An 899713-nucleotide genomic window follows, 5' to 3' on the forward strand; every position below is an offset into this window, starting at 1 on the left:
TTATATTTTCCAATATTTATATCAATTATTTCGTTTTCTTGCTTAATTGCTTTCAGCTGCATTTTCTTTCTTTTTTTTTTTTTTTTAAAGATTTTAGGGGATCCCTGGGTGGCGCAGCGGTTTGGCGCCTGCCTTTGGCCCAGGGCGCGATCCTGGAGACCCGGGATCGAGTCCCACGTCGTGCTCCCGGTGCATGGAGCCTGCTTCTCCCTCTGCCTGTGTCTCTGCCGCTCTCTCTCTCTCTCTCTCTGTGTGACTATCGTAAATAAAATTAAAATAAATAAATAAATAAAGATTTTATTTATTTATTAATGAGAGACACAGAGAGAGAGGCAGAGACACAAGCAGGGGGAGACGCAGGCTCCATGCAGGAAGCCCGATGTGGGACTCAATCCTGGGACTCCGAGACCATGCCTTGAGCCGAAGGTAGATGCTCATCCACTGAGCCACCCAGGCGTCCCTCAGCTGGATTTTCAAAGAAATGTTGAATCCTGTCTTATTTCAGACTTTAACAAAATAACTTTAGTATTTACTATTAGAGATGTTTGCTAATGTTTTGTTTTTTTTTTGCTAATGTTTTTTGATGAATAATCTTTTCCTTTTATATAGAGCTTTGCTGTATTTTAAATTAAAAAAAATTTTTTTAAGTCATGTCCTTGCTTAATGTGGGGCTCAAACTCATGACTCTGAGACCAAAAGTTGCATAGTCTACCCACTGACCCAGGGATCCCAGGACATTCTCTTAATCATATATTATCAAAATAAGAAAATTAACATTAATATTAATCTTATGGACATTTAAATAATTTTAAAACTTTTTTTTTAAAAGTAAACTCTAGGGATCTCTGGGTGGCGCAGCAGTTTAGCGCCTGCCTTTGGCCCAGGGCGCGATCCTGGAGACCCGGGATCGAATCCCACGTCGGGCTCCTGGTGCATGGGGCCTGCTTCTCCCTCTGCCTATGTCTCTGCCTCTCTCTCTCTGTGACTATCATAAATAAATGAAAATTAAAAAAAAAAAAAAGTAAGCTCTACACCCAAAGTGGGGCTTAGAACCTGAGATTAAGAGTTGCGTGCTTGGGACGCCTTGGTCTCTCTCTGCCTAAGCTTCTTCCTCTGCCTGTGTCTCTGCTTCTCTCTGTCTCTCATGAATAAATAAATAAAATCTTAAAAAAAAAAAAAAAAGAGTTGTATGCTCTACCGACTGAGCCAGCCAGGTACCCTCTTCAAGTTCTTGATGTAGTGAATTTTATTACTAAATTTCCTGATACCGAGGCTTGTATCACTGAAATAAATGTAATGTGATGATAGTGTACAATTCAACTTTATTTTTATTTTTTTTTAAATTTTTTATTTATTTATGATAGTCACACACAGAGAGAAAGAGAGGCAGAGACACAGGCAGAGGGAGAAGCAGGCTCCATGCACCGGGAGCCCGACGTGGGATTCGATTCCAGGTCTCCAGGATCGCGCCCTGGGCCAAAGGCAGGCGCTAAACCACTGTGCCACCCAGGGATCCCAACTTTATTTTATTTGGAACTTTTTAACTATGGTCATAGGTGAGATTAGGCTAGGACATTCTTTCTGCCACGGTTTGAGTATTAATCTTATGCTGGCCTTTAAAATTTAACTGAGCATCTTTTCATCTTATCCCATGGTCTGAAGCAGCTGATATAATAATTAAAAAATTATTTGTTGGGCTGAATGTGACAGCTACAAATAGTGTTCAGCTTGTGACCATCCAGTGAACTGTATATTTGTGATTTGTGCATTTTTTTCCATGTATATTTCAATTTAAAAAGTTTAAATAAAAGAACATGACTTTTTAAAAGGATAAATGTTTAATCACCTTTCCAATTTCTTCCTTGGTAATTAACTGGTCTATTCAAAGTATGTTTTGAGTGTCTGCTGGGAAATTATCTGCTGTTTCTTAATTTATTAAAATAATTATTTAAAACTTTTCCATACCTACATGGTTTCTCATTCCTAATCTTGCATTTTTTTTCCTCTTTCTTTTTATCAGGCTGAGGTTTTATCTATTTTATTGGTGTTTCCACAGAGTGATTTTTCTACTTATCCTTTCTCCTTTTTAACCTCAGATTTTATCTTTAGTGGTCCATTTTCTATTTTCTTATGGTTTAAATGCTTTTTTTTAATCCCCTATATATATATATATATATATATATATATTTTTTTTTTTTTTTGAGAGGGAGGGGGTGCAGGGGCAGAGGGAAAGAGAATTGTCAGCATGCTAGGCATGGAGCCTGACATGGGGCTTGATCTCACAACCCTGAGATCATGATCTGAGCTGAAATCAAGAGTCAGATGCTTAACCAAATGAACCACTCAGGTACCCCTTCCCTAAATTTCTAAAACAATCACTATACATCTTTGAATTTTTCTTTTTGAATAATAAAGGTGTTACATTTTTATTTTCAAGCCCAGTCTTATGCATTCCAGGATACTCAATACAGGATCTGGGTCTTACTTTGCCCCATTTGCTCAGGGTCTAATCCTGACAGGTCCTACTGGCTGGCCATAAGAACATGACAAATATATGTGTGCTCAGTGAAAAAATGATACTGTTCTGACTCACTGTGGAGATTTGTGCTTGCTGCAGGGCCCACCCATCCATCCAAATACCTGGAGCATTTGTCATATGCTGGCAGTCAGGTCCTGTGAATAGGACAGTGAGCTGGACAACTGAGTATCTGCTCTCTGGGTGCTTACATTCTAGTGACAAGGACAGATATAGAACAAACAATGCAGGTGAGCTGAGTACTGCCTAGAATGCTATGGAAGCACAACAAGAGGCCAACATCAATTAGGAGGTATAGCTAAGAATCTGTAGAAGTGATAATCAAGTTCCTCAAAATCTGAGGGCCTACCGTATCTTCTTTTTTCCATTTCCCAAAGGTGGCCATTGGGTTTTCTAATACAGTTATCTGGTCTTGAGTTATATGCCTGCTGCTCCTAGCCACAGCTAACTGAACCAAAGACTGACAACCAGGCATAAGAACTTTATCTAATAGGAATGTTCCATATAGGATGGTCACTAACTGACTGCATTGGAGTTTTTAAGGGAAGTCTGAACACCAAACAGAATGAAAGGAGAAGAAACAGAGATAGCAGAAGAGAAAAAGAACAGTAGAGTATAATAACAGCAGTCACAAATCCTATGGTATTGGATTGGAACTATAGGTTTCAATGTAAACTCATGATTTTTAATAATATACATATAGATACAATGATAAATTCAACAGTGTGTGTTAACAGGAATACACCTATTTCCTAGATCTGTGTGCTGAAAGAGCCTAGAAGTAATGACACTTTAGTAGCAATTAATACACCTAGTGCCCATTCTCGAGCGCAAGGAACCAGGAACTACCTGGGAAATTAGCTGATGCCAGGGCTGGAACAGGAAAAATATAAATGAGCTTGGAACATTGTGTGGTGCTAGAGAGTAAGGAAGGGCTAAAAAAATGATGAGGGCAGAGCTGAAACAACACAGAAGTCAACCCAAAGAGTTCCCAGTGGCCAGATCTGGGCCAGTATGAGCAACAGATAAACTAGTATTAGATTAGAGCCCACAGGATAAAAAAGAAAATCCATCAGTTTATACTGATATAAATAAATTAAAGAATAAATATATGGGAGAAAAGAGATAGTTCTTCCTACAACAGAATACCAATTAATAAATACAGATGAAATAAGTAAATACAAAGTCATCATTAGGCCAACACAGCATTAATACTCATAAGCAAAAACCATCGGTGGATGCTAAAATTGGTAACAAAAGTTTAAGGATAAATAAGACATTTGCATAGCTTAAAAGTATCTTCCCACCAGATTCCTATTAATTTCAAAGAGGAAATAAGTAATTTTATAGTGGAGAAACCTGATACACACCACCTCAGTCATGTGATCAAAGTTAACATCACCCCTTGCTAGAAGGCACTAAAAGGGCACACCATCACTTCTGGAGGAAGTTTTGCCAAAACTGCAGACTCAATCTAATCATGTGAAAACAGGAGACGAACCCAAACTGAGGAACAATCTACAAAATAACGGTCTGGACACTTCAAAAAGTGTTAAGGTCATGAAGGGCAAAGAGATGGCGGAACTGTCACAGGCTGAAGGAGACAAAGGAAACATTCAACGAAATGTAACATGGAAAAAAAAAAAAGAAATGTAACATGGGATCCTGGATTGGACCCTGGACCAGAAAAAGGACATCAGTGGGAAAAATGGCAAAATCTGAATATCTACAGATTAGTTAGTACTGTGTCAATGTTAATTTCCTGCTTTTAATAATTATACTATAACTTTATAAGATGTTAATACTAAGACACGAGAGGTGAAGGGTATGTGGGAACTACTATTTTTGCAATTTTCTGTAAGTCTAAAATGATTTCAAAACAAGTAGTAGTAGTAGTAGTAGTAGTAGTAGTAGTAGTAGTAGCAGCAGCAGTAGTAAAAAGAACGGCAGTCACTGAGGTAGGAAGCAGCAGATAGCTCTTTGAGGGACTGGACAGTGATTGCTGGAGCATTTGCTGGAGCCCATTTCCTGACTTCTGACTGCCTCATACCTACCACTTTGTTGGGGCATTCTTCCATCACCCAAGGGACTTTAATTCCTGCCTCTATTTTCTGCTTCCTAAAAGAGATTAGCTGACACCAAGGAGGGAGCCAAAAAGGCCCTGCAGGTGATGGGCTACTGCTGATGGTACCCAAGGATGCACCAGGCTTTGTTGTGTCCTGCTAAGCTGGGACCGAAACATGGCTGGTTTGTGGTATGCCCTTGGGGGATGGTGTGCAGACCCTCTGCTTAGTGACTAACATGCAGACTGCGTGGCCACCTGGAACAACCTGACTTCATTATCACTCTCCCTACAGCTAGCTCCCCAATGTTTGTGTTAGTCTCCTGAAGGAGGCCCTATAGAAGTGAGCTTGCTTGGTCATTTGGTACTATTGTCCAGTCCCAGAGCAAGAGTAGGGTAGTGACCCACTCAACCTTCCTCCTAGAGGTGCCTTACGCTGGCTTAGTTCCAAAGCTGGAGAAGCATGGTCTGGCCTGATACCAGAATGTGTGGTGAGGGGGAATGGCCACCATATGGCAGTGGAGAGGGGAAGGGTTTAATGGGTCCCTTCTTCTTGGAATTTTTGGGGTATGGGCAAGAGGAAGCTACAGCCTACACTGTACAACCTCTGTGCCTGGGCCTCTGTACTTTCTCCACAAACTATGCAGACATTCTGGGGACCCATTCCATAAAGGCCAGCAAAGGATGGCAGATCATAGCCTGGTTCCTGTCTTCTCCCAGGCAGATCTGTTCTTAGCTGTCAAACTTCTGAGCTTCCTGGGACCATGATAAAGTCCCAGAGACTACAGGCCATAGGGATCATGCTGAAGGATAGGACATGGGACCTCCTTCTCCTCCCTGCTTTGAAGGGGGTGAGGAGGCAGCTCCTCTCTTGGAGGCCTGTTAGCAAGTTCTGGACCCAAAACAAAGGGTTTATGGGAGGGCCACATCCCTATTTTTGACTTTGAGGCTGAGGTCTTCCAGGGGCTATGAGGAGGTGAAAAGGCCTCAGGCTGGGTGGAGAGGATGAAAAGGGCATGAGGGGAAGATAGGTCAGTTGCCATGCCACAGCCGAGGGGCCTTTATTGGATGTTGAGGGCACATATAGGCAAGTAGGTAGAAGCTAGAGGTTGTGGCACACCTTCTCAGGGTGTAGTGGTGCCCGGATGTCCAGTTTGTGGGTCTTGCTGTCCTTGTCGATGATCTCTAGCCGCAGCTTGGGGGGACGCTTCTCAGCCTGGGGTGAGGGCAGTTCAGGGCTCTTGAGCAGTTGTTTGTCTGAGTCCTCCACAGTGATGCGCAGGGTACAGCCCCCAGGTAGCAGATCTTGTTCATAGGCGGCTGCCAGTTGGTTCACCACACGGCGCTCTACCTGTAGGTGACAGGTGAAATGGTCATCCTTATTGTGGCCTGGGGCTGAAGCCCAGGCTCTGTCACTTACTGCTAGGGCAAGTCAGAAGAGACTAAAGTCTGAGCTTTAGTTTCCCCCTCTGCAAAGTGGGGCTAACAACACACAGCTTGCAGGACTATGCTAAAGACTCAATGATGTCAGTTTCTGAGGTTCCTAACTCAGTTCCTCACTTCTGGCAGGGGTTCATACTTGGTTATTCTCCAGAATGGAGTTTTACTTTTATCTGGTTTTGGTTCTGAGGGGCATCTCCTCTGAGTATGGACTATTCCAGGCTGGGAGCCTAGGATGGGGCTGGGGCACTAGGGAGGGAGGTGCCTTACTTCTCTCTGGCTCCTGTGCTCACCTCATGCTTGATGGAGCGGGCGCCATAGTGCACATTGTAGCCGTCGACCAACACATCTGCCACCTCACGGTCCCAGAGCAGCGTGATGTTGTGCCTTTGCTTGGCCTGAGACAGGTCAGATAGGAGCATACCTGCATGTGGCCCAGTGTTTCCACCTCTCACCACTCTGGCCTGAGGCCTGGGACTATGAGTGATTGTGTGCCACCAGGGTCACCCGCCCGCACCACTGTGCTCCATGCTTCTAGGCAGCTGATACTCCCAACCCCGCCCAGGGGAAGTTCCTGCTCTTACTCTCTTGGCCCAGAAGTTCAGCTCCTTGTTGACAAGTTGGATGAGCTCCGAGTGGCAGAAGGGGAGGAAGTAGACAATCTCGTTGATTCTTCCCAGAAACTCATCCCTCCGGAAGTGAGCCTGCAAGGCCAGGTTAGGGGTGGGTGAGCTCTGTGACCCAGAAGGGAATTACTAGACCCCAGTGAGGAAGACTAAGGATGGCTAAGGGATCTTCCCACTGGACACTCCAGTAGGAAGGACAAAGACATCTTACTTTCAGGATGGGGCGTATCACATTCTCCTTGAAGTTCTTTGAGATGGTAATCTTGTCATTAATCTGGACATCCCCTGTGGAAAAAGAATCATAAACTGCCTACTCTCATACCTAAGGAGCTCTGGGAATTGTGCCTGCCTCCAGCCCCCATTCATAAAAAGACCTTTTGTCCTGCCCCTGATGGTCTGTGTGATCCTGGTCAGGACCTCAGGCTCTCTAAACCTCAGCCTAGTCTCCACTTGAATGGCGAGAGCATGGGACTGGGCACTTCCTGAAGCCCTTCCAGTTCTATGTGCTACAAATACAAAGCCTGAGGGTTCCTTAGGGTAGGAGTTGTGTGAGGGAGGGAAGGAAGGGAACAACAGTCAGGACCAAGACCTGAGTTCTGACTTGGAAGAGGGGTTGGAAGGTTCATTTCTAAATAAAAAGGTGATAGATGTGGCCTCCTGCCTGATATCATCCTTGCCCCTAGGAGATGTGCTGATGGTCTGAGCACTTGCCCAGATGCCCAGACAGCTCAGGCCATGTGCCATACCAAGGTTTTCGGCAATACGGTTATGGCTCATCTCCAAAGCTTCCTGCCTCAGCTGTAGTGCATGCTGTGCAATCTCGTCGCTGGCCACATTGGAGGTCATGATGAAGATGGCATCCTTGCAGTCAATGGTCTTCCCTTTTCCATCTGTCAGCCGGCCCTGGGAAAGAACAGTGACTGCACAGTCAGAGAGTGTTGAGCCTGGGTACCTCTTCCAGGAGGTCTCCCCAGAACCCCTGGCTCAGAACTGCCGGCTGCTCACTCCTCCTGGTTCTCATTGCCCTGGGCTGTAACCATTCTATCTGCTGAGAGTGCCTCCAGTCAAGAGTCAAGACTACATCTCTGTCATCAGTCAGGGTCCCCAGTTCATCTCTGGCACCCCAAAAGTCAACTGATTAAACAGGCATCCATCCAACACATTCTCTTGGAGGCCAGTCTGGGCCAGGCTCTGTGTTGGGGCACCAGGGCCTCACTGAGCCTTCAACAGGCTCCTTAAAAAAAAAAAAAAAAAAAAAAATACACTCAAGAAACCAGCAATGACAATTCAGTGAGTTAAGTGTTATAAGGGGAAGCCCAGGAGTTCAGAGGAGAGTATTTTATAGGGCCACTGTGAAGACTAATATGGTCATGTTGGTTAAAAATCCTTAGTTAGCTAAGCTGTGCAAATGTTCTGAACTGTTATTAGGAGGTATGTTGCAGGTATGCCATCTCTGCAACTTTAAAGCCATCCTTTTGCCTGACAGAGATGGACAGAAAATAAGGCTCCTCCTTTAACCAATGTGGGAAGATTCCTTGGAATCTTGAGCTCTTTCTAGAAGTGACACAGACAAAAGAAAGGATCTATAGTGGAGACAGATGCATCAAAGAAAAAGAAAAGAAGCAAGAGCAGAGAGAAGAGACAGAAGAATGAGAAGTATAGCTATCTGGGGCCACTCAGTTCCAGGCAAGAAGCTGCATCTACTCAGCAAACAAGTCCATCACTGTATAACGGTACTTTACAGTCCTATATGATGAAAGCAATGGTCAGGGTCTTGCTGAGCAGAACTGATGGTAGTAACAACAGTGGACACCAACATGGCACTTCTACTTCTACCACCAGAGCCCTGCTGAGTGTTCTCTGTGCACCACTGCACCCCTCCCACAAAGCACAGGGAGCATGGTTCTGGGGACAGGTCACTGACCCCAACCTGTCGGCTCCTGCCTGCCTCAACCTCAGCTGGTAACTAGTCCACCTCAAGCATTTCCCTTTCCCTGGTAGTATGGACCTGACTCAGGCTCAGCGCTTGCTTCTAAAGCCAATGGCAGATCAGCTCTGGCCCTCATAGGCAAAAGGGGAAGGAATGTGCATTAACTTAGTACCTACTCTATGCGGGGCATGGTACCTGGTGCTTTTTAGCCTTGCTTTATACTGGCCCTTGGCACAGGCCTCTTAGATTTAATTATTTAATTTAAGGGAGAGACAAATATCCTCAAGCAGACTCCCCACTGAGCACAGAACCCGACATGGAGCTCAACATGGGCCTTGATCCCAAGCCTGAGATCATGATCTGAGCCAAAATCAAGAGTCAGATACTTAACCAACTAAGCCACCCAGGTGCCCCTCAGGCCTCTTAGAAAGTGTTAACTCCAAGGGGATCAATTCAGAAGGGGCCCTATGGTCCAGGTTCTGATTACTTTCCACAACCCTACGCTGGGGTGGGAAGAAAGGAAGGCAAGGGTGCAAGTGGATGTTCTTGAGCTTTTGCCATTGGCTTTCCTGATTATGAGTTACGTGTGTGTGTGTGTGTGTGTGTGTGGTGACACGTCCAAATGTGTGCATATGACACTCTTCGCAGAGTTCATCCCCGAGGACTGAGTACACATCCTGCTATAGTGGCCAGAACAAGAACTAGGCAATTTCATTCCAGGATCAAAACCCTGCTTTTAACTGAGCCTGAGAATGGGTCTCAGGTAGGTGAGGGGAGCAGATACAGTATATGACTAACCCAAAGGATGACTTTCACAGTGCTCATGTCTCCTCCTCTTCAGAGTCCTTGGCAGTAGAGATGTATCTCAAAGAAGGAGCTGCCACTGTTCCACGTCCCAGCAGTAACTGGGAGGGTGTGAATGTTACCCAACCCAGAGTTATAGGAGCTGCTTTCCCACTGCTTCCATACTTAAAGGGAGGTACAGAGGTAGGCTCCCCAGGGGCTAGTGTCCTCCTGGGACTTCTGCCCTGCACAGCAGGCTCTGAAGTCATTAGTTCTACTTGGTGAGAGCATGAGGGCTCCTGCTTCTCTGGGACCAGGCTTGGGAGAACAGGGCTGGGTGGGAATGGGGGGCTTCCTTCATGTCCTCAGACTGGATCTGGTGCCCTGACAACTCCTGGCATTGCAACTTATCCTAGTGCAGCATGTACCACAGTACGCTGGAGGGCTTTTTGCTGCTGGTCTCTCCCACTCATTCATGAACACTGAGGCAGAGACTGTTGAGTCCTCTCGCTCCACACTGAACCACATTCCCTCTCTGCCTTTCCTGATATATTGGTCACAAGCCTCTGTGTTAGTTCTCTCTTCTTCTCTGCATACTATATACCCCCTACTTGAGAGATCTCAGCCTTCCCTATCTGTGCTGATGCATTCCTGAATCTCTGCCTCTAGTCTAGATCAGTCCTATGCTATAGACTGCTCCAACTGATGGCTGGCCTCTTGGACACCTCTACCTAGTCTGTCCCTTAGGTATCTCATTTTCAGCCATTTTCAAACCTCAGTTCCTCATCTTCCTCGCCAGTTTCCTGCTTGTCCTCCTTGTCCGCCTCAGCTGATGGTGACAGCGGCCATCTAGTCACCCAGGCCAGAAATCCTATAGCTGGCTACCCCCAACTCCTCCATCTCCCCTCATGTTCAATCACTGAGCCCTGCAAGGTCGGCCTTTGGGGAGTTCTGGCCAGCCTGTAGCCCTGCTTTAGAGCAGCCATCTAGCCTGGATACTTCAACAGCCTTCTTGCTGCTCCCCCTCTTCTTTCCAGTCCATTCTCTCACTGCTGCCTACAGTATCTTTATAAAGTGAGCATCTGGTCATGTTTCTTTCTTGCTCGAAATCTTTATTTTATTATTATTTAAATGAGAACTTTTTTTTTAAGATTTTATTTATTTACTCACGAGAGACAGAGAGAGGCAGAGACACAGGCAGACACAAGCAGGCTCCCTGTGGGAAGCCTCATGCAGGATTCGATCTCAGGACCCCGGGATCACGCTGTGAGCCGAAGGTAGATGCCCAACCACTGAGCCACTCAGGTGTCCCCTTGTTCAAAATCTTTAAAGACTCCTACAATCTAACAAGTAAACCCACACTCCTTTGCCTGGGGTCATAACTAGCCCCTGCTCACCTTACCCACTCACCTCTACTGTTCTGCTCTTCCTTCCCTTTTGCAGTCGAGCGGTACTGAGCAGCTAGAGCTCCCTGGACAGGCCAGGATGCCTTGTGCCCCTATGCTTCTGCACAGTGGGTGTCTGCTGCCAGCCCTTCTCCATTCTGCCCTCCTCCAATAAGGAGGTTCATCTAGAACCTCCTTATTTATCCTTGGAAGGTATGCTGAATTACTGTTGAATTAAGTTACTCAACAGAGCATTTCCCTTGACTTTGTGGGCTCTGGGAATGGTTGGAGTAGGTAATACAAGGTCTTGGTCCATAAGAAGCCTATAAGCATAAATCTGGCTAAGTAATCTTGGATGGTAGCTTTGGTCAATGGAACAAAGGGCATAAACTTCAGAAATGGCAGTAGGCTGGTGGGGGCTAGAGGAAGGAATTATGACTCCCAAAAGGTAAGCCAGTGGAAGGACAGCAGCAGGGGAAGCGGGGGCGGGTGTGTGTGGGGGGAGGGCTTACATATAGAGGCGGTAACAAGTTTAAGGTGGTACTTGTGTTTCTCAGTCAAAGCTCCCTTCACTCTTTCTGGGCCAAGGAGGCCATGAGAAGCTCCTTTGCAGAGATGTCAGAAGCTGCAGTGCCCATACTCTTTGAGCTAAGCCCTCCATTCCTGTGAAGGCTTCCCTGCAGACCTATCTCTCTCTTCTGGCTATAGCTGCGTGGTAGTTATTACTGAAGCTGCAGGCTCTGAATTGGACTGCCTGGGCTCCAAGCCTGGACTGTCTCTTCCCAGCTGCATGCCCATAGGCCACTCACTTCTCTCATTTTACTTCAGTTTCCATCTCTTACACAGAGGCAATAATAATAACCATCCTCACAGGCTGGGAGGATTCGATGAATTTATATGAGTGAATGTTTTAGAACAGTGCTTGGCACATAAAGTCAAAAATATCAACTATTATCATGTCTCCTTTCCACCCATCTACTAGGCAGGGAGCTCCCAGAGAGCAGGACTGGGTCTGGTCTATAGCTGTATACTTGAATTCCAACAAGAGATTGGAACAAGATGGAAAGTCTCAGAGCACTGGTATCGGTAACTGAATCTATGACCTTTTGAGGCCCCACCTTCATTCCTCAGTGGCTAGTCTGGGAACAGGGAACAGCTAGGGGGCTAGGAAGACAGCAATAAAACTGGGGCAGGAAAAAAAAAAAAAAAAAAAAAAAAAAAAAAACTGGGGCAGGGACAAGGATGCTGGGCCAGGTGGGGAAGGGGATGGGTAGTTGTGGGGATATTGGATCTGAGTCTTCCTGGCTTGGTACCTGGTGTGCTACTTGGTCCAGGAGGAGTCCCTTCTTACTAAACCTCATTGAGCACACTTGCAACATGGGAAGCAAAAACCCTTCCTATTGTCACAGGGCTGGATGGGGCTAAGTGGAAAGGTAGGCTGGACTCCATCTGGACATGTCTTGGCTAGAATAGCTCCTGTGTGGGAGCAGAAGAGAAGGCTTGTATCCAGTTCTGCAGGGCCCCTGAGGAAGTCAACCCCTCCTATGATCCTAAGTCTCTGTCCTCTGCTTGAAGTAAGGAGTATACAGAGAGGGAGAACTGGGGCTCTGGAATCAAATGTATCTGTGGCCCAAATGGGGTTCCTCTGCACAGTAGCTCCATGCCATGGGCAAGACATTTACAACCTCTCTGAACCTCAGTTTCTTCTGTAAAAAATGAAGACAGTTTCTATTCTGCCTATCTATTGTGATGGTTAGCAATGACAACTTTGGAACAAGCCTAGTACCCAGAATGTGCTGATAAAGAAGGGAGTTCTTCTCATTTAGAGCTCACCCCATCAGAAGGAGGCTGTCTAGTTTGTGACAAGCCTAGAGCTCCTTGGAAGAGAAGGGCTCCATGAGCCAGAAAGGTTCTTGAAGCTTATCTTGGATCCAGTCTCCTTGTTTGTCAAGGCGCTGATGCACAGAGATGGAACAGAGTGGGAACTAAAAATTCAAGTCTGTCCTGGCACCTCTGCTCCATGTCTCTCTAGAAGGTAGCCCGGGCAACTACGAAATTCCAATTCTTGGGTAGTGCTGGTCTGCCCTCGAGGGCCCACCCTGGGCCCTGGTCCAGAAAGGGGACAAAACCACATCTGCTAAGTGACTGAACATACACATGTGGAAATAGCAAGCGGAGGAGGGATCAGACAAGGCCTCTGGGCCCTTGATTCTTATTGTTCACAGCGCCCCAATACCTCCAGGTATCCCCTACTCCATCCCAGTCCAAAGTGACTTTCACCTCATCAAACAGCTGCAGCATGATGGTGAGCACATCTGGATGGGCCTTGTCCACCTCGTCAAAGAGCACCACAGCGTTGGGGCACTGCTTCAGCTTCTTGGTCAGCTGGCCACCCTCTTCATGGCCAATATAGCCTGGTGGGGACCCAATAAACTTGGCCACCTGGAAGAAGGAAGGGAACATATTGGGAAGGCCTTTCTATACTTTTTAGCTTTTCATATGGGCATGCACAGGAAAATGGCTTCATTCATTAAGACTGCCTGTATCCACAAGGATAGTCGGACTTTCTTTGGGGTGATAGGAATGCTGCCATGGGAGAGCCTAGAGATCTTCTCTCTGTTTATTTCTTAGAGCAAGTCCTATGTAAAATAGACCAGTGATCCTCTTGCACACGTATGCCCCCAAAGGACAAATCCTAAGGCTGCTGGAATTATCGCAGGTCTAAATGACAAGGAACAAAAAAATATCCAGGCAGAGTCATGTTGATTGAGAGGCCCTCCAAATCACACTTCACCAGGGACTCTCACTTACCTCATGCCGCTCCTGGAACTCAGACATGTCCAGCCTGATGAAGCCCTGTGTGGAAACAAGAAGGAGTCTATTTGGGAGACAGGAAGGTAGAGGGAAGGGTTAAGGAAGAGGGCATCTCAAATATCCCCTAGGCTTTCAGACCACTCCAACACAAAATCCTCTATCCCATTCTCGTGTATTTTTTGGCTTCTTGCTTCCTTTTCTGTCTATTCATCTCCAACGTGACTCCCTCATTCCCTACCTTAATAAACCCAAGTCATGTCCCTGCTCTTCTAAGTCTGGCTCAGCAGGTCTCTTTCTTTCAGACTTCTACTAGTCTGACCTAGAAGTGATCTTTTGGGAACTGCTCTTTGGAGTAAGGTTCAACCATGATTAGCCCCAGGGGAAGGGTATGCGTGCGTACATGTAGTATGGTGTTTGTGAGTTAGCATAGGCAGAGTGCCTACTCTTTTTCATGATGAACTTAGGGATTTATATTCACAGGTTCCCTGTCCCTCCACCCAGACCAGGGTTCCCCCAGGCTCCTCTCCCACTAGCACATGCTTCCACCTCAGAAAGTACACTCAATGAATACCCTTCTTCTGAGAGCTGAGGATGACAGGCTGCCAAGACCCTAGAGGGAGGTAGCTATCTATGTCTGAAATCCAGGCTATGTTCTAGATCGCTGCTGGTCAGAAATGTAGTTTTTCTGTGTTCTGTCACTCTATCCCTGAGGTACAGGGCAGTAAAAGAGCTCTGGCAGGGGCCTGGCTTCCAGTCCCAGTTTGGTCACAGTCTGTGTGGCACCAAGCAAGATGCCTCCCCTTTTGGAGCTGCAGTTTCTTCCTATGTAACACAGGCCCTTGTTTCCTCTCCCAGCCTCATGAGGAGCCTGAGGACAGCACCTAATCCAAGAGGTAGATAAAGGCTTGGAAAAGTATTAAGGCCATGTGGAGGTGATTACTGCTATGAGAGAACATGGGAACATCAGCCAGCAAGCATTTTCAGAGGGCCCTAGGCAGCTCAGCCAAGACAAACAAAAGCTTGGAAGAACAAGAGGATGGACATGAGGAAGCTAGGAGTTCTTCCCAGGGGGAGCAATGCACTAGAAGCCACAAGATGGGTACCTAATGAAAATAGCTGACAGGCCCTGGATGCTTACTAAGTGCCTGGCAATGTTCTAAACAAGCTATACAGAGCTCAGAACATGTATAAGTCTGTGAGTTAAGTATTATTATCATTCCTGCCTTCCAGGTAAGAAAACTGAATCACAGACTAAAGTAACTTGCCCAAGGTCACTCAGGTTTGAGAATTTAGCTCCAGGTCTGTCCTCTTAGCCACTAAAACTCTACTGCCTCATACTTCCTGCTCTGTCAATCAGTTCTTGGCAGTCTTCATCTGTAAGTTCTGCACTTTGTGTACAGATGTCAACTGTTCCAGGATACCAGAAGTATAGACTAATGCTCACTTATGTCAAGTGATGTGGGTTCTCATCCTAGATCTTTGCTGATCTGTTGAGTAACTCAACAAAATTTCACAGCTTTTCTTGGCTGGAACACTTTTGGTTTCACATAATCTTAGCTTAGAGTTATCTAGAAAAGAGGCAACAATTATAATAATATACAACATGTACTGATTACTTACTATGTGCTAACGGTATGTAGCAGTTTACATTATCTCATTTAATCTTCATAATAATCAAATGAAATAGGCACCATAATTGAACCCATTTTACAGTTGAGAAAACTGATGTGAACAGATATCCCAGCTAACTCCAGAGTAGTTTAGAGCTGGAGTTTGAACCCAGGTATGTGGACTCAGACTCTTGCTTCTGATCCCTTTGTCATAGTACCACTATAACTGCCATATTCAGGGCTCTACCACCCTACCTCAGGATAAGATCACAGAGTACCATTAAGGTACTTTTTCAAGAATTATTAACCTTAATAATGGAAGTTAACAAAACCGCTCAATTTGGGAGAAAGAGTAGAGGCTAATGAGAGAAAAAAATAAGCCAAAGATCTGATAAAGAAATTATACAAATGTGCTAATGAGACCTTGTGAGGTAACCAGGTCCAGAGGTCTATCAGTGGCTTTTTACAAATAAGGAAACTAAGGATCACAGAGCCAGAACTTAAATTCAAGCCACCGACTTCCTGGCCAGTGTACATTTCATTTAGCCAGCCATACTCTACTGTTCCTGTGACATAACACTTCCTATACATCATTTCTTGGGTCCTGCTGGCATCAAGTACGGTGCAGGACTCAGGTTTTTGAAGGCAGGTCTCACACTTGCCTGTTACAAGGCCAGAAAATGTCTTGCTAAACACAGACTCTGCCCACAGGGCTTGTACAGCAGGGGTTATATAGAGGTACCACCTAGGGTTTAAAAATTAAACACACAGATGGTTGTACTGCGCTTCTCATGCCTCTCATCTCCCTATTTGACATGGGAACCAATTGACGAGTTTACAATCTAGCCTTCTACTGCAGCTAGGGATAATAGTATTGAGAAGACAGTTGAGACTGGATTCTGATTTCATCTCTTCTCCTCACAAGTGACCCTGGATGGGCCCCTACGTGTTATAGGGTCTCAGTCTTCTCATCTGAAAAGTGGATCTAATTTAGCATCTGTGCAATCTTTCTCATGGGATCAAACAAGACAGTCAATGAGGTGGTACCATGGAAAGTACACGGTGATAAATAAACATGAGATCAGGGCTCAGGCACTTACTTAAGGGTGCTAGAGCCTGAGGTCACTGTGACTCATAGTGTCTCACTGCATGCTCACAACATTAGACACAGGACTGAACAGCTTCACTTTGAGGCAAGAGAGCTGGAACCTGGAGGGGTCAAGTAACCCGCCTAAGGCCAGTAGGAAGTAGAACTAGAGCCTGTGCTGAGGAATGGCTGGCTCCAGGGTCTTGCCCACCCAGCCCCCTGCTCCTGAAGGGTGATGGTGTATTGCAGGATACCATCATCATGCTTTCAGGGGCCCCTGCACTGGTGTTAGTCTGCCCCTCGTTCAGATGCGCTCACTAAAAATGATGTGCATCATCAGTCTCTAAGCAAGCCCCGTCTCCTTTCTACACCAGCAAGTCAGCCAATGCTTTCTATCTTCCACTGTGCATGAAGACATATTAAGACAGCTTGGATAAGGAGATTATAATTTGTAATTAAATATTAACCTTTCTGACAGTATTAAAATTAAACCACTCAGAATTCTTCATCCCTAATCAGGTGGTTCCTGCCCGTAACTGTATCTTCCCTAATAGTCTTGCTAGTTTATGGCTCTTTCCAGAGTGCTAATTGTTTCAATCGCTGCCAACCTGATGAATTGTCTTAAAAATGCTATTTCAGTTGCAGCATATTAGCATGCCATGTGCTGCTTCTTGCCTACTGCCTGTCAAGTGGGTCTGCTCTGGGTTTGGTTGAGGCAGAGCATAGCTATTGGCAGAGCCAGGGAAGCTTAGGAGCTTTTAGCCAGTTATTAGGGAGAAGGGCGCCAGGGATGTGGCCCAGGAGGATACAACCTGAGTGACCTACCTTGTTTCTACGGCTGTCAGGCCCTCAAGGAGGAGGCAAAGGGACAGTGAGGCCAGAAGCAGGATGGAAGGTGGCTAGGACTCAGCCGCTGGGGCAGTTTTGGCTACCAGAGGCTTGAGTAATTCCTCACTGTCTCAGCTAGGGAGGCTTTCCATAGAAATTAGGCAAGAGCATCTGGGGTCAGAAGCAACTTCAGATGTTGGGCAGGAGTACCTCAGCCTCCACAGGGGAAGGCTAGTGGAAAGAACATTTGGCTTTAGCAGAAATGTTTCTGCAATCTTCAAGGATGGCTCTGACACTTCTCTCTGTATGACAACATTTCTAGTTAGCATAGAAAGTCAAACTAAGTAGGCCTTGAAAGCCCAAGTCTGAATAAATATGGGTTAGGGACAGGCTTCTCGTCTCTCTTGTGGTTGAATTCCAAAGGCTCCGAGTCATGGGGAAAAGGGGACTGTGACCACCCCACAGCTTAGGGCATAAGATATCAGGCATAAAAGCTCATATACAATGGAGAGAAGCAATACGGCACCTTTTCATTCCATTTGTTTTCTCCTACAGGCCCCAAGACTCTTTAGCATGGCCTTGATGTACTAGATAGTACTAGTATGTTTCTAAAGCTGTTTCCCTTTCTAGCCTGAGTTCCTCAAAGTACATGCCTGAAAATGCATGGATGAATCTCATGGGGTTCTTCCAAATGCCCCAGAAGTCAGGCAGGGCAAGGATTATTTTTCCTGTTTCATAGATGAATAAAAGGAGGTGCAGATAAAAGGAGGTGGGATAATTTGCCCAAATTCCTGGAACAACTGGTGGCCAGTCTGGGGCCAGACTGAGGCCTGCTTTCTGGGCCAGGGTCCATCTTTTTAATTCACTATTATCTGATTCAGGAGCCTAGAATTTTGGGGTATAGCAGTAGTGGTGAGGTCTCCATGGCCTGCACACCAGGCCTAGATCCCAACCCTTACCTTTTTGGCATCTTTGTGCATATATTTGGCTGTCTGCTTTGCCAGCTCTGTCTTTCCTAATAAGAAGGAAGGGAGAGGTAGTGGGTTAGGACAAATGACTGTCTTCTGGAATGAAAGAATATTAGAAATGCATGGACATCTGAAATAACGTATTTTATAGATGGGAACACTGAGGCTCAGGGAGGGTCGGTGACTCTCCCAGTCACTGGGAGGGAGAATCAAAGGTGGAGCTGGAACCAAAATCCAAGTCTGGATTGCATCTTGATTTTTCTGTGGATGGAGATTGAGACTTTTTCTCTATAGCAGCATTTTAAAAGCGGGAGGTGGACTCTTATAATCCAGAGCCAATTTGTCCTTTGAAGCCCAGTGCAAACTTGCCTCTCACAGGAGTACCCTGACTTCTTGGTTACTGCACTGCATTTCTTTAGACACCTGTGGTCTTGCCAACCAAACAAAGGCTGAGGGAATAAAGAACACCTTTTCTTGGCCTCATAGCCTTTCTTTGTAACATAAAGAAAGAATGACAATACCAATGTGGCGGCTTTGAAGGGCCATTTGGTATGATGGCCAAACTGTTGGAAGTCACTGTCTAACATAGGAAATCAAGTTCTACAGTATCATGGTGAGGTGACAGTAACCTACATCTGGGGGAGTGCTAGGCCCATGAAGATGCTAACAGGGAAAAATGAGACAACAAATGCATGAAACTCCCCATCAGGGCAATGGTGGGAGGTGGTGGTGCAAGTTTGGGGGTGAGGGTGGAGAGTGAGGGGATGAGAATGCCTCAGATAATCCAGCCCAACAGGCTAGAAAAACACCCAACCCATTTGACTGAAACCAATTTTGCTAAGCATCCCCACTGTGTTGGCCATTAAAGGGCTTACTTTAGCTTCCTAGAAGGTTATGTCCCAAGCTATACTAAATAAAGTTGGTATGCTGGGAAGCAGAGGTGGTTCAGCTGTTCCCAAAGGGTAGCCTCTGGGGATGCAGAGTGGCCAGATCAGGGCTATCAGACCCCAAAGGGGCTTGGTCACCCAGGTGAGTTAGGCGCTGAATCACAGCTTCCAGAGGGAGGGGGATAATTCTAGCTATTTCTAATGTGACAGACAATCCTCTTGCTGGCTCTTTAATTTGGAAGCAGTTGTTTTCAGAGCTTTCAGAGTTGTACAGAAGTAGGATGTGTGACCCTGACCCATAGCAGCTAAGGCTCCCCCAGCTCTCCTTCCCCACTTGCCAATATGCTCCCAGTTACCTATTCCAGATGATCCCAAAAAGAGGAAGACCAGAGGGTGTTCTTCATCGTACCAGCCATTCTCCTTCCTCCGGATCGCTAGGGCCAAACACACAAGATGGGGTGGGGGTGGGGGGGGACAGGGAGGGAGGCAGATAAATCAATGACACAAAAGGCAGGATAATTATCACTAAGTATACAATATGTTTTACTGCTCTGCGCCCACTCAAAGTCCTCACTACCATTAGTGCTGCCTAATCTGATTAGCTGGCAAGGCCCCTAGAGACACCTAATCAGGTTAGCATGGATTTGGAAAGCTGCCCAGAGCAGATTTCGGATAAAGTTTTCCAGGATGAGCACTCAGCGTTGCCAGGGAAACTGAAAGGCGGGTGGATGGTGAATGGAGGTGAAGGGGGTAGGGGGGTGGTGAAGGAGAATTCGAGAGGAACTTTAGCTCTCAGATGGCTGGTTATCCATCTACTCACCACTGGTGGGAGACTAAGCCTGCTTCCTATGCAAATGGAAGATACAGAAGCCCGTGGCAGGCCCTGAGGGATCTGGGGTGTGAGCTCTGGACTCTTTCCCATTTGGGGAAACCAAGATCTAGTTCACTGTCTGGAAGTGTAGCCAAATGTACTTTCTGGAATCCAGTCAATGGTAGTGTGGAGCTCAGGGCACAGATGGATGAACCACTTGGTTATCACTGCCACTAACCATGGCCTCTAGTGGGGGAAGAGTGGTGGGGGAGTGGGATAGATACGTACTAGGTTCCCTGAGAGTTCAGCACTGCTAGCATGAGACCTGACCTCTCCTTTTCAGGAGGAAGTATATAATCAAGGGCTGTAACCATTCAAGGTGAGGAAATTATTATTATTGTTATTATTGTTGTTGTTATTTTTAAGGATTTTATTTATTTATTCATGAGAGACACACAGAGAGAGGCAGAGACATAGGCAGAGGGAGAAGCAGGTTACCTGCAGGGAACCTGATGCGGGACTCAATCCCAGGATCCTGGGGTCACAACCTGAGCCAAAGGTAGATGCTCAACCACTGAGCCACCCTGGCACCCTTCAAGGTGAGGAAATTAAATGCCTAACTACAGAGTGGGAGAATCAGGCTCAGAAGCATCACTCAAGTAGAAGAGCAGGGGGTGAAATGAGGCAGAACTATTATATGAAGAATCATTTATTGAACATGCTATCTGCTGGGCACAACTGGAAAAACTGTCAACATTTTTGATTACTCAAGACCCACACAAACAACCTGAGAGGAAAAGTATTATCTTGAATTCTATTATATTGAACAGGAAACTGAGGCAAGAGATAAAGAGACTTGCCTAAGTCTCTATGTCATACAACTAGCAGATCACTAGTTGACTGGTAGAGATGATAGAGTCTCTTCTCTCTCTAAACATTCCTTTTTTCGCTCACATATGGCTGCTTTAAAAAGTGAAGTATTAATTTGTGTTGCATCAATGAGAACATGGCAATCAGAAGCAGGAAGGGGACAGAGTACTGTGCAATGTCAGGATTGCTCTACAGCTAGAACTGCATGTATGGTCTGGTTCTCAGAGTGTCGGGGGAGATTAACAAAGGGATATATGTCAGAAGACAAGACCAGGAAAACAAGTCAACTGAGAAAGAACTGATGGTCTTAGAGAAGTGTCTGCCAGTTCTGGGGTACAAAGATCCTAAATGCTATACTGTATGGTACAATCTGTATGGCTGGGTTTCAGAGAAGTAGCTCTGGAGGTCAGGGGAGGCTTTCTGGAAGAAGTGGGATTGATGAAGGATCATGGAGGCCAGGAAGATCTGGAGAGGCAAGGGTAGCCAGCATGACACAGGTGGAGAGACAGGAAATGAATAGGAGTAGTTGTGGGTGGGGTCAGATTAGGTTTCAAATACCTGCTTTAGGACTTCAGGTCCGTGCTGCGACCTTTCTCACCTCAATCTTGAATGCTGTTACCTAAAGATCCTAGTTTTGGCCTCAGTGGGAACAGATGGAAGTGTAACCTCTTGGGAGACACCTCCTGAGAATCCTGAGAGGGGCCTGAGAAAACACTCAAATCCAGCTTCTTCCTTGGGAAAGGTCCCAGATCATCTCTAAACTAGCTGAACCAGCCCTATGGAAGGCTTGGCTCTCAGAGGAACCCACTGGCCTCCCAGGTACCTGAAAGCTGGGGATGATGATGGGTAGTCCAAGCCTGGCTGAGACGGACTGAGAGAAACAGTGCCCTGAGAGAAACAAGAACCTGTGGGTGGGGTTTTGGGGGAGGCAGAGATATCAATGGCAAAGGCTAGACTTCTGTGGACACTAGGTGTGGATGTGTGTTGGGGCAGGGGTGAGAGAAGGGTCATCTGAAAGGAGTCACATTCTTCCAAAAGGTGAGTGAACTGAGAATGTAGGTTGGAAAGAAGCTGAGCATAAAGTGGGCTCAGGCTTCACAGGGTATTTAGGGGAGGCAGAAGTACCCAAGCATCACTCAGACAGGTGGCCTGGGGAAAGTTGGGTTCCTCAGGTTTCAGATACCTGAGGTTCTGATCCTGATTTCTCTTTCAGGAAAGCTTCCCAGGTATTGAGAGCTACACATTGCTGGGCTATGCAGTTCAAAAACACCATGGAGAAGGTGGAATTGGATTATGCCCGGGGCCATCTTTCCCCCTTCTTTTCTAATAATGCACCTGGGAAAGAGCTCTTTATAATGCCAGGCAGACTCCACCGCACAGCTGTCCCCGGCCAATTCTGCCAGACCCGGGGCATGAGTCTGGGGTGGGTTTGGTCTGGCCCCTGTGAAACAGGCGAAATGCCAACTATTAAACAATTACAACTCTGGATATTTCTAATAATATCTGAAGAGAAAAACGACCAAGCAGATGGGGTCCGACAGAATGAGAAATGGAAGCAGCTAGGCCAGACTGAGGGAGGTGGGCCCCGGGCTGTGTGGCTGGCAGGGTGGCTGATGGCCACGGCTGGGGGCCTTGAGGGTTTCTGCCAGGCTCCAGCACAGAACCCGTGGGCCACTGGACACGGGGCCAGAGGTGCTAATGTTCTCACTGTGGATCATCAAATGCAGCAACTTACCCTGTTCGCACCTTTCAGTCTATCAAAAACCTCGTAACTTCACTTGAGCCTCATTATGAATCTACAAAGCAGGCAGGGCAGGGAATCTGGGTCCCCTTTTTAAAAAAAGTTTACTTTTTAGTAATCTCTACACCCAACGTGGGGCTCAAACTCACAACCCTATCAAGAGTCATACGCTCTTCCAACCAAGCAAGACAGGCGCCCCTTGATTCCCCTTCTTATAGATGAGGAGATACGTGCAGAGAAGTTAGGTAACCTGCTCAAAGTTACACAGGTAAATAAATGAAGGCCCTGGGCTTTACCCCCAGAGTTTGGGCTAACTCTTAAGCTCGAACTTGTGCTTCAGGAGTTTAAAGAAAGGAGTAGGCTCTTGCTGGCCACAGCATCTCCCATACCCTAGTCTCACCCAGAAAACAGTCTTTTGGTAGCATTTTAATCTGGCTCATTCAACTTTGATACACGGCCTCAGGAGCCCCTGTCCTCTGTCTCCTGACCACTGCTCTCTAGGCTTGGGATGGTATCAGGGTGCCCTGAGCAGGCATCTCAGCACCTTCCCTGGCTGGTCCCATCTCTGCAAGTTCCAAAAGGCTTGGCTGCCTCTCCACAGGCTTGGCTAGCACCAGTGCCTCCTTGCTGTGTTCTTCCCTTAGCAGAATGGCTTCTCCTGGCTATGCCCACCACTACTGGGCCATCTTAAAACTCACATGCAGCAACCTTTTTGATTAACTCCACCACTCCACCTCTGTGCCATTAACTCCTTATAGCCTATATTCTACAGAATATTCTATATTTTCTGGTACACTTCCATCTACACGGTGGTAGGGTAGACAGCGTAGGAGTTATGGCATCTAGTTTGGAGTCCTGGCTCTGCCACTTTCTAGATGACTGGCTTTGAATAAAACACTTATTCCTGTAAAACCTTGGTTTCTTCAGCTATAAAATGGGAATGGTCAGACACATGCTAAGCCAGCCCACACGTAGATGAAATGAGTCCAGCGTTATAAAGGCACTTTGTATTGAGTGGAATAATCAGAAAAGTATAAATCACAATAGTCACAGTAGTAGTGGCAGCAGTAGTGGTGTCCTACAGATACCTCTTGCATCCTTGTGCTAGTCTTGGGCAATAGATATTATCTCTATTTTACAGAAGAGGAGACTGGGGCTCAATTAGGGGCAGTGCAAGAGGTTTCATCCACTTGTGCCCTTGTGTCCTGGAGGAGGGTGTGCTCTATGCTATGTCATCTGTGGGAGCAGATGCTAGCAGCTCCATTTCCTGAGGGGACCTTGGGACTAGCCCAGAGTTAGTATAATGCTTGCTGACTCAATGAATTAATTGTTGGTCTTTCTGGAATCCAAGGAGGAAAACACAGATACTTCAATTTCCATCTTACAGAGAAGAAGAGTGAGGCCTGGACCTAAGTCTCTTTATGCTCCCAGTGATCACTACTACTCTTGGGTGAAGAAGGTTTCCTCTTTCCTCTTCATCCCTCTCCAGGAACCTTCTCCATCTGTGCAGCACACAAGCTCTAGGCCAAGTGCTGGGCACCTACAAAGATGCCTAAAGTGAGGTCTGTGCTGTTTAGGTGTGCACTGCTCTGCAAACTGGCTTCCAAATGGGATGGGAGCACTGGGAGGAGTGTGGGAAGAGCCATCATGCCAACTGACATCTGCACCAGGAAGCTGAGGGGGCATGGCCAGGCAGTACGAATGTGATGGGAGATTCCAGAGAGACCCATCATTTGCAAAACCAAAGGGAGAGGAGATAGCTGCTGCCTCCTCCCACCCCAGGCCTTCTTCCAGCTCTAGGTTCTGGGGCCATCTGGGTGGGCTGACTCCTCCTTCCTGGATTATTTTTAGCCTAATCTGAAACAGCCCTTCAGAGGAACTCTTGTGGTTCAGTCACCTGAACATCTCTTAGCAATCTCCTGTCTACTGCTTGTAGGTTTGAGGGGCACAGCGAGTGCTCAAGAAGTGCTTGCTAGTGGAGTGGGTATTGACTGGAGCCTCAGGGTTGGAGGATGAGTTGAGAACAGTTCTCAGTCTCTAAGAATCGGTGTTTATGAAGGCAAAGCATTGCTACTGAGTGGTTAATATATAAAAAATGCAAAGAATAGTTTTCGCTGAACATCACTCACTCTGGGTGTGTGTGTGTTGGGATAGGAATCACTGGAAGAGCACCACCCTTCCTGGAAGCGGTTGGGATGAGAATCTATGTTAAGGAGAGGCTGAATGTCAAGATGGGCTGCAGGCTTCATTCACTTGAGTTTAGCAATCTTTTACACACCTGTGTGCCCAACCCTGGGGAAAAGCTGAACAAGAGGTATTTTGACCTTTGGAGAGAGACGTTCAAAGAGATGCCCTGCGGTATGTGGAGTGACAACAGGTGTCCACAGGAAGCCCCAAGAATGGGCCCTCGTGGAGGGCTAAAAAAGGCTTTCTGGAGAAGGCCTGGGTCTTGAGTGTCTCACTTAAGTGTCTCAGCAGGCTAGGGCAAGGGCAGGGTGGTCTGGACAATAAGAACATCTGAAGTGGTATGGGGTGGAGGTGGGACTGCAAGCAGTTTTCTAAAGTAATCACCTCATATCATGACTCAGGGATGGCCTGGATGTATTTCTCAGCTTAGGAACAGGACTCTAAGGCAGAGAGTAGGGGAGGGGTGTGGAGGTGGCCCACAAAGGTGCAGGGCTTGGGCAATTACATTTTTGGACTGTCAAAAAGGGAAGTAAAGCACGAGACAGCCCACTGTGTGTCACGTGGCTGATGCTGAGATTCTGAATTTGAGCCAGACCTCAGCACAGATCAGTTGCGATGGCAGAGCTTTCCTGAGGGAATTCATGGGCATCAGAGTCAAGTGGAAGCAGGTGCAATGGCTTGGTGATAGGCATCTGGTTAGAGAGCTGCAGGGAAGCTTCTAGGTGTGCAGGCTAAACCCACAGCAGGACTGGGGAATGGCCTGTTCACTTGAGGGGTCAGAGGTCAGATACTATGAGTGTTACTATTTCAATATACTCCTGTTTCTAATATGCTTGTGAGCTACTAGAGGGCAAGCTTATAGCTATTCTTTTTTCCTCAAAGCACAGAGATGGCCAAGGGGCCCAGCCAAATTAATTCAACAAACTGCATTACTGAGCTACTTCAAGCAGAGTACTGTGCCAGGAACTGGAAAAACTAAAATGATTCAGTCACGGTCTCTGCTCTCAGAAGTCTACAGTCTGTTGCTCCTGAACTGAGTTAGGCTAAGTAAAAACAGCCAGAGCTGCGGGAGATGGGCAGGGCTAGGGTGGGGTCAGGAAAGGGCCAGAAGGAAAGGAATTCCAAGCAGAGAGGGCAGCAGGGCAGCATCAACAAGTGCAAGCAGATCAACACAGCGTGTCCAGGGAAGCAGAAGCGAGCGGTAGCCAGATGTATGTGCAGGGGCGGGAGGGGGGGCAGGGGGGGGCAGCAGTGAGCCGTGTATACTGGGCTACAGCAGCAAGAGCCACTCAAGGATTTTAAACAGGGGAGTTCTTACATTTTACAGAGCTCACTCCAGCTGGGGAGGAGAAGTGATGCCAGGGGAAGGAAAGGAGACAGGGAGACCAAGAAGGAGGCCACTCAAGATTCAAATGGCAGATCCTGAGGTTCTGAGCAAGGGCAGTGGTATTAGGAAAGGAGCGTAAGGCTAAGTTTGAGACCCATTTAAGAGGCAGAATGCTAGAACCTGGTATGTGATGGGCGGTAAGGGGTGAGGGAGAGGGAGGAGCCCAGGAATTATCTAAGTTTTTATTTAGGAGACTAGTGAATGGTGGTGCCTTTACTGAGATAGGAGAACAGGAGGTGGGCAAGTTGGGAGGAAGAGGATGGAGTCTAGCCCTGAATGTACTGAATAGACTGCTGGTTGCTTTTCTGAGGAGAATGGTGGGACATAGAGGCTCTGAGCTCCCAGGAGGTCTGCCCATCGGGCTAGGCATTCTCCCCCCTCCCATGACCAAGAGTAGCTCTGGATTCTGGAAGGAGAGTCTCACTTTCAATGCCAAGGCTCCGGCTTATGTTATGTAGGCTGGCTTTGCTTTGGCTCTGGTGACCCTAGAAGACCAGAGAGGCCATGGGGGCCTAAGCTAAGGGGTTGGTACTTTATCTCCTCCATTTGTAAGGCGGTAACTGTGCGCCAGCCTTGCTAGAAGCCCTGCAGCTGGGGATCACACTGATAAATTCACTGTATTACTTTGCACAAATCAATATCCCAGCACTTACCAGGGGTTGATGTGACCGAAATTGGTTTCAGCCAATTCGTGTGGGTAATAAATGGCCATTTATCAAATCAATTCATTCTGCGGCACTTCTCTGGCTGCCCATCCTCATGGTACCCCTGGGGTGCCAGGCTCCACCCAGCCAGTCCCTAGCATATATCTGATGCTAGCCTAGAGGATCCAGAGAGACCCAGCCTATCCCTCTGGATCCACTTCTCTCTCCTGTACCTCCTTCAGTCTGGAGACCTTGAAGCACTGGCTGCTGCTTGCCTACCACAAATTCTGACCCAGAGAGTACCTCATGCTCCACCTGGGTTGGTAGGTGAACATTATCAGATCATTATCAATGTGATCACTGGCCACAGGCTTCTTAGCTAGCAGGGGATATAGTTACCACACAAATGGAGGAGATACACCAACCCCACAGCTCAGGCCCTAATACCTGTCTTTCCTAAGGTCCCTAGAGACACAGCAGGGTCAGGTCAACCTACATAACACACGAAAAGGCGTAGGGATAAGGCAGGGTTTGGGTAAAAGAATGGCGCTTTGGGTAGAGGAAGGCTCTCAGGGAAGACCTTCTGACAGCTCCTCAGAGGTGGGCAGCTGAATCATTTACACCTGCTCTGGGCTAACAACAAGGAGAGGCGAAATGGGTGGTACTTTAGAGGCTGGTGTAGGATCAGAGGAAGAGGCTAGACTGGGGCTAGTCCTGGTTTGAAGGCAGTAACTATGGGCCTGATCTAAAGAACATGCCCAGCCCTGGATGGTAAACATCCTGAGCATGTGCTATATAGTGAGATAGTCATGGATTTGGCACCTCAGTTCACAGGTGAGGAAACTGATGCTCAAAGAGGCCGAGTGAGTATGAATCATACAGTTGATAAGTGGGAGACACACTATCTGACCATGTTGGTCTAATTCTCTCCATCCCAACATCCTCCTCCCCATTCCCTTCAACTTTTGGGAGTTTCAGATCTAATGGGCTTGAGAAGTCAGGGAGAGGTAGGAGGTCAAAGAGGAGCAGCCTGGGAAAGGGCCATGTAAGAAGCAGAGGGAAAACACTAGGATGGCAGCTGCAGTGCTGGTCCACGTGAACAGACACTCCAGCAGAAGATGCTTTCTTAGCTCTCCACCAGGTAATAACATCTCTCCCATAGGCAACTCCTTTCTTCAACCCTCAGGAGCTCCCAGGGTCTCTTCTCCCTCCAATTCAGCCCTTGGCACACGGTTCTTGTGTGTGCCTGCAGGCAGCCTTCTGACCTCTAGCCAGAAGAGCAGCTCTGGCCTGCGGGCTCCTTTTAACTGCTGCTGAGGTCAGGCCCCTGATGGGGGGCTCATGACCACTGCCCGAGTCCCACTGGTGTGTGAGAATGATGGAGATCAGGCTGGGCTCATTGTGCTGCAGGGGTGGCTGCCTTCTCTACTCTAATTGGTATCCTAGGGTTGAAGTGCCACTCCAGAATGTCCCAGAGAGGCACTGTATTGTGATACAGCCCGATGTCTCCTTTTATCGGTGAGCCTCTACCACGTGCTGTCTTTGGTTGGACTGGAACACATCTGGTGGGACCAGATGCTTGCAGAGAAAGGGTAAGCAACATGAATGGGACTGAGACACTGTAGGACAGAGGTTTTCAAACTTGAGCTAAGCAGCACAATCACCCGCAGAGTGTTAAAACAGACTGCTGGGTCCTACCCCAGAGTTTCCAATTCCATAGGTTTGGGGTGAGGCCTGAGATCTGCAAATCTAACAAGGCCCCAGAGAATGTTGATGCTGCTGGTCCAGAGACCATGCTTTGAGAACCATTGCCTTGGGGGATATTTAAGTTGGGCCCAGGTTACTCTGCTCCTGCCTCATCTGTCTGCAGTCACCTTCAGAGAATCATGCGCCTGAGTCAGAGAACAGAGGTGAAGTCATTATCCTGAGCAGAACCCTAGTTTTCTATTACCTCTAGTGGGGTCTGCATGGGCAGGAGGGCAATTAGAGTAGGGGTTACACCAGACAGCAGTCTGGCTCCCAGTATGCGACATTAGAGCTTCTAGGGTCAAGAGGAAGGCACTTAAGACTTGTTCAGGATGTTTGTCAGCTAGCTACTGACAAACTATACTGAAGAGTGAGAGTTCCAGGCTGGGAGACAAAAGATAGAAGTTGTAGTTCTGGCTGAGCTGCTACACTACAAGTGATGGACAAGCTCCTGTTCTTCTCTGGGTCTCAGCCTGCCTACCTGAAAAGTGGGGGATGGGGACAGTGGACCGGATGAAAGTCAGAGTTAAAAAAAAAAAAAAAGAAAAAGAAAGTCAGAGTTAGAGCACAGGAAAGCAGCCTTGAGCAATGATTATAAATGCTTTGGGGATCCCTGGGTGGCGCAGCGGTTTAGCGCCTGTCTTTGGCCCAGGGCGCGATCCTGGAGACCCGGGATCGAATCTCACATCGGGCTCCCGGTGCATGGAGCCTGCTTCTCCCTCTGCCTGAGTCTCTGCCTCTCTCTCTCTCTCTCTCTGTGTGACTATCATAAATAAATAAAAATTAAAAATAAATAAATAAATAAATAAATGCTTTGTATCTCAGCTTCCTCATCTGTAAAATGGGAATTTGGGGCACTTGGGTGGCTCAGCCAGTTAAGCGTCTGACTTCAACACACATCACGATCTTGGGGTCCTGGGATTGAGCTCCGTATTGGGCTCTCTGCTCAGTGGGGAGTCTGTTTCTCCCTCTCCCTCTGCCCTCCACTCATTCTCTCTCTCTCTCTCACACTCTCTCAAATAAACAAATAAATATCTTCAAAAAATAATAAAATGGAGATTTAATGGTACCAACCTCATGGGGTTGCTGTAAGGATTAAATGACAACATACATGGAGAGCTTATCACAATGCTCAGCACACAGAAAGTACCCACTGAATGTTAAGTTATAATCTTATGAGCCACCTCTCATGGTACAGTGACAGCAAGGCGTACTCTTCACTACAGCAGACCATGAGCCACCCCACCCATTTTTGGTCGCTGCGTCCTGATACTCACCAGCACCCACTGTGGCGATGGCACTCTCCTGGCCAATGATGTGCTCTTTCAGCCGCTGCTCCAGGGGAAAGCGGCGCCGCTCCTCAGCCTCACGCTTCCGCTGCTTCTCTTGATACTGTGAGGAGAAAGGGAAGGTGGCTCAGGATGGTTTCATTCTACACTAAAACCTGGGGGCAAAAAACACAGGTCTGGGTCTCCAGGAGTCCTGCTGCACACTCTGGCTCTGGGCCACTGAAGGCTAGCCCAGTCCTTCCCATTGTTCCCTTGCTCTAGTCCTCACTCCATGCTCAGGAGTCCTGGCTCACTCTGCTAGTAAAATAAAGTATTGCTAGTAGATTAACACTTGGCTCTGGAGTCTGATAGAAGACCTGCATTTGAATCCCAGCTTTATCACTTATAAGATGTGCTTATCATCTGGAGTAATTTACTTACTCTCAGTTTTCTCACCTGGAAACTGGGGATTAAATATGATGACATACATAATGAGCTGGCATGTAGTGTAAGTGCTTAACAAATATGGGTTCTTTCCTTTCTACTTATCTTCTTGCAAATCTTCTTGGTTTTCACTCTTTTTTTAGTGTAAGTTCTATGCACAATGGGGCTCAAACTCACAACCCTGAGATCAAGAGTTACACACTCCACTGACTAAGCCAGCCAGGTGCCCTGAAAACCTTTTTAGTTTTTATACCAGAGCTATGAACATGCTCCTTCAATGATACAGCATTTCAACTAAACACAGCTATTCAGCAACTGCTGTGTGCTTGGCCCTGTGCACACCATGACAGAAATGGCACGGTGGGGAGAAGGAGGAGGACTGAAGCCCAAGACTGGAACCCAGATGCTGCTGAGTGCCCATGTGTGTCTGGCCCTGGGCTTGTTGGTTCACTTCAGAAAGGGCAGAGGGAAGGAGGCCTGAGCATGACCACACTGTGAAGAACAGAGGAGAGCCAGGCCTGTCCTCAGGGAACTCTAAGTTGGACAAGGAGGGGACGGAGGGCTCATACACAAATACTTCTCAGGGCGTCTGGGTGGCTCAGTCTGTTAAGCATCTGACTCTTCAGCTCAGGTCTTGATCTCAGGGTCATGAGTTCAAGCCCTGCTTAAAAACAAAAACCAGGTGTGCCTGGGTGGCTCAGTCAGTTGAGGTCTGCCTTGGGCTCAGGTAATGATTCCAGGGTCCTGGGATCAAGCCCCACATTGGGCTCTCTGCTCAGCAGGGAGTCTGCTTCCCCCTCTACCTGCCGCTTCCCATGCTTGTGCTCTCTCTCACATGCTCACCAGCTTTCTCTCTCAAATAAATAAATAAAATCTAAAACAAACAAACAAACAAACCAAATTTGTTGCATGTTTGTGAATCTATCCTCTAAATCGATTATGAGCTGCCTGAGGGCAGGCACTGTCCTTTACTCAATGCACAAGTCCTGGCACAATGAAGGCAGCTGGTCAATATTTACCAAGTAAATTTGGTAATAGATAAGAGGAGAGAATTAACAGCTGAACTGGGTGGCACAGGAATCCAGAGAGGGGAAGGAGACACAAAGAAGTTGGAGTCCTGGGCTCGGCAGGAGCTGTGGGACTATCTAGTGGCCATCAAGGGAAGGTGAGTATACAGGTCTGATGATAAAGTGCTCACGGAGCCAGGTGGATGGGGGAAGGAAGCAGGCCTTGGAGTGGGACAAAAGACCTGGATCTTCAGGAGCCTCTTTTCTCCTAAGACCTTGTAACACTGATAGCTCTCTAGAAAGAGAGCTGCCCAGGTAAGGCCCTGTCACAAAAGTTGTGGCTGCAGATTGCTCTTGCAGGCAGAGTGGATGAAAAATACCTGCTGCTTGGGCAGTGTTTTCCTGTTACAGTAGTGACCTTGACAGAAGTTAAAAAAAATAAATAGCAAACAATCCAATTTTGGCTGTTGCTATCAGTCTGTAACTGAAAGCTCCCATCAGTCCTGGGTTTCATATGGAGCAATAATTCGGCACCAATCCCAGTGGAGCGACGCTTGCCGGTTGGAATCCAGAGTGTCACTATGCAGCTCCCTCAGGCGCCACATACATCACCTGGCTCTGACGACTCCACCATATATCTGCCTCCTCCTTCTCCCTGCCCACCCAGCCCCTCTCAGCACTTGGGTCCACTGGGCAGGAAAGGCTCTGATGGGGCGACACAAGCATACTGCCTGGTTCTGCACTGGCTTGAGGCCTGGCCGGCTTGGAGTCAGGCAGGCCACAAAAGCAGCCTGAAGCAATGGAAGCTGGCTGCCGAGGGTTTGCTGGGTCTGCTTCCTCACTTCCCCTCAGTGAGGGTGTCTCAGAGTATTCCTGCCTCTGGGCCTTTGCTCATACTGCTCTCTCACCACAAAAGTCTCCTCTACTCCCATCTACCTCTAAGTGCCCTGGTGATCTCAACTTAAATACTACATTGTCTAAAGAGCCTGTTGTAAGGTTTCATGCCTGCCCCTGGTACCTCCAGAGCACTTAACTGCCTGTCTATCTCTCCTTACTCAACTGTGAGGTCCTCAGTGACAAAGATCATGTCTTATTCATCTCAACAGTTCTATCACATAGCACAGGGCCTGGCTCACAGAAGGAGTCAATGCATGCTGCCAATTGAGGAGGTTAACTACTGGTTGTGGAACAGCTGCTGAGTGCCAGGCACTATACAGAGGCACTGTACTTTGTATAGTGTCCCCATCTGAAGCTTGGTTCCTCTTTTGGCTCATAGTGGGGCAAGCTGTGTGGCAGAAATAAGCAGCTTTTGCTCCGGGAAGATCTGAATTCAAACCTCACCCTGTCTACTCACTAGCGAGCTGACCTTGGGGAAGTTAATTCACCTCCCTGAATTTTTGTTTCCTCATTTCTAACACAGAAACAGTAATTCCCATCACCTTGCAGGCCTTGGTGGGATAGATGAGATAACATACACAAAGAATGTGGTAGTCTCTGGCAGGTTAGGTGAGATAACATACACAAAGAATGTGGTAGAGTCTCTGGCACATAGGCAATGTACAGGTAGCAGTGGTGTTGTGAGGGATGCAAGTGGAGAGCACAGCAGCTGCCCCCTGACAGGCCTCTGATAAATGTTACTTCTCTTCTCCTTCACTGCATTTTGATAACTATCTAACCCAGTGCTTTTTGGGCAGATGGGGTGGGGACACTGGAACCCTTTTAGCTAATTTAATCTGTATGAGCTCCACAGATGAAGAGTTGCTCTGGCTCAAGCAGAATCTAGGAGCCTAGTCCACTTAGATGCCCCCACTGCCCCAGAAATGGCTCCTGAGGCTCCTTCCTTAGGAAACCTAGGTTCACAGGGTATCATCTCAATACCAGCTGGGTTCCTGGGATACCTCCACTGTACAAGGCAGCTCATCTCTGCCTGTCAGTTTCCCTTACATGGTAGAGAATTCTGCTTCTAGGTGCTTTCCATGCATTGATCTGTGGGGCCTCATAGAACATATCTTTTTCCTCTGTCACAGGCAAACATGACTTTTCTTGCCACTCTGTTGGTTTGGGTATAAACACTGTGGTCTCCCTAAGTGTTCTCTAGGGAAACATTTTTATCTCCTATAACTCTTCTTCAGTGTCGTGATTTTAGGTGGTTTTAGTATTCCTGTTATTTTCTTGGATGGGCAGGGGAAGGATCCTTGACTTCTATGGGAGTGAGTATGGGGGAAAGGTTATACTGGGATCTGGCTGGTTTCTTTTCTTTTCTTTTTTTTTATATTAAAGATTTAGTTACTTATTTTGGCAGGGGAGAGCACATGAGCAGAGGGAGAGGGAAAGTAGACTCCCCACTGAGCATGGAACCTTATGCGGCCCCATCCCACAACCTCAAGGTAATGACCTGAGCTGAAATCAAGAGTTGGATGCCCAACCAAATGAGCCACCCAGGCACCCCTGGCTGGTTTCTTCAGAGCTTTCTAGATGGTCCTGAGAAATATTCAACCCATGGCCTAAATCTGGGTACATCCTGGTTCTCCCCCAGCCTGGAGCCCTAAATATCTATTCAGAACAACTTCTGAGAAGTTCTGAAAACTTCAGACTTTTTGATAAAAATGTATAGGATGCTAGGATTAAACCAGGTTAAAGGTTATTGCTTTATGCTCTTTCCTACTGCTTAGCACAGTTTGTATTTTTTTAAAAAGTGTCGAATGAATGAATGGCTTCTGAAGGTATTAGCTAGGAACCCAGGCTTGTGAAACACTAGTGGAAGAACCTAGGAAAGGAAAATAGTTGGTCTGTTTATATTCTACCTCAGGGAGGAGAGAAAGAGGGGAAAAGGCACTTGGTAAGGGCTCCATAAATGTAGGCTACTAGTATTCCTGGCTTTTTGAGGAGATGAGGAGGAAGCCTTATAGGGGCTAAGGTTGAAGCCCTACTTCGACAGGGTTCCACTAGAGGAGAATATGGGGCAGGTGGCCTGGCCTGCAGAAGCAGAGGGCACCGGGCTGAGAGGCACTAGGAAGAAGCCACACAGGAGAGCAGGAGTGGGGCAGTGATCATCTTAATAAAAGCCATATGCAATTAGCTTCAGAAGCCCTCACCTGGAGCCAGCAGCAACCAGCTCCCCATGCTGCATCTTGGCTGGATAATCGTGGCCACTGGTATCCATCATTCTTGATTTAATATGGCACCCCTCCTGGCTGTGAGTGCATTTACAGGAAAGGGCTGGGAGGCTGGGGTGAAACCTAGCTGGACTCGCTCAGAAGTGGGCGGTTGGGATGCATGGTTCTTTTGGGGAGGGTTACAAAGAGAAGGGGTATGTCAGGCACCCCTATTATTGGGTATCCTTCAGGAAACAAGTATGATAATGAACCTGGCAGTGTGTTCACCAAAAGGGCAGCTGAGGCAAGGGTGGGAGTGGTGAATAGGCAAAATGAGACCGTGGGCAAGAATATGATAGGTATGGAGGAGGGAAGAGAAAAAAAGGTCAAGTTACAATTTGCTTCTCATGGAGGTCAGGGCCATAAAGCTTACTAGATGCTCTCAGATATACTCAGATATGCCCCATCCTCCTAAATGTGACCTCAACTCGCATCACAGCATTTCTGCCATGCTCTGAAGCTAGAATGGCAGAAAGGACTAGGTAGGAAAGTCACCAAAGGGACTAGGGGGCAACAGATAGGATTAATGTTAGGGGATGATGGTAATGGTTGCCCAGGAGGTCCAATAAAGCTGGGGGAGAGAGGCACTCAAAGGACTTGAAAATTTCCTGAACTAACTCATAAAGTATACATCCTAGGAGAGGAAGTTAGGGAACAGTATGTGTCAGTTCTATTATACTTGGTGTCCATTAATTATGTCAGCATCCTGGACTCCATTCTCCTCTCTTCCAGTCCATCCACCTTGCAGCCAGAATGATGTTTTAATATGTAAATCAGGTCATGTCACTCTGCAAATAGCTAGGCTGATCCAAAGACTGGTAAGAGAAGATTAAGAGGGGCAAGGACTGGCTCAAGTGAGAAGATGAGTTGTGTTCTCTGCATCATATCAGAAGGCATAGGATGCTGATTATCCTGTAACTGGTGATGTTCACTTTGATCACTTGGTTAAGGTGTTCTGTACCAGGTTTCTCCATTACAATTTTCCCCTTGGTAATTAATAAGTATCTTGTGGGATGAAGATCTGAGCCTATTTAAATAATCCTGTTACTCCTCAAACTCCTACTCACTAGTTTTAGCATCGATTGCTAAGTCTCACCTGATTGGGGACCAGCTGCTGTAATCCTCATGGCCCTAAGAAGTTCAGAATATCTCCTCCTCCACTGTACAGAGATGAAGTAAATTAAAACAAGATTCCCCTGGTAGCAAGTAATAGAGACAGAATGCTAACCCTTGCAGTCTGGCTCCAGAGCTTGCACTTGCCACCCTGGAGGTAAGAAAAAGATCTGTTCTCTGCCTCAGGGAGTTCAAAGTCTGTTTAGGGAGATGAGATTTAAAACACAAATCTCCTATTCCTACACGGGGGCTATTAGCATAGGGCTACTTAATGATTTTACTGAAAATAAACACCAGAAGTTGTTCTTGCCAGAAATGCATAACCTGAATGTGATCATAAGGAAACATTAGACAAGCCCAAATTGAGGGACATTTTATAAAATAATCTGTTTGTATTCATTAAATGTCAAGATCATGAAAGACAAGGAAAAACTGAGGAACCATTCTAGTCTAAAGGAGACTACTAAAGAGACATGAAACTAAATCCAACTTGGGATCCAGAATTCTCTTTTCTTGTAAAGATAATTATTGGGACAACTGGTGAAATGTGAGTAACATCTATAGAGTAGTTAATATCAATATTAATACTCTGCTTTTGAGGACTGTACTGAGGTAAGAAAAAGTCCTTGTTTTTTTTAGAAAACACAACTATTTAGGGGTAGGTAAAGGGGCATCATGTGTGTTATTCTTAAATAGTTCAGAAAAAATTGTGTATCTCTCTATATACAATATTTACATACATCGTAAAGCAAATGTGATAAAATCTTAACAAAAGGTAATGTGGGTGAAGGGTTTACAGAATTCTTTGCACTATTTTTGAAATTACATAAAAATTAAAATAAATCAGGATAATCCTTACCTTTGGGGGATGAGTAGTGACTGGAAGTATAAAATGGGTTTCTGAGTGTAATGGTCTGTTTCTTGATCAGATGTGTTTAGTTTGTGAAGATACAGTGAGCTATATACTTACGATATGTGTACCTTATGAAGTGCATTTCAATAAATTTTTATAAAGTTAAAAACAAAAGAGAAAGCAAAAGTTTGTCCCCATAAAGCTCTGTGTCTGGCCCACAGTAAACCTGCAGTGAAGGTCAGATGGTACTGTCCTCCATATAGGGTGTAGGGCCAAGCACAGGGCTAGGCATGCAACATGTTGGCACTTGAAATGAGACGCAGCAGGGAGAAGGCTGGGCAAGATGGGGAAGGAGTATCACTTTGTTCTAAGACAGGAGTAAGAGAAGCCTCTTACCCTCCTGTGTACCTCACTCCTGCTCTCCTAGAGGGCTTTCCTCGGCTCTGATGGGAGCACCCAGGCTTGCAGCCCAGAATGCAGGCCCAGGGGAGCATTGCATCCCCAGCTACCCCTGAAGCAAATGAAAAAATATAGATATAGGAAATGTGCTTGTGATTCTGTCACTGGGATATGCAAATAAAATATATATGATAGGCCTATCTGCCTAATATTCCTGCCAATTCATTCTCTGGGTGTGATTAAAATGAGCAATAAATTCCTCGTGAGTCTCGGTGGAATGAGGCTCCGGCAGTAGAGATGCAGGCTGGCACCAGCACGTCCCCCTCAGCGGAATATTCATCATGGAATAGCTCCCCATATTTTTGTTTTATCTGCCATCATGTGCACAGAGATATATTTCTACCTCTCTCCTTCATCTCTTAGTTAAAACATGAAATGGTCTAAGCTTTAAGTATTAAACTCTCCATGTATTGAAATCCTTCAAATTGAGATCACAAGCTACTTTCTCTATGAAGCCTGCCCTGCTCACTCTGTCTGAAGGTGATCCATGCTTTCTTGGAGCCCCACAAACTCTCTGCAGACCCCTCCTAATGTACAAATCAGTTTGTGGCTATCAGAGCTAAGAGTGCCTGCTTCTCTCCCATCCTCCTCTTCTATATGGCCAACTCAGAGGACAGGGGCTGGGCTTCACCTACCTCTGAATCTTTCCAAGGACCTAGAGACCCTTCTGCACAGAGAATACTGAGAAACTGAGCAAACTGGCAGTAAGGAGAAAATCATTTAGGCTAGTTAAGGTGACAGAGATTTTTAGACAAGTAACAAGTTTTAAAAGGCAGGATGAAATTAAGAATTAGGGGACGTCTAGGTGGCTCAGTGGTTGAGCGTCTGCCTTCAGCTCAGGGCGTGATCCTGGAGTCCTGGGATCGAGTCCCACATTGGGCTCCATGCATGGAGCCTGCTTCTCCTCTCTCTGCCTGTGTCTCTGCCTTTCTCTCTGTGTCTCTTGTGAATAAACAAAATCGTTTTTAAAAAAAGAAATTAAAAATTAGGCTTATGGATGACTTGAAAATGGGAAAACAATCAAGAAATAATATTAACTGGGGCACCTGGCTGGCTCAGTTGGAAAAGCATGGGACTCTTGACCTCAGGGTCATGAGTTCAAGCCCAACACTGGGTGTACAGATTACTAAAAAAAAAAAAAAAAAAAAAAAAAAAAAAAAAGTAAAAATCCAGATTCCAAATATGGAACTAGGAAATATAAATGTCTGACAGGTCAGCATCTAATAGGATTGGGGGTCTGTGCTGGAGAATCCACACTTCCAATCTCTAAGAGGTCACATTTTTAATAAATTCTTGGGTTGTCAAAATAAAAAATGGCTGCCAGTGTGAAATCAATCGGGTTAAAAAAAGAGGCCATCTATATATAGATAGATAAATTCCAGAAAAGACAAATATTATATTATAGAAGGAAATCCTCTCATTCATATCCCAATAGTTACTTATAACAACTTGATTTTCTGTAAGTCATTTGCTTTCTTTCCTTCAGCTTCAGTTTTTCCATCTGTAAAATGGGGGTAATAAGAGCTGCTTCAAGGATTTGTTATAAGATTAGAAAAAAACAGATACCTGGCATAGTACCTAGATGTACTCAATAAAAGACACCTACTATTATTATAAATAAATAAAAATATTAATAGTGATTATGTATAGATAGTAGGGCAAGAATGTTTTTGAGATTCTTTTTTGTGTGTGTGTATATTTATTGGAGTTCAATTTGCCAACATATAGTGTAACACCCAGTGCTCATGCCGTCAAGTGCCCCCCTCAGTGCCCATCACCCAGTCACTCCAGCAGACCAATTGACATGTTCTCCAGTGAGCCTGCCTTGATCTTCCCAGGCAGGATCTGAAGTCACCTCTGGATTTCCAGAGCTTCTGGGCTTCCTTGAGACTATGACTCAGTGATGTTAGGCTTCACTTGCCTGTCTCCTCATCAGACAGTAAGCTCCCTGAGTGTTTCATCCACTTGTCTTCTTACCTAGCCTAGACCATGGCACACAGATGTTATTCATAAAATGTACTGAATTATTTAAATTTCTTCAGTTTACTTTCCAGATATTCTATAATGAGACACAGGAATTTTATACTGATACATTTTCCATAATGAGCCCATATTTGACTACAGGGTGGTAGGTGAAGGTAGCTGGGTAGCAGGGGGATGCTGGACAGATAGAAGGGGAGCAAGGTAAGATCAGAGCTGCAGTCACCCATGTCTAGACAAAGAGCCAGGAGATGAGGTCTCAGGCTGGAGCCTTAGCACTCTCCAGGCCTGAGTCAGGTTACAGATGTAGGGCATGAACTCAGCAGCAGCTGCTGCTTACTTACTGTCAAGAAGGACAGACCAGATCTAAAGCAGTGTTCTTCCTATGAAACTCTGCCTCACGAGTTTGAAGGGGTAGTTTTGTTTTGTGTTTTTCAGCTTAGAGGAAAAAAGCAGAGCAGAAAGAGTGGGTGACAAGTAGATGCTGGGCAACTGGGAGAAAGACAATGCTACAGATATCCAAGGAGAACTGAGGGGTGACGGGACAGCAGAGCAATCAGGTGGAGATACTTAATGCACAGCTGGGACATTCCAGACCAGATGAAAGGATCAAGTGCAGAGAGGTGACAAGAGAGAAATAATCTTCTCCATGGAAAGGTGACAGAACCCCGGGCTGTCTCTAAGTGGTCTACCGGCCTCTAAAGGCAGCCCCTTATACTATGTGACAGCTTTGTTAGGGAGCCCCTTCCCTACAGGTACCACCAAGCCTGGCTCTGTCCCAGCTTGGCCTCTGAATCTCCTCCCCCTCACAGCCATTCCTGTACCTATGTGTGGTCTCTCCTCTCTGGGCCAGAAGTTCCTACTGCCTTTGGCTTTTTCTATGGCACATTTTCTCTTGCCCCTTTAGCTGCCCTACTCTGCACAGATTCTGAGAGCTCTGTGTCTACTTTGATGATAATATCTGCAACCGCCCTCTGTGGTCCAGAAGGGTCTGACTGGAATAGAGGGATGCAACCACCATTTATTCACTCGGGCCCTAGCCTTGTACTAACATGGCCAACGTTAAGCCACTTCTTAGGCAGCAAAATTTTGTTAAGTGTTCCTCAGCAGCCCTAACCCCTCCACGTATGCTGGCACTAAGAGGTCTGCCTTATGTCATACCACCTGACACACCATGGGTTCTCCTGGCCAAGTCCAGGGTGTACTCTCATGGAATGATAGGAGAGCAGTCCTGGAGGTTAGTGAAACATGTTCAGGGATTTCCTTAAGACATCTGAGGAAACTGATTTGACCTCTAGGGCTGCTCCTAGGGGTGGAAAATCTGAACAGAGAGGAGAGAAGTGCTTGCTCTCTAGGAACTTTCACTCTTGCTGTCCCAAGCACTCAGGATGTGCTGTGAAATCCCATCTCCCTTTCTACCCCCTCTTCTCTGGAGGAAACCACTGCAAGACAGTTACTAAGGATCCCAGGGAAACAAAGTATATGGTTAATGCTGGTTGCCAGATATTTCTAGTTCTCCCCCTTCTGGGCACATGACAAGATTATTCTTCTTGGCCTCTTGTGACTGGGTGTGAACAAGGATTAGTTCTGTCCAGTGTGATTGGAAGTAAAGGGTCTTCTAGAATGAGCATTTAACTACAGATGCAAGACCCTCCAGAGCATTCTTTTCCCTCTGGCCAGCAACCTGCAACATCCCAGAAGGTGGCTGCAATGCCAGTCTGGTCTCTGAGGGCCTATAATGAACAGAGGCTCTATCACTGACACATGATGGACAGGCTTCATGAGGCCAAAAGGAAATCTTTACCATTTTACACCATCAAAATTCTGCGTTGTTACAACATAGATGATTATATACTGAATGGAACCTTAGAAACCATATTGTGCAATGTCTTCATTTCACAGAGGTAACCTGAGCTTCAGTGAAGGGAAATGCTAGGCCTACATCACCCAGTCAGTGAGTGGTGGAGCTGGGACCACAAATCATGTCTTGTCTGTCTCAGTCCAGTGACCTAAGTGCTCTTTTTCAAGACAGAATATTTGCCACTAGGTGGGACCTGTCTCACTGAATCATCTCAAAGGATTTCAGCCAACGTGCCAAAAGAGACTCCATGATGAAGGAAAGAGCATAAGACTGAGAATCAGAAACTAAGTCTTCCATCTTTTCACGTAGATGGCATTGAAGGTGAAAGAAGCCCCTGCTCCTCCCAAAGCCAAAGCCAAAGCCAAAGCCAAGGCTTTTAAGGCCAAGAGAGTGGTGCTTAAAGGCATCCATGGACGCCTTTAAGATCTGCATGTCACTTACATTCTGACAGCCCACAACATTGTATCTCCAAAGGCAGCCCAAATATCCTCCAAAGAGTATCCTCAGGAGAAACAGGCTTGACCATTATGCCATCATCAACTTCCCCCTGACTACTGAGTCAGCCATGAAGAAAATAGAAGACAACGACACACTTGTGTTCATTGTGGGTGTCAAGCCCAATAAGTGCCAAATCAAACAGGCTGTGAAGAAGCTCTATGACACTGATGTGCCAAGGTCAACATCCTGATCAGGCCCAGTGGAGAGAAGAAGGCATATGTTCGACTGGCTCCTGAGTCTGATGCTTTGGATGTTGCCAACAAAACAGGGATCATCTAAACTGAGGCTAGCTGGCTAAATCTAAATTTTTTCACCATATGAAGAAAAACAAACAAACAAAAATAGAAACTAAGTCAGGGGCACCTGGGTGGCTCAGTGGTTGAGCGTCTGCCTTTGGCTCATGTTGTGATCCTGGGGTCCTGCGACTGAGGACATCAGGTGCTTCTCTCTCTGCCTATGTTTCTGCCTCTCTCTCTCTGTGTTGCTCATGAATTAAAAAAAAAAAAAATCTTAACAAAAGAAACCAAGTCTTTCAGTTCTAGTCCTAACACCAAACCTACTACGTGACCTTGTATTCAAATCTATTAGTTTCGGTTTTGACACTAATGCACTTTGGGACCAAAGGCAAGCCATGTCATATCCCTGGGCTTTTTGTTGGCATGTTCAGCTGTGTGTTTTTGTTGTATCTGTGTGTATTTATGTCTGTATAACACATCGGTGTGTATATAACACAACTTTGTGTTATGTAGTGTGGGTAGTACATATCTGCACATGTGTACATCTATGTGCAGGAACCCTGATACCCTCACCCCTGTGTCAAAGAGAACTAAGGATTGTCTTCTCAGAGTAGCTTGACATGTTTTTCATACCATTCTACAATCTCTTAGGGTAAGAGTCCACTGATTTAGGCTTCAGATATTTAAAACATGTGCCTCACAGAAGAGCCTCCACAGAGGCTGCCCAGGAGAGAAGGGCTAGGCCAGGTGGGTGTAGCTCTGGTCCACCTCTCCTTCAACCACAATAGCTTTGTTTTCTTCTTAGATGTTCAGACTTTGGTAAGATTTCCCACTATTGTACTTGATGATTGCTGAAGTCCCTGGTAGCTCTGAGATTTGTGATTCTAGTTCTTGGATTCTGCCAACTAGTTCCTGAGTGATAGCTCAGTAGCTGGGAAGAGCAGAAGGTAGCTTGCTTTTAGGGAGTTCAAAAGTTTGGTTGAGAAGATCAAATTAAGATGGAGATTTTTTTGGCTCAAGCTGTACCATGCTCTCTGGAGTATGTGTGGAGGAGATGGATCAAGGAATGGTTTTAGAAGGAGTGATGATGGGAAAAGATTGCTTGCTAAGGTTACAGAATATGTGAGGCCCAGGGTAACATTACTTGGGCTAAAGATTTTGTCTATCCCTGGACCTATGAAAAGAAACTAGAAGGCCCACCACCTCAAAAACTGAATTTGAAGACAAGTCCTCAGAAGTCAGAAGTGTCTCAGGCCTCTGCCTGGTCATGATAGGGGCAGCTTCCTATTCTTGATGAGGCTGGGGGCTGGATTTGTATTTAAACAGACAATAATCACCTAAGGAGAAGTGGCTTTGGTGTGGAGCCAGACATAATTTGATGAGTGAAAGATTAAATGCAGCACGGAGTACCCATAGGCCTTCTCCTTTCTATGAGACTTACCTTTGCCTCAGAAGTCCTCAGAAGCTTCATCACCTCCCCTTCTCGGGCATAATCCAAGGGTGTGTGTCCCATTTCATTCCTCTGCAGGGGGTTGGCTCCTGGCAGGAAGAGAAGTAGTCAAAGGCTCTATCAGTGGTCATCAATGTGGCCTCAGCCTTCCCTCAGAAGTGACCTGGGCCCTGATTTCAGAGCAAGGCATTCCCATGGAAAGAGGGAGCAACAAAACCCTAAGAGATTGCAGAATGGTGTGAAAAACATGTTAAGCTACTCTGAGAGGGCAGTCCTTAGTTCTTTCTGACACAGAGGTCAGGGTATTGGGGTTCCTACACTTACACATACACATGTGCAAATACGTACTACCCACACTACTACATACACAAAATTATGTTATATACACACAGGTGTGTTATACAGACACGAGTATGCACACATATAACAAATACACACAGCTGAACATGCTAACAAATACCAAATAAAATACCGAATACATAGATTAATATATCCTACCACCAAAGCATTAGTTATTAAAATGCCTATATTATCAAGCTTACTTGCATAGAGGTGAATATTCATTTATAAAATCACATAAAAGAGTTCCTTTCTAAAACACAGAATATCCAAAAAAAAAAAAAAGTAAAACAGCCCCCTTTTTTCTGCTCTCTGGTCCTCTGTCTCTCCTTTAATGCTCTCTTATCTCTGGTATTTCCTGCTTTCAGAGTTAGCTGAGTGCTCTGGAAGGGAGTGAGCATCACCAGGAGCCTGGCTTTGGCAGCCCCAAGGTCTGATGCCCTTACCAATGATACCTGTTGTTAAGTGTGAGCATGTGGGCAGGTGTTTCTTCCAATCATTAATACCTGTGATTTGAGAACAAAGAACTTGAAATATGATAAAAGGAAGGGGCTTGCCAGGCCATACATCTACCTTCTTTTTAAGTTCTGGCAGCTCACAAGCCTGTATAAAGTGTCTACTTGGTGCAATGTCTTGGCAGATATGGAGGAAAGGCTCCTCTGATCTCCACATTGTCAGAATCTCCTTCCCGAAGCCCAGGTCTGAACATCTCATTGTCCTCTTCAAAAACTGTCCATTCAATTTGGCAAACCTTGAATTTGTAGGGCTTGAGACACAGAGGAATCAGGTCCGGCCTGGTCCCCAAGGCACTTCTCTCAAAGCAGGGAGATTGAAACATAAGAAAGCTGTGCCTTGAACACAGTTCATGCTCAAGAATTACATATTAAACAGAATATTCCTAGACCTTCTTTCTTGCTAAAGAAGTACTGTCTAGAAGTAAAGAAGGGTTAAGACTCAGTCCCTGCCATAAAAGTATAGTGGGCTGGCTGCGAACACTAAATTTGCAGGCAAATGCACACAGCATGGGGCCTGGCTCAAGGTGGATGGCTGGCTACTGTTTGATGCTGGACTATAAAAGTCAGCATTTCTCAATCCTAGGCTGTGGAAACATTTGTTCCATGATATAAAACTACTCCTACTGAAGCTCTTGGCTACTTAAAGGTCTATAAATTTATCAACAATTGTAAGGATTTATTAAGCATTTAAATGTGGCTGTCTGCCTGGGCTGCCGAGGAATAGGTGTGGGAGGAGGAGGGAGTGGGACAGAGAGTAAGAAGTATGATCCAGACCAAGGACACTTAATATCAGTGAGAAAAATTATACATGATCCTATTTTCTAATAGGAATTTGAAATATTTATATTCTTTTTTTATTGATATATAATTCACATACCATAAAATTCAAAAATTTTAAAGTGTATTATTCAGTGGTTTTGTTTTTTTAAGATTTTATTTATTTATTTGAGAGAGAGAGAGAGAGAGAGAGAGAGAGAGAAAGTGCATATAAGCAGTGGGGAGAGGCAGAGGGAGAAGCAGAGTCCTGGTTGAGCAGGGAGCCCAATGCGGCACTTGGTCCCAGGATGCAGATGCTCAACTGACTGAGCCACCCAGGTGTCCAATTCAGTGATTTTAAATATACTTACAGGGTTGTACAACTGTCACCACTGATTTGAGATCATTTTCATAATCTCAAAAAGAAATCCCATAACCATTATCACAGACACCCCCTATCCCCCCAACCCCAACAACCATTAGTCTACTTTCTGTTCCTATAGATTGCCTATACCTGACATTTCATGTAAATGGAAACATACAATGTATGGTCTTTCCTGTCTGTCTGCTTTCATTTAGCATGTTCTCAAGGTTCATCAATGTTGTAGTAGGTGTCATTCATGCTGCCACATGAAAGCAGGAAAGCAGCAGTTCTTTTCATGGATGAATAAAGCTCCATTCTGTGGACAGGCCACATTTTGTTTAGCCATTCCTCAGTGGATGGACATTTGGGTTATTTCTCCCTTTGGCTACTGTGAATAATGCTGCTATGAATGTGTGTGTACAAGTCTTTGCATAGATGTGTTTTCAAGTCTCTTGGCTATAAATCTAGGAGTGGTGATAAAAGCGGCTGCTAGTATTTACTGAGCACTGGCTATGTGCCAGACACTGTGCTCTGTTCTTCATGTACACTGTATCACTTAATCCTTGCAACCACTGTTAAGAGGTAGGAATTAAAATCCCCATGCTACAGACATGAAAACTGGGGCCCAGGAAAATGAAATAACTAGCCCAAGGTCACAAAGCTAATTATCTGCTTGGACCAGGAGTCAAACCCTTCGTTAGATTTTCTCAACTCCAATTCTCCACACTTCCACATGGCAGCCATGATATACCCCTGCTGAAATTTCCTTCCCGGGCTTTTCACCACTTACAGGATAAAGTGCCACCTCCCTGGTAAGGAGGGTGTCTGTGCTCTTCCTAACTAGTAGGCAAGTCCTTAAGGGCTCCGTTGCAACCTCATTTTTTCAATTCTATTGGCAGTGACTGGATGTTTTGTATCTGCAGGGCTCTGTATGCAGGATGATGGGAGACTGGCAAAGCCAAGGAATAGTCTTCTATTTTTATTTCTTGACCACTCTGTAGCAACTGATACCTTGGCTACTCTTTGCTTTGAGTTTTATAAAAATAAAACTCAGGTTATAAAAATGGTTTTATAACCATTTTTTCAGGTTTTCCTCACACCCCTATGACGATGTTTTGTGCAGACTCCACTTCCTGTCTTTAAGATCCGGTATTACCTAGGGTTGGTGTCAAGGCACAATTCCAGCTTTCCAGAAGCTAATGGGGATGAGTTGATCAAACAACTACAACTCAGGCCAAATGTGTCACTGTGCGGAAGGAGGAACAGACAGTACTGTGGGGTGCAGGAAGGAGCGGAGTGCTAAGGGGCTTGTTCACTGGTCTGGCCTTACCAGCCCTCACTGTTGGTGCTCAACAGTGAGGGGCTTACAAGGGCTGCGGCCAGTGGCAGATGGCACCCTCCCCTCCCCCCAAGTTCCTAGATAGTGGCTAGGGTTGAAAAAGAGCTACAGTTCAGCAGTGCAAAGGCCTTTCTTAGGCAGCCTCAAGGGGAACGAACTCTGTTGCTAGATATGAATTGGAATAAAAGGTGGATCTATAAGGAGAGATCTATAGAAGGTAAAGAGGAGCAACAAGGAAAAGAGAAATGGAAGAGAAGGGGAAGGCAGAGAGGAGGGAAGGTCAGAGAGGAAGATAGTGGGAGAAAGAACCAAGGGTGAGATTAGCTGCGTCAAACAAGTGCTGTCAGTGATCTATATTTGCTTACAGAATGAAAAATGTGTGCCATAAACATTGGCCACTGAGTAATTTCTAGTAGGAGTCGTGTCACTTCTCATAAAGGATGGGATGGGGACAGGTAAGACATCTGTGCACCTGTGCCAGCCAGCATAGGGATGCTTTTTAGCGGTGTCCCGGCCCATCTCTAGCTCAGGAAGCTCTTAGTCAGTCCCCACCCCAGCCACTCCTGAGGGGGGAAGCCAGCTGGTTTCCCCAAGGTTCTGGAGCCTCGGGGCAGCACTTCTGCTCTCACTTTAGGAAGGCTGAGGTGGGGGCACCATGGGAAATGTCCATCTAATATCAGTCCTCCAGCCCCCCCCCCAACACACACCCTTGCTCTGATGCTGACTTGACTAATTGCTGTAATAATTGATAGAACCTGACTTCTACAACTGATCGATTTCACCTCCACGACCAACGGCCACAAACCATTATACTCCAATAAATAACCACACTGGGTCTCACCCCCCTGCCCTCTCCAGGGGCATCAGGATGGCCCGTGCCCTGGCCTGACCTCCCCTTGTCTCCCACCCAGGGCCCCTCTGGGCCCCTCCGGGCCGAGCAGCTGGTCTAGAGGGTCAGGCCTCTGGGAGCAAGTGACAGGGCCGAATGGAGGTGGGGAGTGCTAATCGCAGGCCATCCGTCACCTCCCACTGGCTGTCTGGGGCTGGGGCCAACACCTGGAGCACCCCAGGCAGTATAGTGCAGGACCCCTCCTCTCCTCTCCATGCTCCAGATTAGTGTGTCCCAGCTTATAATATTTGATAAATAGCAGACTGGCTTCCTGGCAGCACTGCTGCGGCTGTGCCTGCCCGCTACAGCTGTGGAAGGTCACTCATTGGGGAAATATGTTTCTGTCAGTGGTATTGAAAAAAGTTTAGTGGAGTGACAGGCCTCAATTTTTCAAATTTTATTAACTCCATCCTCTTAACCATTTGTCTTGAATTCCTTCAGATTCTGGGGGATCTGTCAATAGGGCTTGGGTCAGGAAAGTAAGGTGTGTGTGTGGGGGGGGGGGGGGCGTGCTATGGGCTGGTTCTGGCTGGTACCAGTGGCTGGCGTGGGTCTCATCATCTAAAGCAGTGGAAGTGGTGTTGGTAGGACAGGAGGCTGGTCCGCTAGGACCTAGGGAACCCACTGCTCTTCTCTGGCATAGTGCCTGCCTTTGGTTTGACACAGTCATAGATTTTCTGAGTGGAAAAACACCTTAATGGTGAGCTCTTCCAATTCCCTAAGAAGAGACTCCCCTCTACTACATCAAAAACAGGTGGTCACCCTTGTCCCTCTGAATGTGCCCAGAACCTAGCCCTAAGCTCATGGCTCTCCAAGAGGTTCCCCCACCCCCACCCCACTAAACCGAGGGTAGAACTTGGTTTCATATGAGGTCCAGCCTCTCCCCCCAACCCCACTCCCACCCTGGTCTTCCTGCAAACACTTGTTCATCGTCAAAGACCTAGTCCAAGCTTCTCCAAGAAGGTTTCTCTCCCGTCCCAGGTTTGGTACCATCGTTTGTGCACCCACAGGCCCTTCTGCTCCTACCTTTCTGATCATCCCACATGAAAACTGTCTGTCTGCATCCAAGACTGAGAGCTCTCTTAGAAGTCGGGGACCATGTCTAATTCACTGCTATATCCTTGCTACCCAGCACAGGGCCTGGCAGAGAACAGGTTTCAATAATATATATCAAATGAACGGACTTCTTTCTGGGGACTGTCTTCTGAGGCCACACAAAACATGGCTGCTCTTCCTGCTTCAGAAGAGCCCTCTGACAGCAAGTGTGTGATCATGTCCCTGGTCCTGTAGGCCAAAGCTCCTAGTCTCTTTTCTGGTCCCAGACACCTCTCTGAAAAATTAGATCAAGTTAGGCCCCAACACCCTCTTGGCTCTGGGCAGGAAGTGGGGAGGAAGTGGTTGGATAGACTGGCTCACTTGCCCTTCCCTGGGAGAGGGCTGAAATTAGGGTGGAAGGGGAGGCCTGTTACTCCCTCTTCCCTTCTCACTACCCAATCTGGCCCTCTACTTACCTCTGTGAATATCAAAGAAGATAATGCTAGTTTAAGAGGGCTTTAAAAAACACAACAGTAACTGCCCTATACAAATGTGTTAAGCTGTATTATCAATAATATTGACATGCTCATATACTCCCCACTGCCCCTTGCAGTTCTTTTAGCTATACTAGCCTTCTAGTGATCTAGGTCTACCACCACTGACTTTCCATGACTCATCCCTTCCCCTACATGTAGGTGGCTCCCAGCCCTCTAAAAGAACACTGAGGGGACACCTGGGTGGCTCAATGGTTGAGTGTCTGCCTTTGGCTCAGGTTGTGATCCTGGGATCAAGTCCCACATTGGGCTCACTGCAGGAAGCCTGCTTCTCCATCTGCCTATGTCTCTGTCTCTGTCTCTCTCTCATGAATAAATAAATAAAATCTTAAAAAAAAGAAAAAAGAAAAAAGAAAAAAGAAAAAAGAGCACTGGGTGGGGGAGCTTGCAGGAGTGGGAGTTACCATTCCCTGGTAGTGTGATCCAGGACACCTGCTTCACTTCTCTGGTGGTAACTGATTGCTGTCCTTGCCAACCTCTAGAGGTTTTGTCTGGACTGAGTAAAATTAAAAGCTTGAAAATGGGGGAAAAAAAAGACCATACAATGTTCTCTGTAATAATGTCCATATTCACTCTTCCTTCTATTTTTACTGATAGCTCCTTTACCACCTTCATCTATTTCACTATTTCAACAGTCTGTTTACTATCTCCAATTAGAAGTTTTTTGTTGAATAGAAGGAATATTTTCCCCATAATCAGAGATGTCTGTCAGTGTACAGCAATCTATTCTTTCTGGTTTTGAGAGTTCCCTACCAAGGAAGCATTCCTAGAAATACAGAATGATCACATGAGAGAAGCTACACACCTTCCCTGTCTTCACACTGTTGTTTGGGCCACTCTTCACCTCTGAAACCCCATTCCTTGTCTCCCTGACCATCTAGATCCTACCCTTCCTTTAAGGTCCCTCCCTCTGGGAAGCCTTTACCACCCTCTTGCTCTCAATGCTCTTCATCTGTCCATGGGCTTCTGTTGTCTTCCCAACACCCTCCCTTTCCTGGGGGCCCCATCCCTGTTTAGTCATCACAGCTAGTATGTATGTAGCTCCTCAGGTCACAGACAAACCAGTTCTCCTCTATTCCCTGAGACTGAAGGTGAGAGATAAGAGACCTGTCCAGTATGCTGTAGGAGGCTGAGTGGAACCAGGAAGAGCCCCAGTTACGACATCTTGTCCTGAGCCATTTCCATAAACCACTGAGCATTCTCAAGATATGTACACACACATACCTGCGCACCTCTAGATATGCCACCCTGGTAACCAACAACCTTTACTCAGCACTCACTACATGCCATACCCTGTGCTGACTCCTTCCATGTATTTCAGGTTTTTTTTTTTTTTTTTTTTTTTTAACATTCAGCCACACACACACACACACACACACACAGGCAGGAGAAGCAGGCTCCCTACAGGGAGCCTGATGTGGAACTCAATCCCAGGACCCCAGGATCACAACCTGAGCTGAAGGCAGAAGTTCAACCACTGAGCCACCAAGGTGTCCCTCCATGTATTTCATTTTAAAGATTTATTTATTTATTCATGAGAGACACAGACTGAGAGAGAGAGGTAGAGACACAGGCAGAGGGAGAAGCAGGCTCCTTGCAGGGAGCCTGATGTGGAACTTGATCCGAGATCCCAGGATCATCACCTGAGCCGAAGGCAGGTGTCCAACTGCTGAGCCACCCAGGTGTCCCCATGTATTTCATTCTTTTTTTTTTTTTTTTCATGTATTTAATTCTTAACAACAATTTGAAGAAAGCAGAAAAGGTATCGTTTCCCATTTTCCAGATGATTTAACAGAGTCTGGCAGAAGAGCAGGATGAAAAGAGATAAGCTAACATTTTTTGGGTATAAGCCTTTGTACACAGTGTCTGAATTATTCATCATACAAAGACTCAGAGAAAACAGGCTCAGAGAGTTGAAATAATTTGCCCAAGGTCACCCAGCAGACAAAGAGTAGAGCTGGAATTTAAAGCAGAGATTTATTATGTGATTTTCTCTTTTGTATGTGTTTCCAATTTTACATAATCAGTTTTTTTGTTATTGTTTTTTAAAGAAGCCAGGTCTGGTTTTCCACCACATAGTGCTACCCTCCAAAGTTCTGATGACTAAAAACAGGAAAAAAAAATCTCTCTTCTTTCCTTCTAGTGTGCTGAGATGCTCCCAAACCAAAATATGGGGCGGGGGGGGGGGGGGGGCGGGTTTACAGGTAGGTTTCAGACAGACAGCGCTTTGTAGAAAGGGTATAAAATGGGGTTCCTTTTCCTCTCATTTAGGGCTTTCCCATATGAGGACCAGAGGAGTAGTAACCCACATTAAATGATAAATGACATCCTAGAAGGTCATCTACAAGTCCTAACTCCTCAATGGACACAGTTGGTTGGGATCCTTTGCCTTTAGTGAGGGAGATATCTAGAGTTCAGGGAACAGAGACTTACTGCCTCATGACTGGATCCAGCCATTCCATTAAAACCTACTGAGCACTGATGCTGGGGACACAGTAGAATCAGATCAGTTCTTGCCTTTGGGCAGAATCCAGACTGATGGGAGACAGACAGGGAGACAAAAAGTAATGATGCAGTGTGGTGGAGGCAGATAAGGAGATGAGGATGATGACTCCCTTTCCCCCACTACAAGGGTGTAGCTGCGGTAAATGGGAAACCACAGCATAGAAGAAGCAGCAGTAGAAGAGCAGAGATGTTGCACTGAGAAAGCACTAAGGGGAAAAAAGACTGGAGAAGCCTGGGGAAGGGAAGGTTGGAGCCCAAGATGGTCATGGAGATTGTGAGTGGGAGACTGAGAGACCCGGGCCTTCCAGTCCAAGGCTCTTTCCACCTGTCAGTCTTGGAACCTACCCCTAAGCTTTCAATTTCAACTAACCAGAAAGAACTGGAACACATGGAGCTGTCACTATTCTCTTTGGTAGCAAACCCCCCTTTTCCCACCACTTAGACCCTCTATTCTGCAAAGCCCAGCTCCATTTCCCCTGCCCAGAAACTTTCCCAGACCACTCTAGCCTATGTGGACCACTTTTCCCTTTGATCCCCTAGAGCACTTAACTGATCACACACTTTTCACACACATTATATCTCGTCTCCAGAATCAGATGTATTACTAAAGGGATGCCCTGTGAATGCCTAAAAACGGAAGTGGTAATGATTGCCAGTCAATGAGGATAGGGTCGCAGAAACCAAGTCATGCCAGACTAACCTCATTTCCTTTCTTCATCAGGATTATCTGTTTGCTCAATCAAGTACAGTCAGGGCAAATGTGGACTTCACCAGACATTTGAGGGATATCTCAGGACAACCTAAGGACATGATGGAGAATTGTGGCTGGGTGCTAGTATAGCATGGAAGGTTACTGGTGAGTGGTGGACTAACCAGATCCAAGGGGAATGGCATGACTAATAGATCATAGGTGACCTGGAAGGAAGTTCTGAGCGGCAGCAAATAGGCTTGGTCTTGTTTAGTATGTTTATCCTCAACACAGATATCTTAGGGATGGTCTGTTTATAAAATCTGCAGGCATCAGATTAGGGTGGGAAGAGCCAGATACACCCAGGGAAAAGAGCTGAAACAATGAGATGAAAAGTAATGGAGATAGGGGCAGCCTGGGTGGCTCAGCGGTTTAGCGGTTTAGAGCCGCCTTCAGCCCAGGGTGTGATCCTGGAGACCCAGGATCAAGTGCCACATCGGGTTCCCTGTATGGAACCTACTTTTCCCTCTGTGTCTCTGCCTCTCTCTCTCTGTCTCTCTCATGAATAAATAAATAAATAAAATCTTTAAAAAAAAGTAATGGAGATAAATGGGAAGTCATGGGTTTTCAAAGACAAAGTAGAGATGGTTCTGGGGAGTGTGATCAAAATAGGAAAGAGTTGGGCGCCTAGCTGGCTCAACACGTGACTCTTGACCTCTAGGTTGTGAGTTCAAGCCTCACATCAGGTGTAGAGATTACTAAAAAAAATAAATAAACAAAAAAAAAAATAGGAAAGGGTTGGGAAGCCACATGAGCATAATGAGTTAAAGAACGGGAGGCTCAGGCTAGAGAAAAGATAGTTCAGAAGAACATATGTGCATCTTTAGGTACTGGAAGGGCCAGCAGTAGAACAGGGATTAGATTCATTCTACATAAACCCCATGGTAAAATTAAGACCCTTGGAAGATTTTTGTTGAATAAGGGAAATTTCTAACCAGCACCCAAAGATAGATTCTGAGCAGTCTCAGGAACAAATGAGTTCTCCAGCCCTGGAAGTGTTTAAACACTGAGTGGATGACCATTTGGTAGGTCTACTACCTATGCCTCACCTTTCGGAGGTTTCTTTTAAGACTAATTGTTAATTTGTGTTTATTCATTCAGAGATACTTTCTGAGAACCTTTTATGTGTCTGGCATCAAGCTAGGTGTTAGGCATACAAAGGTGAATAAGACGACACTGTCTCAGCTTCTACAGAGCTCCTAGTCCTACTAGGAGAAGACAGCTAAGTTTATTTCAAGAGTATCTTGTGCCTTGATTACAGGCCTCAGCACAGGGTAGGCTGGCTTTAGCTTAGATTAAACCAAAGAGATCCTGTGGAAATTCAAACACAGATTTGATTACTAAAGGCCATAGCTTAATCAAGCCAAATCACTTGCTTAAACCAACTACTGGCTGTGGGAACAGAAGTGTACAGTGAAACACAATTCATGAATTTTTGTACATGATATTTTTCTCTTAGAGTCTGAGATCTGGTCTTTGGCTGGGACTTGTTTATGTACCTACAGATTGTCTTACAAGTGGCTGTGATGTCAGGGTGAAGTGATTTAGCCAGCAGGGCTACCCAACTCTCCATTTCTTACCCACCCTATGGGGACTGCTTCAGCACAGACATAAACATGCTCCTGCCGTTACCTTATTGCACTCGTCACATGGGGAGGCTAGAAGGCTTGATTCAGGGATATGATTGGATTTTAAATCCCAGTCTCACAGGATTTTAATTACTGGTCTGGGGCAGCAGGGATAGGCGCTGGCTGCCTTTGGATGGAGGAGGTCGATACGCCACTCCACAACATATTGAGCCACAATGCCTGCAGACTCTATTGCTCTATTTAATCATCTTTTGCAAAATTTACAGTGGAACAGGAGGGATCAATACAGAATTTATCACATTCTCTTGTAAATATGAGCCAGGAAAGAGTTCTAGGCAGTTTGTTACTGAGTGGGAGGGAACATGTCTGTGTACAGCTGGGTATTAGGAGAGGAGACAAAATCCATACTTCTTGGCATAAGCTACAGACGCTCAGCCAGACCCTCTTAAGCCTGAAAGCAAGTTCAAAGGGAATAACATGGATTCATTCATTCATTCATTCATTCAATCAACCAACATTCCAGAATACCTATTTCATATGCCAGACCCTGTAAAGGCTCTGGCATACAGACTCGTAATTCTGCTCCTGAGAGCATACACAGAGATATATCACAATGGCTGTGCTACTTATACTTACTAGTAAGCGGTGGAACTTGTACAAGTTACTTAACAGTGCCTTTGTTTGTAGATATGGAAGATACAGTTAATAAGAGTATCAAATTCACAGTTATTTTAATTATTAAAAGAGATAAAAGCCTTAGTACAGAACTCAGTACACAGAAAGAACTCAATAAATGCTAGCTATTGTTACAACAATTACCATTAATAGGCATTCTTTCTTACAATGCATCTCACCATCATTTATTGCAGAGATGGGGTCTATTGCAGAGATGGGGTATTGTACAGGAAGCCAGCCACCCCCATCTCTTTAGCAGACAGAAGAGAGACTGGGGTGGCCTTCCACAGGTCAGACATTTGGCCAGGGCTCCTGGCAGCACAATGGGGCAGGGGGTAGAGGGTGTATGAGGAAGAGATACATGTTGAAGCTCTGTTTTTTAAAGCTTCGATTGTAATCTTTGAAACAATAAAATAGCCTCCTAAAATTGCTGTGGGGGAATAGACTGAGAAGTGATATACTTTATGTGCGCAAGCCAGGGAAAGTTATACAGAAGAGAGATAGAGTTGGTTCTTAAAGACTAAATAGGAGTCTATAGGTAGAGAAGCAGGGAAAGGGCATCCCAGGCAAAGAAAATAGATGTGTAAAGGTTTGGAGGCAGCAAAGATTCTAGGCTACGGAGGTAGAACTTGAATGGGCCTGTGGTAGTAATAGTTCCTGTCTCCCCAGACCAGCCTGGCTGCAGGGGACCCTGGAAGGCCGACCAAGCTCTGGCCCCAATCCCGAAGCAAACCATCATCCCCAGGCCTCTTGGAGATAGGGTGGCAAAAGATTCATGGGGCACTGCAGGAAGACTTGTAGGCAGGTTAAACATCTGGGGTTATCTTCCAGGCATGGGGAATTGCTGAAGGTTTTCAAACAGAGGAATGCTAGGGTTTGCAGGGTAGAGGCTGGTTTGAAGAGGAACCTGGAGGTAGGGAGACCAACAAGAAGACTCTTATGGTAGGCCAAGTGAGAGTGATAAAGTCTAAACTAGGGTAGTGAGGACAGAGGAGAGAAGATGGACTTGAGAGAAAATTCTCAGACAGACAGGGCTTGTTGGGAAGTGTAAAAAAAGTCATCAGATTTACTTATACTACTTTGTTGTTTGGTGACCAGTAGTTGATGCTGCCCGTCACCAAAGAGGGACTATGGAAGAGTCTGAGGGGGGTTGGGTTTGGATACATTGAATATGAGATGTCTACAGAATATTAAGCATCAGCAGAGCTACTGGAGATATGAAAATGCCTGGCTTGTTGTAAGGCAAATACGTAGGCCAGTCTGGTTAGAAAAGAAGTGTTACAATTGCATGGATATAAATGTTCAAACAGAATTCATATACAGAGTTAGGTGGGAAAAAGGGCAAAAGCAAAAGCTCCTGCCAAGGATTTCTGCTCAATGCAACCTAAGGTAGGGGTTTTCTAGAGAAGAGATAATGTTTCTGGGTAGCATGTGACACAGGCACTGGAAGTATGAGGATCTTCAGCTCATTTTCATTTTGGGCAAGTTTCCTGGAAGTTGTGGGCTCTCAGGAGGCCAGCCTCACTTCTCTCTACCCACAAACCAGCACAGACTACCCCCAGAGGTGATAGCAGGCTCTGTGCCCAGAAAGCAGCTGGGAGCAACTGTCATGGGAGGAAATGACTCTGGATAAAGCAGAGTTCAAAGTGCACATAATAAGAGCCTGGGTCCCTGGGCTTCTGCATTCCCCCCACCCCCTCCCACAAATGACAGCTGAGACCAAAGCAGCCAAGCCTGGGGTCTGGGCTGAATTTAGCAGTCATAATTATACTGCTGACGTCTGGGGCAGAGCCACAGTCTCTGCAGAAGGCAGCAGCTTTTGTTCATGCACTAAAAACACATCATCTTCAAACATGCTAATCGCATGTCTGCTTCTGTCTAACAATGAAGGGAGGCTGAGGAGAGGGCACACAATGCCCACACATCTGGCTAATTCAGTTATAAGGCCAATCAATCTTGATGGGTTGTCCATAAAACATCAACTACCCCAAAGGACTGACCTGACCAGATGTTTAAGCTTTTGCTGACCAATCCCAGCCTAATGTCCATAGCAGAGAAGAGGGGTTATCAAGAGATGGCTTATGCTGCAACTCACATGTTTATTCCCAAAGCTAAGTAAAGCCTTCTGCTTGGATGAGAGCTATCAGTACATTAAAGTGGTGGCTGAGCCAGGCTTACTGAAATGAAGTTTAACTGACCTTGAACAACACAGGTTTGAAATGTGCAGGTCACTTACATATGGATTTATTTTGATAAGTACAGTAGTACTATGAATGTGTTTTCTCCTCCTTATGATTTTTAAAATGACATTTTTGCTCTAGCTTACATTATTGCAGTAATACAGTATATAACACCTATAACATACGAAATGTGTGTTAATCAACTGTTTATGTTATTGGTCATTCTTCTGATCAACAGCAGGCTATTAGTAATTAAGTTTTGGGAGAGTCAAAAGTTACAAGCAGATTTGCACTTGCATGGAGCCCTTAACCACTGCATTGTTCAAGGGCCAACTGTACACTCAGATACACAGGGAAGATACACCTTCAGGAAGGCAGGAGGCCTTCTTTACAGGTGGCATTGAGAACACTTGCAAAAACAGAACCCAGTGAAATATTTTTGCTAATTGTACTTCCCAGTAGGGAGAGAATCAGGAGTGTGGGGGTGAGTATCTTTATGATATTAAATGCTACAGGCTCCAGTCCTGGGCTCAGGAACCATTCATCTGCTGACGTCTGCTTTTCAACCCATCAAGGCTGAAGGAATTGCTCATCTCCCTCATAAAATTGTGGCCTTTTTTTTTTTTTTTTTTTTAAATCAGAAGTCACTGCCAACAAGGACTCTCTCAGTTTATGCTCCTTCCTTTATGGCCAACCCCAGTCACCAGGCAACAGCCACCAAAAATAAAAGTGGAAGGGCAGTGGGGAGATTAGGAGGAAGGAGAGGGCAGGGAATAGATTTGCAGTCTATACCAAGAGGAACATTTTTGACTCAGAGCTTCCAGCTGGTGCTAATGATTCCATTTCCCTCAAGAGGACTTTTCTCTAATTAATTCTAAGGACTTCACCAAGATTATTTCAGTTGAGGCTACATGACAAACCAGAAAGATGGACTTCGGAAAAGAAACTTTTCAGAATGTGGTAATAGAGAATCACATATTTAAAATGAGGTCCTTGTTGAGACTGTGGCTAGAATAGTAGCTGGCACACAGTAGGAGCTTAATATTTACTAACTGAATAATTACACTCTAGTTATGATGCAGTTGGGCTACATCCTTCAATTTCTATTTGTCAGGAAAGGCATCCTATAATCCAGTCCCTGCAAATAATGCTAGACAAAATCACAGAGATCAGGAGAATCTTCTCTTAGCCTAAATGAACAGGGATGAAGCAGTGTTGGAAGACAGAGGTATGGACCTCATCACAGCCAACAACTCTTTTTTCTTCCTCATGGTTATAGTAACCAATGCTGCTGACCAATCCTGCAATTCTTTCAACCTTAATTTTCATGATACATAATACCCATGACTTTATCTGCCTATGGAGGTTCCTGTTCACTCTTTTGTTCCAAGTTACAGGTGACACCGGAGGTTAAGTCCTCAGTTCATGATCCTTTCTCTGTAGGCACTCTCATTTAAGAAACAGTTCCAACTGGCACAGCTTTAACTATCCCAGTAGTTCACAATCCTGGTTGTATATCAGAATTATACAGGAAGTGTTAAAAACATATCAATCTAAGGTGGAAGAAAATATCTGCAATATATATCACAGATAAAGGGCTAACACCCTTAACATATAAAAACAAAGACCAAAAGTCCTATAGAAAAATGGGCAAAAGACATGAATAGACAATTTACAAAAGCAGATATAAAATGGCTCTTAAACATATGAAATGATGTTCAGCTCACTCATAACAGAAGAATCAAACTAAAACTATGCTGAGAGAGGTGGGGCAAGATGGTGGAAGAGTAGGGTCCCCGAGTCACCTGTCCCCACCAAGTTACCTAGATAAATTTCAAATCATCCTGAAAACCTACGAATTCAGCCTGAGATTTAAAGAGAGAACAACTGGAATGCTACAGTGAGAAGAGTTTGCGCTTCTATCAAGTACAACTTGTTTTTGGCCACTCTGCACTGAGCAAAATGACTAGAAGGAAAACCTCACCTCAGAAAGAATCAGAAACAGTCCTCTCTCCCAGAGTTACAAAATTTGGATTACAATTCAATGTCAGAAAGCCAACTCGGAAGCACAATTATAAAGCTACTACTGGTGGCTCTAGAAAAAAGCATAAAGGACTCAAGAGACTTCATGACTGCAGAATTTAGTTCTAATCAGGCAGAAATTAAAAATCAATTAAATGAGATGCAATCCAAACTGGAGGTCCTAACGACGAGGGTTAACGAGGTAGAAGAACGAGGGAGTGACATAGAAGTTGAAGGCAAGGAAGGAAACGGAGGAAAAAAGAGAAAAACAATCAAAAGATCATGAGAATAGGATAAGGGAAATAAATGACAGCCTCAGAAGGAAAAATCTACATTTAATTGGGGTTCCAGAGGGCGCCAAAAGGGACAGAGGTCTAGAAAGTGTATTTGAACAAATCATAGCTGAGAACTTCCCTAACTTGGGAATGGAAACAGGCATTCAGATCCAGGAGATAGAGAGATTCCCTCCTAAAATCAATAAAAACTGCTCAACACCTTGGCATTTAATAGTGAAACTTGCAAATTCCAAAGATAAAGAGAAGATCCTTAAAGCAGCAAGAGACAAGAAATCCCTAACCTTTATGGGGAGAAGCATTAGGATAACAGCAGACTTCTTCACAGAGACCTGGCAGGCCAGAAAGGCCTGGCAGGATATATTCAGGGTCCTAAATGAGAAGAACATGCAGCCAAGAATATTTTATCCAGCAAGGCTCTCATTCAGAATAGGAGAGATAAAGAGCTTCCAAGATAGGCAGAAACTGAAAGAATATGTGACCACCAAACCAGCTCTGCAAGAAATATTAAGAGGGACTGTGTAAAAGAAAGAGGAAGTCCAAAGAAACAATCCACAAAAACAGGGACTAAACAGGTATCATAATGACACTAAATTCATATCTTTCAATAGTAACTCTGAACGTGAATGGGCTTAATGACCCCATCAAAAGGTGCAGGGTTTCAGACTGCATAAAAACGCAAGACCCATCTATTTGCTGTCTACAAGAGACTCATCTTAGACATAAGGACACCTACAGCCTGAAAATAAAAGGTTGGAGAACCATTTACCATTCAAACGGTCCTCAAAGAAAGCAGGGGTAGCCATCCTTATATCAGATAAATTAAAGTTTATCCCAAAGACTGTAGTAAGAGATGAAGAGGGACACTATATCATACTTCAAGGATCTATCTAACAAGAGGACCTAACAATCATGAATATTTATGCCCCGAATGTGGGAGCTGCCAAGTATATCAATTAATAACCAAAGTTAAGACATATTTAGATAATAATACACTTATACTTGGTGACTTGAATATAGCGCTTTCTATAATTGACAAACTAAAATATGCTGAGATACTATCACGTATCAGATTGGCAAAAACTTAAAAGCTAAACAATACACTCTGTTGGAGAGGTTGTGAGAAAAATAAGTACTTTCATACGTTGCTAACAAGAATGCAAAATGGTACAACTTCTGTGGAGGAGAAATGCACAGTATCAAACTAAAGGACATATGTATCTACCCTTTGACCCAGCAATACCACTTCTAGGGCTTTACTGTAAAGACATACCCCCCACAATCCCAAATAGACATGCAAGAGGTTATTCATTTAGCATTATGAATAACTCAAAAATACTGGAGACCTCAATGTCCAAGCATAGAGTATATAGTACATATACACAATGGAATACTATGCAGCTATAAAAAAGATTAAGAGAGGGATACCTGGGTGGCTCAGCGGTTGAGTGTCTTTGGTTCAGGGCGTGATCCTGGTCCCAGGATCGAGTCCCACATCGGGCTTCCTGCAAGGAGCCTGCTTCTCCCTCTGCCTGTGTTTCTGCCTCTCTTCATGTGTCTCTCATGAATAAATAAAATAAAATCTTAAAAAATAAAAAATGAGAAAGATATCTGGGAACTGATACTGAGTAATTTCTAGGAAATACGGTTATGCAAAAAAAGCAAACTGCAGGAGAGTATATATTGGGTATTATTTTTTGTGTAGGAAAAAAGGGCAAATTTAAAAATACATATAATTTGCTTATACAAGGAAACATAACATAAGGGCTCCCTGAGAGGAGCAGAAAAGGGGAAAAAGGGATACAGGAGAGAGTTTCACTTCTCTGAGTGTATCTTTCTATATAGCTCAAACAACAAAATTAATACAAAAACAGGTAGGGGAGATAAACCCTAAAACTGAAAGTGAATTGAAAAATTAACCCAACTATATTTCACATGAGTAACGCACATACTGAAGGGGAAAAAATACCACCAAGTAACTTATGAATCTAGTATTCGACTATATACTCTTAGCCTTGGATGGAGTAGGTATGAGAACTGCAAGTAAATCCTGATCTGAACTCTGTTTAGTAGGTCTGTTTTCTATAGTGGTATGGGTAAGGCAAGGCTGAAGCCTTCTTAGATGTATCACAGGAGTAAGAAAATGAGCAACTGTATCAGTTTGGAGCTAGCATTCTCCTACAGAAGAAGGGGTGTACAAATAAGAAATGTGTAAAGACAAGGAAGAACCTTGCAGGGATGGACTGGAATGAGAGGTAGTGGCATTCAAGATTTCAAAAATATGTACATACATATGTGTCTATATATGTATATGCACGTGTATGTATCTTGTGATGGATATGTAAGCACATGTGTATATAACAATATATATTTCATGGTCCTATAAACAGAAGGGGTAATAAGCAAACTAGGTACTCAGGTTTCAGTCTCTAATATCATTGCTCACTAAAAAGTCTCAGGGCTCCTCAGAGAAATGGCTGATTCCAGGGCAGCAGCAAGGTGGATATAAGACTGAAACATCTTGTGATGCCAGGAGATATGGAAATGCTACCAAAAAAAAAAAAAAAAATTGAGGTATGCCACACTGGCTAAATCTGAGACAATTTTAGCACATTAGCACCAACATAACTAAGAATGGTAATGAGTTACAGAACAATTATAGTATCCATGAGCACATTTTCACAATTAGATAGATATATGGGGGAGAAAGGGTTTTTGTTTACCACAGGATGCCAAGTGCTGAATGGTCAATGTGGAGTAACTGCTGGAGTTGGGAAAGTTATAAAATATTAATTTTGTAACCACTGTGTGAAGACTGGTTCAGGAAAGAGTTATCAATGGAAGAGGAGCAAGATATCTGCATGGTCAAAACTGTCTATCTGCAGACTGCTTATTAATTTCAAGGGAAAAAGTAATAAATACAGAGTGGAGAAACGGCAATACTTGGGTTGGTGATGGGGTGGGAGTAAGATCTTTTGCTGCAGACTCTTGGATTTTGTACTGTGTACAAGTATTAACTATTCAAGAATAGGAAGAAAAATAAAACATAAAATATCTCTGAGAGTGTGGCAGGCAGAATAATGGCCCCCCAATGATGTCCACATTCTAATCGTTGGAACCTGTGAATGAGCTAAATCACTCGGCAAAGAGGAATAAGGTTGTAGATAGAATTAAGGTTGTTAATCAGCTGACTCTGAGAAGGGAAGATTACCCTGGTTACCCAGGTGGATCCAAAGTAATCACAAGAGTCCTTAAAAGTGAAAGAGGGAGGCAGAAGACTCAATGTCAGTGTGAAAAAGGAGAAAGACTAATTGATCACTACCAGCTTGAAGACATGGGGGGGGGGGGGGACTGTGAGACAAGGAATGTGGGCAGCCTCCAGAAGCTGGAAAAGGCAAGAAAACAGATTCTGAGTCTCCAAAAAAGAATGTACTGCTGACATCTTACTTTTAGTCCAGAGAGACCCATTCCAGACTCCTCTCCAGAGCTTTAAGATAATAAACTTGAGTTGTTTTAAGCCACTAAGGTTTTGATAATCTATTTACAGCAGCAATAAGAAGAATACTAAGACAAGTTACGGTGGTTGCCTCTGAGGAGGAGGACCAGGAATGCTCAAGGGAGACCTCTTTTCTACTAAATATCCTCTGGTACCACTTGAAATTTGTATCTTTTACATTTTTTAAAGTAAAAATCACTGTTGGGGCACCTGGGTAGCTCAGGCGGTTGAGCATCTGACTCTTGGTTTCGGCTCAGGTCATGATCTCAGGGTGCTAAGATGGAGCCTCCCCATCTGTCAGGTTCCATGTTCAGCAGGGAGTCTGCTTGCCCTCTCCTCCCTCTGCCCCTACCCCCGCTCATGTGCATTGCTCATACTCTCTCTCTCGCTCTAAAATAAATTTTAAAAAATAAAATCTTTAAAGTAAAAATCACTGTAGTCACTAAACAGTCACTTCAGGAACTCTATTGATTTCAAAATGGAGTACAAATTCTCTGGCTCATCCCCAAGGCCCTCCACACTCCCTACCCATAATCCAGCAGGTGGTCGGATTCTTCTACATCTCCAACGTGCAAACCTCATTTCTGTTACTGACGCACCTGAAAAGCTTTCCTCCTTCCCTCTGCTTGTTTGAACTACACCTGTCCTTTGAGACTGTCTCCAGTCCCCCTCCTTCCGGAGCTTCCACAATGCCAACACTGATCTTCCCCTCCTTGTTCATTACACTTGTTTATTCTGCCTTTCACATAAGTTTATTTCAAGGTTCTGCACTGTTCTCAGTGTGCTGTGTGTATGAGCCTTTGCACCAAACTAGCAGTCTAGAGGGTGCAGTCTGAAGGAAGAGCCTGTATTTTTTCTTTTTTATTTCCTGTAACACCTAGTGCTCATTTATAAATACACTTACTCAACAAATGTTTACCAAGCACCCACTATGTGCTAAGGATATTACAGGGTATTGGGAATGTAAGCCCTGCAGATGCAGACTCTACCTTCAGGGAACACATTATATAACAAAGGAGAGGTCTATTGATCAAATAGCTATATGACAACATGTGGTTAAGGGTAAAAAAAGAAATTATACAGAACACTTTAAAAGCATGTATCAGAGGAACCAAGAAAAGGGATATTGGTGGTGAGCTGCAGGAAAATAATTAATAGTTGCTGAATTAACTATGAATACTTAGATTTGCAATCAGATAAATCAGAGGGCAATTACTCATTCAGACTCAAAATATTAAAGTAGAGGGGAGCTCTGAAATTGCAGTCCAATTATCTAGTTTTACAGACGGGGAAATGAGGCTCAGTGAGGTGGAGGGACTCCTCAAGGTTGCACAGCAAGGTTGAGTTAGTGCCAGGCCACCTGACCCCCACTCAGCACATTCAACCACACAGGTTCATTACTTCAACGGGAGTTTCTGGAGGATTCCTGACATGGCAAGCTCTTTCCTCTGCCACATTTAAAAGAATTCATTTCCAAAATGATGTTCAGGAAGGAGTCTGTGTATAAACCTACAGAAAGCATCTCTGCTGTGCTCTTTCTGGGACACTGCCAGGCCTCTTTGTAGAGGAAGAGACAGCATGAATACTAGAAGCAAAACTCCTTTAGGGAAGGAAAACTTGGTCCTGAGCAAGCCCCCCAGTCTAACTCTAGGATGGGAACTCTGCGGCTATGCTGCAGGCCCTAACCTTCAGACTGACATTCCTTCTTAAAGGCTGCAGCACAGCATTTTCTCTGTGCATTCTGTCCACGAGCACTTTCACTGAAGGAGCAAGAATGGGCCAGCAAAGGGCAGATGCCCTTGCCTTAGGAAATGTGAATCCTACTCAGCTCTGCTTCTAGGCACAGTGCAGGTGAAGCAGCACACTGCACAGGGAACAGACCTGGCCCAGCTGATGCTGACCTCTCCTTCACCCAGGGGCGACTTGGCCTCCAGCTGCCACTGTTGGCGGTGATGAGGTCATGCCGGATACCAGCCAGGCTCATCTGAGGACTGCTTGGAGCCGATTAGAGCCTTGATGAAATGCGGGTGCCTGGATGGCAGGCGGTTCTGGAGAGCTTGGGCTCTGGTGGCCAGGCACTCATCTGTAACTCAACCATGCAGTGACTCCTCTATGTCCACAGGATCTCGGATACAGAAATATCTTTCCCTAGGGGTTAGCAAGGACAGTTCTTTACTCTGCACTGGGTAAGGGGCTGACTAGGCCAAGCGCAGAGGAAAGACTCAGGGTCACTGAGGGCCCCCCATTAGCCCTGACCTACCATGAGGACTGCAATTACAGCACCACAGAACCCCTCCATTCCCCACAATGCCCCTGACTGGACTCCTGGGTCCCTTTGGATGACTAGTGTCCAGTGCTCTCCATGAGACTTTCTCAAGTTAAGCAAGGAGCTGACATCTACACTTCAGGTCTCAACACATTTGCTCAGGGAAGACTTCTCTCACTTCTGAACAGATTAGGTCCCTTCTCATAGTACCCTCTACTCTTCCTTAATAATACTTACCTCAGTGGAAATTAGCTAATAATTTGTTAATTCTTTGCAAAATGTCTATATTCTGCCAGAGTTTAAGCTTCACAAGGATGGGAGTGCCATAAATAGTTGTTAAACTAATAAGAGGAAATCAACAAAAAGACCAGTTTTTAAGAAAAAGTTTTACAGCTGTTTTGAATAGTATTCTTTAAAAAGAAATTTTTTTTGTATTTTTTTATTGAGTTCGATTTGCCAACATATAGCATAACACCTAGTGCTCATCCCGTCAAGTGCCCCCCTCAGTGGCCATCACCCAGTCACCTCATCCCCCCACCCACCTTCCTTTCCACTACCCCTTGTTTGTAAAAAGAAAATTTATACACAACAGAGAAGCTCCTCTTAACCACCAACTTAGCTATGGGGCCAGTCGAGTCCTCCTGGTTTTCTGGCCTGCAACCACTCACCCACACAGGCAATCATTCTTGGTTTTGAGTGGCAAGTAGGATTTTCTTTCTTTCACTTATAACAACTTTACTGAGCTATGATTTATATATCATAAAGTTCATCCATTTAAAGATATAATTCAATGCTTTTAGTTTATTTATAGAGTTGTACAACCATCACCATAACCTAATTTTAGAATATTTTTACCATCCCCAAAAGAAACCTTGTTCCCATTAGCAGTCACTCCCCATCCCTCCCATAGACAACTATTGGCACTGAGGGTTTTTAGCTCTGTATCCAAACAATACGAGGAAACCTTCAGTGTCCAATTATCTGACGTGATTTCTTCATCATACAGATGAGACAAGTAATGCCAGGGATGCCATAAGTCCTACAGGGGTAGATGGTTGCAAGCTGGGTGCCCACATCCTAATGGCAGTGCTCTGATCTCTCTGCTACACAGTGTTACTATGTGTCCCAAATGTTCTATCCCACTGGACTTTAAGCTACTTGAGGGCAGAGGCTATATTCTGCTCATTTGTCTTCCCTTCTTGCCCAGGAGTGCCATCAGAGCAGTGATGTCTCAGGTGTGGTCCATGAACTGGTGCCAGTCCATGAGCCTTGATAAGTACAGTGAGAGTGTCTGGAAACTTTTAAAGTAACTTAGGATAATTTCATATCTGTTGGACCTAATGACAAATTTGGGCCTCCATCTTGTATGTATGCCTTTTTATTTTTTACAATTATGTATTTATTTATTCATGATAGACAAAGAGAGAGAGGCAGAGGGAGAAGCAGACTTCTCATCAGGGAGCCTGATGCAGGACTCAATCCCAGGACCCCAGGATCATGACCTGAGCTGAAGACAGATGCTCAACCACTGAGCCACCCAGGTATCCCTCATATGCCTTTTTAAAATATAATTTTCTAGTAATTTATTGGGTTTTTAAAAAGATTTTATTTATTTATTCACGAGAGACACAGAGAGGGAGAGACACAGAGAGGGGCAGAGACACAGTCAGAGGGAGAAGCAGGCTCCATGCAGGGAGCCTGACGCGGAACTGGATCCCAGGTCTCCAGGATTAGGCCCTGGGCTGAAGGTGGCACTAACCCACTGAGCCACCCGGGCTGCCCTGTTTTTTTTTGTTTTTTTGTTTTTGTTTTTTTTTTGTTATAAAAGTATTGGTTCATGACAGATTGCAAATTCAAACAACAGATCTTTCAGAGGTTGTTTGACAAGTGCTGCTTTAGAGCAACCCATTCTTCACTCTCTTCTGCTTCTCCCTTTCCTTCTTCGACACTTCCTTGACACTCTTGCACTGGCTCTTCTTCTCATGCTCCCACATCTAAAATGTAGGTTCTTTCAGTTGTGTTCTTAGGTCTCTTTGGCTCTGTTAACTTTCTATGGGCAACTCACAGAAGTAGCCAGCTTCTACCACCCTCAAGAGACCAACGGCTCTGAAATTTTCACGCTCAACTTAGATCTTTTCTCTCTTGAGCTTCAGACCCATTTATCCAACTGCCAGCTACACAGCTCTCCAAGAGTGTTCCACAGGTTGCCTGGTTGGTCAACAGCTACTTGTTAATCACCTACCATGTGCCAAATGTGAGGTTTTTTTGTCCTAGGAGCTATGAATATAGCAGTAAAATAAAGAGACAAGGTCTCTATGATCATAAGGCTTACCTTTTAGTGGAGGAGAGAGAGATAATAAACCAACAAACATGATCATTATAGGGACTCTTAAATAGCAGAGAGAAGATAAAAAGAAATAATATGACAGAAAGTGACTGGGGGAGCTATCTTACGAGGGTACTCAGGGAAGACCTCTCTGAGGAGGGGACATTTAAGTCGAGACCTAAATTTCCAAGGGGAAGTCATCCCAATCACTCAGAGAGGTATGTACAGAGGTTCAGTGTGCCTGAGGGACAAGAGTAGGCCAGTGTAACTGGAGAATAGTGAACAAGAGGGAGAGTGGCTAATGATGAAGCAGGCAGGGTGTGGGTTCCATGGGGCCTTATAGGCTCTAGTAAGAAGTAAGAAGGAGTTTGGATTTTTTTTTAGTATCAGTGGCATACCAATGAAAGGTTTTAAATAGAACAAAGACAAGATATATGTTTTATTATTTTTAAAGGTTTTATTTATTTATTTGACAGTAGAGTGAGAGAGCACGAGTAGGGGGAGTGGCAGAGGGGGAGGGAGAAGCAAGCTCCCCATTGAACAGGGAGCTTGATGCGGGGCTCAATCCCAGGACCCTGGGACCATGACCTGAGCCAAAGGCAGATGCTTAACTGACTGAGCTACCCAGGCGCCCAAGATTTATGTTTTAAAAAGATGCCCCTGGTTATTATTTGGAGGATGGATCTGGGGAGACAAGAGTGGAAATCGTGGGACTAGCCAAAAAGCTATGCTAATCATTGTCCTGAACTGGGACTAGAGCTGTGGCAATGGAAATGGCAAAGTAGGAATGGGTTCAAGATGTACTTTAGAGGTACAAGGGACAGGACCTGGGGTGCCTGGGTAGATCAGTGGTTGAGAGTCTGCCTTCGGCTCAGGGCATGATCCTGGGGTTCTGGGATCGAGTCCTGGGTTGGGCTTCCTGTGGGGAGGGTGCTTCTCCCTCTGCCTATCTCTCTATTTCTCTCTCTGTGTCTCTCATGAATAAATAAAATCTTAAAAACACACACACACACACATCAAAAACTGACAGGACTTACTGAAGGATCTGATAGGAATATAAGAGAAAAAGAGACTTTAAGGATGGTACCATGATTTAGGGCCTGAAAACTATGTAGATGACGGTATCATTTATTGAGTTGAGGAAGACCTAACAGATGCCAATTTTGGGAGAAAAGCAGATGCATATTGTGGCCTGGCTGACACTGAGACAGAAGGCAAAACAGGAGCTGGGGAAGTGGATTAAGCGGATAGGGATCATTCTTTTTCAGGACTTTTATCATGAAGGGACGGAGAGAAATGAGGTGGCAGCTGGAAAGAGATATGGGGCCCCAGGAAATTTTTAGTTTGCTTTGTTGTTTAAGATGAGTGATGCTAGGGCATGTTTTTATGCTGACTGGAATCAGCCAGCAGAGATGGGGCAAAGTCCTTGAGAAGCAGAGGAAATAGGAGCCTGAGCCCAAATGCAGGGTTGGTCGTAGGAACTACAGAGGAAGTCAGGCAGCATTCAAGTACAGATGGGGATAGGCTAGGGAAAGTGGTGGGAAGATGAGGTAGTTCCCCTCTGACTACAATGTATTTTCTGTAGGAGGTGTGAGGTAGGATCATTGGCTTGGGAGCTGGAGAAGAGGACTGTAGGCATGAGGAGAAAGAAGGTCCAAAAAAGGTGTCTTGCTCCAGAACAAGATAGTGATTTTACTCACAAGTACAGTGGGGTGGATGGCAGTGCTAAGTGAGATTTATGCTTGTAAATGCAAAGTGAGTCCAGTTAGCATGGTTGTGTGATTTTTTTTTCTCCAGCAGTATTCAGCTCTTCAGATACAGACATGGAGTAGAAAGAAATTGGGTTTAAGTACGGTTAGTGTTTCACCAGATGAGTGTAAAAAGGGAGAAAACAGCAAGGGAATCATCAGAACATCAGACCATGGAATCTAAAAGTGGGAGAGAAGGAGGAAATCTTTAAAATAGCACTGGTCATTCCCCTGTATCTCCAATCCTCTATTTCCTATCTCAATGCAGGTACATGCCATCTACTTGGCCCTCCCACCCAGAACCTGGACCTCATCTTGACTCCTCCTTCTCTCTCACAATCTGATCCTACTCCTCACTCTTTCTGGGATCAGTCTTCCCTCCCTTCCTACTGCAAGTGCCTTGGTTTAGGGCTCACCTAGGCAATTACGATATATTTTTTTATTTTTTTAAAAGATTTTATTTATTTATTCATTCATTCATTCGAGACACAGAGAGAGAGAGGCAGTGACACAGGCCGAGGGAGAAGCCAGTTCCCTGCTAGGCACCCGATGTGGGACTTGATCCTGGATCCTGGGATCACGCCCTGGGCCAAAGGCAAACACTCAACTGCTGAGCCACCCAGGTGTCCCAAGACTTTAAATGAAATATTTTTCCTTCCTCCAGTCATGCCCCTTCTTACCCATGTTTTCCTATTTTCTTTAACCTTTCTTTCAAGTATAACACATATATACAGAAAAGTAGAGTACATAAGGGTATAGCTCAAAGAATTCTCAACAAGGTGGATATAGCTGCACAACTGGCATCTAAAGAAAAAGAGTATTATGTATCCCAGAAGCCCCAGTGCCCTCTCCCAGTCACTGCTTGAGGGCAACCACTACCTTGACTTCATACACCACTGGCTAGTTTTGTTTATTTTGGACTCTGCATATACAAATGCAGTCATACAGTAAGTACTCTTTCATGTTTGGCTTATATCCAGGATGTTAGGTTTGTGAGATTCATTCGTGTTGAAAGAGACTGTTTGCTCATTCATTCATTCAATTGATTATTCCATTGTGCGAACATTCTGTAATTTATTTATCCATTCAATTACTGATAAACATTTTTGAAACTCCTATACCATTTTTCACATTAACATAAATCCAATCCTCACCCACCCCCCCCAAGTTGTAATGCTTTCTCACTGGAGTATAAAGTCCAATTTCCTTAGCAGAGCTTGGTACAGGCCTCCATTATTAGCTCCTGCTTTCCATTCTTGCCTTCTGAGCCTTCTATCTGTACCCTATAAATTCAGCTCTTCTGAACTACCTGCAATGTACTGAATAAAGTAAGCTGCTTCATACTCTATGCCTCTGGAGATGCTGTTCCTCTGCCTTTCTCCCTCAGACACCTGATAAACTTGCATTCATCCTGTAAGACTTAGTGCAGACACCATCCCTGACACCATGCTTTCCCTGCCCTCCCCAGGGACCAAAAGGTCTTTTCTCTGTGATCCCTGAGCACCTCCTATACATCTCCATTAATATACCTGATAGCAATTCTTTGTTAGAATCTCTGACTTCCTCTCTGAACTATGAGTTCCTTAAGGGCAAAGACCATGTCTGGATCATCTTTATTTCCCAGGTGCCTAGGGTAGGACCTATGACAGGAGAGGTACTCAGTAAGTGTTTGAAAAATGAATGAAGACTTGCCCAGGGGTTACAAAGGACGCTGGAGCTGGAAGGGGTCCATGGGATCAGCTTCTTCTCTATTTTACTGAGGAGAAGAAAGGATTTGCCTAAAGGAGAAAGGATTTGCTGGTAGCAGAGCCAGAACATCTGATCTTCAGCCCAGTGCTCATTCCCCTTCTTTGTACTGCTGGCAAGAATCAGAGGGTGAAGTTTCCAGAGGACAGCCTGAGGCAAAGCCGACTCCCTCAGCATCTGGCAGTAGAGCCAGATGGACAGACAGTGAAGTGGAACAAGAAATGGAACTCTAAATTTCCAGCCCCAAAAACAAACTAACAGGGTGTTAAAGGGAAGATGTCAGCATTGGAAAGGCTCTTTGCCTTAGGCGGAGACAGTGGGGAATCTGACTCATTTGATGATGGCTGGTTAACTGAGCTGTGCCCCTGGGAGTGAAGGGCAAGGAAGAGCCATGAAAATAGGTAAAAGAAAAGAGGCTAAGGGAAACCCCAGGGAAAGTATTATTAGGTTTCATAAAGGCCAAGTGTTTCTGAGGTGAGGAGCACTGAAAAGGCAGTGATACTGTAACTGCGAAGATGGTTGCAAAGAGGTGGATCCCTGTGTGTGAAGCTCTAAAATACCAGATACAATCTGACACTAAGAACGAGCAGGCCAGGAAACAAGGGTGTCACATTTCAAAACGGAAAATCTACAGTGGCCTTAGAGATTTAACAGTGCATCCAAACATGTACTAAACTATGTACAGAGCACTGGTAAAGGAGGCAGGGGCAAGTAAGACACAGTGTTTGCCCTCAACCTACCTCAATCTAGTAGTGGGGACTGGACCCAAAACCCAAGGAACAGGGACGAGTTTAGAAGGGAGGTGGGGACTGACTGGCAGAAAGACCTGTGTGAGTAAATGCACCTCGGTGGGAACACCAAAGCGACATTACTGTAGAGCCAGATATTCAGGGAACATTGGGGATAAAGTTAAGTGAGGGTCAGACTAGAACAACTCCAAAAGCAGCTTAAGAAGTTAGGATGGGTAGGATTCTTTTTATATTTCGTATATATGTGTATGTGTATGTATTTTAGAGGTTTTATTTTCTTTAAGTAATCTCTATACCCAATGTGGCGCTCCAATCCCAAGATCAAGAATCGTATGCTTTACAGACTGAGCCAGCCATGTGCCCCTAGTTTGTATTTATTTTTTAACAAATAAGCACCGAGTGTTTCTGAAGTTAATAATAATAGGTATTATCTATAAAGTACCTACTTTGTAGAACCTATACATGCCCTAATCCTGACAAAACCATTGAGAGTAGGTGGCATACTCCCATTTCCAGATGGGGAAAGAGAACCTCAGAGCAGTCAGGAGCTTGCCCAGGATCACATGCTATTTGATGGCAGGGCTGGCATTCAGATCCTGACTCCACAGCTCATGCTCTTTCCTTGCCACTTTCTTCAACTGGGTTTCTCCTCTGAACCACATACAGGAAATTATCTGAGGGATGATTTTCTCAGTTCTCCCAAGAATGGTGCATAACTTGTACCATTTTAGATGCCTGGGAGAGAAGTTATTCCTTGTGAACAGTGGACAACTTTAGAGTATTAGGGCTCAATTCTCTGGAGGAACCCTGGTTGAGAAGAGCTGCCATTATTGGAGGTATGTCTTAGGAAGGTAGATCTGGCAGTGGAATCACATCCCTGGGAGGAAAGGCTACAAAAGTCTCTGAGGAGCCCTAGAAATACTGGGAAGTCAGCTCCAGTGGCTTGAGGGAGGTGTCTCCTACCCTCCCTGATTACTCCTTTTCCCAGTCATCTTTGTCTCTCCCTACTATCTCCTTCAAACCTTTTCTTGTACCTGGCAGTCAAGTGTTGAGGTACAGCTTTCTAGTTCATAAGCCAACAACATAGGCAGAAGCAGCACGTTCGTAGAATGAAAACCACAAAGACCTCCACTTCTGTGTGGAGCTCATGAGTAGAAAATTGGTGAATTTGGAACTAAGAATCCATCCACAGAAATATGTCTGGCAAATTCCCATTGTCCTTCCTGATAAGGCTTAAGCATACACATCTTCTACCCCCTCCCCCTAAGCTTTCTGTAACTAACTCCACCTTCCTGCTCACTAGGCAGAGGTAGGTATTTCCTCCTTTATGTCTCCAGAGCTCCTATCCAGTCCCCTGCCAACACCTACCCCGCTGTCACTGCCTGTTTCTGTATCTATCTCCTCTACCACTCTGAGAGTCTCTTGGGATCAGGGTCAATTTGCCTGATCCATCGTAGGATGCCCTGATGTCCATGGTCTCAGAAATGACAACTACCTAGCCCACAGTGACAGTACAGAGCAGAGATTTAAACCCAAGTCTGGGCAGCCTGGGTGGCTCAGTGGTTTAGTGCCGCCTTCAGCCCAGGGCCTGATCCTGAAGAACTGGGATTGAGTCCCACGTCAGGTTCCCTGCATGGAGCTTGCTTCTCCCTCTGCCTGTGTCTCTGCCTCTCTCTCTCTCTCTCTCTCTCTGTGTCTCTCATGAATAAATAAATAAATAAAAATCTTTAAAAAAAAAAAACAACCCAGGTCTGTCAGATTCCCAAACTTGTATTCTTTTTACTACATTACAGGACCTTCTAAAGATGAAGAAATGACCTGTGCTAAGCACCCAGCCCAACACCGCAAGAGTTTAGAAGTGGTGCTATCAAAATGGACCAAGGCACCAAGAGAAGCTTCCTGAGAGAGGGAGGCCTTGAAGGGCCCAAGGATCTAGATGAGAAAAGAGGGAACACGATGGTGTTTTATGCAGGGTGGAGAAGTTGTGGCAGAAAGAGAATTAAGAAGTCTTTAGGCAGAAGCACATGTTTTACATGAGGAGGAAATGAGGATTATAAGCTGTCAGGGGGAGAGCTTGACCTCTTTATACAATCATGGTGCCACAACCATGTATTGGGCCTTTTCTAGACATTATCACTAGTCCTCATGTTATCCCTGTGATAATTCCCAGGTATTATCTGACAGACAAGAAAACTGAGGCCTAGAGAGTTATGGCAAAACAGCCAAGGCATTACAGCTTGTTTGTGGGGGAGGTGGCATTCAAACCTAGGTTGGCCTGACTCTGAAGTCTGAGGTGTCCTTTCTACTCCATGCTGCCTCCTAAGGGGTCAGAGAACTTCCCAAATCAACAGACTGATGCTGCTGCCTGACCTACTTCCCAGCTCTCACATGGGGACCCCTGGCCAGAGACAAGAGTGGTTGCCTCCTCTAGCTCTAACCTGCTACAATCGGGGGGCTCTAAAACCCTACGGACTAAGCAATTTCAAACATCAGGGTTCTGTGTGGGCCTCGTGAGTACCAGCTGCCCCTGTGCCTAGGCCTGCCTGGATCTCCCAGAGAGCCTCTCTACATTGCTGCAGCAAAGCCAGTGGCAAATTCAGGCCAAGAAAGCTAGATGGGCAGGAAGGCAGGCCTTCCTGCCTTCCTGAAACCCTTGGGAGGAGGTCAGCTGAGGTCAGAAGACTTTGGAAATGTGACTGGCAATAGCCTCTAGGACAAGGGAGCAGGATCCTGCCTCTCGGTTGGCTGGTCACACACACAGGCAGACCAAGAGAGGTCAAGGGGGAAGGGAGGACAGAAGTTGGCAGGCCTGCAAGCCGTGAGTGACGGCCACTTGTTCAGGTCGGGAAAGGAGAAATAAGTGGGTTAATGGTTTTGGCCCTTGAGGCTGGGAGGCTAGGGCAGGGGGTGTAAATGGATGCTGGGTAAAAAGGCAGGTGGGGGGACTGTTAAGTTGGGGGCTAAGGGCATCTGTTCCAAGTCAATGGGCAGGAACCATGCCCCTGGAACGGCTCAAAGGACCAGCATTGGCCTGGGGGGTGAGGGTGGGGGTACTTCATAAAAGGCCTGTGCATCTTCATTTCAAAGGTGTTCGATCTGTTAGGCTGGGGAGAGGGTCTCTCTTTAGAGTGAATTCCCTGTCTGTTTGGGGGCTGAGGGGAAGCAGGGAATGTAAACCACTGGACAATAGCTGGGAGTACTGACTGATTTTAAAGCTTGGCAGCAAGAAACCCCATGGTGAATGCTCCAATTCTTAGCTGCAAATGTCCTGCCTGAGATCTTTCCAAAGGACAAAGTGAGTAGCATCTTGCTTGGAGATGTTTCCTAAGTCTTTGCTTCTGAGAGTAGTGAGTACTTGCTCTGAAACCATCAATCATCCCAGGCACTGTCACCATATCCACCAGCAGTCCTACACCTCACAGTGTTCATGCTGCAGACCCATGTACACTCTGCTGCCCTGGGGCAGGTCACCCAGGCTGGGGTATGGGCCAGGCCTAAGTTCAAAGCCAATGTGGCTGTGGCTGATAGAAGGTGACAGGATTTCAGGATTACTGGGAAATCCCCCCAACCCAATCATATGACAAGGACTAGAATACAATCAAGGAATGTTAGGCTGTGGAGGCAAGGGCTCTGAGATTGAAAGAACTTTCTCTGAATACTGGATTTTGAAAAAGTAATTAGGTTGCAGAAGACAGGTGGCAGAAATTACAGAGAAGGAAAATCAGTGTATTTTTATAAAAAAAAGGGTATTTTAACCAGTTAAAGAATGAAAACGGACTGGACTCCTGGGGAATAAGTAGAGTTCCCTCAGTTCCTGCCAGGATCCAAGGAAATGCCAGCCTGCCAGCTGTTGGAGGTTCCTGCCAGGAGGAGGGGGAGCAAGCAATCAGGGTGACTCAGGGTGACTGAGGCTCCTTCCGGCTCCGAGGCTCTATGAAGAATGACCACTGACAAGGAGGACCTTGGCATCCAGGCCCAAAAGAGGGTCCCTAAGCCCTCAAGAAGTGGTAGCAAAGGCATGAACAGGCAGTCATGTGACATACTCAGAAGCCTAGGCATGACAACACCTTGGCAAGATGCATTTCTCCCTATCCCAAGGAGAGGTCAGAATGGGATAAAGGCAAATAGGAGGGAAAAGTGACAGCTTAGGAAGTAACTGGCAGGGTGGCAGGTAACTCTATACCAGATAGGATAAGCCCCACCCGAATCTGAGGATGGCACATACTGCCCCTCCACTTAAACCAATACTCTCCAAAAGAAGGGTATTCAATCAGTGAACAAAGATTTATTGAGTGCTTACTGTATGCTACGTACCATACTAGGTGCTTGGAACAAATCAGCCATGGTTCTGGCTTCTAGGGAGTCAGAGCCATGTTAGGGAGAAGGCTAATGAACACATGAAAATAATTCCAGATTGTGACAAGAGTGACGATGGTAAAGAATAGGGTGCTATGATCCAGTGTAATGGAAGGGACCTAATTTAGACTGAGGTGGGGGATGGGATCAAGGAGGATGTCTCTGAGGCCTGCATTTGTAGAGATTTGAAGGGCCTCTCTCCTTGCTCCACTAGCCCTGCTCTGGAGGTCACAGGGGAGAGGAGAGGACACTTTTGGGGAAAGGCACAATCAAGAAAACTCAGAGCAACTCAGGCATGTGTGGATGGGCGGCATGGTGTGGTACATGACCCACACATAGGCAAAGAACACATTCCAGCCACACAAAGGCAAATCATGCACAGAGCCACACATGCACAGAGCCACTCTCATGAGTTGTAGCCACCCTTGGGGCATTTTCCAGCTTTGGGAGAGTAACAGAGCTCTGGGGAAACTCGATGTTCCAGAGTGGAGAGGGTGCCAAGTACTCTTTCCCTGCCAACCCCAAGCCCCATTCACCTAGGCACTCACCTCCATCAAGCAGCTCCTTGACAGTGCGATAGTCATCGGCGAGGACAGCATAGTGCAGGGCTGTGCAGCCCTTGAAGCTGGCACGATTGTTCAGCCGGTTGTTGAAGTCATCCTCTCGGGTGACCAGGACTGTGGGGACAGCAACACAAACCCTTCCATCAGCACCTAATGCCATGAGCCACCAATCTCACCTTTCTCTCGGTGTTTTATTTCCCTCCCTCAGTCATCCACCTGCTTACTAAACATACAATGCACCTACTATGTGCTGGGCCATCTGTGAGGGGCAAGAGGAGGTAAAACAAGACCAGTTAGTTCATGAATGTTTACTGACATCTATTATGTGTTAGGATTCATTTGGGGACTCCAAAATTAATCAGATATGGACCTTGACTCAACTCGATAAAGAAGGTAAACAAAAACAGACGTTTACAGTACTATTTGAGATAAATGCTATGTTAGAGTTATAACAGGATGATACAGAAAGGCAGAGGGGAGCTTAGCTCAATTTGGACATGAGACCGTATCCCAAAAGATGAGAGTCTTGAAGGGTGAAGAGAAGTTACCCAGGTGAAAGAAGAGGCTGGGGGATATGCTAGGGATGGTAGGTAGGTGGGAAAAACAGGCTGTTCCTAGCAGAACAGTAACATACCTCTCTATTTCAATGATGTTTATAATCTAGTGAGTATTTAATAGTATTTTGTAAAGGACTTTTTTTTAATTTTTAAAAGCCATTAGAAATTTGAAACCTAGAAAAGTACAAAGTAGAAAGGATATCAACAGCTCAGCAACTCAAGAAACTACATTTAATATTTTGGTATATGTCTTTCTCCTCTCTCTCTCTCTCTCTATATATATATATATATAAAAATATATAAGTATATATATAGATATATAAGTATATAGATATATAAAATATATATACTTATATATCTATATATATACACATATATGTACGTATGTATCTCCTACATACAAATCCTACAAAGCACATATATCTTTCATGCATATTTGTCCTTCAAAATTAGGGCTTACTATATTGCAATTTTATAATCTTTTTTATCTTTAATAATGTATTGTGAACATTTTTTTTTTTTTTGAAGGTAAGAGAACAAGCATTTCATGTGGTCAAAGAACAAAAGAATCTGGTTCACTCTAGTGCTAATATTCATGACTCTCTTCAATTTGATACAAAAGAACCTAATACCAGTTCCATCATTTTTACAGGACTCTCTTTGTTGGGTGACCATGTATGTTCTGGTTCCTCCTGGATAGGTCTGGTTTATGCCTACCATCCTGGGCAGTCCCCATTTAGCCAATAAATCGGATGGATACCCCACCTCTGGGGCCCTGCCTTGGAGATGAGACCCCAGAGAACAAGATCTATCCTGTGTAAACAACAAAGTTTCTTTCTGCCTCATGTAGAAATTATTGGGAGTTATTGTCTTATGTTCCCTCTTCAGCTGAGTTTCTTGGAGGCAGAATTTGGGTACTACCTACCTATAGCCCCCAGCCCACAGCACAGAGTCTACAATGGTAGACTCTTCTTATCTCCCATTGGATAAAGGGTATAATTCAGTCAAGAGGGAATCTTGCTAAGGTCGTCAAAAGCACCATACCATTTCTTTCTTTCTTTTTTTTTTTTTTTAAGATTTTATTTAACTGTTTGACAGAGAGCACAAGCAGGGGGAGCGGCAGGCAAAAGGAGAGGGAGAAACAGGTTCTTCACTAAGCAGGGAGCTGGCTGCAGGGCTCAATCCCAGTACCCTGGGATTATGACCCAACCTGAAGGCAGACTTAACTGACTGAGCCACCCAGGCGCTCCACACCATATCATTTCTAAATCATTCTTTTCCTAATGGTCATGGGATGGAATCTATGCACTTCTTCTCCTGAGAAACTAGAGTTCCTATTTAAAAGTCCCCCAAACCAGAAGACTGTCACATTTCTTCCTAATATTAGTAAATGTCACTTACTAACCTTCTTCCACTCTATGCCTGGCATGGTCACTCCACAGAATCTATTTAATTATTCTAACCACCTTATATAATAGGTATTATAATTCCCATTGTACAGATGAGGAAACTGAGGTACAGAAGTCACATCATCAGTGAGTGGTAGAGTGAAGATTCGAACCCAGATCTAATCTGAGTGCTCTCTCTCTTTTTTTTTTTTTTTTACATCATATCATGTCCCTCTAATTTTGCAAATGAGGGAGTTGGAGCCCAGATATTCTGATCTCAGCCTTGGTTCCTATTCCTTCTTTCTCTGCTCAAATGAAGGTACAAGCACACTCTTGGTGGGACTTGCCTTAAAAGAGATTGCCCTGAGGTTTGTAGCTAGCCCCTAGATAAGCTAAGGTGGAAGCATTTCAAGTGTTTGGCGGAGTGTATAGCTGAAGAACAGTAGTTTAGACAAATAATGGTAGATCAGCTCTTCTGCCTCACACAGAGGCTCTCCAGACTGAGGACCGCCCTCAACCCCAAGTATTGTCTGACCTTTCCCAGAGCAGGGAGAACAGGAAGAAGGCCTCTGAGTAGCTAACATGCAAGTCCCACGTGCACCTGCATTTTTCCCATACGAGAGCTCTTTAGGAACTAATTCAGAGATTACTAACTCCTAGTCACAAACAGTCTTATCAAATCATGGTAAGTGATCTTGTTTCTAGCCCACTACAGATTAAGAGAAACAAACAAGAAGGCCGGGGAGGAGGCTTCAGAATCCAGCAAATTTATTATAGTCAAGTGCTGGCCAGGCAGGAAGGGAAAAAAATAGCACAAAAAGCTGAAAGAGGAAGTCACAGAATACAGCACCTCAAAAGCCCCTGAGGGCACCACTGAACTACCACATAGGACACTAACTGCTGGATATAATGATGAACCTGAGGAAAAGTGATAGTTGGCTCAAGAAAGCAGGAAGGATAGAATTCGTTTTACAAAGAAAACACATTATTCATTCAACAAACAACATTTACTGAGCATCAGTGCATTGTGATAGCTTCTGAAGACATACTAATGAGTAATGACTTTAAGAAATTAATAGTTTAATGCAAGAATCAGGAATAGACAAATTATAACACTGTTTCATAAACACAATGACAGAGGTTAATGGTGCTTACCATAAAAAGCAGGTGAACTTAAGAAACAAGGCTGGAGTTATTCAGCAGAGTCAGCAGAGTGCCATAGCCCAGCTAATAAAGAAGGTCTATGAGGAGGGCTCCTGCTCACTTCTGAGGTCTCATATATCATCATCCCCTTCCCAATGTACCTTCTTGCCTCTGAGCTTTTGCAAATACTATTCCCCTGCCTAGAACATTTTCCCCTCCCATGCCTTCAGTTGACTAACGCCAATTCATTTTAGGCCTTTGATTAGAAGTCCCCTCCTCCAGTGATTCTTCCTGAGTTTGAGGCAATTATTCCTCCAGAGAGCCCCCCACCTCCCAGCACCTTAAGTATCTCTCATTTATAGTATTTAGTACATTTGGTTGCAATTGTCTGTTTACTTGACTATGTTTTGTACTAGACCAAATGCTCATTGAGGATAGCAAGTGTGACTGTCTTTACAGTTGTATGCCCAGTGTCTAGTATGGTGTCTGGACATAAATATGGGCTATTCAAATACTTGCTGAATTAGCTAATGAATACAGAATACATATATAAGGTCCTCGTATTACCTTGTTTTAGAGGGTGGCCGTTAAATAAGTGAGCTCAGGAGCCAGACCCCAGTGTTTAGATCCCAGCTCTGAATTTACTGTGTAATCTTAGGTAACTTACCTAAACTCTCTGTGCCCAGTTTTTTTATTGGTAAATGGAGATAACAGTAGCCTCTCATGGAATGTTGTAAGAATTAAACAAGACTATGAGTAAAGGGGCTTGGAACAGTGCCTGGCATATAGTACCTCTCAGTAAATGTCAGCTATTATCCTTCCCATCTGGTCTTGTGCTTCCAAAAGTGCATTCTCTCTGTGAAAAGTGGTTCCATTTGGGGAATCCTGCATATACTTTTCCCTTCTGAAAGGCACAGTGCTGAGTAAGAGTCAGCTGTTTAATTTGGTGTCAGCAGTTTTCTGTTTGACAGCCTCTCTCTACCTTCTCCTTGTTAAAATCCTGCAGTACTAGTGTTCCCCAGAACGGTCTATGGGACTGAGTAGGGCATCATTTGTAAAAGAGCATTTTCCTTTCCTTATTTATTTCAGAATAACCCCGGGAGGTGTAAGTTTATTCTCTCATGTTACCGATGAGAAAACTGAGGTTGAGAAGACGGGTGCTACAATCAGTGCCAGAGCTAGGAACTAGTCCAGGTCAGCCAGGCTCATTCTGCACTCTCAGGAGTAAGCTCTTTTCCTCATATCACCCTGTTTGAGAAGCCTATTGCAGAAAATCTTGCTGAAGCCCCAGATCATTTGAGGTCATACTATTCTCTAGCCAAAAACAATTGCTAACAGCAGAAAGGAGGTGTGTGTGTGTGGGAGGTATAGCGTGTGCCCTCACGTATTTGCCCATGCTCACTGAGGAGGAGTAAGTAAATCCATGGAAGCTAAAGTGACTCATCCAAGGCTGGCTCATCAGCTGCCCAGCAAGGTGATCTTTACAGCTGATCCTCAGACAGGGAAACGACCCATTCCCAGCAAAGCCATTTATTTACCAGCCTGTCTCCAGCACATGGAAAGAAGAGCTTGGGCTCCTGTTTCTTCTCTAAGCCAGCCAGTCACGTCTCTTCACCCCTCTGACCGCAGGGAGGACAATACACTGCACTGTCATCCTTCTGCTCCGACTTCTGCCTTCTGATGATGCAAAGTCCATGGTGCTGTAGCAAGTAGGTGCCCAATGTTCACTCAGCAGGATTCCCTGGACTCAGCAATGCCAAGGAATAAGCAGAGGTGGAAGAGTCCCTAAAGCCCTTCACGCAGCCCTGGCCACTTGCCAGCATTGCTGAAATTGCAAAAAACCACTACTGCTTCCTACAATAAGGAACAGGGATTTAAGATAAAGGAGTCTTACAGGGGGAGCCCGGGTGGCTCAGCGGTTTAGTGCTGCCTTCAGTCCAGGGCCTGATTCTGGAGTCCCGGGATCAAGTCTCACACTGGGCTTCCTGCAGGGAAGGAAGCCTCTCTGCCTCTCTCTCTCTCTGTGTCTCATGAGTAAATAAATAAAATCTTAAAAAAAAAAAAAAGAGTCTTACAGTCCCGAATCCAAGCTCTACCACTTACTAATAAGTTCTTCTATCTGTAAAATGGGTATGATAAGAAATAATCTGAGAAATACTGAATAAATATTTAAATGTTATGAGAACCAAATCTGATAATAGGGTTGGGTTTTTTGATAATAGGGTTTTTTTAAACATCACTACAAATATATACTAATGCTGTTCTCTCCCTTGGGTTAAGCACTGGGGACACACACGTGAATCAGACATGGCACTTGTCCTCATTTGCAAAGTCTACTGGGGAAGACTTTGAAAAAAGGTATATGCAGCAAGATGGGTGGTCTCTGGATAATAAAAGTTTTATTACCGCTGCCTTGTGCAGAGGAAAGGCAACTCTAGTTACCAGTGCCCTCCCTCAGATTCAGCCAGCCTCTACCTGCCACTCCCAGGAACTTGTGCCACCTAATGGCACAGAGTGTCTAGCAGTGCCTTTGCATGTCTAGATGTGAGCATGTCTCAGTGAGAGAGAACCTCTATGACTAATCTGACAAGTGCAAGAATAACCCCTTACATTTGTGCAGCATTTTATGGTTTAGAAAGCACTTTAATGCGATTGTTTCCTCACCCTAAGACAACTTAGGATAGATACCATTTACTCTATCAAAAGATTAAAAGACAGAGGTAAATAGGTTGGGTGGTCTGCCCAACCTGCACTGGTGGTGGACCAGAACCAGATCCGGAGCCTTTCCACCTCTATCCTCTATATTTCTCCATGCCCAGCTTCTGTCAATGCCTGCAGGATCAAGCCTCACATAAACCGGGGTTGGCTGACCTGGCTTGAAGCTCAGGATCTGGGTTAAATTTTTATCAAGAGTCTTGGGGAAGAAGTTTCTGGGCTCTTAACTTCCTCATGTTCAAGATATTCTGCATCTACCACCTCCTTAAATCCTCACCACAACCTGAGACAGCCCCCCTAGGGCCAGCATGGGCAGACCACATCCTCTGCAGACGCAGTCAGGTTTACTTCTTGTATTTGTTTTTAGGCAGAGGATTGGGGCAAAAGGGAGACTCCCTGTGAGGGGTCACCATGAGACCATCCCCAGGGAGGGCAAGGCCCTTAATCTCCTTTCTCTCCAAATCCTGGAGAGAAACCCTTGAAACCCTGTCCAAGCCTCCTCTTCCAAGAAGTCCTTTCCTCCCAGCTCTGCCCTGGAACCTGTCATGCTGATTATGTGTACCCATTTACCAGTTACTTATTTATTGTTCAACAACACCTCTTTTTTTTTTAATTTATTTTTTATTGGTGTTCAATTTACTAACATACAGAATAACCCCCAGTGCCCGTCACCCATTCCCTCCCACCCCCCGCCCTCCTCCCCTTCTACCACCCCTAGTTCGTTTCCCAGAGTTAGCAGTCTTTACGTTCTGTCTCCCTTTCTGATATTTCCCACACATTTCTTCTCCCTTCCCTTATATTCCCTTTCACTATTATTTATATTCCCCAAATGAATGAGAACATATAATGTTTGTCCTTCTCCGACTGACTTACTTCACTCAGCAACAACACCTCTTATAATACTTTCTTGCATTAAAATTTCCCTCTGACCCCGCATCTAGATCCTAGGCTCCTCATGGATGATAGTTAACTAGTTTATAACATTTTCTGTATGTATTTCATACAGCATCACTTCACTATTTTTTTAAAGACTTTATTTACTCATTCATGAGAGAGAGAGAGAGAGAGAGAGAGAAGAGAGGCAGAGACACAGGCAGAGGGAGAAGCAGGCTCCATGTAGGGAGCCTGATGTGGGACTCGATCCCAGGACTCCAGGATCACGCCCTGGGCCGAAGGCAGACACTAAACCACTGAGCCACCCAGGGATCCCACACTTCATTCGGTATTTTATGTAGCTTCAGCAATGAACACACAAGAGCTTTCAACCACACACCTGTCCATGAGCACACAACCACTGAGTACCTTGGAACAGTAAGTGCTATGAGAGTCACACATGTACAGGGTCTGATGGCAGCAAACATGGGACACATCTGTGGCTTTGAGAGGAAATCACCCAGAAGAACTGTCTTGAGGATGGAGGGATCTTGCCCAGTGGAAAGGGGAAGAAGGGCTTTCTAAGAAAGAAAGTGGTACAAAGACCAGAGGGTGAGGACTGCACTACCTGTCCATATTCAAGAAACTGAGTCTCTCAGTGAGCCTAGGAAGCTGTGGGCAGAGGTGAGGTCATCCAGGGAGGCAGAAGCCTAAGTCTGAGAGAGGTTTGGATTCTATCCTGAAAGCTATGGGCACACAACGGTTTGTTAAGGAATTAAGCAACATAGTGAACAAGAACAACAGATCAGGAGATGAGAGAGCTGGATTTAAAAATGACTCATTCACTAACTTGGAATACATTTCAATCTCTCTGTGCCACAGACTCCCTATTTTTCAAGTTGAAGAGTTTTTCTATACCAATGGTTCTTAAACTTTAGTGGGAACAAAATCACCTGTTTACTTATAAAAAGTGTTGATTCTTGGTCCCCCATCTCAACAATGTTCAGTAGGCAGGGCCTGGGAATGTACCAAACCAGCACCAAACTAGGTGGTCTCTGAGGGTCCCTCCTACTCTAATGTTCTTATGATGAACACAAGAAAGATGCATGGCTAGTCAAATCCATCCCACCTCTACCTGCCTTGTCCTGCTCCTGAGCAGCCAGGAATGTCTAGGCATCAGAACAGGCAGGAAAAAAAGACCAGGGATCTGAGTGGATAGATATACAAATGGCCAAAAGGCACATGAAAATATGGGGAATGTCATTAGCCATCAGGGAAATGCAAGTCAAAACCACAACAAGAAACAACTTCATATCCACCAGGATGGCCAAAGATGGCAATAAAAAGAGCTGCTGAGGATGCAGAAAAAGTGGACCCCTCATACACAGCTGGTAGGAATATGCAAATCTATAGAAACAAAGATCAGTGGCTGTTGAAAGTTAGGGGGAGTTGAGAGCAAATGGGGAATGGAGTTTTGAAAATACTCTAAAACTGACTGTGGTGATGGATGCGCAACTCTTGTGAATATATTATAAATCACTAACTTACACACTTTAAAAAATATATATTTATTTATTTGAGAGAGAGAGCATGTACACACATACATGAGTATGAGTGGGGGGAGGAGCAGAGGAAGAGAGAGAATCTTAAGCAAACTCCTCACTGAGTGCAGAGCCTGACACAGGGCAGGATCCCAGGATCTGGAGATCATGACCTGAGCCAAAATCCCAAAATCAAGAGTCGGACACTTAACCACCAACGTGCCTGACTTACACACTTTAAGTGACTGAACTATGCACTATGAATTAAATCTCAACAAAGTTACTGTATTTAAAAAAATTATAGATCCCTGGGTGGCTCAGCAGATTAGTGCCTGCCTTCAGCTCAGAGCGTGATCCTGGAGTCCCGGGATTGAGTCCCACATTGGGCTCCTTGCATGGAGCCTGCTTCTCCCTCTGCCTGTGTCTCTGCCTCTGTGTGTGTGTGTGTGTGTGTGTGTGTGTGTGTCTCATGAATGAGTAAATAAAATCTTTAAAAATAAATGTATATAAGGAGGTGAGCACACTGCCTGGCATGCAGCAGGCACTCAATAATGGTAATATATTTATTGTTGTGCCCTTTCCTCTTCCTGATGTACCACTCTCATTCTGGCCAGAATCACCTCTCACATTAGCACTGTAGAGTATGCTAGACTCATTGCAGGGAGCCCATTTCATACTCAGTAGGGGGCCATAGGTTGAGTCTTGATGCCTATTACCCCAGGACTAAAATTCTTTCTTCAATACTCAGATAAATAAATATGTAACTCTTGGGGAAGAAAATAACAGCTTCCATTTATTGAGCACTTACTTATTATGTGCCAGGTTCTGTGCAAGGAACTTTACAACTGTTTTCCTCCCAAGAACCAGACACACTAGGTTGTTATAATTTCTATTTAATTTATAAGGAAATTACATAGACTTACATGACTTACAGAGTTATGTAGCTTGTTTCAGATCACTAATACTCAATAACTGAGCTGCTCTGTTTAACTCCAAGGCTTGTACTCTTTTCTCTATGTGATTACATGACTTCATTATGCCTTTTCTTTACGTGTTATCCATCCTTTATAACTACTGTAAGTAGTTTGATTTTCACTGATCTCCCTTTCCTCTATGCATTCCAGTAATACCTAGTCTACATCATGTTAGTTAACATTCTCTTTTACATAGTCTTATATGTTCGCAGATTGCCTCGTGTATATTCTTGAACATGGCAGGTGCTCGATAAATACTTCCTTAGGGAGTGGATGGTAAGCTTGTCTCCCCAAGCAGAGAATGAGTTCTTGAAGGATAGACACTGTGTCTTATAGATCTTTTTATCCTACATAGAGAGAATGCACTCATGGCCATCTAGGCTGGCCTATGGATGGAAGATAAGACCCCACTTGAAAATGGTCCTGACAGACACTATGTTCTCTGCCCATGGACTAGAAAATTTTTTATCTTAAGAACAGGACTCTGCTAGGGCACCGGGGTGGCTCAGTGGTTGAGCATCTGCCTTTGGCTCAGGTCGTGATCCCAGGGTCCTGGGAATGAATCTTGCATCAGGCTCCCTGCAGGGAGCCTGCTTCTCCCTCTGCCTATGTCTCTGCCTTTCTCTCTGGTCTCTCATGAATAAATAAATAAAATCTTAAAAACAAAAAACAGGTCTCTGCTATCTCTTTATTGCCTTCTAGGAGGAGCTCAGAAAAGGTATGAAGAATTAAAGGGAAGACTGGGTCAGCACTTACTCTGCTGAAGGCACACATCAAGGGCAGCCTTCTCCTAAAAACCTCAAGCTCATCTTTTCTCATCCCCATGAAAGGGAAGTGGGGAGAGTAGGAAGGTTGGCCTGAAACTTTAAGAAGACGGGCTATGGGGGATCCCTGGGTGGCGCAGCGGTTTGGCGCCTGCCTTTGGCCCAGGGCGCGATCCTGGAGACCCGGGATCGAATCCCACGTCGGGCTCCCGGTGCATGGAGCCTGCTTCTCCCTCTGCCTGTGTCTCTGCCTCTCTCTCTCTCTCTCTCTCTGTGACTATCATAAATAAATAAATAAAATTAAAAAAAAAAAAAAAAAAAGAAGACGGGCTATGGACCCTGCCTGTGGTACTAGACAGTGTAGCATCCTCTCTGGTCCAGGACCCCCCCCCTCCGCCTGGCTCCCCACCTTTTTAAAAAAGATTTTATTTTTTAGGTAATCTCTATGCCCAAAGTAGGGCTTGAACTTACAACCCTGAGATCAAGAGTTACACATTCCACCAACTGAGCCAGCCAGGTGCCCCCCAGGACTCCTTCTTCATTAACCACAGACCCAGGTAGAGCTTTCCCATAGCCCACGTGTCATCTTCATATCATCAAACTCAAAGTGTGGCACAAACTCTTAAGAATGTGTTACTCTTCTGTCTGTAGACCCATCAACACTGTTTGATCCTCCCCTTCTTCCCATCTAACTCTCACAACAGTAACATGTCACAGCAATTTAGAATCCTTCTGAGGTGACCTATCGTACTTTGAGCTTAACTTCTCCCCATGGCCCCCTCTTTGCCCCCATCCCAACCAAAGCATCCCATCTTTCAGCTCCAGGGATCCTTCAGGTAGGGTTGGCAACAAGAGGAAGAGTCTGCCCTCTGCCTTTCAGCCAGTTATGCTACTTGGTTGGCCAAACTCAGTCCCTCTGTGCTCCCCATCTCTACACCTGCTTGCCTCTTCTCTGCCTTTTCTTCAAAATGTTAAAAACTCGCAATAAAAAACAAATACAAAATGCTGTAATTAATAGCCAATTCCAAGCCAACCCAGCATCTCTACTAATAAACCTCAACACTTGCAAAAAGAACAATAAATTCTGCCTCTCTCTGGTTCTGAGGTGGTCTCTTTTATATCCAGTCCGTGTGTGTGTATGTATGTGGGTAAGTGTGTCTACATATATATTTATTTTCCTTTATTTCCCATCCAGGGAGGGGCAGAATAATGAACTGCGTGCGTCAGGGAAGATGAATCTGAGATACTAGGGAGCAGTGCAGTAAAAAGATTAAAGTGTTATTATTGTTGTTTTTTTTTCCCCCATGGTCCATTGTGACAGCTCGACCGTCATCTGTAAAAAATGTCTCAGCGAGAGATAATCATCGGAAACTCAATAAAGCGTCAGGGGGAGCCTCAGCCCCCATCAATCACTGGGTGCCTGGAAAATTTCAGCCCTCTGTCTCCCTTCCTGCTATCCATATAAATGTCTCTAATATATTTTGTGTGGTGTGTGGGACCCATCCCTGATTTGGAACTTTTGATGAAAAAATATTTATACACAAAATATGTAAATCAGTTGAAAATCACAGGACTAGTTCTTTGCCACCCCATCCCACTTTTCCTTGTTTTTCTAAATGTATCAAATTTATTCTTTTTAATAAAACATGTCAACTAGTCTATTTCCCTCTCCTAGTCAAACACATATAAATGTGCTTGCTTGCTTGCTTATTTTATTTATTTATTTATTTATTTGGCTAAAAGGAGGGAAACAATTAACCTAACTGGCTGATACACTTCATCTTGAAGTTGGCTAACAGGCGTGATGGATTGACAGTGCACTGTCCATCCTGGTGACTTTACAGTGGCTGGCATTGCCAAGAAATGAGACGTAGAACCACTGGCCTTAGAGGGGCGACAAGGCTATGACAATGATGAGGAAGAGGCATGGACATTATTAAAAATAATAACTTGCCCCAACAGCTCTGAGCTGGCAGATTCCCAAGGCTTCCAAGATTCTGGACAAGCAGAGGCTCTGGGCTAGGTGTGGAGCACATACAGGCTGCTATGGTTGCTGGGTTCTGTGTAAGAGCAGGAGACAATTCTGCTGGCATTAGGCTATATGCCCCTGCCTCAGTTTCCTCTAGTGCCTGCATCACAGAGCTGCTGTGGGCACACAGTATCAGTCAGTGTTACCCTGCTGCTGGAGTGGTCTTATCATCACCATTTTATTACCACTTCCTCTGCCTCCCTACCCTGGAAGGGATCTGTACCTGTGGTACCCTCTCCTCACCTTCAGAGCTCCTCCTGTCTAAAGGACAAAGTCCAAGCATCTTGTTCTGGCCCCAGTGTACTAAAACTGCATCTTTACTGTTCATTACTCTTCAAAATAAATCTGCTATGCGGATGCTTCACCTGAACACATTCACTTAACAGCCTGAAACACATTTTTCTGTTTCCTGGTGTTTTGGGATATAACACACCCCTTCACAAGTAACTGTACCCACCTACAGGCCTTCCATAAAAATTTCTTATACTCTGGGGCTCAGATACCATTTTAATTCCTTTTATTTTTTTATTTTTTTTTTTATTTATGATAGTCACACAGAGAGAGAGAGAGGCAGAGACATAGGCAGAGGGAGAAGAAGGCTCCATGCACCGGGAGCCCAACGTGGGATTCGATCCCGGGTCTCCAGGATCGCGCCCTGGGCCAAAGGCAGGCGCCAAACCGCTGCGCCACCCAGGGATCCCCCATTTTAATTCCTTGATTGCTTCAAACAAAGATTCTCTTTTCTGAGCTCTGATAATCCTTGTTATCTGTATCTCTGACTGAATACCTGTCAAAGTCTTCAATCTTTATTATTAATTACTTTTCTTGCTAGTACCCCCAAACATTTGCATGATGCCTTGTATTTTCAAGTGCTTTCATAAGTACTTCAGTGTGATCTTTATAATAAGCCAATGGTGTAGGAAATAATTTTCCCTACAAATGAAAAAATCAAGTCTCAGGGAAATAAAGAGAAATGCCCAAAGTCATTTGGCTCTCTATAGACAACAGTTTGCTATTACTGAAAAGCATGTAGAAGGCCATGTCAAAGAGTCTGAATAAAATTTCACAGGAGTATGATGATAAGGATAAAGAGGATGATATAAAAACAGAAATTTACATTAGTGGAATTCCTTCTATTCTGGGTTTTAGGCTAGGGACAATATATTATCTGACTCTTCTGATAACCTTTATCCTATAGATAAGAAGACAGAGCATCTGTGAGATGCAGAAAATTGCTGCAGGTATCATAGCTATTATGTGTTCTATACTACCCATAATACCATGGCATAAGTACACAGCCTAACTAGGGGTGAAGCTTAAAGTGGCAAAATAAGGTATCTTCCAAGGAGAAGGCCCAGATGAGTTTTAAAAGCAGTTCAAGGGGATCCCTGGGTGGCTCGGTGGTTTGGCGGTTTGCCTTCGGCCTGGAGCATGGTCCTGGAGTCTAGGGATCGGGTCCCGCATCGGGCTCCTGGCATGGAGCCTGCTTCGCCCTGCCTGTGTCTCTGCCTCTCTCTCTGTGTCTCTCGTGAATGGATAAATAAAATCTTTGGAAAAGGAAAAAAAATAAATAAATAAAAGCAGTTCAAGCCCAAGGCCTGAACTAAAATTTGTAGTCTAGATCACACTACTCAAAGACTGGAGAGCTGTGAAAAATGCAAAATCTCAGTTCCCGCTCCAGGGCCACTGAATCATAATCTCTGGGAGTGTGGCCCAGGAATCCATGTTTTAACAAGCCCTCTAGGTGACTCTTAGGTCCTTGGGAGCATAATTATTTCCATTGCTATGCTCTCCAAGGGCATATATTCTCTCTGCTGTCCCTAGGTAGGGCTGGGCACATGGTGGGTGTTGGGTGGTTAACTTATACTGAATAGATGAGCCAGGATGAGACCATTCCCTGGCACGTCCTGGGGAAGGGGGGAAATATTATAGAGAGCCATTCCATTACCGCCAGTGGGAACTCCTAGCCATCTCCTGAAATCCAGGGCACTTGTCCACTGGTTTGTGATGCGCCAGCTTGCACCGTCCTGTCCCCCATCTGAAGACACAGAGATGGGGAGGTCAGCTGGAGCAGGCCAGGACCTGCAGCCTCTGGAGCTGTGGGAGGGGGACCGCCCAGGCTGTTGGGGTTGGCCTTGGAAGGTACAGCCTGTCAAATCAGGCCCTCTACCCCCGGAAGGGTCCTATGCCAACACAGCTTCTATAGGACTCATCTTTATTCAGCCACCACTTGGAGCTGAGAAGAGAAGCTGATTTATATCCTGTTCCGGCCATGTTTCTGCCGTGTTTTATTGTTTTAATTGTACATACGAGAGGCGCTTAGAGTGCTCGCTTGCATTTCTGACAGCCCCAGACACCCAATGTTTATAACAGTTACTTACAAGCAGCCTGCAGCATCCCTGGCTGGATGACTTGTTTACTGTTACCATTAATTTACTGCCTCCTCCACCTGAGGATTGGGACCCACCACCCATCAGCCAGCCACAAGTGGAACTCTCTGGGAGTGGGCATGGATGGCGATCAAGGTACTGAATGGAATGTGGTCAAGATCAGGGAATGAATTAGTAGAGAAACAGCAGTAATCTCCATGCTCCCCTCCACATGTCTCCCCTCTATGTGCCTTTGCTCAAGCTGTGGTTCCCCTGATTAGAATATATTTTTTCACTTTCTTTCCGTCCTCCAGAGCCCAGCTCAAATCCCACTTGTAAATACATTACTTGTTCTGATGGTGAGCCTAAAGCTTCTACAACCTTAAAAATCACATGGCTGACATGGGCCTTGGAGGCCACATTATTCAATGACCCAGGGCAAGAATTCCCTGTTCAGAATCCCTGATGGGCAAACATCCAGTCTCTGTCAATGCCCCTTGAGTGATGAATTGCTCAGTATCTCCAAGGCAGCTTTACAGGGAGTCAAAACCCACCTCAGTAGAGAAATTCTTCATCAGGTATCGCTATCCTTCACACTCTGCTTTACTTATCTCCAGTCATTCTAACAACCCTGTAAGATGGCTGTTGTTATTCCTATGTTGCAGAAGAGAAAACGGAAATTCTAGAACCTTAAGCGTCTTGCTCAAGATCACACAGCTAGTAAGTTACAGAACTTTGACGAATAGAGCTTAGATAGCTGCCTGGCACTAAAGTCTCTTCTTTCTCCACAACACCATTATGCTTTTGAAGATGCCACTTTTGAGGGCTGAAGAGAATGGACAGAACAGTCAGGCCAACATGGTTTCTATGCCAAACACTCCTGCATCACTTGCACCAGCAGACCTGCTCTCTGCCTAAAAACACCAACCCTGACAAGGATGGGAAATATTGTAATGTGCCCGACTAACCAGGCTTCTTGCTAAGGAGCAATGGCCATATGTAAAACAGAAGGGTTTCAATAGAAATGGGGCAGCTGATGACAAAATCTCAGAAAGGAGGTCACAGTAGTTTCCTTCCTTCCTAGACCATGCCTGTTCTGAGCAGAACAGATAAAGAGCCTCTCTCAGAGAAAACAAAGCAACTTCTCTGATACCTTTGGTAACCTTGTTTGGATCCTCTTTTCCTTTTTACACCTTAGATGCTATACCCTGAGTAAGGAGCTTTTCCCCTCACCTCTTACCTTCACTTTTTTCCCTGACAACTTTAGTCACATGCACTGCAGTCACTACCAAGCAAATGCTGGTGACTCCTAAATCCCTATCTCCTGCCAGACTTCTCCTTTGAACTTCAGACCCACACATCCACTGTTCACCCAAATCAGAAATCTGGATGTCACCATGGATGCCTCCTTTTCCATCAACTTCCACATTCTGCTAAGAACTCAACCTCTTAGTAATTTTTTTTAATGTCTACTTTCTTCATTCCCAAAGATCACTTTTACAAATCTGCAGAAATTATAAGTGCACTTTAGGGGAGAGGAGCATAGCTTCCTAGCCAATTCTCAAAGAGGTCCATCATCCCCTAAAGGTCAAGAGCCATTGCTAATTTCTCCCCTCCAATTCATCCCGACTCTGTCAGAATGATCCATATAAAATGCAAATGTAAACCAAGCATCCCCTTGCTTAAAATCCTTTAATGACCTTCAGAAAACAGTGTGAGCACCCTAGAACTGTCCTACAATGTTCTTCTCCTGTGGAACCCTGCCTCCCTTTCTAGTCTCATTTTTTGCTATTCTCCTCAGCACTATGGCAGATGAGTCCACTGGCTGTCATCCACCCACTTCATGTCTCTGCATGTGATGCTCCTTTTACCTAGAAGATCCACCCCTCTTAGTCTGCCTGGCACACTCTCACTCATCCTTAAGACCCAATTCAAAGTCACTTATGCTATGACACTTCCTAGACAGCAGCCTGCCCTTAGGTAGAGCTCATCACTGCCTATGTCAGTGCTATCTACATTTTTTGTACATCTACCTTTGAATTCATCACTCTGTACTGTGGTGCCTGTGCATAGGTCTGTCTTCTCACTTGGAACACTGTTAGGGGGCTAGACCATGTATATTCATTTCTACATTCCCAGCATCTGGCAAAGTGCCGGACACTCAGTAAATGCATGCTGCATTATAAAGAAATAAAACTAATAAGCAATTACAACTATAGATCACTTTACGATTCACACATCATATATTTTATCTCTTGATGTTCACAATACTGATAAGGTAGAAAAGGGAAAAATTACTGGGGTTTAGGGAGGTCCTGCCAAGGTCACGAACTACAACTCAACACCCTCCTTTCAGTACTGAGCACAGTACAAGGCCCACAGAAATATTTTAAATTTAGTATATTTGATGGACCTAGCACAGATTCTGTTCCAGTAGTGAAGGACTGTCTAATGGAGCCTGTGACTTTCCTCTGAATTTGCCTAAACACACTCTTGTTTTTTCTATCTTCCTCACACATCCTGTAAATCAGGTAGCCTCCTGTGAAAAAGTCCATCCAATCCAAAGGAAAGAGAACCACAAGATTCTTTTTTCTGTATACTTCACCAATGAGAATGACCCAGAGTGAGATATAGTAGGCAATAAATAGTGGTTGAATGGATGAAAGAATGAGGCATCTTTACATTAAAAAAAGAAAAATCTGGTTAAGAAGGAGTAAAGGCTTGGTAAGGAGAGAGGAGAGCCCTGGGATGATCCTAAAGGACTGTCACTTTTCTGGGCCTTGAGCACATGAACTTGGGAGGGTAGAGCACATTCAAACTGATATGCCAGGGAAAACTGGATAAGCTGCTGGAGACTGTGGCAGGCAATGTAGTCTGGAATTTAACAAACAGCAACAACAAAAAGATGCAGAGAAAGGTACATCCTGCAAGCTGCAGAAGAGTGAGTTCATCAGTGATTCTGAAGAGAATCTAGAATGTATTTTTTTTTAATGGTTCTTAAGCACTTCAATAATTATTAAGTATCAGTATGGGCTCCCTAAGGACAAGACCAAACCATGCCAGAATAACTTAGTATCTTTTGGGGAAACAGTTATTGGGCAAAAAAACTATGACAAATGCTAAACACATTATTATTTTATCAAGAAACCTAAGAAAATCTCTTAAAAGTCTGTGGACAACATGAGAAATGGAAGCTAGAAAAAAATGAGGTTTGGTGGATACAGTTGTGTACGTTGAGTAACGCTTCAAAACTGTCATGAGGATCCCTGGGTGGTGCAGCGGTTTAGCGCCTGCCTTTGGCCCAGGGCGCGATCCTGGAGACCCGGGATCGAATCCCACATCGGGCTCCCGGTGCATGGAGCCTGCTTCTCCCTCTCCCTTTGTCTCTGCCTCTCTCTCTGTCTGTCTCTCTCTCTCTCTGTGACTATCATAAATAAATAAAAAAAAAATTAAAAAAAAAAAAAAAAAAGCTGTCATGATTACGTGCTCCAAGGCTCTGTAAGAAATTCAGTCCTTATAAACATTTAAACGAAAGACTAGCACTGATGGCAGGGATCTTGCCTAACTCACCAATCCCTGCTAGATAGGAATGTTATCAGTAAATAAAAGAGTTCAAAGAAAGCCTACTCACTAAATCTATGGATCATACAAAATAAGAAGAGACATTTAATATTTTTATCTTTATGTCATAAGGAATAGAATAGCCTTTTTCAATATTTTTGTTGTCTATCTACCTACCTATCCATCTAGAATGTAGGCTGGCTAGTGTTAGATTTTTAAAAAAGTTCCGAGGAAGCTGACAAAAAAGAGGAAAGGAGAGGAGAGGAGAGGAGAGGAGGAAAGAAAAGAAAGAAGAAAGAAAAAAGAAAATATCAATAATAGGATTTGCATTGGGGATTTACCCCAAAGATACAGATGCAATGAAACTCCGGGACACCTGCACCCCGATGTTTATAGAAGCAATGGCCACAATAGCCAAACTGTGGAAGGAGCCTCGGTGTCCATCGAAAGATGAATGGATAAAGAAGATGTGGTTTATGTATACAATGGAATTTTACTCAGCCATTAGAAACGACAAATACCCACCATTTGCTTCAACGTGGATGGAACTGGAGGGTATTATGCTGAGTGAAGTAAGTCAATCGGAGAAGGTCAAACATTATATGGTCTCATTCATTTGGGGAATATAAATAATAGTGAAAGGGAATATAAGGGAAGGGAGAAGAAATGTGTGGGAAATATCAGAAAGGGAGACAGAACGTAAAGACTGCTAACTCTGGGAAACGAACTAGGGGTGGTAGAAGGGGAGGAGGGCGGGGGGTGGGAGTGAATGGGTGACGGGCACTGGGGGTTATTCTGTATGTTAGTAAATTGAACACCAATAAAAAATAAATTAAAAAAAATAAAATAAAATAAAAAATAAAAAATAAAAAAACAAAAAACAACTACAACAAAAAATAGGATTTGCAAATATAGCCTGTGGGCCAAATCCAGCCTGCTGCCTATTTTTGTAAATAAAGTTTTATTGGTTCATGCATATTTGTTTGTATGTTGTCTATAGCTGCATCTGCACTATAATGATCAAGCTGAGTAGTCACAACTCAGACCAACTGGCCCACAAAGCTTAAAAGTCACTCTACAGCTTTTTCCAGAAAAAGTTTGCTGACTACTGATCCAGAATGTTAAATATGAGCATCAATCTGGAGAGAACAAAGATATAAAACTTGAATGCAGGGGGTTGGGACTGGTACAACAGCAAAGATTGGCCTACAAAACTACACAGCAGAGATTCTGTGAAATCAAAAATAATGACTAAGCCCTACTGGGGGATCCTGAGAGCAAGTGACAAGGCACTCAAATAATCCCCTCCCTTCCACCTGACTCTGCCCCCTCAGCAAACACTCCTCTTTGCTTTTTGGTGAGAGCACCTGGACAGAAGACAGAGGCAGTAATGCTGTGTTTGAGTGGCAAGGACAGCCCACAAGATGAGTTTCCACATAACAGGCAGCAAATATAGAGCAAATTTGGTACTGTTGAAATTCTCCTCTGAAACATAAAGTGAACATAATTTCTCCAGCTCAGTGGGGAATCCAAGGAGGTGTAGGTCATGGCCTGCACATGGAACTGTCAGCTGAGGAGGAGAGGAAAGACATATGGGCAGACGAGAGTTCAAATAACCATATAAAAGGCCAAGATTTAGAGAACATTCAAAAGAGCAGCTGAGGGCAAGTTGCAATTATTGCCAAGGACAGGAAAGGCTGTGTGGAGGATCTAGCCACAGCAGTGGAGCATGACAGAAGGAGCAGGTGTAGAGAGGTAGAGAGGCAGGGGGAGGGCAACACCACACTTCACCTGGGCAGCAATGTTCTGATGCTCTTGACATTGCTCTCATGCTGCTGATCTGAGAAACCTCAATGGGATAGCAGTGACACCTCTGCTCTGGGCTACCACAGCTATGTTAGTCTGGTAGCCTAACTGACAGCTCTAAGGACTGAGCACACTGCTCACCTCATTGGACCTCCCTCCAGTCAATGTTCTGACCCTCAGGCAGTCTGCATGGTGGTCTGTCCTCCTGGCATCATTGCCAACCCTAAAGCAGTACTTCTCAGCTGCCTTGTGGGTGGAAACAGGGGTAACTCAGCCTCTCTGAGTGACACAGGATAATGGACAGGTGGGGGGGGGGAGCACTGTGAACAAGCAAAAGCTCAAAAGTGAAATAAATATTCATTGCTGTTTGTAGCCAAAGCAACCTATCCTCTTCTAGACCTTACTTCTGAAGAACCACTCACCAGAAATAACAAAGACTGACTTGCCTAACTACCCTCCAACAGACATGTGACCAAACCCTGATATAGGTGCACACACCTCTTTTTATGAAGTCCAAACAACCCACATAAACACCCTCGGGAAGCACTGATGACCACACCATTTTATCAGCACAGACATAAAGGCACAGAGAAGTCCATTATCCATCCTGGGTCATAATGGTAAATTGAGGGGCCAGTTCCAGAGACAGGATTACATTTTGCATATAGAAGGGGTTGGGGGAACAGTATTCAGAGTAGTAGTGAGGGACTTCGGAGGCAGAGGAAACCAACCAGTGAGGCTGCTTTCTAGTTCTGGGAGAGGGATGGGACAGGGTAAGTCTGCAGGAAGTAGAAGAGGAACAAAGCCACATTCCATGCAGTTGCCTTAATTATTTTATGGAAACCTGCTCCATGATCCACTCAGCTGAGGCTCTATGGCCTGAGGCAATTTCAGGGGAACACCAAGTGATAGGTATCCCCCACTCTCTACTCTGGTCATGAAGTCAGGCCTCGATCTTATTCTCTAAGACTTTTGGAGGGACATAAATTACAGAGCCAAAGGGACTGTGAAGGGCATCTATTACAAGCCTTCTGGGTTATCCATGAGTTCCCAGAGGATAAGGAACTTGCAGGCTCTCTGAGTTACTGGTAGAGCTGGCACAGAGCAAGGCTGCCTGGAAACCGAAGGGAGGAGAGTGCTCAGAACAGCAGGGGAGTCGATGCTTACCTTCCAAAGAATGGATTCCCTGCTCCTTCGCAGTCTTATAAACACTGCTGAAATCATCCCCAAGGTTTGGGTCAGCACCAGCAGCAAGCAGGATCCGTACTACGCTAGAAGAAATCAGAAAGACAAAAGTGTCAAAAGTTGGGAGGGCCTAGGAAGTAGAAACTCAGATTCTGGAGCATGTTTGGGGATTGGAAATGCTTCTGCTCATGTGAGTTGTATAGGGGAAAGAACATAAGCTCTGTCAGTGTAGAAGACAAGGAAAGCTCTGAAACTCACTAGTTGAGAGGCTCTGGTCAAGTTATTTAACACCTCTCTAAGGCTAAGTTTCCACATACAAAATACAAAGTATTTATTCAACAATTATTTATCAAATGCTTACTGTGTTGTAGTCACTGTTCTAGGTGCTAGGATCTGCGTCCTCATGGAGCTTACAGTCTTCTGGCAAGGACAGCAATTCAGCATAAATTATAGCAAATTATAGTGGTAAAGGTCATGATGAAATAAGTACCATATACAGTGAGAAACCAAGGGAGGGGTTCAAGAAAGGCCTCCCACATGACGTGGTATTTAAGGAATTTAAGACTTGAAGGCTACATTGCCAGACCTGGAATGGTGAGGTGGGAGGACTCAATGAGTTCACAAATCCTAGAGGCTTTACCTGAAGAAAGCAGAGTTGGAACAGAGACTGTAAGGGGAAAAACTGTGGGAGAGGAGCTAGGCCACTGAAAGGCTTAAAGAGGAAGTGACTTGACAACATATGCTTTTCCTCCCCACTTCAAAATATACAGACCTAGAGAAATGTGTATCATATTGAAATATTAAATTAAACAATGAAAATCTTCCTTTACATCTCTCTCCTTAATCTAAATTCCAAGAGTACTATGTGAAAATGGATCAGAGGGCGTAGGACTAGAGGCAGGAGCCACTACAGATTTGTTGTGAGGTTAAATTAGGTAAATTTGTAAAGCACCGAACATAGTGTGCTTGACCCAGGAAGTGCTCCATATATACGTTCACTTCTCTTTTATTATGGCATGCTTTCCCTTTTTCCTTAAAAAAAAAAAAAAAAAAAAGCTCTGTTCACTATTAACAAATTCAGAAACTATAAATAATTAAAAAGAAGAAAATATTTTTAGGATATATGTCATCCTTCCAGTTTTTTCAATGTATGTATATTTTTATTTACCAAAATAAGATCATACATAAATTCTCTCTAAACACACACACACACACACACATTTCCACTTTTTTTTTTTTAAAGCTTTTATTTATTTGAAAGAGAGAGCTAATGCATACGACCACAAGCATGCGAGTGGGGAGAGGAGCAAAGGGTGAGGGAGAAGGAAAGTGAGAGAATCTCAAGCAGACTCCAAACTGAGAGTGATGTGGGGCTGGATCTCATGACCCTGAGGATTATGACCTGAGCCAAAACCAAGAGTCAGATGCTTAACCGACTGAGCTACTCAGGAGCCCCAAAATTTCCATGTTTTTTTTTTTTAAGATTTTATCCATTTATTCATAGAGATAGAGATAGATAGATAGAGAGAGAGAGAGAGATTGGGGGGCAGAGACACAGGCAGAGGGAGAAGCAGGCTCCATGCAGGGAGCCTGATGTGGGACTCGATCCCAGGTCTCCAGGATCACGCCCTGGGCTGAAGGCAGTGCTAAACCGCTGAGCCACCCAGGCTGCCCTAATTTCCACGTTTTAAATATTTGTCTACCACATCATTTTTAATGGCTATACAGTATTCTACCACTGTATGCTTTATTTAACCAATATCCTATTGTAAAATATTAGATTATTTTAAATAGTTCAATAACACATGTCTGATTATTTCCTTTGGCTAAATTTCTAGGAGATGAAGTTCTAGGTCAAAAGTATAAGCATTTTTTTTTTTTTTTTGAGATTTTTATTTATTTTTATTTTGAGACAGAGAGACAAGTAGTGGGGAGGAGCAGAAGTAGAGGGAGAAGCAGACTCCCAGCTGAGCAGGAAGCCAGATGAGGGGCTTGATCCCAAGATCATGACCTGAGCTGACGGCAGACACTAAACCGACTAAGCCATCCAGGTGTCCCAAAGTGTAAGCTTTTTAAAATGTTTTATTTTTCAAGATTTTATTTATTCACAAGAGACACACAGAGAGAGGCAGAGACACAGGCAGAGACACAGGCAGAGGGAGAAGCAGGCTCCATGCAGGGAGCCCGATGTGGGACTTGATCCCGGGACTCCAAGATCACGTCCTGGGCCAAAGGCAGGTGCTAAACCGCTGCGCCACCCAGGGATACCCTAAAAGTTTTAATAAATATTATCAAACTGAATTCCAGAAAGATTGTACCTTTTTTTTGTTTTGTTTTTTACTAGCAAAGAAAGAAGGATGAGAGTAATTGTTATCTCTTTCTTTCACCAAAATAGGGTGTTTATTATTTTTTTTAATCATATGTCAGTCTGGTAAACAGAAATGGAATCACACTGCCGTTTTTGACTTGCGTTTCTTGGAATGCTAATAAGGCTGAACTTAAAAATATATATGTTTAGTAGTCAGTAGGGTTTCTTTTTTCATAAATGATAGTTGACTATCTTTATTTTCATAAATAATGTTTTGACCATTTTTCTCTTATTATGTTAATATTTTGCTTACTGGCCTTCAGAAGTGTTAATGCTTTTGAAGGCGTAATGGTAAGCATTTCAAAAATTACTCTATCGTAACTATTAAAAAGTCAAACTATAGTTTTAAAATGTTTTTCTCTTCTTTGTTAGTTTTTCAAAATCTAAAATCAGCAGTGTTGATGGTTTTCCCTGTACCAACTGGCTGGAATTTCATTATCTTCCAATAGGCATAGAACCTGGCTCAATTATTTGCTGAATGGAGGATGAATTTTACATGTACACAGACACACAGTCCTCACTGGTAAGTCAAAGAACCAGAATCCATCTCCCACGTAGCTGAGGTTCTCCTACAACTGATCTAACAGGGTCAGGTTGAGTCTCAGGTGTCTATTCACCTTACCTAAAAAGATCTTAAGAAATACCCTTCACAGGTAATCTATCCAGGATATGGTTATAATCCTAAAGAGAAATTAGAAGGATTTCTAAGCAGCTAAAATCCATATCTAAAAAAAATAATAAAATAAAATAAAATAAAATAAAATCCATATCTAAAACTCAGATATTGAATTCACAGCAGAGTCTGTCAGGTTCTCACCTGGAGATGTATGTGCTCTTAGTTTACACATGATTGGGATAAGACTGGCATCAGTCTTCCTGTTTCCTGGTAGACTAAAAGCCAAGGGGGTACAAAAAGGTTATTATAGATAGGCAAACCAACTGAAAGTAGTGAGAAAAAATATCTGCAAGAGAGGTAATATGGTATAGAGGTTAAGAACACTGGCTTTAAAATCTGGGACAATCTGAGCATCAACATGAATAATGACAGTAATGGATTATAACCTACTGAGTGAAAAAGATTCTATAATTCCATATTGAAAATAAGTAAATGGCATGAAAGGAAAGCTCTTCCTTACTGTAGAATGACAACTAATAAATGTAGAAGGAACAATGAAATTAGAACATCATTTTGCAATCTCATAATTATCGCGGATAATAACATTTGGCTCATATGGCTGTGTTAATGCATGAAAAGTGCTTAGAACGCCATCTGACACATAATAAGTGCTCAACAAATGCTGGTTATTATTATTACTATGTTCCTGACCCTATGGTTAGTCTGTGGGGAAGTCAAGAGAAATGAGAATCAAGACACTGAAACTGAGAAAACAGCATGATATCTTATAACAGGCACAGAGAGATCTGGATTCAAATCAAAACTCTATCATTTACTGTCTGTGATCCTGGACAAATTACTATACATCTGACACCTATTCCCTTACCAGAATAATGGAGATAATAATGCCCCCCTCACAGGTTTTAAGTATGTAAAACTCAGTAGTGCATGGCACGTAGAAGGAGCTCCACAAATATGAGCTCTCTTCTCTTTGTCCGTATAATGTTCATGAATATGAATCTGGACTGAAGTAGGCACCAGATATATACCTGACTGCCCCTCTCCCCAGAACTCACACTGGCACAGCTCTGTTAAGGCAGCACAGCTATATTCTGCACAAGGTGGCTTGTTTTAAAATCCAAATGAGAAAGGTTTGTAGATCTAAACTCAAAGGGACATAATTTGGTTAATCCTCAACTGCTGTATCCAATCACTATTCAATCACAACCCCTCCCGTGGCAGGCTGTCCCTCCAGGCAGCTACTGTCACTAACTGTGCTACCTGGGCCTCTCCAGGTTCATGAGTATTGATTCCATCTGTCCAATTTGCAGGCTGCAAGACGTGTCCAAGCAACCAAGTATGCTGCCCTTGGCCCTGGAGGGCAGACAGTGGTCTGGTAGGATGGAGAGAAGACAGTGACGAGGCTCGGCCCTCGGACTGCTAACCCAATCAAAGGGAATGGGCAATTCACTTCACAAACTTGGGAGGCCAAAGAGGGTAAGCAACCAAGCTAGTGACTCATTCTGTAACCTCAGACAAGATTTCCTTCACTTTTAATAAAACTCAAAGGCAGCAGCCCCACTGAGGGGGTATAGCTAGGACTAAAGGAACTATGGCTGCTTAGTGGCCAAGAGTGGCACCAAACACCTTGCCAGATGGCTAGGAGGCTTTCTGTCCAACAGCCATTATTTACAATGCATCTAATCCAGACCTTCATGGGGATCAGGCCCTTCTTGGAGAAGCCAGCCCAGATCAGGCTAGAGGGCTTACATGACTATGCTTAGCTTTGGTGATCAAAGCTAGCTTCGATGACCAAAAGAACTTCCTGGACCTGTGGGCTACAGCATGGCAAAAATAGGGTAGGAGACTAGTCAGGTTAGACAAAGCTAAAGCAAAGCTGGTAAGAACAGGCTTAGCAGTTGGCCATGTCCAACAAGTATTAAGAAGTTCAGAGTCAATTGGGACACTTAGGTGGCTCAGTGGTTGAGTGTTTGCCTTTGGCTCAGGGCATGATCCTGGAGTCCCAGGATCGAGTCCCATATTGGGCTTCCCGCATGGAGCCTGCTTCTCCCTCTGCCTGTGTCTCTGCCTCTCTCTGTCTCTAATGAATAAATAAATAAAATCTTAAAAAAAAAAAAGTTTAGAGTCAAAACAGAACCGAGGGCCAGAGGCTAGGTAAAGCACAGATATGAGACAGAGTCAAAAGCCAGGTCAAATGTTAAGGACTAGAGGCTAAAGAAGAACACTAGGTCACAAACCAAGTAGGTATGCAGAAACCAAGGAATATACAGGTATCAGAGATCAAGGAAAGGAAAAAGCAGAAACCAGGAGCAGCAGTGAGACTTTGGAAATGAAGTAATTTCTGTCTCTTTGATGCTTTTTACTGAAGCAGAAATAAATCCCCAGGTTCAGAACTGTATTTGGAAGAAGGTGACTTACATAGGGAGATGGTAAGTTGGATCGCCCATCTGGCTAACAAGGGGAGTACAAGGTCAGGTGTAAAAAGAGAATCTGATGGCACAAAGGGAAATAGACACTGCTATTTGAGGTGATCTACCAAAAGATAAATGCAGCCTCCCCTTGTTCTGATGCTGGCATGCTGGTTGTCACCATTTTGTAGGTTTGGGGTTAGGTATTACTGCCTTAAATTTGGGTAGCTGGTACCAAACAGGCTATAGTGTATGGGCTAGGCCTTCATGGTCTTAACAGCTAGATTACAGGGGGCAGAGTATATCATTCCATGCACTTATGTTTTCTACCACAAGGAACATTTCTCCTCAGAGGATCTACGCTGACTATTCCACAGATTCTCCCTGGGCAAAGACTTAAGAGTATCAGCAATTCTCTGAGCCAGCTCAGGATTTGGTCTCTGGTGGCCTGTGGAAAGAAAACCAGTGCCACTATTAGCCTCAAAGACTAGAGATAATCTCCAGACTCTATTTCCCTAATTTGGAGATTCACAGGATGTGTACAGCCCAGGAGGATTGGGGGGTCTGTCTTTTAACGATTTGGCTCTAGCAGCAGTATGTGCCTTCCTGAGCGTGCATCAGAATCTGTTCTGTTCTTCTCTCCACCCACGTGAGCTGACTCACCAAAAAGACTGGGCCTTGTGAATACTATAGGTGAAGGTTGTACGGGTGAGCTCCCATCCTAGGCTGAGAACCAGTTCTCAGTTCTGCCTTGTTTCTACTGCGTGCTAGTATAAATACCTATTTTCTCATGGGTACAGAGTGTGGCTAAATAGGAGGAAGACAGTCGTCTAATAAGAGCTAACATTTGTGTATACTTCCTCCATGCCACATGTTTTCAACACTTCATATTTATTAACACATTTGATCTTTACAACAACCCTATGAGGCAGGTTATGATTAAGAAAACTGAGGCACTGAGGAGTTAAGTAGCTTGCCTAAGGTTATCACTAGCTGTAAGGAGTTCAAACCAGGGCAGTGTGGCTACAAAGTCCATGTCCTTAGCCCTCTGCTATACTGCCCCTCACTTACTTATACTGACTCCTAGACAGCTAACAAACCTTGGGAGCACTTTGCCTCAAGTCAGGTTTTAGCAGCAAAGCTGGGATCAGAAAGCTCAACAGAAAAATGGGACAAGGATATGCAGTCAATTCACAGATGAAGAAACAAACAAAAAAGATTTAAGTAAATGAAGAGATCTTCAAGCTCCTCTGTTATTAGAGAAATGTGAATTAAAACAATGAGATATCCCTTTAAATTCAACATATTGACAAAAGTTAGAAAGCTGAAAAATGCCAAATGTTGGAGCGAGCATGGGGTTCTGGGACCATTCATGCACTGTGAGGACAGTCTGTGCAGCCATTCTAGAAGCCAATCTTGTAATATACTTTATCAAATTAAAGTACCTTACCCTATGACCCAGCACTTCTGAATATATACATCCCAGAGCAATTCTTACAGAGATCCATAAAGTGCAACATGGAAGATGTTCATCCCAGCATTCTGTGACAGTGGGAAGTTGCAGGCAATCAAGCGTCTGCCACTGGAGAACAGGTAAGTTAAATGTGGAAGGGACACGCTATGAAATATGATACAGCAGTTAGAAGCAACAGGCTGGATAGACATGCAATAACACTGACATGATTTTTTAAAAGGGCTGATTGATTCCCTAGCCCCTTCTATTAATCATTAACTGAACTTGACCATGTGTTCTAAAAGTTCATTCCTTCAGGAAGACTTTCAATTGCAGAACTTCTAATTCTTATGACAATCTAGTGGGTCTTATGGACTGAAGGATTAAGGACCCAAGTGAAAACAATGAAGTTTCTGAAGTACACCAAAGGCCATCAAATGTGCCATTCCTTCTGCTGGGAGTGTCCTCCTCTACTTCAATTGGTTAGTGCTCATCACGTTCAGGGCTCTTCAGTGACAAGGTCACCAACTCACCTTAGTCTTCTCTGACCCCCAGCCTGGGTCCATGCCCTTCCTATTTACCTACCCAGAATGTAGTACTCACCCGCATGGGTAGGTGACCCTTATCATAGTGTACCATGATCACCTATTTACTTTTATTTGCCTTTCCTGCTAAACCATGAGGCAAGGGCCATCTCTTGACTTTCATTCCCAGCTCCTGGGTCTAAGTGGTCAGTAGATGCTTTCTGAATGAGTGCATAAATAAATGAAGGATGAATAAATAAAATTATTTTATTTGGTGGGAAGTGGAGGACAATGGTAGATGCAACAGTCTCAGGCCTGCCCAGACAACTCCCACTTGAGGGTGCAAACTAGGCTGCAGGAGATTCAGCTGTGGAAAACTTTTACCTTCAAACTCTCCTGAGCACTAGGCCTTTCCTGCCTTCCACCAGGCAGTTCCCAGACAAAGCTGAGGAAATGAATAGGAGGGTGGTCCTGAAATGGCAGCTCCTGGGACTCATGGAACTCCCTTTGGAGCCACGGCCCCCTTGGGGTGCATTTTAATTTGCTGATCAGGCTGTAATTAGATTAGAGGTGGGAGCACACGTAGGAAGGTTGGCTCACACTGACCTTGATGAGCTCCTGCTTTCAGGACAGTGGGGTGTCACAATGCACAGGAGGCCAGTTACATCGATCGACGTTAAGGCTTTCTGCTCTTAGTGGCCGGAGGGGCTTGGGGTTGTCACATTGTTTAGGAAAAAGCGAGGAAACCTGTGGTGTGGGCCGAGGCCTATGCTGGGCCAGGCGCATGTCAAAGACGGCTGGCGAGCAGCTGGAGTTGGTGAAGCAAGAAGGGCAGTGATCCCAGCTCCAGGTCGTCCCCACACAATGTTGAGCTTCAGGAGAAGCTCCTCCAACTCCTCCTCCCCTCTACCCCCCACATCCAAAGCCTAGGGTCACTGTGATGAGTGTCACGGGTCCCAAGGAGAAGACAAAGAGTTGACCTATTCTCAACCCAGCGCACACCTCGATGAAGGGAGGAAGCAAAGAGGTCACAGTTCAGGAGGTTTGCTGGAAAGTCAAATGAGCTGTGGCTCATTCAGTCTACTGGCTGGTCTCTGGGCTGGTCAGGAAAGCAGGGTGGCCTGACCAAAGGCACCGGCATGTATTAAATCTAAAGGTTCTGTGGCATGGGGGCATGAACCAGGAATGGAGAGGGTGGAGAGGGCAGTTTTTTTTTTTTTAAAGCCAGCTTCCTTAGGAAATAAAGGACTGTCAGGAGGCAAAGTAGAAATGTGCCACAGTTTTCTCAAAAGAGGATAATAATCATTTGTTTACTTCCCTCAAAAGGTAGATATACTAATCACAATATAGTAGCCACAGTGTGCGAAGCACTGTACATTCACTATTTCAAATCCATATACCACTTGCAATGAGGTACTAGTCCCATTTTATAAATGAATAAACTGAGGCTCAGCAAGGTAACATGAGTTGCCCAAGCATACACATTAATTAAGCACTGGAACCAAGATTCAAATCCAGGTCTGTGTGGAGCCAAACCTGGGACATATATCCCTAAACCACACTGGTCCTTACTTATCCAACCATCATCTATTAGTCTGCCTTACTATCCCATAATTCCTGAACCTCTACTATGTACCAGGGATAGTGACATTCTCAGATGGTAAAGTAAGTTAGATCATAAAGCTAGCTGGGTTAAGACGGAGTCTCATTCAGATGGACAAGGGTCAAAATCAATGGTGGACCTAGACAATGTGAGATCATTTGGGGCAAGGCTCAAGGACGACATGGCACATTAAGGAGAGGGCCAATGGAAACAAGGTCACCCATCACAGGGTTTCCCAGGTGATCTCGATTTCACATCCTCAGCTTAGTTCTAAATATAATCCATATCTTTCGTGTCTTTCAATCTGTGCTCAATAAGACATGGTTGCTGAACCTATAAGCCAATGTGGTCAAGTCCTGGTTGTTAGGGATTTCACTACAGTATGGGCCTCGACTAGGTTCTCTCTAGGCAAATGATCTATCAAAGCATGCTGGGGCTGCTATATTTCCTAAACTCTGGATGAAAATAACAAGAAAACAAAAAATACTAATAACACCAGCAGATACCTATCAAGTACTTAATTATGCACTAGGCATCATACTGAACAATTTTATGTGCATTTTAATATTCATAACCACCCTATGCTGAGGTAGGTGCTGTTATTCACATTTTGCAAATGAGGAAACAGAGCTAGTAAGAGGTAAAGGAAGGTTTTAAACTCAGGCAGTCTCCTTCCAGAGCCCTTGTTCCTCACCACTAAGTCACACACAATTAGAATATGTACTTCCCAAAGCAGAGGCTGTGCCTGACCAGGTATCTGTTCCTCACTCATAAGACCCAGTAAATATTTGTTAAATCAGTTTACTTCTGGGGCCTTAAACTGCACGTGCTGATGCACACACTGAGTTTGTAGTCAGCTCTTGGGCTTTATTTGCTACTATTGCTAAGTTACGTCTTCCTCACTCTTGATTTTACAGTTGGCTTTTGTTTTTAATTATATACTTAAACTCATTCCTATTAATGTTTATCACCACAGATTTAACCATTGTCCTAGCCCACTGGGTTCTTTTTTCAATATCTCTGATTCTTTTACCCAACATATTCCCTCTCTCTTTAAACTTCATTTAATCTGCCAGTTGGGTTGGCATTTATCCATGATCTCAATGGAATCAGTGATGTAATGACTGAATAGGACAGGGCCCCGTGGCTCACCACTAGAGTTTGCTTTCCAGTCTCTAATCATATATACACAACATATGAAACAGGTCATTCACCATTTGAACTATTCTCCACAACATACTTTAGTCATGTGGGTATAATGAGATACAGACAAATACCCTACTGAAACCCAGATAACCTACTATGTTGCCGTATATTACCGTATACTCCTGATCCACTAGCCTGCAGCTCTATTTAAATTAGCAGCTCACTTCTTTCCACCACCTTGGAGCCTATGAGGCCTGCTGGGAAAAGGACTCCTGAAACAACAAATACGTCTGAAAGGCTGTGGTCTAAGGCCATTTTTGCTGACTATAAGTGAGGTCTCCGGAACCAGAGGGAGCGCACAGCTCTTCTTAAGATTGAAAGGGTTTATGCTTGAGATGAAACTGAATTCTATTTAGGTAAGGGATGTGCTTAGGTGGACAAAGCAAAGAACAACACAGTGACTCCTGGTGGCACACTGAACCAAACCTGAGCAATCTAGGGAAAAGTAACTCGTGTTCATGGAACTAGTGGCATGGTTCATGTCAAATTCTGAAGCAATCTTCCTGCTAAAGCCTTTGGCCACAGAATTCATGTGATGCTGTACCCCTTAAACTTACTGAGAAATAAATAAAGGTGTAGATTTGTTCTCTTATAAAAATAAATAAAAAATAAGCAAGCAAGAAGCTTATGGCACAATGTGGATCTGATGTCTTTAAAAGAGGTGTGGGAGTGAACCATATCACAGTCCCTAGAAGTGGAACATCCTTCCCCAGGCAGCTGAATTGGATGAACACTGGATGCTCTCCTGGTCCCAAATGATACTCTCCATGAGAACCCTGAACACAGAACCCCAGGACTCGATATAGTGCTGGAGAAGGGGAGTTACCCTGAGATTGTTATGTTAGGCAAATGAGCTGGCATTGCTTTCCAGGGAGCACTGTCTTGGGTTTCCTGAGGTCAAGGCATGCATCTGCCAAACTAGAATCGGTGCATGCTGGAATTGGAATATCATTACTATGAAACAGGATTATCTTGAGCAACGATTCCAAATGGGATTAGAAATGACTGTTACTCAGACATAATCGGCCACAGCAGCAGTGGGAGAAACAGCAAACCCGGCACACTTTTCTGGGGGCATGATGCTGGCATTCTGGGCACCTGGCCAGCATCCTCACCCACCCTTCCTTGCTGGGAAATACTGCACACTGTCCAGCATCAGGCAGGTGGCCACCCGGGACAAGAGCCAGTCCCACATAAAAATGCCCTGCTCTGGGGTCTCATGTTCTAAGCCCAGCTTCTTAGATGAAAAGGAATGGAAAAAGAAACTCCAAAGGCTTTCTGCTTCTGAGCTACCTAAAGGTGCTGGTATGAGACAAGTAATAACCCACATTCAAAATAGGCTTGCCTGCAGACTATTAACTAATTTTCTCCTGGAGTGACCCACAATCAGCAGTAATAATAACAACTAAGGCATTACCACCACTAACTAAAGTAGTCAACCCTTATTGAGTGCTTACTATATGGCAGGCATTGTTCTAAACACTACAATATTTACATAGTTAAACCTCAAAACAGCCTTCTGGGGTGGATCTGCTTATTATTCCCATTTTATGGTTAAAGAAACAATCACAGAGAAGTGAAAGAATCTGCCAAAGTAAATAACTGGTAAGAGGGAGAACTTGGGAGTTGAACCCAGGTAATCGTGGCTCTAGAGCTACAGAGGTACTGACACTAGACTATCACAGACTGAGAGGATCGTGGCCCCTGTTGGCTAGGCCTTTCCTTCGCATTCTCTGGTCCTGAGACTCTGCCAGCACCTCCAACTAGATCTGGCACATTCCTACTTTCTCACCTTTGTGAACTTATGCTCACACCAGTCCTTTGGTAGTAATGATATTCCAGAAGTGCTGTCCCTCTATTCTCCACCTCTACCCATCAAATTCCTGTCCATCTTTCAAGGCCCACCTTGTGCAAAAGGCCTCCTTTCATGATCTCACCTCTACATGGCATGATCTCTGCCTGGCACTTTAGCTGATGTTCTCTAGGACACTGACCATATTCTGCTTCATTGCACAATTAAAAAAAAAAAAAAGTGAGATTTGCTTATCCCTTTACTGATTGTCAGTTTTTTTAGGATTTCTTTTTTTTTCTTCTTAGTAATCTCTATACCCAACGTGGGGCTCAAACTTACAACCAAAGATCAAGAGTTGCATGCTCTCCCAACTGAGCCAGCCAGGCACCCCCTGTCAGCTTTCTGAAACAAGGAGAGTGGTTTGTCTGGTTTTAGACTTCTCATAATCATGCAGCATATCTTGACCCCAGTGGGTCATCAAGAAACCCTGACTAAGCTGACTTGACTCTGGTCCTGGCACCTCTTAGTCCATCCCATCCATGGCCCTGCTCCCACCCCTTCCCTCCATAGGCAGTATATCTAGTAGGAAGAATGAAAATTTCTGATTCAAAGAGAATTGGCTTCAAATCCTGGCTCCCTCTTTCACTTGTTAAGACAACCATGGGCATCTCTGAGCTTCATTTCCTCATCTGCAAAATAGGGATAATGATCTTTCCCTGTTGAAATTGCAGTGAGGATTAGCGCCAACACAGGAAGTGCCTGACGTGGGCCTGGCACACAGAAGGCACTCAATCACAACCATAGCCATGATCACCACTACATCAGAAGACCAGCCAGCACAAAGCCCAGCCTTCTTGGGCCAAAGGAAGCACCCCTCTGTAACAAGCAGCCAGGCCAAGAACAAGCTAGGGACCCTGGGAAGAGGCTGTAGGCCTCTAAAGCAGGACAGAATCTCTACGTCGTCAGGACTCCTAAGGACCTGCACTGAAGCACAGGTGCAGAGGTGCTCTACCTTCTCTGCCTCTGGCCAGCCAGCAAAGAATGAAGCCTCCTAGGAAAGCTCCCCCTGGTCCAGCTGCAAGAACAGCATCACTGTATAAGAACACCTATGCAGCTGCTGACCCCACCAAGAAAGGTCTGCACAACCTCTTCAGCAGGACAGAAATCTGGTTTGGGCTGCTCGTTTATTAAAGACAGGGTTTAATGCCCACCACCCACCCCCTTAGTAAGGTGCAGGAAAAATAAGCAAATGCTAAAAATAAATGACTGCTATGAGAGGAAATTAAATGGTCTTCAGCCAAGGATGGCGGCATTTTAAAATTAACAAAGCCCAGGTACCACATCCAGGAAGGCCTTGGCAAATGCGTGTTAGCCACTCATTAGATCAGCTCCTCAGGGACCACAGCCAAGCAGGGAAGGCAGTGCCGGGAAGCAGTCCTTCCGATGCTGATGAAATGTACTCTGGGAGAAAAGGCAGAGGAGGGAGGGAGACTCTTGTGGGGAATTTCAAACAGTTTTGCTGGAGCTCTGCCTCACAGCCTCACCTTCTCTGAGGTAGGGGCTTTCAAAGCAACCAGCAAGCCCAAGTGGATTCAAATCTGAATCTTCCCCCACCACCCTATTCTTTCAGGCTCTTTGGTTTCTGAAGTACTACAGTGGCCACACTATTTAAGAGGTCTCTCTGCATGGTGGTCTAGGGACAAGGAGTCTGAGGATGATGTGGGATGAGAGGCAACCTCCCAGTCCTGTACCCTGCACTTTTTCCTTATTATTAAGAATAACAGGATATGCTGTGAATTTATATAAGCTCATTGTACATCACTTGTAAGTGAATTTATCATTATTCATTAGTAATTATATTTCATGACATTACAAATCATGAGAATTCACAAACCTTTATTCTCTACTAACAATTAGAGTATAGAGTACTCTAATGTGAAATACCATCAACAATAGGAAATCTAAACATTCCAGGTTACCATGAACTATATGAATTCATTTTTACACTTCAAACGTGAATTCTTAGTTTGCCACTGGTCGCAATTAATAATGAAAATTAGACAGGGATGATGGCTTTTTAAACAGTTTTTTTTTAAAAACAGTTTTTTTTTTAAGTCAACTTACTGAAGTATCATTTACTCATAGTAAAATGCATCCTTTTAAGATATAGAATTTGATGAGTTTTCATTGTATAATCACCACCACAATCAAGATTTAGACTATCTCCATCATCCCAAAAGTTCCTTTGGGCCCTTCCTTCTACTCCTAAACCCTAGCAGTCACTAACCTGGCTTCTGTCCCCACAGCATTGCCTTTCCCAGACTGTCATATAAATGGAGTTATACCATAGGTAGTTTTTTGTGTCTGGCTTAGGTTAGCATGAGGCTTTTAAGATTTGTCCCTGCTGGGGCATCTAGGTGGCTCAGTCAGTTAAGCATCTGACTCTTAATTTTGGCTCAGGTCAAGATCTCAGGGTTGTGAGATCAAACCCTGCATAGGGCTCTGCACTGAGCATGGAGCTTGCTTAAGATTCTCTCTCTCTCCCCCAGTCATGTGCATGCAACTTTCTCTCTCTAAAAAAATAATAATCGTAATAGTAATTTGTCCTGGTTGTTGCATGTGTAAATAGTTTTTTTTTTTTTTTTAATTGCTGAGTAGTGGTCCACTGTAAGGACGTACCATAATTTGTCCATTTACCAGTTGATGGACATTTGGGTGATTTCCAATGTTTGGCAATTATGAACAAAGCTACTACAAATACCTGCATAGAGGTCTTTTTGAAGATGTATGTTGTTATGTCTCATGGACAAAGTTGGTACTGCTGGGTTGTGGGTAAATATATGTTACCTATATGTTTTACCTATATTCTCATATATAGAGAAACTACCAAAGTGTTTTCCAAAGTGGCCATTGCACAATACGTTCCCATCAGCAATGATGGCAATTGTTCTGCATCCTTGTCAGCACTTGGTATTGTCAGGTTTTCTAAATTTTAGCCATTCTAAATGACTAATGTTAAGTATCTTTTCATGTGCTTATTTGCCATCCACCTCTTCTCTGGTCAATGTCTGCTCAAATCTTTCCCCCATTTTTTAAAAATTTGGTTGTCTTTTTATTGCTGATTTATAAGAGTTCTTTATATCTTCTGGATAATATTCTTTTATCAGATGTGTGTGTTGACAGCTTCTTTTCTGAAGAATTAAAAATTATAAGGATCTAAATCATACCATTTTTCTGCCAAACCACCATCCCTTGCATATACACACTGATGGAGGAAACAGGACACAAATACCTCAGTGCCACTGGATGGAGAGTCAAGCAGTACTTGATACCTGCTAAAACTCATGACACTATTTTTACCTCCACTGTAAGAGCCCAACCAACATTAGACTCTAAGGAAAGCTACATCTGGAGAAATGGCTGTCCTATAAACAGCTTTTGGCCCCCCAGGCTCTGCACCTCCCAAAAGCCCTGTTCTGGTCCACCAGCCTCCTGGAATGGTCAACAGTCGTCACACTCCATTGCTGGCCATTGTCCACTGGGAAAGGTAGGAGGCTCCCAATCCATCCTTCAGTGAAAGAGCAAACAGTGGGGCCTGTGGCTGCTTGGACATCAAAGTTGAGCAAACAGGCCTGGCAGGCCCTGCCTCTCCGCCTACACATCCTGCAAATGCCATATGAAGGAGCTTCCCTGAGGGGGTCATGACTTTCAGCTTGTCATAGCACACATCAAAGTTTGCACCACACACGAACTGGGTACATGGGTTCGAATCAAGTCGCCTAAGAGCGGATACTCAGCCATTGTGTCCAGTTTTAATCCTGTGTTTTCCCAAGTAATTAAGCCTTCTTGCTTATGAACTTGTGACTAAGTAAAGCATCACTGAGAGGTTGTAACATCAAAGTGCCTTCCACCGTCTGTCCATTTTGGTAAAATTGGATTTCTTTCCCTTCTTTAAGAAAAACTAATTGAATTTAGCTGCAGGCTGGGTATATTTGCACGAGCTGGTGAAGGCTATGCTAAGTCACAGTGATCATCCTGAGACCCTATGGCTTAGCCTTTAGCTAGGCTGGGTCAAAGTGCAACACAGAATGAGGCACCCAGACTCAAGCTAAACAAGTGCCTGCAGCATGAGGCTTATAGAGGCCTCACTATGGAAAAGGGGTGAGCTCCCAGTGACTGTTCCTCAAGTCACTACTACACCCAAGCTGTTACTAGGGCTGGCAAAAGGATCATCCTAGTAGAATGTTGGTAAATCGTTGGCAGAACGGCTACTGAAGACAATGGCCATCACATTACTTGAGTCCTTGATGTCAGAAGTCCAAGTAAGCTTCTTAAGGTAAAGGCTGTGATGCTTATTATCTGAGTCAGCCCATAGCGTAGCACATTAGCACTAGATGTTTAGTTTAAAAAAATGTTTGCTGAAAAAAAAATGTTTGCTGGACATGTAAAATGATAACATAAAGGGTATCAGAACAAAGTTCTTCTTTCTTGAAGAACCAAGCTGTCTCTTTTTTTTTGTCTTGCTCATCAGTAAACTTCAATCTAAATTAATACTTAATTCCACTAATTACCTGATTTAGAGTATAGCATGGTCCCATTTACGTAAAATTACACACACACTGATCAATCCCTAGATAGAGGGAATTCAGTTGACTGCTACTTTCTTCTCTATATTATTTTTACAAAAACAATAAACCTATTTTCAGAAAAGAAAATCTCTGGTTCAATCCTGATACAATTATCTTTCCTTTTACCAATATGATTTCTGATCTTGATCCAGTTTTAACTCTCCTGTGTACATTTATATTTGTATTTTAATTTGAGTCACTGCAAACCCTTTTTGGAAATAAAAAGAGAGAATAAATTATAAATTAAGTTCCCATACATACTTTAAAAATTTTGTTCTATGGTACTGTATTTTTTATTAAAAATTAAATAAAATAGTACTGTCTTTACTATTCAAAATTAAGCTTAAAAATACATATATAAATAATAGTTCACAAGATGTTAATCTCCTTAAGGACAGAGACTATTATGATATATCCCTCAGGACACAGGCATGAAGCAGGCACTCACCAAAGGCAGTTGCAGGTGAAATGACTAGATACTCTCAGAACCTCTCTCTTGAGTTTGTCTAAAGGAGATAAAGATTCTCTGCTTTCAGCCTTGAATCAAGGGGTGCTACTCCTCTACCCCCCTTTCATCCAAGTCTATTTGAAAGGTGGTGGTATTTCAGGCCTGGCCAATATGATTCCAGAAGGGCTTGGTGACTGATAAACTGAGGATCAGTACACTTCCTTACTGGCAGACTGTGGTGGTATAGACATGATCATCTTTCAAGACCACTCCCAAGGCACCTTGCCACTGAGGCCTACTCACCCTGACCAAGATACTTCTGGCATTCTTTCTATTTTTTTAAGATTTTGTTTATTTATTCATGAGAGACACAGAGAGAGAGACAGAGACACAAGCAGAGGGAGAAGCAGGCTCCATGCAGGAAGTCTGACACAGGACTCGATCCCAGCACCCCAGGATCACTCCTTGAGCTGAAGGCAGACGCTCAACCACTGAGCCACCCAGGCATCCCATAGCATTTTTTTTTTTATCAGGTTCTGTTTTTCCTTTTTCCATAGCACTTCTTATCTTCTAATATGGTATGTAGTTTACTTATGTATTTATTGTTTACTGTCTGTCCCTGCCTCTCTCTACACACAGACCACCACTAGTATAGAAATGAGCTCTATGAAACAGGGATCTTTGTTGAGAACAGTGCCTGGCAAACAGTATGTGCCAAAAAAAATTATGATATGAATAAATTTAAAAAGTATACTACCTTCAATTAAAATTTGTCCCTAGGCATTGCAAGAAAGAAGACACAATATTGGTGTTTAAAACACAAATAATTAGTCCTAGGAACCAAAACAAGTAAATACAACCTAACACTCTCACTTTTCTCAACATGGATCACTGATTTGCTAATCGCGCTGGAAAAAGACAAAGCAATCAGTTAAGCCAACAATTCATTGGAATTAGAGGAAAGTGTCCCCGAGGCACATCTACCAGCTATCTGCGCACTGAGCGACCACTATCTTAAGTATAGTGTTATTTCCTAGTCTGTCTCAATGCTGAAAGTACTACATATAGAAAGGATGGACACCCCCTTCCCTTTCCTCCACCACCTGCTTGCTGTCTCTTGTGGATGAAGATACCCATAAGCTAGGAAAGAAAACTGGTGCCTAGGGTGGAGGTAGTGGTGGTGGGTAGAGTTAACAATGGTAGAATAAACACACATTTGTGTGTAGAGATGTCACATGGGCAACAGAGAGTAACAACTAATCATCAGTAACAGGTATCACCTACACTATCTCACTGGGTTCTCACAAAAATATAGCAAGAATATACTCTGCTGCCAGATTCAGTCCCTTCATACCCTCTGCTTTGATAATATTCTCTCCACATGGCTCTGACATCACTGGTTACACTATACTCTGTCTCTCTATCTGCCTTTCTTTTCCACATTGGACCTTCAGCTCCCAAGGTCTGATTTTCCAGGGATTAGCAGAGTCTGGCTCAGAGTAGATATTTACCAAATGTGGCAAATTGAACTCCAATTAAAAAAAAATTAAATTAAAATTAAAAAAAGATATTTACCAAATGTTCATAAATGTAATTGATTTCAGGTGAAGAAAAAGGATACTCACAGAATTTTGAAATTCAACTAAGGGTCAGAACCAGGACTGGATTCCAGACCAGTCAACTGCAAAGCCTATTTACAAGTTATTTTTTAAATGCTTGTAGCTAAAGAGGCAAATAAGGAAATGGAGCTCTGAGAACAAGTTCAGGACAGAGGAACACAGAAAAGAGATCTCAAACACAGCTAAGCCTCTCAGCCAGTCCAAGGCAGTACCTCCTCTATATTAGAAAATCCCTGTTTTGTTGGTTTCCATCACATTTATGACCCTTCCAAAGGAGGCCAGTAGTGGCAGACAAAAGCTTTAATGATCTGCTTGAAGGAAAAATTAAAACTGGTACCTCAAACTATCAATTTTGGCTGCTACTAACATGCCCAGTCTGTTTTCTTTGAAAGCATTTCTTTTTGCTCTTAATCAATTCTTTAGCATAACTACAGTTAGACTGGGATGAAGAGGTAGCATCCAGGATCTGGCAAAGGGAGGCAGCAGTGAGGTAAAGTAAAACACAAATTTTGCAGGCAGCCAGACCAAATTCTTTTTTTTTTTTTTTTTAAGATTTTATTTATTTATTCATGACAGACACACACAGAGAGAGAGAGAGAGAGAGGCAGAGACACAGGCAGAGGGAGAAGCTGGCTCCATGCAGGGAGCCCGACATGGGACTCGATCCCAGGACCCCAGGATCACACCCGGGGCTGAAGGCGGTGCTAAAACGCTGGGCCACCAGGGCTGCCTGCCAGACCAAATTCTAACCCCTATCTGCGTGACCTCAGACAAATCACTTTATCTTTCTGAGCTTCAGTTTTCTCAGCTGCAAAATGAGAACTTTGAAAATTGTGGCAGTTGTGAGAATTGGAGATAAACTTTCTACGCATAGGGGGACTATTTTAATCTTTACAAAATAGCTTCCCCCTGAGGGAATGGGGGAGTGGACAGGAAAAGAGCAGAGCCTCCAATGGGAGGGAGGGAGTACCTTCCCCTTCCCTAGTTTCCATCAGAACCTCCAAAGAAACTGCCCAGTGGAGCCCTCATTGGGGACAGTGACTAGATTCTTCCACATGGACAGATAACGAAAACATGAAGGGAACTCACACATGTACCTTCAATCACTTAACACAGGCTTGCAAACATTTCATGGCTTCAATAATGCAAATGACTTCACCTAATGTCACAAAGCAAATGAAAGATGGAGCTAGGATCCAAAGGTTTATCTTCCCTTTCCACATCTCCTATACTTTCCATTGCACCAGATGTAGACCTGACCTTCTACTCAGTCCATCACCTTGCCTCTTGGGGGAAGAAAGCAAGGAGAAAGAAAAGTGAGGGGGAGAGGGTTCTAGAACGTGGTCTGCAAGGATCTGGCTAAGGTACCCGTGTGTGGAAGAAGATCTCTCACCTGTCGTTTCGGCTGATGGCTGCCACCATAAGTGCTGTCCAGCCAAGTCTGTGCCTTGCATTAACATCTGCACCTTCTGACAAGAGCCTAGAAAGAAACAGAGGAATATTTTCAGTATATGGCTTATCACAGAAGTAAGAGTGGAAAAAAAGACGCAGTCAACAAACAGGGAGGCTGGATGAATCTGAAAATGGTCAGAGGACTTTGAGAACTAAGTACTCATCCTAGCTGCTCTGGCCTCTCTCCTTCCACCCCAGGCCTCTCCTATCTCTCTCACTCTTCTCTTGAATGAGTCCAACCCCTGCTGTTATCTTCCCAGCCTTCTGAGGAAAGAATGTGCCTTCTCTACCTTAATACCCTGACACTCCCACTCCCTTGGTCCAGAATGCTCTTTCTGTGATTCTTTGCCTACACTAATCCTACTTGCACGTTATGTGGTACAATCCTGGTTTGAGGATTCCCTCCTGAGAAGGCTTCCTTGGCTGCTCCAGTCCAAAGATCTCTTTTCTGTCGTTAGAATTTCCCTATGTTTAGCACTGAATGCCCAATGACATAGCTTCCCTAGGTAGTTAACAGTTTATAAAAGGATCACACTCCTCAAGTTTCTCTATATGGTGGCTGTTTGGAAACTGAGAATCTTTTTTTTTTTTTTTTTAGATTTTATTTATTTATTCATGAGAGACACAAAGAGAGGCAGAGACATAGGCAGAGGGAGAGGTAGGCTCCCATTGTGGAGCCTGATGTGGGACTCTATCCTGGTAACCCAGGATCATGCCCTGAGCTGAAGGCAGATGCTCAATCACTGAGCCACCCAGGTGTCCCAGAAACTGAAAATCCTGAACCCAAGGAGAGATGGAAAGAATGTTAGACATGCTAGATGAGGGGCACCTGGGTGGCTCAGTTAAGCATCTGCCTTCCGCTCAGGTCATGATCCCAGGGTCCTGGGATCAAACCCCATGTCAGGCTCCCCACTCATCGGGGAGCCTGCTTCTCCCTCTTCCCCTGTTTCCTTCTCCCTCTGATTGTTCACACTCTCTCTCCTCGTCAAATAAATAAATAAAATATTTCAAAAAGCAAAGCAAAACAAAGCTAGATTAGGTTTCTAGGAAAGCCCACAAAAGCCTATTTGACTCTCTATGCTAGTGCCTAGCACAGAGTAGGAGCTCCAGTTGTTGAATAAACTAACAAACACAGGGCTTTTAAAAAAAAATCAACTAAATCCTGCATTCTGGGTCCTGGGAACAGGGGACCCTACAGGGTGGGGGTGGGCAGAAAGAAAGGGAGTAAATAGAATCAATTCTTACTGAGCACCTATTATAAGCAGGAACTGCCTTCAGAAATTGACACACATGCTCTTATTTTATTCTTCACACAAGCTTAAAGCATTGATATTAATTAACCTCTTCTCATGGATGAGATGACAGGTTCAGTGAGGTGAAATGACTTGCTGAAGGTCACAAAGCTAGCTAAGGGGCAATCAGTGACTGAAGAAGTTCAGGTTGATAATGGCTCTATAGCCAGAATCCTTCTCACCTCACCACCTTTCCTCCAGACTGAACCTGGCTCCACGGAATATGGAAGACAAGAAACTCAACGGACTTTAGCAAATCATTGTATGTGCTTGGTCCTGTTCTAGATTCTGGGGTGAGAGTGGGAAGACACAGAGTCTGTCTAGGGAGTAAATGATTTAGTTGTGGAGGGAGGACTAAGGATAGTAGGGAATCAAAGCCTGGAGTGTGTGGTTTTCCATCAGAAGTGCTGCAGGAAGCCAGGGGAGGGGGAGACCAAAAAGTCAAAAGCAATTTACCAATGCAGAATCTGCTTATGAGGAATGGGTGGAGGGTGTCTGGGGAGGCTAGGAGGCACCAAATGAAAGGACACCGGCAGAGTCTGGAGGCTTGGAGTTGAGTCCTAGTACCACTCTTGTGCCACAATCTGCACTAATTGCTCATCTGGACCACGCCAAATAAAAGCTCTGCACTGAAGAAAGCAGGTGATGAGGGCCTGGGAAGAGGAGCCACAACATGTCTGCATTCATTTGGCCTGTGCTGATGCAAGGAAGGAGTCAGGTACTGTCAAACCCCAGGGGGAGACAGGCCAGCAGGCACATAAGGATGCATTGGAGGAGCATTGTGAATGGAGGCACGCAGGCTGCAGGTGCACACCCAGGGAACCTAACCCTGGTTCAGTCTCAGTGACCTGGAAGGCCTCCCTGAAGAGGTGATGCCAGAAAGTTAGCCAGACAAATGGGATCAAGGGAGGGGAAGGAGTATGTCAGTCAGAAGTAAAGCCTCTCACCCAGAGAAGGCAGCATGACTGGACCCAAAACGTGAGGTAAGACTGTCAAGAGAGGAGGTTAGGAAACCCTCATCTCTAACCTCTAATTTTTCTTCTGGTGAAACTCCTGGGCCTCTTTACCACACACACAGTTAAGCTTCTTTTTGCAGAAATAATTTTCTATGGCCAAGAATATTAAAGAGACTAAGAACTCTATGAGACAAAAATCTCTTTTTGCACAAAACCTCCTTCCTCATTTAAAAAACCTTCTCTGGTTTAGCAGGTGCCATGGAAAGTGGATGTGTCTAAGAGTCTGGAGCCTGGAGTTTTGATACTAACTGTGATTCTGATCAGATGGCCTCATTTCTCTGGTCCTCAGTCCAGAAAGCTAGAAAATCAGGACCAACTAAAGCAAAACAAAGAGGTTTCTGAAGGAAAAGACATGAAGTGTGCCTTGAAGAACAGGAACAGTTTAGAAGCATAGGAGAAAGAGCACAGCAGTCAAATAAAAGGAAGCAGGGAAGCAATGGGAAGGTACATTCAGAGACCATCAAGTAGATCCATCCAGGTGACAGTTGACAGCAGAGAAATAGGCAGCTGCCAAGGTATGCAGAGCCTACAAAAAGATCACTAAAGCCAAGCTAGAAGGCCAAGGCAGTGCGTATCAACCTTTTTTGAGCCACAGGCTTTACTCTCTCCAGAAAAGTGCATAGGAACACACATACTCAAAAAGAACTTTTAAATTACACACAATGTCCAGGAGTTCAAAGGTCTTCATGAAATCAATAACAGATCTTAGGTTAAAAACCCAATCTAAAAGGCTGACAAATGCCTGGCATGCATGCTACTGTCCTGCACTCCTGTGGAGCCTTTGAAAAAGCCTCAGAACTCTCAACGCTCATTCCAATCAGCCATCATCAATCAACTAAAACTGGCAACAGAGAAGAAACCTGTTTGGCATTCCTTAGCCTCTCACCACAGGCAGAGGGGTTGTCACTGAAGGTTTTTTGGGGAAAGAAATTATAAAATTAACCTGATAGCTTAAGCAAGCCAAATCTGAAAGAGGAGAGAGGAGAAAGTGGGGACAAGAAGACAGTTTGGGAGCTGCTGTAACACAGACCAAGGGAGACAAACCAGAACAGGAAAATGAGAAAAGAGGTCAGGGCCAGGAGACATTCAAGGCAGTTGGAATCCCTCCTGTCTCCAGTGGGTTAGTAACCCATGTTGCCCTGCCTGGGCCCTGAGAATTCTGGAAGCAGCTCTGCTCTGGAGGCAGGGCCAAAGAAAGAAAAAGGATAGAGGTGCCTTCTCCTCATGTCTCTTGAGGGCTGAGTATAGTGTAATGAAAAAGATGAATAAAGGACTCTGGAATAAATTAGACCTGGATTCAAATTCTAGTATAGCTAGATAATCCTGGGCAAATCAATTTTCTGAGTCTGTTTTGTCACCTTTAAATTGGGACACTAACTTCTAATTTGCTGGGATCCCAGCCAAGTACCTAGCATACAGCAGGTGTTCAATACAGGGTGGCTTCTGCCTGCCACCTTACCCTACACTTCCACCCCTTTAATGGACAAAGTGTTCTAGTCTGAAGCTGGCAGTAGCAGGTTGGCCAATACCCAGGGATTCTAAGACAGGGTCAGATAGGATGACCTGGGTAATTCATCCAGCCTGGCTCCAGGCACTCTCCTATTCATCTATTCAACAAATGTGTACACATCTACTCTGTGCCCAGCTGCATGCTGGCTCCTGAGAAGAATACAAGACAGAGGTTCTTGCTTTCCAGAACCTAAGCTAAGCAGTGTTCTCTTTCTCTTGTGTGTGTGTGTGTGTGTGTGTGTGAGAGAGAGAGAGAGAGAGAGAGAGAGAGAGGGAGAGAGAGAGAGATACACACATGCATATACATGTATTTCTTTTTTTTTTCACAAATAATTGCATTTCAAGATAAACGCAGACTGCTAAGTATACAGTAATTCCATTTTTAGAAATTGCTCTATAATTCTCCAGGGCACATTCACCAGATTTTCCCCTCTTTATTCTCTCAGAGATACCCACTCAGGCCTCCATTTCCCAGCCACCAAAGGCAATGTTCAAAGAACATCCTTTTACATGTGCCCTTCTGGCCTGATGTATTTCTCTGGGGCACGTACTTGCAGTGGGATCCCTGGGTTTTAGGGTTTATATTACTTGGTTTGACTATATTGTGCTAGGGTCCTCTCCAGGACATCTGCTCCATCTACCCTCCTGCCAGCAGGACAGGGGTGTTCCTGTGTACTGCTCTCCCAGCCAACACCTGGCAATTACCAGCTTCCTACTGACTGCAAGTCCAATAGGTCTAAAGGGATCTCACATTATTGTCTTAGCTTACGTCTCTGATAAGCAACAATTTTGGGCTAATTGTAAGAAAATGCCCATTAGCATTTAGAGGTTTTCCTTTTTCCTACAGTGCATGATTTTAAGAGGACTGCTGGGAAAGAGGGCTTTTCTAAACTTGCTATCCTATTCATGACCAGAGCCAAAAGAGCAGAGAGCAGGCAGGCAGCCTGGGCTTTAGTTCCAGGGCTGCTGCTTCCTACTCTTACATGCTAGAGAAAGTATCCCATTCTAAGCTTCAGCCTCCTCATGGGTCCATGAAGGTTTCAGGAGAGGGCACAGAAATCTGAAGGGAAGGCCTCCACCAACCTGAAGGGTCACGTCTAGGAGGTAAGTCTCAGTGTTCTTCGGTGACACTCCAGCTTTTGAGCCCTACCCAGCATCCCGACTGAGCATCATTTTTTGCAGAATCCTGGGGCTCAGGTATAATGGAAAAAACAATGATGCTGGAGTCCAAGGGCTGGAGTTCAGAATCTCGCTCTGTTGCTTACTAGTTGTGACTGGGAGATACTGATCTCTAATTTGCAAGGTGGTTGTGAGGATTAAAAGTACACTCCATTGAGGAGTGGTGGTGGCACCTGGTAAATCAAGGAAGACTAGAAGCAACATTAAAATGCACCACAAAAGAACCCAACTACAAACAACTTTTCCTCCTTTCAGAGCTGGGTGGGTTCCCTCCCCCCCCCCCCACCTTCCACACAGAGCAGCCCCCTCAAAGTTAGCATTTCACACACTCTGGTCTTCTCCATTTCATTTTGTTGCTTTGCAAGTGAATGCCCAGTGGGCAGTCATTTTAAAGTCCAGGGCCAGCTGGGCGTGCGGGTGGCTGCCTGCTGAGAGTGGCTGAAAGGGCCTCTGAGGCCTGAGAAAGCCACCCCTGCTCTCCCCAGTGATTTTCACCAACGGACAAAATGTGGCAAGTGAATTAATCTCTTTTAAAAAGAGCAATGCTTGTGACAGAGCATGGTGTCTCCGAAAAGGTTAGGATTCCATCATCCCTGAGATGATAAGTGGAATGCTTAATGCAGGTTGCCACTCGGGGCAGAGCAGCCTGTGTCCGGGGGCTGGGCACTGTAGGCCTTTCTGGGCTCCCTCCAGACTTGTAGAAGGCCCTTCCCTAATGAACTAGGCCTCCTGCTTGGCAGGACAGTGGTGGGTGACACTAACTGGGGATGTTCTAGGACAGCAGACAGGGAGGAGACCACACTAGTGATCAAGAGGTGCCCCCCAGATGTTGCACCCCTCTCAGGCAGTGGAGTGGGGCAGGGGAGGAAGCAGAATGGACTTGGTCCACATGCAGGCCCCAGCACTTAGTAGGTAGGTAGGAATGCATGAATGAATGACCTAGCCTCTCAGAACTTCACCTGGTCCCCTCATTTCAGTTACAGCTCCTGCTCTCTGAGCCTGTTTCCATATGTGTTAAAAAACAGAGAGGACCAGCAGCCCTACTCTATAGGTCACACAGGGGTACCATGAGGAAACAATGAGACAAATGTATAGAAATACTTGACATGCAATAAAGCACTAGACAAACAGAAGAGCCTGTGCTATTATAATTTTCCACTTAGTACCTATCCCATTTTAAGGAAGTAACACAGTAAATTAGGATATGTGAAAGGTGTACACAGAACTTGGACCATCAGTCCTCAAAATTTTCTGTGGATTGATAAACAGTCTCAAATCCCCAGGCAAGGGCAGCGGTAGAATGAGGATTCCCTCACCCAAGACCTGAAGATTACCATAGGAGATTAACAAATCAAGGAGAAAAACAAAGCTAGTCTCATCAGGTATCCAGGAGAGTTCTGAAGGCTGGGGGACCAAACAGGAAACAGTTAATGGGGAAAGGGGATGAGAGAGTAAAATTTTCCCTTCCTGCTGTGAGTGCTTCTGTATTCTTTTAAGTTTTATTGTTTTTTTTTTTTTCCCAACAATGAACATACTATTACTCTTTTTTTGAAACAAGACTTTCTTGCAGGTGGGGGGGGGGGGCTTACCCTTTCCTTCTCCAAGAAGCCTTCCCTAAGACAGCCCCTGATGCTGCCTCACTGGCCTGTGCTAACCTGTATTAACACTTCTTAGTTTCTTTGTTCCCCCACCCCCTTCAGTCTCTTCACTCCCTATGCTGGCACAATGGCCACACATGGGCTGAATGAGTACATGTCTATAGCACTTCCCAACACACTCTCACCAATACCTCTGTCTCGTGTTGGAGGTTATCTATTTTATATTGGTGGGCCTATCTTTTTCAAAGAACTTAGGCTCGGGTGTATATATGGAGGGGTGTGGGTGTAGCTTCTCAGGCTCAGGGCTGGGGACACCTAACATGCAGGCCTGGGGCTAAAGGCCATGGATTCTACTTGTGGCTCGGCTCTCTCAGTAACTAGTTGTGTGATCCCGATCTGTCTCTCTGGGCTTCACTTTTCTCTGTGGTAAAATAACAGACCTAAATTAAATTTCTCAAGTCCCTGCTAGTTCTAAAATCCTAGGATTCTAAATATGGGGATCCTGGGTGGCGCAGCGGTTTGGCGCCTGCCTTTGGCCCAGGGCGCGATCCTGGAGACCCGGGATCAAATCCCACATCGGGCTCCCGGTGCATGGAGCCTGCTTCTCCCTCTGCCTGTGTCTCTGCCTGTGTCTCTGCCTGTCTCTCTCTCTCTCTGTGACTATCATAAATAAAAAATAAATAAATAAATAAATAAATAAATAAATAAATAAATAAATAAATAAATAAATAAATAAAATAAAATAAAATAAAATAAAATCCTAGGATTCTAAATATGTATAATGTTAAAATTTGAGAAGTGGATTCCTGACACAGGCATGAGCAAAACTTCCAAAGACAACTCCTTGGGCTGAGGCTATAGGAGGGAAGAGAGTCTCAGATAGGGATATGGGGCAGTTTTGAGTTATTCTGGCTAACCAGCTCTTCCACGCAGAGGAGGGAGGTACCACTTGATTTTTCTTCCTCTTTCTTTATAACCAATCAATACAAAGCGGCCACTGAACTTCAATCGTGCATTGTTCCAACTGATTTCCGGATCCTTCGCATTAACCAGCTCTCAGCTGCAGCTGGGGAGGGGGCTGAAGGGTAGGGAGTCCTGGCCCACCTGCATCAGAGGCCTGGAAGCAGTGAGCCATGCAGACTCAATCATGATCACTATCTGGGCAAAGGGCTCTGGCTGGAGCCTCGCAGAAGGTCCTGTTTACAGTAATAACAGCACCAGGCCAGGCTGTCGGAGCAGAAGCAGAGGCGCCTGGGGCTAGAATCCACACACAGCCTCCATCTGTGCCTTATCTACCCAGTTAGCCTGGGCTGAGAGGGGCAGGGGAAGGGAGGAAGAAGGCTGCTGTCAGAACCCAGCTCCAGTCAGCCAACTTCAGGCAGGTTCCTGGTGCTCTAACGCCACAAACACAAGGCATCTTCTGCATTTGCCAGTTGAACTACGCACTCTTTCAAGGCCCCTCTTGGGACTCTTCCTCTAGGAAGCTCTCCAGATGCTCTCCCTATCAGGGAGATGGCCCACTCCAGCACTGCCATATCCAAATTACTCCAAAGGGAAGTGGGTAAGCAGTGAGGGAGGAGACCGACGGGCATTTATGCAACCTGCAAGCTTCACAACTAGTTCTTTCCTATTACATAAGGTTTTATGATTTCTAAATTTCTAGATATGAAGAATGATCTGCAGAGATCAATCAGTCCAATGCTTCCTTTTACAAATACAACATGGAGGTTCACAAAGTATCAGCCTTGGCCTTAGACTGATTTGGATATGAGCCTGCATCTTTCTGTCTTTTCCAGGCTGTGTGACTGTGGCAGGTTATGTTAACCTCTCTGAAGCTCAGTCACTTTACCTTATCAGCCTGCCAGATCTACCTAACAAGGGTGCTGAGCATAACCAAAGGAATAATGTATGCAAAGCATTTACACTTTATAAACATTAGTTGTCATTATCACAAGTGTTCTATTTGTTCAAAGGCACACAGCAGAGGAACTGTATCAGCCTGTCACTGAATAGTGCTGGATTAAACAGAATGAAGTCTAATGCTGGGTGACCATTCTTTGTCCCATCTCTCAGTCCCATCTCTCAGTTTCTAGCAGGAACCTGACACACATTATCGCTTCTCAGCCTCTTGGCTAAGATCAAGTGTAGGAACTTGACAACACATTAAAGTGCAAAGATTATTTTTTTAACTTTATTTTTAAATTATTTCAAGCTTACAGAGCAGTTACAATAATAACACAAAAAACCTCAGATCTGTCCTTCGCTCAGATTCTCATTACATTTTGCTTCCTGTGCTTAACCCCTCCTTTTCTCTATTTTTTCCTGGGCCGTGTGAGAGTTAGTTTCAGACATTATGCCCCTTATACCCAAATACTTCAGCACATATTTCCTAGTGTGAGGCTATTCTCTTACATAACCACTAACCAACAATGATCAAATCTGGGACACTTAACATTGATAAAATATTTTTACCTAATAATTCAAATTTTGTCCACTATTCTAATAGTATCCTTTTATAGCAATTTCCCCCACGAACCAGATATAAGCCAGGATCAATATTAGAATCAGGCATTGCATGTGTCTTCAGTTCCCTTTCATCTAGAACCAAACAGTTGCTTAACCTTTGTTTGATTTTCATAATTCTGTCACTTTTGCAAAGTAAGGCTAGTTTGTTTGTGAATGTCCTTCAGTTTGGATAACGACTTTTTGAGGAACCCATTTTCTATTATTCACCCATTCATTCCACAAACTTTTAATGAGACTGTGCTTATTATATATATAGATAGGACTCTGAGCAGGATGAGTTCCAAAATGTCCCTGCCTTCAAGTCATTCACTATTTAGCTCCACACGGGGCAAACAGCTAAAATATACGCAAGGATCCTGGAGAAAGTACCATGTGAGTATAGGTCAGAGCAACAGAACTACAGGGACAACTTCCTGAAGGCAGAGTAGTGAGCTGTGCCAGAAAGGACAGGCAGAAATACCAATTCCCCTGACCTTCTAGGATCCTCTTGAGGAAACATCTGTTTCCCCAAGCTATGTGTGTCCTGGATGGGATGCAGTAAAACGTGAAAAGTAACAAAACAAGGCTAGAAAGGGGGTGGGGGTGGCCCAGGGCACCCTCATCTGGGTACCAATGCCCAGGGCTATAGGCTATGTCCCAGTGAGCAGCTGCCCTAGTAACTTGGTGACAAGGAAAAGACCCGTCTAGGCAGTTGAAGTGTGGGGAAGGGCCATGGGCGCCACCTACTGGCACCACACAGCAGGACTCTAGGCTGCTACAGAGAGCAGCTGGGCAGCTGGCTGGGTTGCCAGAAAGCGTGTCACAGTATGGCAGTGAGACACAGAAGTGGCTCAAACTTCTCAAACAGGGTTGGTACTTGAGCCACCACTGCCAAGCTCCAGAACCCCACGAGCTTTTCAGTGAAGACTGGACTGTGCAAAGCCATTAAAATACCTGCCCCCTACCCACCCACCCATAAACTGGTAGGGGCAAAAACCAGGTTCATTCCAGTAACAAACCTTACAGAGCACCTTCTTCAAGCCAAGCTCTGTGCTGGGCACTAAGGGTACAGAGATAACACAGACATGGACCTTGCTCACAAGGAGCTCCTAGTCTGAACTGGGGTTGGGAGAATGGGACAAATAAGCAAATAAGTGCTTTAAGTATCACAAATGCTCTAAGAGCTCTTCATACAGGGTCAGTGAGCACATAGCATACTTGGCTCTCTGTGGGGTGGACAGCTCTTGAATGGTGGAGTCAAAAGAACAACACTCCTTGAGCAGCCTACTATGTATCAGGCACCTGATATTTATGATCTCATCTGATCTTGTGACTAGTTAAGGACCTGCTTAAGGTGACTGGCTAGTAAGTGGCAGATTGGGACCAGGACCCATGCTCTCTCTGCTGAACCAACACTGCCTTCCAGGGCACATATCCCATTTTTTCCTTTCTTTCCCACATTTAGCCTAAGGCCAGCATGCTCAAGGAATGTAATAGGACTAATAAACTGACAAAAAGTGATAAAGAAGGAAAAGCCTTAAGTGGAAAGGAGGGAGGGATTGATCCTCAATCCCTCAGATTGAGGGAGGGAGATACTCTTTGATTAGTTCTGCCTTCTAGAACCTTCTCCCCTGGAAGAGATCCTCTTCTCCTAGACTGAAGATAAGAAAGGCCCAATCCATTCCTTCTCTTCTTCATGGCAGTCTTCACATTAGCCCCACAACTTTCTCTTTTTTTAAAAAGATTTTATTTATTTGAGAGAGAGATGTGTCAAGTACTATGCCAGTGCTTTTACACATATTGCTTCAGAATTCATCACAAGATAAAATGTTTTTCTAATTACAAACTTCCTTGCTTACATTACTCCAAATGTCCGGGAAGTCTTTCCACTAAGTTCCTTATATCCAAATACTACCTATCTCCAGGCCCAGACTAAACGCCACCTTGTCTATGAAGCCTTAACTATTTTTTTTTTTTAAGATTTTATTTATTTACTCATGAGAGACACAGAGAGAGAGAGAGAGAGGCAGAGACACAGGCAGAGGGAGAAGCAGGCTCCACACAGGGAGCCCGACGCGGGACCTGATCCTGGGTCTCCAGGATCATGACCTGGGCCAAAGGCAGACGCTCAACCGCTGAGCAACCGAGGCGTCCCAAGCCTTAACTATTCTTACATACTAATTACAATTCTCTTACCAGACTGCAAGTTCTTGAAAGGCATAGGTCATCATGATACATGTTTATGCTCTTCCTCTATGCCAAATGGGGCATAATGCTTATAATGGGCCTTAAGAATAAATGCCCAAAAACCAGAATAAATAAATGCCAAAGAAGATATACAAATGGCCCAGTAAGTACATGACAATATGCTCAATGGACAGACCCTTAGCCATCAGGGAAATGCAAATCAAAACTACAGTGAGGGGAAGCCCGGGTGGCTCAGCAGTTTAGCACCGCTTTCAGCCCAGGGCGTGACCCTGGAGGCCTGGGATTGAGTCCCACGTCGGGCTCCCTACATGGAGCCTGCTTCTCCCTCTGCCTGTGTCTCTGCCTCTCTCTCTCTGTCTCTCATGAATAAATAAATAAATAAAATCTTTAAAAAAAAAAAAAAAACTACAATGAGATACCACTTCACACATACTAGAATAGCTGTAATAAAAAAGATAGATAATAACATACAGTATTAGCAAAGACTGGAGAGATCAGAACCCTCATACATTGCTGATAAGAATGTAAAATAGTACAGCCACTTTGGAAAACAGTCTGGCAGCTCCTCAAAATTTAAACATAGAGTTACCATATGACCATATGACCTAGCAGTTCTACTTCTAGGAATCTACCCAACAGATATGAAAATGTACATTCACATAAAAACCTGTAATGTTCAGAGCAAAATTATTAAAAATAGCCAAAAAGTAAAAATATGAACATCCATCACCTGATGAAATGATAAATAAAATGTGGTATATCTATACATGGAATATTATTTAGCCATAAAAAGGAAAGAAGTACTGATACATGCTCCAACATGGATGAATCTTGAAAACATAACCCTAAATAAAAGAAGCCAGTCACAGAAGACCACACTGTATGATTCCATTTAGGAAATGTCCAGATAGGCAAATTCATAGAGAGAGAAAGTAGATTAGTAGTTTCCAAGGTCTGAGGGGAGGGGACAAACAGAGTGACTGCTAATGGCACTAAGGTCTTTTTGGGGTGAGGGAATGATGAAAATGTTCCGGAATGAGATAGTAGTGATGTTCACATAATTTTATAACATACCAAAAACCACTGTACCCTTTAATAGGGTATATTTTATGGTATATAGATTATATCTCAAAAATAAAAAGAATAAAAGAACAAATGAATATTTGCTCATTCAGAGTCTGCTTATCAACTTCAGGAGGCAGACAGGGCTTCATACGTAGAGAAGCTCAACTGAGGGCTGGATGCTGCCCAGCAAAAACCTCTTGGGGGGGGTGGGGAAGAGACCAAAGTGCCTTGGATCCTGTCTACCTGTGCAAAAGCTGTAACTAAGTGTCACCTGCTCTAGAATGGATCCTGCCCTGCCTGCTGGACTCTGAATCCCTGGGAATTCAGAGGCCTCCCCCAATTGTTTGTGCTTTATATCCTGTCCCTACTCACTGTCCATCTGTAAAAGCTGGTCAAACACACAGACTTCCCAGGAGGCCGGGGCGCTATCCCCCCCCAAACAAAAGGGCATTGAGATGGAAGCCTCGGCTCAGCCTCAGAGAGGATTCTGAGGCAGCCTTCCTGGACCTCCCATCCACATGAATTGAGGGCCGGGAGCCCAGCCCGCCTGCCCAGCTGCTGTGCCCTCCTGCTGGGCAGCCTCTGGAGAATAAACAGGGTTTCATTCCACCAATCAATCAACCGTCCAGACTCTCTCTGTACTGAGTGCCTTCTGCGTGCCCAGCCAGCCTTGTGTGACTAGGTATGGTAGAGGCAGGAGGAGGTGATCCACCTTGCTGTGATGGCACAGCCTAGGTGAGGAGACAGGGCTGAGAGGCAAGGAGTGAAAACTCAACGTGATACTGTATGGCAGAGACTTTAAGGCTGTGGGAATCGGACAAGAAAGTTCACCATGGGCTAGAACAAGCAGTGACCTGCAGTGAGAAAAGCAAGTACTTTGGACTCCTATAGGTCTCAGTTTAAATCACACAGCTCCACTATTTACTAGCTGTGAGGTAGTAAGCACTGAATCTGAGCTTCAAGTTTTCTCATCTGGAAAATGGATATAACACAATCTGTTCTGCAATACTAGAGCAAGAAAGGAAGATAATACACATAGAGTGTCTAGTATTCTGCCTCACATACTGTGGGTATCTAATAAAGAACAGCTATTATTACCAGTGAGGGAGCGCTTTCTGGAAAAAAAGGGCTTGAGGTGGGTGATGAAGCAAGAACTGGATCTCGACAGGACGAGGTGGAGCTGAAAGCACCGCAAAGGCTTCCAGGTAGGATGAGTAAGCTGCATATCTGGGACAGTGAGAAGCCAAGTCTAACTGGAATAGAGTTTTCAGGATGGAGGGGAAGGCCAGGCTTGGCTGGTGGGAGTGCAGGGTCGAGTGAAGGGCAGAGGGGAAGACGGATAAGGGGTCTGGATCTGTCAGTTTCTCTTCAGGAACCTTGTAGACTCCCAGTAAGGCAGACAGAAGGGGTTCTCCCTCTAGCTAGAAAACACTTCCTCAACAGGAAACGGGAGCCTAGAAGAGTGCTGAGGAAACTGTGATCCCAGGAAGCCTCTATCTGCCTCGGGCCTCTTCATCTGTAAATTGAAGTGGTATGCCACTTCCAAATGGGCAACTTTGGGCAAATTTCTCAAGTAATCCACATTTCTGTTTCAATGTCTGTGAAATGGGGCTATTATTACTTGCAGAGTTATGAGGATTTAGTGATTAAAGCCTCACATAATATCTGTCTCAAAAAAGGTATTCAATAAACATCAGTCACTGTAATATTTAACAATGTTATTATTAAAGTATTATTTTATAACATTTTATAGCACATGTACTGATACATGTAAAAATCATATGCATGAAAAATTATGCCATTAAAAAGTAATATCCTGGATGGCTCAGTTGGTTAAGAGTCTGCCTTTGGCTCAGGTCATGTTCCCAGTGTCCCAGGATTGAGTCCTGGTGCAGGTCCTTACTGAGCAGAGAGCCTACTTCTCCCTCTGCTCCTTCCCCCTGCTCGTGCTCTCTTTCCCTCAAATAAATAACTAAATCTTAAAAAAAAAAAAAAAAAAAATGGTTGGGGGCACCTGGGTGGCTCAGAGTTGAGTGTCTGCCTTTGGCTCAGGTTGTAGTTCCCGTGTTCTGGGATTGAGTCCCACATCAGGCTCCCCGCAAAGAGCCTATTTCTCCCTCTGCCTATGTCTCTACTTCTCTCATGTGTGAATAAATAAATTATTAAAAAAAAAGATCCTATCAAAAGTAAATAAAATTCTTAATATATGTAAGTTCTAGAAAAAGGAGTAAAACTAAGCATAATTGCCTGTTTTTTGTTTTTTGTTTTTTTTTGTCCCACTTACTATTCATTTGCCTTGGGTTCTTTAGTATGGGAGATCTCTGAAAGCTCACAGTAAAAGCTAACAAACACATACAGGGTAACAACTGAATATTCAGAAATTCTATCCATTACCTTAACTTATTTTTCTAGTGATGGGGCAAAAACCTAGTGTAATTAACAACATTTAGTAACAAAACTTACCATGTACAGAGCATTCAGTATGCACTAAGCATCGCAAGCACTAAGTAGTTTCTCTCATTTAATTTTCTCATTTACTACTCATAACAAAAGTGTGAGGTAGGTCAATCATGATCTCACTTTGCAGAGTAAGAATCTAAGCTAGAAAAGGTTAGGCAACTTTCCCAAGGTCACAGAGCTGACCAATGGCACAGCTGGAATTCAACTCTTGTTTTCTCAGACTCATAGCTGGGAATCAAACCTTGCCTTCTCAGACTCCAAAGTCCTTATCACTGGGATTCTTGCCAATGATAAGAGAACTTCTGCCAGACCCACTGACAGAGTCCTATGGGAGAATCACTTGTTGCCTTAGGAGGGAGCCTGGACCTGGGACTCCAACTCAGAAGGGAAGAGAGGGAAGGAACGAGGGTGTAAAAGAGCCTCAAAGTTCAAATGTGAGATTTTTTAAAGTGAGATTTCCTGCGAAAGCTTTTAAACAGGACAGGGACAGAGCAGGAACTGTGAGGCAAGAAGCTAAAGTGAAATTGGGGATTCGCCTCAAAGATACAGATGCGGTGAAAAACTGAGACACCTGCACCCCAATGTTTATAGCAGCAATGTCCACAATAGCCAAACTGTGGAAGGAGCCTCAGTGTCTGAAAGATGAATGGATAAAGAAGATGTGGTTTATGTATACAATGGAATATTCCTCAGCCATTAGAAATGACAAATACCCACCATTTGCTTCAACGTGGATAGAACTGGAGAGTATTATGCTGAGTGAAGTAAGTCAATCGGAGGACAACCATATGGTTTCATTCATTCGGGAAAATATAAGAAATAGTGAAAGGGATTACAGGAGAAAGGAGAGAAAATGTGTGAGAAAAATCAGAGAGGGTGACAGAACATGAGAGACTCCTAACTCTGGGAAACGAACAAGGGGTAGTGGAAGGGGAGGTGGGCAAGGGGATGGGGTGACTAGGTAACCGGCACTGAGGGAGGCACTTGACGGGATGAGCACTGGGTGTTATACTATATGTTGGCAAATCAAACTCCAATAAAAAAAATATATACAAAAAAAAAAAAAAAAGAAGAAGAAGAAGAAGCTAAAGTGAGTATCATTAAGCCCAGTGACACACTGAGCTTGACCATTTTCAGTATACTTGGATTTCTCTCCCTCAGTTTCTAGGAAAATTCCTCAGGGGAAAAAAAATCCAACTGGTTCTAGCCAAGCTGATAGGATCTGTGCTATGGTGATGATTGAGCTGGGATTTTCAAGAAGCAGCACTGAGGGGCCACAGCAATACTGTTGGGGAGACAAAGCCTGACTGCTGCCCCTGCTGCGGGACCCTGGGGACTGCAGCTTTGTGACCTACCCTACCTCAGTGGCTGGATCAGTGCCAAAGAAGATCCTGGCACACACAAGCTGGTAACATTCAGATTGGTTCCTGATGTTTCTCAGATCAGAAAGGTTGCTGATCATGTCAACCCAACAACCCCCCCCCCCCACTACCACCACCAAATCAACTACTGCTGCTGTTAGAATAAAGACAAAGCTCCTTACTATGGCCTTGAACATTTATTCTGGCACCACCATCCCCACCACTACACCCTTGAGCTGCAGGCCCCTTCACACTTGTCATCCTTCCTTCTTCCACTAGGTCTTTGTAAATAAAGGTTCTTTCTGCCAGAAAAGCTCTTCTGCCCTAACTCGACCTAAGTTAACTCCTCATCAGAGTTAACTCCTCACCAAAAGAAATCCACTAGAGGCTCTAGGATTCTCTTTACCCTTCCTTGAAGCATCTGTCACAGCTATAATCTCTTTCTTTCTTTTGTAATTTTACATTTGCATGATCAACATGTTGAGCTGACTCAAAGCTCCATGAGGTGACGCCTGTATTTCTGGCTTACCGCTGATCCATCAAGGCCTAGCAAAGTGCCAGCACATAGTAGACACTTTTTTGAATGAATAAAAGAACTAATGCTCCATTTTTATTTTTTGAAAGAGAGGTCAGTTCTCTGTTTATAGATTTATTATAACTGCAAATAACTATTAACATTTGCCTAGCTCTTTATCATTTACAAAAAAACTTATGGAATATTCAATTAAGTACTTGTTAACTATCTACATGAACAGCAATGAATAAAAGCAATGGTCTGCCATCTATAAAACCCAGAGTATTGTGGGAGGGAAAGAAAACAAATAACTTATCCCAATACGGGGTGATTAAGTGCTGTCACAGAGGAGGTTTAGGGTGCTATGGAAACCTACAAGTACTGGGAGGGTAAGGGCACTTGAAGCCTTCCTGAAGACATAACACTGATGCCCCACAGGATGAGTAATTTTCCAGACAAGAGTTCACCTGCCTGGAACCTTCCCCAAGACCTGGGAGGGTGGTCTGACAAATATTAAAAAGATACTTCAAAACTAGGCCATTGAAGAAGTTAAGGGACTTAGTGAAGTTAAGGGACTGAGGCCACACAGCCAAGCAGCAGTAAGGCCAACACAAGAGGCTCCATCCCAAGGCTGGGATCCCTTTCAGTGACATCCCCTTCCCTACAAGCCACCCCCCTACCCCAACCCACCCCCCATATAGGCCTTGGCTGTTCTCTGCTTCTGTGCTTGGCCAACCACCCAACTCTGCTGGGCTTCTGTGCAGTTGACTGGCTGCTTCCACAACTCACCTACCTATGAAGTTCAGAAAAAGCTGTCAATCCAGTCCCCCCCTCCAGCCAGGAAACAAGTAAGCAAAGACCCAGTCATACATCTCTGCAGAGCTGCTTGCCTAGTGTTTCAGTGTGTGATCTGGATCTTTCCAAAGGGACTTGGTTTTCTCTGCAGGGTTGAACACTGGAAATTGTATTTCAAAGTTCTCAGTGGAACCCCCATTAACATGATTTGGAAAACTTAAGATTCAAAGAGGGAAACTCTTTGAATCTTATTAAGGGTCCCAGAGCCAGTTTGTAACTGTGTCCAAAGTGGAACCCAGATCTGCTCATTCTAAAAATCTTGTATTCTTTCTATTAACATTATACTGCCTTCCAACATCCCAGTATTCAAAAAGCCTATGGGCGTTATGCCCTAGCATTCAAAAACCAGTGTGATGATCTTATGGAGCTCTCACAACAAGCATCAATTTAGAAGCCTTGATCTTTGGTCTAAAATAAAACTTTTGTTTCAATCTACTGTACACCACAAGGACATTGGTTTACTGGTTAAAAGAACTGGATGTTTGGTTGCTCTGATGCCATCATTAATATCTTCCCATCCAGCCAAAATGATACTACAATCAATAAACAGACAGCCTCTCTGAGGACCCGAGACAGCCAAATGTATTTACCAGCCAGGGTTTTTGTTAATTAGATAAAATCCCCGGATCAATGTGCAGAACATTTACCTATGCTGTAGCTGAGCACATTCTGGACACCTTAGTCCTGGCATAGGGACATCAAGTGCCTCAAGCCCCAAGCTGGGGCATCCAGGGACAAGAACCAAACCAAGCCATCAACGTAAAACTAGAACAAATGTGTTTAACACTCAAGAAAATCTAACCCTTTCTTCTTTCCTGAACTGTAAACCAAATAAGACCTTTTTTCAAGGCATCTAGTAAACAAGTCTGAGCTGGTATGTATGAACTCCTTAATTTTCTAAAACCATGAAACTAGAAATCAAGACAAGATAACAAAACAATCTCTAAAGTGATCATTGAGATTCTTTTTTTGAGAGATAGCATGGTATATACAGTGGAAAGGGTATGAATGACACATACATTCAATTGCCTAGTAGACATCTCCACTTGAGTATCTCACTAGCATGTTAAATTTAGCATGTTTAAAACCAAATTCATAATCATTTCCCCCCAACCCAGTTCTCCTCTAGCACTTTCATCTCAGTGAATAGCATCTACACAGTGATTGGGCCAAAAAACTGAAATTCATTAACACCTTCTTCTCCCTAATCAGTGATATCCAACTCTATCCATTCCTTTAACATTCATTTATTAGTACATACAACGTATCAAGCACTGATACCCCTCTAACCACCAAGTGCTGTCTAGCTTACTTCCTCCATCTCTGCTGACATCGTAGTCCAAGTCATCACCTGCCAACATCCTCTCTTCTAGCCTATTCCAACAGCTTTCAGTCTTTTTGCACCCACCATGGCTCTCTATCAATCTATTCTCCATGCAGCTTCTGGAGAAATCTGGAGAAAGTTACAGATCTAGATCATGTCACTAGGTCTTTCTCTCATTCTCTCTCTCTCTCTCTCTCTCTCACACACACACTCTCACACACACACACACACACACACACACACACACACACAGGCTTAAAATCCTTCAGTGGATGCTCAGTGATCTTAGTAAAAATAAAAATCATCACCATGACTACAGACCCAGTGTGGTATGATCTTTGCTTAACTCTCCAGCTGCAGTTCATGTCACCCTGCCCTTACTCTCTATAGTCCAGTCAGATTGGCCTTCTCTCACTGCATGATTTCTTCACATCTATCTGTTCTTGACTCCTCCAGGCCTTCCACCTACTGTTCCCTCCAACTGAAAGTTCTTCCAACTTTCACTTCGTCCTTCAGAGCTCACTTCAATCCCACGTACTCCAGTGCTTTCCCTTACTGATACATACCCTTTCCTCCATCCCTCCCAGATCCAAGGTTAGATTTCCAAGTGCTTTGTACTTTATTTTTTAAGCAACTGTGAAGATATAACTAACATGCCATATAATCCACCCATTAAAAGTGTACAACTCTATTGTTTTTAGTATATTCAGAGTTGTACAATCTTGACTACTAACTCCAGAACAGTTTCATCATCCCCAAAAGAAACTCTGGACTCATTAGCAGTCGTTCCCTATTCCCTCCCAACCCCAACCTCCCCAGTCCTTGCCAATAACTAACTAATCTATTTTCTGTCTCTATGGATTTGTCTACTCTGGACACTTCATATAAATTGAATTATATGATATGTAGTCTTTTGTCTGACCTCTTTCAGTTAGCATAATACCTTCAAGGTTCACTGATGTTGTAGCATATAGCACTATTCCATTCCTTTGTACTGATGAATAATATATTCTGCTCTACGGCTGTATTATTTTCATCTATCCATTCAAACATTTATGGATTTGGGGGTTGTTTTCCTCTTTGGAGTATTATGAATAACATTGCTATGAACATTCATGTTCGTGTCTTCATTTCTCTGGGTTATGTACCTAAGAGCAGACCTGCTGGGCCATAAGGTAACTCTACGTTTAATATAATGAGGAAATGCCGAGTCTTATCCAAGGTAGTTTCACCATTTCACATCTCCACCAGCAATACATGAGGGTTCCAATTTCTCCACATCCTGAGAAACACTATCATCTTTCTGCTTACAGCCATCCTAATAGGTGTGAAGTGGTATCTCATTGGTTTTTTTTTTGTTGTTGTTGTTGTTTTTTCATTGTGGTTTTGATTAGTATTTCCCTAATGATGAAAAATGTTAAGTGTCTTTATGTATATTCAATATCATGTGCTCATTTGAGTATCTTCTTTAGAGAGATACCAATTCAGATTCTTTGCCCATTTCTAAATTATCTTTTTATTATTGAGTTAAAGAGTTCTTTACATTTTCTGAGTACAAATCTCTTGTCAGATACATAATTTGCAAATACGTTCTCCCACTATGGGAGAGTCTTTTCACTTTCTTGAAGGTGTCCTTTGAACACAAAATTTTCAATTTTTTAAAATAGAATTCATTTATTTATTTAAGAGAGAAAGCTTGAGTACAAGTGGGGGTAGGGGCAGAGGGTGAGAGAGAAAGAAGCAGACTCTCCACTGGGCATGGAGCCCAACACAGGGCTCAATCCCAGGACCCTGAGACCATGACATGAGCCAGAGGCAGACACTTAACCACCTGAGCCACCCCGGTGCCCCAAGTTTTCAATTTTAATGAAGTCCAATTTATCTATCTTTTCCTTTGGTTTCTTGTGCTTTTGATGCTCTAAGATAGTTTTGCCCAACCCAAGGTCACAAAGATTTACAATTTTAGCTTTTATATTTATGTCTATGATCCATTTTGAGTTAATTTTTGTGTATGGGTGAGGTAGGCCTCCACAGCATTTTTTTGCATGTGGATATCCAGTTGTCCCAACAACCATTTGTTGAAAAGTCAAACTGCACTTCATTCTGAAGTACAAAATTATGTCTACATAATTAGTCACTGGCTCCTAGTTAGACTGTAAGTACCAAGAGGGTAGGGACTGTGTCAATCTTGTTCACCACTGTATTTCCAGCACTAAGCCCAACAACGCCTTGCTCCTAATAAGCACTCATAAACCTTGGTCAAATGAAGTATTATTTTTGTCATTAACAAATACTCTACAACTCTGTGGGTTATAGGTATTATCTCCATGTTACCTACACTCATAGAAGTTAGGCAACCTGTGCCTTATATTTTGCTGGCTCTCAATTTTGACTCATGTACTCTACCCTCCCCTGGGGAGTTCATGAACTCCTCCAGGGCAGGAATTGCTTCTCCTTCCTCATGGTGTTGCCACCAAAGCAAATTCAGCTCAGGGCTAGGCAAAGAAGACAGGCAGGACAGATGAATGACTGAGGGACAAACGGATAATGCCCTCCATAGCCAGGTCCCTCCCTCTCTCTAGTTCCTCCTGGCCTCAAACTGTGATCAAGCAATACCAGATAATTCTCATTCATTTGGGGAATATAAAAAATAGTGAAAGGGAATAAAGGGGAAAGGAGAAAAAATGAGTGGGAAATATCAGAAAGGGAGACAGAACATGAGAGACACTTAACTCTGGGAAACGAACTAGGGGTGGTAGAAAGGGAGGTGGGCAGGGGGTGGGGTTGACTGGGTGACGGGCACTGAGGGGGGCACTTGATGGGATGACCACTGTGTGTTATTTTATATGTTGGCAAATTGAACACCAATAAAAAATAAATTTATATAAAAAAAAAACAGATAATGTATAATTCCCCCCTCCACACCACACATCCTAGGCTGTTTCTTGCTTCAGTGCTACCACTCATGCAGCCCCCTTTGCCTGGAAAGCCTTCCCCTTCTATTGTCTAAACCCTACTGATATTTGAAGCCATTTCCTCTAGGATGCTTTCGGTCTCCCAGACTCTTCAGGGGCATCTTCTGGGTTCCTGTCTCACAGCACTGATTACACAATGTTGCCACAGTATTCCCCAGTCTCCTGCATGAAGGGCAGGAATCATGTCTGGTCAGATGTCCCTGGTGCCAAGCACAGAACCCAGCATATGACAGGTGCTCAGTAAATTTTGTCACATGATCAAATGAATACTGGAAAGGGCAGGCAGTCTGAAGTTCAAGATTGATATCACCAGAGTTCCTTCATTATAGAATGTTTGGGCTGATGAACAACTGAGTTATGCACTCAGCAGAGAGGCCCAACTCCCTGCTGGGAGAAGGGAAATGGGTAGAGGTGTTGTCTTTCACTCAAGTTTGTACTGAAGGAAATGTGATCTCCACTGGGAGAACAGGAGGCCTCATTTCTCCTGGCCTTGATAGCTCCTCACATGGCTCAGCCCAAGCCTGGACAGATGTGCCTTTAGTCTGCCCTGTGCCCTAGGTTTCGGGTGAGTGGTTCCTGTATCCAGGAGCCAGGCTTGGGTATAGGCTAAGCCCAGGAGTAGGGCCACCTGCTCGTGATGCTGACAGGTGGGATAGGGGCCCCAGGACAGGGCTTCCACTCCCGAGGAGTCAGAGCTGCACACACTAACAAGGTTTAAGTGCCTTGGTGGAGGAGGGGGGAAATGGTTGCCACAGGGAAAAAGGAGAGAAGGAAGGGAAGAGGAAGGGACTCAGCCTCCCTCCGAAATAGCCAATGGAAGTATGGAAATAAGCCTCTGGACAGCCTGCTTCAAGTCTGCTGAAAAGTCAGTAAAAAAGCAACTTTCCTCAAGTTCTGTTGTGCTGGTGAATAGAGTAAGAGATGTGGGGAAATAGTTGTCCCTGCGTGGGGAGGCACACAATCCAGTAGTTTAATGTGAAGTCTAGCTCACAACCTTCTTAATATCAAGAACAGAATGTGGTGAGTGGCAGATCCTGCCCTGCTCCTCCAGCCAGGCAGGCTCACACTACATGCAGTTAGCGAACACCACATAAAGCAGGTCAACAGTGCCCCCATATCAGGGTGACCGTCCAGAGCTGTTGGCTTGATTGTCTCAAAAGGTTGTCTCTAAGGATTCCTGATTTGAGCAGCAAGGACCCTTGCTGCTTCTCCTGTTCGTGGACTGAGTGCCTCCTCAGTCCTGATAATCAGTCCTGATTCTCTCCCTAATCTCCAACTTCTCTTCTAGAAAAGGATTATTCTTCTGCCATAGGCAGACTTGGCCCTTTTCAGATGACCTTCATACCCTCCCAGAAAAGAAGGGAGATGTGGAGCAAGGGAAGAAGAAATCACAGCCAGGTGAGAAGAATCAAGGAAGGCTTCATAAGGGCTGCAGCACTGGAGCTGAGTGTGAAAGGATTTAAGCAGGGGGTAATAAGTACAGAGTACAGACGGGTAGTGTGTGTGTAGAGGACTCATATCCAGGACCTAGGAACTTCAGATTCCAGAGAATCCTTAAAGAGGAGGATGAAGCACTTCCCCTCTGAGCAGAAGAACCTCAGGCTGCTGGCCTTCACTATCCAGAGCTTTCCCAAGGCTTTAGGGCTAAGGAAGGTTAGGGGACATCAAGGCAGAGATACACAGAGGCCCACAGAGGGCAACAGGGAAAGAACGGTAGAGGACAATATTATTCACTAGATCTGAGTTTTATACCAAATGCTGATATTACAGACCATACTGATCATACACATGGTGACCTAACCAAATACAAGCTATGTTTAAGTTTTTTGTTTTTTTTTTATTTGAGAATGGGACTCTATCCTGCTATAGGCAGGTCAGCTGAGCAGAGCTAAAAGCAGGACACAAAGGAAGAACCTAAGAGCAGCATGAAGCACCTATGCAGTCTAGGACATGGAAAAGCTGAGTAAGAACCTGCTGTGGGAATTCAAAAGAATTGTTCTTCTAGCAAGGATAGGCAGGCTCCCCACCTCCACCTGTATGCCTAGCTCTGTTAGCAGAAAAAAACTGTAATTGATAGGTTACATGTCTGTTTCCTTGAGACCAAAGCCTGGGTCACCTCCCATCTCCAGCACGCAGTAAAAGCCCATTCATTCACTCATAAGCAAGAACTCTTCTGGGAGAGGAGGAAAGAAAGATGTCCTAATTCAGGCCTTCATCACCTTGAATTTGTCTTATTGAAATAGCCTCTCGGGACACCTGGGTGGCTCAGCAGTTGAGCATCTGCCTTCGGCTCAGGGTGTGATCCTGGAGTCCCAGGATCAAGTCCCACATCGGGCTCTCGGCATGGAGCCTGCTTCTCCCTCTCCCTATGTCTCTGCTTCTCTCTCTGTGTATGTCTTTCATAAATAAATAAATAGGGATCCCTGGGTGGCGCAGGGGTTTAGCGCCTGCCTTTGGCCCAGGGCGCGATCCTGGAGACCCGGGATCGAATCCCACATCGGGCTCCTGGTGCATGGAGCCTGCTTCTCCCTCTGCCTATGTCTCTGCCTCTCTGTCTCTCTCTCTGTGTGTGACTATCATAAATAAATAAAAATTAAAAAAAGAAATAATAAATAAATAAATAAAATCTTTAAAAAAAAAAAAAGAAATAGCTTCTCCCCTACTTGTTTATTCTTCACCCTTCTGAATGATCCTAATTGGGTCATTCTCCTGCTCAAAAACCTTCCATGTCTCATCACTGCTTTATAGGATAACAATTCAACACTCCTTACCATAGGCATTTTAATAAACCTTGCACATTGGCTTGTCTTAAACCATCCTCCACCTCTCCCCTTGCAGTGCTGAACATGTACCACCTCAGCAGCACCAACATGACACTGGGCCCAGCACCTCCTGCTCCCTGCCTTTGCTCAGTTTGTTCGCTACCTTTTGCCTCAGAGTTGGGGGGACGGAGGGGGACACAGGAGGTGAAAAGAGTAAGAATAAGATTGCTGTGCTGAAAGGCAGGATCTGTGCCTTGCTCATCTCTGACTCCCTTAAAAGGGGTGAAGGGAGACTCTGAGTTATCATGACCAAAAGAAATGAGACAACTGAAGGCAGGAGAAAAGAACTAGAGATACACGTGAAAGGCCCCTACAAATGCTATCCACACGCGTGAGAAGGAATGTTCTGCATCACACATACCACAAATCCAATCACTTTCTGCATTCTTTTGGCAGGTGTTTAATTGCTATCAGAAAAACACTGTATTTGAAAGAGCTAAAATAATCAACACTCAGGGGCTCAATGGAATAGGGTAAACTCAGCCTCCCCAGGGTGATGGAAAAGTAGATTCATAGCATTGCTGCTTTGCAAATATACCACCTAAACTGGGTTGCCAGAGGAAAGTAGCAGCCTGGCAGTCCTCGGCAGGAAGGCTGTCCAATCACCAACAGGTGACTTAAAGGTCAGCAAAGGCCTGAGGGGAGGGGGCACAGTCAGTTTTGCCCCCTCACTCTCTTATACTGCAGCGTAAGGAAGCGAGCCTCAGCTGTTTCTGGGGAAATGAAGATGCCACGCACAGCTGGCAGTTATGAATGGCTCTTATAACAACAAGCTGACATCTGTGCTTGGTTTTTAAGATGCATCATTGCATGTTTATTAAACTATTGCTCCATCATATTTATTTGGCTACGAAACAACTCCCAGCCCATACTTCCAAAAGTGGTTTATTAAAAACTAAGCCTTGAACATTAATACTCAAAAGCACCCTTGAGAATCAATAATAATGCTGCAGATAAAATGAAAGGGAATCAAAGCCGTAAGTCTTGGTGGGGCCTGCAGCTGACTTTCAACACTTTCTTCAATGTGCAGGCAGCTAGAGTGAGGAGGAGCACCAAGAATGTGGCATTGGGTGCGGGGTAGCCACCCAAAACATGGGACTTCCTGTCTAAAATGTGGATGTGGTAGCAAGAAGAGAGGATATCTTGTGGCCCCTCGTTTTATACAAAGGGCCAAAAAAGGTCAAGATGAGGCCCAGTGCAGGCTACTAATTTCACCAAAAATAAAACCTCTGCCCCTAACCAACAGGCCCATACTGATGCCCTATGCTGGCCTCGGTCTGAGCATCTATCCTGGACACAGACTGCCCAGCCCTGGCTCCAGGCGAAGCCCCAACCTAAGTCTTGTCCCTGCCAAGAACCTCAGATCCAACCTACCAGTGGTCTAAGCGGCCCAGCTGAGCCAGGCCAGAAGAATGCAGTTAGCTCCTGAGCAGGAGTCCAGCATGTGCACCCCAACCCCTTGGGCAGATCTTTCTAGCCTCAGAAGACCTGACAGGCTTCTTTCAGCTCCCTCCTAAATCCCCAAACCTTTCCATGGGTTCCCACCTGTATTCCAAGGAGGCAACAAACAATAACACATGGCCAGTTCCACAAAGAAATAAGAACAAATGGGAAGATTCGGTAAAGAACCCACAGGATGTGGAAGGGACTCTACACCATGTCCTGCTAAGAACAAGACAGTGGAAGGATCCAGAGATGTTTGGGGTCAAGAAAAAAGGGGACACAGGGCAGACTTCCTATCTTAAAAAATCTAAAGGTTGACCTGGAGCCCAAGTGACTGTGACTATAGGGAAGTTACAGGGTTCACTTCCCAGATTACTATGAGTATTTCCTCTAAGGCAGTCACCACTGGAGGAATGGGTTCACCCAGCTCAGGCCCTCTTGTGGGAGAGAGCAAGTCCTGGAGATCCAACACTCACCTGCTGACTTCTTGGACATTGTTGGCACGAGCAGCCTCCATCAGGGCTATATCTGAAAAGAAAGGGGGCACTGGTCAGATCCCTGGCCAAGACCTACCATCAGAGCTGCATGGGGGGCCCAGGAAAACAATGGAAATGGAAGCACTTGAGAAACATGGGCTTTAGGGCACCAGGGTGGCATAGTCGGTTAAGCATCTGACTCTTGGTTTCAGCTAGGGTCATGATTTCAAGGTTCTGAGGCTGAGCCCTGCTTCAGGCTCCACACTAAGTGCAGAGTCTGCTTGGGTTTCTCTCCCCCCCACCCCCCGCCAATAAAAATACATTTAAAAAAAGAAAGAAAAGAAACATGGCTTTAACAAGAAAAATGATGCCAAGGTATATTAAGAGAAAGCTAATCATCCCCAGCCTGCATGCTATCCACTGTTAACCTGTCCTCCACATTCATTACATACCCTAATCTTGTAACTCTTATCATACAGGTGATCCAGGTAAAGTGCTAGCAACTATGTATAGCCTATGGCAAATGCTTGATAGATGAATCCCTTCACTCATTAGCTAGAAAGCTCAGACTAATACGTTTCACATGGCTGTCATTGTTATTAATCATTCCCCTACCTTGTCCCACTTTCTCCCCCAACTGATTTCTCAACCTATTTTTTTTTTTAAGATGTTATTTATTTACTCATGAGAGACACACAGAGAGAGGCAGGCTCCACGCAGGGAGCCCAAAGTGGGGCTCGATCCCAGGACTCCAGGATCATGCCCTGAGCAGAAGGCAGACAAACGCTCAACCACTGAACCACCCATGCGTCCCTCTCAACCTAGTTTTGATTCTCGTATCACAAGTCACCAACCCAACACCAAGAACAGAATGGGGTGGAACAGGCAGGGGTGTGGGCTCCTCTGAGAGTTAAGAGTCTTGACAAGGAGTCAGGAGGCCTGGCTCCAACAGCCTGCCCCTATTTCCTGCTCTGTGGCAGCACTTTTCCCTCTCAACTCCAGCTTCCAGGACTATAAGTAGACGCAGTAATTCTTGCCCTGCAAGCCTCACAGGATGCCGAGGAAATGAAATGATGGTTGAAAAATCTGCCAACTCCTCAGTGCCAAGCTCAGAAAAAGGGAGACCCAAAGCAGAGGGTGGCAATTCCTTAGGAATCACCTAGCAGAAAAGCAATGCTAAGCCCGGCCTAGCCTGAGCAGCCTACAGGCTGTTGGCACCACCTTGTGGCCACAAAGAAAAACTGCCCGGCTCAGAAAAACTCCATAGTAGAGGCAAATTTTTTTCAAATACCCATGGAGCCCTATATGCCCAGCAAGGTTCTGAGCTCCATTAGGTGAACACTGGAGACTCATACCCAGCACTGCCTCAGAGAGTTCTCAGTCCAGCCAAGAGACTCATCCAGTGAAACATGAGAGGAGGCATTGCAGTAGGGTAGAAAGAGCAGGATATGGAGACCTGAACTCCCACCCCAATTCTGCCACTTACTTGTTGTATGACCGAGCCAACTCATCTAATCTCCTGAGCCTCAGTTTCCTTATGTGAAGAGCAGGGATAATAAGATAGCCACCATGTCATGAATATGCAAACCAGATCTGTGGTTCAAAAATTAGTGTCTCCACCCCACCTGTCAGCCTAGACTCCAGGGTCAGGTCTCTCCTGTTATCTTCCCCTACGGTTCTCCAAGCACACATCCAAGGATGCTCAGCCAGCCTTCAGTTGGAAGAGGAACAAAGCTTCCTCAGAGATCACTGTATCCACTCCTCCCTCACTCTGCAGAAACGAGTGGCTTTGGCAAGGTCACTGGGGGAATGAGGAAGGAGCTGAAAACCAGGGCCTCCAGCTCCTACATGGTACAGTTTCTACCACAATGTACAAAGGGCCTGAGCTTACAACTCCAAATCAGGGTATAGCATAGGCTAGCAAAGTCTGAAGGGTTGGAAGTGATCAGGGTTTGGTCATTACCTATTTTAGTAAGTAGAAAAAGTACAAATTGGAGCTCCTAGAAACCTCTAAGGCAAGATCCTGAACACCTTCCCAAATCATCGAAACATACTAGCCTTGGGACATTCCCTGTTCATGAATTTTCCATGGCTCTCCACTGCCTACAGGAGAAATTCCAAACCCTCCAAAAACCATCCTGTCTGACATCTGGGCCCCACTCCATCTGCTCTCATCTCATTCCAAAGACCCCCTGTCCTCCAACCAGGCTGGCTACTTTGCTGGCCTCTGCACACACCACACTGACCTGTGACTCCCATATCCATGAAGCTTTTGCATGCAATACAATCCAACTCAAGACACATTTATGGAGTACCTACTAAGTTCCAGATGCTATGGTGGACAAACGATGTTGAAAGCATTAGGGGAAGGAACTTGTATCAACTTGAAAAAAAGATAAGCTGCATTTCTTGCTCTCACAGAGCTCACAATGTCACTCTCCTTTTCATCTCTTCCTTCATCTTACAGAACTCAAGTTCAAATTCCCCATCCTCCAGGGGTCTCCACCAATTTTCTAGGAATGCCTTCGTGACCCTGCTGGCCCTCAAATCCCCCAACACATTGTCAGACCACTCACCAGAACCACAGGCCTAACTGCCTGCATGGTCTCCTTAAATGACTTTGTGACACCTCCCAAAATTGGGCTCACAGAGGGTATTCAAAAAATGCTCAAAGTTATAGAATTACAGCACGCCTAAGCTAGAAGAGCCCTTAGAGTCTATTTCAACTCATTATTTTGTAGATGAGGAAACAAACAGCCTATGAGGATAGAGAAGCAAGAGTCCAAAGCCACAGTGGGAGTTAGGGGTAGAACCGGAACAGGATCTCAGAGGTCCTTACTTCCAACTCAGGACCCTTCCTTTACAGCTGGCCACACCCTGCTAAATAAACTAAGTTCAAGGTAGTCCCCACTCTTGCTCCCAAGTCTCAGAGCTTGGGACGCATGGAACCTATGAACACCATGCTTCCCAGCCTTCCCCCTTGAGGAATAGCTGAGAATCTGAGTGGCTGGACTCATACAGGCCAGAAATCTGGCTCTCTGCCTGCTTTCCCAGTCCCTCCTCAGCTCCACGCATGCAGGGGAGATGCCAAACTGGGTCTGCCACCCCCTATGGTTACTTTGGGTCTCTAAGGATCCAACTTCCTTGTATTTCTTTTCCTGCCAACAGCCTGGCTTGGCAAGATCACCTCACACCTGACACCACGGACAACGAAACCCCTGAAGAGTCTGATGAGCAGCCCCCTGGCTGCTGAACTCCAAGACTCAAAACAACAGCACTGTAAGAGTACTGAGAAATCAATTCTTTACCGTGTAAAGGGGGGGGGGAGGGGGCTGAAACCAGGGAGCAGCAAGGGGTGAGCGGTGGCAAAGCTGGCATTGAAACCAGGTCTCTACTTCCTTTCTTAGGCCACCTTAGGGGAAAAAAGTCTCTAAACTATCTAGTAGTTGCCATTAGAACACATGGCGGTTTCCTGGAGACCTCTTAAGAGAGGAATTTGGCCGGGCTGAGTATTAGAGCATAAAAGGACCATGCTCTAATTTTAGATGTCTCATCCAACGTTTCCATTGTACAGATGGACAAAGTAATGACCAAAGAAACGAGGTGACCTATGATAGGAAGTTCTACAACTCAGAGGCACTGAGCTCTCCAGTTCACCACCCTGCCCCGGTAACCAGACGATGTCTGGGTCCCTCAGGACTGAAGCTCTGCTGGTCTAAATCTATAAGCAACTCTTGCCCTCCAAAGATAAGTCAGGTCATTCCTCCCGCCTCTGTCTTCCTCGAACCCAGACTGCCCGGATAATCACCCTTGTTGGACGGGCTCTTGCTGTAACAGTGAACCACTAGCGCCGTGGCCAGGGCCCACATGCTCAGTCCGGCCCTGTTGGGGACCCCGTTCCAGCTGTCCTGTCCCGGGAGTGTTTCTTCTGGGCTAGGAAGGCGTCCCCACGTTGCGGCTTCGAGGCTCTGGGTGTCCGGGCGTCCTCCCTGGCGCCCCCAGGTGGCTGCCCCTTCTCCGGTGAGAAAGGCTGGCGATGATCCAGGGCGCCCCCAGACGGCCGTCCTCGGCCACTGCGGCTCCCCGCGGCCCGCAGTGATCACACTCCGGCCGGAGGCACTTCCATGACTCCGGAGCGATGGGGACCTAAGCAGCTGGAGAAGGAGCCGCGGCGCCGGCGCTGTTCTCCTCAATACCAGGGACCCCAGCATCCTGATAGCTGCTTCCATCACCCCCTGGTGCCGGCCCCTAGGCTGGCCGCGTCCAACATGGCTGCCGCGGCGCGTTCGAAGACGCCGCGAACGCGGTGGAATTCTACAGTGCTTCACGGGAGTGGTAGTCCACAGCCTTAGATTTTTCCGCAGCTGGAGAACAAATAAACTACATTTCCCAGGAAGCCATGGAACTCGCGTCACAAAGACGGCCGACTTAGAGGAGCCTGGTGCATGTTGGGAAATGGAGTTCGAGTGAGGGGGCGTGGTAAAAGGGGAAATGCCTGAGTGGAACGTGGAGATTAGAATTAAGGTTCGAATCCCAGATCCTCCCGCCAAATTTAGTTAACATATGCGGCGCAGTTTCAGGGATCTTCAGCAGAAAGCCTATTATGAAACGTATGCTTCTTTTAGCCTATTCTCTTTTTAACCTGGGGCAGCTTTTCAAAAAAGTTGTCTAGGATAACCAGTATACCTGTAATAGCAATTCTCTTTATTTTCCTACACAGACTTCCTCTCAGTTAAACAGATAAGTCCTAGTCTTGCTTTCTCACTTGTGTTATTTTCAAAGGGTTTTCAGGTGGGCTGTCGCACCGCATCTCATGACACCTGCATGCGGGGAAGTTGGGTAAGGAATGTTATTCCTGTCTACCTTCAAGAGGATTGCCTGTGTCAAATGAGATCATATGTAGACCACCATTGTCCCTGGCTCTCAATAGGTCTTCAAGAAATGACAGCTAGAATTGTTTTCCCTGCTCTAGGGGTGCTTTGGATTCCCTACTGTAAACTAATCTTTAAGTTTTTATTTAAATTCCAGTTATCATACAGTGTAATGTTAGTTTCAAGTGTACAATATAGTGATTCAACACTTAATACAACACCGGTGCTCATCTCAGCAAGTGTATTCCTTAATCCCTATTACCTATTTTACCATCCCCCCCCCCACCTCCCCTCTGGTGACCATCAGTTTGTTTTCTATAGTTGAGTTTCTTGAGGGTTTCCCCCCTTTGTTCATTTGTTTTGTTTCTTACATTCCATATATGAGTGAAATCATATGGTATTTGCCTTTCTCTAACTGACTTACTTAGCTTAACATAATACTCTCTAGCTCCATCCATGTCCCAGCAAATGGCAAGATTTCATTCTTAAAAATATGGAATACTTCAGGAATTTGCATGGCATTCTTATGCAGGAGTCATGCTAATCTTCTCTGTATTGTTCCAATTTTAGTATATGTGTGGCCAAAGCAAGCACCCTATTCTAAACTTCCTTTTTTTAAAATTTTATTTAAATCCAATTAATTAGCATATAATATATTTTTGGTTTCAGAGGTAGAGGTCAGTGAGTCATCAGTCTTAAATAATACTCAGTGCTCATTACATCACATGACCTCCTTAATGTTCATCACTCAGTTACCCTGTTCCCCGCTCTTCCCTCCAGTGACCCTGTTTGTTTCCTATGATTATGAGTCTCTTATGGATTGTCTCCCTCTCTGATTTTGTCTTGTTTTATTTTTTCCTCTCTCCCACTATGATCCTCTGTTGTTTGTTAAATTCCACATATGAATGGGATCACATGATAATTGTCTTTCTTGGATTGACTTGTTTCACTTAGCATAATATCCCCTAGTTCCATCCATGTCATTGCAAATGGTAAGATTTCATTTTTTTTTAATGGCTAACTAGTAGTCCATTGTATATCTATATATATACTGTATCTTCTTTATCCATTCATTTGTCAATGGACACCTGGGCTCTTTCAATAGTTTGGCTATTGTAGGTAGACATTGCTGCTATAAACAGTGGAATGCATGTGCCCCCTTAGATCACTACATTTGTATCTTTGGGATAAATATCAGTAGTGTGATTGCTGGGTCATAGGGTAGCTCTATTTTCAACTTTTTGAGGAAATTCCATACTGTTTTCCAGAATGGCTGCACCAGCTTGCATTCTCACCAACAATTAAAAAGGGTTCCTCTTTCTCCTCATCCTCACCAACATCTGTTGTTTCCTGACTTGTTCATTTTAGCCATTCTGACTGGTGTATTTCATTGTGGTTTCGATTTGTATTTCCCTGATACCGAGTGATGTGGAGCATTAATTCGTGTGTCTATTGGCCACTTGTATGTCTTCTTTGGAGAAATGTCTGTTCATGTCTTCTGTCCATTTCTTCATTGGATTATTTATTCTTTGGGTGTTGAGTTTGATAAATTCTTTATATATTTTAGATACTAGTCCTTTATCTGATTTATCATTTGCAAATATCTTCTTCCATTCTGTAGGTTGTCTTTTGGTTTTGCCAACTGTTTCCTTTGCTGTGTAAAAGCTTTTTATCTTGATGAAGTCCCTTTAGTTCATTTTTGCCTTTGTTTCCTTTGCCTTTGGAGACATGTCTAGCAAGAAGTTGCTGTGGCTGAGGTCAAAGAGGTTGCTGCCTGTGTTCTCCTCTAGGATTTTGATGGATTCCTAACTCACATTTAGGTCTTTCATCCATTTTGAGTTTATTTTTGTGTATGGTGTGAGGAAATGGTCCAGTTTCATTCTTCTCCATGTGGCTGTCCAATTTTTCCAACAGCATTTATTGAAGAGACTGTCTTTTTTCCATCGTATATTCTTTCCTGCTTTTTCAAAGATGAGTTGACCATAGAGTTGACAGTCCATTTCTGGGTTCTCTATTTTGTTCCATTCATTTATATGTCTGTTTTTGTGCCAGAACCATACTGTCTTGATGATCACAGCTTTGTAGCACAGCTTGAAGTCCAGCATTGTGATGCCACCAGTGTTGGTTTTCTTTTTCAGCAATCCTTTGGCTATTCGAGGTCTTTTCTGGTTCCATACAAATTTTAGGATTATTTGTCCAACTCTGTGAAATAAGTTAATGGTATTTTTATAGGGATTACATTGAATGTATAGATTGCTCTAGGTATCATAGAGATTTTAACAATATTTGTTCTTCCCCTACTCTAAACTTCTTGCAGGCAGAGATGGAATTTTTCATTTCTGATCCTTTAGTAAGGAACTCAGTAAATAGCTGTTAAAAGGACAAATGACTTATTAAGGTACTCAATAGCAAAAGCATTTTGACCTTCCTATTTTAAGAGATTCCCAGGGCATCCTGTCTTATTAACCACTCTACTCACTATAGCAGCTTCACCCTCCCTGTATTCTTAGAATACTTATGCTTCCCAGTTTAGGGCTGGTCTCAGCCAGAAGGGTGATCTCTGAGCTCTCATTACCAGGTGGGTCACAAGATGATGTAAGTTTGCAGCACTCAGCCCCTCCTACTGTAGACAACTTTCCAGAACCCTTCAGTTTACTACATAACTTGCACCACTGGGTGATCTCAAAGCACTTGCCCAATGAATCCCTCATTTGATTTTCACAAATAACATCCATGAGGAGGGGGCAAGGCAGGATTGAGTTAGAAGAAAACATAAATTAAACAAATAACTGGAGTAGGAAAGTTTTCTGGGTGTGACACAAAACTCAGAACCCATAATAGAAAAGATATATCTGACTCTACAAAAAAAAAAATTCTGGTAGTGAAATATACACAGTGAAAAAATGACTAGCTGGGAAAAAATATATTTACCCCACAGTGATGAAGGGCTAAATAATACAGAAAAGTCCTATAAAATATGCAAAAGACCTACCATACAAGAGACAAATGGACTAAAGCAATGCCTGTGCTAGCTTATACTGTGCCTTTGTGCAAAGTAAAGAACAGGCCTCCCTGAGGAGTCACAGCATGCGTGACTAGCTGAGCTATGTGCTGCTAGATTTCAGCTTAAACTTCCATGAACTGCATATCCAAGCTTAGCAGCCTCGAGCAGCCTCAAGCAAAAGACTTGACCAAAGAGCTCACAAGAAAAAATTACAACTTGTATTTAAACATATGAAAATATGCTCAACTACACACATAAGAAAGGTACAAATTGGGGATCCCTGGGTGGCTCAGCGGTTTGGCACCTGGCTTCAGCCAGGGTGTGATCCTGGAGTCCCGGGATCAAGTCCCACATGGAGCTCCCTGCGTGGAGCCTGGTTCTCCCTCTGCCTGTGTCTCTGCCTCTCCCTCTCTGTGTCTCTCATGAATAAATAAATAAAATCTTAAAAAAAAAAGAAAGGTACAAATTAAGCTATATTTGATCCATAGCTTATACCATAAACAAAAATCATCTCAAAATGGATTATAGACCTAAATGTAAAATGTAAACTCTAAAATTTCCAGAAGAAAACATGAGGAAAATCTTTCTGATGTTCAGTAAGGCAAGGATTTCTTAGATACAATACCAAAAACATGATCCATTTTTTAAAAAGATAAAATTTCACTTTGTCAAAATTAAGAACTTTGGCTCCTCAAAAGCCACTGTTAAGAGAATGAACAGAGGAGCACCTGAATGGCTCAGTCAGTTGAAAGGCTGACTATTGGTCACGGTCTCAGGGCCCTGAGATCTAGCATCATCAGTCTCCATGCTCAGTGGGGAGTCTGCTTTAGGATTCTCTCTCCCTCCTTCTGCTTCTTCCCCTGCTTGTATTCTCTCTTTCTAAAATAAACAAATATTAAAAGAGAAAGAGAGAATGAACAGAGTAACCACAAAGGGGAGAAAATATTTGGGGTTTTTTTTTGTTTTTTTTTTTAAAGATTGTATCCCCCTATTTGTAAATTATATATCCAATAAAAGACTTCTACCAGAATATAAAAAGGATTTTCAAGCTTTAATACAATTAGAAGAAAATTACCCAATTTTTAAAATGGGAAAAATATTTGAATAGACACTTCACTAAAGTGAAATAAGATAAATACATGAAAAGACTCTCAATACCATTACGACTACTGATTAGGAAAATGAAAATAAAAACTACTGTAAATTATTATGATGTATCTATTAGAATGTCTAAAATTTAAAAGACTGACCCTACCAAATACTGGTGAGAATGTAGAGCAACTGGAAAGCTCATATGCTGTTGATGAGAATATAAAATGGTAGAATTGCTTTGGAGGACAGTTTGGTGGTTTCCTTAAAAGTTAAACATACAAAAAAAAAAAAAAGTTAAACATACATCTACCATATGATCCAGCCATTCTACTTCAAGGTATTTACCCAAGAGAAAGAGAAACCTATGTCCATACAAAGACTTGATCATTAATATTTTATTAGTGATTCTTAAAAACTGGGAACAAGTGGGGTGCCTGGCTGGCTCATTTAGAGGAGCATGTGACTTCCTATCTAAGGGTTGTGGGCTCCAGCTACATTGGGTGTAGAGATTACTTAAAAATAAAATCTTTAAAATAACAACAATTTTAATTAAAAAAAAAATCTGCTACAAGCAAAAAGAAACAACCTACATGTCTCTTGAAATAAGAATGAGGGCAGCCCGGGTGGCTCAACGGTTTAGCTCTGCCTTCAGCCCAGGATATGATCCTGGAGACCCAGGATCGAGTCCCGCATAAGGCTCCTTGCATGGAGCCTGCTTCTCCCTCTGCCTGTGTTTCTGTCTCTCTCTCTCTCCCTCTCTCATGAATGAATGAATAAATAAATAAATAAATAAATAAATAAATAAATAAATAAATCTTTAAAAAAAATAAACGTGCAGTTTAGTGTATGTCAGTTACACTTTAACAAAGAGTTTTTATATAAGATAAGGGGGTGCCTGGGGCTCTTGATTTCAGCTCAGGTCATGATCTCTGGGATGTGGGATGGAGCCCTGACTCAGAGCTCAGAGCCTGCCTATGGAGTCTCTCCTTCCCTCTCTCTCTACTGCCCAGCCCCCAGCACTCTCACTCATTCCTCTCTCTCTCTCTCAAAAATAAATAAATAAATAAATAAATAAATAAATAAATAAAATTTAAAACTATAAGGGATGCCTGGCTGGCTCAGTCACTGGAGCGTGCAACTCTTAATCTCGGGGTTGTGAATTTGAACTCCACCTTGGGTGTAAAGATTACAAATAAAATAAAATAAAATAAAATAAAATAAAATAAAATAATAAAATAAAATAATAAAATAAAATAAAATAAAATACCAATCTATAAGACATAGTTGACCTATTATATTGGCAAATATATATTTTTAAATATATTGCAAGCATATATATTAAGTAAATAGGTATACTTATGTATGCTATATATATAACATCTGTGGCAGGTTTGTGAAGAAAAAGACACGTTTTTGGTAGGAATGTAAATGGGTACAACTTCAACAAAGGGCTACTGACTGACAATATCAAACATTGGAATTTAGAATGCAGATACAAAAAAATAAAATGCAGGTATACTTGCCATGTGTAAAATGAGGAATGTTTCAGGATATTTGTAATAGTAAGAGGCAAGAGAAATATCCCAAGCATTCCTCATTGGAAATAGGCTGAATACAGGAGTTTGATTAAATACATTAAGGTATAGCTAAACTATAGAATATTATTTTTTTGATGGTGTAAAGCCTATCTCTTTCATTATTATTATTATTATTTTAGATTTTACTTATTTATTTATGAGAGACACACAGAGAGAGGCAGAGACACAGGCAGAGGGAGAAGCAGGCTCCATGCAGGGAGCCTGATGTGGGACCCGATCCGGGGACTCTAGGATCACGCCCTTGGCCAGAAGGCAGGCGCTAGACCACTGAGCCACCCAGGGATCCCAAGCTTATCTCTTTTAACATGGAATACTCTGAGGTATTTTAAGTAGAAAAAGAATCAAGGCATTGAACAGTTGTATACAAACATTGGTGTTATTTGAAAACTAGATATATACATTTATGTGCTTGAATACTTAGGATATCTGGAAGGGTAATAAAAATAGTTGCCCTGGGGGTGGACGAAATGGAACTGGGGGATAAGGAAGAGAAGTAGGAAGGGAAGGAGAGTTTACTTTTCATTGTACATACTTTCAGGTCTTGTACCATGTGCATATACTGACTATTCAATTAAATCAACCAATCAGGGGCACCTGGGTGGCTCCGGTTGGTTGAGCATCTGCCTCCCGCTCAGGTTGTGATCCCGAGGTCCTGGGATCGATTTCTGCATGGGGCTCCCTGCAGGGAGCCTGCTTCTCCCTCTGCCTGTGTCTCTCATGAATAAATAAACAAAATCTTTAAAAAAAATCAACCAAACAAGCAACCAATTCCTCTTATTTCTTTATCAATGTTTACTTTATATTAACTTCCAGCATCCAATAGTGGGAGTACATTTTAGTTTCTGACTGAAGCGTTATTTCTCATGTGGAAACACTGACATCTTGTGGACTTTTAAGATGGTGCTGCTAAATATTTAAATCATGAAGAATTTTCACCACTCTGATCCACTCCAGTCCATTCCACTTACAAATACTTGTTGATGCCTACTCCTGTGCATTTGTCCAACTCTTTAAAGCTGTCAAAGTTTACAGTAATATTGAGCCTCAGTTATGATGTGGTAAACTAAGGCAGAAGAGAAATTATTAAATTTCCTTACTGCCTACAGTCCATTGACAAGCCCTTGAAACAGACAGAGTGACCTTCCTCTAGGGACTCAACTACCTCAATGTTAATACTTTGCTAGGGGCAAAAGGCAATCTTAGCCTAATCCCCAGGATCCTGTAAATCTACTTTAACATATAAAAATTCCTTTGGAGATTGCCTTCATCCCTATCACTGCAAAATACACGTTGGCAATTCTCCCCCAAGGAAATGGCCCACCCATATACATCTGAAGGACCTCATGACTGAGGTTTTATGAGACAGTAATAAATGACCTTTTCCCAACCATAGCTAGCCCCCTCAAGGTCCTGAAAATCTTGCTTCCAAAATTCCTCAGAGACTTTTGCTATCCCTGACCCCCTCCCAACTTGTAAGTCTATAATGGACCACTGCTCATGACCCTAGTGCAGCTGTTTCTGCCCATGGGTCCTGTCTTGTGCTTGAATAAAACCACTTTTTTACACCAAAGACATCTCAAACTTCTCTCTTGGCTGTTGGCTTTGAACCCTAACATCTTTCCTACATCAATTTATAAGACATCTATGAAGTGCCAGGCACTGAAACCACTGTCACAAACAAGGCTGGGAGCTCTGGAAGGGGGGCAGTCCACAGACATCACTGCAGAGCAGAGCTCTAAGTGATACAACTGAGAGGATTCAGGCTTCCTCCAGAGCCCACAGCAGGCTGAGTGTCCAGGAAAGGCTTCCTAAGGGAAGAGACATCTAAGCTAAGTTCTACGGGTAGAACCACAATTGACCAGATAAGAGGGAATATAGTAGCTGGCTGGTGGGGTGCTTGGAGAATGAGTCAGTGCAAAAGGAACACTCCGTGGAAACTCACAGAGGTAATACTTTTTTAAAGGGATGTTTGAGGAACTGCATGCTCAGTGTGGCTGAAACATAGAGCAGGAGAGGATAAGAGGTAAGAAGTGAGGCTTCATTTCATAACCAGAGAGGTTAAAGCCACTTACGAGGCTCTCTCAGCAAGTACACACTGTACCAAGAATTTAAACCTGGAATTAAACGACTCCACTACTTCTCCTCTTTCCCACATTAAGATTTTGCTCTGTGAGCCTTTCCTGGGCCCCATGTCTAATGCTCTGCTCCTCCCAAATGGACTCAAAGGTGGGCCTCCTCCATTCTTCCCTCCCTCCATCCCTCTCTCCTTCTACCTTCCTTCCTTTCCTCCTTCCCTTCCTTCCTTCCATAATGCTTGTTTCTGCAGCCTTGCTAATGGGCGAGGTAGGAAAACATTAGGTTTCGAAGCCAACAACCAAGAGAGAAGTTTGAGAGGTCTTTGGTGCAAAAAGGTGGTTTAAATCAAGCACAGGACAGGACCCATGGGCAGAAATAGCTGCACTAGGGTCATGAACAGTGGTCCATTATAGACTTACAAGTTGGGAGGGGGTCAGGGATAGCAAAAGTCTCAGAGGAACTTTGGAAGCAAGGTTTCCAGGACCTTGAGGGGTCTAGCTATGGCTGGGAAAAGGTCATTTATTACTGTCTCATAAAACCTCAGTCATGAGGTCCTTCAGATGTATATGGGTGGGCCATTTCCTTGGGGGAGAATTGCCAACGTGTATTTTGCAGTGATAGGGATGAAGGCAATCTCCAAAGGAATTTTTATATGTTAAAGTAGATTTACAGGATCCTGGGGATTGGGCTAAATTGTCTTTTGCCCCTAGCAAAGTATTAACATTGAGGTAGTTGAGTCCCTAGAGGAAGGTCACTCTGTCTGTTTCAAGGGCTTGTCAATGGACTGTAGGCAGTAAGGGAATTTAATAATTTTTTTTGTTTGTTTCAGTGTGCATCTGACATCACTAGGGAGGAGCAAGAGAAGGCTTTTTGGAACATAAAGTGATTATTCAGGTTGCAGAGGAACACTCCACTCTGTTTTTTGTTGAGTCTGATCATATTGATAAAGTTAATAGAGGAGAGGAGAATGATTGGGCATCAGAGCCACTCTCCATCCCTTCAGCTCAGAGCAGCCAGGGTGTTGCCTGGGATAGAGAGAGGGAGCCTCAGCACAGAAAGCTGTGTCTCTGGGTGGTGGCCCTTCCTCCCTGCATGGGCAAATCAGTGTGTGTGTGTGTTTACTGACTTTTATAATAAGCAAGACTCTACTTTAGGTGCTTATGGTAGATTATCTTGCTTAACTCCAACGACAATCCTGTGAGGATGATACTATCTCCATTTTACAGGTAAGAAAGTGGGGGAGGGGTCATTTCACCAGCGTCACCCAGCTTGTAAATGGCAAAACTGGGTCTCCAATGGTCTGAATCCAAAGCCCAGACTCTTAATCACTACAAAATCCCAGCTCACAGGAAGTTAAGAGACGGGCATATAATAGACAGTTCTGAAGCATGCCTGAGGTTTGGAGAAAGAGAAGAACCAAAAGGATTGTCAACACTGTGCTGAGTCAATATGACACATTCTGAGCTGAGATGTGAGGGTGTACTCCCGCAAAACTGAACAGCAAGCGCGAGCAAGGTGGAAAAACTCCCAGCAGGAAGGAATTCGAGCTTTTCCAGATGCTTGGCTGTAGGGCCAGCTCTTCCTTGAGAGCCTTGACCACCATGGCTCCTCAACGCTCAAAGGGGCTCTGATCTCCCTGACAGGCACAATGCAAACCTCTTCTCATTCATCTGACACTCTTCAATATACAAGTTAACTATAAAGCTGATAGAAGGACAAAATCTTAAACAGGGAAAGGAGCAGATGAAATTCTAGAGCATGTATTTTTGATAGTAAGGAGGGTGAACTCTGGCCACAGATCTGCTTGACTGGCCCTTCTACTGGGCACTTGAACTCCTACCCCTAACCCCAATCTCATATTCATTTTATTTGGATGGTGGAACAAGCTCCTTTATCTCCTGTCACAAGATGGCTTCTCTGGAAGCAAAGCCGGAAATGGAATTTGGGGTACCAGATGTTTATCAGGAAATGTTAAAAACAAGACAACAGGCCCGAAACAAAGTTGTTCATGCTAAACCCACGTTGCCAAACTGGGATTTAATTAAGTTTTGGCTCCCCCAGAAAAGGAATCTTAAACCAGCCAATCAGGAATTGCCCAAGGAAATCTGCCAGACAACTCCCCGCCATGCCCTATTGAGAGTAACCTTGCAGTAACTAATCTGTTTTCTTGCCTAGTGTAATTTCCTTGTTCCTGTTTAAAAGTCTCCCATTTTCTACTTGGCAGCAAGTCCTTCCCTGAAGGGGGACTGAGCAGTAGATCTCCAGGACTACCAACACACATAACACAATTCATTTGCGTGTTGATCACTCAACGGGAACAGTGCCAGCTGCCAGGCTGACGGCTGGAGGGCAGGAGAGGATACAGAACGGAGCAGAAGTGAATCCTAACCTTAGTTTAGGGGAGGAATCAAATATTTATGGAGCAGGGTGGTAGATCCAGAGGGCAGCGAGAGTGTCTAGGCAAGGGTCACTGCTCTAGCTGGGGGCAACCTCTACTAGGGGTCCTTCTCAGTCGAGCTTTTCAAGGCATCCATGTCAGATTCCTCCATCCCTGTTGTCCCACCACACTGATGCCATCTGTGTCCTCCTCTTCCATTCCACTAAAACTGCTCTTCGTGGGGATACCTTCCCTTCCATCTCTCTTCCCAGTTGACAGTCTGTGTAGTCTTCATATCTGAATGTTGTGGGTGTTGTACTGCATTCTATTCTCTCCTTGAGTCAGGAGGTACTAAGTGGTTTCTCTCTCTCTTGAGCCAGCTGTAAAGAGCCAGAGGTATGAGAGGGCAGATAGAGAGGGATTTTTGGAGCAGGGAAGAGGGAATCTAGGTAAAAGGGATCTCAGTGCCCCAGAAAACAAGCTGCATTCTGCAAGTGAGATTTTTAAATAATATTTGGGTGCTTATGATAGATTATCTTGCTTGTTCTCCAGGGCTCTGAGACCCATCTTACCTGCCTTCCCATTTCTCTGTTCCAAATTCTCTCCCCATCTGCCTTCTTATACCCCTGGCTCTTTACAGCTAGTTGCAACTAATGGATCGTCACTTGTTTCAGTAATCCTCATATACTAAATCTTCTACAGAGGTTGCAGTCTGCTACCATCTTCAATAGAACAGATTTAATGTGGAATACAAGGGGGTCTCAGCAGTGCAAGGAGTAACTTGTATCAGAGCCTATGGTGTCCTGTGTCACCTCTCCTTAGCTTCTGATTTAAGCCATTATCCCCGGTTGACAGTTGTGATTGCAAAATCATCTCATGCTGACAGCATCCTACCTCAAGCAGGAATCTGTTTGCATCATCACTGGCAAGTTAAGATTTGCTTTTCAAATGGAGGATAGCCAACAGAAAAGGGTACAGCTTTACTTCAATCCCTTAAGAGTCTACACTGTAATCATCTTATTGGGGTTTTGGCAGAGGCTCTTTTTGCTACAGACACTTCCCATACTATTGGGTCTGCTAGGTCTTGAGACCCAAGCAGCAGGACAGCTTGAACAACTTAGGCCTGCTGCAGAATCTTTTCTGGCTCTAGGCCCCACTCAAAACTGGCAATCTTGTGGATTACTTGGTAAATGGGTTGAAGCAACATGTTCCAATATAGTATATATGTTGCCTCCAAAATCCAAACAGGCTTATCACCAAGCTTTTTACCTCTTTAATGAGGGTGGTAAATTCAAAATGAAGCAACTGGCCTCTCATTTTAATAGCTATATTCCAACATGCCCCAGGCAACTGGACCTCTAGAAACTTCATCCATGTGTCAGATCCCTGAATTTTCATAGAGTTTATTCCTTGTCCTCTGGAATGCATATGTTCTACCAAAATATCCAGAATGCTTACTAATTCCTGCTCAGCAGGTCCAATTAGCATAATTTCATCAATGTAATGGACCAGCATGATGATCTGTGGGTTATCAAGATGATCAAGGCCTCCCCTGGCTATGTTATTCCAGAAAGTCAGAGGTTGACATAGCCATGAGAAAAAATAACAAAATAATACAGCTGTCATGACACATGGAGGCAGATTGCTTTGGGGCTGAAAAGAGATAAATAGATTTGTTCTGATAAAGATACCACATCCAGGTTGCAGCTGTAATTGGATTCACTAGCTGATTATGTTTATAAAAATCTATAGTTACCCTCCAGAATCCATTGAGCTTTTTGCAAACTGCCAAAAGGACAAATTAGTTGGGATTGTGGTAGGACTACTCTATCTTTCTGTTGGTGGTGCTAATCCTTGCAATTTCCTCATGAACGCATTACCTAGGTGCCATAACGATGCCAGGGAGGAAAGTGGTTTTGCCTCAATAAGTAGAATACGTAAGTCTGGGCAACTACAAGGTGGTTGAAGTAGGACTGTCCCTGATCACCATTATTCCCAATGACCCACTTGTAGAATTCATGTTTCCTGTTCCATAATTTTAGGCCCTGACAAGTTTCTATTCCTGTGTGTATGTACATATGCGTGCTTCTACCAGGTAACTGGAGGCTATATCATAGTTTGCTCACTCTGGGCTCTTCATGCCAAAGGACCAGCAAGGATGTTTCTAGAGCAATAGAAGAAGTCGACCCTGATTCACATGAATAACGAGGGTTGCCATTTCATAATGGTTAAAGAGTGTGTCTGCAATTCAGGGGATTCACTGGGGTGAAGTCTTGCTGTTTTGCTGCTCAGTGGGCACTCTGAAGGTGTTACTGTAACCATCACATGACAAGAGCAAGGTGAGGGGGCTGAAAGTCTGGATCATCTCACCAGGCAAGTAACTCAGATCAGCCAAAGTGCTGGTTGAGAGTGAAGGAAACCTAGAATGGTTTTTAGAGCAGGAAGGTGATGAGTATCAATTATGGCCCTGGGACCAGCTGCAATAAAGGGATTTAACTTGGTCTTAGAGTCCCTTTTTAAAGAGATGCAACTGGCCCTCAGCTTGAAGAATTGGATTTAAACCTCTCTTGGAGAAAAAGTGACAGTATCATTTTTCCTCACACAAGATTCAGATATAAATGGGTAAGAACAAATCTAAATGGCACAACAGATGGATGTGCAAGATTCAGTTTATTTCACCCCAGATGTGCTCAGCCTGACTTGCCCACTCCTCTCTCCAGGACCTAAGCCACTTGCCATATTTTCTGGCTAGACAGGCCCCAGGGATGGCTTAGTTCATTCCAGTGGTCATAGCCCTGACCATCACATCTCCTAGCTCTGGTTACCTCAGGCTCCCCTTGGGGTTCAGGACCAGGTCTCAGCACGACTTCTATCACATCCACTGCCACAGGAGCCACAGCAGCTCCCGCACCAGGTCTGAACCGACTGGACTCTTAGATGCTCTGGTTTTCCCACTGACTTCCCAGAGTGGTCAAGTATACAACCTGCAGATCTTAAGGAATTCCTGTCCTATGGGGAGGATTTGGGCCAACGAGGGAAGGCACCCACAGATGAATGGCTTCCTTTTCCTCCCCCAGTGGATTGTTTTTAGTTGCTGTGGTTCCATATGGCTTCTCTGGAAGGGTCCTATAAGCATCCTGTTTAGCATTCTTGTAAAGATGGTGCCAGCTCTGCAAAGCACCACCTTGTAGGTGTTCTCTTGACTCCTCCACCTGACTATTCCTTTTTCCTTGCTCTTGCATCTTTCCAAAAAAAGCATCAACACATGTTTTGCCTCAGGCCGGCTCTGTGTTCTAGAAAATCTGGGTTAAGGAAGTGGTGTAGTCATAGGATGGAATATCTAAAATTGAAATTGTGGTGAGACTGAAGTTCTTGTAATGACAAGGTCAGAATACAACCATGGAAGGGAATGGCTTAGACGGAAGGGAAGGCAAGTTCATGGAGAAGAGAATATCGAGGAACCTGAATCCAGGGCACTGGAATGATAATCAAGATGGATACAGAAATCCCCAAGAAAGATGTTGGAGTGTTGGAATAAGTGATCCAGGGGCCAAATCTTCCAAGCATGGGGAGGAGGGCAGAGATGCCTGCATACAGAGGGGTTGTCGATTGTCTAGTCTCTTCATATTATGGAAGAGAGGGCTTTTGGGATTAGCAATGACAAACCAGAAGAACATGTAACTTGCCTCTGGGTCCAGTGTGATATGAGGGCTGTAGGAAAGCAAACAAGTATCTCTTGAGACGATTTCAAAGAAAGCAGTATCTTCAGACCAAAATGACAGGGCAGAGCAAGAAGATGAAGAGAACATTCACTGAAGAGGATAAGGGTGCAGAATATTCTGCTCATAAAGGACCTTGAGCTCCCAGGGCATTGTGAGAGTTTTCAGGAGATGAGGAGTTATGGCAGATGGGGTCAGAAAAGGTGATATACAAGCCAAAGAGGGATAGGCCCTGGGGGATGAGGAGGATTGGGAGGCTGCATGCACAGGGATCAAGGGCCTAGTGAGATCCATCCTCATGAGCCCAAGGCAGAGAGTAGTGGAGCAGCTGAGAAAGAGGAGAAAGGAAGTACAGCAGCTCTTGTCCAGAGTATGCATATCTGGCCCTGCTGATGGAAATGGGCGCCCTGCGGGCATGGGGGATGGATGGGTCCTGCTCTGAAAGCCCAAGTTCCTTCCCTGGTACTTCTGCAGGCGGGGAGGCCTCTAGGAGAACAGTGTTCTCCCTCTCTGGCCCAGTGGGCATACTAGCCCCCTGCCGGTCACAATGACATAAGCACTAACTGTGACAAACTAACGGGCTGCTGCAGGCCGACAAGTTGGTTTTCTGTCCTTTGGTTCTGCACTCTGGCAAGGGGCTGTTTCCCTTTGCTGGCATTTGGTGTATGCCTTACTTATTCCTAAGACACCTTCATATCCTTTTCATTCCTTCCCCTGCTTTACATAATTCTTTAATCTTTATCTTCTTATGAAAAGGAGTCTATTTTTAATTTCTTGACATTTCTCTCATAACCTACCATTCTTTTCCTGTAACTGACTCCTTCTCTTACCTTAACTGACTTCATACATTTTGAGCTTGCTCAGCCTGACATGGTTAGCCCAAACTGTTTCTCACGTGCCAAGCAATGTACAAACTTCTCTCCTCCTTCTGACCAACTCTTCAGAAGTGGTGACTTGTATGCAATAATCTGAACTTACTGCCTGTGCATTATATTCCTCTTAAGTAACCTTGATACTTCCTTTTTCCTAATCAGATTTCCTCTCTGCTCAACAGTTCCCACCATTTCCCCACCTTTTACTTACAGTTTTTACATCTACCACAGAACTTCCTTCATCTTCTACAAAATTATCCTCACTTTCTGCAAATGCCCTACCCCCTCTACAAGCACCCTTCTTCTACCATGTATAGCTACTTCCTATGTTTAGCCTGTCTTTTTCCAGGATTTCTTTTCTCCTCAGGCCTACCCCTATAGTTTATATTCTAGAGTTTGACCAAAATACCAGTGCATGATTCATATAGTTTGGGGTGATCAATACACAATTTTAAATCAATATTATCGCAAACTACTGTGCACATTACTACTACCTTTTATGAAATCTTCCATTTTGGATTTTTGTGAACTCACAATTCTTGTAACAGACTTACTAGCTCTGACTCACACTGGGGTCAGTGTTTCCCTCTGTGGGGTTCATTCATGTAGGTTGCTCTTTGACCACTCACAGTACTGTTTTTGTTAGTTTTTTTTAAAGTTTCATTTGTTATTATTATTTAAAGATTTTATTTACTTATTTGACAACAGAGTGAGAAGGCACAAGCAGGGGGAGCAGCAGGCAGAGGCAGAGGGAGAAGAAGACTTCCTGATGAGCAAGGAACCCCATGCAGGGCTGGATCCCAGGACCCCAGGATCATGACCTGAGCTGAAGACAGACGCTTAACTGAGTCACCCAGATGCTCCTATTATTTTTTTTTCAGTAATCTCTCCACCTCAACATGGGACTTGAGTTCATGACCCTGAGATCAAGAGTCACATGCTCTTTTGACTCAGCCAACTAGGTATCCCTAATAGCTCCATTTTTAAGCCAATCTTTCAGATCTTGTCAGTTTTGCCCAGGTATCTCTGAAGGCCTCCTTGTTTTCTTGAATAAATGACAGGGTGCTACAGGCTGTTTGAAATGCTTCCTACCTGGAGATAGAATCAGTTTGTTTCTTTCCCAAAATCTTAGCCTTCCTTCCAGGAGAAAAATATTAACAATCAAAATCTAGCTAGTGCCCCTCACCAGCCAGAGGAAGTCTGCTCAATGCTAGAGTATTCTCAGGCTACTTTAATGCCATAGGAAGTTTTCTTTTCCTTTTGGCTTTTTACCCATGCCCCCTCCCATTTTGTAAGGAGTTATGAGTATATCGTGTCATGTCTCCAAGTTACCTTAACCAAAGTTCTTGTTACTTTTCTCTCTCTCTCTCTTTTTTTTTTCTTTTTTGAGAGTGAGCTGGGGTTGGGGGAGGGGATAAAGAGAGAGGGAGAATCTCAAGCAGATTCCCACTGAACCCGATGCAGGGCTCGATCTCATGACCCTGAGATCATGACCTGAGCTGAAAACCAGAGTCGGACGCTTAACCAACTAAGCTACCCAGGTGCCCCGGTTATTACTTTTCTCTAATGTAAGATATTATCAGTCAACTTCCCCTACCTTTTTCACCTGATAATTTTTCCATTTTCCCACCAACACCAACATTTGTTTTGTCAAAACAAACCACAGGACTTAGTTACGGCTCTGTCCTATCATTTTTCTGAGTCTCCACTCCACTCTCTCAACCCTCAGCTCAAATGTCCCTGAGCTCCAAAGTGTGCAGGTCCCGACAACCAGATTCATAAGCATCATCATATTCCATCGTCCAAAAGGAAAAAGAGATCCCAACCTTCCCAGAGGAAGTCTCCTCTCACAGAGGTAAGTTCACACTTCACAAAGGTGAATGGAGATACAGACCCAAGGTTTCTCATGGCTCCACTTCACTTCTCTTGCTTTCGTTTTCTGAGTCTTACAGTTAAAATTAATTACAATTTAACTCTATTTTCTTCTCCTGTATACTTTCCCTTTTATTTGGTGCTATTTTTGTTAGTTTTTTTTAAAGTTTCATTTATTATTATTCTTTAAAAATTTTATTTATTTCACATCCCTTATAACATCATTTTGGTTCCTGTATTTATTACATTTGTAACTTCAAATGCTAACCTACACCTTTATTTCTTGTTTCATTAACTATAGACTGTGTCTCTTGACCCTAACTTTTTTTTTTAAAGATTTATTTATTTGACAGAGAGAGAGACAGAGCTCAGGCATGCAAGCACAGGCACAGGGAGGGGCAGAGGGAGATGGAGAAGGAGAAGCAGGCTCCCCACTGAGCAGGGAGCTTAACACTGCTCAGCTCCATCCCACAACCCTGGGATCATGACCTGAGCTGAAGGCAGCTGCTTAACTGAGCCACCCAGATGCCCCAACCCTAACTTTTACAGAAATCAATGCCTTTGTTCTTCATTTACTTTTGCTTCTACCTTCCATCTGTTTCAATCATCTGTACTTTCATTTTTGTATTTTCAAGGTTGAAAGTATTTATATTCTCTTCTGTTGCCATAATACATTCTGTTCAATCAAAAAGTTGAGAATCAATAAGCAAATGTATAAAGTCTGTATCAGATAAGAATATTTCTGTTTTATGCAAGAAGAAACTCGACCCAGATTCACTTACAGAAAAACTGAGTTTACGGACTCACATAAGAGAAAAGTCCCAGAATAGGATTGGCTATGGGTGTGACTTAAGCCAGGAGCTCATAAAATATCATCAGGACATAAGTCCTCTCCATCTTTTAGCTCTGCTCCCTACTGTAAGTCAGTTTCAACCTCAGAGAGGCTCTCTCTGCCCTGTGATTTTCATATGACAGCCAGCAACTTCTAAGACATCATTCCAGATTTACAACCAGCAGGAAAGTGAAAATCTTTGCCTCCTAAACATTTCCAACTAACCTCCTAAGATTCTCTGTGATTAGACATCTTAGGGCATGTGCTGCCTCTTAACCAATATCGTCACCTTGTATTGTTTGGCTTCAGCCTGGCTTATATGTTACCTCCTTAAGACCTGAGGGCAGAGCCCTACCCAGACCAAATGGCTGACTGGAGGAGGACCTTGAGCTGGTTAGGAAACAAATATGTAATTATTTCTTTGCAGTTTTCCTTTCTCTTCTCCAGGCACCAACTTTCCTCGTCCCCAAAACCTATCCCCCCTTCCCCAAAACTTATCCCCCCCTCCCTCGTGAATATCAATTCTTACAAACAGAAACCTGGGAGGGAGTTTCAGGCCTCATACCCTCAAATTCTAAGCAAGCTCTGCTGGAACAGCCAGCTCCTGAGAACCTCTTGGAAAGGTCCCTGAGAAGAGAATTATAGGATAGATTCATCAAGGAAGGATTCTGAAGCATTTTTTTTTAATTTTTTTTTTTAGAGAGAGGAAAGAAAATAGTTTTCTAGAAATAAACATGGCTTTCATCACCTCCTTAAGTGTCTCCAAATTCTCAAGCAAATCTTCTGAATCCGAATTTCTGCAACTTCACACCCTCCTGTAGTCTCCCGATCCTCCTGCTCCAGCCTGTTCTAGCTGCAGAGTTCTCTTCCTGTGGTTCCCTTCATTATCCTCCTGAATTGTAATTCTGCATCTTTGTGGGTTTACTCACTGGTCTTAAATTTCAGTTCATCCTCAAGAACTTCCTCATCAGGGATATGGAGACAAAGGTCCTTTTTTCTTGTTTGTCTGAACATGTTTTTAGTCTACCCCTACGCTTGACAGAAAATTTGTCAGGATATAAAATTAAAAGACTGAAAACATTTTGCATCAGAACCCTGAAGGCTCAAGTTAAAAATAGAGCCACCCTATGACCCAGCATTTGCACTACTGGGTATTTACCCCAAAGATACAGATGTAGTGAAACAATGGGATACCTGCACCCCAACGTTCATAACAGCAATGTCCACAATAGCCAAACTGTAGAAGGAGCCACAATGTCCTTCGACAGATGAATGGATAAAGAAGATGTGGTCTTTATACACAATGGAATATTACTCGACCATTAGAAAGGATGAATACCCACCATCTGCTTCGATGTGGATGGAACTGGAAGGTATCATGCTGAGTGAACTAAGTCAATCAGAGAAAGACAATTATTGTATGGTTTCACTGATATGAGGAATATAAGAAATAGTGAAAGAGACTATAAGGGAAAGGAGGGAAACTGAGTGGGGAAAAATTAAAGAGGAAGACAAACCATGAGAGACTCCTAACTTTGGGAAACAAACAAAGCTTGCGGAAGGGGAGGTGGTGGGAGGGAAGGGGTAACTGGGTGAGCTCTGGGTATCATACTATATGTTGGCAAATTAATTTAAATAAAATATTAAAAAGAAAAAGTAAAATAAAAATACTTAACAACAAAAGAACTCTGAAAGCATTATTATTCTGTTGTCTTCTAGTAGTAGGACTAGAACAGATGAACAGTCCCATGTGAGCCTAATTTTCAAGACTAATTTGGAAGTCACCTCTTTCTACCGTCTTTCAAATCCTTCAGAATCTTCTTTTTATTCATGGAGTTTTAAAATTTCATGATGATTTATCAAAATGTGAGTCTTTTTTCATTCATGTGCTTGGAATCTGGTGGACCCTTTTAGTCTTGTGACTTGTGTCCTTTGGCTCTGGTCAATTTTCTTCTTATCTCTTTCATATTTGTCTACCCTGTTTATCCATTTGGACTTCTTTTTTTTTTTTTAAGATTTTATTTACTTATTCATAGAGAGAGGGAGAGAGAGGCAGAGGGAGAAGCAAGCTCCACGCAGGGAGCCTGAAGTGGGACTGATCCTGGGTCTCCAGGATCACACCCCGGGCTGCAGGGGGTGCCAAACCTATGCGCCACCAGGGCTGCCCCTCCATTTGGAATTCTAATGTAGTGAGTCTTTTGTCTCATATTTCTGTCTTTATCTTACAATTCTTCATTGAATTAAGTTAATTCAGTAACTTAAGAATTGAGGCATCTGAGTGGCTCAGTTAGGCAACTCTTGATTTTGGCTCAGGTCATGATCTTGGTGTCCTGGGATTGAGTCCTGCCTCAAGCTCCCAGTTCAAGTGGGGAGTCTGCTCCTTTCCCTCTTCCCCTCCCCTCTGCTTGTGCGTGTGCTCTCTCTACAAAATAAATCTTTAAAAAATGGAAAAGCAAAGAATAGGAAAGGAAAGGAAAGAAAAGAAATGAGCCACAGGGACTCTGTAAATATGTGCTGGGCTTGTTTATTGGAGAGCTTGACTCCAGGCTGATCTGGTAATCAGCTGGCCAGAGTGCAGACACTGGAAACACATGTTTTAAACAGATGCTTGAGAGGCAGATGCCTGCCTGCTAGGGTATCTCTGTGGGGATAGGGTGGGAGAGAGTACAAGAAGAGTACAATGTTCTATCTATAGAACTTCAATTTATTTCCCAGTTTTCATGCCCAAGTCCTCCTTCTTCCTGTGGCTATTCCTGGTGTTTCTGAGTCTTAATAGTTTTCTTGGGTTCCAGCTCTGCCCAACTCTGTCTCCCACTCCCCTAACACAGTCCAGGCTGCAGCTTCCTGCACCCTGTGTCATTAGGAGCTACTTCTCCATCCACTTCCTCAGAAATGTGTTCATATTTGTTACACTGATATCCCCTTGTTTTCTTTCTGCTGTGCATTTATGTCTTTTCTTTTTTCAGTCATATAATGGGTTTTTAGGTAGGAAAAGAAAAACTTATATTTTCTATCTTGGATCAGAAGTTAATAGATTATCGTATATGAGCACTAAAAGAAAACAATATAAAAGGACTCCAGCATTCAGTACCACCTGTCTTCCTAGAAGGAAACCCCCAGCATGCTCCCCTTCAAGATAGAGGAGACTCACTATGGACACACTATAATGGCTACTCTGGGCCATGGCTCAGAATTCATGTAGGTCTCTATCTTCCCTGCTGAGGGGAAAACCACAGGAAATGGTCAAGATGAAAGGATCTTCCTGATGGGATGGATGTAACATAAATCACATTGGCCTGAGAATGTGACCACGACATGATATTTTAGAGCATCCTCTCTGTACCTCCTAGGCCACTTTATCATCCCACGCCCAACACTCCTGAACAATCCAATTGAATCTGCCTCTCACTGGGCTTTTTTCCCCCCAAAGCATTCCAAGCAGAAGAGGTGAATTTATCATCCATTACCTTATTTTTCTTAAGATTTAGTTATGATTTAATACTCATTAACCACTGTGATTTAATTTCACGTGGGGACTCGAGGTTAATACACTATAACATACTTCTGACTATATCATGTTGACCAATACAAACTGGCTTTTCATTCCTGATACTTTTTTTTAAAGATTTTATTTATTTATTCATGAGAGACACAGAGAGAGAGTCAAAGACATAGGCAGAGGGAGAAGCAGGGTCCCTGCGGGGAGCCTGATGTGGGACTCAGTCCCAGGACCCCGGGATCATGACCTGATACAAAGGCAGATAGATGCTCAACCACTGAGCCACCCAGGCATCCCCATTCCTGAAACATTCTGAGACAAGACATAACTTATTATTTAAATTCTGGACATTGCCTCTATGTCATGGAAGGGGAAAACTATCTAAAGATAAGATCACCATGTATAAGATGAAACTGGCTCCATCTTTTAAAATGCAAACCCTTGAGTTTGGATGACCACAAACATGACCTTATAAAATATTCTCATCCTAGTAAAGTGGATATTTGCCTCAGAGATTCCTTTTATTTGCCACCATTACCTGTCACATTGTGGGTGCTTGATAGATGTTTGCTGGGTCAATGAGTATTGGGCCCAAATTGTTTAAATACCTTTTGCTGGGGTCAGGATTCATTCTAGAGACCAGAACGGCACTCATTATGCAGGTAGCGTCAGGTACTGTAAGCTGTGGGGAGACAGACAGGCGTCTAAGAGGCTGAAGAATAAGGGAAACCTGTGGTTGAATGTTTGGAAAAGGGGAAGGAGCAATCATTAGCGTTTAACTACTTTTCATTTCTAGCTGAAGTGGATTCTGGTTTGAATTCATTTAAAAGGTACAGGATGTTTAGAGAACATTATTTTTAACAGTGGAAAACCGAAACAGAACAAATGTCTAACACTAAATAAACGGTTACTGGATAGAATAATAATGTAGTCTTTTTAAAAATAGACTATTTTTTTAGAACAATTTTAGATTTACAGAAAAATTGAGATGATAATACAGGGAGTTTCCACATACCCCACACCCAGTTTCCCATATTATTGACATCTTACATCAGTATGGTATATTCATTACAATTAATGAATCGATACTGATACTTTATTATTAACCAAAGTCCATGCTTTACTTAGGTTTCTGCACAATGTCCTCCTTCTGTTCCAAAATCCTGTCCAGAATACATTATGTTCAGTTATCATGTTTCCTTAGGCTTCCTTTGACTATGACAGTATTTACAATACAGTTTTTTTAAAATGATGAATTTACAAAAAAACATGTCAATGAATTTACATAAGGGAATAAAGACCAAAGAGAAACACAAGAAAATAAAAATACTGTGTTGAGGCATCAAGGTTATGGTTGAAATGCACATACTTATATCATTTTCTTTTTAAAATCATGTTCTAATTAATGTTGGTTCCATTGTAAATTCTAAACTCTTCACCTTTGCCTCTCCCTACCACATTTTTACAGTTTTTGACTCACAGATAAACAGCCTATAGACATTAACTCCAAAACAGCTGATGGGGACTCACAAGCAGGACCTGTAAAGTCTCTGTGAGGTTAGACTGGATGCCCCAAACTGTGAGCGGAATGCCATTTCTTCTGAAGTCTTCATCTCTCTCTCCCTGCCATTATTTTGAGACTGAAACAAAGTAGGTATTTGAACCTCAAGTTTAGGGAAGCTTCTCAATTTCTGAGGCTTGAAGTCTAATTCTTTAATATGTTGAGAGGACAGATTCCTTGCTCTAGTTGGGGAATAAACACTATGTGGCTTTTTTCTCTATTTTTCTTTTTCTCTCCCCCAGGCACCTACTTTCCCCCTTTCTTCAGCAACAAAGCACTACCCCCTGCCATGTAGAACTAATTCATGTACCTCATATGTCCCGGCTCTGTTCACACTCTGCAGGGATACTCTGTCACCCAGAAGAGTGAAAAAGACTCAGAATTTTGGAACTTCAAGGGTTTTGAAGCCATTTTGCAGAAGTGGAAGGCATCCCTTTTTTGGGGGGAAAAGAGTGGTCAGAAACTCAGCAACTTCTTTCCTCTTCTTTCGGGAAACGCATCTGGAGTACCTTGTCCAGCTACCCATGCAGGTGAGCGTGGTCATAGGACTGAGTTCAAGCCAAGAGAATGTGGGCAGATGTGTATGCCACTTTGAGGTCTTCAAAGTCTTCTCAAGTGAGGCATGTTGGTGAAACAGAAGTAATCATATTCACCCAGCCTACCCCTTAGCTGCTCAGCATATATGCCTGTTTTCTCGTACATACAATGCCAAATGCCCCAAGAACATAATCCACATACTACCTCAAACTCACTAGGCACATGTAACTTCTGCATCCAGCTCCGAGTCTGGGATCTCTGGGTATAACCTGCTACAGGTCTAGATATTATTTCTCACAATCCAACAACTCTTGAATGAAGTAATGAAGGCTCCCCACTTCCAGCCAGCAGCTCTGAAATTTTAAATGTCACTAGCAACACTTCATTTGTTATGGATTTCTATATTATCAGGCCTCTTGGGTGAAAGAAATCCCAGGTATTTGGCAAAGTGAGATAATCCTGAAGCCAAAAGAGAATTGACTTGATCTCTGTGGTATGTGGCATCTATATCATTTAGATTCAGAATCTGTGGGGCAGTGACAGTCGGCTGTAGGGTCAGAGGATGGGACTTTGGAGAGAAATGAATGCAGAGGCCTTGCAGAGGTTACACTGGCAGCTTTTAAATCCCCCACCCCCACCCTGATGTCTCCATTTCACCCTTAGCTTCTGTGAAACATGTTTGTATTTTTATAAATAATTAACCATCCCTTTCTGCCTCCCAATTCTTTTTTGGCTCAATTAATTTGAATTGGTTTTCAGAACTTGTCATTGAAGAATCCTAACTAACACGACAAGGCAATGTTTAGAAATGCAAAATGGAGGAGGCATCTGCTAATGATTGGCAGGTTTATCTCCTTCTCCAACCCTTAAGAATGGATTCCAAACTCAGACATCATAAATTCTTTAATGAGTCTGTTTTCGCTTACGAGGGTGCAATAATCACCTTTTAGAAATCCCCCTGTGGACACTTATATGGGAGTTAATATCTTTAACCGATTGACATTTCATGAAGTCTGGCAATCCCTGCTTGAGAGAAAATCTTTGCTGATTTCCTGAATCAGAGTTTTAGGTTAAAAATCCTCACCATCATTCATTCATAACACCCTCCTTCTTGCCTCAAAGGGCTCTGCTTCTGGAATATGACTTTGGTAGCAGATATAGAATGTATCAACAGGGTGGAATCTGGACCCTAAGAAACAAATGAGGAAGCAATTGCAATAGTGAAAGGAAAAAAATTTTCTCCCACATCATGGCAAAGTAAAAGAGGAAATGGGTTTGGGAGATGTGCAGATTGGATTTAACAACTGAGTAGGTGTGAGATTTGAAGGAGAGGTCTGAGTCAATGAGAACCCAAGGCTCCATCTGCAGCATTTCCATTGTGTTAATGTATAATTAATATTGCGTTACATTACTTTGTACCCTTCATATTGGTAAACATTAGAAAGCTAATTAATGCTACATGTTATTGGGAATAAAGGAATATAGGGATACTTATGCACTGCCAGCAGCAGAACAGACTGGTGCAGTCATTCTGGCCCCAACCTGGCAATACTAAGTAAAATTAAGATTACATGGGCAGCCCGAGTGGCTCAGGATTTAGCACCACCTGCAGCCCAGGGTGTGATCCTGGAGACCTGGGATTGAGTCCCACGTCAGGCTCCCTGCATGGAGCCTGCTTCTCCCTCTGCCTGTGTCTCTGCCTCTCTCTCTCTCTCTCTCATGAATAAATAAAATCTTTTTAAAAATATTACATGTGCCTTATTGTCCAATTATTTCCCTCCTGAGCCTATATCCAAGGCTTACCCATGTCGAGAGAGGAGATGTACAAGGGTGCTCAATCCAAGTGTTTTAAGGAGCGAGTTGGAGGCAATTTAGTTACCTGTCACTGGTGGATTGAATAGGGTAAAATGTAGGAGATGCACCCCATGGAGTGCTTTGTATCAACTAGAAGCAACAAACTAGATGTCCTTCAGCACCACAGCTACATAGCAGAACCACAGCGCTTGATAAAAAAGAAACAGTAAGCAGGGGCACCTTGCTGGCTCAGTCAGTACAGCATACGACTCTTGATCTTGGGGTTTTGAATTTGAGCCCCATGTTGGGTGTAGAGATTACTTTAAAAAAATCTTTAAAAATTGTAAGTTATAGCCTTTTACATAAAGTGGCCATTTACATGAATTAAAAATGTGTGTACTTAACATAATACATTTTATAAGAATCATAACACATAAAAGTATACACATCACATACATTAGAGTGTTGCCCACATAGAGAAAAGAATGGGAGGAATGAGGATAAGAGAATAAATCAGTAAATGAAAGGAGGGAGAGGCTTCAAGTGGACCACTAAGGACAGAGTGCCATGAACTCAGAAGCATCATGGACTCAACCCTCTGACCTGAGGTGAGAAGAAACTTCCATTGAAGGAGTTAAATATCCCACAAATATCACTGAGACTTGAGGAACCCCTCAAGTGGCACTCTTCCTTGGAAGGTACGCTTTGATAAAAAGAAACACTTATGGAAGAAAGGCAGGCAGAGATGCCTTGCCTATCAAGATGTGCTTGACCATGTGAATGTCCATGAAGCTCAGGTGATGAGCACAATAATAGCTGCTAGGTCAAGACAGAGGAGAACAGGGGTTCTTGGGTGTTTCAGTGGTTCAATGTCTGCCTTTGGCTCAGGTTGTGATCCCAGGGTCCTGGGATTGAGTCTTGCATCAGGCTCCCCACAGGGAGTCTGTTTCTCCCTCTGCCTATGGCCCTGCCTCTCTCTCTGTGTCTCTCATGAATAAATAAATGAAATTTTTTTAAAAAAAAGAAGAGAAAGGCAGAACGCATGGTGAGGAACAGGATCCAAACTTCTTGGCTGAATGAAGGGGATAGATAAGATGTCCCTAAAATATACCAAAATGGGCATATTTGTCAGTAAAACTAATTTATGCTGAGAAGCACTGGGGGTTAAGGAGAGATGGAATCAAGCAAGGTAGGAGCAATCAAGTGAACCGAAAAATGGCCATCAAATTCCTGTTGAAAGGGAAAGTAGATTTTTCCTCGAGATTATACAGGGTCAGTGTTCAAAAGGAATCAGGTACCTGGCAGCTCTGAATTGGAGAATTTCTGGGGTCCTCGAATAAGATGGAATCTAAAAGAATCTAAGTCCTATTATGGAAATGAGAATTTAGGGTTGAGGGGAGGAAGGAGCTGAAGACTAGGGGGGAGTGGGGGGCAGTTATAGTTGGGAGGGGGTGTGGGAATGAAGGCCCAAATTCTCTACTTGGCAAGAAGTATTCCAAGTGATGAAGTAATATTCCCTTAGAAACTCTAAAATGGGGCAGCCCCGGTGGCTCCGTGGTTTAGTGCTGCCTTCAGCCCAGGACATGATCCTGGAGACTCGGGATCGAGTCCTGCATCAGGCTCCCTGCATGGAGCCTGCTTCTCCCTCTGCCTGTTTCTTTCTCTCTTTGACTTTAATAAATAAATAAATAATAAAAATAAAGAAAGAAACTCTAAAATGTAACCATATCATGTAACTGTCCCCCTGAAGCAGCTCTGCTAGTTACCTGAACCTCAGATGGTGCCTCATTAAACTGGTGGGACCCACATCTTCAGGTCAGCAGGTGAGTATATTCCATCTCTCCATGTCTCTTTCATCTCCTAATTCAAGTTCCCCTGTGTCAACCACCTCTTTTCTCCTTTAGTCAGATTTTTTATTGGAAATTAAAACTGCAGTCAAGATGTTAAAGTATAAAAAAAAAATTTTAAAAAAAGATGTTAAAGTATATGCTCTCAGTGAGGGGAACTTATAGGGGAAGGTCATGGTTCTTAGACTCCCCACGTCTATTTAGGCTCTAATGGAACATTCAGATGCACCTCTAATGATTAAGTTTTATTGAGGTCAACATGATGGATATGGATCTGAGACAGCACTCAGAGACTTCAAGATGAGAAAATAATTGAGAACAGTAATCTATCTCAGTCGTCTTTAAGTCCCTGAGCCTTGTCGGGCATTTATTTAGCATGTATAAAGTACCAAGGCAGAGACTGAAGTGTCAATGAGTATTGAGACAGAAGTGCTTAACTACCTCACACCTAAGTCAGGATGTACCCTGCCTGGAGTGGATACTGCCTGGATTAGAGCTAAAAATGCAAGTGAGGGGAGGGTGGTTGTGAAGAGGGGCTTCAAAAGCTCAAAACCAGGAAGGCTTTTCCAGTCTTGGAACATGGAAGATGGCCAGTGACTACTAACTTCTCAACTTGTTATAGGTAAATATAAACAAGAGGTTGACAGAAAACTACTTAGGATAATGAAAAACAAGAAACAAGTTTGAATAAGTGTTGGAACTTTCCAGGGAAACTAAAAAGAAAGCACTGACATTAAAATAGTTCGTGACAGGGTGAAGGGATTTTAGGTGAAATTTTACTTATTTTTACAATGTTGCAAATTGTCATTTTAAACTTTTAAGAGAGAAAATGAATTCATTGAACTTTTCACACTGTACCTAGTCAGTGAGCAGATACTAACTTGAAAAAAGTGCATGGGAACCCACATCCGGGACTGCTACTTACTTAGGTTTCACCACATGCTCCGGGCAGTGGACAGAATATTCCCTCTCAATTTTTCACTTCATCTCTCCTGTATCATTTTGAAGGTAAATAAAATGGGTATTTGGCATATCAAGTTTAGACAGGGATCTTGTTCCATTGCCTTAGAAGTTAGGTGGGGAACATTTTGTAGGCCCCCAGGCAGAAGTATGTAGGGACAGCTGGAACACAGGCAGCTGCCTTAGAAACAGCCCTTTCCAGCTGCCTCCTCTCCCTGGGTCACTTCCCTAAGTGCCCTGCAGGTGGCGCCTGTACCTCCCAAATAAACTACTTGCACTGGAATCTTCTTGTCTGCTTCTGAGGGAACCTAGGCTGAGGTACTGCCTTGCTGGAAGAGACACTGGTTTGGGATTGAGAGGAAAGAGGATATGTGAGTGGGGCAGGAGGCCATTTGTTTAAGGACTTAAGAGACCAGACTGAGACTTTACACTTGCTTTAAGAGACCTTTCATGTGTTGGGTGAAATAGGAATATTTTTCTTACAATTTATCATTTTCTCATTTATTGTGTTAATTCCTAGATTTCTATAAATCTTGCATTTTCCAGTGAGTTCTGGCTGTTAAAATCTTGCCTGAAGTCAAAGACCACAGCCTTCCTATCTATTAGTTGTGTGTAAAAAGAAACTCTAGAGAGAAGTATTATTACAGTGTAAGACAGAGATGAAATCCAGAGCAATGAAACTATTCTCAAGAGCTTGTTAGAGAAAGATGAGGGCTGAGAATAGTCAGAGGACTATTGGTTCTAAGACAACCCATGCAAGGATTTTTATTTGTAGCTATCCTATTCAATATTTTATAGCCTTCTTTTTTCTTTTTTTTTTAAGATTTTATTTGTTTATTCATGAGAGACAGAGAGAGAGAGGCAGAGACACAGGCAGAGGGAGAAGCAGGCTCCATGCAGGGAGCCCGATGCAGGACTTGATCCTGGAACTCCAGGATCATGCCCTGGGCTTCGAAGGCAGGCGCTCAACCACTGAGCCACCCAGGCGTCCCTTTTATAGCTTTCTTAAAAAGCAACTTTGCAAGGTTAGCTGAAGTTTCCTTAAAAACACTGAGACTTCAAATTTTTAATATTATTTCTTATGGTAGGAAACCTCGAACCTCAAAGTATTGCATAATAATTGGTTGTCATGGGAAACCACATGATTGTAACTGGTGTAACTCCTAAAGGTATATAAATAACCTAAATCCCTTTGTTCTGCTGAAGAGTCTCAAAATTCTGTATCTGACTCTTCTCACTTAAGCCCAGAAGAAAATGAATAAAGTCAGTGGCTCTGGTAGACTCTGTCCTCAGACAATGCATTTGAGAAATTTAAATTAGAAAGTTGGCAAATCTATCACATCCTCTCAGCCTTGCAGGCTTAGAAACCTGGATTAATCTTTCTTAGAGGTATTTCCCCCTGCCACATGAGTTCAGAAACCTGGTATCATCTTTTATATGTGGACTCTTATCAACCAATCTCATAGAGAATACAACATTAAAAAAAGAACATTAGCTTGGTAATTTACTCTGGAACTCTTTCTGCAGAGGGAACAAGAGACTCAGTCTTTGCTCAGAGCACTTTTGCCCTATAGGCAGGCTACCCAAAGAGTCAAATTGTCATCAGAAGTTTGTCTGGTGTGCATTCAATCAAAATTAAGGGAATTCCATCATTTCAGTGGTTGGCTTCAGACTAAGTTAGGATGATACTCTCATCCTGCTCTCAGGACCAGGTGAATTTTTTTGGTTCAGAGTCCTCTTTTCCGTGGAGGATATTTGGATGGACACTATAAGGTTTGTCTTTGTGATTTTTTTTTTTTTTCTTAAAGCCCCTTCTGATGAACACTTTCTTTAGATATCTTAAATACATTGGCCCAGCCCCAAAAGGCATGGATTCTTAAATATGGGTTTATGAATAACTGGATATTCTTGGATACTTGAAAAGTGAATGTATCTTTTGTGTCTATGAATATTTTCTCTAGAGAGGATTCATAGCTTTTACCAGGCTCTCAAAGTGATTTGTTATCAAAACAAAGTTAAGAACCAGAGACAGAAACAAAAGCGAAATCCTGCCAACGTGGGTACCCACTTCTTAGAATGATTTTCTATATTTCTACTCTGTTTCACTATGTGCTGGGGTTTTTTTAAGGTTTTTAAAATTTACTCATGAGAGATATAAGCGGGGGGGTGGGGGGGAGGGCTCAATCCCAGGACCTGGGATCATGACCTGAGCCAAAGGCGGCAGATGCTCAACCACTGAGCCACCCAGGCATCCCCATTATGTACTGTTTTAAAGTATTAACTCTTCTGGGGCACCCTTATTTCTCTTATTTCTATATTTAAGGGAAAGAGGAGGTTCCTCCATGTAACCATGAAATATTTAATAGTCAAAAAGAAATGGGAGGATTTCTACAAGCAGTGATCAACGTAAGCCAAAAGAGAAGTGTCCTGTCCAATAGGAGTTTAAGTGGGTTTAAAAAAAAAAAGAAATCCCAATTTACCCTCTGGTATTTTGAAAGTTCTAAAATTGATTTCTCTCTTTAGTGGTTAGCCTGTATGTAGGTCAGAATAAGTAGGGATGGTTGCTTTAAATCTGGAAAGGCTGGAAAGCATGTATAGAAGTGGATTCGAAGTGCATCAGATCAGAGAGGTGAATTGTGAGTTTGAATAGGCATAAGCTACAAGTTACTAACGTGGATTTAGGCTATAATATTTCACTTGAGTACCCACAAGTGGCTTTAATAGCTTGCTTGGTTAGTTTACTGAAGCCTGGACTCAGTGGTAACCTAGAGTCAATGAAGTTAAGGTGTCAAAGGTCCAAAAGCACAAGGAGATGGGAATCTTGGGGTATACCTAAGTGTGTAATCTCCTTGGCCAACCTTATCTATAACCTTAGCAAGGTCCAGAGGCTGCTAATTGGCACAACATAAGCTATGCGGAGGTGATGGAAGCACCCTCAAAAACAATGCCAAAGATGGTAGTGGGAGACATCACCTCAGAACCAGAGGTGCTGATTTCAGTGGGAACAGAATCCTGGATTGACAGAGGCAAGATGGTGACTCTTAACTTCAGGGAAAGGTTGGGTGAATTACCACAATAGGCTGCCAGGACAGAAGGGCCCTTGGAGTATTTTCGACTTTCAGAGGCCTGTAATGGCAGCTAATTGATCATGGGGGTCTTAGGAATGAACAGTTGCACAGTCTACTAAGGTGTGGCCTTAGCTATGAGCTATGTATTTGGAAAACAGAGACCTGACTTAAGTTGCCACAGTGGGATTATACTGCCTTATATCCAATCATCAAATCAAGCCAGATCACAGGCCTAGAGCTGCTCAACTAACAGGTAAGCTGGGCCCCCTTAAGGAAGGACCCAACAGGACACCTGGGTAGCTCAGTGGTTGAGTGTCCTCCTGGCTCAGGGCATGATCCCGGGGTCCTGGGATGGAGTCCCATAGCAGGCTCCCCATGGGGAACCTGCTTCTCCCTCTGCCTATGTCTCTGCCTCTCTCTGTGTCTCTCATGAATAAATAAATAAAATATAATTTAAAAAAAAAAGGATCCAGCAATGTGGCTGTATTATAAACTTTCCTCCAAGCCTCCCCTAGAAAGACCTACACCCAATTATTAAAACGACTATGCACTGGGAAGGAAAAAATCTGTTGGGAGATACGGTTTCTTAGTTGATGCTATTCACTGAGGGTACAAAATACCATCCTGGTTAGAATGAGGGTGTGTATATATACAGTAGTATTAAGTAGACATACTTGGTAATTGGCTGAATCCCTCCATTGGTTACCTGCTTGGTAATTGGCTGAATCCCTCCATTGGTTACCTGAACCCTTTCTTTTGTCTCTTATTCAATTCACCCCTACAGCCTCTATGGCCTCATGACAAGGTTGGTCTGGAGAGGAGATATGTAGATGGGCTTACTGGAATAGACATAGAGTATGAAGACAATCATGTCCCACAAAAATGCCCAACAGGAAGCATATGCTATAGTTCAGTCACTCAATAATAGTCAGGTGGACAAAATGGTCATATAGATGTCAGTTAGCCTCTTACCCCATCCACCTCACTGATGCCCAAGGGGTCAGGTACAAAGTGGCATGGTGGTGGAGATGGAAGCTATGTACAAGCTTAACAACGTAAATTCCCCTCACCAAAGTTAATTTGACTACCACCACTGGTGAGTGCCAATAGCAGAAGCCGATAATGAGTGCCCAAATATAGTACCATTCCCTGGGGAGACCAACCAGCCAACTGATGTTAAATTTATTTCATAAAAGCCCTTTCCTGAGGATTGAAAAGTGTCCTCATGGGAATATATATATTTCTGGATTTTCTTTCCATGCTCCCAATGTTTTCGCCAGAATCATCAATGACCTACAAAGAGTATCTTATGAAATACTACCATGCAATCTCCATACAATGTAACTTCTGACCAAGAAACTAATTTTACAGTGAAAGGGATGTGGCAGTTGGCTTGTACCAAGGAATTTATTTGTTTTAGATATATGTTATTACCCAGAAACAAATGGCCTTAAAGAACAGTGGAGTAGGGCAGCCCCGATGGCCCAGTGGTTTGGCGCTGCCTTCAGCCCGGAGTATGATCCTAGAGACCCCGAATCGAGTCCCATGCCAGGCTCTCTGCATGGAGCCTGCTTCTCCCTCTACCCGTATCTCTGCCTCTCTCTCTCTGTGTGTCTGTCATGAATAAATAAATAAAATCTTTAAAAAGAAAAAGAAAAAGAACAGTGGAGTGAATTTACTGAAGGCTCAGTTATGGTGGCAGTAGGAAGATAGCACTCTGACAGGATGGGGAGCTATCCTCCAGGAACAGCACATGTTTTAAACCAGCAACCAATATTTGATGTCGTTTCCTCCACAGCTGAGACACACATATATAGGAAGAAAGAGGGTGGAGGTAGGAATCGTCCCTCTTATGAGCACATCTAATAATCCAGTTAAAGAATATCTGCTTCTTGTTCTCACTATCTTGGTGTTGGCAAGTTTAGAAGTCTTAATTCCTAAGTGAGACAACACTTCCAACAAGGAACACAGTCATGGTCTCACACAATTAGAAGCTGAGACTGCTCGGTTGGCATTTTGGGATCTCCTCATGACGCTGAGCCAATAGGTAGACATGGGTTCTCTGTTGTCTGGGATATCTATTCCTAATTGTTAAGGGGTAAGTGGGGTATTAGATGTTTCAAGACTTCATAGTCTAAGGAAGCATCAAGAGGAAATTCTAGTTTTGGTTATTTCTGGTATACAAATTATTTTATTTTAAACTGACAACCAAGGACACGGGGTCTAACATGAAATGCACAGAGGTGGGAAATCCTTTCTAAACTCTGGTCTGGGGAAAGACTCTGAAAGGTCAATCGAGCCTACTGATTAAAACCAGAAAACTCAATCTTTTGCAAGCCACATAGGAAAGATAGCAGAAGTGGAAAAGCCCAGTTTATGATCACTGACTGAAATTACAAAGACTTCTGACATGAAAGCAGTTCAGAAAGAGAGAGCAGGGGGACTCAAAGACTACAAAGAGGCTTACCATGAATACTCAGTCCTGGCCTATCAGGGACCCTCCGTTCCTGGCTCTGTGGTACTCCAGATTCATCCAAGATGTGTTGGATCATGCTGGAAAATCTGACCACAAGTTCAAAGACGGTAGTAAGATTTTGTTATTAAATACAAGCTCCAGGCAGGAAGAAATGGAAAACACCAGAACAAAGTAGTTCCTTCACTTGTCTTGCTAGGGATGTAGCGTATATCTTCCAAAAAGAATATAAAAGGTAAAGGATTTTCTTTAGATCACTAAATCATGAGAGGCCAATTGCACAAAGCAAATGATCATACCCTTGAGAAATTCTCCATGGAACTTACTTAAGGCTGAAAGTGTCCAGGACACAGGTATAAATTCAAGTCTGGGGCTCTGGATCTGAGGATGGAGGCTGAGAGTCATTCATGCAATAAAAGATGCCCCAGCTGTGCAGCTAATGCTGACTCCTCATTCTCACTGTCTTATGCTTCTTTATAGTCCTTGTTCAATTGTAGGTAACACGAGTGTTACCTGCAACAGTTTACCTTTTGATCCCAACTCGGTGCTGAATAGTACAGGTAATGTTTTCTGGGCCCACATCCTCCAGACAGCTACCCTCCCTTCATATTTCATGGGCCAAGACGACCCTCCAGAGTGGAGGCATAACTAGGGTATGTTAGAGATGGTGAATCCTAAATAGGATTCTTCCTATTTTTTAATGATAAAGCTAAATAAAAGCCATACAACTTAACTCTCCAGGGAGAAGTTAGTATAGAGTTGTTATATGTGTGGCACACATGAGCTCTGTGGCAGGAATATGTGAAATTTCATGCTTAAGCAAGAGGTCCATGGTATGGGCTCAGCATGGACATGGTTGACAATATGGTTGATGACTGGTATGTAGGCTGTACTGAAGAAATGGAGGGAAAATCCTCCCAGCTGTCAGAAGAACTGGAAGCAAATGAAAACTTTAAACCAAAAGTAAGGGGTACCTGGCTGGCTCAGTCGGTTATAACATGTGACTCTCAATCTTGGGATTGTGAGTCTAAGCCCCATGTTGGGTGTAGAGATTACTTAAAAATAAAATATTTTTTATTTTAAAATCTCTTAAAATAGGGGATCCCTGGGTGGCGCAGCAGTTTGGCGCCTGCCTTTGGCCCAGGGCGCGATCCTGGAGACCCGGGATCGAATCCCACGTCGGCTCCCGGCGCATGGAGCCTGCTTCTCCCTCTGCCTGTGTCTCTGCCCCCCCCCCCTCTCTGTGTGTGACTATCATAAATAAATAAAATTTTAAAAAAATCTCTTAAAATAAAACCAAAAGTAAAAAGGCAGAGAGGAAAATGAAAGAGAAAAAAAAAAAAAAACAACAACAAAAAACAGAATAAGCAATACAGCAATGTTCCCAGAGCAGCCCTAGTGACCTACACCAGGCACATTGCAACAGAATTTAGCAGCACTGTAGAATTCCATCAAAATTCACATAACTTACAGTTCAAAGCATTCCATTATTATTTGATAGGAGTTCTTCAGCTTCTCAATCTAGGGAAATGTTTGGTTACAGAGGCTCTAGCACCAAGTTTCAAGTTTCATTAAGGTGGAAGAGGAAATCTACATTTTGTGCAATTTACCTTACATCCTGTTCTCAACCAATAGCTAGTCATCCACCTTATTTTAATGGAGAGGTCCCCTTCTTTGATATCAGAACCTTCTTAGGAATTTCTATTAAAGAATATGTTTTTTATCCATGTGAAGATGGATTGCTGATTCCAGGTTATGAGGTGTTCTAAAATGTCAACACCAAAAAAAGAAAAAGAAAAATAGTATTAAATATTGACTTTAGACATTTTTTTTTTCATGACAATAATTTCAGGGGCACCTGGCTGGCTCAGTCAGAAGACAGTGTGACTCTTGATCTCAAGGCTGTGAGTTCGAGCCCCACAGTGGGCATAGAGATTACTTAAAAATAAAAATCTTCTTTTTTCTTAAAAGATTTTATATATTTATTCATGAGAGACACAGAGACATTGGCAGAGGGAGAAGCAGGCTCCTTGCAGGGAACCCAATGCGGAACTTGATCCCAGGACCCTGGGATCACATGCTGAGCTGAAGGCAGATGCTCAACCACTGAGCCACCTAGGCATCCCCAAAGTAAAAATCTTTTAAAATAAGTAAATAAATAAATGACAATAATTTCAACTACTTCTCTGGTAGCTCAGGTGAATCTAGGACGGTGTTCCAGGTGGGAGTGGTGGGGCCATCATGAAATAGAAGAGGCGATGCTGGTTTATGAGGTTTCTAAAAAGACAGGGCTGCTATCCTGGCACAGAAAGCAGCTCAGGCAGTTTCTAGTCTAGCCAAGCTCATAGCCCCTCTGCTACATAGAAAGCTCAAAGATCTGCTGAGCACCAAGGAACATGAGTCATGGAAAATACCAGAATGTGTGGCCATGGAAATGGCCAGGGAAGTCAGGAGATGTGATTCCAGGCAAAATGGTGTGGCTGCGGCAATAATCCTGGCAAATATCTAGGTGCCTGAACTAGTGAGGTGGTGGCTGTGGGATTGAAGGAGGTCAGGGGACTGGTGTTCTCTGTAAGGGGTTCCAGCAGGAAGAGAGTGAAAGCTGGTGGACTAAAGGGTCAGATAAAAAAATGATGGACCTTGAAATTACCAGTGTGGTTAGTCTGCAGATGCTGAGGAGGCTGGAGGACATTTCCTAGAAGTGGTTGTCTAGATTGAAGAGTAGTTAAATAGTTTTGGAGCTGAGGAGATTAAAAAAATCGCAACAGTTTTGCGTGAGTGGGCTGCACAGCAGACCACACACACTGGATGATACCTGGAGTGACAAAGGTTAGAGGTGGTAAAACCAGAGGACACAAACCTCAGTGATGGCAAATCACTAATGGCTGGAAATAGGAAAAGAAAGCATAGAGAAGGGGTTTCCCTGTCCAGCCCTGTGAGAGAAGTGCCACCAGGGGCAGCCTCCCCTCTACCCAACCATTCCCAAGGTATCCTGGCTCTCAGGTTTCTGAGCATTTCTACCCATCTATCCTTCTGGCCTGAAGTCTCTGACCTCAAGTCCTATTTTCAGCCAATCTAAGACACTATTCATTCAGTACAGTAATTATCTTTCAAGATGTCCTCCCTCAAATATCACTTCCAATGTTAAGCCTTTCTCAATACTTTCAGCAAAATTAAACATCATAGCATGCTTCATGCCCCAGGTTTGGGGTCGGATGACCTTGATGGTAATTTCAGGCTCAACCACCACTAGTTCTGGGATTTGGGGGCAATTACCTGAGTAATCTCTGTCTCAAATGCCTCACTGGTAAAATGAAGATACAAATAATAAATACCTCAGTAGTATTTCTGTGAGAATTGAAGGAGAGAAGTTCATAATTTACTGCCTGGAGCACACAGACATTGCTTAACAAATACCGTCTTTCTCCCCCAGGGGAATCTTCCATGCATCTTGGCCATACACCCACTATCTCTTTGATAATCATTTGTTTATAGTCTGGTGATCTCTTTGATGTCAGAGACCTTGTCTCTTCATTCCATCTGTCCACGTCTGGCCTGAATCAGGACTCTAGGACATGTTGTTGAGGTAAGGTTAGTTGAGATGACAGGGTCCAGCCAGAAGCTGCAGAGGGACTGAGTATCCAGCAAATTTCAACCAAATTATGCTCTGAAAGGGTGCTGGAAAGAAGAAAAACATTTGGGGTCAAAATGGGACCACAGAAAGTGATTACCAGGAAACCTTGAGCTTTAATACAGACGGATTTTGAATTTGGATCAAGCCTGTTGAAACAGGGCAGCCAGGTAAACACAGAGGGAAGCTGCTGCCCACCACCTTGGGCCCAGTGGGGAGTATTCATCCAGACTCAGGCAGGCTGAGAACCTTGGGAAAAGAAGCCAGATCTCACCAAGAGTCAGAACTCCTGTTAACACTGGTTAGTGGAAAAAGAAATATATATGTCACTATGAAAGATGAACTTCCATGAGGTCCACACCCAGAAAGAGATTCCTGGGTGGACAAAGACCAACACGGAAGAACTCTCATGGTGGCCAGGGAGCTTCAAGCCCAGGCAGGAAAGGCCTTTCTTACTAAGGCATCTTCGCTGGAGCATAGGAGCTTGGGAAGTGGCAATGGGAGGGGTTGAGGGTGCCTATAGACCTGAGAGCACAGTCAACAACTGTAGGTGACCTTAAATTCGGAGAACCAAAGGATCTTTCCTCATAGTCCAAACTCTGGCATTTCTGAGACTTTAGGAATCCCAGAAAGGCAAGAGGAGTCCCACTGGCCAAGTATGGGGAGCTTTTTGACCCTATGGGAAGTTTGAAAAGTTTGAGGGGCCCATAACTTGAGAAACCACACAGAGAAACCTTTCCTTCCCTTCCCTTCCTCCCATCCTTAGTGATGAGAGAAAGCCCTGCATCCTTCTTGCTAATGTCTAACCTCCTCATCCTGCTGGCTCCTCCCTGCTGAGCTATACAACACTCTCCTGCCTAGCACCTGGTTCTGCAAGGGGTTTGTGAAGAGGGGTGTAGGAAGGAGGTAACGAGGCAGGGAGCTGACTGGCTGGCTGGCCAGTACCAGTATTGGGAAGGGTGGCAACACAGGATTATTTCTGTGGCCTGCATGAATGCTAACATCCCCCAAGACATCGACTGCATCTGTTGGTTCTGACTGCAAAAGTGTGCCCTTTATTTTCAAATTTACTAATCTAATTAATAATCTAATCTCCAACTCTAGAGATTAATCTTTCAATACTTCACTATAATAAAAAAGCAATATTTTCAGGGATGCCTGGGTGCTTCAGTGGTTAAGCATCTGTCTTTGGCTCAGGTCGTGATCCTGGGGTCCTGGGATTGAGTCTCCAATTGGCCTCCCCACAGAACCCTGCTTCTTCTCCTGTCTATGTCTCTGCCTCTCTCTGTGTGTCTCTCATGAATAAATAAATAAAATCTTGAAAAAAAAGGCAATATTTTCATGTACTGTCAGTAGTAACAGTCTTAAAAATGCAATTTAATTGCAATGAATGTGATTATCTAAAGAAATAAACCATTTTTAATCACACCTTGCTTTCTGTGACGAGTTATTTCTATAGGTTGTATTATTTGCTCAAGAAATTCTCTCCAAAAAAAAAGAAATTCTCTCCAGGGGATCCTTGGGTGGCTCAGCGGTTTAGCGCCTGCCTTTGGCCCAGGGCACGATCCTGGAGTCCTGGGATCGAGTCCTGCGTCGGGCTCCCTGCATGGAGCCTGCTTCTCCCTCTGCCTGTGTCTCTGCCTCTCTCTATGTCTATCATGAATAAAAAAATTAAAAAATTAAAAAATCAAAAAAAACCTCTCTCCAAGCATGAGATTTGATGGCTGCATTTTAATAGTTCATAAGGTTCACGACTTATACTTCTCACAGATCCTTAAAGCCCTGATTGATTGAGCCAGAAATATAAGAGCTGTCTCTACACGACCTCTCCCTTCACTATCCTACCAGAAATCCAAGCAGTTACCCAGCCCTGTCAATCAACTTTAATAATGGCTCCCAAATCTACTGCTTGCTTCTCACTCCGATGGTCTCTGAGGAAATGGACAGGCATGTTCTGATGTGCAGACAGCCAGGATGACTAGGCCCAGAGTCTGAAGCTCTACTCCCCAAGGATGAGTCTAAGAGGCTCAGAACTTAATTCACTCTTCATTCCCCACTCTTGAAGTGACCTTGAAGACAACCCTGCCCTCTGCCTACCAGCTAGTGAGACATATGACAAAGAAATAGGTAAAACCATATGGTAAAATGGTAGAATCATAGACAAAAAGATCAGATGGGAGAGAACAGAATCAAGAAGAAGACCCACACAAGCACTGGCACTCTGGACATGGCAGGAGACGCCACAAGTCAGGAGAAGAGAATGACTCAATGAATGGTGTTGGGACAACTGGCTTTGGAAAAAAACAACAACCTGAATTTGATTCCTGTATAGCATCGTATATAAGAATAATCTCAATGAAATTAACAAATTAAATGTGAAACATAAACCTCTATGACTATTACAAAAAATATGGGAGAGCATAATTTCTTAACCCCAAAGAAGGAAGTTCTTTCATACAAAAAGATAAAACAGGGAAGGAATGCCTGGGTGGCTCAGTGGTTGAGGGTCTGCCTTCAGCTCAGGTCGTGATCCTGGAGTCCTGGGATCAAGTCCCACATCAGGCTTCGTGCAGGAATGCTGCTTCTCCCTCTGCCTGTGTCTCTGCCCCTCTGTGTCTCTCATGAATAAATAAATAAATAAAATCTTAAAAAAAAATAAAACAAGGAAGCATTGATTTCTTGCTCATACCTAATTCAGGCCACAATGGGGTTCAGCTCATCATCACTTGGGGAAGCAGGATGCTGAAGACCCCATCACAGAACATGCTCCCACGTAACTGCAGCAGGAAAAGGGAGCATGCTAGGTGGGTGGCTGTGCCCTACATCTCATCACTTCTGCTCCAGTTCACATATCAAGTGAAGCCACAGGTCACATCTAACTTCAAAAGGAGCCTAAATAAGGTGCCTGGAAGGAGAAGAAAATATTAATTGGGTAAATATTTCTTAAGTAAGACCAAAAAACACACACAAAAATAAATTGTAGTGATAACAATAAGCTACAACGTACTGGGGGTTTACTGTGTGTCAGGCACTCATTTTAAGCACTGTATGTGTTTCCTCATTTAGCCTTCATCATAACCCCACGAGGTAAGTTCCACTGTTTTCCAATTTTACAATCCAGCCACTAAGGTTATGTAAATGGCTGTCAATGAATAAAACAGAGGTAAGAAACAAGAGAAGAGGACATATCAGTGAAGGGTGGTGGTGATAGTTAACTATTAGGAGGGGTTGGGACGCCTGGGTGGCTCAGCAGTTGGGCACCTGCCTTTGGCTCAGATGGTTGATCCTGGGATCTGGGATCAAGTCCCACATCAGGCTCCCAGCAAGGAGCCTGGCCAGCTTCTTCCTCTGCCTCTGCCTCTCTCTCTCAGCCTGTGTTTCTCATGAATAAACAAATAAATCTTTTAAAAAAACTATTAGAAGGGGCTATGCTAATTAATTCTTTATATACTCTTGAAGCAAACTCTGTTGGCTATATGTATTACAAATATTACCCATGCTGTGGCTTACTCTTCCATGCTCTTAATGGTATTTTTAAAAATAGAAAAAGAAGGATGCCTGGCTGGCTCAGTCAGTTAAGCATCTGCCTTTGGCTCAGGTCATGATCCTGGGGTCCTGGGATTGAGCCCCATATCACTGGGCTCCCTGCTCAGCAGAGTCTGCTTCTTCCTCTGCCCCTCCCCCTGCTGGCGCATGTGCTCTCTCTACAAAATTAAAAAATAAAATAAAATAAAATAATAAAATAAATAAAATAAAATAAAATAAATAAAAAATAAAAAATAAAATAAAATAAAATAAAATGATGAAAAGAAATTGATTTTAATGTAGTCCAGTTTATTGTCTTTTATTTTATTTTACTTTTTTGTCTTTTATGATTAGTGTTTATTGTGCTCTGTTTAAGAAAATTTTCTCTACCCCAAGATCAAGAATCTTTCCAATGTTATTGTAGAGACCAAGGGCATACTGCCCCCAAATGTGCCAGTTTGGCACAGTGATTATTATTATTATTTTAAGATTTATTTATATTGGGGGCGAGGGGCAGAGGGAGAGAGAATCTTAGGCAAACCTCAGCAAGCTTGGAGCCAGACATGGGGCTTGATCTCACGACCCTGAGATCATGAACTGAGCTAAAATTAAGAGTTGGATGCTTAACCGACTGAGCCACCCAGGCACCCCGCATAGTGATTATTTTAAACAAAAGTTACTTAAGAAATAGCTGGTACAAGGACACTCAGACTCTCCTCTGTGCCCCTGAAAGCAGGAACTAATCTCCCATAGGAAAGGTAGCTTCTCCGTATAAAATAAAAAGATATCCTTATCCCCAGAGATGGGAACTTTAAAGCTGAGAAAGCTGTAGAAGCAAACTGTGTTACTGTTTTCCTAATCTACAACTTAGATTTCCTCATTAATTCAAGCTTCCAAACATCTGTTTTCTTTATCTTGTCAATTCCACACAAATTTATTGTGCCTTTGTCTAAAAAGTATAAAAACTGCCTGCCTCAGTCATTTCTTCAGGTCTCAATTTTATCATCGGACCTCTGTGTGCATGTAATAAAACTATGGGTTTTTTTTCCCCTGTTAATCTGGCTCAGGTAAATCTAATTCTTAGTCCAGCTGGAAGACCCCAAAGGATAGAGAAGAATTTTTCCTTCCCTACATTATCTTCTAGGAGGCTTGTTATTTTGTCACATACAGATCACCAACCCACTTGAAACTGATTCTGGAGTATGGTTGAAGGAGTCAAATTTCATTGTTTTCAGTATAGATATCCAATTAAGGTCAAGGTTAGTGTAGAAGAGGAGCCTGCTGCTCTGCTAACCTTAAAAATAAAGATGCCAGTTATTTTTTTTTTTAGCAAAAACATGCTTATTCAGGAATAGCAAAGAACTGCAATCAGGGACAAGCAAGCTATGGCAAAACCATAGGAAAGTTTGAACAAAGGAGAGGAACACTGTGTGAGCCAGACTAATACCATCTTGAACAAATCTGCCACGGTGACCTGAAGCCTTCTTAAGTATAGTACCCCCACGGGGATCCCTGGGTGGCTCAGCAGTTTAGCGCCTGCCTTCGGCCCAGGGCCTGATCCTGGAGTCCCGGGATCGAGTCCCGTGTTGGGCTCCCTGCATGGAGACTGCTTCTCCCTCTGCATGTGCCTCTGCCCCTCTCTCTGTCTCTCATGAATAAATAAATAAAATCCTTAATAAAAAAAAAAAGTATAGTATCCCCACTCCCACACATCCTTTCTTATCCAACCACATTCTTAAGTTTGCCCTTAGGTCATAAGGTCCTTGACTTGCTCTAGAGATAACACTATGACACAACTATTCTCAAACATTTCTTTCTTGGTTGTCAACTAGCACGTACTTCCCAACCTCTATAGCTATAAAAGCAGATCTTACCGGAGATGGGACTGCACAGATGTATGCGCCTTGCCACCACGCAAGACTCACTTCTGCCTAGAAGTCCCTTTAATAAACCATTTCCCATTAAGCTGTAGCTGTAGGCCTTTTCCTTCAGCATCCCACCTTCAAGAGTCATCATCTTGGGTACACCTTCCTTTCAAACAAATGAACTTTTATAGAGGAACGAGGATGTTGGGATGGCTATTATAAACAAAAGTCCATTGGACTAAACTAGGAATTTGGAGTATAATGGCTTTTCATTGGCTGAGTTGTGACTGTCTCTCACTGGTTACCCAGTAGCGGGGGAGGTGGAAAACTTTCCTGCTCTTGCTGGAATAACAAAGTTGAATCCACCTGTTGGGTCTGTAATTGACCAGAACAACTAGAGCTTAGGAGTTCCTGTGCTATATCTCAGTTTCATTCTAAGATGGGTTTCTTTTTAGTAACATGGGGAATTTCCTGGAAGCCGTCATACCTGCCCTGGATCCCAAGGGACAAGCAAGGTGATGGTCCCTGTGTTGGAGAGGAAAACAGAGATCATAGCAAGAAATTGTTAAATAGGTGGGGCTCATTTTCTTACAGTGAGAACACAGGATCTAACACTGAAAGCCTCAGCACCTATCAGCTATTTCCGTACTTAGCAAGGCTTGGTGAGGTCCTTTCCAATGAAGTTCCAATGACATCTTCCTTTGGTAAGCCTTATGTGATCTCAGTCAACAGCCCTGCCCTTATTACTCTGTAGAGATCAGTTGGTAGGTTGCACTTAGAATAGGATACTTAGATATGTATCATTAGTGCTTTAAAATAATGGACACAACATAAACCAGCCCACAAATGCTCTTCCAGGGAGTCGCTTAAGGGAGTAACCAGAAATTGTATAGGCCTCCCATAAATGATGGATTATGTGTGAATGGATCAAGATTTTCGCCTTGCTGTACATGTCATGCTCATAAGAGCTTTGGAAAGGGCATCTGGCCACTTGGTCCAGTTTCTGCTTAAACCCCAACTAGTTTATCTATTTTAGAATCTCATTTTGAAGTTTCACCACTCTCCCTGACTCCAGGAAATGTGAGCCATAAAGGCATTATGAATCAATAGGCTTTGCATCTATTCAAGCTTAAAAAAAAAACCTTTAGAGGGCACCTGGGTGGCTCAGTGGGCTAAGTGTCCAACTCTTGATTCTGGCTCAGGTCATGATCTCATCTGGGTTGTGAGATAGAGCCCTATGTTGGACTCTATACTGGATGTGGAGCTTGCTTAAGATTCTCTCTCCCTCTCCCTCTCCCTCTACTCCTCCCTTCCTCCAAAACAACAACAACAAAAAGGCAAAAAGGCAAAAAAACAAAAAAAAAAAACAACCAACAAAAACCTTTAGGAAATCTTTGGAACTCTTTCCCCAACATAGTATCAATTCTTGTGCTTGGGCTTGCTTTAAAAATGCATAAATTTACTAGAATCTATTCACATGGTCAACACTTCACTTGAATAAAAGCAAATGAAATAAAATGTATTTTGAGCAGCCCAGGGGGCTCAACGGTTTAGCACCACCTTCAGTCCAGGGCCTGGTCCTGGAGACCCGGGATCGAGTCCCACGTCGGGCTCCCTGCATGGAGCCTGCTTCTCCCTCTACCTGTGTCTCTGCCTCTTTCTCTCTCTCTCTCTCTTTCTCTCTCTCTGTATCTCTCATGAATAAACAAATAAAATCTTTTTGAAAAAAGTATTTTAATCCTCCCAAGGCAACAGGAGGTGGGGATCGGGGGTTGAGTCGCCCTCCTTGTCTTGATAGGTTTTCCCACGCTGCAGCGTTAAAAAGCATGTAGTTCTTCCAATACCTTTGAAAGTTTCTGAAAACTGGTGCATTCCAAGCATGCTAATTGTTCCTGGAATTCCCTTTGTGTTTGTGGGTGCCATGCCTTGGGCAACATGTACAAAGTGAGAGAGAAAACACTCAGTGCTGCCAACCAGTGGTTCAGGGAACACTGAAGATGGTCTGGGCAAAAAGACATCCTGTCAGTCTCCAAAGGCAATGACTATGGAGCCTTAGAGCAAGGCAATATCTGAAAGAGATGCTGGAAGCTATAGTTGAATAAAAATGAGAAGGAATGTCCCTGAGAACAGGAATGGCTACAGTCTATTGTTACCCATCAGAGGAACAGTATCTTATGATAGCTATAGTGGAAGGTAACAGAAGCACCAGACGAAATATTGGTTCCTCTATTCCTTTTTTTTTTTTTTAATTTTTATTTATTTATGATAGTCACAGAGAGAGAGAGAGAGGCGCAGAGACACAGGCAGAGGGAGAAGCAGGCTCCATGCACCGGGAGCCCGATGTGGGATTCGATCCCGGGTCTCCAGGATCGCGCCCTGGGCCAAAGGCAGGCGCCAAACCGCTGCGCCACCCAGGGATCCCTGGTTCCTCTATTCCTATTAGTGAGGAACTGTTGGGTTTTTTCCACAACTGCCCACAGTCATGAAGTACTCAAAAGCATCATGAGAACTGATATAAATGCAAAGAGACTTTTGAGAGATGAGAATACAGGTGCAGGGGAGGCTACACATTTGCTACCTGAGCAGAAAATAAAGAAATTTTTCTATCTTATGTTGAGGGCAGATGGCATAACCTAAGACCATTCTTTTCTCTGAGCAATCAGTTACTATTCATGAAGGTGTTTTGGTTTTGTTTTTTGTTTTTTTTTTAGATTTTATTTATTTATTCATGAGAGACACAGAGGGGGCGGAGACATAGGCAGAGGGAGAAGCAGGGTGAGGGAAGTCTGATGTGGGACTTGATCTGAGGACCCCAGGATTATGACCTGAGCCAAAGGCAGATGCTCAACCACTGAGCCACCCAGATGCTCCTCATAAGGGTTTTTATAACCATTAACTTTAATACCCCTTGATATGTAGGTATGTGCATTATGTGGACATCCCTTTCTGCACCAATTCTCATTCTCTCAGCCTCCCTTACTCCAGCTTCATCTGCAGCAAAGTTCCTCACTGGCTTCTGTTGCCACACCTCTCCTCATCTGTGCACTGACTCTCCCTTCCTGCCTTTTGGCTCCTCTGATGCAGAGGCACAAAATACCTGGGAAAACCATACCTATGTGATCCAGAAGTGTGGGCAAGTCAAAATTCCATGAGGCACTCTAAACTAGTGGAGGACCTCAGCCAGAGGATAAAAATGTCCCCTCTGCCCCCTCAGTTACATGATTCTGAGACTCATTTCATAAAGCTCCTCAGAAGGCCCCAGCAGGATGAAGCCCCAGTTGCCCGTAGCCTTGGTCTACTCCATTATGAATCCTTATATTGGCTTTCCTCCTTTCCTTTCTACCCTTGGGTCCTGCCCTTCTGCTTCCTAGGGTCACTCCCTAAATAAGCCACCTGAATGTGTAGGTAAGGCAAAAAAAAAAAAAAAAAAAATCCTTTTCCTCTACCCTCTTGTGGTCAGTTTGTGAGGCATGTGAATTAAGCCAATAAAAGACAGATTCGTGAGAGAAAAAACCCAAGTTTATCTAGGTGTGTAATACACATACACACAGGGTACTCAACAATGAGAAACTCAAACAGGTAGTTAGAATTTGGGCTAATGCACCTAACCTAGTATATGAAGAAGAAGAGAAAGGACACTTATGGGAAAACAAATGACTTTTCAAAAAGACAAATGAGACTTTGGAGAACAGATGAGAAGCATGATAGTCTCACGACAATGTCTATTTGGGTATGGTGCCAATTTCTAGTCTCCAAGATTATACAGAGTTGTTCCCAAGATGGGATTTATGACAACTGAGTTCTTCTGGGAGGCTCTACTTTTAGCAAGATAAGGGATTCCAGGAACTCAAATGCCATTCGTTCAAAATAATTCCTAGCCAAACTGGTATGTTTTGGGGTGGCCCCTTCAAATGTAAGCCCATGTCTCAGGTTAAATACACAAGCATATATAACCATATTAAACAATATGTGTAAATGACATTTTTAAAATTATAACAAATATTATCGATCGTATTACAAAGCAATGTTTATAATACATTGATTAGTTTGCCCTCTTAATTTGAATATTTCAAAGACCAAACATAATTATACATAGAAAATAATACATATATTAGAAATCCACCGAGATTATATAATCACATGCTTTATTTTCTGTCTCTGGATTTTTTTAGTTTCTTTAAAAATCTCCAGATAAACAATGGTACTATATTAATTTTTTAAAAAGATTTTATTTATTCATGAAAGACACAGGGAGAGAGAGGCAGAGACACAGGCAGAGGGAGAAGCAGGCTCCAGGCAGGGAGCCCGACGTAGACTGGATCCCGGGACCCAGGATCATGCCCTGGACTGAAAGTGGCGCTAAACCACTGAGCCACCCGGGCTGCCCGGTACTGTATTAATTTAGCTTAGTAGTTTATCACCTGTGATTCAAAATCTTTTACGGATTGTAGAAAATACACTAACTTGACATTAAACAATCAATTATGCTGAAATAAGGATTTGTAAGGGAAATATGGTAACAAAACATACACTTCTAAATGAAAACTATAGATTCCCATAATTTGTCATACTGGGTAAATATTACATAGGTTCCAATAGCACAAGAAACAATTAAAAAGAGGGATCCCTGGGTGGCTCAGTGGTTTAGCACCTGCCTTTGGGCTGGGGCGTGATCCTGGAGTCCCGGGATCAAGTCCCACATCAGGCTCTTTGCGTGGAGCCTGCTTCTCCCTCTGCCTCTCTCTCTGTGTCTCTCATGAATAAATAAATAAAATCTTTAAAAATAAAATTAAAATAGAAACAATTAAAAAGAAAAAATAACTGGTATTTTATAAAGTTTTGTTTATTTAAGTAATCTCTACACCAAATGTGGGGCTTGAACTCACACCTTCAAGATCAAGAGCTGTACATTCCTCCTACTGAGCCAACCAGCTGTCCCTAAAATACTCTTTCTTTAAAAGAATTAAATTTAGTTGAATACTTACGTTTACATTTACATACTCTTAAACATTAGTGTAAGTAATAATAATCAGGAAATTTGTATTTCCAGTTAATTTAACTTTTGTGGGGGGAGATTAAAAAATTAAATTCAAAGTCTTGCAGGAACCAAAATACTACATTTGCATTTTCATTTCCTACTGTGGTAAAATCAAGAAGACCTATATCATCTTTTAGCTAAAATTCACCACATAATTTATCTTATCCAAGGGTTTACCTGGACTGAGAATATTAAAGGCACATAAGTTAGCATTTAATTTCCTTGTGTTTATTTGTTTTCCCATTTTATATCTGTTTATTTGAGAGCTTTGCCTATAAACCTCCTAGTTGATAAAGGCACATTGTTGCAAAATACCTCGAGGACGAATAAGAACTCCATCTGATAAAGAATGTACCACAGGCAAGATTAGATGGCTGTTGCTTCCTTTTCTCTTTCCTTCCTCAATTCCAAATCACAAACAGCAGCAGATTTCAAAGCCTCATTGGCTCCACCCAACCCTGCTCTGGCCATGAGGGCTTCTGTTACACTTGTTTAAGATTAATTCTGAAACTGAGAAGGATTTTACAAAATGCACATTCATACCCAGAACACGTTCTTCCTTCTTAACACAAGGATTCTCAGGGACCCACGCAATCAAGAGTCCGTGATTTAGGTTTCTGGCAAGATTCTTGGTCCAACAAAACCAATATTCTGAAGACACTCCCCAAGGGTATGGGTAAGAGTTGCTGGAACTGAATCAGTAGTTGGTCCACACCACTGAGCTGGGCAGAGAAGGGCTTTTTGTCCTTGGAAGACATACCCCTGGCCTGTGCTGCAGGGAAAGCTGGTCTAGTTAAAACACCAGATACCGACTCAGCTGGAAGCAACATTTTTGTCTTAAAATTCAAACTGAATTGTTTGAGATATTTCCTTAGAAAGTCTTGAGGAGAGGGGTACCTGGGTGGGTGACTGAGTGATTGAGCATCTGCCTTTGGCTCAGGTTGTGGTCCCCGGAGTTCTGGGATCGAGTCCCACATCGAGCTTCCTGCAGGGAGCCTGCTTCTCCCTCTGTCTAGGTCTCTGCCTCTCTCTGTGTGTCTCTCATGAATAAATAAATAAAATTTTAAAATCTTAAAAAAAAAAAAAAAGAAAGTCTTGAGGAGAAACATTCAGGAGATACGCCAGCTAAGGTGTCTATGCAGAAGGTAGAAGACATCCCACCCACAGAGCTTCTCTGTGTACCAGTTAAAAAAGCTCAGGTGTTTGTTTGAATTGGATAAGACTCCGGTCCTCATTCAGACACTTAGAAGCTCCTCCAGGGTGTACAGGCAACTGGGATTGCTCATTAGCATTGAATAGTCTACCGTTATCTGCTCAAATAGTGCCCCCCCCAGCCCCGCAGCCACCAGGGGGTGTGGTGTGCATGCTAACCCAGGCATTTTCCAGCACCCAGAGCATCACTAGTCTGTCCGGTGGATCTGGAACTCTCAGGCAGGCCAGTAGCTTGTTTCCCTTGACCTGGGAAACAGGTGTGTCATCAACATAAAGTAAAAGTCAAAACACCCTTGAAGAGTCCAAAATTAAGATGCTGAAGAGCAATGTTAGTGATTTGTGTACACATTGTCAGTCACTGGTAATATTCTCCAGATAATTGAACAAGAGACAAGTTACTTTAGAAAAAAGGGAACTTGAGAGAAAATGAGGGAGCCTGGGGGTTTCCCAGCAAGAGAATCCAAATGAAGACCATGCTGAATCCCTTTGTCTTCGGGGAAATAAAAGCTGGGTGGTAGTGTCACGTGCAAGAACAGCAAAAGGAAGTCCCGTAATTCTTAGACCTCAGGAGGAAGCACCTGGGCTGTGGTTGCACACAGGCCTCTTGGCAGAGGGGATCAAGGGCTTCCTTATATTTATTTTATAGAGTAATGGAATTCTCTGAACCTCGATTAGAAGTTTTAGTACTGAAGATTTTCGTAAAATCTTTGTTAGTGCTAATTTTTAGCCTGGTGTGAATTTGCATATCATTGGGCCTGATCTGCATATTTATTTTGTAACTCAGCAGGGACCATGAAGCTATTAAACCAAAGTTAGATTTTCCCATTTCCCATCCAAAAACATTTTGAAGAAAGGGCTTGGATTTGAAAACAATAGTGTTTAAACTTGTATTTGTTTATTTCGTGGCTTGGATTTGAAAACAATAGTGTTTAAACTTGTATTTGTTTATTTCGTGGGTTATTTACACATATTTTACGAGAATGTAAAATTTTACCTTTTACCCAATTGAGAGGTTTCTTTTTTTTCCACTGGAAGTCATTTTTTTTTTTCTAAGTACAAAAACCGTTAAAAGATTCATCCTTTTGAAGACTAATTTCTTTAATCTATTTAAATGTATTAACATAAATTACAGAGTGCAATTTACAGCTCAAGTCTTCTTGTAAACATGGTGTTCTGCGATTTGGAAGGTTTTCTTTTATTTTTCTCTCAGCCTGGAGGGCTTTTCATAAAAGGCTAGCATGTTTAAAGTATTGGAGATATGGCTTGATTTCTTAATTTTTCCCCCTGGGAGACACTGAATCCCTTTACCTTAGATTTGTATAAGTGCTCGCTGATCTCTTGAAACCCACACACAAATAAGAAATTCACTGAGACTGAGAGATGTTACAGAAGTATTTTCTGAGAAGTATTTTCTACAGAGCAGACCCAATTAATTCAAAAGTCTCTCTGATATCAAGCTCATTTCATATCACCTGTAGTGTGTCCAGACCAATCCTCCAGAAACAAGCAAACCAAACTATCTGTTGGGGTTTCAATCTCTTGGATTCCCCACTCTTGATCCTTTACTTCATACCAATTCAAACGCAATTCAGAGGGGCTTTCACACAGGGAAGAAAATTTCACCCAAACAACCAAAGAAATTTTTAAAGTATTAGGCATTCTAGAGGCATCTGGCTGTCTGTCAGACTTTTGATTTCCGCTGGGGTTGTGATGTGGGGTGGGGTGGTGATTTTGGGGTGGTGGGACTAAGCCCCACTTGGGGCTCCATTCTCAGCGGGGAATCTACTCAGGATTCTATTTCTAATAAATGAATATATCTTTTTTAAAAAAAATTATTAGGTAATCTAAAGATTAAGCAGCAGCATTTTTCCCCTAAGGAGAAGAAACTAGACATACATTCATAAAAACACAGCTGCCCTGAGCTTCTCTGAACCACCATACACATATTTATCCTCTAGGGGGCGGTAGTTCCCTGTTTCTGGAGGAAAACAACCCTCTCTGGTCCAGAGTTTTGCCACTTGGAACCTCTAGGGAAAATTCACTTGGCTAGGCCATAATTTGAACGGAAAGAAAACACTCCAGCTTCGAATCAGGTGAAATTCTAACCCAGAAACACGAAACATTCATTCCAGGAGACAGAAGCACAAGAGCTCTTCCATCTGCTCTGACTGTGTAGGCAGGCTCATAAATAAGACTCTATCTGTATTGTCTGGATTCATACCCATGAACATCTGGCAAAAGGCACAAGACAATAATCCACAATAACAGGAAACATAAGCTGTAGTTTTTCACTTCCCAGGGCTCTATAGATGTTCTTAGCCAGTTGCAACTTGATGTCCTTATTTCCAAATGTCCTTATTTCCAAACAGATCCCAGAGACAGGCAGGTACCCCAACAAGACTCAAATGGATGTCATTGCCTGAGACAAGGACTTACCTGGAAGGGCTTTATTTGGGAGATGATTCCATGGTCCAGGCATGAGGAACTGGTAGGATAACTTGTCATCCCTGTTTGCTGGGGATGTGAAAGGGTCCACAAGGTGTGAAGCTCTCAGTGCTAAAATGGGGGAAATCCCAAGCAAACTAGAACAAGTTGGTCATTACAGGAACTGGGGAGCTAGCCCCAGGGAAGGAGGAATATCCAGTGCATGGCTGAGCTGATGCATTGGTTTGATCTCATAGGACCAAATAGGGTGCATCTCAGAATTAGGGAGCATTTATACACGGGTTCTCATCTCCTAGTAGACAAATATTGCCCCTCGGGGGGGTTCACTTGTCCCACATCCAGGGCTCATACACATGAAAGAGTGCCTGTGAGTTCCCACAGGCATTTCTCACTGTGACTTCAGAGAAGACCTGGGCAGAAAGTGAGAGAAACACGATGCAGGTGAGGTCCAGTGCTGTGGGGTCATGCCTACACAGATCCATCGCAGCAGCAATGGCTGGAGTCTAACCTGGCCTGACAGGGTGTAAGGCAGGCCAAGAAGTGTCCACTGCATGAAGGTTCATTTGGCTTCCCCGTGGTTGGCTCACATTTGAGTTCCACTTGGGACTGCCAGCCTCTGCTTTAAATGAGATAAGATTCTCAAATTCCTTATTTGAATAAGTGATTCTGGGGGAGCCTTAGTTGCTCAGTCGCTTGGGTGTCCAACTCTTAATTTGGGCTGAGGTCATGGTCTCTGGATTGGATTGGGGGATCTAGCCCTGTGTTGGGCTCTATGCTCAGCGCGAAGTCTGCTCATCTCTCCCCCGCTGTCCCCCCACCTTGTGTGTGTGTGTGTGGGTGCGCACATACATATACTCTCTCCCTCAAATATATAAAATCTTTAAAATAAATAAATAGGGAACGCCTGGGTAGCTCAGCAGTTGAGTGTCTGCCTTTGGCTCAGGGCATGATCCCAGAGTTCCGGGATCGAGTCCCACATCAGGCTTCCTGCATGGAGCCTGCTTCTCCCTCTACCTATGTCTGTGCCTCTCTGTGTGTGTCTCTCATGAATAAATAAATAAGTAAATAAATAATCTAAAAAAAAATACATAGATACATACTGCAGAGTGGTTTTATTTTTCTCCCTCATTTATATTGAGGAAGGTGCCATGCCAGTGATCCCATCTTGGCCAAAAAATAAAAGAGAGAGAGAGAGAGAAAGCAAGAGAGAAAAAATTCATATTTGTATCTTCCAAAAATCTGAGGTAATTTAAATGCCATCACCAGTGTAAAACATTATCAAGAAAATCATATTAAGAAACTGGGATTGGTATATAGAGTTAAGAATATGGAGACTATGGTACAAGGCCCCCACATGGTCCATATCCAAGCTTCTACTTTGGGGAAGTGAAGGCCACATGGTCAGTTTGATCGAAGGTGCAGTTTCACTACACCCACACAAAGGGCAGTCCTCCGTTCCAGGGCTGGAGCCAGCAGGAGATAGAGAGCAGAGCAGCAAGCACCTATTGCCTATAAGGTGGCTGGGGCAGAGGTCATTTTGTGTGGGCTTAACTATACATGATTATTTCATCAGGTGCCCTAGGAAAAGCAAAGTGAGAACTTACAGTGGGAATTCTAAACTTAAATCTTTATCTAGATGTCCAGACTCTGGGTGTAAATAGGGTTATCATACTGTAAAATACCTAGGTAGCAACTCAGAAGAACAAAAGTTGCTTTTCTCATCAGCAATCAATCAAACAGACTTTAGAGGTGAAGCCATACTGTCATAAGACATAGCAACAATCTCTAAAGCCTAGATGTCTTGTAAAACTTTTTGGAAATCTTATTTGCAAGGGTGATATATATATATATATTTTTCATAGTTCTTTTAAACTCTTCATTACAGAAAATTCTCAGAATATCCTTGTACTATCAACAACCATCATATTTTAGCTGTTCTTTTTCCACATCCCTCCGTTAAGAATATGTGAAGCAGCTAGCCACAGAAAAACTAATTATGTGATCCTAAACAAATAAAAGCACTATTTGTCTTGAGTAACATAAAGTCTAGAGATAGGCAGTCCAAGTTATAAAATTAAAGATCTTCAAAAACTAAGCTCTTTCTATTGCTTTAGTCTTCTATCTTTAGAATGTGGTGGTAAGATGGCTGCTAAGCCTCCAGAAATCACATCCTTGTTGCAGGAAAGAAGAAAGAGGAAGGGTGAAAAGAACCCAAGGATATGGCAACTGCCTCAAGTTTCCTTTGGAAACCTTTTCCAGAAGCTCTAAACAACTTTTACTTACATCCCTTTGGCTGGGACAGGTCACATGGTCTCTACTTGCTACAAAGGAGTGTGAGAGGTAAGCAATTTGGGCTGAGGACATAGCCACCCTTGAATTAGATCAGGGTCCTGTTAGTTGAGAAAGAAGAGGCCTCAGCCCTTGTGCCAATGATTTTCTCTCTGTTTCCCATGCCTTCCCTCCCTTGACCACCCAGGTTATTTCTTTTTTAAAGAAGTATTTACTGAATACTCTCTTCCTGCTAGTCCCAGGGCCAGGTCCTGGGGCTCTAAGGAGAATTAAAATGTAGTGTTTGATCTTGAAAAGGTCCTTGTTTAATCTGTAGCAGGAAGCCAATACACACTGTCTAAACTTAGTAAATACAGAGTCACACAAACACATTAAAGATATAGAAGCTACACCTCAAAGATATCAAACCAGAAATGGTTCAAAGGGGTTGCCTCTAGAGATTAGACTGGCAGAAAGGGGCAGAGCTGGAGACTGTTGATACCATTATAAGCTCTTCTGTACTGCTTGCCTTTTGTTTTTTCAATTGCGTGCCTACCTGAATTCGATAAAACATAAAAAACATTCTGAAAAATAGTGCTGTAGTAAACATCCTTGTGCATAAAGAATGGTTGCCATTTTGGGTTATGTGTGCATGGTGTATTCTTAGAATTTCTGTGTTAAAGACTACAGATACAAATTTGTTTCCAGAAAGTATGCGGGCTTACTGAAGAGTTTAAACAGAGTGATATATGTAAACTAATAAGCACATAGTAGGCACTCAGTAATGCATTAGTTAGGAACAAGTAAGTCAGCCAATGTTTTGTCTGGATTCCAACTACTTCCCAACAGCTGCTGCATAGAAGAAGTGTAGCTCTCTTGATGATATTCCTCTGGGTCTTTTGCTAATACAAATACTACTGCCATGAGCAGTCATGTGCCAACATCAATTCAGGTTTTTGCCAGTGTATATTTGGGATAGTTTCCTAGAAATGAGTAAACGCATATGTCACTTTGCTAGATGTTGCCATGTTTCCTCCATAGGGGTCACATCATGTTGCACCCTCCCCTGTAGTGTGTGAGTGCGCCTTCCTCTCAAAGCCACCCAAGAGAAATTTATGTCCAACTGTGGGATTTCTATTCATCTGCTGGGTGAGGAAGGATCTCTCAGTGTCGTATGAATTTGCATATCTCACTGATAACTTGTCAGTTCCCCCTGCCACTACTCATTCTAAATTTCCCTTGCCCTCAGCCAGCAGTTCAACTGGTCTAGCTGCTTGCCAAGTGGAGGATCTAGACCTTTGTCCCCGAGGGCTCTGAGCCCTTGGTGGCCTTACCTCTTAAGGCCGTGGATTCCTCAGTTGCCCAGGAAGTGTTACTGCTGAGCACAGAGGCAACAAGATGCATCCTGGGGAATGCCCTGAGTTCTGAACATTCTCCTCTGCGCCCCGCTAAGTGTTGGCAACACTGAACTTTCATGAAGATCAGAGTTGATCATACCCTATCACCATTGTAAATTTGTAAATCCATTTTTGCCTTTGGATCCACTGGCACGGGATCCAAAAGTCACCAGGCAGCAGTTATAGCTTCAGGTTCAAGGGAACTCTCCTGTGTCCCTTGGTGGAAGAGGCCCTCCCTGGACACCAGGACTTCTTTCCAGCATAACCTAAGGCTGTAAGAACACAAAGCAAAACTTCTGCAAGTAGGTTACTGGAAATGATGGTAAGATGGTAACTCCTCCTTTTACCCCTTGGTTCCTGAACCCTTGTATTCCAACAGAATGTTGAGACAGAGTACCACATACCAGCTGTTAGTTAGATACACATGGCATAGCCTCCAGGACAGCACCCAATCCGGCAAGGTGGCATCCCCAGGTGAGGGGACTCACTAAGTCTTTTAGGCCAGGTACTTCCTGTCAGAGAACCAGTGAACCCTGTGGGAATGTGCCCCTTGTCACATCTTCATGATAAAATATGGCCCTTAGGCTAAGGCAGAGTGCTTTGTCAGGAAATCAGGTACATAGTCACTCTGAATTGGTCCTGGCAGAGGCCCTATAGGTGGGGAAGGCAAACTTACACTTAGAGCTAGTTTAATTTCCTATAAGAAAGAGTTACCTTGGGCACCTGGGTGGCTCAGTCAGTTAAGCATCTGTCATGATCCCAGGGGCAGGGAGTCTGCTTCTCCCTCTGCCCCTTTCCCCATTTGTTTTCTCTCTCTCTCTCTCTCTCTCTCAAATAAACAAAATCTTTAAGAAAGAAAGAAGGAAGGAAGGAAGAAAGGAAGGAAGGAAGGAAGGAAGGAAGGAAGGAAGGAAGGAAGGAAGGAAAGAAAGAGAAAGAAAGAAAAAAGAAAGAAAAGAAAAGAAAAGAAAAGAAAAGAAAAGAAAAGAAAAGAAAAGAAAAGAAAAGAAAAGAAGCCCTCGGGGACAAAGGTCTAGATCCTCCACTTGGCAAGCAGCTAGAAAGAAAGAAAGGACAAGAAAAAAAAAGGGAGAGAGAGAGAGAGAGAGAGAGAGAGAAAGAAAGAAAGAAAGAAAGAAAGAAAGAAAGAAAGAAAGAAAGAAAGAAAGAAAGAAAGAAAGAAATTACTTCTCCTTCCAGGTCAGAAGAGTTAGGATATAACCAACTTGCTTGATCTCTAGGGATGGAGCAATGCTGGAGACCGTTGGTGGCAAGTTAATCAGTTAGATAATCAACAGAGGCAGCAGCTGGATAGGCCTTGGTGAGGGTGAGCCCATGCTGTTGGGCCTATGCGTAGCCTCCATCCCTGCTGCTGTGATGCCTTCATTTGTGGGTCCATTGCTCTAGCACTGGAGAGGCTAAGGACCAGAGGCAGGCTGACATATGCCAGAGGAATCATCCTGACAACCTGGCCGTTGAGCGCTTCCTCTGAGGTGGATGCTTCCTAGTAAACATAGATGTGAGACCCAAACATCTTCACATCTCCTCCACTGTAGGTCATCCATATGCCTCTCTCCTGTCTTCTGATGACGCTTCTTTTGAGCCCCTGACCAGCCATCCAGTGATTTACCACTGCTCAGAAGTTTGTATCTTTGTCTTTGCCAAAGCTTACCCCCTATAATATTTAGGGCTGAAAGCACTGCTTGGAGCTCTGTTCACTAGGAAGCTTTTCCTTCTATACTACCTTTTAGGGCCACTCCTGCTTGGTGCTACAGTCCATTTTTGGCTCCCATCAACTGACAGATGAGCCTCCCCATATGTAAATCAGACCTGGGTGTTTTCTTTCTCCATTGTCCAGTCATAGAGAAGCCGCCATGAGGCCATGAGCTTGAGTGCAGGAGCGACATCATTGCAGCAGATTACTGACACGGGGCTCTGAGCCACCTGCTCATGACTCATTTGTGACTTATAGACCTCCTCAGGCCTGAATGCACTATTCCCATCATACAGTGGATTGCTACTATGCCTGTCTGCCCTGACTATGACTCTATGAATCTAATACCCCGCTCATGATAGCTCCTCTCTCCTAATCAGTTAGTGCATTTCTGAAGGTGCCATGTTCAGTCTCTACTAGGGGCCAGTAGTCCATCAGGAGCTGCTTCCCAAATATATGTAGTTCTCTGATGCAGAAGGCATGGTGTAGCTAGAGGGTCTGTGCCATGCATCTCCTACGGGGCTCGCCAGAGACTCCATCCAGTATCCTATTTCCATGGGAAGCTCTAACACTATAGCCAGGGTGCAGAGCAGCTTGGACTGCAATTTTGACCTAATGCAGAATTCTCTTTTCCTCTGGGCCTCACTTGAAACTGGTAGACTTCTGACTACCTGATAAATGGATTGGGGTACTACTCTCAACGTGGCATATACTGCTTCTTTTTTTTTAAATTTTATTTTATTTATGATAGTCACAGAGAGAGAGAGAGAGAGGGGCAGAGACACAGGCAGAGGGAGAAACAGGCTCCATGCACCGGGAGCCCAACGTGGGATTCGATCCCGGGTCTCCAGGATCGCGCCCTGGGCCAAAGGCGGGCGCCAAACCGCTGTGCCACCCAGGATCCCCATATACTGCTTCTAAATTGCAAAGGACCCATCAAACATGTTTATCTTGCTTAGCCATAAGGAGTATAAGGTGCAATAATTTGTTCTTTGCCTCAGAAGGTTGTCACAGGACATCTGGTGGCTCAGCAGTTGAGCATCTGCCTTTGGCTCAGAATGTGGAGTCCTGGGATCAAATCCCTCATCAGGCTCCCTGTGGGGAGCCTGCTTCTCCCTCTGCCTATGTCTCTGCCTCTCTCTGTGTCTCTTATGAATGGGAAAAAGGGGGGCGGGGGAATGTCCCAGCATGCCTCACCCAGCTCTCCTAAACCTTCACCTATGTTGCAGGCCAATGAATCTTTGTAGGGTTTTTTTTCACTCAGATATTCAGAGTAACACCAGAGTAACACCATATTTGTGTTTACCATGTCCAATTAGCATGACCTCATCAAAATGGTAGACCAGAGTGATATTCTGCAGAAAGTCAAGGTGACCAAGGTCTTTGTGACAGAGAGAAGGAGAGTTGTGGTCTTGGGGCAAGACTGTAAATGAGTATTACTGCTTGTTTATTTGTGAACTGCTTTTGGTTCTCTTTACTAATGGGATTGGAAAGAACACACACAGAGTTAAAGGCAAGTGCCAGAGATTGTAGTGATCTATTCCAACAAAGACACTACATCCAGCATAAGAGCTGCATTTGAGGTTATCATTTGTGGTTATCACATGATCCCACTGTGTTTTTTCAAATCCCACTTATTTATTTGAGAGAGAGAGAAAGCGCATAGAGGGAGAGTGAGAGGGAGAAGCAGACTCTCTGCTGAGCAGAAAGTTTGACACAGGGCTCAATCCCAGGACCCTGAGATCATGACCTGAGCCAAAGGCAGACACTTAAACAACTGAGCCACCCAGAAAAGAGATCTGAACAGGGCCTATAGATTTAGGAGTCACACGATGGGAACTGAAGTGAATGAGACTGTCCTAGAAATTCATGGGGAGTTGGAATAGCTTGAGCCCTCCAAAGTCAACATTACCAACTAAGTTCAGTGATTCCTGTCTCAGAAAATGGCACCACCATCCATCCAGGCACCCACGCTGGAGACCTGAGCCTCTAGTTGCAGACACCATGTCTTTCATGATCTGGCTCTGCCGGCCTCGTCTCTCTCCATCGGGCATCCTACATGCCAGCAAGACAGAATTTTGTGATGCTTGGCAGCCGCACTGTGCTCTCTTCCTATCACTGTACCACTGCCCCTGCACTTCCCACCATCTGGAACACTCTCCCAGTCCCTTCTTCATATCCTTAGCCACCATTGTAACCCCATGTGTCACTACTTCTGTGCAGCCTTCCCTGACCACCCCCAACCAGAGTTAGATTCTATTCCTCTCCTTTCTATGCACAAGCCATAGCACACATTATTGAGATGACAGCTCTGTCTCTGTCAGCCCGTCACATCCTCTCCTCCTGACTGTGTGGCTCCAAAAGGCATGGATTATGCCTTTTATATCCGTAGGTATCCGTGTTTATGTGTAACCAGGAATGGAGAATGTCTCCCTAGGAACAAATAAATCTAAGCAGGATCTTGCTTGGGCTGCGGAGATTTCAGAATGGCCAGTCTGAGCAAATGACAAGCCTGATTATTTTTTTTCTCTTCCTTCCAGAGTGTATACAGCAATAACTGTTGGTGGGCTAATGCAACACCCATTCTCAAATCACTTTTCCTTTGCCCCCTTAACTAGAGAGTCCGGAGAAGCTAACCGTTTTTCTCAGGCTCTTTTATTTAGTGTGGCCAATAAAATGAAACCTAAGTCTGCTAGAGGCTTCTGGGAAAGCTTTTGCTTTTCTGATCAAAAGGACACTTGGGCTAGCCTCCTCCCTCTCTCCCATCTTCCTGCCTGGAATATAGATGCAAAGCCTAAAACTTCATCTTGTACCATGAGGCAACAAGCCAGCATGCTAAAGGTGACAGAGCAGAAAGTCACCAGGAGTCTGGGTCTCCACTGGCATCTTGGAAGCACTGCCCCAGCCCGTCTCCTGCCCTCTCCTGTGTGAGATAATTAAGTGACCTGATTGTTTAAGACCCTGCTTGTCAGGTGTCCTCTTGCAGAGCAGAAAGCATTCCCAGCGGAAACAGAATACAGAGAGCAGCAGGACCAGCTACCAGAAGAGTGCTCCGGGTCAAGGGCAGGCTGGAACCAGCGTTAACGATAAACCTATCAATTAACAAGTACACAGGGTTGCTTTTTGTTTTTGTTCTTTTCAGCTCTTGCTGCTGTGGGGGAGACTTGGAAACAGAGATGTAGCCTCCGTTCTTAAAGAGTTTACAGTCAAGTGGGAGGAGGTCTGATGAAACACCACGCTGAACAGCATGCAGCTAAGAGCTGGATTTTATGAAGCTCAGAGGAGAGGAAGCTCAGTGACAGGGAAGTGGCTCAGACGGGGAAGGCTTCCTGCAGGTGGAGGGGCTTGCACGGGCCTCAGAAGAGGAATGGGATTCGTTGGCTCCTCATTAGCCCCTCCGTGATCTCTGCCAGAGGTGAGTCAAAGGAGACGCCTGCTGGCAGGCCCCCAGCGCACAGTAGAGGCTCATTAAGTCTTAATGCCCCTTCGGTTTAGAAAGCGGTTTCTCTCCCTCTCATGCATTTATTCAACACCTCTTTATTGAGCCTCTGCTGTGGCTGGGGAACTGCTGCAGGTGCTGTGGCTGCCACGGCGGGCGGAACGCACACAGTACCTGACCTCAAAGAGCTTCAGTTTCAATGAGGGACACAGACAAACAAAAGAAAAACTTGAACTGGAGGGAGCCGGATTAACAAACTCAGGACTGGGCCGCTGCCTTCCCAGGTGGGTTACACGTCCAGCATCCGGTTCCCGTTGCCAAAGCCACTCATTAAGACAAGCCCCACTTCCTGGACTAGATAGTAGTACTGGCCCAAGGGGACAGCCACTGTGGGTGCCGTGTGCAGCCTCGGGGCCCACGCCACCCCTGTGTTGCTGAAGCCTGCGAGCCTCTGCCATTCCTCTCTGCCCACCCAGGCTAATGGCCCTGCACCACCACCCACATCTCCCTGAGTCACACGTTCAGCACATGCCACAGCTTAACTCCATATCCTTCCATCTTCCTGGAACACGGTACACTCACCCCAGCACCAGCCCAGTGAGCTCTGGCCACTCCTTTTCTGCTGGGGGGTGGGCAGGGGAGACCCAGCTCTCTCATCCTGAAGAGCCCCCACTTCCCCCCCTCTCCCAAGAAGCCCTCCTCCTCACCCAGAGCCAAGTGATCACACAGTTGATAATCCCAAACTGGGACACTCTCAAGGGGGCCCCTACCAGTCATCGCATCCAACCACGAGCAAACAGCTATGTGGTCTCCTAACCAGAGCCTCACACTGAGGTCTCGTCCTCCAGACAGCCTCTTCAGTTGTTACCTGGCCATTTCCCAAATTGTGTTCTCTGGAACACCTGGGAGCTATCAATGGGGCTTCACAAAAACACCAAGAAACTAACAACTCAGAAAAAAAAAAAAAAAGAAAAAGAAAAGAAACTAACAACTCCACATTGAAATGATTTTGAGAAACACTGAGTTAACCCAAGATAAACAGATTTCCTGCCGGCAGGACTTCCCAAAAATAATATGTATTGGTAAGAGTATAGCATGCCCTGTCCCCCAAAAGCATGTGACGATGGAATCCTTGTCCAGGGAGCATCCCGTGGAAGAAACAGATTTGGAGAAACTCTGGTTCAACGCATTCAAAAGCTGGACAAATGAAATTGTTCACAGAACTTAAACTTATCTCTGTCCTAGAGTTTAGTATTAAGATACAAATGCAGGGATCCCTGGGTGGCTCACTGATTTGGCGCCTCCCTTTGGCCCAGGGCGCGATCCTGGAGTCCCGGGATCGGGTCCCGCGTCGGGCTCCTGGCATGGAGCCTGCTTCTCCCTCCTCCTGTGTCTCTGCATCTCTCTCTCTCTCTCTCTCTCTCTCTATGTCTATTATAAATAATAAATAAATAAATATTAAAAAAAAAGATACAAATGCCACGATGGAGATGGGCTTAGACCCAGCTCTGCGCCTTTCCAGCCAGGTGCTGTTTTGCATTAGGATGCTTTTGGCCACAGGTGAGAGATATTTTTTTTTAAATAATTTATTTACTTATTCATAGAGACACACACAGAGAGAGAGAGAGAGGGAGAGAGAGAGGCAAAGACACAGGCAGAGGGAGAAGCAGGATCCCCGCAGGAAGCCCGATGTGGGACTCGATCCGGGGTCTCTAGGATCACGCCCTAGGCTGCAGGCGGCACTAAACCGCTGCACCACCGGGGCTACCCCACAGGTGAGAGATATTAGAGGGTATTGTAGTCTACTACTGTCATAGCTAGAACTCCTGAGCTGAGCACTTCCAGAACTGAGGTGTCCTCGAGGACCCAGGTGTTTTCCATCTCTTCATCCTGCTGCTTATCTCCTCTCGTGGTCACAGGGTGGCTACAGCAGCTCCAAGCATAGTACAGAGAAACAAAGACTTCCAGCACAGAAGGGTGTATCCTCCCAGGTATGTCTTCACCATTTATTCTTAGCAAGGAAAAAGTTTTCCAGACGCCCCCCATCCCCATAGAAATCGTCTCCTTGGGTCTCAGTGGCCAGTATGGTGTCCAACCATCCTAATCTACCCAGGACTGACATATTTCCAGGGACTCAACACCACTAGTACTAAAACGAGACATTCCTGGACTTTGAGGATCATAACTAGGTAGGAATGGATCACATGACTGCCTAAATCAATCATTGGATAGGGGAATGGAATTACCATGATTAGTTTAGACTAATCAGGATTTATGCCCTGAGGCAAGAGAGGGGGGCCAGCTTTCCTGAATATGGAATGATGAACACCCAAACAAATCCTGCTTTCTCACAGTGAGGAAGATGGGAAACGCCGTTGGTTAGGCAATTAGCAAGGTTGCCTTATCTGTAAAATGAGACACAATGATAATTCTCTTCTCAAGAGGCTGTGGTAGAGATTAGATAAAATGACGTATGACAGGCTTACCAACACTAGCATCTTTATATTAAGCACTTATTGTGTGCAAAACACAGTGCTAAAGGCACTGGGTTGTATTGTCACTAGAGCCAGAGAACATTATAGGGGACAGGGGTGTAAATCTCATTTTATAGATGTTCCGGAGACACATAGAGATTAAGTGATTTGCCCAAGGTCATACAGCTCGGAAGCTGGAGAGCCAGGTCTCAAAACCAAGTCTGTGGCACACCATGATGCCCATCTTAATCTCACCAGCCTACTGCCTTGCGGAGCTGTGCATCAAATGTTAATTTTCTTCCCTTTCATCTCTAGCACTTGGCACAGGGCTCAGCATATAGCAAGAATTTATTCAATATATTTTTTTTAATGAGTGGGTGGTAACAGCTGATATTCTTGCAACCATAGAGTTTACAAAGAACTTTGCCTCAATTTAGGGTTTTCTCCTCCAAATCTGGTCCTCTTCCAGGGTGCCTTCTCCCAGCAAATGGCACCAACATCTATCAAGCTGTACAAACTAGAAAACTAAGAGTCATCATTGATCCTCTTTCTCCCTCCCAGACATCACCTCCCACCCATCGCCAAGGCTGTCTCTCCAATCCATGCGTCTCTCCCTATCCTCTATACCTCGGCCTATGTTCCTGCCACGTGCTCACTTGAACAGTGGCACAAAGCTCCCTAACTGCCCAGGCACCCAGCTGCTCCCCCAGTCTTGCTGTAGCCAGAGTGCTTATCTCAATTTCTGACCAGGTCACCCACCTACTGCAAACCCTTGATATTCATTCCTTTTGGGGTAAAGCTCAAACTCCTTAACACAGCCTGGCTCCCTTGCCCCATCTTACACATTCCCTCTCATAGTCCATAGTCTCCCAACCTCTTGTGCTTCCTCTTGCCTTGACGTCTTTGCATCTGCTGTTCTCTCTGCTCTTATTCACCTCAGGCCTTAGCCTGGATGCTTTCCTTCTGCTAAGACCCCCCGACCACCATGACCAGGTCAAATCCACTTATCGGAGGCTCTTATAGCATCTACTTTTCCTTAGTGGCCCAGTTGGTGCAACTGCCATTTTACATTTGCTTGTGAGTCTGTTACTGTGTGTGTGTTCTGTTTTTTTTTAAAATAAGCTCTATTCTGGGCTTGAACTCACAACTCCTGGTGAGGTCAAGAGTCACACACTCTAGCAACTGAGCCAGCCAGGTGCCCTTACCTGTGAGTCTATTTGATTAATGTCTATCCCTCAATTAGCCTATGCGTTTGGAGTCTGTTATTTTTTTTTTTTTTAAGATTTTATTTATTTGGGGCACCTGGGTGGCTCGTGGTTGAGCATCTGCCTTTGGTTCAGGTCATGGTCCCAGGGTCCTGGGATGGAGTCCCATATCATGTTTCCCACAGAGAGCCTGCTTCTCCCTCTGCCTCTCTCTGTGTGTCTCTCATGGATAAGTAAAATCTTTTCAAATTTATTTATTTGTTTGTTTGTGTAGAAAGGAAGCAAGTGCAAACACGGGGAGGGGCAGAGGGAGAATCTCAAGTAGATTCCACGCTGAGCACAGAGCCCCACACCGGGTGCAATCTCATGACTCTGAAGAGTCGGACATTTAACTTACTGTGCCAGCCAGGAGCCCCTGGTGCCTGGTTTTGATTTCTGCAGCCTTTCCAATGCCCATCCAGCGACAGCACATAGTGTGTTTTCATAAATGTGTGTTTCACTATTAACTAGTTGATTAATCATATTATTTTACCCAGGTTACTCTGAGCTCCCTCTGGGCAGGGCCCCACCTCACTGCTTCTGTGTCACCACCATCCCTAGCAGCTAGCACAAGGACGGGCCTGGGGAGGTTTGTAATGAACACTCTGAGTGACAGTGACCGCATGGTTGACAGAGATGGGAGTGCTTGTCAGATACAACCTGTAAGGGAGAGAGGGAGGCAGGATAGGAAGGGGGAACCAGCCAAGGATAGATACTGTCTAAGAAAAGCCTAGTCTTGGTTTGATGAGAGAAGGGAGTATGGAGTGTAAATCAAAGATTGCACTGAGGAATTGTTCCATCTCAAGGCAAGGAAGCCAGGAGTTTGTGTACCTTCCAGATGGTCTTCAGTGATTGGGCTGTCCTGCCAATTGGACTCAAGACACAAAAGTTGAAATGTGGTCAGCTGTGTCCTTTTCTCCCTCTAATCCATCTGCACCCAGTGACCTGAAGGTACCCTTCCCCTGCCATACCCCCTGTGTTGTCTTGGGCTGCTGGAACAAAGCACCACAAACTGGATGGCTTCAAACAACAGAAATGTGTTGTCTCGTAGTTCTAGAGGCTAGAAGTCCTAAGTCAGTGCTGGCAAGACCATGCTCTCTCTGAAGGATCTGGAGGAGGAGCTTTCCTTGACTCTCCCCCAGCTTCTGGTGGTGGCCACAATCCTTGGAGTTGCTTGACTTGTGGTGGTACCATCCCATCTCTGGCTCCACCTTCAAATGACCTTCTTTCTCAGGGTCTCCATGTCCAAATTTCCTTCTTAGGATGACCTCAACTTAATCACATCTGCAAAGACCCTCTTTCCAGAGAAGGTCACAGTCACAGGTATCAGGGATTAGGACTTGAACATACATTGTGTGTGTGTGGCGGGGGGCACACATTCAATACACTAACCCAGAATGCCACAGTTAACCTCTTCTAAATTGTTTTGAAGCTGCCCTTTCTGTCTCTGAGGCCAAAGCCCCCTTCCCGGGAGCTGATGATCCCTCAACCTTTGCCAAAGACAAGGTTATGTTACTCATTCCCAGAAACGCACCCTGATGAAATCAGGCTTTGACAGGGGCCAAAGGCTTTGATGCCTTTTCTCGTTTAATCCTCCTGATGGCCTTCAGAAGGCTTATTATCCCCACTTTATAGATGAGGAAATTGAGACCCATGGAAGGTAAGTCTTTTTTTTTTTTTTTTTTTTTATTTATTTATTTATTTATGATAGTCACAGAGAGAGAGAGAGAAGCAGAGACATAGGCAGAGGGAGAAGCAGGCTCCATGCACCGGGAGCCCGATGTGGGATTCGATCTTGGGTCTCCAGGATCACGCCCTGAGCCAAAGGCAGGCGCCAAACCGCTGCGCCACCCAGGGATCCCGGAAGGTAAGTCTTTACACAAAGTCACACAGCAAGGAATGGCAGGACAGAGATTTGATCCAGGTCTGCCTGATGTGTATTCCACACCCTTAACCCCTGAGCTCTTTTTGCACAAATACTTCCCTTGGTAGGATATCTGCCAGCCCCCAAGAGGGTCCAAGTCAACCCATCTAGCAACTTAGAAGAATGTCATGAAAAAACTACTAAGAGAATAAGAGAGAACAAACAATTGGGGGCCTGTGTTTGGTCACTGGGAGGGCCCAGGAATAAGGAGTCACAGATCACATTAAGAGATAAAAACAGGGATCCCTGGATGGTTCAATGGTTTAGCACCTCCCTTCAGCCCAGGGCATGATCCTGGAGACCCGGGATCGAGTACCATGACGGGCTCCCTGCATGGAGCCTGCTTCTCCCTCTGCCTGTGTCTCTGCCTCTCTCTCTCTCTCTCTCTCTTTCTCTCTGTGTCTCTCATGAATAAATAAATAAAATCTTTTTTAAAAAGAGAGAGAGATGAAAACACGTGCTTAGGGAAAGTTTGGGGTGACATTTCTTTAGTGAGGACTTTTCCATTGGTGAAATTTTACAATTTATTTGATGATGATATAGTATAAATTCAATGATTTTTCTCCGTCCTACTCGTACATGCCTCACTCATGGTGAATATCACTTTGTATCCTAGAGCCTGCCAGTGTTCTAGAAGCCAGTTTGTTTTGAATCATGTTCAGCACTGGTCATGCAAGCATGACTCCACTGTGAACATGATTTCCTCCGATGGGAAGCCTGACCATTCGTCATGCACGCATGGTTTTACTGAGCAAACTATTTTCCTTAGTTGAATGAGATAACTCTTGCACGTCCACGATCACTACCGAGATACTCCTCTTGACATGCAGGCCAGCCCTAGATACCTCAATAGATGCAGTTGCTTGGATTGGATTTACAATGACTAATATTTCATTTAAGCAATCAGTACAGTTTTGCTGAGTGCCTACTCTGTCCTATGCTCTGGGTTGGGTACTAAGGATATAGAAATGAGCCAGACTTAGTCTCTCCCTTCAAGGAGCTCATGTTTTATTGGGGGAGACTGGTAATTACAACTAATGGGATCAGTTGAGATTCTTGTTGTATACACCATGATTTACGTAGAGTTAAGTAGAAGGAGAAGAGAATCGGGCTCCGGGCTACATAGCTGAAGGTCAGGGCCAGTCAAAATGCCCAACCCGTTTTCAAGTGGAAACATCACCACCTGGGCAGCCTGGGTGGCTCAGTGGTTTAGCACCGCCTTCAGCCCAGGGCATGATCCTGGAGACCCGGGATTGAGTCCCACATCAGGGTCCCTGCATGGGGCCTGCCTCTCCCTCTGCCTGTGTCTCTGCCTCTCTCTCTCTCTCTCTCTGTCTCTCATGAATAAATAAATAAATAAATAAATAAATAAATAAATAAATAAATAAATATTAAAAAAATAAATAAAGGAAACACCACCTGCCTTCTACCTGTTGCTTGGCTCCTATGTGAAGGGTTGTCATTTAGAAACCCCTCCATGGATGCCTCTATCACAGCTGCTTTTCAGGTGATTCTATTTACCTGCATGCAGTCATCAATCTCCATTATGTACTTCCACCTCCAGGTCTTAGCAAGGACACCTTTTTTTGTTTGCTTGTTTTTTCATTCTTACACATTTATTAGATACCCACTGCATATTACGGAGAACATAATAATCCTCAGGGCAGCTCTGGCTCTCATTCTGTGAGCTCACAGATGAAGAGGTGGGAGCAAACATGGTACCAACAAAGGGACAGAGACAATGGGAGCTGTGATGCCAAGTCACAGCTGGATGGCAGGGCGTACCCTGCAGGTGGAAAGCCAGGGGAGAGTGAGGAAGACCCTAGGGAGAGGAAGAGCAGGCCCGGGTACGGGTTTTTAGTCATTTGTGGGCCAAACAGCAGCTGGGGCATTTGGGGAAAATCCAGGTGGTCAAGGCCAAGTTCAGAGGGTGGGCTGGATTCCAGGTGGCCACCACCGGAGGCTTGGAGCAGAACAATATAGCCAATGGCCCCTGGCCACCATATAGAGGATGTGCTGATAGAATGGGGGCCTTTGTGGGGGTTGGGCAGACAACATGGCCTTTCCCTTGTCTGGCTCTCTATGTCTTGCTTCCTGATGGTAGAGCCCACCAGTGCAGTGTTCCTCAGAACGCTTTAGACACCTTCTTGCTAGAACTCAGGTCCTATGTGAAATCTAAGCTGTAGTAGAATGTGGGAAATGTTTTCCAGCCTCTACCACAGGAAGGCAATCTAGAAGGGATCAGACAATCAGATGGTTATATTTAGGATTCAGGAAAGACATGTGGACCAGTGAGTTGGGCTATGTTTTTTGGGTTTTGTCTGGATGCAAAGATTGGTGAGGATAATGACCCAGACCAGGTACAAAGGTGCTTCCACTTTGATTCACCACGGAATTCACCACTGAAACAGCAAATGAGCTGCTAGAGATAGAGACACAGTATGACAGGTGCACTTGAAGCCTAATGGTCAAAGCAAAGAGTGAGAATTCCAGCAGGGGAGGGGAACCCTGGCTACCCACTGGCTACCCTTTATTTCACTGAGCTTAGGACCCAGCACTCAGAGATCTACTTGCTGTCACATAGAGAATTCCAAAATCCTATTCTGATACGGAGCAGTTCTAAACAATGAAATACTGAAGTGTCCTGCATTACCATGTAAGTGTTGATGAGAGGCAAACATAAACCAGAAAGACAGTCATTTTTCCTTCTCACCAGCCACTAGGCAGAGGGTAGAAAGCCTTGCTTCTAGGTAGGGATATTGGCTAGGGACAGATCCTTGGTTATAAATCAGGAGCTAAGGACAGAGACCACCACTGGTGACCTTTCTCTCCTGAGGGCAGTGGGAGTATGAACCCCAAGGATAAGAACCCAGTGGTCAATATAAAACAATTTTCCTCATATCTACATCACTATTTTTCTCTTATTATCACAGGATTTCAGCAAATTTTATAGACTACTCTTTCAGCATGCTTTGGGAATTATGGGAAATATACTTATCTATCTATAGTTGATGAAGACTGGATTGAGGGGAGGGAAAGTCACCATGGATTCAAGATGCATTATGCATCTCAAACAGGAGAAAGACAGAGAAAACCATACATAAGCACATTGTGATAAAACTGCTGAAAACCAAAAATGAAGAGAAAATCTTAACAGCAGCCAGAGAAAGAGCTGCATCACAGTACCGTCAAAGGAGTAATAACAAGACCCATGGCTGACTTCTCATCAGAGCCAATGGCACTCAAAAGAGAATCGAATGTGATCTCCAAAGTGCTCAGAGAAAAGACTTCCTAACCTAGAATTCAACAGCTGCAAAAACATCCTAAAAGAATGAAGGAGAAATAGACATTTCAAGTTAGTGCAAACCAGAAGCATTCAGCAGCAGCAGATCTGCACGAAAGGAGACACTAAAAGGCAGAAAGGAATGGCTCCAGATGGAAGCTTGAAGATAGACATCAACAGTAGAAATAGATGAATATATGTATATTCATACAGTGGCGTACTCAAAATCTGTACATACCCAAGAACGTCTCTGGGAACATTGTTCCTAATAGCCAAAATATTAATATCCAAATGGCTGTCAACATTCATAGATGGAGTACTATGCTTCAATAAAAGTTAGTAAAATGGACTCACACTTCCATCCAAGGTGGAATAATAAAGGCTAGATTTACCCACCTTCTTGAAATAACAACAACAAAATGGGCAAAATGTATGAAATAAAGGTTTTCAAGGATTTGGATACCAGACAAGGAATGAGATCCTAAGACAAAGAAAAATTGTGGTAACCCTTACAGTTGCCCAGCTTATAGCCTAGAGAGAGTTTCTGGGGCACAGTGCAGGGAGGGGGATCCCTGGTAAAGCCTAGAAACCTCCATGAGTTGAGAAGATGAGTTGTGAATCTAAAGAGACCCAGTGGCTAGAGTTCACAGGACAGAGTGCCAGAGATGAAAGGGGGGCAAAGAGAGAGAATTCTGGAGATTTTCAGAGGGTCTCCCTCAAGTGTTCAGCTGAGTCGTGATCAATGCATGACTGGAGTCCTGACTGTCACTTTCTATCAATCAACATGCCTCTTTTGAGCACCTACTGTGCACCAAACTCTGAGTAGGGATGTGGGAAATTGGAGCCAAGGCAGATCTTTTCCTGCCCTTGAGGGGCTCCCAGTCTAAAGGAGGAAAACCAGCACGTGCACCTGACTGGCACACACTGCCTGGAGAGTCTAAGCGGAGAGCCAGGTGGATGTTCAGAGGCAGATGTGGAGAGAAAAGAGCACTCACTGCTCTAACTGGCCTCTCCCTTCCCTGACCCCAGGCCTAGGCAGACGCAGGGGCACTGTGATACGGAGGAACAAACCTGTTCACCAGGGCCAGCTCTGCAGGGTGGGGCCCAATGAGGCCTGAGGTTGGTGACTCAAGGAAGCAAAGATTGCCCTTCCCGGGACAGGGCAGAGAGCCTAGGGCCAGGGAAGGGGAGCTGGTACTCGGCTCTGCCTCTGTATATTGTATGCTCTTAGAGGTCCCTGTTCTTTCTCAGCCTCCATTTCCTCATCTGACCCCAGGGATGCTCTCTAAGCAACTTTTGCTCTGAAGGAGGTTGTTGCCAGCTGAGCTTCTGGGCCTTAGTTTCCTTTGTCTCTAAAGGGGATGATAATTCCCACCCATCCTTGGGAGAGCCTCCTGATTAAGAGATTGTTCTTTTCCTCTAGCCACTGCCCAGAGGGGGTAAAGAAGCACCAGGGGTTTGTGCAGAGGTGAGGGGACAGGCAATGGTTGACTGTCCAAGGCAACATTGGGTGAGGCAAGTGCTTTCTTCCAAACCAGCTTCTCACTTTTCTCTCTCCCCAACTCATCCAGAATTGTTAGTTCCCAGAATTTCTCACTCCTTGCCCAGTTCTATGGTTTCTCCAGGGATGACTTAGGAATGGAGAGTGCCGCCATCTTCGCAGTCCAATGGCAACACCTCCCATTCTCACACCTGTCCTGCCAATCTTCAAACTTGACAGTGTACTCTGCTTCCGGTACAGACCCATCCTAGTGAGCCCTCAGAGACCGGTCTGGCCAGGGCATCTATATGCAGATTTCATTTCCATACAACTCCTTGGAAGGAGAGTGGCTTCCTTCCCAGCACACCCTCCTATATCCTGAAGGCCTCCAGAGGGGCCTTGTCATCCCAGTTGGCAGACAGGAAAACAGACCAGCGAGGAAGAATCCGAGTGTTCATCCTGCCAGGAGAGAAAAGAAAGTCCTGGAGGGATTGGGTGTGTGGTGACAATTCTTCCTTTGTGTTTCAGGAGAACCCAGCAGTGTGAATTTCTGTCAGATAGGAGGCCTTCCCTGACATTCTTGATCCTCCCCAAACCAGCCATGCTGCCTCCTCCTCCCTCCCTCATCAACCCACTCTCTCTTCTCTTCCCAGGCACTGTGCAGAGTCTAGCCTTGGATGCATGGCTGCTCTGCTGCCCTGGGGCCCAGCTCCTGCTCAGATACCCCTTCACTTCCTGCTCAGGATCCTTCCAGGAGACTGCCGTGGAGGCTAGGAAATAGCACTCCCTGCTGTCCTCCAAGGCTCAGAGGCATGCCCCTACCCTGTTGGGCCACCTCATGGCATCTTTGGCTGGCTTGAGTTCCCTACGTCTGGGCCCCACCCACCCCATCTCAAAGAGACACCCCTGGGAGGCTGAGCAGTGAGGGAAGGCTGAGGACTTGGGCACAGCCCCCGACCCTCCCCACTGCCCAGCCTGCTTTCCTGGCCTGTCTGCAATGCCCTCACCTCTTGCCCCAGTCCTTCCATCCAAAGGTCAAGACCCCTGAGCCCAGCCTCCTCCAGAGGCCCCTGCACATTCCAGCTAGTTCCTGCTCTGACTCTGCCGCATCATCAGCATGGGGCAAGGCCTCATAGTGCTGTCTCCTAGTTATTGTATGCCCAGAGGGAGGGTTCCACCCACCCAGGGTTCCTCCCTGGGGGAGGCAGGGATCCCTCTGCAGAGGGAGGCCACTCAGCAGGCAGACACATTTCAGACAAGGGGTCTCACCCAGGTAAGACTGATGGACCTCAGTCCTGTTCAGAGAGCAGCTAAAGGGGCTGGAGGCCCCCAAGAAACATTTCACATTTTCCCTATGGAGTCTGTACAGTGTACCCCATGAAGACCGCATCAAGTCAGCCTGAAGAGTGTGTCTGCTGATAGAATGAGTGTGAGTCTCTGGGTGTATGTGTGAACATGTCTGTTTGTGTGAGAGGAGCGTGTAGGGATGGGAGTGAAGTTAGCGACCACCCCCCTCCCCCCCAACACACACACACACCTTAGACCTCTGAGGAGGTGAGGCAAGCAAGGGTTGAGTGCCACCTGGTGGCTCTGAGCTCCACTACAGGCCACCAAACCCTTCACCTCGTTCCTCTTGCCCCTCTGCAACACAGAGGCAAAACCGATCCCAGAACCTTCTCCGGGGCTCCAGCCTCACTTGCTCACCACTCCTCCCCCCGACTCAGTCCTGCGGAGACGAAGACAGAGACTCTGTCCTCCTGAATCTCCTTTCTCCATCCTAGAGAAAGAGCCATTGGAGGGGGGTCATAGAGGCGGGGCTCACATCTCAAGCTGGACAGATTAGTTGACCTCTCTGAACCTCAAGCTGCTTGGCTACAGAAGGAGATAATGGTATCTGCTCCACAGAATCATTGTAAGGTTTCATATAAAACGAAACCATTGGGATCCCTGGGTGGCGCAGCGGTTTGGCGCCTGGCTTTGGCCCAGGGCGCGATCCCGGAGATCCGGGATCGAATCCCACGTCGGGCTCCCGGTGCATGGGGCCTGCTCTCTGCCTCTCTCTCTCTCTCTCTCTCTCTCTCTCTCTCTCTCTCTCTCTCAGGGCTGGGCAGCTACAGGAAGCTGAGATCTAGCGTTCTCAGATCCGCTGAGAGCCGGGGTGAGCGCGCACAGAGGCGCCTCCTCCCCCCGGTCTTCCCAGCTATACTCCCACCCCTCCCCCACCGTTCTCCCCGCAGCCCCAGCTGCCCGCGCAGCTTCCCCGGAGCTCACCTCCGGCCAGAGGCTCCGCCCTACACCCAGGGCGGTTCTGGAGCCACAGGCACCCCCATTCAAGGCTGACTCCCCGTCCTCCCTCTGCCCTCACCTCCATCCAATTGGTCACCAAGTTCTGCCAATCAAACATGTTTAGAATTCCTGCCTCCCTGGCCAGCCCAGGGCTCAGAGCGCTAGCTCTAGAATGATCCCCGCCCTACATCACCCTGCAGTCCTTTCTCTGCTTCCCAGCAGGATCTAAAATGCCTATCCAAGTCACTCCTCTACCACCCCCAAAGTAAAGCCAAACTTCCCCACTTGGCATTGAAGGCCCTCCCTGGTCATTCCCTCTCTGTCCCGAGTATGAGCAGCACCTTCTACAGGGAGTGCCTGTCCCGTTTTGCCCACAGGAAAGAAATACCCGCTCATCTTCCAAACCTCACTGCGTTTCTTCTCAGCGTTATGATCCTGCCTGGAGCCCCATGGCCAAGAATCCCACAGGGCTGTCATGTCCTGTGACCGTATCTCTCTGGCCAGGCTGTTAGACCTTCCAGACAAGGGACAAGGAGTGTTAGCTCTGGGCCTCAGCACAGGGTCCTGCATGATCCAGGAAATATTTGTGAGTTGTTCACTCAATTGGGCGGCAAGGAGGGATGTGTCACAGCATCACAGCAATGGCCTCCAATGGAATTAAATGTCCTCAAGGGAGGGTGGAGGTGGGGACAGACAACAGATGGTGTGTGTGTGTGTGTGTGTGAGGGGGGAGTGAAGTTCCTGCAGCGTGCACACAGGCTGTGCTTCCCCTTTGCCCAAAAGCTGGTAGAAGAGGGACACATACACACATTCAAGGTTGAAGGGGGTCACTGGCAGAGTCCTGCTGCTGGTGTCAGCTGCCCATCATAAGAATAGCCAACCTGTCAGCCCAGGGCCTATCAGGAGCTGCCCTGCCCCTGCCTGGGGGCCCACTGGTCAGCCTGGGACCTATGCTGTAGGAGAATGGGGACAGACTGGGGGAGCCCAAAGCAGGAACTGGGCAGGGGTGGGGACTGGACCCCAAGTTCCTAAGGGAAGGCAAGATGCCCTGAAACCGTTTAGCCTGGAAGGGCAGGTACCGAACCATGAAAAACAGGGAGGCTCTGTGGTCCCAAAGGCTGGCCCCCGGGGCACCACCAGTGGTCACAGGATGGCCCTAATCATCTCCTCCCAGCCCTCCTTTCCTCCTTCTCCTAGGAAAGGTAATCCCAGTGTTCAGCCCTTAATACATCAAGCTTTACTGATCTGGAAGAGATGAACAGGGAGAGGACGTGGGGCGAGGGGTGAAAGCAAGAGAGTGGGCACAGTCTAGAGATTTCACCTGTCAGGGCCTATGGACAGAGAGGCTGGGATCTGCCTCTCTGTCTGTGCAGGGGCAAACATTCTCACAACCAGACAGGCAGGGATCTAGGTCCACAGACACAACTCAGGGTGCATCTGGTGTACAGTCAGACTCAGGGCTACTCCTTTGGCAGGACTTATGGGCACATGGATGGGGGAGGCCAGGAGGAGGTTCAGAGGCCTAGGCCCTGGCTGTACAGGCCCTCATAACCCAGAGGCCAGCAGAGGATTGAGGAGGAGCTCTAGGCTGCCTCCTCCAGGCAGCCTCCTTGATTGCTTCAGCCCCTCAATTCTTTCTTTCCAGTCCACAATCTCTGCCAGCCAACATGTCTTCTCACTGCTCTATGCCCAGGCCTCCTCATCTGCCATCCACCTCTAAGCCCCTATAGTCTGGCAGAGGACTGGTCCAGGAGTACCCTAACAGGTCTATGACCACCCTAGGAGAGGAGCTAGGCACAAGGGGTGGGGGCTCTGGTAGCCAAGGAGTTCTCAACAGCATTTGCTGACGCCAATTCTGTTTCCCCATCTCCGTGCACAGTGTCTGGAAATAGCCCCACGGGAGAGGATTGGTAGAAAGAAATAGATTTATTCTCATGTACAAAGCGGTCAGCCCACAGGACCATATACAACAGTTGCACAGAATCCTAGAAAAACGCATCTCTCTAAAGGCAACTCAGAATAGGTAAGGCAGGTGGCCCCCCTCCCCCCACCCCACAACACAGAACAACACAGAGAAGGGAGAAGCCAGCGGCCGGGCTGACCCAAGAGGCCCGGCCCTATGGGGGTCTCCCAAGCCCCAGGGCATGGGTAGATATGGCCTTGAAGAAGATAGGAGCCCTGCTGCTAGGGCTGAGGCAGCCCTCTCTGGCTGCAGAAATGGAGAAGGGGCTTGGGCTGAGGTGGGGGGGGGGGGGACACTCAGGGGGCCACTGTAGGACTTAGGGTTGGCTCTTTGCCCGAGGGTGGCAGGGACATTCCATGGCTTCTCCTGGGACTCCACAGAGCCATGGGGACTTTGATCTAAAAGGGGTCTTAGAAAATGGATTGTCTTACTCTCCTGTCTCACCCAAATAGGAAAGTCATTTGCCCAGGGTCACACAGCCAGGAGAAAGGATTATTGACTCAACTGGAGCCTGTCTTTAGCCTCGGGATCCTTCCTGCCCACCATTCCCGTCCTGCTTTCTTCCTGAGCCTCCTCTGCCCAGAGCACTGAGGGGGGCCTCTGGCAGCTTCCATGTGGGGCCCCTGCAGCTCTTCAGGTTCCAATGCCCCCATACATATAGTGGCAATCCTAAGGGTGCGCCTTCAGCCTCATGGCTAATGACTGTTTCTAAGATCCACTCTCTGCTCACTCAGGTGTCCCACATTCTCCTTACAGGAGGACCCTGGAAGAGGGAGAGGGCCAGATCTGGTAGGGACAGGAATGGGGACCAGGAGAAACCATCCAGGCTGCCTCAGAGGAGGAGTGGCTGGGGAGGACTTGCCAAGACGAGGTCAGAGGCGCAGATCAGGGCCCACTGCTCATCAGTCACCCCTGTGCTCTCAGCGGACAAATGACAAAGTCTTGGCGAGGCTAGAAGTCTTGCTTCCATTATACAGACAGGAAATCTGAGGCCCGGGAAGGTCGGTACTTGCCCAGGGTTGCACAGTAAGTCCTGGATTAGAACCTAGGACCTGTGGCTCTGGGCCCAGGGCACTGGGCCAGGCCAGTGGAGGGCTGTAAGAGAAGGCCTGGGCAGGGAAGGGTCCCGGGCAGGGCTCATTCAGCGTCAAGGCTGCAACAGCCATTAACGGGGGCTCTGGTGCCATCCAGCTCAGGCACCTCGTACTCCTCATCCAGGAAGTCCAGTGAGTTGTTGCTCGGGAGGCCGCGGATGGTGAACTTGTGAGACACCTTGGTCCAGTGCTCACGGTTAGAGGCCACACGTTCATACAGCTCTGCCGCCTTGGGGAACAGGTCCTGGAGCAGCCTGTGGGTGCAAGGGCACAGGGACAGGGTCAGAAGTCGGGCTGTGAGTAGCAAGGAAGATTAGGGCTACAACTATAGGTAGACAAGAGTGTGAGGCATAGGACTGGAGGCTCAAGGAGAGCATGAAATGAAGGCCCCACTTAGGGGCCAGTGGAAGACAGCTGGGCCCAGGGGCAGCGGGGTGGGTCAGCTGGAGCCAGGCAGGCCAGCAGTCCCACAGCAGGTCCCTGGAGCTCTCTTACTTGTAGATGGGCATTGCGATGTGCTCCATAAAGCTGATCTGCAGCTCAGGGATGTAGGCCTTCTCCCGGTCCATCATCTCCATCGGCCTGTTGCCCATGGCCTTCTCCTGCAGGCAGCAAGTTGTCAGGCCTGGGCCCCTTCTCCCTCCAACAGGCACAAGGATGAAACTAACCCAGCCCTTCCAAGCCCCAGACCAGGAACCCTCCCTGCAATCTGGGCACTCAAGATCACTCCCCACATACCAAGTCTCCCTGGGAGAAGAACTCTTTGTAGATCAGCTCCTGAAAGACCAACACTCTTATCATACTCTGTGCATGGGATCTGTCTCCCTGAGCTCCTCTACAGCTCATTCCCAAGATGGCAAACTGAGGCATTCTCAGCTCTGGCTCAGGCACAGTTTGGCAGGGGGATGGCCCCAGATGGGGAGGAGTGGTTGGGTTCTGGCCCACCTTCTGCCAGCCAGTGACTTGCTGTGTGACACCCAGTGAGTCCATGTCCTTCTCTGAATCTCCCCATCTGTTGCACTGAGGTGGCCTAGGTTTCTGTCTCCCCAAAATTTAGTGAGGCTGAACTCAGCACAGAGAGGGTGTTTAGGCTGCAGGAGCCACAGAGAACTGGGCTTGGTGTGCAGCCTCCTTTCTCAGGGAGGAGCAGCACTTACTGCAATCTTCCTCGTTGTCTTCCAGCCCTTGGTCTGGTCAGAGAGGTCACAGGAGGTCATAAGGAGGCAGAGGAGGAGGCTATGGTGCTGCTTGTTGGTACGGTCATAACCCACTGTTGGGGAGAGGGAGGGGTCAAGGCAAGGCCTCCAGGGCGACCCCACATGGTCCAGGAAATCCAGCACCCTGGATGGGAGCCAGAGGCTGATGCTGGATCTGCCTGGGTCTGGTAGCTCGATGCTAGAGGGGGTGGGCCTAAACCCCTGGAGATGCTCTCCAAGCACATCACCCTCTTGGTGATCCTTCCCCAACCATGAGGCCTGAGGTTAAAAGTAGGTACCTTCAGCCATCTTCTGGAGGTCTTTGAAGATGCGGAGGTGATGGGCCAGGTCGGTGGCCAAGATGATGTCCCGCATCAGGTCCAGCATACGCTGATAGTCCTGGGCCAGGGTTGGGAGAGGTGTCAAGGCCTCCTGCCAGACACCCCCACCCGCTCCCTCGGCTCCTTCTCCTGCCTCAGGCCAGCTCTGGACTCCCACTCCCTCACCCCCACCCGTGACCCCGTCACCTTCCGGGAGAAGTGGTCAAAGATGTTGCAACCGTGGGTGTTGAGGATGGCGATGGCCTGAGCGAAGTGGTGCCTCTGCAGGGGGAGAGGAATGATGGGGGCCCAGTTGGGGTGGGGGGCTCTGCTCACTGCTGACCCCAAGAGAGGGAGCCAGCCTGCTACAGCCCCAGCCCCCAAGGTGAGCAGAACAGGAAGAAACAGGGAGTCAGGGGACCTAGTTTCCTTTCTGGGCTCTGTTTTGGCCCTCTGTGTGACCCTGGGCAAGCCCTTGCAGGCCCTGAGCTTCAGATCCCTCGGCTGTCACATGGAGGCATACAACGATGCAACCTCTGAGAGCCTCTCAAACTAGAATGATTCTGAAATGATCCCTTGGAGTCCTAGACACTAATTCATGCAGCAAACATTTGTTTGCTGACAAAGAAAGGCAGTGATGAGGTAAGGGCAAGGCCCCTGTCTCCAAATGCTGACAGGCTGTCACTCAGAGGAGGAGCAGGCTTAGCCCAGGGCACAGAGGGCGGAGGCAGGGCTGCCATGCGGCCTCCTGGGAGAGAGTGAGCCCCTTGTCTACTGGGGGCATGCAAGCGGGGGCAGACCCCAGAGGGGTGTTATGGCGGGGGGGCGCAGCATGAGGCAAGGTGACCTTGCAAGTTTGGCTTCTACACTGTGCCAAACTCTGTGCCCAGAACAGGGAATCGAGAGATGTCTCAGATTCTGCCCCTGTCCCAAGAAGCTCACAATTAAAAAACCTAAGGTAAAATGGGGTGTCATGGTGGAGCCATCCGAGACCTGATGGGGTGAGGGTTGCTCAGGGCCTTCCCAGATATGCAAAGAGAGACCTGCTAAATATAAGTCTTCTTTGTGAAAACCTGGGCTCAGGCCAAACCTGCGGGCTGACTCATGCCCCCATCCACACCTGCACCCCTCCAAGCCCAGCCAGCAAAAAGAGCCAGACATGCCCTGTGGGGTGGGTGGCTACAGCCTTCAGGGCCTGTCTGGAGAGTAGGGCTTGGGAACAGGAGGAGCTGGATCACAGTCTAACTACATAAATCATCAGCCTTAAGAGGATGAGGGGTACTGGGATATTGGGTAGAATGGTGGTACCTCCATGACAGAGCCCTCGGAGCTGTAGAGCGCAGCCAGCACAGATTTCTGGAAAAGCCCGGGAAATCTCCATCACTCCTCACATCCACATGTAAGTGCCTGCTATATTAGGCCAGGTGGTGCCCTGTCCTCCCTGCCCCTCACCACCCTCTCATCTCAGAGCCCGTGCAAAGCCTTGGAGAGCCTCCTCCCACCTCTAAACCAGCTCCTGGTCTCACTAGCTCCCACCTCTCCTCAGGCTGGAGGGGTGAGACCCCCAGATGCCCCGAGGAGGGCGCCCACTGTGAGGGGGGCAGAGTCTCACCGAGGCCACCTGGAAGGAGTTGTTTGTGCCTCTGTGGTCCAGGTCATGACACATGCAGGAAATAAACAAGGCAAAGATCTCGATGTCCCTGGTTGGGAGGCAGGGGGGAGAAGGAGATCAGCCCCTTCCTGCACGTCCAGAGGAAGAATGGCGCCTGAGAAGTCCAGGAGCCACCCAGAGCGAGCTCGGGACACCGGGTCCCCTTCCCAGAAAGCAGCCCTGGTTTGGAGTTTGACAGGCTCACTGTTCCAGTGGTATGTGACTGTGAGGAGGTCCCACCTGGAAAGCAGGGCTATGCAACCTTCCTTGTGGGACTATTAAGAGGATCCCAGGAGGTGGTGATGTCAAGTGCCTAGCACACCAGGGGTGCCTCCCTATCCCAAGGAAGCAGACTCCAGCAGCTGCCAGCCTGGGGGAGGGTGGTCAGTCCCCCGACTCACTCGAGGTAGTTGGTGAGCTCCAGATTCTTATAGAGCAGGTAGCAGAAGTGGGAGACGGAAAAGGCGTGCATCCAGTTGTGGTAGGGGGGATCCCGGTAGCCCTTCTTCACCATCAAACAGAACCTGGGGGGGAGGAGAGAGGGCAGCAGAGGGGCCTCAGGCTCTCTTCTTCCAGGAATCACTTCAGGCTCTGCCTTGCCCCACTCCTTTCCCTTACTCGTGGTTCCGGGGGTCTGGGGACTGCCTCTCACCCATGGATCTTCCCCTCTCCCACAGACTGGGCCACTCCTAGTCATCCACAGAGACCCCTTCCCAGAGCGCTGGGGCAATGGAGGTGAGCGTGGAGGACAGAAGGAGGCAAAGCCTGAAGCCGCCTGCATGTGGAGGGGAAGACTGGGGCACACACCGGGCCAGAGTCGGGCAATCGATTTTGTAGTTATTGATGAAATTCATGTCCTGCAGCATGCTCAGGATGGCCTGGAGAGAGCAGAAGGGAAGGGTCAGAGGAACTGCCAATTTCAAAATGGGTCCCCTGACTTGGCCTTTCTTGAAGCCTCTAAAATTTTGGAATCTTAGAACTTGAGATCTAAAACTAGAGAACCATAAAAAACCAAAACCGAAACCTAGAGAACCATAAAATGATAAGGCCAAGCATTCTCAGAGCCATGAACTTTCAGAAACGGGATCTAAGAACTCTTGGAACGAAGCTCACATAATCTTTGAAAACCAGGGGGGAGGTGCCAACCCTGAGGCCACACGCCCTTGTCAATCACCCAGTCCAGCCCCTGAGTCCTGGACAGGCCCTGGGTCCCATGCTGGCAGACCACATGCCAACTCCATTACTGGGGAGGCTCTCTAGCCTTTGGTGATGACTGTCTCACCAGGAAGTTCCTAGCCACATCTAACTTAAGTCTGGCTGCACACCCTCTGCCTCTGCAGTCAAGTCGGGAGGGCCAGCTCACCATGGAAGTGTCATCCTCGGGCAGAGAGCGAGGGGTATAGGTGAAACTGGCAAAGTTGGAGTCAATGGCAGCCACAGGCTGGATTCCATCATGGAGGAGTTTGGTATATTCATCATCAGAGACCTAGAGGGGACCAACCACTGTGTTAAAAGATGGCCTCCACCCCCCACCCAGCATCCTCACCCTCAAAGTCCCACAGCAGGAGAGGCGATTCACTCCGGCATGCATCCCCCTCAGGACATCCACTCCGTGGAGAATCACTGGGCAGGAGGTCACTGTTGTGCAGCCCACCACCTACTGTGCCCTCTTGCCTGTAAGAACCCTCATCTGTAACAGCCTATCCTTAGCAAAGACAGAGAACACCCCTTCATGATACCCCCTGAACAATGCCAGCCTTTCACAGACACTAACTGGAGGTTTCCTTCTTTCAGGTAGAACGTCCCAGAATCTAACCTTAATCCTTCCGACTACAGCTTTGATCATAGCTATCCGCAAAGTCTGTGACCCTTTGATTTGGACACAGGTGAGAAGGAAATGACCACCACACACTCTGAACTAAAGCCCGAGGCAGTTCTTCTGAAACAGAGTCTGGGATTGAGATGGAATAGCAGCAGGTCGCCAAGGACTGCAGGAGCACTGTACCTAGGGAAGCTGTGGAAAGTCACTGAGTGAGCTTCCTAGCCTTCAGTAATTCTCAAGATGGGAGTTATCCCTGGACATGGGGATCACCTGGCTGCACCAGGTACTTCCTTGGGGTGGGTCCTGCTGCCAGCCTTGGGGCTGAACCAGAAACTGCTTGGAAGAGGCTGCCCTAAAGGAGAGCAGGAGAACAGGAGGCCAGGCATTGCTCTGGGTCTATCTTCTTATCTCCAAGAGAAGGCAATCAGAAAACCCAGGCTGGTCCTGGACCTCTGAGGAACCGGAAGGCAGGGAAGAAACAGGTGGGCTGCAGGGGACCCTGGGATCTTGAGGAGGGCAGCAGCTCCGTGCAGGCCTCACCTTCATGTGGTACATCATCATCTCGTTGGCCAGGTGGCTGCGATACTGGGCCTCATTCACTTTCTTGTAGAGGAGGGACTAGAGGAGAAAGGGAATGATAGGGCTCAAGTGAGATGGCTATGAAATCTCAGAATGGCCAAGACTGGGACAAGGGGTCAGATAGAAACCCCCCTTCCCATCCCATGCTAGCCCTAGTCTTTGCCTTCAAGCTCCAGCCCAGAGTAGCAAGCTCCCTCCCACTTTCACCCAGACCTTCCTCCCCTTGCTCTGCCTCCCCAGGTTCTGTTGGCATTTGACATGGCACTTTGCATCCCCTCCTGAGCCTGCCCCAGTCTTCAATCATGGCAGGGAAGGAGAAGCAAGGAGGTGGGAGAGCCTCAGGAACCTAGTGATTGCATTCCCGAGTCAGAGCTGCAACTCTGGACAATGAGACCCAACATTTTTCAAAAAGAAGCTGACTAGGGGCTTGGCTTGAGGTTGCGGTTGAGGTTGCTTTGGGAACGGGGTGGGCAATAATGGTGTTTTCCATGATCCTAGGAGGCTAACCGGACAGGATAGTAAATGGTATCCCCAATTTTTGGATGGGAGACAGGCCAGAGATGACCAGCAGGTGCTGTAGCCTGTGTAGAGACCCAGGAACCGAGCTCTGAGTCATGGACCCGTCGGAACAGTCAACGTGGAGAGGAGAACAAAGGGTCCTGTCCCCACTCACATGGGCTATGCTGATGCCACAGTAGATAGAGAAGGCGGTCGCCAGGTCCTCGTCGAACTTGCTGAACCATGGTCCGTTAATCTTGTTCACCAGCTCGGCCACACCAATGACCTCTGGGGACCGGAGAGGGGCTAGAACCGGCCGGGGGGTGTCGGGCGGGGTCTGCCCTCCGGGCCAGGGTGAGCCAGGCCTTCCCAGGTGGGGAAGGGTCGCGGATCCTGCTCAGGCCCCGCCCCGCCCCGCCCCCGCCGCGTTCGCCCCACTTCCCGGAGCCGCCCGAGCTCGCACCCTGGCTCTCGTTCTTGATGGGGAAGCAGAGGATGTTGCGCGTGCGGAAGCCGGTGCTGTCGTCCACGCCGCGGTAGAAGAGCGGATGCGCGTACGCGTCCGGGATGTTCAGGATCTGGCCGGTAGTTGCCACGTGGCCCGCAATGCCCTGGTCAGCGGGGATGCGGATCTCGTAGCTCTGCCAGGGAGGGGATGCGGCGGAGGAGTCGGCGACCGGCCTCGGAGCCGAGCCGAGCCGACCAGCGACTGTCCCGCCCGCTCCCGCTCCCGCTCCCGCTCCCGCTCCGGGGCGCCCAGCACTGGGCCCGGCCGCACTCCTGCGCGCCCGTGCTCACCTCGTCATCCACCACACCCCCGTCGAACACCTTGGCCACCAGCTCGTTCTGATCCAGCAGGAACACGGAGCAGCTGTGGGAGACGGCCTTGGTCCACAGGGCCCTGACACCCCTCTCCGACCACCCCCACTTCTCACGACCCCAGATTTCTGAAGCCTGGAAGGAGTGCTCCATTATACGACCCTCCTGAGAGCTGGCTGGCTCCAGACATTAATTCATCCCAACGCCTTGTTTTCCCTTGTAGTGCCTACTGTGTGCCAGGCACCGTGTTAGGAGCTGGGGACCTATGGCCAGGAAAGCCAGCCCCGCCTCTGCTGTCATTGGACCTTACCAGGGAGGGACACAGGCATGAAATAAAGGATCACACATGATATGACAGGGCCCCACAAGAAGGCAGTGGAGAGGGAAAAAGGAACAAGGGGACGGGGAGGAGGGCTGGGGCCTGTCTCGCCCCACCCGGAGGTAGATTCGCTTACATCTCAGCGTTGCTGAGGTTTCTGGCCTCTGTAATGATCTCCTGGAGCAGGACAGAGACATCATCTGTGGGGGGGAGAAGCGTGGAGGGCTGTGGTGAGACCCGACTAGAGTGCCCAGCCAAGCCCTCTGACCTCTCCTCCCCAGAACGCTGGTCCTGTGCCCACCCCAGCCCACCCCGCAGCCAGGCAGCCAGGCCTGGAGGAGGGCAGTTCACTCACCCAGGTGAGTGAAGAGGTTCTTTGCCACTTGGAGAAGAGCCTGGAATGGAGACAATGAAGATCACAGGGATTCGCATTGCAGAGGTGTCACCCCCTCCAGCCCCCTGCCTCCAATGGCTCCGGGGGGCTTCTCATCCCTCCTCTAGGGCTCTCTGGTCAGGCTGGGGACCGCCAGAGTCTAATTATGTCATTTGGCTACCAAGTGAAGGAGCGGGAAGTACAGCCCCGCTGGGCAGTAATCTGAGTCTCTCCTTCACCCCCCCACCTCCCCCACCCCCCCACACCTCCCCCCACAACTGCCCAGATGTTGCTGTAGTTCCCAAGCTGAACACTAGAGGACGATCCCACACAGTGCCTGCCGCCGCGGCGCTGGCCTGAGGAACCACCCACCTCCCTCTTTAAGAAGCCTCCAGGGCACCAGCGAGGGCTAGGTAACCTTGGTGCCATCAGTCCAGAAAAACAGGGGCTCTTCCCTATGGATGACGCTCTGAGGCTGAGAGCTGGGCAACTCTGTCCCCTCCAAGAGAGGCTCCTAGTAGGTCACTCACCTGGCACTCACACTTGAGCTTTTGCTCTTTCTGGAAGGCCAGGGTGCTGGTGAGCACCGTGCTCGTGTAGTGGAAGCAGTGCTGGATCACTCGCTCATCCTGTTCCGTGAACCTGGGGCAGAGGGCAGGGGTCACTGGAGAGGGAGCAGACAGCAGACTTCTCTTGCTGTTTCTCTTTGCTTCCATTTCTCCAGGAAGCCCACTCAGAGACGCAGCAGCTAACCATCACTCACTCCCCTCTACTGGGGCTGCTTGCTGCACAGGCAGCGTGGACCAGCTCCCCCCTCAGACAGGGGGGCTCCCTAAGGGGAAGGTTCTAATCCTCCTCAGACCAAAATTTCCTCCTTAAACTATTGCTCCTTGAAGCCAGGGCTACATCCCCTTCCACTGACTTCAGATTTATCCCAACTGAGGCTAAGTCTCCTCCCTCAGATTAGAGACTTGCCCAGGCCGGAGCTGGGTAGTCTCCTGCTCTTCCCCAGGGGCCACCAGCCTCAAGGAGCGGCAGTGGCACTACCCCGTCTTGTCCAGCTCCTGTCACGGTCCTATCTTCACAACTCTGCAGGCCCTGATTTGGTGCCTCCATAAATCCTACTGTGGTTGTGAGGAGGAGCCCATCTTACTCACAGAGCTAGCTCTCATCTGTCAAGACAGCCCCCCCAATCCTGCTGAGGTCATGCAATCTGGCCACCAAATGACTTGTCACCAGGGAGTTTTGTGGGGGCGGGATGGACCAAGCTGCGGCAGGATCTGCACTGGGGACATGGGTTAGCCTCTCCGAGCAGGGGTCTTGGGAGTGAGGGGGAGGAGCCTGCCTCAGAGATATTGACCTTCTCTCTGCCCCCAGATTTCCCTGCCCAGGCTTCTCCCCATTTTCTGGCTGGTCTCAGTGCTCTTCTGCTAGGACATCCCCCACTCCTACTGCTGCCCGATGCTTTGGGCCTAGATCCCTACACCCACCACCCTGTGTCCACCTCCCCCACCTTCCCTAGCATTTGAGGCCCCTTAGTCTGGTCCCACTCACCTCTGTCCCCTCATCTATGGGTGTCTCTCGTACTCGGCCATACTGAGATCCTCATCACTCTAAGAAAACTTCAGGCTCTCTCACACCTTCACATTTCCCCCCACACCGTTCGCTCTGCCTAGAATACCTTTCCCACCCTCCTCCCTCTCGGCCCTGAAAATAAACTTCGTATCTTGCAGGCAGGGACCATGACTGTATCACCCAGTGCAGAGCTGGTGCCAGGGAGATATATGGGAGGTGCTTGCTAAATGTTTTAACTGTACTCTACTTCTTCCCTGGCCACCAAACCCCATCTCACTCCCAGCTCAAGGGACTCTGGAGTCCCAGTTCTCTGGGCTCCAGGTAGCTTGTCTGCATTCACTGCTCTGAGCTGAACCCCACCTTGGCTCACGTACTCATTCCGCACTCACTCCTGAAATATATGGGACCCAGAGATGGCTACAAAGCTGCCACCAAGCCCTGTCTCATTTCCCTTCTGATGCCACCTCTCCTCTGGGTGTGGGGCCATCTCAGAGCCCAGTCCCCCAGCCAGCAGCCAAAAGTCACAGCCCCTGTGAAACTCCTCCCCAGGAGCCTCCTGCACTCCCCTCCCCAAGGGTCTCTCCAAGACCACCTGACCAGTGCAGGGCTGGACACAGTAGGTGCCCAACATGTGCTTACTGAATGGTATAAATGCTCCTCCCACCACTAGGATTCCAAGCACAGATGACACTAATCCCACATCCAACCTGCCTCAGCGGGTTTTGCTTCACCTTGTCTTCATTTCCCCAGGCCTATCCACCTGCCTACAGAGCTCTGTGTGCTGGCAAGTCCTGCTACTCAGGCCTATGACTCCCAGATCTCTGTCCCACCCCCGTAATACTGTCCCTGGGCTTCTGACACCTCTGGAGTCCCAACATCCCCAGTCTTCACTTTCTGCAGGACCTCCAGGGCCTGAAGCCCAGTTCCCTTGCTTGAGCCCCAGGGGTCAAGCATTTTGTCAATATCTCTCTGCATTCCAGAGTCAGGATTCCCCCCTCACCTGCCTGCTCTTCCCTACCTGTACAATTCAGGCACACACGGCTAGGCCAGCTGGACCAAGTGTGGCATCAGGGGTGAGCTGCACCCACGACAGACACGGTTCACCAATCACAGCACTGCTTCTCACTAAACTCATTTCCATTATCAACCCACTGTTTCAGGCAGCTACTACCATGTAATGAGTTGGAATAGGACATGAAATCTATTTATAATACCACTTTGAGACCCCAGATCTGACCTTGGTTCTTGAGAAATGCTTCCTAAGCCCTCTTTACCCAACTCTGTCCAGCCCCACCCCTCTGTGCCCGATGATTCTCAGAGCTGCCCTGTCAGTGTCTCTAAAGTCCTTCAGCTTAGCCAGCACCCGCCCCCCCTCCCAGCCTCTTCTCTTTAGCCTCTCCACAGTGTCAATGATGCTCTGTGGGTCCCAGAGAGTTCCCCATCCCAGAGCTCACCACCCCTCCATCAGGCAGTTTCCAGCAGAAGTGCCAAACAGGATGATGGCAAGTGGGGGAAAGGCCAGTATTCTAAGAGTAGATAATCCAAACTGGAGGAAGTGAGCAAAGAGAAGGGGAACTCATTTGGACCTCAACATGATTTTTAAATAAGCCAAAATCAGTGATGGAGACTCACCAATTACCTGTGCCTCAGCCAGCAGTAGCTACAAGGGTCTAGCGCCTTCATAATCCTGTAGTCTCTTGCACCAACAAATCATTTGGTCCACCACTGCCAGGACGGGATCCCCTGCCTGGTGCCCTTCCCTCACTGTTACCCTAGTCAATCCCTGCCCAGCCTCTCAGCTCCATCTCCTGATCCACTTCGCCCTAACAAGACTCACAAGTCTCCTCCGAGCTTGTTGAAGGCGCAGGCTAAGGCCACCACCTGGTCTGTAGCCCGGCTGATGACAGGGACGCAGAGCATGGCCTGCAGCTCACAGCCCAACATGTTCTGCAGCTGTTGCACATCCTCCTGCAAAAGGGGAGGTGTGTCGGGGCACCGAAGGAGGGAGGGAGTACGCTTCCTTCCTTCCCCCGGCACTCAACTACATTCTGCAGCAGACAGTTCTAAGGGGCTCCTGTGGGATGCGAAGTACTACACATGGGGGTGGCTTGGGAGAAAGTCCCTGCATCTTGTCTCTCCGATCTCCAGGTTGCCATCTTCCAGACACCCTGTCCCTTTGCCTCCTCCCCCAGTCCAGCCAGGCCATGGCTTACAGAGGTGAGATCTTTCAGCTGGATAGACTTCTTATCTTCCACCACATGGCCCAGGCGTCCTGTGGTCAACTGGGGAGTGAGGAGAGGTTGAGTCAGGGCCTAGCTCCCTCCAAGGAGCTAGGTCAGGCGACCTCGGACTCAACCCTCCCCTCCCAAGTCTGGAAGTTTCAACAACTTCTTCAGTAAGTCCAAATGGTGGATAGAGTCAGCAGAAGGGGGCAGGGGTAGAAAGTGGGGTGGAGGGAAGGATTCTTGATCAGAATCCCCTTTCCATGATATTAGGCTCTTCCCTAATTAGAAGAGAGAAAAGCAAACTCCAAGGATTCTCATTGATTTCAACAGATTCTAAGAGAGTCAAATCCAGAAATACTCCAACAGAATAAACTGGTCGCAAAGAAGCCTTTCTATAGATTGTTTAGAGATCTCTCCTAATGGATTCTATTTATGAGAGGCTGTGATCTCTCATAACATTTCTAAATAGATTCCAAGATCCAGATAATTCCATCAAATTCCAAGAGATTCTAGCAGAGATCTCAGTCTCTCTGGGCAGATCCCTGGAGTGTGGAGCTGGCCCTAACTGCTCCCACAGACTCCAACACTGAGGATGGAGGCAGAACTCACCGGAAAGCTGGTTTCTTCCTCCAGCACTTTGTCTCCGATGACCTGAGGGACAGAGTGGCCGGACGGTTAAAGGACGGGCAAGAATGTTCCCCTCGGAGAACCGGGTCTCTCCAGCTCCCCGTTCTGCCCACAGTGGACCTGGGCCCTCACCTTACAGGAAAGCTGGAGATTGTCCTCGGACACCAGCAGGAGGCAGCATCGAGAGGCCTGGGTCTCCTGCTGCAGCTGAGAGAGGCGGGGACGGAGAGGGGGCTCACCGGGGGCCTGGAGCCGCCCCCACTCCCCACCCTCTCGCCTCTCCCCGGCTCCTCAGGTAGAAGAGAGGGCGGGCCGCCGGAATCTGAACTGAGAGGGGGGTTCACGGGGACCTGGGTCCCTGGAGGGACACGGCGGGGAGAAGCACTGGTACTCACGTATTGGAGGACTTTGAGCTGCAGGGAAGAGGCGTCCAGGTCGTAGAGTTCCCCTGGGGTGGCGAGACGCGGGTTAGGCTCCCACCTGCCGGCCCAGCCGGGGGACCCCGGTCCCCAACCCCGGGCACACGTCCCCGCAGAGGCCCCTCCCCTCCAGGTTAGACCCTGTCTCCCCTCTTCATCCCCGCCCCCCGCAGCACCGGGTCCTCACCGCACAGCTGCAGGATCTTCCGGTCCCGGTCGGTGTAGGCCACCCCGCCCGCCGGGGGGTTCGGGACCGCTCCCGGGGCAGCGCCGGGCCCGCGCTGCTGCAGGGCCTGCACCCTTCGCAGGGCCACCAGGCTCTGGGGCAAGCCGAGCAGGCAGCCAGTCACTCGCCGCGCCCCGCGGGTACCGCGCCCGCCGCCCTCGGGCCCCTCGCCTCCACGCAAACCCTTCCCTGGTCCTGCGGAGCCCCGCGCCCCCACCCGCCCGGTCCCGAACGATTCAGCCCTCAGCGCTCCACCCACCTGTGGGCTCCCACTGCCCCAGCAGCGTCCTTGGGCCCATGAACACTCTCACCCCCACCCCCAGGCTCTTACAAAACTGGGCAGGACCAGATTTCTCCGTGTCTCTAGCACTCACGGGAGTTACAAGTCCTTGTTAAAGTCACAAAATCATAAAATCTCAGGAAAGACCCTCCATTAGGTAGGTACCTAGTACCTCCATTAGGTACCTAGTCCTTCCTAAGTACTGACGGGATATTTGACTTGCCTTATCTCACCGGACCATAAGCTATGGGTCAGTGCTATCCTTATCCCCATTTTCAGATGTGAAACCAAGGCTCAGAGAGGGTAAGTGACTTGCTCAAGGTCACATAGCCCAAAGATGGTGCACTGGAACCCAGGTCTGTCCAGCTCCCTGGCCAGATCATCTTCCCACCAGCTGTGACAAGGGTCTTCAGCAGCCCCAGTTGCACCCCGGCCCTACCCCCACTCACATGCTTCTCAACTGCCTGCAGGCTCCACTCTTCACTGTCATTCAGCTGGCCACAGTGCACCTAAAGGAATATGAGAGGAGGACTGGCTGTGACCTCCCCTAGCCTCCTGTCCCTGCCACAGTGCCCTCCCCACGCCCAGCACCACCTGTCCCCACCAACACATACACACTCCAGTCTGCGGGCCTCAGTGATAAGCCTATCCTTCTGACCAAGCAGATGGCTCCAGGAAAACCCCTTTGTCCAGGAAGCCTTCTAGGGCTAATCCAAAGAAATAGAAGTTTTCTGATCTGTGCCTTTTCAGACACTGTCCCATTAATAGCACAATCCAGGTGTCTAATGAGGGAAGGGTGGTGACCTTGGGCCCCTTTCCCTCTCCTAGCCCATGGAGCCCTTTAGGCCCTGATTATGGAATTGGTGGTATCAGCCTCAGCCTCCAGCTCCATCCTTTCGGAGTTGGGGTTTGAGCTGCCCCTGAGTCTGCAGTAAGAGAAGAGGTTCAACATTTACAATGCATCTGCTGTGCCTAAAGGACTTGGGAGGAAGGATAAGCGAATGAATGAACTGGAGTGATAAAGTGCTTGCCCTACATGTATGTGATTCTCACCAGCCCAGGAGGCAAGCTTCCACTCTGCACATGAACCAAGGCCCAGAGAGGTTGAATTGCCTTGCCCCTGGTCACACAGCAGAAAGTGGCAGAGTCTGGGACGGGATCAACCATCCCCTCCCCTTTTCTGCCCATACCTTCCCCAAGCCAGATCCCCTCCCATCCCTCCCACTCCCCAACCTCCATCACCCTATCCCACTCCAACTTCCCTGTGTCAATCATGAGGAACACCCTTAGCGCATCTTATATATGTTGTAAAAGCTCTTCTCCCAACCCTGCTTGGGCACTTGGTAAGAAAAATGAGGGAGGGAGGGAAGAAGAGAGAGCCCTGCCAGGCTCCCCACCTGCGTCACCAGCTTCCTGTGCCTACTCAGGGCTTCTCACCACCTGCAGGGCTCCCCACAGTGCCTGCACTGGGGTCCCTCCTTCATCCTCCCTCCCCACTTAGCAGCCCCCGCCCGCCTCTGCTCTAGGTCCCCTGCCTGAAGCAGATGGAGAGGAGGAGCCCAGCGGGTTCTCAGAAAGCGCACAGTCTGGCTGGGGCGGAATGGAGTGGGGGATGCAATTGGTGGGGTGCAGAACCTCATACCTGAGGACGTGGGAGAGGGCAGACTGGTGGGAACCTAAGGGTTGTGGGGGATCAGAGGGGGAGGGCATCTGCGAGGCTTCAAGAACTGGTGCTGAAGTATGGGGACGACACAGGGAGCCTGAAGAACTGGTGCTGAAGTATGGGGACGACACAGGGAGCCTGAAGAGACGGTATGGCAGACAGGAGACTGTCCTGGCAGTGCAGCTAGTAGGTGGCATGGGGATATGAGAACCAGGGCAGGGGTAGGACCCATGGTGCCACAGAGGGAAGAACCTTGAGAGCAAGGCTAAGGAACTGGACTTTGGCTTAATTGTACTGGGGATCCATGACAGACTTTAGCATCTATAGACCAAAGATGGTGTCGAAGGTTAAGCTCTGGAAGAAGTGCCACCACCGAAGACCCCCACAGGAAAGGATGTTGAAAGGCGGGGGGCATGGTTCATTTGTGTATGGCTTTCATAAACATGTTGGTATTTTACTGTTAGTGGGTGGAGGAGGTTATCCTTCTTGTTCCTTCCACCTGAACCCATCTCTCAGGAAAAGGGAAGATTCGGACCCCTCTGGGTCTGTGGGGACAATCAGTTGCTGGGTTGGCAATATAGTTTGGTGCCAATACAGAGCTGGGAGACTGAATGAGAGCTTCAGAAGGTTGGAGACAAAGAAATCCTTCTCCACCCACTGGACCCACCCCACCCCAGCACATGCTCCTGGGCTGCCTCAGCCCATCCCCACCCAGCATGTACACATTCTCCTGAAAAACCTCAGCACCCGCCCATACACTCACTTTCCCATGGAGATGCTCAGGCGTGTGTGCACACGCACATACAGAGTATAGTCCCAGACTCAAAGATATCCACACACCCACACAGCATATACACCATCCATATGTGCACATTCGTACCTGTACACAGGATACCTGAGTTCACATACCCATGAACCATGCACACACTTCTTCCCCCCCCCCCCATATGCAAACATACAGTCCCCAGCACTCACACATGGCTTTTTACTCACCAACAGGAACACCACTGCCACCTACTCTTGCTAATCAGGGAGTGTGTCTGGGGCCCAGTGGAAACACTCAGTAGTGGGCACTGGGGCTATAGAGAGAGTTGAAAGTCCAGCACAGCCCCACACCCCTCACCCTCACCAAGCCCAACATGGCTAATTGCAAGAACACCTCATCCTCATGTAAGGAGCTGGTGAGGCGGCACAGCCGGAGGGAAGAATGGGCACAAATCATGCATCAAATGCCAGAGACCAAGGGCAGCCCACTCCTGGGACTTATTATCCCAGAACTGAAGAATAGAGCTAAAGATTCTTTCCACACAAAGAATCTGCAATCAAGGCACCTGGAGCTGCAAGCCTCAGAGGCCCAGCGCTCCGCCAGGCAGCCCTGCACCTGGCTGGCATATTCCTCCACTGCCCGCATCTGTATCAGGCCCCACTATTCCTTTCAGGCTCCCCGTTTCTTTGCCAGCATTTGCTAACATTCGCAATCCTAGCCTTATTTTGCACTCTTGCTTGATGCCTGTCTCCCAACCCCTCCAGACTGTATGGACTGTGAAAGCGGGGCTCAGTCACTGCTGTTTGCAGCACCTAGCATACAATGCCTGGCCATGCTCAAGAATGGATACCAAGAGCAGAGACTCAGAGAAGGGAATGGGGTTGTTGAGGATGTAGCTGTGAGTCAGCCCTCCCAAAATATCTGCCCTGTGGCAGCCCCTTTACCCTTTGTACCCTCTGCCTCAGGATCTGGTTGCAGCTAGGAGGTAGGGGGCCACCTGTGCTGCCTCTGAAAGGATGTGAGATCCCGCAGGACAGGATCTCTCAGATGCATATGCCTGCATCCGGGAAAGGGTGTCCTGGGGAAGTGCATTTCTACCAGGCTTGGAGGAGAGGCAGACTGTGAATAATTTAAGTACCTTTCGAGAATTCTTTTTTAAAAAAAGGAGCTATTCACTGCTCAGGGTCTTTGAGGAGGTGGGCAGATAGTCGTCAGGAACCTCTCCTGGCAACCAGAGCCCCAGATAGCATCTTGCTCAACAGCATGTATCCCATACCTCAGACTCACTGGGATCACTCTTCTTCCAACCACCCTTCTCCCCACCCTGCCTTGGCTCATGCTGTTTACTCCACCTAGAATATCCTTTCCCCTCTTCTCTGCCAGTGGACCTCCTACCTATGCTCCAAAGCCCGACTCAAGTGCTACCTCCACTAGAGGCACCCCTTATTGCTCCAGCCTCTGCCACCAGAGCAGCTGCTAGCAGCATTTATTTCATTCAGCCACTGGTAGTCTGAGGCTGTGCCTGCCTTCCCCCAGATGGAGCTTCTAGAAGGCACTAATGGGTCTCACTTCTCTGGATGCCCAGAGCAGGGTTTTGCTAGGATGCACTAAGTTTAAGTAATGTGACCCACCTCCCCCTCCACAGCACACAAAACCTATACACCCAGGCCTTTCTCCCCCCCAGGAGAAGGCAGAAACCTGGGCTCCCCCCCCAATCTGAGCCCAGGTGAGCAGCAGTCATGGCAGCCATCCTCCTGCCCGCAAGATGAACAAACTCCAAACGTCCCTTTTGCTGCAGTTGCTTGCCTTCTGGCCCAGCCCTCACTGTCCCTCCCAGACTCTGCTCCCTCAGCAGAGGTGGGCGCCCGAGGTACCACCGCCCACCGCCCACCTCCGCCCACTGCCCCGGCCCTGGTCCTCTTCCAAGCCACCAGCTCTGGCCCAGATTGGGACCAAAAGAGGGAGGGAAGCCTCGCTGAGAGCTCGGTGCCAACAGCAGATCCGTCCCCTGCGGGAACAGAAGCTGGGGGTGGGGAGCAGCTTGCGGGAGAAACCAAGGGTGCGGGCGGCTCCCTCCGCGGGCAGATGGGGCGCCGGAGACCCAGCCAAGCACCCCTCCCCGCGGCCGCCCCCCACTCCCACTGCCCTCCCCCGCCAGCAGCTCCGGAAAGGTCAGGCGCCTCGGAAACCTTTAATTCTGGCTTAATGAGCTCGGGAGGAGTCCCACGGGCGCACGAGGACCCACTCTTCATCTGTCCCGCCCCCCGGGCTGCTCCCACCGAGGTGGTGGCGGCCTCGGTGAAGCCTACTCCCAATAATGGCCATTTGGGGCGCCCACCCTCGGTCCCGGGGACGGGACAGTGATTGTGAACGCTCACGCCCCCGCCCCGCCAGGCTCAGCCGAGCCCTGCCCCCGGAGCAGAAAGCCCGAGAGCTGCGCCAGGGGGCAGCAGAGGGCACGGGGGAGCCCCGGCCTGGGGGCCTGGGTTCCGGCCTGACGCCCCCCCTCCCAGGCAGCGCATCTCCCCTTCCCCCATCACCCCCTCCAGGAAGCCCTCTCCGCCCGCCTCTGGCGTGGGGCCGCAAGCTCTCTCAGGCAGCCCCTCCCGTAGCCCCCCCTCCTGCCCCCGGAATCCGACCGGCCGTCCCACGCTCTGTCAGCACCCCCCCCCGCCCCCCCACCGCAATCCACCCTTCCTCGGTGTCTCTCCGGCCTTCTGTGGACACAGCCCCCCGCCTCTAACCCGGAGGGGAGGATGCCAAAGAGGGAGCAAGGGTTGCACTTCTAGCTCACAGGGGGCTGAGAGGTGCAAATGGGGCTTGTGCATGTCTCGGAATGTGGCTAACCCGGCCAACGACTTTGTCCTGACCACTCAAGGTAGGCCGGAGCGCTGGGGTGTGGGGAAGCCCAAACTCCTCCCAGGCCCCCATTTCCCCAACTCCCGCCCAGCTTGCTGCTCTACACACACACACACACACACACACACACACACACACACACACCAGACAGGCTCCATCCACTGCACTTGCTCTGTCTCCCCCAGCCCACCCCACACCCCACACTGTTCTTACCAGGATGACGGCCGCCACAGCCCCAGCCTCCTTGTCCACCAGCGGCATGACCAGCACTGAGGGGAAGAGGGCAATGAGGTGGTCCTGCGGGGCCAGTGAGGCTCAGAGATACAGAGCCAAGCCCCAGGGAGGGAGACAAAGACACAGACAAAGAGGCTGGGACAGAGACACAGAGAGACCCAGAGACCCAGAGAGACAGGGGGTCCTGAGGCAGCAACAGAACAACCACAGCAATGTCCCCTGCATGGAAGGAAGCCCCCTCACTTCACAATTCTCCTGTGACCACCACCCCCAGCGACCCTGAGAGGGCAGGAGGCAGGAAAGGCTGAGCACCCCTATTTTACAGATTGGGAAAGTGAGGTCCAGAAAGGGGAAGTGACTTGCCCAAGATCACACAGCAAGTCAGGTCTCCTGACTCCCAGTCTTGTGCACTTTCCACATCGAGACAGAGGACAGAGACCTAGAGAGGCTGAGACACGAGGCAGAGAGACATGGCGGACAGGGGGTGTGGAGAGGAAGAGAAAGAAAAACAGAGACAGTGACAGAGAGAGCATGACAACAACGCAGCCCATCTAGCAATAGACACAAGCACACGATCACTGTGGCCACTGGCCACTGAGCCCTCGTATGTGCCAGGCCCTTAACATGCATTATCTCATTTGCTCCTCCTCAAAACACCCCCTCAAGGTAGGTTCTCTCATCCCCATTTTACAGATCAGGAAACGGAGGCTCAGAGAGGTTAGTAGCACAAGAGGGAGAGAATTAGAGGATTTGCTGGAGACACAGGCAAGAGAAAGATGGAGACAGAGATGAAGACAGGGATAGAAGACAGACGTGATCTCAGGAGCAGGAGCACAGTCCCTCCCTGCCCCTGCCCACTTCCCAGTCCTTACCTTGGCTGTCAGGAGCCAGTGGAGCCACCAGCCTGGCCAAGGGCTTCCCTGGCAGATTTGAGGGGCCCAGTCCATTGCAGCCCAGCCGCTTCCGGGAGACCACAGCCTCTCTGAAAAGAGGATGCCATCCCATCTCTCAGTCCCTGGATTACATAGGAGCAGACCCCAGCCTGGGGACGCACAGCAGGCTGGACCCTGCACATCTGCAAGGATCTAGACAATTTAACCTGCTGTAGGGTGGACACAAATAAAAGAGATGGGAACCCTGACCTGACCATGTAGCATCTGGCTCCTGGTACCTCTTGCTGGTGGGTGTGGGCCTAGTGCAGGTCCCCCAGAGCAAATAAAGCAAGGACTCAGAGCTAGGCTGCCTACATTAAATCCTGCTGTGGCTACTACTTGACCTTGGGCAAGTGACCTACCTCTCTAAGCCTCCCAGGGAGACAGAGTGTGGAGGAGAGTAGAATACTAACCATCTCCATCCTCAGAAAGCCATTCTATACACCTGAAACTAGTGTAACGCTGCATATCAACTATACTTCAATTAAAAGAAAAGAGAAAAAGAAAACATTCTAGAGCAACCTGCAGTGCTAAGCACAGGAGGACTCCAGAGATAGCTGTCCTAACTTGAGTTTATCCTTCACTCCCTATGTGCCATGCACAGTCCAAGCAACTCCTATAGATTAACTCAGAATTCCTGACAATCCTATGAATTCAATATTATCATCATTTTCCATTTGCAGGTGGAGAAACTAAGGCACTGAGAGGTTAAGAACCTATCCAAGGTCCCATGGCTAATAAGTGGTGGAGTCAGGATTTGAACCCAGGCAGTCGGCACCAGAGTCCATACTCTTTTTTTTTTTTTTTAATGACAGAGAGAGAGAGAGAGAGAGAGAGAGAGAAGCAGAGGGAGAACCAGGCTCCAAGCAGGGAGCCTGACGTGGGACTGGATCCCGGGTCTCCAGGATCACACCCCAGGCTGAAGGTGGCGCTAAACCGCTGGCCAGGGCTGCCCAGAGTCCATACTCTTAACTAGTGTGCTAGAATCTTTCTAAAGACCTGAGGGGGCATGAGCTTCCAACAGGATTAGTGTGAATGGGGGTAGGTGTGAAGAAGGGGGCAGGGAGGAGAGATGGTGTAGGAAGAATGACTTTCTATCTGCCCTCACCACACATACCACCCTTCCCCTGGCCTCTAGCTCTTCCTGCTTAATTAAGTGCCTGATTTTTCACCAACTGTCACTCCCTGATGATTAATTGTCCTGGGTTCCTCATCCCTCATGCTGCCTCTACTTAATTGTGTTTGTAGGAACTGCCTGGCCTGAAAAGAAGAGAAGCCTGGGGGGCATATGGGGTCACTCAGGGGAGCCAAGCAAAGGCCAGTTGAGAAAAAAGAGAGGGGGCAGCCTACAAGTCTCCTGATCAGGTCACAGCTTCTAGAGAAATTGAGGACAAAGAGGTTGAGCATTTTGGTAGAGATCGTGCAGTATTCTGAACTGGATCCACTCCCTCCCGGTCTCTTGGTCTAGAATCTACAAGAACCGGTGGTACCTCCTACCCTCTAGCCCTCGCACTCTGGACCATTAGGCTCCTAGAGTGCTAGGCTCTGGTTCTGCGCTGTCCAACTATGCCAATCATCCCAGGAAGGAATAGGAATCTAGGGTGGCAGGAGGGCAGTGCAGCCATGCTTCCTGATGACTAAACTGCTAAAGACTGGGGCTTTCTGGGGGCAGGTGCCTTCCTTGGTGACCCCCAGGCAAACCCTCTCTTGCTGAACCCATGCAGCCACTTGGCTTCCTGCAGTCTGGTTTTTGGGTGACCACAAGGTGGCGCTGGTCCCTATGCTGCTGGTCAGTGAACCTGTCACTTCATCCCACTGACCCCTGACTCCCCCATTCCTACCATCCCAACCCCCTGCCCTGACCAGAGTTACCTTGGCCTCATCCCCTTTCTCCTGGGGAACCCGATAAAGGAGTCTGCCCTCAGTCTTTTTTCTTTTCTGCACAAAACTTCTTCCTCTGTGCTCACAGCCCCATGACTCCCCAACCCCCCACTCTCATAAACTCCAGACCCCAGATAGGACCCCAGATACCCCAAGGCCTCCTGGAAGCCTGCCCTAGATGTCCGTGACGTTGACAAAGGCACCTAGTCCCAACCTGAACTTGTTCTCTCCCCCACAGAAAGTGGCACAACCACCCATCAGGTCCCTTGTAGCTTGTCCACAAACTGTCCTTAGCTACCTCCTCTTCCTCACCTCCCCCATTCAATGGGTGAATCACCTCCCATGCATCTCTCATAACTGTCCTGCATGGAATTAGTGTCAGAGAAAGCTTCCTGGAGGAGGCGATGCTGAGTTGGGTCCTAAAGAACATGCAGAGGTTATCGAGGCTGAGGAGAAGGGATGTGCAAGCAGGGGGAACTACCTGTGTAGAGGCTCAGAGGAGAGAAAGACCGTGTGGCTGCTGGATTGCCCTACTTGCAAGGAGGTTAGTGTGGCCGGATGGCAGAGAGCAAGGCTGCAGAGGGCCTGGGGAGCCGGGCGTGATCCTGAGGGCACTGGGAGCCCCAGAACAGACTTGCATAGGGGGAGGTAAGGGGCAGGTTTGCTCTCAGGTTAATCTGTTTAGCTGCTGGGTAAAACTCTCATTAGACAGGGAGGATCTGAGAGGCTGGAAACGTCCTGGCAGTGAGAGCCTGTGGTCTCAGGGGTCCCAGGACAGCAGCAGACGAAAGGCTGGGCTGGGGCAGGTCAGCCTTGACTCTGCCCAGATCATTCATGGAGCCCCGGTGCCTCCAAGGGGACTAAACCCTCTGGAGTCCCCTCACCTTGGCACCTTGCTCTGCAACCTGCCCTACCTGGCCAGGCCACATCCCACAGTCCCAGGCTGGTCTATGCTGGGCCATGCTCATCCCAGCCCATGCCCATGGGAGCCCTTTCCTCGGCTGCACCCTTTCCAGAACTGTAGCCCCTCTGGGGGTTTTAAAGACAGCCACAGACTGGAAGGGCAAGGGAAGGGAAGTGCCCAGGCTGAATCTCCCCAACTGAGATGGGGGTGGGGGCTGTGTCTATACTCCCACCCCAATGGTTCCTGACTCAACTTAGGACCTTGTGCCCTGCCACATCTTCCCTCCTGACTCCTCTATCCTCCTGTCCCAGATGCCAGGCCGATGGTGGAGGGTGAGGGGACTCCACGCCCAGGGGCCAGCTGTCCAGGCTGAAAGCTAATGACTCAGCCCCAGTGCCTGGGTGGTCATGGCTGCCCCAGTGACGATAAAGACAGATGGGCACAGAGTGGGGAGAGGAACGGGCGTGGACTTTATGACAGTTCCGTCCCTTTAACAATTATTTGTTTAGTGGCAAGAGTAGAGAAAAAGGCTTTCTGTAGGTAGGGTCAATGGCCTGGAAAGAGCTGAGTGCCCAGGCCCCCTTCCAATCCTCTGAGCCCCTTCTCTGGTGAGGCCCCATCCCTCTTACAGAGCACCCCACCCCTCACCTCCAGGGGCCTCAACCTCGCTCTGACTTTTCATCTCTCTTAGAGACAAATTATGATCTGGGCCAAGACCTGGACCCTCCTGTCCCCTGTCCTCTCCCAGAACGTGAGACTCCAGGGATGGGAAGAGACTATTCCCTGTGTCCCCTGAGACAAATCAGAGGGACCCACAGATTCTGCAGTGAAAGAGGACCTGGTCAGCTCTGAGGAAGACATTTCTCAAGGTGGGGCACCAGGACCCCCAAATGGTAGCAAAGGGAGACAAGCAGCTGGGCTGCTGTGGGTGATGGTGTCCCTTTGGCAGCTGAAAGGCCCCAGACTTCGCGCTACACCCAGCAGCGGATAGTGAGAGGCTTCAAGATGGCAGGAGACACACTAAGAGGAGGCAGGCGGGCGGGCTGGAGACCGAAATAGGCTGAGGGATTGAGGAGGCACCAAGATGAGGGAGCTGACTTCCAGGAAGGTCCTACCACAGACAGCCTTCCACTTTCCAGGAGGCTCTCCCCTCTGGGCCCTGGAATTCAGAGCTGGCCCTACCCTCACCCAGGGCAGTGTCCCATCTTACTGACTCTCAGGAACGGATGGAGGCCCAGAGTGGACCCTTGGCCTGGTGGTCACAGCCACTCCTTCCTGGATCCCAGGCCCCCCAACTCCCAGCCCATTGTTCTTGTGGAAAGACCCAACCCAGAGGGAGGCCACTGCGGCCCAGACACCTTTTCTGGAAACTGGATCCTTCTCAGTGCTGGGGGAGCTATACGGCAGGCTTCCTAGAGCACTTCCAGCTGGGCCTGGGTCGTGTGAGATAAGGGAAATGTGGCTGGATGAGTGAGATGGAGTCACACAGGGAAGGACTCTGCTCAAGAGAAGAGGTGTGACCAGCATGAGGGGGTAGGGAACCCAAAACACAGTGTGGAAATGAACCTGGGCCCCTGTGAGCCACGGAGGGGATGGGGTGGTGGCAGGAGGGGCCTCCCCATCCCCCTTGGACTATCTCCCCTGCCACTGTCACACCACACCGAGCACATCCTCTGCCCCTTCTTCCTGGGCCTTATCTGTCTTTATGACCCACCTCTATTCACACCTGCCGCTGTTTCCCAGCCCTGACGGCCCTCCAGGGTTTCCTGGAGCGGTGCCCCCTCCACTGGGCACAGCCAGAGGCTGGAGCTGCACCTCAGCCTGAGGCAGCTGCCCAGTCTCCTGCTGGGGCCCAAACCACAGGGGTCACCATTGGAAAGACCCAGCACCCAGCACCCTCACTTTATAGAAAAAGATGGGAGCCATAAGAGAAGGAGTTTTCTCAAGGTCACCCCAATGAGGACATTGGGACCTGGGGTGGAGGGTGACCAGCAACCACTGAGCTCCGACTTGTGCCAGGTCCTGGGCATCCGTCATCTCATTACATCAAAAGACAGGGCCTACTGATATCTCTGTTCTAGAGAGAAGAAAACAGATTTGGAAGCGGATACAGGGAGGCAGGGATGGGCTAGACTCCAGGCCTATCTGACTCCCATTCCAGTGCTCTTCCCTATTCCACATACCTAGCTAGGTCTTAGCCCTGGCCTTGGAGGTAGACTCAGCACCAGACACGGGCAGAGGGGGCAGTGATGGAGCGCAGATTTCAGAAGAGAGGACTGGCCTAAACCTTCACCCTTAATCCTTGCTGGCTGAATAAATTGTGATCTCTGTGTCCCCTGGGATGTGCGTGCATCCCCTTTTGCCCCTTCTCGGGCTCTTCTACAACTCCTGGGGTTTCTGAGCCCTGTCTCCCAGCAGACACCTCTTCATCTCCACTGAACTCTGGGCTAGTTGCACTGGAACACTCACTTTTAATTGCCTTTTTAATTTTTATTTTTTTAAATAAATTTTATTTATTTATTCATGAGAGACACAGAGAGAGAGAGGCAGAGACACAGGCAAAGGGAGAAACAGGTTCCATGCAGGGAGCCCGACATGGGACTCGATCCCAGGTCTCCAGGATCATGCTGAAGGTGGCGCTAAACCGCTGAGCCACCAGGGCTGCCCCCCTCCCCTTTTTTTTTTAACCCAGTATCTTTTCCAAAAGCTTTACTAGGTCTGGAGTCGGGGAGGGGGCATTGGGGAATACTGAGAGTGCAGAAGATCTGAGACCTCTCCAAGATGCCTGGACCACAGACCCCCCCGCCCACCCCATCTCACAGCAGAAAGCCTCAGGGGAGCATTTGCGGGTTCAGAAGGAACAGAGCAAACCCTGCAGGGTGCTCCCCTCCTGCCTTCTGAGCTTATGGCCCTGCATCCCTCTCCCAGGCACGCCTCCCCAGTCCACTTGAAGGAAACTTCTTGGATGGAGCAAGCTCCTAGGAAGCAAAGTTCTTAGCAGTAGGGGTGCTGGCCCTGAGGAGAAAAGTGGATATGATAGCATTATAGCATTCTTTTTCCTCAAGATTCCAAAGACCTGTCAGCCCTATCCTGCCATCTCACAGATGGGGCAGTAGAAGCCAGAGAGGGGCATGGCTAGCTTGGTTCACACAGTTCTTGAGGGAAGGAGTCATCAGGAGATGCTGAATGGGACAGTATCACCTACCACCCATCCCATAGGGGGACCAAATGGGAAGGCTCTGGGTTGTTGGAGAGGCACCACCCCCTCCCATGAGGAAGGGCTAGAGAGAGATCAGCATCTAGGAATCCAGAACTCCAAGTGCCAGAAGGGGCCTCAAGACCCCTGGCATCCCCAGCACCAGGACCTCGGGCATCCCCAAACAGCAATTTTTTCCCATGGCCTCTAGGAAAAGAGAGTGCCTTACTGGCCTCAGCTACTACCTCAAAAAGCCATTATCTCTGAACCATCTGGCCTGTTGGAAAAGCCCTCCCCCGGGGAGTGGAGTGCTGCCTTCTAGTAACCCCCACTGATGTCCACTCTGCCCTCAGCTCCTGACCTAGTGCTCCCCAGGCCCATGATGGCCCTGCAGTGCTTCGAAGGCAGTGACCATGTCCTCTGTGACCTGACCTCCTCTAGACCAGCACTCCTGCCTGCCAACACTTTCTCATCTGACAAGTTCCACTTCCCCTGACTGTCCCCTAAATGGCCAGGAACCAGGAGACTGTGTCCCAGGCCTCGCTCTGTCTCACACCAGGTATGAGGCCTTGGACATGTCTCAGGATGGAAGATAAGGAGGCTGACTTCAATAGGCTAGGAGGCATCAGGGGACCACAGAGCAGCGAGCCTACCCTACCGAGCCTACCGTCAGGGATTCCGACATTCTATCCTGCCAAAAACAAAACCAGACACTTAGCATTTCTAATGGATGTGGTTTTAAGTGCTTGTGTTAAACATTTAATCCTCGCAGCAACCCTAGGAGATGAGTACTGTCATTATCACCATTTACAAACAGGATACCTGGGGCCCAGAGAGGAGGAGCACCTTGCCCTAGATTATACAGGTAGTAAAAGGGAACTGGGACTTGAACCCAGGCAGTGGGGCTCAGAACCCACAGCAGGACACTGTCTCTGATCCCCCTGTGCTCAGACACAGGGTTGACACCACGTGCTCTTGCAGGTCTAACATTCTATGATTCTGTGAGAACCTCCCAGGTGGTTCTCATAGCCTGCTGGGGTTCTAATGATAAACTGTAGCCCCGACCTTCTGAGACTGGGCTCTGAGGAGACTGTGGCACTTTAGAAGAGCTCTCTAGGTTTCTAGAAGAACACCTACCAGTTGGCACTTCCCCTGTGCTGCCCACTGCCCCAACACAACATGAGAAAAGACATTGCTTCTTCCCTCTATGGGGAGTCAGTGACCCAGCCGGCAGGGAAGTAGAGGCCAACTGGATGGGGAGAGTCAGACTGGATGGCTTTGGAAAGTCCCCTCCACCCCCCACTCTCCACCCCCCACCCAGGCCTGAGATACTTGATTGTATGAGAGACAATGGGATACAGAATGGCTCACCGGACTTTCCCTTCCTGGGGCAGCTCGTGGGGGGGGTCCTCACACACCAGCCGGGACTCCCCATCCAGTAGGTAGGTGTAGACGGTCTCCTAGGACAGAAGGCACTGGTGAGATCCTGCGGAGAGCCCTCCCAGCTGCCCTGTCCCAGCCCAGAGAGGGATCTGGGTGATAAGGTCACAGACCCTGTGGCCGTGGGCTCAAGTAACTGTTTTTACTCCCCAGGGAATTCTAACAGGCAGCCAGCATGGAAACACTCCTTTATGAACTCACACTTTACCCCTCCTCTTGGAGGGGCTCTGGGCAGGCAGTGACCCATGACCCTGCTGGCTTTCCTTGTCTATCACCCCAAGTCCAAAGTGTCAGGGAGAGAATCTAAAAGGCTGAAAGTGTAGACAAATCCCATCCACCACCCGCCCCAAGGTATTTCCCTGCTGTGCCTCCAGCCTCAGCAAACTATAACAGTGGTCCATCCAAGGCTGTATGGCAGGAGGGGGCTCAGAATGCCCTGGAGGCTTCCCTCCTACCTCAGAGACACAAATAATTCTACAAGAAACTGCACACTGTGACTCAAGCCAGAAGGACTTCCTGGAGGAAGTGACCTTAAAGCTGTAATGCAGTGAAAATTAGACACATTTGGGGAATGAGGGGAGGCATAGAAGAACGGCTTCTGGGCGGGCTGAGTAGCAGATAAGTGTAAAGAGCACAGAGTATTTATGGAACTGACAGTGGAGGCAGGGGACACAGGAAGTGGCCCTGGGGTCAGCAGGGCCCATAAACATAGCTGAGGGGAGGCTGCTGTGAGTGCTGAGAGGTAGGAGCAGGTGCATATTCTGGAATGATCACTCCCTAAAGTGAGATCAAAGCTCTATTCAAAGTTGTCAAGTCTTCTGCTTGTCAATGTGCCTTCCTCAAGGGCCCAGAGCCGTCTTGACATCTTGGCCTTGGTTCTGGGCACACGCTAGCAGAAGTGGTTGCCCTCGCCGACCCGTGGGTAAAAAACCACATTCCCTCCAAGCAGGACTGGCTACCCCAAGGGATCCATAGACAACTCCCATCACCCCATCAGCACAGCCTCAGCGAGCGCCCCACTGCCTTGCATGCTGGGTGCAGAGGGAAACACTGAGGCCAGTGCTGCCCAGCAGAGACCGTGCCCCAGTTCGGGGCACCCACATGCCCAGCTAAGTATCCTGAGGGGCACTGTTTTCTTGGAGGCTGGTGTGTGCGGGCTCTCCTCTCTCCTGATGCTATCAGGGAGAGCTTCTGGAAGAGATGACACTGGAGCTGGGTGTCGAAGACCCACTGCAGTAAGTTTGGCAGTTAAGTGTGGAATCTAGTCGAAGCAATTACTCTTTGGCCACTGTGAGAGCCCACAATCCTGCCAGCCACTCTTGTTATCTTTGGCTGTCCCTACCCTCCAAGTCCCAGGAGTTGTTCCAGTCCCACTTCCAGAGAACTGGAGCCAACTCACTGGTGGTGTGGGCTGGGAGGATAGGGCCTGAGAGGAGTGAGAGGGGCAGGCATAGGCCAGGCCTGGAGGTCTCCTCATCTCTGTCCTACCTCCTTCTGGTCCTCCAGTCTTTGCAGCAGCCTGAGAGGGGCTGGAGGCATCTAGCCCAAAGATGTTAGGAGGACCCCCCCACACTCCCCAGCACCCAGAGTCACAGGGAGAGAGAGCCTGGCCTTGGCAGAGAGAGAGAGAGAGAGAGAGAGAGAGAGAGAGAGAGAAGTGGCTACACAGGGGGTGGGGAAGCAGGGAGGACAGATCCTCATCACTTCCGGATGTCCCTCTGCCTCCCACCCCCTCACTCTCAGCCCTGTGGGTTAAAATTAGCTGAGTTTATTGGAGAGAAGGAGGGAACCATCGCAGACACATCAGCACCATCTGCATTCAGGGCTGCCTGCCACAATGGGTGCTGATGAGGGAGCCAGGTGCTGGCTCTCCTCAGAGAGGGGGACTATGGAGACCCCTCCCCCACTGCCCCACCCTCCCGTCTTCCCAGGGCAGAGCAGCCGCCTCCATCTCCTCCCTTCTCTGGGGGCAGAGCAGATCCCCCGTCTTCCCTCCTTTCTCTAGGAGGCAGACTGGAACCCTCTCAGTTCCCCTCCAACTCCCTGTGAGCAGAGCAGACACCTCCAGCTCCCCCCACCCCCATTCCCTGGGGGCAGAGCAGAACCTCCCATCCCCCTTCCTTCTCTGGGGGGCAGAGCAGAACCTCCCATCCCCCTCCCTTCTCTGGGGGGCAGAGCAGAACCTCCCATCCCCCTCCCTTCTCTGGGGGGCAGAGCAGAACCTCCCATCCCCCTCCCTTCTCTGGGGGGCAGAGCAGATCTCCCATCTCCCCTCCCTTCTCTAGGGGCAGAGCAGATCTCCCATCTCCCCCAACCCCCTGTGGTCAGTAGAGACCTCTCATCTACCCACCCCTCACAAAGGGCAAATCACACTTCCATGTCTCTACCCCTCTTGAGGAGGTGTGGGGGAAGTGGGTGGGGGGAGGGACCCCTTCAGGAGAAGGGGTGTGCCGAGGCCCTCCACCCAATTAAACCACAGCTCCCCAAAGACAGGGCTCCCTTAGCTCGTACAGGTCTCTTGGATGAGCTAAGGGAGACCTGTCCCACTGTTCCTGGACCCTAATTGCCTGGATCACAGCTGTCTTCCAAGCCCCCAGCTCTGGGGGTACAATTAATCTGGTTCAGGGTATCTGTACTGGCAGAGCCACCAGGTACCCTGCCTATGAAGACCTAACTAGTCACCTCCTCCTGACCCCTCCCAGGGCAGCCTCAATGGCCACAGAGGGCCCAGGGCAGCCTTGTAGCTGCTGACCTGCTAACCATCCCCCCACCCCTTCCTTTCCAGATGTTTCTCCATCCCAGGCCAGATGTTGCCTCAGTCCTCGCCTTCTCTGGGAGGATTTATTTTTGGGCGCCAACACACCACCCACTTCCTACCAATTTCACACTCAATAATGCTCACTCATTAGCCCTCCTCCTGGGCTCTGAACTTCTAGAAGGTTTGAGAAGGCAGAGCTGAGGAGAGAGAATGGGGCTTAGGTGCCAAGCCCCATTTGTCCCTGTCATGCTGTGTGACCTTGGGTGAGGCACCCTCCCTCTCTGGGCCTCTGGAGGTTCATTTATCAAGCAGATTCAGATACAGTGGGCTTGCAGGGGTGGGGATGGGGCATGAGGGGTGTCACATTTTGGCAGAGGCTGCCCTTGACTGCTATCTAGAGTAGGGAAGAGAAGATTCCAGGCTATGGTGACCCACGTCAGGCATCTCCGCCTCCGGGAAGTCTTCTCTGCTCCTTCAGCTGGTTCAGATTTCCCCCACCAGGCTGACTGCTGGGACAGGGCAGCTTCGGGTCTCAGGGCCAGTTTGCTCATCTTACTGCCTAAGGGGTGAGCAGTGGCCAACAGAGCCAGGCTGAGGAATGGCCTGGGCAGGTCAAAAGAGGCACAGTCCCCTCACCAAGGCACTCTGGGCCCAGACAACCAAGGAGGCCAGGCTACCATGGGCCCAAACAGCTACCCTCCACCTGCCCCCAATCTCCAATCATCCACGATGTTGGGATAGGTGAGAGAGAAGCCTAAAGGTTTCTAGAGGTCATCTTGTCCAGCCTCCCATCTCCAGGCAGGATACTTCAACTTCACAGAGACTCATTCAATAAAGCTGTGCCTCACTCCAAGCACTGCTGGACTTGACATCAAGAAAGTTCTTCTGCATGTCTACCCTCAACCTCTTCTGCTACATATCCCAAAGCCCACCTGACTCCACTATGTTCTAACTATTATCCTAGGGGAATCCTTTCCATTATCTGAGACATGATCTTTCCAATTAAGCTCTAAGTCCCCTTCTGTCTTTGACAGTTCAGAATTCCTATTTAAGTTCATTCTTTGGGACTCAGCTCCCGCCCTTCTCCTCCAGGACACCCTCTCGGAACACTCACCCAAACCCTTCACTTCCCTAGGAGAGTCCTCTGGGCAGAGACCCTGCCTCCTCCTTCCTTCTCGACTATATGGAAGATACAGCAAGGAGCTGGGCAAAGATTTGGGGGGTGAGGGGATTGCGGGGCCAGGCACTTACCACTTTGGGGAGCACGGCTGAGAGGGCCTCCTTGACAGCCCGCCGGAAGCCTGCAATGTGGATGACAGCACCCAGGCTCAACAAAGCATCCTGGAAGGAAGAGAGGAAAGAGCAGTGAGGGCTTTCTTCAGGCAGACCAGGGCAGCCCCATCTGCCCATGCAGCTAGGAGCACAGACTCTCCCTGTAAACCAGAGCCCAGGGCTCTCAGACACTTGGATCCCAAGGTCTTAAAATCTCGGAACCCAAGAAGTCTTAAGGCCCTAGTATCTCTAAGTCCACTCATCTTACAGATGGACCAAAGGGGGCTCAGAGAAGGACCAGAGACTCTGCAAAGTGCTCACAGTAGGTCAAGAGGTCAAGTGTAGTCTCGCCCCCATCCGCAAGGACAACTCTGGCATAGTAGGGAGAGCACCTCCTTCCATATTAAAACAAAGCAAAATAAGCAAACCCCAAAAAAACAAATTTGAATACTGGGTTGGGAGTAGCGAGAGCCCAAGGGGTACATGAGCTCACAAGGTGGGAGAGACACAGTTGGGCCAGCCTCTGGCAAGATAAAGGAGGAAGGAGAAGTCAGCCTTGACTGCCTCAGAGCTTTCGCATCCCAGGAACAGGCCTTGTCCTTGGACAGCCGGAACAGAGACAAAAAAGGTCCATGTTTCTCACTCTTTTAACTTGGCTGAGCCACAGGGATCAAAAAGAAAGGTAATGGAACAGGGGACCCAGGGCCAAGGCAGGCTCATGACTCATACTGTCCACTCAGCCATGCCCTCCCCGCTAGCCCTTGAAGTTCTCTTCTGTGGATGGCTGGGTCTGTGTTCAAAAAGCAAAATGATTAACCACAGGAGGAAGGAGATATGGTTTGGCCCCCATTTATGTGAAAATGTTATAAGGTTGAGGGTCTTAGTGAACCACAAGCTCAGCATGAGCCCATAGTGTATGTGTGGCTGGAAATAAATTAAAATGCTGAAGCTGCAGGCCATATTAATAAAGATCTGTTAGCCCAAATAGGGAAGATGGCAGTTCCCCCCACTTCTGTAGGCTGATTAGATCATCCCCAGTGCATTGTGTCCCAAGTAAGGACAAGATGAGACTCAGTCACAGGTGATCCATGTAAGGAAGGATCTAGAAACAAGCACTGCGTGTGACTGAGACTGGAGAACCTGGGGGTGCCTAGCTTACAGCAGAGCAGACCCATGGGCTTCCATCTTTAACTCCAATCTCTCAGGCTCTCCTGAGCAGCAGGACAGGACTCTGTGGCCCCAGGGACAGCCTGGAGACCCAGAGCTTTTAAGGAGGCTCGCCTTGGCCCAGTGGGACACAGGCAGAAGCCACCAGAAGAGAGGGAGGAGGTGAGCTGCTTATCCCTAAGGGTGGGCAAGAATAGACTCAGTGGCCGTTTTTCAGAGAGGCCACAGAGAGGCTTCTGGGGCTGGGCTCCAGGAGAAGCCTGGGGCCCAGGCGTCAGCTCCAGCTTTCAGCCATGTGTCTTCGTGGCTGCGGTCTTCCCCCTCATCCCCTCAGCCACGGAGTCCTGTTTCCAGGAGTGGGCGGCAGCCACGGACTTTCTCCCCAAATGCTCACTTGGCATTGGTCTCCCCACACCCAGCCTCCCTCTGATCCTTCCCACTGCTCAAGGATGAAGATGCGTTTTTGCCATGGAGACAGGTCTCTGCCCTCGGACATCAGAAGCTGCTGATTCCAAACATTATAACCTCCCCAATTGGATCAGTTATCCTTTAACCCTAAGGCACGCCTCATCACAGGTCACACACCCTCAGCATGCCACCTATGCTGGGCCACACGGCCACAGAGTCACCTCTCCACAGAAGCACCCAGCATGCCTTCAGACACCCTCTAGGCATGCGCACAGGTTCTCACAGGTGCAGCCATGTCCTTCTGGACTCACAGGGCCAGGGCTCAGCAATCTGTCCTATACCGGAATTGGTGGGTGCCTGTCTGGCCTTTATTCAGATCAGTCAGCTTTCTGTGACTTTTCAGACTAAGGGCAGGACAAAGGTGGTGACAGGGGGACAGCTGCACAGAGGGTATACATGTAGGCTACCGTGCCCTTTGGAGGTCAATTCTGTACTAAAAGAGGGGAGAAAGAGCTCATGTCCCAAATAATCCCCAAATTAAGTCCGCCAACCTGTACTCCTACGGCTGAGGCTTCCAGGTCAGGGCCTCAGAGGGTGGTGCTAGTTTAGGCCTGTTCCGCCTGGAGGTAGGTCGGGGTGGGGTGTCGGGGGGCAGGCGGTAGACAGGCTGAGCCCCGGGGTTCTTGGCCTCTGGTGGAGTGTGATGCGTGTATGCTGTGGAAGTTGGAGAAGAGAGGCCCAGGTGACGGGCTGAGCTCTGCTACGGGGAGAGGCTTGGGACAGCTAAGTCTCCTCGCTTGACAGATGAGGAGACCGAGACTCAAAGAAAAGCAATGTCCCATTTATGGTCAGCCAGCGAGTCGGGCAGAGCCAGTTGGCAGCCCAGATCTCTGCATCTCCAGCCCCAGTCTGGCTCCAGCTCTGCATCGGGCCCCCAGCTGCCCCCGCAAAGGGGGCTTAGAGAGGATGGTCTGTCTTTTGTTCCAATTGGTGGGCCCCTCTGTTCCTCTACCTGCCCTTTACCTGGATTGGGGGATGTCCTGACCTGTCCTTTACCGGAATTGGTGGGTGCCTCTCTGGCCTTTGTTCAGATTGGTCAGCTTTCTGTGACTTTTCAGACTAAGGGCAGGATGAAGGTGGGGACAGGGGGACAGGAGACGAAAGGGGCAGTGGCTGAAAGGGGCTTCCCTGGCCTTGGCCAGAGTGAGCTGCAAGCAGGTATGGCCAGTGAAGCTCGAGGCTCTCTGCCTGGCATCGTTCTGTCTATCCCCCACCTGGCCCGGCCCTGCCCTGCCTGCCCCAAGAATGGGGGTGCAGGGTGCAGGAACTGCAGCTGGGAGGACCACTCTCACACCTGGCTCTCCAAGGGGCCTCCAAGCCTTGCTCAAATGCCACCTCCTCCCTGAATCTTCCCCAGATCTCCAAGCAACTTCACCTCTGCTGCATCAACTCAACGCAGGAAATGGCTCCAATCCCAAAGCCCATGGTGTGGGGGCTCAGTGAGCAGAGGGGCTGCCTCTGGGAAGGGAGGAGAGAATCGGCGGGAGTGGCTAATGCGCATCCTCTGTCCAACGTACACACATACGTGCAGACAAAAACACAACCGTACATACTACGTGCACACACAGATACATACTTAGGCATGAGTGTACACACACACACACATACACACAGCCCAGGCTCAGAGTGGGGTGAAGGAGGTCACATTTCCTGCCCTCTCAGGGTTGGTTTTTTTTTTTTTTTTTTGGAACAAACATCAGTGTAAACATCAGCCTAACAACCAGGCAATTTTCCAGACCCCATGGGAGAATGTGTGGTGTGTAGAAAAGAGCAGCAGCGATTTCCGGGCCTGTCCCAGACTGACTATAGAAGCTCGGTGACCCCAGCAGGCCCCTGCCCTCCTGTGGGTCTCAGTTTCCTCATTCATAAAAATGGGTCCTTCCAGCTCTGCAACAGATAGTTCTACAGTTTTGTGGTTTAACTCACTGAAGCTGGCTGGCTGGCTGGAGACTTCCTGCTTTCGCTGGCTCCCTACCTGCAGCTCTGTGGTTGGGGAGAGGGCCAGTCGGCACCAGGCACCAGGCACCAGGGACCAGCACGGTAGCAGCTGTGCTCTCCCGGCACAAGCCTTTCACTCCAGGTACCAAGAAAGGTACCCCCTGCTAGGAGTCAGGGCTCCTCTAGAGCCAGTGCTGTGGCTGGATCAGCATGTCTGCACTTGTTTGGGGAGGGGCAGGGTCTAGACTACATTACTTCTAACTCCTTCTCAATACCTAGGACTATATGAAGCCGGAGACATCGGCCTTAGTTCTCCTGGTGCTACCTGTGCAGGGATGGATGCCCATCTTGAGGGTCAGGGTCACTGTCACAGCAGCTCTCCTGTCTTGTCTTCATGAGTCTCTATGGCTTTTCCCAGCTCTTAAACCATCCTATTGCTCTCCCCACTCCCTGGAACCTAGAACCCACCTCTCTCTTTCGGGAAAGAAGCCTCACAGTGGCCCCCTTGGTGGCCTAGAAGAAGATAATAACATCAGATCCATTGGTCAAGTCCCCCCAAGATTCAAGCTGCATTACTGGGACTGGCCATACAGAGTTATCCAACTTTGCTCGTGCTAGCTCTCCTGTGGGCTAGGGCAGCGGGGTGGGGGTGGAGGTGTCTCTCTGTGGGACTTGGTGTCCCTTCTCTAAAGCATGAGCATCCTTCAAGATCTCTAGGGTCTTGGAGCCCCTTTCTGCCTCTATTCCTCTTCCCTCCCTTCCTTCCAGGCTGTGTCTCTGTCAGCCCCGTCTCTCCCAATCTCTCCTAGTGGATCTCTCTTCTCGCCATGCCTCCCTTAGTTGACCCCCATCTCTGTCACAGACAGGCAGGCTACTCTCCTGTCACGGCTCCATAAGTCTCAACATCTTTACCCACCCCACATCCCCTCTCCTCTCAGATGGCTTCTCTCCCATCTTTCTCCTGCACATTCCAGCCCCCACCCACTCCTATCTCTCCTGTCCACACCTCCCCCAAGCCTCCAGGCAGTCCCCCTTGAGAACTTGAGGAGAAAGCATCTGACCCAAGATGGGTACTCACAGAATGGGGGAGCCCAAGAGGACAGCCATGATGGGAGAAATTGGGGGTGCCAGGGCAGATGCCATTTACACTCCTCTGCTTCCTGCCCTCTGTTTTGGTAATCAATACACACAATCTCTTATCTTTTTGAAGAATGGGGGCCCTTCTAGGGCCAATGAGAACTTATACCTCTCTATGCCCAGCACTATCAAGCTGAGCTGCTGGGTCAGGGTGACCAACAAAACTCCCTTAAAGGAAGTCTCCTAGGGGCTCAGAGCATGGAAGCCCCTTTGTCTGGGCCTCAGACCCTGGCCTGAGCTCCAACACCCCAACCTTCCTCTGTGGCTCCTCACAGCCCTTGTGCATGGCCGGCCCTGCAGAGTCAAGAGATGGCGAGGAAGCACAAGAGGCAATCCCTCCCCCCTCTCCCACTCCCACCCATGCCTGCCAGCTGCTCCAGGAGCCGCCTCTAACAGACACTTATGCCTTAGATACTCAGAGAAGAGCTGCCAGTGAGAGCTAGATCTTGCACTCCCAGATCTCTCCTCAACAAGGATAAGCTTGAGCAGCAGCAGCAAGAGAGAGGAGAGGAAAGAGGCTGAGTGATCCTTAGGGGGAAACAGGACAGAGACCCAGGCCACAGCTGGACTAACACTAATGTCAGAGCCTAACTTGAGTGGGCCGTCAGGCTTGGGGGAAGGGACCGTATGGTTCTCAAGCACCTACCGTGTATTACAGCTGGCCACCAGTGGCTCTTAAACATCTATGCCCACCAGCATCTCTTGGAGGTTTGCTTAACATAAAATTTGCTGGTTTCGCCCCCAGAATTTTTAAAAAAATATTTTATTTAATTATTCATGAAAGACACAAGAGAGAAAGAGGCAGAGACACAGGCAGAGGGAGAAGCAGCTTCTGTGCAGGGAGCTCATGTGGGACTTGATCCCAGGACCCCAGGATCAGGCCCTGAGCGGAGGGCAGACGCCCAACCTCTGAGCCACCCAGGTGTCCCAGAGTTTCTGATATGGTACATCTGGGATGAAGCCAAGAGTTGCCATTTCCAACACATTCAGAGCTGCTGTTGCTGTGGCTGGCCGGGGGACCCCGCTCTGAGACCCAGGGGCATGCGCTCTCTCCAATCCTCCTGCCAGCCCTGGGAGGATGGTTTTGTCCTACTGCTGAGGAGGCGACATACACTATCACATTAGTTTCAGGTGTACAAGACTGCGATTCCGCAATTATACACTTTACAAAATGCCCATCATGATAAGCATAGTCGCCATCTGTCACCTTACTACCTCCGTGCCATATTAGGGGAGGTGCCTGCTTTGATCTTTCCGTTTTCGGGGGGTGGGGTGGGGGGTGGGGAGCAAGGGGCGGGGCGTCGCCCAGGTGAGACCCGCCCATCCCCTGAGCGCAGCGGGAGGTGGTTCAGCCGCTTCTGCCGCGGGAGGGGGGCCCCTCCCTGGACGTCCCCAAGGAGGGGAGAAGCGGGGCTGCTGGAAGGAGAGCGCGAACCGGGACAGAGGGGTGACACAGACAAGGGCCACCTGGAGCTCAGGAGCCCGGCCCCAAGGGAAAGGCCTGCCCTCCCTCCGTCCTCCTCCGCAACGCCCCTCTTCCTCGACCTCCCTCCTCTCGCCGTCAAGTCCCCTCCGCCTCCCCCAGGCGCCCCCCTCCTCGCGCCCTCCGCAGACTCCGGCTTCAGTTGTTATTCCAACAGGGCCGCGTCTCCAGCCTCGGAGCCACACTGGAGACACGTGCACTGTAGAATACACCTGAGCCCAGTCCTGGCGCCCGCCGGCACGCAGGGGGCGCCGCCTCCCGGGTGAGCTCGGCCCCCCACCCTTGGCTCTGGCCCCTCCAGCGGGCGCCACCGGATCCCCCTGCGCCCCCCACCCCTTCTGGGCCAGACTCAGCTTCTACTCCAACACACCCTCCGATTGCCCCCAGGCTCCCCTGGATCCCCCGGGGGCTAGGTCTGGGGAGGGATGAAGGATGGGAGGAAGGAAGGAGTTGGGGTGGGAAGGTAGGCTCCTGTGAACAATCAGCTGTCGGGGGCCTGACTCTCTGGAACCTCTCAGTCCTGAGCGCAGGGTCTGGAGTCAGGAAAGGAGGGGATAAGGGACCGGCCAGAGCCGGCAGAGTAGGGAGCCAAGAGCTGAGTGTGTGCGGAGGGGAAGATGGCCCTGGGAGGCAGACATCAGACCAAGCCTGTCCCGGCTTCCCCACCTTCAACCACCTCGTCCACATGGCAGGGTCAGTAGTGACCTCCATCCTCATGGCCCACATTCTCCTCGATGCCTCAGCCTTCTTCCCCAGCACATCACCAGTGTCCCCCTCATCACAGCTGTCCCAGTCCTTCTGATCACCTGGTGCCTCTCCAGCCTCAACTCCTGTCACAGCGAGATAGTCACAAGGAAGCAGATGTAAACTCACTGTGAGTCAGTCAGGTCATAAGAGAGAAAGAAGAGGTGAGCTTCCTGCCCAAGGATGGGGGCAATGGGGAAACGGCTTGGTTAGTCTACAGCTCTGGGTTCCTTGTCCCTGAATGTCTTCAAACCTTCCTCAGCTGCACCCCTCACACGGTCTTCATGGTTGGGAAGCTGGACGAAGCAAATCCAGGGGTCTCTGACAGGCAGACACAGTGGCCTGAGCAGAAGAGGATGGAGAAGAATGACCCGCTGGACCGGTGTCAGAAAAACTTCTGTCTCTCAGGAAATAGTGACCAAAGGAACAGCTGGATGCATGAATGAACAAACAAACCGATGAAGGAATGAATGAGTGACTAACCTTCCTTTTCTGGGTCTCCCTCCAGGAACTTTTCCTTGTTGCTCCCATCCCAGGCAAATCTGACCCTCCTCCCTGGCACTCACAGACCTGTGCTTCCCCCACCAGGGCATGGCATGCGCCGATGCATTGCCACTACTTCCCATCTGCTTCTCCTATCGGACTGGGAGCTCTGAGAGGCCAGAGGTTGTGTCCTGTTCCTCCCCAGGCCCCAGCTTCATCCAACCCATCACAGGTGTCAGGAGGTATCAGCCGAGCTGAAAAATGATCACTTGGACTCCTGAGTGCCCAGAGCTGTTGGGCTGTGAGGGATACATTCCATCACTGAGTAGATGTGTGGACCCCATGACCTCTGGAGGCCACAGACCAGGAAGACAGCTGAGAGCTCTCAAAGTTTCCCAGGCCTGGCACAGTGACTTTCTTAGAGAAGGAGCCTGGGGAATGAGGGTGCCTTGTGTTGAGAGCTTTTGGAAGCCTTTCCAAGGCAACTCCATTGGCCAGAGCGTCCTTCAATGCTTCAGGATCATCTCCCAGGGCAGATGGGGCTCGGGACAGCATGTCAGGACAGAGGGACTCTTCCCTGAGAGGAGAACTGTCACTATCACTTTCTTCCATGACTCATGTCACCTCTTCTAGGCAGCCTTCCAGGGTGGGTTGCCTGTCCTCCTCCCAGGCCTCCTGAGAACTCCTGCAGGACCAGTGTCTAGAGGGTCCTAGGCCTCGCAGAGCCTAAACCCCAGCTTGATGGGAATAGCTTAGGGGAAGGAGAGGTAGGAAAGGACTTGCCCAGGGCCTCATTGGGACTCAAGAGGCCCATGCTCCAGTTCAGGGCACTTCAGGACACACTAGGCTCCCTCCCTTCTGAGCACTGTTTGCCTTTGGAGCCCCTCCAATTCCCTGCTTCAGCCGGGAGATGGCTGAGCCCCTCTCGGGTGTGAGATGGGGCTAGGCCAGGGGCAGGGCTTCTCATCTCTCTGTGCCAGAATGGGAGGTGAATGCGGGATGGCACCCGCCTGGCATAGGGTTAGTGTGGACCTGCAGAGGACAGGAAAGAAGGGCTGACCTGGGAGGTGCCGGTGGGGGTGGAGGGAGGGTGAGCTTGGTAGAGCATCTCCTCTGGGACAAGTCAGAGAACAGGGCACAGAGCAGCCGCCACAGCCATCGAGGCCTGCCTTGGGGCTCTCCCTGACTCTGTCCTGAGCTCTTTCCCTGCCTCTTAGCCTCCCCAGCCTCTCTGTGTCCGTCCCTCTTACTGTCTGCCTGTTCTCTGGTATGTGTTTCTCCCACAGTCTCACTGCTGGTCCCATGACTGTATTTGGCTCAGTCTTCAGGGCCTGGCCCTTCCCAGCTGTTCCCCAGATCCCAAGGCAGGCGGGTGGGGCGGGGGGGTGCAGGGAGGGGGGCAAATAGGGGTATGAGAAAGAGACTGGGACACAGACAAGTTCAGAGGCAGAAGGATGGATGCAAGAGCTCTGGGGACAGTGCTGGCCAGGGTTGCAAAGCCTCCCCAACCACTGAGGGGGGCACCCTGAAGGCAAAGTCAGAGCTGGAGGGAACACTCTCCCCCTGCACGGGTTCTTGGCCCCCCTCTTCTTCTCCCTGCCCCTGCAGGAATGTATGAGCACTTTCATTGTCCCTAAAAATAGTCCATCTTTATTGGGGGTTGGAGTGAGGAATCTTCTGGGCCGGGTTCATCTCAGGCATGCCCCTGCCTCTGGGCTCCCATCTCATCTGTGGGGCCTCTCTGAGTTGCCCCAACCCTTACCTGCAGTACTTTGTTAAAACGGAAACCTGGCTGTATCCCTCCCTTGCATAAGTGACTGCCCTCGCTTCTGGGCCTGTAGGCTCTGAGCTCCCAGGCCTGTTGGGAGCTCTGTGTCAAGTGCTCAGCATCTCACGTTGGGGCCACTGTCCATTCCTGCTGGCTCCCATGCTCCAGCTCCTACCCAGCTCTCCAACCTTACTCCCTCCACTCTCCAGGGGGGGTTCCTTTATTCCTCTATCTCCTCTACCTCCAGGCCTCTCCTCACCCTCCTGCCCTTCTCGGCCCAGCCCTGGTCTGCTCTGCTGGCCTGCCCTGCTCTGCTATTCCTCTACCTGGTCCTATCCTCCAGCGCTTATGACTCTCATCCCCACCGCCTTGCCCCGCTCCCACCAGCAGCTCAGCAAGGGCTGGGCTGCAGGGACCCCCGGCAGATGCAGGCTCTGGGGCCCCATGCCTTGCCCTGAAGCCTGGCCCCTACTGGCCCCTTCCATCTCCTGTCCCCCGCATCTGTTTTTCTTCTGTACCCTAAGCCTGGAATGTCTCTCTCTCTATTTCTGTCTCCACGGTGAGGCCCATCCAGTCTCATCTCCTCCCTGCCTCCAGTTCTTGGATGGGGAAACAGCCCTAGAGAGGGGAGGTGATGGGCCTACAGGCTCATGGAAAGCTGGCCACAGGCCCCAGTCACTCTGTAAGATCTTGCAAGGCACCAGGCAGCTAGGCTCCAGAGGCAGGAGCAGGCACTTTACACAACCCTACCACCTTACCCGCCCCGCCCGGGGCAGGCAGTCTGGCATCCAAAGTTATTTGCCTTTGGAGGGCCCAGGAAGCCAGAGAACAAACATCCGGAGTCTCTGGAACTTCTACTCTCTCTCACATCCCAAGGATCCGGGAACCACCAAATGGGTACACTGGCATGTGCGCATGTGCGCACACATACGCACATACACATACACACACAATCCTGGGCTGGGTAAACATGTGACCCCAAGGAGATCTCTTGGGACTGTTGTGTCTATGAATCTGTGCAAGTCCTTTAGAGACTCAAAACCTGGGTAAAGGGATCCCTGGGTGGCACAGCGGTTTAGCGCCTGCCTTTGGCCCAGGGCGCAATCCTGGAGACCCGGGATCGAATCCCACGTCAGGCTCCCGGTGCATGGGGCCTGCTTCTCCCTCTGCCTGTGTCTCTGCCTCTCTCTCTCTCTCTATGTGACTATCAAAAATAGATTAAAAAAATTTAAAAAAAAAACCTGGGTAAAAAGATGATGAGCCCCCACTCCCAGCTTTATATTAATTTTGTCTTGGAAATGAAAATTAAAATCGCTTTTGTGTGACTTTTTGATTGCAGAATTCTGGATACACTGGACAAAACTGATACAGTCATCAAAACTGATCTTTTCTCTCCCACTAATGGGCAGCTCCCACTTAGCTGGTGACCCAAGCATGTATGTGGCCTGCCCATCTGTCATCCATAATGTGTGTCTCTGCAGGCTGTCACGTAGCCACAGCAGACTATGCCCCATGGGCCATCAGAAGAATGTCTATGTGAAAACACATGGGTCTGTGATTCTGTGAGTGTGTGTGAGTGTGAATCTGTGAGCATCCCTGTGTCCACATCTGGCCTGAGCGCTCTGCATGTGCAGGGGACCTGTGTCCCTGTGTGTGTGCTGTGAGTCTTCCTGTGTGCAATGAGCGTGTGGCTGGTTTTGTCTCTGAATGAGTGAATGAGTGGATGGCTGAGTGAATGAGTGTCTGTACACATGGAGGGGTCTGATTTTCTGCCTCCTGTGTGCCCTCCTCCCCGCTTCCACCACACTGTGCCAGACCAGGGCTCACATGCCTACCCTGCCACATGTCACCTGTGTGGCAGTGGACAAATCTTTTAACGTTCCTGGGCTCAGTTTCCCCATCTGTAAAACAGTGCCTTCTCCATGAGCTGCTGAGAGGACTACCCTGGTACCATAAAGCTCCTGCCTAAGCTCCTGCCTAAGCTGGCTCCCAGCTGGGGGTGAGGCCACTTCTGTGCGAGTTAGAGAGAGGCCACCCCAACTCTCCAGCTAGATGCAGCCCCAAGGGGCCTGGGTTGGTGGAGGAGGGCAGGCTGGGTTTCGGTACCACTCTACCTCTGTTGGAGCATCTGTGCTAGGCACAAGGTGTGCACCAAAAAAGAGCAGCTCCCTTTCCTTGGCCGCTACTCCAGGTGTGTGGCCTGGGACTAAAGGGGCTCTGACTCTGGAACCAGGGTGGCCTTTTACCAGATAAGGCTCTGAGAACACCCCTCCCCTTCCCCTGGGGCCCTATGCATTTGACTCCCCCTCCAAGCCCTCCTTCTCCAAAGCCCAAAAGGCCTTACAGAAGCTGGGAAGCCGGGAGGGGAACTGATTAGACCTGGCATATGCTGACCAGATACACAGACAAACCCCCATCCACGGCCCAAACCCCCTTTATCAGAGAGGGAGACTGGGACATGGAGAGGGTCAGGGACCCTCCCAGGGACACAGTGAACCCAGTCAGCTTTGGACTCTGGATGACTGAATGGAGTCCAAGGGAGTAGTTGGGGGTCCTGAGAGACAGGTACAACTACACCTGTGCCTCTAGCTGTCAGAGTGGACCTCCTACCCATCCCCAGCCTCCCCACCTGGGTCAGATCCCCTACTAGTGTGATTCACCACATTATGAATTTTTTTTTTCTGGAGCAAATTGCATCTAATTGAATGAGGCTGAAGCCTGGATCGGAGGCCGACGGTGGGTGAGGACAGCAGGAGCTGGGGAGAGGGCGGTGTGGGTGCAGGCTAAGCAGGGTACAGAAGCAGCAAGAGAAGGGGAGAGGAAGGCTGTGGGCACAGGACAGGATGTCATTCCTTCAGCAAGCCATTCTGTACCCCTGCAGGTGCTCCAGTTAAACTAGGGGCCTGGATGCAGGGACATGAGGAGTGGTGCTCCCCTAGAGACCACTGAGCAATAACCTAGTACCAAGTACTGTGTTCACTTAAAAGCACTGTTGCGTGTAATCCTCCCAACAGCTGCATTTTATACTTGAGGGGATTAGGGCTCAAGACATAAAATGACTCGCTAAATGTCAGCTTCAGACAAGACTGTCAGACACCATAGCCCTTGTTCTTACCTGGTACCCGCTTATTCTGCTGAAGTGTCATCATCCTGCCTCCAGGAAGCCTTCCTGGGGAGTTCAGAAAAAGGGGGAAGCCTCACACCAACTCACACTTGGCCCAGACACTGTTTCTGTCCAGGTCGGGCATTTCTCCTTATCTATACTCTGATGTCTGTCCTCTCCCTGATGGCCAGCAGCTGAGGTTGGGGCTGATCCCACATGGATCCCACACACCCTCATTGCCAAGGGCACAACCATGACCCCTCCCACTCCCATGCAGTGTCCTGTTCTGTGTCATACTCATCACCCCTAGATGACACACAGAGACAGGATCACTGTCACTTTCACATGGCATGTCCCACATACTCAGTGACTCACAGCCATTTCACGGTTTCCACAGTGGCACACATCACTGAGTATCACAGGGCCACACACAGTGGTACTATCACTATACTTTTACTCAGGATGGCTCATCCTCAGTGTCATATAGCTATCATGTTCCTAATGCTCCACAAAGTCCCCCTCATGTAGTGTCATGCACACACGTCCAAGCTGGTTCTGCATTGTACTGTCACATTTCACATTTCAGCATCACCCGGGACCTTCTGACATTAAAAAACTCCACCTGACATTAAAAAATGACATCACGTCTGAGATTTGCTTTAAAATACTTCAGCAAAGCAACCTTCACCAAATCAACAGGATGAGAGAAAATATTTGCAAATCGTTCAGCTGATTAGGGGTTAGTATCCAGAATATATAAAGAAGTCCTACAAACTCAACCACAAAATAAACAACTTGGTTTAAAAATGGGCAAAGAACTTGAATGGAAATTTCCCTAAAGAGGATATACAAATGGTCAATAAGCAATGGAAAGATGCTCAATACCACTAATCATTAGGAAAATGCAAATCAAAACCACAGTAAGATACATTTTCCCCCATTAGGATGGCCATGAAAGAAAGAAGGAAAAGAAGGAAGGAAGAAAGGAAAGAAGGAAGGAAGGAAGGGAGGGAGGGAGGGAGGGAGGGAGGGAGGAAGGAAGGAAGGAAGGAAGGAAGGAAGGAAGGAAGGAAGGAAGGAAGGAAGGAAGGAAGAGAGGTGGTGGGTGAAGGGAAGGATAGGAAAGAAGTATTGGTGAGGAGGTGGAGAAATTGTCACCCTGGTACACTGTTGGTGGGAACATAAAACGGCTCAGCTGCTGTGGAAAACAGTATGGTGGTTCCTCAAAAATTAAAAATAGGGCACCTGAGTGGCTCAATCAGCTAAGCTTCTGACTCTTCTGTTCAGATCATGATCTCAGGGTCATGAGATTGAGGCCCGCATCAGCTCTGTGCTCAGCACAGAGTCTGCTTGGGATTCTCTTTCTCTCTCTCTGTCCCTTCCACTCAATGTTCACATGCTCGCACTCTCTCTCTCTCAAAATAAATAAATCTTTTTTTAAAAAATTAAATTTAATTTAAATTACCATATGATCCAACAATTCCACTTTTGGATATACATATAAGAGAACTGAGAGCAGAATCTTGAAGAAATGCTTGTCCACCTATGTTTATGGTAGCATAATTCACAAGAGTCAAAAGGTGGAAGCAACTCAAGTGTCTATGAATGGATGAATGGATAAACAAAATGTGCTCTGTACAAACAATAGAATAGTATTTAGCCTCAAAAAGGAAGGAAATTCTGGGACGCCTGGTTGGCTCAGCGCTTGAGCATTGATTGCCTTGGGCTTGGGTATGATTCTAGGGTCTGGGCATCTAGGATAGAGTCCCACATCTGGTTCCCTGCGAGGAGCCTGCTTCTCCCTCTGCCTATGTCTCTGCTTCTCTCTGTGTGTCTCTCAGAAAAAAAAAAAGAATCTTAGTTAAAACAAAAAGAGGAAGGACATTCTGACATATGCTATAGCATGGATGGACCTGGAGGACATTAAGCTGAGTGAAATAAGATAGTCACAAAAAGACAAATACTGTATGATTCCATACATATGACAGAAAGCAGACTGGTGGTTGCCAGGGGCTGGGGGCATAGGGAGTTGTTGAAAGGGTATACATTTCAGTTTTGCAAAATGAGAAAGTTCTGGAGAATGGTTGCTCATTGATGTGAACATACTTAATACAACTGAACTATACACTTAGAAATGTTTAAGATGGTAAATTTGGGGTTATGTATATTTTACCACAATTAAAATCTAAAAAAATAAAATACTTCAGGAAAAAAAAAAGAAAAAAAAAAAGGTGGGGTAGGGTAGGGTGGGATAGATAAACTAAACGTGCCCAAATCTGGATAACTGTGAAATTTGGGTGATGGGTATATGGCAAGTTTATTGTATTATTCTCTCTACTATTATGTGTATTTCAAATACTCCATAATTTAAAAATTTTACTCTCCCTTGACTTCACACCTCTTCCAGTGACCACGTCCCTTCTCCACATCCCTTGGAGCCAAAGAGCTCCGAAGGGTTGACGATGCTCTGTCCTCACCTCCCACTCAGCACCCACCCAGGCTGGCTGGTTCAGGCCCCACCCTGTCACTGATGTGGTTCCTGTCAGGATCATGCAGGGCCCAGTCGAGCACCGTCTCCCCTGTCCACTTACCTGACAGCGCAGCCACCCCCCACCAACCCTCTCTCCTCCCATGGCTCACAGTCTCAGTATCCCCCACCTTCCTGGCCACGCCTCCTGTCTCCTGGCTGCTCCTCCTCACCTCCCAGGCCTCTAGATGATGGAGTCTGTGGACGTGGGGCTGGGACTCGGTCCTCAGTCCTCACCTCTACTCTCACTGCGCTCTCTCCCTAGGTCATCCCAGCCACCCGGGCCACCTCCCAAAGATATCCTCAGCCTGGCCTCTGCTGCCCACTGGGCACCTTCACCTGGATGTATGTCTGACTTGGATCCAAAACAGATCTCTTAACTTCTGCCTCCTTGTCCTCTCTCAACCCCTTAACCTTGGCCTCCCCTCAGTCTTCATCCATCTCAGTAACGTCTCTACCATCCATCACTTGGTCCCTCAAGCCAGAAACCCGAAAGCCATCCTCTGCTTCTCCTTCTGGCTCATCATCTCATTCACCAGCAAGTTCTGTCATTTCAACCTCCCACATATCTCCAAAGTTCATCCATCTTTCTGCAACTCTTCTGTAATCCCCTTAGCCCAGGCGCCACCGTCTCCTACCTGGGTGGCTGCCATGGCTTCCAACCTGTCTGCCCACCTCCTCTCTGCCCCTCCAACTCATCCCCCACAAAGACTTTGCAACCAAAGCAATCTCAAAATCATGCGATTGGACTGTGTTGCTTCCCTGCCTGAACCCCGTGGGGTCTTCCTGTGACAGCATCATACACAGTGTCATGTGGTTACATTTCACATCATCACAGCCATTGCACACAGCATCACACGTTCAGCATCGGGCTTAGAGTCACAGCATCACGCACAGGTTTTCATACACTTGGTGTCACTCCATGTCATACCCTTGGCTATACACTCAGCCTCACTATATCACATAGGCTTGGGGCACACACTTGGTTTCACAATTCAGTGTCAGACGCTTGAGCCACAAGGACCACACCTGTTATTGCACGATGTCATCCATCTGTGTTTACATATTTGATCCTCATGGTGTCACACCCTCGATGTCACATACTTGGTATCATTCAGCATCACACAACCAATATCACACAGTATCACCATGGCACATCCACTGTCTCACGGTCTTTGACAAGTGGCATCACACACTTGGTATCACTCAGTGTCACACACTCAGTGTCATGCTCTGACTCACTCACTCCCTACACAGTAGCCCATGACCGAGGTCACATACTTGATAACACACATTATAAGCTCAGTGTCACATATTCAGTAGAATACTCACTGCCCCACAATCTGTGTCGCAGTGTCACCCGGGTCCTATAAGCTGCCGCCCACCCCCACCTCACCGGGCACAATCACTAGAGCTGCTGCCCCATGTCAAGGCTATTTCCTGTTGTTGTGCTCAGAGTCCTTAGCCACTGCTTGTTCCTTCAAGGATTTCCTGTTGTCAGGGCCCCAGTCAGGCCTGGCCCAGCCTGGATACACAGCCCAAAGCCCAAGAGCTGGCCAGCAGGAACCCTAGGCCCTCTGTGCCCCCTCTCCCACTCAATCAACCCGGACTCCCCATGTGCCTGGGTTTGCACTGGTTCCACTGAAAGGTAACCTCTGGGCCCTATTCCGCTCCCAGGGGGCCCAGGAAGGGGACTCTGGGGCAGTCTGAAAGAGGCTGTCTACACCATCCCAACAGCTTGAGATTAAGATCTTAACTGGTCTATGGGGCTCAGTCTGAAGCTGCTGGAAGCCAGAAGAGCAGGACAGAAGGTAGAAGGGGTGGACAAAGGGTTAGAGGAGTAGAGAATCAGGGAAGCCTTCCCAGAGGAAGCCGGCGTAGAGCTGGCAAATAGAGATCGAGGAAGAAAAGGCATCCCAGGTGGGAGCACCAGACAGGAGTAAATGCTTAGAGGTAGGAATCAGGAGGAGATGGAGACAAGAATGTGCGAGAGGGGCCCGGGTGGTGCGGGATTTGGAGAAAACCAGGTCTCTCTCCTCTCCCGTCCCCTCCCCCCATTCCAGCATTCCAGTTCTGGCTCCCAGAGAAGCCTGGGGCACTCCCTTCCTGGCCCTGACATCAGGTCGCAGACGGCCCCCCCACGGCGGCTGCCAAGCCCCCTCACCTCCTGCCCCAGGCCAGCCTGCAGGAAGGCCACAGGGAGGCCAGCACACGCTCCCCACACGGCCTGAGATAAATATTTCCCGGGAAACGGAACTTGTTCTCTCAGTGTTTACAGCCAAGGACCAGGCAGGGTGGTGGGGGAGGGGCCCGCCTGAGCCACCTTGTCCTGGGGCTCCCGGCATCTGCCCCAACACTGCCTCAGCCCCCCCTCCCCGTGCGCCGCTGAGCCAGTCTCTGCCTCTCTCTGAGCCTCCTCAGACCTTGGCCTGCCCAATGCCCGGCCCGGTCTGAGCCTGTGTCTTTCCTGGGGGTAAGTCCCTGGTTCTTGAGGCCTCCTCCTCCAGACTAGGCTTCTCTGATTGCGGGACCTGTGTCTGCGCATCTCCACCTGATCCTTGTTTGGTCAGGGGTGAGGACAGATGGATGGACAGACAGAGAGACAGCCTGGGTGGCTTCTGACACCACCTCCCCGGCCTCAAGTCCCCGCACAGCCCGAGCCTGTGCAGCCCAACAGGTGGGCCCAGGCAGATGGCAGGGCCTCAGGACCCTCACGGAAGCCAGATGCTGTGGCCAACCTGCTGGCAACAGCTCCCCTGGGGCCATGGGGCATCATGGAGCCCACTTAATCCTGATGTGCAGAATCCAGGAGGAGGCTGGCACATCTGCCAGTTAGGAGCACTCACTCAAGAATTTTAAACACAGGCCAGGAAATGCTGCCTGCTGGAAAGCAGCCCTTCCCGCCTCATCCCAAGGGTCCCCGTCTGTGGACATGCTGGGCCTTCTCTCATGGAGACCCAGGACATCCTGCCCACATACCCTTACACACCCTGCTCTTTTCACTTGTGAAAACTTTCTGAGCCCCCGTGTCAAATCTTACCTTACAGGACCACCCCAGCTCCTCCCTACTATCCCACCATGTTGGGCCCACTTATTCCCCATTGGTGGCCTCAGCCTCACCCCAGACTGTGGCACCAAGTGTTACTCAGTCCCGGACCCAGGGACAGAGATGTTTTTGGATGTGGTTTCTCAGCACCGAGCCAGCCTCCTGCAGCCCACTCTGGGCCTCAGTCTTTGTTCCAGCTTCCTCTATCTGCTTGTTCCCAGTCCTGGGCTTGTCCTTGTCATCCTCAGGTGGTTCTTTCAGAGACTGACCACATGGACCTCTCTGACTATCCAGCTGATCTCTGGCCTCATCAGTCCATGGCCTTGGCCCTCCCCATCCTTCAAAGTTCCAAAGCCACCTCCTCCAGGAAGTCTCCAAGACTGCTCCCAATCCAGCAATTGCTCCTTTCTTGGAACTGTTCCAACTTTCACACAGACATTCTCATTTAATCAAGAAACTTTATTGAGCACCTACTATGTACAGGCTTCTGCCAGGTCTCATGTGGGCCCAGGAGAGACAAGGGAGACTCAGCCTTGGTTCCTATCTCCCCCTGTGTTTACAACTATGTGGGAAAGGATATATAACCACATGGGCGAACAAGCTACCCAGCTGTAAGCCCAGGGAAGCTTGAGGGCTGTAAGTGTTCAGGAAAGAAGGGAGAGACTTGACCAGAGCAGAGGGGGCAATCTGAGAGGACTCCACAGAGGAGGTGACATCTAATCTGAGGCTTAAGAAGGAAGTAGGTAGATAAAGAAGGGAAAGGCATTCTAGAGAAAGGGGTCAGTGCAAGCCATGGCAGGGAGGCCAGGATTTGCTGGTGTCCTGGGGAGTAAGCAGCGCCATGTCTGGGAGCAATGGGTGGACATGAGGGGGCCCAGCAGGCAGGGCTGGCAATGCCAAGGCGGGTGCTCTCTACTCATCTCCTGGGCAGCAACGGAGGAGCCAATGCTGGGCAGAGCATCAGTGCGCTTAGTGAGGACACCCATGCCATCGTCCGTGTCTGCCTCTCCCCCAGCCCCTGCTCCAGCCAGGGCTCCCGAGGCCCTGAGAGCTGGCACAGGGAGGGCCCTACCCCAGCATGCTCAGTTCACTACTTGAACTGCCTCCGCCCCGACATCCAGAGAGCGATGGCCCTGGTCCTGAAGCAGGATTCCAGGCTGAACGTGAAGAGCCCTCCCCCAAGCTGGCCGGCTGGCACAGGGGCCGGGGAGCCATCCCAAGAGAGTGTGCTGAACAGATGCCAGCCATGGGGATGGGCGCTGGCAGCCCTGCTCCCCTGGCTGTCGTGCTGCCGATGCCAGGAGAACGTGCCATGCCCACGGAACCTCCATTTACTCAGGCCCAGCCTTGCGCTGCAGCCCATTGGCTTAGGCCTCCCTCCAAGGATCTCAGGCTTTCGAGAAGCGGGGAGGGTGCCAACTCCCTCTAAGTGTCTGCTGTGGGCCAGGCACCTCACACAGACTTTGTAACTTGTTCTAACAGCTCTGCTGTGATTATGGCCAGTAATAGGGATTGTGTCCACTAATGACAGATCTTCTTATCCCCTGTGACAGGTGAAGAAACTGATGCTCAGGCTGGTTAAGGGACTGGCCCACAGTCATACACCTAGAAAGCAGTGAAACTGGGACCTGAACTCATGCCCATCTGACCCCAGTCACGATGAGGCCATCCTGTCTCCCCCAGCCTCCACCCCGACTGGGGAGGCTCCATCCCTCTTCCCTCTTTCCCCCCAGCTGTCCCTATAGTATGAGCAACACCCACAGATCCCTACTCTCTCCAGTCCTGTCCTTTCTATATTGGGGAGTGCCCAGCACTCTCTCCCAGGAGAGCTTAGCTCACCCGCCATCTGGGGGAGGAGGCAGCAGGACCCAGATGAAGGAAATGTGAAGACAGAACAGAAGCAAAGGGATCAAATGGGGATGATCCAGAGAAGCCTCCTGGTGGGGCTTGGTGGGCTGGACAGGAGGGGAAGAACTGGCACTCACAGGGAACTGGGCCTGCGCCAAGCAAAGGGGGCGGGGCACTGAGGTATAAACAAGGAATCTGGGCCTGGTTCCCTCCCTTGGGGCCTCGTTCCCAGCACCAAGGAGGGTCTCAGCTTCTCCAAAGCCCTCTCCCTTCATGGCTTCCTGGGAGGATGACAAATCTAGGCTTTCCTGGCAGGTGGCGGTGGCTGCTGAGACACTGCTGGCTCCCAGGAACACCATCTGTCCCGGCTCTGGTGGGGAGCCCTGCCCCACAGGGAATGCCATGACCATAAATAAATTAATAATGACTTTCTAGCCTGTCCCCCTTTTCCCAGCTCCCAGCTGTAGGGACATTCTCAGGGCTTGACCCCACGTCTGGGTAGAGAGTCCATGCTGAGCCCTGTGTGTACCAGGCCATGCATGGATATCTTCTTTCCCATCTTACCCGAGGGCAGGGAGAGAGCAAGCGTTGGGCATGAGACACATCTGGGCCCACACTCAGATCTGCCCCATATGCTCACTGTGTGACCCCACTGTGGCTCAGCTTCCCCAACCATAAAAGGAGAATAATAACAGTGCCTGCTTCATAGGGAGGTGATGAGGATTGAACAAGGAAGTGTGTCTAAAGTTCCTGGCACAGAGGAGCCTCCCCTTTCTCAGCCAGGCCTGGGCACAAGAGTAGGCTCATGCCAGTCCTGCTGATTGATCCAACGTTAGACACAACCCTCCTCTGTGCCAATCTTCACGGTCCCCAGCCCACCCCATTTCTGCTGCTCAAGACCCCTCTGAGCACGAAGATTCCTAGGAGACACCCCAAAGGCGTGGTCAGGGCTGTGGACGGCATCCCTCATCTCAAAGGAAATGAGCGCACTGAGCCTTCATCAGGCACCCTTTGAAGGGCAGTGGGATACTCATCCTCAGTTGGGAGGATGAAGAAGGCACAGTCCCCAGGCTAAGGAGCTCGAGGTTCAGAGGGGAAGACCTATAGAGTCACATAATGGAGAAAACAGGGTGCCAACAGCTCAGACTAAGGATGCCCCATTTGACTGTCAGGGCAGGAGAGCTCAGAGGAGGGAGTAAGAGAGCCATGGAGGGCTTCCCGGAGGATGGGAGGCTAGAGCTGAGCCCAGAAAGATTTGGGAAGCTGAGGGAAGACAGGCAGGAGTGGTTCTGGGGAGGCAGGATGGATAAAGGGAGGACTGTGGCCTGGCTGGGACTGCAGAGGAAGCAGGAGGATGGGAAGCATGGATTTTTGAGCAGAAAAGTGACAAGTTCAGGTTTGCATGTTAGAAAGCCTTCTGGCAGCCACATGGGGAGTGGGGCAACTGAAGCAGCCAGCCACTGAGCCATCCAGGGGAAAGGTGGCCAGTCCGGAGCGGGGCCAGGGGCAGGGATGGAGAGCAGGAGAGGAATTCAGAAAACACTTAAGGCAGAGGATCAACAAGGAACTGGGTGCCTCACCCTGGGTGAGGGTGGGGAGGCCTAGAGAGGAGTCTGAAATGACTCTCCTCAGTGGGCGGGAATCGGGCAGGGACGTGTTCTCAGTGTGGGGTGACCTTAGGCTGGAGGGGGCAGGGCTGAGAATCGGCTCCAGCCTCCCACTCCTCCCAGGGGTGGGGACAATGCTCAGACTGACCCCCAGCCTGTGTCCCCACCCCTCCAAGCCCACCCGGTCCTCCCTCTCCTGAGTTCTCACCTCCAGTCGGGCGTCTCTATTCCCTGGGGGCACTGGCTCCTGTGCAAGGAGGTCCGGGCTGGCTGCAGAGACAAGAAGGCCAGGGGCTGAGGCCTGCCAGGTCTTTCCCCTTCTCTCCAGCCTCCCCCCACACCCCGCCCACCCCCAGCAGGCCTGGGGCTATCAGGGGGCCTTGCCTGGTTTCACCCTGCCTTCCCCCACACTCCCTTCTCACTCCCTCCTTCAGATGGGCATCTCGGGCTCTGGCGTACCCTCTGCCCTTGGCTCTGAGCACAGAGCTGGCCTGCTTCCTGCGGCCGCGGCCTCCCCAGGAGGGGAAACAACCACCTTTTTACCCCTGCTGAAGCCCCTGCGCTCCCACCTCTCCCCGGGGAACTGCACTACCTCTCTGCAAGCCTCAGTTTCCCCGCCTGTACAATGAGAGGTCTAGCTCACGTAGGCAACCGGGCTGGGCTCCCAGCCAGGGCTGCTGTGATGATCATCTGTGTGAGCCCCCACCCCTGGTCTGGTGCCCGGTCTTCTGGGCTCTAGTTGGCCCCCCAAATCCGGGTGCCACAGCTCCTCGAATGCTGGCAGGCACACGGCCGCCATTCTCCAGCAGCCGGCCACCCCAGCGGCACCCACAAAGCCCAGCCTCTCAAAGGCCCTGCCCAGGGGCTGGCCTCCCCTCCCCGCCCCCACCGACAAGCACACGCAGGCATCGGACAGGCCCAGGCGGCGGGATATTCTGAGCCTGGCTTCGTTCCAGTCAGCTGCTGGCCGCTATGCCAGCCTGGCGCGGGCGCAGGGGCTGATTTGATTTGGCAGCTTTGGAAGCGTGTGGTGGGGACGGGGAGGGGGAGAGGGATGAGACACCCATCCCTGCTAGGAAATAAACAGGCTTGGGCACTCCGCGAACTGGGGGGAGGGCCCAGTCTGGCATGGGCAGGGGGCTCTGCGCTCCCTGCCTTCTGGTGCCCCCTTCTTCTCACCCAGGCCCTGGACGACTGCCCAAGACTGCTGGAATTTCTGGCTCTCCTTGGGTCACCACAGGGGTGACAGTAGCTGCACCTGGCATGTGGATGCTTGTGGTGTGTCTGTGGCAGGGTGTCTGGTGGTCCCACAAGTCCCTGTGTCCTGTGGGGTCTCCCTACTTAGCCATGCCTACAGCCAGGCCCGAGTGTGACACAGGGAGACGGGGTCCGCGTGTGGGGCGGTGGCCTAGATGGGGCCATCTCCCAGGGTGACTGTGGCCGCTTGACTGGGCTCTGACGGGGGGCCGACTGCAGCCCAGGGTGTGACCAGGCCACTCATGTGCCTGAGTCTACTGTAGGGCCTGGTATGCATCGGTCCCGGCCCGTTCCTTCCCTCTGTGCGATGACCCCACTAACCCAGCCATGTCCGGCAGAGGAAATGACGAGGGCCAAGCTGAATACCTAACCCCAAGCCTGTCCTTTTGTCCATGGGCCTCAGCCTTCTTTTCCACCCCTAATTGTCTACCCACTGCACTGCCCTGGGCCAGCCTCCTCCTCCCCTGACAGGAGGCAGTGCTGGTTGTGATTCTCCAAATACCATCGGCCTCTCCACCACTCCCTGGGGAGGCCCCTGCCAGTGCTCTCTGGCTCCCCATCACCAGCTTCCAGCATGGGGAAGGTAGGCAGGATGAAGGGAGTCTCAGCCAGGCATTCACAGCTCCTCCATAATTCTACCCTGTGTCAGTATTTACCACCTTCCTGCTTGCCCCACAGGCAGGGCAGTCCAGCTCACCCCTCCTGGGAATCTGCAGCACACATCAATATGCTGCTGGCATCTTGGGGACCTGCCTTCAGTTAGAGAACCGCTGAGTGCAGCTGTGGCTCTGATCCTCTGACCTCTTCACTGAGAGGTCAAGGTTGCCGGGTCAGACCAGGACCCTAGTCCTAGGGGACGCACAAGCCAGGGCTGTCCCCCAGACACCAGCCAGGAGGTTTGGGGTAGGGTGGAGCCTGCTTTGGGGAAGACAAAATGTCTCATCTGTCACTGCCTCCCCATTGTCCCACTATCCTCTGGGGATCTCAGGGCTCTCCCCACCCAGCCACAGGAAGCTGAGTCCCTCCTGGAGACAGCAGGAAGGAACATTGAAGGAAGGGCTTTAGGACTAGGAGACTCACCCATCACCCTGCTGTCACAGAGGAGGAACCTAGGATCACAGAACCCAGCTGTCACAAAGAGGCTAGTGAGATGGAGACAGTCTGCAGAGAGCTCCCGGAGAGCTTCTGAATGGAGGTGTGTGGTGTCTCACAAGAAGAGAACATCAGGTTCCAGGACAGCCTCCTAACTATGAGATATGGCTTTTCACCTGGGACTTGTGTGTCCTCCTGTATGTACAGGTGCCTGTGTCCCTGTGTGCATGGCTGCTCATCCCAGTCACAGAGTCCTGAGCTCTGGTCTGTGCCCCAAGGGCAGGGTCTACCCAAGGTAGGGCTCAGCTAGGCAGCAGGCACAGTGGCAGATAAGAGAGCAATCTGGGCAAAGAAGAGGTTGGACAGCTCAGGGCTGAAAAGAGAAGCCCATCAGGCAGTCAGAACCTCGGGCCTCATCCTAGCCGCCTGACACCAAGGGCAGTGTGCTCCCGCACCTTGGCCCAGCCACAGTCCCCCGTGTCACTGGGGCAGAACCGTCCCCTCTCTGAGCTACTTTCCTCATCTGAAGGATAAAAGCAGGGGACTTAATGATCTCCTAGGGGCTGCCCAAGTCTAATGATCTTCAATCTTCGGAGAGGGACTAACACACACGCAGCCAGCCAGAGCTGGAGACATGCAGGGCAGAGAGAGAGCCTGAGTGGAGGAACTCAGGAGGCTGTGTGGGTCGGGCAACTGGGGACCCTATCCTTGGGGCCAGGACAGGATGTTATAGACAATGGAAGCTTGGGGATGGCAGGGAGCAGCTGTTGCCGCCTTACCTGCCTTCTGGCCTGCTGGAGGAGAAAGATGGAGGAGTGACATAAAAGGGCCCTGCCCCCTTAGAGGAGTCCCACCTCAGTTCCTGGTTCCCAGGTGGTCCAGGAGAAAAGGAGGAAGCGTAGGCAAGGGGGAGCACCGAGCGCTGGGAGTCAGGAAGGTGGGTGTCAGGCCCTGCTATGCTTTGTGACCTGGGCCAGCTCCCAGCCTCCCTCACCTGATCTGTGAGCCCACCAGGCTGCGACTCATGCAGTTGGTACCAGGCTTCTGAGGCACTCAGCTGGGGTGAGCTCTCTAGAGGCCACAGATCCTCCTCTCCTGCCTAGAGGCCCCCCTGCCCCCACCGCCACCAACCCTGGCACAGGTGCCTAGGCATGTGCATAACCCAAGAGGCAGCGAGCCCCTGGACAAATAGCTGTGCCAGGCGGCGCCCTGGGCCTGTGCCACAAGGGAGCACCCACTGGTCATCCGTTTTCCAGGTCCCTTAGCCTGGGGCCTCCCTTCCTTAAGCTTTTCTCACAGCCACCTCCAGGACAGAAGCAGGGTCCTCCCTCCTTGGCCGGTGCTCAAGAGATGCTGATGGGTCACAGGCCAATGCCCACACTGCTCCTCTGGCTGCCCTGGCCTCTGCCCTAGTCGGAGGCCCTTTGTACTTGGGGCCCTCGCAAGCAGGGGTTCGTGCATTTCCACGTCCGTGTCCAGGAAGTGTTCATGTCCTGTTTTCCCCCTCAGGCCGGGGCTGGCGGGGAAGGGGGGTCAGTAGTGAGTAGGCCTCTCTTTCCTCCGCTGTCTGTTGACATTTCTGCCCAGAGACTTTAGGGGCTGGGAGGAAAGGGCACTCCTCTCTCTGCCATAATCTGAAAAAGCTGAAGAATGGAGGCAGGGGGATGAAGGAAATGACCCCTTATCCTGTAAGCTCAGGGAGTGGCAGATCTCACACGTGCACAGACACCACTTCTGCTGTGGCAGGAGAATCTGCTCACGTCACCCAGTCACCCCCGGTCACCCAGGCCAAGGGGGTCTCCTTCCCCAACATGGGCTCGGCCCCTCCTCCTCCCTCTCACTACCTGGGGGTGGGGGCCACCCGCCATCCTGAGCTCCCTCCATTGCTTCTTGTTATGTTTTTAATAACCTAACATCGACATTAACAAGGCAGGTGATTGCAGCTTTTCCCAGCAGCCCCATTTAGAATCATTGAATCATCAAATCATCAAATCCTAGAATCCTGGATTCACAGAATGCCCGCCTATTCGGCTCCTGGAGTCTCAGCAACTTCAAGTCACAGAACGTCGGAATCACACAACCACGCTTCCACACAGCTCTGGCTGGGAGCTAAGAGTCGTGGAAGGCTAGAAGCCCACAGACTGACAATGCCGGAATCTCAGAGTCATGAATCCCTAGATCTAGAGCCCATACACCCCTTGGAGTTCTGACCCCACACTTTCTCCTTTTCCAGGTGAGAAAATGCAGCCCAGGAAAGGGCCCAGTGCGAAGCAATGCCCACCCCCAAGACTGCAAGACGGGACCACAACATTCGAGTGTTCCAGAAACTGTCACTTTGACATTAGGAAATAGCCATGTTTGTGCTGGAATGCTGCTTCTCTTTTATTTTTGGTCATTTCTCCTCCTGCACCTCCTCTTGGCCCTCCCCAAGTCTTGCTGTGCCCCCACCCCACTGGGCACTGAAGCCGACACCCCATCTCTCAGCACCCTCACCTTCAATCCCTGCATGACTCTGTCACCTTTCCCTCCTCCGGGTCTGTACAATGGCCCCCTAAATAAAAACAACCACAGGTGGGGGAGCTCAAGGGGCCAACTCCCTCAGGGTGGGGGGCAGGAAAAGCAAAATGCTTGCCACCTGAAGCCACCAGTCAGAGGGCGGGCTCCCCAGAGGAGGGGCCCTGAACTCAAGATTGGAAGGTCCTGGAGCCCTGAGATGGGGGGGTGGGCGTCAGCCACACCTGAGGCAGCAGCTTCAAGGGAGTCAGATCCAAAGTGGACGGAAGCGACTGAGGCTTACAATTGATATTAGAACCATCAGGTATGTTTAGCATTTTCATAAATATACATTTTTACTCGTTTTGGAATGTACTCATACATTTTGGATTTGAATTTTATTAAATATTACGTTTCACAGATTGTTTTAATTTTTGAATTCCGAACACTGCTTGCCCAGGGCAGTTCCCAAGTCTCCCTGCTGCAGAAGAGGATGCTGGAGCCGAGTGGGGTCCAGGTCTCTGCTTGGCCTCAGAGCTCCTGACCTGGGACACCGTCCTAAGATCTCTCAGACCTTTGAGGGCCTTGACACAGTCCTGGGCATCTGCCCTGTCTTCCCTGGAGAGCCACCCCAGACACCCAGGGCTGCATTCCCTCCTCTCTTTACCTCCACTGCTGAGCGGCTCCCTCCACCTTCGAGGGTCCCGTCTCCTCCTCTCCATCCTCTGTACCTTCCTGCCTGGGCTTCATCGCCCTTCTCTGGGCCACAGGGCACCAGCTTCCCACCTTACCCCTTCTGTGTACTCTCCACCCATGGCCCAGGGGCTTTCCTAACAAGCAGATCTGAGCAGTCCTCGACCTGCTTTCGACACCCCCCCTCTAGTGTCCAGTTCCTTCTGGAAAAGTCCAAATCCGTTCACTTATAAGTCCTATACAATTTGGCCCCCACCGACCTCGCCAGCCTCGTCACTAGCTTCATAAATACACACATACATACACACAAACACACACACACACACACACACACGCAGACCTGACCCCACCCTGGGGCTCCACACCCTGGCAGTCCAGGATCTAGCTCCACAGAACTGCAGAACCACACCTCCCTCCGTCTGTCTGTCACCAGCAAGCCTTCACATTTGCCTTCGCTCCTTCTCTATCCAGAACTTTCTTGTAGTTCATCCCTCAGCTCTCAGATTAGGTAAGTTTCCTCCTGGAAGCTCCCCAATTTGCCCTCCCTCCCACTCTGGACTGAATCGGGGGTCGCTGCTCTGCACCCCCACGACCTCCCAGTCTCTCCAGCATTGTCCTCTCCCCGCCACCCACCAGCATTGGTCTTCGTCTGTGCTCCCCGCCTCCACCCCATCACCTGCCTACCATCAGCCCTGCTATCTAGGTCTGCATGGCTGTCACGGGGCAGAAGCATTGTTGCTCAGACATGGGGCAGTGTGTGGCAGGGCTTTAAAGCCCACACTGTGCCCATCTCTACCTCCTCTCTCTGTTGGGCATGTAGTAGGTACTCACTAAATGTTCACCTATGAAGGCCTTGCAGTACACAGTGTGTGGCAGGAACAGGCAGGGTGGGGTGCTTGGAGTAAGTGAGAGTCCCCAGGTTGGGCTGGGGACTTCCTGGAGGAGGCATGTGGGAAGATCCTCCAGGTGTCAGTCCTAAGAAAGCAATTGAGGACAGGCCACAGGAAGTCCCCAGCCCAGACTTAGGGCCAGCAGGGTGGGATCAAAGTCTGCAAAAGGGAGATTTGATGGTTAGGGCCCAGAACAGGGCCACTGATGGGTCTCGCAGCGCATTCCAAAAAGACTTCCCGGAGGAGGGCTACTTCTGGCTGGTCTGGGGCAGGGAAGAAGGTGGAGATGAATCAGATTGGAGAAAGTGGTAAGACAGAGATGTGGAACAGAAAATTTTGTCTCTTCTTGTCCATTAGCCCTGCAAGGAAAAGGCTACGGGGCAACTAGGCAGGAGGAGCAGGGAAGACTGTGGCGGGATGGAGATAACACCGGTGCTGACCCCAGGGCCGGGGTGGGTGTGGAGGGCTAGGGCTGGCCAGGAGCATGTCCCCAGCTGTGGCTGGGAAACGTTTCCTGTCTCCTGGCCACGGGGGTCATTAATAATCATTTACACGCCACAGGCAGCACGGAGGCCAGCCAGGGAGCAGCGTGGTGCTGGGGCTGGAGCCCAGCCTGGTGACCAGTAGAGCTGTTTTCTGGGAAATACGGAATTGCTGTGTCCTGCCACCTAATCATGAAACCTGGATAAGTCACCTGACCTCTCTGGTCTCTGGTAGCACTGGTAAAAGGAGGGTCTAAAAAGGAGGCCGCCTGAAATCCCCTCCCTGCTCTGGGCCTCGGTTTCTCTAGATGGCAGATGGGCCGCCTACCTGGGTTATGGACATCTGAAGATTGATGTGGCCATCTGGACGATGCCGAGCCCAGCTCCAGACACATGGGAGGGGCAGACCCGGCCCACCTTCTGGAGAGCTTGTGTTCTGATTGGGAGCCAGAGCCTAACACTGGAGCTCACACCTGGAGCCTCACAGAAGTGAGGGGAAAGAGACTGGAGGGTCGTGTGTCCAGGGTCTAGGGGTCTGACAGTGTGGCTGGGCTGGGAAGATGGGGTTTCTCCGATACAGGAGGTGGGAGCCCCAGGAAGCCTATTTGGGCACTGCTGTGTCAACCTGTGCCTTCCTGGTGTGTAGCAGGTGCACAATAAATGCTTTTGACAAGTGAATGAGTTGATCTGTTAAATGAGACCTCTGTGAAAGGAGGTTGGAATCTGGAAAGAGCTGACTAAAAGATGATGATGACGATGACAGTCATTCTGGCCAAAGACAAAGAGGGTGGGAAGAGGTGACGTGAAAGCTTGAGGAGAGGTGACATGAAAGCTTGGCCCCAGGGATGGGCCATCCAAAGCCAGACAGTATTGCTTGGGAAGGATCAACTGCCACCAAGATCTTTTTTTCCAGTTGAACCAGAATCTTCCTTAGCCCCAGGCCACATTTCTCTGCCTATTCCATACCCCCTTCTAGGCCTGGCTTAAGCCCACTCCCAGCAGAGAACATTCTGGAAGGTGATGCTGAGGCACTGCTCCTGGCCCCCTCCCCGGATAACTGTTAGTCTATGTCTTCCAACATTCAGGGGTTCTGGTCTTTCTTCCTCCCAAATACCTGTCAGCAGCTTGCCCATTAAGATTTCCTCATTGTTTTCTCTGGAGGCTTTGAGCTGGCTCCTCCTCACTGACTGGCATCTCACCTATCAGACTAGAGGGTCGCTACTTAAGTGTGACCAGGCTTCCTTTTTTGGTCAAGGGTATCTGTGAGGACAGAGACTCTTCCTCCTGTCAGATCTGTGAGGTCAACAAAAGGAGATATATTAAGGCCTTCCTGGTTGACTCCCAGCCCCAGGGATGCTCCCTGAGGGCCACACAGAGAACAGAAGAGGACAGGCTGGCATGCAGAAGGGGATGCCTGGCTGCTCACCCCAGAGATGATGTGAGCCAGAAAAGATAGCAGGCCACCCATGGAACTAAGACCTCACGGTTGGCAAATTCACCCAGCGCCATGCCCAGCCCAAGCTGCTCTTGCACCAAGGAGGCACCACCAGGGATACCACCCAGGCCTCATGGCCTGTGCCTGAACCCTTCCCCGCTGTGGAGCATTGTGAGGTGGTAGTAAACACAGTGACCCTACAACACGTGCATCCTCTCCCCGCCCTCCTCCAAAGCCCAGCCCAACACACGACATAGACCAAAAGGAAAAGAACAAAGGTTCCCAGACCACGACATTACCCGCAGCCTGCCTGTCCAACGCCTGCTCAGCCGGAAACCCAAGACAAAGGCCTTGGTCAAAGTGAGGAGGATGAAGGGCAAAGGGTAGAGGCAGCTTAGCTTAGGGTGGGCCATCACAGAACGTCACTAGGCATCTCTGGGGACCTAACTGGGAGGGAAGCAAGGACAAGATGGCAGCCAAGCCCTCCCTGCACACACACATCATTCCACGAACAGCACCTGCTGGATCCCATACACCCCAAACATTATATACCTCGTTCCTCACCCCACACACCTTGTGCACACACTTTCTTGCCCCCTGTGCCACATTCCACAGCCCTCAACACTGCTTCACCCCTCCCCCGTATACACACCACTAGCTCACTGACACCCTTCACACACTCCTCAGCACACACCACACATAAACAGCTCACGGGGAGAAAAGATCACATAATCCATACGTCACACTGAAAAGTCACACAGCTCACATACCCACACTTCACACCACAACCTCCCACCACGCACCTCACACAACCCACACTCACCTCCTCAACCACAGACACACACACATCCAATTACATTCAACACACACACCATCTAGACATAGAGACACACCCTGCATAGATAATGTGCACACCTAATGTCACATGTTTGTGGACACACACAGACCCTCGGCATCGCCAATCCTGCCCGTACATTGCCTCCTCTTTCCCACTTGCATGTGGGCACACACACATATACGCACTTAGTCAACCAGCCCCTTGCCTTGGACCCCTCGGCACTCTTCCCTATTGCACAAACCGCCATCACACAGACACATGACACTCAAACACCAACACGCGGGTCCTAATACATTTCCCAAGCAAGTCCAGGATGTACCACCGTGACCCTAAGCCACCTAGGCTGCAAACACACTCACACAGCTCCCCCACCCCCACTGCCCTCCACCAAGATGTCCAATGAAACCTTTCATCAGGCCCCCACAGTGGCTCTTTCTGGCTACACACAACAGCCAATAACATGCGCAACCACAGACAACCCCCGCCCCCCATGCAGGCTGGCCCTACAACTCCACCCCATAGAGACAGACACACCACACACACATGTTCCCCCCCCATACAACACTCACACATACAGCTACCACTCCACACTCACAATGCAGCCTTTCTAGCTGCACACAGCATGCAATACCATACACACCATCTTCACACTCACCATAAGTCCCCATGAATCCCCCCAAATAAGTCCACTGGTGATGCCACACACAATACTACATGACACATCACATATGATCACACACAAGGCACACTTAACACATGCAACATGGCCCATCCTACACAAACACCCTAGACTCACCCAGCCCTGGAAACCTCCCACCACAGGTGACTGACACCAGATGGCAGTCTACTCCCCCATTCCCCCAACCCAAGCCCCCACCTGCTCCCAGTCAAGACCAGGCCAGTGGGGACAGGGGGGGGGTTTGTAAGTTATGAACCCCAGTGCTCCACGGCACAATCCCCACCCACCTTAGATCCCCAGGCACCGCCCAAGGGTTCTGCTCTCCATGTTGAGTCCCTTCCACCAATGCCCACACCATGCCATGTCTGACAACATGGGGCAGGTGAAGGTCCTGGGGACACTGGCCCGGCACTCTGAGCCTGCTCTTTCCTCACCCCAAAGCAGAGGCAGATATAAGGGGAAGGGACAATCACAGAGTGAGACCCTAGAACAAAGATAGAGACCTAGAGAAATGGGGGGGGGGGGCGGTTGGAGTTTTGGACAGACTGAGAGAGGTGAACATGGGCAAAGGGACCAAAAGAGAGAAATGGAGGGGCAGAGAGAGAGGATGCCCAGAAAGACTCAAAGAAGCTAGAGGGGAAAGCAGAGAATAAAGTGGGACCACCACACTGGAGAGAAATAAGAGGTGAGGGTGAGACTCCTAAAAGACTAGAGGATCTCCTACACAGGAGGGAGGGAGGGTAGGAAAGCAGGAACCAGGTGGGAGGGGGTCCTGCAGAGAAGGACACAAGCTATGATAGAAAGAGGCGTTTGGACTCTGGGGTACAGTCCCAGGTGAGGACCGAAGTCCAGATGTTGGGAATCTGGGTGGGGGCACAGATGAGGCTGTGGAGTAGATGTTCAGGGGCTTGGGGTGAGGCTCCAGCTGTGACAGAGGTCCTGGCTGAGAGCTGGGGGCTCAGGTGTTCTAGGTGTACCCGGAGTCCGATATACACCTAGGGTGTTCAGGGGTCTGGGCGGGGGGCCATCCGCTCATCTGGCAGGCAGGGGTTCCAGGTTTGCACGGAGCTCTCAGTGGAGACCCGGGTCCTACTGTGGATTGGGAGTGGAGCGCTTGGAGTGGAGTCCCGGATCCGAAAGCGGTTCAGCGTCTGGGGTGAGGTTTGGACTGTGAGCTGGGGATTCAAGGGCTCCGGGTATGGGCTGCAGTCCCCGCTCAGGAGTGGAATTCAGGGCTCGGGGAGGGCGCCCCACCTTGAGGAGGGTTACAGGGGCAGAGCGGACCTCGGAGCCGGGCCGCACGCTCCCTGGGAGACCGGCCGGGCCGGGCGCTCACCCGACCCCCTCGTCGTGCCCAGCGCGGGGCCCCCCTACCTGCAGGCTGTCGGCGCATGGCTGCGGCGGCGGCGGCGGCGGCGGCTCGTCCGGCTTGAGGAAGACCTGCTGGCCCCGCCTGAGGAATTGGACAACAGCGATGAGGATGTGGTGCAGCACCAGGACCATGCTCGCAGCCGCGCGCCCGCCCGCCCGCCGGCCCGGCCGCTGCGCTCGGTCAGCGCGTCCGCGACAGCTCCGCCGGGTCCGCGCGAGGGTCCGCCCCGGCCCCGCCCCCGCCCCGCCCCGGCCCCGCCCCCGCCCGCGCGGCCCCGCCCGCCCCGCCCCCGGCCCCGCCCGCCTCTCACCCCTGCTCCCTCCGCTCGCGAGCCTCTTCCAGCGGGTCGGCTGTTAGGGTCCCCCACCGGGTAGCCCGCTCTCAGCCTCCGCTCGCTCCTCGGCGCCCCTCGCCCCTCCTGTCGCTACCTCGCCTCTCGGAGCCCCTCTCTCGTCCGACCACGTCCTCTCCCCGCCACCTAGAAAGTCCTGGGGCCCGGCCAGAGCCGCGAGCCGCGAGCCGGAGCCCCGCGCAGGGACGGGAGGGCGGGAGGCGGAGGATGGGGGGAAGGGGCCGCTGAGCCGCTGCGAGCAGCCCCGGGCTGGATCTTCTCCGGGAGAAGCGGGGAAGTCGGGGAGAATCTTAGAGGTCGCCGTGCGACGGCCAGGCCTGGGGCAGTAGCCAGGCTGCGAGGGGGACACGTGCGCACAGACCCACGAGAGCACGCACGGACAGGCGCACCGCTCCGGAGCGCGGGGTGGGGGCCCGGGAGCCGCCCTGGGCAGGCAGGTCAGCGCTGGCGTCCCCGGAAGCCGGAGAGGGTGCAGGGCCCAGGGCTGCACAGTCCACAGTTCGCTAGTGGGACCCGCGCGTCCGGAGCGCTCTTCTCCGCAGAGCGGCCTCTGTGCTCTGGCGCCTGCGGCAGCCGTGACGCTTCTGCGCCCCCTGCTGTCCTATCGCGGCAGCGCAGCCCGGCCCTATTTGCCGTCTGCTTGGCGAGGAAAGTCGGGGTCGGCGGCTGTGGGAAGAGGGGTCACGGGGCCAGCTCTCTGCCTGGACCCACCCCATTCCCCGCCTCCACTAGGCCTGAGATCCGCTGGGGTGCCAGGACGTGTCTGAACTGGAGGGAGCGCTCTGGATCACACCTGGCCTTTGCCCGTGGCGGCGACTTGCATGACCTTGATCAGCTTCCCTTCCATTCTGGGCCTCAGTTTTGCCGTCTCTTTCACAAGACTGCCTGGATAATCCATCCCATAAGGGTGGGAAGGCAGCCAGAGTCCCCTGACAGCCCTCGCTGTGGTCTGACCTGAATCCTTCCCCCTGCACGGCAGGGGGGGCCCCCTCTCTGCAACACCCCATTTCCCCACTTGGAGGGTGACTCAGTGAACCCCTCAGCCTCCCCACCTCACTGGGCTGATTCACTTGGGCCCTCTCTCCCTGGAGAGTGATTTCCTCAACGTTGAGTCACTGAGCCCAGTCCTGGACACAGTCCAGGCACCTGGCACATAGGCTGGGCCGAGCCCTGGCGGTGCCATCAGCTTGGGGGGAGGCCCTCCAAGCCAGGATTTCTCCCATCTCTGATTCTGAGGCCCAGCTCTGAACATGCTTCTTCCTTTGCTCAGATACCTTTAAAGACTCCCTGCCACAAATACAATAAAGCCCAAATCCTCAGTCTGACATAGCAGACCCTCTATAATTTAGCCCTGACTTATCTTCCAGCTTTGAACCTCTTGCCACCGGTCCTTACATTTATACTTCCTCCTCTCTTCAGATGGGTGACTGACTCATTTTCACCTCTAGACTTTTACCCATGCCACCCTACCCCTGATACTCTCCAGATCCTATCAGCCTGCTTATCATTCAGGGGCCAGAGGCCCACCTCCTCCAGGAGGCCTTCCCTTGATGCTACCTTAGTCCTCTGGGTCCCCCTTCTTGTGTTCCTTTCTGGGAATCATGTTGGGGACATAGAGAGGAGTGAGAAGCTCTTCTGTCATTAAGTGATCCAGGCCAAGTCAATGTATTTCACTTCACCTTCAAATTGGGCCAATATGACCTACTTTTTAATACCCTAGAAATTTACTTGGGCTCAGGTGGTGTAAAGGTTTTGGCCCAGAAAAGGACCTCCCTTCCTTTTCTGGCCTTAGTTTCCTGTTCTGTAAAGGGGGTGACCAGTGTAAAGGCTATATAAGGACTGAGTCTGAGCCCAGAACACAAATGGTTCGGCAAAGTCCAAGCACCTGTCAGTTCTGGGCTTTTATAGCCTTGGTTGGGACACAGGTACCCAGGAGGTATCTGTTACTGCCACTGGCCAGAGCTGTTTGTTCTTCAGCGGAAGCCATGTCAGACCCTGCAGTCAAGGGCTGACTCTGGCCTGGCACAGCCACCATCTCTTGGGCTCTCAGCTCTAGGCAAGAGCTCCACAGCACTAACCTCATGATAAATTATTTTTCAAATCTTACTTGGTCATCCTACACTATAGCTCCATGGCTGGAGCCCCAGGTCCATGCTTTATGTCTCCCTCAACTCAGAGAGATTCATTCTGCATCAATCCTTCAGATTCAAGCATTCCTCCAAGGGGTCTGAGCCTTAACTCTGCTGTGTGATTCTGAGCAGGCCACTGAACCTCTCTGGACCTCACTTTCCCCATTTGTGAAATGTTAACACACTAGATTCAATAAACACACTTCTTTATTTTGATGCTTGGCAGGATACCGAGGCTCTTTCAAAAATATCCCCCATGTAATCCTTGAAATTCTCCATCCAGCCCACTCCCAGAAGAGGCAGCCAAGGCTCTTCGAGATGGCAAAGTGACAGGCCATGCCCAAGCCCTCATTACCAGGAAGTGACCCTTCCTCCAAGGCTGGAACTCCTCCATTCCCCTACAGATGCCTGTCTGCTAGCGCTACATTCTGTGATTCTGTGTTGGGTTCTCACCCTGGCTCCTCCCTGGGACTCCCCATCCCAGATATTTTTAAATGTTCTCAGGTGATTCTAATTTGCTGCCAGGTTTGAGAACCCAGGATTAGATGCCTCTCGTTCCTGGCTGACCTCAATCCCATGGAATCAAGGACCAGGGCTGGCCCCTGAGGGCTGAGTGTGTACCTCTGGAGCTGGGGGACTCTCTGTGAGAGGGGCTTTAATATTTACTGAATACTTACTATGCACCTCACAGTTCAGCTTCTCAATAACAGTAGAAGGTCTGTTGTTAGCCATGTTTTACAGATAAGGAAAACGGAGGCACAGAGAGACCAAGTAAATTTTCCATAGTCACACAGCTAATAAGTAATAGAGCCAAAATTCAAACCCGGGCCATCTGGCTCCAATCTGTGCCCCAAATTCATGCTCCACATCTTGAGGAAAGGCATGTGAGAAAAACAGATTTTCCCACCTCTCCTTTTGCCCCCAACAAGGCAGTGACTGAGGATTCCATACTCCCAGTCCCTGAACCCTCTGTCTATCTCTGCCACAAGGAAGCCCAGCCCCAGGAATGCCTGGCCTAGCCTCTCTAGATGCTTCTTTTCATCTCCCCACCTTTCGGACTTCCCAGTGGCCCAGCTACTGAGTATTTTTAGGAAAAAGTGACTCAGCCAGCAGCCTGTCAACCTGGGTACCAGGCCCCCCCGACCTCAGGCCCTGTCCAGAAACCAGCTCTTTGTTGTTCCTGATAATAACAACACCCCTGTGGGTCACTGTGCTCACAAAGCACTTCCTCACCTGGGCCAGGAGAGCAGACTTGCCTGCTTGCCATCTCTCTAGCTGACACAGTGACAGCAGTCACCAGCAGGTCCTCCAGTAGGCCGGAAATCTGCTGTCATTCCCCATGCCCATGTGTCCTGCCTCCATAAGCCTGATCTGGTGCCTGACAGGCATCTATCTTGTTGCTGCTAACCATGCTCAGACTCCTGGAAGCCCAGGTTCAAATCTGAACCCTAACATACTGGATGGCCTCGGGCAAGGCTCTGGCCCTCTCTGGCCTCAGACTTCTCAGCAACTGTAAGAGTTGGCCTGGTTCTCATGGAGGCCTCAGGCAGCTCAAGTGGAGGGAGGCAGCATCCAGGTAGGCAGGCCCAGCTGGGCACAAGGCAGCTTTCTTGGGTAGACAGGCCTGCCTTAGCATGCCAGACCCAAGGACTGTGAACAAGGACCGGGTCCCAGTATGGGGGGCTCCTCAGGAGAAAGTGTCCATGACACAAACTTTCCATGACTTGGAGTGTGGAGCCCATGAACTGTGCCATCCTAAGGGCCCTGCAAAAGGACAATCCAAGAAGCGTCCTGGAGGAAGCTGACATCTCTATAGGTTCTGTGCCCATCTACAGCCTGTCCTCAACACTTCAGCCCTGGAGAGAGTATGGGGATAAGCCACACTTAGGTAGCTGTGTGGTGTGTGCAGGTGTATAAGGCCTTGCCCCCAGGACTGCGAGCATGGTGTGGGTGAAGGCGGGAGAGGGTAGGACTACAGGTTTGTAAGTTTTTTTGTGAGGATGCCTGATACTTCTGTGGTATAGCTGAATTTGCATATGTGTGTTTATCTATGAAGTGTGTGTTTATGTATGTGTGTACACACAGGTATATGTGTGTAGGTGTGTGTTGCTCACACGCATGTATATGTGAACAGTTGTAGGTATGCACAAGTGTCCAAGTATCAAATATGTGCATTCATGTGTGGATGTGTATCCAAATGTGTGAGTATGTATACATTCAAAATCACTCCTATCGGAGGTGCTGTCATGGCCATCAGCCCGGGTCAGCTGTGTGTCCCTTGGCTATGACCCTAAAGTGTGGGTAGCCCTCACAGAGAAAGGGTCTGGCCACAGGCAGGTACTGGGGAAATATGGATTTTGGCTCGGGGTGAGCAGGGCCTGCTCCCAGAGCCCCAGAAGCAGCTGAGTGGGGAAGAGCATAGGCCGAGTGAACTCAAGCCCAGGGGATGTGGGGATGGGGGTGGGTCAGCCACAGGTCTCATCCATTTCCATGTTATTTTTATATGCATTTGTCTTGTCTGCAGCAGGCGGCCAGGGTCATGACCCTAGAGGGCAAGGGAATTCATAGGATTCTGGCCCAGACTAGTCCAGGACCTGCAAGCAGGCTTATATCTGGGCTGAGGTCCATGGGACTCAGGCCTTGGCACACGTGAGGCCTTGGCATGTGCTCCCTCTCATCTGCAAACCCCAAAAACCTTCCACCACCACACAAAGCCTCCCTGGGACACCATAGTCCTACACACACTCACCATCTTCCCACAGATACACATACATACTCCTACCCCTCCTACACACACACACACACACACACGCACGCACAAACACATTCCTATAACTATAAACAAGCTTTCACACACAGAGGCACAGGTGGGCATGTCTGCCCCAGGGCTTCCTTCAGGGACCTGTGCCTCCTTCTCCTTGAGGCCCATACCTGCTGGACTAATCTTTTCTGCTGCCTCATCCACACTCACATGGCTCCCAACGCCTGTGGGGTAAAGCAGGAGCCCTTTAAGGCCCTAAGCCCCACTACCAAACAAACTTCCTTTCAGGCAATACCTACACTGCCTTCTGGCCACACTCCTCACTGTAGGGATCCACCAACCAGCACTTCCCATCCCTCTGCGCTTTGCCAGGTGCTGGCCTTCCCACTGTGCTGTCAACTCCAGGGAATAGGACTCCTGTTTTGTTCATTGCTGTGACCCCAGCACCTAGATCAAGGCTCAACCAGAGGAATTGCTCAAAAGGACATCTGTTGAGTATATACATCACTGGTAGAAACTGCCTTCCAGCCTGGTCTCCTCCTGCCCAACTGTATTTGTTTCCCTGAGTGCCTCCCCAGTCAGACCTGTTGCCCCTCCAGGAAAAGATGGGTCTGATTCAGTTCCATATGTGCACATCCAGCTCAGGGCCAGGCACAGAGAGAAGGAATGGGGGACAGATCCAGGGGCAGAGCCCAAGGAATCATGACCCCCTCAATAAGGCAGAGGGATGTCTGGAAGATTGGGCCATCTGGGCCAATCACACAAAACCTACGTGTCCCAGGGTAGGGGCCTCCCAACTACCTTCCCTCATCTGAGCCCCTTTCTAAAGTCACCCTGACTGGCGATCTAGCCTCCGTTTGCACACTCCCAGGGACAGGGAGCTCACTTTCTTAGCAGCCAACCCCTTCCTATGTGGGATGGCTTTGCCTGATGCTGACTCCTCCCACAGCACCATCCTGTTAAACCCTCATCATCCTGAGCCACGATTCCCATGGAAACCAGGAAGGAAGATGTGCAAAAGAAGAGGCAGATCCCAGCTTTCTCAGCCGCTCTACCAATCTTTCCAGCTTTGGGAAGAGGTGGGAAAAAGAGATCTTGGCTCTCAGCCTACCCCTGGGAAAGGCAAATGGGTTTAAGGTGCTCAGGCTCCCCTAACCCCAACCACCATCCTCGCGAGCCCGGGGTGGTGCAGAGACAGTGCAGCACTAAGAAACTCTTCAGCAACCTCTACTGAGCCCCATCCCCCTCACTGAGCCCCCTCTTCTCATCCCCCAACACCTCTACCCACATCCCGTCTCCTCTTCTCCTCCCCTCACTGGAGCCTCCTGCCCTCCAATCTGCAGGATCATGAGGGGTGCTCTGACTCCAGCCTTAGCAGTGCCACATGGAGATGCTTCCTCCTGAGCCCTGACTTGCAGGCTGGGTGGATGAAGGAGGGCAGGCTGGTCCTTAGCCAAGGGTGGCTGCCCAAACTCACCCAGCCCTGCCTGGACAGCTGCAGCCTACGAGCCACTCTGCTTTCCTCTGCCGGCTATTCCTGGGCTGGCCCTGCTCCAGAGGGGCCTCAGGCTGCAGTTGGTCCCTGACCCCAGGCCCCTCCCTATACACACACACACACACACATATATACACACACCAGGGTTGCTCAGAGCTGAGCCCATGAGAGATCCCGAGGCACAAGGAAGTCTAAGCAACAGGGCCTCAAGGCCCCATGCTCTGAAAACTCCCTGCCAACTCAGAAACCATCATAGAGGGAGGCCCCTATTCGTGGCTTTGAGGTTCCAAGAACTCCCAGAGCTTTGTGTTCTAAGAAAATCAAGCCTCTATTATAAGGTCCCTTTATTTCAAGAGTCTGTGCTTCTTCTATTCTATAAATGCAAGAGCCTGGAGTCCTGAGAGTGTAGGAGTCCAGGATTCCATTATTCTAACCGCCTGGCAAGCTAGAACTCCACCAGGGTCTCCATGCCCCCCAGATCCTGATGGTCTGGGGGCTTGAGCCTCTGTGGGTACCAGGTAAGAAGAGAGAGGGTCCCAGCAAACCCCTGCACATGTAAGGTGCATTCCAGCCTCCACCTTTCTGCTAACACCACCGTCCATCACCCTCCTCTCTGCTAATGAAATCTCAGACTACTTTAAAGGGGGAGGGGGCACTGCCATCAGGGACCACCTGCCAGGTGCCAGGCCCACCCAGTTGATTCTCTCATCTAATCCTTATGGTATTATTAGCCTGACTTTACAGGTGGTAAAACTGAGGTCCTGGGGCGGGAGGTCATTTGTGTAAAGCCACGTAGCTAGAAATAGTAGAACAGTAATCCAGACTGGGCCCATGGCAAACCCATGGCTCCTGGTAGTGGGCTGACTCCTGAGAAGAGCCCAGGGAGCCTCCTTCCACCCCGCCTTCCTGGCCCAGGGCCTTGCTGGGGCAGCTTCTCCTGCCTCCAGAAGGCAGAAGGCAGAGACTGGCTCCCTCTTCTCTCTGTCCTCCCGGGCTGGAGGCAGCCTAGAGCCAGCCACATTTCCTGTCCTGATTGTCCTGATTGATCGAGAGGCGCTCGATCCGATCCGCAAAGACTCGCAAAGACTCCGTGGTGGGACCGGGAGATGTGGCGTTTCGTTTCTAAGCAGCCGTCGCTATGGAAGCCAGGTGCTGCCTGCCCGAGGCCTAGCAACGAGGCCGGCGCAGGGCGCGGGGCGGGCGGAGGGCACCGTCGGGGGCTTCCCAGGCTTCCCAGGCAGCGGCGGGAGAGGGGGGTAGGCTGGGCCTGCTGCCCTGGCTGGGCATGCGGGGGGAGGACGGAGGCAAAAGGGCAGGACCAGGCAGGCTCCAAAGGACGGAAACCCAGAGGGAAGGGCAGAGAGACACTTGCAGAGATAGATACAGAGAGTCCAGAGACAGCGAGAGGCACCATCAGGGAAAGGAAGCTGCGGGAAGGTGGAAGCCACCGGAGCTGGTCAGAGTCGCAGAGACCACTTACTTAGACAGCTGGCAGCGAAGGACTGACTCCCAGACTGGCCTGCCTCCCAGGGAAGGGAGAGGGTGTGCCAGAGAGTGGGAGGAAGTCGCAGGGAATGACAGAGATGGATGGATGTGTGACAGGAGGAGATAAGCCTGAGGCAGGAGGCAGTAGAGTCAGATAATAAAGGGAAAGAGGACTAGGGGTGGAGGGGCAGAGAGGCAGGACTTCGGCCCTATGAGGACCAGGGCACCAAAGTCACAGGAGTCCTGAGCCGGCCCCTCCTCCTGCGTCTGCCCATCTGTGGCAGGGCCGTCACCAGCTTTGTACCACCATCCCATCACCTGGCCTTTCCCCCAGAACACAGAATCATCTAGGTCCTCAGAAAAGAGCCTGGTTAGTAGCCCCATGTTTCTCTCTCCCCTCAGGAACAGGTCTCGCCCAACATCAGACAGCAAGGCCCTCTCTGAAACAGTAGGAAGGCAAGCGGTGGGAATCCCGGTCCAGAGCTCTTTCCATCCTCACCAGAGTCAGACTACTCCTTGGTTACCCGTCGTGAACGTACAGCTGGACAGACAGTCGTGTCCCCCTGCCAGAGTGAAGAAGATGACAGAAACTAAGATGGGACTTTTTAAATTTCCTTCTTCCTCAACAACCCTGTGTGGGGACACTGGGAACTCAAAGATGGAGCAGACAGCATCTGGTGAAGAGATGACCCACGCCTGTCCCTCTCAGGGGTGTGACTAGGAAAGGCAGACTCAGGGGAACCCAGAGTGGCCTGGCTCCTTGGGGACAGGGAAGTGGCAGGCACTTAGCAGATGACATCTCATTTGATCTTCACAGTAATCTGTTGCAGATGAGAAGACTGAGGCCTCCACCAGAAGAGTGACTCACACTAACCAACCACCACCAGCCAGAAAGTGCCTGAATGAGGACCTGAACCTAGGTCTCTGGGGGCCAGTGCAAGTTGGGGAGGCTGGTGGAAGCAGCGGAGACAGCTGCTCCAGGAAGGGGATGACCCAGACCTGTTGGGGGGCCTTTCCCAGAGGGAGGTGGGGTGAGGGGGGAGGTCTCCAGCCCCGCTCTGGCCACCACTCCTTCCAGCACAGGATGCGGTCCCCCCATGTCAGAGTGGGTAACAGCACCAGGCTAGCCTCTGTCAGGTGTCAGGTACTAATCTCTCTCCCCCTCTCTCACTGCTAATTGTTCCAGGGATTGTTAACACTGTCAGCTGCACCTGACAGCCGCTCTGGGAGCTCATGTGCCTCCAGAGGTGCCCCATCCGCCCCCGTCAGCATCAGCCTTGCTCTTTCCACACTCCCGAGGGAGGAAGAAGACGCAGCCTAATTAAGCACCTACTATGTGCCCCTGATGGTGTGAAGCACCTTACATTCATTATCTCCTCAAACTGTCTCCTAGGGCTCTGAAGGCTTGCTCCTGCCTCTTGCAGCTCCTGGCCCCGGCCTTTCTTCTCACCCTCCCTGCACCTCACAGCACCACCCTGGATGCAGCTTCTGGGACAGAGCGTCTCCATAGCCCTAGATGCATATAGGTGCCCAGAAACTGGCAGTATGATTCTCAGCTGCAGGGCCGATAATGGGGAGCAGAAAGGGGAGTGGGGGAGGTGTAGGGACAACGGGAGGAAGGGGAGAGAAAAGGAGAAGGAGACCAGGTGGAGCTGGGGACACAGGGGAGCAGGCTGCTGCACACCAGCCACACTCCACATACACATGCACACACGCCCGGCCTGGGCTGCAGCCCAGATGATCGACCCATGGCACCACACTCCCTTGAGCCCCAGTTCCTGGAAGGAACTCTCTGCTAATGAAATCTCAGACAACTTTAAAGGGGGAAGGGGGGACTGCCATCAGGGACCACCTGCCAGGTGCCAGGTGCCAGGCGCCAGGCCCACCCAGTTGATTCTCTCATCTAATCCTTATGGTATTATTAGCCTGACTACAGGTGGTAAAACTGAGGTCCTGGGGCAGGATGTCATTTGTGTAAAGCCACATAGCTAGAAATAGTAGAACAGTAATCCAGACTGGGCCCGTGGCAAACCCATGGCTCCTGGTAGTGGGCTGACTCCTGAGAAATGCCCAGGAAGCCTCCTTCCACCCCGCCTTCCTGGCCCAGAGCCATGCTGGGGCAGCTTCTCCTGCCTTCAGAAGGCAGAAGGCAGAGACTGTGGCTCCCTCTTCTCTCTCTCCCCTCCGGGCGCTGCAGGCATTATTGATCAACTGTCTCCCAGCCTCTTCTTCCTGATGCCTGGAGGCTGCCTCCTCCATGTAGCCCTCCAGCTGATCAGTGTCACTGCCAGAGTGATTCTGGGGGCGGCCTAGGGACAATGAGAAGGGACTCCTCATCTCTTCCTCAGCCCAGCACTCTCCCTCCTCCTCAGGAACTGGCCCAGGTGGATGGTTGGTGCAAAGGGCAAGGTGGAGGTTCGTGTTCATACATGGATGGACATGTGTGCACACGTACATGTGTTCATGTGTGCATGTGTGCATGCATAAGTAAGTCAGTATAGCAAAGGAGTTGCACACACAAGATGTAAGCCATGTGACTTGGGTTTAAACCCCAGCTTCTCCATTTCCTGGATATGTGAACCTGTGCAAGTCACTTAATCCCTCTGAGCTTCAGTTTCCTTATCCCTACAGTGTGGTTACCAATAGTACACAGCCAATAGGATAAATGAGAGGATACATGCAGAACTCTGGCACAATGCTTGGCATACAGTATTTTTTGATGATACATGAAAGTTTTTATTACTGTTCCTGTGAGCATGTGTGCACATCTGCACGTGTAAGTGCCCTTGGAAGGATGGCATTCTGGTACTCCAGCAAGGAGCTGTAGGTTGCTCCCTAACCCACGGCTTCCCTTGAGTAGTGGCTGCAGCCACACTCTCAGCCCAATCTCAGAGAAGGGGGAATTGCTGCACTGCTTCCCCCCGCTCAGATAAAAACCCCCATGTGTGCTGGGTGAAGCTGTAGTCGGGGAGATGGATGGCTTGGCGGCCACCAGGCAGAACTGGTGATTAGAAGGCTAACGGCCCAGCATCCGGAAGGGAACGGGAGGGAGGCTGAGCTGTGGGGCCATCCATCAAAGCTGGCAGGCCCAGCTATGCTACATAGAGGGGTGGAAGAGAGGCAAGGGGACAGCTACAAAGGGGGGAGAGTAGAGATAGGCTAAGGGCCAGGCAGCCAGGCCAGCCCAGCACTGACCTGTTCAGTAACCCTGAGTGAGTCACTGTTGCCCTGAGACCTCAGTTTCTCCATCAGGATAACGGGGCTAAATGTCTCTGCCTTGATCAGTTCCAGCCACAGCAGACCCAGTATCAGGCCCCAGGGCCAGGAAGAGCCTGGGGAGAGTATAAGGGCCTCAGAGATGCGGTCACCATCTAGGGGTGCCCGATTCAGCCAGAGATCCCTGGGAGTGCAAAGTAAGGGGTTGGGCATAGTGCCTGGCCTGGGAGCCCAAAGGCCCGAGTTTCTGACCTTCATCAACTTCTGACCATAATCTCGTGCTGACCTCAGCCAAGCCCCTGGTTTCCCAGGCCCTTCCTTGAATGCTGTCCCCCACTACCACCACCACACAGGAGGCAGGGAGGGCCATAAGCATAGCCCTTGCCTATGCAAATTTCATTCACGCTAGGGGCAAAATCACCTATGGGCCCTCCTCACCTTTTGGAGGTAGCAGTTACCTGGATAAATCCTGGCCAGCAAGTCTGAGGCAAGAGATCCTAGCTGGGTTCTAGGGGTTCCTGACAGAGCTCATAGCCTCAGCCGGTCTTTAGTGACCTCAGTAAGCTTGAGCAAATCACATTCTTTCTCTCTCTGCCTCACTTTTTCCATCCCTAAAATCAAACAGGCGACAATAAAAATTCTTCAGTGGCTCCTCTTTCCCTGTGGGGTACACTGCAAACTCCTCCTTGCAACCACTGCCTCCCAGTCCTTCCCCAGACTCCAGTCCTCCTCTGCTCCCTGCTACACCTCCTACAAGTAGGCTGCTCTGGATTTCTGTCAACCCCCCATCCCTCTCTATGTTTCACCTCTGAACTCATGGTTCAACCATTCACTTCTGATCCTCTTCATTTCCACGGAAAATCTCATTCAACAGGACCAGAAGTATCACTCTCTCTGCAAAGCTGTTTGCACAGCCTCTGGCAGAGCAAAGCCAGCCCCCCTTGCAGAGCCACCAGTGGCTCCCACACACACTCTCTGAAGCCCAGACCAAGATGTGTCTATGTCCCCATCTCACCCTGGGCTCTTAAGGGAGAGGGCTGGGCTGGGCCTGATTCCCAGGATAGGGAGAAGAGGTGGGCAGCTCAGGGCGTTGCACAGCGATGAGGCTTAGAGAACGTGGAAGGAAAGAAAGGAGGAGGAAGGGAACGAGGACTGAAAAGAAAAAGAAAGCAGGAAAGAAGGAAATCATTGTCGCCAAGGTTCCTTTGGATCCAGCAATCTGAAGGAATGCTAGTCTAGTCCAGATGGAGCCCCCGTGCCCTGGTCCCTGCTCCATCCCATCTCCCTCCCCCTTGCTTTCCCCTTTAGGCTCAGCCCCTGTCAAACACACCAGTACAAAGGCCCGGAGCCAAAGGGGTCCCTGGCCTCTGCCGCTGCACCCTGACTGGAGGCTAAGAACATGCCTGGTCGTCATAGTGATGGTGCAAAGCTGTCATCACTAATTCATCGCTGGAGCCCTGGGAGGCCAGCGAGGTGTGAGGAGAGCTCGTCAGAACTGATCAGAGCCACCACTAGGGGCAGGAGTCTTGGAGCTGTGGGCCTGGGGGAGGACCAGAGATTAAACTCCATCACCCCCATCCTGCTGTGTCCTTCCCTCAGATTGCCAATGCCCTGATAGGAAGGAGGGTCACAGACCTTCCCTCGGTCTGTCCTGTGCACCTACTGTGCGTCCAGCTCAGTCCAACCTCAGAGCTGGGAGTCCGTGAAGGCCGGAATAGTAAGTCCTGTACCCCAGCATCTCAGAGCAATTATCCATGTCCTGCACTCTCCAATAGGGCAGGGAGTTGTCTGTCCCTCCTCTTTGAGGAGTCACAAGGGCTGAGAAGGTGTGGAGGGAAGCGGGAGAAGTGAGCCCATATGTTGTGCCCTCTCCAAGCAGGCAAATGTGCCAGGCATTCCTAAAAAGTAACTCATTCAATCCACCTAGAAAGCCTATAGGGTCAGAATTATTACTTGGTTTTACAGATTCCAGGATAGTCTCTCTGCCTAAATCTTTTCAGCCGATCGATCCCATCCCCTCCTCTGGGAAGCTTTATCAGGATGCCCCATCCCGCACTCATCCTTCCTCCCGTGAACTCACTCCCAGTGATGGTGAGTGAAGGTCCCGATCTCTCCGGTCAGACTGGACTGCTGGCTCCTCCTTCTCCCACCTGGAGCTGCGGAGCAGAGTCCGGGCGAGCCCTCCCATCCCAGCAGGGAAGCCAGCGACCAGAAGACCACGCCCACTCCCGGGGGGGGGGGCTGTCCGTGGTCCTGAACTCTCCCAGGCCTGTCTCTGGAAGTCGCTTTTTTTTTCTGTTTTAAGTCATCTCTTCCTCAATTTGGGGGAGAAAGTCCAGTCTCCACCTGTGAGGCACCCCTACCCTCTTCTCACTTAGGTCTTTCACCCACAAACCTCGAAACAAGGAAACTATTTGGAGTAGGAGAAGGGAAATGAAACTAATACGCATTCACTCAACATTTATTGAGCACCTACTATGTGTGGCCCTGTGAATAGAGCTTGGGATAAAGCAGTGAAAAACAGACTTACTTATGCCTTTTTGGAGATTTTTGTCCTGTTAGGTCAGCACTGGAGTTTTCTTTATGCACATTAACCCACTTGATCCTTACAATATGTGTTAAGGTGGATATTATTATGCCCATTTAATGGTGAAGGAAACTGAAGCTTGGAGTGACAAAGGAACCTGCCCAAGGCCAGGCAGCCATAACCAGTAAAGGTAGGAATGCAGGTCACAGACCTAGTCCCTGCCCTCAAAGAGTTCATCATCTAGTTTACCTGTCCCCGTTCTCCAATAAGCATCTCTGGAAAGTGTTCCTTGAGTCTGATCTGAATCTCTCCTGCCACAGCTCTGACTTGGCCTCTCTTTGTTGAGACTTCAGTAGGGTGTAAGATCAGCTTTCATCTCTTTGCAGACACCTGGGGTGCTTCCATGAGCTCCCAGCCCTTTCTCCACCCCCACCTTGCACAGAGGCCTCCCCTCCCCAGGAGGGAGTGAGGTGTGTGCTCTAAAAATACCTTAATCCCTCCCTGCTCTCGCTCTAATTAAGCTGAGTGAGTCACTACTTTAAGTAATTTATTGCTAGTTACATAATTGCTTTAATATTTGGTTCTAGAACTGGGGAACAAAAGTGCCCCCTTCTTTTCAGGGAATTGCTAATCCACAGAGGGGTTTAAGGCCCCTTGAAGGGGGAGATAGGGAGGGATATGGAATCATCTTGGGCAGGCCTTTGCTCCAGTCTGGATCAACACATAGCCATTCCCATCAGGCCCACAGGACTCACCTGATCCAAGGAAGGGCAGGTTTGTGAGAGCACCAACTGTCTACTCTCTGTCATCCACTCTGTGGATTTCTGAGGCCACCACTTCCAACTGACCCAGCCATCAGACCCAGTGTACCCTCAGAAAATTGTGGCCTGAGCATCCCTTCCCCTCCCTGGCCTCTGTCAGGAGGTACAAAGGCCACAGGAACAAAGGCCCAGAAACAGCGAGCTTTTCCTGGGCATCTCCCAGCATATATATTTTTTAAGATTTTATTTATTTATTCATGAGAGACACACAGAGGGAGGCAGAGACATAGCCAGAGAGAGAAGCAGGCTCCTCACAGGGAGCCTGACGTGGGACTCGATCCTGGACCCCGGGATCACACCCTGAGTCAAAAGCAGATGCTCAACCACTGAACCACCCAGGCGTCCCTTTCCCAGCATATTAAAAGCAGCTCTAGTCTATGTGCCCAGGTTGTCAGTTCAAGGAAAACCCAGCACCTCTCATAGCCCTGTAAAAAGTCACACACACACACACACACACACACACACACACACACAGCCCCGGGGAGGGGGGGGACTGACTGCAAAGGGCACAGAGAAATTTGGAGAAATAGTACTCCTTTCTTGATTGAAATGGCAGTTATATGACTGTATACATTTACTAAAACTCATTGAATCATACACTTTGAATTGGTGATTTTATTGTATGTAAATTATAATACTTCAATAAAATGGATGTAAAAAATTAAAAAAAAAAAGAAGTTACAGCCCCACCTTCTAAGGCCCCCGCCCCAGCATAAGAGCTGTGCAGAATCAGCAGCCATGCAGAAACCGAGGAGAGGAGGTACAAAAACCATGGAGGCACCTAGTAGGTACCCACACACATGTTTGTTTCACTCAGTTCCAATTAGCAAGGACTCACTAGGCACCTCCTGGGTGCACTTGCACATCCTTGATCTCATTAGCTCTCCCTCAGCTCTCACACGGCCCAGAGTGGGAGCCAAACGGCATGCCAAGTACACCACACACTTGTCTCATTTAATCCTTGCAGCAGCCCTAATGAGGTGGGCTCTATTAACGTCCCCCTTTCACAGATGAGGGAGCAAAGGTGGCAGAACTCACACAGGTCCTGCTGCCAAGAAGTGGAGGAGCTGAGATTTGAACCAGAAGACAGTCCTCAAAGCTTATGCTCATCACCACTGCACTCTATTACCACTGCACCTTTTACCAAACATGGCATGGGTTAGGAGACCATGTATGGGAAATGTGCCTCTGACCTTAGGCATTGAACCATGAGGTTTCCCCTAGGCTTAGCTGTAGAGGCAGGGTACGCTCAAGTGAAGAGGGCAAGAGAGCATGTGTGAGCTCAGAGAGGTGGCAAGAGGCAGGACCGGCTTTGGAAAGGAGAGAACTGGGTTGGGTAGCAAGCCTAAAAGAAACATAAAAGAAGTCAGGCAGAGTCTGAGAAGAAATGAGGCAGAGGACATCTGGCTATGGCCAGCCTGTGCATTAAATGCCTGCTCAGGCCCTGAGCAGCCAGGGCTCCTCATTGTTATTCCTGACTCCGTCTCCCCCTCCCAAAATTCCTCTCTGCTCAGTTTCTCAGCCCTAACAGCCCACTCACAATCACAGCCACCACCTCACCAGGCACAGGCAAAAGTTTCATCCCAAGACTTATCAAAGACTGACTGGAAGATAATGATGCATGTAGCAGGGGGGACCTCTAAGGTTGAGGAGTATGGAAGGGATGCCAAGACGTACAGAAAGATAGGAATTAACTCACGAAGGGAGGGGGCCTCCAGGAAGAGTATGCGGCGGGGGGGGGGGGGGGGGAATGAACAGCATAGGCCATAGCCCAGAGGTGAGAGAGGCTGCACAGGTGGGGAACCAAAGCTAGCCTAGTCTGTATCTATGCTAAGTGTGAGTGTTTCTGTGTGCTGAATGTGTATCTGTGTTGCATGTGTGTGTACTTGGGTTGTGTGCACAGGTGTTTCAGTTCATTCCATTACTAGGTCAGTTTTTTAGGTTTATCCTGCCTCTGTTTCTCAGTAGACACTGATGTCTGTGTTATGTGTGTGTGTGTTGTAGGTCCCTCCGTGTCTTTGTACCGTGGTCTGCTTCTTTGTGTGTGGGCTTCTGTGTCTGCTGCATTTTTCTCGTGTTTATTTCTGTTTGTTTCTCCATGCTTGGAGCTATATGTTTGTGGGTGGGACACTTGGTCCCTTGGCTCAGGCAGCTGGACCCAGGAGAAGCCTGGGGCAGGAGGGTACTACAGTTGGAATCCCGTTGCACACAATAGCACCTAATGATTGTCAGGCACTTAGTGGGGTGGAAGGCTGTACCAGAGATGCCAATTAACACTGATAATGAGTCAGCGACCTGAGGCCCAGCAGAGGCTGAAAGTGGGTCCCCACTGGCACACAGGCACATGGATGAGCTGGCTGGGCCAAAGCCCAAAATTGCCCCCCAGCACCAGGGGGGAGCCATCTCACTGACTCATCTCCCAGGGAGACCAAAGCCCAGGCTCTGGATAGCAAGAAGGATTGAGATCAAACTCCAGGATGAAAATCTTAAAAGGAAGGACTTTTATTGACTTGGCAATGAACAAGTCATAAGTGTTATCAAGAGAAGAGACAACAGTGACACAGCTTTGCTCTTGGGGGCTACAGTCCGAAGGGGTGACTTATGGGTGCCAGGGCAGGTACTCCAGAGTGTGGAACCCACAGGCAGGATGAGGCAGGGAGGGGTGCTCCTGGAGAAGAGTCTAGAATTGCCACCCATCCCTGCATTGGTGGGTGGACACCGAAGAACTAGGGCCATAGCTCCAATGGGTGAGCTGGGCTGGGGTATGTCATTCCTCCTCTGACCTGTCTACATGGCTCACTTGTCCCCAGCCACCTCCAACACAGCCATCTTGCCTCTCACCTGGGCCAGCTTCCTCACTGGCCCCTCTAATTCAAAACCCAAAGCTAACCATTACCCTGCTTACACCCTTCCTGGCTTCCCTGTGTGAACTGGGCTTCCGCTACTGGGCCCTTCCTCCAGCCCATCATGACTTCCTGCTGTTTTTCATACTTTTGCTTGTGCTGGCTTTTTGCCTAGAATCCCCTTCCTCTCCTCCCTCACCTGGAAAACTCCTATTTATTTTTCAGGGCTAAGACCCAGCATCACCTCCTCAGGGAAGTCTCCTTCTGGTCAGCAGCCCCAGCAGGGGCTTTCCTCCTTCCCTGCACTCACCCCATAAGGCCCATTGCCTTCCTCTAACAAAGGGGAGGGCAAGGACTGTCCAGTCCACCTCCTCGGCCAGGGTGACAAGCACAGAGCAGGGCACCTGAGGGCATCATCAAGGAGGGGTGGGATCAGTGAGATGGCTCAGTGGGGGCCCAGGGCACACCAAGTCCTGAGAATGACATTCTTCGGCAGCCCCAGCACTACTCAGGTGGGGCAAGGCTGTCACGGCAGAAGTAGCTCCAGCCTGATAGCAGACCAATGGGTGCCTGTGGGTGCACCCAGAAAGCACTGGTCGTACCTGGGTCCAACCAAACATCAGAGAACATGACAAAATGCATGTGCAGAAGCAGGGCCTGGCTTCTGGTCCCAGCCGTGAGACCTGCCAACTGTGTGACCTTGGGCAAATTGGCACCCTCTCTGGACTTTGGGTTCCCATCACCCGTTTGTTCCCCCAGACCTCCGTTCTTTTTTTTCTTTGACAGCGTCTGTGGGGCAGCCCTTTATTCGTGGCTCTGGCTCTCAGATCTACAGCACTCTCCTAGCCCCCTGGGCTTCACAGATGCTAGTCCAGAGTACCTCAACATGCCCTGTCTTTTCCCCTTCATCCTGCCCCATCTCCACAATGGTCCCTTCATCAAACTGCCTTCAACGAAACTGCATAAATGTGTCATCTGTTTCCCCTCTACAAAACAGTGTGAGCTCCTTGAAGGATTGTTGAGGTGATTAAAAGAGATAATTTGAAAAATATAAGGGACACTCTGTAATTATTAGTTCTCTCCATCTAGCCCCCAGACTCCACCCTACTTGGAGTTTTAAGATGACTGAATTCTCTGGCGTGGGAAAGATGCCTGCTTCTCTCCTCTTCTACCCAATCCCTGCCCAGCCCACAGCACCAGGGAGCCTCAGCCCCTGTGCCACCCAGAGCCCAGTTCTGAGCCTCTCGTGCCCCTCCAACCCAAGAGCCCGCCATAGCTCAGCCCAAAGGAAGCTAGCTGCCCGTCTATCTCCCTGTCTGCTCCCTCCATGCCATGGCCAGTGAGGCCGTTGTCTCCTACCCATCACACTCTCAGCTCCACTGGTGTCTTCAAATCCAGCCCCCTGCCTCCAATCCCAAACTTCCAGGAGGACAATGTCTCTCCTTTCCCAGGGAAGGGAATCTTCCTGCCTCCAGCTTCCCACTGCCCAGGCCACCAGGAAAAGTGCGCTGGGGCTCAAACTTGCCCACGCTGAGTGGGCTGAGGCGTGTCCTTCTTTGGCTCCTCCATGACAGCTATAGCTTAAAGAGACTTCAGGGAGTTTACATCTAACTTTTCTGCTAGGGAAGTCTCATCTGCAGTTTCCCTAACCAGGCTGCCCAGCCCCTCTGTTCACACCTCCCTGCACCATGGACAATGGGACTGCCCTGCCCCCTCTCATTGAGCCAAGCTGGGCTTCCAGGATTCCTCCACTGCCCCAGCACTGTTTCAGTACTAAGAGCCCAAGGAGGGAATAGAGGAAAAGCCTTGAATGTTAGAAAAGTAAAAACCTAAAAATGCATCTGATGCAAAGCTGAGGCCCCTCCTCCCTGGTCCCACTCCACTGCTGGACTCCTCTCCATGGAATTTCCATTGCTTAGGGAATAACAGACTTCACAAGTTCTCAGGAGGAGTCTCACAGCAGGCAGATGCTCTGGTACAAACTTCAAAGGCAGCATCTGAGGCCTAGGAGGAGTAGAAATGCCCAGGTGCAGGAGGATGGCTTCATGCCACAGAACTGGATCTCTACTTTGAGCTCTCCATCTGCTCCAGAGGCTGGACAGAGAGAGCCCTTTTAGGCCAGACACACCCCTCTCTGTGCTCCAAGACTTGCCATCTCACTCTGGATCCTGCTATGTGATGCTGAGTCAATCATTACCCCTCTCTGGGCTTCAGGATTTGTATCTATAGAAAAGGACTGGGCTGGGAGTCCCTGAAACTCTCCTAGTGGGGTGCAGGAATGGCCATGTCCAGCATCTCCATGTGACAGCCTGGATCCTGGTTAGTCCGATCTGAGCCTGAATACAAAGACACCATGTTCCTCTAGGGCCCTCACTGACTAGAAGGGGGTCCTAGAGTCTCCTGAGGGAAGCCCAGCCTCACATGTGACAGCCTCTCCAGCCCTTGTCTCTATCGTCAGACAGATGGGACTCAGGAGAGAAAGCGTTGAGTATCCAGACCTTGGGCGTGGCTTTGCTGGGTCAGCAGAGCAGGGGCATGCGCCTTCCCACACATTCACTCACCCAGGCCTTTACACTGAAACACAGATACCCCTATACATGGAGATACACACCCACATACAGTTTTATTAGAACATATGTACCTAATACTGTACACAGAGGTGCCCACACTCACTTACACATAACCATTTACCAATAATCAGCTATAAAAATGGACACTCATATATTCACACATGTGAATATGTCCACACTTTTATACACTGACCCACACACTCTTATACTTTCACACCCATATACATACATGTACAGCTGGAAGCTCATATTCCTGTTCACACACACACACACACACACACACACACACACACACACAGAAACACAAATAAACCAATCGGTCTTATCCCTCATCTCAGGATCAAGCAAATCACAATCCAGTAGAAACCCAGACTCCAACTGCAATGTCAGTCTAGATCTGTTTCCAAATCTAAACTTGTTCTCGAACTGTGAGGAGAAAATACCTGTCTGTCTTTGCTATGTGGGGTCCAGTCCCTCCTCAGTCCTCCTTCCTCCCTATGCCATGTCAGCAGTGCCCTCTCATCCCGGCCTCAGTGGGAGTGGCGAACGATGGGCTACTCTTCCTCTGCCCTTCATCCCTGCTCCTTGCCGAGCCCCTTCCTCCCTCTGGCCTTTCAAACACAAGGATGATCTGGGCTGCCACCCCGCTGTGACAGCAACCCCTGTTGGAGACAGGTGGTGTTACAGCACAGCTCTATGGTACACAGTCTTCACTCCCCAGGCTGGGGTAGAGGGGAGCAGAGTAGAGGGAGGAGGAAAAAGAGGAAAAGGAAGAGGAGGAGCAAAGTACTGGAAGTACCACGGATGAACTTGAGAAGTCTCAGGCTGTTTTGTTTCTCCAACCCTAACCATTCAGCCCAGACAGCAAGATCAATCTTCCCAAAGTCCAGCTCTAATCAGGCCCTACCCCTGCTCCAAACTCTTGGGAAGATCCTGGTGGGTCATGATAAGAAGTCCAAATTCTCAGGGTGCCTGGATGGCTCAGTGGTTGAGCATCTGCCTTTGGCTCAGGGTGTAATTCTTGGGTCCTGGGGTTGAATTCCATATCAGGCTCCCTGCGTGGAGCCTTCTTCTCTCTTTGCCTCTCTCTGTTCTCTCATGAATAAATAAATAAAATCCTAAAAAAAAAAAAAAGGTCCAAATTCTCAGCCTGGAATTGGTTGTCTGGGGTCCGCCTAGTTCACTTCTTAGGCTCATACCCCAAGGGACTCAGTCTTTGCCTTCTGTCCCTGAGTCAGGTCTTTTTTTTTTTTTAATATATGTATTTTTTAATTAATGAATTTATTTATGATAGACATAGAGAGAGAGAGAGGCAGAGACACAGGAAGAGAGAGGAGCAGGCTCCATGCCGGAAGCCCGTTGTGGGACTCGATCCCGGGACTCCAGGATCACGCCCTGGGCCAAAGGCAGGGGCTAAACTGCTGAGCCACCCAGGGATCCCGAGTCAGGTCTTTTTAACTCTGTTCCTCTGCTGAGATGTCTAGTTGTATCTTGCCTGTCCTTCAATACCTGGCTTTTGCCATTCATGGAAAGAGCAGAAACTTTGGGAGTGGGCAGACATATGCTCCAAAAGTCACCGGCTGAATGCCTCTGGGCAAGTTATTTCCCCTCTCTGATCCTCTGTTTCTTCACCAGAAAACAGCAATCTCTTGGGTTTGTGGTGAGGATTAAATGAGATCATAGATGTGAAAACAGTGCTCTGGAAGCTGTAAACTTCTGTGTGAATGTGTGAAGAGTCCTAATTATGGCTTAATCCCTTTATCCCTACCCCCACCTGCCTTGCCCAACACACAGCAGCCTGAGTGGTCCCTGAGAGAGGGATCGACACTTCTCCACCTTTGGGCCCTGCATCCCCCAGACCCCTCCCGGGCCTGTTCCCAGCCCACCTCGGCAGCAGGGTGCGCATTTGGACGCAAGGAGGCCAGACTAAGTATGCTTACTGCAAATTCATGCCAGACTACAACTCCCAGAATGACTCACAGATTGTTCTGGGTGTGGCCACTGGCTTAACCCCTTCCTCTTTGAGCCCTTTCCTTCATTGTGTCCTCTGGGGGTTAGTCCCTGGCCAGTCAGGGCAGCTTAGGGAGGTGGTCACATGTCTCTGAAGGCCCTCAGCCCCTCCCACAGAGCAAACACTTCTCACCATTCCCACCACAACTCCATTTCAGACCTCTTTGTGTCTCCCACACGATGACAGCTTCTGGGCTCTTAGCTCTGGTCTCTCCTTCTCCAGGCCCCCACCAAATCTTTCTAAAAGTGTAGGTGAGTGTGGGTGGTTTATAATGGCAACAGCTAACCTTTATGAGCACCTGCTGCATGCCTGCCACTAAGCTCTCCACTTCCAGATTCTTCGCAGCCATCCTGCCAGGAAAGTATTAATATTCCCACTCCACTATTCACACGGGGTTCAGAGAAGTTAAATAGCTTGCCCAGAACTACATAGCTACAGCATAGTGGTGCTGATATTTGAAGCTCCACCCATCTACCACCTTTTCTATTCTATTCTCAAAGCCTGGGGTGGCTCAGTTGGTTAAGTGTCTGCCTTTGGCTCAGGTCATGATCTGGGAGTCTGGAGCCCTGGAATGAAGCTGACATTGCCATCGCCATCATCATCAGGCTCCCTGCTCAGCGGGAGTCTGCTTCACACTCTCCCTCTGCTCCTCCCCCACTTGTGCACTCTTGCTCTCTCTCAAATAAATAAATTTTTTAAATCTTAAAAAAAAAGAGTCAGAACCCAGAAACCTCAAGGTCCACGTATTTCAGCAACTACACTGTTGGGAAGTCCTCCCAGATGCCTGACTTAAATCCCTTCTGCTGCACCAGGCCCCAACTGCCTCCTGTTTTTCGGGGAGGGCAGTGAGAAGGGTGACTTCAGGGAATCCGAGAAGTGGGTCACGTCACTGGGGACCTGGCCTTTCCCAGGGAGCGGGCGGCCGAACAATGGGAGATAAATGTGTTGAAAACATCCGTTACTAAATATATCAACTTCCCGAGAAGATGGGGGTGCTGACAGGGAGCCTGTGGCCCCTAACCTTGAGGCCACAATCTTGTGGCTCAGAGAAGCTGGGGCACTCAAAGCAGCAGACAAGGCTGTTCTGGCTGTCCTGGGGGCTGGGGCAGAGGGGGTGGGAGGCAAGCATGGAAGGGGGCGATGTCTCATCCTCTCAGACAAAGCTGCCAAGCCCAGGCTGGCTCATTTGCATATTATTTTGCATTCATTTGCATGCCACTTTCTGGAAGGGGTTCACATTCAACTGCTGCCTTTCCCCCATTTTCAGGGTCTCTGTTCACTGAAAACGCCATTCTTAAGCAAGGAGGAGCCCTTCAGCAGCCCTGATGGGGTGCTGGGAGAGCAAGAAGTTGCAAATTCCTAACAATGCCTACATGTTAAAGCTGCGGGGGCGGGGGGGGGGGGGGGGGGGCACCTAGGCTATGGAAAGTGCTTCTTGTAGTCTAAGTCTAGCCCCAATCTTCTCACTTCTCTGTCTCTGTCCAGGCCTCCTCTTACCCTTGCACTTTACGCTTAGGCCACTCTGAACTCCTCCAGTCCTCACATAAACAAAACCATACTTGCTCTCAAGACCTTGCACAAGGCTTTGGCTCTTCCTGGAGCTGTCAGTTCTGTCTGAAGAAGTGACTCTTCCTTCTAAGGCCAGCCCCAATAGCCTCTCCTCTTAAAGACCTTCCCCAGACACTGGCAGAGGTTGGGGGGGGGGGGGGACACTGGGCCTTCCTCCATGTGACCATTGCTCTGTCCTGCTCCCCACAAAGCTGGTATGTTTGGTTGGGTAGCATGGCAGTAAATATCTGCTGAATGAATGAACGGATCGTGATCTCCCTTCTGTCTCTCTCAGCCCCTGCCATCCCCCTCTCCCTGGATGACATCACTCACCTGCAGGAGGGGCAGAGCTGGAGAGGGCCTGTCTCTAATTCCCCTTTCTGTCCTGGAAGACTTCCCCCTCATGGCCACAGCCCACTCTCAGAAAGCCAGGAGATTCCACACTCCTCTGTGCTGGTAGGAAGTTCTTCCTATTGTCTATCCTCACTCCCTTTCTTAGCTATTATTTTTGGAGAGGGGTCAGGGACCACTCCATCTCAGTTTTACCATATGTGTGGGAATAAAGGCCCACTCTCTGCCCAGGATGTGTTCATACCACTCCTGAACCATTATGCCCCAGCTTGGCCCTACTTTTAGTGACCCAGGATGGAGAAGGGACACAAGGCCAAGTAGCCAGGCCCTATAGAGGAGTCCAGGACAAACATAACACTCCAAGGGAAAGGTTGCTCAATAGGAAGGGGATGAGCAGCCCCTCCTAGGGGGTATGTAAGCAGAACTGGATAGATCCTAGGCAAGTTGCAGAGAGGAGTAAAGCTACTGCTAGAACGTGGCTCAGATGCTCTACATGTTCTCTCCCGCTGGGAGGCTGCACTGAGCCCAGGTGTCCAGCCCTGTGCTGGGAAGCACGAGGAGATGGCTCCTGCCTTAGAGGAGCTCCTTGGCTAGCTGGGTAAGGACCTCGCACACAGAGGCATCATGGGGGAAGGCCGAGTCTGGGCCACAAGCTTGATGCCATACTATCAGGGAGACTCCTGGGTGGGTCACAGAGTCAGAAGGAGGGGAAACTGAGGAGGGCTTTCTAGGGGAGGCTTCCTATTCAAAAGGTTTTCCTTAGCAAACTAGTCCTATGAAGAGAAGGCCAAGCCCCTTCACTTGGCATTTGAGAGTCTACAGAATCTGGCCCTTCCTGTCTTCTCTTCCTCCTCTCCACTCCCTTCTTGCTCCCACCAACCCAAACTCTTTCTGTCCCTTGATCACATAGCACTTTCTCACATCTACCCACCTTCATGTACTGTCCCCTCTGCCCCTCCCCACACAGGCTATTCCCATCTATCCTTCAAGGTGCAGCTCAACTGTCTCCTCCTTTGAAGCCCTGGCTTGGTGCGGGCTCCACAGTTCATGGGGCTTCCCTCTGCACAGCACTGTTCCCACTGCAAGGTTGTATGTTTCCACTCCTGCCTCTCTCATCAGACCAGCAGTCTCCGAGAGCAGGGTCTGGGGCTGTGTCCATTCTGGTCCCCCAGTGACCAGGCCAGCAGGCATTGAGCACGCATTGCAAAGTTGCTGTTGAGTGAATAAATGAACGAATAAGCACAAAAATCCAGGACGGGAGCATGCTGAGTGGGTAGGTTGTATAGGCCGGAGCAGCAGGAGCCAGGGAGTGCAGGCCTGACTTGACAGCAGGCCGGCTCAGGGTGAGACTCCCAGGCCATTAAGACTGAAGGCGGGTACTGCTGGGCGCTCTGCCTCCCCTATTTGGCTAGATCCCAGCCAAGCCATCAGCAGTCCCTGCGGACCCGAGGCTAGAGTGGGAAGCAGAAAGAGAGGCAGGAGCTGTTTGGTGGGCTGGGGCAACTGGGGGCCGCAGAGAGGATAAAGGCGATTAACCCTCACTGAGCCGACCCAGCTCAGGCCACCAACAGGTCCCCTGCGGGGCCTGAGGAAGGAGACTGAGGCTTGCATCTGATGAAGAGCTTCAGCCCTGGCCTTGTAGCCAGAAGAGGTTGACAAAGCCACAGCCTCAGTTTCCCTGTCTGGGAAAAGGCGACTCCATAATTTCTAACCCTCTGCACCTTGGCTGGAAACCCTGTGGGGTCCTCTTCTGCTACCTTGTTGGCCTGAGCTTTCCAAGAGCTTTTCCCTCCAACATCCTGACACTCCGAAGTCCTGTCACTGAGTCCAAGCCCAAGTCACCTTGATATTCCCCATCTCATTGTCTTTCCCAATTTCTTCCTTCATCTGCTCCCTTGGTCCACCAGGTTCCAGACTTCCCTGATGCCCACACTGGCCTGGCCTCCACCTTGTCTCCTTGCCCCATCTTTCTCTTCCAGTTCAACCCTGACGGTACCACTGAGGCAGCTTTCTAAAACCCAAACCTGATTCTGTCCCCACCACAGAGAATCTTCTCAGGCTCCCTAGAGCCCTCAGGATAAAGCCCAAGAGGTCTGGAGTTCAAAGTCCTATAGGATGTGGCTGCTGCTTACCCCTTCAGCCTCTTCACTGCTCCAGGAACATGCCCCATCCCCACCCAGGGCCTTTGCTTGTGGTGCACCCACTCCACCCCCACCTGTTAGCTTGATCTTGATCTTTATACTTAATTATTCTCAAGCTATTTTATGTCTAGGAAGCTTAGGAGGCCCCAGAGGGCAGAGCCATTATTGCCTATTTCTTTTCTTCATCTCCCCACAGGGTGCAGAATGAATTGTCCTGGGCTCACAGAGGTGGTCGCACATTCAGCCACCCCCGCCCTGCCTCAGTGGGCCACAGTGTCCCAGCTGTGTCTTCAACCACCAGGGGAAGGAAACATCCACCTACGCACAGTTGGATGAATACACACACAGATACACACATACACATACACCAGCCACACAAGCACCAATATACACTCATGTCCACCAGCACCATGATCACACGCCCACACCCACTTATACTAACAGACATCCACATCTACACACACACGTACACACACAGCTCAACACTAATATACACACACTAGCAAGAACACAAACATGAGTGTACATGGAATCAAACAATACATTCAAGATTGAGTCACTCTTTTGCAGATGTAGGCACACATATTAACATGCATGCCAACATACAAACTCAAACTAACACACATACACACCTATACACAATGTAACCTGCACTCACACGTATAGAGATGAACACTTTCAGTCACACAGGATTACTCACACATCCTGACAGGCTGCTGCACATCCAACCACCAAGGACTCCACAGACCCCTGCCCACCCCACATGCCACCTCGCACATCACACATGTACACACATACACATACCTTCCTGTGCAGGCACAGATTTGCACCTCCACTCACTTGGAGACACACATGTCACTTGTCCCTGACGTTGGCAGCTCTCGGATGGTAGAGGGGCACTTCCACGGAACCCCCCATTCCACTCACCTGCACAAGTACCCCCCAAGTGTGGACACACATGAGGCTGGTGCACAGAGGCCTCATTCAACCAGCCATGGCTCTCTCTGGGACAGGTGTTTTGGGGGTAAAGTTGCCTAAACTGGTGGCTATGAATCCCAATCCCATGAAAGGCAATGCCCCAGACCCTCTTCTGTTTCAGTGCCACTTACTCGTTCATATTCATGTTTGTTTTCTCCCTCCCTCATTCTCTCTCTTTCACACGTGGGAGTGCGGGCACATGGACAACACACCACACACAACACACACACACACACAACACACACACACACGCACACACGCACACACGTGGTCCCAGACGTCTCATCCTTCTCCAGGGTTCTGAATCAGTTTATCTCAGCCCCCCAGAGCTCCTTGGAACTCCCTGCAGACCTCCCCTACCCCCAGCCCTTGAAAGGATAATTAGGTTCATTACCAACCCCTCCCCCAGCCCCTTCTATGGGACCCTAGCCCCATCACCCTCTAGGTTGATGCCAGACACCCCCAACGCTGTGCAGAGGCCCCCAGGCTATAGTCCAGCAACCAGCACCCAGGAACAGGATCGATCCTCCCACGTGGCTCAGCTCCACGCCAACCCCGGCTCCTCACAGGCACTCCCAGGACCCTGGTTCATGGTGCTTCTTGCAGCCGCTCACCCAAGCCTCCAGCCCCTCAATAGTACTCACGGCTCAGCCGGTCGCGCTGCCGGGTACTGCTGGCTCCTGCAGAGGATGGAGTGGCCGCATGCCTGCCCCATCGCTCCTCATCGTCTGCCTCCCCAGCCAGACTAAGGTGGCACCTCGCCCTGTCCACCCTGCCCGGGGTTCCAGGCAGGGTGCCTGGCCCAGTAGGCACGGGAACCAGGAGCGGTAGCCTGTCCCCAACTCAGCCTGGACTCAATACCCCAATCTCGTGCTGCTGCTGCCCCAGTTGCTTCCACCTCTCCTGCTGCCACTGCCTCTGCCGCTAGGCTGGCTCTGGGAGGAGGTTGGAGCAGGTCTGATAATGCAGAAGGGGGAGGGAGGAGGGAGGAGGAACAGAGAGGCCCAGACAGAGAGGGAGAGAGGGAGGGAGGGGTAGGGAGAGACTCTGGCTGGGAGAGGAAAAGAAAGACTCTCACACAGAGGAACGGACAGAGACCGAGAGAAACAGACAGGAAAGAGAGAAATACATGAAGGAGAGAAGAGAGAGATCAGAGCCTCAGAGAGATCAAGATGGAAATATAGAGAGATCAGAGAGGCATAGGGAAAACACACACAGAGGAACAAAGACAGAAAAGAAAAGGGGGGGAAGCAGAGATGAGAGATAGAGGAAGAGAGAGAGAGAGAGAAGCAGAGGATGCCAGGGAGGTATGAGGATGGATTTACACAATGCAGAGTACAATGGGAGCTGGGGATGAGGGGCAAATGGATGAGACCCAGACCCTGCGGTACCCCATTATAGAGGCCCTCAGGATCAAGGGACACTTCTGCATCCTTCTGAAGTATGGCAGGGCCAGGCCTCCAGGCAGAACCAGCTCCTCTGGGCTCCCTTACAGAGTTTGTATTATGTCCTGGGGTGCATGGAGCTGTGTACACAGGGGCTCTGGGTACTTTTGCTAATGGCCTTTGGACTCAGCCTTGTCACAGAGTCCACTTTTTAGTGGCTCTGTTTAGCTGGGGCACTGTGGGACCTGATGCTGAAGCATGCACTTTTTTTTAAATTTTATTTTTAACTAATCTCTATAACCAACATGGGCTCGAACTCACAGCCCCAAGATCAAGAGTTACATCCTTGGGGTACCTGGGTGGCTCAGTGGTTGAGCATCTACCTTTGGCTCAGGGCATGATCCTGGGGTCCAGACCAAGTCCCACATCAGGCTCCCCACACGGAGCCTGCCCCTCCCTCTGCCTATGTCTCTGTCACTCTCTCTGTCTCTCTCATGAATAAATAAAATCTTTAAAACAAACAAGAGTCACATGCTCTATGGAATGAACCAGCCAGGTGCCCAGAAGCATGCACTTCTACTAGGAGTTGTGGGCACCCAGGCCACAGCCTGCCCACTTGGTTTTCACTGTGCACAGACTATCTGCATGAGAGAAAGCCTGCTGGACCTCTGCTCTGTTGCCAGAGAAGACTCCTCAGGAGGGAGCATTAAGCCAATGGAATGGGCTCATTTTAGCAATGGGACAAGTAGGGAGCTGTCTCACTAGAGTCTTTGGACAGAAAAGAAAAAGCTCCACACTTCGAGGCAGGAAATAGGGGTTCAATGCTGGCTCCTCCACCAACTTATTCATTCATTCACAAACACCTACCATTAGCCAACTTCATTAGATGTGACTCAGACTGTTCTTTGCCTTGGAGCAGCACCCAGTCAAGGTGTGTGTGTGTGGGGGGGTACAACTTGTAGTATGATGGAAGCACAGTCTGTAGTGCCCAAAAAGGGCCCCTGACTTAGTCGGGGGTTGGTGAGCATTTCTGTAGGAGATGATACCACTGGGTCTTAAAGGGAGGGAACCCAGGAGAAGGGGGTGTACTCTAGCCGACAGGGACTAGGTGTAGCCCTCACCAATAACCTCACCTCTGACCTGTGGCTTTGGAAGTTTCAGGAAAGAAAATATGAGGGAGCTTTTGCTTCCCACTGTGGCTCCAGAAGGTAGAATTTCAGACCTCTGAAAGCTCTGGCCACACTGTTTTCTCAGCCTGACTCATACCTGGGACCTTCCTACTTCATGCCTGCCAGCTAGGAAGGCATTTTTCAGGTCCAGAAAGCCCCTACCCTGGACCATGTCCAGGCTTGGCCTCTCACAGTTCCCCTTCACGCCCCGAAGAGCCTGGCAGTAAGAAGCTGAGTCCGAGGTGTTTTTTAAAGACACTGGTTTAAAGGAGGGCACCTCCGGGCACAGGGGAAGCAGGTGCGTTGAGGCCTCACCTACCCCTTAGCCTCCTCTCTGCCCTCCCACTCTGGAAACGATGGTGAAGGCCTCATCTTCAGAAATCTCCTGGGAATAAACTCAAGCAAGTCAGGTAGGAGGGAAGGTCTCCTCTCATCCTACTGCCACACCAGACTCCACAGCTGACCCAGGAGTAAGGAGTGTGCAGGAACGAGGCACAATATCCAGGACTCCTGGGTACTCAGGTACTCCAGGACTTAGAGCCCAGGCAGGTGGAAGTTCAAATCCCAGCTCTGCCATGCACCCTGGGCAAGTCATTTAATCTCTCTAAACTTCAATTTAGTTTTCTCATTCAAAAGGAGAGGTCACAATTTCCAAGCTCAAAGAGTTGTAAAGCTTTGGAAATGCCTGTCAAGTCCGGGTAAAGTCTTCCTCCCATCTCCACCCTGAAGAGGTGGACTGGATGGCGCTGAGAGGGAGTAACGGCCTCAGATGTTGGGGTAGGGGCTCCTGTAGCGCAGTGCCCGGATGGCGGGGCGTGCTTCTGCAAGGGGAGAGGGCCAAGGCGTCCCTCCGCGGGCGCGGCAGGAACCGCAGGCCCCGCCCCGCCCCGCCGCAGGCCCCGCCCCGCCGCAGGCCCCGGCCGCTCTCCCGGGTGCTGATCCGGGCGTGCCGCGCTCACGGGCCCTGGCCCTGGCCCTGGCCCTGGCCCCGCCCCCGCCCCGCAGACACGGGTTTTCGCTAGTCGGGGGAGCTGGCGGGAGGGGAGAGGAAGCTGGGAGGCGGGGGGCTGCCCAAAGGGACGGGAGGACGCAGCCTCTGGGATCCAGCCTCCGCCCTGCGCCCACTGCCTCGCGAGCACTGCAGGCTCCAGCTACCTCCTCGCTGCCAAAGAAGGCGGCTTCTGCTCAGAGCCCTCTCCCGCCCCCTTCCTGCGCGGCTGCTTCCCTCCCACCTTCCAGACGGCCCCTCCTGCGTCTCTCTCGCTGGCTCTTCCTCCCTTTGCCCCCTCCACATGGGTGCTCCTCGCAGAAGCGCCGGGCCCTGTCTCTCCCCTTTCTCCACCCCACCGCCAGGGAGCTTGGAGCCTTCCCCTGACGCACTGACTTCAGCGACCCTCCAGCCCTCCGTACAGGCTGCCTCCTGGGCATCTGCGGGGCATCCCAGAGGCCCCTCGCACTCAAATATTCAACATCTAACCTGTCTTTTGTTTCTATCAAAGGCATTAGCAAAGTTCTAATTCTGTCTGGAAACTTCAAAGTCGCTTTGCCTCTTCCTTCTCCTGCACTTCCTATGTCAACTCTGTCACTGTCAATTGTCCCTCCGTAATTCTCTCACATCTGTCCACTGCCTCCATCCCTTGGGCCCAGCTGAGTGCACCCTCCTCTGGTCTTTCTCCAGCCCCCTGCCCCAATTCAGCTCTATTCCACTCCACCCTGCACGGGGCACTGACTATCTAGCTGGTCATGTAACCCTTTTTCAAAACCCTTGCATGGCTCCCCAGCGCCTTCAGGATAAAGGACAAGTTTCTTAGCCTGGTATTTGAAGTCGCTCATGTTCGGCCCTGACTAATCAATCTCCATCCCCTGCTCCACACAGAGCAAGGTCTATTCCCTAAGCACAGGTCAGTTCTTTCTCCCTCCTTAACTTGGTGCCGTCTGGTTCCCAGCCTCACTTCCCTCTCCTCTTGCTTTTCTCCACCCATCCCAAATCCTGGCTTAGCCTCCTTGGATCAGCTCAGCACACACCCTCTCCTCACCCACAGGGGACAGGGTAGGCAGGAGGGATCTGTGGGTTCTGGGCTGAGAAGCCTTTGGCTACCTCCCTCTTCCCACATCATCTGTCCCACCTTTCACCCCTGCACAGGATCACCTCATTTCCTCTACTGGATCACACTTTTCTCAAGGACAGGCCAAGTCCTATTCACCTCAGCCCCAGCCCCCAGGCTTTGGGTGGCCTCACCAGGTATGAGTGAGAAATGTTGAGGGAAATAGGAAGGAAAGAAACACAGGTGAATATGGAAGGGAGACAGTGCTTGAGCTCAGGGCAGGATCGCATCAGAGCAAGTCCTCAATAAAAGGCTGCATGTGGATGTGGGGACACAGGTGGTTCCCACTGCCCTACTCTGTGGGAACCCGTCCCCACCCTGACCCAAGGGCAGGCTGAAGCCACAGAGGACCCCTCAGCCTTCTCGGGGGAAAGGCTGGTAATTGACAGAACATGGATTTCACAGAGGCTCGGCCTGAAAACCCCTGGGTGACTCCCTCTGGCTGGGAGCCAAGATGGGCCCACATCTGGGTCTTGGCAACTGAAGCCCAGGGGTGGGGGGAGTGGGAAGCTTGGAGCCACCTCACAGTGCTTCTCTGCCTTCCCCTTAGCCAGGAAACTGCCACTTGGGACTCTAAGGACAATGGCTCCTCTTGTCTTTGTCAAGGAGCCTGGCATAGCTCCATGTCCTCACACTAAGCACAGACCCCATCACAGCACAGGTGACAAAGGAATAAAAAACTACAAAGGCTCCAGAACAGCTGTAAGGTGGTGTGGTTTCTTCAACACCTCAGGAAGATGGCTTTGGGGACCCAAAACTGAGGGGTGAAGCACTGTGTGGGCCTGCTTCATGTCCAGGATCAGTCAGAGCTGCCCTATAAAAGAAGGGGTGACCTCACACGGGGGTAGTAAGCTCCCTCATTGGGCAGGGGAATAAAGTGGTGGAGCAGATGGCCAGTTCAGAAAGGGGTGAGGCAGTCAAAATTCAGCCCCTCAACCCGGAACCCAGTGACCCTGTCTCCGTAGCCCTGTAGATTTCGGGGGGTGGGTGCTGAGCTGTCCCATGGAGGGTGAGCTTGAGATGCACAAAGAAAAGGAAGAGAGGGAAGTCAGCCTGGGACAGAGGTAGACCAGACGCTTTGAAGTGTCTTCTGCCTAAGGTCGAGGTCATCTCCAGGAATATGGCTCAGGCACCACAAGGTGTCAGAGCCAGTGGAATCCCATTCCTTATGGTGCAGGGGGGGAAACAAGGGGGCAGAAACATGCCCAGGCCACACAGTGAGTAAAAGGCAGGGCGAGCACCAGCGAGTCCCGGCCACTGCCCTACTCCACTACCTCCTCTTCTTTGTAATCTTCCAGCTCTCCTTCCTCCTCCTCACTTCTTCCACCAGGCACAGGACTAGGAAAGAAGGCTGTGGATACAGTCCGTGGTGGAATTTCAGCAGGGATAGGTCAAAACAGAAGTGGCCCCTGGGGCTTCACACTCTGGGGAAGGTTTTGCTCTCCCTGGGGTTTTGGCCCCAGCTCCCTCACCTCCACCACCCTCCAATGCAGCAGGATCCTCCTCCCAGGGGGCCCTGAGCTGCCCACACAGCCCTAATCTACCTCTTCCCCCTTAACTCCCAGCACCTGAGCGGGGGCGGGAGGGGGTGTGACTCAGTGGGATAAAGGCAGCTGCTATATTTGAATGATTACATAAGGCAGGAGGGAGGCAAGTGCACTGTGCCTCCATCAAGGTCGGTAGACAAGCTAAGGCTGGGCACAGGAGCCAGGGTCTCCTCCCTCCAGCACACAGCTCCAGCCTGGGCTTGGACAGGTGGAAGGTCCTATGAAGTCCTGGGATTTGTGAGCTTGCTTTGCTGGACTGTGAGGGAGGTCTTCCCTAGGGCTGACCACACAAGAAGGGCTCTGTTCCCTCTCCATCTTCTTAGAAAAATACCCTCCCCTGGCTTCAGATCCTCCCCGTAAACTCTCTCCAGAAGGAAAGACAGAACTGAAAACACGGTCTGTTGCTGATTTAGAAAAAGAGTTCCTGCTGGGGAGGACACTAGGCATGAAGCTTTGGCTCACCTGCGCCATCTGGGAAGGACCTGTGTTCCTTCTCAGCCACACCACTTATTAGTCACCTGACATTGTCAAGTCCATGCCTTGGTTTCTTCACCTATAAAATGAGAATATCTTCCTCATGGGGTTTGTTGAAAGGATTAAATGGAAACACATGCAAAGCCTTAGCCCAGGAGGTGTGGGTACTTCATTGTGGCTTATCAGCATTATCATTTGCATCATTTTCATTGCCAACACTAGGACTGGCTGGAGACCCTCCAGGCTGGAAGGACCCCTTTGCTCCAGGGACTACTGACCTGGGTCAAAGGTGGGAGACCAGAAGAGAGAAGTGATGTCTAAGTCAGGAGCCCGGCTAGATGTGCTGTGTTCCCCTAAGCAAGTCCCTGCCCTCTCTGACTCTCAATCAATAAATGAACCCTCAGCCAATAAAAGACCCAAAGTCCCCAGCTCTGGAGCTCATGTTTGCAAGAGAATCCACCACCCCCCCACCCCATTGGAGATTAGTGACTTGTGTCACTGGAAGCTGGGATGCAAATACAGATGGTCAGGGTGGGTTCTTGGGCTGGTATGAGCTGGGGGTGGGTGCCAGCACAAGGCTCATCTCCTTAGAGCTGCTTGGCAGTTCCTAGGGGACTATGGGGGGCCCCTAGGAGGAAGGCTGTGCCCACCCAGGCTGTGTTGCCATGACGCTGGTCTCCATGGTGCCAGGCACACAGCCCTCCCCTTGTCCAGGAGGGACCGGAAGTGACAGGATCTGGAGGCTCAGGCCCTTGGGTACCCTCAGCCTGTCCCTCTGTCTCCATCAGCCCCCCTGAGATCCCCCCTTCCTGAGGGCCTCAGGAAGGAGGGCAAGGAGGAAGCGTGGTTTCTACCTCTTTTGACAAGAGTACTTCAAATGACTGAGGCGCAGGGAGAGACAGGGGTACAGAAAAGTGAAGGATTGAGAAGCTGAGGAGACAGACGGAGGGAAGAAGGGTGGGAAGGAGGACGCTGTAGTCAGGGAGTGGGATGTGCCTCCCAGGCTGACAAGTGGTGGGAGGGCTGTCCAGCCCATCTCTTTGGTCTCAGTGTTTTGAGGTGTTTGGTGGTGGGAGGACCGAGTGGAGGAGGAGGAGGAGCAGGGTGGGGGCAATTTTCCTAGAGAGCTTTATTGTGGGGGCGTTCAGACACGTGCCATATGTGTGTGTCTGCGCATCTGGAAGCGCAGGCTGAGGTGTGCAGGCACCACATGTGTACAGGGCATGAGTGTGTGTGTATGTGTGTGTGTGTATAGCATGTGTGCGCCTGTGCCACTGTGTCTCCAGGGTGATAAATACAGCAGTAAGAGCTGTAACCAGGGCAGAGAAAGTACGGAAATTTCCACAAGCTGAGAGTGGCATGGGAGAGGGCACACGTTAGGGCTGGAGCAGCTTGGGCTGCTGACCAGGGCACCCTGATCTGGTAGCTCTTCCCTAGCTGGGGGCAAGTGACCTGGGCATATACACACGGTATAGAGGAACAATACAGAAGAGCTTCCTGAAGGAAGTGTCATACTGGAGGAGAGGTTGGGAGGTTCATGTCAGTCGTACTTATGTGTATATGTGAGACAGACATTCCCCAGATTAAGGCCTGGATCACACTTTGGCCACAAAGCTAGCTAAAGGAATAGGAATTATTCTTGTTCTGGTGGGGGAAGACCCCAAGGAGCCCATTTGACTGGGATGTGGTTACATTTAAGAGACAGGAAAGGCAAAACCCCAACACTAGAGGCATGGGCGACAGGCCCCGGGGCACTAAGCTGCACTCACAAGTGGCTGCTCACTGCAGGGTCACGTCACCTTGGCCCTGGTTCATGCTGGTCCCTCTTCTGAAGACACCTTGCCCTCTTCACTCCACCTGCAGAAATCTGCTTATCTTTGTAGTCTCGTCTCCTTCTGTGGAGGCTTTCCTGATCGATACCCCTACCACAAGGGCTTCCCCACCCCCAGCACTTACTTATCTGCTTCCCCTCAGTGTCCAGTAAAGCTCTGCCCACAGTAGGGTTGAAGAAGTGCTTGTTGAAGTAAAATATATTGGGCCTGGAGAAGACTCTGGATGCTATGTCTCCCCAGACATGATTGGGAAGGGGATTGTCAAGGGACAGTGCTAGGTACTTCACACTTATTAGCTCATTTAATCCTCCCATTAGTAGGTACTATTAATATCTCCAAAGTAGATGAGAACAGGGAGGATCAGAGACCTCAGGATGTCAGCCAAGGCTCCAGAGCTTATAGATGCGAGTGTCGGCATCTGCCCAGCTGGCTTTCACACCCATGTTTTTCCAAAACAGTGAGCTGTGGGCAGGGGGCTCGGGAGCCACCGGAGCATGGGACCAGATAAGAAGGCCTTAGCTCCAGGCCCCCTTCCAATCCCTTGGTTCTGGGGGAAGGAGGAGGCAGGGCCCATCTTCCTCATCAATTTCCTGCAGAACCAGGGGTCTCCCAAGGCCCAGAGGCCCTCAAAGCCTGCTGAACACTTTGCAGTCTGGGCAGGTTGAGCAGGAAGGAGGTGGCAGAAAGAGAGAGAGAGAGAGAGAGAGAAAGGCATCCCTCCTGCATCACCCAGCCCTCCCCCACTTCCCTCCTTCCTCTCTATCCCCAGTGCCCTCACCACCCAGGCTGATTTGCCACAGCCTTCTCTCCCAGGGCTCAATGTGGTCCCCTGTGATCAGGCCCAGACTTGGGTCACCCGGTCCTTCTCTCCCAATACCTCAATCCACCCCCAGCCCAGCTTGCACTCATCCCTACCACGTGTACCTGGCAAGGCTTCCAGGTTTCAGGGCCATCTTGGGGGCACCTCCTCCTCCAGAAAGCCTCCTTCCTCTCCAAGAGCTGCTCACCACCTCTCAGCAGGTCCAGCTCGAGGCTCCTCACACATCCATCTCTCCCCATCCCCCTCTCTGCTCCCACCAACCCAACCTCAAATAATATGTGAATAAACCACTCAGGGTCCCAAGAGGCCCCATTTCTAGTAGTCCTTGTCACCAAGACCAGTAGAACCTCCTGCCCTAATCCACTCATCCTACTGTTGTCATTGCCATAATTCATTCAGGTTGAGGCCTGGAGGCTCCTGTTGTAATGTCATCCCTGGTCCCAAGGGAAAGCACTTTAAGTTATCATTAACTCCTTCCCCAGGGGATATAAGGGGCCAATTATAAGTAAAGAGAGCACAGTTGACATCAGGAGGGATATGGAGGTGGGAGTCCCCCTCCCCCAAAAGTGGGATAGTAGAACTGATCTCAGTTCTGATTCAGGAGAGCTCTGTGACCTTGGGCAACTCACCTCCCTTCTCTGAGCTCTTCTTCCTCTGTAAGGAGGAGACAGTGCAGAGAGCACAGGGGCTCTGAGCCACAGTGGATACTTAGAAAAAGGCTGTTCTCTCCACCTGGCTCCTAGATCCTGGGAGTCCAAAGCACTTGGTGTTGCCTTCCAGAATATCACTAGCCTTGGAGTCAAAGGCAGGGCCAGGTCCCACCCCACACTCTAACAGAACAAGGCCTGGTCTAGGACAGCCACACCGGGGCCTCCAGAACCTGTTCTGGGACCCGCTACGTTGAGCTATCCGTGGCTGCCCCCTGGTGGCCCATTTCAGTCACTGCAACCAATCCCTGAGCCAGGGCCGGGACACTGGCAGCCTAGCACTGGGGCATTTCCGGTCTCATCCACCCTTTCTGGGCCTCAGAACTAGCTGGTCAGTCCAAGGTCAGATCCAGGGAAGAATTCCAGCCCCTGAGCACTTGGACAACAATCTCGTCCTAGCTGCAGGCAGAGTGGTCAGACTTTCAATCTGTCAGCCTAGCCTGGTGCACCCCACCCAGGGCAGGGTAAGCGTGGGAGATGCAGGGGCATAGCCCCAGCCTGTGAAGCTGGCCAGGAAACCCATTCCGCTCTGGCATCCATCTCCCCTTCTCAAGAGACCGGAACAAGGAACCTGGAGTTCAGGTCCCTCAAGACCCCATCCACACAGGGGCCTGCCCCAGGGCAGGATCACATGAATCACAGGTCACGTGACCTATCTCCACCCCACCCCCCCTTTGCCCAGCCCCTACTGGCTGAGGCTAAGGTTGGGAGGTCAGCCCTTCTGCCTGCTGGGCCCCTGGAGAGAGGCCATAATGAGGCTCTAGGCAGAAGGAGGAATGTGGTGTCTGGCACCTTCCCAGGGAGTCCCAAATCGGTCTCTAAACAGCTCGTTATCTTCCCCACTTGCCAGGGCCTCGTCTTGTAGGAGACAAGTAGGCAGTGCCCAGTGAGGGCAGCTTCCTGGTGTAAGGTAGGGCCAATCTCTGGAAGGGCATGCATAGGGACCAAGGGACACCTGAGGTTCTTCTTCCTAACTTAATAGAGCTCCTGTGACTCTGTGTCTCAGAGTGGCTGGTGAGGGGCTGCCCTGAGCCACTCACATGCTACACCTAGGCCCTGGCCCAGACTTTAAACTGCAGCAGGGAAAGGGGCTCGCTCCAGCTGGGGTCTGTCTTGGCCGGGGTCAGGAGCAAGTGGCTAAGCAGCTGAAGGCCCAGGTCCCCCCACCTTCACGGAACTAGGCACTCACTCACCTCTGGGCCTCCTGAACTCCTGTCCCCTCCTATACCAGGACACCTAAAATCCCCAACCAATCACAGGCCTCAGCAACATAGGATAAAATATACAGATATATTTATATTATCAAAAGGCCCCCAAAGTGGGGAAGGGACACCAGGCAGCCTGGGCCCTCGCAGTCTGCCTAGACTGGAAGGGGTTCCTGAAGTCCCCCCGGGCCCAGCTCTAGGCTCCGGAGAAACTTACCCAAGAGCTCCTCCCCATCCCAGCTAGGTGTTCCTGCAGAGCATCCACTCTTTGCTGTTCTGGACTTTGTGACAAGGGGGTGGGCTCCCTTCCAGCGGGGGCCCCAGGGCCTTGGGCCTCTGCAAGGATGGTGGTCCTCTAGAGTTCCCCATTGACGCCCATCCCATGTCTCCAACCCCTCAAACTCAGGGTGGGTGACCCTGGAGAGGGAGCAGGCCAGGCCAGGAGGGCTGAGCACCTGGACAGAGCAGATGAGGGGTTCCTCCTCAGGCAGACCCTGCTGCCGCCCCAGGACGTGGGATGTTGGGGGAGGGGGCTGCGGCTTCCTCATGCGCCCCCTGCTGGTTCACACCAGGCACGTAGGGCGTGAGGGTGTCTGAACAGGAAAGCTTCATGGCGGCAGAGTCCCAGCGGCAGGGGCTGGCTCCTGCGCTCAGACGTTGCGGAGGAGCTGTGGGAAGGCACAGAAGCCCAGACTCCATAAGCACCCTGTGAACGTTCACAGGGGCCAAAGGGGCCCTGCCGAGGCTTCTACGGCTATTCTGTAATGCTGGCCTGGGAAGGCTCAGGTCAGCTGGGGTCCCCAGGGCAGGGCAGAGAGGGGGCTCCTCCAACAGAGCCTGCCAGGATTGGTTGGAGGATGGAGGGAGGGGGCCAGAGGGCAATCAGGAGAGGGGGAAGGAGGACCCCCTCCAGGTCCCAGCCCCCTGCCCACAGGGATGGAAAGCCACTCACAGAAAGGGGGTCTGCGGTGAAGGCAGCCACACTCCGGCGCATTTCGTTCTCACTGCCACGCAGGGGGATCAATGACACGCTGCCCAGCCGGACTTCAGGCACAGCCCGGGACACACGGGAGGGCTCCGAGGGCCACACCAGGCCGTCATGCTGGGGAGCAGGTGAGAAGAGGGCACTCAGCTCACCCGGACACTCAGCTCCAGATCCACCCACCCTTCCCAGAAATGTCTCCGGCTATGATCTGAGGTGACACCCTCAGCTTTGATCCCAGCCAATGTGAGAAGCAGCTGTTAGGAGAACATGACTGTATCCCTGGCAAAACCCAGCCAGTTATGTTACTCAACAACTCCTACCTCCAGGTCCACTGACAAACTGCTCCAAGAATCTGACACCAAGAAAACAGTTCTAGAGGAACATGTGTGTGCCTTTCACCAGGAACCCAGAAAACCATAGAATCCACCTGTTTCCCTTTAGGCTTGACTACCAGAAAGCTCAGGGCTCAAAGGACTCAGCCCAGGACCCCAGTACAGTGCTGTCTCCCTTTTCCCTAAACCATTCTGAACTCTCATTTAAAATCGATTGGCTTGAGCCCACCCCCTCCCTGCTCCTCCCCCGGCCCTGCTCTGGCTCCGAGCCCTTGCTAGCTTGCTCCCACCTGGCCCACTGCAGCAGCCACCTTACCCACCCCATCTGTCCTCCTCTGTGCGCCGCATCCAGAAAGAGCCCTCTCAGACACCAACCTGCACACCACTTTCTTGCTTCAAACTGCTGACTAGGTCAAATTCAGCTTTCTTGGAATGGCCTTCAAGACTCTGAGATCTGGCTCCTGACTCCCTTTCCAGTGTCAACTTCTGGCACTCCTGGCTTCTCTCTTTACACCCCATTGGGCAAGCTGTAGTTCTCTTACCATGCCTCTGCATAAACTGTTCCTTCCGCCTAGAAGCCACTACCCCCACCCTCACTGCCTTTGCTTGGTGAAGGCTTTTTGTCATCCTCAGACTTAGCCTGTGACACCCCCTCCTTGTTGCCTTCTCCACCCACCCACCGCCTCCCCCAGGTAGGGTCCCCGGGCTTTTCTCTGTCTCCATACACTGATCACACCGGGCCATGTAACAGGCCACGTCTAGATCTGTTTTCCTTTCTACCTGGGGAGTGCCTGAGGGCAGGGGTCTGCGTCCTCTGTCTCTAGCACATCTGGCTTGGGGCTGGAGGAGATAGGACTTTAGGCAGGGTTTACTGAGTAAATGAGCAAGCGAATGATTTAAAAGCAACTCAAAATCTCCTTGAAGCAACTAGTGGCCTTTATGGTGAAGAAATAAACATACCCATTCTCCACGATGGAAGCCTCCTAGGACCCCACCCTCCACCTGGTACCTGCACAAAGAGGAAGGTGGCAAACCACTCCCGGAGCTCCGTCTGCGTCTCACAGCACAGGTACCTGCGGGGTAGGACATACATCGGGATGCTGCCAAGGCTGAGCAGGGAACACCCTGCCTGTCTTCCCAGCCCAGAGTCTCCAGGCAGGGCACAGATGTGGCCAGTGAAGGGACCCAACCAGAGGGGACACACAACCATCTCTCCTCAGCCTGGGGTCTCAGGCCAGTGCCCTCACTTACCACTGCTGCTTCTCATGCTTCTCCGTCTCATGCACCACTGTGAAGCCCCAGCTGCAGAGGAGGGGCAGGTGGAGTCACATAGCATCCCCCAGAGGCCTCCCAGCCTAGGTGCCCAGGACAGAGGACAGAGCCCAGAGGCCCAGGCCAGAGCCAGGGGGCAGAGTTCAGGGCCTTCTTGCAAGCAGACACATTCTGGCCACTGTGTCTTCTTCTCAGCCCACACCAGCCCCCCAGGCCCCTGGCTCCCCATCCCATCCCCGCTTCCCCCAGGCCTGCCCTAGTCCCTGAGAGACAACCAGGCCCAGTCCACAGAGGAGAGGAGAAAGTTAGAAAACCAGGTCTGACTACTGCAATTAATAACAATAATAGTGACTATGTATCACTTTTCATCTCAAAAGCATACAACCACCCTCTGAAACAGGTGTACCATTATTTTCCACATTCCACGGATGTAGGAAGTGAGGCACAGAAAGGTCCCAGAGGTAGTCAGTGATGGGATTTCAATCCAGGCCAGTGGTTCTCAAAACCTGACCAAGCATTAGAGTCCCCTAGATGGCTTGTCCCACACAGACTGCTGGCCCCACTCCTCAGGACCCATAACTCAGCAGGTCTGGGGTGGGACCAAGAATCTGGGCTGTTGACGTTTCCTGGTGGTGCCACTGCTGCTGGTCTGGGAGACCACACCTTCAGAACTATGGTACCAACCCCTTGTCAAGTTCAAAGCTCCGGCTGTGCTGCCTCCACCTACCCACCCAAACCATTATGAGCTCCCCCAGGCCTCAGCCCCAGCTCACCACGTGGGTGGCCGGAGTTTCTTCTTCACTCCCAGGTAGACTTTGAGACTCCTGACAGGCCACTCCTTCTCAGGCCGGTGACTCTGGGGTGCAGGAGGGCAGAAGGATGGCATTTCAGTCAGCCAGGGCAGGAATTGGGGTGATGGGGCACCTCCCTCCTCCCTAGCCCCCTTTGCATCCCAGCACAGGGAACCTCCTTCTGGAAGCCTTCCTGACCAAGCCCTTCCTGTTCACCATCCAGCCCAACTAAGCCCCCCAGGCTTCTCTCCCTGCAGCAGCATCAGACAGTCAACCCTCAGTCCCCGAGGCAGCGGCCATTCCAGCAGAACGACACAGGGCAGTGATTCTCAGGCCCTCCCTGATGTCCTGCAAACTGGAGAACTGACTTGCAGCATTGGCTGAACCAGTGGAGGGAGAAGTCTGCACATCACCCTCTGGTACCAAACCCAATGAGCGCATATGATCTGAGAGCCTCAGCTGGCTGCTTGGGTCTGTTTGTCTCCAGTTATTTACTCCTCATCCCTCTCCACCCCACGGAGGCTCCAGGGTTGACCGTGTGAACAGAAGACTTGTGGGGTGAGCAGTTACTAGCTCTTTGGTTCCACAAGGGGAAGGCTGATGACTCAAGCTGAAGCAGAACGGCTGTTTGGTAGACCAAAGGAAAAACTTTCCAGTGGTCTAGGGTCAGGAAGCAAGAGGCCGATATACTAGGGAGGGGCACCAGAGCACTCACAAGCACACCTCTGGCCCCTACCTCTGCATATGGGTCTGGGCTCAGAAGGCACAGGTTGGCTCCGAGGCAGAGGTATGGGAGCAGTGGCCCCTCGGGCAGAGGCTGATTGGAGGTCAAGCTAATGAGCCTTCTACCTGCTTCGGGAGCCACCTGCTCAAAGCCCTGCCCCCACCAGGCCCCCCAGGCACCAGGTGGGCACCAAGGCGGATGGTAGGGGAAGGGGACTCACTTACAACCAACACTGGGCATCAAATATTGAGCCACCTCCACCCTGTCCCCACCATTGCTCCCAGCCACCCCCAGGCATGGCTCCTCAACAGGAACAAAAAGAAGGGACTAGAGGATGGCCAGTGAAGTGGAAAGGTCCGGGGATTGGTAGACTCCCTGGGAGGTTACAAAAGGATGGGCTGCCTTGGGATTAGTGGAGATTTGGCTGCTGTCACAGGAGATGTAGTTTAAGAGGACTTACTAGGGACCTTTTGCCCTGTTTTAACCATGACCCTCCCTGACAACCAAGGCTCTGATGAGGGAGCCCTATGTCTCCTGCACATAGCACCTGACTTGACAATGGCCATATGCCCAAGAGGGCTGGAGCAAACGGGGGTGCAGGCAGAGAGGAAACAGGGCAGCGGGATGGGCAATCAGGCTGCAGATATAGGGCAAACGAGGTGTGGGTGAACACAAAGGGGAGGCAAACCTCCATGAGAGCAGGGAAGAAGCCAGGCCGAGAGCACTGAAGAAGTCAGACAACAGGTTGGAGGGAGTCAGGTGGAGTGGGAATGAAAAGACTTGAGACTTAGGAGGTTGTGAAAGAAATTGGTCTGCCGGGTGGGCGGGGGGAGCCTGTGTGGCTCAGTGGTTGAGCATCTGCCTTTGGCTCAGGGCATGATCCTGGGGTCCTGGGATAGAGTCCTACATCGGGCTGCCAATAGGGAGCCTGCTTTTCCCTCTGCCTATGTCTCTGCCTCTCTCTGTGCGTCTCTCATAAATAAAAAAAAATAAAATCTTAAAAAAAAAAAAAAGAAAAGAAAAGAAATTAGTCTGCGGGTCTGGAGAACAGTAGGCTCCAGGCATGACAGGAGAAAGGACTCAGTAGGAGAAAAACTAGGTTGCAAGTATGGAAAGCAGGAGACTGACAGAATGGAAAGCAGGCTGAGGTGCTGGAAGAAGCTGAGCTGTGGGTGCCAGGGAAAGAGAACTAGAAGCAAGGGGTAGAGTGAGTTGACAGTGGAAGGAACAGCCTCGTGGGTGTGACATAGGAACGACAAGACAGTTCCAGGCAGGGCGTGGAGAGAATTGTGGGAATCAAGGAATTCAAACCAGTGTGTGACTCCCTGAGAACTAGAAAAAACAATCCTCAGACCTCCATTTCCTCAGGCCCTGGAGTGTGCGGCGTATGCATGGTAGGTGTGTGACAGGAGTGTGGCTGAGACGCGGAGGGGACGTCTATCATTGTAGGACTTTGTTTCTACTCAAACAGCTCGTGTTTCCAGCATTTCTAAGGTATGAAGTCACTGGAAGAGAATAAAGTTCACCCTTTGATGCTCAAAGACCTCTGCTGGAACCAAGCTTTTTCTAGAATGTGCCTTTCCTAGGTGCCTCAAGGTCTTTAACAACAGAAGATGCCCAGGACTAGGCTTGGGTGTCTGCATATCCTGAACTGCCGGCTGTTGTCCCAATTTCTGTCTGTTGCTCCATAAACCAGCAAACAGCAGAACTACCAACACCTCGGTAGCCAAACCACACCCTTCTGGAGCTTCTGTCAGAGAATACTACTTGGCGCTGCACAGATCAGCCTGGCTCCTGAGTCCTTGATTCCTGTACTTCAAGGAATAGAACCTGAACTCTGAGGCTAACAAATCTGGGTTTGAATCCCAGGCTATTCCACCTAGAGACTGCCTTAGGCAAGTCACTTGAAGCTTGTTTTTTCGCCTGTGAAATGGGCACAATATCTCTCCTCACAGGACAATAGTGAGATTACATGTCCTAGTATCTGGAGGGCTGGGCACCAAACCTAGCTTGATAAACATTAGATTAGATCTTTTTCCTTTTTCTAGTTCCCCTGCCTTCTCCCCTCCATGCTAAGGGATCAGCTGCTGCTTTTCCAGGTGCCTCAGCCATCTTCTTCCCCTCTGCCCACACTGATGGTCTTGCTCTGCTCCAAGGGGCCTAAGCAACCCTATAAAGAGACGGTCAGGGAAGTAACATCCCAGAACCAAGGGAGACTGAGTGGAGGGGTAAACAGACCCAGAAGTAAGTAATCATAGAGGGAAGCAAAGGAGAGAAGAAGAGGCATTCCCTACAAGGGTCTGTAGGAGCCCAGGCTGCATTAACAGATGTATAATGTGCAAAGAGAGGGAGGTGAGGATCCTGCTCTATTTGCTCTGCTCCCTCCATGGCAGCTAGGCCTATCCAGTGTCCTCAGGAGAGGCGAGGGGCAGGAAGGGCTAGAGGCACCGGTGGGGCCAGCTATGGGAGCTCAGGCTAGAACCCTGGGCATGGAAACATTTCTGCTGCCCATCTCTGCAGGGCATCTATGCTTTGTGGCCCCTACAGCATAGCTGGGACCCACAGAGGCATCACAGGAGGCAGATTCTCAGCTGAACTTGAGCAAGGGCCTTCTCCCAGGCAGAACTATCCCTCACTGGATAGGGCAGTCCTGAAGAAGGAGTAGATAAGCTCCCCTCCCAGAGCTGTGCACATAAGGGCTGGCGAGCATCCAGGGAGGCTGAGCAGGAACTCCTACCACAGGCAGGATTGTATCATAAGCCTATGTAGTCCCACCCTGGCCTTTTAGGATCAGGGCAGTAGCACAGACATTCTGATAGTCTTGAAACTATCTCTCCAGGCTGGGAAGAGGATGGCTCCAGCGGTGGCAGGATATGAGGGTCAGAGCACTAATTCAAACCTAGGGGCCTTTGTTACTGGCTCTACAGCCTCTATACCGAGTCCTTTGGAAAACTGTAAAGCATCACACTGATGGGGGTTCTGCCTTGGGGAAAGCACTGTGGGGCAGGGTTGGGGATGGAGGTGGGAGCCAGTGCTGACTGGCAAGGGATCAGGGAACCATGCCTGGGGACAGCCAAGAGCTCTGGCTGTGTCCCCAGGCTCCCACCAGGCTCACTTGGCCCCCAGGCGGTGTAAGGAAGCTGGCAGTTGGCTCATAGCTACTCACGGTCTCAGGGGCCCCGCTCCACGGCCTCTGGCTCTGTTTGATAGAGGATCAGGGTTATGGAGGAAGGAGGTCCAGGTCCAGAGCCCGGACAGTGTATGCAGTGGTGCATGCCGGGATGTGGCAGGTTTGTAAAAAAGGGGACAAGGGGCCAAGATCTGGGAGGACACCAGGCATGTGGACAGAGTGGGCATGGAGGAGATACAACCTGTGAAGTGGCGAGGCATGTGTGGGCCACAGGTGGGGGCTGTGGGGGCTGTCATGATGTAGCATGTTCTTGTGGGTGCCGTGACAAGGCCCAGGCACAGGTGAGGAGGCATGAGCTTGATGTGATAGCATCCAGGTACTAGAGCCTGGTGGGGCTACAGGGCACAGAAGAGTGGCCACCAAGGGCCACGGCAGAGGCTCCCGGAGAGTCTATAGCTCTCCGCCACCACTGTGCCATCCCAAGACCCCACGACGGGGATGTTCCCACTGGCAGACTCTGGCAGATGTTAGTGAATGCGTATGTGAGCACACTTGTGTGCCAGTGCTCATTGCAGGGCAGGAGCCATTGGGGTCACTTACCCGGATCTCCTTGTAGAGCCGCAGGCAGCTGCTGTTGAGGATGAAGTATCGATCGTGAAAGCCACCTGAGGGCAGGCCCAGGCCCAGGAGGCTACGGTCTTCGCGGAACTTCATCATGCCGTGCTTGGTGTCGCCCACGTGGCTGGCTGGGGGAAGAATGGAGTGGACATGGGCTGCCCCGACCCCCCTGCCCGGGGACAGACACCCAGGAAGGGTCCCAGGATGAAGGAGGCTGCCCCAGCCTATCCTGGCCACCAATGAGCCCCGTACCACCAGTTCCCACTCAGTCTCTGAAAGAAGGGACCTGCTTGCCTGCCCAGCCCTACGGGCCCCGCCCACCGGGGGCCACCACCTACCGAGGTACAGCAGCATGGCATCCATGGACTGCTGCTTCTTCACCACCAGGTAGCTGTCTGTGCCCAGCCCGTGCAAGATGGGCAGCACCTTCTCCGAAAAGTGCAGGGGGCGCTCTGGGGAGAGGTCACACCTGCTGTTACCACCTGCTGTGGCCTTATAGCACCGAGGGCTGGCACGCACACATGTCACCTACTCTCCCAAGGCCTACCAGCAGCACAACACACCACCAGCATGATCACCCTCTCCACACCCGAGCTTCAGGCTTGACACATCTGGCTAGGACCAAAGCTGCTCCAACCCACACGTCCGAAACCACGCCAGTGATCTTTCCTGTGTCAAAACACCACCCACCAAGCCATTCAAGCCAGAAACAAAGCCTCCCCATCTTCTCTCCATATGTCAAATCTCTTTGCTTCTGTCCATCGCTGTTGCCACACCTTTCTTTGCATGTTACCATTTCCCTTGGACTAATGCCGTGGCCTTCCATGTGGTCTCCAGTATGTGTCTCACTCCCTGCCCCCGCCTCTCCTTACCCAACAGCAATGAACAACCTCTCCAAAATCCCATCACTAACCCTTCAATGGCTTTGCATTGTGGTCAGGCCGCCTCTGCCTCTGTCTTCAGCCCCACCCTGTGACACAACCCCTTCACTGCCATCTCAAGCTCCTCGAAAGGATGATGTCCATGGCCACCACAGGCCTTTGCCTGTGCCACTCCCACTGCCTGGAGGCACTTTTCTCCCCCTTTACCAAGTAACTCCTCTTTTTTACCTCCTAACACAGGGAGTCCAAAGCCAGCAACCCTGTTACGAGCTCCAGGGGTGCTGTGGCCCTTTCCTGCACAGCAGTTATCACAGCCTTGGTTGTACAGCTCTCCCACCAATTACGGCACTGGTGTCAATTCCTGACCACACTAACTCCTATGAGCAGAGGGACTATAAGTCTGACTCCCCAGCCCAGCAAATAACAGGAAAACAAATGAACAGATGCACCCTCATCCACCACTGCTATTAAGACAACCCTTCGCCATAAAATGCCTTTACCACCCCCTTCACCACCATGACTCCCTCACACCACCATCACAACCACCCTCACAACCACCACCCTACCCCGTGCCACCCCACCCCTCCTGCATGGCCATCACCACCTACTACTCCCTTCACCATTAATCCAATCATCAAATTCAGCATCACCACCCTTGCAAGCAACATCATCCTCACTGACACCAAGAAAGCATGGTATCGTAGCTGATACCACCTACCTCCTTCATCATCCTTTCCATCAACCACATTACAGCCATCACCTCAACCCCTGCCAGCATACTATCACCACCATCCCCAAGATGACAGTGTGACAGCAACATCAGTCATCCCAAACTCCCCTGACCACCACTGTCGCCACACTGGGGAGCAGGGGAGAACAGACTGGGGCTGCAGCCCAGACAAGAACAGACTGTGCCAAATTCCGCACCAGTCTTGGTAGCCACCCACCTGCTTCCTCCCTCTCATTGACTTCAAAGCAGGTCCAGTAGTCCCTCTCCCTGATGCCCACATTCCTGCGATCCAGGATCTCCAGGGTGAGCTCCTCAGCTGTCATGGATGCCGGGATCTGCAGTGGCCGAGATGGAAGAGGTCAGCCTACCCTGTCCCGGCCTCTGCTCTGCCACAATTTCACTGTGTGATCCAAGGGCTGAGCCCACCTCTCAGGTCCTCTGGAGTCTTGGAGTGTTGGGGGAGTGTCTCCAAGGGGTCCTGAGTTACTGGGTGGGGAGGAGGCAAAGAGAGGCCCTGACACCAGCCAGATAAGGGTTCCAAACTAGGGGTCCCCCTTGGGATGGAAGCTTTGCTCCTCTGGTCACCTGAACCTATGCCTAGCCCAACCCGACTTTTCTGGTTCCTTGGCTTCCAGGTCTCCACCCCCCACCTTGATATGCTGTTCTGTGTCTGCCTTCTTCTCCTCCAGGTACACTGTGCAGATGAAGTCACCGGCATGCTGTGAGGAGACAGGGCTCAGCTAGCGATCCAAGGAGGATGTGCAGGTAGCTATTCTGAGCCCCCTACCCCCAGCCCTGTCTTTCACCTGGGTCCCACTGGCAGTGCCAGCCACCCGCATCTTCACAATGGCAGTGATCTCTTCCCGCTGCTTCCTCAGCTCCTCCTCATCCACCTGGGAGGGTGGGAGACACAGACAGATGATCACTGCCACCCAAGAGGCTCATCCCTGCCCTTCACTCCCCACTGGCTAGGGACGCACACTGAACACCACCACATAGTGGCTGATGAGGTCTTCCACCACACGGCCAGCCTTGTAGTCCTGCCCATCTGTCTGGAAGAGCGTGGGCCCAAACACAATAGCCAAGTTGTGTGTGTTCATCTGGTTTGTGTCTGAGAAGCACTGGACACTGGACAGGGGAAGACAGAAGTCAGACAGTCTTGAGTGAGAAGCCCAGTCCAGAACTGCCCCACTTTACCTTCCCAGTTCCGAGCAGGTCCATGACTGGCCCCTGAAGAGAGGCCAGGGAAGGTCCTGGTTCAAGTGAACCACTAGTTAAGGGGAAGCAGGAATAGTCTTTCTGGCCATGTTTTGTATGCTGGAGAGGAATAGAGCTGGGAAGCTGGGAGATCTGGCCAAGGTCCCCTGGGTCCTAGCTGAAATCTCCTCTATTCCCCCCACCCTGTAGGAAGTAAGTTAGGAGACAAAGTGTCCAAGATCAGGGTATATCAAAAGTCAACATTCAGTTCCCAGGCCTACCTGGTTCTGAGGAGAGGGCAGTCAGCCAGGTTGGGAGTAGAAGAATCTTTTCCACCCCATCCCCCCAGAGTCATATAATAGTAATGTCCCTTACCAGTACAGGTGACTGATAAGTGCCTTCACTGTGGCGCGGTTGACTGGAGGCAGACGTGCCAGGAGTTCTCGATATCTGGAGACCTTCTCTTCCTCATCCTCAATCTCTGGGTGGGGAGAGATAGATCAGGTCAAGAAGCCCCACCCCTACCACCCCCAGCCATCTCCCCTGTCCCACCCCTCTGGCAGCTCTGCCTCTCATCCTAGGGGCTGGTATTTCCTGGTTCTGTTTAGAGGGACAAAGGAAGGAGAAGCAGAGGGAGGGACAGGGAACTGGAGCTTGTCCCCTGGGGACATGCCTCGTCCAAGTGTCCAGAGCACAGCTGGGATGCGGAAGGAAGGGATAGGAGTGGTCAAGTCAGCAGCACTAGCCTGGGTCTCAGGCAGGGCGAGGACTGCGGGGGCCTACCTGAGGCATCCAGCCAGGCCAGGCGCTGGGCGCGAGTGAAGAGGCCATCAGGCAGGTCTCGCAGGAAGCGCTTGAGGGCTGAGGAGACATCATCCACATGCTGCTCCCCCTCCTTGAGGCGCACAGACCGGGCGTCCTGCCGCAGGCTCTCCAGCAGCCGCTGAGTCTTCGACGTCTGCCCACACTTACGGTAGATGCCCTCCGATGTCAGGCCTGGAGAAGGGTGGGACTGAGCCAGGGACAGGGCCTCGCAGGGCCTGAGGGGCCCTGGGAAGGCGGGGCTTGGCCTGGAGGGGGCGAGGCTCACCACACTGCGTGATGTAGTCCACACAGCGGTACACAATCACTGGGATATCGGAGTCTCCAAGCTGCTGCTCCGACAGCGTGTCCCCCGAGCTGGCAGCTGCTTTCTGGATGGCCCCCAGCCAGCCTGTGAAGTCCAGCCGCCGCTCGCCCTGGATGTACAGCGTCCTAGACCGGGGAACCGTCCGTTACTTGCGGACTTACCCAGGCGCCACCCCTCCTAAGCCTCTCCGACTGCCACAGGCTTCTCACCGCCCCTCAGGGAGTCCAGGGCTCACCTCCTTCGCTCCACCAGCACCAGCACTTGGTTCTCGCTGTCCCCTTGGACGGCTGTGGAGGGGCCGGTCAAGGTGAGGCCCTGTTCATGGTCCCCAACCGGCTCCCTCCTGAAGCTCTCTGGGTACATGCCTTCCCAGGACCCACCCCCCAATACATGGAGTTGCTAAGCTATACCCCAAGGGCAGGAAAGGACAGAAAAGGGCAGGCTGGCTCCTTCTGGGCTGGCCAGGGTAGAGTTTAGACTTCCAGGGAGGGCTGGGGGCCTGGGAACCCAGGACAGGATGCCCTGAAAGTTAGGGGCCCAGGACTGGGTCCACGCACAAAGCTCCTGCAGTTTCCGAAGTTGTAGTGGCTCCTCGCAGGGTCCCTCTGGGAAGACAGCACGGAGCTCAGAGCCAGTGAGGGAGAACCAGCCCTCCTGGGCCCGCTGTAGGCTCAGGCCAGCTTTGTAGGGGAGGCGCCCAAGCCGCTCAAAATCCCGGGCGAGCAGATCTTCAGCCAGGGGAGGTATGAATGCCTGGTGGGGAGGCCAGGGGAAGGGGGAGGTAGCCAAGGAGGCTACATCAGCCAACAGCACTGCCTGCCCGGGACCCTCCAGCTCTTTGGCCTATGAGCACATGCCCACTTCCCACCCAGCTGCCACTTCTCTCTTCCCCAGGGCAGAATCCAGCACAGTTCAAGAACTCGGGTATCATGCCGCACTTCACGCCCAGAAGTGTCCTCCTCTGCAAAACGTTCCCAGATGCCTTCAGGGATGCCCCTGCTCTGCCTTCTGTTGCAGCACTGATTATAGTACTCTTGCTGTCTGGGCCCCCGTCTGTCTCCCCCACCAGCACTAAAGAGTGAGGACCAAGGCTGGTTCAGCTGGATTCCCACGGCTCAGAAGGCTGATCATCACAAGGCTCACAGATGATTGATCAGTGACCAAGTAAATAGGAATCTCAGGCTCTCACAGTACAGGGGACCCCATAGGGCACCTGGCTCTAGTCCCCAGAGCAGAACTCTGTAGCCTCCCTGCCTCCTTCCTCCAGAGCCAGGAGCTCACTCCCTCTGGAGTCAGCACTGACCATTCTAAGATGGCTCTGACTGCTATTCATCATTAAACATGTATTGAGCACCTATGGAGTGCAAGGCCCACAGCCCTTCTTCCACAGGTCTCCTAACCTCCCTGCTTAGGGACTGCAGGTTATGTCAGGCCCTTGGCCCAAAAAGCCTGCCCTATGACTGCTCCCTCCATTTGTGAGGTAGGGTAGCTGGGGTACATGGAAATAGCCAGGAGGTCATACTCCTCACACGGGTCCATTAACCCAGGCCTACCTTAGCAATGCACTTGACCCACTCACGAGCCAGCTCCGCACTCTCCAGCCCAAACAGGTACAGCCGCTCTCCCTCTGTGTACACCTCAAAGGTGTATTCAAAGCTGTAGATACAAAGGCCAGGATGTAGGCACTCCCAGCCCAGCCATGACCGACCCCATGCAACCCTGCCTCCAACCTCTGCCCATTGCCCTTGGCTCCCCTAAGAGGTGGTGGGAAAGCCCTAAACTAGGGCCTAAGGAGACCTGGCTCCAGTCTCAGGATGCTGTGTGACCCTGGGAAAGTTCTGCCCTTCTCTGGGCCTATTTCTGTTTCCTCAATGGGGGGCCGGACCTTATAGCAACAACAGTCTGTGATTTTGCCCCAGGGGTGCTCACCCGTGGGTGTCAGGAGGGGGCACTGCCAGGCACACAATCTCACTGGCCCGAATCTCTCCGTTGGGGGTCACTGCCCGCTCGTTCTCATAGTAGCTCAAGACCCCGTCGCTAAGGACACACCAGCGTCGGCTGAACTCTGGAGAGAAGTTGGGCAGGGGAGCCATGAGGGAGCCCCCGCCCTCCCCTGAAAACACTTCTGTATCCTCCCTGGGCTCCTACTCCCACCTGACCTATGTCCTCTTCACTCTAACTCAAAAGCTTCCCCCAGTTCCATCCTCCTTCCTGTAGCCCACCGCCCTAGACCAGCCCACACCTTGCCCCTGGACCACTGCAATGACTTTTTCCTTGGTTCCTAGCTTCACTTCCAAGATTCAAAAGTGATCTAGGTAAAACCAGACTCCATTCTTCCTCTGCTCAAAACCTTTCCATGCCCCTGCCCTCAACCTTATCCTATATCCCTTAGACTGGTATTTAAGGCCCTGATGGGTCTGCCCCCGCCCACCTCTCCAGCCATCTCTAGGATCACTCCTGGGCACCTCACCCTCCCCACTTTTGCTCACCTTGTTCCCTCCACCCATACCCTTCATCCTTCAATCCAGCCCATATGCCACAGGAAGCTTCCATGCCCCATCCACACTCCTATACTCCCCTACCAGTGGCACACATTGCTCTATACTCTGACTCCTCCTATAATGGCTCTCAGGAAAGTGACAAGATCCCATCAAGGAAAAGAAATGGGAATGTGGACCAGGAAAGGCAGGAGAAAGAGCAGAATGGCAAAGTCAGGCAGACTCCTATGGTTCACAGCCCTGAGCTTCACATTGGCTCAGAGCTTCCTGGCACCCAGGGCAAAAAGGATGACTCAGGCAGTTACATAAATGACATTATCAGGCAGAGGGAGGTAGACTAGGGGCAGTGCCCCAGGGGCAGTGAGGTAGTGAACAGCAGAGTTCCAAAGAAATCTCTTTGGGTGCTAGAGGGCTTCACAGAGGGGTGCCAAGGATGCAGAGAGCAATGGTCTCAACAATATTCCCACAGCAGACACTGTCTCTTGTCCTGTCTGCAAGGATATGACATTTGTCCTCTGAGGGCAGTGTGTCCCACAGCCTGTCCCCCAGGTTGGGCCCTTCCAGGAGCACCTGCCTCAGTTACTCTTCATCAGGCATCGTCTGCCAAGTGCCCTCTGTGCTAGGAGCTGTTCTAGGTGCTGGGGCTACAGTGGTGGCCAAGAGGAGCTTATATTCCAGTGGGGCACAGAGAATCACCAGATACATCTATAAACAGACTAACCAATGTCAGATAAGTGGTGTGAAGTAGGGTAAAAGTAAGGTACATAGGGCATGCTATTTTGGATAAAATGACCATGGATGAAGTCTCTAAAGAGTAACATTTAAACAGAAACGGGTAGCCCTGGTGGCCCAGCAGTTTAGCGCCGCCTTTGGCCCAGGGTGTGATCCTGGAGACCAGGGATTGAGTCCCATGTTGGGCTCCCTGCACTGCATGGAGCCTGCTTCTCCCTCTGCCTGTGTCTCTACCCCTCCCCCGTGTGTGTCTCATGAATAAATAAATAAAATCTTTAAAAAAGAGAGAAATATTTAAACAGAGACTGGACTGAAGTGAGGGACTGATTATGCAAATATTTCGCGGAAAAGTATTTTAGGCGAGGGGCAGAGCAAAAGCAAAGGCCCTGGTGGAAATGAATGTATGTCCTTGAGAAACACCAAGGAGGCCAGTACAGCTGCAGCAGAGTGAATGAGAGGAGAGGGATCACAGGTCATGGAGTGGGAGCGCCGATGTGCAGGTCCTTATAGGATGTGGGAAGGGCTGGACTGTACTGAGTTGGAGAGCAAGCAGAAGGCAGAGATGTCAAAGGGATGGAGCTCTAAGCTCAGCTCTGTCTGGTTCCAAATGCCAGATCCCCAGCACCCAGCAGGTACTCAATAAAGGCTTTTTTAGTCTAAAGGAATTCTAGCAGTGACTTGCTCTACAGTGCCATGCCCCATTCCCACTGCTATTGGCCCATGTATTAAGCATCTACTGTGTACCAGGGACTACATCCCGGAAGCCCTCTAGAATAACTCTGCCAGAGTACACTTGGCACCCTTAGGGGTCCACCAGCCCAGCCAGCCCTGGCTTCTCTGGCCCTGCCACCATGCCAGAATGTCATGGCAAGAACGGGGTCTGGCCCAGCACCCACCTTCCCGGGCACGGCGGTCCTGCAGCAGCTTGCCGGCAGAAGCGGTCTTGTAGAGAAAGCCACTGTGGCTCACAGTTGGCAAGACAACTGAGTAGTGCTTTTCCAGGGGCTTCATTGAATCCAGCCGAGGTACCTCTTTAGGGAAGGTGTTGGGGTGGGGCGGCGGGGAATGGCTGCTCATGCTTGCCATCCCAGGGTCTCCCCCACACCCCCACCTGGGTTGAGCATCCAAGCTTACATTCAAGTCACCAGCCCTCTATCACCCTCAGGCTTTCACTACCCAGTCCAGGGCTTTGTCCGTATCATTCTCTACCTCTCCCTACTTGTGCAAATTCCAAGGCCCAGCTCCAGTACCTCCCCTGCCAGGAAGCCCCCCTGACTCCCCAGCCCAGCCCACCCTACTCTCTCTGTTGAGGCATGGGGCAAGCACACTAGAATGAGGGGTCTTAGGCAGACTCATTAACAATCCCCAGAAAGAGGTTTGCCACAGATAACGCAGAGTCTAAGAAAGTAGCCTGGCTCCAGCCCTGCTCCTAGCAGTCCCAAAGCCCAAGCCAGCTGGGTGGTCTCCTGTGCCTCCCTGGACACCTGGGCTTGCTCCAGCCCAGCACACCCCACCCACCCATGGCCGTGAGCCGAGTTCTGGCCGCTGAGCTCCACCCTCCGTCCTGGGATATGGCCCCAGAGGCCAGCCCTGGGCCTTGACCAGCAGTGCTCACCCCCACGGTCCCCTCTCACCCATCCGGAGAGTGATAGCCAAATGGGACCCAGCCCCAGTCTGTGACAGAGCCCCACCCAGACAAAGCAGCAGACAGGGCTGCTGTTGTGGGTCACCCGCACACAGAGAAATGCAACCCCCACACAGCAACTCAGATACTCTGCAGCTACACAAACCCCAAATCCCTCAATGCTCCCAGGTGCGAGGAAACAGATCCACAGCAGGTGAGAGATGCACAGACATTGGCACACAGATGCCACCCTGAAGGCCCACACTGCAGGTCTGGGAGGGACCCACAAATCCAGAAAGGGATTTAGACAGACACAAAGAGACACACATATGAAAGGGAAGCCAGATGCACAAATGTACACTGACATGCAAACCCAAACATACCCCAAAATCACATACTGTTGTACCAGGGCCTCTCAAGGAGCTGCAATCACAGCTCGAGTGGTATTTATATCTGATCTAGCAGGGTGATACACAGCTTTTGGCAGACCCCCACCCAGCACCCCTTTCAAATGGCTAGACCATGGCAGCAGGGAGGTCCCATCCCTCGAGGTGGACGGTTCCACCGGCCACTCACCCGTGGTCCGGTTGTTCCGAAGAAATTCCATCTGCAGTGTCTGCCCTGCCTGCTCGGCAAGAGCCAGGGGTGTGGGAGCCTCAGGATCCCCTGAGAAGCAGTTGACCCCAGCCCCACAGCCCAGGAGAGCTTGGGTCTCAGCCAGGTCTGTGGTAGTGACTGCAGCACACAGAGCCTGGGAGGAGGAAAAAGGGGGAGGGAAGGGTCAGCTTAAGTAGGAGTGGGGGGCCGGCGGGAGAGGGGGTTTGGGGGAGGAGAGGAAGGAGTCACCCAAGTCTGGAGGCCCATTCTCAGGTTTAAAGAGAAGAGGCAGGAAGAAAAAGAGAGGAGAGGGGGAGAAAAGAGAAAGGCCAAGGGATTAGGAGGATGAGTAGGGGCTGCCCCCAAGAGGCTGGGGAGTCTCAGTGGCCCAGGGCTCACCCCTACTAGCAGCCCGTAGGACCCGTCGGCTGCCAAGCCTGTTCTCTAGAGGATCTCAAGCTCCTTCTGCCTTGTGGAAGGGCAGAGGGGGGTGCTTTGTAGCTAATTCCTCCCACATTTGAATTCCTCACCGCCTGCCCAGCCCTCCCGACCAATGGGAGCTGCTGCCCCTCCTAGCTGGCGGGCTAGACTGGGCTGGGCCGGGGGCTGGACGCCTGGGTTCCTGGGAGGTGGAGGCCTGGCTCCCACTGGGCTTCTAGCTGGCCTGAGCCTGCCTGGGTGGGGCTGCTTGGGGGAGGGGCTGAAGGCCAATCAGAGGTCACCAGTGGCATCCCCCTGCCTTGAAGCAAGCTACCCCCCACTCAGGCTGAGCCAGACCAGGGCCCAGGGCTTGGCTCCCAGCCTGTCAGGGCCTGGGGCCCATGTGAGGCCTCATCTTGAGTGGGGTGTGGATGGGGGTGGGTCAGAGCAGCCAGCTGTTTTTCATGAGCCTGACAGGAAATAGCATCCCCATCAAGTTCACTCCTTTTGGCAGGATTCACAAGGAGCAGGACGGTTTGGGAGACAGAGGAATCAGGAGGGGAGGGAGGCAGACAGATGCTGGAGATGTGGACTCAGCCCAAGGGTCAGGCCTGACTCCTCTTTGCTTTGCCCCAACTCTCCCTGTGGCTTGGGCAAGGCCCTTCCACTCCCCGGGCCTCCGTTTCCCCATTTGCCAACTCATTACAGTAAGCTGACGGAAGAGATAAGCTGAGGCAGAGAGAGCAATGGGGGGGGGGGGCAGAAAGAAAGTGGGTGGTCTCAAGGGGGTCCAGAGGCCCAGGCGCCCTGACCTTGTCCAGTTCCTCCTGGTTGCCAAAGAGCGGGTGGTAGCGGCGGTACTTGCCCTCACGGTATTTCGCCTCCAGGTGGCGCCGCCGGGCACCAGGCCCGCTGTTGGGCTGCAGAGCCTCACTGGGGGGCACGTTGGCCGCCCAGAAGCGGTTCCCAGGGCCATTGCCCAGCTGTAAGAAGAGCTGTGGGTGTGGGCAAGAGGTGAGACAGGCAGCCTATGGCCAGGGCCCTGTGTCTGGTAAAATCTTTGTTTTGAGGTTGTCAGGCGGGGGGCTGGGCGAGTCAGGCCACCCACGCATTTTCCCATGGGGAAGCTGAGGGGCAGCCTGGCCTATCAGTGGCTCTGGGCCCAAACCCAGTTCCTCAGCTCAATGACAGGATGAGAGGCAGACATTTGGGCAGGTGGATGCCCCAACTCTGGTGGCTGGTGGGGGGCCTTGCTATTTCCCCTACCCAGTCCCACATCTGGAACTCTGCATTCCTGAGACTATCATAGCTCGAGCAAGGGCGGGGGGATGAGGGTGGCGGGTAGCTAACCTGTCAGCCAATGGGGTGGGTAAGGATTTTGGAAACCTCTCTTGTCTTTGACATTCCTTTCTGGGCTCAGGGGAGGAGGAGCAGAGGCAGATACTGGGGGCGCAGATGCAGGAAGCTAGTGATCAAGGGACTAGTTGATCAATCCTTTTCATTCTGCTTATCATCTGTTCCGCAGCTATTTCCTGGGCCTCCCAACCTGCCCTTCTGTCAGGTCCTGAGTTCACAGAAGAGAATAAAGCAGCAACAGACCCTGCCACCGCTGACTTACTCTGTGACTTTGGGCAGGTCATCTTCTCTCCCCCGGCCTCAATGTCCTCATTTTAAACCAGGGGGTTCTAACCCTACCTCTCAGGGGATGAGACCCAAACTGCGCTGGAGTCTGCAGCTTGGCTGGGGCTGTCAGGAAGGCCCTGTGTGGTGAGCCTCCCATTGCAGGTTCTCCTTTGTAACTCCCACACACATCAGTACCTGGGAACCCCAAGTAGACAGGCGCATATGCACTTGTAAGGGTGCCCCCAGACCTGCTAGTGGTTGTGCGTGCAGAAGAAGTAAATATTTTAGGCTCTGCAGGACAGTTTCTGTTGCATATTCCTTTTTTTTTTTTTTTTTAACATCCCTTTAAAACTGTCAAAACATTCTTAGCTCACTGGCCAGTTAGCTGACTTTGCCAAAAATCAACTTTTCCAAAATCCCCACCCACTAGATGATCGCAAAGGTCTCTTCTAGCTCCAGGGGGCCAAGGTCTGTGAGCAGGGGGAGAGCGGTGGGGAGACCCAGGCAGCAGGCAGCGGAGCGGGCCCCAAACCCAGGTGACAAGCAAGGCCTCCCCACCTCGATGAGCGTTTCTGTCCACACTTTCCTGTCCATCTTCAGGCTCCGCACCTTGGAGACACCAGCGCCCAGGCCACGGTGCTCCCCTGCAGACAGAGGGCCCTCACCTTCACACAAGCACTTACCTTCCCACCCTCCCCGCAGGGGAATCCAAGCAGGGGCAGACAGGGAGAGGCCACTCCCATGCCCACTCCCTGCTCCAGGCGCCACAGAACTGTAAAGTTACCTGGGCTCCTGCAGCAGAACCCCCTCCCCCTGCCCCCCTGCCAGGCCACTCTGCACAGCCCAGCCACACTGATCTTTTTTATCTCTCTCTCTTTTTTTCAAAAAAAATTTTTTTTTTATGATAGTCACAGAGAGAGAGAGAGAGAGAGAGGCAGAGACACAGGCAGAGAGAGAAGCAGGCTCCATGCACCGGGAGCCCGACGTGGGATTCGATCCCAGGTCTCCAGGATCGCGCCCTGGGCCAAAGGCAGGCGCTAAACCACGCCACCCAGGGATCCCCTCTCTCTTTTTTTTAAAGTAAGCTCTAGGACCAACATGGGCCTTGAACTCATTACCCTCCATCCCCCCACCCCCACTTTGAGGGGCGTCAAGAGTCACATACCCACTGAGCCAGCCAGGCCCCCCAGAGTGATCTCCTTAAAATGCAAATCCCCTTATTTCAGATCCTTGCTTTAGATAACCCCCTCCCATGGCTCCCTAGAATTTTTTTTAAGATTTTATTTATTTATTCATGAGAGATACAGAGAGAAAGAGAGAGACACAGGCACAGGCAGAGGGAGAAGCGGGCTCCATGCAGGGAACCTGATGTGGGACTCGATCCCAGGTCTCCAGGATCACACCCTGGGCTGAAAGCGGCACTAAACTGCTTCCCGGCTCCCTAGAATTAGATTTAAATTCCTTACCTGCTTCTGCAAGTTCATCTCAAAATTTCTCTCAACCCCAATCCTGTTTAGCCACACTCTCCTCCCTCTTCTAATCAGCCATACTCATTCCTGTTTCAGGGACTTTGCACTCACAGTTCTTTCTGCCTGGACTCTCTTCCCCCATCTCCCCAGAGCTGCCTCCCTCCTCACATTCAGGTCTTAGCTGACATGTCATCTTCTTAGAGAGGGCTTCCCAACAAACACATTCTCTGCCTAGCACTTCATTACCTAGTATTTCTATTGGTTCATATATGTATTTTCCATCTCTTCCCACTAGAATGTAAGCTGCCTGAGAGAAGGAACCCTGACTGCTTGCTTTAGGGTCTAGCCTCCATGCCTAGAACAAAGTCTGGCAGACAGAGAGCACTTAGTAAATCTCTGTGGAATAAGAGGGCAGGGCAAGTTGGGGCTGTAGAGAATGCAGCCTTACTCAGCTACAGGTCCCAGGAAGAACCTCTGGGGTAGGGAGCAGGCTGGGGGTATTAGGAGCACTGAGTGCTGCCTGGTTCTAGCTTCAGCCTCACCCCCCTCTGCAGTCTCCTAGGGGAGCGCCTCATTCACACCTGTCACCCACACCACTCAGAGAGCTAATACCTTTCTTTTTTTTTTTTTTTTTTTTTTTTAACTTTTATTTATTTATGATAGTCATACAGAGAGAGAGACAGAGACAGAGGCAGAGGGAGAAGCAGGCTCCATGCACCGGGAGCCCGACGTGGGATTCGATCCCGGGTCTCCAGGATCGCGCCCTGGGCCAAAGGCAGGCGCTAAACCGCTGCGCCACCCAGGGATCCCAGCTAATACCTTTCTAAATCCAGTCATTTCTTTCCTGTATGCAGATCTCACAGCTCCAGGCCTCTTGGACATTTGCCCTAGATGTTCCCCAGGCTTCGGGGTTTCTCACTGAGCTCAGTGCCTTCCCCAGAACTCTCCCCCCGCCCCGGATCCCCATCTCCAGCTGCCCAAAGCTGCCACCTGGGCATCATCAGCTCCCCTGAGGGCCAAATCCCTAACACTCAAGGTGTCTGGCATAGCACAGACCCCCCAATAAATGGCAGGTGGTGAGATGAATGCTCTTGGGTGCCAGCCTCTATCTTTCTCACCCTCCTCATCTGATCTGTCACAGGGACTTTTACACCACAGAGCCTGTACATCTCTCGAGTCCTCTCCATTGCTTCCCCAGACAAGGCCTCAGCCTGTTCCTCTCTCTAGTGTATCCACTAACAGCCTCCCCACTGCTCTCCAGTCTCAGCCCTCCAACGAGATTCCACCCACCGGCCAGAGACTGAGGCACAAATCTGAATGTGGCCCTCCCACCCCTGCTCCCATCTCCTTTGGATGAAACATCAGCATCTCCCACGGCATGCAAAGCCCTGCCAGCCCCTTCTGTCTCATTTCTTTCCACCCCTCTGATGTGATGGGGTGCTGGACCCCAATCGGCCTGGGCTCAAATTCAGACTTACTTGCCAGGCCACCTGGAACGAGCTGTTTCCCCTCCCTGTGCCTCAGTGTCCTTACCCATGGCATATGCAGTTGAATCCCTACCTCGCAATCTCAGGACTACAAGCTAATCACGGTGGGAAAGGCCTGGCGCACAGAGGCAACTTCATCCACAGTGATGTGACTACCATCTGGGCTCCGGCCCCTCTGGCCAGACAGGCCACCTGCCATCCCAACACACCAGCCCTGTTGGGCCTCAGCCTAGTGCCCCAGCCCCACACACCTGCACAGCGCTTGCAGATGACAACACAGAGGTTGATGGAGGCCCAGTCAGGCTGGGCAGCCCCGCAGTCAGCACAGAACCTGTTGGGGTCCACGGCCCAGATGCGCTCGGCCACCTCTGAGGTAGACAGGGCCTCTGCGATGGCTCCCTGCATGGCCTCCAGCCACTGCTCCTTCTCTAGCTCCGATTCAGCTGAGAAGCTATGGACACAGGAGGAGGAAGGCACTGGTGGGAGAGGGCTCAGAGAGATTTGGGGGTGGCATGAAGAGGCACAGCGTGACGTGGGCAGAACAAGGAGTTGAGTGCTCATAACCGGAAGACAGAAGCATCCTGGGTCTGTGAGGAAGGTGGGCATGGACAACATCAAGGGTACCATGAGCCAAAGAGACATGTGGGGGGGTTGGGGAGCCCAGCTGGGGAGTAGGAAAGGCTGCTGGGAAGAAATGATGCCTGAACTAAGCCTTGACAGATGAGAAGGGCTTAGCCAGGAGAAGAGGTGTAAAGGTTTTCTAGACAGAGGGAATAACATGTGCAAAGGGGCACACAGGGCATTCCAGGATCTGGGGGCAAGATGGGCAGACTGGCAGAGAAGAGGCTGGGAGACATACAGGGACAAGCTGTGCCAGGCAGAGGAGGTCAAAGTGTACCCAGAAGACAAGAGAGAAGCAGAGGAGGGTTTTAGTGGGGTGGAGGAGAGGGTAAAGAGATGTCTTCTTCTGATTCTTTCTTTCCCTGCCACCATCACCCCACATATGCGTGCATTCAAGATTCGACTATCCCTATAGCCCACTACCATGGCCCAAAAAGGCATCACTGCTAGAGACATGACAGGCATTAATGCTGCTTGACCAGAGGTGCTGAGGACCGTGCTCATCCACGAAGGTCTGACATATGGAATCTGCAAGCTGTCAAGGCCTTAGCTAAGCACTAAGCCTGTCTCTGTGTTCCTATGTTCAATGGTCTCAGCCTACATGTCAGGCTGGTGGAGGTCCTTGGTGCTGAACACCTGATCAACCTAATTAAGATTGATGATGACGAGAAACCAGGTGAATGGTCAGACCTCCGTAAAACCAACAGACAAGAAAAACATTGGAAAGTGGTTGGTCACGGTTGTGCGGTATTTAAGGATGACGGCACAAAGAATCTCAGGCCAACGATGTCATTGAAGATTACCTCAAAGGCAAGAAATAAAAACTTGGCTTTCAACAAAAAGGAAAGACAAGACCCCACTGGCAGTCACAGACAGGCAGCCAAAGCATGAGGAGGTGCCACCACTGGGCCAGAGACCCCTCTGGCCTGGTACAAAATGGGGCAGGGCCAGACAGAGGTGAGAGAGAGCTATGAAGGTAAGGTAAGGGTTGTGACAGGCATGCGTGGGGCTGAACAGGAGAGGCAGGCATCCCCATGGATGAAGTCAGGGGCCTGGGAGGTACAGGGAGGCGAGGGGGGGGACATCCACAAAACTGTTGGACATGCAGGTGTGGAGCTCAGGAGGAAGTCCTTGCGGGAGACAGAGATCTATGCTAAGGGCAAAGAACATGACAGCGGAGCCGTGAGGGGGCTAGTGATGACAGAGCAATTATCACACACCATGTCAGGTAACAGTTTTACAAAGACTACCGTGGTCTTACTCACAGAGGAAGAAACTGAGGCACAGAGAGGTCAAGTGAGTTGCCCGGGTCACACAGTAGTGTGACCCAGGATGTTATAGACTGACTTGTGTCCCCACAGTGTGAATGCATCTGGAGACAGGGCCTCTAGGGAGGTAATTAAGGTTAAATAATGTCATAAGAGTAAGGCTCTAATCTGACAAGACTGGTGTTTCTCTTTCCCTCTCTCTCTCTCTCTCTCTCTCTCTCTCTCTCTCTCTCTCTCCCTCTCCTTCTGTCTCTCCAGGCACACAGAGGAAAAGCTGTGTGAGATGCAGTAAGGAGATGGCCATCTACAAGCCAGGAAGAGGGGCCTCACCAGAAACTAACCCTGATGGCTCCTTGACCTTGGACTTCCAGCTTCTAGAACTGTGAGAAAATAAATTTCTGTTGTTGAAGCCCCCCTCAGGTTGTGCTATCCTGTCATGCATGGCAGCCAAGCTGACTAATACATAGGATTTGAACTGAGGCATGGCACAGTGCCTTGGAGGTGGCAGCTGATGGCCTCGGAGTGACGGAGGGAGGGGGACAGGCGGCCAATGCATGAGGAGGAAGGAGGGAAGGGTGAAAGTGAGATTTCTTAGAAAGGAGAGGTAGAGCAGGTTAGTGAGTGGAGGTAAAGGACCAGTGGGGGTGGGCAGGGCTGGGAAGGGAGAGGAGAAATCCATCCTAGAAGAAGGGGCAGTTTCCCAAATAAGCAAGAAGAGAATCCTGGCAGGGAGAGATGACGCAGGTAAGCGAAGAGAGGGAGGCTTACCTGAAGATGCGGTAGGGGGTGGTGAGGTCGAAGCTGCGCCGGTCTGCTTCCTTCACATTGCCTACGCTCATGTCAATGAAGGTGATGCCAATGCCCAGGTGGTACTCCTAGCAGGTAGGTGGGAAGGGGTGAGGGCAAGGCCTGGGGGCAGGGCACAAGGCCCAGGAAGGGATAGAGAGGAAGGGGAGGTCATACCTTAGGGACTAGAAAGTGCCTTGGAAGGACGTAAAGAGGACTCAGGAATCTGGAAATGGACCCAGGTTCAGGGGCCATGTTGCAATAGGGACAGGGAGAAGGAGGCAGGGCAGTAATGGGAAGATAATGCTCAGGGACCAGGCAGGGGACACGGTCAGAACTAGGAGCAGGAAGGGTAGCTGGCACAGGGCTAAGAACAGTCAGGGGAAGGAGGAAAGGGAAGGGGCAGGGCTGAGGGACCAGGTGGGCAGGGGGCACGCCTGAGGGAGCAAGGTGGACAGGGGGCAGGCCTGAGGTACCTGGTAGGCACAGGGTAGGGGGCAAGGCTGAGGGAGCAGGGTGGGCAGGGCTGAGGGAGCAGGATGGGCAGGGGGCAGGCTTGAGGGAGCAGCATGAACAATGGGCAGGGCTAAGGGACCAGGTGGGCAGGGGGCAGGGGAGTGGTTTAGCAAACTGGCTGACCCCTTCGCACCTCCAGATTCTTATACAGCTGCACTTTGTCCCCAACCACGGCCACATACAGTTTATTCTTGAAACCACGAAGTTCCAGGCTGCCAGCCCGGTCAGGCAACTCTGAGCCTCGGACACCCAATGGGTAAGTGCTAGACAGCTGAGCCCGGGCCACTGCCTGCTGCAGGGCCTGCATCCACTCCTTCCGCTCCACTGCAGGCAAAGGGGAAAAACTAAGCCTGAGCTCAGCCTGGCAGGGTTCCCTGCTCTGGGCTCCTCAGGCAACGCCTCTGCCAGCAAGCCCATTTGGACTCGCCCACCCATCTCTATCTCTGAGTTCTCTGACTTGGACAAGTTCAGGTTCCAAGCCCAGCTGTGCAAGCTAACTGGCCACTTCGCCTCTCTGAGCCTATTTCCCCTGTAAATGGAAATATGTGGTTCTGAGGACTCCGTGGGTATATCACGCACAGAGCCAGTCGGAGAGTGCCCCCTTCTCTACCCTATGTCGTAGAGGATTGACTCCTCTCTGGGTTTGATGTGGGGGAGCAGATGTGCCCTGGTTCTCCTCCCTCATTTATCAGGCCAAACTGCCAGTCTTCTCCTCGCCCCACGCCTCACCATCACTCTCTGCCCGGAAGGCAAAGGTCCGGTTGTTCGTGATCACTTCAAACTTCTGGTCCCCGATGGCAGCTATGCGGGAGATGCAGGCCACAGAGATAAAGCGCTTAGAGTAGGCATCCTGGGGAAGAGAAGGAAGCTGTATTGTGGGGGGTGCGGCACCTAAAGGCCCAGCCCCTCCTCGGTTCCTTCAACCTCAGTGGAAACCAAGGCTAACTACAGCTCCATCTTCCACAGGGGGTCAGGGACAGCCCCTGCACGGACCCTGACCACGGCCCACAGCTGGCCAATGTGTCAGGAAGACACAGCTCAAGGAGTCAGACTGGAGCTCAGGTGAGGACTCGTCCGGGGAGGGACTCCACCTGTATCCAGTGTCAAGAGTCAGCAGGGGTCCCGTCAGGGACCAACACAGGCCTCACCTTGTTACTGTCAAAGTATCTCAAGTGATCGGCATCCAGTCTCACCCATCGCTTCTGATAGATATAAGATCTGGAGAAGCAGAAGCAGAAGGACAAGCAGAGCTCAGGATTGGGGGTTAGAGGAGAGGCTCTAAGATTACCCCAGCCCCTCTATGGTAGTCACATACTACCATAAAGTTAGGAACAGCCAGGTTCAAGGGAGAAAGGAACCCAAATGGTCACTGAGAAGATGGACTTTACCTACAGCAAGAATAATTAAACTCAGACTCAAAGTAGAACTTCCCAATTTTAAGGTTAATAAAACATAGGTCTGGTGGGATGATCAATTGTTACAGTCTGCCTGGAGAGAGACCTATTCAAATAACCTTAGCCCTTCTGGTTTTCAGATCCAGTATACCAGTATACTAGAGCACTCCCCATCTCCATGCAGAGAACCAGCGGGACCTAACAGGCCTCACTCACCCCTGCGGTGGGTTCTTGTCCAGCCAGCCGGCCTTGATGACCGAGGTGATGGGGGCAGAGCCCCCAGAGAGCCCATCCATGGGGTGTGGTGGGAGCTCGGGGATCAGGAGGCTGCTGGGCAGGGACGAGTTCAGGCTGCTGGTGTGCCATCCACCACTGGCGAAAGAGGAGAGGCAATGAAGTAGCCGAGGATGGGAGCTCCCACAGGGAGGAGCCGAAGAGGTGGAGTGGCCCGGCCACGCTTGGGAAAGGAGGGAGGCTGGGCAGGACAACCACTGGAGAAGAGTGGACACTTACTTGGGGATGCCCTCATAGGCATGGTCATCCTCATCTTCATCTCCTTGGTCGTCGTCTTCCCCAGACAGTTCCTCACCCTCGCTCAGCAGACTGGCCACGCGCACAGCCCGTGGGACCTGGCTCACCAGGAGCTCCTCCTGCCCCCCCACCCCCAGACCCAGCATCATGTTTCCCTTCGAGCCCTAGATCACACCCATACAGGGTCCCTGCCCCGCCTGCTCGGTCCACTCCATCCACGCCCCACACCACCCGGCACTTTCACTGCTGCTTGCACACCCTCCCCCCACCGGCAGACTGCACAGGGACCCAGGGAGACAGCCTCGGAGACAAAGATGAAGGGATAGTGAAAAATACTCAGGGATGGAGAGTTAAGACATGGGAACCCAGAAAGTGAAAGGAAGTCGGAGGGAGACACTCCAAGGGAGAAGTGCTCCAAACACCAATGGAAAGAGGAGGCCACACACAGCCATCCAGACGTGGCTGAAGACTGAGCTGGGACCGCAAGTCAGAGCTCCCAGGCCCCTAGCCCAGAGCTCAGGTCCTATGCTCAAATCCTAAGCTCTGCACAGCAAGAGAACAAGGGGGGAAGGAAGCTTCCCTGGGAACTGGAGGCCCTTTCTCTGGTGGTCCTCAGGTTCTGCAAGGCAGCGGGGCAGCCCACCCTCCACTCTGACAGCCGAGCCCTAATCACCACCTGTCCCCACCTTCTTGGTCATCAGGCTGGCTGGGGCCCCTGGCCCCTCCTCTGGAGCCTCATCGTAGTCAGAGTCATCTGAGAAGAGAGGGGGGGATACTCAGAAGCAAAGAACCTAGCCTCCCCTCCCGGGAACCCTGGCCTGACTTCACAAAAGCCACCCTCAGCCTAAAAGAGATCCCACTCCAGCCTGGCTTTCAAAAATAGGCACATGCGACAGGAAATGCTATTTATACTCTCAGGGCCCCAAAGGACAGTAATAGGGGGTGGCCAAATGAGAGGCCAGACCAGGAGGTCTAATAGGTGGTGAGTTTGGGGGTCAGGAGCAGGGGCTGTCTAAAAAGGCTGAAAAAGTAACAGGCATCAAGAAAAGTGGACAATCCAAGGAAAAGCAAAATCATCAAACAACTCAAAAAGTTTGCCATGTGCACTTAACAGAGGTAGGTGCTGTCATCTCCATTTTGAGGATGAAGAGAATGATGTTCACCTGTCCAAGGCTACATGGTGTATGTGGCAGAGCCCAAAAGAAAGTTCGATCCTTGCATCCTTGTAGACTCTTGAGGGGCCCTGATTCCAGGCTACACACGGGGAACCCCATGCCTGGCTATGGCACTTACCGAACTCCGGGGGCAGGCGAAGAGGCTTCGGGGGGATCTCTGGGGGGCTGGGAGGTGGAGACAGGGGCTGTAGAGGCACCCGGGGGAAGGTGGCCGGGGGCTCCTCAGGCTCTGGCTGGGGAGGTGATGACAGTGGTGGTGACACTAGCTTCTCTTCCTTGGAGGGAAGGCTGGGAAGAGACCAAAAGTTGGACACCAGGAGGTTAGCTCCAGGCAGTTGAGCCACTGGGCTGGCTCACTATGTGACAGAGCCAGGACTCGAACCCATTGAGGCCCCAGCTCACCTGAGCTGCAGCAAAGCTCATTCATTCCACAAATTCCAACAGAAGCCTCCCTCACCTCATTCCCCTGCCCCTAATCCCCCAAGCTCCTTAAGCTTAAAGGAACTAGGCCCCTTCTTTGGCCATGAGCTGGCCCTGCATTGCTGTGACAGGGTCACCTGTCCCCAAAGCTCTAGCTTTCAGCCACATGTACCCATAGGGTCTCCAATCTGGAAGAGGGATGCCAGCCAGAATGGGCTGGGGGGTGGTTTGCACCCTAACCTGGGGAGTCAAGGAAGACTGGAGGAGGTGATGCTTGACCTGAGCTTTTATCCTTTTTAGGGATAAGGAGGCATTTGTTGGCAGGTGGATGGATCAGGATCAAAATGGGCATCCAGACCAAAGCCTTAAAAACCAAGTCCTAAGGCCCTGAGCTGTGGGTCTCTGGGCCAAGACCACCTTCTTTGTTGCCCCAGACATGACATTCACCACACCCTGTGTGCCCTCAGACCCCTCAAACTCACCTGATCCCACCACACTCCTCTATTTTTAAATATACAGTGTTACATTAGCTTCAGGTGTACAATATGATGATTTGCCAATCCTACGCATTTCTCAGTGCTCATCAGGATAAGTGTACTCCTGATCCCTTCATCTATTTCCCCTAGCCCCCATTTCTCTCCGATAACCACCAGTTTGTTCCCCATATTTAAGTGTCTGTTTTTTTGTCTTTGTTATTTTGTTTCCTAAATTCCATATATGAGTGAAATCATATGGTATTTGTCTTTCTCTGATTTCACTCCACATCATAGCCTCCGGCTCCATACATGTTGTTGCACATGGCATGATGATCTCATTCTTTATTATGGCTGAATAATATCCCATATTATGTGGGAGATATATATATATATATATATATATATAATATCTTCTTTATCCATTCACCTATCGAGGGACACTTAGTTGCTTCCATATCTTGGCTATTGTAAATACTTCTACAATCAACATAGGGCTGCATATACTCTTTTGAGTTAGTGTTTTCATTTCTTTTGGGTTAATACCCAGCAATGGAATTACTGGATTATATGGTAGTTCTATTTTTGTTGGTTTTTTTTTTTTTTTTTGAGGAACCTCCATTCTGTCTTCCACAGAGGCTGCACCAACTTGCATTCTCACCAACAGTGCACGTGAGTTCCTTCTTCTATACATCCTTCCTAACGCTTGTTTGCCCATCACACTCTTCTTGCACACCAGCCCCTCATCTCTGCTATCACCACCTCGCTCCCCGCCAAACCTTCCCCCAACTCCAAGGCCAGGTTCAGAGCCCCCTGGGCTCCCACAGCCAAAGTGCTCTGTGTATCTGTCTCTGCACAGTTCACACTGCTCCCTACAGGCTGAGTGTCTCCTGGCTTTGGCCTCTGATATGCGACGAAACCCTGCCCCAGTCTTAGCCTGTGTGTCCAAGGAAAAGCACTTAGTGTCTCTGAGCCTTGTTTCTTCTTCTGTAGAGCGGGGACTACATCACCGAACTGGCAGGGTATTTGGGAGAATTAACCAAGACAAGGCATGTTGTGACACAGCTGGAACAAGGCACCTAAACCCGGAAGCCTGGCCCCACCCACTGTCTCTGCCAGCGTCTGGCAGGGGCCAAGGAGGAACACCAGAGTGGGTGGGCAACTCGCCTCACCGGTTATTTTCAGCCTGGTCATTGCCCCAGTGTCCCTGGCAGTGATTGGCAGTGTGTGTCTACCGCAAGAGCAAGCAAGGGCTGGGGCATGACCATGATGCAGGCCTTTGTTCCTGCTCTTGCCTCCTCCAGCAATCCCTTCCTCTTGGTCTCTGACCAGAGAACATCTACTTGTCCTTTGACTCCAAACTTAAGTTCTGCTTCTCTCAAAGTCTTTCCTGACACCTCTTTCACACTCCCCCAGACCCTGCCCATCTTCCCCTCTGTTACAAGCTTTATTTATTTATTTAAAAAGATCTTTTTTATTTCAGACAGACAGAGAGCATGCATGCTCATGCAGACTGCGAGGTCGGGGGAAGGGCAGAGGGAAAGGGAGAAGCAGACTCCGGCTGACAGGGAGCCCAATGTGGGGCTCAATCCCAGAAACCCAGGATCATGATCTGAGCCAACCGCAGACACTTAACTGACTGAGCCGCCCAGGTCCCCCCTCCCCCCTACCGTTACAAGTTTTAAACAAACTATTCCAAATGACATTTTTTAAAGCATCTCCCTCCTTTGTTCCAGGCATTCTGCTAGCATCTAAGCCAGGATCTGAATGCTGCCTCCACCGTCCATGTGCTTCCTAGGACACATGGCTACTTCCCTATCACCCTGTGCTCTAACCATCTCCTCTCCGCATGTGGGTAAAGAATGAATGAAACTCTTTCTCTTTCTGTGAATCTGACCTTCAGTTAGCTTTCTCGTGCTGTTCCCGGAGAAACCTGCTAAAGGTGGCATGCCAGCCATGTTCCTTGGGAACACTGCCTTTGACAAAAGTGGCTTGAATGAGTGAGGCACTGTACCTAGACTGGGAGAAACTGAAGGTGGGCTCTCGACCTGGTGGAGAAGCTGGAGCTTCGGGCTTCTCTAAATGTGGTGGCTTGGAACTGGGCACATCCCATGTAGGAACCTGAAACCACACCTGTGGGGTCCTTAGGGGACATGCCCTTAGAAACATCTGACCTTTTTTTTTTTTAACTTTTTTTTTTTTTTTTTTTTTGCTTTTTAAGATTTTATTTATTTTATTCATGAGAGACACAGAGAGAGAGAGAGAGAGAGAGAGAGAGAGAGGCAGAGACAGAGGGAGAGGGAGAAGTAGGCTCTATGCAGGAAGCCCAACGTGGGACTCGATCCCAGGTCTCCAGGATCAGGCCCTGGGCTGAAGGCAGCACTAAACCACTGAGCCACCTGGGCTGCCCCAAAACATCTGACCCTTGAGTCCAGATGTTTCTAAGTCAGGGTGGCCCTCGCATCTATCTGCTGTGAATCTTGGTCCCCTCCCCCTGAGCTGTACCCTGAGGGGGGCCACAGACAGCTGTGTGAATGGTGGCTCCGACGGCTACCAGGACCCCGCAGCAGAGAAAGACCTGCTGCTACCCTGGCGGCCAGCTGTTCCCTCCTGAAATGACCGGATGCCAGGGGGGCCTATGGTACTCTTGAGAGCCTGAATGTTTAGCTGGACCTAAGAAGATCCCCTGGTGGACACTGCACCAGGCTGTCTCCCCTGCTTGACTGTGAGTCTCTTTAGGCCAGGGGCAGCTTCGGGCCTGAGTCTTTAACCCCACAGCCCAGTGCAGGAAGCAGTGGAGTCAGCAACAAGAGCATGCTGGGTGGGCGGGTGGATGGATGACAAAACAAGTAAATGGTTGAATGGATGGGTAGGTGGGGGACAGATGGGTAAGTGGAGAGGTGGCCATCATGGTTGAGAGAAAAGTGAATGAAAGGGCGACGAAAGGGGTGCCTAGGTGGCTCAGTAGGTTAAGTGTCTACCTTAGGCTCAGGTCATGATTCCAGGACCTTGCATCAGGTCCCTGCTGAGCAGGGAGCCTGTTTCTCTCTCTCCCTCTGCTCGTCCCCCTGCTTGGGCTCATTCTCTATGTCTCTCTGTCAAATAAATAAATAAAATCTCTCTCTTAAAAAAAAAAGTGAAGGAAGGCCTAGAGACTGAGTAAGTACCCACAGGTCCAAGGGTGTGACCCTGGCTGGTCAGCTGCAACATCCTTGGAGACTTCCTGATGGGCAAAGCAGTCTATGACACACGGCCTCCCAGACCCCAAGAAGAAGGGGCCTTGGGGGCGGGGGGTCTGGCCTGTGATCAGCTAAGAGCAGAATTCCAGGCTGTGAGGCCAGGGTCAGTCAGACTGACCCAGAAGAAGTGGGGATGGGCTCTGCCCCTCCAATGCCAAGCAGTGCCAAGTGCTTCCCTGCCCTCCCCCAGGACTGAGGGCCAGTGCGGAGGGGAAGAGGGTGGCAACAAAGCATCCTCAGAGCTGAAGAAGCATCAGCCCTCCCAACTGAGGACCCCAGTTGCCTCCCGCCTCCATCCCTGTCCTGACTGTCTGGGAGGGATCTGCCATCTGAGGCCTGTCTCCTGGCCTGTGGGGTCCCAGAGGCAGGTGCCACCCCTACCTTATTCACTATTGCATGCCTAGCACTCAGCAGGGATTAATAAATAAATGAATATCTGGATTAATCAATTTTTATTAGTTTTCTGTGTATGTATATATTCTCAGTTGTCTTCTCTCTCTCGCCTTTTTTTTTTTTAATTAAGATTTTACTTATTGACAGAGAGAGGCAGGGGGAGTGGCAGGCAGAAGGAGAAGGAGAGCAGGAAACCTGACACAGGCCTCAATCTTAGGACCCTGGGATCATGACCTGAGCTGACAGCAGACGTCCAACTGACCAAGCCACTCAGGTGCCCTCCCAGTTGTCTTCTGAGTGCTTTACATGGATTCATTGATTTATGCCTCACAAGCACTCTGTAAGGTATGGCATACTATTATCCCCACTTTACAGATAAAGAAACTGAGGCACAGAAATACAAAGTAACTTGTCCTGGATCCAACAGCTGGGATTTATACCCTGGCACCACAGCCTGCAAACTCAACCACCATGTCAAATGAGTCCACGGCCAGGATCTAAGAGCTTCTCTGAGGCCTGCCTGCTTACAATGGCCACCCAACACAGGATGTAGGCAGCTCTGGAGTTGCCATCCAAGAGGGAATGAGATCACAGCTCTCTCTGAAGGCCATTGTGACCATGGCAAGAAGGGAAAAGGGAACAGTGCAAACAGCTCCTCTTCCAGCACAGTCTTTGCAAGCAAATGGCTATGTGCCAAGCAAGTGGAAGCAAGGGGAGGCCCCCATGGACCTCCAGGCCTCACTCTAGCCACCTCTTCCAGGAACCTTCCTGGCTGACCCCTGCCTGCCTACCACAGGACAGGGCCATGCTGAGTCAGGGCCAGGCCAGGAAAGGAGAAGTGGTATCCGGAAGGCACAGCATAGTGGGAAAACCCCAGAGGAAGGGACAGTGCCCACAGAGTGCCCCCACCCCAGCTGGAGCCCTGGCCACTCAGTCCTGCAACCCCAAGAGCGGCCTCAGCTCCAATCTGTAGCTGACACCGAGCTGGATGCTTCCCACTGACTTCTGAGCCATTAGATCAGAAGATTGGCCCCAGCCCTGAGCACCAAACACGAGCACGTGCTCAATGTCCGCCCACTCCAAACCTCTGCTTACGCTGCTTGCTTCCTCCTCACTATCCTCCCCTATCATCTCAGCCCATGCAAAGCCCATGTGTACCTAAGAACCCAGCTCAATGGGCCTATCCTCAGTGGGCTTCCACCTACCCACCATCCCTGGCTCTCCTGCTCCTTCAGCCCCTTTCCCCTCTATCCAAGTGACATGTGGACACATCTGTTCTCCCCACGATGCCCAAAGCAAGATCAGGCAACTCCTGGACAGGGGCTGAGGCTGATTCACCCCAGTCTGGCATCTCAGCCTGAGAAGGTTTGTTTTATTGAATTGGGCAAATACACATACCTGACCTTAAACATGGGGGTTGGGGGAACAAGTGAGGGTCCCTAGTCAGAATGGGTAAGAATAGGATGATCATATCATAGGGTGATCGTATTTTTAAAAATTGTGTAAACCAGAAAGTTTCTGACAGTTTAAAGAAAAACTATTAGTAACTATGTCCAAGCAAGAGGTATAAACAGGGCCTGTCCTGGGCAAAATGAAATGTGTGGTCAGTCTAGCTAAGAGACGGAGCTTCAGAGCCAGGCAGAGCCTGCTCCACCCACTCAAATCCCAGCTTGACTGTCCTTCGGTGTTTGGCCTCGCAAAGCAGGTCACTTTACCTCTGAGCCTCAGTTTCTTCCCTGATTGGTCTTCAGCCTTACTGACAATTCAGTAAGAAAAGCCATTCCCGCAGGTCAGCAGCGCATTTTTCATCCTGGCTTCAGTGAGAGCGGCTCAGATCCCACAGGATGGGCCAAGAATCTGCTTCATGGGCTCCTCCTCCAGGGCGGCCCCTGGCTATTCCTTCAGATCTTTCTGTCTATATCAATCTATATGGCCAAAGGAATCAGGCTTTACCATAAGGACAGATGGGCCAACAGAGTGGGGCGGTCTGAATATTAGGCTGGCCTTGAACTCATCCCCTACTCACTTTCTAGCCATGCTTCTCTGAGCTGTATTCCATAAATGCATACTTCCAGGCCTTTGCATTATGTTGGTCCTTCTACCTAGAACACCGTTTTCTGTCCAAATGGTACATCCTCCCTCACCACTTTGTGCCTCCTCTCATGTTGCCAGCTGGGCTGGGGCCTCCCTGGGGCTCCTCCAGCATCCATGCTTCTGATCACTCAGTATAGTTGTGTCTACCAATGTTTGCTTCACTGAACTGACCTCAGAGGACCAAGAACCCAGGCTTACATCCTGTCTTGGCTTCAGGACCTTCCCCCTAAGGTGTCACACTGGCTTTGGAAGGACCCAGCCCAATCTTAACCTGAGGCTCTCAGGAGCAGAAGAGGGGCTCTCACTGGATGAGGCCCAATGATCTGACCATATCTGTCTCCCCCCCCCACCTCCCATTCCCACGGAGGCAAACCTTCCCATCTGCCCACTTCCTCATTTGTGCCCTGGCTATATGGGGGCTCAGGCCTCAGTCCTGTGCTTCTGGCTTCCTCCGTGACTATCCCTGTCCTTCCTTCTCCATCATGAGACCCAAAGGTCAACCCCTCCAGCACTCCCCTGGTTCTGTTCTGTTACTTCTGCCCAGCTCACAGCATGGAAAGCCCTTCCTGGGTTTCCCGTTGCTTAGATGTCATCTGCAGCAGAATGCCCCCCGGCCTCTGCACATACTGTGAGCCCCCTCGGGCCAGCCTCTCTCCATGCCATCACCCAAAACAGAGGGGGCTTCGAAAAGTTTGATGAATGACCAGCACCCCACTCTCATCCCGATCACTAGAGAAAGACAGCAGTGCCTCATCCCTCCACAGAGCAGAACCCAATGAACCCAGCATCCACTCTCACAGCAAAGGCTTCATTCCACTCTTAGCACTTGTCCCTGGAACGACAGCTACCACTTAGTACCCACTAGGTGCTAAGCATTCTTCTGGGAGGCTTCTGTATTTAATCCCCACAATGATCTAGATCATTAGCTCCAATGTGCTCATGACATGCCTTCAGGAAAGTCTACTCAACCGCTCCCTCCTCTACGCTCACACAGCCAGTTGGGCCCTTTGTGGCATGTCTGCCACTGGGCCTACACTGAGCTTTCCCACAGGCAAGCAGTGCTGTAGTGGGCAGGAGGCGGCAGAGGCCCAGCTCTCCCACCGCAGCTCTTCATGCTTCCCAGGTCTGGGCCTGTGCTGGTTCTTGAGGGCTACAGGGCAAGGCCCACGAGGGGGTCCAAGACTGTATGGACCCCATCCCCTACCTCCTGAGGGTCCAGCTCAAGGTTGTCCTGGTAGGAGAAGGTGCAGGTGGGTATATGCTGAGCCCTGTGGAAAGATGAGCCAAGGGCACAGGGCAGGGCTGGATGCAGACAGGACTCAGTTAGAGGCATTTCTGTGTCCCCAAGTGACTCAAGCACAGGGTTGTTGAGTTCATTAGGGATTCACAGCAATTGGGGGGAGGGAAGGCCAACCCAGCCCGCCAGCATCATAGGTACCCACCACTTTACTGGCTCTAGGGAAGTGTAATAGGAACCACACCAACCAAGTACCAGCCCTCCTCAGGTCTCCCTATTACCCTGGACTCAGTGGGAGGGCAAAGGGAGGTGGAGGCTGCCCACGGCCACAACACCCTTGAACTGGACTCTGAGAGAAGCCAGACTGAGATCAGCACCAGGTCCCCGACAGGCAGACACCCACCGAGGCACTGTGGGCTCCCAGTGGGCCCAAGAGACAGGCTAATGGGAAGATGGAGGCCCAAAAAGCCCAGGGCAGAGGGAAGAAGAGAAGGGGAGAAAAGGAAAGGGCAACAGAAGATGTGGAGAAAGTGAAAGAAGAGAAAATCTGAGAGAAAAACCAGGAGGGGTGGAGGGAGGACCACAGAAAACCCTGCCCAGCGGTGACAGACAGACCCTCGGAAGGAGCCTCCCTCTCCGGCCGCCACTGACAGCCCGGCCCAAAGCTGCCCTTCGCTCACCCTCAGATGCCCACAGGTCCGGGCCCGGAGGACTCCCACGGCTCCCGCTCCACAGCGCTGTGCGCCCAAGCAGGCGGCTCGTCCGACCAGGGCTGCTCTGGCAGACAGCCAGGCCCCTGCTCCCTGGGTGTGTCTGAGGCGGTGTCTGGGTTCAGGTACGGCTTTCAGGGGCCGTGATCACTTGTCTGAGTACGTGTTTCTGTGTAAGACTGAATCTGTCCAGGAGTGTGTGTGTGTGTGTGTGTGTGTGTGTGTGTGTGTATCCAGTTTTGGTCTCCCTTGGCTTCCTGCTCTCCTCCTCCCCCACCCCCTGCCGCCCTGGCCAATACACACACTTCCTGAAAACACTGAGAAAGAGAAAAGTCACCCAGAATCCCTTGGGGCAGACACTTCCTCCCCGCCCCCAGGCTGCCCCCCCACCAACCCCAAGTTGGAATGGGACAAGCCACCCCAGGGCCGTCTAGCAGGGCCTTACAGAGTAGACCCTCAGGAAACCTTGGCCTTGGCTGTCTCCTCCCCACCCCCAAAAAGGAGGTCCAGAGAGGCTGAGAAAGAGGCTCTTTGAAGGGAGCAAGTTCTGCCCCAGCAACAAGTGATCAGCCTTCAGGAAGACGAGGGATTGGCTGAGCTGCAGGGCAGTCGAGGGCACAGGTGGGAGGCCTTGCAGTAGGATTCCAGCTGGCAGCTGCCCTCTCTGGGCAAATACTCCTCTTTAGATGTATCTTTAGGCATCTAGCAGGTATCAGAGGGGGACACTGAGGTCCAGAGTCATCTGAGAGGGGCTCTGTGGAGTGACCCTGGAACCCTGGATCAGAAAAGACCCCTCTGCCACTTAGGGAAGCAGGCTCAGAGGGTTCACATCTATGATACCTGGGGCTAAGTAGATGGGGCCCCAGGCCAGGAGGCAGTCTGAACAATGGCTTCCACTCTGCTGGGCTGTGCAACTCTGGGAAAGTTTCTCAGCATTTCTGGACTCATCAACAAGTTCCCTATCATAAGCTTAAATAATGGTGGGGGGTGTAGACCCTCTGAGGAGTGAAGTAGGGTTGTTTCACGCCAGGCAGGATGGTAAGCCTGGTTCTGAGAGTCCTGACCCAGTTAGGGCAAGGAGGTGGCAACCCCATCCCTGCTCATTTTCTGCCTGCCTCCATGAAGGCCTCTGCCTTTCTAAGACGTCTGGGGTGACCCAAGTTGTATAGTGGGAAGGGATTTGGGATGGTGAGCTTGGGGCCCCTTAACCCTACTGTCTAACGTGCAGTGTGTGCTGAAGGCACTCTGTGGGTGCCAAGTCTGTGTGGGTGGCACACGTGCTCAGCACTGGGCAGTACAGAAATTCATGCAGTCTTCATCTATTCCTGCACACAACAAATACTTTCAGAGTGCCTATTAGGCAGCTGGCATTGTTCCAGGTATGGGGGATTCAGCAGTAAACAAAATCAACAACAATCTTGGTCTTAGTGGAGCTGACACTAGTGGGCTTGGCAGCACAGTGGCTCACACCTGGCAGTACACAAATAACACACATACCAATTCACCACCCACAGCACATGCATTCACAAATGGACTCACACTGTTGGAGTTTCCACCAGGCCAGTAGACACAGGCCAGTAGACACACATGCATGTGTGCACAAAGGCCCTGATGACCTCACACACACATACCACCACCAGCAAGTAATCACTGACACTGAATAAACCCCCACTCATATATACATATTAGGATCACATAGGGCCTCCCTTAAAACCCATGCAGAAACGTAAATACACAGACACACTACTTCCTTGATGGCTTGTGCAAACATGCACCCCTGCGGGTGCACAAATACAAACTGGCTAGGCATGCCCTCACATGGAGTCACTATCTCCAGAGTATACACATGCACACACAGCAGATAATCCCAAATTCTGCTGGGAGGCTGGTGATGGGGAGCCAGGCAGATGTGCTCACTTGGACACCACATGAACTGGTTTAAGAGGTCCTGAGACAGAGAAAGTGAGACCTCTATCACTAAAGGGTGCAAGCAAGGACCCAAAGGCCGTATCAGGAAGAAGGGACTTCTACAAAGGGGACAGGAGCAGGTCATGTTGAATAGCCTTCTGCTGGGCACCATGGAGCCTGGAGTCCAGAAGAAGGGGCCAGGAGGGAGAGCCAGTCAGGCTCTATCCCCGTCTCCTCCCTGTCCAGCCTTCACCTGTTACCTACACATGAAGCTCCACCCTCAGTGAGTTTTTCTGTCCTGGGCTTTAAAGATTTTGTACATCTTGCAAGTCAGGGTGCTAGTACCTACAGATATCCAAAGTTCCAAATGTCAAAGACCCCAGGACAAGGAAGCCAGGCTTGGCAGCTCACCTCCCATCACAATCTGCCTTAAGAAATAGCCCCAGATTGCAAAGAATAACTGTCTCCAAGTTCTCTCAGCATGGAATAAATTTGGGGTCCTTTAGCTAAAGGGCCCAGACTCCTGAGCATGGAAGCCTGGCCTCCCCCACAGGCTAACTAAATGACTAAGTTCACACTGAGGCTCTGAGGGTTGGGGCTGGTACTCCGGGGCATTGATGGGACCCTTACTCTACCCAACAACTCCCCTGAACACAGATGTTAGTTCCAGGAGGGCACCCAATAGAAACAGGCCCAGAGGGGCAATTGCTCATCACTCACACAGCTAGCTGGGCCTGCCCCAGGTATTCTGGCTCCGAGACAGGAATCCAGGCCTCCACTCTCTTAGTGAGAGGTTTGCCTCCCTTAGCCTTTGTGAGCTTCTAACGGACAGGGCCCTGCCTCCTGTCCTTGTTCACCTACTCCCAGCCCTAGATACAGATGGACAGACACACATATGCTCTCTCTCTCCCTCAGCCCCCTCTATAATGATGGAATGAAAAGAAACAGAAATGGCTAGGAGGCCTGATGGCTTAGTCGTTTTAAGCATCTGTCTTCGGCTCAGGTCATGATCCCGGGTCAGGCTCCCTGCTCAGCTGGAGCAGCTTCTCCCTCCCCCTCTGCCCCTTGCCCCTCTGCTCCGCCCTCCCTCCATGCTCTGTCAAGCAGGTGCTGTCTCTCAAATAAATAAAATCTTAAAAAAAAAAAAAAGTCTCATGCATGTATGAGAATGGCCACTAGAGGGCAGAAGGGCTCCAGGAAACTCCAATCCAAACGTGAGCCAGGCTCCTAGGGGACCCTAGCACCATCTTGCACAGTGTGAGCCCAGGAAAGGCAAAAACCCCTTTTGTGCTTCCACCAATCAAACTTCAAAACAGCACAGCCCTGGCTTAGCCGGCAAGGCCTCCTTACTTAACGCCCCTCTCTGGGTGGGGAAAGCTTCCCAGGCCCTCCCCACAGGGGCTCCCTGAGCATGCACTTGGCATGGATCCAGCCAGGGCTCCTCTCCCTTTTCTGAGACTCAGTTTCTCTGCTTGAAAACAGAACACAAATCCCCAGAAGGCTTGAGCTGGGACCAAACAAGATTGTGTAAGTGAAGCACCCAGCACAGTGCCCAACAATAGGGACCAGGAGACCTCTCTCTATACATCTTTTCCTCCTCCGAGAAGCCTTCCCAGACTGGACTGACTTGGTCCAAGTACTGCAATAATCTCCAATACACCCCCGAACACATATCCAGTACTAACTGGGGATGCTCCCTCCCAGCTGGGCACCCCAGCACATGGCAAGAACAGAGGGTATATATGAAAGAGGTTAAAACGGACAGAAGTAGGTGGAAACTCAAGGAAACAGGAGTACCAAGAGCCAGGAGCAGGGAAAATAATTCTGAGGAAGAGGGAGGGTGAGTAGGCTGTGGCCTGAGAAGTATCCCCAGGATTTGGGGACGTGTGGCAGGAGCAGTACAGGGGGAAGACGGGACACAAGCAGCAGGCCCTGGGAAGTTCCTGCTCCTCCCACGGCAAGTTCATCATTCTAGACTGTTACCTCCACATGCTACCTACTGACTCAGAATGTACTCCCATCTCCCAGCGTCTCATACTCACCAGGCCCCAAACTGAACTCCAGACTTGCTCCCTGGGTATGCTTCTGTCCTTGAACTCCCAGATCAAGAACAGCATCATTATCCACCCAAGATGGAAACATGGATGCCATGTGGCTCCCTGTGCCCTCTCTGCTTATACCCAGGCCATCCCCAAGTCCTATCCATTCTCTCTGCCTCTCCTGGGAGCCTAGGCCCTGTCGCTAGTCGCCTAGCCTCTTCCTTCTCCACCAACCTCACCAGCCCCCAGAGTCATCTTTTTAGTATTCAGCTTTTACCCAATTGTTCTGCTTAAAACCTTCTTGGCTTCCCACTGGGCATTCCCAGAATGTCCCACCATGCCATCCGCAAGCCACCCCCACACTCACCCCCTAGTTTAGCTCCAATCTGCTCAGAGTGGCCCCGGACGGTGCTTCTCACCTCTGAGCTTTACACATGCTGTTCCCTCCACTAAGGTGCCTTTCTTACCCCCAATGCCAAAGGCCACAAACTCCCTCTCCACTTTCTAGGATCTTCCACCCCTATTCCTCCCACCACGGATGGCGTGCACTCACCTCACCAGCAGGCGTGGCGTCCCAGTGCGGGGGGGCACAGGAGGAACACTTAATTCTGCCAAATGCCGCTTGGCAGGCAGCGGGGGCAGCACGGGGTCTGGGGCTGCTGCGGATGGGGCAGAGAAGCAGGCAGGCGGGAGGCAGCTCCTCCGGGGTGGGATGGGTGGGGCAGCGGGCAGCCCCTCGTCCTCTCCAGCTGCAGGCAGTGGCTCTGGTGGGGTGGCAGGCACAGGTGGAGTGCGGAAGACATGACGCTTCATGGGCACAGGTCGTAGGGTGGGGCGGGGTGCAGGGGTCGGGGGCGTGTGGGCACGGAGCAGGCCAGCCAGGATGCGGCGGCGGTGACCAGGGAGTAGCATGCCCATGTCTACCAGGCGGGCATCACTGAGGCCTTGGCACTCTGTGGCCCACACCAGCCCATGCTGCTCGAAGAGCCCAGTGTACTGCTCCAGGTGCAGTGCCCGCAGCCACTCAGCCACAGACAGTGCTGCATCCCCAGCCTCTGCCATGGTTCCTGCTAGCAGAGGCCAGCCAGCAGGGGCCTGTCCAGACCTGGAATAGACAGATGGACACACGTGAGAGGCAAGGCTGCCTGGCCATAGTGCCCCGATTAGCAACCCTCTGCGGCTCTCCCATGCCAAAGCTCTGTCCTTGAGCTTTCTCCTCTGAGCCCCATGTGCCAGGCAAGGCAGATACTGCTAGATCCCTGAACACACAGGCTTTTCTCTCTGCCTGAAACCCACCACCTCCACCTCTGTGGCTTCCTAGCATCCAGCTCACATCTCTTTTGGCACACCCTCCAGTACCTCCAGACTTGATATCACTCCTAAGACCCATCCACAACCTGGGCCACTGCTGCAAGGCTGGCCAATGGCTGTGTCTGGCACACATGCCGTCTACTTCCCTCTGCAAGATCCAGGCAAGGGCCCAGTTCCTTCTGAGGCACCAGTTCCCAGCTCATGGCCAAGCCCAGGGGCTTAGTGAGTATGGGTTGGGTTGAGGGATACCCCTGCTGGTCCCCGTGCAAGCCCGTCTAGGGGTTGAGCTTCACCCCACCTCCATGCCCCCGGAGGAAGCAGAATGTTCCAGGAGTTAAGTGAAGCCAACATCACACAGCCTCTGGGGTCCTGGCCCTGTGAATAAGGCACCCCTCCCACCACCAAGGTGGTTAATGCATAGAAAAGGCCATCCACTCATTTGTTCATTGGACAGAGCCTCACACTGGGTGGTAGGGACTCAGGTCGCATCTCTGCACTCCAGAGCTCCTGGCCTGGCAGAGTCAAGAGACAGATGATACAAGGAGAAGGTGATTAACAAATCAAAAGAGAAAAGTCACCAGATCATCTCCACAGATACCAAAGAAGCAAATGATAAAACACAATATCCAGTGTACTTAACAAAAATTTCACTAACATAGAAATGGATTGATACTTCCTTAAACTAAAAATTGGCACCTTACTTAATGGGAAAACAATGGAAAAATCTCCATTAAGGTCAGGAATCAAGGATATCCATTTCATGACAGTGATTATTATTAATCATAGGATTAAAAGTTAAAGAATTTACAAGTGAGCTGGATTCAAAACTAATATAACAAAATCAATATTTATAGGCAATAACCAGGTAGAAACCTGGATGAAGAGCCTCATTTACCATAGCATTACAAAACCAAAAACACCAAAAAGAAACAGTAAGAACTGTGTAAGATCTATAGGAAGAGACAGAAAGAAGAAACCTGGAAAAATGAAAGACACAGTATGTTCCCATGTAGAAGGCACCATGAAGATATTATTTCTAAGCTAATCTATAAATATGCAGAATCCTATTAAATACCACACAGTTTTGAGGGGTAGGGAAGAAGAGCTAGACAAGCAGATTTGAAAATTCATGTGGAGAGACGCCTGGGTGGCTCAGTGGTTGAGCATCTGCCTTCAGCTGAGGGTATGATCCTGGAGACCCGGGACTGAGTCCCGCATCAGGCTCCCCACATGAAGCCTGCATCTCCCTCTGCCTGTCTCTGCCCGCCCCCGCTCTGTGTCTCTCATGAATAAATAAATAAAATCCTTAAAAAAAATTCATGTGGAAAAGTAAACAAGCAGGAAGAGCCAGGAAAATTCTCAAGCAGGAGGTGGGGGGAAAAGAAAGGTAAAGAGTGAGAATCAGCCAGTAATTAAGATAGTAAATGTTACCAGCACCTGAGCAGATGAATCAAACAAAACAAATAGATCAAAAATAGATCTAAACACATATAAGAATTTAATGTCCAATAAAAGTAACATCTCAAACTAGTGAAAAAAGATGGATTATTAAATTTTTAGGACAGCTGTGGAACAATCTAGAAACAAAATCAGACCCCCTACTTCACACTTTACAACAGGATAAATTACAAAGATTTCATTTTAAAAAATAAGATCATGAAAGGATTTAAAATATCATCTGAGAGAGGCAAAAGCCTTTTATTTATTTATTTTTTTAAATTTTATTTATTTATTTATTCATAGAGACACAGCTAGAGAGAGAGAGAGGCAGAGACACAGGCAGAGGGAGAAGCAGGCACCATGCAGGGAGCCTGACGTGGGACTCTATCCCGGGTCTCCAGGATCACACCCTGGGCTGCAGGTGGCGATAAACCGCTGCGCCAACGGGGCTGCCCGCAAAAGCCTTTTAGAAATGATACAAACCTAGGAATGTAATGAGTAAAATATTCAACTCTATAAAAAGCAGGGGTGCCTGGGTGGCTCAGGTCATGATCCCAGAGTCCTGGGATCCAGCCCCCCAGCCCCCCACTGGGCTCCCTGCTCAGCAGGGAGTCTGCTTCTCCTTCTGCCTCTGCCTCTCCCCCAGCTCATGGTGTGTGTCTCTCTCTCTTAAATAAATACATAAGACCTTTAAAAAAAAAAATCAAACATTCCTGCATGATAAAAATGCACTAGAAACAAAGCCAAGAGATAACCAACAAGTCAGAGGACATATGCCTCTCATATCCCAGACACAGGATTGATTTTCCTGAAAACTGAAAAGCACCTAGAAATAAACAGGTTAATGACCTAACAGGAAAAAAAAAGGGGGCAAAAAATACAAAATACAGAAAGGAAAATATAAATGGTTCTTTTTTTTTTAATTTTTTTTTAATTTTTATTTATTTATGATAGTCACAGAGAGAGAGAGAGAGAGGCAGAGACACAGGCAGAGGGAGAAGCAGGCTCCATGCACCGGGAGCCTGACGTGGGGAGCCTGACGTGGGATTCGATCCCGGGTCTCCAGGATCGCGCCCTGGGCCAAAGGCAGGCACTAAACCACTGCGCCACCCAGGGATCCCTTAAGTTACTATGTTAAGCTGTAAAAGATTTTCCTGAAAACTGAAAAGCACCTAGAAATAAACAGGTTAATGACCTAACAGGAAAAAAAAGGGGGGCAAAAAATACAAAATACAGAAAGGAAAATATAAATGGTTCTTAAGAATACGAAAAGGAACTTAACCTCCTCACACTAAGTGGTGACGGGGTGAGGCATTCCCCTGCCCAGCTGATGGGTGTGCCTCTGGGAAGGGCAATTAAACCACAATAGGTATGAAAACCCCAAGGCTTTTTACTCTTTGATCCAGCCACCTGTAGACAATACCTGCCCTGCAGTCTTCCAAAGTGACTGGTAACAGCGATGTGTATAATACTAAAACACTGGAAATAACCCAAATACCAATCAAACAGGGAATGGATAACTACATTATAGTGTAGTCATGTAGTAGAATACTGAGCAGCCTTAAAAAAATGAGGAAGCTCAGGACACCTGGGTGGCTCAGTAGGTTAAGCATCTGACTCTTGGTCTCAGCTCAGGTCTTGATCTCAGGCTTGTGAGTTCAAGCCTTAAGGTGGGCTCTATGCTGGGTGTGGAGCCTACTTAAAAAAAAAAAATGAGGAAACATTATCATTACATATTGATATGGGATGACCTCCCAGATGCATTGTTAATGGCTAAAGAAAGGTGTAGAGCAGTATATAGAACATTCTGCCTTTGATGTAGGAAAAAACAAACCAGAGAGGATAGATCAGTTCACAGTGATGGTAAATACATAAAATTTCTCTGAAAAGATACATCAGAGACAAGGTGACCTTGCCTCTAAGGAGAATTGAGGGCTGAGGGGACAGAAGGGGGCAGACCTACAGCCAGACTTCAAGAGTTCTGATGCTGACACATGTTCGATTCCCTCTTTAAGAAAAAGATATCAGAGTGGTGCCTGGGTGGTCAGTCTGTTAAGTGTCTGACTCTTAATTTCGGCTCAGGTCATGATCTCAGGGTCATGAGATGGGGCCCCATGACAGGCTTTGTGCTGGGCGTGGGGCCTGCTTGAGATTCTTTCTCTCGCTCTCCCTCTGTCCCTCTCCCACCTCCCTCTCTTAAAAAAAGGTATTATAATGTCTTATCATTTTACAATATACACAAATATCAAATCATTATGTTGTATACCTGAAAACTAATACAATATCATATGTCAATCATATCTCAGTTTAAAAAGAATTATAAGGGCGCCTGTGTGGCTCAGTCAGTTAAGCATCTGCCTACAGCTCACGTCATGGTCCCCGGGTCTTGGGATCGAGCCCCGCATCAGGCTCCCTGCTCACTGGGGAGCCTGCTTGTCCCTCTCTCTCTGCTGCTCCCCATGTATGCACTCTCTCTCTCTCTCTCTCTCTCTGCCAAATAAACAAATACAGTCTTTTTTTAAAAATTTAAAAACTTTATTGGAAAAACAAAAATATCTTACTTCTGTAAAAATTTCCAAAACCACATGACCACATGCATACAGTGCCAGGGTTCCTCTCAGGGCCTTGGAAGGAGCCTGAAGCTCAGCTTCCCTGGAAACCCACCTCTGGTGGGAGGGAGATTTTCACTCTACATCTTCATCTATAACCTACATTTTGAAATACGTGAGTTCTTTAAAAAGGCTGCTGAGGGGGATCCCAGGGTGGCTCAGCGGTTTAGCACCTGCCTTCAGCCCAGGGCATGATTCTGGAGTCCCAGGAACAAGCCCCACATCGGGCTCCCTGCATGGAGCCTGCTTCTCCCTTTGCCTGTGTCTCTGCCTCTCTCTCTGTGTGTCTCTAATGAATAAATAAATAAAATCTTAAAAAAAAAAAAAAAAGGCTGTTGAGGGGCCCAAAGGAAGACACAAACGAAATATAGTGGATGTTCTTGGATAAACCAGCTCTCAACATTATGAAGACATCAGTTCTTCCTGGGTTAAGCTATAACAAGTACAAAGCACAATCCCCCCAAAATTACCAATAGGCAGATTCTAAAGTTCATATAAAATGATATTAAGGATTTGATGTTAGGTGGAAAAATAATTTGCAGAGCAGTGTTTTCTTATGTAAACATCTAGGCTAAATTAAAAATGCACATATATGTACACATATATAGTCATATACATACATGCATAGACATGCACATAATACCTCCAGATGGGGTACACAAGAAACTGCCTGGCTTGGGGGAGAAGACCTGGTAGCTGTGAGAACAAGGAGGGAGGGTTACCTGTCACTATACCTTTCTATGTCTTAAACTTTTCCATCACTTTCCAAAAAATGAACACAATTTAAAAGAGAATGTGGCGGCACCTGGGTGGCTCAGTCAGTTAATCATCTACCTTTGGTTCAAGCCATGATCCCAGGGTGCTGGGATGGAGCCCTCCAGTAGGCTCCCTGCTCAGAGTGAGGCTGCTTCTCCCTCTCCCTCTGCCTGCTACTCTCCCTGCTTGTGTGCACACATGTGCATGCGTTCTCTCTTTCCTTGTCAAATAAATAAATAAACAAAAATCTTAAAATAGGGGTTCCTGGATGGCTCAGTGGTTGAGCGTCTGCCTTCAGCTCAGGTCGTGATCCCAGGGTCCTAGGATCGAGTCCTGCATCAGTCCCTGCTCCACTGGAAGCCTGCCTCTCCCTCTGCCTTCTGCCTCCCTGCCACCCAATGAATAAATAATATCTTAAAAAAAAATTAAAATAAATAAATAAGAATGTGATTCATATTCCCCACCCCACCCATTGGTCCCTGCCCTATCCCACCCCTTCAAAGTCCTCCTGGGAGGCTCATTAGTCTCATCCTTTCCCTGCCTCTCTGCCTATTTTCAAAATGAAAACTGGGACCTCCTGTCTGACCTCCAGGAAGCCTCTACGAAGCCTCCCCTACTTCAAAGCTGGGGCTGAGCCCACCACACCTAACCCAGCTCCCTGCTTCCCAACTCTTGACTCACCTGCTGGGCTGCCCAGGACGCTAAGGATCCTTCCAGAGGCAGCAGCTACTCTGAATTGCTCCTCATCTTGGTCCAAGGTGGAACCTGCAAGGACAGGAGTGGAGGAGAAAGTCCATGAGCCATTCTGAACAGCTGGATGCCGGGAGGAGGGAAAGGAGGAGGAAGGAAGAGAGAAGAAGGAAGAAAGGGGAGGAGGAGGGGGAAGAAAGAGAAGGAAGCCAGACATGGGCAAGATGGTAGGGGAAGAGGTAGGGTTCAGGGAACCTAATGGAGTCCAGGTGAAGCAATGGAGGTTAGACCAGAGGAAGGCCTTCCCGCAGGAGTGAAGAGGCAGACATGCCTGCCCAGAGGTGGTGGCCCCACAGATTGCAAAGAGGAGTCAGGACTCCCACTCTCTGGTCCTCCCCAGGACAGGGGCTGGGATGCATAGGCATGGGCTGTGCTGGGACCTGCCCCCAGAGAGGACTCGGAAGAGGAGCAGACGCAGCTCCCACTACACTGCAGAGCCTGTCAATGAGAGGTGGGGGATGCTGGGGACACACAGGGAAACAGGACACTCTCCATTAAGGCTGGAAGCCATGGGATGGGGTGAAGGGAGTGGGGGGCAACTGAGGCAGAGGTCTCAGATGCCAGAGGCCCTGCTCCTAAATATGTGTGGAAGCCAAATGAGGGTGTTTCCAGGCAGGAGGAGAAAGAACTGGCTGTCCCTGAGGGCGAGCTACTAGCAAGCCTGGATGGCCTGGGTTCTGTAGGGGGATTGGGGGGAGATGGGCACCTCTGGGCCACAGTATGTCTCCAGCCACCAGGGCAGGGTCAACTGAAGACTGCTAGGCTCTGCATGATGGCTTTAGGGGGCACCTGTGAACATTTTAATTTGCCAGTTAGATATTTGTCTTAAGTAGACTCTATAACCACTTCTTAGGATGGGGCTTAAAAAGGTATATGTTTTTAAAGTATTTTATGTATTTTTTAAAGATTTTATTTATTCATGAGAGACATGAATAGATGCCCTTAAAAGTATTTCAAAAATAAATTATAGGTAGGGGCGCCTGGGTGGCTCAGTTGGTTAAGCATCTGCTTTTGGCTCAGGTCATGATCTCAGGGTCCTGGGATGGAACCTCGCATAGGACTCCCTGCTCAGTGGGGAGTCTGCTTCTCCCTCCCCCTCTATGCACTCTCTTGCTCACTCTCTCAAATAAGTAAATAAAATTTTTTTAAAAATAAAAATAAGAATAAATAAATTTTAGGTAATTAGTACTTCAGAAAGAACTGGCAAAAAATGGCAGTGCTACTCAAATGACAATTTTTTAAAAAATAAGAGACAACCTAAATAGTCCTTACTATATAGGTACATAAGCACTTTTTATTAACTTAGTGAATCCTCACAGCAACCCTATGAGGTACATATCTCACAGTTCAAGATGAAGAAACTGAGGCATAGAGAAGTAATTTGCCCAAAGTCGCACAACTAGGAATGGGCAGCTTAAATATAGTTTAGATCTTTGACTAATATAGTAGCCAGTAGTAGCCACATATGGCCATGAAGCACTGAACATGTGGCCACATAATGGAAGTGTGCTGTATAAAGTACACACTGGATTTTGAAGATTTAGTACAAAAAAAAAAAAAAAAACCCAAGAAGATAAAATATCTCTATTGTTTCTATTTATTATCTGACAAAAGTATAATATTTTGGATACTTAAATATAATACATTAAAACAACTTAAAATTTGTTTAAATTGTACTTGTGGCTCACATTTCATTTCTCCTGGATAGTCTAAGTCTGGAGATTCTTTTTTTTTTTTAAGATTTATTTATTTATTTATTTATGTATTTATTTATTTATTTATTTATTTATTTATTTATATTAGAGAAGAGAGAGAGAGAGAAAGCACAGGAGCAGGAGGGGCAGAGGGAGAGGGAGAGAGGATCTCAAGCAGACTCTGCGCTGACCACAGAGCCCAACACAGGCCCAATCTCATAACCATGAGATCATGACCTGAGCCAAAACTAAGAATAGGACCCTCAACTGACTGTGTCACCCAGGAGCCCCCTAACTCTGGATTCTTAACCACTCTGCTTCTTGCCACTCAAAAGTGATAATGAATGTTAAGCAAGCACGAGCTACAGCTTGGGCACCCTTTTAAAGGCTCAGCACCAACTGGTGATGGCCCCAACACTGCACTGGAATGACCAGGGCTGGGAAACAGGAAACCACTTCCATCCCTCAGAAGTAGTCAGCCCCACCCCACCCCCCAGCCTCCCTTAAGTTCCTATTCCTGCACTAAAGACTTTAGACCAAGGGCAGAGTCAGAGATCGACACTGACCCCTCTGGGGCAGCCTCATTCAAGGCTCTGGAAATGTAAGCCCGACCTCAGACCTGGCCTGGCTCTCCAGGAAGCTCAGGCTAGAGGGGGTCAGTCACCATCCAGCCAGTGAAAACAGCCCACAGTGCCCTCTCAGGGCAGAGGGTCAGGGAAGGCTTCCTAGAGGAGGCAGCTCCTTGAAAAAAGTTTGATGGGCAGCCCAGGTGGCTCAGCGGTTTAGCACCGCCTTTGGCCCAGGGCCTGATCCTGGTGACCGAGGATCGAGTCCCACATCGGGCTCCCTGCATGGAGCCTGCTTCTCCCTCTGCCTGTGTCTCTGCCTGTCTCCCTGTGTGTCTCTCGTGGATAAATAAATAAAATCTTTAAAGAAAGAAAAAAGAAGTTTGGAGCAGCGCCCTGCTGAGCCATACGGGAGGCTGAGGCAAAGAAGGAATTGGCGATACTCTTTATTTAAAATTTTGGTATTTTATCTTGGATTTTTCTCACCAATTTTGATTTGTTTTTTTTTTAAAATACGGCTTAAAAATATTATCTTGATTACTGAGCTTTTTGCCCACCCTCCTCCCTTTACACTTCGTGCCCAAGCCAAGTGCCACACTCACTGTACTCTAATCCTGGCTCTGGTTTGGAGCTTTAAGCCCTCTGGCTGCTATGACACATTACTGAGTCTCCACCCCCAGGGAAGCAGGGACCAGCGGAGGGGAGTGTCATCCTGTTGTGACAGCATGGCCACAAGCTGTGGGGTTCCCCTCCTCCCCTACCTCAAGGGCCCAGCTCAAACTTCAACACCCCACCATCCCACCTGCCCCTGCTTCTCCTGTCCCCCTCCAGCTCCCCTCGGCTCTGCCAACTAAGATCCCACCCCAGCTCTAAGCCGCAAGGCCGGCCCCTGTCATTCAACCTGCTCCAGCAGTGACATTTACAAATGAAGAAACAACACCCACAGAGAGGAAGTGACTCGATGTAAACGAAGCCCTAAAAGAAGCCCCAGCTGGGCTGGGCTGGCCTAGGATGCCCTTCATGTTGCTTTTTGCACCAGGCACCAGCTTAGCATATGGGACCCCCGAAAATGTCTGCTGACAGTGAGCAAATGAGCCACATCCCACCTTCAGGTACTGATTCCTGTTGCCTTCTCCAGCAAGTGCTCCCTAACCACTGGGCTTGGGCTCCTAAACCGTGGAAGCCAAGCCATGTAGCAGAGCGCTACTCCCCATCTATCTCTAGTTGGTCCATTCATGGGGCTCCGTCTGTGCCTAACCCCCATCTGGCCTGGGGTACTCTGAGAGCCTGCACCTCTTTTTATCCACCCCTCCCTCCACAGTGGAGTCCAGGGCCTGGCTGACCCAAGGGCACTCAGTCCAGAGGTAAGGGTCATCCAGAATCACTAATCCTTGGCAGCCAGTCCTTCCCTAGGTCTGCTTGCCGGAGGCGAAGCTCTCACCTTCTGTCCTCTGACTACCACTCAACCCTCACCACAGTTTAAACCTCACTGCCCTCCTGGCGCAGCCTGGCATCTCAGTCCCGCCATTCCCGCCAGTCCAGCAGCAGGGCAGCCCAGAGCCTTAGCCAAGGGCAGGCACCCTCCCACTTCCTCCGTTTTTCCTAAGTGCCTACTGCATGCCTGGCCCTTGCCAGATTGTCAGCTTTATCTCACTTGTCCTCATAACAATCTCAAGGCCTGAGACTCTTGCCCCATTTCAAGGAAGCTGTGGGAAGTGGAAATTTGCCCAGGTCACTTGCTGGAGCCACAGGGGCCTTCAGAAGATGTGACTGCCTCTCTTTGGTAGAGCTGGAAAGGCTTCCCGAGGGCACTCCAGAGCTGGGCTTGGAAGGAGTAGGAGGTTGCGCTTCCAGCCAAAGGAAACTGAGCGGGCAAGGCTCAGGGGTAGGAAAGGACCTGGCAGGTCCAGAGATGGGGTGATTTCAGTGGGGCAGGGATGGGGATGTAAGAGGACAGTAGTGACACCCAGACAGGTCTGGGGACTCCCACGAGGGTGTGAGCCTCCTTTGCATTCTGATTTGCATGAGTGATTTAGGCCTGAGTCAGAGTGGCCCTAAAGGTCCTAACTCCTTCCACATTCAGCTCTGAAGCCCCCTCAGCCAAGACCCTGCCCTCCCCCGCCGCACACCCCACGCCCCCAGGAGTACTTCAGGCCCCCTCTGCACAGAGCTGCACTCTGGGTCCAAGGGAAGGCCCAGTGATGGGGGGATGGAGTGAGAGGGAGGCGGGGTCCACACCCGGGCCTGAGCTACTCCTCCACTCACCCCCTCCTCCCCTGCACGCCATCTCCTCCCACTCCCACAACCCCCACTACTCCAGGCGACTCAGCATAGACTCCAGCATCCAAACCTCAGGAAACCCCTCAGAGTGTCCCACACAGGAACCAAGAACAGCACACATCTAGCTCTGGCCAGGCCAGTTCTACAAACCACAGCCTGCCCATACCACAAACTCATACCTCTCACAGCCTCCAGGGACACACACCTCTCACCCCACCCGGCAGCCACAGGGCAGATCTGCCCCTCCACCACACACACACACCCTTCGGTCCCACACTCCCAACAGCCTGACTATGTACAACTGCCCCAGAGCCCAACGATGCCCAGGACCCCCCACCACCAACCCCAACCCAATCACCAGGTGATACCTGTGGGCAGGACCACATTTGATCCACTGCCCTCCTGGGTGTTCTCAGGACTCCGCTAACCAGGCAAGAGGCCTTGGAGACACTTCCCTCCCATATGAGGAACTAGGTGGGGGCTGGGTTCCTGGCTCGAGGAGTGCAGAAGCGCCCCCGCCCCGCTGCAGAAGCTAGCTCCCTCCAGCCCAGCTGGGCAAGGCATCAGGTGCAGCCCTCAGGCAGGCAGCTGACTGATCGTTGGGCCAAGAAGCCTACCTTCTTTCTCTCAGGGATCGGTGGCCACTGCATACCAGACCCAAAGAATTATACTGGAGTCTCCTGCTTTGCCGCAGCTCCGAATCTCTGCCCTGGCATTTGCCCTGGCACCAGATTCCTGCCCCATCCCATCCGTGGTGTGACTCATCTCTGGGGTCCCAGGAATGGCGGAGGCAGATGAGGAGCAGCCCTCAGCATGGTGAGGATTGAGTCAGGGCCCCAGCGCCTGGGTGCATAAAGAGCTGCCTCAGCCACCTGGTGGGGAGCTGGGGGCCACTGGTGAGTCTACATCAGAGCCCTTTTCCCCCAGGATGCATGGCAAGGCTGGGTTCCAGTCCTGGCTTCATCACTCCTTGCCTGAAGTCATGTGACATTTTGAGACTCAGTTTCCCCCTCCATAAAGCAGAGCTGTCACCCAGATAACTACGACACGTCACCATGTATGTACTAGAGGCCACACTCACTCGTCATCTGCTCACTCCTGTTGCTAAGACAGACACTTCCTGTTCCTTAGCCTGAGGCCTTGGGCGGTCCTGACCAGAGGGGACCTTGGCACTGGCCTTGTATCCAGGCTCCTGTCTGGATTGCTCCGCATCCTGGAGCTCTCTGTTCCCCGAGATACCAAGGACTAGCACACCCTGCCTCCGGCCACATCCCCCTGCAGGGCTCCAGACTGGATACCCCACTGCCCCCCAGCCCTCTTTCTGGGTGGCCCCAGGCACTGCACATTCCCCACCCCACCATGTGCTCTCCCAGGAAAGTAATGCTACCTCCAACCCAGGTGCGGCTTCTAAGCCAATTAGAAAAAAATGCCTCTTCCTTCAGGAGCCCCACAGCAGGACACGCAGCTCAGCAAGAAGGACAGGCTAGGTTTCAGTATCCCCTCTCCCAGCTCTCACTTCACGCTGTCCCCCACAACCAGGTACTCTTGGACAGAGCACAACATGCACACTCTCACACAGTGGGCCTGGGGAGACATAGAACATTTTAACAGCCTTCTTGGGGCCACCGGTTCAGCATTACAATAAAAGAATAAAATAAAACCAGTTTTATTCATGACCATGATGCATTAAAGACTAGGGGACAGGAGACATCCTGACTTCATTTCAGGACTAGCCCTAACTCCCACCCTAATCTTAAACGATTATCATTTTCTACAACCTTCATGTCTATGCTGTTGAAAGTTTTTTTTTTGTTTGTTTGTTTGTTTTTAAGATTTTATTTATTCATTCATAAAAGACACACAGAGAGAGAGGCAGAGACACAGGCAGAAGGAGAAGCAGGCTCCATGCTGGGAGCCTGATATGGGACTCGATCCGGGGTCTCCAGGATCTCGCCCTGGGCCAAAGGCAGGTGCTTAAACCGCTGAGCCACCCAGGGATCCCTGCTGTTGAAAGTTTCTATAGTTGTACCTCACTTTTATAATTAGATGACAAAATGATGAAAGTATCTTAGGTCTATGACAATTAAGTCCCAGTTTGTTCCTCAAAACTACTATTAAAAAGTAGCTTTATAGGATGCCTGGGTGGCTCAGCGCTCAGAGGTTGAGAGTCTGCCTTTGGCTCAGGTTGTGGTCCCAAGGTTCCAGGATGCAGTCCCATATCGGGCTCCCTGCAAGGAGCCTGCTTCTCCCTCTGCGTCTGTCTCTGTTTGTCTCTCTGTGTCTCTCATGAATAAATAAATAAAATCTTTTTTTAAGAAAAAGAGGCTTTATGATTTTAAGTGTAACATGAGCAGACCACTAAGAGAAAGAACAGTCATAAACAAAACGGATTTCCTGGGTCATGTGCACTAGAGAATAAGAAACTGAGACCCAAAGCCCACTCCCCCTCACCATGGTCTTATCCTCCCAAAGGTCAAGGACACAGCGCAGCAAGTAAGGTGCCCCCCACGCAGAGGCCAGCAACAGAGCACAGCCCAGGGACTTTCAAATGGGAAATGACTGAGGACCATTAGTAAACATGAGACTCCAGGATCCCTGTGGTTCGTCATCTAAACAGAATCTGACCCTACTCTAGCCCTGACCATCACCCACCTTCCCCCAAACCTCATCTGAGGTCCCTCTCATGCCCAAGCCCCATCCTGGAGAGGGTCAAATATAGAGGAAGATATGGAATGAAGCGTAAATATCTGCAGAGTATCTCACTTGCAAATTAACGAAACTGAAAGTTAAATGATTCGGGGTTTAGGCCTTGTCAAAGTCTGTGACATACGAATCCCCCCTGACCTACCACATACTCTCACCTCTGAAAGAATCACTCAGGATCACTCTGGGCCCTCCCATTTCCCCTATGCCTCCTCATTACTTTGTTCTGACACCAACTCCCTCTCCATCCCCGCTCTCCACCCCAGGCCTCCCTGGCAGGCCTGGATCTCTAGGCCCTCCTCCTGCTTCCCTCCCTTCAGCCAGCATACCCCTCAGCCCACCCTGTAACTGTCCCCAAGGGAGAGCGCCTCACCTAACCCTAACCCTGACCCATACCGACCTTCCCTGTGCCCCAGCCTTTCACCGTTGAGGCGCAGCATCTGAGGAGACCTGGGCAGCCCCAGCAGGAGCACATGGGGCTCTGGTCTGGTTCTCAGGCACAGACACAGTCCCCTACTGAGCTGGGGGCTTCTCAGGCAAAGCAAGGCCAGAGGTGCGACAGCGTGACACCAGGAAGATCCTCCTCTGGGTCCACCGCTCCATGGCAGGGGTGGTGGGGACAGAGGGCTCCTAACACTATCAATGAGGCAGAAACAGGGCTGACCACATGGCAGGTGGGAGTACACAGGGCTGACAATAAGGCTCCCAGGTAGCAGAAGTGGACAGAACCAGAGTCACATGCCGGGACCCTCAGAGGGGCTGAGGGCTGGTCCTGGCCCTGGCCCTGGCCCGGGATGGGGACAGAAAGCTGCTTGACTCCTCTCAGAACCACCCTAGAAGCTGTTGTGCTTACCCACCCAGGAGGAGAGCCTTGGTGGGCTCCCCCGCACGGGAGAATTAGGAGCCCAAAGAACAGGGACCCGAAACTGCCTTCTCCGTGGGTGGTCCCTGGGACGAAGCCAGAGAATAAGCAGATCCCTCGCTGCTAGCACCTGAAAGGGGAAGCTGCCTGTGTTGATTGGGTAGAGGTGACCAGACTGGCCGGCAGGGGCTGGAAAGGAGAGAGAGACCGGGTACCAGCCACACAGGCTCTGGTCACGGATATGTGTGATCTCAGCCTCCCCCCTCTAAAGTCAGACAAAAGAGAGGAAGACTCCCTGACTCAGCCTCTCCTCTCCAGCTCACAGAGAACATTCTAACCCTCTTATCTGACCCGGCCAAACTTGCCTAAAACAACAAAAGGTCATGATTACAGAATGCTTACCATCTACCAGGCACTGTGCTAAACACAGTGTGTGGACTGTTTTATATCATCCTCATGACAGTCTAGAAAGAAAGTGGTTTTAGCCCACTTTACAGATGAGAAAGTAACTAAGCCTCAGAAAGGTTAAGTAACCTGCCTAAACTAACACAGGAGCCAGCATCGGACCCGAGGGCTGCCCAGGCCCCTCTTTCTACAACATCTCCTCAGAGGGGACAGCGCAGAGACAGGCAGAGAGCAGTGAGGACACAGAGGGTCAGGTGGGCAAGAGAGAAGGGACATGAGTACAGCCCGAGAAGGGCCTGGGTAGACAACGTGAAGACATTTGCCCTTGTGTCTGGACAGCAGGAAGCCACGACAGGCAGCAAGGTGCTTCCGGGATGGATCACGGGAGGCAGGCAGGCAGGAATGCAGGGGCACAGGGGTGCCAGCTGCTGGGAGACTGGGGAATTCACGAAATTTCTGAGTCTCCGTTTCGCCATCTCTAAGATGGAGATTACAACAGCTCCACCATGCAGGCTTGCAAGGAATAAATGCATGCCTTCGAAACAGCCCAAATCTGACCAGTGCTCATTCCTCAGTGCCTTCCCACCTCCCTCAGAATAAAGCCAAAACCAGCACATGGCCTACCAGGTTACGTGGCCTGTCCCCACTGCCTCTGTCTCCTTGCTGTTATTCCAACCCACTCTGTGCGCTTTACCCTCAGAGCTGGGCACTGGAGCTCCTCTGCCTGGGGTGCTCTTCCAGATATCTGATGACTCACCCCCCTGTTTTTTTTTTCCAGCACTTTCTCAAATGCAAGGCCTTCCTTCCTTACACACGCTACCTAAAAATGTGCCCCCATGAGTTCCTGACCCTGTCATTTTTCAGCTTATCACTGCTGGGTTCCATCCTCGGATGCCACTTCTCACTGTATTGCATATTTATTTGCTCACCGTCAGTCTCCTCAACCGGAGGACAGGAGCACTGTCTCATTAACAGCTCTATCGCCAGTGGCTAGAAGTGTCTGGGCCCTGGAGGAATGGATGAATGGACAACCACAAAGGCCTGGCTTACCCCAGTCAGGAGCTTGGGACAGGGGCCTGTGACATGGGGAGGGAGACGGATGGTTGGATGATGTGCTGTCAAGGTTCAGACCAGAGATCTAGGAGTCAAGGATTCAACTCTGAGGTTCCTCGGTCCCCTCTGCAGTTGGGCTTGCCCCTTCTCTTACCAGAGGCTGTCCCAGCCACTTCCTGCTGCGCTGGCCTGGTAAACACTGCTCAGGGAGCCTTAAGTGCTGACTCTCAGACCCCCTCGTGCTGCCCACCCGTCAGCCACTCCCCAGAGTAGCTCCGAACCTTCTTAGACTTCCAGGAGTCTCTGAGACTAGCCCCAATCCCTCTGCTCTGCCCACCCCTTCCATGACCCTCTATTGCCTTGCCTCTATTGCTCCTGCCACGTACTCCTCTTCCATCTCATTCCCTCCACTCCCACTGCCTGCCACCTTACCTCCAGATCTTTGCTTATACCATTCCCTCTGCCTGGAACGTCATTCCCTACCTTGCTTTTCAAGTTCATCCACTCCAGGAAGCAGCCTCTAAGTCCCATGGCCACAGCCCTGATCACACTGGGAAGTCACTCTCTGTGACTCTCTCACCATAGATATGGCTGGGTGCTCCTTGAAAGCAGGACCAGGGTCTGATTCCCATGCATCGAGCCTGAGGTTGGCAGATAGTAAATATCTGTTGACTGCATGAATGTCTCCCAATTTTATACCCAGGCAAGTGATGACTCACCCAAGGTCATGCTGCAACCAGTGGCTGGAGTGTGGCTAGAGCCCGGCCTCGGGCCTCCTATATCAGACACCTCCCATTCCTCTACTTCCAGTTACAGCTCTAGTCTCCTGCCTGTTGCACCCCAGGCCTGCCTTCCCCCAGCTCTCCACCTGCCCCCACCTGCTCCTTAGGCATTTAGGAACCACCTTAGCCAACCCTCCCCTCTTCCAGAAGATGAAAGTGAACCCCAAAGAGGTCCAAAAAACTAAAACAAAACAAAACAAACAAACAAACAAAACTAAACTAACCAGGGCCACACGACAAGTCAGGACCAGGACCTAGCCCTCCCCCACCACACCCAACTGGACTCCCTTCCATTAGCCTGTTCCTTGGAAGAACTGGGAGGAGACAGTCCCCTTAGGAGATCTCAGAGATACTGCAGCACCCCCCCCCCACTCCACTTAGGCTAGGCCACCCCGACACTGAGAAATGTGGGTTTTCGGGTCACCGGCAGTAGAGGCAAATAAGTGTCCTGATTCACGTCCTGAAACAGAAACTGGAACAGAACCACTAGAACAACTGGATGCTCCCCGAGTCTTTGGCCTCCCTAGGCCTAGTACATCCATCTTTGGAGCTGAGGAGCTGGTATGGGAGGAACAGCCCCAGGCTGAGGGAAGACGTAAGCCCTTAGCTGAGGCCTTTAGCACCCCTTTCAGTAAGCCAGGCAGACCCCACCCCAAAGCTGTCCTGTTGTTGCCTGGCAAAGCCTAGTCCCCAGCCCTGCTCTCCAGAGGTCCCTTCTCCCCCACCAGGCTAGGATTAGCTTTGAGAACAAGCTATGGCAGCTTGGCTGCAGACTCAGTGGCCTGCCTAGAGGGAGGTCCCTACTCAGAGGGATAAAAGCCTCACCCAACTCACCCATCAAGGAGTGCAAAGCCCAGCACACCTCATACCCCGATTCACAGGGATGTCCAATGCTGATCACACCTGTGCAAAGGCACAATCTCAGGTCCTCCAAGGATGCATCTGGGCCTGAGAGGCCCATGCACAGTGCCTGCCCAGAGGCATGTGGAGCAGGAAAGAGATGGGAAACAGCCCAGGAAGGAACACACCCAGCCAGAAGTCTCCAGGAGGAAGGCTTGGGGGGAAACAGGCCTCCTTCCCACAAGGCAGCCCCTCTGAGGGCAGCTGGTGTGCCCATAGGCTCAGATGGGCACCGGAAGGAGCGGGTGAGGGTAGCAGCATTGCAAAATATTCAAAGGCCCTCCTGAGGACGGGCAGTGCAGTGCCTCCCTCAGGGCTCCCAGACGCAGGTCTCTGTCCACCACTCTGGCTTGGCTCTTGAGCCTGGCTCTGACCCTCCCAGACCGGAACATGTTGACCCCAGGAGGACCTGGCTCACCCATCAGTGTGGCCCAGACCTTGCTCCGTGACCCAGCCAGCCATCAGCCCTCCCTGGGCCTCCCCTCAAGCCCATCCTAGTATCCAAGAGGACAGCCCCTCTGCCAACAAATGAAGAGGAGGCCTAGCCTCTGCCTGTACCCTCCTCATTCCCCACCAAGATGGCTGTCTCTTCTGCTACCACTTAGTCCCTTCCAGGGTCTGGTTCTCAGATTTCTTGAAAGGCGACAGCTGGGTGCTCATGCTGGGAGTGATGGGTGCACAGAGCACACAGAGCCTGGAGACCAGCTGTGCCACTGACCACCAGAAGCAGCCCTGAGAAACTCCGAGCCTCGTCTGTCTGGCATCAGCCAGCCAAGGTGTGGCACAGGACTCAGCTTCAACTCAGAGGCTACCCAGCCTGATACAAGGCTTAGCAGGCTCCTGGAAACCAGAATTTTGGATATTTAGAAGCTCGGAATCACCAGCACACAAAAAACCCTAGACTCCCTGAATCCCCAATGCTTAGAATCTCAGACTCAGAATCCTAAGATCCCAGCTGCCCAGCTGGGGAGCGGGTGAGTGGGAATAGAGAGGAGGGGAGAAGGCCCTGCACCCCATGTCACCTGCTCTGCTTGATATGTTCCTCTCCTGATCTGCTCACACCTAGAGGACTGATGTGGTACCTATTGCTTCCTGCTCCCCCTCTGAAGTCAAGGGACGCTGAGTTCAGAGACCTGGCCCTGGCGTTGGGCACTGGAGTGGAAAGGAGGGGTAAGGAGAATGCCAGGGGCGAGGCAGTGCCCTCTGAGGCAGGAGAGAAGGAGGCAAAGAAGGCCCAGGCATATGGGGTAGAAAGACGCAATGGCAGCTCCCCCATGTGGGGGGCCGTCCCACTCCAGTACCACCCCGGGCCACAAGGAAGTAGGGCCAGGCCAGACTCCCCCAGGAGCCGCCAAGATTCCAGGTGTGACCTCTAGTTCCTTGCTCTGGGAATGGGGTCAGAGGTGTGGCCACAAGAGGTCCCAACACTCCTCTATCCCCCTGGCCCTCACAACAATAAAGATATGAAGGAGAAGGAAGATTTTGCCCCATTCCTCCCTCCTGTGGTGGTGGTGGGGGTGTCTCTGCCCCCTAAATCCTCTTCTGGACCCCTCAGGGGCTGAGCACCACTCCTGACCACAGCCGGTCCCTGCTTCTTGGCCTCACGGCTCTGGAACCACATCCCCCGGGGTTTGTTCATTCGGTCACTGACATCCGGCTGTTCCACATCCCAGGTCCCTTCAGAGGGTTCGGTTTGGTCAGGGAGAGAAACTGGGGCCTGTGATAAGGCAGGTGGGCGGTGTCTGGGGGAAGCTCAGGGCTTCGGAGGCCAGGAGGCCCCGACCAGGCCCAGGCAGGGAGGAAGCGTGCTGGCCTTGGGGCCTCTACCCGGTGTTAGTTCCAGCTCTCCCTTTCCTCGGCTGAGGAAAGTCACTTAGCTTCTCCCGACCTGAGTCTCCTCACCAGCAAAACGGGGTCTGGGAGAGCCACCGTATTCCACAAAGTCCAAAGTGGACAGGACAGGACGAGAGCAGCAAGCAGCCCTCCAAGAGGCGCCCGTGCTAGGCCGGGCCCAGAACTAGAGGGAGGTCAGTCTCGACTACAAGTAGGATGCCCACAGCTGGCTGCCGGCAATGCCACCCACCATGCGGCCCTCAACCCAGATTGGGAGTTCGCAGGGCAGAGGAGGGTTTGGATCTCCTCCGCCTGCAGTGTCTCCCAGGGCTCAGAGAGTCTACTGCAAAGAGGGAGAAATTCAGACTCCCAGCTCTTCTCTGTAATGGGTCATCTTAGGCAAATCACCTAAGCTTCCTGGGCCTGTTTCCTCATCTACAGAGTGGGAATGGTACCCACCGTGCGACACTACTGCTGAGGACTACATCAGCCCAAAGAAATGCTTCCACGGTGAATAAGTAAGCTTCCAAGAAACAGTAGCCACTGCCACTATTATTACTACTACTCAATAATACGGTTGTTACTAAACTGGTCACCTTTTTTTTCTTTTTTAAGATTTTATTTATTTATTCATGAGAGACACAGAGAGAGAGGCAGAGACACAGGCAGAGGAAGAAGCAGGCTCCATGCAAGGAGCCGACGTGGGACTTGATCCCAGGTCTCAGGATCAGGCCCTGGGCTGAAGGCAGATGCTCAATCGCTGAGCCACCCAGGAATCCCTGAACTGGTCACGTACTTCCACCTCCCCTCCCAGCCACTCTGATTGTCCCAGTAGTCTGGAATAGATGTCCTGAGTATAGGACAGATCTTTTCCTTTCTCAACTACATTCCAAAGGTTGAGCTGGAGAAAAATTCCACAGGAAGGTCGGGTGGAAGACCAAATAGGCACTGTCCCTCCAGCCCCGGGCTGTCCCTGACACCCGGGGTCATCAGCCTCTTTGGGCTGTCCTCCCCAGAGCCCTCATTAGAGCATACAGGTCTAGGGGCCTCATGGGGCCAGGGGTAAGCAGACAAGACGTCCTCTCTGATCAGGGCTGGCAGGGGGCCTGGTGTTGAGTTGGCCCTGAGATCTGTGGGGAGTGTACTTATAGGGGATCTCTGAGGCTCCCTCTTATCTACCTGCTGTTCAGATCCATGGAGCAGCCCCCTTAGCACAGAACCCTTTCCTCAAACACCCCTCTTTGCAGGGCTGTGAAGGGGGCTGAGGCCAGAGGAAGAGGTAAGAGAGCCCACCCAAGGGACCAGACTCCACTCCCCAGGGAGGGCCGGGTCAGCCTGACTGGGGTCACACTCTGCTCGAGGCTGCCTTGGCCATCACCCAGGGGACAGCCCCTCACTGTATGGACCCTGGACTGAGCTCAAAGGGGAAGGTCAGACTGGGGAAGAGGAAATCAGGCAAAGGAACGCCTGGGTCCTGATCCTGCCTCTATCACTTATTTGCTGTTTAGGGAGGATGAAACTGGTTAACATACATAAAAGTGCCTACCTCAGTGCTATGTGCCTATTTACTGACATATTTCTCACGGATGTGATTACTCAGCTCCTTCTGAGGCTGTTTCCCCACTATGTTACTGGGCAGTGATCTCCGTCTCATGGAATGATATGAGGTTAAATAAAATGCAAATGTATAGCATCAGACACGTGATAGGTACTCAAATCAAACAGAGCTTCCTTCCTTTCCCTCTCCTTTCCCTGATAGGGCCCACACTAGAGGTCAGATCAGTCCTGACCCCCACAGGGCTCACTATGTGATCCTGGTCTGACCTCTGGCCCTTGGCCTCAGTCTCCCCATCTGTGAAAAAAACTTCTGAGCCAAGTGGTCTCTGAGTATCTGACCATAACTATTCCAGTTCCCTTCCACCTCCATTCCCTTCTTCCTTCTCCATTTCCAACTTATGTCCTACTGCATCCCCTCTTGCTGCAACAGACCCTAGGAAGCCTAAAATTGGGTGGAGGGGACAGCTGGTGGGCAAGGGGCATGAGCCTTGAAGCAACCCAGGGCCCACCCCAGGCTCCCAAGGGTTAAGATCCAGAGTGAAGGGCAGGGGGGGCGGGTGCGCAGCAGGGTCAGCGCTGGACAGGCGGGCCTGGAGCCCAGGGCCTGCCTCCCCTCCCCCCATCCTGGGAACAGAGGCTACTTGTTTGGGCATCAGCCGGCTGGCTTTGAGCTTGGCTAAAGAGTGGGGTAGGGAGGGGAGAGGGCCCAGAGAACAGAGGGGACTCCCCTCTCTTTAGCTGATACTCTAGACTTAGTACTAGGCTAGTCCACCACTAGCCCTCAGGACTCTGAGGCCCCCTACCCCTCTGAACTAACCCCTGCCCTCCAGGTTCTCTCTTTCCTACATTCAAACATTCACTGCAGGGGACAAGATTGATGCTCAGGCCCAGTAGTTGCTCTAGCAGTCTCTCTCTGGAGCATGAAACCAGGGCTCCTCTCCTCATCCTGCAGATAGGGAAATGAAGGCTCTGAGAAGTTTGGGGACTTGCAGAGTCACATGTTTGATGGCTGTATAGGGACCACCCGAAGTCCCAGTCATCCCCATGGCTCTGCAGGCCCTTCCCCCACAGAGCTCCAAGAAGACCTTTCACAAGCTGTGCCACTATGTAGATTGAAAGGCAAAGCAAGAAGAGGCAATAAGCAACCCACCTGTGAAGTCCCAAAGGACTTAGGAGATTTTTTTTTTTTTTTTTTTTTTTTTTATGGGGAGACAATTTCTGGAGAGGGAGGGTGGAGAGGACGAGCAATCCACACAAAGGACTGAGGTTTCAGGTACAGAAAAGCATGACTGGAGCCTGAGAGGTGGTGGGGATGTGGCTGGGGCGATGAAGCGTGGGGGCAATCTGGGCCCCTGAGTGGCCTCTGCCCACTTCCACCTCACCAGTTACAGGATTGCCTGGAATGACCCCCTTTTGCCCGACTCCTGTGAGCAAGTGGTGAATGGGGAGGCAAGGTCCCCCGGGGCCCAGGTCTGGACAATCCCCAACCAGCCATGGGACACTGGGGCGAGTTCTCACTACACCCTTCCAGCCATACCCACTCCTTGCCATTCCTCAAATATACCATGAAAGGTCCTGCCTTTGCACAAGCTGTGCTGTCTTCTGGAGGGTCCTTAGCCTTGTTAATTGTCCCTTCACTGCCAAGGACCATGCCAGTCATCTCTTCTTCCCTGGGCCTCCAGAGTCTCAGTCCCTGATTCTATCTCAGTACCTGTCTGCACTTGTCTTCGAGATTCTGCTGGGATCTTTCTACCCTGTAATGAGTGGGCTGAGAAGTCTCCCCTAACCTGGCATTCTCTGCTCTCCAAGGACAGACATCCTGGGTGCCTCAGTCTTGACCTTGGTGCTCAGCACACAGCCAAATCTACCTGAGCTGAGCGCCTCCACAAATCTGTACCACCCTGCAGCAGCGCCCCTGCCCCTGGGACCAAGCCTGGAGATCAAAGGTGGCTCCCCAGGACAGGAGCAATGTGGGAGGGAAATGCATATGCCAGAAACCATACTGTGATTGCTCCTGACCAGAGTTCCTCAAGGCTAAACACCACCCTGCGAGACCTGGGACCAAACACCCACCCGATGCCCCGCAAGCTGCGCTCCAAGCCCGTCCTCCAGTGCCAATAACCCACTGCCGGCTTGACCCCATTCAGTGAACACACAGCTCCTCTTTCCAGCAACTAGGGCAGGTGGGGGCTCTTGGGAGGCCATGCCCCCATTTACTGGTGGGGAACTGAGGCACAGGACCGGAAGTAGTCTGCCCAAGGTCACTGGAGCCCCAGGTCCAGGGCACAGGGTCATACTAAAGTGCAGAGCTGTAAGGGTCTCCGCGGCCCACGGGGCGGGAGCCTCCATTTCACAGATGGGAAAAGCAAGGCGCCCGAAGGCGGGCTGGCTCCGGCTCCTGGGAATCTTCCTGCCAAAGGGCTAAGGCTGGAAGGCCCCTGCCCGGCCGGTTCGCCCCCCTCCCCGCCGACGCTGGCCCGACCGCGCATCCTCAGGTGGTGGCCCTCACCCCGTCACCAGCAGGAGGGCAGATGACGCCCCGGGAAAAACGCCCGCGGAAGTAGGCGCCGGGCGCACAGTCGGCGCGGCCTCGGCGTTCCCTTCTGCGAAATGGGGAAACTCCGGTCACCACCTGGCGAAGGGGCGGCGGGCGGGGAGGTCCCGGCAGCCGCACTTACCTGCTGTGGGCGAAGACTCCACGCTGGGAGCCGGGGACGCGAGGTCCCGGCGCGGCCACTGACTCACGCCGCCGCAGTCAACTCGCGGCCGCAGGCCGGGCGCGCCCACCCCGCCGGGTGCTTCCGCCCGCCCCACGTGACGCCCCGGGGAGGGGGCGGGGCGGGGCGGGGCGGGGCAGGGACCGCCCCCGGCCCGGCCCGGCCCCGCCCGCCCGCCGGCCCCGCCGCCCGCCGACGCGGGGTCTGCGCGCCGCCTCGCCCCTCCCGCGGCGCGCACGAGATTCAGATCTACCTGCACCTCCCCGACCGCTGAGTCTCCAGCTCTTCCTGAGTCTCTGCCACCCTTCTCCGGGTGACCGTACCCCCGGGGGAATGAGCCTCGCCGCTCACTCCCAACCCCCTCCGGCCCAGAGGTCCAGAATCCGCAGGGCGGAAAGGGGCAGTTGGAGGCAGGACGACCTAGGTCCCTAAGCCTCTCCTCCTGGAAGTCGTTCCCCACCTCATTCTCGGAGGACATTCCACCTCCCTCTCCCTCTCACATCCCCCAGGGGCAGGGTGGTGGGGACGAGTCCTACCCAGTCAAAGGGTTCAAGGACCCTTAGGCAGAAGGCTGCATATCAGCCTACGGTCCTGGCACCGAGCGACTTTCACTGGCTGAGATCAGAGAGAGTCCTGCCCATCCTGCCGGCACATACACAGGTAAGGGCCCTGGGTTTGACAGGAATTTCTGGGTCCCGCCTGTGTCCCTGTCACCTCTGGAGCCGGTCAAGTCAGAGACTTTAAGTTCTCTGTGCTTCTATTTCTCCAAATGCCCAATGGACATATTTGAAAGAACAGCTCTCACGAGGATGGGGCATGGGGTTGATTCTGAGATTAGGAGTCATTAATCTGAGCACCTACTACATGCTAAGCACAGTGCTGGGCAACTTATTCCATTTATCTCAATCCTCATACCTCTCCTCGAAGACAAAAATCATCACCCCAGGTTAGGGCTTAGAATATGAAGCTCCAAGAAGTTCCAGGACTTGTCCAAAGTTACAAAGCCAGTATTGGGTAAGCCTGGGAATGGAACTCAAGTCTTGGTGAGTTACAGACTCTCCTGCCCACCCTCCACTGGACAGTCACCTTGCCTCTCTAGAAAAGTCAACTCCAAGTAGGTTGTATTTTCCTGACAAGGCTGAGGCAAGTCATTTTCCAGGAGGGGAGGACAGGGCTAAACCTTGGAGAAAACTCCCCCGCCCCAAATTCATATGGGGTACAAAAACACTAGAGAGGGAAAATGCATAGAGACCTCCTCCTCCCAACCTGATAGCAGGAGTGTCTCTCAGGCAGCAGAGGGTACCTGAAGGCCACAGAGAACAGGTGCGGTTCAGGAATCCCTCCAAATCTCAAAGCCGAGACTTCAAAGCAGCCAAGTAGAACACAGTACCAGGTGACTGGCCTCTGACCATTTGCAAAGGACTGGGAGCCCCACCTTTTCTTAATGCAGGCCTGAGGTCTTCAAAGTGACCTAGGAAGTCTCAAATCACAGGACCTGGTCCTTCCACTGCACTGGAGTCTGATGACCCTCATCTCAACCCACAACCTTCCTTCCACAGAACACACTGCCCCAATCTCCATTCTGAGGCCCATAGCCCTGTGGCTGAGACCCCGGAAGCTCTCCCCCTTCCTTCTGTGATGGCTGGAGAGCGAGGGACCTTCTATTTCCACAGGTTGTACCAATGGGGCCTTAGGCTGAAGGTCACATGGTGGAATCTCACCCTCTGACCCCTGACCCAGGGCCTCTGGCCAGATCTACTTAGAACATTTAAAGGTAGCCAAAGAGCCTGGAGCAAGTAGCAGAACAAACAGGCAAAAAGGTTTGGCAAATGGACAAGTGAACTAATGACTAGACACAAGAAGACACACCGTGGACAGGAGGAAGGAGTGACAACCTGACATACATCCCCAGCTACACATGGGGAAATGAGTGGTTGCCTAAAGGAGCAAAGGCCAGGTGACCAACAATAATAAAATTAACAAAATGAATTCTCGAACAAGGGGATCAAGGGCGGCGGTGGTCGGTGGTCGTGCACCGGGGAGGTGGGAAGCAGGTACAGCGACGAGCCGGCTGAGGCTGTGGGATCGTTTATTGGGGCTGTGTCCAGCCAGGCCGCAGCGCCAGCCTGGGCCCGAGCCCAGCGTCCCTAAGAGGCGCAGGGGGTGGGGGAGGGGAGAAGGCGCGGGAGGACCCGCCACCCCTGGCCCCACTCCGTCTTGTCTCGGTCCCTGCGGTGGCGCCGCGCTCAGGTGAGCGAGGTGTCGTCGTCGCTGCCCTCGCCGCCTGCGCCACCCAAGCGCTCCTCCCGGCTCTCTGTCACCGCGCTCTCGTCGATGTTCTCCAGCGAGTCCGCGTGCTGCACCGAGAGCTCCGACAGCGCCAGGCTCGGCAACGGGCTCTGCTCCGGGTGTAGCCACGGCTTGAAATGCGGCTGATGCTTCTGCTTCCACTCAGGGTACTTGACGCACGCCTTGTACATCTTCTTCATGGCCTGCGGGGCCGCCGCACAGCCGAGTCAGGGGTGGACGCGGAGCGGGACTGAGTCTTCGCCACGTCCCGGCCTGCGCCCTCCAGAGGCTGGGTCCCCAGCTCCCGGGAGATCCTGACTCAGGCCCATTTCGTGACCCCGCCCCTAAGCCCTGACTCCACCCCCTGACTCCCGGTCTAGGTCCCTGACCCACCCCCCGCAGCGGAACCGGCTCCCCCAGCTTCCATACCCCAAAGTCCCAAGGCTACTCACCTTGGGAGCCAGGAACTGAGAAGATTTATTCACCACCCACTTGGGTAAGGAGCCTATGATAGCAAGGAAGGGCAATGAGGAGAGAAGGGAAGCAGCCTCCTGGGACCCAGCCCCCACCAAACATATATACCACCAGCCCGCTCCTTCCCACCTGGGGCTTCTGAAGAGGCCACCCTCTTCTCCATGGGAGGGGGGCTGCGGAGCAAGTCCTATAAGACAGCATCATCCTCATTTTCTCTTTCCATTTCAGCCCAAGGTCTCCAGTCTCAATTCTGTTGTGTTCTCCCAAACCTGGCCCCTACACCCACCTGTCCCTCTGCTGAGCCCCAGAGGACTACATGGAAGAAAACCAGAGTCCTAGGTGACCAGAGGCTCCAAGTGGGTTGAAATCTTGACCCACCAAGCCCCCACCTGCCACCTCATCTCTGCTGACATCCCTTCTCATATCCAACCTGTAAGTGCCCCTAATGTTCAGCCCCTCATCTACCTATCTTTCCAAGCCCCCTGCCCAGGCAGTCTAGCTGCTACATAGGCCTGTTGGCTGAACACCCCACCCTGGCCTGACCTGGAATACACAGCCCAGCTGTCTGCCCTTTCTCATTCCCAAGTGTCTACTCTGCCTCTGACACCCAACACAGTCAGTGAGGTACCGAGGGGCCCTGGGCCTGGGTCACTGGACCCTCGGTGGGGCTTGGGCACACCGGGGCAAAGATGTTCAGGGCTTACCCATCCTCTAGACCTTCACTCATTCACTCACTCATTCCACATCCACTCCATGATACCTATTCTGGGCCAGTCTTGGGGACCCAAAGAACAACTCATTGTCTGGGGCCCAATGGTGTGCCAAGGGCTCTACTAGAGGGGGATGGGCCCACCAAGCAGAGAGCCAGGAGTGACTGTGGGTATCAGAGACAAAGGCAGGGACATCTGAAGCAGCCATGGGGGCATGAGCAAGGGAGGAGAGGTGTTTCAAGGCTGAGGGAAAGCACTGCCTAGACAGAAAGGTGGGACCATGTAAGGTGTGGGGAGCGCCTGGGAAACCTGGGCAGAGGGCTTTGACTTCCCTCTGTAGGCAATAGAAAGTCACAGATTTTGAATCAGAAGAGTCATGAGGAAATAGAGGTTTGGGAAAAATCCCTTGGTAGCTGTATGGACAGACAAGGTGGCTGAGTATGGAGAGAAAAGACAAATTCAGGAGCTATTGAGGAGGTAGAGTTGATAAGAAGGGATGGCCAGATTTGGAGATGAGTAGAAGGTACCCAGGTCAACCCCCAGGTTCTTGGCATGGGTGACTAGGGGGTGGAGGCTCAGGAGATAGTTCAGCATGGGATACAATGAGTTTCAGGTCCTGGAAGACACCTAGAAGGAGGAGTCCAGGGGCTGATGGCCACAGGACTCTGGATCCTGGCAGACAGACAAGTTAGCTGGCCACAGAAGCCTTGGGAATAGCGAGCCCTCCCAAGGGAAAGAGGACTGAGGCCTGGAAAACTCAGGCCTCCAAGATGGGCAGAGGATAGGAGCCAGCAAGGTGGATGGAGTGAGAGCAGCCAGTGAGCAGGAAGCAAGTCAGAGCATGGGCACATGTGCGTCCAGGGAAAGAGCTCCAAGCTTTGTCATGGAGCATCAGCGATCATCATGGCCTTTGCTTTTCAAACCATTATAAAGTCTCAAACCTTGGTTCAAATGATATTTTGGACAAAGATGCCCCAAAATATAAAACAGCTCCTAACAGAGGCCCCTTATGATCCCTAGTAGATGGGGTTGCAACCTCTGTGGTATAGGCTGCCAGGGCCGAGCCCTCACCTTTGGGGTCCACCTGGGCCAGGTAGGTGATGACGCAGCTCTTGGGCCCCGTGCTCTGGATGAGGTAGCCCGTCTGGATGGACACAGCTCGGACCAAGTCTTTCCGAGGCGGGTATTTCTGGGGATGGAAGGCAAAGGGAGGTGAGACTCAGGGTTGGGGCAAAAGAAGTGTCTTTGTGAGCGCGCGCGCACACACACACACACACACACATACACACACACGCATATATTTAATTAGTTCACAATCCGTGGCATCCGCTCCAGGCCAGGCCTGATGCCAGGGTGAGGAGAAAGGGAAGACTCAGACCAGGTCTCCCTGTTCTCCCCAGGAAAGCCTCCAGTCTGGAGTCAGGGATCATGAGCACACACATGGGCACTTACACACAACTCATCTTTGCCCTGGCCAGCTGTACCTGCCTGTCCTGCTGCCATGGAGAGCAAGGCAGCCTAGCCTCAGGGAGTGTCAGAGAACCCTGCCTCTCACCCCGTTCACCCCCTTTCCCAGCCAGCCCATCCCACTCGCCCACAGTGATGGCCCACATCACCCTCTTCTCATCTGCCTGAGAGCTGAGCAGGAAGACAAGAGCCATTTTTCTCACTATATAGGAAGGAAATTGAGGGCCAGAGAGCTTCATGCTCAGCTGAAGTCACATGAAAGCTGCCAGAGGCCTCTTCCAGGCTAGGCCTGCTGGCCCCGCCATACCTGGTACCTTCCCCTGCCCACCCAGCGGGGAAGGCAGGTAGACTCACAGGGTGTTTGACTGAGTAGTTCATAATGATGTAATCAGTGCCCATGGGGAGCCAGGAGCGGAGGGTGATGACATCACGGTTCTTCAGGGGCTTTGGACACCTCCCTGTGAAGTACAAGGGAAAGTTGAGCCAGGCCACTGGCCTGCCTACCTGCAAGGGAGGGCACAGCTGAGGCCAGGGACACAGAGATGCCTAGCTAGCTGCCACCTCTCGCTGATCCAAACAGGCACCCCTCTACCTACCAGACCACAGTCCCAGAGCTGATACTGGGAAAGAGACAGAGCAGAACCCTCTCCCCTCTTGTCTCCGGCCATTCCTGCTCACAACCTCCCGTGGCCCTTACCTGGCTGGCCAGGCTGTTTGTATGTGCGAGTGTGAGTATGTGGGCGAACAATATTACTGTGAGTGTATCTGAAAATGTGAGACCATGTGTGGCCTGCGGCTATGGGGTGCATACACAACTGTGTACACATGTGTGGAGTGTATATACATGCACATGGGAGCGCATGTGTTTATGTGAGTGTACGTGTGTGCCCAAGGGTCTGGGAATGGACAGGAATGTCAGGGAGGGCGGCTCTACATCTTAGCACTCAGGTCTCCAAGCCGCCTGGCTGCGGGGTGCCCACAAAGAGGAAAGCTGGGAGACGGGCTGGGCTAGGGGCCTGGCTGGGATCAGCATGCGGGCGCCTGCTCACAAGAGTAATAGCCCACGTCAGCGTTGACTGTCAAGCGGGCGATGTCGAAAGTCTCAATGACGTTGCTGTCCCACTTCTTTCGATATTCAATGTCGTGTAGCACATCATAGAGTGTCTCAGCAGGCACGTCGCGGCACTCCATCCGGCACTGCAGACAGACACATGGGTTGTCAGGGTCATACAAGGCTTGGAGCCCTGGCCAAGAGACCAAAGAGGGGACCGGCAAGAAGGGGAGGAGAAGGAGAACGGGGAAGAACGGCAACCTCTGAGCCAGCATGGGCTTAGCTCTTGCCATGAGTCCTATCCAGCCCTCCCAGAAGCCACCTGTGCCAGGAGACAGATAGCTCCTGTGTCCAGAGACCATCTCGCCCCAGCTCGGTCCCCAGCAAAGCTCCCCTTTCATCCCAGTCTCCTTCTCGGGGAAGGGTTTTGTTTTGTTTTTTAAGATTTTATGAGGCACCTGGGTGACTCAGTCAGTTAAGCATCTGCCTTTGGGTCAGATCACGATCCTAGGGACCTGAGATCTAGCCCTGCATCAAGCTCCCTGCTCAGTGGGGAATCTGTCTCCCTCCACCTCTCCCCTGGCTTGCACATGAGAGAGAGAACAAGAGAGAAAGAGAGCACAAGCAGGGAGAGGGAGAAGTAAACTCCCCACTGAGCAGGAAGCCCGACTACGCAGGGCTTGATCCCAGGATCATGCCCTGAGCTGAAGGCAGACGTTCAACCACTGAACCACCCAGGCATCCCTATACTCTTTTATTTTTTTCATCCAACAAACATCTTTGGATTTTTTTAAGACTTTATTTATTCATTTGAGAGAAAGAGAGAGTGCATGTGGGAGGGGGGATAAGATGGGGAGGGAGAGGGACAAGAATACTTTGCAGTGAGCATGGAGCCAGACACAGGGTGCAGGGCTCGATCCCAGGACCCTAAGATCATGATCTGAGCTGAAACCAAGAGTTGGATGCTTAACTGACTGAGCCACCCCGGCACCCCAAACATCTTTGAATATCTTAATTTTTAGCCTTGACTTCAAAGAGCTTTCCATCTAGGGGAAAAAAGAGCCAAATATACATATATACATATTTTAACCCTCAAAACAACTCTGTCAGACAAGAAATCCAAGGAGGAACTTAAGGTTGAGAGAGGTTAAGTAACTTGCCTGAGGTCACCCAGCTGGTAAACAGCAGAGCTGAGATATAGCCCAGATCATATGTCTAGGAGCAAGTAAAAACAGAACTATGTTTTGTTAAGTTTGTACTCAGCAAGATAAAACTTGGTTCATGTCCTTGTTCTGTGATTTTTTTTTCACCCAACAGCCCAAAGCCCCAGGATCAAGTTCCCCTCAGCAACTGGACAAGTTTTCTCATGTAGTTTAAAAAGGTCTCCCAGAGCTGAGCATTCAGACAGTGCCAAGAGAACCACACATGTTACTTAAAAAAAAAAAAGAGAGAGAGAGAGAGAGAGAGATCTATGCAACCATATGAGGGAGAGTCACATTGCCTTTTCTCTAATCTTGGCACCACTAATGGTGGTGAAAGGCCACAGGAAGGGCACATCACTACCTATTGGGTATTCCAGGCACCAATGAATGGGTCAAGCCCTGGATATGCTTCACTTTGCAGAAAATACAGAGGACAGAGAACAAGCTAAATTTCACCACAAGAATACAACCCAAGGCAGATGGTGAGGCATTCTACAGGGCAATGGGTCCAGTCTCTTCTATAGGTCAGTATCATACAGAAGGACTGAACCAGACAGACAGGACACAAGAACCAGATAGAAAGTGTGGTCCTGGATTGCATACTGGCATGGACAAAACAGCTATAAAGGGTATACTGGAGATGACTGGAGAAATATGAATATGATCTGAGTATTAGATGTGCTGAAAATTGACTAAACCTAAGAAGTGGATTGCTGCCTGAAGAACAGCAGGCTATGAAATGCAATGCACAGTATTATCTCACTGGGGGGCAGGGAATATATGCACAGAAAAAGCTTGGGAAGAACAATCACTAAAGTGTTAACAGCAGCAATCTCTAGATGAGAATATGATGGTTTTCTTTTTGCAGTATTTCTATCTTTCTAAAATGTCTAGTACTGCTTCTGCAATAATGAAAAGATTTAAGTAGAAAGGTCCCCTAGAGATACCGAGAAGTGCACTCACCACATGCTAGGTACTATCCTTTTTTTTGGGGGGGGGGGGTTCTACCCTCAGCTCCCTTCTTCCTCCAGCCACCAGCAGAGGACTCATCCTTTTTTTCCCTGCCAGGTACTATCCTAAGTGCTTTTTTTCTTTTTTAAGATTTTATTTATTTATTCATGAGAGACAGAGAGAGAGAGGCAGAGACCCAGGCAGAGGAAGAAGCAGGCTCCCCGCGGGGAGCCCAATGTGGGACTGGATCCTGGGACCCAGGATCATGACCTGAGCCAAAGGTAGATACTCAACCACTGAGCCACCCAGGTCCCCTATCCTAAGTACTTTATACACATTACCATATTTTGTTCTCACAGAAAGGCTCTGAGGTGCTAGCCTCATGTTAGAATTAAGAAAATCGAAGTTCGCTTTCCAATCTGGGTCTGGCAGAGTGGCTCCTGCAAAGAAGGATGGTGAGAAGATGAAGGGCGGCTCTGCCATCAACGAGGTAGTGACCAGAGAATACACCATCAACAAGCGCATCCATGGAGTGGGTTTCAAGAAGCCTGCCCCTCAGGCACCCAAAGGGATCCAGAAATTTGCTATGAAGGAGATGGGCACTCAAGATGTGTGCATGGACACCAGGCTCAACAAAGCTGCCTGGGCCAAGGGAATAAGGAATGTTCCCTACTGTGTTGGTGTGCAGTTGTCCAGAAAACACAAGAATGAAGATTTATCAGACAAGCTCTGTATGTTGTTTACCCATGTACCTGTCACCACTTTTTGAAAGTCTAGAGACAGTTAATGTGGATGAGAACTAAAGATTGTCAAATACAGGTATAAAATAGCAAAAGATAGGGATCCCTGGGTGGCGCAGCGGTTTAGCGCCTGCCTTTGGCCCAGGGCACGATCCTGGAGACCCGGGATCGAATCCCACGTCGGGTTCCCGGTGCATGGAGCCTGCTTCTCCCTCTGCCTGTGTCTCCGCCTCTCCCTCTCTCTCTCTCTCTCTCTCTCTGTGTGTGTGACTATCAAAAATAAATTTAAAAATTAAAAAAAAAAAAACAAAAACAAAGGGGAAAACGAGGGATCCCTGGGTGGCGCAGCGGTTTAGCGCCTGCCTTTGGCCTGGGCGCGATCCCGGAGACCCAGGATCGAATCCCACGTCGGGCTCCCTGCATGGAGCCTGTTTCTCCCTCTGCCTATGTCTCTGCCTCTCTCTCTCTCTGTGATGACTATCATGAATAAATAAAAAAATAAAAACAAAACAAAGGGGAAAACGAGTAACTTAATTGTAGGGAAGCACAACAGACACCTTCTGAATCAAGTGATTACAGGGAACATCATTAGTAACAACACAAGTTACAACTGGGTGTTGTCTGACAGGACACAATGAAGAGAATATACACACCACTTATTTGCCATTTTTGCCAAAGACGCATAACCAAAACCTAATCATTAGGAAAATCAGACAAAGTCCCAATAAGGAACTTGTACAAAAGTCCCCCCTGCTGAGTGTCAGGGTTGTGAAAGTCAAGGAAGGACTCAGGAACTCTCTCGACCTGAAAGAGACTAATGACACAGGAGTGAACGAATGAATGAGTGAGTGACCCAAGCGGTGGAAGGGATGCGAGGAAGAGAAAGGTGCTGGAGAAGAAAAGCAGAAGTCAAACCAGCAGCAGCAGCAGAAGCATCCAGACAGCCTCTAGCAAACAGCCGCATGGAGGTCTGGATGCTGCAGCAGACATTCAACACACACTCATTCTTTACCTAAATTATGAGCTGGCATCACTCCTGTGCTGCAGAGTAGGAGCCTGAGACCCAGAAGATGAAGCAACCTGCCAGAACCAGACAGCAAAGACAGCAGCCAAGCAGGGATTCAAAACCGGATTTTCTTGTACTCTTAGCCATCAAGGAGCACTCAAGTGTGGCGTCTGAGGAAAGAGAACTTCTCTAAAGCCAAGTTTGGAAGCTGATTTGGTTTTGCAAGTCCTCAGAGGTGTTATCCTGGGCAGTGAGTGTGTGGAGAGGCAGTGACAACAGAGTTCTGCTTAGATGAGAATCCTACCTGGGACTGCCTCTTCTCTCTGGCCAGGCTCAGTGCCCCCAGGGCCCAGGTGCACTCATGGTTGAGGGCGGGTACACATTGAGAAGTGGCCCACGCCACCCAGACCCTGCCCATTTTCCCCTGGGCTAGGGGCTGCTGTGGTTTCAGGACCAAAGGCCTCTCCCTGAGACAGCAGGCAGTAGATGGGGCATGCATGACCACGAGACAGACCTGGCAGTTAAGTGTAAACTCTGCATAACATTTCATCTTTTAAATAAAGAGGGAAGGGGGCACCTGGGTAGCTCAGTCAGCTAAGCATCTGTCTTTGGCTCAGGTTGTGATCCTGGGTCCTAGGATTGAGCTCCGCATTGGGCTCCCTGCTTGGCAGAGAGGCTGCTTCTCCCTCTCCCTCTGCCCCCCACCTTCTCATGCTGGCTCGCTCTCTCAAATAAATAAATAAACAAATAAAGAGGGAGGGATGCCTGGTGGCTTAGTCAGTTAAGCATCCAACTCTTGATCTTAGCTCAGGTGAGTTCAAGCCCAACATCAGGCTCCATGATGGGCATGGAGCTTACTTAAAAATAACATAACATAACATATAACATAACATATAACATAACAATAGGGAAACTTTAAAGGTTTCCCAGGCTGATGGCAGGCTCTTGGGGAAGAAGGCCAGCAGTGGTGCCCTCCTGGCAGAGTGGGAAACCTGGCCTAGGGCAGTGGCACTGCAGGTGAAAAAACAGGCAGGCTGGGTGGGTGGTTCAGAGAATAGAGTGGAGAGTGGCCATGGGCGTCCTCATCCCGCCTGGCTCCTAGCTGTGCTCTTTCCACAGCCCCCAGGATGCAGCGCAGCTGTGCCCAAAGGGGTAAATTACATACAGCATTGTTCCTGCCTACAGTGGCAAGCCACCACATGTGCAAGGTGTAATTCTAAGAGGCCTCAGGAGGGGTGGTGGGGGAGGGGTGAGTTACTGGAGACCACCTGGGGGACAGGCCAGGTGCTCTGGGACCCACAGCCATTGGGACCTAGGCAATCAGTCATTTGGGCTGGACACCTGGGAAGCTCCCCCTGGGAACCAGAACTAGAGGGGGGTTATTCCTGGTTGCTCAGTGAAGGAGCCATGCTGAGCTGCAAAACCCTCCCAGTCTTGTTATAGCAGGGAAGCTGACTTGCAGCTGAGAAGACTGAGGCCCAGAGGGAGCAGGTGACACCAGGGAAACCACAGACTGTGTCCCCTGAATTCCCTTCTCCCCAGCCCTAGGAAATAGAAAACTGGCAGTGCTCAAGACCTCTGGGATCTGCACACCCTCAACCGTCAGCACCCTCAGTCCACAGAGCCATGGTGGAGGGACTGGATGAGGGAGGAAGGCCACTGGGGAAGACTCAAGCAGGTTTTGAGTCTGACACTCCCACGTTCCAATTCCAGTTCCTCCCCTTGGGCACCAACTTCCGAGTCTTAGTTTCTTCACATGAAAAATGAGGATAAAATAGAACCTCTCATGGGGACATTGTGATCAAATTAAATAATGTACATAATATGCCTGGCACATAGTAAATATTCAAAAAATAGTAGCTACCATGACTTCAGCAGGCTGCCATGAGCACCTTTCCACAAGATAGCACCAGGTCCCGTTTGCACGTGCCACCTCATATCCTGTGCCCTGGGGTGCTTCTCAACCCTGGCCCTGCCCATCTGTCCATCCACCCATTCACCACTTTCTGGAGTCTGCTGTGTACCAGGCCTGCAACTGGGCAGTAGGGACTCGGAAGTGAACCAGAGGCCCCAATGAGTGGGTGGCATAAGGAACAAGAACACAAAGTCCCAGTAGGAAAGGAGCAGGGATGGGGGAGAGGGGCACAGTAACTGTGGGAGCAGAGGGCAACAAGCCTAAATGGAAAAGGAATGGAAGTGCCATGAGGAGAGAGGGCATTTCAGCAGAGGGACTGCTGGGTGTCAAGCTGTATCTCATGCTGCCCCCCTTTTCTCTCCCACCCCTTGTCCTGTGCTCCTCTGGAGGCCTTTCCAGGGCTCAGCTGTAGAGAAGGAAAAGTCTCTATGGGAAGGAGGGAAGTGGTAGAGAGAGGGGTTGTAGTATCTCCCAGGATCCAGGGGGGATGGCTGACCCAACACGGGGGGAGTCAGGTCACCACCATAGGGCTGTGGTTTAGCCCTCAGGGCCAAAGGCCAGGGCAATAACATGCAAACTGGCAGACAGGGGGACTCAAGGTTGGCCCTCACCCTGAGACTTCACACAGCAGGCATCCAGCATCCTTGCCCATAGCATATGTGGAACCCAAGGATTGTCCCCAAGTCCCAGGGACCCAGGAGGTGATCTCATCCTCCACTACCCTTCAGTTACCACTGGGCAAAGTGAGGCCCAGGGAAGGTAAGGTTCGTGCTGACTCTGTAACATCCCCCAGGCTGTGCTGCTTACCAAGCTGCATTTTAGTAGACAGTGTTGTAAAAGGAATAACTGTTAGGTAAATCATCTTTTCCCAACAGAACCATATTTGAATCAAAGGAAGCGTTCCTGACAGCAGGTGGGGCACTCAGTATCAAATTGATCATAGCCCTGAACAATAGCCACAACTTCAATAACCATGACCATGTAGTAATTGTTCAACATCACTACCTAATTCATCATCACAGAGGAGACAACAGCACCTGGCTCACGAACCTCACAGGAGCAGAAATTTAGATCAAATTGCCTCTGCCAGTTGTCACGGGCACCAAGCTGTATCCTGTACAAATACTGTCTCTTATCCTCCCAACACCCCAGTGGGTATCATCATCCCCATTTTACAGATGCAGAAGCTGAGGCCCAGAGAGTTGTAAGGATTGGCCAAGGCTAACAGTGCTGAAGCAGAGAACCAGGACCTGGCTGTGCCTGACCCCAAAGTGTCAAGACTTTCTGCTACCTTCATCAAGGGGCAGGACTGGCCCAGCTCAAACAACTCATTGGCAACTGGAGACTGTCTTATGTCTTAGTGAATTGATGGTTATGATGCAGAGCTCCCTGGATTCAGATGGCTTGCTGACCAGGAAGGCAAAGCTCATTCATTCTTCTGAGGAACAGAGTTCCTGACTCTGCCCTCAAACCTCACTGGGCTCAAAGACAGTCATAATTTTCCAAAACTCAGCCCTGGAGCTCTGCACCTAGAAGACACCTCCCTACCCCACCCTACCCCACCCCCTCCAGAGAACCTTCCAGCTACTGCGCTGCCCTGAGCAGCTCAGTATCCTCAGCAGGTCCAGCCTGTCTGGGTCACACAGGCCTCTGCCCTGAGGCGTCCTGCCTTTCTGGCCTTGGCTTGGGCAAAGGACTCCAGCTCTGAGTCCCCGTATCTTTATCTGTCAAACAGGGGTAATCCTCCCCTCGGAATGGAGCTATGAGGATTAAATGAGCCTCGTACATAAAGCCCAGGGAGCAGCTGCCCTTCCTCCAGCCCAAGCCCGGCAGCTTCCCCCTGACTTCTCAGGCCCTGCCAATGGGAGCACCTTCTTGCTAATCCCCAAAGGGCAGGATAGACAGGGCCAGGGAACAAAGTTTAAAAAAAAAACAAACAAAAATGTCCTAGATCCCTCTACAGAGTGGACGGGCAGAGAGTGGGGTGGGCAGCCCTCCTCCACCAGGGCCCAACACAAATGTACCAGCTCCCCACTCCCAGCCCTCCCAGCTAGGCACATCCGACTCCATGTCAGCCCTAGGTGGGCGGAGAGATGCAGACTGAGCTGGGTCATAAGCTTGTGAGAGGTTCAGTTTCAGCAGCCCCTCTACTCTCTCTGCTCTGGGTCCCCTCACAGGGCCCCCCATTCTCTCTCCCAAAGGCCCCAAGAGGCCAGAATCAAGCCAAGCCAATGAAGCCCCTGCATTGTCTCTGGGCTTCTGGGGCTCCCAGAATGGAGATCTCTAAGACCTTCCTCCAGGGCCCCCCAAAATCTCAAGAATAGCTCAAGGGCACTGACCCAAGGGGTCAGAGAAAGTGGGGAGTGGGGTGCAGGAGGATAGAGTTCCCATCAGTCCTGCTTTCCCAGGACTTTCCTTCTCTGGCTCCTGCCCTATTTTGTTTCTGAGCTTTAGCCAGGCTGAAGGCCTCCCTGTCCTTAAATCCTTCAGGTTGGCGGTGGGGGGGTGGGGGGCTACTTCTTGTCTCCTCCACCCCCAGGCCTTCCCTCCATCAACAGTGATTTGCCTGCAGTGCTATGGCCCCCTTGTTCATCTTGGCATCCCCTGTATCAGGTACGGTTTAGTAAAGAACTGTTTCTGAATAGGACGGACAGATGAGCCAACAAAGAAGTTGTGCCTGTGTAGGCCTCCTCTGACTTTTCGAGTGCAGGGGCCATGGCCGGTGATCCTCAGTGCCTCTGTGGGATTCAGAAGGAAGAGTCATTATGAACACCTCCCGGACTCCTGTAAAAATCTCTGTGGCACTTGAGTCTGATTATTCCTTCTGTCATCATCTATGCATAAAATGCAGTGTAGGGGTAGAGGGTGTCAGAGATAGGCTTCAGGGAAGATTCTGGGACTTGCTGAAATTGTACTGAGGTGCCAATTTATATTTAGTAAATTAGCAAAAATATAGAACACACCCACTGCTTGTGAGAATATATGGTAAAACAGTTTACACAGTTAGAGACAGCAAAAATTTGTTCCACTATTCTGAAAAACAATTTGGCAAATATTTTTAAAATCATAAAAATGCCTTTCAACTCAGTTCCTGGAACCCCAGGATCTCAGGAAAAAACACACAAAGAAGTTGTTACAATATTCACGACTATATTATTGCATTTGTAATTAGCAAAATATATTGAGAACCACTCAGAACACCACCCACAGCTGGGCCTGGTTGGGTTAAGCCACATCACCTGGAGGATGACTGCCCAGCTACTGAGAACTGTGGGCTCCCCCAGGGCAAGGCTGACTCTAAACTCTAAGAACCTAGCATAATGACAGGCAGGGAGCAGCTGCAGGAAATGTTTGTGAATTAATAATTCTGTAGCAATATTAGAAACTTTTACAGATGCACCGTTGCAACATTAAATGAACAATAGAGGATACAAATTTGTACCTGTGCCAAGGTTCTAAACTATGTATAAATTATCTACACCCTTGAATGAGTTGGGAGGAACCAAGGAAAAGTTTTACTCAGGAACTGAAGCTCTGGGTGGCTTATTTTTCACTTTGGATTCTTGATACAACACAGCTTGTACAAGACATAGAACCTATACTTTTCTCCCCTGAGTTGAAAGTATTGTACAGAATCCAGAGGTCTTTGTTCCCTGGACCCGGAAGCCTGGGCTGAGCTGAGCTGGGGCCTAAGGCTGCCCATGCTGAAGCCGATTTAGTCTGGAAATGCTCCGCATCACCTGATCATGCTGAGAGTGGAACCAGAGGGGACCCGGGCCCTTCTGCCCTCAGACTGCACAGGCAATGATGGGGGGCCGGCAGGGGAAGAGGGACGCCAGGAGGCAGCTACAGGACAGAGCACCTAAGTGGAGTCCTAAAGAATAAACGAGGAGCAGATGGCACTCAGATGAAAAGGAAGGTTAAGAGCTCCGGACAGAGATCCTGGCATGAGTTTGGGGACTGGAGACAGCCTGGACTGGCTGGAGGAAGGGGAGGGCTCAAGTGGTTCCACCAGGTAACCCGAGTGAACAAGGAGGACGGAGGGAGAAACTGGAGCTGTCCCTTGGGTACCTCAGACTCTTCATTCATTCATCCATTCAGCACATGTTAATGGTGTGTCAGGCTCTGTGCTAAGAGCTTTACAAATTCATTTAATTCCATCCTCTCAATTACCTGGGAGAAGGGAAGATTATATCCATTTGTAAATGGTGTACCAAAAAAGTAAAGGAACCGCAGTCCCGCCCAAGCCAGGCTCTGCTCTGTGAAGGACCCAAGGAATCCCAGGTGAGCAAGCACCTGGCCAGGTGAGGACAGTCCCTGGGGCTGGGGCTGTTGTGGCTGGCTGTGTCTGGAGTGAGGGAAGCTGGAAGTACACAGGCACGTGGGATGGGCCCAGTGCAGAGGCTCCTTCCCCCACCTTCTGGCTCAGTATTCCCACCTGCACAAGGAACAGACAAGCCCTGTGGCCCTCTCTGCTGAAGGGTAGGGTATGTGGCACCAAATACCTCCAAACCACTTCCCCAAGAGTGGGGCCCCCGTGAGACTGGGGAGGGAGGTGGGGGGGAGGTGCTGCTATGCCTTCCCTAGACCCAGCTCCTGAGTCTGCAGCTCTCCATTCAGGGCTGAGTGACTCAGTGCTGCTCTGCCTCCTTGCCCCTTCCCTGCCCCTGGTCTCCAGCAGCTTCCCTGGCCCCCACCACACCCCTCAGCCTCCAGACCAGCAGGTCCCAGTTCTGCAGCAGTCAGGAGCATCCTGCTCTGACATCGCTGAAGCTGAGCTCCTGGTCTGGAGCTCCTGGCCTGGGGAAGGCGGGAGAGCTGAGAGAGGCAGATGTAGATGGGCCTGGAGGAAGTGGGAGGGATAGGGGGTGACTAGGGAGACAAGACAAGGGCCAGGGCCGACACACAGACACCAAGACAAAGACAAATTGGATAAACACCTCCCAGGGCTTCAGAGACTGCCAGGGGCCTAATGCCCCTAAAGCACTCTCCCTAGGAAGCTCCAGACTGGGTCTTCAACAGCCTCCTGGGCATCACTCCCAGGCTCCCCCTCACCATGGTCACTACTGCCATATTTATCTACCCCAGGGCCCACTGCCCTCCACTTTCCTCCAGAGCTTGGACCCCAGGCATGGTTCTTGGACTCGTCCCTCACTCCCATCCCTGGGATTCTGCGTGGCCACAACCTTCCAACAGCTCCTCTTCTCCAACCCAAGGCAGGCCTTCTCATCCTTGCTTGGACCACTGCAGCCACATCTTTGTCTCTGGTCTCCTGGCTCCCAGGGCAGTGCACCCCTGCCGCTAGGGAGCTTTCTACCACCCAGAGCTGATGGTGGCACTGCCCAGCTGGAAAGTCCCTGCTGTTCTTTCTCTGCCTTTGGTCCAGATCCCAACTCCAAAATGTCCTCCTCACTCTGGCTCCGCCTCCACTCCTCATTCTCAGTCCACATTCCTGCCTCTGGGAGCCTAGAGCGTTGAGGGATTCACAGAGAACTGCTCAGCTTGCAGCCTGGCTCCTGCTGGGCTCCAAGGGCCCCACCCACAAGCCGCCCCCACCATGCTGTCAGCCTTGGGGTCTGCGGCCCCAGTTCTGTTGGAGGGCTGTCCTCATCTTCATCGGTCTCCCCACTAGGCCTCAGGAGCAGGGCCCAGGTCTGATCCACCTTCAGGTCTCCAGCACCCACACAGTGGCTGGTAACATGGGTGGGAGGCATGAAGAGAGGTTTGTTGACTGAATAAATCACTGGGACAGAGTGGGGGGGAAATGGAAGAAAAGGGACAAGTAGAGACATAAAAGGCAGAGGCAGTAGCCATCAGACACAAGAATAGAGAACACACCCCAAGAGGAGACTCTGCGACCCAGAGGTAGGCCCAGAGGGCAGGCCAGGAGGCCGGCTGGAGGCAGGGAGGGGAAAACTGGTGGAGCCAGCACTGAGCCCCGGGCTGGAGCCGCCAGGAGACAGCTGAGGAGACATAATTGGATCAGAAACAACCCTGCTGCAGTGAGGGGGCGTGACTCACACACACACAGGAACGCCAGACGCAGAAACACACAGTCCCACACTCAGGCACATGCGCGCATACATACGTACACGTACACACACCCAGGGCGACTTACTGACCCTCAGCAGGTATCTGCCCAGAGCTGTCACCGGGGCACTTGGGAGGAGGCTCACATCACACACACATCATCCTCAATCCAGCTCTACACACAGAAGATGCACACAGAGGCCAGATGAGCCCTATCACATCACCCTGTCCTCATAACACACAACCACCATCTGGCATCTTATTTAATTATCTGTTTGCTTCTGTTTTCTCTAGTCTCCTCCTCAGGATGTAAGCTCAGAACAGCAGGGTCTGATCTGTCTGATTTGCCACTAAATTCCTGGATAGAACACACTACTTGGCATATAGTATGTGCTCAATAAAAATGTGCTGAATGAATAAAAGTTGGAGCCACACAAGGGAACTCCATCCCCTCTGGCTGTCAGGCCTCTGCCTTCTTTAGTCCAGAATCAGGTCCCAAGTAATCTGGAAGGACCAAAGATTGGGGAGCAGGTGTCCAGATTATAGATGGGATCTTGGAGAGCCAGGAGCAAATGCAGGTTGTGGCTTGAAACCCAAAGGATGAGATTAAATGGCTCAGGACCACAGTACTTATCCCTTGCCCTGTGTGTGTGCTGCCAGGGCAGAGTGCCTGTACAGGCATTGTTCACCTGCCCAGGACAAAAGGACTCTAAAGACATCAGAGGTACCAAGTATCTGCCTTCCAGGAGCCCAGGCTGAAAGGCAGGGAGGCCAGTGTGTTAGGCTAAAGCCTCAGAGATTAGCTCCAGCTGCCCTGTGCCACCTACCCCACACTCTCTCATGACAGGTGAGAGGAGCCAGTATTTGGCATAGGATCCAGCACTAAGTCCGGGGCCTGCCACCTTCTTTCACCATCTGTGTTTCTGAAGGTCCAGGGTCCCAGAACATGGAGGGCAGCCCAAGCACATTGGAGGGGAAAAAGTGAAACCCCAAGAGGAGTAGGGGCCCCATCCAGCCTAATACCTGCTCTGAACAGCCTTCCTCCCAGCTGCTGGTGGTCAGAGGTGAAGGTAAAGGGTTGCGGCTGGAATAAGGTTTCTAGCCTGTCTTTTACTGTGGCAACCTGGTTGCCAGGCCTGTGGCCATTGGTCCCTCAGGAACAGGCTGGAGTGGCCCAATCAAGATCCCAGATCACCAAACACTGCCAGGCTTCTGGAGTCATTGTGCCCACAGCCCTGGCTCCAGGTGGCCCAGCCAGGCATGGAGAGCAGGAGAAGAAAGAAAACCCATCTGTCTCCAGGACTCCCTCCTTTCTCTCATCTCCTGAAACTTTAAAGACTCTCGGCTGGAAACTGAGCTGGGGCTCGTTAAAGTTTAAAAGCCAGAGCCTGGGGAGATGGGCGTGGACATACAGAGCCAGCCCGGGGACTGAGGGCTCTTCTGGCCCCTGGGGGACACCCACTTTCATCTCACTCACAAGGTTCCTCATCCCCAAGGCAGGCAGCAAGGGGGCTGCACATCCACACCATCTCACACCCCAGCCTGCACAACACATTGCAGAGGGTTATGCTAAAGCTGCCAAGTCCCATCCATTTATCCCTCCTAAAGCTTTCTGGATGCCTTCTCCACAGCCTCTGTTTTAGCAGGGGCCTCAGCATCTCTGTCCACACAAATACAGCATCCTTCTCCTACTTGCTTTACTGAAAACCCTCCCCTGGTACCTCAGGATGCACGTCCTAGGGCCTGAGTCCAGCTCTCTAATCACCTCCAACCACCCCCACACACCCCTCCGGAGTTCCAAGCTCCCTAGGAAACCACCTGCCAATCTCCTAATACACTGCTCTAGTTCCCCTTCGGGCCTCACACGGCTGCTCCTCTGTAGGGAATGCTCCCAATGCTATCGAACTTGTACATCTCATTCTCCACCCAATTTCAGAGGTATCACCTGAGCATTCCAGGAAGGCTTCCCTGGCCCCCAAGGCCAGTTCAGAGGCCCCTGCTGCGTCTCCATAGCTCCTGCAATAAGTGTCTGCCCAATCCCGAGGGACCTCCTTAAAAGCAGCACTGGGCCTTGATTCCCCTCTGTGTCCCTAACCTCTGCACAGGCCAGGCAGAGAGGCTATCAGTGAATGTTCACTGAATTGGCGAACAAATGAATGAAGTACCCAGACAGGCAGGTGGCACTACTATCCTCATCTGATACATGAGGAAGCTAAAGCCTCGCTGGTGGTAGCAACCTGCTCAGGGCCACGTGGCCGGGACTCTGGACCATGTGCTCTCTCTCCCATACTGCTTCAGCCTTGCCCAGACACCTCCTCCAGTTAAGACTCCCCTGAAGTTTCCAATCACCTCTGACCTTGCCCTTCTCTGAACTTCCCCCACCTGAAGATCCTGACCCTGGCTCTGGAGTCATGCTTTCCGGGAGCCTATTTGCTGAGGACAGCTCTGGAGCTCCTTCCTCCAGTGGCCCCCATGCCAAGTCAGAGCTAGAGCCAGCCAGGGCAGGTCCTCAGGTCCAAACCCTGGATTCAAGTGCCCCATCTAGAGAGCTCTCTGATGGCACAGAGTAGCCAGGCCTTTGCTTTCTTACTCTGTGTCCAGCAGTATAGACCCCTCTAATCATGGTCTAAGGCCCAAATGGCCTCTACAAACCACCTGCCCAGCAGTTTCCTGTAGAGATGGGGAAACTGAGCCCCAGATGGGCAGAGTCCCAGCCTGAACCTGAACTCACTGAGTCTAAAACCCTAAAACCAGATTAACCCACATTCTTGCCACCACAGATAAGACTGTCTCAGAAAGTTGAAGTGACCTCTAAGGTCACGCCGAGGACCTGGGCTCTTGCTTAGTTGGGTGCCCTCCCACAATGACACTGCACAGGGAGATTGAGGCAGGAGAGCGGGGTATGTTGGGAGCCATGGGGTCCTGAAGACAAAAGGGCCCAATGGTGCTTGTAAGCAAGCCCAAGAGAGCAGAGAGAGCTCAGCTTTGGAGACCCAAACATCTGAATTCTGATCCTGCACCTTAGCCCCCTCTGTTTTTCCCTTGCACAAGTGAGTTCCTGCTCTGAGCCTCAGTTTCCACATCTGTTCAATGGTGTTAATAAGACCCACACCACAACACAGCTGTGAAGACTCAATGGGAAGCCAGAAAGAAAACATCTGCGCCTGCCCCCATATTCTCCAAGACCCTCTTGAGTCTGTTAAGAGTGTTAAGACTGTTAAGAGAAGGGACCTTAGGGATCCATAAGATAATCCCACATTTTATACGGGGAGCTAATGAGGTACTTGGAACAGACTTGAAAGCTTGAAACCTGGGGTGGGGGTGGGGGTGCCTTGTGATGTGGGAGCAAGGGGACAGTGAGATAGGGAAGGGAGGGGCGGTGGAGCTTTCTCCAAAGCAGAAGGGGAGGAGCAGTAAGACAGGAAGTCAGAGAAGACAGGTCCCCACTGCCCAGCTTCCTGTAGCAAGAGGAACCTCAGGTTCTCAGCCACACTCCCCCAAGAGACCTCCCACCCCTGCTCTAGCCACCAAGCCCCTCAAGGCCCCGCCCCTGCTTCTGTGGTCTGCCTATGAACATCTGCCCCGTGTAATAGGCAGGGGTCACCTGGAATTGTCATTCCTCTCTTCACCAGGGTCATTCCTCTCTTCACCAGGGTCTGGAAACTTCTGAGGACAGGGCTAGGTCTCCTCTGGCTCTCACATGGCTAGCCAAGCACTATGCTCAGCAGGCTGCAACATCAGAGAGCCTGAGCACATGAGGATCCAGGGAAGGGCTTGGCAGGCCATGTCACGTCCTGCTTTCTGTCCCTTCATTCCTCATTTCTCTCCCATGGGCCCCAACACAGGTGTTGAGCTCAGAGGCTCCTATAGCCCATGACACAGACAGAGACACAGCCCAGAGAAGGGCAGGGCATACACAGAAGAGGATACCACCAGGACTGGGCCCGAGCTGGCCCTGATTAATTTTGCATTGCCCGCCCCCCCCCCCCCCACCTCCCATTTTGTATTTCTCATATACCCAGACACTGGCCTGGGCATTGACAGACCTAGGTTTGCTTTCTGCCTTGGACCCAAGATCTGTGTTCAGCATGTGCCTCTGAGACAAGGCCTGCCCTCTCAGGACATGGTGTTAGCCTCCTCTCCAGGGCCCAAGGCACAATGCAGACCAGAGGCCAGGCCAGGCTGGAGGCCAGTTGGGAGGAAAAGGGCAGAGGTGGCCTCCAGCAGTCCCTTCCCTTTGTCTTGGCTCCAAATGCCCAGCTGAGAGCTCCAGAGGCTTGCAGGGTCCACTCAACACAGGCAGAGGGAGAAGATAAATCTAGGGGAAGGGAGATGAGAAGGAAACCAATCAGATAGACAGGCGGAACCCCACCCCCACCCTCACCCTGGGATCACGAGAACAAGGCATGCCCTGGGGGCAGGCTACTTTCCCAGCTCAGGGGGCAGGCCCACGACAGGTTGGGGCACGATGGGGTAAGGGGGCAAAAGATCAACAAACACCTGTGGTTGGGTCCCGGCCGCCTGGAGTGACCCAATCATCCCTGGGGACTCTGGCTTCAGAACTGCTGTGACCTTGGCAAGCCATTTCCCCTTTCTGGACCTCAGCTTTTTCATTTATCAAACAGGAATGGGACTATGAGAACACCACGTACTTCAAAGAGTCATTGATGGGGTCAAATGCTATGATCTTGACTAACTGTGAGCCCAAGCAGAGTGGGGCAGGTGCTCTGGAGCCAGGCTGGCCTGGGTCCTACTTCTGCCTCCACTGCTCTGTGATCTGACGCAAGTGACTCTTGGCCTCAGTTTCTTTGTAGCATGAAGACAAGTCTACTGCTGCCCAGGATTAGCCAGAGGGTAAATTTGCAGGTGGAGAGAGACACAGCCTCTGCTTGGCTCAGGGTAGGGGCTCCTACCAGAAAAGAGATTCACTGCATGGAACCTGGGAATCCTGGAACCTAAGGCTAAAGAGCCCAGAGACCTCTGCTCATTTCCCAGAGCCCCACTGGGCTGAGCTGAGGGAATCAGGAGTGGGCGGCTGGCCCCTTAGGATGTCCATAGCAAAGGCCCCAGCCTCCATCCCAGGCCCCAGCTCTGCTCACCTCCTGTCCCAAACTCTACCTCCATTGTGGGGAGCAGAACAGAGACAGGCTAGGAAGACTAGAAATCTGGGTTCCAAGTTGGCTCTTCTAAGACTTGGCTATGTGGCTCTGGGCTGGCCCCTGTCCTTCTCTGGGTCTCAGTGTCCTCACCTGCACCCCAGTTAAGAGGGAGTATGAAACAGGGATTGCAAAGGGCCTTTTGGCACCTCCAAACTCTTCTCAGTCTGAGAGGGAAGGAGGATCCAGGTCCTGGCTAGGGACCACAACATCCAGTTTTCCCAAGTCCCCTCCTCTCCCAAAGGCCATTTGACAGGTCTGAGCTGACCACAAGAGGGTCAGAACTGTGGCAGTCTGGCCCTAAGACCCACCAGCTCTGGTCCCAGACTGGGCTGGGTTTATTCATTAACCAAGCCAGATGGAGGAGGCAGCTCCGCCCTATTGACACAGAGGGTGGGAGTATACTGGACTTAGCTCAGACTTTCTGCTTCTGGACAACCTTACACCTTTCCCAGGTTACAGTCTGGAAAATAACCTTGTTCTTGCAACAACCTTGCTTACCTTTCAGTTTGTCCCTTCCTTCTTTCTATCCTTCATTCAATCAACATCCCTGCTATATCTGTGTTCGATGCTAGGGATGCAAAGAGGGGTAGGATCTATCTCTGCCCTAGAGAACACCAAGCTGGGACCCACTAGCTGCCCTCTGCTTCCCTGCTCCTCAGCCTCAGACATAGGCCAGGACCAAGGAAGCCCGTAGCGCTGGGCCCTCAGGCCTGGACAGAGTCCCAGACGGGGAGACACACATGGAAAGCCAGAGAGAAAGAGATAGACAGCTGGGATGCAGATAGAGACTCACAGCAAGGGAGAAGGGAAGGCAGAAAGTGTGAGCCAGAAGGCCATATGGGACAGACGGACAAAACTGTAAATGACGAGGATATAGTGCAGCAGAAAGACACGGGGTCAGAGAGGGAAAATCAGACATCTCCAGCCCTGGTGTGAAGTCAAGATGCCGGAGCTAAGTCTGAGAGCAGGTCCTGGGCAGAGGTGCCCTCTGAGTCCAGTGCCCTCCCCCGCACCCCCCAACAGAAATACACTTCTCCATGTGGAGGAGGAGGGCAGCAAAAAGACAGCAAGGGAAAGGCAAGGGAGGTGAAGGGCACAACCCTTTGCCAGGAGCCCATCGAAGGGAGACCTGCTCCCCTCAAAATGTGGCACTCATAGCAATGCAAGATGTGTTGGGGGCAGCCATTGAGGCCTCTAGACCAGAGTCCTCACCAGCCTCTGCCCCATCTAGTCCCCCAGGCAAGGTGGGCTCCTGGGGACCCATACCTTAAGCCCATCCTGTATGGGCAAAGAGGACAATCACAGGGCTGTGAGGAGTGGGGTTGTAGGTCCTGAGGGAGCAGATGTACCTGCCTCTGCCCTGCACCTGCTGGCCTCCCTTGGCCCCCTCCTCCCCAAGCCTGGCCCTGCATAAAGAAGAGACATCCAAGCCCTGACTTTCAGGCTCTGCCAACCACAGTCCTAAGTCCCTGCAGGAGACTCTGGGAGTAGCCAGGGAAGGAAGAAGGAAGAGCAGGGCATCAGGCAGGAAGGAATCAGGCCCCTGGCACCCAGGGCTGCAGAGTGTAGGGACAGAACCAGGAATTAGGGAAAGAAGGGCTCAGTTTCCCTGTCTGGGATAACAGCAGTCAGGGACTGGTGAAGACTTGCAGGGGCAGAGCGTCCCAGAAAGAGCCAGCTCTCCTAGACAAGCCTGGCAGCAGCCCACCTCCCAGGAAGCAGGCGAGGGCATGAAGAAGCCTGGGCTGAGGGAGCCAGAGTGAGGCACACGCCCCTCTCCAGGCCTCAGTTGGCCCATCTGCGTGATGAGCGTTTGCCCCGCAAACCGCAAACCGTGCCTCCTCCTGGTCCCTGGCAGGAGACTCCTTCTGAGTCCAGGTGCACAACCAGGTGTCTGTGGCCCCAGCGAGGAGCAGGAGACTCCCTGACGGAAGCAGGAAGGGCACAGTGGAGGCTGCACGTGGGTCGGGGCAACCCTACCTTGATCTTGTGCAGGGTCCGATCCATCTCCACAGCCTGCACCCACACAGACACGCCGGCCTTGCTGTAGGTCAGATTCCAGCCCTCCTCGGCCTCACACTCTGACCGGAAGCTGCGGAAGTCCTGATCGTCGGGCACCTGGACGCTGTCGCGGCCCAGGACTGGCCGAGGCCCCTGGGGCTCTGTTGAGGCGGCGGACTTCTCCATGGGGAGGCCCAGGGCCCTGGTCCCGGTCCGGCTCTCCTGGGTCCTCCGCGGAGGCTCCGGCAACGTCGACGCGGCTGCAGATGCTGACGCCACCTCCCTGGGACCTGCAGGACCGGTTTGAGGACGAGAGTCAGTGCGCTGGGGGCGCGGGTGGGGCGGTCCGGGGTCCTGCGCGGATGGAGAGTTCCAGGCGGGCAGAGACGGGCCCCCTGGCGAGCGCGCACTAGCACAGGGCAGCGGCGGGGCACCCCCGGGAGCGACCCCGGACCCCCCTGGGGCCGCAGCGGGGTTCCGCCAGAGCTCTCGGGGACCCAGCGGAGACCAGGACCCCAGGCGACCCGCGGGCCGGCGCGAGCGGCTCAACTAACTCGGCAGCGGCGCCAGCGCGGGGTGCGCGCGGGGCGGGGGGCGGGGGGCGCCCCGCCGGACGCTCACCTGTGCCCGCAGCTGCGCCGGGGCCCGCCGGGGCCGGGGGTGCGAGCGCCGCCGCCGCCGCCGCCGCCGCCGCTGCCCAGGCGACCGGGGCCGCGCGGGGGCTCCGGGGGGAGGAGCAGTGGGTCCCGCCGCCGGGCCCCGCCCCGGGCCCCCCCGCCCCGCGCGCCCCCTCCCTTCTCCCCCCTCCCTTCTCCCTCCCTCGGGGCTAGGCTCGGGGCTCGGGGGCTCCGCTCCCCGGGGCTTGGTATTTTCCAGGCTGCGGAGGTGCAGCTGACGGAGCTCGGAGCCCCGCCCCGCCCCGCCCCGCAGGGTCCTAGCGCCCGCCCCCGCCCGCCCCGGGAGGGGTCTTGGCCTGGGGAGCGCTGGTCCTCAACCCGCGGTTGGGGTCGGCGCCGAAACGGGCCAAGTGAGGGTGGACTTTGGGAGGAGGGGCCCTGAGGTGTTTGAGGAGGGATTCTGGAAGTTAGTTGTGAGCCCCTTCTCTCCATCCCCCCTCCCATACTCACAGCTATACACCCCTGCAACAACCTACTTACACACGGGCACGCTTTCCCTAGACATCCCAGAGACGCCCCCGCACGGCACTCCAGAGACCCAAACAGGGGTACACACCCCCGCCACAATCAAAAGCAACTCAGAGATGCCGAAGCTCGCATCCCCCACCAACCACGAGGCACGTCAAGCCTACACACTTCTAACCCAGTTCCCAGTGAGGTTCGCAAACCGGGCGGAAGTTGATAGAACCCACTAGCCTCAAGGTTCACAGACTGACTAGACTTGGGCAACATCTCTCCAGTCACTCGAGGCTGGGAGCTTTAACCAGGACCCCCTCCAGCCCAGGACACTGACCATTGTCTGCCACCACCTGTCCTGAGCACCCAAGCACCTGTCCACACACCTCCCATGGACTAGACTAGGTTTTCAAGAGCCTCTGTCCCTCCGCTGGCAGAGCCGGCCAGAGCTCCAAAGCCGCGGTACGGGGGTGGGGGTGGGGTGGGGGGTGGAAGGAGATACCTCCACCAGCACTCTAGCCACCCCCTCCAGCCTGGGAGGCTGACATCTGGCCCCTGGGTCCTAGTGCCAGCTCTGCCTGAAGCTACTTTTAGAGAACTGAGGTCAATGGTTCAACTTCTCTGAAGCCGGGCCAGAATGAGTGTGGCAGATGGCCCAAGGCTGAGCGTTCACTCACACCAGCAAGTGGCCCTTGACCACAGAGGGGCAGGGGGGCCCATGGGAGCTCACATAGATAGGCAGCTAACTTGCCCAGTGTCACACCGTGAGTACATGGCCATCCTATACAGTACCCAGGTTTCAGCCTCCTCCCACCCCAGGGTTCCTTTCTCTGCTCTGCTCCATCCTCTCTGGGCCTTAGCGTCCCATCTGTAGAATGAAGGAATCAGAATGTATAACCTCCTAGGCTCACCATCCTAGAGCTCTGGGATGGAATCGCTTTCCTTAAAGGTGCTGGAGAAAGATGAGGAGTTGTCATAGTGGGTTCACAGATAGAAGTGTTTCTTCCTATTAGTGGTTATTGCTCCAAGCACTTTGTGAATCAGGCCCAATTTTACAAGCAAATGGGGCTGAGCATGGAGCCATGATGGCAGGTGACCTCAAGGGATATTCTGCAAAGTAAATCCTGTAAACTGAGTTGCAGGTCCCCATGAGGTGTGATCACCTTAGATCCCCAGTATGTGGGTAGCATAGTCAGATAATTACTCCCACCCCTTCTAATCCAAATTCTTTAAATGTGTGGGACTGAGTGGCAGGGGAGCTGGCTCTGAGCTCAGAAGGCCAGGGCTACGGTTCTCAGCTATGTAACTCCTCTGTATACACCCCAGCTCTACGCAGGTCACTGCCCCTCCCCCGGCCCCAGTGGTTTTATCTGACAGCCTCACACCCAGGCTGGTGGGAGACCCAAAGAAGAGTCCACAGAGCCGCCTTTGTGAACTGTAACCTCCGGGATCTATCATAAAGAAAAGAGATGGGAACACCAGCCTGGTGGATCCTGCCTTCCTAGGGCCCCAATAACATTTCAGCAGACAGCAGGCACCAGGGCGGGCCGTAAACCTTTCATGCCCATCCCCCAGTCCAGGGGTGGCAGCAGCAAGGGCAAACGGGCAGCTGCCAGTCAGAGAGACATAAACTCAGGGAGGTACAGATGGCAGAAACCAAGTAGATTAACTAAGAATGAATCTTTGGGTCTTGAGTCAGAAGAAGAACGTGGCCTACTACCCCTACTTGGATGGCTAGGCCTGGCTAACTAGTCAGTGGATGGGCAGGATCACCCATCATTTGCCCTTGCAATTCCTCCCTTATGCCCCCCAAAATTCAGGCATCTTTGGCTCAGGGGTTTATGACAGCCTCCCAAACATGACTGCCAAATACCCCTTAGCCAGAGAGGACGGCCCTGTCTGCCTAAGGGCAGAACAGTGAGCCCAAGAGGGCTGGGAGAGGGTACCTAGGGGAAGAGTCTGGAGAGGAGTTCTAGAACTTGGCCACCCCAGCTTCCCATAGCCTGAGAGTGTGAAGGGCCTGTGGACCTGGGGTCCAATCCAAGCTACACTATTTCCTAACTGTGTGACCAGGGGCAGGTGACAGGTCCTCTCTAATCCAGTTTCTTCATCTGAAAGAAAAAAACCTACTCTCTGAGAATTATTGCAATGAAAAGAGTTGTACATGTAGCAGTTTCACCCCCAAATAACCAAAAATGCAACTGGGAGGGGAGGTAGAGAGATATACTGTCCAAAAATGGCATGTTTCCAACAAAAAAGTGTTAACATCTTGATATGATGGTGGTTAAGATTCTCATGAAAGATTAAACAGTAGTAAAGGTTGGCAAGGCATCTCCTGCTCTGCCACTTGCAGCCCTCTATCCCAGCCCTAGGGCCCTCTCCACCAGAAGTGGACTGAGGTATTTCTTTGGGCCCCCAGGGCACAGCCCAGGTCTGTCTCTTGTCTGGATCCCAACCCCCAGGATGGGGTATCACTGAGCAGGAGTCAGAGTGGGTGTGGAAGGCAGGAGCTTGTATGAGGAGAAGGTGCTTAGCAAACTGAGAGGTGTCATGGGAACATGAGGAATCATTAGCTCAGGCACTGGGCAAGTGCTGGGGTTTACACATGCCCCTCCCAGAGAGAACAGCTGAGGCCCTGAGAGGCACAGGGACACCCCCGAGTCACAAAGAAGTCAGAACTCCTATGGGGACCTCTAGGACCTCAGGACTATGATTCCTGGAATGGGAGCAGTGGGTTATTCGGAGATTCACACTGGACTTTGCTCACCGCTCTCTGACAGTAATTGGAACAGGGGTCAGTGACCATGACCTGGTCCCTAACACTCCCCTCAAATTCCCTCACTGTGTCCCCATCAGAAATAAAGATCCTCAGACTAATGTCATCTGTCCGCAGCCCCTCACTGTAAAGACAGGGAAACAAAGGCCCAGCTAGCAGGGACAAAGCAGAGATAAGAACCTAGGTCTCCCTTCTCTTAACCCAAGGCTTCATCCCTACTCCCCATTATATGCCACCCCTGTCATTCCCCTGAGGGTGATATTGGCAACAGTCACCATTCTCTCTGTTTTAACATTCAACCTCTGCCTAGCCCTCCACCCTCCCCAGTTTCCTGGACAATGAGGGACCCCCAAGTCTTGACTTGCTCATGGGTGCTCCCTCCTACTCACCATCTAGTCAGACAGACAGACGGATGGCTGCCCCGATCTCCCCTCTGGGAAATGAGGAGAAGGCCCCCCCTGGCCCCTTCTCCCCCCACCCCCTCCTTAGGGGTAACCTGGCCTGCCAGTTTGGTGGAGAAATTCTCAGGTTGCCCAGGGCAACGAGGGAGTGTCCTGGGGGCACTGTTCTAGAAGACTGGCCAGTGACCTGTGTGATGTCACCAGGAAGCAGCTGAGTAGAGAGGTGGTTCCAGAGGCCCCTCTGGAAGGGCCCAGGACAGAGCGCTCTGAGGGCCCCAGGGCTGGCTCCGCCTTAAGAGGGAACCTCCTTTACAGTAGTCTCTCAGCAGGTGGCAATAGGCAATAGGCATACTAGTCCCACCTGGAGCCGGATCTAAGTGTTTGCCCAGGGTGGGTCTCTACCCCTGCTGGGCCTCACTAAGCAAACAGCCCAAACAAACCCTGCCCTGAGGAAGCAGCTGGAGCCTGAGGGAGTCACAGAGAGCTTACTGGCAATCACCCACATCCTGGCTTCTCCTGGTGACACTGTCATAGCCACATACCATCACACCAGTGTCCTGTCACAGTCCCACACAAGCACACGGCATCTCAGTCTCCTGCTTGGCCAGCCCGGCACAGAGACACACCCTGGGGCCCACCAGGTCACCCAGAGCACCGAAGTAGAGTTGCCAGATAAAACACAGGACACCTAGTGAAATCTGATTTCCAGATTAGCAAAGAATCATTTTTAGCATAAGTATGCCCCCAATATTTGCGTCATCTGGCAACCTGTGACCTGAGGCCCTGCCACAACCACAGCCTAAAGCCTCGAAGCTCTGCCCAGTGGCACATTAGTCCTCCCCAGACCTCAGTCCCTGGCCTGCCTAGGGATGCACGGACAGCACCCAGGGAGTCACAGTGGTTACATGTGCATGCATGTGTGCTCACACACACACACACACACACACACACACACACACAGCCTCTCTGTGAAGAGGCGCTGGGCCAGAGTAAGAATCCTCCACACTCATTTTATTTGACTTTTATAACTTTAGGTAGAAGGCCAGACTGGGACCATGAGCTCCATTTGACAGATGAAGAAAATAAGGCTCAGCAAGAAACAGAAGCCATCCTTGGTGTCCTTGCGGAGGTCCCCTGGGTGTGGGACAGAAGGGGTGTGTTATGTTATACATGGGCCAGGCTATGTCCCTGGACAGGTCCCAGTTCCCCAGGCAGGCCTATCAGAAGAGCCTCCCCACTCAGGAAAAGTCATAACCCCTTCCCACCATCCAAAGGGTGATCCTAAGCGCTCCCCAGAGGCCCTCTAGTCCCAGGAGGTAGAAACTATCCGGAGTCAGGATGCTGAGGGCCCAGCTTTCAGATCAAAAAATAAGAAGAAACCAAAAGAAGGAGGTTGTGTGGGCTGCCAGGAAAGGGGCTCTTGTCCCAGTGCTGGATTCCTTACCTTGGTAGAAGGGCCAGACAACTTTGTTCTTCCTGAAGACACACAAGGGCGCCTCTACCCCCACTGCTGTGGGCCTGAGCGCAGAGCCTCAGGTAGGGCCTGGGGTCAGACAGATGGATCAGGAGCCTCTGGCAGGAAATTCCAGGGCATTTGGAAGGCTGCATTGACCCAGCAATCGAACTGGGTTCCTGCAGGCGGCAGTGCCCAATTGACATCTTCAGGAAGGGGACTCAGTGTGCAGAGGTGGGCACAGCCATCTGGGTCTAGGGCCCTCCCATAGAGGGTATCCCCAGGGTTCTACTCCAGACTCTACCTACCCGGGGCACCTTTGTAGGCCTGTTATCCTGTCAAAGTGGTTATAGCACACAATTCCCCATCCCCGACAGGCTGAGGCAGGACCGGGGCTCTGTATATTGTGAAGTCCTACGTGGTGTGGGGGTATGATTGGGCTCCTCCTTCCCCCAAGCCTGGGGGTACCCTGGGCAGCAAGACCCCACAGGTCCAGAGGGCAGCTCCCAGAGCACTAGGTGCAGGGACTGGAGGGTGAGGAGGGAGGATGGGAGAGGAAGCAGGGCAGATGCTGTGACATATCTGCTCAGCAGTCTGGCATGATGGCTTAGAGCTTGAGCCAGGGAGCCAGGGAGCCAGGCTGTCTGGCTTAAAACCTTTTTACTGTGCAACAGAGAACAAGTTACTGAACCCCTCTGCATCTCAGTTCTCCTATTTCTAAAATGGGTGGATTAGTAGGGTCTCCATCATTGCAATGGAGATGAAGTGAGTTCATGCATGTGGCGTTCTTAGCACAGTGCCTGGCAAGCAATGAGTGTTCAATAAGTGCCACAGCTCCTGAGCCCCCTTCCACCTTCCCCTGAGGTCTGACATCTCTCCCCAAGGCATGACCTCTTTCCTGCATCTTTGTTCCTTTGTTCCTTGACCTGAAGGCCCCTCTCTTCTGACATGAGGAAAAGAAGCTGCCTGGGTTCATCTGGAGCCTGGGGGTTGGGAATGAAGCAGAGGTGAGCACTATGACAATTTGTCTCCCATCTTCACTCCCATCCCGAAACAGCTGGCAAAGGCCTGGATTGGTCTCCTTTGGGAGGCCTTTGCTCAATGACATTAGCTCCTTGCATCCACAGATCCGCCTCTGCAGTGTCTGATAGCTATACACTAGGACAGCAGCAGGACATGGGGACCCTGGCTATGACCAGGCAGCAGGCCGGACAGAACCGAGATGTCCACACTCCAAGGGCTGGTTCTCAGGACCACAGGAAGGGCTGATGTGGGGAAGGCCACCTCCACCCTGCCACTCCCCAATCAACTAGGAACTCTGTCTGGGAATGGGGCTGAAGGGTCTGTCTTGGCTTGTGGTTCATTCTGGGGTCAAAATCCATAGGTAGAACAGGCCTTGGATAGGCTCTGCTTTCATGGGGCATGTGTTAGAAAACTTGGAGCTGGTGTGTCAAGAATATGTAGATTATGATCTGCTGAATGAGGAGGCATGAGCCACCCACACAGGGTTGCCTGGTAGCTCCCTCGGGATCTGAATTCCCACTCTGGGAAAGTGAAAACCCTGGGCCCCTTTTGATTGAAGGCATGGTTTCAATATACTCATACAAAGGAAGTTGGGTCACAAGATTTACTTTCAGATCCCAGAAAGGGCCCAGTGAGCCAGGGAAAGGGCAATCCTCCATCCTTTTTTTGGCAAGCAGGAGACAGAGAGCAGGCTAGCAAGAACCTATTACTTATAAGGTGGTCAGGGTTGAGGTCACTAGGTTATTCATGGGCTCGACTCTGAGTGGTCATTTTAAATGACCAGGAAGAGCAAAGCAGGAATTTGTGGTGGGAATCCTAAGTTGAGGTCCTCATCTAAACGTCCAGACCCTGGGTGTGAGCAGGGCTGTCGTACAGTAAAATGCCTAAGCAGCAACTTAAAATGTCTATTTTCTCATTACAGGGTAAGGCTGTGCAGGCAGCTGCTGCCAGCCACTGCCCCCCACCCTGGGTCCCTGGGGCCCTGGGTCAGCGGGCATCTCCACGGTGCTCCCCTGGGGGAGGTTGCCTCCTTCAGCACCTTCTAAATTTAGGGCTGGGTTCTGTGACTCATTCCTGAATCTGCTTTGCTCCCCTCCTCCAGGAGTGTGCTCCCATGGTATTTTTATCCTCTGCTGCCTCAGACTGATGAAAACGGCCCTAGAATCCTGCAGCAGCCACCACACCAAGAAGAGCTTCCCCGGCACACCTGCCCCAGGTCAGCCCTGGGCTTGTCTCTGACCAGGTCCTCTACTCTGCCTCCCCTTCCCTCTCCAGGCACCCACCTCCACCCTGACGCTCCCCAACCAGAGCCCACCCAGGTGGCAGTGTTGGGGCTGGTCCAGCAGGGCTGAGGGGGCATTGGGAGGGAGAGATGGAGCCAAGCTCTACCAGCTCCAAATTGATTGCCAGCCAGAGCCCTGATCTAATAATATCAGGAGACCTGAGTTCTGGTCCAGACTCACTCCTACCTTACTGTGGGGCTTTTGGTGAGTTCTTGGCCTCTCTGGGTTTTTCTTTCCTCCTCTCTAAATAAGGGGTTTGAAGGAGACCTCCACTGTGGAGCCTTGGGCCAGAGTTGAAATGACCACTGGATCAGGCCTCTATCATCTAACAGGCTGGGCTGGGGGCAGGGTACCTGATGTCAGGCCTGCCCAGGCCCCTCCTAGGCCTCCAGTTCTTGCTTTGATCAAGGGAAACACAGGTCAAGCCCCTGCCAGTCAGGGAGGAAAGGTTGTGCAAGACCCCAAACTCTGAAGGAGTTAAGAGTGTGGGGTTTGGTTCTGGTCTGACTGTCCAGGGCTGTATGTAATGTGTAGCTTTGAGCAAGAATCACCTTAACTCTGGATCCTGGGTTGTAGGGAAGGGAATCATGTTGTATGTGGAGGTGTAAACACTCTTTGAGGCTCTTGTTCACGGCCAGGTTCTCAGTGCCAGAGGAGGAAATGGGGATGTGGGTCCCCATCGTCCCCCGACCCCCTCCAGAACCACAGGCTCCCAGGGCATGAAGGGGAAGTATCTTGGAGATGAGCAGACCCAGGGCTGCAGCTTCTCTCCTCCTGCCTGGCTCTCAACCTGCACTGATGAGTAACAACAGTGGCTAATGTTTACTGAGCGTGTGCCATGTGCCTGGTGGTGTTCTATATGCTAAACAGCTTATAGCTCATTTAATTCATAGTTACACCCTGGATAAGTCTTACTACTGCCACTTTACAGACAACTTGAGGCTCAGAGGTTATGACTCACCCAGGGTAACAGTCACTTTGAAGACTGATTAAAAGCCAGGTCTGACTGCAATCCTGGCTTCTGTTTGCTACCCCAAGGTAGTTGTTCTCAGAGTATACATTAGACACTCAATAAATGTTTGATGAAGACGTTTGCTCACTGCAGTGTAATGGAAAGATCCCTATCCTAGTTCAGTTCTACCTCAACTCCTTGTGTGTCCTTAACAGAGTCCTTTTCTCCTTTAGCCTGTTGCCCCTGCTGAAAACAGATAAGTGTTAAAGTAAGTTCTCTCCCAGAGAACTAGATTCTTGAAAGTGAGAAGAATCTTGGATGTCTAGTTCTACAAACATTTGCCTTTCATGGCTCACCTGAGAAGGCTCCGTCTGCAAAACTGAGTTTCCCAGGCCCTCCATGCACCTATCCCCAGAACCTCTAAGAGCAAGCACTGCAGAGAGAAACAGCTGGGAAGAGCCCAGCTCCACCCCTACAAGGGACAGAGAAACGTTCACTTCTCTGTGTGGGCAGCTGCCTGATGCTGGTGGGTGGGATGCTATGCCTGGGGTACCACTTGGCTGCTCACCTGGCAGGGACAGTGGCTCCTACAGCCTCAACTCAGTGAGCATCACTCCCTCTCCTCATCATCCAGCCAGTCCAGCTGCCACTGGCCCCAGCTGGTCACCCAAATGTCCAATTCCTGCAAGGCTCTGAAACGAAGCCCCAGGTCCTCCCACTCCTCCCCATCCAGAGTCTAGCCCCTTAGCACTACCCCCCTCACCTGTCACACTCTATTATGCTAGGACTCTGGCTGTGTGACTTTCTCTGACCTGTTGTCCCATTTGTAAAAACCCTGCAGTGAAATTAGTAGAATGTCATTACACCAAAACACCCACAAAACCCACCACCCTGCTACGAGGATCAAAATAAGGGAGGTGATGAAGGGGTCTGTGCTTGATAAACCATAATAAAAAGGACAACAGAAAGAACGCAAAACCTTTAGGCGACCCCTTATTTCACTGCTCTCTTCGCCGAGGCGCCCCCACGTGTTGATCCCGAGACGCTCCGTTAGCGCAGGCGCTCTTCGGTGTTTACAGGGGCCGCGAGGGCCAGCCTTTGCGCGTGCGCCTGCCGCCAGGGGCCGTCCAATGGCCTAGGCTGCTCTCAGTAGGACGCGCCTCCTTAGCGCTTGTGGCAGTCCGGTCACAAGGGTTCCCTGGCGCCCCCATGCGTCCCGCTCTGGGTGAGGCAACCCCGCAGCCGCAGAGCGGCGGAGATTTGAGAAGTGGCAGGAAGAGGCCCCGCGCAGCTGCTATCCTTCTTTTCTGGGGACTCCAGCATCTCAGCCCCCACTCCGCTCCGCTAAACCTCGGTAGTCAGCTGTGATATCCGTCACGGCAGACATGGCGGACACGGTGCCGTGGACCGCCGAGACCCGCGCGCTGCCTTATGGGAGTCGTAGTTTAAGCCTAGAACCCTTCTGGAGTTGGAACACTTTAAAAACTACATTTCCCAGAAGCCAAAAGAGCCAGAGTCGCTGAAGACAGCTCGGGGCATGCTGGGGGATGGAGTTTGGCGACCAGGGTTTGCGGGAGCAGGGAGATGCGGTGAAGCAGGAGCGCCCAGTGGTCGGAGGCTTGTGGGCTCCAGGCACGCGTGAGTTACACAGTAGCCGTTATAGGAGAATAGTGCTTAGGATTGGGTTTTAGAAAGACTACTACTCACTACTGTCTGCACCTCGCATAGGGCTTCCACTCCCGTCACTCCTGGAAGACTGCACTTCAGGGGTCACCCCCGTCGGGGACTCCCACTTCTCTCACTGCTGGTCAGTGAACTTTCTGTGATGATGGGAATGCTCCGTATCTGCCCTGTGACTATGGTAGCCACAAACTAGCGCAAACACTAAGTGCCACATGTGACTAAGTGCCATGGAGGAATAACAATTTTTATTTAATTAATTTAAAAATAATTTAAGTTTAATATAATTACTTTTTTAAAAAAAATTACTTTTCGGGGCGCCTGAGTGGCTCAGTGGGTTGAGGCTGGGACTCTTGATTTTTTGGCTCAGGTCATGATCTCAAGGTAGTAAGAGCCTGCCTCCTGCTCAGTGGGAGCCTGCTTAAAATTCTCTCTTCCTATTCCCCTGCTCCTCCCCCTCCAAACAATTAACTAAATACAGCTTTATTTTTTTTAAAGATTTTATTTATTTATTCATGAGAGACAGAGAGAGAAAGAGAGAGGCAGAGACACAGGCAGAGGGAGAAGCAGGCTCCATGCAAGAGTTGCATGCTCCACCGACTGAGCCAGCCAGGCTCTCCCACCTTTTTTTTTTTTTTTTTTTTTAAAGTGATCTATAACTAAGTGGAACTCAAACTCAAGCTCTGCGATCAAGAGCCGGATGCTCTACAGACTTAGCCAGAAAGGCAGTCCTGCAATTATCACTTTGAATTAAAATTTAAATCACCTGGTTGTTACTGTATTGGATAGTAGCAGATCTTTTAGCAGAATTCAACACCAATAATCACCCTCCCGCTTTATGAAACTTACAATTTAGATTTTCTTGCTGCCTACTCATTCAGATTCCTCTTCCATTGTTTGCTTTGGAAACCTAAACATTAGTTGGGACTGTAAAAGTCTACCCTGCTATTTAACAGGCCAGAATAACAGACAGAGAGAAGTCAGCTGCAAAATTAACAGGAGATACTATTTTTCCCAAGGACATACTGCAGCTATAAAGATGTCATAACAATCCCCTCCTTTGGGTAACTACCTCTTTCTTACCCACTGAGCAACTTTGTTTTTTAAAATCATAGACTGGGCAGCCCGAGTGGCTCAGGGGTTTAGCGCCACCTTCAGCCCAGGGCCTGATCCTGGAGACCTGGGATCCAGTCCCACGTCAGGCTCCCTGCATGGAGCCTGCTTCTCCCTCTGCCTGTGTCTCTGCCTCTCTCTCTTCTGTCTGTATATTCTCATGAATAAATAAATAAAATCTTTTTTAAAAAAATAAAAAATCATAGACTATCAGGAATTTTGCTGTTTGAAGTTCTGTAAGTAAGAATGAAACTTCTGCCTGGAGTATCTAACTCACTAAATGGACAAGATTTACAACCCAGATGCAGAGATTCAGATAAGGGATTTCTGAACATAAGATATCACATCTTTTTTTTTTAAGATTTTATTTATTTATTCATGATATATATAGAGAGAGATCCCCCAGGGATCCCCCGAAATCACATCTTTTTAAACTTTATTGTTTCTAAGGAGACAGGCCCCTGCCTCCACGTAGCAGTGGGTGTTGGCCCCTTTACACATAGCTCTCTCTTGCTTTGAGCCATCAGAATATTGCTTCATTGAAATTTCACCTACTGCTATGTCTCTCAAATCCTATGATGACTCTCTCTTTTGTGTTTGGTAGGACACCCTGTGGTTCCTCTGGTGTATTGTCTTCCTCATAGCATGGGTCAATAAACCTGACTTCGTTGGACTATGGGTTTGTCTCTGGTGGTCTTCAGCTGATTGGGCTAGGACACCCTGAAATACAGTTCTCCAGATGCTGCAACAAGCCCCCTCTTCATTGCATACTCTTTGGATGACCCCATTCACTTCCATCCATATGCTGATGATCCCCCCGCCCCCCCAAAATACCCCTCCAGCTCAAGAATTTCTCCTTCTTCTGGGACATCTGCTTCTGGTTTTGGTTTCAGTTTTGAAACCACTCCTCACTGCTGTGTTCAAGTTAAGAACTAGGCTCTGAATACCTCTGACAAGAAGATGGGTGGGGATACTCCTCACCTGGATCAGATATCTCCTCAAAACTGCATCACACTGAATCAGCTGCATTTCACATAGGTCAGCATCCTAAAATCTTAGAAAGTTGGGAGGAATAGAGGGAGGTGCAGGTAAAAACTGGGCCTGAATTACTCTGTCCTTTGTCCCTGGCCCTTCAATAAAGGGTGGCCCCTCAATGAGGCCGTAGAGGAGGCCCCTCAATGTCTTCCCAACTGTCTCCTCCTTCTCCTTCTTCTCCTATGGTCCCTTCCCTTGAAGCCTTTCCAGTTGGTATCTCTACCCCCTCCAGTCCCTAGTCCCTTCAAATGCCTTGGGAATTTCACAGCCACCTGCCTTCACTGGGAAGGAAGGTGAGTACTGTGGGAGGAAGCTTCCTCTAGGGCTGTGCCTGGTTTTTTTCTTGAACCCATCTGAAGCCAAACATACTTCAACATCTTGAGGATTTAACTTCCTTATGAAGGACCCTCTTGCCACTTCCTGCCACCCTACTTCTGCCGTATCTCATCTGCCAAAGAAGTTTGTGTTTCTCTCCTTCATTTTCATGTGACCTCTTAGAAAATAAGAGTCTCGGGCAGCCCGAGTGGCTCAGCAGTTTAGCGCCACCTTCAGCCCAGGGCCTGATCCTGGAGACCCGGGATTGAGTCCCACGTTGGGCTCCCTTCATGGAGCCTGCTTCTCCCTCCGCCTGTGTCTCTGCCTTTCTCTGTCTCTCATGAATAAATAAATAAAAATCTTAAAAAAAAAAAAAAAAAAAAAGAGTCTCATGCTCCCCTGACTGAGCCAGCCAGGTGCTCCTCATTTTTAGTTCTTTTTATTTTCTAATTTATAATCTTTGGTAAGCCATTGGTTATAGACATAAACAACTATTTAAAGAGAAGCATAAAGGGACACCTGGGTAGCTTGGTGGTTGAGCGTCTGCCTTTGGCTCAGGTCATGATCCCATGATCCTGGGATGGAGTCCCACATCGGGCTCCCCTCAGGGAGCTTGCTTCTCCCTCTGCCTATGTCTCTGTCTCTCTCATGAATGAAAGAATAAAATCTTTAAAAAAATAATAAAGAGAAACATAAAAATAAACCATAAGGGTGCCTGATGTCTCAGTTGTGGAACATGCCACTCTTGACCTCACGGTTGTGAGTTTGAAACTCAACTTGGGTATAGAGATTACTTAAAAATAAAATATTAAAAAAAAACCACACCTGTAATTTTGCCTCAAGATGATTAACAAATTCTTGCATTTATCCAATCAAAATTCATACACAGTACATCCAGATATCATTACGATTACAAAGCCACATCTAGAAAAAATTTAAAAAAGATGTGATGATCATATTCCATTTGGCTTTCCATGTACCGAGAATAAAGCCAACCCATTCCCACAGGTGTCATTTGTGAAAACTGCTTGCAAACTGCAGTCTGAACTTTTTCTCTCACTTAGGAACAAAACAAACAGAAACAAAAAATAAATCTGTTGGATTATAAGAAGCATTATGAAGTCTTTCAGACATACATTTTCAATGTTAGGAAATACCTATCTGGCTCCTCCTTTGGATTGCATTGAATTCCATCTTGTGGATGTGCCATAACATATGTAGCCATTCAGCCTATCCTACATTGGAGTACAACAGCTGTGTCCAAGGGTGTGTGGGTGTGTGTGTATTATGTGGCCCAGGTGCTCTCCCAAGAGGTTAGACCTATCTGCACTCCCACCAGAGGAATAATGGCTCCATTGTCTCATACCTTCACCAACTCTGAATATTAACTTATTTCTTTATAAAGGCTTATTTCTCTCTTTGAGAGAGAGAGAGAGCATGAGTTGGGGGAGGAGCAGATGGAGAGAATTTTCAAGCAGACTCCCTGCTGTGCACAGAGCCCACCTTGAGGCTTGATTTTGAGACCGTGAGATCATGACCAGAGCCCAAACCAAGCGTGTGATGCTTAACTGACTGAGCCACCCAAGTGCCCCTAATTTCTTAATTTTTGCCAATGTGATGAGTGAAAAATGACATTTCCTTCACACTTTAACTTACAGTTCCCCTGTTATGTATAGTTTTAGTTTTTGTGAACCATTTGTTTTTCTTCTTCTGATAAGAGTCATTGTCCGTTTCAGGATCCCTGGGTGGCTCAGCGGTTTAGCGCCTGCCTTCGGCCCATGGCCTGATCTTGGAGTCCCGGGATCAAGTCCTGCATCGGGGTCCCGGCATGGAGCCTGCTTCTCCCTCTGCTTGTGTCTCTGCCTCCCTCTCTCTCTCTCTCTGTCTCTGTCTCTAATGAATGAATACATAAATAAATAAAGAGTCATTGTCCGTTTCACTTTTATATTGAGTTTTCTGTCCCTTAGTTGACTTGTGGAATTTTTATTTATTTTCATTTATTTTATTTTTTAAAAAAGATTTTATTTATTTATTTGACAAAGAGCGCACAAGCAGGGGGAGCGGCAGACAGAGGGGGAGAGGGAGAAGCAGGCTCCCCACTGAGCAGACAGCGGAAAATCAGGGCTGATCCCAGGACCCCAGGATCATGACCTAAGCTGAAGGCAGACACTTAACTGATGGAGCCACCCAGGCACTCCTGGAATTTTTTTTATATCTTCTAGATTTTACTAATTTGATATACATGTTGCAAGTATTTTCTCCTCATCTATTGCTTATCTTTTTGCTTTGTGTCCTTTATTTTTATTTTAGTTTATTTTTAGAGTTTGTTTATTGTGATAAAATATATATACAAAAATATTATTTTAGCCATTTTTTATTTTTTTACCATTTTTATTTTTAAAATTTTATATATACATTTTTTAAAAGATTTTATTTATTTGAGAGAAAGCAGAGGGGAGGGGCAGAGGGATAGAATCTCAAGCAAACTCTGTGCTGAGTGCAGAGCCTGACATGGGGCTCCATGTGGGGCTTGAACTCACGACCCTGAGATCATAGCCTGAGCTGAAATCAAGAGCCAGATGCTCTACTGACTGAGCCACCAGGTGGCTATTTTATTTTATTTTATTTTATTTTATTTTATTTTATTTATTTTATTTTATTTTATTTTAATTTTTTAAAGATTCATCCATTTATTCATTCAGAGAGAACGAGGAGAGAGGCAGAGACACAGGCAGAGAGAAGCAGGCTCCATGCAGGGAGCCCGACGTGGGACTCGATCCCCAGTCGCCAGGATCACACCCCGGGCTGCAGGTTACGTTAAACCGTGGGGCCACCGGGGCTGCCCCGCCCCTACTTTAACCATTGTGTACAGTTCAGTGGTATAACGACATTCATAGTGTTATGCAACCATCACTACTATTTACAAAACTGTTTCATCATCTCAAACAGAAATTCTGCAAACATTAAGCAGTAATTCCCCATCCTTCCATCTCCGCAGCCCCTGGTAACCAACCTTTAATCTTTCTGTCTCCATGAATTTGCCTTTTTCTATTTCATGTAAGTAGAATCATATATTTGTCCTTGTTTGTATAGCTTATTTCACATAGTCTACATTTCCAAGGTTCGTGTTGCAGTATATATCAGAACTTCATTCCTTTTTATGGCTGAATAATATTTCCTAGTATGTAAATACCACATTTTGTTTATCCATTCAACTTGAGTTGTTTCTACCTTTTGACTATTGTGAATAATGTACCTATGTATACATAGGTATGTAAGCAAGTCCTTGGTTCCAGTTCTTGTGGATATATACCTAGGAGTGGAATTGCTGGGTCAGATGGTAGTTTTTTTTTTTTTTTTTTTTTTTGTTGTAATTAATTAATTTATTTGAGAGAGAGAGAGCACAAGGGAAGAGCAGAGGGAGAGTCTTAAGCAAAACATGGAGCCTGATGCAGGGCTCAATCCCATGACCCTGATATCACAACCTGAGCTGAAACCAAGAGTTGGGATGCTCAATGGACTGTGCCACCCAGGCACCCCTTATGTTTAATATTTTGAGAAACTGTAAAACTGTTTTCCACAGCAGCTGCACCAAAGCAGGAAGGTTCCAGTTTCTCCACATTCTTGCCAATGTTTGTTATTTTCCATTTATTTTTTAGAATTTTATTATAGCCATCCTAGTAGGTATATAGTGCCATCTCATTATGATTTTGATTGGCATTTCCCTAATGAGTAATTAGGCATCTTTTCATATGCTTATTGGCCTTTGTTTATCTTCTTTGGAGAAATGTCTATTCAAATCCTTTGCTCATTTTTGTAATGGGTTGTTTTTGTTATTGTTTATATATTCTGGATACTAAACCCTTATCAGACAAATATTTACAAATATTTTCTCCTATTCTGTAAGTTGTCTTCTCATTTTCTTTTTTTTTTAAGGTTTTATTTATTTATTCATGAGAGACACACACATTGAGAGAGAGAGAGGCAGAGACACAGGCAGAGGGAGAAGCAGACTCCATGCAGGGAGCCTCACGACGTGGGACCTGGCCCAGGGTCTCCAGGATCACACCCCGGGCTGCAGGCGGCGCTAAACCGCTGCGCCACTGGGGCTGCCCTGTCTTCTCATTTTCTTTTCTCTTTTCTTTTCTTTTTTCTTTACTTTTTTTTTCTTTTCTTTTCTTTCTTCTTTTCTTTCTTCTTTCTCTCTTCTTTCTTTCTTCTTTCTTTCTTTCTTTCTTTCTTTCTTTCTTTCTTTCTTTCTTTCTTTCTCTCTCTCTCCCTCCTTCCTTCCTTCCTTCTTTCCTTCCTTCCTTCCTTCCTTCCTTCCTTCTTTCTTTCTTTCTTTTCTTTTCTTTCTTTCTTTCCTTTCTTTTTCTTTCTTTCTTTCTTTCTTTCTTTCTTTCTTTCTTTCTTTCTTTCTTTCTTTCTTTCTTTTCTTTTCTTTTCTTTTCTTTTCTTTCTTTTCTTTCTTCTTTCTTCATGAGAGACACACAGAGAGAGGCGGAGACACAGACAGGGGGAGAAGCAGACTCCATGCAGGGAGCCCGGTGCGAGGAGGTGCCAAACCGCTGCGCCACCCAGGGATCCCCCTGTAGTATGTTTTGAAGTGTGAAGCCTTCCAACTTTGTGCTTTCTCAAGATAGCTTTGACTATTCAGGACATCTTGCAATTCTGTATGAATTTGAGGATTGGCAAGAAAGTCTCTTGGAATTTTGATAGAGCATGGTATCTTTTATTCAGAAATTTTACATTTCGATATGGTTAAATTATCTGCCTTTTCTGTTATAATTTTTATGTTTTGCATGTTGTTTAAGAAAGTCTTCCCTATCCCAAGGTTATAGATAAATTACCCTAATTGTTTCTAATATATTTATCATTTTTATGTGTATAAGTTGTAATATAATCCATTTAGAATTTACTTTTTTGGGATATGAAGTAAGGAGTCTAACTATATATTTTTCTCTAACTGGGTAAGTAATTGTCCTTACATAAATTATTGAATAGATCCCTCTTTCTACTTATTTGAAACTCTACCTTCATCATATATTAAACTCCTACATGGGAGAATCTATTTCTGGTCTCTAATCTGTTATTAATCTTGCCTATTTCTGAACCAACAGCACACCATTTTCATTGTGATAGTCTTTTCCTATTCTTAAAATATTTTTTTCTCAGGTGTTCTTTTTTGATGTGTCAGAGACAACTTGTCAAGTTCTATAAAAAAGATATGCTATTGGGATTTCATTTGGAAAGTAATGAATTCATTGTTTGTGTAAATTATAATTTTATTTTTAGTCCTCCCAACCCCAAACATTTTATGTAATTTCTTTCATTCAGCTACTCTTTTATGTTCTTCAGTTAATTTAATTGATCATATTAAGCTATATTAAGTATATCATTGATACAAGCATTCAAATTAAATTTTGTTGTTTATATGCAGCTTGTAATTTTTTTAAAGACTTATTTTTATTTGAGAGAGAGAGAACACACACACGTGCATATGCATGAGTTGGGAGAGGGGGAGAAGAAGGGAGAGGGAAAGCAGCCTCCTCTTTGAGTGTGGAGACCAACATGGGGCTCAATCCCACGATCCTGAGATCAGAACCCTGAGATCATGACCAAACCAAAACCATGAGTTGGACACTTAACTGACTGAGCTGCCCAGGCACCCCTGCAGCTTGTCAATTTTTTCTTGGTTATATTCCTACGTATATTAGTTTTTGCTGCTGTTGTGTGAATGACTTCATTTTTACTTACATTTTCTAATTGGACATTAGTGGGCTATATAATTACTGAATAGATATCTTCTAAATATTATTTATAGAAACTCTCCTACAGGTCCATTAACACAGTTAAAAAGAGATCTGTGCACAAGGCTGTATAGTTTAACATAGTAAGGGCAAATAATGGGAAGTAGCCTAAATGTTTATCAATATGGGACTAATTAAATTGTAGTGCATTCACATAATGAGATGCTTTGCAGTCTTAAAAGGAATGAACTAGATCTACATAGTCTGAATGGAAAGTTCTCTAGGGGTGCCTGGGTGGCTCAGTCATTAAGGGTCTGACTCTTGATTTCCGCTCAGGTTATGATCTCAGGATTGTGAGACTGAGCCCTGGGTTGGGCTCTGTGCTGGGTGTGGAGACTGCTTAAGATTCTCTCTATCCTGGGACGCCTGGGTGGTTCAGCGGTTGTGCACCTACCTTCCTTTGGCTCAGGGTGTGATCCTGGAGTCTTGGGATGGAGTCCCACATCGGGCTCCCTGCATGGAGCCTGCTTCTCCCTCTGCCTGTGTCTCTGCCTCTGTGTGTGTGTGTGTGTCTCTCACGAATAAATAAATAAAATCTTTAAAAAAAAAAAAGATTCTCTCTATCCCTTTCCCTGTGCCCCTCCCCCAACTCTCTCTCTCTCTCAAAAAAACAAAGTTCTCTAAGACATATTGAAAATATGTTGTTATATAAAGAAGCAATGTGTTTTATATTTTTGTGTTTTTATATGTTTGTATATGCTTAATTTTTTTTTAAGATTTTATTTATTTACTCATGAGAGAGACAGAGAGGCAGAGACACAGAGGGAGAAGCAGGCTCCTCACAGGAAGCCTGATGCGGGACTCGATCCTGGGACCAGGCTCATGCCCTGAGCCAAAGGCAGACGCTCAACTGCTGAGTCAGCCAGGCATCCCTGCATAAATATTTCTGAAAGGATACACACTAGTTAATGGTGATACTTCCAGAGAAAGAGACTGGGAAATTGGTGTGTGTCAACAACAGTGATGTATTCACACTATTTTTCTCTTCCAGGGGACATGGGGAGACTACATTTCCCAACCTTTCTAGTAGATGTGATCTTATCAATGAAAATGTAGGCAAAAGAATGTGGCACTTAGAGTCCAAGGTAATTAAGTGTCAATGTGAAAGCTTTCCACTCCTCCCCACCCTCACCCCCCGGGATCAAAGAGCTTTGAGATGATGGAGATGCTGGGTAGAAGCAGCTTGGATCTGAGTCACTGCTGAATGAAAATAACATACCAATATGGCCTGCCCCACACTGGGATGTGAGTGAGAAATAAACCTTTGTGTGTTAAGCCACTAAGATTTGAAGGCTTATTTGGTACCACATGTAATGTGGCCAGAGATTTTTTTGACACTTTTCATTGAAAGCTAGGATCTGTGTCCCCTGTCCTTGAATCTGGGCTGGACTGTGATTGCTTTGGACAACAGAATGCAGACCAAGTGATGCTGTGCTAGTTTCTGAGCTCAAGCCATATAAGACTAGCAGCTTACTGCCTATTGAAATGCTTGTTTGGGGATGCTTCCTTTCAGAATCTAACCAAGTTCTGAGAAACCAAATGAAATGGCTATCTGTAGGCACTCTGGTTTTCAGTTCTAATCAGTCTTCCAGCCAATAGCCAGCATCTCCTGCTAGCCAAACAAGTGAGTCATAATTAGCAATTAATCCCATCAAATCTTCAGATGATTCCATTCCGAGTCGGACTGCAACCACATGAGCCTTGAAGTGAGAAACACCCAGCTGAACTCAGCCAACACAGAGAATCATGAGAGCAGAATTATGAGTGCTATTAAAAAATAGTTGTATCATAGAGAAACAAAAGACCACAGAACAGCCTGTCTCATCTTAACCAATATAATGGTGTGAGGCAAAAAGTCTCACTCTTGTAGTATTTAAATTTTTGGCTATGTGCATGTGATTTCTGTTTCAATTAGATACAGCTACAAATCTAATTTAAAAATATTTTTAAAAAATAAAAGAAATAAAAAAATAAAAATATTTTTGAGGGCAGCCCGGGTGGCTCAGTGGTTTAGTGCCACCTTCAGCCCAGGGTGTAATCCTGGAGACCAAGGATCGAGTCCCACGTCGGGCTCCTTGCATGGAGCCTGTTTCTCCCTCTGCCTGTGTCTCTGCCTTTCTCTCTCTCTGTCACTCATGAATAAATAAATAAAATCTTAAAAAAAATTTTTTTGGATATAGATACAATTTTTAATTAATTTAAAAAGTAGGCTCCAGGGATGCCTGGGTGGCTCAGTGGTTGAGTGTCTTCCTTTGGCTCAGGTCATGATCCCGGGGTCTGGGATCCAGTCCCACATTGGGCTCCCCATACAGAGCCTGCTCCTCCCTCTGCCTGTGTCTTGCCTCTCTCTCTCTCTGTGTCTCTCATGAATAAATAAATAAAATCTTAAAAAAAAAATAAAGTAGGCTCCATGCCCAGCGTGGAGCCCAATCTGGGGCTTGAACTCACAACCCTGAGATCAAGATCTGAGCTGAGATCAAGAGTCCGACACTTAACTGACTGAGCTACCCAGGCACCCAATATAGCTACAAGTTTGAATTCACAACTTCTAACCATTGGGCCATTAAAACTGGTTTTGAATAGTTTTGATACCACAGCAACAGTAATAAATATTTACTGATCACCTCCTAAGTTGGAGTCAGGTCTTATTCTAGGGCTGAAGATAGAGCAGGGATCAAAGCTGACTTGGTCCTGGCTCTCCTGAATCTACCAGTCAGGTTGGAAAGATCAAAAATAACTGAACAAGCACAGAAAAATGATCCTCTCTGAGAGTGATAAGTGTTCTGAAAGGAAGAACAATTAGATGATGTAGACATTGATTAGAATAGAGGCTATTTCAGATTGTATGAACAGGAAAGATCTTCTGAAAAAAATAGGGGTTGTGCCAGCCCTTAAAAGATCTGAAGGAAGAGCACTAGGAATAGAGAATATCTATGGCAAAGATGCCAACAGAGGAATGAGTAGGCAGTTATTTCAGTGTTGTGGGGGTGCCTGGGTTCTTTGGTTAAGCATCTGCCTTTAGCTCAGGTCATGATCTCAGGGTCCTGGAATGGAGTCTCACATCTGGCTCCCTGCTCAGTAGGGGGTCTGCTTCTCCCTCTCCCTCTGCCCCTTACCCCTGCTTGTGCGCTCTCTCTCCCCCTCTCTCAAATAAATAAGTAATCTTAAAAAAAAAAAGATAAATGAAACAGCATGTTAAATGTGAAATTTAGGAATGTGTTGTCACATACTATGAATGTTATCTAAGATTTTAAGTGAACTTTATAACATAATCTCTCATATTCCAAAGATAGAAGATGAATATTTTAAAAAAGATTTTATTTGTTTATTCATGAGAGACACACAGAGAGGCAGAGACATAGGAAGAGGGAGAAGAAGCAGGCTCCATGCAGAGAGCCCGATGTGGGACTTGATCCAGGGACCTCGGGATCACTCCCTGAGCCAAAGGCAGATGCTCAACCTCTGAGCCACCCAGGCGTCCCGAAGATGAATATTTTTTTTTTAAAGATTTTACCCATTTATTTGACAGAGAGCTCAATCCCAAGACCCTGAGATCATGACCCGAGCCAAATGCAGATGCTCAACCAGCTGAGCCACCCAGGCGTCCCAGAAGATGAATATTTTTAGTCAAAATCATTTCTTTATCATATTATTCAAAAATGACAAATTATTCAAATATCCTAGGAGTGTTTTCTGAGTCAAAAAAGGGTGAGGAACCTCTCACCCCAAAACGACTCCTCACTTGAGAGAAATATCACCTCTGCACCTTGCGGTCAAGCAGAGCCCTGTTAATTAATATAACCTCTAATGCACACAGACCCGTGATGGTGTCCTCCCGGCACCTGGGAGTCTGACAGTCCTAAAAGGAATTCTTCACTGTCACCAACTGGCTCTGGGTCTCTGTGGTACATAGAGTCTCCTGGTGCCTTCTGGAAAATGTTACTACCTACACCCACTCCTTCAACAGACAGGCTGGGGCTGTAGCTCAGGTCAGAAAGGCCTTCACTCAGTGAAGGGGCAGGAAAGTTTTCCTGAAGGAGGTGACCCATGAGTAGGAGTCAGAAGGCCAAGAAGGGAAGGTGTTCCAAAGGAACTTGTGCAAAGAAATGTGGGGTGCTGAGCTCAGTTCACGGTGGTTTCAAAGCACAGCAGGTGTACACTATCCTGGGGGTATCGCTGGCACTTACTGCCTTACAAGCCCCGTGACCCATCCATCCCACCATGTGCATCTCAAAAGACCTGTAACCTCCAAGGCTGTGTGGCTCCCTAACCTTACCCAACTTCTCTCTGTCTCCCGGGGACAGACAGGTCTGCATGCACTCACCAAGAGCAGGGCCTGCTGGGGCCTTAGAGTGCACCCAAGGGTGAAGCTGGGAGCAGCGAATGCCTCCGTGGGGGGGGGGGGGGGCGGATTCTGCAGGGCTCTGGGCAGGGGTCTTGCCGGAGCGTTTTGTCACAGTTCCCCGCAACCCGTGATTCACCGTCAGGGGTCCCTGCACGAGATGTTGCTCCCCCTCCAGAGGCTGCCGGGAAAGTGCGCGGTTGGGCCCTGAGGCCGGCCCGGGGCTGCCGGCGCTTCTCCCTTCTAGGCCGGGGATCTCCAGATTAAAACGGCGGATCCCGTCACTCTCAGGGACCTCAGTCTTCCGCGAAGAATCGAGCCCCTAAACCCCGCTCTCCACAGGGGCTCCTGGGCCTGCTGTCCTTCCCCGAGTTTCTGTCCCCTGGAGGTTTCATGCCTTCAAGCCTCCGCACTTGCTCTTCCCGCTGCCCGGGACCTTTTCTCTCTCCTCCTGGCCCCGCGATTCCAACTCAAACGCCGGCAGCTCCGACAGCAGCGCCTGTGCCCGCAGCCCCCTCCTCGTCTGTGCCGCGTCTCGCCGTCACGCCGTGCGCCGCTGGGTCACCCGCTCTCGCGGCCTCGAGGGACCGGGGCGGGGCCGGGGCTGAGAGGAGGGGTCTCTGGGTCCCCAGCGCCCGCAGAGCGCCGTCGGTTACCTCCGAACTCGGTCCGGGCGCCGAGGGGTTAAGGCCCGGGACCCGGAGGCCGGCGCCGGGGCGCGCGCACAGGCCTGGGGAAGCCGCCCGGGGACGCGACCGCACCCCGACTCCCCGCGGCGGCCAGCAGGGGCCCCGACGCGGGCGAGGCGCTGGAGACCGGGTGGGGGGCGGCGTCCCGCGCCTCCGCGCTGCTCCCCCGACCGACGCTCTTCGTGCAACCCGGGATCCCCCCGCCCCCGCCCCCGGCGTCCCGCGGAGGCCCCGCCCCGGTTGCGCCTCCCCGGGTGCGAGCGGCTATGGCGGGGCCCGGCGCCCGCTGGAAACGCCACATCGTGCGGCAGCTTCGGCAGCGGGACCGCACGCAGAAGGCGCTCTTCCTGGAGCTGGTGCCCGCCTGTGAGTGCGCCCCGGGGCTTGCAAGGGGGCCGCGGAGGGGACCCGCCGGCGGGGGAGGCGAGGCTGGCTCCCGCGCTGCCGCCCGCGCGCAGAAAAGCCTTCTGGCCCCTCTTTACGCCCCACCCTCGCTGGTCGGGCCCTTTCCAGGCCGGGCTCTGCCGGGCTCTGCTTGGAGCCCCTTCCCGGGCGGGCGGGGCTCCCTCCGGGGCTCCCGGCCTCCCCGCCCCTCAGGGCCCGTGTCTCCGGGCTGGGCTGGGGTTCGTCAGCCAGTGCTGTTCCTTTAGGGCCTCCTATGGTGTTCCCCTCTCCCAGGGCAGTCCCCAGGGTACAACCCAGTCAATCCGTTTGGTCCCTGTGGCCTGGTGAAAAAACTCTAGAGCAGCTACTTCTAAACTCGGTCTCTAGGGAGGAAGTTCAGCGTCTCAGGCTTTGCCACCGCTAAGTGATCCTGGCTCAGGTTTTTGGACCACCTCTGTGCCCCGGCAACCCCAGCCTGAGGGGGAAACTGGGGGCTCCAGGCTGCTGGCTGAGCCCGAGAAGTTATACTCAGGTGTTTCGGGGGGTGGGGGGAGGCTGGTCAGGAGTGAGTATGGCAGTTCAAGCTAGGGTGAACAGGTGTGCAACCGTGTAAGTGCCTCTGGTCACTGGAGACTGTGTGTGTGTGTGTGTGGGGGGGGGGGGAGTACAACCACTATCCCTCCAGCTCCATCACTGATCCTAATCTTGGCTGCTGCTTAACTGTCTCCCCCCCACCCCCCCGCCCATCCCCCAAACTGAATTTGCAGCTCTTGTTTTCTGGGCCATTTCCCTGCAACATTCCAGGCTGCTGGCCCTCTCTCTTAAGGGTGTGAGGGCAGCTTCCTGCCTCCAGGCAACCTCACTTTTCCACTGCTCTGATGGACAGTGAAACCATACAGTTTGAGGGAGAAATCACCCATCTCCTGAAAGCTGCAGGCTGTGGGACTGGAGAGACCTTGGAGGGCTGAGATCAGACATAATTTGGCTTCAGTCTTCTCTGCGGTCTTGGGTGGGTTGTATCCCTAGGCTTCAGATTTCTCACCCACAAATTGGGCAAAATAACATCTTTAGATTTGATGGGGGCAGTGCAGTGCCCTGGGGGCTGAGGTGGAGTTTGTGTGAGAACTTGACCAGTGACCTCAGTCGAGGTGACAGGCAGGGGACTGGGTGAAGGAAAGGAGCTGAGGAGCTAGGCCTGGGCTTACCACCCCCACCCTACTCTGGTGAGAAAAGAGGAAGTGAGTGTGGTGGGGGTGGAGGGAGATATTCCAGGGTCTGTAGCAAAAACTACCAAACTCAGGGAAGTCTGCTGGATAGTTAGTTGCTCAAGGACTTTCTCTTCTGGCGCCGGGAAACCTTACCTCAACCCTGGGGAAGAGAGGACGGTTTTTTAGAATAGAAAGTTAGAGCCCTGGAGGGGAAGTAATTTGCCAGAGGCAATAGGCAGGTGGAACTGGGTTTGTGTCATCACTCTTCGGGGCAAAGAGTCGCTCTGGGGCAAGGCTGAATCAATCTCCGGCCCCTTCCTTCCCTCAGGACCCGCAGGGGTCAGTGAGGCTGGCCGTGTACTTCCCGTGGTGGTTGTCCTTCTCTGTCCCATGGAGAGAAGGTTTCCTGGGAGGGCCTGTAGGCAGGTGCTGCGAGGAGGTTGTGCAAGAGCTGAGGGTCTTGGTAGAGCCACACAAACACCCCTCAAAGAGCAGAGCCCAGCCTGACAGCAGCTCTGCCATTCTGCATCCCTGGGCTCCTGAGCCCTCCCAGCCACAGAGGTGTGCCTGAGTCTGCTCGAAAGTGTTTGTCTCTGCCCCAAGCTCACCCTCTTGCACCCCTAGATAACTGTCTCCTAGAGAAGGCTGAGTTGCTGGCCCGGATCTCAGAGAAGCTGCAGCCAAAGCCAAATGATGTCACCCCTGCTACCCTTCAGGGCCCTTGGTGAGTGTATGAGTGTTCCTGGTTACAATGGGCTGCCTATGCCTGGGCCCTGCCCCCACCGCCTATGCCCGGTTCAGTTTTTCCCTGGCATCTCCTTGGTCCTTAAATGCTACCCAGGGGAGGGAGGAGGTGGGCTCTTGAACCTTCCTCCAAGCCAGCTGTTTAGAATGTCCTTTCTCCACCATCTTTCTCAGTCCATCTCTGCACTAGTCTCATCTTTTCACTCCTTGCTCCCACACTCTCACCTTCCTCCCTCCTTTTTTTTTGTCGCTCTGATCCTTACCTGATGCCTATAGAAAAAAGTGTCTTGCTACATATTCCAAAGGAGGAATGGAGCCGAGAACCAGGAATGGGTTGGGCCTCAGAGTTGGGAGGTGCTTCTTAAGGAGGGTCCTGGCTAGGGAACCGAGGCCTGGGAAAACCCCAGAGCAGTTATGGGCAGTTCCAGTTTCTGGAGACTTGATCTTTACTGGCTTTCTGGCTTCCACATTCCTGAGGGAGAAAGTTCACGGCTTTCAGGCTTTTTGTGTTCATCCTGTGGGTTTAATGGAAGGACAATGAACACCACTTTCTTATTGGTTGGCAGGGAGGAGGAATCGGGGCCTGACTCAGACCTAGTCCCATCATCAAGCACTCTGAGGGTGAAGTGGCAAGAGGAGGAGGAGGGACTCCGACTGGTCTGCGGTGAGGTGAGGCTGGGCAGGGGTCTGAGAGGGAATGGCATGGGGCCAGACTCCAGGAGTTTGGGGGCAAGGGGGAGTGGTCCGTGGGATCCAGCAAGTGAGGGACATTCCCCAAGTTCAGTGCCAGAGTGCTCTCTAGCTTGGTTCTGGCAGCCCTGGATGAGGTAGTCTCCAACAGCAGCTAGAGGATGTGAGGTGAGCGCTCAGAGAGGAGTATGAGGTGTGCAAGGCCAGAGGTGTGACCTCTGCTCCTCCTTTCAGATGGTCCCGCCTGCTCTGTTCACAGCTTGCCTCACCAACCCCAGAGCCTAGCCACTGATGCACAGTACACATTTGCAGACTAAATAAGTAGGGTGGTCCACCTCCGTAGCAGTGACACTGCTGCCCCCACCTCATGGTGTCTCTTGGCTTCTGTTTCACCACATTGTCCTCGTTTTCTTTTTTCTGTAGTGGTTGCTTCTGAACTTCTTTCTGTGGTTCCTTTCCTCCTCCCTTTAAATGTGGGTGTTCATTAAAGCTTGGGTGGGTTCACTGACTCCTGTGGGCTCAAATACTGTTTGTTGACTCCCAGACCTGTCTCTAGCCCAGTGTTCTTTCCTGAGCTCCACACTCTGTGGTCGGCTGGGGTTCTTGGACATCATATCCAAAATTAGATTCACCATCTCCCCCACAGTATATGGCCAGCACCACACAGAGAGGTGACTCTTGCAGGTGCTCGGCTAAGCATTATTTGAGCTAATCCTCTACAACGCTAGAGCAAGAAACTGAGAAATGGAGCCAGGATTTGAACTCCTTCACACATGAATCCAGCTTCTGTGATCTCCATTCATTCTTTCAACAAAGGTTTAGTGACAATCGTCATATCCACGGCCCAGGATAAGAACAAGATCTGGCCGCATGGAGCTTCCAGTCCATGGGAGGAGACTGATAGGCCAATAAACACACGCCCAGTTACAGCATGCCACATTACTTGCCCAACTAGTGTGGGAATGGGGCTATAAACCCAGTGAGCGCCTTGCGCTCAAAGCCCCCATTGTAGTTGCAACTTGACATTTGAGGCACTTTCTGGGCTGTGAGATCTCCAAGGCCTGGGATGCCTTTGGTTTGCTTCCACTGATACCTGGGGTCTGTCTCCACAGTCCATGCTAATGAATATTTGTAAACTAAATGATGGATTCGGTAAACCCTCCACCCCAACTAGAAGTCACTGGGTTGGAGACCGAGGGGGCACCTCTGGTCCCTCCCAGCCCTTCATGCTGAGCTAGTAGTCATCAGCTCATGGATCGATCCTGCCTCCAAATCCATCAACTCTCGGTTGGCCAGGTGCAAATAACCCTCATCCCTTCCTGGATGATCCCTCCCCTCACACTCCCATCCATTCTCCATATAGCACTCATAGTGATACACACACACACACACACACACACACACACAATTTTAAGTGGGCCCCATGGCTTCTTTGCAGCTTGAACTCACAACCCTGAGATTGAAAGTCCCATGCTCTGCCAGCTGAGCCAGCCAGGCACCCCACAGTGATACTTTTTTTTTTTCTTTTTTATGATAGTCACAGAGAGAGAGAGAGAGAGAGAGAGAGAGAGAGGCAGAGACACAGGCAGAGAGAGAAGCAGGCTCCATGCACCAGGAGCCCGATGTGGGATTCGATCCCGGGTCTCCAGGATCGCGCCCTGGGCCAAAGGCAGGCACCAAACCGCTGCGCCACCCAGGGATCCCCTAATAACGAAAAGATCTCCCTTAAAAAAGTACCGTAGAGACATACATGCTTGTGAACATTTCAAGGGAACAGAAGCCCACCGAGTAAAGTGAAACCCCCTTCTCAACTCTCTCCCATTGTCGGTTTGGTATACATCTTCCAGAGCCCTTTAGCCTGCCTTCCCAGTGGAGTTCTCCAGCCTCCTATTGTATTTCCTACCACTCTCTGAACTCCTAGTTCCCTTTGTTTGGGACACTTCCACGAACCCCCTGCCTTAGCACTTACTCCCTGGTACTTCCTCAGACACATACCAGTCCCCATTGGATATGCTAGGGGATGGGGAATGGCTTTTTCTTTAATTCTTAGTACTGTTTCACATATCACAACAAGCATATATAATTATTATTTAACTTTTGGGGGTAAATAATTACAGATCATAGGAATTTGCAAAATTGGTTACTTATGTAACTAGAGTACACACAATCAGGAAACTGATATTGGTATGAAATTTACATATATTTCTTGTCATGTTGTCCCATACATAGATTTGTGTGATTGGCAATACACAGCATGACTTCATCACCACAAAGATCTCCCTCTTGCTACCCTTTTTAGCCACAACTGACTCCTCTCCCCCAACCATCCCTAATCCTGCAACCACTAATTTGTTTTCCATCTCTACTATTTGGATTTTGAAAAGCCCCCCCAAAATACTGAATAACAAAATGTCAATGAAAGTAAAAGACAAAGGGAGAAGTAGAGGTCATGTTGCTGCATGGTGAAAGGAATCAGAAACGTTATGAATTGGGCCAGCTGGGTCAGGAAAGTAGACACGCGCAGGACCATGGAGAGATGTGTCAGTGCAGGTGAAGTACAGGAGCCTTGCTCCTCAGTCCATCTCTCACCAGGCCCGTGTGAGAAAGAACACAGGAACAGGTCAGCAACCAGAGCCCCAGCCTTGGTTACTTCCTCATGTTCCTCTTGTCACACTGGTAGGAATTGCTCTGCCTGAGGTCTGTCTTTCACTGGCCCCTCAGCTCTAAAAAGTGGGACTTGACCTTCCTCTCTGTGGCTTTCCCAGCCATTGGTTGAAGGATTGTTGAATGAGGCAGGGGCATGGATAAGGTGACCCTCACCCCCACTCTTGGGCTGGGCAGCTCCAGTATTCAGTCTGGCCTCTGTGCTCCCACAGCCAATTTTCGTTCTTGCCCTTGTGCTTCTGCTTAGGCTCCTGTTGCTCTCTGGAATCTGTGCTTGGGAAGGCCAGGGTTAGAGAAGTGGGCAGTAGAGCCCACATCCCTTGAACCTTTCCTGCAGACCTGTCCTGTACTTGCAGCTTAATGTTTGATGGCCTGCCATTTATCTGTGTAACTTTGTTGAGACACTTAACCTGTTTGTGCCAATGTCCTCTTCTGTAAAACCGGGAAAATGTCAGTACCTACCTTATGCTGTTGTTATGGTGATTAAGAGTTAACACATGTGTAGTGCTCAGAACAGGGCATGACACACACGTGCTATATAAACATTTGCTATTATCTGAAATATTATTCCTAATAATTTTACATTACCCTATGAGGTAAGTGCTATCATCCCCACTTTACAAGGGAGGAAACAGCAGGTTCAGAGACGTTAAATGACGACCCCGGGGTCACAGGGCAAGTAAGTGGAACTGCCAGGACTGACACTCTGGAGCCTAAGGCCCTTCCACTGCGCCTCAAGAACAGCACTGCGTTCCTGTGCACGATCCTAACTTGCCTGAGCCTCTGCTTTCTTTTCAGTAAGGGGGCGGGTGGGTGCCGTAGCCGACCCTGGAGAGCGGCGGGAGGCGCGGCGGGAGCCCTGCCCAGGCGCCCGCGCCCACCGCCCACCTCCCGCCCCCAGATGGCCTACCAGGTGGTGGCGAAGAGCGCTGCCCTGGGCGCCCTGGAGTCAACGCTGGAGCAGCGGCAGAGCACGTGAGGCGCGGGCCGTCTCTGCGGGGAAGGGGGGACCCGGGGCTCCTGCGTGTCTCCAGCGCGGCCCGAGGGCTTCCCCCACGCGCTGGGCTCAGCGGCCCGGAACGGCAGGGCTCGGAGCGGAAGGCCTGGTTGGACGCCAGGCTTGGCCACTTGCCTGACCGCACGGAAGGGGCAAGCCCGTCCCACCTGAGCGACCGGCTCCCACCGGGCGGTGACGAAGGGTCCCCGCTCCTTCAGGCTGGCGGCCCTGCAGGCCCGCGTGGCGGAGCTGCGGGAGGAGCAGGCGCGGCAGACGCGGCAAGTGGACGCCCAGCGGGCGCTGAACGTAGCGCAGCGGGCGGCCTACGAGGCGCTGCGCGGGCGCGCCCGGCTCCAGGAGGCGGCCCTGCGCAGGCTCGAGGAGGAGGCGCGTGACCTGCTGGAGAGGCTCGTGCAGCGCAAAGCCCGCGCCGCCGCCGAGCGCAACCTGCGCAACGAGCGCTACGAGAAGTGAGCGCGCTTGGCCCCGCCCCTCGGACGCGCGAGCGCCGCGGCCCGGCGGCGGGGGAGGGGCGCGGGGGCGGTCGGTGCTGCGCCTCCACGGCCGGTGGGGCTGGCCCGGTCCGGCTCTCTGGATGCTTCTCTCCCCCCAGGGCCAAGCAGGCACGGATGTCCTTGGAGCTAAAGGCGGCTGCCCAGCGGACTGTGAGCATCAGCGAGTAAGAGGGGATGGCCCGCCCCGAGCCCGAGCCTCGAGCTTCCTTAGCCCCGCTCCAACCCGCGTGCCCTAAGGCGCCCTTAGCCTACAGTTCTACCCTCGTGTCCACACAACCCCCCCCGCCCCCCGAAACTGAGCCCACAGGACACGTGCAGACTCGTGTGGTCGTAGGAGCCCGCACACCTGCCTGCTGCGTGTGCGTCCACACAAATCCTCTTTACTGTGTTGGGTACTGGAGGCAGGGAGGGACTGGTCCCTTGACCTTCCTGAGCTTCACTCCCTCTCCCAGGAGCCCCAACACCATTGGCGATGGGATCAGAGAGGAGGGTAAGACTCTGGCCCTGATGGCTGAGCCCGTGTCCCCGAAGAGTGAGGCTGGTGAGAAGTGGCTGAGGACCTTCAGGTGAGGACTGTCCCAGAGCACTGAGCTGGGCCCCACTTTGGAGTCTTCCTCTAGGGCCTTGGGCCCATCTCTTGGGCTGAGAGGGGTTTGGGCAGAGGCTGCAGTACAGCTTAGACCTCCCAGGACAGGTCTGATCACCAGTGCCTGGAGCGTCTTGGGGTCACTGCCACCTTAGGGACCCCAGTGCCTCTTTCTCTCCTTCTTAGGAGGAGAGCTCTGGAAGTGAAGTGTCAGGCTGGTGAAAGGGTGTCATCCGGAGGGAATCTGGGCAAGGCCCAGGACTCAGATGTCATAGGCATGTGTGCTACAGGGACCTGAGAGCACATGTATGCACAAGCTGAGGGAGCATGTGGTCATGTATAGATGTGAGCTTGCACGGGCTTCTGAAGCCTATGGATTGGAGTTTCAGTCCTTGAGTGTCCACCCCCTCAGTCTTCCCAATTTGTCTCCATTTGTCCCTCACTGAAGGTGCCCTTCCCCCTCCCTTGTGCCATTCACCAGCTTGAAGGCTTCTCTTTCAGTGCTTCCTTGCAGGTCACTGATATCCAGGCCTGGGGGAAATGAAAGAAATTTGGGGTGGGGCATGAGATGCTCGTTCCCAAAGTCCTTGGCAGCCCTTGTGGGCTAAGTCTTCCTAGGACACATTCTCTTCTGGACATTTTTGAGGTCACTCAGTAGGCCTAGGTTTTACTTCCCATCTCCCCCCAGCCTTATGCTATTCCAGCCTGAGTACACCTTCGCACTTTCTCCCATAGGCCCCAGCTCAGCCTACCCCAGTGTTGGGGGGCACTTGGGTGGTGAGGCAGTTCTTACTATAATGGTGGAAACTTTGGGAGACTTCATTGCCAAATCCCTCCCTGCCTCCACCTTCCTGGGACTGCTTTGAGTCATCCTGCTCTCCTGCTCTTGGAGAAGCCAAGTTCTTGTCCCAGGTGTAAGAGGCTGTCCCAGGCACCTCAGGGTGCCTGGCTGCTGTCTGCACACTCAGTGGCCAGTTCCTTAGCATGTCTCTCTTAATTCTACCCCAGGTCTGCCTCTGCCACCTCCTTGACGCTCTCCCGCTGTGTGGATGTGGTGAAGGGGCTTCTGGAGTAAGTGTGTGTGTGCAGCCACATGGTGTGTGAAGGGTCTGGGCCCCTTGGAGGCCTATGTCAGGCTTCTGGAGTCTAGGCTTGGTCTGTGTGTGTCTCGATCTCTCTGTCCGTGCGTTGTGCAGCTGTCTGTGAATCTCTGCTACCTCTCCCAGACTTCATTTCCTTCATTTCCAGGCCCTGGCTGGCTATCCTCCTCTCTCTGTCCCTCATCCATGGTCCTCACAGGAGATCAAGATCTCCAGTCTGAGCCTGGATAGGAACTACCATTCAGTTGGGAAATGGGCTCAGATGTGTCAGGACTTGTTCAGGGTCCCAGAGCCAAGTGCTAGCAAGGCTACTCAGGTGGCTCTGCATCTGTCAACCCTACCCTACCCCTGTGCCCCTCCCCTCTCCATACTGACCCCTGGGATCAGAGGCTGGCTTGGGAACAAACTCACTGCATCTCTGGGCCTTGTTCTACCACCTTTGGTGTCTACTTTCTATTGTTGCTGCCTCAGGAGCATGGGACTCCCATGTCAGAAGGCCTTGCTATATGCTTTCCTGACACCTGCCTTCCATCCAGTTTCAAGAAGAGGAGAGGCCGTTCCATTGGGGGAGCTTCTGAGCAGCGATACCAGAGCATCCCTGTGTGCGTGGCTGCTCAACCTCCTAGCCAGGTTCTGGATGTGCTGGTAAGGGAGGGGCTGGGCCACATGCAGAGGTGCTGATAAGGGGAGTGTAGGCCTCAGGGGTGGTGCACCGAGGCCAGGGAAGCAAGGCTGGGCTCCTTAGCTAGAGCACCAGTTTTTTTTCACAGCCAGTGGTAGAAGCTGGTCAGCCTTTAATAATGGAGGATGGACTGCAGAGGCCACAGAGGGGAACAGGGAGAGGTATAGTGGGAAGCTGCTGCAGGTATAGTGGGAAGCATTGTGCAGAGGTGCGTGCAGGAGGGAGCCCATGAGTGTGTGCAGAGAGGCACATATGGCGAGGACCGGGGGCACCAATCTCCCTTTTTCCCACAGGATGCCCACCTCTCTGAGGTCAATGCTGTTTGTTTTGGCCCCAATAGCAGCCTCCTAGCCACCGGAGGGGCCGACCGCCTCATCCACCTCTGGAACGTTGTGGGAGGTGAGGGTTCTTCTTTGTGGGCCAACCTAGTGCTTTCTCTCCAGACGCTACCCTCAGCTTGCTCCTTGGTAGGCCAACGTGTTAGATCTGTTTGTGTTTCCTCACATGTAACATTTTTTGTGGCCAGCGGCCAGATGACGCTTTGGCAAGAGTTCTGGGCTGAGCTTCCCACCTGTTGGAATCCAGGTCTGCAGGATGGGGAGGGCTAAGCTCGGATGGTCCCTGTTAGGGGAAGTGGAGGTCCCTTATCATTAGATTCTGCAGAGACAGGTCCCCGGGGTCCACCAGGTGACCTCTTCTGGTGTCACTTGAGCTCTCAGAACTCAGGGGATGAGTGTTAGCTATCTACCCTGAGTTTGTAGAGGCAGGTATGCTGGGGAGTCACAGTCACTTCCTGGAGGCTTCCTAGAGAAAGGCCTGGCTCTGGCTTACTCAGTGTCCTAGGGACAGTCCCTTCTCCTTGTCCTCTGTAGTCCTGTGAGATGATCTGCTGCCCCCTGGAGCCTCCTGCTGGCGGTTTGGGAAGGTGCAGCCTCCAACACAGGCACCCAGAATTTTTTTCCTCTAACTTGGGAGAGACTGATCTTCTCAGCAACTCCTTTTCATGAAGTTAGTGACCTCACTTCACCTGTCCTTTTCCTGGTTCCCCCAGGTCGTCTGGAGGCCAACCAGACTCTTGAAGGAGCTGGTGGCAGCATCACCAGTGTGGACTTTGACCCTTCGGTGAGGGGATTTTGCCTCAGTGACAACATGGAATGCCTGTTCTGTGCCCCTGCCATCTCCACACTGGGCAATTGGTGGCTCTAGGACATTTGGGGAACATCATGGATGTCCTAGAAGCAGTCCTTCTGGCTGCTACCAAACCCTTCCCTGTCCTGGAGGCTGCTCTGCCTGCCGGATGATCTGGGGCTGTGGGAAGCTCTTAAGGCAGCCCCTGCCCCGGCTCTGGCCTGAGGGCTGTTGCATCTCTCTGGGCCCAGGTTCAGGGCTCTTCATTCCTCCTTCCATCTCTCCAGGGCTCCCAGGTATTAGCAGCTACTTACAATCAGGCCGCCCAGCTCTGGAAGGTGGGGGAAGCACAGTCCAAGGTAAGGCCTGACTGAGGAGGCAGCCCTGGAGGTCAAGGGTCATGCCTTGGGCCCCAAAGGGGATGTTATGGAGTCTTGGCCATGTCCTTGATCCATACCGGGATGGGTGGGGGGTGAGCAGGAGACGCTATCTGGACACACAGACAAGGTGACAGCTGCCAAATTCAAGCTGACAAGGCACCAGGCGGTGACTGGGAGCCGAGACCGGACAGTGAAGGAGTGGGACCTCGGCCGCGCCTACTGTGAGGCCCAGCCCCTACCTCCCCCTCCCTACCTTGCCCAAATCAGGGCAAGAAAAAATACCTCAGCCTGTTCTCCGGGATAGCTTCAAGGGTCACAGGCATTTGGGGTAAAGGTTCCCAGGGCCTCTCCCTCTCTGCCCCTCAGCAGTACTTTCTGCCTGGTTTCTTGGTGACTTCAGGCTTTGGCCTGGGAAGCAGGGAATCTGGGTTCTAGTTTGGGGAGGATACTTAGCCCTCTGGGGCTTCGGGACCTCAGCTTCTCTGGATGTCCAGTGGGATGGCTTACAACAACCTTTTTCTGAGGCTGGAACTCTGCTCCTTGATCCTCAGGCTCCAGGACCATCAGTGTCCTTTCCTACTGTAATGATGTGGTGTGTGGGGACCATGTCATCATTAGTGGCCACAATGACCAGAAGATCCGGTTCTGGGACAGCAGGTGACAGGCATGGGCTATGAGTGGTGGAGGCATGGGGATAAATTTGCTATATACTCTTTTCCTTTCTCTGATGTGGAGGCACTTCAGGGAAGTGAGGCTAAGTGTGGCCCCTTGAAGGCTCCACTGCCCTTGGGGACCTATGGCCCCTTTGAAGTGGCTTTTGGTCCAACTGTTGGACTCTGCCCGGGCCTTGTCAGCCCCATTTTTCACTTAGTTACCACTTTTTAATCAAAGGGAACAAAAGTTTTCATTGTTTTTTCAATCTAAGAGCCCAGCAGTTGGGCTTGGATGGCCTATGAAAGCTGGTGCTGGAGCCAGTGCCAGGCCTGTCTCAAGCTCCTCCTTCCTGGTGTTGGAAACCGTTTGCTTCCTTTCATATGTTAAAAAGCAACTCTCATAGTTTTCTCTCCAGCACTTATTTTAGTGACCTAAGGGTTTCAAGGCCCCTGGCTTCTAGTCAGAGGCTGCCTAAGCTCCCCCTGGAGGGGATGGCTGCCCTGGGAGGATTAGTCAGCATCAGACCTGGCCCCAGTGATCTGAGACCCAGGGGTATCTCTTGACTTTGTTAACCTGTCAGGAGTGGCCCAGGCGGGCTGTTCTTCATCCCTACCTCTGTCTCTCTCCTCAGGGTCCCCTGTTGCACCCAGGTCATCCCTGTGCAGGGTCGGGTCACTTCCCTGAACCTCAGCCATGACCAGCTGCATCTGCTCAGCTGTTCCCGAGATGACACACTCAAGATCATTGACCTTCGAGTCAGCAATATCCGCCAGGTGTTTAGGTACCTGCCTTATGCCCACCATTGCTTGGCTCTGGCAGCTGGGTCTCTCTTCCCTTGATAGGGTCCCTTTGGGACCTGTCAGTGGGGGGGCCCATCCTGAGGTCCTTCTAGACCAGAGCCTGCTGAGGTGCCCCAAGCTCTTGATGGATAGAGGAAGCACTTGAAGCTCCTGGTAGAGGTCAGGGACTGGCAGCCATGTTCGTTCTGACCCCAGTCCCATCTGTCTGCAGGGCTGATGGCTTCAGGTGCGGTTCTGACTGGACCAAAGCCGTGTTCAGGTGTGTTTGTGAGAGCCCATGCCTGTGCCTGAGTATGCCCCATCTGACTGTAGGTCTGTGTCTGCATGTCTGTGTCGTCACCTCTGATCATCTCTTGCTTGCTCTGCTGTGGCCACTGCAGCCCGGACAGAAGCTATGCCCTGGCAGGTTCCTGGGACGGAGCCCTTTACATCTGGGATGTAGACACTGGGAAGCTGGAGGGCAGTCTGCGGGGACCCCACTGGTGAGCATGGCCAGCACCTGGCCACCCCAGCCACAGGGCCAGTGCCGTCCCCGCCCCCCCCCAAGTGCTGCTAAGCCAGTTCCAAGTTCTGACATGCTTGGGCCCCTGGACTCCCCAGCCCTTGTCCCCACACCTTCACCTCCCAGAGCCCTTCTTAGTTCACATGGTGCTTACCCATGTGTGCCTGAGTCCGTCTTCGCAGCTCTGTGAGCCCATTTTATAGGTGAGGCGGCAGGCTCAGAGACAGCCTCGAACTGCTGAGTTCCAGTAATGAGGGACAGAACCCAGGCTGTAGGCCTGGCTTCTGATGCCTCTCTGAAGCCTGTCCCTCCCTTTCCTCAGCACTGCTGTCAACGCCGTGGCCTGGTGCTACTCGGGGAGCCATGTGGTGAGCGTGGACCAGGCCAGGAAGGTGGTGCTCTGGCACTAGTGCCATGATTCCTCCCGCCAGGGCTGGAACTCTAGTCTGAAGTCCAAAGCCAGAGGACAGCTTCCTATTGCTCACAGGGCTCTAGAGCCAGTGGGGCTAGGGGTGGGATGGGAGGTGGGGGTGGTCTTGGGGCATTTAGTGGGCAATAAGGCCTGGCAGGACCTGGCCTATCTTGAAAAACAAAATGTGTATGTGTATATGTGTGTGTGTGTGTGTGTGTGTGGCAGGTATTACAGTACTTTTTGGTTCATTTTTTTAAATCCCTGATTTCTCACTTTCTTTGACAAAAGTGAAAAAAAGTTGCATCTAAACTGGTGTCTACTTGCCTCTTTGCAGCATTCAGGTAGCAGAGGCCTTTGGGCTGGTGGCTCGAGGACACCTGGGCTTGGCCCCCTTTCCTCCACCTGCAGAGCTGGGCAGAGCCAGTCTGACCTCAGTGCTGTTCATATCTGAGGAGACAGCATGAAGAAAGGCTCACAGACAGCAAGGGCAGTGGCTCTTGGAGCCATGGGAATTTTACCTTTGGTCTAAGCTGGTTTAGAGGCCAAGCCAACACCTTGGGCCCTTGGGCTTCAGGCACTCAGGGTGGACTTGGACTGAGGCCACGGGAATTGCAAGGAAGGGATCGGGGAGCAGCCTAGAGGGCTCTGGTGGAAAGGGTCTTAACAAACCAGAGAGTGGTGTCAAGTACTTAGTACACCAGGCCTGCCTTTGATGAGAGCATGTTCTTGCTCCAGAGGTGGGGCCCAGAATGGGTGGGGAGCAGCCCGCGTATGTCTGTGTGTTGGGGAGGGCAGCTGTGGGCTGGGCTTGGGTGGGTGCTTCACTTGGGTCAGCACCACAAGCCTCTGGAGTACAAGGCAGACCCAGCAGGGGAGAGCCTGGGCACCCCACTTCCTTTGTCAACCTCGAGCACGGAGGAGCTGTCAGCAGGACAGCCATTGCCAGTTACAAGACCGCAGAAGGGACTTCTATCCAACTGATGGGGCTTTACTTTGGAGTTCTCATCTGAGATTCAAAGGCTTTACTCTAGAATTCTCAGTTTCCTTCTTTATCACCTTATAAAGTCTCCCTTGGGGGTCATGCCATTCCCAGGGTTTGGAAGCCATTCCCAGGATGAGCAGTAAGGTGCTGAGAGCCTAAACTCTGTAGCTGGGCTATTTTTGAGTCACAGCCCACTATTTAATAGTTGAGGGATTTTGAGGGGTTCCTTAATGGCTTTGTGCCTTGGTTTCTTCCTCTGTGAAACGGGAAAATAATAGTACTCACCTCAGAGGGCACCTGGGTGGTGCAGTCCGTTAGGCATCCGGCTCTTGGTTTCTGCTCAGGTTGTGATTTTGGGGTCATGAGATGGAATCCCACATCGGGCTCTGTGCTCAGCATCTGCCAGAGATTCATTCTTTTGCCTCCTTCTCATTCATGCTTTTTCTCTTTCTCTAAAAGAAAAAAAAAAAAAAAAGCACTCACCTCAGAATTTATTGTATAGACTCAGTGTGTTCGTATCTGGAAGCTCCTGGCACGTGACAGAGGCTGCGTGTTGATTAAATACCCAGGCTACACTCTGCTGACTCTCGGCTCATTCACTGCTCTGGGCCCAGCTGTCCCCTGAACTCTAGGTGACATACCTAGCTGCCTCCAGGACATCATCTCCCCCTGACATAAGTATCTCTTCCCCTCATGCCTACATCCTCCTGCACCAGGGGGATTTTTTTAAAATAAATTTATTTTTTATTGGTGTTCAATTTGCCAACATATAGAATAACACCCAGTGCTCATCCCATCAAGTGCCCCCCTCAGTGCCCGTCACTCAGTCACCCCCATCCCCGCCCACCTCCCTTTCTACCACCCCTACTTCATTTCACCAGGGGGATTTAACTCTAACCTAGCTGCAACACAAGCCCCCTTCTCCTTGTCCTGCTGTGTCTCCACCCAGGCCCCTTCTTCCCATGCCCAGAGTTACTTTCTAAGGTATCATGGTCACAGATACAACCTTCTGAAGTTCCCAGGCTGCCTGCAGGGAAGCTTCTTGGCATTAAATTGAAAGCCTTTAGGAGGGGGCCCATGGCCTCAGCTGCATTTTCATTTCCTTGCTACCCTGAATGTGTTTTACACATTGATTTTCTCTCTGCCCAGCATGTTCTTCCCTCCCCAGCCTCCAGTTAAAATGTGTCTGTCAGGATCTTTTCACTGAGTGCCTGTCCTTGCTCACCAGGCTGGCTAGGGGCCTAGGTCCTCTATGCTTGAGTTTTTTTTGTGTATGTCTCCTTCCCTCCATTTTCAGTCAGGGAGTTCTTGGAAGAGGCCAGGGTGGGAGGAACAGAATAATTCCTGGGATTAGGCCTGGTCTAGAGAGAGCCTCAGGAAATGTCTATTAAATGGGTAAATTCTCTTACTCGAGGACTCAGCAAGACTAACAGTTAAAGATACTAGAGTCCAGTATTTTCCAGCCGGAGTCCCAGAGGCCCAGCCCTCTTGTCCTGGCTTCCAGTGGCCACCAGGAGTCACCATCTGCTTAGTGTCTCCCCAGCCATTCTCTGGTATCCTGGGATTCATGGTTGGAAAAACTACCATTCTCCAGTAGCCACCATGACTGAGTGCTTATGTGTCAGACACAGTGCTGCTCTGTGCTTTTCACACAGTTATTTTATTTCTTTGAACTTGCTTGTGAGGTAGGTTATCTCCTTCATAGGTGATAAAATTGACACTCAGAAATTAAGTATTGTGAGATCACACAGCTGGCACAGCTGGATTGTACTTTTTTTTTTTTTTTTTTAACAAAATGATTTTGAGAATCTGGGCTCCCAATTATGCAAGGCTGCAGGGCATCTTCCCACACCCTCCTGCCTCCACCACTGGTGGGGATTCTAGCTTTGTGTCTCTCTCTCTCTGCATCCTCTCTGTTCCTTCGGTTCTGGGCCTGCCTACCTGGCTTGACTGTGGAGGGTCACTGTCCCTTGAATATGGGGCATGTAGGGTCACAAGAATGTGGTGAACCGGAATTCTGGGAAGCTGTTACCAGCTATACTACTTGGGGTAGGTGCTTCACAGGACAGCAGTGAGGGCTCCTGAGGTAATCCAGAAGAGGTAATCCGGTTCAAAAATGACTGACTCAATTCCAGGGCCAGGAAGCCCTCTGCTCCCTGTAAAGGGAACCTTCTCTTCTTCGTGGGGCCAGTCTGACAGTACACCCGTGGGGTACAGTGGCCTCACCTCAGGGAGCACATGCACACCTCAACTTAATTGGATGGAAATGTCCAGGAGGAGCAGCAGCAAGTATGGAAGGGCCAGCCACAGGCCAAGGTTCTGGGGCAGGAGGTGGGTGTGGAGGGAGAGGGGCTGATGAAGACTGAGCAGGGGAAGAGCTCAGAGGAGAGCCAGCTGGGAAGGCTGCTCCATCTAGTCTTTGAAGTTCCCCGGTGGTAGAGAGGGTGAAGATAGAGCCCTGTGCCTAAGAACCTCTTTAGGCCTTCAGTATCCTCTGCCTTCAGGTCTGTATACCTTCTAGGTTTTCAGTACTCAGGTACCCAGGCTGCAGGCCTGAGTTGGGGCCTCTAATGTCAAAACTGGAATGGCCCTTCCCTTGCTATGCATGTGGGCTGAGGCCCAGAGAGGGGCTAGGGTCTTGTATAGGGTCTCACAGCAGAACTGAGAACCCAGGACTCCTTTTCTGAAAACTGCCCTCAGGTTCTGCAGAGAGGGGCTGGCCTGGCCACCCAGTTCTAGGTTCTGCTCCCAGTGGTCTTCCTGAGGGACCTTGGGCAAATCATAGTATCTTCCAGGGGAAGGATTTTCCTCACCACTTCCAGCCCCACAGCTCTGGGCCTCACCAAAGGTGACAGCTCGTCCCTGAGGCTGTTCTGTAGGCAAGAATACTGCCTTCTCTCCCTGCCCAATCTCAGACCCTAGTAAGCCTGAGATTTGACAGGGAGAAGTGACCAGCCCTTGTTTTGGGCTCTTGCTGCCCCTTGGTCATCTCCATGGGAGACACACCTTAGCTGGAGTCTTCTGTTCCTGAATCTCCCCGACCAGATGTGAGCCCTTTGGTGACAGGGATGAGATCTGAGTCATTTCTATCTCCAGTGCCCAGAACAAGACCTAGGGCAGTCTGCTGACTGGACAAGTAGTGATCGAATAGAGGTGGTCCTGGCCCTTTACAAGTTCTTGGAGAATCCTGGCGGCACCAGCTATGGACCCATTTGTGGAGAGTCAGCAGACCATGTCTGGGTACAAGCTGTTTTCTTCCTCTGGACACACATCTACTGGTCAAAAATATTTTCATCTTTGCACATTACTTCAGTTGATCCTCCTGGATTTTAGGACATTCGTATTGCCTTCTCATTCCCACTTTACAGATGAGGAAAGCAAGGCCCAGAAAGGTGAAGGGATGAGCTGAAGGCCACAGCTAATCAAGGTGGCCGGAACTTCCCCTGTCCCCTATAGGAGCAAGGGGATGATGAGAATAGGAAGGCTGCTTAAGTGTTTAGCACACAGTGTGGGAGGGGTGTGAACCCTATTTGTGGGTTCATTTCTGTTGTTTCAGACTAACACTCCAGGAAAATATTCCCAGACTGGAGCTCTCAGAAACACATGGCCAAAGTCCTTCATTTGTTTTTTTGCCTGTGGGACCAGGGGAAAACAGTCCAGGAACAAGATGCTCTTTGGCATTTGCAGGGTTCTTGGCAGATCAACAGTTACAGAACAGAGTCTAGGAGGAAACATACTGATTGTGTCAAGTTGTAGGATTTCAGAAGAAATTAAAATTCTCTCTCTTCTAAATTAAAATTTCTATATGCTGGTTGTATTTTTTTGTCATGAAAAACATCTTTGTAATGAACAAAATAAATGCAAAGATTCAGAGCAGCTAGACTTTGTTGTAAAGCCACTCAGGTTAGGCAGTAATTGGCTCCATTACTGAAAGCTGTGGCTGGCCTTCTTGGGCAGGGAGTGAATACAACAGCCTGGGATGTGATCACAATCCAGAGGAGGCTTTGCTATCTCCAGGGGGGTGTGGTAGTGGTGGTGGAGTCCAAAGGCTTGAATTTTCAATTTCTGGCTGTACTGAGAAGTCTGTGTGTTAATTTGTTCTCAAATATCGTGACCTTTTTGTGTGGTGTTTTCACTCTGTCTAGAAACTGAGCTTATCTAGAACATAAGAGTTGGATAAACCCTTGGAAGTCCTCTCATTCCACTCCTTTCAAAGCTGGGGATGCAGGAGCCCAGAGGGAAAGGTTGTCCATCAAGTGACTGGGATAAAGCCAGATGACATCCTACTTGCCTCTTTGTCTGGCCTGTGGGTGGTGGTGGAAGATCAAAGGTCAGAGAGGAAAGGGATCCAGGTGACGTGCTGTGAATCTATGGCTTCATTGTTTTACAGTTAGTGCCTTTGATGAAGGATGCCAAAATGTAGCTGTGATGCTGGGGTGGGGCAGTTAGTTTAACTGTGTCTCCTGGTCACAGACTAAACAGCAGCCCCAAGCACGAGCAGCTTTCATTAGGAGAGGAAGGCAGAAGATAAGAATGGTATTGAACGTGGTATTCAGTGTTCACCTTCCCATATTTCTGTGAAGCACTCCTTCCCGTGACAGCCTTATGTAACCATAAGCCTGGAAGAGGGCAAGGACCCAGCTGTGAAGGGAAGGTCAGAGCTGATGGTGAGGAATGTTGGTGGTGATCACCTGGTGCTGCAGCTTTGCTGCATCCTTCTTGGATCCACAGTGTTATCCTCAGGTTTCCAGGAGGATGTGGAGGCTTGGTTCCCACAGCTGTCAAGTGGGAGCCAGGATTTAACTCTGACTTTCTGACTCCAAAGTCTACTGTGCTGCTAGTGGGAGTGTCAACAGATACAATCATTTTGGAGACCAATTTGACAAAATCTAACAAAATTAAATACTCATATAGCTTTCTGGCTCTCAAATTACGTATTTCAGAATTTACCCAATATCTTTACTGGAAAAAATTTATAAAGAATGATGTACAAAGATATTATTTTCAACTTTCTAACAGCAAATGGATGGAGACACTATAGCAAGCTTAAATTATGATACATCCAAACCATGGAATATAAGACAGCCTTCAAAAAGCATGAGGTAAACCTAAATATATAATCCCACATATATAAAAAGGCAATGTGTACATGTATACATTTAGGCACAGAAAATGTCTGGAAGAATACATATTGCACGTACCCAGCTGTGGGAAGAAGAGAACTGTGGAGTACCTCTCCAAATAGACTGAGCCCTGGTCCTCAGTGTGGCTGGCTGACAGCCAGAGGGAATGAGCCTTTAACTGGGAATTTATTTCCCCCTCTCCGTATCTGTTTTATGGTTTTAAAAAGGAAGGTCTAGGAAGGTCTTTATAAAAAGCATTGTCTATTTACCCAAATATTTTTATAAGGAAGCTTAGAAAATTTAATTCCATTTTTTTATTATTCAACATTTTATACATAATAAATACAAACTTTTTACAGCCACTGTAAAGAAAGCACATCTGCACAGAGGCACTCCTTCCGAGCCTGGCCCTGTGCACTGTGATGCTGGATTACATGTCTTGGAGGGAGGGGTTCTTTTTAAAAAGGAGGCATATTTTTACAACTTTTGTTTTTTGTTTTTTAAATAAAATTAGCAGCTCTTCCAAAAAATATTTTAAAATATAACAAAAGATTGCAAATAACTCTCTGAGAATGTGGAAAATCCAGATTCAAGGACAATTTGGCTAAAGAGAGAATATAAGACTGGGTAGCGAGAACTGCCTGATTTAAGCACTTGAAATATTTTTTAAAAGTACTTTGAAGATTTTTAACATGTCAGAGAACTTTAAAATCTTACAAAGCCACCCTTTTAACTTTTTTAAACTTAAGAATAAGTTTGATAAACACAAAAAGACCTCAAATAGATCAACAGGTTAAGAAATGCAAAAAACAAAATGAAAACCCCAAATCATAGAGAACACTCGTCACTGGTACTGTCACTGAAGTGATCAAATGACTAACTGAAGATTTCTTCAGCTATAACCTGACTTTTGATCAAAAATCCCATGGGGACATTTGGCGAGCATTTCAAGTTTTTAAAGATTCTTAGGAGGGATGGAGTTTTCAAAGCATAATACAACTTTTAAATTCTGCAAATTTGATTTCTTTAAAAAAAAAAAAAAGCAACTGGAAAAATCCCTTTGTCCCTGGGTTCGGCACTCCCTATCTTCTCCAGGAGGTGGAAGCCGGCAGAGACTTACTCTGGGCACCTACCATGCTAGCCTGTGGAGAAAGCTATTCTTGGCTCTCCTTGTGACATAGAGAACTTGTCTTTGCCTTTTCAATTTGCACTTGTGCATGGTGTGCAGTCTTTTAGTCCTTTTTCATAGGAAGCTGGTTTCCTCTATAAGCCACAGGTTCTTCCTCCCAAGGAGATGTCAAGTCAGTGGGACCTGGGAAGCTATACTTTTCTGTGGGGGGTGGTTGCCGGTCTGGAGCAGCCACAAGCTGGCTGTCTGGGCTCATGTACCAGCTTGGGAATAAAATAATGAAAAGGGCTTCCCCAGTGGAGAAGCTCAACAAGGCAAGTATGTGTACCCAATTTATCTAGATGTTCAGATTCTAAAGATACCAGGCAATAGAATATATACTGCAAAAATTAAGATGAAAAATACCCAAATACAAAAAGAACGTTAAATCGGCTCGTTTCAGTTCTGGAAGCTCCATTTCTGCTTCAGCCACAGCCTCCTTTCTATTAGTTTATGTGATGGACAAGATTTGGCTATTAGAGTTCAGCCCCTCCATATTAGCTCCACTAACACTAAATGAATGGCGTAAATATTAATACAAAGGACACTGTTACTGTTTTAAATCTGTTAGTTGAGGAAGAAATGTGCATTAATGTAATTGGCGATAAACTCAGGGCAGTCCACTTTTTTCTGATAAGGTTTCAGTTTCTCAATCTGGGGACTAACTGCGGGGAGGAGCCAGCCTCTCCTGAAATCCCTCCTTCTAGTTCCTTATGTAGCCAAAGTGATCTGATTAAACTCAATCAGAAGAGCAAAAGCCACTTGAAGAAAGATGAGGATCTTTGCCACATCCTTGTGGCCACAGTAATATACTGTACGAGTGCACATGATCAGTTTCTCTGTGACTGTGCCCTGAATGAGGCCTGGTCTTGAGTCTCATATAAAAATGGACCACTGATAGGCATGAGGGCTGTCCCCCTGTGCTTCTAGGGCCCATTAAGATTTGTGCTATGGTAGGAGAGATGACATAGAAAATGACAACAAAAAAAGGCACAAAATATTCAAAACGTGGGAGGAGTCCACCAGGCCACCCAGTCACATGTAATCCTCCTTGGTTTTGCTCTGTTCAAGAGTCATCATCATGCAAAGGTGCCTAAAGAACAAGACTGGCTAAACGCCAAGCCTGGCCTTGATTGTAGCAGTAATAAATGGGTAAACCCATCATCACACCAGTGTGATTTCTACATCCTCAATCTTCTCTGCTGGCCTTCGGTGGTTCTGTGTAGGTGGAGGGGGAGCTGCCCGGACCTGAGCAGGAAACAAAAACACGGATTGTCAGTCAGCTTCCTGACTCAAGGCTTGACGCACTCAAATCACAACAGGTCATTTAGCAGAGGCACGGGCACCTCAGTGGTCTCAAATGCTCTGAACATAACAGTATGTGCTTCCAAAGTAATTCTCACTATATCCCACACCAAGGAGTTCTGATGATAGGCTGAAAGCTTCCTGGGCATAAGAGTACTGGAGCCCTTAAAGCCTCATCTAAAGCAAAGGCCTGGAGGTGGAACCCAGAACAATGCTCGGAGAACTGAAAATCTTTCAGCCTTTCTTGGAAGGAGAGCTGCAAGAGATCAGACTAGATGTGTGAAAGGATGACTTTGATAATAGTTTGGAGAAAAGATGGGAGTTGGGCAAGAGTATAGGTAAGAAGACAGTTTAGGAGGCTCTTGTAGCCAAGCAAATGTGAGTTGATGGTAGTCTGACCTAAGCAGGAGAAGAAGGATTTGATAGCCGTCTCCAAGGTAAATGTGGCAGGATCTGGTGATGACTCTTTGTGAGAGGCAGGGCCAGGGAATTATCAAGAATAATGCCAGACCATTGGTAGAACGGGGGGTCCACTCACCAAGAATACAGGAGAAGGAGCACGTCTGGGAGGGAAGATAATTAACTCACTGTTGCTGAGTTTTTGGGCTGTGGTATGTATACATTGAGATGTCTGCAAGGCTGGGGCTCAAGGAAGAGACTGGATTGGCAATTAGAAGTCTGGGAGTTGTCAGTGAATAAATGGCTATTAGAGCTGTGGGAGTACATGAAATTGCACAGGGAGAGTGAGTTTAATGACTTTAGGAGAAGCAGCCCATGGACAAGACCCTGAGAAACATCAGCAGTGATGGGTTGAAGCAGAGAAGCCTGTACAGATCAATGAAAAAGAAAGGACCAGAGAGGAGAAAGCAAAACCAGGAAAGGGCTGTGGAACAAACTAGTCCACTCATACGCAGCAGTCTATGCTGCCATCCCCTCTTGCCTGGACCACTGCTCCAGCCTCCTAATGGCTCCCCATGTCCATTCTGCCACCTTCCATTCACTCTCACTTTGCTGCCATAGCAATGTTTCAAAAATGCAAAACCAGTTACATCACTGTCTTGCTTACAACTTTGCAATGGTGTCCTATTACATTTAGGATAAAGAAACAAAGACAAGGAAGGCACTCAATATATGTCTGCTGAATGAAGGAAGCCAAAGGAAGTGAGTAGTTCAAGGAATGGTGTCAAATGCTGATAAAGCAGTTAAAGGAAAATGAATGTACTGGATGAGTGTGGGAAAGTTATGACTTTGGAAGAGCTGTTTCACAGTGAGGTGAGGGGGAAGGAGTCAATGGCATGGAGTGAGGGGTGAGTAGAGGTTATTATTTATAAGAGTAGACTCTCCTTGAGAATTGAAAGAAGCTTTTTTTTTTTTTTTTAAAGATTTTATTTATTTATTCATGAGAGACACAGAGAGACAGAGAGAGGCAGAGACACAGGCAGAGGGAGAAGCAGGCTCCATGTAGGGAGCCTGACACGGGACTCGATCCCAGGTCTCCAGGATCATGCCCTGGGCCAAAGGCAGCACTAAACCGTTGTGCCACCCAGGCTGCCCCTTGAAAGAAGCTCTTAAACCTCAAAAGGGCATGAAGTGTATCTCATTTCATCTCTGTTCCTCAAAAGAGGCTAAATATAAGCTTGGAAAATAGGTTCTCAATAATTACTTGTTGAAAAAAAAAGTACTTTTGTTTCACAATGAGGCAACTTTAATGCTCATGGAGCTTGCTATAATTTAAATATACTTTCATAGATATCTCACCAAGGCTCAGTGAGAAAACTGCCAGAGTAGACTAGATCTTCTAAGATGTGTTGATTTTTATAGCCTTCATTTTTTTTTTTTAAAGATTTTATTTATTCATGAGAGACAGAGAGAGAGGCAGAGACATAGGCAGAGGGGAAGCAGGCTCCTTGCGGGGAGCCTGATGCAAGACTCAATCCCAGGACCCTAGGATCACGCCCTGGGCTGAAGGCGGTGCTAAACTGCTGAGCCACCCGGGCTGCCCTATAGCCTTCATTTTAAAAAAAGATTTACTTTTTTGAGAAAGAGAGCCTGCATGTTCACGTATGCACAAGTGGGGGAGGGGCAGAGAGAGAGCATCCTCAAGCATCCTCAGTGGGGAGTCCAAGGACATGGGGCTCAATCCAACTACTCATGAAATCATGACCTGAGCTGAAACAAAGAGTAGATGCTTACCCGGCTGAGCTACCCAGGCACCCCATCTATAGCCTTCATTTTTAAGAGTTCTTTTTATCCTTCCGAAACCCACCTGACCCTTGCATGGGGGAATTAGCATAACACAGAGGCTGTGGGGAGACATTAATTTTTAACTTTAAATTTAGAAGAACTGTACATTCTGTAACCCTGCCAGATGAGAAACTTACGGGTCGCAGTTTGCCATATGAGGTCTCAGGAGTATGCCTTGGTGCTTGTGAGAATCCTGGCGATTCGGCAAGGAAGCTGTTTTCTGAGGGTGGGAACCAAGCAGTTCATTTTATTTGTGTTGTTGAGCAATAAAAACGCTAATGCAGATCTGTTTGCTCTTCGGGTAAACAAGTGGATTTTTTTTTAAAAAGATTTTGTTTATTTATGAGAGAGAGAGAGAGAGAGAGAGGGGCAGAGACACAGGCAGAGGAAGAAGCAGGCTCCATGCAGGGAGCCTGATGTGGGATTTGATCCCGGGTCTCCAGGATCACGTCCTGGGCTGAAGGCAGGCACCCAACCGCTGAGCCACCCAGGGATCCCAACAAGTGGATTTCTGAATGAAAATGAATTTAGATCCATGCTGAGAACACTTACCATTTGCTGAAGGAGAACGTGGGAAGTACTGAGAGCTCCTCTTATCTGGGCTGGGGTAAGGGCTGCTGGGAGGCTGGTCATACAGTGGCAGTGGAGGCAGGGAACCCGGTGGCTTGGAGGAAGGAGAGATCTGCCACAAAGGAAAGAGAGAGGTTACAAAGTGCTCACCTCTGGAAGGAGAGGCAAGCTGGCTTCTCTAATTCAGACATATTACCTTTCTCTGCAGCTCAGATACAACTATTCACAATTTTTGTCAGCCTCATTAGAAGCATGTGAGCTGAGAAAAACAACCTCAAACCCAATTTTGTGATGCATTTAACTGTTTCCTTTCAGATATCTCCTTACACTACTGATTATAGTTTATCATAAACAGTCATTAAATCAAACCATTCTTCTCTAGAGTTCTACTGAAAATATACCAAATGAGTCAATTCAATAAATCTAGTGAAGAACAAAAAAAGGGGACAAGCTCTATTTTTTTTGTTAAGATAAAATAATTGGGTGTTTCTGACTTCCCAGGGTTTTGTAAGCACCAGACTAAGTGGTCAAAATATCACACAAACAAGGTGGGGAGACCTGTTCCTTATGGTCCTGGATCTGCCAGGCCTGCTGTGACAGATCCGAATTAGGGGTTTCCTGTAAAGTCAAGTCTCTCTGGTTAACTAATTGAGAGTACAGAAAGTGGGCAAATGGAGGTGTTATACAACCATTACCCCAGAGCCAGGTTGGTGAGTCTCTGCTTTTGCAAACTCAGTTTTGTAGAAACCCAGCAACAGAGGATTGGAGTGGGAAGGTGGGGCTGAGGTCATACCCCACATTTGCACGGACCAACCACCTCTTGGGAGTTATTTTCTTTAAATACCTTTTAATATAGCTTTCTCCCCTCTCATGTACCTGAATCTCTCTCATCCACGGAGTGTCACCGTTTTCTGACGCTGAAAGTTCTTCCACTAGCACCGATGGGAAAACTCCAATCCGCCCACTGAACTCCCCTTCCCAGAAGCCATCGTCATCCTGGTTCTCTTTGTTCAAGATTCGGATGATCGCTCCCTCAGGAAAGGATAATTCATCATCTGTCTGGCCCTCATAGTCATAAAGTGCTTTCACGAAACAGACTAGGTAGCAAAACGGAGAAAAATGCCTAAGAACATGGATAGCCAGGTTACTTCTGCAACCACCCCTATGCTCACATGACAATTAAAAGAGCATCATACAGAGTAAGAGTAAAGCTGTAATTTTTTTACTCACTGAAGATCTACTTCAGGGTTCTATTGTACAGGATAAATGTGACCAAATAAAAGAAAACATAGAATAGGAATAACGTTTTGCTTTTCAACCCACTGAAGGCTGACTCCATGGCAATACTGTTTTGGCCAAGTGTGACCAAATAAAGAGTGCCTTGTTTCAGTCTTTACCACTGGCATCTCCGTTGAGGCTGCCTGAAACGAGCTCGGCCTCCGTGGAATTGCTGGATGTGTGTGACCGACTGTCCAAAGCAGCCAAGGACTGCAGCATGCTCAGTAGGCTGTTCGAGGTGGGAAACTGTAGGTACTTTTCTGGCACATAACCCACTTGGCCAACTTTATTTCGAGCCTGAGTAAAAGACACGGGACAAAACAGGTTTGTACACAGAATCTGGACAAGGCAAAACAAGAACCAAAACAAACTCCTAAAAATGTCACGAGAAGGGGCGATATGAGCAAAGGAATATACCTTTACCCAGTCTTCCATATCTCCATCTTCAATCACTTCTAACACCTCATGTTCCTCAATGGTCAACTCATCTGGTTGAGAAGCCTGCAATGTAGGATGGTCATGGACAAAATTAAAAAGGTTAGATAAAGAGCAGATGTGTGCTGATCATAACAAAAACTGGGGATTAAAATATTGAAATGATTCTGAAAAATATATTGAACATAAAAATTTAAGTGTTGTAAAACTATCGTAATGAGGTGAAGTTTTACTTTAAAAAACTAAACAAAATAAGGCCATAACAAAAACTGGAGAAATGGAATCCTCAAGAGGCAGTCAGATGCAGTGAACACAGCACTCTGCTGGAAGCAGGGGACCAGGGTTCCAGCTCCAGCTTATATATCTATTGACTAGATAGATCCTTCCAATGACAATTTTGAAGAATCCATTTCTTCAAAATGACAATCCTGCCCTTCTGGGGAGGATGGGGGAGTCAGGGTGAAATGAATAAGCTGAGAACCATGATGATTTGGGAAGCACAGGCAAAGAAACAAGCACTGAATTAGAACTGCACCAAAGGGCTACCATGGAAGTGCATACTGTGAAAATGCAAAGAACTATGTACATGGATTGGATAACAGGTTGAGCAGTGCCTAGAACTGATCTGGAATCATTGTATGATAAACGATGGCCAAGAGAAGAGCGTTGGGAAGGAAATGACTGAGATTGGTCACAATTTGGATTATTGTGCTCTAACTTAACTGTGGAGACTGGGCTGATCCACTTAGGTGCTTCTGTACAAGCTGCTAATTTTGATGGTTCTATTATCTCTGATAGCAGGAATCCACTAGCACTGGCCATGCTGCTCCTAATACTGCTCCTGAGATTATAGAATCTGAGAGCACACTCTCAGAGGCTCTGAAGAGGGGCTGGAGAGAAACTGTGTGGCTTTGTTTCCTAGAGACTTGCCTATCATATGTAGTAGGGAGAGGCCTGCTGGTATCTCCTGGCTCTCTGGTGAACAGTCTTAAAAGCATTCCCCAAGTCCCAAGATTTTACAACTATATAACCAAATTATAAGACCATATCATTTTTCAAAATTCACAATCCCACAGTGTAAAATATCTCTAAGCTAAACAGCAAAAATAAGGCAAGAAAAAGGGTCATTTTATTAAGACTCATTTCCCATTTCATGTGCATTAAAATATTTCATCAAACCCAGATTATGGATGTTGCCATAGCTGCCAGAAATGTTCAAATGGTATTGAAAATGGCTGAAAAGTCACAGAAATACTCTGTGACCAGTATTTTAAGTAAATTACCTCACTTCAAAATTGAGGGAAAAAAGCTCATTGATTCATGATAGCTTTTCCAATGGAATTCCTTTGCTAATCCGAAACCACATTATGCTTTGACTATACCAGCAAAAGGCAACAATATAACAAAGGCTTTCCCTAATTCCTAGGCAAGACTTAAAAAAGTATCAATACAACCTGACTTCAGTCTGTGTAAAAACAAAGCAGGAAGGATAAGAACACCTTTAAATATACTGTTGCCCTTGTAAGAGTCATGGAGGTCCATACAAGTTGTTCAGTGGTATTATGCAACATCAGCAGATACTAGGTTGATCATACCATCCCCAAACAGTGACAAATTCTTCCACTTGACAAGGTCAAATCCTCTGCATAGACTTCAAGACTCTAGAGAGTTTGGTCACCATGGTCTCTCAATGCTTTAGCCCTACACATTATTCCCTATACTCTGAACACACCATGTTATTCCTTGCCTCTGTGCTTTTACCAGGCTGGTCCTTCTTTTTCCAGGTCCTGCTCACTCTTTCCCACCTGGTGAACAGATTTAGATTACTGTGGATTCGAGTCCACCTTCAGTCTGTTTCTAAAGGCAAGTGACCATAGACCTCGCAGAGCCTCAGTTTTCTTTTTTATTCCTATTAGAATGTAAGCTCCATGAAGGAAGAGATTTTTGTCTGTATTCATCAATGCCATATCCCCAAGCCTAGAAAAGATCACAGGATATTACAAGGGAAGTGCTCAATTAATATTTGTTGAATTAACAGGTTGGTTGATAATATCTTCCATATTGCGTCATTAAAGAGATTAGAACATAAACATGGTACCGGGCACATGATACTTCACAAACGGTAGCTATTACTATTACTCATGATTTGAGACCTGGCTAATATATTTTTCCAGACCATCCACAATGAGCTGGTTGCTCCTTCCTCCTTTTGTTGTAAGGCTTGCACACTCTCTACCATGAACTACCATGGCACTCTACTCAATTGTTTGCCCTTGTAGGGTTCCTAGTAGAATGACTTACTTAATACAGGAAATGTAATTACTCTCATTTATCCCAACTAAAGTGGGCAAGTGGTCAGGAAATGTTTATTAAATAAACACATGCTCTAGCATTGCCTCCTTAAGTCCTAATGCCCCAGTGGCAACTAGAACTCTAGAAGCAGCTATGTCCTACCATTCTGACTACTACCATTGTTTTCTATTTGAAAACAATGTGCTTTTTCCTGATTAAAATAATACATGTTCATTGTAGAAAAGCTGAGAAATTGAATAATTGAAATCTTTTTTTTAATTATTTATTTATTTTTTATTTATTTATTTAATTTACGATAGTCACACACAGAGAGAGAGAGAGAGAGAGAGGCAGAGACACAGACGGAGGGAGAAGCAGGCTCCATGCACCGGAAGCCCGACGTGGGATTCGATCCCGGGTCTCCAGGATGGCGCCCTGGGCCAAAGGCAGGCGCTAAACCGCTGTGCCACCCCAGGGATCCCGAATAATTGAAATCTTAAGGTACATTCAATTTGGCGTCTTACTCTTCTGGCATATTTCTTCTTACATAAAACTCTCATTAATATAATTATTAATTATCGGGATCCCTGGGTGGCGCAGCGGTTTAGCGCCTGCCTTTGGCCCAGGGCGCGATCCTGGAGACCCGGGATCGAATCCCACGTCGGGCTCCCGGTGCATGGAGCCTGCTTCTCCCTCCGCCTGTGTCTCTGCCTCTCTCTCTCTCTCTCTCACTGTGTGACTATCATAAATAAATAAATAATAAATATGAATTAAAAAATATTATCAATTATCTTCATAACATTTTATGTATATTATTATATGAATGGTTAATTTATTTAACTATTCTCTTATTGGACAGCCAACTTTGAACTATTATAAAATAGTACTATGATGAAAGAATATTTTGTATTTCAAACCTTTTTCTATATTGTGGGTCATTTCCTTGAGATATATGCTAATAGGGTCAAAGGTTAGGAGCATTTTTAAGGCTTCTGAATCTAATTCTTAAACAGTACTTTTCTTTGTTCTCACAAGATTAATCCAGGCCTCATTTCCTGGTCTGGACTATAGGAATCACCATTAGGCTTATAGTTCATTTCTCTCTATTTTAATCTGTACAGTATCTATACAATGACCAGGATGACCTTCTTAAAAGCCCAATCTGATTTTAGGACATCCAAAGGTTCCTACCAGTCAGGTTAAAAGCCATACTTTAGTCTGGTCTACAAGGCCCTTTACTATCTGACAGCAAATATCTTTATTTCCAGCTGCTCTAATTCCTACACTTGATGCTCACCCACTACTGAATGTAACATTTCCTGAACACTCCATACTCTCATCAAACTGGGTCTCTGTATTTGCTCTTCTTTTTTGCTTAGAAGGCTCTTTCCCTTTTCACTGTATTAGGAAGATCTTATTCATGACCTAATTTAAGTGCCACCTCATCTAGTGGTTTTAACTTTTACTATAAATGTTTTTATACATAATCTATTTTTCAGCTTAATATTTACTTCCCCCAGACTATCCATTCTAAGAGGAGAGGGGCAGGAATTATGTCACATTAATTCTTGCGTTCCCTGAAACTTACATATATTGGGCACTAAATAATTGTTCAGTGATTAACTGATTAAATAGATTTTATAGTCTGGTTAATCCTAGGGACATGGCCTAGCATATGCCAATAGAGGGAATGTTGGATGGATGTGAGCTGTTTGATCACTCAGACATGTGGGATTCTTTCCATTTAAGGACCTTAAATTTTAATTCTACAACTTCAAAGTAGATATAATACTGAGAGGTAAGATGGGAAAACATTCCCAACCCTAGTTTTATAATACTCTATAACACCTTTACAACTATATATATATCTATATATCTATATAATGAAAAGATGTTAAACTAAAAAGTCTGGGAATCACTGATATTGAAGAGTATATACTGCCAAGTTTTGGCCTTCCAAGAATGGTGGGAGTGAGACCGTCCCCCAGTTATGGCTATTGAAGATTCTCTCCAGACTCTTCCTCTATTGTCCCTTAACCACTGGGTGTCCATCAGTATGGGAGCCAGAGAAGGACTCATTTGTTTATGCCTTCCTTATCTCATTCATTTATTCATCCCACAATTATTCACGAAGGACCTACTGTGTGCCAAGTACCATCCTGGGTGCTGAAGACACACAGACAAGATACACAGATACAGACAAGGTTTCTGCTTTTATGGACCTTTAGTAAGGAGTCAAGACAAAGAAATATGAAAACAAATAGGATTAAGTTTGGCTGGTGGTAAATGGTATATAGTAAATAAGAGAGAAAGGGAAAACAAAGAAATATGAAAACAAATACGATTAAGTTTGGCTGGTGGTAAACGGTATATAGTAAATAAGAGGGAAAGGGCAATGGGATAGAGAGTAGTGAATGACAAGTTGGTTTTATATTTAGGTTGTTAGGGGAGGCCTGAAGAGGCACTATTTGAGCTAAGCCTCAATAAAGGGCAGTATGCAGCCAATCAAAATTTGGGGAAAGATAGTTCTAGGTAGAGGGGGCAGCAAGTACAAAGTTGTCAAGTTAGGAAGGAGCATGGTGTCACAGTGGTTAATGGATGGTGAGTGGGCTGTGTAGGGGAATGGTCCGACATGAAGCTAGGGAGACTGTCAGGGGCCAGATCAATCTGAACATTACAGACTCTAGGGAAGAGTTTGTTTTTCTATGTGTGATGGAAAGCTTATAAAAGGCTTTTAGGCAAGCAAATAAAATAATCTCCTTTATGTGTTAAATATAAGTATGGCTGCAAAGTGGACAATGGACTTTTGGGAGGGAGGCAAGTATGCAGAAGGGATAATCAATTATGGTGTTTTTTTTTTTTTTTTCCTTTATAGTAACTGAAGCTATGGCCTAGACCAAGATGGTGAAAAGTGAATGGATGTAGGATATGTTTTGGAGGTAGAGTCAATAGGACTGATTGAAGGACTGGATGAGGGTAGGGAAATTTATGTGAAAGTAGAGCAGGGGTGAGAGAGATTAAGAACTATTATATCAAATTAGGTTTTGAAATTCTGGCATCTATTTATCTAGGTCCCTTCTTACCATGGTAACAAGAGGTGGTTAGTATCAGTTTGGAGGGTCACTGTAATGGAGGGTCTTGGGTGAAAGCAGGCTATTTATAATGAGGTAAGGTTCCTATTTACTGAAAATTTACTAGATGTCAGGCACTGTACCAAGTCCTTTGCTATAAAATGAAAGTATTATCTCACTTACTTTTTAAACTAGCCCTATGATATTACCCCATAATATAGATAAGAAAACTGAGGCTCACAGAGATCAAGGGACTAGTGTGGTCACACAGAACGCAGGTGGCAGAGACAGGATTTTAATCCAGGCAGTCTGACATCAGTGCCTAGACTGTTCACCATTATGTTGTATTATCTCTAATGTTAACTGAACAATTTTATAGTAAGCATAGTATAAGAGGCTGGATAGACACCGTCACGGATCTTCAGAGTTGCCACAATTTAATATGAGCAATAGGTTAGAGAAATACGCACCTTGTAGGAATAAACAACTTTGCAGGTGAGTGGATAATTTCTTAAGGTGCCAGAAGGGCTGGAACTGCTATCATCAAAAACATCCATATTGTCTTCAAACTCTTCTCCTTCTTCTCTTTCAGGATCTGCATTGAGCTAGGGAAAATTAGAAGCCAGTGGCTAGCTTGCTTACTTCAAGAAAATGGTTGAAAGCAGGAAAAAAAAAAACTTAAAACCTGTTTCAAAATATAATTTAAAAAATTTTTATTTATTTATTCATGAGAGACAGAGAGAGAGAGAGGCAGAGACATAGACAGAGGGAGAAGCAGGCTCCATGCAGGGAGCCCGAAGCGCGACTCAATCCTGGGACTCCAGGATCACATCCTGGGTCGAAGGCAGACGCTCCACTGCTGAGCCACCCAGGCATCCCTCAAAATATAATTTACTTATTCAACTGCAAGTAGGAAAAAAAGTATCTTTTTTTTAATGGAAAAAAGTATCTATTCTCACTTGCATTTTTCCAGTTATGAAAGGACCACGTTTTTTTCCCCTTAATATTCTATTTTATGGGCAGCCCCAGTGGCTCAGCGGTTTAGCGCCGCTTTCAGCCCCAGGGCCTGATCCTGGAGACCCGAGACCCAGTCCCACGTTGGGCTCCCTGCATGGAGCCTGCTTCTCCCTCTCCCTCTGTCTCTGCCTTTCTCTCTCTCTCTCTGTGTCTCTCATGAATAGATAAATAAAATCTTTAAAAAAAAGATTCTATTTTATTTTTATTATTTTTATTTTGAGAGAGAGGGAGAGAAAAAGAGGGACATGCACCCAAGTGCACACATGGGAGGGGGGGCAGAGGGAGAGAATCTTAAGCAGGCTCCATGCAGGGAGCTTGATCTCACAACCTTGAGAGATCATGACCTAAGCTGAAACCAAGAGTTGGATGCTTACGTGGCTAAGCCACCCTAATGCCCTAAGATTTTAAAGTAATCTCTACACACAATGTGGGGCTCAAATTCATAACCTTGAGATCAAGAGTCACATGCTCCATTGACTGAGCCAGCCAGGTGCCCTGAAAGTATTAGTTTTTTTTTTTTTTAAAGATTTTATTTATTTATTCATGAGAGACAGAGAAGAGAGAGAGAGAGAGAGAGAGGGAGGCAGAGACATAGGCAGAGGGAGAAGCAGGCTTCATGCAGGAAGCCTGATGTGGGACTTGATCCCCGAACTCCAGGATCACAATCTAAGCCAAAGGCAGACACCTAACTGTCGAGCCACCCAGGCGTCCCAAGTTTTTTTTTTTTTTTTTTTTTAAACCAAGAGTAAAATCTCTTTCAAATATATAAGAGTTGTTTATCAGCATCCTTTCCCTTTTCACTGTTAAATACTAATAAAGGCCTCTTAACATTTTAAACTGAACATACAGGGAAACATTGGAAAGGTTTCTAAATGCTATCAAGGATATAGAGAAACAGGCTTTTCTCTGTTGTTGGTAGAAATGTAAATTGATACATCCTTAAAAAAATACTAGCCTACTGAAATTAAAAACTAAACATACCACTTGATCTAGCAATTTCACTTTTGTGAATCCATTATGGAGACATAAAAGCAAAAGAAGGTAAGACTATAGATCTTACCTGACTTACAATGGGGATATGTCTATATAAACCCATCATAAGTAGAAAATTATCCTAGGATGAAAATACATTCAATACACCTAACCTACTGAATATCATAGCTTAGCCTAGCCTACTTTAAACATGCTCAGAATTTACATTAGCCTATAGTTGGGCAAAACCATCTAGCACAAAGACTATTTTGTAAAAATAAAGTTCTGAATAGCTCATGTAATTTACAAATGGTCCCCAACTTACAAAGGTTTGACCTAAAATTTTTTCATTTTGTGATGGTGTGAAAGCAATACACATTCAGTAGAGACCATACTTTAAATTTTGATCTTTTTCCAGGCTAGCAATATGTGGTACAATATTCTCTTGTGATGCTGGGCAGTGGCAGCAAGCCATGGATCCCAACTAGCCACAAGGTCATGAGGGTAAAAGAGGTACCTGCACAACCATCCTGTACCCATATGATCATTCTGTTGTTCACTCTCAGTATAGTATTCAATAACTAGGTGTTAAAAATATATTTGCCTCGAGTACTGTTCATGATACTAAAGTACAATTATTTATGTATTTATTATTATTTTTTAAATATTTTATTTATTTATTCATGAGAGACAAAGAGAGAGAGACAGAGAGGAATAGACACAGGCAGAGGGAGAAGCAGGCTCCATGCAGGGAGCCAGACGTGGGACTCGATCCTGGGTCTCCAGGATCACACCCTGGGCTGAAGGCGGTGCTAAACCGCTGAGCCACCCGGGCTGCTCACAAATAGTATTTATATGAACATAAATATCTGATGGGGGAGGCAGAGTAAGAAAACTGACTGGAGACTAGAGATGACTGACTTGTGTTTTATGTACCTCTGAACTATCTGGACTATTAGAACAAGCATGTCTTTTTAAACGAAAAATCCAACAAACAGGAAACAAAACAGCCAAAGTTTCTTTGTCTCTAGTTACACATAAGCATTTATTTAGCTACTTTTTCCAATGTCCAAACATGCAAAGGCATGCCTATTTATATATTAAAGATATAAAGACTGGACAGTCAGAATTAGGCCTCACAATAGAATGAGTAGCTGAAATATCAAATCCCTATGATATGCTGAGCACTGCGCTAGGCTCGCAGACATGAAACGAAGGATACGGCTTGCTTTTCATGAACTCATACTCTATACTGGAGAAAATGCTACCACTAAATGCTGAATGTGCAAGGCGGCCTGTGAATAGGAAGAGGTATTTGGAGAAGGTCAGGGAAGACCTTGCATTCAGCAAGTTGCAAAGTAGAGGCTACTTATATTGTCCAATTCTACTTTTTAATGCATTAAAGTGATTTCTCTTGAGTAATTATTAACATTTAGAACCGACTTTATAATTTTTTTTTAGATTTTATTAATTTATTTATTCATGAAGGACACACACAGAGAGGCAGTGACACAGGCAGAGGGAGAAGCAGGCTCCTTTTGGCGAGCCCGATGTGAGACTCGATTCCAGGACCCCGAGATCATGATCCGAGCCAAAGGCTCAAACATTGAACCACCCAGGCGCCCAAAACTGACTTTATTCGTAATTGCTATTAAAATTCTATAGAGCCTTCTAAAAGAATAAATTACACATATTTTCTATCAAATATATTGCCTACATTTCAAAGCCCTTGTAATATTCTTACTTATAACTATTACTGGAAATTCTTCACAGCTGAGTGAGATAATCATGTATGTGCCTCATCTTACAAATAATTCATCTATGGTCAGTCAGGTCAATGATAAAATAAGACTCAAATCTTGACCTTTCAAATCATCTCAGGCTATGATACCATCATATTCCAAAAGGGCACTGAGTTATATAAAAGATGAGGATCGCATGTTAGAAATTGCCCATTCAATATTTACATATACTTGGAAGACACTGCTTTCATACTCTATAGGACATAGGTTATAGACATTAAAAAAAAAACACATAACTGGGCATTGCAACAAAACAACACAAAACACCCATATGTCTATAAAAAACTGAAATTAAAGCCAATGTGGGTAGAACTTGTTTCTAAAAATATATAAGGAATGTTAATATGCACTGTGCTGTGGCACTGGGAATCAATCCAAAATGTTTTATCTTGGCAACACTATTTGATACTAAACATTCCTTTCTTTCCCCTTTATTCTGAGTTCATTGTTTGATTCTCATGGAAGGGAATGTGAAGTTGCAGTGACAGCAACAGGGTCAGGGCCATGTGCTTTTTCTTTGCTCCAGCAGCTTTCCAAAATATGTCACTGCTGAATAAACTGCCATTTCCCTCTTTCACCCTCTGTAACTTCACTGTTACAATGTTTTCTTGACCCAGCATTTCTAAAATCACATTCTTCCTCTGTTTCTTAACAATTGCTCTCTTAGCTCTTTTCCTTCCTGTCACCTGACAACTTCAATTAAAACTATTCCTTCTAGCTGTACTAATGTTTTTCCTTTCTTAGTTGTTGTAAAATGCTTACTTTGCAAGGGTAGATAAGAAAAAGCATTCTGAGTTGGTATTAGTAGCCATCTCCTTATACGCAGCAAAACAACCTCTAAAGGGTTTCACCAACTTTATGGTACTGTAACAAACTAGAAAGCAATACTGGGTCCTTAAGTCTGACAGATTTGAGTTTGAATGCTGACTATATCATTTACTGTTTGTTGTGTGACCTCGGGCAAATTATTTAACTTCTGACTCCAATGACCTTATCTTATAATGAAAACAATTACTTCTTCATGGGGTATTATAAGGATTAAATAAGGTAACATATTGAACCCCATAACACATGCTAGATATATAGAAGGTATTTAATAAATAATTGCTCTTTTTTATGAGGAAAGAAGAAATTGCATAAAGAATCTGGTGATATTCAATATAGAGGAAGGCAGCTCCTCATAACTTATTAGCAGAACCTCTGAGTTTCTTTTGGACAGAGAAGTGATCACATTGAACATCATTCCAAATACAACACAAGTAGATTATAAAGGATGATGTTGCAAATACCAGCAAAATGGATTTCTACTTCTAGATAAGATGGAATATCAAGGACCAGATTTTTTTTTTTTTTTTTTGCCTTTGGATAATTCTTTTTTTTTTTTTTTTATTGGTGTTCAATTTACTAACATACAGAATAACCCCCAGTGCCCGTCACACAATCACTCCCACCCCCCGCCCTCCTCCCCTTCCAACACCCCTAGTTCGTTTCCCAGAGTTAGCAGTCTTTACGTTCTGTCTCCCTTTCTGATATTTCAAGGACCAGATTTAAACTGCTTCCAGAAACAACTAAAAAAACTGCTCAAAATACATGAACACTGGACATCATGCACTTAAAGACAGTGATCCCTGGGTGATCCCTGGGGGATGGAAAACAATTTCCTAAATTTAGGAAACAACTACTTAAATCCAAACTAATCAGAATAAAGAAGATAAATACCAGGGCAGAAATCATTATAATAGAAAAAAGAAAACAGGGGAAAAAAATCAATGAAATTAAAAGCTGTTTCTTTGTGAAAAGCCATTTGATATGGGTAAACTTCTAGCAGAATGATCAGGAAGAAAGTGGAGACACAAATAACCAATATCAAGAATGAGAAGTGAAGCTACTACATATTCTCTGGATAATCAAAGAATAAAAAAAAGGAATATTATAAACAATTTGTTCCAATAAAGTTGGCAACTTAGATAGAATGGACAAATTCCTTGAAAGACACAAATGATCAAAGTCCACTCAAGAATAACCTGAGTAACCATCTATCTACTAAAGAAATTGAGTTTGTGATTTTTTTTAAAGATTTATTTATTTATTCATTCAGAGAGAGCAAGAGAGAGGCAGAGACACAGGCAGAGGGAGAAGCAGGCTCCATGCAGGAAGCCCGATGTGGGACTCGATCCCGGGTCTCCAGGATCACACCCCAGGCTGCAGGCGGCGCTAAATCACTGCGCCACCAGGGCTGCCCTGAGTTTGTTATTAAAAAAGAACTTCCACAAAGAAAACTCTAGGCTCAGGTAACTACTAGGATGAATTCTATCAAACATTTAGAATAAACAATTCTACACAATTCTACATATGCTTCCAGAAAACAGAAGAGGGAGGGATACTTTTCAAATCACTTTAAGACAAGCATTATACCAAACCAGATAAAACATTACATGAGAAGAAAACTACAGGCTAGTATCTGCTGTAAACAGAGATATAAAAATTCTTATCAAAACTTTAACATCAATTTCAATCAATATATAAAAATGGTAATATATCATGATTCAAGTGGTGTTTATTAGTAATGCAAAGTTGGCTTAATAGCTGAAAAATCATCAATGCAATATATCATATAAACAAACTAAAAAAGAAAAATCATTTGACAAGATCCAACATCTAGTACTATCACCATCTAAATAGGAATAGGGAAAACTCCTCAGCATGGTAAAGGGCACCTACAAAAATCCTACTGTTAACATCATACTTAATGGTGAAAGACTGAATGCTTTCTCCCTAAGTGTAGAAACAAGGCTAGGACATCTGTCAGTTCTCACTACTTTGATTCAGCATTGTACTGGAGATTCTCGTTGTTACAATAAGGGGAAAAAAGGAACCAGTAAAAATGTCTTAATATGCAAGTGACTTGACTATCTACAGAGAAAATCTACACAAAGGCTATTACAACTAACAAATTGAGTTTAGCAGAGTTGCAGGATACAAGATCAATATGCAAAAAATCATATTTTTATGTGTTAACAATGAACAACTGGAAATTAAAATAAAAAACCATTTACAATAGCACCCAAAACCATAAAACAGTTATGTCTGAAAAAAGATGTTTAAGACTTATATACTGAAAGCTACAAAATATTGAGCGGGCTCCTGGGTGTCTCAGTCAGTTAAGCATCTACCTTCAGCTCAGGTCATGATCTCAGGGTCCTGGGAGAGTCCTGTATTGTCTGTTTCTCTCTCTGCCCTTCCCCCGCTGTTCATTATCTCTCTCTCATTCTCTCGGAAATAAATAAAATCTTCAAAAAAATACTGAGCTAAATTAAAGGTTTAAATAAATGGAGAGGTATTATGTTAATGACTGGAAGTCTCAATATTGTTAAAATATCAATTGTCTTCAAACTGATCTAGATTCATCACAATCCTTTTTTTCTTTCATTAAGAAATCAAATCTTTTTTAAAATTTTATTTATTTATGATAGTCACAGAGAGAGAGAGAGAGAGAGGCAGAGACACAGGCAGAGGGAGAAGCAGGCTCCATGCATCAGAAGCCCGACGTGGGATTCGATCCCGGGTCTCCAGGATCGCGCCCTGGGCCAAAGGCAGGCGCCAAACCACTGCGCCACCCAGGGATCCCCAAATCTTTTTTTTTTATAAATTTATTTTTTATTGGTGTTCAATCTGCCAACATATAGAATAACACCCAGTGCTCATCCCATCAAGTGCCCACCTCAGTGCCCGTCACTCAGTCCCCCCCACCCCCCGCCCACCACCCCTTCCTCACAATCCTATTTAAAAAAAATCCTGGTAGGTTTTTTTGGTAGAAAATTGATTTTAAATTCATATGGAAATGCAAAAGACCCAGAATATCCAAAACAACCTTAAGAAGGAAGCTGAAAGTTAACTAAAATAGTTTTAAAAAGTAAAAAAGAGGGACGCCTGGGTGGCTCAGCAGTTGAGTGTCTGCCTTGGGCTCAGGGCGTGATCCTGGGATCGAGTCCCATATTGGGCTTCCTGTATGGAGCCTGCTTCTCCCTCTGGCTATGTCTCTGCCTCTGTCTCTGTGTCTCTCATGAATGAATAAGTAAAATCTTAAAAAAAAAAAAAAAAAAAAGGAATGCACAGCAATTACACTGAGTCATGAGAAAGGTCACAGGAATAAAGGGCCATCCATAGAATAAGAAAGTATGGTAAAGGGCAAGACTTTAGAGGCAGATGTATCTGAGTTCAAATCCTAGCTCTCTCCTGTCTCTCCTGTCTCTGCCTCTCTCTGTCTCTGTGTCTCTCATGAATGAATAAGTAAAATCTTAAAAAAAAAAAAAAAAAAGGAATGCACAGCAATTACACTGAGTCATGAGAAAGGTCACAGGAATAAAGGGCCATCCATAGAATAAGAAAGTATGGTAAAGGGCAAGACTTTAGAGGCAGATGTATCTGAGTTCAAATCCTAGCTCTCTCCACTTACTAGCCGTGTGCTGTTGGGAAGGAGAGCTAATTCTCACAAGTCTATCTCCTCATCTGTAAAAACATTCAGAACTGTTGTAATTAACTGTATCATTAAGTGACATAATGTATGAATGTGCCTGACACAGTACCTGGTACAGAATAGATGCTTTATCTATGAACTCCCTCCTTATAGTAGTATTTTAAGTTTAGTTAGTAGAATTAAACTATTTGTCTTGAGGTTCAGATTAATGTTTTTGAACATATACTATGTATAAGGATTTAGGTCAGGCACATGACTTGTTATTATGGCCATGAAGAAAGTTGAAGAACGTAATACAGGTGGAGACACTTCTCTTAGGAGTGAAATTCTGCAAATCTTTTCAATGCCCCCCTTTTGGTCTTGGCCATCAGTGAGACTGGTTCTCCCCATCTGTGGATACAAACTCAGCAGACATTATACTCCGTTTGACAACTCCCAGCACCTAGCAAAAGGTCTCATGACCAGTGTAGGTTCAATAAATGTTACTGAATTGAACTAATTTATCCTATTTAAAATCTGAAATGTAAATTTTACTCATAGTGTAGGCTATTTGGGTACAGAGTTTAATTCAATAAAAAAACCACTGCCCGTTTGGAAAAACTGTAAATACAGAAAATGCCTGAAGGTTGTACAGGTGTATTCTATTACTTTCTACAGCTTACATTTATTTTATTACAAAAATCTATTGTTTCCTTTCTTTGGGATTAGTGCAAGCCAAAAACTGATTTCATAATTCAAAAACAAAGCCCATTATACTGCAAAGACTATTACACATTAATGAGGCAGATGGAAATTAACCACCATCCTGATGGTTAAAAATATTCAATTCCCTTGCCTTTCAAAACACATTCAGCATGATCTTCACAATGAGGGAAGTCAGAATTTATTTTTATGCAACTCTGCAAAATGCTTACACTTAGGGAGGCTGCACAACAAAGTGGATGTCAGGATGTCTGTGCATAACAGCTGGGGGAAATGGCTAGAGACAAGGAAGTCATGTAAATATTGTCAGCTATAGTTTGAGAACCTAGGGCAAAGTAACAGAACAAAAGCTAATCTTAAAGAACTATAAATCTCTGACCTATTCATTTTTTATTTTTAAGTAATCCCTATATCCAACATGAGGCTTGAACTTACAACCCTGAGATCAAGAGTCACACATTCCACCAACTGAGCCAGCCAGGCACCCCTGACCTATTCTACTTCTAAGAACCTATATTACAGAAAAAAATCCTCTGTAAGGAAAAGAGAAATATAAATAGGTACACAAATATATTTTAAAGTATTATTTATTTAGAATATCTGGAAGCAATCTAAATATTGAACCTGTAAGAGAATAGTTAAGTGAATTATAGTATGCCTTCTGATCGAATACTATGCAGACATTAAAAGAGAGATTATGGAGATCATTCAGCAAAATGGCATGTTAGATGGAAAAATATACTAAATTAATTTTATTATGATCAATATGTTTATTTTATTTATTTATTTATTTTGATAAATATGTTTAAAAAAAAGAATAGTAGGGGTGCCTGGGTTGTTCAGGTAAGCGTTCACCTTTGGCTCAGGTCATGATCCTGACCCCAGGTCATGATCCTGACCCCTAGCGTTGGCTGTTTTCAAGATCCCTGCTCAGCTGGGAGCGTGCTTCTTCTCCCTCAGCTCCCCTTCCTCCACTAACATGCCCTCCTGTGCTCTCTCTCTTCTCTCTCTCAAATAAATGAAAAAAAAAAATCTTAAAAAAGACAGTAGAAAGAGAATAGAATTATATCAAGTTGCTAACAGTGGTGTTAAAAAGATGGAGTTTTTGGTCATTTTTTTTCTCTACTGAACTTTCTAATTTTTTTGTAATCTAGTTATATAACTTTTTCTATTCTAAAATTAATAACAATTTCAAAATTAGGTTGTAAACTGGATATGGGCTTTTGAGTAAGAGAAGAAAGGAAAATAAGAGAAGAGAGGAATGAAGAAAGGCTGATGGGGCTACTGGCAGCAATCTAACCACAGGAGGTTAGGTATGAGCTCTAGTTAACCATCAACTGAATAACTATATTAGCAGACTGCTCTCCTTGAAAAATATGTTGTTATACTCTGTGGTTCTTTTTCTCTTTTTCTTCCCAATCCTATAGTTTGTACCACAGCATAATATATAAGGCAAAGAGTTAATAGTCAAGTAAGTTTAGTTTCATCCCAATTCTATAAGGTAAATAGACTGTTTTAAAAACATGTCTTTTTTTAAATAATAAATTTATTTTTATTGGTGTTCAATTTGCCAACATACAGAATAACACCCAGTGCTCATCCCATCAAGTGCCCCCCTCAGTGCCCGCCACCCAGTCACCCCCACCCCCCGCCCTCCTCCCCTTCCACCAACCCCTAGTTCGTTTCCCAGAGTTAGGAGTCTCTCATGTTCTGTCTCCCTCTCTGATATTTCCTACCCATTTCTTCTCCCTTCCCCTCTATTCCCTTTCACTATTATTTATATTCCCCAAATGAATGAGACCATATAATGTTTGTCCTTCCCCGATTGACTTACTTCACTCAGCATAATAACCTCCAGTTCCATCCATGTTGAAGCAAATGGTGGGTATTTGTCATTTCTAATGGCTGAGTAATATTCCATTGTATACATAAACCACATCTTCTTTATCCATTCATCTTTCGATGGACACCGAGGTCCCTTCCACAGTTTGGCTATTGTAGACATTGCTGCTAGAAACATCGGGATGCAGGTGTCCCGGCGTTTCACTGCATCTGTATCTTTGGGGTAAACCTCCAGCAGTGCAATTGCTGGGTCTAGGGCAGATCTATTTTTAACTCTTTGAGGAACCTCCACACAGTTTTCCAGAGTGGCTGCACCATTTCACATTCCCACCAACAGTGCAAGAGGGTTCCTTTTTCTCCGCATCCTCTCCAACATTTGTGGTTTCCTGCCTTGTTAATTTTCCCCATTCTCACTGGTGTGAGGTGGTATCTCATTGTGGTTTTGATTTGTATTTCCTGATGGCCAGTGATGCAGAGCATTTTCTCATGTGCTTGTTGGCCATGTCTATGTCTTCCTCGGTGAGATTTCTGTTCATGTCTTTTGCCCATTTCATGATTGGACTGTTAATAAGGCACTTTACACTGTTACTGTCTAACACTAGAATTAACCATGTTTTCCAGATGGAAGGGAACTCTAAACCTGATGACTAATGCTTTTGTTGGCACCTATAATGGAAGAAATAATTTGATCCCCAGATGTGTATTTCTCCTTCATGCACCTTGCCAGTTATCTGCCAGGGTGGAGAGATACAAATCCTTCTAAATTATTTCAGTGTGTCATTTAAAAGCAGGTTAAATAAATACTGGGACTCAGTAAGCTATTCTGTGCCCATATCTCTCCTTTATTTATACAGTAGCCTCCCTTCCTTATCCCTGGGGGATATGTTCCAAGCCCTACATAGACTATGTTTTTTTCCTACACATATATACCTATGCTACAGTTTAATTTATAAATTAGGCCCAGTAAGAGATAAATAACAATAATAATAAAATATAACAATTACAACAATGTACTGTAATAAAAGTTATGGGAATGTGGTCTCTCTCTCTCAAAGTATCTATATTCACCCTTCTCTTTGTGGTGATGTGAGACAATAAAATGCCTATGTGATGAAATAAAATGAGGTGAATGACGTAGGCACTGTGATGGAGTGTTAAGCTACTACTGATCTTCTGACAATAAGTCAGAAGGAGGGTCATCTGCTTCCAGATAGTTGCTTCCATGGTTGACCATAGTAATTGAAACCAGGAAAAGTGACACCATGAATAAGGGAGGCACTAAATACATTGCTAGTAGAGCTTTCACAAAATATATCCTTCAGCTGAAAGTGGGATGACACAGGCTCCATAATACTGACTACAGGGAATAGAGTGGGAAAGAATTACAAAACACTCCCTTCACAGAGGATATGATATTCTTAGATGAGCTGATATCTTTGGACAGTTCTCAACACTTACTACCAGAATGTACTACTCATTGACACACTGTACTAGGCATATCTCCTTCATTTCCTTCTTTCACACTTAGAAGCCCTTCTTTATCTCCTGTTAAAATTCTTCAAGGACTATCTCAACTGACATTTCCTTCATGGGGCAAATGTCTTTCCTATTTTTCTATCTGGCATTGAGCTTTTTTGGTAGTATTTCATAAAATCATAAGATTTTGGAATTAGAGGGGATCTTAAGATCATTTAACTTTCTCTCTGAATCCAGAGAGAAGTGACTTTTTTTCCAAGGTGTTGATGAGTTAGGAGCAGGCAATTTCAAGTTTGCCATAGAGTAGCCCAGTCATACACTCCCATGTATCACTAAGATCTGTAAAGGTCTATCTGCTCTACTAGCTATGCTCTTTGAGGAGAGAGACCAAATCTTGTTCATTTCCAATTTACCCAGGAAGCAGGTACACAGTGAGGGGGTAAATGCCTGCCCAGTTGATTTAGTTAGAAAAGGTACTAGTCCAAGGGAAATCATGGGTCTGATAAGTTGCCAAGAGAGTCACTCTTGCCAAAAGATGCCAAAACAAAAGCTGTGTCTGCAATTTGCTGTCATCCTAAGTTCTGTACAACCTGAAGTAGATGGGAATTGTGATATTCAAAAGATGCATTAGGAAGAGATATTCCATGACATGGAGCAACTCTGTTGTACTGAAAATGGGGCAAGTGGGCAGCCCTGGTGGCTCAGCGGTTTAGTGCCTGCCTTCAGCCCAGGGCGTGATCCTGGAGACCTGGGATCGAATCCCACATCGGGCTCCCTGCATGGAGCCTGCTTCTCCCTCTGCCTGTGTCTCTCATGAATAAATAAATAAAATCTTAAAAAAAAAAAAAAGAAAACAGGGCAAGCTCTTCTAACCCCAAAGTCAAATGGGTGAGGTGTACTACTTTCTCTAGCTGGATTACCATTAATAGTGCAATAAAAATAAGCTTTCAATACTGCTTTTCCTCAAAATGCACACCCCCACACAATCTTTTTTAAATGTGCAAGTGTATTCCCATTAGAAAATCAGAATGCTATGTGAAAAAATTGACAAAACTTTCAGGAATGTTCTTAAACTTTAGCCAATTTCTCTAGCAAGGATGCCTTTTATCTAAAGGACATAAGCACTGAAGAGGCCAAAACTATGGATATAGTAGGAAGTTGAGAGATTAGAGTTTTAGCTTTTAGTTTGCCACTATTCCATCTATTCGTCCATCCATTCTTCCATTTTTTCCTTCAACAGACATTTATTGAGTACCTACCATATGCCAGGTACTTTGCTGTGCAGAGTAGTGAATCAGGCAGACCTGGAAATTATATTCCAGAGAGGAAGACAGACAAAGAAAACAAATAAAGAAGACAAGTACAGATTGTAATAAATGCCCTAAGGAAATAAACAGGATGAGAGAGAGTAATGGGTTGGGAGGCAGCAGCAGGAACTACTTTAGTCTGACCAGCTAGAAATCATACATCCACTTATGTAATAAGCAAATCACTGAACTTTTCTGGTTCTCAGATCTCCAACATGAAAATATAAGGTTGAACTGGATGACATCAGGGTGGAAAGAGCCCTGGACTTGAAGCAAGAAAATACCAGCTTGGGGCACCTGGGTGGCTCAGCTGTTTAAGCATCTGCCTTAGGTTCTGGGATCCAGCTCTGCATTGGGCTTCATGCTCAGTAGGGAGTCTGGTCTTCCCCCTGCTCATGTTCTCTCTCTCTTTCTCTCTCAAATAAATAAATAAAATCTTTAAAAAACCCCAAAAAACACCAGCTTGAGCTCTGGCCTTGTTTGTAACACCATACATGCACTATGTCTCTGATGAAAGACACAGTGCAATGCTCAAAATTACTCAGCATCAGGGAAATACAAATCAAATCCACAATGAAATACCACCTCACACCAGTCAGAATGGCTAATTAACAAGTCAGGAAACAACAAATGTTGGTAATGATACAAAGAAAGAGGTACCCTTTCACACTGCTGGTGGAAATGCAAGCTGGTGCAGCCACTCTGAAAAACAGTATGGAAGTTCCTCAAAAAGTTGAAAATGGAGCCAACCTATGACCCAGCAATTGCAATAATGAGTATTTACCCCAAAGATACAAATAGAGTGATCTGAAGGGGCACATGCACCCCAATGTTAATAGCAGCAAAGTCCACAGTAGCCAAACTATGGAAAGAGCCTCGATGTCCATCACCAGATGAATGGATAAGATAGGGTGTGTGTGTGTATGTATGTATGTGTATGTATATATACACACACACAATGCACTACTACTCAGCCATCAAAAAAAAAAAGAAAGAAATCTTGTCATTTGCAATGACATTGATGGAACTAGAGGATATCATGCTAAGTGAAATAAGTTAATCAGAGAAAGACAATTTTCATATGATCTCACTCATGTGGAATTTAAGAAATAAAACAGGATCATAAGGGAAGAGAGGAAAAAATAAAAGAGGAAATAAGAGAGGGAGACAAATGATAAGAGACTCTTAATCATAGGAAACAAACAGGGTCGTGGAGGGGAGGGGGATGGGGTAACTAGGTGATGGGTATTAAGGAGGGCCCATGATGTAATGAGCATTAGGTATTACATAAGACTGATGAATTGCTGATGTCTACCTCTGAAACCAATAGTACATTTTATGTTAATTGAGTTTAAATAAAATTTAAAAATTTTTTTGGAAAAAAAAAGATAGTGAGCAGAGTGTGAAAGCCCTTGTGAATCAAACAGGTTATGTCGCAGACTAAAAGTGTTCCTTTCCCTCCTTTAAGACTGTTTATGACTTTCTGGATATTAGTTTTCATTTGTACTATGGAATGGAAGACCTCTGAGCACTTCAGAAACACTAGATTAAAATTTTTATTCTGCTACTTCCAGGCAAGAAGCATATCTACTTCATGAATGGGATAAGGAGTTTGGTAAAGTGGCACTAATAAACCTACTAGTGATAGTACATTCTTTACTGCACATTAAAAAAAAAAGGCACGACTTTTTTCCTCTTGCTGTACCAAGTTTAACTCAGTGATAGGCTAAAGAGAAGAAACCAAACTGCTAGCAAAACCATTATTTTTTCTTTTAAATTTTGGCTATTTTCAGGTTTGGCTACACAAAGAATGGCATTCTTCAATGAAAGTCTGCCTATCATAGCCAAGAAAAGAAACCCTACCGAGTGTAAAGTGTCATTATTGGTCACTGCAGGAAGGCGAGCCCATCGTTCATTTTCCAGTTCTTCCATTACTTGATTCATTGCACTCTTTAGCCATGTATCCACAGAAACACCAATCTGCTTCAACAGGTCCAGTCGGGCTTCAGCTTTCAACTTAATTATCTAACAAAAGAAGAAAATGGTCAGAAATCAAGGCTATTTCCCCCTTCGGATCAATGTGTTTATTTCTGATTTATTAATTAGAATAGTCTTGATATTCACTAGCAATGCTACCTTGGCATACATATTAATTTTTCACTTGGATAGAGGAGAAGAAACACAAAAATGGAAATGAGGGCAAATGGCACACTTGCATTTGGAGAAGACACATCAAACATAACTTATGAACAGGAAGATACACCAAAGTCTGAATTCTTTTCCCTTTAATAAGGCTATGCATCAGAACATCCTAAAATCTAACATGTTTGACAGCCTTCTAACCCATCTCTTGGACTTACAAGTTCAAATCATCTCATCATATCACTCCTCTGGTAAAAGGAGGACTTTTTTTTTCCATGACTCCTGACTGAACTAGTTGGTAAAGGTTTGAATTAAATTATGATGTAGCAAAAAAAAAAAAAAATATGATGTAGCTGTCAGAAATAGTAAGAGACAGAAAATTAAAAGTTCCTAGTCTCCAAATTCAAGAAATGGAAAGACTACTTGTCCTCTGGCTCTCGTTCTAAGCCATAAGCAAGTAACCATAGAACCAGTCTAAACCTGTCTCAATCAAACAGCGACTGCTTTGCTCCAACAGCGGAGCCTCTGCAAATGCAGCTAGTCAGTGACAACCTTGCTCCAGTAATCAATCATCAGAGTAGTCAAGCTTCCACTCTTGCTTCCCACAGTCCACCAATCTGTATATACACAGCCACAATTGAGCCAATCTTAAGACGTTTTTAGTTTTGAATATCTGCCAACCCCTGAAATCCACACTTCTCAAAACCCTATATATCAGTTCTATTTGTTTAGAGAAACTATATAAATACCATCCTCTTTTGCTTAGCAAGTAGTAAATTCAGCTTCATTGTTCCACGTAATAGAGAGGTGGTCTCTTCCTTCAACATTTGAAGGTTCCAATGAGAAAATTTTGATTATTCGATAATTTCAACCCTCACTTCAAGCCTTCTGTGGGACTTTTGGACAAACAAGTATGCTCACTGATCCCTTCTAGTATGCAATTCTGACCACTCTCTGGATTCTCAACTGTGGGAGTTAGTATTATTATTATTTTTAAAATATTTTATTTATTTATTCATGAGAGACACAGGCAGAGGGAGAAGCAGGCTCCCTGCAGGGAGCCCTACGTGGGACTTGATCTTGGGACTCTGGGATCACGCCCTGAGCCACAGGCAGATGCCCAACCGCTGAGCTACCCAGGTGTCCCGGGAGTTTGTATTAAAATTGATCTAAGCTCTGCAGGCACCTAGTTGGCCCCATTGGTAGAGCATGCGACTCTTTTTTTTTTTTTTTTTAAAGATCTTATTTATTTATTCATGATAGACATAGAGAGAGAGTCAGAGACACAGGCAGAGGGAGAAGCAGGCTCCATGCACCGGGAATCCAACGTGGGATTCGATCCCAGGTCTCCAGGATCGCGCCCTGGGCCAAAGGCAGGCGCCAAACTGCTGCGCCACCCAGGGATCCCCTGACTCTGGATTTCCATTCAGGTCATGATCTCAGGGTTGTAAGACTGAGCCCCACGTTGGGCTCTATGCTCAGTGGGGAGTCTGCTTGAAATTTTCTCCCTCTTCCTATGTCCCTCCCCCTGCTCAATCTCTAACTAAATATGTTTAAAAATGAGATCAAATTCATGTTACATAAACCTTGCCACCTTAATCATTTTAAAGTATACAATTCAGTGGTTTTGGATATCTACAGATTTTATATAAAGTAGTTAAGAGTTTTTGGCTTGGAGGTACACCATTTGGTAAACAGCCTTGCAAAACTGTTTATTCTTCAAATAATTATTTTGATAATAGCTTTATTGAGATAAAGCTTACATATACCATAAAATTCATCCATTTAAAGTGGACAGTTCAATGATTTACAATATATTCACTGATACGTGCTACTATCACTACAATCAATTTTATTTAAATTTTTAAAAAGATTTTTATTTATTCATTCATGAGAGACACAGGGAGAGGGAGAGAAGCAGAGACACAGGCAAAGGGAGAAGCAGGCTCCATGCAGGGAGCCCGATGTGGGATTTGATCCCAGACTCCAGGATCATGCCCTGGGCCAAAGGCAGGTGCTAAACCACTGAGCCACCCAGGGATCCCTACAATCAATTTTAGAACATTTTAATCCCCTCCAAAAGAAACCCCATATCCTTTAACTCTTGCTCTCTTACTCCTTATTCCAATTACTGTTTTACTTTCTCTCTATATAGATTTATCTATTCTGAACATTTAATATAAATAGAACCATATAATATGTGGTCTTCTGTGTCTGGCTTCTTTTCACTTAGCATGTTTTCAAGGTTCATCCATGGCGTGACAGGTATCAGTACTTTATTCCTTTTTATGGCCAAGTAACATCCTATTATATGGATCTACCACACCTTATTTATCCATTTTCAGCTGATAGACACTTGGGTTATTTCAAATTTTTGCCTAATACGAATAACATTCCTTTAAATATTAGTGTGTAAGTTTTTGTGTAAACATGCTTTCATTTTCTTGGGTATACACCTATGACTGAAACTGCTTGGTCATAAAAAATAATGCTATTTTTAACCATTTGGGAAAATGCCAGACTGTTTGCCAAAGCAGCTGTCTCATTTGACAATCGCACCAGCAAGGTATGAGGGTTAACATTTCTCCACATCCTGAAAAATACTTAATGTCTGCCTTTTTGATTCTAGCCATCCTGGTGGGTGTGAAGTAGTATCTCATTATATAGTATTGACTTCTATTTCCTTGATGACTAATGATGTGAAGCATCTTTTCATGTATTTATTGGTTATCTGTGTATCTTCTAGAAGAAATGTTTGCCTATTCAGATCCTTTGCTCATTTTTAAAATGGATTGTTTTTTTACTTGTCCTTTTTATTTTGTCTTTGTCTTTATTTTAAGAGTTTTTCTGTATTCTAGATAAAAGTCTCTCATCAGATATATAATTTGCAGGTATTTTTTCCCATCCTATGGGTTGTCTTTCACTTTCTTCGTAGTATCTTTTGAAGCAAGGAGTTTTTAATTTAGACAAAATCCAATTTATCTTTTTTTTCCTCTCTTGTTGGTTGGGCTTTTTGTTTCATATCTAAGAAATTCATCCAAGGGTCACAAAGATTTATCCCTATGGTTCTTTGTGAGTGCTTTATAGCTTTAGCTCGTTACACTTAGGAATTTGATAATTTTAAGTTAAATATGGTATGAGGTAGGTATTCAACTTCATTCTTTCACATGGAAATATCCACTTGTCTCTGCACCATTCTAGTATGCATTTTAAACTGATATAAGTAATAAAATGTTTTAGAAAAGAAGAATGAACCAACAAACTCTTTCTTGGAAATCATAAATGTAAGTCACTTAACTGCAGAAGCAAAGAAACAAACAAAAACGGGAGAAAAGAGGGAGAGCATGAGTGAGATGGAGGGGGAGAAATATCAATTCTATTTTTAAAATACCAAGTAATTTTGTTTTCATAAGATTTATTTTTGTCAGTACTTTATCAAACAACTGATGAACATGGCATTTGCAAACTTAGATTTTTAGACTGCAGCTCCAGAATAATCATAGTTATCTTTCCTTCAGGGTTCCAACTGTTTATATTTTATCAACTATTTAAAAGAAGGATTTCCTAGGGTTTTCAAATGAATTTTGATGATTTGCCAGTTGATTAAAATTTGCAGAGCATAGGTCTCTGTAACTCTACATCCCAGATACTATCTGATTAAATCATTTTAGAATTTGTAAAGAGATGATGTTTTGAAGGCGAGACCTTTTAGAATACATAATCCTGGTGTACGAACACTGTTAATTAATTGATCTTAATATAAAACTTAAGCATAAGTATATCTAGATATCAAACCACAGTTGAGTTTATGAAATTTTTCGACAGTTATAAAGTCTGTAAATCCAATCTGGGCGTTAATTTATCTTCAAAATATCATTTCTCTTAGGATAAGGGCTGTGTCTGTTGCAACCCTACTATTTAGGACAGTGCTTGGCATATGCAGGAAATGAATAAGAGTAGATGACAGTATTTGCCACCCTAAATTACCTTTGGTATCTTAAAAAAAAAACCCCACTCTAAACAACTTTTATCAGATGTAGTAGGAACTATATGATTATACTATTTCATTTAATTCACACAACAATTCTGGGGATAGGGATGCCTGGGTGGCTCAGTGGTTGAGTGTCTGCCTTTGGCTCAGGGAGTGATCCTGGAGTCCCAGGATCGAGTCCTGTATTGGGCTCCCTGCATGGAGTCTGCTTCTCCCTCTGTGTGTATGATTCTGCCTCTCTCTCTCTCTCTCTCATGAATAAATAAATAAAATCTTTAAAAAAAACAATTCTGGGGATATATATCATAACATAAACTCCATTTTACAGATGAGAGAAATGATTTAACCAAGGTCTTATCAATTTTGGTAATTTGTTACTGCCAATGAATCATGCCTTCTGGTATCCATGCAGTCCTGTCACACACTGATTCTGGGCTTATCCATGTGATCTGTTTTGAGGGACCATAGGCAAATTTGATGCCAGCAGAGATTTGATAAGTGCATTTAAACTTGAGGTCTCTCCACTATGTAAGGAAGCCTAGTTTAGCATATGTGAGCATGAAAGACCATTTGGAAAAAAGGCCCAGCTCTCCAAGTAGACCCTCTGGGTGAATGTAGCTCCTTGAGTAAACTCAGGAAAAACCTGCAAAAGAAACGCACAGTCAACACCCAGAATGGTGAGAGATAATAAATCATTTTTCTCATAAAGTTGGGTGTGTGTGTTTTAAGTTAGGAACAGATTATTGTGTTTAAATAATTTAATTTCCAAATACCTGGAGAATTTTCAGGTATCTGTTACTGATTTTCAATTTAATTCTGATGGGTCAGAGAATATACTCTGAGTGATAACAATACTTTTAAACTAATTGACACTGGTTTATGGTCTAGTATATGGTCTTGCTGAACATTCCGTGTATACTTTAAAAGAACAAGTACTCTACTCTTATGGGATGGAGTGTTCTATAAATGCCAATTAGGTAAAGTTGGTTGACAGTGTTATTCAAGTCTTCTGTGTCCTTGCTCATTTTACAGCTTCTTGTTCAAATTCCTGAAAGGAATGTTGAAATCTCTGACTACCATTGTAGCTTGGTCTATTTCTTCTTTCAGTTCTGTCAGTTTTTGCTTCATGTATTTAGTAGCTCTATTATCAGCTACCTATACTATACATCCAGAATTGTTGTGTCTTCTTGATGGAGAAGATAATGATGACCTTATTTTTAATCATTATAAATTATTCCTTTTAGTATTTCTCATCCTGTAGTCTATTTTGTCTGATATTATTATAACCACTCCAATATTTTAATGGTTAGTGTTACTCCCCTGTGTTGAGCAACAGCTAAAATTTCAGCTCAGTTATTTTGCCTTCTGGCTCCTGTTTCCTGTCAAGCTCCTGGGAATTTCTGCCTCACCAGTGCATGCAGGTTTGGCTGAGGATCTGAACGGTTATTTATATATACGCAAACTTGAGGGCTCCCTGACTATTTAAATAGTTATTTTAAATATTTTTACCCCAGGTTAGTAACTTATCTAAAGGTGGATTAGTGGGGATCCCTGGATGGCTTGGCGGTTTCGCGCCTGCCTTTGGCCCAGGGTGTGATCCTGGAGTCCCGGGATCGAGTCCCACGTTGGGCTCCTGGCATGGAGCCTGCTTCTCCCTCTGCCTGTCTCTCTTTCTCTCTCTCTCTCTCTCTCTATCATAAAATAAAAATAAATCTTAAAAAAAAATAAAGGTGGATTAGTCTAATATGACTAGTTCCTTATTACCAGAAGCAGAAACCCTTGTAGAAATAGTCTACATTCAAAATGAACTGCAAAAAAAAAAAAAACAAAAAAAAAACAAAAAGAAAAACAAAATGAACTGCAAATAAATCTTAGATTTTGCTCAATAGTTTATCATTAATAATATTTCCATTGTAATGCTGAAACTTTAATATACTGCACGATAAAGCAAAATAAAATACTATGATAGTATTATTAGGAACCAACATTTTCCATATAAGAAAAAAAGATAAATATAGAATCAAAGAAGTTGAACAAAATCCTTCTAATTTTAAATTTTAATTGGAAATATCAACATGAAGTCATAATTTTAAAAAAAAGTAATTCCTAGCTTTAAAAACAAAGAAAGGGCCAAGACATAAATGACATCCATTACAATAAGCACCTTCATATCCTAGACCTTGGTGTCTAAATACTATTCTCTATTAAAAGAAATCAAAGTTCCTTGGAGAAATGGCTAATTCTAAGTCTGGGCAGGGAAAATATAAAGTGAGTCTATGACTGCAGGCTTGTGTGAGAAAGCAAGAAACTGTTCAAAGGCTAATGGGAATAATGTCAAAAGGACATGGAAGCCTTTTGACATTATTCCCATGGATGGATTCTCATTGGCCCAAAATACACAATATGGGGCTTAAAAGAGGCCAACTGTAATTGAAAATACATTAAATGAATAAAAATCCACAATAAATTCAGAATATATAAGGTGGGAGTCCTTGATGAGAAGCAAAGGGTAGGGACTCGGGGAAAATACATCTACCACAAAGCTGTGAACTGAAAAATTCCCAGAGCTGAAAGATGTTACAGTTCTATCCAGACAGAGTTGAGAAACCTTGTTGGATACTCATGGCATAACAAGAAACTATAGAAAGGAAATGTATAAGTAATAGGGCTAAATTTGCCCTCTTGCAAAGGCTATTCTAAACCAACCCAAACAAAGCTTAAAAACAACCCTCCCAAGGATCAAACTGATCTGCAACTGAACTGGCTGTTCAGCTCAGTTTTGTTGAAAATAAAACTCAGTAATTTTCAAAAGATGAAAGGAGAATCCAGGCATTCAGTAACCAAACACTCACAATTTCTACTACGTATTTGAAAAGCAGAAAAATCTGAGCCATAACTAAAGGAAAAAACTGGTCAATAAGAAAGAGAAACAGAAATCACAGATATGGGGATGCCTGGATGGCTCAGTGGTTGAGCATCTGTCTTCCACTCAGGATGTGATCCTGGAGTTCTGGGATTGAGTCCTACATCAGGCTCCTGCAGGGAGCCTGCTTGCTTCTGCCTCTCTATGTGTCTCATGGATAAATAAATAAATCTTAAAAAAAAAAAAGATCACGGATATGATGGCATGAGCAGACAAGCAAAGTCATTATTAAAAATACACTTAAGGATTTCAAGGAAAACATGAAGATAAACAGGTGTGAATTGAGAATATAAAGAACTGAAAACTGGGCAGCCCTGGTGGCGCAGCGGTTTGGCGCCGCCTGCAGCCTGGGGTGTGATCCTGGAGACCGGGGATCGAGTCCCATGTCAGACTCCCTGTGTGGAGCCTGCTTCTCCCTCAACCTGTGTCTCTGCCTCTCTCTCTGTGTCTATGAATGGATGGATAAAGTCTTTAAATAAAATAAATCTGTTAAAAAAAATAAAGAACTGAAAACTTATAGAGCTGAAACTGTAATATCTGGAATCAGTCACAAGATGGCCTACAGTAGATTATACACAACAGAAGAAAGGATCAGTGAGCTTGAATACATAGTAGCTCATTGAACTGAACTAAAGAAAAAAATTAAGGTTGGATAAAAATGTGAGGGGTGGTCTTTCTATGTGATATATAGGACAGTATCAAGTAATCTTTTCTTTTTAAAGATTTTTATTTATTTATTCATGAGAGACACAGAAAGAGAGGCAGAGACATAGGCAGAGGGAGAAGCAGGCTCTGTGTGGGGAGCCTGATGTGGGACTCAATCCCAGGACCCCAGGATCATGACCTAAGCCAAAGGCAGATAACTCAACCACTGAGCCACCCAAGTATCCCAAAATCAAGTAATCTAATGTTCATGTTGTTGAAGCTCAACAACCTATATGACAGAAATATCTGATATCTTGATTGTGGTGGTGAATACTTAGGGAGATGCATTTGTCCAAGCTCACCAAACTGTTCACTTGAAATAGTTATATTTTATTGTATGTATATTATACCTTGATAGAACTGATTTTTAAAATTCTGTGACATTATAATGATACTTAACTAAGAGAAAACTACCCATTTGCCACTATTGGAGGTGACTAGTACTTGCTAGCTGCAAGTACATAAAAAAGGAACTTTAATAGTTGAAAGATCTGGTAGCACCACCTAATTAAGTGACTACTATCATTAATAGACAATTTGATAAAAACATTCTGTAATGAAAATCATAGCATCATCTATAAAGTATTCTTGCCTAAAATACTTATTCTAATCAAGAATCTAGATTTAACTTCCATTTTACAGAATAGAACATATGAAACCAATATTGCAAAATATTAATTGTTTGAATTTAGCATATCAAGAAATATGTATTTACTCTTCATCCTTATATATGGTTGAAAATTTTCACAATAAAAATGAAAGAAAGTGAGAGGTCAAAAGGTCTGCTGTCATAGTGTTACATGAGTACAGTGAAAACTCATAGTAACAGGCCCAGATGTAATATAAATTTGGATATAAAATGATAAGAAATTGTTTTTATTGCAGGTTCATCCTTAACATTTCCTTAATATTGAGGTGATGAGGCCTCATATTTTACGCAACTGAAATTTTTAGGTTCCTCCTATAGCATGCTGGGAAGGGTATTAATTACCATTTTTGAGTCACTGAGGTACATGATGACATAATTTTGGATTCCTGATGTACAACAGAATATTATAGGATGATAATTTAAAATGATATCTATGATAATGTGCTTATATAAATAAAAATTGATTTTTTTGTTTTGTTAATTCACTGTTAGTGTGCTTTGGCTTTCAAATATTCATTCAATTCAGATTAAAATATATAGTTAATATCTTAGAGAAGGAATCATATAGTCTATGCAGACCTTATACCAAACGTGAGTTACTAAAAATTTCTGGGTATATTTGACTTCTTAAATTAACTTTCTCCTCTTTGTATCTCCTCATTGTCACAAAAAGAGAACTGCCCTCAACCCAAATAAAAGGAAAAATTTAAACATGCAAAAAATAATTGTGTTCTGGAACAACATAAGTCAGGTACGGTTCCAAAAAGATGGTATTTAAAATTCTTGGTTTCTTGGCAAGTCATTTTTAAAATAGGAATGGTAAGTCAGATGAAGAATGTGTGTCTTTTGTGACAAAAGGCATTTCAAAAAATTCAAATACCTAAATACCAGGTTAAGAATATTGTTATCAAAGTTAACTTAAGCAGCTATTATTTTGTTTCAATTCTGGAATTTGTTAGGGGCTGCAAACATTACCACATCTAATATAAAGATTTTTGTGACAATTACAGAGATCATAACAATCTAACAATAGTTTGTTCATCACTGTATGTCTAGTATATCCATCAGTATCTGGCACATGGCAGGTATTCATTAAGTATCTGTTAAACTAATCAATTGGTGAATTTGTGGCACTTTAACCAGCCAATTATTAATTAATCACTATATAAACCCTATTCTTTGGAAAAGCACAGGTAATTTATATTTTTTATTTCTTACGTTTGGAAAATATTTATTACTGAGCACTACAAAGGTTTTTATTCTAACTAGCAATACTGAATGGAAACATAATACAGAAAGGACTGGATAAAGTAGATTAACCAACAAGGAATATTCATGTTGGTAGGAGTTAAAAACCAAACATGAGGGCAGCCCGGGTGGCTCAGCAGTTTAGTGCTGCCTTCAGCCCAGGGTGTGATCCTGGAGACCCAGGATTGAGTCCCATGTCGGGCTCCCTGCATGGAGCCTGTTTCTCCCTCTGCCTGTGTCTCTGCCTCTCTCTGTGTGTCTCTCATGAATAAATAAAATCTTAAAAAAAAAAAAAAACAAACCCAAACATGAAGGATATAATGGAATTTTAATCAGCTGTCTCCCTTTTGATTAGGTATTTATTAATAAATGATGTAAATAACTATTGAATGGAAAGAGAAAATCCAATGCAAATGATACACAAGCAAAGGAAAAGAAAAAAGGAATCTAGGGGTTTCTGGGTGGCTCAGTCAGTTAAGTGTCTGCCTTCGGCTCAGGTCATAATCCTAGGTCTATCCAAAAGTCTATCCAAAAGTGTCATTATGACAATCTGTTAAGTACTACTTCAATACTACACTCACATGTTTGCCCTCTTATTTTAGCTTGGTTGTACTTTGTATCTGATAGGTGAAAATCAAGTGAGAGATCATTTTAAGATAGCAGTAGGATTAACTAGATTTCATAGATATTTAAAGCTGAGATAATGAATGGATCCAGCCCCATGGTTTTTAGCATATTCCATATTTTGGTAAGAAAATTATCTTTGAGAATGTAGACTTAAATACTGGTATTAGGAGAAATGAGACATTCTGTTGTGGGAATCTCACTTCATATTTTTAGCTTTAAGCTAACAAACACAGGGCTGTTTAGCATACTCATGGAAATTACAGATCATTCAGTCTAAATGCAGACTTTATGTGACTGATACTTACTACTGCTACAACTGAGGGGGTTGATAGAATTATGGTACCAGACAGTGACACCATGGAGGGAGTCTGGAAATGGAAAATCCAAGAGAGAACACACCCTTTTCTGAGACTTGTTCTGTTCCACTAAGGCTCTGAAACTGGCTTCATCTCAGTGTACGGAGAAACAAACAGCAGGAAAAACTCTTACACACAAGCCAATGTCTCTTAGACCAGGCAAGGGCCTGCCAACAGTACTTGGCCAGTATACTAGGGTAGTGGTTTAGCTATGACCCTGAATTCAGAGTGGAAAATGGCTATTTATTGTACACCCTGCCCTCTTCACTATGGAGGCTATGGATCATGTGCCAGAAACAAAGGCAAGCTGGGTTTACTGGGGCTTCTCTAGACTAGGCAGATGGCAAGCCTTTCTGGTTCAGATCACTTCTGTGGGGTTGTGCCAAAAACATTCTCATACTCCCTGTTTGCCTAAACTGCCCTTCCCCTGACCACCTGCTTCCCCCCCAATCAACCACTGAAATATTTCCTCAAAACCTCTAGAATCCTGAGGGAGTATATGAAAATCACTGATTAACCTTCAGTCAATACAAGAACTCCTTGTGCAGAGTCCCTGACAGTATCTTATACACTTACAGTGCTGCACTTTATCCCAGGGGAGCTTATTCTCTCATTGGACAAATGAATGTTAGAGAGTGTTTCCCAAAGCCAGGCTCAAATCTGCCTCTTTCCTACCCTCTTTCGGTTCAAGTTACGCCTCTTGACATTGCATGACATAAATCTTATGCTATCCCTTTTTCTCTCATTCTAAAATACTCATCTGTCAACACCCAGCTCAAATTCTACCTCTTCTGTGCTACCTGCACTAACAACTTCTCCCACAGTGGTCTCTGTGTCCTCTGGGTTTCTTGAGTATTAAGTATACCTGTATGGACCACTTCTTGGCATTTATATTTTACAGTTTTAGTTACCTTTGGCACTCTCTGTGCCTTCCTAACAGGAACATACTCTCTTTAAGGTCTGGATAGTCTCAGTCTTTCTAAAATGTTTATTTTCTACATCCCTTCAACATGTTGCATTGGGTAGATAACTATACACAGCGTGCACAGGTTATCCATGAATTGGTCCTAACCACAATTATTTTGCTTACTTCCTACCACATTTCCTCATAAAAACCCTCCACTTTGAACAAATCCAACTGCCAAATTGTATCCTGTCTTCCTCCTTTGTAAGTAACTTTTTTCTTTCCATCTCAACCTCTCTGCCTGTAGATCAGGTAGTATTACTCTAGGGTGAATGAACTTTTGGACACTGTACACAAAAATGTGTATTTTTTTGTGAGAGAGAGGGTTTCACATTTTTGCACACAATCCTCAAAGGGTCCCATGACCCTTTACCAAAAGATTAAAATCCAGTGTTGTAATGTTTTTTAGCCTGTCTGCTTAACCAAGTCTCTCTTTATAAAAGATCAGCTTATGCCCCTAGACCAATGAGACTTTCATTATGGGGGAGGATTTTTCAAGGCTCTGAACATATGTATCTATCAATTTTATGCCATTAATTTGACTTATTATGTACTTTATGAAAAATGTAAAATTAATATCTTATTGTGACTTAATTCTTCTCTTATTTAATTTTTTATGATTGTAAACTCTTCAGATAGCAGGTTCAGTGTCTTTTTGTTATGTATACTACCTTGTATAAAGTAGGTGCTAAAAAATAATACTCTGGACAGATGAAGATGCTGAATCATCTTCAAATTAATCCATGTATAGAAACTGAATTCTAGAGATATATATCACAGCTGTGATGTTGTTGGAGCTGGGCAAAATGCCAGTTAGCTGTCACCTCACCTCTGCTTTACGAATATTTTCTCTAGCTTCATCTATTTTCTGTTCCAACTCTGCTCGGCTTTGTTCTGACACTGCAACTCCATGACATTCCAGGTCATCTAGAACCTATTAAAGAAAACAGAAAAACAATGATGGTTTTTGCTTCAGTGACTACAGTATTTAGGTAATTTAACAGACTTCAGTGACGAGTGGCCACAATTCCTTTTTTAACCTTTAATTTTTTTCATTTATTTGTTAATTAGAAAAAAAAAGACCCCTTGATATAATTATACTCATTCAAAGTTGCAAAAAGTACTACAGAAAGTCCCCTCACACTTTCCCCCACAGCAACAACTTATATAACTGTTCTATAATATAAAAACCAGGAAATCGACATTGGCACAATCTACAAACCTTATTTGGATGGCATATTTTGATATGCATACACCTTCAGTTTTTAAAAATTACAAGAATATAGGGGTGCTTGGGTGGCTCAGTTGCTCGAGCATCTGCCTTTGGCTCAGGTCATGATCCCTGGGTCCTGGGATCGAGCCCTGTGGGTAGGCTCCCTGATCAGGGGGAGTCTTCTTCTCCCTCTCCTTCTGTCCCTCCTCCTGTTTGTGCTCTCATGCGCTCTCTCAAATACATAAATAAAATCTTTTTTAAAATTACATGAATATAAAGTATTGTAAAAGAACTAAAAAATGGCAAAAAGTCTCATATTTGCACATTCCACTATGTGCCCCCCATCCAAGAGATAATTACTGCCATCAATTTACATGTATTTTTCCAAACTATTTCTTATGTATTTGTGCATACTTGCAGTTCTGCTTAAAAAATAATAAAATGACAGGGCACCTCGGTGGCACAGTTGGCTAAGTAAGAAGTCGACTCTTGGTTTTGGCTCAGGTTGTGATCTCAGGGTTGTGAGACTGAGCTCTGCCTCAGACTCCACTCTCAGCATGGAGTCTGCTTGAGATTCTTTCTCTCTCTCTCTGCCCCCTTGCTATCTCTCTCTCTCTCTCTCTCTCTAAAATAAATAAATCTTAAAAAAAAAGCCACTGAGACCTATCATCCCCTCAATGCGTCTAAGAGATCTTTTTATAATTGTACAAATAGAGTGACTTCATTTTCTAATCCACAGATTCATAGTTCAGTTGTATCATTTTTATTTCCCATTTTCATTTTATTCTTATTCTACTGCTATTTTTCAAATCCACAGATTCATAGTTCAGTTGTATCATTTTTATTTCCCATTTTCATTTTATTCTTATTCTATTGCTATTTTTCAAATTTCCCATTATTATAAATAGTACTGTACAACCTGGTTAATGACTCTTTGAACACATATAGGAATATTTATTTAAGATAAAAATACAGAAGTGGAAATTGTACATTTTAATTTAAACATACATTGCTGGGGGCACCTGTTAAATGTCTGACCCTCAGGTTTCAGCTCAGGTCCTTATTTCAGGGTCATAGATGGAGCCCCAGATTGGGCTCCACACTCAGCATAGAGTCTGCTTGAGACTCTGTCTGTCCCTCCCTCACCCTGGCCCCCGCACAGGCCCTCTCATTCTCTAAAATAAAAAAATAAATAAACCTTTAAAAAAAAATAGACATTGCCAAATTGTCCCCTAAAAGTTCTAGTATTCAACTAGTAGTGTGTGAGCATATTTTTTTGTATCTTACTAACATTACATATTGTCATTCTTTAAAATTTTTGCCAAGATTATATGTAAAGTTAATCATATTGTTTCAATTTTCATTTCTCTGATTAACAGTGTCATTTCATATATTGCTGGTCATCTGTATTTCTACTTTAATAAATTGGCAGTTCATAGCCTCTATTTATTTCTCTAGTTTTTTGCCCTTTTATTATTTATTAAACATTCTTGATATTAGTCCTTTTTCTGTTATTTATTTTATAAATATTTCCTCTCATTTTATTCCCTTACTCTTAACTTCTTAAAGTTCTTTTATTTTATAGACTGTATATAGTCTTATATTTATTCTTACTGAACCATTGTTATGTCTATTTGACAGTTGGGTCACATATTTTGGGGGGGTACATAGTCACATCACCTGTAAATAATAACAGGCATACCTTTTCCTAATATTTGAACACTTTCTTTTTCTTTCATTAATGTACCAAATCTTACGACCCTGAAAAGTAGTGGTGATGATTGGTACTGTTTAGGTAGGCATAATGCCCTCCAAAGATTTCAATATCTTAATCCTGGAACTGTTAATATGTAAAATTAATTTACAGATATATTAGAGTTATGGAACTTAAGATAGGGAGATTATGCTAGATTACTGATGCGGCAAAATCTAATCATTATGGCCCCTTATAAGCAGAGAACTTTCTCTGACTGGAATCAGATGAGAGGCCAAAAAGGAAGTCAAATTCCAACCATGGGAAGATTCAATGAATCACTGATGGTTCTGAGATGTAGAAGTCCATGTGCAAGGACCAGAGAGAGTATACTCTAGGAGGTAAGAGTAGCCTCCAGCTGATAGGAAAGAAGCAAGGACCTCAAGTTATTAGGATCTAGATCCTAACAACAACCTGAATGAGCTTAGAAGTGGGTTCTACCCTAAAGGCTAGCAGCACAATTTGATTTTGGCCTTGTTTAGAGCCTAAGCAGTAAAATCAACCAAATCCATCCAGATTTCTGATCCACGGAACTGTGAGATAAGAATTTTATAGTGTTTTAAGCTACTAAATTCATGGTAATTTGTTATGGCAGATATTGAAAACTAACACAACCATCAAGTATAATGTTTACTGTAAGTTTCAGGAAGATATCCTTGTTAGGATGAAAAATTCTTTATCTTGCTGGCTGTGACTTTTATTTTTTAATCACTAAGAGATAATGAATGTTATCATATGATTTTTTGGTAACAAAAATAGTCACAGAATTTTTCATCTTTATTTGGTGAATGCAGTTTATTATATGGATAAATTTTCTAGAGTTGAATCAGTCTGTCACCCTAACTAGTCATGTGCTTAAAATATAACTGGATTCATTTTTATTGAAATTTACTCAGCATTTTTATAAGTTTGTTACATTTTTGTTAAAAATCAATGGACTATATACATGTGCACCAGTTTGTAGACTATCCTTTTTGTTCCATTCAATTATAAGTCTGTTCTTTTTTTTCCATGTTGGCAAGTTGAATTTATTATTAATTAATCAATTAATTATATTGGAGTTCTATTTGCCAACATATAGAATAACAACCCAATGCTCATCCCATCAAGTGCCCCCCTCAGTGCTCGTCACCCAGTCACTTCCACCCCCGCCCACCTCCCTTTCCACCATCCCTAGTTCATTTCCCAGAGTTAGGAGTCTCTCATGTTCTCTCTCTCTGATATTTCCCACTCATTTTCTCTCCTTTCCCCTTTATTCCCTTTCACTATTTTTTATATTCCCCATCTGAATCAGACCACATATTTGTCCTTCTCCGATTGACTTATTTCATTCAGCATAATACCCTCCAGTTCCATCCACGTTGAAGCAAATGGTGGGTATTTGTCGTTTCTAATGGCTGAGTAATATTCCATTGAATACATAGACCACATCTTCTTTATCCATTCATCTTTCGATGGACACCGAGGCTCCTTCCACAGTTTGGCTATTGTGGACATTGCTGCTAGAAACATCGGGGTGCAGGTGTCCCGGCATTTCACTGCATCTGTATCTTTGGGGTAAATCCCCAGCAGTGCAATTGCTGGGTCTAGGGCAGGTCTATTTTTAACTCTTTGAGGAACCTCCACACAGTTTTCCAGAGTGGCTGCACCAGTTCACATTCCCACCAACAGTGCAAGAGGGTTCCCCTTTCTCCACATCCTCTCCAACATTTGTTGTTTTCTGCCTTGTTAATTTTCCCCATTCTGACTGGTGTGAGGTGGTATCTCATTGTGGTTTTGATTTGTATTTCCCTGATGGCAAGTGATGCGGAGCATTTTCTCATGTGCGTGTTGGCCATGTCTATGTCTTCCTCTGTGAGATTTCTGTTCATGTCTTTTGCCCATTTCATGATTGGATTGTTTGTTTCTTTGGTGTTGAGTTTAATAAGTTCTTTATAGATCTTGGAAACTAGCCCTTTATCTGATACGTCATTTGCAAGTATCTTCTCCCATTCTGTAGGTTGTCTTTTAGTTTTGTTGACCGTATCCTTTGCTGTGCAAAGCTTCCTATCTTGATGAAGTACCAATAGTTCATTTTTGCTTTTGTTTCTTTTGCCTTCGTGGATGTATCTTGCAAGAAGTTACTGTGGCCGAGTTCAAAAAGGGTGTTGCCTGTGTTCTTCTCTAGGATTTTGATGGAATCTTGTCTCACATTTAGATCTTTCATCCATTTTGAGTTTATCTTTGTGTATGGTGAAAGAGAGTAGTCTAGTTTCATTCTTCTGCATGTGGATGTCCAATTTCCCCAGCACCATTTATTGAAGAGACGGTCTTCCAGTGGATAGTCTTTCCTCCTTTGTCGAATATTAGTTGACCATAAAGTTGAGGGTCCACTTCTGGATTCTCTATTCTGTTCCATTGATCTGTGTGTCTGTTTTTGTGCCAGTACCACACTGTCTTGATGATCACAGCTTTGTAGTACAACCTGAAGTCTGTCATTGTGATGCCCCCAGCTATGGTTTTCTTTTTTTAAATTCCCCTGGCTATTTGGGGTCTTTTCTGCTTCCACACAAATCTTAAGATGATTTGTTCCAACTCTCTGAAGAAAGTCCATGGTATTTTGATAGGGATTGCATTAAATGTGTAAATTGCCCTGGGTAGCATTGACATTTTCACAATATTAATTTTTCCAATCCATGAGCATGGAATATTTTTCCATCTCTTTGTGTCTTCCTCAATTTCTTTCAGAAATGTTCTGTAGTTTTTAGGGTATAGATCCTTTACCTCTTTGGTTAGGTTTATTCCTAGGTATCTTATGCTTTTGGGTACAATTGTAAATGGGATTGACTCTGATTTCTCTTTCTTCAGTCTCATTGTTAGTGTATAGAAATGCCACTGACTTCTGGGCATTGATTTTGTATCCTGCCACACTGCCAAATTGCTGTATGAGTTCTAGCAATCTTGGGTGGAGTCTTTTGGGTTTTCTAAGTAGAGTATCATGTCATCGGCGAAGAGGGAGAGTTTGACTTCTTCTTTGCCAATTTGAATGCCTTTTATTTCTTTTTGTTGTCTGATTGCTGAGGCTAGGACTCTAGTACTATGTTGAATAGCAGTGGTGAGTGTGGACATCCCTGCTTTGTTCCTGATCTTAGGGGAAAGGCTCCCAGTGCTTCCCCACTGAGAAGGATATTTGCTGTGGGCTTTTCGTAGATGGCTTTTAAGATGCTGAGGAATGTTCCCTCTATCCCTACACTCTGAAGGGTTTTGATCAGGAATGGATGCTGTATTTTGTCAAATGCTTTCTCTGCATCTATGGAGAGGATCATATTGTTCTTGTTTTTTCTCTTGATGATATGATCAATCACTTTGACTGCTTTACGAGTGTTGAACCAGCCTTGCATCCTGGGGATAAATCCCATTTGGTCATGGTGAATCATCTTCTTAATGTATTGTTGGATCCGATTGGCTAGTATCTTGTTGAGAATTTTTGCATCTGTGTTCATCCGGGATATTGGTCTATAATTCTCCTTTTTGGTGGGGTCTTTGTCTGGTTTTGGAATTAAGGTGATGCTGGCCACATAGAATGAGTTTGGAAGTACTCCATCTTTTTCTATCTTATGAACAGCTTTAGTAGAATAGGTATGGTTTCTTCTTTAAACGTTTGATAGAATCCCCCTGGGAAGCCATCTGGGCCTGAACTTTTGTGTCTTGATAGGTTTTTGATGACTGCTTCAATTTCCTTCCTGGTTATTGGCCTCTCCAGGTTTTCTATTTCTTCCTGTTCCAGTTTTGGTAGTTTGTGGTTTTCCAGAAATGCATCCATTTCTTCTAGATTTCCTAATTTATTGGCGTATAGCTGCTCATAATATGTTTTTTAAATCGTTTGTATTTCCTTGGTGTTAGTGGTGATCTCTCCTTTTTCATTCATGATTTTATTAATTTGAGTTTTTTCTCTCTATTTTTTAATAAGGCTGGCTAATGGTTTATCTATCTTATTAATTCTTTCAAAAAACCAACTCCTGGTTTTGTTAATCTGTTCCACAGTTCTTCTGGTCTCTATTTCATTGAGTTCTGCTCGAATCCTTATTAACTCTCTTCTTCTGCTGGGTGTAGGATCTATTTGCTGTTTTTTTTCGCCAGCTCCTTTGGTGCAAGGTTAGCTTTTGTATTTGAGTTCTTTCCAGTTTTTGGATGGATGCTTGTACTGCAATGTATTTCCCCCTCAGGACTGCTTTTGCTGTATCCCAAAGATTTTGAATGGCTGTGTCTTCATTCTCATTAGTTTCCATGAATCTTTTTAATTCTTCTCTAATTTCCTGGTTGACCCTTTCATCTTTTAGCGGGATGGTCCTTAACCTACACGTGTTTGAAATCCTTCCAAACTTCTTGTGATTTAGTTCTAATTTCAAAGCATTATGGTCTGGAAATATGCAGGGGACGATCCTAATCTTTTGGTATTGGTGAGGACCTGATTTGTGACCCAGTATGTGGTCTATTCTGGAGAAAGTTCCATGTGCACTTGAGAAGAATGTGTATTCAGCTGCGTTTGGATGTAAAGTTCTGTAAATATCTGTGAAATCCATCTGGTCCAGTGTATCATTTAAAGCTCTTGTTTCTTTGGAGATGTTGTGCTTAGAAGATCTGTTGATTGTAGAAAGCGCTACATTCAAGTCACCAAGTATAAGTGTATTATTATCTAAGTATGTCTTAACTTTGGTTATTAATTGATTGATATACATGGCAGCTCCCACATTCGGGGCATAAATATTCATGATTGTTAGGTCCTCTTGTTGGATAGATCCTCTAAGTATGATATAGTATCCCTCTTCATCTCTTACTACAGTCTTTGGGATAAACTTTAATTTATCTGATATAAGGATGGCTACCCCTGTTTTCTTTTGAGGACACTTGAATGGTAAATGGTTCTCCAACCTTTTATATTCAGGCTATAGGTGTCCTTATGTCTAAAATGAGTCTCTTGTAGACAGCAAATAGATGGGTCTTGCTTTTTTATCCAGTCTGAAACCCTGCGCCTTTTGATGGGGTCGTTAAGCCCATTCACGTTCAGAGTTACTATTGACAGATATGAATTTAGTGTCATCATGATACCTATTCAGTCCCTGTTTTTGTGGACTGTCCCCTTGTACTTCCTCTTTCTATTACAGAATCCCCTCTTAGTATTTCTTGCAGAGCTGGCTTGATGGTCACATATTCTTTCAGTTCCTGCCTATCTTGGAAGTTCTTTATCTCTCCTATTCTGAATGAGAGCCTTGCTGGATAAAGTATTCTTGGCTGCAGGTTCTTCTCATTTAGGACCCTGAATATATCCTGCCAGCCCTTTCTGGCCTGCCAGGTCTCTATAGAGAGGTCTACTATTAATCTAATATTTCTCCCAATAAAAGTTAGAGATTTTTTTTGTCTTTTGCTGCTTTAAGGATCTTCTCTTTATCTTTGGAATTTGCAAGTTTCACTATTAAATGTCGAGGTGTTCAGCGGTTTTTATTGATTTTAGGGGGGGATCTCTCTATCTCCTGGATCTGAATGCCTGTTTCCCTTCTCAAGTTAGGAAAGTTCTCAGCTATGATTTGTTCAAATACATATTCTGGACCTCTGTCCCTTTTGGCACCCTCGGGAACCCCAATTAAACACAGATTTTTCCTTCTGAGGCTGTCATTTATTTCCCTTAACCTATCCTCATGATCTTTTAATTTTCTCTTTTTTCCTCAGTTTCCCTCCTTGCCATCAACTTGTCTTCTATGTGACTCACTCGTTCTTCTACCTCATTAACCCTCGTCATTAGGACCTCTAAGTTTAGATTGCATCTCATTTAATTGATTTTTAATTTCGGCCTGATAAGATCTTAATTCTGCAGTCATGAAGTCTCTTGAATCCTTTATGTTTTCTAGAGCCACAGGAGCTTTACAATTGTGCTTCTGAATTGGCTTTCTGACATTGAATTGTAATCCAAATTTTGTAACTCTGGGAGAGAGAGGACTGTTTCTGAGTCTTTCTTTTGAGGTGAACTTTTCCTTCTAGTCATTTTGCTCAGTGCAGAGTGGCCAAAAACAAGTTGTATTTGAGAGAAGCGTGAACTCTTCTCACTGTAGCATTTCAGCTGTTCTCTCTTTAAATCTCAGACCGAATTTGTAGGTTTTCAGGATGATTTGAAAGTTATCTAGGTAATTTGGTGGGGACAGGTGATTTGGGGACCCTACTCTTCCGCCATCTTGCCCCCTCCCACCAATACTACAGCATCTTGATTTCTGTAGTTTTGTTTTGAGATAGAGTAAGCCCTCCGATATTTTTTAAGATTTTATTTATTTGAGAGAGAATAGGAGAGTGAACACGAGCAGGACATCGGAGGGGCAGAAGGAGAGGGATAAGCAGACTTCCCCACTGAGCAGGGAGTCAGGACCCTGGGATTATGAGCTGAGCTGAAGGCAGACGCTTAACTAAGTGGGCCACCCAGGTGCCCTAGCCCTCCAGCCCTTTAAAAAAAAAAAAGATTTACTTATTTATTATTTTCAGGGTGAGGGGGAAGAGTGTTTTTGAGTATGTGCATGGCAGGCAGGGGTGGCCAAGGGAGAGGGAGAGAGAGAATCCCAAGCAGGCTCCATGCTCAGTGCAGAGCCTGATGCTTAACTGACTGAGACATCCAGGTACCCTGGCCCTCCAATTTTATTATTTTTCAAAACTGCTTTAGCTATTTTAGATCATTTTTATTTCCTGTATGTTTTAGAAGCATTTTGTCAATTTCTATAAAAACTCCTGCTGGGTGTCTGACTTGCATTGCACTCAATAAATTGAGATAACCAGTATTTTTAAAATATTGCTACTGCTACAAATGAACAAAGAAAAAAAGAGATAAACCAAAACACAGACTTTTAAATATGGTTTCCAGAGGGAACACAGGTGAGAAGATGGGTGAAATAAATGATGAGGATTAAGGGTACACTTATCATGATGAGCACTACTCAGTGCTCCTGAAACTAATTTAACATTGTATGTTAACTATACTGGAATTAAAATTAAAAAAACCCTTCAGTTCTTCATGTTAAAAAATAAAAAAAATATTGAAACTTCTATTCCATTGGTCTATTTGTTTGTCATAACAATACTACAATGTTTTGAATACTATAGCTTTGTAATAAGTTTTAAAGTCAGGAAGTATGAATCCTTCAACTTTGTACTTTTTCAAGACTGTTTTGACCAGCCGGGCTTCCATAAGATTCCATATGAATTTTAGGATTGGTTTTTCTATTTCTACAAAAAAATACTGTTGGGATTCTGGTAGGGATTGCACTGAATCTGTTTATCATTTTGGGTGGTATTGTCACCTTAATATTATCTTCCATTTCATAAACACAGGGTGTCTTTCCATTTATTTTTATCTTATTTAATTCCTTTCATCAATATCATAGTTTTTAGGGTACAAGTCACTTGCCTCCTTGGTTAAGTTCATTCCTAGGTATTTTATTCTTTTTTTTTTTTTTTAATTTTTATTTATTTCTTATAGTCACAGAGAGAGAGAGAGAGAGGCAGAGACACAGGCAGAGGGAGAAGCAGGCTCCATGCACCGGGAGCCCGATGTGGGACTCGATCCCGGGTCTCCAGGATCGTGCCCTGGGCCAAAGGCAGGCGCCAAACCGCTGCGCCACCCAGGGATCCCGGTATTTTATTCTTTTTGATTATTCTTTTGATTCTTTTTGGATCTGTTTTCTTAATTTCCTTTTTTGATTGTACATTGTTAGTGTATTAAATGCAACTGATTTTTGTGTGTTAATTTTGTATTCTGCAACTTTGCTGAATTTGCTTACTAGCTCTAATAGGTGTGTGTGTATGTATAAGATCGTTTCATTTGTGAACAGAGATAATTTTAACTTCTTTCTTTTCAATCTGGATGCCTTTTAATTTTTCTTACACCTAATGGCTGTGGCTAGGACTTCTAGTATTATAATGAATAGAAATGGCAAAAGGGGGCATCCTTGCCTTGTTTTTGATCCTAAGGAAATATTTTGATTCTCGTATCATTGAGTATCACTGCTTTTTAACAAATTGATTATGAAAGGCTTTGGTGTGATCTTTGTGTTTTACCTTCCTGGAATTTGTTGGGCTCCTTGGATTTTTAGGTTTACAGTTTTTTGTTAAACTTGGGACAGGGGATCCCTGGGTGGCTCAGTGGTTTAGTGCCTGCCTTCGGCCCAGGGTGTGATCCTGGAGTCTCAGGATTGAGTCCCACATCAAGCTCCCTGCATGGAGCCTGCTTCTCCCTCTGCTTGTGTCTCTGCCTCTTTCTCTCTCTCTCTCTGTGTCTCTCATGAATAAATAAATAAAATATTAAAAAAAATAAACTTGGGACAGTTTTAGCTATACCTTTTTTCAAATATTTTTCTTACTCTTTATTCTGTCTCCAAATAAATCTCTAACTCCCAAAATGTTAGATCACATATTATCCCGCACAGATTAATGATGCTCCATTCATTTTCAAAAAGTCTTTTATTTCTCTGTGTTTCAGTTTGGACAGTTACTATTGCTATATATACTTTTAAAGCTCATTGTTCTTTTTTTGGTGCCATCCAATCTAATGAATTTTTCATTTCAAATATTGTATTTTCTTTTTTTTTTTTTCAAATATTGTATTTTCAGCTCTAAAAGTTCCATTTGTGTTTTTTTTTGGGGGGGTATATTTTCCTTTCCTTTCTTCAATATGTTCATGTTCGTTTTCTTTTAAATCCTTAACTTATTTACTGTTCTAAAATCCTTATTTGACATTTATGGGTCTGCTTTGATTTTCTCCTCTGATCATGGATTATATTCCTTGCTTCTTTTAATATTTAGCATATCTGATTCTTGACATTGTGAATAGTATGTTTTTTTAATGTAATTTTTTTTGAGGGGCAGGAGCAAAGGGACAAGGAGAGAGAATCTTAAACAGACCCATGCCCAGAATACAGCCTGATGTGGGCTTGATCTCACAACCCTGACAGCATGACTGAGCCAAAATCAAGAGTGGGATGCTGAAATGGCTGAGTCACCCAGGTGCCCCATGAATACTGTTACTGACTACAGGATTTTGTTTTCTTCCTTTGAAGAGTAGATTTTTTTGTTTTTTACCTTGGAGGGCAAATAAGGTACCTGTGGATTAGCCTGATTTTTTTTTGTTTTGTTTTGTTTTGTTTTGTTTAAAGATTTCATTTATTTTGAGAGAGAGAGAGAGAGTATGTGTGTGAGCAGGAGCAGGGGAAGGGGCAGAAGAAGAGGGAGAAGTAGACTCTGCAGAGCAGGGAGCCTGATACAGAGCTTGATCTGAAGACCCTGAGATCATGATCTGAGCCAAAGGCAGACACTTAAAACAACTGATCCACCCAGGCGCCCCTAGCTTGATCTTCTTGAAGCTTGTTTTAAACCTCTGTTAGGTTAGTTCTAATGTAGCCTTATTCCAAGATTAATACAGCCCTGGAACCATTGTATGATCCTTCTGCAGTCTCCTGAATGCCCCAAGTGATCCATGAATAGTCTCAATCTTTGCTAATCACAACTTAAACCTGTCCTGGCCCTATGTAGCCTCTGGGAATCCTTCAGCTTATATCCTCTGTCATTCTCTACCCCATATTGTGGAATTTCATCATATGCATGTGTGCTTTAGTATGCAGCACAGAATGAAGGGGGGGTGGCTATGTCGATTTTTGGAATTCTCTCTATATATCTCCATACTGTTTGGTACTGTACCCTGAAATTCATGCCACTTCAGCTACTCTGAACTTCGATCTCTGTCATCTCAACTCAGCCAGTCTGTGGTTCCCTGCTTCAGTTCTCACTCCCTGCACTGCAATATAGAAAGTGCCTTTAGGTAGAAAACCTGGGAGGTCATATGGCTACTAATTTTATGGATTTTTTCTCCCTTTCTTCTCAGGTTTCACACTTCTGTTATTGTCTGTTGTACAATATCTGAAAACATTTGTTTCATACACTTAGACTAGTTTTAGAGTTGTTGATGCAGGAGGATAAGTGTGATCCCTGGTAATTTATCATGGCCAAAAGCAGAATTGGTTTTAGTATTAAAAAACCCTTGGGCAGCCCAGGTGGCTCAGTGGTTTAGCACCGCCTTCAGTCCAGGACGTGATCCTGGAGACCTGGGATCGAGTCCCACGTCGGGCTCCCTGCATGGAGCCTGCTTCTCCCTCTGCCTGTGTCTCTGCCTCTCTCTCTCTCTCTCTCTCTCTCTGCCTCTCATGAATAAATAAAAAAAATCTTAAAAAAAAAAAGTTTAAAAAATAAAAAAAACCCCTTAATTTTATTGCTTAAATTATACCTCACTAGATTAAAGCTTATCACAGGTCATACTATTAAGAAATGGGAAAGTTGTTGCAATCTGCCTGTATCTATCTCCCAGCAGAAAGACAACAGTAAGAGGAAACAGATTTATTTAAATATCTGAACATTTACTTGCAAGTATAGTAAAGCATTTTAATAGAACAAAGTCTCTATGTGTTTTACACTTTGAAGTATAAAGCTGTAGTAATTAATCACTATTTATTGGATATATAGTAAATAACTTGTCTCTCCTACTTCACTAATTCTTTGAGATAAACTTAGAGGAACTACACTCAAGAAGCCTTATATGTCCATGAATCTCATTTAGAAGATCAGATTCTGAAATTTATATTAGAGTCTGACACCAGGCTTTGGGGGATTTGGAGTAAAGAGGGGAGTTTTATTTTGCACACAAGAGGGATGTAAACTGTTACAACTAGAAGGTAGACTGTGGAAGACTGTGTTTTTAAAAAACGTTACTACAATATTTCCCATTCCACATGTTCTTCTAGAACCTTCCTATTTCTCTACCAAGAAGTAGAGTTTATGTTCTCGCTCCTTGAACCTGGACAATAGGACTTTGTGATTGCTTCAGTTAACAAAAATATGACTCAGGTATAATAACATCATGTTATTTCTGAGGCTAGGCCAGAAAAGATAACATAGCTCCTACTTGGCTCATTCTTGGGACTCACACTTTTGGAGCCCTTTGCTACCAGGTAAGAAGAGCTAAGCTGAAGCCACTGTGTTGGAGAGACCATATGGAGAGACCACAGAGAGACAGAAGCGGCAAGCCAAGTCTATACAATCGCCAGAGTGCTAAGAGACAATTAAAATGCTCCTTTTTGGAGCACTTGGGTAGCTCAGTTGGTTAAATGTCTGTTTTTGGCTTAGCTCATGATCTCAGGGTCCTAGGATAGAGTCCTATGTTGGTCTCTCTGCTCAGCTGGGGGCCTGCTTCTTTCTCTCCCTCTGCCTACTTGTGCTCTCTCCTCTCTGTCAAGTAAATAAAATCTTTTTTAAAAAATGCTCTTTTTTGTGACATTAAGTTTGAGGTATTCTGTTTTGTGCATTAGATTAGTGGAACATTGAACTCGGGATGCCATGAAACAGTAAAAAGAAGTCAAAGCAGGCAAGAGGATACATGTATACACAGAAGAAAGGTTTGATGTTGGAGATATTAATTTATGATTTGTTGGTAAGTGGAATCATGGTACTGGTTTCGACTGCCTATAATGAGAATAAATAAGATAGCCTAATATAGAACTCTGAGGAATTTCAATCTTTACCTAGGAGGTGGAGAAAGAAGATCTATAAAAAAATACAGGAATGGCCAGAGAAGCAGAAGGAAAACCAGGACAATGTTAAGTCCTGGATAACTAGAGAAGACAGTGTTTCAACACAAAGGCAGTTGTCGATTATGATGAAACTGCCAACAGGTTTTGAGAAATAAAAATGTCCATTTTGGATTTAGCAGCATAGACATCACTAGTGATTTTGCCAAGTGTAGTCTATATGAAGTACAAAGGAAGGGAAAGTAGGAAAAGTCCAATTATAGGCTAAAAAATAAGTGTGAGATTAGGAAATATAGACATTAAATATGAATTCTTTTAATAAGTTGGATGTGCAGGTCAAGAAAAAGTTATAACTAAATGTAAATTAGAAAATTTTTACTATAACTAAAGTAATTTCTTTGTGCTTAAAGTTGAGTCTTAAAGATACATTTTTTTGGTGCTTAATTTTAATTTTGTAATTTTAATTGATTATTTATTTATTTACTTAGTTAAGTAAACTCTATGCCCAACGTGGGCACGACCCTGAGATCAGGAGTTGCATGCTCTATGGACTGTGCCAGCCAGGTACCCCTTGAAGATACATTTTCATGGAATCTACAATTAAATCTTCAAAAAATTTGTCTAGGGCATTAAATGCCTAATTCAATATACCATGTCTCTTCTACTACCTGAAAGATAGTAACACACTATCACTAACCTTTCTTAGGAAATTCTATGACAAATGGATAAATTACTGTATTGCTTCTTGAAGGGCTTAAGGAATTTCTAAGCTAAGTAGATAGCTGAGAGCATACTGCTGAGTTGTTGAAATAACAGAAAAAAAACATTAATTTTTTCACATTAATAAAACTCAACTCAAATTGTTTTGACATTTGGCTTATGCTAAATGTAGCCAAAGACTCTATTACACTTACCCGTTGTTGGTGAACAATGTTTTTGTGCTCACGTGCCACACGTGTGGCCCATTTTCGAGCCTCCTTGTTTAGACTGTGCTCCTCTGTGGTTCCAGTTTCTGATTCTAATTGTCGGCTCTACAACATAAGAGAAAACAGAGCCAAAACATTATTGTGCCTCCTGAAATCACTACTGTTTGTAGGTGGACCAGAGAGCCTTCACTTAATCAGCACTCAAAACAAGCCATGCTCCACTACTGTGGGAAGCAATATCTCATGTCAGAACATTAGCAGGACAGTACGAAACCATAAATGACTACAGGTTTTTTTCATCTTACACTCCTTAATATTAGAGCTTCATCTTTAATACTGTGGACTGATCCATTTTGGGTGTGAAGAAAGCTAGCTACGCAAAGAAAAAAAAAGTATTCATGCCAACCTACTACAACACTAAAATAGTTGCATAGGTAAAGTGGAAACAATTCAATAGTTATAATGGAATTTTAAAAAACAATCAATGGATAGAAATGAAAAGAACAAAACAATATAGAAATAGCAACACAACCTCTCTGTCCCCAAAGACACTGGGTTTAATTTAGTTTCAGGTCCATTACCAATTAACCCAAATCCCTCAAACTAGTTTTTGCCCTTCCTCTGGACTTTAATGTCGTATGAAAGAGAGGGGTGCTATATCAGTAAGGGTTTCATCTAGTCCAAAATACTATTATTATGTTTCACAAAGACCAAACTGCAAAATCTAAATTAACGATAGTAATAGTCCCTACTGTATAAAGTATTATGAAAAGTGCTTCATATAACTTTTATTACAACCTTACAAGATGAGTCATACATCCATCTTATAGAAAAGGAAACTGAAGCTCAGAGAGGTTACATAAAATTTCTAGTGTCTACCAGCTATTAAATCTTCAACTTTGATTATACAAGTCTGATTCTAGAATCAGAGCTCTTAACCACTAAACTATTTTAATTTTCTCTAAACTCTTAAGAATCCATGAAAATGAAGAAACCCATGAATAATTGGGAAAGCAAACAATTTCTTAACTATGAATTATCCCAAGAAGATTTTAATACAAAAAAGAAGCAAAATTTTACAGTGGAAATATTTTAGAAAACTGACTTTTGCAAGGCGACATAGCTCAAATTGGGGGAGTAAGTAGAATTTGACTAGCTGGATTAAAAAGTATTTCTGTTGAGGGGATTATAGGCAACTTTCAAAAACTTTTACTCTATGCAGACATTTCAGCTAAAGCTAGACTGTACAATGATAAATGTATTGAAATAGAGCAAAACATTTTTTTAATCTAACCAACTTCACAATTACATTTTATTATTCTGATTCATTCTTTGGGGTATTAAGAATCTGGGAACCATCTTTATTATTACATTTTACTTTGTAAAAGGATCTAGGCATTTGAATTTTAATTCATTCTCAGAAGTCAGGATTAAAAACGTTAAACCCTGGATGCAGATTACAAATGCAATCTACATTAGCCAGAGAAATCTAATGTATAAATGGAATGCCAGAAATATGTATTCTGAGGAGCCCAGGCATAGGTTTTTAAGTCAGACAGACTTAGTTTTAATCCTATGTTCTTTATTAGCTTTATATGATCTTGGGCATGTTATTAATCGAAGTCTTAGTTACATCTGAAAACTAGTGAAAATGCCTATCTCATAGGGGGTTATTAAAATAAAATGTGCTCATATAATAAGCATTCTTTTATAAACCTTATCCTATATAATTAAGTATCCAGTAACTGGTAATTGCTAATGCTAAACAGTTGAAAATTACTTGAAACAAAATCTTGTTATTAGTAAAAAATTCCAAATAATTCCTAGGGTCTTGCTAGCCCAAAGAATGAATCAGAAACAAGATTGAAGATATGCTAAAAGATCAAGGCAGATCTCAAACAGAATGCACTTACAGGGAATAGAATAGATGAGAAAGGAGACAATTGATGGAGAAATTTGATTTTTATCACTGAGCAACATTTTAGTAATAGGTAAATGGGTTTAAATGTGTATCAGGCTGCAGAGAGGCCACAGCCCTACTTGCCCACACATAATTTCTTTTTATTAAGTATTTCCTTGCTTAAGAGCTGGGCAAGGAAAGATAGGGCTTTTTTCCCTTTGTCTTCGGGGTTTTACTATTTTTCAGACAGGAGTGTCCAATGATCAGGACGGACAACAATGCCACTGATTGGGAGATACGATTTTGTGATTCAAATTTAAGTTAATTTTTTTTCATGAATCCTAAATTCCTCAAGCCACGGAAAGGCATGTGGAAGCTACCTATAACTCAGGTCTAGACAAATGAGAATTTCATACAAGGCAAACACAGCCCAGATGTTAAAACAATATACAGAAAAATGTTCTAATGCTGCCTCTACCATCCAATATTGATATAAATCAGAATCTAGTGTAGATCAGATGGTGATGTTAGCAGTAGTTGATTCTACCAAAGGAACTGCTAGTGACTGCTTCTTTTTTAAAATGTTAGCTAATTTAATCTTTAGTTCACTCTTTAAACATTTTTCCTTTACCTCTTAAAAATGTATTTGGAAAAAAATGTATTTGGAACATAAAAAGAATAATTACATATTTAAGCTATTAAGCACAAAAATTTAAAGCACACTGTTATCTGCCTGAAGCAGAATATGAGAATTTTTAAATTACATATCAAAAAGCACTGTGGCCTAACTCTGAAAAAGTTCTTATTGTATTTCTTTTTAAGAGACATACATAATAACATCGCAATTTTCAGAGTAATAGTCACAAAAATAATTCAAATAAATTACAAACTGAAGAGAAATGCTATAAAAGAACTTTTCTATCAACTTTTTTTTTTTTTTTAAGATTTTACTTATTTATTCATGAGAGACACACAGAAAGTCAGAGACCTAGGCAGAGGGAGAAGAAGCAGGCTCGATGCATGGAGCCTGATGGAATCGCCAGGATCCTGCCCTGAGCCAAACAAAGGCAGATGCTCAACCGCTGAGCTACCTAGGTGTCCCCTTCCTATCAAATTTTCTTATTTATTTATTTATTTATTTATTTATTTATTTATTTATTTATTTATTATTTTATTTATTTATTCATGAGAGACACACAGAGAGGGAGAGGCAGAGACACAGGCAGAGAGAGAAGCAGGCTCCATGCAGGGAGCCTGATGTGGGACTCGATCTTGGGTCTCCAGGATCACACCCTGGGCTGAAGGCGGTGCTAAACCGCTGAGCCACCCGGGCTGTTCTCCTATCAACTTTTAAGTATAGGATAGGTAGTTTCTAATTTATTTGTCAGCTTGGGTATTCGATAAGTTAGGTCAACTAAATGTGATTCTTGAGATCTTTGGAAACATCTGATTTTAGAAATCATACAAGTTTTAGTAAAAAAACATTACAGAAGCAGATGGGTCTTTTCCTGGAAAATAATGTAAATCTAAACACAAACCTATGCTGTTCCCTCTGGGTAAAACAACTTCCTTATTGTTTTTTTTTTTTTTATTGTTCTTCAAATCTCAGTTCAAGCACTATGTGAAATCTTCCCTGATTTCGCAGACAGACTCAGGGGGCTTCTTCATTGACATATTTACATTGTATTAATTTATTCATTTGTTAGACATTTACTGAGCGACTACTTAGAGGCTAATATTGCATTATACTGTGACTGCTGGCATGGTTCCTGTTTATCTTTAGGCAATTTGAGGATGTGAACCCTCAATAAAGTTTGGTCAAGTAAAACCTAATACCCTCATTCTAAAGTGAGGAGTAGGCCACCAGATTATTGTAATGGCGCTTGCAGAGGTGACCAGAAATAAATATACTGCATTAGAATGTATTAGAATTAGTTTCTAACTGATAAAGGAAAGATTATTTTTGTAGGGAAGAACAGAGTGAACAGAGGAGAAAGAGAATTAATTTATTGTGTCATGCATTTTAATACAGGTTCTTGAAGTGGACTTTAGGGTTGAGATCCCTCTCCTACTTCTACAATAAAAGGTTTCCTTTTTCTTGCTTAAATACCCCCACAAAACCCATTCAAAATGGATGTCTGAGGAAGGACTTTTTAAAAAAATCTCTAAATTAAGGGATTTTTATAATTTTATGAAATTTATTCTTTCCTTAAAAAGTAGTCACTGAAATCTGAAGTATGTTTATTCTTTAAATGTCATTCTGGCTAACATACTTCACCTACTTCATATCCTCTAGGCCTCAGCTTCTTCACGTGAAAACTAGGACATTTGAAGATGAGATGAAATATGATTCTTACTACTGCTGCAATTAATTTTAAGATAACAGACTGACTCATGCCTTATCTATAAGCAACAGGAACACTGTGTTTCTCTGGATAAGAGATCCAGAAACTGGGATGCCTGGGTGGCTCAGTGGTTGAGCATCTGCCTTTGGCTCAGGGCGTGATCCTAGAGTCCCAGGATCAAGTCCCACATCGATTTTCCTGCATGGAGCCTACTTCTCCCTCTGCCTATGTCTCTGCCTCTCTCTCTCTGTGTCTCTCATGAATAAATAAATAAAATCCAAAAAAAAAAAAAGGGCAGCCTGGGTGGCCCAGTGGTTTAGCGTGGGCTTCAGCCCAGGGCATGATCCTGGAGACCCAGGATCAAGTCTCACGTCAGGCTACCTGCATGGAGTCTGCTTCTCCCTCTGTCTGTGTCTCTGTCTCTCTGTGTGTATCTCTCATGAATAAATAAATAAAATCTTAAAAAAAAAAATCCCCCCCCCCCCAAAAAAAGAGATCCAGAATTTATGCTTTTCTACTGCTACTGCTCTGAGCTCCAATTTTTTCTTAGCATCATCTGAAATTCTACCCTAACCCAAGAGTAGAAGAGCCTCTATAAAAATAAAATAAATTCTTAAAACATAATTTTAATATGCTTGGAATTTTAAATTCATGACAGAAGACAATTCTAGGAAGTGCTGATAAAAACTACTTGATGGAAAAAAAAAAACTACTTGATGGGTAAAGTAGGGTAGATGGGTGTCAAATTTCTGAGATGGTGAGGGACTGTAGATGTTGCAAATGTTAGATATCCTTGACATAATGAGAAAAAAATGTTTAAATTCAAGTCTGTAGAAATCCATTTACATAAAGTTGTATATCCACATTGACATAAATATGTTCCTGCAGAGAGAGATTTGGGAGGCTATTGATCAAAATATTATCAGTGATTACCTTTGTGTGTGTGCGTGCAGGTTTCTTTTTTTAAAGATTTATTTACTTATTTTAGAGACAGTGTGCATTGTGCATGCACATATGAGGGGAAGAGGGAGAGAATCTTCAAGTAGACTTCTGGCTGAATGCAGAGTCCAACACTGCTGGAACCCATGACCCATAAGATCATGATTTGAGCTGAAGCCAAGAATCTTAACTGACTGAGCTACCCAAGTACCCCTCAGTAGTTACATCTGAACAGTGATAGTTAAGGTGAAAACTTTCTACTTTATGCTTTTTTATAATTAGAAAACTATAGGGCAGCCCCGGTGGCGCAGCGGTTTAGCACAGTCTGCAGCCCAGGGTGTGATACTGGAGACCTTGGATCGAGTCCCATGTCGGGCTTCCTGCATGGGGCCTGCTTCTCCCTCTGCCTGTGTCTCTGTCTCTCTCTCTCTCTGAATGAATAAATAAAGAAATCTTAAAAAAAAAAAGAAAGAAAACTATAGAACTACGTTAATTTTTTTTAAAGGGTACCATTTGGGATCCCTGGGTGGCGAAGCGGTTTGGCACCTGCCTTTGGCCCAGGGCGCGATCCTGGAGACCTGGGATCGAATCCCACGTCAGGTTCCCGGTGCATGGAGCCTGCTTCTCCCTCTGCCTATGTCTCTGCCCCTCTCTCTCTCTCTGTGTGACTATCATAAATAAATAAATTAATTAAAAAAAAGGGTACCATTTGTTGCATATTTCAGCTCTGTACTAACTGCTTTACATACATTATTTAGTTCTCAAAATAATTCTAATAGAGATTCTCAATTTATAGGTATAGATTTCTAGACAGAAAGGATGTATGTATTTCCTAAAGCCAGTAAGTGGTGAATTTAGAGCTTGCATTGAGGTGTCTTTGACTTTAGATTCCTTGCTATCTTATGACCATACTATCTCATTAATTGTTCTATTTAGTTAATGCTAATATTGATAAAATTGATATAGGCAGTAATACTGAAAAAGACATTTTAAAATATAAATTTCCTTTGAATGAAACTTTGGCTAGGCATTTACTTAGAGGTAAGACATCTTTTGATTTTATTTTGTTTGTATTTATTTATTTATTTAAAGAGAATGTATGCTTTTTTTTTTAAGATTTTATTTATTTATTCATGAGGGCCACACACACACACACACAGAGAGAGAGAGAGAGAGAGAGAATGGAGCAGAGACACAGGTAGAGGGAGAAGCAGGCTCCATGCAGGGAGCCCGACATGGGACTCGATCCCTGGTCTCTAGGATCAAGCCCTGGGCTGAAGGCGGAGGTAAATCGCTGAGCCACCCGGGCTGCCCCATTTTGTTTTTATTTTTATTTTTTATTTTTTAAGATTTATTTATTTACTTATTTATGATAGACATAGAGAAAGAGAGAGAGAGGCAGAGGCACAGGAGGAAGGAGAAGCAGGCTCCATGCCGGGAGCCCGACGTGGGACTCGATCCCGGGACTCCAGGATCACGTCCTGGGCCAAAGGTAGGCGCTAAACCGCTGAGCCACACAGGGATCCCCTCATTTTGTTTTTAAAAAACAAAAGCCAAACTGTTTCATATGAGTTTAAGAAGGCCGTCAGAGCCCAGCAATGTTAAATTTTTAAAGTTCTCATTTTTTTACAGAATATATTTAAATATTAAATAGTCTTTTCAAACATAAGGTTACTAAATAACTTTAAAGAACTACACTACAGAAATTAATATTCCACTATTCTTGATATACTAGTCTTTAAGTCATCTTAACTATTTTATCCTTAGTTATCCTCTCAAGATATGATTTCAGTTCACTTTAAGATTAACATAAGGCCCCCCCCTCAAAAAAAAAAGATTAACACAAGGGCATAGAAGGTTCAGACAGGTATTTGAGCATGCCCAGAATGGCAAAGTGAGTAGAGATAGAAAAGTTGATTTCACACAAGAAACACTGTCATTATTTTTAAAGTCTGTTAACAAAATATAACCACTTGAAAGAGAGAAAAAGAGATGGTCATATATTATGCATGAAAACAGCAGAATACTAGCATTTCAACCCAATTTCAAAAAAAGAAAATATTGGGGTTGTCAAGTAAATGCCATATGCCAGGAACAATCTAGTTATTAACCCTCATTCAAGGGATTTGTACTACTTGTATTTTTCAGTTTATTGGTATATATTTATTGTGTTAAATATTTAATCTATTTTTATGAAACTTAATATACTGTTAACTATTTCAAGAAAGCTAATTTTTACTTATTATGAAAAAGGCCTCTTCAAGTAAAAAGCATCTGGATTTTTGTAGGTTATTAATTCCTAGTACTCATATTTATACTGGTTCACGATCCTATAATTTTGAAATTCATTGGCATTTTAGGGAAGTTTAGAGCCACAGCTCATTTGTGGCAAAATCTGACTTGAACCAAAGAGAGGCTATTTATAATTTTTATTTATTTCACTTAGTGTGACTATTCAAACCTTTTACTACAAAAATACTATGCTTGATCATGGGATCCTTTCCCATATCTGCTTAAGGTGTTATACAATATATGGTATATGGATCACCCTTCTAAAATCTGAAAAATTTTGACATTTTATTTTTAAGTAATCTCTTCAACCAACGTGGGGCTCAAATGCACAACCTCAAGACCCAAAGTCCCATGCTCTATTGGTTGAGCCAGCCATGTGCCCCTAAAAATCCATGATATCTATGTTATCTTACTTATTTTAAAAATTTTATTTTTAAAAAATATGGAATACTTCACAAATCTGCATGATATCCTTACGCAGGGGCCATACTAAACTTCTCTTACTCTCCCAAGTTTAGTATATGTGCTGCTGAAATGAGCACTGAAAAAATTCTAATTTTTGAAACACATCTGACCCAAAGGTTTTTGATATGAGATTGTGGACCTCTAAGTCACATATTTTAAATATCTCACACAACTTGGAATGGAGTGAAGCAATGCTCTTTATTAATCATAACTTATTCTGACTATTCTTGGATAGTAGTACTTTTGGTTAGAAGAGATATAAGAACTCATAATTGGGTTGAGTGTGCATAGTCTCTCAGGGAAGCAAAATGGAGATATTAGAATACCAAAGGTAAATCTAAGAGAAAAACATGCCCTTCAGTAATGCCATGAAAACAAAACAAAAACATCACCAACAACCCTTGTGTCTTGACACTCTTTAGACATATCTAGAGGCATGACTGGCCATGACTGGTTGGAATAGCCACATGATAAATATACTTTTATTTTGGTAGCTCTCAGAGACTCTGCTTTAAGAGCTATAATCAGGGGCAGCCCAGGTGGCTCAGTGGTTTAGCACCGCCTTCAGCCCAGGGCCTGATCCTGGAGTCCCAGGATTGAGTCCCACACTGGGCTCCCTGCATGGAGCCTGCTTCTCCCTCTGCCTGTGTCTCTGCCTCTCTCTCTCTTTCTGTCTCTCTTTCTCTCTCTCTGTGTCTCTCATGAATAAATAAATAAAAACTTAAAAAGAAAAAGAGCTATAATCACAGGCTAGATAAAAAAGTGAACTTCCAGGCTCTTTTGTGTCAGTATATTACCAAGGCATCAATGGAAAGATCTGGATACCTGTAGGTAGTTAGAGAAGGCACTAAATCCAGAAAAGCACAAAGACTCATTATACAGATGGTAGATTTTCTAAAAAAAAAAAAAAAAAAAAACCAAATAAGTCCTTTCTGAAAGACTGAAAAACTTAGGACAATGCCCTCTGAACACTTGACAGCCAGTACTGCTGTTTCTGGAGAGCAACACTCATATTTATAATCAGAGCCTTTAATTTTTGGATACTGTGGTCAGTATATGTGTAGGAGGATGCGACCTATTTACTCACAAGAGAATTTTCCACAAATTCTCTATCACACAGCATATGCCAATGCTATATACAATATAAGATTTCCATCAGGGAACCCTGGGTGGCTTAGCAGTTTAGTGCCGCCTTCAGCCCAGGGCCTGATCCTGGAGACCTGGGATCATGTCCCATGTCTGGCTCCCTGCATGGAGCCTGCTTCTACCTCTGCCTGTGTCTCGATAAAGCTACTCACTATACAATGATAATTTTCAAGTAATTTCCCTGTATTTATACTGATTCCATGTAGTCACTTATAGACAAGGATAATTTTGGGTAAATAACTTTTTTCTCAGTTTTACTGAGAAATAATTGACATATATTATTATAAAAGTTTAAGGTGTACATTATGTTAGTTTGATTTACATATATTGTACATATTTTTAACAGATGTATAAAATGATCCAATTAAGTGAAAATTTAATGTGCAAAAGTTCCAAATTACAGCAAGTGTCCACTTAATATAGCTTTTAATCTTTACATGGAAGAATTACATACCACAACTAGTGGCTAAAATAATGGAAAAAGATCATATATCAGACATTTGTCAGCTATTTTTTAAAAGATTTATGAGAAAGAGAGAGAGAAAGCGAGCACGAGTGGGGGCAGTAGAGGAGAGGGAGAAGCAACCTACCTGCTGAGCATGGAGCCCAATTCTGGGCGATCCCAGGACCCTGAGATCATGATGTGAGCCAGGCAGACACTTAACCAACTGAGCCACCCAGGCACCCCTGTCAGCTAGTTTTTATATCTGCGATACTGTGATAAAAATGTCAGCTAATGATATCTGTGAAGATCTTATTATTTGCAGTTCAGGAAAAGTAAAGAGGAAAGGGTCTTCTCATCCCTACCAGAAAATTTGGGGAAAAAGTTTCCTTCAGTTTTTCCTGTCTTAATATATGGATGTGTGTGTTTCCCATATTATTCCCCATCCCAGGTTGAAATAGGATGGGAGGTCCTTTTCATAGGACCTGAAGGAAATGTCCTTAAGGGTACACATCACTAGTTTTGGTAATGGAAGGGACAAACACTGAGATGTATGCAAGGCAGAGGTGCTGAGGAAGAAAAGTATAAGAGGGATAAGAAGGGACACTGTTAGTATTGGCTGCTGTTTATTCTACACAGATTGCCTTTTAGGCTTATAAACTGCTAAGAAAGAGGTTGATGAGATCTATATTATGCAATAAAAAAGGAGAGCAGAAGTTTCAAGGGAGTTTGATATTTTGCTATTTCTAAAACAATTAGGGGCAAAAGCTAAAAAAATGAAATATGCTTGTCTTATGGAAAGACAGGGGAAAAAAGATAGTCAACATTTACTCTATATCTACTATGTGCCAGGTATTGAATCAAATGCTTAAGTATCTCATTTAATTTTCAAACCGATTAAGGTTTTCAACATTTATATATGAGAAAGCTGAATCAGTGAGGTTAAATATATATATAAATATATAAATAAAATAAACACAGCTAGCAAATGGCACAGCCAGGATTTGCTCCAGAGCTCATGATTTCTCATTATATGACACCTGTATGAGTTTCTAACACAAGCATGACCCACCTGATAGCTGAATGACTCTCCAAAATTGAGATCCTAATATATGTACTTGTCAATTTTCCTAATCAAACATCCACTTTTTGGGGGGGAGTAAGGGAAATTTTAGGGCACATCTCATCCTTTAGAATAATCTTACATTAAAACTTTCATTTTAGCAAAGAAAGGTGAACATTACTCTTTCTAGGAAGGATTCCTAACTTTCTAGTATCATCTGAAAAATAGTAATTGAGGATATAAAGTAAGGACAACCATAGAAATCAACAGCTCTATACGGAAGTAAAGACAAGGAAATCTTTCAGGGTTAACCATGAGACAACAACTAACTTCCATCAGACAAAACTTGCAACTGATCATTGTCATTTGTAATGATCTTATGGTAAACACTAAGATTCTCAATCTAATTCTATGGCTATGGGACACCCTAGGTGGCTCAGTGGTTGAGCATCCGCCTTTGGCTCAGGGCGTGATCCCTGGTCCGGGGATTGTGTCCCACACTGGGCTCCCTGTGAGGAGCCTGCTTCTTCCTCTATGTCTCTGCCTCTATGTGTCTCTCACGAATAAATAAATAAAACCTTTTTAAAAAAATAATTCTATGGCTGTAAAAAATAGAAATAATTGTGTCTTTATAAAACCATTTTGGCAGTTTCTTTCGGTATATCATCCTAAGGCATGAGTCCAAATAATTATATATTAAAATAAAATGACAAGAAATTTTGATCCATCTGCAAGTAAAGATAAGCCAAAAAACCAAAAAGGGTACAATCACTTCAAGCCTTGTAATATTGTTACTGAATGTTTTCATTTGGACATCTCTGACTTTTGCAGGAAAAATAAAAAAGTATCAATCTTTTCACTATAAGTAGGAAAGGAAATCCTTGATTTATATGAGAAAATGGAAAGCCCCAGTTTAAGCATCCAGTGGCTCCTTACACACACACACACACACACACACACACACACACACACACTTTTAATCTCAATACCAGGTCCCACCCTTCATTAACATGCAAACCCACACATCCCATCTCCCCCACCCTTGACCCATACACCCATATACCTCAGCTATGGTCATTCTCAGAGCACTGACAGGGGAGAGCTCAATATCCACCAGTTGGGCAGCTTTTAAACTCTGCCCAGTAAAGATTGCACAAGGACAGAAAATAGCATAGTTAGAATTTTAAGGCAAACAGGGACACACAGCTAAGAAACAGTGTCTAGAAACAAAGGAGGATTTAGGATTGTAGTTGGGCCTTAGACAAGTGAGATGAGAGTTTATCTACTCTTAGAATTCTGATTTTTCTGAGGAAAATGGGGAGAGATAAAATAATTTCGAATTAGTCACAATTTTAAATCAAGCTTAGCAAACCTGTCGGTATTCTGTATATTCTAATACCCTGCTTCATTCTTCTCCAATAAAGAAGTCAAATTATATAGGACAACATTGCTGAGTCATTAAGCAAAAGCAGACTGATTTTTAAAAAACAGCATTAATATAAAGGGCAAGGGTTATAATCTAGAGGTAAATGCTGATTTCCTACATAGCCACAAACAGGGCTCCTTAAAATGCAAGAAAAGTAATGAAGATATCTCCAGCAAAGGTTTCTACTAAACTGATACCATGAAACTCTGATTTCATAAATTACCCTGGTTCTGATTCTAGGTTTACCAAAAGACCTTATGAATATAATTTGACTTCTCTCTTTGGCTTGCCTATATTGAAAGAATGTGTTAGATATGCCAACATGTGCTTTCTCAACTTGAAGAAGTTGATTATCCTTTATTTAATGTATCAAATTAGCATACTGGTTCTATCTTCTTTAATTCAAATAGTGGCAAACAGTTTTCATAAACTCAAGGATAAAATACATGATTAATGTCTGTTTTTTAAAATTGCCAATTTGGCATTTATATTAATGTTCTGACATTCTAAAATATCTGAAAGGAATTATAAAGGGCCTGTAATTTTTTATAAAGCCAACCAAAATACGTGCAGGCACATATTCACTGTTGTTTATTGATTCTATTCCGGTTAAAATTTAACCACTGGTTTCTTTGGAAGTGTGTACATGTGAAGAATTTCATGGATAGAAAGTATAATTCATATTTGGATTGAAAAAAATTTTTATTGAGTATTTCTTCTTCCTTCTGTTCATTTTGCAGGTTTTTAGTTACATGTCTTACAACTTAACCTCATTTAAGTTGCTAACACAAAGATACTGGGTTTTAGTAGCATTTTGGAAAGGAGAAATGTCCGTTTCTCTGTATACTCACAGTTTTGTTACAAAATTAAGGAGACACACTCAGTTTTTTCTGTCTAGTCCAAGGACAATAGTTATTTGAGCACAAACATAGCTTAAAAACAAATGGAATGAAAATCTGGAATTCCCTTACAGTATCACTGTCACAGGGCTGGAACTGGAAGGGCTGGGGTTTGTGAAATACAGCATTCTCTTGTAAAAACAGCTGAAGATTATAGTCCCGTACCACCTAAAGAGAAAATAAAGTATCTTTAAGACTTTAATAAGGTTATGATGTCCAGTAACCATGTTTTACAGTTTAATATTTATTCTTCTGCTTTCCAAAAATGAGAAATTATCCAACACTATATGATCAAAAGAAAATGGTAAGTACGCATTTTTTTTTCATTTTAGATAACAGTCGTTACTTATGTGTCCTATTTTCTCAATAGTCTAAATATGGAAAGTACTAGTTTAGAAACTAGCCCAGATTTTGGGACTAGATAATATGTAATATTTTAAGATAGCAAAAAAAAAAAAAAAAAAAAAAAGATAGCAATTACACAAAATGTTGCTCTTTTTAATGGGGGCAGTGGGATGAAAACAGGGAAGCACAGTAGTCTCTTAGGTCTCTCCCAGCAACAAAGTTTTGTAGACTTCTTAAAGTCTGCTATATTGAGATCGTCATCCACTAGGAAACTGCCAGAAGACCTCACCCATAGCACAAAATAGTATTAAATTTTTTGTAAAGTAAGCTTGAAGCCTAAAGTGGGGCTTGAATTCATGACCTCAAGATTAAGAGTTGCATGCTCTACCTGAACCTGCTAGACACCCTACAAAATAGTATTTTTATAGTACTTCTTGACACCTTTTCTAGGAGGTTACAGTCTTTTGTGATTTTTTTTTTCATTTTAAGTAATCTCTACTTCATTTTAAGTAAATCTCTCTTCCTGCCAATGTGGGGCTGGAACAAACAACCCCAAGATCAAGTAGTTACATGCTTCTAGGACTAAGTCAGTCAGGTGCTCTTAGGAGGTTACATTCTAATTAGAAGATAAATTAAAAGGAATTCATATAGAAAGGGAACTCTGATACTCGGAATGTAGCAAAACAAACAGTACAGATAGACAGCCAACTGAAAAGACTTCACTGCACTATATACCCTGGGAAAGAGTGGGAATCAGCAACATTTGGTTTTGCAGAAACCCATTTTCCATTTTGTTACAGTGTTTACCCTTCATTTATGTTTCATTAGCACCTCTGCCAGAGAATGGGCGGAAGAAGAAAAAAAGTTTAAAGAAGCTCTGTAGGAATACCTTAGTAGTCTGGGGAAAATGGTTTACCAAAGAGACATAGAGAGTAGGGGTTATATTTCACATTTTATTTACCAGCACAAACCCAATTCCCTATTGCTCATTCAACAACCATTTATTGAGAGAGCTTACCAAGACCAATGTTAAATGTAGAGGTGAGGGCAACATATAGATGAACAAAGATGAATAAACAAGGCTAGCATCTTCAAGGAATTTATAATCTAGAAAGTGGGAGAACGAGACAGTACACAATTAAATACACTGTGGATGTATGTAGAAGGTACTAGGAGAACATAAAAGAGGGTGATATTTAATCCAGACTGATGGGGTGAAATGGGGTGAGGAGAACTTAGGAGAATTTTGTCAGGCAAGGCTGGCTGAATAAACATACTCTCAAAGGGAAATGTGTTTTTTTCTTTTCCTGGATTCCAGTTTTAAGCTGTGAAAGCTCTTGACACAGCCCTGAGAGCCTCACTAATCACCATGAAGAAAAAGCTAAGAGGATTACTCTTCTAGTTACAACCTTTTTAGATTTCAACTTTATTAAAACATATATAAGAATAGAGACAACAGTATAACATATCCCGATATACTCATTACTCAACTTCCAAAAATGTCCCCTTGTGTCCAGTCTCGTTTCATCAATAAACCAATCTACCTCTTCCACCCTCAACTATACTGAAGCAAGTCCCGGACATATCAATTCATCCATAAATACTTCAGTTTTATACCTAAAAGTCAAGGGCTCTTTTAAAAAAAAACCTGTCCATGTTAAAATTTACAATATATGCTTATAAAACAATAAGAGATCAAATTTCCCTGACTATTCCATATATTTAAGCTTTTCAACTCAGGAACAAGATAAGGCCTCCATAGTGCACGGGGATGATGTTGCTTAGGTTTCTTTTCGTTCATAGGTTCCTTCTTCCAACACTTTTTTTCTCTCTTGAAGTTTATTTGCTGAAGAAACTGTGTTTTTGTCCTGTGGTGTTTCCTACAGCCTGAATTTTGTTGACTGCATCCTTGCTGTGTTCTGTTCCCTGTATGTCCTATAAATTGAAGCTTGATTGCATTCTGGGTTTTGTTTTGTTTTTATTTCTTGCAAGGTGATATTTACTTCATGGGAAGGCTTGCCTCTGATTTACCTATTTTTATGATATTAACAGCTTTAGTAGGCTGAAGGGTAGCCCCTAAAAAGGTGTATCCATGTCCTAAACCCTGGAACCTGTGAATGTTACCTCATTTGGAAAAGGACCTTTGCAGGTTAAAGATTTTGAGATAATTCCAGATTCCCTCAATGGGCCCTAAATCCAATGATAAGTATCTGTATAAAAGACAAAGAAAAAATACAGAGGGAGAGCCAGCGTGACCATGGAAGCAGAGATTAGAGTGATACGGCCATAAGCCAAAGAATGCCTGTAGCCACCAGAAGCGGGAGAGGCAAGGACTGATTCTCCCGAAAACTGTTTGAAGGAATGCAGCTATGATGATCCTTTGATTTTGGACTTTTGGGCTCCAGAACTCAGAGGGAATAAGTTTCTGGTTTTTTTTTTTTTTTTTTTATGTTTACTTATTATAAAGGCTGACTTTGAATTTTATTTTTTTAATTTATTTTTTATTGGTGTTCAATTTACTAACATACAGAATAACCCCCAGTGCCCGTCACCCATTCACTCCCACCCCCCGCCCTCCTCCCCTTCTACCACCCCTAGTTCGTTTCCCAGAGTTAGTAGTCTTTACATTCTGTCTCCCTTTCTGATATTTCCCACACATTTCTTCTCCCTTCCCTTATATTCCCTTTCACTATTATTTATATTCCCCAAATGAATGAGAACATATAATGTTTGTCCTTCTCTGACTGACTTACTTCACTCAGCATAATACCCTCCAGTTCCATCCATGTTGAAGCAAATGGTGGGTATTTGTCATTTCTAATGGCTGAGTAATATTCCATTGCATACATAAACTACATCTTCTTTATCCATTCATCTTTCGTTGGACACCGAGGCTCCTTCCACAGTTTGGCTATTGTGGACATTGCTGCTAGAAACATCGGGGTGCAGGTGTCCCGGCGTTTCATTGCATTTGTATCTTTGGGGTAAATCCCCAACAGTGCAATTGCTGGGTCGTAGGGCAGGTCTATTTTTAACTCTTTGAGGAACCTCCACACAGTTTTCCAGAGTGGGTGCACCAGTTCACATTCCCACCAACAGTGTAAGAGGGTTCCCTTTTCTCCGCATCCTCTCCAACATTTGTGGTTTCCTGCCTTGTTAATTTGCCCCATTCTCACTGGTGTGAGGTGGTATCTCATTGTGGTTTTGATTTGTATTTCCCTGATGGCAAGTGATGCAGAGCATTTTCTCATATGTATGTTGGCCATGTCTATGTCTTCCTCTGTGAGATTTCTGTTCATGTCTTTTGCCCATTTCATGATTGGATTGTTTGTTTCTTTGGTGTTGAGTTTAATAAGTTCTTTATAGATCTTGGAAACTAGCCCTTTATCTGATATGTCATTTGCAAATATCTTCTCCCATTCTGTAGGTTGTCTTTTAGTTTTGTTGACTGTATCCTTTGCTGTGCAAAAGCTTCTTATCTTGATGAAGTCCCAATAGTTCATTTTTGCTTTTGTTTCTTTTGCCTTCGTGGATGTTCTTGCAAGAAGTTACTGTGGCCGAGTTCAAAAAGGGTGTTGCCTGTGTTCTTCTCTAGGATTTTGATGGAATCTTGTCTCACATTTAGATCTTTCATCCATTTTGAGTTTATCTTTGTGTATGGTGAAAGAGAGTGGTCTAGTTTCATTCTTCTGCATGTGGATGTCCAATTTTCCCAGCACCATTTATTGAAGAGACTGTCTTTCTTCCAATGGATAGTCTTTCCTCCTTTATCAAATATTAGTTGACCATAAAGTTCAGGGTCCACTTCTGGGTTCTCTATTCTGTTCCACTGATCTATGTGTCTGTTTTTGTGCCAGTACCACACTGTCTTGATGACCACAGCTTTGTAGTACAACCTGAAATCTGGCATTGTGATGCCCCCAGATATGGTTTTCTTTTTTAAAATTCCCCTGGCTATTCGGGGTCTTTTCTGATTCCACACAAATCTTAAAATAATTTGTTCTAACTCTCTGAAGAAAGTCCATGGTATTTTGATAGGGATTGCATTAAACGTGTAAATTGCCCTGGGTAACATTGACATTTTCACAATATTAATTTTTCCAATCCATGAGCATGGAATATTTTTCCATCTCTTTGTGTCTTCCTCAGTTTCTTTCAGAAGTGTTCTATAGTTTTGAGGGTATAGATCCTTTACATCTTTGGTTAGGTTTATTCCTAGGTATCTTCTGCTTTTGGGTGCAAATGTAAATGGAATTGACTCCTTAATTTCTCTTTCTTCAGTCTCATTGTTAGTGTATAGAAATGCCACTGATTTCTGGGCATTGATTTTGCATCCTGCCACGCTACCGAATTGCTGTATGAGTTCTAGCAATCTTGGGGTGGAGACTTTTGGGTTTTCTATGTAGAGTATCATGTCATCGGCGAAGAGGGAGAGTTTGACTTCTTCTTTGCCAATTTGAATGCCTTTAATGTCTTTTTGTTGTCTGATTGCTGAGGCTAGGACTTCCAGTACTATGTTGAATAGCAGTGGTGAGAGTGGACATCCCCGTCTGGTTCCTGATCTTAGGGGAAAGGCTCCCAGTGCTTCCCCATTGAGAATGATATTTGCTGTGGGCTTTTCATAGATGGCTTTTAAGATGTTGAGGAATGTTCCCTCTATCCCTACACTCTGAAGAGTTTTGATCAGGAATGGATGCTGTATTTTTTCAAATGTTTTCTCTGCATCTAATGAGAGGATCATATGGTTCTTGGTTTTTCTCTTGCTGATATGATGAATCACATTGATAGTTTTACGGGTGTTGAACCAGCCTTGTGTCCCGGGGATAAATCCTACTTGGTCATGGTGAATAATTTTCTTAATGTACTGTTGGATCCTATTGGCCAGTATCTTGTTGAGAATTTTTGCATCCATGTTCATCAGGGATATTGGTCTGTAATTCTCCTTTTTGGTGGGGTCTTTGTCTGGTTTTGGAATTAAGGTGATGCTGGCCTCATAGAACGAATTTGGAAGTACTCCATCTCTTTCTATCTTTCCAAACAGCTTTAGGAGAATAGGTATAGTTTCTTCTTTAAACGTTTGATAAAATTCCCCTGGGAAGCCATCTGGCCCTGGACTTTTGTGTCTTGGGAGGTTTTTGATGACTGCTTCAATTTCCTCCCTGGTTATTGGCCTGTTAAGGTTTTCTATTTCTTCCTGTTCCAGTTTTGGTAGTTTGTGGCTTTCCAGGAATGCGTCCATTTCTTCTAGATTGCCTAATTTATTGGCGTATAGCTGTTCATAATATGTTTTTAAAATCGTTTGTATTTCCTTGGTGTTGGTAGTGATCTCTCCTTTCTCATTCATGATTTTATTAATTTGAGTCTTCTCTCTTTTCTTTTTAATAAGGCTGGCTAATGGTTTATCTATCTTATTAATTCTTTCAAAGAACCAACTCCTGGTTCTGTTGATCTGTTCCACAGTTCTTCTGGTCTCGATTTCGTTGAGTTCTGCTCAAATCTTTATTAACTCCCTTCTTCTCCTGGGTGTAGGATCTATTTGCTGTTTTTTCTCTAGCTCCTTTATGTGTAAGGTTATCTTTTGTATTTGAGTTCTTTCCAGTTTTTGAATGGATGCTTGTATTGCGATGTATTTCCCCCTTAGGACTGCTTTTGCTGGATCCCAAAGATTTTGAACGGTTGTATCTTCATTCTCATTAGTTTCCATGAATCTTTTTAATTCTTCCTTAATTTCCTGGTTGACCCTTTCATCTTTTAGCAGGATGGTCCTTAACCTCCACGTGTTTGAGGTCCTTCCAAACTTCTTGTTGTGATTTAGTTCTAATTTCAAGGCATTATGGTCTGAGAATATGCAGGGGACGATCCCAATCTTTTGGTATCGGTTCAGACCCGATTTGTGACCCAATATGTGGTCTATTCTGGAGAAAGTTCCATGTGCGCTTGAGAAGAATGTGTATTCAGTTGAGTTTGGATGTAAAGTTCTGTAGATATCTGTGAAATCCATCTGGTCCAGTGTATCATTTAAAGTTCTCGTTTCTTTGGAGATGTTGTGCTTAGAAGACCTATCGAGTATAGAAAGAGCTAGATTGAAGTCACCAAGTATAAGTGTATTATTATCTAAGTATTTCTTCACTTTGGTTAATAATTGATTTATATATTTGGCAGCTCCCACATTCGGGGCCTATATATTGTGGATTGTTAAGTCCTCTTGTTGAATAGATCCTTTAAGTATGATATAGTGTCCCTCTTCATCTCTCACTACAGTCTTCGGGGTAAATTTTAGTTTATCTGATATAAGGATGGCTACCCCTGCTTTCTTTTGAGGACCATTTGAATGGTAAATGGTTCTCCAACCTTTTATTTTCAGGCTGTAGGTGTCCTTCTGTCTAAAATGAGTCTCTTGTAGACAGCAAATAGATGGGTCCTGCTTTTTTATCCAGTCTGAAACCCTGCGCCTTTTGATGGGGTCATTAAGCCCGTTCACGTTCAGAGTTACTATTGAGAGATATGAGTTTAGTGTCATCATGATACCTATTCAGTCCTTGTTTTTGTGGAATGTTCCACTGAACTTCTTCTTAAAGGGGAATTTTAAGAGTCCCCCTTAAAATTTCTTGCAGAGCTGGTTTGAAGGTCACATATTCTTTTAGTTGCTGCCTGTCTTGGAAGCTCTTTATCTCTCCTTCCATTTTGAATGAGAGCCTTGCTGGATAAAGTATTCTTGGTTGCATGTTCTTCTCATTTAGGACCCTGAATATATCCTGCCAGCCCTTTCTGGCCTGCCAGGTCTCTGTGGAGAGGTCTGCTGTTACCCTAATACTCCTCCCCATAAAAGTCAGGGATTTCTTGTCTCTTGCTGCTTTAAGGATCTTCTCTTCATCTTTGGAATTTGCAAGCTTCACTATTAAACGTCGAGGTGTTGAACGGTTTTTATTGATTTTAGGGGGGGATCTCTCTATTTCCTGGATCTGAATGCCTGTTTCCCTTCCCAGATTAGGAAAGTTTTCAGCTAGAATTTGTTCAAATACATATTCTGGCCCTCTGTCCCTTTCGGCGCCCTCGGGAACACCAATTAAACGTAAGTTTTTCTTCCTCAGGCTGTCGTTTATTTCCTTTAATCTATCTTCATGGTCTTTTAACTGTTTGTCTCTTTTTTCCTCAGTTTCCCTCTTTGCCATCAACTTGTCTTCTATGTCACTCACTCGTTCTTCCACCTCGTTAACCCTCGTCGTTAGGACTTCTAGTTTGGATTGCATCTCATTCAATTGATTTTTAATTTCTGCCTGATTAGCTCTAAATTCTGCAGTCATGAAGTCTCTTGAGTCCTTTATGCTTTTTTCTAGAGCCACCAGTAGCTGTATAATAGTGCTTCTGAATTGGCTTTCTGACACTGAATTGTAATCCAGATTTTGTAACTCTGTGGGAGAGAGGACTGTTTCTGATTCTTTCTTTTGAGGTGAGGTTTTCCTTCTAGTCATTTTGCTCAGTGCAGAGTGGCCAAAAGCAAGTTGTACTGGGAAAAGGAGAAAAAGAGAGGAGAGAAAGAAGGAAAGAAAAGAGAAAGAGAAAAAAAAAGGAAGAAAAAAACGAAAAAAAAGAAAAAGAGAAAGAAAAAGAAAGAAAGGAGAAAAAAGGGGGGTGGGGGAAGGAAACAAATCAAAAAGCAAAACAAAACAAAACAAAACAAAAACAAACAAACAAAAAAGAACCACGGGGGAGTATCTTCTGATTCTGTGTACTTTAAGTCCCTTGGCTTCCCCTGGAAGTTGTCCGTCTAGCTGGTCTTCTGGGGGAGGGGCCTGTTTGCTGATTTTCAGGTGTTAGCAGTGGGGGGAGCTGCTGTGCCCCTGCCTGGTGCAGGGCTCAGTGGGGGTTGTTTACCCCGTGAGGCCCCAGGAGGAACAACCCCAGTGGTTGCTGCAGCTCTGGAGCCCTGGATTCAGCCCCCACAGGAACTACTCCGTCTGCCGGGCCTGGAGGCTCTGGGGCGGGGCCGCTGATTTGCTCAGCTCGTGGCAGGAGCTTCCTTGCTGTCCTGGGCCCTCCCGGCCTCTGCCTGTCCCGGGGGAGGCCGGATCCTGGGCTGTGTCCCGGCGCCCTGTGCTCCGGGGCCTGCGCTGTTGGATTCGCGCTCCCGGGCCGCGCAGCCCCCTCCGCGGAGCCGCCGCACGAGCCCCCCCCCCCCCCCCCCGCCCCCCACGAGCTGCTCTGGGTCCCGCCGGGTCCCGCCGTGCACGCTGCAGCCCTTAGGGAGCTCGGCGCACTCTCCCGGCGCGCAGTTGCTCTGTTACTGTCCCGGGGAGCCCGAGGGCATCCTCGCCCTCCTGGGGTCCTGCTCCAACTCCCTGCGAGCCCCTTTCCACCGGGAAGGTTGGTGCAGCTCCTGCTTCTCCCGGACGGGGCTCTCCTGTCCCGGGGACACTCGCCCCGGCCTCAGCCCGGCTCCTCGCGGGGCCCCTCCCCCTTGGATGCCTTTTGTTTCTTTATTTCTTTTTTCCCCGTCTTCCTACCTTGATAGAAGCGCAAACTGTTCTCACTGTAGCATTCCAGGTGTTCTCTCTTTAATTCTCAGGCCGAATTCATAGATTTTCAGGATAATTTGAAGGTTTTCTAGGTAATTTGGTGGAGACAGGTGATTTGGAGACCCTACTCTTCCGCCATCTTGCCCCTCCTCCTCAGTTTCTGTTGTTTTATGCTACCTAGTTTAAGGTAATTTGTATAGTAGCCATAGGAAACTAATGTAACAGGCCTATGATAATAAATCTATTGGAGGATGCAAAAACTAGAGATTTTTCTATTTGTTTTCCTATTAATCTAACAAGGAATTCTATCATTCCTTTGTCATTTATTAGTTGGAATAAGTCTATAAAAGAAACTTTGCAAGTCGACTATTTAATTACCTTGAGGTATAGTTTGTATAAGGAAGGCAAGATAAATGGTTCTTTCTCTTTATTATCTAGTTGTCCAATTAAGTTGTTTCCCTAGAAACCTCCAAAGAATGCCTAATTGTAACTTTAATAAATTATTATTATGAAAACATGGCTTTAAAAATATTCAATGTGCTTTAGTTCACTGCAATTATCATTAGTGATGCTATAATCATCCCATCTTTGGCCAGTAAGATCACATTCTAAATCCTTTTGATATGACCTAGTAGTTTTTGAAAGTTTTGCTAGTTTCTTTGGTTTCTACTATGACAAACCATTTAAGGTTTATCTCATATATTTCATGCCCCAGACCTGGAGAATCACACTTATCTTTCTGAAAAGCCCTGTCTCCTTCCCCTCACTCCTAAATGAGAGAGAAAGTATTCAGAAAATAAAATCTGGACACTAGAGGTACTAGGTTAGTCACTGGTCTTTTTCTCAAACATTTTATTTTGAAAGGAAGTCACAAAGAGACCCTATATACCTCCCAATGTTGCCACCTTGCATAACTACAGTAAATATCAAAAATCAGGAAATCAACACTGGTACAAAGCACAGAGCTTATTTAGATTTCACCACTTATGCATGAACTGATTTGGGTATGTGTGTGTGTAGAAGTCTATGCAATTTTATCATGTGTGTAGCTTCATGTAACCAGCACCCAAATCAGAGGCTTAACTGAACCATCTGCAAGATTCCCTTGTGCTACTCTATAATAGCTATATTCACTCCCCTCATTCCTGATTTTTGGCAACCACTAACCTATTCTCTATCTCTATAACATGTTATTTCATAAATATTGTATGATGGACTCATGCACCACATTTTTTTTTTAAGATTCATTTGAGAGAAAGTGAAAGGGGGGGAGAGAGAGAGAGCATGAACAGGGGGATGGGGAGAGGCAGAGGGAGAGAGAATATCAAGTGGACTCCCTGGCTGAGCACAGAGTTCAATGCAGGGTTCAGTCTCATGACCCATGAGATAATGACCTAAGCCAAAATCACAACTCAGAGGTTTAACCAACTGAGCAACCGAGGTGCTCTAGCACCTGTCTTTTTAAGATAGCCTTTTTAAACTCAGCATAATTTCCTTGAATATATCAACAGTTTGCCCCTTCTTAGTGCTGAGTAGTATCCCATTGAATAGACACATCAAATTTGTTTGATCCTTCACTGATTGAAGGTCATTTAAACAATTTCCAGTTTAAATGACCAGAATAAAACTACTATGAACATTTGTCTGCAAGTTTCTGCGTGAAATAAATTTTTATTTTCTCTGGGATATATGCCCAATCTCACTCTCTCTTTAAAAGTGTTAGAGAGGTATATCTGATATGCTATAAACTATATAAAGTATAGTTTGGTAAGTTTTAACATAGCTGTACACCTGTAAAAACATCATCACAACCAAAATAGTGAATATATTCCTTACTATCAAAGGTTTCCTCATTCCCCTTGTAATCCATCCTTCCGTTCCTTTTCTGCTCCCCTCTGTCCTTTTTTGTGATAACTGAGATGAAGCTTTAAACCTTGTTACAGATGTATCCTTCAGCACCTAGCACAGTGACTTTGCCTAAAGTAGCATTCAAATGAACAGATATTTAAGAACACCTGTCTATCCACTGCTGAGATTAAGTAAAAGAATACCCATATTGCCAATGCCCTCCTTATCACATACCTCTTCAGACATTTTTCCTAGTTATCCTTTGATTAATTTTAATACCACAAATATACTATATATGTTACTGTGGCCCACTATAATATTTAACCCTTCCCTAACTATCTGGAAGCAATTTTTACTCCCCTTTGGGGGGATTATCACCTTCTCTGAGAGTGCATACTCTAGAGGTAACCATCCTACTGAATTTTACCCTTCTCTCTCTTTTTCCATTTATTTTTTAAATTTTTTCTCTTTTTTCCATTTAAATATTATTACTACATATATCTCAAAATGATATTATTTTCTTGGGTATTTTTGAACTCTTAAATGGCATCTTAGTGTTTGTATTGTTTTATAACTTGCTTTTCAGTCAATATTGTATTTGTGAGTCTCATGCATATTAATACATGTGCCTATAGATCTTTCAATTTTATTGCTGGTATGGTAATCCATTATTCATCCTATTGTGGATGGCTGGGTTCTAGCTTTTTAATGTTATTATGAATACTTTTCCAAAAGTGTCCTGGTACACATGTGCAAAAATTTCTCCAGGATTATTTCTTAGGAGTGGAACTGCTGGGCCATAAGCTAAGTGCATCTTTAGATTGACTAGATAATGCCAAATGTTCACAAATTGGATATAGCACTCTGTACTCCCCTGGGCAGTCTATGACTTTCTGGTAATCCATATTCTCACCAATACTCATTCCTGTCTATCTATATTTTTGTCAATCTCATAGGTATAAAATAAGTATAAAATAGAATCTCATAGTGCTTTTAATTTCCATTTCTTTGATTAATAATGAGGATAAGTGGGGATCCCTGGGTGGCGCAGCGGTTTAGCGCCTGCCTTTGGCCCAGGGCGCGATCCTGGAGACCCGGGATCAAATCCCACATCGGGCTCTTGGTGCATGGAGCCTGCTTCTCCCTCTGCCTATGTCTCTGCCTCTCTCTCTCTCTCTCTCTGTGTGACTATCATAAATAAATAAAAATAAAAAAAATAATGAGGATAAGTATCTATATTAGTTTCCTACGACAGCCAGAACAAAGGATCAGACTGGTTGGCTTAAATAACAAATTTATTTCCTCTTAGTTCTGGAGAACTAAGATCATTTTACCTTAATAACCTCTTTAAAGATCCTATCTCCAAATTAAGTAACAATCTGAGGTATTAGGGATCAGGACTTCAACATATGAATTTTAGGGGGATACAATTTAGCCCATAATAGCATCTTTTAAATGGCATAGCTATTAATATATTTTATTCTCTGGGATGTGTGTTGTATGATATATCAGCAGTTCACTCCTTTTTATAGACAACATTCCATTGCATGGATATAGCATATTTTATTTATCTAATCATCAGCTGACAGACATTTAGGTTCCCACTTATTGGCTATTATGAATAATGCTGCTTTGAACACCTGTATGTGACTTTTTTGTTTTAATACGTTTTCAATTCTCTTGAGTGAAAGTGCTGAGTCATACAGCAACTCGATGTTCCAATTTTTGAGAAATTATTTTCCATAGTGGCTGCACTATTTTACATTCCTAACAATGTTTGAGCATTCTAATTTCTCCACATCCTTGCTAACACTTGTTATTTTCTGTGTGTTTGGTTGTTTTAAATTATTAAAGCCATCCCAGTGAGTAAAAAAATGGATGTCATTGTGGTTTTGATTTCCATTTCCCTAATGACTAATGATGTTGAACATCTTTTTATATGATTATTGGCCATTTGTAGATCTTTTTCTAAATTATTTTTTATTCATTGATTTTTTTGCATATATATTTAAAATATTTATATTTGAGAGAGAAAGAGAGAGGGAGAGAGAGAGAGTAAGCGAGTGAGCAGGGGGAGAGGCAGAGGGAGGAAGAAAGACTCTCAAGCAGACTCCCTGCTGAACTCAGAGCCCAAGATGGAGCTTGATCTCATGACCCATGAGATCATGACCTGAACTGAAACCAAGAGTTGGACACTCAACTGACTGAGTGACCCAGGTGCCTCTGTATATCTTGTTTAAAGAAATGTCTATTCAGGTCCTTTGTCACTTTTTAATTGGGTCATTTGTATTTTTGTTGAGTTCTTTATATATTCTAAATATTAAATCCTTATTAGACAAATGATTATAAATAATTTCAAATAATAAATAGTAAATAGTAATTATTATAAATAATTTTCCTCTCCTATGGGCCATCTTTTCCATATTCTTGATAATATTCTTTGATACACAAAGGCTTTTATTTGGAGAAGTCCACTTGCCTATTTTTTCTTTGGTTGCTGCTGTTTTACTATTAAAACTAAAAACATACTGCCAAATCCAAGGTCATAAAGATTTCTTCTATAGCTTTAGGTCACTGATTCATTTTGAATACATTTTTGTATATAGAATGAGGCAGGGGTTCAACTTCATTCTTTTGCATGTGGCTATCCTGTTGTCTTAACATCTTTTGTTGAAAACACTATTCTTTCTTCACTAAATGGCCTTCATAACCTTGTTGAACATCAATTGGCCATATGTTTGGGCTTATTTCTAGACTCTCAATTCTATTTCATTGGTCTATATGTCTATCCTTATGTTAGTACCACATTATTTTGATTAATTTTGCAGTAAGTTTTGGAATTGGGAACTGTGAGTTCTTCAACTTTTTCTTTTCAGTGTTATTTTTGGTTATTTAGGACCCCTTGTAGTTCCATATGACTCTGAGGATTAGCTTTTCCACTTCTGAAAAAAAAGGCTGTTGGATTTTTGATAGGGATTGACTAAATCTGTAGAATGCTTTGGGGGAATACTGCAATATTAGTAATATGAAATCTTTCAATCCATAAATATTTATTATTTCCATTTATTTAGGTCCTCTTTAATTTGTTTCAGCAATGTTTTGTAGTTTCTCAATGTACAAGTCTTTCAAACCCTTATTTAGAGTTATTCTTGGTATTTTATTCTTCAGATACAATTACAGTTGGAATTCTTAAGTTTCTTTTGGCTCATTCAGTAATGGGAGTATAGAAACACAACTGATTTTTGTGCTTTGATCTTCTACCTGTAACTTTTGCTGAATTCATTTATTAGGTCCAGTACTTTTTTTTGTGGTCTCTATAGTATTTTCTATGTATAGTTACGTCATCTGCAAATACAGATAATTTTATTTCTTCCCTTTCACTTTGGTTTACTTCTATATATATATATTTTTAAGATTTTACTCATTTATTTGAGAGAGAGAGAGAGCTAGCACAAGCAGAGGGAGAAACAGAGTCCTCATTGAGTGGGGAACCCAAAGTGGGGCTGAATCCCAGGACCCCACAATCATGACCTGAGCCAAAGTTAGATGATCAACTAACTAGCCATCCCATTTTTTTCCCCTTGACTAACTGATCGCACTAGGACTTCTAGAACAGTGGGGGAAAATGGGCATCTTTGTCTTGTTTCTTATCTCAGGAAGGAAAGCTTTCAGATTTTTACCACTGAGTGCAGTGTTAATAAATGCCTTTTATCTGTTAATGAAATTCCCTTCTACTCCTAATTTGTGTTTTTGTCATGAAAAAATGTTTAATTTGGGGCACTAGGGAGGCTCAGTGGTAGAGTGTCTGTTTTGGGTCAGGTCATAATCCCAGGGTCCTGGATGGAGTCCTGCATCAGGCTCTCCACAGGAAGCCTCCTTCTCCCTCTGTCTATGTCTCTGCCTCTCTCTCTGTCTCTATGAATAAATAAAATCTTTAAAAAAAATGTTTAATTTTGTCAAATGCTTTTCCTGTCTTTTTTTCCCCCTGTGTCTTTTGAGATGATCATGTAATTTTTTTCCTTTATTTTATTAAGTTTACTTTTTTTTTGCTTAGTCTTCCAAGTATTAAGAATGGCAATAATAATTTAATTTCCAACAAAATAGAGAATAACAATTTTATTTTTTGAATTGTTTAAAGAGAAGAGCTAATGTTACTAATTGGTAGGAGTTTCCTTTTGCAGACAGAAAGCAAGCACATGTGAACAAACTATAAAGGCCAGTGGAACTACTTTTGGAGTTACTATCCTAGAGAAAATATTTATGACAACATCTGCTTCAGTTACATATACAAAGCACTTCATAAAATATTAAGGAGAAAAGCAAGCTTCATAAATAATTAAAATCAAACAAAAACTCCTAGGGCCAGGTTCTCCCTTTAGGGGATGTAAGATATAGAGAGCACTGTAACTACAGTTCACCTATAGTTAAGGCCAGAGCCAAATAGCCATGCAGAGCAGGGACGCCTCCATCCAGCACTGAGTCATCTTCCTTTTTTGTCCTCCCCTCTCCCATTGCTGCACCTGGGATCACTGGATGGGAGAATAGGGCACCCCTCATGACTGAGGGCAGAAGTTGCTAGAAGTCAGAGCAGGATGCCTGGGTTTCCCCCTGCCTCCACTAGCCCCTACCATTTCCCCATGATATGGTAGCTTCTCCTTGGGCTTTCCTTGCCTACCCTGTCTCCTGGGATCAGGGAGTAGGATACTAGACATGACTCATGTCTTGGGTACATACCACATAGCAAATAAATGGTAGCAAAAGAAAAAAAAAAGTAGTGTAGTATAGCTACAGTGTCAGTACAGTTACCCCAAAATATATTTGAGAACATGCACAGATATAATTTAGATATGGTGGGAAGAATAACCTCCTCCTCCAAGAAGGCTAATAAGGGTGTAGAATAAAAACCTAGAGTTTCAAACTTTCCTCGGGGTTATCAGATCACTGTGCTGCTTTTTACTAAAAATACTCTTACTATATTATAAGAGTAGCATAACAAGTTCTTTGTAACAGAAAAACACATGGGATAAAACTTGAAGTTATGAACTCTTGTATTTGGAACAAAAGAGCTCATCTCCTAGTTACATCATTCTTACTTTCAATCTAAACAGAAGAGCATCTCATTTATTACTCATCTCTGGGGAGCAAGATATTCCTATGAGTGACTGCAGAGGAAAATGAAAGCTTATCTCTTTATGTGTCCAAATCAGTTTATACATTTTAAATTCATTTTCTATGGAAATAATATAAATTAAAGAGATAATACAGTATGGTAGTAGAGTATGGACAATACTATATGAGTATGTAGCCTCAGGCAGCCACATAAACCTCCTGAGTCGGTTTTCCTCTCTATATAATGGGCATGATAATACCAACCTCAGAAGATATGCTAAAAACTCCTAGAAAATTAAGTGCTGTGTAAAATATTAGTTATTTTTAAAGACTGTACACTTACCTGCTTTATAAACTAAAGGTAGTGTATCCAATCTAACTTATTCTCAGAAAAAGAGATTTCAGACAATTTTGTCAGAGGACAACCTCTGATAAAATCAGAATGTAATAAAATAAAAACAAAATATAATTTCTAATAAAATTAAAAATGAAAAAAGTTACTCCACTCCATACTCCCACTGAATGAAGACTGGGAAAACTCACTTCTAAATAATTCATCAGTTAACAAGGGGGAAATGTAGAAACAACAAATAGCCCTACATATATAATGCAGTTAAAGTAGAAAAAGATTTTTAGTCTTAAGTGGATTTACTTGAAAAATAATAAGCACATAAGCTGCAACAAAGTAGAAGGAAATAATAAATATAAAGTCAGAAATTAAGGAAATAATAACATGGAAGAGTAGAACAAAAGTTGGCTCTTGGAAGAGATTAATAGAATAGACTGGTAAATCTGATCACAGTGAGAGAAAGCACAAACTATATTAGAAATGAAAAAGGAGACAACTGTGGAGGCACAGAAGTTTATACACAAACATATACCATCAAATTTGATAAATGAGAATTTCCTAGGAAAGTATAAGTTACAAAAATGTACAAAAACAGGAATAGAAACCCTGAATGGATCAATAAACAATTTGATCACAGGGCCCCTGGGTGCCTCAGTCGATTAAGCATCTGCCTTTGGCTCAGGTCAGGATCCCAAAGTCCTAGAATTAAGCCCCAAGTTTGCTCCCTGCCCAGCAGAAGTCTGCTTCTCCCTCTCCCACTGCTATTCCCTCTGCTTGTGCTCTCTCTCTGTCAAATAGGTATATAAAAAAAAAAATCTTAAAAAAAATAAACAATTTGATCACTAGTCAAAAATCAACCATTCCATAAATGGAACAAAGCCAGGATGTTTTTATAGACTTTCTCCCAACATTCTCTTATGTAAAATTACAAATGTACATACATTAAAATAAGAACTGTACGGAAACACCCATATACCCACTACCTAGATTAATTAACACTTTTCTTTTTTCTCTTTCTCTTTTAAAGATTTTATTCATTTATTTGAGAGAGAGAAAGAGACAGCAAGATGAGTCGGGGGTAGACAGAGGGAGAAGCAGATTCCTCGCTGAGCAGGGAGCCCAATGCTGGGCTCTATCCCAGGAGTCTGGGATCATGACCTGAGCTGAAAGCAGATGCTTTAACCAATTAACATTTTTCTACATTTGCTTTCATATAACTATCTATCTTTCTGCCCATCTTTCTTTCCATATATCAATCCTTTTATACCTTGTATTGGATTCTGGAGAGTAAAAATAAAGGAAAATAGAAGTTATGACAGGATTTCAAAGCACCAGGCTAGTGATCTTTATATTCCCATATCAACTTAATATTTTAAATGCTTTTCTAAAAATAAAAGAGCTATGGTACACTGAAAACAATAATACATACATATGAGGTATTCAGGAAGAAGAGTCTATGACTCTTTCCTAAGAAACCCTGATTCTTTTCCAAATAATATCTTAAGGTATTAGCCAGTTCCTGTTTCCCCTGCCAAAAAAGAGGACCAAGCTGGATCTTTAAAAATAGATATTAAAAAATGAATATATTTTTACAATTGCATGCTTTCAGTCAGGGAATATTTGCTATGCATTTATCAGAATAAAAATAACATTACTAATCACAAGAACAATTTATCTTCAAAAGAACAGTTTCTCTGCTGCAAAAAATTTTAATTTGTCAGATCTTGAAGAATTCAAATAATTTCGTTTGCTTTCTCTGCAGTGTGTGAATATGCCAGCAAAGTTGCTGGATCTCAGCACTTTTGAATAAAAAGATTACTATCAAAGAATGACAGCACATAAAAGGTAAGGTTAATTTTTAAAAAAACAAGATCGAGTATTCATTTCTTCAACAATAATAAAATGTTACTTTCCCTTTTGTGCTTTTTTATTATTCTTTGCATTGACACATGACCTTGTTGTTCCCCAAATTTATTTAAGTTGAAGGTAAAACTCTTTAAATCATTTCTTCTCAAAAGCACATACATGGCAAAAGACTCAAGTCTCAGCTGGCTTGTGTCATCACCTCCCTTTTTTCCCCTTTGTGCCAACTCACCGAGGGAAGAGAACACCTTCCAACTTTGTTAGAAGAATACTGTTTCCAGGAAATTTGCCCTTTAAAGAATTCTTCTAATGTATCGGTAACTTCATTTTGTTTATATGCAAAAACATTTTAGATTCTAAAATGGATAACATATCATGTATTTTAATAAAGGTAACTTACCTTGCTGGAGGTTTCTAATAAAAATTGGAATGTGTTCTGCACAGCTTGGCATGTCTCTAGCTCAGTCCTGCTGAAGGCTATTAAATAATCCTTCAGGTGATCATACACATTTCCATCGAGAGCCTGTAAAAGGGTAAAAGCAAAAGTATGATGACAAAGCTCTGATATATAATGCTTACAAGGTAAATTGTTTAAAATCCATTAATAATAAGTGGAGAAAAGCTAAGACAGTTATGCAAGCATACATGTCAACAGTAAACAATCACCTGAGAAAATGTCTTTTCTAATAAATAGGAATTAAAAAAGATAAATTCAATACTGGTAAAGCTGTGGGACAAAACTTAGAGATAAAGTGGTTGCGTTTTTATCTTTGTCTAAAAACTGCATCAACCCCTCTAGTTACTTTATAACAGAGTAGGAGTGGGAGTTGAATAAAACAGTGGATGTGAAAGGATCCAGGCATAGTGCATGTGCAGGGTAGACATGCAAACATTAATATCCTCCATTTTTTTCTCATCCATTGTTGGTAGTATTATAAATTAGTATATTCTTCCTATAGATTAGAGAAAAAAACACCACAGAAATCGTTTAAAGAAAGTGACTCAGTACAATCTGGGGAAGAAATACCAATGAAAGGTCCATAAAAAGTTTTATTTTTTTAAAGATTTTATTTATTTATTCATGAAGGATAGAAAGAGAGAGGCAGACACATAGGCAGAGGGAGAAGCAGGCTCCCTGCGGGGAGCCTGATGCAGGACTCAATCCCAGGACCCTGGGATTACCCCTGAGCCAAAGGGAGATGCTCAACCACTGAGCCACCCAGGCATCCCTATAAAGAGTTTTAAATACTCTTTGTTTATGCATTTAGAGCAGGACTCAATGAAATTGAAAGGAAAAAAAAAAAAGAAAACCACTAAACATTTGAAAAATAATTAAGCTATGATATATATATGTTATAATATATAACATATATATCTACATATATATAACTAAGTTATATATAACTATATATAATATATAACATATCTATATATCTATATCTATCTATCTATATATATATCTAACTAAGTATACATGCCAACAAAAACTGTGGTAAGTATAGCTGCAAAAACATGTATAAATAATTTTAGGTCAAAAAAGTAGAACAAATAGCATACATATTACCAACTACTGTGGGCAAAATATATCTATAATAATAATAATAACCAAAAAAGGTTCTGGACTCTTGCCGATCAATGGAGGTCTTCTTAAAAATTGAGGTAAAATACATACAACATAAATCCACCACTTTAGCTATTTTATTTTATTTTAAATTTTTATTTATTTATGATAGTCACACACACACAGAGAGAGAGAGAGAGAGAGAGAGAGAGGCAGAGACATAGGCAGAGGGAGAAGAAGCAGGCTCCATGTACCAGGAGCCCGACGTGGGATTCGATCCCGGGTCTCCAGGATCGCGCCCTGGGCCAAAGGCAGGCGCCAAACCGCTGCGTCACCCAGGGATCCCTACTTTAGCTATTTTAAAGTGTACTATTCAGTGGCTTTTAGTGCATTCACAGTGCTGTGCAACTACCACTACTATCTCATTTGCATTGCCCCCAAAGAAATCCTACTCTCCCCTTTCCCCCCGCCTCTGGCAACTACTAATTTTTCTATCTCTATAGATGTGCCTATTCTAGGCATTTCATATAAATGGAATCATATAACATGTGTCCTTTTGTGCCTGTCTCTGTCATATAGCATAATATTTTTAAGGTTCATCAAATGTATTAATACTTCATTATTTTTTATGGCCAAATAATATTCCTTTATATGGATATGCCATTTTTTTATTTACCTGTTCATTGGTTGAGGGCATTTGGGTTGTTTCCACTTTTTGGCCATTATGGACAATGCTTCTATGAACATTTATTTATGTACAAGTTTTCATTTGAACATCTGTTTCCAATTCTCTTGGGTATATGTCTAGTAGTGAAATTGCTGGATCCTATGGTAATTCCATGTCTAACTATTTGAGGAATTGCCAAGCCTTTTCATGGTGGTTGCACCATTTTACTTCTTCATCAGCAATGTATGAGAGTTCCAATTTCTCTACATCCTCTTCAACATTTGTTATTTTCTGTTTGTGTTTAAAAATTATTCAAGCCATCTTAGCAGTATCTCATTGTAGTTTTGACTTGCATTTATGTAATGACTAGTAATTTTGAGTATCTTTTCATGTGCTTATTAGCCATTTGTATATTGTCCTTGGAGAAATGTCTATTTAAGTCCTTCACTCATTTTTAGATTAGGTTGTTTTTTTGTTGTTGTTGTGGAACTGGAAGAGTTCTTTACGTATTTGGATACTTCTATTTCATGAGCTCTATGACTTTCAAATATGTTCTACTTTGTGGGCTGTTTTTTCACTTTCTCAGTAGTGTTTTCTGATGTGCTTAAGTTCTTACTTTGATCAAGTTTAATTTAGCTATTTTTCTTTTGTTGCTTGTGTTTTGGTATCATATCTAAGAATTCTCAATGGAGGCTTTACAGTAGATAAATTCTTTGTACATCTTATATTTGACTATTCCATTAAACTTTTACTGTAAAACTGATTTTTAAAAATACACATGTTCTATCCCCAAAGCACTAACAAAGCTGCACGTTCTATAGTGCTTACACCACCAGATGGCACCATCAAGCACTTTAAATATAGGCAGTAAAAAGTGCCTTAAAATTCCTTTCCGTGTAGTTATGTAATATCCCCAGAGAGACTGCTGGTGTTGTATGAGTAAGAATTCCTAAGTCAGGACATGGTTTTCAAACCTGTTAAAAAAGAAACCTATAAATTCTTTTAATATGCTTTTGTCTTAGGAATACTCTTGGTAGATGGTCTTAACCTCATGCTTGCAGGAAACAATTTGGAGCATTTTATTTAAACACAGTAAACAGAACAAACAAACAAACCCACATAGAAAATGGCAATATAGGGATCATGAGCTCCTAGCCCCTGAATTTCTGATTCAGTAGGCTGGGATGGGGGTGGAGGGCTGAGAATTTATATTTTCTAACAATATGCTGCTGGTCTAAGGACCATACTTTGAGAATTATTGGACTAAGCAGTCATTTTAGCTGAACATTTAGCTTAGCATTTAGGTTGAATATTTATGTTGACTTAGATCCTGGTGACCCTGGAGGAGGCACAGTGGCTAGAGCAGAGAAATCTACCATCCTGAATAGGGTCAACAGCCCCAACAGGGAGGCAGATCAACAGCTGTCTTCAACAGAATCATGCTCTACATCAGAATTAGAGGCAGCATGATGCAGCACAGGAAAGAATTTGAATTCTGAAGTAAGTTGTATGTGCGTTAGAATGCCAGCACTGTTACTTCTTCATTTTGATGGTTTTCTCATTTGTAATTAGGGAAAGTGGGAATACCATATACTTCACAGGCACATTGTGAAGATTAAATAAAGGAAGTGTCACAATTACTCTCTTGCCTTCCTTAAAAATCTTCAATGGATTGGCCATCTATTGGTATCTGTTAAAGCTGGATAATGAGTACATGGGAGTCATCATACAACTTTTTATTGCAGTATATGTTGGGAATTTTCTAGAAAACAATAAAAAGAAAGCCTGAGTATCAGATCAGGAAAAAAAGTGATGCTATAATTTTTTTTTAGTGGCTCCCACTGTTTTTGAAAAGTCAAAATTCTTCAGCTGGTATCTATGGCTCTTTATAATCTAGTTCCAAATTACTTCTCATTAGCACCGTCTCTCATTACTGTTATCTGCATTGTGCTCTATATTGCAACCACATTTGAGCCATTTTAGGAAATGACATTCACTTTCATTTTCCAATTAAGTTATTCTCTTGGCTTGGACTGTTCTCCTCTTATTTATCTTTATTTAAATAGTAATAATGATGGCTGACACAGGCAGCTAACATTTACTACTGACATTTAACCTAAACCAGTGATTCCTGGGATGGAAGCTGAGTCCAAAAAGCCTATTCTTTACCACCAAATGGCTATTGAGTCCAAAAAGCCTATTCTTTACCACCAAATGGCTATTTTTCCTACCAAACAGAGGAAGTCTATCTTTAGTAGAAGAGATTTATACCAACTCACAAGGAAAAGCAGTGACGAGAAATTTGGCAGAGTGAAGCTGGGACCACGGGGCAGAAGGGAGAGACAGGGAATGTCCTTGGATTGGGTGGTTTCTGAGTAAGCACCCCTTTGTCCACCCTGTAATTGGTTACTGGAGCCAACAAATTCCCACTTTGCTCAAGTTACTTTGCGTTGAGTCTTTGTTATTTGCAATTAAGAGACTCCTCACTAATAGGTTACGAATGATAACTGTAGCTTTTATCAGCTGAACTATTTAAATTATTTCTTTTGAAAATTGTATTATAAGAAAAACTTTGATTCATCTAGGTAATTAACTGCAAGTATAATTCGATAGTTTGCTTTATATTCTTGATTCTCTTCAATTAAACAGATGTAAAAGTTTGAAGTAGACAACTGTTATTACTGAACCACAAATATATTTCAAAAGCTTTGTGAATTTTTTAAGATTTTATTTATTTGAGAGAGAGCATGCGCAAGCACAAGCGGGGGTGGGGGTGGGGGTGGGGGAGTGGTGGGCAGAGGGAAAGGGAGAAGCAGACTCCCTGCTGAGCAGGGAGCCAGCACAGGGCTTAACCTCAGGACCCTGAGATCATGATCTGAGCCTAAGGAAGACTCTTAACCAACTGAGACACCCAGGTGCCCAGCTACCTATATTTCCTGAAAATTGAAAGTAAGGTAAGAACTACTCAAAGCTTTCAATAAATGGTAAATGTGTCATAACTATAATATAAATATAACAAGGGCATGCATGGTGAAGATGCATCTGAACCCTATCATTTAATGAGGAAGGCATAAGAATGTTTTAAGTACACTTGTTTGTTCATTTTCAAATGAGCAGATGTGCACAAATTCAATTAATATAGAAAGCTGTGTAAAGAGCCACAAATTTTGTAATGGTAATTACAATGGTAAACTAGAATTCATGTATTTGCTCAGAAATGGCAGAAGAGGCATTCTTCCATGGTTTATACAAATATGAGTTAATCTGGCAGAGTGAGCTCCTGGGTGGTCTCCACTATGCAAAAATTTAGTAGGTAACTCAACCAAATATGTATTTTGAATAGTCAAACTTATAAAACATCTGATATAAATTGCTAGGGGAAGAAGTCTATAATGTCTATAGTCTATAGTCTATAAGTCTATAAATTGAGAAGCCATAGGCCTTTGATGAGCCACATGTTTTAATGGTCTGGTAGTTTTCCAATTTGAAAAATTGAACTTGAATGCCTTTAAGCAGCCATGTTCTCTTCTGTTACCAAAAGACCACACGATCCTTATGTATTATTACCAATACTCATTTGATCAACTTGATTTCTAAAATCAGTTGAGTTTTACAACACAAACTCATAATAGTAAATACAATTCAAATTAGTAAAAAAATAAAGGGGGGTGGATATCTTAAAGACAAATTCAGAAATTTAAAATACTGGGATGTTCCACTGAACTTTTTTTTTACAAGAAAGTATAAATGCCCAGGAACTTGTTTGAAGAGGAAAGCTATCCTGAATTAGGGGTAAGGAGAAAGAAAATGTGTCCTTTTTCTAAGCATTTGATGCAATATCCCCGTATAGTGAGACTTTAAACAGTGGCCTCCTCATTTAGATCCAGGAAGGGCACAGATTCTACAGTCATAGAATTATGTTGAAATCTCTTGAGTTTCCTTAATGCAGCCTAGAAAGGCAAATTCTTTTCTAAGAGCAATGGATATTCTAAAATAGTCTTTGGTAAAAGTCAAGGATATAAATATCAAGATGATGACAAATATAAGCTCTCTTAAAATTAAATCATGAAATTCTACAGTCCTCCTTTGCTGATGGAAGAGAACAATGATTGCCTGCCTGCATTTATCTTTCTGAGAAGACCCCAGCTATACATAACCAAGATCACTTTTTACAAATTTAGAGAGATTGAAGAGGTCATGGGAATGAAAGGTGCAGCATAGGGAATATAGTCAATGGTATTGTAGTAATATTGTCTGATGACATGTAGCAGCTACACTTGTGGTGAGCATGGCATACATAGAGATGTCCAATCACTATGCTGTACACCTGAAAATAATGTAACATTGTGTGTCAACTATACTTCAATAAAAAAATTTAAAAATAAAAATTAAAGAAAAGAGATCAAAGCAAGTACTGGGCTGCATCTGTGTCCCTGTAAATATTTTAACACATAGATGAATATATCAATTGATATAAAGTAAAATTAGAAACAGATCACCCAGGTTGTTTTTTTTAAAAACACTGAGTTCTTTTAGGTTGAAAGAGAAAACAAATAAGAAAGTTCTCATCTGTGAATTACAAAACTCCATGAATTACAAAACTCCAGAAAAGGAAAATTCAATATTGCTTTTCTATAAAGTCTGTGTTGTTCTCTTGAGTTATTTACTAGCATGCATAACTGCTTGTGAGTGTGTTAAAACCATCTCAATATTTAGGTTGCAACGCAAAAGCAGCATGGTCCGACAGAAAGCTTTGAACCATATACACTTGTAGTCAAATTCAGCTATACTGCTTACTAAAAATATTACTCTAGGAAAATACTGAAACTTCCTGAGCTTTAAACTCCTGATCTGGGGATCCCTGGGTGGCGCAGCGATTTAGCGCCTGCCTTTGGCCCAGGGCACGATCCTGGAGACCCGGAATCGAATCCCATCGGGCTCCCGGTGGGAGCCTGCTTCTCCCTCTGCCTATGTGTCTCTGCCTCTCTCTCTCTTTCTTTCTCTGTGACTATCATAAATAAATAAAAATTAAAAAAAAATAAACTCCTGATGTGGAGTCAAAAGAGTATAGTACTATAAAACATGGTTATTAAAATAATAAAGCTTAACCATTTCTATGTTCTACCCAAGATTTTCATCGATGTCCTTGACAGGACCTATTACAGAGATTTTTGTGACAGACTTGGTTTTGAGTCTCAATTCTATTATGTACTTAAACAGTGTAACCTCTCTAGATCTCAGTTTCCTCATTTAAAAAATGAAGAGATAATAGTACTATGTTCTACCCAAGATTTTCATCGACGTCCTTGATAGGACCTATTACAGAGATTTTTGTGACAGACTTGGTTTTGAGTCTCAATTCTATTATGTACTTAAACAGTGTAACCTCTCTAGATCTCAGTTTCATTTAAAAAATGAAGAGATAATAGTATCTCCTAATGAGACCCGCAAAATAGACATTTTCTTTTTTAAAAAAATCTATTTGAGAGAGAGGAAGAGAGAGAGAGAGAGCAAGCAGGAGTGGGGGTCAGAGGGAGCAGGGAAAAACAGGCTCCCTGCTGAGCAAGGAGCCCAAGTGGGGGCCTGATCCCAGGACCCTGGGATCATATCTGAGTGGAAGGTAGATGCTTAACTGACTGAGTCACCCAGGTGCCCCTAAAACAGCACTTTCAAGTATACCATTCTAATTCCCTTGATGTTTTTATATATATTTTTGGAATTATTTTCAGAGTGATTACCTGGAGATTACAACTAACATCTTAATTTAAGGCAAACTCATTTGGATTAATGTAAACTTAATTCCAAAAGCATACAAACTCTGGTCCTACATAGTTTTACTCTCTCCCTCATCTGTGCTATTTCTGTCATACAAATGTATCTTTACATGTTATAAGCCCATTAACAATATTTTAAAATTATTGCTTTATGTGTTATATTTTATTTTTTTTAAAAAGATTTTATTTATTTATTCATGAGAGACACAGAGAAAGAGGCAGAGACAGAAGCAGGCTCCCTGCAAAGAGCCCGATGTGGGACTTGATCCCAGACCCTGGAATCACGTCCTGAGCTGAAAGCAGATGCTCAACTGCTGAGCCACCCAGGCATCCCTATGTGTTATTTTTAAAATCAGACTTTAAATATACTATTCCTTTCTCAGACTGGATAATTTCAATTGTCTGACTTTAAATTCATGGATTTTTTTTTCCTGCCAGCTCAACTTTGCTGAACCCTTCTAATGTATTTTTATTTCAACTACTGTATTTTTCTATTTGGTTTCTTTTTGTAATTTTTCTTTGTTGATGATATTCTCTCTTTGGTCGGACATTGTTCTCAGACTTTCCTTTAGTTCTTTGACTTTATGGTTTCCTTCAGCTCTTTGTACATATTAAAAAGAGGTGATTAAAATTCTTTGTCTAGAAAGTCCTATGTATGTGCTTCTTGGGGGTCAGTTTCTGTTGACTTCCTTTTAGTCCTCTGTAAGGGCTATACGTTTCTCTTTCTTCGAATGTCTCAATTTTTTAAAGAATGAGACATTTAAAGTAGTATAATGTGGTAATTCTGGAAATCAGATTCCTCTCTCTCCCCAGGTTTTATTGTTGTTGCTGCTGCTGTTTACTTATTTTTAAAGATTTCACTTATTTGAAAGAGAGAGAGAGAGAGAGAGAGAGAGAATGCACAAGTGTGGGGGGGGGGGGATAGGCAGAGGGACAAGCAGACTCCCCATGAGATGGAGCCTGATGGGGCACTTGATCCCAGGACCTGAGATCATGAATGGAGCTGCAATCAAGAGTCAGACGCTTAAATGACTGAGCCATCCAGGAGCCTCTGCTGTTTATTTAGTGACCATGTTTCCATCTCAATGTTTCAGGAAATCCAGAGTTTTGCAAGAAGCTTCACAGATACCACAAATACTTGATTCGGAAATTTTAATATGTATCATTTTGACCACTTTTTAATATATATGGAACTCATTTTATCCCTCAGCCATCCATTATTTCCATCTCACTCTACTCCTAACCATTAATCTTCATTTGTAATAAACCCACTAGAATCAACAATCAAGTAAAATGTGATAAAGGTGAGTCACATACCCAGGTAAACTTAAAGCAGGATATGTCAAGAGATTCAAGCCAAGATCTACTGGCTTGAGCATACTGCTTTAGGAAATCTCTTGCTCCTTTCCCAATCCTAGTAGCCCCAAATCTCTTTTGTTCCTCACATATACATACTATACAGACAAAATTAATTGGAGTATTTTTCCTTAAAGTGAAAGCCGAAGATTTAACCACATAATCTTTGCAGTTAATAAATTCATAAATTCTTTGTGGGAATTAAAATTTTTTGTTTTCATTTAAATAAATAATTTTAAATGATTTAATTTACTCCAGGATAATATGGAAATTTTTTACTGGAAATTGCCATAGGATTTCTATGCCTATGCTTATGGTTATGTCAAGCAGTTCAACTCCAATGGTCTTAAGTTAATGAGACTAGATCTTGAACTTAAAATTACCTTGAATTTAAAATGTAATGACACAGTTGCACATGTGGAGATCAAATGACATCAGTAAATGCAATACTAGCAAAGCAAAAAGGGTGATGAGAGAAGAGTCATTATAGGTATATGGTAGAACAGGTACTGGGAATTTGAAACAGCTTAGAGATAATATCATAATTCCTATTTCAAGTAATTTTTTAATCTTTAATCTATATCAGCTATCATTTAATTATTTTATCAGTTAGAATTTTATTGATTTATAGATTTATTTGCATTTAAATGGTAACTGTTTTGGTTTCATACTTATATAAAAAAGTATAAGCATAAATTTTTAGCTAGAAGCATAAAGAGCTGGAGGGCCAAAAGGCTTGATGCAGGAACCAAAGAATTCTTCAAAAAACTACTACAGAAGTTTGGTTCTTTAGGTATATAAACTAGAAAAATATAGATATCAGATAGTAAATATGACTGCTGCAACTATAAGAATTTTTGGCATTCCAATTTAGATCTAGAATTTTCCTATGTTGATCTTTTGGCTGTTATTTAAGTGGCATCTTTTGTATGTACTTTTGACATGAAACTACTGAAATGCCAGAAAGTATTTAGCATGAAGAACTTAAAGCTTTAGTTTTAGTTTAGGAGACAATAACCCTGATGCAGGCAATAGGAACGTTCCTTATATTGAAATTTTGGGGAAGAGTTAATATACATTTTTTTGATATATGGGACCATTAATAGAAAGGAAATAGTGTGATGGCCTTCGATGTTTCCATTGCCGTCCTCCAAACTACAATTCGTGGCTGTAGCAAACATGGTCTGATCTTTTGAGCCCCAAGACAGCCTCTGACCAGAAAAATCTTAGATGTGTGGTACACTCACATGTGACAACTAAATTTCTTTGCACCTGAATTTTTTTTCTTTTTTTCTTTTGCACCTGAATTTTCTATGTAATATAGAATACTATGACAGAAAGGAACCTGTGATAAGCATGATAATAAAGTGATTATTCAAGAGTTCAATTCAACAAAATGTTTACTGTAAACCTACTCTGTGCCAAGAACTATGCCAAGGGCTGACTGTTTATATGTGGTGTATTTGAACACATAACCATGAAGAATTTGGCCAGTCGGGGTGAGCAAATAACAGGTAATTTTAATTATACCAAATGCTAAAAGAAAGCCAATTCAACAGATGTAGAGTTTTAAAGAAGATTTTCTGGAGGAAATGATACCTGAATGTATTTGAAAGTCCTTAAGGATCAGTCACAATTTTTATTAAGAGAACAGTTCAGTTCTTAACTATTAAAATCAGTATTTAAAAAGCTTGCCTAAGACTAATTTATTATCTTGATTATTTGTTTTCCCAACTAATCAATTCGGGTTTTAAAAAGGTCTTGGAGTTGCACTTTAAAACATATTTAAGATGCCAAATTTTCTAAAAATATAGTAAGAATAAGAGCCACAAAAGTGGAGTCTTCACATGTAATAAAAGTGGCTTTTGAGCTAAACATGTAAAGTAGGATATTTTCAAATTTTAATATAGTAGCTAAATTGTACTTTTGGGGGGCATATTTGGGACATCATAGCTTTCAAGTAGAGTCTATGAAAAAAAGAATTTGGCTTTTCTTCTTATAAACACTCACATGTTCATACTGCATTCAATTCCAGCAAAACCCTCTGCTGTGCTCAGCATTATTTGAATCACAGAAAATAACATTAGCTGAGGACATTCAGGAAGGAAGGAAGGTCAAGAAAGGCAGGATCCATTTCTTGGCAGCAATGAAAATAATTCCCCTTCTAAAAAAGTTACAACTAAACATATTTCCCCCCATTTAGTAAGACTAGTTTTAACAGATTGTGCCTTAAATTCCTCTCTATGTAATGGATTCAAAATTATAAGAGAGCAATTACGTTTCTACTTTCTTATTTCAAAGTTTAATGGTACTTACAATTATAACTTAATTTTTAAAAAATATTTATTTATTTTAGAGAGAGAGAAATAAGAGAGCGCTTGTGCACATCCAAGTGGGAGGAGGGGCAGATGGAGTAAGAGAATCTCAAGTAGACTCCTTGCTGAGCACAGAGCCTGATGACTTGGGGCTCAATTTCATGACCCTGTGATCATGACCTGGGCTCAAATCAAGAGTCTGTCACCTAACCGACCGAGCCACTCAGGGGTCCCAAACCTAATTTTCTTTAAACAGTTGTGGAGGTTTATTCAGATTTTAAAAGCTCCCTATTTGGTGAAAACATTCCAGTTTCTCTCTGTTAGCTTTTGATCTCTTAAAGAAAAATCCCTAGCTTATAGAAAATCTATGATGATGGTGGGTGACTCTTTCTGTAAACAAGCAGTAAAGTCCCAGGGAGTTTCTTCGACATCTGTGGATTGCTTAGACTGTCTCCTCTGGCAAGAGCCCCTAGTGTTTTGTGTGACAGTGCTATAGCTTCTATGTAGAAAGTGCAAACAAAAGCCAAATTGAAAAGGCATTTATAGCCTAACACAGATGATTTTAGGCTCTAATTTTACAGAAGCATGACAAATTTTAGCCTTAAGTAGGAATTAGCTTTTTCATCATGCCTCCCCTTTTAAACTCATTATCAACATTCTAAGGACTGAAGGTCCCACAACAATATTTAAGTGAAATGAAATTTTGTGATGATGTGTGTGCATTCTATGCTACACAAATGTACCACATTTCTGATCCTGAAAGGACTTTAATAAAGCATGTTAGTATTTCAGCTGATATGAACCAATTTGACCAAACACATACATGTCTCCAAAATGTAGTTTCCAAGTATCATTTTAATATTAAAGGAAATAATATATGTAATAATGTTAGTATTATGTGTGGCAAGTTATAAATAGTTAATGAATGAGGCTACTTTTGTATTTTTATTCTCCTCCAAGGGAATAGAGGCCATATGGATCTTGTTCTCTATTGTGTGTCCACTAAATGGCACATAGAAGCGTCTAGTAAGTATCTGTTAAATTATAAATGAATGAATGGTCTGAAATGAAAATGTCTGCTACCAGTACTATATCAACCATGTATAAAAATAGTATCTAATAGGATCTAAGTATATAATAAATTACACTGGATGTCAGTTAGCTTGGTATAAAATATTGGTTCCAACTCTGTTAATGTATCATTACTACCTTCAGCATTACTATCTTGTTCCCTGAAGGATCCATGCTTTTGTTCAGTTTGTAAGGTCAGAAGAATAGTTTAAATAATATACAATGAAAATGTTCAACTTACTAGCAAGAAAAAATTAAAATATTTAATTAAGAATACTATACATTCATCCAAATTATTGTTCTTACAGATATACTTACTTAGTTATAAAATACAGTTTTGATAAGGGTGCAAGGAAATAGGTACTTTCATACACTGCTTTTAGGAATGTAAAATTACATCTTTCTGGAAGGTAATCAGTCTATATGGAAAGTATTAACAAATCCTTGTTTTTGATCAGAAAATGAAGTTATAAAAAGGTATCTTAAGGAATTTATCAAAGAGGTATATACAAAGATTTGTATAAAAGAACCTTTACTACAGATTTATGAAAGCATACAAAAAAAGTCAAGAAATTGATCACATATTAATAAAATATTAGGTGGTCATTAAAATCACATCTTCAAGTATTATTTATTTATTTAGATTTATTTATTTATTTATTTGAGAGAGAGAGCAGGAGCAGGGGGAGAGGCAGAGGGAGAGAAGTTAGGGGAAGCTGACTGTCCCTTAAGCAGTGAGCCCAATGGGGAAGGGGGCTCGATCCTGGACCCCCTTTCTGATGTTGGACCCCAACATCTGAAACCAAGAGTTAGAAGCTTAACCAACTGAGCTATCCAGGTGTCCTTCAAGTGATATTTAAAGACAGGAATAGTTCACAATGTATTTTATATGAAAAAAAAGAAAACTACTTATACTATCTCTGAAACATGTATATATAATATATGCATAGAAAAGACTAGAAAATTATGCCAAAATGACATTAAGAGTAATTTACTGCTGCATAATAGAGTTATTTATATTTTAATTTTGTGCTTGGGTTTCTTAGTATTCTGCAAATTTTCTTTTGGTAATTTGGTAATCAAACAGAACATATATCTTTTTTAAAATTAAAGAAAAAGGGCTCTACTACAAACATGCTATAGAACACTATACGCACATTGACATTCATAAACAATATATACTGACTATGTTTATGATCTGAAAAATTATTTAAAATGCCTGCCAGTGGGCTGCGTGGGTGGCTCAGTCAGTTAAGCATCTATCATTGGCTCAGGTCATGATCTTAGGGATCCTGGATCAAACCCCACATCGCACTGGACTCCCTGCTCAGCAGGGAGTCTGCTTCTCCCTCTCCCTCTGCTTTTCCCCCACTTGTGCTCTCTCTCTCTCTCAAATGAATAAAAATCTTAATAAAAAAATTAAATAGAATGTCTGCCAGCTTTTAATGTAACTTTGAACATTCTGTCAGCAGAAATCCAGAAAATACTAAGAATTCATTCAAAACTCATGGTTAAAAAATAAAAAGTTGTAGTTAAAGCTAACAAAGTTCTTGACATATTCTTGGTTATGTTTTTTATAAATCCATCACTAAAATATCAGTTACTTGGATATCACTGGAAATATTTTTACTTTTAGAAAGTTAGTAGAAGGTGGAGTCCAAGACGGCAGAGGAGTAGGAGATCTGCTCCCAGGAATGCAGCTAGATAGCTATTAAATCATTCTGAACCCCTGTGAACTCAACCAGACACCTAAGAAAAGAATAGCTGCAACTATACAAATAGAAAAGTGACCACTTTCTGCAAGGTAGGAGGTACAGATAAGTGAATCCAAGGTGATATATGGGAAGTTAAACGGTAGAGAGAGGGATCCTCCTTAAGCTGGCTACAGAAAGTGATAGAGCAGCAAAGCACTAAATCAACTTTTGGAAGTCTGCTCTGGTGAGGGGCGTTCCTGCCCGAAAGGTGCTCAGGTAGTGAAGCGGGGGCAGAACCCTTGGTGGGACAGTGTGGTCTCGGAATCCTTGGGGTCACAGGAAGAACGGGGGTACCTGAGCCAGAAGAGTTCCCAGGCATTGGAGTGGGGAAACTGGCTGCATTCAGTCAGCCCAGGAGTGGGCTTTCGGCTCAATATTGCTACAAACCATGAACTAAGGCACAGTTGGTACAACTGTTCTCCATGCAGAGGCCCAGCTAGCAGCAGAAATCTTGGCAAGGGATCCCTGGGTGGCACAGCAGTCTGGCGCCTGCCTTTGGCCCCGGGCGCGATCCTGGAGACCCGGGATCGAATCCAACATCGGGCTCCCTGCATGGAGCCTGCTTCTCCCTCTGCCTGTGTCTCTGCCTCTCTGTCTCTCTCTGTGTGACTATCATGAATAAATAAATAAAATCTTTTAAAAAAAAAGAAAAGAAAAGAAAAGAAATCTTGGCAAGACCCTCCTCTCTCCCTGGGAAGGAGTGGCCCAGGAGCACAATGCAGTAGTCTACAGGGTTTGGAGATTCTTTGATGCCTGAGAAAGAAATGCTCTGTCACAGGCTCGGTGAGCAGAGTACCAATGGAGACCAGGGAGACAGGAGTGGTTAACTGCTTTTCCCTGGGGGTGCACTGAGGAGTGGGGCCCCAAACTTTCAGCTTCAGGGCTAGAGATTAGGAGGCTACCTTTTTCACTCTCATCCTTTACAGCTGCACAAAAGGCTTCAGGGAATAAAAGCCACATAAGAGAAATCCCAGATTATTTAGCCTAGACCCCTGGCAAGGGTAGTGCAATTCTGCCTGGGGCAAAGAAACTTGAGAATCAGTGCAACAGGGCCCTCCCCCCCGAAAATCAGCAAGAACATGTAGCCAAAACCAAGTTTTCTCATCACTGAAAAATTCAAAAGTCCCATGCTATGGAAATATCGTATATAGAATTCATGGTTTTTTTCCCCCATGACTCTTTAGTCTTTCAATTTTAACTTCTCTTTCCTTTTCAACCAATTTCTTATTTTATCAACTCTATTTGAAAAATATTTTTATTTTTATTTTTATTTTTTTATCTATTTTTTTTTAATTTATGATAGTCACACAGATAGAGAGAGAGAGAGAGAGAGAGAGAGAGAGAGAGAGAGAGGGAGGGAGGCAGAGACATAGGCAGAGGGAGGAGCAGGCTCCATGCACCGGGAGCCTGACGTGGGATTCGATCCCGGGTCTCCAGGATCGCGCCCTGGGCCAAAGGCAGGCGCTAGACCGCTGCGCCACCCAGGGATCCCTGAAAAATCTTTAAAAAAATTTTTTTTAAATTTTTATTTATTTATGATAGTCACACAGAGAGAGAGAGAGAGAGGCAGAGACACAGGCAGAGAGAGAAGCAGGCTCCATGCACCGGGAGCCCGACGTGGGATTCGATCCCGGGTCTCCAGGATCGAGGCCTGGGCCAAAGGCAGGTGCTAAACCGCTGTGCCACCCAGGGATCCCTGAAAAATCTTTTTAAATTTTCATTTTTACAGTTACATCCTATCCTTTCATCGTATTTCATTATACACACACGTAAAATTTCTTTTTTCTTTATAATTTTGGGATGCAGTTTCTTCTAAGAGACCAAAATACACTCAGAATCTAGTGTATGGCTCTGTTTTCTTCACCTGTTGGACCATATTCACTTTTTTCTTTAATCTCTTCTTCTTTGATTTTGTTTTTTTCTGTTTTGTTAGTGTTTTAAATTTTTTATCTTTACAGTTATATCCTATACTTCCATTGTATTTAATTTTATTTTTGTACATACATGTTCTTTCTTTACAATTTTGAGGTGTAGTTTCTTCTAACAAACTGATCAAAGTACACTCTGGATACAGTGTATTGCTTTGTTCTGTTCAATTGTCTGTTCATATTCCTTTTTTTGTTTTTTAATTTTCATTTTTACAGTTACATTCTATCCTTTCAACATATTTAGTTCTTTTTGGTTCATATATGAATTTTTCTTTCATTACAATTTTGGGATCTAGTTTTCTAACAAATAGACCAAAATACAAACTGGATCTAGTGTATTGCTATATTGTTAACCTGTCTGATTATATTCCTTCTTAAAAAATTTTTGTTTTTTTTGGTTCTGGTCTAATTTATTTACTGTACATTTCTCTGGGGTCGTTGTTGCCATTTTAGTATTTTGTTCTGTCATTCATCTATTTTTCTCTGGAGAGAAAGACAAGATGGAAAAGCTCACCTCAAAAAAAGAGAACAAGAGGCAGTACTGACTGCCTAATCGTCCTGACTGGGACATAATCATTATGCACAAAAGTTAGATGTTGGAACTAGCGTTCAGAATAATGATTATAAAGATACTAGCTAGGCCTGAAAAAACATAGAAGACACTAGATAATCCTTTTCTGAAGAAATAAAAAAATTAAAATCTAATCAAGTCGAAATCAACAAGGCTATTAATGAGATGCAATAAAAAATGGAGGCTCTAACTGCTAGGATAAATGAGGCAGAAGAGAAAATTAGTGCTCTAGAAGAAGAATGATGGAGAATAAAAAAGCTGAGAAAAAGAGATAAATAACTATGGGATCACGAGAGGAGAATTTGAAAGATAAGTGATAACATAAAGCAAAAACAGTATTAGAATAATTGGGATCACAGAAGAAGAGGAAACAGAGAGAGGGACATAAGGTATATTGAAGCAAATTAGAGCAGAAAACTTCCCAAATCTGGGGAAAGAAATAGGATCCAAGTCCAGGGAGCACAGAGAAATCTTCTTAAAATCAATAAAAATAGGTTAACACCTTGCCATATAATAGTGAAACTTGAAAATCTCAGAGACAGAGAAAATCCTGAAAGCAGATTGGGATGAGAGGTATGTAACCTATAAGGGCAGAAACATCAGACTGGGAGATCTATCCACAGAGGCCTGGAAGGCCAGAAAGGGCTGGCATCATATATTCAGAGTGCTAAATGAGAAAAATTTGCAGGCAAGAATAATTTATCCAGCTAGAATGTCATTCAAAGTAGAAGGAGAGATAAAAAGTTTCCAGGACAAATAAACTAAAAGAATTTGTGATCACCAAACCAGCCCTACAAGAAGTATTAAAAGGGATTCTTTAAGCGAAGAGAGAGCCCAAAAGTAGTGGAGACCAGAAAAGAACAGAGACAATATACAGAAACAGTGACTTGGCAGGTAATACAATTGCACTAAATTCATACATTTCAATAGTTACTCTGAATACAGATGGGCTAAATGCTCCAATCAAAAGACACAGGGTATCAGATTGGATAAAAAAGCAAGACCCATCTATATGCTGCCTGTAACAGACTCATTTTAGATCCAAAGATACCTCCAGATTTAACATGAGGCAGAAAACCATTTATCATGCTAATGGACATCAAAAGAAAGCTGGGGTGGCAATCCTTAAATCTGGTAAATTAGATTTTATTTTTATTTTTAAATATTTATTTATTTGAGAGAGTGAGCAAGAGGAGAGAACACAAGCTGAGGCAGGGGTAGAGTGAGAGGGAGGAGCAGATTCCTACTGAGCAGGAAGCTTGATGTGGGATGCGATCCCAGGACCCTGGGACCATGAATTGAGCTTAAGGCAGACACTTAACCAGCTGAGCCATCCAGGCATCCAGACATATTAGATTTTAAATCAGAGACTGTGATATGAGATGAGGAAGGACACTATATCATAATTAAAAGGGACCATCCAACAAAAAGATCTAACAATTGTAAATATTTATTTATTTATTACAATTGTAAATATATATGCCCCTTAACATGGGAGCAGCCAGTTATATAAGCCAATTAATAACAAATTTAAAAAAGCATCAATAATAATACAATCATAGTAGGGAATTTTAACACCCCACTCACTGCAATAGACAGGTCATTCAAGCTGAAGATCAACAAGGAAACAAGGGCTTTGAATGATACATTGAACCGGATAGACTGTACAGATATATTCAGAATATTCCATCCTAAGGGAACAGAATATACATTCTGCTCCAGGTTACAGAGAACATTCTCCAGAATAGATAACATATTGGCTCACAAATCAAGTCTCAACTTGTTCCAAATGACTGGAATCATTTTCTGCATAGTCTTGGGCCACAATGCTTTGAAACTGGAACACAATCAAAAGAGGAAATTTGGAAAGAACTCAAATGCATGGAGGCTACAGAACATCACATAAAGAATGAATGGGTTAATCAGGAAATTAAAGAACTAAAAAAAATCATAGAAACAAATGAAAATAAAAACACAACTGTTCAAAACCTTTGGGATGCAGCAAAAGTGGTCCTAAGAGGTAAGTATATAGCAATACAAGCCTTTCTCAGGAAGTAAAATGTCAAATATACAACCCAACTTTACACCAAAAGGAGCTGGAAAAAGAATAGCAAATAAAGCCTAAATCGAGCAGAAGAAGAGAATTAATAAGATTAGAGCAGAAATCAATGAAAAAGAAATGAAAAGAATAGTAGATCAATGAAACTAAGAGCTGGTTCTTTGAAAGAATTAATCAGATAAGTCCCTGTCCAGATTTCTCAAAAAGAAAAGAGAAAAAAAAAAAAAAGAAAGAAAGAAAAGAGAAAGGACTAAAATAAATAAAATCATGAATGAAAGAGGAGAGATCACAACCGATACCAAAGAAATACAAGCAATTATAAGAACATATTATAAGCAACTATATATCAACAAATTAGTGATTCTGGAAGAAAAGGATGCATTCCTAGAGACATATAAACTATCAAAACTGAAATAGGAAGAAATAGAAAACCTAAACAGACCCATAACCAGCAGGGAAATTGAAGCAGTCATCAAAAACCTCCCAATAAACATGAGTCCAGGATAGGATGCTTCCCAGGGAAATTCTACCAAACGTTTAAAGAAAAATTAATACCTATTCTTCTGAAGCTGTTTAAAAAAAAAAAAATAAATGGAAGGAGAACTTCCAAACTGTTTGTATGAGGCCAGTATTAGCTTGATCCCCAAACCAGACAAAGATCCCACCAAAAAGGAGAATTACAGACCAATATCCCTGATAAAAATGGATGCAAATATTTTCACCAAAATACTAGCCAAAAGGATTCAACAGTAAAAAAAAAAAAGGATTATTTACCACGACCAAGCGGGATTTATTCCTGGGCTGCAAGGGTGTTAAGTTCAACATCCACAAATCAATCAATGTGATACACTACATTAATAAAAGGGACAAAAAAATCATATGGTCCTCTCAATAGATGCAGAAAAAGTATTTGATCAAATATAGGATCCTTTCTTGATTAAAACTCTTCACAGTGTAGGGATAGAGGGAACGTACCTCGATATCATAAAAGCCACTGACAAAAATCCCACAGTGAATATCATTCTCAATGGAGAAAAATTGAGAGCTTTTCTCCCAAAGTCAGAACAAGGCAAGGATGTCCACTATTACTACTGTTTTTCAACATAGTACTAGAGGTCCGAGCTTCAGCAATTAGACAACAAAAAGAAATGAGAGGCATTCAAATTGGCAAAGTCAAACTCTCACTCCGCAGATAACATTATATTCTATATGGAAAACTAAAAGACTCCACCCCAAAATTGTAAGAACTCATACAGCAATTGTTGGCAGGATATAAAATCAATACATAGAAATCAGTTGCATTTCTATGCACTAACAAGACAGAAGAAAGAGAAATTAAGGGGTTAATCCCATTTACAATTGCACCTAAAATCATAAGATACCTAGCAATAAACCTAACCAAAGAGGCAAAGGATGTGTACTCAGAAAACTATAGAACACCAATGAAAGAAACTGAGGAAGACACAAAGAAATGGAAAAACATTCCATGCTCATGGATTAGAAGAATAAATATTGTTAAAATGTCTATGTTACCTAGAGCAATCTATACATTCTATGCAACCCCTATTAAAATACTACCAACTTATTTTACATAGTTGGAACAAATAATCCTAAAATGTGTATAGAACCAGTAAAGACCCCAAATAGCTAAAAGAATGTTGAAAAAGAAAACCGAAACTGGTGGCAACACAATTCCAGACTTTAAGCTCTATAACAAAGCTGTAATCATCAAGACAATATGGTACTGGCATAAAAACAGACACATAAATCAATGGAACAGAATAGAGAACCCAGAAATGGGACTCTCAACTCTATGGTCAACTAATCTTCAACAAAGCAGAAAAGAATATCCAATGGAAAAAAGATAATCTCCTCCCCAAATGGTGTTGGGGAAATTGGACAGCCACATGCAGAAGAATGAAACTGGGCCATTTCCTCACAACATACACAAAAATAGACTCAAAATGGATGAAAGACCTAAATGTGAGACAGGAATCCATCCAAATCCTGGAGGAGAACACAAGCAGCAACATCTTTTGACCTTGGCCACAGCAACTTCTTGCTAGACATGTCTCCAAAGGCAAGGGAAACAAACGCAAAAATGAACTACTGGGACTCATCAGGATAAAAAGCTTTTGCATAGTAAAGGAAATAGTCAACAAAACCGAAAGACAACTGACAGAATGGGAGAAGATATCTGCAAATGAAATTTCAGATAAAGGGCTAGTATTCAAGATCTGTAAAGAACTTATCAAACTCAACTCCCAAAGAACAAATAATCCAATCAAGAAATGCACAGAAGAACAGAATTTCTCTAAAAACATACGAATGGCCAACAGATAAATGAAAAAATGTTCCACATCACTAGGCATCAGGGAAATACAAATCAAAACCACAATGAGATATTACCTCACACTAGTCTGAATGTCTAAAATTTACAAGTCAGGGAACAACGGATGTTGGTGAGGATGCAGAGAAAGGGCTCAAGACCTCTTAACTATTGGTGGGAATGCAAGCTGGTGCAGCCACTCTGGAAAACAGTATGGAGGTTCCTCAAAAAGTTGAAGACAGAACTACCCTATGACCCAGCAATTGCACTACTGGGTATTTACCCCAAAGATACAAATGTAGTGATCCAAGGGGGCACCTGCACCCCAATGTTTATAGCAGCAATGTCCACAGTAGCCAAACTATGAAGAGTCACGTTCATCGACAGATGAATGGATAAAGAAGATGTGGTATATACACAATGGAATACTACTCAGCCATCAAAAGAGAAATCTTGCCATTTGCAATGACATAGATGGAACTATAGGGTATTATGACAAGCAAAGTAAGTCAGTTAGAGAAGATAATTATCATATGATCTCATAAAACAGGACCATAGGGGAAGAAAGTAAAAAAATAAAACAAGAGGAAGTCAGAGAGAGACAAACCATAAGAGACTCTTTTTTTTTTTTTTAAGATTTTATTTATTTATTCATGAGAGACACAGAGAGAGAGAGGCAGAGACACAGGCAGAGGGAGAAGCAGGCTCTATACAGGGAGCCTGACATGGGACTCGATCCCGGGTCTCCAGGATTAGGCCCCAGGCTGAAGGCAGCACTAAACTGCTAAGCCACCCGGGCTGCCCAAGAGACTCTTAATCATAGGAAACAAATGAAGAGTCACAGGAGGGGAGAGTCAAGGCGTGAGGTAACTGGGTGATGGACATTAAGGAAAGCCTGTGATGTAATAAGCACTGCTGTTATATGACTGATAAATCACTGATCTCTATCTCTGAAATCGATAATGTATGTTAATTAACTAAATTTAAATAAAATTTAAAAAATCAGTACAATTAAAAAAAAAACAAACCAAATGAAGCAAAAAAGAAAGTCAGTAGAAATACATTTAGAAAGTTAATAGAAATACTTTACTTACAAAAACAGTAATACCAAGGTAAGGCTATTAGTAAGTTAGCCTTACTAACTTACTAATCTATAAGTTTATGGATATAATTTTCTAACAGTGACAACTGTTTTTCATTGTGCCATTCTGTGTGTTTACTTTCCTGTTATACAACAAAGCTTTATATTCTTTTGATTTCCATAGCATCTCCTTTAGTCCTGTAATTCAGCTGTTTATTTAAATATCACTTCCCTTACCAGGCTTCTTGATTATTACTAACATTTCTCGCTAGTATTACTGCACAGTCTTTTTGGTCTGTCTGCCTCCATCTTGTCCACTCCATTATCTCCCTGAATCAGCATTTTTTTCAGCACACTACAAGGCAATACTTACTTCTAAACCAAAGAAGAGTGGCAGAGGGGATGGAGCTAAACAGATAAATTCCAGGTATTTCAGGGTTTGATGACTAGGATACAGGAGAAAAATAAGAAAAGATGAAGGGCACCTCAGTGGCTCAGTCAGTTAAGTGGCTGCCATCAGCTCAGGTCATGATCCCAGGGTCCTGGATTGAGCTCCGGCATCAGGCTCCCTACCCAGCAGGGAGCCTACTTCTTCCTTTCCATCTGCCCTTCCCCTTGCTTGTACTTTGTCTCTCAAATAAATGAATAAAATCTTTAAAAAAATGAAAAGAAAAGATGACACTTGGTTTCTGGTCAAACAAATTGATAAATGGTGATATTATTCACTGAGATGAAGAATAACTTATGCACTTGAGTATCTAGATCTGGAACTCAAAAGAAAAGTTTAGGCTACAAATAAAGATTGCAAACATTTATCTAATAAAACTGAATGCCTACTATGTGCAAGATAGAGTACATAGTAGATGTGGGTCATATGGTAATGAATAAAACTAAGACTGTCCCTTATAGTCTATTATTTGAGAATCACTTATTTAAAGATGGGAATGAAATAACTAGGAATAATTATGACTACAGAGTGCTTTCAGATAAAAATAAGAGCCAAGGAAAGAATATGAGACAATGAAAGTTGAGAAAGGGCAGCCAGAAATGGAAGAAACCAGTGAAGTATGGTTCTACCAAACCCAAGAAAAAAGGAGTGTTAAACATAAAATACTAGGATAATAGTATCCTAGTATTTAAGGATAATAAAGACTAAGGCAACAAAGGAGTTATCACTGACCTTTATAAGAATGGTTTTAATGGCATAGTGGCAGTGGAAGCCAGACTGTAACTGCCTGAGCAGTGAGTGGCAAGTGAGATTACAGACAATTTCAAAAAAATCTGTGTGTGTATGTGTGTGTGCATGTGTGTAGTCAAATCTCCAAAGACACTAAGCTCAGATACAGGGGTGTGTAACCTGAAGTTAAAGAAACAGATCATCCTTCATTTATAGAAAAAGGATTTCAGAAAACAGAGACAGTCTCCAATCTCATCGTAGGGATATATATTATAACCTTGGTACCAAACTAAAAAAGGGAAATTAAAGATCTACTTTACTTATAAACATGTGTAATGTGGCAATGGATAGTTTTAAAGTACATCATAATTTGCAAAGAAAGCATTTGACAAAATACAGCAGCCATTCCTGATCAAAACTCTTCAGAGTGTAGGGATAGAGGGAACATTCCTCAACATCTTAAAAGCCATCTACAAAAAGCCCACAGCAAATATCATCCTCAATGGGGAAACATTGGGAGCCTTTCCCCTAAGATCAGGAACCAGACAGGGATGTCCACTCTCACCACTGCTATTCAACATAGTACTAGAAGTCCTAGCCTCAGCAATCAGACAACAAAAAGAAATAAAAGGCATTCAAATTGGCAAAGAAGAAGTCAAACTCTCCCTCTTTGCTGATGACATGATACTCTACATAGAAAACCCAAAAGACTCCACCCCAAGATTGCTAGAACTCATACAGCAATTTGGTAGCGTGGCAGGATACAAAATCAATGCCCAGAAGTCAGTGGCATTTCTATACACTAACAATGAGACTGAAGAAAGAGAAATTAAGGAGTCCATCCCATTTACAATTGCACCCAAAAGCATAAGATACCTAGGAATAAACCTAACCAAAGATGTAAAGGATCTATACCCTCAAAACTATAGAACACTTCTGAAAGAAACTGAGGAAGACACAAAGAGATGGAAAAATATTCCATGCTCATGGATTGGCAGAATTAATATTGTGAAAATGTCAATGTTACCCAGGGCAATTTACACGTTTAATGCAATCCCTATCAAAATACCATGGACTTTCTTCAGAGAGTTAGAACAAATTATTTTAAGATTTGTGTGGAATCAGAAAAGACCCCGAATAGCCAGGGGAATTTTAAAAAAGAAAACCATATCTGGGGGCATCACAATGCCAGATTTCAGGTTGTACTACAAAGCTGTGGTCATCGAGACAGTGTGGTACTGGCACAAAAACAGACACATAGATCAGTGGAACAGAATAGAGAATCCAGCAGTGGACCCTGAACTTTATGGGCAACTAATATTCGATAAAGGAGGAAAGACTATCCATTGGAAGAAAGACAGTCTCTTCAATAAATGGTGCTGGGAAAATTGGACATCCACAAGCAGAAGAATGAAACTAGACCACTCTCTTTCACCATACACAAAGATAAACTCAAAATGGATGAAAGATCTAAATGTGAGACAAGATTCCATCAAAATCCTAGAGGACAACACAGGCAACACCCTTTTTGAACTCGGCCATAGTAACTTCTTGCAAGATACATCCACGAAGGCAAAAGAAACAAAAGCAAAAATGAACTATTGGGACTTCATCAAGATAAGAAGCTTTTGCACAGCAAAGGATACAGTCAACAAAACTAAAAGACAACCTACAGAATGGGAGAAGATATTTGCAAATGACATATCAGATAAAGGGCTAGTTTCCAAGATCTATAAAGAACTTATTAAACTCAACACCAAAGAAACAAACAATCCAATCATGAAATGGGCAAAAGACATAAACAGAAATCTCACAGAGGAAGACATAGACATGGCCAACATGCACATGAGAAAATGCCCTGCATCACTTGCCATCCGGGAAATACAAATCAAAACCACAATGAGATACCACCTCACACCGGTGAGAATGGGGAAAATTAACAAGGCAGGAAACCACAAATGTTGGAGAGGATGCGGAGAAAAGGGAACCCTCTTACACTGTTGGTGGGAATGTGAACTGGTGCAGCCACTCTGGAAAACTGTGTGGAGGTTCCTCAAACAGTTAAAAATATACCTGCCCTACGACCCAGCAATTGCACTGTTGGGGATTTACCCCAAAGATACAAATGCAATGAAACGCCGGGACACCTGCACCCCGATGTTTCTAGCAGCAATGGCCACGATAGCCAAACTGTGGAAGGAGCCTCGGTGTCCAACGAAAGATGAATGGATAAAGAAGCTGTGGTTTATGTATACAATGGAATATTACTCAGCTATTAGAAATGACAAATACCCACCATTTGCTTCAACGTGGATGGAACTGGAGGGTATTATGCTGAGTGAAGTAAGTCAGTCGGAGAAGGACAAACATTATATGTTCTCATTCATTTGGGGAATATAAATAATAGTGAAAGGGAATATAAGGGAAGGGGGAAGAAATGTGTGGGAAATATCAGAAAGGGAGACAGAACGTAAAGACTGCTAACTCTGGGAAACGAACTAGGGGTGGTAGAAGGGGAGGAGGGCGGGGGGTGGGAGTGAATGGGTGACGGGCACTGGGGGTTATTCTGTATGTTAGTAAATTGAACACCAATAAAAAATAAATTAAAAAAAAAAGAATTACCAAGATTTATACACTGAAAACTACAAATGATGTCAGGAGAAATTAAAGAAGATCTACATAAATGGAGAGATAGTCCATGTTCATGAAATGGAAGGTAGTGTGAAGATGGTAATTCTGTCCAAATTGAGCTGGGGATGCAATGCAATTCCAAACAAAATCTCACTGGGCCTTTTTTATTTTTAATGGAAATTTACAAGATATTTCTAAACTTCATGGAAATGCAAGGGACCTAAAATAGCCAAAACACTTTTGAAAAAGAATAAAACTGGAGGATGTACAACATCCAATTTCAAAACTCACTATAAAACTATAAAAACAAAAAAATATATAAAAAAATAAAACTATAAAAACCGAGATGGTAGAGTCATGATGTAAAGATAGGCATATTGGTCAATGGAATAGAATTGAGAGTTTAGAAATAAACTCTAACATTTATGTTGATTTTTTGACAAAGGAGCCAGGGAAATCAATGGGGGAAACGTAGGGCTAAACTATAAAACTTTTAGAATACATAGAAGAAAATTTTTGTGATGTTGTGAAAGGTAAAGTCTTCTTAGCTGTGATACAAAAAGCATAATCCCCCAAATTAAAAAGGGGGGGGATTAGAGGCACCTGGATAGCTTAGTGGTTGATCATCTGCCTTTGGCTCAGGTCATAATCTTGGGGTCCTGGGATCAAGTCCCACACCAGGGACCTGCTCCTCCCTCTGCCTAGGTCTCTGCCTCTCTGTGTCTCATGAATAAATAAATACACTCTTTTTAAAAAAAGGGTGGGGGGGAAAAGGGTGGGGGAGTTATGTAAAAATTTAAAACTTTTCACTTTATAATTTTTTTTTAAGATTTATTTTTATTTATTTTAGAGAAAGTGAGAGAGAGGAAGGGAGGGGCAGAAGGAGACAGAGTCTCGAGCAGACTCTAAACAGAGTGTAGAGCCCAACTCAGGGCTTGATGTCACAACCCTGAGATCAGGATTTGAAGTGAAACCAAGAATTGGACGCTTAACCAAATGTGCCACCGAGATGCCCCCATAAAACGTTTTCACTTTAAAGATTCCATTAAAGGGCCCCTGCGTGGCTCAGTCAGTTAAGCATCTGCCTTCACAGCTCAGATCATGATCCTGGGGTCTTAGGATCCAGCCACAAGTCTGTTTGTCCCCCTCTTTCTCTGTCTGCCCCTCCCCTCTACTTGTGCGCTCTCTGTCTCCCCCTCTCAAATAAATAAAATTAAAAAACGCTTACAATTCAGTAATAACTATTAACCCAACTTAACAAATAGACATAAGATCTAAAGAGACTTTTCACTAAAAAAGATTTATGAATGACTAGTAAGTGCATGAAGGGAACCTCAACATCATTAGTCATTAGGAGAATGTAAATTAAAATTACAATGAGATACCACTGCATGAATGGCCATTATTAAAAAGACAAATAGCAAGTGTTGGTAAGCTTGTAGAGAAACTGAAACCCTCGAATGTTGCTGGTGGGAATGTAAAATGAAAGAGCCAATTTGAAAACAGTCTGTCAGTTTCTCAAAAAGTTAAACATAAAATTATCAAATGACCCAGCAATTCCATTTTTTGGTATTTATGCACAAGAAATAAAAGCATTTTTCCACGCAAAGGCTTGTACACGAATATTCACAACAAAATTATTCTTAATATCCAAAACCCAGAAAAAATCCAAATGTCTATCAGCTGGTAAATCGATAAACAAAAACGTGATAGGATGTGGAGAAAAGAAACCCCTTTTGCACAGTTGATGGGAATGCAAACTGGTGCAGCCCACTTTGGGAAAGTGTATATAATATAAAAATTATAATTTACACATAATAAAATAGAAAAATATAACATATAGTTAAGTTCAAACCAGTGAGCAGAAATAACTGACAGTGTAATCTAAGGGAATGCTTCCAAGTGAAGCACTGTAGCTTAGCCATTCCTGGGTAGTGAATTGTTCATATAAGACACAAATGTCAGGCTTCAAGAAATAGCACCAGAAACTAACATGTATTTTGAAATGTATGCTTGTAATGAGAGCAGTTAAAAAAGATGGTACAGAATTTTATGGTTGGAGGAATACATAGAAGTAATTTTTGTATAAAAATCACAGGTTATCAGGGATCCCTGGGTGGCTCAGCAGTTTAACGCCTGCCTTTGGCCCAGGGTGCAATCCTGGAGTCCCAGGATCGAGTCCCGCGTCGGCTCCTGGCTTGGAGCCTGCTTCTCCCTCCTCCTGTCTCTGCCTCTCTCTCCCTCTCTCTCTCTCTCATAAATAAATAAATAAATAAATAAATAAATAAATAAATAAATAAATAAATAAATAAATATTTAAAAAAAAAAACCACAGGTAATCTCACCATCTAGAGATAATCACTTCTAAGTACTTTGATGACTAAATATGTGAAAATGTACTTACAAAATATTTAAATTTTATTTATAAAATAGACTTAAAAAACAAATTTAGGACTATATTGAATATATTATTTATGATCCATTTTAATGTTAATACAGTGCTAACATTTTCCATGTCATTAAATAATCTACAACATAATTTAAAAATGAATATATGACATCTTTTGATATATCACACATTATCTGTTCTTTTTTAAATGTTTATTTATTTATGATAGTCACAGAGAGAGAAAAAGAGAGAGGCAGAGACACAGGCAGAGGGAGAAGCAGGCTCCATGCACCGGAAGCCCGATGTGGGATTCGATCCCGGGTCTCCAGGATCGCGCCCTGGGCCAAAGGCAGGCGCCAAACCCCTGCGCCACCCAGGGATCCCCATTATCTGTTCTTTATCAAATATTTAAAGTATTTCAAATTATGGAATGTTTTATTTATTTATTTTTAAAAGATTTTATTTATTTAATTAAAAGAGAGAGCATGAGAGCAGAGGGAATGGGCAAAGGCAGAGGAAGAAGCAGACTTCCTGCTGAACAGGGAGCCTGACTTGGGGGCCGATCCCAGGACCCTGGAATCATGACCTGAGCCAAAGGCAGATGCTTAACTGGCTAAGCTACCCACGTGCCCCAGAATGTCTTATTTTTAAACATTTTAGTTGCTTTTAACTTTTTTATCTCTTTGTATTCATCACACATGTAGACAAATATTTTCATAGATATCTATTTATATACTTACAATAAATTCCTAGAATATAAATGCTAAGGCTAAAGAAGGAAAATGTTAAGAGTTTTATAGTTTTAGCTCTTACATTTAGGTCTTTGATTCACTTTGAATTCATTTTCTACTCTTTTGTATGTGAATATTCAGTTGTCCCAGCACCATTTGTTGAAAGACTATTCTTGCCTTCACTGAATGGTTTTGACACCCTTGTCAAAACTCAAATGACTACAGACGTACTGTCACTAGTCTTTCATATTTCTTTTTTTTCAGCCCTTTTGAAATGTAATTAACATTGTGTAAGTTTAAGGTGTACAATTTGTTGGTCTGATAGATTTCTTTATTGCAGAATAATTACCACTACCGCATCAACTAACACTTCCATCCCATCACATAATTACCATTTCTTTTTGTGGTGAGAACATTTAGGATCTATCCTTTTAGCAACTTTCAAGTATATAATACATAACTATAAATTCTCTGAAAATGAATTGCGTACTTATAACGAGTGAATTTTATGGTATGAAAAGTATCTTAATAAAGTTGCATTTTTAAAAAAAAGATTTTTCACCTATTCATCTGAGAGAGCATAAGCAGGGGGAGAGGCAAAGGGAGAGGGAGAAGTAGACTCCCCACTGAGCAGGGAACACTGCGTGGGGCTCTCAAAGTTCATCTGTGTTGTTGCAAATGGTAGGATTTCCTTTTTTCTCATAGCTGAATATTCCATTTTATATATACCACATCTTTCCATTCAACCACTGACAGATACATAGGTTGTTTCCATATCTTGGTTATTGGGAAAAACGCTGTGCTGAATGTGGGGGGGTAAAGATAGTTCTTTGAGACTCTGTTTTTATTTCTTTTGGATAATGTACCCAGAAATGGTATTGCCAGATCACACAGTATTTCTATTTTCTCTATTTTTAGTTTGAGAAACTCCATACTGTTTTCCATAGTGGCTATATCAATTTACATTCCTACTGATAGTTCACAAGGGCTTCCTTTTCTCCACATCTTCACCAACACTTATCTCTTGTCTTTTTGATGACACCATTCAATGGGTATGAGGTAATATCTTTTTGTGATTTTGATTTGCATTTCCCTAGTTAGTGATGTCTAGCATCTTTTTATATATCTGTTGGCCTTTTGATGTCTAGCATCTTTTTATATATCTGTTGGCCTTTTGTACACCCTCTTTGGAAAAAAGTCTATTTAGTTTGCCCATTTTTAAACTGGGTTGTTTGTTTTCTTGCTACTGAATTATACGAGTTCTTTAGATATTTTGGCTACTAATCCCTTATCAGATATATGGTTTGCAAATATTTTCTATCATCCCATAGGTTGCCTTCTCATTCTGAGTGTTTCTTTTGCTGTGTACAAATGCAGTTTGATGTAGTCCCACTTACTTGTCTTTGCTTTTGTAGCTTGTACTTTTGGTGTCAGAGCCAAAAAATCAGTGCCAAGACCAAGGTGAAGGAGCTTTTCTCCTGTGTCTTCTTATAGGAGTTTTCTGGTTTCATTTCTTAAGTCTTTAATCCATTTTTTAAAAGATTTTATTTATTTATTCATGAGACACACACACACACAGAGGCAGAGACACAGGAAGAGGGAGAAGCAGGCCAGGCTCCATGCAGGAAGCCTGACATGGGACTCGATCCCGGGTCTCCAGGATCACGACCTGGACTGAAGGTGGTGCTAAACTGCTGAGTCACCGGGGCTGCCCCATTTAATCCATTTTGATATAATTTTTGTGAGTGGTATAACAGGTCCAATTTCCTTCTTTTATATATGGTTGTCCAATTTTCCCAATGCCATTTATTGAAGAGGCTATCCTTTCCTGAGTATTTTTGGCTCCCTTGTCAAATATCAGTTGACATACATACAAGCATGTATTTTCCTTCTTTAAACTAAGTATGTAGCTTCTCTTTGTTTCTTTTAGGATGTTTCTATTTTTCTTATTGAGTTATAAAAACATTTTAACTCCCACATTGTCATCTGCCTTATCAGATATTTAGAGGCAGCACAAATAGGGGTTGCGGTGGAAACTGTTGTCTACCAAAATCTGTTCTCCCTTTCTTCCTGGGCACATAGTGGGACTCTGCACTTCCTAGTCTCCCCTCCTGTTAGGACTGGCTATGTGGCTAAGTTCTTTCTAATATAGTGTGAGCAGAAATAATATATGTCACTTTCAGGATGGATTTTAAGAGAATAGTATGTCTTCTTATACTCTCTTTCCTCTCTCCACTAGATAGAATTCAAATGAGTCAATGACCCAGGTTTAGCCAAGCTGGCGATGAGAGAAATTAGTTGAGTCACCTCATCACTCAGGTCATTAAATAATTTCATGAGGTAGAACCTACCTATCTACCCTGAACTACTGCATGAGAAATAATTAACATCTATTTTATTTTAGCTTTTACATTTTGGGTCTATTTTAGTTGTTTAGCCTTTGTCCTAATTAATACAGAATTAGTAATTAGTATCTTGTAGTAGAATATGGCTGTAACAAAAAGCTAATATAGATGTCATCTGCAGCAGGGCAGCAAGCAGCGAGGAAGCAAATGCTGCAAAGTGGGAAACTAGTAATACTTCTTATACTGTGGCAAAATAGCAGGTGTCATCATTGTCTGCGTTAACATGGAAAGCAGATGAGGATTATAGATCATATAGTTCTAGGGCAGTATTTCTCAATTTTAGCACTTTGACTCTAGTAAAGCACCTACTACATACTGTATTACACATTAAAAAAATCTGGAATTGTCATCATGATATTCCCATGTAGAGTCTTCTTTTTATAGAATACTTAAAATCTCCTCTCCATACTTAGATCAGATAACTATTCACCCATGTTTTTTGTCTATATCATTTTTCCTTAATGAATCTATACACTTAGGACTTGTACCATGTAGAGATCAAAAGTTTTCTTTTTCTAGAGAACTTCAACATCATTTACTTTATAATCTGTGATTTTCCCAACAATTTGAAGTCTACCTTTTCAGTTTGTTTACACATCCTTAATATCTAACTAAAATCAATGGTGCTTGCAAGGAAATGAGGCTAGAGTTCAGTGTATCAGATGAAGTTCTTACCCCGTAAAGCATAGGGTACATTCTTGTTGACAAGAATACTATAAAAAGATACACTCTTTCTCTTACTTAAAAGATAACTTTCTGAATTCACATGTTGCTGGCACTCCCAAAAGGCATGCTTTAGAGTATTTTTATTTTTGGCAAGAACCAAAAATACCCTATGTCTTCATGATATATCTGCATGTGTCTTACCAAATGAAGATAAAGTTACAAAGAAGAGCACCCATGAGTTTAATGCCTGGAAACTCCCTTCGTACTTTCATCTACATTGGTCTTGCTTGGTCACTCAACTCACACTAACTCGCTTCTCTATTTTTATGCCAGAAAGATAAAGGGAAAACACTAAATCTAATATTAATTAGTCTTTAGTATTTTTGGAGTGAAAATAATTCCATATGTTTTTTGTTTACTTATATTCACCAACTTTATCTTGGTAGGAAAGTTTAGTTAAGATATATAAGAATTTATTAATATAGATAAAACATTAAGTTACGTTGATTAGTGGAAAGTCAGGAAAGGTGGAAAGAGAAATGAGTACTCACAGAAGACCTACTATGTGCTAACCACTTATACGTATTTACAACTCTTGCAAGAATATTGTTAGAAATAATTCCACAGGTGAAGAAACAAGATCTAACAGGTTAAGAAATATAAGGCAATGAAAGCTAGCCCTGCAGAAAGGCTTTCTGGATAGAATTATCTGCTTTTTCTTAAGGTGAATAGTTCACACTCTCTAGAGCCCCAGACCGCATTGTAGCAACTAGAACTACTCCACTACTTCTAATGTATTTCAACTTTCAAAAATTGGGTTACTAGAAGTGGAAAGAATAAAAGGAACTTAGGAAGTTACTGTATTCCAATAAAAATGAAGTATGATATTGTATATTAAGAAAAATAAGATATGCCAAAACAAGATGTCTAACAGTCTTGGTACAGAAAAAAAGCTTACAGTTAGGGAAGAAGGACATTTTGAGAAACCGTCTTGAGAGGGTCTGCCAAACATCAGAAACTAAGGTAACAAGGAAAACTCTGAATCTTAGAAATGTACAGCTGGTAATGAGCAGACCTCTTATCAAATCCATTAGCAAGTTCTTTTTCAAAATATCTCTAATCTCTAATTCTGCTTTCTGAACCACTTACATACATTTTGGAAATGAACTCTTTCTCTTTCTCATATCTCATCTGACACTAATTCTCCTTCTAAAACAAGTTAAACATCTAATTTACAGCTATAAAAAACATATTATTGCTATATCGTGAAAATCAATTTTACCCAAATGAATGTGTTAAACATGAACATACAAAAAGGCATTCAACAAATATTTATCAAGAGTCCACTATCTGTCAGACATTATTCCAGATGGCAGGGACACTGTGCAGAAGAAAAATCTGACCAAAATCTCTGCTCTTATTTTCTCTGTTCATAACAAATACAATAAACATATAAGCATAAATAGAGAATGAAGAAAAGGATGCTATCTTATATTGGGTAGGTAGAGAAAGCTTTACTGATAAAGTTAAATTTGAATAGAGAACTCCATGAACTGAGGGAGTAGTAAGTTGTGTGGATGTCTAAGGGAACAGCTTGCTGAGGAAACAGCAAGGGCAAAGGCCCTGAGGTGGGAGTGTGAATGTTATGGAATACAAGAAGGCCAATACAGCTGAATTACAGGGAGGGAAAAAGTGGCAGATGACACAGAACCGTGGTAAGAATTCTGACTTTTAAACTGAATGAGAAGAGAAACTACCAATAGGTTTTGAGCAAAGGAATGACACAACCTATGACATAATCTGATTTAGGTTTTAGAAAGATTTAGGTTTTAGAAAGGTCATTTTGGCTGATAGAGAACAGAAGGAAAGGAGGACGGAAGCAGAAAGTCAAATGACAAATCTTGCTAAAATACATGCAAGAAGTAATAATGGTGGCTTGATTTAGAATGGTAGCAGTAGAGATAAGGGAAATTTTTTTTTAACATTTTATTTATTTATTCATGAGAGACACAGAAAAAGAGAGGCAGCGACAGAGTCAGAGGGAGAAGCAGGCTCCATGCAGGGAGTCCGATGTGGGACTCGATCCCAGGATTCCAGGATCACACCCTGAGCCGAAGGCAGATGCTTAACCGCTGAGCCACCCAGGCATCCCAGGGAAATTGGTTCTATTTAAAGGTAGAGTTGAAGGAATTTACTATTGGGATGGATTTGGGATTTGGAGGGGGATAACAAGAATGACACTGATGCTTCTGGTATGAACAACTGCAAGGTTATAGCTGACTGCTACTGAGATTGAGTAGATTGGAGAGTATCAAATTTGGGAGGGGAAAATCAAAGGCTGAGTAGGTGACCAGAGTAGTCAGGAGATGATTAAGATACGACGAGACTGAACATAAGTAAACATGAGGATAATGTGAACAAAGTTTCTCATTGTCCAAGAAGGCAATTACATACAAATATAGAAGAAGGGGAGGCTAGAAAGAATCCTGAGGTAGACTGGAATTGGACACCTGTGTGAACTTTTGCTTACACCAACATAACACACACACACAGACTGATACAGAAATAAATATAGCTGCATGTGTGTGTATATACATGTATCTCCTAGTTCTGTTCGCTGAGAGGGGTTAAGAGCAATAAGCACACCAAGTGCCCAGAACTTAGTTTCTAAATATTATCTTCCACTAAGATGAAATAGGGGAGCTTGAGGAAACAGCTGATTCCAGAACCCGGGCAAGGAAAGTAAATGATAAGCCTGGAACATTTTTCACCAGAAAGGAACCGCTCAGAGAATGATGGAGAATATGTGAAGGACAGGAGCCAGTTCAAAGGGATTTCTACTGAGTAAGTATGCAGCAATTTGAGGCTAATAATAAATAATAAGAGCAACAAATTTCAAGCCACTGAGTAAAACAGAAATCCATAACCATGGAAATATGAATTATATCCAGTCACATGCTCTTTCTATAACTCAGCCCTATCTCTTGCTACACTCCTGCTGCACACTATAAAGATAATGAACTACTTATCTCTGTAGTCCAGCATTATTGTTATCTCTATATTTGAAGTGTTCTCAATTAGCCTGTCTGCCAGGAAAACTGAATTTGATTCCATTCTATAAATATTTACTGAGCACTCTTCTATGAAGTAAAACACAGTAGTAAGCCATACACAGTTCCTCCTTTCAAGACCTTACATTCTACTACGTGAAGCAGAGTAAGTCTTTGTTCAAAAGCTACTACTGTGAAGCCTTCCCTGATCTTCCTCCTCTTTCCTCCTGGTCTCATGACATTTGTACATATTGTCATTATAGTATCTTTTACCGCAAAATAATTGTCTTCTTAACTCTGCATTCTAAGTTCCATGTAAATAGAGACTGTTTTTCATTTTTGTGTTCCTAGTACTTAGCACTGTAAATAGATTCGTGAATGAATACACTCAACAACCATATATGCTGGGCACTGTGCTATGCTCCAGGGATACAATTACAAGTAAAAAATGGACACAACTTTGTTTTCATGAAATTTAAAGTATACTAGAGTTGGGAGAGGAAAGCAAAGAGTATACTCAAGTATGCAATTACAAATTAAGAGGAGCATTATGAGGGAAAGAAGGCTGACACTATGAGAACATATAACAGGGGAACTGAATCTGGTATAGTTTGGGGAAGGCATCCCTAAAAAAAAAGATTTGCATTAGGACGTGAACCATGATTAAAAGAAAGTAAATGGGTATAATAAAAAAAGGGATGGTTTTAGGCCAAGAGATAAGTGCAAATACTCTGGAGGAGAGAGCTTCATACTGGTGAGGAACTGAAAGTCATTCACTTAAGTGCAGAGTGAGGACAGCCTGGGTGGCTCAGCGGTTTAGCGCTGCCTTTGGCCCAGGGTGGGATCCTGGAGACCTGGGATCGAGTCCCACATTGGGCTCCCTGCATGGAACCTGCTTCTCCCTCTGTCTGTGTCTCTGCCTCTCTGTCTCTCTGTGTGTCTCTCATGAATAAATAAAATCTTTATAAAAAAAAAGTACAGAGTGATGGGGGAAGAGATATGAATTGAGGATAAAGAAACAGACAGATAAGCAAAATGCAGAAATAACCCAAATGTTCATCAACTGATGAATGGATAAACAAAATATGGCATATCCACACAATGGAATATTACTTAGCCATAAAAAAGAATGAAATGGGGGATCCCTGGGTGGCTCAGCGGTTTAGCGCCTGCCTTTGGCCCAGGGCGCGATCCTGGAGTCCCGGGATCGAGTCCCACGTCGGGCTCCCGGCATGGAGCCTGCTTCTCCCTCCTCCTGTGTCTCTGCCTTTTTCTCTCTCTCTATGTCTATCATAAATAAATAAATAAATAAATCTTAAAAAAAAAAGAATGAAATGTTGATACATGCTATTACACAGATGATCCTCGAAAACATGCTAAGTGAAAGAAGTCACAAACAAAATCTAACAGATACAGTTTCTTTTTTTTTTTTTAAGATTTTAAAAGATTTATTCATAGAGACACACATAGAGAAAAAGAGAGAGAGAGACAGGCGGAGGGAGAAGCAGGCTCCATACAGGAAGCCTGACATAGGACTCGATCCCGGGTCTCCAGGATCACACCCCAGGCTGCAGGAGGCGCGAAAACCGCTGCGCCACCGGGGCTGCCCTAACAGATACAGTTTCTTTTGGGGGTAATGAAAATTTTCTAGAATTAGGTTATGGTGGTAATGGTAAAACCTTGTGATATGCTAAAAAAAGAAAACCCATTGAAATGTATACTTTAAAATGATGAACTTTATGTTATGTGAATTATATCTGAATTTTAAAAGATAAAGTTAGCAGAGAACATACACCTTTTTAATTATCTTGAGGTTTTCCAATTTTGTCCTCAGAGTAATAAGGGTACAGTGCAGATGCTCCAAAAATTACTTTTAGAAAGAATTAAAAAGACTTTTTGATACATAACTCAATAGTCTACAACAGTGAGAGCTCTCTGTCATTTGTTTTGAAACTGTAATTTATAATTCTGCTTTCTAGAAAATATCTGTAGGTGGACCTGCAACTTTTTTTTTTTTAACATTTTATTTATTTCTTTATTCATGAGAGGCAGGGAGGGCAGGGCAGGGGGTATAGAGACACAGGCAGAGGGAGACGCAGGCTCCATGCAGGGAGCCTGACATGGGACTCAATCCCGGGTCTCCAGGATCAGGCCCTGGGCTGAAGGAAGCGCTAAACTGCCAAGCCACCTGGACTGCCCATGGACTTGCAACTTTTATTCAAAGTTACTCCTTTCCAGAGAGCCATCTGTTAGATGTGCTATCTTATTTGTAGTTATTAAGTCATGATGTGTCTGTCACTGAAAGATAATATATGAGGATAACCAGGACCCAGATTACAAGTAGTATTAGGACAATTGTGGCACAGGTGTCTCAATAGGAACCTTGAATAGGAGCTCTTTTTGCCAAATCATATTTTATTTCTAACTATACTAATGAAAGATAAATCTGTTTCCTAAATAAAATTTTATTCTCATTTACAAAATGACAGTGCTGAGATGCAATTCTAGAAAGCCCTACAAACATGCTACTATTCTTGGCAGTATTAAAGCCTATGAACTACTCCATGTGCATAGAGCCTGCTTACAGAAGTCAAGAGGCTTCTGACCAATTATCTTTATTCTAGAGACCCACCTGTGCTTCTATTTACTTGAGCTTCATTCTCTGACCAACAATTCTCCTTGGTGCTTTAATGGTTTTATAATCTAACATTAAAAGATATGCCACAAGTTGACAAACATAACAAAACAAAAACCAAGGCCAGATAGTTTTCCCTTCAAAAATTATTGGATAATAACATTAAGACCTCATGCAAGGATTCATCTTACATGAAAAACATGGTTTTTATTATACACATACATATATATCTATATATATCTATATGTACACTAATACCTTTTATATAGATTTTCTTTGAAATAGCACACACCTGGTATTATCACTTAGCCTCATAATCACTTGTTAAGGCTGAGTTAATAAAGAGCAGAATGCTAAATTCAATGGTAATATCTACTTACTTCCTTTAAAAACTTTATGAGATAATGAAGGGCATCCCAACACTTAGTATTTTCATATACAGACTTACTCCTTCTGAGATCATAATAGAATGATTTTATCTCCTTTGGTTTGGAGTATTTACATTTAGAATAAAATCAGATTAATAAACAGTGCAGAAAAGATGAGTGGCATTAGGTTTACTATTTGAACTGCCAGTAAACTTGTAAGAGTTTGTCTGAGAAACGGGGAGAAAGCCAGAAATGTACAAAGACCAATCTTCGTCTTAATTTTTTGAAAGTAGAGTTTTGTTTTGTTTTGTTTTTTGGTTGGGGGTAGGAACAGAGAGACAGGGAGAGAATCCCAAGCAGCCTCCATGCCGAGCGTGAAGCCCAAGGGGCTCAATCTCATGACCCTAAGATCATGACCTGTGCCAAAATCGAGAGTTGGATCCCAACTGATTAAGCCACCCAAGCACCCCTTGAAAGTAGAGTTTTTATTAAAATTATTTTTGCAGTCTTCCTCTGTGCCTTGTACAAATTGGAAACTTAGGAAAAACTCTCTTTAAGACATCACAGAATACTAGAAGCATTGCTGATTAAAAAACATTAAAAGGTTTTTTCTTAAAAAAACTCTGAACCTTAGGGCCACCTGGGTAACTGAGTCAGTTGAGCATCCAGCTTTTGATTTTGGCTCAGGTCATGATCTCATGGTTGTGGGACTGAGCTTCACACTGGGCTTCTCCATTCAGCGTGGAGTCTGCTTCAGATTCTCTCTCTTCCTCTATGTTATTAGCCCGTGCCCCCATCCACACTCACACTCTCTCAAATTAATAAATCTTTTTTAAAAAAGATATTTATTTATTTATTCAGGCGAGACATAGAGAGAAGGCAGAGACATAGGGAGAGGGAGAAGCTGGCGCCTCGCAGGAAGCCTGATGTGTGATTTGATCTGGTACTCTGGGATCATGCCCTGAGCCAAAGACAGAAGCTCAACAGCTGAGCCACCCAGGAGTCCCATAAATAAAATCTTAAAAAGATCTAAAACTATGAATCTTAGAATCAAGGAAATATGGTTGTGCTGACTAATTTAATATGAAAAAGATTAGAATAACATGACATGTATGTAAGTCAGAAATTATAAAGCCATGTCTGAAAATGGAGTTTGGCAAACTCTGTATCATGTTATTTGTGATAAAGAGATACAATTCTTAGGTTTAAATACTCTGCTGAATCAAATTTAAAACCTACACATTGGCCATACCAGATAAACATCACCAAATGCACAGAAGTGGGATCTGATCTTCATTATAGGAATAGGGCACTATGTTCAAAAAAACACCTATCTGTGGTCAGGGACTATTTAAGCAATAGCTGAGCACCTCAGTGATAGAATATAACCTCTATTATATATTATGACATCATTACATCAGCCTGAGAATCATAAACAAGAGCCAGCAGATACCAGTAAGATGAATACTATTTGCCTTTTCAAAATGGTTTGAAAAAGAGAGAGGGAGAGCTCTTAATAAATGATTTATAGGGGATCCCTGGGTTGCTCAGTGGTTTGACGCCTGCCTTTGGCTCAGGGCGTGACCCTGGAATATCAGGATCGAGTCCCACATCAGGCTCCTTGCATGGAGCCTGCTTCTCCTTCTGCCTGTGTCTCTGCCTCTCTCTCTCTCCGTGTCTCTCATGAATAAATGAATAAAACCTTTAAAAAATGATTTATAAACAAAGAAAACTTGCTAAGTCCAGAAATGGCTAAGAATGTTGAAGATTGTTTGTTCATATATCACTTCCTTTCTTAACCCCAAAACTAATGCCATCAATGTCTACTACTTCAAATTTTTAATCAACAGTGTATCACAGAATCTAGGAAAATTACTGGATATCTAATAGTCTACAATTTCAGTGAGTAAAAACAATTCAGGATTTCTAATATATGAAAATGGACTTACATACAAAAAAATAAAAATAATTAAATTTAATGGAAAAATACACTTCAAAGAAAACTGCATAAAAAGCTAAGATAATAAATAGTTAAGTATTCACATTCTAACTTTTTTTTAAAAAAGATTTTATTTATTCATGTGAGACACACAGAGGCAGAGACATAGGCAGTGGGAGAAGCAGGTTCCCTGCAGGGATCCTGATGTGGGACTTGATCCTACCTAGGACTCCAGGATCATGACCTGAGCCAAAGACAAAGAGTCAACCCCTGAGCCACCCAAGTGTCCCTCTAACCTACTTTAAAAAGAGCGAGCTACTTTAATGGCATTTTAGAATTCTTTCTTCAAAGTTAAGTATTTTAAAGCTTCATTAAAAACTCTATACTGCTTAGGGGCACCTAGCTGGCTCAGTCTGTTAACTGGCCAACTCTTGATTTCAGCTAGGTCATGATCTTAGGGTCAAAAATTATTGGATAATAACATTAAGACCTCATGCAAGGATTCATCTTACATGAAAAACATGGTTTTTATTATACACATACATATATATCTATATATATCTATATGTACACTAATACCTTTTATATAGCCTAGTCAGGCTCTATACTAAGCACAGAGTCTGCTTGTCCCTCTCCTTCTACCCCCCCTCCCCACCCCCGGTTGTGCTCTTTCTCCTAAATAAATAAATAAATAAAATCTTTTAAAAACCCCAAAATTCTACTGCTAGTACTCTTAGCAAATATTCTCATGCCTCTCCTCAGGACCAATGGAACCAGTGGCTTCTGTTATACAACATTTTCATAAGTGCTTGTATAAGTCCATCCCTGTGAAATCCCATCCTCAGCCATCAGAGCCTATTGACATCCTACACACCATATAAGGCCTAAAATGTTAAGGTCCTTTCCCATGGAGAAAGATCCTCCATGAGGGACCACTGTAATCTCTTCCTTCTTACTTATTTAACACCAATTTTGAGTGCTAGGTTTAAAACAGGGAACAAAACAAAGTATCTACTGTCAGGAATCATTTTCTAGTGAGATTTGAGGGCCTATAGCTATTTGTACCACTTATATTCATAGAAACGCAAGACTGGAAGCTATTCATGCGTATATAGGGTTGTCTTGAGGATTACATGAGGTAATATGAATATAAACCCTGTATAAAATAAATGCTAAATAAATAATGGCTATTACTATTACATGCTCTTAAATCATACTTTCTTTTTTTTAGACTTTATTTATTTATTCATGAGACACAGAGTGAGAGAGAGGTGCAGAGACACAGGCAAAGGGAGAAGCAGGTTCCATGCAGGGAGCCTGACGTAGGACTCGATCCTGGGACTCCAGGATCACACCCTGGGCCCAAGGCAGGCGCTAAACCACTGAGTCACCCAGGGATCCCCCTACTTTTGTTTTCTTTTTACTGAACTATGTGGTTTTATTGGGGAGAGCCAAGATTACAACAGACTTCAGAGTTGGCATTGGGGCTTTTCTTCTTGTCAGAGGTGGGCATGGCATTGATAAAGTGCTGTTGTACTGCATCTGCCCCGTGGCTTGGTTTGTCTTCTTTTCTGTTTGGTTACCTTGGGAGTCTGCTCTCTTATGTTCCCAGCACACAACAGGGAACCATGGACTTTTACTTCCAAGCTGCAGCTGGCTACTTCCAGGGTGGTAAGAGCCTTCACTCCACACTGACCTAGGGTAGACTCATCCTCTAGGGGTATGTCTGCCAGGAGCATGACTTGATCTTCTGGAGTGATGCCCTCCAGCAAGACAACATGAGCCTTGAACTGGATGATAATCTCCTGGCTGGTCACTTTGAGGGTGTGTAGCTCCTGGGTGTGAACAAAGAGCTACGTGTCCATGACTGAACACAGGCACCACAGCTGCTACCATGAAGATGGAGTCAAGAAAGAAGAAGGAACAAGGGCATGCACGTCCTCACTGCCTGCTGTGTGCCATGTTCACTGATCAATTGTAGTTAGATACCCTTTTTGTAGATGTCTTAGTTCTCCTTCTAATTTGTAAAGTCCCTGACAGCAAGGATTCAGAAAGTGCTCAGAGCTCACTTTGTTGGTAAAGAGGCATTTAAAATTATTTGTGATATAGATATAGCATATAGATAATAAAAGTGCAGCCTTAAGAATGAATGGAATTCTGACACGTATTATAACACAGATGAATCTTTTTTTTTTTTTAAAGATTTTATTTATTTATTCATGATAGTTACACAGAGAGAGACAGAGAGGCAGATACACAGGCAGAGGGAGAAGCAGGCTCCATGCAGGGAGCCCGACGTGGGATTCGATCCCAGGCCTCCAGGATCGCGCCCCGAGCCAAAGGCAGGCGCCAAACCGCTGCGTCACAGATGAATCTTAAAGACATTACACTAACTAAAATAAAGCAGACTGAAAAGGACAGAACTGTATGACGTCACTTATATGAGGTACTTAATGGCAGTCAAATTCATATACCAGAAGTAGAAAAGTGGTTTTCAGGGGGCTAAAGGAGAAAGGAACGGGGAGTAATCATTTAGTAGGCATGGAGTTTCAGTTTCGGAAGATGAAAAAGTTCTGGAGATGGATGGTGTTGATAGTTGCACAATGCCTTATGTGTACTAAATGCCAATCAACTGTACATATAGAAATGGTTAGGTCTGTATCAGACATCTGGAGAAGATGGCTGAGTAGGAGCATCCCAGTGATGCAAGGTAACACCCAAATCAGTGTACATAACCCAGAAAACCACCTGAAGACTGGCAGAGACTCTCTATAGCTAAATGTAAAGGCCACATCAAAGAAGGTAGGAAGAGTGGGGACACAGTCAGGAGCTAAACAGATCTATGGAGCTGTCCACAGGAGGGATACTGGAGGCTGGAGAGGGGAAAGAAACAGACCCTTAGACCAAACACCCCGGGCATGGGGAACTCGAGTGGGGAAGACAAATCACCATAATATTTGGCTTTGAAAATAAGAGGGGCCTAATTTCTAAGTTCTTACAATCAGCAAGGCTTAAATTAATACCTGGAACTTTTTTTTTTTTTAAGATTTTATTTTTTATTTTTTATTTATTCATGATAGACACAGAAAGAGAGGCAGAGACACAGGCAGAGGGAGAAGCAGGCTCCATGCCAGAAGCCTGATGCAGGACTTGATCCCGGGACTCCAGGATTGCGCCCTGGGCCAAAGGCAGGCGCTGCTAAACCAAACCGCTGAGCCACCCAGGGATCCTCAACACCTGGAACTTAAAAAAAAAAAAAAAAATCAATGGGCTCAGCTCAGGGAGAGCCTGAGGGGAAGAAATGCTGAATCACTGCCCTTAAAGAAATAACATACAGCTCTGAGATACAGCATAGAAACAGCAGTTTGAAAAATGCCTAGGGTATACAGGAACATTTATTTACTAATCGCAGAGCATGCACTGGAGAGGCAGTGATTTTGGGGATATTTCTCCAAGAACAAAATTGCTGGTGGATGTCATGTGCCTCTCCCAGTCTAGATGCATGGACACTTGTGGAACCATTTCAGTGCCAACACTCTCCACCTAGCTTGCTAAAGAGTACCTTGTCCCCACACTTCTATCAATCTGCCCCCTCAAATCAGGTCAGCCTTAGCAAGAGTCCTGGACAGCTGTAGGTCCCCTCAGCAGACCTGTGCAAACCTTACTAACACCTCATATTCCCCCCCCCCCGACCCCCATATTCCTTTGCAGACCTGCCCCAATACACCCTAGCTGAAGCCTATTCAAAGTGGTGCCACAAGCCTGGAAGAGAGCAAGAAGAACTGACAAGGGCCAGCACCAGTCCAAAGTGACTCCTGTCCCAGAGATGGTAGAAGATAATCATATACACTGGTTGGACTGTGGTCCCAACAGCGGGTTAGGGCAGACATCTGGTCTGACTGCAGGCACCCTCCACCAACAAAAGCTTCTCAGGGGACAATACAGGAAAAGTACTCTGCACTTCAGAGCTATTGTATCCTCTAGCAAATGACTGGTCTGACTCAACTAAAATCCAAAGTGACCCAAGACTGGCCCACTAACACAGGGACCAAATAGTGTTCACAACAGGAAAACAGAGCCAGTGCAGATGACTAGACTGAAGGTAAAAGTGGCTCAGTCACAAGAGTACAGCATATGCAGTATACACAGGAGATATCCCTGAAGTGCCAGGTGCTCAGGTGCTAGTGAACAGGAGACACTGCATGCAGGGCAATACAAGACTGCTTCTTCATAAGGCCATTACTTTCAAGATCAGGAGATGTAGTTAACTTTTCTTAACTTTTTACAAAGAAACAGACACAGATAATTAGACAGATTGAGGAGATGGGGAAGTATGTCCAAAATGAGAGAACAGGACAGAATCATACCAAGAGACCTAAATGAAACAGGGATAAACAATATGACATAATTTACAAATGATCATAAGGATACTCACTGGACTTGAAAAAGAGGGGAGGACCTCAGTGAGACCCTTAACAAAGAGACAGAAAACATAAAGAAAAAAAAAACCAATCAGAGATCAAGTACTCATAACTGAAATTAAAAATACACAGAAGCAGAAAAATGGATCAGGGACCTAGAGGAGTGAGTGATGGAAAACAATCAAACTGAACAGGAGAGAGAGAAGAAAAAATAATTTAAAAAAAGAAAATAGGTTTAGGGAACTCAGGGACACCATCAAGCATAGTAACATTCACATTATAAGGATCCCAGAAGGAGAAGAGAGTGAAAAGAGAGCAGAAATTTTATTTGAAGAAATAAATATTCAACTTCCTGAATCAGGGGAAGGAAACAGAAATCCACACCCAGGAGGCACAGAGAGCCCCCAACAAATTCAACCCAAGGAGGCCCACACCAAAACACATAGTTATGAACCTGGCAAAAAGTACTAATAAGGAGAGAATTTTAAAATCAGCAAGAGAAAATGAAACAGTCACATACCAGGGAAATCCCATAAGCTCTGAGCTGATTTTTCAGCAGGAACTTCATAGGCCAGAAGAGAGTGGCATAACATATTCAAAGTACTGAAAGAAAAAAACTCTGCATCCAGGAACACTTTATTCAGCAAGACTATCATTAAGAACATAGAAGGAGAGATAAGGAGTTTCCCAGGCAAAAGTTAAAAGGAATTCATGAGCAATATATACCTGCCCTACGAGGTACATTAAAAGGGACTCTTTGGGTGGAAAGCAAACAACATAAGTAAGAGTAAGAAAAGTAGGAAGCATGAAAGCAGTAAAATTAAGTATATCTATAAAAATCAGTCAAGGGATTCATAAAACAAAAAGATGTAAAGTATGACACCATATACTTAAAATATGAAGGGGACAGAAGAATGGGTTCATGTGTCCATTGGCTATCTGTATGTCTTCTCTGAAAAAATGTATATTCATAGCCTCTGCCCTGGATTTTTTTAACTGGATTGTTTTTTGGGTGTGGAGTTGTAGATGTTCTCTATATAGTTTGGAAACTGACCCTTTATCAGTTACGTAATTTGCAAATATCTTCTCCCATTCCACAGGCTGCCTTTTAGTTTTGTTGATGGTTTCCTTTGCTGTGCAGAAGCTTATTATTTTGATAAAGTTTCAATAGTTTATTTTTGCTTTTGTTTCTCTTGCCTCAGGAGACATATCTAGTAAGAAGCTGCTACAGCCAATGTCCAAGAGGTTACTGCTTATGTTTTCCTCTAGGATTTTAATGGTTTCTTATCTTACATTTAGGTCTTTAATTCGTTTCTAATTTATTTTTGTGTATGGTATAAGAAAGTGGTCCAACTCCATTCTTTTGCATGTTGCTATCCAGTCTGAGAAAGACAAATATCACATGATTTCACTCTATGTGGAATTTAAGAAACAAAACAAATAAGAAACAATACAAAACAACATGTGGAGAGAAAAGAGAGAGGCAAACCAAGAAACAGACTCCTGATTATAGAGAATAAATTGATGATTATCAGAGTGGAGGTCGGTGAGGAGATAGGTTAAATAGGTGATGGGGATTAAGGAATGCACTGGTTGTAATGAGCACTGGATGTTCTATGGAAATGTTGAATCTATGGAAGTGTTGAATCACTAAATTCTACACCTGAAACAAGTATTGCACTGTATGTCAACTAACTGGAATTTAAATAAAAACTTGAAGAAAAAAAAAATGGGTTCACACTTAAATGACCATTAGCTTAATATAGACTACTCTTGGCAGAAGTTGTTATATACAAACTTAATGATAAGCACAGATTAAAAACCACTAATAGATACACTAAAAATAAAGAGAAAGCAATCCAAGTATATCACTACAAAAAGCCAGCAAACCACGAGAGAAGAGAGCAAGAGAAGAAAGGAACAACAAAACAACCATAAAACAAGTAGCAAAATGGCAAGAAGAACACACCTATCAATAATTAATTATGAATGTAAATGGGCTAAATGCTTCAATCAGAAGACACAGAGTGATGAAATGGATAAAAAAAACAATACCCATCTATATGCTGCCTATAAGAGACTTCTTTCAGACCTAGACACATATAAACTGAAAACGAGGGGATGGAAAAGCATTTATCATGCAAATGGAAGTAAAAAGAAAGCTGGGATAGCAATACTTATATTGGACAAAATAAGACCTTAAAACAAAGACTGTAAAAAGAGACAAAGAAGGACACTATATAGTCATAAACAGAACAATCCAACAAGAAGATATAACAATTGTAAATATTTATGCATCTAATGTGGGAGTGCCCAAATACATAAAGCAGTTAATAACAAATACAAATGAAGTGAGTGATAGTAATACAATAATAATAAGGGATTTTATACCCCACTTACATCAATGGATAGATCATCCAAACAGAAAATCAAGGAAATAGTGGCTTTGAATGACACATCAGACTAGATGGATCTAACAGATATATACAGAACATTCCATCCTAAAATAGAATATACATTCTTTTCACATGCACATGGCACATTCTCCAGAAGAGATCACATTTTAGCCCACAAAACAAGTCTCAAGAAATTCAAAAAGACTGAAGTCATACCATGCACCTTTTTGACCACAACTTTATGAAATGAGAGGTCAACCAAAAGAAAAAAAATCTGGAAAGAACTCAAATACAAGGAGGTTAAATAATATGATGCTAAACAATGAATGGGTTAAATAAGAAATCAAAGAGGAAATCAAAAAATACACAGAGAAAAATTAAAATGAAAACACAGTGGTCCAAAACCTCTGAGATACAGCAAAAGTTGTTCTGAGGCAAGTTTATAGCAAAACTAGGCAGGCCTACCTCAAGAAGCAAGAAAACTCTCAAATAAACAACCAATCTTACACATAAAGGACCTTGATAAAGAACAAAACCCAAAACCAGGAGAAGGAAGAAAATAATACAGATTAGAACAGAAATAAACAAAATAGAAAGTAAAAAAAAAAAAAAACCAATAAAACAGATCATGAAACCAGGAGCTGGTTCTTTCAAAGGATCAAAAAAAAACTGATAAACCTTTAGCTAGACTCATCAAACAGAGGGAGAGGCAGAGAGAGAGAGCAGATTCAAATAAACAAAATCAGAAATAAAACCGTAGAAATAACTATCAACACCACAGAAATACAAAGGAGTACATGAGAATATTGTGAAAAATTATATGCCAACAAATTGGACAACCTAGAAGAAATGGTTATAAGTTCCTAAAACCAGATAACCTCCCAAAATGGAATCAGGAAGAAATAGAAAATTTGAACAGACTGATTACCATCAATGAAATTGAATCAGTAATCAAAAAACTCCCAACAAACAAAACCCCAGGACTAAATAGCTTCACATGTGAATTTCATCAAATATTTAGAAAGAGTTAATATCTATTATTCTCAAACTTTTATTGCAAAAAAAAAGAAGAATAAAAGCTTTCAAATTCATTCTATGAGCCCAACAATCCCTGATACCAAAACCAGATAGACACTACAAAAAGAGAAACTCGTTATCTGTCAATATCTGTGATGAACACAGATGCAAAAATTCTCAACAAAATATTAGCAAACTGAATCTAATAATACATTAAAAGAACCATTTGCCATGATCAGGTGGGATTTATTCCTGAGGTATGATGGTAGCTCAACATTCACAAATCAATCACCATGATATATCACATCAATAAGAGAAAGGATAAAAACCACATGATCATTTCAATAGATGCAGAAAAAGCATTTGACAAAGTACAACATCCATTTATGATAAAAACTGCCAAAAAAGTAGTTTTAGAGGGAATAAACCTCTAATATAATAAGGGTCCTATATGGAAAACTCACAGTTAACATCATACTCAATGATGAAAAACTGAGAGCTTCCCCCCTAAGATAAAAAAAACAAGACAAGGATGTCCATTCTTACCACTTTTATTCAACAGACTACTGGAATTCCTACATATAGCAATCAAATAAGAAAAAGAAAAGGAATCCAAATTGGTAAGGAAAAGGTAAAACTTACACTATTTGCAGATAACATAATACTAATATATAAAAAACCCTAAAGGTTACCAAAAGTCTACTAGATTGATAAATGAACTCAGTAAGGTCACAAGATAGAAAATCAATATACAGAAATCCACTGCATTTCTATACACTAATAACGAAGAAATAGAAATTAAGAAAATAATCCCATTTACAACTGCACCAAATATAATGAAATACCTAAAAATAAACTTAACCATGGAGGTGAAAAGACCCATACATCAAAAACTACAAAACAATGAGAAAAGGAATTGAAGATGATATAAACAAATGGAGAGATATTCTATGCTCATGGATTAGAAGAACAAATATTGTTAAAATGTCCATATGACCCCAAAGCAATCTACAGATCTAATTCAATCCCTATTAAAATTCCTATCAAGGGGTGCCTGGGTGGCTCAGTCAGTTAAATGTCTGACTTTGGCTCAGGTTATGATCTCAGAGTCCTGGGATCAAGCCCCACATAATGCTCTCACACTTAGCAGGGAGTCTGCTTCTCTTTCTCCCTCTACCCCTCCTCCTGCTTGTGCTTTCTCTCTCAAATTAATAAATAATATCTTTTTTTAAAATCCCTAATAAAATACCATCAGCATTTTTCACATAACTAGAACAATCTTAAAATTTGTATGGAACCACAAAAGACCACAAATAGCCAAAGTAATCTTGAAAAAGAATAAAACTAGAAGTACTACAATCCCAGATTTCAAGATATTCTACAAAGCTGTAGTAATCAAAATAATATGGTATTGGCACAAAAGGAGACACACAGATCAATGAACAGAATAGAAAATCTAGAAATAAACCCATGATTAATTAATCAATCAATAAGTCTTTGACAAAGGAGGCAAGAATATACAATAGGAAAGTCTCTTCAACAAATGGCACAGGGAAAACTGGACAGCTACATGCAAAAGAATGAAACTGGACCATTTCCTTACATCATACAAAAAATAATCTCAAGATGGATTAAAGACCTAAATGTGAGACAAGAAACCATAAAAATCCTAGAAGAGCACAGGCAGTAACTTCTCTGTATCAGCAATAGCAACATTTTTCTAGATATGTCTCCTGAGGCAAGGAATCAAAAGCAAAAAATAAACTATTGGGATCACATAAAAATAAAAAGCTCCTCCACAGCAAAGTAAACTATCAACTAAACTAAAAGACAACCTACTGAATGGGAGAGATATTCACAAATGACATATCTGATAAAGGGTCAGTATCCAAAATATATAAAGAACTTGTACAACTTAACACAAAAAAACCAAATAATTCAATTTTTAAAAGGGCAAAGTAATGAACAGACATTTCTCCAAAGACAACATACAGATGGCCAACAGACACATGAAAAGATGCTCAGTATCACTAATTATCAGGGAAATGCAAATCAAAACTACAATGGGATATCACTTCACACCTGCTACAGAATGGCTAATGTCAAAAACAAGATACAGTAAGTGTTGGCAAGGATGCAGAGGAAAAGGAACCCTCATTTACTGTTGGTGGGGATGCAAACTGGTACAGCTACTATAGAAAACAGTGTGAAGGTTCCTCAAAAAATTAAAAATACAATCACCATATGATCCAGTAATTTCACTACTGGGTATTTATCCAAAGAATATGAAAACACTAATTTGAAGAGATATATTGCACCCCTATGTTTATTGCAGCATTATTTAAATAGCCAAATTATGGAAACAGACCAAGTGTCCACTGATAGATATGGTATACATACAATGGAATATTACTCAGCCATAAAAAGAATGAAATTGTGCCATTTGCAACAACATGAATGGATCAGGGAAAGACAGGGAAAGACAAATACCATATAATTTCATTCATATGTGGAATTTAAGAAACAAAGAAAAAAAGAGACAAACAGAAAAACAAACCCCTAACTATAGAGAATAAACTGATGATTACCAGAGGGGAGATAAAACAGATTAAGAGTGCATTTATCATGATGAGCACTGAGTAATGTAAAGAATTGTTAAATCATTATACTGAACATCTGAAACTAACACTATAGGATAATGATACTAGAATTAAAAAGCAAAAAAAGGAAATGGTTAAAATGGAAATATGTATTTCACGAAAATAATTCTTAAAAAGCTGTTTTTTTGTTTGTTTTGTTTTGTTTGCTTTCCCCAAAAGATCTCAGAATAAGGCAAGGATGTCCATTTTTATTACTTCTATTCACATTATACTAAGGATCCCAGCCAATGGAATAAGACAAGAAATAAAAAGACTTCTAAATTAGAAAGACAGAAATAGAGGTGCCTGGGTGGCTCAGTTGGTTAAGCATCTGTCTTTGGCTCAGGTCATGATCCCAGGGTCCTGGGATAGAGCCACTCATGGGGGCTCTCTGCTCAGTGGGGAGTCTGCTTCTCCCTCTTCCTCTGTCCCTCTCCCAGCATGTGCATGTGCTCTCTCTCTAAAATAAGTAAATAAGATCTTTAAAAAAAGATAAACTATGACATGATCATGGTTATTTAATTTGTGAAGAATCCACAAAAAAGCTACTAGAGCTAATAAGTGAATTTAGGAAGACTACAGGATACAAAGTCACATAGCAGATCGCATTTGCCAAAAAACAGCCACAGCAACATTTCTGGTACCATCTATTCTTCCATAACTTTGCCACACTGCACTAAGAAGCTGAATCTATTCTATCAACCCCTCTTAATCTTGGGTTGAAACTTGTAACTGCTTTGATGAAAGGAATGCAGAAAAGAGATTGTATGACCTTTGAGACTATTTCATAAAAAGCAATATTGCCTGACCAGTCTCCCTCCCTTCCTCATATAGTTTATCTTTGGAACCCAACACTGTAAAGAAGCCCAGACAAAAGAGAGAAGCCAAGTGCAGAACTCCAGCTGATAGCTCCAACAGAATCTCAGCCAATAGGAAAAATCAATCACTAAACACAGGAGAAAATGTACTCCCAGAAGAATTCAGAGCTAGCCTTTGAGCTGATCTAGCTGATGTGGAGTGGTACAGAGACAATTCTCATTAAGTCCTGTCCAAAGTAAAGATTCAAGGAAAAAGAAATACTTTTGTTGTTTAAGCCACTAAGCTTTACAGTAATCTGTTATGCAGAGTAACACAGTAACTGTCATAAGTCAATTAATGAAAATCAAATGTATTACTATATATTAATAAAAAGAACTGAAATGAAAACATAATGGCTACAGTAACACTGACATACTTAGGAATAAATTTAACAAAATATATATAGGACTGCTGAGGGAGGCAGAATTATAAAATGATCCCAACAATCCTTGCCCTTATGTAATCTGAGTGTGGGGAGAATTTATGAATGATGCAATATTAATTCTATGATTATGTTATGTTATATGGCAAAAGAGAGATTTTCTGGTAGGCCCAACTTCTCACAAGGGCCCTTTAAAAGCAGAGAATTTTCTCTGGTTAGTAGCAAAAGAGAAAGTCAGAGATTGAAAACATGAAAAAGAGTCCACATGCTGGTTGGGAGATAAAGGGAGTTATGTGGAATAGACCTGAGAGGAACTTCTAGGATTTGAGAGTGACTCAGCCTACAGCCGGCAAGAAAAAAAGGACTTAAGTCAACAACCTGAATCACCCTGGAAGTGGATTCTCTCAGAGTCGCCAAATAAGAATCCAATCCAGGCAAAGTCAAAATCAAGGTTTTGCCCTTATGAGATCCTTAGCAGAGGATCCAGCTGAGCCTACCTGGCCTTTCAAATTACAAAACTGTGAAATAGTAAATGGAGAGTTTAAAGTCTCTCAGTTTGGGCTGATTGTTACATAGTGATAGAAACCAAATATAACTGCAAAGGAACAAGAGAAAAGTTTTGGGGGATAAAAATATTCTATATATTAATTCTGATTATGACGGTGATTATAAGGGTGTATACATCTGTCGAAATTCAGCCAACTATATACTTAAAATAGATACATTTTATATTAATTATACCTTAATAAAGTTCATTTTAAAAGACCTCGTTTAAGTTTTCTCCTTACGCCTCCTGTCACCTTATACGTTATTCCCATAAGTAGTTTCGCATATTCTCTACTTTAGTACACCTCATTTATTGCTGATTCTCCAGCCCAAGATATCCAAATAAACCCTCAAGCCAGAATATTCAATTGTTACTGGAGGATATAAGCAGTCATGATCTGATTTACATTTTTAAAACATTACTTTGAAAAAGTCTAGCATGGAGATCACCTAGGTAAAGCTGTGAATTCTATAAGAAATTTACTAGTTGGAAAATCCTATCTTAGAATAGTTGTTTCCAAATTGTATTTCAAAGGAGCCTAGTATTCAGTAAATTGCCTCAAGAACCAAAACTAAGTAAAAGACGATACACAGAGTTATGGGGAATGGAGAAAAGACACAAAGGGGAACAGCCTCACAAATTTTAACCAAATAGCTTCCTTTCTACTGCTTTATATAAAAGGATCCCATGCAGGAGTTCATAGCAATTGTTTGAATGCTAAAAATATTTTTAAATTAGTAGGGTAATCCAGGTGGCTCAGTGGTCTAGCGCTGTCTTCGGCCCAGGGTGTGATCCTGGAGACCCTGGGATCGAGTCCCATGTCAGGCTCTGTGCATGGAGCCTGCTTCTCCCTCTGCCTATGTCTCTGCCTCTCTCTCTCTCTCTCTCTCTCTGTGTGTGTGTCTCTCATGAATAAATAAATAAAAATCTTTTTAAAAAAATTACTGCTTTCTAATTTTGGTAAAAGTGGGCAAGAAGTATCATGGTTTTCTCCTTTTGTGTCGCAGGAAGCCAATTATAACATAACCAATAAAGCAAGGGAAAGGCTTTACCACTTCATATTCCTTAAGCCCTTTAGGGGCTACTCCAGAGAATTATATAACCTTATTTCTGGTTCACTGACTATATGGATCATCTCTATATCCCTAAGTGCCTATCACCTAGTACACACTGTAATACTTGCTAAGTTTAACATGACATGCAAACAATGTTAAAAAGTATAATAAAAAAAAAAGGTATAATAAAAAGTGCTGTAACACAATCTGACACTCTTTGGTAAAGCTGCTAAAACACACCACTCCTAGGTAAGAACTTAAGAACTTCTTGCAGAAGTGCACCAGGAGACAAGTACAAGAGAGTTTGATAGCACTGTTTTGTTTATAAAACAAAAATTTCAGTTGAGAACATCAATAAGTAATTTATAAAATATACACAATGAAATAGTATATAGCAAAATGATAACAACTAAAGTTAAAAATCTGTATTAATCCACAAATACAATATTCGGTGTGAAAAAAGCAAGGTGTAGAATACAATACCAGCTAAGACAACACTATATATGGTCAGAAAAGTGGTTACAATGTGGTGGATGAGAGAGATGTATTTTAGGATGAGTCACATAGGAGGCTTCCATTTTACTAGTACTGTTTCATTTCTGAAAATGAACATGTGAACATGTTCAGGAATGAACATCCAATTCCACATGTGAATGAGGAAGACTTGTGGAATAATTAGTGGTTAGCTGGAAAAGCCATAAAAATAAGGGACTTGGATACCAATAACTACTTTCTCTTTAGTTAATCAAAACAAATATATGCATAAGATAGGCCAAATATATTTTCTAGATTTCTTTGACATAGAAAGATGTTTAACTTTTATTACTTTGCCTGATTATCAACTAGTCCAGATATATTTAGCTTCCACTGAAGACAATAAACATCTGTCTAGAAATAAGGTCCTAGTATTAGGGCACCTGGGTGGCTCAGTGGTTGAGTGTTTCCCTGTCCTGGGATCAGAAGGAGTCCTGGGATCAAGTCCCACATTAGGCTTCCCGCAAGGAGCCTGCTTCTCCCTCTGCCTGTGTCTCTGCCTTTCTCTTTGTGTCTCTCATGAATAAATAAATCTCTCTCTAAAAAAAAAAAAAAAAAAAAAAGAAAAAAAAAAAAAGGCCTAGTATTAAACTTTTCAAATCCTCATTAGCTGGACATTTCTTCTCTTTTCTACTATGATGCACTGTGCTTCATCCTTCCATATTCAAACCACTAATACACAAGCTATTAAAAATATCATTTACATATTATATGAGAATATGCTAACAAAAAAAGGAATTCTGAAGAACAAATTACCTTACATCCCAGCAGCCAGTAGAACTGCTTACTATTAGATGTGACAAAATCAGTTGTCTGGTTTTCATGACCAGCAATAGCTTTTTTGTTTTGTTTTAGGGTGGAGTTCAAAAATACATGCCTGATGATATACAGACATAGAACAGTTTATTTACTGTTTTAATCCATATTGGCATAAGGAATACAAAATATTCATTGGGGAATCTAAGTATTTGTTTTTAGATACTGACATGATCTTACTCTTTGTAATAACTAGAACAGGGGAGAAATTGCAGTTTTAAATTATTAATTTTATTCTACAGTCCTCTCAGAATTTATGATATTCACAGTAGGCTACTACTAATTATATTCATTTTTATCATCAAGAAGATTGGAATGGAATGTAGGAAAAAAACATAGTGTAATATATAGTAAAGAACTCAGGCTCTGAAGACACAGAATTTTATTTAAGTCCTGGCTATTATATACATATTCACTGAACCTCACTGAGGCTCTGCTATCTGATTTGTAAAACAGGGATAATGATATTTAGCTCAAAAGGTGTTATGAAAACTAAATGAAAGAATGTATTTAAAGAATCTAGACAGAGTACCTGGCCATGTTAGCTCCCAACAGTTACTACACTCTAACTCTCAGGCTCTACACTTTTTTTCTACTTTTAACCTAAGAATACAACATTCAAGAAATGTAAGAAAGAAATTGAATAAACAGTTGTTTTGATCCTGAAAAGGCAGGAGGGAATGAGATATCCAAAACCCAGGTGAAAAGATCATCTTTAGATAGGAGGAACAACTCTTCTGTTGAGGTTCCTTGGAGGAATCTCGAACATACACGAAAGCAGATAATGAGAAAACAGTGGACTTTCCGATTAATGGCTTTTATTTTCTCTGTAAATTAGGAAGAAACCCACTTGCTAATGTGAAAGAGAAGAGGCAAATTTGAGGTTTGAGATGGAAAAACGTTGAAAAAAGTGCTAAAAATATTAGCAAAAGTGAACCAGGGAAACGTAGTAGATGTCTCACAGTGCTCAGGGTCTATCTGAGACTGGTTCCACATTAATTTATGAACATGAATGTGTTCTGTCTGTTCAAAGATTGTCTTCGGTAGTACCTGGCTACTTAGATGCAGGTACAAAGAAAGAGGTTATCTGGGTTTATCTTGAGTTGGAATTTCATTTATAGGCCAGAGTGCTATTTAAGCAAGGAACTATGAACTCTAACCAGGAAAAAAAATGATAAGGATAATAAACCTAAAGTGATTAGGATAATGCCAGAGTATAAGCAATGAAAAAAAAAAAAAGGATAGGTATTAATATTACTAATTAGGGTCCTCTAGCAGTAATTTCATCATTCTAATTTGTAATCATTTCTATGTATTTCTCTCTTCCACCAGACAGAGCTCTTTGAGGATAAAGTGTCTTACTCATCCTTGCTTCTTCCCAAAGTGTAGTCTAGTACTTACCACACTGTAAGTGACTATTAAATGCATATGATTAAATCAATGAATCAAAATCTGCTTCCAAGCTATCCATATAACTTTTTTTTTAAAGATTTTTTTTTTAAATGATAGAGAGAGAGAGAGAGAGAGAGAGAGGCAGAGACACAGGCAGAGGGATAAGCAGGCTCTATGCCAGGAGCCCGATGCAGAACTCGATCCCGGGACTCCAGGATCATGCCCTGGGCCAAAGGCAGGCGCCAAACCGCTGAGCCACCCAGGGATCCCCACATACAACTTTTTAAAAAGATTCTACCTAAGGTATTATAACTTTAGCAACAATTGAGAAAATAAGACATTTCTAAGAAAGGCCCTGAAGGGCCACTGTCCATTCAATGATAGAAACTTACTAAGTAGCTAACAATATGATTGATGACAGTTTTCCAATACTGCAGACTACAGAATTAACATAAGGAAGAAAATGAATTAATATACACACAACATGAAAACTGAGAATATACTTGTCTGTTTTTAGGAGACAAAAGAGGACTCCTGTCTCTATTTTTATCATACCAGTACCTTGCAATGTCTCATGAAATGAGTAATCTGAAGCATAACATGCCCAATGCTGATCAAATATCTGCATTAAGACTTTGAAGCAAGTTCAAAAATATATAATCTGAGAGCTGGCCAGGCCCATTAACTCCCTTTTTGTTTCGGGCAGAGGGCACGAAATAATACCCAAAATAATACCTTTCCCAGTTTAATCAAAGACTACAGGGCTTTATTAAGAAATAATTCTTTTTTTGGCTCTGGATTCAATTTAAAAAACAGATTTTATTTTGGTTGCTGCCTCAACTATATGTTCAATTTAATGTATTCAAAGGGGAAATATATTGTTAACAGCTTTAACAGACAGTATACAGAGAATCACAACTTTAAGTGTGAGTTGTCTAAGACTGAGTATACATATATATTTCCCTAGAGAAACCACATTATAATGGGAGGCCAATTCTCTAGTTGGTTCCTATAAATCTGAAGCACCATGTAACACCTAATAAGGTACTAAAATGCCTAAACCTCTAGGTCCAACATATTAGGGGAAAATGTATGCTGAATTCTCATCTGGGGTGTCAAAACAATCCCCTGTCTCTCTTACCACGTGTACTCTAACCAGTAGAATTCTGAACAGGATAGAAGCTAGGAAAACAGGAGTTCAGGCAATATCGAAAAACGAAAGAAAAAATTTTGCAACTGGATACTTCTTAGCCCAGTTTGACGCTCTGTATCACTCCTGTTTTTCCCTGAAGATACCAGGAAATGTCCTGTCTACTTTTGAGGAAAGAACTTATATATTTTCTAGACAGAATTTATCTCTTTCCTAGAAGCCACAGTAGGAAAAAAGAGCACCTACTCCTGTTACATCCCCATTCTCAATGCTTACGGTTTGTAAAGCAATTAATTCAATTAATGTGTCTTGATAGTAAGAACAATCTGCTTGAAAAGGATGAGTTGAAAATACAAGAGAAAGATAAAATAATCAAATGTTTGGGTCCTCGAGAAGCCAGGAGAAAATGAGACACACTCTATGTAGAAATTGTATACCAGAAATGGGGGTAGCCCAGGTGGCTCTGCAGTTTAGTGCCGCCTTCAGCCCAGGGTGTGATCCTAGAGACCCGGCATCGAGTCCCACGTCAGGCTCCCTGCATGGAGTCTGCTTCTCCCTCTGCCTGTGTCTCTACCTCTCTCTCTCTCTCTCTCTGTGTCTCTCATGAATAAATAAATAAATAAAATCAAAAAAAAAAAAAAGAAGAAGAAGAAGAAAGAAAAAGAAATTGTATACCAGAAATAGTGGAAATCTGGTAGTAGGTTATAAAGGTTTTCTTTTTCACCACTTTCCTTTTACTTCAGTGAAAAATAAAGATACATATATATGTATAAACAGACAAAAACCAATAATAAGTTTGAGTACCCAAGAAAGTGTAATATGATCTATCTATACTTCAGTGTTAACCACGGTAGAGACATTTTCATATAACTACTAAATATTTTCTCTTCTCATGGGTACCTCCAAAGCATGAAACATTAACGTACAAGTTTAAATATCAATTAAAGATAAAATTATGAAATTAAAAAAAATCTAAGCTTCAAAAAAATAATCCTATTTTCTATCTTATATATTGATAACCATTATACAGCAAATATCTGCCACTGCTAGAGACTAATATAGTTAGTCCTTTACTGTGATCTGGCTTTAAATACTTTCTTACATTAAGAATTAATTCAGAATTACCTGAAAGAGAAGTTACACAAACAATATTAACTTCAATGAACTACAAGGAAGCCTGGTTGCTCTTCTACAGAGTCTACCTATCTAATAGTCAACTCATGAGTTGTTTTTGTCTTTAATGAAACAAATGACCACAGATATAAAGGCTGTATTACCTTCATAATGTTAACTAAATCTGTTTGATAGTAGCGATCCTGGTGTGCATTTGCGGCTGCTAATGTAAGAAGGTAATCATTCCTTGCATGGGTAGCTTTAGAATTACATTCAGATCGCCGGGCTTTTAACTGAAACATAGTAATAAGAGAAAAAAATCATTGCAAACTGACATTGTACTGTATAATATATGAGGATACCATTTTTAGCTGGCAATTAATGGCTCCCTGACAAGAGGAAAGATAACCATGTGAATATTTATTCACATATAAAAATATTCATTACTATTTAGTTGAAGAATTACATGGTAAGAATGTTTTCACATATTTGTTATTTATACTTAACATACTCCCAAAGCTCCTCAGAAAACTTCAAAGTATTTTGCTCCTTTTATTCAGATGGGAAAATAAAGGCTCCCAAATTAAGTGCCTTTTCTTTAAAGACATGGGTAAATCTGTTGGAGTTAGAATATCTTTTTTAAAAAATTAGCACTCCTCATGTGCTAAAAGAACTTCATGCTAGTTAGAATCCTGGCAGATCGCTAAACTTACTTAACAGGTATTCTACAGCTTGAGGGTCCCAGAGGAAAAATCTCACTTGCATCTGATTCGGAATATCTGCTCAGTGGTGTAAATCTGAATGAAATAGATTCTGTAGATCTCTAAAGCCCATGGACTAGTCTTTTGGACTAAGAGTTATAGACAACAGACTACCTAAGCAGGTAAGATACAGAAACCTATCTCTACCGCAATCTTGAGAAGCAAGCAGTACCCAAAGTGCTGACATCTAGGTGAAAAACTCATATGAATTGGGAAGGAAACTTCTTCTCTAAGTTAATGACTTAAAAATGTTTCTCTAAATTAGGTGGAAATAATTGCCTTCAACCCTCAAAAAAACCTCAATTCTTTCTTAATAAGCTAAGGTTTCTCAATTGTGAAATATAGTTTTCAAAAACTCACCTTTACACTTGCCTTCTGTAAACTGATTCTTGATTGAAAAAGGCTAAGTTTAGATCTATAATAAAACAAAATACAATATGTTTAATAAGTTATCAAATTACATCATATTAAACTTATTAAGTATAATTCCAAATTTTGGAATTTGGAACAGTGACACTGTTCCACAATGCTATTCCAAAAGAGAACTAAAAAATGGAAAACCAAGAGCAATGATTATTTTCCTTTATTTTACTATAGGAAGAATATTTCAGTGCAACAGGAAATATTGGGATATTTAATAAAAAATATTCTGAATGACAAAAATACAATTTGACAAATATATTGGTATCTCCTAATAAACAAGAGCCACCAAACTATAAGTTACTCTCTGTATCATATAATTACACACACTTTAGTTCCTACAAGAAAGCTTAAAGAAACCTAGGGATAACCAATCTATGGAGCCAAAAATTAGCAGGCTTTTAGGGCCATCTGCAATAGGACGTCACAACATCTGCAATTCAACCTACAGTATGATATTAGGCTCTTGAAAGCCCTTAATTCCATTATTTCTCCCATTAAATTTCTTCCTGTTTGGGTCCTTGTGTGCTCCCTCCAATTTTAACATACTACTTGAAACACAGCGAGAAAGTCCTTGGACTCTCTGCCCTATATGATTTTGTTCTGTTTAATCTTTTCCCATTCTGATGCCCTTATTTCCTCCAATCCCTTTCAGTTTGGGAAAGAAACCATAATCTAACAATCAAGAGTTAAAATATGCTGGTTTTACCCAAACAGCTAGAGATAACCAGAAGGAGAAAGTGAACAGACAAACAGTAAGGAATAACAACACTCTCACAACCAGTGATTTTTGAAGCTGCAATATTTGTCTTGACTGCAGTGTCATGGTGATTACCATGGGAGAATTCAGTTCATGTGCTGGAAGCTATGCCATAATACAAAGTAAAGCTGCAGACCACCTGGGAATGTAGGGTGGAACAAACAAGTCTCTGCAGAGCAAATTCAAGGAGGATAGCAAAAACAGCCTATCATCTTTCTAACAAAAGAGAAACAATCAGGGACATACACTAATGCATCCTAACTACTTCCCCACTGGTAAAAAAAAAAAAAAAAAAGGAGTTCAATATACTCCTGTTATTTTCTACCTTGCCATATTCATATTTCCTGGGGGTTTTGTCTGTTTTTATTAATCAGATTCCTATTCATTTTGATCTAGAAAAGGCTACAAACTTTTAAATTTGAGAAAGCCTGTTCAAGATTAACAAAGACTGCTTGGGGTATTTTTAATTCTCTCTCTCTCTCCTCTCTCTCTCTCTTTTTTTGTAGTCATTATCCAAATAGTCTGAATTGCACCTGAATTTTCAGATATAAGGTTTTAAGTTCCTGGTTTCTGTTTCATTTGCTAATCCTCATAGAATTCTTGTGTAGTATTTAAGAAGGTATTAGTAACAGATAAAATAATACAGTTCCTATGCTCTTAGTAATAGATACAGTTCCTATGTAGATCATAATCTACAACAAATGAGATATATACAGATAGTGAATTGTACTGCACACTCCTCCTCCTCACCTACTTCCAAATGTTAACGCTCCTTAGGACCCCCAACTTAATTTCTCATCTTATATATGATTTCATCTCTATAACCATCCTCTGATAGGTAACCAACCCCCAAAGTAAGATCTTTATGCCCAGATTCTCATCTGAGAGTTAGACATAAGATTCCTTACTAAAACAAAAAACAAAACAAAACAAAGCAAAAAAAGACTCCTTACTAAATTTATTCACCTCAATGTCCCACAGGCTCTTCAGAACCTGAATATCCAAAATGGAACCCATTCTTCCTTTCAAAAAGTATCCCTCTTCTTTTTTACACTCTCTTCAATGTGCACATTTCACCGTCTATTAAATCATCTAAAACTACACGTGGTCCAGTCTTCATTTCCCCTTCCTGATCTTTTTTTCTCACTTCTTCTTCAAGACTGTCCAAATATCACTTCTTCTATAAAGGTTTCCTTTCTCATTAGGCAAAATTAATCTATTTCCTATGCTTACAAAGCAGTGTTTGTGAAATAGTGAAAGCAGTGTTTTCATACAACTACAGTAAACATATTAATTACTACTTGAATGACTTTAGGCACTTAATTTCTTTGAGTTTACTGTGAATAAACAAATCATAAAGTTACTTTTAAACACACTTGTACTTAATTCTAGGCTTTAAATTTCTTAAGGATGCAAAGATTATCTTACTCATCTCTGTACCCATGGTACCCAATATAATTATTCAATAAATATTTAGAGAGTGAATGAAGATAAAGAGCATTTTACTCTGTAATTGAATGAATTTTCCAGAAAAGTTACACATTGAAATAAACTGTCTAATTTGCTGTAACCCCTTTGAATTTGGGTCATACTAGAAGGCAGTGTTTTGCAATCAGCATCTGTGAAGTAGACCCTGTCAAATCCACACTTCTTAGGAACAGCCTGCAATTGTCCTCATTTTGACTGTGGGCCTTGGCTAAAGTAGGTATTTATATATGCTCTACAGATCTGTCAACTCCCTGTTCTAGAATCCCTGAGAGTTTTAAAAAACAAATTCCTAAAAACCACATGACAGGAAATTCCTATTGGAGATCATCTAACATCTAAGATCTTCAGGTCTTACTGGAAAGATGGGTTCACTGACTCTATGAAAGTATGGGAAATATTTGTATGCTCACAAAAATAAAATAATAAAGACAATAAACTAAATTAGGGGAATATTAAATATGTTTTCCAGTAATGTTAAGTACTTTAGAAGTATTCATTTACTATACTATATAAATGTATATACTAGATGTATATACTATACATCTAGTCCTTGGTACTAAATAAACTTTTGAGGAAACCCTAAATTTTCACAAGATGCTTATGAGATTGCTTAACTTCCTGTAGATAAAAACATATTAGAAAGAATCCTCCCCCCGCCCCCAACTGGCTGCTAGCCTGTTCAAGTGTTCATAACCTCTCTGATTTCATGACTAGGAGTTTTATAGAGTCCGAGATTGCGCTAAATGGGAATCTCAGCTTTCCTAACAAACCTCTTTCAAATCCCATTCTATGACACAGGTTTATTTTTTCTCAAAACCTTTTTTCCAAAAAAAAAAAAAAAAAAAAAAAAACCTTTTTTCCTTTCCTTGTCATAGCTAAAATCTGTATTTCTCACTTTAAATATCTTTTTATTACCAATTGCCAGTTCCTTCTTTTTCTAATTATTCTTGAAATAGAGGACTTATGATTCACATATATTAAAAGTAAAATTCACACAGTTGCTAAAGCATACATTAAAAAAGTATATATATTAGAATTTCACATAAGAGATAAATTGTGCCAGGGGCAGGATTTCTATACTGAGGTCAGTGCTCTTATTTATTTGACATGTCCAAGGTGCCTTCAATGGCATACTGAGGATCAGGGATTTCCAACAACAATGGATTTAGAGTCTAGCATGAAAAAAATGAGGCTTTTAAACCCTGATATTCAGACACCAGAGCAACTTCAACCAGCTTTTGCTAAGTTTTCAATACAATGTTCATTTGGCCTTTTTCCTTTTCAAAATTCAATTTAATGTAAAAACTGATCAAATATTCTCATTTTGCTATATTTAAATGAGATCAGCCAATATAAAAGAAAAATTTATAGGTCTGATGAAACCAACATAACCTAAGAATGAGTCCATGTCCTATATTAACAGAAAACAAAGTATTGGCAAAAATAACATTTATTTGCATAATTACTTTTTTCAGAAATGCTAAAACACATACTTTGCCTCGATGTCAGCTTTCTCTCGTACTGCATGAGCCATCTGTTCAGTCTCAAAGTACTTCTTTTTGCCTTTAGCTAAATCTTTCACTGTCTCCTGTAATTCAGTTTGGATCTTTGTCAACTGGTCCACACACTGTAAAATACAAAGTAGAATTATTATGATATTAGTTTTCAGGTTTACTGGTAATGAATTTGTCCTAAGGACTATGCACTATGCCCTCAGGATGGAAACCCAGGAGAAAAATCAGCACTTTTAGTCTCCTTCAAACTGCAAATTAAAATCCAGTGAACAGCTGGTACTCCCATCTCAAGTAATGTATTGAATAGTGTCCCAGTTTGCTTAACAACTCTGCTTTGAGAAATAACCTCAGTGCTGCTGAAGAGTGACATTGAGGTAAGGCATAAGGAGAGCAACAATGAAAATGCTTTTATCGTTGGATATATCATGGCACTGAAGGCAAAGGAATAAAGCAATTCTGTATTTCTTCATAATCTTTGGGCAGAGGCCACGCTAATCTTCTCTGTAATATTCCAGTTTTAGTATATGTGCTGCCAAAGTGAGCACTCTTCAAAATTTTAATAAAGTCTCTATATGTTTGGGAAATGATGGTGCAAAGGGTACCAAAGAATTCTGCTTTGGGAAAAGAGTGTAATCTGTCAAGTCTGACATAAGTCCAAGATGAAGAAAAGAAGAAACCCAGGTACCATGTAATAATTACTACTCAAAATTACTGCCAACTCAATTCTTTGGATATACATACACATTCTGGGAGAAGGGACAGATACAATTAATTCAAAGAAATTGTTTTTTAAGATTTTATTTACTTATTTATGACAGACACACACAGAGAGAGAGAGAGAGAGAGGCAGAGACACAGGCAGAGGGAGAAGCAGGCTCCATGCAAACAGCCCGATGCGGGACTCAATTCCGGGACTCCAGGATTACGTCCTGGGCCGAAGGCAGGCGCAAAACTGCTGAGCCACCCAGGGATCCCCAAAAGAAATGTTTAATTGATAAATTCTTATAACATACTGGGACCAAAATAACATTGCTTTGGATATCCAAAGGGGAAACACTTTTCCCAGTCTGAAATAAACCAATGCAAAGTTTCACCAGCCTGAGGCCAATCCAGGAAGTCTCCACTGAAAAACTTCTGAGCCTGTAACAGTATTTGGAGGAGACTGACAAAAGATCAGCAAAGCAAGAGGAGATATTGGTGAGGAACTATTGTGGCAGGCTGATTAGCATGGAGTAGAGCGAAGACATTGGAATAGGAAGGATAAAGCGCAATTAAACTTATATGTGTGACATACAGGCTAGAGTTTCCCAGAAATTGTTGGATGTTAAGAAAAGGACTACTCTATAGGAAGTGAAAAACCTAGAGGGCTCCCTATGAGCATATTTAATGAACACTTAACAAGTGACAGGCTGTAAATAAAGGGTTAAAAAAAAAACTTCACTTCTTTCTCTTCTGCGTGAAAAATGGACCCTTGCTTAACTTTCTACATCTATGTTTCAACAGAAATCTGATGAAAACACAACATCAACTGTGTTATTTGGCAATACTGCTTATGAACCTTGATAGGCAAAATGCATCAATCTGGAAGAAAGTACAAATGAACTATAAATGTCCTGATGACTTTGGGCTTCTGAGAGTATGGTAATTCCTGTATCAGGACATGTCCTTTGCAGAGACCTTGGAAGCTCTGTTGTAATAAATAAATAAATAAAGTTTAATAAAAGCTTTTAGTCTCCTTTAGGGCCTGTGGCTACCCCTGGACATGTGAGTCTCATTCTTTTGCCCCAGACCTTTCACCTGAAGAACCAAACAGAATAACTGTGGTTGGCCATGTAGACTGAGGTATACACTGGTGGGAGGACTAATTCTACTAGTGCTGGATGCTGCCCTGCTTGTTAACTATGTTCCCTGTTCTAATGTACTTCTACATAAACCTCATGCCAGGCATGGGATAATCATGACAGTCTCAATGTTTTGTTACACTTAAGAAAACTCCCTATGAGTACACACAGGCAGAATGCACTAAGTTTAGTACTTTATAAATATTATCACATTTACTCCTCCAAATGACTCCAGTAAAAGTATTCATATTAGTCCCATTTTAAGATGAGAAAATACAAGGAGCCTGAATGGCTCAGTTGGTTGAATGTTTGACTTTTGATTTTGGCTTGAGTTGTGATCTTGGGGTCATGAGATCGAGTCTTACATCTGGATCTACGTTCAGTGCAGGGTCTGCTTGGAATTCTTTCTCTCCCTCTGTACCTCCCCCCAGCTTGTGCACGCACATGCTTTCTCTCAAATAAATAACATCTTAAAAAAAAAAAAAGATGAGGAAATAGACTTACAGAGGCTAAATAATTTATCCAAAGTCATGCAGTGAGAAAGGGATGTATCACTTACCATGTAACCCACTATAGTACATATCCAAGTTTTGTGACAAATCTCATGTAGAGATACTTTTTATCTTAAAATAGTAAACTTTTTAAAAATTGACACATAATTCACGTATCACAAAATTCACCCTTTTAAAGTGTAAGATTCAGTGGTTTTAGTATATTTATAAGGTTGTACAACCATTATCACTATCTAGTTCCAGAACATTTTCATCACTTGAAAAAAAAAAAAACATACCAGTTAGCAGTCACTCCCCATTTCCTTCATTCCTAGTCCCTGAAAACCACTAATCTACTTCCTACCTCTATGAATTTTCTGCATTTCATATCAATGGAATCATATAACATGTGGCTTTATATGTCCCAAGTCTTTCACTTAACATAATGTATTCAGGGTTCGTCTATGTTGTATCATGTATTAACTCTTCATTCCTTTTTGTGGCTGAATAAGATTTCATTGTATAGATATATGAAAATAGGAAGCTTTTATCTTGTAGAAAAATATTCCTTTCTCTTTAATTTTTAATAGTCCTTATCATAAACAAACCTCTTATTTAAATAATAATACCATGAGGGGTGCCTGGTTGGCTCAGTCAGTAGAGCATGTGGCTCTTGATCTCGGGGGCATGAGTTTGGGCCCCACACTGGGCAAAGAGATAACTTAAAAAAAAGGGGGCGGGGATCCCTGGGTGGCTCAGCAGTTTAGTGCCTGCCTTAGACCCAGGGCATGATCCTGGAGTCCCAGGGTCCAGTCCCACATCGGGATCCCTGCATGGGGCCTGCTTCTCCTTCTGCCTGTCTCTGCCTCTCTCTCTCTCTGTGTCTTTCATGAATAAATAAATAAAATCTTTAATAAAATAATAATAACACGACAACTTTACACTCCTACAGAAAACTACTAAACATCTCAATAATGCCACGTTTGCAGGTGTGGAGAGCTAAGAAAGTGTTCCGTGGCTTCAATTAGATATTAAGAACCAAAAACTGTGGCATGGTCTGAAAAATGCAACTATGTTTAATGGGAAAATGAGATGGATTATTTGTTTTGTTTAAATCAATTTTATTGAAATTCAATTAATTAATATATACTGTATTACTAGCTTCAGGGATGGAATTTTTTTTTTTTTTTTTTTTTTTTTTTTAGGGATGGATTATTTAAAAGAGTCAGGTGTAAAGTATCTATAACCAAAATGTTCATCCAAAACAATAGATTTTGCCCTCAGAAAAACTAATCAATGAAGGGGATGCCCAAGAGCCTCTAATAATTTGAGTGTTTTGAGAGGAAACTAAAAAGACTAGGTCAGGGCTTTTCCTGGGGATTGCAAATCACGTGGCTAGGATCTCAGTATATTCACGCAAGGTGAACACCATGGGTACATGAGAATATATGGGCACATGCATGCACAGACTTACACGAAGCCACTCATTCCTTATTTCCCTATCCTTTGAAGAGTAAGATGTCTCTCTTAGCACTGGGTAACTAAACATCTTATTAAAATTACTTAATTCATTTTCATTTACAAAGGCTATTAATTAAATTGCTTTTTGCATGTGTGACAATGTCAAGGGAGATCTTGTGATAGTTCATAGCTTTAAAAGGATTTCTCAAAAAATGCATCAGAAAACTCAGGGTGACTCTTCTTGTTTTTTCTTTCCCTTTTTATAAGTTTCTTTCCTTTTTTTTTTTTTTTTTGGTATAACAGATATTTAATGGAATGTGGTTCCAGTTGGAGACTTTTAATTAGTGTATAAAGCAAATAACACTGGGTGTTATTCTGTATGTTGGTAAATTGAACACCAATAAAAATTATTTTATTTTAAAAAAAGCAAATAAAATGATAATGCTTTATTTATTTTTATTTATTTATTTATGATAGACATAGAGAGAGAGAGGCAGAGACACAGGCAGAGGAGAGGGAGAAGCAGGCTCCATGCCGGGAGCCCGATGTGGGACTCGATCCCGGGACTCCAGGATCGCGCCCTGGGCCAAAGACAGGCGCAAAACCGCTGAGCCACCCAGGGATCCCCAAATGATAACGCTTTAAAATAAAATTATTCTGTATTAAAATGAGAAATAAATTATATGGCAGCAATTATTAAAATGATGATTTGTATTAAAATGTCTCATTTTTATTTTTATTTATTTATTTTTCTTTTTTTTTAAATAATAAATTTATTTTTTATTGGTGTTCAATTTAACAACATACAGAATAACACCCAGTGCTCATCCCGTCAAGTGTCCCCCTCAGTGCCCGTCACCCATTCACCCCCACCCCCCGCCCTCCTCCCCTTCCACCACCTCTAGTTCGTTTCCCAGAGTTAGGAGTCTTTATCTTCTGGCTCCCTTTCTGATATTTCCTACCCATTTCTTCTCCCTTCCCTTCTATTCCCTTTCACTATTATTTATATTCCCCAAATGAATGAGACCATATAATGTTTGTCCTTCTCCGATTGACTTATTTCACTCAGCACAATACCCTCCAGTTCCATCCACGTTGAAGCAGATGGTGGGTATTTGTCATTTCTAATGGCTGAGTAATATTCCATTGTATACATAAACCACATCTTCTTTATCCATTCATCTTTCGATGGACACCGAGGCTCCTTCCACAATTTGGCTATTGTGGACATATAAACTGCTGCTATAAACATCAGGGCGCAGGTGTCCCGGCATTTCATTGATCTGCATCTTTGGGGTAAATCCCCAGCAGTGCAATTGCTGGGTCGTAGGGCAGATCTATTTTTAACTCTTTGAGGAACCTCCACACAGTTTTCCAGAGTGGCTGCACCAGTTCACATTCCCACCAACAGTGTAAGAGGGTTCCCTTTTCTCCGCATCCTCTCCAACATTTGTGGTTTCCTGCCTTGTTAATTTTTCCCCATTCTCACTGGTGTGAGGTGGGATCTCATCGTGGTTTTGATTTGTATTTCCCTGATGGCAAGTGATGCAGAGCATTTTCTCATGTGTGTGTTGGCCATGTCTATGTCTTCCTCTGTGAGATTTCTGTTTGTATCTTTTGCCCATTTCATGATTGGATTGTTTCTTTACTGTTGAGTTTAATAAGTTCTTTATAGATCTTGGAAACTAGCCCTTTATCTGATACGTCATTTGCAAGTATCTTCTCCCATTCTGTAGGTTGTCTTTTAGTTTTGTTGACTGTATCCTTTGCTGTGCAAAAGCTTCTTATCTTGATGAAGTCCCAATAGTTCATTTTTGCTTTGTTTCTTTTGCCTTCGTGGATGTATCTTGCAAGAAGTTACTGTGGCTGAGTTCAAAAAGGGTGCTGCCTGTGTTCTCCTCTAGGATTTTGATGGAATCTTGTCTCACATTTAGATTTTTCATCCATTTTGAGTTTCTCTTTGTGTATGGTGAAAGAGAGTGGTCTAGTTTCATTCTTCTGCATGTGGATGTCCAATTTCCCCCGCACCATTTATTGAAGAGACTTTCTTCCAGTGGATAGTCTTTCCTCCTTTATCGAATATTAGTTGACCATAAAGTTGAGGGTCCACTCCTGGATTCTCTATTCTGTTCCATTGATCTGTGTGTCCGTTTTTGTGCCAGTACCACACTTCTAAGATACTATTCATCATATAATATTAGATCCACAGCCTGTATGTACAAAGAAGAGATCTCTTGTGTTCCATTCTTCCCTAGCATTCAGCAAATTCATAACCAAATGTTTTCCATTACCCAAATGAGCTATCTTAAGTCAGCGTAATTTGGGCTTTTGTCAAAGGAAAGTGCTCTATACATGGCAAAATACAGGCATAACTTATTTTATTGCACTTTGTTTTATTGTCCTTTGCAGATACTGCATTTTTTACAAATTGATGATCAAGACTTGTGGAAGAAGTAACTGCAGATGTGGTGGAAAGAGCATGAGAACTAGAATTAGAAGTGGGCTGAAGATATGGCTGAATTGCTGCAATCTCATAATAAAACCTGAATGGATGGAAAATTGCTTCTTACAGATGAACAAAGAAAGTAGTTTCCTGAGATGGAATCTATTCCTGGTAAAGACTGTAGAAATGACAACAAAGGATTTAGAATATGTAAACTTAATTAATAAAAGAGGCAGGGTTTGAGAGGACCAACTCCAACTGTGAAAGAAGTTTTACTGTGGGTAAAATGCTATCAAACAGCATCAAATGTGACAGAGAAGTCATCTGTGAAAGGAAGAGTCAATGGATGCAACACACTTCATTGTTGTCTTATTTTAAGAAATTGCCACAACCACCCAACCTTTAGAAACCTGATCAGTCAGCAGCCATCAACATAAAGGCAAGACCCTCTCTCATCAACAAGATTATGACCTACTACTGAAAGATCAGATAATAGTTAGCATTTTTTAGCAATGAAGTATTTCTAAATTGAGGTATGTATATCATTTTTTTTAGACACAGCTACTGCACACTTAATAGACTACAGTACAGTGTAAACGTAACTTTTATTTACCCTGAGAAACCAAAAAATTCATTTGACTCATTTTACTGCAATATTTCCTTTATTGTGGTGGTCTGGAACCAAACCCACAATATTTTTGAGGTATGCTTGCACCAAAAATATTTATTAAATAAAAGTCATCAAACTTAATTTGCAAAGAAAAAGATTACCTAGGATTTATTTTCCAACTTTTAAAATAAATTTCTTCTGTAGGAATCCAGTTTTCTGGGGTGGACTAAGTTATGTACTTAAAAAGAAGCTTAATAATGCCTATATGTTAAGAAAGGACTTGGTGTGGTATAAGCCCAGCTCTTTCCCAAGAGTTATAAGCACTGAGCACTGATAAACACAGAAATAAATGTACACGTTTACATTAAGGCTAAGGGGTCATATGAAATGGTAACAAACTTGGATATTAGAATTCTAGTGAAGAAATTGAAAAGTATGATCCCTGAGTATGACACAGATCCTAAGACAGATATATTTGCCAATAACTTAAAGATAGGAATAAAAGTAAAACTAACTTGATCTATGTGTCTGTTTTTGTGCCAGTACCACACTGTATTGATCACAGCTTTGTAATAGAGCTTGAAGTCTGGCACTGTGATGCCCCAGCTTTGGTTTTCTTTTTCTTTTTTTTTAAAGATTTTTAAATTTATTTATTCATGAGAGACATACAGAGAGAGGGAGAGACATAGGCAGAGGGAGAAGCAGGCTCCCCATGCAGAGCCCAATGAGAGACTCAATCCCGGGACTGCGGGATCACACCCTGAGCCAAAGGCAGATGCTCAGCCACTGAGCCACCCAGGTATCCCATGGTTTTCTTTTTCAACACTCCTCTGGCTACTTAGGGTCTTTTCTGGTTCCATACACATTTTAGGATTATTTGTTCCAGCTCTGTGAAAAATGTTGATGGTATTTTGATAGGGATTACATTGAATGTGTAGATTGCTCTGGGTAGCATAGGTATTTTAATAATATTTAATCTTCTAATCCACGAGCATGGGATGTTTTTCCATTTCTTTTTGTCTTCCTCAGTTTCTTTCATGAGTGTTCTGTAGTTTTTATTTTTATTTTTTTAAACAAATTAGATTTATTTATTTTTAAAGATTTTATTTATTTATTCATGAGGTACACAGAGAGAGGGAGAGAGAGGCAGAGACACAGGCAGAGGGAGAAGCAGGCTCCATTCAGGGAGCCTGACGTGGGACTCGATCCCGGGACTTCAGGATCACGTCCTGGGCCGAAGGCAGGCGCTAAACTGCTGAGCCACCCAGGGATCCCCAGTTTTTATTTTTTAAAAGATTTTATTTATTTATTCGTGACAGACACAGAAAGAGAGGCAGAGACATAGAGGAATAGGCAGGCTCCTCAATCCTATGTGGGATTTGGTCCTGGTATCGGGATCACGCCCCAAGCCAAAGGTAGACGCTCAACCACTGAGCGTCCAGTGGGTCCCTGTTCTGTAGTTTTTAGAGTACAGATCCTTTACCGCTTTGGTTAGGTTTATTCCTAAGTATCTTATGGTTTTAGGTGCAATTGTAAATAGGATAGACTCCTTAATTTCTCTTTCTTCAGTCTCATTGTTATGTATACAAATGCAACTGATTTCTGTGTATTGATTTTATATCCTGCCACATTGATGAATTCCTGTACCAGTTCTAGCAATTTTGGGGTAGAGTCTTTTGGGTTTTCCATGTAAAGTATTATGTCATCTTTGAAGAGTGAGGATTTGTCTTCTTCTTTGCCAATCTGAATGCCTTTCATTTCTTTTTGTTGTCTGACTGTCAAAGCTTGGACTTCTAGTACTATGTTGAAAAACAGTGGTGATAGTGGGCATCCCTGTTGTATTCCTGAATGTAGGGGAAAAGCTTTCAATGTTTCCCCATTGAGAATGATATTCACTGTGGGCTTTTCATAGATGGCTTTTATGATCTTGAGGTATGTTCCCTTTATCCCCTACCCTGTGGAAAGTTTTAATCAAGATAGGATGCTGTGCTTTGTCAAATGCTTTTTCTACATCAATTGAGAGGATCTTGTCCTTTCTTTTATTAATGTGATCTATCATGTTGATTGATTTGCAAATGCTGAATCACTCTTGCAGCCCAGGAATAAATCCCACATGGTCATGGTGATTAATCCTTTTAATGTACTGCTGGATCCTACTGGCTAGTATTTTGGTGAGAAATTTGGCATCTATGTTCATCAGGGATATTGGTCTGTAATTCTCCCTTTTGATGGGGTTTTTGTCTAGTTTTGAACTATTGGAACTTTATCAAGATAAAAAACTTCTGCACAGCAAAGGAAACAATCAACAAAACTAAAAGGCAACCTACAAATGGGAGAAGACATTTACAAGTGACATATGAGATAAAGGGCTAGTATCCAGGACCTATAAATAACTTCTCAAACTCAACACCCAAAAAACAAATAATCCAGTCCAGAAATAGGCAAAAGACATGAATAGACATTTCTCCAAAGAAGACATACAAATGGCAAAGAGACACATGAATAAATGCTCAGCGGCACTCAGTATTAGGGAAATACAAATCAAAATCACAATGAGATACTACCTTGCACCAGTCAGAATGGCTAAAATTAACAAGACAGGAAACAATAAATGTTGGCAAGGATGCAGAGGATACACTGTTGGTAGGAACACAAGCTGGTGCAGCCACTCTGGAAAACAGTATGGAGGTTCCTCAAGAAGTTAGAAATAGAGCTACTCTACAACCCAGCAATTGCACTACTAGGTCATTACCCAAAGACACAAAAGTCTTGGTCTCACAAAGGTAGTGATCTCAAAGGTTACCGCACCCCAATGTTCAGACCAGCAATGTCCACAACAGCCAAACTGTAGAGCCCAGGTGTCCATCAACAGATAAATGGATAAAGAAGATATATATACACACACAATGGAATATTATTCAGCCATCAGAATGAATACTTACCATTTACATCAATGTGGATGGAACTTGAGGGTATTATGCTAATCAAAATAAGTCAGTCAGAGAAAGACAATTATCATATGTTTCACTCATATGTGGAATATAAGAAACAGCTCAGAGGATCACAGGGTAAGGGAGGGAAAGCTGACTGGGAATTCATTAGGGAGAAAATCCATGAGAGACTCAACTATAGGAAACAAACTGAGGGTTGCTGGTGGAAAGGTGGGTGGGTGGATGGGGTAATTGGTGATGGGCATTAAGGAGGGCACGTGATGTGATGAGCACTGGGTATTACATGAAACTGATAAATTACTAAACACTAAATATGGAACTAATGATGTACTACATGCTAACTAGATTAAAAAAAAAAAAAGTAAACGTAAGTTGAGCCAATACATTACAGCTTGACAGATTAGTAGGTTCTCTGACCCAGTAGTCATACCCTGTAAATTCATCCTAAGAAAATAACTTCAAAGAAAAAAAGTTAAATTTTTATTGTAGACTTAGTGATAATGTCCAAAAACAGAGTTATGATTTCTTTGAAGATTTTTATTCATTTGAGAGAGAGAGAGAGAGAGCACGAGTGAGGGGGACAGGCAGAAGGAGAGTGAGAAGCAGACTGCCTGTTGAGCCAGGAGCTCGATGTGGGGCTTGATCCCAGGACCCCAGAGATCATGACCTGAGCCCAATGCAGACCATCTGAGCCACCTACGTGCCCCCAGAGGTATGAGTTTTAAAAGTGGAATAAATTAAAAATTCATTCAGAAATAAAAAATAATAGGGGCACCTGGGTGACTCAGTCAGTTAAATGTCCAACTCTTGATCTCAGCTCAGGTCTTGATCTCAGGGTTGTGAGTTTAAGCCCCACATTGGGCTCCATGCTGGACATGAAGCCTACTTAGAAAAAAATAAATAAACATAAAGGTTTATAAACATGAAAAATTAATTAGGAAATGGGAAAGAATGATGAATATAGGATATCACAAAAAGTGATCAATGTATTAATAACAACTATTACAAAAACTAAGAAGGTAAAAGGAGTAAAGGAATTAGGTAGTCTATCAAGGCAAAGGGTGTATGTATTTTTCTGTGAACCTTTTCAAATATTAAACTTCAAGTGTTTTTAAAAGATTACATAGGGTTTGGAATTAGGAAGTAGTGTGTTCGGGGCACCCCGGGTGGCTCAGCAGTTTGGCGCCGCCTTCAGCCCGGGGTGTGATCCTGGAGACCCAGGATCGAGTCCCATGTTGGGCTCCCTGCATGGAGCCTGCTTCTCCTCTGCCTGTGTCTCTGCCTCTCTCTGTGTGCGTCTCTCATGAATAAATAAATAAAATCTTAAAAAAAAAAAGAAAAGGAAGTAGTATTTTCCAGTTCCTGCTCTGTTATTTACTACTAAGTCTCTGTAACATTTTTTAGCCCTGGTTTTATCATATGTAAAATAATAATAGTTATATTATAATATAAACTATATTACAATAATATAACTTACATACCTGATAAGTAAATATGAAAATCAAATGAGACTATAATCGATACAGTAGCAGTTTATAAACTCTGAAGTGCTATCCAATGTAAATCCCAACTATTTCAAAGGAATTGTATACACATGAGAAAAATATGGACTAAAGTGTTTCTAAATAATTTTAAGAATGATGGATGTTAGCTGGACTTATTGTGATCATTTTTGCAATATATGCAAAAATAAAATCATCACATTATATACCTGAAATTAATATTATGTCAATTTACCTCAACTTTTTAAAAATAACAAATGCTTGAGATTATTGTAGCTCATGATTTAGAAAAAGCTATGATGATATAACTCTCATTCTAATCTACACAATGGTGAGATGCTTTATAATTGTAATATGCTTGGATTTATCCCCAAGTATTAGAAAATTGTCAAAATAGAAAAAGTTTTTAAAAGAACATGAGCATTAAAATGTTAACAGAGGGAAAATTTTAAGTCAAACTTGGTTGTGATAATGATGGAACAAGTTGTTTCAGACTACCTTCATCTAGGTTGGAAACTGAAACTTAGACAAAATAGATTTTTAAAAGCTGCCAGCACTAGAGGTGCCTGGGTGGCTCAGTTGGTTAGGCGTCTACACCTTTGGCTTGGGGTGTCATCCTGGGGTTCTGGGATCCTGGGATTCTGTTGTTCTCTCTCTCTCAAATAAATGGATAAAATCTTAAAAAAATAAAAATAAATAAAAGCTGCCTGCAGTAAAGAAGAGTTAATACACACTGGACTTATGAGACTGTGATATCTGGAAGAAGGGAAGCACAGCTAGGTAAGCTCTATACTTAAGGTGACTTTCTTCCTTAGGTCATTTGTTGAATCAGGGTACAAAGAAACAGGCATTATTTTTTATTTTTTATTTTTTAAGATGTTACTTATTTATTCATGAGAGACATAGTGAAAGAGAAGCAGAGACATAGGGAGAGAGAGAAGCAGGCTCCATACAGGGAGCCCGATGTGGGACTCAATCCTGGGACTCCAGGATCACGCCCTGAGTCAAAGGCGTCTCAACCACTGAGCCATCCAGGCGTCCCTAGAAACAGGCATTCTTACTAGACTGGGCAAACAGTGGTTGAAGTTTAAGAATGCTGAAAGAGTAGAAACCTGAGAGGCTAAGATCTGGAAAGAAGGGTGCTACAGAGAAGCAAGACCAAAGATCTCTATGCAATTTCCCTCTGAGTCATCAGCTGACTTCTAAATGGCATGTATGGGTGAAACTCAAAGAAATCTAGTAAAAAACAGTAGCTGAAAGGCTAATGAGCTGAGCAGTTACCAGAGGATCATAGCAGCTACAAGATGTTGAAAGAACTGGAGTCAAGTCTTATCAAAGTAGAAGAATTTCGGTAGGCCCCCACCATGTTCAGTTAAAATCCTAGAAATAGGGACAAAGGTGAAATATGCCAGTCTTAAGAAAGACTAAAACCAGACCCTAACAGAATCAAGGGGATTTGACAGTATTCTATTTGCCTGCCAGAAAACTTTAACTCTTTGGAATGTCCAACATTGTGAAGCATACTAAAACAGTTGACGCTAATAACCAAAAACCAAGAGAAACAGTAAACGACAGAGGGCTTTAGCGATTTAGACAGTGGAATCATGAAACAGAGATTAGGAGCAACATATTTAAGAAGGTAAAAGAAAAACATGGAGATCTACACCAGAAACACTGAATCTATTTTTAAAAAATCAATTAAAAATTTTAGAACTCCTTAATTTCTCTTTCTTCAGTCTCATTGTTAGTGTATAGAAATGCCATTAATTTCTGGGCATTGATTTTTTTCCTGCCACACTACCAAATTGCTGTATGAATTCTAGCAATCTTGGGGTGGAGGCTTTTGGGTTTTCTATGTAGAAAAACATGTCTATCATGTCATCTACGAAGAGGGAGAGTTTGACTTCTTCTTTGCCAATTTGAATGCCTTTAATGTCTTTTTGTTGTCTGATTGCTGAGGCTAGGACTTCCAGTACTATGTTGAACAGCAGTGGTGAGAGTGGACATCCCTGTCTTGTTCCTGATCTTAGGGGAAAGGCTCCCAGTGCTTCCCCATTGAGAATGATATTTGCTGTGGGCTTTTCATAGATGGCTTTTAAGATGTCGAGGAATGTTCCCTCTATCCCTACACTCTGAAGAGTTTTGATCAGGAATGGATGCTGTATTTTGTCAAATGCTTTCTCTGCATCTAATGAGAGGATCATATGGTTCTTGGTTTTTCTCTTGCTGATATGATGAATCACATTGATTGTTTTACGGGTGTTGAACCAGCCTTGTGTCCCGGGGATAAATCCTACTTGGTCATGGTGAATAATTTTCTTAATGTACTGTTGGATCCTATTGGCCAGTATCTTGTTGAGAATTTTTGCATCCATGTTCATCAGGGATATTGGTCTGTAATTCTCTTTTTGGTGGGGTCTTTTTCGGGTTTTGGAATTAAGGTGATGCTGGCCTCATAGAACGAATTTGGAAGTACTCCATCTCTTTCTATCTTTCCAAACAGCTTTAGGAGAATAGGTATGGTTTCTTCTTTAAACGTTTGATAAAATTCCCCTGGGAAGCCATCTGGCCCTGGACTTTTGTGTCTTGGGAGGTTTTTGATGACTGCTTCAATTTCCTCCCTGGTTATTGGCCTGTTCAGGTTTTCTATTTCTTCCTGTTCCAGTTTTGGTAGTTTGTGGCTTTCCAGGAATGCATCCATTTCTTCTAGATTGCCTCATTTATTGGCGTATAGCTGCTCATAATATGTTTTTAAAATCGTTTGTATTTCCTTGGTGTTGGTAGTGATCTCTCCTTTCTCATTCATGATTTTATTAATTTGAGTCTTCTTTCCCTTCTTTTTAATAAGGCTGGCTAATGGTTTATCTATCTTATTAATTCTTTCAAAGAACCAACTCCTGGTTTTGTTGATCTGTTCCACAGTTCTTCTGGTCTCGATTTCGTTGAGTTCTGCTCGAATCTTTATTAACTCTCTTCTTCTGCTGGGTGTAGGATCTATTTGCTGTTTTTTCTCTAGCTCCTTTAGCTTTTGTATTTGAGTTCTTTCCAGTTTTTGAATGGATGCTTATATTGCGATGTATTTCCCCCTTAGGACTGCTTTTGCTGCATCCCAAAGATTTTGAACGGTTGTATCTTCATTCTCATTAGTTTCCATGAATCTTTTTAATTCTTCCTTAATTTCCTGGTTGACCCTTTCATCTTTTAGCAGGATGGTCCTTAACCTCCACGTGTTTGAGGTCTTCCAAACTTCCCCCAAAGATTCAGATGCAATGAAACGCCAGGACACCTGCACCCCGATGTTTGTATCAGCAATGTCCACAATAGCCAAACTGTGGAAGGAGCCTCAGTGTTCATTGAAAGATGAATGGATAAAGAAGATGTGGTTTATGTATACAATGGAATATTACTCAGCCATTAGAAACGACAAATACCCACCATTTGCTTCGACGTGGATGGAACTGGAGGGTATTATTCTGAGTGAAGTAAGTCAATCAGAGAAGGACAAACATTGTATGTTCTCATTCATTTGGGGAATATAAATAATAGTGAAAGGGAATAGAAGGGAAGGGAGAAGAAATGGGTAGGAAATATCAGAAAGGGAGCCAGAAGATAAAGACTCCTAACTCTGGGAAACGAACTAGGGGTGGTGGAAGGGGAGGAGGGCGGGGGGTGGGGGTGAATGGGTGACAGGCACTGAGGGGGGCACTTGACGGGATGAGCACTGGGTGTTATTCTGTATGTTGTTAAATTGAACACCAATAAAAAATAAATTATAAATAAAATAAAATAAAATAAAATAAAATAAAAAAATTTTAGAACTGAAAAATACATTAAGATTCCAAAAGATGTTTTAAAAGCAGATTAGAAATAGCAAAACAGAGTATTAATCAACTGCAAGATTTTGGTAGAAAATATTCAGACTAAAGTACAGAAAGAAGAGAAGAAACAACCAAAGTGTTGATCAATGCATGAACCTATAAAAAATGTAGCATATAACATAATGGAATATTATTTGACCTTAAAAAAGACTGAAATCCTACCATATACAACAACATAGATGAACCTGCAGGACATTATGCTAAGTGAAATAAGCCAGTCACAAAGGGACAAATACTGCATGACTCCACTTACATGAAGTATCAAACTCATGGAAGCAAACAGAACTGTGGTCAGCAGGGGCTGGAGGAAGAGCAAAGAGAGAACTGCTAGCCAACCAAAATTTCAGTTATACAGAATGAGTAAGTTCAAGATTAGCTGTATGACATTGTGCCTATAGACAACAGTACTCTATTGTACTGCTTTTATCACACTATGGCTTAAAAAAAGAAGAAGAAATGAGAAATACAAGATTAATTCAAAAGCAGGCAAAAAAATGAGGGAAAGGTTAAAGAAGCAAAGGAAAAAGAATAGATAGTCTATTTATTCTATATGGAGTCAATCTGTTGTAAAGCTTGGGAGGTACAATCGGAGAAACTGTAGTTGTTACTTGTTATTTTTGCTTGCTCTGTCTCTATTTCCCTTGTTTTCCTTTGGAAACCCATCTCAATTTTCTTACCCCATTTTAGTACATATAGTTTGCATGAGGATTGTAATCCCTGACTTGGGGGAAGGCCTGTGACCCAAAAACAGGCCGATCAGTACCAATTTGGGTAATTTTGTTAGAGCTTTTAGGAAAATGGAAAATGTAAGATTGCTTGCTGTAAGATTTGTAAATCTTGCATTTAGGGGGCCACCATATAGAAAGCTGCTGAAGAACAGAGCATTTGCTAAAGAATGAAGCAGACCTAATAGATGGGAAGAAAGGCTGAATTCTAATACCTTTATGTGAGCACCTGGAATTTTCAGTTATACAAGCTAATATACGTACTTAATGTCTAACAACTGCTTAGATGGTACATAAGCACCATTTTTAACAGCTATCATATAAAACAAATTAATTCACAGATATGAGGACTGTCAAATCTCACCAAATAACCTTTGCCCAGGAATGCTGGTTAAATTCAGGGCAGAGACTATTCTACCAATGGAAGAGAAAAGCACAGTGATAAACTTTTTCAAAATATTCTTATATTAAGAAAAGTAGAATTTTCCAATAATTCAGTTAGATTTAGTGAATGCACTGGCTATCTGAAACGTAGTATTTCCTCCCAGTTAGGAAGTTATGCTAGTATTAATTCTCTGCCTCTATCTCCTACCCTGTCTCTGCACACATGGATATTTACATACCTAGGTATACAACATATTTTTCTCCAATTCAAAAGCATTGTTTGGTTCATAGTCATATAGTTTATCCACCATGTTTGTTTTTAAAGAAATAATTTTCAGCAAAGATAAACAAAGGCATTCTTATAAAAATATGTTAAAACCAAGTGATATTACATGAGTGCTTGAAAGGGATGAGAATTTTATACACACATATACATTTAACATACTGATTTTACGCTACTAAAATAATCTTTGACAAATAAACAAATTTGTATAGATTTTATATTTTGTTTGTAAAACAATTCTGAAAATACAAATGACAATCAGAATCAAAACACTGGATCCTGTATTACTATTTCCATAAATGGTTACTTCAATATTTTCTAAAATATTAATGCTTCCATAAGAAAAATTTAATTATTTAGTAGGCATCATGATAATCTGTTTTTGTCACTCTATTTCCAAAAAAGGACACAATTCAATCAATATTTTCAATAGCAAGCTTTTCATAAAAATTGCATTTAATAAATAGTGATTTTTTCCTATGAATTTTTAAATTCTGTATAATCAAAGAAATAGATCTACTTAAAAACTTTACTTCCTTATAACCTATATAATTAAACTTAACACTATTTCTGGTAATAAGTTTTTTATATTTGGTCAAAATGTGTCAACTTCTTTTAAATTATTATGCAAAATGGCTCAAATTAAAACTAAGATGAATTTTTTCAAGACTTAGTAGGATTAATAACATTGTAACTACTTTAACATACACCAAACTATACCAATATTGTGGAACTAAGTCAATCTATTTACTTGAGTTAATGTGAAAAGTGATATTCATAAGTGTGCACTGAGCTTCCAAAATGTCTAAATTCAAATTACACTTTTGTCAGTTAATAAAATACAGTAGTTAGAAAGAATATGATGAAAAAAAATAATCCTAATAACATGTTGAAATCAGAAATTCCATGTTGAAATCAGAAATATTTGTGACCATATAGAAAAGCTCACGTGTTAAAATGCAATTTAACATAATCTTGCAGATTACAAATGGAGCACCGAGATATTAATATGCATATAAGAAAAGAATAGAAACAATACCCTTTTTAGTTGCTGTTCTTTTATGCTTCTCACTGTCCTTGCAGGCTCAGAAATGAAGTTTTTATAGTTTTCACATATATTGATCCGAGACTGGGCTACCTGCATTGTTCCCTCAAGAAAAGATTTCCAAACAGGATACATGCTCCTAAATTCAAAGAGGGACAGAAAAGTATTAGGCAGGGAAAAGAAAAAAAAAGTTGGCTAACCTTATGCTCACTGGCTAGCACTGTGAAGCAGAATGAATATTTTCTTTATAGTTGAAAGTGTATTTATACTGCTTTATAGGTATTAATATTTTAACATATATAGGTAGAACATATACTTTATTCCTCTGTAGCTCTGCAATGGGCTGTCTTGATTCATCAACTATTTTTGATACTGAAATAAAGTGATACAAGGTTACAATTCCAGGCAAAGCTAATACTATAAAAATTAGTGAATAATTCAGACTATACAGACTTTTCGCTGTCTCAGGGTCATCACTGTGTATATCAAGTTTCATTATTTCATTAAATATTTTCCTGGGGCACCTGGGTGGCACAATCAGTTAAGTGTCCAACTCTTGGTTTGGGCTCTCAGGTGGTAATCTCAGGGTTGTGAGATCAAGCCCTGTGTTAGGCTCTGCACTCAGCATCGTGTCTGCTTCAAATTCTTTTCCCCCCTGCTACTCTCCCATTCTCTCTTCCCAAGATAAATAAATCTATCTTTTAAAAACTTTTCTAAAAGATATTTTCCTAATTTTAGAGATGGGTAACTGAGGCTCAGAGAGATTTAGAGAATCCCTCTAGATCACACGAGTGTGGCAGAACTAAGATGAAGGCTGGGTACCTCTAAAGTACATTATCTTTCAACTACATCATATTACTTTCTTACATAAACTGATATGGCTGGAAAAAAATAATGAACAACTGCTTATGTGCTTGAGAAGTCCATTTCTCTAACAAAAGAAGTCTATGGTATCATTGTTCTACATCTGTTTTCTATGTTGTAATAATGCTTAGCCAGCATCACATTGTCACTTGGAATCATTCCAAGCAAGTTCCAACACCTTTGCTTGATAAATGTGCTCAGCAATCTCTTCTTAGTGTCAAAGAATTCATCCTTTGCTTTTTGTAGTCAATGTCCCTTTCAAAGCTTCTTTTCTATTTTGCTAAACACCTTAGTCAGTTCTAGTATGTACCTATACAGATTAAACATATTTTATAACTTATCATAACAATGGATGGTATTTTGTGTGTGTGTGTCTCTGGCTTTTTTTTTTTTTAAAGATTATTTATTTATTCATGAGAGACACAGAGAGAGAGAGGCAGAAACACAGGCAGAGGGGGAAGCAGGCTCCATGCAGGAAGCCTGATGCAGGACTTAATCCCAGTACTCCAGGATCATGCCCTGAGCCAAAGGCAGATGCTCAACCGCTGAGCCACCCAGGTGTCCCTGGTATTTTATTTTTAAAAATGAAATACTTGTACTGATAGATTATAACATTCATCTCTCGAGATTTTCTTCTTATGCCACGTGGATTTTCTATTATAGACTGCTACTATAGTAGGTACCTTGGGTTACATAAATGCAAGCAGTGGGTCAGTGGATGAAATGGATGATAAAGTAAAAACAAGAGAAAGAAAAATTGCCTGGGTCCCCATCCTACTTAGAACTAAAAAAAACTTGTGACTGTATTTTTCAACCAAGGAAACTATTAACTTATATAATCAATTAGTTTTTGTAATGAATGAATGAATCACTTTAGATGGAAATATTCATTTATTTAAGCAGAAGAGTATCACACTCCCTTTGGTAAAAGATTCAGTGTGTTGTGCCAGCAAAAACTGTCAGCATAAAAGCAAAATGAATATGAGATAATGAAAAAAAGAAAATGAGATAATGGATGTTAACTAAACCTATAATGGTAACCATTTCATAATATATGTAAATCAAACCATCACACTGTACACTTTAAAGTTATAGAATGATGCATGTCCATTATTTTTCAGTAAAACTGGAAAAAAAAGAACAGCAAAATTAGTATCTTCCATGGCCTTATTGCATGACAACTGATATAAACTAGGATATAAACTCACCACAGGCCTCCTAAGCAGTTCAAATAATTGATTTTCTCAGAAAATGCAGAGAAAAAACTTCAGTACGATGCTTCATAACTATTAATTTACATTTAAAATACATTTTAAAATCATAATAAAAATGAGAAAGAACCACTATGTTGTGATAGGAAGGAAGGAGGGTTAAGGTGGATGGAAAGAATGAAGGAAGGATCCCTTCACCCAGGTTCTCCCCTTAACTAGCACCCACTTTTATCTCTGCCTCACTGACTGCTGTTCATCCTTCAAATCTCAGCTTAATTGTAACCTCCTTAGAGAAAACTTTCATGATCACCACCAACCCAACTCACAGACTCAATTAAGTCCCTCTCTGTTACTTGTTCACATGGCTCCAGCATTTTAACTTCAATTATAAATATTTTTATGTAATGGTTAATGTGTATCCCTCTCACTATTGTGAAAATTTCCTGAAGGTAAGGGTACATGTTTTTCTCACTACCATATTTCTAGGGCCTAAACACATGGCCTAACATTCAGAAAAGTTACAGTAAGTATTTGTTACATGAAAAAAATGAATGGATACATACATTATGAGGATTGTACAATAAAAAGAAAAATTCTTTCCTTGTACAGTTTAAAAAGAGATCTTTAGAGATTGGCAGATCTACAGTAGACAAGCATATCTCTAATAATGACACACCACGAAAAAAAACAGAATTCAGTTACCAGTTAATCAGAAAACTCGGGTTCAAGTTCTAGTTCAGCCAATATAATCATATGTAGGATACTTCACTCTACTTTCATTTCCTCAACTGGCAAATGGAGAAAATAACGAAAATACCAGCACTACATACCTCATATGGCTATTTTGGCAGTAAATGCAAATGATATGAAAGCCTTTGGCACAGATTGTTTAAATGAATAAATAGTAACAGAAGCAGAATTATAATAGAAATGTAAGTGTTTGACATAAAAGTGATAGCTGCAATGGTAGTATTTTTCATTCTGAGGAAAAATAATGGGTATAGAATGATTTTTAATTTAAAAAAATTTTTCACTAGGCTTCTATACATAATTTTGATGCATATGGTATTCTGCTATGTTGCTCAGGTCAGAAAATGAGGCTCAAAATTATGAAAGAAAGGAAGTAAATTCTTTTAAAAATCCATCACATACTAAACACTATGCCATGTATTTTTAAATTTACGTTATCATTTAATCCTCATGTCAATTTTGTAAAATAGGCCTTATCTCCATTTTTCAAAGGACAAAAAAGTAAGGCTTGGAGAGGTTGTAGAATTTTTCCAAGGCTATTCACCAGGAAATAGTACTTCTATGGTCATAATTTAGACTTTGCCATTACCAATAACTACCCCTCTGCTGTAATCCCAAATTAATCATCTAAGCCCTGACCTTCTGTTTCTACTTATTCCTTTTAGGATTCTGACTCCAATAAGTATTCAAACTCTACTAGAACCTACAATCCATTCTTTTTTTTTTTTATCTCTAATTTTTTTAATTTTTAAAATTTTTTTATTGGAGTTCAATTTGCCAATATATAGCATAACACCCAGTGCTCATCCCATCAAGTGCCCTCCTCAATGCCCGTTACCCAGTCACCCCTACCCCCCGCCCACCTCCCTTTCCACCACCCCTTGTTCGCTTCTCAGAGTTAGGAGTCTCTCATGATCTGTCACCCTTTCTGATATTTCCCATTCATTTTTCCTCCTTTCCCCTTTATTCCCTTTCACTAATTTTCATCCTACTCTCCTTCCCACTGTCTCTTAGCATCTCTCATAATTTCCCTTCTCAGCTCCTTATCCAACCTAAATTTCATGGTCTACCACTATAATCACTCCCTTTATATACCCTTATGATCCTGGCCCCTCTGTCTTTTCATTGTTCTAATCTACAAATTTCAATTTTGGTTAAATCCAAAATTCTGTTTATACTGTACCTATCTCTGTGTATACCATACCTATCTCTGTGCAGCAGAGATTACATTACTGGAGAAAACCATAATCATGCTGCCTTGGTCTCAGGTTAAATTGATGTCTAAAAAAACTCTAGTAACCCCTAAGTGCTACCCAGCAATTCTACTTATACTCCCCTAAATCCTCTTATTCTCTCCATCTTCTACGTAATTATTTCCCACCTTTTCCTCTCATTTCAAACTTCTAATATGACTACACTTTCAGCTGATAATGAAGCTACCAGAAGACAATGCCCATATGGTCCCACACATCTACCAATCTCCCCGCTTCTCCACCCATGCACTCTATCATCTCTTTACTTGGATGAACTACCTGTGCTCTGAAGGCCAACCTTTCACATTTATACTACACTCTATAATTCACTCAAGAATAGCAATCCAGGGCAGCCCGGGTGGCTCAGCGGTTTAGCGCCACCTTCAGCCCAGGGTGTAATCCTGGAGACCCAGGATCGAGTCCCATATTGAGTGCACTGCATGGAGCCTGCTTCTCCCTCTGCCTGTGTCTCTGCCTCTCTCTCTCTGTGTCTCTCATGAATAAATAAAATCTTTTTTTAAAAAAGAATAGCAATCCAGTAATTGTGCTTTCTCAACATCAACTTTTCCCTCTCCACTGGATGGATCTCTAAATATGCTATAACATCTCCCACCTGCGAAAACAAAAAAAAACTCCTCCAATTCTCTCCAGCTACCACACTAGTGCCTGTTCCTTGAACAGCAAAACTCCTTGAAAGAACTGTCTGAAATTATTGTAAAATTCTTCTGTTCCTGGTCTTTTTTTTTTTAAGATTTTATTTTTTATGTATTCATGAGAGACACAGAGAGGCAGAGACACAGGCAGAGAGATAAGCATGCTCCATGCAGGGAGCCTGATGTGGGACTCAATCCCAGGACTCCAGGATCATGCCCTGGGCTGAAGGCAGGCGCTAAGCCACTGAGCCACCCGGGTGTCCCATGCTCCTGGTCTTTTAAAAAATTATTATTATTATTTTTGAGGGGGGGGAGAGAACATGCATTAGTGAGGGTGAGGAAGCTGGGATTGGGGGAGGGTCAGAAGATGGAGAGAATAAGAGGATAGGGAGAGAGAGGGAGAGGGGAGGGGAGAGAGGGAGAGAAGGTGGAGGGAGAGAGAGAGAGTGAAAGTGAGAGAGAGAGAGAGACAGAGAGACAGAGAGACAGAGAGAAACTTAAGCAGGTTCCATGCCCAGTACCAAGCCCATGCAGAGCTTGATCTCAGGACCCTGAGATCAGGATCTGAAATCAAGAGTTGGACATTTAACCAACTGAGCCATCCAGATGCTCCATTCCTGATCTCTTTTGATTAATTTAAATAAGCCCTTAAGCCTCCACCATTCTTCAGAAATTGCTTGTCAAGGTCATCAAATATCTCCTTATGGATAACTCAGTAGTCAATTCAAGCTTTGGTCCTGTCATTCAATTTATCAGCAGAACTGATCTAGTTTATCCTTCTTGAAATGCTTTCCTCCCTCAGCTTCCAAGACATCACTCTCTCTTAGTCTACTCCTTTCTCACTAGCCACTCTTTAATAATGTCCTTTGTTGATTCCTCTTCATCTCACTGCCCTGTAAATGCTGGAGTGCCCCCAAAGTTAGTCCCCAGGCTTCTCTTTTCTAACTACACTCACTCTTTAGATATACTCATTGAGGCACATGGCTTTAAATACTGCCAATATACTATTCCTGAATTTCTATTTCCAGCCTAGACATCTTTCCTAACCTACAACCGCCTATTAACATATCCAACTTGGACATTTAGTAGGTATCTTAAAACTATAGTGTCCAAAACCAAATTCTTGATATCCCTAAAATTTGTTAATTCTTTCCATCTCATTGATAGCCATTCAAACCCTCTAGTTGCTCAAACCAGAAACCCTAGAGTCATCATTGATTTTCCTTTTTCTTTTTTTTTTTTCTTTTTTATTTTTTGATTTTCCTTTTTCTTTCACATCCTTCATTTGATCTACCCCAAAATCCTGTTCAGTAGACTTTAAAAATATAATGGAATCTGATTATTGTCTGTCTCCTCCACTGCTACTATCCCAATTTGGGCAATATTATCTTGTGCTTGGATTATGGTAACAGCATCTCTTGCTTTTGCTCGTTTCCCCAAAGTCTATTCTCTACACAATACAGCCACTACAGTGCCACCACTTCCCACTATGCTATATTCTCCTTACTGTCCTTATCACCAGTATATAATGTTTAAGAATTTATATGTTTGTCTTGTCTTCTCTCATTAGAATGTAGGCTCCATGCAGCAGAAGCTTTGTTTTGTTCACTCTTGTATCCGCAGCACCTGGTACGGCAGGCACTCCATACGTATTTAGTGGAGGAAAGAGGAGGGAATTACATGGCCTAGATGTGAACCCAGATTTGTCAGGCTCTCAAACCTCTGCTCTGCTGCTGATAGAAGATTGCTCTTGGTCTCAGTAATAATCTTAACAAAAAATAGGTGTCTCTTCCCTCTAATAAAGGTACTGAGCTTTGTATATCCTAAGTCCTTTGTGTTCATCTAACATGATTTTTTGCCTCAGTATCTCCTGCACTAATGTTTTCTTACCTTTTTCTGTTAAAATGACTCAGCTTTTAAATTAAAATGATACTTTATAACTTCGCACTCTAACTGAAAAACAAATGATACTTGACATAATAGTTAAGTTATAAATAGTAAAATTTTTAAAAAATGTTTATCCATATACCACCTAAAATCATGCTGGCATATCTCCCATACAGATATCACAATGGAAAACAGAGAAAACTTTATCAGGAAGAACCATAATTAAGAAACAAATCAATTTATTTTGACTGTGGTGGTGGTCACACAAATCTACATATGTGATAAACTGCACAGAATTTAATATGTACACACACAAATGAGTGCATGTAAAACTGGTGTATTCTGTATTAGATTGGTGGATTTTATTAATATAAGTTTCCTGGTTGTAATATTGTATTATAGCTATGTAAGATATTACCACTGGGAGAACTAGGTGAAGAGTATAAGATAGCTCTTGGTATTACTTTTTACAACTGCACATGAATCCACAACTATTTCAAAATAAAAAGTAAAAAAAAAAAAATTAAAAAACCATACATCTTCCCTAGACCTAAAAATATAACACTGTACATCAAGAAAACTCTAGAAACATGATACATAAGCTCATAATTTAAGATTAATTTATACAGTAAGTAATAAGGAGAAAATATAGTTTTTAAGAAGTGTTCATATAGTGCTGCTCTCACTAATAAGAAGGGACAATATCCTAACTGCAGGTAACAGAGGTAAAGACAGGGAGGATGACTGATTTCAGTCCAGTCAAGGTATGGTAAGAACTGCAATACAACTGCAGCTTGAGGTACCCATAGGTGAGGGAACTAAGGATTAAGGAAAGGAGAAATGGCCAAAGATGAGGAGAGAAAGGTAATCTGGTGCCAGGTTTCTTCATGGCTTTTAAAAAATATCTTGGGGGGGGCAGGGGGCACCTGGATGGCACAGTTAGTTAAGTGTCCAACTCTTAATTTCAGCTCAGGTCATGATCTCAGGGTCGTGAGACTGAGATCAAGCATAGTGTGGAGCCTGCTTAAGATTCTCTCTCTCCTTTGCCCTCTGCCCCTCCCTCCCTACTCATGTTTTCTCTCAAATAAATAAATATTAATTAATTTAAAATTTTCATCCCACTGGCAAGAAGAAATACAGGTAATATTCAAGCAGGGGAGTTATACTAGGCCTATTTTACAAAGGGAGTTGGTGGTACTGTACCTAACTGAAATAATGAAAGGAAGAGATCACAGGCAGAGAAGCAGCTGCTTAAGATTCCTAAGACAGGACGAGATCTAGGAAGAAGTCAAATTTGGAGGTAGTTGACTTTTTGATTCCTAAGCTGACGAGTTAATAAGAAACATACAATCATTACTAGTTTATAGACAATATATAAAGACAGAAAAAAGACATTTAAGATTACTTTAAAAAGTCACTAGAGAGCTAAGGGAACTTTGAGAAATGCTTATATAGAAAGGACTTGCTATAGTTTGAATGTCTGTCCCCACAAAATTTGCATGTGGAAATCCTAACCCCCAAAGATGATGATATTAGGAGGTGAGGCTTTTGGGAGGTGATTAGGCCATAAGGTAGATTAGTGCCCTTTTGAAAGAGACCCCACAGAGCTCCCAAACCTCTTCCACTGTGTAATGACACAATATAAGTTGAAAATCCTACAACTCAGAAGAGAGACTTCCCCAGAAACCAGGCTGGTCTCAGCCCCCTGACCACCAGAAAGATGAGAAATAAATTTTTACTTAAAAGCCATCCAGTCAGGGATCCCTGAGTGGCGCAGCGGTTTAGCGCCTGCCTTTGGCCCAGGGCGCGATCCTAGAGACCTGGGATCGAATCCCACATTGGGCTCCTGGTGCATGGAGCCTGCTTCTCCCTCTGCCTGTGTCTCTGCCTCTCTCTCTCTCTGTGTGTGACTATCATAAATAAATACAAATTAAAAAAAAAAAAAAAAGCCATCCAGTCTGTGGTATTTTGTTTTAACAGCCAGAACAGACTAAGAGCTGAAAACTTGTCCTAAAAGACTAAAGAAAAAGATCCAAGAGAAAGTAGTGTCACCGTTTAGTGTCACCGTTTAGTTTTAAGGCAAATGGGGGTGGTTTAATGCCATTAAATAGTGTATGTTTCATCAGACTAACAAATATTTTAGAAGACTAATCACATGTTCTTTCAGTAAAAAATGAAAATTCTAATCAACTAGAACAAATGTAAAATACATTGATACACAGTTTATGAAGTATAATTTACAATGTCAGAATTTATTTTTTTTTCAATGTCAGAATTTAAATGTATAAACCCTTGACCTCGCATTTCCCCCTTTAAGAATTTACACTAAAAAAAAAAATTTACCCTGTAGATATACTTTCCTAGTCCACAAAGATGTAACTATATGCAAACATGAGTTATCCACTAAAGCATTATTTGCAATAGTAAGAAACTCAATAATTACCAACAAAAAATGGGTAACAAAACTATAGTCCACCCATACTATAATACTAACACAAACATTTAAAAGAATGGAGTACCTGAATGTACTGGCATGAAAGATCTAAAACACTTTTAAGTGTGGGTAGGGTAGAGTGGAGTGGTGGAGGGAGTTACAGAAGTATATGTATAGATTAATTCCAATTCTGTTAAGAAGAACAAAACTGTTTGTGCTTATGTATGTGTCCCAGAGGAAAGAAATGGAAGGGTCATGTGCTTTTAACAGTACTTACTCTAAGGGAACAGCAATGTGAACGAGAGAGGCTTGGGAAAGAAGATGAGGCAGCACTTTATACTCTGTTGCACATGCATTACTTTGATAAGAATTTTTAAAGTACAAATATAAATACAAAAAAAGTTAAAAGAGAAATTTAAAACAACTAGAACCAAAATAAACTCCTAATAAACAAACAAAAAATTGGCAATTGCCATTCTCACCCTCGATCTTGATCTTTCGATTATCTTTTTCACAAAGCCACTATTACCCTCTTAGCTACCTAAATTTATAAACCTAGGGGTTGAGGGGACAGGGGACTCAGCAATCAAAAAAAATGAAATTTTACCATTTGCAATGATGTGAGTAGAACTACAAAGTATTATGCTAAACAAAATAAGTCAATTAGAGAAAGACAATTATATGATTACACTCATATGTGGAATTTAAGAAACAAAAGAGAGGATCACAGGGGAAGGGAGGGAAAAATAAAGTAAGATGAAATCAGAGAAGGAACAAACCATAAGAAACTCTTAACTATGGGAAACAAACTGAAGGTTGCTGGGGGGAGCAGGGTTGGGAGGGATGAGGTAACAGAGTGATAGGCATTAAGGAGGGCAAGGATGTAATGAGCACTGGGTGTTACATGCAACTGATGAATAACTTCACTCTACATCTGAAACTAATAATACATTATATGTTAATTAATTAAATTTAAATAAAATTAAAAACAACAAAAACCAAACCTTGGGGTCTTTCTATAGTCTTTCCTCTCCCTCTCTCTAACTTCATTCTTCATTCACTAAATATTTACCAAGTGCTTTCTATGTTACAAGAGCTATTTTAGATACTGAGAAAACTAATTTCTAGTTTGACAGTTATAGAAACTGTTTATAGTTCATCTCAGAACAAATATGATAGACACAAAAAACAAAACTCTGCCAAATCAATTTTAAGTCCTCTAGTTTCCATCTCCTAAAGATCTACTGAAATCGTCCCTACAACCAATTTCTACTGCTAATTTTCATTGTTCAAATAAGAGACGAAGAGTAATTAAATTCCTGCAATTTTATCCTTTCCAAATTCTTCTTCACATATCTTTAATCCACCTTCATACTATTAAAAGTCAAGCTAACATGTATTTCCTCTCGTGGAAATTTTTCAATGCTTCCATTATCTTCTGAATAAGAAAATAAACTGTCTGATATGCAAAGTATTTCCTGATCCCTGTCTATGTATTCTCCGGGTCCACTTCTCCTCTCACCCTCCAACCCACACACTTCACACCAGCCAGGTGGACTGTTCAGTTACCTAACATCCATATTTTCTCATAACTCCATGCCTTTAAGGTGATACTTTTGCTTAGAATTCCTTATGCCCAGCCTTGGCAAACTCCTGTATATTCTTTACGACTCAGATCTAGAAGCCTTGGTTTCCTCTTCAGTCCTAACTTGTCTCTCCACTCCTAACACAATACCACAGCTATTTATAGTAGCTATCTCCTGTAACTTCAGTAAGCACAGGCACCACACTTCACATTTTGATCCTAAAATATACTTTAACAGCTAGTATATAGTAGATATTTTACATCTACCTCATGAATAAAGAATGAATCAATGACTGTTTAAATAGCTGTGCGACCTTGAGTAATAAAGTATATAACCCAAGAGTTAGTTTCCTAATGTATAAAAAAAGGATGATTATATGTACCTTGCAGGGTTGTTTTCATTATCATGAGATTAAGCTGAAGTTCATAGCATGGTGTCTGGTATTTAGTAAATATTTAGTAAAAGCTGGCTTAACATATTTTTAGAAATAAGGTTGTATAAGCTAGCCAGAGAGCAGAGCTCTCCTTACTTCTTTGGTAACCTTAATCCTGAATTTCAAACAAGTTTAGAAAATAGCCTATCTATAAGCTGGAGTACTTCTTTATTCTCCAGCCAGTAATCTCTTCCTTAGTCAGGATTTCTTCATGCTAGTAATCTAAACTATTTAACATTCTCTCACTCAAGGTTTTTGCTCCACTTTCTCTTTTGCTTACAATTTCATCTCTTCCCCTCTTAGTGGAATTTTAAAGATACTGGAAAGTCCACAAGAAAATCTCTAGCTTTTTTAGTTTCCTGTTTTGCTTTAGTAGTCTATATTGCAATTATACACATCTATTACTTATAGTTGATGAAGCCACTTTCCATGCTATCAGTCAGTCCTGCAACTGTGAAGAATTATTATAGTTTATTTATCTTTCAGTCTTCTTTTTATTTATTTATGATTTTTTAAAGATTTTTATTTTTTAAAGATTTTATTTATTTATTCATGAGAGACACAGAGAGAGAGAGAGGCAGAGACAGAGAGAGAGGGAGAAGCAGGCTCCATGCAGGGAAGCCCAATATGGGACTCGATCCCAGGACCACGGGATCAGGCCCTGAGTCAAAGGCAGATGTTCAACCACTGAGCCACACAGGCATCCCTATCTTTCAGTTTTCTAATGTTGTTAAGAATTTATCTGATGATGTCACTCTTCACTGACAATACAGCAAACATGATTTCATATTCAGATTCCAAGCCATACACCTGAATACTGAATTCTTAATTATCCTGGATTCTCTGCTACTGTGTCATGGGCTTTAGTTTTAACTGCAAACTCTGAAATCTTGTCTTTGAGTTCTGGTTCCCCTATACTAAGGACAGTTTTGATCATAAAAGCCAATAAACACTTCCATATTAACTTCAAAAAAAAAAAAAAAAAAGGACATCAAATCCTACACAAAATTACAAATAATTACAAATACTTTAAACATATCTGTAGGTCACTGAAGACACAATTTATATTCCACTGTCATCTATCTTCTTTAAAATCTGTATGTGGGATACTGACTAGCCAATTTCTGGATACCCTGTTCTGTGTGTGTGCGTGTGTAAAACTTAGAAACTCTTTTCTGTAGGCTCACAAAATTCCATCTTCCCAAATTTAGAATTTCAGAATTAAAGAACATGACAGAACACTATCAACTTGTTTCATTATTGTTGCAATAATGTGTTTCATCTGTAGATCACCAAGGAAACAATTCACGTTCCGCTGTCATCTACCCTCTTTAAATTCTATATGTGATTAAATTAATCAATTAAGCAAAACACAATCTTGGCTTAATACATAAGGAAACTATTTTATAAGTATGACTTACATATGTTGTAGAACATTAACATCTGATAATTTTGAAATTATGTCTAAAAACATAGCAATGAAAAGTAATTTTTTAAAATACTGAAGTCTACATTATCTACATGTGACATGGCTCTAAACGAAAACAGTTTTAGAGAAAATAAGCAAGATCTATTAACTAAGTTACCTGTAATCAATCCGATCATCAGCTTTTATTCCAGGCCAATCTCTCTTCAGATATTGACTAGCCAACTTCTGGATACCCTGTTAAAAAAATATGTATATACATATATTTTATAAAAATAAGTACTGTGCCACGAAAGAAGCTCTTTTCCTTAAAATACATTGCTCCAAATCTCCTCTTTCCAAATGTAAATTTAATTCAGAAGGACCAATGATAAATGGTAGAACATTGTAACTTGTTTCATTATTGTCACAATCCTCTCTCATTTCCATTTTTAGGAAAGGGGGAGTCTAAGAATGAAAAAATTGGAACTTAGTTGATACGCTTTCAACTTCACACTACCTGACCAGCCATAAAAACAAACTACCTCTGGAATATCATAGGGAACACATCTGTCCACTCCACAGAGCTCTGATTACACAGCTTGACAACTCAATTTCCCACCATTCTTCTGCTGTGGCATGTACTGCATTTCTAAATCCAAACTCTCATCTTATGAAAGGCAACAACCAACAAATTCAGTTTGGAGCAGACAGATACACATTCACTTATAAAATTAATGAACAAACCTTGGTGCTAACTATTCCATATTAGTCATTTTGATTCAAGACAGATTTTAAGGGCTTTTTTTTCTTTTTAAATAATACCATGGCACAAATCATTTCAATAAAGAAATTAATTTTACAAAGAAATATACCCACTTATTGTTATCCATACAACATGAATGTGGGAAAAAAACAATATTTATCTTCAAGAGGTACAGTGGGTATCAGGATTTGAACAGAGAAGACTACTTTATTGGCAAGTGAGGTTAAACTAATCACTCTGAACACAGAATGTATTACTTTCAGATGGGAATATATGTGGTCCCCCATTCAATGTACTGGATTAGAAATCATATACTTTAGGATACTCATCTCTACATGCAACTTCAAACAGAATAAATCAAATGCTAAGATGAAGAACAATCGGAGGAGCAAGATGGCGGAAGAGTAGGGTCCCCAAATCACCTGTCTCCACCAAACTACCTAGAAAACCTTCAAATTATCCTGAAAATCTATGAATTCGGCCTGAGATTTAAAGAGAGACCAGCTGGAATGCAACAGTGAGAAGAGTTCGCGCTTCTATCAAGGTAGGAAGACGGGGAAAAAGAAGTAAAGAAACAAAGGCCTCCAAGGGGGAGGGGCCCCGCGAGGAGCCGGGCTGAGGCCGGGGCGAGTGTCCCCAGGACAGGAGAGCCCCGTCCCGGAGGAGCAGGAGCTGCACCGACCTTCCCGGGCGGAAAGGGGCTCGCGGGGAGTTGGAGCAGGACCCAGGAGGGCGGGGATGCCCTCGGGCTCCCTGGGACAGTAACAGAGCAACTGCGCGCCCAGGAGAGTGCGCCGAGCTCCCTAAGGGCTGCAGCGCGCAAGGCGGGACCCGGCGGGACCGGAGCAGCCAGGAGGGGCTCGGGCGGTGGCTCCGCGGAGGGGGTTGCGCGGCCCCGGGAGCAGCTCGGAGGGGCTCGGGCAGAGGAAGAGGCTCCGTGCGGAGGGGGCTGCGCGGTTCCAGGAGCAGCTCGGAGGGGCTCGGGCGGCGGCTCCGCGGAGGGGGCTGCGCGGCCCGGGAGCGCGAATCCAACAGCGCAGGCTCCGGAGCACAGGGCGCCGGGACACAGCCCAGGATCCGGCCTCCTCCGGGACAGGCAGAGACCGGGAGGGCCCAGGACAGCGAGGACGCTCCTGCCCCAGCTGAGCAGAGCAGCGGCCCCGCCCCGGAGCCTCCAGGCCCTGCAGACGGAGAGCTCCGGAGCTGAATCCAGGTTTCCAGAGCTGCCCCGCCACTGGGGCTGTTCCTCCTGCGGCCTCACGGGGTAAACAACCCCCACTGAGCCCTGCACCAGGCAGGGGCACAGCAGCTCCCCAACTGCTAACACCTGAAAATCAGCACAACAGGCCCCTCCCCCAGAAGATCAGCTAGACTGACAACTTCCAGGAGAAGCCAAGGGACCTAAAGAACACAGAATCAGAAGATACTCCCCTGTGGTTCTTTTTTTTTTTTTTTTTTTTTGTTTTTGTTGTGTTTGGCTTTTTGATTTGTTTCCTTCCCCCACCCCCTTTTTTTCTCCTTTCTTTTTCTTTCTCTTTTTCTTCTTTTTTTTTTTTTCTCGTTTTTTTTTCTTTTCTTCCCTTTTTTTTTCTCTTTCACTTTTCTTTCCTTCTTTCTCTCCTCTCTTTTTCTCTTTTTCCCAATACAATTTGCTTTTGGCCACTCTGCACTGAGCAAAATGACTAGAAGGAAAACCTCACCTCAAAAGAAAGAATCAGAAACAGTCCTCTCTCCCACAGAGTTACAAAATCTGGATTACAATTCAATGTCAGAAAGCCAATTCAGAAGCACTATTATACAGCTACTGGTGGCTCTAGAAAAAAGTATAAAGGACTCAAGAGACTTCATGACTGCAGAATTTAGAGCTAATCAGGCAGAAATTAAAAATCAATTGAATGAGATGCAATCCAAACTAGAAGTCCTAACGACGAGGGTTAACGAGGTGGAAGAACGAGTGAGTGACATAGAAGACAAGTTGATAGCAAAGAGGGAAACTGAGGAAAAAAGAGACAAACAATTAAAAGACCATGAAGATAGATTAAGGGAAATAAACGACAGCCTGAGGAAGAAAAACCTACGTTTAATTGGGGTTCCCGAGGGCGCCGAAAGGGACAGAGGGCCAGAATATGTATTTGAACAAATTCTAGCTGAAAACTTTCCTAATCTGGGAAGGGAAACAGGCATTCAGATCCAGGAAATAGAGAGATCCCCCCCTAAAATCAATAAAAACCGTTCAACACCTCGACATTTAATTGTGAAGCTTGCAAATTCCAAAGATAAGGAGAAGATCCTTAAAGCAGCAAGAGACAAGAAATCCCTGACTTTTATGGGGAGGAGTATTAGGGTAACAGCAGACCTCTCCACAGAGACCTGGCAGGCCAGAAAGGGCTGGCAGGATATATTCAGGGTCCTAAATGAGAAGAACATGCAACCAAGAATACTTTATCCAGCAAGGCTCTCATTCAAAATGGAAGGAGAGATAAAGAGCTTCCAAGACAGGCAGCAACTAAAAGAATATGTGACCTCCAAACCAGCTCTGCAAGAAATTTTAAGGGGGACTCTTAAAATTCCCCTTTAAGAAGAAGTTCAGTGGAATAGTCCACAAAAACAAAGACTAATAGATATCATGATGACACTAAACTCATATCTCTCAATAGTAACTCTGAATGTGAACGGGCTTAATGACCCCATCAAAAGGCGCAGGGTTTCAGACTGGATAAAAAAGCAGGACCCATCTATTTGCTGTCTACAAGAGACTCATTTTAGACAGAAGGACACCTACAGCCTGAAAATAAAAGGGTGGAGAACCATTTACCATTCGAATGGTCCTCAAAAGAAAGCAGGGGTAGCCATCCTTATATCAGATAAACTAAAATTTACCCCAAAGACTGTAGTGAGAGATGAAGAGGGACACTATATCATACTTAAAGGATCTATTCAACAAGAGGACTTAACAATCCTCAATATATATGCTCCGAATGTGGGAGCTGCCAAATATATAAATCAATTATTAACCAAAGTGAAGAAATACTTAGATAATAATACACTTATACTTGGTGACTTCAATCTAGCTCTTTCTATACTCGATAGGTCTTCTAAGCAAAACATCTCCAAAGAAACGAGAGCTTTAAATGATACACTGGACCAGATGGATTTCACAGATATCTACAGAACTTTACATCCAAACTCAACCGAATACACATTCTTCTCAAGCGCACATGGAACTTTCTCCAGAATAGACCACATATTGGGTCACAAATCGGGTCTGAACCGATACCAAAAGATTGGGATTGTCCCCTGCATATTCTCGGACCATAATGCCTTGAAATTAGAACTAAATCACAACAAGAAGTTTGGAAGGACCTCAAACACATGGAGGTTAAGGACCATCCTGCTAAAAGATAAAAGGGTCAACCAGGAAATTAAGGAAGAATTAAAAAGATTCATGGAAACTAATGAGAATGAAGATACAACCGTTCAAAATCTTTGGGATGCAACAAAAGCAGTCCTAAGGGGGAAATACATCGCAATACAAGCATCCATTCAAAAACTGGAAAGAACTCAAATACAAAAGCTAACCTTACACATAAAGGAGCTAGAGAAAAAACAGCAAATAGATCCTACACCCAAGAGAAGAAGGGAGTTAATAAAGATTCGAGCAGAACTCAACGAAATCGAGACCAGAAGAACTGTGGAACAGATCAACAGAACCAGGAGTTGGTTCTTTGAAAGAATTAATAAGATAGATAAACCATTAGCCAGCCTTATTAAAAAGAAGAGAGAGAAGACTCAAATTAATAAAATCATGAATGAGAAAGGAGAGATCACTACCAACACCAAGGAAATACAAACGATTTTAAAAACATATTATGAACAGCTATACGCCAATAAATTAAGCAATCTAGAAGAAATGGACGCATTCCTGGAAAGCCACAAACTACCAAAACTGGAACAGGAAGAAATAGAAAACCTGAACAGGCCAATAACCAGGGAGGAAATTGAAGCAGTCATCAAAAACCTCCCAAGACACAAGAGTCCAGGGCCAGATGGCTTCCCAGGAGAATTTTATCAAACGTTTAAAGAAGAAATCATACCTATTCTCCTAAAGCTGTTTGGAAAGATAGAAAGAGATGGAGTACTTCCAAATTCGTTCTATGAAGCCAACATCACCTTAATTCCAAAGCCAGGCAAAGACCCCACCAAAAAGGAGAATTACAGACCAATATCCCTGATGAACATGGATGCAAAAATTCTCAACAAGATACTGGCCAATAGGATCCAACAGTACATTAAGAAAATTATTCACCATGACCAAGTAGGATTTATCCCTGGGACACAAGGCTGGTTCAACACCCGTAAAACAATCAATGTGATTCATCATATCAGCAAGAGAAAAACCAAGAACCATATGATCCTCTCATTGGATGCAGAGAAAGCATTTGACAAAATACAGCATCCATTCCTGATCAAAACTCTTCAGAGTGTAGGGATAGAGGGAACATTCCTCGACATCTTAAAAGCCATCTACGAAAAGCCCACAGCAAATATCATTCTCAATGGGGAAGCACTGGGAGCCTTTCCCCTAAGATCAGGAACAAGACAGGGATGTCCACTCTCACCACTGCTATTCAACATAGTACTGGAAGTCCTAGCCTCAGCAATCAGACAACAAAAAGACATTAAAGGCATTCAGATTGGCAAAGAAGAAGTCAAACTCTCCCTCTTCGCCGATGACATGATACTGTACATAGAAAACCCAAAAGTCTCCACCCCAAGATTGCTAGAACTCATACAGCAATTCGGTAGCGTGGCAGGATACAAAATCAATGCCCAGAAGTCAGTGGCATTTCTATACACTAACAATGAGACTGAAGAAAGAGAAATTAAGGAATCAATCCCATTTACAATTGCACCCAAAAGCATAAGATACCTAGGAATAAACCTCACCAAAGATGTAAAGGATCTATACCCTCAAAACTATAGAACACTTCTGAAAGAAATTGAGGAAGACACAAAGAGATGGAAAAATATTCCATGCTCATGGATTGGCAGAATTAATATTGTGAAAATGTCAATGTTACCCAGGGCAATATACACGTTTAATGCAATCCCTATCAAAATACCATGGACTTTCTTCAGAGAGTTAGAACAAATTATTTTAAGATTTGTGTGGAATCAGAAAAGACCCCGAATAGCCAGGGGAATTTTAAAAAAGAAAACCATATCTGGGGGCATCACAATGCCAGATTTCAGGTTGTACTACAAAGCTGTGGTCATCAAGACAGTGTGGTACTGGCACAAAAACAGACACATAGATCAGTGGAACAGAATAGAGAATCCAGAAGTGGACCCTGAACTTTATGGGCAACTAATATTCGATAAAGGAGGAAAGACTATCCATTGGAAGAAAGACAGTCTCTTCAATAAATGGTGCTGGGAAAATTGGACATCCACATGCAGAAGAATGAAACTAGACCACTCTCTTTCACCATACACAAAGATAAACTCAAAATGGATGAAAGATCTAAATGTGAGACAAGATTCCATCAAAATCCTAGAGAAGAACACAGGCAACACCCTTTTTGAACTCGGCCATAGTAACTTCTTGCAAGATACATCCATGAAGGCAAAAGAAACAAAAGCAAAAATGAACTATTGGGACTTCATCAAGATAAGAAGCTTTTGCACAGCAAAGGATACAGTCAACAAAACTCAAAGACAACCTACAGAATGGGAGAAGATATTTGCAAATGACATATCAGATAAAGGGCTAGTTTCCAAGATCTATAAAGAACTTATTAAACTCAACACCAAAGAAACAAACAATCCAATCATGAAATGGGCAAAAGACATGAACAGAAATCTCACAGAGGAAGACATAGACATGGCCAACATGCATATGAGAAAATGCTCTGCATCACTTGCCATCAGGGAAATACAAATGAAAACTACAATGAGATACCACCTCACACCAGTGAGAATGGGGAAAATTAACAAGGCAGGAAACAACAAATGTTGGAGAGGATGCGGAGAAAAGGGAACCCTCTTACACTGTTGGTGGGAATGTGAACTGGTGCAGCCACTCTGGAAAACTGTGTGGAGGTTCCTCAAACAGTTAAAAATATACCTGCCCTACGACCCAGCAATTGCACTGTTGGGGATTTACCCCAAAGATACAAATGCAATGAAACGCCGGGACACCTGCACCCCGATGTTTCTAGCAGCAATGGCCACGATAGCCAAACTGTGGAAGGAGCCTCGGTGTCCAACGAAAGATGAATGGATAAAGAAGATGTGGTTTATGTATACAATGGAATATTACTCAGCTATTAGAAATGACAAATACCCACCATTTGCTTCAACGTGGATGGAACTGGAGGGTATTATGCTGAGTGAAGTAAGTCAGTCAGAGAAGGACAAACATTATATGTTCTCATTCATTTGGGGAATATAAATAATAGTGAAAGGGAAAATAAGGGACGGGAGAAGAAATGTGTGGGAAATATCAGAAAGGGAGACAGAACATAAAGACTGCTAACTCTGGGAAACGAACTAGGGGTGGTAGAAGGGGAGGAGGGTGGGGGGTGGGAGTGAATGGGTGACGGGCACTGGGTGTTATTCTGTATGTTAGTAAATTGAACACCAATAAAAAAATAAATTAAAAAAAAATAAGATGAAGAACAATCACATTAATTAACAGATTGCCTACTTTAAGCAGAGACTTACCAAGTAAAATCAATGCTGTATTCTATTATACGGCACCCTCCTATTAAGGTCTCTGCCAAATCAAAATGGCATTAAATCCATTGTTGAATTAAATGCATTGTTGAATGCTTCTATTTATCATTATTTCAATGAACCTAAAGGGTAGCAGGAACTGTAAAGAAGCTCCTATAAATCTCAAGTTCCTCCGAAGCTTGGCAATAGTTGGATTTTACTATTTCAAAGTACTGTGTATTCTAAGAACTCACATAAAACTGCATATTCACAGTACTTCCATTTATATACCTTGTACTTTGAGAAGCCCAATTACTAAGTCTTACCTGAATTTGTACAGTACTTTTTCACCTCTGTACCTTCTTCATACTGCTATTTGCATGAAGTATCGTCCTATCGCCCCCCATTTCTACCTTCTGAACTCTCAACACCCTGCTTTAAGCTGATTTTTAAATTTCCTAACCCAAAATATTCAAAATTATATACAGGAAAATATCAAAAATTCTATTGCCTAGGTATTTTAATTTCATCAAAATAGAATAGCTCATCATTCTTTCTGCATTAGCTGGAATTCTTTTTTTTTAATATTTTTAAAATTTATTCATAAGAGACACACAGAAAGAGGCACAGACATAGACAGAGGGAGAAGCAGGCTCCTCGCAGGGAACCTGATGTGAGACTGGATCCCTGGGCCCAGGGTCACGCCCTGAGCCAAAGGCATATGCTCAATCATGGAGCTACCCAGGCATCCTAGCTGGAATTATTTTTTAAAGAGCTTCCTCTAAAAAATAAAAATAAAAAAAAATAAAAAAAAATAAAGAGCTTCCTCTCCTGAGCTATTTGGTTATCCTAAAGTACAGTTACTACAAGGAAGGTAAGATAAGTATTTGATTGTTCAGTTTTGCCCAAACATGAACGATGAATTTTAAAGTAACATTATGAACTGATATTATTTTAAATAAGGGATATGTTTCAATTTATTGCACTCACTACTCTTTTAATTCTCTAATTGTTACACCTGTGGTCAGTAAGGAGTCCCTCCCAGTTGGTTCCACATCATGACCCCAATAAACTTTGATAGTTTCTTTGTTGCCTTTTACAGTTTCTATTCCAGATATTCAGTAAACTAGTTTTCTAAGAAACTCTGATTCCTTTCAGAGAGAAATGAGATTTAGAGACCACAATCTAGGCACTTCTTATCCTTCACGTCTTTGTATCCCTCTAAGAGGTTTTATTTAATCATTGTATACAAAGCAGCTCACCCTTCATCCAGTTACTCTCTCACATCACCCCCATTTATTCATAATCTTCATTATGTTGTTACTGTCTGGTTTAAATATATTTTATCTGTTTACTGAGTATAAACTCCATCAAGTAGGGATCTTATCCTTTTTTTCCAATCACAGTGCCTCCAGACTATTGCAAAGAAGCTAGCATTTAGTTGATGTTAATAACGTTCACTGACAGGGATGCCTGGGTGGCTCAGTGGTTACACATCTGCCTTTGGCTCAGGGCATGATCCCAGAGTATGGGATAGAGTCCCACACTGGGCTTTCTGCATGGAGCCTGCTTCTCCCTCTGCCCATGTTTCTGCCTCTCTCTCTGTGTGTCTCTCATGAATAAATAAATAAACCTTAAAAAAAATAATGTTCACTGACTGCACAAATAAATGCCACCTACACTATTCTATTTCAAATGTATAATATCCAAATTCCTTTTGTGTTTTTGCCTTTCTGAGTTAGAAATGTCTAAATAAAAATTTCTCTGGTTCTTCACTTTTCCTCAGAGGAGGAAAAAAAAAAGAACCAGATTTTTAAGATTATGACCAGGTGGTTTTAATATAATAAGTAAGTTTCCTTTGTAAAATTACAGTCAAATTTGACCACTTCCACTACTGGAAGAAAACATATGTGTGGACACTCCAAAGTCATGAAAAACAAAAGTACCAGAAATTTATTCCATACACATAAGGCACACATTAATTTTTGTGCAGATTCAAATAAATAAAAACTCATAATATGTGGATACGAATAAGAAGTAGGTAACATAAATGGGAGGTAACACATGGTTACTACCAAATAAATGTCAATATGTGATTTAATTCCTAGGTGAGGAAAAGATCATCTGATATTTTCTTAACAAATTACATCTAAATGATGTAATTAGCTGACTTATTCAGTTTAATTACTGCTTAAGTGGTTGCAGTACATTTCATACAGATCATGGGATACATAATATGAGCCTCAGATTATGAGTAGGACTAAGAAGGTAGAATGACAGCACTCAAAATTTATATAAAACAAATGAACTTGACAAGCATTTCAACAGATTTATTTATCTTAACTCTGTTAGGTCTTGTTGAGAAATTGGGCATCTAAGAGGATACATAATTTACTTAAAATCAATATAGCTAGCTAGTTAGGCTTGAATTAGAATCCCTACGTAACATTCTAAATCTTTGCCCAAAAAATCATTTTAGAGTGGATTTTATCTAATTCTTGATAAAATTTCTGAAATTACTTAAACTAATCTTTTTTTGTGCATTGTAAGTTACAACAGCAATTTCTAGAGCTCTGAACCACAAAGTTGAACTGTATTAAACTGAATGAGCCCTTTAGAGATGTGATGAGGGATTCATGAAATAGATAAACAGTGAGATCTTTAGATGAAAGACTTTATTCAAGCTACTTCACAGAGGCAGGAATCATGACTTCTGTGTGCTCCATGCAGCTGTTCAAGATCTATTCTGCATGGATGCTCAAGAAATACTCCAAAAAAAAAAAAAAGAAAAAAGAAAAGAAAAAGAAAAAGAAAAAGAAATACTCCATGGCCATTATAGGAAAGGACTTAAATAACATTTCATGTGTCTGAAAGCATTCTGTACTTAGCTGGTTTCCCTTTAATGTTATATTTAAAGTTATGTCCAATGAATAAAAAGTTTGTATATGTAGAAAATAAAATCTATACTAATAAAGTAGCTAAGAAAAAATAAATCTATGGCTAGAAATTTCCTACAAAAAAATTTTTTTAATCATTCCCTCATGCCACAACATTATTCTCTAAAACTGGTACACTAGATATATAATATTTATTTATATTTATTTGAGCATCACTGATGGATAATGTTCATTTGATTTCCAATATAGTTTACTCTGCAGCAGTGGTTTCCATAAAAATGTACTATCAATATACTCTTTGGAACATCCAATAACATTCCATTCCAACTTTTTAAAAAGCTATCAGTGTCTGATGTAAGACGCTTTGTTTTACCTCTCAATAACACTTGCTATATTGCTCTAACAAGTGAAACAACACAAAGAAAGCCACTGTTCAGTAGATACTGGGAAATGAACTGATGCCTTAACCTTTTGCCCACTTACCACAGCAAGCTGAGCAAGAGTGTGCTTCAGGGCTCTCACACAGGTTATTCTGTACCCATTCCATCCCCTTAACATACAGAGAAACTAATATTTAAATTTTACTAAGGGTAGATTGCTCTTCATAATTATAGGACACAATGTTATCTTTTTGAAGATTTTATTTATTCATTTGAGAGAGAGAGTGCCTGCTGAGCAGGGGGAGAGGCAGAAGGAGAAGGATAAGCAGACTCCCCCCTACCTAAGGAGAGAGCCCAAAGTGGGGCTTGATCCCTGGACCCTGAAAATCATGACTTGAGCCAAAGTCAGACGCTTCACCAATTGAGCCATCAGGTGCCCCATGCACCATGTTATTGATATACTACACACCTTTTGGTTGTGAAATTCCCAAGATTATGCAAATGACTTATAAAAATCAACAAATCTGGGCAGCCTGGGTGGCTCATGGCTCAGCGGTTTAGCACTGCCTTCAGTCCAGGGCGTGATCCTGGAGACCTAGGATGGAGTCCCACGTCAGACACCCTGCATGGAGCCTGCTTCTCCCTCTGCCTGTCTCTGCCTGTATCTCTGCTTCTCTCTCTCTCTCTCTCTCTCTGTCTTTATGAATAAATAAATAAAATCTTTTTAAAAATAAATAAATAAATAAAATAAAAATTAACAAATCCGTTGCATAAGCTGGATAGTTTTCAAACTGATATAAATTAAACAACAATTGTCTTTATTATTCTTAAATTACTTTAATAGTAATGGAGAACTTCCCTTCTACCCTTAAGGAAAGTTTTGAAATATTTTTCATTATTTTCTGTGGTACATAATTACAGTAAGCATTAAATTAATCAGTGTATTATTTTAAAGTACATAATAAACAATATTAATATTAATCTCATATATTAAACATTAAGCACATATTTTAGCCTTTTCCTTTTATCAAAAAAGATTAATTTTTTAAAAAATAATTACATAAAAAAACAAGATCTAATGACTTGTCCTGATTTGAGGACGAAACAATGAAAAAAAGATGACATTCAACACTTATTCATGATTAAAAACTCTCAAGAAACTAGAAACAGAAGGACCTTTCTTTAACCTATTAAGGGTGTACATGAGGGGATCCCTGGGTGGCTCGGTGGTTTAGCACCTGCCTTTGGCCCAGGGAGCGATCCTGGAGTCCCGGGATCGAGTCCCGCATAGGGCTCCCTGCATGGAGCCTGCTTCTCCCTCCTCCTGTGTCTCTGCCTGTCTCTCTCACTCTATCATAAATAAGTAAATAAATAAATAAATAAATAAATAAATAAATAAATAAATAAACAAATCCTTTTTTAAAAAGGGTGTATATGAAAAACCTACAGCTAACATACTTCTAATGGAGAGTAAATGTTTTCCCCCTGAGACTGGGACAAAGGTAAGAATGTCCTCTGTCACCAGTCCTTTTCAATACTGTACTCATAGTTCCACCTAGCACAATAAAAAAGAAAAGGCATACAGATTGGAAAGGAAGAAATAGACTATTTTTACTTACAGATGATGTGACTGTCTACAGAGAAAACTACAAAGAATCTACCAAAACAAACAAACAAACAAAAAACCCCTCCTGGAATTAATACTTGAGTTTATCAAGGCTGCAAGATACGAGAACAACATACAAAAAAGGCTGTTTTCCTACATATTTGTAATGAAAAATTAATGTTTGAAATTTAAAAACATTGCATGATAGCACTGGATAAAAATGAAGTACTTAGGTATAAATCTAACAAAATATGTGTAGGAGTGTATACAGAAAATTCCAAAATATTGATGGAAGAAATCAAAGAAGATCTAAATTAATGTACAGATATGTGATGTTAATGAATTGGAAGACTTCATATTTTTGAAGATGTCAATTGTTTCCAATATGATCTATAAATGAAATCCAAATGAAAATTCCACAAAGTTTTTTTGTAGATATAAACAGCCTGACTTTAAAATATATATGGAAAGATAAAGGTATCACACTAACCAAAACAATTCTGAGAAGTAAGAACAAAGTCAGAGGACTCCTATCACCTGCATTCAAGGCTACTATAGCATAATGTTACAATAATCATGATCTCAGGGTCATGAGATAGAGCCCTGAATGGGGCTCCATACTAGGTGTGGAGCCTGCTTGAGATTCTCTCTCTCCTCCCTCTGCCCCTTCTCTGTCCATAGCAAACACACACACACACTCTCTCTCTCTCTCTCTCTCTCAAAAAAAAAAAAAAAAAAGAAGGTCCTCCAATGTCTTTGTGTCACTCCATTCAGACTACAGGCATTATTACCATTATAGCACTTAAAACAGAATCATAAAAACACATTTAAAAAGATGTTTCCTTGAAAAGTTAGTTATAATAACAGATTTATCATCTTAAGTTAATTTACTGTGTTTACACAAAACTCATAACGTTGCCTTTAGTATACATAAGAGACATAAAAGTCATCTGCCTGAAATTAGCTTAGTTCTCCACTTAATGTTGCTATTATGACAATCTCATTAGAGGAACAATATGCATAAATCCTGTCGGACTTAAACAGAGAGGACGTATTAAATGTCCAGTTCATTTAATACTGTTGTCAATATAAGCAGATAACATGGAAGTTTGCTTAATAAAAGGTATCTTCCCTTTAAGAGGCACAAGCCCAAAGCTACACAGTGTTAAACATTAATGTCAGTTATTTAATCCTTTTCATGTTCACTTCAACCATTTTCTTCCCTCCAGTCATGTTTTCTCCTATAGAGTTTCCCCTTTATTTCCAAAGCAATTTAGATGCAAGTTTTAATAAAGAGAAAATCCAATGGACTAAAAGACACTAACTTAGCTTACCTCTAATATTTCAAGTTTTTACTTCAATTTGTAGGTTCAGTAGACTGCTGAAGTAAGAAATGATGGCTATACTTTTATGAATTTTTTTTCTTTCCCTCACATTTTGTAAATTTTTCTTTCTAAATTTCTAGAAGCTATTAGTAAGAAAAACATTTTTCACTGTGTATTACAGTCATCTTATAATAAAGATTAATATTTGTTGGAAAAAACAAATTTAAAGGAGCTTATCTGATAATATTTAAGACATTATCAAATGGAAAACAAATTATGGCTTATAAATTTTTAGAAAACCATATCTGGGGGCATCACAATGCCAGATTTCAGGTTGTACTACAAAGCTGTGGTCATCAAGACAGTGTGGTACTGGCACAAAAACAGACACACAGATCAATGGAACAGAAAAGAGAATCCAGGAGTGGACCCTCAACTTTATGGTCAACTAATATTCGATAAGGGAGGAAAGACTATCCACTGGAAAAAAGACGGTCTCTTCAATAAATGGTGCGGAGGAAATTGGACATCCACATGCAGAAGAATGAAACTAGACCACTCTCTTTCACCATACACAAAGAGAAACTCAAAATGGATGAAAGATCTAAATGTGAGACAAGATTCCATCAAAATCCTAGAGGAGAACACAGGCAGCACCCTTTTTGAACTCAGCCACAGTAACTTCTTGCAAGATACATCCACGAAGGCAAAAGAAACAAAGCAAAAATGAACTATTGGGACTTCATCAAGATAAGAAGCTTTTGCACAGCAAAGGATACAGTCAACAAAACTAAAAGACAACCTACAGAATGGGAGAAGATACTTGCAAATGACGTATCAGATAAAGGGCTAGTTTCCAAGATCTATAAAGAACTTATTAAACTCAACAGTAAAGAAACAAACAATCCAATCATGAAATGGGCAAAAGATACGAACAGAAATCTCACAGAGGAAGACATAGACATGGCCAACAAGCACATGAGAAAATGCTCTGCATCACTGGCCATCAGGGAAATACAAATCAAAACCACAATGAGATACCATCTCACACCAGGGAGAATGGAGAAAAATTAACAAGGCAGGAAACCACAAATGTTGGAGAGGATGCGGAGAAAAGGGAACCCTCTTACACTGTTGGTGGGAATGTGAACTGGTGCAGCCACTCTGGAAAACTGTGTGGAGGTTCCTCAAAGAGTTAAAAATAGACCTGCCCTATGACCCAGCAATTGCACTGTTGGGGATTTACCCCAAAGATTCAGATGCAATGAAACGCCGAGACACCTGCACCCCGATGTTTCTAGCAGCAAAGTCCACAATAGCCAAATTGTGGAAGGAGCCTCGGTGTCCATCGAAAGATGAATGGATAAAGAAGATGTGGTTTATGTATACAATGGAATATTCCTCAGCCATTAGAAACGACAAATACCCACCATTTGCTTCAACGTGGATGGAACTGGAGGGTATTATGCTGAGTGAAGTAAGTCAATCGGAGAAGGACAAACATTATATGGTCTCATTCATTTGGGGAATATAAATAATAGTGAAAGGGAATATAAGGGAAGGGAGAAGAAATGTGTGGGAAATATCAGAAAGGGAGCCAGAAGATAAAGACTCCTAACTCTGGGAAACGAACTAGGGGTGGTAGAAGGGGAGGAGGGCGGGGGGTGGGGGTGAATGGGTGATGGGCACTGAGGGGGGCACTTGATGGGATGAGCACTGGGTGTTATTCTGTATGTTGGTAAATTGAACACCAATAAAAAATAAATTTATTATTTAAAAAAAGATTTTTAGAGCAATATATATATATAATTTATTGACATCATTAGAATCATTAAACATTGTTTAAATTATAAGTTTTTTTCAATTTTTTATTAAGGTTTTATTTCAAGGCTTGAATTAGCAGATACCTACTTACAGATAGGTTTTTACTGGGGGGAAGGTTTTTACTGGGGGGAAGGTTTTTACTGGGAGGAAGACAAACTTGTTACTGTTGCTTTTACACAGTAAGAAAAGTATTCTATTAGCATGATTGAACTGCCTACTTGATTCTCAAAGACAGCTATGATAGCAAAGCAGTTCCTCCTTCAGAGCAGAAACTGGAATGTATCAAATCAGCAAGCAAATAATTTCATGTACTTGACTCTTAATGATCTCAAATTAGAGGGCGGAAAATCGAAAAGAAATGGCCAAAACGTGAGTGAACATAAAGGCCAGCAAGAAGAATTCTTCATCTGCCTTGTTAGATGAAAAACCTAACTAATCATTAAAACTAATATTTGAGGGCTTACATGTGCTAGATGCTTCACATTTATTAACATTTAAAACTACCGCCTTATGCAATAGACACAACAAAAGTTTTAAAAGCCTTAAGTAATTTTTATAAGATCATCCAAATAGTTAAGCCTGAGTTCAGATGCAGGTCTTTCAAAGTTTAAAACACTTTCTGACCAGTCAGTTCATTTTACTATAAACATAGACTATATATTTTAGCTAAGAGTCTTCTAAAAGTTCTTTAAAGAACAGGAATATAAAAATCTAACACAGTTCAATCTCTGCTCAGTAAATAATTGCTAAACTGAATCATTACTCATTTTGGGGAACATTTATACATTTTTAAATCAGTAAGAGTTTATTTTTTAGAGCAGTTTTAGGTTACAGAGAAATTAAACAAAGTACAGGGTTCCCATATACCTCGACTACAGAGACTGCTCTATTATTAACATCTTGTATTAATATATTTGTTACAAGTGATGAAGCAACACTGACACATTAAAACCCATGGTTTACATTAAGATTCACTATTTGTATTGTACAGATATTCTATGGGTTTTGCCAAATGTACAATGTCAGGTCTCCACCACAGCATTCTCATAATAAACCCTTAAACTCCCCTGTGCTCTACCTATTCATCCTCCCTTTATCCCCCTCCCACTCAACACCTGGCAAACACACTAATCATTTTATTGTCTCTATAGTTTTACCTTTTCCAAAATGTCATATTTTTGGAATCATACATCCTGTATTGTAGCCCTTTTAGATTGGCTTTGTTCACCTGATAATGTACGTTTAAGGTTCCTCCACATCTTTTAGTGGCTTAATGGTTCAGTTCCTTTTATCACTGAATAATATTCCATTTTCTAGATATATCAGTGTTTATTAATCCATTCAACTATTGAAGGACATCTTGACTGCTACCAAGTATGATCAATTATGAATAAAGCTGCTACAGACATTCATGTACAGGTTTTTATGTGAACTTAAGTTTTGAGCACATTTGATCAAATACCAAAGTGTCCAACTGCTTAATTGTATGATAAACTGTGCTGAACTTCCAAAGTGGCTGTACCATTTTGCATTCCCACTAGCATGAATTAAGAACGTTCTGTTGCTCCACATCCTAGCCAACATTCAAACAAGTGTGTAATTTCATCATTTTCAAACAAGTGTGTAAATATTTTCATCATTCAAACAAGTGTGTAAATATCACTTGCAATTCCTTAATAACATATGATACTAAGCATCTTTCATATGGTTATTTGCTATCTATCTATCTTCTTTGCTGAGGTGTCTATGAAGGTCTTTGGCCTAATTTTTAATTGGGTCATTTGTTTATTATTGAGTTTTAAGATTTCTTTGTTTAATCTAGATTCAAGTCCTTTATCAGTCCTTTACATGTTGTGTAAATATTTTCTCCCAATCCCCGGCTTGTCTTTTCATTTTCTTAACTGTGTCTTTCATAGAGAAGTTCTTAATTTAACATCTATTATTTTTAAAATTGAGTTCTCATTAACTAAGGTTCAGATCTTTAGGCTTTAGGAATCAGATTAGTGAAAAAAAATCTAAGCCTTGAAGGTCAGTTCTGATAACAGATTCAGTATGAAATTATGCCTAGCTGTGTTTCGCTCTAATGCACTGAACTGATGGTGAAAATCACGTAAAATCTAATTTTGTCAATAAACACAGAACTCTGAACCAAACTCTTCAAAAAATAAGATACTTTTATGTAAATCACTGTTTTGTAATTTAGCTGTTTTGAAAGTTCCAGTCACTACAGTGTTCCTCTAAAATATGGATAATGTATGACATTCCATTCTACATAAATAATTTCTCATTCTTAATGCTTCTAACAATACCAGCAAAGAAAACAATTTCACAAATTCAATAAATCTCTGTTACAAAGTAATATGTTATCTTGTTTTTGAATGGTCCCTTATTAACAAAAGGGTACATTACAGTTATATACAAAGTGCTATGGAGTAACAGCAAAAACCACTGAACAGATCTGAGAGTAAACAAGGAGAACTAGGGTAAGTTTCACAGTAAAAGTGATCATTTGAACTGGGCCTTGAATGAAGAAATATAAAAAAAAAAGAAGAAAGAAAGAAGAAAGAAAGAAAGAAAGAAAGAAAGAAAGAAAGAAAGAAAGAAAGAAAGAAAGAAAGAAAGAAAGAAAGAAAGAAGAGAGAGAGAGAGAGAGAGAGAGAGAGAGAAAGAAAGAAAGAAAGAAAGAAAGAAAGAAAGAAAGAGAGAGAGAAAGAAATATAAAGGATTTCCCAATGACCACAGAGAGAGAAAAGGATATGCATAAACAAGTATGTCAAGCATAAAAGGAAGGAAGGAACAGGGAGTCAGATTATACTGGGTTTAAAGCCTGGTTCTTACGACCCAGTAATTGCACTGCTGGGGATTTACCCCAAAGATACAGATGCAGGGAAACGCCAGGACACCTGCACCCCGATGTTTCTAGCAGCAATGTCCACAATAGCCAAACTGTGGAAGGAGCCTCGGTGTCCATCGAAAGATGAATGGATAAAGAAGATGTGGTCTATGTATATACAATGGAATATTACTCAGCCATTAGAAATGACAAATACCCACCATTTGCTTCGACGTGGATGGAACTGGAGGATATTATGCTGAGTAAAATAAGTCAATCGGAGAAGGACAAACATTATATGGTCTCATTCATTTGGGGAATATAAAAAATAGTGAAAGGGAATAAAGAACAAAGGAGAAAAAATGAGTGGAAATATCAGAAAGGGATACAGAATATGAGAGACTCCTAACTCTGGGAAACGAACTAGGGGTGGTAGAAAGGGAGGTGGGCGGGGGGTGGAGGTGACTGGGTGACGGGCACTGAGGGGGGGCACTTGATGGAATGAGCACTGGGTGTTATTCTATGTGTTGGCAAATTGAACACCAATAAAAAATAAATTTATAAATAAATAAATAAATAAATAAATAAATAAATAAAGCAAGCCAGCCAGCCAGCCAGCCAGCCAGCCTGGTTCTATTACTTTCTAGTAGTCAAATGCTAAACAAGTTGTCTCTATACTCTAAACAGCTATTTTCCTTAACTTTAAAACAGAAGTAAATTCATACCATATAGGACATGTAAATTTAGGTAAGGTTACTTTTCATAAGCATTCAATAAATATTAAATTACCCACTGGCATTTAAAGGAGAGAGCCATAATCAGATCTTTACTTCAGAATGAGGACCATGGTGCTGATATGGAAGATTCATTATAAAGAGAAAGAGGAAGCAGGGTGACCCAATTAGGAAGCTACTGCATTTGGTTTCAGTAATAGAAAGAGAAAGGAACTAACTAGCATGACGTGCTCCAAAACAAAAGTGACAACCTGGAACTAATCAGATATGGGAAGAGGGAAGAAACTGTAATTAAGATTGACAGAGTATACTTATGAATTTCTTGTTTAATGTTGATACTACATTAAAAATCTGAAAGTTGGGGATCCCTGGGTGGCTCAGCGGTTTAGCACCTCCCTTTGGCTCAGGGCGTGATCCTGGAGTCCCGGGATCGAGTCCCGCGTTGGGCTCCCAGCATGGAGCCTGCTTCTCCCTCTGCCTGTGTCTCTGCCTCTCTCTCTCTCTCTCTCTCTCTCTATCATGAATAAATAAAAAATAAAATATAAAAAATTAAAAAATCTGAAAGTTACCCAGTAAGATGGCTACTATCAACAAAACAAAACAGAAAACAAGTGTCACAATGATGTAGAGAAATTAGAACCCTTTGTGAACTGTTGGTGAGAATGTAAAATGGCATAGCCACTATAAAGATAGTATAGAGGTTCCTTAAGAAATTAAACATAGATGGGGCACCTGGGTGGCTCAGTCAGTTGATCATCTGACTTGAAATTTCGGCTCAGGTCATGATCTCAAGGTTACGAGATCAAGACTTGAGCCAGGCTCCCCGCTTAGTGGGGAGTCTGCTTAAGATGTCTCCCTCTTCCTCTGCCCCTCCTCTCATATGGTCTCTCTCTCTCTCAAAATAAATAAGTCAACCTTTTAAAAAAAGAAATTTAAAAAATGTACAGAATTACCATACTAGACAGCAATTCCAATTCTGGGTATATACTCAAAAGAAATGAAGGCAGGTGCTCAAATACATATTTATATGGCTCATACTCATAGTAGCATTATTTACAATAGCCAAAAGGTACAAGCAACCCGAATGTCCATCAATGGATAAACAAATGTGGTACAAAGATACAATGGAATATGCTTCAGCCTTAAAAAGGAAGGGAATGCTGCCACATGCTACTACATCAATGAACCTTGAGGACATTATGATAAGTGAAATAAGCCAGTTACCAAATGACAAATGCTGTAAGATTCCACTTGTACAAGACCAAATTCATACAGAAACAGAGTAGAATGGTGGCTTCCAGGAGCTGGTAAGAGAGGGGAATGGGTTGGGTACTTGTTTCATGGTACTTATTTGCAAAATAAAAAGTTCTGGAGGTTGATTGTACAACAAGGGGAATATACTTAACACTACTAACCTATACATTTAAAAAATAGCTGAGATTGAAGTTTTGTTACACATATTTTAACACAAAAATAATCGTAAACATTTTTTAAAATCTAGTAACATGCACACAAACTGAGAGAGTCTGAGATTTATTTTTTCTATAAATGATCTTGTTTAGTTTTTCACACAATTTTATGTATGGCATTCACTAAAATCTCTCACAACAGGGACGCCTGGGTGGCTCAGGGGTTGAGCGCCTGCCTTTGGCTCAGCCATGATCCCCTGGTCCTGGGATCGAGTCCCATATTGGGCTCACTGCATGGAGCCTGCTTCTCCTTCTGTCTGTGTCTCTGCCTCCGTGTGTCTCTCATGAATAAATAAATAAAATCTTAAAATAAAATAAAATCTCTCACAACATAGTTCCCTTCTACGATCAAGAATAGCAACACACAAACTAAGCTGTCATTTTGGTAGCTTAGTTTTAGGATATATAATGCCATAGGAGTGTGTGTGTGATCACAGTGAATACCTTGGCAAAAGACAAGATACTTGTTGGAAAATTTGCACTTTTGCTAAGTACTAGAACAGATTCTAAGAGTCGGTATAAGAAAAAGTCTTGTCCTGTCCTCTAAGAGCTGACTCAATAGAGATTACAGTCAATGAAAAAAGTTAGACTTGTAAATATAATTTACTAAACTCAATTTAGCATACACAAATATATCCAAAAAACTGAGTGTATGGTTTTCACACCAAACAGGAAAAGCAAAAGGAAGGATTGATTATATCGTATAGTCTTAAACACAAAGTAACATTCAAGAATTTCACATTTTCCTGGCATTATAAAATCTCTTACACATCTCTCAAATAGAAATAACCAGAAACAGGACAACTATAAGATGTTATTAACTGTTAAGGGACTAGTCTACTTGGTTCTGCTCTGTGGGAGAAAAAAATTTCTGAAATAATTATAACCTCATTTTATTTATGTCTTTCAATGTGTTCCATTCCCTAAGCATCATCCTGATAACTTTTAACTTCTTTTTTTTTTTAATTTTTTTTTTAATTTTTATTTATTTATGATAGTCACAGAGAGAGAAAGAGAGAGAGGCAGAGACATAGGCAGAGGGAGAAGCAGGCTCCATGCACCGGGAGCCTGATGTGGGATTCGATCCCGGGTCTCCAGGATCGCGCCCTGGGCCAAAGGCAGGCGCCAAACCACTGCGCCACCCAGGGATCCCCTAACTTTTAACTTCTTAAAGTCAGTGGTAAATCTTTAATCTATTCAGAAGTCTTACCAGAGATACAGAACAATCCACATAATGAAAAAGAAAAAGAAATGGTATTAGCAATTCATATGAGGTGTTACTTTACGAAGTATTTTTATTTGTATTATATTGTTTGATCTTTACTAAAACTGAATGTGGTATATATATATATATATATTTTTTTTTTTTTTACTAGAATCTGACCAGTAAGGGACTGTACAAAATAGTTAAATGACTTAGACCTCGAGAAAGCAACACTGCCTATACTTAGAATTCCTACCCATGTTTTCTAAGACTAGTCCTCACTTTATTCTATTTAGTACCATTTTAGGAACCAATGTAGCATTTGTAACCAATACATATCAGGCAAGAACTGGCACAACAGCTTATTCTGCCATAGAAAGCACATCAAAAAAAAAAAAAAAAAAGCACATCCATTACTTAGCAAGCACTGTGTCAGATGCTGGGGAAATAACAGCAAACATTACAGATAACATCAAAGCCCTTGTGCTGCTTATAATCCGCCAGGGATTGGGACGCCTGGGTGGCTCAGTGGTTGAGCGTCTGCCTTTGGTTCAGGGCATGATCCCAGAGTCCCAGGATCAAGTCCCACATCGGGCTCCCTGCATGGAGCCTGCTTCTCCTTCTGCCTAGGTCTCTGCCTCTCTCTCTCTCTTTCTATCTCTCATGAATAAATTAATAAAATCTTTTTTAAAAAAATCTACCAGGGATAGATTGAGTTAATATCCATTAAGAGGAGATTTGTTAAATTATGGTAATCAAAAAAAAATTATGGAAAAAAAAATTATGGTAATCAATACTCTGCAACGTTATGCAATTATTTAAAAAATGTTCTATATGGATGATCTCAGGTACTTAATGGAAAGTTTACTGAAAATGCAAGTTGAAGAGAAATATGAATACTGTCATCTTATTTTGTTGAAAAATAAATATATATAAGCACATACAGTCTAGAATACATATGAAATTGGAAACGGAGGATGCCTGGGTGGCTCAGCAGTTGAGCGCCTGCCTTCAGCCCAGGGTGTAATCTTGGAGTCCTGGGATCAAATCCCCCATTGGGCTCCCTGCACAGAGCCTGCTTCTCTCTCTGCCTAGGTCTCTGCCTCTCTCTACGTGTCTCTCATGAATAAATAAATAAAATCTTTTTTAAAAATTGGAAATGGGATTGAAAGGTATCAGCTTTTAGTTTCTATTCTCTGTACAACTGAATTGTTCAATATTTCTTGAGCAATGTTCATTACTTTTATAACTGGAAAAAGAAGAAGAAAAACTCAAGAAATCACCATTTGGTATAGGTTTTTCAAAAGGAAACTTGGAACATAAAGGAGAGAGATCATACTTAAGAGTCAGGAGAGGCTTCCCAAAGGAAACTGAAGTCTAAAAAAGAGCTTGTAAAGAGAAGTGGGGGTCAAGTGGAACATGGCACCGTCAAGGAAGTAAAAGAACTTCAGTATGGAAGTATGGATAGTACAGAGATTGCAAAAGAGAGAATGGCTTTAAGGTTAAGTGGGTAAGTAGTAAGGAAGGGCCAAATAACACAAGGAGTTGTAAGTTTGTACTATAGCAAAGCAATATAAGAAGCCACCATTTTAAGCAGAGGTGATATGATCAGATTTGAAACACTGTGTTCAAAGATGATAGACACAGGAGGTAAAAAGTCTTGAGAGATGTATATAAGCAGGTTTTAGTGGAAACAATTCTAAAACTATGGACTAAAGAATGTTAAAGAAACTTATCATGTGACGATTACACTTAGAAATAATGGAAATTTGGGATCCCTGGGTGGCGCAGCGGTTTGGCGCCTGCCTTTGGCCCAGGGCGCGATCCTGGAGACCCGGGATCGAATCCCACATCGGGCTCCCGGTGCATGGAGCCTGCTTCTCCCTCTGCCTATGTCTCTGCCTCTCTCTCTCTCTCTCTCTCTCTCTGACTATCATAAATAAATAAAAATTGAAAAAAAAAAGAAATAATGGAAATTTAAGAGATAGTTTTAGTATTAGTAAATATGTGGCCTTTTAAAAAAAAAGTTGTTTTCCTTCTAAAGTTTTTTTTTTTTTAACAATTTAATTTATTCATTCATGAGAGACACACACAGAGAGAGGCAGAGACATAGGCAGAGGGAGAAGCAGACTCCATGCAGGAAGCTCGAAGTGGGACTTGATCTTGGGACTCCAGGATCACGCCCTGAGCCAAAGGCAGACACTCAACCGCTAAGCCACCCAGGTGTCCCTCTTTCTAACGTTTTAACTACATTTAGAGATATGTTAAAGCTGAATTTTTAAAAAAATCTTTTAAGAAAAGTGCTTATAACTGTTTTAAAACATAAAGCTAGAAAATTCTCAAGTTGTCTGTCTAATTCAACTCTGGTAGCACGCAAACATGCAAACATTATTCTTTCCCACAGAAGCAATTTCCAGCTGTCTAAAAGTACACCATATGTGATTACTAACCAGAAACTGTTACTAATGTTAAAATCAGGTACCAGAGGTGGAGCTTGTCAAAATAAAATAAAGATCAAAGTTCTCACTCTCTTGAAAATATCTCAAGTGAAGAGCCACATCAATAAAAGATAATATTCCACTCCTCAGCAAATTTAACCATGCAGTTAAATGAAAAGTCACTTGGTGTCAACTCTTTTCAAACTACATACCCTACATTGTGCTCAAATTAAAGAAAACTTCAGAAGGAAAAAAAAAAAAGCAATTCTTTTTTTTTAAGATTTTATTTTTCAGTAATTTCTACACTCTACGTGGGGCTTGAACTCATAACCTCAAGATCAAGAGCCACATGCTCCACTGACTGAGCCAGCCCACTGCACCCAAAAAAGCAACTCTAAAAAGAGGCCATGTATTTGCTAATATTTAAATTGTCTCTTATATTTCCAATATTTCTATGTGCAATGGTTACATGATAAATACAATTTCTTGAAACAATTAACATTATTGAATGATTCTGTATCATAAGCATTATTCATCATATTTAACCTCAAAGTCATACCATTAGATAGGTAAACATGCTAGTTTTTAACTGGAAGAGGGAAACCTGCAAAAGCTTGTTAGTTTTGTGATACTAACGATACGAACACCTAATACACGGCAAAGGCAATACTCAGAAACTTTATATAGATTATTCCATCTATTGAGTATCAGGTAAATTGTGACACAGAACTTCTAAATAGCAAAAGAGAATAAATTATAGAAGAACTAAAAATCAAAACAACAAAAACAGTCCATGTGTAAATAAATAACTGAAAATTCTCTGGGTACAAAGTACCACCAGCATTGTTAAAGCAAATTAAATAGGTTGCTCCACCTAAATAGACATTTTTCTAAAGAAGACATGTAGCCAATGGACACATGAAAAGATGCTCAACATCCCTAATTATCTTGAAAATGCAAATAAAAAGCACAATGAATTATCACCTTTTTATCTATCAGAATAGCTAAAATCAAAAAGAAAAGAAATAACAAGTGTTGGGAGGATGTAGTGAAAAAGTAACCCTTGTGCATTTCTCGTGCAATGTAAAGTGGTGCAGCCACTGCAGAAAAATGTGGAAGTTCCTCAAAAAATTAAAAATAGAAATACCATATGATCCAGTAATTCTACCACTGGGCATTTATCCAAAGAAAACAAAAACACTAACTTGAAAAGATATTTGCACCCCTATTTTTACTGCAGCATTATTTATAATACCCAAGATACAGAAGCAGCCTAAGTGTCCGTTAATAGATGAATGAATAAAGATGTGGTATATATACGTACATATATATTATATTATAATATAATTATATTATACAGCTATAAGAATATTATACAGCTATAAGAAAGGATGAAGTTATATTGTTGTTATATTATACAGCTATAAGAATATTATACAATATTATTATATAATACAGATATAAGAAAGGATGAAGTTATATTGTTGTTGTTTTACCATTTGTGGCAACATGAATGGACCTAGAGGGTATTATATTAAGTGAAATAAGTCAGACTGAGAAAGGCAAACACCATGTGATTTCACTTATATGTGGAATCTAAAAAACCAATGAATAAACAAAAAAGAATTAGATCTATAAATACAGAAAATAAACCAATGGTTCTCAGAGAGGACATGAGTTAGGGAATGGACAAAATGGGTGATTGGGAGATACAGAGTTCCAGTTACAAGATGAGTAAGACACAGAAATAAAACATATAGCATTAGGGAACAGTCAACAGTATATGTAAAAGCACTGTATGGTAAGAGATGGTAACTACACTTATGGCGAGCATAGCAGAATGCACACAATTGCTGAATCACTAGGTTGTACACCTGGAACTAATGTAACATTGTGTGTCGACTATACTAAAAAAAAAAAAAAAAACATATTTCAAAACACTAAATTGACATTATTGGTATTTGGTATATGGATTTCTCTGGATTTTTTTTCAGATCCTATTGACCAAAATTAAAAATTCACCTACTGTGTAACTAATATTTACCTTTGATACCTAATATTGGTTCATAATCATTTCACTAAAGAAACTGAAAATTAGTAATTGAGTGTATTACATAGCTTAGAGCTACATAAATAGATTTTTCATATAGAAGTTTCTCTACCCCTGGGGCTCTTGGGTGGCTCATTCATTTAAGCATCTGTCTTCTGCTCATCTCATGATCTCAGAGTCTTAGGATCGAACCCCGCATTGGGCTCCCTGCTCAGTGGGGAGCCTGCTTCTCCCTCTCCCTCTACCGCTCCCCCACTGCTTGTGCCCTCTCACACTCTCTCAAATAAAATAAATAAAAATCTTTAAAAAAACAGAAGTTTCTCCCTGGTAAAAACAAAACAAAAAACCATAAAATGGAACATGCTGCAAAAAAAAAAAAGTGACAGCCAGTCACTCCACAGAGAAGGTAGAATACTATAGAATAAATGTGACCTGTAAACTTACAGACTCTAGTAGTGGGGCTGAGATACTGATATTTTAACATAACAAATGTCACAGTTGATTCCAATGTGCAGCTAGTATTAAGAATCAGGACACGGTTAAGAGTACATACATACAAGCTCGGGTTTAACTTGTGGATCTTGGCAAGTTACTTGTCTTTATTTTGCACTTCCTTATCTCAAAAATAAAGGTAGTAATAGTACCTACTTCAAAGTGATGTTGACATAATTAAATAAGTCAGTGCTTATTAAGCACTGGGCCCAATGCCTGGCATACATTAGGTGCTCAATGCCTTCATTCATGCAGTAAATATTTACTGAGCATTTATTACGTACATGCCAGATGCTATTCTGCATACTGAACACTGTTGAAATGCCCACTGATCTTAGTCATGCTGTTGTTAAAATGAGAACCATAGAATATTTAACCAAGCTTTTTAGTTTTAGGTGAAGAAACTAAAGAGACTAACTAAGTAGATCAGGTTGGCCAGTACTTAAAGGGAGCCAGTAGTAGAAATGGGATCAAATCAGGGAACTTATTTCCAGGCTTCTTCTTCCTTTTTTTTTTTTTTAATGTATCCTTTTAAAAATTCTTTATTTAAATTCGATTTAGTTAACATATACTGTATTATTAGTTTCAGAGAGAGAGTTTAGTGATTTATCAGTTGCATAGAACACCCAGTGTTCATTACACCAATTGGCATCTTAATAGAGCTAAATATTGGACAAGTTTAAAAAGGTAGAAAATAACACAATCCAAAGCACTAAAGTATTAGAGCCAAGATAATAATTTTGAAATGTCTTCAAGGAAGGAAACAACAAAAAAAGAATAGGAAACATAAAAAGCCAAAAACAAGCAAGCAAGCTTCATAGACATTATTCTACTATAATATTATACAATGTTATACATAGTCTTTGGAGTCAAATAAATCTGGATTCCAACCCCCAATCTACCATTTACAAATTATGACAATTTCATTAACTACATGAGCCTTAGTTTTCTCAACTGTAAAATGGACATAACGGGCCACAAACTTAATGATCAGATCAATGCCTGACATATAGTAAGTACCTGATAAATGGTAATCATGATTTCTACCACAAAAGAAGTCGTCCTCCAGGCATATTGTGTTCATTCACAATTATTTTTTACCTCTACATTTTGGATCCCAGGCTTCCATTAATAATGAATGTACCCTTCTCTATATTCACTCAATCTTCCTGCTTTCTCTAGATACGCCAATACCACTTCTCAATCTTTCTACAAACTTGGGGCCTTTATTGATTATGTCATGTATGGGGCAGTTAATCATACAAATCACATAGAACCCTACTAGTAGTTCATATTTTGTAACTTACTTTGTCAGTTAGATTTTAATTTCTGAATATATAAGTCCTAATTTCCTTGTAATTACAAAAGCTAACAAATTTGATATGCACAGAGCATGCCCTGAAACACAGTAAATGACTTTAGGACAAGAAGACAGCGGTTCTTTTTTTTTTTTTTAATTTTTATTTATTTATGATAGTCACACACAGAGAGAGAGAGAGAGAGAGAGGCAGAGACATAGGCAGAGGGAGAAGCAGGCTCCATGCACTGGGAGCCCGACGTGGGATTCGATCCCGGGTCTCCAGGATCCCGCCCTGGGCCAAAGGCAGGTGCTAAACCGCTGCGCCACCCAGGGATCCCCAAGACAGCGGTTCTTTAGGATATTCAAAGTACATCCTTTTGTATCCAAATCCCTGACCAATTCTACATTGAAGACTAGGAAAATATGTTATTTTTACATGAAACAGCCATGCCAAAAATAGGGATTATTCTAACAAAAAGATTCACCAAGTTGAGCTTTTTCCACATACAAGTCTTCTGGTAGATGTAAAAATAGTTTTCAAAAAATAAATAAATAAATAAATAAATAAATAAATAAATAAATAAATAAATAAATAAATAAATAAAAAAAAATAGTTTTCCAGCTGAAATATTAAATACAATACCATCTTTCATGAAGAAATTTTGATGACCAATTCTAAAAGGGAACTTAGATTTATCTAGCTGAATTCAGATGAAGAATACTGGAAACTTATTCAAGATTTCTCAGTAAGTACCAAGGCCAATAATTTAATATAAGTAATGATATGACTCTAACTTCAGTGCTCTTTTTCCAGAACATTTGGGGGTGAGGGGTTGTCTTCTCTAAGGACCCTAGCCTAGTTAGTGTTTACAACCTTCTATCAAATGGTATCAACTTTACATATCTTCTTACTTCTTTCCAGTATCATGTAAGTCTCCATAGTAATTCCAGAAACCCTGCTTATTTTTTATCTACAACCACTTTCAAGTTGTAATAACCTTCTACTACAAATCTTATCTTTTCCTCAAAGATTCACTCATTTGATTCAACTCAGTTCACTAAATAAGACCAAGTATTCAATTATTGGTCTACCTTATTTTTTTAAGTTTATGTATGTATATATGTATGTTATCTCTACACCCAAAATGGGGATCAAGATCAAGAGTTATCTGCTCCTCCAACTAAGGCAGCCAGGTGCCCCTACTCTACCTTATCTTGAAGTGAAACTATTTTTTCTGCTTTAGAAACTGAGATTCATAGTAGATAAAGAAATTAGTATTTTGCTTTTTATAAATGCACAATTTGGGGGCACTGGGTGACTCATTCAGTTAAGTGTCTACCTTTGGCTCAGGTCATGATCCCAGGAATCTTGGGTAGAACCCCAAGTCAGGCTCCCTGCTCAGTAGGGAGTCTGTTTCTCCTTCTCCCTCTGCCCTTCCCCCTGCTCATATATTCTTTCTCTCTCTCTAATAAATAAATAAAATCTTTTTAAAAAATACCCACCATTTGCTTCGCTATGGATGGAACTGGAGGGTATTATGCTGAGTGAAATAAGTCAATCGGAGAAGAACAATCACTGTATGGTTTCACTCATACATGGAATATAAGAAATAGTGAAAGGAACCATAAGGGAAAGGAGGGAAACTGAGTGGGAAAAATTAGAGAGGGAGACAAACCATGAGAGACTCCTAACTCTGGGAAACAAAGGGCTGCAGAAGGGGAGGTGGGTGAGGGGATGGGGTAACTGGGAGATAGGCACTGAGGAGGGCACTTGATGGGATGAGCACTGAGTGTTATACTATATGTTGGCAAACTGAATTTAAATTAAAAAAAGGTAAAATTAAAAAAACAATAAAATTTTAAAATTGTACAATTTCACTCTTTTCATGATAAAATGTCATTTTGAGGTAAGATTTCAAAAAAAGAAAACCACCTCTGGGAGGAAGCAATTTATTTAAGTTGGACTTGATCTTCAGACTCCTCATGGACAGGTCTTACCTCCCTAACAGAGCCTAACTTTCTACAAAGTAAAGGCTATGCCTTTGTGCCAAATACTGTGCTATACCCATGAGATAAATGTTCATCATTCACTAAATACTTATTTAGAAAAGATTCACTCCATGCCATACTATTCTGGGCACTGGAAAGAACAGAGGTGATTCTTGTATGGTTCTCAGCTCTCAAAAAAGCTCATTGGGTATGAATGTTCAAACAGAAAAAAAAGAATACATAAAAGGAATGCAGGGGATCCCTGGGTGGCTCAGCAGTTTGGCGCCTGCCTTTGGCCCAGGGCGCGATCCTGGGAGCCCAAGTCCTGCATTGGGCTCCCAGTATGGAGCCTGCTTCTCCCTCTGCCTGTGTCTCTGCCTCTCTCTCTATCATAAATAAATAAATAAATCTGTAAAAAAATAAAATTAAAGGAGTGCAGAAGTTTGATAAGAGGTATGTCAAAGAGAAGGTTTTCTTTGTTAACTTAAAAATGGAAGAAAAACTGAAAGAAGTAGCCAATGGAGAAAAGAGGGATTGAAAATCAGGAAAAAATATCTAAGAGTTAATGTAACTGGAAAGAGTTAGGGTTAGGATTATATAGGTGAAAGGCTGGTTAGAAAGATGAACCTTCTTTCAAACAAGGAAGAGAAGATAATGAGTATCCATATAAATTGAAAAGGAGGAAGAGTACAAAACTGAAATAATTTGGGGCAGCCCCGGTGGCTCAGCAGTTTAGTGCCTGCCTTAGGCCCAGGGCGTGATCCTGGAGACCTGAGATCGAGTCCCACGACGGGAGCCTGCTTCTCCTTCTGCCTGTGTCTCTGTGCCTCTCTCTCTCTCTGTATGTGTCTCAAATAAATAAAATCTTAAAAAAAAAAAAACTGAAATAATTTGCTTTTTTAATTAGCATGAGACCTTTGAAAATGTACTAATACAATTTAGAATAGGGATTCCCAAACTTTTTAAAATGTACAATCCATCAGTAAAAAAAAAATTGAGAACATGCCCCTAAAATATGTATATTTGGTTATAAATCATACTGAAATAATTTGTGTAGTATGTAGATTATAAAACATAACAAAAATACAACTAAAGGAATGAGATAAATGTGCAATAATTAACTTTTCTAATGTTTTTCCAATTTGATCAGTTCATAGATATATCAATGACTACTATTTCAGGACAGTTACAAGTTTAAGATAAAGTTCCTCATTATGAAAGTAGTAATACATGCATTATTAAATGGTCTTCTATGTAATCACAAATTATTTTTGGCTTACTTTCTTAAGATTTGTTTGAACTATCATAGTTTTCATCTTATTATTTAGCTGATGAACAGCTTCAAGGGGAATATCATCTCTGCTCTTTTTTGACGTTTGCTTATGCTAGCATTATTAAAATTATCTTCAATGAGTTCTCACGTTTTTCCCAGTGATATTTTAAAGTTATTTGTCTGGTTTGTGAGGTAGCTTAATTTAAATTAGAAAATATCATCTGTAAATCCATTTAATAAGATGAAAACTGTTATAGCATACAAAAGCAAACAGTGAGGATGCTATAAAAACCCTTCAATGTATATATAATCATCTTGTATACCCCCAATGGCATCAATAACCTGCTGTAGGTATCACTGATTTAGATTATGGGCTTTGTTCTCGGGCGTGACATGTATTATACATATATGTAGATTTAGGCAAATTACTTGATCTCAGCTTCAGTCTCATCATCTGCAAAATAAAGGTAATACTTGAGTAGGTGAATGGGATAACTGCAGCACATCCAGACAATGGAGTATTGTTCAGCACTAAAAGAGATGAATTACCGAGTTATGAAAAGACAGAGAAAATTTGAATGCATATTACTATATGAAAGAAGCCAATCTGAAAGGGTACATACTGATTTCAACTCTATGACATTCTAGAAAAGGCAAAATTATGGAGACAGTAAAAAGATCAATGGTTTCTGGAACTGGGGAGAAAAGTGGAGCACACAAGATTTTTAGAGCAGTGAAACTATTCTGTAGGATACCATAATGCTGGAGACATGCCATTATACTTTATCAAAACACCAAAAGTTAACCCCTAATGTAAGTTATGGACTTTGAGTGACAATGATGTGTTATTGCAGGTTCATGAGCTGTAACAAATGTACCATACTGGTGGGGAATGTTATCAGGGGAGGCTGTGTACATTGGGGGTGTTGCAGAGGGTATATGGGAACTCTGTACTTATTGCTTAAAATTATTATGAACTGCTAAAAGTGGAAGCCCATGAAAAAATAGTCATTTATCTTAAAAGAAAGGTTGTTGAATTAATCAAATGAAACATATATAAAGTACCTGATGTGTATATTTTAGGTATTCAATAATGTCTCTTAATAGTATTTAATCCTCCATTTAATAAATTTTTAATTAGAACTCAGAGAAGTGATTACTGTCACAACTATACAGATTTTGCCCAAAAATAACCCTGGCAAATAATTTTTTTAATACTTACTAATTCACTGACCACTTACTTGATAGACTTTTCTTGTTTAGTATGATTACTGGGTTTATCAATTACAACTTAATTCTAACATGAAAACTCAATTCAGTAGTTATCATGTACAAGAAATATCAACACTATGTCACATGTAATTTTCAAAAATCAGATATTTCCATCACAGGCTGAATACAGATGATTAATAAAATTAGTCAACATAGCAATGTGTTCATTGTTAGGACAAAAACATCCTATATGGGATTAATTATCAAGGAAAACGAATGAAGTAGAACCAGTTAGTATTTCAAGACCTTAGGTATTTCTTCTTCCTTTGCAGATCAAAATGTTTAATTAATTATTCCACATAAATGCAATGGACTCCTAGAAAACATTAGACAACACTTAATTTATAATTTATAGAAGGATGAATACAAACCATTTTGAAGTTTCTTTTTAAATTCTCACATCTAATTAATATTCATGAGGATAATTTCACAAAAGCAGTTAAAAAACTATGCCAGAGAGAGCACAGAAATATATAGTTGTAAGAAATTTCTCTCTAAAATGGAAAATTTAAGTTCACCCCAAACATTTCCTAAATAATAGTCTCATAATATTTTAATCAAATTATTCGTTACTTAGAAATAACACTGGAGAAACGGATCATAATGCTGCACAAAGGCCGAGTTCATTTGTTCTGGACAGGTGGCCAGTCTGCAGCTCTGTGTCAGCAGCCCAAACCCACCCACAATAGCCTTAAAGACGATTATGCAAATACCAGCCAACCCAGCTATTTTCCCAGGAACCAGAGAAGGGGTCCTAGTAGAAGCTATAATTGTTCCGCAGTCATGTGGAAAAACAAGCAGTTTTTTCTTGCTGGAGGCAGAGTGTTTTCATTAAGGGCACTACTACAATATGTGTGAGATATACAAACACACACACACATACAAACACATGCCATGAAAAGACCCTAAATGCATATTATTAAGTGAAAGAAGAAGCTGATCTGAAAAGGCTACATGCTGTATATGTGATATGAGAGGGCTGTTGGGGATGTGTGTGTGAATGTGTGTGTCTGTGTGTTTTAGGTACACATATTGCTCAAACACCATATAGAGCTTATTCCATCTCTCCTCCAAACTCCTCTGGCTAAGCAGCTCTGTCTTGGTTATCAATACCAAGTCTCTTCTCTTGGTTACACCTTCCCTTGTCAATATGAAATATATTTACATTTACAGAAATGTATTAACTTTTGACTACTGCATCTCATAAACAGGAAGTAAATATTCTTTGGCAAAGCTGTGGTAAGAACCATTCTTACTCCATATACGTAAAGCATTTTTTATCCCGGGGCAAAATGAAACAGGCTGAACATGGAAACCCATCAGATTTGAGGTATAACACTGACAAGGGAACACTGTTCTCTAATCCTTATTAATTAATGCTGTTATCAGACTTTTTTAGGTTTTGTTTTCGATTCTATATCACCATCTACATTCCTTAGTTTCTAAATGAAAGTTTTCAAGTTACCTGCTCTAACACTTGATTTTACAAAATCTCCTTAGAATTAAAGTTATTTCAATATCTCTGCTGTTGGGTTTTTGATTCTACACAATTTAAAAATAGTATTTTTCCCTTTTTCTCACTTGTCTTGCCCTATTCACCCCTCAAATTCCCTCCTTTGTAAGATAAGAGGGGCATTATCTGCTTTATTTAGTAAAAAGCATAAAATGTTACTACTTCCTCTACTTAGATGGAACTCAACAGTTTCCAGAACTCATGTTATACCAGAAAAGGTGATCAAGTCCTTCTGCCCTAAATTCATTTATGAGAGGATTTTCCTCAAATGCTTAGAAACAGAGATTTTAATATTCTTCACAAATATCAAATATGTTATCTTAAAATTAGACATTATAAATTTTTTAATGATTAGTTAAGCATACATATATTATTAAAATTAGGGGTCCCTGGGTGGCGCAGCAGTTTAGCGCCTGCCTTTGGCCCGGGGCGCGATCCTGGAGACCCAGGATCGGGTCCCACATCGGGCTCCCGGTGCATGGAGCCTCTTCTGTCTCTGCCTCTCTCTCTCTCTCTCTCTCTCTCTCTCTCTCTGTGTGACTATCATAAATAAATAAAAATTAAAAAAAATAAAATTGAATTAAATTAAATTAAACCAACCATAAGTAGATAATCTCTTTAACCTCAATAATGTAACTGACGGGATCCCTGGGTGGCGCAGCGGTTTGGCGCCTGCCTTTGGCCCGGGCGCGGTCCTGGATATCCAGGATCAAATCCCACGTCAGGCTCCCGGTGCATGGAGCCTGCTTCTCCCTCTGCCTGTGTCTCTGCCTCTCTCTCTCTCACTGTGTGCCTATCATAAATAAATAAAAGTTAAAAAAAAAATTAAAAAAAAATAATAATAATGTAACTGACCTAAGACTTACTTAACATCAACTCCAGTGTTCATAAAACAAATTAACATTCAAAACTCTTTAATTTAAAAAAAAACTCTTAATTTTTATTTATTTATTTTTTTTGAGTAGGCTCCACACCCAATGTGGGGCTTGAATTCATGACCCTGAGATTAAGAGTCACATACACGCTCTATTGGCTGAGCCAGCCAACCTCTCAAAACTTGTTCTTTTAAAAGATTTTAAATATTCATGAGAAAGGGAGAGAGAGGCAGAGGGAAAAAGCAGACTCCCTACAGAGTAGGGAGCCTGATGTGGGACTCGATCCCAGGACCCCTGATCAGGGCCTAAGCAGAAGGCAGATGCTTATCCAACTGAGCCCCTCAAAACTCTTTTTAAAAATGATTTAGCTCCACCTTTGAAATGATTGTTTCTTCTAGTAAACCCTCACAAAGCACTTTGCTTGAAGCATTTATCATATTCTTACTTTAACACATTCAATCACTCAAGTATTCATTCCTTCATCCTAATTTAAACAGATGAGTAAGTCACAGTCTCAAGGAACTAACACAGGCTACTGAGAAATATCTGAATTTCTTAAAAAGTGTTTTCAATTATTCTGATATAAGTACAGAGTAGACAAACACACAAGTATAGTAGACTATATTAACTGTTTTTTAAAACATTCCCTACCTCCCCACCAGGATGGCTAAATTGAAGAGGAAAAAAAAAAGACAATACTAAATGTTATGAGAATATGGAGAAAATGGTGAAACTACAACCCTCACACATTGCTAATGAATACATAAAATGGTGTGGCCACTCTGGAAACAGTTTGACAGTTCCTGAAAATGTTGAACATATAGTTATCTAATGATCCAGCAATTCTACTTTTAATTGTACACTTGAGAAAATATATATCCACTTTAAAACTTGTACATGAATGTTCATAGAAACTTTATTCATAATAGCACCAAAGTGAAAACAAGCCAAATATCCTCCACTGATGAATGGATAAATATGATACATCTATAGGTATATCTATCCAATGAAATATTATTTAGTGATAAAAAGGATTGAATTATTTATAAATGATATGATATGGATGAACCTTAAAAAAAACAGTATACTATGTGAAAGAAGCCAGAAGACCACATATTACATGATTTCACTTATATGAAGTATCTGGACTAGGCAAATCCGGAGAGACAGAAAGTCAATTGGGGCTGCCCAGGGATGGAGAAATTGATAGGAAAATAAGGGATAGCTGCTAGTGAGTACAGGGCTTCATTCTTTTGAAAAATAATTTGTTTTTTTTTTTCTTTTTTTTTCTTTTTTTTTTTTTTTTTTTTTTGAAAAATAATTTGTTTTAAGATTATTTATTTATTTATTTATTTATTCATGTGTGTGTGTGGGTGGGGGCAGAGACACAGGCAGAGGTAGAAGCAGGCTCCATGCAGGGAGCCAGATGCGGGACTTGATCCCGGGATCCCAGGATCATGCCCTGGGCCAAAGGCAGGCACTAAACCGGAGCCACCCAGGGATCTCCTAAAAATATTTATTATTGAAGTATAGTTGACCTACAATGTTACATTAGTTTCAGGTGGTTTCTCTTTGGTGTGATAAAAATGTTATAAAATGGATTGTGGTGATCGTTGCACAACTCTGTGAATGTATCAAATCCACTGAGGTATATGCTTTAAAAGGGTAAGTTATATGGTATGTGACTTATATCTCAATAATCTTTTCACCAAATACAAATGTAAATACAAATATAAATGTATCACTGAGAACCTGTATCTACTCTATTCTGTCAGACTCTGGTTTAAATTGCAATGTTTTTCTGTTTCTGACAATGGTATCACAGAGGTGGTCTAACAAATATGCCTCAAATGAATGAATACTCTCCCATATGTCAATTACAATACATTAGGATCAGGTCAAGAACATAAAAATTCAAACTCACAGGCTAGTAAGAGGAATAATATTAAATAAACCAAGAGGCTAAGCAAGGCAGATGTCTACACTAAGGGAAAACAACTAATATAAGTCCCTTATACTATTTGTACAAAGATTTATAACCAGAATAGCTAAAATTAAAAAAGACTAAAAAGACCAAGACTTTGCAAAGGTATGGAACAACTGGAACTCCCACATGCTGCCGGTGAGAGTGCGAACTGGACAACTTTGAGAAACCATTTGGCCATATCTAATAATGAGACAGAAATGCATACCCAATGACCCAGTGACTCCTCTCTTACGTATATACCCAGTAGAAATGTATATAAACTTTCATCTATGGAAATGCTCAAAGCAATTACTTCTCATAACTGTCAAAACCTGGAAACAAATCAAGTGTCCATCAACAGAACAGATAAATAAATTATGGTAATTCATATAACAGAATATCTCTCAGCAATTAGAATAAAATTTACTTATACTGAACAATATGTTAAGAATCTCACAAATTCAATGTTGAACAAAAGAAGTCAGACCAAAGAGTATTTGCTGTATGATTCCATTTAGATTAGTTCAAAATCAAGCAAAACAAACATAACTGTTAGAAGTCAAGTTAATCATTACTTTTTTGGGGGGCTGGTTAACGAGAGGAATGAGTAAAGGGAGGCTTCTGAATGTTAAATTGTTCTAGTTCTTCATCTGGGTAGAGTTGTCAGCTTCATACTAATAATCATGTACATGTCTCTATTACATATAATTCAATAAAGAATAATGTTAAAAAAGATAAACACACTACTAAATAAACCATTGGTCCAAGGAGAAATCACAATGGAAGTAAAAAAATACCTTCAACTGAACAAGTAAACACTACATAATAAGACTTATGGAATGTTGTCAGTATAATATTTAGAGAAAAATACATCCTTAAATACTTGTATTTGTAAAAAGGAAAATATAAAAATCAATTTAAGCATTCCTCTTTCCTCCAAGAAGTCAGAAAAAGAACAGCTGACTAAACTCTAAGAAAACAGAAGGAAGGAAATAAAAGATAAAATCATAAATGAATCAACAAAAATCTAACATATAATGGAAAAGATCAACAAAGTCAAAAGTTAATTCCCTGAAGAGACTAAAAAAATTGACAAACCTCTGATGAGACTATTTAAGAAAAATGAAGCATAAGTAATATTAGGAATAAAAAAGAAATAAGCTGAATATAAAAGAAAAATACAAAGTTATGAGTACCTATGCCAATAAATTTGAATATCAAACAAAACAAATTCCTAGGAAAACAGGTTACTTTATCAAAATTTATATGAGAAATAGAGACACTCATCAGTCATACCGCCATTAGAGAAAATAAAAAGTAATTTTAAATCTTTCCACAAAGAAAAGTCAGATCCCAGTAGGCTTCACCAAAAAGAACTTCCTAACAATGGAGAAAAAAATACTTTCAACCTTAGAAAAATTCTTCAAGAAGACAAAAGAGGTAAACATTTTTCAACTCATTTTATGAAGCCCTAAGAGCAAAATTTGAAAAGAAATAGTATGAGAAAGAATATTACAGTTCAATTTCACTGATGAAAAAATATTAACAAATCAAATCCAACAATATATAGAAAAGCTAAAATATGAAGCCCAAATGGGTTTCATCCCAAGAATGCAAACTTGGCTTAGCATTAGACAGATCAATTAATATTACTTGCATTACCTCGAAATTTAAAAGTTAAAGATCACATAATAATTTTGACAAACTAATTGATAAAATCCAACATCCATTCATGATAAAAATTCTTAACAAACTAAGAAGAAGGGAGCACCATAACCTGATATATAAAAAAATCTACAGCAAGCATCACACTTGATAAAATATTAAAAAGTCTTCCTATGAGGGGTACTTGGGTAGCTCAGCTGGTTAAATATCTGACTATTGATTTCGGCTCAGGTCATGATCTCAGGATCATGAGATCCAGTCCTGAGTGGGGCTGCATAGTGGGTGTGGAGTCTGCTTGAGACTCTCTCTCCCACTCCCTCTGCCCCCACCCTCAGCTCACATGCATGTGCATATTCTCTCTAAAATAATAATAATAATAATAATAATAATTATAATTATAATAATAATAATATAAACAAATAAATAAAAGGTCTTCCTTTGAGACCAGGAATAATACAAGGATGCTGTAACCACCACCTTCATTCAACAATGCACTACACGCCCTTGCCAATGAGATTAAATATAGAAAAAGAAATAAAAAGTTTCAGTCAGGCCTCATTCTGCATGGTTCCAAGTAAATTTCAATTACAACACTTCAGTTAAATTACAACTTTCCCAACAACAGTTTTAATTTTAGTTATCATGACATATTGAACTTTATACAGTAACTGTATAAAGTACAGACTTCACGGCTAGCTCTCCACAAATCACTGCCAATAATATATGCATATCATGATCGGTAACTAATCACGTCATTTCTTTCAGAGTCTGTCAGTATTGATCACTGTATATGTTATTCAGTTCACACACAGTAAAAATGTAACTATGTTACTTACCTCTTTGTCTTACAGTGATAAACCCATGTGACAGTTTACAAAAATACATAATCAAAAGAGGGAATTAGCCAATAATGAAAAACAAAGCGATAATGCTGGACGTGAAATTCTAACCAAATGTAAATGAAGTTCTAGAACAAATAACTAATTATAGGAATATTGACACTGTCGCCATTTTAGAGACTCTTCAGCCAGAGGGTGAGGTGAACATATTGACATAAATGAAGAAAATGAGTGTGAGGAAAAGGATGCAGTTCTCCCAGATGAATACCGAGGGCAAAAAAAATTCACATTGCAGGAACTCTCAGAGATTTTTCATGACATTGGAAGTGCAAAAGATAAATGTTAGAAGCTAACCTAAATAAAGAAAAGAACATAATTCACTAAGGCATATGACAAAAAGAAGGTAATCACTGATCCTTGGGCAGGGCTTCCAGTTTCTGGTTCCAAATGTAAGGAGCTTTTAAGTCACTCTGTCCTAAACAATAAGTAAAAAGATGAAGAGACAAAAAAAAAAAAAAAAAATCAACAACTCTTCCTGGACCTAGAGAGAAAAGGAGGACCCAGGGCAAATTGCTGCCTCCAAGATTAGAGACAACCAGGTGAATACATGGAGTCCCAGCTTAGCAGTGCCAAGACTCACAAGTAGAAACCTCCCTTGAAAATAGTGCCTTACCAGGAAAACATGAACTAACAAATTCTAGGCTCTTTATGGAACAACGCAGGATTAAAAATCAGGGGGACACAGTCACAGTCCCTCTATAACCCCACAATTTTATACAATTTACCTCCAGGAGCTCAAACAGGTTTCAATAATAAATATCAGAGAAAAATTCCCTCAAACTCCCAGCAGGAAGAGGGAGAAAGAAACCATCTTGAGTATGTCCAGGGCACTCGGTTCTTAACAGGGCCCACCCTCAGGAGAAACAAGTAAACCAAACCTTAACTTGCTGATGTATATTCAGTGCCTAAGTGACCTGGTAGGAAGGGAAATATCCAACTTCAGTTCATTCAAGCCATCCCGTCCCACCTAAGGAAGGAGAAAAAAACTGACAAAAACTTGTAAAGTTCACAGTCCAGGAACACAGGCTCATTAAAAGACAGAGACCTAATCGAAGAACTATAGGACACCCCTCCCCTCTCCCCCGCCCAACCTTAACATCACATTGCTAAAGACCCATTTACAGCAGTGCCTTTTACTCAGTCTTCCAAGAAAAAATTACAAGGCATAACAAGAGGGAAAAATACATTATAAGAGATCCAGCATCAAAATCAGAAATGATAGAGGTGTCAGAATTATCAAGCAGGTTTTAAAACCTATTATTAATATGCCATGGGCTCTAATGGATAGACAACATACAAGAATTGATGGGCCCTGCAAGCTGAGAGATGGAAATCCTGAGAAACAAAAAGAGATGCTAGAGATTTAAAAACTGTAACAGCAATGAAGAATGCATTGATAGGTTTTTGTTTTGTTTTGTTTTGTTTTGATGGGTTTACTAGTAGACAGGACATGGCTAAGAAAACAATCTCTGAGCTTAAGAATGTACCATTAGTAACTCTGAATACTGAAAGGCAAAGACAAAGAGAAAAAAAAAAAGACTATCCAAGGATCGTGGGACAACTACAAAAGGTATGACGTATGCATAATGGAATACCAGAAGGAGAATAAAGAAAAGAAGAAATATTTGAAACAATAATAACTGAGAATTTCCCCCAAATGAATATCAGAACCAAATCACAGATCCAAGAAGCTCAGAGAACACCAGATAAACGACTGAAAACCTACATACAGGCATATTATTTTCAAACTACAGGAAATCAAAGATAAAGAAAAAAATCCTCAAAAAAGGTTAGAGGGAAAAACCCACCTAATCTATAGAGGAATAAAGATAAGAGTCATAGCCAACTTTTCTTCAGAAACCACACAAGCAAGAAGTGGAGTGAAATATTTATTTTTTTATATTTTGTTATTTAATTTTATAATCTGTAATATTATCCTTCAAAGTGAAGGAGAAACGAAGACTTTATCAGACAGAAGTGGAGGGAATTTGTTATCAGAAGACCTGACTTGCAAAAAATGTCATAAGTAGTTCTTTAGAGAGAGGGAAAACTTGAATCTACATAAAGAAAGAAAGACCACTAAGCAGGAATAAGTGAAAGTAAAATAAAACTCTTTATTTTTCTTATTCTTAATTGATCTAACAGGGAACAATTTGTTAAAAATAATAACAACCATGTATCATTCTATTATGTATACACAGTTAATCCTTAAGATAGATTTAAATTGCACAGGCCCATTTATAAGGGGATGTTTTTTGATACACTGCAGTACTATAAATTTATTTCCTCTTCCTTATGATTTTAATAACATTTTCTGTTCTCTACCTCACTTTATTGTAAGACCACAGTACATAATGTATAAAATAAATGTTCATCTGGGATGCCTGGGTGGCTCAGCGGTTGAGGGCCTGCGTTTGGCCCAGGGCATGATCCTGGAGTAACAGGATTGAGTCCCATATCGGGCTCCCTGCATGGAGCCTGCTTCCCCCTCTGCCTATGTCTCTCTCTTTCTCTGTGTCTCTCATGAAAAACTAAATAAAATCTTAAAAAAAGATAAGTGTTTATCAACTGTTTATATTATTGGTAAGGCTCTGATCAACAGTAGGCTATTAGTAGTTAAGTTTTGGGGGAGTAAAAAATTATATGCAGATTTTTTACTACATGCCCCTAACCCCCATGTTACTCAAGGATAAACTGTATATGTATGTATATACATTATATATGCTGATGTATAATAAATGATAGCAATGGTACAAGTGATAGAAAGGAGGAATTAAGATTATTTTATTATTATAAGATACTCACACTACCCAAAAAGTGATACAGTGTTATCTGAAAGTAGATTTGGGTTAGTTGTAAATGTATACTGTAGACTCAAGGGCAACCACTAAAAATAATTAAATAAATAAATAAATATATATATATATTTAACATATATATGACACATATGTATATAATAGATACATCTAATAAACAGACATCTAACATTTAGATACATCTAATAAACAGACATCTAACATTCTAAGAAAGGAGAGATAATGGAATCGTATAAAATGCTCAACTGGAGCCACAAAGGGCAGAAAGAAAATAGAAGACAAAAATAGGGGCAGCCCTGGTGGCCCAGCAGTTTAGCGCCACCCTCAGCCCCTGGGATCGAGTCCCACGTCGGGCTCCCTGCATGGAGCCTGCTTCTCCCTCTGCCTGTGTCTCTGCCTCTCTCTCTCTCTCTCTCTCTCTCTCTCTGTGTCTTTCATGAATAAATAAGTAAAATCTTTTTTTAAAAAAAGACAAAAACAGGAACAAAGAACAATAGCAAGAAATAGAAAATAGTAACCAATGTGGCAGATATAAATTCTATTATACCAATCATCATTTTATTCATCAATGGTTTAAATGTATCAATGAAAAGACAGAGACTATCAGAATGGTCAATAAAAAAGATCCAATAATATGTTGTCCACAAGAAACCCATTTTCTTTTTTTTTTATATACTTGATTTTTCTCTCTTTCTTTAAATTCAATTTGCCAACATACAGTGTAACACCCAATGCTCATCTTACCATGTGCTCTCTTAATGCCAGTCACCCAGTTACCCCATCCTTCCACCCACCTCCCCTTCTACAACCCTTTGTTTGTTTCCCAGAGTTAGGAGTCTCTCATGGTTTGTCTTCCTCTCTAATTTTTCCTCACTCTGTTTCCCTCCTTTCCCTTATGGTGCCTTTCATTATTTCTTATATTCCACATATGAGTGAAACCATATGATAATTGTCTTTCTCCAATTACTCTTATTTCACTTAGCATAATCCCCTCTAGTTCCATCCATGTAGATGTAAATGGTAGGTATTCATCCCTTCTGATGTCTGAGTAATATTCCATTGTGTATACAGACCACATCATTTTTATCCATTCATCTGTCGAAGGACATTGTAGCTCCTTCCACAGTTTGGCTATTGTGGACATTGCTGTTATGAACATTGGGGTGCAAGGGTCCCGTGATTTCACTACATCTGTATCTTTGGGGTAAATAGACAGTAGTGCAATCCCTGGGTGATAGGGTAGCTCTATTTTTTTTTCCTAGGTATTTATTTAAATTCCAGTTAGTTAATATACAGTATAGTATTATTTTCAAATGTACAATATAGTGATTAAACACTTCCAAATATTACCCAGTGCTCATCATAACAAGTACATTCCTTAATCCCCATCATTATTTAACCTATCACCCAAGTCACCTCCCTTTTGGTAACCATCAGTTCATATAGTTAAGAATCTATTTCTTGGTTTGCCTCTTTCTTTATTTTTCTCTTTGGTCATTTGTTTTGTTTCTTAGGTTTTCTATATGAGTGAAATTATATGGAATTTATCTTTCTTTGAGTGACTTATTTTGCTTAGTGTAATACTCTGTAGCTCCATCCATGTTGTTGCAAATAGCAATATTTCATTCTTTTTATTTTTTTGTAAATTTATTTTTTATTGGTGTTCAATTTGCCAACATATACAATAACACCCAGTGCTCATCCCATCAAGTGCCCCCCTCAGTGCCTGTCACTCAGTCATCCCCACCCCCCGCCCACCTCCCTTTCCACCACCCCTTGTTCGTTTCCCAGAGTTAGGAGTCTCTCATGTTCTGTCTCCCTTTCTGATATTTCCCACTCATTTTTTCTCCTTTCCCCTTTATTCCCTGTCACTGTGTTTTATATTCCCCAAATGAAGGAGACCATATAATGTTTGTCCTTCTCCAATTGACTTATTTCACTCAGCATAATATCCTCCAGTTCCACGTGGATGGAACTGGAGGGTAGCTCTATTTTTAACATCTTGAGGAACCTCCACACTGTTTTCCAGAGTGGCTGCACCAGCTTGCATTCCCATCAACAGTACAATCCTCACCAACATTTGTTGTTTCCTGTCTTAATTTTAACCATTCTCACTGGTGTAAAGTAGTATCTCATTGTGGTTTGATTTGTATTTCCCTGATGGCATGTGACAAGGAGCATTTTTTTCATGTGATTGTTGGCCATATGTAGGTCTTCTTCAGAGAAATGTCTGCTCATATTTTCTGCCCATTTCATGACTGGATTGTTTGAAGAAACCCATATTTGATATAAAGACACTCAAAGGTTAACAGTAATGGATGGAGAATAACATACTATGCTAACACTAATCAAAAGAAAGCAGGAATGGCTACAGTAATTTCAGACAGAGAAGACTTCAAAGCAAGGAAAGTTGCTATGAATAAGAAGGAATGGCTACAGTAATTTCAGACAGAGAAGACTTCAAAGCAAGGAAAGTTGCTACAAATAAGAAGTCAATTCTTCAATAACAATTCTTAATGTGTATGCACTTAACAACACTGCATCAAGCTACATGAAGTAAAAACTAACAGCACTTCATGGAGCACTAGATGACGCCATTTCCTACTTGGGAGACTTCAACACCCTCTATCAGAAATGGACAGATTCAGCAGGCAGAAAAGCAGTAAGGACACAGTGGAACTTAAGAACACTAACAATCAGTGGGATATAACAAATATCTATAAACTACTTCATCCAAGAACAGTAGACTACATTCTTCTCATGTTCACATGGAACATGCAAAAAGACCACATTGTGGGTCATAAAACACAACAGATTTTTTTTTAAGATTTTGTTTATTTATTGAGGAGCGAGAAAGAGGACAAGGTGAGCACAGGCAGGGAGAGGGGCAGAGATAGAAGCAGGGAGCCCTGCTTAGCAGGGAGCCCAACGCATGGCCTGATCCCTTGATCCCAAGATCCTGGGATCATGTCCGGAGCTGAAGGCAGACACTTAACTGACTAAGCCACCTAGGTTCCCAAAACACAACAAATTTAAACAAAAAGAAACAGATAAATAGATAATTTCTGCTCTCAGACCAAAATGAAATTAAACTAGGTATCAATAACAGCAAGATAACTGGCAAATCCCAAAATTGTGGAGATTAAATAACACATTTCTAAATAATTCATGAGTCAAAGAAACCTCAAATATTTGAATGTTAAACTAAATGAAAATGAAAACACAATTTTTTAAAATTGCAAAAGCAATGCCTACAGGGAAATTTGTAGCACTAAATGTATATACTATAAGATTTACTTAAAGTATTAACCTGAGGAAACTAGAAAAAGAAGAACAAATTCAATCAAAAGAAGCAGAAGGAAAGAATAATTAGAGGGGGAAAAATCAATGAAATTGAAAACAGGAAACCACTAGAGAATCAACGGAACAAAAAGGTGGCTCTTTGAAAAGATTAAATTGGTAAGCTCTAGTCAGGCTAACTAAGAAAAAAAAAGAAGCTACTAGTATCAGAAATCAAAGAGGAGATATCACTAGAGATCATATGGACATAAAAAGGATAATAAAGGAATACTATGAACAACTCTATGACCACACATTTGATAACCTAGGCGGAATGGAGTAATTCTCTGAAAGACACAATCTGCATTTACTCACACAAGAAAAAAACATAACCTGAATAGACTTATATCTAAATATAGCTATATCTACAATATGTGTGCTGTAATATATTGTTATGTTTTGTTAACTGATCTACTCTGACAGTCTCTTTTAGTATATGTGCTTGCCAAAGTGAGGATGTGGACAGTTTTCTTTTATTATTTTTTAAAGATTTTATTTATTTATTCATGAGAGACACAGAGAGAGGGGGGCAGGGACACAGGCAGAGGGAGAAGCAGGCTCCATGCAGGAAGCCCGATGTGGGACTCGATCCCAGTACTCCAGGATCAAGCCCTGGGCCGGAGGCAGGCCCTCAACTGCTGAGCCACCCAGGCATCCCAGGGGACAGTCTCTTTTAATTGATGCATTTGAACTGTTGATGTTCAAGTGATTAAAGATACTGAATCAATAATTAATAGCATTCCAAAACAGAAAGCACCAGGTCCACATATCACTGTAAGTTTTACCAAACGCTTAAGGAAAAAATTATACCAATTCTCTACAATCTCTTTCAGAAGATAGAAGCAGAAGGAATACTTCCTAACTCAATCTGTGAAGCTAGCATTACCTTAATACCAAAACTAGACAAAGATACTATTAGAGAAAACTACAGACCAATATATATCATGAGCATAGATGCAAAAATCCTCAACGAAATATTAGCAAATTGAACCCAACAATGTATAAAATACATCATAATCTAATAGGATTTATCTCAGGTATGCAAGGCTGAAATTTGAAAATCAACATTTGAAAATCAATTAATGTAATCCATTATATCAGTAGGCCAAAAAAGAAAAATGACACAATCATATCAAGAGGTGCAAAAGAGGAACATGACAAAATCCAAACACTTATTTATGATAAAAAGTCTCAGTAAACTAGGAATAGTGGGGTACTTCCTCAACATCACAAAGAATATATACAAAAAACCCTACAACTAACATCATATTCAATGGTAAGAGACTCAAAGATTTCCTGCTAAGATCAGTAACAAGGCAAGGATGTCCCCCTCTCACCACTCCTTTTCAACCTTTCAACCAGTATACTGGAAGTACTAACTAATGCAGTATAACAAGAAAAGGAAATAAGACATACAGATTGGGGAAAAAAATAAAACGCTCGTTTGCAGATGACCTGATTATCTCTATAGAAAATACAAAAGAAATAACAAAAAAACCTTGTGGAACTAATTATTATATTAAGGTTGCATATAAAAAATGTTTGGGATCCCTGGGTGGCTCAGTGGTTTAGCACCTGCCTTCATCTGAGGACATGAACCTGGAGTTCCGGGATCAAGTCCCACATCAGGTTCCCTGCATGATGCCTGCTTCTCCCTCTACCTATGTGTCTCTCTCTCTCTCTCTCTCTCTCTCTCTCTCTCTCTATATATATATATATATATATATATATATATATATATATATCTCTATATATATATATATATATGTCTCTCTCTCTATATATATATATGTCTCTCTCTCTCTATATATATATATATCATGAATAAATAAATAAAATCCTTTAAAAAATAAATTAAAAATGATTAAAGTTAATATTTAAAAAGTCATTTTCGAGACCCCTCGGTGGCTCAGTGGTTGAGTATCTGCCTTTGGCTCAGAATGTGATCCCAGGATCCTGGGATCGAGTCCCACATCAGGATCCCAACAGGGAGCCTGCTACTCCTTTTGCCTATGTCTCTGCCTCTCTTTTTCTGTGTCTCTCATGAATAAATAAATAATATCTTTTTTAAAAAAAGCCATTTTCTAGGGGTGCTTCACTGGCTCAGTGGTTGTAACATGCCATTTTGATCTCAGGGTTGTGCCCCATGTTGGGTGTAGACATCACTCAAAAATAAAATCTTTAAAAAAAAGGCATTTGCTTTCCTAAGCATTAATGAACAAGTAGGATTTGAGATTAAGTTCAATGTCATTTACATTAACACTCAGAAAAATGAAACACTTAGGTATAAATCTAACAAAATATATACAAGGTCTGTATGAGATAAAAACTATAAAACCCTTGATAAACAAAATCAAAGCACTAAATAAATGAAGAGATATTCCATGTTCATAGATAGGAGAACTCAATATTGTCAGGATGTCCATTCTCACCAACTTGGTCTGTAGATTCAATACAACCCTGATCAAAATCCCAGCAAGTTATTCTGTGGATATCAACAAACTGATTCTAAAATTTATATAGAAGGCAAAAGACCAAATAGTCAACACAGTATTGAAAGAGAACAACAAAGTCGAGAAACTGACACCATTTGACTTCAAGACAATATTAAACTATATTAATCAAGACAGTGCAGTACTGGTGAAAGAACAAATAGATCAACAAAAGAGAGCTCAGAAATAGAATTACATAAATAGTCACCTGATCTTTGATAAACAGCAAAGGCAGTACAATGGAGCAAAGGAAGTCTCTTCAACAAATGGTACTGAACTAGATATCCACATGCCAAAAAAAAGAATCTCAACACAGACTTTAACACTGCTCACAAACATTAACTCAAAATGGATCAGATACTTACATGTAAAATACAAAACTATAAAATTCCAAGAAGATAACATAGGAGAAAACCTAGATGACCTTGAATATGGTGATGATTTTTTTAGATATAACATGAAATCCATGAAAGAAATAATTGATAAGCTGGACTTCATTAAAATTTAAAACTTAGCTCTGTGAAAGACAATGTCAAGAGAATGAGAAGACAAGCCACAAGCTGGAAAAAAATATCTGAAAAAGACACATCTGATAAAGAACTGTTATCTAAAATATACCAACAACTCTTAAAACTCAACAGTAAGAAAACAACCCAATTAACAATAAGTCAGACACCTTAACAGACATGTCACCAAAGAAGATATATATATGGCAAAGAATCATATGAAATGACGCTCCATGTGATTGGTCTGTTAGAAATATAAAGTAAAACAATGAGATACCACTACATACCTATAAAAATGGTCAAAATATGGATCACTGACAATACCAAATGCTGCCAAGGATGTGGAGCAATAAGAATTCTCATACATCGCTGATAGGCAAAATGGTATAGCTACCTTGGAAGACAGTTTGGGGAGGGGGGTCTCTTACAAAACTAAATATGCTCTTATCGTATGATTCAGCAGTCACACTCCTTGATTTTTACCCAAGGGAGCTGAAAACTTATGTCCACATAAAAATCTGTACCTGGATATTTATATGAGCTTTATTCATAATTGCTAAAATGTAAAAGTAACCTAGATGTCCTATAGTAGGCAAATGGGATAAATGGTGGTACATCCTGCAATAGAGGATTATTCAGTGCTAAAAAGAAATGAGCTGTCAAGCCATGAAAAGACATAGATAAACCTTGAATATGTATTACTAAGTAAAAAGAGTCAATATGAAAAGGCTACATACTGTATGATTTGATATTTTGACATTTGGAAAAATGCAAAACTAAGGAGACAATAAAAAAATAAGTGACTGCCAGGGTCAGAGGAAATGGAATGTAGACAGAGAGCAGAGAATTTTTAGTACAATGGAACTATTCAATATATTACAATGAGGGATATATGTAACCGTACATTTGTCCAAACTCACTGAATGTACAACACCAAGAGTGATCCCTAATGTAAACATGGACTTTGGGTGATTCTGATATGTCAATGTAGGTTCATCAATTATAACAAATATACCACTCTGGTGGGGTATACTGACAATTGGGAAAGCTGTACATGTATGGGAGTAGGTAGTGTATGGGAAATCACTGTATCTTCATCCTAATTTTGCTGTGAACCTAAAACCACTCTCAAAGATACTGTCTTTAAAAAAATAAAGCACTGCTCAAACTATTCTCAATATTTTAGAAAGAACTTAAACAAAAAAAAGAAATTAAACATTTAATTCTCATAATTTCCAATGTTTCAAAGTATACTAGTTTTACTTTTATTAAATATACTAGTTTTACTATTTCTTATTTCCTTATACCTTTATAGATGACAATAAAATTTTTAAAGTCACAGAACTGTAATTTTTCCAGTAAGATCATTTTCCAGTTTAAGCTTGCACAGTCATTTTTGCACAATCCTGCACTTGCATGGAAGGAAAGTGAAGACTGTATAAGGCCTGGAGAAAGAAACAAAACTGCTATCATTCTCAAATCATATGATCAGAGAAAAATTTAAAGATAAATAATTAGAATTTAAAGTGTTCAGCAAAATGCTAAATACAAAAATCGAAATTCAAACTCTACTTACATGATCAAAAGGTAATAAAATGTATTTCTTGAGACACATCAATTTTAATAAAAGTTCACAATTCCATAATAGAAAATGATCTGAAAACAAAGTTTATCTATAACTCATTTGGTGGCAAAACAAGTACTGAACTGAGATGAAGCTATTTATGCTTTCTATGTTCCAGACAAATGTGAAGGATGAATATATGGTATACAGATTAAGTACCTAGGATTAAGTTTAACAAAAGTGCTTAAATCCTCTATTGAGAAAATTATAAAACTTTATTGAAAGACATTAAAGAGGGGGATCCCTGGGTGGCTCAGCAGTTTAGCGCCTGCCTTTGGCCCAGGGCTTGATCCTGGAGTCCTGGGATCAAGTTCCACATCAGGATCCCTGAATGGAGCCTGCTTCTCCCTCTGCCTGTGTCTCTCTCTCTCTCTCTCTCTCTCTCTCTCTCTCTCTCTCATAAATAAATAAAATCTTTTTTAAAAAGACATTAAAGAATACCTTTAAAATGGAGAGACATGCCAAGTTAATTGACTGGACGTCTCATTTTGTAGTGTGATCTATTCCTTCCTAACTGACATAAATAAATGTAATCTCATTTGGTCTTTTTGTAAATTCCAACTGGTCTTTTGGCAAAACTTGACACGATTCTAAAAATTTGTATGAAAGCACAAAGGGTCAACAATAGTAAGCAATATGAAAGGTCCTGATATGCCAGCTATCAAAATTTACTAGACAGCTATATGAATTAAGCTATGTGGATAATATATAATCAAAGTGGACTCTGCAATGACTATCTTTATTCCAAACTATTTCTTCAAGGACATATGTATATCAAACAACATTACAGGATAGAAATAGATACCTCCCTATGGAACAAAAGGCAGGTTTGATTACTGTCCAGTATGATAAAGATATTGGCTCTTTCAGGACAAAATTCAGATTTGCTTATTGTCCATTATAAAAGATTGAGGTTCCCTAAATTAGGGGTTCCCCTCATATAATGCAACCCACTGCAGCATGTGGCCTTATTTGCATTGTCCTGTGGAAACTGGACCTAGGAAATGAGCACCCAAATACTGACAACTCTGGCTACGGCTACTGCCATTAAGTAATAAATTAATAAAGTCCTTTGTGTTGTACCTAGGAGTCTTCCAATTAGTTTCTTCCAATATCCAGGAAAATTCTTAGCTTTCAATAGGGTAAAATTTTGGACCCTTCATATTTCTTGATGGCTTTTCCAAAAGTAAATTAAAAAGAAAAAAAACATAATCCACATAGTAACATGGGTTATTAAGTCTTTTATCCCAAATATATACAGAACTCCTATAATCAGTAAGAAAAAGATATACAAATTGATGGGAAGAGGGTAAATATTTCACAAAAAAAGTGTATATCCAAATGGTCAAAAAATCTTAAGGGTTTTCAATTTCATTAATAGTAAGGGAAATACAAATAAAGCAAATATGATACAATTTTATACCCAACAGATTGGCAATTGGCTATTGTAGATAATGCTGCTATAAACATCTGGATGCAGGTATCCCTTTGAATTAATATTTTTGTATTCTTTGGGTAAATACTTAATAGTACTAGAGCGTATTATACAAAGTGAAATAAGTCAGAGAAAGACAAATACCATATGATTCCACTCATATGTGGAATTTAAGAAAACAAATAAGCAAAGAAGGAAAAAAAGAGAGGGAGGTAAACCAAGAAACAGATTCCTAACTATAGAGAACTGATGGTTACCAGAGGGGAGGTGGGTGGGAGGGAGAGGTTAAATAGGTGTTCGGGGATTAAGGAGACCACTTGCTGTAATGAGCACTGGGGGTTACATGGAAGTGATGAATCACTATATTGTACCCCTGAAACTCGTATCACATAGTATGTTAACTGCCTGGAATTTAAATAAAAACTTTTTTTAAAAGGACGGTTTCCAGAGTGCTAGAAAAAAATTTTTTTAAGATTTTATTTATTTATTCATGAGAGACACACAGAGAGACAGACAGAGACACAAGCAGAGGGAGAAGCAGGCTCCATGCAGGAAGCCCAACATGGGACTTGATCCCGGGACTCCAGGATCACACCTCAGGCTGAAGGCAGGCGCCAAACCGTTGAGCCACCCAGGGATCCCCAAAAATTTCTATTTCTCTACTTAGATGCCAATTATATGGGGATTTGCTTCATAATTATATATTTAGTATGCATTTTTATTTACTTCTACTGTTTTTCACAACTTAAAAATATCTAATTTTAAGTGACTAGACCATCAAATCATTAAAACAAATCATTATATAAATTTATACTAGTATGCTAAATAAAAAGAAGCCTATTTCCTAATTATGCCACTTGTCCAATTTCTTTATTCTATTGGTTTACACGTAACAGGTACTCAGTTAAAATCTTAATTAACTAGGAGAGAAGAGAGCTCAGAAGATAACACAACAGTACCAAATTACAGGATCACATGAATCATTCAAAAATATCAAATAACACTAGAGAAATTTAAAAATGTAGGCTAGTACTATAAACCTTTAAAAAGGTACAATAGAGGGATCCCTGGGTGGCGCAGCGGTTTAGCGTCTGCCTTTGGCCCAGGGCGCGATCCTGGAGACCCGGGATCGAATCCCACATCGGGCTCCCTACATGGAGCCTGCTTCTCCCTCTGCCTGTGTCTCTGCCTCCCTCTCTCTCTCTCTCTCTCTCTCTCTATCATAAATAAATAAATAAATAAATAAATAAATAATTTTTTAAAAGGTACAATAGATTAATATTTAACATTTATATAATATTTTACTTCTCGGCATCATATATTAAATCACCAACAAGAACTATTCAGTAGTGAATGCAAATACTACTGGTTTTCATAAGCAAGTATTCATCACTCTAGCCACTTTTCTGGGCAACCTGCCAAGTAATACATAATTTAAGTTTTCTATTTGTTTAATTTTTCCTTCCTATCTTGGTTACCAGATCCACCATAACTATTTGTATAACTGAAGGAACTAATCAGTTATATTACATACTACTTTTATTGTTCTCTTAAAACACTGACCTAATATATACAGCATATTTTCAAATTAAAAAAATGATTTATTTTTAAATCACACATATGTCAGACTGCTAGCTTTACTGTTACCTACATTCTCCTTTTCTTCAAAGCATACGCATTGAGGAGAGTCTCCCAGCCTCCTCTTAAATCAGATGTGATCATCTGATTGAGTCTTAGTCAATGGGATATAAGGAAAGGTAATGTGTGCCACATTCAGGTTTGCCCCATAAAGACTTCCTATGTGCAATCCTATTCCTCCTTCCCCTTTCTACTAGCTAGATGCAAAGGATCCAGCAGAGGACTTGAGACCCTGAAAGATTTCAGAGCCTAAGGATTAATGGACTCCAGGGATGTCTGCGTGGCTCAGTGGTTAAGCATCTGCCTTCAGCTCAGGTCATGATCCCAGGGTCCTGGGATCCCCATTCAGTGGGGAGCCTGTTTCTCCCTCTCCCCATTGTTCATGCTCTCTCTTGCTATCTCTCGCTCTCAAATAAATAAAAACTTTTTTAAAAAAGATTAATGGACTCTCAATCACTAACTAAATCATCACATCAAGGCCATTTACCTAATTCCTGCAATAGTGTCACATGAATGAGAAGTTTTTTTATTATTTATTTTTTATTTTTTTTGCTAAAACCTCAGAGATTTTTCAGATTGTCAATTAAAGCAATTAGCCATTCTCATGAACACAGAACATTAACTGGTGAGACTCTCCGTATTTGTAATTCATTCTGTTTCCAAATGTTACTACTGATATATTCAGGGCCTGCCACTATCCTGTTAGGTCAACTTTGTGTGATTTAGACAAAGGAATCATTTTAGCAGATAAATTAGGAAAAGGCGCCCCCTCTAGGAGGACACAACTCCACAGGAAATAGTTAGGCAAGGTTAATTGTACCTGTGTGAAACAAAGGGGGCTCTTTCTAGAAGGGTTTATGACAAGGCATTTGCTTGGCAAGGAAAACCAGGACTGGATTTGAAGTTTCCATTTTAACCTTACCTTAGCAAAGGTACAAACTGTACAACCATTCTCAAAGGCCCTAGGCCCTCTACCATTCTTCTGCCATTCTACCATTCTACCACAGGAACATGCTGCTCCTAAAGTTTCTATCTGTATTTCACATATAAACTATAATTCGGTAAAACAGGAGCATATTAATTTCTGTATATAGGCAAGGTAATTTTTTACATAAAGAACCATAAAATAGAGTTCTGAAAAGATTTAAGATAAAACTCCTATATAAATTTAGGTGGTCAAATTATTCTTCCATTCCAAAAAAATTTCAAAAAAGAAGATTGTTTTTCAAAATTAAAAAGTAAATATTGAGTTTCTTATCCTATTACATTAAATCCGTTGCAAGCAAAGTATACACATAATTTTCACTGTTATTAAGTCCCAGTTTTTCTGACACTTTCTAAAATTAAGCCTAGGGTCACTACTATGGAAGACAGTGGAAAGAATCCTGGCTGGGCCAAGATATTTGAGCTACAGTACTATTTGCTAAAGAAAATCAATTAACTCCTTAGGAACTCAGGTTGCTCATCTGAATAGTAAAAGTGTTGCAAGTTATTTCCAATGTACACCATGTTAAAAAAAATTTGTCTTCAAAGTCTGACCCATGGAGATTCAACCAAAGGGATACAATTGGTGCATGAATTAAAATGAGCCTATGATCAGGATGCCTGAGTGGCTCAGCAGTTAAGCATCTGCTTTTGGCTCGGGCATGATCCTGGAATCCCAGGATCAAGTCCCACATGGGGCTCCCTGCATGGAGCCTGCTTCTCCCTCTGCCTGTGTCTCTGCCTCTCTCTCTTGTCTCTTATGAATAAATAAATAAAATCTTTTAAAAATAAATAAAAAAATAAAATAAAATGAGCCTATGAAATGCCTGAATAGGATATAGGATATACTGAATAGGATATAGCAGATACTGAATAAATATCACTTCATTCTTAAGCTCAATTGTCAAATTCTATGACTATTGCATTTTTTTTTTTTATTCGTAGAGACAGAGAGAGAGAGAGGCAGAGAAAGAAGCAGGCATCACAGCCTGATGCGGGACTCGATCCATGGTCTCCAGGATCATGCCCTGGGCTGCAGGAGGCGCTAAACCGCTGTGCCACCGGGGCTGCCCTATTGCCTCTATTCTCACTGTTGAATTCATTAGAAGAAAAGAAAAGAAAAGAAAAGAAAAGAAAAGAAAAGAAAAGAAAAGAAAAGAAAAGAAAAGAAAAGAAAAGAAAAGAAAAGAAAAGAAAAGAAAAGAAAAGAAAAGAAAAGAAAAGAAAAGAAAAGAAAAGAAAAGAAAAGAAAAGAAAAGAAAAGAAAAGGAAAAGAAAGGAAAAGAGAAGAGAAGAGAAGAAAAGAAAAGAAGAAAAGAAAAGAAAAGAAAAAAAGAAAAGAAAAGAAAAGAAAAGAAAAGAAAAGAAAAGAAAAGAAAAGAAAGGAAAGAAAGGAAGAAAGAAAGAAAGAAAGAAAGAAAGAAAGAAAGAAAGAAAGAAAGAAAGAAAGAAAGAAAGAAACCTTAAAAAAAAGTATTTACAAAGGTACTTCCAAATCTTAATTCCAAGATTCTACCAACCTACAATGACAAAATTCAAACTCTGTCTTTTAGAGATTAAGCACATATATTAGAATACTTGGGCAGCCCTGGTGGTGCAGCGGTTTGGTGCCGCCTGCAGCCTGGGGTGTGATCCTGGGGACCCGGGATCGAGTCCCACATCAGGCTCCCTGCATGGAGCCTGCTTTCTCCCTCTGTCTGTGTCTCTGCCCCTCTCTCTCTGTGTCTATGAATAAATAAATAAAATCTTTTAAAAAATGTTTAGAATACTTATTAAAATTAGGCAAATAGTGGATACTGTATCTAAAATAATACACATATTATATACAAAAATAATTCATTAGTTTACTAGTATGTTAAGTAAGATATTCTGATATTCTGACACAAAAAGTGGGAAGTAAAAAAGACCTCTTTCCTGAATTCCTGTAAGAACATTCAAAAAGCCTCTATGAATTGATTTTAAAAAGAGAAACAACCAATAAAAAAGTATGTAAATAGCCAATAAAGCAAAAAGGCACTGTAAATATCTATAAACAAAGGAACATGCATAAACATCAGTATTGAAAGAAATAAAACTTATGAATTAAATCCTATTTTTGCTCCAGCGTGTCAAAAAAAATAGTGACCAGCAACATTCATCCCTGTAAAGGTAAGATACACTAGATCCTCTTAAAAATCATTAGTAGAAATATAAGTTGTTGTAGCATTTAAAATTTTTCACCTATTAGATTAAAAAAAGTCTTTAATTAAAATTTTCTACCAATTACTATCTATTAATTTTATTTCTTTTAGAGTGAGAGATTGTGCATACAAGTTGAGGAGGAAGGGGCAAAGGGAGAGGAAGAGGGAAAATCTTTTAAAATCTTTTTTTTTTTAATTTTTATTTATTTATGATAGTCACAGAGAGAGAGAGAGAGAGAGAGAGGCAGAGACACAGGCAGAGGGAGAAGCAGGCAGAGGGAGAAGCAGGCTCCATGCACCGGGAGCCTGACGTGGGATTCGATCCCGGGTCTCCAGGATTGCGCCCTGGGCCAAAGGCAGGCGCCAAACCACTGCGCCACCCAGGGATCAGGAAGAGGGAAAATCTTAAGCAAGGCCCCACATCCAGCGAGGAGCCCAACATGGGGCTCATCTCACCATCCTCGGATTATGACCTAAGCCAAAAATCAAGAGCTAGACACTCAACTAACTGAGCCACCCAGGAGCCCCTATGTATTAAATTTTTTAATGCAAATATGCTTTGCTAGAAGGATGTCACTTTTCAGATTATTAAAATAAAAGCACAAGTATAACAAAATAAACATGGATGTTTGCTGCAGTATTGCTTTGTTCAACTTAAATCAATGGGAGGTGAATCAATGTGGATGTTAAATAATTTATATCTACAACATGAACTATGATGTTGCCAAAAAATTTGAGATCTTTAGGTATTACTATTAAGTATGAAAGACAAAATGTAGAATAAATTTAAGTGTGATCTTACTTTCTAACAGAAAATTAAAAACTACATTTTAAAAAATTTGAGAGAGAGAGCACAAGTAGGGTGAAGGGTAGATGGGGAGGGAGAAAATTTGAAGCAGACTCTGTGCAGACCACAGAATTCAATGTGGGGCTGAATCCCAGGACCTTGAGATCACTACCTGAGCGGAAACCAAAAGTCGACTGACTGTGCTACCTAGGTACTCCTAGAAAACTATATATATATATTTTTTGAAGATTTTATTTATTTGAGACAGAGAGAGCACTAGTGGGGAGGAGGGTCAGAAGGAGAGAGAGAGAAGCAGACTCTCCACTAAGCAAGGAGCCCGATGCAGGGCTCGAACCCAGGACTCTGAGATCATTACCTGAGCTGAAAGGCAGGGGCTTAACTGACTGGGCCACCCAGGTACCCCAAAAACTACATATTAAATGAGCATAAATAGGAAAAGATTCATGCCAAACATAAAAGAACAAATTTGAAAAGAAATAAGACAATTTTACTTAATGTACCTCTTTATTATTTGAATTGTTAAAACTACAATTACCTTTTAAATAAAAAAAAAAAAAAAGATTAGGGTGTCTGGGCGGCTAAGTTAAGCATCTTGACTTTGGCTCAGGTTGTAATCCCAAGCTCCTACTATTGAGCCCTGCATCAGACTCCCTGCTCAGAGGGGAATCTGTTTATTCCTCTTCCTCTGCTTTCCCCCGCCCTGCTCACGTTCTGATAAAAAATATTTTTTAACTTTAAAAAAATTAATAAAAAATGAATTAAAAAAAGATTCTTATGAACAGTTAAGACGTCTCATATTGCCCAAACAATAAAAAAGTTGTCAGCTTCATTATTTTTACTGTATCTTACCCAAGGTTATAAGAATACAATTATCTGTAATACTCAGTGGCATGATATACATTGGAATTTATATTCAGAATAAATAATTTGAAGACAAAACAGAGCACAAGCAGGATTCATATCTTCATATAGAAGAAAAAAATATTTAAAAATACCAGCCACTGACAGTATCTATTCACTTCCAAAGATGATGCAAAAAGAAGTCCTAAAATAAAATATTAAGTCATAATGTAACATAAAACATATCTATAAAGCTGTCCCACAATTTCTAGTGGCAAATATTTATGTTCCTTTCTCCATAAATAGAAATGGAACTTTTTCTTTTCATCAGACATCAATGTGATACAAAGAACTTCCTAGATCTGTGATTACCAAAATGCCATGAAATGTACTGAATTTTTCTATAATGTACAAAGTACCGTATCCCTCTGAATTCACTCAATCAGTATTTGCTAAAAGACTGTATATACAAATGATGATAAGCCAACAACCTTGTCATCTCATTTCAGCTTATCAACAACTCTGAGTTATTTATTAACCCCATTATATAGACAGGAAAATGGTTTACATAACTTATTTACAGTAACAGTGTTAACAAACAGTAGAGCCACAATCAGAACTCCCAACTATCTTATTTAATCTTTACACATTATATATAGCCTATGAAAATATGAGCTATTTTCAAAACAATAGGAAGAGAAAACCACAGAAGATGAGGAAGAAAGGGAAAACAATAAAAAGAAGTACAAGAGCATGACAATGGTAACAAATCAAACTGCAAAAAAATAAAGAACTGACCCCATATGAGGCACACCTAGAGCAGCAGGATATATCTGTATATCCTGTTTAGTTAGTACAGTTCCTTTCCTCAGAGAAGATCTTTTCCTTCATACCATGCCATGCAACTCAGCACATATGACACCCAAAATTTATGTCTGATCTCCCTTTACCCAGGGTTCATGATGGTCTAGTGTTGGCTTAATTTAAGGGAAACAGGCATTTAAGACATGACTCCCCACACAAACAGAATGGCTTGGTTAACTCTGTATGGCTCAGCCAGTGCTAAATTAATGCTGCATAACAAATATCTCCAAAAATGACAGTGGCTTACAACATTAAATGCTAATTCCTTATTCGTGAATTCATGTTGGCTAGAGCAACTCCAGCTTCAGGTTGTGGATCAAGTTCAATTCTTCTTATCTTTCATTCTGAGACTCAGTCTGCAGAGGCAGTAGTTACCAAGGGAAAACACTTCCTGTAGTAAATGGCAGAAGCACAGGAGAGCTGGAAGAAATGCACAAGCTCTCTTAAAATGTCATCACCAAAATGGCCTACTGTTACTTCCATCTCCATTCCGTTGGCCCAAATAAGCCATACAACCAAGTCCAAAATCAGAGATATATATGTTTCACACCAAAGGAAAAGGAACAGGATTATTTCTGAGCAATAATACGATGTACTATAAACTCTAAGAGAACGTCCCAGAAAAATTTCACTTGTGTTTAATAATGAACATGCAAGAAATCACTACGTACCAAGTTAATTCACTACTATCAAATCCTCACGTGACAAAGAACTAAGATGAACAGTAAATATGTGAATGACATTAAGATGCAAAAACTTCTCAATATACTGGCACAATGGACTAAACTCAATACAATGGAATCTCATAGGAGTAAAACTCCTATGGCTCAATATAGGATGGAGGTCTGATTTAATGGCAACATATGTAGACTTACTAGTTTTGAGGGTAAGCTCAGTAAGAGCCACTAAAATGATAGTTCAACTTAGTCCATATTAACAGTAATCAATATACATCGTTGAGTGGCTGGTACATATAAAGTACACAGTAAAACTTTAAAAAGTGAAAATAACAACATAGGAAAAAACAATCTGCTCTGAGATAATTACATCCACAGTCTTATTAAATTCAGTTCTGATCTGAGTATCAATGTCTGGGGAATAATGACAAAAAATCAAGATAGGTAAAAGTTTTAAAACTAAGTTGCATAGGTCATTCAAATGTGAACTGAGTAAACTACAGAATTTTAGGGCTGGAAATGCTGGAAGTGGGATGTGGATCTGCAGAAAGAGAACAATGTGGATCTGTAGAAAGAGAATGAAAAAGCATAAAAGTTGTCTTCAGGTTCTAAAAAACTATCATATACCCAAGAAAGTTACTTAGAAGGGAATGTTTTTGCCCAATATACATAAATAGGAACATTTTTACTAGAAGATGAATGTCCTAAGACTTAGGGAAATTACTATCATTAAATTCAGAAAGAGGCTGCAAGGTGTCTGTATCAGCGGTTGGCAAATTTTTTTATTATAAAGTGCCAGAGAGTAAATATTGTTGGCTTTGCAGCTATATAATCCCTGTGTCAACTACTTAACTGTCAATGTAGCAAGAAAACAGCCATAGACAACACATGACTATTGTCCAATAAAACTTCACTTTTAAAAACAGGTATCAAGTCAGATGGCTACAGTTTGCCAACCCCTTCTCTATATCAAACAGAGAAAAAGAATGTAAAGGGTGGAATATACAACCTTTACACCACTTCCAGCTCTGATGTTCCATAAAACGTATTAAAGCAATTCAAACGTATTAAGCAATTCAAACGTATTAAAGCAATTCAATGATATACAGAAATAGGGAAAAAGATCATTTTTTTATATTTTTTATAATATATTATTTATATATTTTTTATATTTTGATATATCACATGCACACGTGTACATTAATAAATCATATGCAAAAAGGAATTTGTTATAAAGAGAAGATACATCTCTGAATGAGGCATGCACCATAAATGAAATAACAAAACTCCAAAAACAAGGAAGACCCAAGGGTTCATACTAGTTTTACTTATAATTGAAAGTGAAGTGCTAAAACCACAACATGTTATTTGTAGAGATGTGCTGGCTATGAAATAATAAAACCATCAAAGCCTAAATGACCTTTATATAGAAAATATAAAGTAAGTTCAAAACAAAAAAAAATTTGAAAATGTGTATTGCATTACAAAGCCAAGAGAACCAAATACTCCTTCTTTCACATATGAACTTAGTTAGTACTTTCTAGGTTTCTTATATAGGAGCTCTTCAGGAAACTAACACACACATACACACACACATATACATAAAGAGAGAGAGACAGAGACAGTGAGATTAGGGTAAAACGCCATCAAAGATGTTTGCTTGGAAATATTCAGTGACTCTGCAACAAAGAATCAATTTCTAATGATACCTTTCATGTTCTATGTATTCAAGAACTAACGATATTGAAAAATAATTCACAGAACACACAAACATAGCTGTTTTTTAATAAATGCAAAGATAACATGGCAATTCCTTTATTTAGTACATTATGTGATTTGAATACGATGGTGTTATGAAATATTGTTTTCAGTTTCACTGTCAAATTGACATAAACTGTATAAATCAATAAAGGATTATTTTAAGGCTAATAATATTCTCCTCATTGAGTAACAATATGGAAACTGATCATATACTACTATTACTACAAGCTAAGCTTTCACAGTTATTAAAGAGAAAATGTTTTGTCAAAAAATGAAATGAATTTTCAGTGTTTCTGCGAGATAAAATATTTTCAGTGTTTCTTTGGTCCCAATGTTTTATTTTTTTAAATATTTTATTTATTTATGAGAGAGAGAGAGAGAGGCAGAGACACAGGCAGAGGGAGAAGCAGGCTCCATGCAGGGAGCCCGATGCGGGACTCGATCCTGGGTCTCCAGGTTCACGGCCTGGTCCAAAGGCAGCGCTAAACCGCTGAGTCACCCAGGCTGCCCGGTCCCAATGTTTTAAAGACGTGGATAGCCAGACTTGTCTCATATATTTGGTATTTTTAAAATTATCCTCATAGTTCCATGTAAGGAGGGCATACGAATGTTTCTCAATGGAAATAAGATTAAAGCAAAAAGTACCACGAGAGATCAGAGTTTCGTAAGTATTATTTAACAATACTTTCCAGTGAAATACGTATGATCAGATATTGTACATTTGTTTAAAGATTATCAGTTCATACATTACATACATAGAAATTTCCTATCTTCTTTCCATCCAAAGAAAATCCGGAATCCATTTCTTTGAGAGATAACTTAAAATATAATCTATAACTCAACAGGATAAACTGTTGGAAAAGATTACCGATGAAAAGATTGGAAAATGAATTCTGAAAGTAAAAAATCACTTGCTTCATCTTAAGGAAAAGTTAGAAATGTATTATCTTGAGTTAACTGAAATTTCCCTTAAGCTTCTTCTCTAATTCAGTTCTCATCAACATTCTTCTGTGAGTCTGGTTTCTCTACACTGAATATTGTTAAAAACAAAACATAACAGTTGAGACATACATTATCTTTTGTGAGTAACACTGCTGTCAACCCAACCTAGTTTAGATAAATTAACAGCAAGCAGCTAATTTATTTGTCACATTAAAATTTTTACTGACGTATACAGTGGTAGAGTGTGCATATAGGTATTTAATAAATGGAAAGCTGCAATTTCACTCAACTTGTTTATAGTATTGTAGAATAACAAAAAAGTTATGACTATAATAGCAGCTCTCTATATTAATAGGCTAGAATATACTTTCCAGTAACATTTACAGTTTTTCTAATTTTTTTCCTTATGTATGACTGCTCTAATTATCAAAAAGTAATTTGCTATCTATTTAAATAAAATTAAGCTTGTATCTTATATCCTTCTCAATTTCATTTTCTACTAATTTTTATTGTATTTTACAGCAGTATCCATCTATGAATTATTAGGGGAAAAAAGTCCTCAAAACAGATAGTTTAAGAAGTAAACTCTAGTGCACAGGTCAGCAAATTACAGCCTGCAGTCTATTTCCCTAAAGTCTGACTGTAACACACCCATATCTACTTATTTACTAATTGTCTATGGCTACTTTCACTCTACAACAGCAAAGCTCAGTAATTTTGGCAGTAATTTTGAGAGTAATTATGACTCTCAAAGCCTAAAATATTTACATCTGGCTGTTTGCAAAAAGCATTTGCCAACCTCTGGTTCTAGATGGCTGAGCAAAACACTGAAAAGATCTCTTTATTTTCTTCTCCCGGTCATTCAATAAGCAAAGAGAGCATTAGAGCTCAGGACTCTTCAGATGGTTAAACATTCCTAATTGCAGAGGGCTAGAAGGATTGAAGTTTAGACACTACTTAGGTACTATATCACTGAGAGGGAATGAAGGACATATAAACCCATCTACATGGTCTCTGTCTCCTGGTATCCTAAAATTTAATTTATGTGTCTAATTTTGATTCAAAAGAATCACAGTCTGATCCAGATAGGAGAAGCAACACTAAATCTGGAAGACCCAAGAAGAATCTTCATGCCAGCCACATAATGAGGGTTCCAACTATTGAGGCATGTGTGCATATGCATATATGTGTACATATATGAGAAACGAGAAAAAGGCCCTTCTCCTACTGTAATTTTTATCTAACTGCACCGTCAACACTATCAAAAAACAATATTCTATACAGATATCAAAAAGTAACAATGAAAATAGTAGAAAAGTCATTTTAGTTTGATATGCTTTATTTTTTTTATTTTTATTTATTTATGATAGTCACACAGAGAGAGAGAGAGAGAGAGAGAGGCATAGACACAGGCAGAGGGAGAAGCAGGCTCCATGCACCGGGAGCCCGACGTGGGATTCGATCCCGGGTCTCCAGGATCGCGCCCTGGGCCAAAGGCAGGCGCCAAACCGCTGCGCCACCCAGGGATCCCTTGATATGCTTTAGATTTTATCTGGAATCTAATCTTAAAATGACATCTGTAATAGTTATCTAATTCAATGTCCATGGTTCAATTATTTTAAAATAATAAAATTATTTTTATAAAAACCTATGCCCACAGTAGGTCATTATATTTTTTTATGGGCTGGAAATGTGAAGTCTATAAAATGGAAGGATATCCTGTTATTCTAAGAACAGTGCCGCATTGCGCACCTCAAACAGCTTCCTATCATGATTTTTTGAATTCTATTACAATATACATCATATATATAATAAATACAAATTCTTAAAAGTTGCTGAAAATGATACATTGGGATTAGTTTTAAAATTCAACTTTAGAACAATAGAGCCAAGAATGTTTTGAGTATAATATCAAAGAGTCAATACATCAACAAATACTGGGTTATTTCTTTCAAGAAGATCAAGAGCCACAACGAATGATATACCATTCTTGGTTTTAAACAGTTCATAACCTTACTGAGGTCCTCTAGATAGTTAAAAGCAAGAAATGCTTCTAGTGTCTAATAATATGGAAGAATGTGTCTGTTTCCAAAACTCCTATCAACAATCATACCCTAAAGTATTGCAAACTGTAAGAAAATACAATTATATAAGCCATTAAATATTTTAAAAATTGGCTAAGATGACTTTGTTAGTATCTTTTTTTAAACATTCAAACTCCCAAAAAAGTAAATCTAATTATGAGCATTAACAATCAGAAGGCTTAGTAACAAAGTTAACCACAATGGATTCAGTCCAAAATGTAAATAAAACATAAATAGAGAAAGCATTAAAAAATCAACTCTGAATGAAATAAAAAGGGAAGAAAATGGACTTTTCAAAAACAAAGCCTGAGTTATTTAGATGGAAATGTCCTGATGTCTACAATTATATTTGAAATGTACCAAAAATAAAAATGAATTCATGAATGGTAGAATGATCAATAAATGGACAGATATGTGATAAAGCAAATATATTAAAATGTTAATGGTAGAATGTAAGTGGTATGAATGTTAACTGTCATATCCTTTCAACTTTGCTCTGTTTGAAAATATTTATAATAAAATGGAATGAAATAAAACATACTAACATTATAACATCCTTTCAGCATGACATCAGTTAAAGAATTTAGTGAGTACAATATACTTGGCTCCAAAAAAAAAGAATTTGGAATGAGCTCAATTTTATTCATAAGAACAGATTAACTGATTTGAATTACCAACACAGAGACACAAAGAACTAGTTAACAGCGCACAAAGAATAATGGAAAATTAAATAGAAGAATGGGGAGGGGTCTCATTAACCATTCACTAATCATTTTTAAGGAGTAGAAGAAAATATTTTAAAAAGCAGAAAAGGTACTTAGATAACTAAACTGGCATGCAGACTTTTAGAATCCTCACAATTCCAAAACTGTTCCAAACCTAAAAGTCAACAATATCTAAAACATTTTTGGTAGCAAAGCAGCGGCTGCTCATGCTCTCTCTCTCACTCTGAATCCAGGGACATAGATTAAAAATCTGTACTAAAACATTCATTTCTCCTGCTCTTGTTATCAGGATAGTTCTAATTTCACTGTTCTACCAAATTTTTAGTCTATGCACACATACACACACAGAATTTTGTTCATCTTAGTGATCCAGCCATTTATTCTGCTATGAAGTGTTTACCCATGAGAAAGTATACTCTAATAAAAAACGAAGACAAATAGCAACCCTACATTATCATTATCCTATTTTACAGATTGGTAAACTGAAGCACAGAGTGACTAAGTAAACTGTCCAAAGTTACACAGTAAGTGGCAGAGCTGAGATTCAAATCATATTCTTAACCATCCGGCTATACTCTCCACCATTTATTAAATTCCTATCCTCCACAGACCCATTTTTGGCAAATACCCAAGATTTCTAAGTCACAAAAATCTAAAAATTTTGAAAATGGGCCTTACTGTTTAAGAACTGAGCCAAAAGGCAATGGAAGCCTCGGTGTTTAAAAACTGGCACATTGCATTCCAACAGTAATCGATATTGAATGCCTTGTCCACAGAAGTCTTTCCTGATCATTCATTACTTGTATGGATTGTTTCTCTACTTATAATCTTGCTGTACATAATTGTGATTTGGAAAATACTTCATTTTGCCTTATGCTATACTAATTCATTCACATATTTTTATCCCACTTGAAAACCCTTTGAAAGGGATCCCTGGGTGGTTCAGCGGTTTGGTGCCTGCCTTTGGCCCAGGGCGCGGTCCCGGAGTCCCGGGATCAAGTCCCACATCCTCCATGGAGCCTGCTTCTCCCTCTGCCAGTGTCTCTGCCTCTCTCTCTATGTCTATCATGAATAAATAAATAAAATCTTTAAAAAAAAAAAAAAAAGAAAACCCTTTGAAGATAAGAATGAAGTCTTATCTTTGCATCTACTCTGAAAAACTGATTTAAGAAACCATTTGGCTTGTATTATTCAATAATTTGAGTTCCAACATTTAAGTCACTAAAAAAACTATTTGAAAAACCAACCGTTCATTAAAACAAGTTAATAACATTAATAACAATTTGTTAAATATAAATATTCCTTTGAATCAGTGATGTTTGCTTTACATTTATTAATATCTAGAAACTAGGAGTTTAATTCTGTTAGCTGATAAGTATATATGTTTTAAAGGCTAGAGAAAGGTAAATGTCATGAAATGGACATAAGGGTTTAATCCAACAACAAAAAGTATATAAACTTTTTGCAAACAATTCAAGTGTAAATTTCATTAAATAATTAATTTCTGAGAATATAAAGGCGTAATTTATACTACATGACTACATAAGCTACTTGTGGCTTTCAACTATTGGTCAAAAATCATTAGTTCATTTCCATATAGTAATACCACCTTCTTGGCTTAAGAGTATCATTTGATTCCTCCCCTGAATTATAATTTCCAACACAATAGGCATGAAAAGAGCATTGTTTTATGCATCGAATGTTATTTAAACACTTATGATGTCCCAGATATTGTATTAAGTGCTAGAAATAAATCATGAAGGAAATATAATCTTGCATTCAAGGACTTTATAGGTGAAGAAGTGAGGAGTGGGTGCTATCAAGGAATGTTTACTGGATAGTATTATAGTTCCCTCTTTTAAAATAAAAGCATTTGGGGACACCTGGATGGCTCAGTTGGTTAAGCACCCAACTCTTGATTTCGGCTCAGGTCATGATCTGTATCTCAAGGTCATGGGAACAGGCCCCACAACTGGCATCTGGTGCTGAGCATGGAGCGTGCTTGAGATTCTCTCTCTCTCCCTCTACCCCTCTTCCTGCTTGTGCTTTCACTCTCAAAAAATAAAATAAAATAAAAGCATTAGATCACCTCCTCCTTTCTCAAAAAACCCATGGAACTAGTCAACTTAGAGAATTAGAAAGGGCAAGAGCTTAAGCTACAGTAATGTTGGCTTACAAAATTAAGTTTCTGGTCCTTATTTACCCCCACATATCACATTAAACGGTTAGATGAATGGGGCACCTGGGTGGCTCATTCATCTGCCTTGGGTTCAGGTCATGATCCTGGGGTCCTGGAACTGAATCAGGCTCCCCTGCTCAGAAGGGAGTCGTCTTCTCCCTCTTTCTTTGTTTCTTTTCCCTGATTGTACTCTCTCTCAAATAAATAAATAAAACATGAATGAATGAATGAATGAATGAATGAATGGAGTTTCAGCCACTTGGGATGTTTAGGACCATAAGATTTAAAATACAAGCTATATTGCTTATCCAAAATTCATTCTAGCAAGAGATAAGCAGTCCACTACAGAACAAATGATTCTCAGCATCAAAAAACAAGAGACCTATGTGATTATTGACGGTAAACAACATAACATATATATTAAGGGGAAAGAGCAAAAGTGTCTTCAGGTAATATCGCAAATTCAAACTCACCTGAAATGATGTTTTAAATTCCAGAAGCCTCTCTCATGTAAGTAACACTATGAAACAGTACTCTAATAAGGAAAATTAAATATTCACCTAGGATAATGATTCTCCTAGGCAAACCCAGGTGAGCTAGCTTTATTTCTGTTTCTCATGAAAACTAAGACTTACTCAAAGACAGTAACCATGTCCTTTTCACTTTTAAGAAGAATGCAATTTAACAGAGCAATTAAATTCCATAACAAAGTATCCAAAGCTCTATTTTTTCCTTTCAATGAATACAAATGAATAAAAATACTTCATTTTGCAGAGACTGCTTCTCTAATATCCTAGAATTCACATCCTTCTTTAATAGTTCTAAAGCTTAAACTATGTGTATTATCAAATTGCCCACATACAGTTTCTTTCCACATTTTAAAAAACTTTTTTTTACATATTTGCAAGAATTTTTATTTTATCTTTCCCCAGCCCAGTAAAAATGTTACTTTTCATTACAGAGCCTGCCACATGTCAGCTGAATTCCACTGCTAATAAATGCTAGATAGAGGGTGGGACAGAGAAGCTTCACACATACACTTTTGAGCTCCACAATATTTCAATATTCATTCTGAAACGCTGTAAATTCCCTAAAACACTTATCATCAAACATATCAGAAAATAATCACATTCAGGATTGTCATTTCCTTTCACTAATGACAGATTAACAGGTCTGATTTTATCTATAACCAGTCATCACAAAAAGGACAGATGATACCTTACCAATTACACTAGTCTTTATCAGCAACCACTCCATCTTCTGGACTCTTACCATTTGTTCTGAATGGTCTATTTAAAGCTACTAATAAACAAAAACAAATATTCTAATCACTGATTCTCTAGACATAATTCTAAAGTTCCTGGAACTTCCATGAGAAATTTCTAGTACTTCGCGGTTTCAGCTATTCAACAATCCCAGAGGAACAGAATGACACAATTTGGTTTTAGATTCTGGCCTCTGGCTGAACATGAGAAATCCAAACAAACACTAAAGTCATTTAAAACTCAGATCTTTTAGGAAAGGTTGGCACATTTAAGAAGCCACCATTTTTTAATTTTTCTAGATTATACAAAAATAAATTGTAAGTTAAAGAAGAAAATCTATAAATATCAGCTCTGCCACCAAGAGAAACTGACCTCTATAAGTGTACAGAGAGACAGTGATAGAGGAAAAAAAACACAGGCTTTCTTTATAGTCAGATACCAACATTCATGTGTGTGGGTTGCCCTTTCTGAGCCTTGGTATCTTTAATTGTAGAAATAATAGCCAATATCTTACTGTATAAGAATTTAAATGAAACAATGTCTAGCATATATTTAGTGCTCCACTCACTGCTATTACAATTTAGGATCCTTTCAATCACATTTATACATAGCCACATCAAGGGGCCTAAATTTATATTTGAATAGGAAAATTATGCTTGGTTACTAGTTTCCCAGGGCTGCTGTAACAAAGTACCACAAACTGAGTGGTTTAAAACAACAAAAATTTATTATTTCACAGTTCTGGTGGCTGGAAGTCCAAAATTAGGACGCCAGCAGAGCTGTTTCCTTTTTAGAGAAACTGAAGGAGAATTTCAGAGGCTCTGAAGAATTCCTCTTATGCCTCTCCACTAGCTTCTGAGGGTGTAGAGTCTTTACTCCAATCTCTTCATCCACCTTCACATGGCATTCTCCTCTCTCTTTGTACAAACTGCTCTCTTCTTATACGGACACCAATCACTGAATCAGGGCCTACTTTAATTGAGTATGATCACATACTAACTTGATTACATTTGCAAAGACCTATTTCAAAATAAGGTCACATTCACAGGTTCTGGTTGACATAAATTTCAGGGTAGAGGAGATACTATTCAACTCAGTACAGTTACAAAATCTTATTTTAAAAGAATGTGAATACAAAATCACTGACTTAAACTAAAGTCTTTAAAAATTGTTACAAGCTCTTTGAGCAAAGGTCTTATTTTACTTAACTCAGTGTACAGTCTGTGAATTTATTATTGATGAGAATGGTGCTTACCAAATCTTACTTTACTTAACTCAGTGTACAGTCTGTGAATTTATTATTGACGAGAATGGTGCTTACCAAATCTAACATGATATAGTGAGAAAAAAAGTGGAATATACACAACAGTATTATTATTATCTGGTCTGATATCATAATGTTTCTATGCTTGTGATAAAACTATAAAATAATTAACAATGAATAACCAAGTCACTCCAGGGAAAAAGTATTAGATGGTCAGACCAGAGCTTTAGAGCAGTAAAACTGAGGTGAATGTACTCTGTCCAAGTATACAAATAAATTCACATGGATATATAAAGAAAACATTTATACTATCTGTATTTAATTTTATCAAAAAATAAGTTAAACTGTACTAACATTTAAGCATAAGTATGCTTTTAAAACATCCCACCCCTATTCCTCACTTGGACAGACTATCAGACGATCACATGCCATGACAGTACACAAGGTATTCTGAGGAAGAAAGGGTGTTATACAACACAGAAAGGTTATAGTAACATCCTGATCTATGCATTCACTTTCAAGTATTTGAATATACTGCCATTTACATGTACCTGGTTGAGTCCATTTTTTGTTTCCCCAGATCCTAAAAGTCATCCATATTTTAGCAAAAAACTACTTCTTTGGTACATTTTTCTCTTGGACTTTGCGAAAAGGAGTCAATCTTTACTTCGAATGGGGCAAATTTCAACTAAAGTTTACTATCATTTTCAAAACTTGAAATCATATTTCTTCATTCATTTATTCCTTAAATATTCACCAAGTATTTAACACACACCAGAGACTATGCAAAATGGGTGAAGAGGAGGGGTATAACAGAACAATAAATGACGGAAGCAAAAGGGTACTACTGGAGCAGATTTAAGGACTATCAAATCCGGAATGAGCAGCAATAGATGAGGTAATAAAATCCTAAAACAGGCTGACACTTGATATGCATCTTGAAGGACATACTGAAGCTATCCAGAGACAGGCAGAAGAAGCTTTAGAGTATTTTTTTTTTTAATGAAGAATTGAATAAAACACTGTTTGTGACTGGCACAGTACCTAGGACACAATATATGGGTTCTAGCCATACACACTGAGGCCACAAGGAGAATCAAGATCAAGTGATTTATTTCAGAAGAGAAACCTAAAACATTTCATCAGCATTTCCTTACTGTGGGAATTGTGGAGGTTCCAAGTTACCTCCCTGGTTCTACCTTCACAGCCAACAGAGGTGAGCACTCTGTACTGTAGAAGACATAGAAAACTGTATTATAGAGAATATGCGTAGGCGGATAGGCAGGGAGGAAGGAAAAACCACTTATATAACGGAGTATTCACCTCTTCTACATGGCCACCATGACTATTCCATTTTACCTGATTTCACTTTTATATCAGTCACTACAAGATATTCAAGACACCCAGTTTATCTATCATCAACAAAACTTATTTTCTGTATATTTCCTAATCTAAATCAAGCTCAGCCTTTGACCCTTTAAATGAGCTTCCCAAATAATGTATTGCACACCCACTGCTATACCAGGAATAGGTACCCCTCAGCCCTTGAGAAAGCTAAGAGGGACCTTAGGCACTGGAGCACTCAGGATTGCCAATGCTGCATTAAAAGTCTGCCAACTTTTTTCTAATGCCATAAAATCAGTCAGGCTTATCCCATAACAATTTGGCATTAATATCTTTGATCATCAGGTACTATATAGCTATAACTACATATAACGATATTCAGTAAAATAGTCTCAGGGATGCCTCGTGGCTCAGCAGTTGAGCATCTGCTTTGGGCTCAGGTCGTGATGTCAAGTCTGGAGATCGAGTTCCATATTGGGCTCCCTGTGAGGAACCTACTTCTCCCTCTGTCTATGTCTCTGCCTCTCTCTGTGTCTCTCATGAATAAATAAATAAAATCTTAAAAAAAAAAAAAGGACAGTCTCAGATGTAACATACTCAGTATAACATTAATACGACTGGATGTCATCATCATTTGCCTATCAATCACCTAAAAATTAAACTGACTAGTTTCTGATTTTAATAGTAATACTACAATACATGATAAAGCTATATACATAACTATATACAGGAGGATGCCCACTCAGCAGTATCCAAATCAAAAAGGAAGAAGTAAAATTATCTCAGTTTAGAGATGATGTGATCTTAAATGCAGAAAACCCTAAAAACTCCCATAAAAATCCTGTCAGAATAAACAAATTCAATAAAGTTGCAGGATACAAAAAAATCAACATACAAAAGAAAAGTTGTTTCTTTATACCAACAATGATCTATATTCAAGGAAATCAAGAAAATAATCGCATTTATGATAGCATCTATAATATATATGTTTAGGAATAAATTAAACCAAGAAGATGAAAGATCTGTACAATGAAAACTGTAAAACGCTGATGAAAGACACTGAAGATACAAACTAATGGACAGATATTCCACATTCATAGATTAGAAGAATACTGTTAAAATGTCCATACTACCCAAAGGGATCTACAGATTCAATGCAATTCCTAACAAAGTTCCAATGGCTTTTTTCACAAAAATAGGGAAAAAATCTAAAATTTATAATGAAACACAAAAATCCCAAACAGCCAATGCAATCTTGAGAAAGAACAGAGCTGGAGGCATCATGATCCTTGACTTCATACCACATTACAAAGCTATAGTAATCAAAACAAGATAGTACTAGCATAAGAAAAAGATACACAGACCAATGGAAGAGTATAGAGAACCCAGAAATAAACTCATAAACATACAGTCAAGTAATTTTTGACAAGGGTACCAAGAACACACAATGGGTAAATGACAAGTCTCTTCAATAAATGGTATTAGGAAAACTTAATATCCACATGCAGAAGAATGAAATTGGACCCTTATCTTACACCATACACAAAAATCAACTGAAACTAAAGACATAAATCTCAGAGCTGAAACCATAAAACTCCCAGAAGAAAGAATAGGGGAGAAGCTCCTCAACACTGACCTTGGCAATGATTTTTTGCATATGACACAAAAGCTCAGGCAACAAAAGCAAAAATAAACAAGTGGGACCACATCAAACTATAAAACTTCTTCACAGTAAAGAAAATCAATAAAATGAAAAGGTAACCTATATACACTAGGAGGAAATATTATATTATATATGTATTATATTATATATATATATCTGACAAGGGATTAATATCCAAAATATACAAGGAACTCAACTCAATAATAAAATAACAACCTGATTTTAAAAATGAGTGAAGGCTCTTAATAGATATTTTTTCCATAGAGATGGCCAAGAGGCACATGAAAAAGTGTTCAACATCACAAATCATCATGGAAATGCAAATCTAAACCACAATGAGGTATCACCTCATGTCTCTTAAGATGGCTATTATCTAAAATATACAAGAAAACAGTGCTGGTGAGGATGCAAAGAGAAAGAAACATTCATAAATATTAGTAGGAGTGTAAATTGGTACAGTCATTACGGAATCCGGTATGCAAGTTCCCCCAAAATATAAAACTAAATGCCCATATAATCCAGCAATCCAAGAAAATGAAATTGAAGAGGTATCTGTAGTCTCAAGTTCACTGCAGCATTACTGACAAGAACCAAAATATGGAAACAACCTAAGGATCTGCTGATGGGTGAATGGATACATAAACTGTGGTATGTGTATACAGTTGACCCTTCTACAACATGAGTTTGAACTTCTTTGTGGATTTTTTTTCTATAAATATGATAGGTACAGGACTGCAAACATATTTTACTTATGGTTTTCTTAAGAACATCTTACATACAATATGTGTTAACTATTTATATTTTTTTTAAGATTTATTTATTTATTCATTCAGAGAGAGCGAAGAGAGAGGCAGAGACACAGGCAGAGGGAGAATCAGGCTCCATGCAGGAAGCCTGATGCGGGACTCGATCCTGGATCTCCAGGATCACACCCCGGGCTGCAGGTGGCGCTAAACCGCTGCGCCACCGGGGCTGCCCTCAACTATTTATATTATCAGCAAAGCTTCCAGTCAACAGCAATCAGTAGTTACGTTTGGGAAGTCAAAAGTTACATGAAGATTTTTGACTGTCCTAGGGTGAGAGCTCCTAAACCATGTGCTGTTCCAGGGTCAACTGTCTACAATATATAGTCATTCTTTAAAAAGAAGGGGGAATTCTGCTATTTGCAACAAAATGGATGAACCTAAAGGGCATACATCATGCTAAGGAAAACAAGCCAGATGCAGAAAGAAAAATACTTCATGATCTGACTTATATGTAAAATCTAAAACGGGTAATATATGGAGGAGAGAAGAAAATGGTGGTTATAGGAGTAAAGAGGTGCAAGAAATGGAGAGATGTTGGTATAACAATACAAAGTTGCTGTTACATAGGATGAGTTAAGTCTAGAGATCTACTATAGAGCATGATGCCTCTAGTTAATAACACTGTACTGTATATTGGATGGTTGCTAAAAAAAAAAAGAAACACACATAGATTTCAGGTGCTCTCACTAAGAGGGAGAGAGAGAAAGAAAAGACAGAAAAAAGGAGAGAGGAAGGAAGGAGAAGAGAGTGAGGGAAACTATTTGAGGAGATGGATATGTTGGTTTCACTAGAATAATCATTTCACTATGTATATGTATATCAAAGCATCATGTTTCACAACTTAATATACACAATTTCATTTTTTAAAATAATAAACCCCATAACAAAAGGATATTTTACACTATAAAGTTATTTCCTTCTTTCTTAAAATTAATTTCTAAGGGTCCTCTTCTAAGATTAAAAGTTATAGGGGAGGTTATAGAAAACATTATGTCAGAAAACAGCAAGCTATCAACACTGGACTTCAATGGGTACATAAACTATAAACAATTGCTAGATACTACCATCTCTAAAAATGAGGCATCCCCACCCTACCCACTCCAGTTTTGTCTTCTACTTTAACTTGCTGAAGGTCAATCAATATTTCTCCTCTTCTTTCCAATGTAACAAGAGAAGCAAAACTAGCTTATAATCTATGAAAATTCAAGTTTTATGCATCCTAGTACAAAATGGAGTCCTGAGAAACTAATTATGAATTTTATTAAAATTGTTTTTTTAACTACCAACACTTTCAAAATTCTAGAACTCTGATAGCATTGATTCTTTTTCCAAGACAATGAAAATCTACAGTTAAAGAAATGACATCAGGTTTACCATACCCTCAAGTAATTCTTGATTAACATAAGAAATCTTTTAATAAACTAGCCATTTGTACCAAAACTTTGTTTATATCCACAGAAATCCTACCCTAAAATTAATACACAGTTACTAGTGCATGTTTAGGTATTTCTATTTTAACACAGCAAATTATATGTTATCCTATTATGCTTTATCTTATTATACTCACAATCCTGATTAAAAGGTTCATTTTATAAACGAGGAAGAATATACCCCCTTCAAAGATGACCACTAAAAGCCTAGCCTTAACTTCCACAGGATAGAAGAGTTTTGTTTTTTGTGCTCCCACTCAAAGGTAATGAAGGAATACATACATTCTAGTCAGTTCCCAGAGAAATGATTAACAATATTCCATACAAGGACAGAGCCAAAGTCATAATACTACCTAAGAAAGACTCTGAATGAAGATCATATAAAAAATTCATGCTTTCATGTATTGTCTACCCATCCCACTCCAAACACATATAAGATTTTTTAAAAAGAATAAAAAGAGAAAACAATAAGACAAAAATGGGTATTAAATGAAGTAACGATCTCCCTAGACCAGAAAAAGCAAACTTGCAATCAGAGTTAAAAGTCAGAAACATACTAGATTCTAGGTTAAAAAGGAGACAACAGGAGGAAGATTGTGGGAAGATGGTGGAATAGGAAGCCCCAGGAATATGTCTCCCCACCTAGAGGATAACTGTTATGCCAGAAACTGTCTGCTGTAACTATTTTGGAATTCTGGAGACTGTTGAAGGCTTGCAACTTTCAGGGGAAGACTTGGAAGAGTAAATTGTGGTTAATTTCAGTCAATTTCAGCTCTTAGCAGATTAGCAGCTATTCATCCTCCAGACACATGGCAGGCAGCTGTATACATGTTCCTGGAGCAGCTTACACAGGCCTTGTAGAAATCAAAGTGGACAAAAAGGACCCTAGCCTCTAAATATTGGAAATCTTTGTTATAATTGCTATTGCTACTTGTGACCACAGAGGTGGAGACAAAGAGACAGGCAACAATTTTATTGTACCTCCCCCAACTGTTGTAAGCCCCTCCACCTCTAGCTGAAATGACTTTGAAGAAATTTGAAGAACTACACCCTTTTCCTCACCTTCATTTTTTTGTTTTCCTTTTTAGAAGCTAGACATTAAAGACTAGAAAATTCAAATTAATAACTCTACCATGACTAGAACATACATATATAGGAAAAATTAAAAAGTGACCATGCATACACAGGGAAAGGGCTCAGGAAAAACAAAAGCAAACAAAAAAAGACCTTGGTAAGACCTTAAGTTTATCCCTCAGGTTGGTCCTCAGCACAAAGAGCCTACAACAATCAAAAAAACAAAAACAATACCAAAAACCAGCAAACCCTGGGCAAGGGAGAGATTTTGAAGTCCTGAGTTATCACAGTATCAAACTAAAATGTCTCATGTTCATCAAAAAAAATCACAGGGCATACAAAGAAAGTATGGCTTTTTCAAAGGAAAAACTAAATCAACAGAAGCTATCCATAAAAAAGCACACAAAGACTTTAAAACAAACATCTTGAAGAAGCTCAAGGTACTAAAGGAAGATGTGGAGAAAGTTAAGAAAACAATGTGGAAACAAAATGTAAGTATCAATAAAGAGAGAAAATCTAAAAAGAAACCAAAAACAAATTCTGGAGCTGAAATGTGCAATAACTAAAATGAAAATTTCACTGGAAGGATTCAATGGCAAATTTAGTCAGGCATAAGAATCAATGAACTTGAATATAGAACAAGAGAAATCAGTAAGTCTGATGAAAAGAAAGAAAAAGACTGAAAAAAGTGAATAAAGCCTAAGGTACCTATTGGATACCAAGCAGAGTAACATTTGCATCATGGGAGTCCCAGAAGAAGAGAGAACAGAAAAAAATGATCAGTATATAAGCAAGGTGTTAGTGTAACTTGCTTTGTAACTCCAAATCTTGTTTTCCACATAATTTAAGAAACTAATACATTTTTTTTAAGTTACCAGTTTATATTTTGGGGCACACAATGTATAAAGATGTCATTCTGGGATATCAACAAGTGAAAAGGGGGAGAATGGAGCCTTAAAAGAGTAGTTTTTCTGTTACTGAAGTTAAATTGGTATAAATTCAAATAAGAGTGTCATAACTTTAGGATGCCAACTGTAATCCCCTAAGTAACCATAACCAAAATAACTACAGAATATACATAAAAAGAAATGAGAAAGGAATTTTTTTAAAAAGTGAGCTGAACACAAAAGAAGATAGCAATGCAAGAAATGAGGGATGAGAAAGCTACATAGCACACAGAAAGCGAAGAGCACGATAGAAAGAAGTCCCTCCTTATCAGTAATTACTTTAGTAAATGGATTAAACACCAATTAAAAAAAGAGATTGGCAGAATGGGTAAAAACACATGCTCTAACCATATATCTACATAAGACTCACTTAAAATCCAAAGACATAAACAGGTGTAAAAGGATGAAACCATGATACTCCATACAGCAACCAAAAGAAAGTAGAGGTGGCTACATTAATATCACACAAAATAGATTTTAAATCAAGAAAGGGGGCAGCCCCAGTGGCCCAGCGGTTTAGCACTGCCTTCGGCCCAGGGTGTGATCCTGAAGACCTGGGATTGATTTCTGCATCAGGCTCCCTGCATGGAGCCTGCTTCTCCCTCTGCCTGTGTCTGTGCTTCTCTCTCTCTCTCTCTCTCTCTCTATCTGTAATGAGTAAATAAATAAAACCTTTTTAAAAATAAATAAATAGGGAACCCTGGCAGCAGTTTAGCGCCTGCCTTTGACCCAGGGCGCGATCCTGGAGACCGGGGATCGAATCCCACATCGGGCTCCCGGTGCATGGAGCCTGCTTCTCCCTCTGCCTGTGTCTCTGCCTCTCTCTCTCTCTCTCTGTGACTATCATAAATAAATTAAAAAATTTAAATAAATAAATAAATAAATAAATAAATAAATAAATAAATAAAATCAAGAAAGGTCATGAGACAAAGAAGATATCACACATTAATAAAAGTTCCAATACAGTGAGAATATGGAGCAATTATAAATGTTTATGTACCTAATGACAGACCATCAAAATATATGAAGCAATAACTGACAGAACTGAAGGGAGAATCAGACACTTCTACAAATAATAAAGACTTCAATATTCCATTCACAATAATAAACAGAACCAGACAGATTATGAGGATATAGAGAAGGCTTACACAACAAAATTAGATCTGACATAAACAGAACACTCTACTCAACAACAGAATACACATTATTCTCAAGTGCACATGGGACATTTTCTAAGATAAATCATACATTAGACCATAATTTAAGACTCAAGAGATTTTTAAAAATAGATATACAAAGTATCTTCTCTGTGAACAATGGAATAAAGTTAGAAATCAATAAAAAAGGAAAAGATGGGCAGCCCGGTTGGCTCAGCGGTTTAGCGCCGCCTTCAGCCTAGGTTGTGATCCTGGAGACCTGGGATCGAGTCCCACATCAGGCCCCCTGCATGGAATGGAGCCTGCTTCTCCCTCTGCCTGTGTCTGTGTGTGTCTCTCTCTCTGTCATGAATAAATAAGTAAAAATCTTTTAAAAAAAAGGAAGAGTGAAAAATTCACAAAATTGTGTATATGAAACAATACACTATTAAACAACCACTAGCTGAAAGAAGAAATAACAAAGAAAACTGCAAACTACCTAGAGATTAATGAAAATGAAAACACAACACACCAAAAATCATGGGACATGGCAAAAGCAGTGCCAAATAGAAAATTTACAGCTATAAAGAGCAAGAAAGATCTCAAATCAACAACGTAACTTTAGAACATAAGGAACTAGAAAAAGAAGAGCAAACCAAACCCAAAGCTAGCAGAAGGAAGGAAATAATAAAGATTAGAGCAGGGAGATATGTGAAATAGTGAATAGAAAAATAGAGGAAATCAATGAAACCAAAAGTTCATTCTTCAGAAAGATCAACAAAATTAACAAACCTTAAACTAGATGGACTTAGAAAAAAAAAAGTGAAGACTCTAATTACCAAAATCATAAATGGAAGTGGGAATTCCACAGAAATAAAAAGGATTATAAGAAAGTGCTATGAACAACTGTATGTCATTAGATAATCTAAATGAAATGGACAAATTCCTAGACATATAAAACCTACCGAGACTAAATTGCAAAGAAATAGAAAATCTGAATAGAACTATAACTAATAATGAGATTGAATCAGTAATTTTTAAAAAAAGAAAAAATCTCCAAATAAAGAAAAGCCCTAGAACTTGATAGCCTCCCTGGTGAATTTTATCAAACATTTAACAAAGAACTAATAATACCAATCCTTCTCAAACTTCTCCAAATACTTGAAGGGGAGGAAACACTTCCTAACCCATTCTATGATGCCCAATACCCTGATACCAAAGCCAGACAAAGACACTACAAGAAAGAAAACTAAAGACCAATATCCTTTATGAACATGAATGCAAAATCCTGAACAAAATACTAGCAAACAGAATTTGTTCTTGAAACTTTAAAAATCAAAGGAGGTTGGGTGACTCAGTCAGTTAAGCATCTGACTCTTGATTTTGGCTCACGTCATGATCTCAGAGCCATGAAATCGAGCCAGGTGGTTCCACGATGGGCGTGAAGTCTGCCTAGGATTCTCTCTCCCTTCTCTCTCTGTCCCTCCACACCTCCCTCTCTCTCCGTCTGAAAAATATTTTAATTAATTAAAATAAAACATTGAAAATCAAACTCTATCAAGTATTTTGAGAAAAAAATTCATCTGCTCTTCTCCCCAAATGTTTTCTTACCAAGAGTTGCAAGCTAAGAAACTCAAAAACTAAAATAAATAAATTTTAAAAATAAGAATCAACATAAACACAGAAAATAACAATCTTCTTTCAAGATAGTTTTCCTCTTTGTTCTACAGGAAGAGGCTGGCAGAATGAAAACCTAATCCACCATTTCAAATAATTTTGCCAATGCTTCTGTTAATAGCAATGGCTAGAAAGCACACAGCTAAATTAAGTTACATTTTAAACTTCTGTGCTGATGAAATTTACCAAAAAAGAACTCCACCAGATACACTAACTTTTTGAGTAGTATACCCAACTCCTCTTCATAAGTTTATTTCTTCAAAAAAATGAAAATAGCAAAAACTTTAGGGGCAAACAGGGCGTCCATATTTGCTCCGTGTTTGTCCTCAAGCAAGGAGCCGCCCTTAAAGTCCACAATCTTTTCCTGCTTTTTCTCTCTAGCCACAGTAACCTTTTGTATCCTTCTTTTACTAGCAGCATTCTGCCAAAGACTACAGGAAGTAAATTAAAACACAGAACTTGCTGTTAGCAATTTCAGTTTGAGTATTGCAAATGATTTTACCAACACCTCAAGTGGTTAGCGAACTGCAGTCAAAAGCCAGACTTTATTTTACCCTAATATTTAAGGTTGTTTAGTGACTCCTACATGGGCTTCTGTGTTTTCAGAGATTCATTTATTCTGTTTGTATAAATAGATATGCAACACATCTGTTATTTCTGGAGAATTAAAAAGTGAATTTCACAAACCATGCTTAAAAATAAAACATTAATACTCTTGTAGGAAATTGAAAATCCCAAGGAACTTGAAAAAGTTCAGGGCTCAAATCCCTTCAAGCGTAAATAAGGCTATGCAATATTATTTTCTTTCTTTCTTCTAACATTCCCCTAAAACTATATTACAAGTTTACTTTGTATGTGCTTCAGGTACTGTTTTACAAATGGCTGTCATATGATCAATCCACTTGAATTATTTTCCTTTATAATATTTCTCTATCGGGATGGCTCATCTGTGTGCTATCTAAATTTCACAAATAATACTCAACCTTTTTGGTCAATCAATCCTTTGCAGAGAGACTGACAACAGTACACTACTAGTAATAATTCTATAAAGGTCATTCTTTTCCAATTGACTATAATACCACATCAGTTTCTCTGAAGGAAAAGAAGTTAATATATTTAATTGGAAGATAACACACAACCATAGAATCTAAGCCCTCTAAGTGCTAGGCCTTTTCCTTCTCTTTTGGGCAATGCCATAGTATCTATCTAGTACTCCACACTGGGCGTGAAGTCTAGAGGAGGGCTCCATAGATATTTCTCAACACATAGAAACTGATACATCTCAAAATGAACTTTTAATTTAGAAACAGTTCTTTATTAAAAAATTAAATTTAGTAATAAATACTTCTAAAGCACAGATTCTCATTCATCTTATGGTTTAACTAAGGAAACATCAATATTCACAAGAATGAGCTTCTGACAGAGGTGAACCACCAGACTAAAATATTAAAACCAATTCCATATTTTTAAAGGCTGTTTTAACACTGGTAAAACGGACAGAGGAGATTAAGTGCTCATATAAACTGCAATTCCATTTCTTTTTGAGGTATTTAGATACTCTTGATGATTTAGATGATGTACCAATGACAAATAATAGCAAAAGCTATGGGAGCCTACACTAGTGTCATTACGAAACGCTACCATTAGACAGTTGGTAATTAAGATGTTACACATACTTTCAATTTAACATCCAACAGATTCTCTAAAGGAAATTCCTACAATAAGGCCAAATGCTCTAATTTTCAGTTGATTTTTATTTATTTTTAAAGATTTTATTTATTTATTCATGAGAGACACAGAGAGAGAGAGAGAGGCAGAGACACAGGCAGAGAAAGAAGCAGGCTCCATGCAGGGAGCCTGATGTGGGACTCGATCCTGGGACTCCAGGACCACACACTGGGCCAAAGGCAGGCACTAAACCGCTCAGCCATCCAGGGATCCCCTCAGTTGATTGTTAAATGTGCCTAAATGTAACGGTTATGAACATATATTAGCTTTTATAATAGTGCTTAATCTGAAATGTGTAAGTTAAAATTAAATCCTCAGATGTTTGATCTTTCTCCAATTATGCCTTGCCAAAACTTGAATTTAACAAAACTTCATTTTTTTAGAGAAGTATGTCACATAGAAAAAAAATACAGACATGGCTTGAGACAATTACATATATGATAAAAATCTACTATCATTAGAGATTCAATCAGGCTTAAAAATCAGCAATATCAGTGATGTTGTGTTCTAATCTATCCAGGTCACCAAAACAAACTACAAACTCTTATTAGGCCTGTCTTATAAACCTGTCAAATCATATTTGACAGAAATCTAATTATGAAGGAAAAAAATGAAAAATTCCAAAGCATTCTACAATACGAATGACCAGACCTATCAAAAAAGTCAATTGTCATGAAAAACAAAAAAGGTGGAGGAAATATTCTAAATAAAATCAAGAGACATTATCCACCAAATACAATGTGCAAACCTTAATTGGATCTTGGGAAAACAGCTTACAGACATTTCAAGAATAAATGAAGAAATCTGAATATAAACTACATATTAGATATTACAGAAGTATTATTCATTATCTTGGGTATGATAATAACATAATTATTTTGGGAAATGTTCTTAAAAGATGCAAAGTAAAAAAAATTAAAAAAAGTTTTAAAAGATGCAAAGTATGTAGAAGTATGACTGCAGCTTACTTTCAAACAATACAGCTTAGAAAAAATTGTGTATCGACACACTATTAATATAGCTAAATGTTATTAACTAGTTAATATAGAGGCAATTAATACTATTTCTTTTTTTAAATACTATTCATTCTTCAGTGTATTATTCTTTCAGCATTTCTGCTGATTTGCAGTTTTTCCAAATAAAATATGAGGAAAAAAAGTCATTAGGTCAATATATTTCTTTATATTTCTTTTTAAGATTTTATTTATTTATTTGAGAAAGAAAGAGAGAGGCATGCGCCCAAGTGAAGGGACAGCAGAGGGAGAGGGACAAGCAGACACCCCACCAAGCCAGGAGCCCTATTCGGGGCTCAATCCCAGGACCCTGAGGATCAGGACCCAAGCCAAAGTTGGAGACTTAACCAAATGAGCCACCCAGAAGCCCTTCTTCATATGCCAGTTCAATTCAGTAAAAAAATCCCAAAATCTAAAGCTGGTTAATACAATGAAAATTTCATTTTGTAAATCTTTTACAGCTTAACATAGTAACTTAAGGGATCCTGGGTGGCGCAGCGGTTTGGCGCCTGCCTTTGGCCCAGGGCGCGATCCTGGAGACCCGGGATCGAATCCCACATCAGGCTCCCGGTGCATGGCGCCTGCTTCTCCCTCTGCCTATGTCTCTGCCTCTCTCTCTCTCTCTCTGTGACTATCATAAATAAATAAAAATTAAAAAAATAAAAAAAATTTTAAAAAAACATAGTAACTTAATTGATTGTTGTAGATACATTTTAGATAATGTGTATTATAATGCAAATTTCAATAAAGCTGATCCTACTACATGAATTTCTATGAAAATCTGAGTTACTGTTCCATTTTTATTTTTTTTGTTCCATTTTTAAAGACTTAAAAAGGATTTTAAAGACTTTAAGAGATATATTTTTTAAAAATTCTGGCATAAAAAAAAAATAAGTAGTTAACCTAATGAAACAGTAAATGTTCTCATAGTGGGAGAATTTTTACAATGCTCCCCATAGGCAAGAAGATCCTCCCACTACTTTACCTCCTCATACTATTTTCCAGACACACAGGACTTGGAATATCTGATAATACATGCAAAAGTCCACAAATTTAATTAATCACTCTCTACTTGGGAAATCCATTATCTAACAAAGCTAGATTACAACAATTTAGAGATAAGTAAAACTAAGACAGTAAAAACAATAAAGACCATCTTATACAGGTACACATAGATTGGAAAGCAATTTCCTATTTATTAGTATATCTGACTAACCTGAAAAGAAGGGAGGGGAAAATGATCATCATTCTTTCAAAAATGAAGGGGAAAAAAAAAAGAAGTGATTTTTCTAGCATCATCAAAATATGAAAAATATGTAGTCAGTGACTATAGTAATAAATACAAATAAAGCAATTAGATATTCATTCTCATACCACTGCAAAAATACCAAAAGACAACAGCCCAAAGTTAATGCATTATATGTAATATATGTAACGTTAGCAATATTTTATTTTGCAACATATTCCTCAGTCTATGAAAGAAAAAAGCCATTAGAAGTATCCTTTCTTAATGTCCCCTTCCACATCTCAACTTTTCTTCAAACAATGAAATCTATATAGCCTGAAAAAAAAAGAAGAAAGCTAATCAATTCTATTAAGATATATATTTTTTAAAACATTTTAAGACTCTGAATCTGGGTATATCTAACCATTGGTAACATCTCACAACTGCTGTCAGCATGCATAAGAAGCTGGTGGTCTGTTGGCTTGAAGAGACAACTGCGGGATGCTTGGGTGGCTCAGCAGTTTAGCGCCTGCCTTCCGACCAGGGCATGACCCTGGAGTCCAGGATCAAGTCCCACATCGGGCTCCCTCTGTGGAGTCTGCTTCTTCCTCTGCTTCTTCCTCTGCCTCTACGTCTCTCATGAATAAACCTTCACTGACACTGTCTACTAAGATCAAGACATTTCCTGCATGAAAATTTGGAGGTAACGGGGGAAATTACTGGAGACATCACTACGATATTGTTAAGAAATGCTACATAACTTAATATACTAAGTGGTATACAGGTAATATAGTATGGAAAAATGGGTAAATTAATGGCTCTGGTTCTAAAAGTTATTCAGAACAGTCAGACTTTGAGCAAGAAAACATTTTAGAAATACCTTTCTCAATCTATTATACTTATATTTCCCTTTTAAAATATGGCCAAAGAATAGGTATTTTAAAGTATCACTTCTAATTAATACTGAAGAATTCTTTCAAAAACTATACGCAAATGATAAAGCACAGCGTCACACAGTTTATTTTTTTTATTTTTATTTTTTTATTTATTTGTGATAGTCACAGAGAGAGAGAGAGAGAATGAGGCAGAGACACAGGCAGAGGGAGAACCAGGCTCCATGCACCGGGAGCCCGACGTGGGATTCGATCCCGGGTCTCCAGGATCGCGCCCTGGGCCAAAGGCAGGCGCCAAACCGCTGCGCCACCCAGGGATCCCCGTCACACAGTTTAATTAGTATTTTTGTTGTTGTTTGAACAAAAATACCAAATTTCTCCCAAAAAACGTACCCCAAAATATTTATCATTATGTCATCTAATAGTAGCAGTAACATAGAAAACAGACACTCTTATATACTGCTGCTAGGAATATAAATAACTATGTTTTGCAGCACATGTAGATCACTAATGCCCTAAAAATGCACATAACTTCTGACCCAGAAACTTCATTTAGAGGAACTGTTGCAAGAAAATAATCACAGCTGAATGTGTTCAATATAACATTGTTCATATCAAAAAAAGTAAAACTAGAAAAAAATGAATGTTAAATAATAAAATGTTAAATAAATGTTATGCCAAATAAATGAAATATGACTTCCAAATTATAAAATGCACTTATTTCAACAATGATATAGAAAGAAAGATGTTCACTGTTATTGGTTACTAAAGAGAGAATACCCTGAACAAAACAATTTATATATTTTAAATAAACTCATTCAATATATGTAATTGTATACATGTTCATTAAAAAAAACTATAAAGTTATATGATAGAACATTAATTAATTATAGCAATCACTACAAGATGGGGGGAGACAAATTTTTTCTACTTGATTTCCAGAATCTTCTATAAAAATATATTTAATTTAGGATATATCCATATGAAAGAAATTGTGCAGGTCTTTAAAATCATACCGGGGGCGGGGTACACCTGGGTGGCTCAGCAGCTGAGCATCTGCCTTCAGCCCGGGGCATGATCGTGGAGTCCCAGGATCGAGTCCTACATTGGGTTCCCTACAGGGAGCCTGCTTCTCTCTCTGCCTATGTCTCTGCCTCTCTCTCTCTCTGTGTCTCTCATGAATATATAAAATCTTTTTTAAAAAATCGTATCAGGGATTGTATTACAGTTTCTGTGTGCTCGAGCTGTTCTTTACAAAATTATGTTAAATTACAGTGAAATAATAAATATAATACCTTTTTAGGAAATCATTGTATGAAATGTTTCAAAATAAATGGCAGAGTAAACTAATTTCTTTATTAATTTAAGAAGAAAAACAGGACCAAGAATCAATGAATCCAAAACAAGAAAGAAATAAAAACATACTCAAATAAAAGCTATACAGTAACACAGAGAAATGTGGGCTGAAACAAGAGGGTACAGACTCCAGGCAAGAGGTCGCCAAGAAGGGCAGCCCCAGTGCAGCCCCGGTGGCGCAGCGGTTTAGCGCTGCCTGCAGCCTGGGGCATGATCCTGGAGACCCTGGATCAAGTCCCACATCAGGCTCTCTGTATGATGCCTGCTTCTCCCTCTGCCTGTGTCTCTGCCTCTCTCTCTCTGTCTCTATGAATAAATAAAGTCTTTAAAAAAAACAAAAGAGGTTGCCAAGAAGACAGAGATTCTGATCAACTAGATAACATATTTAAAATACTGAGGAAACTGAGAATAATGAAGAAAAATTAAATAGAAATAGTTTAGAAGAGTTAATATTGTTAAGAAGTCAATTCTGCTCAAACTGACCTAAGGATTCAAAGCATGCACAATGAAAACCCCAGCCAGCATGTTGGAGAAATGGACAAACTGATTCTAAGATGTATATGGAAATATAAAGGGCCAAGAATAGTGAAGACTCTGATACTACCAGCTATCAAGGTTTACTGTAAAATTATAGTAATTAAAACTGCAATATGGGCAAAAAGATTTCAAAAAATACATTAGTGGAACAGAAGTCCAGAAATAGACTTATACATACACAGCTACCTACGTTACAACAAAATATCACTTCTATACAGTGTGGGAGTAGGGGGGACAGACTTTTCAACATATGGTTCTGCCTCAACTGTTATCTACATAGAAAATTAAATGTTGACCCTAATCTCACACCATACACAGAAGCTTACTTCATATAGGCTGTCGAACTAAATGTGTAGGGCTAAACAATAAAAATTCTAGAACATTACATCACATCTTAGGTAGACCTTAAGGTAGCAATGAATTCTTAAACAGGACATAAAATACACTGATTATACAAGAAAACAAATTAGATTTCATTAAAATTAGGAACTTCTTTTCTTTCTTTTTTTTTTTTTTTTTTTTTTTTTTTTTAGGAACTTCTTTTCATCAGAACAAATTATTAACAGAAAGGCAAGCCACAAAACATGACATTTCTGCATTAGACTGAAGAGGTATCTGTAATACATCTGATAAAGGATTCCAATCCAGAATATATAAAGAAACACTATAAATCAATAAGAAAAAGACTAACCAGAAACTTCAACAGGTACTTCACAAACAAGATATCCACATACCCAATCAACATATGAAAAGTTCCTCAGGGGATCCCTGGGTGGCACAGCGGTTTGGCACCTGCCTTTGGCCCAGGGCGTGATCCTGGAGACCAGGGATCGAATCCCACATCGGGCTACCGGTGCATGGAGCCTGCTTCTCCCTCTGCCTGTGTCTCTGCCTCTCTCTCTTTCTCTCTGTGTGACTATCATAAATAAATAAAAATTAAAAAAAAAAAGAAAAGTTCCTCAACTTCATTAGTCATTAGGAAAATGCTAATCAAAACCACAATTCTTTACCACTATACACTCACCAGAAAGGCTAAAAAGAAACAGACAAAACCAAGGTTTTTTTGTTTCGTTTTGCTTTTTTAAAAAGATTTTATTTATTCATTCATGAAAGACATAGCGAGAGAGGCAGAGATTTTATTTATTCATTCATGAAAGACATAGCGAGAGAGGCAGAGACCTAGCAGAGGGAGAAGCAGGCTCCATGGAGGAAGGCTGATGTGGGACTTGATCATGGTACTCCGGGATCACGCCCTGAGCCAAAGGCAGACACTCAACCACTGAGCCACGCAGGCGTCCCAAAACCAAGGTTTTAAATCAACTACAACTCTCATTCATAACTATTAGTAGTGTAAATTACCATAATCACTTAAGAAAACCATTTCAAAAATCTTCCAAAGCTAAAGAACACGTACCCTATGACACAGCAAATCCACTCCTTAGGTATGTATATACCCAACAGACAACACTCATATTCACCAAAACACACATACAAGAATGTTCACAATGGTATAATGATTACAGCCATGATAATGACTATAATCAGAAAGACAATGACAAGTATTGGCAAGGACATGGAGAACTAGAACCCTCATATACTGCTGATGAGAATGCAAAATTGTACAGCCAATATGGAAAACAGTTTAACCATTTCTTTAAAAGCTAAAAATAAACTTACCAAATGACCTTGAATTCCAGTCCTAGGTATATACTCAAGAATATGAAAATATAGGTCCAAACAATGACTAACTACTATGTGAATATCTATAGCAGCACTATACATAATAGCCGAAACTGGAAACAATCCAAGTATCCATCAATTAGTGAATGGCTAAACAAAATGTAGTGTGTGTGTGTGTGTATCCATACCATGGAATATTACTCACCAATAAAAAGAATGGGTTACTGATACATCATAGAATATGCATGTACTTCAAATACATTTGCTAAGTGAAAGCCAAACAAGACTATATATTGTAAGACTAAATTTTTATGACATGTCCAGAAAAGGCAAATTTATAGAGACATAAACCTGATGGTTCCTTAGGCAACAAAGATTAACTGCAAACAAGTACAGAAAACTCACTGTATTAATATAAATATTCTAAAGCTAAACTATACTAAAGGTTGCATAAATCTCTAAGTTTGCAAAAAAAAATTTAATTATCCATTATAAATGGATGATATAGATTTTTAAAAGGTTTCATTTATTTATTCATAAGGGACAGAGAGAGAGCGAGGCAGAGACAGGCAGAGGGAAAAGCAGGCTCCTGCAGGGAGCCCAATGTGGAACTCAATCCCAGGACCCAGGGGTCACGCCCTGAGCCAAAGGCAGATGCTCAACCACAGAGCCACCTAGGCATCCCATAAATGGATGATATTTAAGGATACATAAGTTATGCCTCTCAAAAGTATTTTTAAAAAGGAATTAGTAAGGAAAAGGAAGCAGGAAGCTATAAATGAAATTTAGTAATGTACTGGTATAAGTTGAGGCTAATAAGAGGTGACAGCTAGTAAGAATTCACTGTTCTGAGGCACCTGGGTGGTTCAATGGTTGAGCAGCTACCTTTGGCTCAGGTTGTAGTCCTGGGGTCCTGGGACTGAGTCCCACATCAGGCTTGCTACAGGGAGCCTATTTCTTCCTCTGCCTATGTCTGTGCCTCTCTCTGTATGTCTCTCATGAATCAATAAACAAAATATTTTTTAAAAAAAGAATTCACTGTTCTAATTCCTACTTTCATATATGCTTGAAAACTTTTCAAAATAAATTTTTTTTAAATAAGAAAACACAGGTGCCAGTGCCTCAGTAGGTCAAGTACCTGCCTTCGGCTGAGGTCGTGATCCCAGAGTCCCAGGATGGGGCCCCACATCAGGCTTCCTGCTCAACGGGGAGTCTGTTTCTCCCTCTGACCCTTCCCCATTCGATGCTTTCCCTCTCACTTACTCTTTCTCTCAAATAAATAAATAAAATCATTAAAACAATAAAATAAGAAAATAAATAACTTTTTTTAATTGGCAAAACATTTGAACACGTCACCAAAGACTATGTACCAACAGCAAATAAACACATGAAAATAATGTTTAACATCATTAACTATTTGGTAAATGTAAATTAAAACCACAGTGAATACCATTGTGAACCTATTACAAATCTGAAACTGGGGGATCCCTGGGTGGCTCAGCAGTTTGGCGCCTGCCTTTGGCCCAGCGCACGATCCTGGAGTCCCGGGATCAAGTTCCGCGTCAGGCTCCCTGCATGGAGCCTGCTTCTCCCCCTGCCTGTGTCTCTGCCTCTCTCTCTCTTTCCCTATCATAAATAAATAAAATCTTTTAAAAAAAAAAACAGTATCTGAAACTGAAAAGACAATATTCAGTCTTGGGGAGAATATAGAACAGATACTCTCATATCTGTTGGTAGAATGTAAAATGTACAACTTCTTTACAAAATAATTTGGCAGTTACTTAAGAAGATCCAGCCATTCCACTCCTATGTATTTATCCAAGAGAAATAAAACCATCTGTCCACACAAAAATGTTCAAAGCAGCTTTATTTATAATATCTAAAAATAGAAACTTAAATGTTCATCAAGTGGTGAATGGATAAACAAAATGTGGTATACCCATACAATAGAATACTACTCAGCAAAAGAAAAAGAAATGAACATCAATACACACAACATAAAATGTAAAATAATTCTGCTGATGAAAGAAGCCATACAAAAAAAAGAGTACACAGCGAATAATTCTATTTATATAGAACTAAAATTCTAAACAATGCAAACTAATCTATAGTGATAAGTAGATTAGTGATTGCCTGAGTAATAATGGGGAAAAGACAATCACTGAGGAGTGAGTGAAAGGGAGGGATTATAATGAGACATGAAAAAACTTTGGGTGGCTATACATATGTTCTTATCCTGATTGTGAGGATAGTTTCACAGGTATATAACTCAATAAGGCTTTTTTTTTTTTTTAAGATTTTTATTTTTCAGTAATCTTTATAGCCAGCATGGAGCTTGAACCAACAACCCCAAGATCTGGAGTCATACATTCTACCATCTGAGCCAGCCAGGTACTCCTAAGGTTGTTTAAGAAAAAAGTCAGTATAGTGAAACTTGTGTAAGAGTGAGAGCAGTAAAGGGTGGGGGAGTGCAGAGGGATTCTTGGGGTGGTGTTAATGTTCTGTTTTGTTTTGTTTTAAGATTTAATTTATTTATGCATGAGAGACATAGAGAGAGAGAGAGAGAGAGAGGCAGAGACACAGGCAGAGGAAGAAGCAGGCTCCAGCCAGGGAGCCCGACATGGGACTCGATCCCAGGTCTCCAGGATCCCACCTGGGATGAAGGCAGCGCTAAACCGCTGAGCCACAAGAGCTGCCCTAATGTTCTGTTTCTTGACCTGGACACTAGTTATATGGTATGTTCCCTTTGAAAATTCATGGAGCTGTATTTAGGATCTATACACTTTTCTCTACATACGTTATATATCAATTTTTAAACAGCTTATTAAAAAGAAAATAGAATATTAATATACATTCATTAGAATGTCACTTTTTCATGTTAGACAATACCAAGTATTGGCAAAGATGTGAAGCAACTGGAACTCTAATATATTGCTGTTAAGCATGTAAACTGCCATAATCACTTTAGAAAACCAGGTATAACTATTAAAGTACTAACATACATATATACCCAGTGACCCAGCAGCACTACTCCCAGGTGTATACCTAACAGAAATGCATCCATATGTCCATCAAAACACATGTACAACAGTTTTCCTTAGAAGCAACAATCAAAATCACCCAAAAACTGGAAGCAACTGAAATTTTAATCATCAGTGAAGTGGAAAACAAATTTTGGATATGTTTTCATTCAGTGAATACTATACAGTAATGAAAAAGAACAAGCTATTCCTACAATGCAACATATATGAAGCTCAAAATTTAATGGTGAACAAAAGAAATCAGACACAGAAGAGTAGACAGTATATAATACCATTTAATTAAAATTCAAAAACACTAAACAATCCAAAGGTAACTACTATGATAAGAATCAGTATACTGGTTACCACAGGAAGGTAGGAGTAATAACTGCTTCTCAGACCCTGGTAATGTTCTGCATCTTAATCTGAAAAGTAGCTATGTGACTGTGTTCACTTCATAAAAATTTATCACAATATACTCAAGAGTTGTCCATCTTACTATATATATATTGTATCTCAATTTCTCAATCTTTTTCTTTTAACCTCTACACCCAACATGGGGCTTGAACTCACAAACCCAAGATCAAGTCACATGCTCTACCTACTATGCCAGCCAGACACCCCATTTCATTTTTTAAAATCTACCCCCAAAATTTCAACCCTATACTGACCAAAAGAAGGAAAGAAAAAGAAATAATTTAAATAGTTCAGCTCTCCTCTCTGATCACACCTCATCACCAATGAGGGTATGTCCTCAGACAGCAAATGCAAATAATAAGCCTGACATTAGTGCATACTGGCAAAATCCACAGATAAAGTATCAGTCATCTGAAGGGTTTCTCCACTACTGACAGGCAGCAAAAACATTGTTGAGGCAGCTAAAGAAGAATACAGAGATAGCTTTGTCTGTTTATATCATCAGAAATAAATTGAAAAATTGGAAAAATATTGAAGAGCAAGAAGAACTGAGAAAAATCACCTAAAAAGCAAATATGACAAATAACAAGAAGAATCAGCACACTGACTCTCCATAATTGTGCTCAATTGTCTCAAGCAGAGAGACACTGGAACGCTGTAATTTCCGAATATTATTATTCTATGAAATCTTAAAATATACATTAGTACCTTATACAGTTTATACATTCTATAGAATTGTATAAACAAAACCAAGTATAACTTACTTAAAACACATTTAAAGAAATTTTTCAAGAATAAATTAGACTGCTCTGTAAAATGCAATTCCACTGCACTATATACCTATATGAACACAAAAATACATATATTTACACACAAACAATATAAATGTTAAAAAACACAAACACACCTAAACACACACACACACACACACACACACACACACACACACACACACACGGGGCAGCCCCGGTGGCTCAGCGGTTTAGCGCCGCCTACAGCTCAGGGCGTGATCCTGGAGACCCAGGATCGAGTCCCACATCAGGCACCCTTCATGGAGCCTGCTTCTCCCTCTGCGTGTGTCTCTGCCTCTCTCTCTCTCTCTCCTCTCTGTGTATTCTCATAAATAAATAAATAAAATCTTTAAACACACACACACACATATATATATATATGTATATACATATATATAGATAGATAGATATGCACTTAATAGAACAAGAGATAGAAGTCTAAATACATCATTCAGAATTAGAAAAGTAAACAAAGGCACTAAAATAGCGCCAAATTATACTGGAAAGAGTAGGCCAAAAAGGAATGGCTTAGGAAGCTAATTTCTCATTTACTATAAGAAGTAATCGAGCAATAATGTCTAGAGTTGACAAATCATGAATCAGTTACAAGCACATTGGAAACGATCATCAGGAGAACCAAGAGAGTCATCTACTTTTAATCTTTTCTCTGAGGATTGTGATTGCAATTGGGACAAAGGACTGCTAATTTTCATGCAATTTAAGGTACTGTCTTATTTTTTTTTAATTTTTTTTTATTTTTATTTATTTATGATAGTCACAGAGAGAGAGAGAGGCAGAGACACAGGCAGAGGGAGAAGCAGGCTCCATGCACCGGGAGCCCGATGTGGGATTCGATCCTGGGTCTCCAGGATCGCGCCCTGGGCCAAAGGCAGGCGCCAAACCGCTGCGCCACCCAGGGATCCCCTGTCTTATATTTTTAATCATGAACTTGCCCTAAATAGGGCAATGAGTCTATTTAGCTTTGATTATTAAAACTTTAAATACAAAAATTTTCACTTCATAAATTTTAAGAGCAGATCCTATATACTTTGATCCCGGTGGAAACACATCTGTAAAAGGCATAATATCTGTCCCTATTTCACAGGTTTACTGAGAGGGTTAAAACAGATAATGTATGTAAAATAATCAGCAAGGTGCCTGGTACAAGAATTCAATTCAATTTTAGCTATCATTACTAGTATTTAGTATATTTGCATAGAATAAGGTTCAACACTAATTATTAGAACTGACAGTAATTCATTATGTAAAGTACCTGATTAATAAGCACTCAATAACTAATGAGTGAATTAATGAGTCTATATAGCTTTCAAGAAATAATTATCTTCTAAGAATACCAAATAAAATACAGTCACCTTGTTAACTACAGTGAAATCAGAATAAAACTAAAATCAAGACCTGACAAAGCACAAAAAAATCATGTCCTAATTTCACTATTTATATTAAGAATAGAAGCAGTAGCAGCAGCAACAGTAGTTACCATGTACAGCATTTCCTTCTAATGCTTTCCTGTATTTTTAAATTCTGTTTCAAATACTACATTTATAATTTTGGGAGTGGGAAGAGATCAGTTTTAGAATTCTATCCCACAAAGGAAGTAATTGCTTACAAGGGCCAAAATTTCCAAATTATGTCACGTTGTTTTTGTACAAGGAAAGGTAGTCATTAATTCTTAACGTATCTACAAAATGATATATCAACATAATTTTATTCTTGGCACATTTAGTTACCTGGGTGCAAATAAGATTCTAACTAAAATTAAAGAAGGAAATGTTTAAATTTCCCTAGAAATAGCACTATGCCATCCCCTGAAAGTACACTATTCTTTATCAACAGAGACCTAAAGAGAAATAAATGCCTGACTGGACAAAATGAAATTAACCTTCCATAAGATTAGAGAGCATAGGATATATAAGAGAATGAATATACAGCTGACCCTTGAAAAATGTGGAGATTATGGGGTGCCAACCCCCAATATAATAAAAAATACACATACAACTTTGACTTCCTAAAAATTTAACTATTAATAACCTACCGTTGACCAGAAGATTTACTAATAACATAGTAAATTAACACATATGTTGTATGTATTATATATTGTATCTTTATAATAAAGTAATCTAGAGAAAAGAAAATATTAGTAAGAAAATTATGAGGATGAGGAAATACATTTACAGTACTGTACATAAATTCATTAAAAAAAAACACATTTAAGCAGACCCATGCAATTCAAACCCATGATGTTCAAGGGTCAAGTATCTATACTTTATAAAATATATGTATTATTATTTACACTTGTAAATACTTTACAAATACTATAAATATTATCTTCTTTCCAAAGGTACATAACCTTCACTGTAGTAAGGAGCAACTTACCTCCTAATCTAGAGATCCAAATGGAGTAAAGGGAGGATCAAACTGAGATAGCCAGAAATAAGAAGGAAAACAGGATGCACGAATAACAAAGTTTTTCTCCAATGACCATATCTGCCTTAAAGTCAAAGAAGAAGTATACCTAGAATGGCCAACTCAATTTCCAAGCTTACCTGTGCATACTCTCTTTCAATGGCAGCCTTCTTCTGACTGAATGTCCTAAAAGCACAAATAAAAATTCATTACCAGAAGTATAATAATAATTTTATGTAAATTTACAAACACATCCTCAGATACTACCTGGTAAGCTGTGTTCAGGAAAAGGACAATATTTTATTCACTTATGTTCTTCGGAGTACTGCTGACAAAAGACTCTGAAAACAGAAAATCTACATTCAAATCCAGCCTCCACCATGTACTAGCTGTATGACCTTGGTCAAATCACTTGACTTTTCTGTGCCTCAAAATGGGGATAGTAACAGTACCCACCTGATAGGGACAGTATAAAATTTACTTAAGTAAAATATATAAAGTGCTCAAAACTGTATCTAACACACAGTAAAAGCTATATATGCCAGCTACTTTTAGGACAATGGCTAATGCACAGTAGGTACTAATAATATTTACTGAACTTAACCAACATAGAGGGAACTACAGAAAACAAAGTAAAAATTAAATTTGGGGGGCACCTGGCTGGCTCAGTTAGTAAAGCATGTAACTCTTAATTTTGGGGTTGTTAAGTTTGAGCCGCATGCTAGATGTAGAGATTACTTTAAAATAAAATCTTTAAAAAGAGAAAATCAAGGGCACATGAGTGGCACAATCAGTTACACATCCAATTATTGGTTTTGGCTCAGGTCATTGATCTCAGGGTCACAAGATCAAGCTCTGCAGTGGGCTCCGTGCTTGGTGCACAGTCTGCTTAAGACTCTCCCACTTGCCCCTTCCCACTATATGTGCATGCACACGCATTCTCTCTCTCAAATAAATAAAACGTTTTTAAAAAGAAGAAAATCAATTTTTGATCAACATAAAAAATAGTCAAATTAATTCCTTCATTCCAATCCTTTGTAACAGAGTTACAAAACAAAGTATAAGGCCACTAAATGTAGTATGATGGGTACACCCTGTCCATACATGTATTATATTTTATAGATTCTATGGTAATATTTTTTACATTTTAACATTTATGATATTGGGATTCATCTTTTAATAATGATTAGCAGTATTTTCTTCTATCTTAACACTACGTGAAATAACAGTACACCTTACAAACCCAAACCATAGGCAAAGTAGTCAATGAGATATAATAATATTGACAATTTTTCTTAAATAGTCTGAGCTTAAAGACTTCTCTTTTAGGGGCCAGATATCTGTGCTCTTAAAAGCACTTAAAAGGAGGGATCCCTGGGTGGCTCAGCGGTTTAGCGCCTGCCTTCGGCCCACGGTGTAATTCTGGAGTCCCAGGATCGAGTCCCACATCGGGCTCCCTGCATGGAGCCTGCTTCTCCCTCTGCTTGTGTCTCTGTTTCTCTCTGTGTCTCTCATGAATAAATAAATAAAATCTTTAAAAAAAAAAAAAGCACTTAACAAGGTGAAGATATCAGAGTAAAAAGTGTAAAATACAAACAAAGAGCTGGATTTGAAATAAGGGATAATTTAATCCAAAACTTCCACTTTAAAAAATTTTTTTTAATTTACCAACATGACTATTCATTTCTTAGATAAGAAATATAACTATTTGGGATGCCTGGGTGGCTCAGTGGTTGAGCATCTATCTGCCTTTAGCTCAGGGAGTGATCCCGGGGTCCAGGATCAAGTCCTGCATCGGGCTCCCTGCAAGGAACCTGCTTCTCCCTCTGCCTATGTCTGCCTCTCTCTCTTTCATGAATAAATAAATAAAATTTAAAAAAAAAGATAACTATTTTAGATGTTACTACATTTATTTTGAGTGGATAACTTATTTAGCCTTAAAAAAGGATGGAAACACCGACATATGCTACATAGGAAGGATGAACCTTGAGTACATTATGCTGAATGAAGTCAGTCAGTCACAAAAAGACAAATACTTTAGGGTTCCATTTATATGAGGTACTTAGAGTAGTGAAATCATATAGACAGAAAGAATGGAGGTTACCAGGGGCTGGGAAGAGAGGATCAGAGGAGTCATTATTTAATCAGTACAGTTTCAGTTTTACAAGATAAGGAGTTCTGGAGATAGATGATGGTGATAGTTGCAGAACAATATGAAGTACTTAATACCATTAACTATACACTTAAAAATGGCTAAGATTTATATCATATATTTTACTATAGCAAAAAATAAAAGGGAAAAAAAAGTAAAGCAAGACCTTTTCCTTAAGAATGTTCAAGTGAAGAGTCCAAGAAAACAAGTACTCTTTTACTCTGAACATGCATATCAACTAATTTTAAAGTTCTCAGTGGGATTTTTAGTTATGAAATAATTACATGTCTACTAAGTAATTTTCTGTTCTAACTAAAGAAAACATATCCAAGTTGGCAACTATTCAAAATCAACATCATTAATATTAGAAATCTATTTATTATAATTCAGTCAAGAGAGAACAAAAAATCTTCTCATAATCTCCATATAAAATGAAAAGGCATTTGTTAAAATTCAACATCAGTTTCTCATAAACATCTTTAGAAATATTAATGGGTGCTATAATTAAACAGATGGACAAGAACAAGTGATGGTAAGAACGTGGAGAAATTAGAACTCTCATGCAACACTAGGAGGAATGTAAAATGGTACAGCTGCTTTAGAAAATCACAGTCTGGGAGTTCCTCAAAAGGTTAAACATAGTATTATCATATGACCCAGAAGTTCTATTCCTAGGTATATACCCAAGAAAACTTAAAACATATGTCTATACAAAAATCTGTTAAAGAACATTCATAGCAGCACTATTCCTGATCACCAAAAGTGATCAGGTAAGTTGGTGGACATTTGGGTAGTTGATATGCATGTTCAGAGTAAAAGAGTTGTTGTTTTCTTGGAGACTTCACTTGAACATTATCTGATGATCAGATAAACAAGATGTGGTATATTATATGGTATTATTCAAATATTATTCAAAAAAGGAATGAAGGGGTGCCTGGGATGGCTCAGCCAGGTGAGCATCTGTCTTCAGCTCAGGTCATGATCTCCGGGTCCTGGGACTGAGTCCCACATCAGGCTTACTGCTCAGCAGTAGTCTGCTTTTCTCTCTCTCTCTCTCTCTCTCTCTCTTCCCTTCCCCATCTCTCATTCTCTCTCTCAAATAAAAATAAATCTTTTTTTAAAAAAAGGAATGAAATACTAATACATGATACAGTATGGATGAACCTGGAAAGCACTATGCTAAGAAGTCACATAAAAGGCCACATATTATATGATTCCATTTATACAGAATGTCCCAGAATAAGCAAGTCTATAGAAAGTAGATCAGTGGTTGCTAAGGGATGGAGAGTTTAGATAAGTCTGTCATTATTTCAAAAGTATTTTTCTTTTAATTAGATAAGTTGATCATAAAGTTCATATGGAAAAATGAACATTCAATAGTCACAAACATTCTGAAAAATAATATTTTTAAAAGACCTACCTTAACTAGATAATAAAAATTAATTTAAAAAGTGACAATACTTAAGACAGCTTGGTAATGGAACACAAGTAAGATAACGGAACATAAGGTCAAAAATATATCCAAAATAGAGCTACGCTATACCCAACAATGACACTATTAGGTATTTATCGAAAGGATACAAACATAGTGATTGAAAGGGACACCTGCACCCCAATGTTTATAGAGGCAAGGTCCACCAACAGCCAAAGCATGAAAAAAGCCCAGATGTCCATCAACAGATGAATGGATAAAAATTTGGTATATGTGTACGCGCGCGCGCACACACACACACAAAATTTGGTATATGTGAACGCACACGCGCACACACACACACAGAGGAATATTACTCAGCCATCAATAAGAATAAAATCTTGCCATTTGCAACAACGTGGACAGAACTAGAGGGTATTAGGTGCTATGTGAAATAAGTCAGAGAAAGACAAATATCCTATAATTTCATTCATATGTGGAATTTTAGAAACAAAACAGATGAACACAGAGGAAGGGAAGGAAAAATAAAATAAAATGAAATCAGGGAGGGAGACAAACCATAAGAGACTCTTAACTCTAGAAAATAAACTGAGAGTTGCTGGAGGGGAGCTGGGTGGGGGGATGGGGTAACTGGGTGATGGATATTAAGGAGGGCACGTGTGTAGTGAGCACTGAATATTGTATGCAACTGATGAATCACCAAATTCTACCTCTGAAACTAATAATACACTGTATATTAATTAAATTGATTTTTTAAAAGACAGTGGCTTTCAGGGTGTTACACATCAGTCACAGCAGTGAGATTAGTCAATGCTCCCTGATCTCTGGGTCCCAGCTATGCTGGTGATCAGTTAGGCCCAGCTGTGGATCCCTGCCTTTTGCTTCTCTTTATCTCCACATAATTTTGTAAGCACATAATTACTTGCATGAAATCACTTTTAACTGGAATGTCCAAAGTAAAGAATTTGTTTTTTGCATTGAAAAAAAAGGGAAAGAAAGAAATACACCCAAATACACAAAAATTTAGTAACTGGAAAAGAGAACACTTTGACTCAAAGGGGAAAATATGGATTACTTAGTAAATTGTTCTGAGGTAGCTTTATACGAAGATGCAATGTTAAAAAAATAGAAAAGTTAACAGAATAATGTATAGATAATATACTATCTTTTCATATAAAAATGTTTACACATATACACTGTATTATAACACTACTCAATTGCAATACAAACAGTCCCCAACGTACAATGGTTCAACTTATAATTTTTTGACTTCACAATAGTGTAAAAGTAACATCCATTCAGTAGAAACCATACTTCAAATTTTAAATTTTGATCTTTCCCTGAGCTAGCAATATGCAGCACAAAATTCTCCATTGTGATGCAAGGCAATATCAGCTAGCCCTAGCTCTCAGTCAGCCACACAATCCCAATGGGAAACAATTGATACACTTACAACCATTCTAAAGCCATACAACCATTGCTTTTTACTTTCAGTATAGCATTCAATAAATTACATGAAATACTCGACACTTTATTATAAAACAGGCTTTATGTTAGATGATTTTGCCCAACTGTAAGTTAATCTAAGTGTTCTCAGCATGCTTACAGTAGGCTAGGCTAAGTTATGATGTTCTGTAGGTTAGGTATATAAAATGCATTTTTGATTTAATGGTATTTTCAATCTTCAATGGGTTTATCAGAACATAACCCCACTGTAAGCCAAGAAAAATCTATAGTCCCTCAAATGAAAAACTGTTCTGTGGGAAAATGCCTACTGTGATCCCCTTAGGAATTACTGTGATAATATTCTCTCAAATATTAACACGAAACTGACTTGACAATGGCTCCATATGAAGAAAGGAACCGATGTCAACAGCAGAAGAAAGGGGATGCCTCAGTGGCTGGTGGCTCAGTAGCTGAGCATCTACCTTCGGCTCAAGGCGTGATCCCAGGGTCCTGGAATCAAGTCCCACATCAGGCTCCACACAGGGAGCTCGCTTCTCCCTTTAGGTCTCTGCCTCTATCTGTATGTCTCTCATGAATAAATAAAATCTTTAGTTTATTTATGAGAGATGGAGAGAGAGAGAGAGAGGCAGAGACACAGGCAGAGGGAGAAGCAGGCTCCATATAAGGGTCCCAATATGGGACTCAATCCTGGGACTCTGGGTTCAGGCCCTGAGCCAACAGCAGACACTCAACCGCTGAACCACCCAGGGGCCCCTAAATAAAATCTTTTTAAAAACTGTAGAAGAGGCAGCCCAGGTAGCTCAGCGGTTTAGCACCACCTTCAGCCCAGGGCGTGATCCTGAAGACCCGGGATCGAGTCCCACGTCAGGCTCCCTGCATGGAGCCTGCTTCTCCCTCTGCCTGTGTCTCTGCCTCTCTCTCTCTGTGTTTCTCTCATGAATAAATAAAAAATAAAAACCTTAAAAAAAATAGAAGAAAGACCTTTTACTGTATTGTTTGTATTATTTGAATTTATACCATGTGTACATGCATGTATTTTTGAGGTGAAATTTATATGACCACAATTAACCACTTTAAAGTATTCAGTCCAATAGCATTTTCTTTTTTTTTTTAAGATTTTATTTATTTATTTATTTGTGAGACAGAGAGAGAGAGAGAGAGAGAGAGAGGCAGAGACACAGGCAGAGGGAGAACAGGCTCCATGCCGGGAGCCCAACGCGGGACTCGATCCCGGGACTCCAGGATCGCACCCTGGGCCAAAGGCAGGCGCCAAACCACTGAGCCACCCAGGGATCCCTCAATAGCATTTTCATGTGTTCAGTGTATACGACTACCACCTCTCTCTACTTTCAAAACCTTTTAATTACTCCAGAAGAACACTGCATATCCACTAGGTAATCACTTCCATTCCCCCTACCCCATACCAACGAACTAATTTTCTGGCTCTACAGATTTACCTATTCTGGATATTTCATATAAAAAGAATCATGCAATGTGACCCTTTGTGTCTGGCTTCTTTGATTTAGAGTTTTCAACGTCCAAGTTGTAGAATGTATCAATACTTGATTACTTTTTGTGACTGAATAATACTCCATTGTATGGATATACTACAATTTGTTGATCCATTCATCCACTGACAGACATTTGGGTTGTTTCACATCTTCACTATTATGAGTAATGATGCTACAAACACTTGTTTATGGATTTCTATGTAGAAATAGGTTTTAAGTTCTCTTAGGTATATACCTAGGATTAAAACTACTGGGTCATATGGTAATTCTATGTTTAACTTGCTAAAGAATTTTCAAACTATTTTCCATAATGGCTATATCATTTTACATTCCCACTGCATATTTTTTAAATTTAATAGTTAAATAAAACAAACTATACTTTAAAAAATTATATTACATTCATTCATTAGAATCCTATATGGCCACTAAAAAGAATGTGGTAGCTCTATATATACTGGTATGGAGAGATATCCTCAATTAGCTCATGCAATAAATACTGGTCAGACACTGTATAGGTAATGATGATACAAAGGGAATAAGACAGGCCAGTATAAATAAGAGTAAAAAAAATTATATAAAGAATAATTTAATAATAAATTGAAAAATGAGAAGTACTATGAAGAAAGCTACAATATGTTATCCATTATTTTTTTAAAGCTTCAGAAGAGTGTGTAAAGGAAGATCTCATCTTTAAAATATATTAAATATATATACCTCTATATAATACAGATGCCTATTTACACTAAAAAATACCTGAAAAATACATATAAGGGGAAGGACATTCAAAGAATATATGCCCAATTTTTATTGTTAAGGGAAGGGAGCAAGAGACTTTTATTTTCTACTCTGATCCTATGTTTGTTCCAATAATCTGTTATTTCTATAACAAGAAAAAATTAGTTATCTAATTTTCAATCTACTCCTACACTTATATGAAAAAAGTATAAATCCTGTATCATAGAAAGGAGTAAGAATAAATCCCTGCAATAATCACTTCTTTCATAAAATCCAATATTCTAAATAATTTTCCTAAAATAAAACTGATTAAGCTACTCTCCTACTAATATTTCTAAAATGGCTCCTCATCATTCCCAGACTAAAAATCTAAATTCCCTCAACATAACAGAAAAGGCTGTTAAGTGGTTTCATCTCTGTAAACTCCCCCATTCACATCCCAGATCCCAGCTAAAGCTCTTAAAAGGATCAGTAGGCTCATCTCATACTCTAGCAAATATAATCGTTTCTACTTGGAACAACTTCCCTCATTATTTGGCTTAACTTTTCCCCATCTGTCAAAAGTTAGCTTAAGCATGACCTCCTCTAAGAAGTCTTCCTGAATTCCTCTTGTGATCTGAATACCCTACTTCTGAGGTCCTCCAGCATTTTGTAACATAGCACCTACTTCAAGTATTTTAATAGTGAATTGACTATAGAGTTCCCTGAGAGCAATAAGTGTGCTTTGTATTTATATGTGTAGCACAGTACCTAAAAGCTGTAGAAGTTCATTTAATAAGTCTTTGCTGAATGAATGAACAGAAACTAAATAATTAGATTTTAGGCTCTTCAGGAGTTAAATAGCTCAGTAGGTTAGTTCCTGAAACAGGTAGAACCAAGATCATAATCTATAGCTATATGGACCAATTAAGTTTCTTGATCTTGGTCACAGATTATATCAGTAAACACACCATTTTGTATACATGAGCTTTAAATATCAAGGAGGATAAATGAGGGTGCAATAAAGGATTAACCTTGCCCAAAGAGAGGTCTGGCCTTTGCCCATGGCTTCTGAGGAGTATTCTCTAAACCTTCAGAATATCATGACTGATAATAGTGTTTTCATTTACCTGGGGACCTTAGGCCAGGCCAGATAGTCAATGCTAACAATGTGACTTACTGAGAGTAGTGTGGAGGAGAGGGGGATTGGGACAAATGATATCAACTCAACCTCTGAAGGAGCTGGAAACTAAGGTCAGCCACGTGGGCAGTCAATCATATCCAAGTGACCGAATATACCTCTTCCCTTAAGTGATTTTAAATTACGTATTTTCACTATTAAAAAAAAAAAAACCCACAACCTTCAGTAAACTTTCAGTGAGTTCTGTGAGTCCTTCTATGAATTATCAAATCTAAGAATGGTCCTAGGAACCTTTGATCTTGCAAATCATTTCTGAAGTGAGGGTGATCTTAGAGACCTCCAAACTTGCAGTCAGAGTTGTCTTGGGGACTCCCTAACTCTAGAATTCATCACCAGAATAAGCAGAACACCTCAAAATGTTCTAATTATTAATGGTGGTTGGAAATAGGATATCAATAACCATAATGATGAATGTTAAAAATAAACACATGCACTAAATAGCTAAAATTTAAAAAGACGAATTAACTATAAATATCAGTAAGAATACAGAGCAATGAGACTGTCAAGGGTGGGACTGTAAAATAATACAACCACTTTGGGGAAAAAATATGATATTTCTTATATACTTAAGCATACACCTATCTTGACATAACAATTTTAAAAGTAGGCATTTACTAAGAGGAATGAAAACAGATGTCCCTAAATTTAGACTTCACAAAAATACTTATAGCACCTTTATTCATAAACAGACAGAAACAAGAAGCAGTCTAGGTGTCCATCAGTGGGATAACAGATCAACAAACAGTGATACATATCCAAAATATATAAAGAACTTCTAAAACTCAACACCCAAAAAAACAAATAATCCAATTAAAAATGGGCGCATGACATGATTGGACAACTTTCCAAAAAAGACATACAGATGGCCAACAGATATGCAAAAAGATGCTCAACCCACTCATCATCAAGAAAATAGAAATCAAAACTACAATGAGAGATTACCTTACACCGGTTAAAAGAGCTAAAATCAACAACACAAGGAAAAAGGAAGACTCTCCTGCACTGCTGGTAGGAATGCAAACTGGTGCAGCCACTCTAGACAACAGTATGGAGGTGCCTCAAAAGTTAAAAATAGAGCTAACCCTAATGATCTAGCCACTGAACTACTAAGTATTTTATCCAAAGAATACAAAAATGCTAATTCAAAGGGATACACATACCCCAATGTTTGCAGCAGCATTACTCACAATAACCAAACTATGGAAGTAGCCCAAGTGTCCACTGATGATGGGTAAAGAAGATGTAGTATGTGTATGTAGATATAGATAATGGAATATTACTCAGCCAAAAAAAAGAATATATCTTGCTATTTGCAACAATGTAGATGGAGTGAGGAGTACTATGCCAAGTGAAATAAGTTAGAGAAAAACAAATACCATACCATTTCAGTCATATGTGGAATTTAAGAAACAAAAACAAATGAGCAAGGGAAAAAAGAGGGAGAGAGAGAGAGAGAGAGAGAGAGAGAGGTAAACCAAGAAACAGATACTTAACTATAGAAAATAAACTAATGGTTACCAGAAAGGAGGTGGTAAGGAGGATGGGTTAAATAGGTGAGAGAGATTAAGGAGTGTACTTGTGATGAGCATCAGGTATTGTAGGAAAGTGCTGAGTCACTATATTGTACACCTGAAACTAATATTACACTGTATGTTAACTGGGATTTAAATTTAAAAAATTTAAAAGATTAAAAAAGCAATGATATATTCTTAAAAGAGAGTAAAACAGCAATAAAAATAAATGGACTATAAGATGACTACCACATTTTTTATTATCCTGAGTTAATTTACCTATGTTATTTTACAAATAACACTGTGTAAATACAACTAATATCAAATATAAAAATAATTTTTTACCATGGACAACAAACTGGGGTAAGGGAACTAATACTTGTATTATTAGCCCATTGACAACTCTTCCATAAAAAAATATTTATGGGTGCTTGGGTGGTTGTCAGTGAAGCATCTGCCTTTGGCTCAGGTCATGATCTCAGGCTCCTGGGATTAGCAGGGAGCCTGCTACTCCCTCTTCCTCTGCCCCTCCCCACTACTTGTGTACACTCTCATGCTCTAGGGCTCTCTCAAATAAGTAAATTTTTTTTTAATCCTTATAATTTGTTCTGGAATCCAGTGGCTATTTTGCAGTCAATATGGCAGTAACATTAAAATGATGACATGAACATTTTTTTTAATAATTTTTAAGATTTCATTTTTTAAAGTAATCTCTATACCAACATGGGGCTCAAACTTACTACTCTGAGATTAAAAGTGACATGCTCTACCAAGCAAGCCAACCAGGCACTCCCACCCTCAAATATTTTTAAATCAATGCAAGTAGAATAAAGAACTAAAACTATGCAAGTCTGGCAGAGAGGAAATTATATGGCTCCTAATAAAAATATTCACTGACACCTGTCTTCTGAATTTCAGGTATTCTGCTAATCAGGCACAGGAAATATAAAGATGGAGACATGGACTCTCCATTCAAGGGATTCGCTAGCACAAAGTATAAATAGATGATGCCAAGATTCACAAATGCTATCATCATAAAATGAAATGTATAAGTGTTCTTATTTCTTATTAATTAGGCAACCTTGGGCAAGTTAATTTTCCTGCCTGTGCTTCAGTTTCCTATAAAAAGAACTCATCTACCTCATGGGATTATTATGAGGATGAAATGTACATATTTGTAAAGCACTTAGAACAGACTTGGCACACACTAAATGCTAGAAAAGTCTTTGTTAAATAAGTGCAAATACATTCCACATTTTATAATTATGAAATTTAATCCGGTTTAAATATTTTGACTAAATGAATATGCAAAGCACCAACAAAAAAATACATTTTAAGTAACTGGTCTTGATGACAGAGCAAAGTGAGAATCTCCCTACTCCTCTCAGAAATTACCCAAAAGCAAAAACAAAGAAAAAATACAATGCAAATATGATCTCCAATAAAACTAGAAAACATGAAATATAAGTCAAAGGCCGAAAGAGAGACAAACTGGAAAAAGAGGGTAAATATAAGGCATAAGGCTCCAAAACTCAAGGGGGAAGATACATACATTTCTTCAAGTATACTTCCTGAGGTATAAAATTGAAACCACATCTGCAACAACAAAAACAGGGGACATGGGCTGGGGGAGGGAGCTTTGCTGTTCACAGTTTGTAGAAGTAGAGGAGACAGTACTAAATTCGGAATCACACAAACAAGCTACACTAGCAGAAATTAGGCTGCTGGTGTGGCAAAAAGATAGTGAGACAGCCTACACTATGAACAGCCCTACCTACAGCAGTAAATCCTCTCTGGTAGAGGAGAAATAAAATAAATTGGTACACACAACCCCAGTTATAAAGAAAATTACCGTAAATTTGGAAGACAGTAGCTACCCTGAGATACCTATTTCTGATATCCTAAAAAGCAGTACAGGAAGAACACTCTTCATTCAAAAATAACCCAAACAGAAGCAGGAAGAGAATATATAAATGCAAAATTTTAAAAAAGGAAAAACAGTAGCCAAAGGACAGTCATGAGAAAAATGCTGCCATGGAGCAGATAAAAAAATGTAACCATATACTTCAAATGAATTTTTAAAATTTAAGCAATAATTTTAAAAACTAATGAAGCAAATACCACTTCCAGATTGAATTAGAATGTTTAAGTGCCAAGAGTAATGCAATCTTGTTCCTGATCTGAGGAGGAAAGCTTTGTCTTGCGCCACTTAGTACAGCTGACCCTTGAACAACACAGGCAGTAAAAAAATCCATCCATGACTTCTTACTTCCCAAAACCTTAACTATCACAGACATCTGGTGACAGGCAGCCTTACCAATAACAGTCATATTTTGTATGTGCATCATATACATATTTTGTATATGTATTATAGTCCATACTCTTACAATAAACTAAGATGGATAAAAAGAAAATGTTAAGAAAATCGTAAGGGAAATAAATTTGCAGTACTGTAGTATATCAAAATAATTGCACCCACACGGTTCAAATTCATGCTGTCCAAGAGTCAACTGTATAATGTTACTGTGGGTTTTTGTACATGCCCCTTATTATATTACGGAAGTTTCCTTTTATTCTTAGTTTACGGAGTGGTCTTTTTTTTAAGATTTTATTTATTTATTCATGATAGACATAAGAGTGAGAGAGAGAGGCAGAAGGAGAAGCAGGCTCCATGCAGGGAGCCCGACGTGGTACTTGATCCCGGGACTCCAGGATCGCGCCCTGGACCAAAGGCAGGCGCCAAACCGCTGAGCCACCTAGGGATCCCCCTATGGAGTGTTTTTTAATGTATTTATTTAAAATTTTTATTTGAATAGTTGACACATAATGTCACATGTGTTTATATGTGTTACAGTGTTTCAACATATGTATACACTATGTTGTATACAACATAGTGATTTAACTTATCTATAAGTTATGATCATTACAAGTGCAGCTACCATCTGTCACCACAGGATACTATTACAATGTCACAGACTATATTTTCTATACTATGTCTTTAGTTTACTGAGCATTTGTATCATGAAAAGGTGTTGAATTTTGTAAAATGCTTTTATTTTTCTTGCCTCTATTGAGAGGATTATGTGGTTTCTGTCCTTTGTTCTGTTCATATTGTGTATTTCATTCACTGATTTTCTTATATTAAACTTTTGCATTCCTGAGATGAATCTCACTTCATCCTAGTATATAATTCTGTAAATGTGTTGTCAGATTCGGTTTGCCAGTATTTTGTCAAGAATCTCTGCATCAAGGGGAGGAGGGCGGGGGGTGGGAGTGAATGGGTGACGGGCACTGGGGGTTATTCTGTATGTTAGTAAATTGAACACCAATAAAAAATTAAAAAAAAAACAAAAAAAAAAGAATCTCTGCATCAATGTTTGTAAGGGATATTGATCTGTAGTTTTCTTGTGCTGTCTTTGGCTTTTGTGATAGAAAAAGGAGGACCTTACAGAATGTGAGTGTTCCATCCTCTATCATTTTTTGCAAGTGTTTGAGTTTTAACTGTGATAAAATCCTCCTATGAACTGTGTTGTCCTGGACACTCTGTTGGAAGGTTTTTTAGTACCTTTTGATTCAATCTCCTTACTTGTGAAAGGTCTGTTAAGAATTTCTATTTTTTTCTTTTACCAGTTTCAGTAATTTGTATGTTTTTAGGAATTTGTCCTATCTATCTAGTTTACAATACTTTTTACTTCAACTGTACAATAGAGAGTACTGTCCCTACTTTCATTTCTGATTTTAGTTATTTGCATCTCTCTCCTTTTTTCTTACACTAAAGGTTTGTCTCTTGTTGACTTTTTCAAAGAATTGACTTTGGTTTCGTTAATTCTGTCTACTGTGTATTTTCTTTTTCACTTATTTCTGAATCTTTTTTTTTTTTTCTTCTTTTGCTGGCTTTGGATTTGGTTTGCTCTTTTTTCTAGTTTCTTGGATGTAAAGTTAGGTTGACTTGAGATCTTTATTTTTAATATAGGTGTTTCAAACTATCAATTTCCCAGAGTAGTGTCACTCCATACCATAAGTTTTGGTACATGATGTTTTTGTTTTCATTCCTTTCAAAGTATTTTCTAATTTCCCCAGGGATTTCCTTTGACCTACTAGTTAAGTAGTTAGTTAAGAGGGTATTATGCTCACTGAAGTAAGTCAATCGAAGAAGAACAATCATCATATGATTTCACTCAAATGGGAAATATAAGAAATAGTGAAAGGGATTATAAGACAAAGGAGGGAAAATGAGTGGGAAAAATTAGAGAGGGTGACAAAACATGAGAGATTCCTAACTCTAGGAAATGAACAAAGGGTAGTGGAAGGGTAGGTGGGTGGAGGGATGGGGTAACTTGGTGACAGGCACTGAGGAAAGCACTTAATGAGATGAGCAGCGGGTGTTAAACTATATGTTTGCAAATCAAATTTCAATTAAAAAATATATTATTAAATTTCCATATATTTGCAAATTTTTTGGTTTTCCTTCTGTTAATTTCTGTAGCTTCATTCCAATGTGGTCAGAGGAAATATTCTGTATGATTGTGATCTTTTAGATTTTACTGATAACTGTTCGTGGCCCAACTTATGGTCTATCCTGGAGAATATTCCATTTGCACTTGAATGTATATCCTACTTTGTTGGGTAGTGTTCTGTATATGTCTATGAGGCCTAGTTATTTTATATTATTTTTCAATGAAATAGAATTGATGATCCAGAAACAAACCGAAACATCCACAGCCAACTGATTTTCAACAAGATGCCAAGACCATTCAAAGGAGAAAGAATAGTTTTTTCAACAAATGGTGCTAGGACAAGTGAATTTCCACAAAAAAAAAACAATGAGTTGGACCCCATCTCATTCCAAATATAAAATTTATTCAAAATGGATCAAAGACTAGATTTAATAGCTAAAATTATAAAATTCTTAAAAGAAATCACAGGAGTCTTTAAGATCTCCAATTTGGTAGCAGATTCTTTTTTCTTTCTAAAATTTATTTATTTATTCAAGAGAGAGCAAGGGGAGGGGCAGATAGAGAAAGAGAGAAAATCCTCAACCAGACTCCCCAATGGGCATGGAGTCTGAAGTGGGGCTCTAACCCAGAACCCTAAGATCATGACCCAAGCTGAAACCAAGAGCCAGACCCTCAACCCATTGAAACACCCAGGCACCTCTTGACAACAGATTCTTAAATAGAATACCAAAACCGTATCAACTAAAGAAAAAATAAGTAAAACAAACTTTATCAAAATTAAAAGTATCTGCGCATCAAAGGACATTATCAAGAATGTGATAAGAAGGGATGCCTGGCTGGCTCAGCAGGTGGAGCATATGGCTCTCTTAATCTTGGGGTTATAAGTTCAAGCCCCACACTGGGTGTATATTACTTTAAAAAGTAGTAAAAGGGCAGTGTTATGAAAAGACAAAAGAATGGGAAAAGTATTTGCAAATCATGCATCTGATAATGGTTTAATATCTAGAATACATAGAGAACTCTTACAATTTACAGCGAAGAAACAAAAAGGTCAATTTTTAAAAGGGCAAAGGTATTAAATATACACTTCTCCACAGAAAATATACAAATGGCTAATAAACACATGAAAACACATAAAAAATACGTCCAACATCCATTAGTAACTAGGGAAATTCAAATCAAAACTACCATGAGATATCACTTTGTACCCACTGGAATGGTTATAAAACAAAAGCAAAATGGAAAAGAACAAATACTAGCCAAAATCTAGAGAAATAAGAACCCTCATATATTTCTGATGAGAATGTAAAATGGTGCACCTGCTACTGAAAACAGCTTGGCACATCCTCAAAAAGTTAAACACAGAATTACTATATGCTGCAACAGTTCCACTCCTCAGAAAATACTAAAAAGAAATGAAAATAGATATTAAAACAAAAGTTTATATTCATAACAAAAGCTATTCATAATAGCCAAAAAGTGGAAACAACCCAAATGTCCAGCAATAGACCAATGAATTTTTTAAAATGTAGTATATTCATATAATGAAATATTATTTAGCCACAGAAATCAATAAATACTGATATATACTACAACATGGATGAACCTCAAAAATACCATGCTATGTGAAATAAGCCAATCATAAAAGGCCACTGTATTTGTAAGGTTCTCCAGAAAAACGAAACCAATATGTGATAGATAGATAGATAGATAGATAGATAGATAGATAGATAGATAGATATAAAGAGATTTACTTTAAGGAACTAGCTCACGTGATCATGGAAGTTGGCAAATCTAAAATCTGCAGGGTGGGATAATATAGAGACCCAGAGAGAAGCCAGTGTTGCAATTTAAGTCAAAGCTGATGATGCAGTTCAAGTCCAAAGGCCATTTGTTGTAGAAGTTTCTCCTACCTGGGAAGGAGGCCAGTCGTTTGTTCTATTCAGGCCTTTAGCTACTTATATGAGGCCCACCATAATATGGTGAGTAATCTGCTTGACTCAAAGTCTACTGACTTAAATGTTAGTCTCATACAAAAACATCTTCAGAAAAACATTCAGAATAATGTTTGACCCATATCTGGGCACTGTGGCCCAGCCAAGATGACCTGTAAATTAAACATTAAAGCCACATACTGTATGTTTCCATTTATATGAAATGTCCAGAGAAGGCAAATCCATAGAAATAAAAAGCAGATTAGTAATTGTCATGTCACCCTTCCCTAAAGGGGTGAGGTAGTGAGTAACTGCTTATTTGCATGAGGTTTCTTTTTGGGGTAATAAAAATGTTCTGGAATTAGTAGTGATACTTCTACAACACTGTGAATATACTAGAAGCCACTGAATGTAAACTTTAAAATGGTTAAAATAAGCATAACTTTCTGTTATGTTAATTTTGCTTTCATTTTAATTTTAAAAAATAACTTCTTGATGCTTCCTGTGAATAAGATGTGGGCCCAAAAGTGAGAGTGAGCATCAGTACACAAACTGTCATGTACCATTGAAAAGGAACACTTGGTAGATGAATGGGCTTGAAAACAGATAGTAGAAGTAAACCACTGAATTCCTAGGGGCTACAAAAGCAGTATGCAAATAGCCAGAAAAAAGAAAAATACACAGATCCAGGAAGTGCAAGGTGAACCATGGAAGATCTATAGGAAGTGCAAAGAACCTATAGAAGCACTCCAAAAATGTGGCCATCTAGATGAAATGGACAAATTCCTTGAAGAACACAAATGACCAAAAATAGAACACTTAAGAGGACTTACAATTTAAAAAATGGAATTTGTAATTAAAAGTTAAATGTCTATGCTATCCAAAGCAATCTACACATTTAATACAATCTCTATCAAAATACCATCAGCATTTTTCACAGAGCTAGAACAAGCAATCCTAAATTTGTATGGAATCAGAAAAGACCCCAAATAGCCAAAGTAATGTTGAAAAGAAAACCAAAGTTGGAAGCAAAACAATTCTGGACTTTAAGTTTTATTACAAAGCTGTAATCATCAAGACAATATGGTACTGACACAAAAACAGACACATAGATCAACAGAACAGAATAGAGAACCCCAGAAATGGACCCACAGCTCTATGATCAAAAAATCTTCAACAAAGCAGGAAAAATATCCAATGGAAAAAAGATAACTCTCTTCAACAAATGGTGTTGGAGAAATTGGACAGCCACATGCAGAAGAATGAAACTGGACTTTTCTTCACACTATACACAAATATAAACTCAAAATGGATGAAGGACCTAAATGTGAGATAGGAATCCATCAAAATCCTAGAGAAGAATACAGGCAGCAACCTCTTTGACCTCAGCTGCAGTAACTTCTTGTTAGATAAGTTCCCAGAGGCAAGGGAAACAAAAGCAAAAATGAACTAGTGAGATTTCATCAAGATAAAAGCCTTTTATCAAAGGCAAAGGAAACAGTCAACAAAACTAAAAGGCAACCCTTCAGAATGGGAGAAGATATTTGCAAATGATTTATCAGATAAAGGGATAGTATTTAAAAACTTTCAAACTCAACACCCAAAAACCAAAAAAAATCCATTCCAGAAATGGGCAAAACATGGGAACAGACACTTCTCCAAAAAGACATACAAATGGACAACAGACACATGAAAAAATGCTCAATGTCACTCAGTATCAGGGAAATACAAATCAAAACTACAATGAGGGGCACCTGGGTGGCTCAGTGGGTTAAGGGTCTGCATCAGCTCAGGTCATGATCCCAGGGTCCTAGGATCAAGCCCCACATCGCGCTTCCTACCCAACAGGGAGCCTGCTTCTCCCTCCCCCTCTGCCTGCCACTCCCCCTGCTTGTGCTCTCTTTGTCAAATAAAAAAATATTTTTTAAAAAACCACATATGAGATACCACCTCACACTGGTCAAAGTGGCTAAAATTAACTCAGAAAACTACAGATGTTGGTGATGCAGAGAAAGGGGAACACTCTTATACCGCTGGAAATGCAAACTGGTGCAGCCACTCTGGAAAACAGTACAGAAGTTTCTCAAGAAGTTAAAAATGGAACTACCTTACAATCCAGCAATTGTACTACTAGGTATCTATCCAAAAGACACAAACATAGTAATTCAAAGGGGCATATGCACCCCCAATGTTCATAGCAGCAATGCCCACAATAGCCAAAATATGGAAAGAGCCACACATACACAAATAAATACATATACACAATGAAATACTATTCAGCCATATAAAAAGGAAATCTTACCATTTGAAACAACATATATGGAACTTGAGGGCATTATACTAAGTGAAATAAATCTCACAGAGAAAACGAATACTGTATGATCAACTTATAGGTAGAATCCAGAAGCTGAAATTATAGAAACAGAGAGAATAATGGTAGCTAGGGAGTGGGGGAAATGGGGATATGTTGGCCAAAGGGTACAAACCAGCTAGCTACAAAATGAGTAAGTTCTGGGGTATACCATACAGTTCTAAATGTATACCAAGATAACTACAGTTAACAATTCTATATTATACATTGAAAGTTGCTAAAAGAGTAGACCTTAAATGTTCTCATCACAAAAAAAGTTAATTACATGATGTGACGGGTGTGTTAACTAACCTTAGTGGTAATCATTTTGCAATATATGCATGTATTGAATCATCTCATTGTATACCTTATACAATGTTATGTCAATTATATTTCAATATAATTCAATATAGCTAGGGAAAAAAATGAAATCCAACACTATGACTTTAAAGAAAGCCCTAAGAAACTAGGAATAAAAAGAAACTTCCTAGATCTGATTAAGGGTATCTATGAAAAATCTTTAGCTAAAACATGTACAATGGTCAAAGTCTCAATGGTTTTTACCTAAGATTAGGAAGAAAGAAAGGAGATAGAAAGTAAGGACATCCACTCTCACCACCTCCATTCACTATTGTATTGAAGGTTAGAGATAGTACAAAAGGGTAAGAAAAAGTAATAAGGCATAAAAATTGGAAAAGTAAAACTACCTTTATTTTCAGATGACATGACCATCTAGAGGGAACACATCAAGGAATCTCAAAAAAGCTACTAAACTAGTAAATTTAGGTAGGTCACAGGATATAAACTAATATTCAATATTAATTTCATTTCCATATCAGCAATGAACAATAAGAAAATGAAATTCTTCAATGCTCCATTTACAATAGCATCAAAAAATAAAATACTTATGGATAAATTTAACAAAAGATAAGGAATACCTGATATTGAGAACTGCAAAACATTATGAATAAATATTAAATAAGTTAAATAATAAATAAATAAAAGGATATCCTAAAATAATAAATAAATATAAGGATATCCTATGTTCATGGATTGGAAGGCTTAATGTTATTAAAATCACAATTTTCCTAGAATTGTAAAGCAGATTCAATGCAATCCAAGTTAAAATCCTAGCAGGCTTTTTGAAGAAATTGACAAGTTAATAATAAGATTTATTTTAAATACAAAAAAATCTAAAATAGCTAAAACAACTCTGAAAAAGAAGAACAAGATAGGAAGATTTATGCTACTTAATTTCAAGATTTACAATAAGGTTATAGTTATCAAGACAGTGTGGTAGTGGAATGAGAATAAACAAATAGCTCAGTGAATCAAAACACACACACACCCCAAGTGATTTTCATCAAAGATGCAAAAGATAATTCAATGGGGGAAAAGATAGTTTTTCAACAAGTGGTGATGGAACAAACTTGCAATGGATTGTAGCACTAAATGTTAACTAGCAGGACACTAAAAAGCACAAGCCATAAAAGAAAAATTTGATAATAGATTTCATCCAAATTTGAATCTTTTATTCTTTGAAAGATACAATTAAGAAAATGATAAAACAAACCCCAGACTATGAGAAAAATTTATCCTAAAAAGGGCTTATATCAAAAATCTATAAAGAACTCTATAGCTCAAAATTAAGCCAAACAATCTAATGTTTAAATATGGGCAAAAGATCTGAATCAACATTTCACAAAAGAAATCACCTAAAAGGGGATCCCGGGGTGGCTCAGCAGTTTGGCGCCTGCCTTCGGCCCAGGGCGTGATCCCGAGGACCCGGGCTCGAGTCCTACATCGGGCTCCTGCATGGAGCCTGCTTCTCCCTCTGCCTGTGTCTCTGCCTCTCTCTGTGTGTCTCTCATGAATAAATAAATAAAATCTTTAAAAAAAAAAAAAAAAGAAATCACCTAAAGGGTCAGCAATCATGAAAAGATGTTTAACATCACTAGTCATTAAAGAAATGTAAATTAAAATGAGGTACCACCGAACACCCATTAGGCTCAGGGCATGATCCTAAGGTTTGGGATCAAGTCCCACGACGGGCTCCCTGCAGGGAGCCTGCTTCTGCCTGTGTCTATGTCTCTGCCTCTCTTTGTCTCTCATGAATAAATAAATCTTAAAAAAAAAAGAAGAAAAGAAAAGAAAGAAAGAAAGTCAACAATATCAAATGCTTATGAGGATATGGCACAACTGGAATTCTCATACACTGCTGATAGGAATATCAAATGCCACAGCTGCAGTGAAAACATTTTGGCTGTTTCTTATAAAGTTAATATACATTTATTAAAGGACCCAGTAATCACACTCTTAGGTACTTACCCAAGAGAAATGAAAACATGTCCATGCAAAGACTTGTATGCAAATATCACAAGCAGTCAAAAATGTTAAACAGTTTGTAACAGCCGAAAACTGGAAACAATGAAATGCCCATCCACTGGTGAATGAATAAATAAACTTCAATATACCCTTACTATGGAAAACTCCTTAGCAACAAAAAAGAATGAAATATTAATATATGCTACATGTATGAATCTCATAACACTGCACTAAAAACAAATTACGCTTAATAAAAGATGTCAAAAACAAAAGTACCTACTGTACAATTCCATTTATATGAAATTCTAGGAAACAAGACAACTATAATGACAAAGTAGATCAGTAGCCATCTGAAGCTAGGGCATCAAATGGCACAAGGAAATATTTTAGGATGATGGAAATGTTCTGTATCTTGAGTGTGGTGGTGATAATTCAACTACAAACAACTACTAAAATGTATCAAACTATACCTACATTAAAATGGATGATTTTTACTGTGTTAATTATACTTCAATAAAGTTGAAAACAAAATATGATCAAGGTGGCAAATAAATAACTATCATCCTTTTAAGTAACACTACTTCAGAATCTGCAAAAGACATAAAAAAAAAATTGGTTTATCATTTCCAAAAACGTAATGTACTTCCATCTTTATAAGATCTGATTAGGTATCATCTCTTCCAGAAATCATTGCCTAAATCTCTATGCTAGACCAAGTTGTCTGCGACACTCCCAAAGCACATACCTGTCTTATTGCTAACCACATTTTTGTGAAAATACCTGTGTATAATGCTAAATAAAATTAAGTCAGAGAAAGACAAATACCATATGATTTCCTCATATGTGGAATTTAAGCACAGAAAAAAGAGAGACAAACCAAGAAACATACTCTTAACCATAGAAAACAATGGAATGGTTTTGGGGGAGCGGGGGGGATGTTGTCAAACAGGTGATAAAGATTAAGGAGTGCATTTATCATGAGGAGCACTGACTAATGTACGGAACTGTTGAATCAATATTACACTATACTATGTAGTATATGCTATATATATATACTAACATGATATATGTTATTCTATGCTATCTATTATTACACTATAGTGTACACCTGAAGCTAGTATAACACTGTATGTTAACTTTGCTGGAATTAAAACAAAATAGAAAACATATGTACAGAAAGAAAAAAAGAGAATACCTGCATTTCTATCTCTCTTACACATCTTTGTATTCCCAAGCATTAAGTTTGATGCTGGCACACAGATGCTCAATTAAATTGAAATGAATCTATATAAAACCTACATATAAAATACAGATACATACACTTTACAAGAAAAAAAGTTAAGAAATGCCAAAAAGGAAAAGGGGTGTATTAACATTTTAAAGTGTATGTAAATTTATCTTAGATATTCATAAATCTAATTATAACAAGTCACATTAACTTGATATGCTATTCCTCTAAGAATCCCAAGAATCAAGCAAATCCTCCACTAGAGGTTTGTAAAAGTCTTTGAATTTTTAAAAGCATTCCTGCATCCTTTATTTTTGCAATATCTGAAATAAGGTGCCTAATGTCCCAGTAACTACTACCAATGCAAATGATAAGGCAAATATATCAAGAAATGTTTTCTGTTATTAAACTCTTCACACAGCTCCAGAGGACAACAGTCACTTGCCCACTATGCAAAAAGCTTATCTTAAATAAGTTGGCTCGGCTAATGGAGCATGTGACTATTGATCTCAGGGTTGTGAGTCTGAACGCCATGTTGGGTGTAGAGATTCCTTTAAAATAAAAAATATATAAAAAATAAAAATAAGGGCAGCCTGGGTGGCTTAGCAGTTTAGCGCCACCTTTGGCCCAGGGCATGATCCTGAAGACCTAGGATCAAGTACCACAGCAGGCTCCCTGCATGGAGCCTGCTTTCTCTCTACCTGCATCTCTGCGCCTCTCTGCGCCTCTCTCTCTCTCTCTCTTTCTCTCTCTCTCACTCGCTCTCTCTGCACCTCATGAATAAATAAATAAAATAATTAATTAATTAAATGCAGGCTATAATATAGGCATTAATAGCTGCACTGCAATTCTAATCCAGCCTCACTCCACTTCACTCTACTTCTCCTAATCAGAAAAGATAGTACAAATTACTAATATTAAAGCAAGAGAGGTAGAGTACTAAATGGTGAAATTACAAATTACAGAATATGGTTTCATTACTTTCAATAGAATACATTTATTTAAAAGCAGGCCAGCAATGGACTGAACCACAAAGACTGACATGCAACAACAATAATCCCCGTTAGTAAAATTTTCAAAATTTTCAAAGTCCTTTCCCATCTTATTCCATGTGTCCTTCACAACGACCCTGTGAAGAAAACAGAAAAGGTTATTTCCATTCCATAAATGAGAAAAGTTAAATATCAGGGCAATTAAAAAACACAAAATTGCTAGTAAGTAGCTCTGGTTAGGTGGGAGGAGGAGCTGGGAAAAGAACCTACAACCAATTTTACCTAAGACTTTTTCCACAATAAATAGTATGTTGTAGAAATTGGTGATAAAAATTAGAAGCCAAAGATAAAAGAGAATAAGAACAATGAAACAAAGTAATAATTTTTCATTATCTCCATACTTTATTGCCTTCCCTTCCACTATCTGCAGTACACCCTCCTTATAATACATCACCATGCCTCACTAACCTAACTTTCCTAGGGAAGACCTCAGAAACAAATATACAGTAAGGAAGTAGAAAGAAAACAGGTTATAAGTCAGAAGTTCTGAATTTTTCTAACCCTGGCTTTGGATAAGTACCTTCATCTCTTTGAGCAACAATTCTTATATCTATAAAATCACATATATCTTACTAGGTTGTTCTGAAGATTCAGTGAAATAAACAGATATAAATGTACTTTGGGAAATGTAAAGAACTCAACAAATGTTTACTATTAGGCTATAAATATGTGGTGGAAAATTCATAATAGGTATTTCACATAATTGTGTTAATAAATCCAAATTATTCTAATTTATTTAGAAGTTTTACACAATCATACAATTACTTTAAAAATATCTGTTGAGGGGATCCCTGGGTGGCCCAGCGGTTTAGCGCCTGCCTTTGGCCCAGGGCGCGATCCTGGAGACCCGGGATCGAATCCCACGTCGGGCTCCCAGTGCATGGAGCCTGCTTCTCCCTCTGCCTGTGTCTCTGCCTCTCTCTCTCTCTGTGTGACTATCATAAATAAATAAAAATTTAAAAAAAAAGACTGTCTCTCCCTCTCTCTTTCTGCCCCTCCCTCCACTCGCATGCATGTGCTGTCTCTCAAATAAACAAAATCTTAAATAAAGACAAGGTGCAAAATAGATCAAAAAATTTAAAAAAAAATATCTGTTGAATGAATAGCCTATTGCAGAATTAATAATAATTTTTAAATCTGTTAAGTGTGAATGAAGCAAATGCACAGTATTACGGAACTCTAATAAAACTGACAAAGTATCTTATAAAACAAGTATCTGTAAAGTCACCTTGGCAAAAGTAAAGCCTGGATCTTCACAGGACTCTCTAAAAGTACTTTTATTTGCATCCAAAGATTTCTGTAGTTACTTAGAAACCATAAAATCAAAGAACTGAGATAAAAATTAGAAATCATGTGGAGAACGCTACTGATTCACAGAAAAAGTAACGGAGGCCAAAAAGAAAGAATTTTACAGAATTTTGAAATTTCCCTACCAGACCCGGGAGTTGGGAGGCGGGTGGCAGTAAGGACAGAAAAAAACAAAATGAAAAAAAAAAAAAAAAAATGAAAAAAAAAAAGAAAAAAAAAAAATGAAGCAATAATTTCCTCCAGTTAGGCTCTTAAGGCCCCATTTCCCATATTAAAGAATTCTTAAGTACAATGACTGAAACAGCTATAGGAAATTACAGAATTTCTGCATAATTAAAAAATTGGTGGCTAGAATATAATTCCAATCATAACACTGCCTAAGAATTTAACATTTTGACAGAGATAGAAGAATCACATCCTACAAAGTTACTAAACATTTTTTTTTAAGATTTTATTTATTAAGGGCACCTGGGTGACTCAGTGATTGAGGATCTGCCTTTGGCTCAGGTCATGATCTTGGGGTCCTGGGATCAAGTCTTCCACTAGGCTCTCTGAGGGAGCCCGCTTCTCCCTCTGCGTCTCTGCTTCTCTCTGTGTGTCTTTCATGAATAAACAAATAAAAATCTTTTTTAAAAAATAAAGATTTTTATTTATTTGAGAGAAAGAGAGCGCAAAAGCAGAGAGGCAGAGGGAGAAGCAGACACTTAACTAAGCCACCCAGGTGCTTGTAAACAACCATTTAAACCTTATATAGGGCAGCCCCAGTGGCCCAGCGGTTTAGCACCACCTTAGGCCCAGGGTTTGATCCTGGAGACCCAGGATCGAGTCCCACATCAGGCTCTCTGCGTGGTGCCTGCTTCTTCCTCTGCCTGTGTCTCTGCCTCTCTGTGTGTGTGTGTGTGTGTGTGTGTGTCTGTCATGAATAAATAACTAAAATCTTTAAATATATATGTATATATATATGTAATGTTTGACCCATTAACTCTGCTAGAAATTTATCCAAAAAAGATAACTACATCAACACACAAAGTTGTGAATAAGAACATCAACCACTATGCTACACTAAAAATTAGGTACTATAGTTAGTACAAGTTCTTTAGGTAAACAAAGGAATAAAACTTGAGTTTAACAATGGAGTCTATATTTTAAAATTTATTAAAAACTGGGGATCCCTGGGTGGCTCAGCGGTTTGGCGCCTGCCTTTGGCCCAGGGCGTGATCCTGGAATCCCGGGATGAGTCCCACATCAGGATCCCGGCATGAAGCCTGCTTCTCCCTCCTCCTGTGTCTCTCCCTCTCTCTCTCTTTCTATGTCTATCATAAATAAATAAATAAATCTTTTTAAAAAATAAATAAAATAAAATTTATTAAAAACTAATTTAGTTAACAATGTCTCACTCAATAAGGGAAGGGAGAAGAAATGTTTGGGAAATATCAGAAAGGGAGACAGAGGGGATCCCTGGGTGGCGCAGCGGTTTGGCGCCTGCCTTTGGCCCAGGGCGCGATCCTGGAGACCCGGGATCGAATCCCACGTCAGGCTCCCAGTGCATGGAGCCTGCTTCTCCCTCTGCCTATGTCTCTGCCTCTCTCTCTCTCTGTGACTATCATAAATAAATAAAAATTAAAAAAAAAAAAAGTTTAAAAGACAGGGAGACAGAACATAAAGACTCCTAACTCTGGGAAACAAACTAGGGGTGGTGGAAGGGGAGGTGAGTGGGGGGTGGGGGTGAATGGGTGACGGGCACTGAGGAGGGCACTTGACGGGATGAGCACTGGTTGTTATTCTGTATGTTGGTAAATTGAACACCAATAAAAAATAAATGTATTATAAAAAAAAAAACAACAATGTTTCACTCAGTAACAAATATTCCTTGGCATCCCTGTACCAAGGTACGAAATATACAAAGATAAAAGTCTTGCTCTCAAAAAGTGAAGTCTGGGGAGGAAGATGTAGGTATACACACACACATGCACACACAATTAACATACTGTATAATGAATGCTCTAATAATGACAAGCACAGGACATTACAAAGCACATATGCAGAATAAAAAACATAGGCTCGGGCAGCCTGCGTGACTCAGCGGCTTAGCACCGCCTTTGGCCCAGGGCCTGATCCTGGAGACCGGGGATCGAGTCCCACGTCGGGCTCCCTGCATGGAGCCTGCTTCTCCTTCTGCGCCTGTGTCTCTGGTCTCTGCCTCTCTCTCTCTCTCTCTCCCACCCCCCCCCCCCCCCGTCTCTGATGAATGACTAAATAAAAATTTAAAAAAACAAAAACACAGGCTCCCCATGAAAGCTCAACTGGCACCTTCTCAAGCCAGTTTTGTTGTTATTCAATGTCTTTTAGAAAAGAGGCAGAATGCTGCTGAAAGGAAGAAGGGCAATGAATAAAAGCCCTAAGTTGCAGAGCTCAACGCACACATGCACACACATATAAACACACCAAGAAAATTCTCCAATTCTGCTTATTTCCCTCATATGTTTCCCAGAAGGGTGTTCTGGTAAATGCAATTTTCTCCGCCATCTCATGCTTCAAGTACTGTTCTGTTATGCCCCACTTAAGCTAGGTAGTTTATTATTATAACTCTGCAGGGAGGAAGGACACCTAACAAAGGAATATGAAAAGATAGGGTACAGAAAAGGCTTCCCAGATTCTAAGCATACAATTTTAATACAATATTTAAAAATTAAAAATTGTGATCTTGGACAAATTAGTGGATTTCTTTGGGCTTAGGTTCCCTCACCTATATGAAGTAAGTAATAATACACCTCTAAGTTGCTGAGATTTAAATAAAATAATAGATGTTAAAGCATTTTATAAAAAGAAAAGCAACTTGTAAAGGTTAAGACAATAAAGTCTTAACAAAGTATTAATTTTTTTAAAAAATTTATTTATTTATTCGTAAGACAGAGAAAGAGAGGCAAAGGCAGAGACACAGGCAGAGGAAGAAGCAGGCTCCATGCATGGAGCCTGAAATGGGTCTCGATCCCAGGACTCCAGGATCATGCCCTGGGCCGAAGGCAGGCGCTAAACCGCTGAGCCACCTAGGGATCCCAGTATAAATATTTTTTAAAGACCAGGACATACCTGTATCTCTTGATACTTTGTGTGGATGTGTGGGTATTGAGGGGGGTGTACAAAAATAAGCATTGCAGCATTATCTAAAGTAAAATATTGGAAAAAATATGGAACAATGGATTACCCGGTTAAGTACTAGGTTAGTAAAAAATAAAACACTACTGTAAATAATAGTTATTGTAATTTATAACAGTGGTTCTCAAACTTTAATATACATGAAAATCACCTAAAAGGACTTGCTGAATCACAGATTACTAGGTCCCACTCCCAGAATTTGTGATTCAGTAGGTTCGAGATAAAGCCTAAGAAATTACACTTCTAACAAATTCCCAGTTGCTATTGACACTACTAGTCCAGAGAACAGTTTGAGAATCAGAGAATTATAAAATTACTCATCCTTACCCCACCAAAAACAGAAACATAATAATTAAATCAATTTATATATAGTTTTTAAAAGTTATATACACATAAAAGGGAGAAAAACGCCTAATAACAAGTCAAACCAAAGTAAAATAAACTTAAAAATTATTTCACTGACATTTTCAACCAACAAAGAATCTACTCTCATTTATTCAAGGTTGATTATCCAATTGAGAATTTTATATGTCTTGGAAATCCATCTCTCCCGCAGTATCTGTTAGACAAGGATATGGAATGCCTCAGTTCAGGAAAAAAAAATCTGAAATGCATATTAAACAACAGTGATAACTCCTAGAATAGTAGTTCTCATCCTTACTTACTAATAAGAATCATCAACTATGCTTTTAAAAATGCATATGCGCAGGCCTCTACCCAAATCTACCAACTCTGAATTTCAAGAGTAAGACCTAAGAATCTAATTTTGTAAAGTGCACAGGAGACTCTTACTTATACAATGCATTGTTGGAACCTACTTTAAAGCTATGTTTAATTCTGAGAATTCAAAATATTTCAAAGAAGCTAATGTCACCACCTTGTGAGGGCAATATTCAGGAATCTGAAAAAGCTTTATGATCTTTCTCATCACATAACCATCCTTCTCCCTCACACCCCAACATAACCATCCTTCTCCCTCACACCCCACTTCCCAACATCACAGAGATTGAGGAGCATCACTTCTGAGACTGATCAAATGCATTCTAAATAAAGCTGTTTTTTCTCTAGTTATTTGTGTTGACCAACTAAGTTATTTTATTTGGGCATCTCTGAACTACTTGGCCTTTCAGCTCTTGATACATTCACTATAAATAAAGAGAAATAACATCCTCAAACTATATTACCTGAAAAGAGATAATTTTTATCACAAACTGAAGTCAGGTTTGTCATGAATAAGCCCTAAGATGAAGAGAGTCACAAGACATCTTCCAAAGCTTTTTTATCATAACATCCTTTAAATAGTATTTAGGTCAAGTTAGTAAAAATTGCATGACGATAGATTACTATGTCCTCTCATTTTTCAAAAGTATTGATATCATGGCGCATACACACACACGCGCGCATGCACGCACACACATACACACACGAAGACCTGGGGAAAAGAGGTTAAAACCCCCAGCCAAAATTCTATTTTTAAGTAAAAAAATTACTTTCCATTAAGATCAGTCAATATTCACCAAGTTGCCAAAACTGACTTGTCAGGAGATCTATAACCAAGTTCATTAATGAACACCATGGCTTTAAATGTTTTCATGTATGATATTTCATGTTTAAGACCCAATTTAATATGCCAAGTTTTCTTTGCCAGGAAAAGAGTTGGAGACATTTATTAGTAAGATAATATTTTATTAAAATGGAACACACATTCCTTTGAGATCCTGGCAGAAAACATATCAAACATTTTAATCAAATGAAAATTTTTGCTGTTTCTATAAATATACATAAAAGTTATTAATTTTTACTACATTATTTATCTTTAAACATTTTACTATGAGACATCATATTCCTTATCCTTGAATTATATTATACATTTAAAAGATATATCATAAAACTTTGCCTTCTGCCTGGCAAAATTACATAAAAATAAACACCGAGGTCTTTTTTTTTCTTGCTTTTTCCTTCCTTAAAATGTTACTGATGCATAGCATACAGGAGGTTTGAAGACTTAATTTTAATACATGTGTACTAATATATCAAGACTAGATCGAGATCAATGACAAAAAAGCACTACATTGGGATCCCTGGGTGGCGCAGCGGTTTGGCGCCTGCCTTTGGCCCAGGGCGCGATCCTGGAGACCCGGGATCGAATCCCACATCAGGCTCCCGGTGCATGGAGCCTGCTTCTCCCTCTGCCTATGTCTCTGCCTCTCTCTCTCTCTCTCTCTCTCTGTGACTATCATAAATAAGTAAAAAATTAAAAAGAAAAGCACTACATTAAAACATGCATTGTCAAAGCCATTTTTAAAATTTTAACAAATTAAAAAAAATAAAATAAAAAATAAAATAAAATAAAATTTTAACAAATTATTGTAATTTTTTACTATTATTCTTTTATATTTTTTATAAACTAATGGAACTCTGAAAGTCTGGTATTTTCCTACAAGTACATTTAGGATCATTATGTCTCTTGAGAAGAGAATCTGTCCTCATCAGAGTACAGATATTGTATAGCTATACAAAATATTAGCCAATGTCACTAACTAACAGCAATTTACTTTCTAGGCAGGAAGCATTTCAGTAACTTTTATCACTTACTGGTTTCAAACATCTAAAGAAGATTCTTTTTAATTAAAGGAGTTTATTAACTAATGTGAAGTATTTTCATTCACCCAAAATAAGCTGATTCTAAGCTATTTGTGGAGTATATTTTGCTTTAGGTATACTAAAAAACTTGAAAATAAACATAATTAGGTGGCCAGATAAAAAGCCCTTGCTGGATAGCAAGACTTTAGCTATTCAGAAACTTTGTATCCCTCATTCAATTTCCACAAAACTGCCTTATATCTTAACTTACATCAAAAAAAGATAGACGGTATTTTTGACTATGCAAGTATCTTGAAATATAACCTAAATCCCAAATATAATTATCAGAAGAGCCAAGAGATTCCGTAGAAGTTCAGTATTTTACACAATCCTTCAAAAAGCCTGGATCTGAAAAAACATGAAACTCCAGACCACGTATCTTCTTCCACTCCTATACTAATCAGCCAGACTAAAAGATGTGCAAGGCACTGAATCTTACACCTCTTCTTTGTTATCTATTCTAAGTAGTAGTTCTTGAAACAAGATACTATACTCTGGACACAGTGGGCACTGAAAATAGTGTGTACCCCAATTATTTAAAATAATCCCAGGTGAAACATATCTGTTTTCTACTTTCAAGAAAACTGAGTCCAGCTTAAAACCAGGGAAATGATGGTCCTATGTTCCATGGATTCCTAACAAAATCTAATAAAGGATGAGAAAATATGCTTGGAAAGACTATGAAAATTTCAGTTGATTTAGACTGCTATTATCAAATACCTTTAGAGACAGTTTTCAATGAGAGAAAGAACTTAAATGTTCAAGTCAGACATACATCCAGATTCAAACCCACGTCTTCCATTTCTTAGTTCTGATCCTCAGTAAGTCACTTAACCACTCTGAGCCTCAGATTCATCTATAAAATGGGAGTAATAATAAAAATTATAGAAGCATAGCTGCTGGGAAGCTTTTAGATATAATTAGTGTTCAGCAACAAGTGTTGACAAGGATGTGAATCAGAAGCCTCATAGATTGCTGATGAGAATGTAAAACAGTATAGTCTCTTTGGAAAACAGCCTGGCAGTTCCTTGAACAAACACAGCTAACAGGGGGATTCCTGTATGGCTCAGCGGTTTAGTGCCTGCCTTCGGCCCACGACTTAGTCCTGGAGTCCTGGGATGGAGTCCCGCATCGGGCTTCTTGCATGGAGCCTGTTTCTCCCTCTGCTTCTCTCTCTGCCTGTGTCTCTGCCCCTCTCTCTCTCTGTGTCTCTCATGAATGAATAAAATCTTTTAAAAAATGAAAAAAAAAAAAAAAACACAGCTAACACATTACTGAGCAATTCCACTCCTAGGCATATACTCAAGAGAAATGAAAACACATGTACATGAAAAAAACTTGCATGTGAATGTTCATAAAAGTGTTATTCATCATAGCCACGTGAAACAACTCAAATGTCCATCAACTAATGAATGTATTAATAAAATGTGGTATATCCAAACAATGGAATATTATTTAGCAATAAACAGGAACGAAGTATTGATAGATGTTATAACATCGATGAGCCTCAAAAACATTATGCTAAGTAAAAAAAGCCAGTTGCAACAGACCACATATTGTATGATTCCATTTATATAAAATGTTCAAAACAAGTAAATCTATGGAAAGCAAATTAGTGGTTGCCTAAGGCTGGGCAAATGGGGGTAAGAGGAAAGGTAACAGCTAAGACATGTGAGCTTTCTTCTTGTGGTAATGAAAATGTCCTAAAATTCTTGTGGTAATGGATATACAACCTTGAATATACTAAAAAAGCCACTGGGTTATACACTTTACATTAGTGAATTACATGGTCATTAGATCTTAATAAAGCTGTTAAAAAATTCCTGTGCCACAGAATACATTTATATATTGAATATCCAAACTCATACATCTAAAAGCAGAGGATAAATTAGGAATATATAGATATTATATATGTATAAATACATTATCTTACTTATGTATTTAAGGACAGTTAAATATCTTCCTCCCATACATTTAAGAAATTGACTTTTTTCTAGCCATGATAAAGTAACTGATATCAGATTAGTCCTCCTTGAGTAACATCTCAAACTAGACAAAATATATGACTCTACTATTTTCAGGACTGAAATAACTGGCAGTCTAGGTATACCACATCTGCTCCAGCTTTCTGCCTGGGACACTTTCCCAACTGCATCACAGGGAAGTAAAGCCTAAGCGAAGCATGATGGTCTCACTGAATTGAGAAATCAGAGTTTTGGGCTAACGGAGTGCCTAGACTTTATAGGACAGGATACTGGAAAGTAGACAACAATGCAGAAGGGGTGGCTCCAGAAATTTGCATGGGGATTTGGGGGTTCCTTGGGCACCTTTGACTGGGAGTACCAGGCTACATGTAAGCCAGGGTAAGACTCCATAAGGCCTAGAAGAATCACTGCTACAAGCCTGAGAGCTGAATAGATGGCTACAGAACTGCTGAGAGATATCAGAATTCCAGTTCAGCCAGAGTGGAGCCAGAATGGAGACATTTTTGCACACCCTTGGCACACAGGCTTTCAATGGAAATGTGAAAATTCAACACTCTTTAAAGACAACATAAATGAGACTTCCTATAATGTGCCATCCAAATAATAAAAAATTACTAGATATGCAAATAAGCAGGAAAGTGTGATTCATAATGGCAGGGGGCAGGAAGTAGCCAAAAGAAATAGACCACAAGAAGACTCCAGGGATGGAAACAACAGGCAAGAACTTTAAAATGGCAATGAATATGTTCAAAGCACTTAAAAGTACACTATCAAAAATGAAAATTTCACTGGATAGGCTTAAAAGTAGATTGAAAATTACAAAAGAGGGATGCCTGGCTGGCTCAGTCAGTAGAGCATCAAGAAACTCTTGATCTTGGGCTTATGAGTTGGAGACCCACATTGGATGTAGAGATTACTTAAAAATAAAATATTAAAAAAGAATTACAAGGGCACCTGGGTGACTCAGTTAGTTAAGCATCCGACTCTTGATTTCAGCTCAGATCATGGTCTCAGGGTCCTAGGACTGAGCCCCGAGTCAGTTTTGTACTCGGTAGGGACTCTGCTTGAGGACTCTCTCTCTTTCCCTCTGCCCCTCCTCCTGCTCATGCTCTCTCTAATAAAATAACATTTCAAAAAAATTTTTTTAATTACAGAAGGGCCAATGAGCCAGAAAACAGATCAACAGAAACTATCTACTTGAATACAGATTATTACCAAACAGTTTAACATATGCAAATCCTTGGAATCCAAAAAGGAAAGAAGAGAAAATGGAGCAGAAAAAAATATTTGAAGAAATAAATAATGGCCCCAAAATTTCCACATTTGTTGAAAAACATCACCTATGGATCGCAAAAGCTCAGTGAACTGCCAGCAGGATGATTACAAAGATACCACATTAGTCACATCACATTCAAACTGCAAAAAAAACAAAGATAAAGGGGAAAGATGCTACTAGTGAGGAAAAAAGGCACATTACACAGAAGAGAACAAGCATATAAATTATAGGTAACTTCTCATCAGAAACAATAAAAGTCAAAGACAATGGAGTGACCCAACTGTCAACCCAATCTCACTACCCTGCAAAAATTATCTTCCAAAAATTAGGGTGAAATAAAGACATTTTCAGACAAGTGAAAGCTAAAAGAATTATCACCAGTAAAACTGCACTAGAAATGCTGAGGGAAATTCTTCAGCCCGAAAGGAAATGATACCAGATGGAAACTCAAACCTATGCACCGGTCTGAGGAAGGAAAGAAAAGTCAAAGTTGGTAACTATAAAAGACTTTTTTCTATGTCTTAATCTCTTCAAAAGAGAACTGTGTTTAAAGCAAAACTAACATCGTATTATGAAGTTTATAAAGTATGCAGCACAAAGTCTGGGATGAAGTAATTAGGATTGGACTTGTTATAAGTGTCTTAGGTGGAATGGTATAATATTAACTCTATACAGTGATAAATTAAAGATGGATGGCGTAACACCTCGGAACACCCATTTGAAAAACAGAAAGAGGTACAACTAAAAATGCAAGAGAAGAAAACATAGTACTTACTAAAAAATATTCAATTTGTTCAATATAGCTAAGGAAACTATTACATAAAATACCTCTACAGTAAAACAAAAAACAATTCCCCCAAGGAAAAAATTGGCTTATAATGTAAAACACATTTTATCAGAGAAATAATATTTTAAAATATGACTATAATGTAAAATCTTTGGATAAAGTTAGCTAAAATAAAATTTGAGACTGGACAAGAATCTAACCACCTAATATGTGCACTTGTTTCAGAATAAAACAATTCCATGATGCAGAAAGAAAAAAACACAGTAGTACACAGAGCCTGTTTACCCAACTCTGAACTATAACTAGCTGAAGATCAGTCATTTTAAGAAATGAAGTTTATAAATCAAGTACTCTTAATATTTGTACATATTAGAAATAAACTTCAAAGTCTACTAATATAAAAAGTCATTAAAAATTTATTAAAAGCTGAATGTTAACCAATACTGCATCACTTAATTTTAGTCTTCAGAGTAGGTAAAATTCACATAACTCAAAATTCAAAACATAAAAAAAAGGAACATAATAATACGTCTCTGCCTCTTGCCCCCATTCTCCAACCACCAAAGAGGGAAAAATAAATACTGCTAAAATATAATCAAGGGATATATGTTCCCAATTGTTTCCTGTGGAATCACTGACATGGTAACACTTTTCCTAACACCAGAAATAACATTTTCTTTTTGAATTAGGATTATGTCAAAGTTCACAAAACAAGAAAACATCTGGATGACATGTGAATGCCAAAAAAAAGATCAAATGGAATGTCAAAATAAAGCTAGACCAAGGAATACTGTGAAGACAAAATAAGACAAAAAAAAAAAACTATCAGCTAAGGTTCTGTTAAGTCAGTCCTGACCAACACATGACAGGAAATCTGCAGCAATGGAACAAAAGACAGGGTTACAAGTTTCTGTGCCTAGTTCCCAAATTAGTCACTGAAGAATGGACAGCACAAACCGGACTTAGAAACTAACTCCTGCATATACATCAGATTATTCCTGAAGACTGACACCAAAAAAAGCCAAACGGCATCTGTGAGATTCAAATGAACATTCAAAAAATTTACAAAGAAAGACATCAACTTACCATAGGCCTCCTCAAGTACTTTATATTTCCAAGACTGAATTGCCAACCCTCAATTATTAAGGGGCAAATTATTCAGCTAGGAGTAATTCTAGCTCTTATTTGTCCTTCTCTGCTTTCAGTTTAGCCACTTCACTACTTATTAATGATTTCACCTGAGAAGTAAAAGAAGTTCAGCAAAACCACAACTGCCTGGAGGGCCCTTAGGCCACCATTTCTCTAAATTATCAGAAGACCAAAAGTGGTGAGATATTTAACTGCTCCTGTACTGCTAAGAGAATACTATGAGCCTGCTGGCCTGTTGGGCCCATAACTATGGCAAATAATAAAATCTACTCTTGACCTAAGACCCTGAATTCAAAAGAAGTTGGTAGGAGGGGATACAAGTGTTTTCTACAGAATTCCTTATTTCAGGTATATCTTTCACAATTAAACACCAACACATTTTTTACACTTTCATGAGAAACACTAGAAGTAACTTAGAAATTGGTCCCTGTGGAAACAGGGCAAACCAGTAATGTGGCAAAAGCCATATTACTGCCACCAATAGTTTATTTCTTGCTAGCAGACTACCTCTCTAAAAATATAATCATATTCCCAGCCTCCTTTGCAACTAGGCATGTACAGGCAGATGAAGCAAACTTAGCCAATAAAATAAGACAAAGTCTATTGCAATAATTTCTGGTAGAAATTGTCTTTTCAGAGGAAAGGGGGGGGGGGAATTTGCATTAAAGATAAACTGTCGGGCAGCCCCAGGGGTTTGGCACCGCCTGCAGCCCAGGGCGTGATCCTGGAGACCCTGGATCGAGTCCCACATCAGGCTCTCTGTATGATGCCTGCTTCTCCCTCTGCCTGTGTCTCTGCCTCTCTCTCTCTCTCTCTGTCTCTATGAATAAATAAATAAATAAATAAACAAACAAACAAACAAACAAATAAATCTTTTAAAAAAATGTTGGTGGAGGAAGAGGAGGGAAGGACAGTTTAAAGATTTATTTATTTATTTATGATAGACATACAGAGAGAGAGAGGCAGAGACACAGGCAGAGGGAGAAGCAGGCTCCATGCAGGGAGCCCGATGCGGAACTCGATCCCGGGACTCCAGGATCGCGCCCTGGGCCAAAGGCAGGCACCAAACCACTGAGCCACCCAGGGATCCCTCCACCAACATTTTTGTATAAAATTATCATGCTTGGAGTTGCAGAAGCCATCCAGCAATGATGAGAAGAATCATAACCAACATGCAGAAAAATAGAAAGTACCCAGGACTACTGAATTTGGTGAAGGAAATTCTTTAGTACTACTTAAGCGATTTATCTTTGAGGATCATTGCATTTTTAACCCACAAGTTCACTCTTAAGAGGATAAATCACAGACCATAATTTTGAATTGATGTTCTCAATTACTTAACAAAATTACAATCCACATGTGTTTACTGAGCATCTATTATGTTCCACACACTATGCAACAGAGCTTTCATATGCATTACTTTGTTTCAATTATCAAAATAATCCCATTAGATATCATAATTATTACCATTTTACAGATAAGATACATGAGGCTCAGAGAAGTTTAAGTGACCTGTGGTGATTTAGAGCCAAAGTCACACAGTTAGGGCAGCCCTGGTGGCTCAGCGGTTTAGCGCCACCTTCAGCCCAGGGCCTGATCCTGGAGACCCAGGATCTAGTCCTGCATGGGGCTACCTGCATGGATGGAGCCTGCCTCTCCCTCTGCCTGTGTCTCTGCCTCTCTCTCTCTCTCTCTCTCTTTCTCTCTCTCTCTCTCTCTCTCTCTGTGTCTCATGAATAAATAAATAAAATCTTTAAAAAAAAATCACACAGTTAATAAGAGATTAAGACTAGGATTCATACCCAGGTAGTATGCCTCTAAACTAGTGCTCATTCTAACATATCACAGCTATCCTACCACACAGATCACCTTCACCATTTCTCTTATTTATATATTGGGTATGCTTTAAAAGACCAAATTTTAAAAATGCACACAAAAACTCTTTCAACATTTCTATTCTTAACCCAAGTGGTGGGTAACTTGGGTTACTAAGCAAGCCTTAGTTCAACTTCATCTGGCTCATGAAAGTATCCTCTGTTTTCAAATCTATAAATCATAAAACAACTTCTCCTACATTGGGTTGCAAAAGCCATCCCATCCAGACTGAAATCTTCGTATTTTAGGAGCAGATAAGAATCTATGAACAATGCCTTATGAGCTCATAAACCATTAAATAGCAATAGGAAAAGGTATTGTTAAAACTGACTCTTTCAAGTAAGCAGTGATCTGTGACAAAAAGTTTTAGTAAACAGATTCTCTCAAACAGTATTTCCCTATTTCCTCCTCTGCCTAGTTTGTACCTCCTACTCTTAATCTCCCCTCCAGAACTGTGGACGTCTATATTTAAAATGTAAATTCATTTAGTCAGTTAAAGTTCCATTTTATCTTTTCATTTTATTTTTTTTAAAGATTTTATTTATTTATTCATGAGAGAGAGAGAGAGAAAGGGGGGGGGGGGGCAGAGACACAGGCAGAGGGAGAAGCAGGCTCCATGCAGGGAAACCGATGTGGGACTCGATCCGGGATTCCAGGATCACGCCCTGAGCCAAAGGCAGGCGCCAAACTGCGGAGCCACCCAGGGATCCCCTATCTTTTCATTTTAAAATCAGGTAATCTTTTTTTTTTCCCCCTCTCATTCAAAGTAATGTTAAGTATGGTCCTACTTGATTTTTTTCCATGCAGACCTATTTTTAAAAATTCTCCCCCTCATGTTTACATCATTTTTAAGTTCTCTTTTTTTTTTTCTAAGATTTTATTTATTCATGAGAGACACAGAGAGAGAGAGACAGAGAGAGAGGCAGAGACACAGGCAGAGGGAGAAGCAGGCTCCATACAGGGAGCCTGATGTGGGATTCAATCCCGGGACTCCAAGATCACGCCCTGGGCCGAAGGCAGGGTTTAAGATGAGGACATCATCCTAAACTGCTGAGCCACCCAGGGATCCCTTAAGTTCTCATTTTATTTATTTTTTTAAAGGTTTTATTTATTTATTCATAGAGACAGAGAGAGAGGCAGAGGGAGAAGCAGGCACCATACAGAGAGCCTGACGTGGGACTTGATCCAGGGTCTCCAGGATCATGCCCTGGGCTGCAGGCGGTGCTAAACCGCTGCACCACCGGGGCTGCCCAAGTTCTCATTTTAAAAAACACTGAATTGAGAGGGGCACCTGGGTGGCTCAGTCAATTTAAGCATCTGACTCTTGATTTCAGTTCAGGTAATGATCTCAGGGAGATCAAGCCCCAAGTCAGGATCCACACTGGGCATGGAGCATCCTTATGATTCTCTCTCTCCTCAAACCACAAGAGACTCTTAATAATTGGAAACAAACTGAGGGTGGCTGAAGGGGAAGGAGGTGATGGGACAGGGTAACCAGGTAATGGACATTAAAGAGGGCACATGATATAACGAGCAGTGGGTATAAGACTGATTAATCAAAAAAAAAAAAAAAAAAGACTGATGAATCACTGAATTCTACCTCTGAAACTAAACTAATTTTCTCTCTCCCTCTACCTCTATCCCCCCCATTCCCTCCTCCTCTAAACAAACAAAAAAAATTGAAAATTTAAAAAAAAAAAAACAGTGAATTGAGAAGTAATACAATTTTCGAATGAATAAAAAAAGATCTCGGTCCAGTATCTGATCAGCTACTTCCAGTTTTTATCATATCAAAAACAACACTGGGGATCCCTGGGTGGCTCAGCAGTTTGGCACCCGCCTTCCTCCCAGGGTGTGGTCCTGGAGTCCCAGGATCCAGTCCCGCATTGGGCTTCCTGCATGATGCCTGCTCCTCCCTCTGCCTGTGTCTCTGCCTCTCTCTCTCTCTCTTTCTCTTTCTGTGTCTCTCATGAATAAATATATAAAATCTTAAAAAACAACAACACTGATTACAAGACACATCATGTTCCACTAAGAAAAAATGCTGCCAACTAGACTGATACAATACCCTATCACTTACAGTTTTTATTCATACTTATTAAAAACATGCTTTTAAACTTATTTAGTCAGATCTTTAGGATATATTGCTCATTCATAATTTTAAAAAGATAAATTGATGCATAAACTGGTCACACTGAGGAGTCAAGCTCTTCTGAATCAATTTTTAAATCAATCACTGATACCTTTATCTTTCCACATTATATCATCCTCTGTGCCATCAAAAGCCCAGATGACCCAACATTTGTATTCCAACCATTATCTCTGGGATTTTCTTTCAAGCCTGCCAAATCGTGTCTTCAAGTTCTACACATAAAGAGACACTGACAACTACACATCAAAGCCAAAAGCAACTATAAGATGTATGTGAATTTCGGAAGAATGCAAAAAACAAAAAACAATTGTGCTTCTTAGAATTAATGAAACACAATAATCTCCACTGTTACCTTGAATAAGACAACATGCTTCCCAGGCTCCAATTTCTATTAACAATAGCACCTACCAATACTGAAGATCTACCATGCTCAGCATTTCACTTATCTCATTTAACTTTTACAGAAAAGCAAAAAGGCAAGCATTAACCTTGTTTTACATACATGAAATATGAGGCTCACAGAACCTTAGTAACTTGTCCAAGATTACCCAACTAATAAGTGGCAGAGTTGGGTTTCAATCTCTGGTCTACCTTCAAAGTCCTTATTCTTATTCTTTTTACCACTTCAGTAACTCTCAAAATTTAATGCATGTCTGAATCACTTCAGATGACTCTTCGAGAGTGAGAAAAATATTGCAAATGTTACATATATTTGCAAATAAAATAACTTATATATATATGCATGCATATAAAGACTTCTCATAATGCAATAAGACAAATAACCCAATTAAAAAATGGTCACAGGATCTGAATAGACATGTCTCCAAATGCCTAATAAGCACATGAAAAAATACTCAATAGCACAGACTATTATAAAAATGCAGGGATCCCTGGGTGGCGCAGCGGTTTGGCGCCTGCCTTTGGCCCAGGGCGCGATCCTGGAGACCCGGGATCGAATCCCACGTCGGGCTCCCGGTGCATGGAGCCTGCTTCTCCCTCTGCCTGTGTCTCTGCCTCTCTCTCTCTCACTGTGTGCCTATCATAAATAAATAAAAATTTTTTAAAAATGCAAATAAAAGCCACAACAACGATACCACTTCACACCCACTATGATGGCTATAATCAAAGACAGACAGTAACAAGCATTAGCAACAAAGTAGAGAAACTGAAACCTTCATAACATGACTGCTAGTGGAAATATAAAATGGTGCAGCCACTTTGGATATCAACTTGAAAGTTCCTCAAAAATTAAACACAGAGTTACCACATAACCCAGCAATTTCACTACCAGGTTTTTTTTTTTTTTTAATTTTTATTTATTTATGATAGCCACAGAGAGAGAGAGAGAGAGGCACAGAAACACAGGCAGAGGGAGAAGCAGGCTCCATGCACCGGGAGCCCGATGTGGGATTCGATCCCGGGTCTCCAGGATCGCGCCTGGGCCAAAGGCAGGCGCCAAACCGCTGCGCCACCCAGGGATCCCTTCACTACCAGGTTTATACTCAAGATAAATGAAAACATAAGTCCACACAAAAATTCATACATGAATGTTCAAAGGAATATTATTCATAATAGCCAAAAAGTCCATCAACTGATAAGTGGATTAATAAAATGTGATAGGATATCCATCCGACGGAGTATTATGTACCAATGAAAAGGAATGAAGTACTGATGCTATAACATGGATAAACCTTGAAAACATTATGCTAAGTAAAAGCCAGTCACAGAAAACCACACAATTTATGATTCCATTCTTACAAATTTCATTTCTATAGAGAAAGAAAGTAATTGCTTAAGGCTGGAGAAAATTATGGAAAGTGACTGCTAATAAGTACAGTTTCTTTTTGGAGGAGCAAAAATGTTCTTAAGTGGTGATGATTATAAAACCCCATGAATATACTAAAAAACTTTAAGTAGGTTAATTGTATGGTATGTGAATTATATCTCAGTAAAACTTTTTTAAAACAGTCTAGACCAGATTACTTCAAAGGTTCCCTTCTACACCTAACAGTCTCTGAGACAATGAAAAAATTCTCAGAGCATCCATAAACAGACAAGAATCCAATCCCCAGCAAGTCCCACAAACCTACAGTTTAGGAAGGGTAACATTTAGTACAGTAATTCCTCACTTGAGGTCACTAGACCTCCAGGTGTCTACAAAGAAAGGACAGGTGCTTCTCGAGCCAGTTCCCATTTTTCAGAACATCTGTGAGAAACCATACACTCAGCCTTCTCTGAGGTAGTTTCAAGTATCTTTGACTTTGTCTAGACTCATGTTAGTAGTTTTAAAATACTGACTCAAAGCTGACTGACAGCTTGATGTATGAAAAATAAAATATAAGAAAACAAATTATTAGTTAATATGTACTTTTTGATAGGCAAAATGTTTCAAGAAATGGGACTTATAATGGTTTCCTTGATTAAAAGCTTGGGAAATATAGACAGAGAGGATAGTGCACTTGTCTAGAAATTACAGAAATAGCTTAGCATTTTTTCTCAATATGATTCACTTCATCTCACTGTGCCTCAGTTTCCATTTTCATTGACAAATATGACAGTGTTCAACTGACTCTGAAATTCTATGATTTTTCCATATTATATAATTACCTAAATATGTCTGCTAAGAAAGTAGTTCTTTATATTCAAGGTCCTTGCAAACTTTCTTTATTGACTCTACATCCTAAAAACAAACAACACTATATATGTGATATTAATAAATAATACATAGGCTGTAGTATTTAGGAATTTACTTATAAGTGGCCTTAGAAAGCAAAGGGAAAAAATAATAATAATAAACTAAAAAGAAAGTAAAGTTTGCCTGTCTACTGCAGACAGCAAAAGTCAACAGGAAACACTTCAGTATAAAATCTCCCCAAAGCATGGAATGTCCCTGATTATCAACAAATGAGTTATCTTTCCTTCTTATATTTTACTCCCAACACAACAGCTTCCAAATACATCCCTGGAACAAATGAACTGAAGAAGGGGAGGAGAGCGAAGGAAAAATACTGTATCATAACTGGTTTCCTCCCTTCAAAATTCCAGGAGATGAAAAGTGGGGGAAGGGAGTGGAAACTAGCCATAAGCCAGCATGAAATTCTCCTATTTACAGCTTGATACACTACATCTCCTATTACATCTCTTACTTACAGCTTAATAATCATTGTGGTCTTTTACTTTTTCATTCTTTCTAAAGTCATAAAAATTTTTCTCTACTAATAATTTCTTTATATTACAAAAAGCCACTTGCATTTTTTGTTTTTTTTTTTGGAATGAATTCACACTAACTTAAATTGAGCATAATACTGGTCAGGGCATCGGTGAAAAGGACTACAATTTGTGGGTTTGGGGGGAGGAGAGTGGTGGGAGCCTCAAAAACAAAAGCAGAGAGGCGCCTGGCTGGCTCAGACGCCATAGCATGAAAATCTTGATCGCGGGATCCCCGGGTGGCTCAGCGGTTTGGCACCTGCCTTTGGCCCAGGGCGCGATCTTGGAGTCCCGGGATCAAATCCCACATCGGGCTGCCTGTGTGGGGCCTGCTTTTCCCTCTCCCTGTGTCTCTGCCTCTCTCTGTGTGTCTCTCATGAATAAATAAAATCTTTAAAAAAAAATCTTGATCACTAGGCTGTAAGTTCAAGTACCAGATGGGGGTAAAGATTGCTTACACACACACACACACACACACACACACACACACACACACACACAGACACCCCAAAGGAAAAGCAGCAAGCAAAATCTTTTAAAACATAACATATAAAAACTCAAGTTCAGAGACTTCCAATGAATTTTTAAAATGTCATTCTACTTGCTAGGACAAACCAGAAAAGCCAGACCACCTGCATCCTCAAGCAACTAAAGTTATCATGAATACCAGGAGTATGCAATTTTCAACTTTCAATTCAATATTATCATTGGAAAAAAAAAAAAGCAAGTAAGAAACCTAAACTCACTTTTTAGGAGGTAATATTGTATTCTGCTCACAATTACATAGGAGTAAAGGGATTCAGTTCAATAATTTAACATAAAAGAACACATATCTTTGAAAAAAATAATCTATTAATTCTCGGAACACCAACAATCTCTGTATTTACATATCATATGTAAACGTAGATATACTCAAATTCAAATAGCACAGTATGTTTTAAAGCGCCCACATGGGGCAGCCCCAGTGGCACAGCGGTTTAGCGCCGCCTGCAGCCCAGGGTGTGATCCTGGAGACCCTGGATCGAATCCCACGTCAGGCTCTCTGCTTGGTGCCTGCTTCTCCCTCTGCCTGTGTCTCTGCCTCTCTCTCTCTCTCTCTCTCTCTCTCTCTGTGTGTGTGTGTGTGTGTGTGTCTCTGTGTCTCTATGAATAAATAAATAAATAAAATCTTAAAAAAATAAAATAAAATAAAGTGCCCACATGAATCAAAGTATCACACAAGCCTAACAGACACCACTCTAGCCCCCTACAAACAGAGGAATAACACATTTCACCGAAAAACAAGTAAAGTGCATTTAAATATAACCAGTTACATTCATTTAACAATTCTGCCAGCCGAAACAAAGGGTACAAAGACAAAGAAATGAATTAAGACTTAGCCCCTGACTTTAAGGAATTCAGGAGGGGGGAAGCAAGAAACATGTGTAAAATCAAAATCCTCTGAGATCACAAAGAACAACAAACTTGCAAACTTAGTGGCAACCAGAATTTGCCAGGTGAAAAAGTGGGAATAAAGGTACCAACGAGCAAAGAGAAGAGCGCGTATAAAGGCATGAATGTACAAAGCACATTTAGATAACCAGAAGTCCTGAGTGGTCAGGGCAAGGGGAATAAGAAGGAAGGATGAATAAGCATGAAATGGTAGTAATTATGTCAGGAAAGGAAGCTTGTGGCAAGGTTGCAGAGGGTCATAAGGTGTGTAGTCTTTATCTAGAAGGCCACAGAGAACTCATATATAATAAACAATGTTTTTAGAAAGTTAACTGGTGACAATGTGGAAGGCAGACTTAAAAGAAGATACTGGGGGACAGAAGATAGGAGAACACCGCTGCAATAGTTGGGATATTATTGCAGTAACACAAGAGAAATGTGATGGGGTCAGCGATAATACAAACAACTAAACAACAGCAGAACAACCTATATCAACTTGGCAGTGATTCTGTGTCCCTCTACTTGACCATAGACTCCTGTACAGAGGTATAGGCAATGGGGGAAAAAAAGAAAAGAATGCAAACAAGAAGTCTTCAGAAGATGTAATCACAGGACTTAATGACCACTAACCTTCCATACCCCACAGAGAATCTTCATTTAAACATTAATTTGGCCTTTCTAAACTGCTTCTGAAAATTTATTACTTTCTTCATGTAGAGATCGCTACTAAAATACCCTACTTCACTTAATAGATGTTTAAAACTTTGAATTTTTAACCACACGAAGAGTTTCAGGTATTTTACACAGGAATTACTGAAGTCTAAAAATTCCCCTGTGACCACATGAAAAAAAGAAACAAATGCAGAATTAAAATAGAATACTTCCCAGTGAGAACACAATGATCTTGGTTTATCCAAGTTTGGATTAAGACTAATTTATATGCCCTAGTTAGAAACCCTAGACAGTAGAAATAGTCACAAATAATACCTAATTAAATATGGGTCAGGAAAAAAGGAACTCTTTAAAATCTTTGGGCTCCAAACAATTCAGCTATCCAAACACATAATATTATTATAACAACACACCGTTCATATTTTTCATGAAATCCACATGATGTTATGCACCAGGAAAAATAGGCAACTAATAAAGCTTACAGACCCAATTCCAATTTGATAAATGCGTTACTAAAGGGAAATTAAGAATTGTAACCGCTCTGTTTCAATATGCAAATTATCTCCTATCCTTTACAAAAATATGTTTGTTGACCTGTCAATTTGTATTATAGCATCATTAAAACAGTGGTATCTCTTTCAGTAAAATGAGTCTTGCTTCCCTCTATAAAGATACTGATTTTCACAATGCTGGCAAGATGGCTTACCTATTCAAAGTTATCTTGATTATGAATACAGGTAACTTTAATGATAAAATATGATAAACAAATTTTGCACTAAGTTTAATGTTCAAAGACAAAATTGTATTTGTCATGTTGTAACAAATAGTGCTAGTGTGCAATCATCTGAGGTTGACGGGCTCACCACCCCACCCCACCCCTCAGATATTAACCATTAACCAGAGGCGTCAGTTTAAAAATCTATGTGAAATCATTAAGGTCAGTAAGTGTTACAATTCAGTGGAAAGATTATTTAAATCAGAATTCTACTTCAATGATTATACTTTGACTAATAAACTTTTAAGACCCTTGTGTTTTCATGATATGTAGGCTATAGGTTTCACCACTAAAGGAAAAAAAAAAGTTTGTATTGCGTTAGTTCCAGTTATAATTTCTAGCTGAGTCAAAGCTCTAACAGCCTTAAAGCAGGAAATCCAAAAGGAAATTCCATCATCAGTTCCTGGGGCTTGGTAACTCAATGGTTCTTTGAAACAAAGATATAAAAGTTCTCACTATAACCTTACCTCATATCTTCAAGCAAATCACATTCTGCTTGATGTTTGGCTTGAAGTTTTGTCATCTGCTCAACTTGAGTGTTTTTCAGTTCTTGTGTAACTTTCACCTAAAATATACCATATATTATGAAGGCCTTACTGCAACTTTAACAACAACAAAGTAATTACTTAAGCAAAATACTTAATACTTGTTAAAATATATAATACCTCTTGCTCCCTTCTCCCCTAAAGGCCATAAATCCATTATTACCCACCTAATATGTTTACTGAGGACACTTAATGAGAAATCTAGCCAAATATACTGAAAGAGGTTAAATGAAAGTAAAAGAGCATAAAAATTACAGATTAAAGCAATGCAAAATAAACTGCCAGTCATTCCCTCTCAAGCACAAGCTCAGTACATATGTAGTAGGTCTCAGAGTTTTAAGAGTCTGTTTTCTATTTCTTCCAAAAAAGATTCATAGATTTTAACCATGAGAGGTGAGCTGAGTATAGATGGCAGAAGTGAGCAGAAGAATGTAGAAGAATGCTTAATACCTAATGATCAAAATTTACACAATCACGAAATTATATGCATAAATTGACTACAGAAATTATTCCATAATGGCTGCGAGAAAGCACACTGTCTCAGGATGATGCCAACTCGCTGACAGCGCATCAAATCACAATCTCTTTCTCACAAAGGAGAAAGCAAAAGTGACCTTCCAGCATATGCAGTGCTTTTAAACCACCCAGCAAGCCGGTCCCCGTGGCGACTCCACTTCAAACAGAACAGCAAATGCAAAGCTGTCCAGTGCCTCGGTAGCCAGGCCCGGACCCCAGGGTTCCAGGGTACAGTGGGGCCTGGAATCCCCGCCACCCGCGGGGCCGGGCTAACCCGGAGGGGTGGGGGTACATGTGTGAAAGAAAAAAAGAGTCACTTAACTGGAGAAACCCGGATTAAGAAAGAGAGAAAGAAGAAGCAGACACGAGCGAGTTAGGCATTCAGCAAATGTTTGCCCACGAGGGGAGGGCAGAACAGCCTTCTCCACCCAGTGCCCAGAGTAGACACTCAGTAACCATCTGCAGGATTAAAAAGACAAGGACACAGCCTCAGTCCTTGGGAACGCCGGAGAAGAGGGCAGTGAAACAGTTTTTGAAGGGCGAGGGGGAAGCTGCTGACACGCCGAGAGCACCCGTCACTCCCACCCCAAGCCCAGATCGCGGTGCACACGCCACGCACTGCCCGGTTCTCGCTCTCCCGGGCCCGCACCATCGCCTCCCGACCCCCTAGCTGGAGGGGCGGGGCAGGATGGGGGGTGCGGGTGGAGAAAGGCTTAATTTCTTGTTTTCCCCTGGGGTGGGGGGCGGTGACTTATCCAACTTCTTTTCGGCCGCCCCGTGGGAAAAGCAGGCCGAACCTTATGGCTGGGCTAGAAACAAATTCCCTGAAAATTATCAAATGGCCGAGGGTGGCGACAAGCAGCTGGAGGGTTCAAACCTGGCGCAGACTAAACAATCACACAAGCACAGGCACTGCGAAGCTGCAGGGGCTCCCCGCCTCCCCTCGGTGCAGCCCCGAGAATGCACTTTGCAGCGAGAGCAGCACAGCCATGCGCGCGCGCACACACGAATGCACGCCCGAAACTCTTGTGAAATGTTGGGGGTCTCCCAAGCGGTGGAGGGGACGAGCCTGGGCCGCCCCTTCGTCGGAAAGAAACCTCATTCGCGTGGCCCCCTGCTAAAGCCGGCGGCAACTCGGTGACAAGCCCGAGGCGACGGCGGTCACGGCCCCTTGCGAAAAGGGGGAGGGGGCGCCCCAGCCGCGCCCCTCGCACGCATCCCTCCCACACCCCCCAAGCCCCCCAGCCGCACCCTCACCTTCCTCGGCGGCGGCTGCATGATGCTGAAGGGACATCAATCCTCCCCCGACGGCGGCGTCAGCTAGGACGAGGAGACGGGGGGCCGTAAGGAGGGGCGGCCCGGCAAGCGCAAGCGCAAGCGCGGGCGCGCGCGCGCGTGTGTGTGTGTGTGTGTGTGTGTGTGTGTGTGTGAGGAGAGCCTGAGAATAAGGACTCTCCCGGCAGGGAGCAAGGCCAGGCCGGCGGGCGGCTGGAGGACCCGGGTCGGAGGGCGAGTGTGAAGCGGAGGAGGAGGAGCGCCGGGAAGGCCTGAGGCTCGGGCGGCCCGGGGGGTGTGTGAGGGAAGGAGGCGGAGACCGCGAGGGGGCGGGGGCCCGGGAGCCGGGGCGCAGGGTCTCTCCGCTCGCCGAGCGGCTCCCCGGCAGCAGCGTCGTCCCGCTCCCCGCCCGCCCGCGCAGCAGCTCCCAGCAGACGCGGCCCCCCGCCCCCACTCAGGCAGCCCAGCCCTCGCTGGGCCCAACGCCCCCGCCCGGCCCGAGGAGGTGGAAGGCGGTGCCGCGCTCTCAGCTTCGGCTCCTCCACTCCGGCCGCGGGAATTTCCGGCCCCACCGTGTGGCGCAGCGCCCCGCTCCGGCGGCGGAGGGGACGGCTCAGTCCAGAGCGGGGGTTCGAGGGGCCGGGCCACGCTGCAGGGAGGGAGCGTGGCCGCGGCGCGGGGCTTCGGATCTCGGCGGGGCAGCGGTGGGGGGGAACTAACGGATCGCTCGGCGGATAGGAGGGGTAGAAACGCTAGCGGAGCACGGAAATCCCCCCGCGCGTCTCCGATAGTGGCACGTTCCAAACGCCTCCTGTCCTCCCTCCCCCACACTGAGAGGCAGCCGGGGGCTTCACGCGCGCTTTCCCGCCAGCCGGCCGGGCGCGCGCCTCTGATCGGGGCCGCGCACGTGGGCGGGAGAGGGCGCTGCGCCGACGCACGCGCACCAGCCGCCCCCACCTCCCGCCGGCTTTCGGGCTGCGGTGTGTCACTGTGTGTGCGTGTGCGTGTGTTTGGGCTGCAGGATTTCTCTGGATGCGTGTGTAGGGGGACGACGCTCCGAGTGAAGCCTTCACTCCGGCGCGGAGGGTAGCGTGCCGGTGGCGGTAGGAGAGTTCCGTTTTTTACTTATTTGCGGTCTTCAGACCCCCCTCTCCGGCGAGCGAATGCGCCGGCCGGACAGGCCAGCCTTGAGGGGGCGAGCATCGACAAGTTCTTTCGCAGCCGGCCACAGGTGCCTGACTGGCGCGGAGGCGGCCGGGGGATGTCTGGTTGCCCCGCCGAGAAGCAAACGGCTCTCCGCTACAAGGCACTCAAGTCAAAGAGGACGGACTCGTTAAGACCGGGATCCCCAGTTCACAGATGGGGCGGCTAAGTGCCCAGAGAAGATGGGAGACTGTCTGTAGGTCACAGAGCAAGACTGGAATCTCTGGGTCACGAAGGGTTCTTTGGGTGCAGATGATAACCATGAGGAAAAAATCTAGAGGAGGCAGCAGAGCAATGGGGGAAGCTCTAGTCTGGGAGTCAGGACCCCTGGGTGTCAGTCCACTCCGCCTCTGACTGGCTGGGGGAGCTCTGCCTTCCTCATCTGCCAAGGAGGCTGTTCATCCAGGCAGCCGCCACCACCCATGTTTCTGTCTTGTCCAAACCATCTGGGGATAGTGGTATCAGCTTCCCTTGGGGTCCTTAGAAGAACGAAAATAACCTCCTCTGGAGCCACATGGATGTGTGGAGGTGAACTAGATCGCCCCACGCTTTTATCAGAATTGGGGGTCCCGGACACCTGTTCTCAGAAGTGTCATTAGGCAAAAGAGGAAAGTGAGTGAGGCCTGGAGAGACCCAGGCATATTGCCAAGGCCCCACAAGTAGTCAGAAATTGGGAAGAGGAACTTGAATCCAGGTCATTCACACAGGAAGGTGATAGAATCAGAATTCTGCATGAGTCAGATTGTGAGGGAACTCATTGATCAGGCTCGCTTTTTCTGGTTTCCTTGAGGCAATTCGAAAGTAGGCCCTTCACCAGAGTCCTATCACTATCTGGGAACAGGTGGGTGGATGCTCAGCTGCCCTGTGGGGCAGCAGCGAGAGCCCAAGCCAGAGGTATCCAGGCTGGGCTCCAATCTCAGCTCCAGTACCGATTAATTGAGAGGCCTTGAGCTAGTCAGTTTCACTGCTTTCAGCCTTTATTTTCTCATTTGTAAAATGGGGATATAATACCAGCCCTGCAGGCTTGTTGCATTAAATAAAATTTCTTCTGCCACAGGGCCTGGTACATAGCACTCAATAAATGCTTACAGATTCATCATTCATTCAAAAGATATTTGCTAAGATCCCGCTTTGTGCCAAGCCTTGTGTCAGACACTGAGGATACAGAGGTTAGCAAGACAATCCTCCTCAGATTTCAGGAAGGCTGAGTTCCAGACCAGCCATTTCATGAATGACACTATGCTAGTCGAGGAGGGGTAAAAATGCTTGTCCAGATGCAGCATCATGCAGAAGGTGCTTAACAAAGATTTGCTGGATCTTTGTCCTGGGCAGAACTAGTCTGGCCCAGAGATCATCCACCCTTCGCCTCCTTTTCCTGGAAGTGAGGACTAGATAAAACTGCTAGATGTTGGGAGATTTGGGATCCAGCCTCTACCATTGATATGCTGGGCCTTCTCCAGATTCTGGTCCCCAGCTGTGGAATAAAGTAAGTGAATGAGCCAGGAACTTAGTAGGCTCTTCACAGATGAAGTACACTCTGGGGTTCTATTTTGTGGGTTTAGGAGGAAATCCTCCACCTAATTTACTATTATTTTAAACCAGGAAGGCATAGACTTTCTAGGATGATTTCCTTTGGAGGTATGATAAAAAGGGCCTGACTGACCTCTACCTCTGAAACTCATAATACATTATATGTTAATTAATTGAATTTAAAAATTTTTTATTTTTATTTTTTTTTTAATATTTTTTTAAGTTTTATTTATTTATGATAGTCACAGAGAGAGAAAGAGAGGCAGAGACACAGGCAGAGGGAGAAGCAGGCTCCATGCACCGGGAGCCCGACGTGGGATTCGATCCCGGGTCTCCAGGATCGCGCCCTGGGCCAAAGGCAGGCGCCAAACCGCTGCGCCACCCAGGGATCCCTTAAAAATTTTTTAAAAGCTAAGGGGCAATACCAGATGACCTGCTAACTGCTTTTTCAAAAATGTGTTTGTTTGTTTGTTTTAAATATGTTGAACATTTACTAAGTGCCTTTCCCAGAACCCAAACTTTTGCCTTACTTTTCTGAGCTTACGTGAGAGTGTTATTTTGTTCATTTTACAAATGAGGAACTGGAGGCTCAGTGAAGATAAATAATTTACCCTGAAGTGATGGATTTGGGACCAGAATCTAATTCTCCCATTTGCCTCTTGTTCAAAGGAATTGAGAGAGTTCACCCAGGAAAAAAGTAGACTCAGGAGGATACGATCCATATATTCCAAACTCCACAGGGATGGGGAAAGGGATTTCTATGATTTATGTAAGACTGACTTAAAAGATATCCCTTTGAACTAGGCTGGGAACTTCCAGAGCCTTGCTCCCTGCAGTGCAGGCAAGCACTGTGTTACCAAATGTAGGATCTCTTGAGATTGTTTGGGGTAATGCCACAGAGCTGTCCTGTGGCCCCAGAGCAACATGCATTATAGCCCCAGAGACACAACTAGGACAGGTCTTAGCTGCGTCTAAGGAAGAAGGTTTTCCAGGCAGAGCTACCCCTAGAGGAGCTGAACTCCCCCATCCCTAGGGCACTGAAAGTAGCTGTTGGCTCCCTTCCATCAAGGAGGCTACAGATGGGATTCTTACTCAGGGAAGGAGTTAATAACAGCTACCACTCATTTTGCCTCTTCTGTGTTTCAGGCATTGAAGTAGGCACGTTGTTTACATTATTTTTAACCTGTGCAACTTCTTGTGGTACATATGACCCCATTTCACAGATTCACAGACTGAGGATCAGAAGTGAAATGAGTAGCCTAAGGTCATACAGCTAGCACAGGAGAGCAAGGCTTGGTCCCTGGCTCTCTCTGGCTCTGAAACTATGCTCTTTCTCCAGGGTACATGCTGCTGTACAATCTCCCAGAAGGAATGTGATTCCAAATTTAAGTGAGAGCCAGGGTTAAAAGCTGGTTTAGAGCAGGCATATGGGTAGGCATTGGAAGATGAGCTATACCAGTATTCCACAGGGCTCCCAGGAGAAACTCCAGGAATGAGAAGTGTACAGCAGCCCTTGAGCAGGACTAGAATGTTAACAGCACCCTACCATGGTTCAGATTGGCCATCTAGGACAGACCTACACTCCATCCAAGGCTCTGCATCCAAGGCCACCATCCCATATGCCCATGCTGCACCAAGTCACCTCCCACCCTCCCTGTAGCTAAGGTTCACAGTACTCTCTACTCCCTTTCCTGCTGTATCATTATCCCACACTCACATTGGCATAGGCTGCTTAGGAATACCTTTAGCCTATCCAGATGCTAGCTATTCCCTGTTTGAGCCCCACTGAGGCTACTTGGCAATGCTGCTACAAACAACACAGTCTAGCCCCATTTACCTCCCTTCTACCCTTGTCACCTTTCTCCCTGTATTTCCGCTCCCCACCTTTCCACACCCCACACCCACCTCACCCCTACCTCACCTCACATATAAGCTTTTGCTTCTGCCTGGGCTAATCCCCTCAACACAGCCCTCTGATAAGCCTGGTATATATGGGAGCATGCCTCCATTAGCTCTCAAGACAGAATCAGCCCACTCAAATGAGACTTCAAGATTAGAGATCAGCAGAAGAAGGCAGGGGCTCTCCCTAGGACACAAAGTGAGTCTGTGGCAGTACTAGACCTTGGATTCCATCCAGCATCACCCAACAAGTCCCTTATTCTGAGCTCAGTCATAAGTAGGTCTCTGGAATAAGACCCAGGCCCTGTACTCCAGGAACTCTCAATCTCAACCCACGGACCAAAGGTCATAGCAGTGAGTCCAGAATATGCAGGTCAGGAGAGTCCTAGAGACCCAGATTCCACCAGGTAGTAGCAGGAATCTAAGGCAGTCACTGAGACAGGGAATTATCTGGTCAGCTGGTGCCAGGGAATGTTACAGCTTGTGTGGCAGTGAGGGACAGCCAGTCCCAGGGCTATAGTAGGAGCTGACAGTCACATGGTTTTGATATCAGGAAGCAGGAAACCAAAGTTCTAGTCTTGTCTTTGCCAGGCACTTGCTGAAGGTGACCTTTTTGGCACATCACACATTTGGTCTTTCCTCCTAGGGAGGTGGTACAGGTGAAGTGAAATAACAGCTAAGTGATCTGCAAAGAACTGAGGAGCTACGTAAGCTAGTGACTGCCCGTCTTGGGATGCATCAGGGAAGGTTGAATGACTGCCTAGGTGGGGCATAAACCAGGGCCTTCCCACCAGGAGCTGCACTGTGATTACAACTCTGCGAAACTTAGGCCAATGGATAAAACAGTCAGGTTTGGGAGGAGCACTGACATCCCAGAGATTTAGGGTCAGGCAAACCTGGGCTAGATGTTTAGTTCCTCTTCTGCCTAGCTTTGGGTTCTTGACCAGGATCTCTTTTCAGCTGAGTTCCCTTGTCCTTTGTCCTTAAAAGGGGAATAATGACTTTTTGCAGGGTTGTGGTGGGAGTGAAATGGGAATGTTTATATAAAACGCCTGCAACCCTGCTGGCCCACCAATGTGAGTTTCTTTTGTGTGTGCATGTGTTTTCCTTCAGTTTCCCTTCATTTTGCTCTGGTTTTGTTTGTAAATTTAAAAAACAAAACACAAAAAAAAGAGGAATTCCCACGGGAGGGTGTGGAGCCCAACTACAGTCCCAGTTTTGCCCCTGACTCACTGTGAAGACCCGGGAAGTCCCAGCCCTCCCTTAACCTTCGTTTCCTCATCTGTAACACAGGGACTTCCACCAGGGGGTTTCTTTAAAGCCCAGCCTGAAGGCTTGAGATGCTATTCCTTGAGAGTCCCTTCCATGTAGGGGACCCCCCCCCCAGGTTGAGCTGGGCAATGGGGGTCAGGCAGTGACCAGCAGAAGGAGATGGAGTTGTAGGGGAGGGACAGCAGGATGGGGAGGTGGCAGCTCTGCAATCACTGTGCCCTGGCCTGTGAAAGGAGACGGCCCCACTCAACCTGGGAAGCCCACTGCCTCTTTTCCCACAGCCTGCCCAGTTAATGCCAAAACAAAACACATTTGTCTGCTCCCTGCTGGAGGGCAGTGGGCCAAAATGAGTGTCCTGGAGGGCTGGCATCCTGCCTTCCCGCCCTGGGCACCCGCCCTGCCCCTGTCTACAGCACATCCACACACCCATGGCCTGTGGCCTGTGGCCTGAATAAGCTGAGCACCACCCTTGGCCAAAACTGGCCCAGGCTGTGGAGAGGAGCTTCCCCAGGACCTGTATTCCCCCTCTCATTTTCAGGGGCTCCTAAATGGACATTCCAACCCCTAAACCTGCCTGTCTTTCCAGCCCGGTCTTGGCCCAGAGAAGTGATCTAATTTCTCATCATGCTGCTGTGGGCAGAGCACGTGGCATCAAAAGCTGGGAGCTGTTGTCGGCGCTACGGGAGGGAATTCCCTGGCTCAGGAAAGATCTTCCAGAGGAAGGGAGCAGGTGGTGAGTCTCTCCGAAGAGACAGACACCGCCAACGCTCTAGGCAGAGCCAATCCTCAGATAAGAAGCATCAAATCCACCACCCCCGCCTTCTCTCTGATGCTTGTCTACACTGGGCACAGTAATAATAATAGCTTATACTTTATAATAGTTACTATGTGTCAGCATTCACTTAAATAATTTAATTCTCACAACAACTTTGAAGTAGGTACTATTATTAGACCCATTTTACCCTAAGGTCATATAGCCAATAAGTGGCAACCTGAGATTTCTACCTAAATAGGGTAGGCCCAGGGTCTGCTGTTAACTGCTATGCCAATCTGCCAGCAGAAGATGGTATCCCCCATAAAACCCAATCCAAACTTGGGATGTGGCAAAATGTTTGCAGTGCTATCCTACAATTTAAGCATTTACCCAGACTTGCCTGAAGCTTGAGAATCACTTAGGGGTACTTGTTTAAAACACAGGGCCCTCCTCTAAGGATTCAGTAAGTTTGATGTGGGAAGAGAGGCAGTGCCAGACATGTGGAAATTGCCCAAAAAAGTATTTGTTAGACAAATAAATGCCCTGCCTTCTGAGTTGCCATTCATCTCTAAAATGGAGTTTCAGTTCCCCACCCTGCCCCATCTCTAAGTGCTGCTATGTGTTGAGCCTCTGTGTCTGCACCAGCTTTGCTTGGGTGTGAGGAGTTGTTTACAAGCACACCCACTAGCTCCTAATAATAGCTATAATAACAATAACTAACATTTCTTGCATGCTTTTGGAGTACCAAACACAGCTCTGAGGACTTGACTGTGTTAACCCATTATTCTTATTGTATCCAATTGTCTTGACTTTGAGGATAGAGAAACTGAGGCTCAGGTTAAGTAACTTGCCCATGATCACATAATTAGTAAGAAGTTGGATTTGAACCCAGATGTTCCTACTCCAGATCAGAGATTAACTACTCTATCATAGTTTCTGGACTCACACAGCCCCTCCTCTTGGGAACTCGGCTGTCATAGTTGATCAAATGGTTACTGCACCCATAATGCTCAGGAAGGGGAGAATGGAAAACTAAAGTAACAGACAAGACTTAGAATCCCCTTGCTATTGTTTAAGCCTGAATAAGAAATTTCAAAGCACAGAACCAAAGTACTATAGTAGTTCCATGTGGGGAAGGCTGCCTCAGTCTAAAACAGGGGCCCCAGGAAGCTGCCCTGGAAGTGGGTCTTGATGCAGGGAGTTAGACACTCTCAGGAGAGCAAACACCACAGGCTGGGTGGGCTGAGCCATGTTTGAGAACAGTCTGAGTATTCCAAGAAATGAGCCTATAAAGGTGGACTGCAGTCTTGGGTGTCCCGCTTGGATATGTGCTCTAAATTTTGAAAAGTGATGTTTCTTTATAATATTTATCACACTCTGTAATAGGCATGTATATTGCTCATCTCACCCATCCTACCAGTGCTTCCATCCCCACAGACCTCTGGAGGAGATCTTGTTTGTCACTGTATCCCCAGCCCCAAGGCACACTGGATAGATGGATTTGAAGGCCTGAAGTCCTAAATGTTTACCAGCCATTCAACATTAAGTGTGGGCAGCCAGGTCACAAAATAGAAGGCCTAAGACAGCACTCTAAGGAAGGGTGTGCCCAAAGGCCCAGACAGGCCTTCCTGTTCATATTCAGCCCCTCTGTCCTCACACTGTACTGGTCCTGTGACCTCATTGCTACTCCTCCCAGGTGGAGGTTTGTGAGGTAAGTATACCGATGATAAAGGAGAGAGTGGGCAGGTCTGAAAGATGGCACTTTGGACTGGGTCACACTAACTCCAGTGCCTTTCTTCCCAGCCCCTCCTCTTGGGCACTCAGCTTGGGGGCCTGGTTAAGGGCTTGGTCAAGTTTTAATGGGTGACGGGCACTGGGGGTTATTCTGTATGTTAGTAAATTGAACACCAATAAAAAATAAATTAAAAAAAAAAAGGGCTTGGTCAAGTTTTAAGTCAGACTGATCAGTTTGAATTTTGACTGCTACTTCCTAGCTATGTGTCCTTAACTGTGTAATTGGTTACTGCACACCTCTCAAAAGTCATCTCACATGGGTCCTGTGGCCCTGGGCCCGGCTCTCACCCTCTCTGGGCCTCAGTCACTGCGGAAATTGGGATAGCTATCCTCGAGGCTCCCTTGGCTCCATCATGCTCTAGTCCTATAGTGATCAAGACTAGACAGTGCTTTCTAAATGGTAACAAAATTAACATAAAGGTGAAGGCTGGTCTTTTCTCTCTGAGGCAGCTGGATAAACCTTCTCTAACCCAGAACTGATCATAAATGACTGAATCAAGGCCATAGGCATCATCCAGATAGTCCATCTGAATGACAATTTTTCAGGCATATCTGGAGATAGTTCATCTATATTTTTACCAACCACCCCCTGCCCCCAGACCCTTGGCCCTACATTGTGCCCTAGGAGGCTGGGAACTTTGGTCTGCAACACCAGGCCCCTTTGCCCACTGGGTTCCACTTGGGTTTGGATAATGAGAAACAGCAGGATACCAGAGGATGAAAGATGAGGGAAGCTGGGACTATTTCTCCCTCTGCTCCCTCTGCCTTCCTCACTCCCTTCTTGATCCCATTCCTGCCAGGCAGCTCTACTTCCCAGTGGGCTCCAGTGACATGATTCCTGTCCCTCCCTCAGCCCTAGTCTCTGGGTGGGTGCCTCACCATCCTTCTGTTTGTTCCCTTCATCTGCCTACATCCCAATCAGCACAGCAGATCCTTTGGTAAGTCTCTTCACTTGAACCTGAGAGGCAGATTTCTTCCTGCTGTCCTCCTGACTAATAGAGGACCCTCCACCTGGATCTGCCTACTTGGCTCAATTAGTTCAACACGTCCCCCAGAACAAAGAACCAACCAGCCAAGCCCATGAACAGCCTTCCTGTGTGCCTGCTTGAGGGAAGGGATGTGCAGCGTGGCTTCTTTGGGGACCCCAGAGTCTGATTCTGACTTCTTGTTGCTCCTAAAGAACTTCTGTGGGCAGAGTCTGATGAGCCAGAGGCACCTGCAGCAAAGTAACGTTGACTGGCTTGGTGAACCAAGATCACAGGACAAAACATGCTTCAAGACCAAGCATGAGTGCACCCCCACTTAGGCAGGGTGGGTGACAGGGCTGTGGGGAGCCAGGAGCCTGCAGCGCTCAGGGCAGGCTCCCAGGAGGACTGGGCAGGAACTGCAGGGTTCTGGGAAGGCCGGAAGAAAAGGGAGGAAAAGTTGAGCTCGGGAGACAGTTGAACAAGGCTTGGCAGGGAGAAGTGGCAAGAGTGAGGGGTAGGGCTAGGTGGGGCACACAGTGGTCGGTGGCAGACTGCCCCTTGGCCTCCCTCAGGACATAGCCATTCACCCTGCCCTAGCCTGAATCAGGGCTCCCACTTTCCCTCACTAGGTATCCCACATTCCTCTGGGTTGGGGTGACACACAGCCTGTCACCCCAACCATTTCACTTCTGTTGCTAACCACATCTACCCAGACCACAGCCATAGTAGGGCCCAGGTTTCGTTTCTCATTTCCTCCATACCGCTATAGGCTCCTAAAAGGTTTCCATTTCTCAACAGGAGTTGGACCTGACACTGACGTAGGTACCCACTATCGTCTGTCACTGCCTTCTTACCATCATTCCTGCCTCTCCCCCTACCAGGCTCCTCTGCCCTCCCAGAGAAGAGCAAGCCTTCACATAGGCCATTTTGACCATGCATTCCTCTACTTCCATGGCTCCCCCTGCCCTACAAATTAAGCCCCACATTCCTTACATGATGCTCCAGGCCCCCCACCGCATGACTCCTGTCATCCTATCTGATGTCATCAGGTTCCCCATTTTAGACACGCTCATTCCCAATGCAACATATACATGCATTTTTCCAGAACTCATCAAATTCTTTCAGCAACTTCACACTTCTGAATATGCTGTTCCCTCTGCTTTCAGCCTTTTCCCCTTTCCCCTGCCTGATAAACTCAAGTTTACTCTCCAAACCCCCACTCAAAAACCCTGTTTCCTCCTGCCATCGGGCCAAAATTAATTCTCCCATTCTAGAAGGCCTGGTTCAGATCTTGATGACAGCACTAAGCTCTGGCTAACTAGATTTCTATTTAGTTATGTCTTTCTGAACTTCCCTTCCTTTGAAGTCTGGCCCAGCAGGACTGCTTTTTTGCTATGTGACCTTGGGCAAGTCACTTAAACTTCTCTGGAGCTCTCCCTGAGTACCCAGGCTGGGTTAAGTGCCCTCTGCTGAGTTTTCCAGCACCTGTGTGTACATTCATAATCATGATTTATCCAATGATTTTATAACCATCCCCCACCAGACTACGAGTCCCTTGCTGAAAGGAAACAGGCCAGATTTCCTTCTAACCAAACTGTCTCTGTATTCCCAATGCCCACCCTTCCAGAAATACCTATGGCACAGGCAAATATAATCCCAATTCCATTTTTGCAAGTAGGGAAACTGGGCCCAAAGAGGCACAGAGATTTGCCCAAGGATGCAAACCAGCTTCAGGGCTTTTTGCCTCTGCCCTCCCCCCAAGTCCTTGGGTTAGCCTACTCTCCAGGGACCTCCCCTAGCCTGTGGCCAACCTCTGGACCAGAGAGCAGGCCTGCACTAGGCCTCACCTGTTGCTGTCCCATGGGCTTTCAAGGTAGAAGCTGCCAGATGCTCAGTTTCACTTCTCTCTTAGCTGCAGAGCACTGAGAGCAACTGTCAGACCTCAGGCACTTCCGCTGTACTCAAACCCAGCTTCCTTTTCACTCCTTCCGTAGGCAGCAAGCACACCAAGGGCCACTGCCTCTGTGCGAGCTCCTGGGGAACTCTGTGTCTCCTTAGGGATGCAGTCCAGACAGCTTTGTGGTGGACTTCCTCCTAAGGACAGTCTCTACCCTTGGGAGTTTGTGGCAGAAAAGCCTCATTACCCAAAACTCCAGAAGATAGGAGCCTGGACCTTGCTGAAACCTCCTGTGACCTATATAGTTGAGGATTGAAAGGCCTCAAGTGAAGAAACTTCTGCTGAATCATAAATTCTCAGAACCTTTGATGGAAACTGTTCTTTTTTTGCAGATAGGGAGATTGAGGCCCAAAAAGGGATTTTCCCAGAGCAGACATCCAGTGATATAGCCAGGAGCATTTATTTGACCCTGAACTAAGTGATCCCAATCTGTGTTGCCCTTAAGTGCTTTTGCGGGTGTAATACTACTTTGTTTTTCTCTCTCCCTTCTACTTGACCCATCAGGTACTTCTCTCCCAGGGCCTGTCTGCAACTTCTCACCCCCAACAAGGCTGCCAACTAATCGTAAAGCTGCCTACAACGAGATCACCAAAGTGTAATAGTAATGTGTAAAATATGAATAAATTAGCTCAGACCAAGTGCCTGAGGAACATCTTTGGGATACCCAGGGGCCTTTTATACTTAAAGTCTGGTTTCTGTGGCCTTTCTTCAACAGAGAGAAAAGTCCAGGAAGAAAGACAGGGCTTGGGAATATATTTTCACTGCTCTTTATCAATCTTTCTTCTCAGCTCACGCTTAATCCACATGTCCTTGGAGGATGTTTTCAGATGGAAGACAATAGCCTGCCCCTCTGCCTCTCATTTTGGTAATGTATATCATCCCAAAGACTAGGAGGGGCATAAATGATCAAGCACTTGAACCTGGAATCCAATTCAGAAATCATTTCTTCATCTATTTTTTCCCTCTGCAACCTTTATTGGGTTCATGCCAGATCCAGTGCTTGATGAATGAAGATCCAACAGGATTTGTCTTCAGGGAACTCACCATCAGAGGCTGGACACGGACATGTAAAGAAATCCTACAGTGGATGTGTCATGTGCCCAGGCGAGACAGTGACCAGATTTCTCCAGGAAGGAGATTTCCTAGGATCTTGAAGGATGAATTCATCAGGGAAGGAAGGGAAGGGTTCCAAGGACCTCCAAGGAGCTCTCTGTATTCCTACCACCAGAGCCTATCCTCAAGCAGGCCCTTCTACACATGATGAGATGAGCACTGTTATACTACTATATGTTGGCAAATTGAGTTGAAATATTTTAAAAAATAATAAAATTTTAATTTTAATTAAAAAAAAAAAGCAGACCCCCACCTAGATCAGACTCTCTGGCTTCTGCACAACCCTTTGCTTTTCCCCAGGCATTAAATTTACTCACTTTGTTGCTCAACCAACTTACCATGCACTTTATCTGTGAAGATGCTATACTGGGCTCTGGTACTCCTGGCCTCGAGTTGCTGCCAGCATAGAGAGACAATGACTACACAATGTGGACAGGGGGTCTTGGGGGTAGGGCTGATCCAGAGAGCTGGCAAAGTCACCTGAGCTATTCAGGGAGGTCAGGGAAGACTTTCTGAGGAAGGAGATTTATGACCTAAAATCTGAGAAATGGAATCTCCTTTGACCCTACTAACGTTTCTCTGAGGTAGGTCTTATTCTCTCCATTGCAAAGGTGATGAAATTGAGGCCCTGAAAATTTCGATGCCTTACCCAAGATCATATGGTTAGTAAGGAATGGGGGGCATTGTGGGGTGTGTTCACCCCCAGGCACCTGGCAGTAGAGTCAGAGGGTGGCTCCACTGGAAAGGCTGGACCTAGGGAAATAGGACCAGAGATGGGATATTCAGAGGCATGGAGGGAGGAGCAGAAGCTGAAATCCCAGAGCTGGGTGGACATGCCATCTTCCCTACACACAATGGAGCAGAGGAAGGAATAGGAATTCTCAACAGTCCATCAGGTCATGGCTTCAGAAGGTCTGGCTCAGTCCTTCGACACCATCTCATTCAGCCTCCATGAAACTGAGGATCCAATTAGAGCAATTGATGAGGACATACAGTATCACAGTGGCTGGCCCTGGATGAGTACCCCAGCTCTGTCGCCCACCCCACCCCAACCCCCACCCCAGTCACCATGCACAGCCCCGGCTGCCACTACTTCATTAATCCAATCTACATCTACTTCTGTGTGCTCTGGATTAGACACTCTTACAGGGACCATAAGGACCACAGGGATCCTCTCCACCACTGCTGTCAGGGGCTTCTGGGAGTTTAACTGGAATGGGGAAGACAGATCCAGTTTATAGACTGCAGGCAGCATTGGAGAAGTGCAGTGGCAGCAGGCATAAATAGAGTCTGGGGAGTGAGGTGGAGAGAACATTAGTGTCCACGTGTCCTGGGCAAGTCCATGGACCTCAGTTCTCCCATCTGTTCCAATAAGGGACTGTAGTCAACAATGTCTGAGATCTCTGGGTTCAGGCCGTCAGGCCTCTACCCGCGCCTGCCTCACAGGGGTTGGGAGGCAGTGGGTGGTGGGAGCAGAGGAAGTGGCTTGAGCTGCTTGACCCATTACCAGCACAGAAATCACAGACTCAGCTCTCAGACATCTGGGAGGCGTTGGGCAGCCGGAGTATTTTTAGAAGGCCAGAGGCAGACATGCCCGGAATCCTGGGCGTCGCTGAGCCAAAGAAGCTGGGAGGCCAACAGAGGATGAACCAGAAAAGGTGGCCCCAGTGCTGGTTCTTACTTCATCAAGGTCTGATGGCCCTCCCTGTCCCTGGAGGCCAGTGCCCAGGCCTATTGTGTTTGAGCTTTGGTGTCCCTGACTTGCCATTGATCACTGATCTGCTTCCTTCTGGGTAGTGAGGTGCAAAGCTGTTACAGGGCCTCAGGGGAAGGATGTTTGTCTGCAGCACTCAGTACTTTAATTCCTTCAGCTAGTCCTTTGAGTGCTTTCTCTGGTACAAGTGAGCTGCTGGACCCTAAGGATATAGAAAGAAAGCAAGCAATCCCTGAGGCTCTGGGCTCTGGTTCCTTGGAGGGGTAGGGGTGGCAGACGGACAGGAGCACAGACAGTAATAACAGAGGAAGACAAATGGGCCTGGGGGAGCTTGGAGGAGGACTGTTGGTCTCCCAGCACTGCCAGGAGGACCAGATGATTCTCTGTGGACAAAAAGCTAGGAGGAAAGCTCTGGGTTATAACTAAAGGGTGATTACCAGTTTTTTCTAGAGCCATACCTTTTCCTCTTGCATTATCTCTTAAAGATGATGTCTCAGATTTGGAGTAAAGGGTACTTACTTTACTCCTTTTCAGCTCTGGACCTAACACTACCAGAAAACCTGTGCAGTTTACAGTGGCAGCTCTAACAAATGGATGCCTCTGCCCCTCGGCCAACCCCTTCCCCATCGGTTCCTCCTGGCAAATCCACTCCATTGTATTATAGATGAAGACCCAAAGAAAGGGGCATATCCAACTCAAGATCCCTCAGGAAGGACTCAGACCTCTGTCTGGAACCTGCAGATTTCCACGTAGTCAAAACCACAGGAAAGACACTCCCAAGTCCCGTCACAGGGCAAGGACCAAGGTGTGGGGTAAGCAGAGGGCAGGAGTCCAGCCCCACAAGGCGCCCCATCACAACTGACTCTGCAGCTTAGACCTGGCCTGTTCCCACCCCCTCCTCAGGATTGTCTGTCCTTCTAGCCCAGCATTTCTCAAACCAGGCTCCTTGATTTCTTGAGGGTTTCTAGCTTTAGTCATGCATGTCTACAAATATTCTACCTGAGTTTTTAAATGTAGGACCTTCACTTCAATGATAATCTAAACAAATTAATATGAGAATATCCTGGCTTAGTTGGATTTCAGAGCATCTAATAAAAGAAGCAGCTCTATAAGTCTCAGTGCCCATGTCTGGGTTTATCAGCAAATTAGTGCCAAAGAATCTCCTAAAGTGATCATATTTAATTTCAGTGCAGTGTCTCAAGTTAACCTATCAAGTCAGAGACTCACTGCTCTACTAAAATGTTTATTGGGGGTGCCTTGGTGGTTCAGTCAGTTAAGCATCTGCCTTTGGCTCAGGTCATGGTCTCAGGGTCCTGGGATAAAGCCCCAAGTCAGGCTCCCTGCACAATGGGGAGTCTGCTTCTCCCTCTCACTCTGCCTCTCTCCCTCGTTCATGCTCTCTCTTTCTCTGTCTCTCTCTGTCTCAAATGAATAAACAAAATCTTAAATAAATAAATAAATAAAGCACGTATTTCTTTCCTGCAAGATCCTGGGCAGAGAAAGAAAGGGTCAGAAGGCCTGGGTTCTAATTTTGTCTCTGTTCCCAGCTCACTAATAGCCTTGGACAACTCCTTACCCGACGTGCATCTAGATTTCTTCATTTGTAAAATAGTTAGTTTGGGTTAGACAATCCCCATGACCTCATCTGACTCTCAGGAAACAGGATTCCAAATTGTGATAAGCTACCATCTTATCCCCACCCATCCCCCCAGCCCTGACTCCCCACCCACCACATACCATACCCATTGGAGTGCTGCACTGGGCTGCTGAGAAGAGACACAAGCCAAGAAGTGGAGCCTCCAGGAAGGCAGATATCAGGCAAAGATAAAGGATGACACCCAGGGGTGTTTGGAGGTCATCAGGAAGAAGGCCACCAGGCCAAAGAGAGCTCTTTGAACCAGTCAAACTTGTCAGCTAAGACACAACTCAAAAGCCTGGAGACTCCTCCCAGAGTGCTGGGATTCCACATCCTGAGCTCTTACAAGGTCAGAAAGCTCAGCCCTCACCTGGGGGTTCTCTTCTGAGGCTCCCCAACAGGTCATATCATATCCCACCCCACTCATCCCTCCATCAACGGACCTGTGCCACCCTCTCCTCTACCCACTCCCTTCCCAGCTCACACTGGGGTCTTAAGACACAGGGGGCCCCAGGCAGTTCTGAAGTTACTTTCTCTGACCTGACCACCTTTCTCTTTCTCCTACCCTTTGGACCTGCCTAATTTTCACAGATTGCCTTGATTTTCAAGTTAGGAATCCCCTCTGTCAGGAAACCCTCCCAGATCCTCCACCCTAGACAGGGTCAGGGCCTTCATCCCTCACCCCATGGTCTGTATCAACCTCTGTCTCTCCTGTTGATCCACTGTAAATATTTTCTGTCCATCTTCCCTCCAGACTCCCTGATGCCTGTGTTAACTCAGACATGGTGGAGATGACATTCTCTTGTAGCTAAGAGCTTTTTAATTCAACAGAACTTTTGGGAAATCAGCTCCATGCTGGGCACTGCTCGGTGAGGGGCTGTGCTCCAGGTTAAATCTGGCCCTCAGGCCTTTTTCATTAGGGTAGTTCTGGTGTAAACTTGCTGTTTGCCTCCCAGGGCTAGGAGAAGTGTTCTATTAAACCTCTCTGCCTTGATGGGAAAAGGTTTGAAGCTCTGTCCCTCGGCTGGGAATTTTAGGCCTGGTGAAGCAGCTGGAGTAGGAGGAAGTGTCTGTAGGCCCCCTGACCCTGGACTCTAGTCATGCTTGCCCTCTAGTCAGTGTTCACCAGAAACTTGGCAGACTCTTGACAGTTTTGGGACTGGATGAATGAATCTGGGCACCCTGCTGTCCTGACCCATCAATTTGTTCTGTCTTGTCATCCTTTACCTAAAGGGGTCTCCTGGGGACACAGGTTAGAGAAGTGAGTGGGAGCACAATAGGGTAGGGGAGGCCAAAGGAGGGCGAATAGGTAGGGAAATGCTTGGGGATAGGTGGAGGATCTCCGCCAGATCTGGGTGGAAGTGGCAGCCTTTTCACCTGGGTGTGAGGGCATCCTAACTTTCAGTAGCTTGATCCCCATCCAGGCCTAGCTGAAGAGTCTTCAGAGCCCAGAGGTCATAGGTCATCACTTCCCAGAGAAACAAGGCCCTGTCCCAAAGTGGTCTGTTCTCAGCAACTCAGCCCAGGGGAAAGAGCACTGGGCGGTGAGTCAGGAAAAGTATATACATTTGGACAGGTTATGCCTCCTCTGTGAGACTCAGTTTTCCCATCTGCACAATAAAAAAGTAGGCTCTAACCCTTAGAAGCCCTCCAGTCAAGACAGTATATAGGCAGGACGAAGTGGAAGAAATTTTCTCTGTGCACTGGGTGCTCACTTGGTGCTCCCATATCCTCATCCTCTCTCATCTCATAGCCACAGAGTAAGAAAAACATCTCTCTGCCCCAGTACAGCTAATGGAACTGAGGGCACAGCCTGCTTTGACCCCTTCAAAAATCACACCTTTGAGCAGGGAGGGCCTTTGAACTGAAGTAAAGCTACCAAATGTTTGCTTTGGGCAAAGAAGAGTAGCTTGGGTATATTGTGTTTTGTGGTAAAAAAAAAGAGTAGCTTGGGTATATTGTGTTTTGTGGACAAACAAATTTACCATTTTAACCATTTCGGGTGTACAATTTGATGGCAATAAGTACATTCATGATGTCGTGCAACCATCACAACTATGTATTTCCAGAGATTTTCCATCATCCCAAACAGGAACTCTGTACCTATCAAACTAATAACCAGCCCCTGGTACCCTGTTATTCTACTTTCCATCTCTATGAATTTGCCTGTTCTAGTACCTCGTGTCAGTGGAATCATCCTATATTTGTCTGGCTTATTTTACTGATTATAATGTCTTTAAAGTTCATCCACCTTGTAGCAGGTGTCAGAACTTCGTTCCTTTTTAAGACTGAGTACTATTCCATTGTATGGCTACATCACATTTTGTTGATCCATCCATCTGTCGGTGGACACTTAAGTTGTTTTCATCTTTTGGCTCTTATGAACATTGCTTCTATGAACATGGATATACAAATATCTTTTGAGTCTCAGCTTTCAATTCTTTTGGGTATACAAAGAAGTGAAATTGCCGGATCATAGGGCAATTCTAAGTTTAACTCTTTGAGGAACCACTATACTGTTTTCCTTTTTTTTTTTTTTTTTTTTTTAAATTTTTATTTATTTATGATAGTCACAGAGAGAGAGAGAGAGGCACAGAGACACAGGCAGAGGGAGAAGCAGGCTCCATGCACCGGGAGCCCGACGTGGGATTCGATCCCGGGTCTCCAGGATCGCGCCCTGGGCCAAAGGCAGGCGCCAAACCGCTGCGCCACCCAGGGATCCCTATACTGTTTTTCAATAGTGGCTTCACCATTTTATGTTCCTGCCAGCAATGCTCTAAGGTTCTGATTTCTCCTGGGGACACTGGCTAGAGATACCTGTTATTTTCCTTCTTATTATTTTATAATAACAACCATCCTAATGAGTATGGTGGTATCTCACTGTGGTTGGCCTGGATATTTTTTTGTTTGTTTGTTTTTTTCTTAACAATTTTACCTTATAGAGTTCTTTTGTCAGAGAGAAGTTACTGGAGGTAATGCAGCTAGTGAGGTATATGGGCATGGAGGGTGCTCATGTGTGAGGGTACTTTCTCTTGGTCCTTCCTTCCCTGCCCTGCCCCGCCCAAAAGTCTTTAGGGTTTTATGAGGAACCTGGTGGTGCAGTGTAAAATGTCCCTGACTCATGGTCATTGAAGTCACTTCCCTTCTGGGGTACTAACTGGAGGAGGCCAAGTGTAACAGTGGCAGGAAGTGTCTCACTTTTTGTCCTTGGGGCAGGACTTTGCCAAGAAGGAGGCCCTCTCCATTTTGGCAGTCACTTGAGGTTATCAGATGTAAATAGGCCCTGGTGGAACAAAACAAGACTCTTTGTGGCCTGACAAAGGCTGCCTCTCCCAAGATCCAGTGGGATGTAGAGCCCAGGAGAAAGTTGCAGGGAACAAAGGAGCTTCCAGGGTACAAATAGAAGAAGGCCCAGCTCCTGCCCTTGAAAGTTTCAAAATTATTCAACTCTCTCCCAAGATAATCATCCCCTATAAGCATCACTGGCCAGTGACAAAGGATTGTTGGGCCCCCAAAGGGAGTTCAGTGGTGTGGGAAAGGAGTCTTACACTAGTGACAAGACTAAACTCTTCTGCTGAGGACTTAGAAGCCCCTTTGAACTTTCCCCCTGGAGAAAATTGCCTGAGCTCAGAAATATGAATGAGAGCTTTGGAATCATGCGTCCATGGCTTCTGGGGCCCTGAGCAACGAAGTGGAGCAAGGTTGGTGCTCAGCAGTAACCCTGGTTGAAATCAGCTAGCCCTGAGGGTTTTGAGCAGTCCTATGAAGCAGGAGAAAAGGCCCCCCAGAGAGGCAGATTGGACTTCCTCTTGATAAGATCTTGAGGGAGCTCAAGCAATTAATGGAGGAAAAAAAATGTGAGCGTAATTTGTGCCCTAAGTTGGGAGAGTGACCATAGCAGTTACATGTAGTTCTTAAGTTCTTAGCTTCTCTAGCTCCCAGAAGTGGGGTGGGGTGACAGGCACCAGGTAAGTGTATTATTCCTTTCTGAACTCAGACCAGCTCAAGACAACCCTGAGGAATAGGAGGGAAAGCCTCTAAGCCTCTTTCCATGCTTTGGTTCCCTGAAAGTTCTTATTAGATACCCTCCCAGCTCTTCCTCATCCTTGGGATTCCATCATGCCCCCCGCCTGGGTCTGTTTCCCAGCATAGCACTCACGTGCTCGGGTGATTTTCTGTTTATACCCTCTATCAGAATGTATCCAGCCTGTGCCCCACTCCCTCTGAATCTGACAGGGACACTGAACTCAGCTGACAGACCAAATTGACCTGAGAAGTTGATGGCAATAATAGTTGGTTAATCTAGCCAACAGAGCTTCATATACACCCCTTCCCAGATTCCATTGGTATTTTACCGGGGATCTTACTCCAAACCACAACAATCTGAATAATAGGTTGTTAGAAGGTACCACCTCATTTCACAGTTGTGCAAAGAAGGTGTGTTCTATTGGTGGCATTCTAGGCACCTCAAAGGATGTTTGGGAGGTATTTTCTTGCCAAATAGTCATCTTCTGCTAACCCACAGAGAAGACAGTATTTTCACCTACAGGCGAGGGGCCAAAGGGGCCAAGCCCCAGCTGTGACCTTCAGTTGCACTTCTCTGGCTGAGATGCTAAATTCACACCTCCTCTGAGTCCTGAAGCAGGTTATACCAGTCACCACGAGCATGTGCTTGGGCAATCATATTTGCCTAAGATGAAATCCTGATTAGGCAGAAGGGCTCTTTAGCCTACATTATTTTCCACACGCAGCACACAAATGAAAACATTTCTTCTTAACTACACTTAGAAGAAAAAGAAAGACAAGCAGGATAAAGGGCAAGATGAGAGAACAGAGTAGGAACCAAGGGACAGAATCCTACTGGCCACCAAACCTTCATTCAATGAGTCTGCTCAACCACACTTTATATTTGCTAATTCATTATTTCAACAAAGCAATCAATCTTCATTCAGTCAATCAAAGAATGAACAAGTGTTCTTTCAATCAAATATCTTTTATGTATTGGAGCAACCCATTTCATTCATTCATTTATTCGTTTAATCGCTTTCTTTAACAAATCAACCGTCATCCAACCAACAAAGTATTAAGTAGTCACTCTTCATTCACTCAACTATGTATTCCAAATATCAAAGCTCAGGACTGGAAGAGACTTCAAAGGCCATCTAATTCAGCCAACTCAATCTCATAGGAATTTTTTCCATTGCAACCTTGCCAGGTAGTCACCCAGGCCCTATTGAATATTTCTAATAACGGGGAGCTCACTATCTTAAAAGGCTGCCTGGATTGTTGTGCGATAGCTTTGGCTGGGAGAAAATATTTTTCAAGCTCCCTTGTCATAGATCTGTTTCTGTGCTGCTTTTCAGGCCACCCAGAACAACTCAGCTCCTGTGCTAAAACAGTGCATCAATAGGTACAAATGAAGATTATGTCCTCTGGGCTCCCTCCTTCCCTCCCTGACCCTTGTGGGGAATGTTCCCTCTTTGTTCCAGTCTCTCTCTTGTGGTCAGACAGGGCTCACTTAGTCCAGGGTTCTCTCCTCATTTGGGGATTGGAATTGGCTGTCACATTCCAGGTGTGATGTGACCAGCTCTGGAGTAAGGGGACAGTCACCTCCAGTCTGAACAGACTAAGCCCCGGATTGTTTCTCATGTCTGCTATTTTGCTAAAACAATCTCCCTTCACCCTGTTCCACACCCTGCCCCCACCTTCCCTACAGCTGAGCACCTAAGGACAACTGAGCTGGAGTTGCTGAAGTCCTCAGAGATGGTCTGATCTAAAACTCTGCCCAAATGCAGGCAACAGGGATTAGGCCAGTCCTTCTTTGAGGTCCTTTGAGGTCTAAGGAAAGAGTTAAGCCATTGGGAGCAAGAGATGAGGCAGGAAAACAGAAAGAAGGAGGCAGGTAGATACTTGAGTCTGTGCATGTCACGAGAAAGCAGAGGATGAGGGAATGAAAAGATCCACTGCACCAATCAGGTTGTGGGAGCAAGTGGCAGAAACAAACTGACCAATTTTTTTTTTAAAGATTTTATTTATTTATTCATGAGAGACACAGGGAGAGGCAGACATAGGCAGAGGGAGAAGCAGACTCCCTGCAAGAAGCCTAATGCAAGACACGATCCCAGGACTCTGGGATCATGACCTGAGCCAAAGGCAGATGCTCAACCACTAAGCCACCCAGGCACCCTGATAAAATGATCAATTTAAATAGAAAAATAATTTCTTAAAAGGGACTGTAAGTAATTTGCAGGAACTGGTTTCTAGTTACAGGGTGATTTAGTGGTGCAGTACATATTTGATTCTAAAGAATTAAAGCACATGGCAGGAAAAAAATGTATTTGTTTCAGAAAATTTAAAACTTCCCTTCCTCCATGCCTCCCAAGAAGATGCATCCAGGTAGCTGAAAGGTGTTGAGTTTGCTGAAAACAAAGTCTTCTTCAGGGTGATGTTGGCCTTTCCTGTACTAGATCATAGCCTTACATCCTGGGTAAGGAAGAGAAGCCCAAAGCTGACTGTGCCACAAAAGAAGAGGGAGGTAAGGGAGCTGGGTGTAGGGAAGAACCTGGAGAGAAGAGAGGCCTGGGATCACTTAAAGGGACCAAGAACTGCCATGGGCTATTTGATGTAGAACCCTTCTCTATCACTAGATCAAAATCTTCAATACAACATCCACTAACGCCTGTGAAGACTTTTTCCAGGGTAATTTAGCACTGAGGCTTGCTCCTTGGGGAAGAATGTGAGTGGAGGCTGTGAGGAAGGACAGTCACAGCTAGAGGGCATTTTGAGACCCTGTCCAGGGTTTGTGATGGTAAATTCAATTCTCTGCTGAATTTGGGTTTCAATTTTTACCCTAAATAAAGAGCCAAATGTATTACATGGTATCTAGAGTTAACAATACTGTATTGTGCACTTAAAACGTTGCCAAGAGGATAAATCTCATGTTAAATTCCACCATAAAAAACAAAAAGCTGAACATGCCCCTCCCTCCCCAAAGTACCAACGCAGGCTGATCCAGCCTGAGCAGAGATGGCCTTAAAATACTACCTCAGCACCAGAGGGAATCTGTGGTTGTGAAGTCAGCACTCTGATATGACCAAGAATGGATTTTTCAGAAATTATATTAATTGGGATCCTTTGCTTGTAAATCCTGGAAATTCATTTCTAATGTGTTAAGCAAGTCAAACAAACAAAACCCAAAAAACATAAAAGGGAAGGTGGAATTATTGGCTCACAAAAATGGGAAATCCAGGAATAATGCTAGCATTATTCTTCAGGAATAGCTAGATCCAGGCACACGAATCAGGTCATCAGGAATTTGTCTCCAACTCAGCACTTTGCCTTTCTCTGTGTTGGCTTCTCTCTCAGGATATACTCTTTATCTAGTGGCAAGATGACCCCCCAAGAGCTCCATCCTGACCATCTTCTACTGAAAAGAGATCACTTGCCATTCATTCTGAGGAAATGATCAGGACTGAGTCTCATGGGATTGATTGGGTTATTTCCCCAACCCTGGAGTTGGGAGGGTGAGGTCAGCCACACAGGAACTCCTTGAAATGAGAGTGCAAGCAGGAAAGTCTCCCAAAGGAAATGAAGGTGCTGATACCCGAAATGGGAATGACAGAACAGCAGTCAGTGAAAAATTGAGATATACACTCTATGAAGTAAGCTCAGGAGACTGATGTGAAAAACAAAACAACAAAACAAAACCCCCACAGATTTCCTTGTGTGACCCCAAGCTGGAAATTGATGTTTAATCCAGCTATGAAGGACACATGATTTATTTGGAAACTAGAGTGTCTCCAGGAAGGGGCGAGGTAGACTGGGGCAGATACCCTTGGCTGATTTAAGCCCCCATTCCCTCCCCTTTTTAGCCTTAGCTTCAGAGACAGGATTTCCTGGAGTGGGAGCTGCTGCTGTGGAGCTGGCTATCAGACAAGCTGAAACCTCTGGTCAAGGCCACATGCTACCAGAAAGAAGAGATGTTTGCAGAGAGTGTCATCTGGGGGACAAGAGAGGAGGATGCTGACTGTGAGTAGAGCTTCCCTCTGAAATGTTATGGGGTGGTGGTGGGAGACAGAGAGAGAAGTGGCAAAAATTAAGTGTCTTTAGGCTCTGCTAGTAGGAATCCAATTCCAAGCTATAGATCAATGCCTCCATCTCTGTGCAGGAATGACCAGTGCCACTTACAGGGATGTGCAGTGGAAGGGGGAAATGCCAGGATTCAGATGGCTTAGAGACAGCAGGAAGGAGACAAGTGCTCCTCACATGTGTTAAGACTGAAGAGACCTGTACCAGGAACTATTAGCCATGAGCCAGGGACAAGATGTACTTGACAGTAACTTGGCGAATCTAGCTCTGCTAGAACAGCTGCAACTGAGAGGGAGAACTTACTGAAAAAGATAGAATTCCCTGGATTTCCTAAGGGGAATATCATCCATTCTCTACCCTTTCCCTGCTCTCTGGCCCAGGAAGCTGACCTGTGTAGACTTGAATAACAGGAGTCCTGTGTTTCCAGCTTCAGGTTGGGTTTGGCCAATGGAGAGTCTCAGCTGGAGACGTGAAGAAGGAAGGAGAGTAAGGTCAAGGTATTTCTTCCCTTGTCTCCTTTCTTGTGGCAGAGGCTTGGGGTGGTTCTGCCCTCAAGGACAGGTCACTCCTCTTCTCAAAGAAGCCTACTCCACATGACTGTCATCCCACCTTCTGGTCACTGCTTCCCTTCCTCCACCCTGGCCATTCAGGCCTCGAGGTGACGACAGCACAAGGTTCTTGTACTGGAGGCTCCCCTGCACTTTGTAAATAGTCCCTCTATAAATAAAACCTCCTTCCATTTTCTGTCAAGTGGGCCATCTGTTTGTTGGTGGGACCCTGAATGATACCATCTCCACAATTCTCCCTTTTAATGAAGTGGGGGGAGGAGGTGGGGGAGGTGAGGGGGCAGCCCTCAGAGAATAAGAAAGAGCAGCAGTTTTGGCTGAGGGACCACTGGGGAGGCTGAAGGGATATAGATACACTCACCTCCTGCTTCTGAACTCAGGCTAAAGTCCTGCGCATCCTTTATTTCCACTAGGGAGAGTCTGGGAGCAGGAGGATGGCCACTTGCTGGCACGTTACTGGTCCTTGTACTTGCTTGTCAGATTGAAAGGCAGATTTAGGAATTCCAAGGTCTCATGGATTTGGTTTTTTTTTTTTTTTTTTTCTCACGGATTTGAAACACTCCCCGTGACCAAGAAGGCCATCTTGTGGCTGTGCTACCTCTGAGGGAGCATACTGAATGTATCAATTTTCCCCTTTCCAAGAGTTGAGGTGTTGGGAGTTGAGGCAAGCGGGGGACTTCCTTGTGCACCGGGCAGGGGAAGGAGAGTTAAAGATGTGGGGATGGGGCTTGTCTCTGAGGGCAGAAGTGAGAGAGAGATTCCAGGCTGAAAGTTCCACCAGCTCTCCAGGCCCCTTTTAATGCTATTGCTTCCACATTTCAACCAACAGAGACTCCAAATCTTCCTTGTTTCTCTTCCCCATCAAAGCTCAGTGTATGTATGAGGTATGGGGGAGGGAGGATGGAAGCATCCAAAAGGCTCCCTTGAAGAGACTGAGGGTGCCTGCGGGGGGGGGGGGGGGGGGGGGCAGGGGGGAGGAGCTTCTTTCACTGGATGCTTACTGAGCTAGAACCACACAGGCTCATCCTGATGCTGCTGCTGGTGTGGTGAGAAAGCACAGAGAACCTGGGCCATGTTCCCCATGAGACTGGGGGTGTCTGTGAACATAGATAGTAAACCAGAGAGTTCTGAAGGTTGGAGGTTCATGAAAGGGCCGATGTGAGCAAGCTTGTCAGGACCAGGATGTGGTGGGCCTGGGAGGAAAAAAACAATGAGTCTACCCTGCCCAGTTCCTCCTATTTCCACAGCTCCATGTGACAGAGCATAAGGGTTAGAGGAGGGGCAGGGATAGACAGATGGTCAGGAAGCCAGGTCGCATCTATAGAAGTCCTTGGCAATCAGGGGGCGGGGATTAGAGCTGAACAGCACTGAAGAAATCACACATATCTCCTCTTTGGAGACCACCACACCATAGAGGCCACCACAGGCAGAAATACCCAGAATAAGGTCAGGAAATCCTTTCCACTGCAGAGGGAGATCAGGGTGGCAGGAGGTTTCATGAAGCTTCCTCCTCACCCCAGGAGTGGTCCGTCCTCTCACCAACCCTGCTGTAGTCACAGTTCTAACCTGGGTAGGGATGGGGGACAGTTGTGATTCAGATAGCTGATAAAAGCTTTAAATTGGACTGGTCTGAGTTTTAATAACTGAATGAGACCAGAAAGTTATAAAAACCCCACCTATGATATTAAAAAAGAGTCAAGAGGGTGACAGGCACTGAGGGGGAAACTTGATGGGATGAGCACTGGGTGTTATGCTATATGTTGGCAAATTGAACTCCAATAAAAAAAATTGTGTATCTATTTATAGGAAATATTTAGGATCTTATCTTACTATGATTGTGAATGGGATAATTTCTTCCACTTAAATCCATACCCACTGTATAACACAAGACACTGTTTCAAACCCATATATAGCAAGTAACTTGAAACTTACTGAAACCAAGTTGACCTTGCTTTATAAAGCTGGAGGTGAGCCATACACACACACACACAAAAAAAAATAAAATTAAAAATATAATAAATAAATAAATAAATAAAAATTAAAAAGAGTCAAGGGAGTGACCAGGGGACTCAGGATTGCTTCAGCTGTCTACCTTAACAGGTTAAAACTCTTGAACAACAAGTTGCAGTAACAAAATGGCCACTGGCCATTCCACCGATTTGAGCAGAGGCAGCACCTTTGCATTCACCTCAGAATGCCCAAGAAAGTCCTGAGATTCCCTCTGAGTAGGCCGTCTTGGGTGATGAGGCCACTCCTGAACCAATCACTGTGGTCAAGAGACCAAATGTCTGATTAGTCAAGTTTGGGTCATATTTGCACCCCTGAAGTTAGCTTCCCTGGAACCACAGAGTTCCCAAACGGAATGTAGGTATTACAGGGAAGAAGGAAGGGAAGATGAATTTGGGGAAGTATTGCATTACGGATTTTCCCCATTCGCTCCTCTGAAAGCATAGAATTTCTGCCCCCGGAAGAAAGTGGAACTAAAACTAAAATTCCAGGTGTTTTATGATTCCCAGAATAAGAGCCTGTGGCATGGTTGAAGACAATGTTAATGGGTCCATAAGAGTGGCAGAGCAGAGTTAAATATCCCTGCAGGAAGATGTAGGGAGCGCCAGCACTCCTACAGGGAGTCCAGGGACCTGATGCTGGATGGGCACCAGGATGGAGGGGGAGCAGGAATGGACTGCTACAGGGAGAAAAGTCGTGTGTGTGTGTGTGTGTGTGTGTGTGTGTGTGTGTGTGTGTATTTTTCTGAAGTAAAATTGTGAAAGAGAAAGTGAAAGAAGCCACACACACACACAAAAGATAGAAAGAAAGGAAGAAAGAAAAAAAAAGCCATTTTCTCTGTTTCCCATAAGAAACCAGCTAAAAAGTCAATTTTCCTGTTATGGGCCAAAGTGGGGAAGCAAGGTGACTAAATGTGGTACCTTGGATTGGTTTCTGGCACAAAAGAGGACATTACTCGGAAAAATGGTGAAATCCAATGAAAGTCCACAGTGTAGTTAACAGTAATTACTGATGTCAGTTTCTGAGTTGTGTTAAAGGCACGGGAAGAACATCAGATATTAAAAACAGCTGGGGAAAGGGGGAAGCTGGGGAAAGGGTATATGGATCCCTCTACACTATCTTTGTGACTTTTCTATAAATCTAAAACGATTCCAAAATAAAGTTTATTTTTTAACAGGTTCGTTTTTTTTTTATTTTATTTTTTATTTATTTATGATAGTCACACACAGAGAGAGAGAGAGAGGCAGAGACACAGGCAGAGGGAGAAGCAGACTCCATGCAGGGAGCCTAACGTGGGACTCGATTCCGGGTCTCCAGGATCACGCCCCGGGCTGCAGGTGGCACTAAAACACTGCGCCACCGGGGCTGCCCCACAGGTTCATTTTTTATGCTGTAGATTCATTTTTACTGTGTGGCAAAGCCTCACATCTGGGATTATACATTTTTTTGAATATTTTATTTATTTACTTGGCAAAGAGAGGAGAGCACAGGCAGGGGGAGCAGCAGGCAGAGGGAGAGGGAGAGGGAGAAGCAGGCTTCCCGCCAAGCAGGGAGCCGGATATGGGGCTGAATCTCAGAACTCTGGGATCATGACCATTCCAAAGGCAGAGGCTCAACCAACTAAGCCACCCAAGCACCCCTAGGATTATACATTTAAATTAATACTCATCTAAAAAAAAATTAATACTCATCTGCCTTTAGGTATCATGGCATCACCAGTGTAGGGTGGGGTCAGTGGAAAGAACTGAGTGCCAGCTATAACTCCTCCAGGATCCTGTCAACTGGCGTGTGTGGATGAGATGGAGCCTGTCGTGCACTTAGCATGGGGCCAGGCACATAACTAGTGCCCAATGGGGGTTAGCAGTCCTCACTCTGCCCACACCTGGAGATGTTATAATGTGCCTGCCCTCTCCCCTTGGCCTCCCACATCCCTTATCTGGGAGGTGGGGTGAGTTCTTCAGCTGCTTAATCAAGTCTTTCCACAGGGCTAAGAACCCCAGCCCTGAGGCCTTTGCATCTTTGGTGCAAATTGGCTATGCCTCACCTCCTACTATGTGCGTGGACAGCTGAGATGACTCTACTGGGCTCTGACCTGATTAATGTCATTCAATCCTTACATCAGCCTGGGAGGGTAGGGATCACTGTCCCCATTTTACAGACAGGGGCGTTGAGGCTGCAGAGGCTGGTATTTGCTTTCTCTCAGAGCAGCCTCCTGAGACAGATAAGACAAACAGCACCAATAACTCAGAGGCCAGGTGAGCCAGTAAGCAGAAAAAATGGGGAGTGCTGGAGAACTCAGAGAGGAAAGTTCACCTCTGTGTCCCATAGTCAGTGGCCTTTGGAACTAAGAAGGTTTCCAGGGAGCAGGGGATGAAGAGAGCATCCAAGAAGTGGAAATAGCAACAGGCTTGGCACTGAGATGGAATTCCTAGAAGTCCAGCGGTTCTCAGGCAGTCTGTCCGGGTGGGCTAGAGCCCAGGATCCACGCAGAGAGTGGGTTGGGGCCGTAATCAGAAGGATTGGTGGGACCCCACAGGGCCCTTGACATCCCACTCCCTGGAATGAATCCTGCCCTGAGGCCAACATTCACATTCCATCATCTGTAGCTAAGGACTGCCTACTCTAGGACCTCTTTGTTTCTGTTGGAAGGAGATCCCTGCTAGGGCCTTTATGGGTCAGTACCGGGAGGACTCAAAATAGGGCATAGATGGGAGAAACAAGTTGGTATCTGTTTTGTGCCAGGCCCTAAAATGGACTGTGGGGATCAAGATGACTCAATCCCCTTGCCTTAGGAGAACTTGGGCTGGGGAGTATACTGACTGCCATGCACAATGTGGTGAGCTAGTCCATGAGAAATAAGGCTGAGTACTATGGGTGCTCAGAGAGAGCCCCCAGTCTCTGGGGGTGGAGGGTCTCCCTGGCCAGACCTGGGAACCAGGTAGCCAACAGAATCAGCATCCTATTGAGAAGGGGAGCCCTGAGTTCTTTGGCTGCCTCTCCAGGAGGAGAATCAGATCCAGGAAGCAGTGGGGCCCCATCAGAGGGTAAACCAGCAGGATAAACCAGGCCTCCCCATGTGGGCAACCATCTTCCCACAGGAGGGTGGTATCTGGGCATGGTCCCACAAGCAGGGCCTATTGAGCAGGAGGCTTGGCTTCCAGCAGATGTGATGGCCTCTCACTGTTCTATATTGACCTCTATAGCTCATCCAATGCGTGTAATGCTCTGATCTTGCCATTTGCCAGCCATCTGGAGCCAGACCAACCCAGTAGCTCATCTCACATGCTGAGGTGTGTGACACCAAAGTCCAGGACCCTCTGAAGTGCTCTGGCTACTTCTCCAAGAACATGCACAGTGCTATAGGCCCAACTCAAAACTTGCATTTTTCTGCAGAGCCTTAGGGAAAGCCTTGTCTCTATGATGGTGAGAATGCAGGCAGTGTGCTTGTGTACTTGTAAGTGTTGTCCATTACTTGGGGAGCTTTCTTCACACAAGCTTTCTTTCTATTCTTGTTAGATGAGTGGAAAGGAGCCAAGATGACTCCCTATCAGAGGAAACTTCATGATTTCAGGGAAGAACAGCCTGGAGGGACTTGGAGGTACATGGGATATTAGGAAGGGAACAGAGAGTCTCGGGGTCTTAGATGAGATGTGGAAAGAAGGACCATGGGGGCTGGATACAAGGTGGATCCTGCCACAATCAGCATGGGACCTGAGATGATTGGTATAGGTAGGGAGAAAGAGAAGGGCACCTGTGGACAGGGAGCTTGCCTGGAACTTTCCCTGACCCTGTCAGGATTACAGGATCCTGGATCATCAGAGACAAAGGAGCTATAGACCCATGGCACCCAACCCATTACATTGAAAGGAAGACTAAAGTCTAGAAGGAAAGATGGCATGTCCTAGACCATCCAGTGTGTCAGGGCAGGTCCAGCCTCAAACCAGGGTCTTACCTCCCTGATTAGAGCATTTCCTTTTCCCACTCAGGCAAGTGAAACCCAGCAGGCAATGTTCTATCTGGGACTGGGGAAAGAGCCTGTGGAGAGACTGTCTCTGCCTTATTTCTCAGGTAACAAAGTGTCAGAGAGGGGCAGGGACTTACCCAAGGTCAGGCAGCCAGAGAGCAACAAAACCCACTCATTAGACTCAGGTGTCCCGACCCCTAGCCCAAGCAATGTCTCCCAAGGAGAGGAGAAAGGAGCTCACATTTACTGAACATCTGTTATGTACCAGGTCCTTGACACATATTCTTTCCAATCCCCAAAACTCTGGAGATCGATGTTCTTGTCCATGTTTAACAAACCAGAGAACAGAGGTTTGGAAAGGCAAAGCAACTTGCCCGAAGCCACACAGCTGAGAGATGGCAGCACAGAAACTCAAGCCCATGTCCACTATTTCCAAAGCCTGTGTTCTCATTCTTAACCAGGCTAGGTGGGGTTTGGGACCCAGGGCTGACAATGCAAGGAAGTGGCTGGGGAAGCCAGGGGCAAACTCCAGGCACTGCCCAGGCTCCCAGCAGCTCGGTTATACCAGTGATAAAGATAAACAGATATGACCTTGGGACAGCAGGATCCTGCCTCCCACTGACAGGGTGGGTTTTTTTTTTTTTTTTTTTTTTTTTTTTTTAAGGTGTATTGATCCACACCCTGCAACAAAACCACACAAAACAAATAGCTGACGGCATAGTTTCTGGTGTTGCTGAGATACTCCTTACTAAGTGGCTTGGGGCCAAGCACCCCTGGCCTCAGAAACTCAGATTCCTAGATTGATTTAGGAATTTAGATGCTCTCACAGCTCTAACACAGAGAGGTCTCCCAAGCTGCCAATCTACCCCAAGAGAGGAATCCTCTCAACAGACTTCCCAATGAGGTTCATCCAACCCTGCTCTCATACCCTCACTGCCTATCTCTAGAAGCTGCCCCTTTTGCTGCGGGACTGCCCTCCTCACTCTGACCTGAGACCAGGGTCCTGGGACATCCCCAGGGTCTCCTTTGTGGCCCAAAGTTAGCTGCCCTAGGACTGTGACTCTGCATATTCTCTGCTTTGGGTCTGAAACTACCTGGCCAGGGGCATCAGTGCCTAAGCCATTCCTGAGAAATGGGCACAAAGCTACGAAGAAGAGCTGGTTATTCTCCTCCTATTTTCTAGGCTTTATGCCTCTACTAATACAGCCAGACATCAAATCCACCTTTGTGCTGACCACATCCCACTGTGTTCTTGTCATCTCAGGTCCCAAGCCTTTTAAAATTGATCCAAGAATAGGATCTTGCATTTCTTTTTTAAATTTCCAATGAGTTAATACTAGCCATTCATTGTGATATGGTGCTTTACGGTTTATATACAGCACCTTCACATGCATCATTTCCTTTCATGCTTAAGACAGTTTGCTGGACCCCACAGAGATGGCTGATGTGAAGTGTCCCCCTGGGGAGGCTGGTCCCAGCAGGAGTCCCAGCAACAGCTGCTGAGATGACAGTGAACATTAGGTGGTCAGGATCCTATGCTCTGAGGAGTGATAGATACCAAACCATAGGAGGCCAAAGAAAGGAAAACTGTGTGCAGCCTGCAAACATATCCAAAAAGGCTTCCTTGAGGGATGCCTCAGAGGCAGCTCAGAGCTTGAGGCAGGGCTCCAGGAACAAGTGTGATTGGGAGCCTGCAGGATCAGGGGAGAATGAGGGGAGCCCGCTGGGTTTGGGTGGAGTCTTCTCAACGCAGAAGATGGGCCAAATGCTTTTGAAGGTTCCCCGACCAGTGTGTGGGTCCCTTCAAATAAGTATTACCAAACTTCTTTCCATGTCATTGGCTGGGGAGGAAACAAAAGCTTAGCCAGGACTAGAGCCAGGGTGTCCTCGAGGGCTCCTTAGCCAGAATCTTTATCCACCCTGAAGCAGGCTGGCCCACCAGTCATCCTGTGCTCCATTAGTTGGCTTGAGGAGGAGAAAACTTGCTCTTGTCCTCTTGGGCTCCCGCCTGGTGGGGAAGACAGGCTTTCTCATTTTGTGTGAGGTCATTTAGGCAAACAGATTCCAGGAAGGCTGATGGTGGAAATTGGGCACTGGTGACAAGCCTGTAGGCATAATTCCGGAGCCAGACCTGGATCCCATCTCACACTCCTGATTTTGGGCCTACCTACAGTAAGGTTTTTGGGAACTGGGTCTGACTACAGATCAGAGAGGACCCACCCTGGTCCAGAGGCTGGGCTCATGGGTGGGTCCAAGCTAAACTTCCACACAAGGGTCCATTGTGGTTGCATGGGCTGGCCTTGGGCTCCACCACCCCTTCCGGCTCCTGGAAAATAAATGCTTCCCGTCTGGCAGCTTCTGGAGCAGCCTGTCCTTGGCCAAGGCGCCTGCCCCACACCCAGGCCTCTGTAACCCAGGGGGGATCCTGGACTCTTGCAGCTTCAGGTCCAGCCCCCACTTCATAGCCAGAGTCCCTGAGGCTCAGGGCGGGTGGACACAGGCCGAAGCAGCTGGCCAGGACCGGAATCGACCAGAATCGTGATCAGAACTCAGCACTCTGGGGTGCCTGGCAGGCTCAATTGGAAGAGCATGTGAATCTTGACTTTAGGGTCATGCATTTGAGTCCCACATGGGGTGTAGAGATTACTTTTAAAAAAAAGAAAAGAAGAAGAAGAGGGAAAAAAAAAAAACCAGCACTCTGGCCATTTTTCCAGTTTACTATCCACAGGACGCTGCTAGTAGACTTGGACCCAGAGAATGAAAGGGGCTGTCCCATTGTATAGCTGCCAATTGTGGCAGAGTCTGAGAGAAATGACTGGTTCCTAGGGGGTTGCTTGCCTACCCTAGACCTCTTGGGAGATCTGGGCTTTCTCAGTTCAGCTGTGTGCCCTTGAGAGGATGGCTGTTCCTCTACATCTGGAGATTAGGAGGATTTCAACTGTCAGTCTAGCCCTGACATCCTGAGTTTTCAAATCAAGTGTGGACACACTGGATGGGATGAGGAAAAGAAGCTCTGGAATGTAAGGTTTGGCAGCTTGCACCAGAGCTGAGGCTCTGGGGACCCCAGAGGCTCCCAGCTCTTGCCTGGGCTGACAGCGCCACCTGGGGCCCAATCGGTGGAGTCCCACTGGGGCTCCCAGTATGAGCCTTCACTCAGTGAAGTGACAGCAGCAAGTCTGGGGCAGAGGAGGGGGTCTGAACACCACAGGGCCATGGAGGAGAGGAATTACCATCATGGCAATTCTCACTGGCTAGCTTCTGGGCCAGTGTGGGGCCAGACACTGGGGAACCTCAAGAAGTTGATCATGATCTAATGGAGACCGGGGACGTGGAGGTAGAAGCCCAGGGCTAGACACGGGGAGCTGGTTCTCAGACAATTGCCTACAGAAGCAAATTACTGAGGGCATTCTCAACTCAAGGAAGAGCCTGTGCCAAGGCATGGAGGAGTGAGTTTATGTGTGTAAGCTTGAGGGTGACAGCGGAGGAAAGTAGACATACGAGTATGAGAGCAGAAGGGTCACAGCCCCAGATACCTGTGGCGAACACAGCCACCCCATAAGTCCTGCTTTGACCCCCCAGTGCTGGCAGGACTAGAGCCCCTACGTCAAACTCTAACCCCACTTCCTCTGAGTCAAGCTACCCATCTGAGGTCCTCATTTCTGACGCCTCATTTCTTCCCCAAAGCCAGGGCCTGTCCACAGGCTGATCCTAGGGACGCAATCCTGAGGTCTCTCTGGCCTCCAGGGAGCCTGGGCATAGTTCTTGGGCCAGTGGAAGAATCTCCAAGAAGTTAGTGAACTCTAATTTTATGTTCTTCAGCTGTTACATGGGCATAATAACAGTGCCTACCCCATGGAGATGTGGTGAGGATCAAATGAGAAAAATGCATATAAAGCCACCTTGCTAACATGAGTTGGTGTCAGCTTAAGAGGCATCTTCCCATTGCCCAATCCTCTGAGCACATCCCTTCCAGAAGGATAAGCTCCAGGACTTCAGATCTTGCCCCTCCTGCTGCCTTCCCCAAGGCCTCAGGTCTTTTTCTACTTTCCTGAGCCCAGAGAGGCTCTACTATGTGCCCCACAGAGTGATTTGTTTGTTATATTTCTCTCAGTTTTTTTTTTTTAAGAAAATGTAAACTACAAAGGAAAAAAGAGGTACACGATGAGCATCCATATGCTCCCCTGCGTTCAACAATTAATGATTTGCCTTATTTACCTCATTGCTTTCTCATTTTTAAAAATAATCTGAACTGGGGCACCTGATTGGCACAGTTGGTTAAACATCTGACTCTTGGTTTGGGCTCAGGTTGTGATCTCAGCATTGTGAGATCAAGCCCTGCATCAGGCTCCATGCTCAGTGGGGAGCTTGCTTGGGATTAACTCCCCTTCCCTTCTGTTGCCCCTCCCCCCTCTGTAAAACAAGTAAATAAATCTTTAAAAAGAAATTTTTAAAAATCTCAACCATTTGAAGGTGTCTGGCTGGCTCAGTTGGTAGAGCATGTAGCTCTTAATCTCAGGGTCATGAGTTCAAGCCCCATGTTGGGCATGGAGCCTAGTTAAAAAGAAAAATCTGGGGGCACCTGGTTGGCTCAGCAGTTGAGTGTCTGCCTTTGGCTCAGGTCGTGATCCTGGAGTCCGGAGATCAAGTCTTGCATCTAACTCCCCGGCAGGAAGCCTGTTCTCACTCTGCCTATGTCTCTGCCTCTCTCTGTGTGTCTCTCATGAATAAATAAATAAAATCTTTTTTAAAAAGCTGAACCATTTGAAAGTACATTTGAAAGTAGTAGCTATCATGACACTAGATGATATTTAACATCTGAGCATGTAGCTTCTGAACAGTTTCCTACACAGTCATCATCACAAACCTAAGAAAAGGATGAATAATTCCATACTATCATCTAATTCCATATTCGTATTTCTCCCAATTTTCCCCGAATGTATTTTACATCTGCTTTTGTGAGGAGAGATCCAGGATTTGATCAATGTTCACTCATTGCATTTGATTGTTGGTCTCTTCATTCTCTGGAAATCACTTTTTTCTTCCCCAAATCGGAAAAATTACAAAAGAAAATAATCTGTAACATGACCACTTTGAGCTACCCAAGGTTGGCATTTCAGTCTTTCCTTTCAATTAAAACATTCTCAATACATATGGCATTTTAAAAATAACATCTCCACTGAGGTATAATTCACATATTAGGTAACTCACTTATTTAGAATATATAATTCAATGGTTTTTAGAATATTCACAGATATGCACAACCCAACACTACAATCCATTTTAGAACATTTCTGTCACCCCCCCAAAAAAATCCTATACATTTTAGCTATCACCCCACAGCCCTAAGCAACCACAAATCTACTTTCTATCTCTATAGACCTACCTACTGTGAACATTTTATATAAATGGAATATATGGGGTGCCTGGCTGGCTCAATCAGAAGAGCATGTGACTCTTGATCTTGGGGTTGTGAGTTCCAGTCCCGTGGTGAGTGTAGAGATTACTTAAATAAATTTCTTAAAAACTAAAAAAAGATGAATGGAATTATATAGTATGTGGTCTTTCATGACTTTTTCCATGTAGCATAATGTTTTCAAGGTTCATCCATGTTGTAGCATATATCGATACTCCATTCCTTTTTTTTTAATTTTTTATTTTTTTTATGATGGTCACAGAGAGAGAGAGAGGCAGAGACACAGGCAGAGGGAGAAGCAGGCTCCATGCACCGGGAGCCCGATGTGGGATTCGATCCCGGGTCTCCAGGATCGCGCCCTGGGCCAAAGGCAGGCGCTAAACCGCTGGGCCACCCAGGGATCCCTCCATTCCTTTTTATGGCCAAATAATACTGCATTGTATGGATATACCATATTTTGTTTACCCACCCAACAGTTGATGGACATTTGAGCTGTTTCTACCTTTTAACTATTATGAATAATGCTGCCATAAACATTTGTGTTCAAGTTTTTGCATGAACATATATGTCAATTTCTCCTGGGTAGACACCTTGGAGAGGAATTGCTAAGTCATATGATGACTCTATGTTTAACTGTGAGGACTGATAAGCTGTTTCTCAAGCAATTGTACCATTTCACATTCCAACCAGCAATCTGTTAGAATTCTGATTTCTATATAGCCTTGCCAGCATTTGTTAGTTTCTGACTTTTTTTTCTTCCAAATTGTAATTTAAATTCTAGTTAGTTTACATATAGTGTATTATTGGTTTCAGGAGTAGAATTCAATGTTTCGTCACTTACATACAATATCCAGTACTCATCACAAGTACCTCCTTAATACCCATCACTCATCTAGCCCATTCTCCCACCCTCCTCCCTCCATCAACCCTCAATTTGTTCTCTATTATTAAGAGTCTCTTATGGTTTGTTTCCCTCTCTCCCTCCCTTTTTTGATCCCTGTTTCCATATGTTCATCTGTTTTGTTTCTTAAATTCCACATATGAGTGAAATCATATGGTATTTGTCTTTCTCTGACTGACTTATTTTGCTTAGCATAATATACTCCAGCTCCATTCATGTCATTGCAAATAGTAAGATTTAATTCTTTTGATGGCTGAGTAATGTTGAGAGATAGAGATAGATTAATAGATAGGATATAAATGATATATATATGATATATAAATGAAATATATGGAGTGCCTGGCTGGCTGGTATATATACATACCGCATCTTCTTTATCCATTCATCCATCAGTGGACACTTGGGCTCTTTCCATAGTTTGGCTATTGTTGATAATGCTGCTGTAAACATCGGGGTGCATGTATGCCTTTGAATTAGTGTTGTTGTATTCTTTGATGAATACCCAGCAAGTGTGATGGCTGGATCATAGGGCAGTTCTATTTCTAACCTTTTTAGGAACCTCCATACTGTTTCACAGAGTGGCTTCACCAGTTTGTATTCCCACCAACAGTGTAAGAAGGGTTCCCCTTTCTCTGCATCCTCACCAACATCTGTTGTTTCCTGTCTTGTTAATTGGAGCCATTCTGACAGGTGCAAGGTGATATCTCATCATGGTTTTGATTTGTATTTCCCAGATGCTTTGCTGAGTGATGCTGAGCATCTTTTCATGTGTCTGTTAACCATCTGGATATCTGACTTTTTTACATAGCCATCCTTGTGGTTAAGATGTATCTCACTGTGGTTTTGATTTGCATCTCCTTGATGACTAAGGATGTCAAGAATCTTTTCTTGTTTTATTGTTTATTTATCTACGCATTTATTTTCCATCTTCTTTGGAGGAAATGTTTAGTTAGATCCTTTGCCCATTTTTTAAATTGGGTTACTTATTTATTTGTTTTTGCAGGCAAGAAAACCTTTTATTTTAAACCACAAATAGTCAGCAGATGGCCACAACTATTCATGTTTCATTAAGATCACATAAAATCTAGATTAAAAAGCACCACTGATTACTACTCTAGAAAAACTGTGTGAAAAATTCAAATGCGCACAGTAAAAATACCACAGCATGCACAGGACTCAATTTCTAAAGCAAGTGCACAAAATACTGCATCAACTTTACACACAGCTTCCAATATCAAATTGATATTTATTTTACTTGAGATTGATGGAAATTTCCAAAAAGCATGATCATGAAAAGGTAAAATGTCCATCCTTTTATGTCTTTGCATGCCAACTAGTAATGCCCTAAAAATTAGCATTTACAAAGTACTTGGTAAAAATATCTTTTAAAAGTTGTCCCAAGGGGTACATAAAACCAACTCCAATTTCTGACAATTCATTCTGCTGTTTTCTGGGTGCCTTCAGCTAGAGTTTCACCATTTTCAGATGGTGCAGTCCCTTGCTTTCCAGCTTCTTGCTCTCCCTCTTTCCTTTGGTACCTTTGTTAGTCTTTGTTCCAGGTTCTTTGTTAGCAGATGTTTTTCTTGGTTTAGGTTCAGGTTTTGGTGGAGTGGGTTTTGCTAACAATCTGGCAGACAGTCTGGTGGTCTCCTATTTAGTTGCTTTGGATCTATCCTTGTCTTCTGTATTCTCTGGAGGCTTTCTCTGGGGCACAATGACTATGTTTGTGCAGCAGCTGAAAAAGTATAGCAATAGGCTCTACCCACTGGCACCACCACTGCAGCTCCTCATGTAAAGGGCACAGGAGAGCCTGGCCTCTCTGACCAGCATCTCCTGGTTTGTGTGTGTGTGTGTGTGTGTGTGTGTGTGTGTGTTTAATTATTGAATTGCAATCTTTTTTAAAAAATATATATTCTAGATCCAAGTCCCTAATCTCATATGTGATTTGCAAATATTTCCCCTTATTCTGTGGGTTGTCTTTTCATTTCCTTGAGGGTATTCTTTGATTTTTCATTTTGATGAAGTTCGATTTGTATATTCTTGTTGTTGTTGTTGTTGTTGTTGATCAAAAGCGTTGATGTCCTATCTAAGAATCTATTGCCAAATCCAAGGTCCTGAAGATGTACTCTTACATTTTCTTCTAAAAGATTTGTGCTTTTAGTTCTTCCATTTCAGTATTTAATCTATTTTGAATTAACTTTTGTATGTGATATAAAGGAAGCATTCAGCTGTGTTCTTTTGCATGTGGCACCAATTGTCCCAGCAGCAGAATGCTGAGAGGATGAGAAATGCTGGCGGCCTTCCTGTCCAGCGAAGATAACAGAGTCTTTTGCGGGGAGCTGGAAGAAGAAGGAACCCTGTGTTCTTAGCTTCACCTGCCTACAGTGGAGCTTCCATCATGTTGAGGTGGTGGGGGCAGGGAGAGAGTGAATCATGGTTCAGATGCTACAAACTCTTATTATTCTTACCAAGATTTAGTAGATTTTCCTGAGTGAACATTCTTTCATTTGCTGTATGCCTTAATGACAATTTCTGGAGAATATATATCATATATAAAAAAAACATCTCCAACAGTTATGGTTATTCCAACCGGGAAAAGGGTCTGCAGGGTCCCTCACACCACCAATCCAGAAGTTGTCCACCAGCTCATTCCTTTTTATTGCCAAGTAGTATTCCATAGTTTGCATGTACCACACTTTGTTTATCCATTTCCTCACTGATGGACGTTGGATTGTTTCTAGTTTGAGATATTACAAATAAAGCCGCTTTGAATAATATTTGTGTACCAGTCTTTCTTTGTTTGGACATATGCTTTCATTTGTCTTGAGTACATGTCTAGAAGTGGAATTGCTGGATTATATGGTAGGTTTAAGTTTACTTTTTAAGAAATTGTTAAACTATTTTCCAAAGTGGCTGTATCATATTACATTCCTGCCAACAGTGTCTGAGAGTTCTAGTTGCTTCATGTCTTCACCAACACTCAATATAATCGCTTTAAAAAACTTTAGCCATTGTAATAGATGCATAGTGGCATCCCATTGTGGTCTTAATTTGCATTTCCCTAATGACTAATGAACAATGTGTTTGAGTATCTTGCATCTGTGTTCATGAAAGATTGGTCTATAGTTTTCTTTTCTTGTCTTTGTCTGGTTTTGGTATTAGGGTGATTCTGGCCTCACAGAATGGGTTAGGAAGTATTCTCTCTGCTTATAGCCTCTGAAAGATATTGTAAGGAATTGGTATAATTTTTTTGTTAAATGTTTGGTAGAATTCACCAGTGAACCCATCTGGGCCTGGTGTTTTCTGTTTGCAAAGGTTCTTAGTCATTGATTCAATTTCTTGAATAGAGATAGGCCTATTTAAATAGTCTACTTCTTCTTTGTGTGAGTTTCTGCAGATTGTGTGTTTCAAGGAATTGGTCCATTTCACCTAGGTTATCAAAATTGTGGGCATAATTGTTCACTATATTACCTTATTATTCTTTTTATGTCCTTGGAATCTATAATGAATTTCTCCCTTTCATTTCTGATATTAGTAATCTACAGCCTCTCTTCTTGGTTAGCCCAGCTACAGATGTATCATTTTATTATCTTTTCAACAACCAGGTTTTGATTTCATTAATTTTTCTCTATTGATTTTTCCTTTTAAAAAAAGTATTTTACTTATTTATTCGTGAGAGACATGGAGAGAGAGAGAGGCAGAGACACAGGCAGAGGGAGAAACAGGCTCCATGCAGGGAGCCTGACGTGGGACTCGATCCCCAGTCTCCAGGATCAGGCCCTGGGCTGAAGGTGGCGCTAAGCCTCTGAGCTACCCGGGCTGCCCTTCTGTTTTCCTTTTAATTGATTTTTGCTCTAATTCTGTTTTTTAGAAGATTTTTATTTTTAACTAATCTCTACACCCACCCTTGAAGTCACAACCCTGAGAGCAAGGGTTGCCTGTTCTGACTGAACCAGCCATGTGCCCCTTTGATCTAATTCTTCTAATTTCTTTTCTTCTTCTTCCTTTGGATTTAATTTGCTCTTCTTGTTCTAGTTTCCTAAACTGAAATATGGATTTCAGATCTCACTTCCTTTCTAATATATGCATTCAATGCTATAAATTTCCCTCTCAGCACTGCTTTCACTACATCCCACAGATTTTGATAAGTTGTATTTTCATTTTTTTGATCCAAAATATTTTAAAATTTCTCTTGAGATTTCCTCTTTGACCCATGTGTTACTTAGAAGTGTGTTATTTAATCCTCACATATTTTGGGATTTTCCAATTATTTTTCTATTTCTGATTTCTAGTTTCATTCCATTGTGGTCTGAGAGCAGACACTGTAGGATTTCTATTCTAAATTTCTGAAGGTGTGTTTTATGACCCATAGTGTTGTAGAACATCTAGGTGAATATTCCACGTGAGCTTGAGAAGAATGTGTATTCTGCTGTCGCATAGATGTCAATTACATCCAGTTGATTGATGGTGTTATTGAGTTCTACTGTGTCCTTACTGATTTTCTGCCCTCTGACTCTGTTCATTTCTGACAAGAGGGTGTTGAAATCTCCAACTATGATAGTGGATTCATCTATTTGTCTCCATACTTCTATTCTGCTAGTTTTTACCTTGTAAGCACCTTTCTGTGTGCTAAAGAAGCATATACCATCCATATACCTTGGTGAGGTATCTGCTCAAATCTTTTGCATATTTTAATTAGATGGTTTGTCTTCTTATTATTGAGTTTTGAGAGTTCTTTATATTTTTATAGGTTTGTGTGTGTGTGTGTGTGTGTGTGTGTGTGTTTTATAGCTATGCTGGATAAAGCTACTTTCTTGGATGTGTGATCTGCAATAATTGCTAGCAGTCAATGGCTTGTCTTTTCATTTTCCTAACAATGTCTTTCCAATAGCAGATGTTCTTAATTTTGATGAAGTCCAACCTATCGATATTTTTCATTTCTGAATCATGTTTCTGGTATTGTATCTGCAAACTAAACCAAGGTTGCAAAGACTTTGTTTCTTTGCTTGGTGTTCCTTTCTTCCAAATTTTGGTTCACATTGTATGTATGATTTTATATTTTGCCTTTTCCCCAAAGCCTTTTCTTAAAAATTTCAAGTCTATGGAAAAGTTAAAAGAGTGGTGCCTTGAACACCCACATACTCTTTGCTGACAGTGCATCAATTGTTAATAATATGCCACATTTGCTTTATTTCCCTGGATACTTTCTTCCCTCCAGAAACATTTGACAATAAGTTGCAGAATTTTGTAACACTGACTTTTTTCAAAGTCTAAGCAAGCTGTCCTGGAAATGTTCTTTAAAAAGCAGCAACAGTAACATGTACCACACTACAGTGACAAAGTAGCACATACCCATTGAGGAGGGCTTGGAAGAAATAGAGGAGTAAAAGAAAAAAACAAAACAAAACAAAACTGCCCTCTGGCTTTATTTCAACTCCTTAGTCACCAGGGGCCACTTGCCTGAGATGTGGGTGGGGAGGATTGCACAGGGCTCAGATGCAAATCCCTGATTCCCACCGCAGCCCCCACTCCTGCAGCCACTTCCTGCAATACAGCCCTCAGCTGAGAGGCCAGAATTTCCCTTTGTGACCTTGAGCGAGCTCTGCCCTCTTTGGGTTCAGCTGGTAAATGTAGACATCATAGCTTCTTGGCTTCCCTCCCAGGAGGCTATTCGTGTCTTTATTGGGGTAACTCCTCTATTGTGAAAGGACTTGGTACCCCTCCCTCCAACACCTCACCCTCAGCCGGACTCAGAATCCCAGCTGCATTTGCCTGGAATGTACCCCTCCTCCCTGTGTTGACCATCATCATCCTATCCTTAGAATCAACCTTGCCTCTCCCTCTTTACTTGTAACAAATTATTCACCTGTTGTGGGTCAGGTCTGTGCTAGAGGCTATTCTATACTCTTATCTCACTGGATGCTCACAATAACCCTTAAGGAGGGTTATCACAGCCATTTCAGATTAGAAAACTCATCCTTAGCACACTGAGCAAGGTGAGTCATCCCAAGTTAAGGCAAAGCCAGGCTTGTGGCAGGTGATTGTCTCTGCCTATAGTGATGTTGGAACCCTTGTCTGTAACCTCAGTGCCCTATGTGTGGAGAGATCAGGCCTGTGCTGACATATCTGTGATCTGTACCCTATACCCCCTCCCCCATCTTTGTGAATCTAAACTTGCCTCTTGCTTCAGACTCTAGCCAATTTCAGGGTTGTCTTGTCCACTCCCTGATTCCCACTGAGAGTGATGTTCCTTTTCTAGACACCCTCACACTCAGGAATCAGTGGCCTGACTCTCCCATCTCCACTTTGACCCTCCTGCCAACTGCCCAAGATTCTATATATTACTGGGCATGTAATCAATTTCATTCAATACATTTTGAATGTTTTATTTTAATTCATTTGCATTCTCTCTCTAATATTTGTTGATTTTTTTTACCTTCTTGTATGATATTATATGATATTATATTTTTTCTTATCAATACATGTTCACAGGGTACCTTTGGCTCAGGTCATGATCTCAGGAGCCCCTGGCAGTCTCCCTGCTCAGTGGGGAGTCTGTCTCTCTCTCTCCCTCTGCCCTTCCCCCACCAACTCACATGTGCTCTCTCTCTCAAATAAATAAATAAAACCTTAAAAAAATACACGTTCACATTATCAAAAATTTAAGAAAGAAGAAAATTCACCCCAAATTATCCACAGATAACCATAGTAACATTTTCATAGATTAATTTTTGGTCTGATTTCTGTGGACACATATATTTTAGGAGTTGAGGTCACACTGTATAAACAGTTCCAAAGCCTGCTTAAAAAAAAAAAAAATCTAACATTATACCAAGGACATTTTCCATGTCATTAAAAATTACATGGTTATACCCATTAGGGTGTCTAGAATATAAAAAAGACAGTAACAAATGTGGCAAGGATGTGGAACGATTTGAACCCTCATACACTGCCTGTGGGAATGTAAAATGGTGTAGTCCCTTTGGAAAATAACCTGACAGTTCCTCAAATAGTTAAGCATAGAGTTATCAGATGATCCAGCAACTTCACTCATAATTATATATTCAAGAGAAATGAAAGTATATACCTATACAAAAATTTGTACATGAGGGGCCCCTGGGTGGCACAGTAGATTAAGTGTCCAACTCCTGGTTTTGGCTCAGGTCATGATCTCAGGGTGGTGAGATTGAGCCCCACATGGGGCTCCAAACTCAGTGAGGAATCTGCTTAAGACTTTCTGTCCCATTCCCTTTGCCCCTCCCAAATAAATAAATAAGTTCATCTTTAAAAACAAAAACTTGTACATGAATGTTAATAGAATTATTCATAATAGCTGAAAAATGGAAACAACCTAAATGTCCACCAACTAATGAATAAATAAATACAATGTGGCATATCCATACAATGGAATATTATTCAGCCATAAAAAAGAATGAAGTAATGGGACACCTGACTGGCTCAGTTGGAGGAGCTTGCCACTCTTGATCTTGGGATCATGAGTTTGAGCCCCAGGTTGGGTGTAGAGATTACTTAAATTAATAAAACTTTTAAAAAGTTTTAAAAGGAATGAAGTGCTGATACCTGCATACACCTTGAAAACATTATAGGATGTGTGAAAAGTCAGACACAGAAGACCACATATTATATGATTGATTCCATTTTCATTAAATGTCCAGAAAGACAAACCTATAGAGACAGAAAGTATCTGTGGGCTGGGTTAGAAGAGGGGAGGTTTGTGAGCAAATGCGCAGTGACTGCTAATGGGTATGGGCATTTGCTGTGGAGTAATGAAAAGGTTCTGAAATTGATTATGGTGATGGTTGTAAAATTTTGTGAATATACTAAAAATCATTGAATTGTACACTTTAAGTGGGTAATATATTTTATGTGACCTATATATTAATAATCTGTTATTTTTATTTTATTTCATTGTAAAATTTATTTTAAAGTAATCTCCAGACCCAATATGGGGCTGGAACTCACGACCCTGAGAGTGAGGGTTGCATGCTCTTCTGACTGAGGCAGCCAGGCACCCCTTGATAAATCTGTTATAATTAAAATAAAAAAAGTCCATGGCAGCATTTTTAATGTTTTTAGATGTTATTCCTTTGTACAGCTGCATCATAATTTATTTAGATTCTTATTGTTGGACCTTTATGTTTCCTATTAATTCCTTTGTTTCACAGCATTTCAAACACACAAAAATGAATTGAATAGTATAACGAACCCCTGTACCCATCAGGCACTTAAACAATTGTCAACCCAAGTGTTGCATTTACAGACATGGATTTTTTTTTAAGATTTATTTATTTATTTGAGAGAGAGAGAGAGCACAGAGGGAGAACCAGACTCCCTGCTGAGCAAAGAGCCCAACTGGGGACTTGATCCCAGGACCCTAAATCATGACTTGAACGGAAGGCAGACACTCAACCAACCGAGGCACCCAGGCGCCCCTACTGACGTGGACTTGATGAACATTTTTGTGCATAAATCTATGTTCTTACTTCACACTGCTTCCTTCCATTTACAAATTTACAAGGAATTCAATTCACTCCCTCACAATGCCCTCTCAGCATTCCCAAGGGATTTGATGAATCCAGTAGGGGCAGGGACTGTGTAACTGGAGAGAGCCCTCAGCCTATTACCCAGGAGGGGCACTGCAGTCGCTCCACCTAAGAGCCTAAGATTTCCCAAACCTCCGCTCAGCCCTGTCTTTCTCCCATTTTGCCACACGGGGGCGATAGAGTCTTTCATAGCCTCTCTGGATTCTCCCATCAGCACCGTGGGTGGGTAGCTGGGGTGAGCTTTGTATTCCTTCTCCTGGTGACCCGGTGATGGCCATCTCTTGGCCTTAGGATCCTTGCGTAGAAAACAAAGGAGATGAATTCAGTGAGCCATCTGGACCCACCTTTGGCCAGCTCTCATAAGCAATGTTTCCTTAGGGCCCATTCCCCAGCACCTGCTTCTAGGTGGTCCAGGGGATCCATATGAGACCCAAGAAAGACTGATGCCTACCAATGCAACTTCCCACTTTTTAGAGGCCTACAGGAGGCCGCAAACTTTGAGATACCCCAGCTCCAGGAGCAACATTAGGTTCATGGGTGGAGGAAGAGAAAATGAATCACTAAAGTCCCTCCAGCCCAGCCCAGAGGATATTTGGCCCTCAGAGGAGGGCATGGTCCGTGGAGGACCATGATGGCTGATGTGTTTGGCATAGCGGAGGGCTGAGTCAAGGGACAAGGTGTTTGTTTTCCTGAGAGGGCTTCTCCAGAGTTGGAGTGTCTCCAGCCTTGTAGCCCCTCCTGTCTCGGCCAACAAAGGGAAGTGGGCCAGATTCTGAACTCTGACTGGATGCCTGTATCTCCTTGGGATGCTCTCTCAGCTGGGACCCCAACACAGCCCTACTGGCCTTGTGTCTCCTTGTCCTTGGCCTTCCCTGCATTCCTCCTCTTAATCCAGTGAGCTGGCTGCAACCAACCATGTCAGAAGCCACGCCCCAAACAGCCAAGCATACCAGCCCTGGAGTTGGGGAGCAGCTCATGTATCCCCCACACCTATTGTGTGTTAGCCTTTCCCTGGGCCTGTCACTTTGTATTTGTTATTGTATTTCCTTCTCGCAGGAGCAGCCTCATAAGGCAACTATTATAGACTCATTTCACAGAGGAGGAAGTCAAAGCTTAGCCAGCGTGAGGATTCAAGCCCAGGCTGGTCTGATTCACACCTGTGTCTCCTTCCTTCTCCCCACCTGCTTTCTGCACATGCTCTGAATTATTGTGAACGACTCCTACCTCACCTACTTGTCCTTGCTGCTGCTTTACTTTCCTGTGCATACCCCTGCCCACCAATCACACACATGCTCCCAGATCCACATACACCAAGGCAGGTGCCCATGTAGAGCCCAATCCTGACTGGCCGCCCTGACTGCTAATCAGCTATGTGATCCTGAGCAAGCCACTTAACCTCTGCAAGTCTCCATTTTCTCATCTCTTCAGAATTGTTATGAGTTAAATAAGCTATTGTATGTAACACTGTTAAAACCTTACCAGGACATGGTACTCAATAAAGGTTAGATATTTTTAAAACTTTAGCTGCTTTTCATTGTTATGATAAACACACATCTTTGTATATTCTCTACACATGTCACTAGCCATGTGCAGTATACCCTGAGGCACAAGGATCACCATGCACACCTACATACCCATGCAAGAACCCATAATGAAAAAACTCAGCCACCTGCTATGTGTATCATGTACCTGTATGCCTGTGCCAGACTCCTGGGCTAGAGGTAGGGGATTTCTGTGGAATAGAGACAGGAAACCTGGCCTTGGGGTCTAACCAGTCTGGCTGGGAAGTAAAACTTGTGATCAAAGTATGGTCTGCAGACCAAGCTGAGATCTTGTTAGAGTCTTGAAGAATCTCATACCCCACTCCAGAGCTTCTGAATCAGAATCTGCATTTTAATAAGGTCCTCAAAACACCAGGGTAGAGAGTAGGGAACTGGGTGATTATCTCTGAGCAAGAGGAGGCTGGCTTGGGTCCTGTCCCTGGTGTCTCCAATCTGTGCCCTATCAGCAGGCTGGTTACCCTCTGGCTCCTCCCCTGTGCTTGGGAGTGGGTGCTGATGTGTGAGGTGATCCAACTCAGCCTTGGGAGGACAGGTTGGATCCCTGGTCCTGGTTCTAAAAGAATGTAAATAGCAAGGTCCCTCCCTGGTCCCTCCCAGGGCTCTGACAGGCTGGGGGCTGGAACCGCACCAGGGCCCAGGCAACTGGCAGACGCTGCCCGTTCTTCAATTCCTCTCCTGCAATGTGTCCATACTTGCTTGTGACTCTCCACGCCCAGCATCATGGTGGGGTCGCTGCCAGGACTCTGTTCGACCTCTCCCTCCTTGAGTAAGGTGAGGGCTGGGTCCCTTGGGACTGTTGGAGCCTGAGGCCTGGGCCGCTGCCCCTCCCTATCCCTGTTGGGGCTAATTTTAGGGTTGTCTTGACAGCTGCCTCGGATCAACCTGAGTCAGTTCCCTGCCCAGTCTTGGGGTCAGTTGGGGTCAGTTGGGGAGCAGGCCAGCCCAGCCCCAGCTTCGACTACAACAGATAAAATTAGACTCTTTACCCCCTGGCCACCATCCCCATGGCCTGGAGAGTCCCCCTTGGTACAGCCCAGCAGGAGGGGATGGAATCTGGTCCTACTCTCAATCTGACAACCATCTCCAGACAGACAAACCAAATCTTATGGAAACCAGAAGCCACAGAGGTCAGGGAACTCAGGACCTGAAGACCCTCTGGCTTTGCACCTTGACTGCAGAAGAGAAAGGGCAAGGGTCCGGGGCCTGGACCTGAGTCACACAGCAGGTGATAGCCCAGCCAGGGCTCCTGGTGCCCAGCTGGGTTCTATGCTCTGCAGCCCAGGGCAGGGTGGAGATGAAGAGGGGCCCAGCATCTAAAGTAGCCCACCATGGTCAATTCTGGGCCTTGGAACCTCTCTTCCTGAAAAGTGCAGAGAGGGATGCTAACACAACACCTACTTCCTAAGCCCCCTTGCCATCTCATGTCTAGGATTCAGTAGCAGACAGCACCTGAAACAGGAGGCATTTTAGCCTCTGATAACACAGGGTTGGAGTCCTTGCTCTAACACCAACATTCTGGTCCTTTGTTTCCTCCCTGATGACATGGATGTGGTTATACATGTTCACAGACTGGTTGGGACAGAGGGGATGAATAGAGGACGAGAAGAGCCCTGAGAACTCAGGAGTATGCTGTGCCCATGGAGCTGCCAGCTGGCTGGGGACACGGGCTCCTTCCCATGGGGAACTGGAGCCTGAGTGGCTCCCATAGTCTTCACCCCCATTGCCTCTATCCTTGCTGTCCCTCACCCCATGATGTTGCAAGAGGAAATAAGTCTTGAAGCTGACCTGGGCAAGAGGGAAAGGAAATGCAAGCAGAGGTCACAGAGGGAAGCTGTGGTTCTCCTCTCTTCCCCTACCTGCAACCTTTGCTCCTTCTGTTCCCTCTGTTCCTGTCTGTTCTCATGCCCTTCTCCTGTTGACTCATTCCAACCCAACTTCCCACCTCCTTGACTCCTGATTTCTTCCCGAGCTCTCTCGCCCTAAAGCCCTCTGCCCTGGCCCTCATGGTTTCCTGGTTGGATCTGTGAGTGGGAGTATGGATGATTGCGTGTGCATGTGGGACTCTGCTGCACAGGGCTGGCACTTAGTAAATATTTAATGGCCCACCTCAAATCCTTTCTGAAACAAGGCTGTGTACATGAATAAACAGATCAACATTGACTCTAAAACACACACACATGCACCCTGAGAAAAGCCTTGTTTGGGGCAGCCCAGGTGGCTCAGCGGTTTAGCGCCGCCTTCAGCCCAGGGTGTGATCTTGGAGACCTGGGATGGAGTCCCACGTCAGGCTCCCTGCATGGAGCCTGCGTCTCCCTCTGCCTGTGTCTCTGCTTCTTTGTGTGTGTGTGTGTGTGTGTGTGTGTGTGTGTGTGTGTCTCATGAGTTAATTAATAATAAAATCTTAAAAAAAAAAAAAAAAGCCTTGTTTATGTCTCCTCCCTGGATAACAAGTTTATTCCCACTGTGGACTCTCCAGGTGATTGAAAGTAGAGGAATTTTAGGATTAGGAAGGAAAGAGTCCTTCCAGGTGGGAGCTAAATGCTCAGCAGTCACTGAGGCAGCAGTGTGAGCTGGTGAGACTGGCAGATCATGAAGAGCCTTGAATGCCAGGCCAAGGAGCCAACTTTATCCTGAGGGCAGTGAGGAGCCATGGGAGGGTTTTGAGCAGGGAACTGATGAGGCTGGATTTGCTGCCGATGGTATTTCCTCCCTGGCTTCTGCATGGAATGTGGACTGAAGGCAGAGAGAGTGGAGTCGAGGAGCCCTCTGCTTTCAAGGTCAGGTGAGAAAAAAGAAAGTGTGTACATGTGAGGCTGAAGAAGCTGGGAAGTGGGCCATCCTCAGGATATTACAGAGGGATGGCCAGGACTGAGTGACAGATCGGATGAGGGCAAGCAGGGAGGGAAGGCAAGCTCCACGATTCTCAGAGTTTGGGGCCCAGGTGACCAACTGGCTGGAGGTACCCTTGCTGAGGTTGAGAGAGGAGCAGGTCTGCGGAAAGATGCAGAGATCAGCTGGACATACCAGAGAGATGGTCTGACTAGAAATGGGACTATCTAGACTGGTCAGAGGGCTTGGGCCAGGCAACTCCAGGTAACAGCCTCTGAATGACTTGGAAGTGTCCCAAGGAGCCCCAGGATAGTCCTAGGAGCCCCAACCACCTGCAGTCTATGATTGGACTTGGACTTGGGCTGCTGGGAAGGGTCAGTAAAGGGTCTGACAGGATAGAGGGGAGGTTCTGGGGATACCCCAGGAGGTTGGGTAGGAGTGACTGATGCACAGGTCTGGGGTGGAGAGGAAGTAGGAAGAAGCCAAAGGCAGGCTGAATGGCAGGCCTTGTAGCCAGCCTGAAACCATCATTATAGAGGCAGGCAGAAGGAGGCCTAGAGAGGGGTGGGTTTGGGCCAGGTGACAGGTCAGCAGCTCCTGGCTCAGTGCTGTCCCGGGGCCACAGGGTCAGGGAGTGGTCAGCGGGGCGGGCCTCTGGGACGGAGCTTCCCCACCACGGCCCAGCCCCAGCCTCGTAGGCTTGTCCGGTCCAGCAGGGTGCACTGGGGCAGCCGGGGACGCCCAGCTCCTTACCGCGCAGCGCTCCCAAAGCCACTGTCCGCCCATCTCAGCCCTGTGCTGTTGCTTCTCATTCCGGACCAGACGGAGGCTGGGCTGCAAGGGGAGGAGGAAGCCACACCCCCAGACCTGGAGGCTCCCAGCCGCACGCACAGCCATTGCTGGAGAACCTGCAATGCACGTTGGGGAAGGGGGGGCTGTGGTGTCATGTAACGTGTCCCACACCACGTGAGATGTAACAGGGGCAACAAATGTTTATTCAGCCCCTACTCAGTGTCAGGCACTGTTCAAGGCTCTCAAGACATGGAGAGGGATTTATGTCTTAACCAGAGGCTGACAAAAACCAAACAAATACATAGTATAATGTCAAGAAGGGCAAAGTGAGATGAAGAAATACAGAGCGGGGTGGGGGTGGGCAGTTTCAGCAGGGAGCACAGAGTACTCATTTGAGAGAAAGAACCTGATGGTGGACCCACCTGGCTGGACGATTTTGGTCAAGACCCTGCCCCCACATCCTGCCTCACTGGGAGTTGAGCTGAGTCATCTGGGAGGGCTGCTGTGGGCCTGGCAAGTAGAAGGGCCTGAGGGGAATGGCCAGGCCATGAGCTTTCGGGAAGACTAGCCTCTCCCACAAAGTCAAACCCCACCCACCTACTCCTGCACCCACTCCTCGTGAGACCCCCCTCTCCCCACCAACTTCATTCCTCTGGGCAGGGAGCCCAGCAAGAGGTGAGGAGCCCAGAGGCTTGGCACTGCTCCAGATCTGTCCTAACAGGTGGAGGTGACTCACCTGGGGGTGTCAGGATCCAGGAAGCTGCCTGGGCAGTGGGGGTAGGGGGCAGAGTGGGAACCAGGAGACTCCTGCCTTGCCTTACCTGGAAAGGTCCTGGCCTCTGGGGTCCTGCTCCCTAGGAGGCCCAAGGTGCAGCCAAGGGGGTGTGAAGGGCTTGCCAGCGCCTGTCCTCTCTGGGCCTCAGTCTCCTGAGCCACATATAGGAGGAGGGATGGAGCTAAATAATCTTCCATGTTCCTTCCAGCTCTAAATTCCTGTTTTGTTGAATATGTTGCAAGAGCCCAGGACTTCTCTGATGGTTTCCCGGAGCCTCATTGTAGCAGTGAGTGGCAGATTCTGAAATAGGGACTGGGCAAAGATTTGAACTTCAGAAGAGCAATGAATAAGTTTTTTAATGTAAGCTTGTCTCAAATATTAATTTATGCTAAAGAATCATTTGTTCTTTTTCTGATATTCACATTTAAGCAGGTGTCTTGCATTTTAGCTGGCTACTCCAGGTAGAAAAGGCAACTGGAGCCAGGACTTAAACATGGGAAGGTTCTAGACTCTCAGATGACCAGAGTCCTGGCCGCCCACCTTGTTGCTCCCTGAGTCCCTCACTCATGGACTTCTAGATGCCTTGTTGGAGGGTAGTGGGGGAGGGAGGGAGAACCAGTTGTTGGGGAAACTGAGAGCTGTGGAGAGAAGCTCAAGGCCCCAGGAAGCGGCACCTGAGCTCCTCTTACCCTGTGCACTGGCTCACCTCACCCCCCACCCCTTGCTCAGTGAGGCAGGCAGGTCTCCTCACTGGCTCCTGCACAGCCAGACTCTATTCCTGTCCCCTTCCCTCCTATATAAACTCGCCCACCACAGGAACCCTCCCTTGCCCAGTCTTTAGCAACAGGACTGATTCCTCTGAGTTCTGCAGGACAGACACAGCTCCTGCCCCCGCAGGGCTCCCAGTCCCAGTGGGGAGGCACAGACACCAACACTCACAGAATGGAGAGGTCATTGCCCTTTCCTGGGAACCGCTGAGGCTTTGTGCAGGTGGGGCCCACTTTCCGTTTCATTTGAGGCCCTACCCCGGAGCAGGCTTCCACCAGTATTAGTGGAAGAAATGAAAGTTCAGAGGAAGAAGAGAAGAGGGAGGGCCTCCTGGAAACTTCCCTGTCCCTTCTAGATGGAGGAAAGGCCTGATGTGAGTAGTGAAGGAGCAGAACGAAGGGTGCGGCCGGTGTGGAGGAGGACAAGTGCTAGCGAGGCCGAGAGGTCACCATGAGAATAGTCTGAACCAGGAGGCTCCCTCTAGTGCTGTGGGCCTGTGACCTGGGAGGCCCTGACACTGTGTGCCGTTGCTCAGAGTGGCTAGTCCTCCCACATTCTGCATTTCCCAGGGGCGGAGACTTCCCCTTCTCCCAGGTCCTCCAGGACTGGGCCTGAGCCGAGAGGCCAGCACAGGAGATAGGTTGCTAGAAAGCTGAGGGCTGGCTGAGAGGACCAGTCACACTGCACTGTTATCTCCCCTTGGGTAATGAATGTTGCTGGGACTATTTTATTTTTTTTAAGATTTTATGTATTTATTCATGATAGTCAGAGAGAGAGAGAGAGAGAGAGGCAGAGACACAGGCAGAGGGAGAAGCAGGCTCCATGCACCGGGAGCCCGACGTGGGATTCGATCCCGGGTCTCCAGGATCGCGCCCTGGGCCAAAGGCAGGCGCCAAACTGCTGCGCCACCCAGGGATCCCTGGGACTATTTTAATAGGTGATCACAGTCACTCAACAGCATCAGGAAAGGTGACTGGCTTTCTGGCCCTACATGGAGATCCCTGTGGCTTTTAATGTCTGCCCAGGCCCCTTGGCCGCTAGGGACTGGAATGGCGACAGGTGATGTCTACCCACATGTCACCAAACCCACAACTAGGTGAATGAGCCAGGCCCATTCCAAACACCATGACCTGCACCCAGATTAAAGTAGACGCTGAGGGTCACGTAGCTGAGGTGAGTTAAGGAGCTTAGGCTAAACTGGGATTTGAACCCGGCTTGTCCACCACCGAGGCTCACACTCCTATGACACTGAGCTGTCCTTATTTTTTAAGTAATTTCTGAGATGGTACTTTATTTTGGCACTTTGTCGCATTTTGATCTTTGCTACTTAGGTTGCAGAAGCCGGCGAAGCTGTTGCTTGTCTGTGAACTTCTGCAGTGGCCTTTGCCCAGGAGCAGTAAACGATGAAAGGACGGAGGAAAGCAGGAAGAATGGGATGAGCTCCTCCTGAGGTTCATTTGCCCTTTCCCCTGGTACCCCACCCTTCCTCTAGCCTGCAGCCCTGCCCTACCCTGAGTCATGTGGCTCCCCCACACTCTTGGGACAGCTGGGCCTTGTGCACACACAGAGCATTCCTCCTCTACTGCCAGGCTCCCACATCCTCTCACTCACCACCTTAGAAGTGTTTCCCTCCACCAAGATATTCAGTGGCCACAATCCAGGCTTATGCTGGGCAAGATTCTGGGTGGATTTGAAGTGTGCCAAGTCTCCCCTGCTAGACCATGAAGGCCTTGAGGACAGACACCTTTCATTCTCTCACCTGTGTGGTCAATAAGCACCTGTTATATGCCAGGCACAGTGCTGGGCACCAGGGTAAAATTAGGGGCTGATCTGCCCTGAGACTTCCAGCTGTTTGCCTCCGTGGCTGTCCCTGGGTGTACCACCTGGGCCTCCTTGTAGTCCTTCGGCTAAAGGGCTAGTGTCCGGTATACTAGGGGTGCTTCAGGAGCTCAGGTCCTATCAACTCACGTCTTGGATCTTCTAGACTTCCCTAGCCTCTCCGGATATGTGCCTGGTGCAATGCAAGCCTTCAGTGGGATGGAAATGAGGCGGTTTGAATGGTGACTCATCTGATGATGACTCTGGAGAATATATAGTCCTCTTGGGTACAGGCATGCACGAGACTTTGAGAGCCACCCTGCAATGGTCTCTTCTCCAGTGACCCATAGTCAAGTTTGGCTATGGATAGATCCTTTGCTATTTCTTCTTTTTTACCCACTGGCTCCAGGATCCAGCCAGCCCTCTTTTTCTACTCCGGCTTCTGTGTCACTAATGGACTTGTGGCCGTGGTGGCAGGTGTGAATTCCTTGGAACCTGTGGACTTCTCATAAGCTTTATCAGAGAACCTTGACAGGAGTCTGAGCCCTTATATACCAGGTACTGTGTTAAGCCTGTTACATGAATTATCTCATCTCATTCTACAACAATCCTGTCAAACAGACATTATTATTATCCTTACTTTACAGTTGTAGAAACTGGGGTCATAGGGGTTTAAGTAAATTAATAAGTGATGGAATGAGGATTTGAATCTAGGGCTATGTATTCCAAACTATTCCTCTTAATCTCTAAACTTCCCTGCCCTGCACTTCAATTAAGAAAGGCCTTGGTCTAAGGCATCCATGATATCTTCATGTACCAAATGGAGGAATGTTCATTCAATAGAGAAGAAAATGACACCTGGTTAATGGGCAGGAGTACCCATGAATATTATGTTGGATTAAGATATCAGTCTACTGATGACTTAGAACATAACCATCAGCCCCAAGACTACACCCTGTGAGAAGACAGTGAGATGTCTCATCTAAAGTTCTTCCTGATATAAGTCCTCTGGAGAAGGTGTGTCCAGGACCTAGAAAGCAGAACTTTTGTAGGGCCGTACACCATGGCTTTCTTAGTCTGGATATTTAAAGTTACTGGTGTCTATAAGCGTGCTCCCAAGACAGGAAGAGGCGGTCAGCGACTTGGAAAGCAGGGTCATAATCAGGTAAGAACTTATTTTTCTCTCTGCGGTCACTGAGCACCTGGAGAACAAGTGACACTGCTACAGCTGTTTAGTAGTGACACCTGTAGACTATTGAGTAGGTCACACTCCATTCATTTCCCCATTGTCATCTCTGAACAGCCTTGTTCCAGTTCTTGTAAGGATTTTAACCCTTACCCGGTTTCCTTTATTTTAACATACAGATCTTCCTTGGCTTACAATGGAGTTATGTCCCAAAAAAATTTATCATAAGTTGAAAATCACATTAAGTTAAAAATGCATTTAATATACCTAACCTACTGAACATGTAGCATAGCCTAGTCTACCTTAAATATGCTCAGAATACTTACGTTAGGCAAAATCGTCTAACCAAAACCTATTCTATTTTATAATAAATTATTGAATATCTCATGGAATATATTGAATACTGTACTGAAAGTGATGAACAGAATGCTTGTATAAGTACAGAATGATTATAAGCATATTGGTTATTTATCCCCCAAGATTTCCCAGCTGACTGAGGGCTTCAACTGCCTGCCATCACTCTGCATCACAAGAGAGCCAGGAAGAGAGCAAACCTCAAAATCTGAAGTACAGTTACTACTGAATGTGTATCACTGTTTCACCATCCTCCAGTTAAAAAATCCTAAATTGAACCATCGTAAGTAGGGAACCATCTGTATCTGTCACAACTAAAGAACCAGTATTGATACATTACTATTAACTAACAAAAGTCTGTATTTTATTTGGATTTCTTTGGCTTTTACCTAATGTCTTCTTTATGTCCAGGATATCACATCATCATGCCTCTCTGGACTGTCTCTGGTCTGGGATGGTTACTTGGGCTTACCTTATTTTTGATGACCTTGACAGTATTGAGGAGTATTAGCCAGATATCTTATAGACTTTTTTTTAAAGATTTTATTTATTTATTCATGGGAGACACATAGAGAAAGAGAGAGAGAGAGAGAGAGAGAGAGGCAGAGACACAGGCAGAGGGAGAAGCAGGCTCCATGCAGGGAGCCCGACGTGGGACTCAATCCCGGGACTCCAGAATCACACCCTGGGCCGAAGGCAGGCACTCAACTGCTGAGCCACCCAGGGATCCCCTCTAATAGACTTTCAATTTGAGTTTTTCTTTCTTTTTTGGGGGGAGGGGTACAGTTTATTTATTTATTTTAGTAATCTCTACACCCAACGTGGAGCTCAAACTTACAACCCTGAGATCAAGAGTCACATGCCCTTTCAACTGAGCCAGCTGGGCTCTGCTCAATTTGAGTTTTTCTGATGATCTTCTCATGGTAATTTTTTTATTTTTTTATTTTTTATTTTTTTTAATTTATTTTTTATTGGTGTTCAATTTACTAACATACAGAATAACCCCCAGTGCCCGTCACCCATTCACTCCCACCCCCCGCCCTCCTCCCCTTCTACCACCCCTAGTTCGTTTCCCAGAGTTAGCAGTCTTTACGTTCTGTCTCCCTTTCTGATATTTCCCACACATTTCTTCCCCCTTCCCTTATATTCCCTTTCACTATTATTTATATTCCCCAAATGAATGAGAACATATAATGTTTGTCCTTCTCCGACTGGCTTACTTCACTCAGCATAATACCCTCCAGTTCCATCCACGTTGAAGCAAATGGTGGGTATTTGTCATTTCTAATAGCTGAGTAATATTCCATTGTATACATAAACCACATCTTCTTTATCCATTCATCTTTCGTTGGACACCGAGGCTCCTTCCACAGTTTGGCTATCGTGGCCATTGCTGCTATAAACATCGGGGTGCAGGTGTCCCGGCGTTTCATTGCATCTGAATCTTTGGGGTAAATCCCCAACAGTGCAATTGCTGGGTCGTAGGGCAGGTATATTTTTAACTGTTTGAGGAACCTCCACACAGTTTTCCAGAGTGGCTGCACCAGTTCACATTCCCACCAACAGTGTATGAGGGTTCCCTTTTCTCTGCATCCTCTCCAACATTTGTTGTTTCCTGCCTTGTTAATTTTCCCCATTCTCACTGGTGTGAGGTGGTATCTCATTGTGGTTTTGATTTGTATTTCCCTGATGGCAAGTGATGCAGGGCATTTTCTCATGTGCATGTTGGCCATGTCTATGTCTTCCTCTGTGAGATTTCTGTTTATGTCTTTTGCCCATTTCATGATTGGATTGTTTGTTTCTTTGGTGTTGAGTTTATCTTCTCATGGTTAAACTGGAGTTACAAGTTCTTGGGAGTAAGATCACACAGGTGAAGTGCCAGTCTCATTACATCAGATCAAGGGTATATGTTATCAACATGGCTTAGCACTGTGGTTGTTAACCTTGATGACATGGCTAAAGTTATGTCGGGTTTCTCCGCTGCAAAGTTTCTCAGAGGATCCATTCTGTGTCATGCCAACCCAGATCGCTAAGATGGGAGGGGCAGTAGGCCTGGAAGTCTGCACAGTGATGATCATAGTAACCAGTGAGAGAATCTGTGGTGTGGAAGGTGAATTTCAGAGGGTAGCCCCTTCTCAGTTTCAAAGGCTTTGAGCTCTACCTGCTGTAACAGGGAGCAGGCCTTATTCATCTCTATGTTCCGACACCTGGCACAAGGCTGTCTGTTGAATACATTGGGTATCCTTTTTTTCTGCGGATGCACTTTTCTTTAATTGAGGTGAAATTCACTTAACATAAAATTAACCATTTTATTTATTTATTTTTCTAATGATTTAATTTATTTGACAGAGAGCACAAGCAGAGGGAGTGGCAGGCAGAGGGAGAGGGAGAAGCAGACTCCCTGCTGAGCAGGAAGCCCAATGCTGGGCTCCCTCCCAAGACCCTGAGATCATGACCTGAGCTGAAGGCAGATGCTTAACTGACTGAGCTACCCAGGTGCCCTAAAATTAACCATTTTAAAGTACACAATTCAATGGTTTTTATACATTCATAGTGTTGTACAACCACGCCCTCTATCTAGTTCTAGAATGTTATCACCCCCATTCCCCTCTCCCCTCAACCTCTGTATCTATTCTGGTTATTTCATATAAATGGAATCATATAATATGTGGCTTTTTTGTGGGCTCCTAGAATAATGTTTTCAAGGTTCATCTGCATTGTAGCATGTGTCAGAACTTCATTCCTTTTTATGGCTGAATAATATTCCTTTGTAGTATATATCACATTCTGTTTATTCATTCATCCATTGATGGATATTTGAGTTGTTTCCACCTTTTAGCTATTGTGAATAGTGCTGCTATGAGCATTCATGTGTAAATATTTGTTTTTAGTACCTGTTTTCAATTCATTTGGGTGTATACCTATGCGTGACTAGATTTGTAAGGAAGGTAATATTTCTTCACAGGCTTTTAGGATGCTAATCAAACTCACATGGAGGCTCACATGTGTCCTGGGCCTGGTTCAGGTTATCATCTTATCAATAAATTGCATAAACAGCACACATGTATCAAACTCACCCACAAAAAGAAGCCAAGAGGGAGAGCTTAATTCACAATGCAAATATATAAAGAAGGCAAAGTATTAAGTTTTACATTAGGTTTCTTTTTTTTTTTTTTTTGAGGAGCTTCTTTTTTTTTTTTTTTTTTTAATTTATTTATGATGGTCACAGAGAGAGAGAGAGAGAGAGAGGCAGAGACACAGGCAGAGGGAGAAGCAGGCTCCATGCACCGGGAGCCCAACGTGGGATTCGATCCCGGGTCTCCAGGATCGCGCCCTGAGCCAAAGGCAGGCGCCAAACCGCTGCGCCACCCAGGGATCCCTACATTAGGTTTCTTCCAATGATTGTCCAAGCACAGAATGTGGGAGAATAATGATGCAAAAAGGATCTCAGAGAGTGCCTGGGTGGCTCAGTCAGTTAAGCGTCTGACTCTTGATTTTGGCTCAGGTCATAATCTCAGGGTTGTGAGATTGAGTCCTGCATCGGGCTCGGCACTGGGTGTGGAGCTTGCCTCAGATTCTTTCTCTCCCTGTCCCTCTGCCCCTCCCCATCTCTCTCTCTCTCTCTCTCCCCCAACCCCCTAAAAAAAAAAAAAAAAAAAGAACTCAGTTTGAGTTGACCATAAGCTCTACATGAGCCAAGGTGTAGAGTAACAGAGCCATAGGGTCGGGAACACAGAAGATGGTTGCCCTGTTCCATTCCACAGTCAAACCCACCTGGAGCTCTGGGGCCTCTTTGACATGCTGGGGTATGCTTTGGATCAGAAAAAAAATGACTACAGAGGCCTGGGAACCAAGTCACGGAACCAGTGGGGAGACTCAAGTGTAGGCAGGATGGCTGAAACAGGGTCTTTGTTGCCTGGAGTCTGCAGGGCTGGCTGTCAGGGAGGAAGACTTTTTTTCTTACCAAGTAGTGAGTTCCCTTCCTTTTAGGGCTGGGTGTGTTGAATGAGCAGGGACAGATTCAGAAGGACATCAGGTGAGCTCAGGTGACTCTGGGGGTCAGGTGATTGCCCTGGTGTTTTTCAGTACTAAGAAACAGACTTAGCTTGAGAGAAGAACAAAGAAAATGAATCTTGAGGTATCCGGTTCTCTCTCCTCCTCTTTTCTCTCCTTCCCCTCTGCCTCTCTTCCTCTCCTCCTCCTCCCTCCCCCTTTTCTTCCAGACTAGCACCCCAAGCCAGTCTATCCTGGGGAGAGGCAGCTAAATCCCAACATAAATTAAGGTGTTTGTTAAAATGATTGTCTGAAATCAACAGGGCAGGATTGAACTGACTACATTGTAAAAACCCAGGAAAATGCTGTGTCATTATGGTACTGGAAAAAAGCAGTGTATACAATTATATATTCATTATGACTAGGTTAAAATGCATAAAAATTACAGTATAAAGCACACCAAAATCTTTTTCTTTATTATTGAAGCATAGTTGACCTACAATGTTATATTAGTTTCAGGCATACAAGATAGTGATTTGATAATCCTATACATTATGCAATGCTTACCATAATTGTAGTCACCATCTGTCACCATATAACGTTATTAAAATATTATTGACCATATTCCACAAATTGTACTTTATCATCCCTAAAACACACCAAAATCTTAACATCAGTTTTCTGTGTGGATCAGGACTGTCAGAATATTTTATCTTGTGTTTTATATTTTTCTATACTTTTCAAATCTTCTGCAATGATTTCTACAGCCAGGAAAAAAACCAAAAGCCAAAAAACAACAGACTTTAATGCATGAGAATGAATTTAACTGGGAGAGATGTGGGATGCCATGGAAGCAATGCCTACAATTGGCCTGGCCTGCTGGCCACCTGGCCACTTCCTGCTCTGCCCTGCACTAGCTGTGTGACACCTCACCTCCCTGTCCCCACTTGGTGGTTCCTCTCATCCCCTGGGACTGCCCATACAGACCCCTATTCCCAGCAGGCACTTGGAAAACCTTAGTAAACACATGGCAGTTAGCTTGAAGAGCCATACAGATAAGTGACCATAGAATAGGACGAGAACCCTCACTCACTCTTAGGTAGAAAAGACCTGAGGGGTGGGGAGACCACAAGATGGATGTAACCAGAGGTGTTGGGCACTTGCCAGGGTGGAGCAGGTCTCTCCTTTCCCACTGGTGCTGCAGTCACCCTCTGCCTGGCAGGGAATGCAGGTTGCAAGTTCCTGAGGAGCCAGGGTCAGTGTGTATGGCTCCTGTAGTCTCCAGACATCACCATACAAGAATCCAGATTCACTGAGCACCTCCCAAGTGCTGCACTGGGCTGATCTTTTACATACATTCATTTAATCCACACGGTGAGCCCACCAGTCAGTGTGGTTACCCCCCATCCTACCTGCAAGAAAACTGAGACTCAGAAAACTAAGCACCGGGGATCCCTGGGTGGCGCAGTGGTTTGGCGCCTGCCTTTGGCCCAGGGCGCGATCCTGGAGACCCGGGATTGAATCCCACATCAGGCTCCCGGTGCATGGAGCCTGCTTCTCCCTCTGCCTATGTCTCTGCCTCTCTCTCTTTCTGTGACTATCATAAATAAATAAAAATTAAAAAAAAAAAAAGAAAAAAAAAAAAAGAAAACTAAGCACCAGGTCACACAGCTAGTATATAACAGGTGCTCTTAAACATTATTGCACACTGTCTCAAGATAGGCTACAATACTTCAACTTTCTGTTCAGTGGTTTGTGTCTTGTCCTTCTTGGCCTTGATATGGCTCCACTGATGGTTTGGTTATTGCATGTGAGGACACTTTAACTGTGGCCTGAGAGGAAAGAACTCCTGCTCACATCCTTCTCTCTCAAGGATGGCAGAGTGACAGTTACAGAGACCCTCACCCCCACCCCTACCCAGCCTTTGCTCTGGTGAGCTGATCTGGGCCCTGGGGGCAGGTGGGATCTCTGTTGAAGTCACATAAGGCAGGTCTCAGGTCCCAGGTTGGGATGAGTTCCCATAGCTAAGGGCATTGTGATCAGAACCTTCACTGGACAGTTGGGACTCCTTAAAAGGGGAACTGGAGGACATGACTGCAGAGGGACTTTCTATCCCTTCAGATTCTAAGATTCTACAATTCCAAGACTCTCAGATATTCAGGGAGCAGTGGCCAGGCAGTGGTTGGTGCTTTCTACCCAGAGTTAGGACCATGGGCACTGCTGCCACATGCCAAGAATGGCACTGGTGTTTGTATGGCTGTTGGTAGGACTTTTCCTGAGGGTGAGAGAAACTAGCCCCTGGGGGTCAAGGTACAGCTGTCTCTGAACTAACCTGACAAACGTTCTGAATCATGTGCTGGGGAGAAGGGTGATCTGGGCTGAGTGTTGGGGACGTAGAGGGGGATCATCCAGCTCCTACTCTTGGATGGAGGTAGATGGGGACTCGATGTTACAGTGGAAAGGCATACTGGGGATGCAGGAGTCAGAGAAGGGTCCACTAACTCTAGGGACATGCACCAAAGGACTTTGCAGGGCTGGTGATTTCCTCCCTCTAGTTCCAGGAAAGCATCCAACAACCTGTGGGGCCCATGCTGATGACTTCAGAATGACCAGGTTTATGCTGAGTAGGCGTGCTGCCCAAGCCACAAGTACACTGCATCATGGCAGCCCAGCTCTGGTCACTGGACATTAGAAAATAGTCATGGCTGTCTCATGTGGCCTGTTGGGTAACTGAGGAGAGGCTAGTGGTTTGTGGGGATTGAGTAAGTGTTAGGCTTCCTGAAACTTCAAGTTTCTTTTACTCTCCGTCTTCCTCTTTCAGAGTCAAACTGGGGGCTGGGGAGTATCCACACACCCACATTCATTATTATTTCATTCAGCAGCAGTTGCTCACCACCTCCCCTGCTCCCACCTGCCTCAGACTTGGGAGACTGAAAAAGATATCCAAGAGGGTTCTTCTGCCCTTCTGGATTCCCTGGCTCAGGTGATGGCATCTATCCCTACAGTTGAGGCAGAAATCTGGGTATCAGCCTGGACTCCTGCCTCACACCCCTCCATGTCCCCCTTTTGTTTTCTTGTACTACTCCTTTCACATCATTTATCATCTTTTATTGAAAATTTTCCAATTGTCCATCTTTTCCTTCTAGACTCAGTGAAGGCAGGGACTGTGTTTATCTTGTTTCCTGCCATATTCCTGGAATCTGGCACAGTGCCTGACACTTAATAGATGCTCATTAAAAGAGTGTTGAATGAATTAGTACGTCCTTTAGTTCCCATTTCCTTAATATTCCTGGGATCCATACTTTCCTCCTCTCCCCCAGCCACAGTCTTTGCTCAGATCTCATCCTCCACCAAACCACTGAGCAGTGTACTCATTGCACTCTGTACCTCATCATCTCTTCCATTCAATTTATTTTCCACACAACAGCCAGCGTCTATTCTAAATTGCCCATCTGCCCTACTCAGAACCCTTCCTGGCTCCCCATCACTCACATTTTTAACAAGCCCACATTTCTGGGATGAAAAAATGGTAGCAGATATGACTGATCAGTCCACTCTTCATTCCCTACAAAAATAATCAGGAAGATAAACAAAAATACAAAACTCGCTGTGATCTCTATACACATTAAAGATAAGAGAAGGTCACAAGGCAAAGTACAAGAGAGAAATTATATTAACTAGATGGTGAATGGGGACAGATTGAGAAACATTCTTGGATGACACACTACCTGCTCCTCCCTCTGAAACAGAACAGTGTGTGTTACAGTGTCATTAACTGACCATGTCCCTCTTCTTTCTTTACTGCAAGCTCCATAATGACAAGGACCATATCTAATTTGTGTTGGTGTCTGTGGCACCCAGTTCAGAAGTTGGCACATAGTAGGCACTCAGTAAATATTTGTTAAATGAATAAACCAAAAGATTAAATGAATTAGTGAATGAAGAACCAATGGCTTCCAAAGTTGATTAAACAAACTAATCCCTACTGCCTACTCTTTTTTTTTTTTTTGGATGGAAAGAAGGACAAAGGGAGAAGGAGAGAAAGAAACTTAAGCAGGCTCTAAGCCCAGTACGGAGCCTAATGCAGGGCTCGATCTCACAACCCTGAGATCACGACCTGAGCCAAAATTAAGAGTTGGATGCTTAACTGAGTCACCCAGATGCCCCAGCCCACTGTCTACTCTTCTGTCAGGGACCACTGATTAGACGGACCTTTGGTCATACTCCGACAACACAGGATATGCTCTAAGCCACTCAGAGTGTTGAGGACCCAGATTCTGGGGTCAGAAAACCTAGAGTCTGACTCCACCAGTTATTAGCTGTGTGAGCTTAGGCAGTAATATAACCTCTCTGTGCATCACCTTTATCATCTGTAAAATGAGTATAGTAATGATACCAATCTTAGAGGGTTGTTGTGACAACTAAATTTACATCTGTGTGTAAATTTATATTCAGCCTATACATGCATACATACATACATGTATGTAAATTTACACGTATCCTATATACTATTCTATATATAGTATATATATTATAGTATTGTATATTTTCTCATATAAATATCTATGTAGTACTATATATATATTTGGCAATGCTATTTAAGTGCCAGTGAATATTAATGATGATGATGATGACATAGCCCTAACCTACCACATCAGCTTTTCTTTTTCTGTGTCTACACTGTCTGCCTAATGGTGGAACTGAGACTTCCATCATTATGAAGCAAAGCCACATAATGTTGAGAGGGTGAGGAAGTGATGCCTGGTCTTGCTTTATCTCTGCCTGGTCAAGAGAGTGAACAAAAACAATCAATAAGGAACCTATGAAAAGATTCTACACACAGGGAGGAAGAAAATTGTTCTGAAGACTCACATGAAGAGCTTATTATCTCTGAAATGATTTTCTATAAAAAAACAGAATTCTAAAAGTCATCGATTGGTATTCTCAAAACAAACTTATACCTCAGGTGGCTTTGATATAGTGGTTATTTGCTGAGTGCCTCCCAAGTGGGCAAAGGATATGAATAGCCAGTTCATAGAAGTGGCAATGCAAATGGATTTCAGGGAGGAAAAGATGCTTCTCTCACTCCTAAGAAAAATGTAAGCCAAAACTATAACAAGACATGAGTTTTCACCTATCAAATTGAGGGAAATCCAAGACTGTATGTTTTTTAAAATTAATTAATTAATTAATTAATTAATTTACTTGAAAGAGAGAATGTTAATGAGTATGGGAGCAAGGGGAGGGGGAGAGAAAGGGGAGGGGAGAGGGACAAGTGGACTCTGGTGCTGAGTGAAACCCAACTTGGGACTGGATCCCACTACCCTGAGAACATGACCTGAGCCAATACCAAGAGTCAGACGCCCAACAGATTTTGCCACCCAGGCACCCTTAAGTCCAAGACTTTATTTTTTTATTTTTTAAGATTTTATTTATTCATGAGAGACACAGAGAGGGAGAGAGGCAGAGACACAGGCAGAGGGAGAAGCAGGCTCCACGCAGGGAGCCCGATGTGGGACTCATCTGGAGACTCCAGGATCATGCCCTGAGCCAAAGGCAGACGCTCAACTGCTGAGCCACCTAGGTGTCCCTCCAAGACTTTAATATCACAGGATTCTGAGGCCCTTGTGAAATCCATTGTAGGGATTTTAAATCCTTGTGGGGATTTGACTTCAAAGAAGTCATCCTTCCCTCACTTTCAGCAATGTTGTTTAACTGAGATTTCCTCCTCTCCAGCACCAGGGATGGCCCTGACTGGCTGAAGCTGCTTAATTTTTCATCATCCAGAAGAGATCATCAAAAGTTATTGGGTGAAAAAAAAAAGTTATTGGGCGACCTTGGGCAAGCTACTTAACGCACTATGAGCTTTGCTTCTTCATCTGTAAAATGCAGACAATAGCACAGACTTGTAGAAAACAGGACAGTGGATAGCACATACTCAATAAGAGACATTTATTGACTTGGTAATTGGATACATGTGAATTTAAATATATATGCTTGACTAATCTAAAGGTTTATACAATTACAAATTAGAGTTCTATTTTCTAAAGCATTAAAGAAGATAAAACCAAGAAAAGCCTAGAATGTATATAGCAAAGCAATAAGGAAGCACAAAAATAAAGAAATAAAATGAGACTACATCATTTATGAAATCGATATGAATAAATTAAGCCATGCTATTGAAGGCAATTTTCTCACATTCTCATGTTTAAAACAAAATTCAACTAAACTCTATGCCACTTATGAGAAACACAATAACACAGAATGTCCAAATGTGCTAAAGGTATACATGTAAAAATGAGATTTAAAATAATAAATAATTAAAAATTCAGTTATTTAATATATGTAATCAATGATGTAATTATAATTTATTTAATAATTTAAATAATTTTAAAATTATACCATTAAAAGAAAACATCAGGAAAATATCTTGGAGTAGGAATGGGCTTTCTAATTATGGCTCAAAATCCAGAAGCTATTAGAGAAGAAATTGATAAATTCAACCACAGAAAAATAGAAGCTTCTACAATTTTAAAAAAGAGACTTTGTAAAGTCAAAAGACAAATGGTAAGCTGGGGAAAATCATTTTTAATTCAGATAACAGACAAAGGGATAAAATATAAAAAGCTGATAAGAATCAGTATGTTCAACAACTTAACAAAAAAATAGCTAAGGGATATGATAGAAAAGCAATGCAAGTAGATCTGAAATGTATCTTTTGCCATGAAAAGAGGTGCTCAAAATAAGAGAAATGCAAATTCAAACCACACTGAGATGGTCTGTCACCTATCAGATTGGCAAAATTCCAAAAGTCTGATATCACAGTGTTGGTGAGACTGTAGGGAAACGGGTTCTCTGGTACAGGGCTGATGGGAAGCTACACTGGTAAGAGCTCAATGGCGGGCAATTTGGCGGTAATAATCAAATTTACAAATGCACAGTCCTTTTGATCTAGTAATAATATTTCTGTGAAACTTCCTACACAAACAAAAAGTATGTACAGGGCACAGATATTCATTGCAGCATTGTTTGTACTAGCAAAAAGTTGGAAACAACCCAAATATCCACCAGTGGAGGATTGGTTAAATTTGTCTTCTAAACAATGGGATACTCTGAAGTCTCTAAAGAATGAGGAAGCTTCCAATGTGCTAATTTGGAAAAATTCCTAAGATACAAGTAAGTTATAAAATGTAAGGCCATCTGTATTGTATACTACATTTTTTAAAGGAAAATAAGTAGAAATATTTGTATTTGCATAAAGAATGTCAAGGATAGACAAGAAACTAATTAAACTGCTTTCCAGCTTAGAGGTAAAGGGAAGAGTAGGAACTAGGTAGATGAATGGTGGGGAGGTAGAAGGAGACTTCACATATATTTTTTTCCTGTATTTTTAATTTTTGAAACATGTAAATGTATTACTCATTCAAATTTTTAATTATTGTATTTTTTAAAGATCTTATTTATTTACTCATGAGAGAGAGGCAGAGACACTGGCAGAGGGAGAAGCAGGCTCCATGCAGGGAATCTGATCTGGGATTCAATCCCAGGACCAGGATCATGCCCTGAGCCAAAGGCAGATGCTCAACCGCTGAGCCACCCAGACATCCCAAATGGTAGTCAAAATTTTAAATGAAGAACATAAGTGACAAAGAAATTTTACATTAAAAAAAAACACAAAAGCGGGGATCTCTGGATGGCTCAGCAGTTTAGTGCCTGTCTTCAGCCCAGGGCGTGGTCCTGGAGTCCTGGGATCGAGTCCCACATCAGCCTCCCTGCATGGAGCCTGCTTCTCTCTCTGCCTGTGTTTCTGCCTCTCTCTCTCTGTGTCTCTCATGAATAAATAAATAAAATCTTAAAACACACACACACACAAAAGTAGGTAATGCAAAGTAGGGGGTGGTAATAATGATACAAGAAATAAAAAAATTGTGACTAAAAGCATTAAATGGGACAAAAGAGGGATGCTTTTATTTATAAAGCAGATATATAATCCATAATGAAGAACACTTTTTTAAAGATTTTTTATTTTTTTAAGTTTTAAAATTTATTTTTAAGTAATGTCTACACCCAACGTGTGGCTTGACATAGCAACCCTAAGATCAATTCCTGAGCTGAGATCAAGAGTTGGATGCTTAACTGACTGAGACATGCAGGTGCCCAAAGGTTTTTCATTTCTTTTTTTAAGATTTTATTTATTCATGAGAGATACAGAGAGAGAGAGAGGCAGAGACACAGGCAGAGGGAGGAGCAGACTCCATGCAGGGAGCCTGATGTCAGACTCGAACCCAGGTCTCCAGGATCACACCCTGGGCTGAAGGCATTGCTAAACCACTGAGCCACCTGGGCTGCCCAGGTTTTTCATTTTTAACTAATCTCCACACCCAATGTGGGGCTTGAACCCACAATCCTAAGATCAAGAGTTGCATGCTCCATCGACTGAGCCAGCCGGGTGCCCCGGAAAGACTTTCTATATAGTGTATTGACTAATAGAGCATCAGAACAGATTAAATACAAATAGCAGGACAGGTTGATATAAACAAAAAGAGGAGTAAGAGATACATCATTAACAGCGTAGTAGGTTATATAGGCTAAAAATAAGCATGGATATACTTTTTTTTTTTTAAATATATGCGTGTGTATATAGTACAACTAGACTAATAAAATACCAAAAGCTGGATCCCATAAAAAGAAAACACATATCTCCTTTTTAAAAATACATAAAACACATAAAATACCAAAAAATAAAATATACACAAACTTCACACTTAAACCAATGTCCCCTATATACCTGCAAATAAAACTAGAAATTCAGGGATCCCTGGGTGGCGCAGCGGTTTAGCGCCTGCCTTTGGCTCAGGGCATGATCCTGGAGATCGAATCTCACATCAGACTCCCGGTGCATGGAGCCTGCTTCTCCCTCTGCCTCTCTCTCTCTCTCTCTCTCTGTGTGACTATTGTAAATAAATTTTAAAAAATTAAAAAAAAAACTAGAAATTCATAACACAAGTTTAAAAAATTACAAGAAACAACAACAAAACCAAAATATTCCCCTAAAAAGACTTTTAAATGGGTCCAAGAAAAATTAAAAATGCAATTATCAACTATTTAAAAAATAGTGATAAAGAACACTTTAGAACACTTTACATATAAAAACACATGTCATGTAGCCAAAGCAGTGGTCCGTGGGAAATCATAGCCTTAAATGCTTGTTATTTAAAAAGAATGACAATACCCAAAATAAGCATTCGCTTTACTAAAATTATAGAAAAAGAACAGAAAAGCTACCTCAAGGTAATTAAGAAAAAGAAAATAATAAATGCAGAAACTAATTACTTAGTAAACTACTATAAACTGAGACATAAATTCAGGTGCATTTAAAAAAAATTCTGCCGTAGGACATATAAAACCCGCACTGACTTGGCACTTGCAGTCAAACCCCTTGACAACCCCTCCTCCCTCACTCCTGGACACTCAACTCCTGTGATTCTGAACTATGGACCCCTTGCTGTCTGAGCTCAGAAACCAAATAGATCGATGCAGATAAAATGTTTGAGAGAGGGCTGGTATCCCTGGTTCCCTGAGCTCTTCTTCCTTGCCCATCACCACCATTGACTAGTGACACCCACCTGCCCTTGACGGCCCAGCTCAAATACCCTCTCCTCCAGGTAGGCTTTCTAAACTAAGGCTCAAGCCAGAGACGGATAAGCATTGCAAGAGAATGGGTAAATCCAACATTTGTGGCAGGGTGAATGTTAAGTCCCACTGCGGTGGGGGGGGGGGCAGAGGGGGAGGACAGTTGCGTGGGAGAGGGGGCATCTGAGCTGAGCTGGTTCGTGAGGGAGAAAGGACTCAGCCAGCAAAGGCCAGGGGGAGAAACACTCCAGGAAAAAGGGAAAGCATGAACAAACAAGACTCTGTGTGTGTATGTGTGTGTGTATGTGTGTGTGTGTGTGTGGTGTGTAAGCACCAAGTGCTTTGAAGAAATCAGGGACTTCCCACATGAGTGGGGTGTGCATAGCCAATGAGGAGTAAGGACTGGGGAGTGTGAAAAGGTCATTGAGTGTGAAAAGGTCATTGAGATAGGTCACAAAGGGTCTTGAATGATATACTGAGGAGCTTATGCTTCAACTTCCTATGGGTGGTGGAGATAAGCCAGAAGTTTCTGAGCAGGATTACGAAGTTGGGACCATCAGATGGTCAGCTGCCTGAGCCCACTCTCACTGAGGAAGGGGAAATGGGGTGGTAGGTGGTAGGAGGGAGGATTCCTTAAGCTGGTAGGCTGTCCAGGAGGAGCAGGAAAAGGTAGGGTGCGCAGTTCTGGCTCTGGAGGCCTGGGGTAAAAGTCTCAGCCCTGTTTATTTCTCCTCCTTGATCCATTTCCTGGCTCCTGTGTGCCTCCCCACCCCCATCACAACCAGGGAGGGGGGTCTGGGAGGCAGCTCCTGGCACCTTCCTCAGTCACCATGGGGCTTTTCGACCCACCCATTTGGCCCAGCCTGTGCAGGGGCCTCTGTGGTCAAGCCTTTGTGTCTGCACAGTGGCCTTCTTTGTCCCGAGCAGCCCCCACCGCCTCCCTCCTGCCCTTCTCTCTTTCCCTCTCTCTCTCTCTCTTTCTCTCTCTGTCCTGTGTCACAAAAAGTACCAGTTTTGCAGAAAGATAGCCAGGGCTCTAATCTTGGCTTCTGCCACTGAATATGACCCTCAGCAAGTTGTTTAGTTTCTCTGAGCCTTACTTCTGGATCCACGAAAAGTCGCTGCATGAGGAATCGAACTCCTGGCAAGAACTAATCTGCTACCCAGTGCTGAGACCTAAGCAAAAAATGTCCATGGGCATGTCCTTGGGGACCCCTGCCCAACCTCCGTGCTCTTCTCTGAACCTCCTACTTACATCTCCAACCTCATCCCATCTACTCCCCAGTCAGGCAGCTGCATTCTCTCATTTGACAAACAAGGAAACTAATGAGGACAAATGAGAACAGGGCTGACTTCATGAGTGTGTGACCTGTATAGCTACACAGGGCCCCACAGTTTGGACTTGATATACTGCTTTGCTGTCCCATCTCGAAATTCTTATTCGTTTTTGGACGAGGGCATTTTTATTTTGCCCTGGGTCCCGCAAATTATGTTGCTGGTCCTGTTTGTGGGGAGATGGAGTGGAGGCTTTCCCGAGTAGGGACCAGGCTTCCTGCCTCCTGGGCTGCCTCCCCTGGGTGCCTGCATCCTGGCACACCAAGAGCCAAAGCTTCTAGTTTGCATTTGGCATCAGGACCTGGCCCCTGCCTGGGAAACCTGAGGAGCATTGTGGTTGGGAGAGAGGGAGAGAAGGAGAGTGGGAGGGAGGGAGGATGGTCCAGGTTGATGCAGCATTGCAAAAGCAAGGAAGACAAGGCTGCTGGAGCCACCAGTGTGAGGGTCCCAATGCTATGGCTCAGCCATTACTCTGATAATTCAGCAAGGCCTTCTTTCCCAGGCAGGCTGGGAGTTCTGGGGCCAGGGGACCCACCATAGACTCACTGTGACTTCCGACGTTCACTTCTCCTTTCTGAGCCTCAGTGTCCCTATTTGTAAAATACACATGCTAACACCTACCTCACAGGGTTCTGGGGTAAGACTAAGGGAAATACTTGTACACAATGGCTAGCACAAAGGTGCTCACTAAATCAAGTTCCTGCTCACTCACCTAACGAATATTCATGAAGGCTGATAGGTTGACAGGGGCAGTGCTAGGTGTTGGGCATGTAGCTGTGAACAGGATAGACCTTGGCTCTGCCTTCAAAGAAATGTCCATTAGAGGGAGAGCTGACAGTGCGGTCAATGGTGTGACAAAGGGAGGTACCTGATGGGGCTGCTGGGCTGGGCCTTAGAGAAACAACGTGGGAGGGGGGGGTGCCAAGAGAAAGGCAGAGAAGCGTGGAGGGACATTGCAGGCAAGGGAAGCAGCAAGTGCCAGGCAGGCGTCGAGGCAGAGGCAGGAAACAAGGTGGAGAGGAGGCAGGGGCTGGTGTGGCAGGCCGCAGAGGTGGGCTTTCTCTAGAGGGTGGTGGAGCCACAGAATGTGTGAGGCAGGCCATGGCTGGGAGGGGGTGACCGATACCCCAGCCTAGCCCATGAACCAGGAGGCCTGAACCAGAGCAGGGGCTTTCACTCCTAGCACCGATTCTCAGAGCAGGAAGTTTTCTCTGGGGAGATGAGAGAAGTAGAGAGATGGAAGATGAGAAGGCTTAAGAGAGCCAAGTGCCTCCTCAGGGTAGGGGAGACAGGAAGCCTTCTAATGCATGGGGAGAAACGCTCTTGGGCTTGCCCTTCCCTGTCCTGACCTGCTGCTGCTAATGGAACCCCGCAACCGGCTCCCTCCCATGGCTCCATTAACCCTCCTCTTGGGGCCCATTATATGCCTGGGTCTTCACGACCAGCCTGCTGGGGCTGCTTGGTTCCAGAGAGGCTCCTTTGATACCCCTCCAAACTTCCAGATAGGGCCTTGTGTGGGGCTTGTGGTGGACTCACTGAGCCTGTTTCCAGGCTGGGTCAATGGGTCTAAAATCTTTTAGCCACAGAAACTTTTATATTTTCTCAACAAACTATTGCCAGGTAATGTAAATAAGTGCGAAGACAAAAATAAAGTCACTTACGCTGCCATGCATGGGAGCTCCTGAGGCCACCCCAAGTAAGGGGGACTCGGCTGGGGGATTTGGAACCTGCTGGACCTGATCTCTCAAGCTCAGTGATGAGAGTGTCAGCAGAACATGTCAAGTGACCTAGATTTCCAGCCCCTCATTAGAGGAGATGCTAATGCCTCAAACCTGGGGAGCTCGGGATGATGGGTAAAGAATTTCAGTCAGGCCGGTAAGAAAATGATGATTACCATTTTGCAGAAGAGGACATTGAGGCTTAGAGCCATAGGAGAGGTGAGACAAGACCCCAAGGCTATAGGGTTCAAGGACATGTCCCTTTCCTCTGCTTCTCAGGGCTCACTGAGTCACTTGTGGGTGCTCAGACTCTGGGTATCTCAGGAATGCAGTTTTCTTCGACTTTTTTTTTTCTTAGTTTTTAAAAAGATTTTAGTTTTTAAAAAGATTTTATTTATTCATGAGAGTCACAGAGAGAGGCAGAGACACAGGCAGAGGGAGGAGCAGGCTCCCTGTAGGTTGCCCGATGTGGGGACTCGATCCCAGGACCCCAAGCCAAAGGCAGACGCTCAACCACTGAGCCCCCCAGGCACCCCTCCACACTTCCCATACTTCCAAGGACATTTCTACCTTGGTAACTCAAAGACACCTCAAACTCCATGTTCCTAAACCTGGTGTACTGCACTCTTTCTCAATGTCATTCTTGCAACATCACCTCTCGGAGAGCTGAGCTAGAGCGGGAGCAGGACTGCAGAGCCCCGGGTCCTCATCTTGGTATCAAAGGAATTTTTTCTCTTAAGCTTAGTAGTAGTTACAGTAGAGGTCTGAAGGCCTGGGAGAGAGGGGAGAGGTGTTGGCTGGAGACTCCAGTGACCAGAGGGACTTCCCCACACTGGGATCCTAAGACCTGGGCTCCATAAGTGGGAGCCATAGGATTCCTGGCCCCCCAGAAGCTGCATGGACCAGCTTGGACAACAGATGAGGGAAGCTGGACAAGAGGCCTTTGTGTCTTCCAGGCAGAGGTCCCCGAGGGACTGCAGAGGCCGCACAGCCGCACAGGGCTGTGTGTATGTGTCTGCTCCTGCTCCTGCTCCTGCTCCTGCTCCTGCTCCTGGCAAGGCCGCAGCCAGTATCCTTCTCGGGCCCTTTCTGGGCCCCTCTTGGGGCCAGCAGCCAGGCCCAGTCAGTTGATGTGAAGCCCAGCAGGACTCAAGGCCTCAGGGCCCTGGGCAAGCTCCTTGGCCATGGGAAGAGGCCTCCTCTGTGTTTTTCAGACACCAACTATCTAAAGCCCCAGATGGATGAACACGGTTGGTGGGAGAGCATGTGTGATTGTCACAAAAACAGAGGCCTAGGGACGCCTGGGTAACTCAGTGGTTAAGCGCCTGCCTTCAGCTAAGGGGGTGATCCTGGAGTCCCGGGATCGAGTTCCACATCAGGCTCCTTGCTTCTCCCTCTGCCTCTTTCTCTGTGTGTCTCTCATGAATAAATAAATAAAATCTTAAAAAAAAAAAAAAAAAAAAAGGAGGCCTCAAGTGGGATTGGATCTAGGGGTCAAATTCTCCCCAAGTCAGTGCTGAAGCTGTGTATCTAGCTGACACCTAGACCATTCATTCATTCATTCATTCATTCATTCAGCATTCAACAAGTATAAAGCAACTCCTGGGAACTCTGGCAAGGGCTGTAGGTCTTGTTCTCCTGGCTCTTACAGTCTAGAAAAGGCACAGACATAGGGTCCCTGACCACAGAAGGCCATCAGAGTGTGGTTGAAAGCAGAGAAGGGAGCGCTGTGTGTAGTCTGAGAAGGCAGCTCAAAGGAAGGAGCTCAAAAGGAAGGATGAACAAAGAGCCACCTGTGGAGGAAATTTCTAGTGACTGTCAGGCCCAGTAACGGGAGCATAGGTGGGGCTCTCCCCCTAGCTCCTTTTTCTCTGGGGCTGGAGAGACGGAGGACCCCGAATGTATTTCTCCTCTAGGCAATGGGGACACCCTTCCGCACCTCCCGGTCCCAGCAGGGGAGGAGAGTTCTCCACGTGGTGGTGCTCGGAGCAGGGCAGCAGGCTCCTGGCAGCAGAGGGCTCAGGTTCGCCGAGACAGGCCTCCAAGTGGGCAGCGCAGGAGCCACTAGGTACCCGCCCCCCCCGACAAACTTTGCAAATTCAGCGTCTCTGAAAACCCGGGCGCACCTCGCGTGAGGTGGGTCTCCGCAGGCCCCGTCCCGCTGCGAGCGCGGCGCCCCGGGGTCCCCGCGCGGGCGGGAGGGGCGGCGCCAGGGTCCTTCCAGAGCCCGCCCCGCCCGGGCCGGAGCCGGCCTGGCAGGGGGCAGGGAGCTGGGCGCGGCGGGCGGGGCTCAGGCACGTGGGTGCCGCGGCGGCGGCGGGACGCGGGCTCGGGCGGCCGAGCGGCGGCCGCGGCGGGGCGGGCGGGCGGCCTGCGGGGATCGGAGGCGGGGGAGGTCCGCGGGCGCGCCCCGGGCCCGAGGCGGCTGCCCCGTCGGCGCCGGGCAGGCGGAGCGGTGCGGCCGCGGTCCGAGGGGCCACGGCTCCGAGCGCCGCGAGGGCGCCCCGGGTCCCCGCGCAGGTCCGCCTCCACGCGCGCCGGGCTCCGGGGCTGCGGGGCCCGGGAGTGCGCTCGGATCCCCGGGGAGAGCGAGTCGGCGTCCTTGCTGAAGTCTGGGTGTCAGTGGGTGAGTGCGCGCGCCCCGAGCCGGTCGAGTAGCCGAACCTGCGGGACTCGTTTGCGTGCGTGCTCCGGGGCGGGCCCCGAGGCGAGCCCCGGGGCGTGGGACGGCGGCCGGAGACCCGCCAGCCCGTCGACCCGGGGGCGTCCTGGGCGCCCACCGCGCCGGGGCCTCGGAAAACTGGGGGCGGGGCCGGTGGCCTGGAAGGACAGTTAAGCCTCTCTCAGGGGACTTTTAATCTGGAAGGCGGTGCTGTAGGAAGGGTTAGTTTGAATGAACCTCCCCTCCCGCACGGTCCGTGGCAGGTAGGCCCCCTCCCCGCAGGAGCCGGACCCAGGGCCGGGCCCAGGTCTGTGGCGCTGAGGGCAAGCTGTTCCTTCCCCACGGCATCCTCGGCTTCCCTGCGCCTGCAGCCTGAGGTGCCTGCCTTGTTTAGGGCTCTAGGCTGGAATAATGGGGAGCTTTTGAGGACTAGGGTGGGGCCTTGGTAAAGTCTCAGTTATCCGTGTGTGTGGGAATAGTTGGGAAGGAGATTCTTTAAGCAGAACCCACAAAAGCTCCCTGGAGACTCAGACCTGTATTCCAATGCTGCCTTGGTCACTGTGCGACCTTTGCGGAGTCTCAGTGCCCTCATCTGTAAAAGGGGGTTAATAATAATAATATGGAACTTGAGGGTCTGGCGTTGCTGATGTGCGGGTCATATTCAGTACCAGTGTCCTCCTGGGTAGGCTCACTGCTTGGGGATCTGGGTGGGGTCAGTCCCTGGAGGGAACTTCCTGAAACCCGTATCTCAACCATTCTCTTCCCTGGGCTAACAAGACCCAGCCTGAACCCCTTAGCCTGGGAGTCAAGGCTTCCAAGAACTGCACCTTGCCAACCTCCTCCGCCCCTTCTCCTGCCTGACCCTTCACCCTCTAGTGATGGCATGTAGTTCTGCTACACAGACTAGGCAGTTTTTTGCCTTTAGGCCATTGTGTATTCTATACTCACTGCCTGAAATGCCCTCCTAGACTCATCTTCCTCAGTTGTAGAATTACCCGGCCTTGGGGCCCACTTCAGATCTCCCCTCATTGGTTGATCCCACAGTTGGGTTGGAGCCTCTTCTGGCTTTTGCAAGTCCCAGTGCTGACAGTCCTGGTTCCACCTTGGACTCTTATGGTCTCGGTCTCCTCCTTCTCTCTCCAGAGGCCTGGGGCCCTCTGGAGGGCAGAAACTGGCTCTCACTCATTTCTCTTTAGCCAGCAGCCTGCACAGGGCTGAGCTGAACTGAGAGAGCAGTAGCAGCCCCCATCTCCTGCCCGCCCCCAGCCCCCCTGCCCTCCTGCCCCTGGCTTTCCCAGTGAAGGCATGTCTACAGTGGAGCTCCATGTCATCACAAAGAAGAGGAAACTAGAATCCAGTCGTCAAGATAAGTGGCATGGCATTAGAAACGACGAATACCCACCGTTTGCTTCAACGTGGATGGAACTGGGGGGTATTATGCTGAGTGAAGTGAGTCAGTCAGAGAAGGACAAACATTATATGGTTTCACTCATATGAGGAATATAAAAAATAGTGAAAGGGAATAAAGGGGAAAGGAGAGAAAATGAGTGGGAAATATCAGAGAAGGAGACAGAACATGAGAGACTCCTAATTCTGGGAAACGAACAAGGGGTAGTGGAAGGGTAGGTGGGCAGAGGGTTGGGGTGACTGGGTGACAGGCACTGAGGGGGGCACTTGATGGGATGAGCACTGGGTGTTATATGTTGGCAAATTGAACTCCAATAAAAAAATATACAAAAAAAAAAGAAAGTTTAATAGACGATAAAAAAAAAAAGATAAGTGGCATAGGTTGCCAGAATAGTGTATTCTGGAACACTACAGGACAGGCAGAAAACTTCGAATTTTCCTGAAGGCAATAGGGAGCCATAAAAGGTTTGCGGGACAGGGAAGATTCATGGTCAAAGCAGCATTTCAGAAAGATCTTTCTGGCTGCAGGGTGGAGAATGGATTGAGTAATGCTATACAAGGAGGTCAGATATAGACACCAGAACCATCCAGGCATCACTTACATCTGAGCCCTTGATCCCTTGGCCAGACACTTCCCTCAGCCCATTCCTCAGATGCTCCTGCCGAGGAATTTGGGGACATTTAGGACTCTTCCTCCCCCAGGGGAACCTGGGAGACCTACAACTGATCCCATCCCAGCTCTTCCCCAAACTTACTGGGTGATCTTGGGGAAGTTCCTGCTCTGCCAGCCTCTAAAAGGAGGCTAGCACCAGTAAGGTCCTATATGGAGAGTATGTGCTTTGCAGGTCCCTGACAGGGAAGAATTGACAGTCTCTTCTTCGTGCCTTGGGCTGTCCTGAGGGATCTAGCCAGAGGAGTTGGAGGATCACAGTGGGTGACCTTTATAAATGGTTGGTAGGCTTGGGCTGTAGAGTGAGGCTACGACCCCTCCATTCCTATCCTTTTCCTGCCCAGGATGCACAGGGTTCCCAGGCTTCTGGAGCCTATAAGGACCAGCTAAGCGAGTATGAGAAATCACCAAGGCCTCATGGGTGAGTGCTGTGATTTGGCTTCTTTCCTGGCTGCAGCCCTTAGAGAGGCCACTGTGACCCTCTAGGTGGCAGTTTTGCCATCTGTACATTGGACATGATGATCCTTACCTCTTCAAATGCAGGGTTGCTATGACAATTCTTAAGCCAGTAGTCAGGAAAGGGTGTTATAAGCTGTGGAGTGCAGTGCACAGGGAGAAGTGTGATACTCAGAGACTTAAATGCATTTTGAAGATACTAGAACATGGGTGCAGTAACAAGGGATTGTGCTATTGGAATTTTAACTACTGACTGCCTTCCTCCCCCTGTGTATCCTCTGCAGAGACAGCTTACTAGTAACAATTTATAAGAGTTTCTCATTTTGTCCTCTACCAACCCTATGAGGGAAGAATTATTACCCCCATTTTGCAGATGAGGAAATAGAGGCTCAGAGAGTTTCCTTCCCTAGATCACAGAGCCGAGATGAAAGCTAGGGCTTCTGCCTACCTGACCCAACATACCTCTCCCCATTCAAGACAGAAACTCCATCTGAGTAAGGCCTGGTCCTCTGGCTTTCAGGCAGAGGGAAGTTTGAATCTTGCCCTGAAAACATGACTTTAGGTCTTGCTTTTGGCGTGATTAACCATTCTACTCACAGGACCAGGGAAGCCCAGCTGATCTGGTGAAGAAAGGTGGAGGCTCTCCTGGTGAAATCATCTCTCTCTCCCTGCACTGTCTTCTGTGGGCCTGGCTGATGCACAGTTGGGGTCCTTTGGGTTCTCAATGCTGGCCTCTCCCAGCCCTCAGATCCTGATGGGGGGAGACTGTCTGTGGGGCCTTCCCTGACCTCTGTGTTCACCCTAGAGGTCAATTGTAAGCCTAGGCCAGCCTGCTTTCTCTCTATGCATATAACCCAGCACAGGTTGAGCACAGATGCCAGGGAGTGTTTGGGAGATGAATGAACGTGTGGGGGTGAATGTATAGTGGAAGCTGAGGGCCTTGCTCTGTGGACAGCTACAGTTGGTTCTTGAGCAGGGGAGTTCCGCCGCTCCCCTGTCACAGCATCTCCTAGGCCTAGTATTTCTGGTCCAAGGTGAGTAGCTATAGTCCCTGACAAGAGGGCGGGCAGCCTGGGCCCTCCTGGGCAGCTGCTTCCTCCTTGGCCCTCTACCCTGGTACCCCGTCACTGTGTTTACAGTGACAGTAATACTTGGGCCCTGGAACATGGGAGGAGGGCCTCCTTCAAGCTTCTTGGGGTCCACATGACCCTCTCTTCTCCCCCTTCCTCAGGAGAGGCTCCTGGCGTTGGTCTGGCTTCCTGGAGAGTGCCCAGTTTGCCCAGCCCCGGCTGTGGGTCGAGGAGTCTTGCTAAAGCTGTGCTGTGGGCCAGCAAGGATGCTCCCCATCTCTCAGAGAATCCAGGTCCAAGAGACCAGTGCCTCTCTCTGGACCATTGGATGTGTAGTCTCTTCCTTGATCTCCTTCCTTTTAGACTCCCCTGTTCTATCCACTTTCCATGTGGCACCATCATTGTCAAGGTCACTATGTCCTTCGCTGCTTAAGCCCTGCCATGGCTCCCCATTGTCCTCAGGATAGAGGCCAAGCTCTTCAACCTGGCATTCAAGCCTTTTCTTGTGAGTCCCTCAGGCCCACACACATTCTGTGCCACCCACCGCTCCATTCCAGCCTCACATGACCCTCTGGTCACATTATCACAACACGGAGTCTTTGCTTTTGCCCTTCCGTCTGCCTTCTATGCCCTCCTCCCTACATTGTCCACCTGACAAACTCCTAATCTTCCATCAAGTTCCAGCTCAAATGACCCCTCCTCTGGACAGCCTCCACAGGCTGGTTAGGAAGGAGTTCCTCTGAGCTCCATGGCTCCTGGGCTTCTCTTGGTTGTGGCTTAATCACCTGAGTGGAATTAGTCCATGTCTGTGTCTTTCTCCCCCTCCAGACTGGAGCTTCTGACCAAGTCTGATCTGAGACTGGGTTTGCAGGGTCTCTCTGAGGTTAGGTGCATGGGGACACTGGCAAGTGTTTGCTGAGACTTTATGACTCCTGGGACAGTGGTCTATGGTTATGTTGCTCTGAAAGCCCAGACTCCTGTGGTTCTGAGAATCTCAAAACCAAAGGCTATCAGAAACAGTGAGTAACAGACTTGAAGAAACACTTAGAACTACTGAACTCAGAATTGAGTGATTGGCTTTTCTATTCTCCCTTTGTCCTCCCAAGCTGGACCCTTCCTACTTCTCTCTAGCCCTGCCCACAGCCCTTTCCAGGAGCCTTCCCTGCCTACTCTGACCGTGACTTCTGCCCCTGTGCCTGGTGACCCAGGAGGGCCCCCTGCTGAGAAGGGCTTCTGTGTCTCTTTGCTAAGATAGGAGGATACAGTCCCCACACCAGGATGGAGCCTGATCTGCTAGCTGCATGGAGAACCACCTGCCCCCTTGCCTTACTCATTTCTCAGGAGCTTTCTGGAATAGTGGTGATTCTCCCCATCTGCTCAGTGAAGAACTTGAAGCTCAGAGAGGGGAACTGACCTGACCAAGATTGCACAGTATGGGTGGTTCTAAGCAGAAGCCTGAACGCAGGGTTCTTTATTCCTGAGCCGGGCTGGAGGCATTTGGCTGTGATAGGTCAGGTCAGGGTGGAGTTCAGGGCACTGTGGTTCTGAACTGGTTCAGCTGAGCAGTGTGTCTCTAGAGCACCGTGCGGGCTGGGCCATGCTGGGTCAGAGGAGGGACAGGTAGTTTGGAGTTCTGCTCTGGGGCGGGGTGAATATAATTAGAATATACTGAATATAATTAGAACAGCAGACTTTGAGTAGGGCCTTTCTCTCCTGATCTGTAACATGGGAGGCCGTCCCATATTCAGATATTTTCCAGTGCATGGCCCCCAGAGCCAGGGTCCGAGGGTCTCCCAAGAAGGAGAGAGCCTCTGAAAGAGGCTACTGAAGCCAAGGGCCTCCTGGGAGAGGCTGCAGAGGCTTCACATTCACATTGCTACACTTGCTGATAACATCTGAGGTCACCCCTCAGCTATTTCCCCAGACTAGCCATGGTGCTTGTGGTGCAGAAAGCACACCGAGCAAAGCTGGAGCCTTTTGGCCTTCAGCCCTGTGGAGGACATTTGGGTGGGGTCAGAGGATAGCTTCCAAGATCCTCCCGGTTTCCTAGCCAGCCTTGCCTTCTCTACTTCCCTCAAGCCACAGGGATAACTGTCAGTTCCCAAGACAGTCTGTCTCTTGCTCTGGTTTTTGCTCACTCTGGTCCTCTTCTCTTTCTACTCACCTGACTCCTATCCGTCTTCCAAAATCCAGGTCAGGTGTCCCCTCTTCCAGGAAGCCTTCCCTGACCACCCCACTCCTAATTCCCATTAGGGACCCTCTTGGCTGCTTCAACCCTGGTGCCTCTGCTTCCTTCAGCCTTAATCACCCTGACTTGTCATTGCCTGTTCCTGGGTCTTCCCCCATCCTCCCCTACACTCTCTACCTTGACAGTGAGCTCCTTGAGATCATAGAAGGGTCCAACCCACCTTGGAGTCCCCAAGTGTCCTGCATGGGGACAGGCATAGATATGGCAACCTTTGTAAAGGGTGAGTGAATTAAGGAGTATAAGGGGGTCTCATTCCTCCTGGGGGTCCCTGGACTTCCCTCCCTTCTGAGGATGGCCTTCAGGGTGGGAAACTTAATCTATAGTCAGTTTCCTGCCCGTCTTGTCTTCCTGGCACGTTCCCATCCTCCCTGCCTTCCCCACTTGCTGAAGTCATATCTTTTAAAATTATTTCATAAAATGAGTTTAAATCATCTCCTTTAACTCTCTCGACAACCTTAGGCAGTGCATACTCTTCTTAGATTGGAAGGAAATTGGAACTCTGGTTGTGGAACTGACTTGTCCAGGTACCACTGCTGGGAATGGCAGAATGGGATTTCCCACCTGCTCCTTGTCCTCCCCTGCCCCTCAGTGGTGTCCTGGGTCCAGGTCCTCTGTTTCCCATCATAGTATCTCACCCCCAGCAGTGGCAGGCTGCAAGGGTTTCCAGAGTGGTGATGGGTCACACTCCCCTGCCAGGCTGGACAGGCCAGCCAGGTAGGCGGGTGAGTAGGTAATACATTCATTCTGGAGCTGCCCTAGTAGAAAAGCTGGAATGTTGTCTGGCCACCCCGGAAATTCTGCAGCAGGCCTGGAAACTGCCTCTGCCCCTCCTCCAGGCTTTGAGTTAACTAGCTACAAGGAGAAAGACGCAGGTGGGATAGAGGTAGAGCCAGGTAGAGGGGGCAGGTGGTCTGCTCCAAACTCATTGGCGACCTTGGATGAGATCTTGGGTTACCCTTTCTGGCCTTAGTTTGTTGTTGTTTTGAATTGTGAAATGGGTACAGTAACCATCAGGGTTGCTTCACACTGAGAAAATAGCTGGAAGAGCAGATTCTAGTACCTAGGGTTGTAGAACGTTAGGGTGTTCCCTCTGGCAGATAACTGACCAGACAGGCAGAGTCATGGGGCTTAGAGAGGCTGGTCAGAGAGCTTCCTGGAGCCGAGGGTCTGTGCTGTGGAGGGTAAGAGATCAGCACAATTCCTAAAGTCAGACAGATCAAGGTTATTCTGGAATTTGCTAGCTCTGTGACCCTGGAGATATTAGCTTCTCTGAGCTTCTCAGGATCAAATGAGAAGAGGTCTATAAAACCACCTAATAAGGACCTGGTAAAGAGAAGCACTCCGCTCTTGTTATGTATGATACACATGTTAGAAGATAAGGGAGGGTGTCCCTGAGCAAAGATATGACCATGGGAACTGGCTTTACTGTGCTTTACATGGGAAGATGAGGCTGGAGACAGAGAGGGAGAGTTGTCTAGCGGGGTGGTGGGGGTTTTGGTCAGCCAGGGCCTTGAATGCCAGGCTCAGGAGCTTGGATGTTGGCCTGAGGGCATTACAGAGCCATGGAAGGGTTTTGAGCTCAACAGTATATGGTCAGATTTGTGTTTTAGGAAGCTCCATGACTGCAGCATGAAAGATGGCCCATAGGGGTGGGGTGAAGGCAAGGAGACAAGTGAGTGAGCTGGTGCAATGGTCTGGAAAGGAAACATAAGCCAGAGGCTTGCATGTTGCTTCCAGCTGGGGCACCAGACTCACTCCCCCATTGTAGGGAAATGAAGCAGATGGAAAAGGAAGGGGATGTCCTTATTCCCCTCTGATAAGTCTGAGGTTCTGGTGGATGCTGGGACTTGCACATCCAGAGGGGTCCCTGTACCACGTAACCATCCCCTCAATGAAACCTTGTGCCTAGTGCCTATGAGGGCCTTGCAGACAAGACAGAAACCAAGGCCAGAATCCAAAAGGCCCCCGCTCCAATCTCGGCTCTGTCCTTGGCTTATGGTGAGGTCTTGTGACAGGGCCTCAGTTTCTTCCTCTGTCAAATGGGAGTTTGGTTTCGGTGATTTCTGATGGCTTTTCTAGGCCCTCTCTAGGATGGTATGTGTGTGTGTGTCTGTGTGTGTGTGCATGCATGCGTACATGTGCTCATGCTGTGTGTACGGCTATATGTGACTGTGTATGTCTCTGGGTATGTGGGTATGTCCATGCCTGTGTGTGCTCATGTGGGTTTACAACACCTTGGAGGAATGGTCAGAGGTGGGACAGGGGAGAGAGAGGAGTATTCCAGATAGAGGCATAGCTTGAACAAAACTATGTTGGCTTAAGTACTGTTGAGTGTATACCAGGCGAGGAAGGTGTTGACTATTTGCTACTGTAGGAACTGGAGCACAGACCAGGATGGAGGGAGGGGCCATTGGACATTCAGCTCAGCTCTGCTACCTTCCCCCATAGAGCCACACTCCCGTGAAAGGGGCTGCCTGGGGAAGGAGGCTGGGAACAGCCATCCCTGGGACATGGGAGTTGAGGGTAGACAGCAGGAGGTGTGGGTGGGTAGAGGGCCCTCCTCCTGGGGCGAGCACACACGTGCTTGCCTCTTTTAGACCCAGGTTAGAGCATCGGAGGCAGGACTGGGAGGGCTCTTCCTGGCTGACTTCCTGTGACCAGGAACCAAAGTGCCCATGCTCTTTCCACTTCCCACAGAGCCCACAGCGCCCACAGCATGGCCTGTCCTGAGAGGTGCTAGAAGCTGGGTACAGCCCCAGGCCGGGGAGCTGTTTTTCCTGTTTCCTGAAGAATTCCCTGCACCCTGATCCAGGCCTGCACATTCATGAGTACGGTACCCAAACAGGCGCAGAGCATCCTGAGAGCAGGGGGGGCTGGTCAGGTATGGGCGTGTGAGGACGGGGTCCGTGGCCAGGAGGTTCGTGCGGCCTCGCCAGTGCACATGTATATGCTGAACCAGGGTTCGATGGAGGGGATCTCCACCTTGCTCCTTCATCCCAGGCTGTGATGATTTCAGGCTTCAGAGCCAGAGAGACCTGGTGTCAAGTTCCTCTTCAATTCCTAGTGGTGTGACCTTGAACAAAACTACATGGCAGTATCTACTGCGGAGTGAGGGTGGGGGATGAGGCGAAGATGCTGCATGGAAGCTGTTCAGCCCAGGCTTGGCCCCTACAAAGTGAGTGGTTGGGTGTAGGGGGCACCAGGACCAGGAACTCCTGATCCAGACTGACCCATGACCTGAGCCAGGGATGAGCGAGATAAAAGAATGTGCTTGGCTCAGACAGCTGACCCACCTCCAGAATGCCTAGGTCCAGTTCCCCTCCCTCTGGCATTCCCCTGGGCTTTCCAGAGAAGGACAGAACTCTTGAAAGAGAGGCAGTCCAGGTGCCTGTCTAGGGCAAGCCTCAGGTGAGCTGGTCCTCAGGAGGCCACTTAGGGTCAGTAGCTGAGAAATCTGTAAGCGTCAGAACAACTCTGGTAGATCCTCAGAGGAATAATGGAAAGGAGAGCCACTGTCATAAAGCTTAGCCTCCTCTGGTCTCCTATATCCTCTTGTGCTTGCTTGCTTCATTCATTCATGCATTCATTCATTTGTTCCTTCGTTCATTCATTCACTCATTCTCTCGTTGTCATACCTACTTTGGATCAGGCCTCTTGCTGGATGATTGGGATAGAGAAAAGAATCAAAAGGACCCAACCCTCTAGGAACACCTGGAATATGTTGGGGTAGAGGGTGGAAGGACAGATTCCCAATAGGGTGTGAGGAATGTCTGGGGTGGTGGAGAGGGGAGAGCTTCAGAAACGAGGTGACATATGAGAAGAGCCTTGGGAGTGGGCAAGATGAGGTACAGTGTGAATGTGTTCTGGAAGGGAAAGGTAGAAAGAACAACATGTGCAAAGACAGGTAAGCCTATCAGGGCCCTTATGAGGCAGGGCCAGCCAGAACTGGGCACAGAGGGGCTGGCAAGTGGTGTTGGACAAAGTTAGGTGGGAGATGGTCTCTAGGGAGGTGGGGGTGAGACCCCAAGGGCATTAGGGGTAAGGAGAGGCAGAGGTGAGGGCCAGGGGAGAAGGCTGGGGATTTGGCTGTCTTCATAAGCAGGGCCTGAGGGGAGGAAAGGTGTACTCACATGTTGGTGGGCCAGCCAGTGGAGGGAGAGGGCAGGCAGGGTCAGTCTGGACAGGGGCCATGGCAATGGAGTCCCCAGCTGGCCTGGGAGGGTGGAGGCCAGGATGTCTTAAAACAGGTGGAAAGGGCAGCTTCCTCAGTTCATGAGAGACCTAGGGAAGTCTCCACTCCTCTAACCAGCATCAGAGGTTCCACCCTTAGTAATTAGCTAGAAAATCTTTGTGTAAAGATGTTAACTCTGGCTTGGGGTGGGCAGGGGAAGAGGTGGGGGGAGGGTGCTGACCTAGACGAGAGACCTGCCAGGCCTGGGCACCAAGCGCCAGGGCAGCAGTGTGGAGGGGAACTGGGTGTGTGTGCTTCCCTCGCTGGGCAGAGCACCTCATGGGGAAGTTTTAGGGTGCCATCTCTCCAAGGGTGGGGGATTCAGCTCATGAGAGATCTGAGCCTCAGGAGGGCAGGAAATGTCTGATGTCACCTACAGTTCTGTGATAGAGCTGGACACCCCAAGCCAGTATCCCCAAGGTGGAGGGAATATGCCCCCTCCACAGATCCTCAGTCCCACACTCAGGCCTCCACGTTCCTCCTGTAGCTGTTGGGAGCCGGCAACTCCTAACCCACCTTCCAAAGTGCGGGATCTGATGGTCTCAGCCTTTGTCCTTCCCCACATCACATGACATGCCTTCAGGGCACCCCATTCTTACCCGTGTCTGACAGTGAGTGGCCCTCTCCCCTACCTGTCCTTCCTCCCCATCCCTGAGCCAGGAGATGGCCTGGGCCAGGCATCCTGCCAGCCTCCCTCTCCGGCCCCTCCTCCACCCAAACTCCCTCTGTGCCAGTTGCTCTGAACTCTGTCCCTAACCCTTCCAGATCTCTCCCCGCTCGACATCCCCAGGCCTGGCGCCAGCTTGGGCCTCAGCGTCACTCCCCTGGTCCACCGCACTCACCTGCTATACAGCCTCCAGTGGAGACCTTCTGTCGCTATTCCCCCCCACCCCAACTGGTGGCCTGAGAGAGCTTTCCGAAGATTTCAGGAAAAGGCCACATCTGGGCTGAGCCTTATAACTCATACCAGCACAGGGTACCTACTGTGTGCCAGGCACTGCACCAAACACTCTGCACAAATGACTCAACCCTCACAGCAGTTGTATGCTGTAGGTTCTATTTAATCATCTCATTTTACAGGTGAGGAAACAAAGGTGGTCTGGCTCCAGAAGCCTGGTTCTTAATCGCTGGAGTTTGTTGTGCTGAAGGATAGAAAGTTGTAGTTCCAACAGGTAGAGACAAGGGCTGTGAATGGATTCCAGGTTGAGGGGTGTTAGGTGCATTCCAGAAGCCACAGGTCACTGAGGATGGGGCCCGTGAGGCTGACAGAGGCTGGGTTGTGAAAACCTCCAGTACCAAACTGAGGAGGAGCAGGGTTTTCTCCTGAGAAGAGGCAGGAGCCACAGAGGGTTTCAAGCAAAGGAATGATTTTGTCTTTACAAAGGCCCCTCTGGATTGGGGCACACTGAGGCTAGAGGCAGGGAGGCTGATGCAATGGCTCTAGCAGCAAGGTAGAGGCAACACTGGGCTCCATGGAGCAGTGGTGGGATACAGGAAATGCTTTAATGCTGGATCCTGAGTCCTGGCTCTGGGCAAGAGGGGTCCCAACAGCTCGGCCCTGTCTCCTCACCTTGGATCAGCCCTGGCTCCTTGGAGACGAACTTAACTCTTTGGGAGGGAGGTGCATGCTCCCTTCCTCCCAGTTGCACCTTGGCTGACAACGGGAAAGAGAGAAGGTTCTGGGATTGGGGGATGGGGAGAGAAGGGAAACTGAGGGATCTATGTGTCTCTGAGCCCCCTAATCTCAACCTTGGGGGCCCTGAAGTATTGCTGGGAGGCCAGGCTTGGCAGGAAACTCATGGTCTAAGAGAGTGGTTGTTACTGGCCCTGCAGAATCCCCGAGTCCCAGCCTCTCAGGACCTCAGGTTCCAAGATGAAGAGAATTGTACAGCCCCAGATTCCTAGGATGGGGAGGACTCACACGTCATCTGCCCTCTCTGTCCTCCCAGATACACCCACACACAGGACACAAGCCTTCCTGCAGACTACCGGAAGAGCCACTTGCATACCCCCAAACAGGGAGTTCATTACATCCTTCCTATAGCCCCTTCCACCCCTTGTGGGGTGGACTTGAATAGGAGTCACAGCCATCGCTAGCTATGTGACTTTGGCCAAATTATTTGAATGATCTGTGTCTTAGACTTTTCAGTGGAAACCAGGCATGAGAACCTGGTTTCCAGAAGCATGTTGTAAGACTGGAGGGAAATGACATTCTGTAGGGACACCTGAGTGGCTCAGTGGTTGGCTCAGGTGATGATCCCAGGATCCTGGGATTGAGTCCCACATCGGGCTCGCCGCAAGGAGCCTGCTTCTCCCTCTGCCTATGTCTCTGCCCCCCTCTCTCTCTGTGTGTCTCTCATGAATAAATAAATAAATAAATCTTCAAAAAAAAGAAAATAACATTTTATAAAGCATACATAGTAGTAGGGTTTGAAAAATACCAGCTCCCTTTGCCCCTTCCTGCTGTTAGAAAGTTACTCTTTGTGTTTGTCACAAACCTGCTTACCTGCTGTGATTTCTAACTGGCCCCTGGGACCTGTGGGCACATCTTTGCCCTCCAGACTGGGATGTCTGTCCCCAGCCTTCCAGCTGAGAGAGAGCTCTCACTGGTCACATTGAAGGGGTAAGGAGAAGAGGAAGGTGGACAACCAGTGGTCCAGGTGCTCACTCTCTGGGAAGTCAGGCCCATGGGTGTGTTATACCCACTAGGGACAAGGTAAAACACCATCAGGATAGTGGTGGCGTGTGAAGAAAACCTGCATAGGCCTAGGGGAAGCTGAATTTGCCCCAGAAAAAGGAGTGCCCTTCTGCTCCCATTTCTACCTCTACTCCAGACTTCCCTGGACCCTTCAGGAGGGTCACTGTCCCATCTGGTAGCCTCCCAGGGAGCAGACTGCTGTTTACAAATGCAGAAAGTACTAAAATATAGGAGTACCTACAAATTATTTGCTGAGAGGTGAATGAATGACAAAAGGGGAAGACCCTTGGAAATACTCCCGCAAATACCAAAATACGAGGCATGGGGCCAGAGCCTGTCCAGAGAGTGGAAAGATGAGCTGGAAAGAACTTTTCTTTCTTTTTTTTTTTTTTTTTAAGAGTAAGAGAGAGGGCTCAGGGGCAGAGGGAGAGGGAGAGAGAGAATCTTAAGCAGGCTCCATGCCCGACATAGAGCCTGACTTGGGAGCTCAGTCTTACAACCCTGAGATCATGACCAGAAATCAAAAGTCTGATGCTTAACCAGCTGAGCCACCCAGGTGCCCCTAGAGGAAAGAACTTTCTAATGCGTCCAGGAAGATAGGGGCTGCCTACTGACCAGCAATGCTTCAGCAGGCAGTGGGCACTGGATGTGAGGTAGAGCCAGCCATCCTTAAAGGCCCCTTTCTGTGAATCTGAGATGACACCACTCTGGGCCCCCAGATCCTCAGATTCGAGAGCTCAGGATCCTTGATCTAGAACGCTGTGCTCCTGAAGGTTCTAGCACAGGATCACCAAATGTTTTTGTTTCTTAAAGGCCAGATGGTAGCTGTTCTAGGCTTTGGGGAACATATGGTCTTTGTCACAACTATTTAATGCTTCATAAATAGATGGGTATGATTGTGTTCTAGTCAAGCTTTTTTTACAGAAACAGATGGGTGGGCTGCATCTGGCCCTCAGGATGTGGTTTGCCCACACCTTGTTCTGAAGTTGCATGGATCTCATGCATTCTCGAAGTCCCAGGGTTCCAAGGTTCCGGGCCCTCTGGGTCCAGAGAGAGCGCCAGGTCAGATGGCTACAAAAGTGTTGAATGTGGTTGGGTGGATCTTAACCAGGGAATCTGTGCGTGCATGGGGTACCTCATGGCACCCTCCCGGGTCAGGTGAGTGTGTCGGGCCTCCCCCCGCCGAGCGCTGGTCATGACCCTGATGGCTCTTCTCCCCACCCCGCCCTTCCCTCCAGGGCGATGGCCACAGGCCTGGACCACTGGAACAGCACCATCAATGACACCTGGGACGGGGATGAGCTAGGCTACAAGTGCCGTTTCAATGAGGACTTCAAGTACGTGCTGCTGCCCGTGTCCTACGGCGTGGTGTGTGTGCTGGGGCTGTGTCTGAACGCCGTGGCGCTCTACATCTTCCTGTGCCGCCTCAAGACCTGGAACGCGTCCACCACCTACATGTTCCACCTGGCCGTGTCCGACGCGCTGTACGCGGCCTCCCTGCCGCTGCTGGTCTACTACTACTCCCGCGGCGACCACTGGCCCTTCAGCATGGTGCTGTGCAAGCTGGTGCGCTTCCTCTTCTACACCAACCTTTACTGCAGCATCCTCTTCCTCACGTGCATCAGCGTGCACCGGTGCCTGGGCGTCCTGCGCCCGCTGCGCTCTCTGCGCTGGGGCCGGGCCCGCTACGCCCGCCGGGTGGCGGCCGCCGTGTGGGTGCTGGTGCTGGCTTGCCAGTCCCCCGTGCTCTACTTTGTCACCACCAGCGTGCGGGGCAGCCGCATCACCTGCCACGACACCTCCGCACCCGAGCTCTTCGGCCAGTTTGTGGCCTACAGCTCGGTCATGCTGGGCCTGCTCTTCGCGGCGCCCTTCGCCGTCATCCTGGTGTGCTACGCGCTGATGGCCCGGCGGCTGCTGAAGCCGGCCTACGGGGCCTCGGGAGGCCTGCCGCGGGCCAAGCGCAAGTCGGTGCGCACCATTGCCGTGGTGCTGGCCGTCTTCGCCCTCTGCTTCCTGCCCTTCCACGTCACCCGCACCCTCTACTACTCCTTCCGCTCGCTGGACCTCAGCTGCCACGCCCTCAACGCCGTCAACGTGGCTTACAAGATCACCCGGCCACTGGCCAGCGCCAACAGTTGCCTGGACCCGGTGCTCTACTTCCTGGCCGGCCAGAGGCTCGTGCGCTTTGCCCGAGACGCCAAGCCGCCCACAGACCCCACCCCTACTGCCCCGGCTCGCCGCCGGCGGGGCCTGCACAGGTGGGACAGAACTGACGTCAAGAGGATAAAAGATGTGTCCACCAGCAGTGAGGATTCTAGGCGGACAGAGTCCACCCCGGCTGGTGGGGAGAGCTCTAAGGACGTCCGGCTGTAGGACCCGAACCCCTCAGGCCTGTGCAGGTTTATCAGGTGGGAGTGGGGCTGTAGGGACTAGGACTTCTTCAGAAGGGCTAGCCTCCCTGGATATGGCCCACTAGTGACTCATGCCCAATGGTCAGGGGAGCCCTGGCCTCGATGCTCTGTCATTTGGCAGATGTTCTCTGTGGCCCAGAGATTTCAACAGTCCCTATGACGCCGGTCACAATGTGTGTGTGTGAGCTGGGGAACAAGGTTTCAAGAAAGGCAAGGGTAAGGGGCCGGTGCTGCCCCCGCCTGACTCCCACAGGCTGTGCCTTCCAGGTATTTAGCCTGATCAAGTCAAATGGAGAAACAGGCCCAGAGAGGAAAGTGACTTACCAAGGTCACATAGTCTGGGCCTGAGCTGCCTAGGAGGGGCAGGGTTATGGGTTGACCAAAGGACCCTGGTAAGGAGCCAGGGCAGAGCCAGAGCTTCCTACAGAGGGCTCTGGGGCAGGTGTGGATGCCACAATGGACACACCTCTGAGAGAGGAAGGTAATGTCAGGGAACCACTGTCATAGACCCATCTGGAGGCTCCCCTGGGCTGGGAGCCAGTTTCAGGCTATAACTTCTACTGAAGTTGTTGTTGCCTGCTGCGTTGCGCCCTATTGTGTGGTTTGAGCATGAGGATGCAGACTATGGAGCTCTTGCTGTCCACACTGGGGTCCTTTCTCCAACCTGTGCTTTTCTGCCACCTGCCTTCCCACTAGTTGCCTCAGTGCTAGTCTCACGTCAAGGATCCCCTCTCCAGACCCCAGGTCATCCCTCACTTTAAAGCAAACTGACTTTTGTGCCTGGCTTTACTGGGTGCAGACAGGAGGCAGATGGGGTCCTGTCCTTAGGATCCCCCAGTTTGGGACTTAATGGCTATGGCCAGTCATGTGCTGGTAAATGTTAAACCATCTAACTGGCTCTCCAGAGCATGAGGGGGACCCCTTATCTGTAGCATTGCCAATTGCCATGGTGCAAATACTCTTGCCTTAGCCGATTTCAGACTACTAATGTGATGTCAGCCTCCTTGCGAAATTCCTGAAAATTTAACAGTTGCTCTTGCAAGCAGGTCTGAGATGCTCCAGCACACCACTAGATAGTGCTGAGTGGCTGGGGCTGGGGACCAGGGGGTCAGGGAGGCTTCCTGGAGCAGGGGACACTCCTGAGCTGTAGCTTCTGAGCAAAGCAGTTCATCAGAGAAGAACATCCAGGTGCAGGGTGTGTCCTGGGCAAAGATATGGGGGCAGGAAAGCAGGGTATGCAGGATCTGGAAGCAGGCTGGGCAGCTGGCACCCAGGCTCAAGGCAGGAATGAGGCTGGGGTGGGTCGAGAGGGTACCAAGTCAGGGCTCCCTCCTTGCCTTTACCTGAGGTTTCCTTTGCACTGGGCCTTAGTATAGGAGAGATTCACTTCTCTTTCTGCCCCATCCTCTGTTACGGCATAATAGTTGGTGCTCAGGCCAGGTCAAGCTCAGGGTGAGGGAGATCTTTCTCACCTGTGACAGATTCTGGGTCCAGCCAGGACCACTGTGGAGATTTGTAGAGCTCGGCTGGACAGGGCCCAGCTCAGCCTTAGGGCAGGAGTTGGGCAAACCTGACGGGCTTCACTCTTAATCTCAAATGTAAAGACTCACTCCCTCTCCCTCTGGCAATACTCCTTGCCCTATGAGAGAATATTCTTTTCTCCCCCCAAATGCTGCCTGCCTCTTATAACTTCTTTACCCTTCCCACTCTACTTTGTCAGAATGGAGTACCCCCCTGCCAAGGGTTGCTCTATTTAGAGTCTAGCTTCACAGTTCCTTCTTACAACAGGGACCCATCACAAGCCATGACCCAGAAAAATTACCCTGCATTGTGCAATGTGGGTGACCTGTTCAAAGTAGTGTGAAAGGCTTACCTCCCACATTCTAGGTTCTATACTTCTGTTAATGTAACCACAGTCCCTATGAGCTTTTTTTGTGACTATCTTTTACAGACTGTCCTTGAGCCTTTCCTGCAGGCCCAAGCTTATCTCTTTCTTACCAGCTGCTGCTCAGGCTGGATCCCATCCTAGTTTATAGGAACCCAGGTAAGATTACACCCTAGAGTCTAAATGCTGGGCTCAGATACCCTTAGCCCTGGTTAGGCCCAGAGGCAGGAGGTTATACATCTTGATTTGGGGGGCTCTGGAGTGTGCATCTGTGGTTAGGGGTAGGGCTATGGCCATCACAGGCCCAAGTTCCCTTAGTTCCCATCCCTTTCATGTCCTGCATGCCTGCCGCCCCCCAGCAGCTGCCCTGGAGACCCTGAGAACCCAGGGCCCTATAGCACATGGAGCCAACACTATGGCCTGGCCCCAGGAAGCCTTCCTTGAACCAGCCACCTGCACTTTTCTAAGGACAAAGGATCTAGAGGAAAGGAGGGCCTTAACCACCATCTAATCCAGGGTTAGACACTGCGTGGGGGTAGGGAAGAGGGTCCCACCCCTAGAACCCAGTCAGACCGCCTGACCCCTTGAAGTGGCCACCTGGCCTTGCTGCTCAATGCCCAGGCCATCCACCTAGCAGGTGAGGTTCCTGATCCTCCTGCCTTGGGCTATTTTCAGCCCAAGTAAGAGCAGGATTTTCCACTCTCAAACCCAGACCATTGTCCAGTAGTGACGTGAGGGGACCTGCCTGCTCTCAAAATATCTCCTCTTACTCATTAGGCCTCCCTGGTCCCTCCCAGCCACCGCTCCTCCTCGCCCTGACATCACTTCCTGGGGCTGTTGACTCTTGAAGGCCACTTGAAAGGGCATAGCCACCTGACGGGGACCCCAGGGATTATCCAGGCCCAGCTGTAGACTCCAGAGGGCCTTGCCCAAGGTCACTCTGCAGGCCAGCATGGTGCCTGGATGTGTGCCAGGGGCTCAGGCTGGCCCTGCTGCTCTGCTCCCTTTAGTTCAGGTCAGTGCCTTTGTGGGATTCCTGCCTTCACCCCCCACTGCCCCAGCTCTTCCCATCCTGGTGGTTGGAGCTATTGGATAGAGCTGTGGCACTGAAGTCAGGGGCAGAGGAGAAGAGAGGGGGGCAGTGGGGTGAGGTGGGGAGGAAAGGCCTGCTGTCCAGCTTGCAGCAACTATTCTCGGTGAGCTCTGTGTATCCAGGACAGGGGCCCTGGCACATGGGGCAGGGCGGGAGGGTATCTCTGCTGTGGATGGCATGCGTCCCAGGTCCCAGGAGGGAGGTCAGGCTCCCAAAGCTACCCCTCTGCCACCACCATTGTTATGGCAGATTTGGGCTCTTCTGTTTAGAGTCAAGCTCATGAGGAAGGATACACATGCATTACCCCATGTCCCAGGCACCATGCCAGACCCTCTCATCTCTATTATTTATTCTTCCCACAACTGTGTGAAATAGACACATTATCCTCATTTAGCAGATGAGGGCACAGGCTCTGAGAAGTGAAGACTTGCTCCAAGTTATATGGGCAGTAAGAGGGTGAGTCAGGATTGAATCCAGGCCCATCAGATGCCCACATTAGTTCCCTTTCCAGTAACCCATGCCACTTGCTGGGCAGGAGGGTCTGTAAGCAACTGTAAGCAACCCTTTGGGTGACTCAAAATGAAAAGCGTGGTGTAGTGGGGATGGGGTTAAGAGCACAGATTTGATGCCCATACCCCCTCTGTTTGAGTGTTGTCTCCATTTCCTCCAGCAGTGGCTCCTTGGGCAGATTACTGAGTCTTGCAGGACCTCAGTTTTCTCATTTCCGAAAGGACACACTACCACCCATGTGGGGCATCGGGTCAGTACACACAAAACACTTAGAACAGTACCTGGCACATGGTAGGCATTTACATGGCAGGCTCTGTGCCAAGGTGATACAGAGGCAAACTGGCTGCACCCTGCCCTTATGGAGTCGACATAATGTAGTATATAACCACACTAGGATACATTATTTGAAGGAAAGGAATGTCCAGCCAGTGAGCAACAGTGGGCCTCCTGGGACGAAGGCTTCCCCAGGATATAGGAGGAGGTAGGGAGGTCTACCCTGGGATAAGGTGTGGGGCTACCCTCTGCCCTGCGTGGCACTGGGTGGCCTTCAGGCCCATGGACCTGTGTGTGCTTACAGAACCTTGTCCCTGTGCCAGGCTGTGAGAGGGCAGCAGGGAAGAGCAAGAGGGGGAGGATGAGGGGAAAGGAAGGATGCCCTTGATAACAAGCTTCTATAGCCAGCCCCTATGGACCAGCAGGCTCCCACTCACCCATGGCAAAAGGCTTAACCATTTCTCCCTGATGGTCTCCATCATAGGGTGCTGCAACTACTTCTTCATTCAACCAAGAGCCTAGAGACCCACGGTGGCAGGACTGGCTGGGAGCTGGGCCAGAGCAGCCAATGAATGGGCAACTTTTGCTGTGTGACCTGAGGCCAGCTGCCTGCCCTCTCTGGGCCACTCTCTGGAGCTTGGAGCCCTTGCCACCCACTTCCCACTTCTTGCCTCAGTTAGGGCCTCAGCTACCTAGATCTTCAGCAAAGGCACAACTAACAGTTGCTCCCCCAGGCACTCCCCAAACTCCCTGGGTTCTCAGTTCTGAGGACTAGAGTTGGCAGCAGTTCTCCCCTGGCATCAAGTGACAGAGAGGTAAAGCAACTCCATTGGCACCTCACGGTGGGTTGGAGTGCAGCTGATCCAACGTCTGATGCCCCTGCCTCTTGCAGGGCAGAGGGTGGAGTCTAGCCTGGAGTGCCCGAACTGCAGCAAATGTGTTTGCCTTTCCAAGCGGCATGCACTGGTGGGGGGTGGAGATGAACCCCAGAAGCCTAGCTCTCATCCTCTTCTGCCCTGTGCACCATGTGACTTGCTGAATGCCTTCGCCTCTCTGAGCCTCAGTTTCCCTATCTGCTGTGGGGCGTGGCTCTGCCCAGCCACTCTTCCTCTGGTATGGTTTCCTGAGCTTGCCTCTTTCTTGGCTCCAGCTCAGCCAGGTGTCCAGTCTTAGTCCTGTCCCAGCCAGGAACAATGGGCTGGGCTGGGCCAGTCACTCCTGGCCCCAGACTCAGTCCCCAGGGGCTCACCCTGGACTATTTTCAGCCCTGGGAGATGGAGTCAGAAAAGGATTTTCCACTCCCAGCACAATGGCTGCCCTAGACCATTGTCCAGCTGTGACAGGAGATCCGCCTACCCCAAAATATCTTCCCTGCCCCTACTGTGTGGGCCTCCCTCTCCTGTTCCTCACCCCCCCACCTGGACATGGCTTCTTGGGGCTGTTAACTCCTGAAGGCTGTTGTGGGTTCATGTAAGCCCCCTGGAAGACATGACCAGCTGGAATCAGTTTTCTCTCCTGGCAGGGACCCCCAGGAATCCTTTGACTATTTAGAGGGACGAGAGGCCCAGAGAGAGCTGCGCCTTGCCCAAGGTCACACAGCAGTCACTGTGGACACTAGATGTGAGGCCAGGGCTTCCTGTCTCCTCCGGCTGCCTCTGCTGCCCTCATCAGCTGTGCCTTCTGAGAGCTTGCCCTGGGGGGGCCCCTGTGGGCATGCCAGAGAGAGGCCCAAGGGACACGAAGTGGCAGGGGGATAGCTTGGAAACCTGGAGCACCCTATTCAGCCCTGTTTCTTTTTGTTTTTTGTTTTTTGTTTTTAACCAAATGTAGCTTTAGTGGTCACAAAACCACTCTGGGGAAAGAAGAAGGTTGGGGTGCACAAGGAGGCTGAGGCAAGAGGAGCAGTGTTGTGGCCCCTCTCAACCATCACCGGCTCTGTGACCACAAGTTCAGTTTCTTTGTCTGTAAAATGGAACGGCTAATACTTCTTTTTCCAGTTTACTGAACAGTAAGAATGCGGCAAGGCACAAACCTCACTGTTTTATCTTCCTCCTACCAGTACTGTCTGCTGCATGTCTAATTTCCCTTTCCCATCCATAAATTGTTTATTTGGCAAACTCCAAATCTTTGAGTCACTTGTGAGTAACAAAGTTCACTCCAGCTTACGGTTCCGATGCCAATGACATGAATGCCCACCCCTTCCTCTTTCCTGGGGCTGGGAGGACCCTCCTCACCCCTTCTTTGGGGCCCTCTCTCCTCTCAGTGTTGGGCAAGGCAGGGAGGAGGGAAGGGACTGGTGTATCTTCCCCAGGACTGGCCACAGCCCTTTTTTTGCTGTCCTTGCTTCTCTAGCCGGGACGGTGTGACCCTCATCGCCCCCTGCACATGGAGCCCTCCCAATACCAGCCCACAGCTTTGTACAAGAGCCTCTTCATTCACCCAGCCTGTGTGTGCCCCATCTTTCTTGCTGAGACTCTAACTCCTCCACCCCTGTCTCCTGAGTGACTTGCCTAGAGCACCCCTCCCCTGGCTTGGTTGGGAATTCACAACAGCAGGGATGTTTTCGAGGTCATTGAACCCAGTGTGCAGCTTGTAGGATCAGCACGGGGGGTGGTAGAAGGTTGGGGTAATAAACTCTGAGAAGGTGTCTGACCCCAATGGTTTTCGAAAGTGGGGTATTTTACCCCTGCCTATCCTTAGATCGATGTCCTGGAGCCAAATTCCAAATCAGCAGCCACATGAAAAGTCCCACCTCGTTGTGGGATTAAACTGTTAGGCCAGCCTTTGTGACCAGAGCAATTGCAAAATGTGGGGGAGGAAATTCAAAGCCTACTGCATGGGTCACCATGTGGCCTGGGCTAATGTGTGCGTGCGTGTGCATGCGTGCGTGCGTGTATGTGTGTGTTTATGTCTGTGTTGAGTTGTCACATCTGTGTTCCAAGGAGACTGCTGAGGGGGAAGGGCAGTCCCCACAGACACCGAGCAGATACCTGGAGACAGAAGGGCTTTGGGTGGGTGGCCAGCCTGGAGGAAGCAAAGGGAAGAGAGGCTGCCAGGAGGTCCAGCTAATGGAAGGAGATGGGCTTAGGGATGGCAGGAAGAGATGGGGAGTGGGGCGAGGGCCCGGTGTGGGCGTGCTTCATGGCCCAATTCAATTAAGCTCCCTATTCTTAATTTCCTACTAAATCCGGGCCTGCCAGCTCTGTGGACTCCTTTCTACTCCCCTCATGCCTCATTCTCCTTCCTTTTCCCCAGCTCCTCTCCCTCCATACTCCTCATTTTCCTCCTCTTTTTGCCCCTCGGTCCCAGAATTCCTGGGAACAAAGGGAAGCAAACGGGGACGGTCAGAGCATCAGACCCAGGCCTTCAGCTGGAGCAGCGGCTCACTCCCTTCCCCACCTCCCTTCCCGGGCTGGGCGTCTACAGCACTAGGTCCCCGGTTAGCGGACGCTGCCCTGCTGCCCCCTGGTGGCCAGAGTGGCTGCAGCTGCAGGAACGGGGACTGAGGTCCACACCTCTGCCTGCGGGGCGGTGAAAGAAAAATGAAAAAAAAATAAAAAATAAAAAATAAAAAAATAAAAATAAAAAAAAGAAAGAAAAATGATCCTGCTGGCAGCCAGGGTGCTGGAGAGTGCCGGGGGGGGGGGGGGGGGTTAGGACGGAGAATTGAAATGGAGAAAACACAGTTTGCAAAACATATTGTGACTTGCAAAACAGGTAATAGAGCTTCATCAAGCCATGATGCCCACCGCAGACAATCTGAGCTCACCCTTATAAACACCTGTGTACTTAGACTCACAGGTTCCAGAAGAATACAAACTGATCTAATAGTAACACTCCTCGAGGACTCCTGTGCTCCCAACATGGGATTGCTGACTGCTCCAACAACTCCCTGTTCTGCAAATTCTGACCAACCTCTGCCAAAGACTCTCCCTTGACTACCTCCTGCAACACCCCCCCCCACAATCCCATAAGTACCCTTCTCTAACTCCTTGCTTTAGAGACACCCCCAGGGGTCCTCCAGTGTGAGGTCTTTGCTGCAGCAGATGATAAGCCCAGGCTTGCTGGCTTCAGGTGTGTTCCTGGTGGAGCAGGCTGCCCTCACTGACAAGAGATTCCTGGGTGAGAAGGTGACATGTCAGCTCTCCACTCCAGCCTGCCCACCCCCATGGGCTCTCAGGGACTGCCCCATCTAGAGCCCCGCAACCCTGAACTGACCCATCATGGTGCACTCTGGCACCAGGACAAAGTGCCACACTGTATTTTTTTCCCTCAGGGGAAGCACACCATGTCCAGCATTTGGCTCTGTAAAGGCAGGATTGAGGGGCGGACAGAGCTGCGCCATGTTCAGAGTGTTGCCTCTACCAGCCTCCCCAGCTTGAGGTTTCAAAGACACAGACTGGGCCCTCTCTGGTTCTTTGGGGGGGCAGGAGGGTTGTCCCCAAAGATGGTGTCATGATGTCCCCGAGCCTTGTGTGTCCCTGTGGCCTCCTGTCTACCTTCCAGGCCTGGATGGGGTTCCCCACCTTCACTGGCTGTCAGGAAGACACCCAAGCTCTGGGTTCGAGGACACAGCTGGGTGTTTGGGAGAGGGGCTAGAGGCCCTCCTAAGGGGCTTACAGATCTGAGGGTGGACCTAGGCCCCAAGGACCAGCTCCAGTCCGGGAGCTCGGCTGAAGGGAAGCCAGAATCTTCTCCCTCTCTAAGGGTGAGGACTCCAAAAAGATCTGTATATGCCCCACAAGAGTCCTCTCTGCACCCTAACATCATTTGCCCCATCTCCCCCAGCTCCAGGGAAGGAGAGATCACTTTCTCCTGGCATCGCTTCCCCCTGAGGGAGAGCCCTCCTCCCTGTCTTCCCAGCTTGGCCTGAGGGACACACAGAATATTTGCCCTCAGCCTAGCTCAGCCATGGGAGGGAGGGTATGACCATGACCCTGAGTTCGTCTTTCTTGGGCCCTTGCCCCCAGTCCTGCCCCATTCCAGTGCCTCTACACACCCTCAGAGCCCCGGACCCCTGGGTGCCCCTAGAAGTCCTTGCCTCCTCACGGGGTAGCCTCTAAGACTGGACTCCTCCTCCGGGAAGGTGTGACCAAGCTCAGCTGGTCCTCCTAGCACCCCTTGTGACTACCTCTGGGCAGAAGTCAGGGTTCACCCACTGCCCATGAGATGTCTATAATTTGGATCCCACTAGCACATTAGTAGGTAAAATGCATCTGACTCTCATCATGTGGAAGGGGAGGCCCAAGTGCAGGGAGTGGGCAGTACAAAGGTGAGCCAGCCTTCCAAGTCCCACCCTCACATCTTCACTGCATCTGCAGCCCTCACCCACAAGCTTTTCCTCCACCTATATCCAAGTGCCTTCTTTTCACGATACTTAGAAACCACATAAACCTTAGGCTGTTTACATTTGAATCTTGGCTCTGCTACTCATAAATCAGATGATTTTGGGCACTTTGGTTTCCTCATATAAGATTCATATTTTATTTGAACTCTGTCTTTTCCTACTAGGGTGAGGTCTCCCAGGGAACAGGGGGCCTTGTACTTTTGTCACTGATTTATCCTCAGTGCCCAGAACAGTGCCTGGCACATGGTACACAATTGTTGAATGAATGAATGAATGAATGAATGAATAGCAGCTCAAAGTGAGGAATGAGATAAACTCTATAAACTGTTTTGCAGAATATCTAGTACCAATGGGTACTCATTAGATGTTAACTCCTTTCCTTTGCAAAACAAGTCAAATTAATCATTTCATGTAAGGTTCACAATGGCTCTTTGAGGCAAAAACATTACCATTGATTCATTCCTCCATTTATTCAAGAAATATTTACCAAGAGACTACTATATCCCAGGTACTGTCATTGTAGATAGTTGGAAATCATCAATGAATAAAAAACAAAGACCTTTCCCTCGTGGAGTTTACATTCAAGGGGGGGATGAGAGAGACAAAAGCACCAGACTTAAATGTAAATTCCATGGCATGCTAGAAAGGGAACAGCAGAGCAGAAAGAGGGATTGGAAGAGTGGGAAAGTTGGGAGTAAGGGGTGGGGTGGATATGATTTTAAAGAGAACAGTCAGGTGAAGCTCAGGAGGGACCCAAAAGAGAGAATTTGAGCAGACTTGAAGGAGTGGGAGTTAACAGAGGGGGTCTCTCAGGGAAGAGTTTCCCAGACAGAGGGGAGTGTAAATGGTCCCACTACCTGCGTAAGGAGGCAGTGGCTGGGGTGGAGGAAGGAGGAGTGGAGGCCAGAGATGAGGGGAATCTGGTAGGACATGGAATGAGGCAGAAAGTAATGAGAGAGTTACAATCTGGCTTATATTTTAGAAGGATCTAGCTAGGGGTGCCTGGGTGGCTCAGTCGGTTAAGCAGCTGACTCTTAATCTGACTCATGACTCAGGTCATGATCTCAGGCTCATGGGATGGAACCCCATGTTGGCTCCACACTCAGTATGGAGTCTGCTTGAGATTCTCTCTGCCCCTCCCCCCACTCATGCATGTTCTCTTTTTCTCTCTCTAAAATAAAAACAAATAAAAAAAATAAAAAAGGATCTGACTGCTGTCTTGCAAATAAACAAGAGCAGGGCAAGAACAGGAGCAAGAGCAGTAAGGAGCTAATGCAGGAAGCCAGGAGAGAGATCGTGGGGATTGGGACCAGGTGGTAGTGGAGGTGGTGAGAAATGGACCAATGCCAGATGTATTTTGAAGGAAGAGCCAATAGGATTCCTGATAGTTTTTTTCCTACAAGGTTTGGCAGGCAGTGAAACTGCAGTCCAGAGGAGGCCTAGAGGGTTGGCACAGACATTCGGGTCCCTGAGTTGGGTGGGGAATGGAGCTAGGAAAAGCAGGAAGGTGCCCAGGTCTGGGGCAGTGTCTGGGGGAGGAGAAGGCAGGATGAGAGGAAGGATTCTGCTGCAGCAGGTCACAAACCAGCCCCGGGGCAGCTGGGCGTTGATTTGATCAATGGCTTTTTCCTCTTCCCCTGAATTCCCCTATGATGGCCTTTTAATTGGGTCCATTTGTTCCAAGATCTTGAGCTGAGCAGACACCAGAGTATTTGCTTATTATTAAATAGATTAGAAAATGGCCCTATGTTTGGGGCTGCCAGAAAGTCAGAGCAGCTGCGTGGCTTCTCTGAGTAGTAACCGCAGGCCCCAGGTTCACTGCAGAGCCCATGCCAGGCATCTTGTCTTCATCTGTGCTGCCCGTCCATCTGCACTGTCTTTGGCCCTGCCTGGCTCGCCTGCTAAGTATCTCCTCTTCCTCCAAGATTCACTTCAAAATCCCCTCCTCAGGAAGCCTTGCTGATCACCATTCCTGCTCTTGGCCTCATCTCTCTGGGCAGAGCTCTCACAGGTAGGGTGAAGGACACCCCAGTGGAGGGCCTGCCTCCAACAAAAGCCACAGTCCAAATTGGGGGCTTTTAGGAGGACACCCAAAGAGCATTTAAATCACAGCCCCACTTAAGTAGAAAACACTTTTCCAGTTCCCCCAGTTCCTCCCCACGGAGGAGCTGGACTCAGAAAAAGGGTGGAGGGTGGTATAGGCAGGAAGGGGCAGAGAGAAGTGTCAAATTCATATCATGTGTGGAGAAAGGAGGACCCTCTTTTACTGCTGGTGCAAGCCACTCTGGAAAAGCGTATGGAGGTTCCTCAAAAAGTTAGAAATAGAACTACCCTATGATCCAGCAATCACACTTGCTGGGTATTTATCAAAGAATACAACAACACTAATTCAAAGGCATACATGCACCCTGATGTTTATAGCAGCATTATCAACAATAGCCAAATTATGGAAACAGCCCAAATGTCCATTGGCTGAGTGGATAAAGAAGATGTGGTATGTATACACATACACACACACACACACACACGATGGAATATTACTCAGCCATAAAAAAAGAATGAAATCTTGCCATTTGCAATGACGTGGAGAGAGCTAGAGAGTATTATGCTAAATGAAATGTCAGAGAAAGACAAATACCATATGATTTCACTTACATGTGGAGTTTGAGGAACAAAACAAATGAGCAAAGGGGATAAAAAAGAGAGACATCAGTCAAGAAAGAGACTCTTAACTATAGAGAATAAACCAATGGTTATTAGAGGGCAGGTGGGTGGAGGGATAGGTGAAACAGGTGATGGGGATTAAGAAGTGCACTTGTGATGAGTACCATGTGTTGTATGGAAGTGTTGAATCACTATATTGTACACCTGAAACTAATAGTACACTGTAAACTAACTGGAATTTAAGTAAAAACGTAAGAAAAATAAGGTGCACTATTCTCTGTTTAGAAAAATTCATATCATGGAAATGTCAACTCATCTGGAGAAAAAGAAAACCATTTCCTGGCAGTAACAAATTCAGACTGTTAAGGAAAACAAAAAACAAAAAAACCAAAAAACCACTGGTTACTTCCATGTAATCATTATCCATTGATTTGCTCTGTGAAAGATGAGAATTTAGGTTTCTTTCCTCATTCTCCTACTGTAATTTCTGGGTAAAACAATATTAAGTGCTTACATTTTTATGACCTTGAAAGTATTGTTTGCAATAACATCTTATAGCATTCTATGAGTACATTTTCTTTCTTGCGTAACTTTTTGTTTTCCCTAGAATTAATAATTGTCTCACTGTACACCCTTAAGAGGGACATATGCTAAGGACAAAGAAAATTACAAGGAAATCTTAGTTTTTGTAATCATATCATGAGTGGCTATTGAGCCCTTGAAATATGACCCCTCTGAATTGAGTTGTGTTGCAGGTATAAAATACACACCGGGGGGGACGCCTGGGTGGCTCAGCGGTTGGGTGTCTGCCTTTGGCTCGGGGAGTGATCCTGGGGTTCTGGGATTGAGTCCCACATCAGGCTCCCTGCATGGAGTCTGCTTCTCCCTCTGCCTATGTCTCTGCGCCTCTCTCTCTCTCTCTCTCTCTCTGTGTCTCTCATGAATAAATAAATAAAATCTTAAAAAAAAAAAAACACTGGGTTTCAAAGGCTTGGGTGCAAAAAAAAAGGTGGTAAATATTAATTTTTTATATTGGTTGTATATTGATATAGTAATACTTTGGATATAATGAGTTAAATAAAATATATTACTAAAATTAATTTCATTGATTTCTGATTACTTTTCTAATGTGGTTCCTTGACTATTTTAAATTATACCTGTAGCTTGCATTGTATTCTATCAAACCAATCTAGGCAGTGATTGCCAATGGCTGCTAGTGGATATAGCAGTCTCCTACGACCTGGACAACACTGACCAATATAACATCACAAAAAAAGAAAAAGAGATATGATGTCTTGCTGATGTGATGTAAAAGGAAATACACACCACCACATATGAATTCTTGCCAAAAAAGTTGAACCCGAGTCTGATCAAATCTCGGATTTAACTACCACTTTTCAGGAAATGCAGGGTACATAGGAACATATTACATGAAAACATGAAAAATTGGCTAGATTCAGAATCTGATAACTTTTACAGGATAAATGACCTAGTTTTTTTCCATAAATAAATGGGGGAAAATGGTAAAGGAATAGACATAGGAATAGAAGTCAAAGCAAAGGTCCTGTCTCTCCTCACTGTTACAAAAGTATAATAAGGCCTGCCCCAACTTCCTAAATGTTCAGAAGCCATTTATCTTGAAGGGTTAACAAGGGAAGGAAATCCGAAACAGAAAAAAGGCTGGAGAACATGTGGGTTTTCTCCACTGTTATAAGCTGCACTATGCTCCCCCCTCAAATTTATATGTTAAAGTTCTAACACCCAGTACCTCAGAATGTAATGTTATTTCGGGAAAGGGTCTTTAAAGAGGTAACTGAGTTAAAATTAAGTCACTTGGGTGGGCCCTAATCCAGTGTACTTGTAAGAAGAGGAGATTTGGACACAGACATATCTAGAGGTAAGGTGACGTGAAGACATGGAGAAGACAGCCATCCACAAAGCTGAGGAGAGCCAAGATCCACCTTTCACAGCCCCAGGAAGGAACCAATCCTGCCATCACCATGATTTTGGACTTCTAGCCTCCAAAACTGTGAGAAAATAAATTTCTGTTGCTTAACCCCCCAATCTGTGGTCCTTGTTATGGCAGCCCTAGCAGACTAATTCATCCAACTGTCAGTGGGGCAGGCGCTCATGAGAATCATTCCATCTGTTATGGGGGAAAGGGAGCTGGGTTTTCTTTGCCCCTATTTCCTCAGATAGGAACACCTGGTGGAAATTACTTCTTTTTTTTTCCTTCGAAAATTTTAATGGAGATTATTGCCTAAAGTTTTTTAATCCATCTGAGAAAAGTTAGTTTTAGATTCAGAGGGCAATACAACCACAGAAGCAGGCAGTCTTTCTAGTTTTGAGGATACAGGAGGCAAGATAGAGGAGTATAATCTGAAATGGTTTTAACCCAAAATCTTCTAGAAAGTTCAAAAGATGGATACTAGGAAAATTTCATCTTTACAGGCCTTGGTGGGACAATTCTGAACGTTCTACGATTGGTGACTTTTGACAAGGTCACAATAAAAAAGACAAGAAAGATGGACATCCCCTAAAAACATCTTTAAGGGCTCTGACTAGTGGTCAAATGTACTAATGTTTGGTATCAGAACTGTTTGTATAAAGTGAGGACCTCATATAACTCTTTCTGGGTTGATAATTTGTCACGGTGGGGGACCTGGACCTAAGCACTCTAATTGGCCTAAATTCTCATCTTCAGCCCCCATACTGTATTTCCTCTTCAACCACCACAATGCTGTTTTTACCACCACAATGTTGATGATCTTTATATCAAAGAAAATCATCTCTTGTATCAGTTGCATCACTCAGCTGATTTTCTTACTCTTTATTGTCATCTCTAAATACCATGTGTTGACATTAATGGCCTATAATTACTTCATAGCTATCTGTAATCCATTATCGTTATAAGGCCACTACACCTTATTAGATGTGTTTGGTGTTGCAATTTGAGGTGTGTGTATGTGTGTGTGTGAGAAAGAGAGAGACAGAAATAGAGATAGAGATAGAGAGAGAGAGAGAGACAGAGGTATGGGATTTGCTGGAACCACTGCCTATAGAGGGACGTGCTTAGGCCAACCTTCTGCAATGGCAATGTCACCAGCCATTATCTATATGATAATTTCCTAGTCCTCTAAACACCTTGCACCAGCACCTCTGTCAATGAGGAGGTTGTTTTCACTGTGGTGGGCACTAATATGCAGGACCCAGTTTTCATTTCTTTCATTTTCATTAATCTGCTCAAGGCAAATCAAAACCCTTCGGCACCTGCTGCTCTCACATCAATGCCATTTCTCTTTTCTTTGGGTGAGCAGCATGTATGTGTCTTAAACAGTCTTCTCCAGGGTCTATGAATCAGGACCTATGAACTGGCGTATTTTCTATTCTATTGTGGGCCCATGCTGAACCCCCTATGTAGAGCCCAAGGAAAAAGGAAAATCCTCGTGAAAATCCAGGAAAACAGTGATAATGTAAGGAGATCTAAATTTTTATTTTATTGGTATTTTCATGGTGGGATTTTGTTCCTATGTTCATTCTACATATGGAGGAATGTTTAGTCTTTTCTTAAAATGGACTCTTTTCATCACTTCCCTCATAAGTAATCTTGGCTCATTCTTTGCATTCTTATCTCCTACACACCATGTAGACAGGTTTGACTAGGTGTAGTTGCTTATACCCTAGACAATCTTTAATTCTCTTTGGCACTCCTTTTGTCTCCTGGTCATTTCCCAATTCTTCACATATACTATGAGTCCACAGTGACCTGGAGAAAAGTTAAACACTGCAACTTCCCTACCTAAATCCAGAAGTGCCAAATATTTTGGAAGGGCCTTCTTTCTTGTCAGTTCTATTACCGGAAGAGGCAGCAGGATTCCAAAAAAAATATATATATATATATGCCTCTTTCAACCTATGTTAACAGCTCAAAGTGGATCCAAACCGTCTTAATCTTGGTTTATTATTCCAAGTCACCTTTTGCTTTGTTATTCTGGCCTTCTTGTCTGCTTCTAAGAGTGACAACATCGAAGAGCTTATGCCAGCCATATCTTCAAGTGGTGGCAGGTAGAGATATTTCTACACAAAACCAAGCTCCCTGGTGAGTAAGTACATTCATAGCCCCCTCCACAAAAGAGGAGGAAGTCAGGGCTTTTTCCTTTGAATGTGAATCACATCCCCTTATTCTCAAACTTTGGAGACAAAAATAAATAAATAAACTGTAAAGAACAATTCTGTTGTTTCTTATCTGATAATTTTCTTTTTTTAAAGATTTATTTGTTTGAGAGAGAGAGAGAGTGCATACGCATGGGAAAGGGGCAGTGGGAGAGAATCTTCAAGCAGAATCCCCGCTGAGCATGGAGCCCAATGAGGGGCTCAGGCTCATGATCTCTGAGGTCATGACCTGAGCAGAAACCAAGCATTGGAAGTTCACCTACTGAGCCACCCAGGTACTCCGATTTCTTATTTGATAATTTTCAATGCAGGACACCATTACTCTGTTAGTATTTTTCTGATCTGAATTGCCAGAAGCCAAAGTGAGCATCATATAAATGTCAATACAATAAAACATTACATGAAAAAAAACAAAAACAAAAACAAAAAACAAAAAAAAAAAATAAAACATTACATGATGAAGAGAACACATGACAACACCATTTTGACACCGTTAATGCCCCAAACAGCACTAATCCAGGGTGATTAGAGCACTAGATGTATCCAAGAACTCGGGGAAGATTGGCTGGTGGTATAAAAATTGCACGATATTATCTAAAATGGCAGCAAGTGTTCTGAAAAAAACACTTAGTTCTTGCTGTAAATTTTGTCATTTATCATTTAAAACCATTGCGCATAAAATTTGATAAACAGGGACACCTGACTGGCTCAGCTGGAAGAGCATGTGCCTTTTTTTTTTTTTTTAAGACTTATTTATTTTATGGTAGACATAGAGAGAGAGAGAGAGGCAGAGACACAGGAGGAGGGAGAAGCAGGCCCCATGCTGGGAGCCCAACATTGGACTCGATCCCGGGACTCCAGGATCAAGCCCTGGGCCAACGGCAGACACCAAACCACTGAGCCACCCAGGGATCCCCAAGAGCATGTGCCTCTTGATCAGGATTTTGAGTTTGAGCCCCATGCTGGGTGTAGAGATTACTTAAATAAATAACACTCAAAAATAATTGTAAGGGTGTCTGGGTGGCTCAGTTGGTTGAACATCCAACTTTTGGTTTCCATTCACACCGTGATCTCAGGATCAGGATATTGAGTTCCACATAGGGTTCCACACTGGGTGAGGAGTCTGCTTGGGATTCTCTCCCTCCCTCTGCCTCTGCTCCTCCCCCAGCTTGCACACACACTCTCTCTCTCTCAAAATAAACAAACCTTTTTTTTGAGTTATACACTTCTTCTTTATTTTTTATTTTTGCAAAGATAATCATAATTTTTATTTAAATCCAATTAATTAACATATAATGTATTATAACTTTCAGAGGCAGAGGTCAGTGATTTAATTTTTAACTAAATACACTCACTAGGTACAAACAAAAAAATATTGAAAGAAAATAGTGAAAAGCCTCTCTCTCATTGATTCTATTAACCAACCACAAATCATGGCTGTTTTAAATCTTTCCAGATAATTGTATGCATTTATAAGCCCTAAAAACTGTGCAACTGTGCTTGCTTTTCTTCTTCTACTAACCACAAAAGGCTACATACTTGTACACATATTTCTAGCTTTCTTCTGCAGATTCCTTGAAGATCTTTCCACACTATAACACAAATAGCTGACTTGTTGGCTTACAGCCATAATTTATATAACCAGTTCCCTGTGAATAGACATTTAGGTCATTTTGAACCTTTGGATATTGATTCCATGATTTCTTAAAGACCTGAAGTGAATGAAAATATCAACTCTTTCTTCATTGTGAAGTTTAAATTATGGAACCAAACAATAATGTCCAGCTGGACCTCAGATTCAACAAGTCTGACTTTAGAGGGACAGGGATCTTTTGGTACCAAGTGAAAGATCTGCCTCCTGATCTTAAAGTTCCGCTTTCACCTCATTTGGCTTTTCTCCCCATGTGTTGATTTTGTCATCCCTCAGTCCCTTTGCAGCAGCAGTGTGGCAGAGGCCAGTGAGGCTCTGGAGGCAGCTTGAACAGCAGACCTCTGTGGATCATCACCTCTTTCGTCAAAGGTACTATGTTCCTTTTATTTTAAAAAAAAAAAAAAAATTTTTTTTTTTTTTTTTAAGAAACCTCCATACCCAACATGGGGCTTGAACTTACAACCCTGAGACCAAGAGTCCCAAGCTCTATTGATGGAGCCAGCCAGGTACCTCTGTCCCTTTCAAAGCACATTAACTTCTGAATCAGGAATAGATCTGATGGGCATGAAGCTGGTAGGAATTGGCTGAGCTGAAATGAGAAACACCTAAATCTCGCCTCAGAAATCTTGGGTTCTAGTTCTGAGCAACACTTCCAAGGTGTGCAGCTTGAAGCGAGCCACGTGGTCCCTCTGAGCCTCAGTTTCCTCAATGGTAAAATTGAAATAGAGTATCTCCTCAGACTCCATGTACAAATGAAGTATGATAACATATGTAAAACACTTAGCGCAGCACTGGCTCGTAGCACACATGAAATAAATAGTAGCATGTTTTATTAGTAGAGCTTGGCAGGATAAACAGGACTCACTGAGAAGATAAGGAAAGGAATAACATTCCAAGAGGGGGAGCAGCATGCATAAATAGAATTTTACAAAGTATGAAGCCAGAGCTAGCTGTGGGAGGGAGGCAGGGCAGGGACTGCTAACCCAATTTTGTATCACTGAGGAAACTGAGACCCAGGAAAGGGCAACGATTCACTGACATCTATCATCATCATACATGGGGAAGCAGGAGAGGAATTAGGAGACCTGAGGAAGAGCCACCATGACAGAAATTCCCGAATCATGAATCTGTGACCCAACACTTGGATGGGCAGCTGGAATGTTGTAGGGATGTGAAAGGGGATAACCTCTGTGGGCTGGCCTTGGCTTCTGAACTGGCAAAGCAAACAGGAGCAACATGTGGATCCTGGCCTTTAGGGGAGGGGTTGGGTAGTCCTGGGGCCATGGCTGGAGCTAAAAGAGCACCACTGGCCTCAAGAGGAGGCTGCAAGCACATCAAGTCTGTGGGCCAACAGGGGCAAGGGGAGTCTCAGGAGTCATTGGAAATGCCAGGCATAGCTCGTCCAGCTCCAGGTCTCACTGGACACCCGCCAGCTACTAAGGCTTTTGAGGCCATGGGCCCAGGCTGAGAGAGAGAGAAGAGAGAGGCAGACTGAGGAGGCAAGTGTGCTGCCAGACACAGTGTAAATGGAGGGTTCTTGACCTCTCCTGGGGCCAGCAGGGGATGGGGCTTGGTTCCTGGGCCAGCTCTGAGCCTGCAGCCCTCTCCCACCTTCTCCCAAGCCTGTCTTCCCTTGGCCTCAGTGACACCACATTGGTCTGCTGCTCATCTTACTGCCATGGCTGCTCCTCCTCCATCTCATCCCTAGGCATCTCCTCTTGCCTCCTTTAACTGATGGCTCCATCCTAAATATTCTTCTCTTTTCCCTTAAGCACCCACCCTGTGGCCTAGAGAACCAAACGTTAAGCTGGTTAGTCCCAAATCTGTGTCTCCAGTCCACTGCCAACCCTGGGTGATGGGACTTGGTTTTATTAAAGAGCCACTAAATTTCTCTGCCTTGATATGGGTGCCAGGGATCAAACCACATGGCTAAGCTAATCAGAATAGGCATTTCCAGCAGCTGGAGCAGTCTCCACTGAAATCAGGTGAGGCTCTGCGTACTCAGGAGGGCCTAGGGACAGTGGATGGACCAGGCAAGGGAGGCTGAGAACTGAGGGCACTGAGGAACAGTCAGGGCCATCAAGCCAAGCTCCCACTCCCCCAACTCCGACACAGACTCCCCTCCTCTGCCCATCTTGGAAAACCAGGGTTCATCCTATTGGGAGTAAATGGGACTCCTCTCACCCTGCCCATAACCCTCAGTACCCACATTCCTCATACTCATGCAGCTTCTCTTGAAGGTGCCTGGGACTCTGCCCGGGGGGCTTTCTCTGGCTGTTTGGAGGGCACTTGGCTAGAAGTCAAACAACAGTTTGGGGACCAGCCTTTAACCAGTGACAGCTAGAGTTCTAGGTAAATGCTCAAGATTCCCTCCCTCAAGTGGGGCATCTCTGAACCCTGTTCTGTGCTGCCTCCTAGTGGTTCCAAATGAGATTCACACACACACGTGATAATCTGCTCACTGACCACTTTGGATTGGCTTCCTCCTTTTTCCTGTCACCCTTCCCGAGCCCCTGCTCATGCTTCCCGGGATTATCTCTGAAATTAAGGATTTGCGCTTCAATCCTTGACTCAGGGTCAGTTCCAGGGGAACCCAAACCAAGACAATCCTTCTTTCCCCCTCATATTCATATCCTGCCTAAGTCCTACTGATTCTACATCCTGAAAGCCCCACAACCCATCTTCTAATCAGCTCCTTACTTATTATCACCCCACCCATCCCCACTCCCTGGATTACTGGCCAGCCTTCCCACTGGTCCCCTGCCTCCTCTTCTGCCTCTTGGTACAGCTGCGAGGACAAACAATGTGTCTAAGACAGAGAGCTCTGATTATATTCCTGCCCTCCTTAACCCTTCCATGGCTCCCATCACCCTCAGGATAAACCAAGCTTCCTAGCCTGGCATTCGAGGCCCTATAAGACCTGGCCCCTGCCCCCTCTTCAGCTTTGTCTTGTCCAGTCCTCCTTGCCACTGAGTACTGAGCTTCACAAGGTTGCCAAAATTCACAATATTCTGTGGTCTAGGTTGGTCAACACGTGAATGTGGAGAGAGTGGTGGGCCTGGAGAATACATGGAAATATTCTGTGGTCTCCAGGGCTTTGCATGCTGGCCCACCTCCCAGGCACACCCTCTCCTGACATTACCCAGATAACTCGAGTTGTTCTTGAACACTCAGCTAAGGGGCACCTGGGTGCTCAGTCGGTTAAGTGTCTGCCTTCGGCTTGGGTCATGATTCAGGAGTCCTAGGATCAGGCCCCACGTCGGGCTCCCTGCTCAGTGGGGAGCCTGTCTCCCTCTGACTCTGCACCCTCTCGTGCTCTCTCTCACTCTTTCTCTCAAATAGATAAATAAGATCTTAAAACACACACACACACACACACACACACACACACACACACAGGGATGCCTGGATAGCTCACAGTTGAGCCTCTGCCTTCATCTCTGGCTGTGATTCCAAGGTCCTGGGATTGAGTCCTACACTGGGCTCCTTGCAGGGAGCCTGCTTGTCCCACTGCCTGTGTCTCTACATCTCTCTGTGTCTCTCATGAATAAATAAAATCTTTTAAAAAAGAAACACATCTCTCCTAAAAAAAAAAAAAAGGCACTCAGCTTATGACACGCTTGCACTCTGAGCTCACCTGCCCACAGGCTGGGTCAGTGGCCCCTCTGAGCTGCTATGCCCCGATGCCTACCACGTCCTGGTTGCTCCTCCCTCCACACCAGACACTTCTCGAAGGCACCAGCCACAGACAATTCATATTTTTTTATAGATTTATTTCTTTATTTATTCATGAGAGACACAGAGAGAGAGAGAGGCAAAGACACAGGCAGAGGGAGAAGCAGGCTTCATGCAGGAGCCTGACATGGGACTCCATCCCGGGTCTCCAGGATCATGCTCTGAGCTGAAGGCGGCGCTAAACCACTGAGCCACCTGGGCTGCCCGACAATTCACCTTTGTATCCCCAGTGTCTTGCACATACCTGGGCACATAGCAAGAGGATACAAATATGATAATGATGACTCCGAATCCTCAAAGAAATCTATATTCACTCCTTCATTTGGATATTGACAGAACACCATTCCCAGTGTGGGGGAACATAGGACTGGGAAACAACAGACATAGTCCTGGCCCGAAAGACTTCCCTGCTGGGAGGGGAGAGATGTGGAGAGAGCATTGGGCGAGGATCATCGGGTGGATCAGAGGCCAACTCTGAGACCTTGGCAGCCCCGTCTGGCAGGGAGCAGGACAGAGAGGGCTCTGGCAGGAGGTGCCTCCTTTCTGCGCTGGCCCTGCTCACCCTCCGTCTTGGCAGAGCGTACAGGGGACTTGGTGAGTCAGGAAATAAACTGAGGCTAGCAGTGCATCCCTTACAATTTCACCTCCTCCTTCCCCTTGGAGGTCATCCCCATTCATATCTTCATGCACTTTCTACACGAGTTTTACATCATTTTGTATGTTTTAAAACATTATGTTCATAGTGTCATTCTGTGTGCATTCTTCTGTATACTTTTTAAAAGATTTATTTATTCATGAGAGATACAGAAGGAGAGAGAGAGAGAGAGAGAGGCAGAGACATAGGCAGAGGGAAAAGCAGGCTTCTCACAGGGAGTCCGATGTGGGACTCGATCCTGGGGCTCCAAGATCATGCCCTGAGCCAAAGGCAGACGCTCAACCACCGAGCCACCCAGGTGTCCCTCATTCTGTATACTTTTGTCAGTCACATGATGCTTGTGAGAGTTAGCTCTGTGGCTATGTGTTGCTCTGGTTCAGTCATTTTTCTCTGCTATATAGTACTCCATTGTATGACTATACAGTCATCCCTTCTTATCAGGACATGGCCCATTCCTAATAGCAAATTCATGAATACTGAAAGCTCATCTTACAGAAATTTAGCTGGGAAAAAATAATATGTTCCCAGCTCATCCAAAAACTTCAACTAATTTCCCCCAAATATTGCTAAAATTCTTTTTTTTTTATTTTTTTATTTATGATAGTCACACAGAGAGAGAGAGAGGCAGAGACATAGGCAGAGGGAGAAGCAGGCTCCATGCACCGGGAGCCCGACGTGGGATTCGATCCCAGGTCTCCAGGATCGCGCCCTGGGCCAAAGGCGGGCGCTAAACCGCTGCACCACCCAGGGATTCCTGCTAAAATTCTTTAAGGGTATTAATAATCACCAAAGATCTCGGCTCAGTATAAAGCTATGCTGTCCAGTATGATGTCTACTCCACACGAGACTATTTACATTTAAATTCAAATCCTCAGTTGCACTAGACTCATTTCAAGAGCTCAATAGCCACATGGGACTAGAGGCAACCATCGTGGATGACAGATATAGGATATTTCCATCATTGAGGAAAGCTCTAAAGCATTTACAACACTGATTGCTCCATTATCTAATGCCGAATGAGCTTTTTTTCCTGTTTTCTCACACATATAACAGTTCCTGTGTGTGATGAAGGAGGACGTGAGCCTGGCCAGGCCTCTCAATGAGCTTTATTACTTCCACATTTGCTTCCAATGTATGGGCTTTTCTAAGCCTCTGGGGCTTACCTACTTTCTTCTCAGGCTTTCCCGCTTCCTTAGAAGACATTTTCACTTAATGAGAGGAATAAGATGACAATAATGTACCAAATATGTTTAAGCGACTCGAGCATGGGGCATGATCCTATCCTCTGGAGAGAACAGCTGAGTTGGGACCACAGCCCCCTCCACATCTGTTCACCCACCCAGATTCACGCTGGTGAGCACCTCTGGCTTCATTATGTCGGGTTTCCTACAAGTAAAATTTTTTGTGAACCATTATAACAAACACTGAAAGGGTGAGAGTTCCCATTGCGAGGGATACCTGAATAGAACGGTATCCTCCCAATCTCCTATTAATGGGTATTTAGATTGTTTCCGATGTTCTGCTTTAGACGCAGTGCTGTATGCACATTCTTACACATCTGCAGGTTTCTCCTGGTTATATGCGTTGAGTGGCATGGCTCAGTCTGAGACCATGTGCCTCTTCAACTAATAGAGATTGACAAATTTCCTTGGTCTTAGTTGTGTTCATTCTAGTCTTACTAGCAACACTGAGAAGTTCCTGTCTCCATGCTCCTAGCAAAGTAGATATTCTCAAACTCTTCCATTTTTGCTAATCCGGTGTGTGTGAAATGACATTTCAGTAGTGGTTTTAATTGAAATTTCCCTGGGTGATAGGTTGAACCTATTCTCCTGTGTGTATTAGCCATACCTGCTTTCTCTTTAAAATGCCTGTTTATGGGATCCCTGGGTGGCTCAGCGGTTTGGCTCCTGCCTTTGGCCCAGGGTGCGATCCTGGAGTCCCGGGAGCGAGTCCCACATCGGGCTTCTTGCATGGAGCCTGCTTCTCCCTCTGCCTCTGTCTCTGCCTCTCTGTGTGTGTGTGTCTATCATAAATAAATCTTTATTTTATTTTATTTTATTTTTATTTTTTTATAATAAATTTATTTTTATTGGTGTTCAATTTGCCAACATATAGAATAACACCCAGTGCTCATCCGGTCAAGTGCCCCCCTCAGTGCCGGCCACCCAGTCACCCCCACCCCCCTGCCCTCCTCCCCTTCCACCACCCCTAGTTCGTTTCCCAGAGTTAGGAGTCTTCATGTTCTGTCTCCCTTTCTGATATTTCCTACCCATTTCTTCTCCCTTCCCTTCTATTCCCTTTCACTATTATTTATATTCCCCAAATGAATGAGACCATATAATGTTTGTCCTTCTCCGATTGACTTATTTCACTCTTTAAAAAAATGCCTGTTTGTGTGTTGTGCTCACTTTTCTACTAGGATGTTTAGCTTTTTTTTTTTTTAAGATTTATTTATTTATTCATTCAGAGAGAACGAGAGAGAGGCAGAGACACAGGCAGAGGGAGAAGTAGGCTCCATGCAGGAAGCCCGACGTGGGACTTGATCCCGGGTCTCCAGGATCACACCCCGGGCTGCAGGCGGTGCTAAACTGCTGCGCCACCGGGGCTGCCCTGTTTAGCTTTTTCTTATTGATATGTAGGAGTTATTTATATATGCCAAATAATAACCCTTCATCTGTTATACGTGTCGCGATTATCTTCTCTCAGCCTGTGGTCTGTCTTTTCACTGGTGTGTGGGCATGTATGTGTATGTGTGTGTTCGGATTAACTAAACTTTAACATTTTCATTAGACTTGAGTTCACCCGTTTTTTTCCCACATGATTTTTTTCTTTTTCATTGTTTTTCTTTAAGAAATCCTTCCTTAATCCTGGCCCTCAGCAAGAATGCAGTAAATGTTTGTTGAACACAAGCTACAAAGGGAGCTAAAAGGAGGGGCTGGCTTCTGAATGCTGTGGGCATTGGGATGAGGTGACAGGGGCTGATGATGTCATAGAGATGAGGATATGAGAGAAAGTATTTTATTTATTTATTTACTTATTTACTTATTCATGAGAGACACAGAGAGAGAGACAGAGATATAGGTAGAGGGAGAAGCAGGTTCCCTGCAGGGAGCCTGATGCAGGACTTGATCCTAGGACCCCGGGATCACAACCTGAGCCAAAGGCAGATGCTCAATCACTGAGCCACCCAAGTGTCCCAAGGGAAAGTATTATAGAGAAAGTATTATTGTCCAGGGAGCAATGAGTCTGGGATGCAGAAGATAGGCTGGGTGGGAGGTGGGGACTGAGTATCCAGCACTCAGGGGTAATTTAAGGAGCCCTCCCCCAGGAAGAATGGGCAGAATGAACAGAGAAGAGGGTGAGACAGAGCCCTGGGGGGATCTAGGAAGCAGAAGGAGAACCAGGAGGGGTCTTGTGGGGGCCACACCTAGAGATCTTGACAGTATCCATGGAGTCACACTCCTTTAGAGACACAGAGGTTCCTGAGTTTTTCGAGGGGCTGTTCTAGGGGTGTTGTAGGGGCAGAGACTAAGTAAATGGGAAAGGACTGCAGAGGTAGCAACTTCCTGGCAATGAAGGGAAGAGAGGGGGTGGTACCCAGAGGGTGCTGCCCCAAGGCAGGACTGGGGGAGATGCTGGAGTGTGTTCAGAGGTGGGGGGGGGGGAGGAGCCCAGGAGAGAGTAGGGTGCATGAGGGTGTGGGGAACTGGCTGCAGAAACACAGGAACAGCTCTGGGCGCTGGCTGGGGTCTTCACCACAGATGAAAGAAGAACCACTTCTTGGGTAGGGGAATGTGAGAAGTTGGGGGCAAAAATTTAAGTGAGCCCCCACCAGAAAGCGTGGGGTCAGTCCTAAGGTCTGTCTGACACAAGAAAAAGCCAGTGAACATTTGTGAGTGAATTTTCTTGGTGAGTCATGTAGAGGGTAGAGTCAGCAGCTAAGATGGGGAGATCAGTGAGTTAGGGTTTATGGAGAGGGGGAGTTGGGAAGGGCCATTGTGAAGGCAGAGGAGAGCTTTCCTAGGTAAGGGTTTCTAGGGGTGCAAGTCCCTTGAGTCACAGGCAAACACCATCTCCCTACAAAAGGATAAACCAGACAAGGCCTTGCCTCAAGATCTGAGAGAGCCCCTGACACTAGACACCCCTGGGTCTGTCCTCAGAGCTCTATCCCCCACTCCCTCGTGGCCCAGCCACCATCATCTCTTTTCAGACTATGGCCGGGCCTCCTAGCTGGGCTCCTGCTGCCACCTTGCCCCTCCCACCCGTTCCTCATTCTCCATCCCGCAGCTGGAGAAATCTATTCAAGTGAAATTGAATAACGGGCACTGGGGGTTATTCTGTATGTTAGTAAATTGAACACCAATAAAAAATTTTAAAAAATAAATAAATAAATAAAGATGCTCAGTGGGAAAAAAAAAAAAAGAAATTGGATTATGTCACTCTGTTGCTCTAAACACTTGGGTGACTCCCACAGCCCTTCAGACAAAGGCCAAATTCCTGACCATTGCCACAAGGCCCGGCTGGGATGGCTCTTGCAACCCACCTCCCACCAGGCCTCCCTGCTTGTGGGGGTGCCCCCAACTCTGGCTGTGCTTCATTTCCCTGAAACAGAGAAGCCCTTTCCTTCCTTAAGCTCTCTGTGCAGTTTCCTCTGCCAGGGATTCTCTTCCCCTCACCGCCAACTGGCTAAGGCCGACTTCTCACTTTGGTCTCAGCTTAAATAGTACTTCCTCTGGGAAGTCTTCCCAAATCTCCTGCCTAGATGCCTCTCCTGCCCCTCATTATAATATTTCATACAGCCCTTCACTTTTCCTTGTTAGCACTCATCAAATGTCTAATTATGTATTAACTTGTGTCACTATTTAATGTCTGTGTTCCCCACCAGATTATAAACTCCATGAGGCCAACCCTATCTGGACTGTCTAGCTCATGTGCCTTTCCAGTGCCTACTACAGAACCTGACACATCAGTAGGAACTCAATAATTGTTGAACAAAAGCTGCAGTGGTCACCAAGAGGAGGGGCTGGCTTGTCCGATGGCTATAGGTCGGGAAGGTTTCAGGGATGCAGGAAGTGGAGGCCGCAGTCCCCTAGATCTCAGGAGATAAAGGAAGAGAGGGAAGAGGAGTGATAGGAGTGTTGACATTGATAAGCACCACCTATGTGCCAGGTGCCGTCCCGTTACACTATCCTGCACTCACCGTCCCCACCACCACTCCGACTCCCATCTTTAGCGTGATGTCCCACCAGCTGACCCACATCTGTAAAATGGGTCTCCTAGGATTGTTAGGAGGATCAGGAAGCAGTCTATGGTGTGGAAAGTGCCACTAGAGGTATTTGGGCTCTAGAGCCAGACTGCCTGGGTTCAAATCTCAGATCTGCCATTTACCAGCTGGGTGACCTTGGGCAAGTCACTTCATCTGTCTGTGCTTCAGTTTCTCTG

General features: G+C 44.6%; 7 protein-coding genes, 4 long non-coding RNA genes, 3 other non-coding genes and 4 pseudogenes across 55 annotated transcripts; 7 read left to right on the forward strand and 11 right to left on the reverse strand.

Annotated features, from left to right (window-relative positions):
• Window positions 1-5630: 5630 nt before the first annotated feature.
• Window positions 5631-147685, reverse strand: CLPB (ClpB family mitochondrial disaggregase). 5 transcript variants are annotated; one of them, XM_072794468.1, is made up of 17 exons: window positions 147173-147685; window positions 143365-143416; window positions 116704-116790; window positions 96607-96710; window positions 89652-89741; window positions 75705-75833; window positions 42658-42755; window positions 29620-29734; window positions 19313-19390; window positions 18061-18116; window positions 13574-13618; window positions 13043-13204; window positions 7411-7567; window positions 6876-6949; window positions 6623-6742; window positions 6332-6462; window positions 5631-5949 (listed from the first exon to the last, which is right to left on the reverse strand). In XM_072794468.1, the coding sequence occupies exons 1-17, from the start codon at window positions 147591-147593 to the stop codon at window positions 5946-5948; spliced, it is 1923 nt and encodes a 640-aa protein (XP_072650569.1). In that variant the 5' UTR covers window positions 147594-147685; the 3' UTR covers window positions 5631-5945. The 5 variants fall into 5 exon arrangements, with proteins under 5 accessions (XP_072650569.1, XP_072650565.1, XP_072650567.1 ...); XM_072794464.1 differs by having other exon boundaries at window positions 6332-6436; window positions 147173-147679; XM_072794466.1 differs by lacking the exon at window positions 6332-6462.
• On the forward strand, window positions 103563-107394 carry LOC140614591 (large ribosomal subunit protein eL33 pseudogene; annotated as a pseudogene).
• Window positions 125469-125573, forward strand: LOC140615646 (U2 spliceosomal RNA; annotated as a pseudogene).
• Window positions 147686-148722: 1037 nt separating the features above from the next.
• On the reverse strand, window positions 148723-148831 carry LOC140615668 (U6 spliceosomal RNA). Its single transcript, XR_012016151.1, has one exon. It is a non-coding gene; the product is annotated as a U6 spliceosomal RNA (small nuclear RNA).
• A 73717-nt stretch (window positions 148832-222548) lies between these two features.
• Window positions 222549-315254, reverse strand: PDE2A (phosphodiesterase 2A). 5 transcript variants are annotated; one of them, XM_072794471.1, is made up of 32 exons: window positions 314955-315253; window positions 287085-287163; window positions 276060-276121; window positions 254512-254601; window positions 250434-250522; window positions 243022-243131; window positions 242129-242184; window positions 237077-237136; window positions 236309-236441; window positions 236098-236150; window positions 235835-235909; window positions 235685-235726; window positions 235064-235132; window positions 234688-234818; window positions 231806-231917; window positions 231258-231297; window positions 231039-231102; window positions 230563-230635; window positions 230228-230405; window positions 229940-230052; window positions 229228-229305; window positions 228229-228351; window positions 227673-227743; window positions 227267-227389; window positions 226827-226914; window positions 226523-226570; window positions 225422-225496; window positions 225194-225293; window positions 224856-224968; window positions 224437-224475; window positions 224194-224300; window positions 222549-223952 (listed from the first exon to the last, which is right to left on the reverse strand). In XM_072794471.1, the coding sequence occupies exons 2-32, from the start codon at window positions 287101-287103 to the stop codon at window positions 223742-223744; spliced, it is 2745 nt and encodes a 914-aa protein (XP_072650572.1). In that variant the 5' UTR covers window positions 287104-287163; window positions 314955-315253; the 3' UTR covers window positions 222549-223741. The 5 variants fall into 5 exon arrangements, with proteins under 5 accessions (XP_072650572.1, XP_072650570.1, XP_072650571.1 ...); XM_072794469.1 differs by lacking the exon at window positions 276060-276121 and having other exon boundaries at window positions 314955-315254; XM_072794470.1 differs by lacking the exon at window positions 314955-315253 and having other exon boundaries at window positions 287085-287262.
• On the forward strand, window positions 295710-299171 carry LOC140614952 (uncharacterized). Its single transcript, XR_012015642.1, has 2 exons — window positions 295710-296224; window positions 296491-299171. It is a non-coding gene; the product is annotated as an uncharacterized lncRNA (long non-coding RNA).
• A 10371-nt stretch (window positions 315255-325625) lies between the features above and the next one.
• ARAP1 (ArfGAP with RhoGAP domain, ankyrin repeat and PH domain 1) lies at window positions 325626-390912 on the reverse strand. 5 transcript variants are annotated; one of them, XM_072794474.1, is made up of 35 exons: window positions 390777-390912; window positions 373395-373478; window positions 367151-367702; window positions 354203-354372; window positions 353596-353663; window positions 352892-353028; window positions 352595-352750; window positions 352133-352202; window positions 351714-351834; window positions 351118-351308; window positions 350451-350557; window positions 348045-348244; window positions 345396-345481; window positions 344027-344209; window positions 342774-342948; window positions 341470-341604; window positions 339273-339408; window positions 338897-338999; window positions 337901-338096; window positions 337579-337630; window positions 337305-337468; window positions 336998-337210; window positions 336590-336695; window positions 335998-336145; window positions 335824-335910; window positions 335668-335736; window positions 335235-335352; window positions 333745-333858; window positions 333389-333534; window positions 332825-332857; window positions 328917-328999; window positions 328123-328173; window positions 327881-327944; window positions 326507-326656; window positions 325626-326222 (listed from the first exon to the last, which is right to left on the reverse strand). In XM_072794474.1, the coding sequence occupies exons 3-35, from the start codon at window positions 367657-367659 to the stop codon at window positions 326205-326207; spliced, it is 4359 nt and encodes a 1452-aa protein (XP_072650575.1). In that variant the 5' UTR covers window positions 367660-367702; window positions 373395-373478; window positions 390777-390912; the 3' UTR covers window positions 325626-326204. The 5 variants fall into 5 exon arrangements, with proteins under 5 accessions (XP_072650575.1, XP_072650576.1, XP_072650577.1 ...); XM_072794475.1 differs by lacking the exon at window positions 390777-390912 and adding an exon at window positions 378372-378440; XM_072794476.1 differs by lacking the exon at window positions 332825-332857.
• A 1975-nt stretch (window positions 390913-392887) lies between these two features.
• STARD10 (StAR related lipid transfer domain containing 10) lies at window positions 392888-420259 on the reverse strand. 2 transcript variants are annotated; one of them, XM_072794518.1, is made up of 7 exons: window positions 420109-420259; window positions 415790-416100; window positions 396805-396952; window positions 396110-396213; window positions 395360-395477; window positions 393557-393609; window positions 392888-393307 (listed from the first exon to the last, which is right to left on the reverse strand). In XM_072794518.1, the coding sequence occupies exons 2-7, from the start codon at window positions 415994-415996 to the stop codon at window positions 393062-393064; spliced, it is 876 nt and encodes a 291-aa protein (XP_072650619.1). In that variant the 5' UTR covers window positions 415997-416100; window positions 420109-420259; the 3' UTR covers window positions 392888-393061. The 2 variants fall into 2 exon arrangements, with proteins under 2 accessions (XP_072650619.1, XP_072650620.1); XM_072794519.1 differs by lacking the exon at window positions 420109-420259 and adding an exon at window positions 416432-416570.
• LOC140614968 (uncharacterized) lies at window positions 420221-425820 on the forward strand. 3 transcript variants are annotated; one of them, XR_012015664.1, is made up of 6 exons: window positions 420224-420510; window positions 421155-421274; window positions 421573-421656; window positions 422506-422580; window positions 423699-423812; window positions 425065-425818. It is a non-coding gene; the product is annotated as an uncharacterized lncRNA (long non-coding RNA). The 3 variants fall into 3 exon arrangements; XR_012015663.1 differs by having other exon boundaries at window positions 420221-420510; window positions 421155-421656; window positions 425065-425820; XR_012015662.1 differs by lacking the exon at window positions 421573-421656 and having other exon boundaries at window positions 420233-420510; window positions 425065-425813.
• A 111-nt stretch (window positions 425821-425931) lies between these two features.
• On the forward strand, window positions 425932-430919 carry LOC140614967 (uncharacterized). Its single transcript, XR_012015661.1, has 2 exons — window positions 425932-426469; window positions 430711-430919. It is a non-coding gene; the product is annotated as an uncharacterized lncRNA (long non-coding RNA).
• Window positions 430920-431698: 779 nt separating this feature from the next.
• ATG16L2 (autophagy related 16 like 2) lies at window positions 431699-464382 on the forward strand. Of its 7 annotated transcripts, none has more exons than XM_072794515.1 (19): window positions 431699-432031; window positions 442032-442131; window positions 442718-442820; window positions 446407-446480; window positions 446721-446972; window positions 447116-447181; window positions 447470-447583; window positions 448612-448674; window positions 449240-449348; window positions 449679-449784; window positions 450437-450507; window positions 450801-450872; window positions 450994-451114; window positions 451445-451550; window positions 452179-452328; window positions 452559-452606; window positions 452728-452829; window positions 453172-453217; window positions 453596-464382. In XM_072794515.1, exons 1-19 carry the CDS (start codon window positions 432007-432009, stop codon window positions 453710-453712), a joined length of 1845 nt encoding a protein of 614 aa, XP_072650616.1. In that variant the 5' UTR covers window positions 431699-432006; the 3' UTR covers window positions 453713-464382. The 7 variants fall into 7 exon arrangements, with proteins under 7 accessions (XP_072650616.1, XP_072650612.1, XP_072650613.1 ...); XM_072794511.1 differs by lacking the exon at window positions 431699-432031 and adding an exon at window positions 440022-440181; XM_072794512.1 differs by lacking the exons at window positions 431699-432031; window positions 453172-453217 and adding an exon at window positions 440022-440181.
• Window positions 459666-793717, reverse strand: FCHSD2 (FCH and double SH3 domains 2). 6 transcript variants are annotated; one of them, XM_072794506.1, is made up of 22 exons: window positions 782896-782962; window positions 782306-782368; window positions 780455-780552; window positions 734378-734423; window positions 639348-639424; window positions 626685-626829; window positions 609056-609189; window positions 605255-605309; window positions 604298-604426; window positions 545757-545879; window positions 527399-527494; window positions 526065-526136; window positions 514398-514514; window positions 499759-499863; window positions 487188-487349; window positions 472200-472334; window positions 466349-466432; window positions 466051-466228; window positions 465530-465750; window positions 464636-464765; window positions 464221-464303; window positions 459666-461782 (listed from the first exon to the last, which is right to left on the reverse strand). In XM_072794506.1, the coding sequence occupies exons 2-22, from the start codon at window positions 782324-782326 to the stop codon at window positions 461699-461701; spliced, it is 2295 nt and encodes a 764-aa protein (XP_072650607.1). In that variant the 5' UTR covers window positions 782327-782368; window positions 782896-782962; the 3' UTR covers window positions 459666-461698. The 6 variants fall into 6 exon arrangements, with proteins under 6 accessions (XP_072650607.1, XP_072650608.1, XP_072650606.1 ...); XM_072794507.1 differs by lacking the exons at window positions 782306-782368; window positions 782896-782962 and adding an exon at window positions 793591-793717; XM_072794505.1 differs by lacking the exon at window positions 782896-782962 and having other exon boundaries at window positions 782306-782799.
• On the reverse strand, window positions 522322-522427 carry LOC140615679 (U6 spliceosomal RNA). Its single transcript, XR_012016162.1, has one exon. It is a non-coding gene; the product is annotated as a U6 spliceosomal RNA (small nuclear RNA).
• On the reverse strand, window positions 586655-589703 carry LOC140614592 (ubiquitin-like FUBI-ribosomal protein eS30 fusion protein; annotated as a pseudogene).
• Window positions 609516-609621, reverse strand: LOC140615684 (U6 spliceosomal RNA). The gene has a single exon (XR_012016166.1). It is a non-coding gene; the product is annotated as a U6 spliceosomal RNA (small nuclear RNA).
• Window positions 793718-820464: 26747 nt separating the features above from the next.
• On the reverse strand, window positions 820465-821502 carry LOC140615328 (high mobility group nucleosome-binding domain-containing protein 3-like; annotated as a pseudogene).
• Window positions 821503-827020: 5518 nt separating this feature from the next.
• On the reverse strand, window positions 827021-834911 carry LOC140614957 (uncharacterized). Of its 3 annotated transcripts, none has more exons than XR_012015653.1 (4): window positions 834564-834911; window positions 833671-833936; window positions 832811-832965; window positions 827021-827961 (listed from the first exon to the last, which is right to left on the reverse strand). It is a non-coding gene; the product is annotated as an uncharacterized lncRNA (long non-coding RNA). The 3 variants fall into 3 exon arrangements; XR_012015652.1 differs by lacking the exon at window positions 827021-827961 and adding an exon at window positions 831651-831994; XR_012015651.1 differs by lacking the exon at window positions 827021-827961 and adding an exon at window positions 831651-832219.
• Window positions 831710-878170, forward strand: P2RY2 (purinergic receptor P2Y2). Of its 14 annotated transcripts, none has more exons than XR_012015647.1 (4): window positions 856334-856497; window positions 871110-872552; window positions 874237-874329; window positions 876531-878170. XR_012015647.1 is itself a non-coding variant. In XM_072794483.1 (3 exons), the coding sequence occupies exon 3, from the start codon at window positions 871114-871116 to the stop codon at window positions 872245-872247; it is 1134 nt and encodes a 377-aa protein (XP_072650584.1). In that variant the 5' UTR covers window positions 831710-832005; window positions 835724-837375; window positions 871110-871113; the 3' UTR covers window positions 872248-878170. The 14 variants fall into 14 exon arrangements, 6 of the variants coding, with proteins under 6 accessions (XP_072650584.1, XP_072650581.1, XP_072650582.1 ...); XR_012015650.1 differs by having other exon boundaries at window positions 871110-872282; XM_072794483.1 differs by lacking the exon at window positions 856334-856497 and adding exons at window positions 831710-832005; window positions 835724-837375 and having other exon boundaries at window positions 871110-878170.
• Window positions 878171-899713: the final 21543 nt, after the last annotated feature.

Source organism: Canis lupus, chromosome 23, assembly GCF_048164855.1.
Source record: "Canis lupus baileyi chromosome 23, mCanLup2.hap1, whole genome shotgun sequence".
In the NCBI taxonomy this organism is placed as follows: Eukaryota; Metazoa; Chordata; class Mammalia; order Carnivora; family Canidae; genus Canis; species Canis lupus.

Excerpts from the sequence above, each read along its gene's own strand:
- ATG16L2 (XM_072794511.1), top strand. The coding sequence starts at position 440,082 with ATGGCGGGGCCCGGCGCCCGCTGGAAACGCCACATCGTGCGGCAGCTT. Across the intron at positions 447,584-448,611 it reads AAGTGGCTGAGGACCTTCAG|GTCTGCCTCTGCCACCTCCT; the intron begins GTGAGGACTGTC and ends ATTCTACCCCAG. Across the intron at positions 452,329-452,558 it reads AATATCCGCCAGGTGTTTAG|GGCTGATGGCTTCAGGTGCG; the intron begins GTACCTGCCTTA and ends ATCTGTCTGCAG.
- P2RY2 (XM_072794479.1), top strand. The coding sequence starts at position 856,349 with ATGGGGACACCCTTCCGCACCTCCCGGTCCCAGCAGGGGAGGAGAGTT. Across the intron at positions 856,498-871,109 it reads GGCAGCGCAGGAGCCACTAG|GGCGATGGCCACAGGCCTGG; the intron begins GTACCCGCCCCC and ends CCTTCCCTCCAG.
- CLPB (XM_072794464.1), bottom strand. The coding sequence starts at position 147,593 with ATGGAAGCAGCTATCAGGATGCTGGGGTCCCTGGTATTGAGGAGAACA. Across the intron at positions 116,791-143,364 it reads AATGTCCAAGAAGTCAGCAG|GCTCTTGTCAGAAGGTGCAG; the intron begins GTGAGTGTTGGA and ends GTTTCTTTCTAG. Across the intron at positions 6,437-6,622 it reads TGAACTTCTGGGCCAAGAGA|GCCAAGCAAAGGCACAACAT; the intron begins GTAAGAGCAGGA and ends GACCTGTCTCAG.
- PDE2A (XM_072794469.1), bottom strand. The coding sequence starts at position 315,025 with ATGGGGCAGGCATGCGGCCACTCCATCCTCTGCAGGAGCCAGCAGTAC. Across the intron at positions 237,137-242,128 it reads CTGTGGCGGCCGTCATCCTG|GTGCACTGTGGCCAGCTGAA; the intron begins GTAAGAACAGTG and ends ATATTCCTTTAG. Across the intron at positions 234,819-235,063 it reads AGCTGAAAGATCTCACCTCT|GAGGATGTGCAACAGCTGCA; the intron begins GTAAGCCATGGC and ends CCCCTTTTGCAG.
- ARAP1 (XM_072794474.1), bottom strand. The coding sequence starts at position 367,659 with ATGGCAGAGGCTGGGGATGCAGCACTGTCTGTGGCTGAGTGGCTGCGG. Across the intron at positions 342,949-344,026 it reads ACCAGGAGGAACTGGACAAG|GCTCTGTGTGCTGCAGTCAC; the intron begins GTCAGGGCGCCT and ends TCCTCCTCCCAG. Across the intron at positions 326,657-327,880 it reads CCACCTTCCTCTTTGTGCAG|CATGACGGCCTGGTGTGGCC; the intron begins GTACCAGGTGGA and ends CCTGCTCCCCAG.
- FCHSD2 (XM_072794506.1), bottom strand. The coding sequence starts at position 782,326 with ATGCAGCCGCCGCCGAGGAAG. Across the intron at positions 514,515-526,064 it reads TGAGAATGACCATAGCTGAG|AGCCGACAATTAGAATCAGA; the intron begins GTATATGGGTGT and ends CTTATGTTGTAG. Across the intron at positions 461,783-464,220 it reads CATATGGCAAACTGCGACCC|GTCCGGGCAGCTCCCCCTCC; the intron begins GTAAGTTTCTCA and ends TTTCCTGCTCAG.
- STARD10 (XM_072794518.1), bottom strand. The coding sequence starts at position 415,996 with ATGGAGAAGTCCGCCGCCTCAACAGAGCCCCAGGGGCCTCGGCCAGTC. Across the intron at positions 395,478-396,109 it reads ACTACTCAGTCAAACACCCT|AAATACCCGCCTCGGAAAGA; the intron begins GTGAGTCTACCT and ends TTCCATCCCCAG. Across the intron at positions 393,308-393,556 it reads CTCAGTTCCTGGCTCCCAAG|GCCATGAAGAAGATGTACAA; the intron begins GTGAGTAGCCTT and ends GCGGCCCCGCAG.